We start from the raw sequence: 1,120,157 nt of genomic DNA on the forward strand, positions 1-1,120,157 counted from the left end.
CAATGCAATATATATTTTAGTATTTCGGTCACTTTAAACCATCACAATAATATTTTGGTAGTACTTACTGGGAAAACTAATCCCAGTAGTTACCAACCCCCGGTTTGGTAGTTAACAATGTGGGGCAAATCCCCGTAGTTAGGACAGGTAAAAACTCGGTGGTAACTAGTGAGAATAGCCACAAAAATATAAAAACTTGTCAATGGGGAAAAAATGAAATACGTTTTACAACAGTATCTTTATTTTTAAGCGCCTTTATTTTTAAAATTTCTTTCTTTCTTTCTGGGTCATAATCTTAAGGCTTAAAGTGCAAAGCTGCAAATTGTCGAACGCTCTGAAACCTTTCCTTTTATCGGTACAATCGACAGCCAATGCTGCCTCCTTCTTTCATCTTTTGGAACACTGAAATGTTTAATATTATTCATGTTAATTGTAAAGACACAAACAATAAATTTGGTATTATATACCTACTGTGATATGTATTATGAACATAGAAACTGTACCAAGTTGATAGATTTAGCTCCATTCAATAAGAGTAAATACCATGCATGAAAAAAGATTGGTCAACCTAGTCGTAAAACCACACATAGCATTTTTTTTCTTTACAGGTTATTTTTATCGTTCTAAACCTATTCGTGGGAATTTTGATATAATTTGAGACAATGAAAACAATATAATGATAAGAACTAACCAAGATTACAAGCAAAATAGAAGAAAATTTATTGCCAGTGAGGTTTATGAACATTTTGGTAAAATAAGTACTTACTTGTGAAATTTTACGACGGATTTAGGTTTCCATTTACTTCCACAATGCTTCACTATGCAATACATAGCGCATAACTCATGAAAGTAAATTGACGAAAAACGTTTAAAATTTCACACAAAAAATCTCTGAATTGGTGAATGAATTTTGACAATTCTGACATATCGGGCATATTTCTTTATTATTAGTGTTCCCATAGTACGCAGGAGGTAAATACTTACCGGAGAAATAAGGTTTTAGATTGAGTTCTTTTTTGTATCATACAAAGAAAACTAAGTCAATTTGATTGAAGAATGTTTTATACGTTTTCTTTAATAACTAATCTAGCAATACATCACAGTATCGGAAAGAGATAGAACATAGGAGTAAAGGTGAATGAACCTGGCTTCAACTCATAGTTCGGCATGCAATATCCAGTATGTATTAAGATTCTTGGGAAGGACGCGCAAAGGACGTCTCTTGGCGCGCCCCGTGATAATCTGTTTTTACATATAATGCAATAATCTGCTTATAAAATATGCAATATACTTATATCTGGTTTGATCTGGTGGTTGCCTGATCAGACTGTTTTAATCTATACTACTTCGCCCGAACAAAGGTATTTTATGTATATTTTGATGACATTGGGGCGGTTTAATGAATTTGTCACCTCCTCAATGTACTATCAGCTGCAAAAGTGCATGGAGAAATTATGAATGAATTCATTGATAAATTCGCCATGCACTTTTGCAGCTGATAGTACACACTGACCGCTTCTTGTGAAACATGGTGTATTGTGCCCGTGGTCCTCTGGTCGCCACCAATGGGCGTAAAATAGTAACGCAGATAAAACCTGCAAAAGTTGTTTTATTGTTGATAAAAATTAAACCTATCCCAGAATGCAAATGTTATTTATATATATGTCAGAAATATGTTTACCTACCTTTATTTCGAGGGTCACCCGTTGTCTGTTGTAAACGCATTTTTCCTAAGGCGGTAATTTTTCATAAAGTTGGCCTCGCTGGTGTATTCTTGTAGGTCTCCGAGCATATCCCTTATATTTGCTTTGCTCCCGTTTTGCGTCTGTTTCGTTCGTTTTCGTCAGTTTTTCGTCCCGTTTTTCGGCTGTAGCAAGCATTTCCCAAGCAAAATAATGTCTGGCTGCCATACCTTGGAATGTGCTTTGCTCCCGTTTTTCGTCTTCACGGGTGACTGTAGCGAGGATATCCCAAGCTAAATAATGCCTAGTATAGTGAAACAACAAAATATAACTCACTGCTAAAATATGTATAATTTGACACAATTTATAGTGAAACTACAAAATAACTCACTACTAGAGTACAAATAATTTGATACGCTTTTACCTAAAAATAAAAGAAATGTCACAGCTTAAATCTTAAATCTGTCCTCCACTTGGGGTTTGAAGAGTAGCTAATAAAAGAAAAAATAAACATGGCTCGAAATTTAATTTTAGAATTAATGATCCTGGATGAATATGTACATGGGTGATCGATAGGTAAACTTATGACCCGAAAATTTATAGAGCCTGTCAGAAATATGTTTACCTTTATTTTGAGGGTCACCCGTTGCGATGCTTTTAAGCCCGTTTCTTTCAGTATCTGGCACAACTTTGTGAACGCATTTTTCCTAAGGCGGTAATTTTTCACAAAGTTGACCTCGCTGGTGTTTTCTTGCAGGTCTCCGAGCATATCCCTTGAAAGTGTCAAATTGATACTAGTCAGGCGCGCATGGCTAGCAGGCGCCTCTATCGGTCAAATTCGGCAATACAAGCATCATTTGTTAACATTTTGTTTGACTGGTAATGTTGGCTAAACTTAATTTAATCATAAAGTATTTTGCATTTTGAAATGCATATTAAAAATGCAAAATACATCTCAAAAAGTATTTCAAATAAAATACAAAATGTTTTTTACTAAAAGGCATTTAAATGCAAAATACAAAATAGGTATTTTGCATTTTGTATTTGTATTTTAAATATAATTATTTCAAATAGGTAAATCGCATCTCTGCTAATAATATAAACGCTAACCGCCAAAATGGTGTGCCTGTCCTGTAGGTCTCTGTTCGTTTCCATGGGCATAAAATATTAATGCTCATAAACCTGCAAAAGTTGTTTTATTGTTAATTAAAATGAACCTATCGCAGAATGCAAATTGTATGTAGGTACAATGTCTAAATATGCTTACCTTTATTTCGAGGGTCACTCGTTGCGATACCTTTAATCCTGTTTCTTTCAGTATCTGGCACAACTTTGTGAACGCACTTATGCTAAGGCGGTAATCTTTCACAAAGTTGGCCTCGCTGATGTATTCTTGTGGGTCACCGAGCATATTCCGTATATTTGCTTGGAATATGCTTTACCCTCCTTTCTCGTTTTGACGCCCATCTGTTGCAAGCATATTCCAAGCAAAATAATTCCTGGCTACCATACTGCATTAGGTACGTCACTTTGTAAATATTTATTGGTTAGCCAACTCAACAGGGGATTTCGATCACGGATATTAGCACGAATAAGTATAAGGCGGCAATGTTTTACAAAGTTGGCCTCGCTGGTGTATACAGTATTGTTGCGGGTTATCAAGCATAGCCCTTATAGTTCCTTGGAATATGATTTGCGAAAAACGGGTTTTTCGTCTTCATGGGCGGCTGTAGTAAGCATATCGCAAGCAAAATAATTCCTAGTTCACTCTTTTCTGATGTTGACTTTTTCTTCTTCTTTTGGAAATTATTTCCATAATTGTTTCACCGATGTCTAAAGTATGCTCATAGAGTAGGGTAGTCCTAGTGTTAATTTGAGAAAAGTGATAGCTTGTCCTAATAAAAGCTATAATATAATGCAGTAATTTGACTTAAGTACAGATGAATGCTTTTCAAATTACTTTTTCATTAGCTGCATTTATTACTTTCATATTTCACAGCATATAAAAATATAAATACTATGTTGTACACAATATAATAAGAAAAAAAAGGTTCCCATTGTTTTGGCATAATTTTACAATCAAGAATTCTTTTTGGCATATTCCACCTTTCGCATAATCTGTTATGGCATAGTATAGTTACGCATAATCTGACTAGGCATATTTTTGTTTGTTCGAATATATTTCATGCATAATAGTTATTCGCCGAATGGTTTTTATGCATAAAATATTTCTGCATAACATGGTTTTGGTCGAAATTTACCACGTAGAATTTTTATCATAAGTAATACTACTATATAATTGTTGCAGTTATAATCTAACCTAACCGAAATTCTAAATGTTGCAGTAAAGTTATAATTCTAACCTAACCTAACTGAAATGGTAAAATGTTGTATTTGTTGAGGTCGCAGTTCTTACCTAACCAAACCGACTCTCCTGACAGCATTTAGTATGGGTGGATATTCTGATATTAAGAAATATGCCAAATAAATACAATTATGCGAATCAATTTTATATTCATAAAAACAATGGGCGGAAACAGAATTATGCGAACTTATTTTCGGAAAAAGTAATATTCGTATTATTTTAGATTATGACAAGTAAGTTTTCTGCCAAATTAACATTCGTCGAAAATCGATTATGCGAAGTCTGTTATGCGAAAATCGTTTCGGACAGCTAAAGTTATGCCAAATAGAGGGAACCCGAAAAAAAATCTGTCATTTTTCATCAAACGTTTGTCATCATATTATAGTTTGTCAAAAGATTATATAACAAATAAAATTTATACGTAATCAACTTAAGTCTATAATCATCATCATCATCATCATTGGCCACGACATCTTAGCAGATGATTGTTGCAGTGATTTTATTGTGTGGTGCCGTACATCGTCTTTAAGTCTATAATAGATTCAGAATATTTGACTTGTACGCCTCAGGGAGTACATTAGACAACCTGTAGTGAATTCCGATTCCGTAAAATTTTCCTCCTTTATTCTCCACTATATTTTGGGTCTCAATTTGCCCTCTCGAATACATTTCACGCGCCAAAGTTTCTTAGAGGCGCCTTCGCACATAAATAGAGCCTTATCAACCTCATATTTAAGGAATAAAGTTGTATTTTCTTTGGCAGGTTTCTGAAATTTTTCGAGTATGTTATATGCCTTGAAGTGAGAAATTTCATTTGAGACGATTTTGCGATTTCTTTTACAGGCTCCCCTGGGTGTTGGCCGTTGATTTATCTCCAAGAATATTTTCTTTTTTTGCGTGTAGGTATTCGAAAAATTTGTTTTCTGTTACGCGGTTTATGAGATGTTCGTTGAAAGTGTAATGTTCACTGGGAAGTGTGCATGCGTGTTTTATTACAAGATTTGACATGCCATTTTATTCCGAAATTTTGATTGACAATACATGCTTTCAAGTACGTAGATGCACATCTTTATCTGAGTTTTAAAAGGAAGGATGTAATCCTTTTTGTTTCATAATAAGCATGATACTTGAGGCGAGAAAAACACAATCGTTTAACGGTAATCAGTTACCATTGTTCATGAGCTTTCGTAACATTAAAGGGGTTGTTAATGCGTTGCCGCAATCATACATTCAAATAATGAACTGATCAATTGACAATAAAATTATTTCCGTTCGAAGGACCAAGAAGGTGATTTATGAATATGTTTATTAAATTCAACTCATATTTTCACTGGTTAATTATTTATAGTGCTTTAAATATCAATAAAATGCAAAAAGTTACATTAGAATTTCACGTCATGTTTTAACCCTTAAATGCATGACCTTGACAAAGATTTATTCAAATTTGAATTTTGACATGCTGTCAATAGAGTCAAAAATACATGATGAAGTTATGCACTTAAGGGTTAAATCAAGATAATAGAATAAATTAAGAAGATTTTAATACATACCTATACAGACGTGATCACAAGATCACAACATAATTTGATTCTATGTGAAAACGTGTTGCGGTTTATTTCATTACGTTCTCTTTTCTGCTGCTGTATTACCTGCACATTTTTCTTTGTTACCAACCCAGGATTATCAAAGCGAAACACTAAATATAATAACCACAAAATTAAAATTTTGAAAAAACCCCCGACCGCGACCTAGTGGACCGATTTTCATGAAACATGGCTAAGAACACCCCCGACTAACACAGCTTTGAAATGAAAAAAAACTAAATCGAAATCGGTTCATCCGTTCGGGAGCTACGATGCCACAGACAGACACACACACAGACAGACAAACAGACAGACAGACAGACAGACACGTCAAACTTATAACAGCCCGTCGTTTTTGTGTCGGGGATTAAAAAGGAAGAAGATATGACAAATAAGTTAATTACTAGCCAGAATAAAGGAAGCAAGGCACTATTTTCTCATTCTTAGGGCCGGTTGCACCAAACCGTCTGTCACCGTTAAAACATTCGTTAAATTTTATTGTATGGGAAGTTCCATAGACCTTTGTTGCGTGACGGTGATGTGTCTGTCAAATGTGGTTGATGCAACTGGCCCTTATAGTCGTAAACCCTATAAAGCGGTCCCTAAAATTTTCATACCTCTCTGTATCTCATCCCGCACCCGGATAATCACCCATAAATGTCGGGCAACTTATTAAACCAGCTCTTTAACAGGTCCCTTAACCACTATTATGGCAATAGCTAATAAACCAATAACTTTCTGCGGTCTTACAACGGCTTTATACAACACAACAGCATTATACTTTTATACAAAGTTATTGAACACTCCATGAAATATAAAAACATTCTTATTTTTAAATATGTAGCGGTCACTTTTGAACTAGTAGAACTATATCAACGGTAGAGGTATTTTTGTCGAACAGAGGACGCATTGGCCTCTCGGGGGTAGTATTGCCTCATAGTGAGACCACAGGTTTCATAGTTGTTGTTTTATATTGAAAAATATGATGCATCGGGTGTAGTGGCGTACTTTATGGTGTTATTTAATGCATGTGAGATGGCACCGACGTTGTTGCGCAACCTACTATAAGTAATTTTCAAAGTAAGTAACAGTGATGTAACCTTGACTTTTTTTCAAATTGAGCAATTGGTGACCTGACAAGTAAAGAACTGAATTATTTTACTAGAAGTTAAGTTTGTAAGAAACTCACGGACAAGCATTTAAATCCCAACCATTTTCAAAAGATGAATGTTTGACTTGCAAATGTTTGACACAAAATAACTTGGTGTCAACGAAATGTGAGCAAGCATTACACCTTGCTGGACCTTCAGACTGGATTCTGTTTTGAATATCGTTTGCACTTAGTAAGCAGTATTGCACCTAGTAACAAGTCGCTTGTGTTTCTGAGTAAAGGTCACCGAGTCACGACGAAAACACGTATTTGTTAGAATGTCCGCTCTTAGTAGTGTGCGTTGATTATTTTTTCTTGAATATCTTTTGCTAGCTATATGAGGAGACATTGGGACGTCATCGTCAACAGACGTTGCTTATATTACGTCACATTTGTATTAGTTATGCTACTAATGATATGACATATGATATCGAATGCCCATGTCTCCGTTAAGTTCCAGTTGCAGCCGTCCGTGCGTACCAAGGGTTGTCAATCTGACAAGCTTGCTCGTATTTTACTTTAAATTCTCTTTCGGGACAGTCATCGTATGACCAAAGTTTTTTATTTGCATTCAGGTGGGTCATCATGGGGCGTGGCATTCCTCTTGGACATTCCACTCGTTATCTGCAGCTATTGATAACGCGAGAAAGGTTGCTTTTAGGGTACTGGCAAAGAGTATCAATCATAGAGACGTACAGCCATCCACAAAAGACCTCCCCACGTAACTAAAGTTGTATTATGAGGTAGAGCACACCTATATTTGTTTGATTTAAACATTTTCTACAAATTGTGAAATGTTGTACCTAAGGTAGCCACCACACCACTACTAGAAAATTTACCTAAGTACCTGTTTCTTTAGCTGTCTTGATTGCTGCCGCCATCGTTACTAAAATTTGTATCGCAAGCGAAACATTCATCTTCTTAAAATGGTTGGGATTTAAATGCTTATCCGTGAGTTTTCTTACTAACATAACTTTTGGTGTCAACGAAATGTGAGCAAGCATTACACCTTGCTTGAACTTTCACACTGGGTTCTGTTTTAAATATTGTTTGCGCTGAGCAGTTATTGCACCTAGCAACAAGTCGCTTGTGTTTCTGAGTAAATTAACTGAAATGAAATATTTATATTTTATTTCAGACAGTTGTCCATATTTACACAAAATATTAGTGGACAAAAACAATGAAAATAAAAATTAAAAAAGATATTGTGATGTCTACAGATGTTGCATGTATTTGTAGATGCCACTAATGACGAGATGACATATGGCATCGAATGCCCTCGTCTCCTTTAAGTTCCAGTTGCAGCCGTCCATGCGTACCAAGAACCGTCAATCTGGCAAGCTTGCTCGTCTTTTACTTATTCTTTTGTCGCGTTACGTCCTCTTACAAAGGTTTTTCGTCAAATATAATTTCGCCGTTGCAAACTGTATTGATCAGTACCATGTTTAGCATAAATCATTGCAGTTACAGACAGACTGCCAATAGACAGAGGAATAAGGATCAGGGCGATTCTCAGGGATGACGTTCGGTGCCTGATTTCGGTGCTGATTTTTATTTACTACTTTATTGATATGTTAGTCAATTTACTAAAATCTAGCCTAAATATAAAAAATATTGGTGGTGGAGGCCTCCATTAGAACCTTATAGTTTGTAAGAAATCTGACATTTTAAAATCACCGAAATTATGTATGGGCACTGTAATCAATTTGCACCACCGAATTCAATTTTTTTACACATTATTCCACATTTCAACTTAATATATATCTTATTATTCAATTTATTGATATTTTTCATTTTAATTCGATGACGGGTCATGTAAAAAGGCTCATTATCGCGCAACTTTACTAAATTTAACATGGTAATATGCTAGTCATTATCAAGTAGAGAATTTTGTACCCATAGTACTTATGGCTTAATTTGCTTAGAAACATAGTTCTATGTTTTTCAAAGTGTATCCTACTATCACAGAATATATAATAGTACAAGTACAGAAGGCCCACTGCTTTGATGTTCACGAAATGCCGCCTTTATAAATACCTACAAAATTCTAACAAAGAAACGAGCCGCACGTGCGCAGCGTCGGACGATAGGGTTGCCTATAGATTAAAACGAATTAATACTCAGATAAAATGTTATACTATATCATAATTAAATCTTAGGTATAAGTATATACAGTATTTATATACCTATTTTTGTTGAATCCCTAACATCACAAGACTTATTAAACTCTTCCGTGGGACTTAATCATTAGTAGATGTGTAAAATTGTCCTATTTATTCATGATGTCATTTAACTAAGCATCATTAGCCATTGCACATGCGGACATCGCATATAAACCTTAATAAAAACTCGCTACGTAAAGTAACAATAGAAAGTGCGAACGTGCGTTCCGTGAGAACGCGCGCCAACCCTGACTAGGCCGCGAACTCGCGGCCGCCAGCATGTACTTGTAGCGCGGCGATAGAATCGCGGAGTGAGCCGCCCCTGCTACTATTTAAGTATGAAATGTTACAAAATAATGGACATTTAATCAGTTTACAACGAGGCAATAGAAGTCGGTGGTCACTTTTTTTGATATCGGTGGTCAATAAATCCACCGAAACCACGGAAATCAACTCCACTGATATCAAATTTTATAGCTTTTTTGAAGATAACTGCAATAGTCTCCATGATACAGAGGAGATGTCATAATGACGTAATAACATACTTTCAAGGATTTATTAGTACCTTACATAACGACAAATGCACCTAAACTGTGGGAGTAAATTGATCCACCGAATGTTAAAAAACACGGGACCAAACCCAGCGAACGACTGAGAAACCTTCAAAAAGTCCCCTTTATAAAAAGGTACTTGATCTCCTCTACATTGAATGGTTAAAATATAGCTAAAACTTACTATATTTGTGCCACTGTGTCCCTGATCTACGAATTTGTAAGAGTACTGTCATGTTTAAAAAATTACACCGAAATCAATCACTAGCCCGGAACACATGGTAAATTTGTCTTTACTCAATGAGTTTAGCTAACATATTATTTTTATACAGAAAATATGATAGGTTAACTAATACCTTATACCTACGTGAATATCTATAACAACTGCGGTCAACAACTCCATCTTGAGTTATGATTTTTTGTTTTACAAATTCTGGGTGCGGGACACGCCCACCGACGGTAATTTTTGGCATTTAATATTTTATTACTCATAATATACAAATAATAAATAAATAATGTTATAGTGCACCAAATAGGACAGAGGCTAAAGATTATGCCTGAATTAATTCAGATTTTTAGAACAGTCCGTTCTGACGTTTTTTGCCCCGGACACGTAAAAACGCGCCTCCTGAGAAATGCCCATCACAAGAGCATATCTAACAAAGTTACAATCACCAACCAGTCCAAGAAAGAGAGGAATCACTGCTACAAAGAAATAAGGAATAAAGATTAAAAGAATACAATAGCTAATCGAAAACGTGATAGTACAAACCACCAGTCCATGGTTGAGGTAAGGGTTGTTTGCTACATTACCCCAAAAAGCTCGAGAAAAAATCTTTAACGTCCTTACGGAGAAGTTTTTTTTTTGTACAGAGGCAGTTAAAATCAGGGGGAGGATGGAGAAGTAAAGAGAATAAGCAAAGAACAGTCAAGCAGGTAAAGTAAGTAAAATCAGAAAGGAAGGAGATCAAACTCATTAGAGACGATGAGTGATGTGATCAGGGTGCGTGAAAGGATTACTATCAGCGGCTTCTTGTCGCTTTCCTTGGACCGCTTTATGATTTTCTCGTCTATGCGGTCTAAATGCTGTAGTATCTAATCTATCGATTTTCATTGGCAACTCTCCCATAAAGTCTCTGTGCTATATGTCCCCAAACTCTGGCTCTACAGTACCGGAGACGGCGGTAACAGCAACTCTTCCAGTTACAGGTACCATCAAAACTATTTTTTATACTTAGACTATTTCTTGAAAACACTTCCCCATTTCTAGCCGTCTGGAATGTCTGTTCGGTCACCAAGGACAATTTAAAGAGGCTATTTTATTCCCTTTGGGCAGTGAATGCACTAAACAACATAAAAAAAACTAGTTAATATGGTATCATTTCAAAAGTACCTACTTTTACTCATAACACATGAGTCACCCTAATTACTATGTATTTGTTTCTGTGAAATAATGGGTTTAGCTTAAAACTCCAAAATATAATAAAAACGATGTTTTAATCTTTCTTACTAAATTAATAAGTACCTCTATATTTTAATTATTGGCAGTGACATTTCATATAAAAAACCGGTCAAGTGCGAGTCGGACTCGCTCACCGAGGGTTCCGTACAAACTTTCAATAGTTGAATCATCAAAATGTTATTCATAGAACTCTACAGATTTGACTAAATCCCTCAAGACTCAATTTCCCACATAACAAGTAATATTTTAATATACAATTTTATTCATGAAATAAAACTATGGAAACGGATTAAATCGCGTATAATGAATTTAAAATACATCCCGACGTTTCGAACTCTTTACAGCGTTCGTGGTCAACGGGTGACTGAGGAAAAATTAAAATGTGCAAAAGCTACCCACAAACAAGAAATATTAACGAACCATGACCACAAATAATATAGATTTCTAAGGCAGGTTCACACACTATTAATAAAGCTAGATGTCGGGATGTATTTTAAATTCATTATACGCGATTTAATCTGTTTCCATAGTTTTATTTCATGAGTAACTATCGCGGTAACCGAAGACAATATTATACAATTTTATTGTTAGACAACGTCCAAATAAAATCAAGACTATTCGATTTCAATAGTTTACGACTTACGACATGTCGCAAGGACGCTCCTGAACCGACCTCATTATATCAGGAAAAACGCGATGTAGGAAATGAGCGTTCAACGTACAGCGACATCTATCGGCAAATTGAGTAAACTAATGCGCGCGAGCTAGTATGGAAGATGATTTTTATGGAATAATAGTTTATTGCGTGAACCGATTTTATTTTGTTAAAAAATACAGGTACAATAAACACCCGCAAGGGTGTTGAAATTGAAAATGTAAATCTGAAAGGTTTTTTATAAATAAATAAAAATGTTTTCAAGATACGTGTACGATTTTATTTTTCCTGTAATATTCATTATAATAGCCATGTTTGGTGAAAATTTCATAAATTTATGCTGGTAAACTTGGGAGATAAGGGGGGGGGAAGGGTGTGTAATGATTGGTATAACTTTTTTTGGTATAGTAACATTTGATATAACAACATTTGGTATATATCTTGAGGGTATAATCACTCATTTGACATAATTAACATTTGGTATAACCCCAAAATATCTACTTTTATTTTGTATAATCATTATTTCGTATAACACTTATTTGTAATAACCGTGGTATTATTGATATACGACTAGTATAATATAATTAGGAAACAGTATAAAACATTTCATGAATTAATTTTATTCTTTTTTGAAGGGATCACAGTTCTAACCTAACCTAACCTACTTTTCTGATAGCAGTACGTATGTTTAAGGGTCACAGTTCTAACCTAACCTAACCTGTTTGTCTGGTAGCAGCGCGTTGTGTGTAAGGGTCACAGTTCTAACCTAATACACTTTTCTGGTAAATGATGGATCTAATTTATTGTGCAATTCTAACTGGGCTTTAGAAATAATTTGTGTTATACAATTTATTTATTATAGGAAATAAGCATTATATTCAAAGTATGTTATAATAAATGTTATTCGAAAAAATGATCATTATATTAAATAAGAATTATACAATTTGTCAGTATATTATTTGTTGTTATACGATTCAATAATTATATCAAATGATCGTTATAACGACTAAAAATATATCAAAAAAAGTTATACCGATCGATACGCACCCGGGGGGGGGGGGGGGGAACGGTATTTTTTTTACATTTTCCTTCAAAAAACATTTTTTTTCCACAACCAAAAAATTATAAAAAATAGTTTTGATATGTAAAATTTGAGCTCTTTCTAACGATACCCCACTTGACCTAGTTACTTGAAATTTTCAGTTTGCCCCCCTTTCATTTTGGCCATTTTCAATCATTTATATTAATTAATTAAAAAAAAAATACTTTCACCTTGTAGAGGTTCACAATGTTTATAACTATTCCAAATTTCATATCGATAGCATAAGTAGTTCTCGAGATATTTAACAATGTGACAGACGGACAGACAGACGGACAGAGTCGCACCATAAGGGTTCCTGTTGTACCTTTTTGGTACGAAACCCTAAAAAACTATAATTAAAGCCTGAGAGATGCGTAGCGTAGCCTCTGTAGCGTATTTATGTACAGGTGTAATTTTATAATAGATTTAAACACTTATTGAAAAGTCAATATCAACAAATAGGTTTAATATGTCATGTGTAGGTACATATATTCAATATGTATATATTTGAATAACAATAAATCTATCAATTCTATCATAAATTCTGACATCATTTGCGTAATTTCTAGACATTTCTTCATCTCAACTATGTTCAAAGGGGCACCGAAAATGCGACCTCTGATTTTCAGTTCATTTAGGTTTTGAAATATTATGCCCGAGAGAGATTCTTCTTACATTTTGTTTAGTCATTTCTAAATTACTCACTCTTTGGGCTCGAAGAAAGCGGGTAACTCAACTTTTGGAATTATGGATATGATTTGCATTTTCTCTGGGGACGCCCATGATTTAAATTTAGGCGCACAGTGGTCATGAAATTTAGACCCTATTAGAGACGATGCATACATATTTACTTCTCATTGCAAAACACTACATATATATTGCGTTCAAACTTTTCCACTGCTAGGCATACACATCTGAAAAAAGGGGCGATGGACTGTATGGAAAGTAATATACGAGTAAGTTTACCTTTACAAATAATTTTGTAATATTATTTTTCATAAATATTAAGAAGTTAAAAAAGCATTTTCAATGACAAATTAAAACATAAAATGTGCTAAACTGAGAGGCTAAGTAAAAGTGTACAACGATTCGGCAAAGAGTTTACGGTTTACAACATCCTGCCCCTAGTGCAGCTATGCACAAGCTAAACTGATCTGAGTCCTAAGTATTAAGTCTAATATTTTTTTTGAAAGAACAACGTAGCGTAGCTAGCTCGCAGCCGACATCCAAATTCCAACGTTCGCGCTGTTCATCTTTTCCGGGAAACATAATAATTAAAGATCGTTATCAGCGTGCTTTATTGGTGTTAGAGTATGGTTGGCAAAAAACAAATACACAAGTATTTAAAACTTTATATACTTAACAAATTATGAAATATATACATATTTATAATTACTTATCCAAATTACATTGAATAAATAACTAAAATTTTTTCAACAGATTTGGCTGTCAGTCGTTCACGTCGATTAGAAAAAATCCATTTTAAATAACTAAATGACCTTTCTACGTTGACAGAAGTTACAGGAAGGTAATTACTTGCGCGCAATTTTTATTGACGCCCTCCGGCATATCCACCTCGTTTCCTTATATCAGTTGCTGCACGACTTTTACAGTACTATAACCAGGGTTTTTCTTCAAGACATATTTTAGTTTAAAATAAACTTCTTTTCCCGTGGGTTGTAATCTCAATTTTGACGTATATTGTTTTAAACATATATAGTTGGTCGGAAAAGGCTTTGTACCGTAGAGGTGTAATCCTAAGAAGGTAAGTAGGTATTTATTTGTAAGCGTCAGGACCCCTGGACCACTACAGATATTTGATGTTTAGTACATACAAAAATTTAGTACCTATTTGGTACCTGAGTACATATATTTGGTACCTCCACTGATATCGAAAAATCAAGCGAATAAAGTGGCCAGACATTCTGACGTCAGGATGTCTGGACCATTTTTGGTTTACATAGTTCTAGACAACACTACTAATTGATATCTTAGTCAATATTTACTACCTATTTGGTACCTGTCAATATATTTTTTTCAAATTTTTTTGGCGTACCAGAAAAAAGTTATGATGGAATTTAAAGTTGTGAGCCCAGCCGTGGCGTTGAAGTATGTAGCGCCTGTCAAAAGAATAGAGGCAAATCCGCCTGCCCTCCTGCGCGTCAACATAAATAGGAATTTATTTTTAGGCACTCGCACATCATCTCTACTGACTAGTGGCATTAATATAGTTGAAATATAAAAGTAATTAGTGTAATTACACTAGTTTTCCATTTTCCTCCTGAGAGAACCTCCTACAGTCTCAATAACGTATAATGTCATGTCATGTCCCGAAGAGACATCTCCTGGCGGAGAAATTTTTAAATCAGTTTACCCCTGACAGCCGATCATTTTTGCGACTGTTCAGCAGCTGTAGAGATGTATGGCATATTTGGCGGCATTGTGGTTGTAGGTCAGTACAAACATCAAATCAATCATCTACTATCAGTATAGTAGATGATTGATTTGATGTTTGTAATTATTCTTAATTCATAATTGACACTAATCGATGCAAAAAACAAATGTTACCGAAAGCAGTGGTTTATTTATATGATAAACCCCTATAACGGAGCTCGTGGACCATAGACTGGTCCACGTCATCAAAATACATCCTATATACCAATATTACCAATGACGCTGTTAATTATAACAGTTTATGCTATTTCCCCCCTAGAATTTGCCCAACTGTTGCCACGTGATTAGGTCTCTCAGGAGGAAAATGGAAAACTAGTGTAATTACACTAATTACTTTTATATTTCGACTATATTAATGCCACTAGTCAGTAGTAGAGATGATGTGCGAGTGCCTAAAACTAAATTCCTATTTAAGTTGACGCGCGTAGGAGGGCAGGCGGATTTGCCTCTATACTTTTGACAGGCGCTACATACTTCAACGGCACGGCCGGGCTCACAACTTTAAATTCCGTCATAACTTTTTTCTGGTACGCCAAAAAAATTTGAAAAAAATATATTGACAGGTACCAAATAGGTAGTAAATATTGACTAAGATAGTGTGAATAGTAGTGTTGTCTAGAACTATGTAAACCAAAAATGGTCCAGACATCCTGACGTCAGAATGTCTGGCCACTTTATTCGCTCCATTTAAAAAATATATTGACAGGTACCAAATAGGTAGTAAATATTGACTAAGATAGTGTGAATAGTAGTGTTGTCTAGAACTATGTAAACCAAAAATGGTCCAGACATCCTGACGTCAGAATGTCTGGCCACTTTATTCGCTCCATTTTTCGATATCAGTGGAGGTACCAAATATATGTACTCAGGTACCAAATAGTATCAAATAGGTACTAAATTTTAGTATGTACTAAACATCAAATATCTAGAGTGGTCCAGGGGTTCTGACGCTCACATTTATTTTGTATTTAAGAACAAAGTAAATATTTAAATGTATTTGTTTTTTTTTTGCCAACCGTACCATTTGTCACGAAAAGTGCACCTTGATAACGATCTTTAATAATAATCCAGATCTACATACTTACTTTGCTCAAGTCATATTTTTTGTGTTTTTGTCCAGATTTTCTCCCGATATCATGCACAGTGCAAGATTTTTCAAGCCTTAAGGGACTTACATAGTAACACACAGTTTGATTACGTCGGGGCAGTCGGGGAATTTCGCGGATTCGCAAACAGAACGGTTGACGACAAGATTTATGACGTCATTTAACACAGATAATTACAATTTTTATCTGTGTCGGACCGTTTTAATTATTTTGATATTCTCATTTTCAAAGACGCTAGAGCCCATCAAAAATTTCCAAAAACGGTGTCATTGATTTTGGCGTAAAAAAAGGTGTGGTGTTCATTAGTTAAAAATTGGTGACAATTGGCCAAAAAAACTAAACGGTTCGACACAGATTATTTCATTGTTATTCAAATTCTCAAATTTCGTTACGATTCATTAAGTTTTGAAGGAGGAAACAGTCGAGAGCGGAACCTCGATTTTAAAGATTTTTTCGTAATATCTTTTAACTTCGTTGTTCTTAATAGACATTTTTTTCCGATAAATGTAGTTAATAACATTAGTATATTAAACTAGGATTCTCAAGTTGAAAGGAGTCCCCCTTTCTATTTTAGCATTATGACGTTTTAGCGTCATATATAGAGGTAGAAGTAGGTATGTAAAGAAAAAGAAGATATATATTTACAAGTTTATTTACACAGCAAAATAAATTGCGGAAATAGAAGGGAAAGAAACTGAGCTGATAGGTAGGAAATTCCGCGAAACAAGCCTTAGGCTTCACTTCCCTGAGCAGAGCAGATGTAGTTGAGAGTAGACCGGGGACGACGCGTCGAACGTAGGTAGGTTGTCCCGGCTTTTCTGAAGAAGGTGCAGTGCGAAGAGGAAGAAGAGTTGCAGGAAGAGCTTGAATGTAGAGCAGCGTTCCGGACTCGAGCGGCGAGTAGAGGGTGAGTGCCTCGAGTCCGGAGAGGAAGGGTAGTAGCCTCGAAGCCGGATTGGAAGGGTAGTAGCCTCGAACCCGGAGGAACAGCCTTTTTTTTTTTTTTTTTTTTTTCACGGAGTGGGAATGCTGTTGCGCACGCTCTGTGGGACTCGCCGTTGCTTTCCCTTCTGCTGACGAGAAGGGGAGAAACGGCCCTACCCACTAAACCCACTCCGGCGTTTCACCCTCTTTTCCGTTGTGAGAGCGCACTGGGTTCGGAACGTTTCACTTCACCACTGCGCTCTCCGGTAGCCCTGACCAGGGCACCCGCATCGTAAAGGAGGATCAGAAACGCTTGATCCCCCTTCCCGGCATCACATATGGGGCATGGCCCCTCTAGGGCTCGAGGCGAGCGTACGCTCTCCGCCTTCGACCCTGCCGCTTTCGTCGTAGCGGAGGAGCGTCAACAGCTGCCTCTCGCTCTCTCTCTGCTTCCTCCTTCCGCGACATGACTGCTTCGCAGAAGGAGGCCACCGCCTTCCATTTTCTCTCGCTACCCAGCATAGTCTCTACTACGCCGCGTAGCGAGAGGTCCGCCGCTCCCGTCTCTGCCCTAAGGGTAGCTCTTTCCACGGCCCAACGAGTGCACTCTTCCAGAGTGTGTTGGGCCGTGTCGTCCGCCACACCGCACTCGTGGCACTGAGGCCGCGGTTCTCTCTGTATTTTATGCAGATAGTGTCCGAAACACCCGTGTCCGGACACTATCTGCGTGACCCGATAAGTCAGGGCGCCCTTCCTCCGATCAACCCACCTGTCCATTACTGGTAGAATAGCCTCTATAGTTCGGGTTCCATAGTGGCTATCCTCCAAGGTAACCCTCCACCTCTGACGCAGGCGCTCCGCGGCTGCTCTTGACGTTCTTTCGGCCTCCTCCGCGTCCAGGAGCTCGTCACGCCCTCTGGCTTCTGCCCTCAGTCGGTATCTCTCCGCTAGTACCTCTGCCTCCAACTCCCAGGGTGGAGTGCCGGCGAGGAGGCATACCGCTGCGTAAGAGGTAGTACGGTAGGCCCTCACCATCCGCTGAGCTACGAACTTCTGGAGCCGCCGGAGCAATGCCTTTGCGCGTCTTGTCAGGTGTCCAGACCACGGAGGAACAGCCCTAAGAATAATTACGCGTTAGGATAGTCACAAAGGGTTTGTGACTACCACACCCGGCCCACCAAAATCGGGAAGTAACCCATCAGTATCACGGATGTAGTAGCCAAACAGGAAGGTGTGGTAGAGCTGAGATATAAAAGAAAGGAAGACACAGGTCATAAAGAACTTATAACTAGATTATATACAAATTACAACACTTACCCGAACCGGGGAAACGTAGCACACAATAAACTATGTATGTAAATAGATTTATGAAAATATTGGTAGAAATTTAGATTTTTAATTTAATCGTATGGCAATAAATATTCAAATACAGAGAATTCATAAATCTAACTCCAGAGAATTAATCCAATTTATAGCTTCGTCTTTAAGTTCTATCAGGTCTTCCGGGGGAAAGAAATTTAGATTAAAAAAGTAAACAGATGTTGATTTAAAGCCCACCGGCGATGTTCTGGCGTTTTCCGAAAAAGTCTCGAAGAGCGAATAAAAATTTTGAATTTAGAAGTTTATTAAATCCGCCAGCACCAAACGCAAAGTACGAAAAAAGGTTAGAGAGGAAAAAGAACCGTTACAGTATTTTCGCTCCTGTAGCGTCTTAAGGAAATAAAGTTTCTTTACACTTGCCAGTAATTATGTAATGTACAAGTAGGTAAGTAAATCAGGATATATGTATTTGGAAAACATTACTATCTACAGATTGGACAATCAATAATTCGATCACTAATTTATGAAATACCAAAGTGCATTTATAATAATTGATAATACTATCAGATAAAATACCATTGACGTAATGTACATTCATATTTGATGGAGATTTGTATGCTTTCTTCGTGTAATTTATAAAAATATAATGTATATAAAAATGAGGACTTAAAAAAGTTATAATAATTTATTAATTTAAACTACAAATAAATGTAAAATGTACAGAAGGCATTCCTAGTTAGTAGAGGAGATATAGCGTTTGGGGTCATAATAATTCCCACAGAACCGAAGTTTGGTTTTTTTAGTTCTTTGTGTGTGTCTTTATGACATACTAAAAATATGGTAAAATGCGTTTTTTCGACCGCCAAAAGTTGCATGAAAAATTACTGTGAAAAAAAATCCTAACATTTAAAAATCGTCTCTGGTATTGATACTTATGGGGAATTTAGGCGGCAAAAAAATTTTAGCGTTGGTGTTTAGCAAAAACATAACAATTTTCCACTAATTAGAAAAAATAAAAACTGATAAAAATCATAAATTTGATGAAGGGATGTGATTGAAACACAAATTTCAGCAATGTAATCTTTTTTATAGGTAAATACGGGTGCAATCCGCCTGGTGATAAGCAGTCACGGTAGGTATTTTTATCAGTTATTATTTTATCAAAATAGTGTAAAATTGTTATATTTTTGCTAAACATCAACGCTACAAAATTTTTTGCCGCCTAATTCCCCATAAGTTGATACCAGAGACGATTTTTAAATTTTAGGATTTTTTTTTCACAGTAATTTTTCATACAAGTTTTGGTGGTCGAAAAAACACGCAAAAGAACTAAAAAACCAAACTTCGGGCTTGTGGAATTATTATGACCCCTCCCATACTAATGCCCGTACAACTCCTCTACTAAGTGAACTGTAGAGCCAAACAGATATAGGTACATACAATTGGCGCAGAGAGAAAATAAAAGGTGATGAACCAATAAGAAGAAGAAGAATTTATGAATTTTAATTTTTTTCTAAGGGGACATAAAGTATTTTTATGTACAGAATTGTATTTTAATGTAGTCATAATAAAACTATTTAACTTAGTTAAGATCAAAACTTATATTAGTCCAAATTCAAGAGCAGAATCCAAAATACCAATAATTTTTTCTTTCAACCTGCCTAAAGTCGCAACATCCATCGTTGAGGAGTTCATCAGCGCCTTTGCATCTTCCACCACGTTATCACCAGTCATTTCTTTTATATCTACTACATCTTTAGATTCCCTTACTAACATCGATGAGAGCACCAGTCCTAGGCTAACCATCATTTTGCCGTATCTTCTCAGGTCTGCGTCGAGTTGGTCTTTGGGAAATATCCTGTTGGCTTTAAGACCATGTAGGTTTAGTGAGTCATCGAGCATTTCATGGTAATAGTCGATCCACTCTTCATAGTGCTGCTTTCGGTTGGCGTGATCAGTGCAGTTAAATAGAAGGTACAGAAGGTCGGAAGCAGGATTGCTTTCTCTTGATAGCTGGTAATCAATCATCACGCTGTCGATTGGCTTGCCGTCCTGGAAGGAAAGTTTTGTTGAGTTGTATACAGACTTATTCTTTTCTTCTATTCTTAGCACTTAGTATCTCCTATCCAATTTTATGGGAAATAAAAATAACTAAATAATTTCAAGAAATGTTTACTTTGAAATACAATGATAGTCACTTTTACGGAATAAATATTATCATTTCGCACCTGCAGTGCGTGCGTTTATAGCATACGTCTTTCGTGTGAAAATTTAAAATAGTACGTCTATTTTTTGTACATTCAAAAAATTGGAACTCTAGGCCACTCTACAACCATGTCAAAATGACAAGCAGTAAGAGATTTCTTACAATCTTATTTAAGTATAACGTCACTATGACATAGTTCTACAGTAGCCTAGGGTTAAATTGGTTGCTGTACCTACTCCTTTAACATCAAAATGATCAATAATCATTAAAAAAATCTTACCTCAAGCCGGAATAAGATATTGTTAATCCAACAGTCACCCTGCTGAATTATAGAATATTTTGAACCTTTCTCGTAATTTTGAATTTTCTTGGCAAAATGAGCAAGCTGTGAAAGCGCCCCTTTTAAAACGTTTTTGTACTTATCACTAACATTTTGTATCATATTGATAAGATCGTTCTCAAGCGCTTCAAAATACTGCTCTGTTTCAGGTGCCGATGCCATAATGGCCCACATATTCAATAGTCTGTTTGAGTAATTTTCATATAATTCTGGTTCAGAATTTCTAAACGCATAAGAAAGTGAATGGTATTTGGCCAAATCCTTAATAGCTAAACGGATACCATCTTTGCTTAAGGGTTCCATTCTGTCCAACATCTCAAAACCTGCTTCTTTTAAATCTTCAAGCAAGATAAATTCGTACGGTGCCTCATCCACGACCCCGTAGCAAGTTGGAAACCTTACTTTTTCATCTTCAGTGGCGACGGCTGTATTCTGTATTTCATCAAGCTTAGGCAAAACTTGACTATACATTGTAATTTCGTTGTTGAACATAATTACTGTATTCATGAGTAGTCTTATTTGTTCGGCTACGGGTGCAACCTTTCCGATCATCTTAAATGAAGTTCCATCTTCCGCTTCGTATATGAATCTCTTGACATGTGCAACGTAATTATCACCTTTTTGACCCACAGGTTCAACAATAACTTTTCCATTTGTAAATCCACGTTTCTGGAGAACACTTTCAACTAGCTTTATTTGAGGATCAGCAAGGATATCAAAATCGCCTTCAAATGTAAATTGTGCCATATTTATCGACTATTTGAGCTAGTTTAAAATAAAAATTACTTCACAACGCTTTTTTATGCTTTTATGCTTGGTGATGATACTATAATCAATGATAAAGTATTCAGATTAAATAATTTAATTTATTGATAACTATATTGTTGGTATTATCTCTCTGACTAATATATATTTGTAACCAAGTGTGTATGTTCTTAAGGCATATGAAACTAAACATTTATATATTATAATTGACTACACAGATTTATTTGTCAAAGACATAAATACCTACGCTAGGTGACGACTACAAAAGTACACCTCAGCTACTTGTCCTAGCATGTTTCGCTTGTTCTCCTATGGCACTGTTTCGCGTTGCCATTGCCACGGATAGCTACAGAGGTTGGCATTCGTAGGTATCGTGAAGTAGGTGTAATGGCTTTCGTTGCCTCGGCAAATGGTACAGGAGCTTGTCGCTCGAATATTATCTGACGATTATGGCCCACTGGCCTCACTAGGTTGTGCTTCTGTCTAGTAGTGGTCAGTATAGTTGGATAGAAGATACTGAAGATCGAAGGCTGGGTTGATTTCTCTTGATGCCTGTACGCCTAGCCGAATGGCCCAAACGCTCATGAAACAAAACGCTCGTAGATATCTATCTCTATTGCTCTTCAAATTTAAGTTGTGTCATATTTATCCACTATTTGAGCTCGTTTAAAACAAAAATTACTTCACAACGCTTTTTATGCTTAATGGTAATGATAATATGTCAATGATTGTTGTGGTTATCCCTCTTTGAAGTAGACCTTCTATTGTACTATTAACTGTCATTGATTGGCAGACGGTCAGAGTTAAACCAAGGGAGCGGTTTCGCACTACGTCCGACGTAATGCTAAACCAGCCTTATGGTTCCTCTTGTACCTTTTTGGCACGTTATTCAAAATTTGGCCATGGTCCTTATCAAAAGAGCGAGATCAAGCGAGATTTTAAAAAATCGTATAATTTGTAATAAAGATTGGTCGTAGAGATGACATTATAGAAGAAAAATTGGAAACAAGTAATAGTTTAGTATCTATTTTATGACTAAAAGGCAGGTTTAATTAATGTGCACTGTCATCATCATCACTCTCATCGGTGTAGTATACTGAAACAAACAAAATATACATTAAAATGCTCATACATAACATAATTATAAAATAAATTCTGGGTGACCTTATATTATAGAGCCAAAACAGACTAAGCTTGGCATGTAACTATCATTACCGACTTTTTTATACTTATCGTTACCGATTCCATTTCTATCCAGTAAAGGCTTGTGCGGTGCGGTAGAATAGGGACGAATAAAAAAAACCCACACAAGAAAATTTTAATTTTGTACATCTAATTTCTATTCTCATATAGGGAGCGTATCGAGGTTCCTAAGTCAACATACGGTAATGTTCTAAAAAGCCACAAAACAATGAAAACAATGAAATCAATGCTTGCACGAGGATTCGAATCCAAGACTATCTATCGATTTCACAGGCAGGGCCAGGAATAGGCTGAGAACACTGAGAACGATCGATTTTTTTAGTAATAATAAAATTAAAAAATGAGTATGTATGACACCAACCCAAAGGATGCATAAATTGTGATCATAAAATACTTGTATTTCATGTAATGTGTACTTATTAAATAATAAACTATAATGTTGGTAAAAAGTGATAAACATAACATAATAAAAGCCATTTTAATTAATGAATCTACGGTTGTACTCACGTTATTATATCGCTATGGCTGCGACAACTTTCGGGCCAATTTTGGAGGCCCCTCTTCAGGCATATAGTAGTTCACGCGGCGGCTAAACTCCGTGGACTGAAGGCGGCGAGCGGCGCGTTCAGTGTGAACTGTATGCCTTAGGAAGGACCTCCAAAATTGGCCCGAAAGATGTCGCAGCAATAGCTAATGAGTACAAACGTAGATTCATTAATTATTTGAATATGTCTCACGAAAGTTTAACGTGTATAAAAGCCACTGTTTAGGTATAACAGTTATCAATAATATTAAGGTAACGTGGGCAAAGATTGAAGGATTTCTTGAGGGGTACGATGAAATATGTTCCGTATAGTGAAGCCCTGCTGGGAGGCTTTATCTACACCAGCAAGAAAACCCCTTCAATCTTACCTTAACTAAATCTTGCGACACAGTAATTATTGGATACCTACTCCTCCATCACTATGCTCTGATAATTAAACACGATGAAATAAAAAAAGACCGTTCAAACTTTGCATAGTGATTTTTTTAGGTCATAATGAACAAGATTTACTATGGGACTAAAGAGGAAATCGCAAAAAAAAAAATTGGCTGTTTTATACATTTTGACTATCATGATGCCGCTCATTTCTATGGAACAGACAATATTTTTCGCGATTTCAGTATCGGTCCCATATAAAAGTTGTTCATTATGACCTCAAAAGTCACTATGCAAAATTTTAACGGTCCTTTTTAGGGTTCCGTAGTCAACTAGGAATCCTTATAGTTTCGCCATGTCTGTCTGTCCGTCCGTCCGTCCGTCCACAGATAATCTCAGTAACCGTTAGCACTAGAAAGCTGAAATTTGGTTATAATATGTATATCAATCACGCCGACAAAGTGCAAAAATAAAAAATGGAAAAATGCTGATATTATTTTTCATTCTAACCCCAACGTGTGATATATTGTTGGATAGGTATTTAAAAATGAATAAGGGTTTACTAAGATCGTTTTTTGATAATATTAATATTTTCGGAAATAATCGCTTCTAAAGGAAAAAAAAGTGCGTCCCCCCCTCTAACTTTTGAACCATATGTTTAAAAAATATGAAAAAAATATGAAATTTATAAAGACTTTCTAGGAAAATTGTTTTGAACTTGATAGGTTCAGTAGTAGTTTTTGTGAAAAATACAGAAAACTACGGAACCCTACACTGAGCGTGGCCCGACACGCTCTTGGCCGGTTTTATTTCACTCTGTATATCTTATCATTATCAAAGACTTTCACTGTATTTACATGGTTAGTGATATTTGTCTAGCATCATGCTAAACATAATATTGATGTAATAATAGCAATAATTACCTGGTTTTTTAGTTCGTCTAAGTTTGCGTCGTGTTTTAGGGTCTGCAAACAAATTAATGAAATAAAGATTTGCATTTGACTTCCATAAAAAATCCAGGGTACAGATTTTTACTCCTACAAATGTTTTTAGCGACGTCAGAGGTGATTTATTCCTTGTATTTCTCTTATCTAATCAGCTTTTCGACCTGTACAATCTTACACCTAGTCAGATGACGCAACGGAGCCACACTGTTACGTCGTCGCCATCGTCGTCGTCGTCAAATCTAATGTTTAATTTCTTATTTTGTTGTAATGTGTTTCTTTTTAGGGTTCCGTACCTCAAAAAGGAAAAACGGAACCCTAGAATCACTCGTGTGTTTGTCTGTCCGTTGTCACAGCCAATTTTCTCCGAAACTACCGAACCGATTAACTTGAAATTTGGCACACATACGTAAACCTGTGACCCACCCAAAGACGGACATGTAATTTAAATTAAGAAAATTCAATTATAGGGGCCACTTTTGGGGGGTAAAAGTGAAAATTAAAAATCAAAGTTTCTAGAACTATATTGTGTTACCTACATATCAAATGAAAGAGCTTTTTATAAATATTTCAATAATAATATCTTTTTTTAATAATTTTTAGTAAAGTAATTTTCAAGTAGGTAATTTAAGAAAATAGGCAAAAAATGACCAATCCCCCCCCCCTTATTTTCGAAACTACTAAGCGTAACATTTTCAAAAAAAATACACATGAAAGTTTTCAATCTACAGATTACAGGAAAACCTATAAGAAATCTACAGTAAAGCGTAAGTCGGCCTTAAAAGAAAAAAATATCAAATTACGAATTTCACTCACTGCCGCTGCAAGGAGTTACCAAATCTCTTGAAATTGTGTGAGAGCGTTTGAATATTACATACTAGCTATTGCCCGCGGCTTTGCTCGCGTTAGAAAGAGACAAAAAGTATCCTATGTCACTCTCCATCCCTTCAACTGTCTCCACCTAAAAAATCAAGTCGATTCATCGCTCCGTTTTGCCGTGAAAGACGAACAAACAAACAGACACACACACTTTCTCATTTATAATATTAGTATGGATAAACTCATTTCTGTTTCCTTTTGTTCAAAATATAGATTATTCTCAAAAATTAAATTTCCTACAATATTAAAAAGGAGGCGCTTAAGACCTTCTTGTAAGTATTTTTATACTGCATGTATTTTTCTCAGTTTCACAATGCCTTCGTTTTTACTGTTATGTTGTACAACCTATTTGAATATTAAATAAATTAGTATTTTATACAATCGTGATATAATACAAAGCTTTTCAGTCGAGTAACTTTTTTAGGCCACGAAGCTTACTAAGTGGCCTAATAGTACGGTACGAGAGTTAAAAGGTTAATTATATCACTATTGTATACTTTACTTTATTCTAGTCATCATCTTCATCATCAATGGATGAAAAATATCATTCAAGTTAAAATTACTGTTAATGGCGTCGTTCTCCGTTGTATCAACATCGAATTACTTGGCAATCAATTGTTTACAATAACCGCCTGTGATTGGTCGATAACGCGATAGATAAAAAAAAATGTGTTTCAGATGCAGAAAATTTTGCCAGGTATCGCAAATTAGTATAGAACTTGTATGAAAGTCTATTTTTGTATTTTTTTCAGTTAACTAAAGTGAAGTGTAATGAAACATTATAGTTGGCTAAGTGTTAAAGACTATCCAACACTGAAAAGTCAACACGTATATTTTAGTCTGTGGTGTCCTAATTGACAGATTAAAGTCGAGGAGTAGAAAAAAATATTAATTACATAATTAATTACCAGTGGCTCTCTGAGCTGTAGACTTAATTTCGCTATTTTGAAATATTATAAACATAGAACTCTAACACGTCTTTTATACGAAACTGGGTGTTAGAGTTTTTTGGGTTCCGTAGTCAACTAGGAACCCTTATAGTTTCGCCATGTCTGTCTGTCTGTCTGTCTGTCCGTCCGTCCGTCCGTCCGTCCGTCCGTCCGTCCGTCCGTCCGTCCGTCCGTCCGCGGATAATCTCAGTAACCGTAAGCAGTAGAAAGCTGAAATTTGGTACCAATATGTATATCAATCACGCCAACAAAGTGCAAAAATAAAAAATGGAAAAAAATGTTTTATTAGGGTACCCCCCCTACATGTAAAGTGGGGGCTGATATATTTTTTCATTCGAACCCCAACGTGTGATATATTGTTGGATAGGTATTAAAAAATGAATAAGGGTTTACTAAAATCGTTTTTTAATATTAATATTTTCTGAAACAATCGCTCCTAAAGGAAAAAAAAGTGCGTCCCCCCCCCCTCTAACTTTTGAACCATATGTCTAAAAAATATGAAAAAAATCACAAAAGTAGAACTTTATAAAGACTTTCTAGGAAAATTGTTTTGAACTTGATAGGTTTAGTAGTTTTTGAGAAAAATACGGAAAACTACGGAACCCTACACTGAGCGTGGCCCGACGCGCTCTTGGCCGGTTTTTTACGTTTGAGCGACCTTATGGTACCTTTTATAACTTAAAATTCTTACCAAATTAAACATGTTAAGGTTACAATTCAACAACTCATAAAATATCCCTACACTATACTCTGTTGTCTGATATGCTCTGTTGGTTAGCAACTCATAAAATTTCTTGAAACAACCCTTTTTGGCGATTTTATTGGTTGAAGTTTCAAAGTTACGTCGATCATTCATCATCATTCGAAGAAAAACACAGAACTGTACTAGACAGGCTCGGCCTTCATACATTATACTACTCAAAAGAAAATAAGGGCCACCAAGTATTTTGAACGCTACATGAAAAGCGTAACGTGAAAATGGGATGTCTGGTGCCTCGTGCCTCGTTTGCAAAATTGAAATGTCATACAGGTTAGGTTGTTGACTACATTTCTGACGTGAAAAAAATTGTGCTCTCGAAAAAAAAATGTATGGGTTTTTGAACGGTAATTTTCGTAAGTGCTTAAGGGGTTACCCTTTTAAGTAAGAAAAATTAAATAAAAGGTTGCGTCGACCGGCAGGTCGCCGTCCGGCGGGACGGCCCGGACGATCCAGGTATCGCTGGAAGGACTGTGGTGGTGGATCTGCGTTAGCTTCAGTGACTGGCAAGAGGCTGCGCACGATCAGAACAGGTGGCAATCTCTCATCTTGGAGGCCAAGATTCACTTTGGATAACTGAGCCAAAGTTGTGAGTTAAGTAAGTTCTTTAGCAAAAAAAAAAACCATTTTTGACACAAGCTTTTATCACCGACTGTACCTTTCTTTCAATAATCATCTACTGCTCTCCGAGACGTTTCTAAAAACCCCTTGCTCGATGGGGATACGACGACGTTTCATAAGAGAGTTACTATGACCACCTTTCTGCTACATCATCAGATCAACTCCATGATACTATAATATATTATGGTGGAAAGGTGGTCTATAGCATTGTCACGTGATTTAGTAGTGTCAATCGGAAACAGGGAAGTGGGTCAAATTAGGTTCTACGTTTTGACCCAAACATACTTACAAGGCAAGTTGAATAAAAGCTTGGAATAAAAGGTCTGTATTACCACGAGGTCTGCAGTCCATCCTCGTGCAGGATGACGTGCCGTCGGCTGCGCACACGCAGTGGTTACAGTCGATCTGGAACACTGTGAACGGCTTGCATCTCTCCGCGTTTGCTGCAAAAATAAAAATTAGAGAAATGGATAATGTATTTTTATGACACATATAATCCACAATACAAAATTGAAATTTTCAAAAAAGTGATATTCATTAAATAAATAAACATGGCTAAGAACACTCACGACGAACAAAAAAAAACGGAATCTAAGTCGGTTCCTCCGTTCGAAAGCTACAATGGCATTAACAGACACACACACAGACAGACACGACAACCTTTTTCCACAACCCCGTCGTTTTTGCGCCGGGAGTTAAAAACCTGTTCGGGATTCGAACCCTGACACAGGCCTGTGACGTACCTGCGATTATTAGACAGACCCTTTTACGACGAAGCTACGCGCCGCCGATGCTCGGCCGACGAAATTAGCGACCATATTTTGCGTTTACTAATGCGAAAGAAAAACACACGAAAACTCGAAAATTTGCGTTTTCCGTCACCTAAAGCTAAGCTAGATCGATTTTTCACCCCCGAAAACCCCCACATAACAAATTTCAGCGAAATCGTTAGACAGGTTTCCGAGATCGTCGGTATATATATATATAATTTTTCGTTTAAAGGTATAAGATATAATATGTTAGTTTAGTAGGTACTTACATCGTCTCCAGAATAGGAGCATATCCTCCTCAGCCAAGTTTATTTTAGTAGTCTTTGTGTTCACGTTTTGGAAGCAGAGCTGAAAATTAAATTACTTAGGTACAAGTTAGTACTTAGTGCTTTTGCTCAAAGATGTAGATACAGTGAATTATTCCACTTACGTCACCTGCCAATTAGGTCAGAAAAATATTTGTTCCATCGAGGTCATCTCTGACCTAATTGGATTGCAATGTGGACAAACAAAAATCTGACCTTCCTGGAAACCAGTGTTGACAGCATGCTAACCTAACTGGATTTAAGCTTTGTTTACCTAATATTGTTCAACACGCTCTTAGTATCTTTCCTACCGTAATAGTATTTTATACAATCGTGATATAATACAAAGCTTTTCAGTCGAGTACCATGTTTAGGCCACGAAGCTTGCTGAGTGGCCTAATAGTACGATACGAGAGTGAAAAGCTTAATTATATCACTATCGACAGCGGTACTGGAAAGGTTGGAGAAATCCTTCAACCTTTCCAGTTCGGCTGTTGAGTTCGTACAATTGCATACGGGTGCAACGATCGACCCGGCGCTGCCGAACTCAACGGTCCTTTTAGACCTGAAAGCAATAAAAGGATTGTTAGGTGCCAATGAGGGGCGCCTGGTAACATACAAAAAGTATTTAATGGCATGACACGGGACGTTTAGCGGAGTGAAAAAGCCGGCGGCATTCCCTAGTGCCTCGTATGTACAAACATACGAAACAACAAGCCACCTCATCCCGTGCCACGATGAACAACAATCACTTTTTGCCTATGTTCTGGCGGGGGGATACCCCGATAGCCCCCAGTTGGCGCAAAAAGCGCGGACGTGGCTTAGACAGTTGCGGCAATATGTGGAGGCACAAAAATGTGCCGGGGATTTGCGAATAGAAATAGTCCAAAAATACAATGGCAGCGATATCCCCGGCACTCAATTGTTTGACTTAAATTCGGAGGCGGAGGGTTCCATCGGGGCTATGGTGACGATGCTGATTCGACACCATTGCCTCGTAGAAATGGGATATTTCAAAGACTGGGTACAGCGCACGGGGGCGAGACTAGTGGCTCAACTGGAAGCGGCGGTCTATACGCAAAGGGGGTTGTTAACCAGGGAGATATGTAATGACGTTTATTGTTTGGAAAACCTCATCTCTTGTTGGATAGAGGACAACCCCCAGCGGTATGACGCGGCATTTGTGCGGCCGCTACTGACGGGGGCCGAAGAGGAGGACCCCACCAAATTAATATGACTGTTCACCATTCCAAAATACTTTGAGCTGGGGGCGCAAGTATTTCAGAATATCCGTCTGCCTCCCAATGTTTATACGGAGTACTTGCGGTTTTCTTATTTTCAGACTCAGTATAATGACAAGTTTACGGGCAGCAGGACAGAACTCTTGTTCAGAGTGATCGGGGCCGCCCGCAATTACCTTGTGCAGGATCGCATGGTGGGGTATCCATCATGCGATCCTGCGCATGAGTTCAAATGGAACCCCTATAAAGACAGGTTAGTGAAAAAACAGGTGGCGGTTTCGGAGATAGTTGACGCAATTGTCAGACCACAGCGTCAACTACTCAGAATGGCGGTGGCGAGTTTGCCCCCAGTTCCGGAGGAGGATATAATTGAATATGTCCAAAGCGCCGTCGAGGTCTTCCTGGCGTATTTTTTGGGGGGGCACCAGAAAGGCGACTTTGTATGTAAAGGTGGTTAAAGACCATTTGTAACATTTTTCAGCAAATAGGCCTTTCTTTTGTTTTTCCCCGTTTTCTTCCGTTTCTTTCCGGTTTGTCCGGGTTTTTTTCAAAGGTGGGCGTTTTTAACCCATTTTATGAACCAATTACAGAGGCCATGCAGACTAGCTTTAAAATAGAGATCTAAATCCCTTTTATCTAAGTATGTAATTCTTACTTCGTTACAATCCGGGTATTTAGTATACTTTGAAATACCCCAATTTCTTCAGAATTTTCATAAACTATCGTATACATTTCTAAATAATTATTTATTTAATTTCAGTTTTTTAAGTGCAATAATTTTAGAATTAAATCATCATTTAAGTGATTCAAATGAAACTGCTTACTGCTCATACTCTTCTATTGCTCTCTTTCGGCAAGTGTCCAAACATTTCAAAATTGCTATTTTTTCAATATTCGGCTTACAAGTTGTGTCATGCGGGGCCTGCTTTAGAACATCATCCCGTTCTTGGTTTAAGGTAACCGACGTGTTACAGATATCGCGACGGCTACACCGCCAATTAGTTGTTAAAGATCGAGGATTTTCTTTAGCAAAATGATATTTGTAACCAGCATAAAGCAACACGTCTTTGTTTTTCCTACTTTTCACAAAAGATATTTCATGGACACACATTTTGAATATTCTTACACATATGAATGACAAATAACGTTGATAGTTTAATAAGAACTGTCAATTTTGAAGTGGCCAGTAACTCTAGACAGCCAACTGCCATGAAGGAAATTATCAATATCTAAAGAGGTTTTTCAACATATCTAACAAGTCACAAATCAAGTACGATAATAATTTGAAACATAGATAGTTTTCAGTACATAGATATGGTGTTTTTATAATACATTTCTTGCCAGATTGGAACTTTAATGTGCCATGTGTACTGAAAAACGTCGTACAATACACGTGCGAAGAGGGAATTCGAAACGAGTGGCGATAGCTTAAAACACAACTGAATGGAGTGTTTTAAATTGACACAAGTTTTTTCTTCTCTTTTCCGTACTTGTAATGTACTATTATGTAGGTGCAAAAGGAACGGATGTTTTGCCTCAGCAATAAAATGTACTGACCCTAAATTACCACCAAATTTCGCAGTGGAATACATGTATGTGTGTATCATTGTCACTGTTTGGCAGAAAATAATAAGTTTTATTTATACGCTGATGCCTTAATGTACAGTTAGCCACTAAATGTCGTCGACCACTTTCCACTCTATAAGTCAAGTAATAGAGTCAAAAATGGTAAACCACTTTCATGACTGAGGTACACGTATATTCTCAAATGTAAATAAATAAAATATAAATAAATATTGGGGGACACCTTACACAGATCAACCCAGCCCCAAACTAAGCAAAACTTGTACTATCGGTGCTAGGCGACGATATACATACAATACATACGTATATACATAGAAAACATCCATGACTCAGGAACAAATATCCGTGTTCATCACACAAATAAATGCCCTTACCGGGATTCGAACCCGGGACCATCGGCAATGTGATTCTCTAACAGAACTGTAATCAGACGTAGCTGGAATAAGAAATATCTGTCCTAACTGGAAACTGACGTAAGTGGAATAAAAATTTCTGTCCTAATTGGACCTGACGAAAATGGCATTAAAATATTCCACTTACAATTCATTTATTTCAAGGACCAACTGAGATCATTGTTGTTAGTACGCAATTACATAATAATTAAATATATGGTTAGTATTCTACAAAACTAAATTTTCTATCAATGTCATTACAAAATTAGAATAAATAAATTAATTGAAAACCATGGAAGCGAAATTAAATCAAATATAACTAAAATAAATGTCAGTAACTTACGTCACTTACGTCAGCGGTTTTGATTTTCTGACCTATGTGGAATTTCTAAAATTTTGATGTATGAAAAAATAAAATCTGACCTAATTGGCAGGTGACGTTAGTGGAATAATAAAATTCAATGTAGTGACCTAGAAACAGTGCCTTAGGACATCATTCGTTTTTGTATGTTTTAAATGTTTTGTCTAACACAGTTACGAATATCATATCCCCATTTTTTTATTATTCGATTGCATTATGTAGTGCATCGGGGATGTTCGCGGAGGCCAGGGTAGATTGTTTCTACACTACAATGAGGAAACGCTGTACATCCCTGGTGTGCAGAGTGCGGGCTAGTTCCAGCAGCATCTTAAGGGCGTTGGCGGAGAGATTTGACTGCCAGTATCTGAACCATTGTCACATGATTCACATGCTGGTAGCAAAGACCACCGGACTGTTGTAAATTTAATTAAGATAATTATTAAGTATGATAATTATAATTTAGCTCTTAGTGTATTTTAATTTAATTAATTTAATGTATTCTAATTTTAATTTTAATAATATAATTATGATCCTATGTTGGTCGCAAAATAAATAAATGAAATGAAATGAAATTATTTTAGTATCATGTATTATATAGATTGTAGAATATGGAATAAATATCTCTTATCTAAATTTACGTATCCCAGGATTAGGTGCTTCACGAGCTAGTTATCGGTACAACATTTGATTTGTATTAAAATATACCTCGATATTATATTAAACATAATAAAATTATGTTTAGATTAAGTTCTCCAAAACATATTCGCGAAAAACCATTTTAGTGGTGTAGATCACGATCAATTATTTTGGAATTGTTGCCACAGTAAAAGTTGCTTGTTGTTTTTTTGTCATACTGACGTATAAATTTAATATTAGCCCCGTAAAGCGCCGTAAATTATTTAAGGTACTTCTGAAATAAGTTCTTGATAAACTTAGTTTTTCACAGGCAAATTAATATGTTTCGTTATCGTTACATTAGCTATGCCATTAATTGTTTAATTTATAGCTGTAATATTCATACATCGGGGTTTCCGGAGCGGGAACGTTTGACATTAGCCAATAGATATTTACATAATAACAGATCGTACTCTAACAGATTTGTACCGAATGAATAATAAATAATAATAAAGATTAGTCATACATATAGATAAATATTTTATAATGGCCATTCATTATCAACCTCTTCAGTTAAGTCTATTCATTTATAAGAAAATGCTTCATAGTTTATTCTGAAAATCGTGTCAACTATTAAATTTACAGCAGGTAATTAATTAAAGTTATTTCTATTGTTACCTTTTAAGTTATAAGACTTTTACGGAAATTAAAATAAAACTTTGTCACAGATTGTAGGTATACAACTCGCAGAGAGGTAGTTATTCATTAGGCATAATATGATATTTTCTTAGACTAACATATCTGTTTATCTCTACTCTTTCTCAAATCATTCCCGCTCCGAAAACCCCGATGTATGGTAATATTTAATCTAAATAATATTTATTTTTTCAATTGAATAAATATACGAACAATTTTTTCTCATAATAAGAAGGAATGATGAGATTATTAAGTAAATTTTATTTACGAGCACCCAAAATACTCTTAATCATCTACCCTTTGGAATAGTTCTTGAATTACGTTGAAAGTAAAATAACCTTACCAGTAAAATACACAGTACAACGCACTGAAAACGCATGCTGAAACTGAATTTTATTGCCCAGATAAAGCAATTCGTCACCTTGCGAATGGTTAATTGCGTTATGTAAACTGAAAAAGCATACTGGGTGCTACTAATATTGATTCCTTCTATAATAACAATGAACAGTCAAATAGTTCTTACACCCGCCAGGGTCACGCCCTGCGTGCGTCCCATGACACGGGCAAGGACAACATTCGCTTGGTGGATCCCTTATACCTCTGCCACACTATGCCCTTCGCGCTGCCGCGATGTCGCGCGATTATCGCACTAGGTTGTTGCCGGCCCTTTGACTCGCACCAAAAAACCGACATACCTCTGCTACACACTTGACGAGCGGCGTGGGAAGTAGGCAGAGGCATAGTGTGGCCGCGCTACTCGTCATGCTCCTCGTCATGCCCACCGCTCCCTATTTTGTCGGTTTTTGGCGCGAGTCAAAGGGCCGGCAATAACTTATTGCGATTAATCGCGCGAGTAGGGCAATGTGTGGCCGGAGAGGGCAACATCGCGGCAGCGCGAGGAGCATAGTGTGGCAGAGATAACATAATTTTTAAGAAAAAAAAAAACCGTCGCCTTTCGGGTTCTGGTGAAAGCTACTTGCGAATGTTGGATTATGTAGAAATGTGTAAGTATTTTTTAAAACTGCTTTTAATGCTTTAATTATTAGATGGAAACACAAATGAATATACGTATAACGTTAAGGTTTGAGGAGTTTCCTCAATTCCTCATGAATCCGATTATATTATAAGAAATCGAAGCTTGACAAACTTTGACTTCAAAACATATGCTTAACAAACATAACTAAATAAATGTCACTGTTCTGAACTTAAATGCATGCTTTTCTTACAAAAATACCAAAGTCACTATGAGTGTGCCGTTCAGGTTTGAGGAGTTTGGTTCTGGCCATCATCAGCAGTTCCACTGCACCAAATGTCACTGTTCTGGACGAAAGTGCATGCTGTTCTTATAAAAATACCAAAGTCACTATAAGTATGCCGTTCAGATTTGAGGAGTTCGGTTCTGACCATCATCAGAAATTCCACTGCACCAAATGTCACTGTTCTGGATGAAAGTGCATGCTGTTCTTATAAAAATGGCAAAGTCACTATAAGCGTGCCGTTCAGATTTGAGGAGTTTGGTTCTGGCCATCATCAGCAGTTCCACTGCACCAAATGTCACTGTTCTGAACGAAAGTGCATGATGTTCTTATAAAAATACCAAAGTCACTATAAGCGTGCCGTTCAGATTTGAGGAGTTCGGTTCTGACCATCATCAGAAATTCCACTGCACCAAATGTCACTGTTCTGGACGAAAGTGCATGCTGTTCTTATAAAAATGGCAAAGTCACTATAAGCGTGCCGTTCAGATTTGAGGAGTTTGGTTCTGGCCATCATCAGCAGTTCCACTGCACCAAATGTCACTGTTCTGGACGAAAGTGCATGCTGTTCTTATAAAAATACCAAAGTCACTATAAGCGTGCCGTTCAGATTTGAGGAGTTCGGTTCTGACCATCATCAGAAATTCCACTGCACCAAATGTCACTGTTCTGTACGAAAGTGCATGCTGTTCGTATAAAAATACTCAAGTCACTATAAGCGTGCCGTTCAGATTTGAAGAGTTCCGTTCTGGCCATCATCAGCAGTTCCACTGCACCAAATGTCACTGTTCCGTACCTAAATGCATGCTGTTCCTTTATTAACACAAAAATCACCATATGTATGCCTTTCAGATTTGAGGAGTTCCCTCGATTTCTCCAGGATCCCATCATCAGAACTGGGTTCTGAGAAAAATGGGACCAATCTGTATGTATATACATTCAATCAAAAAAATATTTTCAAAATCGGTCCAGGAACGACGGAGATATCGAGGAACAAACATAAAAAATAAAAAAAAAAAAACATACAGACGACTTGATAACCGTCCTTCTTGAGATATGAGGCGACGGTTAAAAAATAGGGAGCGGTGGGCATGACGAGGAGCATGACGAGCGGCATGACGAGTAGCGCGGCCACACTACGCCTCTGCTTACTTCCCTCGCTACTTCCCACGCCGCTCGTCGAGTGTGTGGCCGAGGTATTACATTTCATTAAAGTGACAAGAGTTTGCGTGTTGGTTCCGGCTGCAAGCCTTCCAAAGGACCGGAACAATGCGATAATGAATATTTTTTTAAGTTTTTTTTTAAATCATTAATACAGCCACTCTTATCAATAGCTAATTATCCACGACAAAAAAAAACACATTTCCGTTACCTTGTACGAAAATGTAAGTTAATTTGACATGACGAAAAATATCATGTGCGCCTTTGAACTCTAAGAAAATAAGGATTATTTTGTTATGTGCGTAATGAATAGTGATGAAAATAGTGAATTCATGTTGTTTCATTCGAAATATTGTAGGTATCTTTCCTATAAATTACATGTAACTTTCGAAAAAACAAAACTGACGTCTGTCTGACAATACAATCATACACGGGTTCGAACCCCGGCTCGCACCAATGAGTTTTTCGGAACTTATGTGCGAAATGTCATTTGATATTCGCCAGTCGCTTTTCGGTGAAGGAAAACATCGTGAGGAAACCGGACTAATTTATTTATTTAAACTTTATTGTACAAATGGCTTGTACAAACTTAATGCCAAAAGGTATTCTCTACCAGTCAACCATAGAGCCAAACAGAGATTCAATATAAATGGTGCAGAGAGAAAACAAAAAGGTGATGACTGTACTAAGAAGAAAAGCAAACTATGTATGTATAGATATTATTCGAATCCCAATAAGGCCTAGCCTTCGGGTTGGAAGGTCAGATGGCAATCGCTTTCATAAAAACTAGTACCTACGCCAAATCTTGGGATGGGCAATCGCCAATTAATAAATAAGTAAGTAGGTACTTTTATACTTTATGAAAAAAAAATCAGATACGAGTTTTTTTTCAAAGTAGTGACTATAATTTGTTTACATGCGATTTTTTTGAGCTAACGAATGCTTACTATAATAACGATTTATCGACGTTGGGAGTTAATGCATCATACGAGGTGTATTTTATTAGTTTAATGCGTAAATAACGAAAAAATGGAAAAAATTAGATACGAGATTTTTTTAAAGTAATGACGAAATGCCGGATTAACACAAGGAGGATGATGAGTACCTATACCTAATGAAGCTACCCGCTCGGGCATAGGTCGTTAATTGTTTAAAAATACATAAAATAGGTAAAAAAAAGTCAGGCTACAACTATATATAAAACTAATGTAGGTACTACTACTTCACCGTTAACCCTGTTTCTATGAGAGCATGGAGCTAAAACCCAATTATTACACACAGCAGCAGCCGAGAACTTCGATAATGGCCCTAACTAATTGGGATCTATATAGAGACGTTTTTTATCATTCATTTGATTCATTGCTTTTTATTTTTTGATATTTTACAATTGCTTTTCGGCGAAGGAAAAAAATCGTAAGAATCGTAGAAAAACACATCTATAATAACAATGAGATCATTTTTTCTGTTGGAAGGTCAGATGGCAATCGCTCTCGTACAAAATAGTGCCAATGCAAAGTCATAAGTTATCCATGGACCTAATATTATATGGACGTAACGCTCAATACTAAAAAACTGTGATTCTATCATCCACATTGACACCGCTCTGTCTTCTCCTATCAGTTGGATCGAGGCGCCTGTGGCGAAAACATTAAAGAAAAATAAGAAAATATGCCTACATGCGCTGTCAAACTAAACAAAAATGACACCAATCGAAAGAAAAAAAATACGATGTAACTTTTCACGGCTAACTTAATCAATTATCATTAAAAAGTACGTAAAATCACGATTTAATTAATGGTCATAAATCAGCAAACTGGAAAATACTAGTGTGGCCAGTAAGTTAAATGGGGTAATTTGGTGAAAGTAGGGTAATTGATGTCCTTTTTATTATTCATTATATAATATACAACGTGTTTCCGGTATCACTCAAAACCTCAGACACCCCAACTGATTTTTATTTTTCTCAACTCATCTAGAGTATTCATCTTTTAATCTGATGGTTACTTTTTTTTTAAATTGAATTTTTAATTTTCTGTACAGCTCTACTTGACTTTTAGCTCTACACTCAATAAAATAATTGCTAACTACCATCATCAACCATTAAACTATTTATTTGTGTACGTTACTGCAACGACATAAGGTTTACCAATAGACAGCTAAGATGTCACTGTAAAACACTTTAAAGCTTTGTCACAGTAAACTTCAAATTGGACAGGTAATCTTACTGCGATTACAGCGGTATGCTTTAAGCAAATTTAAACCCAGTATTCAAAATGACAAGGTTGTAATTAGGTACGAGTTCAATTTGTTATGACTTATGATAAACATTAAGATTAAACTGACAAACAACGTCAAACTCGTAGCGGAAAAAATAATCGTCTAAGTAACCAGCCAGTATTAATACCCCCAAATACTGAAAAAGGTAAACAACCTCTCGCAATGCGATATACACAATGTTGTATTACGAATACAATAGAATAGGCACATAAAAAATTACTAATAATACTAATTTAAATAAAAATATTACCCCCATCAAGATATAAGCTCAATCGATTCTACTCTCGATTCTGAACAAACGGTTTTCAGGTTTTTAGTGTTAAGTGAAACACGGTGTATAGATTATTAAGATGAATGGTGAAATTATTAATTGTGATTTAATATTTTCAAAAAAATAGGCGTGTTTGACAATTTCCCGAGTAATAAATGCTTAAATTCGGTTTTTCGAACATGAACTCGGTTGGAGTAATTATTTTATATGTTATTATTGTATATCTACTGACATATTGTAATAAAAAATACACTACATATCTTTTTCTTATGTTAAATTGCATTTTTTATTTTTTATGATTGGTAGTTTGTGTTTGTGATTGCACTTGGTGCACTTTTTTTAGACACGTTTCATTTTGATTTTATATGGTGTTTGCACATGGCCCATTTTTATTCTGTAGGGTAAATTTGTGTGATATGGTAACACTAAATTGACACCATCCGCCATTGTTATGTCACAACTGGTCTTCAGTGAAACTCTGTCTATTATAGTACCTCTATGGAGTTATCTATGTAAGATTATGAGTTAACACTTTCGATAAACATCTAAAAAAATATAATTTGACAACATTTCGATCGTACCGCATACCTATCTCTGAACGAAACAGCCTGAAAAGAATCTGTAGTCTCCAGCTTTTTGATGTCCTAATATGTGTTTGTGATTCAATGTGATATAAACGTTCTAAGCTTTTTAAATGTAGTTCAATCTGCTCGTAGCAGAAAAATATAAAACGTGGCAGGATAAAATAAAAGTCTACTAAGTTTCTATCGATCTGTAAGAATAATCTCGTACTTATCTATGTTTATAACACTCAATTTTAAAACGTTTAGTAGGTACTACACTGAAAGAAATGAATCTGTTCTCTCGTCGGTGAAATGAATCTATGTGACTTTGGCTACAGGCCGGCAGGTATTTTTAGTTGAGGTCCATAAGACCTTTTCGTTAAGAGCCAAAGTCAATATTGCTAAAAGAGTAGCATTTTTAGGGTTCCGTACCAAAAAGGTACAACAGGAACCCTTATGGTGCGACTCTGTCCGTCTGTCACATTGTTAAATATCTCGAGAACTACTTATGCTATCGATATGAAATTTGGAATAGTTAAAAACATTATAAACCTCTACAAGTTGAAAATATTTTTTTTAAATTAATTAATATAAATGATAGAAAATGGCCAAAATGAAAGGGGGGCAAACTGAAAATTTCAAGTAACTAGGTCAAGTGGGGTATCGTTAGAAAGAGCTCAAATTGTACATATCAAAACTATTTTTTATAATTTTTTGGTTGTGAAAAAAAAATGTTTTTTGAAGGAAAATGTAAAAAAAAATACCGTCCCCCCCCCTTATCTCCGAAGTTTACCAACATAAATGTATGAAATTTTCACCAAACATGGGTATTATAATGAATATTACAGGAAAAATAAAATCGTACACGTATCTTGAAAACTTTTTTATTTATTTATAAAAAAACCTTTCAGATTTACATTTTCAATTTCAACACCCTTGCGGGTGTTTGTTGTACCTGTATTTTTTAACAAAATAACAATGAAATTACCTGCTTTCAAATAGGCAAAATGGTTAAAATCGGTTCACGCAATAAACAATTATTCCATAAAAATCATCTTCCATACTAGCTCGCGCGCATTAGTTTACTCAATTTGCCGATAGATGTCGCTGTACGTTGAACGCTCATTTCCTACATCGCGTTTTTCCTGATATAATGAGGTCGGTTCAGGAGCGTCGTTGCGACATGTAAGTAAGATAAGTCATAAACTATTGAAGCCGAATAGTCTTGATTTTATTTGGACGTTGTCTACCAACAAAATTGTATATTAAAATATTGCTTATGTGGGAAATTGAGTCTTGAGGGATTTAGTAAAATCTGTAGAGTTCTATGAATAACATTTTGATGATTCAACTATTGAAAGTTTGTACGGAACCCTCGGTGAGCGTGTCCGACTCGCACTTGACCGGTTTTTTTTTTATATAATATCATCTCCATCTTTATGTAATATCATCTCTAGGTAATATCACAAGCATCTTCAGACCCGAGCGTCAGTATTGGCGCGCTGTAATTTTTCGAGAAATTCTAACTAATTACGCCCGACTACTCTCCCGCTATTATTCTTAGTTTAACTACTGCAACTTCTGAACTTGTGCGGAATCTTCGCTGCATTAGGTGCTGTTGGGTAGTTTTAGTTAGTTTAGCTTCTGCTTTTGAGTTTCGTGTTGCGGGAAAAATTTGTTGATGAAATGTTATGACAGTTTACGTTTCCGCGGTGATTTTTCTTTGAAAATGTACTCTAGGTCAAAAGACTACATTGTTATATCCATTATATTTAGGTGTATCTTTTTATGTAGTTGGATCTCTGATAAGACGACAGAAGCTGCCAAAATAGCAAAATATTTTGTGTCCGGAGGTCACATCTTGCCAAATTTAGCACATAAGTTGGCAACTTGGTAAGAATAAAATGTACAGGGCCTACACTTACATGTATTATTAGTATTACTGAGTATGAATATGATGCAAGAGAAGATACAACTATCTCCTACTAAGGAAATTATTCTAGAAAAGAATTAATAAAAAAAATAAAGATATTAGAAACTGTATCACATTTCAAAACTTACTACAGTATATCCTTACATTTTCCCAATCAAACTAAAGTTTATTTTAAAACTCATAACACAAACTCCAGACTTATTTGAAATGTATAGACTTAGAGGTTTTCCCATTCAACTTGAAGCGCACTGACTGGAAGAGTGAATGGAAACCGCATGAAACTTTCATGTAGTGTTCCATTCCTTTCATTCGTTCAAACACTCTGCGTTACATTCGGGAACGATTGATTTTCAATGAAGTTTACTAGAAGCTATACTATTCAGACTAGAATATGAAACTTGGGTAGTGATTCAAAATTGAGTAGGTATCATAGTTTCTTTCTTTTTCTACTTGTATGTACCTACTAACAAGAAAAAAAAATGCACAATAGACTATTTAGGAAAATTGGTATATTAACTAAGCCTCTGACATGCCTAAAAGAAAGGAAATTGTTAGTGTATTTTTTCTCTAGACAATGGCCAGAGTTATAGTGAAGGTGGTGTCCTACGATTCTGTTGACCGGGGGATAGCGTAGGGCTCCGGTTTAACTCGATTTCGTGTTTTATTTGTCCGGATGTTCTTCTCTACAGGTCGCAATCTTAACCGACTCTAGATTCTATATTTTTTTTTCTGTCGATCCACTTTCTGTATATTTTGTAAAATGCGGGAATACCTAACCATAAAAGACTTAAGCGTCAAAAGATTATATGGCGCTTAAGACCATCGAAACTTGCTTGTGATAATGTTTTGAAGAACTAAGCGTTTTTCACTTTCGCGCTTTAAGTATGTTACTGCCGCTAGTTTAAATTCTATCACAGTCCTCTACATTACGGTCACATAGGCCATTATAACGCTCAAGGCTTTAACCCCACAATATGGCGTGAAAACCGAGTTTTACGACGAATATTTTTTATTACCCCGATAATACACTGAATATCAAAGGAGCCTATTGTTGGATTCGAACCTACTGCTCAAAGATTCAGCGATAAAAATTTACTATTGGGTTTTATGATTGTACGAAAGATTACGTCTATGAAAAGATTTACATAAAGTTTGGCGAAAATGACTTTATTTTATCTACGGCCATAAAATTGTAAAAAAACTACCTACCTAGTAATGTTGAAGGGGTCAAGAAGCATTTCGCCGTAAAAGATTAGATCAAATGATGTAGAAAAAAAGAAATACATAAAAGTTTCATCAGATATTCTGGGCCAGTACCTAATCCTGTCAGTAGAAAAACACTTTGATTTCCTACCAAATTTTGCGATTCTGCATTTGTAGATTTAGGTATATGCATATGCAAAGACAGAAGTAGTAAAAACAGACTTCGTTTACTTTACGATAACGCGCCAACTTTATGAGATATTGTTGAAAATTGTATAAGTTAAAAGCAATAAAAGGTTTATTCTCAACTTGGGTTTTGAGTTGATCGCCTTGCCATTTTTTTGCATTACTTTTGAAGTCGCACCAGACCTTACTCTACAAAATAACAATCGTGAATCAATGAAATACCTACATTCAAAGAAACGTTTACCACATTCACCTCAAATTCAACTTCAGGAATTTCTTCCATCCTCGTTGCGGGTCGGGTGCCCATAATCGGCAGGACCCTGTCCTCCAGGACCGTCATTTTTGATGCTGGACCATCTCCAGTGTTTTGGGCGGGCTTATGTGTCCTCGTCATTTTTATTTGCATTATTTTTTAAGTCGCACCAGACCTTACACCACAAAACAACAACCGTGAATCAATGAAATACCTACATTCAAACAAATGTTTACCACATTCACCTCAAATTCAACGTCAGGAATTTCTTCCATCCCCGTTGCGGGTCGGGTGCTCATAATCGAAAGGACCCTGTCCTTCAGGTCCGACATTTTCGATGCTGGACTGTCTCCAGTTTTTTGTGCGGGCTTATATATCCTCGCCATTTTTTTGCATTACTTTTGAAGTCACACCAGACCTTACACCACAAAACAACAACCGTGAATCAATGAAATACCTACATTCAAAGAAATATTTACCACATTCACCTCAAATTCACTTCAGGAATTTCTTCCGTCCCAGTTGCGGGTCGGGTGCTCATAATGGAAAGGACCCTGTCCTTCAGGTCCGACATTTTCGATGCTGGACCGTCTTCAGTTTTTTGGTCGTGCTTATGTATCCTCGCCATTTTTTTTGGATTATTTTATAAGTCGCACCAGACCTTACACCACAAAACAACAACCGTGAATCAATGAAATACCTACATTCAAAGAAATGTTTACCACATTCACCTCAAATTCAACTTCAGGAATTTCTTCCATCTTCGTTGCGGGTCGGGTGCCCATAATCGAAAGGACCCTGTCCTCCAGGACTGACATTTTTGATGCTGGACCATCTCCAGTGTTTTGGGCGGGCTTATGTATCCTCGCCATTTTTTTTGCATTATTCTTTTAAGTCGCACCGCTGATAACTTCAGGAATTTCTTCCATCCCTGTTGCGGCTCGGGTGCCCATAAAGCTAGGAACACACTACGCGGACGTCCGTCGTGAATCGACCGCGGACGGGAATCTGGACAATGGAAATACACATAACCGTGCAAACTATCGGTCGACGGACGCGGACGTGGCCTTGAGCGCACGGATGTCCGATCGAAATCTGGCTCTCTGGATGTTTTGTTCCGTGCACACTGATAGGTCGCGGTCGCGGTCGTTTTACGACGGACGTCCGCGTAGTGTGTTCCTAGCTTGATCGAAAGGACCCTGTCCTCCAGGTTCAACATTTTCGATGCTGGACCGTCTCCAGTTTTTTGGGCGGGCTTATGTATCCTCGCCATTTTAATTGCATTACTTTTGAAGTCGCACCAGACCTTACACAACAAAACAACAACCGTGAATCAATGAAATACCTACATTCAAAGAAATATTTACCACATTCACCTCAAATTCAACTTCAGTAATTTCTTCCGTCCCAGTTGCGGGTCGGGTGCCCATAATCGAAAGGACCCTGTACCCTGGACCCTGGACCGACATTTTTGATGCTGGACCGTCTCCAGTTTTTTGGGCGGGCTTATGTATCCTCGCCATTTTTTTTACATTATTTGTTAAGTCGCAGCAGACCTTACACCACAAAACAACAACCGTGAATCAATGAAATACCTACATTCAAAGAAACGTTTACCACATTCACCTCAAATTCAACTTCAGGAGTTTCTTCCACCCCCGTTGCGGGTCGGGTGCCTATAATCGAAAGGACCCTGTCCTCCAGGACCGACATTTTTGATGCTGGACCATCTCCAGTTTTGGGCGGGCTTATGTATCCTCGCCATTTTTTTTGCATTATTTTTTTAAGTCGCACCAGACCTTACACCACAAAACAACAACCGTGAATCAATGAAATACCTACATTCAAACAAATGTTTACCACATTCACCTCAAATTCAACGTCAGGAATTTCTTCCATCCCCGTTGCGGGTCGGGTGCTCATAATCGAAAGGACCCTGTCCTTCAGGTCCGACATTTTCGATACTGGACCGTCTTCAGTTTTTTGGTCGTGCTTATGTATCCTCGCCATTTTTTTTTTGATTATTTTTTAGTCGCACCAGACCTTACACCACAAAACAACAACCGTGAATCAATGAAATACCTACATTCAAAGAAACGTTTACCACATTCACCTCAAATTCAAGTTCAGGAATTTCTTCCGTCCCCGTTGCGGGTCGGGTGCCCATAATCGAAAGGACCCTGTCCTCCAGGACCGACATTTTTGATGCTGGACCATCTCCAGTGTTTTGGGCGGGTTTATGTATCCTCGCCATTTTTTTTGCATTATTTGTTAAGTCGCAGCAGACCTTACACCACAAAACAACAACCGTGAATCAATGAAATACCTACATTCAAAGAAACGTTTACCACATTCACCTCAAATTCAAGTTCAGGAATTTCTTCCGTCCCCGTTGCGGGTCGGGTGCCCATAATCGAAAGGACCCTGTCCTCCAGGACCGACATTTTTGATGCTCTACCATCTCCAGTGTTTTGGGCGGGTTTATGTATCCTCGCCATTTTTTTTGCATTATTTGTTAAGTCGCAGCAGACCTTACACCACAAAACAACAACCGTGAATCAATGAAATACCTACATTCAAATAAACACATTCACCTCAAATTCAACTTCAGGAATTTCTTCCATCCCCGTTGCGGGTCGGGTGCCCATAATCGAAAGGACCCTGTCCTCCGGGACCGAAATTTTCGATGCTGGACCGTCTCCAGTTTTTTGAGCGGGCTTATGTATCCTCGCCATTTTATTGCATTATTTTTTAAGTCGCACCAGACCTTACACCACAAAACAACAACCGTGAATCAATAAAAACGTACAAATAAATTATGACAAAAAAAAAAGATGAATATACCTACATGTAAAGATAAAACAACAATTACAATTAAACTTAATTACTAACAATTAAACATAAAATTCTAATAAGTAAATAAATACAAATAAAACTAGGAATAACCTAAACTACTTACTAACTAAATCCACTCCGAGTCCCTCCCAATGCAAAGGAGCCACACGCTCGCCGCGTTGCCACGTTGAACAGCGATGAACGACCTTTGCAACAGGAAAGACCCGGAGCGAGTCACCAACAGTCAGTGCCGTCAGTGGTCTCTACGGCAAGAGGGACGAAGATGTAGTTGGACACGAGCGCGTACTTTTCCCACTTTCGAGCCGCCGCCGCCTCATCCACCGTCCCCGCCGAATGTATGGTGCGGTTAACATGGGAAGCCAATCGGCTGAGACCAGGTAGTATGAAAAATGGAAAATAGTTTTCTTCTACGCTAGCATCTGTCACACTTACGTAAAGTAATGAGATTTCACTATGGACTGTCAAATAGTCTATTGACAATACAGTTACGAATAGAAAAAGCGCCTTAGCTGTGAAGTTAGGAACGTATTGGAAACTCGGAGTAACCACGTTAGTAACTTATGGTACCGATGAAAATTTTAGTACATGTGCGTATCTGCTTAGAGCGCTGTTCAGTTTTTCTATACATTTTCCGTAACATTCTCTTTTTAACTTCAAAAACTCATCGTACTTAACTCTGCTAAATTTTATATCGTTGGTCGGATGAGTGGAGGGTATGCGTGAGTTCTGCGTCGGTGGAAGCAAAGTGGCAAGCTCTTGTGATGCCATGACTCATTTTGGAGTTGTTGTTTTTTGATATTTATGTAACTTTTTTATATCCTGTAAATTTTACCATTCCCTTTCTGATATTTCTCGAATAAAGTTTTTGCAATTGTCACTTTGTAATAGTTATTTTACCACTGCACTTGCAAATCGTATCTCATTCCGGCATGCAATTGTAAACAGCGTCCAATCACGATGCGACCGCATTCGTCCGTGGCCAGAAATAGACGGCGGCCTAGCATAGAGATTATTACAGTGTGTAAGCCTTATACAGGCGATAAATTAAACCAGGCATATAATTCATTAGTTTTAACATTAGTTAAGAGGTATTTTTGAGTCACTTAATTTTCACCACATAATTAATTTAAGTTTCTCAGCTACAATGTACTGTAAACATGGTTGCGATGACAGTCAATAGCAACTGTCACGAGGTTTTTGCGCTACAAATGCTACAATGCGGGCCGAATTTTTTTTATCTATAAAATGTTTATTTCAATTGAAAATGTGGTCCATCGATCCACTATGTTACCGACTCGCGGCAACACGATACATACGTATTTTATTATATGAATTCATATAACGTACTTTTCGAAATAAACCACTCTTCGTTCATTTGGCATGTTTATTTACCTATTGATTTTTTTCCTCATGACAGTTATCAAAGCAAAAACAATTTAAAATCAAACAGCACATACGAGTATATATCTATATTTTTTTTTGTAATGGGATGCAGGTATAGAGTTTAGAAGTAAGTAACCATTTTAGAACCCAAGAGTTTGGCTATTGTTTTCATACCAGATACATATTACATATCAGGTACCTGTCACAAAATGTTATTTGTGATCGAACGCAACGTATGCAACTTTTTGAACCATCTAAATGGTGTTTAGCTCCATGCTAGTCATTCCGCCGATTAGATATCGACCAGACAACTTCTATTACTATCCGAGCTGAAAGTCCGAGTTAAATTTAACCACTTTCCCTTTGAAATAGCGAGTTATTTATACCGAAGTTTCATTCAGCTATTTTGGAACAAGGTTAGTGTTCTAGCCTAGAAAAGCCGTGTTACGATTGACCGATAAGAGGTTGGTTTGAATGACTTTCCTAAAGTAAAATCTTTGCAATTTATTCAGAATCAACATTTTGTTTTAAATTGTTTTATTTTAGCTAACTATTAATGAATTTGTGGAAGCGTTACATTCCGACTTCATGCAATTTCTTCGCGGAATCCCGACCTAAGTTCTGCCAATTTCGATTCTAAAATTTCCGAAAATGACTATGAAATTCACCTATTTAGACAGCTGTTCTTTATCCTCTGTGAGATGGGACTCCTCTGGCGGTTGGTTTTCGTGAATTCGTAAACTAAAGTGGTCCAATTATCGTTTAGATTTTATTACCACATTTTCCATAGGCTTCCATGTTTTTAGTATTCGGTGACATCACTTTACTATAAAAAATAGAAATAAACCTAAAATAAATAAAATGTTTTTGGGAGGGAAATAAATTGACGTTGATAGTTAATACGTGACACTTCAGGGTGCGCAGCCGAATGGCATTTCTCCGACGCCAAACGAAAACGAAACGCCGCGCCAGTTTGACTGGCTCTGTCGCGCCAATACGCACGAGCGATAGAGATAGATATCTACTATCGTTTCGTTTCGTGAGCGTTTCGTGAGCGTTTGTGCCATTCGGCTACGCACCCAGGCAAGACATTAGTAGGTTAATAGGGGCCTTATTCGAACAGTTGTCTAACTGTCAAGTCGCATCATTTCAAAATCAACTGTGGACAATGGTCGCATGTGAGATCGGATCGCATGTTGGTTTTGATCCAACCAAAAAACTCTTTGTTGTGTTAGTATTTTATACTGGCAAATTAATTCTAGAACACAAAATATTGTACCTGTGGTAACACCACATTAGAGATACTTTTGCATTTGGTCGTAAATACAATATGCCCAATAAAACAACTGAACGAGCTTCGTTAAACTTTATTTGATTTTTTAAATGTTTGTCTCACATAACACATTTGTACATAGTGGTATAGTAGAAATAGTAACAATAGTTGTGGAGTATACAGATACTCCACAACTATTGTTACTATTGCTATTTACAACAGGGAAAGACAATTATATAACTCCGTATAGACAGATAGATTGCAGTGGGTCACAAATATAGGCTAGAAAAAAAAATAGTTTGATCGTGCCAGGGAGTTTCTATCTAGCACGATCACAACCCATGTCGAAACTCCAAAACCATGCGGAGTACGTTTTTTTTTTTAATGTAAGCTATGTAGTCCAAAAAAGCACCTACAATATTTTTTTCATGAATATGTACACTGTACTGTAAGCACCACTATCAGAAAAGGTATCCGGGGGTGGCACATGATCAGCCCACGACGGTCCTGGTCGGTTCCATGTCGCTAACAGGTCCGGGTCCTCCATTTCAGTAGTAGTGCTAGGTGCTCCGCATCCCTGTGTTGCCATGGAGATTTAGTCATCATCATCTTAGTCAATGAATATTAATTAAAATGTTTTTTCATCACACTCTATTGCTATTTTGCACGCAGGCGGAGCGGAATTTATAGAAAATAAAATCGGCCAAGTGCGAGTCTCATGTTTTAGAGGAGAACTCCGTTCCATTCAGCTCATCATCAGCAGTTCCACTGCACCAAATGTCACTGTTCTGAACGTAAATGCATGCTGTTCTCATTGAAACACGAAAATCACTATATCTATGCCTTTAAGATTTCAGGAGTTCCCTCGACTATGGGCTAACCTGTCTTATTTTTTATTTATTGATAATTGTCGCGATGTTATTGTAAATTCCATAACCGTCACAATGAAATACATAAAAATTCGTTATTTTGTTATAAAATCGTTATTTTTGTTTGAAAAGGAGTAACGATTTCTTCAGAAATGATTAACTCGTCCCTACATTACACGAAAATTATATACGATTTACCCTGGTCGCAATTTATGAAATTTATTGCATAAATTTCAAAAATAGATGATGCATATATGAATCGCTGTGCATTTAAGGGTTAAGTCGTTTTTCCTCTATTGGCATATAGCTAAGTACACAGATATTTTCAATTTTATTAAACTTACTTGTTTCTGTTATTACCTGGCTTTCAGATTCCCCGCTCATTGTAGCTGCTTCCGTAAACGTCGGCGATTCTTGACATTTGGGTTCCGGTTAATTATTATTCCTTATTTCACTTATTTGTTATTATTGAATAAGTAACTAAATAATATAAATTTTTGCGTGAGAATATTAACGATAACGAGTTACTTATGTTGTTAGCGAATCGCGAGTTTCCAGAGTTTCCACCGACTGCGGCGTCGGTGGCGTTTAAATAAATTGAGTAGGCTTATAACAACCTGCTTAATGAAATATGAACGCAAGTTTAAAAGCTATGTAGAATCATCTGTTAATTTAATACCGTTAAATAAAGTTACCTGCGTTTCATGATAAAATATCAAGAACTTAATGTCATGGTGTTCCATGACAGCTCCTCGAAACAATAAATAGTCCTTGTTCCAGGATGTCCAGACAATTGGTCCTGGCTGACATTTATTTATTAATATTTATTTATTACACAAGAACGGTTATAAATACCAATTACACTTGCTATTTTGACTATCCTAAAAAATACATTTAACAATTACTACATACTCATATATTCAATTATTCAGTCATTCACAATTTCACAGTCATGTCATTCACCTTACTCTCGCAGTAGTCGAGGCACCTGGACGCTAGCTGGGGCCAGTTATCAGTGAAGATGTCCACTTGTGGATTTGTGCGTAGGAGTCCGTTCATTAAGTGAACCATATCGCACAGCGGTGAGTGGCGACGCGCGGTCGTCGAGCGTGGTCCTGTTCCATCCCAAAGTTGCAGATATGCTCGCCGTCTAGATTTGTTAGGAGGTACGACTAGGCAGTTGATAACATTGTGCAGTTCTGTACTGTTAATTTTATTATGAAACACTTTACACGCCATAATCAAGCGCTCACAGTCTCTCTCTACACACCTCCAAGGAGTTAAAACCTAGGACGCCAAGTAAAAACTTAGTTGGGTACATAAATGGGTAATATCCATATAACTTCTTGTAAAGGAAGCGTAGGAATGCTGTTTGAACCTTTTCCAGCATAAGTTTATACTTGGCCTCACTAGGACTCCAAACACATGCGCTGGCCTCCAGTTTGCATCGAACTAGAGCCGTATAGACGAGTTTGATGACGCCAGTATTGTTGAAGTCCTTAATGTTTCTTGCTACGAAACCTAGCCTTCGATACGACTCCTTCGCCAGGCTATTGATATGGTCGTGGAATGTCAGCTCACCGTCAAAATTCACTCCAAGATCCTTGACAGAATTTACACGGTTTATCACCTGATCACCAAGCTTATATTGAAACTTAACGGGGTATTGGCGACGTGTGAATGTCATTATTTGGCACTTGCTGTAGTTGAAGTGAAGTTTGTTGGCGACACTCCATCGATGTATTCGATCTAGATCATCCTGAAGCCTTAAGCAATCAGACTCTTGCTCGATGCCCATCACCAACTTGAGGTCGTCAGCGTATAGCAAGCATTTGGCGTTTTGGAGGCCACTTACGAGATCGTTCACCATTATCAAGAATAGCAAAGCACTCATTAAGTATTATTTCATATTATTTGTACAACCGCACTGCACAGAGCAAATTAATGTCGTCGTGCGAACATGGTCATAGACGTTCTCAATATTTGACACTTATTTTTAAAAATGTTTTGGAATATCGTCACTTTTATTCGAAAACTTTTTTAGTATAGTATAGAGAAAAAAGTTTTCTACCGAACCGAACTTATCCAACGACTAAATACTAAATATATAACAATACCCATGACGAATTTGTGTCAAAATGACAGTCAGCAATGTCAGATTCCAAATTGATCATTAATTTTAAATTAAATCAGCAACCCGAAACCTAATTTACGATGGGGTGTCGTGACGACACACAATTTAGGAAAAAATGGGTTTTGTAATGAATTGAATGATAATTATACTAATGGTAAAGGTGTGAACTTAAAATATAGCTGTTTGGCTTACCCTAATTATAAACTGAAATAGACCTACCATAATTACTTAATTTGCTAACTGCAGGACAAGCGCTTGACGAGCAGCGCGACCCAGCTGCAGCTCTTGGTTTAGCCGACGCCTGTCAGGAACTATTGCCAAATAGAGGTAAATATCAACAGTCTCCTGACGGGCGTCAAACTCGGCCGCTAATCTCTGCTTCTGCAGTTCTTCGAGTCGGTTCAGCGGAGGCAGTTCACAATTCGATTTGTTAGCTATATTGTGAAGCACACAACACGTGTTAACGATCTTAATTGCCTGTGCTGGATTGTAGTGCATTTTCCCCATTGACGACAAACACCGCCACCTCATTTTTAGAAACCCGAAGCACCATGGTATAACCAGCTTCTGGAGATCCTACAGGTGCATCCAAAATGGGCGTCATTAGTGTTTGCCTCTGTGGGTAAGCTGAATCACCTGAATAATTAAAAAAAAAAAATTGACAACTATTAACGGTGCGCACCCACGGGCGACAAAGTTGCTCGGCGACTTACGTATTTGTATGAAAAGTTGCGTCGCTTCGTGAGCGCACTTTCATACTTACTAGCCCATGGCCGCGACAAAAAAGTCGCTTCGAAAAGTCGCCCGTGGGCGCACCCTCTAATAATAACACATTTTAAGCCTCCTTACTTATTAAGAATATAGATATGGCTGTGATATATATTTGCATTTGGCGTTTTGGAGGCCACTTACGAGATCGTTCACCATTATCAAGAATAGCAAAGGACCCAGACTTGATCCTTGACTCACGCCGGATTGAGTAAGGTAGGGAGAGGAGATTAATGGGATGATACAATAATGACGAAATTGATAAATATAAAACCTACCATTTCGGGTAGAGAAGTTGCAAAGTGACGTTCATTACAAAATCAGCTAAGGAGACTCGCGAATATTTCTGAGTAATTCGAATGAAACTACTCGTATTATAAATATTGAAACAATTACTTACGATCCACTCATTAAGTATTATTTCATATTATTTGTACAATGTTACTAAACCGCACTGCACAGAGCAAATTAATGTCGTCGTGCGAACATGGTCATAGACGTTCTCAATATTTGACACTTATTTTTAAAAATGTTTTGGAATATCGTCACTTTTATTCGAAAACTTTTTTAGTATAGTATAGAGAAAAAAGTTTTCTACCGAACCGAACTTATCCAACGACTAAATACTAAATATATAACAATACCCATGACGAATTTGTGTCAAAATGACAGTCAGCAATGTCAGATTCCAAATTGATCATTAATTTTAAATTAAATCAGCAACCCGAAACCTAATTTACGATGGGGTGTCGTGACGACACACAATTTAGGAAAGAATGGGTTTTGTAATGAATTGAATGATAATTTTATTATACTAATGGTAAAGGTGTGAACTTAAAATATAGCTGTTTGGCTTACCCTAATTATAAACTGAAATAGACCTACCATAATTACTTAATTTGCTAACTGCAGGACAAGCGCTTGACGAGCAGCGCGACCCAGCTGCAGCTCTTGGTTTAGCCGACGCCTGTCAGGAGCTATTGCCAAATAGAGGTAAATATCAACAGTCTCCTGACGGGCGTCAAACTCGGCCGCTAATCTCTGCTTCTGCAGTTCTTCGAGTCGGTTCAGCGGAGGCAGTTCACAATTCGATTTGTTAGCTATATTGTGAAGCACACAACACGTGTTAACGATCTTAATTGCCTGTGCTGGCTTGTAGTGCATTTTCCCCATTGACGACAAACACCGCCACCTCATTTTTAGAAACCCGAAACACCATGGTATAACCAGCTTCTGGAGATCCTACAGGTGCATCCAAAATGGGCGTCATTAGTGTTTGCCTCTGTGGGTAAGCTGAATCACCTGAATAATTAAAAAAAAAAAATTGACAACTATTAACGGTGCGCACCCACGGGCGACAAAGTTGCTCGGCGACTTACGTATTTGTATGAAAAGTTGCGTCGCTTCGTGAGCGCACTTTCATACTTAGGTACTAGCCCATGGCCGCGACAAAAAAGTCGCTTCGAAAAGTCGCCCGTGGGCGCACCCTCTAATAATAACACATTTTAAGCCTCCTTACTTATTAAGAATATAGATATGGCTGTGATATATATTAAAATGTTTTGTCTAATAATAATAACAGTTCTTACTTAGAGTGATATTTAAATTGACTAAACAATAAATCACACATGCACAGAAGATTATATTTCTTATTGACATTTGCTAATTAATGTCACGTTAGCTTTTTTTTAAATATAGAATTATCATATCTACGTATTCATGATGGATCTACACCGACGCAAATGCATGTCATTCTTGTTTATTTTAATAACGCCAACGCCATCTTGCGACGCGTAGTGGAACCAAGTTGTGCCAAAAAAAACTTGCAATTTACTCTTTGGCACCACAGAATCCCCGTCTAATAAAATTGTCATTCACCAAACATAGCGGCCATGCCCATCGACAAAAAAGTCTATATACTGAGAACGCGTGCCTTGGTTCTTATTGTCAGGACATGAGAGGTTAACTTCGTGTAAAATTGCGTCCTTGTGAATGAACTGATGATTCGAATTGCAATCTCATTCTGTCACTTGACTTTGACACAAGTAAAATCAAAGTAGAATCAACACTAGAGGTGGGACACGTTAGCAAAATGCATACCAAAAGTATGTACCAAAGGTATTACCAGTATTACAAGTTTGACCCAAAAAAGGGAATTTATTAGTTTTCCGTGATTAGGATTTCTACAAATAGTATATGATCGGACGTATCGCGAAGTTTTGAGTCAAAGCGATCAATCAACTAACATATTTTTTATGCAATATATTTTTTTATATTTTTTGGTGTAGCTGGCACGACGACAACCGTCTATTAGCAAAAAAATATTTTACTTCAAGTAAAAGTGAAAATGGAGATACGATGTGATAAAAATGTTATGTGTTATTTATTTCAAAAATAGAAGTCCGTTCTTTTTAAATATTCAAAAGTTAAAAATACTCCATCAAAAATACCTGGTCCAAAATCGAATCCGGTACATTGCCTCAGCCCTAGTACCAATCCAGATGACAGTTGTACGTATTCGGGAACCCGTGATCCAGTCCACTATCAACGGAGAGTTAACGTGAAATCGGTCGTGTCGAATTGAGCCCTAGGTTTACCTCCCAATGTGCCGTCATCAAAAGCATAGCATGAACTGCTTTTACGCTGCCACCTTGCTTCATCTTGCTGCCAAATCCTAATTGTGTGGGTTTAAATCTGGACTCTAGAGCTGGGCGAATGTGTCTTCGGCATAGTTTTGAAGTTAGTCACATAAGCGTCGAGTCTATGGCGAATGGCGCACGCTACCGTCTTTTTTGGCAAGGGCGCATAGATTGGCTCAATATAGTTTGTCAAACACTTTCTTTTACCTTACCCCTAAGCATTTGATTTCCGAACCGAATAAGACTGATGAGGAGGCAGCTCCTTAATGTGTTGAGGAGTGATTCCGTCTAAGCAACACCGAGCCGTTCTTAAACGTCATAAGGTCATAACCGCTGCGTAAAAGGCATCTTCTGAAGCGACAAAACCGGGTAACACGGTGTCTCGGATGTTACAATTTCATTGTCAAGGGTTTGTTTTGGGGCTGATAGGGTGTCACGTGAACTTAGGTCCATCAAGTCACTTGAAAAGAATATTCGGGCAGAATTGCGGAGGTTCCCATTATTTTATTTGGATGCGTTATTTTTATATTATTCGTATTTTTTATATTCTTTTTATTATGTAGATTCTATTCGGTAGAAATATGTTAAGAGGCGTTCTCGTGAACTGCTGCTGTTTTCTGCCACCACTTTCGCAATACAGTTCATGCTATAGGAGCACATTTTCTCCTTGAAGTCCTTGAGTGTCTTCACTGTGGTTTGGTTTTAGTTTATTTCATTGGGATCGCTTTAGTTATTTTACATACGTGCGTGCGTAATATTTAATACGTGATCAGTTTTTCTTTCTTACTGACTTTGATGCTAATGATGCTATAGTACTTGATGATATGAAAAGGTATCCGTTTTTTTATATCATAAAAACTGCAAACTGCACCCACAAAACAATTGATTATAGAATCTGAACAAACATGTCACGAGATTCTGTTAAGAGTATACGGTAGCGAAAATGCTAAAATGGAAAGGAGCACCCCTTTCAACTTGGGAATTTTAGTTATATATACAAGTGTTATTAACTAGATTTATCGAAAAAAAATTGTCCATTAAGAACAACTCAGTCAAAAGATATTTCAAAAAAATCTTTAAAATCGAGGTTCCGCTCTCGACTCTTTCCTCCTTCAAAACTTAATCAATCGGAACGAAATTTAAGAATCTGAATAACAAGGACCGTTTTGCTTTTTTGGTTAATTGTTACCAATCTTGAGTATCACACCTTTTTTTGCGCCACAATGAAAAAAGGCCGTTTTTGGAAATTTTTGATTGGCTCTAGAGTCTTTAAAAAGCAGAATATCAAAAAAATCAAAACGGTCCGACACAGATAAAAATAATAACAATCTGTGTTGAAAAAATCATTGCTCTATCTTCAAAAACCAGGGAGGAAATAGTCGAGAGCGTTTGTATGAAGAATTGAACCCCTCCGTATCGTCTGTAATTACGGCAACTTGTAGAAGAGAAGAGAACATCCGGACGACTAACAAAAGTCCAACTAAAACCTTATAAAACCTTAGTTATAGTACAGTCGACTACAAAGAGATGTATCCACTTTTTCACCTTATTGCATTGTAATAAGGTGAAAAAATGGATACATATCAGCTCTTTGTAGTCGACTGTACATAATTATTGTGTACGACTATGAAAGTAGATACTAAGTAGATAGGTATTTTAGATAATTCCTTGTAATTACCTGCAGGTATTATTCGTACCTGTTCCGACCTTGTCCCGAGTGAGCTGCGTCTCGTGTCGACAACTCGACACAATGCATTACCATATTCTTTATTCCATGTAATGTTGCCAATGGTCGTCACAGATCACATAAGACAGTACTTACCTACCTTTAAAAATGTCCAAGGTTATTTTGAAGTTTATACGAATTATTAAAACGAAATCAATCGTTTTTAGCATACGTAACTATTTTTTAGACCACCCAGCATCGAAGGTCTAGCTTTGTCCAAATTTTAAGTGGACGTACGTACTGTACCTTCTGATAGTAGAAATACTAAGTCAAAACCCCGTGTAACTACAATTTTAGGGTTCCTAACCCTTATAGTTTCGCCATGTCTGTCTGTCCGTCCGTCCTTCCGTCCGCGGATAATCTCAGAGAATGCTGAAATTTGGTACCAATATGTATGTCAATCACGCCGACAAATTGGTAAAATAAAAAACCGGCCAAGAGGGAGTCGGACTCGCCCACCGAGGGTTCCGTACAAACTTTCAATGGTAAAAATAATCATTACTCATACTCATATTCATTTATTTGTAACGCCATTTTACACGTCAAGATTTGATTTAAAAAAATAATATTCATACAACAATAATACTTAGAGAACAATTAGACAGAAGATTGAAATTACAAAAAGTTAGGCAATATTCACATAAAAAATGCACAAAAATATTTTTCTAATTAGGTAATAAAAAAATTGTCATAAGTGTAGAACGGGTGCTCGACCAGCCAAATTTTTAAGCGATACTTAAGTAGTTAGTTCGACACACTAGGCGCTTCAACCACATATTGCGGCAATTTATTTTTCCCCTCACTAGCTCGGAAACACGTGTTTTGTCCTTCAATACCAGCGGGTAAAAACGCATTTTATCCACTAGTGGATAAAGTAATTAGACCTTGAATATAGTCATTTTTTATGCTTTAAAATTAATAAAAGTGAGTGAATCTAGTGATGACGATGATTTACCACCTGTGGAACTACTGGAAGCAGTGATAAACGCGCTTTTTGCGTTGTACCTACTTTCCTCGCTATAGTGAGGGGAAAAGTTTTGTGTTACACTCGGGTGCAAATGTATTTTACTTCTCGTGTGTTAAAAAACTCGCAAGTTCAGGAGTCTATTCTCGAACCACTCGCTTCGCTCGTGGTTCAACTATAGAATTTTTTCACTTGCTCGTTTTTCAATTCCACACTCGTCGTTAAAATACAACTTTGCACCCTTGTATAACAAATAACTAATAGACGGCAGGGTCCATCACATGTGTTAATTTGTTGGATTACGCCAATTTACGGTCGATACCTACTATAACTTTCCGGCATTTCGAGTGTTGTACTTGGAACACATGTTGTTCGTTTTGTCACAGAATATATACCTAATAGTACAAGTACAGAAGGCTCACTCCTTTGATGTTCACAAAATGCCGCCATTCTAAATTCTTACCTACATTAACAAACGGACCGCACGCGAGCAGCCAACATTGAATTTTATTGCGCCGCGCGAAGGTCGTCGCCAATGAATGGGCCGCGAACTCGCGGCCGCTGACATGTACACTGACATAACTCTAATACTAAATTGAATATACTCTAAGGCCGTTTTCACATTATCCGATCCGATATCGGATGTCGAACCGACATTCTACATCCGATAAACGCTTCCGATAATGTCGGATGTAGGTTAGGTGCGATAAAACGCATTGTTCCAAATCAATGAAGTAAAGATAAGATAAAGATAAGATAAAAGATAAAAGACATTTATTCATGACGCTCACAAACACGTACGTATATGTACACACAAGAATAGGACAAAAAACAGAGAACAGAACATTAAGTAAGTGCGCATCACGAAATGGACCCAACTCAGCATAATGCTAGCTGGAAGCCAGCGCTGGTCTTCCGTAGGGCCCATTCGGTGATGCCACGACAGATAACAAACACACAACAATAAAAAGAAAAATAAAATGACGAAAGAGACAGAAAAAACAAAACTATTTACATAAAAAAAGCAAGAATACACATAAATCACAAAACGGAAAAAAAAGGAAAACATAACAGAACACAAATAAAACATAATCAATTACATTGCATTGAACGCGACCACATCAGCTGTCAGCCCTGCCTGCCGCATCTAGCGCCACCCAGCCCGGTGGCAACAAGTATGATTTTGTATCAAGAAATATTTAATAATTATAAGCACTATATTCCAAATATTATATTGTAAAATTAAAATAACGAACATAAAAAATATTCAGAGTGTCAGGCAAAATAAATAATTTTACATTCAACTATATAAATATATATATATTCAATATTATATATTGTAAATAATATTGCTATACTTGTCAATAGTTGTCATGCTTTCTAAATTTATTTTTCTCACTGCACCCACATTCGCGAATTTATGTTTGGCCCTATGGTTGACTGGTAGAGAATGCCTTAAGGCATTAAGTCCGCCATTTGTACTTTTTTCCAATTGTGCAATAAAGTTTAAATAAATAAATATATCTACTAAAAGATGAAAAAACTAGTATCCGCAATTCGGACCGATGCATTACAACCTTTTTTTTTCAATGGAAATTGTCAACTAATTTGAATTTCGATAAATTAACAGCTGTTTAATAGACGCCATTTTTGTCACGCACACTACTACATACGTATACCTACATTATATACGCACACAAACAAATATTATCGGCCGACAACTGGCGGGGGGTCCGGCATGCCAAAAATAGTCGGAAGCGTCCTGCCGATATCGGCAGTTCGATGGTGCCTCGGACAAAACTGTTGTAGGAGAGTGCCATCGGCATTAAATCCGCAATTTTTGCGTTTTATATCGTTTTTTAGTAATAATGATCTATTAAATACATAAATGAAGACCTGGAAGCGCATAAATCTTACATTTTACGTCCTTCCTACATCCGATATCGGATCGGATAATGTGAAAACGGCCTAAGGTAGAGCAGAGTCTAACTGGGGAAGTATACCTCCGCTTTATAAAAGACCGCAGTCAAGTAGCACTAGACCTTACTCATTGTTGTGTTCCTGCCAGTGAGTAAGGCAGCCAGAGCTCAACGAGGGTGCGGTATGCTGACAACGGAAGTAATTAGGACAATAGATTGTCCTTTGAGTCGTCGGCACCCAGGCCCCTTCTAAGTACAGATTTGTACCAGTTTCTAATGAGTCGAGTCGGCAACGCACATGTGCCACTCCTTGAGTGGCAGGCGTCCATAGGTTACAGTGACCGCTTTCCATCAGGCGGACCGTATGCCTGTTTGCCACCTACGTGGTACAAAAAAACTCTCGACGAATTCACCTTAAACATTAAAAACTAAATCAAAATCGATTGATTCGTTCGGGAGCTTCATAGCCACAGACATACAGACATGTCAAGCGTCAAACCTATTATTATTATAACACTCCGTCGTTTTTGCGTTGGTGGTTAAAAACAAGAAACCTCCTTCAAAACTATAATAAAACACAACTTTCTAAGAAAATTGGTCAAGTGCGAGTCGGATTTCGACATTTCCATACAAAAAGGTCATGAGCGCCTGACGACATGTAATGGCAACGTACACTAAATTTCGTATTATAAAGATTTTGCGTATATTTTGGAAACTATAAGAGATAGAGCAAATAGACTTCAGATTTTGGTTGTCGGTGGCTGGTTGGTTTGGTTGTCGGTGGGTGGTTGTCATGTCGGCACATGTTTTCGTATATATACACCTTTTTTGGACCTATGTGGGCAATATTATGGTCAGTGAAGTTCTAAACGGTCTTAAGCGCCTCCTTTTTAGTAGGAACTTAAGTCATTTTGGAAAATGATTTTTTTTTAACAATTTCTAAAGCAAAACGAAACAGAAATTGATTTCTTTATACCTGTCCAACGCGCTTACACAATTTTAAGTCGTTTAGTAACTACTTGCAGCGGCAGTGAGTGAAATTCGTAATCTGAGTTTTTTTCTCTTAAGTCCGATTTACGCTTGACTGTAGATTTCTAATAGGTTTTCCTGTAATCTACAGGTAGAGGGCTATCTCGTGTATTTTTTTGAAAATTTTACGCTAAGTAGTTTCGGAGATAAGGGGGGGAATTGTCATTTTTTGCTTATTTTCTTAAATTACTTCTAAATTACCAAAATAAAAAATATAAAAAAAATATATTTCAGATGCTGATAAAATGCTCTTTCATTTGATATGTAACACAATATAGTTTTAATAACTTTGATTTTTAATTTTCAATTTTACCCCCCAAAAGTGACCCCTGTGATTAAATTTCATTTAATTAAATTACATGTCCGTCTTTGGGCCACAGGTTTACATACGTGTGCCAAATTTCAAGTAAATCGGTCCAGTAGTTTCGGAGAAATCGGTTGTGACAGAGGGACAGACAGACAGACAGACACGCGAGTGATCCTATAAGGGCTCCGTTTTTCCTCTTTGAGGTACGGAACCCTAAAAGTGGAAAAAAATGTTTTGTTAGGGTACCCCCCCCCCCTTACATGTAAAGTGGGGACTGGTTTTTTTTCATTCCAACCCCAACGTGTGATATATTGTTGGATAGGTATTTAAAAATGAATTACGGTTTACTAGAATCGTTTTTTGATAATATTAATATTTTCGGAAATAATCGTTCCTAAAGGAAAAAAGTGTGTCACCCCCCTCTAACTTTTGAACCATATGTTTAAAAAATATGAAAAAAAAAACACAAAAGTAGAACTTTGTAAATACTTTCTAGGAAAATTATTTTGAACTTGATAGGTTCAGTAGTTTTTGAGAAAATTACAGAAAACTATGGAACCCTACACTGAGCGTGGCCCGACACGCGCTCTTGGCCGGTTTTTTAATTCGTTTCCTTTTTCTTTAGAGTTAAATAGAGTTCATATTACTTAAAAGGAAGAAAAATGATTTCATCAAAATGAAAGATGTGTACAATAATACGCCATGCATGAAATCTCAATAGACTCGTATGCCTGCGGCAGTACATTGAAAGTCGAGCGGATCCCGGCATTGAATATTCGAACGATGTACCTATCAGAAATTAGGAAATGAGACTGACGGATCAGGAGGAGCGAGGGGTTCATCGGACGTAATTAACACTCAACTGAACACTGATTATTTTATTCAGGTAAATTATAACAACTCAATTTCAAAACTTGCCCGTGAGGTGACGGGTTAAGAATTTCACCACTCCCTTTCTTCCCGTGGTTGTCGTAGAAGGCGACGAAGGCGGGATATGGGTTAAATTGTGGCGTAGGCGAGAGGCTGGCAACCTGCAATGTCACAGTTTCGTTTTCTTTCAACCCCTTATTTGCCAAGAGTGGCACTGAAACTTGAGTAGTTTCATGTGCTCTGCCTACCCCTTCATAGGATACAGGCGTGATTGTATGTATGTATGTATGTATGTAATTTCAAAACTTCCGGTGAGTCATGAGTACTTGAGTTATTTGATCATCCTAATTGCGACATAATGCGACAAAGACTGTACCGTAACAGGTTGAATTTTTAGAGGACAGTTTTGTAAGAGAGCACCCAATCATAATATGGATATACTAAAAAAGATAGCTAATATTACTTCTTAGGTTAACTGGAAGAAACTGGAGATGACTGAATAATATTAATAAAAAAAAATTGATCGTTGTTTGATATTTATGTAATTAATTGTTTTTATTTTCTAATCTAGTATTTTAAGAATAATAATGATGACATATGTATATATAGCTGTAATATTTTTGACAACGTATGCTTAATACTAATAAAGATGAATATGAATATATGAATATGATCTCTATTAGGGATAAGTTTACCTTTGTACTTCCTTCCTTTATATTTGATGTCTTGTGTATTTTATGTAGGTAGGGCAATAAAGAGTTTACTTACTTACATAAGTGACATTTAATATATATGTGCAAAACGCGAGAATTTAAAGTGTTACATAATATGGAAACTTTCTAAAGGCGCACGTTATCATTTTCGCAAGTGCGATGATTATTGTTAACCAAGGGATGAAAGGCACTCATTTCCATTGAGATACAATACAAATACTCTTTATTGCACACTTCAATATGTATGTCAATCACGCCGACAAATTGGTAAAATAAAAAGTGGAAAAAAATGTTTTGTTAGGGTACCCCCCCCCCCCCCCCCCCCCCCCCCCCTTACATGTAAAGTGGGGACTGTTTTTTTTTCATTCCAACCCCAACGTGTGATATATTGTTGGATAGGTATTTAAAAATGAATTACGGTTTACTAGAATCATTTTTTGATAATATTAATATTTTCGGAAATAATCGTTCCTAAAGGAAAAAAGTGTGTCACCCCCCTGTAACTTTTGAACCATATGTTTAAAAAATATGAAAAAAAAAAACACAAAAGTAGAACTTTGTAAATACTTTCTAGGAAAATTATTTTGAACTTGATAGGTTCAGTAGTTTTTGAGAAAAATACGGAAAACTATGGAACCCTACACTGAGCGTGGCCCGACACGCGCTCTTGGCCGGTTTTTTAATTCGTTTCCTTTTTCTTTAGAGTTAAATAGAGTTCATATTACTTAAAAGGAAGAAAAATGATTTCATCAAAATGAAAGATGTGTACAATAATACGCCATGCATGAAATCTCAATAGACTCGTATGCCTGCGGCAGTACATTGAAAGTCGAGCGGATCCCGGCATTGAATATTCGAACGATGTACCTATCAGAAATTAGGAAATGAGACTGACGGATCAGGAGGAGCGAGGGGTTCATCGGACGTAATTAACACTCAACTGAACACTGATTATTTTATTCAGGTAAATTATAACAACTCAATTTCAAAACTTGCCCGTGAGGTGACGGGTTAAGAATTTCACCACTCCCTTTCTTCCCGTGGTTGTCGTAGAAGGCGACGAAGGCGGGATATGGGTTAAATTGTGGCGTAGGCGAGAGGCTGGCAACCTGCAATGTCACAGTTTCGTTTCCTTTCAACCCCTTATTTGCCAAGAGTGGCACTGAAACTTGAGTAGTTTCATGTGCTCTGCCTACCCCTTCATGGGATACAGGCGTGATTGTATGTATGTATGTATGTATGTAATTTCAAAACTTCCGGTGAGTCATGAGTACTTGAGTTATTTGATCATCCTAATTGCGACATAATGCGACAAAGACTGTACCGTAACAGGCAAAGAGAATATAATCACTACGTTTTAAGAGACGGAACTCCATACATTTCTGAAAAAAAGTACAATGTATGAGCATATCATCCTAATGCTACCAACATAAGGGTTTGCGTCGAGTGTTACCATTACGTAACGTCATTGACGCATGACAGGTGTCAAAGATAGTGATGTGAAAATTCGATAATAGTGATGTCCATATTTCAAATGCTTTTAATCGATATCGATGAAATTATTGCACGGGCGCGTGGCCTAGTAAGCTCAGGATTTCAGGTTTTAGGAGTACGATAACTAAGTGAGAGCTAAGAAATTGTCTAAAACGAGTACATGTACGTGTCATTATATAGTACTTAAGTCCTAATCAACATTTCATATTAACAATGATTGTACTATGAGCTCTCGCTTATTTATCTACAATTAAGAAATAATAGAACAATTGTGAAATTTAATGGTCTAAATAGATTTATTTTTTATTGGTCGACAGTCGACAAACATGTTTTTTCCTCATACTTCTTTCTAGTTATGGAGGGTAAAAAATAACTTCTGTAACACCAACAAAGCATGCAGCCTCGCTACACTTCTTAATTCTAAATTATTAATAAAATAATTCACGCGCGGGTTACGCAGCTTTTCTTCTTTAAAAGAATGATAATATGAGCAATAGCATGATTGTATCTTCGTCTGACAAGATCTGCAGTACCAGTCAATAATATATCACATTTGTAAATCACATTTGCAATAAATGAATTATTGATTTTTTGTGTAAGGATGTACAAAGGAAAGTGACGCTCGTTTTTAGATATTTGAATAGTACCTACTGTTGCAGAAATTCATGATGAATATTAAATATAGTGAATCACAATAATACTTTGTTTTAAATCGACACGAGTTACGAATTTCCTTTTTGCACGTGTATCGTACGACGTTTTTCAGTACAGATGGGCCTCCGAAGTTTCTACCTGGCATATAATGAACCACTTCTCGCACTAGTGCGTAAAAAAAACACCATCTGTACTGAAAAAGTTTTTTACTACCTATATGAAAAATCATTACGTAATGCTAATTATTTGAATCGCTAGCACAAAGGACTTCTTAACGGAGAACACCCATATGCCTTGGGTGATCGTTTTAATATATTGGGTTGGTAAGAAAGTAATGAGCGATCGATTGAATTCCACATACAATTTTTGAGAGAGTTCTAGAATCTTCTATGGTCGAAAGTATATAAAGGGCGAGTCGCACAGTTTCTCGTCAGTCATTCACTAGCTGTCGCCGAGCTAATATAAGGAAGAAAATGGACGAATTTAAAGTGCATGTAAGGCATTGCTTACTATATGAATTTCAGTCTGGCCATTCAGCCGCCGAAGCAGTGCGTAATATATGTCAGCGTGTTGCTCCTGAAGTTGTGTCTGAGGCCACGGCGAAACGATGGTTCCAGCGGTTTCGTAGTGGCGACTTTTCATTATCAGATCAACCTAAGTCTGGTCGACCGGTGAAGATTGATGTAGCCAAATTAAAAACCTTAATTGAAGGAGATCCGAGGCTAACGAGTCGTACTCTTGCTACCGAGATAGGCTGCTCTCATGTCACCATAGAAACACATTTACACGAGTTGGGAAAACTACAAATACAGTGTTTGGATACCGCACGAACTTGATAGAGATCAACTAAACCGCCATGCCGATATCTGCATACAACTTCTGTCTTTTCGCCGCACATTCAACTGGTTGGACCATCTTATCACTGGAGATGAAAAATGGGTCTTATATATAAATCACACACGCAAACGTCAGTGGCTAGCTCCAAACGAAAAAGGAATAGAGGCACCAAAAACAGAGCCTCACCCGAAAAAGTTATGCTGTCCGTTTGGTGGGATATTCATGGTATTATTCACTGGGAACTCCTACCAAGTGGAATGACTGTTACCGCATCAGTATACTGTAATCAGCTTGAAAATTTAAACCAAAAAATCTGTCAGAATCGTCCACAGCATGCTAAAGTTTTTTTCTTACACGACAATGCTGGCCCACACATTGCAAAAGTGACTCGGCTAAAGCTATTGGAGCTAGGTTGGAAAGTGATACCTCATCCACCGTACTCTCCAGACTTGGCACCTACGGATTTCGCATTGTTCAGATCGCTAAGCAATGCCTTGAATGAAAAAAAGTTCGATGATCAAGCCCATCTACGACAGTACATAGCTGAGTTTTTTGAATCTAAACCTAAGAACTTCTTCGCCGATGCTATTCATTCTTTACCAGAACGATGGAGACAAAGTAGTAGATAACGAAGGCCGTTATATTTTTGATAAATGATTAAAATAATAAATTAAATAAAAATTACAATATTGGTTATGATTCGCTCATTACTTTCTTACCAACCCAATAGATAAACATGCTATCTTGTACTTTTTCGTCCAGCAACGACCCTTGGGTTTTCTTTTTTGGTTTTTCAACGCCAATTGCACAACGACGATTCGAGGCGGTCTAGGAGGATCGCGTTACGCTTCAGTGACCTAACGGTTGATTTGACTTTGTTAAGTTGTCTTATCAATTTTTCTTTAGACTTATCCCAATCTGCAAAAAAGAAAAACATCACATTTGTAAAATAGAACGAGGTTATCATAAGACATAGCTAAACTACTCCATTATATTCTTTGATTCGCATCCTTACAAGTTACAAGCACACTTGTACGTGTAGGGTAGGAAATCTCACCCATTAATGTTTCCTTGGTGGTCGACGCAGCATCCAACTTAGGCACATGAGCCTGTTTTTTCTTCATCAGTATGGGTGACGGAGCTGAAACAGATAGTTGCAATATATACCTGTACTTGTATTTTCTTAATTTTTGTGGTGATTGTCACCCAGTTACTTGGGGTCGGCGCAGTAAATTTTGTTCTTCCATTCCTCTCTTTCAGCCGTCATTTCCATACTAATACCCTTCACTCTCATATCATACTCCACACATTCCATCCATCTGTACCCTTACCCATCCACCCCCACCCCAGTCCCAGTACCCTTGTATCCATCCACCTTCAACTTCATATTTACCATCCGTCATGAAATACAACTAAGTACCAAAATAAATTAAATCGGGTATGTATAACGACCTTTACGGCATTAGGATCTTAACACATTCAGTGACAGGCGGCCCAATAGTTGGGTTTTTTGTATGCAAATTATACTACTTATTATAAGAAAAATCCATCAAAACAATGAAAAAACTAGTACATTTGTGCAACAAGGGAGGTAAGGAGGATTTACAAGAATGTATAACTCGCGACAGCCGCAGACTAACTATGACTTTCAAAAATCGGAATTACAATTTCTAAAGTTTAATTTTATGACTAGTGATAATATGACTAAGAAAAATTATGACGGAAAACGTTATGGATAGTAAAAATCGGACTTCAAAAAACATGGGAACCAATAGAGACCCGTTTATTAAACATGTTTTAAGGACTGCTCACCGTGCTCTTAAGAAATACGCAAATACTTACAAAGTACATTTTGCCTTGTCGCAAGAGGGGTTTTGCTTCCTGAAGGTGGTACTAGTGCCACATCCTCTTCATGGTTTGGCGCTGAAGCTGAAATATGTTGTGCAGAGAATCAGAGATCCGGTCAGGTACAGTCAACCAATTGGAACCTAGGCCAATCTACAACCATGTCAAAATGACAAGCAGTAAGAGTGTTCTTACAATTTGATTTATAACGTCACTATGACATAGTTCTAGAGTGGCCGAGGGTTCCAATTGGTTGATATTGAACAGAAAAACCACGCAGTCCTTTATCAGTCGTGTATTACTACAATCCAGACATGTAAAGGTTGTCACAAAAATCAGAAACTTAGTATATAGCTTAAAATATATGAGATTGAACATACGAAAGCTGTTACCTAAGCGGTCTGTAAAGAGGATGTGACCGAATGACAGTTGAGTGACAAGCGACAGGTTGCCAGAGTCAAAACTAGTAATTGGCTACGTGCACGACAATTACGCTCACTACCATGTGAACTTGAAGTGGAAAATGTCAAAAAATTACATGTAAACAAACATTATATTTTAACGATTTTTCGTTAATTTTAAATAAATCGAATAACAAGAGCTACTATTTCAAGTGTAATTTAGGTAGATAGATTATAAAGACATGGATATAATACCAAAAATCAGTTTCCAAAGCATTACTCACGGTATAAACTTCCAAGTCTTCCAACCCCAGACTACAGAAAGAGTCAATAAATTGGCAGGGCATATAAGGAATCTTGAAGAACATAGGAGTAATGGTACAAGTTCTTCGAACTCATCATCAGGCCTTGTACATCTTTACAGATGATTTAAGCAGCGTCTCAGATCTAGGAACAGCGGCGCTTGTGGCTATATAACCCGATTCGTGATCGGCATAACCTACCACATCTGTCACAAATAAAACTAGAATTAGTCTCTATCTCTACACGAGCGCGATCCTCGTTATGCCTTATTGCCCGTTTTCGGGCTAAGTTTTGAAACCAGGACCTGTCATGGGTTTCACGACCTCTTAAAAGGCTGGCCCTCCACTCGACGCGGTTCTTCGAACTAGTGACATGGTATTCGCTAAACCTCCGTCCCGTTAATGCCATATAAAACAAATCTAAACGTAAGTACCTAGTCATATCCGCGGCCGCAGAAATATCCGACACGGGCCCATTCCCAGGCTAGGCCTGAATCTTTAAGCATAATCTTTTACGGTAGGAAAAATACTAACAGTGTATTGAACAATATTAGGTAAACAAAGCTTAAATATATAAATTTATTATAATGTTTTGTTTTGACATGTCATTTACGTTTTCTTTTCACCGTAATAGCTATCCATTTAGTTCTTTGATCCAATTTCCAGTGTGCTCTAAGAAACGCATAGAACGTGCAACGACTATTTACGCCATTATTTTTACAATTAACAACGAAACAACATTGATGCCCCATATCAAACATTACACATTGTATTATATTTTATGAGTTTTGATAGATGACAACCACACTAGTGTCGATTTTGACCACCGCAAGCACTGGTGATCGCTTTGCTTACCCCCTCCATGCACTTCGCACGAAGCCAATAAACACTCCCATGTATGGGATGTCATGATATAAGTGTGCCATTGACTATCCAACATACACCATAACAAACGTTCTATACATATGGTTTCGTCTTTTCAGATCATATTTATCATATAAGTATACGGTAGGTAGCTTGCTTAACAATCATACATAGAAATGTATATCCCATCAAAAACAAAACTTGTAAAAAAACCTTTGTAATCAATATATAGGATTACTAAGTTATATTTGCAGTGAATAAATCAGTGTAGGTATCTGTCTATGTAATAATATTATGTACCTAAGATGCCTCGTGTGGTGACGGGTTAAGAATCTGACCACCCACTTTCCTCCCATGGGTATCGTAGAAGTCGACTATGGGATATGGGTTCCATTTGTTTTCTACAAAAAAAATGAGATCCCATCAAAAACAAAACTTGTAAAAAAAGCAAGTCTCGCCATTAATTTCTTCTGGCGTAAAAATTTGTGAGATCCCTGTAATACCAAGTCGGTTATGTTTATGTTATTCAGTCCCTACTTAAAGGACCTCTGCCATAAGTTATTAATGTTATTATGTAGGTTTTTTTTTTTTTTATACCGAATTTCAAAGTTTATTAATAACCATTAAAACATACTTATAAAAACACTTAAATTAAAATCTTACGAATAAAATAAAACTAAATTATAACTAAATCACTACTTAAAAATAAGCTTATAATAAATAATACTAAAGAAATAAATAGAAAATAAAAATAAAAATAAAAGAACCCAATTATAAAAAGAAAAAACCATCTAAACCATATTATGTAGGTTATAGCTAACCTAACAAAATGTTATAGTGACCATATCAATTTAAAAATATTTAATGTTTTAAAGAAAATGGACGGACTTGGCCATCGCATGAAAATACAATGTCTCACAAGTTATATTTATGTTACTTATACCAGTTATACCTATTAATATGAGATTGTTTCATGCGATTGCCAAGTCAGTCCATTTTCTTTAAAATATTAAATATTTTTAATATTGATATAGTCAGTGCTACAAGATTTTGTTAGGTTAGCTATTGGCTTCGTGCGAAGTGCATGGAGGGGGTAAGCAAAGCGATCGCAGTGCTTGCGGTGGTCAAAATCGACACTGATTGTGGTTTGTCATCTATCAAAACTCATAAAATATAGTACAATGTGCAATGTTTGAAATGGGTCACCAATGTTGTTTTGTTGTTAATTGTAAAAATAATGGGATAAATAGTCGTTGCACGTTCTATGCGTTTCTTAGAGCACACTGGAAATTGGATCAAAGAACTAAGATAGCTACCGTGAAAAGAAAACGTAAGTTATATCACAGAATATATAATAGTACAAGTACAGAAGGCCCACTGCTTTGATGTTCACGAAATGCCGCCTTTTTAAATGCCTACAAAATTCTAACAAAGAAACGAGCCGCACGTGCGCAGCGTCGGATGATAGGGTTGCCTATGGATTAAAACGAATTAATTCTCAGATAAAATGTTATACTATTTATTCAAGTCTTGACTACTTTCTAGGTATATATACAGTATTTATATATTTTTGTTTAAGCCTTCAGCATCACAAGCCTTATTGAACATTTACATGGGACTTAATCAATAAGATATGTGTAAGATTGTCCTATTTTATTCATGATGTCTATTTAACTAAGCATTATTAGCCATTCCACACGTGGACATCGCATATGAACCTTAAAAATAAACTCGCGACGTAAAGTAACAATAGAAAGTGCGAACGTGCGTTCCGTGAGAACGCGCGCCACCCCTGATTAGGCCGCGAACTCGCGGCCGCCAGCATGTACTTGTAGCGCGGCGATAGAATCCCAGAGTGAGCCGCCCCTGGTTATATGTCAAAACAAAACATTATAATAAATTATATTTAAGCTTTGTTTACTAATATTGATCAATGCGTATTTATACGCTTTAACTTATAACTTTCAGTTTTGAGAAATGGGCCCTTGGAAAGAGATTACTAATATTAAAACTAGATATATCAATTTATCCAGGTTTGAATCATCAAATATGAGATTAGATTAAACAAACATCTTGGAGAAACTTTGCTTTTTGACATTCTGAATTCGTTTATTTAAAACATCATTTTGTATGATTTTGGTTAAGCCGAGTCAAGAAAAGTTTGATTTGAAATCCGTCGGTAATTTACCGTACTCAAATAATTAATTAAAATACGGTTGTACTCACGTTATTATATCGCTATTGCTGCGACATGTTTCGGGCCAATTCGGAGGCCCCTCTTCAGGCATATAGAATATAATTACCACTATAATATATATATAGAATATAATTACTTATTATATAATTATTTGAATATGTGTCACGAAAGTTTAACGTGTATAATTTACCGTACTCTTTGAAGACTCCAAGATATTGTAGTGGGGCATCGTATTATTATTTATTATTTATTTATTGGAAAACCAACAGCACATGAAACATGTTAACAGAAACAGACAGATAGAAATCTTATAGAAATTAACTTCACTAGGTATTAGGTATTACAAGTACAGTACCGGTCAAAAATTTAAGTTCACTCCTTGTTTTCAGTACAATTGACTGCTTTAGAGAGATAGTTTTTTGTAGTTCAGACGTCAACATTTGTTTCGTAAACAATTTATATTTTTTTAACATCTGTTTCCCTCAAATCTTATAGGCTAAATAATTATTTGGCCTATATTATCTGGCTAAAACTGTGTTTCGTGTAAAGATGTGTCTCAATTAGTGGCAAAGGCAAGGCCATAAATATAACTAGCATTTTGCCGTCATGTTTATTAGATTTTAGTGAAAGAAAGGTACGTGAATTGTGTCTAACTAGTAAAACAAATCTCCACAAAACAATAAATATAAGTTGAAAACATAATTCGACTACCAAACCGAAGATAATTATCGTACAAAAGTACTCATTTGTACCGAAATCAAAGGGTGAACTCAAACTTTTGACCGGTACTGTAGGTATACAAATATGCTTACTGCTGATCTATTTGACAGACTACTTTGCTGATCTATTTGACAGAACTGACAGAGAGTCGCTTATGGTGATGATGAAGAGGATTATATCTTTACCGTTCCAGTACTATCACTGCTTTCTAAAGCTACTGCAAGGAGCACTGTCTTTGCCAGTCTAAACTGAGAATTGACATGTCTACTACTACTTTTGATAATGATGATGATGGCACCATCTCTGGTCGTCTATTTGACTAAACAGTAAAATTTTGGGGCTACTAGTTTTGATGAAGGCGATGATATTTGAGGAGTGTCTTTTCAAAAGGGCTTATTTCCATTTTTTCTTTTTTTTAAACTATGAATGCAGTTTTTTTAGTATAGAAAATTACGTGTTGTTTTGAGATTAAAGCTCGAAAAGTCTCGCCCTGATCTTTAAAAAAAAGAGTAACATCAAAGTTTAGAACACATTTTGAAAAATGTGTAATGATTATTTATGTGGATAAACCAATGTATGTAGTACAACAACATTGATATCAACTAACTTAATACAAAATCCAAAAATTAAATAAAACTATTTTAAAATAATAACGTTTACGCTACGAGGCCACAACAAAAGGGCTTAATTCCCAAAAGTTCGCATCAAAAGTGCTTAATTCTCAAAAACATATGATAATTAAATATTTATTTAGGTACACATGTTACGTTTGATGTAATCATAGCATTAACGTCAACTTACAATATTACAATTTTGCAAATTAAATATTAATTTCAAAATCAATTCCGTGGAATTATGTTTTTCTCGATTTCCCAAAAAAAGTTCAAAGTGGAAATAAGCCCTTTTGAAAAGACACTCCTCATTTATAACGTTCTACTGTCTGATGACTTGACTTATTTGAATATACTATGGGCAGACAAGGATTATGCTACTGATGATGATGATATTCTTACCGTTCCTGTACTATAACTGCTTTCCGAAGACTCGAAGCTGCTGCAGGGAGCACTGTCTTTGCTAGCCTGCTTGACGGAACTCCGAGGCGATAGGGGGTTGAGGCCACGAAACTTTATAGCCTGCAAACAAAACAATACAATATTGTCTTTTGTTACCGCGATAGTTACTCATGAAGTAACATAATGGTCATGGTTCATTAATTAACCACCGACGCAAAAACGACGGGGTGTTATAAGTTTGACGTGTCTGTCTGTCTTTTTGTCTGTCTGTGAATGTCTGTGTGTATGTCTGTCTGTGGCATCGTAACTCCCGAACGGATGAACCGATTTAGATTTTTTTTTGTCTGAAAGCTGAGTTAGTCGGGAATGTTCTTATCCATGTTTCATGAAAATCGGTCTACTATGTGGCGGTAGGGGTTTTTTTCAAAATTTTAATTTTGTGGTTAGGTTATACCTATTTCTTGTATGTGGGTAGCTTTTGCACATTGTAATTTTTTCCTCAGTCACCCGTTGACCACGAATGCTGTAAATTCATTATACGCGAAATATATAATTATAATTGTTTTTTTTTTTCTTTTTTTTTTTCTTTTTCTGCGTTGACGAAAATAGAAAAGACAAATCCCAATAAAGATTTTTTTATCTGTGTGGAAATTTCTGATGGCGATTTTGAAGAGTTCAGTAAAGTTGTTGGAACTTGAGTTGAAAATTTTACTTTTATAAGAAGAACTTTCCTTCATCTATTCTTTTTATACTTTTGACAACCATTCTGTCCTAGTCGGTAGTGACCCTGCCTGCTACGCCGTGGTTCCGGGTTCGAATTCCGGTAACGGCATTTATTTGTGTGATGAGCACAGATATATTAGGTAATTGTATTTTCCCTACCGTAAAAGATTATGCTTAAAGGTTCAGGCCTGGCCTGGGAATAGGCCCGTGTGTGTGTATTACTTAACACAGCAAAAGGGAAATTCTTTTTGTAAAAAAGACTAGAACCGTGTAAACCTTTATTTATTAAGCATAAACTACTATCCCTCCCCTGCCTCTATATTTACGAGATATGTCTCTTTGTGAAACTTAACTTTGAACTATTTACGTTTATAGCAGACAAAGAAACAACACGGTCCCATAGGCGCCATAGGTTAGCACTGCCAACTACCAGTAAGTTAGCAATTAGGAACAAAAGCGCGTATTGCATGTGCATTAATATATTTAATAAAATACCAGCTGAAATAAAAACATTGCCTATTAACAAGTACAAAAAGACATTGTATCAAATATTAATTGATAACTGCTTCTACAGTATAAATGACTATTTTTTGCATAATTTTTAAATGTTAACTGATATCAGAAGATCTTATCTATATAACTTAGTATATTCTTAATTAGCTCTTGTTGCGTGTATTCTTTCTTCATTCAATACCTAATGTTAATTTCAATTATACTAGTGACATTTCATTAAATCTTTACACCTATTCGTTGCCAAATATACATTTTGTAAATCTAATTAGACGTAATAAAATAGTTGCAATTAATTTTAAATGACTGAGTGATCATAATATCACTGACATCCTGTTTTCACACGTCTACCTAGACTGAATATATTAAGGGACACATTATTGTAATCCAAGATCTTTTGTAACCATATGTTCATTGTGAATAAACGATTTCATTCATTCATTTTCATTCATTCATTCATTTCATTCATTCATTCATTCAAAACAAATGGAACCCATATCCCACAGTCGACTTCTATGATACCCATGGGAGGAAAGTCAAATTTCTTCCAGGTTATAAGTACTATTTAGTTAACCAAAATGAAAAAAAGATTGTATGATAGAGTTAAATACTTTTAGAGAAAAATCATATTTCATGAATTTGGTTTTTTTTTCTGCCAGCTGAACCACTGGGAATTTTTCAACAAAACTTTGCACAATCATACTACTAAGTGTAAGTAACTATAGAAAAAAAACAGCTTCTAAACATCAAAGGGCATTTTTTCTTCCCTTATCCTGCTACGTCCTTTGAAGCATCCAAGTGTACTAGATTTTGTACAGACGACTACAAAGTGATATATCCACTTTTTCACCTTATTGCATTGTAATAAGGTGAAAAAATGGATACATCTCTTTGTAGTCGACTATACAAGTGGATTTAAATGTTTTTGCGTAACTATTGTCCCGAATTCGTAAGTTCACATTTTTGACACATTTGTTTTGAAGTATGTTGCGATGTGGCTAAGACGTATCGTTTGCCAAATCTAACGATTAATTTCGAATTGGTGAATCGATTAGGCCCTATGTACAAGGAGGCGCTTTTTTTTTTTTTGTTAGGTTTGGCTTTTGCTGCCAGGGCACTTTGCCAATGTCAGGAGGCGCTTAAACAAATATACGATTTCTGTCAACTTACTGAAATGTCATTTGAATCGAAATGACAGACTCTGCCACAGCACTAGTTTAAAAATAGAAATGAATGATAAATGACATAATAAGTAAATCCTGCATGATAAACTAATATCGTAAAATACTCACTAACGAAGATCCGCAAAAATGTAACATGTGTTAGATTATGTTTAAAGTAAGCGAAATATTGTTTTTAAGTACTTGATTTTTTTAAATATTATTACAGGATTTTATTTAAAAATTCATTAGGTTGCGCGAGTTTACGTATTGTGGACGCTGTCATGTGTCAAAAAGAGGTTCTTACAGCTCTGGGACAATAAGTCCAATCCAAGTGTCTTATAATCATTGATGATCGTATGTCAGTCAGCCAGTGAGGAACAAAATTAAGAACCTTTGGCTAGCTATTATTCCTAAACTACTGGCTCAAATTAGATGAAATTTGGAATATACCGTGTTTTTCAATGACTGCTTGGGTGCTGAAAATTCAGGCTTCTAGTTTTATCCATCACGGAATAACAAGGGGTTGAAAATGGTCTGAATTGCTTCCAGAAGAGGCCGTGCCTCTTTTTGCTCGACTTGGCGGGGGCACTACCGTGCCCCCAGATAGTTTAACATTTCGTCATCAATATCATGATCAGTAGTTCCACTTCATCAAATGTCATCTATTTTAATATTTAAAGTCACACACAGGTCGAACGCGATTAATTAACTATTTAAGTATATTGGCCAAACAAAGCGCAGCGTTCAAGAGAGGGTGAAGGAACACATAGCGGCAGTTAAAAATCGCCATATACACAAATCTGCAATCGCCGAGCACTTGCTTACTGCGGAAACGAATCACTGGATTGAGCTACACAAACCCAAAGTTCTTTCCACCGAGCGACACTATTATCCCCGGATTGTGAGGGAGGCGATCGAAATTAAAAAATATCCTAAAAACTTTAACAGGGAAGACGGGTATAGATTATCGCCAACATGGGGACCAGTGATTCAAATGTTCAAACCAAAAGATCTATCTTCGGACCAGTGCGCGGATGTTGTGAGTGCTGTGTGTCGTGCGGTGGGAAATAAACAATAACTAAAAGCGGGTAGATTATATTTATTTGTCTACCCCGAACATTTATATAAATTAATATCGGGTAGTTTTGTGTTGTTTACATCTCCGGTGACACTTTGCTGGGACGTCAGTCTTCCGCGACCACGGCCAGTGCAACCTGGCCGAAACGTTGGGAAAAAAGGTAAAAATAATGTTAATTAATCGCGTTCGACCTGTGTGTGACTTTAAATATGTGTACAAAGCGCGAGAACTTAAAGTGTTATATCTATTTTAATGTACTTACATATACATCCTACATTTTGTGATGCATGATCAAGTATTAATATTACCTTTGACGAGTGCCGGCGTTGTGCTACATGCAGCTAGCACGGGTGCAGCAGGGACCGCTTCCATGGGAATTGGTGATGAAGCTGAAAAACATGAAATCCAATACTGTACATTTGAAATAACAAAAAACCTTTCAGATTTTAATTTTCAATTTAACCACCCTTGCCAATGTTTATAATACTTCAAATAGATTTTACGTTCACTTTTTTTTTAAATAAAATAAAAACTGTTGAATTCGGTTGACATTATAAAAAAATTATCCCTGAATAATGTACAGATGTAGTTCAAAAGCTTTTCCTTTCTTTTTTTACGGAAACGTTCGTATTGGTCATGGTAGTTCAGACAATGTCAGTACATGTTGTACTGAGATTGGCTGAAATAGCATAAAGGTGTTTACCCATTACACCGTATCTTACCATGACCGGACTGTGAACGTGTCAGGCACGGAATGTAACCCGACACGGTCTGCCATGCCCACTACAACGTGTCCACATCGTTTCTTATCGGTGCATAGCGGGTTTAGTGACCGTAGCGTCCGCGTATCATCCCCGTAGCAATAACCTGCGACGTCAAGAGCAAGACTTCTTCTGCTTTTAATGTACGAAATCCATTCGCAGATTACTTTCAAACGTCATACGGCCAATATAAAAATTTTCAACCGAGGTTTATCTTACCTCAATGTTTATATTACCTTGACTGCCTTAGGCAGCGTTCCCACTTATGCGTCGCGTGTCTCGGGGCGCGCAAAGGGCGTCCGCGCCACGCCACCTGAGTGTAATTCAAAAAGCGTCTCCTCAGTACATTTTGTATAGGAAGGACGTAAGGCGCGCCGCCAAGCGGCGCGGCGCGCGCCCCGCCGCCGCCACGCCACCTGGGGCGCGTCTTACGTCTTTCCTATACAAAATGTACTGAGGAGGCGTTTTTTGAATTACACTGAAGCGGCGTGGCGCGGACGCCCGTTGCGCGCCCCGAGACACGCGACGCTCTGGTGTGGCCGGTCACCTATGATTATCTTGACTGCGTAGATATATTTGAAAATTTGTTAGTCAATCTCAATCAATCTTTTATCATCCATTATAATAAATTATGACCAGATGTCGGCGGGGGTGAGCTTTTTTCCTACTAACGCAACGTGTTTATGACGGGCTTAGGACGGTCATCATACGCGGTTACAACCCGTTTCGCCTCCTGCACACATCGTTCCAGCACCGTTGCGTGCGATGCACGGAGCGTTTCGACACCGGTAAAATATCCTCGCCGACAATTTTTGACGGTCCGTGCATGCTACGAGTATGGTCGGTGACGGAACGGGCTAGTGGGTATTGTCTCATACTGTTGAATACAAAGAATATTTTTTTGCCTGACACGCTTCTACTACGGTCATGGTATGATACGATGTAGTGGGTAAACACCTTAACACGTTCGTACGTTTCCGTAAAAATACGAAGGAAATTCTTTTCGCGTCACATCTGTACTACACAGGTTGCGCAATTTTTTTAAGCGTAAAGAGATGTCGCTAAACAGACAGACAGTGCTCCCACGCGGAACACTTTTTTAACCGCCTTCCAAATTTCAAGGGAAGGGGTTCTCAATTCATCTGTATGTTTTTTTAAACGTAAAAGTCAAACTTAATGTCCACTATTACCACTAAGGGAACTACTACTGCATGAGGCAAACTACTCAGACCAAAAGTCACTACCCCAAAGCCAAAAATCCTTCACTTGTGGCAAAACGACAAGGCAAGCACCAAAACAGAAACACAAAAGAAACAGACAAAAAAAGAAAAAACCGCGGCCCCCGCGTACCACCAAAAAACTAATGTATGACATGTACTATTTTAGTAGTAACATGAGACTATTTAAAATTTGTACCCTCGGTGTGCGAGTCCGACTCGCACTTTGCCGGTTTTTTTTTTATAATTAACTCAACTTACTCATTGTAATTTGGGTTGTTGCCTCTGGGTTCTGCAGTTTGGATGATGAGGCAATTGCAGGAGTTTTAGTACTGTCATCCATGGTTGTGGGAGCTGAAACAGAAATATAACAAATTAAAGCAAATGTCAAAGGAATCTACATTATTGGTCAATATTACCTATTAAATTTCACACCATGTATAATATACAAATACTTATATACATAGAAAACATCCATTACTCAAGAACAAATATCTGTGCTCATCACAAAAATAAATGCTTTTACCGGGATTCAAACCCGAGACCGCGGCTTAGCAGGCAGGATCACTATGCGCTAGGCCAAACCGGTCGTCAAAGGATCTTGACAGACAAGCTTTTGGTCTTCAATCTTTTTAAGGTTTTTCTTGCGATACCCTTTTCAGGGTCCATATACAGGGTGCCCGGTAATGAATGGACAACCTTTTAACCACCAAGAGGGCACCTTATACTGGTACAGAAAATCGACTTTAAGGTTTAGTAAAAGTCGCCTGGTTTTCGAGATTTTCACACTTATTTAAATTTTAGGTATTAAAATTGTAACGTTAATATCGATTTTCTGGACCAGTATAAGGTGCCCTCTTGGTGGTTAGAAGGTTGTCCATTAATTACCAGGCACCCAGTATGTATTGTAAAATTTATATGGTATGCAAATAAAGAACTATTGAACTATTAAGATTTTATTTAAATAAATCAGCCTTGAATAATCCAATATAAAAAGAGTTTTTAAAGATATTTATTTTAATTATTTTACATACCTTTGCTTGCGACATGTTGAGGGAAGTCTTTTAATTGATGCTCAGTCAATGGTTGTGCAGAAAGCTCCAGCTTAGGGTAGGCCCTTTTCTTCAAGCGATTGCCTTTTTTGTTGAAATCTTTTGCTTTGAAGTGATCACCACACACAAAACGTACTTGGCGAAGTTTTTCTATTGGTATGTGCAGTAGGTCTTCTTTACCAACAATTTTAACCCAGGTTCTACATCTGCAAACAGTCAAATCCAAATTAGTATACCTAGTCAAGCCATAAGTTTATAATGAAATTAATGAAACTGAGCTGGTGCTTTGGTTTGCTATTTTTCATGTGGATATACAAAATAAAATAAACTTAATCTTTTGAGACCCATATGTGTAACACTCAATTTTTTTTTATACTACGTCGGTGGCAAACAAGTATACGGTCCACCTGATGTAAAGCGGTCACAGTAACCTATGGACGCCTGTAACTAAAAACAGTGTCACATGCGCGTTGCCACCCCATTAGAAACTTGTACACTCCCTTTTGCTGTGTTAAGTACATAGCAAAAAGGAGTGTACAAGTTCCAAGGAGGGTTCGGGTTGCCGACGACTCAAAGTACAATAGACAGAACAAGTTAGTTTCGTAAGTCCTCCCGTCATCAGCACACCGCACCCTCGTTGAGCTCTGGCAGCCTTACTCACCGGCAGGAACACAACACTATGAGTAGGGTTTAGTGCTATTTGGCTGCGGTCTTCTGTAAGGCGGAGGTACTACCCCAGTTGGGCTCTGCTCTAGATTCGAGCGAGACGATGTCCGCTGTGCTGTGCCCTACCACACAAAGCGGAATATCAATTCAATTCAATTTTGAATTATGCCAAAATTAATTATGGAGCAAGCCCCACCATCTCCCCGGGAAGGTTAATCTATGACCTACTATATCACTTCTTTTTTTAATATTATTACTCCGCTCATATTCATGTCTGCTCTCTTCATGCTTCAATATTAGTGTGGTCATTAGGCTTGTGTCGTTCACGAACTATGAACTGTTAGGAATAAAATCCCATCAATGACCGAAATGAACTGAATCTTTCCGTGGTCTGAGAATCGGTCTTTGCTCATTTAGTTCAGTATAGGATCGGCGAGCGCGAGCGGTTTGGATCGAGAACGAATGTGTGACTGCGCCGACCGAGAGCGAGAGCTACTTAGCAGAGCAACAAAAAAAGTCAAGTTTTCATATTAAACTTCGGTTACTTACAACCTTTCGGCCCGGAATGTAACTATCTGTGGACTATTCGTATAATTTTGACACTATCGGTCCCATTCGTTCTGATCTTTCCGACCGCAGTGATCGCTGGTCTGGCTGAACTAAATGAGCAAAAGACCTAAAAGAGCGAACTAGTTCATGGGAGCGATTGAACGAGATCGGAGCGCTCCGATCAACGAACGAAACGGCACAAGCCTAGTGGTCATTATTGTAAGTTTCAGAACCAGAGAAGTTCTTATTAAATATATTTTTTTCATTAAGGTATTTAAAAATTATGCCATCATAAAATTGACTTACACAGAAAATGAACATTTGTGTTACTTTTCTATAATGGGTAAGCAGAATAGAAAACGTAAAACTATTTTACTTATGAATACGCTGTTTAGACTAATTGAAAACCACTACTAAATTACATACCTTTGTTCATCAATTGGGAAATTGCCAAAAAATCCAGGCCTATGTCGTTCTCTGACCCCACAAATTTCACAGACTCTGCTTTTTCCATCCATAATGAGTCTCTATCTCAATAATATTGCTCAAAAACACAGCAGACGGAGGAGCACGCTGCTTCAACTCGACGTCTTTTATTAATGAGAATACGTAAAGATAACAATATCACACAAATGAAACACTACGGAGGAACTTAATTGCTCAACTCGACGCACTGCTCAGATGAAGAACACCGAATAAAACGAAGCATGGAAAACAAAAACACCACGGTCCACGGAATTACATTTTCGTTTCACGGTTAGTTTTGACTTTTGAAAATACAGAAAATTGACACAATTGACAATCCCGCCTTTGTGTTGCCATTGCATTATTTATTTTGTTATTAGGTTGGCTATGCTGGGAATCTTTTGCCATACATTATTTTTTTATATAGGAGTTTCCTAAGACTGGTAACAGGTTGAATTTTTAGAGGACAGTTTTGTAAGAGAGCACCCAATCATAATATGGATCTACTAAAAAAGATAGCTAATATTACTTCTTAGGTTAACTGGAAGAAACTGGAGATGACTGAATAATATTAATAAAAAAAAATTGATCGTTGTTTGATATTTATGTAATTAATTGTTTTTATTTTCTAATCTAGTATTTTAAGAGTAATAATGATGACATATGTATATATAGCTGTAATATTTTTGACAACGTATGCTTAATACTGATAAAGATGAATATGAATATATGAATATGATCTCTATTAGGGATAAGTTTACCTTTGTACTTCCTTTATATTTGATGTCTTGTGTATTTTATGTAGGTAGGGCAATAAAGAGTTTACTTACTTACATAAGTGACATTTAATATATAGTTATGTGCAAAACGCGAGAATTTAAAGTGTTACATAATATGGAAACTTTCTAAAGGCGCACGTTATCATTTTCGCAAGTGCGATGATTATTGTTAACCAAGGGATGAAAGGCACTCATTTCCATTGAGATACAATACAAATACTCTTTATTGCACACTTCAATAAAAGATAACAATAGAGTAGAAAAAAGAAACACTTACAGAGGTAAACAACAGGCGGTCGAAAACGCAGTTACAGCAAAATGGTGGATTTATTTTGAATACGTAGAAAGTAAAATAAACGCTTATGAAGAAAAAAATACGACGAAAAATATAAACTTCAAATAGTATTGTCTGAGACACCTTTTCATTACAAAATTAGGTAAAATTATCATTAAGTAGGTATCTATGAAATCATAATTAGTTATTTAAAGTATTTTATTTTACATAATAAAGTTCTTAGTAGGTAAATAAAATGTCTTGTTTCTATTGCAGAAACGAACCGTTTTCTGAACATTTATTAGAACAACAATGGCCTATTTTCAGACAACGATAAGTAAAAAAAAACAAACTATGGACTATTTATGGTTATTTATTTATTAATCAAAAAGCAATACAGCATTACAATACCAAGGCACTGTGAAATACAAAATACCTACAATGTTTCACTAACCCTCTTTGCACAATAATGCCTCCTATAATAGGACTAGTTTAGTAAATAATTATACTTGTGATGTACGAGTACAAGTCGCTGGGACAAAGTTCGACAACGCTTAAACAATTTCTTGAATAGATTAAAACTTGGGAATGGCTATTTGAAGCACTTTACATGGCAATGAGGAACTATTGTATTAAGTAACACCGTTTTCATATTTATGAGCACATAATGGACTCTTGGGGCGCAAGTATTGGAAATATGCAGGAAAAAAGTTGTACCTACATTCTACACTGTATAATAATGGACGTAGTTACGCAGAAACGTTCTAATCCATCTGAAATTGTCATTGAAATGAAAGACTTTTGTTTTTCATACAAGGTCTAAAACTTAATGACAATTTCATGTGGATTGGAACGTTTTTGCGTAACTACGTCCAATTTGTTTTCGTAAAGAATAATGAACGTTTTAAAACTAAAAATCGACAAGTAATTACCTTCAAAACCTAAGGTAAAATATTGTTCGATTGTTGCCGAAAAACATGAGGATGGCATGACATCAAATAATGCAGACATAAGTTCTGAAAATCTCGATAATACGAGCCGGGGATAAAATTAAATCAATTTTTATCGTAACCCTAACAATATTTTTTCACCACACCAACTGGTAATAGCTCTCTTTGTTATTCGAAAACAGATAGCAAAGTAGCATTTTATCCACAAGAGTGCAAAGTAGTTTCATACAAATTTGAACTTGATGCCTTTAAGCTGGCTGATAGATTTTACCAATGAATGATGATTTTGAATCATAATTATTGAATTAATTGGTTTCTTTTTTAATAATACGTCGGTGGCAAACAAGCATAGGTACGGTCCGTCTGATGGAAAGCGGTCGCCGTAACCTATGAACGCCTGCAACACAAGGAGTGTCACATGCGCGTTGCAAACCCATTAGGAGCAGATTTGATTTAATTTAATGTTTTATAGTCAGTAATTTTGTTCGTGTTGGTGTGGTGAAACATTGTGTTTCACTCGGTGGCAAAGTTTGGTCGTGCCTCGAAACCCTCGCGATGCTCAAGTATCCGCTTGAACTACCCGCTACGCTCGCGGTTCAATATTGGAATCTTTCGCTTGCTCGGGTATCAATATTGGCACGTGTGGTTAAACAACAACTAACTATTGATCCTACCTAAACAAATAACTATTAATCCTACCTAAACCTGCCCATTTTAGTGCAATGTACAGCGTTTAGGGTTTCTGTTTACGGCGCACATGATCCGCTTTACGTTACTGTTCAATAAATCCGTACAATTTCAACCATCCCATTCTGTTTCCGAAGACTTGGCAATTCAGGATACGCTCTGTTAATTCTTGATTTCTAGCTTGCTAACTTACCGTTCACAAGTGTCGCGCATTTCTCAAAAATACATATATGATATAAAAATGAAGTAATAAGATTATAAAAAAAGATCTTATAATCACAATCAATGTTGGCTCCCAAGTGAATATGTATGACATTTGCCTGTTAAAAGTAACAACAATGTAGTTAAGCGCCTGCCAAAAAGGGCTAGGCAAAGTTAACGCATCGCAAATACTTCACTGTTTTTACACCTAGGCGTATATTTATTAACAAAACTCGCTGTTAAAAGTGTAGTTATAAAGCGAGAATTAAGAGTCACTTCATGTGTAATAAGTACTTATATTATTTTTGAAAATGTGTATTTATTCTGCCGATAAATGTAAACAGTAACTATACGCTACTACGCTGAAATAGATGCGAAATTTCGGCGGGTGTGTTTAGCCATGGAATCTGTATGTGGCAGTGTAACCTGTGTTTAGCCATGTTTGAAATTTCATACATTCTTTTTCCTTAAATCCGCATGGTTTTTTTTCCATTTCATTGCATTTCCATTCAACGGATAAGCGTTATTTGTACAAAATGTTGCCAATATTCTTATTTTTATTTTCGTATTTGCACACAACGCTAGGTTTATGTTACGTTAGAATCTTATTAGAGTTATTAGTGAGTTATTGTCCTAGAGGGTTAAAAAAATTAAAGGCTTGTAAATACTTGTATGCACTTATTTATTCTGAGCTGAGAGATTTACAGCCCGGTTTCAAATCTAAAACACGACTAAGTCGTGTCGCTTAACTTCAAAACTGGGTAAATCTATTCTGCTATAAGGTTGATTATCTTTCGGATCATATTAAAATGTCTATATATTCAACCTTAAAGCAGAATGGATTTACCCAGGTTTGAAGTTAAGCGACGTAATCATAATTACATACGATATGGATCTGATACGACGCGTGAAAAACAGCGTTTTTCTTCGAAGATGAGTCATTTCATCACAATTTTATGTACGCATTGTTATGACGTTTAGAATTTCACCACATGGGGATCAATTGAGCAACCTGTTACTGCAATTTTTTATGGGATAGGAGGCAAACGAGCAGACAGGTTGCCTGATGGTAAGTAAATTTGGTGAGTAGAAGTATTGGAGATGCGTTGCCGGCGTTAAGATTGGTGTAGGTCCGCTCTTGTCTTGAAGGTTTTAAGGTCGTATCGGTCCGGAAATACCGGTAACGCACAGTTGAGGACTGCCAGCCATCTCGTTAACTTTGGGTGTTGCCGAAAGGAACGGAATTTTGGAACTTGAGTACTAGTAGTTTCATGTGCTCTGCCTACTCATTTTGGAAATACAGGCGTTATTTATGCATGTATCCCAATATGGCGGTTATACCTATCTCTACCGATAGACACACGTCGGGCTGTCGTTGAATAAATTCGCAGGTTTCAGCCATAGCAGCCCTCCCATTTCCGGTGCCGCTGTAATGCTATTGTGCTTAAGTTCCTACTTCCTGTTTCCGGAACCATCTGACATGTGTGCTGTCAGTCGGCTGTTTAAATATTTACCTCGTAAATGGAATAAACAATTGGAACTGTCCATTCTTAAGGTAACTCGTAAAGCAAATTTAGTAATTATTTTTTTGTATACTTATTATTGTACCTACATTAAACTTTTTAAATATTTGTGCACTAATTATTTGTTTTATTGGGGGACAAAGGTTTTAATAACAGGGTATGTGTCGGATACTAAATTTTCTAAAATTAATCTTTGTGCGTCGCAAATTGTTTGAAAAGATCATTCTTATGTTGCTCCCAGACTGGGCGTGTATAAAATGTTATGTAACATGGTGTGATAAGGACAGCGTGCCATTTCGCCATCGCGCTGTCCCTGTCACATCGTGTTATATGTATAACATTTATAACACCTAGTGTGAGAGCACCATACCATTAAGTGTTTTGAGGGTCAAGTCACGAACTAGATAGTTTTGTAAAAAAAGTTTTAGTTACCAATGTCAAAGAAAATACTAACCTCCTTTTTCATAAACGTAGTTACTCTAAAGTTATCAAGCCGATAAAGTTCGTTTGTCCCTTTCCGACGTATTGGTGTGATAGAAAGGGATCAACGAACTTTTTTGGCTTGATAACTTCAGACTACGTTTATGAATAAGGGGGTAAGTATTGTAGGTATTATTACAAATTAAATCCAAACTTTATAATTAAAAAAAACCAGCCAAGTGCGAGTCGGACTCGCCCACCGAAGGTTCTGTATCCGTACAACATTCAATAGTTAAAAAAAAATTCAGTCGAATAGAGTACCTCCTCCTTTTTTTGAAGTCGGTCAAAAACTATCTCATGTTTCTCATATAGCTCTAATATATGTACAGTCAGCCAAGAAAGTGGTTTACCACTTTTCGACTCTATTTAAAACACTTAAAGACGAAAAGTGGTAAACCCCTTTTTTGGCTGACTGTACTAATAAGCATTATTGTGGCGCTATACCCATCTCTTGGTGAATTCGCTAACTAATTTGAGCGACTTGTATAGTATGTTGGTTTTCAGGGATAATTCTTTATAATGTTAACAGATTTCGACAGTTTTAACTTTATTTGAAAAATAATATTTTACGTAAAATCTCGTATTAATTTGAAGTACGACATAGGTCGGTACGACATACAAGGGTTGTTAAATTGAAAGTTGAAATCTAAAAAGTTTTTATTTTTATTTTTTTGTCGAAATTCTTTTTTTTCCACAACAAAAAAATTGTAAAAACTAGTTTTGTTATGTTCAATTTCAGATCTTTCTAACGATACCCCACTTAACCTAGTAGCTTGACATTTACAGTTTGCCCCCTTTTCATTTTGGCCATTTTCTATAATTGATATTGATAAATAAATAAAAATAATACTTTCAATTTGTAGAGGTTAACAATGTTCATAACTATTCCAAATTTCAAATCGATAGCATAAGTAGCTCTCGAGATATTTAGGAATGTGACAGACGGAGCGACAGACAGACGGACAGAGCGGCACCATAAGGGTTCCTTTTGTACCTTTTTGGTACGGAACCCTAAAAAGGCATTTAGAAAATGCTAATAATTTAAACCTTACTTTAGTTTTCACTAAAAACAGTAGGTATTGTTTAACAAAATAATTCAAAATACTGATCCACGAGATCCATTACGTGCCACGTCATAAATATGTCAATGTTTACGAGACCTATTTATATTGTGTTGATCAAAGGTTGAAGCTGGAGATTATCCGTGATTATAAGTTCGTTGTATAATGAGAGCATTATGCAGGGGATTTACGGCACGAGACGGAGTTTCGCAACTGAAGCACATCAGAAGTTTGAGCCGTGTTTATAATCGATGACGTGGAGCAAGAGCCAAGAAGTATTACCTTCACGTTTTATTAGTTATTATATTTTGGCCGGTAATTTATGGGTGACACATTTTTGTTGATATAACCTCGTAAGGACGTTTTGTCACACTATTGCGTTTAAAGGCCTAAACAATGTAAGTATAATTATGTTTTCTTGTTTAAACTCAAGATTTAGCAATATCAATAGTAAATTATTTAGTTTTACAAAAAAATTGTCACTATAATGCGAACTTGCATGGTGACGTCTTACAAAAGTTACTTCGTTCGGTTAGTATCGACTAGAGCAGTGGTTTATCGATAATACAATGAGTTTGATTGTACTAATGCTTACCTCTCATACGAATTATTAAATAAATATTGCATAACTACATATCTAGTCTAGAAGTATCTTAGTCAGATTTATATTCCTGTGTGCTGCTGACTGCCCATAAAATGACAGTGATGATAGATGCCCCTACAGATATCCATTCCATTTACCTGACCAGAATCGTATCCAAGCCACTATCATCCCAAAGGTCACGGAGGCTCTATCTAACGACTTCACCTTGACCGTACCACAGACTACTTACATAGAGAGAGAGAGAGTTTAAAATGTTACTGGTAAAATACCACGATTTGAGCTGCTCGATTGAGTAACAAATTATGCGCTATTATTACATAGTTTGCCCAGCTTCAACCCTAAAATTGATTTATTATAAACTAGCTAAGCATGGGGATTAAATCATAAAAATTATGATAGTAATTTATGAGTAAATTATAGATATAATGTCATTGGAGACTTTTTTGTAGACCTATGTAAGGGATACAAGCGCCATATTTATCGACTTGATTAACAAATATCGTTAAATTTCAATCGATTCAAAAGAAATTCTGAACAAATTCTAACCCTGAAACTTCCTCAAAAATCATTCTATTCAGAAAGATAAGAAAACCCGTTTTTATTGACTTTGTTTTATAAGGTGTATAGTGATGGTGATAGTGATATTTCACGAGGGCTGGCTATACCTTGACACAACTGGATCATGCGGTTGCTTTCCCATACTAAATTACTACGGGAGATGATATGAGGTGACTTTGAGTTCGCTTGGATGCTCCGTCTATTATTTGAGGTGGTCTGTGCCGCACCGAATAGAAGATTCGCACGAAATGTGAAATTGCTTCCCGAAACCACAAAGGAAATCATATTTTACTGTCCCCAATGTCTGACCAAAAGTTTTTAGATAAAAGTATTATTAATAGCAAAATGGAGGTAAGTTTTGGTCGTATTACTTTGGGATTTACGTTTGGTGTGTTGTTTTTGTAACCAAAAAATGAGAATTAACTTATATAAGTAATAAGTAGATTAAGAGAATGAAATCGTGCTCATTTCCAACAATTGTAAGACAAACAAATAAAAATATAGTGTGTTGCGATATCTGAAACGAAAAAAAACGATATTTAACGTTTATTCGTCCACATGTACCTTTATAAATGTTCACTATTTTAATTCACGCTTGCACCAGCCACTTTTATTTTAAACAAGTGGCTTCAGTCCATTGTTGGGACTATTTCGGCAGTGTCAAGGTGATATGAGCTAATATTAATTAGTGGTTTTGGTACGGTAAGTACGACAGTGTACGGAGAGTTAGCACTTGTAAATTGATAGCTAGATTATACAAGAGCACGAGGACTACCGGCCGTTGACGACAAAAAAGAGGTTAAACGCGTTTCGAGATTAATTCTTCATCAGTTTCTCACTACAACCTTAGTTTACTGCATAATAAGCTACCGATATTACACTTTAAACAACATTAATGAGCAAAAGAAAAATAAATTATTCACGTCACGAGACCGCTAAGATGGCGTTCGAACCGGAGTTCCCAATATTTATTTATTTATTATTTATTATCTGTCAAATTCCTTAAAAAATTGTTCCTTAAAAAATGTGTCTGTTCATTCCTTATAATGGTGGGTTTACCCTCCATTTTCGTTGGTGCAAGTGGCCCTTTTAGTTAACGTACGATTTCTTTACTGACATGCATTTTTACTAGGTATGACATGTTGACAGCCACGCTTCTATAGTGGCGGCGGCTAGAGTAGGAAAAGGAATAAAAAGTATAAATACTTATTACATATTCATGAATGTGATAAAATTATATTTTAATAAATTATGTTTTGTGTGCGTCAGAGTTTGCATTACCACCAGTTTAACAGTGTAATATTCTACATAATGTAAGCACTCTGTACGTAGGGTACGTTTTATGTATCACGCTAGCGCATGCGATGTTAGGTACATTGCCTGTTGAGGTTACAATATTGCACAGCCATCAAATATACCAATCTAATACCTCTAGAACTCGTATGCGAGTTCTCCTACCGTCTAAATGGGCCCTTAGTGACAGCAACGTGTATTTTATAGAAAGTTAGAAACGTAATCTTTGAAATTAATGAGTATGTCCGATCTAGATCTACTTGTTTTTTTTTACACGACTGCCCAAAGAAAAAGAGTGTATTGTGTTTAGCTTTCATGTTTGTATGTATTTCAGGTTAGCTTTATTAACTAAGTATGTCAGTTTGAGACTGTTGATGACTTGTTATCTATTTCACTGAGGTACTTATTTCGTAGCGTTGTCGCTACGACGCTGACGTAGCACGTACAAGCAATAAATAGTAGTACCTTCCTATTTCTTCTTTTGTTTTGTCTCTAGCTTCTATACAGTGCGTAAACGTAATAAGGGCGATAAATGAAACCAGGCATATAATTCAATATTGTTATCATTAATTAAGAGGTGTTTTTGAGTTACTCTTAATTTTCAGCCCATAATTAATTTTTGAAAAATTTCCCAGCAGCAATGTACTGTAAACGTGGTTGCGATGACAATCAATGACAACTGTCAACGAGCGTTTAACCCGAGTGTGTTTGCATTACGTTGCGGGCCGAATTAATTTGTATGGATAAAAAAAATATTTCAATTTTAAGTAAAAGTTATCTAATTCAATTTTTTATGTCCTATACTTACCACCGTTAAGAGGGTCGCCCGTATTAGGTTTACACCCTGTATAGCCCGTAATAACTACGACACGAAATAAAATAGGTTTAAAATTAAATGCCGTCAAAAATATGAAATATGGGCTAAATAAATAAATAAAAATAAATAACTATATCGGGGGACGCCTTACACAGATCAACCCAGCCCCAAACTAAAAAAAATCTTGTACTATGGGTGTTATAGACTTATTAAATTAATACATATTTACGTTAGAAACATCCATGACAGGAACAATTAATATCTAATATGTTCATCACACAAATAAATGCCCTTACCGGGATTCGAACCCAGGACCGCGGCTCACAAGCAGGGTCACTGCCGACTACGCAAGACCGGTCGTCAAATCCATTCAAATTGACTCTGTTAATACGGTTTTCTATAAACAGCGCTGATATTGTGCGTATTTTTTTATTCTAGACGCTTTCACTTTCTCCATACAAATGAATGTAAGTTTCCGTAACATTTTCTATATTGAGTAGTGTTCAATAATGCATTCTAGAGACTCAAATCCAGTACCACATAATATACAGTACATTTGATTAAAATGCGTCAGTAATTGAATACATACGACCGGTCCCGGACCGATAATGACGACCGGTCTGACTCAGTCGGTAGTGACCCTGCCTGCTAAGCCGCGGTCCTGGGTTCGAATCCCGGTAAGGGCATTTATTTGTGCGATGAGCACAGATATTTGTTCCTGAGTCATGGATGTTTTCTATGTATATAAGTATGTATTTATCTATTTAAGTATGTATATCGTCGCTTAGCACCCATAGTACAAGCTTTGCTTAGTTTGGGGCTAAGTTGATCGGTGTAAGGTGTCCCCAATATTTATTTATTTATTTATTTATTTACATAAGAATGTTAAAGAAATAAAAATTTAAACTTAGGTAACATTTGCTTTCGTCGAAGCATTTCGCTCAACAATATCGCGAGCAAAGCTTACCAGGTGCCTGCATTTTAGAATTTCTTCCAGACGACTGGCTTTAGAGCTTTTCGATAAATTCTTAGATAACTTGGATTTTTATATCGAGAGGCTGCTGTCACAGATTATTTTATACATTAAGTAGATATAGAACAGATAGAGATATAAAATAGATATAATCAACTCAGCAAGTGGGGGAAGAAACCATTACTTGCCTGTCAATTGTGTTTTCCACAAACAATGTATCAAAATTAACGTCATTAGTTGCAAAAATGAACTATTTTTGATTTTAAACTCAAATAATAAACTGAAATAAATATCATACACGAAAGAAAAAACGACTTAGCTCACTGGTGGCCGTGCCGGGACCATCACGAGGATTTTCTTCACGCGGTAGATTTTATAATAGTTTTAAGAAAGGGGTTCCCCTAGGGCGTAACGTTTGTTCCCTAGCGAAAAAAGTAGGTACGATTCGTTTCTTGGCAGTGAAACTGTTGCCTAACGTTCCCTAACTAAACATTACCTGTTACGTTCCGCCCGAAGGTGCAAAGTCACTTAAACTGCATGCAACTCTGTGCATTATAAACGTGCTTTGGTCTCATGTGAATTTTGACGAAATACTCGTACGCATTGAGCTGAAAAACGCAGCAATATTAAAGAATAATTTTAAGAAGCTCTAAAAATTGAAAAAAATAATAAAAAGGCGCCCTTGACACTTCCAAAACGAGGGACAGTTGCGGTTTATCCAAAAGAGTGCAAAGTAATTTCATACAAATGCCCAAAGCTGACTGGTTGCAATTTAATGCAGAAATATCCTTTATTGCACACCTTAATACAGGACAGGAAACAACATAGCAAGTATAAATAGAAAAGAAGAGGCCAACATCTACCTAGAACTCACCTAAGTTTCTACAAACAATTCCTACCGTCTCAATCCATCGCGCAACGTACGTCGCTCCCATTTTTCACCAAACCAGTGACTCTGTTGCTTGCTCAAGCAGAGATTGGAACACATTCTTATGCAACACACATTCACCATCCCTACATCCTACTTCATTCCACTACACCAATACACTTTCAACCTTCCCACCAACTTTTAAAGTGTAAAGTTACATAGTGAAATAAAACTGATAAGTGGTTGCGTAAGCAAGATGATGTTTCTGCGATGTAAGCAGATATTTTATAGGTCGCACCGTGTGAAGTGACATGAAAACAATGCACGTTGGGGATTGAATACAATATGCGGCGCAATATTGGAATAATGCTGTTTTGTGCAGTTTGTTTTGTTTTAATCATGATAAATTACATTAAAATTAATGTATCTAGCGTATTAAAATTTGTATACCAGATGAAAATTTAAGTGAGACATTGATCGGATTAGTTGCCTGGTCCCGGGTGTTGTTACGCAGAAATAGAATGATGAATGTTTTTTTTTTTAATACTACGTCGGTGGCAAACAAGCATTCGGTCCGCCTGATGGAAAGTGGACCACTAAATACACATAAACATATTTGTACTTAAAAGTTTTTAATAGATAACTGTGATGTAAGTATTTTTTACATTTAAGTAAATATCATCTATTTATTGATTATGACTTATGACCGTCATCATCAAGTAAAGGTTCCATAATTATCAAACGTAGCTAAAGATTTATTTAAAAAAGAAAACTTAAAATTCACATGAAAACCAATGAGTTGTATGATCGAGTCTCACTCGAAGAATTTTTTTAGGCAATTTTAAATACGTTTTCAGCTACTAAGTAGTACGAGTATAAAGGAGTAGAAAGGGAATATACTATATGCTTATTCAAAGACGTAACAAGTAGTTTAACATTAAAAATGACTGTATTGAAAAGTAATAATAGTTTTATTTTGCTAGCATCTAGGAAACGCTGGAGGCCTAACGGTAAGAGCGTGCGACTTTCAAATTTCAATCTAGAGGTCGCGGGTTCGAACCTCGGCTTGTAGTTTTTCGGGACTTATGTGCGAAATGGCATCTGATATTTACCAGTTGCTTTTCGGTGAAGGAAAACATCTTGAAACCGTGCTAATCCCAATAAGGACCTGATGGATACCCTTCGGGTTGGAAGGTTAGACGACAGTCGCTTTCGGATGATGGTGAATAATGTATTTTCCTATTTAAGAAGTTCAACGAATTTTCTTATTAAGTTAATTGAGAGACTGTTGATCCCACAGACAAACTCGTTCCAGAGTTTTGTGGGACTATATGTTAGATTTTTGTCAGTATTTTAATAGGGAGCCTGTTATGTCCCACTGGTGGGCAAAGGCCTCCTCCCTCTTTTTCCAATCTTCCCGATCTCGGCCAGTTTCGGGCCAATTATTAAGGAAGCAATCCAAGTCATCCCGCCATCGCCGGCGGGGTCTTTGCTGTTACGCACGATGTGTGGGACTCGCCGTTCCTTCCCCTCCCCTAGCGAGAGGGGGGAAACTTGGCCCTACCCACTAAACCCACTCCGGCGTTTCATCCTCTCTGCCGGTCGTGAGGGCGCGCCGCGCTGGGATCGATGTATGTTAATCATTCACCATGGCGCCCTCCGATCGCTGGCGGGGTCTGCCAGATCCTCGCTTTAGGCCGGGTTGCCACTCTGTGGCAATCTTAGCCCACAGCTAATAATAATAAATAAATAAAATCTAGTTCAGGCCAGGTCATTATGGGACACACCACGTACCAACCGAGACCATAACTCCTCGCACCATTTCTGTTGCAGATCGATTATGGCGGTTGGCGGTTAAAGTGTTAATTGGAATCAGAAAACCGGTCATAACCCCATGTCAGTGCGTGTCGCCGTTAAACTTTGAGAGCGGTAACAGATGCATAGCTCGGACGTTGTTGACGACGTGCTTGCATGTTTGATGCCTTCTGCCCGATTTGATCAAATTTTAAACCCTGGACGAGTTTCACGAGTACCTATGTTAGCACTTTATTGTACACTAGCGATGCTTTCGGGCTTCGCACGGGTGTTATAACAACATTATTAAACCTTCCTCTCGAATCACTCTAATTAAAAAAGACGCATCAAAATCCGTTGGGTAGATTTAAGATCCAAGCCTACATACATATCGACAGGCAGCGATAAGCGACTTTGTTTTGTAATTATTATGTAGAATTCTTAGGGCCACTTGCATCACTTGCTTAACTCAGGATTAGTGGGCCGTCAACTGTCAAATTCCATATAAAATGGTGGGTTATTCCAAGGGTTAACTTGAAAAAACTTGAAAAAGCAACTTGAAAAAAAAAATGGACAAAAATGTCTAAGAAGTAAAAATGCTCTAAAGTGTAGAAACGTATACTTTCCGCACACTTTTTGTAACCGCAATAACTGTCTTTTAGAGCATGAGAAATTACATGCTTGCGCAGGTTCGAGTCCTGCCAGGGGTATGAACTATGAATATAATAAAATTATCCTATAGACTTCCGGTTCGAACGCCATCTTAGCGGTATCGTGTCGTGAATAATTTATCTTTCTTTGCTCATTAATGTTGTTTAAAGTGTAATATCGATAGCTTATTATTCAGTAAACTAATGTTATAGTGAGAAGCTGATGAAGAATTAATCTCGAAACGCATTTAGCCACTTTTTTGTCGTCAACGGCCGATAGTCCACGTGCCCTTGTAAAATCTAGCTATCAATTTACAAGCGCCAACTACCGTACACTGTCGTACTTACCGTACCAAAATCAATAACAATTAGCTTATATCACCTTGACACTGGCAAAATAGTCCCACCAATGGACTGAGGACATTTAATAATAAAAAAAATATATCCTATAATTTAAACGTTATTTATTGTATCACTCGCAGACGTCTCTGCTTCAGATTAAATAGTTTATTGTTTCAAATGAAAATAACCATCAAATGCGCAGAAGAATGAGCCAACAAAGCTAGCACCGGAAGTAGCGGGATCAGCCCCCGGAAGCGGCGGCCATTGCCACGCAGATCCATTTCCGGTTTCGGACTCCCGGCCGAATTTACCACCCCGTCGGATTGTTTGAGGCTTCTATTTGATTTAGGGGTAGGTTTAGGATGAATTGATTATTCTGTTTCTTTTTTAGCTTAAGGTGAACCTGTATAGTATGGTTTTCATCAGAGATTTTGCAGCTTTTTCCACATTGGTTTTAATCAAATTGCATTCCATTTAAGGCGTCCGCTTGCTAAAGCGTTATTCAAGAAGCGCTACTCCTACTCACACTATTATAGTTGATTACGATAAAAGTGCAAAAAAGAGGAAATTCGAAACAGGTGGCGATAATTTAAAACCCGACTTATCGATTGCCATACTCGCAAAGGGACTGTCCCTTTACCGTCCCTTAACCAATTAAAATCCTAGGCCACTGAAGAACCTTCTCACAGTAAACGTCGAAGTGACTTCTTTGACAAATATAGCACGGTGTCAATGAGACAGGATTCTACATTCAAATTGGTTGACCGTCCCTTTGCGAGTACGGAATACGGCAATGGATTCAATCAGTCAGGATTTAATTTATCGCCACCCGTTTCGAATTTCCTCTTCTCTGCAATGCTGTGCCGAATGGAGACAAGAGTGCCCGAAGCTACAAATTTCTTCCCACTGTCAAAACTATTATTATATTACGGTTAACTTTTGGAGTTTGCTGAACACCGCCTGGCCAAATAAAGCCCTTACACGGCAATAAAACAACAAACTACGATAAGTAGCGAAGTTATCGCATTTTTCACCCTGACCGCGGAAAGCAGCCAAAAACACGCTTATTAATATAATACTGGCCTTGTTTTCATGGAAATGACCGTAATTTTATGGCATTTAGTAGGTTTATTACTTAAACGAAGTGTCAAAAGCATATTGGGGTCAATAGTTATTTGTTTTACAAGGGGGCATCGTCGTTTTTTAACCGACCCGAGCAAGCGAAAGATCCCAGTATTGAACCGTGAGCGTAGCGAGTCGTTCAAAAAGTGGAATCTAATATATCATCTCTAATATAACATCTAATTGAATCAATTCTACCAATGTACCTATTCAATATCTATGATTCAAAATCGTCGTTTATAAGTAAATTCTACCAGCCAACTAAAGTTGATGTCTTTAAAGTTAAAGTTGTATGAAATTACTTTGCTTTGGAAAAAAAAATCTTTACCAGTTGGTATGGTGAAAAATTATTTTTTCTGGTCTAGTTTCTGACCACTCTGTCGCTTGTTATCGTTGCAAATAATAATGCCGAGATTGTTGCTTGTATTTTTATCCGAAACTTGTAGAAAATAAATACACCGTATTATTATATAACTTTTAAGATGTAACCTACTACCTATTTCAATTCAAGTGAGAATAATAGTATTTAGATAGTGACTTATATCTATTTCAATTTCTGTTTTATTTTCCGCACCAATTGTAAGTTTCTGTTTGGTCCAATGGTTGACTGGTAGAGAATGCCTTAAGGCATTAAGTTCGCCATTTGTACTTTATGTTGTGCAATAAAGGTTAAATAATTCGGTTGACAGCTGTCAAACCGCTAACATGTATAATAATCGCTACGAAGAATATATTTAAAAAACTTACATAAAAGTGCATATCTACATCCCAGTAAACAAATTTTGTGAAGAACATAACCTCATTGTCGTGCACCAACATTTGTCACAGCAAAAACCGTGAGTTATATGATCTAAGACGAAAACTATTCCACGTAAAACAAAGGATTTTCACACACATATACACGACCCAAAAATAACGATCGTCTTATTTTGAAAATTTTGAAAATATTGAAAATCTACCGCAACAACAGCAAGAAATAATTAATCAAATAGACTCCGGCTTTGACATATCTGACATTGACATAACGAGTGCGTTCAGAAAGTTAGATACCATCAAATAAAATAACGTTCAGAAATCGGCACGGGGTACGTTCAAAAACACACAAAATGAATTGCTTGGGCTGTAACCTGGTTATAGACAGAGGAGAGTTACTCACTTGCAGTGACTGTAAGGATCCCTATCACTTTCGTTGCCTGAACATGACGTCAGCGCACTTCAGAGAACACCAGCATAAATTACGAGCACATTGGAAATGCTGTAGGTGTGAAAACATCACTCACCGGCGCCGAAATGATGACGATATCCCAGCATCTCCAGCTTACCTGCAAAGGCATGCGTCACAATTGCAGACTACTGATATTACAGATATGTCGATAGTCGACGAACATGACGTCACAGACACCTCAGCGAATACTGCAACAGAGTCTTCGTTAAGTATACAATTAATACAATATCAGCAAGACAGACCTAGACACTCGAACATTCCCAGCAATGTAACAACCACCGATACGATTACTTATGACAAATTTACCCAACTGATAAAAACTGAATTTGAAGTTATAAAAGCAAGCTTGACCCAGTCCATTACGGAAAACATCACAAAGGCTGTTATCAAAGAGTTTAACACCAAGATCACGGACATGAAAATGGAAATGACACAAAAGACTACAGTACTACAAGAGGAACAGACAAGCTTTAAAGAAAAGATAAAAAGCATTAATGAGACTATCGAAAAGCTCCAATCCCAAAATGACAAACTATTACAGGAGTTAGATTCAGTGAATAAAAAAATTGAAAACCAGACACATAATACGACCCTTAGCCCTGCACGAGACCACTACACTGGCAAGAACTCAATAGTATTGTACGGATTAAACGAATTTAGAGGAGAGAACGAATACGTTCTAATAGAACAAATCAGTAACATATTTTACGAAATTCTTGGAGTAGATATTAATGGATTCATTGACGGTGTAAGAAGAATAGGTAAACTTGGAAATAGAAGACCAATTGAAATTGAAATGATAAATAAGAGAATGACAAACTACATCCTTAGAAACAGCCATAACTTCAGAGATACAGGACTAGCAGTTTCAAAATTCATGGATCGAGAGGAACTCAAACATAGACAACTAATTAAAAACACATTTAGAGATGCCCGATCAAAAGGTCTTAACCCCATTGTAAGGAACAATAAAGTATATGTAAATGGAAGCCAATACATACTCCCAACAACTTCACAGCAACCACTAATTAAGGAACCGAACGAAAGCCTGAGTGACACAAACACAAATTCAAATAACTTATTTCGCAGCCAATAGCCTTCTATCACTAGACACTAGGAATGGTAATGTAAGTGACGGCGCTGAAAATTATAGCCTAGTTTTAAGTACAATTAGAACTTTACATCAAAACATAGCAGGTCTCTGTAATAAATTAGACATAATTGAACTAGCTTTAACTGAATTATCAAACAAGGGCAAAGAGGTTGATATCATATGTTTCAGCGAGACATTTGTTAAGAAAGGGTGCGAGAATAATATTAAATTGAACAATTATCAATTGGCTGCATCATATAGTAGGGATCATAGTAGAGGCGGCACTTGTATCCTAGTACACAAGATGTTCGAATTCAAATCTGTACCGATTCCAACAGAAATAACAATGAAGCTCAATTTCGAATGCTGTGGGGTTGAAGTAACCGGCCTAAACATCGTAGTGTTTTGTATATACAGAATACCATATAGAGATAAATCACGTATACAATTATTTATGAGTAGTATGGAAAAATTGCTACACTTTGCTGCAGAAAAATATAAACGAAAAAAAATTATCATTTGCGGTGATTGGAATTTGGACATTTTGAAAGATGATACAAATACTAAGGAATTATTAAGTATATTACACAGCTACGATTTTAAAATTCATATTAAGACTCCGACAAGACAGAATTCGTGCATAGACCAAATAGCAAGTAATATAAAAAATGTCAATTCAGAACTAGCATACTTAGGATTATCAGACCATGAAACCGCGCAAATTTTAGAAGTAAAAGCTCCTAAACAAAGGGCCATAACCACATGGTTCGAGTACAAAAAAGACTACAGTAAAGATAATCTCCAAAAGTTCGCGAATCACATCTCCACGTTATCTTTTAATGATGTTTACGAATCCCAGGTGGCCTCAGAGGCGTTTAAAAATTTTTACGATATCTTTACTCTACTATACAAATTATGTTTTCCAACTATCAAAGTAAAAATAAACAATCGACCTAGGAAAATTAAATGGCTAACGCCGGGTTTAAAAAAGTCTAGTAAAACCAAACGGACCTTATATTTCAAATACAGAAGAGCCGGTAGAAATAACAAAATAAGTAAATTTGAGTTTGATAAATATAACCGTATGTTTAAATCGTGTATACGTAGAGCACAACAGATTTGCAATAGTAAGTTCATACAAAGTAACACAAATAAATGTCGCGCAACTTGGAAAACCATATCTACATCTATATCAAATGACTTTCACAAGCACGAAATTAACCACATTGAATATGAAAATAGTTCTCACAGTGATCCTAATGAAATATGTAACTTTTTCAATAAATATCTCATAAATCAGACAAATATTACACAACCAAAGCCGTCAAAAGTAAAACTAGACAGCTCATTATTCAACACTAAAACGATTTTCCTTAAGCCTACAAATGAGCAAGAAATTTATAGAACGATTATGTCCTTAAAGAACACCAGAACAACAGGTCATGACGAGATCACAACAATGGTTCTTAAATTATGTGCTCCCGAAATCTGTCGACCTCTCTCGCATATAATTAATTTATCTTTCACGGATGGAGTCTTCCCAAATGAATTAAAACTATCGATTGTGAAGCCCCTGTTTAAGAAAGGGGACAAGTCAGACCCAGCCAATTATAGACCCATTACCATGATACCCGTTCTGTCTAAAGTGTTTGAAAAGTGTATATTAAGCAGACTAAATGACTTTCTAGAGAAATACAACATTTTAACATCAAAACAATTCGGGTTTCGGAAAGGAAAATCGACTACATTGGCCGGCATTAACTTGGTAAAAACTATTACACAATGTCTAAATAGCAAACACCCAATTATGGCTATCTTTCTGGATCTCAGCAAAGCCTTTGATTTTGTCGACCATTCAATACTCACAAAAAAACTAGAAACGTACGGAATAAGAGGCAAAGCACTTGAATGGATAGAAAGTTATTTAAGGGGAAGAACGCAATACACGGTAATTGAAAAAATGGTTAGGAAGAATACAAATACACTCATAAAGGAAAAATTCAAGTCCGATGTAATGACCAACAAAACTGGTGTACCTCAGGGAAGCATTCTCGGACCACTGCTATTCTTAATTGCAATTAATGATTTTCCAAAGGCCATAAAACAAGAATGCATTATTTTCGCTGACGACACTACTCTTATTATAAAAAGCGACAGCGGAAATTACACAAGTCTTGAGTCAATAGCCAATAATACATTAAAAGACGCGATTCAATGGTTTGAAATAAATAATTTAAAAATCAATATAACAAAAACCCAAGCTATGAATTTCTGTTCCTACAACTCAAACCCATCACCTTTACAAATTAAATATGATAATTTAATAATTGAGATGGTCGATACGGTTAAGTTTCTGGGTTTTAATATCGACACTCATTTAAATTGGAAAGCCCATGTAGATCAGATTTGCAAAAAGCTGGACAGATTTATCTTCGCGCTCAAAAAACTTAGGCAAACGGTGTCCACCGATGCGGCCCTGATAGCATATCATGGTTACGTCTCCTCAGTTTTAAACTACGGATTATTGTTATGGGGGAATTCTGTGGACTCTGAACGAGCATTCATTATTCAGAAGCGATGTATTAGGGCATTAGATAACGCGTGGTTTTTAGAAAGTTGTAGACCTTTATTTAAGAAATTCAATATTCTTCCACTACCGTGCCTCTATATCAGAGATGCATGTCTCCACGTTAGGAATAACCCCAGCCATTTTGTTAATCGTAGCGATTTTAGCACAAGACATACAAGGGCACAATACCAAAACCTTTTACATCAACCTTCCTGCCAATCAGCCATTTACAAAAAAAACTGCTACAACATGTGTATAGTCATTTATAACAGCCTGCCCGATCACTTAAAATTAGAAGATAATAATTTATTTAAAACTAGATTATCGAAATGGTTACTAGACAATTGTTTTTATAGCGTTAAGGAATATTTGACTCGTGAAGCTTAATTGTAATTGTTAATAATTCAGATTTACTACTTTTAATTTATTATTTATTGCAAACCTTTGACATTTAAAATCATTTTAGTTTATTTAGAAATTTAGAACTTGCAGGACACCTAATTAATTTGTAATTTGTTTATTCAATGTGCATGAGATAAATTATTTAATATTAAAATGTTAAAAATTTGCACGCCTGCATGCAGGTTGAATATGCATGGAAAACTTAGCCATAAGACCTACCTTGTTACCATATTCAAGCAAATAAAGATATTTCATTTCATTTCATTTCATTTCATTTCATTTCATTTCATATTTCATTTCATTTCATTTCATTTCATTTCATTTCATAAATAAATAATGTAAATTATTACCTCATACAAATAAAACTACATTTTTTGGGACTAAAACTGGTAACTGACCTAATGAAGAAAAAATTAATCGATATGGTTGGTTTTTACTATTCACCAAATTGATCAATCTCTTTGGACAAATTGGTCCGTTATCGTTATTTTATTTTATTGTATTTTGGCCCCCGAGTGCGATATCACTAAGCTTCGTACGTTTAATTTCCTGCAGGTCCGAACTGTATTCAATTTTATATGTATGCAGAGCGACCGTGAGTAAATACAGTGCAACAATGAAGGCTTTGCTATGACGTGTGAGTGAAACGAGATGGTTGAAACAGATACAGACGTGCTATACCAAGAAAGAGCACTTATTTATATACATACATACATACAACATACAATCACGCCTGTATCCCATAAAGGGGTAGGCAGAGCACATGAAACTACTAAAGCTTCAGGGCCACTCTTGGCAAATAAGGGGTTAAAAAAAACGAAACTGTGGCATTGCAGTGACAGGTTGCCAGCCTCTCGCCTACGCCACAATTTAACCCATATACTTATTTATATACGAGTACCTATTGTATTGGACTTGGCAGATCAAAATAAAATTTGTCTATCATCTTGATGATGACCTTAGGATGAAATTACTATATAGGACTCATGGCTTTAAAACAACACTACCTTCAGAAATGAGATCAGGGTACGTAGCCGAATGGCACAAACGCTCACGAAACGAAACGCTCGTAGATATCTATCTCTATCGCTTTTGCGTATTAGCACGAAAGAACCAGACTACCTTTCGCGGCATTTCGTTTTCGTTTCGTGTCGCAGAAATGCCATTTGGCTACGGTACCAGATTAGAATGACACGTTGCCATCTTTAGTAGGAGCTTCTCCCGGACCTCTCTCCTTGAAGAACTTTATTATAACTTGTTTGGGTTGTTCGCATCGGGTATGGTTTGGCCAGTATGTTATTTCCACGCCTGTATGCCATGAAGAAATTATACAATGTTGTTAGTTTGAACTTTGCTCTATCAAATATACATTCTTTGGAAAGTTTAATAGGATAAGAAAGTGCCAAGTTTTGAATACCAAACAAAATTTCAAAGAGCAAATTCTTCATCTTTGTAAGCTGTAGGTGTGCCAGGCCTGCGGTTCCGGCTGTCCCTGCAATTTGTCAGGCGCAAACCTCGGCCGCGGTCGCGCTTTGCGCGTGTCAGGAAATTACGGCGTTATTCTGTTATAGTCGCTGCTTTCATTTAAGCTGTGGATGTATGATATTCTGGGAGAAATCTGAAATGAAAAAAGGCGTTAGTAAGATTGTAGAAGCCCAGAGAACACGGCCCACTTAACCCATTATAGCCTAGCGGTGCCATAAACCCAATTTTATACAGACAAGTAAAAATATAATAAAGTTTCAAATGAACTAAAATCCTTTCAAGAATAATATACCTACTTGATTCTTTTCCAAATCCAAGACCTAAAAAAAATTAGGTCAAAATGGGTGGCAGGACTTAATCGCGTAAAACTAAGATTTGTATTTACCTCCGACGTTTCGAGCACTGCATCGTCTCCGGGATCTAAGACACTCAAACAGTCTATTTAACAAGCAGATGATAGAAATTTTCAAAAACGCACTTTCAAAGATAATTCAACGCACCTTAAGTGTATAAAAAATCGCTTTTTTATCCCTTTATCTCTAGCATGAGGGGGCTAATAAAAACCGGCCAAGTGCGAGTCGGGCTCGCGCACAAAGGGTTCCGTAGCAGCAAATATAATAAACCAATAACTTAACCAAAATTACAGTTAAATCAACCTATCTCAAAAACTATAAGAGATACTTTGATCAAACCAAAAATCGTTGAAAGAGTTAATTAGCATGCATCACCTCTATTTTTTTTAGAATTTTATACCCCGTAGTTATAAAAATAGAGGGGGGGGACATACTTTTTACGACTTTGAGAGCTGATATCTCAAAAACCGTTCACTTTAAGAAAAATGTTTTTTAGAAAACTTTATATCATTTTAAAAGACCTTTCCATTGATACCCCACACGGGTATGTACATCGAAAAAAAAATTTTCATCCCTCAGTTACATGTATGGGGGGCCCCACCCCCAATTCTTTTTTTTACTATTTAGTGTCATAATTTTGTAGCGGTTCATACAACACATATTCCCATCAAATTTCATCACTGTAGTACTTATAGTTTCCGAGTAAATCGGCTGTGACAGACGGACAGACGGACAGACGGACAGACGGACAGACGGACATGACGAAACTATAAGGGTTCCGTTTTTGCCATTTTGGCTACGGAACCCTAATAAAATGCCGCTTGAATGTTTGATGAGTGAAGCCTCGGTAGGTACCTAAGTATAATAATGTCAGCCAAGAGTGACGTAATTCCTGCGAGGAGGCGTGTGTTAGGGCAGAGGCACATTAGGGGTAACAATAATATAGACAAAAGCTAACGAACGTGAAATACACCGTGTTTTTTTTGTTGTCCGTTAAATTCGACACGTTGTTATGTTCATTATCAGGAACCACCCTGTATATTAGTTAAATTCGCAAAAAAAAATTTTCATCGTTTTCATAGGTACATCATAAATGAATTAATCAGTGTGAGAGACCCTTACACATAACATTCAAGTTAGTGTCAAGTGATTGACAGCACATGTCAAAACAAATAACATTAGGGAGTGGCATGTCACACACGTGTTCAGTAATTATTTTTATTTTTTTAATAACTCTGATACCGTAAGAGTTAAGACGCCAGTTTTTTAGAGAAATTAATTGTATTTGATCTAAAGAAAATCCTTCCCTTAAAGTTAACGGAATTCAATAAAAATTACTGCGTAATTTCAAGTATAATGTGACCATCTTACAAGTCGCCAATACAATTTTAACTCTAGTGTTGTTACTTAAGTGATATATTAAACATAAGTAGGAAACATAAGTGAGACCGTGATTACCTCTTTGATTTTTGTCGAGCTCTCGATATTTCTACGCAGTTACATGCGTCTCTTCTTCCTCCTACCCTTATCCCACTCATGTGGGGTCGGTACAACACGTCTTCCTCTTACATTCTCCTCTATCTTTCGTCCTCTCAAAACTCACATCTTTCTTTCTCACATCCTCTTTCACACAATCCACCCATCGCTATTTGGGTTTACCCGTCCCTCTCCATTCATCAACCTCATCATCCATCATCTCCAACATTCTTTTGCCTATATGACATTCATCCCTCCTCATTACATGACCGTACCACGCCAACCTGCCACTCCTCATCTTTTCCGTTATAGGCGCAACTTTCAAACTTCTCCTAAAATACTCATTTCTGCAGTTACATGCGTCATGATCACGGAAAACCGTTTCCCGTTGTTCGTTGTTCTATCTATTAATCCGAATTCAAATTCCGCTATTACTCCGAAGCATGTAAAAATCAGCAAATAGCTTTCCGTCAAAGTCCATGATGCCTTAGAAGTCGCAAGGGACCGAAAGGTCTGGAAATCTGTCGTCCGGAGTAAAGTGATCCACGTAGGTCAGGACCCTCAGCACTGAGGAGAGCGAAGCAAGGAGGACTTGTGAAACCAAACTTGGTTTTGGAAATGCGATCACAGGTTGCGCAGTGAAGCTGATCGGCTGGGTTGTAGGTAGCTACGAGGGCTTCGATTGCTTCTTACGGAGATGGCGCTTAGCATCTCATTATCATCATCATTTCAGCCATTAATCACCCACTGTTGAGCATAGGCCTCCCTTCGTGTACGCCACTTATCCGGTCCTGGGCTAATCGCATCCAGAAGTGCCCCGCAGTTTTTCGAATGTCGTCCATCCAACGAGCCAACGGATGCCAGGCGCTTATTACATCCGATAGCGGCCACCATTCGGTCAACATTTGGGTCCACCTGCCATCACTCTGCCTGGCAACATGCCCCGCCCAATTCCATTTGAGTTTGGAAATGACGTCACCTACGTCCCGCACCTTTGCATCTAGATCTTATAAAGGTTGCCTGGCGCTCTTACTGTTCGCCTAGTGTATCCCAATCTTACCTAAGCTTTCGGGAGCCGTGGGAAACCCGCTGAGTCAGCGCCTGTCGCCTCTACGGCTAAATTGGACGCGAAAATTAGTTGCTGAAACGCTCACTTTTTCAGACACATCTATCTTGTTAACGGAAATGAGGGAATATCCTTGTTTGCGTAGAAAAACTTAAGCTGGTAAGCAAGTCATAATTATTGACATCGATCTTATGCCTTGGTAATGACACTAAAGACGAGGTACTTTTTTAACCCCCGACCGTAAAAACGACGGGGTATTATAAGTTTGACGTGTCTGTCTGTCTGTTTGTGTGCTGTGGCACCGTAGCTCCCGAAAGGATGAACCGATTTAGATTTAGTTTATTTTTGTTTGAAAGCTGAATAAATCGGGAGTGTTCTTAGCCATGTTTCATGAAAATCAGTACACCATGTCGCGGTCGGAGGTTTTTCAAAATTTTAATTTTGTGGTTAGGTTAATATTTTTAGAATAGTCATTTCCGAAAGTATTCAAATCTGTTTCAAATGGTGTTAACCATATTTAAATCAATGAAAATTAACAAAATTATAGTTATTTAATGTATTAAATTCATAATTTAGTTTATTTAATACAGCATAATATTACAAAATAAAAACTAAACTAAAATAAAAACCTGTTGAATAAAAGATGCAAGCTTAAAAAATGTTGACTGACAGATAGACGAGGAGTACAGATGTACTAGGGAAACTATAATGTTCCTATTAGACCTAGTTATATAACCCTTAAACCGATCTGATTAGAATAATAGGAAAGTAAAATAATCCTTCAACATTTGTGTTAGAAAATGGTCAAAATATATCAATAGCTTTATTCTACCTTTTCTAGTTAGAATTAGGGTTACTAATAAGTTTATTAACCCCTCGTATGCGGCCTGTCAATTTTGGTCATTGAAATAGTGACCTTGAAATTTAAAGCAATAGATTAAAATTCCCACGCACGGATCCGTGTCTAAGTATACGAGAGGTAAATAAACTTTCTGGGTCATGAAAATGAATAATAACCTTAAATTGATCTAAAATTGCTACTTTAAATCCAAGACCGAGTCAGCGATGCCTATGACTCAGCGATTTCATTCACGTCTCGACTCTCGACTATACTATAGAATCATCCCAAGAGCTGACTAACAAAATTACCCAGGGTATCTAGCCAACGTCGCAATCGCTTATGCTTCGTAACCGTTTCGTAGCTAGCTTCTATCGCTCTTCTGTGGTGGAATAAATACAATTTCTAAACTTAGAATGTTATAATATAATAATGTGTGTAGCCAGTGTAGCTATAGCAAATCTAGGAATAAACTAGATATAATTTAGTAAATAATTAATGTATAATAAATAGCCAATATTGCCATGCCCTACCGGGGTGCCATGCGACCTCCTTCATACTGTAACATCTGTAATGTAATACCATGGTTTGCAATAAATGATATTGATTGATTGATTGATTGATTGGAACGGCAGAGCCAGACTGCGTTTCGATCGCGACGTAGCGTCAACTAGGCTTGTGTAGTACATGTACTAATAGTACAAAAGACACGATTCCCTGCACTGTACTAGACCGAACTACTCACAAATGATTCTGCTCTCTAGTACATTTAGTACACTCACACACGCGCAACAGAATGGGAGCGAACGGAGTGAAAAGTCGAGGAGTGACATTGACAGCAAAGCGATCCGTGTGATCCGATTGCAACCGAACTAGAACCGGACCGAGAGCGCGCGAAAACGGCCGATCAGCTCTCAGCTAGTACGAGCAAGCGTTAACTGTACGCCATACGCACAATTTGTCTCTCGCTCTCTCGGTGTACTACTGTACTAAATGTCCTAAAAGAACGAACTAGTACACTTCGGAGATCGTACTAGTTGGGAGCGATCTTTTCAGTGAACGAGCAGGCACAAGGTCAACGAATGTCACTTTGGCTATGCTGGCTGTAGGCTTTCGGAAAAACCGTGCGTGCATGCCCCATTTGATTTGTTTAGGAATAGCTCCTGACTCAGCACACCTTGAATAAATTATTTTGGAGATAAGAAGAGTGATGAACTTGACTTTGATAGGTAAACTACGAATGATATTGATTTTTACATTTTTCTTAAACACACAAACACAAGACTTTATCGCGTGTAATAACGGCGAAAGTGGTCGGGCAATGATGATTTGTAACAGTATTTTCTAAAATAGTATATTGTGCAACAAGGGAGGTAAGGGGGATTTGGTCGACGAGTGTTTTAACTCGCGACAGCCGCAGGCTGGAGAGAGTTATAGACACGAGTTTACAAAATCCTTACCTCCTGAGTTACACACAATATTTTTCATCACATTTGAGAGGAAAACACGGAGAAAAAAAATCATATAAGGCAAAACCGTCAATGAATGGCGATATTGTACTGCCCGTTGCTATGGCAACGCGGTCAAGCACAAATCGAAATGGCTGTCACAATTTCCTGCCAGATTGCAAATTATAACGATTTATCTACGTGAAATGTACAAAATAAATGTTAAACACACTGAAATAATTGTAAAACATAAATAAAATGCATTTTTCACACCATATAATATTTTTTTATAGCTTAATAGTCAAATTTTTGTTGTGCAACAAAAATCCTTGGCTGATTGAAACATCCTTTGCCTGAAGTATTTTACGGATTGTATTATTTTTTAAAACTAAATCCATTATTCCCTTGGGAATAAAATAGTATATTATTCTGAAGTACACGTAGACGCAATGAGACCTTTAGACATCAAATGTGATGGAAAAAAAATTAAATCAGACTTGACAATTAAGGAAAGTTAGCGGAATAATGGCCGCCAGGGCGAAATGTGCAAACATGCAGACATTTATAACACGTCGATACGAACTCTACGCTATCGCATGTGTTTATGTTTAATCCTTAAAAAAATTAGGAAGGTCTGGCAGCTCTTGCCTCTTGGTCCATTTTATGCTGGAGGTTGCCGAAAAGGCCACACATTATTGATAATTTTTAAATAATATATTATAACTTGCTTATTTACCGTTGAAAAATATAAAGAATAATAAATATAAAAGTAATAACTCTGGTTTACATACATCAATTCATTCGGATAAGTGTCATATCACCTATTTGTTTTATAATAAAAAGAAAATTACATTAGGAAGAGACTCATAAATATTTAAATCTCACGTCTCTCTTAATCAAATCTAATATTTAAATAACTTTTCGACAAGTATGCTCCATATAGTAAAGTTGAAAATGAGACCTTAAATATTGTACAAAAGAGTTCTGATTGTAAGTAAAAGTTTCAGTTTCATGAGAGATTTGGAAAGTAACTCGGGTTATTCATTATTACTCGAGTGCCGAATACCTTGAGATGATTTTCGACAAAAAAAATCTTGTATTAGATTTATATTGAAATTGTGATCTACGAGACCAAAAAGGTGTATTAATTTCAGCAACAGAGGCGACGGTGATGATGGTTACGTGCGTGGGCCGAACACTTGTTTGCTATCTGAATTCACCAGAATCATAGAACTTAGGGAACAAATCATATATAGGTAAAAATGGATGAATGAGATTATAATATTGATTTGAGAGTCACACTGCTAATATAATTTTAGAACAAAACGGGACTTAATCGCGTAAACACTTACATTTATATTTGGCCCGACGTTTCGAACATCACATTATGTTCGTGGTCACGGGTAGACTCCCTCGGGGATATAAATGTAAGTGTTTACGCGATTAAGTCCAGTTTTGTTCTAAAATTATGAGTGCAAATCGTGTTAGTCTAAATCACACTGCTAAGTACTTTAAACTGCAATAGCGGTTATATACTAACGAAAAGATAACTATTACAAGCCCTTCAGTGCTCAAGGCCGGATTCGAACCAGTATATCCCGGCTTACACCCTAACCCCTAAGCCACTCCGCCACACGGCAGAACCGCTCCAAATATCTCGACACCATTTTGCTAAGAATCAAAATTAGATATGGATTAGATCAAGACAAGTCAAATATAGCCTCTGGATCTGGATATTAATTAAACCACAGAGAACCTCCTATAGAGCAGCAGTCTTGTATATTTTGTTCGCGATACGAGTCACCAGTGTTTGGGGTGCGAGGAGCGGGCGGGGAATGTTATGTGTTAAGCGCGCTGTGATTGGCCGTTTCAAGGACGGCGGGCAGTCGCGCCAGATGAAAAGGGACAGAAGTATGACTGTCCCTCTACTGACGCGTAAGTGGCCAATGTAAGTTGACCTATGCCGGCTCTGAATAAATTATAAATATGACTTATTTGTGGAATGTAATGCCGTCTGTTTTTAAATATGAGCTTCTTGTTACCTTTCCACACCATTTCACACTACAGGTGGACATCTTTAAGGCATCAAAATACCCTTTTCCAATTTTTTTGTGCGAAAAACATGCGCTGCTTTCGGGTCTGTTACTTGGTCGATACTGATCGGTCACGGCGAGCGCCCGCGCTTATATCAGTGCAAATACTAGGAAGGCTGGCGACCGCGAGTCGTCTTGTAATGGATGTCTATAGGGGTTGGTCTGTGAATTAAACATAGGATGAAACAATAGCTTCTTTAGCCGAAACTTTTAGAATTAAAAGCGTAATTTAAATTAGGGAAAACGAATTATTGTTGCGAACAAGAAAACAGTTTTAACGCCAGTCAAGGATTGGGTATTTTGGTAGCATAGCAATTGAAACCTGAAATATTTTATTAGGGTCTCTTCTCGCATCTATGGATTTTCTCAGCTACCAACTACCAACGTCTCATGAGCATACATCGGGGTTTTGGGAGCGGGAATGAATTCGTGTATTTGTAACTCTGTTTATAGTCATTTGAATTACTGAAATATATATTTAACTGTGTAACTGGCTCCAAATGTACCTAGAAATGTTAAAGTAATGTTTATCTTTTATCGTTTTCACCATTTTTGGGCTAGTGTAAATCATTCCCGCTCCCAAAACCCCGATGTATGCTCATGAGACACATTCAATTATTTAACCCTTACATCGGTAGCGGCAAAATAATTGCCATCATACTTAAAACAAAAACGCATCTTTGCAATAAAAATTACAGTTAAAAATCGAATGAATAGAACAAACGTCAAAATGGTTAAAGGGTTAAATGAAGGTAACGTTGTTTTATCGCGACTGTTGCGACATGTTTCGAGTCATTTAGAACACCTATCAATCATCTCTTCAGGTGCCGTAGCCGAATGGCATTTCTGCGACGCGAAACGAAAACGAAACGCCGCGAAAGGTAATCTGGCTCTGTCCCGCCAATACGCAAGAGCGATAGAGATAGATATCTACGAGCGTTTCGTTTTGTGAGCGTTTCGTGAGCGTTTGTGCCATTCGGCTACGTACTCAGGCATGAGTGCTCGCGGCGGCTAGATCGCGTTTGACCCGTAAGTGACGAACGTAATCAGTCTGATTTATGTTGTAAATATGTGCCCTATCACTGTAAAAGAAATGTGCCGTATCATAAAAAAATTGAATGCCCTAGAAAATCGTATGGAGTTTAATAGATTCTTGCAAAGATTGTGAAAAAATCGTCTTACTCAAACGTGACGTGACGTAATGGAGCGCTTTCGAGCCCAGTGAGTATCTAAGTATTTGTGAGGGTCTTCAACAAGTTTTTGTGCTCAAATGTTAACAGAAACCTATATAAATAAGATACCACATTCCCATCCCTATAAGAAACTCATTCAAACATCATTAGAGCCCGAGAATAATGGAGTAACACTGTTACAGGATTTACATTATGATTGGGCATGTCAAGTACTTACCTAAATGTTCATTTGCGAAGGTTAATCATGTGAAGGTTGACAGGCCGTGTAAATGTTAAGTGTGCTAAGGTTACGAGAGTTCATAAAGAGACAGTAGGTGAATATCTATACTAATATTATAAATGGGAAAGTGTATGTGTCTGTTTGTTTGTCCATCTCAATCGGAGCGATGAATTGACGTGATTTTTTAAGTGGAGATAGTTGAAGGGATGGAGAGTGACATAGGCTACTTTTTGTCTCTTTCTAACGCGAGCGAAGCCGCGGGCAAAAGCTAGTAATAGTATAATTTTATTTATACAAGGAGTTCCAACAGCTGTAAATACATGAAACTTTTATAGTTATTTGTTATACAAGGGGGCAAAGTTGTATTTTAACGCCGAGTGTGGAATTGAAAAACGAGCAAGTGAAAGGATTCTATAGTTGAACCACGAGCGAAGCGAGTGGTTCGAGAATAGAATCCTGAACTTGCGAGTTTTTTAACACACGAGAAGTAAAATACATCTGCACCCGAGTGTAACACAAAACTTTTCCCCTCACTATAGCGAGGAAACTACGACGCAAAAAATGCGTTTATCACTGCTTCCAGTAGTTCCACAGGTGGTAAATCATCTTTGTTACCCGATTCACCTACTTTTATCAATTTTAAAGCAGTTAATCTGATTTTATTCAAGGTCAAATTACTTTACCCACTAGTGGATAAAATGCGTTTTTACCCGCTGGTATTAAAGGACAAAACGCGTGTTTCCGAGCTAGTGAGGGGAAAAATACATTATCCATTAAATTTTTTGAATAGCAAAACAGATGACAGAGCCAGTTATAAAAATTCACAAAAAATACGAGTGAATTAATTTTACTATAATCTGTAGCAATTTGGGTACTCAGATAAACTGCTCAGCACAAAATGCTAGGCGCTTGAATATTACAGTAAAAACCGAAAAGGAAATGCAATGACTGTTTAGAATTATCGAATTACTTGAAAACTTTAATATAAGAAGCAAATATGTAGATGTATGATTGACTAAGTTCACCTTACTTTTCTTCTACGATAGAGAGAGAGAGAGAGAGGGAGCGTGAACCTTTGATTACTTGTATACGCTGCGCCCTGTAGCCGAATGGCATTTCTACAACGCGAAACGAAAACGAAAGCCGCGAAATGTAGTCTGGCTCTGTCGCTCCAATACGCAAGAGCGATAGAGATAGATATCTACGAGAGTTTCGTTTCGTGAGCGTTTCGTGAGCGTTTGTGCATTCGGATACGCACGCAGAAATAGTAGAAAATCTAGGTTAAATCGCGAACAGCGAACAGCGATAGGTAATCCATAAATTACTAAAGAACATATTTCACCTAGATTTATAGACACGCTTCTACGAACCTAAAATTAGGTTTCGCTAAATTTAGTTTCACATTCATGAGTAAAGGTTACACAGGTTCCCTAAATAGCCTAAATTGGGTACCTTTATGCCCTAGAACATCCTTCGACATGTGCAAGATGAATGGACCGTTACCCTCATTTTCGTCAGATTGAACGAGTTTAGGGCATTATCGCGTAATATTCTACACAGTTATGTATAATCATAAAAAAACTTTTTTTTTATACTATGTCGTTGGCAAACAAGCATACGGTCCGCCTGATAGAAAGCGGTCACCGTAACCTACGGAGGCCTGCAACTCAAGTCACTGCATTCAGTTACATGCGCGTTGCCAACCCATTAGAAACTTTATACACTCCATTATTGCTGTGCACACAAGCTCTAAGGAGGGTTCGGGATGCCGACGACTCAAAGGACAATAGACGGAACAAATTAGTTCCGTAGATCCTTCCGTCACCAGCACACCGCACCCTCGTTGAGCTCTGGCAGCCTTACTCACCGGCAGGAACACAATACTATGACGGCAGTGGCGGGGTGGGGGAGGAGTCCGAGGTTCCGTACCAGGACGCAGGAACTTAATGGGCCCAAGAAGAGACCCCGAGTCCGAGACGGACGCCACAGCGTCGGCGGCTGGCGACTCTCCGCGCACCAGGACACCTCCTGACACCAGCTTCACCAAGCTGAAGAGAGAGAGAGCTACTGACCAGAGGCCCAACTATTACCGGTGTCCAGAGGGGGAGGATGGAGGGGTCCGATAGGGATCAGCAGTGCGTGTTCTGTGGGTATTCCACAAAGTCGAGGAATATCCACAGACACCTAAATCGAATGCATAAGGGGGACCTGGGGGCCTATGAGAGCAGGAATATATTCAATTACTATGCAATTCTCAGGACCCGGCTCCCCACAGATTCTGTCCACCCAGGTCCATCCCCCCCCAAAGGATATTGGAGAGGGTGGTCAACCTAAATTTCGTATGGTTGGATCGGGAGGGCCTCAACGGCAGACCCGCGTAGCCTGAATCTATAACCTATAATTGATAGAATTTAAAGTGAATGAAAAATGTAGGCCTTATTTTAGAATTATTAGTTGATTGTCAAAAATCGATGTAAAATAAATGGATGTAAAATTTAAAATAATAATAGAGTATGATTAAGATATATGAGTAGTTAATTAAGATAAATGGAAGAAAGAAATGAAAATTAAAACAAAAAGACTTTTGAAAGAAAAAGTTTTGACTAATAAAAATCAAAAAGAAATAAAAGATGGAGGGAGGAGGAAAAAAAAAACACTATGACGGCTTACGGGCTTGCTTAGCCTAGCGGCGGGGGGCTTGAATTAGTTTGTTTTATCCCTTTTTCAACAATAAATAGCTACTTAAGTCAGTATGGTACATAAAGAAAAATGTTTTTTTACTAACTCCGGTTTGAAAGCGTATAATTATTTTACTCATAAATTACGCTGTTAAAATTTATATCCGACTTTTCAACGACGGTCAGGGGAATTCTGTCTTTAATAAATATAATTAATCGGATTATTGTGCATTTCGATTGTGTCATGGTCATTGAATGAGATTTCATATCGTTGTACGACGTACGTGTGAATTAGCTTAATGTTCTCGTAGTCTTGGGATATAGGTACTATTTTAGTCGCGCCATCCAGTTAAAACAAAAAAAAAACATTACTTTACATTAGTTAAAGAATAATGTAAACAATGACAAGGGGAATCCTGTTCCACCGTGATACAGTTTTTACTAGTACGGGGATCAGATGCCGCTTACTCAAAGTTTCATTCCAGTTACCATAAAGTTATAATTATAACTTATGTAACCGTTATAAATCACGATATTTATAAGTTTACTATTAACTGTAAGCATATATGTACTACACAATGCTAAATAAAGTTATTTTATTTTTTATTTTATTTTTAAATAATTACGTAATATAAAGTTACTTCAAAAAATGTACTAATTTAATTTTCGAATGTCAGTAAAGGCCACCACACACCGCAGATTGCGGTCGTCCCGTCGTGTGAGCAGGCTTTACGTGCCAGTGCCACGTTCAGAAATTTATGTGTATCCGGCCTTACAGAGGATTAGATATTGAATCTGTGGCGCCGCGCTTCAATAGTTAATCTAGGTATTTCATGGATTACTTACCTATATCTTTAATACCTATGCTAAAATAGCGTTCATATTCATAATACATAGATATGAAGGCTTCCAATAATAGTTACCAGCTAGTTAGCGAGCATATTCGTAATATGAAAATTCTACGTACATGCAATTTTATCCGGGTTTACCTTACTATAACTAAACAACAATATCGTTTTGACGTCACTGTTCGTTAAAATTGGCCTGATATCTGAATAGAAAATCTCATGTTTTAAAAATAGATGTGATCAGATTAAAGCCGGCTATTCACACACCTGCCGCAGCAGCAATCTAGGGTGTTAGGGTTGGGATGACCCTTAATTGCCACCTTAATAGCTATGTGTGTAGGCAACCAGGAGCAATTTCCTATATTGGGCCTGCGGCAGGCCGGAAAGAGTGCAAACACTTCCTTGGTCCCTAAATTGTACCAACCGCGCTGCCGGATTGCTGCGTGTGTAGCACGATTGGGCCAATTCCATAATCAGTTCATTGGCAACAACCGGGCGAAATGGAGGTCACAATGGAGAAGGAGCAAGAAATTTGGACACGAATAATTGATAGAATAGAATAGAATAGAATAGAATATTTTTTATTCGAAAGCACACAGATAATAAACAATTTTACACTGACATAGAATAGTAATAAAGCCATAAAAAGTAAGTCTATAAATACCAGCCTTACATGTGGGATAAAAAAAAATCATTTTTTTCCGCAATATGCGAAATCAAACTTTCTAATTAATGTTTGAAATATAACACGGAAGCGATACGAGTATCAACATTGAGAATTGGTAACACCACAAAAAGTGCCAAGGTTATGCTAATTCTGTGGTGTTTTGACAGTACAGGAGCCATTCTCATAGACGTGCGTTCAGTGGGACTATCACTTGCACACTGAACGGCAGACATGTGTGTAGAGAACAGCCGAAATTGGTCCAACCGCAGGGCGACCGGAATTGCTCGTGCGGCAGGTGTGTGAGTAGCCGCCTTTAAGCAACTCAAATCGCAATGATAATGGCTATGTTTACATAGTTATCGTTAAAATATCGTTAACTTGTTTACTGGTCTATCCGTATGAAAAGCTATGATCAAAACAAGTTTAGTCCATTACTCGCCATTACTTAATTTATTGCGTTACTGAACGGTTTTTTTTTTGTGATTTTTGAAAAAATTGGCTACTCCAGATGTCTACACTTTGTAAAGACCGCGCCGCGACTTTATTCGTTTTATCCTACACAACAATTTTATTCTCTATCTGCTTCTGTAAAGAATATCGAGCTAATATCACTAGTATAGTAAAGTGTAAAGACCCAGTACCACCTTACGTCAAACCTTTTCCTTACGATATTGATTATGAAATTTATACAGGAAGCAAAGGCTACAATCTTGTAAACATGAACCTTACAGTGGATAAAGATGTACCAGGATTCGATAAAGAAGCTGGCATTCGGATCGGTAAACAGACGCCTGAAGGAATGAAGTGGTTGATAGTGGCCAATCATATAAACTGCACAGCTAAGCAAAATATTGTCAAGAAAGTATTGTTCAATTCTCTTCGAGCATTTGTCAACACAAAAGGTTGCAAACTCAAGAAAGGAAAGTATGTTTTAAACATAGATGTTGATGCTATGGACTCAGCGTTTCCTTCTGTGGGTCGCGTTTTTGGCGTGTATATCTCTGAGGTAACAATATTTTCCAAAACTAACACATTTATTTGTTTGACAATTCATACACGTATCTTTCCTACCGATGAAGAAAAGCGTAAAATGTAAATGTTAAGTCTTAATTACGGACTCAGTATAAATTATAATTTGTACTCTGTCTGTATAAATTGTAATTGTAACTTAATTTTAACAGGAATAAAGCCAAACCATATAATAATTAATAGAATAACCCCGTCTAAATGGAAGCAGCAGTTTGCATCCAGATTGGATAATTAGTCATAGTACAAATTAAGTAACATAATATTTGTAACAACACGATGCAAGATTTTCTCCTTTTATCATCCATTGCAGATATTTCAAACTACTTTGCAGCAACAAGAAATTAATTAAACGTTTCTAATAATCGTTGTATGCCTCCCTATATGTAGGTACATCCTGAACATCCTCCTCTCTCTATGATGTATATCAAATAAGCAAATCAAATTTTTGTGATAAAAGTTAAAATGTCCACCAATTTTCCACCAATGATTTTTGTTATTTTTATGTTTAATGACCGGTGCAAATAACTAGAATATTTATTGAAAAAATATGTGAAGTAACCGGAATCTAGAAAAAATATTGCAGTTTAGTACCGATTCTCAGTCTGAAGAGTATACAGTAAAATGAAATCATTACTTGTAATAATAATATTATCAATGTTGATTCCCTATATTTGTTGCAAATCATATAGAACCGAAATCATCAGTATTAGTGAATGCAAGAATCCTCAACCACCATACATCAATCCATTACCTTACAATTTGGAAATTGAAATCTACAAAGGAACTAAGAACCAATCCCTCATCAGAGGAAATCTGGCAGTGCCTAAGGATATACCGTCATCAGATATCGAAGGATCTATTTTAATCGGAAAAGGAAAGTATCCATATGTGAAATGGATTTTGGAAATTAAAGATTTGAACTGCAGAAGTTCAGTTATCAAAGTATTTTTCCGAACATTTGGTATTCCGTATGCTGGATGTGTTTTAAGAAAAGGGAATTATCATATGAATGATGTGGACATAGACGCAATGGATTCTGCGTTCCCTGGATTTGCTAGAGACTATGGACTGTTTGTGTCAAGGTTCGCGACGAATAGTAAAACCAATTCGTTTGGTTGTTGGGTGTCCCAGTTTAGCACGTTGCCTTTAAAGAAAGATAAAGGGAAGATGGGAACAAAGGAAGGGATCTCGGATTAATCTTGTCTCAACATTTTGCAACTATGTCGAAGACTCGTTGATATATTTGGTAGTCTCAGGGCTTATGAAGATATAACATTGTCATCGATATTGATATTCGCCTCCATTAGCATTGAAAGAATATAGAAATAGAAATAGAAATGTTTTATTTGCAGAAAAAGGGTACAACAAGGGTCTTAGGTTAATAAAAATACAACAGTTTCACCTTATTCTGCTGTTCATAAACAACATTCAAATTTGTAGGTACATTATTAATGATGCATTAACACAAAATCTTAAATTACGTACGTAAGACTACATTTAACACTAAAATAAATATTATAACAGACAATAGTAAAACATTAATAAAAAATTTTCAAAAAGTAACAATTTTTAATGTTAATGTCATTCTTTGTAAGCCATGTAATCAGAAATGCTATAAAAGCAGAGGTCAAGAAGCCAGCTTCTTAATACATTATTAAACCTATTATTAGTTTCATGTGCTCTGCCTACCCCTTCATGGGATACAGGCGTGATTGTATGTACGAGTATGTATGTAAACCTATTACCCTCTAGTGACTTTATGTAAGCAGGCAAATTATTGTATATTAAGGGATGGGAGCATTGCACGTTTTCGTCAGCTTCAACAGATGATTAATTAAAAAAAAAGATCGCAAAAGATCACACAGGGCGAGGGGAATATTCCCATTTTTATCTCTATTAAATAAATTATCATCGCTCTAGAAGTTTTTCCCTCTCTGTTTAGTACTTCTGAAATTGATCTCAATTTGGCATATTTTCTATTTGATCTATAAACCGAACATTTTATGTTCGGTTTTTAGATTAACCTGCAGTAGCTAAATGAAATATAGTGAATTAAATGGGAGAAACACCATAATATGTAGGTGAGATACTTGATGAAAAATACATAATTCCTACCTACCATTGCACAAGGCTAATTTTCATCGCTAGCACAAATGACTACTACTAGGCCACCTAAAGTAGACAGAAGTCACTTACACAGATATGAAAAAAAGTTCTACGAAGAAAAACGTGAATGTGATATATCCCTTAAATGCATAGTGATGTAGAAATATATACATCATGTATTTTTGACTCTATTGACAGCATGTCAAAATTCAAATTTGAATAAATTGCATGCATTAAAGGGATATTTATTGCCCTGTACTGTATTGCAATGTAAACAAAAAAATTATATTGGTATGTTTCATTTCAGTCAAATATTGGATATTGCTTTCGATCTCATGGCGGTTGCGTATTTTTTTATAATGTTTACTCGCTGAACCGAACCTTAGCTTTGAAATTGCCTCAAAAGCTTCAAAAGCTAATACACACGCGAATTTAACAGCAATTTGGGCCCAATTATCCAGCTCACCGCAGTTCCGATCTGCTCTAACAGCTTTTACTAGCTGGATAAGCTTATGCTACAAGTTTTAGCTTCATAGCAATCCGTACAAATTGGGACTGTGAGTAAATATTATTGGCAATGTTTGAACAGGTAAATCTCGCGGTCGCGTGATAAAGCTTATCACGTCAGGCTGTCCTTTTCGCACTATTAAGTAAGTGGGATATGGGAACGCACCAATGCGATAAGGTTTATCGATCAAGGTGTCGGACACTCTCTATTCGATTCGGCGATATCGACGATTCCGGCTTCCTTTGCTACCTAGCGATTATTAGCGTGTCCCATTGCGTGTGGTACATATTAAACATTTTTCTAATTTTTGAAAGCATTTCTGTACTTGTAGGTAGGTACTATTATTTATTATATGACTTATAAACAGTGATCAGGGATATGGTTGCCACACGGGGCTGAATGACCTCAATCATTATGCTAGTATGGATATGCCGCGGGATTCCGGGCTTTATATGGTTAGGTAAAGGACAGTTTTTTTTATCACAATTTACCTTTATAATATTGGTTGTCCATGTATTGCTATTATGGGTCAACGTTTTAAATGCGACATGAAATCATTAATGTTATTAATGCTGACTTTTTTTAATCAGTTTAATATAGGCCTCACTTACAATAAAATGTGTGATTTAATATAAAAATCACTTTATTATCATCCAAAAACACTAAAAGGCAACATATTACGTACCAACTTCATCATGAAGCCTACAGTTTACACAAGCAACGGTAGTTGCTTACCATCAGGCGAATTGTCTGATCATTTGTCTACTATGACTTAAAAAAAATATCACGGGCCAGACGGCGTATCCATATATTATCACTGATTCTACTTGACATCCCAAAGTATGGCATCCAAATCCCCGATCACTGCTTATAATAATTAGCGTGGTACGACAACAGAACATGAAGGAACACTGTTGGGGGAAACAATGCATCAAAATTGACGACCGGTCAGGCTCAGTCGGTAGTGACCCTGCCTGCTAAGCCGCGGTCCCGGGTTCGAATCCCGGTAAGTATATTTGTGTGATGAGACTGATGAGCACAGATATTTGTTCCTGAGTCATGGATGTTTCCTATTTATCTAAGTATGTATTTATCTATATAAGTAGGTATATCGTCGTCTAGCATCCATAATATAAGCTTTGCTTAGTTTGGGGCTAGGTTGACCTGTGTAAGGTATCCCCCAATATTTATAATTATCTTACACACTGGAATATTTTTTCCAAATATTATCAGCAGATGTAGCACACTAGTAGGATAAACCTTATCGCATCGGTGCGTCGCTATCGCACTTACGAATTGTACGAAAAGCCTTTATCGCGCGAGCGTGCTTACCCGCCAGGCATACATAAAAATACACGACATCTGAAACATTTTCCTGATACTGAGATAAATTTCGTTTCTTAAAAAAAGCTTTGTAAGAAATTCTACCTTATTAGGAACACGCAAAGGTCCAGTTAGCTTTGCACGCAGTGTGCATTATAACGCACACTGGGCCTCCCGAGGTTGAATAGAACTGGGCAACGACGTAGCAACACTAGCAACTAACCGCTATACATTGGACCACTGCCCACTGATTACCGGATACTGAGCTATCTCGTGAAATCGATAAACAATCAGGTTCTACGCTTCGCTCGTGGCTTTTGGTGGGATAAATCAGTTATCCTACTATATTTAGTCACTAAACTAGAATATATGAACCAACTAGACTATAGCGTTGGTCAAATTGTTGTGAACATTTATTATAGGAACAACCCGTATAGAAAATTCTCGTATAGAAAAAAGAGATGAGATGAGACTATCAAGATGGTACCGAAACATTTATTGTAGGATTTTAAGTTATAAACTTGAAACCACGAGACACTTAAGCATTTAATCTTACGTATGGTTTTTACCTAAGATTACTTTTATAAGTACTGAAAAATATATTGGTATCAATATTTGTGAGTGTGCACGGAAAACGTCCCACTTTGTCGATTGCTACAAAGCCGTTTTATCAGTTTATTCATATAAAGATACAAGTAAATCTAGCCTTAATGGTAACCGACAAAGTGGGTCGTTTTACTAAAGCACTCACATTTTTCGAAATCTCCTGAAAAAATAAAAGCGTGTTAATAGAACTGGCTTATCTGTTTGAAAAATGTTTGCTATGATACAAATATCAGGCGTTTATTTTTCAACTGGTACGAAATGTGTTGGTGTCAGTAACTGCCAATGCATTTTAACTTCCTGATATACCACGAACAAAATGTTATGTTGTCAAAAACAGGTGCCATATTGTTTTGTTGGTTACAGATAGAACTAAATCTATTCGTTCACTCGTGTACTTACTGGCTTTACTGTTTGATTTGGTTGTAGGTCCTTGTTTTTGTAGGGTATGAAACAAACAGTAAACAAACATTCATCCACAAATATGGTCACAACATGTTTTCTTAATTTTAGGCTTACAGTTTCCAATATTAATTTAAAGTTATTAATTACACAATGTGGCTTGAGAATAACAATGTGATATACAATTTAAATGATTATCTTAATGATAACTTAACTGACACAAATAGGCTAGTTTCCTACTAGTCAAATCAGCTTCTTTTCATATAAAGAGGTCATAACCTGTCAAAACGATTTGCTAGTATGGAATTAGTATGAAATACTGAGGAGTGACGTCACGGTCAATTCATTTACTTTAAATCTTTCTTTTTGACTTATTAAATAGAAATTATGTTTAAAAATAACTACTGTCCATATTTTTTTTCCAATTATGTGGTGCTTTATTTCGTGCACTGCATAAAATATTTTAATTTAAGTATAGGAAACTAGCCTATTGTGAATGTTCAAATTTCAAATGTATCTTTAGTGTAGTAAAGAGTTAAGTCCTAATTACTCGTAATAGGCTACTTGACCCCTTTTCAAAGTATGTCTTATATTATTAATTACTGTCTAATTAAACGAAAAAAAATAGTACCATATTTTATTAGGACTTAAAAACCTGCAAAAAAATTATTTAAAGTTTACTTTTACGTGATCAGGCAAAAACAACATCAGCCATATTAATCTATAGAATATCTATGACATGACGTCAGTATATTTAGAAAAAATATTTGACACTGTCACAGCTGAGCAAAGACTATGAATTTTAATACAATAGAGGTTGCTTCTATGGAGATTAGATTAGTACCTCTAATTTCCATAGTTGATTTGAATTATGTGACGTCACTCCAATGGCCAACACCGTTTTCAGGGTCCATAATTTAAAAAAAACATACACACATCTTTAATTAAAAATACGAAGTCATCACGCACTTTTAATCCCCGCAAGCTATAAATATTGATTTCTTAAATGAAATACTACAGAAAACAATAACTTGATGTGCTAAATTCGATACGAGTCTAGTAGCCTATTGGGTTTTTGATTACATTTTTAATGAGCCTAAGGTTATGTTAAAAATATCTACATTTCTTACTACATTATTTTCATTATATAATGTACATGCACGCTTAATAAACATATTTTTCGAATAGTTTGTTGTACTACGAGGGATGGAAAATAGATGTCTATGTTTAACATGACATCGGCGTTCTCTACACCGTGTTTCCGGTATCACTCAAAACCTCAGACACCCCAACTGATTTTTATTTTTTTAAACGTATCTAGAATGTTCATTTTTTAATCTGATGATTATTATTTGTTTAAATTGAATTTTTAATTTTCTGTGCAGCTCTACTCGGCTTTTAACTCTACACTCAATAAAATAATTGCTAGCTACCATCATAAGCCTTCAAACTGTTTAATTATGTACGTTACTGCAACGACACAAGGTTTACCAATAGACAGCTATGGCAATGTAAAGCACTTTAACCTGTCTCACAGTAAACTTCAAATTGGAGAGGTGACTCAGTAAGCAAATTTAAACCTAAAATTCAAAATGACAAGGTTGTAATTAGGTACGAGTTTAGTTTGTTATGACTTATGATAAACTTTAAATTTAAACTGACGCACAACGTCTATTTCGTAGCAGAAAAAAAAATCGTCCAAGTAACCAGCCAGTATTAATACCCTTAAATACTGAAAAAGGTATATAACCTCTAACAATATGATATGCTTAATGTTGTATTACGAATTTGTAGAATGGGCACGTAAACAATAGCTAATAATACAAATTAAAACAAAAAATATTACCCCCATCAAGATATACCTCTATACAACGATGTCTTATTACGAAAGTTGGCTGGGTTTGGGTTCACGCCTAAACTGTTGAAATTTATGGCGGATTATTTACGCGGCCGTAGTCAGTATGTTGCACTATCCGGATACCATTCGCAACCATATTACACCCGATCAGGTGTTAGTCAGGGCAGCACGCTGGGGCCGACTCTTTTTCTACTCATGATTAACGACTTACCGAACGTTGTCAGTGCATCTAGGTGCTTGTTATTCGCCGATGATCTCAAACTCTTCCTGCAAATTAATGAACGGGGCGACTGTACCAGGCTGCAGGAGGATATTGAGGCTGTTGCGTATTGGGCTGATGTGAACAAGCTTCAATTTAACACATCTAAGTGTAAAGTCATTACCTTCACTAGAGCTCGGTCACCAGTGTATGCTACATATCATCTTAGAGACGTCTCTCTCGGCAGAGTCAGTGAAATATCCGACTTGGGACTCAAATTGGACGTGGAGATGAACTTCCGTGAGCATGTAACACAGATATGTAAAGCCGCTACTAAAACGCTTGGATTCATTATGCGGGTATCTGCACAGTTTAAAAACATCAAGGTGGCAATACTGCTGTACAATGCTTACGTCCGCAGTAAGTTAGAGTTTGGTGCGGTAACGTGGGATCCCAGCGAGGAGAAATACAAGGTAATGGTAGAAAGAGTCCAAAGGCGTTTCGCCCGATACCTGTACAAAAGGCAGTATGGATATTACCCTCTCTTGTATCCCTCACTCTTTGTCTCGGGGATGGTGGGGCTGCAGACGCTGGAGCTCAGGCGGAAAGTACTGTTGGTGATGCACTATTATGGTGTATTACACAACACTGTAAATAATCCTAGTGTACTCGCTCGGCTCGGCCTGAATGTTCCGATGTGGCGCCCCTGTCCGCCGGGCCTGAGCGCGCTGCCCGCGCGGCGGCCGGCGCGTCTGTTCGCGGGGGTCCCCGCGCGCACCCGCCGCGCCGCTAACTCGCCCACGGCTCGCGCACTTGCTCTCCTCAATGCCATGTCCATCGATGCCCCATATGTTGACATATTCGCGGATAGTGCTGGTGGTTTTGGCAGAAAGCTCTTGCTGTTCCTTAGCCATTATTTGACCAAACACACTACCACCTAATATTTGAATTCTGAATATAATGAGTATTTAATGTATAATAATAAAAATGATTTAGTTTATTTAATGACTGTTGTATTGGATTTGTTAATGATAATGATTTTTTGTGATAATTGTATGTAAGCTTAATTGTATATTTTTTACTGCTTAATTGTATTAATTGTATTATATCCGTTAGGAATAACTAGTTTGTAAGCGCTTTGGTGTAAACTGTAAGCTTGTAAATATTTGAATAAATAAATGAAAATACCTCAATCGATTCTATTCTCGATTCTGAACAAACAGTTTTCAGGTTTTTAGTGTTAAGTGAAACACGGTGTATAGTAGGTACCAGGGATTCTAATATAAATTTCTTTTAATAAGCTTACAATAAAAAACACAATAACAATAAAAATAACAATTACTTATTATTTCTCAGAAGAAAACGCTATTTTGATGGCGATGATGCCGTTATAGGATATAATCTTACTATCCTCGTTGATAGATGTCAAAAAATAACTAGTAACTCATTACAAAAAAGTATTTTTCTCAAACATGCAATGAAATATTGTCTTTACGTTCCTTAAAATGGGCTGGGAAGTATCGCTTTTTGGGCGCAACAACTCGAGAGGACTGTAAAGGAATTTCATATTATTTTTCAGGCCTAGGCCTGCAAAGTAACTTTTTTTTATAAAATATTGTCCTTTAGAGCATTTTTTATTTTATTTCATTGTATGTTTGAGAAAAGCACTATACATGCCTCGGCGTGAAAACGGATTCCCGGCCTCGTATTCCTATCCGATATATACCCACTTGGCCGGAAATTCTCATTTTCCCGGCCTCTGATGTAATGTACTGTTATTCGAATTTTTTAATTATTTCAAGTGCCAGTTTTACGAATAACATTTACTTTTTATGTGAAAATATATAAAAAAAGAAAAAAAAATGTTTTGCGAAATTTGCTTGACATCATATTATAAAATTTTATCTTTATTTAGCCCTCAGAAATGTGTAGTTAAAATCTTTCGGTTCCCTCATCTTACACCGTGTATATCATGAAAATATTTTTTCTGTACAGATGGTGTTTTTTTACGCACTAGTGCGAGAAGTGGTTCATTATATGTCAGGTCGAAACTTCGGAGGGCCAACTGTACTGAAAAACGTCGTACGATACACGTGCGAATAGGACTCGTGTCGATTTAAAACACTCCTTTCGGTCGTGTTTTAATTTATCGCCACTCGTTTCGAACTTCCTTTTTTACGCACTTGTATCGTAATGTACTAAAACATTTATATTGATTAGAAGCGACCATTGAATTATAATTTTAGTCCAACAATGAAATGGCATCCCGCATTAATATTCATTAGAACAGCCAGACGTGCATATGTACTCGTATGTCACTGGAATCATCTGATTTTAATAATTGAGTGATTTGGCCAGCAGCCTGATTCTGATTTCAATTTGAATTCTGGATGGCAACGGCCTTTCAGAAGTAAAAAGTGAGAGCGTCGAACAGCTGAGCGGTTGTTGCCGTCCGGCGGACTGATAGTCAATGGGCGCCTTTAGTTTCACGTAACCTCACACCCCATACCATCATACCCCATCGGCACACAAAGTTCCTCAAGGTTTAGCCAACGATGGGTCTTCTGTAAAAAAAAAGTGTAATTTTTCTTAATTCAATAAATAAAAATAAAAAAAAACATTTAGATCTACTTTCTCTACTGACTGGTGACATCCTACGGGCGGGTAATGGTAAGTACAGTCATAGTGACGTTATAAATCAGATTGTTAGAAATCTCTTACTGCTTGTCATTTTGACATGGTTGTTAGGGTTCCAATTGGTTGACTGTACGTACCTTATGGTGGTTGGTGCTTACGATGTTATCAATGCTCAGTGGTAGGACACCTCTTCTTCGACAACGTTTGACTCTCATTGTTACGTGGCAATTATCAGGGTTTGTACAACTTTACTTGCGATTTTGACAACCCTGAATAGTCAAAAGGAATGCATTAGAACAGGATAACAGGTTAGCTTTGTAGGAAGTGTCCTTTCTGTTCGTCAGTACTATTATTTATTCTGTGTCATTATTAATAACGCTCCAATACTAATGAAGAGCGCTGGTGGCCAAGCGGAAAGTGCGTGCGACTTTTAATCCGCAGGTCGCGGGTTCGAACCCCGGCTCGTACTGGCCAATGAGTTTTTCGAAACTTAAGTATATGTAAAATGTCATTTGATATTTGCCAGTCGCTTTTTGGTGAAGGAAAACATCGTGAGGAAACCGGACTAATTCTAATAAGGCCTAGTTACCCTTAGGGTTAGAAGGTCAGATAGATAGCAGTCGCTTTCGTAACACTATTAGTGTTTACAGCAAATATTGGGATTGATTGTTATGGCGGATCCCAGGCTCTCATGAGCCGTGGCAAACGCCGGGATAACGCAAGGGGGATGATGATGAACTAAACTAATGCGGTAATATGCGACATACCGCTACCGTTGCCACAGAATATATAATAGTACAAGTACAGAAGGCTCACTCCTTTGATGTTTACAAAACGCCGCCATTCTAAATTCTTACCTACATTAACAAACGGACCGCACGCGTGCAGACGACATTGAATTCTATTGCGCCGCGCGAAGGTCGTCGCCAGTGAATGGGCCGCGAACTCGCGGCCGCCGGCATGTACTTGTAGCGCGGTGAAAGGATCGCGGAGTGAGCCGCCCGTGCCGTTGCTACAGTACTTTTTACCGTGAACGACCCATTTAGACTAAGAAAAGGTATAAATCCATCACAAATTCAAGAAGTCAAGATATCAAACGTCAACTGTGAAGGTTTACGGTGAACGGAACATCAAGGACGAAGGCAGTTACTCATAACTGCAATCACGACAGACTTATTTCGAATTACGAGCTAAATCTAGCTTCGGGTCGGGTCTTAGGCAATTTAGGTAACTCGTGATACGCTTGAGTCATACTATTGTACAGTTTAAGTAATTCGTTAAGTTTCTTACAAAGACAATAAGGTTCCCAATATTCTCAGCGGCTACTGAGTCTACTGACATGTAAGCGAGATTTATGGCAGACAAGCATGGTCGCGTGATAAACGATATAACGTCAGGCCGTCCTTTTCGCACTATTCTTAAGTGCGATAGGGACGCAACGATGCGATAAACTTTATCGAACTAGTGTGCTACATCCGACGGAAAGAAAGTACGTTTGTGGATAAATAATCCTCATTTGCTTGACACCAAGAATAAACGGTCCTCTCACTCGTTTTTGTCCAGAACTTGCAGGTTGTGGAATGAGCTACCTTCGTTTCCCTTGCGCCTGACATGGGGTTCTTTAAGAAGCAGGTATTTAAGCCTGGCGCCTACTTAGACGGAATCGAGCCGCGTCGAATCAAGTCCTCGTACTTTCGAATGGGATCGACGCGTCGTTAATGGACGCAGTACTTTTCATATGAAATGAAGAAGGGGAATTAATGAGACTCGACTCGGTGAGCCTAGTGGACAGGCTTTAGGGTTCTCAAAGGTCGGTAGTAAACTGTCCTTCTCTTTCTCTGGCCCTATTTGTTGTGTCAGAGTATATTTGTAAATAAGTATTAATATACATAACACTCAATACGGAAACAATAACAGTGAGCAAACAAAGAGAGCGGATACAATGACTTCCAAAAATATTCCATTATTGTACGAAATAGGAAAAATTGTAATTTCCCTTTAGTAACAAGTTTGGCGGCGTGGAATATTCTCAGGAGAGACTATATTCAGTGTTATGTAGGTATATTGAGCAATAAATGTAAGCTACACACTATCAGACACACAAACAAAGTTTTAGTTGACAAAGTTTTATTTTATCCATACGAGTGCAAAGTAATACATACATACGTACATACATACATACAATCACGCCTGTGTCCCATGAAGGGCTAGGCAGAGCACATGACACTACTCAGGTTTCAGTGCCACTCTTGGCAAATAAGAGGTTGAAAGAAAACGAAACTGTGACATTGCAGTGACAGGTTGCCAGCCTCTCGCCTACGCCACAATTTAACCCATATCCCACAGTCGCCTTCTACGACACCCACGGGAAGAAAGGGGGTGGTGAAATTCTTAACCCGTCACCACACGGGCAAAAGTAATTTCATAGAATTTTAACTTTATGACCAAAGCTGGCTGGTAGAACTGCCGGTGTAGCCAAATGGCAATCGTCGACGCCAGTCACCGAGAGAAATGCAGACTGGCTCTGTCGCGCCAACAGATATTATCGTGAGCGTTTGTGCATTTGGCTACGTATCCTGCGGTCAACAGCAACCTAGCTGCCTCCCTGCAAATAAATATTTAGGTACAGTCAAGTGCAAAAATACGTATCGATTTTATCCGCTCAAAAATATGTACCGAGACCTTATTCCGCCGACATAAAGTGCTATGGGACATATTTTTGATAAGTTGTACGCACCCATATTTTTACACTTGACTGTACCTATAAAAGTTACGAGACAAGCACGATGCAAACTCTGACATTAGTTTTGGAAAATGTTGAAACTTTTCACATTAGTCTTAATAACATACATATTTAATTTAGTTTAATTTTGAGTTAACATTTTTAAATGCACCACGTCCATACCTACGATATGGATTTTATAGTTAGCCTTCTACGAGTAAATATCCGTTTCATTGTTTTATTTGTTTACCTATCGCGCTAACTGAGGAATATTATTAATAATAAATTGCAATTTAAAACCTTTCATCTTCAGTAATTGGCCAATTCATTTAATTCGATTAAATTGAGAAGACATTCCTTATTCCTTGTTGTATTCGTAAATTATCCGTTAATTGCTTCCGTAGAACCAAACCCCCGAAATTAATTGTCAAACCAATTATTTGTGTGTTTCTTTTATCTGCTGGAAAACCATCGTTGTAATCCTGCCACACCACCTGCAAATGTTGTTCATAGTCATAAAAACAACGGGTGGTTAAAAATCCGGTTCCTTCTAGCCTCCTCTACTTATTTTACTATTTGATATTTATTCCCCTATGAATTACGAATAACATTTTTTTTTTGATGATTGGTCCTGGATATAAGTTCCAATAATTGTGATAGTCCATTAGTTTTCATCACACTCGCACACTAAATGTGCTATTGTACGCAGGCGGAGCGTGAGCTATAGAAAAATCGTTCTCAAAAAAATTTCTAAGAAAAATTTCTTAGAAAAAGAAATTTCTAGTACCGTATTGAACACTTATTTTACCTTTTTGCATATTTTTTATAATGCAAGTGTGATGAAAAACATTGTGTGTAACTCGGGAAATATGAATATTACTAACTCGAGTCTTTATAGTCTCTAGTCGTAGTTATATTCAACTTCCACCCCTTGTTGCACAATGTACTATTATATTTTTCCATGTAGACCTGTTGCCTAACTTTACTTTCGTCTTAAGTTCCGCGTTGCTTAAGAATATACCAGTCCTTAATAATTAAATCGCGTTTTTGAACGCTTTATCACAAGTAAGTACGTATAAAGCTAAACAATTATCTAGAACAAATGGATTCGCTACGTCCAATTCACGCAAACGAACCGAAACAATACTAATACTAAAATATTTGCTCAACAACTTAAACAGGCGTTCGGACATGGTGTTTGCACCGCTTATCACTAGCTAATATGGTGCCTCGGTGACTCATTTGATAGCCCACACTCCTGATAAGCAGGAAAAGGAAAAAGGACGCCCAACCCCCAGAAAATACGTAGGAATAAGCGAGAACGCACCAATTTTCCAGTTGCGTTTCCCTTCGCCGAGCCGGCAAACGCTTCCAGCCGGCTTTTGTTTTTTTCACTCAGTAGTGGTCGCGCCATCGAGGCAGACTGTGTACTCTGCTCTGCGAAAAACGCAAAATACGCTAAAACAGATGCATAATATGTACATTTCAACAGTGTTTAACCTTTAAATACGATCTAAGGACCTTCGGGAAGCGTCGTTCTTCGAATTTTCCGTTCCGTTTTAGGTTTGTTTTCAGTTTTAGTTTTGTTTTATTTAGCCGCGAAAACGCCGGCTCGGCTGTCAAATTCTGTGTACGCAATAACGTTGAGTGTACGTGTTGTGACGATCTGGACCTGCTACAGGCCAGTTTGTATTAATCCTGTGTGTTTTGGTTTCGTTATTTGCCGGGAGGTGTGGTTGAGCACGTGTCTTATCGATTGCCGGCGTCACAGGTGAGTTTACAATTCAAACTGCGAACGCTCTGTTTCGAGCCAGTGTCCAAGTTTTTTTTTAATGACATAGTTGTGTTATCTATCCTGCCGATACCGGGAGACAGAACATAAATATGGTAGACTTCCGTAGATCGATAAACAGCTGTGAGGCATGACGTAATGTTTCTCGCAACGAGTGTGGCTCGCTCCGGTTACAACACCGCCTTGTCAACGCAAAACGACCTATGTTAGTACAATTTTCCTACGCAGTTAAGACTTTTTCCTTGGCTGTGAAAATGTAACGTACATGGTTTTGCTTGGTACCTAAAGGTGAATGTTGATGTTTGGTACGGCTTCTTAAGCTAGTATTACAGGGTAATTATTATTAATGCTGGGCTTACGTGTGTTATAAACGGTTGCGGAAAGTAGTTAACTAGATTTAAAGGGAGATTACGATAGAAATATGTCGTTCAGTAGTTAAGACACCGATATTCATCCATTTGCGAAAGTAATCGTTTGTTTACATTTGTTTAAAGGAATGTTCTGACGTAGATACTTAGGTAGAGACGGAATTTGTAGTCACATTTCGACTCTAACTATACAAAAAAAATTAAGAGAGAATGATTACCTTTTGGTCACCACTAATATGAAAGGTTAGAAGTTCACGAGAAATATTAAGTTAATACCTATTTCGATTCAAACTTTAAGAAACGTCAAATATTATCCCTAGAGAGTCTAAAGGTGCTTCCTCAAAAATTTGATATAACATACATCGCGATATTCGCGATGGTATTGACATTACGCTGTCCTTGCCACACAATGGTATAAAAAATTTATAACAGCCAATGTGGGACAACTATAAGATATGGATCGGATACGTCAGGGTCCAAAGCCATGGTTTGAAGAAAAGTATTTTTTGCCACAGAAGTCTAATCAATATCGTTATGTAATATTTGACACGCGATGCGACGACAAACTATAAAACAGCCTAATTTTCGTTATTGTCTATTCTCAAGTGTCAGTTCCTTAATAACAATTCCTCCGTTTTCGTCTCTAAAGCGAAAAAAAACTTCAAACTTTAGGCGAACACGAATTGGCACTCAATCTATTAAATTAGTCACTTAATTAGTCTGATACTGCTTCATTCTTGCTTCGCTCTCCTCAATGCTAAGGGTCGTGACGTGACCCTACGTGGACCATGACTCCGGATGACAGATTACCAGGCCTTTCGATCCCTTATGAATTCTAAGGCATCATAAACTTTGACAGGAAGCAAGTCAGGCAAGTCTGATAATTATAATTATAGTATAATCCCTGTGGTTCTAACCTGTGGTCTTCAGTCCTGGACAAAAAAAGAGTTTCTTATTTATGGAATTTGTCTGCACACTTTGCATTCGTAATGTAAATCTTATAAATTTTTTACACTAAATCACGAAAAAGTTGGAACAGTGACCCATCTCTATCACAAGGAATTTTTCAGAATAATCCGGTATTTTCTATACCGATAGAACCTAGTGCAATAAGGTCCTTTCAATTTAAAATAAAAAAAAGTTCGTATAACTAAATATGTTGATAACTTTTTGTTTTTTGTGTCCCACTTCCCATTCCTTCTTCCATTGAACCCTGTCATTTGTTCATTCCTACCAATCCGGATAAAAAAACGTCAAAATCGCCACATGAACGTCTGCCTGAACCCCGGCCTGTACCGTCTACGGTGTTCCATGCATTTTAACCAGAACAATTTTATTTGGGTCCATATTGGCTCATATAAAATAATTTGTTATAAAATTATTGTTTATACCGATTTGTGCTCCGAATGATCATTTCTCATAATTTTACTTATCATAATTTTGTTTCATTATTATCAATAGTACTACTATCACTGTTCATAATAATCATTTAGTCGAAAAATTTTAATCATAAATTCTATACAAATATTTAATAACATTCATAATTTTGTGTTTAAGAAAATCATTCATCATAAAATTATTTAAAAAGTTTTGGGGAAGTTCTATGAAAAACATGTGCCATTTATAGAAGCGCGCTTGAAGCTTTTACAGTGACATATACAATTTACATTAAAAATTCGTTTCCGGTTCGCTCACGGTCAACCTAACACGCTCCTCCTCGCTACGCTCGTCGTCGCACCTAACTGGACTGTCACATGTGATGTCTGTCCTGTTAACAATAATATAACGATAAATTATATTACTCGCAATCGTTATGATCAATAAGTATATAAACATAAACATTAGTATAAAACGTATTTATGATGAATGACATTATGAACATAAGTCATTCGAAGTTACGATAGTTATTAACATAAAATTGTTATAAATAATGATCGTTATAATGTAAAATTGTATGAGAAACATTTTCGGACTACCAATAATATATATAACAATTTTATATGAACTTTGGCGCACCCATTTTATTTACAACCAAAGTCATAAATTGATAAAATCACATTAAAACACATTAAAGTGTATCTCCATTCTCTGAAAACAAGTATATAATTAATATAATTAGCTATAAAACAAAGCAAATCACGCTCCGCTTCATTCAGAGCGAGGTCGGGACAGACGGATATTTATTATAACTTTGCATGAGTACCTATATATAGCGAATAGAGTATTCGCGTAACAATTTTATAATTATAGTTACTAGAAATGTAAACTAATAAAGTTATACTGACACGGCTTTGACCCCAATGTGTTCTGACCCCAAATACAGCAAAAATGGAACTACTACTGGCTTGGTGACCACAGCAGTGGCATACCTTGGACATGGCGATCAAATATATAGATGTATGAAGGAGGCGCGTTCCTACGCAAACGCAAAGTCTAAGCTCGTATAGGTGAACGTGTTCCACTGTCGTGACTGATCGTGTTATTGACATGCGGCAACTGTGTGAGCGTCAGGTAATCGAGAGCGGGTGGGTGGCACTTTCAGCGGGGAGCGGGTGACCATACTGTACGATAGTACTCTTTATTATATTGTAGCAGTGGTGCCGTTGCTCGCAAGGTGGGTCGGCACGAGGGTATTGAGACACGTGGGATCCAAAACTATAGCTCTAGTTTTAGCCGTCTCAGCCTGCAAAGCACCAGAGTCATACCGTCGGGCCCCTTGCCATCGTTTCTTGCCAAACCTGGTTTTGAGGCATTCCACGAGAAGGTCTCTTACGAAATACGATTCTTTTAATATTTCTGAAAACGCTAAAAAAGCTATTTTGTGTTTGTCAATCTTTACACAGTCTTGGTTAACAGATTGACAGTATTTTCTCGCGCTTTAAGGATTTGATTGAAGTAGTTGGCATACAAGGCAAAAGCAGTTTGTAAGGAACATTCTCGAGGAATGTGTCTTTTCCGTAACTTCATTTTGATCTCCTCGATAAATAATCCCATGTCCACTGAGGCGTCGGCAATCGGAAAGAGGCAACACACAGATAAACACACTTTCGCATGTATAAAATTATTGAGGATTTGCATCTCATTTGAAACGTGATTATGAAAAGAGTTATAATGTCTATAAGTTATTGTTATGTCTATAAGTTATAAGGACATAGTTTGTGACGGGGACATTTACCAACGACATCGTTAAAAACGCATTTGCAATTTTATTTTTACTCATGCACTTAAGTATTGGGCTGTAAAATTGTGTATTGTGAAGAATGAAGTAAAAGATACATTAAGGTACAGCGGGTCAAATCTCGACTGGGGGGCAATTGTAACTAATCCATTTTTTCCATTATTACACTATGATGTCGAGTTCTGCATGTATCCACTGAACACGCCTACCATATAACCGGTGGACACTCTATTTAATAATGCAAACATTGTAAAACATGGAAAAAATGGACTAGTTACATTTGCCCCCCAGTCGAGATTTGCCCCGCTATACCTTATAGTATTTTTTCATAAAAAAATAATTGGACGTTATTTGACTAATGGTCATTGCATAATGATGTAGGTATACCTACATTAATAATATTTAAAATTTAGTATTTTTTAATTAGGTATTTACCAAGGTACCTACATGTAAAAAAAACAAGGAATGAACTATCGCGGTCGGCTGCGCAATTTCCGGACCCATATGACCACAGAACTATTTATGACCTTCAAGAAACGAGCGTTCTCCCATCCTAAAGCCAGTAACTAAGTCCGTTTTCACATTATCCGATCCGACATCGGATGTTGGAAGAATTTCAATGGAAAAAATTCAACATGGCGCCTGTAATGTATGGGATATCGGTCCTACATCCGATATCGGATCGGATAATGTGCATGAAAACTCACTAATTCTCCATAAACCCGATCGCCCACAATAGCGACAAAATTAAAAAAAAATAGTGAGTGGGGTGGTGGGGTCACTCCACGCGGAAGAACTGAAACTTTTCGTAATGTGGAAATGAAAATAGGAACGGGTATTTCAAAATTCGAGTTGGCAACACCGAGCGTTAAACGTTAAATGCTGTCAGTGAGCGTTAAACGTTAAACGCTGTCAGTTAGAAGTCGCATTAGAAGTTTCACTTCAATAATAAATTTTCAGTGAAATCCTTTATTTCAATACTAGCTTTTGCCCGCGGCTTCGCTCGCGTTAGAAAGAGACAAAAAGTAGCCTATGGCACTCTCCGTCCCTTCAACTATCTCCTCTTAAAAAATCACGTCCGTCAATTCGTCGCTCCATTTTGCCGTGAAAGACGGACAAACAAACAGACACACACACTTTCCCCTTTATAATATTAGTATGGATTTCAAGCTGAGATTTTTAAAGTTCCAATAGGCCTTCTGGTGTTAGCGTTATGAACATCTGGCGCTGAACACCTGTATGGTTTAAACTTTCAGCTGATATTTACAGGTCTGCTCACGGCAATATTCATCAGAGTTCGGTAAAGGGCTTAAGGCTTATGTCTGTAATGTTTTACGCTTTTACGAGTGCTACGTATCACGTAGCACATATCACGTAATATTGTTTTCAGTACAGAGTACAGATGGTGTTTTTTTACGCACTAGTGCGAGAAGTGGTTCATTATATGTCAGGTCGAAACTTCGGAGGGTCATCTGTACTGAAAAACGTCGTACGATACACGCGCGCCAGACCGGTCGTCCAAAGCTAAAATGCTAGGACTAAGATGCGTGTATACTATCTTGTCCTTATTACTATTTTAGCCTCGTGTTCTAATACATCTTCCTTTATTTTCCAGGTAAATAACAACTAAGCAGTGGAACAAAGGGGTCCAGAATTAAGTATTACGTACCTAGTGTACCCTAAGGTAATACGCTGTAAATGTAGCTGTTGGTAAGACTTACGCTAGGGTTGTCGATGTACAGTCAACCAATGAGGAGGCACACTCAAACGTTAAGGTTTTCACACAGATGGCGCCACCCTATTAGTCCATACGTGAGAGCGAGAAGACGATATGTTTTCTCTCTCTCACACATATGAATGACAGTGACATGCCTTAGACACTTGCACAGGCGCCGCCTGGCGGGATAAAATGTCAGTGTGCCTCCTCATTGGGATACTAGGCCACTGTAGAACTATGTCATAGTGACGTTATAAATCAGATTGTAAGAAATCTCTTACAGCTTGTCATTTTGGCATGGTTGTAGAGTGGCCTAGGGTTCCAATTGGTTGACTCCAGCGAGGTTACGTAAGGAGTACATCGGCGTTCCTGGGCACGTAAATCAGAAGGTAGGTCAGATTTCCTGGATTGGAAATCAGATTTCCTTTGGGAGCGTAGGTTCGTATCCTACCGACCGCGCCATGGGAGCATGGGACCTAAGTCAAACACTCGAGACAAAGACCGATTTATTCAAATCCAGGCATACCCACATTTACCAATTCCTTATAACCACAGCCAAGAGTTCAAACGCTTACTATATTATTGTTATCGTAGCTAGCTCTCTCTATTTCTCTTCTGTGTTGGCGTGACAGAGCTAGATCGCGTTGCGCAAAAGCTTTGCGCATTACGGAATAAACTCGCCGTGTTATCAGAAATGTATATTAATAAACATACATAAAATCACGCCTGTATCCCATAAAGGGGTAGGCAGAACACATGAAACTAATAAAAAGCTTCAGTGCCACTCTTGGCAAATAAGGGGTTGAAAGAAAAACGAAACTGTGACATTGCAGTGACAGGTTGCCAGCCTCTCGCCTACGCCACAATTTAACCCATATCCCATAGTCGCCTTCTACGACACCCACGGGAAGAAAGGGGGTGGTGAAATTCTTAACCCGTCACCACACAGGCAATAGGGTATATTAATAAAATTAGGAAATATGTACAAAACACGCGAAATCTTAATTACTTAGGTGCGTAGAATATGTAAAATCACATAAAACAAACATGCACCTAATACATATTTACATTTGATTACAGTATAATTAACGGCTAGCCAGTTAAATAAGAAATGGAGCTGAAGTTGAATAAGATGGTGTCAACCAACACCTATTCTATTGTTCTTTTCGACGGAACCGAGAAGCGGTAACTTCGTATAGCGCAGCGGTCTGAAATTTGACGCTTTCCGGCCTGGGAATAGATAAAATACATTTTCATTGCATATTTGTCAAAATTAGTTTAATATTACGTATTCGTCTTAGTTTTAACTTTCTTGCTTGTTAATACAGAATAATGCTAGCGTTAAATTAGTTAGTAAATAAACAATACATACATACATACAATCACGCCTGTTTCCCAGAGGGGTAGGCAGAGATCACGGATTTCCATTTACTACGATCCTGACAAAGCACTTTCGCTTCACACACGTTCATAACATTTCTCATACACGCTCGTCGGTTTCGTGTACTTCTGACTTGGCCTTTTTGCAATATTTCCGCAATATCTCCCCAATAATAAATTACAAATGAAAAAAAAAATCACCCGTGTGGCAACCCTAAACTCTCGTTTCTCACTCCCTCAGGCGCAGCAAAAAGTTCCACATAAACAGCCGGCCGGCTTAAGGAGGTGACTTCTGTTACTGAAATAAATTACAACCGGTTATATTCACATCTTTTACGCAAATATGTTATACTTTTGCAAAGCTCTGTGATTCATGTTACGCGGGGACGGTATTAATATAACATTGTGCAATGGTAATATAGCTGAATATGAAACTAGGAAATAAAGAAAATTGTTTATGTAATATTTTTGGATTTATTCTTTGACCCTCTTATTCATAAACGTACACTAAAGTTCGTTTGTCCCTTTCTATCACACCAATACACTGGAAAGGGACAAACGAACTTTATCGGCTTGATAACTTTAGTGTACGTTTATGAATTTAAGGGGGGTAAGTGTTCAACTCAACCTACTTACTATTTATATAAAATATAGATTCAGAAACGAGGAAAGTGGGTCGTGAAATTCTTAATGAACCCCTAAAGGATACAGTCTAAAAGTGATAAATAACCTGACGGTAAAAGTGTGGTACTTTAAGAGGATACGGTAGCGAAAATGCTAAAATGGAAAGGAGCTCCCCTTTCAACTTAGGAATTTTAGTTAAATATACACTTACTTTAGTTAAATATACTGTTATTAACTAGATTTATCGAAAAAAATTGTCCATTAATAACAACTCAGTCAAAAGATATTTCAAAAAAATCTTTAAAATCGAGGTTCCGCTCTCGACTCTTTCCTCCTTCAAAACTGAATCAATCGGAACGAAATTTGAGAATCTGAATAACAATGAAACAATCTATGTCGTACCGTTTAGCTTTTCTGGTTAATTGTTACCAATCTTGAGTAATCACACCTTTTTTTGCGCCACAATGAAAAAGGCCGTTTTTGGAATTTTTTGATTGGCTCTAGAATCTTTAAAAAGCAGAATATCAAAAAAAATCAAAACGGTCCGACACAGATAAAAATAATAAAAATATGTGTTGAAAAAATCATTGCTCTATCTTCAAAAACCAGGGAGGGATTAGTCGAGAGCGTTTGTAGGGAGAATTGACCCCTACCGTATCGTCTTAAATCCGTAGGTTGCGGGTTCAAACCCGGGCTCGTGCCAATGAATTTTCGGGATTACGAAATGTAATTTGATATTATATAGATTTGCCGGTCGCTTTTTTATAGTGAATGAAAACATCGCGAGGACCAATCCCAATAAGGCCTCTTTTACCCACTGGGTTGGAAAGTCAGATGGCGGTCGCTTCCGTGAAAACTAGTCTACGCCAAATTCTGGGTTTTCTACAGAAGCGGATGATCTTGACCGCTAGGAAGTATAAGGAATCACAAAATTAAAGGCTAATCAAAGATATAAACAAAATGCAGTAACATAGGACTAGCATAGACATCTAGGCCACCAACAATGGTTGGGCAACAGTAAGAGGTTCGCGGGGACGGAAGGCGACAAGGCTATGTTGCGATATGCAACTAACTGCTCGTATGGTGAGGAACAGGATAAAGTATACTAGACATTACATTAAGCTATTGCAAACAAGCATACCCGCCGCCTGTGGCCTGTTTTCACCACAGTGACTATTGTCGTCCGACAGTGACACTTCCCCGTTAAGAGGATACGGTAGCGAAAATGCTAAAATGGAAAGGAACCCCCATTTCAACTTAGGAATGTTAGTTAAATATACAAGTGTTATTAACTAGATTTATCGAAAAAAAAGTGTCCATTAAGAACAACTCAGTCAAAAGATATTTCAAAAAAATCTTTAGTATCGAGGTTCCGCTCTCGAATATTTCCTCCTTCAAAACTTAATCAATCGGAACGAAATTTGAGAATCTGAATAACAATGAAATAATCTATGTCAGACCGTTTAGCTTTTTTGGTTAATTGTTACCAATCTTGAGTATCACACCTTTTCTTGCGCCACAATGAAAAAGGCCGTTTTTGGAAATTTTCGATTGGCTCTAGAGTCTTTAAAAAGCAGAATATCAAAAAAATCAAAACGGTCCGACACAGATAAAAATAATACCAATCTGTGTTGAAAAAAATCATTGCTCTATCTTCAAAAACCAGGGAGGAAATAGTCGAGAGCGTTTGTATGGAGAATTGACCCCTACCGTATCATCTTAATTGCTTCCTCAACAAAGAAATAATGTAACTTATCATCCCAGTGTGCGTAGCCGAATGCACAAACGCTCACGATAATATCTCTTTCGTAGCAGATATCACTCTTGCGTATTGGCGCGACAGAGCCAGACTACACGTCTGCTGCGTTTCGGTGGCGTTTCGCGTCGCAGAAATGCCATTCGGCTAAAGGGCTAGAAATATCAGAATTGTCAATATGATGACTTTATTCCCAAAATGTGAAGGTACTAGTACTATTTATAAAATAATTTTAAAGTAAACGAATTATCTAATGAAATTGCAGTGACCGATTGCTACCCCATCGCCCATAACATATCTTACCTTACAGTCGACTTCTACAACACCATCGGGAGGAAAGGGGTGGTGAAATTCTTAAACCTTCAACACACGGGAGGAATGGAAGATGGGAGAAAAGAAAACGTATAAAAACGGCTTCTTTTTAGTTGGAACTATCTCTGTTATCATTATTATCTCGCAAAGACAAAATTTCGGAGAATTGCATTAGATAGAAGTCGCTTGTCGAGATTGAGGATTACACAGAGACATTCAATCTTCGAAAATGAGATTATTATCGGTCTCCCTTGTACGATATCGTACAGATTTCGTTTCTAAAATAACTATTCTATACATACAACAAAAAATAATGTAGGGTGGACACATTTTTTCTACTCAATACTTCGTCTTTATGTTGCATGTAGGCTTCATAAAGTTTATTTTTATGCTCTAGTGTGTACATAATGTAAAACCTTGACCAAAGCCCGTACGGACGTAAGTGGGTACATTAATCGAATAGATACAAGAATAACCTGAGTTTCTTTTGTTCAACGGATTATAAGTTTTCTAAGACATAGGCATACATACAATTTGTTTATGTTCCTTTCTTCTTCTTGAGGGAAAATTTACTTACCTACTTTGTAAAGAGTAATAACGTTTTATATGTAAAAAACGAATACCCGCTATAAGAGTCTAAGTTTTTGATACTTAAGTACAAAATTAAATGTAAATAATTTTTAAACTTAGTCTTATGAACTTCGATTGTATGGTGGCTAGGTTTGTGTGACTCTTAGGTGAATGACCACAATGTATACATCGTGCTTATATCCTATTATCCTGTCTTACTCGCTCGTATGTGTTAGTCCTTATGCGGGAGTGAAAAGGATGCTAGGCTATTTTTGCCCGGTCAGGTCGTGACTTTAGCTTCTAAGGGGTCTGGGGTATAGTCAACTGCAAACTATGTTTACGGTTGACAAAACATTCAGATATGCGAAATCATATTTCGCATCATATTCGGCTTAAACAATCTTGGCATTTCGTTCTACATAATTAGTAGCGAATCGTCGTAATTCCTCATTTTATTTTGTTTGTCATAAATGACCTACGCAATTCGTCCACTCTAAGTGCGCAATATGTTTAAGCTAAAGAATTCGAAATAAAGACCACACATAATATAACACGGTATATCTACTGTAACATGTGACTATATAATATCTTTGCTTCCGAATACTTTGTAGTGAAATATATCGGCATATTCGCCTGCGCCTACCTATTTATACTAGATAAATAATCGTTCACATATTTATTGACACAAACCAGCTGTATTCTGTTACATCTAGCTTTGCAATTTCATGTTTACACAGCTGGCAATTTGTCTATCTCCGCATCTTATTTATGTATACTTCTTACGTATAAGTATGTTTGCGCGTCAAGATTTGGCTATATATTTTCATGAATGCCTTTACAATTTTCTAAAAATTGACCATTTATATCAACAATTGACAACGTAAAATTTTTTTCACCTCACTAGCTCGGAAAGGACTTTTTTATTCTTTAAAAACAGATAGCAAAATCGCATTTTATCCACAAGAGTGCAAAGAATATTTGAAATCCGAACGTGTCATTAGTTACTTTTTAGGGTTCCGTAGTCAACTAGGAATCCTTATAGTTTCGCCATGTCTGTCTGTCCGTCCGTCCGTCCGTCCGTCCGCGGATAATCTCAGTAACCGTTAGCACTAGAAAGCTGAAATTTGGTACCAATATGTATATCAATCACGCCAACAAAGTGCAAAAATAAAAATGGAAAAAATGTTTTATTAGGGTACCCCCCCTACATGTAAAGTGGGGGCTGATATTTTTTTCATTCCAACTCCAACATATGATATATTGTTGGATAGGTATTTAAAAATGAATAAGGGTTTACTAAGATCGTTTTTTGATAATATTAATATTTTCGGAAATAATCTCTCCTAAAGAAAAAAAAAGTGCGTCCCCCCCCCTCTAACTTTTGAACCATATGTTTAAAAAATATGAAAAAAATCACAAAAGTAGAACTTTATAAAGACTTTCTAGGAAAATTGTTTTGAACTTGATAGGTTCAGTAGTTTTTGAGAAAAATACGGGAAACTACGGAACCCTGCACCGAGCGTGGCCCGACACGCTCTTGTATGTTATTAAGTTGTGTCGTTCCAATGACGTCGCACCATTTAAAATTAAAAACCGATATTTTTGTATGAAATCGTCGTCGTATTGAAAAATTAAAAACACATTTGGGTTTAGAATATTTAACCGCATCAAAATATAGACAAGTCAAAAAAAAAATGTTGTCAATCAATTGATATGTTACGTAGTATCACCTGAGAATATATAACAGTACAAGTACAGAAGGCCCTCTGCTTTGATGTTCACGAAATGCCGCCTTTTTTAAATGCCTACACAATTCTAACAAAGAAACGAGCCGCACGTGCGCAGCGTCGGGTGATAGGGTTGCCTATGGATTAAAACGAATTAACTCTCAGATAAAATGTTATACTATATATTCAAGCTTTGGGTACTTTCTAGGTATATATACAGTATTTATATATTTTTCTTTAAGCCTTCAGCATCACAAGCCTTATTGAACTTTTCCGTGGGACTTAATCAATAAGATCTGTGTAAGATTGTCCTATTTTATTCATGATTTCTATTTAACTATGCATTATTAGCTATTCCATACGTGGACATCGCATATGAACCTCAAAAAAACTCGCGACGTAAAGTAACAATAGAAAGTGCGAACGTGCGTTCCGTGAGAACGCGCGACACCCCTGATTAGGCCGCGAACTCGCGGCCGCCATGTACTTGTAGCGCGGCGATACAATCGCGGAGTGAGCCGCCCCTGGTAGTATCAGATGATTTCAAGAGTCTGCGTGAGGGACACCGTCTTTAGTGACTATTACAAATTACAGCCCGGCAAGAAAGAGTAACAGTTAAAAAGTGGAAATATCGTAGTCTCGTCCCTTTCTAATCAGTGGGCGTGAGAAAACGAGATGACACTACGATGTTGTCACTTTCTAATTTCTACTATTTTTTGGCCAGACCTTAAGTAAGTAAGTATACACTTTATTGTACCTACAAGAAAAGAATATAACACATAATATTTAAAATAAAAATTGTCAGTCCAAAGGCAAACCTATCCCTTTAACCTTTGAGCATTTGAGGGAGAGTTTGAGACGGTAGACATCCACATAATACAAAATACAAAACTGCCCAAAAACTACAAAATATAAACAATTTATTTAAATTAGTCTGTCCGTCACCGGCATAAATATGTGATGATTTCTATAGGTACCTTGTCACATTAACGTCTTGTTTGAAATGTCATACGAAATAGTCAAACTATTAAAAGCGACAAGGTGCAGAAATCATCACTTATTTAAACAATAAACTTGTGTCCATCACCTCAACTCGAAGCTAAAATAATAGACTGTTAAGCGGTGTCTTTGAAAGTGATAAGGAATACTCATGTCATGTTGACATAAGGATTACTATGTTGATTTTCTTATCATACAAAGAATAGTTCATAATCATAGTACTTACATAATAACGTATAGGTATAAAGGCCGTTATAATCAGTCGAAATTATTTGCGGATAAGATCTCAAACATCGAATCCTTATCTGAACATAGGTCAAGAGTTAATTAAAGTGCTTACTAAATGTGTATATTGATCACTTTCATTGAATATTTACTATAGCTATAAACTATACTATACTTATAAAGCTATAAACAATAATTGTGGTAATCGCAAGTCTCGCAACCAAAACATTGTATGCGCCGTAAAAACCTTGGCTTCGCTTACGAGATTCACTTTCTGCGTCTGTGGTTTGTAGTCAAAACAATTTATGACACAAAATACTGGTTCAGTGTGCCAGCATACACTGTAATACTTAGTTCAATAATCTGAATGGTCGATTTTTGTTTATTGTAATAAATTTGTGATATTGCTGCGACCATAATGTATCAGTTTTATGGTCTCGTATCAAAAAGGACCTGTGAGCCGCCCGATGTTAAGGTTCAAAGATTCCTGTAAACGGGATATGCAATCTTTTAGTATAAACCTAGACAGTTGGGAGACACGCACTAGCATGAAACCTAAATGGCACCGTGACTTATCCGACGGGGTGACGGAGCACGACAAAGCCTGGCTCGACAACCTCAAGCAGAAAAGGCTCCGTTCCAGAGCTCCTCCTCCTCTTGACTCGCGTTTCACCTGTGACATGCATATGCGGCAAAAGGTGTCGGGCTGCCATCGGACTATTAAGCCACCAAAGACGATGTACCGGCACCACACAATAAAATCACTGCAACAATCATCTGCTAAGATGTCGATGTCGTGGCCAATGATGATGATCAAAAAGGTACCATAAAAAGGAAATCCATAGGCATGGTGTGAGTCCGTCTCATTTATGTAGGTACCTATCGGATTGCAGCATCGGAGTTGTAGCAGTTGCCGTGGCCGTATTCGGCCGTGGAGTTATTATTTTTAAATAGTCATTATATTTATTTTTCCATAGGAGTTACGATTTTGAAGATTATTTAAGGATTACACAACTCTGTGACCACTGCAACAATTACTGAATTACTGTGATCCAGCGAAATGTTGGCAGAATTGCCATGAATTACGTAAATTTTGAAGCAAGGATTTGTTTATTCAACCAAGACGAAGAAGTTCGGGACCATTGTTATCCAAGTTGATTTTTATTTGTAAAGATAAGTAAAACGTATTTTAGTCTCATTTCACACTACCGGCCTACATCGCTGCGATGAAGCGACGACGATGGTACGACGTGGATCTCCGTATCTTCGTTCGAAGCTGCGAAAAGATATCGCTTCTACGTACAAAATTCGTACGAAAGAGAGCTCAATGCGGAACACTCTGTGGCACGCACTGCATATCCGATAGTGTCAATTATCATGCCATTATGCCACAGAGCGCCGAAGCCAAAGTCATAGACCATGCGGGTTTTGCTTACAAATTCGCTTTAGTAATCCCTTAAAATCTCTGCTGGACTGAGACACTAGCGCACTGACTTCCCTTCGTCACCGGGCATGAGATGATCTTACCAGGGTACGTAGCCAAATGCACAAACGCTCACGATAATATCTGTTTCGTAGCTATATCTCTATCGTTCTATAGCGTATTGGCGCGACAGAGCCAAACTGCATTTTTGTCGGCGTATGGCGTCGACGACTGCCATTCGGCTACCCCGGCTATAATGTGGTCACGGCTGCCGATCTAAGCATTGAACTTGCCAGTCATTTCTTACAATAACTATTATGACGCTGCTTAATACGTCATATAATTGACGTGAAAGACCAATGATGCTGATGAAAATCTCTACAGCAATGAATAAAACTCACAATTTCACAGATTCAATGAATAACAAAGTTGATGAAGCCCAAAAGGCCACTGTTTACGCGAAGATTAATGCCTCCCTAATGAATACGCATTTCACATTTCAGTGTTGCCAACTTCGTCAGACGTAAGTGGTAAATTAATTATTTCGTGGAATACCAGGTGCCCTTGACGCGTCTGTCCTGTTTTTACGTTGTTTCATTTGCAATTAACAAATTAATTGAGTGTATTGTTTAGAGCCTTAGCGAATTAATGTGAGTGTATGAAGAAAGTACAGTCACCGTCATAAATAAGCGATGATTTCTTTCGATTTTAATAGTTTGATAATTTCGTATGACATTTCAAACAAGACATTAATGTGACAAGGTATAGAACCAGCGATTGTTAATATACCTAGATGTCTAAAGAGCTCTCAAAAATGACCCCACGAATATTGTGCCACGGTAGGCGGGGCCTCAAAATTGTGCCACGGAGCTTGTACGGCATATTTAGAATATATGTTTACAAAAAGAATATGCCGTACTGTTTTGTAATATCATGTGCTAGTCGTTCCAACAAATACGGAGAAAAATATGGGATTAAGTTTCATGTGTAATTTGGCGAGGATCATAATTATTTCGATTTATTTTGTACGAGCTACTTTTGTATGGGGATGATGTTATGCAATATTTTTAATAGCCATTGATATTTAAAAACTTTCATTTTTGTATAATTTTATTAATATCGCGCGACCATGTTTGCCTGCCTGCTGTGCGGCCGACATAGGCCAGTAAACTTGTTTAAACACACGTACGTGTCAGTGGCATAGGAGTTCGATTATTTTGATCACAGACCTTGTGTCACCGGCATAGTGGTTTAAATGGCCAATCTGAACACATTCGTGGACACGTATGGTATAGCATACGCGTAGTCATTTGTTTCCTTTGGTCTATGACAGATGACGTCACTAAGCGTCCCTAAACGTGTTAATTTAGAAAGTTGTAGAATAGAAATAGACGTGACCTGTGGTCCGGTGTCAGTACGGCGTATTATGATCTTGGAACCACTTTTCGGCTGGCATTTTGTTTGAAAGTAGTGTTCTATGTTATTATCTTTCGGTGGCGACATCTAAGTAATTACATATTTAAGGGCCGGTTTTTCAGTCGCCAGATAAATATATCTACCAGATAAAGTTATCACTATCCTTTTCATCACACGTATAAATTACAGTGACAGCTGACATTTATCTGACAGATATTATTTATCTGGCGATTGAAAAACCTGACCAGCCCTGAAAAGGTAAAATTTATAAAATGAAAGCCTACGTTTAACACCTGTTAACAATAGATGGCAACTGACAACAACCTGAACATGACTGTACATTGATATACAGATATAAATTGAATTTATATAGCCATAAAAATATTTATTATAGCGGAATACGTGTACGACATAATTATTATTTTCATATGTAGGTAGGTTTTTACTTCATAACAACAAATTAATTATGTAGTTATTTTTTAATATGCATAAAATTAAAATTATTTCTGCTTGGTTCTTTAATGTATGACATAAACCCATCCCTTTTCGTGTCAAATTTTAGTCAAATATGAACCGCGAATTCTTAGCTGCCAGTACGTACAGCAAGAAGGTTTTTAGCCGAATAAAATCACTGATTGGTAGTTAGTGACATTATATGCATTTCAGCTACACTTATCTGTGTGCATTAGTATAAAAGAGATGACTATTGTTTTGTTTACCAGTTTTGATTACAGGGCCTGTAAACGTATTGTCTTGTGTAAATGTAGGCGTAATTGTGTATGTGTGCTAAACGGTGCCAAGAATTTGAACGCTAATGTTCTTAAAAGCGGCTTCCATGTTTATCTTACTTCGTTAAGGAGACTGACGCGTGCTTTTTTAAATTACGTAGGTAATAATTATAATTATAATGAAAGCGGTAAAAGCATCTGCGTAAGATTCCTGCGTAATATTTTGTACAGTTAGAGAATGAGAAAATAATTTCCAAGTTTCACGATAAGTAGGCATAGGACTTTCAGGATCCGTTGGATTTTACCATTAGACAACAATGGAACACCGTATAACTTGCATATAAAAAGCAGCGGATATTATATTCAAGGGCTAAAAATCTAGCCATCAGATTATCGATCTATACTTTTGACCGACCGGTCTGGCCGCGCGCATAGTGACCCTACGTGCTAAGCTGCGGTCCCGGGTTCGAATTCGAATCCCGGTAAGGGCATTTATTTGTGTGATGAACACAGATATTTGTTCCTGAGTCATGGATGTTTTCTATGTACATTGTATAAATCTTTGTCTGAGTACCCACGACACAAGCCTTCTTGAGCTTCAATCTGTGTAAGAATGTCCTGTAATATTCATTTATTTATTTATACTTTTCAAACTAACTATTCCAAGAATTTGGTTCATTGTTGCAATTCATACTAATATTATAAATGTGAAAGTGTGTGTGTCTGTTTGTTTGTCCGTCTTTCTCAGCAAAACGGAGCAGCGAATTGACGTAAAAAATCACGTAATATAAACGGATAACAAACCCTCCAAAACAACTCTTAACGAATAAAGGAAACAATTCTCAAATTTTAATTGAAATAGAACTGTAATCAAAACGCAGTTAGCAAACTCGTCAACTCGAGTTTGAACCCACTTCGAAGCGTGAATGGCCAATAACAATATCTTGAGATGATTGATAGACTGCCCTGAGGGCCCCATTTGGTAGTTGCGTAATACAATAGGGATGGGAGAGGCGATATCGATACTTGATTGACGCATTAAATATGTACATTCCACATGGAATGGAGAAATTTAAAAGAGAAATCAATGTAGTGTCGAATCTTTCAAATCGATAAATGTTAGAAAACGGGAAGAATTTTTGTTCGACTTTGAGGTTGACAAAATATACCTACCTACTTACACATTGTGAGATCGTGCTGAAAATTAATATTGTATTTCGTTTACAACAACATGCGTATAACTCTTTAACGCAAACCTTTAAAAATATACTTCTCTCGTAGATAGACACTATTATAACATTTCATAGCACATTTGGAATTTACTACCTATTTTTAAGTAGGAGTACCTACATAACAACTATAACGCTGTAGACAAAGGTACAGGTATAACACTTCGATGTATGATTATCATGTTTCATAAAAATACCTATTGTAAGAATTTTCTTATCCAAGATTGATTTAAGTTTGCGCCTAAAATATGAATCTGAATCATCATCCTCTTTGCGTTATCCCGGCATTTGCTACGGCTCATGGGAGCCTGGGGTCCGCTTTGACAGCTGATCCCAAGACTTGACGTAGGCACTAGTTTTTACGAAAGCGACTGCCATTCGACCTTCCAACCCGAAGGGTAAACTAGACCTTATTGGAATTAGTCCGGTTTCCTCACGATGTTTTCCTTCACCGAAAAGCGACTGGATAATATCAAATGACATTTTGCACATAAATTCCGAAAAACTCATTGGTCTGCGACTTCCGGAACGAAAGTCGCTCCACATATATTAAGTGGTCGCACGTACCGCTAGGCTACCAGCGCTTAAAATATGAATCTGAATATTCTGAATAAATTGGGACTGGAGAACAGAAGGTATTAAAAAAACAAGGGTTTTTATCGATATCGATACTTCTCAAAGCATCCCTTAATATCTGGTCTCAAGCCAACTTACAATTCAACGAGTAGGCTTTCATTTATGTAACGCTCTCTTATCTCGGCTCACCTTTTAAGAGCGTTACTGGAAGCCGAATTGGAAGGAGGGTAAATGAAAAGTGCTCTTTATGTAGCTATCAGATAGAATGAATATGGCTAAGATGTACCGTTTGCTGTGTTTATGGTTATTTACTATAAGATTGTATTTTATTGAAGGTCGTGTGAAGATCACCTATATAGAAAACAGAGTAATATTTTATCTTTTTTATGTATGTAAGTAAAAGTATTATAATATGCTCTTCGCTTAATCATGACGACCTTTAGAAGTTTAAAAATAAATATTACGACCGGTTTCTGACATAGTGCATCATTTTTTGTCTGGTAATGAATATTACCAGATATAAAGCATTCTCTCCAAAAGTAGGAAAACCAGGTAATATATAACTGCCAAGCGTAGTATTTACACTACACCCTACACAGTATCTCTATACTAAGGTAGTGGTAAATTGTCCTTAGTAGGAACTACCTCGGACCCTAATAATATGCCGGCGTAATAAAGACGAATAGGACGAGATAAACCCGAGAAGTAAATCGGCATGATTCCAGCGACAAATGCAGGCTCTGGTACTCCAGGCAACGGAGTTAAACATCTTAGGAAAACTTTGTAAAGATGAAACATTTTTTATTATTTGTATAGTTTGTCCTCTGTGATGACGGGTTAAGAAATTCACTTCGTCGGTCGACTTCTATAAGGTGAGATGAGGAGCAGAGGAAAAGGGGTGCCGTGAAATTCTGAACCTGTCATCACATGTAGAACGGTCTATAGGTAGGTAAATATGTCTTTAAAAAAATTATATTACTTACCTACAATTTATTGCCGTTTAACCGATAGGATAGCAGTTGTCACTGCAATATCACAATTTAATTTTACCACAGTTTATTAATAAGTTACTAACGTCACAGATCCTTCACTTGCCCGCAAAACGACAAATACCTACGCTTTATTTAACCAATAATAATGACAACTAGGGAACAAATCAAATTATTTTATTGAATATTTTTTGATTTGTTCTTTTTTTCAAGTAGTTACACTACTATATATAAATTATAAAGCACTAATTGCTCGCCCTTAGAGTTGGTCAAAAGGTGCCTAACCTTATCAGAGATAACATACACTAGAGAAATTTCGTCGGGTACCACGGCGGGCACTGGTCTAGTGGTGAAGACGTTAGCCACGTAAGCTGAAGACCCGGGTTCGATTCCCGGCTCGGCCACCAGTGGGCCTTGTCGTTTTTTCTTTCGTGTATGACATCCAATTCAATTTATAATAATAATGAGTTACCGGTAGGCCTGGTTTTACTTGGTTGACTGGCGTAAACTTAAGGGCGCAAAACATTTATTTTAGGTCTTTGAGTAATTATGTTAACTAGAGAGGGCACCTCAACTTGATTTTGTGTAACAACACTTAGAGCTGATCAGCACACACGCGCTTAGTCTGTGCCGAACGGCTGTGGTAGATTGACGTATCGCAATGAAAAATATTTCGTCTAAATAATGCCGTCATGTGTAGTGAGGTACTGCACAGACTGCTCAGGAAAATCTAACAAAAGCTAAGGAGTGACTTTTCATACGTAGGTTTACTGCATTTTTGTTTAAACACGCTTACTTTTAAAAAAATGTATCAATATAAACTCATGCCGAAGCGCCATGTTGCGGCGGCCATGTTTCGTTGAAACCAAAGAGTAAAAAATGCAACAAAAGCAGACGTGACAATATCGCAAGTTAGTTCAAGTTTCCTATCATACATTAAATTATATATATTTATCGACGCAAAAAAGGTTATTTAATTATTATTGTCAGAATTGCACAGTTTTCCGACATGTCGGTCTATAAAATAAAATAAAATAAATAAATAAATAAATATTATAGGACATTCTTACACAGATTGACTGAGGCCCACGGTAAGCTCAAGAAGGCTTGTGTTGTGGGTACTCAGACAACGATATATATAATATATAAATACTTATATACATAGAAAACATCCATGACTCAGGAACAAATATCTGTGCTCATCACACAAATAAATGCCCTTACCGGGATTCGAACCCGGGACCGCGGCGCAGCAGGCAGGGTCACTACCGACTGCGTCAGACCGGTCGTCAATCAGTCTATAACAGATTCTCAATAAGTACGCGTGTCGAATTTCATGTGAGTATGTAAATGTAAGTGCAGTACCTAACCTGCCTGAATGAATTTGGGTAGGTAGACGGTCAAGCAAATTATGAGAGTATAAAAACGCGCGAAATTCAAATTTTCTATGGGATGATAAACCCGCGCCCATACATACATGGATGTAGATAAAGTTATATGTGGATAATTAGGCATTAAAACACTCATGTTATCTTATTAACACAACAAAAACAACACTCATCTTTTAATGCCTACCATTATGCAAATGTCACATAAATAACTAATATCCAGTTGCGGCTACGTGTACACATGTACGCTCAGTCCGTATACAGCTTTAAAAAATGTGGGCATTTGAAAAAATTGGAACTCACAGAGTTGTTAAAAAAAGTTAAATCGCTGTCGGTTTTGCAACGATAATTAAGCATGGAATTTCAATAAAAACATCGTGAATTATACTAAGCTATAATCTAAATTCAGAACGTGAAAAAAGTTTAGTTTTAAATACAGATTTCAAGCTTGATTATCATTACAAAACTAACAGCGATTTATGTTTTTTGTTAACAACTCACGCTAATTGAAAGTCATAAATTAAAAAATGCCCATGTAAACCCATGTCACTTCTATACTACGACTTCTAATCTATGCACTCTATGCAGGGCTCATCATCGCGACCGAAAGGTCGTAAGCGCCGAGTAAAATCGTAGCGCTTGCGACGTTACGGAAGCAGGCCATTGGTTCACACCCCGCCCCCTCGCCCCGCCTTCAGCTTACAGGCTGTGACACGTTCGTTGTTTGCTATAGCTCCTCTATACGAAGTAATAATTACTCAATGTTTTAGGTAGACCGTCAAGACGCGTGTATATCACTCTTATCGCACAGGTACGCAGCTAAATGATTTAGACACGCAAATGTATCAAATCACAAATGACATTTCAGATACATTTGGAGAATTTTTTTCAGGTTTTATTTTGCCTTACAAGCTAATAACCGTCGTTGTTTTTTTTATTTATTATTAGAATACAGCGGTAACCTTATGATTACAATATTGCCCCGCAAAACTCTGGAAAGAGTTTGACTGCAGGAACAGCAGCTGTTATAAGGTAACGTAAAACTTGAAAACTGTGTACCTACATTTTTAACAAAATATGTTAAATGCTTAGTTAGTTACTACGATTGCTTTGTTCGATAAGTACCTATCCTATGATTAGGATACGACATAAAAAAATATATAGGTACATGTCACCGACGACGACGACGATTTGACGACCGGTCTGGCCAAGCGCACAGTGACCCTGCCTACTAAGCCACGGTCTCGGGTTCGAATCCCGGTAAGGGCATTTATTTGTGTGGAGAGCAGAGATATTTGTACATGGGTCAAGCATGTTTTCTATGTATATTTTAAGTACATATTTGTATATATCGTTGTCTGAGTACCCACAAGACAAGCCTTCTTGAGCTTACCATGGGACTCAGTCTATCTGTGTAAGAATGTCCTATAATATTTATTTATTTATTATTTCATACATTAATACAGTATTTAGTTCATCACTTTCATAATTTCTAAATAAATAGTATTTACACCGTTCCGTGATGGTAAAAATTATGTAAAAGTGATGTTAAAAGCTTTAATAAAAAATCAAATATTGCCAAAGCGGACTAGCTGGGCCGGGATAACGCAAAGAGGATTATGATGATAAAAATTCCAAATTCCAATATTATTTTCGAGCATATCGCGTGTAAGTACCTGAACCATAAAACCAGCTCAAAATTTACCAAACAGCTGTTGATTATAACGAGTTCCGCAAAATTCACAATTCGCTCCGGAAAGGTCTCAATTTTCTAATTCCGGGTTCGTAAAAACAGGAGTGGATCACAGGAGTCCAAATCAAATTTGATGGCTACGTACCCCAATTGGGAGGGTTATTGTTTTCATTAATTAAATGTACCCTTTGATCGTGGGCGGGATTCTGTCTCAAAGGATGCTGACGTGCCTATTAAGTTAGCTAGAAATTGATACAAAGAAAATATAAGTAGAAGTTTAGTTACGTATGCCTTTAACAATTCTACTATAGTATATTATATAACGGTAACGTTATGAAGGCTATAAAAGTTGAGTACCGCGGTTAGGCCACGAAGGCTTGCCGAGTGGCCTAAGTAAGGTACGAGACTTTTATAGCCTTCATAATGTTACGATTGTATACTATACTTTTTCTACGACAGCCACATAAATACCTATTCAAGAATAATAAAATGGGTTAGTTACTTACTTCATATAATGAATGGGAATATTTGTGTGGATCGTCGTAGCATTGAGTATTCTGTCCACAAAATGTTGATGGTGAGATATTGTTGCACAATTCTTCAAAATATGCCAACAATGCGATTTCAGAGAAAGTTGAAACATTTTTTTGCAATTTCCATGTCATAAAACAATCATAACATTTTTGCTACGCTGTATCCGACTTTTCAGGTAACAAATTGTCAGTCACTTTGAGCGCCATAGCCTTGATTTCTTGGGGAGTATATTGTTCACCAGAATCACTCATAATTACTTAAGTTTTTGCACAACGTCGACTTAAAATAAAGTATAAAACACTAAAATAGTTCAAATATTTTTTTAAAAAGTTTACAAATGCGGGAACCAATAATGCACAGCCAGAGAATGCTCAACCCAAGAATTTACGACCCAGGAATTGGCGTCCATGATGTACGAGAGTTCTTAGACCGTGAATTGATGGGTTGGGCATTCTCGGGCTGTACACGTTTGGTCCGGGCGATAATTCGAAGCCACTTTTTTTACAGGGCGGCAGTATTGTACGACCCCGTAATTCGCGTCCAAAAAAGTGGACGCCGATTTTGGGCTGTACATTTCTGGGTCGTACATTAAGCGAACTCTTCATGCCATAGACAAGAGAAATAGAAAATAAGCCGGTTTTCAATTACGAAAAATGTGGTTGCGTTCAAGAATATTTAAATGTCAAATGTAAAATTATTTGATAAACTTATGATTTTTACCTTTGTTTTGCAATATCTAATATGTAAAACGCATTTCAGTTTATTTTTTCATCTTGATTTAAATTATGAACCTAAATATTATATTATTTATTAAGAGTTATTTATTATTGCAAATGAAAACATACCTGATAAATGGAAGTTGTACTTTTAAAAATAAACTTACAGAACTCCTATATTCATATGAATACTGCTCAGCAGTTATCATATGAACCTATAGACAAATAGACTTTTCTATCGTTACTCAAATGAACTTAATTTGGATACCGCTGACAATAATCTAATTGACAGATTTAAGTGCTGGAGTAGAAAAAAGTTTTTACAAGTCTATTTGCTGTTCTATTTCTATCTATTAAAAGTTTTAACGAATCTAATACGGTATGTATGCTTACCTAATGCTTATACTTAGAAATCTTAGAATACCTACACAATGCTCAAATTTCTAGTTATTTCAAAGTCATCTAAATATAACTACCTATTTAATTTTATAAGTACTAACTAGTCTAACTACATACAAGTTTTCTCTTAGAATAGTGTATTTTTGTGTTATTTCAGTAAGTTGTCTTTATATGACTATATATAATAAGTACTGCATTTCTGTATGTACTTACTACATAGAACATTCTTATATCTTTAATTGGATTTACATTTTGATGACACATTTTTTTTTTAATACTTTATTGTGCACTACAAAAAAAGATGCAATTTACAAAGCCAAGACTAAAATAGCAGATTACAACAAGCGGTCTTATCGCTAGAGAGCGATCTCTTACAGACAACCTTCGGATAGCGAAACGGTGGTAAGAAATAATTTATTGGGCAGTGCAAAAATAAACTACATAAGTGATGTCCTCCCAGACGTATCCGTCGACGGCGACATCCTGGCAAGCTTTTTTTTTTTTATTATTTACTATTATTTCTGAAAAAGAGAGGGATTTGTTTAAACTAAATCTTTGCGTGCATGAGCACGAGCGTGACTTGCAAATCCGAATTTGGTCTTGAAAGTCCGACAGCACGGAGCACAGTAGAGCTGACCAGAAGAGTTATAAGTATAGTTGTAGGAGGGCTTGGGACGAGATTTTCGGAGCTGACGTTTGGCGTCAAGGTCTTCAAGTCGGGCTTGTTCAAAGTTACTAAGTCCCGTATTGACAGCAGTTCGCCAGTCCGATCTCCGAGTAGCAAGCTCCTCCCACGACTCGCATGATATGCTACAGGCCGACAAGTGGCGTTTTAGGACATCTCTGTAACGTAGGTACTGCCCGCCAGCCTTGCGTTTGCCTGCGGCTAGCTCAGAGTAAAACACTGCCTTAGGCAGTCTCGATGGCGCCATACGTACAAGATGCCCACACCAACGCAATTGGCCTTTCATGAGCAGACACTCCATGCCCGGGATGCCCGTTCGACGAAGAACATAAGTATTAAGATTGTAACATAAAAAAATATAAAGTACAGATCACAAAATATAAACTACATAGACTACACATATAATTGAAGCATCAAACAGCAACAACTATTGTTATCAATGTTATCATTCAGCCGTGGTGCTGCTTGCATCATATCGCGAATGATAACAATCATTATCATCTGCCTTGCGTTATCCCGGTTTTATGCCACGGATTTTGTATGCCTGGAGTTCGCTTGGCTACTACTAATCTCATAAGTCATAAAACAACATTTTACCACTTTAATTTCAACACCTACAGTACCGGTCAAAAATTTAAGTTCACTCCTTGTTTTCAGTAGGTACAATTGACTGCTTTAGAGAGATAGTTTTTTGTAGTTCAGACGTCAAAATTTGTTTCGTAAACAATTTATATTTTTTTAACATCTGTTTCCCTCAAATCTTATAGGCTAAATAATTATTTGGCCTATATTATCTGGCTAAAACTGTGTTTCGTGTAAAGATGTGTCTCAATTAGTGGCAAAGGCAAGGCCATAAATATAACTAGCATTTTGCCGTCATGTTTATTAGATTTTAGTGAAAGAAAGGTACGTGAATTGTGTCTAACTAGTAAAACAAATCTCCACAAAACAATAAATATAAGTTGAAAACATATTTCGACTACCAAACCGAAGATAATTATCGTACAAAAGTACTCATTTGTACCGAAATCAAAGGGTGAACTCAAACTTTTGACCGGTACTGTAACTTCCGAAAGGAATCTGTGTCAAATAATCGAAGGCGTTCAACCAATTTGACTGTAACCTTCTGAAATGACTTTCTCTACCCTTTACCCGTTTAAGATTCAAAATTCATTTCATTCCCCCGATCATTTCGTGGAAACAAATGACTCGCGGCGGCTTGAAAAATGGCGTGGCCTGGCTTAGTCAGCTCCGCTTGTTCAGGAGCAAATTGTGTACTGTTGTATGTACCCAGTGGGTACCTACCCTCTATAACAAATGGTCCTGCGTGTCTCTTGTCGTTCTGTTTGTATAGCGGGGTACGTTGCTTGGTGTGATTTGTGGATTGGGGCAATCTTTAGCCACTGCACATTGTTGTTTACGATTTTTTTTGGATACACTCAGAGGAAATAAATGAAAACCTGAATTATATTTTTCGTACAGCTTTGAAACGCTGACAGGTCATATACAATAAGTACATACAATTTTGCGAGACTACGTTTTGGGTGACTTCTGTCGCCATACCAGAGATGTCTGAAAAGTTCTAAAGAACGCATTAAAATAAGGATCGTCTCGTCTCGTCTGAAGCTAGAGATTATAATGATATGCCGGAATTTTATGTTATCAATATCACAAAAAATGTCTTTCAGAAAGTTTCTTAGAAACATTACCTATACCTACATCATGAACGCAAATAAAATTAATACCTACTTTTTGACACTTGTAATACCTACAATGTAAAATCTCTCTTTGGGCATGACTTTGACTGTCTAAGAAAGAATAATGACTAAGGATAAGAAAAAGCATTATACAATACTAGCTTTTGCCCGCGGCTTCGCACGCATTAGAAAGAGACAAAAAGGAGTCTTATGTCACTCTCCATCCCTTCAACTATCTCCACTTAAAAAATCACGTCAATTGGTCGCTCCGTTTTGCCGTGAAAGACGGACAAACAAACAGACATACACACTTTCCCATTTATAATATTAGTATGGATGAAAATTCTAAAAGGCTTAAAATTTATCCCTGACGCAGCTGAAACGTGAAAGACAAATGAAAACCCTTTCGATTTTATGAATTTGAAAGTGGAACAAAAAACAATTTACGTTTAGTAAAACTCGGATCATGAATAATCCACCAAGGCCCTGATTTGCATGCCAAAGATATTAAGCTCCACGAAACTGATAGAAATGTGTCAGGAAGGTTCTGTCAACAGGATTATTTAATTGAATTTGAAGTAAAAACTTACGCGCTTTTAATATTTCAATGACGTTCGATTGGTTTTACATTTTACAAAAACATACATGTAAGTTAAACACAATAATTTCACGATACCTATCTTTGTACGTCTTGCCAAATTATGCTACAAAATCCCAAACAAATTATCTTTTTGATAAAAAAAATTGTTTGACATTTCCCAAAGAGAAAAAAAAAATCTTTTTATATGTATATCTTAATAACAGTAGATTCCTTCAGCGCCTTCATGTAGGCATGGGGTAGATGGGCAATTTCAGAAATTGGGACCCACAATAGGCTAGTTTCCTACTAGTCAAATCAGCTTCTTTTTATGAACTGTCAAAACGATTTGTTAGTATGGAATTACTATGAAATACTGAGGAGTGACGTCACGGTCAATTCATGTACTTTATATCTTTCTCTTTGACTTATTAAATAGAAATTATGTTTAAAAATAACTACTGTATATTTTTCTTCTAATTATGTGGTGCTTTATTTCGTACACTGCATAAAATATTTTATTTTAAGTATAGGAAACTAGCCTATTAGCGTTAAGAAAAAGTTAACTCGTTGTCAGTTTTGTAGCGACAATAAGCATAATTATAATCTGTCTAAGTATCAACTTTTTTTCAGTTCTCAATGTAGATTAAATATAATGTAATTAACACAAAACAATATTTTATTGACATTTCATGAATGCTTAGTTGTCGTTACAAAATTGACAGGGGGTTAACTTTTTATTAACAACTGACGCTAATTTTGCTTTCTAATTGCGGAAATATATGATATAATTGAAAAATAAGAGCCATCGTACTCAATAAAAACAACGTTTACTTAAAATATTTTACAAATCTAATTTTATCACTGTTCTTCACCAAGACATTTTATTCATCAGCACTTCTTCTTCTGCATCATTTATAATTTTAAATATTTCTCTTTTCACACGTATTTGGACATCTTTTGGAAAAGTCTTTACTGTCTCTCCTAGATTAGTGAAGAATGTCACCACTGTGTCATTTCTGGGCATGTTTTCATGCACTGTGTCGTAGTTCCCTTCGACTACTAATGGATCTACCTGAATTTGTTCTGTAACATATGTTTCTGATTTCTTAGAATATACGGCACTTTTTGAATCTATTTCTTCATATTCTACATCTTTCGGGTCCTCTAAAAATGTCATTAGGTGACCGTGTTTGATGGGCTTAAATTTTTTGACGCCTTTATCTTTCTGCTGTTGACGTAGTTTTATAGCTTTTTTGTAGTTTTCACGAAGTTTTTTCCATTTTTCTTTGCATTCTTGAGCTGAAAATAAGAATTATTTTATTGGATATTCTCAATTGTCTAGGAATTAGGTATTTATATTCTATGATTTTTACTTAACATTGACCAATTTGCCAGCTGCAGAAATGATAGTTGTCGAACTTTAGTTCTAAGCAGGTAGCTAACCCAAGCCACATCTAACTTTAGGAGCGCGGAAAGAAAATACCAGTAGGCCTAGCACATGATGGCCGCGAGAGTATGTCGCCGCGAGATAGACTACCCGTCCTTATGTCATTAATACAGTTAGAAGAAGACGTGTCATCTATCTCGCGGCGACATACTCTCGCGGCCATCATGTGCTAGGCCTACTGGATAAAATGAGACGTAGTTACGCAAAAAATCCATCTGAAATTGTCATTGAAATGAAAGACTATTGTTTTTCATACAAGGTCAAAAACTTAATGACGATTTCATGTGGATTGGAACGATTTTGCGTAACTATATACGTCTGAATAATTGGCAACGTACGTTGCATCCTCAGCCTGCTAGCGATGACCGCCCAAGACAAATCCCTCCTCTTCTGATCTTGGTACTGTCTGTGCGCCGGGTCGTACAGCTCCCCGTGCTCTCGTACCAAGGTTATAAGCGTCTCCTCCTCCATGTTCTAGAACAGATGTGTAAGCTTAAAATCGAGCATGAGAAGCAAAGAAATTAGAAAAATTCAAAAATACGCGGCAATAAATGGACTAAATGCCCAGAGCCGTCCGACTTTCCTAATTTTCTCAAGGATGATACAATAGGCTAGTTTCCTACTAGTCAAATCAGCTTTTTAAGAACTGTCAAAACGATTTGCTAATATGGAATTACTATGAAATACTGAAGAGTGACGTCACGGTCAATTCATTTACATTATATATTTCTCTTTGACTGATTAAATAGAAATTATGTTTAAGACGCCACAGGAGTGAAATTGCTAAAATGGAAAGGAGCCCCCAATTTAATTTGGGAAATTTAGTTAAATATACTAGTGTTATTTACTAGATTTATCGAAAAAAAAAATTGTCCATTAAGAACAAATCCGTTAAATGATATTGCGAAAAAATCTTTAAAATCGAGGTTCCGCCGCTCTCGACTGTTTACTCCTTGAAAACTTAATCAATCGTAACAAAACTTGAGAATCTGAACAAAAATAAAATAATCTGTGTCGGACCGTTTACTTTTTTTGGCTAATTGTTACCAATCTTGAGTATGTGATACTCCTGAGTGTGTGAATACCTTTTTTTGCGCCATAATGAAAAAGGCCGTTTTTGGAAATTTTTGATTGGCTCTAGCGTCAAAAATAAAAATATCAAAAAAATCAAAACGGTCCGACACAGATAAAAATAATAATAATCTGTGTTGAAAAAATCATTGCCATATATCTTCAAAAACCAGGGGGCTGATTTTTGAGTCTCACTGTCACTAAAATACCGGTTGAAAACGGTGAATTGCCTACTATTTTCAGTGACAATTTTCTGAATTCGAACGCCGTGAGACTCAAAAATCGGCCCCCAGGAAGGAAATAGTCGAGAGCGTTTGTATGGAGAATTGACCCCTCCTGTATCGTCTTAAACTACTGTCCATATATTTCTTCTAAGTATGTGGTGCTTTATTTGGTGCACTGCATAAGATATTTTATTGTAAGTACAGGAAACTAGCCTATTGGGATACTGTAGAGGGATATTATTGTTATTTTGTCTGCATTCGAGCATTTTCTGATAAAATGTTTAAAAAAACTTTCCTTCAATTCTCAAAGCTTATTTTTATATGATTTACTTATTTTTATATACATTAGAATAGTACATTACGATACAAGTGCGAAAAAAAGGAAGTTCGAAACGAGTGGTGATAAATTAAAACAGTCCAAGCATTGCTAAGAAATGTTACCAAACTAATTCACGTATCTTAATATCCTATTACCTTTTCTTAATAAGAAAGTTTCAAAAACAGATAAGTAGTAGTTGTTCGTTGGAAAAACAGTATTATGCTATATCTGGACCTGAAAAAACACAATCGAAGGGAATGTTTTAAATCGGCATGTTTTTTTCAGTACAGATGGCATTCCGAAGTTACGACCTGTCATATAATAAACTACTTCTCGCACTAGTGCGTAAAAAAACACCACCTTTACAGTCAACAACACAGCTGTAAATACAGCCAATGTGCCAAAACTATGTAGGGTGAATTAGGGTAATTCCGAAAGTCGCCTAATTTCGAAAGTCGCATAAAAATCACCACTATTTCCATCATATCAAGATTCCCCTTTCGAAATTACCCGAGCATTTCTGTCATTCGTAATTACCCTAATGCACCTTATACCTTAATGTACAGGCAATAAAGCTCTGTACCTACCCGGCAACAAGTCGTTCGCGGTAGGCCCACTGTTATCACAATGCAAAATTAATAATCACGCGTAGCGTTGTCTCGCTTGCACACAAAAGCGAACGCACGGTGAAGGCCGCCATATTCATTATTAAATCACACGGAACGCGCAGCATCGAAACGATTCGTCACAGTCTTAAAATTATACGTAAGTCTAGCAATAACATGGTTTTATACGAAATAACTATCATAATAGGGTCATAACATTGTAAAGACAAAATTTACGATTGTAAAAAGCATATTTTTACAAATCAAAGTAAATACTTACATGAAAACAGTGTGTCCTCCATGAAATTCGAACGAATACTAAAGACTCGACAGAAGAGAGACGCGGCACTTCGGCCAAAACGAATCGATATTTTAGCTCAAGTACGCGGAAACCGACCTTATTTTAAAGTAGTAAGGGCGACCTCGACTGCAATAAACATTTTGTTTTGTTTACTATGGCTGGCAGGGATAGAAAGTCATTGGAGAATGGACTTTAAATGTAGAAGCTAAAAGTGTATTTTAGTGTGTGAATTAAATATGGATGTGGGGTCGGGCGATAAGGCTGGCGTCACTAGGTTCGCCGAGTCGAATCTCATTAATTCGCCTTCTGCATTTATTATGAAACTGCGTCCATTAGCGACGCGTCGAATGGAATTCACGGCATAGTAGATAGTAGGTATGTACGGAGGACTCGATTCGACACGGCTCGATTATGGGTAAGTGGATGCCCTGCAGCAATTTTAATACAATGTCAAAGTCAGTAGCCAAGTTTTATTTTACATTAAATAAAAAAAAACTACTTATAAGGACCTTTACAGACGCGCCGATTGCAACTCGTATTTGATTTTTAGTGCGTTTTGATTCTTTTGATAATTGTGCGAAAACTGCATGCTAGTCGAATTTAACGGAACACGGTGTACCTAAGTATACTGTATTTCATACCATGTTTGCAGTGAAAAGGGCTTGCCGGCTTCGTGTTCCTATCGTTACTCTAGGTATAACAGTAGGTAAGTCCGTTTCCACATTATCCGATCCGATATCGGATGTCGGGAGGATTGCAATGGAAATAATTCAAGGTAGTGCCTGTAATGTATGGGATATCGGTCCGACATCCGATATCTGATCTGATAATGTGAAAACGGACTAAGGGCCAGTTGCATCAACCACATTTGACAGACAGTTCATCGTCACGCAGCAGACGTCTATGGAATTTCCCATACAGTAAAATTTTACGAACGCTTTAACGATTACAGATGGTTTGATGCAACCGGCCCTAACACTCAGCCGGCAACCGTGTACAGTCAACAACACAGCTGTGAAAAGTGCCAGAAATATATATACACATCTTAACGTGCAGGCAATAAAGTTCTGTATAGATATTTTTGGCACTTTGACTGTATTTACAGCTGTGTTGTTGACTCTACCTACGACTGCAGTACAGTCAAGGTATTAAATGTGACGTTATATGGTTAAAGTGACCATATTGGCGCTTATGTACCGCGGCGTCGTACTTGTCGCACTTGCAAAATCGCATTTTGTATGGATTTCTTATTAAGGGAAGCCCTTCAAAATTTAAGCTTTTTAATTATTAAAAAATCTAATATTACACTTTTAATTATTAAAAAATCTAATATTACACTTTACATTATTAATAATTGCGTTTTTTTATATGTTATGAGATATTTGCGGGTCAAGTTATGGTTCCAATATTGTAAGTTCGCCCCAAAATATGAACGACGGTCAACTTATGGGAAAAGGCCTAGTTTTTCAAATGTTATTATAAAATCGAGTAAAATAGATAGATGTACTTTTTTACGTCAAATTGATTGTTTCGTAGTCGTTGATTTTTTGATAAAAAGATGAACGGACCTTTTTTATCTAATATAGATTTTTTTAAGTTTATATTTGTATGTAAACGGGATTCATCAACTTAAGAACCTGTACCCAAAACGTGAACTAGGAAAATTTATTGGTTCATCTTTTAGGTTGGATTCCAATAAATGAATTTTGTATCAAATTAGTTCGTTAAATTCATTGATGTTCTGTCCTAAACATGAACCAATTAAATTGATTCGTTCAAGTTTTAGGTAGAGCGTTAAAAAATAAACGCTTTAATTTTCATAATATTTTTTTTATTTTTTATTTAATGATTGCTGGTTTAAATATTTAAAAACCATTTTATATTAATACCTAATACCTATGTATCTACAATAGGGGTTTAAGTTCAACTATTTCCTACAAATACTACTTTTGTCCCCGCCTGTTCATTTATTGGAGTTTCATCGTTCATATATTGGGCACATGCTGATTCATCTATCGGGGTTAAATCGTTTAGAGATAGGGCACTGTTCAACTACTGTGAATTTTGACCCCTTTTAAGATATAATTATTTTTTAACTGAATCATAATACGAGGCTCGAAAGTAGCTTATTCTAAATTCAATCACATGAAAAAATTAAAATTCTGGAAAGTGAGTTGCATCATACCTATAGAAAAAAAAACCAAAGTTAGGAAATTCGCTGTTCACCTTTTGGTGATTTTACCCTATCGCAGTGTGCGATGACGATAGCGCGGTCCGCTCCGACCCGTCGCGTCGCGCCCCGCTCCAATGCGATCCGTTAGTGTGCGCCCGGCCGCGGTCACGACTACAGGGGATTATTACTCAGGTAAATAACACGTTTTTTTGTAAAAACATGCTTTGATTTTGAATAAATGAATGTTTAGTTAATTTTTAACGTTTTTGATATGTTATTTTTATAATATTTATGTAAAAATCTTTTGTTTGAGTGTTATTATTGTAAGTCTTCAATAGATGCGCGTGGCTGATAATGATAATACGTCACGTGGTGAGAGGGGGTATCGCGAGCACCAGTACCTTTAGTAGGTACGCAAACCTATAGATAGACGGAACCAAATCAACAATCCTGTCAACCAAATCTTGGCACTAAAAAATGGCGCGAAATTCAAATTTTCTATGGGAATTAAACCTTTGCCCTTAAATTTTCAGTTTTGTGAAGACAATGGGGCCGGTGAGCCCTACATTTTTCAAATTTTCCGCCGTTTTTAGTGACAAGATTTGGTTGACCGTTTATAATTCTATATATTTCTCTTTTACGCCGCTGAAGACGTAATTTGAGTGCTATCAATTATAGGTAACTCTGTTGTGGGGTGATAGAAAGATCTTTCCTATAGGTAAAAGGTCAAGCAAATCTAGTCACTAAAAGAAGGCGGGAAATTCAAATTGTCTATGGGACGATGATGTTTTGCCCGTACATTTATGTAACTTGCAGCCATTTTTTAGGACAATATTTAGCTTAACCGTTTATACGCAATTTGTTGATTTCATTTCATTTCATTTCATTTCATTTATTTCTCACATATAAGCTAACAGTGTTTCACCAAAACGATATCAATGTCAGCGAAAATTCAATCTTATAGGTACAATTAAGCACAAAGTTAAATTTTGTGAGGCTCGCGCGGGCTGCGGAAACCGGGTGTGTAAGATTGAATTTTCTGTGACATTGCTTGGAGTTAGATGCACTGCAATGTAATGTTTTGTTTATTATTTTTATTATGGTATCTGAGATATAATTAAAGCTTTTTGCAAACTTATAATAAAATTACAATACACTAAACTATTTCAGTTCAGACTAAGTGATGCAAAAAATAAACTTCTCGTAGAAAAAAAATAATTGCATTTATTTGTACCTACTTACAAGTCAGTCGTGATAGTATAAGATTTATCTTCCATACCTACCATCTAATTAAGAGCGTTTTCATATTATCCGATCCGATATTAAATGTCTTAGACATCCTTGCTACATCCGTTATCGGATCGGATAATGTGCATTCGAACCCAGTACGTTACTCCTTATTTATTTTTAGTATGGATGAAGAAATGCTTATAGCCCTCGTGAAGGAGTACGGTGAGCTTTACGACTCAGAACACAAGCAGTATGAGGACCAGCATAAGAGGGAGGCATCTTGGCAGGAGATTGCTACTAGAATGAATCAACCGGGTAAGAAAACTTTATTACTTACTTACTCCGTTGGCTCAATGCCCCAAAATGAGACTTGGCCTCCGATACAAGGCAGCGGCACTTTTCTCGGTCCTGCGCTACCTCTCGTCAATTCTTGACTTGGAGTAAAAATAAATCTTCATAATCATAATATCATTTATTGCAACATGGTAAAAAGTTGATACAAAACATTATAAAGCATCTCATGGACTTCAGTAGGGTGTTGCAAACAAGTTCCCAGACTTACGCTAAGGATAATCAAATTTACTTAAATGCTATATTTGAAACATAGGTGTAATAATAATCTTGTAAAAAATTATCCTTACTTAAAACTATATTCAAAAAATTCTGTAATTCTGTTCCTTCGATTCAAGTGATAAGCACCTGATCTAGACTTTTTTCGAGAAGATTTTGTAGAAATATGTAATAAGTGCCCGTGTGCTGCCGGGTTAAGAATTTCACCACCCCTTTTCTTTCCGTGGGTGTCGTAGTAGTCGACTGTGTTATATGGGTTAAATTATGGCGTAACTGAAAGGCTGCCAACCTGTCACAATTTCGTTTTCTTTCAACGCCTTTTTGCCAAAAGTGGCACTGCAACTTGAGTAGTTCATATGCTCTGTCTCCACCTTTATGGGATACAGGCGTGATTATATGTATGTATATATGTAATAAATAAATATTATAGGACATTCTCACAATTCTCACACATATTGAATGAGCCCCACCCCACAGTAAGCTCAAGAAGGCGTGTTGTGGTTACTCGGACAAAGATATAAATAATATACAAATAATTTTATTTTTAGCTCAAGATTGCAGAGATAGATGGAAACGACTACGGGACAACTACAGGAAAGCCAGACTACTACGCCAAAGAAAAAAAGCACAAGGTTACAAAAAATTAAAACCTATAAAATACGAGCATTTATTTTCATTCATAGACGGTGTAATAGACAGTAGAGAAAAACCAGATCTAACAGAACCAGGAGATGAAGATTCCGAAAGCTCTTCATCGAACAATATACAAGAAACATATTTAGAAGTAGAAAATACAGTACCAGAGTTTGAAAGAAATAATGGAGAAAGAACTACAGGAAATGACATATTAGTCAAATTCTTTTCAAATTTAGGAGAAACTGTTAGTACTTTTCCGCCACAAGTGCAAATAAGAGTGAAAAGAGATATTTTTAAGATTATAAACGACGCTGAAGAAGAAGTGCTTTCGAAGAGGTACAAAGTTAGAGAAGTGAGAAGAGAAAGCAACGCGGGCATTGTAAATGTGAAGTTTGAAGCCTCGGATTCAAATTTTATTTAATTGTATAAACTTGCATAACGATCCTTTGATGTAGTTTTATTATTAAATAATAGGTAAATATAGACGATCGAGTAAATCTTGTCCCTTATAAAAGGTCGGAGAATTTTAAAAATATTGAGGCGAAGGCTTATCTTCCATAAAAAAAATCGCGCCTGTGCACATCTAGTCACTAAGACAAGATTTGCTTAGCCGTCTATACTTATCATCATAATCATCCTACTTGCGTACCCGGCATTTTTGCCACGGCTCATGAAAGCCTGGGGTCCGCTTTGACAATAACAATAATAAAATTTGTCTATCTTTATCATATCAAACAATAGTTTCACACACAATGAGTGAAATATTTGGTGCTGTCACGGAAGTCGATAAAGAAATCACGCATATTTCATGGTACATCATATTTTATTATTCTCAAATGTATATTTCAAATTCAGAGATTATTATTAACACACGATTCCTCCCTGTCACTTATACATTTTAAAAACTTGATTCCTGATCTTAAATGCCTAGAAATAAATTCTTGACTAGAAGAAAACTGGCATAAAATGTTTATAAAACAGAACCGTTCCGAAGCTACTAAAGGAACACGATTTTCATTTCAATACAGTAGAAAATTAGAAATAAAAGAGAGGGGGGCGCTAAGCCTTCGGTAATTGTGTCATATACTTGGAAATTTCGACCCTTGCTTTCGTGATCCGATGGCCGAGTGGTTTTACAGACATCCGTCCGGTTAACGGAGTACGCTGGTTCGATTCCAGCTCGGAACACTTGGAGGCCTTGGTCACTTTTTCTTTGTATATGACATTTATTTAATGTTAATAAAAGAGAGCCTTGTAAACAGTATTTAATATCGAAAACTAAATGAAAAATTCCTGTCGGCGGAATTCTAATTATTCGGATAAAATTGGACGAACGCCTTAGATATTAATAATTATTCTCAAGATGGATTGTTCGGCCATTAAGAATTGTATTAATGAGAAAGATATCGTTTATTCTTAGAATAATTTTAATTGGTAAGGTCATATTATAATTGTTAAATAGGTAAGGTGAGGTACTTACTTTACATAAAGGAATCGAGATAATAATCGCCCACAATTTTATTATTGAGGAACATAAAATAAATACGCAATAATAATTTGTTTTACAAGGGGGCAAAGTTGTAGTTTAACCGCGAGTAAGCGAAAAATTCCAATAATTCGAGGGTTTAAGGCACGAAGGTTAAACAAACTTTGCCAACGAGTGAAGCACAAATATTTTCACCACACCAACACGAACAAAATACTGACTATAAAACATGAAACTAAATCAAATCCATTAATTTAGTTAATATCTAAATATATAAAAGAAGAAGCTGACTGACTGACATATCAACGCACAGCCGAAACCGCTGGTCCTAGAGATTTCAAATTTGGCACGTAGGTTCCTTATGTAGTGTAGAGGAGCACTAAGAAAGGATTTTCCAAAATTCATCTCCTAAGGGGGTCAAATGGGGGTTCAAAGTTTGTATGGGGAAACAAGATTAGTTTGACTATTTTATTCGAAACTTCACAGGAAGATTCCTTAAGACATATGACTGAATACGTGTTTCAGGTTTTTTGAAAATTTAACCCCTAAAAGGGTGAAAAGGGGGTGATAAAGTCAAAAAATCAATATGGGTATCGTTTTTATGGTTTATCGGGTCGCTGATCACGATAAATACAACGTTTTTAAAATCTAACGAGGCGGAAGTGAAATACCTTCTCCCCTGTTGTGGTGCAATGGGGTTTAAATATCAAAAAAATATATAAAAGAAGATATTGACTGACTGACTGACATATCAACACACAGCCGAAACCGCTGGTCCTAGAGATTTCAAATTTGGCACGTAGGTTCCTTATATAGTGTAGAGGAGCACTAAGAAAGGATTTTCCAAAATTCACCTCCTAAGGAGGTCAAATGGGGGTTCAAAGTTTGTATGGGGAAACAAGATTAGTTTGACTATTTTATTCGAAACTTCACAGGAAGATTCCTTAAGACATATGACTGAATACGTGTTTCAGGTTTTTTGAAAATTTAACCACTAAAAGGGTGAAAAGGGGGTGATAAAGTCAAAAAATCAATATGGGTATCGTTATTATGGTTTATCGGGTCGCTGATCACGATAAATACAACGTTTTTTAAAATCTAACGAGGCGGAAGTGAAATACCTTCTCCCCTGTTGTGGTGCAATGGGGTTTAAATATATAAAAGAAGATATTGACTGACTGATTGACATATCAACACACAGCCGAAACCGCTGGTCCTAGAGATTTCAAATTTGGCACATAGGTTCCTTATATGGCGTAGAGGAGCACTAAGAAAGGATTTTTCAAAATTCTCCTCTTAAAAGGGTGAAATGGGGGTTCAAAGTTTGTATGGGGAAACAAGATTAGTTTGACTATTTTATTCGAAACTTCACAGGAGGATTCCTAAAGACATATGACTAAATACATTTTTCAGGTTTTTTGAAAATTTGACCCCTAAAGGGGTGCAAAGGGGGTAAAGTCAAAAACACAATATGGGTATCGTTTTTATGGTTTATCGGGTCGCTGATCACGATAAATACAACGATTTTTAAATCTAATGAGGTGGAAAAGAAATTTTCTCCCCTGTTATTGTGCAATGGGGTATGGGGTTAAAATATCCAAAATAGCCATAAGTATAGCTTTAGTTTTTATCTTTACTTCTGGTTCAAGAGATTTCAAATTGACACGGAAGTTCCTTAGAGGAGCACTAAGAAAGGATTTTTCAAAGTTCACCTCCTAGCATGATAATTTGACAGGGGCAAGGACAGGGACAGGGCCAGGGACAGGGACAGGGACAGGGACAGGGACAGAGACAGGGACAGGGTCAGGGACAGGGACAGGGACAGGAACGGGATAGGGATAGGGATAGGGATAGGGATAGGGATAGGGATAGGGATAGGGATTGGGATTGAGATTGGGATTGGGATAGGGATAGGGATAGGGATATGGATATGGATAGGGATAGGCATAGGCATAGGCATTGGGATTGGGATTGGGATAGGGATAGGGATAGGGATAGGGATAGGGTTAGGGATAGGGATAGGGATAGGGATAGGGATAGGGATAGGGATTGGAATTGGGATTGGGATTGGGATAGGGATAGGGATATGGATAGGGATAGGGTTAGGGATAGGCATTGGGATTGGGATTGGGATAAGGATAGGGATAGGGATAGGGATAGGGATAGGGATTGGGATTGGGATTGGGATAGGGATAGGGATAGGGATAGGGATATGGATAGGGATAGGGATATGGATAGGGATAGGGATAGGGATAGGGATAGGGATAGGGATATGGATAAGGATAGGGATAGGGATAGGGATAGGGATAGGGATTGGGATTGGGATAAGGATAGGGGTAGGGGTAGGGGTAGGGGTAGGGGTAGGGGTAGGGGTGGGGATAGGGATCAGGATCGGGATCGGGATAGGGATAGGGATAGAAATAGGGATAAAAATAGGGGACGGGGACGGGGATAGGGATAGGGGAGGGACGGGGACAGGGACGGAACGGGGACGGGGACAAAGATAGAGATAGGGACGGGGATAAGAATAGGGATTGGGGTCGGAATAATCGGTCGGCAATCGATATTTAGGCAGTGTAAAATGCAGGTGGCCCAGTGGGAAGGTATTAGTAAGTAGGCATCGGCGAGTATCCTGCATCCGTAAACTATTACATTCAATGTGCTGTAAGAAGATCGTTGTTTGCTTGCCTTTTATATGTTTACGTTTGCAATAAGTATAAGCAAAATGGAAAAAATTGTAAGCGATAATGCAAGGAAGTACTTTTTACCCTACCGACCATAGCGTCGAGATACTGGCTATGTGGGTTGTATGAAGTTTCCCCAGTATAAATATTTATATAGGTAAAATACATACATATTCGCACCTACGCTGTGGTCGCTGTGTAACAATTCTACAATCATTGCAAGAATTTCTTTTAAAACAATATTAATATGTGTAAGGTACAGTCAGCCAAAACCGGACCGTACAGCAAATAGATCAGTTATAATGGCCCTCCAGTCGAGAACTGCCCCGCTTTACCTTAATCGAAATAATCGCGGACAGATGTACCTACAAAGAAACCTACGGATCCAAATGAAAATCTTATTTTTTGTAAACGTTTCAATAAGAATACTTTTATTACGCGGGCGAAGCCGCGGGTAAAAGCTAGTTAATGAATATGATTCAAAATCATCATTTATAGATAAATTCTGGCAACCAGCTTCAGACACCAAGTTAAAATTTGTATGAAATTACTTTGCACTCTTGTGGATAAAATAATATTTTGAACAAAGAGAGCCTTTACTAGTTGGTGTGGTGAAAATGAAATTTATAAGAACCCAACAACTGTCGAGTATTGTATTTTTGTATATTATTAAGGCACAGAATAAAAAGTATAATTTATTACGGCAACAACATTAATAATAAATTCTCATAAACGCTGCAGATCCTACATCAGAGCCATTCAGAGCCTGTGCCAAATCCAAAACCAAAATGGCGCGAGCAACAATAGAAACACTTGCCATACAGCCTTTGACCGGAAGCAGAGTAGGAACGATAACAGTAGGTTAACTATTTTTTGCGTGATTCGAAGTTTACTTCAGCTAATGTTGTACAGATACTTTAAATATTCGCTCTATACAGGTACGATATGTGATTATGTGATGTGTCGAAGATAGTTTTTCAAACAAGAAGGTCACAGAGCCCTATGGTCAAGCAAAGAACTTTCTATGGGACCATGAAACTTCACTCCTATATTTTTCAAATTTTCCGCCTCTTATTAGTGACAAGATTTGCTTGACCATATATATATTTGACACTGATATATGTACCTATTCTATTTTGTCGAGCCATTTCCGTCACCGAATAAGTAGCAAATTTTAATTCGCCCATAGAAAATTTTACGCCTCTTTCTGGTGACGAACTTGTTTTACCGGTCAAGTATATAGGCAATGTATACCTATGTCAAGTACCGCAATTATTACATTGTTGTTTTTATTTCTCCTTGTACCAAGTTTTAGTTTTTCTTTTTAGTCCTTTGGATGATCGCGCGCCACTCTGGCCTACTTCTGAAGCTTTTGATTACGTAGATTCTTATATATACTTATACTTACTTCTGCAAACGGTTGTTATTTTATTTCTAGATAGACCACTCGTATACTTCCTATTCTGCCGGAATCATTCCCTTGGCCTCGGCCCAAGCGATCTGTCACCGAAACAAATTAATAACTCTGCAACGAAATAATGTCAATGAAGCGTTTGGCTGGATGCTCTGAATGTTTAAGTTATTATGGCTTGGGATTTATTTGTGTTGTTTTAAAGTATATTGTTGCTTTTTTCGTTTTGAAAAATATTTGATTTAATAGATTGATTTAATAGATGAAGTGCTTTGCGGCCAAGTTTCTGCATAAACTGCGTGCCTTCCTAAACTTTGACATTAGCGGAATCATCGACAACATCATTGTAGACATAACACTTAAAAATATAGGGGGAATTTTTATCGTCCCATAAAGAATTTCGCGCCTTTTTTAGTGCCTTTTGCTTGATAATACAGAGTGGGGCCTGTAACAAAGGCGAAGAATTGAACTGTAGGCTATTCTCCTTATACTGATCAACATTTGTTCAGTGACTTTTAAAAATTATGATGTCTTTAAATTTTTAATTTTTCATACAAAATAAATATTAGCTTCAATGTACGCCATTATTGTTGTCATTGACGTTGTCTGTCACACTTTAAACTTAACAGAATTCGCAATACATTACCTCTTAGAAAAAACTTTCAAGGGTGATAAAAATTAAAATACAAGTTATTTTTAAAAGTCGCCGAACAAATGTTGATCAGTATAAGAAGAATAGCCTAGAGTTCAATTTTTCGCCTTTGTTACAGGCCCCACTCTGTATATTTTGTGTATTTTTTTACCACGTACCTACCTTATATAATTATAGTATAAGTTTTGCTTTGCTACTATACTGTGTATTATGCAAGTCTGTTAAACGTCTGAGGAAGTTAAGTACCAATAATAATCATAGGTAATTTTTCGAGAAAGAAAAGTGACTTGTTATACCAAACTGTTATAAAGTGAAAACCTATCAGTAAAGTAGCCGATATTTCAAGCACCATTACTCACTTTTTATTGTATTTGGAGTTCAAATAACTCATTTTGTCTTTTAATTTTCAGCTGACGTCCCTTAGATTTATCAAGATAACTAATGTCTATGAAAATTTAGCAATATTTCAATTCATTTAATAAAAACGAAACTTTGTCATAATCCAGCTAAAGGCGAGTAAGATACATAATTTCACGGACAGAAGGGAATCGTCAAACGTAAATTATCTACTGAACATTTACAATATTTTTTAATTTTTTTGGAATAAGTAACTTGATAGCGAAAACGTCACTGAGAATGTATCGTTGAATGCTGCAACTTTGCCCACCCTGTCAAAATTGCTTCTTGAAACCGGGATTGGAACCCAGGACCATCGGCTTAGCGTTATCAGGCTGGGTCACTTTCCACTAGACCAGGCAGGCAATTATGGTCGCGCGATAAATGATAAAACATCTTGCCTGATATTTTATCGTCTATCGCGCGACCATGCTACCCGTGCAGGCTGACCTCATAGATCAAGGGACAGCCGGCCTAGCCGAAATGATATAATTGTTGTCGCTAGACGCCTATCGAAACGCAATCTCGCGACTAAGCGATTACGTAAGAGCGATAGAGACAGCTAGCTACGATAACGATGTTATAATATCACAAGTTTGTGCTTTTTGCAACCATTTTTAACAGAAACATCAACAAGACACGTCATGCAGAAGAGATTATGGAAACTCCCATAGGGTGCATTGGGATAATTTCGAAAGTCGTCAAATTTGAAATAAAAGTCACCATTATTTGCATTATAACAAGATTCCCCTTTCAAAATTACCCGAGTATTTATGTAATTTGAAATTATCCCAATGCACCTTACAAAAAATTGGAAATATTTGTTGTGACCATAAGCGCCACAACTCCTTCGGGACCAATAAATAGATATTGCTAGTATTAATCCAAATTATGTTAGAGATTAGGTCAATCTTACAATATAATCAATATTATTGGTAACACTGATAATTCTCTCGCTAAGCAATACCAATAGCAACCCTGACAACAAGACACCTGGCTTTGTCAGAAATTATTAAGCGTCTAGCGAAAATCCGTTTCTCTACACAATCTCGTAACTTATTCCATTCTATCCTTTACAAAAGCAACCAAAATTTCTGAAGAAAAGCGTTCATTTTCGAAGGCGAAGTTATACTCGTAAAGCTACATTACTTGGGAAGGAGAGCTGTCTTTAGGGATTGCAATTGCTGGATCCAGCATCCAGCAATCCAGCTGGATCCAGCGCATTTTTCGGTATGCTGGATCCAGCAGCCAGCGCTGGATCCAGCGCTGCGGATCCGCAAATAAAAAAATCTGCAATAAAATACGTAATTAACTTCAATAAACTTATTTTACGTCATGTTTAAAACGGTTCCGCGTTCCCGCGCGTAGCCCGTGGCCGCTTAGCACAAAATAATTCTATTTCGCTACAATTGTGTGTTTTTTTCAAAAACTTAAGTAGTTTAAAACTGTTACTGAAGATCTCAAAATATATTTATAGTATTTAATTATTTACTGTTACCGCAAAATTTCTTTTAATTTTCAACTTATGTTTAGATCAGAATATTGATTGATGTTTGTCTACGTATAATATACCTACTTAGAGGTTTATTTTTTCATAAATATTAACTAAGTACTAGTAAGTAAATTAGTAATTTTCAATGTGAACTAGTGAATGCCCAAATGTTGTGCCAAAAAAGCAGGCCATGTCTGGTTGATAGCATTATTTATGTACCTACTTATTGTAGTAGGTACCTTCGCATCATCGTTGTTACACTTTTAATGACTTTTTTATTTATGTAGATTGCTTTATGGATTAAAAATGGTTACAAAAACTAATGCCAACTTTTTACAAATTAATTTTAATTTTTCTTCCCTGTTAGAAGGGAGCAAAGTAGCAGTTTTCTGTTCACGGACTATGTTGGCAGTATAATCATATATGACAGAGTCCAGTTAGGGGCGACAACGAGCGAAACGAGGAGGGGCGTGTTAGGTTGACCGTGAGGAAATGAAATGTAATAACAATAAATTAAAAAAAAATCTTGTAAAAAGAGTAAGTACTATTTAAAAAATATATATACGTAAGTAAAATACGTAATTGCATCCCTGTCAATAAATTTAGAAGTTCATAGGAGACTCAGTATTGCATATTTTTCGAAATACGCCATAGATATTGTCGGTGTTCAATAAAACATTTGGTATATACAATAAACAACTAGTTGTATATTACGTCAAGTAAAACATTAGATAACATGAAAGTTTGTTTTTTTTTTTTAAAAAGGCCTTTTGAAAAACACTAAAAACGGCCAAGTTGGTAGGTACATAAATGCAAGGTTGGCAAATTAAAAAAAAAAACAATATGATAATTTGGGAAATGAACATTCGGCGGAATTTCCGCGAAACGTGCGTTGGGAAGTGATATTCGGTCATACAATTTTCGGAGATAAATAAGAGAACCGTTTTAAGTTTTTTTTTATAAATTATGCTGACAAAATTGCGCGTTTTCATCCTTCCTTTCACTATTTCAAATAATTTTAGTAATAACAGCCCTATAGTAGAGCAAAATGTAATTTTTTTTTGGCATTTTTTCTACCTGCTGGATCCGCGCTGGATCCAGCTGGATTGGCGCCGATCCAGCAAAAATCCAGCTGGATTGAAAATACTGCTGGATTGCAATCCCTAGCTGTCTTTAAATCGACCTTCAAAGATCCTAGCCGAAGTGACAATCATTTTCGCTACGTAGCGATCGAAAAGCAATCTGGCTCTGTAAAACTACAGAACAGCGATAGGGTCAACTATTTTTAGAAGTTATTTAGTTAATAATGTATGTATAAACTCTTTATTGTACAAAATACAAATTATATGTATAGCCTACTAGACTCATATCGAATTTGGCGCAAGAAATAATTGTTTTCTGTAGTATTTGACATAAGAAACCAATGTTTATAGATTTTGGGTATTAAAAGTTTATGATGACTACGTATTTTCGATTTAAAATGTGTGTAATATTTTTTAAACTTTGGCCTCCGAAAACGCTGTCAGCCATGTAGTGACGTCACAGAACCTAACTTTATGTCGAGTCAATCACTGACATAATGAACTTTATGCCTCATACTTTTAAATGTCAGAAAATTTAGTGTTCAATTCGATTAACGTCATGCACAGACAATCTATAGACTAACGTGGCTAAAGCTGTTTTTGCCTGATTAAGTGTGAAAGTATACTTTAAAAATGTTTTTTGCGGTTTTCAAGTCGTAACAAAATATGGTAATTTTTTTTCGGTTAATTGGACAGTAATTAAATTAATATAAGATAGAGTTTTAAAAAAGGTCAAGTAGCCTATTGCCATACCCTACCGGGGTGCCTTGCTATCTCTTTTGTACTGTACAAAACACCCGTAAATGTACCATGGTTTGCTTGCAATAAACGATTGATTGATTGATTGAACTAGCAACGAAGCGCTTATGAAGCGTAGGTGATTGTGACGTTGACTTACCCTGCCGGCTTAGCCGAAAATGATAATCGTTGACGATAGACGCCGATCGGAACGCAGTTTGGCTCTGTCGGGTCACTACAGCAGAGCGAGAGGGACAGATACGAAGCGTAAGCGTTTGTGAAGTAGCTAGGTGCCCTGCCCTTGAAACTTGTCTCAGCGTCGCGTTAATTCCCATGGATTCTACACGATGGTAATAAAAGCTGAAATTCAGCGTCTCATTCCGTGGTATACCCTCGTAAGAAGTCGGTACGGGTGACTAAAATGGCTTTACCGCGCTGAAAACAAGTCTTCTGCGGTGCTTTAGCCTGTCATATGGCGTCAGCGGATCGTTTAAGAGATTGTTCTACAGGATTAAATTCTATAAGTTTTATTTTTATTGTACAATTTATAAAATACAACTGTAGGATTAGTAGTGGCGTCTTTTGTCACAAGTATTTATAATACAGAGCAGATTGCAAGCTCTCTCTCAGACATATTATACTGAATACAAAAAAAGAGCTTATTTATTAGGTCATCATTATACTACACAAGTGTTTAATTTGTTCAACACTCCTTAGATTAAAAACGCCCTATTTTTTTTACAAGACCAACAAATTAAAATACTGTGAAACTGAAAATATTTCAATGACCTGCTTTTATATAAGTAACTTGCTTGCATTTATGAGTCTTCTCAACGGGCACAATCCTTGCTACAAAGTTGCAAATTATGAGAACAATTCGAACTTTATAAAAGTGTATTCAACATTAATTTGCCGCTAAGTAAAAAAAACATGTCTCACCCAATCACGACTAAACCATGACTACCAATCATGACATGACATGAATTATGACTTTCAATCTTTAGGTCGCGGGTTCAAATCCTGGCTCGTATTGATTTGAACCCGCGACTCATAAATGCACGCAAGTTACTTAAATAAAAGCAGGTCATTGAAATATTTTCAGTTTGTTAGGCGCTTTCACAGTATTTTAATTTGTTGGTTTTGTAAAAAAATAGGGCGTTTTTAATCTAAGGAGGGTTTTTCGGAATGTATGTACAATATCACGTGATATTTACCTTCACCTTCTTTTCGGTGAAGGAAAAAATCATGAGGAAACCTGCGTAGGTACCTGCATCAATTCACGCATAGGCTAGCATCGGGACAGATAGAAGAAACACGTTCATCTATTTGTATAGCGTGTCAGATTTTGTACTGAAGTTGTTACTTACCTGTGATTTTAAATATGTCTCAGGCCCTTGGGGGTTCATAATTTTTTCACCACACCAACTGGTAAAGGCTTTCTTTGCTATTCGAAAACAGATAGCAAAATTGCATTTTATCCACAAGGGGGCAAAGTAACTTCATACAAATTTTAACTCGAAGTCTTAATCTGGCTGCTAGATTTTACCTATAAATGATGATTTTGAATCATAAATATTGAATAAATTTATGGATTTCATTTATTTTGATGTTTTATAGCCAGTATTTTGTTCGTGTTGGTGTGCTGAAAAATTTTGTGTTTCACTCGGTGGCAAAGTTTGTTTAACCTTCGTGCCTTGATACCCTCGCAACGCTCAAGATTCCACTTTTTGAACCACTCGCTACGCTCGCGGTTCAATATTGGAATCTTTCGCTTGCTCGGGTATCAATATTGGCACGTGCGGTTAAACAACTACTTTGCCCCCTTGTAAAACAAATAACTATTGTGTTGTTGCAATTAAGTATCACGTAACAAGGCATTTTTTATGTTTTTGTTGACTGCCTGTGTGGTGACGGGTTAAGAATTTCACCACCCCATTTCTTCCCGTGGGTGTCATAGAAGGCGACTGTGGGATATGGGTTAAATTGTGGCGTAGGCGAGAGGCTGGCAACCTGTCACTGCAATGTCACAGTTTAGTTTTCTTTCAACCCCTTATTTGCCAAGAGTGACACTTAAGCTTTAGTAGTTTCATGTGCTCTGCCTACCCCTTTATGGGATACAGGCGTGATTGTATGTATGTATGTTGACTTCAAAAATTGACGCCGGAAAACTGCAAGCTGCGAATAAAGACAACTCAGTGGATTTTACTAAGTTCATTTGACACGCTAAGTACAAACTGTGGTGGGGATTATAACCCAGGTTCTCTCGTGCATGAGAGGCCTGTGCCCAGCAGTGGGACGTATATAAGCTGGAATTTATAAGTGTAATTTAACAATGAACTGTGTAAGTACAAGCGCCGGATCCTTTTTTGCTTGCGTCGGTGTGAAAACCTCTGTCATTTATATTATATGCTAAAAGAACCTTCATGGAGACGTCGGTAGAAAACGGGCAAAACGTGCGCTGGGCTATTATTATCTTCGCTTACAGGCATCTTAAGTACACCAGTGTAATGTTACACTTAAGTTCAATCTCAGCTTAGACACAAATTCCAATTAAACTACTGATTTTATGACAAATGTAATGTATACATCCGTGCAGGGAGTCAAGCCGCCGCAAACACTCATGCCTGATGATAGGTCTCCTAAACGACTCGAAACAGGTCGCAATATAATACTAACGAGAGTACATCTTTTTATTTAAATATTTGAAAGTTTTTTAACGTCTACACTACAATCGACATAGGTAGAACCTCTTGACTTTTAAAGTTATACAACCATACCTGAAGGCTTCTGGGAAATTGTTTTGAGCAAAAGAGCCATCTATTAGTGAACTGTCCTTAAGTTTCCGTAATAATTGTATTTTTTGCTTAAAAATGGTGGTAGGAATTAATATGTAAATAAGTCCTATATTTCCAGAGCTTTCAGTAGTAGGTATCTTATAATGCCAAACTACCTACTTTCGTAAAGAAAAAAAAAACATCGGCCAACTTGAACGCCGGTAACTTGCGACCCGTGGTAAAGTCAGAACAATGCTAGAAAGACCATGTAGGCAACAGGAATACGCGGGCAGTTCCTATATTTCCGGAGCTTAGGGTTGCCTCGGTAATTTGTGGTTCTCAAATGGGGTTCTACGTGACAGATTGGAGGTGACTCAGTATAGGTAGTCTTGTGTAGTGTCATTTTGTAGTGAAGGCTGTAAATTTATGAACTACCTGTAAATTACCTACCTATTTATATTTTATTTTTAAGTGATATTGAAGGCTAGACATGTTCAACTCGAACTGATTATCAACTAAAGGTGATACTAATAAATATAGCAATTAAGAGGATTTCTAGATGAGAGAAGAAAATATGTCTTTTCTAGTACCTAGTACAAGAACAGAAATCATTCTCTATTGTTCTATAGACTAATCTAATCCCAGAGCCTAGGCTAGCTACACAATTAGACCACGTGATCCCCCTCCCCCTGTGGCCGGGGCTGGGCACACACATTGTCCACGTGACCCCCTCCTTAGTAAGCTGGATCCGCCAAGGGAAGGGACTCCACGGCCCTCGTGTACTTGGCCTAATGAAACAGATACTTACATGTAAGTGTAAAGGGACCCACAAATTACCAGTTCACAACTCAGTCAATGACAATAGGTGAAGCAGTGGCAAATAACAAAAAAAATTTGGAAACCCTGAAAATACATGTTATTTTTTATTTTTATTTATTTTATTTTTTTATTTTTTTATTAGGGTTCTCCAACAGTGGCAACAATAACTTAATATAAAGAAACAAAAATTTTACAGCTTAATTGTGATTGCGCCACCAATTACAGGTGAACACAGCATGCATTAAAAAATCTACTCTATAAACATTTTAATATGAGTTACATTGTTCATAATGGCCGAAGCAGACCTATTTACCTGAACGAACCGCAACTGCACTAACAATTAATAAGTTACTCAGTCGCACAGAACACCCCACTAGAAGCCAAATGCAAGCGATATTGTTCGAGACGCAAATCACCAATCCTTGCGGGGTGAGGCGGGCGCGCACGGTGCTGCCATTGGTCGTTTCAAATAATGGCGCGCCTTTATGATTAGCAGTAGGGATGGGAATGGGACATGTCTATTATAGACAATGGTACCGGTACCAGTACTGTGGTGAATTTGTTTTGCAACAAATTATAATATTATAATTAAATTATAATAAGGCCTAGTTACCCTTCGGGTTGGAAGGTCAGATGGCAGTCGCTTTCATAAAACTAGTGCCTACGCCAAATCTTGGTAGTAGTTTCCAAAGCGGACCCCAGGCTCCCATGAGCCGTGGCGAATGCCGATGCCGGGATAACGCAAGGAGGATGATAATTGTGATAGCATCTCAATAAAAATCATTCTAGTAACTAATAACTAAACTGTGCATTTTTACTTACGTTTACTAAGTTAAATAACCAACTAAATATTCTAAACTAATCAATGAACTAAATACCACTACAGACTCTACAGATTCTAGATAATTATTCACTATTACAAATCTGCTTTCTTTTATATTTCATAAAATGGTAGCACATGGTACGAACGGCAGTACGAAGTTCCCGCAACAGACATAAACTAACATGGCCCCATGCCTAGTCGTTTACGTGAAAGGATAGCATATCACATTGTTAACTCGGTAAAGAGGGATGGACGCGCCTCGGCGCCGCTCAGCACCACCATATTGACCAGTATAAATGAACTCCGCGGACAATAAACAATATTCAACAAAATAATTAATTTGACTTAACTGTGGAATGTTGTTCCATCTTTTTTACATGTAGAAGTGTTAGAAGACTTGCCACACCACTTTATGCTGTAAGAGACCATTGTTTGCAACCAAAATTGATTATTTAAGATTTTTTCCCGAGCGGACACGGACACTGTTAGCGGGTCGTATACTTGGGCGCTACTGATCGGTGTCGCACGCGTTCAAACTTTTATAAACCTGATTTGTCGTATGCTTGGTGACCGCGAGTCGCCCTGTAAGGGCCATCTTGTTGTATTGATCTGTGCTCAGTCGACTAATTTGTGAACACGGGACATGGGATTGCCTTTCGGAGAGTGGAACGTGCGTTCACAACTGCTTCAATACCGATACAAAATAAAATTACAACACAGAATAATATTGTCTAAAATTTACAAAAAAAAAAACTGAATATCCCCCCCCATCCTGGATGGTTCACATTTTGAGATGGTAACTATTGTTTCCCTATAAATTGTAATAAAATACTTAAGCAATACGCATACAACCCGTTTGCGTTATGCAAAAAATTTGTTCGCAATTAATTAGTTAACCAGTCGACTAATATGTGAACACTAGATATTTCCAGGGAGTAGGAAAAACGTTATACCATTATAAAATTCAAATAAAAAGATAACAGCCAATAGAGTATTGCTTACCTCTCCAGTTAGAACTGATTTTGTAAAACTCAAGATCCGCCATTTTGTATTGGCAGCCATTTTGTGTGGCATTTCGCCTTTGTACTAGTGATAAGCTCTTTTTCTTGTATGTTGTATTATTTTTTGGTACAATAAAGTGTTTTACTACTACTACTACTACTACTAACTTCCTCAAAAATTAATCTATTCAAAGGCAAAGACCGCATGAATACGTTCAGCAGTTTTTGAGTTTATCGCAAACACACACACACACACACATACCTACAGACAGACGCGGCGGGCGACTTTGTTTTATAAGGTGTAGTTGTCCACCGACTGTGCCATGTCAGGAGATAAAGAAACGACCATTACCGAGCATAAACTGATTTATTCATTCATAGCCTACCCTCATTGCTATGATTATCAAGATACCTACAGTAGTGATGATATGATAGTGATAAGTTGTAGTGATAGCAAGGACGATATAATACCAGGACTGACAAAGCCCATACAAAAAAGCCCCCTGAAATGTATGGGCCTTTTAGGCTTAAAAGTAGATGGCGCTGTTTCGCAGGCTGGAAGTGGCCAAAATCATTTTTTCCCCAAATATATTTGCGTGTTTTTATTTTTTATATGAACAAATAATTTTATTCTTTACTTTAATATCATGATACCACGTCAATACACATTTTGAAAAAAAAAATCTAGGCATCATCAGTGTAGTTATGATAGTATTTAATAGGTGGCGCTAAAAAATTGAGGTACGATTCTTAGTTTGAAGATTGTAAATCCTGTATAAATCATCCTTGGTGATAGAATGCTTACCTAAACGTTTAAGGTAATTACATCACGTTTTCAAATGAAATGTACACTAAAGGAACACGCCTACATTACAATAAAAAAAACGTTTTCTCGTCTGGAAACGCCTGGAGTCAGAATTGTATTTATTTAAATGGCTGTAAAAAACAATTAACAAAGTTAAAAGGCACCGAAACTTCAAATGGAGTTTTCCTACAAGAATGTCTTCGGAGTAACTTGTTTCTTTTAATAATCCCCTGAACAACCTTGAGTTTGCCAACAATGGACACTCCAACCACTTCGGAAATCTTTCAAGAGTTCCCTTTATTTCTCAGGTTTATTGGGAGATGTAAGAAAACGTTTAATAACATGTTTTTGAGGTTACACGTGTATTTTTCCCTTTTTGAGTGAAATTTGAGGATTTCCTGTTGGGCAAGGTTGTTTTTTATGATTACCTAAATATATAGGGAGGTAGATTTAAGATTACATACGTATGTACATGGTAAAGCGAGTCACAGAAATTTGCATAATGACAACGACAAATCTGACCGGAGTGTATCGAAAGAAGAAGACATAAGTGAAGAAGTGATTGGCACAGATATTTGTTCCTGAGTCATGGATGTTTTCTATGTATATAAGTACGTTTTTATCTGTTTAAGTATTTATATCATCGCTTAACACCCATAGTACAAGCTTTGCTTAGTTTGGGGCTAAGTTGACCTGTGTAAGGTGTCCCCAATATTTATTTATTTATTTATCCCCTATTACGTGTTAACCCACTTAAAAGTCACCCAGATTTTTTTTCTACTTTTTATGTGACTAAAGCTGCGCCACGGAACAAAGAAGCTAAATTAACACAATTCGCATAAAGAACAATAGCTAGGGACGTCCACTCGGCTGAAGCGATGGAAACAAAAATGGCGAAAAGTTGGCCGATAGGTATCGGAAATTTGAAGCGGTGTTTTGTCGCAAAACGCTCTGAATAAACGGTGTCCGTTGCAAGTCCCAGGTTTTAATTTTTGAAACTCGGTAGTTCTTTTGAAGGCAGTGAGCAGTAACACTAGTTTAGTACTAAAGTATAGCATCAACACAGAGTATATTTCATATTCATTTATTCCATTGTAAATCATGTTCATTTGTTTGTGTTGTTTGACAATGAAACGTTTTATTACGCAAAAATAAAGATCTTAAAAATGAGAACAAAAGTGAAGCATTTCGGGTAAAGCGTAAAAAAATATACGGCGTTTTATTATTTTATTTCCAAGATTAATTTGCTAAATTGACGTGTTCAAAAATAGTCAACCTGTAAGACATTCCAAAAAAACAACGTTAAAAAACAGTGTTTAAATAAAGCTTCAAGATAAGACTGTACCATACCTTTATCGGTCCACGAACGAACAAATGCTCGCTCAGAACTGTTCAGGTGCCGTAGCCGAATGGCATTTCTGCGATGCAAAACGAAAACGAAACGCCGCGAAAGGTAGTCTGGCTCTGTCGCGCCAATACGCAAGAGCGATAGAGATAGATATCTACGAGCGTTTCGTTTCGTGAGCGTTTGTGCCATTCGGCTACGTACCCTGAACACTAAATGAAAACGCAGCTTTAGCAGCAACGAATCTTTTGTCCATGGATGACGGTAACCATTAACAATACGTCTACTCGTTTGCCTCCTATATCATAAAGAAAGAACCAATTCCAAATTGATGAGGGATTGCACAGAATACAATCCGTTTTCCGCAAAACATCACTGATTTCTTCACTTCAAAATCCCCTCTCGATTCTTCACAGCGGTTTTGTTTTATTTACGTCCAGTTCGGCCGTGTAATACGTTCTCAGCTTCAGCGTTTCGTTTTTGCAACAGACCCTAACAAAACCTCTACTATGAGTGTATTACGTTTTATAATTCGTTACTCGAAAGTTTATATATATAATAAATGGGCTTACTCTTGGCCACAGACTAGCCAAAGGCAAAGAAGTGTAGGCCACAGGCGATGGAGTGAGCTCGCCCAGAAGATGCCTGATGTTCACTCTTGATTTGAAGGTTGCCGACTTTACGAGAAATTACATTCATTAAATGGAAAAGTGAACAGCTTCCTCATTTATACTTACTAGAATAGTGGTGGGCAAACTTTTTTCATTGCGGGCCAAAATATATGAAGGAATTTTGAGGCGGGCATATCCCGTGGGCCAAACTTTGACCACCACTGTACTAGAACCAAAACTTAGATCAATTCTTCGTGGCATTTGATCATGATGATGATGTCCTCCCAGACGACCGTATCCGTCGACGGCGACATCCTGGCAAGCTTTATTTTTTATTATTTACTATTATTTCTGAAAAAGAGAGGGATTTGTTTAAACTAAATCTTTGCGTGCAAGGTGCACGAGCGTGACTTGCAAATCCGAATTTGGTCTTGAAAGTCCGACAGCACGGAGCACAGTAGAGCTGACCAGAAGAGTTATAAGTATAGTTGTAGGAGGGCTTGGGACGAGATTTTCGGAGCTGACGTTTGGCGTCAAGGTCTTCAAGTCGGGAGTCGTGGCATTTACGATGTAGTGCATAATAGTTTTCCATCGTATTCTCTCGGGAACGTTCGTATATGCCGTGCTACTTCGTTCAACGTTCTTCTAGTGAAACAGCATGAATGTTCATTAGTTTCCGTGAAAATACGAAAGAAAACATTTCGCACTACATCTGGCTGGTTTAGTTTGGCTAGTAGGCTAGCTTGTGTTCTCGCGAATCCATACATCAAGTGCAACATCTAAACTCGCAGGCGAAAGTGCGCACAACTTGCGCTCTACCGCCTGTTACATACTAAAACTAAAAGAGTCATAGTCATAGCAGATGCACAGATTATTAATAAGTTACTAACGTACCAGATCCTTCAGACCTCAGACTCCAGAGCCCGCAAAACGACAAATACCGTTTTATTTAACTAATATTGGGTTGGCACAAAAGTAATGAGACACTTGGTTTACGTTTTATATTTTTTATTTCCTTTATTTATTTTGCTTCTTAGGTTAAGCTTTTTATAATATGAATATAAAAGTAAAATACAAAAACACATACAAAACAATATAAAAAACATATAAACACATTATAAAAAACCTAACCGAGGGTGCCGCCAGCAGCGGGGCAGGGCCCAAGCTGCCGGTGGTTAGGGCTGCAGAGAGAGGAACCGTCGGACTATCCGCGCCGTGTCCAAGATCACCGCCTTCTGCATCTGGCCCTTGATCCAGCCACCTAGCGAGAGTCTCTTAAGATGTTGATCGAGACTCTTCGCTATGAGACCGTTCGCTGAAACGACTATCGGAACAATGATCGTTGAATCAACATCCCACATGGCGGTTATCTCGTGAGCCAAGTCTAGGTACTTACTGGACTTGTCCTTCTCGGCTTTCACGAGATTCTCATCATGGGGGATGGTGATGTCAACGAGCACGGCCCAATATTTTTTATTATTATTACAATACAAAAAGCTTAGTCGATGATGTAATCACCATTAGCATCTATGACTTCTTGCCAACGATCCGGCAAAGTTTGGATGCCTTTCGCCCAGAACTCTGATGGCTGTGCGTCGAAAAAGTTGTTTAACTCCACTTGTACATCATGGAAATCATTGAATTGTTTACCCTGCAAATGTCGTTTCAGGGCTCTAAACAAATGAAAGTCTGATGGTGCGAGGTCTGGAGAATAAGGTGGGTGGGGTATCGTTTCCCAGCCCAAGTTCTGCAGCTGTTGGCGAACGGTAGATGCGACATGAGGTCGAGCGTTATCATGTATTAAAATTACAGTGGCTCGTCTCCGTCGTTTTTTCTTGATAGCAGAAGATAGTTCGGTGAGCTGTGTTGAATATTTGTTAGCGTTTACAGTTTCATTGTGTAATAGTTCATGAAACAGCATGCCTTGCGAGTCCCAGAAACAACAAAGCAAAACTTTTAAGCGGTTCTTTTGACTCAGCTTCGATTGAGTTGGTGGCGTTTCTTCTCGCAGCCAAAAAGCACGACGTGTATCGTTCTCATAATAAATCCATGATTCATCTCCCGTAACCAGATCAGTCAAAAACTCTTTACGTCGGGGTCGCAGCAAAAGTGATTGACAAATGGCGACACGGACTGCACGACTGGCGTCGGTAAGGTAAGGATGTGCGGTACCCATCGAGCCAAAACTTTTCGATACCCAAGCTCATGCAGATGGTATTCCACAGCGTGGTGACTGCAGTTAAGTGCTTCCGCTAATTCACGAGTAGTAGCATCAGGATTCGACTGTAGTTCGCGGCGTAAATCGTCATCATTGAATGCAGGTGGTCGCCCTGAGCGTGACTGACTTTCAAGGCTTCTGTCTCCTGATTTCAAACGGTCAAACCATCTGGACACCGTGGCATGGCTTGTACTTCCAGCGCCCAATGCAGTGTTGATATTGTCAGCCGCAGCCCGCGCACTGTGGCCTAACAAGTACTCGTATAAGTAAAGTGTTCGAACTTGTCGCTCGTCCATTTTATTTCAATCTAACTAAACCAATCACGAGGGCGGCTTTATATACCCTCACATTAGAAGTACCTAGAATGTTCTACAACATACTAGAATATTATCGAAAACAATTAACTTAAGAAAGGAAATGTATAGAGTTTTGTAGAGTGTGTCATTACTTTTGTGCCAACCCAATACTAATGATTTACCACGTAAAATAGAAGAATAGTAGATACGTGCCACGCGACTACACAGGCGGGCGCGTGGCGCCCCTCTGCCACTTGTTCATTCGAATGAACGGCTAGCGTGTAAATAGGTACTTAACTCGCGACCGCGAGCGAGTGATGTAGGCCTGGTAGAGGCAATGAGCTTCATTGTTTCGTTTTTGCAATGGAGGGTCCGTTTTTGAAACTGGTGCGGCGCTCAGCACTTCTGAATTACCTCCGTGATATTTAGCGAAGAGTCGTTTCTAGGCACATTGAAACGTTTTGTTTCCGATTTATGTTTTATGACGAAGACGATTTTGTTATGGTTAAATTAAGCCCACACGGAGATGGTGGGATGACCTTCTGTTTCAGGACAACTGACGAAGAATTATTGGAACGCTCGTAGGCGTATTGATACCTATAACTTCAGTCAGCTTCAATAAATAATGACCCTTCTTCATATACAGAAAAAAAAAATTAAATTAAAATTTAAACTGTTTATTTCTATAAATAATTACAAATAACATAACAAACTTGTATGTAAAGGTTAATACTATAATCAGTTTGAATATAAGGACCGCAAGATAGCTTATATAAGCAAACACAATCATATCATTTTGGACGTTCAGATACTCTAATCGATAATCAAAAACAGTAAAACAAGTGAAAACGTAAAAATGGCAGAATGACCTAAATCGTCTGCAAAATTCCCTCTAATTTACTATAAAAGACGATACGAAACTCGTTACCAACAGCTTTAACAAAATGAAACAAAAGACAATAGCACAACCTAGTGTTCAACTCAAAGTCTGTGTTCACGAAGCTGACTGGAAATTTCTACGAGCGGACCAGGTTTGGTCTCTTATTTTTGTTCATATAGTATACTACTGACTGCGCCAATTAACTTTTTAGACAATTAGCCATTATCCTTTTTGTTGCGAATATACTTCAATATACATACATACATACAATCACGTCTGTTTCCCATAAAGGGGTAGGCAGAGCACATGAAACTGCTAAAGTTACAGTGCTATCCTTGGCAAATAAGGGGTTGACAGAAAGGGAAACTGTGACATTGCAGTGACAGGTTGCCAGCCTCTCGCCTACGCCACAATTTAACCCATATCCCACAGTCGCCTTCTACGACACCCACGGGAAGAAAGGGGGTGGTGAAATTCTTAACCCGTCACCACACGGGCAACTTCAATATATTTACATGTAGAATAAATTTTAAAGTAGAAAAAATTAGGTATTTACTCTCTCAGTTGATACTTGAACATGGTCATAGCCGTCATAGGGTTACTAGCCCAGTGTTAGTGCAGTGCATTTGATGTACCAAGACCAGACACATAAGCACATCTCGGACACTGGCGATATATGAAAGAGGCGCGTTCCTAGCACACATTCTAAGCTTGTGTAGGTGAACGCGTACCATGCTTGTATGAGTGAGATATGACAGGTTGACTGTTCGCGTTTTTGACAGACGGTAACTGTGAAGTAACCGAGAGGGGGTGGGCGGCGCTTTCAGCGGGGAGCGGGAGTGGCCATACTGTACGATAGTACTCTTTATTATACTGTGACATAAGCTAAGGATAGAGATTTTTTTTTTATAATCCTATAAGAAGGCGCTCTTGCGCCATCTTTCAAAACGATGTTATCCATACTAATATTTTAAATGGGAAAGTGTGTGTGTCTGTTTGTTTGTCCGTCTTTGGTACCGGCCACATCAGAGCGTCGCATGTCTCGGGGCGCGCAACGGACGTCCGCGCCACGCCACCTGAGTGTAATTCAAAGAACGTCTCCTCAGTACATTTTGTATAGGAAGGACGTAAGACGCGCCCCAGGTGGCGTGGCGGCGGCGTGGCGCGCGACGCTCTGATGTGGCCGGTCACTTTCACGGCAAAACGGAGCGACGAATTGACGTGATTTTTTAAGTGGAGATAATTGAAGGGATGGAGAGTGACATAGGCTACTTTTTGTCTCTTTCTAACGCGAGCGAAGCCGAAAAGCTAGTATTGTATAAACTGCTGTCTAAGTTCAATATTGTGCAAATCAATTATAAAGAGTGTGTGATTTCTTTCAAATGTTATAATCGTTTTATCTTTTTGAATATCTGTAAGGATAAAAACCTTATTTTGTTAGTTTATGAAATCATTTGCTTGAAAGCAATTTACTTCCATCTTAATCAAATCTTTGAAATCTGGTTGGTGCTGTAAGCTAGTCTGTGTGCGTAGCCGAATGCACAAAAACGCTCACGATAATATCTCTTTTGTTATAGCTATCTATCTCTATCGCTCTTGCGTATTGCCGTGACAGAGTCAGATTACATTTCTGCGGCGTTTCGCATCGCAGAATGCCATTCGGCTACGGGGACTGTAACATTTCAACAATAGAGGTACATCTACGTCCGGCTGTCGGTGCATACATGGTCGGATAGTCCGAATTGCAGTTCAGTGTTCCGTGCCGTGTCTGAGACACCACTGCACCATTAGCGCTTCCGATTCAGTTATAACTCTGCAGTGTTTAATATGTCGCCAAAATTACAAATTACAACATGAATAGTGACTTGAAATCAATATCCTCACAGCTTACTCAAATCTTTGAATCCTTGTTCGTATAAGTAAGTCTGTAACAATTCAACAACACATCTATGTATAGTCGAGTTCATAAATATGTGTAATTTTTTAAATCTTATTGCAACGAATTAAGATGAAAAATTGTACACATATTTATGAACTCGAGTGTACGTCCAAGTGTCCGTACCTATATATGCTCGGATGGTCTGTATTGCAGTGCAGTGTCCTGTACCGAGCCGTGTCCGAGACGTGTACCTGGTACATTCTGCGCTGTTTCAATTCCTACATGCATTTTACAAGTAGGATAACACCATTCCATGTGTGACTCTGCGTTCAAAATAGCGCCAGAATTAAGGAGTGTACAAGTTTCTAATGGGTTGGCAAGGCGCATTGACACCCGTTGAGTTGCAGGCGTCCATAGGTTACGGTGACCGCTTTCCGTCAGGCGGACCGTATGCTTATTTGCCACCGACGTAGTATTAACAAAATACATTAAGAAATCAATTAGGTCTTTCAAGAATTCTTCTAAGACGAAAATACATAATAATGATATGAAATAGTACCTATAAATTGTTGCTATTGTTGCCATATCGACGGTGAAGTACCATGAACTCCCAACTACTTAGGTTTTCGTACTTAGTTAGGAGTTCATGGCACTTCGCCGACGATATGTTATAATTTTATGTCATAAATGACGAAAGTGGCGCTCTTATATAATTTATCCTAATGTCACCATGTAAGGTTTGTAACTTTTCAATGTCTATGTCCGACTGTCAGTACTTATATGGTCGGATGGTATGGTCTAAATTGCAGTGCAGTGTACCGTGCCGTGTCCGAAACTTCTGCATTTAGCGCTGATCTTACTTCTACACTAAATTTTCTAAGGTATAATACATGTATACTCGTAGCAAGTACGTAGTTTCCTAGTATTATGTATTTTTAAATATCTCAATATTTTAATATTTGTTTAAGAGTGTATAGTTGTATACATAAATAATTATTTTTTAATATTCCTTGTATAAAATGAAAAGTAAAGTGTCTAACTCTGTCTAAAAGTACTATTTTAGTCTCGGAACTCCAAGGTCTTATTTTAGCATCAGAAATAGTTGCATTTAATTAAGCCATTGTTTGATAATATACTATTTTGAATATTATAAAAGATTTCTAAGGCTACTCCTCTAGTGTCATGCTCTAAGTTTGTAACAATTCAACAATACATTACGTCCGACTGCCCATACCTACATGGTCGGATAGTCTGAATTGCATGTAAGATAAAGATAAAGATAAAGAGATAAAGAGATATTTATTTGCGAAAATGTAGTGTTTACCATAGGTGGACAGAATTAATAATGTGCGTACATTTTGCTTGAAGAAGCATGCAAAATATTCTTATAAGCTAGGTACTAAATCTAAACATTATATACAAAAGTATGTTGTACAAGCCTAGTCTACACATATTAGACATTATTAATTCAATTATTCATATTAAAATTCTGATTATTGTTAATTCATATATGAAATTCATATTATTATTAAAATCCTATTATTATTATTCATTCATTCATTTACAGATGCCAAATATTCGTCTATTCTATAAAAACATTTTTCTAAACAAAATTTATACAATTTACATTTAAATTCGGGCATGTCAGAGTTCCTTATATCTAGGGGTAGATGATTAAATATTTTAATTGTCATGCATAGTATGTTATTTGAAAAAAAAGCTGTCTTAGAGTGATAGGGATAACATAAATCAGAGCCGTGTCTAGATTGATAAATTGTGGTTGATGCCTTATTTTTGAATGAATTTATGTTCAATTTGACAAAGAGACTAATCTCATAAATATATAATGCTGGCAATGTCAACACTTTTAACTCGTGGAAGAGAGGTCGACAGGGTTCTAGTTGATGCACACCACATATAGCTCGTATACATTTCTTTTGTAGCAGAAATACCTTTTGCATATTGCTACAGTTACCCCAAAGTACTATGCCATAACGCAAATTGGACATTACGTGCCCATTGAAGGCTAATAATGCAGTTTTTTGTGACGATATTTGAGAGATCCTTCGCAGGGCAAATATAAACCTGTTCAACTTGTCAATGAGCATTTCGGTGTGTTCTTTCCAGTTTGTGTGGCAATCTAAAATAATGCCCAGGAAACGAATTGATGACACACCCTCTATTGTATGACCGTCGTAATTTATATTGATATTCTTTGGTTTTCCTTGCGGTGCATAAAATTCCATAAATTTTGTCTTAAGGAGGTTAACCTTTAAATTATTATTAATTAACCATACATTTACATCCTCAAAAACTCTGTTAATGACTGTTTCATAATTTTGAGTGTCCTTTCCCTGTATCACTATAGAACAGTCGTCGGCAAAGAGCGTCATTTTATGGTTGGTAAGAGAGGGCATGTCTGGCAAGTCGTTAATGTAAACGAGAAAAAGCAATGGTCCAAGAACACTGCCTTGAGGGACACCAGTTGTAACATTAATATAATCCGACCTATATTTAATTAGCGTTTTTGTGGTATCGTCATATTTGGGTATTTCCGTACATTGCAGACGTTGGTTTAAGTATGTCCTTATCCATTCATAACAGTTCCCTCGTATACCATAATGATATAATTTTGTTAGCAAAATGTCATGGCTCACCCTGTCAAAAGCCTTTGACATGTCCATAAAAATGCCTGTGACAGGTGTTCTGTTATTCCTACAATTTAAAATATTTGTCATGAAGTCCAATACAGCTAATGTAGTAGATTTATCTTTGCGGAAACCAAATTGATCTTTGGATAAGATATTATATTTTTCCATAAAGTCTGATATCCTCTTATGGATAATCTTTTCAAAGATTTTTGATATCACTGGTATTAGCGCTATGGGTCTATAATTTAATGGATCGGTTATATCTCCTTTTTTCAGTAAAGGTTTGATAATTGTAAGTTTAAGCTTATCAGGAAAGATGCCTTCAGCCATAGACAAGTTTATCAGGTGACTTAAAACAAAAGCGAACACTGAGGAGTTCTCTTTTATGATTGACGTGGGTAGCTCGTCATAGCCAGCTGCTTTGGAGTTTTTTAACGTCAATATTACTCTTGCGATCTCAGCCGGGCATGTCGGGTGTAAGTATATAGTTGAGTCCAGGTTGTGCAATTTATATTGATATTTAGTTTTGTTACCATTTATTGAATCTGATACCGTAGTGAATTGATGGTTTAGTTTATTTGCCATTTCTTGTGCGTTAGTAATTTTTTGGTCCTCGAAAGTCATACTATCAGTGAAATAACTCGGTTGACGCTTGCCTATGTGACTATTTATAATTGACCAAGAAGCTTTCCCTATATTATCTGACTTGTATATGTAGTTATGGTTCTGTAACCTATGAGACTTTTTAATACATTTTTTTAGCAAAGCTGAGTATTTTTTATAATGTTCTTTATGAATTTGTTCTGATGAATGTATGCATTTAAAATATAGCTTTCGCTTTGTTCTTATAGCTTTTTTTAATCCGGCAGTAATCCACTTTGGCTTACAGTTAGCATTAACTCTAACTTTTTTTAAAGGAAAACACAGATTAAAAAATAGACTAATTGTGTCATGAAATTCATTGAAAGCAAAGTTAGTATTATTACTGCAAGAGATTATATCCGAAAATGACAAACTTTGTACAGCATTCTGAAACTTTTTACGATGATCTGAGCTGAAATCCCTTTTCCATTCATACCAGAATTTCACATAATTTAGACATTTTACTGGGACTGATATTGTCTGTGCTTTGTGGTCTGAGAGGCACAAGTTGAGTACATTACATTTAACTGTAGTTTTAAAATTAGTAGCAATGTTGTCGATGCATGTGCTAGAAGTACCTGTGACGCGTGTTGGTTCATTAATTTGTAATTTGAAATTATAATTTTGCAATACTCTCTCAAATTCTGTATTTATAGAATTCGTTTTTAAATTATCTATATTGTAGTCACCGCACCGTGCCGTGCCGTGTCCAAGACGTGAATTCAACGCTGATTCCCTTCTAAACTTCATTTTCTAACAAAGATGTAACGTGTGTCCTTTCAGTATTTATTATTATAAACAAGTATGATAAATGCTAAATTCAATGTCGGAAGGTATTTAGTATATTCCTCGTCATAGTGAACTTCTGGATTTTTGCATTCCGAATTCAAATATCCAATGCTCTCGATGTCGATTCTCAGAAATCTAGAAAGAGGCGAAATTATAATGATTTTAAAAACTGAAATAAAAAGTGTCAGCAGCGCCGAAACCAACTCAGTACCAAATAACTGATAGACTATTGCCCCAGAGAACTGATACCCAGTGAGCCCCAATAGGCGACGGAACTACGAACTTCCGTGCTGCGCGCGTGCTGGCAGCCTAGCCGGTACGGATGCCGCTGCCAGCGCGCATCTTTTGTTTTGTTTTGTACAGATTTTTTCGCTGTCTCGAACTGTCAATGAGCGACAAGTGTTTTGTTTACATATACTTTTGTAAAATATTTGTGTAAATAGCTAGCTTTATGTATATATTTTTCTTTTGTTGCGTGTGTGTTGTGTACATAATTGTAATATACAGCTGAAGTTTTTACGCGTTTCATTCACCATCAGCGGCCCGACAGCTTACAGCCCCTCCGAATAAACAATATCTTGAGGAGTACCTAACTGTATTATACTAGATTTATATCAACCGGGATATAATCCGTGATTATTAATCACCGATTACCTTATAGATTTTGGTCGACCTCCTGATATTTCGACGCAGTTACATGCATTATTATCTCGGTCAATATAAGTGTAATGAAATTATTCAAAACCCTAGTACTAGTACGTATACTCAAATAATAAAACATTATTTGTTTTTCATCAAGCGTGGGTTTTAAATATCAGTGATTTAGAATACAGTTGTATTGTGCTTAAATTAGCCTATTTTGAAATCGTTTGTAAATCCTTCCTAACAATTTGTGACTGGTAAAATCTGTAGCGAAAACTTGTTTAAATGCCAACATTTCAATTAAGCTAACAATCCGTGAACGATTTGAGTGATAACTATATTCTAATTTGTGCCGACCTACTGTTTAAATGTCTAAATGTTACGTTAAATATCTTCTCTTTGCAAAACATCAAAATGATTGGAAACATCAAAGAGGATCGAGTATTATAGAGAGTCACTGTCGAAGTAAAATGTGTAATCACAGTGCATAGACTGCCATCTCTTGACACAGGCTTAAAACTTGTGAACCTCAGTTTTGACTTTTTGGCCAATATTCTTAGCTTGATATATGTTAAAATGTCAAATATTAATATTAGCGCCATCTAGCCGAGCGTCCCCCAAAGGTGTAACGCCATCTAGGCCACCGTACCTTTTTCTGTATGGTACTGAGGTACGTTTTTTCCTTAGAATTTATCTGTCTAGATGGAGTTATATATGTCTTTGGTAACATTTACTAAGTCATAATGAAAAACAAAAGGGTAAATTAATTAAAACAATATTGCTTGACTTATGCGTCTGATTGTCATAACTGGCAAACGAAGAGCTGGCGGCTTCTTAGGACAATATAGCGATGCATATGTAACATGAAGGGCAGCCAGAATGGATGAAACTTCTCAAGTTAAAGTCCACTCCTGGCAATCAATGTGTTGAAAGAAAAACAAATTGTGATTGCAGTGATAGATAAAGACTACTGAAATTATAAATTGATGTCATTAAAATTGAAATTTCAATAGTTTATTTCTTTTTGTCTAAATTGAACTAGGTTTACATGAAATTAAGTTGACAGCAATTTTGACAGTCTTGCTGCTGGTGCAAAAGTAATTTCAGACGCTAAACTTCGATGCCATTATGACTTTTACCCTTGCACAAATAGGACTATCAAAATCTTTTCCAATTTATATTGGTCAAACTCTAAACACTCTTGTACAGACAAAAAACCTGTTTTATTTTATAATACTATTAAAACTTTACAAGTTTTCTAATGAGGCATCTTTTGTTACAGGTAACTGCAATACCATTTTCTTCAAGGCTGGTTAAGCAATCGCTTGGAGAGATAATGGGCTAAGTTTTAAGGTAAAATTCTCGAGTATTTCATTCAAGACGAAAGGAGAGAAATCGCCTTTTCATAGAAACGTAGTCCTCATTTTCCTTCAGATATTGACACATTTGAAAAATATTTATTATGTACGGGTTAATTTCGTCGCCTGATGGTAAGCGATCACTGCCGCCCATGAAAACCTGAAATACCAGAAGAATTAGGGGTGCGTTGGCTTCTAAGATGGGTATTAAACGCTCTTTTCTTGAAGGTTTGAAGGTCGCTACGGTTCAGAAATACCGGAGGCGCCAGTTCATTCCACATTTGCCATTATGTCAATATGGCCCAGCGGTAAAAACGATCGAATTTTTCGCAACTTACGTACCATTTCATATTTATCAGCCGCTTTTTAGCGAAGGAAAACATCATGAAGATACCGGACTCAACCTAATAGTTTACCCTCCGGGTTGGAAGGTCTGATGGCAGTCGCTTTCGTAAAACTAGTATCTATGCCAAAAATCCCCGACAATTACCTGCCAAAGCGGACTCCAGGCTCCCTTGAGTCCTGACAAAATGCCGGGATAACGCAAGGAAGAAGAGATTTTCTATGACCGAGGAGGAAAATGGGCAATATATTTGTGTGGAGAATCGGTAGTCCCCTTTCCTCTAGTCTGTGGAATTAATTACTCCGTCTAACTCGGATCGCTTTGAATTCTCTGACAATAATGAGGTTGTGAAACAGCCTTTGTATATATTAAACTTGGTAATAGATTGGTTTCATGGTATCTTTAATGTTCCCATAACTAGGTAATACTAGATATTTATCCTATTGAATAAAAATTGTAATAAAGTAGGTTTGTAATTGGAGATTTTAAACGTAATAAACAATTAATCAATACGGTATATAAACAAATAAAATAGATAAGTCAAAATTAACGTAAAGTTTATATTTGCCGTCTAATTGTATGGCGGTGGAGACCTGTTGATCAAACCATGGCCCAGAATGGGGGTCATTGTACGTTTTCCTGTGTCAGCCTGTGCCTTCAATTCCTTTTATATTTTTATGATATACCTAGGCAGCAAACGATCAGACGAACCGCCTTTTTTATACTACGTCGGTGACAAACAAGCATACGGTAAGCATACGGTAAGCATAAGTCAAAATTAACGTAAAGTTTATATTTGCCGTCTAATTGTATGGCGGTGGAGACCTGTTGATCAAACCATGGCCCAGAATGGGGGTCATTGTACGTTTTCCTGTGTCAGCCTGTGCCTTCAATTCCTTTTATATTTTTATGATATACCTAGGCAGCAAACGATCAGACGAACCGCCTTTTTTATACTACGTCGGTGACAAACAAGCATACGGTCCGCCTGATGGAAAGCGGTCACCGTCGTCACAGAGAGCCAATATGTCTCCGCAAGCGCGGATCCAGCTTCGTGTCCAGGCCCCAGGGGGGGTCACGTGGTCTATTTGCATGGCCAACCCAGGCTCCAGGGGGAGGGGGTTATGACCCCCATGACCTTCCCCCTGGATCCGCGCATGTCTCTCCGAAGGTTCTAATCCGACTGTGACATTGGGATTGGAAACAATATGAATCGCCCAACGTTGTATTGTACATACGTTTTTTTAAAGATAAGCGGTTCGGTACTCGGTGATTCCAACATATTATTTAATCGTAGTAAATAATCATCTTATTTTATTGTACAAGTAGTACGGAGTTAGTCTTTAAAAATATCTACATTGATAGTACGATTTCAACTTTGAAAACAGCTAAAATATTTCAAACTCATTTTACTTATCCCCGGGGCAGTATTTATGCAAAACTAATTAAGATTAAGGCGAGATATTTTTGCTTCATCAAGAAGATTCTTGAGCTGAATTCCATAGCTTTTAAGAGGCTACAGGAGCGAACATGCTAAAATGGAAATGAGCCCCCCTTTCAATTTGGGAATTAGTTAAATATACTAGGAATTAGTTAAAATTGTCCATTCTAAACAACTCATTTAAAAGATGTTGCAAAAAAATGTTTAAAATCGAGGTGCCGCTCTCGACTGTTTCCTCCTTCATAACTTAATCAATCGTAACGAAATTTGAGAAAATGAATAACAATGAAATAATCTGTGTCGGGCCGTTTAGTTTTTTTGGCTAATTGTTACCAATTTTGAATACCACACCTTTTTTTACGCCATAATCAATATGGCTGTTTTTGGAAATTTTGGATGGGCTCTATTAGCGTCTTTAAAAATAAGAATATCAAAAAAATCAAAACGGTCCGACACAGATAAAAATAATAATAATCTGTGTTGAAAAAATCCTTGCTCTATCTTCAAAAACCAGGGAGGAAATAGTCGAGAGCGTTTGTATGGAAAATTGTCCCCTCCTGTATCGTCTTAATCTGCGGTATATAAAGTGTATAAATGGTTCTAAGTACATATGCTCTTTTTGCTTAGGTATAAAAGTAGGTACTAATTCAACTAATCAGTGGAACCTCAATAATTCAAACCAAACGCGTTACGCAGTAGAAGAGTGTGTTCAGATTTTTCCTGCATAACAAAATTATTTTTATTGAGGTGGCAGTGTATTTTCAAAATCTAATAGAGTTGTGCCTGCTCGTTCACTGAAAAGATCGCTCCCAACTAGTATGATCTCCGAAGTGTACTAGTTCGTTCTTTTAAGACATTTTGTACAATAGTACACCGAGAGAGCGAGAGACAAATTGTGCATATGGCGTACAGTAACGCTCGCGCGCTCTCGGTCCGAGTAGGCTTGTGCCGTTTCGTTCGTTGATCGGAGCGCTCCGATCTCGTTCAATCGCTCCCACGAACTAGTTCGCTCTTTTAGGTCTTTGCTCATTTAGTTCAGTTAGACCAGCGACCACTACGGTAGGAAAGATCAGAACGAACGGGACCGACTAGTGTCAAAATGATACGAATATTCCACAGACAATAACAATTCCGGGCCGAAAGGTTGTAAGTAACCGAAGCTGAATATGAAAACTTGACGTTTTTGTGTCGCTTTGCTAAATACCTCGCTCCCGGTCGGCGCAGTCACACACTCTTTCTTGATCCAAACCGCTCGCGCTCGCCGATCCTATACTGAACTAAATGAGCAAAGACCGATTCACAGAGCACGGAAAGATTCAGTTCATTTCGGTCATTGATGGGATTTTATTCCTAACAGTTCATAGTTCGTGAACGACACAAGCCTAGGTCCGAGTCAGTCGGTTCTAGTTCGGTTGCGGTCGGATCACACGGATCGCTTTGCTGTCATTGTCACTTCTCGGCTCTTCGCTCCTATCGCTCCCATCCTGCTGCGCGTGTGTGTGTGTACTAAATGTACTAGAGAGCAGAATCATTTGGGAGTAGTTCGGTCTAGTACAGTGCAAGGAATCGTGTCCTTTGTACTATTAGTACATGTACTACACAAGCCTAAAATCTAACTCCCCAGTACAACAGGATTGCTAGCTCTATCCGTCTATCCTCAACCTACAACAAGAATAAACAGACTGGATTAAAATAAAAACCGTTTTAGTATCCCATAGCGCGCAAAATCCCTGCGTAATCGTCTAGCAAACAAGTAAAACCGGCCAAGTGCGAGTCGGACTCGCGCACGACGGATTCCGTAACTTCTGTACCACCACTGTCTAACGCCGTGGCTTGCGTGGGCGACGGTCGCGCGATGGTCGCGCGACAGCGATGCGACGCATTCGAAATCAAACCTTATCGATATGGAAGTATGAGACGCGACGGCGACGGTCGCGCGACCGTCGCCCACGCAAGGCACGGCGTAAAGACTGCAAATAAGTACCTATTGTATCGGAGCCCAACTTAAATGTTTATTTTAGGTAAGATTTTTTTACACAAACTCACGCATGTATTACCATAAGGGGCAGGCAGAGCACATTAAACTGTTCAAGTTTTAGTGCCACTTCTAGCAATTAAGGCGTTGAAATTAAACTAAATTGTGATATTGCATGATTGCAATTAGGTATAGGTTCCCAGCCTCTTTCAGCACAATTGAACCCATATCCCACAGTCGACATTCTCAACCCGTCTCGACACGGGCAACTATCACGGTTCATGAGATATAACCTGGTGACAAACGGATGGACGGTCAGCGGAGTATTACGCCGTGGCTTGCGTGGGCGACGGTCGCGCGATGGTCGCGCGACGGCGATGCGACGCATACGAAATCAAACCTTATCGATATGGAAGTATGAGACGCGACGGCGACGGTCGCGCGACCGTCGCCCACGCAAGACACGGCGTTAGCCGTGTGGTGCCGGCATCAGAAAAAAATAGCACCACTTCGTCTCATCCCGTGGTCTCGGACACTGGTGATCAAATAAGTATGTATATGAAAGAGGCCCGTTCTTAGCACACATTCTAAGCTCGTGAAGGTGAACGCGTACCATGCTTGTATGAGTGAGATATGACTGGTCGACTGTTCGCGTTTTTGACAGGCGGTAACTGTGAGGTAACCGAGAGGGGGTGGGTGGCATTTTCAGCGGGGAGCGGGAGTGGCCAATAGCCATAATGTACGATAGTACTCTTAATTATACTGTGCCGTGGGTGCCGTATAAGGCGACTAAGGGAAAAGGCAGATATGCACATGAGCAAGGCTCGCCAGTAGGTATCCTTAGCGAGGACCATACTAAACCTGTGAACGCCGCCACCATAAAAAGAATAGGACCCACAACTACGGGAACAAATCAAATTAGTTTTAACAAACATTATGATGTGTGTTTTATAAGTTTAGTGTGTGTGTCATATATAAATTAAAAATAGAAATAAGATGTCATATATTAAAGAAAACATGACGGACACCACCAGTGGCGAAGGCCGGATTCGAACCGGCGACTTTAGCAATCCGGGCTAACGCCATGAACCCCTAGGCCACCCCGTCACAGCGGAAGCTGTCGAAATTTCTCTTCTAAGTATATGCCATCTTTGTAAGACTAGGCGTCTTTGATATTATGACATACATATATATGTATTATTCTTTAATATATGACATCTTATTTCGATTTTTAGAATAGGATCCCGTTTTTCTCATTGTTTGCGGAACCCTAAAAAGTCCCGGCAATATTTCCTCGTGTTTACGTTCTTCGTTATTCCCTAGTTCTCGACCGTCCGCCTATTTTCTCCGTGATTGTCTCATTTCAATGCCCGCTATGCAAAATAGCCGTAACTGCCACTGAAGACGGGTTTGAATCTGGTATTCTTTGCGACAAAATAAAGTGGAAATTATTTTAAATCATGCAGAACATAAAGCAACAAAGACTTAAAAACGTAGACAGTAGTTTTTTACAATTTCCACTAAATAAATTGAAAGAACTATAGAGCGTGGTGTTATTCTTTCTGATTCATAATAGGTTTCCAAGTCAGTGGCTAATCATTTAGACGTTTGAAAAAAATACATGAGCTAAATTAAATATTCTAGTGATTAAATTATGCAATACAATCGCTTTGTAATTATTTTCAAGAAATCTTAGTTACGCATAAAAACACTTATGTTTTACGTAGAAGTAATCAGTAAAAAAGGATCAGAATAAAATTCGCCACGCAAATATTAAATTTATATTACACGATATTTTTAGGATTAGGTATTTATAAACAAATAGATATAAACATATTTTGTATTCTAGAACACGCTGTAACATTTTGATTTGTAAGTAACCATCAAAAAACAAAAAAAAAGTCGTAATATTGCATGAAACGTGCCGTAGGGTGAGTGCGCCTGTAATGGTCTCAGGACGGCGGGAACAATAATGCTTAGTCCCGTTAAGTGCTGGTCGGGGTTGCTGCACTAATTTATTGGAATCTGCGGTCTATGTTATAGGAGAAAGTATTTTTATACTATTTTAGTGCAACGAAACCAACTTTAGTCCCTAGTGACGAATAACTGTATATATACTGTGATTCAACAACAAACAATTCTTCACTTTTATTGTTTAGTTTCTTATCTTTTGTCTGACTTTGCAATTATATAGGTTGTAACCAATAAATTAGTCACGGATATTTTAATATATATTAATTAACATCAAAACAGTAACTTTCACTAGAAATTAAAACAATATATGGCGTTCTTATGAAAATGTTGACCACACACTGCTGCTTAAGCGTAAGAAGTATAAGAACGCTTTAATTTATTAATTCCATTTTTTTTCGACACGATATTTCTAATTATCTTATATACTAAGTCAGCTTTTTTGCAATTTACTCTACATAGCAGAAAGCAAGTGAATGATGAGATGACGGGCGATAGAGATGTATGGAAGAGAATGACATGCTGCGTGCGATTGCTAATAAGTTGTCGACCCCAAATAAGTTGAACAAGGGCAAGCGAATGATGATGATTCTTCACAGCTCACAGCAGATCTAGTAAGAGAAAGAAACGGCGGCGCATCTTAAAGCCTTTCAAAACCATCGACCGTACACATAGATAATTTTTAAGAAAAAAAAACCGTCGCCTTTCGGGTTCTGGTGAAAGCTACTTGCGAATGTTGGATTATGTAGAAATGTGTAAGCATTTTTTAAAACTGCTTTTAATGCTTTAATTATTAGATGGAAACACAAATGAATATACGTATAACGTTAAGGTTTGAGGAGTTTCCTCAATTCCTCATGAATCCGATTATATTATAAGAAATCGAAGCTTGACAAACTTTGACTTCAAAACATATGCTTAACAAACATAACTAAATAAATGTCACTGTTCTGAACTTAAATGCATGCTTTTCTTACAAAAATACCAAAGTCACTATGAGTGTGCCGTTCAGGTTTGAGGAGTTTGGTTCTGGCCATCATCAGCAGTTCCACTGCATCAAATGTCACTGTTCTGGACAAAAATGCATGCTGTTCTTATAAAAATACCAAAGTCACTATAAGTATGCCGTTCAGATTTGAGGAGTTCGGTTCTGACCATCATCAGAAATTCCACTGCACCAAATGTCACTGTTCTGGATGAAAGTGCATGCTGTTCTTATAAAAATGGCAAAGTCACTATAAGCGTGCCGTTCAGATTTGAGGAGTTTGGTTCTGGCCATCATCAGCAGTTCCACTGCACCAAATGTCACTGTTCTGAACGAAAGTGCATGATGTTCTTATAAAAATACCAAAGTCACTATAAGCGTGCCGTTCAGATTTGAGGAGTTCGGTTCTGACCATCATCAGAAATTCCACTGCACCAAATGTCACTGTTCTGGACGAAAGTGCATGCTGTTCTTATAAAAATGGCAAAGTCACTATAAGCGTGCCGTTCAGATTTGAGGAGTTTGGTTCTGGCCATCATCAGCAGTTCCACTGCACCAAATGTCACTGTTCTGGACGAAAGTGCATGCTGTTCTTATAAAAATACCAAAGTCACTATAAGCGTGCCGTTCAGATTTGAGGAGTTCGGTTCTGACCATCATCAGAAATTCCACTGCACCAAATGTCACTGTTCTGTACGAAAGTGCATGCTGTTCGTATAAAAATACCCAAGTCACTATAAGCGTGCCGTTCAGATTTGAAGAGTTCCGTTCTGGCCATCATCAGCAGTTCCACTGCACCAAATGTCACTGTTCCGTACCTAAATGCATGCTGTTCCTTTATTAACACAAAAATCACCATATGTATGCCTTTCAGATTTGAGGAGTTCCCTCGATTTCTCCAGGATCCCATCATCAGAACTGGGTTCTGAGAAAAATGGGACCAATCTGTATGTATATACATTCAATCAAAAAAAACATTTTCAAAATCGGTCCAGGAACGACGGAGATATCGAGGAACAAACATAAAAAATAAAAAAATAAAAAAACATACAGACGACTTGATAACCGTCCTTCTTGAGATATGAGGCGACGGTTAAAAAAAGAAATGGCCTGAGCCCAGTAGTGGGTAACAATTATCAGAGAAATAAAAAATAAATTGCAGAAACACAGGTGATTTATCATGGAGAAACGTCCGCGAGCGATATTACATATTTTTCCTGTAATTTAAAAATAACGAGGTATCGCTAGGAGGACAGTGTGGCGGCGAATCTACGTCAGCTTCAAGTCAGTGACTGGCAAGAGGCTTCGCAAGTTCGCAGGATCGAGACAGGTGGCGATCTCTTATTTTGGAGGCGGATTCACTTTGGATTGTTGAGCCAAAATAGTTAGTTAGATAGTTGGTTATAAATGTTGGTTGGTAATAAATAAATGATATAAATAAATTATCTCTTAAAGTTTATAGCTTGTACCAACCCCCAGAATACCTCCGTCTCTCCTTCTGTTCCTTAAGTGGACCTGGGCATTTATTGCCAATAAACCGACCTATGTGGAGGGCAATACATGTACTATTTGGGCTATATAACTACACAGACCAATGTTATATAAAAGAGATAAACAGTTTTCTTGGAAGATGGATTGTTAATATAAGTAAAGAATATCTTGATATATTTTCTAAGTGCTATCCGGGAAGGAAAATATTGTGAAAGTTTATTTTTTCCTTCAATGAAACCGTGCTATTATCGAACTACGTAAATATTTATTTACGCGCTGTTACATTTTCTGTTCGCGACTTTTTCTGCGTGGTGTGATGCTGATGATTATTAAACTATCTTTAATCTATTTTTGTTTAAAGGCCTAAAGTTTTAAAAGGAATATGTATAAAAATTCATCAATAATAGTTAAGTACCTATGTTTAAGTACAAAGTGAAAAAACTCCAGTCTTGGTGGTGGATATTAATGGCTGGACTGGAATATTATCCAAAGGCTAACTTAACTCGTGTCTTACCAAAAATTATAAGCTTATTATCTTGCAGACGTTTCTGCTTCTTAAAAAATAGATTAACGAACAAGAACTATGTATGTAACACATATACATATTTACTTCCTTTCCCATTCATTATTCTTATATTAATAGGGTCACAACTGGATGAGACTAGCCCAGGACCGCGAGAAATGGCGTACTAGAAGAGAGGCCTATGCTCAGCAGTGGGCGATAAAGGGCTGATGATGATGATGATGATATTAATAGGTATGGGGATATCTTTAAGAGATAAAATCGTAGAAGAATAGTTATTGAGGAGATTGAAACACAAGCAAACGAAAGAAACACTTATGTGCACTTAGCATATGGATCGCTGCAATTTACGGCAAACTAGTTAAACTAACTAGTTCAGTTACCAACTTTATAATTTACGGTGGCAGACAATGCCCACCTATTGTTAGTACTGTTACGCCATGGTTGGAAAAAAGGACGTAACGAGTATCAAGACCAATGGCGCTTATGTCGTTGGTGTCATAGTTGAGCTATGCTTGTACGCAGTGTTTTGGCATGCCACGTAATGGGACTAGCTATACTATGATGTGTAGTGAGACCTATATTTTTTAAAGTAACGTTATTATGTAAACAAAATATCGATGTTATGATTTAAAAATTGTGCTTTTTAATAAACTCCATTCATTATCTTGTATAGTAGACAGTGCTTCTTGGTAATAAATAAAACTCGGGGCTTTGCCATTGATAAGAATACATTGACCTACATTAAAAAAAAAATACCATGTGTCCTCACTCCTCAATGTCCTGGGGGGTTACCATGAATTGCTAAAGCCAATTCACTTTAGGTTGAGAGAAAGGGACGAAGCTACAGCAGTTCCATAGCTCCGTCCCTCTCTCAACCTAAACTGAACGGCTTTAGCACTTCATGGTAGCCCCCCTGATCATAAAATGTACTACAAAACTGACTTTTTCCATGCATTATTTAAATGTTGGTACTTATTGTTTATCAACGATTGTTATTTTGGCTACCCCTGCTATGTGTATATGCGACTATGCGCAAAATTATGGACAGTTCTATTGTCAACACAATTTATGTAACACTTTTAAGTTCTCGCGCTTTGTACACATATTTAAAGTCACATACAGGTCTAACGCGATTAATTAACATTATTTTATCTTTTTTCCCAACGTTTCGGCCAGGTTGCACTGGCCGTAGTCGCGGAAGACTGACGTCCTAGCAAAGTGTCACCGGAGATGTAAACACCACAAAACTACCCGATATTAATTTATATAAATGTTCGGGGTAGACAAATAAATATAATCTACCCGCTTTTAGTTAATGTTTATTTCCCACCGCACGACACACAGCACTCGCAACATCCGCGCACTGGTCCGAAGATAGATCTTATGGTTTGAACATTTGAATCACTGGTCCCCATGTTGGCGATAATCTATACCCGTCTAAAAGTCGTGTTAAAGTCTTATTTCGATCGCCTCCCTCACAATCCGGGGATAATAGTGTCGCTCGGTGGAAAGAACTTTGGGCTTGTGTAGCTCAGTTTGTGTAGGTAAAATAATGTTAATTAATCTCGTTCGACCTGTATGTGACTTTAAATAAACATAATTTATGGTATCTAACACTACATCATCTGCTGCTGACTGACTGCAGGGTTAGCACATGATTGTCGCGAGAGTATGTCGCCGCGAGATAGACTACCCGTCCTTATGCCATTAATACAGTTAGAAGAAGACGTGTCATCTATCTCGCGGCGACATACTCTCGCGGCCATCATGTGCTAGGCCTACAGATGATCTTTTAATCTTTGAGCCTATTTACACAGTACGACACGATCTCGGCACAACCGATCCACCCAAGGTAACCAATCGGGCAAGTTATCGCTTGCGTGACATCAAAATACTTTTTCATCACACCCGCACTTTAAATGTGCTATTGCACGCAGGCGGAGCGTGAGTTATAGAAAAATCGTTCTCCCAAGGGAATAATGAAATTTCTTGTACCGTACTTAACTTTTTTACATCTATTTACATATTTTTTACACTGCGAGTGTGATGAAATAGTACATTACGATACAAGTGCGTAAAAAAGGAAGTTCGAAACGAGTGGCGATAAATTAAAACACGACCGAAGGGAGTGTTTTAAATCGACACGAGTTACGAATTTCCTTTTTGCACGTGTATCGTACGACGTTTTTCAGTACAGATGGCCCTCCGAAGTTTCGACCTGACATATAATGAACCACTTCTCGCACTAGTGCGTAAAAAAACACCATCTGTACTGAAAAACATTGTGTGTAACTCGGGGAGTATGAATATTACAAACTCGAGTCTTTAAATCGCTCCGGCAAGCCGTCGCGATTTAACTTACTCTCGTTAGTAATATTCAACTTCCTCCCCTTGTTGCACAATGTACTATTGTCAGTTCGACACTGACTATTGCATTTCGTTCGCTGCAAAGCGTGTGTAAGCATAAGCGATTGGGATGATGACTACGCTGTTCACTGTAAAACTATGCCATAGTGTCGTTACAAATAAAATTGTAAGAAATCTCTTACTGCTTGTCATTTTGACATGGTTGTAGGGTGGCCTAGGGTTCCAATTGGTTGACTGTTACCTACAGTTCTTTTGTTTTGAAAGGCAGAAACATAGTAAACGCCACAGATGTCATATATACCATAGATCAAGCAAACGTATCTACTTAGCGTGTCAAATGAACTCAGTGAAATCCACTGAGTTGTCCGTCTTTAATCGCAGCTTGCAGCTTTCGGGCGTCAATTTTTGTAAGTTGAAGTCAATCAAAACATAAAAAATGCCTCGTTACGTGATATTCAATTGCAACAACACAAAAATTATGAACAATCAAGAGCCTGAGACATATTTAAAATTACAGGCAAGAAACAACTTCAGTACAAAATTTGACACGCTCGGCCCCTATACAAATAGATGAACTTGTTTCTTCTATATAAATAAAGTTCTGTGGTAAACGCAAATATCTTATCGCGACATAAGATTTTCAGTATTTTGACAAGTCACAGGAGTCCGCAGGGTAAAGACGTCACTCCGGTAACACGCGACAGAGGGAGCCTCAGGCGAAGCATTTGTACTTGTCACTTAAAGTGTATTGCTGTCAGATTTAAACAATGTCATTTTGAAGTTGAGAACTACCTTCTTTAGTTGTGTTGTTCTTTGTCGTGTGGTTTTTATACACTCGTACTTACTTGTAACTTTTTTTTATTAATAATACAGTCATATTTTAAAACGTATTTTTATAGAATATTAGTACAGTACGATTAACACAAGTTAAAGATTCGGGTTTAATATCTATCTTGCTCGCACTTATGCGATCCCGATAAGAGCTGAAGCCGAAAGGTAAAAGCCGAATCGGTAACTGGTTTTAATAGCACTCACTGTACCTACCAAAAAGTATTTAAGCACGAAAATTGGTTTGGTATTGGTTATCATGGATATCACCTGTGTTTCCAAAAATTTCCGCTTGGAGCGCTATTCAAAATCTCATACAAAATTAAGCCCACCGAAACTTTTATGTTACATCACGTTTTTCGAAATTCCTAATAAAAGGTACTGAACAATGAACATGCTTACGTGGGGCCTAACTAATCAAGGTGACATTCGTTAGCCAATAGAAAGATGAGGGGTCAAGCGAGTCAGATTACGTGTCACGTATCTAAACCAAATAAAACTTTGCCACGAATCATGAAAACCGCGTATTTTGTGGGAGCTGGTTTGTATTTTTTTCTGCGATAGCGTTTTATTTCTTTACGAACAATAAATATATAGACAAATAAATGGAATATAAATATATGAAAAAAATGAAAATGAAAATGAAATATTTATTTTTCAAGTAGGCATATTACAATGCGCATATGAACGTCAAATAAAGCTACGCCGGCCGGTATAGGTATTGATTACAAATTACGACACAACCCCCCGTCCCCGTGCCCGCGACGGGTTAAGAATTTCACCACCCCTTTTCTTCCTGTGGGTGTCGTAGAAGTCGACTGTGGGATATGGGTTAAATTGTGGCGTAGGCGAGAGGCTGGCAACCTGTCACTTCAATGTCACAATTTCGATTTCTTTTAACACCTTTTTGCCAAGAGTGGCACTGAAACTTGAGTAGTTCATGTGCTCTGCCTACTCCTTTATGGGATACAGGCGTGATGTATGTATGTATGTATGTATGTACGACACAAGTGTAAAAGAGAGGAAAAAATTGCCTCTTTGTACGTGTAACGTACGAAGTATTAGAGTAGATACCTACATAATTATGGCCCTTTGAAGTTACGATATAACAAGTACCTATTAATGTGCTATTTTGCGAACTATTGAGGAAAAAAGTAGTATATGACCTATAAAATAAATGAATATATAATAAATGGAATCCTCCGATAGTACTCTTTATTATACTGTGGCGTAGTAAAGTGAATTTGACAATCACCTTTTTAACAATTAGGTAGAGGTAGCTTATTCGTTGCGTCTGTAGGTATTTTAAACGGCCCTGACCCACCCGTACATTTAAATATCGTTAAGATAACAAAAGACATTACGTGTAAGTACAGTCAGGATTAAAAGTGTGACGATATCTAAGGTATTTAATTCGAGTTTAAATTTTTATTGTTTCTGGTGGAATGTGTGTGATCACGGTATTTAAGCCTTTATAAGACGCAGGGAATAAATTTCCCACCTAATTTTGAACTCTATTTCACAAAGGAAGGGTTCAATTTTGCAATAATTCCTGATAAGCTTATGCCTTATAAAGGGATATCTCCTGTACCACATTTTAAAGCGGAATAAATATTTGAGTTTGATTGAATGCTAGAACAGCGAATGCTAGAAATCGAAGGTAAAATTCATCTTATTTATTAAATCATCTATACTGTTTTAATAATGGCAGTTCGCAATTTTCTCACGCATATAAAACACACCTGTAGGCCTAGCACATGATGGCCGCGGGAGTATGTCGCCGCGAGATAGACTACCCGTCCTTATGTCATTAATACAGTTAGAAGAAGACGTGGCATCTATCTCGCGGCGACATACTCCCGCGGCCATCATGTGCTAGGCCTACAGATAGCATAAGTATGATATTATACCTTTTTTGGTAGAATATTCGTGAGAGAGAAATGCGTTGATAGAAATATAAATGAAAGACATTTATTCATGACTAACACATAATATGTACGGACATGTAAATACAGACATCAAACATAAAACAGCAAAGAATAAAATGTCATAACAGTGTTTTTATCACGAAATTGTGACCTGTGACTCAGTAATACACTTACCAAACCAAATTATTCTATTTATCAATTTAACCCGTTTCCCGTGTGGTGACGGGTTAAGAATTTCACCACCCCCTTTCTTCCTGTGGGTGTCGTAGAAGTCGACTGTGGGATATGGGTTAAATTGTGGCGTAGGCGAGAGGCTGGCAACCTGTCACTGGAATGTCACAATTTGGATTTTTTTCAATCCCTTTTTGCCAAGAGTGGCACTGAAACGTAGTAGTTCATGTGCTCTGCCTACCCCTTTATGGGATACAGGCATGATTATATGTATGTATGTATGTATCAATAAAAAAAAATCTTTCAAAATTATAACTTTTGTCCCCGACTGTACCCAAACATTAGTCATTAGTCGTGGCGATAACGACTCGTCTTGAAAGCTTTATTGGTTAGTAAACGGTCTCAGTTAACACTTATTTACGGATTGGGTTAGGAAAACTCAAATCTTGGGTGTAGAGTATAATTATAGTATACATACACGGTGAAATAAAAATGACCGTCCAAACTTTATTTATTTATTTATTTAACCTTTATTGCACAACATTTTCATTTATTTCATTTATTTTATTCATAACAATGTACATTGTGTTGAATATTGCATACTAATATGAATAATACTTATAAACTACCAATATCTAAGCCATGATTCAAAATTGACGATAGTTAATTAATTAGGTACTAAAATATGTCAAAAACATGTATGTCTATGTCAGTCATAAAATTAAATTATATAATGATATGGGTATTACAAATTCGTGTAATATATAGAATGTCATCAATTTTGAATTATGTTGTAGGTGAATTAAGCAGTACAATAAGTTACGATCTAATAATAATAATTGTTACAAATTACATAATTTCATTACTTACATGGAATATTATTACGAGTATTTATTAATATTAATACATTAAATCACTCAGAAGTCTAAACTAATATCTATACATTAAGCACTATTAGTATTATATATAAATTCGTCTATGGAATAATACGACTTTTCCAACAGATATTTCTTGAGCCGTGCATTGAACATTTTGCATATAAAGTACAAAGGGCGAACTTAATGCCTTAAGGCATTCTCTACCAGTCAACCATTGGACCAAACAGAAACTTACAATTGGTGCAGAAAATAAAACAGAAATTTAAATAGATATGTCACTATTTAAATACTACATAACACACATACATAAACTAACTAAAAATATATACATATGTACATATACATATATAGTACCCATTTAACCATTAAGGTATTGTCTAACAACGTTGGTGTACCAGTGTTTATAAACTTTGCATAGTGACTTAATTTTGAGGTCATAATGAACAATATTTATTGTGAGACCAATGCTGAAAACTCAAAAAAATTGTCTGTTTCATACATTTCGGTTTAAAGATCTTTATTTCTCAAAATAATAACAATAGTTCACTTATTTGAGAAAAAAAAATAACAAATATTTACAAATAGTTTCGTGAGCAAAACACTTTTTAAACTTAATGATCGTTTCGTGCCGCGCTAGTAAGTTGCTATAACAAAAACATAAAGATTTAATATAATTATGACATAATAAAAGTGGTGTGTAGGTAGAACAAAACACATGCAAAACAAGTTCAATAGAAGTGTGGTTGCTAGGAGCGTCAAGCGGTGCAAGCGCAGCTCGCAGGTAAGTACATGCGCTCTGTAGTAGATAAGAGTATTACGCAGATGTAATGAGGTTGGAAGTGACATGCATTCAACTACGCTCAGGTTGCGGGATGTTTTTAATGTTGTTTCGTGTATCACTTAAAGTTGTATTATGTATAAAATATCTAATTATTTTACATTGTAGGTATTGTTTGCAACGTATATCAACGTATTTTTAATTTAATTTTTTATACTTTTTTTTTTTAATTATTTCATGCACAAGTAAAATTATTTTTATTTTTATTGCTTACATTACATTTCGACTGTCATAATGCCGTTCATTTCTATGGAACGGCCAAATTTGCTGAAAATTGACGACGCAATGCTGAAAATTGTTCCCGTAATAAAAGTTATTCAGTATGACTTCAAAAGGTACTATGCAAAGTTTTAACGGTCCTTTTTCTTTCACCCTGGAATTTGTACAGTCAGCATCAATAGTAATAAAACATCGCACCAAAAGTATCTAGTAATATGGTCAAGTATCTTGGCCATATTGTAAATGAATATCTGCGTGATGACGCAGACATAGATAGGGAGCGTAGGGCGCTGGCGATAAGGGCGAATATGATAGCACATAGGTTCAGAGGATGCACAGCGCAGGTGAAAATAACGCTTTTTAGAGCCTATTGTACTTCTCTGTATACTTGCAGCCTATGGGCTAACTATTCGCAAGGCTCGATCAGTGATTTACGGGTCCAGTATAACAACGCCTTCAGAGTGCTGTTGCGGCTGCCACGCTTCTGTAGCGCGTCGGGTATGTTTGCGGACGCTCAAGTAGACGGTTTCTATGCCACATTAAGAAAGCGTGCCGCAGCAACGCGTAGCACCGTGTTTGGCAGCAGCAACGGTATCCTGGGTGCGATAGCGGGCCGGCTTGATAGTGATAGTCGCTATATGCAACACTGGTCGAACCTGCACCTCTCCCTAGCCAATTTTGAAAAATAGTATATAGTAATTAGGCACTAAGGAAATTAACATAGTGGTAGTATTAGGTGTAAGTACTAACCTTGTATGGATTTTGTGGTCCGAAATAAATGTTTTTTTTTTTTTTTTTTTTAATAATAGTTTTGTTTTATTTACCTTTAAAAAGTGATACTTTTGATTAATGTTATTTCTACTCATTATCACTATACGATTTTTTCTTATTTTGTTGTCATTTTCCATACATTTTATATGGGGTAACAAAAGAGGAAAGGAACAAAAATGTATGGAAATTTTGGGACACTTTTTGTCTCCTATTGAGATAGAAAGTGCTCGTATAGTGCTCGTGATTCTGAGAACAATTGACCTAAAATGACAAAATAAAAATAAATACACGCTCGGTCAGAATGTGATTTTTCTTTTTTATTTTTTTTTACATAATTATAAAAGATAAACATCTCTTTTTTGACTATAAAACTGCCGTGAGACTCATACATATTTAAGTATGCGTCGCGCTCTCGACATGTAAAGGCGGGGTCGCTACTCTTGAGAAAGGTTCTCGAAATTGAACCGAAACATGTCGAACGCTATATTGACTTAATACGTGAGTAACCCGCTTAAAATATTTTTAAATATCTCTTTTTTGGTTAGCGGTGAATGGTAAACAATTTTATAGGGAGGTTAAGCGAACAGCTTTTATCAAAATGTTGCTTTTTTGTTATTTTGTATTTCATTTGGAAACTATAGTATTTGTTTACGTATATATATTACGTATTATGTGACTGCATTTATTTGAATTTTAGTAAAGATTAGTAGTCTTTATTTAAAAAAAATGCAAGTCAAATTCAACAAAGACGCAACATTTTGATATCAAATGATTCCATTTTAGTAGGTATGTCTCTGTATTTCATGATTTTCAGCTACCTCTGACTTGTCAAACGAATACAAGCTGTCGTGTCCTTGTAGGCGGTACGAGGACGATGGAAGGACGACCGATCGATGTCCATATTGGTATATGTATTGTTTAAAGGGTTGTGTAAATCTTGTAGAAACTTAGTTATTTCTCTGAGCTAGGGTATTATTACATGAAAGGCTAATAAAAGATTTAACGATAACGAATATTGCTTTTGCTAGAAACAATTGCGTACAAAATAATAAATTAAAAGCACAAACCCGAGCCAGTTTTATTAATCATTATTACAATTTGGTAACCTATACTCCAGCCCCAACAGCATCCTACAAATGATAGCGGACAGGGTTGACTACCACTGCGAGGGATTGCATTCCCCAATGAGTGTTGTGTTGTTTTAAATTTAAGATTGTGTGCACTAACCCCTTAGTTTGTAAGTCCTACTAATAACATATGTGTCTATGGTAATACGAAATAAAAATATACATTAATTCATTCATTTTTATACTGAGCCATAGTCGTCACAATGGGTTATAATACATTACGATATAAGTGCGAAAAATAAGGAAGTTTTTTTATTATTATAAATAGGCTTACTCTTGGCCACAGACTAATCAAAGGCAAAGACGTGGCCTACGATGGACTGAGCTCGCCCAGAAGATGCCTATTCACTCTTGAAGGAAGGAAGTTCGTTATGAATTTCTTTTTCGCACGTGCATCGTGCCTACGACGTTTTTCAATACCTAATACAGATGACTCTCTGAAGTTTCGAACTGACAAATAATAAACCACTTTGCGCACTAGTGTGGTTAGAAAACACCGTGTGCAGTAGGTATGATTTTGTATGAGAGTGAACACAAGGCAGTGAAAGTGTTAAGAATAGGCCATAAAAGCTCGAATACAGCTCATACATGTCATGATCTACATTTCATGTGTTATCTGCATAATTTGCAATCTGGTAGGCTAGCACGGTCGAGATAAACAATACGTCAGGCCGTCCTTTTCGCACTATTTTCAAGTGCGATAGAGACGTACCAATGCGATAGTTTATCCAACTAGTGCGCTACGCCTGGTGCACATGCGTAGTAGGCGTAGTAGCGTTATCGCCGGAAGACCGCATTAATTATGGAATCTATTCAGTGAGTGGTTTGAGTCATAATCACGTCGTCACAGGATATTGGCTACATTGTTGCAAATTGACTTTTGACTTATAACGCGTCATATGTAATAAGAGGCAAGGGAGGCTCACTCCGCGATTCTATCGCCGCGCTACAAGTCCATCCTGGCCGCCGCGAGTTCGCGGCCTATACTCAGGGGTTCGCGCTTTCTATTGTTACTTTACGTCGCGAGGTTTTTTTAAGCGATGTCCGCGTGTGGAATGGCTAATAATACTTAGTTAAATAGACATATTGAATAAAATAAATACCATAAGACATATTATTCTTACACAGATCTACTACTGATTAAGTCCCACGGAAAAGTTCAATAAAGCTTGTGATGTTGGAACTTGAACAAAAATACCTAGAAAGTACCCAAGACTTGAATATAATAGTATAACATTTTATGTGAGTATTAATTCGTTTGAATCCATTGGTAACCCTATCACCGGATGCCGCGCACGTGCGGCTCGTTTCTTTGTAAGAATTGTGTAGGTATTTAAAAAGACGGCATTTCGTGAACATCAAAGCAGTGGGCCTTCTGTACTTGTGCTATTATATATTCCGTGTTAGAGGTCCATTCAACCAACTTTAAATCTGAAAACGTTTCTGTAAGTGTCAGGCCTAACGGCTCAGCCACGACATTGGTCTAAGCGCGACAGCGGTGAGCGGCAGCCATACATTGGAGCGAGACACAGCGATGGGACTTTTCATTCGCACGTATGGCTGCCGCTCACCGCTGTCGCGCTTAGACCAATGTCGTGGCTGGGCCGTAAGTGGACGCTTTGAGCGGAGCGTTCGGCGGGCGTGCCGCCGAGCAGGCAAAAGCCTGTGTCCACCCTATGCACCGTCCACTCAGGAAACTTGTATTGAGCTGCAATTGTTTTACATGCACGCCGCACGCTCCATACCCAATATGAGCGTGCACCCAATATACTAAGGCTTGAAAATTCACCTCTTTAACTAATATGTCCTGCTTGTGCCAATTTCCAATCTTCAGTGGGGTTTGGCAGGGTTAGGACTGATGGCAGGTCTGGTGGACTAATATCGTGTGAAGGAGAATCTCAGCGGTTCTCAAAAAGTTTGTACAAGAATTAAGGAAAAAGTTAAACATGTTTTTATTATTCCCATTTTGTTACCAAGATTTTTTTGATGAATTGAGATTTTAGTACGTTTTTTTGATCATTAAAGTTCTCAAGTATCTATATTTTCTTAATTATAACAATTATCTAACGAAAGTCGACTTATATTAATAAATGTTAGTAACAAAATAGGATCAATTAAAATTTACTGACGTGGCTATGTACCTACAAACTTTTTGAGAACTGCTCATCTAGGAACTTTTAAACTTTTTGCTCGTTCGTATAGATGCATTTTTTAATATCACACGGTAGCAAACAAGTATAGAGTCTGTCTAATGGTAAGCAGTCGCTGTAGTCTATCGACGCTTGCAACTCCAGAGACTACATGTACGTTGCCGGCCCTTTAGGAATTAGTACATTCCCTTTTGTGCGATGAGACGCTAGCTGTTAAACGTAGCATATAATACACAATACATGATAATGATCTCGAGTAATACATGGCTATAACATATACCTTACCTATATACCAAGGGCGGTTTGATTGTATATATATTAAGACGTGTTCGTGGCTGTTTGCGCTACAGCAATGTGATGTATGTCTGCCCGCAGGCAACGGATGTACGTAGCTCACACGTTGTCCGATCGTGTATATGCGCCTTTATGATTGTATATGTTGCAGTGGTACTTCGGGATATCGAAATATTAAGACGATACGGTACACTGAAAGAAATAATTAACTGAACTAATTAAGTTGTTTCAGAAATAATTGAACTCAAGTTATAGCGAAACAAATTTTAGTTAAATTTACATAACTAATTTTGTGGTGTAATACAATACTAGTCATGTTATTTTGTATTTGATGTGCAGTAATTTAATATTAGGCTGTTATTAACTTAATCAACTTAAACGAAGTAGTAGAGCTGCTGCAACAGAACTGTCTTTTTATAATTAACTTAAATGTATCCTTAATTATTATCAGTACGTTAGACTACGTTTTACCAAACTATGTATTGTTGTTCCAACAAAACTGTATATGTTTGCAGACTGTTAAAGTGTTTGATTGATTTTAACCAAATCTAATAGCATACTAATAATTTTACCTTACATAACTACCAGGTAACAATTTCATTCAAATATTAGACAAACAATTATGTTGTCTTTAATTTACTACTCTATTTATTAACAAAAAATAGTTTTGTAACAAATAAGTGATTTTACTTCTTTGTTGCTTACTTAAGCAAATGTACGAATTAAGGAAAACTATAGTTATAAAGTACGTAATGTTTAGTAAAACACTACAAAACTTTTGTTATCTGTAGCTCGAACGATTGTTTATAACATGAAACAGAATGACGCGACGCGCACAGCCGCACAGTAAACGGACCGGACCGAAGCAAACCTGTTCGTTCCCGTTTGTGTTTCCTCGAGACGAGAGTCTCAGCATTTCAGCACGCATCACAGTTTGTTCAGTCCGGTTGTTATTAATAAAATTCATGGTATTTGTGAAGAAAACCTTGGAGGCAAGGGCGGGTGCACAATATGAGTGAACTTGAGGAGGCGGCGGCGGCGGAGTCAGCCAGAATCTCCGAGTGTGAGATGCCTCGTGTACTAGTACCACTACGATGGAGGAGTACCTAGCGTCGTGGCTCTCCCTATGTAAATATTTAGATGTTTAAAGGTAAGTCACAACATTTAATAACAATAATGAATTGCATGATATGGGAGCTGTAGTTGTAGCGTAAGTAGATATCTACCAAACGTGCTTAATGCCCATAAGTAGGATTGAATACGCAATTAATTAGGTGGAAGTTTTCTTAATTCCTAAGTTTAATACGTAGGTTTACAGGGGGCAATTTACAGGTAGGTAAACACAGCAGGTAGGTTTGTAGGTCAGGAATTAATTCTACTACTAATTTCCAGTAACATAGTAAACGAGTGGTCAATACCATTACCTATATTCCTTTCACTGCGGCGTTTTCAGTTCACCTTGGTTATGGGGTTACAATTTTATTGTTATTCGTTGGAATAGTTGGAAAGTTCTATTGTATGTTCTATTATCCTTTATCAGTGAACGTTGGTATTCTGACATTTGTGTACGTTTTAATTTCAGAACACAGAAAACATATTGATATTTTGCAGTTATTATCAGAAGAGGAAATATAAGAAATTATTACAAGGCGAAACTGATTACCCAAACAGCCATGCTACAAAACATAATTAGTATAATTACGGACGCATTTTCCAAAAAAGTAAGTACCTATAGAGTCTGTTCGGAAAGAGAAGAGTAGTGAAATGTATGGGGTTGGGGTCCAATACATTCCACGACTCTTCTCTTTCCGAACAGACTAACATCACCACATCCTTTGATTTCATATGTATCTTTTAATATTAACGATTGTTTTGTTTTTGTATTTAGAACCCTTTTTTACACGATAAAAGTTCAAAATGGTTTTGTAATATGTACAAAAATAAAACATTATTAAAAAGTATACGAGGACTGAGGAAGGTACATATTAAATTGAATGTTTCAGAACATTGTGAAGAAGTCCTGGACCTGGCAGCATTTATGGCGACCCCTTTTTTGGTGACTACTTCGAACGTAGGCAAGAGTAAGAATTAAACCAGGTCTACTCTAAACTTCTCTGGTGGCCGTCTAAGCTGATTGTGCCGGAAGGATTTTTTTATGCATGTGAAATGTGCTGCGCAAATAGAAGAGACCATCGCACGCAGAGCGGAAAGACGGTGCGAAATGGAATTAACGTTGCCGCCGTCTAAATTGTAAGATATTCTATCAAAGCTCTAATAAACCTAACTGTAAATAATGTTCGTTACGAAATGCAGTTGATGCGTGATTTAAAATAAAATTTGTTCTTAATGCACTGGGTAGCTCTTGGGCTAAAGTAAAAGCGAAATATAAGCATAAGTTAGTATTTCCATTGTTTCTATTTTTTGATGATTACGAAATCAGAAAGTAAATAATGTTATAGTGTCATAATTTTATTATAATATTTCGGAAATACAGGAATTATTTGAATAAAACTGTACTTAGCATTTAAATGAAGAGTTTTACTATGCTACCTACCTAAAATTTGAATATTCGTATCAAGACGCTTTACGTTAATTATTTATGAAAATAATGGAATTTAATTATTGTTGTTTTTAATGTAAGTAACACCAATTCAAGTAAAACCCCGTCTTAATATGAATATTTATCAGAATTCAGTCAAATAATAAATATTATAAATATACTGTAATTCCTCTATATTTTGTTAGTTAAACGTCGGATCAAATAGCTACCAGTCCATCCGGCAATTAACTTAGTACAAAAAGGGACGATATCAATGAATCCGTCCTTAAATTAATCAACGAGAGTATAGTAAAATCACATTGTATTGAAATGAATTGTAACAATACCTTCTAGTAGCATTACCTGATCACTTATTACGAATATTATCTAAGATTCAGTTTAGGACCTAAACGGAATTGCTACAGGACGGAGCTAAAAACTTAAACTGAATCGTAATAAGTGATCGGGTAAGGCTACTAAAAGGTGTTGTTACAATTCATTTCAATACAATGTGATTTTACTATACTCTCGTTGATTAATTTAAGGACGGATTCATTGATATCGTCCCTTTTTGTACTAAGTTAAATTGCCGGATGGACTGGTAGCTATTTGATCCGACGTTTAACTAAATATAGTGGAATTACCATTTTAATTATAGATTACTAAATTGGTCGAGCTACTTGTAGCTAAACAGTTTTGTTATTAGTTACCAGACTAAACTTTCTGATTAACAACCTAAGTACTGTAACACGTCAACAAATTAAATTAGTTACCAGTTGATGAACAGTTTGACTACTAATAAATAAATCAATTCAGAAAATAATTGAACAGTTTAATTACTAAGTAAATGTAGGATTATTTAATTATTACAAAACATTTTTGTGTTTGCAACCAACTAGATGTTATAGATTCGTAAGCAATTTGGTTGTGAAATAGTTAAATTATTTGTTCCATAGTAACAAAATGGCGCTTGTACTTTTGTTGCAAATCACAAAATGTTATAATTATTACTAGACTATTACCATTGTTATAAGTAGAACATACAATTTAAAATAGTAACATAAATAGTTAAGTTGTTCATAACTCAACAGAAATAACAAAACACGGTTTGGTAATGGGTAACACGTAGTTCGCAAGTCACAATTTTTAGGTAAGCAGTAACCTAAAATTTGGTTACAGTTATGCAAACATTTCTTTCAGAGGGGTCAATTCTCCATACAAACGCTCTCGACTATTTCCTCCCTGGTTTTTGGAGATAGAGCAATGATTTTTTCAACACAGATTGTTATTATTTTTATCTGTGTCGGACCGTTTTGATTTTTTTGATATTCTGCTTTTTAATGATTCTAGAGCCAATCAAAAATTTCCCAAAAACCGCCTTTTTCATTGTGGCGCAAAAAAAGGTGTGATACTCAAGATTGGTAACAATTAACCAAAGAAGCTAAACGGTCCGACATAGACTATTTCATTGTTATTCAGATTCTCAAATTTCGTTCCTATGGATTAAGTTTTGAAGGAGGAAAGAGTCGAGAGCGGAACCTCGATTTTAAAGATTTTTTTGAAATATCTTTTGACTGAGTTGTTCTTAATAGACAATTTTTTTTCGATAAATCTAGTTAATACTACTTGTATATTTAACTAAAATTTCCAAGTTGAAAGGGGGGCTCCTTTCCATTTTAGCATTTTCGCTACCGTATCCTCTTAAGTAGTTTGAATATTTTATTGTTTTTTATTTTTATTGTTTGGCTCCCAAAACAAGTTACAGACATTATTAATAGAAAAATAAATTACAATTTTACTTAAAGTACTGAGCTGGCCTATAACTCTAAACATGTGTGCACAGATAGTATTTAATTTAAGTATACAATAATGAAAAAAGTATACAATAATACACATTAAATTTATAAATATATCCAGATACAGTATGGTATGGTTATATTAGTATCAATAATTACATTGTTTAAACACATTTGTGAGACCGACACAGATCGGTATCGGAGTGACATTTTAACAACATTTTAGAAGACTAGTTTTTTTGACAGTGTGTGAACCAGCCTTAAAATCTATATTATTTATGGTTTATTAATGTTTCTTGTATGTGGGTAGTTTTTGCACATTGTAATTTTTCCTCAGTCACCTGTTGAGCACGAACGCTGTAAAGTGTTGGAAACGTCGGGATGAATTCTAAATTCATTATACGCAATATAATCCGTTTCCATAGTTTTATTTCATGAATATTTTAGAAGCTTATTTCAATTACGGTAGTTTCACGCAGATAAAAAAAAACCGGCCTAGAGCGTGTCGGGCCACGCTCAGTGTAGGGTTCCGTAGTTTTCCGCATTTTTCTCAAAAACTACTGAACCTATCAAGTTCAAAATAATTTTCCTAGAAAGTTTTTATAAAGTTCTACTATTGTGATTTTTTTCATATTTTTTGAACATAGGGTTCAAAAGTTAGAGGGGGGGGGACGCACTTTTTTTTCCTTTAGAAGCGATTATTTCCGAAACTAATAATATTATCAAAAAACGATCTTCGTAAACCCTTTTTCATTTTTAAATACCTATCCAACAATATATCACACGTTGGGGTTGGAATGAAAAAAAATATCAGCCCCCACTTTACATGTAGGGGGGGTACCCTAATAAAACATTTTTTTCCATTTTTTATTTTTGCACTTTGTTGGCGTGATTGATATACATACTGGTACCAAATTTCAGCTTTCTAGTGCTTACGGTTACTGAGATTATCCGCGGACGGACGGACGGACGGACGGACGGACGGACGGACGGACGGACGGACGGACGGACGGACGGACGGACGGACGGACAGACAGACATGGCGAAACTATAAGGGTTCCTAGTTGACTACGGAACCCTAAAAAAGGAAAGAGCTATACTGCATGTATTAGTAGACAGCCAAAAGTATCAAGAGCCATATTTAATAGTTAATGTACATAATACACACAATAACTAGATATTTTCGTCGTCGTCGAGAATTTATGGTAACACCGCTATCGCTAACGATTCCCGTCACTGTTGAGTTGATTCCGACACAGCGATAACTACAGGGCGTGCAACATGGCATAGGTATATGACTGTGCCGTAACTAATTTGACTTATTGACGAAATACGAATACGACTTAAAGAGCCGGGTTAAAGGACTAGGGAAAAATAGAAATGACATATTGGGTTGGCACAAAAGTAATGACACACTCTACAAAACTCAATACATTTCCTTTCTTAAGTTAATTGTTTTCGATAATATTCTAGTATGTTGTAGAACATTCTAGGTACTTCTAATGTGAGGGTATATAAAGCCGCCCTCGTGAGTGGTTTAGTTAGATTGAAATAAAATGGACGAGCGACAAGTTCGAACACTTTACTTCTCTAGCTGTAAACAAGCCATTTCTGGCTTAGCAGTTAAGTAACACGAAACTCTGCGGCCTCTGCGCATAACTTAAGATTTAGTACTTTAATAAAAAAAAAAAACTTATACGAGTACTTGTTAGGCCACAGTGCGCGGGCTGCGGCTGACAATATCAACACTGCATTGGGCAGTGGAAGTGCAAGCCATGCCACGGTGTCCAGATGGTTTGACCGTTTTAAATCAAGAGACAGGAGCCTTGAAAGTCAGTCACGCTCAGGGCGACCACCTGCATTCAATGATGACGATTTACGCCGCGAACTACAGTCGAATCCTGATGCTACTACTCGTGAATTAGCGGAAGCACTTAACTACAGTCACCACGCTGTGGAATACCATCTGCATGAGCTTGGGTATCGAAAAGTTTTGGCTCGATGGGTACCGCACATCCTTACCGACACCAGTCGTGCAGTCCGTGTCGCCATCTGTCAATCACTTTTGCTGCGACCCCGACGTAAAGAGTTTTTGACTGATCTGGTTACGGGAGATGAATCAGGGATTTATTATGAGAACGATACACGTCATGCTTTTTGGCTGCCTCGAGAAGAAACGCCACCAACTCAACCGAAGCTGAGTCAAAAGAACCGCTTAAAAGTTTTGCTTTGTTGTTTCTGGGACTCGCAAGGCATGCTGTTTCATGAACTATTACACAATGAAACTGTAAACGCTAACAAATATTCAACACAGCTCACCGAACTATCTTCTGCTATCAAGAAAAAACGACGAAGACGAGCCACTGTAATTTTACTACATGATAACGCTCGACCTCATGTCGCATCTACCGTTCGCCAACAGCTGCAGAATTTGGGCTGGGAGACGATACCCCACCCACCTTATTCTCCAGACCTCGCACCATCAGACTTTCATTTGTTTAGAGCCCTGAAACGACATTTGCGGGGTAAACAATTCAATAATTTCCATGATGTACAGGTGGAGTTGAACAACTTTTTCGAGGCACAGCCATCAGAGTTCTGGGCGAAAGGCATCCAAACTTAGCCGGATCGTTGGCAAGAAGTCATAAATGCTAATGGTGATTACATCATCGACTAAGCTTTTTGTATTGTAATAATAATAAAAAATATAAAACGTAAACCAAGTGTCTCATTACTTTTGTGCCAACCCAATACATTGGGACAGATAAGAGTTGATCGAGAACCAGTGGTAGCACCGCTATCGCTAACGATTCCCGTCACTGTTGAGTTGATTCCGACACAGCGATACCTACAGGGCATGCAACATGGCATAGGTACATGACTGTGCTGTAACTATTGACTTTTTCTACTCCAGCACTTAAATCTGTCAATTAGATTATTGTCAGCGGTATCACAGAAAATATAATAGTACAAGTACAGAAGGCCCACTGCTTTGATGTTCACGAAATGCCGCTTTTTTAAATGCCTACAAAATTTAAACAAAGAAACCAGCCGCACGTGCGCAGCGTCGGTTGCCTATGGATTAAAACAAATTAATATTCAGATAAAATGTTATATAATTATATTCAAGTCTTGGCTACTTTCAAGGTATAATACAGTATTTATTATTATTAAATCATTTATTTCAGGCAACTTTAGTCCATAGATACACATATTCACAAAAGAAAAGAAAGAAAGAAAAGAAAATTACAATGAAAACTTAGGTACTTATATCAAATTAAATTAAATTAAATCAAGGATATACATTTAAAACAATTTCACTGTGCACTGATATATCAAATAATTCGATAACTCAATAATTCTAATAATCAAAAATAAAAATGTATAACAACCAATAATAATAATAAATTAATAATATTCAATAATTTATAAAACATTAAAATTTGCAAGCATGCGCAGTCAAATTCTATTCAAATGTCCGAAGCTTAAGAACTAAAATACAGAACATAAATTAAGGAAGTGGGGGAACATGGAGACTATCCCAGTGCCTTGCTATAGGACAATCCAGCCTATTAGCCACCAGACTCAGAATGCTGTTGGGGCTCACACGAACGCGACTCATAAGGGAAGCAGTCCGTTTGCGGATAATGGCCTGGAAGCCTATTCGTGTATCCGCAAACATACCTGAAGCGCTGCAGAACTTCGAAAGACCCAACAACATCCTGAGTACATTATTGTACTGAACGCGCAAGGCGTTGATTGCCCTCTGAGTATAGTTGACCCACAGGCTGCACGTGTAAATTGATTGGCAATATGCCTTGAACAGAGTTATTTTAACTTCTCTTGAACAACGTGCAAACCTGCGAGCCACCATGTTACCCCGGACAGCCAACGCCCTGCGCTCCCTCTCGATGTCTGGATCGTCTGAGAGGCTCTCATCGACCCAGTGACCCAAGTACTTGAACTTATTGGTCCTATTCAGAGGTATCCCGTACAGCGAGATTTCCGGTACCCTATCCACCTTATGCTCACGCGGCTGGAAAACAAGAACCTCACTTTTAGCCACATTGTACCATTTATATAATATTTCTGTTTAAGTCCCAACACACAAGCCTTATTGAACTTTTCTGTGGGGCTTAATCAATAGTAGATCTCTGTACTCGTAAGATTGTGCTATTTTATTCATAATGTCTATTTAACTAAGCATTATTAGCCATTCCACACGCGGACATCGCATTACAAGCCTTAAAAAAACTCGCGACGTAAAGTAACAATCGAAAGTGCGTTCTGTGAGCACGCGCGTCACCCCTGGTTAGGCCGCGAACTCGCGGCCGCCAGCATGTACTTGTAGCGCGGCGATAGAATCGCGGAGTGAGCCGCCCCTGGCGGTATCCAAATTAACTTCATTTGAGTAACGATAAAAAAGTTTATTTGTCTATAGGTTCATATGATAACTGCTGAGCAGTAATCATCTCTTTTTTTTTTATGGGATAGGAGGCAAACGAGGAGACAGGTCGCCTGATGGTAAGCGATCACCGCCGCCCATGGACACCCGAAACACCAGAGGTGTTGGAGGTGCGTTTCCGGCCTTTAAGATGGGTGTACGATCTTTTCTTGAAGATTTGAAGGTCGTATCGGTCCGGAAATACCGCAGGCGACAATTCATTCCACAGTTTAGCTGTGCGGGGCAGGAAGTTTCTGGAGAAACGCACAGTTGAGGACTGCCAGCCATCTAGATGATGACGATGGAAATGTTGTCGCGTAGGGCGATGGCGGAAAGAAGCGGTAGGGATTAATCCGAACAATTCCTCGGAGCACTCCCCGTTATACATGCGATAGAAAATGCAGAGCGAGGCCACATCTCTACGCAGCGCCAAGGGGTCAAGCCGATCGGAGATATGCTGGCAGTTGACAATTCGAGTCGCTCGTCGTTGGATGCGGTCCAGTGGGAGAAGCTGGTACTGAGGTGCCCTCGCCCATAGATGAGAACAGTACTCCATGTGTGGGCGAACCTGCGCCTTATAGAGCTGAAGGCGGTGGGCTGGAGTGAAATACTGTCTCGATCTATTGAGCACACCCAGCTTTTTTGAGGCCAGTTTGGCCTTACCTTCTAAATGACCGCGAAACTGGACTGCACTCGAAATGTCAACGCCTAGAATTCCTATACTGGCTGTGGCAGTGAGGGGAGTGCTCTCAAAAAAGGGTGATGCGACAAACTCTAACTTTTTTGCGGTAAACGCGCAAACCTGTGTCTTGGTAGGGTTAAATCGGACTGTTAAGTCGACCCCATTCAGAGACTTCTTTCAAGGAAGTCTCAATTTCAGACACAAGTTTGTTTCGGCTCTCGATGACGTTTTCCCGGGAGATATTGGTGCGGCCGGTGTAAGTAGCATCAACCGTACTATCATCCGCATAACAATGAATGCCACTGGTTTGCAGCATGTCATTGATATGCAAGAGGAATAGCGTAGGTGATAGCACACAGCCTTGGGGAACACCAGCATTCACAGGCATGGAGTCAGAGCATTTACCGTCAACTGAGACCTTTATGCTTCTGTCTGCCAGGAAGCTACCCACCCAAACACATAATCTCTCGGGAAGCCCGTAGGATGGTAACTTCGAAAGAAGTGCTTCATGCCAAACGCGATCAAAGGCTTTCGCGATGTCCAAACTAACGGCCAATGCCTCACCCTTCATCTCGATTGCCTGTGCCCAACGATGTGTCAGGTTAACTAGAAGATCACCAGCCGAGCGGCCTCTACGGAAACCATATTGTTGGTCACTAAGCAGCTGGTGATCTCACTCGAAACAGTCGAGAGCGGAACCTCGATTTTAAAGATTTTTTCGCAATATCTTTTAACTGAGTTGTTCTGAATGGACAATTTTTTTTTCGATAAATCTAGTTAATAATACTATTAGTATATTTAACTAAAATTCCCAAATTAAAAGGGATTAATTCCATTTTAGCATTTTCGTTCCTGTAGCGTCTTAAAGGTTCTGCAATTAACATTAAAAAGTGGCCCGTTTTGGTGACATTCGCAATCTAGGGCCATCAGAGGGTCAGGGGTCTGTTATCAGTGACCCTTTCTTATCATCAGTGGGAGACCTTCATACGTTTACGCATGAAAAATATCCCTGTTAATGACTTCAGTTAGGTAGCTACATTGTCAGAAAGATATCGGAATTTTGGAAGCAAAATGTGTGTAAAAAAGTTTAGAGATGTGTCCGGGGTCACTCGATGTTCCACGAAGTATTTCCTGTAATATGGGCAAGAAATTAAAGAACAGGCTAACATTTGTTCAGTGACCTATTTAATAACTAAATAACTTCCATGTTATTCCAAAATTATGTCTATTGCTACTTATGTCTATTGCTACATACACATGATTAGTTTAAGGCAAAGAGAATCGAGTATTTTAGAGAGATACTGTCAAAGTAAAATGTGTAATCACAGTGCATAGACTGCCATCTCTCGACACAAGCTTAACACTTTTGAACCTTAGTTTTGACAATTTGGCCCATATGGTTACCTTGATATGTGTTACAATATCAAATATTAATATTAGAGCCATCTAGCCGAGCGTTCCCCAAAGGTGTATCTAGGCCACCGTACCTTTTTCTCTAGGGCTTTGAGGTACTTTTTTTTTCGTAGACTTTATCCGTCTATACGGAGTTACATGTGTCTTTGGTTTAAGGAGCCTACCTACAATTTTTTTTTTTCTTTTGGCCAGGGCCATACATCAAAAACATTTTGCCTTGCCTTTCTTTAGAGTTGTCTAGTACTCGTATCGTAGCTTTGGAAACAAGAATGGATGAGGCAAGCTGACGGTACCCCAGCTGTGAACATCGTTCCGACATCCATGAACAAGGGAACCAATCTCTCCAGGAAACTATGGTGTCAATTAAACCGCCTAAGAACCGGGCACGGACGATGCAACTTTTTCCGGCATAAGTGGGGATGGAGAGACTCCGCGCTGTGCGACTGCGGCGCCGAGGACCAGACCATGGAGCACATCATACAGCGGTGCCCACTTCGCGCATACTCGGGTAGCCCGCATGATCTGCTGGACTTGACGCCCAACGCTATGCAGTGGTTGCAAGACTTGGATGTTGCCTTATAATCTTTTATTTTGCCTATTTGTACATATCGCCATACGATTATATAATAATAATAAATAGTACTCGTATCTACAATCCTTCAGTGCCAAAGTGCCCCAGCCGCCAGTGTTACTCAAACATTACTGCATAGCGAACACGTCGTATGCAAAACATTGGTAACAATTTATAAGCAACGTCATTTAGACAATGAACTAGATGCTTACAAACGGCAGCTGTTATATCAGCTGGGCCTATGAGTAATGCTGATAGATTTATATCTACTATTAAGCTGTGTACACACCGGCGTGTAACATTTTCCAGATTTATTTTATTCACACACACACATACACATTTAATTTTATTTGTTAACTGTGATCTTACACTTGATTCTCTTTCATTTTATATTATTAAGAAATACGAAAAAAACATATGCAGAAATATAGGTAAAAATGATATCGATTTACCAAAAAATCAAAATTGTTCACGACAGATAATTTATTCATCATTTGGATTTTAATACATACATACAATCACGCCTGTATCCCATAAAGGAGTAGGCAAAGCACATGAAACTACTGAAGCTTCAGTGCCACTCTTGGCAAATAAGGGGTTGAAAGAAAACGAAACTGTGACATTGCAGTGACAGGTTGCCAGCCTCTCGCCTACGCCACAATTTAACCCATATCCCATAGTCGCCTTCTACAACACCCACGGGAAGAAAGGGGGTGGTGAAATTCTTTACCCGTCACCACACAGGCTAATATAGGCTAATATAGATTTGGATTTTAATTGTTTGCCATTATTGGTAAAGTTTTGGAGTTAGGTAGGTAACAAGTCGAAAAAAATATTCTGCCACAGTACCTATTTTTCCCCTGACGCCTTTCTGGCATATTTTTTATTATTAAATAATAGTCAGTGCGATGGGCATGTTTATTACATTCCCAAATTTAATTAAAATGCTCCTATCGGGTGGACATTTTAGTTCCCGTTGCGTCTTAAAGACGGTTTGACAGGTTATTTGTATCAAGACAAAAGCAAATCTCGTCCTAACTATTATGTAAAGCCTGTCCAGAAGTATATGAGTAGGTATTGTCAGGAGCGCGCTGTTATTCTGATGTATGGAGTGACAGTTCAGTTTAGTATGAAAAAAATAGTTCTTATGGAATTCCGCGACATGGCGCGTAGTCATATATTTCTGGTCAATACCTACCTACACAATATTATTAACTTTTGACAACATTTTGACACATTAACAGTTTAAGACGATACAGGAGCGAAAATGCAAAAGTGTAAAGGAGCTTTCCTTTCAATTTGGGAATTTTAGTGTTATTAACTAGATTTATCGAAAAAAAAATTGTCCATTAAGAACAACTTAGTTAAAAAATATTGCGAAAAAATCTTTAAAATCGAGGTTTCCCTCTCGACTGTTTCCGCCTTCAAAACTTAATCAATCGGAACGAAATTTGAGAATCTGAATAACAATAAAATAATCTGTGTCGGACCGTTTAGTATGGTTTAGTTTTTTTGGCTAATTGTTACCAATCTTGACTATCAGACCTTTTTTTGCGCCATAATGAAAAAGGCCGTTTTTGGAAATTTAAAAATCTAGCGTCTTTAAAAATAAAGATATCAAAAAAATATTAACGGTCCGACACAGATAAAAATAATAACAATATGTGTTGAAAAAATCATTGCTCTATCTTTAAAAACCGGGGAGGAAATAGTCTAGAGCGTTTGTATGAAGAATTGGCCCCATCTGTATCGTCTTAAATAACCTAATGGCTTACAAAACTACAAGTATAACAATACCTACCGTTTTTATCTCAAGACAGCATTGCAGACTAATGATATCTTAATGGGTTAATTGAATTTTCAGACATTCTACGAAACGGATGTTGATCACATGTCGCCTCGTGCCAATTTAACAGTGACTCAATGACATTAATGTTTTTGACGGCTTATTAGGAAATTACTGTTCTTCTAATGATTTGAGGATTTTTTTTTTTCGTCGAGCTGAAACGTCTGCAGAGACTATTATAATGAATTAGCTTAGAATAAGTTAAATAGTGGTAATATTTCGGTCTTTATTGAGACTTGAACTCGAGCTCCCAAGACATCTTCTTAAATATATAAAAGAAGAAACTGACTGACTGACTGACATATCAACGCATAGCCGAAACCGCTGGTCCTAGATTAGAAGATAGAATTCATCTCTCTTAGTTTAAATTGTAATTGTATTTTAATGTGTATTCTCTGACATTCATAAAACTGCCTGTTTTTTTTGTGTATGCCATACGATTAAATAAATCTCTTAGGGGGGGGGGGGGTCCAAAATTTATATGGGAAAATCATATTAGATTAGTACGCGAGGGAACCGCGGGAAAAAGCTGGTCTTTTCATATATTAAGGATATTTTTTTCCAATGGTTTTCATTTTTACCTTACACAAGAAGGGGCAGCTTTAAGCTTATTTGTCACTTCGGCTAAATTAATGTGACTTTTGATTAAAAATGTATTGCATTTCGAAGACGCATTTAAGAAAAGAAGCCTTTATCCCAAACCAAGTACCTACTTACCTACATTTATGATATTTTATAAATCGTTTAATAACCGAACACAAACAAATCGCATGTATTTTTCTTGTGTAGAAAAAACTTTAATTTCTCGCCAACATGCTTACAAGAAAACACAGAAATAATTAACGCTTATTAGGGTAATGTTAACATAATTCTTATGAGATTAATTAGTTTGTCTCTCATAAATAACCTCTAGTTATAATTTCTCTACCGCAAAACTAGAAAGGCGTATGTCTCATATTATCAATAGAGATGTAAGACCTATTAGTTGTGAGGAAATTTCTTGTTTGTGTTAGCGTCGTTTATCATCCGTATATTTGTTTAATAGCTTTTTTCTTTCCAGGTATTGTGGAGAATTGCCGATGTCTTAGTTAGAGGGGAAAGGTAGGTTTGTATAGATTATTTAAAACTGTTGCCAACTTTGTTCAATATAAATAAATATGATTTACTTCATAAGAAAATATTTGGATCCTAAAAATTGTATTCTAATATTATATAACATTGTACATTAAAGAAAATGTTTTAACGTTCTGTTGCTAATAATAATTATAAAATACGTATACATTCAACATTAGTATACGAGCATTGATATAATCTACACTTTTAAATTTTCGTGACCTACTATTCTTAAACTAAAAGGAAATGAAATTTATAGTTTTATATCCAACTTAAGTCAAGCGATACCTAGATAAAATATTAATTATGATGGAAAAGACTCAACCGCCATCGTGACAGCTTAAAAACCATGTTTACACCCAATCTATTCCAATTATCTAATTAAAAGTCCCTTTGCGTGTTATTTCTAACAAAATATAATTTCTGAGGTAAACGTAAACCCCTTTAAGGTCCGCTTTCCAAACAAAAACAAATGTGTTGTTTAAAGTCAAAAGTTATAAGCATTTATTGCATACATATTAGAACTTTGAACTTTGATTATATTAGAACTTTGAAGAGTGCAAAATAAACACAAGTGCAGTGATATACACGCATCAGCTCGAAGAGCTGCTAGTGTATCAAATAAATAATAATAATAATAATAATAATAATAAATAATAATAATATTATTAAGTCTTAATGAGGTACATAAAATGGACCATGCAAGGGCGCAGCAATCTTAACCTAGGTACTTAACTACTACTAGGTACAATTTTGAGATCAAATTATTTATCACAATTACAATTAAATAGACAAATTATGGTAGGAATAATACTATTATAGACCATTGATGGATAGGTACGTCATCAAAGTCACTATTATCAGGGGCGGCTCACTCCGCGATTCTGTCGCCGCGATACAAGTACATGCCAGCGGCCGCGATTTCGTGGCCCATTTAGTGGTTGGCGGCGCAATAAAACTCAATGTCTGCTGCTCGCATGCGGTCAGTTTGTTAATGTGGGTAAGAATTTAGAATGGCGGCATTTTGTGATCAAAGGAGTGAGCCTTCTGTACTTGTAGTATTATAATATATTCTGTGCTATTATACAGACAGACAATGATATTTTTGGTCATTGTATGAGCATCGTATCAAAGAGTTTGGTTTGTGAAGAAATCACGCAGAACCACGCTATTCTGAAATTGATATAACGTATACTAAACAATTTTCAACAAGTATCACGGCGGGTAGTGGTTGAGACGTTAGCCGTGCAAGCTAAAGACCCGGGTTCGGTACCCGGCTCGACCATCACAAGTGCACTTGGTCGCTTTTTGTTTCGTGTATATATTTCAGTTTATAGGTAATTTCCCGTCCGCTAGAATAGAACATTAATGTTTTTTTTTGGGTTTGATTAATAAAAAGAACTTCCTAATTTGTTGATACAATGAGGTAAACATTTTCTAGCATATCGGAGAAAACAATATTATAGGTCAAACCTTTTAGACAGGTAAATGAATCACACAATGGAAACACACATTTCGGATCCATAATGGGGTATTACAGTAATAATTCCGTAACACGCGAACGGCAACAGGTGAGGTTACCTCATTTTGTTGTCACGGAAATGGCCTGTAATTGTTTTTATAGTTTGAATCGGTCGCTAACTGCCTCTGACACATTTACGAACAATGTGGGCCTACCGCGAACCACCTGGTGTGAGTGAAAGGTCTGAGTGCACGCTCATATTGGGCGTGTAGAGGGGCGGAGCGTGCGGCGCACAGATGTCATATATACCATAGATCAAGCAAACGTATCTACTTAGCGTGTCAAATGAACTCAGTGAAATTCACTGAGTTGTCCGTCTTTACTCGCAGCTTGCAGCTTTCGGGCGTCAATTTTTGTAAGTTGAAGTCAACCAAAACATAAAAAATGCCTCGTTACGTGATATTCAATTGCAACAACACAAAAATTATGAACAATCAAGAGCCTGAGACATATTTAAAATTACAGGCAAGAATCAACTTCAGTACAAAATTTGACACGCTCGGCCCCTATACAAATATATGAATTTGTTTCTTCTATCTAAATTAAGTTCTGTGGTGCGGCGTGCATGTCAAACAATTGAAGCTCGTACAAGTGTCCTGACCTGAGTCGACGCTGCATAGAGTTGACGCACGGTCGCCGGTCGTCCACCCCGAAGTATCCCCGCCAAACGGTCGGTTCCGAGCGCCCACTCATAATACTCAGACCTTACACTAAGCGTGCGTCCACTCTATGCAGCGTCGACTCAGCACACTGTCTGAGTTTCAATTGTTTGACATACACGCCGCACGCCCTGCCCCGCTGTATGCCCAATATGAGCGTGCACTGGTCTTGCACTTACACCAGGTGGTTCGCGGTAGGCCCACATTGTTCGTACTCAGGCCTTACATTGGTTAATTCATACCTAATCATAGAAAGAAAGAAAGAAAGAAATAATATTTATTTGGCATAAAATATAATTTATAACATCATACTTGATCATACTTCGAAGCAATTGAATCATAAGGTACCAAATAGGATGCCGCTCAGCGTAGACCGTGTCGAGCCGAGACACGGCACTGATTTTCAGGGCCCCCATAATTAATACTAAAATTAAAACAAAAACAGAATAGAAAGGAATATACAGAACTAAAATAGAAAGAGAAGCAAAATAGGAAATAACAGGAACAGATAAGAACACGTATAGCTACGGAGACATAGCGTGGCAATACGTCGAACGTGATTCGCAGTAGCCCTCAGTTTATATACTTTTAGGGCAATGAAAATGGAAAACTTTAGAAGGCAATTTCCATGTTACGGGACTGGTGTTAGTTGCTGTTCAGTGTATTTCAGAATAACCTATCGCTTATGCACACGCGAGGTTGGCTTGGTTTTATTTTAAGTGACTATTACATTAATTTTTAAATTTTAAAGTAACTTAAAAAATTATAGCTCTTCAACTACTAGGTTAAAACTTCTGTGAGCAGACATTGAATTTTATTGTGTCGATCTGTTAGAGTAATTAGTAAATTATTTGAGTGCTCCAGGGCTCCAGGATTAATCATAGGGCTTTGTGAAAAAATGGGCTTTGAGAAATTCGGTCTAGATTCTATTGGTAGAGAAGCAAATAAGTTGGTTACAAGGGCCATTCTTTTTCAAAGTTGTCCACCCCACTTATTTTGTAACATGGGTATTTTTTTACGCGATTCATACTCAGAATCGCGAGGTCTTTCGATCCTGATAGGAGAAAAAAAATGTCCCAAGTTTTCCATACATTTCTCAAACCTTTCATTCCGTTACCGCCATACAAAATGTATGAAAAAATGGTAACGGAATAGGAAAAAAACCTTGGGACACTTTTTTTCTCCCATTAAATAGGATTAAAAGAGCTCGCGATTCTGAGTGGAAACCACATAACAATTTCCAAATCCAAAAAAACTTTGAAAAAAATGGCCCAAGATTTTCACCGTCGATAAAGATTTTTTTTAAACTAACAAGTCATAAAATGGACAAAACTGCCCCTAACAGTCTCATGATAACAGCTCACATTTCATAATTTATACTTCATCAAAAGTTGAAAGAGCGAAGGCCGAAGTCCTTAAAATTCGGGACTTAGCCCGCTCTCCCCTCCAATACGTGAGGTGACTTTGTGACGCGCCTGTGAGGTCGGGTCATTTAAACATGTCAATGGTTTTTTTTTAGTGTTTTTGTCTCTAGGCACTGGTCCCATCAAAAACGTGTAAGCGATGAGCTATCGCAGATAGAATCGAACAAAAGAAAGGAGCGAGCGATTTATAATAGTTCATCGCTCGGCGACAAACTATAACTCGCTCGCGCGCTATCAGCGCGTCTCTTTTATTTACACGGGAGCGACTATCTTTTGTTCGTTTCTATAGCCGACAGCTCATCTCTTACTCGCTTTTGGTGTAACCATGCCTAACGCCGTGTCTTGCGTGGGCGACGGTCGCGCGACCGTCGCGCGACCGTCGCCGTCGCGTCTCATACTTCCATATCGATAAGGTTTGATTTCGTATGCGTCGCCCACGCAAGCCACGGCTACGTAGGTAGCGAAAGATTTTATTTTTGCAGTTTGTCTCCGACTGACTGCAATTACAGTGAATGAATTTGAATAATGTACTAGGTATTTAACCATCTTTGTTACAAATACTGGTAGCTTAACGTTGCGCTGTGAGCACGACTTCTTGGTCAGAAGTTAAAACACTGCCGGAAGAATGAGATTTTTAGAATTTATGACCGACATTTTATTTGGTTGCCAGTCGCTTTTCCGTGAAGAAAAACGTCGTGAGAGAACTGGACATCGTAAAAAGAACTAGTTTCATCCGTGTGTTGGAAAACTTTAAGAACTAAAGCCAAACATACCTCATCTTATCCTATGTTACCAGACCTCAAACATTTTCTGTTGGACAGGCGGGATAACGCTAGGAAGATGACTTTGCACATCAAAACGGTAAAAAATAGTACATACATTACTAGACAAATGCGGAAAGGCGGAAATTTTAAACGATTGGCGATAAATTAAAATACGACCGAAGGGATTTCGAGTTTTCTAGTCGCACGTGTATCGTACGACGTTTTTTGATAAATAATTATGGCCATTTGAAGTTTCTATTCTTACCCGATCAGATGTGTACTTTGCGAACTAGAAGACAAAAAATGAATGAATAATAAAATACTTAATATAAATACCTGGTTTATTAAGTTTTCATTTTCTATTCATTGCACATTTTCAAATAACTGAACAATGCTTATGCCTGCTTTTGACTGAAAAGCTAAACAAAGTTCTCATTTTCCCAACAAACGTTTTTCCAGAAGATTGGTTTTTGCTGACCTGTGTGTGTATTCAAGCGAGTCTAGGATCTAATATAAAAACTAGTCCAGCGTGTTTCGGCCCGCATAATAATTAAGGGCTCCATTGCTTCAAAACTTGGTACTATTAGCTACAAAAATGTATGACGAATTTATCAATGAAAAAACATTCATGATTTCTCCATTGACTTTTGCAGCTGATAGTACCTTCGGAGCACTCCTTTGAATAAAAAAAAATTGTCCTCCAGGCTCCAGCTGGAAACCAAATTTCTGCGCTTAACGAAATTACCATTTTCCGGCTCCATCGAATAGAAAAAAATAGTTTACACGCCTTGGAGAGTAAATAAGAAAGCGTCATTTTGCTCATATTTTTCTACGAATGACTAGTTAGGGCATCCTTATGCTTAAGTAACAATGTGCTATCCTATGCTATTCTTGACAACAGAACAAAATATTCACAAAGCGATGAAGAGGTGAGCAAAGTACAATTTATTATTTACTTTAGCTAACGGGGTTAGCCAACTAACTTGGAATTAACCGTCGTCTATAGGTACAAGAGTTTATCAAATCGAATTTTTACTCAATTACTCATGGCCAGCACAGACTAGCCGAAGCGAAGACGTGGCCTACGATGGAGCTCGCCCAGAAGGTGCCTGTTCACCCTTGATTTGAAAGTTACTGTGTTATATGAGCTCGAAAATATAGACGCCGGCGGAATTCATGGCGACCGGTCTGGCTCAGTCGGTAGTGACCCTGCATGCTGAGCCACGGTCCTGGGTTCGAAACCCGGAAAGGGCAGTTATTTGTGTGATGAGCACATATTTGTTCCTGAGTCATGAATGTTTTCTATGTATATAAGTATGTATTTATCTATTCAAGTATGTATATCATAATAAATAATAATAAAATCATTTATTGTATATCGTCACTTAGCACCCATAGTACAAGCACAGTATAATAAAGAGTACTAAGATCGTACAGTATGGCCACTCCTGCTCCCCGCTGAAAGTGCCGCCCACCCCCTCTGAATTACCTGACAGTTACCGCCTGTCAAAAACGTGAACAGTCGACCTGTCATATTTCACTCATACAAGCATGGTACGCGTTCACCTACACGAGCTTAGAATGTGTGCTAGGAACACGCCTCTTTCATATATTTGATCGCCAGCGTCCGAGATGTGGTACAAGCTTTAATACTTAGTTTGGGGCTAAGTTGATCTGTGTAAAGTGTCCCCAATATTTATTTATTTATTCCACTCCTTAGTTGTGCACATAAGACTTTTCTGATTCATTTACATTTATAGAAGACATCGAATTGGTTTTATACAATATCATAAATGAAATATTTTAAAGCGTATAAAAAATACTTGGAAAATAATGTTATTACAATATTCCACAGAGATATAACCTACTTACAGATAATATACAGCCCTAATAAAAATTCCTCAAATTATTAAACACGTTCACATAACCTATTAATAACAGTGTGCGTCGCTGCAGTGGACTCTAATAAATCTGTGTCCGTGAACCCAGCGGGTCCGCTTCCTGAATCACTAAGCCGGAATTTAGTGTACTCTATATTACTCGAGATATCGCTATTGTCGTTGTAAAAGACGTTTTGCGGGAAATATGGCATGGAAACTGTCGTGTTTTATTACGGTATTTTACTGTAATAATGAACTGTATTAACATGAATTGTACATTGGGGGTAAAAAAGTGCCGAACGTGAAGTCAGTTCGATGCTTAGCTAAAGTTAGTCTTTACTATAAGTGTTAACTTTGTACATTATATTAGGTATTTATTTATACAGTTTTAAACATTTACGATCACTAAATTCATGCATAACATACAATCACGCCTGTATCTCATAAAGGAGTAATAGCTCCTTTTTCTTTGTGTCTGTTAAAAATAGAAGCCTAAAATTACCACAAGCAAATTAAACTACACATTTTTCGATTGATTTGTTTTATTTCATCAAAAACTTATTCCATCTGTAGTGAACTAGTCATGGAACCTTCTTATTTCTTTGCCATTGAAATCACCACTTCTCCCTACAAAAAATATGTCATGACTATACCCAGCAGCATCATCATCGATGCGTGTTTGTCAGGATAATAAAATAGCTCCTTTTTCTTTGTGTCTGTTAAAAATAGAAGCCTAAAATTGCAACAAGCAAATGAAACTACACATTTTTCTATTGATTTGTTTTATTCCATCAAAGAAGTAAATTATTCCATCTATAAAAATGACTAATCTTGGAACCTTCTTTTTTTTTTCCCCATTGAAATCACCACTTCTCCCTACAAAAAATATTCCATGACTATACCCAGTAGCATCATCATCGATGCTTTCCCCGCCACGCCAGCGCTCGCCATGGTGCCAAACCGCTTCATCTGATGGATCAGGTCTACCACCGAGTCCATGGTCTCCAGGCCCGTGGGCAGGATCTGTTCTGGAGGCAGGAGGAAGCCATACTGCAACTGGTCGCGAAGCTCATAGCAGTAAACTATGGGGACGTGGAGATGCTCCTTGACCCATTCGTCAGTGCCTCCAGTTGCTTCGTCTGTAACGATTTAAATAGGTTATTGAAGTGAAACTTCTTAATGCGACTTCCAACTGACAGCGTCAAACGTTTAAGAGGATACGGTAGCGAAAATGCTTAAATGGAAAGAAGCCCCCCTTTCAACTTGGGAATTTTAGTTAAATATACAAGTGTTATTAACTAGATTTATCGAAAAAAAATTGTTCATTAAGAACAACTCAGTCAAAAGATATTTCAAAAAAATCTTTAAAATCGAGGTTCCGCTCTTGACTCTTTCCTCCTTCAAAACTTAATCAATCGGAACGAAATTTGAGAATCTGAATAACAATGAAATAATCTATGTCGGACCGTTTAGATTTTTTGGTTAATTGTTACCAATCTTGAGTATCACACCTTTTTTTGCGCCATAATGAAAAAGGCCGTTTTGGAATTTTTGAATTGGCTCTAGAATCTTTAAAAAGCAGAATATCAAAAAAAATTAAACGGTCCGACACAGATAAAAATAATAACAATCTGTGTTGAAAAAATCATTGCTCTATCTTCAAAAACTAGGGAGGAAATAGTCGAGAGCGTTTGTATGGAAAATTGACCCCTACCGTATCGTCTTAACGCTCAGTATTTCCTATTCGAATTTTGAAAACTACACATTATGAAGTTCTTCACAAACTTTTTCCGCGCGAAGAGACTCACGCACTATTTTTTTTTGTATTATATATTTTAGTCATTTTTAATAGTCAATCGGTCCACGCTAGATATACGGGCGACCGGTTGCTCATTGAACATATTCGTTCACATCAATGGATTATTTGTGCCATTGATGGTGCTAAAACTGCAACAATCTGGCTACTGTACTATTTTCTGACCGATACGATGTGAAAGCTCCTTTCTCCTTTATTACCTATCTACCTACTATAGTTTTTCGTCATGCGCCCGAATATTGTCCTCCACAGGTTACATTGCATAATATTTATTTTGGTAATTTGTTTGTCGGTTCAAAACAATAATCATTTTTAGTTGAAACTTTCAAAGTTCTGTTATAAGTAACTTTATCTATAATTATTCCAAGTTGTAAAAGATCTATGTACTTACATAAAACTTCTACGATGTTGCCTGTGACGTATTCTGTCCCATATCTAACAGATAAAGCACCCATTGCTCGACGACCAATGTTCATCTGAAAAATTAGTTGAAGGTAACTTATTTTCCTGTCTTTAATATATTTATTTACATGAACATATTGAAATGAACATATTTACATAATTTTATAAGAAACTAAGACTAAACTATACGCTACCTAATATCTAAAATAGGCAACTATAAGCTAGTTAATATCTAAAATAGGCATTGTAGCAAGGATGCTGGAAATATTTGCTCGCTGTATCGCCATGCTTGGTTGGTGCTTATTTTGGTTGATATAATATAAATACGAGCCAGTTAATTGACTCGTGGACAAAAAATATAGTCCGAGGGTATTAAGGATCTAAAGAACCTTATGGCACCCAGCCGGCCTAGCCGAATTGCGCTACTACATACGAGCGATACGATACACTTACGAAGCTATAGCATCACCAGGGTGGCTAGCCGAATGGCACAATCGCTCACGAAACGCTCACGAAACGAAGCGCTAGTAGATATCTATCTCTATCGCGCTTGCGTATTGGCGCGACAGAGCCAGCGGCGTATCGCTTTCGTTTGGCGTCGGAGAAATGCCATTCGGCTACGGGGCCAGGTATAGCGTCCACGGTTATCCTTTCGGCTAGGTTGGCAGTAGTCGTCCAGTTTGCACGTTGAATTGTCCTTAGAGTGAGCTTACCGCTTCATTATAATTCGCCAAAGGTTCAGACGTGTTCCCGAAAGGCAGCAGCAGCATCTGCCCATAAGAATGGAACGTGAGGAACATCTGCATCTGGTCTCCAATGGCCCTCATGTATCTAGACAGGGACCTGGTTTCGATCTCCGAGAACGGGCCGGTGCCGGCGTAGATGTCGGAACTTGGGTTGGTACTCGCACCATGTACTGAAGAAAGAAATAAATATCTTAGACTTATATTGACCGGGATATAGACCGTGATTACCTTTTTGATTTTTGTCTAATGTATGGAATCTAGTGATTTGTTTGTGTAAAAAACCGGTGAAGTCAGAATTGAACAAACGTAGTGACACTGTGAGTGTAGTGTGTTTGGACAGACCATCGAGTGTGAATGCGACCAGTGGTAACGCTGAAAGTGAACGCAGCCGACGCGTGCGAAGGAGGGTAGATCGCGCGCTGTCTATGCAACTTTAACATCCACCCGCCTTCGTCAGTTTTCCGTGATCATGATGCATGCAACTGCGTCGAAATATCGGGAGCTCGACAAAAATCAAAAAGGTAATCACGGTCTATATCCCGGTCAATATAAGTCTAATGAAAATAACCGTGAATCATTCAAAACTCTTATAAATATCTTAATATTAAAGCAGAATAGATGAAGCTTTTTAGTGAAGGTATCTACCTGGCAGAACCATTGTATGATTGTTCTACTACATGCTATCTTAGAGCACATGAGCCTAAACAGGATAACAGAAGAGGACTTAAAAAATCAGACCCTGGCATTGGCCACGAAAAAGCTAAGCAGAAGAAGATGTGACCTTGGAAAAAACTACATATTATAATTATATATATTTGAATAACTCTAAGGGTATCGAGTTGCACCACGTCCGTAGGAAATACCCACCCTGTACAAATTACTGCAAGCAGTGGGTTCGTGTTTGTACGTCAGGTACTTAATCTAAAAATAAATATAATGTAATGCGTACCCAACCAGTTACTGTTCCAGTTCCGATTTAAGTCGACTCCGATGCCGTTGCTGAAAACACGCCTGTTCTTACGCCAAAACCTTTGCTGTAAAAGGAAACAAAAGCAATCGTTATGTATTTATTATCTTTTTACTATTTTTGGGACTGATTCACAGAATAAATGCAATCAGTTTTTAAAATGGGATTAATATTATTCCATGATATTTTTTGACGAGACTTTATTGCGCCACTGCTGGGCCTCCACTTGCTTTTTCCATTTGATCCTATCATTGAACATGTTTCCACTATTTTCTTAGTATTCACTGGACGTCGTCCCACAATCTACACCCACACACATTAAAATAAGTAAAAATACTTACACTTTCGAAGGAAAATTTGTATCCATCAGGATTAACAACAGGGAAAATGTGCCAGTCAAAATCTCTAGCCGCTGCCATATTTTCAGGAACCGGGCTAGTCAACAGCTCATGAATTATAAAACAAACTGTTGGTGGCGAAATCCATTCCCTGGCATGAATACCACCTTCTATAAAGATATTTTTCTTGCCCGGTCCATGGGATATTTTGATTCCTACTATTTCTCGGCCCTCGTAGGTTTGGCCTCCGATGACTTTTGTGGCAACGTCGGGGTATTGTGCTACAACGTCGTCAAGCCAGGCGTATATATCTTCTAGACTGTAATAAGCGTTCCACGTCATGCTTCCGATCTCGTTTCTTGTGTAGCGCTTAATAGTTTGCTTGTCGATGAACCTGAAATAGTAAATAATATTTAAATTGGGGCCGTACTTAAAATGACATGATCGTGTGATGAAGACTGTCCCGATTTCAAACTAAACTGGTGTCAAACTCATGTTGTCAACTGTTGCAATTGTCAAATACTCAAGTGTTAATGTAGCTTAACTAAATCACTTTATCTACTAAAAAAACCGCACGCATACATATGAACATTGGACATACAGACAAGGAAGCGACTTTGTTTAATATTATGTAGTGATTAGGTACTTACTCTTGCACATTATTCATGCTGATTTCAGCAATCATATTATGTTCAGTCAACAATTTCTGCAGATCATCCTTGTCTTCTGGACCAGCCATAACTTGCACTAACTTCGACGGATGTTCAGGTGGCGTCCAGAAGTCAAACCGGAAATCAGTGTCTTGAAGGTCTTTCAGTACTTTCATTTGCTCTTCATTCTCCATATGAATTCTAAAAACGGTGTAGTTGTCATATCGAAATTTCTCACTTAACACACCATTTGAAAGGTAAGCAAGGAGTAATGCATATATTAGTGACTTCATTTTTATTTTCTAAAATTTTATAGAAGCCAGTAAGCGTCGCCTTACTGGCTTAAAGTGTACGAACTCAGTGTTATCGTCTTATCATACTGATTTTTTTTATTTGTTATCTTAAGATTTTACATCCGTAATCAGTTTTTTTTATCAAAATCGATCACATTGCGGAAAGGTATTAATTAATGATAGGTATTGATAAGTAAAAAATGCATTCATTTTATAGTTGTATATTTTGTATTTCATTCCGACGAAACGATAAAATATAATTATCATCTCTACAAATATTTTCAGTACAGATAGTGTTTTTTTACGCACTAGTGCGAGAAGTGGTACATTATAAGTCAGGTCGAAACTTCGGATGGCCATGTGTACTGAAAAACTTCGTACGATACACGTGCAAAAAGGAAATTTGTCACTCGTGTCGATTTAAAACACTCCCTTCGATAGTGTTTTAATTTATCGCCACTCGTTTCGAACTTCCTTTTTTACGCACTTGTATCGTAATGTACTATCAATCAATCAATCAATCAAAAATATTTATTTGAATAAATAAGGGTACATAATAGATGGGCAATACATTTTCATTTCAAGCCTTATTTTACCACAGTTTGGCGTTCAAATATTTAATTCTTATAACTAACTTAGCTTTTATACATTATATGTACAAGCATGCGCTCTTAGGTGTAATTTAAATGGCACAAATTAATTAAATGTCTAGCACTAATAACTAAAAATTATCAAAATAAATTAAATATAATATAAATGATTTTGCAATTATATTCAAATTAATTAATTTAATAAATACACTATAAATACTATAATCAATGGCCAATTCCCTACTTATAAATCACACTTTTCTAAAAACTCATTAACAGAATAATAGGTACATTCCATTAAATGTCTATACAATTTTCTTTTAAATAAATTAAATGGGAGTTCCTTAAAATGATCAGTGAGACAATTAAATATTTGTATTGCCATTCCATAAACATTCTTCTTAGGAAGAGATATATTTGTCAGCGGCATAAAAAGTTTGTTCCTATAATCACTTCGCTTTGATGTCATAGTAATTGTTCTAAAGCAAGACAGGTTTTTCCGAACAAAAATACAGATTTCGTATATGTACATAGCAGGTAATGTCAATACGTTTTTCTTTTTGAACAATGGTCTACAAGGCTCGCGAAAGTCGGCACCACATGCTGCCCTTACGCATTTTTTTTGGACCTTAAAAATAATGTCTGAATCCACAGAATTCCCCCACAAAATGATACAATATCTTAATTGCGATGCAACATAGCCGTGATAGGCTGTCATCGCTGTGGATTCCGAAACTACATTGTGAAGACGATGCAAAACATATACAAAACGGTCTAATTTAAGCCGTAGAACGTCGACGTGAGCCTTCCAATTACAAAAACAATCAATGGTCAAACCTAAAAATACTGTTGACTTTACTTCCTCTATATGAGACTCCTGATAGTTAATGTCCATCGCTATATGATTACTTTTGTATGTCTGAAATTGGATAATTTTAGTTTTACTTAGATTGATATTCAAATTATTACTATCAAGCCAATTTACAACATCCCTAATTGCGCTATTAATATTTTCTTCAAATGACTCGACATTATCACATTTTACGAGTATTGTGACATCGTCTGCAAAAAGTAAACACCTATGTTTAATGACCTTTGGAAGGTCATTGATATATAACAGAAACATCAATGGGCCTAATATACTACCCTGTGGTACACCGTAAAAATTTGTTTGGTAGCTCGATCTGTTGGTGACTCTAACTCTACCATCAAAATTTATAGTTTCCACACACTGTTTTCTGTCTTTAAGGTAACTACCTAGCCACTCTAAAGCTGGGCCTCTTATGCCATATCTATAGAGCTTGCTCTTTAATAATTCATGTTCCACAAAATCAAAAGCCTTGCTCATATCTAGTAATATAGCTACTATAGGAGTTTTACAGTCCAGACTTTCAGTTACGGTTTTTATTAAGTGAAAACATGCTAAGGCCGTTGAACTATTTTTCCTAAAACCGAACTGATATTCACTCAAAATTTTGTGTTTATTTATAAAACTTGATAGTCTATCATACATAATTTTCTTTAGTATCTTGGATATGACCGGTATTAGCGTGACAGGACGGTAATTATTTAAATCCATTTTAGGCCCCTTTTTGTAAAGTGGTTTAACTAATGATAATTTTAGACGTTCAGGAAAGACACCCTGCAAAAAAGACAAATTTATTATGTGACTAAGAGGCATTGATAATGAAATAGCTGATAATTTTAGGACTTTGGTTGATATTCCATCGTACCCAGTGGCTCTCGTGTTGTTTAGAGCCTTTATTGCTGTGACTACATCTACTGGACTAACTGAATATAAGAATATACTATTGTACTCTTTAGGTACAAATAATTTTTATATTGTCTAGGTACAAATAACTTTTGTACAGTTAGCTGCAGAGAAAAGTACTTTTCTCTGCAGCTGACTGTAGGTACCTACCAAACTGTTTCGAAAATGAACAAAATGATTGTCATTGGAAATAAATACATTCATTTTCCGCTGAAGGAAATCATCGTAAAGACACTGGATATATATGTCGCAGGAAAATGGCCAAAACAGAGATTTCATCAAGTCACTAAGGGATATGATCAAATCACGCAGGATGTCAAAATGGCGAATCCATTTTATCATTTCTCTAGAAATTTTCAGTCATTTGACTAAATCCCTTACTCTGTTTAGTGAAATCACAAAATCGATCAACGTCTACGCCACGTTTTGTCATTTTACTAGATTTGTTTAGGGATTTGATAAAATCCTTGAACCACGTCAGTAAGTTGACGAAACGAGCTTATAAATTCAACTAGTTTTATCATTTCGCTAAACAAGTTCAGTGAAAAGACATAACGTTTTAATACATATGAAAATAATTTAAAATGAAACATTTTTAGCTTTGTTTCTTCACTTATTCTATTTTGTTTCTTATTTATAGAAAACCAAAAACTCTTAAACCTTTTCACTAATCTAGTTAAGGATTCAATCAAATCAAGTGACAAAGCCAAGAGTCTCATAAATCTAATTGGATATATTAGATTCTTGGCTTTGTCATTTCACGAAACCAGTTCAGACATTTGATCAAATCACCAGTTGAGACTTTACCATTTCCCTAAATTTGTTTAGGGAAATGTTAAAACTAGTTGACTTTTTGAGTTCGTTTCGTCAACTCACTGTCGTGGTTCAGGGATTTTATCAAATCCCTAAACAAATCTAGTGAAATGACAAAACGTGGCGTGTCTATTGGCCGATTTTGTGATCTCACTAAACAGAGTCAGGGATTTAGTCAAATGACTGAAATTTTCTAGAGAAATGATGAAATGGATTTGCCATTTTGACATCTTGCGTGATTTGATCAAATCCCTTAGAGATTTGATCAAATCTCTGTTTTGGCAGGGAAATCCCTGCGACATATATAGGCTCTAGTTTTGCCTGTTGGATTATAAGGGCATAATTGGCGTAAAAACTAGTGTCCACGTCAAATCATTTAATTTAGTTTCGAAAACGGATGCCAGGCTCTCATGAGCTCTGGCAAAATAAAATGCCGGCATAACGTTTTAAAAAGAAGACAAGATCTACTTCTACATGAATCTCGACTATTTCCATTTTCGACATCGATCTTACAGTACCAAGTTAAACAGAGTTACCTCAAGCCCGGCTAACACAAATAGGGAAATTCAATTGACAGTTAGCTATCCGATACTCTAGAACTAATAACGGGCTCCGTTTCAAAAGCATTCGCTATCCTATCCAACTAGACGATTTGCTAAACGCTGTGTAATCGTCTGTGAATGGACCAGTAGAATTGGATCCTTAGGTTTTTTTTCTAAATAAAGATATGGTAGGATAGGTAGGAAGGGTCCTGCCCCGCACAGTTAAATGAATTGTCGCCTGCGGTATTTCGATACGATCTTCAAAGCTTCAAGAAATGAGCGTACACCCATCTTGAAGGCCGGCAACGCACCTCAAACACTTCTGGTGTTTCGGGTGTCCATGGGCGACAGTGATCGCTTACCGTCAAGTGTCCTGTCTGCTCGTTTGCCTCCTATCCCATAAAAAAAGGTAACTGTAGGTTAAAATTGTGCCTAGAATATTTCTTATATTAAGTAATTAATTTTTATTTCAATAAAAATCATGTCCATGGGATGACCTCGATGCATTTTGCAGCAACTGCAGGCCGAGGAAAGGAGGGGGGGGAAGGGGGAGTTTTTGCCCAGCAGTGGGACACAAAATAGGCTATTAAAAACTCATGTCTAGTAATGATGCCAGATTTAAGGTTTTTAGGTATTAAGGCCAGTGAAATTAGATTTTTTCGAATTTTACTTGTAATTCCCAGCAAGCTGCAAGTATGTTTTTTCAGTTTGCTCCATCCTAGGAGTTCTGGAAAAATTACTCTGTTTAAGTTGTTGGCTTGTAGCTTGAAAACAGACCGCTCGACGGTAAATTGAGCTCATATCATGATGAAAATTAATCTCTCAGGGCCTAAAAAGCACCTTAATGTAAAATCATCCTATTCAAGGGTGGTAAATGATTCTTTACTAGTAACCAATCCTTCAACCATTGTTTAATTGTGATGGCTTCCTTTTTGAGTAGTTTGGCAATCCTAGGGAGGCTCCCCAAAAAGTGCTGTACATACAGTTTTTCGCTAGCCCGTTAACAGGTCCAACTATTACTGGTTGGTAATAAGTGGTAATAACAATAGTTGTGAATAGTACTCTTGGAGCGAGCTTAACATATCCAAACCAAACCCAATAGTCGCAAGACACGGGTATTCTCTCGAGGGTTCTCCAAGAACTAGATCGAACCGGATTGCACTAGCTACGTTCCTATTACTAGGCTGAATGTAGTAAGATTGGGTCTAAAGATTTTAGTTCCGCATCTTTTTACATTTTTACGGCTTTTTCGATAGGTCATGGGAATCTCAGGTCTACTTTGGTAACTAAAGAATTTTGTTTAAGCACTAGTGTTTACTAAAATGACGAACATTTGGCCATCATGGGGCCTTTTTTTGGGTCTAGCTCGATTTTCCGGCCATATTTTCTTTCATCAAAATGCCGTTGTATTGTAAAGAAAGTTTCATACTTTCTTACTGTTCCATGTTAAACAATCGGTTAAATACGGTTGGTGCAATTAATTGGTCCTAAGCATGTCTAGCTGAGATATACAAAAAATGTACGCTATCAGATTAGTATTTATCGCCTAATTATATATTTATCTTTCATTACGTTTATAATATTACCGATATACGTTAAAATTCTTCTTTATGTATCATACATATCGGACCTGTCACTGCTCTCACATAAATCTGAACACGCCTTTATTGTCAAGACTTTAAGAGTGCGTATTACAATATTTTTTAGAGCTTAGGCAGGCTTGCTTATATATCTGGTGGCGACATGGCACACGCATCCTTGTAAAACTTTCAAATATAATCAATTCTTCGAATTCAATGAGACCTATATTGCCCGGGATATAGACCGTGACTACCTTTTTGGTTTTTATTGAGGTCCCTATATTTTGACGAAGTTGCATGCATCATGATCACAAGAAACTGAAGACGGCAGGGTGGACGTCAACAGCGTAGACAGCGCGCGATCTACCCTCATTCGCGCGCGTCGGCTGCGTTCACTCTCAGCGTTACCACTGGACGCGTTCACACTCGCTAGTCTGTCCAAACACACAACACTCACAGATTGTACTGGTTTTTTACACAAATTTATCACTGGATTTCATACATTTGATAATTTAAAGCCATCTTCACGATTGAAATTATTTATACTTAATATTGCACCTACTACAAATTTTGTAAGATATTTCAAGCAAAGTTATTTGTAATATGTAATATTTTCGTACCACATTCTGCCAAAAAACTTCGCAATATTTCACAATTCCTACAAAATTTCCACACGCGAACGTTGAATCCAACATATACGTAGTTTTTTACGTATAAACGTAATAGTTACAAACGCTTGCCGACCGCTTAAAGTTGGTCACTCATTCAAACCAGTATAATAGATCTAAGAGGGCCTACCACAAACGAAGTTCGTGAGTTCTCTATCGCTCTTATTACACCCATGAATGAAGTTTAAAAAATCCCGCAATTTCCAAATATGTTCACAGAATGTTCTCGGTAGGCCATAGCCCGTTTTCCATTGTGAGGGAGTAATGAGCGCGGGGGAGATAAGCAGCGCAGAATTTGTTTTTATGAAATAAGTCCGCGTTTTCAGCAAAATGGAGTTAAGTTGTTTGATACCCACTGCAAAAGAGGTATGACAAAGAACGAAATATAATGCGAAGTGCCTAAGACCTTTTTGGCTTTGCGGGGCCCGATCAGATCGAGTGGAAACTGGGTTTTACCACTAGTAAACAGATATCTCCCGGATCTGAATAGACTGGTTCATCTAAAACTTACTCAACATGCGTGCTCGTGAATCAAATAAGAATCCTCGTACAGATATAAGCAGAATACGCGTGGAATCCAAAGGATTTCATCTATCGCCAACGACCCTTGAGAGTCCAAGATGAAATTGGATTGTCAGCTGCTCCGGATCCGGGTTAGTGCGGAATTCAGTTTAAGTTTCACAGAAACGTTAGCATGGTTATGACGTCTGAAGGACTAGAAATGAGTTTTGAGCGTATGCAGACACTGATAGCGTAGGAAAGCGTGCGGATCTCAAAGCGAGTCCAGTGAGTGTCTCGGTGTGATGATAATGAAATGTCATATATCCTAGATGGTAAATTATCTAGGTACCTATCTTGTTAATGTCCTGTCCTGACGTATGTTGTTTTATTAGGGTCCAAGCAGTGCTTGAATTCAATATTTTTTTTTACTGCAAAGAAGAGAAATACATATTATTTCAAGGTCCCGTTTGAATTTAAGGTATTTTTTGTTTGGTTAGATTTTTTATTGTGTGTAATACACAAAATGTGTGTAATAGTTATTTGTTATACAAGGGGGCAAAGTTGTATTTTAACGCCGAGTGTGGAATTGAAAACGAGCAAGTGAAAGGATTCTATAGTTGAACCACGAGCGAAGCGAGAGGTTCGAGAATAGAATCCTGAACTTGCGAGTTTTTTAACACACGAGAAGTAAAATACATTTGCACCCAAGTGCAACACAAAACTTTTCCCCTCACTATAGCGAGGAAACTACAACGCAAAAAATGCGTTTATCACTGCTTCCAGTAGTTCCACAGCTGGTAAATCATCGTTATTACTAGATTCACCTACTTTTATCAATTTTAAAGCAGTTAATTTCACTTTATTCAAGGTCAAATTACTTTACCCACTAGTGGATAAAATGCGTTTTTAGTTAAAACTAGTAAACCCGCTAATAGTTTAAGGACAAAACACGTGTTTCCGAGCTAGTGAGGGGAAAAGGTTATTTTTATTTCTCCCCTAACAATATAGACTAGTGATACTACATAATGTGCTACGCTACGAGTTAGTATATTGAAACCTTGAAAGAGTTCAAATAGTCCATGGGCCAGCTGGTCTAATTTTGCCAAACGGTATAATTTGGGGGTACTAAGTTTCCTTTTTACAGCAGTTAGGTAGGCCTATAAGGATGTTAAAAAACCATGATTGCCATCTCAAAATGGTAGCTAAACAAAATGGCCGCCAATCCAAGATGGCGGATATTGAGTTTTAAAAAATCGACCATAACTCCAGAAGTATTGGTCCGATTTCATTTTTATTTTTTTTAAACGAAAGCTCTTTTTCTGTACTTAAATACTTGTCATATTCATTGTTTCGCTAAATTCAACCATTAGTTAGTAATTAACGAAAAATATAAAAAAAATATCTTTTTTTCTAAAACTTTCTGTCAAAAATCATGTTTCTACAAAATACCTTGCATATTCTAATAAATATTTAAATGCAGAAAAATAGTGCCATTAATCACCTTTAATTTGATGTATAAAAGATACATATTTAATTTACAAAAACACATAGAGGCTAAATTTAAAGCTGCCTTCGTTGAAATTCACCGTTGTGCATACAGTACTAAAAGCTTCAGGTTGGAGTGCATACAGTACTAAAAGATGTGTGCAGTTGGGGTGCATACAGTACTAAAAGATGTTGTATAGTACAAATATGCTGTTTTTAGTTTATTTTAGCAATTGTACAATTAGAATAATAGTTTATGTTAATAGAACATGATAGTATCCATGAGTTTGTAGATATTCGATAGTACTAGGATAAAATTTGTTTAGATACCATATGTGCAACACACCTCAATGATGAAAATTAAGTATTTAAGTGTACTAGGTATATGACTAACATGTGTCGAGACTGTAGAACCATTAACCTTTTGACCGCCACGGACGGCCACGGTGGTCACCGGAAATTCTTGCCAAGGACGCCAACGATACGGACGCCAAATGAAATAAAATTGGGACTCCGTAATGCCTAATTACGCTCATACTCGTATATTCGCGAATTCGCAATGCAATTCTGTTGCGATTGTGCCTGGGAGACGGAATACTCCATCATCATCTTGCGTATAAGGGTTAGATCGTATTCCGTATTGAAAATCGTTCCGCATTCAAGGACTCTCAGATTTGAAAAAAAAAACCTACGCACGAGCGGGTTAGTGAAGAGCACCCCCAGAATTCGGGCAAACTTTAGAAATGTTCTTTAGTACAGAATTAATAGATATTTCTTACCTATATTTTACCGATTACTAAACAACGAAGCCGTTAAATACCGGATGGACAAACTTTGAGACAAATATCACCGCTTAAAGTAGAGCCAAATATTATTAACATGTATTGTTCGTCATTACCGAACGAAAAACGTTAGAAGACGTTAATAACAAACGTTTTAATTACCTACTCACGTGAGTTGAATTTTCATAAAAGGTGTACCAAAATGTGAATGTTTCTATGCAACCTGCTATTGAATCAGAAGAAAAGTTAGCACCCGTATCGACGAATCTTAATTAGTAGAGAGTAACTCCGGGGTTATGCAATCTGGCTAACTTTTTAAACAGGTAGGCATTTATAAAAGCCTCAATAGGGATGATAGATGTATAAATGTATGCCTCAATTATCTTCGATATGCGGATAACATCGTCATCTTCAAAGAAGCACATGTTCCCCGTCAGATGCTGGAGGAACTGTATGCCGTCGGTGAGTGTTGGGTTAAAGTAGTTAAACATATAGAGGTATGTACAAATTGAAAGTTACGGCAAGGACAGACTTATCCAAAGCTCCATATTTCAACCTTTATAACAAGTAACAGAAGATACGTTATCCGGAACAACAAATAAAGGTTGGGTTAAGGAATGCCATAAACGACTAACGGAGGTAAGTCATAATAACAAAATCATCCTTCAATGGACCAAAGGACACAGTGGATGTCGAGGTGATGATGCGGCCTACGAGCTGGCCAGGCAGCTGGGGTCGACTGCCGATTCTCCCGATGTCCTTCAGCAAGGTATGCTCAATATGAAACTACACACAGCACACTGGCAAAACCAGATCAAATGCTGCAGTCAAACAAGCCAAGCCTAGCATCAATGGAAAACTCACAAAGACGCTCCTTCAACTAGGGAAAGTCCGCCTGAGAATGGTAACCAATGTCAGAACAGATCGTAGACTACTTAACAAACATATTTTCATAACAGATGCTATGAACATTCTCCTGTGACGAGGGTGCCTCTCACCTGGTGATGGAGTGAGCAAAGTGGCTCCATACAGGAAGAAACATCTCGGATCCCCGAGAGACCTCTCCAAAGTTCTCCTACTCAACATTAAAGGTCTAATAGGATTTCTCGAGGAGATAAGCTGGCAGGATTAGCTAAATCCCCCACATCACGCAAAATAGGCACAATACGTCGAGTTGTGGCGAACCATAACACAATACAGAGACTTGGGTCGGCCTCGCTGCCGGCGGAGATCACACGGAGGACTTGGATGCCTTTTGTACGCTAAAGGACGTATTAAGGGCAAGGATACCAGTCACTGGAGACCAACATGTTTGATCAGTGTGTAACTGGGTACTTCCCACCGTGACATAAGCTTGCGAGACGTGGACACTAACAATGTACTAAATGAAGAGGCTAAAAGTTGCATAGAGGTATAGAGCACAACACGTTCGGTATGTCTTTCTACGATGGAAGCGAAACGAGATGATGCTGATGCGGCGACGGGTCAGAATTATAGAGATCGTATTGCTACTCTAAAATGGGCTTGGGCCGGGCCAGGGCACGTAAGTCGTGATTGAAGGTGGAATGCCTGCTATAAAAGTTCGAAAAATTAGGAGAAAATTAATCTGTTACCTGTGATTGTCTTGAAGGCTTGATATTGGTGATATTGGCTCTACAATCTACATTAACGGTAATAAGTAATATATTTCTGTGCGTAAATTAAGGTTTATTCGGTAGGTACCTATATCACGTTGTTTAGTAGTCGGATACTCCATAGATTTGCCTTATTAATGCATTATAGTGAATTTCTCAAGACTATTTTTCTTTTGGGGTGTGTTCTTCACCTTTTGTATGCAAGGATTATTTTAACTAAATATAAGTTTTCTCGAACACGGATCAGGGTTAGGCTTAACCTTTTAAACGCCAAATAGTGAAAAAGAATACGTCGTGCCCCGGATACCAGACAGACGTGGATCGCGATTATTTGAGCAAAATTAGGTGTTAAGAAGGCCCGCATGGGTCCCCAATGTAATTGGCAAAACTGATGGCCATGGTTGGCGTCCTTAGGAAGCATTTCCAGCGACGGTCATATCCGCCCATGGTGGTCAAAAGGTTAATGTGATGAGATAGGACCTCAACTATGTCTAGTTTATTTATTTTGTATTATCTCGGTTGGTTGGCGCTGTATCACTAAAGAAATTTTATACAAATAATCAAATATCTAAAACTGTACTTTACCTATGACATATTTTATTATATTCTTAAAGCTAATGGATTTCGGATACTAACATGTTCAGTTCTTTTCTTAATTGTAAGTACAATTGCAGAAATATACTAAAAACAGCATATTAGTAATCTACAACTTCGACCTGAAGCTTTTAGTACTGTATGCACAACGGTGAATTTCAACGAAGACAGAATTAAAATTAAGCCTCTAATGTGTTTTTGTAAATTAAGTCTGTATCTTTTATACATCAAATTAAAGGTAATTAATAGCACTATTTTTCTGCATTTAAATATTTATTAGAATATGCAAGGTATTTTGTAGAAACATGATTTTTGACAAAAAGTCTTAGAAAAAAAGATATTTTTTTTATATTTTTCGTTAATTACTAACTAATGGTTGAATTTATCGAAACAATGAATATAACAAATATTTGAGTACACAAAAAGAGCTTTCGTTTAAAAAAAATAAAAATGAAATCGGACCAATACTTCTGGAGTTGTGGTCGATTTTTTAAAACTCAATATCCGCCATCTTGGATTGGCGGCCATTTTGTTTAGCTACCATTTTGAGATGGCAATCATGGTTTTTTAACATCCTTATAGGCCTACCTAACTGCTGTAAAAAGGAAACTTAGTACCCCCAAATTATACCGACTTCTTCACTGGCCCATGGACTAAAAGGCATTAAGGTCGCCGGATCTCCAAAATCGTTAACGTCGCCATCTTGTTTTTATTTAAAAACCATTATCAGAGCATACGGGTTTACGACGTCAGACATAAATACGGACGTAAAGAATTTTATGGACAAGTGATATTGGTCCGTCATTCGTTTATATGAAATTCTGGGCATGTGATCATTACTGCCGGTGACTTTATTGTGTTGTAAAGGGTTTTTATGATTGGTGAATCTTTAAACACTAGCTTATAATAGTACGTAACGTTGTCATACCTTTATTTATGCATATGTATATTAAGTGTCCTAACCTACCAGCCTACAGGCGATTTATAAAGGCTCAAAACAAACTTTCCGCGTTTTACTAAAAATTGACATTTCACCTTTAATGACAGTGTCCGCCTGTCGACGTACTGTCACTGAAAATACAGGGTGTCCGAACCTAACTCAACCTGACCGTTATAACGCCTAAATAAACAAAAGATAAGATAAGGCATGATGAAACGAATGCAAAAAATGCACGCGGTAACGAGTACGCGCTCTGTTAATAAAGTTATTATTTTCAATAATTGAGTTAAACATGTCAACATTTGTACATTTCTGGAAAGGGTATGACATACAGAATTCGTTCCTGAAATTTTTACGCGAAGTGTCATACATTTTTTTCGACTAATCCGCCTTTGTTTAAGAAAAATGGTAAAAAATACTCTATTTTGTGAATTTGACCTTTTATTTCTTAAGCATAACTTTTTTTTACATGATTTTAATGTTAAAAATAATCCTTTATTCATGGGCTCCAAAATAAAATAAACTGATGACTATCCTAATCCACTTACTTTTTTTACAATTTGCATCCATAGGCCGTGAGGTAGATTTTTTTCTAAAAGAACTAAAAACTCGCATAACTTAAAAACTACTGATTTTCGACCCTCAGTTGACTGGGCCAAAAACATTGCAAATAACCTAAAGAATACCGCCTTTGAAGGAATAGATCGAATTACCAGTCACCCTGTACATATACGGATATGTCTTTTCTGCGGCAGTGGTTCAGCTGTCGACGTAGTGTCAGCGAATGGGTGGTTAATTATACCTATTCCTTACAAGCACCCACTTTTGCACTCATCACAGTTGGTGGTATGGTGATAAGCACAAAATCGCCCTGTCAATGACATTGGATTCACTCAGTCAAGTCAGTCATGTCTTTCAGCACTTCATCCATCCATCCTGCTTAGTCAACTTGGAGGAACTTAGAAGTCAAGATAGAACAAGCGTGTCCAATCGTCGAGACTGATGGCCTCTTTCAGGTGTAAGAAGCGCGTGGCATCCGCTGGTACGGTGGGTTGACGATGTTCAGAAAATTGCGAGGCACTTCTAGATGAGGATAGGCCTGTAGGCCTAGCACATGATGGCCGCGGGAGTATGTCGCCGCGAGATAGACTACCCGTCTAAGGACGGGTAGTCTATCTCGCGGTGTCAGTCAATAAGTGTCATTAATACAGTTAGAAGAAGACGTGGCATTTATCTCGCGGCGACATACTCCCGCGGCCATCATGTGCTAGGCCTACTGAATTGGGATAAGTGGCGTACACAGAGAGTACCCTATGCTCAGTGGGCGATTATAGGCCAAAATGATGATGATGTCAAAAGGAAAAAGGTACCTTTTTCCTTTTGGTTTGCTTTTTGACTTGGCTATACTCCGCAATGTAACGCCGTGTCTTGCGTGGGCGACGGTCGCGCGACCGTCGCCGTCTCGTCTCATACTTCCATATCGATAAGGTTTGATTTCGTATGCGTCGCATCGCCGTCGCGCGACCATCGCGCGACCGTCGCCCACGCAAGCCACGGCGTAAGACATAAAATAGGTCAAATAACATAACCGTCCAAGTCTAAAATTTCCTTTAGGTAATTGGAACTGTTTAGGCTTCGCATTGTGAGTCGAGAAGTTCGCGAACAATTTTAATTAAACAACCTATTTTCCTTACTTGCGTAACGCTTGTACGCTTGTATTTGCTCGGTATTAGATAAAGCATTTAAGACGCGATCACTTCTTTAAAATCGCGACATATTTTTTATGACCTGTAAGCAATAAAATTGAAATAGAGTACTGTGTGAAATTTACTTCGCGGTCTTTTACAATTTAAACCGAAATTTAAATTTAATAAAATAAATACTTTTTGTCATTGTTTCAGCGTATTATGCTTGGTATTTAAGCTCCCAAGGACACGTAACATGTGATTTGGTTACTCTGCCTATTCGCCGAGTAGTCTTTTGCATTATGCAATATTTTTTTAGATTTACACTTTATCCATGGGAGCCTGAGGTCCGCTTTGACAACTAATCCCAAGATTTACACTTCAGTGACAGATTGTTTCTTGTGAATTCCAACAAAGTGATACAGGTAAAGGAAGTAACCTGTCTGTATGATAAGGATTCCGACCAAACTTTTAGCCTTATTATTACGATTCTTTTATGCTCTATACAGCATTAACCAAGATATGAATCTTAAAACTGTAAGCACTACATACTCGAAAACTTAAATACCTACATAATAAGAGGGACAGAACTTTACAAGCATTTTACTTACAATAAATTAGTTATAAGCATACATGCAACTTTTTATCATTAATAACAGTAAAATGAGCCTTAATTGATCATCTACCCAGAAAACACATATATTATTGACTGGTAGAGAATGCCTTAAGGCGTTAAGTCCGCCATTTGTACTTTTTATTGATAATTTGTGCAATAAGGTTTAAATAAATAAATAAATAAATCATTTAAATCCTTTTTTCTACCCATGTTGCATCGAAATGGCTGGAAAAGTTACGATGTCCGGTTATTTTCGAGTGACCTGTACCTATTATAAGCAGTGATCGGACTCTTGGCGTCATTTCTAACAATATAAGGTTCATTATTCTGAAAACGTTATACAAATGACGCCCAATTGTCCGATCTCTCATTATAATGTATCTGGTAATTTCACAAAATTTATGAATAACTTTTTACTTAGCAGGCTAACTATGATCGTTTATTTCAACAAGTATGCGAACATGTTTTCCACCGACGTAGTATTGAAAAAATGGAATGAAATCTTTTTTTACAACTAACGCCACTTTGAAATTCACACAAATGAACTATCTATCTATCTATCTATCTATTAAGCCCCTTTTTTCTGAATTAGAGAATGTCCCTTAGTTCAGTGTGCCGCTTGGCAAAGGCCTCCTCTAGCTCTTTCCATTGACGTCTATCCTGGGCCACTCTTCTCCACTTCGAGCCCAATGTAAGCTTCAGTTCGTCCTCCCATCTCATTCGGGGTTTTTTCTGGCCCCTAGTACCTAGTACTAGGGGCCAGAAAAACAAATGAACTAATGTGGTTATAATAAAATAATAATAAATAAATATTATAGGACATTCTTACACAGATTGACTGAGGCCCACGGTAAGCTCAAGAAGGCTTCATCAGAAGATTCCAGGTTCGAATCCTGGCAGGATCGCCATGAAATGTAGGTACTACCGGAGGTAAGTAATAAGACAAGACTGTGGTAAACTCTGTATATCTGACTGAAGATACATCGTGTTTATATAGTAGGATATTATCTAATTATCTATTTATGTGGGAGTTATCATGGTATCTATTCCATGATACTATGTTCTCATATTTCAAAGGTTAATTGGTACTTAATACTTTATTATCTTATTGTTAATCTAATGTTCTCTAAAGGTTATCTGTTTAAGATGTGTGAGTGTATGACGCTGCTATGACTGTGACCTCACTACAGTGTTCCAGGTACTCAGACATTGATATATATAATATATAAATACTTATATACATAGAAAACATCCATGACTGAGGAACAAATATCTGTGGTCATCACACAAATAAATGCACTTACCGGGATTCGAACCCGGGACCGCGGCGTAGCAGGCAGGGTCACTACCGACTGCGCCAGACCGGTCGGTTATCATTATCAATAAAATTGTTAATAACATTCACATTTTCAACTTTAACGTGAAGTGAATCAGAATGTTTATTCATGCGATTACTATTGCATTGATCGAAACACCGATAATATGATCAAAATTTTGAATGCAGTAAACATTAGTGAGTGGTACTTTTCCGAGCATAAAAACTGCCTTCGGCAAAATCGTGAACAAAATGCAAGTAAACCGAATCGCCCTGACACAAATAACTGACTCAAAACGTCTGAAATGCTGGCATTATCTAGGAACTGTTGTGCAAGAACTAAAGTATAAGTAAGCACTATAACTATAAACTATAAGCGCTTGCCCACGTGGTTAGCTTTTGTAATAGGTTGAGGTCGGTATGATAGCGCAGCGGTTTTATTAGCGGATTTTTTTGCGCCATTTTTACATCTCTATAATTTTATTCTTATAATACATCTGAGATAATCTCTATTCAGTCCTATGATTGATTGGTAAAGAATGCCTTTTAACATTAAGTCTGCCATTTATAGGTAGGTATCGAGTTGGGCTTTAATCGAATAATATTTTATCTAAATAATTATTCGAATAAACAACAATTCGTTGATTTATTATTCGCGAATGATTTATTATTCGCGAATGATTTATTTACGAATAAATCATTCGGTTGCACTTTGAAATAATAATTTTATCGAATAAATACAACGAATAATTATTTTTACACAAATGTTTATTTCATCGTTTCTATCATTTGCAAAGTATTGTTTTAATTTGTTTAAACTAAATGGATATGTTTTGTTAAATTTTATGGTAATAATAAAATATAATATTTGCAGCTATATTTACTTCTTTTCAAGAGCAAATTTTGTTACCTCTCGTGTTTGTATTTTCATCGTATATTTCATGGAAACTTGCGATTACTGTTATTTTATTATTCGCGAATAATTTATTCGTGGAATATTTTAATCGCGATCAACTAATAAATTATCCGCTAATCATTTATTTGTTTAATTTCGAAAAAGGATAATCATGCAATAAATTAGTCGTCATTCGCGAATGATTCGGTTATTCTCAATCGTTATTCGTCATTCGAATAAATTTTGCCCTTCTCTGGCTATTTTGTGTTATTGCATTTGTGTTGGTCCCATACATTGAAAAATAGACAACTCTTTTGATCGACCGCTTTTGCATTATTAGAGCTCCCTGTTTGAGAGATTAAACCGGATCGTTGTATCAATTAATCTTCTTTTAAAAATGTAGGTATACGAGTATATCGCTTATTCAGTCGTCAGCAGATTCAGCACCCTTATGTTACGTCTCGAGGCTCTTTAATACAAATCTTTTTAAATCAATGTAGATATATATATAGATATTATCACGTGTAGCGCGGATGTGCGTCTTATCTCTTAAACAGGATCTGAACGAAATTACTTTACGCCCCCCTTTCAGAGTGTTTTTGCATTTTTGACCTGGTTCTGCCATGTTTTTAATGTCTTAATCAACCTTCAACGAGGAGTCCTTTTATCATTTGAAATCGCGATCTCAATAATTTGAATCTTAATAGCTTTTCATTATATAAATACTTATGTCCTATGTTTCAATTGTAGGTAAAGACCGTCGTGTCAGAAATGTCAGAATTTTAAATATGTAAAATGGCCCTTATTGTACTTATCAATAAAATTAATTTCCTGTCAGTGCAAGTTTTCAAACTACGTCTCTTTGCCTAGGATACCTAAACTACAATAGGTATTTTTAGTTTAATTCTAATAAATGTTCCGCTAAAAACTAGAAGGGAAAACTATAGGCAATAAATTATATTTTAGGCGAACAAACTGTGTTTTACAACTTTACAGTAGGATATATCGTCGACAGTGTAGTAACTACCTCGCCGAAGACCAACTTACCTCAAGATCCGATTGTTCAGTACACGAGCGTTGAGCTAAGAAACTCTGAATCAAACAGACAGGATCCAATTCCAACAATACATCTTTTGTTAGCTCTAATAGGATTTGAGCTACTGTGTACGTCTCGATTGAAAATGTCCATCTGGTTTGTACCGGTATTTACCGGTATCGTACCGGTTTTTCTCGGTATTTTGTAACGTCAATTGGATTGGAGCAACAGAGTTAGCTGGCTTTCGAATAATGGATATAGGGTTAGTATCTTGTAGAAATGATATTGCAAAACTAGAGGTTTCTTTGTTATTTCACTGCAGTGGTGGGACTTGATGGTGCGTTTTCTTAAATTGACGGATATGGATGGTAAACTTTTTAAATTAAATTAAAACTGTTGTTATCACTAACAGTTTGCAGAATGCGGTGGTGGCCGAGTGGATATGACCTGATTTTCAATCCGAAGTTGGCGTGTTCAAACTCTAGCTCGTACCAATGAGTTTTTTAGGAACTTATATAGGAAATATAATTTTATATTTGCCACTAGGTTTTCGATTAAGGAAACTGTTGTGAGAAAACCTGTGATATATACAGGTTGCGAAGTAATTCAAAGGTGTATGTGAAGTCCTCAATCTACATTGGGCTAGCGTGGGGACTTATAGCCCGAGCCCTCTCATTAGTGAGAGAAAGAGGCCTGCCGGCTTAGCCGAAATGACAATCTTGACGCTGGACGTCGTGTAAATACGGAAGAGTGATATAGACTGTGTCACGTCCCACTGCTCGCCACAGTATAATAAAGAGTACTATCATACAGTATGGCCACTCCCGCTCCCCGCTGAAAGCGCCGCCCACCCGATCTCGGTTACCTCACAGTTACCGCCTGTCAAAAACGCGAACAGTTGACCTGTCATATCTCACACATACAAGCATGGTACGCGTTCACCTATTACACAGCTTAGAATGTGTGTTAGGAACGCGCCTCTTATATATATTTGTGGCCCAGCAGTGGGACGTGTATATTAATATAGGCTCAAATTGCCTGCAGTGATCAGGCAGGCAAGTATGGTCGCGTGATAAATGATAAAACATCTGGCCGTCCCTATCGCACTATTTATAAGCGCGATAGGGACGGCCAGTGTTTTATCATTTATCGCGCGACCATACTTGCCTGCCTGGTGACAACAGGGCTACAGCTATTAGGTACATACTAGGTTCAAACATAGATGTTCAATAAAAAACATGTCCGTTCGTATTAGACTTATTTGCTGTCTGATATGTAATAGGCATTTATTTACGTCTAAATGGAGGACGAATAGCAAAGACGCGTGAGTAAAATATAATTCGTAACAGAAAGGTGTTTTGTGAACAAGTATTTATATTACATTTCTAATGTAGGTATTTTATTAGTCTAGACTGTTCAATAATACCGCTCACAGTCTCTCTGCTTAGCCTTGAGGTTGACTGGTAGAGAATGCCTTAAAGCATTAAGTCCGCCTTTTGTACTGCAAGATTTTCTTTTGTGCAATAAAGATTAAATAAATAAATAATACCTACTATTTTTGTTTATACGACAAATCGTCACTACTTTTAAAAAAACTTGTATCTTCGTCTGTCAATGAAATAGTTATTTGTTATACAAGGGGGCAAAGTTGTATTTTAACGCCGAGTGTGGAATTGAAAAACGAGCAAGTGAAAGGATTCTATAGTTGAACCACGAGCGAAGCGAGTGGTTCGAAAATAGAATCCTGAACTTGCGAGTTTTTTAACACACGAGAAGTAAAATACATTTGCACCCGAGTGTAACACAAAACTTTTCCCCTCATTATAGCGAGGAAACTACAACGCAAAAAATGCGTTTATCACTGCTTCCAGTAGTTCCACAGGTGGTAAATCATCTTTATTACTAGATTCACCTACTTTTATCAATTTTAAAGCAGTTAATTTGACTTTATTCAAGGTCAAATTACTTTACCCACTAGTGGATAAAATGCGTTTTTACCCGCTGGTATTGAAGGACAAAACACGTGTTTCCGAGCTAGTGAGGGGAAAAGAAAATTGTAGTAAGTATGTATGGAATGCATATAGCCTTACTGCGTTTTAACTTTGAGGAGCAGCGTGAGATACGAGATTTTTTCAAAGTAGTGACGAAATATATGTATTGAAGTGTTGAAGTCTAGCCAAAAGTCTCGCTTAGTACGAGTAGCTTTTTTTTTAAATACTACGTCGGTGGCAAACAAGCACACGGTCCGCCTTATGGAAAGCGGTCACCGTAACCTTTGGACGCCTGCAACTCAAGGAGTGTCACATGCGCGTTGCCAACCCATTAGAAACTTGTACACTCCCTTTTGCTGTGTTAAGTACCTACACAGCAAAAAGGAATGTACAAGTTCTAAGGAGGGTTCGGGTTGCCGACGACTCAAAAGACAATAGACGGAACAAATTAGTTCCATAGGATCCGTCACCAACACACCGCACCCTCGTTGAGCTCTGGCAGCCTTACTCACCGACAGGAACACAACACTAGGGTCTAGTGCTATTTGGCTGCGGTCTTTTGTAAGGCGGAGGTACTTCCCCAGTTGGGCTCTGCTCTAGATTCGAGCGAGATGATATCCGCTGTGCTGTGCCCTACCACACAAAGCGGAATAACATTCGGTATGCCCTATCTCCTACCCCCTTGCCACAAGGGTTGATAGTATATGTACCTACTTTAAATAACACGTGTCAATGTGCCCCAACAGCAAACCAGAAATTGAGACCTTTTGAATCGGACACATACAACTTTTTGCGAATAAATCGATTGAAACTTTGGTTATACCTATATAGTTTAAAAGTATATAAGCTAACAATATGGGCCAAATTGTCAAAACAGGTTCAAAAGTTTCAAGCCTGTGTCGAGAGATGGCAGTCTATGCACTGTGATTACACATTTTACTTTGACAGTAACTCTCTAAAGTACTCGATCCTCTTTGCTTATATACTTACACAGCAAAAGGGAGTGTATAAGTTTCTAATGGGGTGGCAACGCGCATGTGACACTCTTTGAGTTACAGGCATCCATAGGTTACGGTGACCGCTTTCCATCAGGCGAACCGTATGCTTGTTTGCCACCGACGTAGTATAACAAAACTTATACAATATATATAAATTTGTGATAAGATATAATAACTTTGGATTAGGTACAAAAGTCTAGTAGTCTCGAAAGTTTGTCGATGTTTGTTTTTTACCGTTTTAGAGTTAGCTTTTTTAAAAAACAGAGACTTCTGGTAGTGGTAGGTATGTACAACAGTGTTTAAAATTAAGAAAGAAAATAGTACATTTCGTTATAAGTGCGAGAAGAATGACATTCTCGCACGTGTGACGAACGACGTTTTTTAATACAGTTGCGAAAAAACACTACTACTTACTTACAACGAAATAAAACAATCCGAACTATCAATTTTCCCATGGACAATGACGGATTATTTGACAATTCAAAGGCGTATTTTTGAAGCTTAAACTTGCGTGCATATTTTCGAGTTTGCTATTCATCTAACATAATTTATTTCATTGGGTGCCATAAAAACATAAACATTTACGATTTGGGACGATTGTTTAATGTACAACTACATTTTAATTTAATCGATCCATTTATGCCCCGACGTATTGCAAATAACGTAAAATAATTATGACAAATCGCGTAACATATTGAGGTTTTTTGAACGTGCATTAAGTTAAAACATGGTAGACGCCTCTACTTTGACAGTAGAAGACGCGTTTCGTTCCAATCATGTTCTGTTTACACGACTCATTATGACCGATTTTTCAAAGTATAAACCATTTTATAAATTATGTTTAGTATGACTAAAAGTAAACAATTACATATGAAATATTAACGTTTTAAAACTTTTAAATATTAATCACTTAATAGTATGTTTATAGTTTTATTCTGTCTTAGTAAACTAAGACTTATATGAAAACAGCTCGGTAAGTAGTCGTAAAATGGAACGTATATACTTTTTACGCACTAGTACGTAAAATACAACTTCTCGCACGCTAAACAGCCAAAAAACGGGAACTTTTTGAGCAACTGTATTAAAAAAACATTTTTAGTGTTTTGAATGGTGTCAGAATAATCTTTTTACTGAGCTTTTATATTTTAGACACGAGTTTTTTTATATTTTTGTGTAGTTTTCAATTAAAAGGCCCTACATAAATGGTTGTCCATTAGGTACCTACTGAAAATAATTAGGTACCTACCCTTTTTGTTGACAACACCTCAGTAAATCTTTTTTTTATTATTATAAAATGGGTTTTATTATTATAAATGCAATGTCACAATTTCGTTTTCTGCCAACCCCTTATTTGCCAAGAGTGGCACTGAAACTTGAGTAGTTTCATGTGCTCTGCCTACCTTTTCATGGGATACAGGCGTGACTGTATGTATTAAATGGGCTTACTCTTGACCACAGACTAGCCAAAGACGTGGCCTACGATAGAGTGAGCTCGGCCAGAAGATGCCTAAGTATTCACTCTTGATTTGAAGGTTGCCGGGTTATATGAGCTCTGAAATATGTATGTCTTATGTGATCTCTCATTCACAGATAATATAATTTTAACTGAGAATCCTAAGATTCATAAGTTTACGAGTGCAGAAGTTGTGAATAAATTCGTTTTAATCCAGAAATGTCCAATTGCACCAAATTGCGTATTTAGCCGAACCCAAATTCGACTAACGAGGTCTCCTTTAAATAAATAGCCAAATTATGATTACATTGCATTTATATTTGACCCGATTTTAGCAAAATCCTAGCTTTTCCGTCGACTTCATCTTAGCACCGTGAATCGGGGTGGCTTTAAAATGCAGGGGTGACTTCGACTTAATTCGAGATTTTATATTTTAGATTAACATCGCGAAAAAAAAATCGAGATGTCGGCAATTAGGATTTCAGGATTGGTCGCAAAATAAAAGTTGTTCATTATGACCTGAAAAGTCACTATGCAAAGTTTGAATGGCCCCTTTTATTTCACCCTAACTATAAAGTTGCCTAACTATAAAGTTAGGTAGGTACCTAAATAAGGTACTTAAACTAGCTACTTACATGATAAAAGCTTAGGTACCTACATTTTTAAGATTCGTGAGTATCAATCAGGAAATGTCTATAAGTATTAAACATGTAGGTACTATTATAAATTGAAAAAAAAAAAAGAACAAATCAAAAAAATATTCAATAAAATAATTTCATTTGTTCCCTAATCATGTAGGTACTGTTTATATTTTGATGATTAGATAAATACTATGCAAAGTACGTATAAAATGGACGCCAAGGCGTCAAAATGTGAACAATCTGTGCAGCCGAATGCCCAAACGCTTCACGATTTTGACGACCGGTCTGGCTCAGTCGGTAGTGACCCTGCCGCAGTCCCAGGTTCGAATCCCGGTAAGGGCATTTATTTGTGTGGTGAGCACAGATATTTGTTCCGATGTTTTCTATGTATATAAGTATGTATTTATCTATTTAAGTATGTATATCGTCGCTTAGCACCCATAGTACAAGCTTTGCTTAGTTTGGGGCTAAGTTGATGTGTGTAAGGTGTCCCCCAATATATTTTTTTTTATTTGCTCACGATTCGTGAGTGTTTCATGAAGCGTTTGTGCATTTGGCTACGCACACAGTAATGCTAACATTGGTTTGCTTTTTCCACAAGCGGAACTGTAGTACAAACCAGATAAGTACTAAAAGCATTTACATATAAGCACTAATAGGTTTCTCGTTCAATTGACTCAGGGACAATTTATCACTTCCAAGCTTAAATGTAAAAAAGTAACATTAAATGGATGCCAAGTCGTCAAAATATGACCAGTAAAGCGTTATATATAATTCTATTTTTATCACACCAACTGTTAAAGGCTCTCATTGCTATTCGAAGACAGATAACAACATTTCATTTTATTCACAAGAGTGCAAAGTAATTTCATACAAATTTTAATTGGAATATCAGTTTTGGCAACTTTGCCCCCTTGTAAAACAAATAACTATTATTTGCGCTTCCCATTCCCACAAGCGGAAATGCAGTACAAACCAGATAAGTACTAAAAGCATCTAGATATAAGCACTATAGGCATCTCGTTCAATTGACTCAGTGGCAACGATCTGGCTGGTCACGCTTGAGGTCAAGAATCGCAGAGACTAGCGAGCGAATAGTACAGATGCGACCATCCGTAGAGAGAAACGTTTGTAGGTAACAGGAGGCGCCCTCTGAGAGAATCATTATTGACTATGTATGTCTTTCCCATCACGGAAACCATAGGGTATTCCGGACCTTTGAAATGTGGTGAAACGGAAATGTAAGGGGTACACCGGAGCGGATGCTGGCCTTGCCAATGAGAAGTAGTTTTGCGTATATTGATTGAGTTTTATAATTACTTCGGGATACACATTGCACCTTATGATCTTATGATAGGAACATATTCAGCCGAAGTAAACTGCAGTGCCACTTGAATTTACAAATGAAATGATTTTGTATCATATGACACAAAAAAATAAAATTATTTGACACTAAAGGCGTCCATCGAACAACTTTATCGTAACTAAAACTTGGCTTGAGGCCAAACTTGTGTATATATTAACAAAAAAAAAAGGGGTTCAGTAACAAAAATTGATTACATTATCTGTATTGGTGCCTGTTTTTAAGTATATTCGATATTGAAATCTATAATCGTTACAAATACTTGAACCTACTGATAGCCAAAATATTTATCTCTTGAAAATGTAACTAATTAAAACCTTCCCAATTCTAATTAACACAAGTCAAATTATATTCTATTGATTATTTTCTTTCATACCTATGTGTAATTTATTTCGGTTTTAATTTATATATATAGTGGTGTGACTACTTTAAGATAGCACAAGTTGAAATATTTTCAATAGAATATAATTTGACTTGTGTTAATTAGAATTGATTTAGCAGCGCCATCTCTCGAGCTGTGTTGAAACCAACCTGAGTTTGGTTCACATGGGGGGCAAGAACCATACCGTTCTACTGTAGGGATGGTCAGAGGGCGCTACGAGTCCTTGTATAGATTACTCATATGAGAGATAATTTCGACCTCAGCAGCTGTGACCAGCGGGCGTATCATGCTGCCAATTTTATCACTTATCCACGTGGATAAGACATCTGTCACTCTCACACTGACATACTTGCTAAAGCGTGACCGATGCTTTATCCACGTGGATAAGTGATAAAATTGGCAGCATGATACTGTTTCTGGGTGGCCGAGCGGAAATAGGCATCTGCCGCGATTACAGGGTACGCTGGTTCAATTCCAGCCTCAGGCACTGGAGGCCATGGTCACTTTTTCTTTCATATGTGTAATTTATTTCGGTTTGAATTAAAACCTTGTTAGCTACACGAAGAATCAGTTGTACCTTCTGCGTTATTGAGCTATTGTTATTCTATGGGTGCTCACGCCCTGCGTCCGATGCCCTTGTTGAGGTAGGCTTTGCTTTGTCTGCTTTTTACAGTACAGTGCGCTGCTATAGTGCAACATTGTGCAATGTTTATTTACCCGTTTTTGTTTGATACCGTAAACGCGTATTTGGTACAGAAGTTTATGGCTGACCTATGTTTAAGCAGTTTAGTAAAATGCCAATCACCTATATTACGTATCGGGCCACGTTCATGTAATACTCGCCGCAAATAATGTCACCGTCACTTTCATACTAATGGAAACCCAGTGAGATAGGAACAGTATAAGGTAACATCCACAGATGTCATGTATACCATAGACCAATTAAACGTATCTACTTAGCGTGTCAAATGAAGTCAGTAAAATCCACTGAGCTGTCCGACTTTATTCACAGCTTGCAGCTTTCGGGCGTTAATTTTTGCAAGTTGAAGTCAACAAGGACATAAAAAATGCCTCGTCACAGTCAAGGGCCCGAGACGTTTTTAAAATCACAGGTAAGTAACAACTTTAGTACAAAATCTGACACGCTCGGCCCCTTTACAAATAGATGAACTTGTTTCTTCTATGTAAATCTAGTTCTATATTTATTTTGCCACGGAATTCACCCACCCCACCCCTAGTAAATTAACAACAAATATACTTGTAGGATGCTTATTTCTTCATAAATAATTTACATACAAGTTAAACAAATTCTTACCTACTTATACACATACTGTGCGCAAGAATTTTCTTTACGTATATTTACTCGCGTATTCGCAACAGTGTATTGACATTTCACGATGTTTTGTGTTGAAAGAAAACACGTTTCTGAAATACTCAAGATAAGAAAGAGGCTAAACGTTTACCGGCCCGATTCGTACTTTAATATACGTTTAAGTTTAATGTACATAAAATCTTTCCTTTATTATACTTACGTCAAAAAACCAGATAAGGTAACAGCGCCTACATACCCCATTAATATGGTTATTTGCCATGGAAGTAGTTGAGAAAGTTCGATACAACACAAGTGGCAAGTGTCGAACAAGTGGCGATAAATTAAAACACGACCAAAGTGAGTGTTTTAAATCGACAAGAGTTACAAATTTACTTACGTGTGTAGTACGACGTTTTTCAGTACATATGGCCCTTTGAAGTTTCGACCTGACAAAAAATATACTGGGTACTTTGCAAACTACTTAGTTCGGAAATAACACCATATGTACTGAAATAAGTTTTTTGCAAAAATCTCATTTTTGGCACAAGCTTTTATCGCCTGTACCTTTCTTTCAACAGTCATCTACTGCTCTCCGAGACGTTTCTAAAAACCCCTTACTCGATGGGATACGATGTTTCATGACAGAGTTCCTATGACCACCTTTCTGTTCCGTCATCAGATTAGCTCCATGATACCATAATATTGCATTGTCACGTGATTTACATATGTGTGCAAAATTTCAGCTCAATCGGAAACCGGGAAGTGGGTCAAATTTAGCTTCTACGTTTTGACGCACACTAACATACTAACAAGGCAAGTTGAATAAAAGCTTGTAAAAAGTAAAAATACTCACTTTCCTCACAAATCTTATGTTTCTGTATAAGAATCCATAAATAAAAGTAAGATGAAGGGTTGTAGGTCAGCTGGTAGTCGCAGTTATTAGCAAGCGTCGCGGAGAGCTGCATCCCCTTACAGATAATGAGAGGCTCTTCTCGGCTCCACATTGCGAGATATTATTTAAGTTAGTTATTTAGCTAGAATATTTGAATCGGATATATCACAAAACTTGCGGTAATGTAAGAAAAAGTGCGCTTGTAATACTGAGAGCAAGTGTGTCGAAAAATAAATATTCAAATACGTTTGTGCTACAGCTGTAGATATCTTAAATTAAACTAAAAACCCAAGAAGCAGGATAAAATACCCATTTTTCTTACAAATCTTCTTTTTCTCATGCTTAGCCTTATTTTTGTCTCAGAAAGTATTTTAAAACTATAGAAAATCTAGAACCCTATAAGAATCCACAAACAAAAGTGAGATGAAGGGTTGTAGGTCAGCTGGTAGTCGCAGTTATTAGCAAGCGTCGCGGAGAGCTGCAGCCCCTTACAGATAATGAGGGGCTCCTCTCGGCTCCGCATTGCGAGATATTATTATACACTGTTGAGTTATTTTTACAAGGATAGACTGAAATGAAACTATGAAAACGGATTATATCGCGTATAAGAGTAATAGTTTGACGACCGGTCTGGCCTAGCGGGTAGTGACCCTGCCTGCTAAGCCGCGGTCCCGGGTTCGAGGTTTAAGGGCGTTTATTTGTGTGATGAGCACAGATATTTGTTCCTGAGTCATGGATGTTTTCTTGTATTTGTATATTATATATATTATTATACATATATATCGTTGCCTGAGTACCCACAACACAAGCCTTCTTGAGCTTACCGTGGGACATTAGTCAATCTGTGTAAGAATGTCCTATAATATAATGAAAAAATTTAGTTACATCAGCAAAACAAACAAGGACTCATAATACATACAACTTAAACTAACGATTTAATATATGTACCACTTAAAACTAAACAAATTAATATATAGTTATAATACATCCCGACGCCGACATACATTATACGTGATATAATCCGTTTTCATAGTTTTATTAACTATCACGTTAATCGAAGACAATATTAACGATAAATTTATTTAATGAACAATGTAAAAATGTGTTGATTTAGGTATACTTAAAGAAAATAAGGTTTCATATTTAAATCCTTGTAAGGGCTACTTGCACCAACGAAAATGGAGGGTTAACCCGAGGGTTAACTCACCATTTTATATGGAATTTGGCAGATGACAGCCCACTAACCCTGAGTTAAGTGGTTGGTGCAAGTGGGCCTGAGAAGTGCATTTGCTAAATATAATAACACATTTGAAATCTAAAACAGGCATTTATTAATATAAAAAAAATACTTAGACGATATCTTAGATTTAAAAGGAAAACTTAGAGAAGGCATGAGTTAGCTTTCTGTCGCATTTTTAGTCTGTTCGGAAACAGAAGAGTCGTGAAATCTATGGGGTCCAATACATACTGAGGGGGGACTGAAATCTTCTCGAGGCTGACGCGTAGGGTTAGAGCCGGCGTAGCTTTATTTGACGTTCATATGCGCATTATAATATGCCTACTTGAAAAATAAATATTTCATTTTCATTTTTCATTTTCATTCCACGACTCTTATCTTTCCTAACAGACTCTATCGTGTGGCAATATGTTCTTAAAAACAAATGAAAATATTTGGATAAATTCCGTTTCCTTCTAGCATTAAATAAAAGGAATACGCCTGACAAAAACATGAGAACAAAGTGGCAACGAAAAAACATGTCTTCTTTAAAGCAACCCTCGGCACGCTCTAATAAGCACCCACAATTCAAAATAAAAACTAGCATTACGAGAAAGCGCGATTTTTAACACAAAGCGCCTTTGTGACAAGAAAGTATTGTTTCTCTTACACAACGGGCCCTTATCGCCAGTGTAATGATATGCAAACTTAGCTTATTCGTATTGCTTCGCTACACTGAGAGAAAATACAACCAGTTTTCATGTTCGTTCAACAAGTTTTTTGGTTAAAATATCGCCTACGTGCTCTTTGGTTCAAACAACAAGCTATTTGTCATTTGAATCGGCAATATAATTGAATCAACAAGTCGATTTTATAAAAACAACCTGACACATATTGTTTTAAACATACGTTTGGCTGATTCAAACGGATAAACCGCAACAAGTCGAACTTGTTAAATTCACAATGCAAATTTCTCTCAGTGTAGCGTTCGCCTCAAATGAAAAGCGTCAAATTTAACCACACCTCGGACAATAGCGATCAAATCTATTATGACAGTTTTAAATGAGGTTTATGTCCCGTTCAATATAAGTCTTATGAGATATGACAGGTCGACTGGTCGCGTTCTTGACAGGCGGTAACTGTGGGTAACCAAGAGCGGGAAGCAGGGAGTGGCTATACTGTACGATAGTACTCTTTATTATCATCATCATCATCAGCCCCTCATCGCCCACTGCTGAGCATAGGCCTCCTCTAGTACGCCACTTTTCCCGGTCCTGGGCTAGTCTCATCCAGTTGTGACCCGCTATTTTCCGGATGTCTCTTTATTATACTGTGACTTAAGTAAACCGTACACCTTTACCCCCAATAAGTTACGCCCTATCTAACTGTCACTTATGTGTCTAACTTGAAAATAGAAGTCAGGGAAAATCTGACAAGACCGCCAGTTCTGACGCGACCCTCATAACCGCTCGTCCGCTCTGTGGAGGCTCGTCTCGTCAGTTAGCGGGCGCCATAAACCTTTAACAACCATCATAAATTCTTACCAAAATAAAGTGATTATAGTAGTTTTTGATGTGATGTTCAAAAGTTTTCGAAATTGAAACATTTTTACAATTAAAAAATGAACATTAAACATTTTGAAATTTGAACCTTTGAACAATTTTAATATAATATAAGTATAGGATATTCGTGTCTGTGTGCGTAGTCGAATGCACAAACGCTGACGATAATATCTCTTTCGTAACTATCTATCTCTATCGCTCTTGCGTATTGGCGCTACAGAGACAGACTACATTTCTGCGGCGTTTCGATGGCGTTTCGTTTCGCAGATATGCCATTCGGTTACGGGGCCTGGTCTCACTCTGTGTCCATGTCATCTAAGATACAGATACTTATCCTGTACAGGTGTTCCAAATACCTTTGACTCGTCGAGTCAGCCGAATCAAAGCGACCATCATATACGATTTTCATTTTGACGTGATTAACAATTTAACCATTGACCATCTACTAGTACCCGATGGAAGGGAATGTCAATCGCATTTTGCATTGAAACGCTGTACATGTCAAAATGACAAGCAGTAAGAGATTTCTTAAAAGCTGATATATAACGTTACTGTGACATAGTTCTACAGTGGCCTAGAGTTCCAATTAGTTGACTGTACCTAGACAAAATCACATAGCGATGGGCTTGATGACGGCTAGCGATTGATTTTATAGTGTAATAAAATTAATGATGTAAAAAGCACAGAATATCATGGCAAGTTGTCTCTATAACTAGGAACTTATTTATTTATACACTTTATTGTACAATATAAAAAATAGGTTGCAAATGATGGACTTAGCGGTATTTTTGCTGCTGTCCTGTTGCGAGAGTACCTACGTGTATGTGTCACTCATATATATCCATATCCTTGAAAGAAAAAAAGGTTTCAATTTTCATCGGTTTTCATTTGTGGCGTTGTGCCTTTGACTGATGAGAATTTTTCCTACTCTGTACAGCTCGTTTGCTGGTGTCATTTATACAGGGTGGGGCCTGTAACAAAAGCAAAAAATGAAACCGTAGGCTATACTCCTTAAACGGACCAACATTTGTTCAGCGACTTTTAAAAATTAAGACGTCTTGATTTTTTTAATTTTTCATACAAAATAAATATTAGCTTCAATGTACGCCATTATTGTTGTCATTGACGTTATCTGTCACGCTTTAGACTTAACCTCCTGGATCCTGAAGGTATTAAATCTGGAAAAACTGTATTTTTTTTGAAAAATCGATTTAATAAGTAACCAGTAACGTAGGAAAAATAGTAAAAAAAATCATAGTGTTTTCCCCTCGATTTTTCTTTATGGGCTCAGGCGAGTACATGGGGACTTTGTCCTCACTCGAGACACCAAACAAATAAAACAAAATACTACAGAAATCAACTTTAATTACATAAAATTATTATTATTATTCCAAATATTTATTTTGCTTCTTAGGTTAAGCTTTTTATAATATGAATATAAAAGTAAAATACAAAAACACATACAAAACAATATAAAAAACATATAAACACATTATAAAAAACCTAACCTAGGGTGCCGCCAGCAGCGGGGCAGGGCCCAAGCTGCCGGTGGTTAGGGCTGCAGAGAGAGGAACCGTCGGACTATCCGCGCCGTGTCCAAGATCACCGCCTTCTGCATCTGGCCCTTGATCCAGCCACCTAGCGAGAGTCTCTTAAGATGTTGATCGAGACTCTTCGCTATGAGACCGTTCGCTGAAACGACTATCGGAACAATGATCGTTGAATCAACATCCCACATGGCGGTTATCTCGTGAGCCAAGTCTAGGTACTTACTGGACTTGTCCTTCTCGGCTTTCACGAGATTCTCATCATGGGGGATGGTGATGTCAACGAGCACGGCCCGGCGTTGCGGTCGATCTATTATCACAATGTCAGGCTTATTGGCTACAATAGTCCTGTCAGTGATAATAGATCGATTAGTTATTATTATTATGAACCTATTGTGTCCCACTGCTGGGCAAAGGCCTCCCCCTTCTTTCTCCATTCTTCTCGATCTTGAGCTAAAACTGGCCAGTCTGTCAAAAAGGAGTCCAAGTTATCCCGCCATCGCCGGCGAGGTCTGCCGGATCCTCTGTTCGACTCATGGGGCTCCCATTCCGTGGCTATCTTGGCCCACAAGTCATTCGGCATACGGCAGACATGTCCAGCCCAGTCCCACTTTAACTTGGCCGCTTTTCGAGCTACATCAATTATCCGAGTTTTTGAGCGCAGCGTGGTGTTTCGGATTCGATCCCTTAGTTTCACACCTAATATGCTGCGCTCCATAGCTCTCTGGCAAATCCCGAGTTTGGACTTCTGAGCTTCCGTCAAAGACCAAGTCTGTGCACCGTAAGTGAGGACTGGAAGTATGCACATGTCCATGAGCCTACGTTTAAGTGACAGAGGTAGGTCTCTCTTCATGAGGTGTTTCATTGACCAATAGCTCTTCCAGGCGTTCTCGGTCCGTCTGTGAACCTCTTTTTCTTGTCGCGCCTGGAAAGAGACTATTTGGCCCAAATAAAGGTATTCATGGACATATGCAATGCGTTCTCCGTACATAAAAAAATATAAAAAATACTTATTATTTGAAAACTATATTATTTCAGTCTGAAATAAACCGAAATTCTATGAATCTTGCATAATAAACACAAAAAAATACTAAGAGTTTTGAATGATTCACGGTTATTTTCATTATTTATATTGACCGGGATATAGACCGTGATTACCTTTTTGATTTTTGTCGAGCTCCCGATATTTCGAGGCAGTTGCATGCATCATGATCACGGAAAACTGTCGTCGAAATATCGGGAGCTCGACAAAAATCAAAAAGGTAATCACGGTCTATATCCCGGTCAATATAAGTCTAACAAAAAAATACTTCTGTAGGTACTTAATAGTACAGGCAAAAAATAAAATTTTGGTTTGATATTAAACTCTTCTGGAATAAATTGTGTAGGTACCTACTATTAGTATATTAGTACATGTGTAAAAAAGGTACGTAAGTTGCATATTAAGCAAATTACTTGAATGAAAACTAAACTAGAAATTACAGTAACAATTTTCCTTACTAAATAAATAACATTTTATGGCTGACATTTCTTAGGACATTTTTATATTATCTTAACATAATATAGTTTAGTTTTAATTCAGTATCTAACTTTAATCTTCAGTTTTAGATTTCATAGACATTTTTATCCTACCTTATAGATTAAGCTTTAATTAAGTAACCTAAATTCTCAGTTTTACATTGATTAGGACTTTGGTCTTACATTAAAATTTAGTTTTTAGTACATGTGTTTTTCGGTATCAGTGACTAGTGAAGATAATTATTTTGTATCTTAATTTTATTAACAATACAAAATAATAAGACTCACAATATTGACTGTTGTTTGGTATGGAATTCAGTATACATAACAGTTTCTCTGAATAGTTAGACACGGATACCCAAAGAAGTAGTACCAAATGCTCTAGCTATAATTTAGAGCATGTGGTTTTACTCTTTTTCCAGTTTGAAGGCATCCTTGTTTGCTTTTCAGTCATCATAGGCATATGACGAGCCATTTTGCTGATGAAGTCTAAATGAAGAAGATGCATGTGCAATCTCCATCTTCGTCTCTTTATCTTTTGGAGCCAGTTCACCCTCAGAAACATCTTCTTCATCACAGCTGACGGTGTTTAGCTCTAATACAATTTTATTCTATCTGATAACTTCTGATATATATCTTCTTCTTTCCTCTATTCGACAGTTTTTTAAGCCTGAAAATCGGAATTAAAATGTAATCAACTTTTATGTGAAATAAAAAATCTTACATTATTGAGACCGGTTGTACTCGTCCGAGAACATAACTTACTTGTTTAAATCCGCTAGTACTCACACGAGTACATAAACTTCAGAGCTATATAAAACCAAAGTTTTTTAACTATATGGATGAAATTTACTTACTGGCATATGAAATACATTATATATTTATTAATTAAAACCAAATAAAAATATATAATTAGACTTTCAATGAGATAAATTCGGATTTACTTACCGCGGGACACCGTGTAGCCGATAGTGACAGATGTCAAAGCCGCACTGATCGCTGATTGGCCATCTGAGGCCAGGTGTCTGTTTTATTTGGTTGACAATTTGGTTCGGTAACGTTCTATGCCTACAAACTTGTTATGCTGCTTTGACATTTCACAGGAGATTTTTTTTGATCTTATGTCCTCAAGTGAGGACCGGGGGATCCAGGAGGTTAACAGAATTCGCAATACATTAACTCTTAGGAAAAACTTTCAAGGGTGATAAAAATCAAAATACACGTTATTTTTAAAAGTTGCTGAACAAACGTTGGTCAGTATAAGGAGTATAGTCTACAGTTTAATTTTTTGCTTTTGTTACAGGGCCCACCCGGTATAATACTGTAGTAGGATTATTTGTTTGTTTTGACAGTTTAAAAAAAACTGTCTGGTTATCTTTTGACACTTCATTTTCAGGTTTAAGATGAAATTATCAATCAAAGACAAGAATCCCTATTTTTGTTTGCGCAAAATAATACATGTAACTTAATCTTAAAATATAATTTCATTTATTTATCTTTTTTCTTAGGCTATGCTATTTATAATACGACATATAAAAGTAAAATAGCGGGGCAGGGCCCAGGCTGCCGGTGGTTAGGGCCGCAGAGAGAGGAACCGTCGAACTATCCGCGCCGTGTCCAAGATCACCGGCTCACCGCCTTCTGCATCTGATCCTTGATCCAGCCACCTATCGAGAGACTCTCGAGATGTGTTATTTTTACATTGACTAAAATATTCCTTTTGTGTTGTTTCAGGTAAGTGTCTGACTGTGAAGCATTATTTATAGAAATAAATTATAAGGTAAGTTTATTTATTCGAGTAGGTATACAACTTTATTTTTACTGGATATGTAATTACTTAAAATTTTTTTCTTGCATTCTAATATTTACTGTTATCATTATTGCAAGGTAATTATTAAATTAAAACGGGACTTAATCGCGTGAAACCTACGTTTATATTTAACCCGACGTTAAGTCCGTGGTCGTAAGATCGTGTTAGTTTAAATCAATATAAGGTAGGTATTTATAATTCTAAAATAGTACACAACTTTGTTCCCTATCATGAACAAGGCGCATTTTACAAAAAGTTATTTTTCCCCTCACCAGCTCGGAAACTACCAGCAGGTAAAAACGCGTTTTATCCACTAGTGGATAAGGTAATTTGACCTTGAATATAGCCAATATTCTCTGCTTTAAAATTGATAAAAGTGGATGAATCTAGTGATGAAGATGATTTACCACCTGTCTGTGGAAGTGGAACTACTGGAAGCCAGTGATAAACGCCTTGTTTGCGTTGTACTTTTGTGTTACATACGGGTGAAAATGTATTTTTGTACTTCTCGTGTGTTGAAAAACTTAGTTCAGGATTCTAATTCTCAAACCACTCGCTTTGCTCTTGGTTTAACTATAGAATTCTTTCACTTGCTAGTTTTTCAATTTCACACTCCGCGTTAAAATACAACTTTGCACCCTTGTCTACATAACAAATAACTATTATTTATTTAAACTTTATTGCACGACATAAAATTGTACAAATGGTGGTCTTAATGCCTTAAGGGCTTAAGGAATTTTCTAAAAGTAAGCGCATTTTCTAAAAATATTGACTTTAGAGCCTTCCTTTTTCCACTTCCATTTAAATAAAATCGGTTGAAATATTTCACGTTAAATCTCAAGGAAGCAGTCGGTGAATTTCTTTATCACTCCTTCACTCCCCCTGACGTCCAAAGCCGGCATTACTGATTCTAGAAAGCTTACTTCCAAACTGACTTCATTAATCATACGGGTTGTTTTCTGGATGAACGACACAAATGCGGTGTAGAAACGATATGATACAGGGCAATATATGAAGTCAGGCATATAAATAATTCAATATTGTTATCATTAATTCAGAGGTGTTTTTGAGTTACTCTTAATTTTCACCCCATAATGAATTTTCGAAAAATTTTCCAGCAGCAATGTACTGTAAACGTGGTTGCGATGACAATCAATGACAACTGTCAACGAGCGTTTAACGTGCATCAGCATCAGCATCAATAAAATATTAACAGGGTTATTAATTTCTCATACACTAGCCAGGTAATATCATTATTTTCTCGCTCGCATAATCCCTCCGCAGAGATTACGCTCTATTGTTCACCCACGCGCTTGCAAAACCTGCGCAGACGCCGTGTCTTGCGCAATGCCACAGTCTACTATGACGCAGTAGATCAATTGTGCTTTTCCACAACAGGGTCCTTATGCTTCATGCGCAATAAGTACCTAAGTATAAAAAGTGACCATATTGCAGATAACGCATTACTACCTTCTAGGTATGGAACACCACTATTCTGATATTTCTGATAGACCATGGTGTGAGGAATCTAAAAAAAAATCTTGTCGTCAAGGTTTGGACCACCCTGTATATTTCTGCCTGACTTATTAAATAAAAATTGGATTTAAAAATAACTGTCCATATTTTTCTTATAATTATTTGATGCTTTATTTCGTGCATGGTAGAAAATATTGTATTTTTACTACAGTCAACTTCCCTATTTTATATACTTTTGGGTCTGTGGGCTGTAGGTAAACCTCACTTGCAAAACGTCAAAGTGAAAAACAGTTCAGTTCAGATGTAACTCCATAGGCGCTATTGGCGCGTAATTCAGAGAGTTGAGAGTAGATCCAAACATATAAAACCATATTGCAAGAGTAAAACCGTAGACCTCGCACAAACGTTTGGTCAATCCGGAGAAAAATTCATCGCTTCTGGCAGAACCTGGGTACGTAGCCGAATGCCACAAACGCTCACGAAACGCTCGTAGATATCTACCTCTATCGCTCTTGCGTATTGGTGCGACAGAGCCAGACTACCTTTCGCGGCATTTCGTTTTCGTTTCGCGTCGTAGAAATGCCATTTGGGTACGGCACCTGAAACTGCTTAATTACTCTTATACAACGGCGGGAAACAAATATATATTTTTTTCTTTATATGTACACATGTACTGCGAAAAGATTTGCCTTCGTATTGTTACGGAAACGTACTAACGTGTCATGCTATTTCAGTCAATCTTAGTACAAGACGAGTGTACTGACATTGACTGAACTAGCATGACAAATACGATCGTTTTCTGAAAAATACGAAGGAACCCTTTTTGCACTACATCTGTATTAATTAACTAATTATGTATTGTATATTATTATAATTCAAAACCACATTAAAATTTATATCAAATTCGATCTCGTATTATCTTCAAATTGTTCAGTGTAATATCCATGTACCGTTTGCCTCGCCAACTACTGAGAAGTATGTATGTTATGTATATATATAGGGTAAACTCGCCTCATTCGGTGACGCGCCTAATTCGGTGATACAAGCTTTGAAGCACTATTCCGAAAGACGATTTTTGGTTGTTTCACCGAATTAGGTGTGTCACCGTATGAGGCGAGTTTACCCTAGACACAAATTTTCATGAATTACTGTTTTTATATTACTATGACATGGCACCAGGCCCCTGTTTCAAAAAGGTTACAATTGTCAGTAACATATGTCGAGCGACAATTGTCGATGACAGGTGACAAATTACAATTTTATAAAATATTTTCTATAGAATTGCTTACAAACATGACAGGCATTTTGCTACAATTGTATGTATTACAATTATGTTGTGAAACAATTATTATTATTTCTAGGCGACATATTTGTAGAATAGTCGGTGAATCTCGACAGGAGGATTAAGATGTGTCGAATTGTGTGACAATTGTAGTAATTTGTGGTTGACATACGCGTTGTTCAAAATGGCTGCCCATGCGAGTGGTATAGTGACACTATTAGTGATAGTGACAGTAATTCCTACCTATATACTTAGGTTTTCGTACTTAGTTAGGAGTTCCTGTTACTTCGCCGTCGATATAAGTTTCAATACTTTCAATAATGCTACGTAAATATGAAATTAAATTTGTAGCAAACAACGGATATCTCAATTTATTTTTATTACAAGGGCATAAAGCCTACCGATGATTAGTTAAGAGTGTTGCTGTTAGTAAACGCTATTGGCCCCTTCGTAACATTATTAGTACTTAGGTATATTTTTGAGATTTCTCTGCGTTAATACATATTATTATACTAAATTGTGTTTTTAAACTTATGTATCATAAAAAATACTACATACCTATGTACCTAAATAGCTATCATTAATATCATTTTATACAAATACCCTCAAATTAATTTGAGCTTTTTTAAATGAACGAGTTACCTTCGTATTTAGGTACACCGAATTCCAAATTCAAATATTTTTAGTTTAGTTAAGCATTTTAACTATTAGTTTAGAATATTTTTAGTTTAGTTAAGCATTTTAACTATTAGTTTAGAATAGTTTTAGTTTGTTTAATTTGTTATTTGTATATTTTTATTGTAGTAATGGTCAATGTTTTTACTTTTTCTTCTTTTATTCACGTTTATTAGAAATAAATTTTATATATCTTAATAATTCAAACTTATTAAATACTTAGTACCTATAGTGCCAAGTTAGGTATATATCTTAGATATTTCTATTTCTTTGCCATACACCCGTTTCAATCAAACGTTGAGCAATTCCTTTATATTTAAGTATTAACTTTCATTGCGGATATTAATTTGTTATCAAATTTATCAAATAACACGAATTTGCGGTCGGAAATCAATTTTAAGATAGTCATCTTTCTTATTATATCCATACTGCAATATTGTTTTTGAAACAAAATACTAACACATAACCAATGCCTACTTGATACACATAAATAATGTTACCGAAGAAAATTATATAATGGTGGGAGAGGATTTAGGTAATGAATAAACATAGAAATATCCATTAAATAAATTTACTTATTGCCATTTGAGTCAACTACTATTCATAATTTGATACATTTATCCCTATGGTTAGTCGTGACAATTGTATTCTACAATTGTCGCACCTGTCAGCGTGGTGAAACCAAGAATTCTACATATGTAATATTTTGTGACAATTGTCGCACCTGTCACCTATATGAAATTGGGGCCAGGACAATTGCGAATGAGTGACGACTCCATTGCAATTCTATTCTGTGTTTAATAAACCTTATTTTCCGCTTGTAAAAGTGTTCATGGATTTTATATACCTAGTAAATAAGACTTATTTCCGATTGATTACTACATATTTGAACGAACTTGATGATTATATTGATTATGTTATATAGACTGGTGACAATAGCTTGTTTTTCGACGGAAAAAAGTTAAGTCTTTATTTTGAGATAAATAAGATCGAAATTCCAATATTATTGAAGAGTTTCTTAGCAAAATAGTATTTTAAGGCTTGAAAATTAGTAGTGCGATTGTCAAGAGTGACTGATTATGATAAATGATACACGATTTCGATTGATTTTCTTGAATGAATGTTTAACATTTAATTTATGCTACGAGGTTGGGTTGGCAGGTTAGATCCAAGTCGCTGTCGTAAAAACTAGTGTCTACGCCAAGTCTTGGGATTAGTTTTCAAAGCGGGCCCCAAGCTCAAATGAGCTGTGACAGTTGCCTGGATAATTCAAGGAGGATGATTATCGGAATCTGTATAACTTTGACACTCTAAATATACACCGTGTTTTTATGGAATTTCATTAACTTCGGCATTTAGGTCCATTATAGGAAACAAAATAGCATAGTTAGCTTTTTTTAATTCGTAACTTTTTTCTGAAAAACACCATATACCTGCGATAAATGTTACATCAATTTCTGTTAAGAAACGAGCTTTGTGTGTTCGATATGCGATTGACATGTAATAGTTTGGACACTTACTTAGTGTGAGTTAATTATATAGTCCGTTTCTCAATCAGCAATTAAAGAAACGTCTATCGCAGGTATATAGTTATTTTAGAAAAAAACACGAATTTAAGAAAACTAACTATGCCATTCTGTTTCCTATAAGTAATGGAGCTAACTATATGCCGAAGTTAACGGCATTCAATAAAAACACGGTGTATGTACATAATATCTATCACCCACGCGACGTCACCATTGTCCGTTTTATTGGTACAAAACAGTTGTATTTCCAGTAACGTATCATAAAAATGCGCGCGTTAGGTTTATTTCCATATCATTCCTCTGATAAGCTTGTAATCAGTTGCCTTATCATTATTTTTATTGATTTTCCCTTTACCATGCAGAATTAAATGTACGAGTAACATGTATTTTGAACGAGAGTTCCTTGTTACAGGTATATAACCTGTATATTTTCAACTAATCAGTTATTTAACGCAGCATTACAGTTTATACTAAGGAACTGTGAAACTACATAATTTTTAAGAAAAAAAAAAACCGTCGCCTTTCGGGTTCTGGTGAAAGCTACTTGCGAATGTTGGATTATGTAGAAATGTGTAAGTATTTTTTAAAACTGCTTTTAATGCTTTAATTATTAGATGGAAACACAAATGAATATACGTATAACGTTAAGGTTTGAGGAGTTTCCTCAATTCCTCATGAATCCGATTATATTATAAGAAATCGAAGCTTGACAAACTTTGACTTCAAAACATATGCTTAACAAACATAACTAAATAAATGTCACTGTTCTGAACTTAAATGCATGCTTTTCTTACAAAAATACCAAAGTCACTATGAGTGTGCCGTTCAGGTTTGAGGAGTTTGGTTCTGGCCATCATCAGCAGTTCCACTGCACCAAATGTCACTGTTCTGGACGAAAGTGCATGCTGTTCTTATAAAAATACCAAAGTCACTATAAGTATGCCGTTCAGATTTGAGGAGTTCGGTTCTGACCATCATCAGAAATTCCACTGCACCAAATGTCACTGTTCTGGATGAAAGTGCATGCTGTTCTTATAAAAATGGCAAAGTCACTATAAGCGTGCCGTTCAGATTTGAGGAGTTTGGTTCTGGCCATCATCAGCAGTTCCACTGCACCAAATGTCACTGTTCTGAACGAAAGTGCATGATGTTCTTATAAAAATACCAAAGTCACTATAAGCGTGCCGTTCAGATTTGAGGAGTTCGGTTCTGACCATCATCAGAAATTCCACTGCACCAAATGTCACTGTTCTGGACGAAAGTGCATGCTGTTCTTATAAAAATGGCAAAGTCACTATAAGCGTGCCGTTCAGATTTGAGGAGTTTGGTTCTGGCCATCATCAGAAATTCCACTGCACCAAATGTCACTGTTATGTACGAAAGTGCATGCTGTTCGTATAAAAATACCCAAGTCACTATAAGCGTGCCGTTCAGATTTGAAGAGTTCCGTTCTGGCCATCATCAGCAGTTCCACTGCACCAAATGTCACTGTTCCGTACCTAAATGCATGCTGTTCCTTTATTAACACAAAAATCACCATATGTATGCCTTTCAGATTTGAGGAGTTCCCTCGATTTCTCCAGGATCCCATCATCAGAACTGGGTTCTGAGAAAAATGGGACCAATCTGTATGTATATACATTCAATCAAAAAAAAATTTTTCAAAATCGGTCCAGGAACGACGGAGATATCGAGGAACAAACATAAAAAATAAAAAAATAAAAAAACATACAGACGACTTGATAACCGTCCTTCTTGAGATATGAGGCGACGGTTAAAAATACTTACAAAACAAGACACAAACGATAAATAATACAGAAAATAATACAAATTAAACATTAGATTTGGGCGACGACGTAACAGCGTGGCTCCGTTGCCTCGTCTGACTCGGTGTAAGATTCGGCAGGTTGCCCCGGAACCAAGCGCAACTCTGTATTAAGAGGATACGGTAGCGAAAATGCTAAAATGGAAAGGTGCCCCCCTTTCAACTTGGGAATTTTAGTTAAATATACAAGTGTTATTAACTAGATTTATCGAAAAAAAATTGTCCATTAAGAACAACTCAGTCAAAAGATATTTCAAAAAAATCTTTAAAATCGAGGTTCCGCTCTCGACTCTTTCCTCCTTCAAAACTTAATCAATCGGAACGAAGTTTTAGAATCTGAATAAAAACGAAATAATCTATGTCGGACCGTTTAGCTTTTTTGGTTATATGTTACCAATCTTGAGTATCACACCTTTTTTTGCGCCACAATGAAAAAGGCCGTTTTTGGAATTTTTTGATTGGCTCTAGAATCTTTAAAAAGCAGAATATCAAAAAAATCAAAACAGTCCGACACAGATAAAAATAATAAAAATCTGTGTTAAAAAAATCATTGCTCTATCTTCAAAAACCAGGGAGGAAATAGTCGAGAGCGTTTGTATGGAGAATTGACCCCTACCGTATCGTCTTAATAGCGTGTTATTGAAGATACTGAACATTCGCTTATAGATATAAGAAGCGGGTACGTAGCCGAATGGCACAAACGCTCAAGAAACGCTCGTAGTGGCCTAGGGTTCCAATTGGTTGACTGTACATTGTCAATGATGGTACGTTTGGCTGAAAATCCTGAGAATCAAAATGATACAGTTATGTCTTATTTTGAATGAATGCTGTCTTGCCAACTGTACCTCGTGTCTACAATTTTAGAATGGTGTACCTACTACTCATTTTCAATTGTGTTTTTTCTCCTACGTACGGAAATAGCTGGCAGGACTATAGTCTGATACAATGCCTCGAACGCACTGTCTAGCTGATGACTGATAATTTTTGTATTATTTAAGAACAGGTCGCCGACCGCGATAGTATCTTGGTCACGACTGTCGCTATTGTTTGACTGTTTGGTCAAGTTCAGACAAGTTCAAGGTTGACTCGTCGGTTTGTTGTTCGAAAATTGGCACGAGGCATATTCAGAACTTACTTAATGGTCTCATTGGAAGATAAACGCGGGGTATATTACCCGCAACATGCTGAGATGAAGCCATTTCGTGGCACTATATTTTTATCCGAGCTGTCTTTTACGTAAGTAGGTAAGTATGTTAATATTTTAATAAATAGGCATCTTTCCTCCTAGTCAAATCAGCTTATTTTTAAGAACTTTCAAAACGATTTTGAACGACTTGCTAATATGGAATTAATATGAAATCAAATTGAGTAATGTCACGGTCAACTGATTTACTTTATATATTTCTATCTGATTTATAAAATATAAATTGGAGTTAAAAATTAATTCTGACCCTGTTTTTCTTATAATTATCTGCTGCTTTGTTTCGTGCATGGTATAAAATATTTTATTTTAAGTACAGTCAAGCTGCCTATTTGTTTATTTCATACCTTTAAAAATATTGCTCAAACTGTCAAAAAGTTATCAGAATCTCATGTAAATCCGAACTTCTAAATGTACTGGAGTAAAAGAAATGTTATGAAACTGAAAGGCACGAAAGATGCCATGATAGTAGGTATTTGCCGAGAGAAACGGGCGTGATGCATTCATTTTGATTTTGAAAAAGTGTGCCAAATTGTATACCTACTTAGTAAACGTAGTAAACCTACCTGCTTTACTTCATATCAGCTTTAAAAAGGCCAGAGCAAAAATCCCCAGCTAGCTTCAAATCCTACCCAATCGATCGACACCTTTCAACCATGTTCAGTCCCCATTGTACTCAACCTTTTGACGGAATTCAAATCGCTATCTGCGCGGAGCAGGCGGCCTTTTCAGTTTTTGATGGAATTTCTGTCTACCCATCAATTAATAGCTGAGATGTGGAAGAATCTGTTGAGATGTTTTGTGTCTTGAATGGTTCACAGTTAGTTTCATTAGAGTTATAATATAATACAGTTATAATTACAAAGTTACAGTTATAGTTAGTTTAATATAGTTATTGACAGGGAAATAACGTTATTATCTTTTTGATTTTTGTCGAACTGCCGATATTTTGACGCAGTTACATGCATCACGCGACCATGATCATGGATGATGACTATATTTAGTACTTAATTACGCTCTATATGGGGTATCAACAAAAGTAAAATGTTTTTTGTAGAAATTGGTTTAGTTTAGACAAACGAACCAAAATAGCCTGCCATAAAACACGTAAAAACGCCTATTTTGAATATTGGCCGGTGCCAAGGGTTATACTTGTTATTCACATACAGTTCTTCTCTTGAAAAGTTTGTCTGACATACTTTAAAAGCCTAACTAGAGATTTCAAAAATATCTAATGAGTAGATATTGTGTTGCAACCGATTTAATGGTAGACGCAAAACGGACATAAACCTAGATTTTAATATTTTTTAGCATTTCAAAACTATTAATCGAAAGTTACAATTTTTTTAACAGCGGGAAACTAAGAAAAATATTCCTGAATTTTTTTTTTCGTAGGCATATTCTAAAGCTATTCGATGATATTTATTTAAAAGCGGAGACAAAGTAAACAAATTATTCCTGAAAATATTTTATTTGTAGGTGTATTCCAGTAAAACCTCAAAATAAGCATACAACCGTTAATCGCTGAAAATTCGGCACTAGATTAATTGAGGTCTATTGGACATTCGAAAACTAACGAGTGATAGAAGCCACTAGCTTTATGGTGTACTGAGGCGGCAAAATCGCTTTGATCAGCCGCATCTGAGTTTTCAGGGCATTCGTGAAAGCATGTTGACCACTGGTTATTTGGACCAATATAAAGTAGTACCTACATGGGCCATTTTTTTTTTTCATAGTTGTCCCCCACTTTTTTTTGGATTTGGAATTTTTTATGTGGTTTCCACTCAGAATCACGAGCTCTTTCAATCCTAATAGGAGAAAAAAGTGTCCCAAGGGTTTTCCCCATTATGTTACCATTTTTTCATACCTTTTGTATGGTGGTAACGGAATGGAATGTTTGAAAAATGTATAGAAGTCTTGGGACAATTTTATTCTCCTATCAAGATCGAAAAGCCTCGCGATTCTGAGTTTGAATCGCGTAAAAAATACGCATGTTACAAAATAGGGGTGGACAACTTGAAAAAAAAATGGCCCACCTAGTAGTATGCAACTTGTTAACTTCAGCTTACAGGCTGTGACACGTTCGTTGTTTGCTATAGCTCCTCTATACGAAGTAATAATTACTCAATGTTTGCCAGATCCTTTATTGAGGGTAGGTCGGTGCCAAGCAGCGGGATATAATAAACCTTATAGGCTGTGTGGACCATACTCTTGTATATAACTACCCCGTTTTCAATAGTTAATAAGCTATACTTATAGAAGCACGGAGCTCAAGACCGAATAGACCGATCGAGATGGCCGTGCACTGTGGACGCCTTCTGCCGTGTTTATATAGGGGACATAGGACATTATGAATGTAAGTCATACTAGTAAATGACTGCTTTTTCTTCTTTGTTTATTAGTATTAGTTTGTTGTTGCCAGCTTTAGCTAGTTTGTCCAATATGGGAAAAACAATATTCCTCAAAATGTAAATTAATATTTTTTAAAAGTCCTGAGTCGAGTGAATATTCATCCTTATTATATCAGACTCGTATTTCAAGACTCGTATTTTCAAATCAGTGTTAAAATTGGATTTGTGGGCTGATTGGCAAATAAAGCAATATTGACTATTATGAAGTCAGGTAAAATATGCTTTCTAAATAGTCGTTTAAATTTATTGAACAATGAGTACATTTTTTGATATTAATTTATTCAAGAAACAATATAACATTGTATTTGAAATGACTTATAGCTAAATTACTTAACACTAACATGGAATCAATTTACAATAATTATACATTTTGAGACAATACTACATCTAAAACAGCTTATTAAGTATTTAAAAAGTTACAAAATGTAAGTAGGTATGTTTATTGACCACAACTATCACTTCGTTACTGAAAATTCGCCTACCAATATCCTTTTAATAATTCATATTCATAACTGTCCAATCTCTCACTAAACTAGACTGAACAAACACTTCAACACAAACAAAATGAAGTTTCAAATTCCATTCCAATGAATCTGAACGTTGGAACTAAAACATTGAGATATTCAATTCATCATCCTTTACCTTCGCCACAGATCGTAACAAGATCCCGTATAACTTTTTAAAACTAATTTATGACGTTTCAAGGAAGGCGTTGTCCCCGTAATCTCGAAGAAGACTTGCTAAAGTTGACATCATATTCTGCCTATGAGAGTTCTTCGAACTACCAGCACTTGGTCCTACTTATTCACTTGAAGATCATTATAATTTATGTTTCAATTTCTCTAAATAGCAGTATTGCATTGTAATTGATTTTGAAGGTAAAAACAAAAATACTTCGTCTGGACTAGATTTTAGCATAATCAGGACTAGATTTTCCAAAAGGCAAACATATTTTGTAACAGCTGGTCCCACTGCTGGGCAAAGGCCTCCCTAAATTTCCAATCCTTCCGATTAAATGCAGCATCCGTCCAGACGAGTAGGTACCTAGTTACGACGAAGTATTAAACCTAATAAAACACGATAAAAACATACAACGGAATTAAGAACCTCTTTTTGTGAAGTTCAAAAAACGCCCAAGATTATGTGGTCATAGGTCGTAATCTCAGAGCACAATAACTATTCTTCCTCCCTACATCTATTCTGTGGTGTCGTAATCATCAGATATCTTAACTTTCCAGAAATTTTGATGTAGCATTGTCGTTAACTAGAAAAGACATGTACGAATTCCTTTATTTCTCCCATGCTGCACCGAATTTGCTAGAAAAGTCACGATGTCTGCTGATCTCGGTGTCATTCTGGACTCAGAACAAAATTTCTCGGTGTCATTCTGGACTCTTCGCTTAAGTGGGACAAACATAGATGTCACATGTGGCAAGCTCTCAGGAGCGTGTTTTGCACTGGGAAGGCTCCCTCACGTGCTACCTCAGAAGCAACTACGCTCTAGCTACTTCTCCCTATTCCACTCGACAATGTGCTACGGCCTTGAACTGTGGGGAACTGCTGCGGAATGGCATCGAGTGTTTGTCTTACAAAAACGGGCGGTAAGAATAATATCTATGGCTCCCCCCGGAACACCAGCAAAAACAACTCTTTATAAATAATAATATTTTAACACATCATCACAATACATTTTTAACATCGCCAAACACGTACACAAACACAGACACATTTCAAACAAGCTAACACGAACCCGTCTAGGAAGCAAATAACGCCTGCTCCTAGTGCTCCTCCCCAGTTGTCGACGGACTAAGTCCTCCAAGACTATGCAGGTACAAGGTCCCAAAATTTTTAACAAACTGCCCAAAGAGACCCAACCTGTATAGAATCTTTAAATCAATTCACACGTACTTTAAAAAAATGGCTTCTTACCCACGCTTTTTATGATATGAACGAATTTTACATTATTTAAATTACCAAATTGACTTTCAGAAACATTGCATTAATTTCATTTTAATATTAATATTCCTTTATTTTAATATTAACACACTGTTTTATTCTTTGGTACGTATGTATATGTAAATTATAGGCTGGGTCGATTTTATATGGAAAATTTTTTTTTGTAATAAATCGTATCTGGGGGGGGTCTAAAAAATTGCTATTATGTTTAACCTCTTAGATTTAGTATAAATAATGTTAATCCGTTATATGATTTAGCCCTCTACAGATGTTCAAAGATTTGACTTTTTTAAATATTTTGTGTAATTTTCGTGTATGTTTATATTGATTTTTTATATTACTAAATAATTAAAAAACGCACGTATAATATAAAACATAGTGTAATTAGTATTAGAAAAAGCAATTCGTCACAATGTAGAAGTATAATCTCGAAAATGTAAGTGTTGAAAAACTTGTACTTTAACGACGTTAGCAGTTGTATTGTGCCTTATTATCAGACCTCCGTGAAGTTGACCGCCCCATATCGAGTGCCCGCAAATTACATATCTATATCGTTAGTTCATCGTTAGTTCACGTTAGTTCAGTATGTGAAATCGTTAGGATCCGATAACAACATCACTTTTTTTAAAAAACAAAATGGAGGGGGCCAACTTCACGCTACCGCCCCAAAACTGATTTTACGGTTTTTGTCAATTGGAATCGAAAGATAATCGTTAATAGACGTTAGTTCAGTATATAAAATCGTTAGGATCCGATTAGAAGTATTTTTTTTTTTTAAATGAAGTGGGGCGGCCAACTTCACGCTACCGCCCCAAACTCGATTTTACGATTTCTGTCAATTGAATTCGAAAGATAATCGTTAGTAGACGTTAGTTCAGTATATAAAATCGTTAGGATCCGATTAGAAGTATTTTTTTTTTAAATGAAGTGGGGCGGCCAACTTCACGCTGCCGCCCCAAACTCGATTTTACGATTTCTGTCAATTGAATTCGAAAGATAATCGTTAGTAGACGTTAGTTCAGTATATAAAATCGTTAGGATCCGATTAGAAGTATTTTTTTTTTATGAAGTGGGGCGGCCAACTTCAGGCTACACCGCCCCAAACTCGATTTTACTATTTCTGTCAATTAGAATCGAAAGATGATCGTTAGTAGACGTTAGTTCAGTATATAAAATCGTTAGGATCCGATTAGAAGTTTTTTTTTTTATGAAGTGGGGCGGCCAACTTCAGGCTACACCGCCCCAAACTCGATTTTACTATTTCTGTCAATTAGAATCGAAAGATGATCGTTAGTTGACGTTAGTTCAGTATATAAAATCGTTAGGATCCTAAGTGCAACACCACTACGCATTATTCATTTTAATATTATTCATTTTAAACCCAAAACATAGGTTGCAGCAGTAAACTGTTTTTATGGCTTCTATCGTGCAAAATCGATATGGATTCGTTAGTTCATCGTTAGTTCACGACGTTTAGTATGTGAAATCATTACGATACAATAAAAACATAAATTTTTCACTCATAGAAGATTCGCCATAAAAAAATAAAACTTAAAAATTTTAAAAACTCAACTTATGGTCCTATGTCGAAGGCCGAAAAATTACTTAGGATCGGATCCTTACGATGCCACTTTGTGAATACGTTCAAAAGACGTTGCTCAATCAAGATACACAGGTCACTTGCGGGCACTCGTAGAAGATTCGCCATAAAAGCATAAAACTTGAAAATTTTGAAAACTCAAGTTATGGTCCTATGTCGAAGGCCGAAAAAATACTTGGGATCGGATCCTTACGATGCCACTTTGTGAGTACGTTCAAAAGACATTGCTCAATCATAATACATAGGTCATTGGCGGGCACTTGTAGAAGATTCACCATAAAAAAATAAAACTTAAAAAATTTAAGAACTCAACTTATGGTCCTATGTCGAAGGCCGAAAAAATACTTGGGATCGGATCCTTACGATGCCACTTTGTGAATACCTTCAGAAGACGTTGCTCAATCATAATACACATGTCGTTTGCGGGCACTCGCTGAAGATTCGCCATAAAAAATAAAACTTAAGAAATTGAAAAACTCAACTTATGGTCCTGTGTCGAAGGCCGAAAAAAATACTTGGGATCGGATCCTTACGATCTCACTTTGTGAATACCTTCAGAAGACGTTGCTGAATCAAGATACATAGGTCATTTGCGGGCACTCGCAGAAGATTCACCATAAAATAATAAAACTTGAAATTTTTAAAACTCAACTTATGGTCCTATGTCGAAGGCCGAAAAAAATACTTGGGATCGGATCCTTACGCTGCCACTTTGTGATTACCTTCAGAAGATATTGCTTAATCATAATACCTAGGTTATTTGCGGGCACTCGTAGTAGATTCGCCATAAAAATATACAACTTGAAAATTTTAAAAACTCAACTTATGGTCCTATGTCGAAGGCCGAAAAAAATACTTGGAATCGGATCCTTACGATACCACTTTGTGAATACCTTCAGAAGACGTTGCTGAATCAAGATAATAGGTCATTTGCGGGCACTCGCAGAAGATTCACCATAAAATAGTAAAACATGAAATTTTTAAAAACTCAACTTATGGTCCTATGTCGAAGGCCGAAAAAAATACTTGGGATCGGATCCTTACGATGCCACTTTGTGAATACCTTCAGAAGACGTTGTTCAATCAAGATACTCAGGTCATTTGCGGGCACTCGTAGTAGATTCGCCATAAAAAATACAACTTGAAAATTTTAAAAACTCAACTTATGGTCCTATGTCGAAGGCCGAAAAAAATACTTGGGATCGGATCCTTACGATGCCACTTTGTGAATACCTTCAGAAGACGTTGCTCAATCATAATACACATGTCGTTTGCGGGCACTCGCTGAAGATTCGCCATAAAAAAATAAAACTTAAAAAATTGAAAAACTCAACTTATGGTCCTATGTCGAAGGCCGAAAAAAATACTTGGGATCGGATCCTTACGATGCCACTTTGTGAATACCTTCAGAAGACGTTGCTCAATCAAGATACACAGGTCATTTGCGGGCACTCGTAGTAGATTCGCCATAAAAAAATACAACTTGAAAATTTTAAAAACTCAACTTATGGTCCTATGTCGAAGGCCGAAAAAATACTAGGGATCGGATCCTTACGATCCCACTTTGTGAATACCTTCAAAAGACGTTGCTGAATCGAGATACATAGGTCATTTGCGGGCACTCGCAGAAGATTCACCATAAAATAATAAAACTTGAAATTTTTAAAAACTTAACTTATGGTCCTATGTCGAAGGCCGAAAAAAAATACTTGGGATCGGATCCTTACGATGCCACTTTGTGAATACCTTCAAAAGACGTTGCTGAATCGAGATACATAGGTCATTTACGGGCACTCGTAGTAGATTCGCCATAAAAAAATACAACTTGAAAATTTTAAAAACTCAAATTATGGTCCTATGTCGAAGGCCGAAAAAAATACTTGGGATCGGATCCTTACGATCCCACTTTGTGAATACCTTCAAAAGACGTTGCTCAATCAAGATACTCAGGTCATTTGCGGGCACTCGCAGAAGATTCACCATAAAATAATAAAACTTGAAATTTTTAAAAACTCAACTTATGGTCCTATGTCGAAGGCCGAAAAAAATACTTGGGATCGGATCCTTACGATGCCACTTTGTGAATACCTTCAGAAGACGTTGCTCAATCAAGATACTCAGGTCATTTGCGGGCACTCGTAGTAGATTCGCCATAAAAAAATACAACTTGAAAATTTTAAAAACTCAAATTATGGTCCTTTGTCGAAGGCCGAAAAAAATACTTGGGATCGGATCCTTACGATCCCACTTTGTGAATACCTTCAGAAGACGTTGCTCAATCAAGATACTCAGGTCATTTGCGGGCACTCGCAGAAGATTCACCACAAAATAATAAAACTTGAAATTTTTAAAAACTCAACTTATGGTCCTATGTCGAAGGCCGAAAAAAATACTTGGGATCGGATCCTTACGATGCCACTTTGTGAATACCTTCAGAAGACGTTGCTGAATCAAGATACTCAGGTCATTTGCGGGCACTCGTAGTAGATTCGCCATAAAAAAATACAACTTGAAAATTTTAAAAACTCAACTTATGGTCCTATGTCGAAGGCCGAAAAAATACTTAGGATCGGATCCTTACGATCCCACTTTGTGAATACCTTCAAAAGACGTTGCTGAATCGAGATACATAGGTCATTTGCGGGCACTCGCAGAAGATTCACCATAAAATAATAAAACTTGAAATTTTAAAAACTCAACTTATGGTCCTTTGTCGAAGGCCGAAAAAAATACTTGGGATCGGATCCTTACGATCCCACTTTGTGAATACCTTCAGAAGACGTTGCTCAATCAAGATACTCAGGTCATTTGCGGGCACTCGCAGAAGATTCACCATAAAATAATAAAACTTGAAATTTTTAAAAACTCAACTTATGGTCCTATGTCGAAGGCCGAAAAAAATACTTGGGATCGGATCCTTACGATGCCACTTTGTGAATACCTTCAGAAGACGTTGCTCAATCAAGATACTCAGGTCATTTGCGGGCACTCGTAGTAGATTCGCCATAAAAAAATACAACTTAAAAATTTTAAAAACTGAACTTATGGTCCTATGTCGAAGGCCGAAAAAATACTTGGGATCGGATCCTTACGATCCCACTTTGTGAATACCTTCAAAAGACGTTGCTCAATCAAGATACTCAGGTCATTTGCGGGCACTCGTAGTAGATTCGCCATAAAAAAATAAAATTAAAAAAATTGAAAAACTCAACTTATGGTCCTATGTCGAAGGCCGAAAAAAATACTTGGGATCGGATCCTTACGATGCCACTTTGTGAATACCTTCAGAAGACGTTGCTCAATCAAGATACTCAGGTCATTTGCGGGCACTCGTAGTAGATTCGCCATAAAAAAATACAACTTGAAAATTTTAAAAACTCAACTTATGGTCCTATGTCGAAAGCCGAAAAAAATACTTGGGATCGGATCCTTACGATCTCACTTTGTGAATACCTTCAGAAGACGTTGCTGAATCAAGATACATAGGTCATTTGCGGGCACTCGCAGAAGATTCACCATAAAATAATAAAACTTGAAATTTTTAAAAACTCAACTTATGGTCCTATGTCGAAGGCCGAAAAAAATACTTGGGATCGGATCCTTACGCTGCCACTTTGTGATTACCTTCAGAAGATATTGATTAATCATAATACCTAGTTTATTTGCGGGCACTCGTAGTAGATTCGCCATAAAAATATACAACTTGAAAATTTTAAAAACTCAACTTATGGTCCTATGTCGAAGGCCGAAAAAAATACTTGGGATCGGATCCTTACGATACCACTTTGTGAATACCTTCAGAAGACGTTGCTGAATCAAGATACATAGGTCATTTGCGGGCACTCGCAGAAGATTCACCATAAAATAATAAAACATGAAATTTTTAAAACTCAACTTATGGTCCTATGTCGAAGGCCGAAAAAAATACTTGGGATCGGATCCTTACGATGCCACTTTGTGAATACCTTCAGAAGACGTTGATCAATCAAGATACTCAGGTCATTTGCGGGCACTCGTAGTAGATTCGCCATAAAAAAATACAACTTGAAAATTTTAAAAACTCAACTTATGGTCCTATGTCGAAGGCCGAAAAAAATACTTGGAATCGGATCCTTACGATGCCACTTTGTGAATACCTTCAGAAGACGTTGCTCAATCATAATACACATGTCGTTTGCGGGCACTCGCTGAAGATTCGCCATAAAAAAATAAAACTTAAAAAATTTAAAAACTCAACTTATGGTCCTATGTCGAAGGCCGAAAAAAAATACTTGGGATCGGATCCTTACGATGCCACTTTGTGAATACCTTCAGAAGACGTTGCTCAATCAAGATACTCAGGTCATTTGCGGGCACTCGTAGTAGATTCGCCATAAAAAATACAACTTGAAAATTTTAAAAACTCAAATTATGGTCCTATGTCGAAGGCCGAAAAAAATACTTGGGATCGGATCCTTACGATGCCACTTTGTGAATACCTTCAGAAGACGTTGCTCAATCAAGATACTCAGGTCATTTGCGGGCACTCGTAGTAGCTTCGCCATAAAAAAATACAACTTGAAAATTTTAAAAACTCAACTTATGGTCCTATGTCGAAGGCCGAAAAAATACTTGGGATCGGATCCTTACGATCCCACTTTGTGAATACCTTCAAAAGACGTTGTTGAATCTAGATACATAGGTCATTTGCGGGCACTCGCAGAAGATTCACCATAAAATAATAAAACTTGAAATTTTAAAAACTCAACTTATGGTCCTATGTCGAAGGCCGAAAAAATACTTGGGATCGGATCCTTACGATCCACTTTGTGAATACCTTCAGAAGACGTTGCTGAATCAAGATACATAGGTCATTTGCGGGCACTCGCAGAAGATTCACCATAAAATAATAAAACATGAAATTTTTAAAAACTCAACTTATGGTCCTATGTCGAAGGCCGAAAAAATACTTGGGATCGGATCCTTACGATGCCACTTTGTGAATACCTTCAGAAGACGTTGTTCAATCAAGATACTCAGGTCATTTGCGGGCACTCGTAGTAGATTCGCCATAAAAAAATACAACTTGAAAATTTTAAAAACTCAACTTATGGTCCTATGTCGAAGGCCGAAAAAAATACTTGGGATCGGATCCTTACGATGCCACTTTGTGAATACCTTCAGAAGACGTTGCTCAATCATAATACACATGTCATTTGCGGGCACTCGCTGAAGATTCGCCATAAAAAAATAAAACTTGAAAATTTTGAAAAACTCAACTTATGGTCCTATGTCGAAGGCCGAAAAAAATACTTGGGATCGGATCCTTACGATGCCACTTTGTGAATACCTTCAGAAGACGTTGCTCAATCAAGATACACAGGTCATTTGCGGGCACTCGTAGTAGATTCGCCATAAAAAAATACAACTTGAAAATTTTAAAAACTCAAATTATGGTCCTATGTCGAAGGCCGAAAAAAATACTTGGGATCGGATCCTTACGATCCCACTTTGTGAATACCTTCAGAAGACGTTGCTCAATCAAGATACTCAGGTCATTTGCGGGCACTCGCAGAAGATTCACCATAAAATAATAAAACTTGAAATTTTTAAAAACTCAACTTATGGTCCTATGTCGAAGGCCGAAAAAATACTTGGGATCGGATCCTTACGATGCCACTTTGTGAATACCTTCAGAAGACGTTGCTCAATCAAGATACTCAGGTCATTTGCGGGCACTCGTAGTAGATTCGCCATAAAAAAATACAACTTGAAAATTTTAAAAACTCAACTTATGGTCCTATGTCGAAGGCCGAAAAAAATACTTGGGATCGGATCCTTACGATGCCACTTTGTGAATACCTTCAGAAGACGTTGCTCAATCATAATACACATGTCGTTTGCGGGCACTCGCTGAAGATTCGCCATAAAAAAATAAAACTTAAAAAATTGAAAAACTCAACTTATGGTCCTATGTCGAAGGCCGAAAAAAATACTTGGGATCGGATCCTTACGATGCCACTTTGTGAATACCTTCAGAAGACGTTGCGGGCACTCGTAGTAGATTCGCCATAAAAAAATACAACTTGAAAATTTTAAAAACTCAACTTATGGTCCTATGTCGAAGGCCGAAAAAAATACTTGGGATCGGATCCTTACGATCCCACTTTGTGAATACCTTCAAAAGACGTTGCTAAATCGAGATACATAGGTCATTTGCGGGCACTCGCAGAAGATTCACCATAAAATAATAAAACTTGAATTTTTAAAAACTCAACTTATGGTCCTATGTCGAAGGCCGAAAAAAATACTTGGGATCGGATCCTTACGATCCCACTTTGTGAATACCTTCAGAAGACGTTGCTCAATCAAGATACTCAGGTCATTTGCGGGCACTCGCAGAAGATTCACCATAAAATAATAAAACATGAAATTTTTAAAAACTCAACTTATGGTCCTATGTCGAAGGCCGAAAAAAATACTTGGGATCGGATCCTTACGATGCCACTTTGTGAATACCTTCAGAAGACGTTGCTCAATCAAGATACTCAGGTCATTTGCGGGCACTCGTAGTAGATTCGCCATAAAAAATACAACTTGAAAATTTTAAAAACTCAACTTATGGTCCTATGTCGAAGGCCGAAAAAAATACTTGGGATCGGATCCTTACGATGCCACTTTGTGAATACCTTCAGAAGACGTTGCTCAATCAAGATACACAGGTCATTTGCGGGCACTCGTAGAAGATTCGCCATAAAAAAATAAAACTTAAAAAATTGAAAAACTCAACTTATGGTCCTATGTCGAAGGCCGAAAAAAATACTTGGGATCGGATCCTTACGATGCCACTTTGTGAATACCTTCAGAAGACGTTGCTCAATCAAGATACACAGGTCATTTGCGGGCACTCGTAGTAGATTCGCCATAAAAAAATACAACTTGAAAATTTTAAAAACTCAACTTATGGTCCTATGTCGAAGGCCGAAAAAAATACTTGGGATCGGATCCTTACGATCCCACTTTGTGAATACCTTCAGAAGACGTTGCTGAATCAAGATACACAGGTCATTTGCGGGCACTCGCAGAAGATTCACCATAAAATAATAAAACTTGAAATTTTTAAAAACTCAACTTATGGTCCTATGTCGAAGGCCGAAAAAAAATACTTGGGATCGGATCCTTACGATGCCACTTTGTGAATACCTTCAGAAGACGTTGCTCAATCAAGATACTCAGGTCATTTGCGGGCACTCGTAGTAGATTCGCCATAAAAAAATACAACTTGAAAATTTTAAAAACTCAACTTATGGTCCTATGTCGAAGGCCGAAAAAAATACTTGGGATCGGATCCTTACGATGCCACTTTGTGAATACCTTCAGAAGACGTTGCTCAATCAAGATACACAGGTCATTTGCGGGCACTCGTAGAAGATTCGCCATAAAAAAATAAAACTTAAAAAATTGAAAAACTCAACTTATGGTCCTATGTCGAAGGCCAAAAAATACTTGGGATCGGATCCTTACGATGCCACTTTGTGAATACCTTCAGAAGACGTTGCTCAATCAAGATACTCAGGTCATTTGCGGGCACTCGTAGTAGATTCGCCATAAAAAAATACAACTTGAAAATTTTAAAAACTCAACTTATGGTCCTATGTCGAAGGCCGAAAAAAATACTTGGGATCGGATCCTTACGATCCCACTTTGTGAATACCTTCAGAAGACGTTGCTGAATCAAGATACATAGGTCATTTGCGGGCACTCGCAGAAGATTCACCATAAAATAATAAAACTTGAAATTTTAAAAACTCAACTTATGGTCCTATGTCGAAGGCCGAAAAAAATACTTGGGATCGGATCCTTACGATGCCACTTTGTGATTACCTTCAGAAGACGTTGCTAAATCATAATACCTAGGTCATTTGCGGGCACTCGTAGTAGATTCGCCATAAAAAAATACAACTTGAAAATTTTAAAAACTCAACTTATGGTCCTATGTCGAAGGCCGAAAAAAATACTTGGGATCGGATCCTTACGATCCCACTTTGTGAATACCTTCAGAAGACGTTGCTGAATCAAGATACATAGGTCATTTGCGGGCACTCGCAGAAGATTCACCATAAAATAATAAAACTTGAAATTTTAAAAACTCAACTTATGGTCCTATGTCGAAGGCCGAAAAAAATACTTGGGATCGGATCCTTACGATGCCACTTTGTGAATACCTTCAGAAGACGTTGCTCAATCAAGATACTCAGGTCATTTGCGGGCACTCGTAGTAGATTCGCCATAAAAAAATACAACTTGAAAATTTTAAAAACTCAACTTATGGTCCTATGTCGAAGGCCGAAAAAAATACTTGGGATCGGATCCTTACGATGCCACTTTGTGAATACCTTCAGAAGACGTTGCTCAATCAAGATACTCAGGTCATTTGCGGGCACTCGTAGAAGATTCGCCATAAAAAAATAAAACTTAAAAAATTTTAAAAACTCAACTTATGGTCCTATGTCGAAGGCCGAAAAAAATACTTGGGATCGGATCCTTACGATGCCACTTTGTGAATACCTTCAGAAGACGTTGCTCAATCAAGATACTCAGGTCATTTGCGGGCACTCGTAGTAGATTCGCCATAAAAAAATACAACTTGAAAATTTTAAAAACTCAACTTATGGTCCTATGTCGAAGGCCGAAAAAAATACTTGGGATCGGATCCTTACGATGCCACTTTGTGAATACCTTCAGAAGACGTTGCTCAATCAAGATACTCAGGTCATTTGCGGGCACTCGTAGTAGATTCGCCATAAAAAAATACAACTTGAAAATTTTAAAAACTCAACTTATGGTCCTATGTCGAAGGCCGAAAAAAATACTTGGGATCGGATCCTTACGATCCCACTTTGTGAATACCTTCAGAAGACGTTGCTGAATCAAGATACATAGGTCATTTGCGGGCACTCGCAGAAGATTCACCATAAAATAATAAAACTTGAAATTTTAAAAACTCAACTTATGGTCCTATGTCGAAGGCCGAAAAAAATACTTGGGATCGGATCCTTACGATCCACTTTGTGAATACCTTCAGAAGACGTTGCTGAATCAAGATACATAGGTCATTTGCGGGCACTCGCAGAAGATTCACCATAAAATAATAAAACTTGAAATTTTTAAAAACTCAACTTATGGTCCTATGTCGAAGGCCGAAAAAAATACTTGGGATCGGATCCTTACGATGCCACTTTGTGAATACCTTCAGAAGACGTTGCTCAATCAAGATACTCAGGTCATTTGCGGGCACTCGTAGTAGATTCGCCATAAAAAAATACAACTTGAAAATTTTAAAAACTCAACTTATGGTCCTATGTCGAAGGCCGAAAAAAATACTTGGGATCGGATCCTTACGATGCCACTTTGTGAATACCTTCAGAAGACGTTGCTCAATCATAATACACATGTCGTTTGCGGGCACTCGCTGAAGATTCGCCATAAAAAAATAAAACTTAAAAAATTGAAAAACTCAACTTATGGTCCTATGTCGAAGGCCGAAAAAAATACTTGGGATCGGATCCTTACGATGCCACTTTGTGAATACCTTCAGAAGACGTTGCTCAATCAAGATACACAGGTCATTTGCGGGCACTCGTAGTAGATTCGCCATAAAAAAATACAACTTGAAAATTTTAAAAACTCAACTTATGGTCCTATGTCGAAGGCCGAAAAAAATACTTGGGATCGGATCCTTACGATCCCACTTTGTGAATACCTTCAGAAGACGTTGCTCAATCAAGATACTCAGGTCATTTGCGGGCACTCGCAGAAGATTCACCATAAAATAATAAAACTTGAAATTTTTAAAAACTCAACTTATGGTCCTATGTCGAAGGCCGAAAAAATTACTTGGGATCGGATCCTTACGATGCCACTTTGTGAATACCTTCAGAAGACGTTGCTCAATCAAGATACTCAGGTCATTTGCGGGCACTCGTAGTAGATTCGCCATAAAAAAATACAACTTGAAAATTTTAAAAACTCAACTTATGGTCCTATGTCGAAGGCCGAAAAAAATACTTGGGATCGGATCCTTACGATGCCACTTTGTGAATACCTTTAGAAGACGTTGCTCAATCATAATACACATGTCGTTTGCGGGCACTCGCTGAAGATTCGCCATAAAAAAATAAAACTTAAAAAATTGAAAAACTCAACTTATGGTCCTATGTCGAAGGCCGAAAAAAATACTTGGGATCGGATCCTTACGATGCCACTTTGTGAATACCTTCAGAAGACGTTGCTGAATCAAGATACTCAGGTCATTTGCGGGCACTCGTAGTAGATTCGCCATAAAAAAATACAACTTGAAAATTTTAAAAACTCAACTTATGGTCCTATGTCGAAGGCCGAAAAAAATACTTAGGATCGGATCCTTACGATCCCACTTTGTGAATACCTTCAAAAGACGTTGCTAAATCGAGATACATAGGTCATTTGCGGGCACTCGCAGAAGATTCACCATAAAATAATAAAACTTGAATTTTTAAAAACTCAACTTATGGTCCTATGTCGAAGGCCGAAAAAAATACTTGGGATCGGATCCTTACGATCCCACTTTGTGAATACCTTCAGAAGACGTTGCTCAATCAAGATACTCAGGTCATTTGCGGGCACTCGCAGAAGATTCACCATAAAATAATAAAACATGAAATTTTTAAAAACTCAACTTATGGTCCTATGTCGAAGGCCGAAAAAAATACTTGGGATCGGATCCTTACGATGCCACTTTGTGAATACCTTCAGAAGACGTTGTTCAATCAAGATACTCAGGTCATTTGCGGGCACTCGTAGTAGATTCGCCATAAAAAATACAACTTGAAAATTTTAAAAACTCAACTTATGGTCCTATGTCGAAGGCCGAAAAAAATACTTGGGATCGGATCCTTACGATGCCACTTTGTGAATACCTTCAGAAGACGTTGCTCAATCATAATACACATGTCGTTTGCGGGCACTCGCTGAAGATTCGCCATAAAAAAATAAAACTTAAAAAATTGAAAAACTCAACTTATGGTCCTATGTCGAAGGCCGAAAAAAATACTTGGGATCGGATCCTTACGATGCCACTTTGTGAATACCTTCAGAAGACGTTGCTCAATCAAGATACACAGGTCATTTGCGGGCACTCGTAGTAGATTCGCCATAAAAAAATACAACTTGAAAATTTTAAAAACTCAACTTATGGTCCTATGTCGAAGGCCGAAAAAAATACTAGGGATCGGATCCTTACGATCCCACTTTGTGAATACCTTCAGAAGACGTTGCTGAATCAAGATACACAGATCATTTGCGGGCACTCGCAGAAGATTCACCATAAAATAATAAAACTTGAAATTTTTAAAAACTTAACTTATGGTCCTATGTCGAAGGCCGAAAAAAAATACTTGGGATCGGATCCTTACGATGCCACTTTGTGAATACCTTCAAAAGACGTTGCTGAATCGAGATACATAGGTCATTTGCGGGCACTCGTAGTAGATTCGCCATAAAAAAATACAACTTGAAAATTTTAAAAACTCAACTTATGGTCCTATGTCGAAGGCCGAAAAAAATACTTGGGATCGGATCCTTACGATGCCACTTTGTGAATACCTTCAGAAGACGTTGCTCAATCATAATACACATGTCGTTTGCGGGCACTCGCTGAAGATTCGCCATAAAAAAATAAAACTTAAAAAATTGAAAAACTCAACTTATGGTCCTATGTCGAAGGCCGAAAAAAATACTTGGGATCGGATCCTTACGATGCCACTTTGTGAATACCTTCAGAAGACGTTGCTCAATCAAGATACTCAGGTCATTTGCGGGCACTCGTAGTAGATTCGCCATAAAAAAATACAACTTGAAAATTTTAAAAACTCAAATTATGGTCCTTTGTCGAAGGCCGAAAAAAATACTTGGGATCGGATCCTTACGATCCCACTTTGTGAATACCTTCAGAAGACGTTGCTCAATCAAGATACTCAGGTCATTTGCGGGCACTCGCAGAAGATTCACCACAAAATAATAAAACTTGAAATTTTTAAAAACTCAACTTATGGTCCTATGTCGAAGGCCGAAAAAAATACTTGGGATCGGATCCTTACGATGCCACTTTGTGAATACCTTCAGAAGACGTTGCTGAATCAAGATACTCAGGTCATTTGCGGGCACTCGTAGTAGATTCGCCATAAAAAAATACAACTTGAAAATTTTAAAAACTCAACTTATGGTCCTATGTCGAAGGCCGAAAAAAATACTTAGGATCGGATCCTTACGATCCCACTTTGTGAATACCTTCAAAAGACGTTGCTGAATCGAGATACATAGGTCATTTGCGGGCACTCGCAGAAGATTCACCATAAAATAATAAAACTTGAAATTTTAAAAACTCAACTTATGGTCCTTTGTCGAAGGCCGAAAAAAATACTTGGGATCGGATCCTTACGATCCCACTTTGTGAATACCTTCAGAAGACGTTGCTCAATCAAGATACTCAGGTCATTTGCGGGCACTCGCAGAAGATTCACCATAAAATAATAAAACTTGAAATTTTTAAAAACTCAACTTATGGTCCTATGTCGAAGGCCGAAAAAATACTTGGGATCGGATCCTTACGATGCCACTTTGTGAATACCTTCAGAAGACGTTGCTCAATCAAGATACTCAGGTCATTTGCGGGCACTCGTAGTAGATTCGCCATAAAAAAATACAACTTGAAAATTTTAAAAACTGAACTTATGGTCCTATGTCGAAGGCCGAAAAAAATACTTGGGATCGGATCCTTACGATCCCACTTTGTGAATACCTTCAAAAGACGTCGCTCAATCAAGATACTCAGGTCATTTGCGGGCACTCGTAGTAGATTCGCCATAAAAAAATAAAATTAAAAAAATTGAAAAACTCAACTTATGGTCCTATGTCGAAGGCCGAAAAAAATACTTGGGATCGGATCCTTACGATGCCACTTTGTGAATACCTGCAGAAGACGTTGCTCAATCAAGATACTCAGGTCATTTGCGGGCACTCGTAGTAGATTCGCCATAAAAAAATACAACTTGAAAATTTTAAAAACTCAACTTATGGTCCTATGTCGAAAGCCGAAAAAAATACTTGGGATCGGATCCTTACGATCTCACTTTGTGAATACCTTCAGAAGACGTTGCTGAATCAAGATACATAGGTCATTTGCGGGCACTCGCAGAAGATTCACCATAAAATAATAAAACTTGAAATTTTTAAAAACTCAACTTATGGTCCTATGTCGAAGGCCGAAAAAAATACTTGGGATCGGATCCTTACGCTGCCACTTTGTGATTACCTTCAGAAGATATTGATTAATCATAATACCTAGTTTATTTGCGGGCACTCGTAGTAGATTCGCCATAAAAATATACAACTTGAAAATTTTAAAAACTCAACTTATGGTCCTATGTCGAAGGCCGAAAAAAATACTTGGGATCGGATCCTTACGATACCACTTTGTGAATACCTTCAGAAGACGTTGCTGAATCAAGATACATAGGTCATTTGCGGGCACTCGCAGAAGATTCACCATAAAATAATAAAACATGAAATTTTTAAAACTCAACTTATGGTCCTATGTCGAAGGCCGAAAAAAATACTTGGGATCGGATCCTTACGATGCCACTTTGTGAATACCTTCAGAAGACGTTGTTCAATCAAGATACTCAGGTTATTTGCGGGCACTCGTAGTAGATTCGCCATAAAAAAATACAACTTGAAAATTTTAAAAACTCAACTTATGGTCCTATGTCGAAGGCCGAAAAAAATACTTGGAATCGGATCCTTACGATGCCACTTTGTGAATACCTTCAGAAGACGTTGCTCAATCATAATACACATGTCGTTTGCGGGCACTCGCTGAAGATTCGCCATAAAAAAATAAAACTTAAAAAATTTAAAAACTCAACTTATGGTCCTATGTCGAAGGCCGAAACAAAATACTTGGGATCGGATCCTTACGATGCCACTTTGTGAATACCTTCAGAAGACGTTGCTCAATCAAGATACTCAGGTCATTTGCGGGCACTCGTAGTAGATTCGCCATAAAAAAATACAACTTGAAAATTTTAAAAACTCAAATTATGGTCCTTTGTCGAAGGCCGAAAAAAATACTTGGGATCGGATCCTTACGATGCCACTTTGTGAATACCTTCAGAAGACGTTGCTCAGTCAAGATACTCAGGTCATTTGCGGGCACTCGTAGTAGCTTCGCCATAAAAAAATACAACTTGAAAATTTTAAAAACTCAACTTATGGTCCTATGTCGAAGGCCGAAAAAAATACTTGGGATCGGATCCTTACGATCCCACTTTGTGAATACCTTCAAAAGACGTAGTTGAATCGAGATACATAGGTCATTTGCGGGCACTCGCAGAAGATTCACCATAAAATAATAAAACTTGAAATTTTAAAAACTCAACGTATGGTCCTATGTCGAAGGCCGAAAAAAATACTTGGGATCGGATCCTTACGATCCAACTTTGTGAATACCTTCAGAAAACGTTGCTGAATCAAGATACATAGGTCAATTGCGGGCACTCGCAGAAGATTCACCATAAAATAATAAAACATGAAATTTTTAAAAACTCAACTTATGGTCCTATGTCGAAGGCCGAAAAAAATACTTGGGATCGGATCCTTACGATGCCACTTTGTGAATACCTTCAGAAGACGTTGTTCAATCAAGATACTCAGGTCATTTGCGGGCACTCGTAGTAGATTCGCCATAAAAAAATACAACTTGAAAATTTTAAAAACTCAACTTATGGTCCTATGTCGAAGGCCGAAAAAAATACTTGGGATCGGATCCTTACGATGCCACTTTGTGAATACCTTCAGAAGACGTTGCTCAATCATAATACACATGTCGTCTGCGGGCACTCGCTGAAGATTCGCCATAAAAAAATAAAACTTAAAAAATTGAAAAACTCAACTTATGGTCCTATGTCGAAGGCCGAAAAAAATACTTGGGATCGGATCCTTACGATGCCACTTTGTGAATACCTTCAGAAGACGTTGCTCAATCAAGATACACAGGTCATTTGCGGGCACTCGTAGTAGATTCGCCATAAAAAAATACAACTTGAAAATTTTAAAAACTCAAATTATGGTCCTATGTCGAAGGCCGAAAAAAATACTTGGGATCGGATCCTTACGATCCCACTTTGTGAATACCTTCAGAAGACGTTGCTCAATCAAGATACTCAGGTCATTTGCGGGCACTCGCAGAAGATTCACCATAAAATAATAAAACTTGAAATTTTTAAAAACTCAACTTATGGTCCTATGTCGAAGGCCGAAAAATTACTTGGGATCGGATCCTTACGATGCCACTTTGTGAATACCTTCAGAAGACGTTGCTCAATCAAGATACTCAGGTCATTTGCGGGCACTCGTAGTAGATTCGCCATAAAAAAATACAACTTGAAAATTTTAAAAACTCAACTTATGGTCCTATGTCGAAGGCCGAAAAAAATACTTGGGATCGGATCCTTACGATGCCACTTTGTGAATACCTTTAGAAGACGTTGCTCAATCATAATACACATGTCGTTTGCGGGCACTCGCTGAAGATTCGCCATAAAAAAATAAAACTTAAAAAATTGAAAAACTCAACTTATGGTCCTATGTCGAAGGCCGAAACAAAATACTTGGGATCGGATCCTTACGATGCCACTTTGTGAGTACCTTCAGAAGACGTTGCTGAATCAAGATACTCAGGTCATTTGCGGGCACTCGTAGTAGATTCGCCATAAAAAAATACAACTTGAAAATTTTAAAAACTCAACTTATGGTCCTATGTCGAAGGCCGAAAAAATACTTAGGATCGGATCCTTACGATCCCACTTTGTGAATACCTTCAAAAGACGTTGCTAAATCGAGATACATAGGTCATTTGCGGGCACTCGCAGAAGATTCACCATAAAATAATAAAACTTGAATTTTTAAAAACTCAACTTATGGTCCTATGTCGAAGGCCGAAAAAAATACTTGGGATCGGATCCTTACGATCCCACTTTGTGAATACCTTCAGAAGACGTTGCTCAATCAAGATACTCAGGTCATTTGCGGGCACTCGCAGAAGATTCACCATAAAATAATAAAACATGAAATTTTTAAAAACTCAACTTATGGTCCTATGTCGAAGGCCGAAAAAAATACTTGGGATCGGATCCTTACGATGCCACTTTGTGAATACCTTCAGAAGACGTTGTTCAATCAAGATACTCAGGTCATTTGCGGGCACTCGTAGTAGATTCGCCATAAAAAATACAACTTGAAAATTTTAAAAACTCAACTTATGGTCCTATGTCGAAGGCCGAAAAAAATACTTGGGATCGGATCCTTACGATGCCACTTTGTGAATACCTTCAGAAGACGTTGCTCAATCATAATACACATGTCGTTTGCGGGCACTCGCTGAAGATTCGCCATAAAAAAATAAAACTTAAAAAATTGAAAAACTCAACTTATGGTCCTATGTCGAAGGCCGAAAAAAATACTTGGGATCGGATCCTTACGATGCCACTTTGTGAATACCTTCAGAAGACGTTGCTCAATCAAGATACACAGGTCATTTGCGGGCACTCGTAGTAGATTCGCCATAAAAAAATACAACTTGAAAATTTTAAAAACTCAACTTATGGTCCTATGTCGAAGGCCGAAAAAAATACTAGGGATCGGATCCTTACGATCCCACTTTGTGAATACCTTCAGAAGACGTTGCTGAATCAAGATACACAGATCATTTGCGGGCACTCGCAGAAGATTCACCATAAAATAATAAAACTTGAAATTTTTAAAAACTTAACTTATGGTCCTATGTCGAAGGCCGAAAAAAATACTTGGGATCGGATCCTTACGATGCCACTTTGTGAATACCTTCAAAAGACGTTGCTGAATCGAGATACATAGGTCATTTGCGGGCACTCGTAGTAGATTCGCCATAAAAAAATACAACTTGAAAATTTTAAAAACTCAACTTATGGTCCTATGTCGAAGGCCGAAAAAAATACTTGGGATCGGATCCTTACGATGCCACTTTGTGAATACCTTCAGAAGACGTTGCTCAATCATAATACACATGTCGTTTGCGGGCACTCGCTGAAGATTCGCCATAAAAAAATAAAACTTAAAAAATTGAAAAACTCAACTTATGGTCCTATGTCGAAGGCCGAAAAAAATACTTGGGATCGGATCCTTACGATGCCACTTTGTGAATACCTTCAGAAGACGTTGCTCAATCAAGATACTCAGGTCATTTGCGGGCACTCGTAGTAGATTCGCCATAAAAAAATACAACTTGAAAATTTTAAAAACTCAAATTATGGTCCTTTGTCGAAGGCCGAAAAAATACTTGGGATCGGATCCTTACGATCCCACTTTGTGAATACCTTCAGAAGACGTTGCTCAATCAAGATACTCAGGTCATTTGCGGGCACTCGCAGAAGATTCACCACAAAATAATAAAACTTGAAATTTTTAAAAACTCAACTTATGGTCCTATGTCGAAGGCCGAAAAAATACTTGGGATCGGATCCTTACGATGCCACTTTGTGAATACCTTCAGAAGACGTTGCTGAATCAAGATACTCAGGTCATTTGCGGGCACTCGTAGTAGATTCGCCATAAAAAAATACAACTTGAAAATTTTAAAAACTCAACTTATGGTCCTATGTCGAAGGCCGAAAAAATACTTAGGATCGGATCCTTACGATCCCACTTTGTGAATACCTTCAAAAGACGTTGCTGAATCGAGATACATAGGTCATTTGCGGGCACTCGCAGAAGATTCACCATAAAATAATAAAACTTGAAATTTTAAAAACTCAACTTATGGTCCTTTGTCGAAGGCCGAAAAAAATACTTGGGATCGGATCCTTACGATCCCACTTTGTGAATACCTTCAGAAGACGTTGCTCAATCAAGATACTCAGGTCATTTGCGGGCACTCGCAGAAGATTCACCATAAAATAATAAAACTTGAAATTTTTAAAAACTCAACTTATGGTCCTATGTCGAAGGCCGAAAAAATACTTGGGATCGGATCCTTACGATGCCACTTTGTGAATACCTTCAGAAGACGTTGCTCAATCAAGATACTCAGGTCATTTGCGGGCACTCGTAGTAGATTCGCCATAAAAAAATACAACTTGAAAATTTTAAAAACTGAACTTATGGTCCTATGTCGAAGGCCGAAAAAATACTTGGGATCGGATCCTTACGATCCCACTTTGTGAATACCTTCAAAAGACGTCGCTCAATCAAGATACTCAGGTCATTTGCGGGCACTCGTAGTAGATTCGCCATAAAAAAATAAAATTAAAAAAATTGAAAAACTCAACTTATGGTCCTATGTCGAAGGCCGAAAAAATACTTGGGATCGGATCCTTACGATGCCACTTTGTGAATACCTGCAGAAGACGTTGCTCAATCAAGATACTCAGGTCATTTGCGGGCACTCGTAGTAGATTCGCCATAAAAAAATACAACTTGAAAATTTTAAAAACTCAACTTATGGTCCTATGTCGAAAGCCGAAAAAAATACTTGGGATCGGATCCTTACGATCTCACTTTGTGAATACCTTCAGAAGACGTTGCTGAATCAAGATACATAGGTCATTTGCGGGCACTCGCAGAAGATTCACCATAAAATAATAAAACTTGAAATTTTTAAAAACTCAACTTATGGTCCTATGTCGAAGGCCGAAAAAAATACTTGGGATCGGATCCTTACGCTGCCACTTTGTGATTACCTTCAGAAGATATTGATTAATCATAATACCTAGTTTATTTGCGGGCACTCGTAGTAGATTCGCCATAAAAATATACAACTTGAAAATTTTAAAAACTCAACTTATGGTCCTATGTCGAAGGCCGAAAAAATACTTGGGATCGGATCCTTACGATACCACTTTGTGAATACCTTCAGAAGACGTTGCTGAATCAAGATACATAGGTCATTTGCGGGCACTCGCAGAAGATTCACCATAAAATAATAAAACATGAAATTTTTAAAACTCAACTTATGGTCCTATGTCGAAGGCCGAAAAAAATACTTGGGATCGGATCCTTACGATGCCACTTTGTGAATACCTTCAGAAGACGTTGTTCAATCAAGATACTCAGGTTATTTGCGGGCACTCGTAGTAGATTCGCCATAAAAAAATACAACTTGAAAATTTTAAAAACTCAACTTATGGTCCTATGTCGAAGGCCGAAAAAAATACTTGGAATCGGATCCTTACGATGCCACTTTGTGAATACCTTCAGAAGACGTTGCTCAATCATAATACACATGTCGTTTGCGGGCACTCGCTGAAGATTCGCCATAAAAAAATAAAACTTAAAAAATTTAAAAACTCAACTTATGGTCCTATGTCGAAGGCCGAAACAAAATACTTGGGATCGGATCCTTACGATGCCACTTTGTGAATACCTTCAGAAGACGTTGCTCAATCAAGATACTCAGGTCATTTGCGGGCACTCGTAGTAGATTCGCCATAAAAAAATACAACTTGAAAATTTTAAAAACTCAAATTATGGTCCTTTGTCGAAGGCCGAAAAAAATACTTGGGATCGGATCCTTACGATGCCACTTTGTGAATACCTTCAGAAGACGTTGCTCAGTCAAGATACTCAGGTCATTTGCGGGCACTCGTAGTAGCTTCGCCATAAAAAAATACAACTTGAAAATTTTAAAACTCAACTTATGGTCCTATGTCGAAGGCCGAAAAAATACTTGGGATCGGATCCTTACGATCCCACTTTGTGAATACCTTCAAAAGACGTAGTTGAATCGAGATACATAGGTCATTTGCGGGCACTCGCAGAAGATTCACCATAAAATAATAAAACTTGAAATTTTAAAAACTCAACTTATGGTCCTATGTCGAAGGCCGAAAAAAAATACTTGGGATCGGATCCTTACGATCCAACTTTGTGAATACCTTCAGAAGACGTTGCTGAATCAAGATACATAGGTCATTTGCGGGCACTCGCAGAAGATTCACCATAAAATAATAAAACATGAAATTTTTAAAAACTCAACTTATGGTCCTATGTCGAAGGCCGAAAAAAATACTTGGGATCGGATCCTTACGATGCCACTTTGTGAATACCTTCAGAAGACGTTGTTCAATCAAGATACTCAGGTCATTTGCGGGCACTCGTAGTAGATTCGCCATAAAAAAATACAACTTGAAAATTTTAAAAACTCAACTTATGGTCCTATGTCGAAGGCCGAAAAAAATACTTGGGATCGGATCCTTACGATGCCACTTTGTGAATACCTTCAAAAGACGTTGCTCAATCATAGATACACAGGTCATTTGCGGGCACTCGCAGAAGATTCGCCATAAAAAAATAAAACTTAAAAAATTGAAAAACTCAACTTATGGTCCTATGTCGAAGGCCGAAAAAAATACTTGGGATCGGATCCTTACGATGCCACTTTGTGAATACCTTCAGAAGACGTTGCTCAATCAAGATACATAGGTCATTTGCGGGCACTCGTAGAAGATTCACCATAAAAAATACAACTTGAAAATTTTAAAAACTCAACTTATGGTCCTATGTCGAAGGCCGAAAAAAATACTTGGGATCGGATCCTTACGATGCCACTTTGTGAATACCTTCAGAAGACGTTGTTCAATCAAGATACTCAGGTCATTTGCGGGCACTCGTAGTAGATTCGCCATAAAAAAATACAACTTGAAAATTTTAAAAACTCAACTTATGGTCCTATGTCGAAGGCCGAAAAAAATACTTGGGATCGGATCCTTACGATGCCACTTTGTGAATACCTTCAGAAGACGTTGCTCAATCATAATACACATGTCGTCTGCGGGCACTCGCTGAAGATTCGCCATAAAAAAATAAAACTTAAAAAATTGAAAAACTCAACTTATGGTCCTATGTCGAAGGCCGAAAAAAATACTTGGGATCGGATCCTTACGATGCCACTTTGTGAATACCTTCAGAAGACGTTGCTCAATCAAGATACACAGGTCATTTGCGGGCACTCGTAGTAGATTCGCCATAAAAAAATACAACTTGAAAATTTTAAAAACTCAAATTATGGTCCTATGTCGAAGGCCGAAAAAAATACTTGGGATCGGATCCTTACGATCCCACTTTGTGAATACCTTCAGAAGACGTTGCTCAATCAAGATACTCAGGTCATTTGCGGGCACTCGCAGAAGATTCACCATAAAATAATAAAACTTGAAATTTTTAAAAACTCAACTTATGGTCCTATGTCGAAGGCCGAAAAATTACTTGGGATCGGATCCTTACGATGCCACTTTGTGAATACCTTCAGAAGACGTTGCTCAATCAAGATACTCAGGTCATTTGCGGGCACTCGTAGTAGATTCGCCATAAAAAAATACAACTTGAAAATTTTAAAAACTCAACTTATGGTCCTATGTCGAAGGCCGAAAAAAATACTTGGGATCGGATCCTTACGATGCCACTTTGTGAATACCTTTCAGAAGACGTTGCTCAATCATAATACACATGTCGTTTGCGGGCACTCGCTGAAGATTCGCCATAAAAAAATAAAACTTAAAAATTGAAAAACTCAACTTATGGTCCTATGTCGAAGGCCGAAACAAAATACTTGGGATCGGATCCTTACGATGCCACTTTGTGAATACCTTCAGAAGACGTTGCTGAATCAAGATACTCAGGTCATTTGCGGGCACTCGTAGTAGATTCGCCATAAAAAAATACAACTTGAAAATTTTAAAAACTCAACTTATGGTCCTATGTCGAAGGCCGAAAAAAATACTTAGGATCGGATCCTTACGATCCCACTTTGTGAATACCTTCAAAAGACGTTGCTAAATCGAGATACATAGGTCATTTGCGGGCACTCGCAGAAGATTCACCATAAAATAATAAAACTTGAATTTTTAAAAACTCAACTTATGGTCCTATGTCGAAGGCCGAAAAAAATACTTGGGATCGGATCCTTACGATCCCACTTTGTGAATACCTTCAGAAGACGTTGCTCAATCAAGATACTCAGGTCATTTGCGGGCACTCGCAGAAGATTCACCATAAAATAATAAAACATGAAATTTTTAAAAACTCAACTTATGGTCCTATGTCGAAGGCCGAAAAAAATACTTGGGATCGGATCCTTACGATGCCACTTTGTGAATACCTTCAGAAGACGTTGTTCAATCAAGATACTCAGGTCATTTGCGGGCACTCGTAGTAGATTCGCCATAAAAAATACAACTTGAAAATTTTAAAAACTCAACTTATGGTCCTATGTCGAAGGCCGAAAAAAATACTTGGGATCGGATCCTTACGATGCCACTTTGTGAATACCTTCAGAAGACGTTGCTCAATCATAATACACATGTCGTTTGCGGGCACTCGCTGAAGATTCGCCATAAAAAAATAAAACTTAAAAAATTGAAAAACTCAACTTATGGTCCTATGTCGAAGGCCGAAAAAAATACTTGGGATCGGATCCTTACGATGCCACTTTGTGAATACCTTCAGAAGACGTTGCTCAATCAAGATACACAGGTCATTTGCGGGCACTCGTAGTAGATTCGCCATAAAAAAATACAACTTGAAAATTTTAAAAACTCAACTTATGGTCCTATGTCGAAGGCCGAAAAAATACTAGGGATCGGATCCTTACGATCCCACTTTGTGAATACCTTCAGAAGACGTTGCTGAATCAAGATACACAGATCATTTGCGGGCACTCGCAGAAGATTCACCATAAAATAATAAAACTTGAAATTTTTAAAAACTTAACTTATGGTCCTATGTCGAAGGCCGAAAAAAATACTTGGGATCGGATCCTTACGATGCCACTTTGTGAATACCTTCAAAAGACGTTGCTGAATCGAGATACATAGGTCATTTGCGGGCACTCGTAGTAGATTCGCCATAAAAAAATACAACTTGAAAATTTTAAAAACTCAACTTATGGTCCTATGTCGAAGGCCGAAAAAAATACTTGGGATCGGATCCTTACGATGCCACTTTGTGAATACCTTCAGAAGACGTTGCTCAATCATAATACACATGTCGTTTGCGGGCACTCGCTGAAGATTCGCCATAAAAAAATAAAACTTAAAAAATTGAAAAACTCAACTTATGGTCCTATGTCGAAGGCCGAAAAAAATACTTGGGATCGGATCCTTACGATGCCACTTTGTGAATACCTTCAGAAGACGTTGCTCAATCAAGATACTCAGGTCATTTGCGGGCACTCGTAGTAGATTCGCCATAAAAAAATACAACTTGAAAATTTTAAAAACTCAAATTATGGTCCTTTGTCGAAGGCCGAAAAAAATACTTGGGATCGGATCCTTACGATCCCACTTTGTGAATACCTTCAGAAGACGTTGCTCAATCAAGATACTCAGGTCATTTGCGGGCACTCGCAGAAGATTCACCACAAAATAATAAAACTTGAAATTTTTAAAAACTCAACTTATGGTCCTATGTCGAAGGCCGAAAAAAATACTTGGGATCGGATCCTTACGATGCCACTTTGTGAATACCTTCAGAAGACGTTGCTGAATCAAGATACTCAGGTCATTTGCGGGCACTCGTAGTAGATTCGCCATAAAAAAATACAACTTGAAAATTTTAAAAACTCAACTTATGGTCCTATGTCGAAGGCCGAAAAAAATACTTAGGATCGGATCCTTACGATCCCACTTTGTGAATACCTTCAAAAGACGTTGCTGAATCGAGATACATAGGTCATTTGCGGGCACTCGCAGAAGATTCACCATAAAATAATAAAACTTGAAATTTTAAAAACTCAACTTATGGTCCTTTGTCGAAGGCCGAAAAAAATACTTGGGATCGGATCCTTACGATCCCACTTTGTGAATACCTTCAGAAGACGTTGCTCAATCAAGATACTCAGGTCATTTGCGGGCACTCGCAGAAGATTCACCATAAAATAATAAAACTTGAAATTTTTAAAAACTCAACTTATGGTCCTATGTCGAAGGCCGAAAAAAATACTTGGGATCGGATCCTTACGATGCCACTTTGTGAATACCTTCAGAAGACGTTGCTCAATCAAGATACTCAGGTCATTTGCGGGCACTCGTAGTAGATTCGCCATAAAAAAATACAACTTGAAAATTTTAAAAACTGAACTTATGGTCCTATGTCGAAGGCCGAAAAAAATACTTGGGATCGGATCCTTACGATCCCACTTTGTGAATACCTTCAAAAGACGTCGCTCAATCAAGATACTCAGGTCATTTGCGGGCACTCGTAGTAGATTCGCCATAAAAAAATAAAATTAAAAAAAATTGAAAAACTCAACTTATGGTCCTATGTCGAAGGCCGAAAAAAATACTTGGGATCGGATCCTTACGATGCCACTTTGTGAATACCTGCAGAAGACGTTGCTCAATCAAGATACTCAGGTCATTTGCGGGCACTCGTAGTAGATTCGCCATAAAAAAATACAACTTGAAAATTTTAAAAACTCAACTTATGGTCCTATGTCGAAAGCCGAAAAAAATACTTGGGATCGGATCCTTACGATCTCACTTTGTGAATACCTTCAGAAGACGTTGCTGAATCAAGATACATAGGTCATTTGCGGGCACTCGCAGAAGATTCACCATAAAATAATAAAACTTGAAATTTTTAAAAACTCAACTTATGGTCCTATGTCGAAGGCCGAAAAAAATACTTGGGATCGGATCCTTACGCTGCCACTTTGTGATTACCTTCAGAAGATATTGATTAATCATAATACCTAGTTTATTTGCGGGCACTCGTAGTAGATTCGCCATAAAAATATACAACTTGAAAATTTTAAAAACTCAACTTATGGTCCTATGTCGAAGGCCGAAAAAAATACTTGGGATCGGATCCTTACGATACCACTTTGTGAATACCTTCAGAAGACGTTGCTGAATCAAGACACATAGGTCATTTGCGGGCACTCGCAGAAGATTCACCATAAAATAATAAAACATGAAATTTTTAAAACTCAACTTATGGTCCTATGTCGAAGGCCGAAAAAAATACTTGGGATCGGATCCTTACGATGCCACTTTGTGAATACCTTCAGAAGACGTTGTTCAATCAAGATACTCAGGTTATTTGCGGGCACTCGTAGTAGATTCGCCATAAAAAAATACAACTTGAAAATTTTAAAAACTCAACTTATGGTCCTATGTCGAAGGCCGAAAAAAATACTTGGAATCGGATCCTTACGATGCCACTTTGTGAATACCTTCAGAAGACGTTGCTCAATCATAATACACATGTCGTTTGCGGGCACTCGCTGAAGATTCGCCATAAAAAAATAAAACTTAAAAAATTTAAAAACTCAACTTATGGTCCTATGTCGAAGGCCGAAACAAAATACTTGGGATCGGATCCTTACGATGCCACTTTGTGAATACCTTCAGAAGACGTTGCTCAATCAAGATACTCAGGTCATTTGCGGGCACTCGTAGTAGATTCGCCAAAAAAATACAACTTGAAAATTTTAAAAACTCAAATTATGGTCCTTTGTCGAAGGCCGAAAAAAATACTTGGGATCGGATCCTTACGATGCCACTTTGTGAATACCTTCAGAAGACGTTGCTCAGTCAAGATACTCAGGTCATTTGCGGGCACTCGTAGTAGCTTCGCCATAAAAAAATACAACTTGAAAATTTTAAAAACTCAACTTATGGTCCTATGTCGAAGGCCGAAAAAAATACTTGGGATCGGATCCTTACGATCCCACTTTGTGAATACCTTCAAAAGACGTAGTTGAATCGAGATACATAGGTCATTTGCGGGCACTCGCAGAAGATTCACCATAAAATAATAAAACTTGAAATTTTAAAAACTCAACTTATGGTCCTATGTCGAAGGCCGAAAAAAATACTTGGGATCGGATCCTTACGATCCAACTTTGTGAATACCTTCAGAAAACGTTGCTGAATCAAGATACATAGGTCAATTGCGGGCACTCGCAGAAGATTCACCATAAAATAATAAAACATGAAATTTTTAAAAACTCAACTTATGGTCCTATGTCGAAGGCCGAAAAAATACTTGGGATCGGATCCTTACGATGCCACTTTGTGAATACCTTCAGAAGACGTTGTTCAATCAAGATACTCAGGTCATTTGCGGGCACTCGTAGTAGATTCGCCATAAAAAATACAACTTGAAAATTTTAAAAACTCAACTTATGGTCCTATGTCGAAGGCCGAAAAAAATACTTGGGATCGGATCCTTACGATGCCACTTTGTGAATACCTTCAGAAGACGTTGCTCAATCATAATACACATGTCGTCTGCGGGCACTCGCTGAAGATTCGCCATAAAAAAATAAAACTTAAAAAATTGAAAAACTCAACTTATGGTCCTATGTCGAAGGCCGAAAAAAATACTTGGGATCGAATCCTTACGATGCCACTTTGTGAATACCTTCAGAAGACGTTGCTCAATCAAGATACACAGGTCATTTGCGGGCACTCGTAGTAGATTCGCCATAAAAAAATACAACTTGAAAATTTTAAAAACTCAAATTATGGTCCTATGTCGAAGGCCGAAAAAATACTTGGGATCGGATCCTTACGATCCCACTTTGTGAATACCTTCAGAAGACGTTGCTCAATCAAGATACTCAGGTCATTTGCGGGCACTCGCAGAAGATTCACCATAAAATAATAAAACTTGAAATTTTTAAAAACTCAACTTATGGTCCTATGTCGAAGGCCGAAAAATTACTTGGGATCGGATCCTTACGATGCCACTTTGTGAATACCTTCAGAAGACGTTGCTCAATCAAGATACTCAGGTCATTTGCGGGCACTCGTAGTAGATTCGCCATAAAAAAATACAACTTGAAAATTTTAAAAACTCAACTTATGGTCCTATGTCGAAGGCCGAAAAAATACTTGGGATCGGATCCTTACGATGCCACTTTGTGAATACCTTTAGAAGACGTTGCTCAATCATAATACACATGTCGTTTGCGGGCACTCGCTGAAGATTCGCCATAAAAAAATAAAACTTAAAAAATTGAAAAACTCAACTTATGGTCCTATGTCGAAGGCCGAAACAAAATACTTGGGATCGGATCCTTACGATGCCACTTTGTGAGTACCTTCAGAAGACGTTGCTGAATCAAGATACTCAGGTCATTTGCGGGCACTCGTAGTAGATTCGCCATAAAAAAATACAACTTGAAAATTTTAAAAACTCAACTTATGGTCCTATGTCGAAGGCCGAAAAAAATACTTAGGATCGGATCCTTACGATCCCACTTTGTGAATACCTTCAAAAGACGTTGCTGAATCGAGATACATAGGTCATTTGCGGGCACTCGCAGAAGATTCACCATAAAATAATAAAACTTGAATTTTTAAAAACTCAACTTATGGTCCTATGTCGAAGGCCGAAAAAAATACTTGGGATCGGATCCTTACGATCCCACTTTGTGAATACCTTCAGAAGACGTTGCTCAATCAAGATACTCAGGTCATTTGCGGGCACTCGCAGAAGATTCACCATAAAATAATAAAACATGAAATTTTTAAAAACTCAACTTATGGTCCTATGTCGAAGGCCGAAAAAAATACTTGGGATCGGATCCTTACGATGCCACTTTGTGAATACCTTCAGAAGACGTTGTTCAATCAAGATACTTAGGTCATTTGCGGGCACTCGTAGTAGATTCGCCATAAAAAAATACAACTTGAAAATTTTAAAAACTCAACTTATGGTCCTATGTCGAAGGCCGAAAAAAATACTTGGGATCGGATCCTTACGATGCCACTTTGTGAATACCTTCAGAAGACGTTGCTCAATCATAATACACATGTCGTTTGTGGGCACTCGCTGAAGATTCGCCATAAAAAAATAAAACTTAAAAAATTGAAAAACTCAACTTATGGTCCTATGTCGAAGGCCGAAACAAAATACTTGGGATCGGATCCTTACGATGCCACTTTGTGAATACCTTCAGAAGACGTTGCTGAATCAAGATACTCAGGTCATTTGCGGGCACTCGTAGTAGATTCGCCATAAAAAAATACAACTTGAAAATTTTAAAAACTCAACTTATGGTCCTATGTCGAAGGCCGAAAAAAATACTTAGGATCGGATCCTTACGATCCCACTTTGTGAATACCTTCAAAAGACGTTGCTGAATCGAGATACATAGGTCATTTGCGGGCACTCGCAGAAGATTCACCATAAAATAATAAAACTTGAATTTTTAAAAACTCAACTTATGGTCCTATGTCGAAGGCCGAAAAAAATGCTTGGGATCGGATCCCTACGATCCCACTTTGTGAATACCTTCAGAAGACGTTGCTCAATCAAGATACTCAGGTCATTTGCGGGCACTCGCAGAAGATTCACCATAAAATAATAAAACATGAAATTTTTAAAAACTCAACTTATGGTCCTATGTCGAAGGCCGAAAAAAATACTTGGGATCGGATCCTTACGATGCCACTTTGTGAATACCTTCAGAAGACGTTGCTCAATCAAGATACTTAGGTCATTTGCGGGCACTCGTAGTAGATTCGCCATAAAAAAATACAACTTGAAAATTTTAAAAACTCAACTTATGGTCCTATGTCGAAGGCCGAAAAAAATACCTAGGACATTTTGGGAAACCTAGTGGATCTTGCTCAGCATCATGGACTCTATCAGCCTACCAATTTTTATCAAAATCGGAGACGTGATCCAAATGTACAAACTAAACGGGAATTGCTCGTATTATGATTGAACAACGTCTTTTGAACGTATTCACAAAGTGGCATCGTAAGGATCCGATCTCAAGTATTTTTTCGGCCTTCGACATAGGACCATAAGTTGAGTTCTTCAATTTTTTAAGTTTTATTTTTTTATGGCGAATCTTCTACGAGTGCCCGCAAATGACCTGTGTATCTTGATTTAGCAACGTCTGTTCAAGGTATTTACAAAGTGGCATCGTATGGATCCGATCCCAAGTATTTTTTTCGGCCTTCGATATAGGACCATAAGTTGAGTTTTTTAAATTTTCAAGTTGTGTGCTTTTATGGTGAATGTTCTACGAGTGCCCGCAAATGACCTATGTATCTTGATTCAGCAACGTCTTCTGAAGGTATTCACAAAGTGGGATCGTAAGGATCCGATCTTAAGTATTTTTTTCGGCCTTCGACATAGGACCATAATTTGAGTTTTTAAAATTTTCAAGTTGTATTTTTTTATGGCGAATCTACTACGAGTGCCCGCAAATGACCTGAGTATATTGATTGAGCAACGTCTTCTGAAGGTATTCGCAAAGTGGCATCGTAAGGATCCGATCCCAAGTATTTTTTTCGGCCTTCGACATAGGACCATAAGTTGAGTTTTTAAAAATTTCAAGTTTTATTATTTTATGGTGAATCTTCTGCGAGTGCCCGCAAATGACCTATGTATCTTGATTCAGCAACGTCTTCTGAAGGTATTCACAAAGTGGGATCGTAAGGATCCGATCCCAAGTATTTTTTTCGGCCTTCGACATAGGACCATAAGTTGAGTTTTTAAAATTTAAAGTTTTATTATTTTATGGTGAATCTTCTGCGAGTGCCCGCAAATGACCTGAGTATCTTGATTGAACAACGTCTTCTGAAGGTATTCACAAAGTGGCATCGTAAGGATCCGATCCCAAGTATTTTTTTCGGCTTTCGACATAGGACCATAAGTTGAGTTTTTAAAAATTTCATGTTTTATTATTTTATGGTGAATCTTCTGCGAGTGCCCGCAAATGACCTGAGTATCTTGATTCAGCAACGTCTTCTGAAGGTATTCACAAAGTGGCATCGTAAGGATCCGATCCCAAGTATTTTTTTCGGCTTTCGACATAGGACCATAAGTTGAGTTTTTAAAAATTTCATGTTTTATTATTTTATGGTGAATCTTCTGCGAGTGCCCGCAAATGACCTATGTATCTTGATTCAGCAACGTCTTCTGAAGGTATTCACAAAGTGGTATCGTAAGGATCCGATCCCAAGTATTTTTTTCGGCCTTCGACATAGGACCATAAGTTGAGTTTTTAAAATTTTCAAGTTGTATATTTTTATGGCGAATCTACTACGAGTGCCCGCAAATAAACTAGGTATTATGATTAAGCAATATCTTCTGAAGGTAATCACAAAGTGGCAGCGTAAGGATCCGATCCCAAGTATTTTTTTCGGCCTTCGACATAGGACCATAAGTTGAGTTTTTAAAAATTTCAAGTTTTATTATTTTATGGTGAATCTTCTGCGAGTGCCCGCAAATGACCTATGTATCTTGATTCAGCAACGTCTTCTGAAGGTATTCACAAAGTGAGATCGTAAGGATCCGATCCCAAGTATTTTTTTCGGCCTTCGACATAGGACCATAAGTTGAGTTTTTAAAATTTTCAAGTTGTATTTTTTTATGGCGAATCTACTACGAGTGCCCGCAAATGACCTGAGTATCTTGATTGAGCAACGTCTTCTGAAGGTATTCACAAAGTGGCATCGTAAGGATCCGATCCCAAGTATTTTTTTCGGCCTTAGACATAGGACCATAAGTTGAGTTTTTCAATTTTTTAAATTTTATTTTTTAATGGCGAATCTACTACGAGTGCCCGCAAATGACCTGAGTATCTTGATTGAGCAACGTCTTCTGAAGGTATTCACAAAGTGGCATCGTAAGGATCCGATCCCAAGTATTTTGTTTCGGCCTTCGACATAGGACCATAAGTTGAGTTTTTAAATTTTTTAAGTTTTATTTTTTTATGGCGAATCTTCAGCGAGTGCCCGCAAACGACATATGTATTATGATTGAGCAACGTCTTCTGAAGGTATTCACAAAGTGGCATCGTAAGGATCCGATTCCAAGTATTTTTTTCGGCCTTCGACATAGGACCATAAGTTGAGTTTTTAAAATTTTCAAGTTGTATTTTTTTATGGCGAATCTACTACGAGTGCCCGCAAATAACCTGAGTATCTTGATTGAACAACGTCTTCTGAAGGTATTCACAAAGTGGCATCGTAAGGATCCGATCCCAAGTATTTTTTTCGGCCTTCGACATAGGACCATAAGTTGAGTTTTTAAAATTTTCAAGTTGTATATTTTTATGGCGAATCTACTACGAGTGCCCGCAAATAAACTAGGTATTATGATTAAGCAATATCTTCTGAAGGTAATCACAAAGTGGCAGCGTAAGGATCCGATCCCAAGTATTTTTTTCGGCCTTCGACATAGGACCATAAGTTGAGTTTTTAAAAATTTCAAGTTTTATTATTTTATGGTGAATCTTCTGCGAGTGCCCGCAAATGACCTATGTATCTTGATTCAACAACGTCTTCTGAAGGTATTCACAAAGTGAGATCGTAAGGATCCGATCCCAAGTATTTTTTCGGCCTTCGACATAGGACCATAAGTTGAGTTTTTAAAATTTTCAAGTTGTATTTTTTTATGGCGAATCTACTACGAGTGCCCGCAAATGACCTGAGTATCTTGATTCAGCAACGTCTTCTGAAGGTATTCACAAAGTGGCATCGTAAGGATCCGATCCCAAGTATTTTTTCGGCCTTCGACATAGGACCATAAGTTGAGTTTTTAAAATTTTCAAGTTGTATTTTTTTATGGCGAATCTACTACGAGTGCCCGCAAAAGACCTGAGTATCTTGATTGAACAACGTCTTCTGAAGGTATTCACAAAGTGGCATCGTAAGGATCCGATCCCAAGTATTTTTTTCGGCCTTCGACATAGGACCATAAGTTGAGTTTTTAAAAATTTCAAGTTGTATTTTTTTATGGCGAATCTACTACGAGTGCCCGCAAATGACCTGAGTATCTTGATTCAGCAACGTCTTCTGAAGGCATTCACAAAGTGAGATCGTAAGGATCCGATCCCAAGTATTTTTTTCGGCCTTCGACATAGGACCATAAGTTGAGTTTTTCAATTTTTTAAGTTTTATTTTTTTATGGCGAATCTTCAGCGAGTGCCCGCAAACGACATGTGTATTATGATTGAGCAACGTCTTCTGAAGGTATTCACAAAGTGGCATCGTAAGGATCCGATCCCAAGTATTTTTTTCGGCCTTCGACATAGGACCATAAGTTGAGTTTTTTAAATTTTCAAGTTGTATTTTTTTATGGCGAATCTACTACGAGTGCCCGCAAATGACCTGAGAATCTTGATTGAACAACGTCTTCTGAAGGTATTCACAAAGTGGCATCGTAAGGATCCGATCCCAAGTATTTTTTTCGGCCTTCGACATAGGACCATAAGTTGAGTTTTTAAAAATTTCATGTTTTATTATTTTATGGTGAATCTTCTGCGAGTGCCCGCAAATGACCTATGTATCTTGATTCAGCAACGTCTTCTGAAGGTATTCACAAAGTGGTATCGTAAGGATCCGATCCCAAGTATTTTTTTCGGCCTTCGACATAGGACCATAAGTTGAATTTTTAAAATTTTCAAGTTGTATATTTTTATGGCGAATCTACTACGAGTGCCCGCAAATAACCTAGGTATTATGATTAAGCAATATCTTCTGAAGGTAATCACAAAGTGGCAGCGTAAGGATCCGATCCCAAGTATTTTTTTCGGCCTTCGACATAGGACCATAAGTTGAGGTTTTAAAAATTTCAAGTTTTATTATTTTATGGTGAATCTTCTGCGAGTGCCCGCAAATGACCTATGTATCTTGATTCAGCAACGTCTTCTGAAGGTATTCACAAAGTGGTATCGTAAGGATCCGATCCCAAGTATTTTTTTCGGCCTTCGACATAGGACCATAAGTTGAGTTTTTAAAATTTTCAAGTTGTATATTTTTATGGCGAATCTACTACGAGTGCCCGCAAATAACCTAGGTATTATGATTAAGCAATATCTTCTGAAGGTAATCACAAAGTGGCAGCGTAAGGATCCGATCCCAAGTATTTTTTTCGGCCTTCGACATAGGACCATAAGTTGAGTTTTAAAAATTTCAAGTTTTATTATTTTATGGTGAATCTTCTGCGAGTGCCCGCAAATGACCTATGTATCTTGATTCAGCAACGTCTTCTGAAGGTATTCACAAAGTGAGATCGTAAGGATCCGATCCCAAGTATTTTTTTCGGCCTTCGACATAGGACCATAAGTTGAGTTTTTAAAATTTTCAAGTTGTATTTTTTTATGGCGAATCTACTACGAGTGCCCGCAAATGACCTGAGTATCTTGATTGAGCAACGTCTTCTGAAGGTATTCACAAAGTGGCATCGTAAGGATCCGATCCCAAGTATTTTTTTCGGCCTTCGACATAGGACCATAAGTTGAGTTTTTCAATTTTTTAAATTTTATTTTTTTATGGCGAATCTACTACGAGTGCCCGCAAATGACCTGAGTATCTTGATTGAGCAACGTCTTTTGAAGGTATTCACAAAGTGGGATCGTAAGGATCCGATCCCAAGTATTTTTTTCGGCCTTCGACATAGGACCATAAGTTCAGTTTTTAAAATTTTCAAGTTGTATTTTTTTATGGCGAATCTACTACGAGTGCCCGCAAATGACCTGAGTATCTTGATTGAGCAACGTCTTCTGAAGGTATTCACAAAGTGGCATCGTAAGGATCCGATCCCAAGTATTTTTTTCGGCCTTCGACTTAGGACCATAAGTTGAGTTTTTAAAAATTTCAAGTTTTATTATTTTATGGTGAATCTTCTGCGAGTGCCCGCAAATGACCTGAGTATCTTGATTGAGCAACGTCTTCTGAAGGTATTCACAAAGTGGGATCGTAAGGATCCGATCCCAAGTATTTTTTTCGGCCTTCGACAAAGGACCATAAGTTGAGTTTTTAAAATTTCAAGTTTTATTATTTTATGGTGAATCTTCTGCGAGTGCCCGCAAATGACCTATGTATCTTGATTCAGCAACGTCTTCTGAAGGTATTCACAAAGTGGTATCGTAAGGATCCGATCCCAAGTATTTTTTTCGGCCTTCGACATAGGACCATAAGTTGAGTTTTTAAAATTTTCAAGTTGTATATTTTTATGGCGAATCTACTACGAGTGCCCGCAAATAACCTAGGTATTATGATTAAGCAATATCTTCTGAAGGTAATCACAAAGTGGCAGCGTAAGGATCCGATCCCAAGTATTTTTTTCGGCCTTCGACATAGGACCATAAGTTGAGGTTTTAAAAATTTCAAGTTTTATTATTTTATGGTGAATCTTCTGCGAGTGCCCGCAAATGACCTATGTATCTTGATTCAGCAACGTCTTCTGAAGGTATTCACAAAGTGGTATCGTAAGGATCCGATCCCAAGTATTTTTTTCGGCCTTCGACATAGGACCATAAGTTGAGTTTTTAAAATTTTCAAGTTGTATATTTTTATGGCGAAACTACTACGAGTGCCCGCAAATGACCTGTGTATCTTGATTGAGCAACGTCTTCTGAAGGTATTCACAAAGTGGCATCGTAAGGATCCGATCCCAAGTATTTTTTTCGGCCTTCGACATAGGACCATAAGTTGAGTTTTTAAAATTTTCAAGTTTTATTTTTTTATGGCGAATCTACTACGAGTGCCCGCAAATAACCTAGGTATTATGATTAAGCAATATCTTCTGAAGGTATTCACAAAGTGGCATCGTAAGGATCCGATCCCAAGTATTTTTTTCGGCCTTCGACATAGGACCATAAGTTGAGTTTTTAAAAATTTCAAGTTTTATTATTTTATGGTGAATCTTCTGCGAGTGCCCGCAAATGACCTATGTATCTTGATTCAGCAACGTCTTCTGAAGGTATTCACAAAGTGGTATCGTAAGGATCCGATCCCAAGTATTTTTTTCGGCCTTCGACATAGGACCATAAGTTGAGTTTTTAAAATTTTCAAGTTGTATATTTTTATGGCGAATCTACTACGAGTGCCCGCAAATAACCTAGGTATTATGATTAAGCAATATCTTCTGAAGGTAATCACAAAGTGGCAGCGTAAGGATCCGATCCCAAGTATTTTTTTCGGCCTTCGACATAGGACCATAAGTTGAGGTTTTAAAAATTTCAAGTTTTATTATTTTATGGTGAATCTTCTGCGAGTGCCCGCAAATGACCTATGTATCTTGATTCAGCAACGTCTTCTGAAGGTATTCACAAAGTGAGATCGTAAGGATCCGATCCCAAGTATTTTTTTCGGCCTTCGACATAGGACCATAAGTTGAGTTTTTAAAATTTTCAAGTTGTATTTTTTATGGCGAATCTACTACGAGTGCCCGCAAATGACCTGAGTATCTTGATTGAGCAACGTCTTCTGAAGGTATTCACAAAGTGGCATCGTAAGGATCCGATCCCAAGTATTTTTTTCGGCCTTCGACATAGGACCATAAGTTGAGTTTTTCAATTTTTTAAATTTTATTTTTTTATGGCGAATCTACTACGAGTGCCCGCAAATGACCTGAGTATCTTGATTGAGCAACGTCTTTTGAAGGTATTCACAAAGTGGGATCGTAAGGATCCGATCCCAAGTATTTTTTTCGGCCTTCGACATAGGACCATAAGTTCAGTTTTTAAAATTTTCAAGTTGTATTTTTTTATGGCGAATCTACTACGAGTGCCCGCAAATGACCTGAGTATCTTGATTGAGCAACGTCTTCTGAAGGTATTCACAAAGTGGCATCGTAAGGATCCGATCCCAAGTATTTTTTCGGCCTTCGACTTAGGACCATAAGTTGAGTTTTTAAAAATTTCAAGTTTTATTATTTTATGGTGAATCTTCTGCGAGTGCCCGCAAATGACCTGAGTATCTTGATTGAGCAACGTCTTCTGAAGGTATTCACAAAGTGGGATCGTAAGGATCCGATCCCAAGTATTTTTTTCGGCCTTCGACATAGGACCATAAGTTGAGTTTTTAAAATTTCAAGTTTTATTATTTTATGGTGAATCTCTACGAGTGCCCGCAAATGACCTATGTATCTTGATTCAGCAACGTCTTTTGAAGGTATTCACAAAGTGGGATCGTAAGGATCCGATCCCAAGTATTTTTTCGGCCTTCGACATAGGACCATAAGTTGAGTTTTTAAAATTTTCAAGTTGTATTTTTTTATGGCGAATCTACTACGAGTGCCCGCAAATGACCTGAGTATCTTGATTCAGCAACGTCTTCTGAAGGTATTCACAAAGTGGCATCGTAAGGATCCGATCCCAAGTATTTTTTTCGGCCTTCGACATAGGACCATAAGTTGAGTTTTTAAAAATTTCAAATTTTATTATTTTATGGTGAATCTTCTGCGAGTGCCCGCAAATAACCTATGTATCTTGATTCAGCAACGTCTTCTGAAGGTATTCACAAAGTGGATCGTAAGGATCCGATCCCAAGTATTTTTTTCGGCCTTCGACATAGGACCATAAGTTGAGTTTTTAAAATTTTCAAGTTGTATTTTTTTATGGCGAATCTACTACGAGTGCCCGCAAATGACCTGAGTATCTTGATTGAGCAACGTCTTCTGAAGGTATTCACAAAGTGGCATCGTAAGGATCCGATCCCAAGTATTTTTTTCGGCCTTCGACATAGGACCATAAGTTGAGTTTTTAAAAATTTCAAGTTTTATTATTTTATGGTGAATCTTCTGCGAGTGCCCGCAAATGACCTATGTATCTTGATTCAGCAACGTCTTCTGAAGGTATTCACAAAGTGGGATCGTAAGGATCCGATCCCAAGTATTTTTTTCGGCCTTCGACATAGGACCATAAGTTGAGTTTTTAAAATTTCAAGTTTTATTATTTTATGGTGAATCTTCTTCGAGTGCCCGCAAATGACCTATGTATCTTGATTCAGCAACGTCTTCTGAAGGTATTCACAAAGTGGATCGTAAGGATCCGATCCCAAGTATTTTTTCGGCCTTCGACATAGGACCATAAGTTGAGTTTTTAAAATTTTCAAGTTGTATATTTTTATGGCGAATCTACTACGAGTGCCCGCAAATGACCTGAGTATCTTGATTGAGCAACGTCTTCTGAAGGTATTCACAAAGTGGCATCGTAAGGATCCGATCCCAAGTATTTTTTTCGGCCTTCGACATAGGACCATAAGTTGAGTTTTTAAAAATTTCAAGTTTTATTTTTTTATGGTGAATCTTCTGCGAGTGCCCGCAAATGACCTGAGTATCTTGATTGAGCAACGTCTTCTGAAGGTATTCACAAAGTGGGATCGTAAGGATCCGATCCCAAGTATTTTTTTCGGCCTTCGACATAGGACCATAAGTTGAGTTTTTAAAATTTTCAAGTTGTATTTTTTTATGGCGAATCTACTACGAGTGCCCGCAAATGACCTGAGTATCTTGATTGAAGCAACGTCTTCTGAAGGTATTCACAAAGTGGCATCGTAAGGATCCGATCCCAAGTATTTTTTTCGGCCTTCGACATAGGACCATAAGTTGAGTTTTTAAAAATTTCAAGTTTTATTATTTTATGGTGAATCTTCTGCGAGTGCCCGCAAATGACCTGAGTATCTTGATTGAGCAACGTCTTCTGAAGGTATTCACAAAGTGGGATCGTAAGGATCCGATCCCAAGTATTTTTTTCGGCCTTCGACATAGGACCATAAGTTGAGTTTTTAAAATTTTCAAGTTGTATTTTTTATGGCGAATCTACTACGAGTGCCCGCAAATGACCTGTGTATCTTGATTGAGCAACGTCTTCTGAAGGTATTCACAAAGTGGCATCGTAAGGATCCGATCCCAAGTATTTTTTTCGGCCTTCGACATAGGACCATAAGTTGAGTTTTTAAATTTTTAAAGTTTTATTTTTTTATGGCGAATCTACTCAGCGAGTGCCCGCAAATGACCTATGTATCTTGATTAAGCAACGTCTTCTGAAGGTATTCACAAAGTGGCATCGTAAGGATCCGATCCCAAGTATTTTTTTCGGCCTTCGACATAGGACCATAAGTTGAGTTTTTAAAATTTTCAAGTTGTATTTTTTATGGCGAATCTACTACGAGTGCCCGCAAATGACCTGAGTATCTTGATTGAAGCAACGTCTTCTGAAGGTATTCACAAAGTGGCATCGTAAGGATCCGATCCCAAGTATTTTTTTCGGCCTTCGACATAGGACCATAAGTTGAGTTTTTAAAAATTTCATGTTTTATTATTTTATGGTGAATCTTCTGCGAGTGCCCGCAAATGACCTATGTATCTTGATTCAGCAACGTCTTCTGAAGGTATTCACAAAGTGGTATCGTAAGGATCCGATCCCAAGTATTTTTTTCGGCCTTCGACATAGGACCATAAGTTGAGTTTTTAAAATTTTCAAGTTGTATATTTTTATGGCGAATCTACTACGAGTGCCCGCAAATGACCTGAGTATCTTGATTGAGCAACGTCTTCTGAAGGTATTCACAAAGTGGCATCGTAAGGATCCGATCCCAAGTATTTTTTTCGGCCTTCGACATAGGACCATAAGTTGAGTTTTTAAAAATTTCAAGTTTTATTATTTTATGGCGAATCTTCTACGAGTGCCCGCAAATGACCTGAGTATCTTGATTGAGCAACGTCTTCTGAAGGTATTCACAAAGTGGGATCGTAAGGATCCGATCCCAAGTATTTTTTTCTGCCTTCGACATAGGACCATAAGTTGAGTTTTAAAAATTTCAAGTTTTATTATTTTATGGTGAATCTTCTGCGAGTGCCCGCAAATGACCTATGTATCTTGATTCAGCAACGTCTTCTGAAGGTATTCACAAAGTGGGATCGTAAGGATCCGATCCCAAGTATTTTTTTCGGCCTTCGACATAGGACCATAAGTTGAGTTTTTAAAATTTTCAAGTTGTATTTTTTTATGGCGAATCTACTACGAGTGCCCGCAAATGACCTGAGTATCTTGATTGAGCAACGTCTTCTGAAGGTATTCGCAAAGTGGCATCGTAAGGATCCGATCCCAAGTATTTTTTTCTGCCTTCGACATAGGACCATAAGTTGAGTTTTAAAAATTTCAAGTTTTATTATTTTATGGTGAATCTTCTGCGAGTGCCCGCAAATGACCTATGTATCTTGATTCAGCAACGTCTTCTGAAGGTATTCACAAAGTGGATCGTAAGGATCCGATCCCAAGTATTTTTTTCGGCCTTCGACATAGGACCATAAGTTGAGTTTTTAAAATTTTCAAGTTGTATTTTTTATGGCGAATCTACTACGAGTGCCCGCAAATGACCTGAGTATCTTGATTGAGCAACGTCTTCTGAAGGTATTCACAAAGTGGCATCGTAAGGATCCGATCCCAAGTATTTTTTCGGCCTTCGACATAGGACCATAAGTTGAGTTCTTAAATTTTTTAAGTTTTATTTTTTTATGGCGAATCTACTACGAGTGCCCGCAAATGACCTGAGTATCTTGATTGAGCAACGTCTTTTGAAGGTATTCACAAAGTGGATCGTAAGGATCCGATCCCAAGTATTTTTTCGGCCTTCGACATAGGACCATAAGTTGAGTTTTTAAAATTTTCAAGTTGTATTTTTTATGGCGAATCTACTACGAGTGCCCGCAAATGACCTGAGTATCTTGATTGAGCAACGTCTTCTGAAGGTATTCACAAAGTGGCATCGTAAGGATCCGATCCCAAGTATTTTTTTCGGCCTTCGACATAGGACCATAAGTTGAGTTTTTAAAAATTTCAAGTTTTATTATTTTATGGTGAATCTTCTGCGAGTGCCCGCAAATGACCTGAGTATCTTGATTCAGCAACGTCTTCTGAAGGTATTCACAAAGTGGGATCGTAAGGATCCGATCCCAAGTATTTTTTTCGGCCTTCGACATAGGACCATAAGTTGAGTTTTTAAAATTTAAAGTTTTATTATTTTATGGTGAATCTTCTACGAGTGCCCGCAAATGACCTATGTATCTATGATTCAGCAACGTCTTCTGAAGGTATTCACAAAGTGGGATCGTAAGGATCCGATCCCAAGTATTTTTTTCGGCCTTCGACATAGGACCATAAGTTGAGTTTTTAAAATTTTCAAGTTTTATTATTTTATGGCGAATCTACTACGAGTGCCCGCAAATGACCTGAGTATCTTGATTCAGCAACGTCTTCTGAAGGTATTCACAAAGTGGCATCGTAAGGATCCGATCCCAAGTATTTTTTTCGGCCTTCGACATAGGACCATAAGTTGAGTTTTTAAAAATTTCAAATTTTATTATTTTATGGTGAATCTTCTGCGAGTGCCCGCAAATAACCTATGTATCTTGATTCAGCAACGTCTTCTGAAGGTATTCACAAAGTGAGATCGTAAGGATCCGATCCCAAGTATTTTTTTCGGCCTTCGACATAGGACCATAAGTTGAGTTTTTTAAATTTTCAAGTTGTATTTTTTTATGGCGAATCTACTACGAGTGCCCGCAAATGACCTGAGTATCTTGATTGAGCAACGTCTTTTGAAGGTATTCGCAAAGTGGCATCGTAAGGATCCGATCCCAAGTATTTTTTTCGGCCTTCGACATAGGACCATAAGTTTAGTTTTTAAAAATTTCAAGTTTTATTATTTTATGGTGAATCTTCTGCGAGTGCCCGCAAATGACCTATGTATCTTGATTCAGCAACGTCTTCTGAAGGTATTCACAAAGTGGGATCGTAAGGATCCGATCCCAAGTATTTTTTTCGGCCTTCGACATAGGACCATAAGTTGAGTTTTTAAAATTTCAAGTTTTATTATTTTATGGCGAATCTACTACGAGTGCCCGCAAATGACCTGAGTATCTTGATTGAGCAACGTCTTCTGAAGGTATTCACAAAGTGGCATCGTAAGGATCCGATCCCAAGTATTTTTAACGGCCTTCGACATAGGACCATAAGTTGAGTTTTAAAAATTTCAAGTTTAATTATTTTATGGTGAATCTTCTGCGAGTGCCCGCAAATGACCTGAGTATCTTGATTGAGCAACGTCTTCTGAAGGTATTCACAAAGTGGGATCGTAAGGATCCGATCCCAAGTATTTTTTTCGGCCTTCGACATAGGACCATAAGTTGAGTTTTTAAAAATTTCAAGTTTTATTATTTTATGGTGAATCTTCTGCGAGTGCCCGCAAATGACCTGAGTATCTTGATTGAGCAACGTCTTCTGAAGGTATTCACAAAGTGGGATCGTAAGGATCCGATCCCAAGTATTTTTTCGGCCTTCGACATAGGACCATAATTTGAGTTTTTAAAATTTTCAAGTTGTATTTTTTTATGGCGAATCTACTACGAGTGCCCGCAAATGACCTGAGTATCTTGATTGAACAACGTCTTCTGAAGGTATTCACAAAGTGGCATCGTAAGGATCCGATCCCAAGTATTTTGTTTCGGCCTTCGACATAGGACCATAAGTTAAGTTTTTAAAAATTTCAAGTTTTATTATTTTATGGTGAATCTTCTGCGAGTGCCCGCAAATGACCTATGTATCTTGATTCAGCAACGTCTTCTGAAGGTATTCACAAAGTGGGATCGTAAGGATCCGATCCCTAGTATTTTTTTCGGCCTTCGACATAGGACCATAAGTTGAGTTTTTAAAATTTTCAAGTTGTATTTTTTTATGGCGAATCTACTACGAGTGCCCGCAAATGACCTGTGTATCTTGATTGAGCAACGTCTTCTGAAGGTATTCACAAAGTGGCATCGTAAGGATCCGATCCCAAGTATTTTTTTCGGCCTTCGACATAGGACCATAAGTTGAGTTTTTCAATTTTTTAAGTTTTATTTTTTTATGGCGAATCTTCAGCGAGTGCCCGCAAACGACATGTGTATTATGATTAAGCAACGTCTTCTGAAGGTATTCACAAAGTGGCATCGTAAGGATCCGATCCCAAGTATTTTTTTCGGCCTTCGACATAGGACCATAAGTTGAGTTTTTAAAATTTTCAAGTTGTATTTTTTTATGGCGAATCTACTACGAGTGCCCGCAAATGACCTGAGTATCTTGATTGAACAACGTCTTCTGAAGGTATTCACAAAGTGGCATCGTAAGGATCCGATCCCAAGTATTTTTTTCGGCCTTCGACATAGGACCATAAGTTGAGTTTTTAAAAATTTCATGTTTTATTATTTTATGGTGAATCTTCTGCGAGTGCCCGCAAATGACCTATGTATCTTGATTCAGCAACGTCTTCTGAAGGTATTCACAAAGTGGTATCGTAAGGATCCGATCCCAAGTATTTTTTTCGGCCTTCGACATAGGACCATAAGTTGAGTTTTTAAAATTTTCAAGTTGTATATTTTTATGGCGAATCTACTACGAGTGCCCGCAAATGACCTGAGTATCTTGATTGAGCAACGTCTTCTGAAGGTATTCACAAAGTGGCATCGTAAGGATCCGATCCCAAGTATTTTTAACGGCCTTCGACATAGGACCATAAGTTGAGTTTTTAAAAATTTCAAGTTTAATTATTTTATGGTGAATCTTCTGCGAGTGCCCGCAAATGACCTGAGTATCTTGATTGAGCAACGTCTTCTGAAGGTATTCACAAAGTGGGATCGTAAGGATCCGATCCCAAGTATTTTTTTCGGCCTTCGACATAGGACCATAAGTTGAGTTTTTAAAAATTTCAAGTTTTATTATTTTATGGTGAATCTTCTGCGAGTGCCCGCAAATGACCTGAGTATCTTGATTGAGCAACGTCTTCTGAAGGTATTCACAAAGTGGGATCGTAAGGATCCGATCCCAAGTATTTTTTTCGGCCTTCGACATAGGACCATAATTTGAGTTTTTAAAATTTTCAAGTTGTATTTTTTTATGGCGAATCTACTACGAGTGCCCGCAAATGACCTGAGTATCTTGATTGAACAACGTCTTCTGAAGGTATTCACAAAGTGGCATCGTAAGGATCCGATCCCAAGTATTTTGTTTCGGCCTTCGACATAGGACCATAAGTTAAGTTTTTAAAAATTTCAAGTTTTATTATTTTATGGTGAATCTTCTGCGAGTGCCCGCAAATGACCTATGTATCTTGATTCAGCAACGTCTTCTGAAGGTATTCACAAAGTGGGATCGTAAGGATCCGATCCCTAGTATTTTTTTCGGCCTTCGACATAGGACCATAAGTTGAGTTTTTAAAATTTTCAAGTTGTATTTTTTTATGGCGAATCTACTACGAGTGCCCGCAAATGACCTGTGTATCTTGATTGAGCAACGTCTTCTGAAGGTATTCACAAAGTGGCATCGTAAGGATCCGATCCCAAGTATTTTTTCGGCCTTCGACATAGGACCATAAGTTGAGTTTTTCAATTTTTTAAGTTTTATTTTTTTATGGCGAATCTTCAGCGAGTGCCCGCAAACGACATGTGTATTATGATTAAGCAACGTCTTCTGAAGGTATTCACAAAGTGGCATCGTAAGGATCCGATCCCAAGTATTTTTTTCGGCCTTCGACATAGGACCATAAGTTGAGTTTTTAAAATTTTCAAGTTGTATTTTTTTATGGCGAATCTACTACGAGTGCCCGCAAATGACCTGAGTATCTTGATTGAACAACGTCTTCTGAAGGTATTCACAAAGTGGCATCGTAAGGATCCGATCCCAAGTATTTTTTTCGGCCTTCGACATAGGACCATAAGTTGAGTTTTTAAAAATTTCATGTTTTATTATTTTATGGTGAATCTTCTGCGAGTGCCCGCAAATGACCTATGTATCTTGATTCAGCAACGTCTTCTGAAGGTATTCACAAAGTGGTATCGTAAGGATCCGATCCCAAGTATTTTTTTCGGCCTTCGACATAGGACCATAAGTTGAGTTTTTAAAATTTTCAAGTTGTATATTTTTATGGCGAATCTACTACGAGTGCCCGCAAATAACCTAGGTATTATGATTAAGCAATATCTTCTGAAGGTAATCACAAAGTGGCAGCGTAAGGATCCGATCCCAAGTATTTTTTTCGGCCTTCGACATAGGACCATAAGTTGAGTTTTAAAAATTTCAAGTTTTATTATTTTATGGTGAATCTTCTGCGAGAGCCCGCAAATGACCTATGTATCTTGATTCAGCAACGTCTTCTGAAGGTATTCACAAAGTGAGATCGTAAGGATCCGATCCCAAGTATTTTTTTCGGCCTTCGACATAGGACCATAAGTTGAGTTTTTCAATTTTTCAAGTTTTATTTTTTATGGCGAATCTTCAGCGAGTGCCCGCAAACGACATGTGTATTATGATTGAGCAACGTCTTCTGAAGGTATTCACAAAGTGGCATCGTAAGGATCCGATCCCAAGTATTTTTTTCGGCCTTCGACATAGGACCATAAGTTGAGTTTTTAAAATTTTCAAGTTGTATTTTTTTATGGCGAATCTACTACGAGTGCCCGCAAATGACCTGAGTATCTTGATTGAACAACGTCTTCTGAAGGTATTCACAAAGTGGCATCGTAAGGATCCGATCCCAAGTATTTTTTTCGGCCTTCGACATAGGACCATAAGTTGAGTTTTTAAAAATTTCATGTTTTATTATTTTATGGTGAATCTTCTGCGAGTGCCCGCAAATGACCTATGTATCTTGATTCAGCAACGTCTTCTGAAGGTATTCACAAAGTGGTATCGTAAGGATCCGATCCCAAGTATTTTTTTCGGCCTTCGACATAGGACCATAAGTTGAGTTTTTAAAATTTTCAAGTTGTATATTTTTATGGCGAATCTACTACGAGTGCCCGCAAATAACCTAGGTATTATGATTAAGCAATATCTTCTGAAGGTAATCACAAAGTGGCAGCGTAAGGATCCGATCCCAAGTATTTTTTTCGGCCTTCGACATAGGACCATAAGTTGAGTTTTAAAAATTTCAAGTTTTATTATTTTATGGTGAATCTTCTGCGAGAGCCCGCAAATGACCTATGTATCTTGATTCAGCAACGTCTTCTGAAGGTATTCACAAAGTGAGATCGTAAGGATCCGATCCCAAGTATTTTTTTCGGCCTTCGACATAGGACCATAAGTTGAGTTCTTAAATTTTTTAAGTTTTATTTTTTTATGGTGAATCTTCTACGAGTGCCCGCCAATGACCTATGTATGATTGAGCAATGTCTTTTGAACGTACTCACAAAGTGCATCGTAAGGATCCGATCCCAAGTATTTTTTTCGGCCTTCGACATAGGACCATAACTTGAGTTTTCAAAATTTTCAAGTTTTATGCTTTTATGGCGAATCTTCTACGAGTGCTCGCAAGTGACCTGTGTATCTTGATTGAGCAACGTCTTTTGAACGTATTCACAAAGTGGCATCGTAAGGATCCGATCCTAAGTAATTTTTCGGCCTTCGGCATAGGACCATAAGTTGAGTTTTTAAAATTTTTAAGTTTTATTTTTTTATGGCGAATCTTCTATGAGTGAAAAATTTATGTTTTTATTGTATCGTAATGATTTCACATACTAAACGTCGTGAACTAACGATGAACTAACGAATCCATATCGATTTTGCACGATAGAAGCCATAAAAACAGTTTACTGCTGCAACCTATGTTTTGGGTTTAAAATGAATAATATTAAAATGAATAATGCGTAGTGGTGTTGCACTTAGGATCCTAACGATTTTATATACTGAACTAACGTCAACTAACGATCATCTTTCGATTCTAATTGACAGAAATAATAAAATCGAGTTTGGGGCGGTGTAGCCTGAAGTTGGCCGCCCCACTTCATAAAAAAAAAATACTTCTAATCGGATCCTAACGATTTTATATACTGAACTAACGTCTACTAACGATCATCTTTCGATTCTAATTGACAGAAATAGTAAAATCGAGTTTGGGGCGGTGTAGCCTGAAGTTGGCCGCCCCACTTCATAAAAAAAAAAAATACTTCTAATCGGATCCTAACGATTTTATATACTGAACTAACGTCTACTAACGATTATCTTTCGAATTCAATTGACAGAAATCGTAAAATCGAGTTTGGGGCGGTAGCGTGAAGTTGGCCGCCCCACTTCATTAAAAAAAAAAAAATACTTCTTATCGGATCCTAACGATTTTATATACTGAACTAACGTCTACTAACGATTATCTTTCGAATTCAATTGACAGAAATCGTAAAATCGAGTTTGGGGCGGTAGCGTGAAGTTGGCCGCCCCACTTCATTTAAAAAAAAAAAATACTTCTAATCGGATCCTAACGATTTTATATACTGAACTAACGTCTATTAACGATTATCTTTCGATTCCAATTGACAAAAACCGTAAAATCAGTTTTGGGGCGGTAGCGTGAAGTTGGCCCCCTCCATTTTGTTTTTTAAAAAAAGTGATGTTGTTATCGGATCCTAACGATTTCACATACTGAACTAACGTGAACTAACGATGAACTAACGATATAGATATGTAATTTGCGGGCACTCGATATGGGGCGGTCAACTTCACGGAGGTCGAAAAAAGCATTCCTTTGTATCACAGGATCAATTATAGATCTGACTTTGTTATCGAAGGATCTAGTTAAACGTATTAAATTAAATACATGGTGGGCACCAAAAATACAGGAGGATTTTTGCTTTATTTCGAACCAGACCGGAGCGTACACTTTAACAATATACTCTGTTAGAGTTTTCAATTTATTCGACGGTTTCTGACATCCAATATAGTATCGTAATATTCGATTTGCTGTGGTAAGCCAACGAGAATGAGCCATCTTTCCAGGTTGTCTATTTGCGAGTTCTGCACTACAAGTGCCTGTTGACACAGCACAACACATTTCGTACAAATACTTTTGGTCCGTACTTAAAGATTTTATTACACTTTGGTCTATATTACGAATACCGCTAGTAATCGCTGCGTACTTTTTTACACGCAATTTATCACAGGTTTCGAGAGCTTTTCCTATGGGCCCCGAGTATTCTCTAGGTCCACTTGTGCCTCCATCCAGTTGACAAAATAAGTGTCGTAAAGGCAACTCATTCGCATGGAGTTGGCATATAAGTCACTGTAATGGTTTTTGCAACTTCAACTCAGTTAATCTAATAACTCCTGATTTATAACCAGTGTTAGTGGCAGTCCCATCACAACCTATACATTTTAAATCATTTAAGTCGATTTTGTGGCTTTGACAGTATTCAACGATTGAATTGCAAATTTCTTTACCAGTTCCTGTTCGTGGTGTCGTGTGTCCTAAATATACGGAGCCAGATTCACTTATAAGCGATATATGCTCTTCCACAGTAAGTCTACGATAAGAACGACCGTCTGAATTTTCTATAAGCAAGGTTTTGTCCTTTCTGCCGTCAAAATAAATCGCTTCCAATTGATTATAAGATACATTCTCCTGCAAGTTAAGTTTTTCGTTATGTCGAGCCCGTTGTAGCTTGCTTTTATCCACTACTAAGTTTTTGTCATCGTGAGATATAAGTCCTACGTCTTGTAGCACTTTTTCCACTCGATTAAATAGTTTTTTACATAAAAACCACCAAATAAAACTAAGTAATTATGAGAACTCTTACTTGAAGTTTTTATGAACAAATTGGCGGCAAACGCGTAAATTGAGTTGACAGTTTTGACGCAAGTACGCTTACCATTGTCTATGATGTAAAAAAAAGTATCTGTAATGTACGTTCTGATACTCGCAATTAATGAATAAACTTAAAAAATCTTACGAAACGCTTTATAACACATTTTAAAAATAAAATTAAAAACGTCGGAAAATTCTTTTTTTTTTGAATATTCAAGCTATGGTAGAGAGCTAAAAGTTATATCAGATTTTTTTTTAATTATTTTTCTTATGCTAAATAGACCAAAACGCAACTTTTTAAACATACCCAGCATCAAAAAAATTTTTTTTTCAAAATCGACCCAGCCTAATGTAAAACTAACCCCCTTGATTCCTTGATTTAATTTAATAGTGTATTGACATATTTTGATATTTTAAACTATAACTATTACCAATTACTACTAATATATTAATTTTGATACAGCATGTAATAATCATGTAAATAAATTTTGACGTGTAATATGTAACAGTATTACAAATAAATGAGTATGAGATCAAACAAGTGAAGTTTCTGCGAACCCACTATCAGTCTATGTGCCCATTTAACCGATTTGCATTTATGGATTCGTACGATATTCCGGTTACTCTTGTAATTCCATTTTTCTCGTTAGTCGTAAATGGGATTGTTTGGTGTAGATTGGTATTTCGTGGAATCGTTGGGATTTTTCGTTAGTCTGTAAAAAATAAATCGATTAGTATTGAAACAGGCAATAAAGCTGGTAACCTTTCTCGCAATTTATCGGCTCTCAAATCGTAATCCATTTTAAGTTAGTAACATAAAAATGTACTGTATTTGCGAGGCCAGACTCTAGTTTTGTCTATGGATCATGTCTTATTATCATGATACCGGCAAGTATTAAACTAGCAATTTGAATTGAAGAGCGTAGAAGCCCTATTTTATTTTCAAATAAATTAAATGTTACTGAGTATAATATGCACCGTGTTCATTCACAGCAGTACAGAAAGGTACTTAATATTATTGTATTTATTTTCTTACTCAAATACACTTTTCTTACTTGTACTCACACAAAATATTTACAAAACTTTTATTAACGTATCACAATGGAAGAGATCTGCGGGCCGATTTTTGAGTCTCACGCGTTCGAATTCAGAAAATTGTCACTCAAAATAATAAGCAAGTCACCGTTTTCAACCGATATTTTAGTGACAAAATCCCGTATGCGAGATTCAAAAATCGCCCTCCTGATAATAAATTGCAATTCAATCCCTAGAAAAATGGGATGAATACTAATACCGACTGCTACGTGAAAATCTAAAAGCAGTTAAGGCTGCGGATAGAAAAGCTTACTCAAGATGCGCGATATATTTATACGTTTGTCTTTCCCTATTAACAGCTAATCTAGACACTGAAAAATGGCCCCGTTACTCTAAAACGCCGGAACCCTTCACGTTAAATAGAAAGACATTTCTCAATCCACCCCATTGTGAAAAAATATGTTACACACTATAATGTTAAACGATATCTCGTTAGGGCACATCCCAAAATAGTTGGTAGATAAATGGAGAGATTTCACGGAGTGTTAACTCGGATAATTTTCCCGTTTTTCCCTCGCCTTTTTGTGGTGTCTATTCCACAGTGTGATTATAATCTCCTTTTTTGAGCTTAGACGTGTTATATTGAATGTAGAGGTAATATGTTTCCAAGACTTAAAATAACCAACTTGTTTTGTTGTTAAATGGTTTTCGTGAAAACTCCAAAATATGCTCTTGCTAGTTTTTTTAGGGTTCCGTAGCCAAAATGGCAAAAACGGAACCCTTATAGTTTCGTCATGTCCGTCTGTCCGTCTGTCCGTCTGTCCGTCTGTCCGTCTGTCACAGCCGATTTACTCGGAAACTATAAGTACTACAGTGATGAAATTTGATGGGAATATGTGTTGTATGAACCGCTACAAAATTATGACACTAAATAGTAAAAAAAAAGAATTGGGGTGGGGCCCCCATACATGTAACTGAGGGATGAAAATTTTTTTTTCGATGTACATACCCGTGTGGGGTATCAATGGAAAGGTCTTTTAAAATGATATAAAGTTTTCTAAAAAACATTTTTCTTAAAGTGAACGGTTTTTGAGATATCAGCTCTCAAAGTCGTAAAAAGTATGTCCCCCCCCCTCTATTTTTATAACTACGGGGTATAAAATTCTAAAAAAAATAGAGGTGATGCATGCTAATTAACTCTTTCAACGATTTTTGGTTTGATCAAAGTATCTCTTATAGTTTTTGAGATAGGTTGATTTAACTGTAATTTTTGAGAAAAATACGGAAAACTACGGAACCCTACACTGAGCGTGGTCCGACACGCTCTTGGCCGGTTTTAATTAAATGGCTTCAGTCCATTATTAAAATAGGACTACTTCGCCAGTGTCAGGTGATATGAGCTAATATTAATTATTGATTTTGGTACGGTAAGTACGACAGTGTACGGTGAATTAGCACTTGTAAATTGATAGCTAGATTTACAATAACACGTGGACTACCGGCCGTTGACGACAAAAAAGAGGCTAAACGCGTTTCGAGATTAATTCTTCATCAGCTTCTCACTACAACATTACTTTATTGCATAATAAGCTATCGATATAATTATTACACTTTAAACAACATTAATGAGCAAAAGAAAAAGAAATTGTTCACGACACGAGACCGCTGAGATGGCGCTCGAACCGGATGTCCTCATGCTAGTATTATTTAGATAGGGTCACTTGCACCATGGAATTTGACAGTTGATATATACCCTTGAGTTAAACGGGTGGTGCAAGAGGCCCTGACTTGCCCATTTTAGGGTCGGCCTACTGACTCGAACATTTTACATGGTATTTTGAACGGCGTGCCAAGTAGGACATATCTCAATAAATTTCAGGTTTTTAAATCAAATTTCCATGGCCTTTGATTTTTCATCTATTTGCCTGCTTTCAAGGTTACGTTAGTTAGATATGCATTGTTAAAAAAACATTAAATCTATGTTAAAAAAAACATTAAAATGTTTTTCCAAATGTAACTACATTCTCCGTTAAGCATAACGTTTTCTGGTTGTCTGGAAATAGTAAAATACGGTTGCAATTTACGAGTTCTAGTTCTTTAGTAGATGCTGTATTCCCTAGCTGGTCGAGCTTTGGGGATTTAAACAACTGGCAGGATTTTTTAAACCAGCCGCTACTGCGACCACATAATTAATTGCTATTCGTATATAAATATACGTAGCCAAATGCACAAACGCTTACCTGTAATGTCATGTCCATCAAGCGGCAATGATTGCCTGGTCAAGGCAACAATCGATTGCGCCATTATTAAAAAATGCTTTCTGTCTTGCTATCACTCTTCTATGCGACTGTTGTTGCGTTTTCTGGACACCGGGGCGTAACAAACGCGTAATATGTTGGCTATTTGGGAATTTTGTCAAAACTTCGATGTACAATCGAAAGAGTCTACCAATAGCTGCGCGGTACGGCTGTTTTGACAGTAGGCCTAATGTGACAGATAAGTCTCTAATTCACGACACGGCACGGCATCAATCATAGGTGGACAAGAAAGGTCTCATCGCTTTGTCTCGGTCCAACCTATGGTTGTTGCTACCGCTGATGGTGGTCGTGCAATGTCTGCCGTTTTGCCGACTGAATTACAAGAAAAATCTGACTGCGTATACCTTTTTATACTGGTTTATTTGAGCATTCATTTAGTCTGCGCTAAGAGACAATAGGAACATCGTTTCTGGTGTGGAACTGTTTACAGAAGAGAGAAATTGTATTGGAAGATAAATGTGTTTCGAATTAAAGATATATTGCCGCAAAATCGGAGAATTGCCGGCGAAGAGCGCTTGCCAAATATATTTGAGTGTGTGGTTTTTGGTGGTATAGTTATAATCGGTTTACTGAAAGTCAATTGATGACATAAATATTAAATCCCATATCATATTTTGTACTTGCCAGTGGGATAGTATCTTAGGGTACAGTAGTGGATAATAGTAATAGAATCTCAGAGACAGAGGAATTTTAAATTTTGACTGTTCGATTTCGTGTATTTCATTCAATAATATCGACGCATTTAGACATTTAAATTTATCAAGAGAAGAGTGATGACATTAGAATAGAAGAGTGATGACATTAGAATAGAATAGAATAGAATAGAAGAAATTTATTCAGAAAACGCTTAAATTTAGGAATTACATAGACAGTACTAATTTATTGTTAAGCGTTAACCGTTAACATTACGGATGGTGATGACGTTTTACACAACACGCCTCCATTTTTTGTCTGTTAGATGTATTTCTGGCACATTCTCAAACCTTATGCACTGCTTTGACCTGATCTTCTTGGTCTGTAGTCTTGGTAGTAAGGTAGTAATCTTAGAAAATTGAATAATAGCCTGTTAGGTTTTCCAGTTGATTTGATTAAGTAATTAAAGAAATCAAATTTATTTCCTAATTCAAATAAAGGATTGCGATTGCTTTTAAGGGTTCAGGGAATTGTAATTTAGGTTTAAAAACGATCTAATTGTTTCCAGAATGGCCAGAACACTAAATAATGAGTCTAGAATCCAATCTAAAGCGTTATTCTTCTCTGACTTAAATTCCGCTGATTTCCCTTTGTTCAATGTTCGAAAATTAAGAGCCTCGTTGAGAAAGTCTGCGTAATTAAAACACCAAATAAGGATTCTGATCAGTTTATTGAGTCATAGAACTTCAGGCATAAATAAATTAAATAAATACTTATTGGGGGGACACCTTACACAGATCAACTCAGCCTCAAACTAAGCTACAGTATAAATAAATAAATAAATAAATAAATATTATAGGACATTCTTACACAGATTGACTGAGTCCCACGGTAAGCTCAAGAAGGCTTGTGTTGTGGGTTGTGGGTACTCAGACAACGATATATATAATATATAAATACTTATATACATAGAAAACATCCATGACTCAGGAACAAATATCTGTGCTCATCACACAAATAAATGCCCTTACCGGGATTCGAACCCGGGACCGCGGCGCAGCAGGCAGGGTCACTACCGACTGCGTCAGACCGGTCGTCGGTCGTGTTGTGCTTGTTTTTCTTGAAATTTTGAAGACCGTATATGAAACACCACAGGCGTCAACAGTTTAGTTGTGCAAGGCAACAAGTTTCTCGAACCAGGCACAATAGTTAATAGTAAAATAAATGTCTAAGGCACTGGTTCCACCAAAAGCTAGTAAACTAAGGGTCCGTCACATCTAGCGTCTCGCGAGCGAAAAAGACGCCGCGTCGACGATTTGCCCATACAGTTGGCCCGACGCTACGCTCGCGAGACGCTAGATGTGGGGGGACCCTGAGAGCTATCGTCTATAAAAACGAACAAAAGAGAAAGCTCCCGTGTTAATAAAAGAGAGAGAGAGAGAGAGAGAGAGAGAGAGAGTGAGCGATTTGTAGTTCATAGCTCGGCTACGAACTATATAACTCGCCAGCGCGTCTGTTTTATTTACACGGGAGTGATTATCTTTTATTCGTTTTTATAGCCGATAGCTCATAGCTTACTAGCTCGCGGTGGGACCAGTGCCTTAGATCAGATGTAATTGTTGAGCTGTAGGCCTAGCACATGATTACCGCGAGAGTATGTCGCCGCGAGATAGATGACATGTCTTCTTCTAAATGTATTAATAGGGTATATAAGTTTAAGTAATACTGTTTTTTTTTGCATATTGTGTAGTTTTAAGTTTATTACGAATAAATATTTTGATTGATTGATTGATTATATCTCGCGGCGACATAGCTCGAGGCCAAAAAACATGTGATTTGAAGCTTTCTTATTTATTGGTCAAGGTGTGTACTGCAAGAGAAACGGCCTATTGGTAAAGGGCATCCATTATATTTAAAACACTCTTTATCTCAATATCTTTTTATTTCAAGGGAGTTAAATCACAAACAACTACTCCCAATCGTTGCTTCTATTCGAATGCCCCGTCAAGTGTTCGTTGACGTTTATCTATTATTGTAAATTCAAATCGGGGACTGCCAGTCAGCGAACATCAAAATGCTGTAAAAGGTTTCATTCCGTATATGAAACCTCTTACAGAACACTCTTTTTCTGTTTGACGGTGCCGCGAAGCGGTAACTTCGTTGAGCGCAGTGGCCTGAAATTTCACGCTTTCCGGCCAGAGAACAGAAAAATTAAATTAAAGACCGTGCCCATACATGCAAGTAGGTGCTGCAATATTATTATTACACTTTTAGTAGAACAGTGTCATTGCATTCGTGAGATTTATGTGTCCTTGTATACTGCACAATATAAGTTTGACTGTGAAAATATTGCTTTAGGTAATAAAGAACCGAATAATGTACACTATGTTTGGTGTAAGCAGAACACTCTAAAATAACAAATGAATGTGTTAATTTTGTTTAGAAAAATACATAGAAATTTTGTTTTATAACGGCGTTGTTGACTAGGTCCATGTGGTCCCAGAGCGCACAAGTTTTTTTGCAGAATTCGCGAAGAATCTGGTTGACGTAACCTGTGACCGAAATTGGCAACTTCCTCGGCGCGAGAAAACGTCGCCAGCATGCCAACAATGCCTCTGATAGCTTATAGGTCGATCCAGAACCACGGCAGTAAGTAATTTTTCACTTTTTAATATAAGCCTATTGAAGATAAAGTTTACGAACATTAAAGAAAACCACTTGCACTCCATGCATCAAGTGATTTGCGCTAAATATGATAGTATCGTCCCTTTCGTTTTCGATACTACGCTATCTGCTTTCCCTTTCGCCGAGACCGGTTATGCGCAGTGTCATGTTATGAGATGGTTAAGCGATTATGAAATGTATGATTACGATGCATTATACTTTACAGGTTTATTGGAACATTTTTTTTTTGGTAAATTAAAAAATTACAAATATTAAGAACTAGGAAATCACAAGAAGCATACAAAAATACTGACAGGCAGGAAGTTAAAGCACTACAATTGAAATAATAGATTGTTTCTGTTGTATTACTGGCTAATCAATATTTCAAATTTATATTTCTTTTTACACAATATGTATTCCAACTGATGTTCTATGTCACTTCAATCAATAAAGTCAATAAACAATATACGTTATCAGCACGAATGCTTATATTTAATTGAGTTTACACGTTTAAAACTGCAAATTCTTCATTTAAAAGTGAATAGGCGAGTTTTAGCTATGTGCGCGTGTGTAATTTATGAAAATCCGTGAAAAATAATAGTTCACAAATTTTCAATTCGAACATTTGTTGTTGTTGTGACGTTCGAAACAGCTGTGATTATGTCAAGCAGTAATTCTCTCGGTGCGATTAAACCACTAGTCAACAGAGATGGTTATTCGTCGTGGAAATTCAAAATCCGTATGTATCTCATACACGAGGAACTTTGGGAGACCATTGCTGGATACCCACCAGGTAACGATACCTCAGCTGAAAAGAAGCTGCGAAATGACCAAAAAGCATTGTCGAAAATATGCCTAACTGTAGACGGCATGGCCATCACGCACGTAAGGTCATGCAAAACAGCAAAGGAGGCATGGGACGCGCTGGCATCCGCTTACGAAGACAAAGGCTTAGGACGACGTATAAGTCTTGAACGGAAGCTATACAGGTACTGCCTTGATGATTTTGACTCCAATATAGAGATGTACATAAATGCTGTAATGACAACTGTACAAGATTTAGCCGATATAGGCAAAACTATAGAAGATGCTTCAATTGCTGCAATTCTTCTAGGAGGTTTAAGTCCTCAGTATGCACCTTTAGTAATGGCTTTGGAAAACTCCAATATAGACATTACCGTAGACCTGATTAAGACGAAGTTATTGAATGAACTGAACAAGCCTAACTTAGATAAGCCTGATTCTGCTCTTCAAACCAGAATGAACCAGACCAAACGTTCTCAATCAAGACAAAAGAAGCCCGTAGTATGCTATAATTGCATGGAACCAGGACATAAGCGGCCAGATTGTCCAAATAAGAAGGATAAGAAGAGAAAAACCGTTAATCACAGGAATTCTCTATGCGCGCTGAATGTCAATGACAGTTTTGAAGATGGCAAGTTCTATATAGACTCGGGAGCTTCGGCGCATATGTCGTCAAGAGTTGATTGGATGGAAAACGTGAGAGGTTCTTCAACTGGGACTGTGACAATAGCAAATGGAGAAAATTTACCCAGCGAAGGCGTTGGTGATATTTCTATTACCAGCTGCGGTCACAATACTGATGTAAAGAAGATTACGGATGTAGTTCACGTGCCGAACTTGAAATCTAATCTTATTTCAGTAAAGAAGGCTGTTGATAAAGGTTTTAGTGTAGTTTTTGATAAAACTGGTTGTAATTTTTATGATTCTGATGCTTTTTCTTGTAAAGGTGATGTAATTTTACATGGTTCTGTTTGTGGTGGACTGTATTCTTTAGATTGTACAGTCAACCCACCTCGTCAATTATCCGCATTTGAAACACACTCCGATGTCTCTAGCTTTAAGCTTTGGCATAGACGTTTAGGTCACCTATGCCGCATCGGAATGGATCAACTAAAGAAAGGTCACGCTGTCGGCGTCGACTACACGGCGGTAGACAAAGAACCCTGCATCCCTTGCATTGAAGGTAAGCAAAGTCGCAAACCCTTTAAAAGCGTATCGCATAAGAGATCAACTTCAGCTTTAGAGCTTATTCATTCAGACGTCTGTGGTCCTCTGCCTGAAACCTCATTTCAAGGCAACAAGTATATTTTATTTTTTATAGACGATTTTTCTCGTATGACTTTTGCGTACTTTATTTCTTCAAAAGCTGAAGTAAAGAAAATGTTTTGTATTTTCCAGTCTGCTGTGGAGCGGCAAACGGGAAACAAAATCAAGACGCTGAAAAGTGACAACGGGACGGAGTATGTTAATAATGAATTTTCAAGCTATTTACAAGGCCAAGGAATTCATCATCAAACAACAGCTCCGTATAGCCCCCAAATGAACTCAATCTCTGAAAGGACGAATCGTTCTATTATGGAGAAAGTCAGATCTATGCTCTCTGAAAGCTCTCTTTCTCCGGCCTATTGGCAAGATGCTGCAGAGGCAGCTGTGTATCTCAAGAACAGATCGCCTCACCGTGCTCTAGATGGCAAGACGGCGTACGAGATGTGGTATGGTAAGAAACCAAATTTGTCTCATCTACGAGTATTTGGATGTCGAGCTTTTATTCATGTCCCCGCATGTTATCGGAAGAAACTGGATATGAAAGCATCCGAACACATTTTCGTAGGATATTCAGATGATCCACGATGCTATTATTTTAGGGACTTTAGATATCCCAGAAGGATAGTGAAAAGCAGAGACGTGATTTTCTTCGAAAATCAATTTAGAGATTTGAAAGGTAAGTCTGGTAGTGATTCACCTGAACCAGCACTTATACCTCTTCTCTTAAGTTCAGAAGCGAACTCATCAAATAGTTCATCAGTCACCTCTGATAAACATGTTCAACCCGATATTACGCATGTATCAGACCCCGTGTACAACACTAGTACCGGAGCTGAGCAGGTTGATCCTGTTGCAGCACCTTCATCAGCTGAAGAACAATCTGATACGGAAATTGCAGAAGGTACGCGTTATAATTTGAGACCAAGAATACCTAAACCTGAAGCCAACTGCGTATGTATGCAATCTTTATCCCATAATCAAATGGATGAGCCTACATCTTATATACAGGCTATGAATGCAGAAGATAGTTATATGTGGCATCAAGCTATGCAAGATGAATATAAATCTTTGCATGAGAAGAATACTTGGGTTCTCGTTGACAGGCCAGATAAGAAGGTCATACCTTGCAAGTGGGTATATAAGCTGAAGAAAAATGCGGAGGGTGACGTAATTAAGTATAAAGCTAGGCTCGTAGCCAAAGGCTATAATCAAACATATGGCGTTGATTATTCTGAGACGTTCTCTCCAGTCGTTCGGAATTCTTCTCTGCGAATGCTGTTCGCGCTAGCTGCAGAACAAGGTATGAAGATGCATCATTTAGATGTGGATACAGCGTTTTTAAACGGCGATTTGGAGGAGGAGGTGTACATGAGTCAGCCGGAAGGATTTGCTAAACCTGGGCAAGAAAGTAAAGTGTGCTTGCTAAAGCGTTCGCTTTACGGCCTTAAACAAGCGTCGAGGGCTTGGTTTAAGAAATTAAGCGAAATTTTACTTCGTATAGGTTTTAATCAAACTCCTTCTGAATCCTGCATTTACACTAAAAAGTTTGGTACCGAGGTTATAATACTCGCATTCCATGTCGATGACATTGTCATTTTCTATAAAGAAAATATAACTTTAGACAACGTCATAACTGACTTAAAGGAATATTTTAGCTTGAAAGTGCTAGGCCCGTTAAGTTACTATTTAGGTTTAAATGTAAATAGTAAACCTAATGAGATTAAAATATCTCAAGGAACTTACATCAAGGATTTGCTGCGAAAGTTCAATATGTCGGATTGCAAGTCTGTGCCTACGCCATTAGAAATAAAAAAATTGCTGCCCTGTGAAGATGGTAATGTAAACAAATCTTCTATTTATCCATATCAGCAATTAATTGGCTCGTTAATGTTTTTGGCAGTAAATACCAGACCAGATATCGCTTACGCGACGTCGTATTTGAGCCAATTCAATACGAAATATGATAAAAGTCATTGGACTGCCGCAAAACGAGTGTTACAGTATCTGAAAGGTACTATCGATTTGGGTATTACTTACAGGAAAGGAGGTGGAAATCTACACGGCTATGCAGATGCAGATTGGGCCAACTGTCCTGTAGATCGTCGTTCATATACTGGATTTTACTTCTCAATGTCCGGCGGAGCTATTTCGTGGCAGAGTAAGAAGCAATCCAGTACTGCCCTTTCATCAAGTGAAGCTGAATTCTTATGTTTGACGAGTGCGGCGAAGGATGCTGTGTTTTTGAGACGGTTGATGTTTGAAGTCACAGGTGAGTTGACTACTATACCGATTTATAATGACTCACAGTCTGCCCAAACGTTGGCTCTGAATCCAGTCCATCACAATAGAACCAAGCATATTGATACGCGTTTTTATTTTATACGCGATTTATTGAATGACAAAACCATTAATGTCATTTATACTCCTACTTCGGAGATGTGGGCTGATGTTCTCACTAAGCCTTTAGCGCGTATAAAGCATCAGGGTTGTGTAAAAGGGATAGGTTTAACTTTGTAATTTTTATTTTGATTACGGCGGAGTATGTTGTATTACTGGCTAATCAATATTTCAAATTTATATTTCTTTTTACACAATATGTATTCCAACTGATGTTCTATGTCACTTCAATCAATAAAGTCAATAAACAATAGTTTCACAACGGAGCAAAATTATATAGGTACGGCGAGGGCGTTACCTACATTAAATTCGGAGCGTATTAAGGGATTCAAGTGTTAAGTGGATATTATTTTGCTGTGTGACGCATACTGCCTTTTACATCACCTATGAGGTGATTACCTACTGTGTTCTAAAATATCATCATCTGGCATTAAGCATCCGCCCTGAAAACGGAGGGTGCTGGTTCGAATCCCACTCTGCGGGCATAGCACAATAGTGTGATAAACTTTATCACATCGGTGCGTCCCTATCGCACTTAGTGAGAAAAGGGCGGTCTGACGTTACATCATGTGTGATAACGCGACCATGCTTGCCTGCATGGACATTTGGGTCTCCAAGTATCTTAATAGTTAATTAAGGTATCTGAATCGTTAGTTCTTTGTACATTCCAATTATTTATATTGTACTCTTTAGCTATTCAACCTGTAATGACGAACCAGGTGCCGTAGCCGAATGGAATTTCTGTGATGCGAAACGAAAACGAAACGCCGCGAAAGGCAGTCTGACTCTATCGCGCTAATATGCAAGAGCGGTAGAGATAGATATCTACGAGCGTTTCGTTTCGTGAGCGTCTGTGCCATTCGGATACGTACCCTGTATAGAGAAGAAGATTGTAAATCTAAAGAGGTACCTTCTCAAAAGAAAAAGCTTATAGGTATGCATAGAACTTGCAGATCCCAACATGCCATTAAACAACTAAAAGAAAATAGATACCGATTTTCCAGCATAAATAATGTTCCTCAGCCAACATTCTTCCCGACCAATTGTTGCGTTTAAAAGCTATTAGGTACATGACCATTTACCAGGACTCGTTTGTGGAATGTGGTCCATCCCGTCTAGAACTAGTTACATTACCTAGTAGATCTTGACTCGTAGGCGAAGAGCTAGCCCTGGAAAAGTAGCACAATTTATAGTTAACATAGTTTTTGCTACAATCTTTTGTAGATGACTATTAGAAGTAAACTACGAGTACATAATAACTATCGGGAATCGAACTCGGGTCTCCAGCTGTTGCGGCTGACGTGTTGAGCGCTACACTCCCCGTTCCCGGCTTCGCCGTCAGTGGGATTGATCGCTTTTTCTTTGGCATATGGTATCTTTTTCAATGTATAATTTATATATAGTAAATAATTTGATTTGTTCCCTAGTTTTATGAGATTAGATAGAGAAGCAGTTCTGTAAACTCAAAAGCTACATAAAGACAAATCGATGGACACCTCCAATAAACAAAGGATACCTATACATTTTTACGTCCTTCTAAGGAGTTCTATACTGCACGATTCCTACGTTGATCTTTAATGATGGATAGCCTCTTATTAAATCAGAATAGTGTAACGTGCACTAAGAAACTTTTGATACAATTGTAAATATATCCTTTTTCGGTCCTAGCTCTTATACTATATCCTATGAGATAGCAACAAGCCCTTAAGGAATTTTTCCTTTTTTTCGCTTCTTGACTTCTTGTGACATGACTCTGACAACTTCAAGTATAATTTAAGATCCAATAGCAAATTGTGACAATTTGTTCCTAGGGCTGAGGATCTTCTGACAAGTTTCAAAACAAATAGATAACCTAAGAGATATAAGTATACTGTGTAATATTACGGCAGACCGCCTAATTTTTACATAAGCATGTGAATGTGTATTATTACCAAGAAAGTGGGACCTTATTTTAATTTTGCATTAAGACTATGGATGTACCGACTAGTCGGGAAAGCCGACTATCCGGCAAAAAAGGCCGATTAGTCGGCACTACAAAAAAACACGCTACAAAATACTATCTACATATAATATACATACCTATGTATAACATATTGCATAAGAGTTTTAAATTATTCATGGTGTAATCACGGTTTATATCCCACAGTAAATATATTGGGTATTGTATTGTGTGGTTCACTTTGTTTAATATATAAATATGCCACAAGTACAAGTAAGTAAGTAAGGACAAGTTTTTTTGTTCTTCGTCCTTTACGACCAGCACTAAAAATATTTTATCCGCAACTGTAATCGATATCATTGGGTTCAATTGTCGTAAAGGACATATAATGCAGGTTTCCAAGAAAAACATAAACCCACTTTTTTGTTTTTTTGACCTATATTTGTGACGTGTATAAGAAAAATATGTAGATTACGAGTATCTTTAACCTAGTGTAACAACCGTAGTGATAAACTAAACGATTTAGAAGATAGATGGTTGTAAAGGACACGTCAAAAGCTGTTAACGTCCTTTACACCCATGATTTAATAGGGTCGTAAATGACGGTCTTAGATGATTTTTATACAAAACCGGGGCGTAATTGTAACCGAAATGGTACAAATGTTGTGCTAAGTTTACAAATAAAAACTGGAAAAATGTGTCAAAACGTACTTAATATGGCATAGAATAGACATTAGTTTAATGCAGTGTATTATTTATCTAAGCTATCTTAGAAACAAAAAAGAACAAGACTATTTTATATCCAGTTTTGTAATAAAGAAACAATATTTGCTTAAAAACGATCTACTAATACTTTGGCAACAAGCTCAAAGTTATTTTTTTAGTATTTGCCGCTGTTGAATAGTCAGTAGGTTATGCATTCAGCCTTTAATTCTAGCAGGGAAACGCTTTCGTAGTATTATTATACTGCGACGAGATGTAGGTAATTAAAAAAAACACTATGGTAATCAGGGTACGTACCCACAACGTATGCACAAACGCTCACGATAATATCTAAGTATTTCGTAGCTATATATCTTTATCGCTCTTGCGTATTGCACCAGACTGTATTTTTGTCGGCGTCTGGCGTCGACGATTGCCATTCAGCTACGCCGCCAGTAAACTTTAACAGTAGACTATACTAACATTTAGTGCGACAATAACAGGTGCGTTTCGCTAGCGAATGAGCGTTAGCGTTTGGTGACTTGGTTATGTACCCACAGGTAGTTAAAGCATTGACTATAATATTTCTAGGATTGAATTCATAATTAAGATTATTCTTATTTAACAGGTTAAACACTAAATAACAATCTTCTGTTTTAAAATTATCAAAAATATGAATCAACATAGTAGGTAGTCTTGACTACAGTTACTATTATTTATTAGTTGGTCACAGTTTGTATACGCGTCCTAACTTGCGTTTATAAATTGGTACTTAACTCTTAGTTATTCTTAGAACTTCTTTCTACTTCAGACTTAAAATTACTGTCGTATTAATATAGTCTACTGTTCACAGTTGCTGATTAAAGTTTACGTGATTACCTTAGTGTTTTTTATATTTAGGTACTTAAACTACGAAAGCGTTTCCCTGCTAGAATTAAATACTGAATGCGTAAGTTATTGAGAGTTGAGACAGCGGCGAGTACTAAAATAATAACTTTCCAAAATACTAGATAGTTTCTTTATTGCAAAACTGGGTATAAAATAGTCTTGTTCTTTGTCTTTAGTAAATATTTAGATAAATATACACTGTAACACTATTGTGACTATTCTATGGCATATTAACTACGTTTTGATACATTTTTCAAGTTTTTTAATTGTAAACTAAGCTAAAAACAGTTGCCATTTGTACCATTCCGGTTACATTTACGCCCCGAATTTGTATAAAAATCATCTAAGACCGTCATTTACGACTCTATCAACGCTAATTGTTCAAAAAAATCGTGGGTGTAAAGGACGTTCATAGCATTTTGACATGTCCTTTACAACCATCTAACTTCTAAACCGTTTAGTTTATCACTACAGGTGCTACACTAGGTTAAGGATACTAAAAATCTACATATTTTTCTATATACGTCACAAATATAGGTCAAAAAAAAAAAAGATATCAACATTTTTCTAAAAAAAAAGTTGTTTTTTGCTTCTCCTGAAAACCTGCATTTTGTCCTTTACGCCAATTGAACCCAAAGGTATCGATATACGTTCTTAGAAATATCTCAAACTACATATATTTGTGATTTTACAATCACAGCTACGCGGCAATTTAAGTATGGAAGTGATCGCTAGTTTCGGGTAAACAAGCAAGAAAGCATCGAATTTTCAGGTGTTGAATTTTATGATAAATATGCAAAAAAACGGAGGCAAAATTTGTGTCTTTAAAAAAAGCCACATCTTTTACAGCCTGGCCAATTAGAGTAGAAATTAATAGGGGCGCCACCGCCGTCTATGTAAACAGTTTTGCATTTGGCAACTATTGAGTATTTTTTTGCTTTTTGAGAGCAGTAAGTGTTGCTATGATAAAATTCCATTCCTACTCTATTTTTCCAGGCTGCACCTATTTTTAAACTTACTGAGACTTATTTAGATGTTTAATAAGTGTGGATGAGCCCTTAGCGAATGACATAGTGAGAATTTAGTGTGCAACCCAACAAATGACAAATGTGCGGAAAGTGAGGGTAGTTTCGCACTGCCCCTGCCGCTCGCAGCAAGCTGCGGCCCGCACTATGCGTCAGGATACCATCGGCATCGTGCGTGCTCAATGAAAATGCTCCTCGTTGGAGCGAAACATGTCGAGCGATCTTCGACAATTTTGCGTGAGTTACCCGATTTTTCATGTTTAATATGTCACGGTAGTTTTATTATTAAATTTACTGAGACTTACATCCTTTTAGTTCTAAATGTCACTGGGCTGGTTACTATCGGTTAGGTAAGGTCAGGCATTCAAGTTTCCGAACGTAAGGCACCTTGTTATTACCGCAGGGTATTATTGAGCTAGTTTTTAGTTTCAGCTGTAGAAGGCTGGATATAGTGTTACAAATTGTTAGGTTTACACTGAGGTCACTGAGGCATTTGAGCTAGAAATACTTAGGTTCTAATAACGGAGGTTTAATGATCTCACTTACGAGATGTTTTTTGGCTTCAGTACATAAATAATTTACAAGATTAAATTGCAATATTTAGATATACCGCTTTTGGAATTTTCTTAATGAACTTTAAGTAACTATATTTGTACACATACATTCATACATATAATCACGCCTGTATCCCATAAAGGGGTAGGCAGAGCACATGAACTACTAAGTCAAACTGTATATACAGTTTTGCAGGAACTTGCTTAGATTTAAGACCTGTACTGTGAATTAATAATAAATAAATAAAAAAAAAAGTTTCAGTGCAACTCTTGGCAAAAAGGGGTTGAAAGAAAACGAAATTTTGACATTGCAGTGACAGGTTGCCAGCCTCTCGCCTACTTTTTTTTTTTTTTTTTTTTTTTTTTTATTATAAATGGGCTTACTCTTGACCACAGACTAGCCAAAGGCAAAGACGTGGCCTACGCCACAATTTAACCCATATCCCACAGTGGACTTCTACGACACCCACGGGAAGAAAGGGGGTGGTGAAATTCTTACCCGTCACCACACTGGGTACTATACTATAAGTATAACTATATTAGTAGATTTAAATAATTATAACGACATAATTTTTAACTAGTTTACTTATTTACACGGCACGGGTACCTACAGTTTTTTTATGATTGTAGGTAGGTATTGCATTTTATACCTACTTATGTTCAGCAAAAATATTTAGTAAAGTATCAAATTCCATACCTCAGGCACAAAGATCTGTGATATGCACATAAACACTAATTAATAACTCCCTGGTTTCGACCCATGACTTTCTGTGCGGTCACTCCTGAATAGGCTAGTAGGCCGTAAAACCAATAAGTTACTTGTTTATCGAAACTTAAATAAGTTACAGCGGGGCAAATCTCGACTGGGGGTGGGGGCACTTGTAACAGATCCATTTTTTCCATTAATACACTGTGATGTTGAGTTCTACATACATATATCCACTAAACATACTTACCATATATAACGGGTGGACACTCTATTTAATAATGCAAACATTGTGCATAAAACATGCAAAAAATGAACCATACCATACATAAAACTTCAAACACTACGTAATTGAACCGATCGAACCTTCTAGAAACACTACATCATATTGCGTTGCTGGCGAGCGTTAGCCAAAATTACAATCCTAAAACACGGTTCATATGTGATTTATAGCTCGTATATGCCCTTATTTTTTGAATTTAGATTTAGTAATGTGATGCTTTAACGAAAACAGCTGGTTTGTTTTTATGTAGGTAAAATAAAAGGCCTACGTCGTAAGCGTATCGTAGAATTCGTAGCTAGCTCTCTCTATCTTTGTTTTTCATCATGCAGAAACGTCTGCGAGCGATATTACATATTTTTAAATTAAAAGAAAAATGGAAAAATTCACACCGGCAGGACTCAAACCTGCGGGTACTAGCCACAGGACACTGCTCACTCTGGCACAGCATGTCCCCGGCAAGGCCAGAGGTCGCAGGTTCGAGTCCTGCCGGAGGTGTGAATTTTTCCTTTAATTTAAAAATATGTAGCTCTCTCTATCGTTCTTCCGCTCTTTATTTATTTATTTATTTAAACTTTATTGCACAGTAAAAAAAATGTACAAAAGGCGAACTTAATACCAAAAGGCATTCTCTACCAGCTAACCTTTGGGCCAAACAGAGATCAATAAGAGCTAATAGGTGCAAGACATATAACAAGACGAGAAATTGAATATCTACTTAATAAACCTAAATGGTTACATACATATCACATCATACAAACGTTTACAAAAATAAAACTACATAATACGAGTATACTTACTTACAAATTTACATAAATATACTTACATATACTATACATATATACATATTATATACCTGCCCTATAACTACTCTTTAAATAAATTAAATTCTCTTTCTACTCTCTAAATAAATTAAACATTTCTTCCCTCTTTATAACCACTAGTTCACCCATCCTTTAAACAAATATCCCTTCAAACAATTTCCTGGTAAATTCTATATTTCATGCATTTCGAAAATCGAGTTACCCTTGCACTTAGGCTCTCAACGGTACCCTAAAACGCGCACATTTCTACAAAATTCACTTTTCGCTCGGGCGGCTGACGACTGCTAGAACCATGGATCTTGCCGCGCGCCAGAAAGTAAACAGCGTGTTAGACTGATAAGTATGCCACGCGCTCCACGAATGAATGGGTCTGACGTGGTTTAATGTTATTTTATAAATGGTGTAAGTTTTAAGAAGAAGCATTAATATTGTCTTCGGTTACCGCGATAGTTACTCATGAAATAAAATTATGGAAACGGATTAAATCGCGTATAATGAATTTACGGGGTCAACCCTCCAGTGAATGAACCCTTCCCGTGTGTGTGTAGACCCCCCAGTGAATGAACAAAATTTTTTTTGGCTAAAATAAGAAATACAATTATTTCTACCATTTGACGTATTTTTTCTCTTATTGGCAACTTTGTTTTCTATGCAATTATAATGCATGCAATAAATATTTTCGTCTAGTTTCAATATAGCCGACGATTGAAGTTCACGTGTTTCTGTTTTTGAAGTTTTGTATGGAGAAATTAAATCCCCGGTAAGAACAGTACATGTTTGGAGCAACATTTAAAGTGTTCATTTGATATTTATGAGTAAAAACTTTTGTTATTTGGTTGAAATAAGTGTCAAACCTTTTAAAAATGTACACTTCAGTCCTTTATTCTGCGATTAATTCATTATTTTTTAGTGTTCCATTACTGACTTATCAAATGTTCTAAAACCAGTAAATGAACAGAGTGTTTATTTACTGGTATTGACTCAATTTAATTTTTTGTCTAAATTTAAATGTTAACGTGATAGTATTAAGCTTGTTTTTTGAAATACTGCTCATACAACTATTCTGATCCTTTCGGCCAGTATTGGAACACAAGTGTTCATACATAGGCATGAAAGATCTAGTGAATGAACTATGGAAATTATGCTTTGTTCATTTACTAGATTTCGACTAATTCTATGTATGAACAGCATAACGACAAATATATTTTCATACATTGTGTAAGTTCCAATTCGATAAAATCCTTTTTTTTTTCTTTATATTATTCATTAACAAGTTTTTGAGTTATTGGGACAATTCATGCTATTTGTATATTCTATTTTGGGTCAATATGGACGGAAAAAAAGATATGAACGCTTTTGCTATACTCAAAAAGACCTAGAAACTGCTTTAAATACTATTATGAACGGTTCAATGACACTAAAAAATAGCTAGTATACAGTTTAATATTCCGAAATCGACACTTCATAATATGCTGAAAAGCAACAAAAAGAAGAAGAACAAACAACAAGACAGAAAAAGAAGTGATAATGCAGAACTACGGAAGAGAAAATTAGAAAATAAAAAAGAAACCCAGTTTAAAAAAGACAAGGTGGCATCTGGTCAGCCCAAACCAAAGAAACTTTGCAATAACCTAACCACAAAATTAAAATTTTGAAAAAACCCCCGACCGCGACCTAGTGGACCGATTTTCATGAAACATGGCTAAGAACACTCCCGACTAACACAGCTTTCAAATAAAAAAAACTAAATCGAAATCGGTTCATCCGTTCAGGAGCTACGATGCCACAGACAGACACACACACAGACAGACAAACAGACAGACAGACAGACAGACAGACAGACAGACAGACAGACAGACAGACAGACGGACAGACATACAGACACGTCAAACTTATAACACCCCGTCGTTTTTGCGTCGGGGGTTAAAAAAGAAACTCAAGCAACGGTCATGATTGATGAAGACATAATATAAGGTGCTAACAAATTTGTCACGGATATTTTAAGGGACGTTAATGAACATCAAAACAATGAACTTTCACTAGAAATTACTGAAAAAAATGTTTTTTTTTTGTTTTCATACCTTTAACAAAAAAAAATATTTTAATTTATTTTCTAAGTAACCATCCTCTGTAATGTAATTGCCTGTCAGGATGTTTAACAGTGTCTCTCATGTCACGTTAACAGTGTCTAGAGAGGTCTCATTTAATAATTTTATTAACGGGGTGTTTTAACATAGCATATTTGTTTCCTAGTTTTCTCTAAAAAAACATAACAAAACCTATGATGTTTCATACATAAATATACTCCAGGAGCGGAGTACTATCAGCCGTAAAAATATCCGTGACTAATTTGTTAGCACCTTATATAGAGATAATATTACAATATTGTATATTTTACTTACATTTTTGATCTCTTTAGCTTGTACTTAATCATAATGGTTAACGTAAGCATAATAAAATAATATGTTTCTATTTGTAAACTATGTTCATTCACTGGGTTTTACTGTGTTCATTCATTCGATTTTTTGTTCATTTACTAGGTTTTTGGTTATATTTTGATAAATGCTCGTATATCTCAAAAACTATTAAAATAATAAAAAAATCACTGAAACTATACTCTTGTTTATTAAATGAAGATTGAATACACTACATTAAATTATCATAAATATTAATAAATTTTGAAAAATGATTTTTCAAAAGTGAAAAATTTCTTAAGTGTTCATTCACTGGTGGTCTTACCCTAAATACCCTATACTTCTACAGTTTCGCTACTTTCGCTATATTTGCTTACCTTTCTGTTTGTCCTGAGCTGGCTTCTTCATGATTACTTACATTTTCTTTAAATTTAGCACGAATATTATAAATCAATGATTTTGTACGATAAGTGGAAAGAGAAGATATAAAATGCCTGCCTACCTATTATTCACAGACTTACATTTACCATTAATGAAAATAATGGTACATATTATATTTATCTGAATCTGTATATGGTTGCCTACTTATATGCCTATGTGTAGTGAGTAAGAGATGACAAGTATATTTGAAGATGTGTGACTATTATGATGGTCACAGTATGACGTCCAACCTAAATTTACGCTTTATCTAGACTTCTTTTTATAGCATAGTTCACTTTTCGCCCTAGTCGAAGCATAGCCATAGCATAATCTAAGTCTAAGTTAGCTTAAAAAGCTCATATATTACGTGGATGACAGCTGGCACAGCTGTTGCAAGTTTAAAGTTGTGCAGGCTCTTAGAACCCCCCTAAAAGCCCCTACAAGCTTGAGATAGTTTTGGTGCATCAATCAGATTTAGAAAGTTTGGGTCATGAATTTAGTCCTCCGTGTTTATGCATTTTTAGTACCTACCTGCTTAGATCGTCCGCAAGATGGTAGGGATGTATTATGCGGGTAAATGGATTAACAAAAATGCCAATGTGGTGCGAAATGTTTTTCCTTCGTATTTTCACGGAAACTCACGAACGTGTGTCATGTTACTTCAGACAGTCTCTGTACAAGAAGTAGGTATGTAGGTCTGAACTTAGAATGAGACCAATCACGATAGGACATAAAGAATGGGCCGAAATAAGAAAAAGACAATCAACTTACAGAATCACGACAAAGACAATCACGTGCATGTGAGCTGCAAAAATTGCATGGAGAAATTATGAATGAATTCATAATAAATTCGCCATGCACTTATGCAGCTCACTGTACTTACATATAAATTAACGAATACTCATAGAATGGGTGACGACTGACGACAGCAGAATGGGACGAATTTAAGAATTTAACAAACAACAAATAAGACGATATCGATATTTTTCGAAGGAATTTACAGCAAGTAAGCAACGACAGCAACGGTGCAGCAGTAATGTCGCGACAGTAATGCAGCTTCTGTTCCCATTCAAATGTCACCTTAAAGTTACATTCTTATTTAAATAACTAATAAAAGAAATCAACCAAAAAACATTACGCATTTTTAGAACCAATTACCCTGACACGTAAATCAAAAAAATACATAAACAATCCACATTCCGACAGCGGTCAACGCGAATTCACCAAATATGGAGCCGTGACACCCAATGACGTCCGTCAGAGTGGACACGAAGTGATTTATGTGCGATATCTATGACTCTTTTAGCTCATGTCGGGCGACATCGCGACAGCCCGTCATTCACATGTAGATGAGCGCAAAATTTCCATGTCCCTTAAAAGGGACTAAGTAGATTGAGTTAATACCGCGCTTAATGCTTTCGCGGTGTGGAAATTCAGACATGGGACAGGCAGTCGAACGGTTAAAGAGCTTTTAGCTATCGGATATTTAATGCGATGTCATTAAACGTGTTTGGTGATTTATGTTTACGAATGAATTCGTAGGAGTTTATGTATTTATTTATTTTTTTATTATTTAATATTGTGGTTCTGTTATTTGAGTTTGAGTATTATATTTATATTTGTCAAACATAAAAGTACCTACTTCCGAATTCCGTAAATTTCAAATACTTTCCGGATTTTTTTATATAGGTATACAAGAAATAATGGAGAAAATTGTAAATTATATATCTCGTTCAGGGTTCAAATTTATAACAACTACAAAGCTATTCATATGTACCTAATATTGAACACTACAAGGTATCGTTTGCTTGCTCGTTCATTTACTAGATCAACTACTGGATTCCAACCTGCAATGACGAGTTTAATTTAAGCTTAATTATTTTTAGTTACATGTATTATTATAAAATAGACACAAAAATGTATAATGGCGGACTAAGCCAAAAGGCATTATCTTAAGTCAGCCATAAGGCCAAACAGACATTCAATACAAATGGTGCAGAGAGAAAACAAAAAGGTGATGAACTAAGACGAAAAGCAAATTATGTATACACCCTGTTTTTATTGAATTCCGTTAACTTTATGGGAAGGTTCTTTAGATCAAATAAAACTAATTTCTCTAAGAAACTAGCGTCTTAACTCTAATGGTTATCGAGTTATTAAAAAAATTAAGACAATTACTGAACACGTGTGTGACTTTCTCCAATTCCTAATGTTATTTGTTTTGACATGTGCCGTCAATTACTTGAATGTTATTCTTAAGGGTCTCTCACACTAATAAATTCATTTATTATGTAAGAAAATTATGTTTTTTTTTCTTGCGAATTTAACTAAAAGTGATATACAGAGTGGTTCCTGATAACATAGCTACGTGTCGAATTTAACGGAAAACAAAAAAAACACGGTGTAGGCTACATATTTATACTATGCTACCAGTTTAATGTACAGCAACATTGTGGCTTCTCCAACTTCCAAGACCTTTAAAGGTACTATATCCTAAGTTGTAATGAAGTGTAATTTGAGCTAGTTTTTGCAACATCAAGTACTGAACTACTACTGCCAGTCACCAATTGTCTGCCATCCTTGGACCGCTCACTGTTTCGACACCGCTTCTAGGCTATTGGGATCAGATGGAGTAAATTAATGCATTCACTTTTATGGCTCAATCTTATTCACTCTACTTCGTATTATGTATGTTATATTTTACACGTTAATTTAATATTTCGCTGTAGGAAAAAATTTCGAACACTTAACAGCGCTCGAAGTCAACGGGTGATGTCAGAATGGGATATTATAACTTCATTACAAGTCATACAATTCGTTTCCGTAGTTTTATTTTATAACTAGCGTAATAAAATTGTCATCACTATTGGTGATACGAATACTAAGGTACCAAAAAAAGGTAAAGTAAGGCAGGTAAAGTAAATACTCCTATACTATGGACAATTGGACCAACGCAGGCTCACTCGCATGGATGCCATTATGATTATGTAAAATCACCTCGCACTTGGGTTCAGTTAGTGCAGATCGGCGATCATAATATGTATGTACAGATGTAGTGAGAAAATACGAAACGAAAGCAAATAACGGAAAACAACTGATATAATCAGAAACGCTGAATAATGAGTCGAAAATGACGAATGAAAAAGAACTCGCGGAAAAGCACGGGACGGGAAGATTCTAGACGATACCAAAATATCTGGACGTTTAAATTTTGGACAAAAAAAATTCTTGTGGTTGCTGCTAAATTCATTTTTTATTGTTTACTATTTGTTTATTTTCCTAAATAGTATGCATGTGCGTACGTGTACTAATAATTACATGATTATGCACGGCCAAATACTTAGTATCACTTACTAATACTGCCTAACTTTATCCTAAACTGCTTGTTTCGATCGAAATACCGAGGAGGCATCCCCTAGAATATTGCGGGTAAATTTTCAACTCCAGTGAATATTACGTACACAACAGCCTGTAATATAATAATATTAACATTACCCGAAACTTTAGATCACAGTGGCGAACTTCTACGGTAACTTGTAAAGGCAGGGTGAGCTGCTTATGGCATTTTCCAGTATAGTCCGCGACATATTATGTAGGTATATAAGTGAGACATGGAAGGTTAAATATGTGTTGTGTTGTGTTACTAAAGTTGAGAAGCCGATAACAATCGTTTGTCCCTTTTTATCATACCGATACGTCGGAAAGGGACAGACGATTGCTATTGGTTTCTTAACTTTAGTAAATGTTTGTGATTAAGGAGGTTAGTCATACGCCCTCCCTTTTAAATACCATTAGGTACCTACTAAAGATGTTCTCGAAAATTTTCAGCAATGCGACGGAAATATAGATGGACATTGTCGCACCATATGCTCAGACATCTCAGAATATATGTATAACAGTACAAGTGTACAAAAGGCTCACTGCTTGATACCTTTGGCAAAAGAATCGCGGAGTGAGCCGCTCCGCCATAAATGTTAATCTGGTACCATTTTGGTAAGAAATCCTAAAAACTATGATACTCGAACGATGAAACGATGAACAAAGAGTATCTTTCAAAGTATCAAGGTTACACTGTAAATCTCGATTGGGGGACAATTGTAACTAATCCATTTTTTCCATTATTACACTATGATGTCGAGTTCTACATGTATCCACTGAACACGCCTACCATATAATATAACCGGTGGACACTCTGTTTATATTAATATAATGCAAACATTGTAAAAAATGGAAAAAAAAAATGACGAGTTATATTTGCCCCCCAGTCAAGATTTGCCCCGCTGTACCTTACTTAAAATTCATCAAAACAATGTCCTTCATTACCCTGAAAACCTATTTATAGCCCAAAAAAACCCAACAAAACTTATCTCTCTAAAAAATGAACTCCACATCGTTAATATTTTCCCGAGTTAGTAAAAGACATCGCATTAGCGGGTCACATTTATCAACGTGACAGATCATCCCCAGAGGCTCTTAGCCGTGACAAATGCCGCGGTCAGGTAAAAACCGTTTAGGAGTTTCACTTAAACGGTGTCAGGAAGTGGGTGGATGACGAGGTTGCAACTTGCAAGGTGTGCTAAATGAAAATTGAAAACAAAACCTTTTAAATTTAGTAGATAGATAAACTGACGTCTGTATTTCTAAATGGGGTAAGTAGATTGATTTCTAAATAAAATTAATGTTCTTGAATACATATATATCAGTGAAACCTGGTTAAGTGGGACCTGGATAAGTGAGAAACCTCTTTAGCTGGGACCCAAGGTGCGGTCCCGACACTTTCGCACCGATTTACCTCTGTTAGTGAGACAAAACATACCTCTATAACTGAGATTAGCCTTTTCGATTTTTTTGTCACATTTCCCTCTATTAGTGAGACAGAGTGTGTATTTTACCTCTATTACTGAGACTATATTTGAAATGTATATTCACTTAATTATTTGTTAAGAATTTTATAGAAATTTACCTCTGTATCTGAGATACAGTAAATCTATGACCTCTGTAACTTGGACTTTAATCATCTCATCAATTTAAAAATCTACTTATTTCCATATTTTTAATAATTCTTATCCCATCTGTAAATTACGCGATTGATTCTTTGTGTTTCGGTGAGTTAAGGGTTTTTTTTTGGTTATTGTAAGTAATTAAAACTAAAATTTCGATTTGTAACATAAAAATTATAAAAAAAATATAACTTTCATAATATAAAATTTCTATGACACAATGACAATAAAAGTCTTATATTTTATTTAAAGACAAGGCTTATTTACCTTTTCTTTTAGTATGCAACTAATAATAACTATATGAGAAACACCTTATCACCTCTATAACTGACACATCCCCCTATTCTGGCCTCTATTAGTGATACCCTCTGTAAGTGAGACAAACATTGTATTATACCTATCTAACTGAGACCCTGAATAAGTGGAATACCTCTTTAAGTGAGATAAATTTTGTCGTCCCTTGAAGTCTCACTTATCCAGGTTTCACTGTATATATATATATTTATATTTTAGATAAGAATATAATATGTTTAAGTTAGGGCACTCAAGGTCTATTAACACATCATGTATTTTCACATCATTGTTTGTATGACTGTTTGTTGCCTAAATAAATTAAAAAAAAAAATACTCTTCTTGGTCTCATCGGAAGATCAGCGCTGGAAGTCACCAGCAACACGCTGAGATGAGGCCATTTCGTGGCACTTCATTCCTTTCTGTCTTGTTGTTATTATGTGTTAAGAGCTACACGAGCTTATTCCATCGTCCCCATTCTACCATCGGACTCTTAGACGCACGGCTGGTCTCCATCCTTACTTGGTGGATATTCCACGAATCCGCACGAAGCGCTTTGCTTCTTCTTTTCTTATGCGCACTGCCAAGGAGTGGAATTCCTTGCCGGCGGCTATATTTCCAAGCTCATATAACCCGGCAACCTTCAAATCAAGAGTGAACAGGCATCTTCTGGGCGAGCTCACTCCATCGTAGGCCACGTCTTTGCCTTTGGCTAGTCTGTGGTCAAGAGTAAGCCCATTTATAATAAAAAAAAAATGTGTATTTTGTTTTGTCTGTGTTCACGAATAAATGTTTATTCTATTCTATTCTATTCTATTCTTATTACACACTCTATAGGATCCACGAGTATTTATCAGACAGTTCGAACGTGGACCGTAAGCTGCTTCGTTTTCACTTAGTGTTCTAATAGCACTAGACCCTACTCATAGTGTTGTGTTCCTGCCGCTGAGTAAGGCTGCCAGAGCTCAACGAGGGTGCGGTGTGCTGGTGACACAAGGACCTACGGAAGTAATTTGTTCCGTCTATTGTCCTTTGAGTCGCCGGCAACCCAAACCCTCCTTAGAACTTGTAAACTCTTTTTTGTTGTGTACTTAACACAGCAAAAAGGAGTGTACAAGTTTCTAACGGGTTGGCAACGCGCACGTGACACTCCTTGAGTTGCAGGCGTCCATAGGTAACGGTGACCGCTTTCCATCAGGCGGACCGTATGCTTGTTTGCGACCGGCGTAGTATTAAAAAAAACTTATTCAAATCGTTTTAAATTAGCCGTAAGAAAAGAAAAGTGCCACTTTGCTCCCTCGTAACAGAAAATAAAAGTCCCCTTTGGTGGATGTGAAAATATGTTTGTTGGCAAGTGAACGTTCAAATCGACCTAAGACCGACAACAACATGTTTATCCATCTTCAACAACGTAACGAAACATAATACACGTGTAATTTTGTATTATAAATAATTGTCTCGTTACGCACTTCATCTGATTTCCTCTTGTTTCAGGAACGGAGGCAACAGCGATAAGGTAACAACCAAAGATTGTATACAACCCCGTAGATGACTGATGTCCAGCAGGGCTAGACAGTACGGTCTAAGGTATCATTTGTCACCATGTCTATCACGTTCTAACAAGTATGTAAGTGCGAAAGTGACGCATGATATGACAAGTGACAATAAGAAAGCTGTGATACGGACACAGTTTATCGAAAATTCATATATTTTTTTCAAAAAGATGAAGAAAAAGAGTGGTACATGTCACAATACTGAATGAAGTGCGAGTAGCTACTCTACTATTCTCTACGCAGGTCTATCTATATGCTACGTACATTGTATAGGCAAGGTACTTGCACTTTATATATTCTGTGGTACAGGTGACATAAGTAAGTAAATATAATAGAAATATTTTTGAAAATTTTTATATTTTTTCTATACAGAATCATGAGCTCTTTCGATTCTAATAGGAGACAAAAAATGTCCCGAAATTTTCATATTTTCTTTGCTTTCCTCCGAGTTATGATCAAACAAGTTCGATGAAAAATAATTGTAACTCATTGGAAATAAAAATGTAAGACATTTTTTTTCTCCTGTGGAATCGGAAGAGCGGAGAGAGAAGAGAGAGAGAGAGAGAATGATTCTGAGCAGAAAAAGTGGAAAAATACCCACATTTGAAAAAAAAGTAAAACAAACAAAATAAAAATCCACCCTATAAAGTATAACTAGGTAACAACAGGCGGCCTTAGGGATTTCTTCCAGACAACCTTTGGGTAGTATCAAAAGCGAAACTAAAGAAAAGGTTATTTAGATTCTTAAAACCTTTCGTCTATATTTTACACCAAATCTATGGTGAAAACATGCTTTCAATAAGTAAACAAAGCGACAGAATTCCTTTGATATTGTAGAATTCCTTTGTTCGCTCCGCCGCTAATTAGAACTAAAATCAATGTTTTTGCCTATTTTATATTTTTGTTACGAGAAGCGTTGTTTTAACTGTTTTAAGTATTAAATAATAAAGGCAATTAAAACGACGCTTCTCAAATATCAATATTATCCATACTAATATTAAAAATGGGAATATGTGTGTGTCTGTTTGTTTGTCCGTCTTTCACGGCAAAACGGAGCGACGAATTGACGTGATTTTTTAAGTGGAGATAGTTAAAAGGATGGAGAGTGACATATGCTACTTTTTGTCTCTTTCTAACCCCCCACTTCTCTAAAATGGGGGGGTGGAAGTTTGTATGGAGCATTCAGCAATTTTCGAATTTAACGCGAGCGAAGCCGCGGGGCGAAAGCTAGTATAAAATATATTTTAGGCATCAAATAGTTTTAGCATATCTGGCCCCGTAGCCGAATGACATTTCTCCGACGCCAAACGAAAACGAAACGTAGTCCGGCTCTGTCGCGCCAATACGCAAGAGCGATAGGGATAGATATCTACTAGCGTTTCGTTTCGTGAGCGTTTGTGCCATTCGGCTACGCACCCTGTAGATACAAGTTGATTGAAAACACAGATAGTGCTCCCACACAAAGCAATAGTAAAAGTGTCTAAAAAGCGAAGCGGTGGGCCGGAGGCCCAGCGCTGAGCTCCGAAACCCAGCGAAGGCCGAAGGCCGAGCTCCGCGTAGGGCCGAAGGCCCGGAGCGTCTCCGAGGCGCTCCCAAGTACGCGAGGCCGCAGGCCGAGCTGCGGACAGATAGTGCTCCCACACAGAGCAATAATAAAAGTGTCTAAAAAGCGAAGCGGTGGGCCGGAGGCCCAGTGCTGAGCTTCGAAACCCAGCGAAGGCCGAAGGCCGAGCTCCGCGTAGGGCCGAAGGCCCGGAGCGTCCCCGAGGCGCTCCCAAGTACGCGAGGCCGCAGGCCGAGCTGCGGACAGATAAACAGTGTTCCCGGGCATAACAATAATAAGTGTCTAAAAAGCGAAGCGGCGGGCCGGAGGCCCAATGCTGAGCTTCGAAACCTAGCGAAGGCCGAAGGCCGAGCTCCGCGTAGGGCCGAAGGCCCGGAGCGTCCCCAAGGTAGTCCAAAGCACGCGAGGCCGCAGGCCGAGCTGCGGACAGATAGTGCTCCCACACAGAGCAATAGTAAAAGTGTCTAAAAAGCGAAGCGGCGGGCCGGAGGCCCAACGCTGAGCTTAGAAACCCAGCGAAGGCCGAAGGCCGAGCTCCGCGTAGGGCAGAAGGCCCGGAGCGTCCCCAAGGCGCTCCCAAGTACGCGAGGCCGCAGGCCGAGCTACGGACAGATAGTGTTCCCAGGCATAACAATAATAAGTGTCTAAAAAGCGAAGCGGCGGGCCGGAGGCCCAACGCTGAGCTTCGAAACCTAGCGAAGGCCGAAGGCCGAGCTCCGCGTAGGGCCGAAGGCCCGGAGCGTCCCCAAGGCAGTCCAAAGCACGCGAGGCCGCAGGCCGAGCTGCGGACAGAAAGTGCTCCCACACAGAGCAATAGTAAAAGTGTCTAAAAAGCGAAGCGGCGGGCCGGAGGCCCAACGCTGAGCTTAGAAACCCAGCGAAGGCCGAAGGCCGAACTCCGCGTAGGGCCGAAGGCCCGGAGCGTCCCGAGGCGCTCCCAAATACGCGAGGCCGCAGGCCGAGCTGCGGACAGATAGTGCTCCCACACAGACAAATAATAAAAGTGTCTAAAAAGCGAAGCGGTGGGCCGGAGGCCCAGTGCTGAGCTTCGAAACCCAGCGAAGGCCGAAGGCCGAGCTCCGCGTAGGGCCGAAGGCCCGGAGCGTCCCCGAGGCGCTCCCAAGTACGGGAGGCCGCAGGCCGAGCTGCAGACAGATAGTGCTCCCACACAGAGCAATAATAAAAGTGTCTAAACGCGAAGCGGCGGGCTGGAGGCCCAACGCTGAGCTTCGAAACCCAGCGAAGGCCGAAGGCCGAGCTCCGGGTAGGGCTGAAGGCCCGGAGTGTCCCCGAGGAGCTCCCAAGCAGGCGAGGCTGCAAGCCGAGCTGCGGATAGATAGTGCTCCCACACAGAGCAATAATAAAAATAAAAAAATAGCTGAGCTGTGGAGAGAGAAAGCTCCCACACAGAGAAATAATAAAAGTGTAAGGTAAGTAAAATACAAAAGACAAGACCGTGGGGCCTTCGGGACCTGCGCACCACCAAAATTAACACGTTCGCTGCGGCAAGCCAAAACCTTAACCCAAAATCTAGTGCGTTACGAGGCCCAATCCACCCCGTAATAGTTTACATCGTAGTGCGTTACGGGTATAAAAGTGCCCCGTACGCCTAAGTCTGTTAAAAGTGCTGTAAGTTCCTGAAATATTGGATTTTCCAATATTTTTTTCGAGTAACTGTAAGAGTATGAAATTTCCTACGTCTCATTATCCCCGCACGTGGATACGATAAAAACTCATATTATTAAATTAAAACGGGACTTAATCGCGTAAAACTTACGTTTTATATTTAACCCGACGTTTCGGACATGACATTACGTCCGTAGTCACGGGTAGACTGGCTGGGAGTTGTATCAACATCTTCTAGCTGTACGAGTTTTTCGAACTACCCGCACTTGATTGTCATCAGTCACTTTTACGCTAGGGTTGCCACTCTGCCTACATACAACACTCACGACATCCGATGGTATGGGACGGGAAGTTTTCTCACGTTTACACTTGCTAATCACTGGATTCCACGAAGATGAAATCCCTTGCCCTTCATTTTGATTGAAATTACGATGTTTCCTGATTTCAATCGCTTCACGTACTTTCCTGCTATAGTAAAGACGTTCAGTTGAAAGGACTTTGGGATTATGCAGTTCAATCCAGTGGTTCGGTCCTGACTCTAGCAAATGCTCGGCAACCGCAGACTTATTTATTTGTCGTTTTTTGACCGCCGCGATATGTTCTTTGACCCTTTCCGCTATGGTGCGTTTGGTTTCTCCAATATAAGAACTACCACAGCTACAGTCAATCTTATAAACGCCTGGCGTCTGATATGGAATAACATCCTTTGCTGACCCTAGTTGCCCCGCCACCCTCGACAACGGCATGTACACAGTCTGTATCGAATACTTCTTTAGTATGGTACCAACCTTGTCTGTCACTCCCTTGACATAGGGCATAAATGCCGGTCGTCTTGCAACATTCGGATGCTTCTTCGCCGGCTTTCGTCTCGGTTGCCGACAATCCACCCTGTACCCATTCTTCCTAAGAACCTCCTGAATGTGTGACATCTCACTCTCTAAAAATTCAGGGTCACAAAGGTCATGTGCTCTGTTCTTTAGGGAATTAACGACGGACAGTAGGTGACGAGGGTGGTGGTGAGACTGAGCATTGAGGTATCTATCTGTGTGAGTAGGCTTCCTGTAGACAGTGTGCGCCAAGGATCCATCCATCCGACCTATCACTTTTATGTCCAGAAAAGGCAAACTTCGATCTGATTCCAATTCATACGTAAATTTCACCTTCTGATGAAAGGAATTGAGATACTGGAGTAATTGCTCAACTTCTTGCTTGCCACCCTTCATGATACAAAAGACATCATCGACATACCGCTTCCATAACTTCACTGCCCATGGTTGCAGGTCTATGTTTGCCTCAAAATGCTCCATCCAGATATTTGCTAAAATCGGCGCCACCGGGCTGCCCATAGCAACTCCGTCAATCTTCGTGGAATCCAGTGATTAGCACTTGCTAATCACTGGATTCCACGAAGGTTTACACTTGTAAACGTGAGAAAACTTCCCGTCCCATACCATCGGATGTCGTGAGTGTTGTATGTAGGCAGAGTGGCAACCCTAGCGTAAAAGTGACTGATGACAATCAAGTGCGGGTAGTTCGAAAAACTCGTACAGCTAGAAGATGTTGATACAACTCCCAGCCAGTCTACCCGTGACCACGGACGTAACGTCATGTCCGAAACGTCGGGTTAAATATAAAACGTAAGTTTTACGCGATTAAGTCCCGTTTTAATTTAATAATATGAGTGAAGATCGTGTTAGTTTAAATCAATATACGATAAAAACTCACAAAATTATATAGAAAAGAAAATACGGGGTTATTTTATCCCCGTATCGCACTAAAATTGAAAAAATACGGGGCTTCGTACACCCCGTAACGCATGTAATATATTAAGGTCGATAAATTAGTAGTGATGGGAAATAAAATAATCGATGTATATGCTGTATTAATAAAAAAATTACACATCAAAAATATGATACTTCGCACTCTTGTATTTTTGTGAAAGTAGTTAATATAATTAAGTAACAAAATGAAATAAAATAAGATAAACCACCACCGTTTTTACATATTAAAAACATATGTATATTTAATTACCTGCCTGCAATTAGATGTCAATTTGTGGTGATTTTGAGGTTTATTGTGTGGGATAACCTTTGTTTTTGGAATATAGTAGCTCTAACGTGTGGTTCGAGCGCTTCATTTTTAATTTGCCGATAACAAGTATTTCAGTAGGCACTGCACTAGCGATACTGTGCCCACAACCCCGTACGGGCCAGAAAATTCTTTTAAGGGGTTCACGGAGACCCGTATCGCACTAGAAGGTAATTTTTGTCCCCTGGTCGGTACGGGGTTTCTGAGACCCCGAATATAATTAATATATCAATAAATAATACTTTTGAACAGAAATCCAAATGTATATTTGTTATTTTCGTAGTTGTAAAAATGACCAAAATACAGCTTCCGCACCAGCGGAGTGAACACGATTTTTCTCACCCGCACTGAGTGATGACAGCGTACGGGGTTCAAAAACCCCCGTAACGCAGTTAACGTGTTAAGCAAAACTTTAACTATGGGTGCTAGGCGACGATATGACATAGGTACTTATTATACATAGAAAACTTCCATGACTCAGAAACAAATATCTGGGTACGTCACACAATTGAATGCCCTTACCGGGATTCGTACCCAGGACTGCGGCTTAGCAGAACGTCAAAATACAAAATACAAAATCATTTATTCAGCAAATAGGCCACGGGGGCACTTTTACATGTCAACATTACAGAGTATTCATTAAAGTTAAACAAATGAAATTAATAGAAATATTAACTAAAAATATTAATCATAAGCAAAGTAGCTATACACTGATATAGAATTAGAGATGTATAAAGTCTCTAAATGTCATATTATTACTAACTATAATCAATACATAAAGAAAGTGCAAACAGATACAAAGATAAAAGAAATCTATCGAAATCGTCTAAGTGTAAGTAAGTATGTAGCTATTTGAATGAATGAATGAACATTACAAAGTCCAAATTCTCAAGCAACCGCCGTCGGTTCCATTTACTGTCGCCGCACCGCTACAGATTCTGATGCATTATTTGAGAATATTACAACTACAATGAATCATTATTGCTTGATCTTCATAATAAAAATAATTTGATTCATTTTAATGTTTTAAATTTTGCATGCGATGGCTTTAAACGAATCGAAAGAGACACGATTGCTTCGGTATGTTGTATGCGGCTGCCGGCGCCATACATTCTAAATACATATTTGAGGAGATGAATATGTTTTACTATAGAAAATGTATATTTACTAGTCTTAGTGTTTTAAGCACTTTTTTACGGTTATATGCTTAAATTTTTGCATACGATGGCCTTAAACGAATCGGAAGAGACAAAATTGCTTCGGTATGTTATATGCGACGGCGGCGCCTTACATTCTAATGCATATTGGAGGAGATGAATATGTTTTAGTATAGAAAATGTATATTTATTGTAATCTTTATTAGTTAGTCTTAGTGTTTTCAGTAATTTTTGATGGTTTTATGCTTTAATTTTATCATATGATTGCCTCAAACGAATCGAAAGAGTCACGATTGCCAACAAGTTTCAGTACATTGCCATCCGTTGCCGCCGCCATAGTTTCTAATGCATTATTTCATAAGATGAATAAGTTTAACTATGGATAATGTATATTTATTTTAATCCTTATTAGTTAATCTTAGTGTTTTAATTTTTGACAGTTTTATGCTTTAATTTTTGCATACGATGTCCTCAAATATGAACAAGCACCAAATTTTTGTAAAAAATGCCACATTATTGAATTTTTCCAGCTGGTCATAAATAAATATATAAATAAATAGCAAATTATGTATATCCAAGTAATGGCTACTTTCCTCTATACAGTCATATTAAAATTGTCTGTGTAGGTATTATAGTTACAGAGATATAAGCCGCCGCGCCATAACACTTTTCGTTACACCTGGTTTTCGGTCCGGTCACTCTACTACGGGTTTTTAAAGACGTTCACCTAACGTTTCACGTCAAAAAAGCATTAACAAAGTCATGCGTGCAGTACATCCAACATCCAATATATTGCCAAATCACCAAAAATATTTTAACCTTTGTTACCCTATCATATTTAAATAAAATAATAAATAAAAAAATAAAAATAAAATATCTTTATTTTAGACCAAAGTCCATACAGTGAGCAAATACATTTTTAAAAACTTATTCTAATTAAATTTATTAATAGTTAGTTAACATTTATGTAATGGACAAAAAGCTGAGTGCCTTGGTAACAGCCACATACACACTCAGTTATATGTGTAGGTGGCCACCACCGAGTGCATTCTAGTCCAGTGTATGAGGAGCTGACTATCCCAGCGATCAGCTGAGACGGCCAGAAGGCTGTTCCGGCTGCCATGCAGGCGGCACAAAGATGCCGCGCACCGCGCGCGCAGTATGGCCTGGAAACCATCTACGCGCGCATGCGCGAACATTCCCGATGCACTACACCAGGCTGATGCAACTAGGAACAAAACAAATTTTTGTATGAAATTTGTAATCGATAACATTGCCAATATGTTGCCAATAATTAAAAAAAAGAAAACGTGCCTGCTATTTATCTGTCAAGTTCAAATTCGAGGCATCTGTCAGTTTGATTCATTTACTTGTGATGGAGTCCTCCGTGTTTTGGTGAAATATTTTGTTAAAATTCTTTTTATTTGGTCTGAACTGAACTAAAAAGTGAACTGTGATCAAAGTGCCACCGTGTCACAATGCAGCGACTGCAAAAACGTTATAAAAATTACGAAATATGTGGCAAACGAAATAATCGCAAAAATGACCAAAAACGGAATTTATGGTGCAATTTCCATTAGCTGAAGACCTGTGAGTATTAATTTAGATACCTTTGATCTTATTTTTGTGCAGCAGGCTATAAATCTGTCGAATATTAGATATTTCATATCAAGTTATATTGTTAGCTAGGGATGTACTAGAACTATCGATAACTATAATCTTATTAGTAAATCTATGTACATAATTAAAGAAAATAATTATGTGTTATTTCATGACAACTTGCAAACGATGGACTTTAATTCGTATTGAAGCTTTTCAATGGAAATTTACCTATAATATAATTAATATCCATTGTTAATAAAGTTAGATAATTAATGAAGGGTTGTTAATAATTGGATGCCAACAAATATTAATTATATGGAAATTAGCTATCAGCTGATCATCTAATGAGCAAGTTTGCTCGGTTGTTTAATGCTGTATGATTTCAGATGCAGGCAGTGGGTTAAATTTCTGGGGAATGAAGTCCTACCTTCCCACGTATTCTATAGTGCCGTCTTCCGGATGTTTGTAGTATTATCGTAAGACTCGTTGACCGTCGAAACGTCGGGATGTATTTCGAGTTAATTAAACGCAATACAATTTGTTAGCATTTTTTTTATTTCAACTAATAAATTCGCGTCCACATTTAAGCCTATCCATGCATTAGTCTACTGAATCAAATATTATATTATACATAAATTAAATACAACTTAAATGTTGATTCGACCTTACCCTGACTTCGAGTAAAGTACATTTTGCGTGGAGCCTACGTTTCAACCCTCTCAATTTTATCGATATAGATAACAAACGCAAGCATGTAGCGTCCAACCCTATTTGACAGATCTTTGACACATGACACTGTCATGATGACAGTTCTTTGTCGTAAATTGTGGTAATGATTTTGTTAACAAACTAATACTAACTGACTTCACTCGCTAGTATGGGAGTCCCGACTCTTAAAACGTAGTGATTATATTCTCTTTGGCACTACACCAGCGCAATGATAATGATTTGTCCGGTATATTTTGGCGCCTTGTTTATCTCAGTATACATATTTGATTCCTACTGACTATAATTATCTACTCTCGTATTTTTTTTTCAGTCTAAAAACAATTATAACAGGTACATTAAATAAACACTGAGCGAGAGTAAATACGTAGATATAAATAAATTCCCGACAAAACTTTATACATATTGTCTTGCGCACGAGAAACTTCGCCTAAACAAATAAATTTACAACTTCTGCGCAAACCTAACAAAAGTACATGTCTGAAATAATTCAATAGGAGTTTGTGTTTAACTAAAATTAATTAAAGCAGAATTTGCGGATTGAGCTAAATGTATTATTAAAGGATTATTGTTTAAATAACATAAAATTTAAATCAGTTAGACTTACAAACATAACGGAGTTATTTCAATTCAAGATCAGCTCGGTATATTCTAGTGAATTTATTCAGTTTTGTTGAAAAGCTCGTCCAGTAATATATTATATTACGCAAGTAGTAGGTAATGTATAAACTTACTGTGTATTTTGTTATGTAAAGTTCTTTTCTGTAGAAGTTTAACCTTACCTACTAATACGGGGAAATTAGCTAAAATTACGGCATAATTAATGGAAGATTTTTTTAAATTGGTACATGTACGTTATAGACCGAAGTTATTTTTCATCAACCCTCCCCACCCCTCCCCCCTCTGCGTCACCCCTCTACCCTCCCGTAAAGAGCCGAAAATGCGGTTTTTCTCAATTTTTGACAAAACCGTTGAAGATACAGAAAAAAGATAATCCTTAATAAATTTAAGGATTACCTTGTTCCTACACGCTTAAAAATTAAAGAAAATTGCAGAAAGAAGCAACTTTCGTGACGGATCGCGCGAAAACTATAAGTGCTAGCACTAAAGTGTTAATAAGAGATTTGTAGTAAATTTATTAAAGATTATTTCGTTCCTACACGCTTTTTCTGTATCTTCATCAGTTTTGTCAGAAATCGATTAAAACCGCATTTTCGTCTCTTTAAGATGGGGTAGAGTGGTGACGCAGAGGGAGAAAGGGGTGGGGAGGGTTGATGACAAATAACTTCGGCCTATAACGTACATATCCCAATTTAAAAAAATCTTTCATTAATTATGCCAATATTTTCATACATCACTTTCTAGGAGCAACGTATACGTTACAGCTTTGGTTACATTAAAGTATATCTCAGCAATTCCCGTCAACTTTGTACAATGCCACGTCAGCAAATTTTAATTGATCCTATTTTGTTACCAACATTTAGTAATATAATTCGACTTTCGTAAGATATATACAGGATAATTGTTATAATTAAGAAAATATAGATACTAGAGAACCTTAATGACGAAATAAAACTTAATAAAATCTCAATTCATCAACAAAATCTTGGTAACAAAATAGGAATTAATAAAAACAAATTTAACTTTTCCCTTAATTTTTGTACAAACTTTTCGAGAACTGCTGATCTTCTGTACTGAATAAAACCCGATATCAGACGGTAAAAAATAATTACGAGGTCCTATAACGTATATTACAATTGTTTTTTAAGCTATAGGAGGTCAACAAGCAGAGCAACAGATCAGATCCTGATGGTAAGTGGCCCCTAACGCCCATGGACACCCGAAACACCATAAGGGTTGGAGGTGCGTTGCCGGCCTGTAGGTGTCTTTTCTTGAAGGTTTATAGGCATTATTTTCGTTTAGTAAAAATATCTATAATAAAAACACACATGGTCATCACACATTCTGTATACATATAACATGTAAAATGGTGCAATAAAGAATATTTACTTACTTACATTTTTAACCCCGACGCAAAAACGACGGGGTGTTTGACGTGTATGTCTGTCTGTCTGTCTGTCCGTCTGTCCGTCTGTCCGTCTGTCCGTCTGTCCGTCTGTCCGTCTGTCCGTCTGTCCGTCTGTCCGTCTGTCCGTCTGTCCGTCTGTCCGTCTGTCCGTCTGTCCGTCTGTCCGTCTGTCCGTCCGTCTGTCCGTCTGTCTGTCTGTCCGTCTGTCTGTCCGTCTGTCTGTCTGTCTGTCTGTCTGTCTATCTGTCTGTCTGTCTGTTTGTCTGTCTGTCTGTTTGTCTGTCTGTCTGTCTGTCTGTTTGTGTGTCTGTCTGTCTGTTTGTGTGTCTGTCTGTGGCATCGTAGCTCCCCAACGGATGAACCGATTTAGATTTAGTTTTTTTGTCCGAAAGCTGAGTTAGTCGGGAGTGATCTTAGCCATGTTTCATGAAAATCGGTCCACTATGTCGCGGTCGGGGGTTTTTTCAAAGTTTTAATTTTGTGGTTATATACACAGAAAAGCAAGGACGGTACGGAAAACATCTCGAATTCGGAATAAGATTTCGCTTGTACTCCTATTTAGACACAATTTAAATTACGTAAACAAATTATCAGGGCGAGCTACCGTCCGCGTCTGCTCAACAGGTGTTCTTAATTTGAAATCCAAATAAACGTTGAACGTTCTACGCTAAATGGAGGCCATTATTAACGAAATGTTGGGGCATGGTCAGACGGGGTTTCGAGGATGCGAATCGTCGCAGAACGAAATACGAGGTATTTGCTTTATTCAAATACTCTCAGAACAGTTTTAGTTAGTGCAAAATGTTATGCAGAAGAATAATTAAATAAGGTATATTTACCTGGTAGTACAGTAGTATAACACTTTATTTATTGTATGATAAAAACATAGTGTGGTATAGACTGTGTGTTAGTGTGTAATAGGGCAAAAGACTGTGCAGTTTTTTTTAACTTAAAATCAGCCAAAAAATATTTAACAAATTAGATATGTAAATTTATTCCTACGTGTACGATTTCCTTAAACTGAACTTCAGTAGACTTCTAAAGTTTCTCGAAAACATTCAAAGCAATACATTAATTATTCTTAATTACTCGTGAAGCGACGAAATAAAGTAGCAAAATGTGAGCAATCGGAACAAAAAGTTTCAATACGGGAGATATAGGCTTTAACGAGAGTTGTTTGTAGGCTTCACGGAGTTTTGTGTTTATTGGTAGCTATTGAACTCAAAATTTAGGCCGGATAGTTAGTTTTGCCTGGTATTTTCCGCTAATCGAGAAAATTTTGTGGGCCGGGTAGGTATTATTATGCCGGTCATTTCCCGCCAATCGATAAACGTGTAAAAGAAGTTGCCGCTACTCACCACTGCCGAAGTGACAATCATTGACACTCGACAATCATTGACACACAGTCTGGCTCTGTCTCGCCACTAAAGAAGAGCGACAGAGAGAGGTAGCTAGGATACCTACGCTTAAAACGAAATGTTGTATTCGGTTGCTAAACACCTCCTTATTAGAGGCAAACAACTGACACGGCGAACGGGTTGTCATCCCATTCGGTACACAGGCGAATTTAAATATCTTTATGAATGAATGAATGAATGAATGAACGAACGAAAATTAATCAATGAATGAATAAACAACGAATGAATTAATAAATGAACGAATGACTGATTGAATGAATGAATGGATGGATGAATTTATTTGTCAATAGTGGGTTTACAAAAATGGTCTTAAAGTTATATAAAATTATGTAACTTCTACAGATCTCCACATTACGCCTACAGACTGGCGTACAAATATCTTTTGCTAACCTAAGATGATATTTTATGATATAATATTCATTTAGCTAACCTTCCAACAGAAGAAGGCCGACCATGATGGTTTTTATCAAAAGTTACTCGTTGCTGGTAGAAGCTACTTAGCACTAAGTAGGTATTAATTGAATTTCACGAACTACAAGGCTTAGGCATATCTTTCAATTTAATCGCGAATAATCGTTTTAAACTCCTAGTGCAAGTTTCGGTGATAAATTGCCGTCGGCACAGCGAAGTTTGAAACTAAACTATCGTATAAATTGAACGGTATCGACACAGTCTGGCATGTGCTCGGTAAATTATGGCATTTCGTGTCACCAATGCAGGGTTTTATGCACGAGTGAGACAACTATATACACGGTGTTACATGAGGAAACCGAATAATTTTAACGAGTATTCCTCATCATATTAGAAGAGTAAAATGTCATGTAAACTTTCTGGATTTCGCCTACTTTCAAAGTTATAAGCATTAAAAAAAAACAATTTTTTATTATTTCTGAGAACAAAACGCTATTTTGAAGGTGATGATGCCGTTATCGGGCATAATTTAACTATCCTCCTAGATGTCAAAAAATAAGTAGTAACTCATTGCAAAAATGTATTTTTTTTTATTTAAGTTTTGATTTTAAGTGACAGTTTTACGAATAACATTTACTTTTTATGTGAAAATACATCCAAAAAAACTAAAAAAAATTACACAATTTTGGCGAAATTTGCTTGTCGTCGTATATTATCTTTATTTTAACCTCAGAATTGCGTAGTTAAAATCTTTCGGCTCCATCATGTTACACCGTGTATAGGTGAAATATATGCAATATACTAAGAAAAAATGCCCGTCTAGTTGTCCACGGCTGGATTCGAACCTGCATCCTCTATAGCGGCAGGTGCCTGAGCCATTCAGCCACATGGGTCAAGGCGACCCAGGTTGAATTCTTCAAAGTACAAGCATATCTGTTACTGAAAGCTTGTGGCGCCCCCTATGACTGTGACCTTATAGCATAACAGAATAAACGAATTTCGTGCTTATGAAATGAAACTATGGAAACGGATTATATCGCGTATAATGAATAGTAAATGTAATTTTTTGAATATTGTACAACTTTATTAACACTATTAACAGTGTGTGAACCAGCCTTAAAATCTATATTATTTATGGTTCATAATATTTTGTATGTGGGTAGTTTTTGCACATTGTAATTTTTCCTCAGTCACCCGTTGACCACGAACGCTCGAAAATTGTGTTTCAAGCATTTCCCTCTATAATATCCCTATTGCTTGGCCTAAGGTATTTTAATCAAAATACACAAATGAATCCTTTGTTTTTCAAGTAAATGAAGCCCTTGCCCAAGCCATTTCAAGTTATTACGTTAACCTTTTTACCTCCCAAACTTCTGCCTGTTTACTTTTCGACTTAAAGGCGAAATTATTATTATGCAACCATTACGAGTTTGGTTAATTTTCTTGACTCTCTTCCTTTTATCCTGTATTACATTTTAGTACTTTTGAATAAGATAATGGTTAAATACAGTGAATAATCAGTTGTAAATAATGAAAATAAATAATTTCATTAAATGCAATTTATGTTTTGACTCGCATTTTTAGTAAAGTAATTAACAAAAACTAATTACACAAAATAGTCCAACTACCTAATACAGTTGACGTCATAATATATACACTCACAAGATGCCAAAACTCCCTAGATAGATAGTGTAGTATTAGGTACTGTAAGAGAGACGGCCTATTGGTGAAGGGCATCCATACATTTAAACCACACTTTGATTGAATATCTTTTTATATTTTTAGGAGCTAAATAACAAGCGTTCACTCTCAATCGCTGCTTCTATCTGAATGCCCCCGTCAAGTGTTCGTTCTCCTTGACGTTTTATCTATTATTCGTAATTTAAATCGGGGACTGCCGGTCAGCGAACATCAAAATGCTGTAAAAGGTTTCACTCCGTATGTGAAACCTCTTACAGTACCTATCTAGTCATATCAATCGTCTCATGCAATATGAAATCATTGTGTCAATTTCCATAGACGGCGTCCAGTTGCATCAACCACACAACACACACGTCAACATCATGCAGCAATCTATGGAATTTCCCATACAATAAAATTTAACGAACGCTTTAACGGTGACAGACGGTTTGATGCAACCGGCCCTAAGTGTAACATTGTGATAGCAACTGTTACATTACTGCTGTCAATAACATAAGTGGTGAGCTACATATCCTAAATGCAGCAGTAAAGAAGCAGTCAAGCAGTGATGACACTTTTGAAAGTCACCGTTACGGACCGGCCATAAGGCAAGAATCTAAACACGCAAGCGATACGTCGCGCGGTACGACCTGTAGGCCTAGCACATGATTGCCGCGGGAGTATGTCGCCGCGAGATAGATCACACGTCTTCTTCTAACTGTATTAATGACATAAGGACGGGTAGTCTATCTCGCGGCGACATACTCTCGCGGCAATCATGTGCTAACCCTGCTGATGTTTACATTTTAATGGAGCTGTTTTGGACACGATGGCCGCATGATGGCCGCGAGAGTATGTCGCCACGAGATAGATGACAAGTCTTCTTCTGTATTAATGACATAAGGACGGGTAGTTTATCTCGCGGTGACATACTCTCGCGGCAATATGTGCTAACCCTGCAGTGGTCGCTCGTCACTCCTCTCACCGCGCCGCTTGCTACTCCACTCGCCCGCTGCTTACTATTCCGCGACCAAAGGCCTAAGACATCTAAATTCATTCGAAAAACTCCACCAAGTAAATAAATAACGAATTATTTATTCAATTAATTAAAAGTTAATACAATAAATCCTTAATTACTAACAATTACACATAATTCCACCAACTAAATAAATTAAAAATTACAAATAATACTAGGAATAACCTAACCTACTTACTAACTAAATCCACTCCGAGTCCCTCCCGACGCAAAGGAGCCCAACACGCTCGCCGCGTTGCCGCGTTGTAAATAAATAATGGAAATTCGTTATTGTTTTTCCTTTACAAAAGAGGCCGCATTTCCGAGCTTCCACAGTGCTTATTATCTGTATTACGTAGAGATAGGCCTGTAAGTATTTTTGCAAATGTTGATATCGATATTTATTAATTTATATTTTGTTTAAATTTTTAGAGATCCCCCAACTTCTTTTTGTCCTTGGGATCTTTCTAGCACTTCACAGTATCAAATTTATACCTACCTTCTTATTTCACAAATCCGTGTAGGTAATTCCATTATATGTCAACCGGTCTGGCATAGTGGTTTCTGCCTACTAAGGTTAAAGTTAAGGTTAAGGTTGAAGGTTATGGGTTCGAGTCCCGGTTATGACATTTAATTGTATGACCAGCACAGATATTTGTTCCTGAGTCATGGGTATTTTCTATGTATGTCTTGTCTATGGGTGTTTTCTATCTATATCATAGTCTCTGTACCAATAGCAGAAGCCTTCACGTGATTACCGTGGGGCTCAGTCAATCTGTGTAAAACTGACTTACAATATTTGTTTTATTTTATTAATTAAAAAGTAGTGAATAAATAATTTACATAAAATTATAGACATCAGGTGTAAAGTCCAATGAGGAGGCACACTGACATTTTATCTCGCCAGGTGGCGCCTGTGCAAGTGTCTATTAGGCATGTCACTGTCATTCATATGTGAGAAAGAGAAAATACATATCATATTCTCTCTTTTAGGGTGGCGCCATCTGTCATAACCTTTGAGTGTGCCTCCTCATTGAATTTTGTCTTTATCGATATACGATGGATGCTTACCCCATCCCTACGCCCGAATATTAGGCATTATATTCATCTATTTACTTCTACACCTGTTTGCGCCCTTCTGATCTCTCGGAGTGTTTTCATTAAACTTTGTTAATTTTCTTTCTCCCCCTTGTCCGAGACTGGCCAATGCTGACTTAGCAATTTGATAGGGTTTTCGTCTTGTTATGCCTGGACTTAGTTGACAATGAGGAGGCACACTCAAAGGTTATGACAGATGGCGCCACCTTATTAGTCGATTGGACAGATAAAAATTTTCATACGTTAGAGCGAGAAGATGATTTTTTTTGTCTTTCTCACATATTATTATGAATGACAGTGACATGTCCAGACACTTGCACAGACGCCGCCTGGCGGGCTAAACTGTCAGTGTGCTTCCGCATAAGTCCGTTTTCACATTATCCGATCGGAAGGATTTCAATGGAAAAAATCCCAGGTGGCGCCGGTAATGTATGGGATATCGGTCCGACATCCGATATCGGATCGGATAATGTGAAGTCGCACTTAGAATTGTACTTGTAGCTCGGCGAAAGAATTGCGGAGTGAGTCGCCCCTGCTTAAACTCGAAAATGATCTAAGTATTCATGTAAGTTTAGGGTTTAAGTACGTTTAGATGATTTTGTCAATGTCCCTCTTTCATATACCTATCATTTATAAAATAAGAATCAGCCTCCGTAATGCAACTTGATTATTATTATTTCCCAATGAGGTGTAAAAGCCTTCGGGTTCCATTAAGGGAGTAATCTCGAGGGATTTGCGGTTTCTTCTGACAGTTATGATTATGGGCCAAAATGTTTTGAATAGACACACAGTCCCCATACAGAGTGTAACAAAAATGGTGGTGATCCGTTTAAGGGCGTACTCAGTATCGTATTCTTATCAGGAAAAAGTAGAAGAAAATTTTTTTTGCTAAAAAAAATTTCACTTTTGCATGAGCCGGGCCGCGCGAATCGGTCGAATCTCCATACAAAGATAAAAAAAAATTTTTATCCTACTTTTTCCTGATGAGAATACGATACTGAATACGCCCTTAAACGGATCACCACCATTTTTGTTACACCCTGTATATAGTTATCAGGGTGCGTAGCCGAGTGGCACAAACCCTCACGAAACGAAACGCTCGTAGATATCTATCTCTGTCGCTCGTGCGTATTGGCGCGACAGAGCCAGACTATCTTTCGCGGCGTTTCGTTTTCGTTTCGCGTCGCAAAATTGTCATTCGGCTACGGCATCTGAGCAGTACACAGATATCTGAACACGCCTTTATTGTTAAAGCGTGTTTAGATGTTTTTGCGCGCCTCGGCCGCTCAGATATATCTGATGGTGATTATGTATAAGGTATGTAGTATGTCATTTAATTTAAATGAATTAATTACACATAAATTAAGAGGCTAATGTCCGTCTAGTGGCGCCCTCGTTGGCAAAAATGTTGTTTTCTAGTTAATCATTAACTAATTGTGAATATTGTAATTATTAAATCCCCTATTTTTTTACAATCTTGGTATTTCTATTGTTACATTCTTACTCTGATACACGAGATTTTTTGATCCTAACAAGAGTATAAAAAAGTTGCGAAATTCCAAAAAAATTGTTCCTTACATTCTGTTTCCGCCATACAAAGTCTATGAAAAATGGTAATGGAATGGAAAAAAACGCACATTTATTCATATTAGGATTGAAAGAGCTTCAGATTCCGGTCAGAAATAATATTTGTAACATAAAAAAACCGGCCAAGAGCGTGTCGGGCCACGCTCAGTGTAGGGTTCCGTAGTTTTTCGTATTTTTCTCAAAAACTACTGAACCTATCAAGTTCAAAACAATTTTCCTAAAAAGTCTTTATAAAGTTCTACTTTTGTGATTTTTTTCATATTTTTTAAACATATGGTTCAAAAGTTAGAGGGGGGGGGACGCACTTTTTTTTCCTTTAGGAGCGATTATTTCCGAAAATATTAATATTATCAAAAAACGATCTTAGTAAACCTTTATTTATTTTTAAATACCTATCCAACAATATATCACACGTTGGGGTTGGAATGAAAAAAAATATCAGCCCCCACTTTACATGTAGGGGGGGTACCCTAATAAAACATTTTTTTCCATTTTTTATTTTTGCACTTTGTTGGCGTGATTGATATACATATTAGTACCAAATTTCAGCTTTCTAGTGCTTACGGTTACTGAGATTATCCGCGGACGGACGGACGGACGGACGGACGGACGGACGGACGGACGGACAGACAGACATGGCGAAACTATAAGGGTTCCGAGTTGACTACGGAACCCTAAAAATGTAGGGTAGTTTAAAATAAAATGACCCACAATTCCTACAAACTTATTAATAAGTAGTGTCCGCGCTCTTGTGTGAAAACGTGTATGCAAATGACAACAAAGACTGTAATAGTACAGGGAATGGGTTTCTAAATGCAATTGTGCTGATAGAGGTTGGGATATAGTGGCGGCGGTGAGCGGAAACGGAAACCAAGCGGGTCAAAAACGCTCATTGGAATTATAGGGCTATTGTATCATTGGATGGATGTATTAATGGTTTTTGTTCACATCAGAATAACATTGCGTGCTTGATCAGCACGGGAAGCATGGTCGCGCGATAGACGATAAAATAGCAGGCCGTCCCTGTCGCACTATTTGTAAGTGCGATAGGGACGGCCTGATATTTTATCGTCTATCGCGCGACCATGATTCCCGTGCTGGTTAACAGAAAGTTACAATTTATGGTGTAACTTTTGACGGTTGTATTCTGAATGCCTATCATATGGTTGTGCCTCCAAATTTTTTGTAATTTTTCTCTGTTAGTGTAAATTTTCATTAATTTCATTAAGAATAAACACACTGATGATGCCGCTGTTCATATAAGTGACCTTACATATTAAATTATTGAAAAACAATTAAAACTAATTCATTTTTGATATTCGTTATTTCTAATCAATGTATGCTTACATATAAGATGCCTATGTAATATATATGCCAACATAATGTTTACATTCTGAACACTTCTACAATATTATTAACCCCTCAAGCGCCTTGTACTAAATTTGTCGCAAAGAATTTAAGCTGTAACTAAGAAACTGAAGATTATTAATTCAGTAGAAAATATTTGACAGTCGCGTTAGAGGGGTCGTGTCTTATTTTACCTGACCTTACGTTTTTAACCCCCGGCGCAAAAACGACGGGGTTTTATAAGTTTGACGTGTCTGTCTGTCTGTTTGTCTGTCTGTCTGTCTGTCTGTGTGTGTGTCTGTCTGTGGCATCGTAGCTCTCGAACGGATGAACCGATTTAGATTTATTAGACTTATATTGACCGGGATATAGACCGTGATTACCTTTTTTACATCCACCCGCCTTCGTCAGTTTTCCGTGATCATGATGCATGCAACTGCGTCGAAATATCGGGAGCTCGACAAAAATCAAAAAGGTAATCACGGTCTATATCCCGGTCAATATAAGTCTAATGAAAATAACCGTGAATCATTCAAAACTTCGATTTAGATTTAGTTTTTTTTTGTCTGAAAGCTGAGTTAGTCGGGAGTGTTCTTAGCCATGTTTCATGAAAATCGATCTACTTACTATGTCGCGGTCGGGGGTTTTTTGAAAATTTTATTTTGTAGTTATTTCGAAACCGCTGTCGCTTGTGCTCTGCCCACGCCCTACACTTAAAGCTAATACCAGCGTTAAGCTTCCGCTTTTATTAAGTTTTAAAGGAGTTTAGTTCACGACGTTATTGTGTTTGTAGTTTACACTACGCCGGTTTATATGTAATTTGTATTTAAGTACATGTTACGGAGTCTCTGGGGAATATTATACTTACTCATTAAATAAAGATTTAAAAAAAAATTAAATATGTAGCTAATAGAGTTGAATCAAGACTATTTCAGTTTCAAAATTTGCAAAGAAGTTTTTGTGTGTGTCCTTTTTAGGGTTCCGTAGTCAAATAGGAACCCTTATAGTTTCGCCATGTCTGTCTGTCCGTCCGTCCGTCCGTCCGTCCTTCCGTCCGTCCGTCCGTCCGTCCGTCCGTCCGTCCGTCTGTCCGCGGATAAATCTCAGTAACCGTTAGCACTAGAAAGCTGAAATTTGGTACCAATATGTATATCAATCACGCCAACAAAGTGCAAAAATAAAAAATGGAAAAAAATGTTTTATTCGGGTAAAGTGGGGGCTGATTTTTTTTTTCATTCCAACCCCAACGTGTGATATATTGTTAGATAGGTATTAAAAAATGAATAAGGGTTTACTAAGATCGTTTTTTGATATTATTAATATTTTCGGAAATAATCGCTCCTAAAGGAAAAAAAAGTGCGTCCCCCCCCTCTAACTTTTGAACCATATGTTTAAAAAATATGACAAAAATCACAAAAGTACAACTTTATAAACACTTTCTAGGAAAATTGTTTTGAACTTGATAGGTTCAGTAGTTTTTGAGAAAAATACGAAAAACTACGGAACCATACACTGAGCGTGGCCCGACACGCTCTTGGCCGGTTTTTTTATAACTTTATTTACCTACCTATCCACAAATGTCTCTTAACTTAAATTTTACACATTATTTTTAGCCGTTTGAAGTATGAAAAAGCGGGATACGAAAACTGACAACAAATTAAACATGTAAAATCGGGTAACTCACGTAAAATTGTCGAACATGTTTTGCTCCGTAACGAGGAGCATTTTCATTGGGCACGCGCGATGCCGATGGTATCCCGACGACGACGCAGACTGCGGGCCGCAGCTCGATGCGACCGTTGACTAGGCGCGGGGGTCGGTAGTGGCAGGGGCGGTGCGAAACTACCCTCACTTTCGGCACAATTGTCATTTCTTGGGCTGCACACTACACTCACTACGTCATTACGTAATATTACGTGAGTTATCCGATTTTACATGTTTAATATGTCAGTATCTCACGGTATTATTTAAAGTGATAACAGACTTTAAAAACCATACCTAATAAATGTTCTTGGTTGACCTATATACCTTTGCGGTTTCTTACTCATTAGGTATATTTAGGTATTGCTCTCAAGTTTTGGAAGTAGGTACCTCTTCAATTTGGCGTCTTTTATAGTTCTGTAGTAAAAATAGGAACTGGACGGGAATAGACGCTGCCGTGCTAGGCAGAAAAACTGCAAATAAAGAGGAGTTCCGGACTGTGCAGTGGTAGCCGACATCCGAAGAGGATATGGCACCTGAAGAAGAAGAAGTAAAAATATAAAAAAGGCTTCACGTATTTCAACCGGACATAGCCCAAAATAGCCTGATAAATATCCTCGTAAACTTGTTATTCAGAATCGTCATGCCGTTTCGTTTTTCTCCTATAATTCAATTCCGCTCCGCGACTTGAATATGGTATAATTTACGCAACTGTTTCTGTCTCATTCCGTTTCGTGTCACGTCCGTGACAAATTCTATCGGATGGGGGATACCGCCGAATTTTGACCCGGCAGTGGACAGGCGGGGAGAAGAAGGGAGGTGACACGAAAAACATTTCAAGGTCGACTAGGTCAAAAGTAACGGAGGTGGAAATATAAATCTCTCAGTCCGGGAAATTTTGTTAAACTTTATCATTATCATATACCATTGAAGAAGCAAGGTTATGGATTATGTGACTTAATTATCTCTTTCTTTACAATATACTACACGACGCACATTATAACTCTACAGTGTTTGAGCCACTCGAAAATTTTAGGCAGTGAAAAAGCGAATTGGATTTCCAAACGACGAATAATCTAAATAATTTATATGTATAAAAGAAGAAACTGGCTGACTGACTGACATATCAACGCACAGCCGAACTGAACTAAGAAAGGTTTTTTTCATAATTCCCAAGTTTGTATGGGAAAACGAAATTAGATTAGTACGCGAGCGATTAGCTGCGGGAAAAAGCTAGTCCAATAATATTTTCAATTTTGACTTTGGGTTGTTCTTCACTTTCTTCAAAACCTAAGTTATAGGTACACAAATGTACAAGTACGAGTATCTTCAGATACTTAAAAAGAGACATCTACCCTGCTACTGTAAACAGTTTATATGCTAAAGAATATTTTTTTTTTATGTACAGTACCGACCTTTATTTTCATACAATTATGATTGCATAGAACCTAATGAAAAGTGAAGACCAATCACGTACAGTGAGACAGGAAAATTTGTGAGTTTTTGAATATGGAACACTTTTTCTGTAACAGTTCAAATTTATGCATATAATTATAACTGCATTACGTACCAATACCTAACAAGATTAGTGTGAAAAGTGAAGACCGATAATCAGTCCACGTGCCCGTTCGTGCGTGCACGCGACTTACGTAATATATTGACTGGTGATGCGGTTTTCATAGCAATAGGCGAGTCAAGGCTTATTATCAATATGATTTCTCATGAGACTCCGCTGTTATAAACAAAGGTGAATACCTAGGCGTTTAGCCTATATATAATGATATTACCATCTAAAGTGAAAACCAAAAATAGGGTTTGTAATGCAAGAAATATTTAATTTCAAAAACATTTAATGGGATTTGTGCCATTTTTCTTTAAGTTGTACATTTTTTTTAATGTTGAGTTTTCGTATAGTTTTTATTTAAATCAAGACCTCTTTCTCCACACTTCGATTCCGTTACCTTCTTTCATAGATATATTTAATGTCACTTCGACACGGGTCAAATGCGATTAAATATTATTTAGGCATTTTTTTTGTATCAGGACTAAACTTGACGACTAGACGTTGCAAAAGTCCATGGAAAAAGTATGGAAACGGAATGGAAATAAAAAATTGTCACCTAGTCATAATTCTGAATAGATTTATTTTCCTAACTTAAAACTAAAGTGCTGTTACATACTTAAAATGTATTTGCATAAATTTTAAAAAAGTTTACAGACTTACAGGTTTATTTATTGCAGAACTTCTAGAAAAATGCATTCTTTTTTACTTTTAATTGCCAGAAGATTTTTTGTATTTTTTTTAACAAGACGACCTTCACCTCCGCCCAGTATCTCCCTGGCCGGTGCCACCAATAAAGTTGTGCTGTGATAAATAATGCAGTGGCTGTCTACGGCGCGCGGCGTATTGTCCAGATATTGGATTAACTCTCAAATAATCCGCGACCACACTTCATGGACTTCGGCTTTTTTTAAGACCACGTCGGTGGCAAACAGGTATACGGCCCGCCTGATCGAAAGCGGTCACCGTAACCTATTCGTAACTGTTTCTTAAAGGTGTCTTGTTTTATTTTGACTCGAAAAAGGATAGAGTGGATAATTAGCATTAAGAATGCCTTAAGGCATTAAGCTCGCCATTTTTCAAAAGTTTAAATAAATAAATATTGCAAAAGAGGTGGTGGATTCTGAAAGATTTTATCTTTTTTTTTACAGTACATAAGGTGGATGTACCACTGCTCGACAGGTTAAGGGAAAATATTTATGTGTTTCGTGATATTACGATAATTTACCCATCTATACAAAACATATCCATCTTTTTTGGGAGATGTGACCTTTAACTTTGTTAAATGCAATTAGTTTCATACAGTGATAATATAAAAAAATCTCAAAATTAAATAAAACATAAGTCAATACGCTTGTCCGAATAACTGACAGGTGCTTTTGCTGGCAGTCCTAATAGATGACATCTAAGTATGATTCAGGAAAAACAGTAAAAACCGGCCAAGTGCGAGTCGGACTCGCGCACCGAGGGTTCCGTACAAACCTGCAAGGTTTACAAAGTTCGTTCATTACGACAATCGAGTCATAACTATGGTATTTTTATTGCAAAATGAAATTCATAACATTACAATGGGGAAAGATGGAGGAGCATAAATTTAAGAAAATATGCAGCTTAAATTGCTGTTTCTTTTGATTGCGTTGACATAGAAGTTTGATTTTGTTACAGCTTAAAGGTATTATAGACCTGAGTATTTGGTATGAATTTCAATTTAATACCTCTACGCGTTTATGAGGAAATGGGTAGTAAGGTTAAAATTATTAAAAAAAAATATATTATGTGATGTAACTAAAAATTTATGGTTTTCGTAATTTTTCCTTTATCTATGCTATAAGACGTTGCTTCGTACCAAATTTCAAGATTCTGAGTTCACGGGAAGCACCCTGTAGGTTTTGATTCCCTTGCAAGTGTCGAAAATTTGCGGCATAAACGGCTGTATCTTTTGATTGCGTTGGCTTAGAAGTTTGATTTTTTCACAGCTTCAAGGGACAGTAGACCTGAGTAATTGATATAAATTTTAGCTTCATACCTCCACGCGTTCCTGAGAAAAAGGGTCTTGACAGACGGACGGACGGACGGACAGACGGACAACAAAGTGATCCTATAAGGGTTCCGTTTTTTCCTTTTGAGGCACGGAACCCTAAAAACAAGTGTTTTGGGTTAAAATTTACTACAAAATTAAATAATTTAATAAAAAAAAACGTATTCTGTTGATAACATTTACTTTTTACGTGTTACATTTATGTAATAAAATATGTAATTTACATTTATGTAATTTCTTTGCTGCCGAGGCAAAGGACGAACCCCTTAACACATCTTCTATGGCCTTTTCTAAGTCTTCTTGAGAATATCTCTTCCACTGACCTTTATCAGGCGGCATTTCTGAAAATATACCCAAAGTTTTGTGAAAAATGACATGTCAAGCACTACCCAAAGAAATTATACAGATTTCACTATATTTAACGAGAAAACATATCAATAAAACCGTAAAAGATATACAAAAAACTGTCTATGTGCATGTAATTTGTTTTTTTCAGTAAAGTTAATGTGACTTACAGAAAAATATGCTGATAATATGAAACTGTAAACGATTCGTTTTGGCTACTTTAATCGTGATATCCTGAAAAAACGGCTCGACAAACATTGGGACTTGGAAAATAACGTAACAGTCCCAATAAATGCCAGCCGTGTCGAGTTTTAGACTTGCGACGGTTTTCAGTCCTAATAAATGACACGCTTGTTTATCACAGTAACAATGAACGAAATCGACATTTAATTACTTAAATATCTTCCCGCACATTCTAGCACCAACACAATTATAGAATATGTTCACAACTTACCGTGAAAGTATTTCAAATAAGTCAGCAAATACGAGCATAGCTTTACCAAATCGCTAACAAAATTGAGAGATTGATTGCTCATGACAATGTCATCACATATATTATTCATTAATTGAAAAAAGTTTCTATATTTTATAATATGGCGTATGAAATGTGAAGGCTACAAACATTTCTCATCTAATAAATCTAATTGCGATGAATGTAACGGTAATCTTATCTTATTAATCGCTATTTAAACCATGGGTGACGAGTACTAGTACCGCGTCGAGCACTGGTACATCCACCTTACTATAATTGGGTGAATTTCAACATACTCGAAATTTGCCTAATTTTGATGGATTTTTTTAGTTTTGTAACTTTTGTTGAAATTATGTACTGATGTTACATAACTAATTATTAGCAATGCTATGTATCAATGACCTTTCATTATAATAAGTAGTTTTAGAGAAATTACGATTTCAATGACATGGTCGCCACCAAAATTGGTCTACCCACAAAAATAAAAAATAAAATCAAAAATAAAGCCATTCATTTTTGTATTATTTTCTACTTGAAATAATAAACTTTTAACATGTAATAAATACTTTTCAAATAGAAACAAAAACGTTACTGCCCTCAATTTGTTCACCACCAAAATTTATGCAATTTTGGTGGAAAAAGTATTACGACCCACCAAAATTAGATATTTTTGTGTGGGGCGGACCAATCCAGCAAGGTATGACACTTGTGTCATGTCTAAATGCAGGAAAGAACCTGAATGGTCATGTTACGACACGTTTGTTCGTCTTGCTGCGTCTCGTTTAACCATAAAAATGATTTCAATACTTACCACCAAAATTGGTTCTTTCCCCGGACAACTTTTGGTGCTCAGTTATAAGTGTCAAATTGTATAATAATATTGACTTATGTCATCTTAAAATATACTTAATGTAATAAAGAATGAAGTTATGGCAAGTTATCTTTATAGCTGCGGATTTACTGGATTTACCATAGCAATAATCCGCTAAAAACAGGCTCTGGACGCTACACCAAAATTAGAATTTCGATGGAAAATTATTTTTAAATAAATATACATAACACTTGTAACAATTTGCAATGTTGCCGAAGGTAGTATTTTAGGGTTGGTTTTCATAAAAAAAATTAAAACCCGGAAACAATTAGCCCACACAATGAATTTCAGCTCCGCCACAAAAAAATCACGCTGAGAAATTCACCCAATTATGATTATGTTTTCAGTACCTACTGATTTATAGTTCAAAGAGCGAGTCTGACTCGCACTTGGCTGGTTTTTTTTAAATATCCTATGTCAATTATCAATGTCATTATTCGTCTCGCGCCTCGTTCGCATTCCGAAGAACGACCGAAACGCACGCGTCATAATACATCATTTTGAAATCGGAAAATGAGTAAAAATCGACTGTTTTCTGTTCTACTTGTCATGGCGATGACTCCTTAATCAGTCTGCAACTTTGAGTAATTATGTTAACTAGAGAGGTCACCTCAACTTGATTTTGTGTAACAACACTTAGAGCCGATCGGCACAAACGCGCTTAGTCTGTGCCGAACGGCTGTGGTAGATTGACGTATCGCAATGAAAAATATTTCGTCTAAATAATGCCGTCATGTGTAGTGAGGTACTGTACAAACTGCTCAGGAAAATCTAACAAAAGCCAAGGATTGACTTTTCATACGTAGGTTTACTGCATTTTTGTTTAAACACGCTTAATTTCTAAAAAATGTATCAATATAAACTCATGCCGAAGCGCCATGTTGCGGCGGCCATGTTTCGTTGAAACCAAAGAGTAAAAAATGCAACAAAAGCAGACGTGACAATATCGCAAGTTAGTTCAAGTTTCCTATCATACATTAAATTATATATATTTATCGACGCAAAAAAGGTTATTTAATTATTATTGTCAGAATTGCAAAGTTTTCCGACATCTATAACAGATTCTCAATACGCGTGTCGAATTTCATGTGAGTATGTAACCTGCCTGAATGAATTTGGGTAGGTAGACGGTCAAGCAAATTATGAGTATAAAAACGCGCGTAATTAAAATTTTCTATGGTACGATAAACCCGCGCCCATACATAGATGACTGTAGATAAAGTTATGTAAGCGACTATACATAATTAGGCATTAAAACACTCATGTTATCTTATTAACACAACAAAAACAACACGTGTTTTAATACCTACCATTATGCAAATGTCACATAAATAACTAATATACAGTTGCGGCTACCGTGTACACATGTACGCTCAGTCCGTATGCAGCTTTATACGTGGGCATTTAAAAAAATTGGTACTCACAGAGTTGTTAAAAAAAAGTTAAATCGCTGTCAGTTTTGCAACGATAATTAAGCATGGGATTTCAATAAAAACATCGTTTTTGTTTTAATTATGTAGTACAAGAATGCCCATGTAAACCCATGTCACTTCTATACTACGACTTCTAGTCTATGCACTCTATGCAGGGCTCATCATCGCGACCGAAAGGTCGTAAGCGCTGAGTAAAATCGTAGCGCTTGCGACGTTACGGAAGCAGGCCATTGGATGACACTCCGCCCCCTCGCCCCGCCTTCAGCTTACAGGCTGTGACACGTTCGTTGTTTGCTAGAGCTCCTCTATACGAAGTAATAATTACTCAATGGTCTGCAAGAATTCAAGCAACTAACCGATTGTTACTAATCTGCAATCTCAGCTATCTCATTCACAAATTTACCAGCGCAAATTGACCCACGACTCCATAGAAAAAGCTCTTAGTCAAAGTTCAAAGGTATATTGGTTACACTCTCATGTAACTCAGAGAGTTGGTAAGAGTGTAATCGTGTGTAATCGGTCCGGTGCATTATATCATCGTGGTGTGCAATCGATTTTGAAATTAAAAAAGTACAATGCATTCGTTAAACGACACAGCGTAAAGTCGATAGCACCGTGGTGATGGGTTGTCGATATCGATAGAAAAGTGAAAAGTTGCATGTTCGCAAGCATAAAAACGTGATAAAATTTTACGCTATTTGACATTAGTCAAATATCTTTTCTAAGGTTTGTTTATTTGTGTGATATACTGTATACTATTTTAATCAGAAAAAGTCTATTCTTCCATTCAATTTAATTAATTATAGCTACTTTAAAATTATTACCCATCTAATACTAATAAAGGAAGTTTAATAGTTAGGTTAGCCTAATAGTTAACATAAGACACATTAAAAACAAAGTACCAATAAAAAAGATAATAACTACAGTATTGCTTGTAAACATAATAACATAATTTAAACATGACGTTACAGGTAGAACTAACACGATAAGAACTTTTATTTACATACACTGAAGAACAAACAAGAAGGGTTACATTATGAACAATTTTCTTATAAAGTGTCCGGATTTCAATGCTCTTGAGTAGCGTATTTGTTTGCATAGGTAGTTAGATAAGTGTCATCAAACCCCTTCGGAATAAAAGGTCAAGAGCAGATAAGAAACACAATGTTATGATGATAAAACTTCATTACTATACAATATCTTAACATTTCTCGAGATAATTCTTGACCAATTTAACTAATAGTATATTGTGCAACTTGGGGCGCAAGTTAAATATTACAAACGAGAGTAAGTTAAGTCACGACAGCTTTTAAAGACTCGAAGATTTTGCAATATTTTTACGCCCTGAGTTTCAAACAATGTTTTTCATGATTCTTGCAATATCAAAATATGTAAAAGGATAAAAATAAATCATTATTCCCTAGGGAGAACGATATGTCAATTACTCCCGCTCTGTCTATGTGCAATTGACTGTCGGAATGTGATGAAACACTATGATAATTAACCTTTTGAACGTTGGATTCTTTATAGGATATAATGCAATATCGCAAATTGTATGGGAATGCATGAAGGTTGTACGTGCCTATTGAATGTATATGACGGCCAAGGGGTTAATTACCCAATTATTTACTACAACCGTAATAATTGTACTATGTTTATTAAAGGACTAAATTAATGCCAAGCCTACGGCTATTCAACTTTTAGATACCTGAAACAGATTGCACATTATCAATGCTATTAAGACATATTAATGTTTGCAATGAATCTATTCTGAACTTTGACATTGTGATTCAGAGATGTCATATTATATCATAGATCAAGCAAATGTATCTACTTAGCGTGTCCTTAGCGTGTCAAATGAACTCAGTAAAGTCCACTGAGTTGTCCGTCTTTCATCGCAGCTTGCAGATTTCGGGAGTAAATTTTTGTAAGTTGAAGTCAACAAAAACATTAAAAATGCCTTCATTACGTGATATTTAATTGCAGCAACACAAAAATTATGAATACTCAAATGCCTGAGACATATTTAAATTAAAATCACAGGCAAGTAACAACTTCAGTTCAAATTCTGACACGCTCGGCCACCATACAAATAGATGAACTTGTTTCTTCTATCTAAATCTAGTTCTGTGTGATTATTTTACTATAAATTAAATAAATATTAATATACATATATGACTACAGTTGCGGAAATATTGATGATTCATAAATTACCGATATAAAATAACCTACATTACTTTTTTATTAAATGAGTAAAAGCTAAATTGAAAAAGGTAATCATGCCTAACACTATATCGTAATGGTTTTAGGGTATTTCAGAAGCAGTTTCTGTTTTGACTCTGGTTAAACTGTGACCACATAGGTCTCGTTGCACAATGCACTATAAATCACCTGGCAATGCAGTAAGCATCGATAACAGATCGATCCCACCACTAACTGAGTAATCGCTCGTTTATCGTTTATTCAAATCGCCTCCGCGCGCAAACTACACGCAAACCGGCCAGTGCTAACGTTCTATTCGAAATTTAAAATCGTTCGAAATTCAGACTCATTCGAATTTGTGTGAGTGAGTGTGATGAAGTGAATGTTGTGTCATGGATTTTACCATTGGAACATAAAACAAGGTACAATTTTGCTCTCTTTTTTATTATGCATGACGGTATAATACTCAAATAAGTTTAGCGCCTTATTGTGAGGAATTTTCTCGGAAGCCATGATAATAAAGGAGATGCCACCGTTTTACGAAAATATTATCCCGAAAAAATCGCGAAAGAGAAAGCCGGAATTTACATTTATAAAAAGCCTAAAGGAAGTTAGATTGGGAAGTGTCAAAGCGAGTTCGTATCTTCCACGGACGTATTCAAATATTTCAAATTTGCGTCGTGTTACTTCAGACCCAAGTCAGATAAATTAAAAACTTTATTATGTTCTGATTTTAAGACCTTGATACATCTTGCAGTCATTAGTTCTTGATTGATTCTCATGCAATGACAACTACAAGTATGATGCGTAAGGTAGTGGCTGTCTAGACGTATTCTAATGTTTATTTGAGGATTCAATTGATAATTCGATTTTGGTGAGTGTGCCAGTATAGCAGAATGACAATCGTTGACGCTAGACGCCGATCGAAACGTAGTCTGGCTCTGTCGCGCCAATAAGAAAGAGTTATCTATAGCTACGAAAACGATAATATTGTAAGCGTTTGTGCTTGTGGCTACGTACCCTAGTTCGCTATCTATTTTTATTCTTATCTGAAAAATGATAGAAATAAATCTTGTTTTTGAGTAAAAATAACGTGATAATACTTATTTTTTTACTGTACTTACTACCATTTTATTGTTTTAAACTATTGTATTGAATAAATGTGACAGATTGTATCAATTTTTGTATGTAATTTTATCAAATTTATGTCTTAATTTTTATACTGTGAATTGTATTTAATTTAATAATGTGAATTTCATTAATATATTTTTGACATGAATATTCCTGCCTCCTGCCTATTTGGTTTATTTAAGTTTAATATTGTATTTATACTGTGTATCCTTTAATACTTCTTGGATTTGTCCTTATTCGCAATAAAGATTTGAGTATTGAGTATCTAAAAAGGGTTGTAACTTTAAATAAAATGAACTTCCTAAAATGAACCCGTCCTAATTATTGTTAATTTCGTCAATACGCCCATGCGTGGGTAATTCGTTGCTCTCTCTTGCATGGCCAAACACGTAACCGGACTTGTTAGAGCGTGACAAAATGATAATAGTGCGTTATCAATGCCCGATACGTGTATAATCATTATTCTATTCTTTTAATTTTTGCGAGGTGTGTTGTAAAGTTCTTAAGTATAAATTATTACCAGAGATCGGACGGATTTGCGACATTCATAGTGACTTACGTCATTTTAATGACTGTTAGTATGAGATGACGCACAAAAATCCGATCTCTGATTATTACATAGATACCTAATCTCAACACTCCCTGTGCGGCTATTAAATATTTGTTATTATTTTAGTCGTTTTATAGTACTCTCTTTAAACTATTGAAATAATAATTTAAAAAAAACATTTGTGATTGCATGCAAAGAGATGTATTGTCAAATTGTGCCAAGTTTGCCAACCTTAGAGCTAAGAATGCTGAGCCGAGCAGTGCCGAGTTTGCCCGAAGCGAACAATTCTGACCACTTCTACTACACAAGAAATAGGCTACTAAACTTGCCTCGACCTAGTCAAATCAGCTTCTTTTTAAGAACTGTCAAAACGAATTTCAACGTCTTGCTAATATGGAATTAATATGAAATCGAATTGAGTGACGTCACGTTCAACTCAGTTCTTTAATATATTTCTACCTGACTTATTAAATATAAATTGGATTTCAAAATAACTTCTATCCATGTTTCTATTATATGTATACACACACTCATACAATCACGCCTGTATCCCATAAAGGGGTAGGCAGAGCATATGAACTACTAAAGTTTCAGTGCCACTCTTGGCAAAAAGGGGTATAGGGGCAGGGGGGTAGGGGGGGTTGTATCTGATGCTTTATTTCGTGCATGGTATTTTTTTTTTCAAGTACAGTCAAGTTCCCTATTAGAAGTGTAACCAAAAGCCACAGACAAAGGTTTACGCTCAAATCGTTATCAGCTCTGTCACGCCAATATGGAAGTCCGATAGGAGATAGCTATGATAACGATATGAGCGTCAGCGATTGTCACGTTGGCTAGTTACCCTGCTAGCGTATGTTAGTAAACAAATCATTATCGTTATATATTATTGATTGCGACGTATGATTCACTGTTTGTTATTGTTATAATTGTCAATAATAGGTACGCCGTATATTCATTATCCATACTAATATTATAAATGGGAAAGTGTGTGTGTCTGTTTGTTTGTCCGTCTTTCACGGGAAAACGGAGCGACTGATTCACTAATTGACGTGATTTTTTAAGTGGAGATAGTTGGAGGAATGGAGAGTGACATAGGCTACTTTTTGTTTCGAGCGAAGCCGCGGGCAAAAGCTAGTAAATAGATATTTCTGTCATTAAATTATTTTAAATCAAGAGGGGGCGTAAAAAATACCAATGCTCCGGTTTTTCTTTCGACCTCAATTTACTCATCATCATCATTTCAGCTGTTAATCGCTCACTACGGAGCATAGGCCTCCCTTCGTGTACGCCACTTATCCCGGTCCTGGGTTAATCTTATCCAGTGTGCCTCATTTACTATAATATAGAAAACATCCGTGTCTCAGCAACAAAATATCTGTGCTCATCACGTCACACAAACAAATGTCCTTACCGGGATTCGAACCCAGACCCTTCAGCTTACCAGCTGACGTAGCCGAATCGCAATCGTCAACGCCAGTCGCCGACAAAAATGCAGTCTTGCTCTGTCGCGCTAAGAGCGATAAGAACGACCGGTCTAGCTCAGTCGGTAGTGACCCTGCCTGCTAAGCCGCGGTCCTGGGTTCGAATCCCGGTAAGGGAATTTATTTGTGTGATGAGCACAGATATTTGTTCCTGAGTCATGGATGTTTTTTATGTATATAAGTATGTATTTATCTATTTTAAGTATGTCTATCGTCGCTTAGCACCCATAGTACAAGCTTTGCTTAGTTTGGAGCTAAGTTGATCTGTGTAAGGTGTCCCCAATATTTTTTTTTTAAACTACGAAACAGCGTCGCGCAAGTATCGTGAACGTTTGTGCAAGTGCATTCGGCTACGCACCCAGGCAGGGTCACCGTCTCACCGTGCATCCAGCCAGACCTTCGTCAAATATATTATAGTATGCTTCATGAGAATTATGAGTGTGAGAGATGACATAAAACCTTCCTGCTTAAAACCGTCTATATTTTTAGGGTTCCGTAGTCAACTAGGAACCCTTATAGTTTCGCCATGTCTGTCTGTCCGTCCGTCCGTCCGTCCGTCCGTCCGCGGATAATCTCAGTAACCGTTTGCACTAGAAAGCTGAAATTTGGTACCAATATGTATATCAATCACGCCAACAAAGTGCAAAAATAAAAAATTGAAAAAAATGTTTTATTAGGGTATCCCCCCTACATGTAAAGTTGGGGCTGATATTTTTTTTCATTCCAACCCCAAGGTGTGATATATTGTTGGATAGGTATTTAAAAATTAATAAGGGTTTACTAAGATCGTTTTTTGATAATATTAATATTTTCGGAAATAATCGCTCCTAAAGGAAGAAAAAGTGCGTCCCCCCCCCTCTAACTTTTGAAACATATGTTTAAAAAATATGAAAAAAATCTCAAAAGTAGAACTTTATAAAGACTTTCTAGGAAAATTGTTTTGCACTTGATAGGTTTAGTAGTTTTTGAGAAAAATACGGAAAACTACGGAACCCTACACTGAGCGTGGCCCGACACGCTCTTGGCCGGTTTTTATTCTATGTCGGTAACATCACCATATTCAATTGTTTCGAACGCGGAATTTGAACCAGCATTATTATGCCCAAGTAATCTGCATACTGAAATACTCACACACCAAAAAGGTCCTATGTAACGCGTGTCCAATAATAAAAAGCTCTTTTTACAACTATGGTGAACCGAAAACTGCATATGCAGATTTGGCACTCGGCATAGAAAATTGCGATGCCGTGATTGGCTCAAATTATAGTGCCCATTGGATGGAATCGGATATTTGGTATTTAAATTTTTCGTATCACGTCAGTTAGGGTGGGAGCAGACTACAGCGTCAAATTAAAGTGTTTTTGTAACAATTTTCAATTGAGAGCTTTAAACGTTCAATATTGTTGTAGTTTGTAACCTCTTTTGTGCTGACAAATATCGTTTTTAGGGTTCCGTAGTCAACTAGGAACCCTTATAGTTTCGCCATGTCTGTCTGTCCGTCCGTCCGTCCGTCCGTCCGTCCGTCCGTCCGTCCGTCCGTCCGCGGATAATCTCAGTAACCGTCAGCACTAGAAAGCTGAAATTTGGTACCAATATGTATATCAATCACGCCAACAAAGTGCAAAAATAAAAAATGGAAAAATATGTTTCGTTAGGGTACCCCCCCTACATGTAAAGTGGGGGCTGATATTTTTTTTCGTCTCAACCCCAACGTGTGATATATTGTTGGATAGGTATTTAAAAATTAATAAGGGTTTACTAAATACGTTTTTTGATAATTTTAATATTTTAGGAAATAATCGCTCCTAAAGGAAAAAAAGTGCGTCCCCCCCCCCTCTAACTTTTGAACCATATGTTTAAAAAATATGAAAAAAATCACAAAAGTAGAACTTTTTAAGGACTTTCTAGGAAAATTGTTTTGAACTTGGTAGGTTCAGTAGTTTTTGAGAAAAATACGGAAAACTACGGAACCCTACACTGAGCGTGGTCCGACACGCTCTTGGCCGGTTTTTTTAAGTTCTAGTTCTATTGTTCTATTTTTTTATATATTTTTGTGTAGCCGTCACTTCAAATAAAAAACTCATAGCAACAATAACTCTTTTTACTATTTTTTACAAATAACTTCCGTTATATTAGTTCTACAACAAATTATATTTACATTTTATTTACAAGTTATGCCAATTTCAGACTAAATTATTATTATCAATTTAATTTTGATAAATATTCAATCAGTTGCAGTGAGACAATCATATATTGTCTTTATTTTTCCATATCAGGAGCTGAAATACACGTATTCATCATGTAAAGGAATAAAATAAAGAGTCTTAAAAATGAAGTCAACCAATTTGGAGCCTAGGCCATTGTAGAACCTTTTTACAGTAAACGTAAAAGTAAACTCTTTGCTAAATAAAACACGGTGTCATTTAGAAAGGGTTCTAGAGTAACCTAGGATTCTAATTGGTTGACCATATGTGGGAATTACTTAAGTTTTGTATACAATAGGCTAGTTTCCTATACTTAAAATAAAATATTTTATGCAGTGCACGAAATAAAGCACCACATAATTAGAAGAAAAATATGGACAGTAGTTATGTTAAAGTATAATTTCTATTTAATAAGTCAAAGAGAAAGATATAAAGTAAATGAATTGACCGTGACGTCACTCCTCTTAGTAATTCCATATTAGCAAATTGTTTTGACAGTTCATAAAAAGAAACTGATTTGACTAGTAGGAAACTAGCTCATAATGTAGTAGTCTAGTAAACACCAGGATATAAAGTGAATTTTACGTGCTATTTTATTATTTCTAAAAGGAAAAAAAAATACTACGGAAACAAAATATGCGAAAATGTGTACCAAGCCTTAAATTACCCCGGAAATAAGAATTAAAGTGACTCGCCTTTAAATTAAGGAAGCGTAAAATATAGCCCGAGGGCCTCGGTAATAATTTTATTGTTGTAGCATTTTCAAGAGCTGTTAAAATGAAATCTTGGCAAGGAGATGGAATAGTAATCTGCCGTCATTTAAAGTATTTAACGTTTAAAGTTCAACATTGAGAATTGCGGTCGGCTGAGTTATGAGAATATTGAAGTATGGTATTGAATATTGAACTTAGGGCCTATTTAGACGGTACGAGAACTCGCATACGAGTTTTATTACATTGCGTGTTTGATGGCTGTGCAAAATTGTATGTACCCTCAACAGCCCGCAATGTAACTAAAATCGCATGCGAGTTCGCACGCTGTCTAAGGCCGGCAACAGACGAGTCTTAATTTTCATAATCTTAAAAAAAAATTGTATGCAAACTGACACTGACAGATCTGTCAGTGTCAGTTTGAACTGTCAATTTGCATACAATTTTTTTTTAAGATTATGAATTTTTAAGACTGTCTGTTGCCGGCCTAAATCAGGCCTTATATAGCCTGAGATCGGAACATTGTAAAACCATCGTTAGACCATCGATTTTATAAACAATGTTTTTTTTGGTTTTCTTATGCCTTAACAGTTAACATAAAACAGCAAAAAAAAAACGCTACGACCTTATTTAATTATCTTCTGGAACTATTCTGTGATCGCATTTCTATTAGGCCGAGCACACTACTTTCATCTCAAATTCCTTTCAAGGGCTGTTTTCACTAATTAAATGTACCGGAGTAAAAAGGCACGTATAATTGGCAGCACTTCAGAACTCTGCCTTTGATCTCTGATGCGTGAGACGTGCGTGAGACATTTTTATTTTATTGCAAAGTATTAAAATGGAATTAATTTATTAAAAAGGCTAGCTTTATAACAGCTGACGCATGGGTCTTTCTACTATTTTAACTTTATGTTATACATTTTATGTCAAAAAAAAAATTGTCAACAAGTATTTTGATTATTTTGTTAAGTAATCAGACTACACGTTATGCACTGAAAAAAAAAGGTATAAGCGAGTTTTGTACAGAAAAGCCAATGAATAATACCAGATTCATCACTGGAGTGGCAAATCACTTTTCCCCTCACTAGCTCGGAAACACGTGTTTTGTCCTTTAATACCAGCGGGTAAAAACGCATTTTATCCACTAGTGGATAAAGTAATTTGACCTTGAATAGAGGCAAATTTTCTGCTTTAAAATTGATAAAAGTGGGTTAATCTAGTGATGAAGATGTTTTACCACCTGTGGAACTACTGGAAGCAGTGATAAACGCATTTTTTGCGTTGTACTTTCCTCGCTATAGCGAGGGGAAAAGTTTTGTGTTACACACGAGTGCAAATGTATTTTACTTCTCGTGTGTTGAAAAACTCGCAAGCTCAGGATTCTATTCTCGAACCACTCGCTTCGCTCGTGGTTCAACTATAGAATCCTTCCGCTTGCTCGTTTTTCAATTACACACTCGGCGTTAAAATACAACTTTGCACTCTTGTATAACAAATAACTATTTCTTTATTGTAAAGTAAGTAAGATATCTTATATCTGTGACTAATGTTATGTATTCCATAATGAGTATATATATTTATTACTAGCTCTTTCCCGCGGCTTCGCCCGCGTACTAATATCTAATCTTGTTTCCCCATACAAACTTTGGACCCCCATTTCACCCCCTTAGGAGGTGAATTTTGAAGAATCTTTTCTTAGTGCTCCTCTACACCTCATATAAGGAACCTACCAGCAGGCTAGCGGCACACCTCGGACACTGGCGATCAAATATATGAAAGAGGCGCGTTCCTAGCACACAGTCTAAGCTCGAGTAGGTGAACGCATACTATGCTTGTATGAGTGAGATATGACAGGTCGACTGTTCGCATTTTTGACAGGCGGTAACTGTGAGGTAACCGAGAGGGGGTGGGCGGCACTTTCAGCGGGGAGCGGGAGTGGCCATACTGTACGATAGTAGGTACTCTTTATTATACTGTGCTAGCGGTTTCGGCTGTGCGTTGATGTCAGTCAGTCAGTCAGTTTCTTCTTTCATATATTTAGATAAACGATGCACGTGAGCTTGATCCTTTTATTACAAAGTATTATACAGACTGTATACAGTCACGGATTATAATTGTTAATCCACTTCTAGCTCATTTTATACTGGAACTTCATAGCTTAACTATGCTTAACTATGAGATGTCGGGTATAAAATGAGCTAGCAGTGGATCAACAATTAAAGTCCGTGGCCATACTTACTAGAGCAATAACAAATGGAAACATATTATTTCGGCATTCAAGGACAGGCTGTCAAAAAAGGCCGTTTTTGGAAATTTTTCGTTGGAGAGCGTCTTTAAAAATAAAAATATCAAAAAAAATCAAGCCAGACACAGATAAAAATAATAATAATCTGAGTTGAAAAAATCATTGCTCTATCTTCAAAAACCAGGAAGGAAATAGTCGAGAGCGTTTGTATTGAGAATTGACCCCTCCTGTATCGTCTTAAATTAACAACACAATATTCTGCAGCTAATAGAAGTTAGCATGACTAATACGTCGCGGCGAAACCCGGCGAGTTCCCAACTCGACTTCCTTCCGGCAGCCAATATGGCCGCCCAAGATGGCGGACACACGGCGGAGATGGCTGCAAGTTAAGCAGCGTATTAATAAGTAACACTATTTATTTGTAATGGGTATTTTATTGTGACTAATGAGAATTGATATGATTGAAGAGCTCCTCGTTTCTGTAAAAAAATCTCATGTTTTACTAGCTAAGCTAACTAGGGAGAGTTTAGGATTCCATATTTTTAAGAAGGTAAATAAATCATAAATAAACCATAAATCATAAATATTTTATTTGTAAACATAGGTACATAATATATAGATCTTACATGGAGTTGTGTCAGTGTCGCTATGCTTTGCCTGTAGGCATACAAATATTTTTTTGTGGCGATTGAGCATGCAGCAAATATTAAACAAATAAGACCTAAGACTAAACCTAATCTAAATGATATTCTACAATTCAGAACCGGAGAGAAATTCTTTAATGGAATAGTAGGCTTTTCTTGCCAAAAATTTAAATAGACTTTTTTTTAAATCTACTATGTCACCTAATTCTAGTATGTTGTTTGGTAATTTATTGTAAATCTTAGGTGCCATACCGAAAATACTTTTCGCAAAAAGAGCCGTTTTTATTGAACTTGTGTAAACTTGATTACATCGCCGAGCACTATTGGAAATAACAGAGAATTGGCTAATATTATTTTTGACATAGAAATCAATCTTAGGAAAGAGTATGCTTAAATCCAAATAGAGTAAAAAATGGTTCTAAAATATACCCTGAGCTACAAAAGACTATAGAAATTGGTTCTTAGCGTGATATTTACCATCCTAGCGAGTTCCTACCTTGATTTCCTTCCGGCAGCTAATATGGATGCTCAAGATGGCGGAACTAACCGCGTATTATTCGTAAATCAATATTAGGGGAGATGGTGCTGAAAGCCATGCAAAGTGGTATCAAATATTGATAAACATACCTTGTGCTACGATAATGTGGTAATTAAATAATTTGCTATCACTTACTAAAAAAAATATATGACAATGAAATCTAAACAGACATGTTAGTGCGTTCTATTGCTACAAGTTACGAGTACCTATGTAAGTAGACAACGAGACAGTACCTACATAAAAAGTGATGTTCTAGGAATAGCCTAACATACTCGTATACGTAGCAATAAAATGAAAGTGAATGGTCTAGTCGTAACGAAACCGCAGGAATACATGCGAAATGACAGGAAACTTACGAAATTTCGACTGTCAGAACGTGACGGCCATTTTGAATTCAGTGTAGCGTTAGTGTTTGAAATGTTAGGTGAAAAGACTATGTATTTGGCGTTGACTGTAATGACTAGTAATAATTTATGATGCATGATATGCCTAGAAATTACATAGTCTGCCTAAAGTTACTAAGTATGCAATGTACACTCGGAATTAGTTTTAAGTTCGGAATGTTTAGATACAAGGAATGTGGGCATTTTCAGAATTTGGGACCCCCTAATTAGCGTAAGTTTTTAACAAAAATTAACTCGCAGTCAGTTTTGCCACGATAAATAAGCATAAAATTTCAAAAAAATACTGTTTAAGTATGTGTTAATTACATAAATTTTAAGCGATAATCTACATTCAGAATGTGATAAAAGTAAATTTTTAGACAGATTTTATGCTTAATTGTCGTCACAAAACGGACAGTGAGTTAATTTTTGTTAACAACTTACGTTAATTGGGGGGGTCCCAAATTCTGAAAATGCCCATGTACGGCCCAAGACAAACAATAGTACGATACAAGTGCGGAAAAGAAGAAATTTGTTAGCTAAGTTTCTTCGATCAAATCTGTAGGCAAAGTTTGTTCATGTTCGGGACAAAATGTAGAAGATATAAAATGTCTTACAAAAAGTTCTATCTCAAGACTAATTCTGTCCTAATTAACTAAGCAAAAAGCTATCTAAGTAAGATAGATTGAGCTTTAGTAAGATAAATAGATTTTTAGAGTAGCTTATCTGTTGTTATTTAAGTTTTATTACCTACTAAATTCATTCAGCAAGATCATCTTCCTTGCGTTATCCCGGCATATGCCAAGGCTCATGGGAGCCTGGGGTCCGCTTTGACAACGAACCCCAAGATTTGAAGAAGGTTTTAAGGTTTTACGAAAGCGACTGCTATCTAACCTTCGAACCCGAAGGGTAACTACTAACTATTAGGCCTTATTGGAATTTAGTCCGGTTTCCTCACGATCTTTTCTTTCACCGAAAGGCAACTGGCAAATATCAAATGACATTTCACACATAAGTTCCGAAAAACTCATTGGTACGAGCCGGGGTTCGAACCCGCGACCTCCGGATTGAAAGTCGCACGCTCTTACCGCTAGGACACCAGCGCTTTTAACTTTAAAATTCACAGCGTTTTTAATTGCAATATCCTTTCGTGTGTCTCCGTCATTAGGCAACTAATGAAACTATCACTTTTGACAACTTAATTACGGATCGTCTGCAAGGACCTTTAGGGTAATAAGGGTGTCACCACATTTTGTCAGCGCGAGTCGGCTGCGGGAAACCAGCAAACTTTGTATATGTATAGCATAATAGCGAAACAGATAGGGACGACATCAGGTCTTTGGGTTTTTCTAGACATACGTTTCCGTACTCCTCCTCATTTTCCTCTCTATATACACGGTGTTTTTTTGTTTTCCGTTAAATTCTACACGCAGTTAGGTTCATCATCAGGAACCATCCTGTATATCGCCTTTTGTTAGTATAGAAAAAAAATGTTTTTCTTTCCATACATAATAAATGGATTAATTAGTGTGAGAGGACCTTAATCATACCATTAAAGCCATTGTCAAGTGTTTGACGGCACATGTCAAAACAAACAACATTAGGATGTGGTAAGGGATGCCACACACGTATTCAGTAATTTTTTTTTTAATAATTTGATAACCGTAAGAGTTAAGAGGCTAGTTTCTTAGAGAAATTGATTGTATTTGAACTAAATAATCTTCCCTTAAAGTTAACGGAATTCCATAAAAACAGGGTGTATATATCAACATAATAGAAAATAATCTGAATGCAAACTGCAGTAACATAAATATATGTACATGTGTAACCAATGAATCCCTTCGTAAACAAACAAACGCCAAAGGTCACACCCATCAAAGGCACACATACCCGTTTTAATCAATTAAGTGGAAAAATCCCTAACACATGACGTCCGCACTCTAAAACCTAAAGCGATTGGGGTAAGTACCCAATCCTGGGAATGTTGAGGGTGGTACAAGTGAAACGAGGAAGCGAGTTAAAGGCAAATGTCTTTAACTCGCTAAAATGTATATTATACATTTCTATACCACATGAAAGGCGCTCTTGACTCTTCCAAAACTGATGAGATAGTTTTTATACACAAGAGTGCAAAGTAATTTCAAACAATTTTTATGTTCATATCCGAAGCTGACTTACACCTTTAAAATGATGTTTTGGAACCTTTCGCTTGCTCGGAATTCTCGGGTATCAATTAACATAAACAACAACTGAAATCTTTATTAACGCGATAATTTTGTTGTGCTTAAGCTGTTATTCACACATAAGTACTAGGGTAAACTCGCCTCATTCGGTGACACGCCTAATTCGGGGATACAAGCTTTGAAGCACTATTCCGAAAGACGATTTTTGGTTGTTTCACCGAATTAGGCGTGTCACCGAATGAGGCGAGTTTACCCTACACGTGTGAGTATGGAAGGAGATATACAGGGTCTAATGTTTTAGGCGAGTTTGTACTACTATTTTTACTAGGAAGCTGAATAGGTCTTGTTTGCCTGTATTATCATTTATTTGTTTGTTTGAAAAGGATTACATATCTTGATGACCTGTCGCATAACTGTAATACTTTGATGAGTTTTGTGTTGCTGAGATAAATCAAAATCCATGCCGTCAGAATTAACAATGCCTTGTCCTAAAAAAACATACCCGCTGCCTCTTATTAATTGGGACACCCTTGAGAGGAAAGACTGGAACACTCAGACCTACAAGATTGGTTTTCGAGTACCATTATCCCGCTTTCACGAATTCTGAGTTTTATTAGGCAAAGGTTTATTTTTACTTTTATCTTGCGGCCTTTCTATTCCGTAATTACTATTAAATTGTTTTCTTTGAAAATGATTTTTTATATGAATAATTAGAAAAGTAATCTACAGTAATATTATAAGGATAACGAAACTGAAATATTTTTATAAACTGACAAAAATTGACAGCAACATCTTCTAGCTACGCCAGTTTTTCGAGGTTGGGGCAAGTTTTTTTTATTTAACTTGAATGTTACTAGAAATGTCACTTTATCAACCTATCCTATCGACATTAGGCGTGTGTAGTACATGTAGGTACCAATAGTACAAAAAACACGATTCCCTGTACTGTACTAGACTGAACTACTCCCAAATCCCAAATGATCCTGCTCACTACACTTAGTACACTCACACACGCGCAACAGAATGGGAGCGAAAGGAGCAAAGAGCCGAGTAATGACAGCAAAGCGATCCGTGTGATCCGACCGCAACCGAAATATAACCGACTAACTCGGACCGAGAGCGCGCGAAAACGGCCGATCAGCTCTCGGTGTGTAGTACATGTAGGTACCAATAGTACAAAAAACACGATTCCCTGTACTGTACTAGACTGAACTACTCCCAAATCCCAAATGATCCTGCTCACTACACTTAGTACACTCACACACGCGCAACAGAATGGGAGCGAAAGGAGCAAAGAGCCGAGTAATGACAGCAAAGCGATCCGTGTGATCCGACCGCAACCGAAATATAACCGACTAACTCGGACCGAGAGCGCGCGAAAACGGCCGATCAGCTCTCGGCTAGTACGATCGAGCGTCTGTACGCCATATGCACAATTTGTCTCTCGCTCTCTCTCTCGGTTTACTACTGTACTAAATGTCCTAAAAGAACGAACTAGTACACCTCGGAGATCGTACTCTGGAGCGATCTTTTCAGTGAACGAGCAGGCACAACTCTAATCGACATACCGAACTTCAAGGAAAAAATATAACTCACCTTTAAGATATAGCTGTCTAATCGGTGCAGCAAGTCTTTTTCTTCCATGTCTCTGTATCGCTCGTCATTCTCATCATTCACTTGTATTGGGGCATTTTCGCGAGAACAATCACCAAAAAGCAATTGAAGTATTCTAAGGTAGGTAAATTTTATGTTTTTCCTACTCAGAATCACGAGCCCTTTTGATCTAGCACAAAAAACAAGAGAAAAAAAAATGGTTCCAAATTTTCTATTATTTTGCATACTTTCCACTTTGTAACCGCTGTACAAAGTGTTTGGAAAAATGGTAGCTAAGTGGACAAATTAAATTTAGGACGCTTTTTTCCGTCTAGTAGGATGAAGAGGGCTCGTAATTCTGAGTAGGAAAAATATTAAATTAACCTATTATAAAAAAAAACCGGCCAAGTGCGAGTCGGACTCGCCCACCGAGGGTTCCGTACCTACAAAACTATTAGGTACTTTTACGTTACTCACTTAAGTCTAAAGACTGGGCTAGGCTAGAAGTATAGGTTCTCTAATGAGCATAATTGTGTTTAGCGCCACCTCTCGACGAATTCGCGAACTAATTAGCACAGCTTGCGTGAGGTCTTTTATAATGTTAACCAAATTCAACATTTTTTATTTTATTTTAAAGTAGGTGTTTTATGTAAAATTTTGTAGCTATAAATTTTAACACCTTTATTCATAAACGTACACTAAAGTTATCCAGCCGATAAAGTTCGTTTATCCCTTTCTATCACACCAATACGTCGGAAAGGGACAACCGAACTTTATCGGCTTGATAACTTAGTGTACGTTTATGAATAACGGGGTGAGTATGTAGCCGGCTAGCAGCGGAGAAATTAAACGAATGTTCTTGCAGTAAACAATATAATATAAAAAAAACCAATATATACAATAAAGTGGGTACTATCTGTCAGTACGCGAGTAGGTAGTAAAAGATCGTCACTGGCCTCAACGTTCCTTCTGCTGGTCTTCGTCGAGCCGTATAACGTGGTCTGTGCGCGGGTGCCACTGCGCGAGTTGTACAGAAACCAGGCTGAAGATGTTCCAGCGCTGAGTAGTATAGGCAGCAACGTTTAGCAAAGATCTTCTTAAATTTTAAAGCAGAAGAAAGGGCTGCATAAGAGGCAGCCCAACACAAACACACTGTTTTTACAATAGAAATATTTCACAAGTTTTAAATGCAATTAAATAATTAGCACTTGAAATGTATATGAGCCTTCCCCGGCAGAGCAAATTTTGTGCAAAAAAAAACAAAAGACGCGTGATATGGCCGTACTTTTTCTTCTTAGCGGCCAGTGCGCGCGGCGACTGCAACATGCAGGTTTGCCATGTTACAAGTATTACCGTACTGTAAAAATGTAATGTATAGTTGTATACGGATTAATGAATTTAATATAGATAGGTAATTATTGATATGTGGCAAAACGAAGGAAATTGTTTACACCTTCGCAATAAGTATCTAATGATATTTTTTTAATTTACCATGTTACTTCACGTACCTACTTAGGTACTTATTTTAAAAACTCTGAAAATGTCTATTGAGTTTCTGTCGCAGACCACCATGTGGCTTCTGCATATTCTGCGCTTTGATAGAGTTGCCATAGTAGGTATGTATACCTATATTGTATAATAGGCAATAAGAGGCAAAAAACATATTGTGCTAAAATATTTAAAATACCTACAGTCATTTCCAAAACGTGTGAATTCATGTCAATACTTTCTTTTATCAGTATTACACGGAGTAGGTAAACGTTTCGTGGCAGCGGCAGCGCACACTGCAGAGAGCGCACGTGGACACCGGCGCGGCGCCACAGAATATAATTATAATAGCACAAGTAAAGAAGGCCCACTGCTTTGATGTTTCCGAAATGCCGCCTTTTTAAATACCTACAATATTCTTACAAAGAAACGAGCCGCACGTGCGCGGCGTCCGGTGATAGGGTTACCAATGGATCCAAACGAATTAATACTCACATTAAATGTTATATTATTATATTCAAGTCTTGAGTACTTTCTAGGTATATACGCTGTATTTATATATTTTTGTTCAAGGTTCCAACATCACAAGCCTTATTGAACTTTTCCGTGGGACTTAATCAGTAGTAGATCTGTATAAGAATATCTTTTGGTATTTATTTTATTCAATATGTCTATTTAATTTAGTATTATTAGCCATTCCACCCGCGGACATCGCTTAAAAAACCTCGCGACGTAAAGTAACAATAGAAAGTGCGAACGTGCATTCCGTGAGAATATGCGCCACCCCTGAGTAAGCCGCGAACTCGCGGCCACAGCTCGCGGCCGCCAGGATATACTTGTAGCGCGGCGATAGGATAGCGGAGTGAGCCGCCCTGGCGGCGCCAGCGGACGCGTCTGTGTGCGTGAGCTAGGTATGCATACAACTACAACTGCTGTAGGCACCGCCCCCTCAGCGCGTCCTCTGCGGCGCGGCGATAATCACCTAGCCCTAAGGCCCTGGTTTCTCTGGCCCGTCACACGCGCCCGGCGGCGTTTGGAATGTTTGGATGTGAGCCGCATGTGCCGCTGTACCACACGCTGTCGGTCGCGGGTGCGTGGGTTTTCTGACCCTTGGTCACCCGTCGTCGGCGACGGAACTCAGAAGCTCTGGTAGACTGATTTTTGAACTGTTGTGTTGTGCTCTGATCAAAATGAATGCAAAAATACTTACATTGTAATTCTTAGAGGAAGAAGATTATACGCGACTTAATCCGTTTCCATATAAATATTGATATTACCCAAAAAAAGAGACAGTCAAACGATATTTTTGTATGAAACCGGCAAAAAGAAAGTGAAATTTTTAACTTGGTACTCAAACACTTTCATTGTAGTAAAGAAAAATTTACATCATATATTCGATTAAGTATATCGAAAACAGATCACAGAAGTACAATTCATCCATTGAATTACTATGTACTAACATACTAGAAATTACACCCCAAACAAAGTCTGTGCTCCGGCCGGCAGCGCGCGGCGCATGCGTGGGGAGGTACCGTGTCATAGAGTAAGACTTGACCAATGACCACCTAGACGCGACACTCTTAGTGTAGACCTTTTTTTATACTTTTTGTAAAATACTAACCCCCTTATTCATAAACGCACACTAAAGTTATCAAGCCGATAAAGTTCGTTTGTCCCTTTTCGGCGTATTGGTGTGATAGAAAGGGACAAACGAACTTTATCGGCTTGATAACTTTAGTGAACGTTTATGAATAAGGGGTAAGTAGTTTAATTTTAGCACTATCATACATTGTGCTATGTTTAAGTTCTACTAAGTGAAACAAAAATACATTATTGATTTTTTTCATATACCTACTTTAATTGCCCTTGAAGAAAATCATAGGTTATTATTGTATGAAAATATCGATTACAACTCGTGTTAGAACTGTGTAGTATTCATAAGTATAACGTGAAATAAATTTAACATTTCTCTTTTATATATTACAAACAGAATATAATCACAATTACTATACTTCATTACCTACATGTCAAGTCTGTGCGATTATGATGCGATTAATCTATGATTTCGTTCAACAAAATGGCAGCGATAGCTTCGCGTTTGAGGAGCGCGTCCCTTCATTGAAATAATTACTTAAATAAAGATCGATTAACATAGCGTGTATACTAACCGATGAAATGTGACACGTCAGTTTTATTCGATTTTCTCGTATGGCTTAAACAGCATCTTGTTGCGCAGGAAGGCATTTTTACATTTTATTTGTGTGCAGGCAGAAACATAAGTCCAATGGACTTATGTTTGTAGCGCAAACGTTTTGCTCGCAGTGTCCTCTCTAGTATTACCTCAATGAGTTCATCATTATCTTTAGTGAAGTCAGTCATTTTCCATATCAAGACGCCACCCGCCGTCCGTTGCTATTGTACAAAACGAATACAGACCGTCGCGTGCGGCGTGTGACCTTCGCCCGTCGAACCACCCGCCACCGGCAACGTTTCAAAGAAACCACCCTCAAACATTTCCGAAAAACTTTTTAACAAAAAATAAAACCGCCTTCAAAAATAAGCGCGTTACAAAACACGGAGAAACTAAAAAGCCAAAAATAATAAACCTTTCAATTCAGATTTCTTATCGTATTGCAATAAGCTAAACATCCAAATTATAAACAAATCAATTATTTTTGTAGTCGGTACCAGACCTATTCGTCGCCTTGCTATTGCCTGTTTGCCCCACCCAACCATACACAGGCTGGTACCGACTCCAAAAATAATTGATTTGTTTATAATTTGGATGTTTAGCTTATTGCAATACGATAAGAAATCTGAATTGAAAGGTTTATTATTTTTGGCTTTTTAGTTTCTCCGTGTTTTGTAACGCGCTTATTTTTGAAGGCGGTTTTATTTTTTGTTAAAAAGTTTATTTATTTGTTGATTTTTAGTGGTTCCTAGTGATATTATATGTATCAGTCCGAATACATGTACAGTAGTGAAAGAATTATCCTTTAACTCCTAACCATTGAGGAGTTGACCTTCCATCATCAGCTCAGCCACATAAAATTATTACCATCAGACGTAAATACTGGTGTACCTTTGAAAAATAGACTAAAAACATTACATGTGCCTATAACATTTGAAGAGTTCCCTCGATTTCTCCAGGATCCCATCATCAGACCCTGACTTGGTGCCAATGGGACCATCTCGGGGTTATACCGGTTCGATCAAAAAAAAAAATTTTGAAAATCGGTCCACGATTCTCGGAGATATCGAGTAACATACATACAAAAAAAAAATAATAAAAAAAAAAAATTCAGTCGAATTGAGAACCTCCTCCTTTTTTGAAGTCGGTTAAAAACATTCGAACGTCGTCAGTCGCGGACCCGCGTAAAAAACCACAACACGTTCTATGAACATTGGTCAAGTGCGAGTCGGTTTTCGACTTTTCCATACAAAGAACTCATGAGCGCCTGAACGACTGTGATGGCAAAGTTAACTTTTCGCACTTACAAGACTTTACGTATATATCTCGGAAACGATAAGAGATAGAGCAAAATGGACTTCAGATTTGGGCTGTCGTTGCCACAAATTCTATGTTTTCGTCAACAGAGACCTTTTTTGGACCGATTTGAACAAAATTTTGCTCAGTCCACTTACAAACGGTCTTAAGCGCCTCCTTTTTAGTAGGAACTTAAGTCATTTTGGCAAATGAAAAAAAAAATTGAACAATTTCTAAAAAGAAAAAGACAGAAATGAATTTCTTTCTACTTGTCCATCACGCTTACAAAATTTTAAGACGTTTAGTAACTGCTTGCAGCGTCAGTGAGTAAAAATCTTAATTTGAGTTTTTTTCTCGTAAGTCCGACTTACGCTTGACTGTAGATTTCTAATAGGTTTTCCTGTAATCTACAGGTAGAGGGCTATCTCGTGTATTTTTTTGAAAATTTTACGCTAAGTAGTTTCGGAGATAAGGGGGGGGGGAATGGTCATTTTTTGTCTATTTTCTTAAATTACTCCTAAAGTACAAAAATTAAAAATTAAAAAAAAATATATTTCAAATGCTCATAAAATGCTCTTTCATTTGATATATAACACAATATAGTTTTAATAACTTTGATTTTTAATTTTCAAGTTTACCCCCCAAAAGTGACCCCTATGATTAAATTTCATTTAATTAAATTACATGTCCGTCTTTGGGCCACAGGTTTACATATGTGTACCAAATTTCAAGTAAATCGGTCCAGTAGTTTCGGAGAAATCGGCTGTAACAGAGGGACAGACAGACACACGAGTGATCCTATAAGGGTTCCGTTTTTTCTCTTTGAGGTACGGAACCCTAAAAAAAAACTTTTTTCGCGAAAATGCCCCTTTGCCCCCATTGGCCATATCATCTCACACATTGTGTCCACTTTTATTGGTTTATGGGGTTTATCTTTCCCGCTTCTATCCTCCACAGTCATCCCTTACCAGTTACCACCGCTTCAACATTACAAAAGTGTTACATTTTACTCAAAAACTCAGTGAACTTATGACCTTATATAGTTACTCGTAATTGAAATATCTCACAATTTCGTCAGCAACGTGACACCAATCACGAATTAATTTGAATTCTTAACGAGAGGGATTGTAGTCCTTTAAAATGTCAAATAAATCTATTTGAATTCAGAAATTAAATCGGACACTGATTTCAAGTTAATTTAAAACAGGGTTTATCTTTACAGTAAGGATTATTTATACATACATACAATCACGCCTGTATCCCATAAAGGGGTAGGCAGAACACATGAAACTACTAAATCTTCAGTGCCACTCTTGGCAAATAAGGGGTTGAAAGAAAACTGTGTCATTGCAGTGATAGGTTGCCAGCCTCTCGCCTACGCCACAATTTAACCCATATCCCATAGTCGCCTTCTACGACACCCACGGGAAGAAATAGGGTGGTGAAATTCTTAACCCATCACCACACAGGCCAGCAGGGATTATTTATATAAGATTTACAATCAAGAATTGTTCGTCATTTTTTAGCGCCACCTATTAAACACTATCATAATACGCTGATTGACGTGATATCATGATATAAAAAAAGAAGAAGCATGTCATTTGTTCTTATAAAAAAATAATAACGCGCAAAAATATTTGGGGAAAATATGATTTTGGTCACTTCCAGGCTGCGAAACAGCGCCATCTAGTTTTAAGCCTAAAAGGTCCCTAACTTTCAGGGGTACGCTTTTTTGTAAGGGCTTTGTTTGTCCCGGTATTATATGGTCCTTGTTTACAGTTCTTTACTTCTTATTTCATTGTTTATATAGTGAATTAAAGGGATACAGTCAAAGTTTTACTATCGGACCGATTTAAAAATCGCAAATGAAATTATTACCTGTATTATACATTTTGTCAGACTTTGACAACATGAGACGTTCAACTTTCGCGACTAAGTAAGGAACAGCGGGGCAAATCTCGACTGGGGGACAATTGTAACTGATCCATTTTTTCCATTATTACACTATGATGTTGAGTTCTACATGTATTCTACTGAACACGCCTACCATATATAACTGGTGGACACTCTATTTAATAATGCAAATATTGTAAAACATGGTAAAAATGGACCATATATTATCAATGCTTAGTTACCTACTGAGACGAACTCTCGTCGGCCGAGGGGAATAAAAAAGTACTGAGAAACGAAAATATCAAACGTTTAACGTCGAAATTGAGTTCGTTGAATTGAAAGGAGCTACGTTTTCTATTAGCGCCAAGTGGATTTCCGAATTAGAAAATCAATCCGAAATTTAGAATTCTCAACTTATTCTTTCATGCCTTTAGTAAGACACTTACACTTCTTCATACAAATGTTGCAAACAAGCATACGGTCCGCCTGATGGAAAGCAGTCACCGTAACCTGTGGACGCCTGAAACTCAAGGAGTGTCACATGCGCGTTGCCTACCGATTAGTAACTTGTACACTCCATTTTGCTGTGTTAAGTACACAGCAAAAAGGAGTGTACAAGTTCAATCAATCAATCAATATTTATTGCACCATGGTAAATATACAAAAGATGTTACAATTAGGATGTACATGCAGTCTCTCATGGACCCTAATAAGAGTATAGCAAACATTTCCTTAAGCTAAGTTTAATCAATTATTAAATTATGTTAGTATAAAATACACTTAACAATAGTTTTTGGAAATGAGATAGGCACTGTGTTATTAAATAAAACTGTCATTCAGAAAATCTGTGACTGAATAATACGATTTTTCTGCGAGGAGCGATTTCAATTTATTAGCATATATAGGATCCCTTTCCTCTGCCTTTATGTAACTTGGTATGTGATAATACAATTTAACGGCTGCATATTGAGGGCTTTTTCGGTATATTTCAAGTGTTGGCGCCGGAAGATCAAGTTTGTATTTTTGTCTTTTATTTGGTAGCTTTTTGAATTTTTGTCTTTTATTTGGTAGCTTTTTGAATATTGAAGTTCCAAGGAGGGTTTGGGTTGCCGACGACTCAAAGGACAATAGACAGAACAAATTAGTTCCGTACGTAGGTCCTTCCGTCACCAGCACACCGCACCCTCGTTGAGCTCTGGCAGCCTTACTCACCGGCAGGACACAACACTATGAGTATGATGATAGACATGTCCAGTGGATACATGTAGAACTCAACATCATAATGTAATAATGGAATGAATGGATCAGTTACAATTGCCCCCCAGTCGAGATTTGCCCCACTGTACCTTATATTTAAATTAAATAAGTTGAGGTTTTAAAAGTTCGAATCGGCCTGTGGGGCTCATGTTCGAATGAAATTAGATCGTCGTTATTTATGTAGTAAAGCACCATGTAGGATTTTAATAAGCAATTTGTAGGTGAGACGTTTCCGGTGAAGTTTGCTTTTAAAAGGTCTTGTAAATTTCGGGAAACTTCGCTACTGACATGTTTAGTATCTTATGCGAACTTTTTGAATACGAGGAAATATTCGCCAACATTTTCATATAAGGTTACTTTATTGTAGATGGCGGGAAGTAAGCGGTTGCAGGTATTAAATAAATATTTTTCAGTACAGATGGTGTTTTTTTACGCACTAGTGCGAGAAGTGGTTCATTATATGCCAGGTCGAAACTTCGGATGGCCATCTGTACTGAAAAACGTCGTACGATACTCGTGCGAAAAGGAAATTCGTAACTCGTGTCGATTTAAAACACTCCCTTCGGTCCTGTTTTAATTTATCGCCACTCGTTTCGAACTTCCTTTTCTTCGCACGTGTATCGTAAAGTACTATTTCAGTACATAATTATGGTGAACTTTTTACGTACTAGTGCGAGAAGTGGTTCGTTATAGGTATCGCAGGTCGAAACTTCAGAGGGTAATCTGTGCCATCTGTACTGAAAAACGTCGTACGATACACGTGCGAAAAGGAAATTCGTAACTGTAGTCGTATTTATCGTCACACGTTTCGAACTTTCTCTTTTCCGCACTTGTATCGTAATGTACAAAGTGTTTACACTTTTCAATCATAACTATATTGTACAAAGGCGAACTTATCCCTAATGGCTTGGAAGTTCAAATTATTTACTTAGAAGCTCAATTTATTATTTGCCCGCGGCTTCGCTCCCGTTAGAAAGAGACAAAAAGTACCTACCTATCCTATATCACTCTCCATCCCTTCAACTATCTCCACTTAAAAAAATCACGTCAATTAGTCGCTCCCTTTTCCGTGAAAGACGGACAAACAAACAGACACACACATTTTCCCATTTATAATAAGTAATTAGTATAGATTGTTAGAATAGAATAGAATAGAATAGAATAAACATTTATTCGTGAACATAGACAAGACAAAGAACACATAATAACAACAAGACAGAAAGTAATGAAGTGCCACGAAATGTTGGTCAAGTTTATCCAGAGCCTAGATATGTAATAATTAAAAAAATATACTGATTTGTCCTTTTCTACCAATAATTCTTCTTTTTACCACTACATAAAGTAGCTTTTCTTTTCTACCACTACGCATGTAACGGTTAATCAACGAAATCCACTGTTTCTCACTACGTAGCCCCATATTTATGAACATTAGCAATTATCAAACGAAGTGTTAACCCGTTAGTGCTCCGCTAAGTCCATTCACTCTGAGGCGCCATTGTATGTTACGCAATTCTAAAAACTAGAGTTCATTCACGGGTATACTGTATGTATATTTACTATACAGGATGTTTATTTATTTTTCTAGCCTATATTTGTTTCCCACAGCTGGGCAAAGGGCTTCCCTTTCTTCCGCCACTTATCAAGTTATCACGATTTGCCGCCTACTCCGTCCAGTTGCTACAAAATGCATCGAGGTCATTCCACCATCTCACGTTTGGCTTGTTCTTTGGTTTGGTTTGAGTGTTTATTTAAAAACATATGGGGTGAAAATATGCTGTTTATTAAACTGATACTAAACTACCCAATATTGATTTTTATATTGGGTAGTTTACAAATACAATTACAATTATGACAAATTAAATTGATCTCCTTTTTTGACCGACCACGTCTTAAATATTGGAAAAAAGTTAAAAATAAATAGTTTAAATAAATATATATATGCCTGTTATTAAATTTATTAGTCAGAAGAAATAAATGATACATAATATTTACATTAACACGTTGCACATAATGTTATACATGTTTAGTAATGTGCCGTAAAGCTATTTAATGTATATTTTTTGTTAGTCTTTTGATATTAAAAAGGGACACATGCGTAATTTATAAAAAAAATTAACTGAAGCAACTCTTAGTGTAAGTTTTATATGTATTGTTTTGTATATTTTATATGGACACATTTAGTGTCTGAAATAGAGTTATTTAATTAGAAATGACACGCTAATAGCGTATTTATCTTCATTATTTATGAGTTTTATAACTCAATATTCCGTAAACCCAATATAATCAACAAACACCAAACTTCCTTACGTCACTGAAATCACTATCCAGAGGAAAACAACTGAAATCAAATGGTGAAGGAAAATCGGTATTATTTCCAAGGAGTAAGGTGCAGTGGTTCGTCAGTCTGCGTCGATGCAGTTTGCATATTAATAGTTTAATCTTGGGTGTGGAACGTGACCGCTCGTTCGAATCTATTGTGATGAGGTAGGTAGTCCGAATAGCGTTGGGTGATTCGACCCATCTAGCAAAGTTACTGCTAATTTGGACCATGTTTTCTTCAGTGTCCCCCCACATCTAGCGTCTCGCGAGCGTAGCGTCGGGCCAACTGTACGGCAAAGCTTATAGCCTCTTTTTCCATACAGTTTGCCAGGCTAGATGTGGGGGCCCTTATACCAAGCAGCAACGAAATATTGTGTCCAAAAGGTAGGTATCCAGAAGCAGGGAGTTCTAGTTTCAGCCAAGACCGATTGTTTAACTTTAAAATTGATAACCAAGTCTTGGAAATCGCAGCCAAATAGAGAATATTCTGCCATCAGATTGCAGCACTATCAAACCATAGAAAAACGTTTAACCGCTCGTTCAAATCTATTGTGTGGTGAGGTAGGTAGTCTGAATAGTGTTGGGTGATTCGACCAATCTAGCAAACTTGATATTGACTTGAATTGAGCACGAAATTATTAAAGGAAACTTCCACAAACGTAAAAAAAATCGCAGCCAAAATAACACTAGATCTCACTTATTAAAATATTTGAAAAGCCCCTCAAATGTGCAAGCATTACAGGAAGGCATTTATTGATTCTTAGTTTTTAGTAAGGACCGACGTTGGGATACCTATCTAGAGTTCGCATCTTCGCGAGGGGGTGATTTGATGACTTATGTATGTACATATTATTACCTATGTCTCTGGCTTAAAACCACGTGGAAGGATGTTGACTATGATCGGACAAAAGCCATTATCCCTTCCCCGGGCCTAATATTGTATATCTATTGTCAAAGCGGACCCCAGGCTCCCCAGTTTTAGCGGATCAATATTAAAGAGAAAACAGCCGGCGTATCATGCTTCTAATTTTATCACTTACCCACGTGGATAAGACTTCTGTCACGCTTTGGCAAGTATGTCAGTGTGAGAGTGACAGATGTCTTATCCACATGGATGAGTGATAAAATTGGAAGCATGGTACGCCGGCAGATGAACAAAGTTACACACAGACAGACACTACCTTGAATAGTGACATGTTTTCTCATGACATTCCAAAGTTTAGTCCTGTTCAATCATGATATCACTATCAGTCAAGGCTTTAAACATCATAACTGAATCACGAGCAGTTTTTATTATTTTCCTAATTATTAATAGGTTAGAAAAAAGGAATCAAACACAGAATCAGCACCGGGCAGTCTAGCCGTTAGCAAGTTCGATTTCTGCAATTATACTATGCCGCAGAATCGGACGTTGGTTACATTGCACTAAGAACTCAAGCATAATAAGGCAAAGGGATGTTTTTGCCGGGTGCAGGGCAAACTGGGTCATTGCGTTTACTTTTCGTGATTAGTAAATGCTGCGTTATCTATCACTTCCGATGCCGTCTGCTGCCTGCCGAACTTAAAAAGTTTTTTTGCCAACTTCCAACAAAAAGTACGATGTGGTACCACTGAATTCCCCTGATGGCCTCCTGTTTTCGTAATCAGAACTTCTCAATGTTATTGTAAATGTAACTTAATCGCGTACACCTAACTCAGTTTTTAAGTTAAAACTTTGTTATGAGAGATTAGGTCCCGATCACAATACTAAGTTTAAGTAAAAATCATGAAAGTTCAAATATTTCGATGGTACGATAATATTCAGTATACATATACAGGTGCCGTTGCCGAATGGCACAAACGCTCACGAAACGAAACGCTCGTAAATATCTATCTCTATCTCTCTTGCGTATTGGCGCGACAGAGCCAGACTACCTTTCGCGGCGTTTCGTTTTCGTTTCGCGTCGCAGAAATGCCATTCGGCTACGGCACCAGTTGCAAGAGCGATAGAGATAGATATCTACGAGCGTTTCGTTTCGTGAGCGTTTGTGTCATTCGGCTACGTAGCCAGAAATACTTAGTTCGAGCGATAACTCAAAAAGAGGAACTGCTCTTCAACTTAAGAGCGCGTATTTTGATGTTGAACTTGCATCCTCTCTATCCACTCTATATTTATATTACTCGGGGACTAATATCTCAATATCAAGTACCTATATTGATGTATTTCACACTCCATTATCCAGAAGCGTCATTAAGTTTACATAGTTTCCAATACATTGCATGCCCTAATCACCGATCATTTAACCAAATGTGACTGTCCAAACTTAAAGGGTCCTTCCTTACTTCAAGAACAGTGAGTTGATAAAGTCGCCATGCACTTTTGCAGCTCACTGTACATTACGATACAAGTGCGGAAAAGAGGAAGTTCGAAACGAGTGGTGTTAAACATATTGAACATAGGGTCGCCATGTATTGGTCGAAGCTGACGTCCCGGTGTTGATAAATTTCGTTTTGAAAACACGTTTGTCTTACAATGCAAAACTGCGGTTAACAGGTACCTATACCACAGTAGCGAGTTTAATTGCAGATATGAAACTTCATCTGCTAACTCGGAGGTCGGATACCGCTTTGCAGAAACAGTTGCAGACGGCTAGGCAGGCGGGAAAGAGTATAGAGCAGTTCGATAGAGATTTAGAGGATATTTTTGTCAAGCTGACAATTTCACAAGCCAATGGTGATTCGAGTGCTTACAGTGTTCTAAAACCCCTTAATGAAAGGCAGGCTATTCACAGGTTTACCAGTGGTTTGCGAAATGACCGGTTAAGTACGGTAATATCGGCTCGCAATTACACGTCTCTTAAAGACGCAATACAGGGTGCTAAGGATGAAGAGATTGCGATGACACCAACACCCTCAGAGCAGGTGTTCGCGGTGCGCGGTAGGGGTGCAAGAGCCCAAATAGCTTCGGGTCGTGGAAATGTATATTTCAACAGTAGGGTAGGTGCAGCGAGACACCCGCAGTACGAGTACAGGAAAACCGAAGGACGCGCTTCCTACTTGCCCAGAGGCAGAGGCGGTGGCGCTTTCAGGGGTGGTTTACGCGGCCATGGATATCGTAAGAGCTACGGGCATAATGGTAACGGTTTCGGACCCCGTAAGCCCCATAATAAGCAAAAATTCCATAAACACATAAAAGAACCGATGTCTATTACTACCACAGCCACATCGGCATGTGAAAAAGTGTATCTAGATCTAGTTGGCCCTTTAACTAAAGATAACAACGGGTATAGTTACATATTGACGATACAGTGCGAGCTCACTAAGTACGTATGGGCTTACCCATTACCCAATAAAGAGACCGAAACGGTCGCGCGAGCATTCGTTGAAGGTTTTATTTTACATTACGGCATCCCGCGCGAGATAGCAACAGACCGAGGTTCTGAATTTATTTCTTCAACTATGCGAAATACGTGTAAATTGTTAAAAATAAATCAGATACAATCCACGGCATATCACCATGAGAGTCTCGGTTCTTTGGAGAACTCTCATAAGGCCCTGGGAGCTTTCCTCAGAATCCAGACGGATAACCAGGCTCACGAATGGAGCAACTGGCTTCAATTCTGGTGCTTCAGTTATAACACGACTATGCATTCTGAAACTAAGTATACTCCCTTCGAATTAGTATTCGGAAAACTTTGTAATTTACCAACTAATATAACTAATAATAATATAGATCCTGTGTATAACTTCGATGATTATCCGATAGCTTTAAGGTATAGATTGCAAAAGGCTCAGGAAGACGCCAGAAATAATTTAATTATGTCAAAGCAGTTAAGAAAAGAAAGATATGATAAAACATGTAACCCAATTAAGTATAAAATAGGCGATTTATTATTAGTGAAAAAAGAAGGACGTGAAAAAATGGACCCAGTGTATTTAGGTCCATACTCTGTTATTGAAGACATGGATGTCAATGTAAAAGTTTCTATAGGAAATAAACAAAATGTAATCCATAAAAATAGAACTATTCCTTATTTTATGTAACGAGTTATGCTAGTAATAAGTTAGTCATAATCATTGACTCATCGGTGCACCAGGTGTGCGTCACATTTCATTATATTATTGTTATCGTAACCTAAGAGAGTAATCACCTCACCATAATTATGAGCGTGTCGTATTATACAATAACACATAACTATTTTATTGAACATGCTATTTTATTGAACTTGTGCGAAAAGTGCTACCTACTTTATGTACCTACTTATGTCAAAACTTCAAACGACCATATGTACTAAAAGTCATCGTACAATACAAGTGCGAAGAGCCACTTTCTAACTCGTGTCAATTTAAAAATTGTCGCCACTTGTTTCGAATTTCCTCTTTTCCGCACCTCAGTATTACCTAATGTACTCATTAGCAATTTCACCAGAAATTCTGATTAAATTCCTTTAGGATATCTGGGATTTGGGCACAGTTATGAATAAGTTACTAACGTAACAGATCCTTCACTTGCCCGCAAAACTACAAATGCCTACTACGTAAAACTCAGAAGAACAGTAGGTACGCCCCTCAACCACTTGTTCATTCGAATGAACGGCTAGCGTGTATACTTCGTTTCTTTTAAGATTAGAATTATCTGTCAAACGGGTAAACAAAGAAGCAGTGGTCGTAGACCTTCCTTCTTCGATTTCGGCCGATACCACTGATTTCTTGGAACTTATGTACATAGTATTATAAGTTATGTACATAGTATTATAAGTTATAAGTTCCAAGAAATCAGTGGTATCGGCCGAAATCGAAGAAGGAAGGTCTACGACCACTGCTTCTTTGTTTACCCGTTTGACAGATAATTCTAATCTTAAAAGAAACGAAGTATAGGTACGCGTGACCGCGAGCGAGTCACGTAGGCCTGCTTTGGGTTCATTGTGATGTGATGCATTGATGTGACCGGTGATCTAGCAAGCTCAGTTTCTTTCAATCCGTTATTAATTTGCTAAAAGTGGCACTAAAACTTGAGCAGTTTCATGTGCTGCCTACCCCTTTCAGGAATACAGGCGTGATTTATGTATGTAAGGGTCCTTTAGACATGGAGCGTCGCTAATAGTGTTTAATCTTGATAATAATGTATGCGCTAGTTCCTTTGTGCTGTAATTTGTAAAAAGGACAATTGTAACTAGAAAAGATGACAGAGTTAAGACCTTTTGAATAACTAAACTGCAGTGTTTAGACACGTTTGATTAATTGCTTTAGGATTTGGTCTATTGAGACACTGGCTAATTGGTAATCCATTTTCAGACAAAAGCAATATATGGTAATGTCTGTTTGTACATGTTGACGTCATCATTTACAAGGAATTAATGATCATAGGCAGACCGGAGCCGGAAAACCTCGAGAAACGCATTATGGTTGGCATGGTGAATGGAAGACGGGAAAGTTGTCATCCACCAACCCGCTGAGTGGACAGCGTTAAGAAAGCCTGCCAGTCATTAACACAGGCGCCTATTATTAGGACTGCAGGGTACGTAGCCGAATGGCACAAACGCTCACGAAACGTAACGCTCTTAGATAGCTATCTCAAATCGCTCTTGCGTATTGGCGCGACAGATCCAGACTGCCTTTCGCGGCGTTTCGTTTTCGTTTCGCGTCGCAGAATTGCCATTCGGCTACGGCCAGAAGACCGTGCGGAATAACGCCCTCATGTGGTCGCGACCCTCAGCCATGAGGAGCCGAGGAAGAAGAAGAATTATCATAGCAAAACACATGGCCGTGGTCGTACTAGCTACAACTCGTCACTTCATCGGATTGGATAAAAAATATGTTCTTTTTTTATAGGAAGTTCTTACACGGGAAGGAATTCTTTTTTTGCGTATAAGGCAACATTACAGAAGGCCAACATTTTTCGTCTCAATTTTCTGCAAAAGAATTGTCGTTTTTCAAATATTTACTTATCTTCACTACCATAGCGCTTGGAATTCCGAGCAGCTTACAAACTACTCGAAACACTTACCCACATTAATCCAGCCAAGTTTCCATCACTGAACATAACATCAAAGCCTAGATCTGCGCAGATATATTATTCATTGTGTCTCAAAGCCACCGGCATATAAAATTCTCTGTGACTGTTTCCTTGAAGCCGATTCTGTCATTTATTTAGTTATTTTATGACGAGCTTTTGTCCGCTCTCGTTAAATATAGAAATTGCGGAATGCTCCATACAAACTTCCACCCTCCATTTTAGGAAAGTGGGGGGGGGGGGGTTAGAAAGAGACAAAAAGCAGCCTATGTCACCATCCCTTCAACTATCTCGACTTAAAAAATCGTCGTCAATTTGTCGCTCCGTTTTGCCGTGAAAGTCGAACAAACAAATAGACACACATGCTTTCCCGTTTATATATAGGCTACTAGACTCTTATCGAATTTGGCACAGGAGATGATTGTTTCCTGTAGTATTTGACATAGGAAACCAATTTTTATAGATTTTGGGTATTAAAAGTGTATGGTGGCTACGTATTTTCGATTAAAAATGTGTGTAATAGTTTTTTAACTTTGGCCACCGAAAACGCTGTCAGACGTGTAGTGACGTCATAGAACCTAACTTAACTTAATGTCGAGTCAATCACTGACATGATGAACTTTATGCCTCATAACTTAAATGTCAGAAAATTTTGAGTTCAATTCGATTTACGTCATGCGCAGACAATCTATAGATTAACATGGCTAATAATGATGTTTTTGCCTAATTAAGTTAAAGTAAATTTTATAAATGTTTTTTGTGGTTTTCAAGTCGTAATAAAATATGGTAGTATTTTTTTTCGGTTAATTGGACAGTAATAAATAATAATAAATAGACTTTAAAAAAGGGTCAAGTAGCCTATATTAGTATGGATATATTATAAACACTCTTAACTAAGTCTCTAACCCAGTCTAACCTCTGATGTTGAAGGACCTGTTGCCAAAAGTATTTACAATCGTTCACGTTCCGCAGCGTAATGTATGTAGTTATGTTTGATCTTGTTATACGTAGTCTAGTTTTACTTATGCCTTGCCTGCCTTGAAAATCAGTGCTGTGTCTCTTAGACACGGTCTATGCTGAGCGGCATCCTATTTGGTATAACGGTTCACTCGTTTTGTATTGTGTTACCTATATTTTTCTTATACCAAATAAATATTTATTCTTTCTTCTTTCTTTCTTTCTTTCTAGTTACGTCGCTATCGTTTTTCCGTATTGGAGCCACAGACATTTGAGTATCGTTCGCCAAGGAGCGGGAGCGATTGTACTTTTAGGGTACGGGTCCAGACATTAATAGGCATACTCGTATCACCAGGCGGTCAACGGGCAGACGGAATCGTGTAAAAGTATGAACAATAAAATCCAAAACAAAATCAAAACCGTAATTTTTGGGACATCAGAAGTGGCTTCCTTGTAAGTTTCGGATCTCAATATAATATAAACTTGTACGAATATTTAGTGTAAACCTCATAGTGTTTGACTAACAGCTGACTAAAGTCTTGACAGCTGTATCCTTACTATGAGATTAGCACAGACACATTCGCTAACGTCGGCGAAACATACATTATCTACCCTAGATTACATCTCGCTTGCAGTAATATGATAGAACGAACATATCATAGAGAGTAAGTTGCGGAACACACTAACAAATGATAACTGCCATACTATTTGACAGCTGTCAACAGTCAGATATATCGTAATAGCATATCGGCTGCACAGTCGCATGATTGCACACAGCTAATAGTTCGATCACGAACGCATCGTCTTAGATATCCTCAGAAACGTCGCTCAGACTTACAATTGCCTCGCGGAAACAATCTAACATGTCCTGAATTAGAAACACTGCAGTATACTTAGCCAACCTCACAATCGCTTTCGCTTTATAGCTAGCTCTCTGTCGCTCTTGTAGTGCCGCGACAGAGCAAGACTGCATTTTGCGTCAAAGTTTGTCGACTAGGCCAGCAGCTATCCATTGATGTACCACATAGTTGCGAGCGAACGTAGGCGATGCCCCTCGCATGAGCAAGTACTGCCCTTGTCTGGTCGTTGTCATCGGCCAGTCATTCGCATCGCCAGGAATGCAATGTCATGACACCAGTCTGAATCTTTCACGTCATCAAAATCAAACTCAACCTTGATTATTACTCTTGAAGCTGTTTATAGATTGAACCCGCACCCAACACTTACGACGTTTAATTTCGAAGGGTTCGGGCATCGCAAACGAAGGTGAACGGTATTCTGAAAGCCAATAAGTTGAGATTCGAAGAATGAGAACGACTAACAAAGGGCATTATCCAGGCTCCGATGGCTCCTGTGCTTGCATTTCGATGACGGTGCTCGAGTTTCAACTTTACGCACTTGCCCTTGTGTTGAAATCTCCATTGACATGAATGAAAGTTGTAACTTTTATTGGGTTGAGTAGTCTTGAATGGCGATGCTAGTTTGTTGCCAGAAGGACATCTCGTGAATGAAGTAACGAGTGATTCTGGATTGTGAAGCTGCAGTTGTAAGGTCGGTTTTGTGTTGATGACGGCCTCTTTACGTATTATATACTTTCTACCTTTATACTTTTTCTACCTTTTTTATGATATTTTTACATGTCATAGATCTGTTCTGTCACCTAATGTCTAACGAAATAAAACCATACTAGTGTTTGCAAGACTTCTTTTATTAATATCTCAAAAATACTTAATAGGAGTTCAACAGCTCACAAAACCATCATTGGTCCATCGCAGCCGTCCTAGTGTTATGTTTTGAACCGCGCACGTAAGTTTTTGAGCTACAAATGATTCGAACACCTATTAAGACACGAAGTCTTGCTCGCGCAGAGCGCGATGCAAAAACGGAGGTTAACAGAGTGTCTAAGTCTTCGCCCTCGCACTCCATGACTATTCGACCTGCGGACACGACGTTCGTCGCCGGTAGCAGCCATATGGAACCCTCGCCGCACAGAGATGTGCCGCACCCGCTACCAGCGCACAGTATGGTATCAAAGTCGTCGTCTGCCCTAAGGAAAAGGTTAGAATACGAGCGCGCTATTGAACTGGCAAAGATAGACAAGCATTTGTTAGACCTGAAGTATGAGGCTGAACTAGCCGACCTAAAGTCAGAAAAATACAGTTCACACCAGAGTGTTATAACGTCACGTCACAGCTCCCACATAAGTAACGCTAGCAAGAGCACACGTCAAAATGTCGAAGACTGGATAGAGCGAAGCTCGCAAGAACTTGATCCGTTGCAGCGCGCCCCCGAGGATGTTGATAACCCGCGCGACTGCGACCAGCCGGCAGCTCCCGACGCCGACTCAAACGGTACGATCAAATTGCTTGCAACTGCAGTTAAAAATTTGACACTCGCTTCCACTAAAGATAAGTCACACGACAACATTTTGAGCCGTATGTGTATGCCGCGAGATTTACCCAAGTTTTCCGGCGATCCGCTCTAATGGTTACAATTTAAACAAGCGTTTGAGGAGTCTACTGAAGTATGTAAATTTACCCCGAAGGAAAACTTATGGCGATTACGTAAGTGTTTACATGGACAAGCTAAAGAAACCGTGTCAGCCCTGCTTGTGTCCGCCGCCTCGCCTGATCGCATCATGGCGACACTTGAACTTCGTCACGGCGACCCCGAATGTATAATAAGCAGACTTATTCACGACATTAAGAAGCTTCAGCCCATGTCCCAAGAGTACCAGAAAGACATTGTCAATTTTTCTGTCAAAGTTCAAAACTTTGTCGAGTCTGTGAAGGCAGTGGGGCGCGAGGAGTATGTACAAGGTCTCAGTATTGTACCACTGCTAATTTCAAAGATACCACCAGTCCTTGTCTCTAAGTGGTCTGACTACAGCTTCCCATTGATTAAGGAGGGAGGAAAGTCACGATTGTCTATTATGTCCGATTTTCTGAACACCGAAGCTGTCAAGATCGCTACGACTGCTAACGTCAATCTACAAAATTATCGCCCTGAGCAAAATAAACAAAAGCAACACGATACTATTACGAAAGTTGCACCAAAAGCGCAAGCAATACTGTTGCAAACTGACCAACGTGACAACACAGAGAAGAACGATAAGTGCTCATTTTGCCGCACTCAATATCATAAGTTGCCTGATTGCAAGAAGTTTAAACGCGCCTTACGTAAAGACAGATGGCGCCACGTTAAGAAGTATGGACTTTGCTACAAATGCATATCGCAACGTCACGATCGTGAGACTTGTTCTGCCCCTATGTGCGACAAGGATAATTGCGGAGATGCACACCACAGTCTACTGCACTACGAATATATCGGCAAAGACGGCGATACTTCAACTTCTCGCCCCGTCGATGTAAATGTCAGCGCCTTGCCGCAGCCCGAGTCAAACATAGTCACAGAGCCTACAACATCGAGTTCTACGTCATCGCCTGTAACTGAAGCTGCGACATGCTCTATAGATACTGAAAAGCATGTACTATTGAAAGTAGTTCCTGTCAACATTCACGGGCCGAACGGCGTGTTTAGTACGACTGCATTTTTGGACGACGGGTCTACAGTTTCATTACTCAGCGTGGAGCTGGCGGCGCGCGCCGGCCTCTCCGGCCACAACGAGACCATGCGCGTGTGCGGCGCCTGGAAGGACGACGAACTCGTACGCGAAGCAACTGTTGTCAATTTACGTATTTCTTGTATTAATGGTAGTACGCATAATTTAAATGTACGTAGCGTTGATCAATTAGGTATACCTGTACAAAATGTCAAATTAGTAGATTGCGACCAGTATGAACATTTGAAAAAATTGAAAAATCAGCTTCCTTACGCTAAGATTTCTAAGCCTGAGTTGTTAATAGGTCAGGACAATTATAATTTACTTGTGCCTTTAGAATTATGTTTAGGGCAGGATGATGAGCCGTCAGCAACACGTACCCCTTAGGTTGGTGTATACACGGGCCGGTACACGTGCCACGCGCGCCGCGGGCTGCACGCCCCGCGCACTCAGCGCACGCTACGCTCCACTTGTGCGTGGTGTCTGAGGAAGACGCCGTCGCGCACGCCCTGCGTGAGCTACACGACGAGGTACGCCGCTCGTTTGCGATCGACTCTTTGGGTGTTGCAGGTAAGCCTAGAGAGAATGTTGACGATGTGAAAGCGCAGGAAATGTTAGACAAGTCTGCAGTGCTCATCAATGGCAGGTGGTCAGTGGGTCTACCATGGAAGGATCCGCACGTCAGCTTGCCCGATAGTTACCCTAGCGCCATTAAGCGGTTACAGGGTGTAGAAAAAAAGATGCGAGCTGACAAAGCTTATGGACTCAGGTACGAGGAACGTGTCAACCATTTGTTTGAAAACGATTTCGCTCGCGAAATGGCCGACACGTCACTCACGCCCAATACGTGGTATTTACCACATTTTGGAGTCGACAATCCTAACAAGAAAAAGCTGCGTTTGGTTTATGACGCAGCAGCTAAAAGTCAAGGAAAGTCCCTCAATGATTTTCTTCTAACGGGACCGGACTTACTCGCTTCCTTGTTCGGCATTATGGTTCGTTTTCGAGAGGATAGGGTAGCAGTAACCGGTGACATAAAAGATATGTTTTTGAGAATAAAAATCAATCCTGTAGATCAAAACGCCCTCAGATTCCTGTGGAGAGGTAGGAACCCCACAGGTCCAGTGAAGACATACGCGATGACGTCGCTGATTTTCGGCGCGAACTGCTCTCCATTCATTGCGCAGTACATAAAGAACAAGAACGCTAGCAGGTTCGAGTCTACGCTTCCAGCTGCCGTCGCTGCTATACACCACCAGCACTACATGGATGACTATATCGATAGTCTGCCGGACGAAGCTTCCGCCATCGAGATGGTAAAGAATATTCGAGATATTCACAGCGCCGGAGGTTTCGAAATCCGCAACTGGACGTGTAATAGCGCAGCCGTGCTCGACACTATACCTAAGGATATTTTAGGTGATACAGCTGTGAAGTTAGGACAGGACGAACATGACGATGGTGAGCGGACTCTTGGTCTAATATGGTACCCTGCTAAGGATGAACTAGGGTTCGATGTGTCATTCAAGCGCATTCCTGATAGTCGTCATCAAAGGCGAACAAAGACCTACCAAGAGGGTTATGCTACGTGTCATTATGTCAATCTTTGACATTTTCGGGTTTTTGTCACCTTTCACTACACAGGGTAAAGTTATGCTGCAGGACACCTGGCGTCTCCATATCGACTGGGACGATGTTATTCCAGACGAATTATATAAAAAATGGTGCAGTTGGTTGGAATTACTGAAACTTATTGGAGAAATTCGTCTGCCAAGATGGTACCAGTCGTGCGCTGTCAAGTGCAAGATGGGAGAAGAATTGACAGCAACTCTACCAGGCTCTTCTGTTCATGCCGCGACTCAGCAAAGCTACAACGACTTAGAGCTACATCTATTTAGTGATGCCTCACTTAAGGCTATGTCAGCTGTCGCATACTGGCGTTGGAAGAGTAACAACCAAATATTTGTCTCGTTTGTTGCCAGCAAAAGCCGCGTTTCGTCGGTGAAACCTCAAACTGTGCCACGATTGGAACTCCAAGCTGCGTTGTTAGCAGCTCGACTTGCTGACTCGCTAGCGAAAGCACATCGTTTGAACATCACTCGGCGGCACTTCTGGTGTGATTCAAGTACCGTGCTACACTGGATAGGCAACAACACTCGTCGATACAAAACATTTGAAGCTAACAGACTTGGCGAGATCGACGAACTGTCAAAACCCTCTGAGTGGAGATATGTACCCACAGGACTGAACGTGGCAGACATTGCCACAAGAGAAACGTTCAATTATCAGTCTTTTCTCAACGAGTGGTTCAAGGGACCTGAGTTTTTGTACAGCGATGAGACTTTCTGGCCAGCGAATGTCCTGGAACCTGAAAATGAAGTCACTGCTCAAGCTTGTATGACCGTAGTACAAAACTCACGTACATGTTTCCCGGTTCCTGACCCTGAGCGCTTCCCCTCGTTTCTGCGATTTCTGAGAACTACTGCTTGTGTTCTAAAGTTTATTCACAAATGCAGAGGAATTGCCCTTGATGACTACGCCCTGATGCAGAAGGCAAAACAACTAATCTTGCGGCAGGCTCAAGAGGATTCCTTCGCTAGTGAAATACAAGCAGTCAAGGCGGAAAATGAGTTGTCACGCGATAGTCGACTGAGAAATCTATCTCCCTACTTGGACGAGAACAATGTCTTACGCGTAAGCGGCCGCATAGATGCTGTTTGCGACGTATCCCTGGAAGCTAAAAGACCCATTATTCTTGACGGGCGACATCCTACTACTCGGCTCTTGGTCAAGCACTACCATGTGAAGGCTGCACACGGACACCAAGAAGCGGTAGTGAATGATCTAAAACAAGAATATTGGATAATCCAGCTTCGACCTACCGTGAAAAATGTTGCGTCTCGTTGTATGCTCTGCAGGTTAAGAAAGGCTACCCCTCAGGTGCCTCGGATGGGTGACTTACCTCAAGCGCGCATGGCGCATCATCAACGTGCTTTCACCTTTTGCGGGATCGACCTGTTTGGGCCTATGGAAGTCACCGTAGGCAGACGTCGAGAAAAACGCTACGGCGTTTTATTTACCTGTCTAACTGTTCGTGCGGTCCACATAGAAGTTGTCCACACACTTACTACGGACTCACTGATTATGGCACTTCAACGTATGGCGTCTCGACGTGGATGGCCGTCGCACATTTATTCCGATAACGGCACGAACCTACGCGGAGCAGACGTCGAACTGCGAAGATCCATCCAAGAGCTTGACAAAGAGTATCTAAGGGCCGCTGCTCTTAACAATCAAATTCGTTGGACCTTTATCCCCCCGCCAGTCCCCATTGGGGTGGGGCGTGGGAACGCTTGATTCGTACCGTAAAGCGATCTCTTCGTGTCATTTTAAAAGAACGAGCGCCTCGAGACGAGACTCTGAACACCCTGCTAGCGGAAGTGGAAGGGATAGTCAACGGTCGACCATTGACACACGTGTCGGTAGAACCGGGATCATCTGAATCGCTAACGCCCAACCATTTCCTTATTGGTTCTTCATCCAGATTGCCAGTTCATGGCGTATTTGATGATTCGGACTTAGCTTTAAGAAAGCAATGGCGAATAGCGCAGCGATTGGCCGACATGTACTGGAAACGCTGGATGAAGGAGTTCCTCCCACTTTTAATACCGAGAAAGAAGTGGCAACAGGAGCAGAAGTCACTGAGTGTCGGTGACCTTGTGCTCGTCGTTGACCCTGATTCCCCTCGAAACGTTTGGCCACGGGGCCTCATAAAGAGTGTCCTGCCTGGAAAAGATGGTCGCATCAGAGTAGTCGATGTCAGCACCGCTACTGGTGTACTGCGCCGGTCGGTGGCGCGCGTGGCTCCTGTACCATTAGTTGATTAGTGCTAGTCTGCGCACTAGGGTGGGGAGTGTTGATGACGGCCTCTTTACGTATTATATACTTTCTACCTTTATACTTTTTCTACCTTTTTTATGATATTTTTACATGTCATAGATCTGTTCTGTCACCTAATGTCTAACGAAATAAAACCATACTAGTGTTTGCAAGACTTCTTTTATTAATATCTAAAAATACTTAATAGGAGTTCAACAGCTCACAAAACCATCACTCAGTAAGTTTTTGGCGAGTGGGCGAGTGTGTATAGCAGGCGTGATACTTCATCTTGTGATCGAGGAGACCTACAACATTAAAAAATATATATTTGTTAAAAAAAAACTGTTTAGTTTAATTACTCTTTCCGCCAAACTGTAGAACAGTTTGTAGGCAGGAATAAGCTCCCTTTCATTATATAACTGTCTATATAAATCATCCATGGCCATATATGTAAAATAGCTGAAACCAATCTATACAATTTCATTTGAATTCAATTTTAAAACTATATCAAACTCTATCAAGATTTAATCGCCATGACACGTAATAGGACCGGCGCGTGCGATGTTCTTTTATTTTTAAATTTTATCCTCCTTCGGGCCGTGAACTTGCTCTCGATGCCATAAATATTCTCAGACATACTTGTGACACAAAGGCGTTTCTCTAACAAGTGTTGTGTTTTGTATGAATCAAACGAATTAAAATTTGTTAGTACCTAATTTGACCCTAAACTAAAATACTCTGAGAATAATGAATGAATGAATGAATGATGAATCATAATAATCCGAGACCCGGAAGTAATTGTTTAGTTTTTGAATTTAGAACCCTTTGTAACGCAATAAAAGTTCAAAATAGATTTTGAATTATGCACAAAAACATCGATAAATGTACGCACTTCTTGTTGCTTGGCTAACTTGTAAAACACACGCCTTACCGCACCGCTAAGCCACCAGAGTTTACGCTACCTTCTTACGGCAGAAAAAATATGTGCATTACAAGTATTATAACTAATACAGGTTGCACTAGTTATACAATACAATACTCTTTATTGCACACCTCACATAGTTTACAAGTAATGCACAAGAAACAAAAAACAATTAAACAGAAGTAACAACAGGCGGTCTTAGCGCTTAAGAGCGATCTCTTCCAGACAAGACAACCTTTGGGTATTGGAGTTAATATAATCACAAAATACGGTAGGTGGCTCTAAAAAATATGAAAAGTAGCATTTAAATATAACGAAACAACACAAAACACTCATGCAAATACACATACTTAAATAAGTATAACCATAAACATACACACATAAATACATAAAAACTCATAAAATCTAAGGAAGGGAAAGATTCTTTATTAAGGTTTGATTTGGTTTGTGTTATTCTTCTTTTCTCATCTACACCCCAATGAAAAGGCAGCCTTATAACAGGGTGACGCAGCCTTCTGACCCATGTAATTTTTAATGAACCTCTATGCGGAATTGCGACATTATTTTACGCGAATACTCGCACAGAATTAACAAAGCAAATTTTGGCCAGAATAACCTACATTTGCTTGGTAAATATTTATTGTTGGAAAATAATGGGAATAATTCTGACTACAACAGTTATGTTTTAGTTAGAAACTATAAAACATTTTTTTTTAATCTAGCCTCTAATGGTGTCCCACTGCTGGGCAAAGGCCTCTACCCTTAACCTCCATGAGTCCCGGTTTAGTGCCTCTTCCGGCTAGTTGGTGAGGAAGGTGTCTAGGTCATCCCTCCATCTTCTTCTGGGCCAAAACATTGGGTATAAAACATTGGGTGATTAAATTAATAATGATACTGAATAGTTGGATTTCTACGTGACCCAGAAATTTGATGAGTCAATGAAAAACTTCGTTTTGGATTATTTAGCGATAATGATTACGAAACTTTTATAGTTACTGCCCCTATTTTATAGGGATTTATCTAGCAAAACAAAGCCAAGCTTATACTTATCATGGGCGCTAGTATTTTTTATCTTACATAAGTACTATAAAAGACAAACAACCTTACCTTGTACCAAACCCTACCAGACTGTTACTTCAATATTATAAGTTACGATATTACATTTCTTCGACAAGTATATTTTAATGTATTTGTAAGCATTTTTGGCAATAATTTTACCATTTACTTTTACTAACCCATACTAATCATTATAAATGGGAAAGTGTGTGTTTGTCCGTCTTTCACGGCAAAACGGAGCGACGAATTGACGTGATTTTTTAAGTGGAGATACTTAGTTGAAGAGATGGAGAGTGACATAAGCTACTTTTTGTCTCTTTAAAACCACTAGTGACACATTAAAACCTCTAAGGTACAGTGGGGCATATCTCGACTAAGGGGCAATTGTAACACATCCATTTTTTCCATTATTACACTATGATGTTGAGTTCTACATGTATCCACTGAACACGCCTACCATATACTTACATAACCGGTGGACACTCTATTTAATAATGCAAACATTGTGAAACATGGAAAAAATTGGCCCCCAGTCGAGAATTGGCCCGCTGTACAGTCAACAAATTGGAACCCAAGGCCACTGACTCTACAATCATGTCAAAATGACAAGCAGTAAGAGATTTAAAAAATATTTTAAGCGGGTTACTCACGTATTAAGTCGATATAGCGAACACAACATGTCGAACGCTATATCGACTTAATACGTGAGTAACCCGCTTAAAATATTTTTTTTTTTAAATATGTATGAGTCTCACGGGAGTTTTACAGTAAGAGATTTCTTACAATCTGATTTATAACGACACTATGACAAAGTTCTACAGTGGCCTAGGGTTCCAATTGGTTGACTGTACCTTACGTTATTTTTACTCAAAATCAGAATTCGAAAAAAGATAAAACCTACCAAATAAATAAATTTGACTTTGTAATATGACAAGAAAATACTAAGCACTTATCATTTATTTTTCACATAACTGATTTTCCAAATACCGAATAGGTAGATGATAAAAATAATACACAGTCTAGACTGTCTACTTTTTGACACTGATAGTTGACATTGACTTAGGGAACCCGCATATGTTGAAGGTTAGAACTGACACACGGCCTATACTATACAGTAGGTTAGGTACTAGCTTTTGCCCGCGGCTTCGCTCGCGTTAGAAAGAGACAAAAAGTAACCTATGTCACTCTCCATCCCTTCAACTATCTCCACTTAAAAAATCACGTCAATTCGTCACTCCGTTTTGCCGTGAAAGACGGACAAACAAACAGACACACACACTTTCCCATTCATAATATTAGTATGGATGTTACCAGCAAGTGGGTTTTTTAAGGCAGAGTAATCTAACATCGGTAGTTTTTTTTTTATACTACGTCGGTGGCAAACAAGTATACGGTCCGCCTGATGTAAAGCGGTCACCGTAACCTATGGACGCCTGCAACTCAAACAGTGTCACATGCGCGTTGCCACCCCATTAGAAACTTGTACACTCCCTTTTGCTGTATTAAGTACACAGCAAAAAGGAGTGTACAAGTTCCAAGGAGGGTTCGGGTTGCCGACGACTCAAAGGACAATAGACGGAACAAGTTAGTTCCGTAAGTCCTCCCGTCATCAGCACACCGCACCCTTGTTGAGCTCTGGCAGCCTTACTCACCGGCAGGAACACAACACTATGAGTAGGGTCTAGTGCTAATTGGCTGCGGTCTTCTGTAAGGCGGAGGTACTTCCCCAGTTGGGCTCTGCTCTAGATTCGAGCGAGACGATATCCGCTGTGCTGTGCCCTACCACACAAAGCGGAATATCATTCGCTATGCCCTACCTCCTACTAAGTTATTTAACTTTATCACGCCTGCGCCTTTAATAAATAATTAAATAAAAATAGACTTTACAAACTAACAGCTATTCAAGTTCCAGCAATGTAAAAGAAAGAAAGAAAGAAAAACTATTTATTTGGTATAAAACATATAACATGATACAAAGACGCAGGTGAATCATTAGGTACTGTTATACCAAATAGGATGCCGCTCAGCGTAGACCGTATCTAAGAGACACAGCACTGATTTTCAGGGAACCCATAAACACAGTAAATTACCAGTTAAGTATATAGTAAGCATATTTTTTAGAGTTCCGTAGTCAACTAGGAACCCTTATAGTTTCGCCATGTCTGTCTGTCCGTCCGTCCGTCCGTCCGTCCGTCCGTCCGTCCGTCCGTCCGTCCGTCCGTCCGTCCGTCCGTCCGTCCGTCCGTCCGTCCGTCCGTCCGTCCGTCCGTCCGTCCGTCCGTCCGTCCGCGGATAATCTCAGTAACCGTTAGCACTAGAAAGCTGAAATTTGGTACCAATATGTATATCAATCACGCTAACAAAGTGCAAAAATAAAAAATGGAAAAAAATGTTTTATTAGGGTACCCCCCCTACATGTAAAGTGGGGGCTGATATTTTTTTTTTCATTCCAACCCCAACGTGTGATATATTGTTGGATAGGTATTTAAAAATTACTAAGATCGTTTTTTGATAATATTAATAGTTTCGGAAATAATCACTCCTAAAGGAAAAAAAAAGTGCGTCTCCCCCCTCGAACTTTTGAACCATATGTTTAAAAAATATGAAAAAGATCATAAAAGTAGAACTTTATAAAGACTTTCTAGGAAAATTGTTTTGAACTTGATAGGTTCAGTAGTTTTTGAGAAAAATATGGAAAACTACGGAACCCTACACTGAGCGTGGCCCGACACGCTCTTGGTCGGTTTTTTTTTGTTTTTTTTTTCTTACTGCACCCATACCTTGACGCATTTCTGTTTCGATTCATGGTTGACTGGTAGATAAAGCTTAAAGGCATTAAGCCCGTCCATTGTACTTTTTATGTGGGATATAATTAGAAACAATAATAATCGATAATTCGAGATTAAAATCTACGTGATGTGAAGGTGCGGGACGTGGGTGACGTCATTTCCAAACTCAAATGGAATTGGGCGGGGCATGTTGCCAGGCAGAGTGATGGCAGGTGGACCAAAATGTTGACCGAATGGTGGCCGCTATCGGCTGTAAGAAGCGCCTGGCATCCGTTGGCTCGTTGGGTGGACGACATTCGAAAAACTGCGGGGCAATTCTGGATGAGATTAGCCCAGGACCGGGATAAGTGGCGTACACGAAGGGAGGCCTATGATCAGCAGTGGGCGATTAATGGCTGAAATGATGATGATGATGATGTCTCGCACTAGGTAATTTTATTTATTTATGTATGTGTATTTTATTTGTATATATATATTATACTACCGTATGTAGGTTTTTTCATTGTATTTGAGTATGTTAACTTTATAATAGTATCGACTTGTATTTAATCATTACAATCTCATACTGGCTTTATTATCTTGTGCACCAAACTATCTCTGTTTTGCCCAATGGTTGACTGATAGAGACTGCTTTAAGGCGTTAAGTCCGCCATTTGTACTTTCTATTGTTAATTTGTGCAATAAAGTTTAAATAAATAATTAGTCACAGATACAGGAAGTTCCTACCTGGCAAGAAAATTTGCCCGACGGATTTCTATGTCTGACAATGACAAGCTATAAAACATTTACATCTTCTAACTAGATTTTTCTTTATAATTTCAGGTAATACAAGCACCGCCAGTTTCGTAAGTAAACTCCATCGATCGTGGTCGGAATTCAACTTGCAGTCGAAAAGTTCAAACAAAGAACAGTTCTTTTATTTCTGACTTAATAACGTCTACTGCGCTCGTAGTTTCAGCATAAAGGAACTTTTAAGTAGCTTGGTTTAGTATAAAAGGTTGAAAATGTCAGGAATAAGGACTGAAGTTGGTGGTAGAAATAAAGGATAGGTACATTTATTTCGTGTACTTATTGGAAACGGTGCTAATAAAATCAAAGTGAGCAGACTTTAGTCAGTGCTGATATTGATAATTGGTATGAAAAAATCTTTTCAGTACAGATGGTGTTTTTTTTACGCACTAGTGCGAGAAGTGGTTCATTATATGCCAGGTCGAAACTTCGGAGGGTCATCTGTACTGAAAAACGTCGTACGATACGCGTGCAAAAAGGAAATTCGTAACTCGTGTCGATTTAAAACACTCCCTTCGGTCGTGTTTTAATTTATCGCCACTCGTTTCGAACTTCCTTTTTTACGCACTTGTATCGTAATGTACTATTTCATCACTCAAGTCTTCAGTTAAACAAAACGCACGCACTGCCTCGGCCGCGGCACGTTGTCTACGTAGCACGTTTGCCGCGCGATGAAATTGCCTCGCGACGCGGATCGCTCTGTGTGGACCCAGCTGCTGGTTAGAAAAAAATAGCTTTTACATTGGGCATTCTGTCCACCGAGTCATCTATTTCCCTTTGTTCCTCGTAGATAACCAAGTTTGATAACTGGTTTTGTATGAGGAAAAATAATTCTTCTTAGCTAACTGGGTTATGAAATAATATTTTTTTTTCTTCGTAGAAAACCATTATTTTTTGTAGTTTTCTACGAAGAATATTTTTTCTTCTTTGCTTACCCGGTTATGAAATGGGATTTTTTTCCTCGTAGAAAACCATCATTTTTTGCAGTTTTCATATTCGGGTAAGCAAAGAAAAAAAATCTTCGTAGAAAACTGCGTACTATAATAGTTTTCTTTGAGGAAAAAAAATCAGGAAGAAGAAAAGATAGAGAACTGCATACAATACTGAATTTCTATGAGGAAAAAAAATCCCATTTCATAACCGAGTAAGCAAAGAAGAAAAAATATTCTCCGTAGAAAACTGCAAAAAATAATGGTTTTCTACGAAGAAAAAAACCCTATTTCATAACCTAGTTAGCTAAGAAGAATTATTTTTCCTTATACAAAACCAGTTATCAAACTTGGTTATCTACGAGGAACAATGGTCTATTTCTTTTATAAAAAATAAGAAATTATATCTTAAGCAAAAACTTGACGCAGAAAATATTCTCAGGACAAAAGAAAACCCTTAGCTGATAATTTCCCATTTTGCGGGCAACCTTATATTTTCCATCCCGATCCGTCAAGAATTGTAATAACTGTTATCTCTCGGGGGCAGGCCTCTTATCACTTAATAACGACAGATACATTTACGTTCGCAAAAAGAAATAATTTACGTGACAAATCCGAAACGTTTGGTTTAAGTCATGAGCGGAAGCAGGTTTTACAATATTTTTCTACAGTGGTGGGAAACCAGCCAAATGCCTCTAGCGGTCCGATCACGTCATTGTTCGGTGATGGCAGCAAAGGTAAATTGTGTAGCGATAGGTTAGAGCGAGACAAATCGTTCCGACCTTTCGTTCTCACCTATGGAATGTGACATTTACGAAAAAAAACATAATTTTTTTTCTGAAAGTTGACATATTTATGTCGCATTGTCTTATACCGTCGAAACGTTGTCCAGTGCCTTGGAAAATGACCATATCGTTTTTATTGTCCCTATCCCTACGTCTCAAAACACGTCTTCTTAATTTCTTATTTATATTTGATTATATTCATCATTAACGGATCGCGGAAACCTACTGGTATTTAATTTAACAAAAAACCGGCCAAGAGCGTGTTGGGCCACGCTCAGTGTAGGGTTCCGTAGTTTTCCGTATTTTTCTCAAAAACTACTAAACCTATCAAGTTCAAAACAATTTTCCTAGAAAGTCTTTATAAAGTTCTACTTTTGTGATTTTTTTCATATTTTTTAAACATATGGTTCAAAAGTTAGAAGGACTGTTTTTTCCTTTAGGAGCGATTATTTCCGAAAATATAAATATTATCGAAAAACGATCTTTGCAAACCCTTATTCATTTTTAAATACCTATCCAACAATATATCACACGTTAGGGTTGGAATGAAAAAAAAATTCAGCCTCCACTTTACATGTAGGGGGAGTACCCTAATAAAACATTATTTTCCATTTTTTATTTTTGCACTTTGTCGGCGTGATTCATATACATATTGGTACCAAATATCAGCTTTCTAGTGCTAACGGTTACTGAGATTATCCGCGGACGGACGGACGGACGGACGGACGGACAGACAGACATGGCGAAACTATAAGGGTTCCTAGTTGACTACGGAACCCTAAAAATTAGTAAAGTTAGTAAATGTTGCAGAAATTATTTTGCCTGCGGTGCCCTCTGCGTTTAACGCTACTCTATAAGCTACTTACATCAAACGCTTGCCGCTCTCTAGCCGGTCCGTAGGAACATTATCATAGAAATGATTGTTATTTTACGTTGATTTTATACTTATTTTTCGTCTACTCTCATGATCTGTGTGATGGAAACAAGTTTAATTAACTCTAGTGCTGAAAACGAAAACCATTTCCTACCCAGATCAAGTTGTCTATCTCTAATTACTTATTGCCTAAGTTTAGGCTTCAATTAATACTTTAATGATAATGTTCATACAGATGTAAATGAGGATACGTGATTAAATGTGAATAGTGATTTTTATTTACTTTCAACTATTGTGCCTGAGCTGTAAGTTCACATTTTTGACACATTTGTTTTGAAGTATGATGCAATGTGGCTAAGACGTATCGTTTGCCAAATCTAGCGATTATTTAAGAATTGGTTGAATCGATTAGGCCCTATGTAAGAGGAGACGCTTAAACAAAGATACGATTTCTATCAACTTACTGAAATGTCATTTGAATCGAAATGACATTAGTTTAAAAATAAAAATGAATGATAAATGACATAATAAGTAAATCCTGCTTAATAAATTAATATCGTAAAATACTCACTAACGAAGATCCGCAAAAATGTAACATGATTGTGTTAGATTATGTTTAAAGTAAGCGAAATATTGTTTTTAAGTACTTGATTTGTTTAAATATTATTACAGGAATTTATTTAAAATTTCATTAGGTCGCGCCAGTTTACGTTTTGTGGACGCTGTCATGTGTCAAAAATGTGAACTTACAGCTCCGGGACAATATTTTTTAGATACTTGACACCTGTATAGCTTTTGATTCGAAGCTTCTCCCTCTTAAGTGTATACAACTTTTTTTACATACATTATCTACTTATAGGTATTCCAAAACCTATATTTTGAACTTTTATAGATGCATTGACTGTTCCAAATTTAAAAACAAAAATGCTGTTGAGACTCAAGAAATATACGACCTGGGGCCCGTTTCTCGAAAGGTACAAGCCTTGTATATGCTTGTATTACAAGTGCGCGAACTGTCAAATCGTATGGGTTGTCATGGAAACACACTTGTAATACAAGGCTTGTACCTTTCGAGAAACGGGCCCCGCCCTATACGGCCTAGCCAGAAAAGGGTTTTAATGAGGAAGCACATTCAAAGGTTATGACAGATGGCGCCACCCTATTACTACGTACGTGAGAGCGAGAATATGATATGTTTTTTCTCTCTCACACATATGAATGACAGTGACATGTCTAGACACTTGCACAGGCGCCGCCTGGCGGGATAAAATGTCAGTGTGCCTCCTCATTAAACTTACGCGAAATTTATTTTCTGTTGTTTCCGGAAAATGTCAAAAACAGTTATTTGCGCCACACCCTACAAAAAAATGGAGATTTACGAGACACAGCCTTTTAGGTGAGATGTGATCGAGTGGCGTGACTTGCGAGTAGCGTTGTGCGAACTACACTTGTGGGGTGCCTGTGATAGCGGGTTCTGTAAGACCAAGAGATCGTTGACAATTGGGTAGGTAAAGTTTTTCGAAGATAGGCAAATAATATTTTTTTCTAATATTATAATACGATATAACGACCACGGAAAGGTGACTCCTTATTTATTATCTTTTTTTTAAGTGACCGAAATGACGTTTGTGAAAAATAGCAGATATGAGGTGACAATGCCTTTGCGCGTGCCGAATGTATGAAAAAGAAAAAAAAGCACGCGCAAAGGCATTGTCACCTCATTGTTATTAAATTTCACAAACGTCATTTCGGTAACTTAAAAAATAGTACATTACATCAGAGGCCGGGAAAATGAGGATTTCCGGCCAAGTGGGTATATACGGCCGAGCGAGCGTGCGAGCGAGGCCGGATAGGGATACGAGGCCGGGAATCCGTTTTCACGCCGAGGCATGTATAGTGCTTTTCTCAAACATACAATGAAATAAAAAAAAAATGCTCTAAAGGACAATATTTTATAAAAAAAAGTTACTTTGCGTTTTACTAAACACACTCATATAAGGTGCTACTAGGAGTAGAAATAACTATAATAAATGTCATATTACAAACAAAAACGACCTTACCAACACTACCAACCCAGCTTTGGACACAAGGTCTTGGTCATTTATTTCTTGTATAAGACATTTATTTTAGTTTATAGTTTAATAGTAGTGTGACTACTAAAAATACAAATGAAAACATTTTTTTATACGCTTATGAACCCGCTAACACTAGCCCGCCTTCAATCTACGCTATAGTGTTGTCCAAGTCATTACGACAACGACTTAGGATATTATATACATTTGTTTGACGCCTTGGAGGAAAGAATTGTTATTTTTTCTAAGTTATTGAATTCTTTCAGTACCGAAAACCCACCGTATTCTTGAAGTGTTATGGTGTAGTTTTGAATGGGTAACGTACCACATAACAAGATTGTAGTTTCGTTGACATAAGCTCATAATCATGGAATGATATGAGTGTTGTATATTGTGCCATTATTTTGTCCATTTTGAGCGCTTATGCCAGGTTATAACACTTATAACATCACGTTTTGGTTCATAAAAATTGCAATTTTTAGTGCATAAAATACCTCTCTGGATGATTGAAAACTTGATAAAAAGGTAGATATTAGATAATGTTAACGACTGGTGTTGATGATGGCCTCTTTATGTAGGAATCCTTTATACTTTTTCTACCTTTTTTATGGTATTTTTACATGTCATAGATCTGTTCTGTCACCTAATGTCTAACGAAATAAAACCATACTAGTTTTTGCAAGACTTATTTTATTATTTAAATACTTATAGGAGTTCAACAGCTCACAAAACCATCAGACTGGGTTGACCTAGTGGACTGTGCTTCGACCACTTCAAAGCCGATGGTTCTGGATCCTTATCCCGGTATCCCGCTGAATTAATGTATGACAGTATACATTAACTTCTACTCCTAACTCAACTAAATATATGAAGAGACAAAGAAATTTATTAAAAAGTGCAATTAAACGCCACATATCTTTATGACTTTATAAAAAAAAAAACATTTTTTACGAGTGACGGTTAAATATGACTGATAGCAATCTATCCAATGTCCATAAATGTATTAATAATTTACCTATTTATAAATAGTCACGATATTATAATTTCGGATACTACCCGGCTTTTTTTAAGTGGAAAATCTTCTATAGACCTTGGCAATAGACTTAGAAAAAGGTAAACTGAAAAAACTTAGGTATTGAAATCACTAATATCACAGTCAAATCACGATGGTCTTAAACGTCATATACGCTAAAGGCACTTTCTTCCTTATTTTATGGATATATTCCGCATTTTGAAAGAATTTACTAAAGGTTGCTTGACAAACAGATCGATTATAAAATCTGGTCACAAAATTTTACAAGAATTGGTTGAGGATTGCGACCTGTAGAGGAGAACATCCAGACACACACAATGGAATGAGAATTAGTTACTCTTAGGGCCGGTTGCATCAAACCGTCTGTCACCGTTAAAGCTTTCGTAAAATGTTATTGTATGGGAAGTTCCATAGACGTCTGCGGCGTGACGATGATGTGTCTGTCAAATGTGGTTGATGTAACTGGCCCTTACTCGTACGCTGCGCTTCGTTCAATTTTTATGAACTGTAATTACTGTAAAATAATGAGTGACTTTAAAAATGTGTACCAAACGTAAGAATTTAAAATCTTTTATTTCACGCTATACTTTTATCCCCTGCCTTTGCTACCTCTATCCCTCGGGCAACATCCTCAATTCCAAAAATATCACACATTGTATTATTCAAATATTGCAAAGTATTTTCTTTGACTTAAGAAACAACGTAACCTAAATGCTTGCAAGTAAATAATGTTCTTTTTATCTTGAATGTTTATAGAACGAAATAAGGTCAGATACTAACAGTGTGTTTCTTATGAAGTTGCAGTAAAAAGGACCTTGTGGTGGCTGCCAAGTTTCTAGTTTACTAGGACATTACAAGGACAGAACAAATGTTTAATAATTTACATTGCAACAGTCCTTGAAGATGATTAACACGACAACGAGTTTGATACAACCTATATTTAAGTGTATTTAGCTGAAATTACAGGCAAGGATTAATTTTGTTATACTGTGGCCGTGTCATGGTCCTGCTTTTGTCACTTCTCATAGCATGCGTCACTTTCGCACTTACATACTTATTAGAGCGTGACAGACATGGTGACAAATGAAAGTAAACCGCCTATCTTAGCCCTGCTGGTTTGGAATCTTTGTTAACTAAATTTAGATTTTTCATCAATGCGAAAGATAAATTTTCTGGCTTCTTGGTGTACTTCTCTTTAGAAAAGTTTTCAACACGTGCGCGTTTCGGTAAGACTAATTTATGTATGAGATATTTAAAAAGCGTGCCAAGCGGGACGTTTTCGAAATTTAGCCCAACTTTTTAATTTTCAAAAAAGGTAAACAATAAGTATACGAGTACCTAGTTTTGAACTATTAGTGGCGAACTGTTTGACTTTAATTACCTAGTCTAGGTACTGGTTATACGGTAGCATCATCCAGTATTATATTCTAATATTTATTCCAAAGATATCCATCCACGATCAGTTTAAACTACAACTGTTAGTATATACGTTCCGATAATCGGGTCACAGTGTGTACATACCTCCGTAATTGTTATTACCTATTGTTCTTGTTAACCGTCCCTTGAAGCAAAATAAAGCAATTATGGGTAACCTGCCTAAGTACCTACTGATGCAGTGGTATTCGATGTCCTATTGAAGCATGTTTTTAATCTCTTGGGCTAAAAAATGTATGTGTTGTGCTTTTGTTGTTACTTATTCAACTTTTTATTGATTAGCTATGCTCTCCCTATGCTTTTATGTTCAGAAAATATTTTGATATCGATAACTAAACATTTATGTGAATAGTTAATGAAAATGCCTTCGGCGAACCGTCATTGGTTAATCTAAAAATGCTATAACTTTAAGAGATATAAGTGAATATAATACGTTCTTCTAAGTTAATACTTTTGCTATTTGTAGCGCCTTTACAAACAATGCCCAGGGAGTAAATAAGACCAGGAAAATAAATATGTAACCTTCCAAATACGAGTATCATAATAATGTAGATGTTTTGTATAATAGTAAATATGTACATGAATCTTAAGGCTGCGAGATTTATTTGTAATGTGTCTAAAGAAACGCTTTACACACAGTAAGGCACTGATCCCACCGCGAGCTAGTAAACTATGAGCTATCGGCTACAAAAAGGAACAAAAGATAATCAAAATAAAGGAGACACCGCGATTACTCGCCCAGCGGTGAGCTATCAATATATAGCCGTGTCTCTTTTATTTGCACGGGAGTGCTTATCTTTTGTTCATTTTTATAGCCGATAGTTCATAGCTTACTAGCTCGCTGTGGGACCAGTGCCTGACAGGGCAGTCACACCGTTTCAGGGGGTTGATGAACTTGATGATGCTTCCAGTGTTTTGCACTTTGAAACAGGAGTCGTTATAGAAAAATCGATGCCCTAAGAGAGTTACGAAATTTCTAGTACAGTACTTAACCTTTATATCATTTTTTTTTTTACATTGCGTGATGAAAAACATTGTATAACTCGGGACGATAAAATATTGTAAGCGAGAGTACCTACTTACATAATATATATATGATCACTACGGCTTCCCGGAGCGTTTTAAAGACTCGAGTCGCCCCACGATGCATATAATCATGCCTGTATCCCATAAAGGGGTAGACAGAGCACATGAACTACTAAGTTTCAGTGCCACTCTTGGCAAAAAGGGGTTGAAAGAAATCCAAATTGTGACATTGCAGTGACAGGTTGCCAGCCTCTCGCCTACGCCACATTTTAACCCATATTCCACAGTCGACTTCTACGACACCCACGGGAAGAAAGGGGGTGGTGAAATTCTTAACCCGTCACCACACGGGTACTACTACACACGGGATACTATTATACTTCTTAAAACATTGAATGTATGTACTAAACTACATAATACATATTTATGTCAGTGACAATGTTATGTATGGCAATGTTATGTATTCTGTTTATATGCGTCAAGGAAATGGGTTAGTATGTACTCCGATTTAGAACATCATATAGCTCAGGAATGTAGTACAAGGACGTTTGATTATGTGTCGTAACATTGTTCAAAGCATAAAGCATAATATGGATAGATTTTTCAATTTATTTGACTTATAAACTTTATAACCCCTTTATTCATAAACGTTCACTAAAGTTATCAAGCCGATTAAGTTCGTTTGTCCCTTTCCGACGTATAAGTGTGATAGAAAGGGACAAACGAACTTTATCAGCTTGATAACTTTAGTGTTCGTTTATGAATAAGGGGGGTCTTAGACGTAAGTGATAGTATTCGATGAATGTAACCCATTTACAGATTTGGAGAGGACATTAAACAACATGTCACTGCAATGTCACAATTTCATTTTCTTTCAACCACTAAGAGTGGCTATGAAACTTCATAGCCGTGCGGGCGTATATGTAGGTATCATAGAGGAATAAGTAAGGGAAGAGTTGTAACTCCATACATCAGTAAATGCGAGTTATTTGTAGTGACATCTATCGTCATTCACTCGTCAATCACGCGCCAACTAGCGTAAATTATCAGTACTACTACTTGTCAATAGATGTCACGACGAACAAAAAGTCTATTGCTCAACAATTTTTAGCTAATATTACAATAGTATTAATCAGTACTTTGCTTTCAATTACTTCACCTTATAATATAAGGTATAAACTGTTTTAATATTACATTTTTGGCAGACGCAACACTGTCGGCACCTAGTGTCGAGTAGCAGTACTGATAATTTAAGCTAGTTGGCGCGTGATTGACGAGTGAATGACGATAGATGTCACTACAAATAACTCGCATTTACTGATGTATGGAGTTACAACTCTTCCCTTACTTATTCCTCTATGGTAGGTATACATGTATTAAATAAGCACTATGACAGTATAGATACGCTGTTTAAAACTAACGATTTAATATAAACTTAATTATCTAAAATTAGCCTAATGAAACTCGTTGCGCCATGCCAGGCCCCGTAGCCGAATGGCAATTCTGCGACGCGAAACGCCACCGAAACACCGCAGAAAGGTACTCTCTGTCGCGCCAATACGCGAAGAGCGATAGAGATAGATAGCTACGAAAGAGATATTATAGTGAGCGTTTCGTGAGCGTTTTTGCATTCGGCTACGCACACAGGTCCATAAGTGTTTATTTAAGTGTATTTACTGTAATAAAGTGCTTGTTTAATGTTCAATTATTGTAAACTACGGACGGTTTAAAATTATACAATGTACATGGATCGGTATGGAACGGTGACAGCGAACGGTATTTGCCTAGTACAGGCGTTATTGACTATGAACTGTAAAATACCTATAAACTATACTAGAAAAAATCATGCAATAAACGTCATTGCTGAAATAATGAATGTCTTATTTCCCTTAACATGGCGCAGTCGGTAGGTTTCCAATACACTAATTTATTCATTCTTATCATCCACATGCATAAACAAACGCACGCCTGTATCCCCAAAAAGGGGTAGGCAGAGCACATCAAATTTTCCATGTTTCAGTGCCACTGCAACTTAGAGGTTAAAAGAAAACGAAATTGGATATTGCAATCTCAGTTTGCTAGCCTAACGCCCGCCCGGTCATACGCCATAGTAGGTTTATCCTCTAGCGACCCACCATACAAAAAAATGCCAATCAAATTTGAATCAATAATAAAACAGGGTTGAATTTAATTTTTTTGAAAATCGAACTAATCAAAACAAAAGCAACTCAATTCTATTTAACGTAGATTCAAATTCCATCGTAGGCATTTTGTCCTAGTATTAGGAAATTGAACCCTAGGAGGTTATACGTCACCTGCGAAGGAACGGGAGTGGTGAAATGCTTAACCCGTCACCACACAGGTCCAAACGTAACCTTCAATAAAATGACATTACGATCCAAGGCACGCGACTTCGTGAATGACACGGTCTATATTTTCTTAACTTTAGGACGATATATACCGCGACTGACAAAGCCCATACAAAAAAGCATACCCCTGTGTGTGTAACCGAATGCACAAGTGCTCACGATAATATATCTTTCGTAGCTATCTATATCTATCGCTCTTGCGTATTGGGGGGACCGAGCCCGACTACATTTCTGCGGCGTTTTGTTTTCGTTTCTCGTCGCAGAAATGCCATTCGGCTACGGGGCCTGAAATGTATTGGCTTTTATATTAAACTAGATGGCGCTGTTTCGCAGCCTGGAAGTGCCAAAAATTATATTTTTCCCAAATATTTCTGCGTTTTTTAATTTTTATAAGAACAATCAAATGACATATTTCTTTATTTAATGATATATCATGATATCACGTCAACCACATTTTGGAAAAAAAAAGAACTTTGTAGGCATCATAAGTGTAGTTATGATAGTATTTAATAGGTGGCGCTAAACATTAAGGTACGATTCTTAGTATGAAGATTGTCAATCCTATATAAATTGTCATTGCTAATATATTTAATATTTCACACTTCCCGAAGTTCACCCAAGCCTCGTTGACACAGGTTTAGCACTGGCATAGATAAACTGACGCCAGCTTACTTGCAGTTTTGCGTCCACGTTGTTTAGTTTACGATAGCTAGAAAGCAAGATTAATAGGGTGCTCCCTCGTTAACTGGACCCTAAAAATGGTTAGTTACTGCACTAAACTTTTGGAATACTGGGCTTTATTAGCTGGCTGACTTGTAGTAATAAAATGAGAATGAGAGATGAAAGCCAAATTGTTAAGGACCGGTATAAGCCGTAAGTACAGGCTGATTTTATATCGGGTACTTTTCTTAGTGACTTTTGAGGTCATAATGAACAACTATTATATGACCAATGATGACATCGCGAAAAAAACTGGCCGTTCCATAGATATGAGCGGCGTCATGTCAGTTTAAATGTGTGAAACAGTCAAATTTGTTATTCGCAATTTCAGCATATTTCAGAAAAATTAGAAATTGTTCTTTAGCTCAGCGAATTAGCAAACTGAAGTGGCAGTGGGCTGGTCGCGTTAGTCGCAGGACAGACGGTCGGTGGAGCCGAAAAGTTCTTGAGTGGAGCCCGCGACTCGGCAAACCTGGTGCAGGACGCCCTGTGACAAGATGGAGTGACGACATTCGCAAGTTGGCTGGTGCGGGCTGGATGAGATTAGCTGAAGATTGGGAGCAGTGGCGTGCATTAGGAGAGGCCTATGTCCAGCAGTGGACGAGGATAGGCTGATAATGATAATGATGTATATTCTTAAAAGAGTAGGCGCTACTTGAGCAGTTTCATGAGCTCTGCCACTACACGCATCATGCACTTGTGGGCTAACAAATGTAAGAAGTGCCTGGCATCCGTTGGCTCGTTGGGTCGACGACATCCGAAAAATTGCGGGTCACAACTGGATGAGACTAGCACAGGACCGGGAGAAGTGGCGTACTAGAAGAGAGGCCTATGCTCAATTGCTCAGCAGATGATGTGCTCTGCCTACCTCTTGGAATACAGGCGTGAATTATTTATTATTTCAACTAAATAACATAGAGATCATCCAATATTTCAACCACTCGAAATTATCTTAAGCAAGTTAAATCCTTATTCTGCTCGGTAAATATTTTCCTCGTCCAATTTATGTTAGACTTTGAGCGCGCGTAAAATGTGACATGAGTTTTATTATGTACATTCGCTAGGGTTGGCAAGAGGGATTTTTTATACAGAAATAAGTTATCGACTGCCTGAATTCATTAGAAAAGAGTGACCAAAATTTATCGGATCAGGAATTAGGGATGGGTAAATTAGGGGAAGTTTGAAAGTTGCGCCTAAAACAGAAAAGATGAGGCGTAGAAAAGATGGCAGGTTGGCGTGGTACGGTCATGTAATAAGGAGGGATGAATGTCATATAGGCAAAATAAATTTAACTATAAAACTCCCGTGAGACTTATACATAGCGCGACGCATTGTGTATGCGTCGCGCTCTGGACATCTAAAGGCGGGGTCGCTACTCTTGAGAAAGGTCCTCGAAATTGGACCCAAACATGTCGAACGCTATATCGACTTAATACGTGAGTAATCCGCTTAAAATATTTTTAAATAGGCAAAAGAATGTTGGAGATGAAGGTTGATGGATGGAAAGGGGGGAGTAAATCCAAACAACGATGGATGGATTGTGTTAGAGAGGATATGAAAAAAAAAGATGTGAGTGTTGAGATGACGAAAGATAGAGGAGAATGGAAGAGGAAGACGCGTTGTACCGACCCCACATAACGTGGGATAAGGGTAGGCGGAAAAAGAAGAATAAGTTATCGACTGCCAAAATTATGCACAACCCGTGTTATTGATTTCTGTTAACTTTAGGGGAAGGGTTTTTTTTAGATCAATTTACATTTAATTTCTCTAACAAACTAGTGTCTTACATCTTACTGTTATCGAGTTATTCAAAAAATGTTTTGTTAGTTAAAATTTATTGTAATGTGTGTGTTCCTATATGTACATTTCTGAGATTGTGCAATAACGTGAATTTGTATTGTCTTGTATACCACACAACCTTTTTTCCATGTGCCGTCAAATACTATTAGACACAAACTGTTATGTTATTCTTAACTGTAGAAACATGGGTTCAATTAAGGCGATAGGCTAGTAACATGTTGCCGGAACTTAATAATTTGTTTTCCTTTGAACCCCTTAATTGCTAGTAGCTTACTATTACTTTCATGTGCTCTGCCTAGTCTGTTTGGAAAAAAAACAGGCGTAAAATATATCCTTATACAGAGTGGGGCCTGTAACAAAGGCGAAGAATTGAACTGTAGGCTATTCTCCTTATACTGATCAACATTTGTTCAGTGACTTTTAAAAATTATGAAGTTTTTAAATTTTTAATTTTTCATACAAAATAAATATTAGCTTCAATGTACGCCATTATTGTTGTCATTGACGTTGTCTGTCACGCTTTAGACTTAACAGAATTCGCAATACATTACCTCTTAGAAAAAACTTTCAAGGGTGATAAAAATCAAAATACAAGTTATTTTTAAAAGTCGCCGAACAAATGTTGATCAGTATAAAGAGAATAGCCTAGAGTTCAATTCTTCGCCTTTGTTACAGGCCCCACTCTGTATATGTAAGATATACACTTAGGAACCAGCGCGCCCATCCCTAGCACCCCCTGAATCAAACGACGAAGCAACGAGCACCCGAAAATTCCTCAAAAGCAAATTGACAGGAGAAAATAAATAAAACAAGTGGAAAAGGGTCAAAGGCAGTTTTATGCAAATATACAATTGTGCAGATCTTTGATGTGTAAGCTCTTTACACAAAGGTGAGACACAACGGATACAGGATACATTCTCTAAATTGTATTTGTATAGGACAAATGTTTTTCGTATTGGTTTTACATTCATGGGGATCTCAAAACTCAGACCTGATTTTATGGGTTCTTTTACTCGTCGTAATAGTCAACTTATTTATTTCAAAAAAAATTGTCATACTCTATTAGTGGCACTACCCACGCTAGGATACGCAGATAGGCACCCAGTACGAAGCGCGGATTCAAAAGGAGGGGTGAGGGGATTTCCGAAGGCTCGTGCTGTCCTCTAACCATTCCTGAGGTAGAACAGTAAACTTGGCATCCAGCCTTCGTCACTTTTTCTTTGTATATGACAATTATTTCATGTTTATGAAGTGTAAGGTAATGGCGCCTATTAACGTGGTACTTAAGGAAGATTTCAAAAGATTCCAAAAAATTAAGGGTATCAAAGCTCATTAGCGACCACAAATATTTTTTTTATGGAAGAGTATTTTTTGAACTCTTAGTTTTAAATAGTTTTTGGATCATTTTAGTTTATTATATGTCATAAAATAATTATTGAATCCAACATACCTAAATTTTCTGTTACCGTGGTAATGAACAGGCTGCGATTCTATTAACGCGAATTGAGATTTCATTACCGAGGGTATGAATGACAGTGTTTTTCTGCCATCGGTAAATATAAACCCATCTCAAAAATCGGAGCTTAATACCGACGGTTGAATATACAAATTATGACAAATACATATACCTATACTATCTTCCTTTATGAATACCCACAGAAGACTCAATTTTACCTAAGAAATCTGTACTTACGGTACACTGTCATATTTTGATACAAGACTAATATGTCGCTCGGTAATAGATACTTCTATAGGAACCTATTACTGACCCAAACAAATATTGCATGGATCGGTAATAGATTCTTATATATTCTATTACCGAGGGTTATCTGATCATACCATCGGTAATATGCATAAATTGGAGTATTATAAAATCTAATTCCGACTAATAAAAACAATGTCGTACGAGATGTATTTTCATTACAAATCAAAATAAAATATTGCAACCTTATATTAAAACTAAGTTTACATAACTGGTAAGTAAACATCAGACTTTATCTCAATGTTTAAAAAAATTGACAAATTAACGGTTTTCATAGAAACTACGAAATCAGTAATGCAGTTTTTGCTAAAAATTAAGCTTTTCTTGAATACTTTCCATACCGCGTAAATAGTTCTTTGATAGCGTGAATAGATCAAGATTGAAACAACTGTAAGACATTATAAACCTGATCACATATACTTAAAATAAAGCATAAAGAACTAATATCACTACTTTAACTATTACTGTGGTATACCACAGTAATAGAATCTACTCACGAAATGGCGCCTTTCACCGCTGTCTTTTAATTTCCACTTTAAACACATTTCCAGGCTAAACAATACGTAAAAAGTACTCAGAAGTCATGTAGAAAACTATAAACAATAATTTAAAATGCATAACTTTCGCTTAGCGTCACGCGTCAGTATGACACAACCTCTTCTTGCGGTCCCGTGGCAAAAACTGTCAAATAGCGAGCGTCTTCTTTCATTCACACACTCTAGCGCCTATATGTGCGTTAGTCAACTAAACAGGCTTCCTTTGTGTGAGTAATTTTTTTTAGGAAATTGATCGGTTTGCCTATAAAATGCGTATTTGCAAATACGGCGGTAATGGACGTCGATTTCGATACCCGCGTTGATAGCCGCCGTTACCTTAATTACTATTAATACAAATTGAAATATTTTCTATGAAAATAATTTTATTTGTTTTTGTTTGTTGTTGTTGTTGTGGGTGCGCCAAAGTTCATATAAAATTGGTATATAGATTATTGGTAGTCCGAAAATGTTTCTATACAATTTTACATTATAATGATCATTATTTATAACAATTTTATGTTGTTGTTGTTTAATTTGACCTTACTACCGAAATAATGAATTAATGTTGCATTCCAACGAGTTCTATTTTAGGCCAAAGAGTCGATCAGACGCATCGACAGAAATATACCAGTCTATATTAATCTTACAGTATTCTGATTTAGCAATCGAAGGACAATATATATGTACAAATTGTAAATGTAGGCGCGTAATATTAGCAAGTTGTGTTTGCCTGTAATTGGGTGAATACTATGTCATGTTTTTTGTGCTATTATTTAAGTTAAGTAATATGTTATGGTATTACACCTGTTGGCAAACCTTAATAAATAAATAGTAATATTTAAAAGTACATCCGTATTATTTACGAATTACGAAACGACGTCGCACGTTGTTACATTATTTTAGTAGTCATGTTGATTGTGATTATTTATGCATCGTAATGATGTTACAGTAGAATTTTATTAAAGATTATACATAATAAAAGTGTAAAGTTATAATATTATTATTAGTACGTTGAAGCTATACCTGTATTTATAAGTACAGCCAGCAACGACGATATGAATACAGCCAAGTGAGTGCAAAAAAATGTGTGCATGTTTAATAAATAATAATGATGAATACTTATTATAAGGACATTTTTTACACGGATTGACTGAGCCCCGCGGTAAGCTCAAAAAGGCTTGTGTTGTGGGTATATATCGTTGTCTGAGTCAGACAACGACGATATATATAATATACACATACATATATAGGGGGAGGTTGCGATCATTGGACCAGCGCTTTGATTGGACCACTTACATATTTCTAAATATAAGGTCAATACGGTTAATTGTGTCATAAGGGGAAGTGTGTCTGGCCTTCAAATTTGGCCTATTTAAAATCAGTTTATTGAGAGTGCAATACGTTTACCACTAATTGTGAGTAGCAAGTAGAAAAAGTATAAACTAGCAAAACCACCTATGACAATGAGTAAAAAGGCCGAATGTGAAGGCCAGACATATTTCTCCCTATGACACACTTATCCGTATTGACCTTACCTATCGTCCGACAACCGGTAAGGGATCCTACATGAATAAAATTATCATATACTGCATCCGATGTCGGATATTGGAAAACGTCTAGGACAAAATTAGCTTCTCGTGAATATCGTTGACATTATGTCCGCTTTTTATCCTTTATTAGTAGTAAGTTTACATTTTACATCCAACCTACATCTGATATCGGATTGCATGATATGAAAACGCTCTAAGTTTCAAAATTGTAACGAATGACCCACACGTTGTCACCATTTGCTTAACAATAACGAATTGCCCTGTTCGACTAATTCCCTTGTTTTTACGATTTTAATGGATATTAACTGTTATTTCTGTTTGTTTACAGGTACGGTGGGGTGAAATGGAGTATTATATTATTTACTGTGTTTTACGGACATGGTATGATTTTTTTTTATTAAAAAAGTTGCTAAGACGTAAGTGGGTACCGAGGCGAAGACGTGGCCTACGATGGAGCTCGCCCAGAAAAGACTGTTCACACTTGATTTTAAGGTTGCTGGGTTATGAGCTCGGAAGTATAGACGCAGCAAGAAATTTCACTCCTTGGCAGTGAGTATTAAGAAAAGATGAAGCAATGCTATCACAGTATATTTATTATTTTACGAAATGCTATTGGGGAATTTCATTATCTTTCATAGTCAAACAATCTATTGATTGTTTTTTGTTTCGGAACCCATCCGGGAGAAATCCAATTCACAATGAGACATAATGTTAGAATTGTAAGTATTCTTTAGTAGGTAGTGTGTACTTTTTGATGGATGCTCCTATCCAGCTTATCCCATATCAACAGATCAGTTTAATTTTCTCTGTCGTCTTCTAGCCTGAATTAAAAATTCGTAAAGGAAAAGGATTTTTAATTATTTTTATCTACATATAATTTAACTTGAATATAATCTAAAGTTGAAAGCAAACGAGAGATAATTGACACATCACATCTAAACAACCTACTTATTCGAAAATCATTAGGCATCACAACATTACTTCTACCACCCACGAAAAACTCCAGAAACCATAAAGACATGAATATAGAGTCTACATTTATTTGAACTTCAGTTTCCTAAAAGCAAATGAAGTTTGGTGATGAAACGAGGCCTCTTGATCCTTGAACAGTGAATGATCAAAGATTTTAGAGGATGTTGCAAATGATGGAAAATCAAAAGTTTTACTTTAGGAGCTTGTCAGGTTAAATTGCATACAAACATATTGTTAAATGTAATATTATATATCCAAATGTCTCACTAGATGTCGCTAATAAGCTCCCATATAAAAGCTGCCTCACGCTATTAAGATTTTTCCGCGATACAAGTAGCTAGTTTGATTATGGAATAGGTAAATGAGTTTTAAGTTGTCAACAAAGTGCTTATTTACTAAAGGTAGGAAATGCAGTGCAGTATAGTGCCTGTGTGGCAGTAGTTCTGCGTTCTAAAAGATACTTGAGTAAGATAAATGTGCAGTTCCCGTTAAGTTTGTACATTTGGATCACGTCTCCGATTTGGATAAAAATTGGTAGGCTGATAGAGTCCATGATGCTGAGCAAGATACACTAGGTTTCCCAAAATGTCCTATGTAGTTTGTATAAAACCTTCCTTTTTTGTTACCAGATTTCTATACATTTTCGGTAACAAAAAAGGAAAGTTTCATACAATCAACCTAGGACATTTTGGGAAACCTAGTGGATCTTGCTCAGCATCATGGACTCTATCAGTCAATATCAATTTGAATTGTAAAGGATGCGCCTAAGCCAACGACCATCTATGAAATCGCAAGATTGTACGGTAGGATACCTTCTGAAGTCCTAAAAGTCTGAAATTAGACAAATAAGTTAGTTACTAACAGTACACAAAAAATATCTAACTAAGTATTTCCACAATTGCCAATGCCCAGTGTCCTGAAAGCACAACGAAATCAAAAATAAAAAAATTGTAAAAAAGAAATAAAAATCTGTTTGTAAATTGTAAGGACACCCGGGGCCCTGTATTACCTCAATTTCACTCTGTATTTACTAAATCACCCCTTTTTAGGGTTCCGTACCAAAAAGGTACAACAGGAACCCTTATGGTGCGACTCTGTCCGTCTGTCTGTCCGTCTGTCACATTACGGAAGGAGTATCAAAACTTACGGACAATATCTGTGTGCGTAGCCGAATGCACAAACGCTCACGAAACGCTCACGATACTTAATATCTCTTTCGTAGCTATCTGTCTCTATCACTCTTGCGCATTGGCGCGACAGAGTCAGACTACCTTTCACGGCGTTTCGGTTTCGTTTCGCGTCGCAGAAATGCCATTCGGCTACGGGGCCTGGTGTAAATACGCTATTCTAATCATAAATGAATTAAAACAGAAGTTGTCAGTCATAATAACGTCGTTTGTGCCAGTCAAAATTAATAATTGTTCTAACTTTGCAGACGACTGTCTGTGTGGTCCTTGAATTTAGAAGCGAGATAGGATTTTGAAATGAATCGTCTTTAATTGCTCGCCGTTATTACGTTTGAATTAGGATGGAACGACGGTAACTATCAAAGTAGGTATGTTGTATAACTTTGGCGTATTCTGTATTTAAAATCTTAGGTTAGTTTATTTAAAAACATACAAAAGTCAAACACTATAAGAAACCTAAACCAGCCAGCCAGCAGTTGCTGGTGGCCAGGGCTGCAGAGAGAGCAGCCTACTATCCGCCTAGGAGACTACTATCCGCGCCGTGTCCAAGATCATCACCTTCTGCATCTGTCCCTTTATACAACCCACATAGCAGAGAGTCGTTCAAGTTGTTAGTCGAGACTACTTTCTATCAAAATAAAGCAACTATCGGGAAAATGATCGTCGAATCAACCTCCCATATAGCGGTTATTATTATTTATTAACTTGACTATGTATGTATTTATCTAACTATGTTTGTGTACGGTTCAAATATTGCAAGTAAATTGTCACCTTCTTTCTTCCCGTATTCTTTTGGAACTTAAATATATAATGAAACAAACATATTATATATATTTTTTTACAATTTTACATTAATCGTTACATTATACCATGCATTGTTCTAGCTACCTATAATTAATGTATGAATAATCTAGCAATTAAACAATCCAAAAAACAATAAAACTTCAAACCCGAATCAATCTATAATTGCACGTAGGTCAACAGCACGAAAAATTAAGAGAAACAATCGCATTTGGCAAAAAAAGCCGTTTGAAAACGTTTCTTTCGCAAAAAAACAACCGTTACAAATCGAACGCGTGTTGAGTCTTATTCCCAACGCTTTTGAAACGCAAGCGAGCTCTCGTTTGGACACAATTAGCCTGTCCAGATTCTTAGCACCTCTTAAAACACTGAACCAAACAGCATTATCTGACAAAGACACAAAGTCTTCGGTGGCTCGGCTAAAAAGATTGGAATATGGTGAATGGAAACTTTGAGAGAAATTTGACTACGTCGTCTTCGGCCTAGATATCGATGGGTGGTAGTTATAGACGGAATCAGTATTGAGAAATCGAGTCGACATCATTTCAGGCTGCTACTACGAGTACATACGGTGACGAGTTGAAAAATTCACCACCCCCCTTTCACCCGTGGCTATCGTAGATTCAGTTGTAGCACACCTCGGACACTGGCGATCAAATATATGAAAGAGGTGCGTTCCTAGCACAGTCTAAGCTTGTATAAGTGAAATATGACAGGCGGTAACTCTGAGGTAGCCGAGGGGGTGGGCGGCACATTCAGCGGGGAGCAGGAGTGGCCATACTGGTTGTAGTGTGGACGATCGGCTAGCAACCTTCAACTGCAATGTCTGCAATATGACATTGCAATATGATATTTGCTTAAAACCCCTTAATTGCCAAAATTGGTAAAGATACTACTATAAATAAAAATGATTGGTGATGGATCTCAAGGTCACATATTATAAGCAACCAGTAAGCAGGTAGAATCGCTAAGTAAATACACGTGTTGTTGCGCAACAGCTAATCGCTAATACTCTGTAACGGATTGCGCAATGGAGAAAATAGGCGTGCTGACATTGGCATTACTAGTGAAAGTATAGCCTAGAAACTTCTTGCAGACGGTGCTGTAGCTTATCCCAGTTGTAATACAGCTTGCACGGGAAGCATGGTCACGCGATAGACGATAAAATAGCAGGCCGTCCCTATCGCACTTACTAATAGTGCGATAGGGACGGCCTGCTATTTTATCGTCTATCGCGCGACCATGCTTCCCGTGTTGGATAAGAAGACCGTTGCAAATGTCACTGGACATCGCGGTCAATCAAATACTTTTTTTAACCCCCGACGCAAAAACGACGGGGTGTTATAAGTTTGTCGTGTCTGTCTGAGTCTGTGTGTGTGGGCACATCTCGGACACTGGCGATCAAATATATGAAAGAGGCGCGTTCCTGGCACACATTCTAAGCTCGTGTAGGTGAACGCGTACCATGCTTGCATGAGTGCGATATGACAGGTCGACTGTTCGCGTTTTTTGACAGGCGGTAACTGTGAGGTAACCGAGAGGGGGTGGGCGGCACTTTCAGCGGGAAGCGGGAGTGGCTATACTGTATGATAGTACTCTTTATTATACTGTGGTGTGGGTCTGTCTGAACGGATGAACCGATTTAGATTTTGTTTTTTTTTTGTTTGAAAGCTGAATTGGTCGGAAATGTTTTAGCCATGTTTTTAATGAAAATGTCCACACTGTCGGGATTTTATTCGAAATTTAAACTTTGTATCGTGGTTATTTAAATTGAATCGTAATAGCTATGTCATGTTCGGTGAACCATTGGATTAAATATTATATTTCAATGTTTGATTCGGTTTTTATTAATACCCGCCATATTTTATTTGGGGTACCGTAAAACCAAGCTCCTTTTGCTCCCCCATGGGTAACTTTGCACCACCTTTAAATATGGTTTGATTGCCTCAAAAATCAAAATGTATGGTTGATTACATGAATTATTCAAGTCCACCCTTATACCTACTCATATCGTATTTAAGTACAAAATATGACGGAACAATCGAATCACATAGCGATAAATGTACCCAGACATAGTTTTCTGTATTTTTATTTGGTCTGACGTATAGTGAGCTACTGCGAGATTAAATTCGGATGCCGTTATTCGATTGAGCAGGGAGTAAAACTGATTTCTAAACTTTAAACTATTTTTTTTTATAAGTTCAGTTCAGGAGCAATGCTACTCAAACACCGGGTAATAATGCTCCTAACTTATTTTTTGATATACTTAGGGCTGATATTAATATTATACCACAATTCAATGAAATTCGGGGAGGTGTTTTGTATATACATTTATAAATAAATATATACTTCTGCATATTACATTTTCTCAAAAATCAATGAGTAAAAAGTTTGGAGCAAATTTTGGTGCAAAGTCCCGTTTTACGGTACTTGTTAATTTGGTTTTCCGAGGCATTGTGATAGGTATGTGCAGTATGATGGCAATTTAACGATTCTTTGTAATTTTATTTAGTGGACAATTTCGATCATTTTACTCTCCCTAGGGCATTCCACTACATGTAAGAATTGACTCGACAATTATATTTTTGACGAATCATTATCGTCATACCAATCAAATACGGGACTAGAAGGTACATTACCATAAGGACAGAATTTTCTTGTATCTTTCTTTAGGTACTACATATTTAATATCTGATACGGCGGCTTCATGCTTAAGCGAAAATGTGGTACCTTTTGCCTTATGACGGCACGTAATATATACGTAATAGGTACGCTGGAAGTCATCAGCATCACGCTGAGATGAGGATCTTTCGTAGCACTTTATTCCTTCTTTGTATTAGTTATATTTGCAATACCTGTTAAATATGTATCGTTTACAAATATAAAAATAATCCATTCTTTGTAAACAACATCAACATGTTGAAAAAAAACAATGAACACTTGTTTTTGATGTGCGATATTCCAACTTCTATTTGTTTAGTATAATACTTTTTGTCTACTCCATGCCACGTTTGACAAACAAAAACCTGCATACGGCACGGCCTAAAATGTTTTTCACGCGAAAAAATGTAGGGCTTTACCGGTAAACAATCAAAAACATATGTGCCAAAAATTCTTTCACATTTTGACTGGCGTTAAACATTGTAATTTGTGTATTTTTAGTTATTTATCTATTCATTTCGTTCATGTACCTTACTTGCGATTTGACAATTCGTCACTACTTTTAAAAAAACTTGTATCTTCGTCTGTCAATGAAAAGAAAATTGTAGTAAGTATGTATGGAATGCATATAGACTTACTGCGTTTTAACCTTGAGGAGCAGCGTGAGATACGAGATTTTTTAAAAGTAGTGACGAATTGCTATTTTATGATAAGGAAAATTACTTACTTACTTGACCCAAAAAGAGTCTTGGCCTGCAACACAAGAGCACGCCATTTTACGCGGTCCAAAGCGACATCACGCCAGCCCTCGCCGACGCTCCACTCTATCCGCCCATGCAGCGATATTTAGGATGGCCAGCAGGACGGCGGCCTCTTGACTACCCGATCTTCACTCAATCTTATGAGATGGCCAAACCAGCGGATACGATGTGCCTTTTTCTCACCTATATCAATCATATTCAGGAAGATTCTGGGACCCGTCAAAAGAGACGATGGCAGTTGGAGCAAAAACTGAACTGTTTACTCCTGTAATAAAAACCACCGTGTACATCGATCAAATATAAATATTAATTCGTGCAGTTTTTATCATCCAACTTTTATCCAGACATCTTCATTAACTGTTTTTGTTCGTAAGTATTAAAATCCTGGTTTCCACAGTCACAAGTTTACGATGCCATCCCGTTTCCCGTAAAGTGACTTCCGCCGCGATTGCATGCCACTATGTTGCAACTCTGAAGCCCTGTTCACATCTATTCTAGGGTCATTCCAGTCCAGTGATCGTCTTCTGCACTGGAATTATCATCCTCGTTGCGTTACCCCGGCATTCGCCACAGCTAATTCATAACATCATTTTTAAAGGCACATATATATTTTTCGATTTTAAAGTTGATTTACTCACCAAACTGCTCTTGCAGTTTGTTGGCGAGACAGCGCTCATTATTGACAACTAATCCCAAAGTTTGAAGTAAGCACTATAACTTTACGAAAGCGACTGCCTTCTGATTTTACAACCCGGAGGGTAACTAGGCTTTGTTGGGCTTAGTCCGGTTTCCTGCACTGGAATGCTAATGCAAGATGTTTATCCCCAAATAACACAGACACTCTACTATAAATTGTTTGTTCTAGAAAAAGTTCCTGGACATCATGAACTTAGTAATGCAAATATCGTTATTTTCTTTAAAAAAATATGTGTAATTTTTGCTTGTAAGTAGGTAACTAGTTGGATGCACTGTTCACTTTTTCATACAGTGAATATCATGACGTTTACTTTATCGAGTAACGTATTGAAAAACTTCTATATTGTTACTAGATTAAACATAAATACAGATGTTTTGTTGGTAAATTCTCAATCATACATTTTGCATATTTTTGTTGGGTAATTCAGTATAATTTTACGGGTAATTCAGACCATATAAATAATTTAAATTAATTTACAGTTTGATCTAGTTCAATGCCCGTATCGGTCACTGCACAGGAATGCTACTGGAATAGGATGTGAACGCAGCATGATACTTAACTTTATAGATCCCAACTTTTTAGGGTTCCGTAGTCAACTAGGAACCCTTATAGTTTCGCCATGTCTGTCTGTCCGTCCGTCCGTCCGTCCGTCCGTCCGTCCGTCCGTCCGTCCGCGGATAATCTCAGTAACCGTTAGCACTAGAAAGCTGAAATTTGGTACCAATATGTATATCAATCACGCAAACAAAGTGCAAAATTAAAAAATGGAAAAAAATGTTTTATTAGGGTACCCCCCCTACATGTAAGTGGGGGCTGATATATTTTTTCATTCCAACCCCAACGTGTGATATATTGTTGGATAGGTATTTAAAAATGAATAAGGGTTTACTAAGATTGTTTTTTGATAATATTTATATTTTCGGAAATAATCGCTCCTAAAGGAAAAAAAAGTGCGTCCCCCCCTCTAACTTTTGAACCATATATTTAAAAAATATGAAAAAAATCACAAAAGTAGAACTTTATAAAGACTTTCTAGGAAAATTGTTTTGAACTTGATAGGTTCAGTAGTTTTTGAGAAAAATACGGAAAACTACGGAACCCTACACTGAGCGTGGCCCGACACGCTCTTGGCCGGTTTTTAACTGTAGAATCTTAGTTTTACTATGCGTTGGACCACTGATCACTTTGTTTTCGAGTTGAAAGGATGTGTTTTGATTCAGACGTTGGAGAAGTAATGCCTTGTGAGCAAAAATAAAGGTAAACTGAAAAAAATGTCACATACAAAGAAAAAAGATGAGATGATGATGAGATGGCGTGGCGGGGGGCGCCCTAAGCCCTCGGTAATTGTGTCATACACTAAAAAATTTCGACCCTTGCCACCGTGACCAGTTGGCCGAGTGGTTTCAGGCATCCGTGGCTACAACAAGGCTACGCTGGTTCGAATCCAGCATTGGACACTTGGAGGCCTTGGTCATTTTTTCTTTGTACAGTCGCCATCAGATATATAGGAGCGCCCGAGGTGCTCACAAATATCTGAACACGCCTGTATTGCCATGGCGTTAGAGGCGTGTTCAGATATTTTTGAGTACCTTGGGCGCTCCGATATATCTGATGGCGACTGTACGTATATGACATTTATTTCAGTTTATAGTTAAAATAATAGTGTTCCTACTAAAAACATGAATTAAAATATTTTCTATGAAAATAATTTAATTTGTTCTTTGGGTATTTTCATTGACTTACTTTAAGGCTACGGCATCCGAAAATTGCGGGTCACAGCTGATCAACGAGACTAGCTCAGGGGGCCGATTTTTGAGTCTCATGCACTGTCACTAAAATACCGGTTGAAAACGGCGAATTTCCTATTATTTTCAGTGACAATTTTCTGAATTCGAACGCCGTGAGACTCAAAAATCGGCCCCCAGGACGGGATAGGTGGCGTACAGAGAGGCCTGTGCTCTGCAGTGGGTGATATGATGACGCTGAAAGACGAATGGAGCTCACATTGCACAATGAATCTAATATTATGTTTAAGTAGGTGCATTTGACAAACTGAAAATACGTGACAATAACTTTAAAGGAATAATATTCTGTAATTCTATATTTTTACTTGACTTTGAACTTGACCTTCCTTTGCCGGAACTTCACCAGAGAAAATAATTAGGCACTAGATTTTTGACAACCCTAAGTAACCGAAAGAAATAGTGACACAGTTTGACCCTGAACTATACTGTCAAAATTACATTTAGTCTGAAGTCCCTTATCTGTACGCTAAGAAGATACCTACTGTGTGATAAAACAATTCTCCCTTAATATATTCTTGGCTTTTACAAAACCAGACATTCTCGTACACCCACAATTACCCTAATTACATTTCCCTTCACTCGCCAATATTGATATTTGCCTCGTTAAGAGCACGAATTATCCTTCCACTCATAAATCTACGGTTTGATTGCTTGTCGTTGCGTCAGCCCTAAATTGACTTTACAATTTTGCGACACAGACATGTATAAGACAGTAAGGCCACTATAAACAAGGCTCGACATTTAGAAAAAAAGTTTTTTCGCAAAAAAGAAAAACATTTATGGCACGAACTTTTATCGCCGACTTTATTTCAACAGTAAACTACTGCTCCCCGAGACATCTCCAAAAATCCCTTAATGAGGATACGATATTTCATTACAGAGTTCCTATGGCCACCTTTCTGCTCCATCATCAAATCAGCTCCATGATACCATAATATTGCATTGTCAGGTGATTTACTTATGTGTACAAAATTTCAGCTCAATCGGAAACCGGGAAGTGGGTCAAATTTAACTTGCAAAATTTGATTAGGTACCTACAGACAGACAGCAGGACAGGTGAAAGTAAATAAAAGCTTGTAAAAATACCCTGTTCCGTGCAACATGCACTCCTATTGAGTATCAACGTTTGAAATGAAAAATGAAATGAATATGTCATAACGGCTCTAGACACGATTAATAAATTCTTACTCATATTTAGGGTCCTAAAACTATCATAACAGTCGCGCTTCAGTGAAGGAAAACATCTTGAAACTGGACTATTCCCGATAAGGCCTAGTTACCCTTTTGGATTATAAGGTGGGATGGCAGGCGCCTCAGTGTTCCGTTTAGAACAAGCTATGTGGACAAGTCATTATCAAATTGTCACTAATGAGTCATAATAAGATCTGACAGACATCATGTTCAAACCTCCAAATCCTAGGTCAGCTTTTCTCTCTGACACGAAGTAGTACATTACGATACAAGTGCGGAAAAAATTAAGTTCGAAACGAGTGACGATTAATTGAAATACGACTAAAGCTAGTACCGTACGACGTTTTTCAGTACAGATGGTGCTTTTTTACGCACTAGTGCGAGATGTGGTTCATTTCTCGTCAGGGCACAACTTTGGAGGCCATCTGTAATGAAAAACGACGTACAATACACGTGCGAATAGGAAATTCGTAACTCGAGTCAAACTTCCTCGTTTCTGCACTTGTAATTTTATCGTAATGTACTATTTTGATTAACAATCGGATTTAGTGTAAAATAAAATGACATTTTAACACCAGACTCGATATTTCAACTTTCGCTATACACAGAATATTTAAGGTTTAATATTTTTGCTAAAAACAGGAGTTTCTCTTGTCCTTGACTTTTTTATCTGTGTCTTGTAACTAGGGTGGGTTGGGGGAGGTTGTAAAGCCTTATTTACAGCGGTGTAGGCTTCGCTGCTCAAAATTTTACGAGGCTACGACTGGCTTCCGGATTTAGAACTCTGGATGCGGTATTTTATAGGGAAAATAACCTTGAGAATTTACCTGACACGTGTACCATAAAATAAATATGAATTGTTTTTTGTGATTTTAGTACTTATGGTTGTTTTTATTAACTTCAAAGGAATAAATCTACGTGTAGACACTTTAGGATTTTTATTGAACAACTTTTTTGGAATAAGTAGGTCAAAAACTGTTCAAACTGTAACGCCGTGGCTTGCGTGAGCGACGGTTGTGCGATGGTCGCGCGACGGCGATGCGACGCATACGAAATCAAACTTTGTCGATATGGAAGTAGACGATGCGATGAGACGCGACGGCGACGGTCGCGCGACCGTCGCCCACGCATGACACGGCGTAACTGTGATGAGTTCAGGTGCGTTTTTGCCACACGCCAGGAAAAAACTGCCTAGATAAAATTCCTAGATTTTTTTGTTGTTACCGATGCGTTATGAAACGGACATAAGTGTGATAAATAAAATATAGGTTTTTCTCACTGAAAATGAAGTTTCATTAAATATGGTGTATTAATAGGTAATTATACAATAGTATATCCGAAATTCATAAAGATAGTCAACGAGTTCCTAAGTTTTTAACATCAGCATGTTGTTTCAAAGTTACACGTCGCCTCTTTCATATTTGATCGCCTTATCCGAGGTGTGCCTCGAGGTTGAGTGGTAAAGAATGCCTTAAAGGAAGTCAGAGTTTTTTGTACTGTAAGATTTTTCTATAGTGCAATAAATGAATGAGTAAAAATGTTGAGAACTTAAACTTTGTTTCTTTGCCTTATCTAGTAAATCTATATCTTTGCCCGTACTTTTATTTATTTTACTTCCACTGTGGTGTTTGCTGGAATACTCGGTGTTTGTTCCGTAATGTGTCGCTCCACTCGCTTCGTATTTGCGGGATAAGCCCATATAATTTATTTAATTTTAAGCGGTATATTGGATTAAAATAATGTATCGGAATAGGAGAAAACAAAACGTGTTACTGTTAGTTTGTTAGTCCTAAAAATAATTTGATACCTAATAAATTTAATTTATAGAAATATTATTTTAACTAGACGCTTCTTTCCCTGAAATTTCGTTGATTCTTAAAAAAAGCTGAAATATCTTCTAATTAAAACCACTGGTGACCGTAAGGCTGGCTCTCCTCGCTCAGCGCATTGTCATCGCCATCCAGCGAGGAAACGCAGCGTCTTATGGGCACATTAGGCACTGGCAGCGACTTGGGAGACATCTGTAGGCACAGGGTAGTCCCCCTAGGTTAAGTTAGGTTTAGTTTAGTTTTAATTTGTTTCTATTATCTTGATATTTAATGTTGTAAATAAATATTTTAGGAAAAATATGATATGATGAGATGCAGTTCATATTAATACATATGTATATTATTTGTACGGGCGCGGCAGGCCCAGAAGACGAGGGACGATCAAGACACGTTTCTCACGAACTGGCCGGAAGAGGCACTAAATAAAGTCCCCTGCTTCCACTTTAAGCTAATTAAATTGCCTAAGATAATAATCATCAAAGTTATGAGCAGAAATACTCCTCAAGTACTAACTATAAAGCTTGAATTCTGGCAATAAATAACGAACCCTCCTAGGCAACTACACTTGGTCCTGATAGTAAAGATATCTAGTTTCAGCTTTAGGGGTTATTAGACTTGACCAAATAACTATCGTCAATATCATGTTATAGGATCGAACTTCAGGATAGTCTAAGATACAAATATTTGAAATCACAAGTTATTCAAAAACAGTAGTCAAATTCACCGAATAATTGATTGAATAAGAACCTTTTTAACCGTCGCCTCATATCTCTAAAGAAGGACGGTTATCAAGTCGTCTGTGTTTTTTTTTTTAATGTTTGTTCCTCGATATCTCCGTCGTTACTGGACCGATTTTGAATTTTTTTTTTTTGATTGAATGTATATGCATATGTCGCAGGGATTTAGTCAAAGACGTTATATTATAATTACACTAGTGAAATTTTAATTACACTGATTATTGTCAATAACGAAAGATTCGCATAATTTCACGGGCTTATTTCAGTGATAGTGTAATGTCACTGGACCGCATAAGTGATATTATAATAAACCTAGGTTCACGGCTTTCTCAAACCAGTGCTATTGTCAATTTATCACCGTCTTACAATTTCACTGTATCGGTCTAGTGAAATCATAATGTCACTGAAACTAGCCCGTTAAATTGTGAGAAATGCAAACGATTGACAATAATCAGTGTAATTATAATTTCACTAGTGAAATTATAATATAACGTCTTTGACTAAATCCCTGCGACACATACAGATTGGTCCCATTTTTCTCAGAACCCAGTTCTGATGATGGGATCCTGGAGAAATCGAGGGAACTCCTCAAATCTGAAAGGCATACATATTATGGTGATTTTTGTATTTTTAAAGGAACAGCATGAATTTACGTATGTAACAGTGACATTTGGTGCAGTGGAAGTGCTGATGACGGTCAGAACGGAACTCCTCAAATCTGAACGGCACGCTTATAGTGACTTTGGTATTTTTATAAGAACAGCATGCCCTTACGTCCAGAACAGTGACATTTGGTGCAGTGGAACTCCTGATGATGGTCAGAACGGAACTCCTCAAATCTGAACGGCACGCTTATAGTGACTTTGGTATTTTTATAAGAACAGCATGCACTTACGTCCAGAACAGCGACATTTGGTGCAGTGGAAGTGCTGATGATGGTCAGAACCGAACTCCTCAAATCTGAACGGCACGTTTATAGTGACTTTGGTATTTTTATAAGAACAGCATGCACTTACGTCCAGAATAGTGACATTTGGTGCAGTGGAACTATTGGTGATGGTCAGAACCGAAATACGTAATCCAACATTCGTAAGTAGCTTTCACCAGAACCCCAAAGGCGGCGGTTTTTTTTCTTAAAAATTATTCCCTATATTTTCTTTTGAAAACCATTATCAAATGTCGTCCTTAGGTTACGGTGACATGCTTATCGGGCGGGCTGTGTACTTGTCATGTTTGCCACGGTGCATGGTGTGGTATTAATAAAAGAAACTTAGATAAGGTACGTTACGCATGCTTAGGTAGTATTTAGTACTAGGAGGTAGGACATAGCGAATGATATTCCGCTTTGTGTGGTAGGGCACAGCACAGCGGATATCATCTCGCTCGAATCTAGAGCAGAGCCCAACTGGGGAAGTACCTCCGCCTTACAGAAGACCGCAGCCAAATAGCACTAGACCCTAGTCATAGAGTGTTGTGTTACTGCCGGTGAGTAAGGCTGCCAGAGCTCAACGAGGGTGCGGTATGCTGGTGACCGAAAGACCTACGGAACTAAATTGTTCCGTCTATTGTCCTTTGATTCGTCGGCAACCCGAATCCTCTTTGGAACTTGTACACTCATTTTTGCTGTGTACTTATAACACAGCATAAGGGAGTGTACAAGTTTATAATGGGTTGGCAACGCGCATACTGTGACATTCCTTGAGTTGCAGGCGTCCATAGGTTACAGTGAGTATCATAGGACCGTATGCTTGTTTTCCACTGACGTAGTATAAAAAAGTACTAGTTTCGTTGGTAGACTTTAGAACCATAACCTTTAAACTTTATAAATTTGGCTACTATATCCGCAATTCACCAACTGCCTAACTTTGGATTCGAAACAATTAAATTAGTCAGGCATTTTATTCGATTATTAACTTCGCAAATCGTGACACGACACGACCTAAATGGATATTCATATTACTTAAACACAAGGGAATCAAATTTGCTTATCACATTCAACAATAAAGGTTCTTTTTTTAAGAGTTATTTTTTTTAAATAGACTACGTCGCCCCCCCCCCCCCCCATTAGCAAAAGTTGTTAACAAAAATTAACTCACTGTCAGTTTTGTGACGACAATTAAGCATAAAATCTGTCAAAAAATTTACTTCTTTCACATTCTGAATGTAGATTATCGCTTGAAGTTTATGTAATTAACACAAAAACAATATTTTTTTTTAATTCCATGCTTAATTATCGTCACAAAACTGACAGTGAGTTAATTTTTGTTAACAACTTACGCTAATTGAGGGATCCCAAATATTCTGAAAATGCCTAAGTAGGTACTACTGGCGAATACCCATCACAAAATAAGCACTCTCAGGTAGCATAAGAACTATTTATCGCAAATCGAGACTTCTCGAACCAAATACACCGCACCCTCGTTGAGTTCTAGCAACTTTATTCACCGTCAACACAACACTTTATGTAGGATATAGTGCTATTTGAGATTTGGAATGATTTGGTTTGATTCGCTGTGTTGCGCCCTATCCCACAAAACGAGATAACGTTTACAATGCCCTTGTCCATACCTATACCTATTTCTTGGCCGTTGTGTGAGGACATGCGCTGGTCCATGAAATAACCGGGTCTGGCCTATGGTACTTAAATATCAAGCCGGCCGAAACGTTTACAGATATCTGATCACACTTAGAAAAAACTGATTGAAAAAAGAGACAGGAATTATTGAGAGATGCGTTTCCTTCCAAAATATTTACGATCGTAATAAATTAATACATGATAATAATTATATATACAGATTAGTTTTAATAACACAATTTAAAGTCTGTCATTTATTTCGTCGATCATTTAGACTTAATTCTGTAACATCAAATAAAGTTGTCCATTATTAGTCGTGTTGGGTTTATCTATGGATTGGATTCTTGATAATAAGTTTATTTATTTATACTCGTACTTACTTAATTAGGTACTAAAACACCGCAGCCATAATTTTCAAACTAAAAACATTAAGATAAAACATTAAGCTACATTCATGTCTGTACCCAGGCTCGCAAACTTTAATCTAAATGACAAATACAAGCGAATTAACTTTTAGCTGAGACAAGTGCAACATTTCGTGAATTGTATTTCGTTGAGTGTTTCCGAGATGCTTATTTGTACACTTGAGGTATGTACTTGAATGACGTAGGAGCGGTACGGTTACCAGTAGTTTAACACGTATAGCACCTAAGCGAGTACCATCCTCCCTCAAGAATCACTCTATTCATAGATGAAACCCGCATGAAAATCCGTTCAGTAGTTTTTGAGTTAATCGCGAACACACACAGACAGACACGGCGGGCGACTTTGTCTTATAAGGTGTAGAGAAGATAAATATGTATTGTATTGTATTTGTGTATTTCCTTCGCTTGTTAAAAATTAAGTTCAAGCTCTACAATCTATAATAGTTGCAAGCATCTGCTAGCCATTTTCAAAATTGCCTTTGAAGTTATCCCAGTGCAAGGTGCACTTCAGATAAACTCAAGTAAGAATAAAAATTCAAAGCTACATTTAAATTTGCTGCTACTTACCTCATAACTGAAAAAGTAATAAGCATCATACTTACAGAACTACCCGAGATATAAAATCATAGACTAAGAGCTAACTCCGGAAAAGGTGATCTTAGTTCCGTGTAAAACTGTTTTTCCTTCTCCTTAATTGGGCCATTTTTTCAAAGTTGTCCATCATACCACTTTTTTTTTGGATTTGGAAATTTGTATGGTGTTTCCACAAAAAGTGTCCCAAGGTTTTTTTCCCATTACGTTACTATTTTTTCATACATTTTGTATGGCGGTAACGGAACGGAAGGTTCAAAAAATTTATGAGATATTTTTTTTCTCCTATCAGGATCGAAAGACCTCGCGATTCTGAGTATTAATCGCGTAAATACCCATGTTACAAAAAAAGTGGGGTGGACAACTTTAAAAAAAAAACCGGCCAAGAGCGTGTCGGGCCACGCTCAGTGTAGGGTTCCGTAGTTTTCCGTATTTTTCTCAAAAAAATTTCCTAGAAATTCTGTATAAAGTTCTACTTTTGTGATTTTTTTCATATTTTTTAAACATATGGTTCAAAAGTTAGAGCGGGGGGGATGCACTTTTTTTTCCATTAGGAGCGATTATTTCCGAAAATATTAATATTATTAAAAAACGATCTTAGTAAACCCTTATTCATTTTTAAATACCTATCCAACAATATATTACACGTTGGGGTTGGAATAAAAAAAAATCAGCCCCCACTTTACATGTAGGGGGGTACCCTAATTAAACATTTTTTTCCATTTTTTATTTTTGCACTTTGTTGGCATGATTGATATACATATTGGTACCAAATTTCAGCTGTCTAGTGCTAACGGTTACTGAGATTATCCGCGGACGGACGGACGGACGGACGGACGGACGGACAGACAGACATGGCGAAACTATAAGGGTTCCTAGTTGACCACGGAACCCTAAAAATGGCCCTTTTACCTAATTATGATTAGGTATCAAATAACTATTATGCCTTAAACAGATCGCCGTTATGTTTTTCTTACATTCTGCAAGCCAAGTTGCCTCCTTCAAATGACACGTATTTGCTGACTGACACCGATGAACGTAGATGCCTGGATTCCTTTACAACTAACATGTACGCTTTTTTTTAGTAATAAGAATAATAGCAAACTTATGTTAAATTTTGTTATACTCACATTACAACGCAGGTTTAAGGAGTGCCCCAAAATATTACATACTAGCTATAAAGAAAAGTAAATACCGCTAAACCACTCAACTATAGCCAAAACGGATAGAAAGAGTTCGCCTTGTTACTAACAACCAATTATTAAAATGTTTTGTATTTTGTCCTTGTACAATAAAGTGTTTTATTACTACGATTCTTAAAAAAGTGATAACCAAGTAACATATCGTTTTCTGGGGCTAGCTCTTTGCGTATAAGAGTACCTACATGAGCGTGTGTAGTGAGCAATCTCATTCCCGGCGTAATGTCCGTTTGAGCACATAGGTGTAGCAAAATAAACAATATGAAGGCAGCGCAGCTAAGTTGTTCGACAGTAGTACCGTTTCGAACAGCGCGTTTACAAAGTACACTAGCTAAATTTAATCGTAGTCATACTTCTAGGTATTTATGTATATAAAATAAAATTGAGTAAATGATAAGAAAAGAAAAATCTCTAATGGGTCGGTAACGCGCACATGACATCCCGTAAGTTGCAGGCGTTCATAGGTTACGGTGACCGCTTTCCATAAGGCAGACCGTATGCCTGTTTGCCACCGACGTCACCGAAGTATTATAAAAAAGTGACCATTGCCTACAGTGCTCGAGGCTGGAATCGAAATAGTGTACTTTTCAAAGATGCCTGTAAACTGCTCGACCTACCGGATCACACGGGCACAAGTATAATTTTTTCGACATATTATATTATGCAATATTCTTAAGGACGTTGCGCGCTCTTTACGCCGTGGCTTGCGTGGGCGACGGTCGCGCGATGATCGCGCGACGGCGATGCGACGCATACGAAATCAAACCTTATCGATATGGAAGTATGAGACGCGACGGCGACGGTCGCGCGACCGTCGCCCACGCAAGACACGGCATTAGGGTACAACAAATTATAAGATCTCACAGCGGTATTAATCGATGTTAAAAGTGACGTTTTTCGCTAAAGAAAACTCCCTCTATAGATCGGTATCGTTTTGCTGTCACCATCATTGCAGTACCATTATTCGAATAAGGCCTTTAGGAGTGACTTTGTACTGTTAGTAAATAGCTTGGACTCTCAGCAACGAGTACTCAGATATATTAGTCTCTTTGCCCGTCGTACGCCGTTATTGATGCTCTATAACGAGTTCGTTGTTAATATGCTTGTATTTCCATGAACGTAAAAATAAAAATAATCTACAGCAAGGCTCGACAAGGCTTTAGATTAACTCTAAAGTTACGAAGAATGGTACTGGTATTGATTACTGATTCCAGGTAAAGATTATGGCCAGTTATGAGAAACTTGGGATGAACTCGGCAGAATTATGGCTCCTTTTGGCTCAACATTTTTACAGCGCAGGAGTCACACAATTTTGATGATTTTATAACGAAACTACCGCGAGACACTGACATATTAATAGTTATTTGTTATACAAGGGGGCAAAGTTGTATTTTAACGCCGAGTGTGGAATAGAAAAACGAGCAGGTGAAAGGATTCTATAGTTGAACCACGAGCGAAGCGAGTGGTTCGAGAATAGAATCCTGAACTTGCGAGTTTTTTAACACACGAGGAGTAAAATACATTTATTTGCACCCGAGTGTAACACAAAACTTTTCCCCTCACTATAGCGAGGAAACTACAACGCAAAAAATGCGTTTATCACTGCTTCCAGTAGTTCCACAGGTGGTAAATCATCTTTATTACTAGATTCACTTACTTTTATCAATTTTAAAGCAGTTAATTTGACTTTATTCAAGGTCAAATTACTTTACCCACTAGTGGATAAAATGCGTTTTTACCCGCTGGTATTCAAGGACAAAACACGTGTTTCCGAGCTAGTGAGGGGAAACATATAAACCGCGTCACTCACGTGTATTTACAAAATCGCTCGACATGTTTCGCTCCGTAACGAGGAGCATTTTCAATACTCGCAAGCGAAACATGTCTAGCTATTTTCAACCACATATCTACACGAGTAGGGCATGCAGAACCGGACCGGTTCGGTTCCAAGAATTTCATTTCCCGATTCTAAGTGGGACTGGAAGCGGGAGTCCCGGTTCTATCCCGGTTCTTAGTATTTTTAGGGTTCCATACCAAAAAGATTCAAAAACAACCCTTTTGAGAGATTAAGCACATTGGATTGGAAATAATTAACATATTTTTGCCGTATACCTTACTAGGGTTTGTTTACATTATACATATAAGGAAGTACGTATCAGATTCAGATGCTTTTGGTGCGTTGTTACATTAGCTACTATTGGTGGTGACTACAACCACGCCATCTAGCGACTGTTCAGAACTGTGCCAGGTGGCGCTGTAAATATGTCCAATAAAATTTTATTACAAAGTGCCAAATACTAAAAACGCTGTTCCGTATTAAACGCTGACGGGACTGAAAACTTTTGATATACGCCAACTATTACGCGGGACAATAATGCTAATGGCCCCGTATATTTCACGTTAACACGCTCCGTATTTACGTTATTGGCGTTTAATGTACGTTTACGGTTCGAGTCTAAAGCTGGCGTGCCATCGTTTATGTCTAGACTGAATTATAGTATTATGTGTTAGTGGTAAATGGTTTCGAAACTATTGAGGTGTGAGGATACAGGGTGTAAATTCAATCAGCAATGTACGACGTAAATTTACCAGCCCGGTAGTTATGGTTCCAATATTATCAGTTATCTACGTGGATAAAGCATCCGTCACGTTCTGGCTAGTATGCCAGTGCGAGAGTGACAGATGTCTTATCCACGTGGATAAGTGATACAATTGAAAGCATTATTGCGGCTGGAGCATAAGCATAATAGACGCATGTAGATAAGCGGCCGTTTGTCGTTCACGCTCAGAAGTGATCCAAATGCAACTAGAAGAAGGATAAATTGATACCCGTACAAGACGATATTGTCAAAGCGACAGCCATCTTAACCTTTATTCCTCAAACTAACACAAAAAAACTTTTTTTGAAAATTGCTTTTTAGCGTCTTTTAGTGTATTCTACTAGATGTTTTGCGAATATTGCTATGATTTAAACATGACAAGTAACGTCACATACAATGATGGTAGCGCATAATTAAAATAGCTAATATTGAATCTGAATAAAAAGGTCAGGTTTAAGTACCTATCTACAGTTTAATTTATTGCTTCTGTTGCGGGAAACACCTGGTATATTCACATATAAATTATTGCTGGTGACTAAAAATAATATATGGTAATTATTGCCGCGTGTCATCGGCCCTACTTACTACGAACACTTACCTGCCGATCTTAGGAATGAGCCATATGACGAAGCATTTAAGCGCAAATTGAGAAACCTTTTGTTAGATAACCCTCTGTACTCTGTAAATGAGTACATGGAATTGAATTTGTGATAGCATGCATTTGATTACACTGACTTCGGATTTTATTTCATTTCTTAATTTTATTGTTTTGTGTATTTCTATTTGTAAATGACGATCCTTATTGGGAGAAAATATTCATTTTATTATTTTCAATTTATAATGTAATTTTCGACGATCATGATGAGAAGATAAACATAACTTTGGCATGTAACAAATTTATCATGAAATAAAGAAATCTAAATCTAATCTAAAATTACACTCTGTATATTGTCGGCATTTATTTAACCTGTAGTTTCAACTGAAACGGCACTAACTTTTATTATTTGTACTGACGTTTTGAACGTGATGTCACGATCGTCGCTGCAGGCAGCCTAAAGTTAGTGGACGCGATTAAGTTATGTGTTTTAAGTTGAAATACAGTGAAATTATGAGTTTAATTCGTGCGAGCGTGAAATAAACAATTTATAGTATACGTATTTGGTAGATTAAATAAAACCTGGTCTAGGAAGACTTTGGAATTTAAGACACGTGACGCGTCACAGCGATTCAGTAGGTAGGTACTAAGTACATTACACACACATTTTACACATACATTCATACATTTTTATACATTCTACATTTTTAACTAATTCTGCAAGACTAGCATATGATTTGCACGGCAGTATCTTGCCACGTCTTTTCCTAATTGTATTAATGACATAAGAGCGGGCAGTCTATCTTGTGCTGACCCTGCAGTATCAATGGCGTCGAAACGTGGTCGAGACAATCGATAGGCGCGTTTGGATACATATCTACTCATTTACCCAAATTATCGACTATTACCCGTAATAAACTAACCGCCCATAAGTTGCAATAGAGTGACCGCAACTTTACTTTTCAAGATCACGTAGCGTAACTAGACTATTTATTTACTCCGAAAACGCTTTCCATTAAGTCAATATAGGCACTAGTTAATTCGATACTAAATATTAACGAAGAACCCAATGTCTATCAGATCAGGGCCCCTCGTTGGGGGTTTTACGAGTGCCATAAAAGTCTCTAATATACTTAGTTCAAGTGGCGCGGACACGTGATCGCCATACGTTTCGAGGTGTGTTCCCGGTTGGCGACCTTCCGATTCGTAGGACCAAGGATTATTTATATAGGATTTATTTACATACTTCATACTAAGAATCGTACCTCGATTTTTTAGCGCCACCTATTAAATACTATCATAACTACACTGATGATGCCTACAATTTTTTTATTTTAAATGTGCATTAAAATAAATAAATATGCCATTTGTTCTTATAAAAAATAAAAACGCGCAAAAATATTTCGGGGAAATATGATTTTGGCCACTTCCAGGCTGCGAAATAGCGCCATCTAGTTTTAAGCCTAAAAGGCATACATTTCAGGGGTGCGCTTTTTTTATGGGCTAATGTCAGTCCAGCATGAAATCGTTCTTAGTAGGAGTAAACATATCGATAAGATTGAAACATAGTAGATGCGTAGAATCGAACTACTTTTTTGCATTGGCTATGTTTAAAATAAATATGACAGGGCTATGATGGACGGTTTGGGTATCATTTGTCACCATGACTGTCACGTTCTAACGAGTACGTTAGTGCTAAAGTGACGCATGATATGACAAGTGACGAAAACACGACCATGATATGGCCACTATTGTCCCGGATTTTTAAGTTCACATTTATGACACATTTGTTTTGAAGTATGTTGCGATGTGGCTAAGACGTATCGTTTGCCAAATCTAACGATTAATTTCGAATTGGTTGAATCGATTAGGCCCTATGTACAAGGAGGCGTTTAAATAAATATACGATTTCTATCAACTTACTGAAATGTCATTTGAATCGAAATGACAGACTCTGCCACAGCACTAGTTTAAAAATAAAAATGAATGATAAATTACATAATAAGTAAATCCTGCGTGATAAATTAATATCGTAAAATACTCACTAACGAAGATCCACAAAAATGTAACACGTGTTAGATTATGTTTATAGTAAGCAAAATATTGTTTTTAAGTATTTGATTTTTTTAAATATTATTACAGGATTTTATTTAAAATTTCATTAGGTTGCGCGAGTTCACGTTTTGTGGCCACTGTCATGTGTCAAAAAGAGGTTCTTACAGCCCTGGGACAATAAATCATAAAATATATATAAAGGCATTTTACTCACTATGCTGCTACAAAATCAAAACAATATTAAGTACATAATTATTCCTACTCGTTTTTCATTTTACGCAAATACCTACTTAAGTAAAAAGTAACACCAATTGGAAATATGTGAAAACATATTTTAAGAAAATACTTTTCAATTAAAAGCAATTAGATGTTTATAAACTTTGAAAGGAGCAGAATCAATAAGAGTTTTTATTCACTGCTTTGAACGTCTGCTTTTAGCTCGCAATTAGCCGCAATTCGCGATGTCACAGACTTATTTTGCTGAGTAATTAGATAATAATTTTGAGAAAATACTCAATACAATTTATTAACACCGTTTTATTTCATATACCTAGCATGCAAACAGTTTTACAATAGCCGATAGGTATCTACCCATACCCAAAATAAAAATAAAAAATATCATTCTGCCACTCCATGGTGATCTTGGCCCAATGCTCATTCGGAATGAGCCAGAGCCTTCCAGCCCAGGCCCCGTAGCCGAATGGCATTTCTCCGACGCGAAACGAAAACGAAATGTAGTCTGGCTCTGTCGCGCCAATACGCAAGAGCGATAGAGATAGATATCTACTAGCGTTTCGTTTCGTGAGCGTTTGTGCCGTTCGGCTACGCACCCAGCCCAGTGCCACTTTAACTTTCTCTTAACCCTTTACCGCAACATGGCTTAAAAAAAATTGTAATTTGAACTCTAATAGTAACAGTAAAGGGTTAAGCCAGTGGTAGGCAAAGTACAGCTCGCGAGCCATGTCACCCACTGGTCCTTCAAAATCCATTTTTGGTGGAAATCAGCGTGCGTAGCCGAATCCACAAACGCTCACGAAATGAAACGCTCGTAGATATCTATCTCTATCGCTCTTGCGTACTGGCGCGACGGAGCCAGACTACCTTTCGCGGCGTTTCGTTTTCGTTTCGCGTCGCAGAAATACTATTCGGCTACGGGGCCTTGCCCGCCACTAAAACTCCTTCATACTTTGCCCACCACTGGCTTAAGTCATGGTTATTAACACCATAATAAGGTCCGACCGAGATTCTCGGCCGCTAATAAATTGTATGAAGTCTCGGCCGAAAATTTCGGCCGGCCGAGACTATCGGCCGAGACTTCATACAATTTATTCGCGGCCGAGAATCTCGGTCGGACCTTACACCATAATAATGTGACCAACTAAAAGAGCCTCTCTGGAATCAACCCGAACGGACCGGACCCAGAATCGAAGAGGTTTATTAGAAGTCCGTCCCCATATTAATGCTGTTTCCGTAAAGTAACAGCGTAGTAAAAGAACTAACTAGGGTGTTAGAGGAATCTTTAGGCGTAGCTTGCGGGGTCAAGTAACTTCGTTACAGCACCTTTTTATTTGGTTTGCTATGTGGCGGGACTTTAGGAAGGGTTTCGAGGACCTACAGAGAAAACTTGCGTGTAAATTATAAATCATTTCAGGGAAGCTGATTACTGAAAACGTTGTCCGTAAATGAATACAGCTCTGAATTAACCGTCAACAGTTTTTTTTATCTGACATTTTGATTAGTGGATTTATATCGTAACAAAAGGGTGAAATGTAATTTAACTAATTTAGTCTGGCGAATTTTTATCAATAAGAGGGTGGGTAGGTACTATTTTACCAAATCATTATAAAAAATTGACAATCGGGCGACATTAAATCTTGACTGGCTTGCGACTACTCGAGGAATTCACTCGATTAGGGCGGAATTACGAAAGTGTTCATTTCATTATGGGTTCAAGCGAAGGCACGGACACCTAAATACGCGAATTTTATATATCTTTAGCTGAGGTAACTCCGAAATCAGAAAAAAAATTACGTTAAAATGTGAGGCGTTAAAAATAAAAGAATAATGCATGATCGATGAGACTAGATATCGTTACACCTTTGTTTGATTCTCAGCTACATGGCGCTTATATAATTTTAACACACATAAAGTTAAAGTATGGGCTAAATCATCAAATGTATTGTTCAAAAGTTTTAATCCTGTGTCAAAAGATGGCAGTCTACACTCTTTACCTACAGCAATAATAAAATCCTGGCCTTGCCTAGGTCACGCTTAACCTTGCCCAAAATTGTTTCAACAAATAAATAAATAAGGTCCCAGATTCGCCTATTCAGGCCGAATTGGCCAATTTGGCCGCTTTTGTCCAACGTAACCGAACCCAGGACATTTCCGATTTTGAAAGGGAATTGTGAACCATTGACAAATGTAATAAAACTCTGAGGGAGTCCGGATATCGCGAATTTTGTGAGGTTTTATTCTATGTTATAGCTAAGCTTTTGCAGTATGTTTAAAAATATTTCTTATATTAGCTCTGTGGGAGACGTTCTACTATATATGAAATCTATACTAATATTATAAATGGGAAAAAGTGTGTGTCTGTTTGTTTGTCCGTCTTTCACGACAAAAAGTGTTTTTTTTTTTAAAGTAGAGATAGTTGATGGGATGGAGAGTGACATAGGCTACTTTTTGTCTCTTTTAACCCGCCACTTCTCTATAATGGGGGGGGGTGGAAGTTTGTATTGAGCATTCCGCAATTTTCGAATTTAATGCGAGCGAAGCTGCGGCCAAAAGCTAGTAGATTAATAAAATAGATAGTAAAAACTCCCATCTCCTGTGGCTACAGTAGTAATGTTAAAAGATCCACATGTGTTTTGTTTTAAGTGTTTTACAACACCAGGGTGGCTAGCCGAATGGCACAATCGCTCACGAAACGCTCACGAAACGAAGCGCTAGTAGATATCTATCTCTATCGCGCTTGCGTATTGGCGCGACAGAGCCAGCGGCGTATCGCTTTCGTTTGGCGTCGGAGAAATGCCATTCGGCTACGGGGCCTGTGCTTTTAGTTCTAACTCGTTGAAATTCAGAACATTTTGTCGCTTTATTCATAAATAACTTACAGAATAAATAAAAAAATCAACTGACCTAGTTTAATGCATAAGATTCCCCTTTAGGCACATAAAAAGTTATGAACCATAATACCAAGTAACGAATTTTGTACTGCCTTCGTGATTAAAGAACACTTTTTTTATGAATGTTAAACATGAATTTAATAACAATACACTTTTCATAATCCAATATTCGTCAATTTCTCATATTTCGCTCGAAAGGCTCAAAATTAAATAATGGTATAAGTAAATATCCTCTTTGTGCGAACTCCAGTGTTCACAAATGTACACTTATTCGTCAAATCTCATATAAGTACCAACGTAATAAACCTTCTTCTAACATCCGCAAAATCCGCGCTCCCAACGGCCGACATCCATAACTTGTAGTGGTGCACCACGGGAATATTACCAAAGACGGGAATATAGTACGTTCCGGTAATATTTCCGGAGACAGGAATACACCCGAGAGTCATGTTGCTACAGTTACCTTAAGAGAATAAAACAAAACTAGGTACTTCATCTTTAAAATTGTTTTTGTAGAAACCAACATAGAATCCTGAAAATATCTATGATATGATAAATATGATCAATAGGTAGTATCTTTTGAACTGATGAAACTTTTCAGTACCTATACTTAAACTAAATTTAAACGTATGCTTGTGTCCACTGTGTGGTATTATAAAAACTTACCTACTTTAAAGTTTCTCAGTAAATTTTTGGGACATTATTTTTCAAATTACTATAAATCTAAACACTTGAATCCTTGATGAAATATATTGTAGTACCTGATTTCTAATACATTACCTTAACAAAATAACGACCGCAGTCTTCTGGGAACATTCCCATCTCAAAAACGGAGCGGAGATCTATGTGACTCTGCATCACTAACATCGACAAAACACATAATGTCTGATTGAATTACGGAGTTGTGATATAATCAGTTTACGCGGTAATATTTTTATTGTTCTTGTCGTTTCTGAACGTAATTTCCTTGGTCCGTGTAGCTTGGGAAAATCTGATAAGAGGCAGTTATAATAAATTGGACACATTGGACAATTGGTCTATCTACAGCCTGGCATAAGGATTTTGAACGATTTGCTAATATGGCATTAATATGAAAACAACTCGAGTGACGTCTCGGTCAGTTACTTTTATGTGTATATTTCTATCCGACTTCTTAAATACATAGAAATTTTAAAAACAACTAACTGCTTATAGTTATTGTAACTACTAAACAAAATAAAATAAAAATAACTGTCTGCTTCATTTCGTAAATTGTATAAAATCACACGCAAAAGTACTTGCCCTATTTTATAGGCCAGGATACCTCAGAATAAACATTCTTTTAATGTAAATAATGTATAAAGCCACTTAAAAATATTCACGAAACTCTTGTATTTGACATAAAAGAAGATTTTCGTCTTTCACGACAAATCCTGCCAAGTTTTATAGCAATAATTTATCGTTTTAATCTCAGCCGGTTTTTATGTTATTATTTTTATAGAACATTTTCCTGAGTAAGAGAGTGTTATTTAGGGACTCATTAATAATTAATACCGTGAAAAATCTTTAATACTACAGTCAAGTTTTTATATGATCCATCAAAAGTTATAGGCCAGAAACTTTGACGAAGATGAATTCGTTTAGGTGTTCATTTTTCTTAAACTATTTTGTTCGGAAAAATAGGGGATTTTTCGATATGATTGATATGATTATAAATGCGTTAATAATACTAAATATCTATAGGCACTTGGCTAGTTTGCCATGACACTCACCTTTAGATAATAACTTTGTAAGACCCATATTTTTAAGGACAGGACAAATGGTGGCGATGAATTATAGTACAACCAAAGGGAGTGTTTTAAATCGACACAAGTTACGAATTCCTTTTTATTCGGTGTCTAAACCTAAGGCCATGTGTCTTTTGTTTTGATATTGGCACATGAGGTACTACTTCTCGCCCAAGTGCGATAAAACGTCACAAGTACTCGCAAGTCACAAGATACACGAAAATTTACATTCTTAATTCGTTTCTTCTTATAAATTTAAATAGATATCATACACGAAAGAAAAAACGACAGGGCCCACTGGTGGCCGAGCCGGGAATCGAACCCGGGTCTTCAGCTTACGCGGCTAACGTCCTCACCACTAGACCACCCGCCCGCCCTAGTGTATGTTATCTATTTAAATTTATAATTCATATATGTATAGTAGGTGTGACTACTTGAAAAAAGAACAAATCGAAAAATATTCAATAAAATAATTTGATATGTTCCCTAGTTGTCTTCCGTTTCTTCTTATTAGTGCGTGTTGGCACGATTTTCTTGGAAAAGTATAATTATCATAAACTAAAAGTATGTTTTTGCCGACAGTAAACTTGTCTACGTCACCTGACACTTGATATAAAATCTCAGCAACATCTTAATAGCCACGGAGGCATTAAGTGGCCCACCGATGGATTTAAAGCGCGCCGTAAAACAGGGAAATACAGGCAATTTAGAACCCTTCGTAATAGATGCATTAGCCGGAGCGTAAAATGTTAACATAAAATATGAGGTAAAAGCAGGAGCGATGCTTCTGTTTAGTTACTGGCGTCACGAGGTGACTTATATTTGGGACTTTGGGGCCGATTTTTGAATCTAGGCCATTCGATTTCGTGAAATTCGTTCAATAATATCTCCACTAGGTACTAGCGATTTCAATTCTACTAACAGAATTGAAAATGAGTGGTCGTTGCCACTGGTTTAAAATTACTAGCCGTCCTTTTTCAAAAATAGCATTACGTCGTTTTCCACAGACCTTCGAACGGCGAATTCGTGCTTTCGAAATTCAAAAATCGATCCCTTTATCAGGTGGGGAAATGGTATACCTTCATATATTTGCTTGAATATCAATGCATGTATTAACGAGTCACGACATTTACGACTAATACGTTCAGATTATAATATTTCTGATCAGTGACGTCTAAACATTAACATGTCCTTACTGTGTTTTTTTTGTGGCAAAATTTAGATTTCAACCGATTTCAACCGGTTGTACTTTCCTCGCTATAGTGAGGGGAAAAGTTTTGTGTTACACACTGCTGCAAATGTATTTTACTTCTCGTGTGTTAAAAAACTCGCAAGTTCAGGATTCTATTCTCGTCTCGAACCACTCGCTTCGCTCGTGGTTCAACTATAGAATCCTTTCACTTGCTCGTTTTTCAATTCCACACTCGGCGTTAAAATACAACTTTGCACCCTTGTATAACCTATTTTACCTTCTTCATCGATAACAGTATAAATAAGATTAACATTACTTTGTCGAAATTGAAAGAAAAACCAAATCAAATTCCAAAATTATATTATCTTATTCATTTAATCTTCCTAAAATGTTACCTTTATAATAGCTTTTGAGAGGAATAAAACGTGCCCAGCCAAAACGAATCTCACCGTAGCATCGCGGATAACATTATTGATATTGATTGATATTGAAAGGGTGCCGAGTTAGACCCGGGTGGTATCTTGAGGAAAGTCGTAAGATATAAGAGATAAGCTAGTACGGCACTGACCTAACCTGATTATTATATACGATATAATTATAAACGTCAAATATTAAATAACAGATACCTAAGATATGGTCCTGGCCCCGTAGCCGAATGGCATTTCTCCGACGCCAAACGAAAGCGATACGCCGCTGGCTCTGTCGCGCCAATACGCAAGAGCGATAGAGATAGATATCTACTAGCGCTTCGTTTCGTGAGCGTTTCGTGAGCGATTGTGCCATTCGGCTAGCCACCCAGATATCGTAGCGGTAAGAGCGTGCGACTTTCAATCCGAAGGTCGCGGGTTCGAATCCCGCCGCCGGTACGACCAATGAGTTTTTCGGGACAAATGTGCGAAACGTCATTTGAAATTTACCATTGGTTTTTGGTAAAGGAAAACATCGCGACGAAACCGAGTTAATCCCAATAAGGACTAGTTACCCTTCGGGTTGGAAGGTCAGATGGCATTCGCCTTCGTAAAAACTAGTGTCTACGTCAAATAGGATTAGTTGTCAAAGCCTGGGGTCCAGGCTCCCATGAGCGAATGCCGGGATAACGCAAGGAGGATGATGATGAGAGAGATGGCAGTCTATGCACTGTAACCACAGTATAATAAAGAGTACTATCGTACAGTATGGCCACCCCCGCTCCCCGCTGAAAGTGCCGCCCACCCCCTCTCTCTCATACAAACACAGTACGTATTCACCTACACGTGTTTAGACTGTGTGCTAGGAACGCGCCTCTTTCATGTATTTGATCGCCAGTGTCCGAGGTGTGTGCTGTAACTACACTTTACTTTGACAATCATTCTCAATTTATACTTGATTCTCTGTGGTATATTTGAGCATTTCTTTTTTTTTGCCAATAAAAAAATTTTGATTGTTTTAGGGAATTTTAGGTCAATTGTACTCAGAATCACGGGTACTTTCAATCTCACTGGGAGAAAAAAAGTGTCCCAGAATTTCCATACATTTTTGTTACTTTCCTCTTTTGTTACCCCATACAATATGTACGGAAAATGGTAACAAAATAAGAAAAATCGTATGGGACAATTTTTTTAACTACTAGGATTGAAAAAGCTGTACCTCTACCAGTATGCTGTCCCGCACATTTCGCTGGCTCCGCAGAAAACCAGCGCCGTTGACACGCCTGTCGTGTCAGCTGCATTGCTGAGTGGAGACCATTTCGGCCTCTCATTTCTACTTCTACTGTTTTGTTTTAAGTCTTTGTATTTCTATTTCTGATGTTTGTAGTGATGTATTGGCTGAATAAATGAATTCTATTCTATTCTATTCTAAAAAGCTAGTAATTCTGAGTAGAAATAGCATTTTTTTTTTTTTCAAAAATATTACACTTCATAAAAGTGGCAAAAAAAAAGAGCTCTATGTGATAGCGAAGTAGTATCTGATCTAATAAATAGTGTTCTACCGCCGAGGAAATAACCGGATCTATCAGCTTGTACCTTACGCCGCACCTGCAAAAGCACAGCTTTATTAAACGCGATAGGGCACGTCATAGCCAATCGCGTCGCGCCTTGCTCGCCGGATATAACGGAGATAACATAAGATTTTGCACTCTTTGAGACGGGTTACGTCAGATGTGTTACACTTTTTTAACGTTTTGATGAACGATGCGCGGAAAATATATGTCCTAGAAATGTTTTGTATCAGTGAAATAGCCAATATTTTCGTTCCCATTGGTATCACGATAAAAGTAGCTCAGTTTAGCTAGTAGATTCAAACCTTGCACTTAATACCCCCTTACAGTCAACGTCATAGCCTAGAATAATGTTGTTAGGTATAGGTACAGCGGGGCAAATCTCGACTGGGGGGCAATTGTAACTGATCCATTTTTTCCATTATTACACTATGATGTCGAGTTCTAGTTCTACGAGTACATACTGTATCCACTGAACACGCCTACCATATAATATATAACCGCTGGATACTCTATTTAATAATGCAAACATTGTAAAACATGGAAAAAATGGACCAGTTACATTTGCCCCCCAGTCGATATTTTCCCCGCTGTACCTTACGTTGTACACTTCTTTGAGACGTGAGACATGGGCTACGTCACACAGGTGTTACTCACTGGCTTAGTGACCCAAAAAGGATCTTGGCCTCCGACACAAGAAATCGCCACTACCCTATCCTGAGCCACTTCACGCCAGTTGGACACACCGAGAGCGGACGGGTCTTTTAGGGCTGTTACACTTTTTAATATTTTGAACATGAACGATGCGCGGTAGATGACTAAAAATAATAATGGCTTAAGGATTTGGACCTCAAGTTCAATAAAGAAGTTGGGTTTCAAATGAAAATGTCCTTATTAGACACAAAGCATAAGGACTCTTGTAAAAGGTTCTTATACGCATATCTAAACTTGAGAACATGATGCGTGAAGATTGTTGTGTCGTCGACACGGTTCCTTAACTCGGTAGTGCGTAAAACTTTCAAGTGCATAATCAAGACAAAGTGCGGATAGTTAGTATTTTAGCTAGTCTTCTCCGAGATCACAGTGACAGCGTCTTCGAAATGTCACTTAGGTACATATATAATTTCAACTTTTTTTATTATTCTCGGTATTTATTTTGGGTCTCTATTGGTTCCCATAATTTTTTTAGTCCGATTTTTACAATCCATAACGTTGTTAGTCATAATTTTTAATAGTCATATTATCATTAGTCATAAAGTTGAATGTCAGAAATTGGAGGTCAGATTTTTGCAAGTCATCATTATTGTTAGTCATAAACATTGTTTGGCATAATAATCAAATTGCATTTTGTATTATGGACATAATATTGAAAGCAATAAACATGTTTGTCATAATTGTCGTAAAGTATATTTTCGCAAGTAATAATGATTACTGTCCACATTAACTTTAATCATAACATTCAATGGGATCTATATTATTTTTCATTAAGTTTGAAGTCATAATGTTTGTTCGTGTTCACTATCGTTAGTCATAATTTAGTTTTTCACAGAAGATATTTTTTTCGTCTTTTACATGTTATGTGTTTAATTTTTTCATGTCGCTTTTAAAGAATATTAGGCCCCGCCAGCGATTCGAAGGAGCCCCGATATGCGGGGCTCCTATTTCTGCTCTGAATGACAGAAGGTAACTAACGAACCTACCCGAGAAATGAAAATTTTCTCGTTGGGCTCACTGATTTTCCCGCCATTTCGTCTTTTACATGTTATGTGTTTAATTTTTTCATGTTGCTTTTAAGAATAATAGGCCCGGCCAGCGATTCGACGGAGCCCCGCTATGCGGGGCTCCTATTTCTGCTCTGAATGACACAAGGTAACTAACGAACCTACCCGAGAAATGAAAATTTTCTCGTTGCGCTCACTGATTTTCCCGCCATTTCGTCTTTTACATGTTATGTGTTTTATTTTTTCATGTTGCTTTTAAAAGTATTAGGCCCGCCAGCGATTCGACGGAGCCTCGCTATGCGGGGCTCCTATTTTTGCTCTGAATGACACAAGGTAACTAGCGAACCTAGCTGAGAAATGAGGATTAAAATACTCAATGAGCTCACTGATTTTCCCGCCATTTCTTCCTTTGCATGCTGATTTTTGTAGTATTCGGCTTCGTCAACAAGTAGAAGGGGGGCAGGGGTCCTATTTCCGTTCTAATGGACGCGAGGTAAATGCGGACTACCAATAAAGTCATAAGGTATAATGTATCGATTGTCCACATTTTCGTTAGTCATAATTTGGTTTTTCTCAAAAACGCGTAACTTTTCAGGATTGCCATAAAACAAACCTAACCTAACCTATCTATAGGTGACCCTAATGAAACCGTTTCAGAATTATGACTAATGATAATCTGGCTAACAAAGGGATCCGTTTTAAATGTTATATTCATCAACTTTCTTGATTCTAAGATTCTATAATATGGGTTGTTAACGTTAGAACTATTAAACGTTATTCGTAACAAAGATTATGACTTATGAGGTTTATGCCTTAAAACTGTATGCAGAACAATCAGTAGGGCTTCAAAAAATATGCCTAGTAATATTTCTGGATAATTATTGTTATGCCTTTCAATTTTATACTCATCCACTTTATGACTTTTAAGGTTATGGCATCCAATATTATGGGTTGTTAATGTTAGTACCATTAAGCATTATTCGTAACAAAAATTATGACTAGTGATGTTTATGACCACAAAATATATGAATAACAACTTATGACTAACGAAATTCTGACCAAAAAGTTTATGGGAAAGAAAGGGGTCCCATTTATTTACAATATGTATATGAAAATAAAATATAAAGACACTTACAAAACTGTACCAAACATATAAACACATTATACAGTGCGTAAACGTAATAAGGGCGATAAATGAAACCAGGCATATAATTCAATATTGTTAACATTAATTAAGAGGTGTCTTTGTGTTACTCTTAAGTTTCAGCCCATAATTAATTTTTGAAAAATTTCCCAGCAGCAATGTACTGCAAACGTGGTTGCGATGACAATCAATGACAACTGTCAACGAGCGTTTAACGCGAGTGTGTTTGCAGTACGTTGCGGGCCGAATTAATTTGTATGGATAACAAAAATATTTCAATTTTAAGTAAAAGTTATCTAATTCCATTTTTTATATCCTATACTCACCACCGTTAAGAGGTTCGCCCGTATTAGGTTTACACCCTGTATAAAAATCTAACATAGGGTGCCGCCAGCCCAGCAGCGGGGCAGGGCCCAAGCTGCCGGTGGTTAGGACTTAGGACTGCAGACCAAGAGAACCGTCGTACTATCCGCGCAGTATCCAAGATCACCGCCTTCTGCATCTGACCCTTGATCCAGCCACCTAGCGAGAGTCTCTTAAGATGTTGGTTGAGACTCTTCGCTATGAGACCGGTCGCTGAAACCACTATCGGAACAATTTTATTCCTCTTTATTTCTTTCAAATCTTAGGCTATTTATAATACGAATATAAAAGTAAAATACAAAACCACTTACAAAACAATAAAAAAATATAAACATATTATAAAAAACCGGCCAAGAGCGTGTCGGGCCACGCTCAGTGTAGGGTTCCGTAGTTTTCCATATTTTTCTCAAAAACTACTGAACCTATCAAGTTCAAAACAATTTTCCTAGAAAGTTTTTATAAAGATCTACTATTGTGATTTTTTCATATTTTTTGAACATAGGGTTCAAAAGTTAGAGGGGGGGGGGACGCACTTTTTTTCCTTTAGAAGCGATTATGTCCGAAAATATTAATATTATCAAAAAACGATCTTAGTAAACCCTTCTTCATTTTTTAATACCTATCCAACAATATATCACACGTTGGGGTTGGAATGAAACAAAATATCAGCTCCCACTTTACATGTAGGGGGGGTACCCTAATAAAACATTTTTTTCCATTTTTTATTTCTGTACTTTGTTGGCGTGATTGATATACATATTGGTACCAAATTTCAGCTTTCTAGTGCTTACGGTTACTGAGATTATCCGCGGACGGACGGACGGACGGACGGACGGACGGACAGACAGACATGGCGAAACTATAAGGGTTCCTAGTTGACTACGGAACCCTAAAAATGGGCTTACTCTTGGCCACAGACTAGCCAAACGCAAAGATGTGGCCTACGATGGAGTGAGCTCGCCCAGAAGATGCCTGTTCACTCTTGATTTGAAGGTTGCTGGGTTAAATGAGCTCGGAAATATAGCCACCGGCAAGGAATTCCACTCGGCATACTGCATAAGAAAAAAAAAAAGCAAAGCGAATGTCTTAAAATTGTAACAGGGTATATCAGTGTTTAACATAAATATTTCCATCCAATATCAAGATAGGGCTTAGTAGTAATAATCGTGTAGGTTAGCAATCAGGAGTTCCTAGTACATTATGATAATTTTAGGCAAATCGCCCGACTATTCCGTATTGCTAAATTAGAATATGGTTAGATATGCAAATTAAATTGTAGTATTGCTCTTAGCTGTGATCCGCTTTGGAAATTATATTGAATACAACGTTGATTTAATATAGATTTGTTTATATGTTTAGCCCTATAGTTAACTGGCAGAAAATTGAGAAAAAACCTTCAGGCAGGAAGTCTGAACGTGTTACAACCTGCATTTGAAATTGACTTAAGTATTATTACTTATGAGTACGCGGCGAAAAACTACAGCTTATTTTTTTTTTTTTATACTACGTCGGTGGCAAACAAGCATACGGCCCGCCTGATGTAAAGCGGTCACCGTAACCTATGGACACCTGCAACTCAAACAGTGTCACATGCGCGTTGCCACCCCATTAGAAACTTGTACACTCCCTATTGCTGTGTTAAGTACGCAGCAAAAAGGAGTGTACAAGTTCTAAGGAGGGTTCGGGTTGCCGACGACTCAAAGGACAATAGACGGAACAAGTTAGTTCCGTAAGTCCTCCCGTCATCAGCTCACCGCACCCTCGTTGAGCTCTGGCAGCCTTACTCACCGACAGGAACACAACACTATGAGTAGGGTCTAGTGCTATTTGGCTGCGGTCTTCTGTAAGGCGGAGGTACTACCCCAGTTGGGCTCTGCTCTAGATTCGAGCGAGACGATATGCGCTGTGCTGTGCCCTACCACACAAAGCGGAATATCATTCGCTATGCCCTACCTCCTTCTCAGATTTATGTTACATTACACTCGCATTGGTTACGGACAATGCGACTTTGCACCAATCTACTGGTCTATTAATTTACAACAGCTAGGCCCAACTTGACGAAGTTATATATTAAGTCAATGACATTTTGTTCAGGTAAGGTACTACGTACACTAAACATAACATCAATATTCGATATTTATGTGCGATTGTGTATTGAAAGTGTCGTAGTACACTGTTCTATGTAACACCACAAGGTGCTACGACGTAGCTCTTAGGCTGTCGTAGCAATGCTCGGAAAGACGGCTTTGATATCTATATTGACTACGATTCTAGCTAAATCGATTCTACATACACATATCTTAGGCAATTGATGGCAGTTATATGGTAGACGTTTTCGTTCATCGGTGGGTTATCTCAAATTGACTTCTAGTGAATAAACTTAATAGTGCGCCATTTTTTATCTAACAATGAATGTGTTAAAGAGATCTACTGTAGCTATATACTTTTTATTTCATGTATTCTCTTCCCAACTCATTTCGCTTCCATGTATTTTCCAAACAAGGTGTTCTACGAAAACAGAAGTCTATTTCAAATTCAATTAAGTATCAAAATTCGCAGTAAAAATAAGCGATAAAGCAAATTTGGCCCTCAACGGCGGGTAATAAAGGCGAAATTACCGGCGCTTGTTAAAATTAATGAACACGTGTGCTGACGAAGCGTCGCGTAGAGACTACGCAGCAGGTCCACTTTGCTTTTAATTTTTACTATTATAAATTATTATTTTATTGAAATGGTATAGAATATATTATGGCCACAAGCTTACAGGAAATTTTCAGTTACTTGGTAACTTCGACCCATGCCACCGTGACATCTACATAGAAAGAAAATAACCATGAAATGTAATTTATCTTTTAATTCTTACCTCTTTAATTCTTGGGAGTCTTCTATATCCGCACAGACAATTACAATATTAATGATTGTAAATTGAGCTATGGAGCCCATTACAATAGTTTCTTAAAAGGACCCGTTAACTACGAACGCTGTAAATTGTTCGAAACGTCGGGATGAATTGTAAATTCATTATATGCAATTTAATCCGTTTCCATAGTTTTATTTCGAATAAGGAGTATGGTTAATCGAATCTTATGATATGCTAACATTAAGATCTTTTGGAAGCATGTCGCAGATTAAAGATAGTCCAAAGTCGACCATACTTAGATAAGTAGCTCGATTCATAGTTTTCTATGAGACTCAAGGATGAATTAAGTTAGAAAAGAACAGGACAAGCCGACGTATTAGTTTCTAAAAAAAAAGAAAGCATCATGGTGCTGGGTTATTATAGATCCATACTAATATTAAAAATGGGAAACTGTGCGTGTCTGTCTGTTTTTCCATCTTTCACGGCAAAACGGAGCGACAAATTGACGTGAATTTTTAAGTGGAGATAGTTGAAGGGATGGAGAGTCACATAGGCTAGCTACTTTTAGTCTTTTTCTAACCCGAGCGAAGCCGCGGTTAAAAGCTAGTATTATATACACCGTGTTTCCGGTAACACTCAAAACCTCAGACACCCCAACTGATTTTTATTTTTTTAAACTCATCTAGAGTATTCATCTTTTAATCTGATGGTTACTTTTTTTTAATTGAATTTTTAATTTTCTGTACAGCTCTACTTGACTTTTAGCTCTACACTCAATAAAATAATTGCTAACTTCCACCATTAACCATAAAACTATTTATTTGTGTACGTTACTGCAACGACATAAGGCTTACCAATAGACAGCTAAGATGTCATTGTAAAACACTTTAAAGCTTTGTCACAATAAACTTCAAGTTGGACAGGTAATCGCAGTAAGCAAATTTAAACCCAATATTCAAAATGACAAGGTTGTAATTAGGTACGAGTTCAATTTGTTATGACTTATGATAAACATTAAGTTTAAACTGACAAACAACGTCAAACTCGTAGCGGAAAAAATAATCGTTCAAGTAACCAGCCAGTTTTAATACCCCTAAATACTGAAAAAGGTAAACAACCTCTAGCAATTCGATATACACAATGTTGTCTTACGAGTACAATAGAATAGGCACTTAAAAAATAACTAATAATACAAATTTAAATAAAAATATTACCCCCATCAAGATATAGTTCAATCGATTCTACTCTCGATTCTGAACAAACTGTTTTCAGGTTTTTAGTGTTAAGTGAAACACGGTGTATATAACCACCATGATGTTGGCACCATCAAAAAAATTACATATCGGCCAATTTCATTCCGCTGTAGCCTGAATCACCCTTTATTTGATTTATATCGACGACCGATCTGGCTCAGTCGGTAGTGACCCTACTTGCTAAGCCGCGGTCCTGGGTTCGAAACCCGGTAAGGACAGTTATTTGTGTGATGAGCACAGATATTTGTTCCTGAGTCATGGATTTTTTTCTATGTATATAAATATGTATTTATCTATTTTTAAGTATGTATATCGTACCCATAGTACAATTTTTGCTTAGTTTGGGGCTAAGTTGATCTGTGTAAGGTGTTCCCAATATATTTTTTTTATTAATATTCGTGCAGTGGGACCCACGGAACACCGTAGAGGGTGCAGGCCGGGGTTCAGGCAGACCAAAAAAGAGATGGCGGGATGACTTGAACGCATTCTATCCAAGCTGGCAGAATTACGCACATGACAGGGTTGAGTGGAAGAAGCGAGGGGAGGCCTTTGCCCAGCAGTGGCAAAAAAAATCGTGCCTTCTGTATGACCAAGTGTACAATGAACAAGGATAATGAGAGCAGGGTGGCTAGCCGAATGGCACAATCGCTCACGAAACGCTCACGAAACGAAGCGCTAGTAGATATCTATCTCTATCGCGCTTGCGTATTGGCGCGACAGAGCCAGCGGCGTATCGCTTTCGTTTGGCGTCGGAGAAATGCCATTCGGCTACGGGGCCAGGTCCGTGTGACCCGCTCGTGAGGGATAACCTTTGGCAATGTGCTGAAATTATGCAGATTGCGTCCTCTATATCGCTCTGTGTAGCTTCGCATGAATTTGTTGTTAAATAGAATATTTACTTTGATAAGCGGTTTTGTTGACTGTTAATTGGGTTGCGCTTAGGGAGTTACCATGCGAATTGAAGTTTTAGACGCGTAGACAAGTACCTACCGATTCTAACATATGAAATTATCATGTTACAACGTAATTCATTTGTTTCTATTTAAGGTACAGCGGGGCAAATCTCGACTGGGGGACAATTGTAACTAATACATTTTTTCCATTATTACACTATGATGTTGCGTTCTACATGTATATACTGAACACGCCTACCATATACTTATAACTGGTGGACACTATTTAATAATGCAAACATTGTAAAACATGAAAAAATGGACCAGTTACATTTGCCCCACAGTCGAGATTTGCCCCGCTGTACCTTATATAAAACATGGAAATTATGGCTCGCTTTTATTTAGTCACATTAAACTAACCTCATACTTGTTTTATAACTGGTTTGTTACATGTTACATGCAATAAATTATTATATTCTCATCATCCTCCTTGCGTTATCTCAGCATTCGCCAAGGCTCTTGGGAGTCTGAGGTTCGCTTTGACAACTAATCCCAAGATTTTTCGCAGGTACTAGTTTCTACGAAACCGACGGCCATGCCATCTCCCTGCAAGCCGAAGGGTAAACTAGGCCTTATTTGGATTAGTCCGGTTTTTTTTATTCACCGAAAAGCGACTGGTAGGTAAGTAATAAGTATCAAATGACCTTTCGCACAAACTTCCGAATCACTCACAGGGTTCCAACCCGCGACCTCCGGATTGAAAGTCGTACACTCTTACCACTAGGCCACCAGCGCTTCAATAAATTACTTTATTCTTATTATCTTCTAATTTGTCAAACTGTTAATATTATGCTAACTTAAATTAGATAAACTTGAAAACCATTGTGTGTTTCATCAAGTACCTCAAATGAAACTCAATTTAAATGCAAATTGATATGATTTTGATCAATAACCGGCTTATTATAATTAGTTGGCTGATTGAATTGAATTTGTCGTGGGTTATTACTGAAATTAAGTACAATTTACAGGTTAGTTATTATTTGTAATGATTATTGTTCATGCACCGACGAGGTAGGTACCTACTCTTACTAACTACTAACATGCTTTATAAATTAAATATCTAGGCGACCGACCTTGGCTCGGTTTTATTTTATTGTATCACGTCTTTAGATTAAAAAAACTTTTATAGATACAAAAAAAAAAAATATTTCTGGCCGGAATTCGAAACCCGGGCCTGCGAACATTAGACCGATATAATGCGCCGATATATTACATTATACGATGCGCGGTCGGCGAAATTAACGACCATATTTTACGTTTACTAACGCGAAAGATAAACGCATGAAAACTCAAAAATTCGCCTTTTCCGGGATCTAAGGCTGAACTAGATCGATTTTTCACCACCGAAAACCCCACATAACAAACAGCGAAATCGTTAGAGCGGTTTCCGAGATCGTCGGTGTCTGTATATACGAGTATATTAATAAATAAATATACAAGAATTGCTCGTTTAAAGGTATAATAAGATAAATATAATACTTTCAATTTGTAGAGGTTAACAATGTTCATAACGATTCCAATTTTCAAATCAATACTATAGTATGTAGTTCTCGAGACATTTAGAAATGTGACAGACAGACAGACAGCCGGACAGAGTCGTCGGGTTCACGCGGGAGTATAGTACCTGAAGAGGGGTCTCCGAAATTGGCCCGAAACAAGTCTCAGCAGTAGCGATATTTAACGTGAGTATAACCGTAGTTTCATTCAATAAACTCGGCTATAATTTGACTCTTATAGAAATTGGCATTCTTTCTTTCCGTTATAGCGTGATTCACACATCAATGTGATCCATATTCTTACTTAATATTGTAAACGGGACTTAATATATGTACCTAACTAAGTGTAATAATTTGGATATATGTACCTAACCTATTAACGTATAAAATGTAAATATGAATAAAACATTGAATTGAATTGAAATGAATATTAAGTATCTGACAAAATCGTGAAAAATTCATTCATTTTCTTGACTTCTCTATGTCCATTTCACCCGCATGCGTGCACGTGCCTAGCGGGTATACTAAACTTTCCCAAGATTATCTTGCTAATGAGAATTCCCTACTATATACCTACAAGCCCCTTCAGTAACAGGGCGAAACTAATTTGAATCTAAATTTAATAACGGAGCCATCTTCTATCCCCTAGATCAGGTTCAATTAATATGACCCAGCGGCTCGAACTGACCCCGGATAGATTAGGGAGAGGGTAGTTTAGCCAAGTTATACTGTTTACATGTCTAATTGGTTATCATTTGATTAACAAGGCATTTTTGAAGCGAAACTCCTTTTTTTAAATTAAAAGGCTTCAGTCCCAATAATGATTACGCCAGTGTCAAGGTGATATGAGCTAATATTAATTAGTGATTTTGGTACGGTAAGTACGACAGTGTACGGTGAGTTAGCACTTGTAAATTGATAGCTATATTTTACAAGAGCGCGTGGACTACCGGCCGTAGACGACAAAAAAGAGGCTAAACGCGTTTCGAGATTAATTCTTCATCAGCTTCTCACTACAACATTAGTTTACTGCCTAATAAGCTATCGATATTACACTTTAAACAACATTAATGAGCAAAAGAAAAAGAAATTGTTCACGACATGAGACTGCTAAGATGGCGCTCGAACCGGAAGTCAAAAACTCCTACTTAATGCGTCTTCCAACTGACAACGTTAAACGTTTAACGCTCATTGACAGCGACGTTCAGTGTTGCCAACTCGAATTTTGAAATACCCCTTCCTATTGTCATTTCCACAATACGAAGTTTCACTTCTCTCGACTCCACGCAATAAATAAATAAATTTATTTATATTATAGGACGTTCTTACACAGACTGACCGAGTCCCAGTAAGCCCAAGAAGGCTTGTGGGTACTCAGACAACGATATATGTAATATACAAATACTTTTATACATAGAAAACTTCCATGACTCAGGAACAAATATCTGTGCTCATCACACAAATAAATATTTTATTATATTCAATTTTTTTTTGCTTAGATATCTATTGTTGGGCTTGTTATATTCAATTCTTACAAAACTGGACTCATTTGAGTCAAAATCGTCAGCACTCCATTTTCTAAAGTATCTATTTTCACGTCAATGTGTGTGTGTGAAAATATTCATCATCTGTTTATATCAAGTAACGGTGGCTTATTTCACGATAGTGACAATTGTCGCCCGACAGTGACACTTCGCTATTCATTAACTGTTCAAGAAGGAAATCGTCACTACTTTTAAAAAATCTCGTATCTCACACTGTTCCTCAAAGTTAAAACGCAGTAAGTCTATATGCATTCCATACATACTTACTACAATTTTCTTTTCATTGACAGACGAAGATACAAGTTTTTTTAAAAGTAGTGACGAAATATTGACGCTGAGTAACAATGTTACTTATCAACCCAGAAAAAGGCACAGAATTCTGTTCTAGTCAGATTTTTTTTAAATTTAATGCTGATATTTAAAATATTCGAATTGCTTTGTTTCGCCTATCAACAATCACCGAAGCATCCTAACAATATTCAAATACTGTTACCTTTTTTTGTTCCCCCGCCAATCAAAAACCTTTATGCCTTTACAAAAGGTTCAAATTTCCATGTTGGTACAGTCAGCATCAAAAGTAACTGACATTTTGTAACCGCTAAACAAAAAGAGATTTATGCCTGCCCTACACAGAAAAAACTTTGACATTTCTGACCACAAACTAAATACACACACACACATATACACGCATTTATCTACATTGAGAAAAGTTATTCAGTATGTCAGACACTTTTGGTGAGTTTATTTTTCCGCTACTGCTGCTGACTGTACCAGTGAGTATTTTAGGGGCCAATCAAGCGGGCGCGGTCGTGATTAAAATCAGCCGCGTTCTGCGGATTGGACCATTGGTACGTCACTAATGGCCTTAATTGAGTTGTTCAGTGTTTGCACTGTGACCTTTGTTGTACAAATTTGTACACGTGCTAAAGGGACGACCTTGACAAGTATCTAAAGCGGGACAAGATACTTGACTTTCTTGTTTACGAAAATCGTCTGAGCTGCCATCAAGAGGGTCTCTTTTTACGCCTCCTGTCTGTGAAAGTGTTAAGCCGATTAAAACAACTCTTTTGTCATACCACAACATTTTCACAGATGGCGTTAGTAAGTTCTACATCGCGCTTAGTCGATTGTCAATTATTAGCCTTACTGCCCCTCTAGCTCAACTTACCTTGTCGCGCGCGAGTCTATATACTTGAAGTCACGCTTCATGTATGGACTCGCGCGCGCCAAGGCAAGTTGTGCTAAGGGGGCTGGTTACGAAGATTTGTTGGTCAAAAACTTTGAGATGACAACAACACACAAGATGGAATACTTGAAGGTGGAAACAAGCCGCTTTGCATTGTGATCGTAGATACTAAAGGAAATGATTCTGTCCAGGGATACAGAAAACTGATTCCTTAGACTCAACACGACTGGTGTTTGCTAATATGGAATTTATATGAAATATAATCGAATTACGTCACGGTCAACTCATTTACTTAGGTCTCTCTATCCGACCTATTAAATAGAAATCGTTTAAAAATAACTACGTCTATGGTTGTCGTATAATAGGCTCCTATACTTAAAATAAAATATTTTATGCAGTGCACGAAATAAAGCACCACATAATTATATGAATAATATGGACAGTAGTTATGTTTACTTAAACATAATTTATATTTAATAAGTCAAAGAGAAAGATATAAAGTAAATGAATTGACCGTCACGTCACTCCTCAGTATTTATAGTAATTTCATATTAGCAAATCGTTTTGACAGTTCATAAAAAGAAGCTGATTTGACTAGTAGGAAACTCCGATGCTTTGTTTCGTGCATGGAAAGTCCTATTATGGGATTAAATTAGTTCAAACTGCCGCCGCTAGCATAAATGATAGACATGCCCATAACTTTACGTGTATTTGTGACAATCAGCGCCACTCCTTAACGCAAATTATTGGTTTTCATTCGACTGCATGTGTAAAATAAAAACTCTAATTGTTTCAGGTACGATCGGAGCTTCACAACGACCGTCGGACGTGAATTGGACACCGCATTGACGTTTGTCGGCCACCAGGCTTATTGGTTTCGTAATTTACTGCGTCACACGTCACATGGATTCGAAATTACTCTGGTTTTTTTTTTAATGAGAGAGGTATTCGGTTAGCTGTAATTTAGGTTTTTAAATCCGGGCTTACTTGTACAAGTACAAATTTTATTCAAGTTTTGAAGTACAAATATTATAGAAATTAAGTTCCAGGTTTAAAATTGATAAATTGGCTCGTGGTGAAACTGGTCAAATATTGACGGTGAAATTTTCATATGTTAAGGGACAAACGCGGCGGGCGACTGCTTATAAGGGAAAAATATTAAAATACATTTTATTTAAAATTAGACACTAAAAACGCCATTAATTTTATTATTTAAGTAGTAGCAGTAGTAGTAAATAAACACTTTATTGCACAGAACAAATTACAAGTACAGTGAATAATTATAATGGTTATGTCCAAAGGCGAGCTTATCCCTTTAAGGAATCTCTTCCAGCTAACCGAAGAATAACTGAACTTAAGTATTATTTTACTTTGGGTAGGTACTAAAATATATTACGGGGGCCTATTGCATAACAATTTACAACTTGTATTACAAGTGGAACTCTCTTTCTTATAAAATGAATTGGAGGGGGACTACCGCTTGTAATATGAGTTGTAAATTGTTATGCAATAGGCCCCAGGTTATGTTACAATGATAATTTAATACATACCTAGCTACCATAGAGTAGAAATTAACAAGTGGCCACATTGTAGTGTCATCCCTTTCAAATCAAGATATATGAGATAAGTTTTTTTTGCAAATATTTCATTTTTGGCACAAGCTTTTATCGCCGACTGTACCTTTCTTTCAACAGTCATCTACTGCTCTCCGAGACGTTTCCAAAAACCCCTTACTCGATGGGGATACGACAGTCCATAACAGAGTTCATATGACCACATTTCTGTTCCATCATCATTGCATTGCATTGTCAGGTAATTTACATATGTGTGCAAAATTTCAGCTCAATCCGAATCCGGGAAGTGGGTCAAATTTAGCTTCTACGTTTTGACCCAAACATACTGACAAGGCAAGTTATATTCTGTCAAACAAGTTTGCCAGTAAATAAGAACAAAGAAAACTATAGGTATCCTTTTCTCTAGCACCCTAAAGAAAAGGATGCATATAGTTTTCTTTGTTCTTATTTACTGACAGACTTGTTTGACAGAGTATAAATAAAAGCTTGTAAAAACGGGACGACACTACGATATTGCCACTTTTTAATTCCTACTCTTTTTAGTCAGACTGTAATACCTACTCGTAGTTACATAAACCCATTGGGTGTAGATGTATTCCCAATAGCGGCAGCGGCATGCAGAGTATACATTTACGACGTTTTCACTTACGCCCCGTAATCCCAGCATTAATATCATCTTTCAACCTAATCCTCGCGTATCTTACACCAACACAGTCATTGACTTGGAACAGATTAATTAGTTCGCATAAGCCATACCTGCGTACGAACGCATTTGATTACTTGATCCTTACCAAACTGATTTGAGGGCCTACCGCCAACACCGATGTAAGCAAGAACTGCTTGATTGAAGTCAAAGAGTAAGATGCACGCCAAACGCGTACAGAGGTATTCGCGGTAAGCCCTTTGAGTTCAAACGACCCATGCAAATTGGAACTTTATTCTATTACTTTTACTCCTGCTTTCTGTATGTTGCAATTGCCGATGTTTTTTATTCATTTGATGGTGATATACTTCCTTGATCCTTGGCTTTGTGATGAGTAGCTCGTAAAACGGGGCAAACATAGCTTATGTTATTTGGCATAAACTTTTATGTGACACTTTTTTGTTTGATAAGGACTCAAGTTGTAATGAAAGAATAAACTTATGTTTTATTGTTGAGATAAAGCTATCATCATTTTGCTCGTTATTCTGGCTTTTTGTCAGGGTTTAAGGGAAACAATAAATAAAGAAATATTTTGCGATAGCAAACACAGATCGTTATAGCCCAAATTAAGCGTAGCCTGTACTACGGGGTACTACAAACTTAAATAATATGTTGATAATGACGACCGGTCTGGCGCAGTCGGTAGTGACCCTGCCTGCTGCGCCGCCGTCCCGGGTTCGAATCCCGGTAAGGGCATTTATTTGTGTGATGAGCACAGATATTTGTTCCTGAGTCATGGATGTTTTCTATGTATATAAGTGTTTATATATTATATATATCGTTGTCTGAGTACCCACAACACAAGCCTTCTTGAGCTTACCGTGGGCCTCAGTCAATCTGTGTAAGAATGTCTTATAATATTTATTTATTTGTAAATACATACATATTACATACCTACATTAAACATAGAAAACAACCGAAACGAAACAAAAATAATTACCGGGGTCGAAACCCTTGCCCTTCGGCTTCGCAGGTAGACCAGACGCACCCAAAAATATCTAAACACATCATTACAAATGATCACCATACAAGAATAGGCTACTTGCCTCAAGTCAAATCAGCTTCTTTTTAAGAACTGTCAAAACGAATTTGAACGACTTGCTAACATGGAATTAATATGAAATCGAATTGAGTGACATCACGGTCAATTCAGTTACTTTATATATTTCTACCTGACCTATTAAATAGAAATTGGATTTAAAAATAATTTCTGTCCATGTTTTTTCTTATCATTATCTGATGCTTTATTTCGTGCATGGTATAAAATATTTTATTTTAAGAACAGTCAAGTTCCCTATAGTACCTACTCTATAGGTACCTAGTTTTTAGATATTTTTTGTTCGCGTAAGAGTGTATAATATACATGCAATAAACGTGACTGTAAACACAGACTACCTACTCGTATTACCTAAGTAACTGTCAGTACTTTCGTGTTTACGTAAAAAACCGTCGCGATTCGAATGACATACAACTTTGACTTCGTTAGTAGTTTCCGCCATTAAAAGTTCCGACGAAATTCGTTATTTGAGTCTTGTTCTTTATTGTCTTTTCTTTGTCTTGTCCATTTGACTTGTCTGTCGATCCGATTAAATAGTTTTAGTTTGGTTTACTCAGTTTTAATTAGTTTTACTTGTATTATTTTGAATGTTTTTGTTCTGTAACTTCTTGATGTCTGTCTATCTTCGGCAAGTTGATGTACCTACAAGATTTAAGAAAGGTGACTATGGATTTACTATTTGTTTTTATAGTCGATAAAAAGAAACGTTGATCATACTTAATATTAGGTAACATATACTATATATATCCTCCACATCGATTTCGATGACGGCGACCTGGCCCCGTAGCCGAATGGCATTTCTCCGACGCCAAACGAAAGCGATACGCCGCTGGCTCTGTCGCGCCAATACGCAAGCGCGATAGAGATAGATATCTACTAGCGCTTCGTTTCGTGAGCGTTTCGTGAGCGATTGTGCCATTCGGCTAGCCACCCTGAGCAATCAAAGTTGTTTTCTCATATCAGCTCTTATATGGCTGGCCAGGCCAAATTTACTTTTAAAGACTCGGTCACAATAAAATTATGGCAGTATAATTATACTGCCAACATATACTACTATCTAGTTGTCATTGTTTAATCCACAATCATAAATGGGATAGTGTGTGTGTCTGTTTGTTTGTCCATTTTTCACGGCAAAACGGAGCAACCAATTGACGTGATTTTTTGAGGAGATAGTTGAAGGGATAGAGAGTGACATAAGTATGTTACTTTTATCTCTTTTTAACCCAACACTTCCCTAAAATGGGGGGTGGAAGTATGTATGGAGTATTTTCGAATTTAACGCTTGCGAAGCCGCGGGCAAAAGCTAGTATAATATATACCAGATACCTATTTACTGGCCGTAAAAATATAGGAGATTTTTTTTTTATTTTATGAAAACGCCTATTTTCGAATCGCCCTATCAGTTAAACCCCAATGTATCACAACAGCAATGGATACAGTTCAAAATAAATCGTGTTGTTAAATTTATGCAAATTGCAAAGGAATTAACGTCACTGCGGGCGTTATTTAGTTGGTTTTAAACTATTCTATTATAATTTGCACGGGAAGCATGGTCGCGCGATAGACGATAAAATATCAGGCCGTCCCTATCGCACTTACAAATAGTGCGATAGGGACGGCCTGCTATTTTATCGTCTATCGCACGACCATGCTTCCCGTGTTGGACGATATTAATAATTGCTGGATTTGGTTTCAATTTCTGTTGCTAAATTTTGTTGATTAAGCTGGTATGAAACCATGGATAATGAATACGGATAATGGATTATGATTTCTTGTGTACTGACAGAGTATCACTACACTAACTATAATACACTCTACGTGAATACACTTTATACTTAGAAATAGTTATTTGTTTTACAAGGGGGCAAACTTGTTGTTTAACCGCACGTGTCAATATTGATACCCGAGCAAGCGAAAGATTCCAAAATTGAACAGCGAGCGTAGCGAGTGGTTCATAAAGTGGAATCTTGAGTGAGGGTTTAGGTTTAAAGACATTTATTCCCATTTAAGATATACATCACTTCCATGAGAACATTGTTATTACACAAATACATCATGCATTTAACTAGGTTATTGTCACCGCAAAAAATCGATATTGTAATTGTTAAGTAGGTAGGTAGACAAACACATACCTGCATTAAAGACAAAAAAAAACTTATGATGAACAATAATTTGAAATAACATGCAAAAATAATACTAATACAAGTAATAATTAGCTATTTTTTTTACATTTAGAATTTATTCTAGAAGTTTCTAGACTAGTATTTATTAGACTAGGGTTTCAAGGCACGAAGGTCAAACAAACTTTCCCACCGAGTGAAACACAAATTTTTTCGCCACACCAACACGAACAAAATACTGACTATAAAACATCAAATTAAATCAAATCCATCAATTTATTCAATATCTATATTTATTCAAAATCATCATTTATAGGTAAAATCTACCAGTTAGATTAAGACATCAAGTTAAAATTTGTATTAAATTACTTTGCACTCTTATTGATAAAATGCAATTTTGCTATCTCTTTTCGAATAGCAAAGAGAGCCTTTACCAGTTGGTGTAGTGAAAATTTATTTTTCTTACTATTAGTAATTGAAACTGGACTACTCCCAATGATGCCTTAGTCTACTTCTAACTTTTAAGTTCAAAGTGGTATAAAGAATATTTAATTTATGTGTAGAATGTAGATAAATAAGGGAAGATGAGGTTTTTATTTAATTTTGATTAGAAGCACGGCCAAACATAAGTTTAAGGAAAGTAAGGTCTATATATGCTACAGAAAGTGTCTAGACTAGATTTACCCATTATTTAAATCTCTATATTGATCACACATGATCTCATGTCAGTTTTTATACTTAGTCAGAAATAAAATTGTTGGTACGTAGGTATTTGAAAACCTACACATTAATATAATTTCATGTCCTTATTTATTTTTCTTATTTCTTTCTTCCTTTACGCATTAAAAAACCTGTTCATTGGCACCAACTGAAAGGCAATATTTTCTTTATTTTCCAAACGTTTCCTGTTGCTCCCAACCCAATTCCGGTCTCAAAGAGTTACGAAATTGAGTGCAAACGATATTTCTTTTAAAAAGTATTCCCGTCGGCTTTGTGACGTCGGGCGTAATTTGACGTCGGCGTCGACGTATCTGCACCGATGCCGCGACGTTAGGTTTCTTACTCAATAACTGTCTTTAGTTAGCTATTTAAGGCCCACTTGCACCAACCACTTAACTCAGGGTTAGCGGGCTGTCATCTGTCAAATTACATATTAAATGGTGGGTTAACCGTCGGGTTAATCCTCCTTTTTCGTTGGTGCAAGTGGCCCTAAGTCTATCTGAAAGCATATTAGACGAGGAACTGTTATACGGATCACGGTAAAAGTGAAAATTAAAAATCAAAGTTTATTCAACTATATTGTGATACATATGAATTGAAAGAGCTTTTTATAAGTATTTCAAAAATATTTTTTTTAATAATTTTTAGTCAAGTAATTTAAGAAAATAGGCAATGAATGACCCACCCCCCTTTTTTTTCCGAAACTACTAATCGTAAAATTTTCAAAAAAATACACGAGATAGCTCTTTACCTGTAGATTACAGGAAAACCTATTAAAAATCTACAGTCAAGCGTAAGTCGGACTTAAGAGAACTACTCAAATTACGAATTTCACTCAGTGCCGCTGCAAGGAGTTACCTAATCGCCTAATCTAATATTGTCTTCGGTTTGGTACCGCGATAGTTACTCATGAAATAAAACTATGGAAACGGATTATATCGCGTATAGTGAATTTACAATTCATTCCGACGTTTAGAACACTTTACTCGTACAGCATTACAATGTGCAAAAGCTACCCACATTAATTATATTACACGATATGATCCGTTTCCATAGTTTTATTTCATGAGTTACCAAATCTCTTGAAATTTTGTGAGCGCGTTTGAATATTACATATAAATTCATAAATTGTTCAAAATGTCTATTATGCGCAAAAATGACTTAAGTGCCTTCAAAAAAGGGGGCGCTTAAGCCCTTCTTGTGGTCTACCTTCTTCCTTAACTTTACCACAGACTTTACTGTAAAAAGCTGTTGATGTCCCAAATTAATATGATACTTCTGAACAAGAGTTTACTAAGGTAGTAAACTAAGAAGTCTAAGAAGTTTACTACCTTTTTAGCTCTTTTCTTATTTTTTTTTTAACTATTATTCATAACACTCAGTAATCTTATTTAGTGCTAGATATCCAGTTTCCACTCTGGCGGCAGGACATTCCATTTATACCTACTCCGTCTAGTGAACATCGCTCTTTATGTGCTCACATACGTTTCGATCTCCTGGGAAAATAATATTCTTTACGTCTTTGCTGGTGAGTAGCCGAGAGGATAGCCTGCTTACGGGAAATAGGTCTAAATATACTTTTGTAGTGCGTTTAGGTGCATTGGAAGGCTTTTATATCAGGGTTTCTATATCATGTTATTTGAAAGTCTCGGAACTGGTATTTTATTCATACAAAATACCGTTATTTCGTTCTTTCCGTTCTTCGATCTGTTATTTTAGTTACCTTCCGAACCCTGCGTGTCATTTCTGGTTTAATCGGATTGTAAATACCAAGAATTATTTATATATGATTTACATATTTCATACTAAGGATAGTAAGAATCGTACACTGAGAGAAAATACAACCAGTTTTCATGTTCGTTCAACAAGTTTTTTGGTTAAAATAGCGCCTTTGGTTCAAACAACAAGCTACTTGTCATTTGAATCGGCAATATATTTGAATCAACAAGTCGATTTTATAAAAACAACCTGACACATATTGTTTTAAACATACGTTTGGCTGATTCAAACGGATAAACCGCAACAAGTCGAACTTGTTAAATTCACAATGCAAATTTCTCTCAGTGTACCTCGATTTTTAGCGCCACCTATTAAATATTTTCAAAATGTGTATTGACGTGATATCGTGATTTTAAAATAAAGAAATATGTCACTTGTTCTTATAAAAATACGCAAAAATATTTGGGGAAAATATTTTTTTGGCCAATTTATGGCTGCGAAACAGCGCCATCTAGTTTTAAGCTTAAAAGGCCCATAACCCAATAATATATAAGGCCCAGGGTACGCTTTTTTATATGGGCTTTGTCAGTCAAGTATTAAATCGATCTTGGTAAGTACGTAAATATATTGTTTGTATAAATACAAAATATATTATAATTTAAAAATAATTTTAAATATTTAGTATTACAAATTTTTGCCAAGAGTGGCACTGAAACTTGAGTAGTTCATGTGCTCGCCTACCCCTTTATGGGATACAGGCGTGATTGTATGTATGTATGTATTACAAATTAAGAAAAATAACTTTGTTTCCATACTTTTGACCTGCACGGGAAGCATGGTCGCGCGATAGACGATAAAATATCAGGCTGTCCCTATCGCACTTACGAATAGTGCTGGGGTGTACTAACGGATTCTTTGTACTTAAAGCCTTTGTATAAACTTTCAAACCGTTTAGATATTCAAGACCTATACAAGCATGACGTATTTAACTTTTTTGTATTAGAAGTTTTTAATATTCTGCAATAGAAGGTACTACAAAAGGCTTTTTCTTCATTTATCACTCAAAGTATCTTGAACAATCCGTGAGACTCTTATCAGCTTTAAAATAAATTCTTTAAGTAAACTTAGAAATGCTGCATCAGATAGATTTAGAATAATTCAGCTTATAACATAGAAATATTCGCATTATGAATTATTACAAGCACCGACTAAAGAGCATCCCCCCGCCAGTTAGCTATGGAAAGTCCAACCAAATGGGCCATACAGAATAAAACGCAAAACGCGACTAGTTGAGACAGAGACAGACAGACAGTAATAAGATTTAAAATTTATACTTATGTATTACTGGACAAAATACAGCTAACATTAAACGTCGGTTGGAGTCAAGAGGCTTTATCAAAATAAAATGTACCTACATAACTTTGCTCTGGAGAAATCAGTATACCGCCTTTCGTAGAGGTCGCAAGCCAGTTCGATATATATAAGGTCCTAATCCTAGTTGCAGATATTTTAACACATGATACTTTACATAAAAATAATTAACTTTAAATATAAATTAAGAAATCTTTTCATGTAACTTTTTTGATTTCATTTTCCTAACAAAAAAATTAATTATAATTTCGTCTAAAAAAAATCATCATGTGCATTATCACATGTCACAATAACACTGTCTGTCATGTCAACAATTGTTTGTTGTAAATGTCGTAAAGGTTCGGCGGGAAAACTGCACATGTCATTGAAGTGGCCAGTTACAGTTAAGTGGTACGTAAAAGAGGTACTAGAATCTGTTCAATGAGTTTTCATTTAATAATCACATAAACAGGGTGTTTTTACGTAGCAAATTTGTTGTTCCGTTTTCTCCAAAAAAACATCGTAAAAGCTATAATGTTTCACGGTTTAATATACTCCAGAGACCGAGTACTATCAGCTGTAAAAATATCTGCATCTAATAAATTAGGACCTTATATATTATATATTACTAGCTTTTGCCCGCGGCTTCGCTCACGTTAAATTAAAAAAAATTCGGAATGCGCCACACAAATTTCCTCCCCCCTTTTAGGAAAGCGGGGGGTTAGAAAGAGACAAAAAGTAGCCTATGTCACTCTCCACCCCTTCAACTATCTCCACTTAAAAAATCACATCAATTCGTCGGTCGTTTTGCCGTGAAAGACGGACAAACAAACAGACACACACACTTTCCCATCTATAATATTAGTACCTATTGATATATTCTAGGAATATCCTTCGTTACACTTCTTACTTATAGAAATAAAGGGTTTCAAGAAAATAACGTTTCACAGAAAGTAACTTACCTACTGATTTTTATATGCGATTGAAGATTTTATATTTAAAAAGCACATTTTGTAATCCTCAGCCACGCGTGTTAGCCAGCTCGCCCATATTAGCCAACTTAATAGAATACGAAAATGAGTAAGTAGGTCTTGTTTATTGAAATGTACATTTAATCTTCAAATGTTAAAAAAAATGCGTAGTAATATTACTTTTTACACGTTTTATACACTGTATTGTCTTATTTTACTTTGATGTTTGTTTTTGTCATTCATATGGGTTTTTGCCTGAATTAAAATTGATTTATTTATTTTATTTTTATTTTATTTATTACCAAAATTGCGTAATATTAAAGTCCGACCTTCTGACTCCTCTGTAGGCCTAGCACATGATGGCCGCGGGAGTATGTCGCCGCGAGATAGATGACACGTCTTTGTCTAATTGTATTAATGACATAAGGACAGGTAGTCTATCTCGCGGCGACATACTCCCGCGGCCATCATGTGCTAGGCCTGCGGTGTCAGCGGTAGGCTAACAAAGAAGCAACCATTTTGCTCTAAATATTTATTATTATTGAGTGGGTTTTCTAGCGGTAAGAACGTTAATCGAAGATCTAGGTTCGATTCACATCTCGGCCACCGGTAGACTTTATAGTGTACAGTACAGTGTACGATACTATTTCAGTTAGAAACTATTGTTATTTTTAAGACGATACGGGAGGGGTCAATTCTCCATACCAATGCTCTCGACTATTTCCTCCCTGGTTATTGACGATAGAGCAAAGATTTTTTCAACACAGATTATTATAATTTCTATCTGTGTCGGACCGTTTTGATTTTTTTGATAATATTCTTATTTTTAAAGACGCTAGAGCCCATCGAAAATTTCCGAAAAAGGCTTTATTGATTATGGCGCAAAAAAGGTGTAGTATTCAAAATTGGTAACAATTAGCCAAAAAAACTAAACGGTCTGAAACAGATTATTTCATTGTTATTCAGTTTCTGAATTTTCATTACGATTGATAAAGTTTTGAAGGAGGAAACAGTCGAGAGCGGAACCTCGATTTTAAAGATTTTTTCACAATATCTTTTAACTGAGTAACACTACTATATTCAACATAAATTCCCAAATTGAAAGGGAGGCTCCTTTCAATTTTAGCATTTTCGCTCCTGTAGCCTCTTAAGATGAACATGTTTACCACAGTACATGTGCTTATAAAAAAAAATGTATTAGGTTCAAACAAGAATACATGTACAAAAATTACACTTCCATATAATGCTGTGCTGTGTGCGCTGTGCTTATATATATTTACTAAAATACGTGTGCCTCAGGGATGTGACCTCGATTTTCTCCCAACAGCTCTCAACTTTTCGGGCTTGTTAGTCGTCTATCTGTCCTAAACGTCCCGAGTTGCGCAACATTCTAGATTACGTCGCTCCACAATTAACTGACGGCTTATACAACCTGATGTGATAAGCTGGGACACACTGGTGGCTACAATGGCTAGCAAATCCATACTGAATATTATAAATGGCAAAGTGTGTGTGTCTGTTTATTTGTCCGTCTTTCACGGCAAAACGGAGCGACGAATTGGCGTGATTTTTTAAGGGGAGATAGTTGACGGGATGGAGAGTGACATAGGCTACTTTTTGTCTCTTTCTAACGCGAGCGAAGCCGCGGGCAAAAGTAATTTTCATAAAGGATGACTCGCGCTGTCAATATAAATACTACTATAGGCACTTCCAACTCTTCTGATATTTTAGGTATCCTTGGACGTTATTTTCATCATTTTCTTCTAAATACTTTGATTTTCTCATTTTATGAAACGGTCTGAAAATCCGTATTATATTCCTTTTCTTCCGCTCGTACTCGGAATATTTTGACTTCTTGGAGTACAGTATCTTTAAACAATGAGAGTCCGTGAGAAAATTGTTAGAAATGGGTGAAAATATATTAATCATAACTCCTGCTGATGACTTATTTCGCTTAACAAGTTTATAATTAAAGTGTTTCATTAAGGATCCTTTTTGCTTCAGGTATGGTAAATAAAGCCAATTTCAGAATTTCTCTCGGTCACCTCAGTTACCGCCTGTCAAGAACGCGACCAGTCGACCTGTCTTATCTCACTCATACAAGCATGGTACGCGTTCGCCCACACGAGTTTAGACTGTGTGCGTAGGAACGCGCCTCTTTCATGTATTTGATCGCCACTGCCCGTGTGTATATTGTTACTTACATAAATTCCACTGATCGTCTGTTACGACCGCTGCTGATAACGGAATTGACCCTTTACCTCCACAATATCACTTGCGTAACTTCGTCTATTTAGTTGGTCGCTGAAGGGTTGAATCACTTCAGACTCTGCTTGCTGTAGTGTATGTAGGTAATACCTACATAGTTGGATTTAGATATTAAGGCAAATGCAACTTTCTCGCGTTATCCCAGCATTTTGCCATGGCTCATGAGAGCCTGGAGTTCGCTTTGATAATCAATCTCAGGATCTCACGATTCGGTGTAATCTGGTTAAGACTAATCCGGTTTCTTGGCGATGTTTTAAGCCAAATATGCTACTAGGAGGAGTGGGAGGATGAAATAATACAAAAGATTTTCTATACCTTTATTGTCGGGTTTCAAAGAACGTTTGTGAATTATGATGAAATTCGATATTTGTAAATGACATTCTATAAAAGAATCTGAAACTGTCCATCCATCCATTATTTCTAATGCAATCGTTTGCTTTCCAACTTATTGATGGTTTTAATTGGCTAATATTTTCCGATTTCGTTTGTAGTGAAAGTTGTTTATTGAATACCTACCTATTCAAAATAATAATATGAATATTTCTAGGACTAAAGAAGTTTTTTTATACTGTATGCCTGTTTAAATATAAGTTTATTTAAACAGGCATACGGCCCGCCTGATGAAAAGCGTTCACCGCAACCTATGGACGCCTGCAACTCAAGGGGTGCCACATGCGCGTTGCCGACCCATTATAAACTTGTACACTCGTTTTTTGAAGAACCTCATACTGTATTTCAGTTGAATCTATACGGGTATTTACGTTTTAAAAGAACATTTTAGCCATCAGCGAGGAAGCACCATCTCCAAGAAGCACAAACGCCAACTACTATAGGGGCACGACACACCGAAGTTCTGCCGTAACTTCAACTCGTTTACATTCTGTTACTAAGGCTGATTCACACTGGCGAAGTGATAAGCACGGCCACAGACTACACAGCTACCGCATTATGGAACGTTTACAAAAATCTGTGGCCCATTTCTCAAAACGGAAAATTACAAGTTACAAGCGAAAGTCGCTTTCCAACTTGTAACTTGTAGCTTCGAGAAATGGGCCCCTGGTCATTAGATGTCATGTCATGTTAAATTTTACTGGTAAATCACCACGATTTGAACTAGAAGAAACTATTTCAGCCAAATTAAAGAAAATGTTCAGGTCGTATCGTATCGTATAAGAAGGTGAAGGAATTGTCAGAGGACCGGACGAGTTGGAGATTGCTCCATCGACAAGAGCACAGCTCTTAAGTTAGAAAAAGAAGAGACCACGATTTGACAGCCTAGGTTCAACTCTAAAACTCGTTTTTTATAAGCATTCATTTCATTTCATTTCATTTCATTTCATTTCATTTATTTTGCAATGTGTGTTACAAAGGTCTTAATAAGTATACATGTGAATAGTTTCAACACACCCTGTGAGGGTATTGCAATATATCTAAAGCTAAGATCTAAAACTAGATTTAAAGTTAATATTTCTACACAACGAATGTCATTTCAGTTAAAGTTAATTTTAAGTTAGTAAAGAATACAATTCAATTTAGCCTTAATAAATAATTGATAAATAATTTAATTACATTTAGTTCGTTCATAATTACATTCAATGTTTATAATATAATATATAATTATTTAGAGAGGTGACGGTATTATGTTATAAGTATTGATTTAAATATCCTGGATGTCATCATATTGTAGATATTCCGTGACGGTGTAAAAGGCTTTTTCGACAAGGAAATGTTTTAACAGTCGTATAAATTTATTGTAGTTAGGCTCAGATTTTATGCAGTTCGGTAATTTGTTATAGATCCTTATCGAAGAAGGATATGGTCCATTTTTATGTATCGCTAGTTTAGACGACACTTGCTTGCTTGTTTGGACTCAAAACGACGTGGTACATCTCCGATTTTAATGAACTTATCTGGGTGATTTTTAACAAATTTACACGACTCTAAGATATAGATGCAAGGCAAGGTCAGGATGCCAAGGTTTTGAAAATATACTTTGCAGCTTTCTGGGTGTTTCGTGTTTGAGAGTATACGGATGGACTTTTTCTGTAAGATGAATAAATCTGGTGCGTCAGTACTGTTGCCCCATAGGATCACGCCATAGCTAAGCCATGCATGAGCAAACGCATAATACGCCGATAAGGCAGTCTGTAGGTCGGTGGTCCTTTTTAGTTGTCCTAGAGCATAATTGAATTGGCTATTCCAAAATTACACGAGTGCTGGCAGGCATGATGGACGCTTGATAAACGATAAAACATCGGGCCGTCCTTTTCGCACTATTTGTAAGTGCGATAGGGGACGCACCAAGGCGGTAACGTTTATCGAACTAGTGTGCTATACCCGCTGGTTGTAAAATGTAGACACAACGGATCAAACGATTGCGTTCCTATACTAAATTAATCCGGGAGAACATAAAGGTGTAAGGTGTTTTCAGCTGACTTGCTTAGTCTTTAGTCTGCTGTAGTTAGAGATATTTACATACATACATACAATCACGCCTGTGTCCCATGAAGGGGTAGGCAGAGCACATGAAACTACTCAGGTTTCAGTGCCACTCTTGGCAAATAAGGGGTTGAAAGAAAACGAAAATTGTGACATTGTAGTGACAGGTTGCCAGCCTCTCGCCTACGCCACAATTTAACCCATATCCCACAGTCGCCTTCTACGACACCCACGGGAAGAAACGGGGTGGTGAAATTCTTAACCCGCCACCACACGGGCAATAGAGATATTTATATATAAATATAAACAGAATTTACCCTGCCAAATCTTGGGATTAGTTGTCAAAGCGGACCCCAGGCTCCCATGAGCCGTGGCAAATGCCGGGAGAACGCAAGGAGGATGATGATGATGATGATAAACAGAATTTACCCTCAAACGACTCCTTATGCCGGTTTAGGGTAATTTAAAACCACCCAAATAAGAAGGTTGCCGAGTGACAGAACCACACAGACGATTTTGTATTTCGTAGATTAGCCGACAAATGTTGTGTCTACCCGTAAATGTACATATTAATTATTTGTTAAGGTTCTTTTAAATATTTACCTAAAAGTACAGAGTATAGTCGGTAGTTGAGTCTGTGGAACGGGCAAATGTGCAAGTAACGTGCACTTGCACTTCGCACAATGTAGGAGCAAGTTAGAACAAGTCAGGAACTGGCAATTTGTGTTTCCACTGAAGTGGTGTCATGGATGGCTCGTGTTCCCATTAGCTTTATAGTTGGGGAAGTTTCTGAGATTTACACAAAATTTGTACTACATTGTTAAGGGCTGGTTTTTCAATCGCCAGATAAATAATATCTGTCATAAATGTTAGCTGTCGTTGTCATTTATACGTCTGATGAAAAGGATAGTGATAACTTTATCTGGTAGATATATTTATCTGGCGACTGAAAAACCGGCCCTAAGTAATATTGGGGTTGTACCGAATATCCATACTAATATTATAAATGGGAAAGTGTGTGTGTCTGTTTGTTTGTCCGTCTTTCACGGCAAAACGGAGAAACGTATTGACGTATTTTTTTAAGTGGAGATGGTTGAAGGGATGGAGAGTAACATAGGCTACTTTTTGTCTCTTTCTAACGCGAGCGAAGCCGCGGGCAAAGGCTAGTATTTTAATAATCTTTCTACGTATTCCCGATAAAGGATCTTGACAGACAAATTGACGGACAGCAAAGTGGTCTTAATAAGGATTCCGTGTTTGCTTTTTGAGGTATAAACAATAATTTTATATTTAATACTAATGTGATTTAATATTATAAAGAAATGTTCTACAATATATTTTAAATAGCGTTAGTTCTAGATCGCTGCGACATATTCCGATCTGTGAGTAAAAATTACGTTACAAAAAAAGAGAACTTTTTGCCACTGGCACATCCGATCCATAACTTATTTATGTCTAATATTTTATTTTACATATGTACATATGAGTACACAAAAAAAAATTAAATATGACCGTAATCTGTAAGGAAATCTATCTGAATTATTTATATAAAAGACATTATAAACCTTCATTGGCTGAAAACAATGTGCTACGTTTCATTATCCGATTAAAATAAACGAACAGTAGTTACTGATACCCATTTAAATGCTGAAAACATTTTACATATTACTGAAAATTTTAATCGCTTTTCCTTCAGGGAATAATTTAGTCTGAAAATTGATATTCTGCATAATATTAATTTATAATTAATTATGTGTTGCCTCTGCTTTATTTATGCAATTCCGTTGACAGATGTTGTTTATATAATGGACATTTTAATTTAGTTATGCTAGTGTTTTCGAGATTTTAAGATGTTTTGTGAATGAATGAATGAAATCGTTTATTCACAATGAACATATGGTTACAAAAGATCTTGGATTACAATAGTATGCTGCCCTGATAAGCCGAAAAGCGCTATCTCAAACGAAAATCCATAGCTAACTTATACTTAAGTATCTATAACTGACAGTTCCACTTTCAAAATCATTTGGTTTTGAGATAGCGCCACTTGGCTTAGCAGGGCAGTATGCCCCTTAATATATTCAGTCTAGGTGGACGTGTGAAAACAGGATGTCAGTGATATTATGATCACTCAGTCATTTAAAATTAATTGCAGCTGCTTTATTATGTCTAATTAGATTTACAAAATGTATTTCTTAAATGTATAAGCCTTCTTGAGCTTACCGTGGGCCTCAGTCAATCTGTGTAAGAATGACCTAAAAAAAAATTATATATTTGACAACGAATAGGTATAAAGATTTAATGAAATGTCACTAGCATAATTGAAATTAACATTAGGTACCTATTTAATGAAGAAAGAATACATACCTACATTGTGCTATACGAGAACTAGCTTCATCTTACATTCTACACAGGTACAGTGAACATTGAATTGTAGGCCTCCGTAGAACTTTTTCACATTGAATATCAAAGCGACTTCTATGACACATAAAACACAGTGTCCATAAGACATGGTTCTAGAGTGGTCTATGATTCAAATTGGTTGATCGTGTGTTTATATTGCAGTAGCAGAGACATCGGCTTTATTAGGCACGTTGTTTCGTTTATTATTAGTTTTACCTCAGCTACAAATACTACACTTACCCGAACAGAAATATCTGAACATAATTTTAAGCTCTTAATATTATAGTACATGTATGTATAGATGTTATTAAACGAGACTATATTTTTGGCAAAATCTTATATCTTTTTATATATTTTTTAAGGTTTTATAATAAAGCCGTAGAACCGACAACCGTTGGGGTAAACGAGTTCTTGAGTGGAGACCGCGTCTCGGCAAGCGTAGTGTAGGACGCCCTCAGGCAAGGTGGAGCGACGATTTGCGTGGGATGGTTGGCAGCAGCTGGAGGCGAGCAGCCGAAGATCGGAAACGGTGGCGTGAAATTGGGGAATTGGATGATGATGATGATGATAATAAAACCGCAATACCTACACGGTGAAATTAAATAGACCGTTCAAACTTTTGAGGTCATAACTTATATTATGGGACCAATGCTGAAATCGTAAAAAAAAATCACTTTATTACTGGGGTATTTTTGTAGGTAAGTTTTAGTTTGTTAGTTAGTTTTATTTATAGGTTTAATTTTAGTTTTCATGTTAATGTTTTTAGTTCTTACTTTAAAAAAAATGTCCTTTTTATTAGGGATGTACATTGATTTGGCCGACTAGGCCGACTACCGACTAGTCGGCGCTTGGGTGGCCGATTAGTCGGCTAGTCGGCCAGAACATACATTTTGGTCCTTCGTTTGCGCTTTAAATTTTTTTACAGGTTCAATTTTTCAAAGGTCTATGAGAATATTTACACATTTTCCATTTTTAACAACCTGTTTGGCTTAGTGGGTAGGGTAGTGATCCTGCCTATGAAACCCGGTAGTCCTAGGTAGGATATTTATTTCTGTGATGATCACAGATATTTGTTCTTTTGACTAACAAAGGTATAACGAATCGGTACATAATACAATTATATTAGCTGTTAATTTATTTTTGTACTGTTATTCTATGACTAATTGGCCTGTTTTGCCGACTAGTCGCCGACTAATCGCCGACAACAAATGTGGCCGGATAGTCGGCCTTCCCGACGGGTCGGTATCAAAACGACTGGATTCTCAAAACGACCAGGACCACATAAAGACTTGATCGCAAAACGACCACATCTGCAAAAAGCCTTTATCTCGTAATGACTTCCTAGTAAAACGACCACAAATCATAAAGTCTAAATAATCAGAACGGCTTACTATCAAAATTACTTGTTCGCAAAAAGACCACCTCGCAGAAGGCATAGATCTTAAAATGCCCTAATAGCAAAATGACTAGATCTTAAAACAACTTCTTAGTGAAACGACTACAATTTACGGTATCAAAACGACTAGTTATCAGAATAGCAGCAATATCCATTCATAGAGTACTATTAAATAAATATCTTGCTTCGTGAGCAGGGTACACTAACTCTAGCTGTGAGAAATATATATAACTAAGTAAACAATGAATGAGAAAGGTGTTTTTTTTTTTTTTTAGGTAATAGGTATTTATTTCACGTTAAAAGTACATATTAAACTAATGCAAATAAAATTACACTATGAACTAATAAATTAAACTATAACTAAACTAAATCTACCTATAAAATAAAACCCTATAAATAAAAAATTGAACCTAAGTCAGAGCCGGCCGGCCGGTAGGGTGCCCAGAAGGCTGGCGGCATTGCCGCGCTGAACAGCAATGCCGATGCGCTGGGCAAGATATGCTCCAGCCTTCCGGTCACCCGACGCGTCTATTAGGCGTTTGGCCAGCTCTGTGAAAATTCCGTGCGCTCCCTGACCCCACGGCCCAAGCGTCTCTACCCCAAACGGCTCAAACATGCAGCCGGTGTCGATGGCGATATTTGCGCCGCTTGAGTTGCTCGGCCGCCTCGGCAGCAGCGCCAGCCCTTGCTGAGATCCCTGGAAGATGGGACGGCGCGAGAGTGTCCACGCACGTGGCATCCCAGACGAGGGGCCGACCCAGCTTCCAGGGAACCAGTGTCAATTTGTTAATTGCTGATTTTTCTAAACTTAGACAATAAAACACATAGTTATATATTTCAGATACGAACAAAACTTTATTATAACTTTATTACTTAAAAACAAATAACGACTTAAATTGCATATAGGTAACAGGGAAATATGCATACTAACTTAAATAAAATTGTGGTTCTTCCTGAACGAAAAATATTATTACTTATATTATAGTAGGTGTGTACTGCACATTTTCAAATGCAACTTGATCTCAGAAATATTTTGCAGAAATTGAAAACAAGTTATGTCTCCTTTCTTAAGTGAGTTCAACTCGTTTTTGTATTTCCGGTCAAAAATTATATCTTTTTTTTTGCGGTTTGTCGTATTTAGTATAAATTTCCGTAACCTGAGGGATTGGTACTCTGCCTCCTTTTTTAGAGTTTCCATGAACAGGATGAGCGTGGGTTTATGTTGAAACCTTACATTGACGCGTCTGTGCCATGACTCTAAGGCATTTGTTGTTCTGTGCCGTTCATTGCAGCAAGATACCAAGGCTGGCACTTTCATCCAGTACTTTTCCATATATTTTTTGAAGTTTTTAAATTCTGTAGAATTTTGAGCATTTGTTACAATTTCTTGCCAGCCGTTCGGAATCAAAGGAGCCGGTAGGAGAGGCAGATTTGCTGACATTCTCACAATATCTTTTTGCTCTGAAGTAACTGTCATACCACAGTCTTCAGCATTCTTCCAGATGTTTCTATTAAAGTGATAATAGCACCCTGTAATCCTTGATTGCTCAAAACATGTTCTGAACGCATTTACTTGTCCTAGCTCGTAATCGCATTTGTAAGTTCTTATTTTTATACCAAGCACATCACGTATCATGATAAATAATGCTTCATATGTACTTGCTAATTTGTTTGGCAACAATGCAAACAAAACTGGAACAATGTTTGTTAGGGTTTCCGAGCTCCCTGCATCGACGTGTACAGTGAATAACTGGAAGAATGGTTGAGGTACACGTTTAAAAGTTCCGTCGCCGAAGAAGTGTTTGTTCTGACCTGCACAATACTTTATAAGCTTTAGGTTTTTTTTACAGCAAAACAAAAAGATCTTGGTTTCGTCGTCGAGTTCATACTCCGCGGCTAAAAAGTCATTGGCTATATTACGAGGTATTACGACGCTGCCAGACTTTGTAAATTCAGTAGTATTGACGCCCAGGAAATTCCGTCTTGCTCTATGCAAAGTGTCTTTAACCGATCGAAAACACGGAAATGAGACTTGTTCAGAAACGTCACTCTCAGTCATTAGTGAAAGACATGCTCTTTCATAGTTTTGTTTCACGGATTTCATATTTTCACAAACATTGTCCTTCGCCTTGTCAATAATTACATCCCTCATAATTTTGTCAAGATCTGCTTCGCATACATGTTTACTTTCTCGGATTACGGCATCGTTTTCTTGTTTCACTGTTATGGATGCACTGCACTCCTCCCGTTTATTACATCTCCAATATGAGGTTCCGTTTTTGTTGTTGGATACATGGTTGTACTTGTACTCGCCGTATATGCAGGCTTTTTTATTTTTGTTGCTTTTTATATATATAATTTTTTTTCTTTCCATATTTTGCTTTTAACAAAATAAAACCCCCGACGCAAAAACGAAGGGGTGTTATAAGTTTGACGTGTCTGTCTGTCTGTCTGTCCGTCTGTCTGTCTGTCTGTCTGTCTGTCTGTCTGTTTGTCTGTCTGTGTGTGTGTCTGTCTGTGGCATCGTAGCTCCCGAACGGATGAACCGATTTAGATTTAGTTTTTTTTGTCTGAAAGCTGGGTTAGTCGGGAGTGTTCTTAGCTATGTTTCATGAAAATCGGTCCACTATGTTGCGGTCGGGGGTTTTTTCAAAATTTTAATGACTAATAACACATAATTTGAAGCAATAAATTAAAAAAACCCAATATCATTTTAAAACTTGTTTCATATTGATTTAACTACATTATAGTAACATAAAAATATGTGATCGCTTCTTATGTCAGACTGTCGTCAGAGAAAAACATGCCATCCAATTTTTGAAAACCATATTTCATAAATATGATTATAAATTGGAGTTGTTTTTATGAAACCTCTATGATTAGGCATATTTTAAAACCAAATTATAGTTTTCAAAAAAGTCTGTGCGACAAGCTGTTCCCGTCTAAACTTTGAGTATTTTTCAATTTCGCTCAAAAACGCGTAGTTTTGACGCTGTGTAGCGAGGGCGCTCGCTAAATCTAGTTGAAGTGACCATTTAGGGTTAAACCCCCTTTGATTGTTGTATACCAAAATAAAGACTATATATTAAGCAATTAATTCATATAGAATAAAAACTACTTAAATCGGAATAAAAAAAATAAAAACCATAGACGGGGCAGGCCGGGGTGCAGGCAGACCAAAAAGGACGGCGGTACGACCATGGACGCATTCTACCCAAAATGGTGGGAAAATGCCAACAACAGGGTCGAGTGGAGAAAGCGAGGGGAGGCCTTTGCCCAGCAGTGGGACACAAAAGAGGCTAACTAAAAAAAAAATCGGAATAAAAAAATAGGGGCATAACTGGAAACGGCCAGCGTGTAATAATTGGCATGTTTTTACAAATGTTATTTCATGCATTTTTAGAAGGTTATAAGAATTTATACAAAACCTCAGCAACAATTTACTTTAAATTGTATTGTAAATTTATCACTAAGGAAACAAATAAGCTTTTTTAGATACATGAACAATGATTACATATTGCCAAATATTTTTTTCTGTATGGTATGATGCCGATGGAATGATTTCATGCTATTTTACTAACAAGACTAATTGCTACCATGCCATTCGGAGATTAAGTTTATTTGCGATCTAGTTATTTTGCTATTAAGGAATTTTAAGATCTATGCCTTCTGCGAGGTGGTCTTTTTGCGAACAAGTAATTTTGATAGTAAGCCGTTCTGATATTCAGACTTTATGCTTTGTGGTCGTTTTACTAGAAAGTCATTACGAGATAAAGGCTTTTTGCAGATGTGGTCGTTTTGCGATCGATCGATGTATAGTCTATGTATAGTCGGCGACTAGTCGGTACATCCCTACTTTTTATACATTTCGACTGTCATGATACCGCTCATTTTCTATGGAACAGGCAATTTTTTTTCGCGATCAGCGTTAGTCCCATAGTAAAAGTTGTTCATTATAACCTCAAAGTCACTATGCAAAATTCGACCGGTCCTTTTTATTTCACCCTGTATACACCCTGTTTTTATTGAATTCCGTGAACTTTAAGGGATAGTTCTTTAGACTAAATACAATTAATTTCTCTAAGAAATCAGCGTCTTTACTCTTACAGTTATCGAGTTATTAAAAAAATAAAAATAATTACTCAACACGTGTGTGACAGCCACATCCCAGTGTTATTTATACATGTGCCGTCATTCACTTGACACTAACTTGAATATTATTCTTAAGGGTCTCTCACACTAATTAATTCATTTAATATGTATGAAAACAATGAAATTTTTTTTTTGCAAATTTAACTAAAAGTGATATACAGTGTGGTTCCTGATAACGAACCTAACGACATGTCGAATTTAACGGAAAACAAAAAAACACGGTGTATAAATGTAGCACGAAAATGAAACTATCCGTACATTCGCGGGCTTGGCAGCGATTAATCTGTAAGCGGAGATTCGGTTCAGTAGATATTAATCCTATATTGAATAATTAGGGCTGCCAGTTACAGTGGACTGATCTTCAATTGAATGTTATATTTAATTTTATAAATCTGTTTATTTTACTAATTTTATAGATACTATACTATCTCTTTAACTTTATAAAATTGAACACATTTTAGACGGTTCTATCTTTCCGCGCCGCCGAACAGGGGGCCGATTTTTGAGTCTCACTGTCACTAAAATACCGGTTGAAAACGGTGAATTGCCTATTATTTTCAGTGACAATTTTCTAAATTCAAACGCCGTGAGACTCAAAAATCGGCCCCCAGGTCGCGTAAAGTCGTGGCTAGACGGTTAATCAGGCAGGCAAGCATGGTCGCGCGATAAACTATCAATAGTTATAAAGCCGTCCTTTTCGCACTATTTGTAAGTGCGATATGGACGCAGCGATTTGATAAATTTTATCGAACTAGTGTGCTACGTCCGCAGGATTTGACACAAACATATTGTAAGTAAAGGACGACCGGCCTGGGGTAGTTAGTAGTGACCCTGTTAAGCCGCGGTCCGGGGTTCGAATCCCGGTAAGGGCATTTATTTGTGTAATGAACACAAATATTTGTTCCTGAGTCATGGATGTTTTCTATATAACTACATATATATTTATCTATGTATAAATATGTACCTACTTATATCGTCGCCTAGCACCCATAAGTACAAGCTTTACTTAGTTTGGGGCTAGGTTGATATGTGTAAGGTGTCCCCCAATATTTAATACTAGCTTTTACCCGCGGCTTCGCTCGCGTTAGAAAGAGAAAAAAAGTAGCCCATGTCACTTTCCGACCCTTCAACTATCTCTACTTAAAAAATCACTTCAATTCGTCGCTCCGTTTTGCCGTGAAAGACGGACAAACAAACAGACACGCACACTTTCACATTTATAATACTAAGTATGGATTTTAAAAGAAAATTTTGGAGTATTTTATCGGCAAATGACTATGGAAAAGTGAAAAATCCGTGATAAAATATCACCAATAGAAGATTTATTTTCATGACACTAAATGGACCATTCCTAAATTGCAAGTAATTGAAATTAATAAATAATTTGAATTAGTAGTAGTCGCCTCCGATGGTATGGCCACATACGCCGCAGACCGGTAGACTACGTCGGAAACAAATGCCTCAACCTCACCGTCCAAGGCCCTAGGTCACGCGTCCGCGGTAGGCCTAAGAAGCGCTGGCTGGACGTCGTAACAGCGGACATGGAAGAGAACAATCTCTCACCTCAGGATGCCGAAGACCGGGCAAAGTGGAGAAGGCTGAGCAGGAAAGCGGAACCTGGCGCTAGGCCGGAAAAACGCTAGCTTGAAGAAGAAGAGTAGTAGGAAGACTGGAAGAATATATCTACAAATAAAAAGGTCTTATTTCGTTCCGTACATTTTCACGAAAGAAGCATCTATATAAAGACAATTTATTAGTTTCACTTGAAATCGGTTTTTGTTTACCATACTTAAGGTTGACTGGTAGAGAATGCCACATGGCATTAAGTTCGCCTTTTGTACGTTAAGTTTGTCTTTTGTGCAATAAAGTTTAAATAAATAAATATAATACTTCAAAAGCTTTCAATTATTGCGGCACATCTGACTTTTTTATTGCTTTGACCGCTGAATTACTGCCATTTTTACATTTTCTTTTAACTTACTTATATTATGTTTATTTACTTATATGAGCGCTGGTAAGAGCGTGCGACTTTCGATCCAGAGGTCGCGGGTTCGAACTTCGAACCCGGCTCTTACCAGTGAGTTTTTTTCGAACTATGTGCGAAATGCCATTTGACATTTGCCAGTCGCTTTTCGGTGAAGGAAAACATCGTGAGGAAACTGGACTAATTCCAATAAGGCCTAGTTACCCTTCGAGTTGGAAGGTCAGATGGCAGTCACTTTCAAACTAGTGCCTACGCCAAATCTTGGTAGTTGTCAAAGCGGACCCCAGGCTCCCATGAGCCGTGGCAAATGCCGGGATAACGCAAAGAGGGATGGTGATTTTTATTTTCTCATACATAATTACATAATTATAATTAATTAATCAGTTAGTATTCTGACGACCCTGCGTCGGATTTGGCATTCGGTGGCCACTCATAAGCCGTACAGGGAAATGCTATTATCTGACACGATACCCCTTAACGCTAGACCGATACAATTTAATCCCTTATAGTTTGTCTGTATGCCTACTGATTACTAACACTGGCTTATAACTGTAACATTTATATTACAATCTAGCTTTTTCCCGCGGCTTCGCTCGCGTTAGAAAGAGTCAAAAAGTAGCCTATGTCACTCTCCATCCCTACAACTATCTCCACTTAAAAGATCACGTCAATTCGTCGCTCCGTTTTGCCGTGAAAGACGGACAAACAGACACACACACTTTCGCATTTATAATATTACTAGCTTCTTTCCGCGGCTTCGCTCGCGTTGAATTCGAAAATTGCGGAATTCCCCATACAAACATCCACTCCCCATTTTAGAGAAGTGGGGAGTTAAAAAGAGACAAAAAGTAGCCTATGTCACTTTCTATCCTTTCAACTATCTCCACTTAAAAAATCACTTCAATTCGTCGCTCCGTTTTGCCGTGAAAACGGACAAACAGACACACACACTTTCCCATTTATAATATTAGTATGGATATGGATTAATATTAGTATTGGATTTAAGAATCAGTTTGGTAGTCACATTTTTATCACCTGAGATCAAGATGACAAAGCAAAGTAATAATAAATCAACAAACGGTCAGGCAGGCAAGTATGGTCGCGCGATAAATGATAAAACATCTGACCGACCTTATCGCACTTACTAATAGTGCGATAGGAACGGCCTGATGTTTTATCATTTATCGCGCGACTATAATGTCTTTAGTTCTTTATTCCATAGTCCCTACCCTGACATTTAAACTGATCAATAGTATTTTATACAATCGTGATATAATACAAAGCTTTTCAGTCGAGTACCATGTTTAGGCCACGAAGCTTGCTGAGTGGCCTAATAGTACGGTGCGAAAGTGAAAAGCTTAATTATATCACTATTGTATACAATACTTTTTCTACGAGTCATCATCTTCATCATCAATGGACGGAAATATCATCATTCATGCAAGTTAAAATTAATGTTAATAGAGTCGTTCACCGTTGTATCAACATCGAATTACCTAGCAACCGTTTGTTTGTAATAACCGTCTCTGATTGGTCGATAACGCGACAGATAAAAAAAAATGTGTTTCAGATGCAGGAAAATTTGCCAGGTATCGCAAGTTAGTATAGAAATTGTATGAAGTTCTATTTTTGAAATTATTACAGTTAACTAAAGTCAACTATAATGAGCTTATTATAATTGAGTCGGAACTGCCATAGAGTATCCAACACTGAAAAGTTAGCACTTATAGTTTAGTTTGTGGTGTCCTAATTGACAGATTACAGTCAACAAGTAGAAAAAAATATTATGACTATCGTCAGGAGGGCGCTGCTATTCTAATGTGTGGGGTGACAGTCCAGTTTAGTATGAAGAAATAGTTCTTATATAATTCCGCAACATGGCGCGTAGTGATATATAAATCTGCTGAGACTTTGTGGGTAGATTTTGTTTGCATTTATTGAAATATCTAAACATACAGACTATATTTTTCGCGTTTGTTACTACTACTGGCCTTAGCGTCTATTTCAGACGATTTATGGTGCAATGTCCGAGAGACATCGTTTTTAGGGTATCGTAGTCAACTAGGAACCCTTATAGCTTCGCCATGTCTGTCTGTCCGTCCGCCCGTCCGCGGATAATCTCAGTAACCGTTAGCACTTATTAGGGTACCCCCCCCCCCCTAGATGTAAAGTTGGGGCTGATATTTTTTTTCATTCGAACCCCAACATGTGATATATTGTTGGATAGGTATTTAAAAATGAATAAGGGTTTACTAAGATCGTTTTTTGATAATATTAATATTTTCGGAAATAATCGCTCCTAAAGGAAAAAAAAGTGCGTCCCCCCCCTCTAACTTTTGAACCATATGTTTAAAAAATATGAAAAAAATCACAAAAGTAGAACTTTATAAAGACTTTCTAGGAAAATTGTTTTGAACTTGATAGGTTCAGTAGTTTTTGAGAAAAATACGGAAAACTACGGAACCCTACACTGAGCGTGGCCCGACACGCTCTTGGCCGGTTTTTTGATGACTAAAGAGACCTATGCGAGAGCGACATATTTTGCCACACAGCTGACAAGGGAAGCTTACAACCGATTGCGACGTTCCGCTATGGTGTCTTCTTTCCCTTTTGTCAGCAAGTGCCGCAAACCAGGTCTCATCGACGAACTTGCGACCATCTCCAACAAACTTTTGCCACTCCGTTCGCTTCTCCGCAAGCTTCTCCCAGTTTTGGTAGTCGATTTTAAAGGCTGCCATGTCCCTCTTGGCGTTTGTTATTACCATGATAAATCGCTGCAGTTAGCACTAGCAAAATTTTCCCAAACGTACTTACAAGCGTGCTCTCAAACTTAGGTGTACGTTCTAATTAGTCCGCTACTTACGTACCTACAAGTAGCGTGCTTCCGCAGTGACTTCAGCTAACTTCTCTAAGAGACGACCGTTAGGGTGCCCCTTATTTTACGAAATGGTTTAAATAAATATATTTTTCCCCTCATGCACTAGCTCGGGAACACGTGTTTTGTCCTTTAATACCAGCGGGTAAAAACACATTTTATCCACTAGTGAGTAAAGTAATTTGACCTTGAATAAAGTCAAATTAACTGCTTTAAAATTGATAAAAGCAGGTGAATCTAGTAATAAAGATGATTTACCACCTGTGGAAGTACTGGAAGCAGTGATAAACGCATTTTTTGTGTTGTAGTTTCCTCGCTATAGTGAGGGGAAAAGTTTTGTGTTACACTCAGGTGCAAATGTATTTTACTTCTCGTGTGTTAAAAAACTCGCAAGTTCAGGATTCTATTCTTGAACCACTCGCTTCGTTCGTGGTTCAACTATAGAATCCTTTCACTTGCTCGTTTTTCAATTCCACACTCGGCGTTAAAATACAACTTTGCCCCCTTGTATAACAAATAACTATTAACAAGGGGGTAGTAAGTCCCTGTGTAGGTAAGTCCCTTTCTATCACACCAATCGAAAAGGGACAAACGAACTTTATCGGCTTGATAACTTTAGTGTACGTTTATGAATAAGGGGGTTAGAATTTAATAACGCAAAATCATTAAAGAAAAAGCGATCAAGCCCACTGTTGGCGAAGCCGGGAAAGGAACCCGGCCGGGTCTCCAGCTAACGGGGCTGACGTGATAAACCGCCACACCACCTCGACCGCCGAGGTACCCGTCGAAATTTCTCTAGTGTATGTTACCTCTGAAGGTTTGTGCTTGCACCTCCTATATGAATCCTTTTGTAGGATTACGATATAGCGAGAGAGATGGTGCTGCCACCTATCGATGTAGGGAACAAATCAAATTATTTTATTAAATATTTTTTGATTTGTTTTTTTAGTAGTAGGTAACACTACTATATATAAATTATAAACTGAAATAGATACCATACACTAAAGAAAGGTGGCGAAGCCGGGAATCGAACCCGGGAATCGAACCCGGGTCTTCGGCTATGACCAGAGTCTAGTGGGCTTGATTGCTTTTTCTTTAGTGTTATGGTATCTATTTTAGTTTATAACGCAAACCTTAACGTAAAATTTTAAAGTATGCAAAATAAGGGTCACCCTAACGTCCATATTCCTCCAGTGACACATATCTTTACAGCTAGTAGGCTAGTGCATCAAACTTGGGAGACGGGAGTGCCTCTTAATTAGTGGACCAAGTTAGGCCAAGTTCCGTACAAAAGGTACTAACTGCATATGAGAATAGTGGCGCTTATGACCTTTTGAATAAGTTCAAAAGTTGGGTCAGAGAAATTGATAGTCGATAGTTTCGGGTCAGATGGGCTTGTTGTGGCTTGTATGTTATTAGCGGGCACGTATAGGGAATTCATTCGGTTATATATGTTACATGGATACTGCATACGTTAACTGAGAATTACTAAATCGGTACCCAAATTAGTTTTTAACAAACGTTTTTCTTATTTAAGCTTTTGCCTGCGGCTTCGCTCACGTTAGAAAAAGACAAAAAGTAGCCTATGTCCGCTGTGACAACTAATCCCAAGATTTGGTGTAGGAACTAGTTTTACGAACGACTGCCATCTGACCTTTCAACCCAAAGGGTAAACTAGGCCTTATTGGAATTAGTCCGGTTTCCTCACGATGTTTTCCTTCACCGAAAAGCGGCTGGAAAATATCAAATGACATTTCGCACATAAGTTCCGAAAAACTCAATGGTACGAGCTGGGGTTCGAATCCGCTACCTCCGGAATCTCCGGATTGAGTCGCACGCTCTTACCGCTAGGCCACCATCGCTTTTACACATACAGTGTAAAATATTAATGAATGAGGATGGAGACGATTCGTCATGGGTCCCATTGTGAAGTAGGTCACAGCTTTTATTATTCGCCACGCAAATATGACGCAGTGCTCTTGAAACTTAAATGTGTAGCTTAACATTGTTACATTACAACTAAGCTTAAGCTACGCGAAGTGTCCATAGTGTGTGTTTCTTAGGATTGTGTAGTAAGTACATGGACTATAGTACAAAAAACGCAAATTCGTCCATTGTACTACCGAACTTGTCCCTAATTTTCCCAAATGCACTAACCCTTTCGAGTATTTGTTAAAACCTACGTAATTATAGAGGTATAATTTGTGGTTGCGCACGCAAAAGCACATCATGTTGTTGCGTCCCTAATAAATGCTAAATAGCAGTGGTAGCCGAACGTTGCTAGAATTTCCGAATAGCTCTGCTATCACACCATACACTCTGTTTGTTTTAATGTAGGTACTAGTGTACTAAAAGGACTGTAGGACCGAACTAGTTCATTTGTGAGATTGTACTACTTGGGAGCAAAATTTTCAAAGAACAAGCACACACAACTCTAGTGTTTAAAGTTTATGAATAAATTAAATGCGAAGTTTGGGAACAACTGTGCTAATTACGTAAAGTTTGAGGTGCACTGAACTTATTTACTCGCATGGCCCAGCTTAAAGCTGTGTTTGTTTAGTACGGTCGAGTTCACAAACATCTAACAAGCCAACATGCCAAAAATATATTTACACATCTCTAAGACAGGAACAATGAGACCATGTATACATATTTGGAACGTTGGTTTGTACAGATGTTTGTGAACTGGACCGTACACAGAAGCTGGGATTTTTCCGCAAGCTTTTGTTTTATTTGGAACATGTTATTACGAGGAAAGCAACTTAGTGGATTAAAAGTTGCAAAGTTTACAAACGAAAAAGTTGTTTTTGAACGTCTGTTTGAACATTTTATTTGGTAGAGTTGACCGTTGGTTCATACCGTTATTTTTTTTTGTTGTCCGACATCTAGTTTTGGCTTCTCTGGTTTTACAGATTGATTTTTATGTTAAAAAACTTGTAAGTAGCTATTATTCCTTTTACTCAGCGCAATAAACTAAATAAAAAAAAACTAGTTTTTAGTTTAAACGTTTCAGTTTTATTGATCATATTTTGAAAATTGCTGCTACACACTACGTATTCTTATTTGATCTAGCTCAATCTTTAGATGTAGCTTTTTTCTCAAGTAGTTATATATTTTTCGGGGTTTCTTTCAATAGATTAATCGCCAGATGCTTACACATCTCTTTTTAAATCAACTTATTATCATTAGGCTTCATAAGAATCTATTCTATTCAAACTATTGTGAGATTGTTTATTAAATAACCACTTTTCTACTAGTTTACATATATATGTATAACACTAAGTTCTTGCGTTTTGTACACATTTTTTAAAGACGTATATCTATGCAAATATTATTTATATAGGATTTACACACTTCATACTAAGAATCGTACCTCGATTTTTTAGCGCCACCTATTAAATACTATCATAACTACACTGATGATGCCTACAAATTTATTTTTTTCAAAATGTGTATTAACGTGATATCATGATTTTAAAATACAGAAATGCATGTCATTTGCTCTTATAAGAAATAAAAACAAGCAAAAAAATTTGGGTAAAATATTATTTTGTCCACTTCCAGGCTGCGAGAAACGCTATCTAGTCCCTTTCATTTCAGGGGTATTGTTTTCAGAGATGTATAAGATACCCTATACAAAGTATCTGAAATACAAGATGCAAGATACTTTGAAAAAATGTATTTCAGATACCAGATACAAATAATTTTCTTAAAAAGTATCTGATACTTATTTTTCTAATACTTTTTAAAGATAAAATACTTTAGTAAGAAAATAACATTTTATTGAACTTAAGTTTATTTATTTGAGAAAACAATTTTCGTATAGATCCCGTTGACAACAAGGATCAGGCAAATGTGACAAGACAAAATATGATGGTATTCAAATTGAGAGTTTTAATCTCTATGTTTTAGTTGAGGTTTGAGTAAAACTAATTCCTCAAACATATTGTCGTTCCTCTTCCTTCGATGAGACCTCATGATCATGCCCCCATAGGAGAAGAGTCGCTCCACAGGGGCAGAGCTGGGCAAACAGGTGTTATATTTTAGGAATATTTTTTTTGATTGTTGGATAAGCATTTAAGCTCTTGAAGTTTATATCTTTATTGTTGAGGTACTGGAGTGTCTCTAAATCTCTGGTGCTGCTTGTGTTTTCGCCACTAACGATAGAGGAATTTAATTTTATAGTACATGGGATGGGTCTGGGTCGTGTATTGTAAAACTCTAAACAAATATCGGTCAGACAAATACTGTCGGCGAAGATCAAGGGGAGGGTCCAAACACTCCACCTGCATAGCATTAATTGGACTTGATCTCATAGTGGACCCGGAGTGCCTTAGCTTGGACGCAATCTAGATAACCTATACCCTGCACCCATCTTAGCCGATGCGATGACATTTGTAGAAAGATAGTGTCGCCATCTGTAATTTGGATCCCGACAATATCGACTACGCGCTGCGTTCAGTTGCGTTCGCGATGGGAAAGAAAAAATGCAAGTTTATTTTAGCAAAAGTATCTTAAGGAACAAAGTATCTTCAAAATACTAAGATACTGAAAATGAATCTAAATGTAAATTACAAAATTAAAAAAATTAAAAGTATTTCAAATACAAGATGTAAATACGTATTTTGTATCTTGTATCTGTATTTCAGATACCTACTTTTATCTGAGATAGTTCACATCTCTGTTGCTTTTTGTATGGGTTTCATCACTCCAGTATTAAATCGTTCTTGGTATATGAATTTCAAGTCGAGTCGAGTCGCATTTTACGTCTAAAGTTCATTATGCCAGCGTTCATCGTTTTAAAATCCCTCAACGTTTCTTGTTATAACCGTCCAATCCATGTAATGCCCATATATTTCATTTCCAAAAACCTTTATAAATATTTGAGGTACACTAGAGCTGCATGCGAGATGCCTTTGCCTCTGAAATATTGAAGAGGTACGGCTTTGTACAAGCGGTAGCGTACAGCAATATTTCATCTTTCCTTTTAAGCAAAAATACTTTATAAACTGAAATAGATATACCTTAAAGAAAAAAGAGCGTGCGACTTTCAATCCGGAGGTCGCGGGTTCGAACCCCGGCTCGTACCAATGAGTTTTTCGGAACCTATGTGCGAAATGTCATTTGATATTTGCCAGTCGCTTTTCGGTGAAGGAAAACATCGTCAGGAAACCGGACTAATTCTAATAAGGCCTAGTTACCCTTTAGGTTGGAAGGTCAGATGGCAGTCGCTTTCGTAAAAACTAGTGCCTACACCAAATCTTGGGATTAGTTGTCACAGCGGACCCCAGGCTCCCATGAGCCGCGGGCCGTGGCGAAGCCGGGAATCGAACCCAGGTCTCCAGCTAACGCGGCTGACGTGATACACCGCTACACCACCTCGACCGCCGAGGTACTCGTCGAAATTTATCTAGTGTATGATATCTCTGTAGGCGCCTTTGACCTGTGCGTCCGTCGCCGTCGCGTCTCATACTTCCATATCGATAAGGACGATAAGGTTTGATTTCGTATGCGTCGCATCGCCGTCGTGCGACCATCGCGCGACCGTCGCCCACGCAAGCCACGGCGTAAGGGTGAGTAATTACTTTTGTTTTTATATTCATATTCTAGGTACTAGCCACTCACGTTGAACTTCGTTTCACCAACGAGCTTTTTTACAGTAATGGTCACTGTAGAACCTTGCCACAGTAAACGTCAATGTGATTTCTATGACAAATAAGACACGTTGTAAATAGGACAGAGTTCTAATGTGGTGTGGGTTTTTTCAATATTTTTTGTTTTACTGCTTGGTTTTTTTTTAGATTAAACCTAACTTAATAGTTATCAAGATGTACCTATTGGGTTCGTCTTAGTTTTGTTATACATAATACATTTTATGATGCAAATAGTTTTAAAGTAAATGTATATCGTCACTACTTTGAAAAAATCTCGTATCTCACGCTGCTTCTCAAACTTAAAACGCAGTAAGTCTATATGCATTCCATACATACCTACTTACTACAATTTTTTTTTCATTGACAGACGAAGATACAAGTTTTTTAAAAGTAGTGACGATATGTAGAAACTGAATTAGTGGCAGGTCCAAAATGGATAGAGACAGATCAAGATAGAGAGGAGTGGAATTCCTTGGTAGGCTTTTACCCGAAAGGGGCCCACATATTTATTTTAAGTTAATTTGATTTTTATCTTTTTCTCTTGTCGCCAATTGTTTTTCATTCATGTTTTAAGTATGTGTGGAACAAATAAAGCTTTATTTATTTATGTATTATATGTAGAAACCTCGCTGGAACTCGAACGTCTCGAACCCCGCCTTACCCCGTACCATTGGCTAAGAAGCGCTGCGCCGGTCTTTTCAACTTATTAAATTAAGGGATACTGTTGTTCGCGCAATTTCGTCAAAATGGCGGCCGCCGTCCGTGATGAAATTGCTACTAGAAACAACGATTATACCGCCGAGATTGCGTTTACCTCTTGACGGTTTTCTTGAGATATTGTCAAATTTTGCTGTCGGAGTATGCTTATGGTAGAAAACATGAGTCGTGTGGATAGCTGATGTTAAATAAGATAAATAGTTAATATTATTCGACCTAATCCCAAACCGCCCTAATCTTAAGGTCCGAACCTTCAGGCTTCGCAGATGAGAATAGAACATAAGTAGAAGGGTGACATTCGAATGATAACTTTCTTCGTAAGTTGTAACGTTCGCTCTTTGAAGTACCTACATGCAGCGACGACTATCAGTAGTATGAGTTACTTATGAGTTAAAATCCTGTTCAACTTCTATTTTTTTGTTATGGAATGACTTTAGCCGTTTCATTATGAATCCAGGGATAAGAGTTTATGCACAACATTCCTATATTTTCTGAGTAATTATAATTTTTGTAACATAAGTGAAATTCGCGATGACCGCGAGGGGCCCGCCACTCTAGGGTAAACTATTTCTGCCATTTTATCGGTAAACTATTTCTATCATTTTATCGGTATCCACTCAACAGCTTTAATAGTACACTGTGCAACAAGGGGAGGAAGTTGAATGTTACTAACGAGAGTAAGTTAAATCGATCGAGCGATCTAAAGACTCGAGTTAGTAATATTCATACTTCCCGAGTTACACACAATTGCATTATTAAAAATATGCAAAAAGGTTCAAAAGAGTTCAATACAGTTACTAGAAATTTCTTAACTCCCTTGGGAGAACGATTTTCTATAACTCATGCTCCGCCTGCGTGCTATTAGCACATTTAGTGTGCAAGTGTGATGAAAAATTTATTTCAAGTCCGGCTCCTGACAAGCAATTGTGGTCGCGCGATAAATGATAAAACATCGGGCCGTCCCTATTGCACTATTTGTAAGTGCGATAGGGACGGCCCGATGTTTTATCGTTTATCGCGCGACCACGATTGCCTGGATGGTTACCTGCCACTTTACGTGCGGCCGGCTCCTAGCTTTCGCCACCTGAAGGGATAATTTATGAAGAAAATTATCAGTCTGTCAAAAGTGAGCAGTTATTAGTTGAAAAAAGCGTTTCTTTATGATAAACTAGCTTTTGCCCGCGGCTTCGCTCGCGTTATAAAGAGACAAAAAGTAGCCTATGTCACTCTCCATCCCTTCAACTATCTCCACTTAAAAAATCACGTCAATTCGTAGTTCCGTTTTGCCGTGAGACAGACAAACAAACAGACACACACACTTTCCCATTTATAATATTATATGGATATCAGGCAGGCAATTATGGTCGCGCGATAAGTGATAAAATAGCAGGCCGTCCCTATCGCACTATTTGTAAGTGCTACCATGCTGCCCGTGCAGGTGTGTAAATAAAAGAAATTCAGTGAAAATGTGAAAAGATAAGAAAATTCTCACCATCAAAGGTTGAACCTACGTTATAGGAAAGAGGCTCTTGTGAGGAAAGGCCCATTTTGGTGCCCGAGACGAGTGGGTTTATTCAAATGTCGACCCTTGAACCTGATCGTGTTTGTTCGCTTCTGTAAATAGCACCTCTGACACTCCATGCTGGAGATCCTTTTTGTAGATTGTGAATAGGTAATATTACCACAGAAATTATAATAGTACAAGTACAGAAGGCTCACTCCTTTAATGTTCACAAAATGCCGCCATTCTAAATTCTTACCTACATTAACAAACGAACGCACGCGAGCAGCTGATGTTGAATTTTATTGCGCCGCGCGAAGGCCGTTACCACTGAATGGGCCGCGAACTCGCGGCCGCCGACATGTACTTGTAGCGCGGCCTGATATTACGGAAATATTCTGTTATCACATTGCAGCACTGCCACGTCTATCACACATACTAACTACATCGTAGATTCGCACACAAGTTCCAAAAAAGTCATCGCTACGAGCCCGGGTTCGAACCCGCGACCTCCAAATTAAAAGTCGCACTCTCTTACAGCTGCGCCACCAGCGCTTCTATTTATACAATAGATAACCTAACCACAAAATTTATATTTTGTAAAAACCCCTGACATAGTGGACAAGAACACTCCCGACTAATTCATCTTTTAAATGAAAAAAAAAAAAAAAACAAATCTAAATCGGTTCATCCATTCGGGAGCTATGATGCCACAGACAGACACATACACAGACAAACAGACATACAGACAGACGAACAGAATAAATTATTTTATTTTACCTTGATTTGAAGTACCGATTCACACGTTTCACAGTGGATCGAAATGAATAAAAAATGGACATTCGCATTTTTTTCCAAAAATCCTATTTTAAAAAATGCTCTTCGGTTGAAAATGATATGAGAAATAAAAAATGTTATATAAAATTTTTCAAAATGAGGCTTATTTTAAGCAGAAAAAAATAAAATGTGTTTTTTTTGTATGAAACTGAAAAATAGGTATCTTATTGTAAGAAAACCGTAACCGATCCCGCTTTCAAACCTTTACGATGTCATTGTCCTACTTTAGAACAGTAGAAAATAGTAAAAACCTTATCTGAGTAGGTGCCCGTTTTTTTTTGTAGTCCAATCAAATGTCAGTAAATACAACATTTTTCTTAGTGCTTTATTTTTTTATTTATATTAAAAAACGGTGTATTCATGACAATTTAGTATAAAAACAAAATATATATGACATTTTATTAAGGATAAATACAATTTTTTACAAGAAAATTGCATTGAAAGAGAAACAATTATTGCGGTGTTTTTATTGATAATAAACAAATAGCTAAAATATACTTGAAATCAACAATAACAATTTTTTGGTGTCATCTGATCCAAGATTGTCTTTTTTGAGGCCACCGCTAAGTAAAGCGACTAAAAAGACCCTCTCTTCTAAAGCTTTGGAATTATTAATAATAGAAAACATAAGCACTGATGATACTGAAAATATAGAAATGTTTGAAAGTGTAGAAGAAGGTGGTGAATAAAATAGATCTATACAACGTATTTTTTTTTATAACTTATATTGTTATTGTTGATTTCAAGTAAATTTTAACTTTTTGTTACTATCATAGTTACTAAAAACATCGCAATAAATGTTTCGATTTCAATGTAATTTTTAACCATTTCCTTGTAAAAACTTGTATTTATCTGTATCAAAATGTCATATATATTTTATTTTTATACTAAATTGTCATGAATATACCGTTTTTTTTATGAAAATAAAAAAATAAAGCACTAAGAAAAATGTTGTATTTACTGACTTTTGATTGGACTACAAAAAATAACGGGCACCTACTCAGATAAGGTTTTTACTATTTTCTACTGTTCTAAAGTAGGACAATGACACTGTAAAGGTTTGAAAGCGGGATCGGTTACGGTTTTCTTACAATAAGATACCTATTTTTCAGTTTTATACAAAAAAAACACATTTTATTTTTTTCTGCTTAAAATAAGCCTCATTTTGAAAAATTTTATATAACATTTTTTATTTCTCATATCATTTTCAACCGAAGAGCATTTTTTAAAATAGGATTTTTGGAAAAAAATGCGAATGTCCATTTTTTATTCATTTCGATCCACTGTGCGTTTGCTTTCTATTCACAGCAACACATGCTTAGAAAATCTCCATAACAAAAGTACCTAAAACACTTGAAACCGAACTTTCAGCTCCCATCCCACATTATCTCTCATTAGCCATTCGGTGCCCGTATAAAATTATTTTCCAAACTCGTAGTTAACGCGAATAGGCGCCGTGGCTCGAATACGAATCACTGAGGTTTTGCATTAACAACATACACATATAATAATATATTATGGATGCTATCTGTAGTAAATAAACATATTAACAGTGAGCGGAGTGCGTCTGTAGGCTTTTCCTCGTGACGTAAGTTACAGGCTCAAGCGGGATGAAACGCAATTACTTTCTATTTTAACCCCGTCAAAAATGAGGAGCTTATTATGTTTCAAATTATTGAATAATAACACTAAAAAACTAAATACGATTGGAGGAAATGTCGCTAGTATCCTTGGTACAATGCCTCAAGGACCTATACATTAGCTAAATATCTTTTAAGTTTAGTCTTAGTTTCTGATACATATAATTATGTAAATATGTTCATGTAAATAAAGATTTTAAAATTAAAAAAAAAAAATTTAAATTCGTTTATTTCAGACCAAATGATCCATAATTTTGTTAGTAAAATATACTAGACTTACGGACTATGTTAGTATGTACTTATATCTATATACATATAACAAATAATACAAAATAACTATATTTACATACTTAAAATTAGTGAGAGGAGACAACACCGAGCCAGGCTATTTGTCTGCGCCTATCACCACCTCTACCCAGTATTTTGTGAGGCGGCAATCTAGGCGTTCAGACAACACCCTCAGGAGGCTGTTGCTACTGCCACGCACGCGCTTTAGCAGGGACGCTATTCTTTTACGCCTAATGGCATAAAAGTCATCTATGCGTAACTCTGCAAACATGCCCGAGGCACTACAATACTTTGGCAGTTTCATCAGCATCCTCAGGATGTTGTTGTACTGAACTCTCAGAGTATTGTAGGCCCTCTGCGTAAATGTTGCCCACAGACTGCACGTGTAGAAGGTTTGACAATATGCCCTGAAGAGTGTTAACTTTACTTGTGTGTTACAACGTGCAAATCTGCGGGCAACCACATTGCCCCTCACTGCCAAAGCCCTCCTCTCCCGTTCCATATCCGCATCATCCTTCAGATCTCTGGTAAGCACATGCCCCAGATATCTGAAGCTCTCCACCACTTTGAGGGGCACTCCATCCAGCACAATCCTAGGCACACTCACTTCTGAATTATACTTAGGAGCCTTGAAAATAAGTACTTCACTTTTAGCTGAGTTGTACCTAAGACCATGCTGCCCAGCGTACTCCTCACATATGGCTATCAGCTTTTTTAACGCACCCACTGAGGGGCCCAGCAACGCCATGTCGTCCGCGTAACTTATATTGTTAAAACGTGTTCCCAACACATAGCATCCGACACGCTCGCCGCTGAGTCTCCCAATGAGCTCGTTGACATACAGGTTAAATAGGGTGGGAGATGTCAGCCCCCCCTGTCTCACGCCACACTGCAATTTATACTCCTCCGAGTACTCCCCATCCCATCTCACCTGATTGACCTGGCTGTTATACCAATACTTTAACAGATCTATACATTCCCTGGGTATTCCAGATTTGGCTAGCTTGTCCCACAGTATGCGGTAAACAACAAGGTCGAAAGCCTTTGACAGGTCCAGGAAACACGCGTACACAGGCGTGTTCCTATCTCTGTAATACCTGACAGCTTGCTTAAGGCACAATATTGCGGTTTCAGTTGACAGTCCAGGCCTAAAACCGAACTGCGCATCGTGCAACTTTACATGGCTCTGAAGTTGTGCATTGAGCAAGCTGTCAAGAACTTTAGCCATTATGGTAGCAAGTGAGATGGGTCGGTAATTTGTGAGACTAGAAAGATCGCCTGTTCTGTTTTTCGCGAGCGGTACCACAACGGTGTGTGTGAGCTGGTTAGGAAGATACGCGTGTCTTAAACATAGCGTATAAAACATTGCTAACACGCGCGGTACGTGTTCACCACCATACCTAAGGTGCTCAATACTGAGACCATCATGTCCTGGAGATTTGCCCCTCTGCATGCTTTTTATGATGGCTTTGACATCTTTAGCCATGAAGGTCACAGGTTTTAATTTTAATACGATTTTTAATTTTAAGTTCACATTTCAGTCTTGCAATTGTATAATTATTTATTTATTTTAACTTTATTGCACAATTTCAAAAAAAGTACAAATGGCGGACTTAATGCCTTAAGGCATTCTCTACCAGTCATCCATAGGGCAAACCAGAAATTCGCGAATATGAATATGATTATTTTATATCGAGAACTTTCTCTAGGTAGAAAAAAACTGAAAAAATAATAATATGCTTGAATAATAAAAGATTCCCTATCACTCCTTGTAACACAGAAGAAAAGAGCCACTTTGATCCTTCTTAACGGAGAAGATAGTTATATAAAAAGTACTGGACTTGATCGCCCGCTGCCGCTTGCACCTTGCGCCTCACACTCGAAGCCACCCAGCGCGTTCTCTGAATGTTTAATTTTATGGAATACTGATCGATCCCACTTACACAGGACTCCCCTTGCCAGATGTTTGGGATCTCGGCTCTCCCCTTTTTCCTTTTCTGTCTGCAGTTATTGACATATTTTATTTGGGTTGTAGCTCTTGATTAGGGGTGAAGGTTCACGGGGGAGGTATAAATGTGGTGTTTAGAATGGCGGTATTGACAACATGCCATTGACAACAACTAGTAGCGATCTGTTCCATTGCTCTGAGAATGACTTCATTAAAAGCTTCTTTGTGCGACGCGAAACGCCGCAGAAATGTAGTCTGGCTCTGTTGCGCAAATACGCAAGAGCGATAGAGATAGAAAGCTACGAAAGAGATATTATCGTGAGAGTTTCGTGAGCGTTTGTGTATTCGTCTACGCATACTGACCTAGTAAGTTTTAACGAAATATTAGTCTACTTAAGTACCTACTCGTAGTAGAGAAATTTGCGTATATTAGCGTATCGATTATGCAAACCCATCGCGGCTTAGTGAGGTTTGCCTGCGCTAGTTTTGGAGCTTTTAACCTAAACAAACACGCCTGGGACCTATCGGACTAAAACAATCTTTATTTGTAAGCTTTATGTATTGTTCTTATGTAAAATGTGTCAAAAACTAGAACATTAGGTACTTTGCTAATCCATGAATAATATAGTAATGTAGAGGTACATATAATATTATAGGCAACTTCAATATAGGTACCTGTTTTATTTAATAACACAGTGCCTATTATCTCATATCCAAAACCTATTGTTAAGTGTATTTTATACTAACATAATTTAATAATTAATTAAACTTAGCTTAAGGAAATGTTTGCTATACCCTTATGTAGGGTCCATGAGAGACTGCATGTATTACCTAATTGTAACATCTTTTGTATATTTACCATGGTGCAATAAATATTGATTGATTGATTGATTGACATATACAAGAGTTTAATAGTTCTATCTTCTGCTATCCTAGGGTTATGTGGAGGAAGAGATTGCTTACAGCGATAAGACCGCCTGTACCGTGTTTAATGTAATTCTGTTATTCTGAAATCTTCAACAAAACTTCCTGCCTCGCACAGGCAAACTGTGGATGACCTTCCAAACAAGGGCGGACTCTCCAACCCTACTGGTATTTTGGGTGTCCATGAGCAGCGGTGATCACGTACCTTCACGGGAGCTGTCTGTGCGTCTGCCTCTTATCTCATGAAAAAACACCAGTTTTTCAACATAATAAAAAAAATATATAATAATAGTTTCTTTGCCAAAAAAGCGTTAGGTACATTTCGAGTTGCTTTTGACCACCACATAAGGGTAGACCCTATCTCGTGTAGTCAGACCAAAGTGTCCAAACATTTCCATTTATTCTACGCTGAAATGGAAATGATTTTACGTTTCACATCAATATGCTCTTTTTTAAAACAGTCCATTCATTTCCGGTGCTGATTGCGATCGTTCGATTAATCGCCCTTGTTGTGAGTCGATAATTATGTTTTAATTCGATTCCTTTGTCTGCAGGTATGTCAACTGGAATCGAGTGAACTTACTTAATCGACGTGTAAGTAAATTATGTTAACGGGCTCTCTTTTGTTACTGAAACAGTAAGTAATTATGGATATATGGTGTACAAAAGCTGCTCAGTTTGTTACTTAACTACTATGTATTCTGTGACATAACTGCTGAGGGACGTGACGAATGTGGACACTCTTCACCAGTTGTCTCCACGCCACTCGATCCTGGGCCCGGTGCATGCTAGCCTGCAATGTGGTCTTTGCCACAGACGTTATTCTGTCTGCCCAACGTGTGCCCATGCTTCCACTTCTTCGCTTCTTTGACATGCGTCCCGTGATTGTGAGCTTCTCGAGACTATCTGGTGCAGTCTGGTACATAACGTAATTTGTCGATATAAGACCTATTTTTGACCAACTTATGTACACCCATATTTTTACACGAGACTATAAGGTTTTAATAATATACCGCTTGGAAAAAACAGTATAAATGGAATAATTATTTTAAACATACTTTTCTCATACATCGGTAGTGACCCTGCCTGCTAAGCCGCGGTCCTGGGTTCGAATCCCGGTAAGGGCATTTATTTGTGTGATGAGCACAGATATTTGTTCCTGAGTCATGGATGTTTTCTATGTATATAAGTATGTATTTATCTATTTAAGTACGTATCTCGTCGCTAAGGGCCCATAGTACAAGCTTTGCTTAATTAGGGGCTAAGTTGATCTGTGTAAGGTGTCCCCAATATTTATTTTATTTATTTATTACCGTTTTGGACAAATAGTCTTGTGGTAATGCTGATGATAGGCCACGCTGATACTTTCTATGTTACATTTATATGGCATTATATAAAATCTCTCTTTAACATACATCTATTTTGCCAGTAAACGTTAAAATGTGTTGCTTGTTAAACAAGGATTACATGTCCCTCGATTCACAAAACAATTGTAGACGTCGTCTGGTACCTATTTTGAATGTAAATCGCGCATTCTCAACTTACAATCTGCAATACCACAGGGATCTTCTTACCACTTTCCACCCGAAACCGTTTGTTGTCACAGATGAAGTGAGAAAAGATACCGCAGTAGTACTTTACGATAAAAGTGCGGAAAAGAGAAAGTCCGCAACGCGTGGCGATAAATACTAATTTCCCCTTCGCACGTGTATCGTACAACATTTTCAGTACAGATGGCCCTCTGCAATTTTGACCTGAGAGTAAATGAACTATTTTGCGCACCAGTGTAAATTACTTTATAACTCCTGCCGGCGTATCATGCTGCCAATTTTATCACTTATCCACGTGGATAAGACATCTGTCACTCTCACACTAACATACTTGCTAAAGCGTGACGGATGCTTTATCCACGTCGATAAGTGATAAAATTGGCAGCATGATACGCCGGCTGGGATGGGTTATAAAGTTTTTTTCTCAAACATGGTATGAAATATTGATGTTATGTGCCTTAAAATTATTGGCAGCGAAGTATGACGTTGCAGGTGCGGCTAGGACGATTGATAGATAATGGAATTTCATACAAACCTTGCAGGCCAAGGCCGGCAAAGTCCTCTTTTTTTTTTTTAATTTCCAAACACAGATAATTGTGACATAACATCCAGGTATTTAGCCAATTAAAAAAAACTATAAGGGGCTTTATAGACGTGCCGACTGCAACTGGTACGGGCCCTAGACAATATTTGATTTTGGGTGCGTTTTCATACAAAAAAAAATTTTTCGTTTTTTTTTTTATTTTTTTTTTACTTTTTGTTTTTTTATAAGCGTATGCGGGGTACCAAAGGGGAACGAAAATTCGATTATTTTTGCGCTACGACGCACCGTTTAGGAGATACAGCCATCCAAAGTTACTATTTTCAGTAGACTTTATTTATTTCATACCATGTTTGAGAAAAGCACTATACATACCTCGGCGGGAAATGGGGTTGCCCGCCTCAGACCTATCCGGCCTCGCTTCGCTCGGCCGTCTATATGTCTTCGGCCGGCAACCCCCTTTGTCCCGGCCTCTGTAGTAATGTACTATTTTTTTATTATAACGTTTTGTAACTTTTATATATTTTTAGTAGGTAGGTACTTACGTACTTTAAGTAATAACTTATGGTAGGTACCCAGAGAGTTTCAATGCAAAAAGTCTCCATACCTATTTGGTAGAAAAATAAAAATAGTATTTTATGCAACTGGTGGTTAAAAGAGGTCAAAAAAGGTGAGTGGCGTGGGTAACAATTTGAGGCGAAGCCGAAAATTGTTAATAAAGACGCCACGAGCATTTTTTGACTCAGTTAAACACCGTTGCATACAATACTTTTTCTACGACCAAGCACTTATTTTGAAAGAAAATTATAAATCAACAAATACCTACTTTCATTCATCTTAGTTATCTAGTGGACCGCCTACCATTTTGAATATGCAGTTTGAGTGCAAACATGAAAATAAAACTGTCTATGGTATGGTTCTTTGAAGCCTGGCCACTAAGACGAATCGAGCCGAGTTGAATCGAGTTCTCATACATTTGAATGCGATTCGACGCGTCGCCAATGAACGCAGCAGAAAACGAAGGAGTCTCGACTCTGCGAATTGGTTTGTTAAGTTGGTAGCAATGTATTTACTGAACTGTAACAGCTATATCGTGCTACTTCTACTAAATGTTTTCAGGGTATAGACTAGATAGACTTGTCCTGACATCTTTTATGTAGGGTTTTTAAGTTCTATGCACGACCTTGTAACTCACGAATAACAGTACGGGAGAAGAAAAACTATTTTTCGAATGACACATAATTTTCGGAATGTTTTTAGTGCGGACTTTGCAAAAAAATGCATTGCAAGTGCTTATAAAAGGGGTACGTGCCTATTTCCGCAAACTTCTCATGTCAGTTCTGCGGTAGACTCTGTCTCGCATCGGTCTACATAATTAACCCTTCGTCTGTGTCTGTCAAAAAATTGTCATAAAACAATTAACTTTGATATATTATTTTAAAGTGCTTATGTTAGGATCCTTATCAAACACAGACGAAGGGTTAAGTCACCAAATGAATGTTACACCATAAGCCGTCTGCAATGGACGTTAAGGTCAATAATGATGTTAAAAAGGGCCATTAATTCATATTTTGGTGATTTTTAAAGCGCGCGTGCGATTTATAACAAAAAGATAATGTTTATTTCGGACCAATTAAAAATCCATAGAACTTGTTAGTATAGACTTAATATCTAGGTTGTTAGTTACTTAATATCCTAAGAGTAGTTTAACTATGTTTTAAAATTAAATTAACTAAACTAAACTGACGACCGGTCTGGCTCAGTCGGTAGTGACCCTGCCTGCTAAGCCGCGGTCCTGGGTTCGAATCCCGGTAAGGGCATTTATTTGTGTGATGAGCACAGATATTTGTTCCTGAGTCATGGATGTTTTCTAATATGTATATAAGTATGTATTTATCTATTTAAGTATGTATATCGTCGCTTAGCACCCATAGTACAAGCCATGCTTAGTTTGGGGCTAAGTTGATCTATGTAAGGTGTCCCCAATATTAAAAAAAAAAAAAACTAAACATGTATCCCCCAATCACCACATCGACCCAGTATTTAGTAAGCGGGCAGTCGAGTCGCTCTGCCAACGTTCTCAGCATGCTGTTACGGCTACCTCGCATTCGTCTCAGCAGTGACGCAACTCTCTTGCGCCTAACGGCAAAGAAATCATCCGCCCTTGCCTCTGCAAACATACCTGAGGCACTGCAGTGTTTCGGCAGCTTCAACAGCATTCTGAGGACGTTTTTGTGTAAACCTCACTCCCCATTTCCTCCTCGTTTTAATACCAACACTTTACAGTAGGTAAGTATACCTTCTCAGCAATCACCTCATCTGTTTTGTCCACATCTGTGGTCTACATCGTTTAAAAGCATGAATGGGAGCCTTAACTCGTGCAAATCGGCTCTTTTATGATATCATCGGGCAAAGCTCGCGTAAGCTCGGGAATTATCAAGTTACGTAAGGAAAGCTACTGATTGGCGTTTCTTCCTGCTTGCTTACGTAATTGGTGGTAGGTACAGGATGTCGAATGTTGTTTTTAGAAAGATTAATTAGCTTTCTTGTTTTGTTATTTAATCAAATATTTTTGAAAATTGTTTGATGTAGGTAATAATAAATTAATTTAGTCAATCACAACGTAGTATGTAGGTAAGGATGTGTCACATACAGTTTTCGTAAGTACAATAATTTGTTCTTTTATTCATTGGTGTGAGGTGTAGGTACTGGATCTGGATAGGTCTTTAAATTATCATTTTTCATCCCAATACAATTCAGACCAAGCTAAGTTTGCAACGATTTTGTTAGCTCCGCCTGAGCAAGTATGAACATTACAAAGTCATCGACGTTTAAAATTTTATTTTATTTTATTTTAATTTATTTACAACAACGGTACAACTACCATTACATTTACCTAATACGATAGTGTAGCAATCTTACCTAATTATATTTTACAATTATCCTATTTAACAAAGTAGCTATAGTGAAGTCATTCTCAGAGCAATCGAACAGATTTATCCGGATAGCAACTCGATTGAGCGTACGCAGGGCTCTCGTCCACCGACCGTAAAAACGTGACCAACTTAAGTTGATATATCTAGTGAAATTCACTAGTGAAATTATAATATAACGTCTTTGACTAAATCCCTGCGACATCTATACCTACTCTTATCTTAGCCTGTGGAGTATATGCCAGCAAACACCCATTGACGAGGAAATCGCGACACGAAAATGGAGATGGATTGGACACACTCTTCGGAGAGGGGGAAGAAATAATGCGAGCATTGCTTTCGACTGGAAACCGCAGAATGCAAGCCGTGGCCCCGGGCGCCCTGTTCACTCATGGAAGCGGTCCATCGAAAATGAGCTACGAGCGGCTGGTCTGAGCTGGAGCGAGGCCACGAGGGTCGCTGAAGATAGAAAGGCGTGGCGCGAGCTTGTGAAGGCCCTTTGCACCTCTGGGGTGCCTTAGGACTACAACAACAACAACAACAACAACAACAACAACAACAACAACAACAACTCTTATCTCAGTGCATTTTTTTCCCATACATCATCCTCTTTCCCGTACCCTACTTACGTAGTAAGCACCAATTTATACCGCCATAATAAATATTTAATACAATACATACTTCACATTGTTTCCTCTGTCCCCAGCGACACTTGTCGAGTCCTGGAAATAAAAAACACTTTACAGAGAACGACATCCATTTACTTAAAGCAGGAATAAACATGCATTAGCCTGCTTCTGGCGAGAGCTCTCGAAAAGGGGGGTATTTTGAGCGAGTGATATTGTGGCCAGTGCGATAGAGAAGGTGGCGAGCGAGCGACATTGTGGCGAGTGAAACATGTTGAGTCAGGGGGGCGATTTTTAAATCTCGGCCATTCGATTTTGTGAAATTCGTTCAATAATATCTTCACTAGCGATTTAAATTCTACTAACAGAATCGAAAACGAGTGGTCATTACCACTAATTTTAAAATTACTATTGTAGATGTCCTTTGTCAAAAATAGCATTCCGTCGTTTTCCACACATTCGAACGGCGAATTCGTGCGTTCGAAATTCAAAAATCGATCCCCAGGTCAGAGTTCGTATTCGTTAAGTTGCAGCTAGTCTCCGTCAGCATAGTTAATAATTTTTGAATCTTAATTTTACCTATTAGTAGAAAAATGTCGAATGGATATATCCTAGTTGGAAGGTTAGTGAGACCTTTACTTTTTTAATATTGCAATTTTGAGGCTGTATATATTAGGTATGCTTAGAATTTATTAATTACTGTCCATGATTGTTATCAAAAAAAGTAGTGCATTAAACTTTAGGAATCAGGTTTAGATACGAGACAAAATAAAAATCTTTGCTAACTACACTGAAGGTAAATAGATTAAATAGGGGTAAGTGTGTTTCAAAGTATCTTAGCTGCTTAGGGGAGGCTAAACATTTTTTCAAAGATACAACTCAATCCTACAAGTATACTTGTAAATTACTAGATTAAGGTGCAATCGGTTTGGCATAATCATGTTACTGATTTAAGTCCCTAGTAATATTGAAGTAGACAAAAAGGCTTAGATAAATGAAAAATATTCAAATATAAAATTTAACCGGAATAACCCCCGTATGACCAGCTCTTTAAGCTGAGCGCGGAGACAGTTAAGTGACTTGTCACTTACCGGCGTTTGAGAATGTCGTGCACTTTGACATTACTAACAGTTTGCTTATAATATGCTTGTAACCTTGGTATAAACCTTGGTAACGTCGGTGGCAAACAAGCATACGGTCCGCATAATGGAAAGCGGTCACCGTAACCTATGGACGCCTGCAACTCAAGTAGTGTCACATGCGCGTTGCCAACCCATTACAAACTTGTAATAAATTGTCGATAATGTCATATTCATAAAAGTTGGGTTGTAAATTGTCAAGTGGACAAAAATGTTCTCAGTATACCAAAGACATATGTAACTCCGTATAGACGGATAAAGTCTAAGAAAAAAACGTACCTCAAAGCCCTAGAGAAAAAAGTACGGTGGCCTAGATGGCGTTACACCTTTGGGGAACGCTCGGCTAGATGGCGCTAATATTAATATTTGACATTTTAACTCATATCAAGCTAACAACATGGCCCATAGGCCAAATTGTCAAAACTGAGGTTCAAAAGTTCTAAGCTTGAGTCTAGAGATGGCAGTCTATGCACTATGATTATACATTTTACTTTGACAGTAACTCTCTATAATACTCGATCCTCTTTGTCAGTACATAGCCAACGTTACAATCGCTTGCGCTTTGTAATCGCAATAAAATTGGCTGTCCCTATCGCTCTTCTTGGCGCGACAGACGCAGACTGTGTTTCGATGGCCACGTTACGTCAATGATTGTAAGTTGGCTAGGCCACCTGGACGACCATATGGTGGGCAGTGGGTTGAAAAGTGAAAGCTTATGTAACCTTATCTAGGTTTATACGTGTGTAGGCGAGTATTATTTAATCTACGGGAGGTTATCATTTATCATAGGATAAAGGCAGTCTGTTTACTGTTTTGTGCAATCATTTACGTTAACTATAAATCAGTAGAAACATTTGTCTGATTTTTAAAGCGTAGGTATCAAAATTGCAACTTCTCAACGTTATTTTTAACTCGCCGAGTGATTAAATAATACACATTACAAAACAGTCTCTCGTCGCGTCTGTCTGCATGTCTGTATACTAAGTGTTATTTTGTTCGCAATAAATTCAAAAACTAAAAGCATTTTCATACGATGTTCACATGTGAATAGAATAATCCTTAAGGAAGGTTTTAATATAAGTAGGTATATTTGGTTAACGTTTTATGTAAATTATGTAGTTGAATTATGATATTTAAAAATATAAAAATATTTTAAGCGGGTTACTCACGTATTAAGTCGATATAGCGTCGCGCTCTCGACATGTAAAGGCGGGGTGTCGCTACTCTTGAGAAAGGTTCTCGAAATTGAACCGAAACATGTCGAACGCTATATCGACTTAATACGTGAGTAACCCGCTTAAAATATTTTTAAATATGTATGAGTCTCACGGGAGTTTTATAGTTAAAATTGAATTATGATCTTCGCTAATCAAGCCGGGAAGACAACAAAAAAAATGATAGGACTTTCTTACACAGATTGTAAGAATTCCAAGCAATCTACATAATTACCATTGCTGAGTTTGTTCCATACGCGCCAACCAACTATGGAGCAAACGCGGCAATGGTATGTGAATTGCTACGGGACACACCGATGCGATAAAGATTATCCAACTAGTGTATTGTGCTAACTTGCTAAGCCCGCAGCTGATTCAAGTTTGTCAAATTGACTAATTACCTAAATAATAGTTCTGGTCGCCAACCAACAACATTTTTTGCTAAAAACGTCACACTCTGGTAAAAAGCCTTATGGTAACGACGTAGGAAGTGCCCAAGGTCAGTACAGTGACCCCGTCAAGCGCGAGCGGTCAACGACTCGGCGCGACATGGAAATTCACTCGGTTTTTGTCAAGTTTTTTGGCTTTTGTTCTAGGTAATTTAGGTTTTTTGTGAAGTTTCTAGTTTTTGGACGTTTTAAAATGTAACATAATTACGAAAAACATAGATACTACTTTCGTACCAAGGGATACCAGGCCACGTAGCCGAATGGAATTTTTGCGACGCTAAACGCCGCAGAAATGCAATCTATCTCTATCGCTCTTGCGTATCAGAGCCAGACAGCATTTCTGCGGCGTCGTAGAAATGCCATATCGGCTACGGGGTCTGGACCTCTAGGCAAACGTACTATCATTGACGCTGAGTAGCGAGTTAGCGACCGATTCTTATTATTGTTGCGCAAGTGTGGGCATTTCCGCGTCACGTCGACCAAGCAGTGATCTATTGTGACGGCCCTATCCTAACATCCTAACTTATTCCTGTTGAATCCAAGAAGCTCAAGATTGTTTGGACTGTAAGCGGAAAGTGGCGAACAATACGCATTATACGCAACTGGCTTGTACCACCAAGACGGAAGAGCGACAGAGAAAGCGTCAAGTGACCAGTGCCTAAACATGGTATATTTTTTACTACTTTATAACTTGATATATTGATTTAAACTAACACGACCTTCACTCATATTATTAAATTAAATTAAAACGGGACTTAATCGCTTAAAAACTTACGTTTATATTTAACCCCGTTTATGGCGTTTACCCCGTGTTACGTTTAGTTTTTACGCGATTAAGTCCCGTTTTAATTTAATTTTTATAACTTGAGTATAACATAGTGATTAGGTCATAGGTCATAGCTGTTATAAGCAATGAATAGATAAGTTTTTATATATCCCGCCTACATTGAACCTAGTTTTTACATTGTGACAAGCAATTTTAAACTATGCGTGTTTTCCGGCCATTTAGTCAGTGACAATAACGAAACTCACGTATACGAAACAGCACATACAACCTGTATGTATGTGGTTCTTAACACTTTTAGTATGTGCAAAGGCATATAAAACAGGCCAACGAACTGAATGTTCTATCGTAGGTATTATATTAGCACGGTGACCTGTACTGAAATAAATTGTCGGAGTATCGTAGGAACATTATTCAAAGGGTCCACAAAAATATCTACCTTGCCGGAAACGTGACGGGAACAAAAACTAAAATAGGTATTATAACTCCTGTATTTAGTTTCTGGGTCGGTTGCACCAAAGCTTCATCATCACGCCATATGTCTTACACCACACTTTTCTGTAATCCTGGTCCCCATCAAAGTAAATCTGATTCAAATCATTCAAAGTATTAATTAACCATATATACGTCTTCATAACATCTATATTTTTTAAGGTTTTAAAGGACATAAGTACAGAGTTAGATATTTTCTATAGGCCTAGCAAAGAATACAAACATCAGCGCTCCGTATCGAAAAATTCGCAACTGTCTGAGAGCAACTGCGTGTGTCTCATCTCATCAATACGGGAGAGCAACCGAGACATATAAAACTACAATAATTATGCTACGCTGCATAAACGATTGTACGCCAGAAGGCCTGAACAGGAAACACATTTTCTTTCTACGACGACGAAAATAAAGTTTATAAAATAAAGGCAAAACTTAAATAAAATAATGACGGTTACATAGTCCATAGCTGAGTCAAATAGTTATATTAATCAGCCCACCGTCTTTGGTTCGTGCAACCGACCCCTAGCTTCAGCTAAAAATTAATATTAAGCACGTGATAATCGTAAAACAGCATTTCCATAAAACGTTTTCCACGCTCAAATTACCAAACGCAACGGCGCTAACACGATATCGTTACGATAACGTTCCGATATCGTTCCGACAACTGCTTTCCGATATTAAACCGCGATTAAAGACGGCAAATAAATATTTATGATCCGTTGATGTGATCGAGATTGCTAGGAATGGTTTGACAGGTAAAATATGCTCCTAATCTGTATTTGAGGCACGTGTTTTGCTTTGTGGAATTTGCTTGATCTGATCTAGACCAAATCCAATGTTTAGTTATGTTACCAGCGATAAATTTTTCAGATTTGGATTTTTCAATAAAATTTACGACCTGTATTTATAAGAAAAAATACCCCCAGAGTTTTATCTCTTATAGTTATCATTTCTAGCAACGAAATCGGTTTGAACTGATTATCTAATGCTCATGTCTTTAATTGTTTTTTAATTTTATAAATTGTCGTTTCAAATGAGATCTGAAGAGATAGTATGTGAGCGGATTTTTGGCGGTGAGTTCATATGCCATATTAACAAATTGTCAATTTTAACGCTGAACCATCATCATCCTACTATAGCAGCCCTTTATCGCCCACGTCTGAGCATTCGCCTCTCTTCTAGTACACCACTTTTCCCGGTACTGAACCTAGACTTATCGAGTTGGGGGCCCGCAATTTTTCGGATGTCGTCCACCCAACGAGCCAACGGATACCAAGAGCTTCTCATTTCTAAAACATATCCTATAAGTCAATATACAAACTGTTGCAATAATTAGTACCTAACTATTTAAGTCAATGGATATTACAGAAAAACGTCTCTTTTCGTTGTTGTTTTGAAGTAGTTTATTCCGGTATTGTTTCGTAAATATCATCTTTTATCGCAGACGACGCAATCATGAGACGTCGCTGTCGCACTGTTATTGCAATCACTCAAACTGAGCGCCGCTCACATTTCCGGCTCTTACCTTTTACTTGAGGATAAATGAGTGTTTTAGAGTACGTTACAATACTGTAAATGTCACGGAAAATCACAAATGCTTACTACTGAAATGTAATGTATCCTTAATAGTTATTTGTTATACAAGGGGGCAAAGTTGTATTTTAACGCCGAGTGTGGAATTGAAAAACGAGCAAGTGAAAGAATTCTATAGTTGAACCACGAGCGAAGCAAGTGGTTCGAGAATTGAATCCTGAACTTGCGAGTTTTTTAACACACTTGAAGTAAAATACATTTGCACCCGAGTGTAACACAAAACTTTTCCCCTCACTATAGCGAGGAAACTACAACGCAAAAAATGCGTTTATCACTGCTTCCAGTAGTTCCACAGGTGGTAAATCATCTTTATTACTAGATTCACCTACTTTTATCAATTTTAAAGCAGTTAATTTGACTTTATTCAAGGTCAAATTACTTTACCCACTAGTGGATAAAATGCGTTTTTACCCGCTGGTATTAAAGGACAAAACACGTGTTTCCGAGCTAGCGAGGGGAAAATGTAAAAAAAAAACATGTATTACTCGTATATTTAAAAAAAATCATTTTAGAAGCTCGGTTATTAACGGTCAGATACGAACTTTAAGTACAGACTCATGTATTGTATAACTCGATTTATGATTACGGGGGTGGCTTAGCGAATGGCTAAAACTCCCAGGTTAAATAAATGAAAAAGAAAATAGATTCATGATCTGATTGTGGAAAATAATTCTATATTATTTATGTTTCATTCAGTTTTTCCTTGTATGTGGGTAGTTTTTGCACATTGTAATTTTCCTCAGTCACCCGTTGACCACGAACGCTGTTAAGAGTTCGGAACGTTGGGATGTATCTATTATAAATTAATTATACGCGATATAATCCGTAAAAAAAACCGGCCAAGAGCGTGTCGGGCCACGCTCAGTGTAGGGTTCCGTAGTTTTCCGTATTTTTCTCAAAAACTACTAAACCTATCAAGTTCAAAACAATTTTCCTAGAAAGTCTTTATAAAGTTCTACTTTTGTGATTTTTTCATATTTTTTAAACATATGGTTCAAAAGTTATAGGGGGGGACGCACTTTTTTTTCCTTTAGGAGCGATTATTTCCGAAAATATTAAATATAATCAAAAAACGATCTTAGTAAACCCTTATTCATTTTTAAATATCTATTCAACAATATATCACACGTTGGGGTTGGAATGAAAAAAAAAATATCAGCCCCCACTTTACGTGTAGGGGGGGGGGGGTACCCTAATAAAACATTTTTTTCCATTTTTTATTTTTGCACTTTGTTGGCGTGATTGATATACATATTACGAGTAGTACCAAATTTCAGCTTTCTAGTGCTAACGGTTACTGAGATTATCCGCGGACGGACGGACGGACGGACGGACAGACAGACATGACGAAACTATAAGGGTTCCTAGTTGACTACGGAACCCTAAAAATACCTACCTCGAATATTAGATCTAGTTAGATACATTATGTATTTTCCTTTTTTTTGTTAGAAAATGTCATTTAAAACAAAAACGGACTAAAAGTCATATTATTTAGAGTGTAAAAGCATCCATTTAGAAAATAAAACGACTCCCGACTATTATTCACGATTTAGATGACAAAAAAGCTTTTCGCACTCGTATAAAATTATGACTCGCGGCTGTAGTTTCAATTTTTCACCATCACACAAATATTTTACTACTAAGCTACGAAATATAAATATTCCGTTTTATTAGGGCTGTGATTTATCGCACCTCAGTCTGCGCTGGGCCACAAATCAAGGAGTGCTAAAACCTGCGAGTGTCAACCCTGAGATAAGGCCCCGAGGTACGTCCAGAGACTTATTTTTCTCGCGTTTATAAGACGCGGAGTGAGATAAGAGCGTCAGCGGAGACATTCTAAAGGTGACATTTGAGTATCTACTTCAACATTTGTGCCACGAAAATAACTTCAAGGCGTATAATACTTATTATAGTAGCCATCATATATATTAGAAGCGACCAAAGTGTTCAAATAGCTGAACAGGGCGTTATAGTTAGTCTATATGGGGTTATTATGAAGTCCGCTTTGGCAACTAATTCCAAGATTTGGCGTAGACACTTGTAGCAACTACACAGATAGAAAAGATATTTTAATTTAAGACGGAAAACTCTCTCAAACACTGTTATTTAAAAGGAATAATATAATTCTTCATCTAATAACATGGTCTTAACCTAAAGGGATATTCCTTTTTCAAAGAAGAATCAAAGAATCAAAATTGTTCAGTCGTAACTTTATATACATTTGGTACAAATAGGACAGATTTGAATCAAAGAAGTATTTATTTGCAACAAAATATTACACCGTTTTAGTATGAATATGCTAGTTCTTAAAAAACGTCTTTGGTTCAAGTAACCTTTATCAAAGCAAAAATAAAAACCTGTTAAGAGAAGATTCACCACAATTTAACTACAAGAATTCTGCGTTTTTAATAGGAAATCATAATTTCTTAATTTAACTTTTACGTTCTACAGTCAAGACATAAAAGTTTAAATAAAAAAATACACGGTTTTAAGTCAAGATTTAGATCAATCTTGGCTTGATTTTAATAGTTCTTGATTTGATGCTTTGCAACTCCATTCAAAGTTCCAGAATAACTTAAAACAAAAATAAACACAGATTTATGTCAAGATTTATTAAGTTCTTAGCTTTGTGTCACAAATTCTTGATTTAATGTCTACAAGCTCCATTTGAGAATCAACAAGTTCAAATCAAAAAATATCAAGGTTTACTTCAAGATTTAGAACAATCTTGGCTTGATTATAATAATTCTTGGTTTGATGCTTATAGACTTCATTCATAATTCGAGCAGGTTTTAAATAAAAAATCAACACGGACTTAGGTCAAGATTTATTACATTCTTGGCTTCATATCACAAATTCTTGATTTAATGCCTACAAGTTCCATTTGAGAATCAACACGTTTAGATCGAAAAATAATAAAGTTTTGCTTCAAGATTTAGTTCGCGCGCCGAGCGGCGACACCGGTTTAGTTACCAAAAAACCCGCTAGATGGCGCTGACCCCAGCCCATAGAATTCGTACATCGCGGTGTTAAGATTTTTCCCGATTTGGTTAGGCTCGCCGGTTGGAACTTGATATGTATCGAATCATAGGAATACAAATTCCGACATAATAGCCCCCTGCTTCCCTCTGGGAACTACGCGCTATTATTGAGGACTATCCTAAACGTGCTTCCGCTCCAGTTCTCTCTCTCTCTCTCTAACTGGCTGGGGAACTCGAAATTATATATTTTAAATGAAATAAGATAAATTACATCCAAGAAGTAAGTATATTTGGTTTAAGATACTTACTGTTTCACCCCAAGAAACATTAAATCTAACTTCAAACATGTAAATCTTCATCTAATACCGTCAGAACTTTTAAAATGAAAAATGTATATATTTGGTGTAAGTAACTAATTGTTTCACCCCAAGAAACATTAACTTTTACTTTAATTATGCATAACTCTTAACCGAAAACCGTCATAACTCTTAATACAACAATTTTATTACTTAGAACCAAGAAATATTATACTTGTTTTTAAGAACTTGCTGATTTGCTTCTGAGTAATAATTATCACTGAACAAAACGTTTACGCTCTTGGAATAAATGATTAAGTTTTAAAAAAAAGATTATTTTGCTAATCATGTTAAGATATAAAATGGTTAGTGCAAGTAATAAACATCGAGACATTTTATGTTTTATATCAAGTAATTAAAATCTTCCTGATATGGGAAACTGGATATCTCTTGGTTCAAATAGGTTTCTTTGGTTGAAGAGATATTTTCTATCTGTGTACCATCAGACCTTCCAACGCAAAGAGTGAACTAGGCCCTTTTGGGATTAGTCCGGTTTACTGGCAGGCAAGCATGGTCGCGCGATAAATGATAAAACATTAGGCCGTCCCTCCTGCCTACCATGCTTCCAATGTTATCACTTATCCACGTGGATAAGACATCTGTCACTCTCACACTGACATACTTGCTAAAGCGTGACAGACGTCTTATCCACGTGAATAAGTGATAAAATTAGAAGCATGATACGCCGGCCTATCGAGTTTACAAATAGTGCCATAGGGACGGCCTAATGTTTTATCATTTATCGCGCAACCATTCTTGCCTGCGTAGCGATGTTTTCCTTCACCAAAAAGCGACTGGCAAATATTAAATGAGATTTCGTACATATGTTTCGAAAAACTCATTGATACAAGCCGGGCTTTGAACTCGCGACTCGGATTTAAAGATTCAAAGATTTTTATTTGTTCAACTTAGGTAAGTTATAAGATGTTCAATAATTGTTTTCAGTATTGTTTTCCCTTTACGGGATACAGGCGTGATTGTATGTATCTATGTTTTCAGTATCACTATGTCATGCCTATTGGCATACAAATATATTAAATAAATAAATAAAATAATAAATATCAAAACAATAACAGTCAAACAGGGTTATCTCATGCAATCAATTCAATCTAATAATTTAATATGTCTAAGTAATGTTCTAAAAAAATATAATAATTATAATAAATAGGTAATTACAATAATCTCAATTCATTTTAATTTACAAATCAGTCAAAAATTCTCTTATAGAGTTATAGGCTTTCTCTATAAGGAATACTTTAAGTTTTTTTTTAAACATTACGGTAACTTGTTGTATATTTTGTGCGCCATTCCTAGAATGCTTTTTTGCAAAAGTGCAGTCTTACTTAGTACTTTTTGCGAAGGCTTTTAGCACAAGGCATATACATATAATAATAGAATATGAAAAAAATATCAATCACGTGGGTAGATAAAGATATAGGGCTGTCCAAAAGCCATCAGCTCATGTATTAGCCCCTCTTTCCGTAGCTTATAATAGTTTTTCCCCTCTCCATTGTTCGGAGGAGGCGTGGACGGGGCAAATAAATAACACATGTTACGTTTCACGCAAGAGATATTATATTTGTTTACATATAGCGTAAGCACAGACTACACAAAGGCTACTTTATAAAGCGTTTACAAAAATAATTAAATAAATTAATACTGTGGGGACACCTTACAACCTAGTCCCAAACCGAGCAAATCTGGTACTATGGGTACTAGATGACGATATACTACATATTTATATAGCTAAATACGTACATCCTACATATGAAACAAAAAGCGCGTGGTCATCAGACATATTACTTATATATGTACGGTTTTACTGATAAAATACCACGATTTGAACAGCGTAATTGAATAGTCATTGAACAGAACTTTTTTTTTATGGGATAGGAGGCAAACGAGCAGACAGGTCGCCTGATGGTAAGCGATCACCGCCGCCCATGGACACCCGAAACACCAGAGGTGTTGGAGGTGCGTTGCCGGCCTTTAAGATGGGTGTACGCTCTTTTCTTGAAGCCCTACCCTACTGCCCTATTTTTTATAAATATTAACAAAATGACACGAGCACTGGTTGTACACGTTAATACAACTGGATCATATGGTTGTATTCCTATACTAAATTACTACGTGAGAACATGTGTGGTGACTTTGAGTTTGCTTGAATGCTGTCTAGTTGAGGTAGTCTGTGTAAGTAAATGGCTGTGGATTTATAGCTCTATGACAGTGGTAATTACGGAGATACCCTGATAAAATGGTAAATGGTGATGACCCTACCAATTTGAATACTTTATGAGTTTGTTTATCTTAGTGGCTTAAAAGAGATGACCGGCAAAATTTTAGTCTATTTAACTAGCGTTCATTCATTACGTCTTGTTAAATTATTTTACTCATTTTAAAACTATTTATCTGCGTCAAGCTTATTACATAATACCTCCAATATTTCAAATTGGTAGCGTCATTAATAATATTATCATTAATAATTTATATATTTATTGTTAGTTCTCTCATATCAAGTTACGTACAGCGAATAAAATGTATTGAGGTTTTCCTGATGAGACTTCGGTCTATTATTATCATATAAAATGTGTATTAAAACTATCATGTGCTAACTCTGCTTGATTTTATTGAATAGTCTTTCTATCAGGCAAATTATATATTTATAATAAATAAATATCCAGTCATGTTTTTTTTATAAAAGTCGTATTTTTGTTTGTAAGTATTTCATATAAATTTAGTACCTACTTACACTCCTACGATTTTGCAGAAAAAAGAATAAGTAGCAAAAGTGAAATAACAGAATACATATTGACTTACTTTTCTCATTTTAACATCAACATTAAATACCACCACATTTTTCTAAATATCATTTCATTAAAAAAAATAGGTAGGAACTTAAACAATTTGAACAAGAATCAAAATTAAAATTTTGAAAAAACCCCCGACCGCGACATAGTGGACCGATTTTCATGAAACAAGCTAAGAACCCTCCCGACTAACTCAGCTTTCAAACAAAAAAAACTAAATCGAAATCGGTTCATCCGTTCGGTAGCTACGATGCCACAGACAGACAGACACGTCAAACTTATAACACCCCTTCGTTTTTGCGTCGGGGCTTAAAAACCGAACAGTTCAAAAAGGTAGCCAAGCCATATATTCAGTTCCACACTTAGTTACTACATATTTTGGTCGGTTGTGAGTTGTTGCGTGCTCCGAATACATTAACACGAGGAAAATAGTACAGATAACTCCTAAAGCCTCATGCGTAAGTAAAATATACCGATTTTTATCAAGTTTCATGACAATTTATGGACTAAATATCTGAATTTAGTAGGTGAGCACTTGAGAATGGTATTTGTTTTTTTCTGTTAACGTGTCGCTTCTAAGAAAAAAGTCTTATTTCGGCGCTGCTGTCTACAATAAGTATAATGGAGCTGTAAAGCTTGTCCTTCTAGGAAGCGACAAAAATGGAACCTTTCAGTAGACTTCCACACAAATATACATATATTTACCCAACTACTCGGTTTAGAAAATGTGTAAAACCTGAGCCAAAAAACGTTTAGACTGTATAAAAAGTTATCAAATGACGGACATTAGATTCATTTCACCCTCGCTTGATTTTTTAAAATTTAATATAAGTAAAAATGTAATGATACAAGGTCGCGGTAAATGTTAGGTAACTGCAGTGGACCCACTGAAAGAGTTTCCTTGCAGATATAAGAGATAACACACTACACTCTCCTTTGGTATACAAAAGTGTTATACCACTTCAAACTACCACTACTTAAAAATCTATCTAAATAAAATATTTCCCGTTTCACAATATTTACAGAACAATAAAAGGGTTACTAGGAAACACATCTCCGTCCTCGAACTTCATAATTAGGTGGGCAACAATAAAAACTAATGAAGGGACCCGCAATAAAAGACACCCGGACCCCGTTCGGTAGATTTCACTTTATTTCTTTCCTTAGAGCTTGCAACAGTAGCTTACCATGGGTTAAGAATATGTCACTCGATAGGGAAATGTACTGTTAGGGAGTGCTATTCACATTGGGTGATAGAGTAACATATGCAAATACATACATAGAAGCTTTCCATAAGGGGCAGGCAGAGCACATGCAACCGCATGATGTTTGAGTACAAACTTAAGCAATTAAGAAGTTGCAAGAATACGAAATCGTGCACAATATTTTTGCATAACCTGTCATGTAACGACATGCAACAATTTTATTGTTTGTTATAAAATATTTCTACTATTCTTAGGCTACGACGTACGCACTAAGCGGTCCGGCCCGCAACCGCACGCGGCTAGGGAGGCCGCACAGAACAAATAGACTCCGGTTTTCATCCATTCCCGTTGTGCGTACCTAGCCTAGCTTATTATCGTTTGACGGTTATCGATGTAAAAGTGTCATCCTCTCTGTCTCTCTTATACAAATAATATCTGGGCGACCGAGCTTCGTTCGGTTCCATTTTAATATATCACGTCTTTAGATAAAAAAAAAACTCTTATAAATACAAAAAAAAAAAACTTAATTTCTGGCCGGGATTCGAAAACCTACGATCTATCTGCGTACATTAGACCGACCTCGTACGACTGAGCTAAGCGGAATCGATGCGCGCGCGGCGAAATTAACGAGCATATTTTAAGTTTACAAACGCGAAAGAAAAACTCATGAAAACTCGAAAATTCGCGTTTTCCGGGAACTAAGGCTACGCTAGATCGATTTTTCACCCCCGAAAACCCCCACATAACAAATTTCAGCGAAATCGTTAGAGCGGTTTCCGAGATCGTCGGTATATATAAGTAAATAAATAAATAAATATACAAGAATTGCTCGTTTAAAAGTATAAGATATATAAATATATGATAGGTACATGTCACTGTTGTTTTTTTTTGTGGAGTTAGATATATTAAACATGTACATACTTATTTTATTCAATAACATATAATTCGAATCATCAAAACAACTATTTGCGCCGTAACTCATAATTAATTCACACTATACTTACGTTTCTCACAACATATGGTAAAGTAGGAAACACACAGCCGTATAAACCATAGTTCGTGACATTAATGTGTAATACATGACCTAAACGTGGGTAATGTATGTTAATGCATGTACATAATCGTCTAGCTTTACATATAGGCTTTAGACTGTTGTAAAAGGATGCGTCATGCGTTGAACTCATCTACATAGTTATCTTGCAAGGTTGTCTGCGTCCGATCACTTAGACGATTTATTCGAAAACACCACTGACTAATATTTGGATCGTTCACATACATAAACTCACGTCTGTATTCCCAGAAGAGGAAGGCAGAGCACTGGAAACTGCACTTTTAGTGCCATTTAATTCTGGCGTTAGGTGGACAGGAAACAAAATTTGATATTGCCGTACAAGGACGAACGGTCTGGCCTAGCGCGTAGTGACCCTGCCTGCTACGCCGCGGTCCCGGGTTCGAATCCCGGTAAGGGCATTTATTTGTGTGATGAGCACAGATATTTGTTCCTGAGTCATGGATGTTTTAATATTTGTATATTATTTATTTATTTATTTATTTAGTAAAAACATGTTTGCATGACATTACAGTAAAACCAATGCGTCACGAAACTTAGATAACAAAAAACACAGAAAATAATGGAAACAAAATTAAAAATAAAATTAAACAATTGATTTGGGCGATGACGTCACAGCGTATTATATATATATCGTTGTCTAGTACCTGCAACACAAGCCATCATGAGCTTACCGTGGGACTCAGTCAATCTGTGTAAGAATGTCCTATAATATTTATAATATCCTATAATATTTTACAAGGCCTTGAGGCTGGCGCCTCATCTAAACCCATCTCCCACAGTCGACTTCGTGGCAAGATTCTCAACCCGATTTTCAATTCATTTCAGATGAGAACATTTTTTCAGCGTCAGGAACCTGTTGTAATGGAAAGCCACATATGTCAAACGTTAAAAAATAAAGCTGCGTCGCCCTTAGGATAACCCCTAGACCCCTCGGTAGCAATCGTCTGTTTCTTTACTACGTGTTTGCTGTCTTCAGGATACCTAGCCAACTTCAATCGCTTACGTTTCGTAGCCAGCTCTCCCTATACCTCCTACACCTATAGTCGCTCAGAGCCAGACAGCGTTCCGATTGCCACGTAGACTGTGGCGATCCCCTTTTCTCACACATATTGATTTGAAAGAGATGACACTATAATGTTACCACTTTTTATTATTACAAGTAGGGATGTACCGACTATTGATTTGGCCGACTAGGCCGACTACCGACTAGTCGGCGGTTGGGTGGCCGATTAGTCGGCCGACTAGTCGGCTAGTCGGCCAGAACATAATTTTCGACTAAAATCACGAGAATTTTATGTCATTCAATTGTAAATTTCATTATTTTTACAGGTTCAAAGTTCTATGAGAAAATTTTCCTTTTTTCATCATTTTTTTTTGTCATGGATGTTTTCTATGTATATAAGTATTTGTATATTATATTTATCGTTGTCTGATTACCTGCAACACAAGCCTTCTTGAGCTTACCGTGGGACTCAGTCAATCTGTGTAAGAATGTCCGATAATATTTATTTATTTTTACAATCAGTTTGGCGTAGTGGGTATTGATCCTGATTACGAAACCGACAGTCATAGGTTCAAATTTCAATGAGGGCAATTTATTTCTGTAATGATCACAGATATTTCTTGTTTAGACTACAAAAGCATAACCAATAGGCACATAATACAACTATTTCGGCTGTTAACTTATTTTTGTCCTGATTTTCTATCATTTATAAGGGGCCGACTAATCGGCCTTTTTTGCCGACTAGTCGCCGACTAATCGCCGACTACAAATGTGGCCGGATAGTCGGCTTTCCCGACTAGTCGGCGACTAGTCGGTACATCCCTAATTACAAGCTTTTATTTAACTTGCCTTGTTAGTATGTTAGTTTGGGTCAAAACCACAGAATATATAATAGTACAAGTACAGAAGGCTCACTCCTTTGATGGTCACAAAATGCCGCCATTCTAAATTCTTACCTACATTAACAAAAGGACCACACGCTAGCAGACGACATTGAATTCTATTGCGCCGTGCGAAGGTCGTCACCACTGAACGGGCCGCGAACTCGCGGCCGCCGGCATGTACTTGTAGCGCGGCGATAGAATCGCGAAGTGAGCCGCCCCTGTCAAAACGTAGAAGCTAAATTTTACCCACTTCCCGGTTTCCGATTGAGCTGAAATTTGGCACACATATGTAAATCACGTGACAATGCAATATTATGGTATCATTGAGCTGATCTGATGATGGAGCAGAAAGGTAGTCATAGGAACTCTGTTGTGAAACGTCGTATCCCCATCGAGTAAGGGGTTTCTAGAAACGTCTCGGAGAGCAGTAGAGGATTGTTGAAAGAAAGGTACAGTCGGCGAAAAAAGCTTGTGCAAAAAATGAAATTTTTGCAAAAAACCTTATTAATTTGTACTCTTTTTGGTCAGACTGTTGAGTCGACGGTTGTCACTTCGGCTAGACCGACTAAAACAAGTCGCAAAGCTTAGGTACTTGAGAAAATAAAAGAAATTGCCTCAGCCTATATCAACAATAATCCGAGTTTCAGTCTCGATTTAGATTTATCAGTACCTATAGCCGAAGTGACGATCAATCTTTTAGACGTTTTAAAATGGAACATGGCAAGAATATATAGGTACCTAAATTTGTTTTTTATCATGCAGAAACGTCTGCGAGCGATATTACATATTTTTAACAACAACATAACAACAACATACAATCACGCCTGTATCCCATAAAGGGGTAGGCAGAGCACATGAAACTACTAAAGCTTCAGGGCCACTCTTGGCAAATAAGGGGTTAAAAGAAAACGAAAACTGTGGCATTGCAGTGACAGGTTGCCAGCCTCTCGCCTACACCACAATTTAACCCATATCCCATAGTCGCCTTCTACGACACCCACGGTAAGAAAGGGGGTGGTGAAATTCTTAACCCGTCACCACACAGGCAATAAACACCAATAAAGACATATTTTTAAATTAAAGGAAAAATGGGAAAATCCACACCTCCGGCAGGACTCGAACCTGCGACCTTTGGCCTTGCCGGGGCCATGCATGGCCTAGGTAGTTACAATAAGTTACAATCGTTACAATAAGATAAACTAACAAGTTTTTCACAGAAATCGCGGAGTGTCTGGTTGAGGTAACTGGTGAGAGCTGACGACTACCTCGCACAATGTATCAGCATTGCGATAGCGCGGAAATGTCGCCAGTATCCTTGGTACAATGCCTCAAGGGCCTATTTTAGACATTAGCTAGTTTTTAAGTTTAGTTTCATATATTATTATGTAAATTTATTTATTTATTAAAAATACACACAAAAGTTAACAGTATTTCACCAAAGCACTTATGTGGTAATATAATTATGTACATGTTAAATTGACATAAATAAAAGCAAACACACTTAAGTATACATATGTAAATATGTTCATGTAAATATAGTATTTTATGCAACGGCGTGGGTAACAATTTGAAGCGAAGCCGAAAATTGTTAATAAAGTCGCCATGCACTTACTTTTTAATAGTTTTCTAGAATAACTTTCGTGAAATTCGCACTATTTCCTGTATTTTGACGCGTCGGCCTTCCCTCTGTTCCAACACTCACCCTACGCGCCGCCGCCAGCCCCCGGCGCCCTGCGCACCCACGCTATATCCCTTAAACGCTTCCTAACAATGCTTTAAGTTCGTTTGACAGTTCTTAAAAAGAAGCTGATTTGACTAGGAGGCAAGTCTTATTGTACCTACTTATGCATGTCTGTCACAACAGTGCGTTAACACATTCACCAACGAGTTGCGATCGTAACGCTACCTAGTAGCCGATAACATGGATTTCAACAACGTATGTAGCGAAAAAGCGTCGTAGAGTCAGAACGACTACGTGTCGTGATGAGCACTGAACGGGTTAAATAGTATTATAGGCATACCTCCGACAAACATGCCCCCAGTTTAGACAGCCGTCTGTGGCAGGTAAAAATTTCTAGCCCTTGTATTAAAGCAACCAAAATGTAGCATTTCGTCACTATTTTGAAAAAATCTCGTATCTCACGCTGCTCCTCAAAGTTAAAACGCAGTAAAGTCTATATGCATTCCATACATACTTACTACTAAGGCCTAGTTACCCGTCGGGTTGGAACCGTTGGGTCGGGTCAGATGGCAGTCGCTTTCGTAAAAACTAGTGCCTACGCCAAATCTTGGGATTAGTTATCAAAGCGGACCCCAGGCTCCCATGAGCCGTGGCAAATGCTGGGATATCGCAAGGAGGATGATGACATACTTACTACAATTTTCTTTTCGTTGACAGACGAAGATGCAAGTTTTTTAAAAAGTAGTGACGATTTTTTTCTCTACTACTACCTACTATACATGTCAAAAGGAAGGCAGAAGACCAGCACAGAAGTTGCTCCGACAAGAGTCCAACTCGTAAATGATGATGATTATCTCTCGACTAGGGCTACACAATTACAAATTTCATAAACACTGGCCTCTTAAACTACAATTTTCACCCGTAGTGGAGATCGGGGATAGTTGAGCCAAAAATCAAACTTGAGCCAACCAGTAATACGATATGAGGTACGAGAGGCTCACCGGTGACAGCGGGGGGAGGTGACGGACTTTCGTACCTCACTGGTTGGCTCAAGTTTGATTTTTGGCTCATTTTTTTAATAGTTAGTCAACCTACCCCTATAGTCAACTAGCCCCGGTCTCTCCTATCTGTACAGAATGTATGTATAAGTATACCTACTAGAATTTGATCATCAAATTAAAGGGCAAGACCTACGTACTAAAACACACATTTGATTAATCGTCACCTGAAACTTACTTAATTAACGGCTCGAACTCGCGAACAAAACAAATGGCAGGTTAAAGTTACTAGCGAACGCTAGATCGGGAACCTCTATCACGAGTTTCGAACGTTTTAAAATACGTTATTAGTTTACTTAAAGTTCCCGATAGATGTCGCTGTACGATGAACGCTCCTTTCCTACATCGCGTTTTTAAGATTTCAAGAAATGTCTCAGAATATATATACAGCAAACATACATACATTCACGCGTGCTTCCCAGAGGGGTAGGCAGAGATCACGGATTTCCATTTGCTACGATCCTAACAAACCACTTTCGCTTCACACACTTTCATAACGTTTCTCATTTTTTTTATGTAATAGGCAGCAAACGAGCAGCCGAGCCGCCTGATGGGAAGCAGTCATCGCTGCCCATGGACATAAGCAACATCAGGGGAGTCACTTATGCGTTGCCGACCTTTGAGAATCCTAAGTAGCTGCTTCTTAAGAACCCCATGCCATAGCGCAAGGGGAACACCTCAGAAGGTAGCTCATTCCACAACTTGCATGTTCTGGGCAAAAACGAGAAATATTTCCCCGATTTCTTTTTATACTTCTTTTTTAAATATTTTCCCGATTTAGTCACAGAAAATGTATGTAATTTTGGTTTTAGTGAGTAATGTGAGTGGAAAGGAAAACATCGAGAGGAATCAATCCCAACAGTGCATTAGTTTTCCCTCTGCGATGGAAGGTCAGATGGCTGTCACTTTCGTAAAACTAACTCCTTTTATAAATTGAAATAGATATCATACACGAAAGAAAAAAAAAACGGCCGAGCAGTTTTTTCTTTAGTGTATGATATCTATTTCAATTTATAATTCGTATATTTATAAAAAGTATTCAATAAAATAATTTGATTTGTTCCCTAGCTGTAACTCCTTTTAGTTCTAATGAGGATCGCTGAGCTCTAAAGGCAGAAAGATAATAAAATATTTTATGACGTTCACCTATCGAGTAAGGTATTAGAAACTAATGGTAGCCGAACTAGCGATCGAGTTCATTAGGTGAACGCGAGTCGTTAGAGTAACATTCTGCGTAACTACAATTTGTAACGAGCTAGAGCTAGTCGTTACCGATGTCGTCAGCCTTAAATGCTTGGCTTCTTGGAGGTGTTGGTCCCGTTCGTAACGTTTCGTTATGCTATTTTGCTATTTTTATTTATAAATGGGCTTACTCTTGGCCGCAGACTAGCCAAAGGCAAAGATGTGGCCTACGATGGAGTGAGCTCACCCAGAAGATGCCTGTTCACCCTAGGTTTGAAGGTTGCCGGGTTATATGAGCTCGGAAATATAACCGCCGGCAAGGAATTCAACTCCTTGGCAGTGCATACACACTTGAGCGTGTGACATAGCATATGGCAAAATAGCAAAGTGACTAGCTAGCTGCGTAGCAGCAGGGTAAGCACATGATGGGCAATGACAGTTTCTCGCCCATGACTACCCATGTACCTATCCCAATCTTATTAATACAGTTAGAAAAGGTTGTCTAGTCTATCTCTCGGGTGAGATACTGTCGCACACGTCATGTGCTTGCCCTGATGTCACAGTCACAGTAACAAGCGCAACTGTCATTGAAGAAGTTAGAAGTTGTAATAAGCTTGTTTTGTGAGGATATGATCAACAACAATTCTTCTTCCCAGACCTTGTCTTATTTACTTGAGGTCGGCCTTCCCTGTTCTCCTCTTCCATTCTTTTTCTTTATACTACATTTTTTTTTTTTATACTACATCGGTGGCAAACAAGCATACGGTCAGCCTGATGGAAAGCTGTCACCGTCACCTATGGACGCGTGCAACTCAAGGAGTGTCACGTATGCGTTGCCAACCCATTAGAAACTTGTACACTACTTTTTGGTGTGTTAAGTATATATACACAGAAAAAACCGGCCAAGAGCGTGTCGGGCCACGCTCAGTGTAGGGTTCCGTAGTTTTCCGTATTTTTCTCAAAAACTACTGAACCTATCAAGTTCAAAACAATTTTCCTAGAAAGTCTTTATAAAGTTCTACTTTTGTGATTTTTTTCATATTTGTTAAATATATGGTTCAAAAGTTAGAGGGGGGGGGACGCTCTTTTTTTTCCTTTAGGAGCGATTATTTCCGAAAATATTAATATTATCAAAAAACGATCTTAGTAAACCCTTATTCATTTTTAAATACCTATCCAACAATATATCACACGTTGGGGTTGGAATGAAAAAAAAATATCAGCCCCCACTTTACATGTAGGGGGGGTACCCTAATAAAACATTTTTTCCCATTTTTTATTTTTGCACTTTGTTGGCGTGATTGATATACATATTGGTACCAAATTTCAGCTTTCTAGTGCTAACGGTTACTGAGATTATCCGCGGACGGACGGACGGACGGACGGACGGACGGACGGACGGACGGACGGACGGACAGACAGACATGGCGAAACTATAAGGGTTCCTAGTTGACTACGGAACCCTAAAAAAGAGTGTACAAGTTCCAAGGAAAACCCTGCATGGTTTAGTGCCAGGTTTTTCGTCATTTATCCCTTGCTCTCTCATGTTTTTCTTCACCGTCGTCAACCAAGTTGTAGTGTCTCGCTTCCTCGCCTCCGCGTGGGCATCGCTAAAGCTACAGTTGTTCAATGCTGATATTATTGTTAGGTATAATATTTGTACTTACTTATTAAATGCCTACATCCATACTATAACTTATACTTAATATTATAAAAGGGAAAGTATGTGTGTCTGTTTGTTTGTCTTTCGCGGCAAAACAGAGCGACGGATTAACGTGATTTTTTATGTGGAGATATGAAGGGATGGAGAGTGACATAGGCTACTTTTTGTCTCTATCTATCGCGAGCGAAGCCGCGGGAAAATACTAGTTTGTAATAAATTATAACTTATTATTGAGAATCCTATTTAACGAATCGGCATGTGTGGCATACGGGAACCGGCCCACACTTTGAACTGCCGAAGCTTATCTGCCATGTACACTAATATTAGTTAGACAAGAGGCTGTTGGAAACTATCCACAACTTTCCACGATAATGCGGCGCGCTAATTGAATCTGGAACTTTCCTTCATTATGTACTATACCTATGTAAAACCGTAGTTTGCACACATTTTCTAACTACCGATGTAAAACTGTGTAAAGTGACAGCGGTTTCGTTTATTAACCATGTGGTTTAGTGGTAAATTGCTGCGTTTTTACCGTGAAAAATAAAAATATAGGTTAGGTGCAATTACGACAGGTGACAATTTCAACTACTCGATGTTTTACATTATTTGCAATATTAAATAGACTGTTCACGATTATATTATATATTATGGCACGGATTTTTAGTAGATAATAGATATATACATAATGGAGCTCAAGTAAATAGTGTAAAACATGTAAAAAAATCGATCAGTTCAAAATTGTCCTCCAGTCGTAACTGACCCGCTGTACCTTACAAAATAAGAAAATATTGTAGGTACGAATCATAGAAACTGCGTTTAAAACACAAATAATGTAAAGATTTTTCATAACCCTTTTGCTTTATAAGAGCATTTTCAGAATTTGGGTCCCCCTCGCTGTCAGTTATGTGACAACAGTTAAGCATAAAATCTGTCTAAAATTTACTTTTTTCACATTCCGGATGTAGAATATCGCCTAAAGTTTATGTAATTAGCACAAAAACAATATTTTTACTGAAATTTCATTCTTAATTATCGTCATAAAACTGACAGTGAGTTAATTTTTGTTAACAACTTACGCTAATTGGGGGGTCCCAAATTCTGAAAATGCCCATAATATTACCACTTTTTCAAAAATAACATGCTCAGTCTAAACAATAGACACCGTTCCGCAGTAAAAGTTTAATATTGCACACTGCACAGTAAACGTGCTGAAATGGGCTTCATTGCATGTTCGACGTGTATGTGAGTATCCACTGCAGTGGAATGCTGAAGGCAAGGTCACGTAGTACCGCAGCGCAGTGGCGTAAAGTACAGCAGGTGCGCTGATGAAGGAGCTTTCAGGAAACGGGACTATATTTATTGATACTTAAAGCTAATGCTGACATTTGAAGATAAAGATTAGATAAAAAATGTTTATTGCACAAAAGAAAATGATATGAAATGCGTTTTAAAATTTGTAATTTTCTTGCTTTGTGATAATTTTATGATGACATCAATTGTAATTTAATTTATTAATTTTATTTAGCTTGGCATATGTATTTTCTTTGTAAATGACGATCCTTATCGGAGACACAATTATTTCTATTTAGAATTGATTATGTAATTTGACGATCATGATGAGAAGATAAACATAATTTTGACATGTAGCAAATTTATAGTGTAATTTTTATGATGAAATAAAGAAATCTGAGTTTAAATCTAACATTTTTGGGATTAGGAGTGAGTAGTGAGTAGTACATAACTTAAAAATTAAAATCGAAATGAGATGTCATTTACCTAATTTTATTAGAAATTTAATCATATTACAGGTAATTCAGGAGTAGGTATACACGCAAGGAGACTAGACTCGGGGGACACACGTTGCTTATTTAATTATCATAATTTTATTTAATTGAAATGTAAAATGTAAGGGTCACTACGCGCTAGGCCAGACCGGTTGTCAAAATGTGAAAATCTGTTCTACCTCTTCTGTTTCTACCCACATTTTAACTCTATTCAAATACCTGCACGTATTCCATCAAATGAAAATAATAAGTACTAATACAGGAGCTCCCTCGGTCTGCCTGTTCTATCCTCGTCCTGCCCATCATATATGTACAACTTGAGACATTAAAATTTAAACCAAATTATTGAATACATAGGGTAGACATTCCTTTGTACCGCAATTTAGGTAAAACATTAAAAAAATAGATATATTTTGCCCATCCGAGCTTTTAATTCATAATTTCCAAAAAATGGAATATGTCCTTTATAAATCACATTGGGCAGGACGAGGCTATTCTTTTAATTTTATTCAAATACATGCGCTTTGCCGTATGCGGTGAAGTGATAATACTAGGAGCTAAAAGGAGGTGGTCGCCTACTGTCCGCTAGTGTTTTCTTTGCGCACAACCCTCTCGGGTATTTGTGTGGTATAAAATTTAAGTTTTCAATGTTACCGGTTCGTGACATCAAAATTTCAGGTATAAAACGGTGCATTCCTATCTTTAGAGTGCTTTTTATTTCCTTCTTTTACTTGCATAGGAGTTTTCGTACCTATTGAAAGGTGAATCTATAATGCAAGAATTACGGAATTATTTACCTATATTGTTATTTAAGTACGGTGTAGACAAACAAGTAAATATGTACCTATTTTTGGGATTGTTAGACTAAGACTACATTAGTTTTGTGTAAGGTTCTCCACAAATTTTTAATGCTCGTTTTCATTTATTGTTCAGTATGTTAATTTATAACTATACAGGTAGTTTTAATTAGAGGCAAATAATTAGAGATGCACCGAATATTCGGTTACTATCCAGTGTCCGACCTATTCGGCCCTTATTTTATTTTTAATATTCGACCGGATGCCTAACTGATGTGCTATTTTTGATTGAATGATTTTAGGGTAAACAAATTAAATGTAATAAAACAGATACGGTTGTAGTCATAACCCTTTATTATTGTAAAAAAATACATTTAAACATATATATTGCCATGGGTTAAATTGTGGCGTAGGCGAGAGGCTGGCAACCTGTCACTGCAATGTCACAGTTTCGTTTTCTTTCAACCCCTTATTTGCCAAGAGTGGCACTGAAGCTGTAGTAGTTTCATGTGTTCTGCCTACCCCTTTATGGGATACAGGCGTGATTGTATGTATGTATGTATATTGCCATGAACGAACTAATTGAAAATGAAAAAAAATGAAAATGAAATATTTATTTTTCAAGTAGGCATATTACAATGCGCATATGAACGTCAAATAAAGCTACGCCGGCTCTAACCCTACGCCTCAGCCTCGAGAAGATTTCAGTCCCCCCTCAGTTAATATAATTATAACACAACTAGTTTAAGCTTAAAACCGACTCCGCGCGAAATTCACTGCGAAATAAGTCAAAATCTGCACGACGCACCCACTCCCTGCTTAAATTGTAGGTAAAATTCTGTAAGTAAAATATTGTAGGTAAAATGTCCGAATATTCGGCCGATGATTAGGCCGAATATTCGGTATTCGGTATCCGGTATCCGGTCAAGCAACTATCCGTTTTATCTACAAATAATACAGATATTTCAACCCGCGGCTTATACAATAACAATCAAGTTAGGATCGTCTACTAAGTACTGGCGCCTAAGATGGCACGGTTCTTAAGCTTTCACACTTTTAAAATGTTATTGACCTAATTTTAAGTGTGATTGAGCATAAATATGTGTCCAGTGTTGTCATAAACAAAACTGGATAATGTATGTTATGTTAAAACGGAGAAAAATATAAATAACAATGGGCCATATTAAGCGCCGGCACCATAATCACATCAAAATGTTACAAAATATATGTTTTTTTTTTAAATTGACCTTCGGTGTTATATTTGTGGACTTACTAACAAGCTATTAAGCTATAAGACTTCGGAACTAACCACTGACACTAAACATATGACCCAAAACGCAACCCTTCCGCTATCCCTGCTTACAAAAGGTCATACTGCTATAAGCCTATAATAGGCGCTTAAGACCTTATCAATGTGGGCTGGTTTCTAAATACGATCACATAAAAACCAATGGCCTCAAACGTTAGTACGCAGTTTGGGGTCGACAGCGTGGTATTATAACAGCCTAACTATTTAGACATAGTATTTAGGATAAAATAGCAGGCCGTCCCTATCGCACTATTTGTAAGTGCGATAGGGACGGCCTGATATTTTATCGTCTATCGCGCGACCATGCTTCCCGTGCTGGACGACCGGTCTGGCTCAGTCGGTAGTGACCCTGCCTGCTAAGCCGCGGTCCTGGTTCGAATCCCGGTAAGGGCATTTATTTGTGTGATGAGCACAGATATTTGTTCCTGAGTCATGGATGTTTTCTATATATAAAAGTATGTATTTATCTATTTAAGTATGTATATCGTCGCTCAGCACCCATAGTAGCTTTGGTTCGTTTGGAGCTAGGTTGATCTGTGTAAGGTGCCCCCCAATATAAAAAAATAGGTATGTAAAATTGTAGGTATGCACAATATCTAAAAGATTAAACATGGTGTCCCACGGCAATGCCACATGGAGGTACCTTAAATATAATAATAGGATATTTTGCTGAAAGAAGACTTTATTTTTAAAACTAAGTAAAATCGCATCCTATCTATAATATGATTGATATTGTAATTTCCATAAACGTGGCTTTCCCTAAAACTTTCCATGGCCGTAGAACACCCTGTATATTTATCTAAGGGATTAGCAGGATCTGTTGCAATACCGAGGAGATTCCGAATTTAGTTTTATTAACATTTTTCATTTTTATTTTCCATTTCCAATTGATTTAGCTGAATGCACCGGCAATTTTCCATGGACATAGTATAGATTTTCATTAGATACAGAAGTACTCGAGGAAGACGATTTACTTTTTTAAGTAACTTTCAGAATTGAACGATAAAAATAGAAAATGTGGAGACTTAATATAATCATAAATATCTCAATATGGATGTATCTATGTGATACATTTATTTGCCTACATTGCAAAATTACCTAATCAGCGAAAGTAATTGAGCGTATCATTGCTTCCTAAATAAGATTTGTGAAATGTATTTAGAATACCTTCGCTTTATTTTTTATGTTATGTTACGCAGTTTTTTTTTTTAATATTTCTTTGGCTTTGATTACTTAGATTTTTTTAAATATACTGATCGGCAATTGACCCTAGTCAAGTAGTCATAACTAATGGAAAGTGAAGACAGAGTCTATAGTCGAAGATGGAGAGCACCGATTTAGTAATGTTTGTAGGACAAGTATGTACCATATACCTAAAGAATCTATTACTTTAGGTATATGTTTTAAAAAGACGGGCCGAATACGGACTTTGCGGATTACGAATATTCAGCCGAACATTCGGTTCAGCTGTTACCGAACCGAACATTCGGCCGAATATTCGGTTACGCCATATTTTTAAACCGAATGTTAAGTGATTGATAATGTTTACATAATATGTTACTATAACTATGTTCTTATGATTTAGTGGATAACTAAAACTTAGTTAAAACAAGTCTGAACTCTTCTCAACTTTTAAACTACGGTTTTTAACTTTTTTACAAAACAATTCCATAAACATAGTATACAGTCCATTACATCTACTATATATCGCCGTATACAGGCTAATAACTATTGTGTAATATGACTTGTCAGACGCACTTGCGAGCCAATAAAAAACACGTCTTACGCGTGCCGTCACCCACCGCTCGGCCTTGCCCGAGACACAGTTTCGGGCGACCTTGTCCGCCTGTACTTTCACTTTATCGGACCTCGCCAGAAATAACTGTTACGAAGACAAGATAAGGAGATTACACCTACACCGCACTATACAGCCTGAACCGTTACAGTCTCCTTTGATGACCCAGTGTTCGCTTACACGTCAGGACCTTGTGATAGCGATGAGACTCCGTTCTGGACACATTCCTTCGAATAAATTTAAATTCATGATGGGTAAGGTTGAAAACCCGAACTGTAATGATTGTGGGGTCATCGAGGACGTATACCACATATTGATGGAGTGTGTACGGGGGGAGTCTCATCGCCGTGGAACCTTTTACACTGGATTCTGCAATGTTGTGCTCGCCAAACCTGAGTCAGAGCAAGCTAAACTACTGTACAAGATTTATAAGGAATGTATGTATATTAACTAATTTATTGCTACTGTATAATGTTCGCGAACGTATGGAGCGCCATAATCGCTCAGCGACTAAGCTCCTTAAATTATGATTAAAAAAAAAAAAAGATAAGGAGATTTCGGCCTTTACGACGGGTGTGGTTGCGGGGAAACGATACTTTTTTATGGAGATTCAGTACTTACAACGCGTACCTACGTACAATACAGCTTGCCAAAAAAGAGCAAATAATTTAGTAGTAGTAGTAGGTAGTAGTAAAACACTTTATTGAAAAAGAGCTTATTACAAGTACAAAGGCGAACTTATCCCTTTAAGGGATATCTTCCAGTTAACCTTTGAGGGAGAATTGGAGATGGTAGGCATACAGTACAAACGGCGCAGGAAACGGATTTAAGTACTTATTTATTTCAAAAACGTTACATAGCATGACAGTAAAAACCAACTGTGTAACTAAAAATACATAAAAGCATAAAAATACAAAAGTAAGAAAAAATAAACACATCAAAAACAGACGAAAAAAAAGACAGTTTTCTACTTCGGCGACGACGTAACGACGTAACAGCGTGGCTCCGTGCAGCGGATTATAGCAACACTTAACTGGTATCATAGACAATGTCAGAATAGTGGCCACATACAAAACTATTTATATGACGGTGGCGATGGCGCCCCTATTGTTTTCTACTCTTTTTAGCCAGGCTGTGGCTGTAGGGACGTATTTAAGTCCCAGTTCTTAAGTTTTTGAACTCATGTCAGACTAGAGTTCTTTTGATTCAGCATTCTTGAGTATTAAGTAAATACGGGAGTGAACAAGTATCTTCTGGGCGAGCTCACTCCATCGTAGGCCACGTCTTTGCCTTTGGCTAGTCTGTGGCCAAGAGTAAGCCCATTTATAATAAAAAAATACGGGACATAAATACACTTGTCTTTAATGTTAAGGTACAGCGGGGCAAATCTCGACAGGGGGCAGATGTAACTGGTCCATTTTTTCCATGTTTTACAATGTTGGCGTTATTATATAGAGTGTCCGCCGGTTATATATGGTAGGCGTGTTCAGTGGATATATGTAGAACACATCATAGTGTAAGAATAAAAAAAATGGACCAGTTACAATTTGTCCCGCTGTACTTTATCTTGTTTTATATAATTCTAATATACATGTATGTATTTTAACTTGTTACTTTGACAAATTAAGACACTTGAATATAACAAATCGAGCTATTTATGTTCTAGGATTCGAACCCAGGACCGACCGACCCGAACCCAGGACAGGAGGTTGTTAATTTATGAAGTTTTACTTTTATGATTGCCAGATACTATAATTTATTTTAATTATGAATTCCCACATAATTTTATGTGGGAATTCATAATTGTACCAAATAGGTACAACAAGATGATTGGTCGGATTGTAAAACAATATTTTAAATATAGCTAATCAATGTTTTTTCCCTCTTCTTCATTAATTCACAAAAGAAGTCGTCTTTCAAATCCCCTTCCGATTTCTGGACCTTTACTTAAACGTGAAACTTTGAACAGTCCAAATTTGTCCCCTTCCCAATAGCCCCGAAGTCGAATTAAAATCTCCGCCGACTAGTAATGACCTTGGCCGCGACTCTGATCGAGCCCTCGATTTCGCTTTCATTTTATGAATGAGATAACCTACAAGTTTTATAAGAGGAATATTTAATACGAATAAGTAGTTTCGATTACGTCTTTTCTAGTTTCAAGATTTAATTTATCACTTAATGTAACATAATATGGACTCAGCGAAATTGGGACAATCTACGTAAGACGTTATAAGAAGTAGATACTTAATGTAGGTATAAAATACCTAATTTATAAAGTGTATAGCGCGATGCCTGTGAGATAATAGTATATATGCGAAAAAAGGAAATTCGAAAAGAGTGGCGATAAATTTAAAACACGGACGAAAAGAGTTTTAAATCGACGAGAACTTTCGAATCACCTATTGGTGCATATTTCGTTCGTTTCACAATACATGGTCATTAAAATGTTTGTCATAGTTGCGTAATATGCTAGTTATAGTACTAGTTAGTGCTTTAAATTATAGCCTTAATACGTAATGAAAACAATAGGACTGTTAGTTATGGTCAAATTTTATACCGTATTCGTACACTGAGAGAAATTTGCATTGTGAATTTAACAAGTTCGACTTGTTGCGGTTTATCCGTTTGAATCAGCCAAACGTATGTTTAAAACAATATGTGTCAGGTTGTTTTTATAAAATCGACTTGTTGATTCAAATATATTGCCGATTCAAATGACAAGTAGCTTGATGTTTGAACCAAAGAGCACGTAGGCGCTATTTTAACCAAAAAACTTGTTGACCGAACATGAAAACTGGTTGTATTTTCTCTCAGTGTACCCAGGACCTACTGCTTCATAAGCTTACCTACTCCACAAGGTTAGGACTAGGAGGTTAATTATTATGCTAAGTAGACGGTTCATTATGGAAAAAGCTTATAATCGTCAGTCTCGTATGTAGGTAGGTATGTAAAATTTTCCGCCTTACTTCTGCATAATTAACCCTAGGTACTTCACCTAACATGACGTTATCTCATTCCCCTAATCTTTCGCCATTAAAACTCAAATTAACTCGACATAATAAACCTGATTAGTCGAGATTGAGAGAGGTGACAATAATTTACTACGGTCATTATTCTAAAATGCCGCGGAGGCAAATGTTCGTGAAATTCGCCACGGCTTGTACACTTAATTGTGGGGGGAGGTAATGTGTTTGGTCGTATTATTTTGAAACAAAGATAATTTATCCTCCTGAATGACTTTCCTTGAAATAATTTAAAGGAATTACTTAGCTTATTAATTAAGTAATTATCCCTTTGTTTGACATAATGTTCTAACGTCATAATGTAATGATTGCCAGCTTATTATCCATACTAATATTATAAATGGGAAAGTGTGCGTGTCTGTTTGTTTGTCCGTCCTTCACGGCGAAACGGAGCGACGAATTGTCGTGGTTTTTTAAGTGGAGATAGTTGAAGGGATGGAGAGTGACGTAGGCTACTTTTTGTCTCTTTCTAACGCGAGCAAAGCCGCGGGCAAAAGCTATCTATACTAATATTATAAATGTGAAAGTGTGTGTGTCTGTTTGTTTGTCCGTCTTTCACGGCAAAACGGAGCGACGAATTGTCGTGATTTTTTAAGTGGATAATTTTTGTCTCTTTCTAACGCGAGCGAAGCTGCGGGCAAAAGCTAGTGAGTCATAATTCTGAAACGGTTGACTTTTAAAATGTATCTTTATATCTATATCTTACTAGGTTTTTCCCGCAGCTTTGCCCGCGTACTAATCTAATCTTGTTTTCCCATACAAATTTTGGACCCCTATTTCACCCCCTTAGGAAGTGATTTTTTGAAAAATTCTTTATTAATGCTCCTCTACACCTTATAAGGAACCTACGTGCCAAATTTGGAATTTCTTGGACCAGCGGTTTCAATTGTGCGTTGATATGTCAGTCAGTCAGTCAGTTTCTTCTTTTATATATTTAGATTTTAATTTTTCCAACACTATAATAATGCAGGTGACTATATTAAATAATATAAAAGATATATTGATTATACTGTCTATGATCAATAGACGCAATTTTACATAATTACAGGCAAGAACAGGAAGCCTATATCTAGTTATAATATTTATGCACTATCTATATAAATGCCGTTGAATATCCTTATTTAGCATTATGCGTAAGTATACATATTTAATAGCAGCCCGATTCGAGATTTAATATTTGTTAAATATTAGCTCAAGAAACAACATTGGTTTGAATGTGTCGTGTCAAAAATGTTCTTCGTTTCTTTACACAAAATGTCACCTTTGACAGGCATATTGGCTATCCACACCGTATCTGGAGATAATATTTAACGTACCTTTAGATTTGAATCGGGCCGTAGGTCCATTGCTGTATGCATTATTATAAATATGTTATGAGCAAGCATTGACCTTCCATATCCATTCCCATGTATTTAATACCTACTTTATTGTAAACAACAAGTATAATCTAGTACCTTTTGATAAGCAATTCTTTTATAGGTAAATGCATATACCGGAGATCTAGGAAATCGCTCTAACGATTTCACTGTTTGTTATGGGGTTTCCTTTTACCATGCACGCCCTGGCAGGCAAGCATGGTCGCGCGATAAATGATAAAACACCAGGCCGTCCCTATCGCACTATTGTAACCGCGATAGGGACGGCCTGATGTTTTATCATTTATCGCGCGACCATACTTGCCTGCCTGATCAGGGCTACCGGAGAGCGCAGTGGTGAAGTGAAACGTTCCGAACCCAGTGCGCTCTCACAACGGAAAAGAGGGTGAAACGCCGGCACAGTATAATAAAGAGTACTATCGTACAGTATGGCCACTCCCGCTTCCCGCTGAAAGTGCCGCCTACCCCCTCTCGGTTACCGCCTGGCTAAAACGCGAACAGTCGACCTGTCATATTTCACTCATACAAGCATAGTACGCGTTCACCTACACGAGCTAAGACTGTGTGCTAGGAATGCACTTGTACACTCCTTTTTGCTGTGCATTCCTAGCACTAGCAGTACTTAACACAGCAAAAGGGAATGTATAAGTTTCTAATGGGGTGGCAACGCGCATGTGACACTGTTTGTGTTGCAGGCGTCCATAGGTTATTGTGACCGCTTTACATCAGGCGGGCCGTATGCTTGTTTGCCACCGACGTAGTATTAAAAAAAAATGCGCCTCTTTCAATATATTTGATCGCCAGTGTCCGAGGTGTGACGCCGGAGTGGGGTTAATGGGTAGGGCCGTTTCTCCCCTTCTCGCCAGGAGAAGGGAAAGCAACGGCGAGTCCCACACAGCGAGCGCAACTGCATTCCCACTCCGTAAAAAAAAGGGGGTTGAAAAATCGACCTAGCTTAGTTCTTAGGTCCCGGAAAAAACGAATTTTAGAGTAATCGAACTCCGAGCGAAGCTTTGTCGCCCAAGTAATTATTCCATAAACTTCGCTGTACTTACACAGAAAGATATTGAAGGTTTAGCACATCTACTTACATTACATTTAATCAGTTATAGTTAGTTTTTTAATAGGAGAAAATAATTACATATTCCAAGTCAGACAAACTATAAGTTTACAATTAACTAACAAGCTTGACTCTTAAAATTAAATAGGCTCTGAGGCATTTGTAACAAGATTCCTGGCGGTATTTCCTCACTGTGCCTGCCTATCTCAATGCTGCCGCCTGCCACATGCGCGAATGTCGCCAGCTTTACAGTCACAAGAACCATAATTTTTGTAGAATATAATATAGTTGATATTTATCTTTCTTCATATCAAAGAATAACAAAATGTAACCAAATTGAGATATTTCTCACTTTATCCCTGTGGGCAGAAATTGACAACCCTACCGCTAAACAAACGGCGGTCATAAAGAATGCCGATACAAATGTAGCAATTACAGGGCTGTGCCAATTTTCGCGTTCGTTAACTACACAAATGAAGACACAGTTACTTGTAATTGTAATTAAAATGCTTGAATTACCGTCGTTTGGGCGCCTTTTACACCGTCACGAATCATCCTCCTTGCGTTATCTCGTCATTTGCCACGGCTCATGGGAGCCTGGGGTCCGCTTTGACAACTAATCCCAAGATTTGGCGTAATTTTACGAAAGCGACTGCCATCTACTCATCCATCTTCCAACCCGAAGGGTAACAGAACTAGAGCTTATTGGAATTAGTCCGATTTCTTCACGAAAAGCGACTTGCAAATATCAAATGACATTTCGCACATAAGTTCAGAAAAACTCATCGATACGAGCCGGGTTCGACGCACCCTCCGGATCGAAAGTCGCACGCTCTTACCGCTAGGCCACCAGCGCTTTTTTACACCGTCATAAATATCCAATTAAATTAGTTTGCAGGAGAGACATAATCAGCATGGTAGCAAAATCAATTCCCAATTAAGCGTTAATAGGTAAGTCTTCCTCCTACCCTTATCCCACGTTATGTGAGGTCGGTACAACACGTCTTCCTCTTCCATTCTCCTCTATCTTTCGTCATCTCAACACTCACATCTTTCTTTCTCATATCCTCTTTCACACAATCCATCCAGCGTTATTTGGGTTTACCCCTCCCTCTCCATCCATCAACCTTCATCTCCAACATTATTTTGCCTACATTCATATTCATATTCATATTGGTTTATTGCAGTCTTGTACATGCATTACGTCTAGGACTTATGACTATGTTACATGGACCCGGGTAGGGTAAAGCAATTTAGTACATACTTATAACTTATAACTAACACTATCTACTCGCACAAATAAATTTTGCCTGCACAACATATTATTCTAACAGTTAAATATTCAGTCATAGTAAAATTTATGTCAAATTACATGACCATATCACGCCAACGTGCCACTCCTCATCTTTTTCACGTTAAAAACGTTAATAGGTAAGTATTACACTTGAATTTCTCACTACGTTCAAGATTATATTAAGAATCCCTAGTTACGCTCAAGATTCACTTATAGAAAATTTAATACCATGTATGTGTGGAGACGCTTGGGCCGTGGGGTCAGGGCGCACACGGCATTTTCACAGAGCTGGCCAAACGCCTAATAGACGCGTCGGCTGACGGGAGGGCTGGGGCATATCTTGCCCAGCGCATCGGCATTGCCGTCCAGCGCGGCAATGCCGCCAGCATTGTGGGCACCCTCCGGCCGGCTCCGACCTAGGGTCAATTTTTTATTTGTAGGACTTTATTTTATAGGTAGGTTATACTTATAGTATCATAGTTTAGGTTATTTTGTGTTATATTAATGTATTAATTAAGGTTTTTTATTTATTGCAAATAGTTTAAGTATTGTTTTGTAATGTTTTTTTGTTGGACACGACTATTTTATTCTCCATCTAGCTTTGCGGACGCGGCGCACTTTTTGGATGCTGCCTAATGCATCACATTATTAAGACGATACGGTAGGGGTCAATTCTCCATACAAACGCTCTCGACTATTTCCTCCCTGGTTTTTGCGCTTTGTACACATATTTAAAGTCACATACAGGTCGAACGCGATTAATTAACATTATTTTTACCTTTTTTCCCAACGTTTCGGCCAGGTTGCACTGGCCGTGGTCGCGGAAGACTGACGTCCCAGCAAAATGTCACCGGAGATGTAAACAACACAAAACTACCCGATATTAATTTATATAAATGTTCGGGGTAGACAAATAAATATAATCTACCCGCTTTTAGTTAATGTTTATTTCCCACCATGTTTATTTTAAAGGTAAAAATAATGTTAATTAATCGCGTTCGACCTGTATGTGACTTTAAATATATGTTTAATGATTTCTTATCAAGTGCTAAAATATAAAGTTTCATGGTTTTATCATTTAAAATTAAGAAATCCCATACAAACTTTCAACCTCTTTTTCAACCCCTTCATCCCTTTTTTTCGAAATAAAAAGTAGCCTATGTTCTGTCTCAGGGTCTAAAGATTGTCTGTTCCAAATTTCATCAAAATCGGTTGCGTGGTTTAAGCGGGAAAGCGTAACAGACAGACAGACAGAGTTACTTTCGCATTTATAATATTATATAGTAATATATAGTAAATATAGTAAATATAGTAATATATAGTAATATATAGTAATATAGTATATATAGTATATATAGTATATAGTATATATATATAGTATATAGTATATAGTATGGAGTATGGATGGATATGGATAGTATGGATGTATAAATACTTATATACATAGAAAACATCCATGACTCAGGAACAAATATCTGTGCTCATCACACAAATAAATGCCCTTACCGGGATTCGAACCCGGGACCTCGGTTAAAATGAAAGCGGAGATATATGTATATTGAGTGGGTATTGAACCGATGACTACTAGATTGCCCAGTGCCCTTCCATCTAAACTACCAAGACGCCACGGAACACTTCAAATGTCTCCTCCATATGGGCCTAATATTGTTTTATTACACACACACACACACACACAGTTACACACAGTCACAGTGATGATGGAGGATGCCTCGTAGAGAGGCGAAGCACGTGTCGAGTTTTGTATTTTTGGTGTTGGGTTGTTGTATTTATTTGCGTATTTATTTTTATTTTTGCGGTGGGAGGCTGGGAAAATTAATTGCATGTAAAAAATACGCAAGTAAGTACAACAGGTTAGCACTGATTGACTTGCACGTTATCAATTCGCGGATTAGCAAAGGAACGTTCTAGTTTATGATTAAATTACGGAGTAAACACTCATCAACCAACAATATTTTCTGTCCGCCAGCCTAGCCAAGGTCTAATTGCTTAGATGATGAAACGCTTTGTGTCTTTCATGACTCGATATTATTCGTCCATAATACTAGTAACAGTTGCATTTCGCCTCGGAGCGTAAACAATTAGCCGTCCTACAAGCACGAATAAGATAGATAGATAGAATACTCTTTATTGGCACACCTTAGCAAAAGATACAGTGGAAACAAAACAAATGAATAAGACTTGTCTTTCAGACCAGCGCACGCAACTTTAATATCAATGAGCAACGGTGACCGGTTCGAGGTATTAGAATAATATCAGCCTGTATGACTTACTTATACCTACCTATATCATAAAACACTCTACAATGTTAGGAGGGCTTTCATGTGAAAAATAGTGAAATCGCAACCGAGCGCTTAATCATACCGTGTGTGGTATCAAATTAAAGAGCTTTCCGAGTAGTTTACAAATATATAACATATTATAGGACTTTTTCTACTTGGTCTAACAAAATATGAGAAAATGTCCAGAAGTTGCAATAATTGTGACAGGGAAGGCTCGTTTTCAAAACATTGCCAAAAATATATAATAGAAATTTATAATCACTAAATTCACTAAGGCATAAGAGCAATTTAAGTAAACGTTGCAGATTAATTTTTTACGAAAATAACTCCGATGTGATGTAGATTTTCAAAGAAATTGTCACTTAATTTTAGGTAATTTCTAAAAAAAATTGAATTCATCTTAGCCTTGTTTACTCTTTTTAAAAACCTTATAATAAAAATGTAGTCTGAGAAGTTTGTAGTACATGATACACGTATTATAAATTTACCAGTTTCAGTATTCCAAATTGTCCAAATTTTACAAATAAGATCGACTAATCAAGCGCTATACGCGGGTTTTCCTAAACGTGCATCAGAGAAAAATTCGTAATTAATTTAGTGAGTAAGTTTTCTAAAATCCAGTCTTATAAGTATCAAGATAATAAGATGCTCTAATTGAAAACTTGAATTAAATATATCTATTAGATAACGGAAAGTGTAGTATTTCACCGACTAAACCTATCAATTTTACATTATTTTGACGTTTTTCTCGAAAGCAGCCTTAGGCCACGTCTAGCTAAACTGTGTTCATGTAAAAGTCATAAACCTTCTTTGCGTCGTAATAGGTGCCCAAGTTTACTTTCATAGTTGCTCGTTTTATTTCCGAAATCTGTATCAACTTCATTTTACGACTAAGGGTATAAGACGCTGACAACACCCAATGACCTTGACGCTAGCGTACACTATCTATTCGTATGGGAGTAAGTGAGAGCGCGATGTCACTAAAAGAGCCGGCTAGGTACGAAAAGTACGGAAAAATATTAACATAAAATAGAAAGATGCATTATTTGTGCAATATGTTTCGTTAGTGTTTTAGATATGTATATTTCTGTTATTGTGATTTTAATTAAAGACAACTAAGTGAATAATTGAACGACATAGAACCGTTTAATGACGAACTCGAGACCGATCTTTGCAATTTTTTTCTATCGAGCCGATTTCATTAAATCGTGTATCGAGTACGTCTATGTTCGTTGAAATATAATGAATAATAACATATAATTTACTTGCCTTACTAAAACTAATAGTTTGTCTTTAAAAACTGAGCAAGTAACATCAATTTTGCGCACAACATTATTCATTATTCAGCCCCTTAACAACATTATTTTTAACATTTTGTGACATGTCTAGTTTTTGTGTGTTGATATTACAAGAAATATCATATATGTCCTTGTATCTTATGCATTTATACATACATACACAACTACACACAATGTCTACTAAATGAATTGATCAATATTATTATTTACCCGTATCTAAAACGTGTGTTTACACTCCTTTATAGATACAGAGTTCTAAAGTTCTACAGTCAGCAGCAGAAGTGCCTTAGCGGGCAAGGTGTTCACAATGATCCTAACACGCTCTTATTGTCTTAAAAATAAGATCGTGTCAAGTTCATTTTGAACACCTTGCCCGCTAAGGCACTTCTGCTGCTGACTGTACCATAATTGGGTTAGAGATACTTCAGTCTGTCTGTCTGTAGCATCGTAGCTTTTGAACGGATGAACCGATTTAGATTTCGTGTTTTATGTTGAAAGCTGTATTAGTCGGGAGTGTTCTTAGCCATGTTTGATAAAAACCGGTCCACTATGTCAGGATTTTTTTTTCAAATTTTAAATTTTGGATCGTGGTTATTAGAACATTATTTAGTAGGTCGAACTTTCCTCCTAAATTGTAGGATATTATATAGTTTACGGCTGAAGTTTACTGGGGGCCGATTTTTGAGTCTCACGGCGTTCGAATTCAGAAAATTGTCACTGAAAATAATAGGCAATTCACCGTTTTCAACCGGTATTTTAGTGACAGTGAGACTCAAAAATCGGCCCCCTGTTTACAAACTTATTTATGAGAATACCTTATTTGTTGTAACAATAAGACTTTGTGATAAATACATTGAAACTATTTTAGGTCTTGTTGCGAAGAATATAGGTAAAAGAGACTATTTTTTGTAACGTTTTTTTTTTCTTATACCTATTTCGATTTTTCTACTGATTTTCAGTATTTCATTGACGGATTGAACATTTTATTTCCGACAGCAATGTGGTAACGACAGCAGCTATTTATCAGGTATTAAGCTCACGTTCGGATCTCAACTGTGTAGGAAATATTGTTAGTACTGTACTTACCCGTAAATTTCCTAGATAAAATGACTGACATAAACATCATAACAAGGTTACAAATTTTATTAAACTTTAGGGAAAAATAAATTGTTACTGAGGTTGCAACAATAAAACCATAACAGTAATGAACAGTAGTGGATTTTTTTAAATTGGTAAAAATTGAATTTCTAGCTTCTAGTATCTTGCGTTTGTACACATGGGATGTTTAGCACTTACCTTTGGATATATTCAACCTTTAAGGAATACAGATTCATTTATTTAATTTTTTTCACATTGTGTATTTTTATTTCCACTGAGTTACAATTTATCATAACACTAAGCCATTGATAACATTTATTTCATTCAAATACTACAAAACACATTACACAGGCAATCTTAAATTTAAAAAAAAAAAACAAAGTTAAAGTTAATTTATTTAAATTAAAAAAGTACCATGAGAGACTTGAACATAATTTTGAGTTTGATTAACATACTTTTCTTAAAAAGGTCGGTAAAGCAGAAAAAGAGACGCTTTTCCTGTTTGTAAATAAATACAAAAGTTCTTGCCCTAAGGGTGAACAGGCATTTTCTGGGCGAGCTCACTCCATCGTAGGCCACGTCTTTGCCTTTGGCTAGTCTGTGGTCAAGAGTAAGCCCATTCATAATAAAAAAGAAAAAAAAGATTGTTTTTTTTTGACGATGATTTGATGTAGTGACGATCTTCATCACGTATTCGAATAGGCCTGTTATGTTAGTTATTATTAGAGAGCGGATTTCAGGTAGCGATTTAAATATTAATATGGATACAACTCGCATAATTTATTATTTTTCCTACATGAAAAAAAAAATGTATCGTAACATAAAAGTAAAACCCTTTTTTGGATGCTTTTGTGAATATTGGGCAAAAATTATGATGTTTTAATGTTTTAATGTTTATTTGGGCACAAACGGTACATGTTTCTTATAGCTAAAGTAAATACATAATTTATGAACCAATACAGTTGCCACCACTTAATATATCATTAAAGACTAACTAATGCGGAATAACTAAATTTAAAATTAACAACAATAGTCAAATTAGGACAATGGCTTCATTAATGAGAAAAAAAGAAAACTAAATATTTCTACACACTACTTAATTACAAAATAAAAGTTATAAAGGGGTTACAGGCTTATAGCACAAATTATAAAGCTGCAATCTTAAAATTAAAATCTTATTTTATTTGTTCATTTAAAACCAAAAGCACATGATGTTTAAATTTAGTCAAGGAGTCGTTAAATATATCTATGTTTGAGAAAATATCATTATTAAATTTACATGTTCTTATCAAAAAGGAGTTCGATCTATATTTATTTTTGCTGAAGGGAATATGAAATAATTTATCTTTACGTCGTGTGTTCAGGCGGGGAGTTTTAAAGCTAAGTCTACTTAACAAATAAGGGGAGTCGATAAAACTTCTCAAAATTTTATACAAAAATATTAGATGATAATAAATAAAAAAATGTTTGTTATTTTTTTAAATAGTTTATTTATTTCAGTTCTTCTTCTTTAATATTTCTTGTGCGCATTGCACAGTAAAAACTTCCATTATAAACCACATGACATGTATTTAAAAAATTGCTCTAGTCATATCCATATTAATATTTAAATCGCTACTTGGAATCCGCTCTCTAGTTATTATGTAGTTCAAACCTTATAACAAGCTGTCCACAGTTGCTGTCGCAATTCAACCATAACCTTTACTACCTACCTCAAAGCGAGTTTCGAAAAGAAAATGCACGTGTTAACGAAAACAAAGGCGCCAGCCGCGATGATTGATTATGATGGAGGGCGCAAGCGGTGCACAGTTTATTTTAGACGAATTTATCACTATATTTTTACTTTTTCCGGAAAAATTTTCGCGCTTTTCAACGGTATGATGACAATGGCTAGTGCATTGTTGTTTTTGGGATGTTGATTGAGGTGGTTGGTGGTTTTGTGTTTAAAATTTAAATTATTCCTCTGTTCTGTAAAATTTAGTGGTTTAATTTATTTTAACTTGTGCATAGTTCGTTATGTGGAACAGCTAGCGTAAGATCGACTTACCAAGAAATATGCAAAAGTATTATTCATAGTATAGTATTAGTATTAAATGAAATGAAATATTTATTTTTCAAGTAGGCATATTACAATGCGCATATGAACGTCAAATAAAGCTACGCCGGCTCTATCCCTACGCCTCAGCCTCGAGAAGATTTCAGTCCCCCCTCAGTTAGTAGTTATTTCAGTTTATATGCAAAAGTGTCATGTAATTAATATTGTCTTCGGTTACCGTGATGGAACAAGCACGACTAATACTATGGGGCATTTGTGTTGTATGGTGTTGGACATTTGCAGTTTGTTTTTGTCAATTTTGTGTAGATTAATTGATCAATTGTTTTTTAACATAGTAATAGTTAATTTTTTGAATATTGTATAACTATATAGCTTTATTAATAGTGTGTGAACCTGCCTTAAAAATCTATATTATTTATGGTCATGGTTCGTTAATATTTCTTGAATGTTCGTAGCTTTTGCACATTGTAATTTTTCCTCAGTTACCCGTTGACCACGAATGCTGTAAAGTGTTCGAAACGTCGGGATGAATTGTAAATTCATTATACGCGATTTACTCCGTTTCCATAGTTATAGCAAAGACATATATAACTCCGTATAGGATAAAGTCTAAAAAAAAAAACGTACCTCAGTACCATACAGAAAAAGGTACGGTGGCCTAGATGGCATTACACCTTTGGGGTACGCTCAGCTAGATGGCGCTAATATTAATATTTGACATTTAAAAACATATCAAGCTAATAATATGGGCCAAATTGTCAAAACTGAGGTTCAAAAGTTTTAAGCCTATGTCAAGAGATGGCAGTCTATGCACTGTGATTACACATTTTACTTCGACAGTAATTCTCTATAATACTCGATCCTCTTTGGTTTTAGTGTCATGTATTATTTTATTACCTTGTGCGTTATCTTCCGATTTGTGGATAAATAGTTTCATTTAATGTTCGTTTCATTACTATCATTAATTACGTTTATCATACGAAAACACGGTTATATTTCAGCACAATAAGCGAAAATTTTGCAATGTTAATTTCTCACACTGTTTAATTTAGCATTTTAAAATGGGCACATTAATATACCACAAAAATTCTAATTAAACATGCATATATACTCAAGAATACAGAAAATGGGTCACGTTAAATAGAAATTTCCGTGTAAATTAGCAAAAACTCGCGCTTTCCATCCTAATTCAACATCACGTTTCCTCGTACGGGGTCGCTTTAATATTTTAATCGACTTGTTGACCGAACGGGGTGTATGTGGGCGAATTTTCCGGTGGACTTGAGTATTTTCCTTCCTTGTTTTTGCGGCTATATAAATTAGCTGTACATTGCTTGGGTCATTGTTAATTTCTAGGCGTCTGCGCAAAAATCTGACCTGAAAAACCGGTCTTGCGTAGTTGGTAGTGACCCTGCCTGCTAAGCCGCGGTCCCGGGTTCGAATCCCAGTAAGGGCATTTATTTGTGTGACGAGCACAGATATTTGTTCCTGAGTCGTGGATGTTTTCTATGTATATACGTATGTATTTATCTATATAAGTATGTATATCGTCGCCTAGCACCCATAGTTCAAGCTTTGCTTAGTTTGGGGCTAGGTTGATTTGTGTAAGGTGTCCCCCAATATATAAAAAAAAATAGAAGTTTCAGCCTGCGTAGCTGAATGGCAATCGTCGACAGAAATGCAGTCTGGCTCTGTCGCGTCAATACGCAAGAGCGATAGAGATAGATAGCTACGAAAGATATGTTATTGTGAGCGTTTGTGCATTCAGCTACGCACTGTTCAAAATAACTCTGCAGCACTGCATCAAGAATGAAACCAGGCAGGCAATTACGGTCGCGCGATAAATGATAAAACATCAGGCCGTCCTTATCGCATTATTTGTAAGTGCGATAGGGACGGCCCGATGTTTTATCATTTCGCGCGGCCATGATTGCCCTGCTGTTCGCCTTTTTCTGAATTTTTCAGAGTAAGACCCAATTGACTACGATTTTGTTTGCACATGAGCAAAGATTATTGTGTTTAGATTATGGCGTGGGTTAAAACTTGCACAGCAGAGGCTGGTTATGTCTTACGGCCCAGCCACGACATTGGTCTAAGCGCGACAGCGGTGAGCGGCAGCCATACGTGCGAATGAAAAGTCCCATCGCTGTGTCTCACTCCAATGTATGGCCGCCGCTCACCGCTGCCGCGCTTAGCCCAATGTCGTGGCTGAGCCGTTAGTGTAAGTCCTGAGTGCATACTCATTTTGGCCGCATAGGAGGTGGACCGGATCCCATTCTTTGTCATAATGATCACAAGTCATAATGTAATGATTTCCAGATCATCGTTAGTCATAATTCTAAAACGGTTAACTCTTCAGGGTTTTCATTAAGGTCATCTATAGATTGGTTAGGTTAGGTTTGTTTTTTGGCAATCCGGATGCCGTAGCCGAATGGCATTTCTGCGACGCGAAACGAAAATGAAACGCGAAAGGTAGTCTGGCTCTGTCGCGCTAATACGCAAGAGCGATAGAGAGAGATATCTACGAGCGTTTCGTTTCGTGAGCGTTTCTGCCATTCGGCTACGTACCCTGAAAAGTTACGCGTTTCTGAGAAAAATAAAATTATGACTAACGAAAACATGGACAAACGATATATTATGACTTAAAGAGTTTATCTTTCAATTTTTATTAATAACCATTAAATTAAAACATATAAAAACACTTAAATTAAAATCTTACAAATAAAATAAAACTAAATTATAACTAAATCACTACTTAAAAATAAGCTTATAATAAATAATACTAAAGAAATAATTATTTATTATTTTATTTTATACTACGTCGGTGGCAAACAAGCATACGGCCCGCCTGATGTAAAGCGGTCACCGTAACCTATGGACGCCTGCAACTCAAACAGTGTCACAAGCGCGTTGCCACCCTATTATAAAATAATAATAAAAATAAAAGAACCCAATTATAAAAAGAAAAAACCATCTTACAAATCTGCCTGCGGCATGATGCCCATTATGCTGGCGGCATTTCCTCGCTGTATCGCCAGTGCGATACGTTGCGAGAAATACGCGCCAGCTCTAGGGTCTCCAGTAGAGTCGATAAGAGTTTATTGGAACCAATAGTTGGTGGACGCACGCTGGCCCGCCCCGCTGCACGCCCCGCCTGTGGCTAGTCTGTGGCCAAGAGTAATCCTATACACCGTGTTTCACTTAACACTAAAAACCTGAAAACAGTTTGTTCAGAATCGAGAGTAGAATCGATTGAGCTATATCTTGATGGGGGTAATATTTTTATTTAAATTAGTATTATTAGTTATTTTTACGTGCCCATTCTACAAATTTGTAATACAACATTGTGCATATCATATTGTTAGAGGTTGTATACCTTTTTCAGTATTTAAGGGTATTAATACTGGCTGGTTACTTGGACGATTATTTTTTCCGCTACGAGATAGACGTTGTGCGTCAGTTTAATTTTAAAGTTTATCATAAGTCATAACAAATTGAACTCGTACCTAATTACAACCTTGTCATTTTGAATTTTAGGTTTAAATTTGCTTACTGAGTCACCTGTCCAATTTGAAGTTTACTGTGACACAGGTTAAAGTGCTTTACATTGACATAGCTGTCTATTGGTAAACCTTATGTCGTTGCAGTAACGTACACAATTAAACAGTTTGAAGGTTTATGATGGTAGCTAGCAATGATTATATTGAGTGTAGAGTTAAAAGCCGAGTAGAGCTGCACAGAAAATTTAAAACTCAATTTAAAAAAATAATAATCATCAGATTAAAAAACGAACATTCTAGATACGTTTAAAAAAATAAAAATCAGTTGGGGTGTCTGAGCTTTTGAGTGATACCGGAAACACCGTGTATATAATTAAAAAAAAAAAAAAAACGCTCCGCTCTGAACGTCCACTCGGGCCTTACAATAAACGTTCCCTACCTTTTCCTGCAGCCCCGCTTGTTTGCCTCCCTTTCTAAGTAATGGATGCACGGACGGAACGCTTCTTCATTGATTCCTTAAGTGCATTTGGGTATTGTCTCGTTTCTGGCTCGTTTACTACCTGGCAAGTGATTGCTTGATGTAAAACGTTTAACTATTAAATAGGACAGGTACTAAATTTAACTTCTGATTAGCAGAAACGTCTGCAATCGATGCCGTTAGGCTTAGAATAAATTTTAAAGTGGAAAATGTCTGCCCTGGGTGAGACTTGAAGACCAGACTATCCAGACTATCCAGAGGCCGTGAGTTCAAGTCTCACCCAGGGCAGACATTTTCCACTTTTAAATTTATTCTAAGCCTAAGGACAGGTACTATTAATATAATGAGGACTAGTAATATATTACGATCATACTGTATGGACTATTAATAAAATACTGACGGAATATTAGATTATGTCGGTGTGGGATTTCTTTTGCTAAAGGTTGCCTATGAAATATGTTGAAGCTGCTGCTGGATATGGGTTTTAGCAATATGTCCTAAGATTTAAAAAAATACAATGAAAAGACAAATGGAGTAACTAAGTATGGGATTTTAACTTTGAGTAGCAGTGCAAGATACCTACGAGATTTTTTTTTAATTACAGAGTATCGCCATAACAAAACCGCCTTCGCCATAACAAAACCTTGATAAAAATGTGTCAACATAAAGCACGCCATCATCTCCCCTGAACATTTACACTAAATGAAAAAAGAAAACACGACCACAATAGCTGAATATCACTTAAAAATTTAAAATGCCTTGTGTTAAAAAAGATAACAGAATATATCCTCAAAGTCTTATAAAAATGCATAAAGCTTAAACAAAATTGCATTTTGAAAGTTGCTGAACTGCGAGTATTTCAACCCTGTGCGTCGAGCAGTTAACCGTGTTAACTTTCCTCATAAAGTAACTTTTTAAATACACAGTGACGCTTGTGAAATTGTTGTTTATACCGCTAGGGTTGCCACTTTTAGAAAATGTTGATGCTGCTGCGTATTTTTTTTTTCGTTTTTAGTGGACTTGAAAACGTATATGGATGTCTAAAGTAATTTTAAAGGTATTAATTATATTTAAATAATAAACTGCATTTATGGTTTTATTGTATTGTAATCTATTCATACATACATATTATATTGATAGCTGTCACCCCTACCAGAAGCGACGATAATATATAGTAGACATTTTTGAAATTGTTTTTTTTTTGTATTAACTAGAAACTTTTTATTTGTTCTTTTGAAGTACTCTTCAAATTTTTGTCAGTTTAGGAATGGCAATTATGCCTAAATAGGTATATCCAAATTCTTATTAAGGTACCTAAATCGCGCTTTCGTTAACAATAGCAAGTCAGCAGTATTACAAGTTTATAAAATATACATTTTAAGCCTTGTTTTATAATAAAATGTAAGCTCATTAAACCAAAAATATTTTTAAAATCTTGTTCAACCTATTATTAATACAAAAGCTGTCTATAATAAATTATAGAACACGAAAATATCTTTAATCTTGTTTTATATTAAAATAATAATAGACAAGCTTAAGTCTCTGATATTTAAAACGTCTCCTAAATTTTAAGGTGAAGTACTTATTTTATCAAATATCTTGAATCAACATTATTTTTACATTTAACAATATCTTTCTACAAAGTATAGAAGTCGTAACAAATAAAATATTTTACGACAATGCTTTTTTGATGACCGGCCAAAGGGTATCATGCTTCTACAATAAAACGTTTCATCTATATTCTGCAACTTAGTTGAGTCCGCGAATTTAAACTGTTGTGAGTCATAATACTTATTTGACGGTTTCACTCGAATTTTTAGGCTAGTTTTAGTGTCACGCGCAAGGCTCGGAACCGGTTTATTTTTTACCGGTAAAACCGGTTTATTTCGATTTTACTCCGAACTTTTTAAAGATCGCGAACGTTATAAGAACTTTATTATAACCGAAATAAACCTATTTACGCGGCGCCGGTGTGTCTCGCCGCTCGTCGAATAAACCGGTTTATTTCGGTTATAATAAAGTTCTCATTACTACAATGCCTACTCTAATTAACACAAGTCAAATTATATTCTATTGAAAATATTTCAACTTGTGATATCTTAAAGTAGTCACACCAGTGACATATATAAATTAAAACCGAAATAAATTATGAAAATACACATATGAAAGAAAAAGTGACCAAGTGACCTTTTTCTTTCATATGTGTAATTTATTTCGGTTTTAATTACAATACCTACGTTCACACAACAACTTTTTGTTTGGTTAGAACAGTAATTACCTATCATGCTACGGAATAAACCGGTTTGTTTTGTTCTAAACCGGTTAATCGAACGAAACCTTTATGAAAGGGTTCCCCTAAAACCGGTTTAAAAATAGCGGTCATTCGAGCGAAAACGAAATTTAAAGGTTTTGCCGCAAGTATATGATAACGGTTTGAAAATTTAACCGGTATCCGAGCCCTGGTCACGCGGACCGATCCAATGGGACCGTGCGCGACGACACGCCACGTGACAGGTGACCATTATGGACAATATTGTCGCCGCTGTTAAGCGAGAAGTAAGTAAAAATTGTGAAAAAAATAATGAAATCTTGTGTTATTTTACTATATTAGACAATTTTGGACGATGGTGGTTACAACATTATCGCCTTATTCATTAAAATTGTTGTTTTCAGTGAGAAATTAACAAACTGGTGACTAAAACGGGGTTTCGTGCCATCGCTCACGAAATCATTTTCCAACCTAAGACGATGAATAAATACATGAAATTGGTGCTAGCTGGGCATTTTCTATAGATTGAAGACTTTTTTACGTACACCATTTGTACCTATGTGCAATAAAGTATAAAATAAATCATTGGTTTTTGAAATTGTTGATCAGTTCACTGCTATGCTATGTCATTTTATAGGCTAACTATTATTATTATTATTATTATTATTAAGAGCCCGTATTGTCCCACTGTTGGGCAAAGGCCTCCCTCAAATTCCTCCACGCATCCCTATCCCCTGAAGTCTCCCACCAGTCCTCATCAAAAGCGTCAAGCTCGTCGCGCCATCTCTGGCGAGGTCTACCGCGACGCCTTACAATTACGCCTTACAAGGCTAACTATAGGTATTATAAATATCATTTACAAGGTTTATTGTAAAATAAAAAAAACTAGCTATAATAACTTTTAATTACAAAAACTTGTTTCATTTACTTGAAAATATTGGAGGTTTAGCAGATATCACATCAAATATGTAATCATCAATGCGATGAAATAAGTTCTCAGGAATTTTATTTAAAATGTGATAAGCCTTCAGCGGATGGACTACTTCTGCTTTTATTGTTCTCGTGCTCCTTCGATATTTACGCATTTTAGTCAATCCGTTTCGATTTGTACACATGAGCACACTTACGGAAACAAATAAAATTATTTTGGAACATAACTGGGATTGGCTTCCACATCGGCTTTTCTACCTCCAATAAAATTTGCACTATAAATTCACCGTAAATTCAATTCAATACTTGTATCAAAAGATTACGTACTTTTAAGTAAAACTTCAGAGGTTGGACGACACTTTATCTCAAAAACGATATGAAAATGTTTACAGCAATATGGATTTGACAGCGTAAGTCAGCGACTAAGATGTCAATTTTGGCCGTAGTGAGCGCTGTGATCATTTTAGCTACCCTCTCCACCCGCTTTGCACCCTGCCATATTTAGAGTAAAGTAACTTCATACAAATTGATCATATGGATCCGCGAAACACTAAAACCAGCCTTAAGCTGAGTTTACACCTGCAAGTTATTGCTGCAAGTTTTGTAACAGAGGTACCAGGTTTTGTAAGAGAGTACCTACTTATATTATGCAAGAAAGAGATGCAGATACTTGCCACTCACTCTTACTCATAGTTGCATCTCAGAACTTGCAGCAATGACTTGCTGATGTAAACTCAGCTTTAGTCACTTGCGCAACAAGTACCGAAGAGTGCAAATAGGTATTATGCCGTGTCTAACTTTTTATGGGCGCTAAAGCCTCCGCCACACGGGCGCGTTTCGAGAGCGTTGCGTCAGCTTAGCGGCACGCGAGCTGAACGCGCGCTGTTTCTGCGCGTTGGCAGAGCGCTCCGCCGGCGTCGCGCCGGCGCATCGCGAGCAGTCCGCCCTCGGAACGCTTGTGCAGTCACACATAACACAGCGCGCGTTGCGATCGGACGGATTTGCGGCATCATGAATTCGAACGTAGAAAGATAAATGCGAAAGTAACTCTGTCTGTCTGTCTGTCTGTCTGTCTGTTACACTTTCCCGCTTAAACCACGCAACCGATTTTGATGAAATTTGGAACAGACAATCTTTAGACCCTGAGACAGAACATAGGCTAATTTTTATTTCGAAAAAAAGGGATGAAGGGGTTGAAAAAGAGAGGGATAGCGATAGGGATAGCGATAGGGATAGCGATAGCGATAGCGATAGCGATTGCGATAGCGATAGCGATAGCGATTGCGATTGCTATAGCGATAGCGATAGCGATTGCGATAGCGATAGCGATAGCGATTGCGATTGCGATTGCGATTGCGATAGCGATTGCGATAGCGATAGCGATTGCGATAGCGATTGCGATTGCGATAGCGATTGCGATTGCGATAGCGATTGCGATTGCAATAGCGATTGCGATAGCGATAGCGATTGCGATAGCGATAGCGATAGCGATAGCGATAGCGATAGTGACTACGATAGCGATTGCGATAGCGATTGCGATAGCGATTGCGATAGCGATTGCGATAGCGATTGCGATAGCGATAGCGATTGCGATAGCGATAGCGATTGCGATAGCGATTGCGATAGCGATAGCGATAGCGATCCGTATCCCTATCGCAAGCGCTATCGCTATCGCTATCGCAATCGCAATCGCAATCGCAAACGCTATCGCTATCGCTATCGCTATCGCAATCGCTATCGCAATCGCAATCGCTATCGCTATCGCAATCGCTATCGCTATCGCAATGGCTATCGCTATCGCAATCGCTATCGCAATCGTAGTCGCTATCGCAATCGCTATCGCAATCGCTTTCGCTATCGCTATCGCTATCGCAATCGCAATCACAATCGCTATCGCTATCGCAATCGCTATCGCTATCGCAATCGCTATCGCTATCGCAATCGCTATCACAATGGCTATCGCTATCGCTATCGCAATCGCAATCGCTATCACTATCGCTATCCCTATCGCTATCCCTATCGCTATCGCTATCGCAATCGCTATCCCTATCGCTCAGATCATGAGCAGATTGCGCGCGCATCGCGCGCTTCCCGCCAGCGTCCGGCGGGCGACACGCCGGCCGCCTGCGGGCGTCACGCCGGCGTGTCGCTCCGCTGACGCGACGCCGACGCTCTCGAAACGCGCCCGTGTGGCGGAGGCTTAAATCCCAAATGAGATATGATCACATTTCATATTTCTAAATTAATATCGTGCTTAACGTGATTATAGAACAAAGTTTGCAAATTATTCAAGCATTAATTAAATTTAAAAAAAAAGGAAGAATAAACCTCAATACCTTAATCATCAATTGATACGTCTTATTACGTAAACAAACGTTTGTTTAGTGGTATGTCTATGGAAGTTGTCATTTCAATCATTCGATTAATAGACAATTCTAGAAATCGTAATGTCACACTATGCTTTCGTCACTGCCATTGTTGATAAATTAACAATAAATCGGATAAGAAATTATTATGGAGCTGAGGTTTTTTGGACGATTTCAATACTTTTTGAGTTCCTTTAAGTATAGAACTACTTGCGGAGAAATTATTATTGCGAAAACTAAATGAAAAGTGTGATGATTTCTTCTAAAAGTGATTGTTTATACGACAGAAGAATTACATAAGAATACGCGCTGGTCGCGGGTTCGAACCCCGGCTCGTACCAATGATTTTTTCGAAACTTATGTGCGAAATGTCATTTGATATTTGCCAGTCGCTTTTCGGTTTAGGAAAACATCGTGAGGAAACCGAACTAATTCCAATAAGTCCTAGTTACCCTTCGGGTAGGAAGGTAAGATGGCAGTCGCTTTCGTAAAAACTAGTGCCTACGCCAAATCTTGGGATTAGCTTGGGAGCGCATGCTTCGCGCTGAAGCGCCTCGCAAGTACCGCGACCGGGGATGTCGTCAGGAGTTGTTATTTTGCCACAGTGCATGCGTACATCGCATATGGAACCGAGCTTTGGGCTACGGCAGCGGACTGGCATAGGGTATTTGTACTTCAGAAACGTGCCATTCGAGCAATAGCAGGTGTGTCTGACGACGTCTCTGCGCGCGAGTATTTTAGACAATTTAGCATTCTAACATTACCGTCTTTATTAATTGAACGAGTTGCAATATTTACCTATATCAATAGCGCACAGTTTGCAACAAAACCAACAAATACTAAGTACAGTCTACGTAGCAACAAAAACGCGGGCCAGCTGGTCTCCGCCCCCCACAGGCTCGCGAAATCCAAACGGCCCGTGCGCGTCCTCGGCCCCCTAGTGTACAGTAAGCTACCAGTTACCGTCAGAGATGCACCTTCCTCACAGGTATTTAAAGGCAGGCTTAAGCGATGGCTACTGCATGAACAGTTCTATGACATTAATGAGTTGATAATAAAATATTAAATAATTATATTCAATCCCGATATAACCACACATAACTATATCAATAATAGAAAATAATCTGTACTTATGTATAATTATAAGTATAATGTTTTAATATGTACCCACTGACCTATAACTGATGTTATGAATAAATATTTTCTTTTCTTTTCTTTTCTTTTCTTTTCTTAGTTGTCAAAGCGGACCCCAGGCCCCATGAGCCGTGGCAAATGCCGGGATAACGCAAGGAGGATGATGGTGACACTCACTTTTTTCCCTACAGGTGAAGTTTCTTGTAAGTGGTTGTGTATCTTAGTTGTAGTGCGAACTTACTGAAACTTTTAGCGCACCAGTGAAATATATTATACTAAATATTTTGCCCCAGTTCTCAGAGATGTAAGAGTATTTGCAAACTAAAGTAACTTATACAGTAAACGTTGGAATCTAGATTTTCCGACAGCTTTCCTAGAGAAGGAGTCATTCAGAACTGATTACAGTTGTGCAAGTTTACTTGCAAGAACATTTTAAGTAACCCAATATTATATTAACCAAAAAACACTCAAAACCTAAAGAGGTTTGATGAAACGCATTTTTTTAGTTACTTTGTACGTTCGGATCGGTCTCTTCTCCTCCTTCTTCCTCCTACCCTTATCCCACGTTATGTGGGGTCGGTACAACATGTCTTCCTCTTCCATTCTCCCCTATCTCTCGTCATCTCAACACTCACATCTTTCTTTCTCATGTCCTCTTTCACACAATCCATCCATCGTTGTTTGGGTTTACCCCTCCCTCTCCATCCATCAACATTCATCTCCAACATTCTTTTGCCTATATGACACTCATCCCTCCTCATTACATGACCGTACCACGCCAACCTGCCACTCCTCATCTTTTCCGTTATAGGCGCAACTTTCAAACTTCCCCTAATATACTCATTCCTGATCCGATCCATTCTGGTCACTCCACACATCCATCTCAACATTCTCATTTCCGCTACGTGCACTCTCCTTTCATCCTCCACGTTCGGATCGGTTTCATCATTATTAATTTCCTCGTATTACTTCCAATCAGTAACATACCTATTATTATTATTTCTTAGCTTCTCTTCCGCGTAGTTTACATCCTCTGCAGCCCGCCATAACAACTGATTTACACAGGCAGGAGATCTCGCATGCGGTTTCGTTACGTTCGACTTTGGATGTAACCTTAATAGTTCCCAAATTCCAAATTTAATATTCCCAATCTAGGGTGAACAGGCATCTTCTGGGCGAGCTCACTTCATCGTAGGCCACGTCTTTGCCTTTGGATTTGCCCCATTTAAGACGAAATGTAAAAGTTTAGTCCAACTAAACTATTGTACTTATAAGCTGACTTGTAAGCATTGTTATGAATAAATATTTCATTTTATTTCATTTTTATTAATTTAGCTAGTGGCCGCAAAATCGGATGCGATTCCACGCATTGTGTAAACGCGGCCATAGGCTATGTAGAAGATAAAACAACGTAATCTAGAATACATATAACTCATCCTCAAAATTACGGTGTAATTCCCCAAGAGAGGTCGTCCTTCGTCCACAAACTTTTAAATGTTAACTTTGCAGGATTCGACTTTCATCCACATTTTCTTTCAAAAGTTCGGGAGGTATGTCGGTCTGAGCGACAAACAAAAAGAACAGAGTTTATTGTTTTATTCTTGTCTGGGAGTGAAATAGTTTCTATCTTGTAGGTTTTTTGTAAGGGATTATTGAAGGTAACTGTTTTGTGTTTTGTTTTGTCAGGTTCGAAACAAGTGAAGTTTATTATTCCTGTTTAAGCGTTGTGAATATACGGGAGCATTATATTTTGTTCGTTTCTTTGCCGATAGCTCATAGCTTCCTAGTTTTTAGTGGGTCCAGTGCCTTATACAGATGAGTGCACCCGTTTATTTTATGCATAGAAAAACAGAGTCACTGCTGAGTAAAGAGGACTTGTTTGACTTATTAGTATGAACTTGAATAACTTGACCTACTTATAAAAGACACCGTGTTTAAAAACTCCTCTTTGAGTCTTAAGACAAGTCGTTTAAACGTCAACTGCTATAAAATATACTTATCTTGTTGGATAGAAACATGGACATATAGAAACGTATACTATCCAATGTAATGAATAACCTAACCACAAAATTAAAATTTTGGAAAAAAACTCCGACCGCGTCAACACTCCCGACTAACTCAGCTTTCAGACAGAAAAAAACTAAATCTAAATCAGTTCATCCGCTCGGGAGCTACGATACCTCAGACAGACACACACACAGACAGACAAACAGACAGACACGTCAAACTTATAACACCCCGTCGTTTTTGCGTAGAACAAAGAACTTCGTACTTTGCCTTCACAATATATCGCCTTAATATGGGAGAACTTAAGAGCCTTTTTTTCTTGATATTTATATGTTGAACACATTATGTAATCATACAGCGGTGCCCACTTCGCGCATACTCGGTTAGCCCGGATGATGTGCACTGGTTGCAAAACTTGGATGTTGCCGTTTATTTCTTTTATTTTGCCTACCCACGTAGACATCTCCATACGTTTAAGTTATGTTATATATATAATAATATTACATAAAGTATTTATTTGAAGCAAAATACACAGGAAACCGCAACCAAGTAAAACCTGCTATACCTAGTTACACGTCATCAGTAAGGTTTAACTTCGTAGTTCGCCTTCATAATCCGGCGCCAAACTAGGGAGCATTATGTAGATTGTACTCCCAACTTAGGGAATATTCGTTTAATTCTCAGAGAGTTTATGCAGATTACCTATGGACTTATATAGATAAATACATATTTCTTGGGATTAATAGTCGAAGCGGACACCAGGCACCGCCAGTGTCCGAGTGTGCTTACACGAAAGAAAAACGACCAAGCCCACTGATGGTGGCCGAGTTCCCCAGCTCGGTACATTTTTCTTTCGTGTATGATATCTATTTCAGTTTTTAACTTATATGTAGATATATAGAAGTATGACTACGTAAAAAAAAACAACAACAAATCAAAAAATATTGTAATAAATTAATTTTGTTCCCTAGTTGTATGTATATAGAGGTATTTTTGTTAAACTATATCAATATAATTATCGATGTAGGGAACAAATCAAATTATTTTATTAAATATTTTTGATTTGTTTTTCAAGTAGTAACACTACTATATATAAATTATAAGCTGAAATAGATACCATACACTAAAGAGAAAGCGATCAAGTCCACTGGTGGCGAAGCCGGGAATCGAACCCGGGTCTCCAACTAACGCGGCTTATGTGAAAAACCGCTACACCACCTCGACCGCGCGGTCACCACCAGTGGGTTTGATCGATTTTTTTTTTTTATAGCCTATATTGTTTCCCACTGCTGGGCAAAGGCCTCCCCTGTTTTCTGTTTTCCGCCACTCTCTTCTTCTTTTTCTCTTTTTCTTTATTATACGGTATCTATTTCACTTTATATCCCAATATATATATATAGTTTGACAACTAGTTTGTAAGATATTGTAAACGTAAAGGAATATAGACTGAGAATATACTAATTTCAAAACTAAGTATAAACACAGCTACGCCATTGAATATTAATATCAACGTAATGAACCCACTAGTGAGCTAAATTGGGAACACTCGCTAACCTCAAGTTCCCTGCAAATATTTGATGCATACTAATTATGGGGGTGGATTATGAAACTTGAAACTGTATGATTCTGAATCTCTGTCTCTGAGTCTACGCTGATCTTTGATGTCAACAGCAAATACAAAATGGCGTTCTAGGCGAAAATTATTTTTTATGTTTCATGTGTAAGACAGTAGACACAATGATATATTTTATATTTAAATTCCATCTACTTATAGAGTTTTTAAGCATATTTAAAATAAATATTTTCTTTTCTTTGCCTGTGTGGTGACGGGTTAAGAATTTCACCACCCCCTTTCTTCCCGTGGGTGTCGTAGAAGGCGACTATGGGATATGGGTTAAATTGTGGCGTAGGCGAGAGGCTGGCAACCTGTCACTGCAATGTCACAGTTTCGTTTTCTTTCAATCCCTTATTTGCCAAGAGTGGCACTGAAGCTTTAGTAGTTTCATGTGTTCTGCCTACCCCTTTATGGGATACAGGCGTGATTGTATGTATGTGTTGTATGTGTACATATATTATTAAATCTCAGTAGGTAGGTACTGAATGTAACTGTAAACTAGATAATTAGTAAATAGCGTCTTTCATAGCAAGACAAAAGTTGATGGTTACCTACATTGAAGTGTCTTGTTACTTCTTGAAAGAACTACTTTTACAATTTTGTCTTGATTTTGTGATAATATACTCTTCAGATAGAATGTATGTGTAATCCTGGAAGCGCTGTAGCCTAGCGGTAAGAGCGTGCGACTTTCGATCCGGAGGTCGCGAGTTCGAACCTGGCTCGTATCAATGAGTTTTTCTGAACTTATGTGCGAAATGTGATTTGATATTTGCCAGTCGCTTTACAGTGAAGGAAAACATCGATCGTCAGGAAACCGGACTAATTCCAAAAAGGCCTAGTTACCCTTCGGGTTGGAAGGTCAGATGGCAGTCGCTTTCGTTAAAATAGTGCCTTCGCCAAATCTTGGGATTAGTTGTCAAAGCGGACCCCAGGCTCCCATGAGCCGTGGCAAATGCCGGGATAACGCAAGGAGGATCATGATGGAATAAAAAAAACCGTTTTCTTGGCACAAAATACAAGAAAGGAACAGACATGGAAATGAACAATAAGCAACACATTTTATCCGACGTTTGCATCCAGATTACGAAGCCACTGCCAGCATTAGTGATATTACACTCATATGGAACACGATCTTACGACCCCGGGATACCTATTCTGATGTCACAGTTTGTATAAGACGATTATAGATTGTTTGGCTCCAGTTTTATAAAAAAACCGTTTTCAACTTTTTAAGTTTAAATAAATAAATAAATAAATATTGGGGACACCTTACACAGATCAACTTAGTCCCAAACTAAGCAAAGCTTGTAATATGGGTGCTAAGCGACGATATACATACTTAAATAGATAAATACATACGTATATACATAGAAAACATCCATGACTCAGGAACAAATATCTGTACTCATCACACAAATAAGTGCCCTTACCGGGATTCGAACCCAGGACCGCGGCTTAGCGCGCCTTAAAAGGTGCGCCTCACTAATGCGTCGCCTGCGCGGCAGCCCCAACAGCATCTTGAACGTATTTATAGAGCGTGAAAATGGCCCCATGCTCAACCGATGGCAAATGCTGCACGCTGTCGCCATGTCTAGGTTTTAAGTGTGAATTGTTTTAGTTTTTTAAGTCTTAGCATTAGGTAAATGTCTTACTAACACTAATATTGTAATGTTCTACTAACCATCTATGGACCCTGAGTCTGAAATAAATGATTTTTATTTTTTTTATTTTTTTTAGCAGGCAGGGTCACTACCAACTGATCCAGACCGGTCGTATCTTTTCCGGTCCGGTTTATCTTGTATTTATTGTTTGTAATGTATTTTTTAATGTACCCATTTCCTGTTTGTAAAATTTAAGTTTCATGACGCATTGGATTTGTCTGTTATGTCATTGAAACATATTTTCGAATAAATTTAAATTATATACATATCGCACGCAATTATGGTCGCGCGATAAATGATAAAACATCTGGCCGTTCCTATCGCACTTACTAATAGTGCGATAGGGACGGCCTGATATTTTATCGTCTATCGCGCGGCCGTGCTACCCGTGCAGACCCTTTAGCACAACTTGCCAGGTTGTGCTAGAGAAGCTGATAACTAAAGTACGACTTTAGAAATGAGGAGGTAACTTTTTTTTGTCATTAAATTAGCCACATTGCATGACAATCCCTTATTAGGAAACAATCATGTATATACGTATAATTTATATACGTAACCTTATACATAGTTGCAATAAAGAATCCATATTATTAATATTATAAATGGGAAAATGTGTGTGTCTGTTTGTTTGTCCGTCTTTCACGGCAAAACGGAGCGACGAATTGACGTGATTTTTTAAGTGGAGATAGTTGAAAGGATGGAGAGTGACATAGGCTACTTTTTGTCTTTTTTTTTTTTCATTTATAACAAAACGTGATGAAATCCTTACAATTGTTGTGCTGCAGAACAGGCTTCCGCATAATAAAACCTACGTGATTAGAAATGGAAATACGTTTTTATTTCACGTACGGGTGTAATGACGAAACCCCTGTTAATAAGGAGATTTAATTATTTTATTATGCGTTTGGGTCGGATTATTAAAATGCTGTGGGTGTTTTGTGATGTTTATTATTAATACTTTCTGTAGCTTTTTATGGAGATGATAATATTATATTACTTACTAGACTAAATACATATTTATAAGAAGAATTAAGAAGCCCTTCAAAGTCTCAATTCATTATTTAAATGTACTTTGGTATGTAGTAATTATTTTTAGTTAATTTGTAGTTTGTTTGTCTGTAATCACAGTCCATACTTGCATAGACTGCCATTTTTCGACACAAGCTTAAAACTTTTAAACTTCAAGTTTTACAATTTGGCCCGTATTCTTAGTTTGATTTGTGTTAAAATGTCGAACATTAATATTAGCGCCATCTAGCCGATCGTCCCCCAAAGGTATAACGCCATCTAGCCCACCGACCCCACCGTACCTTTTCCTATATTATAGCTCTGAGGTACGTTTTTTTCTTAGACTCTAGCTGTCTCTACGGAGTTACATATGTCTTTGATATTTTACGATTAGAACGAACGACTACAAATGAATCTGTAAGAGTAAAATTAAAAAATACTAAAAAAACTATCTCAGCAACAAATTAAATAGCACACGAAAACAGTACAAAATAAAAAAACGGGGTAAACTAATCAAAAACCGAATGAAACTCAATATCGTGCAGATCCCAGTTAGTAGCCAGCTCTGTGCAACTTTCCACAAAATATTTCGTGTATACTTCGATGGCAAAAAAGCGTAAAGCCCGCCTGAGAGAAATAAAAATTTGAATAGGATAATGATTAATTCGTAAGCTCATAGACATCAAACAATTTTTAAGACCGACATAAAATGATAAAATATGTACCTACCACAAAATGGCCTCACCTGACGATTGCGAGCGCTGATCTTCCGATGAGACCATTCAGTTTGAAATGGTACATTATTTAAGATACAAGTGCGTAAAAAAGGAAGTCCGACACGAGTGGCGATAAATACGACCGAAGATAGTGATTTAAATCGACACGAGTTACAAAATTTTTCGCACGTGTATCATACGACGTTTTTCAGTTCAGATGGTCCTCCGAAGTGTCGACCTGACAAGAAATCTACCACTTCTCGCACTAGTGCGTAAAAAACACAATCTTTACTGAAATATCCATTAAGGTTTGTGTAGTACAAAAGACACGATTCCTTCCACTGTACTAGACCAAACTACTATAATTCTGCTCCAGAACCAAATAATTCTGCTCTTTAGTACATGTACACTCTCAGAGCAGGCACATATCTAACACACTAGCGTCCCAAAATTCTGGATAACCCAGAAATCGTCACTACTTTGAAAAAATCTCGTATCTCACACTGCTCCTCAAAGTTAAAACGTAGTAAGTCTATATGCATTGCATACATACTTATTACATTTTTCTTTTTATTTACAGAAGAAGATACAAGTTTTTTTCGAAGTAGTGACGAAATGCATTTCATAAGTACTATATCCTAAGCAATATTCCACTCTCCGTGTCCAAACGTATATATTTCACAGAACAATATAAAATTTAATATGCCCGTACGTAATGCAAAAGTATATTGTTTGCAAACTGTCGAGGGACTAGGAATTTAATACAAACCCGAGAGATCCGTCTAATCTAATATGCAGACTTCGAATAAGATTCGTCGGTGAGTTATTGAAATTTTCATTTTTAACGTTCCTACTGTTGAGCTTTTCTCTCAAATGGTAGTTTATTGCATGCGGAGAGGTTATGAAAATAGCTTTTGGGAATAAACATGTCGCCCGTGTGGTGACGGGTTAAGAATTTCACCACCCCCTTTCTTCCCGTGGGTGTCGTAGAAGGCGACTGTGGGATATGGGTTAAATTGTGGCGTAGGCGAGAGGCTGGCAACCTGTCACTGCAATGTCACAGTTTCGTTTTCTTTTAATCCCTTATTTGCCAAGAGTGGCACTGAAACCTGAGTAGTTTCATGTGCTCTGCCTACCCCTTCATGGGACACAGGCGTGATTATATGTATGTATGTATGTAAACATGAAACATGTATAACATTGGTCCAGAAAATAAAGGACTTTTTTTAAGTAAATATTTTTGTTCAATATTATGCAATTTTTTCCACCAGTTGGTTTAAATTATAATAATATTTTGTAGATAGGTAAAGAGTGAAATGAAATGAAATGAAATGAAATATTTATTTTCCAAGTAGGCATATTAAAATGCGCATATGCACGTCAAAGAAAGCTACACCGGCTCTAACCCTATGCCTCAGCCTCGAGAAGATTTCAGTCCCCCCTCAGTTGGAGAGGGGTATCCACTAAATATGGGACCGGCAAGAAACTGGACGGGCCACTTCTTTTCAAAACATTACATCTTATAATTAACATGCATTAAAAACAAAATACAATTTAACGTGCAAAGGTATTCATCAAAATATATTATTTCTCTGCCCACCCCTTTTGGAAATACATGTGTTTATGTATGAATTGTATCGTATATATTTCTTAAATATCTATCGTTACTCCAAATGACTCCAAGACCTTATTTCCTTTCTATCCTTCCATACTAAGTAACCACCCGGAAAGCAATAGATCCAGAGATTTCCTAGAAAATTGGCTTCACCTTCGACAACATACGGGAGGTAATATATCAATGGCTGCAACCTATAGAATAGCGTAGATCTGTTAAGACGCTACAGGAGCGAAAATGCTAAAAAGAAAAGGTCCTCCCCTTTCAATTTAGGAATTTTAGTTAAATATGCTAGTGTTATTAACTAGATTTATCGAAAAAAAATTGTCCATTCAGAACAACTATCTTAAAAGATATTGCGAAAAAATATCAGGGTTCCGCTCTCGACTGTTTCCTCCTTCAAAACTTAATCAATCTTATCGAAATTTGAGAATCTGAATAACAATGAAATAATCTGTGTCGGGCCGTTTAGTTTTTTGGCTAATAGTTACCAATCTTGAGTATCACACCTTTTTTTGCGCCATAATGAAAAAAGCCGTTTTTAGAAATTTTTGTTGGGCTCTAGCGTCTTTAAAAAAAAGAATATAAAAAAAATCAATACGGTCCAACAGAGATAAAAATAATAATAAACTGTGCTGAAAGAATCATTGCACTATCTTCTTCTTCTAAAACCTGGGAGGAAATAGTCGAGAGCGATTGTATGGAGAATTGACCCCTCCTGTAACGTCTTAAGTCGACTCCTAAGATACCTGACTCAATCAATCAGACTACGCGTTTCAAAGTTTACGACTGAAAGTCAAATAGGATCACCGATGAACTTATCGTATCACAATATTTATTCACAATAAAAAATAATATATTAATTAGAAGTTTTTGCCTCTTGTTTGTCCCTTCATGTCTTGTCCCTATATTACAAATTCTGACCTTTCAAAAAATATTTCAGCATGAAAAAAATTATCGCGTTTTTTTACTTACGCTTTTTTAGTAGTAGTAGTAACTCTTTATTGTACAAAAACACATTAAAAAAAATAGCATATATTGAGATGTGAAGTACAGAACTTATCCCTTTGAGGGATCTCTTCCAGTTAACCTTTTTACTCGTATAGTTAGGTGATTTATGGTACACATTATTATGTATCTATACTTTCATTTGTATGCTTTTACCGTTATAATTTTCTTAGTCAGGTCGGAGGTCTTTTCAAGATTATTTACGTAAACATTGTCATATTGCGTAATATAAGTTTTACATGCCGTGTCATGCTTGTTTGTCTATAAACGTAAGTCTGCGACTAGGGTTACAGCCATATATGTACGCGGGACGTCCCGTTAGCCCGTGACATGCATCACGCAAAGGGTCTGTGCATTTTGAGCGAAACTTATTATTTCAAACAATAAAAATCGGCTGTTTCACAACTTCCCGTTTATATTTATGGTCTAATCTAGCTACATATATTGCAAGTATAAAACTTGAGTTGCGAGTTAGAGTAATTTCAGAACGCATGATTTTATTCCGCGACATAGCAGTGGCTGTGTGACTTAGGGCCGCTTGCATCAAACCGTCAATCACCGTTAAAGCGTTCGTTAAATTTTATTGTATGGGAAGTTCCATAGGTGTCTGCTGCATAACGGCGATGTGTCTGTCAAATGCTTTTGATGCAACTGGCCATTAACCTCATATAGTTTTATATTCGGCCTTAAACTCAAACTCGCATAATAATTTCGTATGCAGATTCATATATTATACTACTTATATGTGAGTGTGTTTAGTAAAACGCCCCACTTTGTCGGTTACCACTAAGGCGAGATTTACTTGTATCTTCATATGAATACAAAGCTGACAAAGTGGCTTTATAGCAATCGACAAAGTGGGACGTTTTCCCGTGCACACTCTCATATGAGCTTTTGTCATACGATGTTTACTTAACTATACGACTTTGAGTCACATAACCCTCGATGAGTACCAAACAGCTGAGCGTTCCCTTATTCGCTCCAGTCCCGCAAAATCACAAAAGTCCCGCGAATCTGTGCACACATGTTGGGCAGCCCTAGCTGCGACCTTCAAGGCTTTCATAGGGCAGATAAGACGCGTGAGGACTACGGGAAATGGCGACGTTAACACGCTTTCTACGACGTGACGCATGTTTGAGGTTATATTTTTGAAGTTATATAATATACTAGCTTTTGCGCGCGGCTTCGCTCGCGTTAGAAAGAGACAAAAAGTAGCCTATGTCACTCTCTATCGCTTCAAGTATCTCCACTTAAAAAATCACGTCAATGCTTCGCTCCGTTTGCCCTGAAAGACGGACAAACAAACAGACACACACACTTTCCCATTTATGATGATGATGATGATGATAATATTAGTATGGATGATACAGATGTAGTACAAGACGTACTGACACTGAACTAACAAGACAAAATACGAATGTTTCCGGAAAAATATGAAGGAAATTCTTTTCACACTACTGTACCTATTCTCTTATAGTATAAACGATTACCATTTTGGCTAGCCCAAGCCCAGCTGATTTCTGTGAAATGGTAGGTACTACACTGAGAGAAAATAGAACCAGTTTTCATGTTCGTTCAACAAGTTTTTTGGTTAAAATAGCGCCTACGTGCTCTTTGGTTCAAACAACAAGCTACTTGTCATTTGAATCGGCAATATATTTGAATCAACAAGTCGATTTTATAAAAACAACCTGACACATATTTATTATTGTTTTAAACATACGTTTGGCTGATTCAAACGGATAAACCGCAACAAGTCGAACTTGTTAAACTCACAATGCAAATTTCTCTCAGTGTATAATAAGCTACCTGCCTTATAGTTGACCGTGACGTTGTCGAGACGTCACGGTCAACGGATTTACTTTATTTTTTTTTCTCCGTCTATATTAAATAGAAATAATCGTCTTATATTAAATAAAAATAACTTCTGTCCATTTTTTTCATGTTATCTGATGCTTTTTTTCGTGCATGGAATAAAATATTTTATTTTAGCTACAGGCATTTTAGTTTTAGCTCCATCATAAGTCGAGCAGTGAACCATTACATTCCATTCATTTTACCATGGCTCGTGGGAGCCTTGGGTCCGCTTTGACAACCAATTCCAAGATTAGGTATAGATTTGGATTTTACGAAAGTCTGACTTTCCAAACTGAAGGAAGGGTAACTAGGCCTTATTAGGATCAGGTGCCGTAGCCGAATGGCATTTCTGCGACGCAAAACGAAAACGAAACGCCGCGAAAGGTAGTCTGGCTCTGTCATGCCAATACGCAAGAGCGATAGAGATAGATATCTACGAGCGTTTCGTTTCGTGAGCGTTTGTGCCATTCGGCTACGTAAGTACCCGGTTTCACGATGGTTTCGAAAAGCGACTGGAAAATATCAAATGACATTTTTCACATCAGTTTAAAAAAAGATACGAGTCGGGGTTTGTACCCGCGATATCCAGATTGAAAGTCGCGCAATCTTACCGCTAGGCCACCAGCGTTTATTTGACCCCAACATGGGCCATTTTTTTTTCCACCCTACTTTTTTTGTAACATGAGTATTTTTACGCGATTCATACTCAGAATCGCGAGCTCTTTCGATCCTCATAGGAGAAAGAAGATGTCCCAAGATTCCAATACATTTTTAAAACTTTCCATTCCGTTACCGCCATACAAAATTTATGAAAAAAAGGAAACGGAATGGGAAAAAACCTTGGGTCAGTTTTCTCCTATTAGGATTGAAATAGCTCGCGATTCTGAGTGGAAACCATATAAAAATTTCCAAATCCAAAAAAAATGTGGGATGGACAACTTTGAAAAAAAAAAAGCCCACATACAAAACACTACAAGCTTATAAAAAGACCTTTGACACAAAATAACACGCTCTGAGTCCTATTATTCGCATAGTTGACACACCGCTTCCGTCATTTGATACTTTCCCTCTGTCATTTTCCGGCCTGTAATCAAACGGGCACATTCATTCTTTTGCTACTTTTTAGGAATATTCTGTAACAGTGAAATTCTGTGGAAATGGTGAAAAAAAGTGTTTTCGTCACACCAACAGGCAACGAATGAAATGATTTAGATTTAGTTTTTTTTTGTTAAAATCCGAATTAGTCAGGAGTATTCTTAGCCTTGTTTGATGATAATCGTCCACTATGTCGAGGTTTTCATTTTTCAAAGTTTTTCATTTTGTTATGTAACTTTTTAATTCAGGTTTTCCCTTATAAGTATGGTCGGATTTTATAAACTACGAATTTTTTAATATATAAAGTGGCTCAAGAGCCAAGTTAAGCTATATTTATGACATCGAGGTAAAACTTAGTAAATAATAGTTTCATACACTGACATTTCATTTAGATACTCGTACAAAATAGTGTTCTTGTTCTTCATCGTATAATTTGCACATAATGTACTGAGCACCCACACTACATTATATATACTCGTATACTCACAAATCATGTCTCATATTTATTTCTGAAAATAGTATAACACTTTCAATGAATCACCACAAAAATACGTTATGATTCATAAGCATAACTCCCTAGCGAAACTGAACTGAGTCACGCGCTACGAAAGCCTACGGCGCCTACGAGAAGCCTACGCACTACGCCGTAGACGCGTAGGTGTTATGTGTAGCGATCTACTCGTAGTAACGGGCCGATTCCAAGAGAATTGGGTAGGCGAAGTTTTTTGAAGATAAATAAAAAGCAAATAATACACCGTGTTTTTTTTTTGTTTTCCGTTAAATTCGACACGTAACTAGGTTCATTATCAGGAGCCACCAATAGTTTTTATTTCGTATTATTTATTATCTTTTTTTTAAGTGACCGAAATGACGTTTGTGCTCTAAGGCAGTAAAGTAGCGCCACATATACTGTAAAATAATTGCAAACCCAGTATTCTTAGTTCCTCGCGTGATAGCCTCACAAGAGCGTCGTCAGTAATGTCAGTGTGGACAACATCTGGCACGCCGCCAAAATTTCCTATATTATGTCGAGTGTGAATCGCCCTTAACGCGGATCAACAGAGGAATTCTTTTCAATCTGCGAGTTGAAATATTATTTTTCAGTACAGATGGTGTTTTTTTACGCACTAGTGACGCTGACTGAATTTGTATAGTACTTAATTTTAATATATTTATATTATAGGTAGTTTACTATCAAAAAAATGTTTGAAATTCGTTTTTCATTCGATGTCACAAATTCGATTTCTTTCCACCCCTTTTTGCCAAGAGTGGCACTGAAACTTAGTAGTTCATGTACTCTGCCTACCCCTTTATGGGATACAGGCTTGATTATATGTATGTACGTATGTATGTATGTATTGTGTTTCGACGCATGTAAGTTAAACAAGTGTTGCCACCGAGTTAAACAAGATTTTTACCACTAAAACACGTTGAAGATATTTACCGAAAATATCAAACTAATTAAAATTCTAACATTTATGATTCAAACTTATACAGAGTGGGGCCTGTAACAAAGGCGAAAAATTGAACTCTAGGCTATTCTCCTTATATTGATCAACATTTGTTCGGCGACTTTTAAAAATAACTTGTATTTTAATTTTTATCACCCTTGAAAGTATTTTCTAAGAGGTAATGTATTGCGAATTCTGTTAAGTCTAAATTGTGACAGACAACGTCAATGACAACAATAATGGCGTACATTGAAGCTAATATTTATTTTGTATGAAAAATTAAAAATTTAAAGACTTCATAATTTTTAAGTCACTGAACAAATGTTGATCAGTATAAGGAGAATAGCCTACAGTTCAATTCTTCGCCTTTGTTACAGGCCCCACTCTGTATTTAAAACATCAATTCTACCAGCAAGCTTAGTAGATTAAGTAAAAATTTGTATGAAATCACTTTGCACTCTTGTGGATAAAATCATAGAGGCATAAGTAAGGGAAGAGTTGTAACTCCGTACATCAGTAAATGCGGGTTATTTGTAGTGACATCTAGCGACAATCACGCGTCAATCACGCGTCAAAAAGCTTGAATTATCAGTACCACTACTTGATACTAGGTGTCAACAGTGTCTCATCTGCCAATAATTAATTATAAGAACAGTTTCACCACCCCCTTTCTTCCCGTGGGTGTCGTAGAAGGAGACTGTGGGATGTGGGTTAAATTGTGGCGTAAGTAGGCGAGAGGCTGTCAACCTGTCACTGCAATGTCACAGTTTCAATTTATTTCAACCCCTTATTTGCTAAGAGTGGCACTGAAGCTTTAGTAGTTTCATGTGCTCTGCCTACCCCTTTATGGGATACAGGCGTGATTGTATGTATTGTATGTGTAAGAACAGTTAACAACTTATATTACAAGCAGAAGGAATACAGAATACATTTCTCGTCATTGCGATATTTCCTGCACCTATTAAGCTCTTATAGATCTCTGTTTGACCCAAAGGTTAGCTGATAGAGAATGCCTTCTGGCATTAAGTTTGCCTTTTGTACATTTTTTTTACTGTGCAATAAAGTTTAACTAAATAAAATACTAAATTATACTATTGTAATATTAGCTAGAAATTGGTGAGCATACTCTTCGTTCGTCGCGACATATCGTCACTACTTTGAAAAAATCTCGTATCTCACGCTGCTCCTCAGTGTTTATATTCCATACATACTTACTACAATTTTCATTTCATTGACAGACGAAGATACAAGTTTTTTTTAAAGTAGTGACGATATATTGATAAGTAGCAGTACTGATAATTTACGATATTTGAGGCGTGATTGTCGCTAGAGATCACTACGAAAAACCCGCATTTACTGATGTTTAGAGTTACAACTTCCCTTACTTATTCCTGTATGATAAAATACAACTTTTCCATCCGGTTTTGAAGTATCAAGAGAGCACCTACCAGTAGGTGCGGTGAAAAAACAATTGTGAAGCTCACATAAGCTATCGAGCACTTTAGCGTCATAAGAGCGGTGTCAGTGCAGATATGGTGTCTGGCGGAACGCCAGCGATCCGCACCTGTAATGTCTGAACCGCCTTTTATATTTTGGCTTTTACGTGTGGATCTGTATGTAAATATATAATAAAATACCTGAAAAAATTAAAATGCTTGCAACAGATCATACCTTTAGTTTGTTCGTGAGTTTAAAACCTACTGCACAAGCATGGCCTGCTACTCGGTGAATGAGTACCTGGTGAATTGAAGTGTCCAAATCCCCATTTTATTGTATCTGTATCAATAGTAATGTCATTAATTTATATGTTTTAATTTTGTGTCATATAATTTCAACAATATTATTTGTTATTAATTAATTTTTGAACATGTAACGTGAATATAATGAATTGTTATTTTTTGTAATTTATGATTGTAAACTGACAGTGTATGATTAATACCAATAAAAATCTATCTATCTATCTATCTATGAACTACTTAGTTTAAAAACCTGGCATGCTAGCCGAATGGCATTTCTGCGACGCCAGACGCCGACAGAAATGCAGTCTAGCTCTGTCGCGCCAATACGCAAGAGCGATAGAGATAGATAGCTACGAAAGAGATATTATCGTGAGCGTTTGTGCACACACGAATCCTTCATGAACCATCAACTCACGTAAGATTAGGTTGTGTCATTTCGTTCTCTAATAATATACCTATAGTGATACTTCTTCTTCACCGGTCACCTGTCTTAGAAAATTAAGTGCTGGAAGCATGGAAGATGGATTAATCGTCTGTTTCATCTAATCTGCAGTACCAAACTGCGTAGATATGATGCAAATCGCTAACGCATCGTAGCTAACGAAAAGCTAATATGCAAAGAAACTAAATATTACCAAAGACATATGTAACTCCGTATAGACGGATAAAGTCAAAGAAAAAAACGTACCTCAAAGCCCTAGAGAAAAAAGTGGCCTAGATGGCGTTACACCTTTGGGGAACGCTCGGCTAGATGGCGCTAATATTAATATTTGACATTTTAACACATATCAAGCTAACAATATGGGCCAAATTGTCAAAACTGAGGTTCAAAAATTTTAAGCTGGTGTCGAGAGATGGCAGTCTATGCACTGTGATCACACAGTTTACTTTGACAGTAACTCTATATAATACTCGATCCTCTTTGATATTACCTACGAGATGCTAAATACATATCGTAAAAAATTGGCATCTTGTCTACGTGCTCAGACCGGTCGCGCATTGCAAACCTGTCGCGCATTGCAAAGCCGAATGCACTGACGCTTCATGATTTGCTCACGATTCGTGAGCCTGGTGAGAGACTTGTCTTTTAAGGTCATACCGGTGAACTAAGACGACAAATTCAAGTACCAATACATTTTGAGCCACGGATCCCTAAAATCGATTAGACAGTAAGTGCTCCGTGCCACCGTCGCTTGACTTCCGCAAACTGACAAATAAAACCTGCATTTAACTTTACTGCCGCAGACATCTTGAAGGCCTTGCCGCTATAAAATGCATCTAGCCGTAAAGATGGCTGAAACGAAGACTGAAATGAAACTGCACTTGAGGCCATATGATTTAACATTTAATATCGGTTTATGACCTGGAATTATTTGTGTCCACCGTCATTATTATACGGCTGGGTTATTATGTTTTAGACTGTTATGACGCGGTAAAGCTACTTATGTATTATCATAAAACGATCTAGGTCAAAAGCTCCCAACTACGGTCTTAAACTCTCGGATACTTTCATTCTTGCCTTCCTTTTTTTTCTTTCTAATGTGGTCTAATTTATGCATCTAGCCGTAAAGATGGCTGAAACGAAGACTGAAATGAAACTGCACTTGAGGCCATATGATTTAACATTTAATATCGGTTTATGACCTGGAATTATTTGTGTCCACCGTCATTATTATACGGGTGGGTTATTATATGTTTTAGACTGTTATGAAGCGGTAAAGCTACTTAAGGACTGTATCGTTAAGTATAAGGACAAAACAAACCTCGTCTAAATGTTGACATGTGCATAATTTTGTATTATTATGTTCCGAGAGTATGATCTGAAGGTATTGGTAAGCACTATTTAATATAAGAAGGTCTGATATTTTTTTTATTTTAGGGACTTTATGGTACTTTCATTAAGGTCTAGCAAATAAATTTCGGACAACCCCTATCTGGCTTAATTTGAGAATATTTCAATGACTCTTTGTACGATTTCAACAAACAAAGGTTAATATGCTGCTAAAATATATTCTTTAAGAGTCCTCTTCGTGGTTTTTCAATTGGGTACTTGCAGAATGAATGCGGTGAATTTATATAATTTAAAAAAACGCATTTTTGAGCAACGTTCCGGATTGCCGTAAATTTTTGATGAGAGCAGGATAAGAGAAACAGATAAAAAAATTAGCCATAGGCCAAAGTCTAATTGATATTCGTGGTGTTTGAACAGTGCCTAAACCAGATCGATATAAACAGTGTATGATAGTCAAATTCGACATCAAAGTCGGAGTTAGAGTAAGCACCATGCCACATTCTCTAAATGACCGCCATACACAGATCCTGAACTTTATATTTTTAAAATAACAGTGGCTAGACTATGTCCAGATATTCTGCTTTGTGGATCATGTGTCGTTGAGGTTCGCACCGTACAATTTTTTTTCACAATCGTATCGTCTTTTACGCACTTTGTGAATTTTCTAGTAGCATTTGTCCGGAATCGTAATTGGTACTCGGGAGGATTAAGTCAATACTGTCTAAACCATATGCTTTACGTCGAGTTTCTAGGACAAAATGTGTACCTTATTATGTGCCTTATTAAGCCCATGTCTTGTTAAAAGAAAAAAAAATAATAGCAAATAAATACGGCTACTCAAAGTTGTCTTCATACTTAACGATACAGTCTTTATGTATTATCATAAAACGATCTAGCTCAAAAGCTCCCAACTACGGTCTTAAACTCTCGGATACTTTCATTCTTGCCTTCCTCTTTTTTCTTTCTAATGTGGTCTAATTTATTAATAACAAAGATAATAGAAAGATAATGACACTATTAGACTACTAAAAACTGTGTGAACCTAACCTTCATCATATTTTTTTTTATATTGACGTGCAACTTTACGTATACGCTTTTATTTATTGTTTAACTTTAAGTACATAATACAATGGAAACTAATGCCTTCCTTGGAATTTCACTGACGTAAGGTAAAAAGTACCAGTGCTTCACAACCTTCAAATCAAGGGTGAACAGGCACTTTCTGGGCGAGCTCACTCCATCGTAGGCCACGTCTTTGCCTTTGGCTGGTCTGTGGTCAAGAGTAAGCCCATTTATAATAATTTAAAAAAAGTCCGCTCACGCTTCTGTCACAATAAATGTATTCATAATGGTTGAAGGAAAGTGGCATCTTCTGGGACACATACTCGTTGTATAAAACGTAGCTTCCCGCTGTCAGTCTGTTTGTCCATAAGTATGTATGCTTAGATAATTAAAAATGTAATGATGTGGTTTTAGATACTCGTAGATAGAGTGATTCAAGAGGAAGGTTTATCTGTATGATATCTACCCGTGCGAAGCCGGGGCGGGTCGCTAGTAAAACAATATTTTTAACCATATCTAAGTACCGTCGCGTCGTTTGATTTTTCGATTGTTCAAAAATAAGGCAACTTAAAGTTAATTAATTATGATCTTGTATACTTATACATCGGTACAAATATGGTAATTTATTAATAGTTTTCCCGATTTTTTTTCGATCAATTGATCGTACTGTTTTAAAATATTTTACTATTATATTATAAATAAATAAATATTATAGGACATTCTTACACAGATTGACTGAGGCCCACGGTAAGCTCAAGAAGGCTTGTGTTGTGGGTACTTAGACAACGATATATATAATATATAAATACTTATATACATAGAAAACATCCATGACTCAGGAACAAATCTGTGCTCATCACACAAATAAATGCCCTTACCGGGATTCGAACCCGGGACCGCGGCGCAGCAGGCAGGGTCACTACCGACTGCGCCAGACCGGTCGTTATAATTATTCTATTCTGTAACGCGAACATTTACCAAAACGTATAAACTCAGTGCAAACAAGCTTAGTTTAACCGGCCGCTACTAGATGGCGCCACCGGTACTGGTTTTCCGAGTGAACTTAGCAAATATTTAAGTGTTCCCGTAGACTTAAAATTCTAAAACCTAGTGCAACATATGTTAACGGGTGCCTAGAATTTTATAGTAATCAAGTCAATACGTAATTCTTAGATAAAATTCGTCAAATTGTTAGTTTGGCAGTCCGTCAACAGGTGGCGCCACGGGTATCAATATTGTGATATTGAACTTCGATGTTTAAATATTTAAATCATGGGACACGGTTCCCGTAACTTGTATATTTTACTGAAGTAACTAGTAAATGTAAAGATTGTAAATAAGTAGTCAAACATGTAAAAAACAAACAACAATGTTAGTACTAAGATCAACTTATCTGTTACACACAAAACTCAATAGATGTCGCTGTGCTGTGGCGCATCCCAAAGCTAGTTGACGCTATTAAGATTTTTCCTGGGATAACGACCTCATGTACTGATCAATGTTTTATTTGAGAAATAGCTAGGAGTCATTCGCGCACACATAGTGTACCATACGGGACCTTTGTAACGCCGGTTGACTACGTTTACCACGCTCCCCTTTGCGCTGGTCGGTTGTCCTCAAGGACGCTGTACGGCCTTTGGCACTTCGTTAGATTAGGTTTTAGTTTAGTGTTGGCTGAATAAACGCCTAAGACTACTACACGTCGTTTCTGTCTTTGCCTACGCGCACGCCCCACCCCTCTACGAGTTTTCATCCCCTTACAATTCTATATACCTTGTACCACGTCTCAAGACATCGCTTTAATCCCGCTCACTTACAAAACTCATCTCCGCCGACCCCGTTTTTCTAAACCACTTACTTACCGTTGTTGTTTTTAATTTTCACTATTACATCAGCCCCATAATGAGATAGGGTACAGTCAGTAGCAAAAGTGGTGGCTCAAATAACGCTGCAGACTAGAAGTAAAAAATACCATTATAGACAGATATTTTCTACTCTAAGAACAAATTAAATTATTTTCATAGAAAATATTTTAACTCGTATTTTTTAAGTAGTAATACTACTATTATGTTATAAACATTAAATAAATGTCATATATTATACAAAGAAAAAGTGACCAAGGCCTCCAGTGTTCCGAGCTGGAATCGAACCAGCGTACTCCGCTTACCGGGCGAATGCCTGAACCTGCGAGTGAATGCTGGTTCGATTCCAGCTCGGAACACTGGAGGCCTTGGTCACTTTTTCTTTGTATATGACTTTTATTTAATGTTGACAGATATTTTGTTAAAAAATAGTTATTTGTTTTATAAGGGCGCGAAGTTGACTCCGAGTCAACCACAATTTTTATTTCACCATACCAACACGGGGAAAATACTGTGTGTAAAACATGAAACTAAGTAAACCATAGATTTATTTAAGTGACGTTAGGTTGCAAGCGTCATAGGTTACGGTGACCGCTTTCCATCAGGTTATACCTGTTTGCCCGTGTGGTGACGGGTTCAAAATTTCACCACCCCCTTTCTTCCCGTGGGTGTCGTAGAAGTCGACTGTGGGATATGGGTTAAATTGTGGCGTAGGCGAGAGGCTGGCAACCTGCCACTGCAATGTCACAATTGGATTTCTTTCAACCCCTTTTTGCCAAGAGTGGCAGTGAAACTTAGTAGTTCATGTGCTCTGCCTACCCCTTTATGGGATACAGGCGTGATTATATGTATGTATGTATGTATGTATGTATACCTGTTTGCCATCGACGTGGTATAAACAATTTGATGCTGATTGTACATTCAACTGCAGAACTTAAATGAAAACTGTCAACCCTATTATTAAAGAAATAAGGACTGAACTTTTTAATATTGTAATATCTTGGTAGCGAGAAGATTTCTTATCCTTTTCTTTTCCATTTCTTATCCATTTCAGTTAAGTCGAGAAAATTGCTGTAAGTGTACGAGATGAAATTATGTTTTGTTTAAAGTATATGAACATTAAAAATAGTTATTTGTTTCACAAGGGGGCAACGTTGTTGTTTAACCGCACGTGCCAATATTTATACCCGAGCAAGCAAAAGATTCCAATATTGAAACGCGAGCGTAGTGAGCGAATAAATAGTCCATGGGTCAGCTGGTCCAATTTTGCCAAACGGTATAATTTGGGGGTACTAAGTTTCCTTTTTACAGCAGTTAGGTAGGCTTATAAAGATGTTAAAAAACCATGATTGCCATCTCAAAATGGTAGCTAAACAAAATGGCCGCCAATCCAAGATGGCGGATATTGAGTTTTAAAAAATCGACCATAACTCCAAAAGTATTGGTCCGATTTCATTTTTCTATTTTTTAAACGAAAGCTCTTTTTGTGTACTTAAATACTTGTCATATTCTATGTTTCGCTAAATTCAACCATTAGTTAGTAATTAACGAAAAATGTAAAAAAAATATTTTTTTCTAAGACTTTCTGTCAAAAATCATGTTTCTACAAAATACCTTGCATATTCTAATAAATATTTAAATGCAGAAAAATAGTGCCATTAATCACCTTTGATTTGATATATAAAAGATACAGATTTAATTTACAAAAACACATAGAGGCTTAAATTTAAAGCTGCCTTTGTAGAAATTCACCGTTGTGCATACAGTACTAAAAGCTTCAGGTTGGAGTGCATAGAGTACTAAAAGATGTGTGCAATTAGGCTGCATACAGTACTAAAAGATGTTGTAGAGTACAAATATGCTATTTTTAGTTTATTTTAGCAATTGTACAATTATAATAATAGTATTGAACATGATAGTATCCATGAATTTGTGGGTATTCGATAGTACCTACTAGGATAAAATTTGTTTAGATACCATATGTGCAACACACCTCAATGATGAAAATTAAGTATTTAAGTGTACTAGGTATATGACGAACATGTGTCGAGACTGTCAAGATAGAACCATTAAACTTTTGACCGCCACGGACGGTCACGGTGGTCACCGTAAATTCTTGCCAAGGACGCCAACGATACGGACGCCAAATGCAATGAAATTGGGACTCCGTAATGCCTAATTTCGCTCATATATTCGCGAATTCGCAATGCAATTCTGTTTCGATTGTGCTTGGGAGACGGAATACTCCGTCATCATCTCGCGTTTAAGGGTTAAGATCGTATTCCGGATTGAAAATCGTTCCGCATTCAAGGACTCTCAGATTTGAAAAAAAAAACCTACGCACGAGCGGGTTAGTGAAGAGCACCCCCAGAATTCGGGAAAACTTTAGAAATGTTCTTTAGTACAGCATTAATAGATATTCCTTACCTATATTTTACCGATTGCTAAACAACGAAGCCGTGAAATACCGGTTGGACAAACTTTGAGACATTTATCACCGCTTAAAGTAGAGCCAAATATTATTAACATGTATTGTTGGTCATTACCGAACGAAAAATGTTAGACGTTAATAACAGACGTTTTAATTACCGTGAGTTGAATTTTCATAACAGGTGTACCAAAATGCGAATGTTTCTATGCAACCTGCTATTGAATCAGAAGAAAAGTTTGCACCCGTATCGACGAATCTCAATTATTAGAGAGGAACTCCGGGGTTATGCAATTTGGCCAAGTTTTTAAACAGGAAAGCGTTTATAAAAGCCTCAATAGGGATGATAGATTATAAATGTATGCCTCAATTATCTTCGATATGCGGATAACATCGTCATCTTCAAAGAAGCACATGTTCCCCGTCAGATGCTGGAGGAACTGTATGCCGTCGGTGAGTGTTGGGTTAAAGTAGTTAAACATATGTACAAATTGAAAGTTACGGCAAGGACAGGCTTATCCAAAGCTCCATATATCAGCCTTTATAACAAGTAACAGAGGACAAGTTATCCGGAACAACCAATAAAGCTTGGGTTAAGGAATCCCATAAACGACTAACAGAGGTAAGTCATAATAACAAAATCATCCTTCAATGGACCAAAGGACACAGTGGATCTCGAGGTGATGATGTGGTCTACGAGCTGGCCAGGCAGCTGGGGTCGACTGCCGATTCTCCTGATGCCCCTCAACAAGGTATGCTCAATAGGAAACTACACACAGCACACTGGCAAAACCAGATCAAATGCTGCTTTCAAACAAGCCAAGCCTAGCATCAATGGAAAACTCACAAAGACGCTGCTTCAACTAGGGAAAGTCCGCATGAGAATGGTAACCATCAATGTCAGAACAGGTCGTAGACTATTTAACAAACATATTTTCATAACAGATGCTATGAACATTCCCCTGTGACGAGGGTGCCTCTCACCTGGTGATGGAGTGAGTGGCTCCATACAGGAAAAAACATCTCGGATCCCCGAGAGACCTCTCCAAAGTTCTCCTACTCAACATTAAAGGTCTAATAGGATTTCTCGAGGAGATAAGCGGGCAGGACTAGCTAAATCCCCCACATCACGCAAAATAGGCACAAAACGTCGAGTTGTGGCGAACCATACACAATACAGAGACTTGAGTCGGCCTCGCTGCCGGCGGAGATCACAGGGAGGACTTGGATGCCTTTTCTAGGCTAAAGGACGTATTAAGGGCCAGAATACCAGTCACTGAAGACCAACATGTTTGATCAGTGTGTAACTGGGTACTTCTCACCGTGACATAAGCTTGCGAGACGTGGACACTAACAATGTACTAAATGAAGAGGCTAAAAGTTGCATATAGAGCACAACACGTTCGGTATGTCTTTCTACGATGGAAGCGAAACGAGATGATGCTGATGCGGCGACGGGTCAGAGTTATAGAGATCGGTTTGCTACTCTAAAATGGGCTTCGGCCGGGCCAGGGCACGCAAGTCGTGATTGGAGGTGGAATATGCGTGTATTGTTTTGGAAGCATAGCCCAGAAACCAGAAACAAGACCTGCCATAAAAGTTCGAAAAATTAGGAGAAAATTAATCTGTTACCTGTGATTGTCTTGAAGGCTTGATATTAGTGATATTGGCTCTACAATCTACATTAGCGGTAATAAGTGCGTAGGTGAATTAAGGTTTATTCGGTAGGTACCTATATCACGTTGTTTATTAGTAGTCGGATACTTATTCATAGATATGCCTTATTAATGCATTATATATATTTTATATTTTTCTTTTGGGGTGTGTTCTTCACCTTTTGTATGCAAGGATTATTTTAACTAAATATAAGTTTTCTCGAACACGGATCAGAGATCGCTTAACCTTTTAAACGCCAAATAGTGAAAAAGAATATGTCGTGCCCCGGACACCAGACAGACGTGAATCGCGATTATTTGAGCAAAATTAGGCGTTAAGAAGGCCCGCATGGGTCCCAAATGTAATTGGCAAAACTGATGGCCATGGTTAGCGTCCTTAGGAAGCATTTCCAACGACGGCAATATCCCACCATGGTGGTCAAAAGAATAATGTGATGAGATAGGAACTCAACAATGTCTAGTTTATTTATTTTGTATTATCTCGGTTGGTTGGCGCTGCATAACTAAAGAAATTTTATACATATAATCAAATATCTAAAACTGTACTTTACGTCCTATGAGTCCTATGACGTATTTTATTATATTCTGAAAGCTAATGGATTTCGGATACTATCATGTTCAGTTCTTTTCTTAATAAAATTGTAAGTACAATTGCAGAAATATCATATAACTATATATAATCATGTCTTTATTAGTGTTCTTTACATATCCCGCACCTTTTTTGGTCTTCTCTGTTTGGCCTAAAGGTTGACTGGTAGAGAATGCAATGTAGCATGAAGTCCGCCTTTTGTAACTGTATATTTTTACTGTGCAATAAAGTTTCAATAAATAAATAAATATACTAAAAACAGCATATTAGTAATCTAGAACTTCGACCTGAAGCTTTTAGTACTGTATGCACAACGGTGAATTTCAACGAAGACAGAATTAAAACTAAGCCTCTATGTGTTTTTGTAAATTAAATCTGTATCTTTTATACATCAAATTAAAGGTGATTAATGGCACTATTTTTCTGCATTTAAATATTTATTAAAATATGCAAGATATTTTGTAGAAACATGATTTTTGACAAAAAGTCTTAGAAAAAAAGATATTTTTTTTACATTTTTCGTTAATTACTAACTAATGGTTGAATTTATCGAAACAATGAATATGACAAGTATTTGAGTACATAAAAAGAGCTTTCGTTTGAAAAAAAGAAAATTGAAATCGGACCAATACTTCTGGCGTTATGGTCGATTTTTTAAAACTCAATATCCGCCATCTTGGATTGGCGGCCATTTTGTTTAGCTACCATTTTGAGATGGCAATCATGGTTTTTTAACATCCTTTTAAGCCTACCTAACTGCTGTAAAAAGGAAACTTAGTACCCCTAAATTATACCGACTTCTTCACTGGCCCATGGACTAAAATGACTAGTTTAACTTCATCAAATAAAGCCTAATATTTATAAATTAAAGGAAAAATGGAATTCACACCTCCGGCAGCACTCGAACCTGCGACCTCTGGCCTTGCCGGGACTATCGCGCTCCCAACTGCGCCACAGAGGTCTGCTGGATGTGTGCGAATTTATCCATGCCTCCCCTCAATTCTGAACCGCCTTAGGGTGGCGTATTTTTCCTTTAATTTAAAAATATGTAATATTGCTCGCAGACGTTTACTGCATTATAAAAAACAAATAAAGCCAATAATGTTTATAGGTATTCTACAGGATATATTTTGGATTGTGGGATGGGATTAGGTACATAATCAGCGCGCCGATCTTTGAAATACAAACGCTCTATTCCGCGTTTTTTGTTCGATAATATGTCCAAGACTAGGCATTTAAATTCTACGACTAGAATGAAAACGATTAGTAAATACAAATAGAATCTTACATTTTGTAAGTCATTCTGAAAATAAAAAATTCCACGACTTTCAGAGGATGAGATTCGGGGCATTCGAGATTCACATCAGTACTTACCATCAGCTGAGATTGTAGATTGCAGTCAAATGCTTTAATTTCTTGTAATTTTTTCGGAATGAACTCTTACACTAGGATTAGTGTCACAGCTGACTCGATACAATGGCGCCATCTCTTGACGAAGGTCGGGTGCTTAGCGAATAAAGTGAAAGTGTTTCTGGGTTTTAATCGCCTGTTAATTAAATAACTTTAGAACAGCAAAAATAGTGGCGTAGTTATTACCTAATGATTTTTTTCTCGCACTAGTTGTTTAAATTCACGTGCTAAATTGATACCCGAGGAAGTAAAAGATTCCAATATTGAGCCGCGAGCGTAGCTAGTGGTTCTCTCTCTCTCTCTCTGTCTCTCTCTCTCTCACACACACACACACACACACACACACACACACACAGTGTGTAGTGGTGAAAATAAATGTATCAATGTATTCTGATTCTGACACATTACAAACGCATTGAAGAGAGGAGATAAAATAGAAATCGGCTTATCGCAAACTGCCGCCTGCGGTTATAATTTACATTTTATTAAAATACGATTTCACATTTATTTCCGTACTTATTAAAAATAATTGCGGTAAAAATGCGGCTTCCTATTTTTTCAATACTAAATAAAAAATGCGGAAATAAAATGGCAATGCTTAGCATTTTCACTCTGAAAATTTTATTCGAATATTTCTGTATACGAGGACTTATCCTTAAGTATTCGTATTTTACAGTGCTTGAGTTTAATATATTTTAAATTAAAAATATAAAACCGAATACAATAATTTTTCAAGTGCACTGAAATTCTCACTGTTAGTGTAATTTACATTAAAATTCATTCGTTAAAGAGACTTATAATGTAAGTACATTATAAGTCTCTTTAACGAATGAATTTTAATGTAAATTCACGGTTATAAGAAAATGAAGAAAATGTTCAATGGATCCTATTAGTTCATATTGTGGTAACACTAATTATGTATTTTATACACTTGTATAAAATACATAATTAGTGTTACATATATACACTTGTATAAAATACATAATTAGTGTTACCACAATATGAACTAATAGGATCCATTGAACATTTTTGATGTTGATGATTCTTGCTTAGAGTGTAACGGGACGTCTTAAGAGCGTCCACCTATCTTAAATGCTGGCAACGCACCTCCTACCCTGATGGTTCGGGTGTCCGTGGGCGGCAGTGATCGCTTACCAACAAGCGACCTGATGTCTGCTCCTTTGCATCCTATGACTCCTATCGCATAAATAAACGAGATAATGCAAGACTTCAATCAACCTACCTAACCATTCTAACCTGTCATCATCCTCCATGCGTTATCCCGGTATTTGCCACGGCTCATGGGAGCCTGGGGTCTGCTTTGACAACTAATCTCAAGATTTGGCGTAGGCACTACTTTTTACGAAAGCGACTGCCATCTGACCTTTCAACCCAAAGGGTAAACTAGACCTTATTGGAATTAGTCCGGTTTCCTCACGATGTTTTCCTTCACTGAAAAGCGACTGGCAAATATCAAATGACATTTCGCACATAAGTTCCGAAAAACTCATTAGTGCGCGCCGGGGTTCGAACCCGCGACCTCCGGAACGAAAGTCGCACGCACTTGCCACTAGGCCACCAGCGCTTCAACCATTCTAACCTGTATCGATAGCAAAAATAGTTGCGACGTTAAACGCACTAAGTATTCCCAAGTATTCACAAGTATACGAAGTATTCCCAAGTATTCACAAGTATACGAAGTATTCGCAAGTTCACATGTACGTCATTAGTCAACAGTGCGCTTAATTGGAATACTTGCAAACGACTTGTGGAGCATTAGCTTGGGTAATTAATTATTCGGAGACACTCCACTGTGTTAAATACAAAGCCAATATTTAAATATAGAACTTTGGTCGTAAGAAAATCTTTATTTAGGGGCTCCACACGGTTTTCATCGATTTTTGACAAGTTTTGAGTTGAAACTCCTAAATTTGCATTACAAATAGATTTATAAGACCAACGGCCATCGGTTCTTTTATCTCTATTCGTAAGAGCCATGTTTAAAAAAAAACTTAAGTATATTTTTATGATTATTTTAAACATGGTCTAAAAAAACACTTTTATCGAAATTTCATTTTAGTGAAAGGTGCTACATACATGAAATCGACATGTTTGGATTTACCTTTGACTTTTCTAAAAATACAAGAAAGATTTTAATTTTAAAGCAATTAAAACAAAAGTTATTACCGAATAAACAGTTTTTACCGCAAAATTGTTGAACTTTGATGCCAAGTATCACAGAAACAATGAGCTCTGAACGAATTATGAGATACTATTTTTTTTAAAGACGATGCTGTTAGAACGATTGACTTTAGAGACTATCATAATATCAATGGAAGGTCATTCGCGCAAGGAACGCCCTTAACGGCCCGGCCACGACATTGGTCTAAGCGCGTCAGCGGTGAGCGGCGGCCATACGTGCGAATGAAAAGTCCCATCGCTGTGTCTCGCTGGAGCGAGCTGGAATCTATGGCCGCCGCTCACCGCTGTAGCGCTTAGACCAATGTTGTGGCCGAGCCGTAAGACTTTTACGTACGAGTACATACTGAATTGGCTCGGCTTAGAGTATCTTGGCCTCCGAGACTAGACTTCGCCATCGCCAAACGCTCCGATGGGCGTCATCCATATATTACGTCACAGTGTAAGGGGGGGGGTCATACTAAATGTGACAATCCCTGTTAAAGGGATACAAAAAAGCGTGACATAGGAGGGGGGAGGGGTCCAAAAACCTGAAATTTGGTGTGACGTAATATGTGGATGATCCCGGCACTTAGTCGCTTGAAGGTCACACAGGTCTTTCTGGACTTCATTTATCCATTGGTATGTGCGTGAGCCTTCCGATCGGACGTTTCACAGTTGATTGTTAAAGTAAGGACGATATACGAGTATATACTGGGACTGACAAAGCCTATACAAAAAAGTAAAATTTATGGGCCTTTTAGGGATAAACTAGGTGCTGTTTCGCAGCCTGGAAGTGGCAAAAATCATATTTTCCTCGAATATTTTGCGTTATTATAGAACAAATGATAAATTTCATACATACAGTCACACATCCATATAATCACGCCTGCATCCAATAAAGGGGTAGGCAGAGCACATGAACTACTAAGTTTCAGTGAATTTCTTTCAACCCCTTTTTGCTAAGAGTAGCACTGATTGATATATTTCTTTATTTTAATATCCTGATATCACGTCACTATTGACATTTAAAAAAAAAAGAAATTAGTAGGCATCATCAGACTGATGCCACTTCCAGACTGCGAAACAGCACCTTCTAGTTTATTATCCCTAAAAGGCCCATACATTTTACTTTTTTGTGTGGGTTTTGTCAGTTCCGGTATAGTGTTGTTATGATAGTATTTAATAGGTAAAAAAATGAAGTACGATTTTAGTATGAAGACTGTCAATCCTACGTAAATCATCCTTGGTTACAGATAAGCTCTTAATTTTAACTTATTGGCATATATTCAAATAAAGTTTCACGTAAAAACGCGCTAAAAGTTTTCTATTTCTACTAAAATGTCCAGCAATCTAGCTTCATGTTTTATAAAATTCACCAGTAATACACCATTTTTATCATAACTGTCCAGGTTAATTTCACAAAAAATCTCATGCATCGCAAACTCGACAAAGCAAAACTTTTCTTATAACCGTGATTTTATAAAAATCTGTCTAAAAACTAACTGAAACTGCTGCAATCTAGAGCAGGAGTTGCCAACGGAATATCGTCCATCCTATATTTAGGGCAAAGTGAGTGGAATTTTACTAAAATTTTTCACTTAAGTTTAAAATTAAGCGACGAAGCGACCTAATGAGATACCTAGCGAATGAGGTCGCCGGTCCACAGTAAAATAAGGAAAACAGTATATATACGTCGTTTCAAAAACAATATTTACTCACAGTAATTTCCTTAGAACATTATCCATGACAGGGACGGTATAAGTATAAATAATATGGTAATGTTATATTTTTGACCCAAATACGGTTAACTATGTAACTTAATTAACAACTTTTCCACACAATAATCGTCACTAAACTAAAACTGCCCAAGTTTCAGTGTCTTTCTTAGCAAATAAAGGGTTTAAATAAAACAAAACCATTATTTTGTACATATCTTTTCATCAGCTATCGGTTTCATTTTACCAGCTATCGGTGTTCCCTGAAAAATACGACCTCGGTCTCTTTAAAACAAGAGTGAATGGGTGAGCTCCCGTCTTAGACTCTGTCTTCATTAGACTTATATTGACCGGGATATAGACCGTGATTACCTTTTTGATTTGACCCGGTCAATATGTCTAATTAAAATAACCGTGAATCATTCAAAACTCTGTCTTCACTGTCCAACAGGTGTGATTAGGGTCAATCGCCGATCGATAGATAATATCAGACTAAAGTTTATTATTTCTCGAACTCGTCATTCCATAATCATTTTGTAGCCTACCTAATCATAATAACCTAACCACAAAATTAAGCAGAGCTAAGAACACTCCCGACTAATTCAGCTTTCAAACAAAAAAAAAACTAAATCAAAATCGGTTCATCAGTTCGAGAGCTACGATGCCACAGACAGACAGACAGACACGTCCAACTTATAACACCCTGTCGTTTTTGCGTCGGGGGTTAAAAATGTGAGTTTCTACTCAGAAATCATACAATCACAGTAGTTTTCGTACTGCTATTAATATCTGACTAGAGTACCATCGTCCTCTGCCCTGACCTTAGTGAATAAAACGGTATCCCAGTTACTCTGGGACTCATTATATGGACAACGCTTCGAGGTTATATCTTTACGAGCTTAATCGAACTTAGGACAAGGTTTACTTAAAAAGTAAGAAAAATTCTTTGTTGTACTCCCCTAGGAGATAAGTCTGAATTTCAACAATGATGCTGTAAAATGTGACTTTTTTCCCCACTGGGCTATTCTCCTCCGTTTTTGTATATTAAGGGCCAGTTGGATCAACTAATTTTAACGTTAAGCAGCAGAGGACTATAGAACTACCCACGTAATAAAATTGGGCGAACGCTCTGATGGTGACAGAAGGTATGGACCAAGAGCCCAGTGCCGCCAGACCTTCCTAATTTTATAAGTTAGTAGATAATGTAGTAGTAAACACATTATTCTACCAGAAAATAATACAACACACAATAAAAAGAGCTTATCATTAAGTACCAAAGCGAACTTATATAGTTTGTGGTGTATAGTTCGTATCGACATAAAATTTTGTATACACCCTGTTTTTATTGAATTCCGTTAACTTTAAGGGAAGGTTCTTTAGATAAAATACAATAAATTTCTCTAAGAAACTAGCGTCTTCACTCTTACGGTTATCGAGTTATTAAAAAAATAAAGATAATTACTGAACACGTTTGTGACGGCCTTTACCACTAAAAGTGATATACAGGGAGGTTCCTGATAATGAACCTAGGCTACTTGTCGAATTTAACGGAAAACAAATAAAACACGGCGCATATTATGTAGAAATTTTTCGGCCAAAAGGTTAAAATAATATTACATTTTTCTGCTTAATGCATTTTTTTAATGAAACTGATCAAAATATACAAATCATAACAATACTGTTTTTCACATAACTAACACTTAAAAATTGATAAAATTGAATTGTAAAATTCGTGAACCTATAAAACTTAAAAGTGAACGGAGATTTTTAACTGAAAATTGTAATAATGAATTCATGCAACCCGTTGTGGAAGTTTGCAGAAAAGCTGAGCTGGGTCGTTGTTCGTGAAGGTTTCCGAGTGCACAGATACAGACCAGTTAAGATTAATTTGAGGGTATTTTAGGTTTTGTTTTTTTAATTTATGGGCAGTTTATTATATTCCTCTGATTAAATTTTATGGTTACATAGCTTTCTATTCCAAGACATATATGGATGTCCTTTAATCTTAACAAGAAATATATGAATTTTGGTTTTAATTTTTTTATCATGCAAAAACGTCTGCGAGCGGTATTGCATGCGATGGCCCCGGCAAGGCCAAAGGTCGCAGGTTTGAGTCCTGGGGGGCGATTTTTGAGTCTCACTGTCACTAAAATACCGGTTGAAAACGGTGAATTGCCTATTATTTTCAGTGACAATTTTCTGAATTCGAACGCCCTGAGACTCAAAAATCGGCCCTCTGCCGGAGGTGTGAATTTTTCCACTTTTCCTTCAATTTAAAAATAAGAAATATATGACTGTGCGCCATGTTGCGGAATTTCATCAGAACTATTTTTTTCATACTATACTGAACTGTCACCTCATACATCAAACAGCGCCCTCCTGACAATAGTCATATATTTCCAGGCTTCAAGTGAAATTCTTTATCCAAAGAGTGTCATTTACCCGCAGCTTACACAGAAAAATATGGACAGTTTTTTAAATGTTGATTCTCAGTAAAGCTCTAGTTACACTGGCAGCGTACAGTGAAGTATTTTAAATGTACAGCTCTGCCGGCAGTAAGAGCGGATTAGCATAGTGCTGTTGCGACCGGCCGATAAACTGGGCTGTTGGTCGCAGGCGATTCTTCGCAGAGTCGGATAATGGAGATTAAGAGATCATTGCACAAAAATACTATAATATGTACGAATTTTTAATTTGTATGCTGTCAAATTTGGCCACACGTGTGCTTTTTATTTATTTTTATGAGCATATAAAGTATTGCACTGCTGTGCAAACTAAAGACCCTTCACACAGGGCAGACCGTATACTTATTATAAAATTTGTAATATCATATTCTGTGATCATCCGTGTGGTGACGGGTTAAGAATTTCACCACCCCTTTCTTCCCGTGGGTGTCGTAGAAGTCGACTGTGAGATATGGGTTAAATTGTGGCGTAGGTGAGAGGCTGGCAGCGTGTCACTGCAATGTCACAATTTGGATTTCTTTCAACCCCCTTTTTGCCAAGAGTGGCACTGAAACTTAGTAGTTCATGTGCTTTGCCTACCCCTTTATGGGATACAGGCGTGATTATATGTATGTATGTATGAATATTCTGTGATTGATTAGACAAAAAATACCGATCTGCAGTTGCCTTGTCCAGCCATTTCTGTTTTTTTGCATATTGTGTAGTTTTAAGTTTATTACGAATAAATATTTTTGATTGATTGATTGATTGATTGATTTCCTAAAGATACCTTCTTACTTGCTGCAACTATCATACCTGTCGATGAAAAAAATATTCTGATCTGTGTGGCCAATGACTATGATAATGCTAATAGTAAATGAAGTTACATTTATTATAATTAGTGCTGTTGAAATACATAAAACTGTCACTAAAATGAATATAATACATGCTTATTTTTCATAAAATCTGTTTTTTGCAAAGCTGATATTATTTATAACCTTTTGACTAACTAGGTCTCGTATTTACGTAACAATAAAACATGTTTAGTTATTTTTTATATTGGTATGTAAGTAAGTACGTACTCTGTACCTACATAAGTAAATTCCAGAAAAGTTTGAAAGACATTTTTAAAGTTTTCCATACGATCTAAAATACACTTTTAAAATTCTTCGGGTTCGTCTCAAACAACGTATAGATTTCGAATACGACCAAGAATTCTTTTACATTCTCAGCGAATACGACTACATTTTCAAAACTATCTTTGCTTCGCTGAAACATATTGTGTCATGCCGAAGCCGTCGGCGAAATCGTAAAGATCAAAAGCCGTGTCATTTGGCTTACATTTGTGCAACATCTGCCTAAAGTATAGCTTTCGTGTTTCCGAAATAACAGGTTTTATAGCCAGGGTTTTGCTGCTGTAGTATATTAGTAGTAGAATATCTAAATACAGCAGGCGGACAAGCACGGTCTCGGGATAAAGCCTATCACGGCTGGCCGTTCTTTGCGCACTATTTGTAAGTGCGATAGGGATTTACCGACGCCATAAGGTTTATCACCACAGAACTTAATTTAGATAGAAGAAACAAATTCATATATTTGTATAGGGGCCGAGCGTGTCAAATTTTGTAGGTACTGAAGTTGATTCTTGCCTGTAATTTTAAATATGTCTCAGGCTCTTGATTGTTCATAATTTTTGTGTTGTTGCAATTGAATATCACGTAACGAGGCATTTTTTATGTTTTGGTTGACTTCAACTTACAAAAATTGACGCCCGAAAGCTGCAAGCTGCGAGTAAAGACGGACAACTCAGTGGATTTCACTGAGTTCATTTGACACGCTAAGTAGATACGTTTGCTTGATCTATGGTATATATGACATCTGTGTTTATCACACTAGTGTGCTACGTCCGCTGGTTACTTAAAAAATACTATCTCCTGGGTTAAAACCAAAGAGGATCGAGTATTATAGAGAGTTACTGCCAAAGTAAAATGTGTAATAATTCACGCTATTTGACGCGTGATTATCGCTAGATGTCACTTAACTATGCTCATACAAATAACCCGCATTTACTGATGTATGAAGATACAACTCTTCCCTTACTTATTCCTCTATGGTTGGAAGGTCGAGTCTTTGGGTCAAATATTGGATAGGGCATTATTTGCCCCGCTCTACCTTGAGTCCATATCCACTCCCACATCTATTAGTATTAATTGATTTTAGTTATAATATATTGCTAGTTTTGTTTGTAACCCTTGCATGCCTAGATTATCTGTAAATGTAAGTTGGTTAATAGTTATTTGTTATACAAAGGGGCAAAGTTGTATTTTAACACACTAGAAGTTAAAATACTTTTGCACCCGAGTGTAACACAAAACTTTTCCCCTCACTACAGCGAGGAAACTACAACGCAAAAAATGCGTTTATCACTGCTTCCAGTAGTTCCACAGGGTGGTAAATCATCTTAATTACTAGATTCACCTACTTTTGTCAATTTTAGACCAGTTAATTTGACTTTATTCATGGTCAAATTACTTTACCCACTAGTGGATAAAATGCGTTTTTACCCGCTGGTATTAAAGGACAAAACACGTGTTTCCGAGCTAGTGAGGGGAAAATAAATAAATACATGACATTTGTGCAATGCACGTCATCGCTATTAACTATGCATTTATTTTGCAACGTAAGCAAATAACCCTTCGACATGAAATGAAAAGTTTTTCGCATTTGAACTGCAACATAAAACATACCTTACGACACATTTCTCTTTATATCTCAAATGCAATAACGCAGTCAAGTGAATATGTTGCATTTTTACGATACACTCACCTGTCATTAACATCTACACAACTGTGAGCCTTAAACTTACTCAATCAGAAGTGTTCACATGTTTTAGACTCGAATCGGATTTCGGAGTGCACCATCAAAGGATTTGGATTCTCGCGCGTTAACGGGCACATATAAGTTTTAGGAATTTTAAATCGGCCATTTACGTTTGAAAGCTGGAGTTTCTGACAAAGTCATTCTGTGAAAAGGTTGCGAATACCTGTAACTTTTCGTTTAATGTCTTTGTTAGTAGTGAAATCGTAAACTGCTGTTGGATTTTATCACATACGTTTTTATTCTAACGGCTCAGCCACGACATTGGTCTAAGCGCGACAGCGGTGAGCGGCGGCCATATATTGAAGCGAGATACAAAGATGGGACTTTTCATTCGCACGTATGGCTGCCGCTCACCGCTGTCGCGCTTAGACCAATGTCGTGGCTGGGCCGTAAAGCTGGTTCACAAAGCGTTGAAATGGTATATTTAGTTGTCATAGTTTCATAGACATAAGGTACAGCGGGGCAAATCTCGACTGGAGGGGCAATTGTAACTAACCTGAACACGCCTACCTTATATAACCGGTTGACACTCTATTTAATAATGCAATTTTAAAACATGGAAAAAATGGACCAGTTACATTTGCCCCCCAGACGAGATTTGCCCCGCTGTACCTTATAGCTTTTTGCTGCTGAGTTCTCTTGGACAGGACTATTGACACGTTTCAAATTTTAAGATTATGTTAAGTTACGTCAAATGTTAGCTGTAAACAGGCCCCGTAGCCGAATGGCATTTCTCCGACGCCAAACGAAAGCGATACGCCGCTGGCTCTGTCGCGATAGAGATAGATATCTACTAGCGCTTCGTTTCGTGAGCGTTTCGTGAGCGATTGTGCCATTCGGCTAGCCACCCAGATATATATGTTAGCTGGAGACAGAGAGAGGGAATCGTATTTCCCGTCCTTATCTTAAAGTACGAAACGCGCCGTACATTTTGAAATTTCGTCACTGGGGCCCGATTTTCGAATTTCGAACGCACGATTTTGCCGTTCGAATGTCTGTGGAATACGACGGAATGCTACTTTAGAAAAAGGACATCTAGTAATTTTAAAACCAGTGGTACTCGTTTTCGATTCTGTTAGTAGAATTTAAATCGCTAGAATTGGAGATATATTGAACGTTTTTCTCGAAATCGAATGTTTGAGATTCAAACATCGGCTCCCTGAAACTAGAAAAGTATTACTTATCAGACGATTTATTAGAAACACTATCCTACAAAAAACAACTGGTTAAAGTTAGTTCATACTGATTACTAACAAAAAAGGCTCCAAGCCAAAACAAAACAAATTAAAAAAGTGTTAGCAAACTAAACAAAGGAGCGAAATCGCTTTATTCTAAATGTAAGTAAAGTTTGGAGCTATGCAACCGCGCGAGCTTAACGGACCAAGGAGATTATGGGATGAGATTTAGTTCCACTAAAAGAGGAGAGTTTGAAAATTAGATATTTGAGCTGCAGTACATTCAGTATTTTCAGCAAGCACATTTTTGTCATGCTACAAGGTTACTTCAAAAAATGATGAAGCTATTTAAAACTATTTTAAGCGGGTTACTCACGTATTAAGTTGATATAACGCTCGACATGCTTCGCTCCATTTCCGAGGAGCTTTTTCAAGAGTAGCGACTCCGCCCGCCTCTACACGTCACAACATGTCGAGCGTTATAACGACTTAATGCGTGAGTAAACCGCTTAAAATATTTTTAAATACGTCTGAGTCTCACGGGAGTTTTATAGTTAAAAATGATGAAGCTTTTCATTAAATCGACATTTTATTTGCTTTTCGCTTGATTGAAAAAAGGGATAAACATATGCGTGCCGTTATAAAATATACGAGTACAACTTAACCTAACTTGTACCGTGGTGGTTAATTTTATGCTTAAAACTCCGCTGATACTGACTCCATACTCTACAAAAGCACGCAACGCAACCACAAAGGGCATCCGCCACTGCAACGCTAGAGAGAACTTGTTTTCCCAGCAACTAATCCTGCTGCGAAAACAGGTTAGGTCTATTCTAGATTGCTATTTTTTTTTTTTTTTACTCTGAAAAGGCCAAGGAAATTGCATGGAGTGTTCTAAGGAATAATTTCCCTTTATGCCTTTGTCTCAGGCTAGGTTAAATGATAGTTAGCCTAGAATTCTAGCTTTGAGATTGTCTCTGAATTATTGAAAATGCATACGCTTTTGGGTTCGTATGCGCAGTAGTTGTAGCAAATTGTGAAATAATGAACTAGACTTTGTACCTATTAGGAAAGTTTAAAATGAACGTAACTCAATTCCCTACCCAAGTGCGCAAACAAATATAACACAGCAAAAATATACTGCATAATAATATGTACAGAATAGGATACCCAGACCGAAGCAAATTGGATCACACGAGGAATCGAATTAAACAAAAAATCGGTTTATATTTAAAACATTTCCTATGACGCAAGTCATCGCAGGATTTTTAAAGTGAGGCGTATAATCGGATCAGATAAAAAAAACTATTTCATGACTGTCGTCGCAAGCTACAAGTAGTGCAACTTTAGTGTGATCAGGCAGGCAAGCATGGTCGCGCGATAAATGATAAAACATCAGGCCGTCCCTATCAAACTTACAAATAGTGCGATAGGGACGGCCTGATGTTTTATCATTTATCGCGCGACCATTGTTGCCTGCTCAAATGGATGCAATATTTCAAATATCAATAACTTCTTTTTCAGTACAGATGGTGTTTTTTTTACGCACTAGTGCGAGAAGGGGTTCATTATATGATAGGTCGAAACCAAGGTAGGTCATCTGTACTGAAAAACGTCGTACGATACGCGTGCGATAAGGAAATTTGTAACTCGTGTTGATTTAAAACAATCCCTTCGGTCGTTAATTTATCGCCACTCGTTTCGGGCTTCCTTTTTTACGCACTTGTATCGTAATGTATTATTATTGTAATACGATTCGCTACATTATTGAAGTTTTTGGCATCCGCTAGCTGACGCGGAGCGGTTGACCGGAGCGGATTTGAGCATTTGCGTAACACTAACTGACTTGGACACGCAACTGAGCCTCTACCATGAGCTTTTGATGGTTTAAAATACGCTACTCGATAGTGTAAAGGTTACAAAAATTGTCATTCATTGTACTTACTTATGGAAAAAGTGAACAGCTCAACAAACTTCACTATCTATGTAATATCTAGTAATGTATTCTAAAACTTCAAAAATTCATAAGTGTAGTATCTAATTTCACGAACTTTTAACGGCACCCGCATGCGTTCGCTCACTCCAAACAGCGCCTTCTATTGGACGCTGTAAAATTTAAATCCACCCACATCACTAACCGTCACCAACATACTTTAAACATCTCCACTAATCCAATTACTGCGACCTTCAAACAGTTTGACACGGTTTCGTCGTTTATAAACCCCTGAGACTGACAAGAATTCCCATTGTTTATAACAACAACCACCTTAAAGAAGACCCCAGTACGCTCCACAGATGTCTAAAGTACCGGATCAATTTATATTGGTCTACGGCAAGTATGCGAGGCAAGTCAAGGTCATGTAGTTTTAAATGAAAATGGAATTAGTTATGAGGGTGGACAAGCGAGCTAGTTTTATTATTAAAGTAATTAGAGTTAAGTACTCTGGTACGGGGACAGTTCATGATTGTTGTAAAGCTAATGAAATAAGTTTTATGATGTCAGACAGCCATTTTAAGGTGGCATTCGGATGGAGACTACAGAAAATATAACTGTTGCAACGTGACTGCTGGGTTAAGGCAGTGTCGCTGAAAAGCTGCGTTTTAGTGTTCTGAACAGTTTCTAGTGTTCTGAACAGTTCTGAGCGAGCATTCGTTCGTCCGTGCAGCGATAAAGGTATGGAAGACAAGACTTTTCTTCTGCGCACGAATGAACAAATTTTCGCTTAGAAATGCTTAGAACACTATTTAACTTAATCTTTAACGCAGCTTTAGCCTGCTCGATAGAATGTGCGACAGATATTTATTTTATAGACAAACATTTTAATTGCTGCATAATAAAATGCACACCTCCTGGGATTGCGCAAAAACGATTTCACTCATTTTTGATGCAATAATAAAAAAAACTAAGCTTGCTAGTAATCATCAAGTCCTCGAATAGGTATAATTCCATTGGTCTAGTAACACATATTTTACTGCAAATAAACAAAATTGAAAATGAATTGCGATTGGCAGAATTATGAGTAATAAAATGTTGTTACCTATTGAAGCCTCTTGATCGGGCCTTTTCTCCATTACGATGGGGTCCAAATTGAATTGTATTCTATATTATTGTGCCTTATTTATCTTCGTAAACAAATAAAGTAAGAATCTTTTATTGTTTCAGGTAATTGAACATGAACAAACGCACCGAGAAATGTATTTTTATAACAAAGGGGAAACGGCGAGTCGATTAGGTATATTTTTTCTTTACTAAAAGTATATTATTATTATTTTCCTTATTTGAATATACAATTTCTAAACATAAAAGAATTGCACAACTTATATCGTAAGAAAATAATATGTGAGTGTGTTTAGTAAAACGTTCCACTTTGTCGGTTTACTTGGCGAGATTTACTTTCATCTTGTATATGAATAAACTGACAAAGCGGCTTTATAGCAATTGAAAAAGTGGGACGTTTTCCCGTGCACACTCACATATGTTGTACTTAGTAGATAATTAGGATCTTTATGTGAATTAAGAAAATATAAATTTGTGTCTGTATTCGGTAACAAACCTCGGCATTTAATATACTTGTCGGATCGTGGGCGTATCATACCAGAACCGTTGTCAGGACCCGTTGTAGTTGTTTATGAGAGTTTTCAATGAAATACCATGTCCATTTCACAGAATTTACTTCACAAAACCGATTACACATTTAATCACATCAAATAATACATTCCGCCTATTATTTCGAGCAAACCGCCGGATTAGACCGATGAACCTCCAAGCTCCAACAACGCCAGTCATTCAGCACTCCTCAACCATTTCCCCTGCAGATCGATTGACAGCCTCCAATCATCTGTTCATCATCTGTTTTTCGATTCTGTTCTTTTAGACAGTAGCGTCCTCTCTGACGTTTTGGCAGAACTTAGTCGAATACCAGCCAGGTTGTACAAAGTTGTAAAACCCTTGCTTGTTTGCTCTATTTGTCAAATATAGCATCATAAAACTTATCTTAAACCACATTTTGGTCATTCTCCGACATACTAATATGTAATGTAAACAATGCTTATCTTATCTTATCTTAATACTTAAATACATCAAAAATATCGATGACTCAGGATTAAATATGTGCTCGTCACACAAATAAATGCCCTTACCGGGATTCGAACCCAGGACCGCGGCTTGGTAGGCAGTCATTACCGTCTAGCCCAGACCGGTCGTCAACGTTTACTTGACTTTTTAAAGTTTAGTATCAACTTCATTTATTTTATTTGCTTTATAAAGACAGTCACTTCTTTTTTTAATTCTATAAAAAGTGTCACGGCGTTGATTACGCATATCGTAGCAAATCGGTCTGTAGGACAGTGAAGCGTCGGTCGAGTGGACTGGCGCAAGTCGCTCGTAACATTGAACTTGGCGAGTAACGAGTACTAGCTAGTTTGGCGAGCGATAGTTTACTGTGGACACGCCCAGATTTCATTTTAAATCTTTATTTAATAAAAGGGGTATTATGATACTTGATAATGTCACCTTTATTACTATGAAATACGTTTATTACCATGACACAAAGGTAGTACAGCAATGGGAAAGAATAAAAACAAAAAATAAAAAGTTACAACAAATTCACTTAAGCTAAGTATATTTTTCGTGCTTGGTAAAAGGATTCAAGTATCAATATGTGCTAGGTTAATAACCCAGCGTTACAGCGTTATATATGTACCATTAATATAAATTGTTTGAAACAAACTAAGGTATAAAAGGGACTAATGTTTCCATTGTTACTTAAGAGTCTACGAGTAGGTTAATGGTACAAAAAAATATTCGTTTTTAAGACAGTAAAGTTGTTTTCCTTCTTTTTATATTCGCTGATACAGACTGTTCTATATTTCCCTAATCAAACAAGTATTTTTGGGTGATCTTGTGTTGAAAAACGTGCATTAAAAAAATTTAGCAAATATAAATTATAGGACATTCTTACACAGATTGACTGAGTCCCACGGTAAGCTCAAGAAGGCTTGTGTTGTGGGTACTCAGACAACGATATATATAATATACAAATACTTATATACATAGAAAACATCCATGACTTCCTGAGTCAACACAAATATCATACAAATATCTGTGCTCATCACACAAATAAATGCCCTTACCGAGATTCGAACCCGGGACCGCGGCTTAGCAGGCAGGGTCACTACCCGCTAGGCCATACCGGTCGTCAAATATGTATGAAATAAAGAATATAAAGGGTGTATCCACATTTCCTAGCGTCGTGGCAGCCGGAGCGTCGCTCCCTCGGACGCACTCGCACGGAACGCACCTTCCTGCCCTTCCCCAATCCTAATTGAGAACACTTACAATTTTGAATTTATTCAAATAAAGAACGCCGACGCGAATGTTAAGTAAGGCGTTCTTTTGTTTTAGAGATACAACTAACGCGTCCACTGCAAGCGGCGCATTTTTTTACAAGCTTTTATTTAACTTGCCTTGTTAGTATGTTAGTTTGGGTCAAAACGCAGAAGCTAAATTTGACCCACTTCCCGGTTTCTGTTAGAGCTGAAATTTTGCACACATATGTAAATCACAGGGGGAAATTTAATCACAGGGGTCACTTTTGGGGGGTAAAATTGAAAATTAAAAATCAAAGTTATTAAAACTATATTGTGTTACATATCAAATGAAAGAGCATTTTATCAGCATCTGAAATATATTTTTTTTATATTTTTTGTTTTGGTAATTTAAAAGTAATTTAAGAAAATAAGCAAAAAATGACCATTCCCCCCCCCTTATCTCCGAAACTACTTAGCGTAAAATTTTCAAAAAAATACACGAGATAGCCCTCTCCATGTAGATTACAGGAAAACCTATTAGAAATCTACAGTCAAGCGTAAGTCGGACTTAAGAGAAAAAAACTCAGATTACGAATTTCACTCACTGCCGCTGCAAGTAGTTACTAAACGTCTTAAAATTGTGTAATCGAGTTGGACAGGTATAAAGAAATTCATTTCTGTCTTTTTCTTTTTAGAACTTGTTCAATTTTTTTTTCATTTGTACAAAATGACTTAAGTTCCTACTAAAAAGGAGGCGCTTAAGACCGTTTATAAATTGACTGAGCAAAATTTTATTCAAATCGGTCCAAAAAAGGTGTCTGTTGACGAAAACATAGAATTTGTGCCACCGAAAGCCCAAATCTGAAGTCCATTTTGCTCTATCTCTTATCGTTTCCGAGATATATACGTAAAGTCTTGAAAGTTCGAAACGTTAACTTTGCCATCATAGTCGTTCAGGCGCTCATGAGTTCTTTGTATGGAAAAGTCGAAAACCGACTCGCACTTGACCAATGTTCATAGAACGTTGTGGTTTTTTTTTTTATTAGCAAAAATGACTTAAGCGCCTTCAGAAGTGTAGGTGCTTAAGACCGTTTGTAAGTTAAAGTTAGCTGTGATGGCTCAACGAAGAAAGAAGATTTCAGTATCCTACTTATCAGGGCGAGCGGTAGCGAAGCTCTCCTATAGTCGACAAAGTTCCGAACCTTGTGGTACATTTTTTGAAAAAACTATCACGCCTATGAAGTTGTGCTTAAACGTAGTAATTTATATTCATATCTAGATTTCATATCTGTAAAAAAATAATATTTTATTGTCATTTAAAAAAAAATCAAATCTCAGTTTTGTGTTCAATATTGTACTACTAACGCCATCTGTTAGGATTCTAAGGAGTAAGAAAACATCGTTTACTATTTTGTATAACTAACGCCATCTGTTAGAAAACTAAAGAGGTAACGTTGTATTTTTGACGTCTGTCAACTATGACGATCAATCGAAACTTGGCACTGGAAATGGCGCGTAATTCAATTTTTCTATGGGAATCAAAACTTAGCCCCTACATTTTTAATATTATGTTATGGCTCGTCAAAGTTTAGGAAGCCAGCCAGATGCCAAGGGAAGAAAGGGAGGGAGAGAGAGGTTATCAACACGGTGTTTTCAGTCAAAAGAAAAAGTAAATTTTATTTATTTATTTATTGTTGAGAAACCCAATGTACATAGGATATGTTTAGGAAACTCAACGATAGAGTTGTTCGCTGTCGTTCGCTAGATGTCACTGTTACCCCCGCAAACTGGGCAATGACTTGTTTTCGTAAAATGTATAAGTATTTTTTGATGTCCACATTTTTCGTTAGATGTCGCTGTACCACCTGCAAACTAGCGAACGGCATTCTATGGTTCAATAACATATATTTAAATTGTATTAATTTCATCTTTTTTAGGGTTCTGTAGTCAACTAGGAACCCTTATAGTTTCGCCATGTCTGTCTGTCTGTCCGTCCGTCCGTCCGTCCGTCCGTCCGTCCGTCCGTCCGTCCGTCCGTCCGTCCGTCCGTCCGTCCGTCCGTCCGCGGATAATCTCAGTAACCGTTAGCACTAGAATGCTGAAATTTGGTACCAATATGTATATCAATCACGCCAACAAAGTGCAAAAATAAAAAATGAAAAAAATGTTTTATTAGGGTACCCCCCCTACATGTAAAGTGGGGGCTGATGTTTTTTTTTTCATTCCAACCCCAACATGTGATATATTGTTGGATAGGTATTTAAAAATGAACAAGGGTTTACTAAGATCGTTTTTTGATAATATTAATATTTTCGGAAATAATCGCTCCTAAAGGTAAAAAAAGTGCGTCCCCCCCCTCTAACTTTTGAACCATATGTTTAAAAAATATGAAAAAAATCACAAAAGTAGAACTTTATAAAGACTTTCTAGGAAAATTGTTTTGAACTTGATAGGTTCAGTAGTTTTTGAGAAATATACGAAAAACTACGGAACCCTACACTGAGCGTGGCCCGACACGCTCTTGGCCGGTTTTTTACTTTGACGTCTCTGACAGTCGCCATTTGAAAAGAATGAAATGAACGAATGATTTTGGGAAAGTAGTCGCCAAACGGTAACAATGTGTGCACGCGTAGTGCACACTTCTGTCACTTCTGTGACCATTTGTGCCTGTTACCAATCGTCCCCATTTGGGTCGCCGCGACTAAACGTCGACCGTACTGCGACTAAGCATTGAGACCCGAAGACCTGTGTGTACACAAAATAGGAGGATTTGCGTAGGAACGGCGACCGATTATGGTTATATGGGTAATTACGCGCCATGTTGCGGAATTTCATTAGAACTATTTTTCTTCATACTAAACCGAACTGTCCCATCAGAATAACAGCGCCCTCTTGACAGTACTCATATATTTCTAGTCAGGGGACCGATTTTTGAGTCTCACGCGTTCGAATTCAGAAAATTGTCACTGAAAATAATAGGCAATTCACCGTTTTCAACCGGTATTTTAGTGACAGTGAGACTCAAAAATCGGCCCCCAGGCTTTAAGCTGGTGTAAGGTAAGGTAAGCTTCATTTCCCCCAGTATGGTGTTAACACCCAAACGTGGAAACACGTTAACACTAGAGTTTAAAGAACAGTCTGAACACTAGAGGCTCTGGTATCAAGTAGCTGTACTGATAATACCACAAATTGACGCTAGATGTAGACTACGAAAGCTCACGTTTTGATAAGAACCTGTATGGTGTTAACACTCTATCCTACTCATTTCTCTATGGTTGAAACGTACATGGCCGACTGCATTTCCATCGATACAAGTCCTCTCGTCCGGAACGCACTTCCCGCCGGTCCCAGATGTCGTCCATTTTGTTTTACCCAACTCGCCGCTTCAAATTTTTACTTTTTAATTTTTCGAACACCGGATTTCGTACGTCCGTTTTTGCATTTCCGGGTGTTTGGATTAAAAAACGGCGCAGTTGTTGAATGGAATTTGTTTTTTTTTTTATTCAAACATGTTGAATACTGGAATGTCATCGAGCTTGATCTTTATCGTTCAGATTGGATGGAATTATTTATTTACACCTGAATTCTGGGGCGCCATTTTAATACTTTATTCGTAAATGCCTTTTTGATGTGACGCCATTTGGTATTGGCCGGCTACTCTGATGTAAGTACAATCAGTTTATCAATTATACAACTTTCAACTGTGTTTGAACCTATGTTTGAACTTGTCAATTATACTGACAAATATCACATTCTTAAAAACATATTACAAAATAAGAAACATCTGACTGTAATTTTGTTAGTTTTTCTTAGATGGGAGCATAGTCAACTTTATTATCTAAAGTATCGTGACCTAGAAAAGTTGATACGAAACAAATCTGAGAAATTTTCAGATTTCTTTTGTATCAATTTTTGTAACTCCACAGGTCTTGATTTCGGATAGTGTTTGACCAGAAAACGCGAAGGATCGACCTCAGGGACTTGTTGACGAATACTTGGAGCTTTTTCGTTAGGCCTCTCCACGTTTCGCAGCCAAACAGTAGCACAGATTTCACTATGGATTCGAAGAGGGAAAGTTTGATTCGACGCGTGAGCACATTTGACTCCCAGACGGCCCTTAACTTGTACTTGGACTTTTGTAAAAAAAATGCAGTGTACGTCTAAATCATCTCCTATTTCTGAAAGGTCCATCGTCATTTACCACCCTGTATATTTACTTTCCCAATATTTGTCTAAGTTTTCGGTTAAGAGATAACGGCACAAAGGCCTAATGAAAGTTCGCGAACAATCTAATCTTAATTAAATTTAGAACGTTTCAAAGCTATAGATTGTAAGTAGGAGATAGAATTGAAATTATAAATTAAGAAATGGATGTATTTGGACATAAGATATCAATATTTAATTTGTCGACACTTATTAACTTTTAATCTGAGGTTCGCTTATGATACTTTAAAATCGTGACATGCGCGAACTTCTATACAGGGTGTAAACCTAATACGGGCGAACCTCTTAACGGCGGTGAGTATAGGACATAAAAAATGGAATTAGATAACTTTTACTTAAAATTGAAATATTTTTTTTATCCATACAAATTAATTCTTCCCGCAACGCAAACACACTCGCGTTAAACGCTCGTTGACAGTTGTCATTGATTGTCATCGCAACCACGTTTACAGTACATTGCTGCTGGGAAATTTTTAAAAAATTCATCATGGGGTGAAAATTAAAAGTAACTCAAAAACACCTCTTAATTAATGATAATAATATTGAATTATATGCCTGGTTTCATTTATCGCCCTTATTACGTTTACGCGCTGTATAACAAGTACAATAACAAAAGAATGGGATTTTTAAAAATAAACTACAAATTTTATTTAGAAAGTAGGCAAACCTGTAGGTAATTTAAGTCTCGTTTTGTTATTACAAGAACATAAATACCTTTTATATTTTTATTTCAGTGAGAAAGTTTCATTCCAGTGGGAATACAGTGAAAACAAATGAAACACAAACTCAATTAAAACTTTAACTGTCCAGCAATTTAATAGACTTCACTAAATAAATCAATTTGTAACTGCAATGCACTTAAGCTTGATTCTATTTTCACATTTTGATATCGTTCTAAATAATCTTAGCATTGGCTTGTCACTCTTGTCAGCCATCGATAGTATTTGATTTTGGCTGTATACTGAATTCTGTGGTATACTGCCTCCACATTGATACCTCCTTTGTCGCTGCAACTACTTATTATCTCTAAAGATATTGTGGTCAAAGAACTCAAAGATGATGACGATAGTTTAATTTTGATACGGCCTCGTGTAACTATGTTGGCTTTTCCAACAAAGCTCTTCTCTCTTTTGTTTTCTCAGTATATTCGCGTCTACTGCAGATCGTGTGCCTCTTTCATGGATTTCTATTGAGTTCTATATGCGGCGGTTCTGTGCCAGGTCGACCTTGCCGTCTTTTTGATGTCATCCCAGTCCAACCATCTGGCTCGTGGTTTCCCGCTCGGCTTTCCAGTCGAGTTCTCATATCAATATTAACTGGCCCCAACTGTCATCTCTGCGGCAGGCATGACCAGCCCATTTCCACTTTAGTTGCAACAAATGCCAAAGTTGAATTAACTAAAGATGAAAGAAAAAACATTTCGCATCGGCAAACGCTTACCGACGCGTCGCCATTTTTTCACTCTCATTGATTAAGATCAAAGCTTTCTTCTTTAGACTATATATTTTAGTTTTCACCTCGCTGGATATCGGGGTAGGGGGTCCTAATTTCGAAATATCGCTTGAAAACATTGGTACGCATGAGATGTTTAAGGACACGATCTATTGTCGTATCAAAGCATGACAACGAATTCATCATATTTTAAAAGAACATCATCGGTGCCGCGATATTGTTTCCATATGATTTCCTCGTAAGCGGATCCGCGTTTCCCGCATACAAGTTATTAATATCGTGTAGCTGTGCCCGAAATTACATCCTACTTTGTCGCTTACACCATAGGGAAGCATTTTACTTGTATCTTTATGTGAAAAGCCTGTCAAAGCGTCTGTATAGCAACAAAGAGGGTCGTTTTGCCGGCCGCTGACACATTTATAGCCATTGCTATCAAAGACCTACGTCTGGTCATGTTTATGTTTATGTTCAAATGCATGTCAAGTATGTAAACATGGTTCAAGTGGACCACACGCGTGATGAGGTGAATAGACCCCTTGTCTGAAAATTAATCTGTTGTTGACGTACCCAGTTGAACGTCAGCATGTTTTTACAGGTAGGTTAAGTATCTATGTATGGTGAGAGACAAAGTCAAACATTTAAATAGATTTAATGAAATTAAATGATAATTGTAAATTCAATTGGCAACATATTGCCTCTTGCGTCTGATTACTTATAGAGGAGAAGTAGAAGCAATTGCTTTGTTTCAAATTTCGGAATCTTAGTTACTCAATAAAAGTTAAAAAAAATTGTAATATGTACAAAAAATTGTGCACGAGGTCTTGGGAGGATAGATCAAAAAACCTAATTTTTATGACGCAAAGTAATTCTACGAAGTAGAAAGGTTACTCTAAATTTGGCGATGGTGACTAATTCCTCGTTTTTGTGAAGTGCAGAATTCAAATGACTCATATTACTAGATAACTATCTACATAAAATTTATTCAAGATCAAGCAAGTCTATTTCATAGATTGTAAAAACTTCTAGACGATAGGTATGTGACGTAAACAAGGCACCACTTTCCACAATGACTATTTAGCCAGTTGCTCACCAATCGTTTATATAATTTTCATAAAGTTGTAAAGAAAAAGCGGTACATACCATACTACGATGATATTACTGATTGAAGATCGAGTAGCTTATTGTCCCTTTTAGTACGTGGTATGTTTCATGAGATGGTAAAGGATGACTATACGGTTATTTATACCCTACGTAATACCCTCGGTCAATTTTTTTCTGTGTAGGTATTTTTATAAAAATAAACTGGGGACGTGTCACACATTAATCTATGAGTAATTCTGTTTCAGTAAAATGGAGCAATTATGGTTTGACGTCAAAGGGCAGAAACTTTTTAATTCATATATTACCTATAAGTATTTATACTTTTAATGTCACTTTATTAAGAACGTAACTACTGTCAAACGTGGCAACTTTATCAACCGTGGATTTGACCGCGTTTTGATAGGTGTTAAATTATCTGACATACAGACAGACAGAGATGAGACAGAGCGACAGAGCGAACATTGTACACGCGAAAATCGTAGTTGTTTCAATTTTGTGCAGTAACATCGCACTTTAAAGATTTTGCTTGATTATACATTGGTGGCAAACAAGCATACGGCCCGCCTAATGGTAACCAGTCTTCTTAGCCTATGGAGATATTTCCGACTGTTACACGCGCTTTGGCGACCCTAAGACTTCGCGATCTCGTTGAGCACTGGCAACCATACACACCGAGTCACCGACTATGATTCCTGACCTAGCTAGTGGCTGTTAGTGTCCTCCGAAGAACACTGATATCAAGAATATATCACTTTTCGCAGCTCAATCCCCCATGTCGATAAATGGGCGGCCACGTTTTTTTTATTGGTCTGGCTATGTATCGCCAGTGAAAGAACATAAAAACGTCCAATCAGGGACGGTACATGCAAAAAACCTTTTGAAGCACTAACGTTACAATCAAGGAAAAAACCCTTGTACTATACAGGGTGATTCATGAGTCGTGAGCAGGAGTGAACAGGGTACTGGGGAGGGTCACGCTGAGCAACTTTCATAATGGGGCAACACTGAATTGTGATTATTTTTCTTAACTATGACTTAATTGATAAGTACTTAATTGATAGCTAATTATCAATTACGTTCTAATTATGACTTAATTGATGATTAACTATCAATGAAGTCATAGTTAAGAAAAAAATATCACAATTTAGTGTTGCCCCATTATGAAAGTTGCTCAGTGTGACCCTCCCCAGTACCCTGTTCACTCCTGCTCACGACTCATGAATCACCCTGTATATTAATTGAATTGAAACACTTTCATAAGAGCCGCTATCGTTTTTTTTTTGTCTATTTGGTAGCTCGAGCAATTAAAAAGTAAAAATACCCTCGAATATCAAGAATATGATTTGGGTACGGTACTCGGATATATGTCGTACTTTTTGGATTATAACTATTACGAGTATTACTTTAATACCCAAAACCTTTCATAACATTGCATTTAAATTTCCTAGTAGGTAGTTTCAGAGCATAGGTACTCAATGTTCGTTCGCGACCCTTAGTCCGTTTTCACATTATCCGATCCGATATCGGAAGTCGGAAGGATTTCAATGGAAAAAATCCAAGAAGGCGCCTGTAATGCATGGGATATCGGTCCGACATCCGATATTGTATCGGATAATGTGAAAACGTAATTAAAATAAAATGGTAGCATACTATACATTTCATTTATCTTTTAACTGTTAAACAGTATGTTTCTAAAATACAGTAGCGATAAGTATAAGATAAAATCATGATATCAATTTGCATTTTAAATTTCTTACTCTTTTGTAGAAAAAAAATACTAGATTAGTGACTGCTAGCGCCATCTATGCTCCCAATGTATGAAACCTAATGAGTACCGTTTTTTGTCAAATAAGCCGGTCTGTTGCGAATATTCACGGTGTTTTATTAAATATCGATCGATGTCCCATCCCTAGCAGTATCGTTTTGTAACTAAAAGCCTTTAACGGCCCTCATTCACTTAGTGTCTGGACTACAAAGCCCCTATTTGTCTCACACAAAAAGTAGCGATGAATCGGTCAGCTGTGCTTGCTTTTACTGTTAAATAATAGTCTTTCTACATACCCACATGTTTTTTTTACGCGTAGGCAGAGAATATGATAGTACATTGTGCAACAAGGGGAGAAAGGTGAATATTACTAACGAGAGTAAGTTACATCGCGACAGCTTGCCGGAGCGATTTATAGACTCGAGTTAGTAATATTCATACTCCCCGAGTTACACACAATGTTTTTCATCACACTCGCAATGTAAAAAAATATGTAAATAGATGTAAAAATGTTAAGTACGGTACAAGAAATTTCATTCCCTTGGGAGAACGATTTTTCTACAACTCACGCTTCGCTTGCGTGCAATAGCACATTTAAAGTGCGGGTGTGATGAAAGACTGGTTCGCTCACACTCATAGCAGGGGTTGAATGAAAACGAAATTGTGACATTGCAGTGACAGGTAATCCTATCGCCTTCACCACAATTAACCCCATATCCCACAGTAGACTTCTATGACACCCACGAGAGGAAAACGGGAGGTGAAATTCTTAACCCATCACACGAGAGTTTCTAAAGCCCATAATTTTTTGACATTTTTAAATTAACGGAAAAATGGAAAAATTCACACCTCCGGCCAGTCTCGAACCTGCGACCTCTGGCTTTGCCAGAGCCATCACGCTCCCGACTGTGCCACGGAGGCCTGCTGGATACGTGCGAATTTAGCCATGCCTTCCCTCAATTCTTAGGTGGGCGTATGTAATATTGCTTGCAGACGTTTCTGCATGATACACAACTATTTTTTTGTACTCTTAGGGTATCTTGCTTGGACGTGCATATAAGAGCCTGCAAGCCTAGACTTGATATTCACAGCACCTCTCACTTGCAACTCATCTAGATGAGTTTTTAAATACTGGAATTCTAAGTACATATAAATAGCAAGCAATGAGCATTTTCCCCGTCAAATGAAACACAGGACTACTTTATTTCTATCTTCGGCTAACAAAGGAAGTTCCAGCAGGAGCGAGTTATCGCTCGCATTTGAAATGTAAATCACTATGCATATGCAGGCTCCATTCATTTACGCTGGGACGAGTCGTAGCGATTAGTTAGAACATGATAAAATATGTACTTTTATTTCAAACCACGATAAAAAATCCTGAGTTCTGTTAACAAATAAAAATAACGATTTGTGTAGCAAGAATAGCAAGTTATTACTTAGGTATTACCATTCCACTCTCAAGACAAACCATGACTTTTTAATAAGTTACTCAATAGTATTAATATGGAGTATGGATAGAGTGACCAGCACCACCAAAACAATATTCTGAAAACTTAGTCGAAACGTAAACGACATCTTGATTTTCGTAATTTTTGTTTTGTTCCATCTGTGATTGTTGTGAAATTGTTCAAAGACAATCTCAGACAAAGGACAAAAACGCATATAACCTCGCGAACTAATCACCCTAATGTACATAAACGCAGTCGGAACGCTATGCAAACGCAGTATAGACAGACAGACGGCTAGACGACGAGACAGGGGGTCTGCGGTCACTAATGAAATCACTGGGGGACCAGACTGCGGAGCCAAGAGCACAGTCATAGACGCTTCACCATCGCTGACACTTTCGCTCTTCAGCATTGGGGTGACAGAGACAGTTGCATATCGTTCGATTGTACCCTTGGCTACAGACCCAGACTGCTCTACAATGTGTACCGGTTCGATACTATCTTTTAACAGCGTTAATGAGTTTATGTTCATGTGACTTTTTAAATGGAATTTAAATGTCGAAATTTGCTTATGTACTAGTTGCAAATACATATGTAACTCCGAACAGACAGATAAAGTCTAAGAAAAAAACGTACCTCGGAACCATAGAGAAAAAGGTATGGTGGGCTAGATGGCGATACACCTTTGGGGGACCCTCGGCTAGATGGCGCTAATAATGATATTTAACATTTTAACACATATCAAGCTAAGAATATGGGCCAAATTGTCAAAACTGAGGTTCAAAAGTTTAAAGCCTGTGTCGAGAGATGGCAGTCTATGCACTGTGACTACACATTTTTCTTTGGCAGTAACTCTCTAGAAACTCGATCCTCTTTGACTAGTTGGTACTGGGATGAGAAATTTTAATCAGCGAGTCGATCAAAGCTTCAATACGTTCTTGAATGTCTTAATTTTTGTCGTGATCCTCTATCCTATCGTGCTTTTTTGGGGGTTTTAAAGGCGCTCAATAGCGCATCACGGAAAATTTATGCAAGTTTTGATTTTAAGTACCAATGTAATGTACCAATGTACCCTTTGAAGTTCACTATGGGTTCAATGAATAATATATTCCCTGACATTTACGCCAAACTTCATTAAATCGCGTATATTGTCAGAGTTTGACTGTCAATTCTGGCAAATGCTTTCATCCAATGGGTCCTATAATACCACCTTAAACTCTCCTCACTAAATAAGCGACCGACCGATGACGACCGGTCTGGCGTATTTGGTAGTGACCCTGCCTGCTAAGCCACGGTCCCGGGTTCGAAGCCCGGGAAGGGCATTTATTTGTGTGAAGAACACAGGTATTTGTTCCTGAGTCATGGGTGTTTTCTATGTATTTAAGTATGTATTTCTCTATATAAGTATGTACTCGTATATCGTCGCCTAGCACCTATAGTACAAGCTTTGCTTAGTTTGTGGCTAGGTTGATTTGTGTTAGGTGCTACCCATTTTTTTTTAATTCAATGAGGAGCCTAGCGGTAAGTACGTGCGACTTTCGTTCCGGAGGTCGCGGGTCGAACCCCGGCTCGCACCAATGAGTTTTTCGGAATTTATGTACGAAATGTCATTTGATATTTGCCAGTCGCTTTTCGGTGAAGGAAACATCGTGAGGAAACCGGACTAATTCCAATAAGGTCTAGTTTACCCTTCGGGTTGGAAGGTCAGATGGCAGTCGCTTTCGTAAAAACTAGTGCCTACGCCAAATCTTGGGATTAGTTGTCAAAGCGGACCCCAGGCTCCCATGAGCCGTGGAAAATGCCGGGATAACGCAAGGAGGATGATGATATGAGGTGAGGGTCAATCGGTCCTCGCTAGGAGTACGGGCGGCCGATTGCCATTAGATAGGTATAGGTACGAACTTACGAAGTGTGCGTTTTGTTTAGGTTTGGTTTTGTTGTCTGAGGGGCTACCATGAAGTGCTAAAGCCGTTCAGATTAGGTTAAGAGAGAGGGATGGAGCTATGGAACTGCTATAGCTTCGTCCCTTTCTCTCAACCTAAACTGAACGGCTTTAGCACTTCATGGTAACCCCCCTGTTAGCTTAGTTTGGTATTACAATAATAATGTACATGGTGTACTACTGTACTGTAGCTATTTGTTGAATGATTTTAAATTATGTAGGTATTATATGTATTTGGTGAACTTTAAAAATGATTCAAGAGTTTCTTCTTTTCGAGTAAGTCCGTGTAAATTAAATGGCTTTGTGTTGTGATTTTTGTATATGGTGTCGTGGACAGTTCTTGCGTAAAGGAACCTTGGGCGAGTTTTAATAAGGTGTTCCATGGTTTGCTGTGTGATATCGTCACATGGACAAGCGTCATTGTCTATTTTTTAAATCGTTTTAGGTAGAATTTTTTAATTTATTTAAAACCTCAAATGGGGTCAGAATATGGACACAAAATAGTTCTTATCAAAAAAAGACGCCGCGGGCATAGGCTAGTATGCAAATCAAATCTCAAATGCACCTATAGATATTGGGGCCAAAATATGAAGACAAAATAGTTCTTATAACACTAAGTTCTCGCGCTTTGTACACATATTTAAAATCACATACATTAACTAAACCGGGTAGATTATATTTATTTGTCTCCCCCTAACATTTATATAAATTAATATCGGGTAGTTTTGTTGTGTTTACATCTCCGGTGACACTTTGCTGGGACGTCAGTCTTCCGCGATCACGGCCAGTGCAACCTGGCCGAAACGTTGGGGAAAAAAAGGTTAAATAATGTTAATTAATCGCGTTCGACCTGTATGTGACTTTAAATATAAAATAGTTCTTATCAGTCAAACGAAGCCCCGGGCAGAAGCTAGTTACTCGTATTGTGGTCAGTGCATGGCACGAACATCTAATGTGGTTGCTTGGTAAGTTCTGTGCTTGTATGTGGTTTTTGCGGTTTATCTTACAAACATCAAACAGAACTGCAAGATGTAACAGTGTTAACTGTTTTGCTTCGCCTTGGTGCAATTTTGGGCCGTCTTTCCCTTTTCAACTAAGTACATTCAACTAAGGAACAAATCATCTATTAATTACGTTCCCTAGCATTTTAGAGATATCATACACAATTTTTTTTTCGATGGGTTCGATTCCCGGCTCGACCACCAGTGGAGTTGGTCGCTTCAGAGCCAAGATTTTTAGAAATTATGACGTTTTCTTGGTGGTGCTAACAAAATCTCTGTCAAGTTAGATTGGTACGACTATGAGGTCATTTCAATAAATGAGACTTAAATACAAAAGTATAATATCCCTGAGTCGTTATTTTTTATTGCAATTGTACACAAGTGGCCATTTTGTTTTATATTTAATTATCGCACTAATGCGGTACAGTAACACCATCTGTACTGAAGGCAACTATTTTTAACCTTATATCCCAGACATACAAATATATAACCGGGAAATATCGAAGGCAATCTACCTGCGTACAGTACAGAAAGGTGAGCGCCGTAAATCCAGCGTCTCGGTGATATATATGTCTGGAGAATTCTGCGGAGTCTAAAGTCGTACTTTACTACGACCTACGAGGGGCTTCCGACGTTTCGTGCTTGTTGTACTGACTGCAAGTCACTAGATGGAGCTTTTAAAGCGTACAGAGTAAGTTTCTGTAGGGAATCTTATACCAAAGAGGTCCGAGGAGCAGGTATATAGAGAATTACTGTCAAAGTAAAATCTGTAGTCATAGTGCACAGATGGCATTTCGCGACACAGGACTAAAACTTTTGAACCTCATTTTTGCCACTTTGATCCATATTCTGAACTAGATACGTGTAAAAAATTTCATATATTAATATTAGCGTCATCAGGTGTAGTAGCGTTATAGTTGACCATACATTGTTCTTGATGCTGCAGTAAAAAGTGCATCTTACGAGTTCCTATAGTTTATTTACATTATAATGCAGAATCTACGGGATGAAATCTTAGTAAAAGCAATATATATGTCTAAGGCGTATGTGCCAGCAGTTTTGCTAGCGCAGTTGAAACGTAGGTAAGGTGTTTGGGCTTTAATGCTTGTATTCGACATTATATTATAAATTTAATGGGCCTAGTTAAAATGGTGATCGATGGTTAAGAAAGCGACAAACGTAAATAATACACATACATTCAAAAGTCGCGCGTTTAATATTTATATTCGTTTTACATACAATTGTCATTGAAAAAAATTGTTTAGTAAGTATATGGGAACAAAGACGCCTTGTGGTATATTTTGCCAGTTTAGTCGTCACTATAGTATTTAGTGCTGACTGTACAGAGTACTAATATATAGACACTAGACAGCCTGACACCCGATTATTCGACAGAATCAAAGCAGGTATAATAAAGAGTACCTACTATCATACTCGTAACACGACGACCAAACGATGGAACGTAGACATTGAAAAACTAAAATACCCCTTTCTTATATAAATAGCCTGTAAGATAAAACTGTCTTAAGACTAAAAGGTACGATAAAACCAAAAAACTGTAAAATTTCAATGAGAAAAGTCGTATTTTCCCGATTTTCTCGGGTAATTGAAAGCGAGTAACGTCAGCGGATAAATGGTTTTCTTGAACTTGCCTCAGACCGAAAAGCAAATTCTGTCTTAAGAATTTAATATTGCACAGTCACCGGCAATTACATCACACAAAAAGGAGACTATTGAATATCCCCCTTATTCATACAAAAGTTACTGAACTGATTAGTTAAAAAGTAATTTGTCTCTTTCTCCCAAATACATAAATCAACATGACAGAAAGACAAACGATTATTAGCTAATTCTGGTTTAAAAGGCGTTTATGAATAACGCCAGAATATGTATGTACCCTCTTATGTGTCTAGAAACAGACCTGTGTCAGATATTTTTGCAGTCTACTTTTTGTGACTGTATAGAGTGGTAGATTTTATAAGTATTATGTTAAGTGGAGTTGGGCGTTAGGGCGTATAGGGTTGGAGGTGCGTTACCAGCCTTTAAGATGCGTGTAGGATCTTTTCTTCAATGTTTGAAGGTCATGTCAAAAAGATCAAAACCGTAGCAAATTTGTAGCTTAAAATCAGCCTCCAGACAGTCGGTGGTTCGGAATATTTCGCAGTCTTTTGTCCTAAAGGGCAAGATCGGGGTTTTACGGCAGGTTTATACTGTTGTGCCGTTCAACTTTACCCTAAACCTAAACCTAGCTTGCGGATGCGGATATCCAGCACAAACGGGTCTATCACTAAAAACTTTAAACTTTGTAAACTGTGTGTGCGTAGCCGAATGCACAAACGCTCACTATAATATCTCTTTCGTAGCTATCTATCTCTATCCCTCTATGGCCTCTTGCGCATTGGCGCGACAAAGCCAGACTACATTTCTGCGTTTCACGTCGCAAAAATACCATTCAGCTACGGGGCCAGGTCCTGTTCTTCGCCCCCTATCAATATCAACGATAGGTACCTACATATCCTTTATGTTTCTTTGCATTTATCTTTTTTTAACCGGTAAATTGACCGTTAGATTAAACATTAACTTTTACAAGACACCTGAACTCCGCTTTCTACTCCGTCACGATAGCGGAGTTATTGTAGACATTTTGTTGTGTAAAGAAAATATACATACATACATACAATCACGCCTGTATCCCATAAAGGGGTAGGCAGAACACATGAAACTACTAAAGCTTCAGTGCCACTCTTGGCAAATAAGGGGTTGAAAGAAAACGAAACTGTGACATTGCATTGACAGGTTGCCAGCCTCTCGCCTACGCCACAATTTAACCCATATCCCATAGTCGCCTTCTACGACACCCACGGGAAGAAAGGGGGTGGTGAAATTCTTAACGCCACACAGGCAAAGAAAAGAAAATATTTATTTTAAATATGCTTAAAAACTCTATAGATGGAATTTAAATATAAAATATATCATTGTGTCTACTGTCTTACACATCAAACATAAAAAATAATTATCGCCTAGAACGCCATTTTGTATTTGCTGTTGACATCAAAGATCAGCGTAGACTCAATTACGCCGCAACCCTTGATCAAAGTAAAGTAAAGTAAAGTAAAGTAAAATTTATTCATTGTTAACTGTGTACATAAGATGGTATGATATACAGGAAATTCAGTATCAACAGTTGCCCATTTCGAGCGTACAATATTCTTATATCTCAATTAATATTGATTATTGAATATTTTTTTCAATATTCAATATTCAAAGGGTTTGATGTGACGTCCTGTAGTTAACTCGACATGTAGGGATGGCTTTACCTCTGTAGTTCTAACAGGTGGGACAGGTAGTACTATCAGAGTGTAACTATAGACGGTCAACCAAATCTTGGCACTAAAAAAAGGCGGCAAAATTTAAAAATGTGGGGCTAAGCGGAAAGTTGACTTCAAGAAACGCGTGCCATCCTAAACCTTGACGTTGGCGAAATCTGCGGGGAGCAAAAATGTAAAAATAAATAAATTATAAATAAATAAATATTGGGGACACCTTACACAGATCAACTTAGCCCCAAACTTGGCAAATGTTATTTTTCAAGAAAAAACCGTTTTTTTTTTGCAACCCTAGCCAATGGCCTAACCCCAAATAGATTTAGAATATAGTGGCGAAGGTTTCATTTCGCGTCTCTTTTTAGGGTTCCGTAGCCAAAATGGCAAAAACGGAACCCTTATAGTTTCGTCATGTCCGTCTGTCCGTCTGTCCGTCTGTCCGTCTGTCCGTCTGTCACAGCCGATTTACTCGGAAACTATAAGTACTACAGTGATGAAATTTGATGGGAATATGTGTTGTATGAACCGCTACAAAATTATGACACTAAATAGTAAAAAAAAAAAGAATTGGGGGTGGGGCCCCCCATACATGTAACTGAGGGATGAAAATTTTTTTTTCGATGTACATACCCGTGTGGGGTATCAATGGAAAGGTCTTTTAAAATGATATAAAGTTTTCTAAAAAACATTTTTCTTAAAGTGAACGGTTTTTGAGATATCAGCTCTCAAAGTCGTAAAAAGTATGTCCCCCCCCCTCTATTTTTATAACTACGGGGTATAAAATTCTAAAAAAAATAGAGGTGATGCATGCTAATTAACTCTTTCAACGATTTTTGGTTTGATCAAAGTATCTCTTATAGTTTTTGAGATAGGTTGATTTAACTGTAATTTTGGCAGGTGTATAAATTGACATAATAAGTTTATTATATTTGCTGCTACGGAACCCTTTGTGCGCGAGCCCGACTCGCACTTGGCCGGTTTTAATGCCAAGTTTTGGTTGGCAGTCTTTATTCTCACATTTTCATAAAATCAGATTTTGCGCTTCTTCCGACTAATAATTACCTAAAGGTTTTAAAATCATACCCCCCAACTCTGTCTCGGTCTGTCCCATTCTGTCTCGTTACTGTTGAGCTATCAAACTCATTGCCAACGTAGGCTCACCATTATTCATGTTAAAATTTAAATTTCGATTTTATTTTTATTTATTTCAAAAAAAACTTATGACTAATGTATTACATTTTTTCTTTTCGCCAAACTGGAACAGTTTGTTGGCGAATAGGTTTGTTGGTTGGTGTGTTTGTTGCGAGCAAATATTCGACATACCTATCCAATTTTGTTCCACAGTGCGTTCATGTGTTCTAGCTTAGATTTGTGCAATGACCTTCGAGCATGTAATAAGTTCGATATATGCGTGAGTTTTGTCTGAGGTTGAAGGTCGAACGATTCATTTATACATTTATGCAAGAAGTTAATTTAGAAGTCTAAGCCGTGGTTGAAAAGCTGAATATATGAATACTGGTTGAATTAAATTTGCTGAGACAAATCTTACCTTACGTTTGGCCAAGCCGTAGGTACTATAGACATGAATAATATTTCTGTTTTTATTTGTTTCAGGTAAAATACACAATCGTACAGAGTGTGAGAACACTTCGTGATTAATTAGTAGAATCATTAGTTAAACGAAAAAACCCATGATGTCGGCAAATACATCAGCCCCGTGACATAATAATTTTGACTTGGCTGGCTTTTGAAATTTAATTACATACTTGCAAAAAATGGTATTTATCCAAAAAGTTTAGTATGCATGTAGGCTGCAAGGGCTCTTCAATATTATGTACATTGTATAGTGACAGTACATTGAACGTTGAAGACTACTCTAATTTTATAGATCTTCTAGGCGAGCTCACTCCATCGTACGCATCTTTGCCATTGGCTAGGGTTCCAAAAAAATATAACTTGAAAAAAAATATATAACATAAAAAAAACAGTTAAAAAACAGTTTTTTTCTGGAATATGTTTTTTTCTTAAGTACGAAATCTCAAAATTTGCTAAGCAGTTAATTCTAAGGGTAAAAGTTAATACTTTTATACGGTTTTTGGACTTTATGCTAGTAAACGAATTTAATAACTTTAATTTCTGGTTTTATAAAACTAACATTTTTACGAAATCTGTAGTTAGTAGTTTTAGCGCTATTTACTGTTGGCAACACCACCGCCTCTCCACGCTCCACGCCGCATCAGGGATTCCCCAATAGACGTTTGTATATTGAATGTTTATCGAATTATGTACGTTATTGTTATTAAAACGTTACAAATCACGAAGAACCATTATTGTCGTATTAGGTATTTGTTCATCTGAAAAAAAAAACATATTTAGAAAAAAAACAATGACGCTCGTTTTTTCACGCTTTTTTTTAATCTGAAAAAAAAAACTCTATTGTAACCCTAGGCTAGTCTGTGGTAAAGAGTAAGCCCATTTATAATTAAAAAACCGGCCAAGAGCGTGTCGGGCCACGCACAGTGTAGGGTTCCGTAGTTTTCCGTATTTTTTTAAAAAAGTACTGAACCTATCAAGTTCAAAACAATTTTCCTAGAAAGTCTTTATAAAGTTCTACTTTTGTGATTTTTTTCATATTTTTTAAACCTATGGTTCAAAAGTTAGAGGGGGGGGGGGACGCACTTTATTTTCTTTTAGGAGCGATTATTTCCGAGAATATTAATATTATCAAAAAACGATCTCAGTAAACCCTTATTCATTTTTAAATACCTATCCAACAATATATCACACGTTGGGGTTGGAATGAAAAAAAATATCAGCCCCCACTTTACATGTAGGGGGGGTACCCTAATAAAACATTTTTTTCCATTTTTTATTTTTGCACTTTGTTGGCGTGATTGATATACATATTGGTACCAAATTTCAGCTTTCTAGTGCTAACGGTTACTGAGATTATCTGCGGACGGACGGACGGACGGACGGACGGACGGACAGACAGACATGGCGAAACTATAAGGGTTCCTAGTTGACTACGGAACCCTAAAAAAAGATGTAGCTGAACGCCACTGTACCTACTGCAAGTGAAAATACGTACATCTCACGCGAATCAGATGAAAAAGGCGCAAGTGATATATGAAACATATTCCTTTTTAACCTGAGCTGGTACCTCTTTTTACAAAAGCCACGAAATTCTTACACTGGCAAAGACATCTGACAGACACTATAACAACAGTGCCTTGCTGTTACGTACAATATGACCCGCCCAATTAGTGGGGTCATTCGGATAAGACGAACTCTCGTTAGCTAAGTAATACTGAGCGAAATAGCGCGCTAAATGACCGGTTGGTCGAACAAGTCTTCGACGTCTTCGTTTTTAACCCCCGACGCAAAAACGACGGGGTGTTATAAGTTTGACGTGTCTGTCTGTCTGTCTGTCTGTTTGTCTGTGTGTGTGTCTGTCTGTGGCACCGTAGCTCCCGAACGGGTGAACCGATTTCGATTTAGTTTTTTTTGTTTGAAAGCTGAGTTAGTCGGGAGTGTTCTTAGCCATGTTTCATGAAAATCGGTCCACTATGTCGCGGTCGGGGGTTTTTTCAAAATTTTAATTTTGTGGTTATAAGGACAGTGTAAAACGAGACTCGTCTTTACGAATTGCTTCCACCGACTAGGGAAGGAGGGGCGAAGATCGCGACCACTGAAGGAGAACCCTGAGTTGCCTACCCAATCCCTATGAACTAGCCGTAGTTGCCCAGACGAAGCGTGGTTTGAACCTTCACAGTATGATGCGGCCGACCATCTTTTGTCACCGGCACGGCATTCATCCAACACCATCACATCCAAACCCATCTTAATATTCTTTGAATTTTAGTTATAATCGCGAATGAAATCAATTTCTGAAACGAACAGATACAAGTATACAACAGTGTCAAAAATGGTGTAAATGGTGTTGCATTTTCAATTTTTAAATCGACAAACGACATTAACTACATATTTTATAATACTTCCCAACAAGCATAAAGATGTGACCATTATATAGAACGCATTCAATTATTTAATGCATCCCAGTACAATAAGTATTGTATTGTTCTATGTATTGTATATGTACGTCAAATTAAAACTACTGACAATAAAGATGTTACGTAGTTTCCAAGTTTATTCCCCTCAGTTCATATGTAGTTAACAATTATCATGAACAAAGTTAAGACGAAGGTCCGTAGATTAGCGGGAATCGTAATTAGTGATGTCCCGAATAATAGTTTTGGCCGAATAACGAATACCGAATATTCGACGCTCTCTCGGCCGAATACATTTTGTTTGAGTCACATTTTATGAAAACTGTTCACATAGCGTTTGATAAGGTTTAATCAACCTTTTAAGGCTTTTAACTTTAACATGTGTTTAAGTATACCAACATGTTCTGTGTTAAGGTGGTTCTCCTGATGTGAATTTCATACAATTTTATATACAGAATATCCCGTCATGTATAGATTGTATGAAGTTCAAATCTTGACGTGTAGTTAGTTACATATGCATATGTTTCGCATAATTCGACAAAAGTACCAGTTACTCTTTAACAATATTAAATATCTCATTTAAAAAATTAGGAAAATTGTAGATGATAGCATGTTTGTGTGCGTGACCTGACCTTACACTGTCCGTGTAAAACAACATGGCAAAGTCAAGTTTAATCATAGTGAACACAGATGTCATTACCAAATTAACACAGTACCAAATTTGCTCGATAGGTGGCAACGGATAAGATTATCTCATTACAAAATATGTTTTACTAGTTTAGATTACAAAAAGAGTCCAGTAAAATTGGAACCATTCATTCATACAAGTTTCCAGGAATCTTTTTGAATCACTAACCAGTTTAAGACCTGGATTATGTAATAAATTTACAAGATTTAAAATTCAAATTAAAGATTTATATATTTTTAACGCATCATCATTGATTTATTTACTGAATTAAAAGATTAAAACATTTGTAGGAGCATTATCATTACCCCATTACATAATCATTTTGTCCAGGAACGTGCGGAAGGTACTTCATTTGCCCTATGGTTATGGTTGGTGGCAGTTGTAGTTGTCTATACAACTTGTGCATTTTTCTGCATTCATTTTTACCTACTACAGCTTGATTTTGTTTCCGTTCATGTCAAAACAGTTTAAAAATATTGTAAATTGATTGTAAATAATATCGGGCGTTCTGAAGTGTTTTTTGTTCGATTTATCTAACGGAGAAACGGAGGGTGGTTTAAAACTCTTTCTATAATTGTATATAGGTAAGTAGTAAATGTCAAGTTATTGTTTAAATGTCACTGAACTGCAAAAGCTAGATACCGTTCATAACATGCAATCTTTTTTAGCAGTAGAATTCCCTGGTCAATTAGTTTTCCCCGAATACCGCTATTGGCAGAACCAACAAAACAGCGTACAAAAAACATATGTGGTCAGGTGGAAAAAGAAAACGGCCTAACACCTTAAAATTTAGCTTCCTTTAAACATTTTTGTATAAAAATATTATATATTATATATATTACCTCTAATGGTGCATATTTTTTTATGTCACTGGCCACACCATTGGTTACAATTATTCCGGCTAATTAAAAATGGCGGTAAAGTACCTACCAACTATTGAAATGTCGTTCAACGAGAGATTAATCTTTTGTCGCTAAACAAATTATTGATTTTGAATCCCGTCGACTTAAGGATCTGGACATCAGACGGAAGGAGCTAAGTAAATCCACCCGCGGCTATTGATGATGATGTGCTTTGCTGTCCGTCATGTGCATGGGTATATGTAAACAAACTTGGTTATGAGAGTCACATGCAAGCGCACCAACAAAATGGAAATTGAAATAGTCGCTGTGGTCGAAATCGGCCGGAAGAGAGTATATAAATGAGTATATAACTGATAAAAATCTCATCTCTGTCGGCCACAGCTTTTTTTACATTAATTCTGGCTAAATAAAACTGGCGGTGTAAAGTATTCGCTGATAAAAAGCACCAACAATTGAAATGTCATTTGAGGAAAAACTAATCAGCGCCGTCGAGCAATGCCCTGTCCTTTATGACAAGACGAATCACAAATATACGGATCCTAAATATAAATCGGTCATATGGCAAAAGATCGCCACAAATTTGGAATCCATCGGCACGTCCTAGTACTTTTAAATTACTGACGTTAAAACTACTCCACATGCAGTCACAGTGGATTTTCGGGACACACCAATAAATAATTCCCTAAGACACTACAATTTCCGAAATGAGCTACATGTATGAGATTCAAAAAACCAGCTGACCACCAAATCGGAGATGAGTCGTACCCAGGGAAAAAAGTGCTAATGAAGTATTTATTTACCATAGATTATTGAGGCGACCTAATCTGCCTAACTGATAAAAATCTCATCTCTGTCGGCCACAGCTTTTTTTACATTAATTCCGGCTAAATAAAACTGGCGGTGTAAAGTATTCGCTGATAAAAAGCACCAACAATTGTAATGTCATTTGAGGAAAAACTCATCAGCGCCGTCGAGCAATGCCCTGTCCTTTATGACAAGACGAATCACAAATACATGGATCCAAAGTATAAATCGGTCATATGGCAAAAGATCGCCACAGATTTGGAATCCAGTGTGTTTTGCGGATTTATTACAGAATTTAACAAATGTTGAATTCACGTCAAGACGCCACGACTCCATGGCAGATTTTGGAAATTGCAAGTATTTTAAGTGAATTGCCGTGGGCTATGCAAGTACATGCTAGGGAAGAAATCTTTAAAATCGTTCAAAAGTATGAATTTAAACATTTTTGTTGGGTTGTCTCAGGACGAAAATGCTGCTGGTTCGCCAACACCAGAATTTGTAATCGATTCTCTTGAGGCTCGAGTGGACGCCAACTCGTCAAGCGGGTGCTCGGTATTCAGTACAGATGGCCCCCTCCAGGTTCGACCTGACAAGAAATGAACCACTTCGAACTAGTGCGGGGTTGTCGTATTCCATTTTCGCCAGGTTCGTGATTCGTCGTATTCCTGTTTCGTTAGAATGATCTATATTGGGATTGGAATTCATTGAGAAACGATGTTGAATGGTAACTCAAAGTGAAGACCCTATAAGGGACCATTGAAAAAATATTTCAATAAAATGAAAACTAAAAGCGGTCAAGCCCACAAAAAAGTTACTGCCTACAGGTACGCCAGCTATTTAGGATTCCTAGAGGCTCACCTACAGGACCGTGACACTGCCAGCAGTATTACTAGCAGGGTCACGGCCCTAGAGGAGGACCAGGAGAGGGCGGCGGAAAGACGAAATGAAGAGCCCGGATACTGACAAATGTACTCAAGTGGAAGAAGGCCCGTACCTGCGCGAGCTATGAAACTATACCGATACCGAAGGAATCAAAAAGGTAAGGTGGGGGAAGATTAAAGAATTTTTCTTGAGGGGTAAGATGGAAAGCCTCCCGTCCCGTGGTGCTTCAATTATACGGAACCCGTACCAGCGCGAGCTATGAAAGTAAGACTCAACTTCAAGACCCTTTCTAGGACCAATATAGTTAAAAAATATTTGAACAAAATGAAAACTAAAAGCGGGCAAGCCCACAAAAAGTTACTGTCTACAGGTAAGTACGCCAGCAATTTAGGATTCCTTAAGGCTCACCTACAGGACCGTGACACTGCCAGCAGGATTACTGGCAGGGTCACGTTCCCGTTCCTCCCCTTCTCACCAGGAGAAGGGAAAGCGACGATGAGTCCGACACAGCGTACGCAACTGCATTATCAGTCCGTAAAAAAGGGTCACGGCCCTAGAGGAGGACCAGAAGAGGGCGGCGAAAAGACGAAACGAAGAGCCCGGATACTGACAAATGTACTCCAGTGGAAGAAGGCCCGTACCTGCGCGAGCTATGAAACTACCGAAGGAATCAAATAAAATAAAACGTTTTCACCCAAATCGGGGAACAAATACTTTTATAAATCATCCCGCAATTTAACCAGTATGTTCTGCGGATTTATTACAGTATTCACAAAATGTTGAATCAACGTCAAGACCCCACGACTCCATGACATATTTTGGAAATGGTATTGCAAGTACTTTACGTGAATTGCCCAGGGCTGTGCAAGTATACAGGATGATTCATGAGTCGTGAGCAGGAGTGAACAAGGTACTGGGGAGGGTCACACTGAGCAACTTTCATAATGGGGCAACAATAAATTGTGATATTTTTTTTTTCTTAACTATGACTTAATTGATAGTTAATCATCAATTAAGTCATAATTAGAACGTAATTGATAATTAGCTATCAATTAAGTACTTATCAATTAAGTCATAGTTAAGAAAAATAATCACAATTCAGTGTTGCCCCATTATGAAAGTTGCTCAGCGTGACGCTCCCCAGTACCCTGTTCACTCCTGCTCACGACTCCTATAAAGTAAGAAATTTTTAAAATCGTTCAAGTATTGAATTTAAACATTTTTGGCACTTGGACGGGTTGTCTTCAGTCGACCCTCAGGAGGAAAACGCTGCTCAGGGAAATGTAGTCTGGCTCTGTCGCGCCAATACGCAAGAGCGTTACGTAGTAAACTAAAACGATTTCGCCCAAATCAGGAAAAATATACTTCAGTAAATCATTCCGCAATTGAACCAGTGTGTTCTGCGAATTTTATTACAGTATTTACAAAATGTTGACTCAACGTCAAGATCCTATAAAGGTCCAATATAACCAAATATTTAAATACAATGAAAACTAAAAGCGGTCAAGCCCACAAAAAATTTACTGTCTACAGGTACGCCAGCTACTTAGGATTCCTTAAGGCTCACCTACAGGACCGTGACACTGCCAGCAGGATTATATTAGGATTATCGGCAGGGTTTACGTGGATTACCCTGGGTTATGCAAGTGCATGCTAAGGAAGAAATCTTTTAAATCATTTAAAAGTATGAATTTAAACATTTTTTACACTTGAAGGGGTTGCCTTCAGTCGTGGCTCAGGAGGAAAACGGTGCAGGGGGCGTAAAAATAAGAAACTCAGACTCAATTTAATGCCTCAATTTAAAAAGGATTGACGAATACATGAACATTTTGACATGAATTGTATTAAATAATAATGAGAATATGCAATGTGTAAATAATTTGTAATTTTTTTAATGTCTAATGTAATGAGTATTAATTATTAATTTATTATTTTGCAGCAGTTACTTAAATCCTTATAATTTTAGGTCTGTTAAATAACTTTTAAGCATACGCTATTAGAATAGCTTAATTAAGTAGCTTATAAGTAAAATTTGCATGCTTATTCATGTAGAATGTACGCACTTTTTGTATACTTACACTTAAGAACTCACTGTAATACTATATTTTTGCAAATAAATATTGATTGATTGATTAACCGAATGGCAATTCTGCGACGCGAAACGCCACCGAAACGCAGCAGAAATGTAGTCTGGCTCTGTCGCGCTAATATTCAAGAGCGATAGAGATAAATAGCTGCGAAAGAGATATTATCGTGAGCGTTTCCTGAGCGTGAACTTCAAGAAACAGTATCGAGGCTGCAGGAGCAAATGAATAAACAAGTCAGGAATTAATCATCACATACGTCCAATAGCCATCCGCTTCATCCGCCGCGCGACTCGTGATGAGTTCCTGAAGGCTGCGAAATCTAGGCGCAACATAACAGCAGAAGACGTAGCAATCAGGAGAGGGCGGGGCGGTGGAAAGACGAAATTAAGAGCCCGGATGCTCATAATGTACTCCAGTGTAAGAGCAGGACGAAGATACCGAAGGAATCAAATAAACTGAAACTATTTCGCCCAAATCGGGGAACAAATACTTTTGTAAATCATACCGCAATTGAAGCAGCGCGTTCTGCGGATTTATTACAGTATTTACAAACTATTGAATCAACGTCAAGTTCTTATAAAGGACCGATATAAAAAATATTTTAATAAAATGAAAACTATAAGAGGTTTATTCCACAAAAAGATGATGTCTACAGATACGCCGGCTATTTAGGATTCCCACACGCTCACCTACAGGACCGTGACACTGCCAGCAGTATTACTGGCAGGGTCACGGCCCTAGAGGAGGAGCAGGAGAGGGCGGTGGAAAGGAAAGACGAAATGAAGAGCTCGGATGCTCACAACGGACTCTAGTGGAAGAGCCCGTACCTGCGCGAGCTACGAAACTACCGATACCGAAGGAATCAAATAAACTAAAACGACTTCTCGACCCTATGGAATAAATACTTTTGTAAATCATCCCGCAATTCAATCAGTGTGTTCTGCGGTTTTATTACAGAATTTACAAAATGTTGACTCAACGTCTAGACCCCACAACTCCATGGCAGATTTTGGAAATTATATTGCAAGTGTACGTGAATTGCCCAGGGCTATGCAAATACATGCTAAAGAAGAAATATTTAAAGTCGTTCAAAAGTATGAATTTAAATATTCTTGTCGAACGGGATGTCTCAGGAGGAAAACGCTGCTGGTTCGCCAACACCAGAATTCGTAATCTATTCTCTTGAGACTCGATTGGACGCCAACTCATCAAGCGGGTACTCGGTTTTCGGAATCAAATAAACTAAAACGATTTCGCCCAAATCGGAGAATAAATACTTTTGTAAATCATCCCGCAATTCAATCAGTGTGTTCTGCGGTTTTTTTTTACAGAATTTACAAAATGTTGACTCAACGTCAAGACGCCACAACTCCATGGCAGATTTTGGAAATTAGAGGCATATTGCAAGTGTACGTGAATTGCCCAGGGCTACGCAAGTACATGCTAAAAAAGAAATCTTTAAAATCGTTCAAAAGTATGAATTTAAACATTCTTGTCGAATAGGATGTCTCAGGAGGAAAACGCTGCTGGTTCGCCAACACCACAATAAATAATTCGTAATCGATTCTCTTGGAGCTCGATTGGACGCCAACTCGTCAAGCGGTTACTCGGCTTTCGGAATCAAATAAACTAAAACGATTTCGCCTCAATCGGGAAACAAATACTTTTGTAGAGGTAAGTAGAGGGGACACTTTCATCCCTCAATCAAACCAATGTGTTCAGCGGATTTATTACAGTAAGTATTTACAAAATGTTAACTCAAGAGTCTCAAGACCCTATAAGCCCTATAAGGGACCAATATAAAAAATGCTGTAGGTGAACATAAGGCGAGACTTTTGGCTGTTGCATTGCAAGGCCTGAAGCTGGTGCATGGCTTCTCCGCACATAGGTACTCTTCTCGACAACGATTCAATGCGGGTGGCTGTCGCTCTTCGCCTGGGCTGCGATGTTTGCGAACCTCGTAAATGCATCTGCGGCTGTACGGTGGAGAGTAATGGCCATCATGCGTTGAGTTGTTGTCGGTGTATGGAGAGGACTCAATGATATTATTAGGAGAGCTCTTGTGTCGGTAAATGTGCCGTGCATGTTAGATTAGAACCTCCAGGCCTCAGCCGGTTCGATGGAAAAAGGCCAGACGGGCTGACACTCGTACCGTGGGAGAAGGGTAAGTACCTACTCTGGGACGCTACGTGTGTCAGCACGTTTGCCGCCTCGCACATCGGCCGGACAGTCCGGACTGCTGGAGCAGCGGCCGAACTAGCAGGATCACGGAAGCGCGACAAATATTCGGCGCTGCTGTCGCGCTATCTATTTGTCCCGTTGGCAGTGGAGACGTCGGGGTGTTGGTGTGCAGAGGGGAAAGCCTTTTTGGTCGAATTGGGGCGGCGGCTCAGCGAGAGAGGCCATGATCCTCGTTCCGGGTCTTTTCTGATGCAAAGGCTGTTTATCGCAATTCAGCGTGGAAACGCATCGAGTGTGATGGGCACCTTTGCATCTGAGAGGGCCCGGAACGAGTTTTGTGAATAGAATTTAGTTTTATAGTAATGTTAATTTTAATAGATTAGTATTATATTAATTAGTATTTTTCAGTAAGTTTTACATGTACCGAGGTCTATTGAAAAATATAATTCTGTTAGTCTAGTGAAAAAGGGTATAACTCAAATTGACTCGGTGAAAAAGGTCACAAGTCCGAGGTGGGACTTGTGCCCTTTTTCACCGAGTCAATTTGAATTATACCCTTATTCACTAGACCCACAGAATGTTGTTTTATCGTAATATTATATAAAAAATATTTAAATAAAATGAAAACTAAAAGCGGTCAAGCCCACAAAACAAAGATGCTTTCTACAGGTACGACAGCTATTTAGGATTCTTAAAGGCTCACCTAAAGGACCGTGACACTGTCAGCAGTATTACAGCGCATGAACCATGAATTGGAAGCTCTAAGTTGGAAGTTTTAATTTTAGACATTTTTCTACGAAATAAATTTATCTTTTTCTTTCCTCGACTTGTTTTTATAATCAGATGCTATATATGCCATCGTAATCACATAGTTAAAAAAAATAAAAATAAATATATTTATTACAGACCAAAGTCCATACAGTGGCATAATTGAGTATGATTACATCATTGAGTGTTCGTTACAGAAGAAGAAATTTAAAACCACTTTGAGCACTGTGCGGGGTTGTCGTATTCCATTTACGTCAGATTCCTGATTCGTCGTATTCCTGTTTCGTTAGAATTATCTATATTGGGATTGGAATGATATATAAAATGGGGTCTATATTTATTCAAACTTTCACGATTTTTACACATATTTAAAATTGCAAACGGGACTTAATCGCGTATTTACTATGTTTTAAACACTATGTTTTAAACACTAACCTCCAACGTTTCAAGGACGGCATTGTCCCCGTGGTCTCGGAGCAGACTGGCTGAAGTTGACATCAACATCTTCTAGCTGTACGAGTTTTTCGAACTACCCGCACCTGGTCCTGACTACCCTTGTTCACCTGGCGAAGTCTGCCGTTGCTGAACACTTGCTACAGTCAGGGCCTAACCATTGGATTGAGCTTCACAACCCTAAAATTCTCTCTACAGATCGTGGGTATTATAGTAGAAAAATACGTGAAGCCATTGAAATTAAGAAGTATAAAAAATTCAATCGAGACGAAGGTTTTAATATCTCATCCACATGGAACCCGGTCATTAGTAAATGCAAGAAGAAACAAATATCGCGGGTTGAAAATCCGAATATCGTGAGTATTGTGTGTCGACAAGGTGACATCCCTAGTGCACAAACTGTTCAAGTGGGTAGTCAGGACCAGGTGCGGGTAGTTCGAAAAACTCGTACAGCTAGAAGATGTTGATGTCAACTTCAGCCAGTCTGCTCCGAGACCACGGGGACAATGCCGTCCTTGAAACGTTGGAGGTTAGTGTTTAAAACATAGTGTTTAAAACATAGTAAATACGCGATTAAGTCCCGTTTGCAATTTTAAATATGGGGTCTATATTTGTTGTAGGTAGAACCGATCGTCCACTTTCCTTTTAATAAGCGAATATGCGTCGACTCATGATTGCTTACAATTATTATTCGTAGACAAATAAAGCCTAAATAATTACCTTAAGCAGAGACCCATACAGCTGATATCGGTTTCTTAAATGATCTCCTTTGTTTTACCAAACGGTGTTTTATTTTGTCGTGATTTTTTTATTCTATGTCGGTGGCAAACAAGTATACGATCCGCCTGATGGAAAGCGGTCACTGTAACCTATGAACGCCTGCAATTCAAGGAGTGTCACATGTTGGCAACCCATTAAAAACTTGTACACTCCCTTTTGCTGTGTTAAAACGCACAGCAAAAAGGAGTTTACAAGTTCTAAGGAGAGCTCGGGTTGCCGAACGGCTCAAAGGACAATAGCCGGAACAGATTAGTTCCGTAGGTCCTTCCGTTACCAGCACACCGCACCCTCATTGAGCTCTGGCAGCCTTACTCACCAGCAGGAACATAACACTATGAGTAGGGCTATTTGGGTGCGGTATTCTGTAAGTCGGAGGTACTTCCCCAGTCGGGCTCTGCTCTAAATTCGAGGGAGACGATCTTGTCGACACTTGAGTCATGTGAAAATAATCATAAAATTTATCGTTGTAGGTTCAAAGCTCTTTAACTGTCACGTAGGTATTCTCCTTTTGCCGAACGAGTGCTCCAAAGTGGATGGACTGCCCATGATTGTCTTCGAAAAACTCTAGCCTCTTCATCTGCCATCACTGCTGCGGGAGCGAGAATTCTTACAATATTTATGCGATCCATTTTTTGTCTCTCTTATATTTTCAATATAATGTTTTATTTGTAGGATTTTATTTTATATCTAGTTTTAGTAAAATGTATTAGTTCAAAATCGGTTAGCGCGATAGTTATCTTCAATGTGATTGACATTTGTCATAAACAGTCGGTTGCTAGGGCGACCCGACAGCCCGCTACCGGATCGCCTCGCCCCGCTTTTTTTTTTTGAGGATTTTATGGCCTGGTTACGAGACCTTTAAGCCAAGTCTTTAATTTTATAATAAGTCACTGATAAGCACTACTGCACTACTGTTAAGATTAAGTTATTAAAGATTTATTGAATTTATTGAATGAACTTATGGCGCGAACGTGGACTCAATATTGCGTGTACTTGTACTACTATGAGGAGATTGAGGAGGCACACTGACATTTTATCCCGCCAGGCGGCGCCTGTGCAAGTGTGCAAGTGCCTAGGCATGTCACTGTTTATATGTGTGAGAGAGAAAAAATATCATCTTCTCGCTCTCACGTATGAAATTTTTTACCTGTGTATTGGAATAATAAGGTAGCGCCATCTGTCATAACCCTTTGAGTATGCCTCCTCATTGTGACCGATAAATATTTATGAATAACAAGTTTTTGACCAGCACATACGCAAGATTAAATTTTGTTGCTCGAAACTAGTGACTGAGACTCAATAGAATCGTCGTCCACATCATAATAAAAATAAAATTACTTAATCAAAATCACCAAATGCAAATGATTTAGAATAAAACAATCTTCATATTTCATAATTATCTTTCTAAGATATTGTACTTTTCAGGGTTCCGTAGTCAACCAGGAACCCTTATAGTTTCGCCATGTCTGTCTGTCCGTCCGTCCGTCCGTCCGTCCGCGGATAAACTCAGTAACCGTAAGTACTAGAAAGCTGAAATTTGGTACCAATATGTATATCAATCACGCTAACAAAGTGCAAAAATAAAAAATGGAAAAAAATGTTTTATTAGGGTACCCTCCCTACATGTAAAGTGGGGGCTGATATTTTTTTTCATTCCAATCACAACGTGTGATATATTGTTGGATATGTATTAAAAAATGAATAAGGTTTACTAAGATCGTTTTTTGATAATATTAATATTTTCGGAAATAATCGCTCCTAAAGGAAAAAAAAGTGCGTCCCCCCCCCTCTAACTTTTGAACCATATGTTTTTAAAAATATGAAAAAAATCACAAAAGTAGAACTTTATAAAGACTTTCTAGGAAAATTGTTTTGAACTTGATAGGTTCAGTAGTTTTTGAGAAAAATACGGAAAACTACGGAACCCTACACTGAGCGTGGCCCGACACGCTCTTGGCCGGTTTTTTATATTTTAGTTAGTGTAGTACCATAACAACTATTTATTCATATTAGGAAATAATCTGTACCTAATATTTGGAAAAAGAGCCCGAATACCGAATAGTTGCCGAACAAGATGCCCATCTCTAATTGTAATAGATTAAAGGCCAAGGCCAGCAAATAAGATTAATTAGAGGATTTGTGCTAAGCGCGTTTTAGCTAATTAATTACTTTATTACACTTCGTAATTATTTAGAGCCTGTCCGAGTGATTTGTTGAGATCACTTGCAGGTTTCACAGTTTCGACGGAAAATAAAAAAGGAAATAATGAAACGGAGAAGCTTGGAAACAAGGGGAAAACACAGTTGCAGCTACATCTGTAAATGTTTCGGATAAATGTCTTTAATTCCGTCACTCCGTGAAAGATATTTGACATACATATACAGCAGCGGCAACAGTGACAGATATATTTTTTTACCACACCAACTGGTAAAGGCTCTTTTGATTCTTCGAAAACGGATAGCAAAATTGCGTTTTATCCACAAGAGAGCAAAGTAATTTCATACTATAACCGGGGATGGTCAAAGGGGTCCCGCGATTTACGCAAAAACAACTATGAACAGGGAAAGGACACTTACATATAGTTGTAAGGTCGCGACCTTACATCTTTATTCAAAGGCAAACGGATTCGGACTGAATAATATGGCGCACGCGAGTGTGTGAATGATTAGAATGATTGGCTGATTCACTCCGCGGTTATAGTATGAAATTACTTTGCTCTCTTGTGGATAAAACGCAATTTTGCTATCCGTTTTCGAAGAATCAAAAGAGCCTTTACCAGTTGGTGTGGTAAAAAAAATATCTGTCACTGTTGCCGCTGCTGTATATGTATGTCAAATATCTTTCACGGAGTGACGGAATGAAAGGTGAATGAATACTAACTGGTGAACTTGATGAATGGTGAGTGTATGAATGTATATGAGGCGTTCACAGACGTGTGTATGAGGGTATGTCTACACGTCTGGGTAGGGAGTTAAGGCTGTGCTACAATACATATTTTATCTCGATGACTTAAGCTGGTTGGTAGCATTTACCTATGAATAATAATTTTGAATCATAAATAATGTGACGTTTTACAGTTATTATTCTATTCTTGTTGATGTTAATTATAAAAACTGTCGCTAAGCTCAAGATTTGAACCACTCGCTGAATGGTTTAAGGACTGGTACAAACCGACTGCAACTCCACACCTAACGGGGACTCATGCGCGGATCCTGGAGCCTAGGTTGGCCATATAAATAGACCACGTGACCCCCCCCCCCCCCCACCGGGCCTGGGCCTTTACCACGTGACCCTCCCCTGGGCACGAAGCTGGATCCGCGCGGGACTGCAAAGTTTTCCATACAAATAGGGTAGCAATTCGTCTGTATCAACCCTTTCTTTCCAAAACTAAAAACAAAACAAACGATCTGACACGCAGTAAATACGTAGGTTGTCAAGTCTGTACCCCCAAGAGGTAGGTAAGGTTACCTGCCACAGCTCCACTTAAAAAGGCTGAAGTACTCTTAAAAAGTCACATGAATAAAAAAAAATGTTAAACTATAGTGAGTCATCATAATTCGTAGGATTTCAACTATGAACTATATACAAGTGCCAATAGATTTGAATATCACACCCGCCTTAAAAGGCTTCGTAAGCGGTAAGGGGTTAAACTTGTAATGTTGCGCTGTTTTGACTTTGTAAACAGAGTGACAAGGGACATTAGGCAAACAATGGGTTAAGATTAGAAGTGTTAAGGCGGAATAGGATGAAATATAATTCCATTTGAAAATTCTACATGTATACTTCATTTTTAATTTTATATTATTTTTCTACAGGTAAGTCAATTAAATGGTGTTTATCAAAAATGTGAACCCAGATAAGTTTTTCAAAAAGATTTTAATTTAAGCGTATTGACACTATAATACTTAATTGGAGTAGTATCATAAATTATTTGCCTATGTGACTCAACCCCCCTTTCCCCTTGGACTTACCATATCTACTTGCTTGCAAAAAATAAATAATAATACAAGAAAAAAGCAACACAGACAAACGTAAACAGCTGTCTTATCGCTAAAAAGCGATCTCTGACAGCTTGCAGGTAGGTACCTATCGTTACAATCAGTTTAACTTATTATTATGTAACTGTCTTGCTTGGTTATTAATTATTATACCTCTAGAATAGCGAATATAAGGATAGCCTTAAAGACAATAGTGTTTAGAATAGACGCCGAAACCATAGTGTACAGAATACAATCGTATGTACAGTATGGCCACTTCTGCTCCCCGCTGAAAGCTACCGCCTGTCAAAAACGCGACCAGTCGACCTGTCATATCTCACTCATACACTGAGAGAAATTTGCATTGTGAATTTAACAAGTTCGACTTGTTGCGGTTTATCCGTTTGAATCAGCCAAACGTATGTTTAAAACAATATGTGTCAGGTCGTTTTTATAAAATCGACTTGTTGATTCAAATATATTGCCGATTCAAATGACAAGTACCTTGTTGTTTGAACCAAAGAGCACGTAGGCGCTATTTTAACCAAAAAACTTGTTGAACGAACATGAAAACTGGTTGTATTTTCTCTCAGTGTACAAGCATGGTGCGCGTTCCCCTACACGAGCTTAGACTGTGTGTGTAGGAACGAGCCTCTTTCATATATTTGATCGCCATTGTCCGAGGTGTGCCGATATACCGATGTCACCGATACACTAACAGGTGCCTTATCACATCGTCTCAGTGGGTTTCACCTTAAGTAAAGTTTAATCTCCAACGTTATCTCTTATCACAATCCCTTCCTTCCTAGTTGGATTACATAGTGGGGTTATCTTAAACCTGGGTCAGTGCTGTGATATCATCAAAGGGTCCCCCCACATCTAGCGCGTCTCGCGAGCGTAGCGTCGGGCCAGCTGTATGGAAAAAGTCGCCGCGTCGACAGTTGGCCCGACGCTACGCTCGCGAGACGCTAGATGTGGGAGGACCCTAACGGTGTAGCATATTGGCTACTCGCTTACAACTCAGGGTGGCGAGCCGAATGGCACAAACGCTCACGAAACGCTCACGAAACGAAGCGCTAGTAGATATCTATCTCTATCGCGCTTGCGTATTGGCGCGACAGAGCCAGCGGCGTATCGCTTTCGTTTGGCGTCGGAGAAATGCCATTCGGCTACGGGGCCTGGGTTACTTACAGATGTAGTGCGAAAAGCTTTTCTTTCCTATTTTTAACCGCCTTCCAAATCTCAAGGGTAGGGGTTCTCACACAGAGAACCTCCTATAGAGTGGCAGTCTTGTATATTTGGTTCGCGATACGAGTCACCAGTGTTTGGGGTGCGAGGAGCGGGCGGGGAATGTGTTAAGCGCGCTGTGATTGGCCGTTTCAAGGACGGCGGGCAGTCGCGCCAGATGAAAAGGGACAGAAGTATGACTGTCCCTCTACTGACGCGTAAGTGGCCAATGTAAGTTGACCTATGCCGGCTCTGAATAAATTATAAATATGACTTATTTGTGGAATGTAATGCCGTCTGTTTTTAAATTTGAGCTTCTTGTTACCTTTCCACACCATTTCACACTACAGGTGGACATCTTTAAGGCATCAAAATACCCTTTTCCATTTTTTTTGTGCGAAAAACACGCGCTGCTTTCGGGTCTGTTACTTGGTCGATACTGATCGGGCACGGCGAGCGCCCGCGCTTATATCAGTGCAAATACTAGGAAGGCTGGCCACCGCGAGTCGTCTTGTAATAGATGTCTATAGGGGTTGGTCTGTGGGTTCTCAATTCGTCTGTATGTTTTTTTTTTAATGTTTGGACCTCGATATCTCTGTCGTTACTGGACCGATTTTGAATTTTTTTTTTTGATTGAATGTATATGCATACAGATTGGTCCCATTTTTCTCAGAACCCAGTTCTGATGATGGGATCCTGGAGAAATCGAGGGAACTCCTCAAATCTGAAAGGCATACATATGGTGATTTTTGTGTTTTTAAAGGAACAGCATGAACTTACGTACGGAACAGTGACATTTGGTGCAGTGGAAGTGCTGATGATGGTCAGAACGGAACTCCTCAAATCTGAAAGGCACGCTTATAGTGACTTTGGTATTTTTATAAGAACAGCATGCCCTTACGTCCAGAACAGTGAAATTTGGTGCAGTGGAACTCCTGATGATGGTCAGAACGGAACTCCTCAAATCTGAACGGCACGCTTATAGTGACTTTGGTATTTTTATAAGAACAGCAAGCACTTACGTCCAGAACAGTGACATTTGGTGCAGCGGAAGTGCTGATGATGGTCAGAACCGAACTCCTCAAATCTGAACGGCACGCTTATAGAGTGACTTTGGTATTTTTATAAGAACAGCATGCACTTACGTCCAGAATAGTGACATTTGGTGCAGTGGAACTGTTAGTGATGGTCAGAACCGAAATACGTAATCCAACATTCGCAAGTGTAGCTTTCACCAGAACCCCAAAGGCGGCGGTTTTTTTTTCTTAAAAATTATTACGGAAATGTTCGTATTTGCCATGCTATTTCAGTCAGTCTCAGTACAAGACTTCTCTTTATTCTATTCTTTATTATTTTCCTAAATTTGTTAAATCTACAACTTATTGCTACGGAGGAGCGGAGCCTCCTGATACAGGTATATTATACTTAAAAGGACTAAAATGTAAACATTTATTATCGAAATAAATATTTTTGTTTTTTCAAGACGCACTGCACTGACATTATCTGAACTAGCACGTCAAATATGTACGAAAGTTTCCGTAAAAATGCGAAGGAAAATCTTTTTGCACTACATCTGTAAGGACCTTGGTATCACCATATTTCAGCCAATTTAATAAACTTTAGCAAATATTTCTGAGCATAAATATGTATAAGACTTTCAAAAATTACTCTATCAATACTGTGGGTAGGTGGTTATAATATCTAATATGCATGTGGGTAAGAACATGAATAAAGAGTCAGTCTTGATCTGAGCACGTAGTTTCATTGACGCGTCCCGATACCTTTACATGGCGCAGCCGAGATAAAAGAACCGTTAAAGTATTTTTTTTTAGTATATTCGCGACCGTTCGCGATGGAGTCTATCTTGCCGCCGCCGTCGCCGTTTATTTTCGATAATAATTTGGAAAATGTGACTTCTGGCAATTTGTCTGTGGAATGGACTAAGTGGAAAAAAGCTTTTAGTATTTACTTCGACGCGTGTGAGTTATCGAAGAAAGAGGAAAAGGTGCAAATTAGTATTTTGCTCCATGTCATCGGGGAGCGAGCTCGGGAAGTGTACCAACAGTTCGAATCGGAATGCACGACGTTAAAGAGTTTGATTGAGCGGTTTGATAAGTTTTTTTTGCCTAAGAAAAATTTAACTATAGAACGGCACAGATTTTTTACTCGTTGTCAGCATGATGGTGAGTCGATCGAGCAATACGCTTTTGAGCTCAGGAAGCTGGCTGCCACCTGTGAATTCGACAAGCTAATGCAGGATTTAATAAAGGATAGACTGATTTGTGGTATAAAAGAGGACGCATTACGGGAGCGGCTGTTACGTGAGCCAGATCTTACGCTAAGTAAATCTTTGGATATTTGTAACTTGGCCCAGATGTCCAAGGTGCAAGCGGGGGCTATAAAGCAAGAGGCTGTGGAACATAAGGCATATATGGTGGAAAATAATCCGAGGCATAGCGATGAGTACAATTGGACAAGTGAAGGTAGTCGAAACAATCAAGTTTGGGGGGTAAGTCACCGAGGAGCGCCGGCGCATCGAGGAGCGGCGCGCGGCCGGGGCCGGGGCGGCCGTTATCAGGCCCCCGCCCGCCTCCCCGCGCCCGCGCGCCCCAGTCCTGCCCGGCGGGATCACCTGTTTAATCGGCAAGTGCGGGGTGTAAATAGTGCTAATGCTAATGTTTCGTGTGCGCGATGTGGTTTGCCTCATGGCAGTTCAAAATGTCCTGCTATTGGCAGAAGGTGTCTGAAGTGTAGTAATTATGACCATTTTTCGCGGATGTGCAATGTTTACGAGGTGCGAGCTGAGGAAAACAATGATCAGGTAGGAAACTGCTGTACTAGTTCGAGTGTTTGGTGGATTGATTTGTTGTTCGAAAAGGGAAATATTAAATTTAAATTGGACACTGGAGCCGATGTAAATATAATACCGCTTAGCTGTTTGAGTCAAATTAGTTTGAATAAGAACGATTTAAGCGCGACGGGTGATACATTGAGTGGGTACTCAGATCATCCCCTCAATGTAGTAGGCAAATGTAGTTTGAAAACGAAATACAGGCAACGGATGTATATTCTAGACTTTATTGTGGTCGACACGGCCTCAGATCCTATATTAGGTAGGGATTCGTGTGTTGAACTAAATGTTGTCAAGCGAGTTTTACACGTCGAAATGAATACCGGTAGTAATTTAGAGCGACATGTGTATAGGGAGTATTCGGATGTGTTTGAAGGAGTTGGGTGCATGCCGGGGGTGTATAAGATCGAGCTGAACAGAAATGTTACGCCAGTGGTACACGCTCCACGAAAGTTGCCGGTAGCCTTGAAAGATAGTGTTAAAAAAAAGTTAGATGAAATGGTTAGTGATGGGATTATTGCCAAGGTAGAGGGGCCCACGGATTGGGTCAACAGCATGACCGTTGTAAGGAAGGCTAACGGTGACATAAGGCTATGCTTGGATCCGAGGGACTTAAATCAGGCTATTAGGCGTGAGCACTTTAAATTACCGACCTTGGATGAAATGTCTGTCAATCTCGGAGGTTCTAAATTTTTTAGCACCCTGGATGCCAAGCAAGGATTCTGGCAGCTTCGTCTTCACGAAGATAGTACTGATTTAGTTACTTTTAATACAAGTTTTGGGAGGTATAAGTTTTTGCGTTTGCCCTTTGGAATTTCTTCAGCGTCTGAAGTATTCCACAAAAAAATGTACGAACAATTTGATGATTTGGAAGGTGTTTGTTTATTCATTGATGACCTTCTAATTTACGGTGGTACAAAAGAGGAGCACGATGCTAGGTTGTTACGCGTTTTGGACCGATGTCGTGAGATTAATTTAAAACTAAATAAAGACAAGTGTAGGTTTGGTCTGTCCGAAATAAAATATTTAGGACATAAGATTACTCAAAATGGCATTTATTCGGACGACTCGTATACGTCCGCAATAAGAAATATGCCTCGTCCAAAAAACACTAAGGATCTAGAACGATTTCTAGGTATGATAAATTATGTAGGTAGCTTTGTACCGAATCTCTCCGACAAAAATCATGCACTCAGGCAATTACTTAAAAAGGACATAGAATGGCATTGGTTGGAGTCGCATGAGAAAGCTTTTAACGATTTGAAACAGTGTTTGACAAGTGTACCTGTATTACAGTATTACAGTTTAAAAAAACCCGTGGTTATTTCTGTTGACGCTTGTAAGAATGGACTAGGGGCTTGTTTACTACAGGACAATTTGCCTGTATGCTATGCATCGAGGTCCTTAACAAAAGCTGAACAAGCATATGCGCAGATAGAAAAAGAACTCCTTGCATGCGTATACGCCTGCGAAAAGTTCTATAGTTATATCTATGGTCGAGGTGATGTCACAGTGGAAACTGACCATAAGCCACTGATAAGTATTATATGTAAGCCGATAGTCTCTGCTCCTGCGAGGTTACAAAGGATGCTCCTGCGTTTGCAACCATACAACTTCAAACTTGTATACAAACCAGGTAAGTATATGTATATGGCCGATACTCTCTCTCGTGCGGTGGATCCGGCGAGCGCTCCGAATGAAATTCCGCGCGATCAGCTGGACGCGCGCGCACAGGTGTGTGCCGTTCTGCTTAGCAACCCGCTTGTTGACTCGCACTTTGTACATATACAAAAGTTGACTCAGGATGACAGTGAACTCCAAATGGTAATAAGGTATATTAAAGAAGGCTGGCCGGAGTGTAAGCAGGATGTCGATGACCAAGTGAAACCCTACTGGGGTTATCGTGATGAATTGACGGTCGCGCATGGTATGGCATGGAAGGGCGATCGAATTATTATTCCAGCTTCTATGCGTAAGGAAATGTTAAGGCGGGTGCACATTGGGCACTTAGGATTAGAGAAATGCAAGTTAAAGGTGCGTGAATCTGTATTTTGGCCAAATATAAATAGCCAGCTAGAGGACTTAATTAAAAACTGTCAAGCATGTCTAACCTTTAAAAACCAGAATGGGAAAGAATCATTGATACCACATGAGATACCGGACAGGGCTTGGTCGAAAATTGGGGTAGATGTATTTCACTATAAGGAGAAAAAATATTTATTAGTAGTAGATTATTTTAGCAAGTTCTTGGAAGTGATAGAACTAAATTGTTTACTTTCTAGCCATATTATTGAGCAGTTAAAGATTGTTTTTAGTCATCAGGGCATACCTAACATTGTAATATCAGACAATGGCCCTGAATTTTCTTCCAGCCAATTCAAACAGTTCTCTCAGCAGTGGTGTTTTGAACATATAACGTCGTCTCCTTGCTATTCGCAATGAAACGGGCAGGTTGAACGGAATGTGCAGACCGTAAAAAATATATTAAAGAAAACTAGTGTTGAAAAAACTGATTTCAGGCAAGCACTGTTAGAATATTTAACCACTCCCATCACTAATCAGTTAGCATCTCCATCAGAGTTATTGAACAATAGAAAGTTTCGTGGTATCGTCCCGTATGCTCCAAAACTTCTTCATCCTAAAATCCAAGTGAATGTTACGGCAGAGTTAGAAAAGAGACAGATTAAACAAAAGCTACAGTATGACAAGACGGCACATGATTTAAAACAATTATTGCCAGGCCAAAAGGTTAAAGTTAGAGTAGATAAGAAGTGGGTTAGTGGCACAATTTTACAAATTAAAGGTATCAGATCATATTTAATTCAATTGATGCAGGGTGGTACTTTAGTGAGAAACAGGCGTCATCTTATAGTAGACTCGGAATTTAGGCCGGAGTTACCTGTGTGTCCCCGGCCTTATGACGATATCACCGTAACAAGTGATAACGATAACGCGAGGGCGCATGCGCCCGCCCGGCAGCCTCAGTCGCACGCGCAGCGTGCTGTCATCAACACGGCTCCAGTGTCCGATAATGCTCCAAACAGTAACAATAATTATGTCACTCGTTCTGGCAGGGTGGTGATTCCTCCTGATTGGTTTTAATTAGCAGCCGGGTTGAATATGCGCGGTTTCGAAGATGGATTTGTATAAGTACATTATTAAAAAAAAAAAAAAAAAATACCTAAACAACTAGCAGTAAGGTTCAATTTCCATTGGAGATTAATTTTGTTTTTAAAAGGTTATGTAGGTAAAGAACACCTGTGCTAAGTACGAGTAGGTACATAACATAATGGGTTAAGTAGTTAATACAAAATATAATAAGTAGGTATGTACCTACTTAATAGTCGCTAAGTCGTTAAAGTTAAAGTGTAATAATTCAATAATAGATTAGTAACCAATTGTGTAATATACTGTATAAAAATGGTTCATTACCTCATGAACTGAAGATACTTTAAAGCTCTTATATTGCATGATATTTTATTCGCCTTTGTCTGTTTTAAAGATTAACAGAATAGGTATATAAAAAAAAAATGTTCAGTAAAAATATATATATGTACTTATGGAGCTACAGTAAATTTTTTTTTTATGTATACAATAAGAAAAATGTTTTGCTACTATATGAGTTTTTTATAGTATTTGCCGATATTGTGTAATCATTTAGAAATTATTTACCTAATCTCGAGGCTACGAATTATATATATTTAAAAAAAAAAAGTATATTAATGTTGAGCCGATTTGTATTTTTATTCTAGGCTATTAATAAACCAGGTATCACGATGTCTTTAATACCTACAACCTGTTTTTATTGAATTCCGTTAACTTTAAAGGAAGGTTCTTAAGATCACATACAATTAATTTCTCTAAGAAGCTAGCGTCTCAACTCGTTATCGAGTAATTAAAAAATAAATAAAGATAATTAATTGCTGAACACGTGTGTGACAACCTTTAGCAATTCCTAATGTTATTTGTTTTGACATTTGCCGTCAATCACTTGACACTAACTTTTGAATGTTATTCTTAAGGGTCTCTCACACTAATAAATTTATTAATTATGTATGAAAATGATGAAAACTTTTTTTTTTGCGAAGTTAACTAAAAGTGATATACAGATGGTTCCTGATAATGAACTTAGCTACGTGTCGAATTTAACGGAAAACAAAAAAAAAACACGGTGTATATTATTTTATTTTCTCTTTAATACCTTCACTGATTTTGCATTGTACAACTGAGTGAATTTATGATTACCTACTTTTTTTTTTTTTTTTTTTTTTTTTTATGAAAAAGGAAAGTAAGTAGGTTTATATGTAATTTATGTTATTCCATATGTTTAAATGAATTAAATTAATAAATGTGTAACTTGAGATCTAATATAGGAATTGAAACATCTAAATGTAGAAAAGGGGGTTGTGGGTAGGTGGTTATAATATCTAATATGCATGTGGGTAAGAACATGAATAAAGAGTCAGTCTTGATCTGAGCACGTAGTTTCATTGACGCGTCCCGATACCTTTACAAATACCTACGTGAACATTATTTCAAGCAGTTTTTTGTTTATCGCGAACAAACAAAGGGCCATACAGACAGACGCGGCGGTGAATTCAGTTACATTGTGTTTCAGCACATCAATCAAATACTGCATTGGACTGAAACTCGTGTGCGAGTACCTTGTAAACGGGCTCTTATATTATATTCAGATAGGCAATATAATTACTTCTTAGGTATAATATAGGTAAATTGGAAGAGATCCCTCTTAGGGATAAGTTCGCCTTTGTACTACTGTTTTCTTCTTTCTTTTATATCTAAAGTTTGTTTCATTTTGTTTTGGTGGTAGGTACAATAAAGTGTTTACTTACAATACAGGACGCAAAAGGCCAAAGTCAAAATATTACCTATTTATTGTCGTAAAATGGACTGTCATCGTTTCCTCGACTCCATTTATTAAACCCTCTAATTCGCAGTTTCCCGAAAACAGCAAAGATTAATTTTCACTCCGTAATAAACTGGAAACTTTACATCGCCCATTAATCTAGTTTCCCGGGGAAAAGTGTCAAAAATTTTCCACATTGTTGAACCCTATCTGTAATGATTTTCCCTAAATAGCATCGGAATAAAGTGAGGATAAGATAGGGTTGCTAGATGAACGGCTCTAAATTATCATATGAAATTAGAGAGTTTTTTTTTATACTACGTCGGTGGCACACAACCTCATCAAACCAGTGCGGCTTTACTGCGGGAGTAGGCACTACGGATGCGATAAACACCTCACGGATACTAATGGACAAATACAAAGCTCTTAGAAGGGACCTGCAATTGGTCTTCATAGATCTTGAAAATGCTTTTGACCGAATACCGCGTCAACTCATATGGCAAGCACTCAGGGCCCAACACGTTCCGGAGCAGTACATAAGTATCGTACAAGACATGTACAACAATGTTATCACCAGAGTTGTTTCGCCTGCTGGCATGAGTGACACCTTCGAAGTGAAAGTCGGCGTTCACCAAGGATCTACTCTGAGCCCCCTTCTCTTCAATATCGTCATGGAATACATCACCAAAGACCTACAGAAACCGGCCCCTTGTTACTGCTATACGCGGATGATGTAGTCCTAGTAGAGGAATCACTGCCGGAACTTCAAAATAACCTCGAAGCTTGGCGGGCGGCATTGGAGGGCAAGGGATTTAGAGTAAATCGGCAAAAGACTAAATAACACCACCACTACTTAAAATATATGGAAACCCTTTGAACAAGGTTAAAGAATTCAAGTACCTAGGATCCGTTGTTAACACTAAAGCCGATACTGTAAGCGATATTGAAAACAGAATAAAAACGGGATGGCTTAAGTGGAGGTCGCTTACTGGAGTGTTCTGTGATGCGAAAATGCCAATTAAAACTAAGGGAACCGTCTGCAAAACAGCTGTGAGACCGGCATTACTCTATGGATATTGGATCCGAATGTTGGGGAATGAATAAGTCAGACGAACAGAAAATTCACGCCTTGGAAATGAAGATGCTGCGCTGGTCTGGAGGTGTTACTCGATCAGACAGAGTTCTGAATGAGTATATCCGAGGAACTTTTAAAGTCGCAGATATACATCATAAAATGCAGGAAGGCCGATTACGCTGGTATGGTCATGTAATGCACCGAGACGAGAACCACCTAACGAAACGAGTGATGGATATAGAAGAGGGCACGAGAGGCAGAGGTCGCCCGCCAACCGACTGGACTAGAACCATCTCCAAGGATATGACGAAGCTGGGCCTCACGCCAGCAATGACTAAAGATCGCGCAAAATGGCGATCATGTATCAGGAGGGCCGACCCCAAATAGGGAATGTGCCAGGAGAATGATGATGACGTCGGTGGCAAACAAGTATTCGGTCCGCTTGATGGAAAGCGGTCACCGTAACCTACGCCTGCAACTCAAGGAGTGTCACATGCGCGTTGCCAACCCATTAGAAACTTGTACACTCTCTATGAGTTACGAGCTATCGACGCGGAATCGGCTATAGTCGACCAGAAATCGCTTGTTAGTTAGTATGAAGACGTATTCGCGTCGTCGTCGCTAAACACATCCATAATCATGTTCATCCTAACGAGCGATTTTTGGTCGACAAGAGCCGATTCCATGTCGATATGTTTGGGGAGACCCTTACCCTCCATATCAGTACTACAGAGCTACTGATTTAAACTTTCATGATGACACATAATTATTTTTAAAATCGGGACTTAATCGCGTATGATACATATTAAACTGACCTCTAACGTCCAACAGGGACGGCGTTGTCCCCGTGACCATTGAAATCTAAAAACATCGCAATTTCAATCGGGACGAAGGTTTTAGGATCTCATTCATCCACATGGAATCTTGTCATTAATAAGTGTAAGCGGAAAATAATATCGACAGTCGTTAAATCGAATATCGTCAGTGTTGTGTGTCGACAGAGTAACATCCCTAGTGCGCAAACAATTCAAGTTGATAATCAAAATCAAGTGCGGGTAGTTCGAAAAACTCGCGCGGCCGTCAGAAGGTGTTATTGTCATTTCAAGCCAGTCAATTCAAGCCAATCTTCTCCGAGACCACGGGGACAACGCCGTCCCTGAAACGTTGGAGGTCAGTCCAATGCCGATGTTAAAAATAATTACTACTAAAGCCAGTTGAGTTTCATTCGTGAACGATAAGCCACTAAAGTTTACGCATTAAAAAATCCAAATTTATCATATATGTTCCATAATTCTCATAATCCTGGCAACATTGGGATAAGAATTTCTGGCCAAGGGCGAAGTGCTTTACAAAGGAAGAAGGGACTGTTAATTATTTTGTGAAAATTTATGGTGATAATTAGAACACGAGAATGATCTTGATGGGTCATTTTGTACACTCCGGTTGAATGAAAAGGAGTTGTTTTCTATAGTTATTTCATTATAAGCTCTGTTATTGCTTACATTTGATTGTGTCTAATCCTTTAAGTAATACATTATGAATTTCCAACTCGGAAATTTTTAGTTTGATGTTTTTCACTGATCAAAAACAGGATTGTAATACCCCGAATTAAAAATATTACTATGTATGTACCCTATCTATTGTATTAACCATAAAATCCGACTATAAGAGAAACTTTCAAGACAGGAAAAAAGAATTTGATTCATAAGAGTACTTCTATCATACATAACATTTTCAGTGAAATGTAAGGTTTTTCTTATTTGTTCGATTACATTTGACGAAGGTATCAATAGATTTTCGCTTCGATAGATTATAATATATCGAAGCGAAACCGTCAAATTGTGAACTGTCGTGCGAAGGAACGCACTTCGAGCGCTGATTGGTTTAAACGTCCTATACCGCGCGCCGCCATATTCAATTCATTGCTACCCTTAAACGAAAATTCTGTGTTGTTTTGGTGACTACTAGACTACAGGTCTAACAGATACATAGTCACATCTATGTATCTGTTAGACTTTTACAGACAACTAACCAATCAGTGTAGTGAATTAGTGAAAATAAGTGGTCGACGATCGAAGTTTTAAAAGTGCATGGCTGTATCCTGTATGATCCTTATAAGTGATAAAAACTTTCATTGCAATGTCGAATCTTCAGCACAACTCTGAAACACCGGTTATTGTAGATCCCATTGAATTTTCTTACAGTTAAATAGTACATTACATCAGAGGCCGGGAAAATGAGGATTTCCGGCCGAGCGAGCGTGCGAGCAAGGCCGGATAGGGATACGAGGCCGGGAATCCGTTTTCACGCCGAGGCATGTATAGTGCTTTTCTCAAACATACAATGAAATAAAAAAAAATGCTCTAAAGGACAATAGGTATTTTATAAAAAAAAAGTTACTTTGTAGGCCTAGGCCTAAAAAATAATATGAAATCCCTTTACAGTCCTCTCGAGTTGTTGCGCCCAAAAAGCGATACTTCCCAGCCCATTTTAAGGAACGTAAAGACAATATTTCATTGCATGTTTGAGAAAAAACTATTACAGTGCCCACAATGACAACAGTAAGAAGTTTGAATGGACAAACTTAAGAATAAAAAATGTAATAACAGTATTGGATGAATATGTTTGTATAAAAGCTCAAGGCCGGCGGCCATCAAACAAACACTATTATCACGCCAAGAAGTACGATGTCATGAATATAGGAGATGAAAGAATGTTGATCATGAGCATCTCATCAGAGCAATACTATAATAAATTAATGGGAGCTCATATTTCCACTGGGCACGGACGTAGAGACAAGTTAATGCATGCTCTAAAAAACAAATATGTGGTGCCCATATTTGCCATCACCATATTCCTAAATCTGTGCAAAACTTGTTATTCAAAAAAAATCCCAAAAAGAGCATTGTTGTTGACTTGTTGAGCCTTTGATATCAGATGATTTCAACAGACGCGGCCAAATGGATCTGGTGGATTTTCAATCCTCTCCTGATAAAGAGTATAAGTGGCTACTGCAATATCAAGACCATTTGACCAAGTTTTGCTTTCTCCGGCCTCTAAAGTAAGCAGGCCACAGAAGCCACGACTGAAATACTCAATTTTTTTTTAGAAGTTGGCTGTCCTCACATCCTCCAAAGCGACAATGGACGGGAGTTCAAGGCATCAGATAAAGAAATAGTTAGTTTGTGGCCTGCCTGCAACATAGTCAACGGAAGACCCAGATACCCGCAAAGCCAAGGCAGCATAAAACGTTCAAATCAAGACATAAAGAACATGATTCGTACATGGATGACTGATAACAATTCCACCAATTGGTCCATCGGATGCTAATTTGTCCAATTTCAAAAAAAATCCTCTTACCACTCTACAATTGCCCGAACTCCATGCAAAGCATTGTTTGGTGAGGATCCAAAGCTTAGTCTGTCAACCTATTTATCTAAAAATATACTATCAAAATTAGAAACAGAAGAAGGCATTGAGAATATTATTGAAGGATTGAACAATAATAGAGAACTGAATTCAGAAGAGAATGTACATACAATAAATATTTCAAAAATAAACACTCATGTAGAAGAACAACAAAATACCACTGAATTGGAAGAAATAATAGAAGAAATTAATGTTGATAACAAACCTGATCTACTTTCTGTTTCATATGAAAATATGCATTTAGTTGCAGATGTTGTTATTCATGAATTGGACAAAAAGCAAGAAAACATATATTTGAATAGCAGTAATACCATAAATTCCGAATTTAATATTTTATCACACGACATAATCACCCTAGAAACGGCCATTGCACCTAGTGAATTACCGAATTCAGGAGATAATATTTGTTTGGTATGCAGCATATGTAATAAAGAAACAACTGGAGCTCATTCATGTATGAAATGCAAAAACATCATAAATGCCATATGTGGAGTTGGACCTGAGGAAAACGAAGGGTATGGTTCGAAATTGCTTTGCAATCTCTGCATGAATGAAAATAGTATTTTAGAGGAAAGAACACAATCACACGCCAATTTAGAAAGAGCTGCACAAAAAACTACATCATAAAGAGGTTTAAAAGTATAGAAATTGGCTCAACTGTGCTAGTTGAAGTCCCAAAAGTTGACAGAGGACCCTAAAAACCTGATAGGAAAAGTTTTAGATAAGAAACATAATTTATATCAAGTGGGAACTGCCTTCGGAATAATAAAGGACTGGGTACCCCAGAATGCGGTTCTTTTATCTCCAACTGCTCGACTGCTCAGCTAGATACCAGAGGTTAGTATACTTACTATTAACTGTGCCATTTTAGTAAAAGGTCCCACGTTATCGCTTACCATAAAGACAGGATACAAGAAAATAGGAGGTAATTTGAAAAAACATAGAAGCACCGTTCCGTCATTCCCGGTGGGCTATTTCAGGGGGGCTCGGGCGTCCCCGCAGTCTCCAAGTGAGCTCCTTACTGTCCGGATTAACTCAAGTGATCCAATTGGTAAACGCAACACCTCGACAGCCATTTTTTCTCCCAACCCACACTCCAAAAAAAAAAATAATAATAATAATGAAAGTTTCCAAAAAGAATAGGTTTAAACACCGGCGGCACTTCCTCCCTTTGAAAGTGCACCTCACTAACATCAGGGGGTTGCACTCAAATATCGACCCGGTCCACCACCATCTTGAAACCGAGAAGCCGCACCTTTTCTTTTTGACGGAGACGCAAATAAAAACCCCAGCTGACGCGACGTACCTCAACTACCCAGGCTACTCACTTGAACATAAGTTTAGAGTACATGCTGGGGTCTGTGTGTATGTCCGCGACGACATTTGCTGCAAGCGTCTCCGTTGCTTTGAGGTTTCCGGGTTTTCCACTTTGTGGATTATGGTTGACACAGGCTCAGAGAAAGCTCTGTATGCCTGTGTTTACCGATCGCACAGCGGAAACCAGGAGACAACCAGGCTCTTTGATCACCTTACTGAGATGGCAGATAAAGCCCAACAACGGTACCCTACAGCTCAACTCGTATTTCTCGGGGACTTTAACGCCCACCACGAGGAGTGGCTGTTCCCGTACGAGAAAACTTGCCACGCTGGAAGAGAAGCGCGTAAATTTGCTGTGTCGCTAAACCTTACCCAACTAATAAATGTTGCGACGCGGGTACCGGATGTTCCTGGTCATACACCCAATTGCCTTGACCTTCTGCTGACAACTGATCCGGACAGGCACTCGGTTTCGGTCTCCGCTCCGCTGGGATCTTCCGACCACTGTCTGGTGAAATCCGTGTCGATCCACTCTCCTCCTGATCTTTGCCCTAGGGGCACGAGGAGGGTATGGCGATACGAGTCAGCAGACTGGGATGAGATGCGGCATTTCTATGCGTCTTTCCCCTGGCAGCAGGTCTGTTTTTCCTCGGGTGACCCCTCGTGTTCTGCTGAGGCTGTTGCGGATGTGATTCGGCAGGGAATGGAATATTTTATTCCATTCTCCGACCTATCGCTCGATCAGAAGGCCCAGGCATGGTACAGTTCGGATTGTGCTCGGGCGGTGGCCCTTAAGCAGTCTGCATACCAAGCTTGGGTGCTAGCCCGCGACTCAAAAGCTGGAGCACAGAGGGTGTGCGCGAGGAAGAAAGCTTTAACTCTGCTGCCAAGTCCTGCAAACGGGTGCTTCGAAAGGCTAGATTCGACCACGTCAGTCGTATAGGGGCCAAGCTCGCCTCCTACCCTCCCGGTAGTAAGCGGTTCTGGTCCCTGTCGAAAGCGGTCGAATCCAACTTCTGCCGTCCCACACTGCCACCTCTGCAGAAACCGGATGGTACGCTGGCCCACTCCGCGGCGGAGAAAGCAAACTTGTTTGCTTCTCTGTTTGCGAGCAATTCACGTCTAGATGCAGGCTCAAAACTCCCACCTACGCTACCTCAGTGCAGCTCCTCTATGCAAGGAATTGCTATCCGGCAAAATGAGGTACGCCGAGCTCTGCAGACTCTTGACGTGAATAAGGCTAATGGTCCAGACGGTATACCTGCACGTGTTCTAAAACAGTGTGCGCCTGAGTTGTCTCCTGTACTGACACGCCTGTACCGCCTCTCTCTCCAAACAAGAGTGGTGCCGAAATCCTGGAAGCTTGCAAATGTGCAGCCAGTACCCAAGAAGGGTAGTCGTGCTGATCCCTGCAATTACCGACCAATCGCCATTACCTCCGTGCTGTGTAAAGTCATGGAAAGGGTACTTAACGGCAAGTTGCTGACTTACCTCGAGACAAACGATCTGCTCAGTGACCGTCAATATGGCTTTCGCCGGGGTCGGTCTACTGGAGATCTCCTAGCGTATGTCACGCACCGCTGTGGCGAAGCCATCGAGAGGAACGGTGAAGCGCTTGCTGTTTCACTGGACATCTCGAAGGCCTTTGACAGGGTTTGGCACGCAAGTCTCCTTAGCAAGCTTCCTGCATACGGCATCCCTGCTGACCTTTGTAGTTGGCTATCTGACTTCCTGAGTGAACGGTCGATCAGAGTGGTCATTGATGGCTGCTCTTCGGACCTCATGGCCATTGACGCCGGTGTTCCTCAGGGGTCTGTTCTCTCCGCAACCCTTTTCCTGCTTCACATTAACGACATGCTGCAACCCAGCATTGTCGGCTATGCAGACGACAGTACGGTTGTTGAGAGATATTTAGCTAGTGCAGGGGACAGCAGGGACGACATACATTCACAGAGAGAGGCCATGGTTGAGCGAGCGAACTTGACCCTTAGTCGCGTTTCCCAGTGGGGGGACGACAATCTGGTCAAGTTCAATGCCACCAAAACGCAGGCGTGTCTGTTTTCGGCAAAACGGAGTCCGTTCGATCTGACTCCTACTTTCCGGGGTGCATCTGTACCTATTACCGGCAGCCTAGAACTCCTCGGTGTGGAGTTGAGTTCTGTCCTCAACTTTGGCACCTTCATTGAGTCTAAAGCACAAACTGCGGCCAGAAAGCTGGGCATCCTAAATAAGGTGAAGCGATACTTCACACCTGGACAGCTTCTAAAACTCTATAAAGCTCAAGTCCGATCCTGTATGGAGTATTGCAGCCACCTGTGGGACGGCTCAGCCAAATACCAACTCGCTGCTTTGGACTCAGTGGAGCGCAGAGCCAGGAGGATGATTGGCGACAAGAAGCTCACGGCCAAGCTACAGTCTTTGGCCCATCGGCGGAAAGTCGCTAGTCTGTCGGTATTTTACAGGTTGCACTTCGGGGAGTGTGCTCAAGAGCTACACGAACTTATTCCACCGTCCCCATTCTACCATCGGACTCTTAGACGCACGGCCGGTCTCCATCCTTACTTGGTGGATATTCCACGAATCCGCACGAAGCGCTATGCTTCTTCTTTTCTTATGCGCACTGCCAAGGAGTGGAATTCCTTGCCGGCGGCTATATTTCCGAGCTCATATAACCCGGAAACCTTCAAATCAAGAGTGAACAGGCATCTTCTGGGCGAGCTCACTCCATCGTAGGCCACGTCTTTGCCTTTGGCTAGTCTGTGGTCAAGAGTAAGCCCATTTATAATAATAAAAAAAAAAAAAAATTCCGTTAAATTGTGAACTGTACGTTACAGTTCACAATGTTTCGTCAGTTCATAATCTCACTAGTGAGATTATATACTAACGGTTTTTACAATTTTACGCTGACATATACATATTGACAGATAGGTATATATATTATATCTGGTTTTATTAATGTTGCGTTAGAATACTTAGAATTCAAAACCGAAACCGAAATTGAAATATTGCCACAAAATGTCATTATACTACAAATGTTCTCTAACCGCAAGCTAAAATGAACTTTAATTAAATTTCAAATTGGTTCATTATCGATCGCATCAAAGCCGGTGGTCCAAAGCACGTTTTGGTAATGTTATTCATAGTTTTCATAAATGAATGCTTCCAAGTCCCAGAACACTATGTTTTGTTTTTGAATTAGGAACCCTTTGTTGATCAATTAAAGTTGAAAATAAAATTTTGAATATGTACAAAAAATTGTACACGAGACATTAGGAGGTTAGTTTTTTTTTAAATAAAACACGACTCAGATGATATCCGTCACAACGCTTCGTCGTTATGGTTCACCTATTATAACAATGAGATGGATGTGTGCGTTGCGCTAGGGTTGCCACCATCGGTTTTTATTTTATTTGTAGGCGTCCACTACTTCACTTTTCCTTAGTACTTACAATATTACTCGCAAATTTAAGAAACGATTGATCAAGTCAAGTACCAACAGATCCATGTTTTTTTTTGTTGTGTGTAATAGTTCCATTATAAATGTTTTTAGTGTTAGCTGTTTAGGAAATAAGCGAATGTTTAATTGTGTGTTTGAAACATTGTCTCCTGTTCGTTTATTTCTGTTTGCTTTCCAAATAAATAAAATAAAAATATTATAATTTATGGGTTGTTTTTTAAAATGCTACTAAATGCAATCGCAAATATCGCAATTACCTATGCTACTTTTTATTTCTTTATATGCGGGATAAAATAAGTACCTAATGTCGAATATTGTCTATTATATATACATACATAAACTCATGCCTGTATTCCCAAAAGGAATAGGCAAAACACATGAAACTGCTTAAGTTCTAGTTTCACTTTTAGAAATTACTTTCAGTTAATAAATTTTATTATAATACAACATATAAATATGTGCATATTTTTTATGTGTGCTGCTGTCGCAAATTTTCTGATAACATATGCCATTTTAAATTACTTTCAGTTAATAAATTTTATTATAATACAACATATAAATATGTGCATATTTTTTATGTGTGCTGCTGTCGCAAATTTTCTGATAACATATGCCATTTTAACTATAAAACTCCCGTGAGACTCAAACATATTTAAAAATATTTTAAGCGGGTTTCTCACGGGTTAAGTCGATATAACGTTCGACATGTTATATGCCATGTTTTTTTTTACTTTATACAAGTATAAAAATTAAAACGTGACATTATTGTACTGTGGTCGCTCGTGAAAAGTCGCTTCAAAAACACACCTGTGTAAAACCTTTTAAAGGCTGAGTTGGAAGGATTTTCTATACGTTTTAAGTGACAACGGCTACAAAGGATAAAATCAAAAATTTACGAGACACAGTGTTACGAAATGTGATACGGAAATAGATGGGACTGAAATCCCCGCCAAGTTTCTTTTTGTCATGTAAAAGGTTTGGATGCGCGTATAGATATAATATATTGTGTGATTCGAAGTTAAAAGTAATGTACGAGTAAGATACGTCAGTTATTTGCATTAGGTACGACGTGGATCAGTTTTCTATGACACGATACTTGTGACAAGCTTCTTCTTAGCTACAATGCCCACAAACCATAATGTTGTACGTCTCGGAGAGGTCTAGACCGATATATGTATAGTAAGATCCGTTTTATTGTTGCATGCCATTATGGATATCATCATTCATATCAGCCCTTTATCGCCCACTGCTGAGCATAGGCCTCTCCTCTAGTACGCCACTTCTCCCGGTCCTGGGCTAATCTCATCCAGTTGTGACCCGCAGTTTTTCGGATGTCGTCGAACCAACGAGCCAACGGATGCCAGGCACTTCTTACAATTGTTAGCGGCCACCATTTCGTAAACATTTTGGTCCACCTGCCATCACTCTGCCTATTTAGCAACATGTCCCGCCCAACTTCATTTTAGTTTGGTAATAACGTAACCTACGTCTTGCACCTTAGTGCGACGACAGATTTCGGTATTCCTTACTCGATCTTGCATCTTGATACCGAGCATGGCGCGCTCCATGGCTCTCTGTGCTAATCGTATCATATGCACAGCCTTCTTAGTGAGCGTCCATGTCTCGGCACCGTAGGTCATGGTGGGCAGGACACATTGATTAAAGAGGCGAGTTCAAGCACTGTGGAATGTCAGTGGGTTTGAGGATGTCCGCAAGTTTATTGAATGCCGCCCAACCGAGCTGGATTCTCCTGGAGATCTCCTTGTCTTGTGTCTTTTGTCAAAAAATATAACATGTCCAAGATACACGTATTGTTTGACCATCTCTAGCGCTTCGTTCCCCACCATAATAGTTGAGATCGATTCACCAGAGATGTTCGTCATAACTTTGGTCTTGAACATGTTCATCTTAAGACCTATTTTCATAGAAGCATGGTATAGGTTTTCAATCATGTCTTGACAATAATTAATTATTTGACAATAATTGCACCGAGCGTCCAGTCAAGCCTCAGAATGATACAAAAATAGCGTTTATCATAGCGTATCGCCAATATCGCCATATCCATAATTCAAGACATGATTGAAAACCTATACCATGCTTCTATGAAAATAGGCCTTAAGATGAACATGTTCAAGACCAAAGTTATGACGAACATCTCTGGTGAATCGATCTCAACTATTATGGTGGGGAACGAAGCGCTAGAGATGGTCAAACAATACGTGTATCTTGGACATGTTATATTTTTGCATGTCAATGCACGCCGCACGCCCGCTTATATTTATTTGGCGTCAAGGGTGACGCCAAATAAATATAAGCGTGCACTCAGGCCTTACCAAAGGCCCACCTCAGAGAGCGTTCAAATATATGAAGCGCGTTCCTACGCATACGCACACAGTCTAAGCTCGCGTAGGCAAACGCGTACCATGCTTGTATGAGTGAGATATGACAGGTTGACTGGTCGCGTGAGGTAACCGAGAGCGGGTAGTGGCCATACTCTACGATACCTAGTACTCTTTAATATCCTGTGCTAACGGTCTCGTAATAAATAAATCATCCCATCCTGGAAAATCGTGTCTATAACAGTCCAGTTTTCCTTATACGGATAAATACTCCCCTCCGTTTCGGGTCGCCGACATTTAATCGCTCAATCAATAATTCCTAATTTAAAATTGAAATCAGAACGTGCGTCGCGCGCTCACAGTTGCGGCGTTCTTAGATAAAATATACATTGTCGCTTACCATAAGGACGAAATTTTCTAGTACATATATGTTTATGAATTACCTAGCTGTTTGAGTGTCCTTATGTTTAAGGCCATACAAATAGACCACGTGACCCCCCCCTCTGGGGCCTGGGCCTTTACCACGTGACCCCCCCCCCCCCCGGGCTCGAAGCTGGATCCGCGCTTGATATCGGCACAGTTTATCAGTATCACAAAGAAGCGGTTATTGCATAATAAGTTACGGTAGCGTCACAATCAGTGAGCACATACTTTCACCTTGACCCGAAACCGTAGTTTAGTCACTTTCGTGTTTTAATTAAACGTTACAACTAGGCCGGTCTAATAGCCGCCGGCGACAAAAAATCGTTATTGAACGTTTAGAACATTTAAACGCTGATGGCTGTTGTGAAAATGTTTTAATATCTTATGTATCGATTATTCCGTCGATTTGAATATCAAATTCGATATATTTATACGTACAGTCACCTGAAATTATCAAATCGCGATCAATTATTATTTATTATTATTCAGATATTTTCGCTCGCGAAATTGTGTAGATTCATTCAGCATCTACATCTACTGACTCTTCGAAGCATGCAAAAATAAGTGACAAATGTCACACTCATGGCTTAATATATACAATCGTGGCAGCAGGTTCTGTGCCATTCGTTGCCTGACATATTATTGCAGGTGACTGTACTGTTTTAATCAACAATTTAGCTAATTTTTACACCATGGAAAATAATGACTTTATATTTTAATTGAACCAATTTTTAATAACGAAATATTTATTTTTTGATTTTTATAACATGCTTAACGTTGTGACAGCCCTGCAGGTAAAGGGCTCAATTTTTTTAAATGTAAATGTGCCTCACTCACACAGGGTCTCCGACCGTGATATTCAGGTATTAAGACACAGGGTGTCCGAAATCGGGAAGACATTAGGAGCGGGACCGAGAGCCATTTCAAGACGAATTACTTTTAATTTCTCCTAGATAGGATTTTTGACACGTTTTTTAACTTGTTAAATCTTCAATTCGACCGTTTTCCCTTGTTTCGAATGTTTAGATGAAGCTGAAATTGTGCATAATTCTATCGGATACGTAAGAAGATCGTAAATATCGTAATATTACGTACGTGTATCGGATGACAATATTGGCAATGAATACCTATCTGATGATGGAGACATGAGGTGACCTTTGGAACTGTTACAAAAGGAAATCTTATTATTTTTAGGGTATTTCTGAATTGTATTAGCGTGTACCGGTCTATTCGTTATTGGTGGAAATAAACAATCAGCTACAAAAACTTATACCTAAAAATAACATTTTTTATTAAACTTCAACGAAAATAAATTAAAAATAACATTTCCAATTCAAAGGAAAGAGTCACAATGGTGGGTTTGTACTTTTTGGTACGGAACCCTAAAAATGCAGAAAAGGCGATTTCACAAAGGACGATCCTTGAATATGAAAGAAAAAGTAATTTTTCCTCAAAAACCCATGGCTATCTACGGAAATGCGGTTCCTCACATCGGACGCCATGAGAAGTTCGGGTATTAGTCACTGTCAGTTGTGACTCGTGAGGGAATGAGAGGTCATTATTCGAGCTATCTCACCCGCTACCATGAGCTTCATAACATTTTAGAATACCTACATCACGGAAAGGAAATAGTACATTCAGCTGCGATAATGGAGATAAGTATTATGAAATTCGCCATGCACATTGCACTTTTGCAGCTCACTGTACATTACTATATTTACTATACAAGTGTGGAAAATAGGAAATTTGTCAGTTGTGACACTTGTGACTCGTGAGGTCATTATTCGAGCTATTTTACCTGCTACCATGAGATTTATATCATTGTAGAATAGGTATAGTATGAATTTTCTGAGATGAACTTTTCGCTTTAGCCGTAATCTGTTAAACAAAGGCCTTTGTGTCTATTGTTGACGGCGGCTAGCTCCCATTTAAACGGCACGTGCTATAGTCTCAGTGTAGTTAAAAAGCAACTATCATGATAGTAATAAGGTTCAAATCCATAAAAAGCCCTTTCGGATATAACACGTTTTGTCATCTTCAAAAAAGTTACCTGCATACAATACAATACAATACAATACAAATCCACTTTATTGCACAACCAAACATTGCTGCATACTGCAAACTGTTTAATAAAATTTGAACCTTATTGCTATCATGATAGTTGCTTTTTAACTACACTGACTTTTTAACTAGACTTTAGCACGTGCTGTGGAAACGGGAGCTAGCCGCAGTGAATAATAGAAACAAAGGCCTTTGTTTAACAGATTACGGCAAAAGCGAAACGTACTCATCTCAGAAAATTCATACTATACTACAGCCTGGTAAAAAGAAGTAGAAAGTAATCTAAGGGCACTAAGTGCTCCGACACATGGTGAGTGGAATCCTTTTTGGAACAATCTGTAATAATTGTATAAATTATGATTTTTTTTTTATTATGAATAGGTAGACGTTTGACCACGATCCCACCTGATGGTAAGTGATGTTGTTTCAAATAAATAATTTTCATTTATTTTCATTTCATTTCATTTCATCTCATTTCATTCATTTCATTTTCCGTGACGTCGAGTACTCGTGGTAAGTATAGGCTCTATGGCGTCATCACACTCGTCAAGACACAAATGATTAGCTGAGGCTAGGAAATATTATAATTAGAGATGGGCCGAATATTCGGTAAATATTCGGTATTCGGCATATTCGGCAAGTTTTTCAATGTTCGTATTCGGCCGAATAGTTCGGTTATATTGCCGAATATTTACCGAATAAACAAAGTAAATAAATAGTGTAAGTTGTTTCGTAATTCATGGGAAAATGACATCCTATTTCAGGATTCTAAGGACCAAAGGGGGTTATAAATGCGGTAAATATAAGTACCTACAATAATTATGTAAAAAAGTAAAAATAACATAGCTTAAGAAACAAAAATCTAAATTTTCTTATGCACTAAATTATAGGAACATTAAGAGCCTTAGTTAGTACCCAATGTACCCATTAACCAATTTTTTAACTCTAAGCCAGGATTTAAAATATGGTGGAACCGAATATTCGGCCGAATGTTCGGTTCGGTAACAGCTGAACCGAATGTTCGGCCGAATATTCGTATTCGGCAAAGTCCGTATTCGGCCCATGTCTAATTATAATATAATATATACTTATTCTGCCATATTTTGTTGGTATATTTATGAAGTCAAGAGTGATGCGACTAACAGCTTAAATATACATAATGTACCTACATCCATGAGTTTCGTAAACAAATGTAAATCAACAGTCTCAATGAGAAATTGAATGTGATACATTCAGGATTCATAAAAGCATCGCTGACTTATTAATGCGCATTTTGACTGAACAAACGTCCAAAATATACTGTCGCCAGGAGATACATTGCCTTACAACTTCTGCACTGCGAAATTGTACACAAACAAAAAATGCGGCACGAACGAACACAGGACTCTTTGTGGCCTTGTTGCACAGAAATAACGCGTCCTTTTCTGTCCCCATTTATTTTTATTTAGAAATAGTCTGCCTTCCCGCTCCGGACGCCATTTTAATTACGACTCAAGAAATTAACGAGACTGTCAAAGTTATTCTTAAACTTGTGCACTGGGGTCGACTTTAATAATTCAAATCTTAACAGATGACTTGTTTTGTGTGACGCGCATCTTTTTATATCAGTGCCCGTGGCAATGACCGGCCGCGAGTTCATGGTCGTCTAAATCGCGCGTTTTAAACGATCCGACCGCGTATGCTGAGCATCGAACGTACTTAACCGCCGAGCTGAATGGAAACTGAATTTACACTGCGTATCGGCATTCAATATCTAGAGAAGCGGCAGTCATATCTGACGAATGCACTGGCTTTATCCACCCTATAGTTAGTCGAAAATAAATACACGGTTGCCGGGGCGCGGGTGTCTGCGTGTGTATGTGTGCGGCGGTCGGTGGTTGTCGGTTGGGCAGGGGCTGGCACCCCTACACGGGCACGTACGCACACAGCGGCGGCGGGGCGAGAGGGCGCTAGCCGCCGCTCGCCGCCTCAGTCTCGCCCCGACCAGCGTACGGGCCGTTCGCCCGCTCGACGCGTTCGAAAAATAAAACTAGTTTGTTCCCAAGCGACGTTACCCCAGTGTGTTATAGACAAAAAACTGTTAGTGTACGTGTTGTTTTTTATGGTGAACGGTTGGTATCCCTTTTGAAGTGTTTTTAACGTGCACATGTTCTTTGTTTACGTCTCTAGATATATTAATACACACATGTTTTTTCTAAGGGTTTTTAACGGGTAGTCCGCGTATGAATCATGGCGTTAGTCGTAATAAGTCGCATCTATTTCCAGGATAATGCTATTGGGATTGATTCGAAGCCGTTGACTTGTGAAACAAAGAGGTAGTTTGTCGAGAGGTGAACGCTCTTTGAAGCCTTTTGTCAGGTAACATATTCGGTGTCGTACCATGCCGTACAGCTGGGTACATACCTATCTAATTAGTCTGAGTAGCCGATCAGTACGAGTATGGCTAAATTATCTGTGCATCTGCGAGAATCGTGAGTTTGTAGGTCAGTGACCCCGTTAGGCTAGGTTACTTTTTATAATGCTTGCGTAATGCGTTATTAGTTAACAAATTACACGTCGAATCGCGTCTGTTGACTTTTGTTTGACATTTTGACAGCCTTTCTTGGTATAATAATTGTTTTATTACCTTCACATTCGACCTTAACGGCCGAAAATGACTGTTACACTTCGGCATTCAAATCTATGAGGCCGTTTTTGCTATCTACGTTTACTTACCTACAGAAAGGCGCGTAATTATTGTATAGGTAAACATTTCAAGCAATAACTAAAGTTTTTTTCATTCTCTTCAGTCTTTGTGACGTACCTAAATGTTTTATTATCCTACAGCGCACATAAGAGGAAAAATATACAGAATTTACTCCTATTTGCACTGATTAACAAATTATTCCTTTCCTTGTAAATATTGTGTCAATGGACCGAACACGAACAACAGGTTTATGTATGTTGACACTGTCAGATGTCATGACATAACATGTCAAACTTGCCATAACAAGGGATTAGAGATTTGAACGCCCTTAGTTCACAAAGGTAGGTGCAGTACATACATAGGTAGGTATTATGTATTTGTATTATCCGCTTTCGTATACATATGATCGTGTAGGCATAACAGATGGTAGATTAATACTATTGTTAGTAGGCAACCACGTGACTTTATATACCTACCTACCTTTATGTGTGGAGGTATGTAATAAGTACATGCGTTTGTACGACTGCAGTCAAATGTAAGAGGTAGGTTACAAAAGATATAAAGGTCAATTGTCATTTATAAGACGGAAATAGTTATTTGTTATAATTGTTATACAAGGGGGCAAAGTTGTATTTTAACGCCGAGTGTGGAATTGAAAAACGAGCAAGTGGTTCGAGAATAGAATCGTGAACTTGCGAGTTTTTTTTACACACGAGAAGTAAAATACATTTGCACCCGAGTGTAACACAAAACTTTTCCCCTCACTATAGCGAGGAAACTAAAACGCAAAAAATGCGTTTATCACTGCTTCCAGTAGTTCCACAGGTGGTAAACCATCTTTATTACCCGATTCACCTACTTTTATCAATTTTAAAGCAGTTAATTTGATTTTATTCAAGGTCAAATTACTTTACCCACTAGTGGATAAAATGCGTTTTTACCCGCTGGTAGTAAAGGGCAAAACACGTGTTTCCGAGCTAGTGAGGGGAAAATAAAGTAATTCTATGTCTGACGTAGAAGAAATGTCATTGTCATTATTTTGTATTTAGTAGATAAGAGTCTTGACTCTTGACAGTCCTGACCTGCTCAATCTTGATAGTTTAGTAAGAATGGGTAGATTCTGACTCGAAAATAGGTAGTCAGGAATCTTACCTACCTATTTTTCACACGTATCTGTTCCAAGTCAGTAAGGGTGCTCTCAGACTGGGCTGTTATTGTTAAAAATCATAAATCATGGTTATATAACAAGGTCTAACAGGGACGGCGTGAAAGCACGCTGTCCCTGTTACACCTTGTTAATATAACATTTAATAAAAGTAGTTTATGGGGATCCCACACTGGCTGTTATAATATAACAGCCAGTGTGGGATCCCCATAAACTACTTTAAAATTAAAACATGGTTTTTGGTCTCTATAGTCAAATCCAAATACGATCCATTTGTAAAAAATGTTGCCACCCTCGGTGCGCGAGTCCGACTCGCACTTGGCCGGTCTTTTATTTTTAAAAATAAAAAGTGTACGTTGTTATCTCGCCACTTGTTGATATTCGTGGGAACCTTGGCTTGACACCATACAATGTCACCCGATTACTGACCTTACATTTAATTAAATTGATATTGTGAACGTTTTTATGACGTTTCGTTTGAGTACTTATTTGTTGTTGTTATTGCTACGTACGCCTTATACGTACACTACGTATAAGGCGTTGTCCTCAGAAGTAACTCGGTTGTAGTCAGAAGTACCTCGGTTCTCCGTCATGTATTATGTACATACTTGGATTCTTATTTTAAAATGAATACTTTTTTTAAGTTGGAAGATATCTGCCGACCTAGCCGCCGATCGAAAAGCAGTCTGGCTCTGTCGCACCCAGACGGAAGAGAGGAGATAGCTAGCTACGACATAACGATATTATTCGTAAGCGTTTGTGCGTTTCGCTACGCACCTACCCTGTATTCCCTGTAATAATCATACAATGAGTCGCATGAACCTAGGGTACCGTCCTCATATTACGTCAAACAACATTCACCTATTTGAACCTTAAAAATGTCCACTTTGCGCACATTTTCGTATGTATCTCTTTAATACACACTAAATATATTTGTTGCGTCAATAAAGGGTAAAAGATGTATAAGGCCCTAGGCTACAACATACATCAGTCAAAAGGCTGGGTAAATTATTAATATATCTCGTTGGTTTATTATTACGAATAAAGAAGGAATATAAAACACATTGGGTTACCAGGAAAAGTTCAAAGAACCCCGTGGAATGGAAAGATAAATAATATATGATTTGAAAAACATAATTTTACCAGCGCTCTGCGCTATTATCGAATTTCTAACTTAAATTCGTGGAATTTATTACGATAACATAATGTTTGAACTTCGAGTACCTACCTAAGTACCTACTGTATAGTCAACATCGCATATGTGTCAGTCAAAGTGCCAAATTTACGATACATTTGGCGCTGTCTGTCACGATATATTGATTGCTGACTGTGCTCAAGTTTCAAGAATGAATTTTACAGCCACATGTGTTTGATTTTGAATTATTTGGAACTGCTAGGAAATACCAATGGTGCATTTTGCATATCAAATTCGTTGTAGGAATCTTTGGGGTATTTTTTTTTTAATAAAATGAGTACTTTTCCCAATAATACTCCACTCTAAAATGAAAAAAAGCAATGAATGAAACTTTAATAATACCTATACACAATGTTTCCATAAAACCGAAGTATCCCAAACTTGTTAAAAACACCTAACGAACAAAGGCCGAAAGTAACTTGTAAACAAAGGTTAGGCTACGTTTTCATTGGTAACCTCTCACCACCCAACTCTCTGTCTATAAATATAACGCCCTACCCCTCCGCGAGTATTAAAAGGTGACTTTTAGACACATAAAAGTGCGTCTACCACGATAATCTAAATTTCGTTGTATTTTTTTTTATAATACAAGGCGTCTTAGTGCGTGTTCACATTATCCGATCCTAGGATTTCCAAGGCAAAAATCGAAGATGGCGGCTTAAATATATGGGATGTCGGTCCTACATCGGATATCGGATCGGATAATGTCAAAACGCACTTAGGCTCTCCTCAAACCTATCGACGCTGAATTTAAATAAATAATAAATATTATAGGACATTCTTACGCAGATTGACTGAGCCTCACGGTAAACTCAAGAAGGCTTGTATTGTCGGTACTCAGACACCGATATAACGAACCCAGGACCGCGGCTCAGCAGGCAGGGTCACTACCGACTGAGCCAAACTGGTCGTCAAAAAATTTGCTTTCGAAAACCAATAATCGCTCTTTTCGAGATACGGGTGTTCATGGGTAGCAGTGATCGCTTACCATCAGGCGACCTGCCAGCTCGTTTGCCTCCTATATAAGTAGCTTAAAAAAGTTGATTTTCAAGAATAGCTGGTCGTAATATTACGAAGAAACTAAGAATTCCGAGCTAATCACACAGTCAAGATCTAGTTGCTGTTGTAATTGTAACCTAAGGCAGCGTTCCCACTTATGCGTCGCGTGTCTCGGGGCGCGCAAAGGGCGTCCGCGCCACGCCACCTGAGTGTAATTCAAAAAGCGTCTCCTCAGTACATTTTGTATAGGAAGGACGTAAGGCGCGCCGCCAAGCGGCGCGGCGCGCGCCCCGCCGCCGCCACGCCACCTGGGGCGCGTCTTACGTCTTTCCTAGGCAGCGTTCCCACTTATGCGTCGCGTGTCTCGGGGCGCGCAAGGGGCGTCCGCGCCACGCCGCTTAAGTGTAATTCAAAAAACGTCTCCTCAGTACATTTTGTATAGGAAAGACGTAAGACGCGCCCCAGGTGGCGTGGCGGCGGCGGGGCGCGCGCCGCGCCGCTTGGCGGCGCGCCTTACGTCCTTCCTATACAAAATGTACTGAGGAGACGCTTTTTGAATTACACTCAGGTGGCGTGGCGCGGACGCCCTTTGCGCGCCCCGAGACACGCGACGCATAAGTGGGAACGCTGCCCTATACAAAATGTACTGAGGAGACGTTTTTTGAATTACACTTAAGCGGCGTGGCGCGGACGCCCCTTGCGCGCCCCGAGACACGCGACGCATAAGTGGGAACGCTGCCTTAGGGACAGTTGCATCAACCACATTTGACAGACTCATCATCGTCACGCAGCACAGATCTATGAAACTTCCCATAATACAATTTAACGAATGCTTTAACAGTGACAGACGGTTTGGCGCAACTGGCCCTTAATCTGACAAACACGAACTAATTAATATTAAATTAATCTAACATGTAATGCAAATCCCTTTTCCCCTCACTAGCTCGGAAACACGTGTTTTGTCCTTTAATACCAGCGGGTAAAAACGCATTTTATCAACTAGTGGGTAAAGTAATTTGACCTTGAATAAAGTCAAATTAACTGCTTTAAAATTGATAAAAGTAGGTGAATCTAGTAATAAAGATGATTTACCACCTGTGGAACTACTGGAAGCAGTGAAAAACGCAATTTTTGCGTTGTAGTTTCCTCGCTATAGTGAGGGGAAAAGTTTTGTGTTACACTCGGGTGCAAATGTATTTTACTTCTCGTGTGTTATAAAACTCGCAAGTTCAGGATTCTATTCTCGAACCACTCGCTTCGCTCGTGGTTCAACTATAGAATCCTTTCACTTGCTCGTTTTTCAATTCCACACTCAGCGTTAAAATACAACTTTGCCCCCTTGTATAACAAATAACTATTGTCAGAGTGATTGATAGAGAAATTCTTGGATTAAGTAGTTTACCCGGAAACCTGAAACTACGATACATAAACAGGAATTATGACAATAGGTAGGTACTAGTTTTTGTCCAGGATACCATCTGCGTGAAATGATACTAGTTATGATGATTAATAACTACCCTTATATCCTTTCCCATCTGAAGTATCTCGACAGATATGAATGTTTCCAAGAACATCAAAGTATGAAATACTAGCTTTTGCCCGCGGCTTCGCTCGCGCTAGAAAGAGACAAAAAGTAGCCTATGTCACTTTCCATCCCTTCAACTATCTCCACTTAAAAAATCACGTCAATTCGTCGCTCCGTTTTGCCGGCAAAGACGGACAAACAGACAGACACACACACTTTCTCATTTATAATATTAGTAGGGATAAATGGGAACAGAGTGCCAAAAGTATGTACCTTAAAGTATAAGCATGAAATGGCGTATACATATTTTTAGCTCTATGTCCGCAATGACTGTACAAACAGACAAAAAAATTAAAGTTTTTATGGTTCATATTTTTTTAGGGCCCTCAATAATGAAATTAAATTATAACTGAATAGTAATTATGGGACAAAAAATAAGTTATATACTTAATAACATTGTATGCCTAGCCGGTCTTACATATAATATAACACGATTCCCATAGGTCCTTTATTAATATTTAATAAAAGAATGATTGTATTTCATTAGTATTACTATGTCCCGAAAACCTAAGAAAATAGTCCGAAATATTGTAGCGAAAATCCTAATTAATACCAAGTATACCAGTAAAGAAAATGAAAGTAGTTTACCTCATTAGTGATAACCACATACAGACACCGCATTATGAAGCGTTTTTAAAGAACGCGTGGTGTCAAAACATATTATAAACAATTTTGCTGGTAAAATACCACGATTGAGTAGTATCTTTCACAATTACAATGTACTGTGTTGATGGTGTGTGGTGAAGTCATCAAAGTCATGTGACGAGAAAGATATTACGAATGAATGTGGAAGGAAGTAACGGGAGAGGAAAACCAAAGAAGTGGTGGATGGACTGTGTGAGACGTGATATGAAACGAAAGCAAGTTGATGATCAGATGACGGGTTGGGCGATGGAGATGTATGGAAGAGGAAGAGATGCTGCGCCGACCCCAAGTGACTGAAAGGGAAGGGCAAGAGAATGATAAAAAGTCGTGGTGATGGCTATCTACTTAACACAATAGGATCAAGCAGTAAACTTTGACACAATAGGATCAAGCAGTTGCGTTTCCATACTACAGAAATATGGGAGAGTATATGTGACTTGGAAATATTGAACTGCCATTCCACATTCGGCGCTTGCTTGAATGATCCGTCTAGTCTCGTAGTTGTAGTGGTCTGTGGTGATAACACTAAGAACTAAGATGATTCGTATCCCAAACGTGACGCGCAATATTTTAGTATATTCGGGACCCTTCGCTTATATATTCTCTTCGTGCTTTCTTATTATTTGTAACAAAGGGACTCCTTATCTGTTAATGAAACTTGCCAACAGCGTATTTATTATGAGCAGTCTTTTGACTTTTATTTTTATAATTGAACCACGCGAGCATAATTGCTATGAATAATTTGTTTTGGCAGCAAATTCGAGTCCAATTTACGATTACATTCACTTCCATAGCCTCTACCGCCGTACAAGTGCCCCAACAGTCCCAACACCGCCAGCATCACGCTTCCGCCTACTGTGATCTTTCAGCTCTCCTGACACAGCTCTTGGCAGTAGCTCAGGCGATCACTGCCTTCCACGTGCAGCCTAGAGTTCAATAGGCATGCTGTACTTCGGGCTTTTACAGAAATACGAGTATAATACTCGTATAGTGGATTATTGATACAACAAAATACCTACAGTAAAATTCAATTTTTTTCACGTGTTAACGGATTATCGATTAACTTTGTTTTACGTTAAATTTGTTGAAATGTATAGCTTTAACGATTAACAAAGATAACTTTTTCAGTAACGGATTAGCGATTATAGAAGTTGAATATTTGATTAACGGTGCCCAGCTATGGGAACGCGTGCAAAAAATGTTTGAATTCGTCAAATAGCTTCATTGTGCCGCGTCTTTTCAAATCACGATACTCATTAGTTACTTATACTGTGACTCCTAGCAGAGTCATCTATCTTGGTAACAATGTATTGTGGTTCAACACCTGTATACCTGGAGTCCTGTTTATATAATTGATTATTGGCAAGCATTGTGTCTTGTAATATCCTAGATACGATGACAGTGCGGTATTTCTTTTGAGAATTGGTTAGGTAAACGAGATTTTCGATTTCTTTAGATGATGATTGGGGCGAAATAATATGACTATTTTATAATAATTGTTGTAATATGTACGCCTGTACGGTGCAATGCCGTGGTGCAAGTATTGTTCCAATTTTCAAAGGCAATTGAGGAGTAAATAAAGACAGGGTAATTTCAAAATGGGTTTGAGTTTGTAAATGCCTAAGTAATACCTGTTAAACCTGAAGCTTGCTTTCAAAGTCGTTGGCGTGGCTGTCAACTTATTTCGTGTAACTCTGTCATCTTATTGCTTTGTTCTGGTATAATTTAGTTGTGATTTTTCTTTCAACAATGTCAGTCAAATTTAAGATCATTCTGAACTAATTTGTAGAGAGACGATTACTTTTCTCCAGTGCTACGTTTGCTCTACGTTTGCCAATAACAGAATTTTCCCAAACAGTTTACATTGCGATAGCTGAATAAATTCGAAAACCCGAAACAAACCGTCATCAACACAGTTGGCCGTAACAACGGAAAACGGTCAACTTAATGGAACGAACATTCCCATGACATGTCAAACATAAACTGACAGTCATGTCATTTATGGGGGTGCCGTTAAACCACATCCCGGCGACAATTAAGGGCAATCATCCAATTTGTGAGGGTCCGTCGTCATGGTTACGGTTACAAATGTCAGGGTCCTTGGAAGGGCTTTTTAAGTAAATGAGTAGGACAGACACATAGGTGATTCAAAGGCGCAAATGTTTTCAAAGGAAACAATAATAAGCGAACTTCGCTCCAATTTAAAATAGTTCAAAATATTTCTAACGAAATGTACTACGGGTACTTTATGATTATGAGGTTAGACTACAAATAGTACAGAAGTTATACGGAGACTCACTGAAACAACAGGATAGGATCGTAAGTTTCCGTTAAAAGCCGAAGGAAAAAGATTACCTGTGGGACAGCAACGGAAAATGATTTAAGGTCACTTTAAGAAATCGATCAATCGTAATGAACTAATGATTTGTCAGTAAATATTCAGTTCAGACAAAGACTTCGTCAACTTATAGTACTTAAACGTCTTAAACAGGCCTTTTAAATTGCATCCTTGTAATTATGCAGACAACGTTATTGACAGCAAAAAGTGGAAGGTAATATTCCGATACATTTCTCATTGAAAAGTGCGGTCTTTTAGTTTTTTGCATTCTTTGTTTATGCAAATAGCGCGTTGTTGACAGCAAAAAAAAAAAAAAAAGAGTGTTTATTTACTTAGATTTGTAATCATTTATGTTGTAAATATAAACTGAGCAACTTTTACTATAAAGCTAACTCCGAAATCTCAGAAAAATAGTACATTACGATACAAGTGCGTAAAAAAGGAACTTTGAAACGAGTGGCGATAAATAAAAACACTACCGAAGGGTGTTTTAAATCGACACGAGTTACGAATTTCCTTTTCGCACGTGTATCGTGCGACGTTTTTCAGTACAGATGGCCCAACGAAGATTCGACCTGTCATATAATGAACCACTTCTCGCACTAGTGAGTAAAAAAAGCACCGTCCGTACTGAAAAATACTTCTACATGTCAAGGTCAAGAGTCAAGACAGCGAAATTGTTAAAAGCAGACAAATTTTTACGCGGTTTCGAGGGTGTTGTGATAGTAAAACTTTTCCAGTGTTTTCCATTAACTTCGTAAATTACTACAGATGACAAAATAAATAATAAATCAAATTTTACGCTTTTTAGTGAATTTACACGTTATAAAATTCAAAGAAACTCGTACGCACTACGCGTGACCCGAACAGAGTTGAAGCGTGACGAGCGAGTTTGAATAGATTGAAAATTTATGGCGACTGGCTCCCACCGATGCGATCCGGATATAGTATTTATCTTTGGAATAAATAAAGATGGTTTATCTATAGGTACTGTATATTTACATTACGGACGATTCACAAACAAAAAAGGTTTTTGATATATCAAGGCGCGTTGCGAACTCTTGTGAAATAAATGTACCTACCTATATGTTGTATGAGACGTATATAGCTTTTGCCCGCGGCTTCGCTCGCGTTAGAAAGAGACAAAAAACCGGCCAAGAGCGTGTCGGGCCACGCTCAGTGTAGGGTTCCGTAGTTTTCCGTATTTTTCTCAAAAACTACTGAACCTATCAAGTTCAAAACAATTTTCCTAGAAAGTCTTTATAAAGTTCTTCTCTTGTGATTTTTTTCATATTTTTTAACCATATGGTTCAAAAGTTAGAGGGGGGGGGACGCACTTTTTTTTCCTTTAGAAGTGATTATTTCCGAAAATATCAATATTATCAAAAAACGATCTTAGTAAACCCTTATTCATTTTTAAATACCTATCCAACAATATATCACACGTTGGGGTTGGAATGAAAAAAAATATCAGCCCCCACTTTACATATAGGGGGGGTACCCTAATAAAACATTTTTTTCCATTTTTTATTTTTGCACTTTGTCGGCGTGATTGATATACATATTGGTACCAAATTTCAGCTTTCTAGTGCTAACGGTTACTGAGATTATCCGCGGACGGACGGACGGACGGACGGACGGACGGACGGACGGACGGACAGACAGACATGGCGAAACTATAAGGGTTCCTAGTTGACTACGGAACCCTAAAAAGTAGCCTATGTCAATCTCCATCCCTTCAACTATCTCCACTTAAGAAATCACGTCAATTCGTCGCTCCGTTTTGCCGCGAAAGACGGACAAACAAACACTTTCCCGTTTATGACAGCAGTATCCCGACATTGGAGGTTGGAGGACATTGAGGTCGATGTTCCGACAATTTCGATATTATAGGTAATAAACCCCTTATTTACAAAATACAGCCATGACATAGAACTTGCTACTCATGTGTATTTATGAAAATTCGAAAGTAAATATGTAATGTAATATCAAAATGACATCAGTATCGAGCATTTCGCTTTTACTGTTAAACTGACGCGAGTGAGGCGCATAAACTAATTAACGCAATGTACAATGTTAGAGTATTTATTATGTACGATCGAATTAACATATTCGGTCCGCAACAAAAAAAATCTAAAAAAACTTACACGTGTAATAAATGAAAGGATATCGAGACAACCTTCACTATTTATATGGCCTTATGTACACTATCTTCACACCTCATTTCATTGCCAATTAATACACCTTCGCACCATTACCACAGCATATCACTAATTGCACCTGTCATGTACATTTCTTCATTAAAGTAAGATGCACTAGTAATTACGTCTCGCAATGGGAACTGAGTCCCCTTCATTTGTTACATAACCTATTCAATTACGAGAGACCCCTAGACCCACCTTTGTTGCCCCTAAAATGTCATGCTAAGTTCACGCAACTCTAACTATTTGTCCATCCACTTTAATGCACACTTTTATCACATATATTTGTTATGTATCTTAAGACCATGGTTACACTGGCTAGAAGACAACGCTCGACTGTCATGCTCGTCAATGCTACGTCATGCTGACTCTCCCGGTCGAAAAGGTCTTAACCGCTGCGAATTTGTTGTGACTTACATCGTTTTAGAAATGGGTACTACAGGTGTTTTCTTGCAGAGGTCACGGTATGATGGGTAGACGAATTCTCAGCGTTATCATATAGTCATTGGCCGTAAGATTCTCCCTTTTTTCATTGTTAAGAGACCGGAACGGGCACGCAAGTTGGTTCTCATGCCGCGTTTGGTTTGACTCATAGACTGGCCTCTGGGTAGTCACTGGCGGCAAATCAAGGTCGGATTTAGTTGTACAATAAACACTTGGAGTAGAATAGATAGCTAACATGCTGGCGAATTCAATCGGTAGCAATTTACTATGTGAAATACGATTTAATTAGGTAGTAATTTTGTGATTTGTGATAAAGACGGATATAAAAATGGAAAGTACCACGTGGTCACCGTCGAAACCCTGACGTGTCACCTCACTACTCGTCTGATGTGTGACGTCAAGGAAGTAATTCTTTATTAAGATTGTATTTCATATTACAACTTTAGTTAAGTGTAATGTACATTTATGTAGTATTTCAGTGGTTGTGTAACTATAATTTTATTTTAATACCTACACATCTGTTTTTAAGATGACGAAACGCAACGCTGAATTGTCAAATTGTGTTTAATGACGCATTTCGTCCAATTATTTTATGACGTGCGCGTATATTGGAACGTTTTAGTACCTATAACGGTCTCTGCCATAACAGCAGAATAAATAGTAACAGAAAGGACACTTCCTAATATAAAACAGAAGATTGACAATTCAGGGACTAATCGTGTTTTACTTTTCTAAGTATGGCACTAGACCTTTTGGCTCTTTAGGGTTGTCAAAAGTCAAGCAATCTTATCTTTGATGCAAGATGGAAACGTGTAGGTACTACTTGTAATAATTGTAGGTATGAACCAAGCTCGCCCGAAAAGTAGTCACCACTGATATGATCACAGTTACAGAAGCTAGATTGTATTGCTGTAATAATTAGCTGTTTCACTTTTATATGTCGAAAACTGTATGCATACATTTAACTTACTGAACTTTGAGTATGTTCCTCTTATAATTGCCTAACGCCAATGCACTTCGTTAATTTAATAACTTGCAAAATATACTGTGCAATAAAAATAATTTACACAGTTATGACAACGATGTGCAGTACTGCAACTGAATTCTTGTAAATATTACTAAAGTTACAAGATAGATATGATCTCTGGTTGCACAATGCCAGTAGCGTGTAAAGTAAACGGATCTTAGAAATGAGAAACATTTCTTAACTATGCGAACTACCTTCACTGGTTAACCTTGTGCGTAAGGCAGTTTCCTTGTGTTCCGCCGTACCTGAGTTATTGAAACGTGCGTAAACCGTAATAAACTGCAAAATTTGTGTTTTTTCATCTTTCGTTAAAACGGTGCTTTTAAAACTGGAAGAGATCCCTATCAGGGATAAGTTCGCCTTTGTAGGTACTTCCCCCTTCTTTCTTTTATATATTTGATGTCTTGTATATTTTATGTTGATGGTGCAATAAAGAATTTACTTCTTACTTACTACGTAAGTGTTACAGGACAGTGCAAAAAAAAAAATGGTCCCAAAAATCATAAATATTCCATAAGAACCAGCATCACGCGTATATTATTAGACTGAATCGTAAAACAAGGACTCTATATAAGTACGAGTAAGCAGCTCTTACCTACCTCAATTTTATTTGCTTAGAATTCGCTATCTTAATCCATGTACTTCGAAAGAAAATCTAAAGAACCGATAACTCATTTTACCCACCCTTAAGACTCCTACATGTATATATGTAATACAAACGTATATCATTCTACTTAATCATGCGGAAGTCAGTACAGTCATGTTACCTTAGTAAGTAGTGTTGCCAATAGTTACCATATAAGGTAGAACATATACAAACATGCACATATAACTATTATGTTATAGCGGAGAATCGAGCGACTATTCATACAATTTATTTAGTCCAATTTTGTCCGGCCGGCTAACTCAATTTATACTCAACTTAAGGAAAAACTGCCAATACAGATACCATACATTTTTTATATATTACTCGATATCTAGCGAGAGAGCTGGTGGCCTAGCGGTAAGAGCGTGCGATTGCGACTTAGGTCGCGGGTTCGAACCCCGGCTCGTACCAATGATTTTTTCGAAACTTATGTGCGAAATGTCATTTGATATTTGCCTTTGTGGTGACGGAAGACATCGTGAAGAAACCAGACTAATTCCAATAAGACCTAGTTACCCTTCGGGTTGGAAGGTCAGATGGCAGTCGCTTTCGTAAAACTAGTTCATTTGCATTCAAATGCATTCATTTTTATAATAAGTTACCTGACACTGCTTTGAGATTACCCCTCCCAGCTCTTAAGAACTACTTAAAAAAATCATTGATGTTAAAGGCTTATTACAGAGTCGAGGACTATTTGACAGACAAACATGCATGGCCCGAACCAGAAACTACAAAAAACGAATAGCAATTAAAATAATTGTATTATGTATAGAGGACACAGTTCAGATAAGAAAGCACATCAAATATTTTATATTTTATGTTGTGTAGGTAAATTACATATTTAATGATATTGAGATTCATATTATCTTTTTCTTCTATGACAATTTGATATGTTTTCTCTGAAGAAGAACGACGTATTATTAAGCAATAATATAATTTATTGAAATTGATTTCCATAGAGTACCTAGTCTGTTCATATTCTTTGATGAATACTTTTGCATGTTAAATTGTATGTTGTTATTTAATGCATGTTAATTATAAGATGTAATGTTTTGAAAAGAAGTTGCCCGCCGAGTTTCTTGCCGGTCCCATAGTGGATACCCCCCTCCCAACTGAGGGGGGACTGAAATCTTCTCGAGGCTGAGGCGTAGGGTTAGAGCCGGCGTAGCTTTATTTGACGTTCATATGCGCATTGTAATATGCCTACTTGAAAAATAAATATTTCATTTTCATTTTCATTTTCATTTCATTTTCATTTTCATTTCATTTCATTTTCATTTCATTTTCATTTTCATAGTGGCTACGCCAAAATCTTAGGATTAGTTGTCAAAACAGACCCAAGGCTCCCATGAGCCGTGGCAAATGCCGGGATAACGCAAGGAGGATGATGATGATCTAGCGAGAACGTCACGACGTCAAACCATTATTTACTAAAACGAAAAACTCGTGAACTTTTCGTGAATTTGCGTGGATATGTACTCTGCGGCTTGCACCTTATATGTTTATAACTATCTTTATATTTTTAACCCCCGACGCAAAAACCACGGGGTGTTATAAGTTTGACGTGTCTGTCTGTCTGTCTGTCTGTCTGTCTATCTATCTGTCTGTCTGTCTGTCTGTCTGTCTGTCTGTCTGTCTGTCTGTCTATCTGTCTGTCTGTCTGTCTGTGTGTCTGTCTGTCTGTGTGTGTTTCTGTCTGTGGCATCGTAGCTCCCGAACGGATGAACCGATTTAGATTTAGTTTTTTTTGTCTGAAAGCTGAATTAGTCGGGAGTGTTCTTAGCCATGTTTCATGAAAATAGGTCTACTACACAGAAAAAAATGGTTTTTTGAAACAAGAACCAGATGTGTTTCACCTAATATTTCTTGAACTCAAATATATATATCTTGAAATAAGATAATCTCACTAACGTTTCAAAAAATTAAAATTCTTCATATTCAAGATCGAAAATCTTGGATGAAAGCAAATATTATTTGAGTCAAAATTTATATCTCAAATCGAAACTAATTTATTTCTCACCTTAAGAATGATTAAGCAGATTTGATTTAAGAATTAATTCTTGTGCCGATGTAGAGTCAAACTTGGCTCAAGATTACATTCAATTCTCAAATGAACAATTTAAAAGTATTTAGGCAAGTAATATGTTACTTGATAGGAGATATTATTTAGTTCACCCAAGAATTATTGAAATATTCAGCCAAGAATTTAGACATTCTTAAAGCAAATAATATATTTCTTGGTAAAAGATATTACTAATTTCATTCAAGATCTAGTTAAATTTATAATCAAGAATTAGAACAATCTAAAAGCAAGTAATATAATTCTCGGTAGAAGATATTACTAGTTTCATTCAAGATTCAGCTAAATTAACAATCAAGAATTGAAACAATCTAAAAGCAAGTAATATATTTCTTGGTAAAAGATATTACTTGTTTCATTCAAGATCCAGTTAAATTTACAATCAAGAATTAAAACAATCTTAAAGCAAATAATATATTTCTCGATAAAAGATATTACTAGTTTCATTCAAGATTCGGTTAAATTAACAATCAAGAATTAAGACAATCTAAAAGCAAGTAATATATTTCTCGGGAGAAGATATTACTAGTTTCATTCAAGATTCAGTTAAATTAACAACCAAGAATTAAGATAATCTAAAAGCAAGTAATATATTTCTCGGTAAAAGATATTACTAGTTTCATTCAAGATTCAATTAAATTAACAAACAAGAATTTAGACATTCTAAAAGCAAGTAATATGTTTCTCGGTAGAAGATATTACTAGTTTCATTCAAGATTCAGTTAAATTGACAATCAAGAATTAAGACAATCTAAAAGCAAGTAATATATTTCTCGGTAGAAGATATTACTAGTTTCATTCAAGATTCAGTTAAATTAACAACCAATAATTTAGACATTCTAATAGCAAGTAATATATTTCTCGGTAGAAGATATTACTAGTTTTATTCAAGATTCACTTAAATTAACAATCAAAAATTAAGACAATCTAAAAGCAAGTAATATATATTTATCGGTAAAAGATATTACTAGTTTCATTCAAGATTCAGTTACATTAACAATCAAGAATTAGAAATCCTAAAAGTAAGTACCAAATATATTTCTCGGTAGAAGATATTACTAGTTTCACTCAAGATTCAGTTAAATTAACAATGAAGAATGTATTATAATATAATATGACTAAGGACTATACATTTGTATGATAAGAAGCAAATAATTCCAAATATTGACGAAACATTACAATATTCGTTTGTCACGGGTTTTAGTAATGTTTGCTGGAAAAAGAATTAGTACTGGAAAGAATCGAAGTATCGGGAATTCCCGGTACCACGCAGGTACCGGAATTTTTAGTCCTGGTACTGAAGAGGGTACCGGTACCGCAATCTATATACCTAAATATTGGCTTATAAGCATTGTACAAACTATAGCTAGGATTAAATACTGCATCTGATTGCATGTAATTGTATTGTATAGGTACCTAATACCTATCTTACGGATAATTCGTTTTTGTCTCAAGACAGTCGAAATTTTTGAATCTTGAATCAAGACCTTCGAAAACAAAAGCATTATTGCTCCAAGATATTATTTCTTGCTAGTTCTTGCAACAAAATTTACAAATCTTGTCTCAAGAAATTGCATTTTTTGCTATGAGCAGTGTTGCTGTATTCATTTTTTACCCGATAATCTTGGAAAATGGTTTAGCGAACAATCTCCACACAATACCACGCTTTTGATATGTTTTTGAAATAATTGTAAAAGGCATGAAAAATAAACCATTTTATAAAACAACAAAGGCATAGAGCTACTTAGCGTGTTGTTACTTAGTTTTGCATAGGTACTTATAAATTTCGAAAATTTCTTTAGCGTTTTTCAAAATAATGCGTATTTGGGCCAGAGTAAAATATAGTAGTATTTGCGGCAAAATATAATAAAATCTGTTTTTGTTTTGTATGAAACCAAAAAGTAGGTATCTTATTTCAAGGAAACCTTGGGCGATCCCGCCTTCTAACCGTTTGGGCTCTTATTTATTATTATTTGATAGGAGACAAACGAGATGTAAATGAAGAAAAAATGTTTATTTATTAGTTTAGTTTAGACAGTCAAGCAAAACGTGAGAGTAAAAAACCGGCCAAGAGCGTATATATCGGGCCCCGCTCAGTGTAGGGTCCGTAGTTTTCCGTATTTTTCTCCTAAACTACTGAACCTATCAAGTCCAAAACAATTTTCCTAGTAAGTCTTTATAATGTTCTACTTTTGTGATTTTTTTTTCAGATTTTTTAAACATATGGTTCAAAAGTTAGAGTTAGATTTCCGAAAATATTAATATTATCAAAAAATAATTTTAGTAAACCCTTATTCATTTTTAAATACCTATCCAACAATATAACGTTGAGGTTGGAATGAAAAAAAAATCAGTCCCCACTTTACACTTTTTATTTTTTCACTTTGTCGGAGTGACTGATATAGGTACATATATTGGTACCAAATTTCAGCTTTCTAGTGCTAACGGACGGACGGACGGACGGACGGACGGACAGACAGACATGGCGAAACTATAAGGGTTCCTAGTTGACTACGGAACCCTAAAAATGGTGGCAAATTTGAAAAATGTATGGGCGCGGGTTTAACGTCCCATGGAAAAATTGAATTCCGCGCGTTTTTTTACTCTCACGATTTGCTACAATTTATTGTATTTTTCGCATAATTTAAAACATGAGTATGAAAAATAACCATACAACGAACAATTGACATTTAGATATAAAAAAGTTAAACCTTAACGCATTGAATTTTAAGTATAGGTATGTACCTCTACCAAGAAAGACACGTTTCAACTTTCAAATCATACAAGTGCAATCACACACACACGACCGGTCTGGCTCAGTCGGTACTGACCTTGCCTGCTAAGCCACGGTCCTGGGTTCGAATCCCGGTAAAGGCATTTATTTGTGTGATGAGCACAGATATTTGTTCCTGAGTCATGGATGTTTTTCTATGTATATAAGTATGTATTTATCTATTTTAGGATGTATATCGTCGCTTAGCATCCATAGTACAAGCTTTGCTTAGTTTGGGGCTAAGTTGATCTGTGTAAGGTGTCCCCAATATTTATTTATTACATACTGATTATCTATCATGAAGTTATGTTTACTCATAAAAAGTAATATTTCTAAATTAAACATATTTTTGGAGTTTGCTTACAGGTTAAAAATGTCGTTTTTTTATAGAAATGTCAATCATTTGTCGTACCTGCACTTTATTACTATTGATGTATATGTACAGTACATTTAAAAATTTGCAAAAACACAAAGATCTTTGCCTTCCTTAAAAAAAAAAACGCCACCTCCAGAAGTAAGGCCGGCAACAGACGAGTCTTAATTTTCATAATCTTAAAAAAAAATTGTATGCAAACTGACACTGACAGATCTGTCAGTGTTAGTTTGAACTGTCAATTTGCATACAATTTTTTTTAAGATTATGAATTTTTAAGACTGTTGCCGGGGTAACTCTTGCATGATTTTATACTTTTGACAAGTAGGAAAATAAAGCACAAAAGGTTAGAAGGCGGGATCGCCCAAGGTTTTCTTGAAATAAGGTACCTATTTTTTGGTTTCATACAAAACAAAAACAGATTTTATTATATCCTGCCTCAAATACGCATTATTTTGAAAAACACTACATGACAACTTTTATTTCTTACATAATTTGCCGTCGAATAGCATTTTTAAAAATAGTTTATCCAAAAAAAGCATCGCATGTTGATCCACTGTGCGACGTATCGCGCCGTGCAATAACATTAAGACGTAAAGAGACTTCGTGCCTCTACTCTTTCCCATATTACAGCTTGGCAAAAAAGAGTAGAAATGGAACTAATTTTTTACACCACTTACTGTTTTCATACAAAAGATAGTTGGAATATGCAAGACGTTTTACATAGACAGTGGCGCCCCTATTATTTTCTACTTTTTTTGCCCGACTGTAATATAGACGGTCAAGCAAATATTATGAGAGCAAAATTCAAATTTTCTATGGGACGATATTAATGTATGGGCACATTATTCAAATTTGCCGCCATTTTTTACTCTCATGATTTGCTTGACCGTCTGTAGTTACATTATCTAGGTTATTAACATGACAAGTAAGTGCCTTACTTGTTATGGCTGATGTATTTATTGGGTAAAATAAAAATCTGGTACTGGCAACATTTTCAAGTTGTCATCCAACAAACCAAATGCTAACGGCCGAATGTGATGCTCGTGTGTTCTTTTTCTTTTCGCTCCTTTTTTGCGTCGTTGTCATTGCAGTGAAAGTGTTTCATTTGAAAATTAACTTAGTGATCGCGATCGCAAGTATACCTACTAAAATAATGGAAGAGGATACAGAAAACATATTGGTATCCTGGGATGTGCCGTCAGAAGTCGTCGAGAACTTCAAAAGTAAGTTGTGAATTTTCTAGTATATCGCTGGCAGATCAGAAGGTAGTGGTCAGGGAGCGGTAAAATAGTTTTCAGTACAGATTGTGTTTTTTTTACGCACTAGTGCGAGAAGTGGTTCATTATATGCTAGGTCGAAACTTTGGAGGCTCATCTGTACAAGATATTTGTTAAATGTTAGGTTAAACAAAATTACCTACATCCATTGAGGTAAAATGTACGTTAGTAAATAGTAATTCAATGCATTTGCTTGATATATTTGTATGTTACTAAACTATTAAAAACTTATTATCTCATCAAAACGAGACAATGGGCATTTTGACACATCAATGTAAATAAAAAAAGTTATATTAATACTCGATCAAGTCCCATTTTGGTCAAATAATGTGTGAAAATCGTGAATGTTTAAATCAAAATAACATGACTGTGCTTGATGCAACTGCCATACATCTCCGGGGTCGATCAAGATGTTCATTTGTCTTCTGAAGTGTAACAAATTTAATGTGTAGTTGATCATTTAAAAGTTGTCAAGAGGCTCAACTTTCCATAAAACTAAAGGTTAAGGACAGATTGTTAGTAGGTACATAATTAGTATCATCATCAGTAGTCTATAAACCGCTCACATATCACATATTGTTGGTAACTAGATGGGTAGCAGCCTGTTCTATAGTTCTATTTTATGTCAAGTATTTTGAATTTCAAATAGATTTTGTCACCATGTCGCAGTGGAAGACTTTGATTCAGTCTCTCTTCGACCACAACACTTAAGATATTTATTCTTTTTTGATGCGTGTTTCGTTCATTTCCCATTTAAATATACATAGGAGAGGTCCTCGATAGCTATCAAATATGCAATTATTTAAGTTAATTTTTTTTACAGAAAATGATATAAGCAAGGAACAGTTCAAATATTTGGTTTCAAATGATACTTACTTGAAAGAGCTTTGCCCACACATTGGGCACCGAATAAAACTAAAAAGTAAACTACAAGATTACTTAGACTCAGTTACTGATACTGAAACTGCATCTTCCTTCAATGCAGATTTAATGGTTATTAAAGCAAACTATCCAGAAGTGATGCAAATTGATCAAGACGAGTCAGTTATTCTAACAGACATTACATTGGATTTGGATTCCTACTTAAATATACCTAGTAGGCTTTCACTGCCAGAATTTGATTTGAAGACTATCCTCCAATCTACTCCACAAGGAAATAGTGTTCTAAATTATTATCAAAAATACAAACAATTGAACTCGCAAAAAAGAAACATCATTGTTGATGTTTTGGTGAAATATCACTACACATTTATTGTTAACAAGTAATTATTGAACCACTTATAATTATGTTTGCCCGTTGTAGAACTGATGTAGTGTTAGTTTTTTATGTAGGCAGATAGATATTTTTGACAAGGGGTTTATTACATGTGGTCATAGGCATAGGTTATCTAATGTTTGCCTGAATTACATTTGCCATAAGTTAAGTTCTTAGCCAGAGCAGCTAAATACTTATTTTGTTATTTATTTTATTTTGTTACTTCTAGGACACCACAAGTAATTTATCCTATACCTTAGTAGTAGGTTAAGTAGCTATAGTAGTATAGTTACCTGTAGAAATTATATATACAGTAATCATCATGTAGTAGTATCCAATGTAGATTAGTGTAATATAAGCTTATATATATATGCCGCTCAAGTACTTAGCTCATGGATTGTAGGAGACCAGACAGCAGTAGTTTCTGGCTTGGTACAGTCACCTGCGATAATATCTTACACAACGAAGGCCTCAAAAATATCTGATACGCTCTTACAATGTCTCATAAGGCAATTTGATGTATTATATCACAAATAAGGTACTAGTGGCAGATATTTTTGCAGCCTTCGTTGCGTAAGATATTACATATTATAGGTTACAGGTGACTGTACTTGCATGTCAATCCAGATGGATTGACGCCTAGTGCAAGTTAAATATTCTTTCACGGGTAGCAAAATTATGCATTTACGTCAAGGGTGGTTGTGATGGTTTTCTGTCTGGTTTCTATAATTAGTATTAATACCTACTTAAATATGAATGAAGATTATCCAAAATATTTTTTTTCTCAGCAACATCAAACCAGAAGAGTTCAATTTGCTAGCTGCAAAAATTGTTTCTCTTTTCCCAACTGAAAGTATATATATCTACTATATGAAAGCTGTGCCAACATGCAAATCTGCTTCAAGAAAATATGTGCCCGCTAAAGGCAAATTAGTGGACAAGGTTCGAAATCTCCTGTACATATCAGGAGCAAAGCGCAGGAGCATTAAATCCACTTGCTCTAATAAGGATTCGGATACAGATGTAGAGTCTGCGGAAAATAATCAAGGTAAAATCTATACTTATTCCGTACTAATAGGTAATATAAATGCGAAATTAACTCTTGTCTGTCTGTTGTCTTTCTTCCTTTAGATTTTCACAAAGTATGGTTTCGATACAATTTTAGGGTTCCGTAGTCAACTATCCGTCCGCGGATAATCTCAGTGACCGTTAGCACTAGAAAGCTGAAATTTGGTACCAATATGTATGTATATCAATCACGCCGACAAAGTGGAAATAGTTATTTGTTTTACAAGGGGCAAAGTTGTTTAACCGCACGTGCCAATATTGATATCCGAGCAAGCGAAAGATTCCAATATTGAACCGCGAGCGTAGCGAGTGGTTCAAAAAGTGGAATCTTGAGCGTTGCGAGGGTTTCAAGGCACGAAGGTTAAACAAACTTTGCCACCGAGTGAAACACAAAATTTTTCACCACACCAACACGAACAAAATACTGACTATAAAACATCAAACTAAATCAAATCCATCAATCTATTCAATATTTATGATTCAAAATCATCATTTGGTAAATTCTACCAGCCAGCTTAAGACATAAAGTTATAATTTGTTTGAAATTACTTTGCACTCTTGTGAATAAAATGCAATTTTGCTATCTGTTTTCGAATAGCAAAGTAAGCCTTTACCATTTGGTGTGGTGAAAAAAATGTTTTATTAGGGTACCCCCCTGCATGTAAAGTGGGGACTGGTTTTTTTTTCATTCGAACCCCAACGTGTGATATATTGTAGGATAGGTATTTAAAAATGAATAAGGGTTTAGGTACTCCAATAGTTTTTTGATAATATTAATATTTTCGGAAATAATCGCTCCTAAAGGAAAAAAAAACTGTGTCCCCTCCCCCTCTAATTTTTGAACATTATGTTTAAAAAAATATGAAAAAGATCACAAAAGTAGAACTTTATAAAGACTTTCTAGGAAAATTGTTTTGAACTTGATAGGTTCAGTAGTTTTTGAGAAAAATACAGAACTACGGAACCCTACACTGAGCGTGGCCCGATAAGCTTTCGGCCGGTTTTTTATTTGTTTTATTTCAGAGACTGCCTCAAATGACGACGCTATTTGGCTGAAACATAACAATGAGCCATGGGACCAAGTTTGTGAAAGGTGGAATAACACCTTTGAATTAAGACACAAACAAAAATTTGAAACTGTACATGATTTTCTCGAAACCTGGGCCATTTTAAAAGACGGCAAAGCAGATACTCTGGTAAGACATTCCTAATAAAATAACTAGCCACCTTATATTAATAATAAATTATATACATATTATATAAATAGAATTGATTTTAGTATAAGATTTCTATTACTGGCCATGTTATACTAAAATGAATTCTGTAACCTACGAGTATGACTTACTACACTAAATACATAAAAAATAATATCAAGATAAATGCCATATTTCCTTTAGAACACTTCAAATCATCAATCAAAGTGTCTTATAATTCCCACATTTCCCATACTGATCAGGTGGGAAATCATTTGGAATGATAACTGTGTATTCATATGTAACTCTGTTTCAGATGAAATATACATTACTTAATATACAGGGTGCATTTTGACAGCGGGTCAGTGAGGGCAACTATCAGATCCCGTGGTGCTATTGCTATCTAAGGAGACTATCCCTCGATTTCAAATTGATGGAAATAGTGTTCACAGATTTTGGAAAAAACATACAGGGTGCGAGAAAAAGGTCATTTTTGAGAAACTTTCAAAAGCTTGTCATCATCATTCTCTTGCCCTTATCCCAGTCACTTGGGGTCGGCGCAGCATGTCTTTCTCTTCCATACATCTCTGTCACTCGTCATCTCATCATTAACTTGTTTTAGTTCCATATCATGTCTCACACAGTCCATCCACCTCTTCTTCGGTTTTCAAAAGCTTGTATGGGACCAAAAAATATTTCCGTCTAGAAAAGTCACAAATCGCGAAAAACTCTTCCCATACAATTTGTATAAATAATAAATATTATAAAAAAAAATTACACGGTGATTTTTTGATGCCAATCGATTCCATTCTTAATAGTATTAATAGTTTCTAACGGGTCAACTTACGGTAATGTACCAAAAAGCCATAAACCAATACATTTTACTATGGTGAATAAGTAGAAAAAGTTTTCTTTAATTTGTGGCTCTTAAGTACATTATCGCAAGTTGAGCCCTAAGAAACTATCGATACTGAATAGGAATAGAATCGATTGGCATCAAAAAATCTGCATGTAATTTTTTTTATATTCATAAAAATGGTATGGGAAAAGTTCTTCGCGATTTGTGACTTTTCTAGCCGGATTTTTTTAGTCCCTTACAAGCTTTTGATCCTGGATAAGAATTAGATCGATTGGCGTCAGAAAAAATGTTTGTCAAAAATGCCCCTCTTCTCGCACCCTATATGGTTTTTTTTCCAAAATCTGTAAATGCCAATTTGCATCAATTCGAAATCGAGGGAAATTCTCCTTAGACCATTTTCGCAAAGGACCACGGGATCTCATGGCTTACTGACCCGCTATCAAAATATACCCTGTATAATTAATAATCCAAAACAAAAACTGAATTAAGTAATATTCATACATACATACATACAATCACGCCTGTTTTCCAGAGGGGTAGGCAGAGATCACGGATTTCCATTTACTACGATCCTGACAAAGCACTTTCGCTTCACACACATTCAATTACGTTTCTCATACACGCGCGCTCGTCGGTTTCGAGTACTTTTGACCTTTATAATATTCCTAGAACCTAAACTACTTACTTATACATAAATTTAACTTAAAAAGTAAAACGTATACAAATACCCCGCTTCCTTCCTTGCCCAAAGGTGCCCACGATGCTTGCGGCAGTTCCGCGTGGGATAGTGATATAATAATTAATACTGTCACTGTTTTGTTATTGTTACAGATACTTTTGGATTTTGAGAAACAGTTTAAAGAGAAGTCGCTTAACTTCTTTAAAAACTGGGAACTATTTTTCTCGAAACTTTTGAAGCTTAGAGAAAGTGTCGTGACAAATGATAATGCAAAAGCATTAATTGAAGGATTAGGGAATATCATTGACGATGGTAAGTACCTACTTGTTTACCTATAGAATGTGTTGTAAGACTTGTAAGTACCCAAATCTTGACTGTTTTCCACTCGTATAATGCGAGTATAGTTTATAAGTTTTTATAGTGTCCATATCGGTATATCATCGTCATAGTTTAGTAGATGCATTCATACTTGATCATTTTATAAAATATGTGTAATTTTCATATATATTTCTTTTATTTCAGACAAAAAAATTCCGGTGCAGATTTACCTGCTAGGTTTTTTAATACCACCCAAAGGCCGAAAATCTAGGAAAGTCAAGTTCTCAACCACTGAATCAATCCAGGGCTTATTAGTTCAGATAGATGTAAGTATTGTATGCATCCAATCAAAATTTAAGTTTTATTCTCTTTATTTTATTATTAATATACATTTATATTATTACCTATAAAAGTTGTGTAATTGTTCAGTTAATGTTTTACTATTTTACTCTTCGAGTCAAGCGAGTTCAATATATTTCATTTAGTTTTATTGCAAAATAATGTTTCTAGCATTATTTATTTTTTAGCATACGTATATAAAATATATCCACAATCACAATTGATAAGTTTTCAAAATATGTAATTATGCTAAATTGAATTATTTTTGGTAAATATGTTCCATTTAATTTTTCCCACTCATTTTTTATGATAATCATTATTACGTATGTAAACTGTAAGGCATGCAAAGTTGCCAAAGAGCCACCATAATGAAGTTACATGTTACTTATCATTTTTTAGAATTCGTTACTTCTTACTTCTTGAATGAAATACTTTTGAATGAAAATTACAATTAAGGGAAAAATCAAAAAACTTTGTGTACATTAAAATTCCATTTTCTATCTGACTAAGTCTCTGTCTCTTAAAAGGAATCTTCTACTTTTGTAGTGGAGCCTCTGCTGAGCAGTGGGATATTCCTGGGAACTATGGCATTACTTTTAAATTATGTTTTTAATGCAGGACGCCGGAGATATCGACAGCGTAATCGCAGCCCAGAAAGCTAAGGCTGCAGCCCGGAAGGATACCGTTCAACCCTTCGTGCTCATACAAGGACCGCTACAAAACTTCGCCCAGATATACATCGTTATTGATGATATCAAATACCACGTGCATTCAGCTGCAAAGGCGTTCGACTTATTGTTTAAGATTTATCACGTTTTCCACGCCAAGTATCCCCAAGTGTGTGAGCACCTCCACATAATTATTCAAAAAAAGTGTATCAAATCCATACAGCGTATGATACAGTACCACCGTATATAGTTGACGTTTTAAACTTAGATGTGTAAAATTTGGTCTTCGTTTTTTATAAAAGTTCTTGAAATGTAAAAATATACTAAGGTATAGAAATTTCTTTGGTCTTATGTACCCACTTAAAAAGTATTTCATTGTGTAAGGTATTTGCACCATCTACAATTGACGTGATTTGTTCTAAGTTTGTCTTGTAGAGAATACTCTGTGGCGTCAACTACGCCTATCATTCGAAAAAAGTTAAATAAATTCATAAAATGCTTTGTTCCGAGTGCAAACTCGATCTTGGTACTTTTAAAAAATACATTTTACATTTGGAACTTATTCATAAAATAAAAACTAATTATCAATGTCCTATTGAAAATTGCCAGAGAACGTATTGTACAAAGTATTCTTTAAAAGATCATTTGACATTTTTTCATAAATTGTTTGATAATCGCCGACTTGATAGTAAGCCAATAGAAAAAACATCGCATCCGAATTCTCCAATGTGTACTAATATATCGATCAATAAAACTATAACACATGATCCTATAGAGTTAAACAGTTCTACTAAACTTAAATCTAATAGTGAGAACTGTAGCCAAGACAGTGAAAATGTAACAATGCAATTTAAAAAAGATCTTCACTTATCTGTTATACTTCTTATATCGAAATTATACAGTAATTTAAACATGCCAAGAAATCAAATACAAAACATAATCGATATTTTTAAAAGTTTCCTTACTGATTCAGTTTCTTACATAGAAAGTCAAATTCCAGTGCTTGGAAATATTAATAGTAATAACATTAGTAACGACATATTGCCAATGAAGAACTTAAGTTTGTGCTTGGACATATTTAAAAACTGTTTTCAAGCAATTGACACCGAACATAGACTAATAAATTTGTTTAATGCGAGTGGTAAGTTAGTTAAACCAATTAAGAAAAAAATCGGTGTCTCGAAGGCACCAAAACGAGTAGATTCTAAAGTGATTATGACTTTAAAGGATGAATACGTTCATTTGGTGCCTTTGAGAAATAGTTTAAAGCTGTTTTTAGAATTACCACAAGTCCTGCAGACCATACTAGACTATCAAAGATATCTTAGTAGCACAGAAAATGTATTGCTAAACGTTGTTAATGGGGTATTATGGAAACTAAAAGCTGAACATGAACATTGCTCAGATATTTCTATTCCTATATATATTTACTATGATGATTTCGAAAATGGTAATCCGTTAGGCAGTCATGCCGGTAAACATAAAATTGGCGCTGTTTATTGTAGCATTGCGACTATTCCACCGCAGTTTGCTAGTCGCCTGGAAAATATTTTCTTGGCTCTACTTTTTTATTCCAACCAGAGAGTAAATTTTGGCAATAAAGCGGTTTTTCAACCATTACTTGATGAATTGAATTTTTTGGAAAATTGTGGTATAGACATACTCTCTAATAATGAAAAACTAAAAGTAAAATTCTATTTGATTGCTTTATCAGGAGATAATTTAGGGCTTAATTCAATTATGGGTTACATGGAAAGTTTTTCCGCCAGTAATTACTGTAGAATTTGTACTATGAATAAACAAGAATGCCAAACTGCCATTTCAGAAAGTGAAGAAAAAATACGGTCACGAGCTAATTATAACCATTGTTTAGCCAATAACATTGGCGTAAAAGAACTCTGTGTATGGAACAGTCTAGACAGCTTCCATGCTTGTGAAAATACCAGTGTAGACGTCATGCATGATTTATGTGAAGGTGTTCATAGATATAGTATGGCATCAATAATACAATCATTTATAAACAAAAAGGTTTTTACCTTGGACCAATTAAATTCCAGAACGAAATACTTCACATATACTAGATCCGAGCATAATCATCCCCCACCTGTAACTAAGCAGCATTTATGTAATGGTATCATCATGTTTTCAGCGTCGGAGATGTTATGCTTTGTAAGAAATTTCCGTTACTTTGTCGGTGACTTCGTTGACGAAAGAGACGAAGTGTGGAACTACTATTTGCTTTTATTAGAGTTAACAGAAACACTAACCGAACAAACTATCTCCACAGAACACTTAGTTAATTTGAAACATTTGATAAAAGAACATCATAAAATGTATATAGAGCTATTCAAAAGTTCATTGAAACCAAAATACCATTTCTTGGTACATTACCCGGGTGTGATAAATAAATTAGGACCGCCTATATTTTACTCGGCTTTCAAATTTGAAGCTAAACACAAAGAACTAAAAAGAGTATCACGTTCTATAGCGAGTAGGACAGACTTATGCTATTCGATTTCAATACGGTGCCAATTAAAGGACTGCAGCAGGTTTTTAACTAATGGTGGCTTTGAGAACAAAACAAAGTGTGGAAAGTTAAAGCAGTGCGTAAATATTCCGTGTCATTTAAATGGAGATAATTATTTCACGACTGTTACTTTCGAAAATAACGGATATATTTATGATCATATGTCCGTTGTTTTGTACGAATGTAAAGATGACAATCCAATATTCCTCTTAATTAATGATATATTAATCAGGGATAAAGATTTTAAGTCCGTCATCCTTGCGTGTTCTGTGTTGCAAATAATTAATTACAGTACCCATTTAAAGGCATATCAAGTTAACAAAACGAATGAATACAAATACATATCGTTGATTGAATGTTTTGATCAAATGCCAATACCTCTTCGCTCAGTAGGTGGTAATTTATATGTCTCATTTTATAAATAATAATTATACTAAAGTTTAAGTTAACATTAAAAATGTAGGTATTAATTGTGTTGAGTAGGACATTTTTAATTATTTGAATTATTTAAATTTTCTGTACGTAGTTAGCTAGTTAGGTGCAGAACTGAACTGATGTTCATTATTTTTACGTGTAAGTGAGTATCTTCAATTAAGACAAATAGAGTAAGATATTGTTTTCTTTAAATCATTTACTATTAGCAAATATTGTAGAGGTACTCTAACAATTACGTAATTCCAAGTCAGAATATCCCTTTTTATCTACTAGGTTATATTTAGTGCTGATTCAATTATTTTGTAGCGTCCTCTTTGGCCGATAGTCCACTATTATATGTTTACCATAGAAATATGATCATAGGCAACATGCCATCCTTTTTCTTCACGTTGGAGAAAAAGGGAGGCATGATCATATTTCTATGCTAAACATATGATAGTGGACTATCGGCCTAAGTTGTATAATTGATTTTATTAAAAACACTATAATATCATCATTATTTTTATTACATATCAATTGGTGTTCAAAATATTGCAATTCGTGAAAATAAAGTACCTAAATATAATTCAAGATTGTAAGCTTTTAAAATAAAATAATGAACCATGACATGTAGCTCAAACATATTATGTATAATTTATATGGTGATATAACACTGATAAGTCAAAATGTATTCCGTTCTAAATTCAATCTTAATACTGTATAGTGACACTGATAAGTTCTGAATTTGTAATTACTTTCTTTAACTGGTGCATAAAATAAATGAGAAACTTACATTTCACTTTTATTCCATTATTTCCGAATAGGTAATAAATTTAATGTGTTTTGAAACTAATTTGGCTTGTATAAATTAGACTGGAATACAGATTACTGTCGAAACACATTCATACTTGAAACACACAAGTCTTTTTGTAAAAAGTTAAAGCTTGAATTGATTAGCACTTGTTTTGGTTAAGATAATTCTTCTTGTATAAACATGTTTATTCTAATTGTAAAATAGAACGCATTCTAATAACATACTTACATTAAGCTTTTCTTTTAAGTTTGTATTTCTGGTTCTTCTTGTAAAAGGACACGCACTCCATTAAAATTTAAAGCTCTCCTTTTAAAGTGTAAATTTGTGTATTTATCCTAGTTATAAAATTACCATTTTATTATTGTTTTATTTAGATAGGTAATTTAATCAAGTCATAACTGCCGCAAAGTCTATAATAGTGATGAAATGACCATATTATAAAGGTAAACAATACTAAAGATGTTAAATAGGTAAAAAAATACATCATAATATTTTCATTTACGACATTAAAATGATAAGAATAAAACAAAAATAAAATGGTAAATTTTGTAAACGCGCCAAATACACAAACGTCGGTATAAAAAGTGTCGTGGCTCATGTTGTGCCGTTCTCTAGAATGTTCTCCGTTTTGTATAAGAAACGTTCTCGCTCAAAGAAACGGAGAACATTCTCGAGAACGGCACACCTTATAGTCGTGGTGAAGAAGAGATTTACCTAATTTGAATGGAATATGTTCCATTTTTACGACAAGAATGACACTTTTTATAAAAAGAATTAAACACTCTTAAAAGAAGAGCTTTACTTCATTTGATTGGAATACGTTCCATTTTACAACAAGAATGACACTTTTTATAAGAAGAATTAAACACTCTTAAAAGAAGAGCTTTACTTCATTTGATTGGAATACGTTCCATTTTACGACAAGAATGACACTTTTTGCAAGAAGAATTAAACACTCTTAAAAGAAGAGCTTTACTTCATTTGATTGGAATACGTTCCATGTTACGACAAGAATGACATTTTTTATAAGAAGAATTAAAGACTCTTAAAAGAAGAGCTTTACTTCATTTGATTGGAATACGTTCCATTTTACAACAAGAAAGGAACTTTTTTGCAAGAACAATTAATGCTCTTGAGTAAATTATCTTGGTTACTTAGAACAAGATATTTTCGTTCTTGGGTCGAACAATTTGGCTTTTAAAAAAAGAGCCTTACATTATTTGACCGGAATATGGGCCATTTGACAACAAGAACTAAACGCTCTTGAGTAAATTAACCAGCTATTTAGATCAAGATATTTTCATTCTTGGGTCAAACCATTTAGATTAAAAAATAAGAACTTAACATATTTGGGCAGAATATGGGCCGTTTAACAACAAGAACAAAACGCTCTTGAGTAAATTATATCAGCTATTTAGAACAAGATTTTTTCGTTCTTGGGTCAAAAAATTTAGCTTTTAAAAAAAGAGCTTTACATCATTTGAAGAGAATATGTGCTTTTTTACAATAAGAACTAACACTCTTGAGCCAATTTTTAATATTATTATTGTGAAGTAACACATATTCTCTTCAAATGATGTAAGGCTCTTTTTTAAAAGCTAAATTGTTTGACCCAAGAACGAAAATATCTTGTTTTAAATATGTTCATTCTTGGGTCAAACAATTTAGCTTTTGAAAAAAGAGCCTTACATCATTTGAAGAGAATATGTGCTATTTTACAATAAGAACTAACGCTTTTGAGCCAATTTTTAATACTATTATAAACAAAATACATTCAATCTTCAATTAAGAATAGGAATAATTATGTCAAAATGCTTTCTCTCTTGAAACAACAGTTATTAGCTTTTAGTGGAAGAGATATTGAAAATGTTGATACAAAAAAGTAGTTCTTGGTCTAAGAACTATAATGCGAAACATTTTATATCTTAATCTAAGTAATTCTCCATTTTCCTTATATCGAAATCCCAAAAGATCTTGACTCAAATAATATTACTTGCTTCAAGTAATTTTTTTTTTCTGTGTATGTCGCGGTCGGGGGTTTTTTCAAAATTGTAATTTTGTGGTTAGGTTAGTTTTCATGTTAGGTTATTGTATGTATTTTTCTGTATTGTAAAATAGTGTAGCAAAAGATTTAAATATTACATAATCTGGTTATTTCGTCCGTCCATATGGTTCCGCCATTGAGAAGGCTGAGCATGGCATGTCGCGCAACGATTGTGTACAAATTCCAAGAAGCTGAGTATGTGCGATGCCGGCTCGTGTGTCCGAATGAATGACATTGCCTAGATTGCTAGTTATAACGTGTCAAACGGTTATCTTTCTGCACTCTGCTCTGTAGATACCTTTACCGTAACATAGATTTGAACACTATCTTTTTCATATACAGTCACACGTTGGTTGGGTGCCACAAATTGCAAGGCGTCGCGGTAGACCTACCCAGAGATGGCGGGACGAGCTTGACGGCTTTGAAAGACTTCAGGGGATATACGTTACGTGGAGGAATTTGAGGGAGACCTTTGCCCAGCTGTGGGACAATATGGGCCCTTAATATACACCGTGGGCCTGAATAACCCGAAAGATTTCAAATCGTCTGTCGATGAGTGTGTCTTGTCCATCGTTACTCATCCTATAATATTCGTATTTAAAAAAGTATAGCAATTCCAATTAAAAAAATAATACCTACTTCAGGCAACATCTTGAAATTGGCAAGAGTATGTAATGAAGCATTGAACCCACGCATTTGGGAAACTCTGTTCGCTAGCATTGCGTAACAATTTCAATGGTCGATATTACACGGATTACTCTGTTACACAAAAAGGAGATTTGCTTTTCGTGAATAAATTATGTCAATACGTAATGAGAAAATTATTAAACATTAAATAAATGACATATACAAAGAAAAAGTGACCAAAGCCTCCAGTGCTCCATTTGATTGGTGCGTGCATTTGATTTCTATAGTATAAGGAATTATCACTATGTTTAAATCCTTTACACCGGAGGCAATACACCCAGGTTTCAGACGAGCTAAAACATATACGGTCGAGTGTGGGTTGTTTATTTAGTCAATATCCTCTTCTGCTTATTTTCTTATGAGCACTCCCAAGAATTCATTCCTTGCCGGCGTCTGTATTCCCCAGCTTATACAAGGTGCTCGCGAGGAACCCATATAACTTTAACGGCATATTCTTGGTCACATTTTAAGACTAAAATGTCATATAAACTTTTCTAGATTTCGTCTAGTTTCAGAGTTATTGCCAATTTAAAAAAAAACATTTCCGTATTGTTACTCAGTAGAAAAGGTTTCTTAACGGCGCTGATGCGCAATTGTGGAGCATAGTCTCACAGTAGTCATTGATAGATGTCAAAATGTGACAAGAAAAACTTCCAAATAATTTGGTTTTTAGAAAAATAAATGAAGGAACTCATTTTAATTGCCAACTTTATGGATAAAAATTTTTTTTTTCGTGAAAATACGTCCAAAAAATTTTTTTTTTGAGATTTTTTTAAAATTCATATAACATTTTTTCTTTCTTTTTGCCTCAGAAACGCGTGGTTCAAGTTATGCGGGTTCCTCGCGAGCACCTTGTATAATCCGGCATCCAAACCGAGAGCGAACAGACACCTTCTGGGCGAGCTCAGTCCATCGTAGGCCACGTCTTTCGACTAGGCTACTCTGTGACCATGAGTAAGCCATTACTGTAAAAATATCTTCGTTGATCGTGCACATTTATAGGATGAATCACATTGTATTGTAACTAGGACCACAGAATATATAATAGTACAACTAGGACCCAGTAATACCCATAATAATACTAGCAAATGTTTTACACGACAGTGACAAATGCTACGCCAAACGCTCGACGCTTTTGCTAACGCAACTACAAGTGGTCTGAGATACGGTATAAGGAATATTTACCCTCATCCGTTGTTAGTGATTAAGAATAATTAATTTATAATATTTACATTGAAACGTTCATGGGTAGGTTACGTGGTACAAATGCGTACAAAAAGTTTAATTATTTGGTTCTTTAATCTTGTATTAAATATCAAATAATAGCTTAAGTATCTAATATTAATTTTGTTATATTTTACTCCCCATATCTGGTTGGCTTATTAAAATCTTAGTCTTATCTAATGGTTATGGTTACCTAGCAAAATAAAAATAAAAATCTTTTTAAAACCCGTCTTCAAATGTCCGCAATTTACTCAGCTCAGACAACTTATGTGAAACGTGTCAATGTAAATATAATCTTTCATGTATTCCTTCATATCACTACAAATAACATATGAGAGTACATATTCCTTATACCGTTTCTCTTACTAAAGTCGATTAGGTTGTATTTTGTAACCGCGACGCTAAATTGATTCCAGTCTGTTGCGATTGTAAGCGGACGAAGGCCTTTCAACGAGTTAGCTTAGTCAGTATTAAGTAGCTTAGTACACAAAGGGACTTAAGCCCTTTCTAGACGTTTAGTATTACCCAACACGCCATAGTAACGACGGAAATGCGAACATACGCTATGCGTAGTTTAAATACTAAACAGTTTCTAGTTCTAAGCGACATAGGCGTCAGTAGACATATTCTGAGGTCAATGGCATTTGTTAACAAATATCGTCGTGGAAATTGCCTTTGATATTTGCTTGTTTTTGTCGGTTGGATCCATATGGTTAATAGCCGTGTGGTTGGTTCCGAAACTTGATTTGACTTGAATTTCTCACTTAATAAGGAGGTCCTAACTTGTGTTGTATTAACATCTCATTATGTGGTTGCACGCGTGGTGACGGGTTAAGAATTTCACTACCGCTTTTCTTCCCGTGGGTGTCGTAGAAGGCGACTGTGGGATATGGGTTAAATTGTGGCGTAGGCGAGAGGCTGGCAACCTGTCACTGCAATGTCAGTTTCGTTTTCTGAAAACCCCTTATTTGCCAAAAGTGGCACTGGAACTAGAGTAGTTTCATGTGCTCTGCCTACCCCTTCATGGGATACAGGCGTTATGGTGTGTATGTATGTCGATTGAATGTTTTTTTTTAGCATTATGCCTAATAGGTATTAGGTACGTATGTGTAATACTGTTGTGGCGTAACTATATGCTTTTGTCCAGTCGTTTTTCAGCAAAAAGTTCCTCTTGTTTCCAGTTGCCATAAGGATGCTATGGCAAGTTATAGTATAAATATACAAGCAAATTTCGTCCTTGTTAGAGGCAAAGTGGGACATTTGACTAGACACAAATACTTGGCTAAAAAAATCTTTTACACATTTTTTTTCTTTTTATATATACATCAGAATAGTGCCGTCGAAAGTGTGAACAGAATAGCTTATTCAATATGACTGCAGTGATAAATAGGTAATTTATTGACGCCAGAGGAAGTTGTAAAACCCTGGCCGGTGCTGTTATCAACATATTGAATGTATAATTAGACATAAGGCTACTGGAAAATATAAATCTGTTTAGCAGAACATAGTTCACGCTAGTTTTTAGTTATACACGTTAAACTTCCGTGAGACATATTCAAATAATTAATTGAAATACGGTTGTACTCACGTTATTATATCGCTATTGCTGCGACATATACATATATTACTCCTATACGCCTGAAGAGGGGCCTCCGAATTGGCCCGAAACATGTCGCAGCAATAGCGATATAATAACGTGAGTACAACCGTATTTCAATTAGTTTTTAGTTAACAATTTTTTTTATTAGTCTTTCTTAGCCCACTGCTGGGCAAAGGTCTCCTTTGCTTTTAGGGTTCCGTACCTCAAAACGAAAAGAAGGAACCCTTATAGGATCACTCGTCTGTCTGTCCGTCCGTCTGTCGATTTTTCCCACTGTCCTGACTTTGGCAAAGCAAATTAAGCAAAGGTCTACCCTCGTTTTTAAGGTTCCCTACCTCATCAAACTAAAAGAGGGACCCGTATATAATTACTCGTGAGTCTGTCTGTCCGTCCGTCTGACGCAGCCGATGTTTTCCACTACCTATACCCTGTCTTTGGTAAGTCGTTTGGTCTTTGGTTAATTTACTATAAATCATAATTATTAATCTTGTCAAATGTTCATTATAGCAATAGCAATTCATTAAAATTACCCGATAATTACATTCCTCAGTTAATATCATTTAACACGCATCCATCATACAGTCAATTTATATTTATAAGGGCAGAGCAATGCGGGCGAACCCTTTTAACGATTATTTTAGTACTACATAAAATATATTGAGAGGCATAACTTTATATTCTAACGTTTTGTAAGCACGCCTGCTATATAAACGGCTCGATTACATTATACTATCTCACATATGTCTCTAGTATCGCTAGATGGTATCATAACGCTGGTGGCCTAGCGGTAAGAGCGTGCGACTTTCGATCCGAAGGTCGCGGGTTCGAATCTCGGCTCGTACCGTACCGATGAGTTTTTCGCAACTTATGTACGAAATGCCGTTTGATATTTACCAGTTGCTTTTCGGTGAAGGAAAACATCGTGAGAAAACCGGACTAATTCCAGGCCTAGTTACCCTTCGGGTTTGAACTGTTGGAAGGTCAGATGGCAGTCGCTTTCGTGAAACTAGTGCCTACGCTAATCTTGGGATTAGTTGTTAAAGCGGATCCAGGCCCCCATAAACCGTGGCAATTGCCGGGATAACGCAAGGACGATGATGATGTCTCTAGTATGAATGGCTCAATACTACCTTATACTATACAAAGCGATATAACAGATGAACATCAGCCGGCCAAGCCGAAGTGACAATCGTTGACGGACGCTACGTCGCGAAACGCAGTCTGGCTCTGTCGCGCGACTACAGAAGAGCGAAAGGGAGAGATAGCTACGAAGCGTAAGCGATGGTGATGATGGCTAGCACCTTAGCCACACCTTGATTTCATCTTCCACGCGCAATTTAGCGTAGGTTGTAAGACATGAGCGCTGAAGCGGAACGAGTAGATTTTGGTACAGAAATTTATGTGTAAACTCGGTCTAAGTAAAATCGGTCGCTAATACAAGGCAGTGTGATAGTGATTTCTGATTGATTCAGATAAAGGAGATAAAGGCCATTTGACTGTTTTGCTTAAAATTGCAATTGTAAGATAAAGTATTTTCGTGATAATTATTTTATTTTAAGGATAAGTCTTCTACGATGGATTAAGACACTATTTTGCATCGTAACTTCTAATTAAGTATTTTCGCGATTATCGTAATAAACGTTTGTTAATTTAGCTATCTTGGTATCTACTATCTAGAGTATCTAGTCAACGTCAGAAACGCATACGGCCCGGCCACGACATTGGTCTAATGGCCGCTGTACACATATGGCCAACAGTTCCACCAGCCCTTTGTGAAACCCCTTGGCCAAGATAAGAGCCGCTGTTTACACATTGGCGAACCAATCACTTGGCATTGGCTCTTCATGAAAGATGGACGTGGAATGGAAAAGTCTAGGAAATTCTAGGTCATAGACGTTTTCAGAAAAATTTGATTAAAAAATAATAACCCCGTAGTAAAATTAAATTATTTGCAATATTAACAATTTTTTGAATATTCTGATAAGAACATTTATCTTTTTTAGGAAATACATTAAACATTTGCAAGTTTATTTTATATCCTAAAATCTACACTATTATTGGCATAGATAAACTTATTATTTTCGTAAATATTTCACTACTGTCCTCTCTGACGGCTGACGAGTTGACGACCAACTGAATGAAGCGCCAACGTGTAAACGCAGTTGGCCATTGGCGCCAAGATCCTTTGATGTGTGGACAAAAAACCGACACCAATCGGTTGGCCGGCAAGCGCAAGCGCCAACTGCCAACTTACGACCAAGTAGCCCTCTACACGCTTGGCCAAGGGGGTTGGTGAAACCGTTGGCCATATGTGTACAGGGGCCATTAGACCAATGTCGTGGCTGAGCCGTTACGCTTCGTTAGGGTTTAGAGATGCGCAAAACGCTTCACTGAGATGAAAAGATTGATTCATATCTTTCGCTCGCGGTGATATATATCACTCATTTCGCTCATTTCGCTCAGTGAAGCTGTCAGACTATTTGTAGCAAGATGGCGAATCGTGAGATACGATACCGCCATATTGCCAAACCCAATACTTCCGAATCGCTCCGAAGCTGTCATTCGAAACATTTGCATCGTTTCGCTCTTTTGGTTCAGCCCGCTCATTCGAATCATGAGTGGGAAAGAGCGCGCAACTCGCAAGTAACTCTGAGATAGGTGAGTTACTGAGCGAAATGAGCGAGTTGAATCGCTACTGAGTTGAAGAGTGAACGAGTTCAGTCAAAAGATATAGTTCTTTTAAATCACTCACTCGCGAACGACACTTCTATTAGGGTTTCGTAGTTCTCCTTATCGCTCTTTTGTAGTAGCGTGACAGAGCCAGACTGAGTCAGAGCGTTGACGATATGTGTGTATACACGACTTTTTATTGCTCATACGTTAAGATTGGAGATACATATTTTTGGCACTTTGTCCGCATATATATTTTCCCTTCACTAGCTCGGAAACAAGTGTTTTGTCCTTTAATACCAGCGGGTAAAAACGCATTTCATCCACTAGTGGGTAAAGTAATTTGACCTTGAATAAAGTCAAAATAACTGTTTTAAAATTGATAGAAGTAGGTGAATCTAGTAATAAAGATGATTTACCACCTGTGGAACTACTGGAAGCAGTGATAAACGCATTTTTTTCGTTGTAGTTTCCTCGCTATAGTGAGGAGAAAAGTTTTGTGTTACACTCGGGTGCAAATGTATTTTATTTACTTCTCGTGTGTTAAGAGGCCTTATTCCTAAAGACGAGCGTTTTTTGCAAAATAGAACCTTTTTCATTCAAAATTATAAAGAAACTATAAATGATTATTAAAAAAATGATAATGTTCCTAAAAGTACATATCTTAAGCTAGAAAGTCAATTGGTACTACTTTAAAATATGTCTTTTTATACTTCCGAAAAATCAGTTTTTTCGGAAGACGTTTTCAAATTTCGTAGTGGAATAGCTCGTTTAGAATCGTGATTGTGCTGTTAAAAATGTTATTTGGGGTAATAAATGATCACAATCCTATTTGTTATATCCTGTACGAGTTAGCTAATACTTTGACATTTTAAGATTTACTTGAAATGGTGGATAAATAACCTTCCGTATCCTCCCCATTTTTTCGATAAAAAGAGGTTTACATTATGTATTTTTCCTGCGATTCCTGCATTTTTTGTAACTCTTAAATAATATTATCCTAAACTAGAACTTCTTATTGACCTATAAAAAAAAAATCATACATATAAGACATACCTTTCTGTCGATAGATATGTTTTTAAAACACCTAAAATTCGAATAAAAGACACTGTGCTAACGTGAGCCCGCTCAGTCTGCGCCGAGCGCTCGAAGACAACGGACCTGCGTTTGATCGTCCGGCGCACCTAGCTTTCGTAAGCAGCGCGATAGTTCCGAGAAATGCCGTAAACTGCGACTAAACAAATCTTGATCCTTTTTACACCTTATGCAATTTTAGCATTCGACATGCTTTTCATATGATTTTGGATTTTAAGTTATACGTGAAGTTTGTTGAGAGTTTGAATTATTATTATATTTTGGGACCAGGATGAGGTTCTGGTTCTCATGATGATGGAGTCAGGCAGGAGATGTTCAACAGAACTGCTATTCTACTTATCATAACTCCACCATGTTTGGGCTCATTAGATTTGGGCTGATGAGCACCATCGATCTAGATGAGGTCCAAGGTCTCATGATGGAGTCAGGAGGTGGTCAACAGAACTGCTATTCTCCTCATCATAACCCCATCATATTTGGGCTCATTAGATTTGGGCTGACGAGCACCATCGAACTAGATGAGGTCCAAGGTCTCATGATGGAGTCAGGAGGTGGTCAACAGAACTGCTATTCTCCTCATCATAACCCCATCATGTTTGGGCTCATTAGATTTGGGCTGACGAGCACCATCGAACTAGATGAGGTCCAAGGTCTCATGACGGGGTCAGGAGGTGGCCAACAGAACTGCTATTCTCCTCATCATAACCCCATCATGTTTGGGCTCATTAGATTTGGGCCGACGAGCACCATCGATCTAGACGAAGTCCAAGGTCTCATGATGGAGTCAGGAGGTGGTCAACAGAACTGCTATTCTCCTCATCATAACCCCATCATGTTTGGGCTCATTAGATTTGGGCCGACGAGCACCATCGAACTAGATGAGGTCCAAGGTCTCATGATGGAGTCAGGAGGTGGTCAACAGAACTGCTATTCTCCTCATCATAACCCCATCATGTTTGGGCTCATTAGATTTGGGCTGACGAGCACCATCGATCTAGACGAAGTCCAAGGTCTCATGATGGAGTCAGGAGGTGGTCAACAGAACTGCTATTCTCCTCATTATAACCCCATCATGTTTGGGCTCATTAGATTTGGGCCGACGAGCACCATCGAACTAGATGAGGTCCAAGGTCTCATGATGGAGTCAGGAGGTGGTCAACAGAACTGCTATTCTATTCATAAGACTGCTTGCACTTACATTGACATTATACTTTACATAATGCTATCAAACCTAATGAAGCGTTGTTTTATTACCTAAATCTCAAAACCCTCTAAATAAAATATGTATAGTAAGGAAGGAGCAAAAATTTAACCGCAGGCTTTCCAAACCGACGATGTTTGATCAGCTACTTTTAGAACGAACATGTACATAATTTGATTTTCACCCTTTCAAATGTTTCTAAGACGCAATGTTTTGCACAGGTCACGTCATGCACAGTTAAACTGTGGAATGAATTGTTGCCAGCGGTATTTCCGGACCGATGCGACCTTCAAACCTTCAAGAAAAGAACGTACATCCATCTTAAAGGCCGGCAACGCACCAACACTTCTGGTGCTTCGGGTGTCCATAGCCGGCAGTGATCGCTTACCATCAGGCAACTTGTCTGCTCGTTTGCCTCCTATCCCATAAAAAAAACGTTTCATAATTTTTAAGAAAAAAAAAACCGCCGCCTTTTGGGTTCTGATGAAAGCTACTTGCAAATGTTGGATTATGTACAAATACATACATACAATCACGCCTGTATCCCATAAAGGGGTAGGCAGAGCATATGTAGAAATGTGTAGGTATTTTTTAAAACTGCTTTTAATGCTTTAATTATTAAATTTTTTAAATCGGTCCAGTAACGACGGAGATATCGAGGAACAAACAAAAAAAAAACAGACGAATTGAGAACCGTCCTTCCTTGAGAGATTTGAGGCGATGGTTAAAAAGTGACACAACATCATGAGCAGTTCCACTGCACCAAATGTCACTATTCTGGACGTAAGTGCATGCTGTTCTTATAAAAATATGAAAGTCTATAACTGTGCCGTTTAGATTTAGGGAGTTCCGGTCTGACCATCATCAACAGTTCCACTGCACCAAATGTCATTGTTCCGTACGTAAATGCATGCTATTCATATAAAAACACAAAAATCGCTATATGTATGCCTTTCAGACTTGAGGAGTTCCCTGGATTTCTCCAGGATCCCATCATCAGAACTGGGTTCTGATAAAAATGGGACCAATCAGTATGCATATACATTCAATAAAAAAACAGAAATCACTATTAAACTATTCTCTAATTTCAAGTTCCTAACTAAAATTTTCCTAATAAAAAAAACAAATTGATCCCGATACAAACTTTCACCCCCTTTTTCCCTCTACTAGGGGTGTAAATTTTCATAATCGATTCTTATCTCTTCGAAATTTTGTTAATGCAATCTATACAAATTTCGACTTTCTAGCTTTCGTAGTTTCGGCTCAGCGGTGTTGGTTGTTGAATCAATCAATTAGGAAACCTGTATTTATATATGTATATGTAGACTACTATACTTTTACTACATTCATACACCTTATTTACTACTACCATACCATGAACAGGAAATTCCCCGTATAAAATTGAAAATTATGTTATTATACCAATTTAATTCAAAACTATCAAGATTATTTGTGTCGGCGTTGAAACGCGCGTTGAGTTGCAGGTGCTCGCGTACCGAGCGCCAACGCCATCTATCGATGGCCGTTTCGTGAAATTGATGAGCGCTCTAAGGAATAAGGAGTCTTAAAAAACTCGCAAGTTCTGGATTCTATTCTCGTTCAACTATAGAATCCTTTGATTTCTATTTCTATAACTTTGCCCCCTTGAATAACATATAACTATTAACATCTTGACTGTATTGTATAGTCACTCAGTCAGCAACCAAGCTGTGTCTACAGCCAAATGCCAAAAATATGTATAAACACCTTAATATATAACAAGCAATTCTGTATACATATTTTTGGCACTTTGACTGTATTCATAGCTTTGTTGCTTGACTGTACTCTTGGTACCCACTACCCAGAGATCGCACTCATTCGTCTGAGCTCAGTCGTTGCGGTGTTGACGACCGCGCCCGAAGGCCGGCCAATCGGTCAGACACACAAATGTCACGGCCGTACGCGACAGGAAAAAACTGCGTCACAAATGAAAAAAACGTGACTCACTTACCACATGAATTAGCGAAGTATAGTTTATAAGGTCGATTCACTTTGTAATAAATATAAAATATCTCGCGGAGATCGACAAAAGTGTATAAAAACTACCTCACATAATAAAAAAAAAACAAATTCCTGAACTCGTGAAAAAAAAGTGGTAATATTGAAGTTACACACCGTGTTTTTTTTTTCCGGTAAATTGGACATGTCGTTAGGTTAATTAATTATCAAGAGCCACGCGGTATATCACTTTTAATTTCGGATTTATTTTTGTCTTTTTCATACATAATAAGAATTAATTAGTAAGTGTGAGAGACGCTTAAGCATTCAAGTTAGTGTGAAATATCTGTCGGTGACGGCACATGCCATAATAAATAATACTAGGAAGTTATAAAGGACACTATACTTATTAGCCATTAAAATGTACTTTTTGAATAACTCGATAACAGCAAGAAAGAGTTGAGACACTAGTTTCATGGAGAAAAAAATACTTGTAATTCCTAACCGACGGTTAGGCGATGTTGTAAATATTTTGTTGAACTGGCCCTACATGTTGTGCATTCATTTTAATTTCAATGTCTCTTTTGCTACCGCTTACCATACTTTTATGCGCTTACCCTAATTTTTAAGACAAGATTGTGTTCGGTCACCGCATGCTACCCTCTCTTACCTAGTTTTAAGTAGGTTTAAGTAAATAATGTTTTTCTCAGTAAGTGATTTTGTAAAATCTTATGAAGAATAAAATATCTTAAACCATAATTCACTTAAAGCTTTTCTGCTTTGCACCTAAAGCTTTTATGCTTTTTAATGGTCGACAGGTAGAGAATGCCTTACGGCATTAAGTTCGCCTTTTGTACGATGTTTTTATTTGTGCAATACAGATTCAATAAATAAAGGACCTTCCCTTAAAGAACGGAAATCAATGAAAACTTGTTATATTAAGTAAAATCTACAAAGCTATTTGGAACCCTATATATAAGGTTTTGTACACAAATCGTGACTCACAGCCACAATAAAATAATCGAACCATATCTATATTTTCGCATAAGTTTAATTGGGTGCTCTAGGCCTCGGCGCCCTTGCCACACCTCGGACACTGGCGATCAAATATATGAAAGAGGCGCGTTCCTAGCACACAGTCTAAGCTCGTGTAGGTGAATGAGTACTATGCTTGTATGAGTGACATATGACAGGTCGACTGTTCGCGTTTTTGACAGGCGGTAACTGTGAGGTAACCGAGAGGGGGTAGGCGGCACTTTCAGCGGGGAGCGGAAGTGGCCATACTGTACGATAGTACTCTTTATTATACTGTGGCCTTGCGAAGAGAATGGCAATGACATTGGCTCCGATTCAAGTAGGGAAACGGAAGCGTTCTTGTGTTATTAATGTGTCATTCTGTTTGTGTCGCAAAGAAATGAGGTTATAAGCCGTTTAGTGCCGTTGAGATTTTATCTGGATATATTTTTTCAGTACAGATGGTGATTTTTGTTCATTTCTCGTCAGGTTGAGACTTAAAAAGGGCCATCTGTACTGAAAAACGTCGTACGATACAGGTGCGAAAAGGAAAGTTGTATCTCGTGTCGATTTTCCGCCACTCGTTTCGAACTTCCTACCGCTGAAATAAAATAGGTGAATGTCGCAACAGTAAATTTTAAATAAATAGAGGCCTTTTTTTAAATCTAGCTTTCAAGAATTCAATTTGACAAAGCAAACGCGTCTTTTACATAAGAATATCGTTTAGTAATCTTGTTTCCGGGCAAGTGGGCCAAAATAGCGACCGAATGGGCAATTGGGGACCACAGATTATCCGAGGCCAAGGTCGGAGCAAGCAAAAAAAAAACAGCCAAGTGCGAGTCGGACTCGCGTTCCAAGGATTCCGCACAATAAAATATACTTTCTTCGTTCAGTCAGCACCGCTGACCATTTGGTCTTAAGCACCTTACATTCCTAATCCGCTTTATAGTTACGGTAGTTGGTTAATCAACACATGTTGTAACTACTTATTTTTTAAATACTTACCTAAAAGTACAGAGTATGTATAGTGTTGGGAAACAGAAGAGGCAAAGACCCAGCAGTTGGCCACATTTTTTTATACCACACGGTGGCAAACTCTATAGCACGCTTACAACTCCAGACGTGTTACTTGCGCGTTGTCGACCCTATAGAAAACTGTACACTCCTTAAGGACTCCATACTGTAGAGTGTAGACCCTCGGGAAAACCTCTAACTACCTGCTGTGAAAAAACTGACGGACTATAAAAAATATTTCGTCAGCGGGCGTAGTACATACACTAGTGGGATAAACTTTATCACATTCCCTATCGCACTTACAAATAGTGCGAAAAGGACGGCGCCAGCATTGTGCTATTCCAACTCGTAAACTAAAATAATAACTCCGGATCGACGCTTTACGACTGTCAAAATTGTATTTCTAATAATAAAACGTCTCAATTTAGGAAGCTAATGTTTTATAACGGGCATAAAGAGGTATAAAGTTTATAAAGCATTTTTTTTTATGTTGCTCTCGCGTTGGTTCATTAGTTTTGGGTTCGTGACCCTGGCGTTACGGATACTGACTTTTTTAATACTAAATCGGTGGTAAAACATATAGGCCTGATGATAAGCAGTATCCGTAGCCTATGGACGCCGGCAACTACAAAGTTAGTACGGTTTGCCAAACCCTAACATTTCGCACCCGCGTTAAGCTCTGTCTCACAGATGTCATATATACCATAGATCAAGCAAACGTATCTACTTAGCGTGTCAAATGAACTCAGTGAAATCCACTGAGTTGTCCATCTTTAATCGCAGCTTGCAGCTTTCGGGCGTCAATTTTTGTAAGTTGAAGTCAATCAAAACATAAAAAATGCCTCGTTACGTGATATTCAATTGCAACAACACAAAAATTATGAACAATCAAGAGACTGAGACATATTTAAAATTACAGGCAAGAAACAACTTCAGTACAAAATTTGACACGCTCGGCCCCTATACAAATAGATGAACTTGTTTCTTCTATATAAATAAAGTTCTGTGCTCTGTCTTTTGTAAATGGATTTATTGATATCTATCTATCTGCCTGGACCTTATCCCATTTACTTGGGGTTGGCCTTCCCTGTCCTTTTTTTCCACTCAGCACGGTTCAGTGCCATGTTCGGGTCTAAGTTTAAAGATCTCAGGTCTCTTTTAAGGTCTCTTTAAAGATCTAGGTAAAGGGACCTTTTTGTCGATGACGCTTACGCCCCTCGGCGACGTATTTGTACACGAACATCGCTCATAACGCCGTAAACGCCATCGACAATAGGGTCCCTTTACCCAGATAATGTCACATAATTATATTTTAATTTAGAAATGGTAAATTGAATTGTGTATTAATTATTTCTTTCTGTTACAGGTAAGTTCCATAATACTTTGAAAGAATAGAAATGAAATGAAGAAAGAAGATGAGGTAATTTCTGATATTTTACGAAAACAAACATGAGTAAAATACCGCCACAGAATATATAATAGTACAAGTACAGAAGGCTCACTCCTTTGATGTTCACAAAACGCCGCCATTTCAAATTTTTACCTACATTAACAAACGGACCGCACGCGTGCAGACGACATTGAATTCTATTGCGCCGCGCGAAGGTCGTCGCCACTGAATGGGCCGCGAACTCGCGGCCGCGGGCATGTACTTGTAGCGCGGCGAAAGGATCGCCGAGTGAGCCGCTCCTGATACCGCTCTGAAAATTATGAAGGCGAATAAACAATTTTAAGTGTCTCGGCGAAAATGAGGAACAAAGACTGCCAATGTATAAAAATTCCGGATCTCATCATATTTCAGACATTCTGACAATATTAAAAATACACGTAATTCTTTTACATACTTACAAATACCGTATTATGTAAGTATAAGCGAGTTTTCATAACAGAGATGGGATATTTCCTATCTTAAGCTGACAAAGAAGAAAACTCCTCTGGTACTTAAGGTGTCCAATGTGTCCATGATCGAAATCAGGCAATTCTACTTCAAACTTAATCATAATAAATATATGTAGGTACCTATACAGTAGCGGAAAATAATCTATCATATTTTTTCGGACACATTTGCATACTTATTTCATTATTAAAAAAAAACGGCTATTGCGATGTCGATGAAATTTACAGTATAAAGGGTAGGTGCATATGAAAAATACTATTTGGACAACTCGGCTGCCCTACGCAGAAATCAAGTATCTCAAAATTTTCCAAAAAATGGTTTTTTACATCATTCGATTCATTTTTTCAAAATACATATTTTAGTATTTTTTTTAAATTTTTATAATGTATATTTTTCAAAATACAGAACTTTAAAAAATTCAAGTATCTTTTTTTAACGGGGTATTCTACGCTAAAGTCAAGTATCTACCCTATTTCTATCTTGAAATCGAGTATCTTGCGAAAGATACTTGCAATTCATATTAGATGGCTAAGTTACTTGACTTCAGAGTTGAAATATTGATATTTATTGCGAAGTTACTTGACTTCAGCGTAGAAATATTGATATTTATTGATAAGTTACTTGACTTCAGCGTAGAACTATTGATATTCATTGCGAAGTTACTTGACTTCGGCGTCTATCATTTTGTTATGATGTCAAAATCTTGTAATTACTAATACATGTATTAATTTGGGTTTCGGGTAGAAATTGTCTTAGTATTAAAAAACAACCAGATGTTAACAGTAAAAGCACAAGGAACTTGTCTTATTTAATATGTAACTTCTTTTATACAAAATACGAAAATACATATAACGAACATACGTTTACATAATTATTGCATGTTGGTTAGTTGATAAATAGGTTACTAGCCTCGTAGTCAAATCAGCTTCTTTTTAAGAACTGTCAAAACGAATTTGAAAGACTTGCTAATATGGAATTTATATTACATTGAATTGAGTGACGTCACGGTCACCTCAGTAACTTTATACATATATTTCTACCTGGCTTATTAAATAGAAATTGGATTTAAAAATAACTGATGTCCATATTTATCTCATAATTCTGATGCTTTATTTTGTGCATGGTATAAAATATTTTATTTTAACTACAGTCAAGTTCCCTGTTATTATAATTAAGGAAGACTATAACTTTCATTATTTTTTTCTGTCTTCGAGTATTTAGGCACCTACCTACTGTACTTGATTAATATTGTGCGTTCCACGGGAAATCGCTTTCGAGGTTTTTTTTATTATTTAAATAGTCTCCTACAACGTAAGTACTTGATTAAGTTTCAGGAGTATTTTTGAACTTCGTGACAGATAAACCTCTTAAACCTATAATCTTAAGACAACTTCTTTTCCGTATATTACTCCAATATTGCATTTATATTAAAACCTAATTTACACAAGCATGACATACACTACATTAAAGGCATCTATCTAAAATGTATACATTGTATACATATACCTATCTACTAGCGGCCCGCCCCGGCTGCGCACGGGGCTATCATAAAAATGGTTATAGTAATTTATCCTTAAAAGATAGACATATGCTATTACTGACTTTTTTGTATGTCTATGAAAGATACACAATTTCACGATACATTGTTTTGATACAGCTCAAACAGTTTGGGCAGCGTTTTCGATTAAAGCTTTCAGCCAGCAGAATTTTGTCCGACTTGATTAGCAAAAATTGACACATTTCAACCAATTCAAACAAGATCTCAACAAATTATATACCAAAACCTTTCCGCAGAATCATTTTATTTATTGGTGAAAACCGCATGAAAATCTGTTTTGTAGTTTTTGTTTTAGATACAGTTAAAAATAACAAGCCTACCAAAGCTAAATGAAAACAGTTCAAGATACTTTCTTTCTTGTAGAAAAGCTTTAAAATTTTCTTATCGCATTCTACGCAGAAAGCTGTTTTTGTATTTTAAAATGATTGTGCTAATCATTTTGAAGAAAAAATTATAGTACACTATTAATGATATCTAGTATAATAAAGTTCGTCTGTTTAAAAGGCTATCAATTTATTAATAAGCATATAATCAGGAAAAATAAAACAAAATCGTTTTTTCGCTCTACTGTAAAATTTGGCAAAAAGCAGATACTTGATTACTGCATAGGGCAGCCGAACTTAAGGTTCATTTTTAAATCAATTCGTATGCACGAGTTATGCAGGGTAACCCTGTGGTGTGGGCCTCAACTAGTAAAATAATGATGTGATCTAATTTTCATACCAATGACTTCTACGATTGATAAATACATCCATATCTTATATTGATAGTAAGATTCGCTGTTTTGTGTTTTTACACTTTTTATTATAATAGGAAGTTCAATATTAGTACATAATCCTGATGCGGATCTCGTGGTAGTCGTAGTCGCCCACGGACCACGTGAAATTGGTCCTAAGACTCTTAAGTATTCAAATACATATTTATAATGATGATCCAATAGTTGTTTAAATGATATAAAAGGCTAATTTTAAGAATTCGACTTTGTGTTTTCGATATATAACCGCATGATAGATTTTTTGCCGCTACTGTATTTATCTTTACCTGTATATACATTGAGTTAAATTGTTATCTTTTCGCTTCGCTTACATAATGAACGTACGGGAGTCTAGACGTCGTATGTGTCATGTTCGACAATTATTTGTTATCTGAACACGATAACCTGATGAACTTAACACGTACTACAATAAATAAAGATAAGATTAATTTTAGGAATGGCAATGACCGCAATGAATACGCATTTGGCGCTGATTAAATGTGTTTTCGAGATATTTCACATGACGCAGATAATGTATCAAAAAAGTAAATAAATATAGGTAATGTAGACACTGTTTGTTGACTTGTTGAATTGAACTTTTGTCGTAATAATAAGGTTAAATGTACTCCCATTTATTTACTTTTATTAATAAAGTGCATCGCATGTATGTATAATGTGTAATTCAAGGTCCAACAGGTAATCTCTAACGAAAAGAAAAATTTTTATACACCCAGTATAGGCATACTTATCTCAATCTACTTATAAATTAGTCTTTTCAATCACCAATCTTATAGTATATTCGCCGTTATTTCTCTAAATATTGTACCTAACGCTATTTTATTTTACTATTATATTCAACGTCTACAGTTTGCCTTTCGATTCAATGAAAAGGTTGACTCGATCAAAGAATACACACAATAATACTGAGTTTCAAGAAATTATAGTCAGCTTAAAAGACAAAAGAATCAATCGAAAGCAGTTGGTCGAGAACTATGCCATATAACTCCTTTTACGCACAAGGCGGTCCGACTGGTCTCACCGACAGAAAATAAACAAGACGAGTTCATAGCTATTTGTGGCCCTTCATCTCAGTATACATACGTCTTTATAATATTTGATACAATGTTGTTAGGGATTGAAAACCGGACTAATATACGATCCGGCCGGATTTTTGCTTGTCTCCACCGGATTCGGTATTCTATAAAGATGTTAGTTTTCAGTTTGTTGAGTGACTTATGTCAACAACATGTGTCATAAAGGATATTTTGAACTTTTAAACAATAACATGAAACATAGGAGTAAAAAATATAAAATTACTATGTCTATCTCACTGTGAAAACATGAATATTATCACAGTAAAAAATAAAATCGTTTTTTTTTTTCAATCGTCCGCGTCCTTTGTTCTAATCAACTCATACCATCCATTCGCCTTTACGTCATCTAAAACGCATAACGTGCTGTGTTTATGTGTATTCTTTTGTTTACCCAGGTCCGCCAATCATTATCATTATTATCTGGGTATTCGGAGTGTATATACTCGTATTGTAATCCCTAAATTTTGCATTTGACTCATTGGATTCTTTTATTTAGGGTCCCCCCACATCTAGCGTCTCGCGAGCGTCGCGTCGAGCCAACTGTATGGAAAAAGACGTCGCGTCGACGCGGCGTCGGGCTTTGCCCATACAGTTGGCCCGACGCGACGCTCGCGAGACGCTAGATGTGGGGGGACCCTTACCTCGGTCTGCTAATCATAACCAAATCCGGCAGCTCTTAATTGCCAGATCTACCGGACCTGGTTATCCGTAGCGTATTACAAAATTTGCAAGCTTGCAAGTTGCATTTGTCTCATTGGAGAACGCGATGAGATCTTTTGTGCTCCCCTAGTTGCACCTAGGTATCTCATAGCATCATCGCTTACCATGAGGTGTGATCGTGGTCAAACGTCTACCTATTCATACTGAAACAAAAACCTACTGGCTTATTGCGTATTCTGTCCATGGCAGATTACGATGCTCCAATGTAGCGCTTTGAGGTCCTTTGAGTATGAAGCACGGATACCTATAGATACAGTGCTATGTACTGATTTTTTGTTTAAGGGGCGATATAGACGGATTGCAATCCGACTGCAATTTGTAGGTCGGTTCATTCACAAAGACGCCCGCTTTGGTTCTTATTGTCATACCGTTCGGATGACCAATGCAACCCCAACCTCCAACTCTTCAGGAGTTTTGGATGTCCATGGGCGGCAGTGATCACTTACCATCAGGCGACCTGTCTGTAACTATCGCATAAAAATACATTTAGTATAAAAAGCAACTGCATAATATAAAAAAAATAAGCTTCTATATTCTCATTTATAAGGGCCCAAACGCTAGATAGAACCAGATGTGCCTCTAGCTAAGATGCTAATCGTTTCTTAACAAAAGAATAACTATACATATATTGTTCCTATCGCACTAATTTGGAATAGTGATAGCGAGATACTACCATATCGTTCACTACGGCGCTAGCTTACACTAGCAAAATAAAAGAGGAACCGTATTCCGTTAGTGAGTAGGACGCAATCCAAAAATAGTTTTACCGGTAATCCACATTCTAACACCATCACTCAACCTGAAACACTTCCACCTCGCGATGACATATGAATCAACCACTGAATCATTTAAGACAATTTTCCGACTAACATCAACTTTCTCGGTAATTTCCAAGATAAGAAGACCTTCCTAGAAAACAAAATGGCCGACGGGAAGAGATTATAATGTGCTGTCACGTTTTTATTTTGAGCGGGAGCTGTTTTTGTCTGTTTGCGGCAACGTTTTTAATACGCTAGCGGCTGTGTGCACGTTAATTTGTTTTAATAAGATTGGTAGGCCTTGACGAGGACTATTTTTTCGTTCAGAAGTTCGTTAACGATCAACTCGTACGCTGTAAGTTTTACATCTGATCCTGTAGCCAAGCGTACAATTGTTGATGCTTGTCGTAATCTCTCTATCGATTTTTCGGGTTGGTATCGCGCTTACGTGGCGTGGCGACAGAGAAGGAAGGTGATCTTGGCTAAAGTCCCTATTATAGACCGTCTATTCGAAGTAATATTTACAAAAGTGTATCCCAACAGGGTCAATCCTTCAATTACACAGGAATATGTATCTTGTAAAATGATCTGACATCATTACTCTTGTTTTACAGGCATCGAATATCGCTTGTCTGTCATATGAGTTAGATTTAGATTTAGATGTTTCTCAGTCATTGAATACCTGTCGGATAGACTTGCGAATTTTGCGACCATCCCATGGTGACGTACTTGTTTTCACGCCTGTGTCCATTATATAACTCCACTAATACCTGTTCAGGCCTCAGATTCGCTCAGCCAGGTAAACAACATTGAAAGGTCGTTACACTGCCCGTGTCACGCAGTTTTTTCACTACCTGCGTGATTATGGTAACGTACTTAGTCTGAATATGGATGTGTATTCTTTCTTGACGTTATTCTTGGTTTTGGAATCGGTTATTAAGAACTGCATGACAATGAGAACGGATTAGAGGAGTTTTAAACTTTCCTTATATCTGTACGGAATTTTATTTCCGATTTGTTTTAACTTGATATTTTGAATATTCTGCCCAGTCTCTAGAACTGTGTCGTATGCATAACAATAGTCTTGCTGTTAAGGGCACCACATTTCAGTCCCGCAAAATCGAGTTTTTCGAAGCCTAGAAAGTAGGAACACTACTATAAGTAGACCAGCGGGCGTAGCACACTAGTTGGATAAACTTTATCGCATCGGTGCGTCCTTATCGCACGTATAAATAGAGCGAAAAGGACGGCCTGCCCTGACGTTTTATCGCTTAACACGCAACCATGCTTGCCTGCCAGGAGTTAAACTTTATTCTGTCTTTAACTAACATCTATTTACAACACGTGTCTGCAAAAGTAATACGATACTATGAACTGCGCCACGGATAATTGTCGATTAACACCCACGACGCGCTAATCAACTAATCGCCATCTCGAAGATATTGACAACTTGACTCATGTGAGGTCAATGCCGTCGGGTCAGCCCTCGGTCCCGAACTTTGATTAAACATGTAACTGAATTTGCCAAGTTTTTCCGATGCTCATTATTCTTATCTGCAATAGGGTTACGTTTTGAGGCAAAATAGACAAGTGTTTATGCTGAGTTAAGTTAGTTTCTTGGAAATTTTTATTTGCCGTTACTCACAGAATGTATTCTGTGAGCGTCGGAAAATGGTCTGAGTAGGTACAAAATGTTTTAAAAAAATCTTATATTGAAATACGTTACGCCTCTAACCCTACTACGGAATAATTTCGCTGAAAGAATTTCGTTGGTGGAATTCGTACTTTGTATCTCAAGTTTCTATGTTTATGCAGTCTGTGTTTAAACATATTCCAAAATAGTTGCAATAATATCCATGTTGGATACTTGTAACCTCCAAAACTTTCATAACCCTCATAATTTTCCAATAGACAAATTTGTCTTTTGTTAAACTAAAAACTAGCACCGTTCTTCCTTTTTATAATACCATCAAAAACGCATTCACATCATATTTCATCTTCACAGCACACCGAATAAGAGGAATGTTATAGTTCCCTAGAACAACGGGTGATACGTGATAAAATTATAAATTCCTGCCTCAATTTATCTCTGGATCAAAACCACGACGTCGGGACCAAGAAATTTAGGGTACCGCAAAGAAAAAGTGAGAATTCCAAATCTCTTTATAATAGCACTTTCAGATTCTCTGCATTTTCCCAAACAAGTACCTACCCAATGTGTATTTAGGTACTTATATACTAAGCGTAAATTCTTATAGTTCTAGTTTAAATAATACAAAGGTATAGTCAATCTTACTTCTGGATATGCGCTACAAGTATTGGATCATACAGTACTCTCGCGATTTGAGTTGAGTGTAAAAATACTGGCTCCTTATACTTTTTTATAAAGAAAAAAAAAAGGTTCAGTCTGGCACGTCTTAGGTACAGGTTATTCCAAACAGGGTTGCTATTCTTATAATCAAAGAATCGTGTCAAAATGAAAGTGAAACACTATTTTTTTTTAAAGTAGTCCAAAGAACCCCAACGAACCAGATATATTATGAACACTTGACGCTTCTTTTCGATTCACGCTTGTTTATTTTTTGTACCTTTCGATGCCTTAATTTCCCCTAAAGGGGGCTCGCTACCTGCCGTTTTTGTGGCCTTACCTGTTATAGTGAGTCATTGTCGTCAGGTATCTCGGAACGGAGATGACTGGTTCGAATCAACCCCAGCGATGTTTTGGTACATAATTCATTCGTCTTAAATTACAAGGCCGTTTTGGTTGGGTTGTATAGACAACACGATTTGGTTACGAATCATAGGGCAGGTATTAACTTAAATATTATATTACTTCGTAAAGTCGGATACGAAGAAAATATATATTCATTTACATGAACATATTTAAGTACATAATTAGAAACAAAGACTATACTTCAAAGCTAGCTAAATATCTAAAATAGGCCCTTGAAGGTCGAAGAAAATATTGTTAGTACAAATGACGTTGCAGATTTCTTTGATGAACAAGTGCGCTTGGATATAGTTATGCACAGTGGCCTATTTCACAATAATGACAATTGTCGTTCTACAGTGACTCTTCGCCGTTTATTGGCTGTTCAACAAGGAAATATTGACGCTAAGTAACATTGTTAGTACTTATCAACCCAGAGATGAGCATTTCTTTTTTTTGCCATTTTTTTATTTTGATTTTTTTAGGGAATTTTAGGTCAATTGTACTCAGAATCACGAGTACTTTTAATCTCACTGGGAGACAAAAAGTGTCCCAGAATTTCCATACATTTTTGTTACTTTCCTCTTTTGTTACCCCACACAACATGTACGGAAAATGGTAACAAAATAAGAAAAAATCGTATGGGACATTTTTTTTAATACTAGGATTGAAAAAGCTAGTGATTCTGAGTAGAAAAAGCATATTTTTTTTTCAAAAATATCACATTTCATAAAAGTGGCAAAAAAAAAGAAATGCTCAGATAGGCACAGAATTCTCACTGTCAAGTGTCAATGTCACTGTGGTCAAATAGCACACAGCTCTTTCTTTACTATTGAATTTTTCGAATTCAAGTTTAAGAACATTTACGATACATTTTGAGGCGCATGCTACTTCTATTTCATATGTCAAAGAACACATGTGTCATAACTTATACCTACTATTTAAATATAAGACAATGATTAACACTATGTATGTAGATGTGTACTCAGTTCAGTGGCATTCTAGAACTGTTAATCCACTGAACAATATAATATCCCCATTAACATTTCAGACACTTGAGTTCGTCGTGTAGTTGTAGACTGTTTACGAAATGTGATTTCAATTAGTGCAATAAAGTTCAACGACTTTGTCACGTTGTCTCCGTGACTCATATTGTATGGGAATATGTGTGCGTAAATCTTTGACAACAGCTTAGAAAAAATATGCCTTTTATTATAATAATCAAACATCGGTTTTTCGCAAATAAAGTGCTTCGTATGTACACATATTATTAATATACCTACATAGTTATACTCATGTAGGGTCATAGAAAATGGGATAGGATGGGTCAGATCACATTTAAAGGATGCCATAATCTAAAAAATATAAATAAGTACAAACAGGCGAGGTCATTTACTAAACACAAGCTAACAAAAAAACATAAACATATCTAATAAGCGTTGTTAAAAATGTTTACCCGAATTAGATTAGGTACCTATTACCAGTCATTATTATTATATATTAATAGGCCTAGTTACCCCTTTTGGGTTGGAAGGTCAGGTGGCAGTTAGCTTTCGTAAAAATTAGTGCCTACGCGGAATCTTGCGATTAGTTGTGATAGTAGACCCCAGGCCCAGATGAGCTAGGCAAATGTCGTGATAACGCAAGGAGGATGAATAATCCTCATGACATGACTTTTTATCTATAGATTAGAACCAGGGACGGCTCACTCCACGATTCTATCGCCGCGCTACAAGTACACGACGGCATGAGTTCGCGGCCCATTCAATAGAATTCAATGTCGGCTGCTCGCGTGTGGCCCGTTTGTTAATGCTGTGAGTCTAGTGAAAAAGGGTATAACTCAAATTGACTCGGTGAAAAAGGGCACAAGTCCCACCTCTGACTAGTGACCTTTTTCACCGAGTCAATTTGAGTTATACCCTTTTTCACTAGACCCACAGATATGTAGATAAGAATTTAGAATGGCGGCATTTTGGGAACATCAAAGGAGTGACCCTTCTGTACTTGTACTATTATATACCTATTCTGTGATTAGAACTTTATAATCTCAAGGAAACAAGGTAAGTAACTACTTACCTTGTTTCCTTGAGATTATAAAGTTCTAGTTACTAACTAACTAGTTAAAGTTATGTGTTTAATTTTTTTATGTCATTTTCTTACATTGGTGAGCAATAAAGAATATTTGTATGTATGTAGGTTCTAAATATCGATTACTTAATTAAGTACTACTCAAGATTTGTGGCTCTGTTCATTTTGTTGTTCAGCAGATGTTCTATAATAAGATTCATGTTTATGGTTACGTAGGTATTAACCATATTAGGTATGAAGGTGTATTCAGTACTTTGACCTCAGCCGAGTAACTTATACCACGAAAAATAACCTCAAAAATTGTTCCAAGTCACTGACCCGGAAAGTGTTGGAATAAAATGCCTAAAGTCTGAACGAAAAGACGACCTAAGTCAAAAAAAGATAATGTATTCAACGTTCGGGTTGCCAGTGCCAGTATTTCATGTTTTATGTTTAGGTGGCCTAAAAAATATTTACATGCCAATTTGAATATAAGTAGGTACATTACAATGGCATACAAAATTGTGTTTTGATCAAGTTACGTATATTTACAACAATTCAAATACAGGCTTTCACCCATTTACTATATTTTAGGCTTCTAGGTATGTCGTAACGAGTATCGTAGTACTATCTCTATCGCTCCTCCGTATTGACGCGAAAGAACCAGACTGCGATTCGATCGGCGTAGCGTTAACAATTGTCATTTCGGCTAGAGGTTTTTGGCTGAACCTCAAAACGAAAAAACTAAACCCATGGTGGTCATTTTTTGCCTATTTTCTTAAATAACTTGAAAATTACCTTACTAAAAATTATAAAAAAAATATTTTTGAAATACTTATAAAAACCTCTCATTTGATATGTAACACAATATAGTTCTAGAGACTTTGATTTTTAATTTTCACTTTTATACCCCAAAAGTGGCCCCTATAATTAAATTTTCTTAATTTAAATTACATGTCCGTCTTTGGGTCACAGGTTTACATATGCGTGCCAAATTTCAAGTTAATCGGTTCAGTAGTTTCGGAGAAAATTGGCTGTGACGACGCGACGGACAGACAGACGCACGAGTGATCCTATAAGGGTTCCGTTTTTCCTTTTTGAGGTACGGAACTCTAAAAATTAACTCACTGTCAGTTTTGTGACATTCATTAAGCATGAAATTCCTATAAAAATATTGTTTTTGTGTTAATTACATAAACTTTAAGCGATAATCTACATTCTGAATGTGAAAAGAGCAAATTTTACGACAGATTGCGAGTAAATTTTTGTTAACAACACACTAATTGGGGGTCCCAAATTATGAAAATGCCCAAATTATGAAGCCATAAATCAACACTTTAGTTCCTCCCCGGTCGATCTTGACTCTTCAGCGTGCAATATTTAATATATATATATATATATTAAATATTTATTGATTATTTATATATTTATTAATATATACTGCGTGTTAGAATAAGGAATGAAAAATGCATTGTCCAGGTCTCTTTAAAGCAAGAGTAAATAGGTATCTCATAGGTAAGCGTGATTCACCGTAGACCGCATCATCACCAGGGGCGGCTCACTCCGCGATCCTTTCACCGCGCTACAAGTAGATGCCGGCGGCCGCGAGTTCGCGGCCCATTCACTGGCGACGACCTTCGCGCGGCGCAATAGAATTCAATGTCGTCTGCACGCGTGCGGTCCGTTTGTTAATGTAGGTAAGAATTTAGAATGGCGGCGTTGTGTGAACATCAAAGGAGTGAGCCTTCTGTACTTGTACTATTATATAATATCTGGGCAACCGAGCTTCGCTCGGTTCTGTTTCGTATCCTTGACATGTGTCGCCATCTAGTTCAAAAATGAATAGTACCTACATCGAGCGGAAGAATTCTCAGCCTTAACAACACAACTACTCCACACGAGATGGCGCGCATTTCGCCACAAAAACTCAAATAGTGTATTTTCTATTCGTTTTAGCCTTGACCTGTGTCGCCATCTAGTTTTTGCAATAAATAGTACTTACATCGACCGAAAGAATTCTGTCTTAACAGTACAACTACTGCACACGAGATGGCGCGCGAAGAAAAACGCATGAAAACTCGAAAATTCGCGTTTTCCGGGACCTAAGGATAAGTTAGACCGATTTTTCACCCCCAAAAAACCCCCACATAACAAATTTCTGCGAAATCGTTAGAGCGGTTTCCGAGATCGTCAGTGTAAATAAATATATATATATAAATAAATAAATAAATATACAAGAATTGCTCGTTTAAAAGTATAAGATTCTGTGTCATCACTTACCATCAGGTGTGATCGTGGTCAAACGTCTACCTATTCATACTAAAAAAAAAATTTTTTTTGTAGTTTTTGTATTATGTGGATGTCTACCGTCTCAAACTCTCCCTCAAATGCTCAAAGGTTAACTGGAAGAGATCCCTTAAAGGGATAAGTTCGCCTTTGTACTGAAACTTTTTATTTTAAATATTATGTGCTGTATTCTTTTTCTGTACAATAAAGTGTTTACTTACTTACTTACTTAAATGCCCCTATAATAATTGTGTAGACTTAGGTAATAAAAAGTTGTTTTTGTGTGAAAGCCGAAGCTTCTCAACCATATCTTTACGCCACTTGTAAGCTCCCACAAGTAAATAGAGATCTTATTTATCGAACTACCCTCAACAGGGGTGCTGTTTTATTTATTATCTGCCCGGGCACCTGCTATGCGTATAAATTGCTCCTCGGGCCCTCGTTAATATATCTGATACTGGACCTTTGTTTTGATGATTTTTTTAATACCTCGGTGGCAAATAAGCATATGCCCAGCCTATTAAGGCATTCTCTACCAGTCAACCATTGGACCAAACAGAAACTTACAATTGGTGCGGAAAATAAGACACAATTTCAAATAGATATAAGTCACTATCTAAATTCTATATGCATCATCAATATACATACATAAATAAGTACAATCATACACATACATAAACTAACTAAAATATAATATACATTGCCGACCCTTTAAAAAAACTTATACACTTTGTTTTAAGATCGTCATGGTCCCTGATGTAGAATGGACCCTCAGCATCAGCAAAACTTTCAGGGAGTTCATTCCATAGCCGGAGAGTTCGCGTGAGGAAATTCCTCGTATCCTTAGAGCGATATCAGGAAATGTAGGAAGATTTTTTTTTTATGGGATAGGATAGGATAGGAGGCAAACGAGCAGACAGGTCACCTGATGGTAAGCGAACACTGCCGCCCATGGACACCCGAAACACCAGAGGTGAGGCAAAAATCAAAGATGGCGCCTTTAATACTCATATATGTATAGGATATCGAATATAATAAGTAGGTAGGTGTACTATATTAAGACTCGAGACTATTTTACTGAGTGTTTGAAACGTTTGAACATTTTTTGTGTAATGATTAAGGTTTTGAATGATAAGTAACGTTTTGTTTTTATGTTCTTGTTTTGTTGAATGTTTGCTAAATTTGCACATTTTTCTTTCAGGTAAGTTTCGCAGTTCGCACTATTTAGAAGCCGAAATTGGGAGATTGAGGTAAATGTTAGTACGTGCAGGTTTTGATAGGTTACATTAACAAACCTCATCCATAGATCCTAAGGCGTCATCCATATATTGCGTCACAGTGTAAGTGGGGGGGGGGGGGGGGGGGGGGGTCATACTAAATGTGACAATCCCTGTTAAAGGGATACAAAAAAGCGTGACATAGGAGGGGGGAGGGGTCCAAAAACCTGAAATTTGGTGTGACGTAATATGTGTGGACGTAATATATGATCCCTAAATGGTCGCGCACCGTGCGGTTTCAGAGGAATTTCCTCCCACGAACGCTCCGGCTGTGGAATGAGCTCCCTGTCGAGGTATTCCCGATGAACTACATGGGGTTTTTCAAAAAAGGAGTGTACAAGTTTCTAATGGGTCGGCAACGCGCACGTGACGCCCCTTGAGTTGCGGGCGTCCATAGGTTACGGTGACCGCTTTCCACCAGGCGGGCCGTATACCTGTTTGCCACCGACGTGGTATAAAAAAAAAGATATTAAACATGTTATTTTCTGGTAATTTTGCCTATGAGAAAACAATCGGAAGTAGTATATATCAGTGCGCACGGAAAAGAAGCGATGGTGGCCGAGGGGATGTGACGCTCGACTTCCAATTCGGAGATCGCGCGTTCAAATCTTGGCTCGTTGTCTGTAATTTAAGATTTACTACTCAAAGCTAGCGGTGAAGGAAAACATCGTGAGGAAACTTGCATAACATTAGAGGTAACATCTGAGGAGAAATATACGAGTAGTTGAAGTCCCCAGTCAGCATTGGGCATGCGGACTGTATCCCGAGCCCTCTTGTGCATGAGAGGAAGCCTGCGCCCAACAGTGGGACGTATATATTATTATTTTAATATAAATTTACGGGGATCGAGTTCAGAATTATGCTATAATTAGGATTTTTTCCGAAAATAAAAATACATTTCCTGGTTACATTATTAAGCTACTTTTCGAGATGCTTCACGTTTCCACTGCTAATTAATGCCCTTGTTATTTATCAATAAAGCAATTCTCTTATGTGCTCAAAATAACTCTAAATTATGATTGGATTCATTGAACAATATTAGCAGTAATTTTACTTGAATAAATGCTTGATTCTCCTTTGTATTAATGTTGTTATAACGAGTAACAGAAATACAGCACAACAACTGTTGATGTCAATGTATGTATCCACGAATCTAGTGTCGACACAAATCCAAGGATTTCACGGCACGCGACACTCTCGAATGAATATAGGTACCTAATGTGAGATTTTATTAGTAAGAAAAATTAAAACAAATACGAGGAAAGGAAACAAAGTTCACTTGTTGTAAAATAGCGTACATATTAGTGAAAGTAATAGGCGGCTGGTATGTAGTAAAGTAATACATTTTTTAAAGACTGGAAGTTCGTTACGCTTTATTAGGTCCATCTCCAAGGCACGAGAACAAGTGGGACTCCCTAGGCTGATGAGAATCGTGGGTTACCCACTAAACCCCTGTGTCGCCGTCTCCTATAAAGCTAGGGCCCGGAAACCCCGAAGTAGTTTCTGTTTGACGTGTGTCTGTGGCATCGTGGCTCCCGAACGGATGAACCGATTTAGATTTAGTTTTTTTTTTGTCTGAAGGCTGAGTTAGTCGGGAGTGTTCTTAGCCATGTTTGATGAAAGTCGGTCCACTATGTAGGTTTTTTTTCTAAATTTAAATTTGTTGATTAGGTTATATTGAGTGCCTATGTCACAAACTTTAGAAAAAAAAATCATAAATCATAAAAACTCTTACGCAATCTCGCCATAGTACGAGTAATAGGATACTATACCTAGCATATTTGAGATACGGATAATGCTCACTCAATACTTTGAGCTATTTGATAGGATTGCATTTCGGATAGTCAAAGGGATCGAACTTCGTACATGAACTCAACGAGCTGCCGTGTGTGGATTGTAAAGCAAAAGGCTCATAAAACAGGATAGTATAACACAGGGAAAATAAAAGGATATCCGTAACATAAAAACATTATGATTATAAATGCAGTCTAACAATCTATCGATACAATAAAAATAGCGTACTTTGCGTCATGCAAGTGAGATCGTTTGCTTTTTCTTTTTTTTTATTTAGTTCCAAATTTTTAATGTTGCTCAAATGTTCGGTATATTCAGCGGTCTAATTATGAGTTCTGATTGAAAAAACATGTACTTACAGTTCAGGCAACTGGATAAATGCTATGTTACTCAGCGAAGGTCCCAAAATCTGACATGGTCTTATTTGTAAAACCATGAGAATGCTCTTATACATCCAGTCATCCACATTCCACATATGTTTTCTACTTGCGAAGAATAATATTTTATTGCAGGTGAATGTATTTAAGTACATACGTGTTTTAAGACATATTTTCACACGCTTTTCGGTGAGATTAAAAAAATGCGATTTCGGGCTGACAAATACCTACACTTTGGAATAGAGTTTTAAAGTTCGTTCGAATACGCATCAACCAACCGTTATTCATAGTTTTGAACTGCGTTAACTGCAACGGTCGTAAACTTGGTTCAATTTATTTTAACTGACTGAAATAGCCGTCGTTTCCGGAGGGTTAAGGGCAAGGGATACACATGGCCTGCTCTAAATATGAACGCGTCTTAGGGCTAGGCACACTGTCATGCCGTTGCGAAGTTCGGAGCGACGGTTTTGCGTGCGATGTCGATGGTACAATATCCGTATCTTCGTCCGTAATTGCAATGCGAAACGAAACGCGTTTTATGCACTAAAAATCCGATCAGTGCTATGGAGCTCCGTGTGGGCTGAGACGTGTTCGGTATGGTTTCTCTACTCGAAAGGTCGTCGTGCGATTGATATTTTCGTGCTTCGTACGAAGAGATGAAGCCAATTCGTGCGATTTTTGTATAAAAACCGAGATTCTACATTAAATTTTTATCGCAGCATCCAATATCGTTCCGATGAGAATAGAACTGAGATAAAAGATTTGCAAGCAACATAGGTTGCCGAAATGAAAAAGAGTTTAGTAGCTTTGACGGTAAGCAAGATTATGGCAATTTACACTTTTTTAGTTGTCTTTCGGTTATATACGTAAATATTTAGTAATTGTTTTAACACGTTCACCGTCCCTTACGGTTTGTAATAAGACTTAATATGACTAATTTGGTAAGCTTCACTAGACAGTGAAAGTGTTAATATTTACCGCCAAAATGTAATATTTAACTTCAGTTTATTCACAAACCACGCAAATAATTCTGATTTTTTTCCTATGTCATAACACAAAATAAAGCTTTTTCGTGATTTCTGTGTTACTCCTAACTAAGCTTTTCTATGAATTTAGTTTAAATGAATATTTGAAAGTAGACACATTGTTTAGGTACTTGTATGAAAAAACGTATTCCTAGTTTACAGCTTTTAGGTATAAATAAATATACAATTCTCGATAGGTACCTACACTTGTGTTAATGGCACTTGAGCCCATCACACGATTCGTGTTGATTGACCGATAGCAATAAAGCTTTGATGAACAGGATGCTGCTGGTAAGCTGGATATATTACGATTTCACTGCTTTTATGTTTTATTTAGGGAATATTCAAATTGTAATTATATTTATTTCTTCACAAATTATACTGAGGTCGGAATGTAACTGGATCTTTTATACAAGTATATGGGTAAATAAGCACTAACACACGCGGCTAAAAGAACCTGCGCCAAAATTTAATCGCGAAAATAAAATTGCCTATGTCATTCTGGTTACAGCGGCATCCTATAACGTTGTAGCTTGCTTGGACGAAGATCGCTGCGTCGCATCGCATCGCCTATCATCCATAGTTCATCGATGTCACCCACCTAAGACACTTCCATAAAGATCAAAGGTTTGATTTCGTCGCTTACGCCGTGGCTTGCGTGGGCGACGGTCGCGCGATGGTCGCGCAACGGCGATGCGACGCATACGAAATCAAACCTTATCGATATGGAAGTAGACGATGCGATGAGACGCGACGGCGACGGTCGTGCGACCGTCGCCCACGCAAGACACGGCGTTAGCATCGCCGTCGCGCGCCTGTTGTCCATGTAAGCCACGGCGTGAGCTGGAGTTTATAAAACAAGTTTTTTTTTACTACATCGGTGGCAAAGAAGCATGCGGTCCGCCTGACGGAAAGCGGTCCCCGTCACTTATGGACGCCTGCAACTCAAAGAGCGTCACGTACGCGTTGCCAACCCATTATAAACTTGTACACTCCTTTTTGCTGTGTTAAGTAGTAAGTACACAACAAAAAAAATTACAAAACTTGTTCAAAATGACGTATAAAGTCGCAACGCTAAGTATTGCTGTTGGTTAAAATTTACCCAGTATAAAGCTGAACCTCTTGACCTCCACATAATAGACAGAAAATAATTGCATCCCAACATTCCCAACGGTATATAGACCGAGATCCAAAAGCAATCAAGGCATGCATGAGTATTCCCTCGAACGTAATTTGCAAGTCCAGTGAGATCACACGGGGACGCCCCTTGTGACCTGTCTCACACATGAGATCTCGGATCTCTCTAGTGTGGGGCGGAGACCGAAACCGATACCGGGTTTTGGACAGAAAAGGCATATATTAACCCGATTAGTATCACTACATAGTATAAAACAAAGTCGCTTTTTCTGTCCCTATGTCCCTATGTATGCTTAAATCTTTAAAACTACGCAACGGATTTTGATGCGGTTTTTTTAATTAGATAGAGTGATAGTAGAGGAAGGTTTACATGTAGGTATAGTACCCGTGCGAAGCCGGGGCGGGTCGCTAGTTAGACTAATAAAATAAGACGTATATTCCTTGATTAGCTTTCTAGAAAAGAAATGTCCTTGTGACATGACTCACATGAGTCTATAATGGACTAGCTAGTTAAAAGCGATATGTAGCTAATTTCATGGTCAGGTTACTGTAAAAGAAGAAAACGGTCAATTAAGGTTAATAAATATAGGTTTCATAACAATAATCAGCTGAATTTTAAGTAGTGTAGTAGATAGATTGTTTTGACCGTGAAAAAAAGTCGAGACTGCTTAAGAGGCACTCATTTTAAGTTTTATACTTTAACCTAACCTATCCTTTAACAAATATTATACACAGACGAGAATATCCACTATCCCCCTTATTCATAAACGTTCACTATAGTTATCAAGCCGATAAAGTTCGTTTGTCCTTTTCTATCACACCAATACGTCGGAAAGGGACAAAGGAACTTTATCGGCTTGATAACTTAAGTGAACTTTTTTTTTTAATACCACGTCGGTGGCAAACAGGTATACGGCCCGCCTGATGGAAAGCGGTCACCGCAACCTATGGACGCCCGCAACTCAAGTGGTATCACGTGCGCGTTGCCGACCCATTAGAAACTTGTACCACTCCTTTTTTGAAGGACCCCATACTGTAGTTCATCGGGAATACCTCGACAGGGATTTATGAATAAGGGGGTATATTTTTGTCGAGAATTGCGGAAAATTTGCAACTTCCTCCGAAACCCAAACTAGGCAGCAGCGCCAACCCTGTATACTGCTCTAAATTCAAGGAAGAACATTTAAATAACAATCGGTCCGTCAAGCGCTCGTGACGGGGGTGCTGTCGCGCGCAGAGGGTTAAACCCATTGTTAGGGTTTATCTATTTATAGGGTTTGGGTTACAATATGACGTAAATTGCGCGAAATCTTGGGCGGTTACGTTCTTCTGTGAGGTTTGGAGGTTCATTATCGCAGTTACTGATAAAAGTTACTTTGCGTCTGGCTTTGTCTGTGCAAATAAATCAAACGCATATCTATGAACACTCGGTTTGATAACTTAGACTTATTTGTTTAGAAGTTTGTGGTTTTAAAATAAAGATTGAATAACTAAATTAAACTTGGGATTTTATTACAATTTTGGGATAATAGAATTTGATAATCATAAAACTCATTTCAGAATGAGATTGATATTAAATTTAATTTATGACTTTAGATTTGCTTGTCAAATTTATTTTATGTAAACCCAAAGCATTCTTATTTTTAACCCTTTTCATCTGTGTTTGATAAGGATACTAACATATGGCGTTGGACTTAAAAATCACGTCAAAGTTAATTATTCTATGAAAATTTTTTGGCAGAAACAGACGATAAGGTGAAATTTTTAACCGACTTCAAAAAAAGGAGGAGGTTCTCAATTCGACTGAATGTTTTTTTTTTTAGTAATATTTATACGTAGTTGTTTATACATAGAGGATAATAAAAGAAAGGGCAAAGAGACTGAAGTAGGTAGGCATATTAGTGTCATATCTTGTACGTAGGCAGTACCAGCATATTTTTTGTATATCTTCAAAATAAGACCGCTCACATAACTGTCAACACGATGTAGGCGTAATGAACCGGTCATACAATGCGCGTATCGTCTTTGTACTCACAAAGACTGTTTAACATAACCTTTATTACTTTAGCATACTCGTATCTTACCCAGTCAGGTGTGAAAAAGCAGCTATGTCGTATATCCAATATGGTTCGGTTTCCTATAGCAGTCACTCAGGATATAGGTTATCCTTGGCCGCAAATTTTAAATGCGAAAACAATGTGATTCATTTAGCTCTTGCGTATTTGATGCGCGAAAATGAACCTTCATGATAAGAGATTTTGATTGACGATTAAAAGTGTAGTCACAGACCACCCTACTAGACGGAGCATTCAAGCCAACTCAAAGTCACTAGACATGTTCTTCCGTAGTAATTTAGTATGGGAAAGCATCCGCCTGATCAAGTTAAATATATTATGTCGACGTTTATAACCAGCACTTGTTGCAAGCTTGGAATATTTATAAAAAAAATGTTATACTATGTAGTATGTAAGCTTAAGATGCTACTGAATTGCACTGTTCAATTTTTATTATGTATAAATCACAGAGAACCTCCTATAGAGTAGAAATCTTGTATATTTTGTGCGCGATACGAGTCGCCAGTGTTTGGGGTGCGAGGAGCGGGCGGGGAATGTGTTAAGCGCGCTGTGATTGGCCGTTTCAAGGACGGCGGGCAGTCGCGCCAGATGAAAAGGGACAGAAGTATGACTGTCCCTCTACTGACGCGTAAGTGGCCAATGTAAGTTGACCTATGCCGGCTCTGAATAAATTATAAATATGACTTATTTGTGGAATGTAATGCCGTCTGTTTTTAAATTTGAGCTTCTTGTTACCTTTCCACACCATTTCACACTACAGGTGGACATCTTTAAGGCATCAAAATACCCTTTTCCAATTTTTTTGTGCGAAAAACACGCGCTGCTTTCGGGTCTGTTACTTGGTCGATACTGATCGGGCACGGCGAGCGCCCGCGCTTATATCAGTGCAAATACTAGGAAGGCTGGCCACTGCGAGTCGTCTTGTAATAGATGTCTATAGGGGTTGGTCTGTGGTATAAATGGGCTTACTCTTGACCACAGACTAGCCAAAGGCAAAGACGTGGCCTACCATGAAGTGAGCTCGCCCAGAAGATGCCTGTTCACTCTTGATTTGAAGGTTGCCGAGAAATCGTCATATTTTACCAGTAAAATTGAACACCTCTGGATTGTCTGGTGACCACGCGCTCTTTGTAAATGCTTCATAATGCGTTGTCTGTGTAAGTGATTCATTTAGTTAGCGACACAGACCAACCCCTATAGACATCTATTACAAGACGACTCGCAGTGGCCAGCCTTCCTAGTATTTGCACTGATATAAGCGCGGGCGCTCGCCGTGCCCGATCAGTATCGACCAAGTAACACACCCGAAAGCAGCGCGTGTTTTTCGCACAAAAAAATTGGAAAAGGGTATTTTGATGCCTTAAAGATGTCCACCTGTAGTGTGAAATGGTGTGGAAAGGTAACAAGAAGCTCAAATTTAAAAACAGACGGCATTACATTCCACAAATAAGTCATATTTATAATTTATTCAGAGCCGGCATAGGTCAACTTACATTGGCCACTTACGCGTCAGTAGAGGGACAGTCATACTTCTGTCCCTTTTCATCTGGCGCGACTGCCCGCCGTCCTTGAAACGGCCAATCACAGCGCGCTTAACACATTCCCCGCCCGCTCCTCGCACCCCAAACACTGGCGACTCGTATCGCGCACAAAATATACAAGATTTCTACTCTATAGGAGGTTCTCTGTGGTTAGCGATTAGCGATATTGAACCTTCATTTCTTTATGATAAGAGATTTCGATTCACAATTTAAGGGTTCACGTGCACGTGTCAAAATAATGAGTGGAACAATGGTCCTCCATTTGTTTTTAATATGGAATAGTGATGTGCAGATATCGAGTGTCTTTGTTTGATGGTGTGCTTTGTTTCTGAATGTGTTATGACATGAATCACTTGGAAGCAGTTATGAGTGGAATAATTGTTTGAAAATATATGTTATTATTTTACCCCCTTATTCATAAACGTTTACTGTTCTCACTTCTCTATCACACCAATGCGTCGGGAAGCGACAAACGATTTTTATCTGAAATGTTAACTATAAAACTCCCGTGAGACTCAGACATATTAAAAAAAAAACCCTCTCTACTCTTACTCTTGAAAAAGCTCCTCGGAAATGGAGCGAAAAATGTCGAGCGTTATATCGATTTAATACGTAAATAACCCGATAGATAGATATTTATCTGCTTGATATTTTTAATGAACATTTATGGGGAGATGTATACATTATAACTTATTTTTAATAAAATATGTTTGAAAGGTGATATTTTTTTAATTATGCATAGTTTAAGGCTTTAAGCGAATAGCGAGCGATAGAAAGAAATAATGTTCCCAACTCGACCTTCGTCGAAAATCACTCTATTGATAGGTGAAAACCGTATGAAAATCCGTTTAGTAGTTTTGAGTTTATAGCGAACATACAGACAAACGCGGCGCGGCGGTCCGTTGATTTGGGGTCATAAAGCTTGTATTAGTATGGTTATATCTCTCCTGTGGACATGACTACAGCTAAATAACGCTAAAGCTAATTTTTATTAGCCTACATTCTCTTACAGGTGGGAGCCAGTTTTAGGGTTCCGTGTTTCAAGACTTGAGACTAGTTGAGACTCAAATAAAAACGGGATACATCAGTACCAGAGTGTGTTATTGTCCACAGAGGTGACTTTATTAATAAATCTATTAAACAAGAAAGATTATTTGTAATCTCTCAATCAATCTGTTAAATTGATAATCCCTAAGCTACAAGGCGACTAAAACCGCACAAGTCAACCCGTTCAAATTCCAAGGAAAAACGAGGAATCAAACCCGTTCATGGAATATTTAAATTACGTGCGCCTTAAACAATGGAGAATGACAGCCCGCCCGGCTCTTTGTGATGCTAAAATTAGGGCCCGGCTCAAAGATTTGAAAAATAAGGACAATGCAAATCATATCATTTCGACTGAACATTCGTATCACGACTGCTGACTGCTCCGGTCATCCCGAATCCGGAATCCCGATATTTTTTTTATATATTTGTTCCTGAGTTATGCTTGTTTTTATGTATATTTTGTATATCATATATCATATGTATCGTTGTCTACTATACGAGCCTTCTTGAGCTTAGCTTGAGTATTATATATTTTATAGTCACTAATCACTATGTGTAAGAATGACTATAAAATTCTCATTTAACGCGCCGGGGTGGAGCACCTAAACGCGGTTGGTTGAGTTTGTATCACCCATGCAATGGTCGCATATGCTGCACGCTTGGCTCGCATACGTACTGTTCATGTTACTGATACTTCTTTTGGTGTCCGTATGCCACGTCCTTACAAAGTAATATATGAGTCAGTGGCACAGGCCCGTTGCTTCGATAAACGCGCGTTTCCTTTCCATTCCCGATACGAATCCGGATTTTGACATATCGAAAATAAAATTAATTAATTATAAAATTTGTGAAATTTACTAGAATTTGTTTATGATGCGAAAACGTGTGCGAGCGATCGGCACTACAAACTTTTAAAATAAAGGAAAAATCACACCTCCCCTAGAATTCGAACCTACGACCTTACAGTAATACGCTAATTACGCTATCCATATTATTATTACTAATATAAATGGGAAAGTGTGTTTGTCTGTTTGTTTGCCCGTCTTTCACGGCAAAACGCAGCGACGAATTGACGTGATTTTTTAGGTGGAGATAGTTGAAGGGATGGAGAGTGACATAGTTAGGCTACTTTTGGTCTCTTTCTGACGCGACCGAAGCCGCGGGCAAAGCTAATGATTTATATTTGACGACCGGTCTGGCGCAGTCGGTAGTGACCCTGCCTGCTGCGCCACGGTCCCAGGTTCGAATCCCAGTAAGGGCATTTATTTGTGTGATGAGCACAGATATTTGTTCTTGAGTCATGGATGTTTTCTATGTATGTGATATTATATATATCGCTGTCTGAGTACCCACAACACAAGCCTTCTTGAGCTTACCGTGGGCTTCAGTCAATATGTGTAAGAATGTCCTATAATGTCCTATATATATTTATTAGGTAGGTACAATAAATAATTCAAAAGTGCGTAGCATTGTGTATTTGTCTTAAGGTTACTAAATTACAAATTCACTAATAAATATGATTCTGCCCTACCCTTGTTTAGTTAGTCTTAAGACAATAGTTTGAGTGACGGGTTTGTTTCGGAACTATTTTGTCGGTAGCCTGTTTATATTAAATTTATTGTCATTCTACATATATTGAGCAGAAGGCCGTCGTGCTAATTTTAAGATTAATTTTATGTTAAGTGACTTCTACAGTGTACATACATACATACATACTATCACGCCTGTATCCCATAAAGGGGTAGGCACTAGGCAGAGCACATGAAACTACTAAAGCTTCAGGGCCACTCTTGGCAAATAAGGGGTTAAAAGAAAACGAAACTGTGGCATTGCAGTGACAGGTTGCCAGCCTCTCGCCTACACCACAATTTAACCCATATCCCATAGTCGCCTTCTACGACACCCACGGGAAGAAAGGGGGTGGTGAAATTCTTAACCCGTCACCACACAGGCTACAGTGTAGTTTGGTATTTATTTGATAAACTTCACACATATCACATAAACTGATTAACACGCACTGTTATGATCAAGCTATAACTGTGTCTGTGAGTTTTGAATGATTCACGGTTATTTTCATTAGACTTATTTCTTGACCGAGATATAGACCGTGATTACCTTTTTGATTTTTGTCGAGCTCCCGATATTTCGACGCAGATGCATGCATCATACACGGAAAACTGAAGAAGGCGCGTTGGATGTCAATGTTGTGTAGACAGCGCGCAAAAATCAAAAAGGTAATCACGGTCTACATCTCGGTCAATATAAGTGTATACCTATCAGTGGCGGCTGGTGAAAATTTCTGCTAGGCAACACTGAGCAAAAAGAAACTTACCTTAACATTAGGTACTTTACTAGTAATAAATTGTAGACAAGCCGGTGGGAATCGGCTTGTATGGACCAGCCGCTGCTGATACCTATGTCTGTTTGTAAAAAAAATTATAGTTGGCATATTATTTAATCAGTAGGCCTAGCACATGATGGCCGCGAGAGCATGTCGCCGCGAGATAGATCACACGTCTTCTTCTAACTATATTAATGACATAAGGACGGGTGACTCTATCTCGCGGCGACATAGTCTCGAGGCAATCTTGTGCTAACCGTGCTGATGCAACTGTGTGAGACATGACATGATATGGAACTAAAACAAGTTAATGATGAGATGACGAGTGATAGAGAAGAGGAAGACAGGCTGCGCCGACCCCAAGTGACTGGGATCAGGGCAAGAGAATGATGATAATTTAATCTGCAACTAACTAATGTAATTTACAAGAAACCGTTTAAACGTAAGAACCGACGGGGTGTTAAGTTTGATGTGTCTGTCTGTGTGTGTGTCTGTCTGTGGCATCGTAGCTCCCGAACGGATGGACCGATTTAGTTTTTTTTTTTGTTTGGAGTGTTCTTAGCCATGTTTCATAAAAATCGATCCACTAAGTCGGGGTCGGGGGTTTTTTCCAAATTTTATTTTTTTAATAAGATAGTCCCATTTGTACTTAAGTTTTACAATTTAAACCAAATTAATAAAAAAAAACTAGTCAGTCCACTTTTGCTGTCATTGCGACAATGTCATTGTACCACCAGAACGCGGAAAAGTGCAGTCAGGAAAATGTAGCTTTGCCATCCGGAACAGAGATGGGCGTGGATCAATCAGCCTTCATAATCTCGGGCGTCACAGACGCAATCAAGAAAATAATGTTATAATGCAACCATATAATAGTGTAGTAGATTCGCTTTTACACACTACAAGACTGCAAATATTTGGACGAATGTAGCTTTGTAGGTATAGGTCATTCTGGGCATCTTTATCCTATGGGACCAATCCCGAAAATGAGTGGAGATTATTGACCGAGCCCTCTCACGCGTGATAGGAGGTGGTCATGTGTCCAGCAACCAGCAATGGGACGTAGGTATTTATATAGGCTCAATATAAAATGGTCTAAGGTCAGACATCCACAATATTTGAAGCAACCAATGACTAAATATGGCCTTTTGATCCAGCACCACAACAGTAATGATAGTCCGGCAAACTAGTGCTACACTGAGAGGAAAAACAATCAGTTTTCATGTTCGTTCAACAAGTTTTTTGGTTAAAATAGCGCCTACGTGTTCTTTGGTTCAAGCAACAAGTTAGATTTTGTACATTTAGTACATTCTACCAAGTTACTTGTCATTCGAATCAACAATATATTTGAATCAACCAGTCGATTTTATAAAAGCAACATGACACATATTGTTTTAAACATATGTTTGGCTGATTCAATCAAATATCTTTTAACAAGTTTGAACTTGTTGTTCGAACAAATTCGACTTGTACCATCAATATTGTGATTTATCCGTTTACTAAAATACTTTTGAATCAAACGGATAAAACTTGTTAAATTCACAATGCAAATTTCTCTCAGTGTAGATTAAATGTTAAAAACCTAATAGAAACATTGTTTATTGTAACAATCATGAGTTCACTGAATGCTAGATTTGACTGGAATCAATGTGTACGATTCGATCCAGTTTATTTAGTGCTGCATTCGAATGTTACTGGAAATACTGGAATAGATTTAAAAACGCAGCATGATTTTCGACAATAATAATACATTTTTATTCGTAGCCCAGTATTTAGTCCATAACTTTCATCAAAATAGCCCAGTTCATTTTAGATTCCATTAACTCTCAAATAGTCCTTACACCCTGGCGGGTGCTGCCTCTGCGTGTGTCCCATGATACGGGCAAGGGCAACATCCGCTCGGTGTACCCCTTACATTTCATTAAAGTGTCAAAAGGGCCTCTACGCGTTGGCTTCGGTCCGGAACACCATTGTTCCGTGATGGCAAAGACATTGATATTATCACTCTCGAAATCTGAACGCAAAAGTTGGAACAGAGTCGCTTTTCTCCGAAATCGTGAACTATTGTTTTATTTATCAGTGTAAATATTCCATGAGTATAAAAAGTTAGTTCACGGTCCCCAAACAGTGTAGTCACGAGGTAAATCTGATAAAGTTCAAGCGCCTCGGATGATGTCATTACAATGATGGTGTTTTGTAACTAGTTGAATACGGATACGGCCAACCTATACTATACCTATTTACGTACCTATTGTACTGGCTTTGCGAATTCGCTACAAAATATTCATAATCAGCGAAAATGTATTTATGTAATTATTCTCGAACCTGGGGGCCGATTTTTGAGTCTCACTGTCACTAAAATACCGGTTGAAAACGGTGAATTTTCAGTGACAATTTTCTGAATTCGAACGCCGTGAGACTCAAAAATCGGCCCCCTGTCCACAACATAAAAAATCGTGGCATATAAGTATTTATAGTATTTAGTTTATCCTTGCATGTTTAAATTTCAAAGGAAACTCAACATCATAATCATCAATATTCAGGGTACGTAGCCGAATGGCACACACGCTCACAAAACGCTCACGGAACGAAACGCTCGTAGATATCTATTTCTATCGCTCTTGCGTATTGGCGTTACAGAGCCAGACTACCTTTCGCGGCGTTTCGTTTTCGTTTCGCGTCGCAGAAATGCCATTTCGCTACGGCAGCAGTTTTATCTTGACAAAACCATACTGCTGCGAAGAATGTACTAAGACTATCACTTTTTATGTTCAGTTTTATTTAATGCTGTGCTTTGTTATCATTTAGTTATTATATAATATATTTCAATGTAAAGTGAAAAATGTGATATGATAATTGTCGATGTTTTGTTTACAGGTACCTATTGAAACTCTACTGAAGAACTTCATATGTTTATTAAGGTAATATTTGTTTTACTATTTTCATTTTTAATTCTCAAGTATCTTGGTATCTGACGACCGGTCTGGCGCAGTCACCGGTAAGGGCATTTATTTGTGTGATGAGCACAGATATTTGTTCCTGAGTCATGGATGTTTTCTATGTATATAAGTATTTAAATATTATATGTATATATCGTTGTCTGAGTACCCACAACACAAGCCTTCTTGAGCTTACCGTGGGCCTCAGTCGATCTGTGTAAGAATGTCTTATAATATTTATTTATTTATTTATCTGAAAGTACATATTGAACAAATGTTCTGTAGTCTCTAGGCAAAAGTCTAGGGAATCCAGAAGGTCTAGCCCAAGTGACAATCGTTGACGTTAAGTGGCGATTAGGGCACGCAAACCGGTTATAACCGTAACCGAAATAACCCGTTATAACCGGTTATTCGGCAAATTTTCATAACCGATTATTAGGATACTCAAATAACCGATTACGGTTATTATCGGTTATTATTGTATGTCTGAAATTCGATGAATTTGACCTTTTAATGACTAGAAATTACTGTATTTTTGCCTGTGACTATCGTTTTTGTCATTATTGTTAGTAACGAAAATATAACAAATTTCTTCCCTTACTTGTGAACGGTTTTGATTGAATGTTATATTGTTATATCACGTCGAAGGCCTTAGTATCACTTTCACTAATTTGCGGGTTTTGTTAAAAAAACACACTTTAACTTAAGTTCTTTAATTCTTTCCCTTTATTATGGTATTTTTTCTATTATTTTATTGAAAATCTACCACTTTTTGTTGAAAATAACCGGAACCAATTATAACCGGTTATTTTTAGAGTATAACCGAAACCATAACCGGTTATGATTTTCTTTTATGAAATAGGCAGCAAACGAGCAGACGAGCCGCCTGATGGGAAGCAGTCATCGCCGCCCATGGACATAAGCAACATCAGGGGAGCCACTTATGCGTCGGTTATTATGTGTTGGTTATTGGTTAATTTGGTCGGTTATTGCATTCCCTAGTCGCGATCGAAACGCAGCCTTGCTCTGTCGCGCCACTACAGAAGAGCGAGACGACACGCTTACGAAGCATAACAGATTGTAACGTTGTCTAGTACCCTGAAGCTAACAAGTTGTATATAACCGTATGTAAATTATGTTACTAGATAAACTCCCACGCGATCATTGTCTCGGAAACTTGCACAATGCAACTCACGTGACTTACCTTAACTGAGGTATCAATCGTGTGAACTGCTGTTACGTCAAATACTGCATAAGAACGGTTACACGGTGTATGAGCGGGGCAGTTGCAAAACTTTTATGGTGGCCGTTGTTTTGAAAACTTTTAATTGTAGGGCTGTTTTTACTGGATTTTAATAGAATTTCGGGCCAAAATATGGTAAGGGCAAATTTTATAGTTTTTAGGCACATAACAGGCGTGATCCGAATTTAATAGTAGGTTATTAATGAAATCTGGAAATAATGGAGATGGTGATTTGTCAGTGTTAATATCCACGTAGCCAAAAATCGATTATAGGTATACATCTCTTGCGTTGAATGATGTCCCCTATAATCAAAAGGCGAGTACATTTTGCATTAAAACAAGTTTTAATTTTGATCAAGCCTTAGTAGGTCCTGTATTAATGTAGGTACATACATACATACATACAATCACGCCTGCATTCCATAAAGGGGTAGGCATGCACATGAAACTACTAGAATTTGTACCACTCTTGGCAAATAAGAGGTTGCCAACCTCTCGCCTGCGCCACAATTTAACCCACATCCCACAGTCGACTTCTACGACACCCACGGGGGTGGTGAAATTCTTTACCCGTCAAAGACATTTGAGCTCAAACTGAACATACTTGGACAAATGTCTCTTCAAACTGATGTACCTACTACACATACATGTATATTAAGGAAACAGAGGTTCACGCACTCTTCAAGTACGTTTTTTGTCCGCCAACGTGTCAACGACATTCGGCGGAAATAAGGCTTGTTGGCATGCCGTAATTTGGTCGGTTTTCTAGTTTGTGCAAAAACAATTGAACGACCTTCAGGGGTACTTGTCTGCTCATTTTCATGGTAAAAAAGGTTTACTATTCATGATTCCGTATGTTTCTAAGGCCCGCTTGCACAAACCACTTATCTCAGGGTTAGTGGGCTGTCATCTGTCAAATTCCATATAAAATGGTAGGTTAACCCTCCATTTTCATTGGTGCAAGTGGCACTAAGACAGTTGTGTTTAGTACAGTTGTCATCAGGTATATGAGAGCTCCCGAGGTGATTAAAACATCGGAATACGCACTCTAAGAGCGTTTACACATTATCCGATCCGACATCGGATGTAGGAACGATCACGAAAGGATGTTAAAGGCAAAAATCAAAGATGGCTCCTTTCAATCTCATAGAAATGATCCACGTCAGTCGGAATGAATGGAACAGCCAATAATTTTTTCGCTTTTTCACAATTTGTGCCATAAGAAAAGTTGTTCAGTATGATTTAATTTATTAACCCTTAAATTCATGGTGATCATATATTTGATGGCCCGTGGCTCGATATGTAGCTATCCACAATCACATTTATTGCTTAATTATTATTCATTATTTATTACTATTTAATAAACAATTAAATAAATTTAATAATATAATGATTTACTATTTATTATTAAAGGATTAAGATGAAATGGCGGAAAAGTGTAAAAAAACAGAATGATGGCGATTTTTAGTATGTGATTTTTTCGAAGTTAGTAATTAGTTTATGTTTAAACATTTTATCATAGGGGTTTCACAAATAGTGTACCTTTTGAATAGTAGTAATTTTTTTTTTAAATAAAACTTACCAATAACGATATATTTATATAAATAAGATTTGGCCTATTTAATTTCTAACACGGATTTAGTATAAAAATCGATCTTAAATATTTTTTTTATTACTTTTCCCAGAGTCAGAAAACCATTGTCTATCACATAAATTCATATATCTCGTTAAAAGAAAAATTCATGCATTTAAGGGTTAAGAACCTTAAGGCTTAAGAACCTTAAGGCTAACTAGAAGTACGAATTTCGTGAATACATTTGTTGCCTGAACTTTAGCCCACATATCCCACAGTAATAAAGTACATCACTAATTAATACGTCTACGATTTCACTGTAATAAAATTAACTTGCAATCCGAGCCGTTGATAGTATGATATTGAATTACAAATCACATGAAGGCCAATTCGAACTCACGTTTTGATATCTAAATGATGTCAAGTTGTTATCATAAGCATGTGTGTACTTGACTGTCAAATAATGAATTACGTCATGGCAGCCGAAATGTATCATGTCGAGCCTTTTTTCGCGGTTTCAGGTATGGTCCAATAGTAAAAGCTGCTCAGTATGCCCAGTAAATAATAGTCTTGACACTTACAAATAAAAGCTAAATGTTCCGCGAATGATAACAAAATTATCAATGTTTTTCATCAAATGTAGGTATGCTCGAATTTGTCTAAAGTCATAGCTTACTTCAGCTCACGCACTGAACAATAAAACGCCAATTAAAGTTATATTATATGGTTGGTGCTGACAACACCTATTACTAATACGAATGCTTTAATGGGCTATAATATAAGGGTCATTAATTCGTCGTTAACTTACGATTACGATATAATCACTGTAAAGTTTATTTACTTAAATGATTCTTTACACACATGGTTTAAAACAATGCATAAATAAATAGACTGTTAAAACAGCTATATCAATAGATAAATGTAACAAAAATTTAAACTAGGAAAAAGCAAGGAACCATACTTTCCAATTTTGCTAATTGCTAATTTGAACTTTGAAGCACTCAGTTATTTATGCGATCAGTAGGTATTGAACGCAAGCGCCCTAACCTAACCATCTTTGGCAATATAATATGTAGATATGTATTCATTAACATGACAACTAATTATAATTATGTACCTTTAGACTCACCCAGATCCCACAGTCAAACTGTGTAAACAGTTTTGGGGGACATTGTATTTACATTTAAGTTTTTATGTGAGATGTTTTATTAAATAAATAATAATAAAAAAAAGCGACGTAAAGAAAAATCACGCAAATCTGCAGTAAGCGCGTTGTCACATTTCAAACATTCCGTGATCGCTTGCGTATATCTCATAAAATAACCGCGCGCTTTTAGTATGTTATGTTGGCACTTCCATGACGATGACATAGGACCCTAATTTAGAATCTAAACATTTGTCTACATGTTTAATGTTTATCTTATTTTACACAGGAAGCGGGTTATCAGTGCGTTTAATAATTAAAGTGGCCCTTTGTACACACAACTATGGCTGTAATAAACGTATGTGGTTTCAATGTATTGTGCCAACCATCATATATTATGATTATACCGCATCATCACTTACCATCAGGTGTGATCGTGGTCAAACGTCTACCTATCCATACTAAAAAAAAAAAAACTTTATTAAATACTAGCTTTTCCCACGGCTTCGTACTAATCTAATCTTGTTTTTTCATACAAGTTTTGGACCTCCATTTCATCCCCTTAGGAGGTGAATTTTGAAAAATCCTTTCTTAGTGCTCCTTTACACTCTATACGGAACTTACGTGCCAAATTTGGAATCTCTAGGACCAACGGTTTCGGCTGTGCGTTGATATGTCAGTCAGTCAGTCAGTCAATTTCTTCTTTTATATATTTAGATAATTTTTCCAAACGAGAAATCGAGATTTGCTTAGAACTTAATTTCGAATTTTAATGACATGTGTTAAAATTTATATGTTAGCAACCCTCACGATTGTATCAGCTTAAATATTTATTTTATTAAAATAAATTCGTTTTATTAGAAGTATATCACAATTAATATTATTTACTAAAACGGAACATAATTGCGTATGATTGATTTTTAGAACTACCTCCGATGTTTCGAGGATGACGTTAGCTGAGAGCAATTTCTTGGGGTAGTTATTACCTAAAACTATCGTAAACGTAAAAATAAATGTAATACTTCAAATGAAAAATATGTAGGTATTACTTTATTCCATCAAATAAGTAATAAGGTTTTTTTTACCTAAAACGTACCTACATTATAAATTGTGAATACGGGCCTAATTTCAGCATTATAAAGGTTTTCAGGAGAATTCTGCTTGAATACATTACCCACTCGGGCATATTCGTTTCAATTTCATAATATAATGGAACATTCGTCGCAAATCGACTGAAAACCTAATTGTTTACTACCTAATTGTAATGTTACGTACTTTTAGAAATAGAGGTTGAATGGGGGTGTATTTCATAATTTAGTCTTCAAGCCACCATATTTTTCACCACCCTGATCGTACGTTAAACAACTTTGCTCTCTTATGAATAAAAAAACTATTTATGCATAATTTTCTACATGGAGAATTTACTAGGTAAAAAACAAATAATAATAGGTATTGTAGTCCTAAAGCTTAAAAATACTAGTAGGGATTTTATGTTTTAAGGTACCTCTACGAAACGGCTAAAATTTGATTAGTCGTAGTCAATTCCTGAATGCTATATTACCGAATAGGATAATACCAGACCAGTGGATAACGACCGCTTACTGAGCCACATCATTTTGTTTTATTTACCGTCCCGTTCACTCTCATCAGTGAACACGCATTAGTTCAAAAAATCTTGATTGCCTCAACGCCCCACTAGACGTCAAGCGACCTAATAAATAATAAGTCACGCTTCAAAATAAACGAAAAAATGTCCCCTGATTAATGCCCAAGGTTTGACAGGTAAAAAAACTGACGCGACGCATCAACCCGACCCGAATCAAGCTCTATTCAACTTGACAATAGAATCTCTATACAGCCAGGCCAGGCTAGCCGAAGCGACAATATTTGACGCTACGAAACGCAGTCTGACTCTTTCACACCACTATAGAAGAGCGATAGGGAGAACTAGCTACGAAGCGATTGTGACTTTGGCTAATTTAGTACTGTTGATCTGAAAGCCACTCTATTACTTATCGCTCGAAGTTCATTCTCCATTGTGCCCGTTTAAAGCTGTATTACAAGTGCGTTAAAGGGTATATTTGCGTGCTGGGGGAAGAAAGGAATTCAATATGGCGGCCATGGAAAGGATGCGTCAGGATATAAAAATCACGGTTGGATGAGTGCGGGTGGGCCGTAGTCTCGTGTCGAAATTTCGTTTTCATATAGGCTTAGGTCGATGGAAATCTGGAAATATCGCACCTTTCACAGGTGAGGCTGAAAATAAATCCGTTAAGTTGAACGTGAGGATTTATCTCGGAGAAAATAATCATTTTATGCTTTACTAGATTTTTCCTGGGAATTGCGGAATGCTTCATACAAACTGTCACCCCCCATTTTAGTTTAGTGGGAGATTAGAAAGAGACAAAAGGTAACCTATGTCACTCCATCCCTTCGACTATCTCCACTTAAAAAAAATCACGTCAATTCGTCGCTCTTGCCGTGAAAGACGGACGAACAAACCGTAATACCTTGTCAAAGACTACTTTGGACTTAAGTTCGACGAAACCTTAGTACGTACTTAGTTTAACTTTAAGGATATTTCTGCAATACATATATAAGATTCTAAGCATTTGTATGTCAATTAAACTTGGTCGTGTTTAAAAAAAATAAAGTTTGTTTTTTATATTAATCTAAGATAGTAACTTAAATGGTTAGTATACTATGTATATACAAATACAAACATTATTAAATACGTTCATATATTTCATAAACATTTGATCGCGGCAAGTTATGTAAATTGCCATTTCAAAAAGGTTTATTTCACTTTTAATAGTTCGAAATAAATTTAAATTTTCTTTGAGGCTGTGAGATAGATTTTCAACAAAGATAAATATTTTAGCATAGCGTAGAAATTGCATACCTATTGTTGAACTTAATATGGGCCTTGTTGCCTGAATTAAATATGTAATAAATAAAAGTTGTGTTTCGCAATTATACTCTTTAACCTTCTGGTTAAAAAGTAATTATACAAAAATGGAACTCGCTCCATTAAAAAGGTCTATGGCCGAAGGTCCTTGATCTCACATTAAATGTAAGTATACCTACGTGAATTCATTTGTATACTTAAATAAGTATAAAACGTGAACTCATATGCGTCACTATGTGATAATGTGTGAGTACCCACAACACAAGCCCTTGAGCGTACCGTGGGGCTCAGTCAATCTGTGTAAATGTGCTATGATTAATTTAATTTAATGATACAACTTTAAGAGGAAACGGTAGCGAAAATGCTAAAATGGAAAGGAGCCCCCCTTTCAGTTGGGAATTTTAGTTAACTAGATTTATCGAAAAAAAATTGTCCATTAAGAACAACTCAGTCAAAAGATATTTCAAAAAAATCTTTAAAATCGAGGTTCCGCTCTCGACTCTTTCCTCCTTCAAAACTTAATCAATCGGAACGAAATTTGAGATTCTGAATAACAATGAAATAATCTATGTCGGACCGTTTAGCTTACCAATCTTGAGTACCACACCTTTTTTGCGCCACAATGAAAAAGGCCGTTTTTGGAAATTTTTGATTGGCTCTGGAGTCTTTAAAAAGCAGAATATCAAAAAAATCAAAACGGTCCGACACAGATAAAAATAATAACAATCTGTGTTGAAAAAATCATTGCTTAAAAACCAGGGAGGAAATAGTCGAGAGCGTTTGTATGGAGAATTGACCCCTACCGTATCGTCTTAAGATGTTGCGGAACAGTCTCTTGTAGTTTCTTAAACTGGGTAGGTAAAAGCCCTAAGACCACATTCATATCTTATACTTTTAAACGAGCAATTCTTGTATATATATTTATTTATTTCTTTATATATACCGACGATCTCGGAAACCGCTCTAACGATTTCGCTGAAATTTGTTATGTGGGGGTTTTCGGGGGTGAAAAATCGATCTAGCGTAGCCTTAGATCCCGGAAAACGCGAATTTTCGAGTTTTCATGAGTTTTTCTTTCACGTTTGTACACGTAAAATATGGTCGTTAATTTCGCCGCGCGCATCGATTCCGCTTAGCTCAGTCGTACGAGGTCGGTCTAATGTACGCAGATAGATCGTAGGTGCCAGGGTTTCGAATCCCGGCCAGAAATTAAGTTTTTGTTTTTTGTCTTTTTTTTGTTTTTGTATTTATAAGTTTTTTTTTTAATCTAAAGACGTGATATATTAAAAAATAGAACCGAGCGAAGCTCGGTCGCCCAGATATTATGAATAATGTAGGTATGTCTCTTTATCTACGGAGTATCTCGGGGCACAAGTACGCTACTTCGCGGGTAAGATACCTAATTACCTGCTGTCTTTGTCTAAGGAGGTAGCTTAGTATAATAACGTTATCACTTTTAACAAGGCCACTTTACTCAGAGAGCGACACCAGAAACATAAGTGCAAAATATAATTTTAGAAACACAAAGCCCCACTCCTCGCCGTGTAGTCGCATATTTGAGACTGTCCATGTCTAAAAGGTCCATATGTTTAATACGGTCGTACATTCGTTAATATATCGCGATTGCCGACATGCTTCAAGTCATATGGAGACCCATCATCAGGCATGAGTGCTCGCAGTGCCAATACTCCGTGCAGTTGTACTTCCATATGACTCGAAACATGTCGCCAATCGCGGTATATAACGTGAGTAGGTACCTACATCCTTATACAGAATGAAATAAAAATAACCAGCCATACTGTAACGAGCTGATTATGCATCACTAAGTGACCGACCACACCAGAGCGTCGCGTGTCTCGGGGCGCGCAACGGACGTCCGCGCCACGCCACCAGTAGGCCTAGCACATGATGGCCGCGGGAGTATGTCGCCGCGAGATAGACTACCCGTCCTTATGTCATTAATACAGTTAGAAGAAGACGTGGCATCTATCTCGCGGCGACATACTCCCGCGGCCATCATGTGCTAGGCCTACTGAGTGTAATTTAAAAAACGTCTCCTCAGTACATTTTGTATAGGAAGGACGTAAGGCGCGCCGCCAAGCGGCGCGGCGCGCGCCACGCCGCCGCCACGCCACCTGGGGCGCGTCTTACGTCCTTCCTATACAAAATGTACTGAGGAGACGTTTTTTGAATTACACTCAGGTGGCGTGGCGCGGACGTCCGTTGCGCGCCCCGAGACACGCGACGCTCTGGTGTGGCCGGTCCCTAATATGCAAGGTACGGCTGGTCCTTTTTTTACGCTGTATATATTTGAATGTCTCCCGAAAGCTTAACGTATAGAAATTTTCCATATTACACTTGGAGCAGACGGACCCTTTTATATGGAAAGTCACATTTATCTAATATACCCATCTTACGTACACTTTAATAACATAATAAGCTTAATACCTTTTCCGCGTATAATCAAATTTACATGTAGATGTTTAGATGTTTTCGGAAACAGACGGGCATTTCCGCTGCCAGAGGAGCCTATTGTAAAATAATCGTATCCTGCCATTGAATCTCGTTGATGTATGCAAATGTCTGATTTCGATGTTTTTTTCGTTGATTTCATTGAAAGATCGCCATTGGCTTGCATGACAATAGAGCTTCCTGAGTGTAACAAATTTACGAACATTTTTTAAATTATCGAGCTTTATAAATTTTTTCACGTTACCACAACACCGCTAATTCAAGACGACCTTTCAGCAAATTGGTTACAAAAAGTTCTTTGTTGTATATATGTATCTACAAATATGTCGTGGCCTCGGGGTGGAAATCTTATATTGGATCTTTAAGGAAAAGTAAAGATCTTTTCGAGTCGAGAGTGAATACGGCTTTTTCTACGTGCGAACGAAGTCAAAACCTTGCGTTCACATTTTTAATACATTTACAATTATACATCAATGCTGTTTGTACATCCATTCTACGCTAATCCAATTTGAACATACATTTTGATGTCACACAATTCGCACGTTCTTGTTCGTACGGCGCGAGCGATTCGACCGACGTATGATAACAAAATCATATAATTTATACACTATGTAACATAATTGCCGAAGATAAATCCTACGGCTTATACATTACCTTCTATAGTACCTTTAATTTTCATGGTGTTTGTTTTAAAAAAAGGAAGTGGTATTCGTAACCGCTATTCGATACCGGTTATGCTCTTAAATGGATCACCAGCATTAATGTTACACCCTGTATATCAAATTTAAAGTCAAATTGGCCTCTAGAAGGTCTACTGTCCAACGAAACCAAAGGTCACGAAAATCACGTAATCTTGCCCTTTTTCACCTTGACACATAATTTCTTTTTCGGCTCACTAGGGGTCAAGTTTGAGCGTTTTTTTGAATCGCTGGCTAATTACGGGGCCATATCTAAAATGTCAATAAGTACAACATTGACAACATATGCCAATGTCACAAGGTTAATACGGGTAAGTGTGAATGACCTTTACTTTAGAATTATATACTGTGCTACTTGATCCATTTGTTATTTGTGTTCTTTTCATATATGTACTGCTAATTTGTGGACCAATAGATCGAGCATGTTTCGTAGTAAAAAATATATGAAATGTCCCACAAGTTTAAACCTTACAATGAATGATTCTAAAGTCTTTAGAAGCTTTGCTTTTCACGATTTATTAATACCGTATACAGAACGCGCAAAATATTATGATTTGAATTTCATTATTCAACAGATATTTTTACATCCCTTGACTGAAAGATTTCCTTAGGGTTAAATAAAAGTTTTTTATTCCCTTTTTAGAATTTTCGGTTTAATTACTTTGAGGCAGCCCTTTCAAGGCGTGTGATAAATATTTATAAACAAATTTGTTTTTAAGCCTTTTTGCGGATTTTTTGCTGATATTCTTTTACTATTTGAAGTTCAAAGTGGGTATTTTTTACTCTGCAGTAATTATGTAGATTCGCTTTTCTCCTACCACACTTAAAACAAGGCAGGATCTCTAAAAATAATTAAAACATAATTCATTATTTAACTAAAATTAGGCGGACATCATTAAAAAGAAAGAATAGGCCATTAGAACAGTCTCGCAACACTTAACAACTAAACACACGATTAAAATGAAAAATGAAGGCCCAAGTCCCCGGGTGGGCCTTTTGTCGAATCACCATAAAACAATTAGGTATTCTTGTACTGTAATTTGGGCTCACACCGACAGACGAATTTGTAATTCAAAAACCCAAAGTTGGGGCTGACGTTTTGAATTTTAACTTCATTTACATACACAAATGAGTCATCTGCGGGCTCGTTACGACTGACGGTACAGTCAGGAACAAAAGAAATACGCCAGAATACGAGCCAAATGTATCTACCCTTCTTTTAGACTATTACTGTAAAATTCGGCTATATGAGAGGCACGCGGCGTGGTAGTGATGATGATGATGATGTATGCGTGCAAGTAATTCCGTGCGCGATGTATACATGCTTTGCGAAGACATGTTTTTTTTTAGTTTGAATAGGTAGACGTTTGACCACGATCACACCTGTTGGTAAGTGATGATGCAGTCTACGGCGGAGCACGCTTACCTATGAGATACCTATTTACTCTTGCTTTAAAGAGACCTGGATTATACTCATGCGGAAACAGAGACTCAGGCAGGGCATTTTTCTTAAAGTTTCTTAACAGGCCTACCCAATCGTAACTTGTACAGAAAGGACCTGCCCAATTGCAACTTGCATAGTGAAGTGTTACTGCATCCCATCCCAATTAAATACAACGATGTAGACGTGCAGTTATCATACATGATTTGCAGCCCCATTTGTCGACTCAAACTTTTCCTTAAAATACATATATCTTCTTTCCGCCATCGCCCTATACGCGACAACATTTCCATCTCCATCATTTAGATGGCTGACAGTCCTCAACTGTGCGTTTCTCCAGAAACTTCCAGAAACTTCCTGCCTCGCACAGCTAATCTGTGGAATGAATTGTCGCCAGCGGTATTTCCGGACCAATACGACCTTCAAACCTTCAAGAAAAGAGCGTACACCCATCTTAAAGGCCGGCAACGCACCTCCAACACTTTTGGTGTTTCGGGTGTCCATGGGCGGCAGTGATCGGTTACCATCAGGCGACCTGTCTGCTCGTTTGCCTTCTGTCCTATAAAAAATCGGGTATTATTGCACTGCAGGTGTTTGGTGAGTTGTTTAACCCACTAATATTGATGCTGACTGTACTACACTCGTTTTGTTGTACAGAACATTAGTACAGACGTATTTAATTTGGTCGCTGGAATTAAAATGTAGCGGAATTAATAGTGACCGCTCTCTCCGCTCATTGCACTAACGAAAAATTGCAATAAGTGGATTAATTCTGTTAGGATGTGTATCAATTTATCACACACTAAAGACAAGACTAAAGCATAAACATCAAAGACAAGACTAAAGCATAAACATCAAGTCATAGAAATGCGGTTGACATGTTATAGGTAAGTAGGTATACCTATCTCGGGGTATATCACGACATAATGCAAAATCTCTGTACTCAAATTGTCTTTTATCAGAAACATCAAGCCCAGAAACCTTTTGTAAGCCTCTTCCTTCTTTCAACGTAACTGCACTTAAAAATACCTCATTTCCTCCATATAAATCTCGGTGCGACACCTAGGGTTAATTCCCAGGGTTATAAATCCGTTGACGTCAGGTAGCAGCTTTATTAAGGAGTTACATTTCTCACTCATACAGCTTCAGCCCTCACAGCTTAGAAAGTAGTAAGCGACGGAATTTTACTCAACGTTCATGCCTTTACAAGGGTTACATGGCAAAGAAAGGCTGTTCGCTTTTCGAGGATTTGAATAGCTAAATATGAATTTATGACCTGTGTTATGATGTGTTTTAAATATTGATATTGCAAGAAATGATTTATGGTATATTGGAGCCTTATTCTACATATCTTATGTTTTATCTAAGGACTTGAAAATACGATAATTTACGACGCGACGAACTAAATTGTGTGACGAAGTAAACGCGAAATGATATAATAACATGAGAAAAGAGCAGAGTTTCATTGCGTAACCAGCCAGAAAATTGTTTCTAGAGTTAAATAAAAATAAATCATTGTTAACTCTACATAAAGAACATTAAGTAAGTAATTTAAATATTATGAGGTCATCAAGTCTTTTGTTTCGCTAGGAGTCGCCATTATAATATTATAGCGAAATATAAAATGAACGAAGGCTGATGACTATGTCTTGTTAGCTTACATAAAATAATTTACAACTCATTTTATAGCTTACAAATATCTGTCCTGTATATTTTCAAGGCGTTAGTCTGTTTTCACATTATCCGATCCGATATCGGATGTCGGAAGGATTTCAATGGAAAAAAGTTGGCGCCTGTAATGATGGGATATCGGTCCTACATCCGATATCAAACTACACTTGGATCGGTGTCTAACTTCAACGATTGTCAATCAATCAATCAATCAAAATATTCTTTATTCAAATAGGCTTACAATAAGCACTTTTAAATTGTCAACAGTGTACAATATTCATCTTATTCTAAATATCAGAGCAATTTATTGGTGCAATAAACAATATTGTTTTAAAACTACATACTGTCGTTTCGGCTAGGCCGGCTGTTCAGATATTTTGTTTAGCTCGGGCGCTCCGATACTTGGTACTTGGTTCACATAATGACGTCACAGCACTCACAACAGCTACACCCAAGGCGCGGGATCAGGTACTTGCGCTGGTCACTGACCAAGGAACCTTTAGGTGACTGTTACACCATCATAATAAGACCCCCCTCTCACCCCTCGCTTGTACAGCTTCAGGTCAAATTACAGGATCTGAGAGACCTTTTTGAAATGGCTAAGGATTCTTAACGGCCAGTATTATCAGAACTCCATAGAAGGAATTTAAAAGTCGAGTAAGCGTTCTAAGAGATCTGGTTAAAAGTTTGTTACTTTTTTTAACCATATGTTTTGTGGTCTTTTTGTTAGTTGGTATGTCTGGTAGGTGAACGTCTCCTGGCATTTTATCTTGGTTTTGTATTATTTATGGGTTAATAAGGTTAAATATTTGAACGTTTGACTCATCAAGTTGTTTACAATAAGTTGTAAACGTTGTAACTGTTTAATTGATTTAGATGACGTGTGTTATGATTTATTTCTAAGTACATTAATATAATAATATAATGTATACGCAGTATAAAACGGAATGAAGCTATTCATTTAATAGTAGTAATTTAAATTGCGTTTGTAATGCATAATTATATGAAGTAGTAACATTTTCATTTTTAAATAAATAAATAAATATTGGGGGACACCTTACACAGGTCTATACCTAGCCCTAAACTGAGCAAACCTTGTACTATAGGTGCTAGGCGACGATATACATACTTATATAGATAAATACATACTTATATACATAGAAAACATCCATGACTCAGGAACATCTGTCTTCATCACACAAATAAATGCCCTTACCGGGATTCGAACCCGTCAATTATATTCAATAGAATATAACTGACGAGTGTAAAGCACTCATGTCAGTAAACCAATACAAAATGGTTATTTATATATTTTCATGTTTTTTCTTTGTATACACACAAAAATATGCCCGATATTTTTCAATAAAATAAACGATAGTCAACAGACCAACTAGAACGTTTACTTAATCATGTTTGTGATAAAACTACATAGATTTAAATATAAGGTACAGCGGGACAAATCTCGACTGGGGGGTAATTGTAACTAATCCATTTTTTCCATTATTACACTATGATGTTGCGTTCTACATGTATCCACTGAACACGCCTACCACATATAACCGGTGGACACCCTATTTAATAATGCAAATATTGTAAAACATGGAAAAAATGGACCAGTTACATTTGCCCCCCAGTCGAGATTTGGCCCGTTGTACCTTAACCTAAATTGATTTTGACGATATACTTATTATTGATTAAAAATATAATCTTAATTATTTTTTCCACAATAAATTTTTCCAAAATAGTGAAAAACCTTTGAAGTGTCTTAAAAATTCTGCTTAAAGATACCTATTAGTTTGCAGTTGAATTTTCGATACTTCGAGAAAAAGCTTAAATTACCTTCATTAGATCATTCATCTGGATTTTTTTCTGATAAAACATTAAAGTGCTCTTCCAATAGTGGAATTAAGTTACACAAACAAACTTATACATACAATAGTTGCTAGAGGCAAGTGTGACTTAACATATAATTTACGTATAACGGGTCAAAACGTGTCTACGATTATTTAGCAGCCCTCAACCTTGCCAGACGGAATTCCTAATGAAAACGAAACGATTTTTATATCATACCAGGGTCGAAAAAAACACCACTTCAACTTTACCATCACCTTATCTCTAGTAAAAAGAAGATAAGGTATAAACTCTCTCGCGCCCTTGTAAAATTTATTCTTGCCGTCGGACGGGATAGGAAAAGTGGTCAAAAGCGGTCGAACTGGTTCCGAGATGTTGTTTTGTCTTATTTTTGTGGGCAGGAGGCACTGACCACCACAATAAAGGTCCGTGGGCTGTTTTAAGGTCTGCGCGGGCGTTGGTTTCACGCCAGATGATATTCGAGTTTAAATATCGTCACTAGTTTGGAAAAAAAACTTGTCTCTTCTTCTGTCAATGAAGAAAAAATGTAGTAAAACTACATGTGTGTACGGAATGAGTTTTGAATAATTCACGGTTATTTTTATTAGAGTTATATTGACCGAAATATGCGACGAAATATCGGGAGCTCGACAAAACTCAAAAAGGTAATCACCGTCTATATCCCGGTCAATACGTCTATTGTCTATGTATGGAATACACATAGAGTTACTGCGTTTTAACTTTGAGGCATGTTGCTAGGCAGAGTGATGGCAGATGGACTAAAATGTTAACAGAATGGTGGCCGTTCCCAGAAGTAAGAAGCGCTTGGCATCCGTTAGCTCTTTGGGTGGACGACATCCGGAAAATTGCGAGTCACAACTGGATGAGACTAGCTCAGGACCGGGACAAGTAGCGTACTAAAAGAGAGGCCTATGCTCAGCAGGGGGCGATAAAGGGCTGATATGATGATGAACTGATGATATGTCGGTGTATGTGTTAATAATTAAAGGAGATATAAGTTTATACTAGTAACTCTTCGTAACTAAAGAGCCTCGTAACTTCGTAAAGTTAGTTATGAATTTATAATTGGGTAACATTTTGTTTTGTGTGTATAAGAGTTTTGAACTTACCTATTACTTGAATGCGTGGGGTATACTAGGTATGTGTCTACAGGAAACAGTGCTAACATTATTAACATATTTTATTATGCACTGTTAACTCCATATCAATGATTACTTTTATTAGTTCTTATATGCGGTTTCCACCTTTCAATGAAGTGATTACTAGGCAGGTTTAACAGGTTCAGGTGTATATTTATTTAGGTTTTTCGTGTTAACTGCGAAACCAAAGAGTGACGCTAGTCACTCATACTTAGATTTAAAAAATCACTTTAGAGTGTCAAACATAGGCACACTAAAACTATATTTAAATAGTACAAAATCTACGAAGCCACACCCAAGTATATCAGTATGGTGTGTCGTAACAGCTTGGCCTAGACCAGTTTATTAGCTAACAATGGCCTAAGGGAAGTTTTACGCAATCGGGCGATCGCTACGCAGTACTAGAAAGTTGGAGCAACTTATCTAGTACGAATTATGGACGGAAGATGGCGGTAGTAAAAGCTAAAACTAATTATTTATGGTAATTGTTATGAAATTTAATATAGATTATTAATTTTATCGGTAGTTATCACTAGATGGATTTGCTCGTTGTATGTTTTCTAACAAACTATTGTTTGTTTCCATAATTCGTTTTATTTTAGAGCTTCAGCACTGCGAATATGTAACTCTCGTGTACAGCGTAAAATTCGATATGACTAATTACCCCTAACTTTGCACTATCTACAAAAAACAAATCAACGAGTAAAGTAAATAATGTTTATGTACATGTGTATTGGTAACCCTAAGAAAAAGCATTCGTTACAACTCTCTACAAAACACAGAATTAGATTTAGATAGAAGAAACGAGTTCATTTATTTGTATGGCGGCCGAGCGTGTCAGATTTTGTACTGAAGTTGTTACTTGCCTGTGATTTTAAATATGTCTCAGGCCCTTGAGTGTTGATAAGTTTTATGTTGTTGCAATTAAATATCATGTAACGAGGCATTTTTAATGTTTTTGTTGACTTCAACTTACAAAAATTGACGCCCGAAAGCTGCAAGCTGCGATTAAAGACGCTAAGTAGATACGTTTGCTTGATCTATGGTTTATATGACATCTGTGCTACAAAATAATAACATTCATCTTTCGTTCTTCAATATTCTGTTATAAATCCAGCCATAGACTTCAAAAGATTCAAAAATCGAACACAAAAACCAATGTAAACACACATGCAGTAAACCAAGTTCATCTTTTTATAGCACAGCCCTATGCCGAAAAAAAAAAGAAAACGGTACCAAACGCACACAGATGCTCTATGGCCGAGTAGGGAGGTGCCACGTCGGTATCGATTAGTCTGCTACTAATTTATGTCAGTGTTACTTTGTAGTCTGTTTATTAGGCTCGATAATATTGTGTGACAGTATTTTATACGACTTACAAAAGCGCTTTAGATTTTTGAGTTAAGTGTCAGTGGGTACAATAAGTTAATAATTTACTACACTACATAATTTACTACAGGCCATTCTACCCCATGCATGTGATTGCTTATAAGTTCATGTCATGACTCTTTATTGAAATATTTTTTTGGATTTTATACATTTCTATGATATGCTGACAAATTATCAGATGAATCCTATTATGCGCAGCGATCACTATCCCCCATTATACAATGTACTGTACATCAACAATAGGTAATACGGTTGTATAAAAATAAAACCTACAAAAAGTATTTCTGCGCCATAATATGTAAGTATATGATAAATAGGTATATCTATAGCCTGGGTGGGTTGATTTTTCGTGGCATTTTTGCGATTTGCGCAACAGACAAAATCGTTATGAAATCGAATACTGCGTATCATGACTTCAACTTTGACATCAACAGTAGCACGACTATGAAAGCTTTTTATCATTTGGAGACCTGTTGTTTACCTTTACTTGAGCTGTTTTCTTTATTTCACTTTTACGTTTGAATTTGACCGTTGTCATTAATGTCTCGGATCTAATTTTATCAGTATCATGGCCATCGTCCACTGACCATAGGCCTCTTTTTAAGTAAGCCACTTATTCCCGGTCTTGAACCAATCTAATCCTAAGTTACCCGCAATCTTCCTTATTTGGGGTTGCGATTAGACTGAACACCAACCTTTCTAGCCAACGGATGCCGACTCCTCTCGTCTGAGAACGGCCACCACTCCATTATCACTTGTACCTACTAAAATATATTACAATACAATACAATACTCCTTATAGCACACCTCACATAGTTTACAAGTAATGCATATTTAGTTTGCCACTACGATAAAAATCGGTATCCGTCCTCCGCAAATTCAACCAAACATCGACAACATCCCGCAGCACTATTATTTATCCATCTATTTATACCCGTCCAAGTGTTCGGTTCATTAGTTGTGAACATATTGCGGTGTTTACGCGGTATTTCTGGAGCTGCCCGCCACGTGGGACTGCGTGTGGGGCTGCATAAACATGCACCGATACCGGTTTATCGGCAGAATCGGTTTCGAATCGGTGAATACCGGTTAAACCGATTTATCTCCCTTACAAACTTTGGGAACACAGATTTTATTGCGCTACGTAAACTACGTATCTAGGCATGGGGACGGGCCTAGGTCGGTTATGCGAGACTTCATAAGCTGATGAGACGAGCGGGCGTAGCACACTAGTTGGATCAACTTTATCGCATCGGTGCCTCCCTATTGCACTTACAAATAGTGCGAAAAAGATGACCTGACGTTATATCGTTTATCACGCGACCGTGCTTGCCTGCCAGAACTTTTTTTGAGGGAAAATGCGTTACGCATTCTATTTAGGCACGGAAACAGGCCTGGGATGGTTATTTGGATATGTAGGACCTAGGCTGATGAGACCACTTCACCCACCAAACCCCTCTGTCACTGCGTCCGGGGTCGGGGCGTCAGGGCCAGGTCCCAGGAACGCTGGACACAGTTTTGACCTACTTCGACTTCCTTAATTACGAGTAATATACTGTACGAATACATAAAGTATTTCTCTTAAACTGGTTATTAACTGGTTTTTTGAACAAACTCGAGCTAAATCTGACTTTTACGTAGATGGCAGCAGCGGCTGATTCATACAAGCCGATTCCCACATGCTTGCCTAAAATTGATTACTAGTAAAGTACCTAATGTAAAGGTAGGTTTCTTTTTACTCAGTGTTGCCTAGCAGAAATTTTCACCAGCCGCCACTGGTAGATGGTCAAGATACTCGTAGTATTAGACAAAGGCATTCAAATACGGACGCTTAGCGTAATTTAATACCTTAAGCGTATAAAGTGGAACAATGGTTGCTCCGACCTTATTTCATATTACTTACGTAGCCAAAACTTCAACTACCCCATAGCCAAACTTTACCAAGTAATCAACCAAAGTAACTTTTGAATAACTTTCTGTGTTAAGGTTAAGGTCTACTTTACAAGTCTCATTATACGGAAAGTATAAACATAACTTTATAATATAGGAATTTTATTCAGCCCGAGTTGAAAGCTGCATTCAGCGGTAATAATTCGATTCGATTTATTGAAATCAAATCAGCAGCATCGCTCTTGTATATTTTTTCATCGAATACGTCGAAAGCAGAAACGAGTATGTGGCGCTCTATGCCTATAGGGTCCTTGATGTCCTTATGTGTAATAAAATAGGTGGTTTTTATCAACATTTCTGTTAGAATAGGCTAATAGTTAAAATATTTTATGCAGTTCACGAAATAAAGCACCACAAAATTAGAAGAAATATATGGACAGTAGTTATACTAGTTATGTATAAACATAATTACTATTTAATAAGTCAAAGAGTAAGACATAAAGTAAATGAATTGACCGTGACGTCCCTCCTCAGTATTTCATAGTAATTCCATATTAGCAAATCGTTTTGACAGTTCTTAAAAAGAAGCTGATTTGACTAGTCGGAAACTAGCCTATTGCGGAAACAAAGAACCTTTTGCAGCTTCAAGCATAAATACTAGAGAGCGGACAAGCAGTGTCGCAGTTGTTAGCTCATTGAGCATACAGCGCCGTTGTGTGCGTGTACACATGACTCGCTAGTCGTTCGCATGTAAAGTGAGCTGCAAAAATGCATGGCGAATTTCTCCATGCAATTTCACAGCTCACTGTACAATAGGCTACTAGACGAATTTGGCACAATAAATGATTGTCTTCTGTAGTATTTGACATAAAAAACCAATATTTATACATTTTTGGTATAAAAAGTGTATGATGATCACTACGTATTTTCGGTTAAGAATGTATGTAATATTTTTTTTTACTTTGGCTACCGAAAACGCTGTCAGCGATATAGTGACGTCATCGAACTTACTTCATGTCTAAACATGATACTCATGTCTAAATAGCCCGGCATGTCCAATCTCCTACCTTCCTATATCTGTGATGAGAACCCTTTAGGATGGAAGCCCACAGTCCATATATAGGTAGTTAGGTACCCACATTATCACGAGTGAAATCGTCGAATTTATCAAGCACAGAGTTATCGATTAGCTGTGCGATAATAGGATTGTCGTGTTATCATTGTTATCAGAATCTGGGAGCTATAACGGAGGTCGTTGACCTTCTGATATACTTATCAATGGATACATAGTATGTAGTTTGCCGAAAATATTAAATTTAAATTGTCCTAATGCGAGTACTTTCGGCTTAAACTTTTCAAAAAACGTTATTTTAATGTGTACAGATAATTCAGTTAAGTCAAATCCTAATTACAAGATTAAAATAGATTTTAGAGTAGAGAGATTTATGTGCAAAACAGTTTTATTTAAATAAGGAAAGAAGTAAAAGTGGAGAAAATACTGTTTTGGGTTTTCAATTTGTTTATACTTAAAGTTTCTGTATGTTAAAAAAGCAATTAGATATTAAATACTAAACCACTCTATAAAGGTACATACAGATAATAATAAAAATAAAATAAAATAAAATAAAAAAGCCTTTTATTTCTTGCAAAAAAATACATCTAGTGTTACAGTTTTTCTTTAATGGTTCGGTTCTGTTGCAAGAACCCCAGTTTGGGTATAGGCCTCCTCCAAACGGTTCCATCTCTCTCAGTCTTGGGCCACTTGCATCCACGAAGGGCCAGCGATTTTGATGATGCCGTCTACCCACTTTGTGTGAGGTCGTGCCCTGCGACGTTTTCCTATAGGACCCCTCCAGGAAGATACTTTTCTAGTCCATCTGTTATCTTGTAGGCGTGCCACGTGTCCCGCCCACTTCCATTTCAGCTTTCGCGGAAAGGGTATTACATCCATCGCTTTTGTGATTTCCCGTATTTTTGTATGACGTAATGACAAATAATGACAAGCAATTAGATATTAAATACTAAACAACTCTATAAAGGTACATACAGATAATATCTACGCCTAAATTTGCATATACATAGAAACAAGAGAATCAACCGCACCCCAATAGAAGCCGAGCGCGGCCGGCCTAATGAAAAACTAACAACAGCGAAAGCAATCGAACTGAACTAAAAACGAGTTTCTATTAAAAAGCGGTCAAAAGTGAGCCATGAAAAACTGGGAATATTAAGGAAACTGTACTCCACTTATATACCAACGCGATGGTCCGTCCGACCAAATCAGCAAATCGCTTTCCTTCAAGGTCCATGATGCCTTAGGAGTCGCAAGGGACCGAAAGGCTTGGAAATCTGTTGTCCGGAGTCAAGTGATCCACGTCACGACCCTCAGCACTGAGGAGAGCGAAGCAAGGAGAAGGAGAACTCAACTTATAAAGTGAAACATCACCAATATCACCATCATATGTATCAGCCGTTTATCGCGCTATAACGAGCATATATTTCACACACACACACACACTTTCTCTATCACGATCAAACATAGTTTCTGTATTTATAAGTGCTTATTTATAAATTTTTAGACTTAGTTATTAATTTTCGGAGTGCCCTGAAAACCAGTGCCGCGTCTATTAGACACGGTATTCGCTGAGTGGCATCCTATTTGGTGTACTAGTTATTATTACTTGTTGATTTCATTCTGTATCTCTATGCCAAATAAATATTTTCTATTCTATTCTATATGCCTCTCTTAGAACGCTACTTGTCCCAGTCCTGAGCTAGTAGTCTCGTCCAGTTGTGATCCGCCATTTTTCAAATGTCGTCTCCCAACGAGCCAACGGAACTGTATTAGATGTAAATCGCGTTGTCCCTGTCCCTCTCGACTGTTTAGGATTTTCAAAAATCGAGTAATTATCTTGTCTGTGGTAATGCACGCGCAAAGTGACATCAATATTTTGTACCAATACTAATAATGACGCTATGCTACTTCTACGTCCAAACGAGACAGTGTCCGACCACTGATTGTCACCGGTGGCATGGTGTTAGCCACGGGTTCGAATCCGATTTATATCTGTATCACTACATCTTTGCTTTTATATTTTAATTTCTTACTAAAATATCACATTGGGTTCACCTGTAATGATATTTGTTTGTGTGAAAATAAATAAATAATAATAATAAATCGTATATATATCAATTTTCATTACTATATTTAGCGATCGAGCAAAACGAAACATGTGATGTTTATGTAATTAAGGAAAACATATATTGTGTAATTTTAATTAAAGATTATGATAGATATTTAAGATTACAAATATTTATTACTTTATCATCATTATATTTTATAGGATAGGACGTTTAATCCCTGCTAATACCAATAGTTACTTATGTAATCCAGCTTTCGTTTAGTTCTTTAATTTCGGCATGCGATCCATGACAGACCCTACTCCTAGTGTTCCTGCTGGTTGTGGTTGCCAGTGGCCTATTTCACAATAGTGACAATTTTCCCCCGACCGTGACACTTTACCGTTAATTGCCTGTTCAACAGGGAAATATTGACCCAGAAATAGGCACAGAATTGTCACGCCGTGTCTTGCGTGGGCGACGGTCGCGCGACCGTCGCTCGACCGTCGCCGTCGCATCTCATACTTCCATATCGATAAGGTTTGATTTCGTATGCGTCGCATCGCCGTCGCGCGACAATCGCGCGACCGTCGTCCACGCAAGCCACGGCGTCAGTGTCAAGCCTTGGATCTGCAGGCGTCCTACTGCTACGTTCCATCAGGTGCTTCTTATATAAATAAATAATAAATATTATAGGACATTCTTACACAGATTGACTGAGGCCCACAGTAAGCTCAAGGCTTGTGTTGATACTTATATACATAGAAAACGTCCATGACTCAGGAACAAATATCTGTGCTTATCACACAAATAAATGCCCTTACCGGGATTCAAACCCGGGACCGCGGCTCAGCAGGTAGGGTCACTACCGACTGCGCCAGACCGGACGTAAAAATGCTTGTTTGCCACTAATTTCTAGTATAAAAAAATACTACATTTTAACGCCGTGTCTTGCGTGGGCGACGGTCGCGCGACCGTCGCCGTCGCGTCTCATACTTCCATATCGATAAGGTTTGATTTGCGCGACACGCAAGCCACGGCGTAAGTTATAATGGGGCTACTTATTTTTTTTTTTGTTATTAGACTAAGAACCCATTTCTTTTATAAACGCAATCGTTAACATTTATATTATCCAGGCCCCGTTTGTACGTAACTCTTCATATCCATATGTAACATGCATGTACATTTGTTTCCAGGTAAGTTCCAGTGAGTGAAGCAGCGGTTTATTCCCGGCTTGTTTACCTTACCGTACATACGTGAGTATATGACGCGCGTATGTAATGTTTGCTTGTGGTTGAAGATTCGAACGCTTTTGAATGTAACTCGTAACGCTTTTAACTCTAGTGGCCTACAGTGAAACTTCGCTATTACTGAATTGGTGAGCTCCATCTTAGACTGTCTTCACTTCCCATCAGGTATGAATAAAAAAAAATGTTATGATTATGACAGATGGCGCCACCTTATTAGTCCATTGCACAGATAAAAAAATTCATACGTGAAAGCGAGAAGACGATATTTTTTTCTCTCTCTCACATATTAATGACAGTGTCATGTCTAGGCACATGCACAGGCGCCGCCTGGCGGAATAAAATGTCAGTGTGCCTCCTCATTGTTAGTGTCAATGTCACTGTGGTGAAATAGGCCACTGAAACGCCGTTGTCAAAAAATTGCTACTAAATGAATAACCTCCAATTAGTTAATTACAGTTTTAATGTCTAGAATATATCTGGAATAACGCGTTTGAGGGGTTAATATTATTTTATTAATTTTAGAACTAGTATCTAAGTAAGTTTAAAATGTTAATTTAAAAAAAAACCGGTCAGGTACTCGCGGAGCGAATGTTCCGCATAATCTTGAAAGTTTCATTCATTCAATCAATGATCATGTTACATGACAAACTTGATATGACTAGACTAGAAAAAGTAATAGTCGTAAATGTGCATCCTTGTGTGTAGCACCATCTATCGGCGAATCAAACTAATTTACGTGATCTATATATTATGTCAGTTAACTATCGACTCAGAAATTGAACACAAACTTTCAAGCTTGCTTTCAATTCAAGTATACATTTTATAATTCGAAAATCATAATTTCCCCAACGTCTGGAAAATTCTATTTCCCAAGCCCATTATACCGAAGCCCAGGATCACGTCCATATTCCCGGCATTATAATTAACCCGGGACAAATATTTGGGCCGCCAAGATTGCAGGCACCTAAGTCAAATTTTGATGAAAAAATTCCACTGTGTTTACCTCGGCGCTCGGATGAATTCGTTACGTTTTTAATGTTGTCGTTTTGGCTTGTATATTTTCCGGGGTCGCAGGTTTTTGCAAATTTTGTAACTTTATTGCTGTGTGATAACGATTGGCTGTCGTATTCCAACAATTGTGAGGTGTGTGATATTTATAAAAAACCGGCCAAGAGCGTGTCGGGCCACGCTCAGTGTAGGGTTCCGTAGTTTTCCGTATTTTTCTCAAAAACTACTAAACCTATCAATTTCAAAACAATTTTCCTAGAAAGTCTTTATAAAGTTCTACTTTTGTGATTTTTTTCATATTTTTTAAACATATAGTTCAAAAGTTAGAGGGGGGGGACGCACTTTTTTTTTCTTTAGGAGCGATTATTTCCGAAAATATAAATATTATCAAAAAACGATCTTAGTAAACCCTTATTCATTTTTAAATACCTATCTAACAATATATCACACGTTGGGGTTGGAATGAAAAAAAAATATCAGCCCCCACTTTACATGTAGGGGGGGTACCCTAATAAAACATTTTTTTTCCATTTTATATTTTTGCACTTTGTTGGCGTGATTGACATACATATTGGTACCAAATTTCAGATTTCTATTGCTAACGGTTACTGAGATTATCCGCGGACGGACGGACGGACGGACGGACGGACGGACGGACGGACGGACGGACGGACGGACGGACGGACGGACGGACGGACGGACGGACGGACGGACGGATGGACGGATGGACGGACGGACGGACGGACGGACAGACAGACATGGCGAAACTATAAGGGTTCCTAGTTGACTACGGAACCCTAAAAAAAGGGTGCCATATTATCATCTCTCACATACACGTGCCTACACGTGCCGAATCAATTGGAACATTTGGAACCCTAGGCCTCTTGCTCCGTAGGCGGGGTTACTACTATAATAGTATAATGTATAATTAATCTGAATTAAAGCCTCAGAAAATAAAATTCCACCCCGCTTAAAATTTAACTTCGCAAATATCGCATTGCTCCGTCACACAACTTGCAGATTAGAACAAGACATGATTTAAGACATTTTCATCCAGACTCGGGATTATTCTCAAGACTAGGTATAAAAAGGCTTCAGTTTTATTGCCATTAATAATTCATCCCAAATTCGACGACCCTAGACGACTCTTATGACGAATTTAATACACGTGTATGTTAAGCAGGTAAGGAAAGGTTGAAAAGGATAAAACTAACGTATTATTAGCCATCCTGGAAAGATCTCTAACACTGGATTTTATATAATAGGAATTTCCTAGTATTGCTCGATATCGCAATCGAAGCAACAGGTGCTCAATTCCGCAAAGCTCATCAATAAATCATTAATTAATCGACATTGTAAATTCTGTAGCAATTTCATTGCAACATTGTTGCGTTATAGGATCTTCCGGCCCTTGCCAAGGTCAGCATTACTACAGCTTCTTGTGTCTCTAACTATCACTCCTTCCATATTAGTGACAGTTCTGTTTCGATTGCCAGTGCCACAGAGCGTGACCGATTGGCCTTTTGTCTACTGTGATCAATTCAATGCCTTATATCAAGATTCACTGGTCTCTTTCCGATCACAACGAGTCGACGCAGCATGTTTTTTCATCCGTACCTTTTAGCTGACTGTTATTTGTCATCGTATCGCTTTTCATGTCATCTCCCACAGTTCTCACGCCTTTTTCTTGGTCCTCCTTTGCTCTTACATCCTTGACATCACATGATTAATTCCCCTCTGCATCATCTCAAGGCCGTACGCTCGTCTTGTACTTGTATGTTAGCAATAGTAATAGTAAATGTTAGTAATAATAATAAAATTATACCTATAGCATTATTTAATATGAACTATGATTACTATTACTATGAACCGCGAGTAAGCAGCTCTCTAGAAATAGTTTTTAGAAATTCCTGAAAATGAAATGTGCACCAATATTGTTACAAAATGTGTGATGAATTTTCATGATGCAACACTTTTCTCAGTATTTTATATATTAAATAAATAAATAAATTCTATTAGCTTCTGCAACATGTGCGTATATTATGAGTGTTGAATGATTCACGGTTATTTTAATATCGACCGGGATATAGACCGTGATTACCTTTTTGATATTTGTCGAGCTCCTGATTGATATCGATAGGTTTTCCGTGATGTGATGAAGCTCGACAAAAATCAAAAAGGTAATAAATACGGTCTACATCTCGGTTAATATAAGTCTATTACATATCCTTAGGGTCCCCCCACATCTAGCGTCTCGCGAGCGTCGCGTCGGGCCAACTGCATGGGCAAAGCCTGACGCCGCGTCGACGTCGCGTCGACGCGACGTCTTTTTCCATACAGTTGGCCCGACGCGACGCTCGCGAGACGCTAGATGTGGGGGGACCCTTAGGGCAACATTTACACGATGCAAGAACTCGCATGCCAGTTTTGTTACATTGCGGTATTTCATTGGTGTGCTGAATTGTGTGTAAATTCTATAGTCCGCAATGTAACTAAAATCGCATGCGTGTTCGCGCGCCGTCTTAATGGGGTCTTAGATCAGTTGAGGTATTAAGTTACAAATAAAAAACCGGCCAAGAGCGTGTCGGGCCACGCTCAGTGTAGGGTTCCGTAGTTATTCGTATTTTTCTCAAAAACTACTGAACCTATCAAGTTCAAAACAATTTTCCTATTAAGTCTTTATAAAGTTCTACCTTTGTGATTTTTTTCATATTTTTTAAACATATGGTTCAAAAGTTAGAGGGGAGGGGGGACGCACTTTTTTTTCCTTTAGGAGCGATTATTTCCGAAAATATTAATATTATCAAAAAACGATCTTAGGAAACCCTTAATCATTTTTAAATACCTATCCAACAACATATCACACGTTGGGGTTGGAATGAAAAAAAATATCAGCCCCCACTTTACATGTAGGGGGGTACCCTAATAAAACATTTTTTTCCATTTTTTATTTTTGCACTTTGTCGGCGTGATTGATATACATATTGGTACCAAATTTCATCTTTCTAGTGCTAACGGTTACTGAGATTATCCGCGGACGGACGGACGGACGGACGGACGGACGGACGGACGGACGGACGGACAGACAGACATGGCGAAACTATAAGGGTTCCTAGTTGACTACGGAACCCTAAAAATGGGGAAAGCAGGTAAATTCTATTTTCGAACGTCTAACATCTGTCGCACAAATGTTCTGCGCAGAGGCATATTTTTTTCTAATCTGGGTTTAAACAGGATCTTATGTTTAGAGACATAGTTTAAAACGTTTTTGTGTCGTTAAAACTGACTACTGGCCCAGATATTAAAAACTAGCTTTTGCCCGCTTATATACTAGCTACGCTCGCGTTAAATTGCGTAATTCTCCATACAAACTTCCACCAACCATTTCAGGTAAGTGGGGGTTTAGAAAGAGACAAAAAGTAGCCTATATCGCTCTTCTTCCCCTCAACTATCTCCACTTAAAAAGTCGCGTCAATTCGTCGCTCCGTTTTGCTGTGAAAGACGGACAAACAAACAGACACACACACACTTTCCCTTTTATAATATTAGTATGGATAGCTGTTAGTAACTTAGTTTGGTTTGACTATGAATACCTATAAATTAGTTATACTTAATTATTAACTATTAAACAAAGTAACAATTGCTTTATTATAGCGATGCAGTCATATATTATTGAAATCCCAGCTGTTCACAAAACATTTTATACTCAGCCTCTTTGTGGTCTCACACCTACAACTATTACGATTCATAACATTAGTTAGATTTACAATAATTTATATTAGGTAATACAATTTGCTTTCCATGTACTAATAACATATAGGTACATCAGTTATAAAATTCGCAAATTTAAAGGTGTTCTAAAAAGCAAAATATAAGTCATTTCCAATTGTTGCCGAAAATATGTTTTTGTTTTAGCTATACAATATAAGGTGCTAACAAATTAGTCACGGATATTTTTACGGCTGATAGTACTCCGCTCCTGGAGTATATTTATGTATGAAACATCATAGGTTTTGTTATGTTTTTTTAGAGAAAACTAGGAAACAAATATGCTATGTTAAAACACCCCGTTAATAAAATTATTAAATGAGACACTAAATTAAAATATTTTTTTTTGTTAAGGTTATGAAAACAAAAAAAATCATGATTTTTTTCAGTAATTTCTAGTGAAAGTTCATTGTTTTGATGTTAATTAACGTCCCTTAAATTATCCGTGACTAATTTGTTAGCACCTTAAAGTTTAATTTTTGTTTGTATTACAGAACAGAACACACCCCCTTGATGTACATAGTGTCATAATTTTTAAGAAAAAAAAAATGTTTTGACTTCTAGACAAATATTTCTTTCAGTATGTAGCTTTAGCAACAGTGGCTCCCAGCGTATTATGCTTCTAATTTTATCACTTATATATATATATCGATAAAGTATCCGTCACGCTTTGGCAAGTATGTCAGTGTGAGGGTGACATACTAAGGTGAAATAGCCCATAATGGACAGTGATGCCATTATGGACAAAAAAACACAAATCCTTAAAAATAAGTATCTAAAATTAGTTTCTAAAAACTGACGGCTATGTACCATAAACTAGAGTTGTAGAGCTGTTTCATTTTGAAGTTTCAATTAATTCGGTTATTTCTGAAGGATTTGGCGGCAAGATAAAATTCATCAGTTTACTGAAAAAAATATCAAGACGAATTCATAGTAATGTTGCTAAGAGAGTAGAGTTCATGTATAAAATAATAAAAAAATAATACTCGGTGTAAACTTGAATGCGTTTTACTTGCTGCATTAAGCATGAGATAAGGTATAAAACATACTAGTTTGTTGCTCCAAAGATATAAAGAAATGGCGTTATTTTGCGAGTGTATGATGGACAAGGAACAATTTACAAAACCAAAATTTACAAGAAACAATCCTATGTTAAAATAACTCAAACTAATTGTATTTATGGTATATAAAATTGACTCATTGAGTATCAGTTGGCTTTAAAAGTAAAATTTTAAACTTATTTCACTGTCCATAATGGGGGATCCATTACTGGAGAACTGCCGTCCATAATTGGAGAAAAAACACCTAGTTTTAATTTGTTAAGTATGAAGAAACTATTAGGAGTATCCATTCTGCAATATGCTTGAAATGTAAAAGAAGGATAGGACATTCAAGATTTAACACGCTTAGCGGTAGAATTTTTACATTTATGAGTGAAATATCAAAAACAGGCGAAAATTTTCCTTAAACTGTCCATGATTGGGTCCGTTACCTTATGTCTTATCCACGTAGACAAATAATAAAATAGGAAGCATGATACGCCGGCTGCCCTATTTAAAATAGAGTCTAGATGAATGTTAGTCTTCACAAATATCTGTCATGCATTGGTTACATGTTTCATAAGCTTATCGGCAAGTAAACATCCGTACCTAAACAAACATCCAAAATCGTCGAATCTGTAGCTTAACATCCAGATCCACGACCTTATGCTCTTAGAAATATACTTCAGTATTGATTACGTTATGTACAGCAGGAAAACTGAATGTAGGTTAAACTGACGGGCTCGGATATATATACGCAGAATTTAATGGTTTATAATTGTTTTCCTCCACGGGTTTATAGAAAGAAAATCGGAGGACAATAAGAATAACAAGGTTAACTGGATGAGATCCCATTAAGGGATAAGTTCCCCTTCAGTGTATGTGAATCTGTAACTGTGTCTTTTTTGTTTCTTTAATGTAAAACTAGCTTTTACCCGCATCTTCGCTCGCGTTAGAAAGAGACAAAAAGAAGCCTATGTCACTCTCCATCCCTTCAACTATCTCCACTTAAAAAATCACGTCAATTAGTCGCTCCGTTTTGCCGGGAAAGACGGACAAACAAACAGACACACGCACTTTCCCATTTATAATATTACTATGGATAAAGCTTATATATGTCGCAGTAAGATAGATAAAGCCGTTATATAGTTATAACCCTAGGGATATAATTATATGTCGTAACATAGTTAAACGAAAGCGATTTATTGCTATCTTACTAGGAATATAACTATAATACGTTACTATAAGTTGTTAGTGAGTTTTAAATACGTATAACAAGGTGACTTTTGACAATATTTGTGGTTTTCCAGGCACTCGGTGTTCTATAACATGCATAACAAGCAGTGTTCCGGAGCATTATGCTTCATTTAAAATAGGTACTTACTTATCTTACAATTTGTACGGTTTTGATACTTACTTATAAATTTATTATATATTATTTAAATTATCTATTTATTATTATAAATCCGTTTATTGCAGACAACATATGGTCCAATTAAAATAACAGTACAATTAAAATAAATAAATCACAGTTCAAAATAAAAATACATAATTTACCAGTAATTTCAAAAATAAAATTGTATTTGCGACAATACTGACATTTTTTTCTGTTTATATTATAGCATTTTAAAAGATAAAATCATAAAAACTCACAGATTAAATTAGAATTACATATAGTCCTAGGCTATTTAAAATTCAAATAAATATATTATAATTATAAGTCAATGTATAAAAATGTCAGAAATGTCAGCAATAAATAAAATAAAATTAAAATTATAAAATTACATTTGATTTCAATTATAAAATTAAATTTAAATTTAATTACAAAAATTAAAGCTAAATTAAATATATTAATAATGAATTGTCTAATAATAAAAACTTGATATTTATAAAAAATATTTTGTTTTCTTCGAGCCACGACTTCAGTGTATTTTTTAGGCTTTGAGCTGTTCTGTCTAACTTATGTTTAACCCCCGACGCAAAAACGAAGGGGTGTTATAAGTTTGAAGTGTCTGTCTGTTTGTCTGTCTGTCTGTCTGTATGTGTGTCTGTCTGTGGCATCGTAGCTCCCGAACGGATGAACCGATTTAGATTTAGTTTTTTTTGTCTGAAAGCTGAGTTAGTCGGGACTTCGGGAGTGTTCTTAGCCATGTTTTAAGAAAATCGGTCTACTATGTCGCAGTCGGGAGTTTTTTCAAAATTTTAATTTTGTGGTTAGGTTATATTCTAATTAAAATGCTGACTTTCGTTTTGCGGGCTACAGATTAAATTGTATCCTAAATTGAATAATCTTAATTAAAATACCCATCTAAGTTCGGGATCGCATGTTCTGTAAATTTAATACAAAATGTAATTTTCGTGTAGCTTTGTCTTTATTTCTATGACAAGGCTTGGTTTCTTGTGGATAAATCATAATTTTGACTTGTCATTAAAGGCGGACACGCTATTTCGAGAATTTTGTATTAATTTTACCCTACAATAAATGTTGGAACTCTGTTTCAAAGTGATATGGTTAGGTACATTTTTCATAGGCGCATTCTAGATTTATGAAGGTTTTAGGGGAATATTGTGTGTGTTAAATAAAGCACAAAATTGAAAATAAATAACGTTCTGCCAGACACTTTACTGTGTTGTTTTTGACATAAGGTCGAAGGGACAAAATAACATTTCATTCCATCTGATCGACGCCATACATGACCAGTGAGCACTCTATTTAATAATGCAGTAACCTAACCACACAATAAAAATAAAAAAAACCCCCGACCGCGACATAGTGGACCGATTTTGATCAAACATTGCTAAGAACACTCCCGACTAATTCAGCTTTCAAACAAAACAAAAAAATCTAAAATTGGTTCATCTGTTCGGGAGCTACGATGCCACACACACACACAAACAGACAGACACGTCAAACTTATAACAACCCATCGTTTTTTCGGTTGTTAAAAAATGTAAAAGATTCTGTACCATACAATATTAGCTGGGTCATTGCACAGAACTATTTACAATGTTCACTGTTTTGCGTATGATTTTTCTTATCACTAGGACAGACGGTACTATACCGCTACATTTTATGTTCTGCAATGTTATCTACAAAGGAAATTACTGTTACAGAATTACTCAACATAACAATGAACCGCCTTTTTAAAAAGATAATTACTATTTGGAACGTAAACTTATTTAGTCATTAAGGGAGATATCTGAAAAAGTTTTTCCGCAAGTGACTTTATTATAAATAATATACAATTGCTGTAAATACATATAAAACATACTTAAATTAGGAACAAATGTCTGTGTTAATTACACAAATAAATTAATTTACCGGGATATGAACCCAGGACTAATCGGTCACAATCCACAAGGCCAGACTGGTTTATCAAAGAGTTTCATTATAATTAAATATAGAGCGTGCGGATAGAAAATGATCGTGAAATGTCCCTTACATTTTTCCTTCCATCCTTTAATAATATATCACAAATATATCAAAGTTTTTTTTCCCCTCACTAGCTCGGAAACACGTGTTTTGTCCTTTAATACCAGCGGGTAAAAACGCATTTTATCCACTAGTGGGTAAAGTAATTTGACCTTGAATAAAGTCAAATTAACTGTTTTAAAATTGATAAAAGTAGGTGAATCTACTAATTGAGATGATTTACCACCTGTGGAACTACTGGAAGCGGTGATAAACGCATTTTTTGCGTTGTAGTTTCCTCGCTATAGTGAGGGGAAAAGTTTTGTGTTACACTCGGGTGCAAATGTATTTTACTTCTCGTGTGTTAAAAAACTCGCAAGTTCAGGATTCTATTCTCGAACCACTCGCTTCGCTCGTGGTTCAACTATAGAATCCTTTCACTTGCTCGTTTTTCAATTCCACACTCGGCGTTAAAATACAACTTTGCCCCCTTGTATAACAAATAACTATTTTTCCTGTAGCCTATTTTAGAGTCACACCTCGGACACTGGCGATTAAATATATGAAAGAGGCGCGTTCCTAGCACACAGTCTAAGCTCGTGTAGGTGAACGCGTACTATGCTTGTATGAGTGACATATGACAGGTCGACTGTTCGCGTTTTTGACAGATGGTAACTGTGAGGTAACCGAGAGGGGGTGGGCGGCACTTTCAGCGGGGAGCAGGAGTGGCCATACTGTATGATAATACTCTTTATTATACTGTGACCCTGTCGTCGCCATCTCCTTTTTGGTCTCTCCCATCTTCAAAAAGCAAAACATTGTAAATGTAGAAACTTCATAGAAAAACCACGTTCGATATTTAAAAATTTGAATATACCTACATCGAGTGAGAACAGAAGGCTGCAACGACCACTTTAACATAGACACTTCATTATGCATTACACTGAATATTTTATCCAGGGACCGGACAACCCCTTCCGCGCTACAAGCCTTTCATTGGGAATCCCTAACGTAAGGACGACCCAATCGAGAGGCTCTCCCTTTCGAACTGCAAGCCCATTCATTTGACTAGCCCTTACAAAAAACTTAGCAAAACAATAAAGCTAGCCCTGTGCATTGGCTTACCGCTATCCGATACGGCTTGCAATCCTTTAATAAGGGTTACCCTTATTTTAAGCGCTATTTATAAGGCTTTCCCTTTTGTTAAAGCGTAGTCGAGCCTTGCGTGAAAGAGACAGGATTATGAATCTAAGCTATTGTAAGAACAGGAAGGAAAATGCGCTGTTGCCACTCCGCACTTAGCGCCCCATTTTTAATTTTGCAACGAAACATGTTTTCGTTGGATAAAAGTAGAACACGACTAGAAATTATTTTTAATGAACTGAGAGACAAGGGACTGATGGCTGGTAAATGATCATCGTCGCCCATAGATCAGTATGTATGTTCGTACGTATGAATGTATGTAGGTATGTATGAATGTATGTAGGTATGTATGTATGAATATAATTATGTAAATATGTATGTATGCATGTAAATATACAGTGTTGGCCGACAATCAATACAATTAACCATTAACATTACACATTGAAAACGTTAATTGCCAACATAAAAACAAGCAGTTTTCGTCATCCAACTCGCCTTGATGAGTTAATTGGGTGAGCAGAGCAGTTCCTAAGATAGAGCTGATGCTGAACCCTGGCTTTTCCCAGGGGAACGCGGGTTTGGTTTAACATAGGCAAGCGCGGTTTTCGTCATCGGACTTGTTTTGATGAGTACTTGAGTGAGCACTGTGAGCAGTAACCAAGGTAGAGCTGATGCTGAACCCTGGCTATTCCTAAGGGGAACTCGGGTTTCGTGCAACATAGGCAAACGCTGTTTTCGTCATCGGACTTGTATTGATGAGTACTTGAGTGAGCAGTAACCAAGGTAGAGCTGATGCTGAACCCTGGCTTTTCCCAGGGGAACGCGGGTTTGGAGTAACATAGGCAAGCGCTGTTTTCGTCATCGGACTTGTTTTGATGAGTACTTGAGTGAGCAGTAACCAAGGTAGAGCTGATGCTGAACCCTGGCTATTCCTAAGGGAACTCGGGTTTCGTGCAACATAGGCAAACGCTGTTTTCGTCATCGGACTTGTATTTATGAGTACTTGAGTGAGCAGTAACCAAGGTAGAGCTGATGCTGAACCCTGGCTTTTCCCAGGGGAACGCGGGTTTGGAGTAACATAGGCAAGCGCTGTTTTCGTCATCGGACTTGTCTTGATGAGTACTTGTGTGAGCAGTAACCAAGGTAGAGCTGATGCTGAACCCTGGCTATTCCTAAGGGAACTCGGGTTTCGTGCAACATAGGCAAACGCTGTTTTCTTCATCAGACTTGTATTGATGAGTACTTGAGTGAGCAGTAACCAAGGTAGAGCTGATGCTGAACCCTGGCTTTTCCCAGGGGAACGCGGGTTTGGAGTAACATAGGCAAGCGCTGTTTTCGTCATCGGACTTGTCTTGATGAGTACTTGTGTGAGCAGTAACCAAGGTAGAGCTGATGCTGAACCCTGGCTATTCCTAAGGGAACTCGGGTTTCGTGCAACATAGGCAAACGCTGTTTTCTTCATCGGACTTGTATTGATGAGTACTTGAGTGAGCAGTAACCAAGGTAGAGCTGATGCTGAACCCTGGCTTTTCCCAGGGGAACGCGGGTTTGGAGTAACATAGGCAAGCGCTGTTTTCTTCCTCGGACTTGTCTTGGTGAGTACTTGTGTGAGCAGTAACCAAGGTAGAGCTGATGCTGAACCCTGGCTATTCCTAGGGGAACGCGGGTTTGGAGTAACATAGGCAAGCGCTGTTTTCGTCATCGGACTTGTCTTGATGAGTACTTGAGTGAGCAGTAACCAAGGTAGAGCTGATGCTGAACCCTGGCTATTCCTAGGGGAACTCTGGTTTCGTGCAACATACGCAAACGCTGTTTTCGTCATCGGACTTGTCTTGATGAGTACTTGAGTGAGCAGTAACCAAGGTAGAGCTGATGCTGAACCCTGGCTATTCCTAAGGGAACTCGGGTTTCGTGCAACATAGGCAAACGCTGTTTTCGTCATCGGACTTGTCTTGATGAGTACTTGAGTGAGCAGTAACCAAGGTAGAGCTGATGCTGAACCCTGGCTTTTCCCAGGGGAACGCGGGTTTGGTGTAACATAGGCAAGCGCTGTTTTCGTCATCGGACTTGTTTTGATGAGTACTTGAGTGAGCAGTAACCAGGGTAGAGCTGATGCTGAACCCTGGCTATTCCTAGGGGAACTCGGGTTTCGTGCAACATAGGGAAACGCTGTTTTCGTCATCGGATTTGTCTTGATGAGTACTTGAGTGAGCAGTAACCAAGGTAGAGCTGATATTGAACTCTGGCTGTACCTAGGGGAACTTAGGTTTGGTGCAACATAGACCAACCCGGTTTTCGTTATAGGCCCTGCCTTTATGAGGACTTGGGTGCGCAGTACCCAAGCCAGCGCTGTAGCTGAGACCTGGTGGTACCTAGGGGAACTCTAGTTTCTAGTTAGTTTCTAGTTAGGGGTACTCTGTTTTATTTTCTCCTACTTCCCCTCCCTATCTTTCAGAACGATTTAAATACTTGGCTGACGGTAGCGGGCACCGGCTCCGTTCCAGTGTGAATCTCACTTTGAGTATCCCGCCCCACCAACATAGGTCCTATAATAAATCGTTTACAATCTACGCAGTTAAATTGTGGAACTCCTTGCCTTTATCTCTTCGACAGTGTCAGTCGGTCGCGTCGCTGAAGGCTAATCTAAAAAAGCTTTGGCTCTCTGATGAAGACTAAGGTATTGGATGTTTGCGGTTTTGTAGTTGTAGCTTTTATTATGTAAATATATATTTAATTTATATATTATATATTTATGTCATTTGCTATTTGTATAGTTGTATATTATGTATTTATTCGTATATATTGCATGTTAGTGTAAGTTATAATTTATTATTACCTAGAATCCGTTTCCTGCGCCGTTTGTACTGTATGCCTACCATCTCCAATTCTCCCTCAATTGCTCAAAGGTTAACTGGAAGAGATCCCTTAAAGGGATAAGTTCGCCTTTGTACTTATAATAAGCTCTTTTTCCTGTGTGTTGTATTATTTTCTGGTACAATAAAGTGTTTTACTACTACTACTACTACTAACTCAGGTTCGGTGCAATATAAATAAACGCTGTTTTCCGTTCATAGTATGTTTTGTGTAAAATATCTTAGACTCGTCTTTATGACTGGTACTTGGTTGAGTTGAGTAGTACCATAGAATCTGTCAAACTATTTCTGTTGATTGTTGTGAATTCTATGAAGATCGTTTGAAACAGAAATACTTTTCTGGTGGCAATCAAGCATACAGCCCGTCTGATAGTAAATAGTTACCGCAGTCTATGGACGCTTGGAACTCCAGTATTCTCTTTATTCCCTGTGTGACTATTAGTGAAATCGACTGTACTTAATTTTGATATTCAAATGGATATACATACGTATTGTTTTAGACATAAAGTATTTTATATATGGCAAATTAATACATTTGTTATAACTACTTGATGTTAATATTCACTTCTGGTAGGATTTTTGACAGTTAATATAATGTTTTATGCCTAACTTGACATTGCATGAAATATTTCTATATTATAATGCACCGAAACTAGAGTTGCCCTAGATACCGCCAGGGCTCAGCTACAGCGCTGTCTTGGCTATTGCGTACCCAAAGTCCTCGTCAAGACAAGTCCGATGACGCAAACAGCGTTTGCCTATGTTACACCAAACCCGAGTTCCCCTAGGTACAGCCAGGTTTCAGCATCAGCTCTATCTTGGGTACAGCTCACCCAAATACTCATTAAGACAAGTCCAATGACGAAAACAGCGTTTGCCTGTGTTACACTAAACCCGAGTTCCCCTAGGTGCAAACAGAGTTCAGCATCAGCTACACTTCGGGTACTGCTCACTCGAGTGCTCATCAAGACAAGTCCGATGACGAAAACAGCGTTTGCCTGTGTTACACTAAACCCGAGTTCCCCTAGGTGCAGCCAGAGTTCAGCAACAGCTGGACTTTGGGTACTGCTTGCTCGAGTACTCATCAAGACAAGTCCGATGACGAAAACAGCGTTTGCCTGGGTTACACTAAACCCAAGTTCCCCTAGGTGCAGCCAGGGTTCAGCATCAGCTAAATTTCGGGTACTGCTCAGTCGAGTACTCATCAAGACAAGTCCGATGATGAAAACAGCGTTTGCCTGTGTTACACTAAACCCGAGTTCCCCTAGGTGCAGCCAGGGTTCAGCATCAGCTGGACTTTGGGTATTGCTCACTCGAGTACTCATCAAGACAAGTCCGATAACGAAAACAGCGTTTGCCTGTGTTACACTAAACCCGAGTTCCCCTAGGTGCAGCCAGGGTTCAGCATCAGCTGGACTTTCGAGTACTGCTCATTCGAGTACTCATCAAGACAAGTCCGATGACGAAAACAGCGTTTGCCTGTGCTACACTAAACCCGAGTTCCCATAGGTGCAGCCAGAGTTCTGCATCAGCTGGACTTTGGGTACTGCTCACTCGAGTATTCATCAAGACAAGTCCGATGACGAAAACAGCGTTTACCTGTGTTACACTAATCCCGAGTTCCCCTAGGTACAGCCAGGGTTCAGCATCAGCTGGACTTCGGGTACTGCTTGCTCGAGTACTCAACAAGACAAGTCCGATGACGAAAACAGCGTTTGCCTGGGTTACACTAAACCCAAGTTCCCCTAGGTGCAGCCAGGGTTCAGCATCAGCTGGACTTCGGGTACTGCTCACTCGAGTACTCATCAAGACAAGTCCGATGACGAAAACAGCGTTTGCCTGTGTTACACTAATCCCGAGTTCCCCTAGGTACAGCCAGAGTTCAGCATCAGCTGGACTTCGGGTACTGCTCACTCGAGTATTCATCAAGACAAGTCCGATGACGAAAACAGCGTTTGCCTGTGTTACACTAAACCCGAGTTCCCCTAGATGCAGCCAGGGTTCAGCATCAGCTGGACTTCGGGTACTGCTCACTCGAGTACTCATTAAGACAAGTCCGATGACGAAAACAGCGTTTGCCTGTGTTACACTAAACCCGAGTTCCCCTAGGTACAGCCAGGGTTCAACATCAGCTGGACTTCGGGTACTGCTCACTCGAGTACTCATCAAGACAAGTCCGATGACGAAAACAGCGTTTGCCTGTATTACACTAAACCCGAGTTCCCCTAGGTGCAGCCAGGGTTCAGCATCAGCTAGACTTCGGGTACTCATCAAGACAAGTCCGATAAAAAAACCGGCCAAGAGCGTGTCGGGCCACGCTCAGTGTAGGGTTCCGAAGTTTTCCATATTTTTCTCAAAAACTACTGAACCTATCAAGTTCAAAACAATTTTCCTAGAAAGTCTTTACAAAGTTCTACTTTTGTGATTTTTTTCATATTTTTTAAACTTATGGTTCAAAAGTTAGAGGGGGGGGACGCACTTTTTTTCCTTTAGGAGCGATTATTTCCGAAAATATTAATATTATCAAAAAGCAATCTTAGTAAACCCTTTATTCATTCTTAAATACCTATCCAACAATAATTATATCACACGTTGGGGTTGGAATGAAAAAAAATTATCAGCCCCCACTTTACATGTAGGGGGGTACCCTAATAAAACATTTTTTTCCATTTTTTATTTTTGCACTCTGTTGGCGTGATTGATATACATATTGGGGACCAAATTTCAGCTTTCTAGTGCTAACGGTTACTGAGATTATTCGCGGACGGACGGACGGATTTGGTATTGAAAATTGAACCTTATTTTATCTACAGCCGTTTCCATCAAACAGAAACGCGCAAATATCACACACAGTGCCGCCGTAGGTAACGATCGTATGTTATTTCGTTCGGAGTAATGTGTGCTTTATGAGCGAGGCACAGGATTTAAACTCGCACGATATGCTATAAGGGAGAGCAAATAAAACCCAATATAAGGCTTACCCTTATGGCGTTAGGCTGAGCCGATGATAAGGGTTTTGAAAGGGTATTGGGCTATTTTAGGTAAGCGCTTTCGTTAGGGCTTTAAAAGCAAAATGAAAGGGTATCGCGCCAAAAGGGTAGGGTAAGTTAAGCCTAACGAAATACCCATACAAAACCCCGTATAAGGGATAGCGGGCCGGTCCCTGATTTTATCACCTGGTTAATATTTAGAGCTAGAGGGTTGCGGGGTCTAGCTTTATTGGTCTTTTGATTCGTTACGACCTGGCAACACTATATATCAAATGGAACCTTACTGAAATGTGGTAGAATCTAATTTACTAAAAACCTAACAGTTGTTTGACGTGCGGTTTTGTAGGAAATGCCAGAAATGCTTCTGAACATAGCTAGCGTTTAAGGAATACAAAATTAGAGTTGAAATGATGTCATGAAACATTGCTGGCATTAGTGCGCATTGTTTGGTTCCTAGGTCAATAAATACACTATTGGCTCTCTGAGACGAGAAAAACTTACTTCGTTGAGTCTTTATCACGAAGAACAGTGGTTTTATAACGCCATTGGCCTCAACTTCTATTGAGCCTTGCCAATTGCCGCTTTTTGAACTTGAAACGAGTAAAACTACTTAGGTATAACAGTTATAACTAGCTCACAATTCTCACAAACCACGAGAATTTGTCAAACTTTCGACATGTAGAGACATCTACATTACATTCCAATTAGGTATGTACTATGTAAATAATTTTTACCTGAGCTAAACGGAAACCTTTGCTATCGCTCAGTCAATAAAAACAAAGAGACACACACTTTCCCATTTATAATATTAAATATACTGCCAAGGAGTGGAATTCCTTGCCGGCAGCTATATTTCCGAGCTCATATAACCCGGCAACCTTCTAATCAAGAGTGAACAGGCATCTTCTGGGCGAGCTCACTCCATCGTAGGCCACGTCTTTGCCTTTGGCTAGTCTGTGGTCAAGAGTAAGCCCATTTACTCGTATAATAAAAAAAAAATGGAAGTAAGGGATATAAATAACGCTCATGAAAGGTGAAGATTATAAACTTTACAAGTAGGTAGGTTTAGTTCGATAACTTCGATAAAAACTTGTGGGATTTCACAAGCAATTTATTTTAACATTTAATTTCTGAATTGAATATTTATGTAACAGAAAAAGAAGCGCCATTACGTGAAATCTTTAATGAGATCACTTCACGGTTATAGAAATAAACACGAAACTAAAAATAGAAACTCAAAGATGAATAATAAATGAAAAGCGTCGGTTATTCCAACAGTTAACTAATGACGTGCTTAATATAATTTCCAATAACTTGGATTTAATGTGAAACATTTCTCGTGGCCCGTTGAGGCAGCTTCATTTCATGGAACAGAATGTCAATTACACAAATATATCGTTCCATTAGGAGCGGAACCCATATTTACATAATCCATTGAATTTTAACATCCTAAACCCTGAACTTGCCAAGGCCAATTCCATCATTCCTACTAGACGTGACTCTTATACTCTTAACAGTAAGGCTCCAAGTAGTTTAAATTGGTCCACGCCGGCAGCAAATGTTATCTTTGTACATAAGCGAGGATACAAGTGGTTATGAAGCCCTAACGAGTAGGTAGTGCACATGTGCGACGATAGGGGCGCCCTCTATCTCAAACAATACCTTCATTATTACATAACATTAAATAGGACATGCGACCGTATCTCTCCGGTAATAAGTCTGAAACTTGTTCAATTTAATCCTGGAACAAAGGCGGAGTTTAACAAAGAAAATCAACAGATGTCTCTGCGATAAAGTTGAGGCGAACGAAGCGTATTCATTATGAAAATAAAGGGACAAGTTGGTGAGTTTGTTTGACGTGATAATTTCGACGGGACATGGAGGATTAACAAACAGATTAAAAACAAATGGAATAGATGTGATAATTTAACCGTCCCTACATTTCCATAATATATATGTGACACTTTTAATTATAACTCAGAAGATGTTCTATTCAAAATACAAGCTGAATTCTAGACAATCGCCAATACTCGCACCAACGAAAATGGAGGGCTAACCCACCACTTTTTATGGAATTTGTCAGTTGACAGCCCACTAACCCTGAGTAAAGTAGTTGGTGCAAGTGGGCCTTAGTTGTTTTTTAAGATCAGCAAGTGGGCTTTAAAGATCAGCACCAACACGGTCAAATCAAGAATTTAAGGATTTGACCAATCCCGAAAAAAAAAATACAGTTTAGTATACATTTTGGCTGTCCGATTCTGACATTTACATAGTATTTTTTGCGATTTCGGGATGGATCTCATAGAAAAATTTGTTCAATATGACTGACGTGTTTATTTCTCAAATGATTGCAAGTGACGCAATAACACGCAATAACAATAAGTACTGTGCTATATACCTCTAGATGGAAATTTGTGAAGTGGGTATAACTGGAGTGAAACAGGAAAGTTGCTCAGGAATATTAATATGTACATTTTGTCTCAAACTGAAAGTGACGTCACGATACTACACGGCTGATTTGATTTCCCGGAACCCGCAACTAAAAGTAACAGCCGAAATGAAACCTTTTTCCGGATCAATGGAGTATCACTAAAACACTCCTATGGGAAACAATTTTATGCGTAGATTAATATTCGTATTTTGATATGAATTGCTATGCGAACTTTTGTTTAATATACGTAAATAAGGATGATTTCGACGGTATGAGATCTCGCATGAGAGTTTTCAATACAATGCGGCTTTTGATCTGTTAGCTGAATAGAATGTAACCTTAATAGTCTGTAATTTATCATATATATCTCATGCCAATTTAGGTACATACGAACTTTTACATGTAAAAGGACTAAATCATTTAGGACTCTTGAGCTACCCTGTCCAATGTCCATTATTATTTTGTAAGGCAAGAATTCACCTTTCAAGAATTCATACATCAATACTGTTAGGCATGTGGGTAGTCTTAGAAAGACGGCGGGCTGCGCACCCACCGGAATCAGTCGAAGTACCAGTACAATTTAAGGATCGCCATTCTATGTTTTCGAACTCACAATACTCCTCAGCCATATGGAGAATTATATTTGTCGTAAATTTGACTTTACAAAAAACGCAAATTGTCTGATCTTCTCCATATTATATAAGTAGGTATAGCTTATACAAATGGGCTAAAAGCTCTACTCATCAAAGGAGAACTTTCCCCTTTAATGCCTAACAAGCCAATTATATTTATAGCCGACTGCCTCCGAATATCTGACATGTTCTAAGTGACTTCCTAAGTTAAATGACGAGTCTTTTGCTATGTCTCCTCATGCGAGAGCGATGGCAAAATTGGAATTGTTGAGATCGTTTGCATGTCTCTTTACTCAACGAGTATCGTCCTTGAGGGTTGAGAGCTTTTCCGGAACAACATGTGTGATTTCTACAAATATTTTTGATGAAAAGCATTAAAAGATAGATGGTTGGCAAATATTTTATCTACAACGATAGGCGTAATAAAGACGTTTATAGATTAGTGAGGTTGTGTTTTTCTGTACGACTAATATTTATAGTATTTTAGTACATATTTGTAAGGCAGTTTATTTCGTTTTTGTATCCCCAAATTAATTGAATTTAGAGTTCAGCTTTATTTTCATGTTTGTTCCGATGTAAATTTACTGTGAGTTCAATAAAGACAATTATTATTGCATTGTACTTACATACGCACGAAGTTATTTATGATTAACATCGACATCTATTTCATAAGTACATACATCAATAACTTAAGAACCAATCCAGAATGAAGCACTCCCACCAACAAATACATTTTCTTTGTAAAGCACTCCACGTCAAAATCTTTCACATCCACGTTTCCAGAACGTAAGGACACCTATAGCAACATCCTGCCATAAAAAGTAATTACAGCCCTTTTCCTCCGTTATCTTGAGTGCTTTCTTCAGAAAGGTTTTCCATTTCTCCTTTTCAATTGTTAACGTGAGGTTAGACATTGATTCACAGTATTGGGGCTGCGGAAATTGCCTCTTTATTGGTATTCGTCTTTGTAAAATAATGGCGAAATTTTCGGAAAATGAGGTTGGCTTGAATTCTCACAAAGATTTCTGAAGATATGAAGTGTTTTTTTTTTGGGTTCATTGTAGTAATAGTGCTGGTAAAACACTTAATACAAAATAAAGCAGGAAAAATAACACACATAAATTGTACAATTTAAGACAAACTTATCCCTTTTAAGCATTTCTTCCGGTTAACCATACTTAGAGCAATTAAGGGAGAATTGGAGACTGTAAGATTTACTCTCAACAACTGCTTCAGTTGTATGTCAGCCAGTAATTACAAGGTTATCTCGAACTTTGACATTAATTTAGTCCCGACTACATATCTACTTAAATATAATTATAAACTATTGAGACGTGCGTACCAAATTTAGATGTACGAGGAGCAAGTCAAGCAAGTTATGACGCACGAATTTGACAAATCTCATTATTAATAGCGTGACAATGCGAAAGAAGGCACACACACATACAGGAAATGACGCGATCAATATTCGCTTTGCTCACGAATGAACCTTTAGAATGTCGACGTTTTTGGTTTTAAACAGGAGCTGGTTTTTAAGTTAGCAATAAAACAAAAATATAAAGCCAATTTACTTGTTAGCATTCGAGAATGCAGGTACTTAACATTAAAAAACCCTTGTCTCGTCAACTTGACTAAGAAGCTATAAACCAAGGAGCACTTAGCTGATCCCTAGTTCCAATCGCCAGTCGTCGGGACCGTCAGCGGACCAACGTTTGCGACAGTAATCCCCTCAGAAACCGGCCAACACTTTGCAGAACTCTGGCCAATCAGAAGCATAGACCACCTCGACCACTAGACGAAGCATTCGAACCATCCCAAAGTCACCACTCATGTCTTCCCGTAGTAATTTAGTATGGGAACGCAATCGCTTGATCCTATACCTATAGTGTCAACGTTTACAACCAGCAGTCGATATTTAATGAAATACTAGCTTTTGCCAGCGTAAAATTCGAAAATTGCGGAATGCTTCATACAAAAATTCCACCCTCCCCCCATTTTAGGGAAATGGAGAGTCAGAAGATAAAAAAGTAGCCTATAATACTCTACAGCTACACCACCTTCAGCTATCTCCACTTAAAAAATCACGTCAATTAGTCGCTCCGTTTTGCCGTGAAAGGCAGACAAATAAACAGGCACACACACTCTACCATTTATAGTATTAGTATGGATTTATAATTTTTATAAAAAAAATATTTTTGTTATACTATAGAAGTACTGGTGAAGATGCTATGCTACTCAATTGCGTTGCTCACTCAGATCGTGGTATTTTACTAGAAAACATTCCTATAATGGTCTATTTATGCGCTCTTTGTCAACGCTTCACAACGCGGTGCCTATGTAGTCAGTGATCAGAAGTAAACTCTTGTCTTGGGACTAACAATATAACACTAATGAAACAAGAACTTGGCCAAATTGAAGCGCAAATATTTGGGGACGGCTGGCCGTGATTATGTTTTCTACCTGTCCCGTTTTAGTGGCATGGTTTAGAGAGGGATAGTGGGCCCTCAGTTTACAAACAAATTAATGGTTGGATGTTTCATTATAAACTTCCTTGTGGTTATAGATACGCTGTGAAAGTTGAACAAAGCATAGATTTTCTAATCAATCTTACAGTTATAAATGTAACTAAATTTATAACAGACCAGCTGCTTCAAAATTATTACCATCTTTTACTGTAATTCGACCACAATATTTGTAAATAACAAGTCCTTTTACCCTTTTCTCGAGTTCACCAGAAATTGGAATCGTGTATTCGGCTCATCATCGTCATCATTTAAGAGCCTTGCTTTTGTAGGTGGAGTCATTACCAACTGTCTTTCCGGAGCCAGTCTCTTGATTTGTTCGAATGATTATGGTCTCCCCAAACATACCGACGCAGATTCGGTTTTCGCCGACCAAAATCACCAAGAATCGCTTGTTAGTATGACAAATTGACAATGCGTACGGGCTGTACGGCTAGCGAACGATTTCCCCGCCTACATATGTCTGGGAAAACCCTTATTCGGCTCAAATAACTTAAAATATATCTTTCGTCCTAGAAGACAAAAACACTACCTAATCTACTTTTCACGCACAAACTCCGCACAATTCGCCCGTTTCGTTCCAAATTAATTACCTAACATTATGTTCAGCGTGTTATTTAATTAACAATTTATTCGATTCCACCCGAGCTCGGTAATTAAGGCTATATCGTTTTGCATTTAATTCGTTCAGCCTTCATTGTTTTGAACATGTTTTTCAATTGTACGAGTTCCGGAAAAATAATTGGGCTGGCGTGATTCAGACCATTCACGAAGATACATTTTCATGTTTTGGAGATCGGTAATGCTATTAAATTTGAGTTTAAAAACACTTACAGAAAGGCATACTGATTTACGTATTGAAACTTTAAGGCATACTCTTATCTTGCTATTTCAGTCAGTTAAATATGTACTGAGGTTGTCTTAAGTATGTAGAACGAAAAACGGTTACCAAAAAAAAATACCTTCCCACCTTCCTTCTCTGTCTACCCCAACGTCTTAAATTCTACCGCCCAGCATGCGTTACAGCACTTACAGCGCAAAACCTGACTGATTTTGACCTCGAACACAGTTGGAAATACGAGTGAAGTAAAATTACCTACTGCTGGAACCATACTGCCAACCATAGATCCTATGGCGAAACTAGTACACTACACTATAAACCAAACCTAAACAAAACGCACACTTCGTACCTATCTAATGGCAATCGGCCGCCCGTACTCCTAGCGAGGACCGATTGACCCTTTTGCCAGTTGATAGTTCTCTGGTATACCCTTATTTATTTCTCAGTTGACTAAGTAGTATCTGGAACAATCTGTAGTCCCAGTGCTCTTGGTGGAAGTCTAAAGATCCATATCCCTCAAGACATAACACTTGTCAAGTCGAGCTGTTTGCTGTGATAATTCGTTAGTGTTGACGGTCCGAGTTAGTGAAGTTGGCCCGCCTGCTCGTTTGCTTTACTAACTTTGTTAGCGTTGGGAGCAAAAAGTTAGCTTTGACTTCATATTTTGAGGTCCTCAAAGTTACTGCGTGTGCAAAGCTCTTGTGTTATTGAAGATAAAGTTTCCATTTTATTATAACACAACGCAACACAGTTTTCTGAAAAGACGTAACAAGGCGAACGGATCTAGGATTGAGATATAAATATGCCGCTTGATATAAGAAAAGTAATATCGAATGCTACCTACGCTTTGAAAATGTAATACTTACGCCGTGTCTTGCGTGGGCTACGGTCGGACGGGCGCGACCGTCGCGCGACCGTCGCCGTCGCGTCTCATACTTCCATATCGATAAGGTTTGATTTCGTATGCGTCGCATCGCCGTCGCGCGACCATCGCGCGACCGTCGCCCACGCAAGCCACGGCGTTAGTAAGCGTAACATGGTCTCAAAAGTTTTTTATATGTACTAAACTGATAAGTTCTAAATACTAAGTCTATTTCTAAATAAATAAATATTTTTTATAGAGCCGTGTACTGATATTTATGAGCACCTTGCCCACTCTAATGTACCTGATGGAGACTATCCAGTCTTTTGTTTGAAAAATCGTTTAAATCCCATATCACTCTTATCATTTCGTTCCATAATCCAACCCCATTCATTAATTAAGTATGAGCCGACATCGTTATCCATTAATTTAAAAATAACCCGAGTAAGCCATCCCATTCACCTGCATTACGTAATCGAGATCAACGGCTGAACGTCATATCCGATTTTAACTTCATTCATAAATTTGACTACAATCACAGACTATATAATAGTACAAGTACAGAAGGCTCACTCCTTTGATGTTCACATCCCTCTGCCCACTGCAAATGCCGCTATCCATTCTAAATACTTACCTACAAACGAACGGCACGCGGACAACAGACACTGAGTTCTAACGCACCGCGCTAAGGTAGTCACCACTGAATGAGCCATGCATTCGCGGCCGCCGAATGTACTTGCAGCTCGACGAAAGAATCGCGGAGTGAGCCGCCCAGCCTGTTACAATTTCTCAAACGAATACATACATGTTTTTCTACGTATAAGATTTGTTGACCTAGTTGCCCGGTAGATGTCACTATTGATAGACTTAAACATTAGACCAGCGCGTAACCCCGCAGGTTATTCTTTCAAACAAAATAATCGATCTTTGGCGCATCAGCATCAAAATCCTCACCAGGTTATCCGGCATCCATCAAAGACTTATCCCATCAACAAATGGCCCATTTTTGCACAATTTCCATCACAATCATCTTTGTAAATTATGATGTAACAGTTCACCCAGGTTACCCGCGCGACGCGTAACCGGTATAACGTAAGTAGGAAGAATAAAGGTTACATTAACTTGATTCGAGTCAAAGATAAGTTGGTACCAGTACAAAGGCTTTGCGGAAGCGAAGCGTGCGTGTAACGGATCACTGGCTGCCTTTGATCTAACAAGTGTCAAACACTTGCGATTGCATATTGATTGTAATGGAATCATGTTTGAGTGGGTAAGTACCATTTCACTTAGGGCAGTTTTAGAATTTCTGATCAGACTGTGTAGATAAGAGAAAGAGCTTTTTTGTAGATGTGCATAATTGTGTAAGAAATTTTATTATTGCTTTTTTGATTATTTTTTATGGGATTCAAACTGATATACCTCGTAACTTAAAGCTAAGCAAACCAGTGGATGGCGTATTCCACTGGTTTGCTTAGCTAAAGTTCTTTAGACGTCGTACGAACGGACTAACTCAGGCCATAGATTACGTTATGCTAAGCCACTAGGTATGTCACTGATAATCACGTCGCTTTGTTTAATGATTTATTTCTCTAATAAAATTTAAAATTATATTTTCGATTGCATCAATGCCGTTCGTCAATAGGTAAATATTAGAATCTTAGAAAGTTAAAATCCATACTAATATTATAAATGGGAAAGTGTGTGTCTGTTTGTTTGTCCGTCTTTGACGGCAAAACGGAACGACGAATTGACGTGATTTTTTAAGTGGAGATAGTTGAAGGGATGGAAAGTGACATAGGCTACATTTTGTCTCTTTGTAACGCGAGCGAAGCCGCGGGCAAAAGCTAGTAAGTATCTTATAAAACTTTTCACGATGACGCGCGTTGTATAGGAAAGGATCTGTATTTTTGACATTTTCTTGCGTGTTATTGGTTATCTTTATTGTATTACCTTTGCATTCCGCTTAGCTAGCAACTCCAAAATACTGCATAAGCTATATCAATTTTAACAGAATTTCCTTCGCAACTCTCCTTTGATGTGAAATTGATACGGCTACCTGGATTTCCAAGTTAATATGGAAGTTTGGATCCCCTTAATTTAGTTGAACACAATTTTGCCGCTTTTCTATGCTTTTGTGTATAAACATAATGATATTAGAAGCTCTTTGAAGTTAACTTTGGACTGATTGAGAGTTATTTGTTTAGTACTTATAATGTTCAATGGATAAGTTGCTTGATGGTTCGTTAGAAAGTTGATGCGCCACTGTTCAGTTTCTGTTTAAATTGTTAGTAAAGCAAAGTGGGTACCATTACAATGGTGTGCTATATTTAAGTCAGTCATAAATAAAATATATATCATCAATCAATTGCGAAAAAATGTTTCTCTCCCATACAAAATATCCAAAGTGCTGTCTGAATAATGTGCCTAAATAAATAAACAGTTAATTTTAAGAAAATTTACTTACAAATTTTATAACAATGAGGAGGTACACTCAAATGTTATGACAGATGGCGCCACCATAATAGTCCATTGCACAGATAAAGAATTTCAAACGTGAGAGCGAGAAGATAGTATTTTTTCTCTCACACACACATATGACAGTGACATGCCTAGGCACTTGCACAGGCGCCGCTTGGCGGGATAAAATGTCAGTGTGCCTCCTCATTGGTGGGAGTTGAATATACAGCGTGTGTATTCAATACGGGCGAATATTTGAATAACGATTAGCATTGGACCTAAGGAGCCTAACTACATGGTTTTTTTATTGAATAGATGAGATATTTTTTTTCATACATAATAATTCAGCACGCAATGTATTACGTCCACATCAATTAGCGTACCTACCTAAACGTAATTACGACATGACGTTTATGTCATGTCAAGTTAATATGGACGGCGTACATTGCTGCTTGGTCAGATTTAAAAAAATAATTACTCTTAATTAATAACACATTTTAATAAAATGATTATCCTATATGATTCGTATGATTAGATACTATAACTGGATACATTATTCGCCCGTATGGAATCCACACACTGTATACCTATATGGATGCATATGTGACTCAATAATTACAAAGCCCGGACGACGGGAGCAAAAATGCACTTTTCAATACTGCTTAATTAAATATCGACTATTTTATCGACATCCATACGAACAATTTTTGAATCAGAAATTTATTGATTTTTAGTATAGTTATTATCTTACATGTCATATTGTTACATAATGTTACATCAGGTACCTAGGTAAGCTTATTATTTATTATTTCAGTAAACTAATTACATACTATAATAATCATCAATAGTACGGGTCACGGGAATGATTTTAATAATAAAATAAGAGTGACAGTTCTAAAAAGATACTTTTCTCATAACTTACAAAACCTCTTTCTTATCCTATTTGTTTATCGCAATTATAAACAACCGCTATCTGACATTGAAAAAAAAAATACAAACAGCTCTTTTTAAAATTGTTTACAACTACCAATTTTTTTATTTATTTCGTAACGGTGGTCGAGTACATCGTGCTTTTTATCGACTTATAAAATGTGTTTCCTCGCACTATTGAGATGTCAACACATAATTTCTCCCGTCATCCGGGCTTTGAATTAAACATCCTATATTTGCAGACTTTTTACTTGCCATTTACGACTGTAATTTTTATAGTTTTACCTTTATTTCAGTATTTACGACACTTTTCAACAAAGCCCATATACCCACACCATTAATTGCTCCCAACTCCCATATAAAAGCGGGCCTTAATGAACTTATGCGAGGTAACAGCACAATTTTGAGGGTTACATGTAGCGTCCCATGTCCATAGGGCCATGCTTCATGTACAGTCAACCAATCGTAAACTAGAACTTTCCTTTGCTAATCCGCGAATAGATAACGTGCAAGTCAATCAGTGCTAACCTGTTATAATTACTTGCGTATTTTTTACATGCAATTAATTTTCCCACCCTCCCACCGCAAAAATAAAAATAAATACGCAAATAAATATAACAACCCACCACCAAAAATACAGTTCTTAAACTGTCAGTTGCGGGACTTCGGACCGTCAACATCAGCTCCTGAGGATGCCTCGTAGAGAGGCGAAACACGTGTCGAGTGTTGTATTTTTGGTGGTGGGTTGTTATATTTATTTCCGTATTTATTTTTATTTTTGCGGTGGGAGGGTGGGAAAATTGATTGCATGTAAAAAATACGCAAGTAATTATAACAGGTTAGCACTGATTGACTTGCACGTTATCTATTCGCGGATTAGCAAAGGAAAGTTCTAGTTTACGATTAACATGGATTTCCGCAAAGTAACGCCTGATTCCATCGATTACAGTCAACCAATTTGAATATTCCACTGTAGAACCTTTTCATAGTAAACGCTAAAGTGATTTCTATGGCAAATAAAGGGCAGTGTCAATATGACAGGGTTTTAACTATAAAACTATTTGCTAAGTACCTACTAACTTGAATCAGATTGATTGACCGAACAAAAAGGACCATTTCGTCAGAATTTCTTTTGTAGCCATCGACTTTGGGAAACGAAAAGAAAATGTCAGTGTGTTTAGTAAAACGTCCCACTTTGTCGTTTACCTTTAAGGCGAGACTTACTTAATAAACTAATAAAGCGGCTTTATAGCAATCGTCAAAGTGGGACGTTTTCCCGTGCACACTCACAAATTATTTTCACGTTTCACGATATGACTAAGATTTGCACGATCAAATATTAGTATCAGCTATTGACATATCTACTCAATTTCATTTAAAAGACCAATAAGGGTCGCCCCACATCTAGCGTCTCGCGAGCGTCGCGTCGGGCCAACTGTATGGGCAAAGCCTGACGCCGCGTCGACGTCGCGTCGACGCGGCGTCTTTTTCCATACAGTTGGCCCGACGCGACGCTCGCGAGACGCTAGATGTGGGGGGACCCTAATTCTAGAAGGTCTTAGATATGAATAATAAAGATTAATTCAAAATGAACCTGCCGTGAACAACAATAAACATTCAAATTCAACAATAGGCCGTAAACTCACCAAACATATTAATTCCAAACTTATTCACAAATTAAATCGTCCAATACATTTGGTGCTAATGTATTTGTAGGCATTCCGTTAATGGAATCGTTCGAATTTCAAAATAGATATGTCGTCTCTGTTCTACATTACATTACGTTCGTTGGTAAGAAAGGGAGGGATGATGTTAGGGAATGATGGCGTGGGTGATAATGAAGTTCAAACGATGCCGATAGAGCGACCTTCCTCGGTATTCCCATCGCACCTAATCGTTGCGTCACTGCTGGTACAAATTAGATCAGTTAGGCAGTATCGTGTTGCCTATACATTTATTTAATAGATAAGTAATCTAACATAACTAGAGGCCACTATATTGCTAACCATTCGGCCGAATATCGAATATTTTCCCTGCCTAAGTACATCACCACCTTTTGAGTAGCAAAAAATTAATCCTATCAAAAGGAGCGATTTAAACACTCGAGTTTGCAATATTCTTACGCCCCGAGTTACACACAGTGCTTTTCATCACACTTGCAATATAATAGAAAACTCCTAGGGAGAAAGATTTTTCTATATCTGCCGCACATGTCATGTGAGTCTTATGAAAAAACAATGACTCAGGCTCTACTGTAATATACTGTTTTTAACCCCCAAAAACGACGGGGTGTTATAAGTTTGACGTGTCTGTCTGTCTGTCTGTGTGTGTCTGTCCGTGGCATCGTAGCTCCCGAACGGAAAAACCGATTTAGATTTAGTTTTTTTTTGTCTGAAAGCTGAATTAGTCCCTCGTCTCCCGACTAACTGGGAGTGTTCTTAGCCATGTTTCATGAAAATCGGTCTACTATGTCGCGGTCGGGGGTTTTATCAAAAAATAGTTATTTGTTATACAAGGGGGCAAAGTTGTATTTTAACGCCGAGTGTGGAATTGAAAAACGAGCAAGTGAAAGGATTCTATAGTTGAACCACGAGCGAAGCGAGTGGTTCGAGAATAGAATCCTGAACTTGCGAGTTTTCACACGAGAAGTAAAATACATTTGCACCCGAGTGTAACACAAAACTTTTCCCCTCACTATAGCGAGGAAACTACAACGCAAATAATGCGTTTATAACTGCTTCCACAGGTGGTAAATCATCTTTATTACTAGATTCACCTACTTATATCAATTTTAAAGCAGTTAATTTGACTTTATTCAAGGTCAAATTACTTTACCCACTAGTGGATAAAATGCGTTTTTACCCGCTGGTATTAAAGGACAAAACACGTGTTTCCGAGCTAGTGAGGGGAAAAATATTTTGTGGTTAGGTTATTCTAACACTAGTACGCAATGCGAATATCAGTAAGTCTTTTGTGGAGGTTATTTCCGAACGTCTGGTGAATTTGAATAATTTAACGCCATTAATGCTAAATGATTCGTAGATTGGGTTTTAACAAATTGTTATTACGACTTTAATGCTTTTGTCGATAGGCCGCGATTTATTTAGGTAAATGATAAAAACTTTATTTTAGTAAAGGTAAGAATTGAAAAACTAGGACTTTTTACAAATTCCAAATTGTTTATTAGTTTAACATATTATGTTCACTTAGACCATGAAACTAGTGTTTCAAGGATTTCCTGAAGGATTATCTCGAGAAGAGAATGGTAATATATATACTATTCCAGTTATTTTTAGAGTTATTTTCGAGTACTGCGTCTCCTAATTATGCTATCTTGTACATATATTTTTCAATAGCATTAGTACGTACGGTAACAGCTACCATATAAATACTGATTGAGAGTTTTCATTTTGAACTCTTTCATGTATCCATGTCCACATTTCCCGTGCATTTTGTTTTATATTCCAGCGAAATTATTCAAATTATCTTTTGGACTGTCAGTCATCATACATTTTAAGAAAACAGGACAATAATGTAAACAGACGTAAACCATGCTTACATAACCTAACCTAACAATAACCTGAATACCCCGACTTTTTCTCCTAATGCTGTATCGAGACAAGAATCCAATAAAGATTCAACAAACTTATTTTTACCATTGTACAAATTAAGAACTATCATTTCTACATACAGATCTCTCGTCTAGCTCAGATAGTGTCACCACTTTCGACGGTAAACGTAACTTTGTTACTTTTAAAGACAGCGATCCTTAACTGCTATTCCGAAACGCTGACGAGTCTACAGCTCAAAATTTAGTTTTTATTGAAGATGGCGCGCGATATAACCTTTGAAGACAATTTGAACCAAGTCGCACGTCTTCCGACACGAATCTACATACGTGTCGTGCGCTTTTTGGTCGCGTAGTAGGGACTTCGAGGTCGTATTTTACTTTTTAGAATGAATGAATATGTTCAGCAAGCTATTAGAATACTTGGCCTTCTCCGATCACGTCGGTCGGTTGCTACCTGAGTTTTTTTCGGCCCAAGGCCGAGACGGTTGGTAATAGTCCCAACGGACGTGTCCTGTGTTCTGTTATTGAATAGCATATAGCATAACGCTTATTTTTCTGTTTTTGTCGGTAGTAGCCGTTTTATGCAGATTTTTAGGGCTGCGTAAATGTACTTAACTACCTACTCTAGCAGGGTAATTTATATACCTGATAAAAACATTTCTGTAGTGTGTACATTGTGTACATATGTACAAAAAATTTACCGTACTTCAGTGTACCTAGGTCGTAGATAGGTAATAAGTCGTAATAACGTATTCGTATATGGCACTTATTCAGTTCCTGACCCTTTAGCACAACTTGGCTTGTCGCGCGCGAGTTCATACATCAAGCGCGACTTCAAGTAGGTATGGAAACGCGCGCGACAAGGCAAGTTGTGCTAGAGGGTCTGAATATATGTATAGCTGTTTTCACAGCGATATAAAAACGAAGTAGTCTAATGGATATTTCTTTTGTTACAGATTTCGCTCAGTAGCGCCGTCGGACGCGGCGCGAACGCCAACCATGCATTAGATATCGCACAAACGATATCGAAACGTGAGTGTTCAAACTTGTATAATATAAACGAGATTAAATAATGTACCTATTGTACAACAGATACATAAAATTTAAGGGCCGAAGGAACAACCCCCAAAGGGATTTCTAGATTTCGGCAACCTACTGCCTGGTAAAAAAAAGTTGAAATGAAATGAATAGGGGCGCCATCGTCTATGTAGTTAAACTATTTTGCATGTGGCAGCTATTGAGTCACTTGTATGTGAACAGTATATGTTGTAATTATGAAAAAAAAATATTCCGTTTATTTGTACGCTTGGCTATAGGCACAGAACTATATTTAGATAGAAGAAACAAGTTCATCTATTTGTATAGGGGCCGAGCGTGTCAAATTTTGTACTGAAGTTGTTTCTTGCCTGTAATTTTAAATATGTCTCAGGCTCTTGATTGTTCATAATTTTTGTGTTGTTGCAATTGAATATCACGTAACGAGGCATTTTTTATGTTTTCATTGACTTCAACTTACAAAAATTGACGCCCGAAAGCTGCAAGCTGCGATTAAAGACGGACAACTCAGTGGATTTCACTGAGTTCATTTGACACGCTAAGTAGATACGTTTGCTTGATCTATGGTATATATGACATCTGTGGCTATAGGGCTAGCTAACCTAGACCTTAAGTTTTATAATTTACCTACTTATTTAAGTAAGTAAAACGCTTAATACATATTTGTTTCTTAGTGTAACAGAGACAGTTGCGTATTTTACGTCAGAACATAAACGACTGGCACGTCCACGTTTTCTACGCAGCTACGACAGAACATCGACCCGTGAAGGTTTTACGCAGAATTTTTCGTTTTACAAAATCGCGGCCAATAGGTACATATAGACCGTCAACCAAATCTTGTCACTAGAAAAAGGCGGCAAATTTGAAAAATCGCGGGCTAGCAACACTAGTTTTGAAAATCGGTGGAAGTTCGCGTGTCATTTGTATCTTATCTATGGAAATCTCCGTCCTACCAAAAAGAGAAATAACTAGCACATATCCGTCCCTTTTTAATACATTATCTAATTCGTAAGGAAGGAGCGAGCCCCTTGAAAAAAAAATATCTGTGGCTGTTCGACGTACATTGCTGGTTTTTGTACGTTTCATAGGGATATCATACTTTAGTTTGATGTACATTGCTACTGCCAAAATTTGGTTGACAGGCTATAGCTATATTATATATGTATGCATCTGGCGATACACCACTTACTAGAAATACTTAAACGCTGTAGTACTTTTTATCCCCCGACGCAAAAACGACGGGGTGTTATAAGTTTGACATGTCTGTCTGTTTGTCTGTCTGTCTGTGTGTGAGTCTGTCTGTGGCATCGTAGCTCCCGAACGGATGAACCGATTTAGATTTTTTTTTGTCTGAAAGCTGAGTTAGTCGGGATTGTTCTTAGCCATGTTTCATGAAAATCAGTCCACTATGTCGCGGTCGGAGGTTTTACAAAAAAAATATTTTTAGGTAAACAAATAATTTCTAAATAATTTTCGGGTAGTTACAGCAGCATCTGTTGGTTAACCGACCAAATACGAAAGGGGTAACCCGTTGACCACGAACGCTGTAGTGTTCGGAACGTCGAGAAGTATTGTCAAATTCAATATACGCGATAAAAATCCGTTTCCATAGTTTTTAACCCCCGACGCAAAAACGACGAGGTGTTATAGGTTTTACGTGTCTGTCTGTCTGTCTGTCTATGTGTGTCTGTCTGGCGCATCGTAGCTCCCGAACGGGTAAACCGATTTAGATTTCGTTTTTTTTTGTCTGAAAGCTGAGTTAGTCGGGAGTGTTCTTAGCCATGTTTCATGAAAACCGGTCCACTATGTCGCGGTCGAGGTTTTTTTCAGAATTTTAATTTTGTGGTTAGGTTATATTTTGTACAGACTATAAATCTGAATTTCCCGAGCAAAGGAACCCTAAAAGAAAATGTCGGTGAATATCGGATTCGGCAACAAAAGCGAAAATCATTGTTTGAACATCAAATTAATCCATTGTATTAAGTTTTACATGGATTGTCCATTTCTCCAGCTATTGTAATTCTTATTTTTTTTTTTTTTTTTTTTTTTTTATTTTATCTTTATTGGGAAACAAACAGCTTACAATTTTACATAATATAGGTTACATGACTAACACATGAGCCAAAACAGTTTCCACTAATGGAATAAAGCAGAATTGCTCAAAGGGTACTTAATTTTAATCATTACTATTACTAAGTATATTAACAATTAGTGTGGGGAAAAGAATGAAGAAACAAAAACATGAGCATCGAAGTAAAGCAAAGCAACAACATAGATTTGATGTACTCGTATTATATCTACAGATCAAACACTCAAAAATTGATAATTTAAAGAAATTAGATACTAGTATTGGATTTTACCATAGAAACAAATTTACCAAGTTTTGTACTAAATAAATCAAAAGTTGAGTATTTGTTGTTATAAGTTGAACATGCTCTAACAAGATAGGAGTTCTTTACATACCTAGTACGACAGAATGGTATTGCGAATAGAGCATTGGTTCTAGTTCGGGTGCTGGTGCACCTGTACGAAATGTTATTGATAAGATATTGCGATTCAGTCAAATTATTTAATAATTTAAATAAAAATATCACATCTTTGTGTTCTCTACGCAGCTTGAGACTTACTATACTATCACTAACAAATGATTCGAACTTGTAGTGCATCCATTTAATGAATTTATTTTGAATTCTCTCAATATGATCAATATGTACCGAATATTGAGGATTCCAAATAACGGAAGCGAACTCCAAATGTGATCTAACGAAAGCGTTATACAATAAAATAAGTGTATCTGGATCCCTGAAGTCTTTGCTCTGACGAAAAATAAAACCCAACATTTTGTATGCTTTCGACGTGATTTTATCAATGTGAGACGTGAGCTGGATCTCATTATCAATCTGAACACCTAGATCTCTAACTTCACTTACTTTATTCAGATTTGTGTTTTTGAGCTGGTAATCATAAGTGAGAGGGGAACGTTTACGAGAGAATGAGATCGTGCAGCACTTCTCGATATTAAGGTCAAGACAATTTGTAGTGCAGTAATGATCCAACCTATTTAAGTCATCTTGGAGATACACACAATCGTCTAGAGACTTCACTAAAGTAAAAATTTTCATGTCGTCGGCGAAAAGTAATACCTTGGAGTGGTGAAAGCAATCCACAACGTCATTTATAAAGATGTTGAAAAGCAAAGGCCCTAAATGCGAGCCCTGGGGGACACCTGACAGAACGGGGATGAAAGATGATGTATGCCCTTTGACAGACACTGCCTGAGACCGATCTCGGAGGTACGACGTTAACCACCTCAACAAATCACCATGTATACCAAACGTCTTCAACTTGTGAATTAGGATATTGTGTGAGATTTTATCGAAGGCCTTAGAGTAATCCGTGTAAATAGCGTCAACCTGAAACCCTTTGTCTATTGCCTTTAATGAGAAATCTAAAAATTCTACAAGATTGGTTTCCACCGAACGTTTATTTATAAAGCCGTGTTGATTAGGAGTAAGTATGGGTCTCACCGCATTGAACAATTGGTCATAAATTATTTTCTCAAATAATTTTGGGATTGAGGACAGTTTCGATATACCGCGATAATTTTGAATATTATGCTTATTACCGCTTTTATGGATAGGTACTACAAGAGAGCGCTTCCAAATTGTTGGCATAATTCCCGATTTCATAGACAGCGAAAAAATCACCGAAATGGGAAAAGCTAATGTTTTACTACACCTTTTAAGGAATACAGGGTGGATACCGTCAGGTCCACCGCCTTTTGATTCAGCTAATGTTTTAAGGTATCGTTCTACTAAATCTGTCTGAAATGTTATATTACTGATCACATTTAAACTAGTATTAGAATCATATTCAAGGGAAGACGGGGAAACATTTGGTAACGAATTGTGTTCAAACACCGATTGAAAAAATGAGTTGAAAAGATTGGCTATAGCACAACCATCATTAGCTACATTGTCATTGAGGAAGACAGAATCGGGAATATTGTTGTTACATTTTTTAGATTTGATAAATGACCAAAAGGCTTTAGAGTTTTTTTTTATATTGTTCTCACTCCTTTCAATAAATAAAGTGTAACATGCTGCCTCTAACGATTTGACTGTAGAACGAAGCTCAGAAAAGCTATTATAATCGGACAGTCTGCCATATATTTTCCATTTTTTATGAACCTTATGTTTTTTTTTAATTAATTTTATTAAATGACGCGAGTACCACACTGGATATTTATTATTATTTTTAAATAATTTGGAAGGAACGAATTCTTTAATTATAGCATTAATTTTTGAATAAAAATAATCAACTGCCTCATTAACACAAGGCGTGTTTAAAAGTGGGTCCCAGTTAATTTGGATTAGTTTAGAATTAATCAGGTCATAATCCGCAGCGAAATAACGGTAAACCGTACGCGGCGCTTCCTTTAACGGCCGTTCCCTCCAGTTGACATCAACGGTAACACAAAATACGGGGTGGTGAGTGTCTATAGGAACGAGCGGGTAAGTAGGGTATAGATCGCAATGGCAGTTAGACAGAGCTAAGTCGAGCTGCCGTCCGTTTTTGTTTGGTAGGTGATTAAATTGTGACCAATTCGTTAAGTGCATAAAGTGAGATAGTTGAGTTATAAGGTTGTTGTGATTGGGGTTGGAGATTTTATACGTTTTAGCGTCACATTCACACGGGGCCCATATGGCTTCACCTAAATTAAAGTCACCCAATATTAAAAATAAATCGTCTGGACAATCATTGTATAGCTGTGAAATAAAATCAAAAAATAAAGACTGTGATTCTAATTGATGCTTACTTTGTGGGAAATAACATGTAAACAATTTAAGTTTGATTGTTAATGGACCTTGGGGAAAACATATATCTACACCGGTGACGTCAGCATCAAGTAGCTGAGGGAGCGAGCGCATACCGCGCGGGTCTACCCTCAGATCGCGGCGCACGGCCACCAACGTGCCGCCGCCTCGGCTTACCCCCATACTCGCACAATCTCTGTCCGTTCGGTACACATTGTATCGCGGGTCGAATAACTCGGCGTCGAAAATACTTGGAATTAACCATGTTTCTGAAATACATATAATGTCGTAATTAGAATGAATGACACTACGAAGGAAATCGCTACACTTAGTACGGAGCCCTCGGGCGTTTTGATAGTAAACACTAATTGACATAAAAAAAAGTTTGTTTAGTGATAACGGTCATGTGCTGCAAATTAAAAGTGTACAAATTAAATATAAATGGACTGTGTCGCAACAACTTGAACTGGCTTAAACGTAAAGTGTTACCTATAACTATACATAACCACAACATAATGTAGTAATAACTTAAAACATGGCTAATAGATAAGTGACAAGTGCATCGCAAAAAAGTGTTTACAATAGTGTGATTCTGATCAGCTGGTAAATATGTTATACGGAGGAACATGTAAGTATTGAATGTATCGATACATATACAAGTTAAATATACACAAACATTTAGAAGTACTGAGTAAGTGTCCTTGCTTATGTAATCTTGTTTAACGCGTCCTCAGAGGTTATATATATGATAGGAGAGGAATCAGACTTGCGTACTTGCACGGTACAATTTCTTACCCAACAATATTTATATTGTTTTTGCGTTCTTCGTATTTGAGCTTGTTTGAGTAGGTATTTATTAAAGCTGGAGAGGTGGTCGTTGACAAATATACGATTTTCGTTATTTGCAAATCCTAAGAGCGTGCGCAGACAGAGAGCGGTCTGCGTTCTGTCAGAGTTCCGCGTTCTGGTGACCGTTGACCGCTCAAGAGTTCCAACGCACACAGGCGGCGTTCAAATCCTCGCGTTCTAGTTTCGTTTGTGTCTTTGTACATGCAACATGTCACTGAATAGTTCGTTTTCCTATGAAAAATTATTGCTCAAAAATTCCACCTGTTAAATTCGCCTTACAGATGAACAGCGATTCGATATTTCTATTCGCATGTCGATGAATAGTTTCATTAATTGAGAAAAAATAAAGGCTGGCTGTAATTTTAGGGCATTGTAATTATTTATTAAGGATAAAATAAACATAACAGCATTTCGTCGTGTACTATCCGTAGATTCGACCTCAGAAATCCTTCCTTTTCCTAACCAATTCATTTTTTTTTCTGTGTTTGCAACCTCAGACATCCCCGCGTTCCGGCGTTCTCTGTCTCCGCGGGAAAAGAACGCTAGAACGCGGCGTTCCACTTTGACCGCCGCGGGCAGACTGCCCGCTGTGTGCGTTGTTGCTACAGATTCGGTACATTCTAAAGAACGCAGAACTCTGAACGCGGAACGCAGAACTCCAGACCGCTCTCTGTCTGCGCACGCTCTTAATCAGAGGCCTTTAGGTTTTTTAATTTACGCACACTTGATAAGAAATCATCTTTTTTGTACCGGGCAAGAAATTTTACAATAATCGGTTTCGGTTTATTGCTGTCGGTGTCGTTCTTGACAGCCACGCGAGTGACAAAGTCGATGTCGGTGCTAACATTCAGTGGATAACCGGAGCGTTCCGCTAAGGATTTCAGTACGGCCTGCAGATTTTCGCCTCTGGTCTCAGGAATCCCATTAATTTGAACATTCGATCTACGTACCCACTGATCGTTGCTCCTTTGGTCAGACATGAGCTGGGTTACATTTTGTTTGACCTCGGCCAGTTCGGCCCTGCTTGACTCCAGGGCGACTACGCGGGACTCAATGGAGTCGATCCTAAGCGCCATCTCTTCGACCCTCGTGTTGAGGCTATTTCTCATTTCCGCAATATCCGTTTTGACTTGCTGCATGTCCGACTGTATGACATTAATCGCCGAGAACTGAACTTGAAGTTCTGAAATTTTGGTTAATATATTATTTAATACATCGCTTTCATAAGTGACTGTCTTGCCGCCGCCAGTATTTTCGCATTGCCCGTAACTATTTGGAGGTGTACTTAACATGCTGCTGGCTTCATTCTCAGCCGTAAAAACAGTCCGGTCTCCGTCCATGAGCTTCGACTCATTTAACAATCCATCGCAAGACATAGCAGAGTCATCTAGATGTAGAAAACGTGCCGCCGGTCCCACTGGGGTAAAATCGTTTCTCCTGCGACGGGTGTTCACCGAAGTGCAGAACGAGCACAGCCATGACTTTACCAAAACATTATAATTTTCCTTAAACTGGGCCGGTGTCATTTCAAGGCAATGGAAATGGTACGGTCCCTCACAGCCAGTACACTTAAGTACCGAAGCGAAGTCCACAGGCTCATTGCACATTTTGCACAACATTTCGGCTGAACGGATGTGACTCTTATGTCGTTGATAATAGGGTTAAAATTATAATGAAGGCCCCCGTACTCGCGTTGTAATATGTCGTAGATTCGCGCACTTGTCACTAGCGCACCGTGGCTCCGCGGCAGTGCACTCAGCTGCTACGCAGCGAACCCGGGTTCGATCCCAGCGACCAACAACGCGTACACAAGAGAGAAGTCCGACACAAACCAATATGGCCGATGGGTCTAACGGCAACCAACACTGGCGAAACAAGGAGGTACCGAGTTCCCCAGCACACAGAAGAAAACTATTTAAAATATTAAATTTAAAGCAAAAATAACTTCAGAGAACTAAATACACACGCGTCCGCTCTGAGCAAAGGTTTGTAGCGAAAAAACACTTATAATGAAGTTTTCGTGTTAGCTAGATCTTTTTGCGAATTGGATATTGCTTCACGATTGAATTACGGTTTTTATGGTAATGTAGGTACATTGTACATAATTATAAAAGGTATGAATTTACTTGTCAAATGTTTGTCTTTGTGCCATACTTCGGACTTTCGTTACACTGTTTCGGCGTTATTGTAACTTATTGGTTAGTCCCCTTAGATTTTTGGTTATACATACCTCTAAATATAAGATCGGGTATGTGTGTCATTTCAGAAATATGTTCAGGTTGTTCGTATTAAGATACTGACAAATTTCGATCTTATGATAAGCGATAAAGTGAGATATCAAAGTTCTTTATTTGCAATCATGTGGTAAGTATGTATATGTATACACCGTGTTTCACTTAACACTAAAAACCTGAAAACCGTTTGTTCAGAATCGAGAGTAGAATCGATTGAGCTATATCTTGATGGGGGTAATATTTTTATTTAAATTAGTATGATTAGTTATTTTTTACGTGCCTGTTCTATTGTATTCGTAATACAACATTGTGTATATCGCATTGTTAGAGGTTGTTTACCTTTTTCAGTATTTAGGGGTATTAATACTGGCTGGTTACTTGGGCGATTATTTTTTCCGCTACGAGTTTGACGTTGTTTGTCAGTTTAATCTTAATGTTTATCATAAGTCATAACAAATTGAACTCGTATCTAATTACAACCTTGTCATTCTGAATATTGGGTTTAAATTTGCTTACTGCGATTACCTGTCCAATTTGAAGTTTACTGTGACAAAGCTTTAAAGTGTTTTACAATGACATCTTAGCTGTCTATGGGTAAACCTTATGTCGTTGCAGTAACGTACACAAATAAATAGTCTTATGGTTTATGATGGTAGTTAGCAATTATTTTATTGAGTGTAGAGCTAAAAGTCAAGTAGAGCTGTACAGATATCTAAAAATTCAATTAAAAAAAAGTAACCATCAGATTAAAAGTTGAATACTCTAGATGAGTTTAAAAAAATAAAAATCTGTTGGGGTGTCTGAGTTTTTGAGTGATACCGGAAACACGTTGTATAGGTATGATAGTGTTGTTGAAATGTTGCGTTGTGTTAGTGTTGTTATCCACTCCCATGCTTCCAGTAGCCAAGCTACGAGCTTGCACACCTCTGAATTGCTTGCAGTAGCTCTGGCTACATAGCGAAGTATTGAAATGTTTGACTAATTCTATGTCGAAGCAATTTAGACCTCCTTTTCTGAAAATCCAAATCATGTGAGTTATAAACGTTTCAAACATGAGCCCTGAACAAACATAGGTATGTAATTAAAGTTTAAACCAAAACTATTATCTAATTAAACCAAAACTAGTATCAAACCAGCTTCTCGATAAGCTTTGTAACATACAAACTGATTTGTGTATTAAGCCTCCTGTAGTGGGCACTATGAATCTCAAACTAGGTTTAGATTTCCACTAATCACCTGAATACAAAGGAACATATTGATCCAACAAGTTCGCACAAACACCTATGTATGTGACATTCTGAGGTAAAAGGGACTAGAATGTCTTCTTCTACTATAGAGCGTACACCCATCTTAAAGGCCGGCAACGCACCTCCAACACCTCTGGTGTTTCGGGTGTCCATGGGCGGCGGTGATCGCTTACCATCAGGCGACCTGTCTGCTCGTTTGCCTCCTATCCCATAAAAAAAAAAAATAGTTCTTAGCCATCCGTGTATTCTTTTGGTTGATTAAAATCCATATTTTAAACAATTCACTCAATATTTTAACAAATTATAGTATGTATATCCAAAATCCTGGAGAAGCACTCTATTTATAACTAAAAACCGCATGAAAATTCTTTCAGTAGTTTTTGTGTGTATCGCGAACATACAAACAGACGCGGCGGGGATTTTGTGTCCTAATTCTTACGATGTACCTTTTCATTGAGAACCACACATGCTGAATGTCGTTAGTGTTAGTACGTACTTGTCGGAATTATCGCCTATTCACCTACATGTCGTTGACCTTAAACTATCTACACAACAAACGACTAAATACGAATAATATACCTTATTATCTTCGCAGTTAGGATGAATGCTGAAACTGTGTTGATAGACCTATATGACCTATTATTCACTACGTTCCAGGTATAGTAAAGTCTGATCTCTGATTATGAACAGTCGCTATAAATCTTGGAGGCCGAGTTAAACTAGGTTTGAAAATACATACATACATACATATAATCACGCCTGTATCCCATAAAGGGGTAGGCAGAGCACATGAAACTACTAAAGCTTCAGTGCCACTCTTGGCAAATAAGGGGTTGAAAAAAAAACGAAACTGTGACATTAAAAAAATAGTCGTTTGAAAATACTCGAGACCAAATGCTTTTATGAATGAGCCGTTTGTGTAGGATGTTACTACGATAATACCTGTATATAGTTCATGATTGACGCACTTGAAATGGGATCTCAGTATCTCAGTAATCTCACTTAATCATTTAAACAAGGATTGATTCAAAGTACTTGAAGTATCACTTATTGGGTTTGTTTATCGTCAACACTCTTATGTATCTGAAAGTTGAAATCACATCGTATATGCCTAGTCATAATGCTTCTAAATACTGTGGCTGTATGTGTAGGGTTCAAATAATTGTACTTTTATGTTTGTTTTTGTTTTTAAATTAATGTGTTATCTGTCGTGGCATCACCAAATGGGCCCTACGGAAGATCAGCGCTGGCTACATGGCTAGCTAGCATCATGCTGTGTTGGGTCCATTTCGTGATGAACACTTTTATGTCAGTTTGTTCTTTGCCATTTTATGTTTGATGTCTGTACATGTCCGTACATGTTATGTGATCGTCATGAATAAATGTCTTTCATCTTTATCTTTTATCTTTATCTAAATAGAAGTATGGAGTTGGGTGGGACTGTTGCCAAGCAGAGTGAACCATAATGTTGACAGAATGGTAGTTGCATTCGGACGTAAGAAGCGCCTTGCATCTGTTAGCTAGTTTAGTAAACGGCTTTCGGAAAACTACGGGGCACCTCTGGATGAGACTAGCCCTGGACCTGGATGAGTGACGTACACGATGGGAAGCCTATGCTTCATCAGTGGGCATTTAATCGCTGAAATGATGACGATGAGGAAATAGAAGTACTCGTGTATTCTTCATACCTGTCCACGTCATTTAAGGGCTTGATTCTGATTCTAACACTGACTTCGAGGTCAGACGTCGCGTAGATCATTAAAAAAAAACCTTACTGGCTTATTCAACTGTCTAGACAGTTCGTTTCACAACCGATTTAAATGAAAATTCCTCTTAACAAGTTTAGGAACCTAACATACTTAAATCCACTCGAAGCCCGCGGCAAGATCATACCATAACCACGCTCAAAAACTCGAAAACTCCTATAGACATAACTCGGGCACCGTGTGGTAAATTACATTATTCATCGCGGCTCTGAATTCATTATAATCCGTATGAAACTTCAACAGTTAGGGAGTAAATGTGTTATGTAGTTTACAACTCTGGGGATTAATTTTTAATAAACCTTTGCTGTGTCTACACTTCTATTTTCTTGTTAATTTTGGCTGGTTATTAAGTTTTTGGGGGTTTTCGTTCGTTTAATTTTTTTTTTGCGTTGTTTGTTTAGTTTGGATTTAATAATTAATTTTGGCGGATTTCAACCAAGTATTATATGGGGTTGAACAAACAAATGCCTACGTTTGTGAAAAGTTATCGACAAGGCTACAGTCTCCACTGAGAAAATGATGATTGTACATATAACTTAATCTCCGTAGCCTCCGTAGGCCTTAACATTTATGATGGATATATGAGTCTTTAGTGGTTGAAAGACTGCAAAAGTACATATGTACTTACAAACAAATATAAAGGGAATAATGTGGTCAGTTCAACAACTTACGCTCGTTTCTTTTACTATGTAATACGTTTCGTAACTTTCGTAGCTCGTAGCAAGAATTTCCCACTCCGCGCCGCCGTAGAAAACTCCTCGTAGCGTTTTGCTCCGATAGGTAGCTGCATAAAAATACTGATATCAGTTGTTAATTTTGTAATTAAAGGTCAATGCGGGTAAGTGTGTCTGGTCTTCACATTTGGCCCGTTCAAACCAATTATTAGTGTTGAGGGTTCATAAGTTTATAGTTATAATATAAGTATATAGTTAATCGTGAGTAACAAAAGTATGAACTCGCAAAATACCTGTGGCAATGAGTAAAAGGGTCAAATTTGATGGCCACACACTTACCCGTATTGTTCTTACCTAAATCCACGGACGGCACAGAGTCCTTAATCATCCTTAAAATTGAGATTTTCATATAAATATACATGCACATCAAAATAATTATTTTAAAGTGACTACCAAGATTTTTGTATTTATGAATCGAAGCCAAAATAATAATTGTGTTATTAATACCCATAGTTTTCAATAAACCAAAAAGTTAATTCCAAACCGAAACCACTGAACTACCAAGCAGTATTGGAAATTAATTTCGTATTTAATGATTTAATACTTCAGGACTTGAATAATTTTAGAGCATAACCGAGCCAGACGTAACCGCACGCGCTCGGATGTAATATTAATTAGACCATTCATTCTGATAAGGTATTATTGCTTAATTTACTATTATAATTAAATATCCACATTTTACGATTTGACTTTCATTTTTGTTCAATATTGTGTATTTTAACTCTTTTTTTACCATAATATATACATCCATACCTGTGTTCCAAAAGGTGGTAGGCAGAGCATAAAACTACCTCATACTGACTTAAACAAAGAGAAACGTATCTTCAGCAGTGGGCGACAGGAGACTACAATGATGATGATGATGAAATAAATAAGTCAATTATTTGCTATTTGGAGTAAAAAACGTGTTTAATGGAAGAAACAAGCAAAATGTTTAGGTAGATAATTTGTTGAACTGTCGTATGTATGGCGTTCCTTCAAAAATACGTTGGTACATACCTACTTGTTTGTTCAATAATATCATTATGAGTTGTAAACACATTTCAAAAGGAGTAAATCACTCCAAGTTAGTATAAATTATTTCTATACACTTTAAAACATTGTTAAAAGGGCCGAATCAAAGCAAACATTCGCGTAATTATGTACAACATTTTCAAACTAAGTTAACCATGTTTCTCTGAATTATGTTAGGTAAACAAGTCGCAAAATTAATCTGATAATTACTGTAGCTTATAACTTAACATCATGGTCGAATATATTTCTCGAATATTCAAACCTAAAGCCTGATAATTACACTAACAAGTATTTTCGTCAACATTATCATCATATTTTATCGAATAATTTTCAATTATATTTTTAACCGAAAATATAGCGGTAAATAGTTAAACACCCTTCAAATCATATTTCGTACGTATATCTTATACTTCGTTTGTTTTTTATTAAAAAACGGATGTAAAAATAAGTACATAGTTATTGTTACTTATGAATCCAAAAGAAACTAAATGGTCATATTATGACTTCTTATTAGCTGTAACTTTTCCATAAATGTGTTAATGGGTGATTCTAAGTTAAGAGGTAATACGTTGTATGGAGAGACGGCGCGAACTTTTTTGTTGTTTTTTACCTATTTGTTTATTTGTATTAGTTAAAACTGCCAATTTGAAGTGTTTACAAAGAGGACCAGTCAATTTATTTGTTTTATCGTGTTTTATCAGCGACCAGGGGAAATACTCAGTCCAGGGGAGATACTGTTGCACAGGGGTTGCACTTTGTGACCAGGGAAGAGACAGTTGTATGAAAAATTTAGTTTTATTTTTTAAGAATTAACTCTATTTATTGTTTTTATTATAATTATTGATTATTTATACTCAGACTTTACATTTCATAACATTCTTACAGCAAGAAAAGTGATAATTCCTTAATGAGTTGTCTTATTTTTCACTTCTCCATATTATCCATTAAAACAAAAATAATTTTAATGTACAATCAATAGGCAACAAGTAAACAAAAACCTATCCTTTTAATATCAGTATTAAACCTTTTTATTAAACAGCTTCACGAAAATTTCATATGAAGTTGAATGTGAATGTGTCCTCTTTTTTTCTTAATAGTTGCGTTTTTCTGGAAAGAAAACCTTCTATCGTAAAGCTAAAATAAAAATAGGTACAACGCTAAACAAAGGTTAAGAGAAAACGGAAATAAAAATAATCAAAACTAGTACAAAAGTATCTCCCCTGGCTTTTTTGATACGCCAGGGGAGATACATTTTCGATGAAAATCAAAAATAGCTGTAAAAGTGTTTCTCGTACGCAATTCATAAATAAACGTAACAATATATTCAACATTTACAGTGGATATTGTTATATATATTAGTATTTAAACAAATGATTGTGAAATAAAAGTGACCAGAGGAAAGACTGCATTCACTCAACATTTCTGTACCCAGCGAGTGCCGTGGCCGAAATAATCAACAAAACGGATGCATAGTTGCCTTAAGCGCCTCTTGACGGTAACTTCACATAACACCCTGTGTATTAGAGGACAGAACCTCCACAGATTAACAAATTAAACCGACTTTTGAACGAAAACTAAAAAGCCAGGGGACGAGACACGAAACACGTAGGACAAAGTTTGGAGTTCATAATTGTTGTTAAATACAGTAATATAAGAAATTCCACTCATAAAATACTGTTCCTTAGTTATTTATGTTTGTAAAATTAAGGCTATTAAAATAATAAGTGAATTTTAACAAAGTCATAATTACTTGTTGACAAATAAATTCGGTTGGGGGACAGGCCAGGGGAGAGACATTTTTCCTACATTAGAGCTGATTGTGACTAATTTACATGAATTTCTGTAATAATTTTGAGTGCCCAGGTAGAAAACATTTAGTTTTATAAAATAAATATGTTATTATGAAGTATTATCTTGAAAAAATATATTTTTTTGTCAGTGCCGTCCAAAGTACCTCTTAACTTAGCTCGCTTCGCTCGGCCGTCTATATGTCTTCGGCCGGCAACCCCCTTTGTCCCGGCCTCTGTAGTAATGTACTATTGTTACTATATTCACTCACTATTTAGAGATGACACTATTCTATCTGTCAATTGCCATATGCCGCTTGAATCAAGTGCCAGTACCTGGAAACACTTCAAGTTCATTCATAACTACTCGAACACCAAGCCTATTCAAAACTACTACGAGGATTAGAACTTCACTCTCAAGTGATACTTCAGACACTGCCCTTCTGTCATTTAGGACGTCATCTGTTTTTGCTATCCACGTCTGGCACTTTTAAAATAACCGCACAATATTTTTCATTCAATTAAAGTTTACTGTAAAATACATACGACTCAAATAGCAACCACATAACAGGTAGCTATGGGTTTACACTTCATATTTCGAATTTCCGAAAAATATTCCTGTTCATTCAAATTACAATTTCATTGTGGAACTGAGAAGGCTTATAATGCAACAATGTTAGTTGTTAGCTCAATGATTCCAACTTTCATCGAGGCTGAACTGTTCCATTCATCTTTTTTGTACAAAAGTTCGAGTGCGTGCTTAGAAAATGACAAAAACCAGAAATTACAGTCATTAAGGACTTTTTAAAGAACCTCTAGTAAGTTTCGAATGTTGAGGATAGTTGAGTACGTGTGTGTATTAGTTCTGATATACTTTACACGTGTAAATTATCTATCTTTATATGTAGTTATCTATTTTTTCCACATAGCAGTTGTTCTTTGTAAATTGAAGTACTTTACTTTAACGAACATTCATTTGTCTGATTTATCTTCTTATTTCGATTTCTGTCTTTCGTCTCAACAATTCGCGATCACTTATATGTATGTATTTGCCTATTATGCCTCTTTCATGGATTCCCATGCTGTTCTACATTTTTTTATGTTGCCCACATGGCTATAGACTATTTGAAATTTCATTAGTCATCGACTCCCGGGTGAAATCTCTTTGTATAGGTCTTCCGTCATTTCGACTTCCCAGTCTAGCTCCAAAATGCACTCTGGCCTCATTCGATCGTCATCCCTTTGACCGGCACATTGCTATAGTCCAGTGTATTTACATATACATATGAACGAAATTATATAAGAAACTAAGACTTAAACTTCTTATATAATTATGTAAATAAAGAATTCCAAATTAGAACGAAATACATCAAAGCCATATTAAGCCCTTTTGACGCAAAGGCGAAGGCACGTCATCATTTATGTAGTTATGTACTATAATTAACAGTAACACATGGTTATAATTTCGAATACATATGATTAATGAGTGAACCATACTCAAAGCAATACTTACCCCTACGTAATTACACCGTTTCAAAGATATATTGCGTATTAAGAACGCAAATGCACCCCTGCAAATATATAATATATGTACACACGGTTCAATTAACGCCCAAGATGAGATGGGCGGTGATTAAGTACTAGTCAAAATACGTAGTACTTACGATGTATGGTATGTTAAGTTGAATAGTGCATGACTTCTTTGCAACATAACATATATGAATGATGCTTTAAAATAAAACTGTAAAGTGGATAAGCTTTTACGGTCCAAAATGGATAATCCTTCAGACTTTTTCTATTGAATATTTCGTCTTGTACAAATTACCGAGTTTGAAATGGTTACTAGGGCTCAAATACCTTATTTCATTTATTTTTCGAGTAGTAAGTAGTAGGTACATTAGAACAAGGTATAAAAATAAAATAACACTCTTTGGCATGTACTCTTCATTTATTTTTAACTAGATTACTCCATTTAGTGCGCGTAAAATGGGGAATAGTTAGTGTCCTTTCTAAAAGCTTTTAACTGTAGATGTGAATTCATGAACAATCCCTAAATCTTACCATTTATTTACGTAAAATATTTGTATATTTTTTTATGAATATGGAAATTTAAAAAAAAAATCAAGACATGAATTTAATACTACTAGCAGAAGCTTGACTAGATTGCTGGAAGCATGCGAATGTCTTGCGTAAAGTAGCAGATTTTTCGGTACTGCTACGTGACACTAGATGTCGTGATGCATCTGCTTATACCTAATATTATTTGTGAATCGTCGAGAAACGCACTTTTTGTATGTCGCTACACATGTAGTAACAGTACAGATTAATCTGCTGCTCGACGCCTAGATGTCGACGAAATAACCCTTATCAAGGGGATTGGCGGTCTAGTGTTATTAGTCTGTACTCCAACCAACTAGCTGTGGCATATAATATGCACGAAAACAAACCACACTCCCAGGGCAATACACGGGTTAATATTGAACTACAATATCCAGCGAAGTTCAGTCTAAGATTACGCCAGTATCGCTCGATAGTACGCATAGCTCTCGCCTCCACATCACTTATTAATATACATAACAAAGATTCGCAGTACACCCCCATTTACATAATCTCTCTGGGAATTTCGCTTTATGTCATAATTTATACCTTAACCTATATAGGTTAAGGAGCAGGTTAAGGAAACGACCTTGCTTATGAAGTAATAAGGTCTATATTCGGATTATGTTATGAAGCGAGTGTATTCAAAGCTTATAAAGCGCTGTTAAAGTTAGCCAGTGTAAGAGTAACTTTATAATCTGTACCTCTGGTGTTTTAATTCGAAAATGTGACGTAACTAAAACGCTTCGGTAAGCCTCATTTTGTATGGGAATTTGAACAGCGCACCAAGCGGAAGGTTTTGGAAACAAGATTTTGTTTACATTTATTGAAATACCTAAAGATGCAGACTATAGTGCGATGATGACAGTGCGTATCGTTCGCTATAGAGCCTTAAGGATTGTCATATTGGCTAGGTACGGGGTTTTGTGGGTGACGCACATCTGTTAAGCTGTTTACACAAGGTCCTTAAACTCGCAAAATTGAGCATTAACATAGCATTAAAACCAAGGACCATATAATACTGAGACAGACAAAGCCCATACAAAATAGCGTACCCCTGAATTTAATGGGCCTTTTAGGCTTAAAACTAGATGGCGCTGTTTTGCAGCCTGAATGTGGCCTAAATCATACTTTCCCTAAATATTTTTGCGTGTTTTTATTTTTCACAAGAACAGACAGCGGCTTACAAAGACGTCAACCTAACTCTGAGCATAACATAGCATTAAAACTGTATATTTAAACACGTGTAGCATCGCCTGATTTCAAGTGGCATCTTGAGAACACGTCATACCAGTCAGTCTGATCCGGCACATCACAATCTTACAAACGGTTTACTAGAGGTCAGTTAGACTTGCAAGTTTGGCATTAACATAGAATTAAAACTGTATGTTCATGTAGCATCAACCTGATTTCAAGTAGGTAGTTCCGCAGGAAGACAACTCATACCTTTACATACTAGCCAGGTCTGATCCGACACAGTGCACAGCACAAGCGGCTTACATAGAGGTCAGCCTAAACTCGCAAGTTTGAGCATTACCATAGCATTAAAACTGTATGTTTAAACACGTGTAACATCAGCCTGATTTCCCGTGGGCTCGTGCAATCTTAATCCGCATTCACTTCCGGGCTGATTAAACTTTTAGTGGACGTTACGAAAAATATAACATGGCGGAAAAGTCGGGAAACGGCCGAGCGGTCTCGCATTTAGGTAGTCTAAAGATCCAACACTTCCTACTGGTAGTAAAGAAACACAATCACATTAAACCAAAGCCTTGAGATTTTGACATTTTAGAACACGTTACGCAAAAGAGTAAACGTCACAAAAAATGTATGAACCTGGTAATGTTCATACATTTATTTTGGTTGGGGTACCTACTGTTTCGCTTTCTCCATACATTGAATGTCGCTGTGACTGTGTGTGTTTACGCTATTGTACGTATTCTAAAACTTCAAAAAGGTATGGTAGAGACAAACGAACTTTATCGGCTTGATAACTTAGTACGTTTATGAATAAGGGGATAAGTCTTGTATTTCTAAAGTGGAAACCTTTTTTGTTTCTAGGTGTATAAAAATACAAGAAAGGTATTATAAGTGCAATATTTCCACACCCCTTTTACTTAACCGAAGGATTCCCTCGTGCCCGTGTCGAAACTCCACGAGTAACATAATGCGATTACACTGAGCTTTTACCGTTCATTATAATTACACCCTTTCAGTCTATTACCAACTTTTCAACTCACTGAAACATCTTTTAATAAGGGTTTAAATGTAAGTATGCGAAATGCAAAGTTTCTTTTTTTTTACCATTCCTTGTCAACGGTGAAAAACAAATACAAACATTTATTTTGCAAGTAGGCTACAACTGCCACAATGTCTCTTTTAAACGTGCTTACTTACATTAGATACATAACATGAAAAAAATCTTAAGATATGTACATATGTATAAATATGTACATCAGCCAATACTAGGATAAACATTACATTTATATTAATTTATGTTATCAAAAAATATATCGTATCGTAACATATCGTCGGTGCGAATTGAACAATCGCTATGTATTTTTAAGCTACTTTTCAGGAGACGAAAAAAACTGTTTATAGGACATACAGTCCGCGACTGTACTTTCAAGGAAAATTACATAAAAAATGTCTGAAAAATCTCGAGAAAAACAGCCTCTTGAAATCATCAGGCGCCATCTTGCGTACAGTTGATCCAATTATCGCCGCGGGCTGAATGACAAAGTGGGGATTACCGCTTTTGTTGACAGCCCTAATAGTATTGTGGTGCGTTTGTCTTGCCAGTGGGCTGGCGTAAGTCAGCGGTGAGTTACTTCACTGAAAAGTTATTTTTTTTTTGTAATCATTTGGTGTTACAGTAATTAAAGTAGCCCTTCGATAACTTACTACTTAGTGATCGTATCGTGCGTGTTTAATGTTCATTGACAGTTTGTAATGATTTGTAGTTATAGGTTTTTATTTTATATATGTTTTACACCAGTATTAAATCAGCAAAACAAAATTTCTGAAATATATTTCGATTTGTGTTTGAATATGTTTTGGCAGTAATTCCCAGAAGAGGCAGATCAATTGATAAAGGTTTTATCGTGTGCACGGTATAGTGGTTAGGGCATTAGCCGCGTAAGTTGAAGACCCTGGATCGATTCCGGCCTTAGTCACGATGGCACCAGTGAACTTATTTTCTTTTTCTGCAGTGTATGGTTATCTGCAAGTCTGAATCTGGAGATTAATATTGTCTAAAAATATAATTTTATTATTTTTGCGAACAATATAAAATGTATCTTACGCTCTTGTATCTGCTCATGTATCTTAAGCTCTAGTAACGTCTCAAATACAAGCAACATCTTGGTGCCATATTAAAATGATAATTAAGTTACATATCGTTATGCCCAACACGTCTTTGCACTTCAATGCAGTCATAATCACTTACTGCTGTGCCATTGAAAGGCTAATTTCATGCGGCGTAGTCGAATGGCAATCGTCGACGCCAGACGCCGAAATGCAGTCTGGCTCTGTCGCGCCAAAACGCAAGAGCGATAGAGACATATAGCTACAAAACAGATATTATTGTGAGCGTTTGTGCATTTGGCTACGTACCCAGCTGCAGTGTTAGTTTCGCGTATTGCCTCGTTTGGCTTTAATGAATTAGGGATTTGTATGCTAATTTTACGTTATGCGAGTCGCTGTCGCATACATTATTGTGTGTCGTCACATGTAAATCTGAAATTAAGTAGATGTAATGTATTACAATTTCACATTAGAATATTGAAATAGGTTTTCATGTAAACGTGATCCAATTATAAATGTTTTGTATTTGGAAATAGTAATCGGTTTATTTTTACTATACAATAATATAATACAATTTTTGGTCCCATATACCGAACGAAAATTTTCTCTGTCCAGTTCCGTGGAACAAGTAGTATACTCACTTCGGCTGGAAAGTAGGTAATAAAAGCCGCGCAATCACAAGTTTACGATCACCGCCTCGACTTTTATATGTGATCTGGGGCATTTCTAGTTCGTTAGTATTTTTTGACCTTAGGTAGGTTTTAAGGACACGTAGGTGATATGCTCGAACTAAGGATTTTTGAAGAAGGATGGCTACTAGTAATTGATCATTTTTACTAAGCAAAAACATCTGCGAGCGATTGTACATTTTTTTTATTAAAGGAAAAAAAAACACCTCCGGACGGAGTCGTAACTGCGATTGAAGAGGTGTTCCAGAAGGTTGCAGGATCGACCCCTGTCGGAGGTGTCCATTTTTAATTTTTCCTTCAATTGGAAAAACATGTTACCGCTATTTTGATTTGATTCTAGTTACTCGATTACTTGTCGATGTAAACGCACCATCAAATTATTTTACTGTATTGAACATTCAACAACATTAACGCTTGAAAAGAACTTTGTTATTTGAAGCAAGCGGCAAAATAACGAATAGGCTAGCTTTTATACTTCATAATTAGATATTTCTTAGGAAGATAAAGTTTAAATAGCGAAGATGGAGAAGTTTCAAGTGTTTTCCAAAAGCCGTTTCCATTAACATGGGTAGTAGCTGAGCACCAGTATTTAATTATTTAATTAAATCTTGTCTAACGAACATTTTCAATCTAACAGATGATAGCATTCATCATACAGATTTTACAGGATTTATTTTAGTTAACAGCAACAATTAATTGGGTGAATATAATTATGTACAGTCGACTTCATAAATATGTGTGCATTTCTTCACCTTAACTCTATGCAATAAGGTGAAAAAATGTACACATGTTTATAAACTCGACTGTACTAGTATACGTGCAAGTTTTACAGAGGAACCAACCTCAAAAAGAGGAAAAAATGTTTCGAACAATCTGGCTGGCTTGACATTTTCTATGCAAGACTTTTTTTTCACGATTTCGGGGTTGATCCCATAGTAAAAGTTCCACAGTGGCCTGTATATTCATCCCGTAAATAATTGCAGGTAACAAAAAACACCCTGTACAAAATCGTTGAACTTACAGAATAACTAAATCTGCTATTTTAAAATTGTAATATTACGAATCCATGTAAAACGTTCAACAATGCCATTTATTTGACAATCACATGCATATCCTACAACTGACGGAGCGGTTAAATCTGTTTTATCTGTGTAACCCATTCGTTAATGAACAAACGGATTGTCCCTACAATCGGGCTGAAAACCATTGTTCAGTTTTGGAATCCTACTAAAATTCCCTCCAAAGATATTTCGAGGGTTTTTTGAAGACTGAGGGTCTCTGTTTCTCTAAGATCTACAGAGCGACATGAAATAGAAATTATGATAAAGTAGGAATTAAATGAGGGCGCCTCTTTCTTTGTAATTGTCAGATTTTTGACGTAAAACAAATTTTTATCAAAAAAAAATTTAAAAAAAGTAAATAAATCATTTATTCAGAAAAAATAACCTGGCTACATTTATTAAGGTGCCCGCCAAACTGTAAAAACAGTTTGTTGGTGGAGACATAGGTTGGTATATGTACGTACTATGTTGCATTGTATTGCCGATCTGACTGACGTTGATACTTTGTGTCAAGATCATAGTCAATAGACACAGACAATTAGAGTGCTAGTTTTGCGATTTCTGGGTTGGTTTCGTAAAACTTGCTCAATAAAACCTTAACTATTTTTAGACCATCAAATGTATATGAGATATGAGGACTACAAAAACAACCTGTGAATCCATTTATCTCTTTGGTCGATTTTAAATCATTTGATTTTTACTCATTTAATTTAAGAGCTTTCAACAACACAAATATTTCTCTTAGAATAATCTAGTTATGATCTAGATCTCTTATTAAGTTTATTTTCTTTGTAATTTATTTACTTATCTAACTTTTCTTTATATTTCTAATAACTATGTCTTTGTTGCAGGTAAGTTTGCAGTTTGCAGAAAGGGTTTTAAATGTAAATATATTTAATTTAACTGTTCGTCGTAAAATAGATAACTTATAAATAGTTTTACTAAGAACGCACTTATTTCATTAATGGAATTCAAGCGAATGCCAAGAGATAGTAGTTGATCTTAAAACATTTAAATTTGAAGATAAAAGAGCTTAGATATTGCAATTTTTTTTTAATAGGAGGCAAACGAGCAGACGGGTCACCTGATGGTAAGCGATCACTGCCGCCCATGGACACCCGAAACACCAGAAGTGTTGGAGGTGCGTTGCCGGCCTTTGATGGGTGTACGGTACGCTCTTTTCTTGAAGGTCGTATCGGTCCGGAAATACCGCAGACGACAATTCATTCCACAGTTTAGCTGCACATTTTATGCTTGACCTGACGTTTCGAACATGAATTTGTTTCTAATCCCGAATATTATAATGTCGCATCTGACCAAACATTACCTAATACTTATGTGTACGCATTGGGCCATTAAGACCGATCTAAGAATTATAACTTATGAGTGAAAATAATGGAAGGTTACATCAACATAATCTTTGTGAGACGAGTTTATGATTGATTATTTTATGTAGAGTAAATTCCCTAAATATGGACTACCATAAGGATTTAATGAAATAAAACGCAGAACTTTGAAGTTAGACAAGTGTAATTAAAGTCAATCAGTCGAGAAACTATCTAGTGATTATATCTTATGCTGAAATTGCATCCAAAAAGCAAATCCTCTAAGAATATTTTTGTTTTTATAAAATGTGTCAAAATTAAGTGCTACAAAAGAAGAGCTTAATATGGACTACTGGGTATTTAATTCAGACTGGGGGTACAAAATATGGACCACGATACTTTTAGTGTGATATAAGCACAACTTTGCAAAAATATATGAGGAACTTGTTAATGTAAATAGTCTTAAATGACAAATAAATATGTTTTTTTAACCCCTCATAATATGGACCACTAGACCATATTTGAAACCTCACCATTGGTCCATAATAAGAACCAGTGGCATTTGAACGTTAAACATTTTTCAAAAATTATAGGTATGACGTGCAGTTACACATTAAATCAAGAACATTTACTAACAAATCAACGTTTCTAAAATATTGAGATTCAAGAATAAGCGACCGTAAATAAAGCAGTAATAATCTTACAAAATTCACCCAAAAATTACATCAAATGTGCTTATAATTTCAAAATGGCGATCACTGACACGAGCGGACATGTAGCTTCGCTGCAATCGACTGGCGGAGCGGGGCGACGCCAGAGCATCGAATGCTACTAACTTCACTACGATAACAGCGACATCTAGCGAATAATTGCCATAGTCCATATTATGTGACTAGTCCATATTTAGGGAATTTACTCTATGGCATTAAATTTCAGCTCTCGTGAATTTATGGGAAGTACTAGTTACTAGTTAATTCTGATCATGAGTGAGTGAGTGTCATAAATGCGAAACTTTGCTTTCGCTTAACTTCGGAATTAAATGACCTGCTGGCTTGAAATTTTGAATTTTAAGTATGTGATTATAGCTTACTGGATGAGGAAAAGTTCTGCGTTCTGGTCTTATCCAGAGGTTCTCAAATAGGGGCCTGAAAATGCGGCGAAATGGTTCCAGTAAAGGATCGTACGGCAGTGTTTAGTTTGCTTCGCACTCGACTTGGCGGGGGCACTGCCGTGCCCCCTGATATCTGCACTATTAGTTCCTTCCTTAGCATATCCACTATAATACTGAACCAAACGATTACTCAATTAAAAACCAAATGTTGAAAATGGAATCCCGTGCTCGAATTTCAAAACTACCAGATCAACAACGTTCAATTTCAAAAATCGAACAGCATCACAACAGAGCCAACATTCACAAAGCAACACTGCGTTGCCAACCGACCAGTATAGGCTAGTTTCCTATACTTACAATAAAATATTTTATGCAGTGCACGAAATAAAGCAGCACATAATTACAAGAAAATATGGACAGTAGTTATTTTTAAACATCATTTATATTTAATAAGTAATAAGTCAAAGAGAAAAATATAAAGTAAATGAATTCACCGTGACGTCACTCCTCAGTAATTCATAGTAATTCCATATTAGCAAATCGTTTTGACCGTTCTTAAAAAGAAGCTGATTTGACTAGTAGGAAACTAGCCTATTGTATTTATTTTGGGATACCCCCATTTGCCAGAATTTCATTTGCCATAATTTTAATTGCCATCCTATTCAACAATCATAATATTGTTTCTCATAACATCTTATGCCATAATCATTGTTTACTATATTAATCTAGTGCCAGAAACTTTGTTTCCCATAAAGTCAGTTTCCATAATGTCATTTGTCAGAATCATCGAAATCCGTAATTACCACATTCCATACCATCATTTGTCATACAAATTAGCATCCAGAAAAGTCAATTTCCATAATGTGCTTTGGCAGAATCGAAAACTACTATAATAGGTACTAGAAGGACTAGAGAATGAAACTGCTATCAGAAAGTAGGTTAGGTTAGGTTAGAACTGTGACCCCCTGGAAAATGAAACTGCTATCAGAAAGTAGGTTAGGTTAGGTTAGAACTGTGAACCTCTGGAAAAGGAAACTGCTTGAAAAGTAGTTTAGGTTAGGTTAGAACTGTGACCCCCGGAAAATGAAAATACTATCAGACAGTAGGTTAGGTTAGGTTAGAACTGCGACCCCTGGAAAATGAAACTGCTATCAGAAAGTAGGTTAGGTTAGGTTAGAACTGTGACCCCCTGGAGAATGAAACTGCTGGAAAAGTAGGTTAGGTTAGGTTAGAACTGTGACCCCTGGAAAATGAAACTGCTATCAGAAAGTAGGTTAGGTTAAGTAATAATATGGGCAACAATTAATATGGCAATAATTGCTTATGGCGTTTGAATATTCTATGAAACCATATTATTGCACTTAATAATATGGCTAACAAATAGTATGGCATTGTATGATTATGGAAGGTAATATTCGGATAAACAACGAGTATGTCATATGATTTTTATGGTAAACAAATCATTCGGGCAAATGAAATTCAGGCAAGTTAGATTCGGGCAAATGAATATTATGTTAAATGACTGTCGGGCAAACAATAGACAACCATTTATTTTGATAATACCATGGACGATATTATGTATACCGGGACTGATAATCTCATACAAAAAAGTGTACCTCCCACAATTCATGGATAAAACTAAGTGGCGCTGTTTCACAACCTAGAAATCACAGAAATTCTACTCTTTAATATTTTTACGTTTACTTCATTTATTTTAAGAACAAACGACATATTTCTTCATTTTGATATCGTGATACCACTTCAATATTAAAAAGGGAATTGTAGGCCTCATCAATGTAGTTATGATAGTATTTAATAGATGTCACTAACGAACAGAGGTACGATGCGTATTAGTATGAAAATAAATTGTCAATCCTTTATAAATTATCATTGACAGTACAGTTATTCTGGTCCTTCGGGTCTTATTGTACTAGATACAAACTCGCCGTCGAGTATTTCGTGCTTTGTGAAGGTGGTGCGGACAGCGCCCCCGGTTCAACTGTTCCAAATGCTTACCGAACGGATAGCTGTTAACACGTAACATTATATCCGGAAAATCATATACATATCTCTATCCTTATCACTCATATGGATATTGTAAGAGCGAGTTGACGATCTTGAAATTTAGGAACTCATCTGTGATATTGTATTTTGTGCGCGATTGTAGCGTCATCTGACAGTAACGCACCCTATTGATAATTAAAAAATAACAAACCGGTGTTGAATTAAGCTTATTAAATATAACATTCATCATCCTCATCCTCCTTGCGTTATCCCGGCATTTGCCACGGCTCATGGGAGCCTGGGGTCCGCTTTGACAACTAATCCCAAGATTTGGCGTAGGCACTAGTTTTACGAAAGCGACTGCCATCTGACCTTCCAACCCGAAGGGTAACTAGGCCTTATTGGAATTAGTCCGGTTAACATTCATGATATTCATATTGCTTTTTTTTGTTTTTCTGCGTATGACATAATTTTGTGACAGTGACATCTATTGACTGATACAGAAGTAAAGGTTCAGTTATATTACGTTAGATGGCGCTATTATTTCTTTCCCATTTGCACCTAATCTCATCACTAGATGGCGTTGTTCGTACTTTTCATACCTAAAACGCCTTTTATAAGTTTCGTTAACCTACGTGGATATGTCAGTTGGACAAACTTGTAAAATTAAGTATTGGCAGCACGCCGATGATGTAATTCTGATACAAATTGTAGTCGAGTTTCAGTCTGACTGACTGACTTTATCGTCCCTAGGTTAAGGATGATGTTTATTAAATTACTACATTAGGCTAATTATATTGGCCATCTCATTTTCCAAAAGGCCTACTTACACTGGCCGTAAAATCGCCCGGTACGCGAGAACGCGCCGGGGCGGGGCGGAAGTGACGAATCCCGCCGTTGCCACGGCAACCGCCGTGTTTACCGCGCCGTATCGACCCGCCGGTGCAACGTGCCAGGATAACGTGCAGCGATGTCCCGTTCTCCATTTCAAATTTTGAAAATCGAACACGGCTCAGAACGGTTACTGGCTGACTACAGTGCTACGTAAAAAAGTAGAAATTAAAAGGGCGCCACTTTGTATGTAAATATCACGCTATTGAATTGATGTAACATAGTTAATAAACATATACTCTGTCAAACAAGTCTGTCAGTAAATAAGAACAAAGAAAACTATAGGTATCCTTTTCTATAGCACCCTAAAGAAAAGGATGCATATAGTTTTCTTTGTTCTTATTTACTGACAGACTTGTTTGACAAAGTATAGCAACAATATTGTATGGAATTTTGATAAAAATAAAGTCTAACAACGCACGTCCTTCGAAAAAAAAATAACTCGTAGCGTTTGACGTCAAAAATGTGACATTTACGATTATTACTCCAACAAATAATAGTTCGTCAACTGTCAACGTTTCAAGCGTAAATAAAAAAATAATTCACAGTACTTAATTTAGTCCGATTTAACCATTGAGTTAAAAAAAATCCTTAAAATTCTGTTCAGAAAACATTTCAATGATGAATAAGCAAAAACGGTTTTTTACTTATTTATTTTCCCCGTCACATCAGTATCCTTTCAAGTGTCGTCAACGGGATGTGAAGCTGAAGCGTTTTCGTTCAATAGAACCTGTTTATTTATTTTTGAGCCTTTATGCTGAGAGTTACTGAAGCGTAATTTTTGGGGATTTTAAATTCACCTCTTATTTTGAACATTGTAAATATTGTAATATCAATCCATAAATGCTATATAGGCACAGAATATATAATAGTACAAGTACAGAAGGCTCACTCCTTTGATGTGCACAAAATGCCGCCATTCTAAATTCTTACCTACAACAAACGGCTCGCACGAGAGCAGCCGACATTGAATTCTACTGCGCCGCGCGAAGGTCGTCACCACTGAATGGGCCGCGAACTCGCGGCCGCCGGCATGTACTTGTAGCGCGACGATAGAATCGCGGAGTGAGCTGCCCCTGATATAGGAGAGGTGGTTTATTGCAACGAGCTAAGGTAAAGAAATGTACACATATTTATGAACTCGACTGTAGACTGTACCTACGACCTAAGGCTAAGGCCCGCGAGCCAAGTCCGGCCTGCGAAGGGTTGTATCTGGCCCGCCACCGGTTCTTCAAAATAGTTTGTGATATGATATGGCCAGCACTGTACTAAAATGCATTTTTGGTGTAAATCTGACGCGCCTCTAAAATTCCTTCATATTTTGGCCCCAATGCAAAGTTTGCCCACAGATAATCTACAATCAATGTATATAACACCGTCTATGTAAAAGGCAAATTATTTATTTAATGTAGTTTTTACGAATGGACTGCCATCTAACCTTCAAACCCAGAGGGTAAGGCCTCTTGATTTAGAGAGAGCCTCTTGAGATTAGTCCGGATTCCTCACTCTGTTTCCTTTCACCGAAAATGGAATGGTACCTAAATATCAGATGACATTTCGTTTATTCCAAAAAACGTAATGTTAGAAGCGAGTTTGAGACGAATTCTAAACTTTAATGCGGTTTTTAACTATGAATAGAATGATTCTTGGGGAAGGTTTTTAGGTATATGTGAGGTTTTATTTTAAATTGATTGAAATATGTCGATAATGGGTTATCAAGTCGGCGAAGATTTCGCTGCTCAAGGGCTTCAATCGAATACGCTGCCCATACCGATTGAGATATAACAATACAATATGGTGGAATTGTACCACTTACCAATAGGTCATCAAAAAAGTCCGCATATGCTTATGCTTATATTTTACGGATAACTTATATATGCATACTGTCGCCATTTCTAAGATAATCCCGAGACGGGCCGCTAGTAGTACCTAATTACGTACCCCCTTATTCATAAACGTTCACTAAAGTTATCAAGCTGATAAAGTTCGTTTGTCCCTTTCTATTACACCAATACGTCGGAAAGGGACAAACGAACTTTATCGGCTTGATAACTTTAGTGAACGTTTATGAATAAGGGGGTAAAAGAGCAAGCGTTGAACCACTCTTGTAAAATGATCCTTTATACGGTGACATCGCAACTCAAGAGGGCCCCTACCGCCTTCGATTATTTTTCGCGTGGCAACACCGATTTGTTTTTTAAACGCGATTGCGTGTGGACCATTGCTTTTAATTTAAGTAATTGTTTCGTCAATCCTAGGAGATTTATTCTCTCTTTTGTTCGCTTTCCTTCCTTGTATTCACCGAGCTCGTGGTGACGATAAATTTGGCTGTGTTCTTTTGTGTGCCTATTTATTATTGGACGCGGTTTTTATTTAAAACACTCGGGGAAAAGGGGAGTTTTTAGGGTTCAGGGCAATTGAAATACTTGTAAAATAACGATGTGAATTTATTTTTGAATGTATTTGTATTTTTTATGCTATGCCAATAAGTATGATTTTCTTTTAATATTGTTTTTCTTTAGGGTTTCGGTAATAGACATCACTTATTTTATATTTTTGTATAGGTATATAAGTCTGTTTATGGGTTTAGAGGCCCATTTTTAGGGTTCCGTAGTCAACTAGGAACCCTTATAGTTTCGCCATGTCTGTCTGTCCGTCCGTCCATCCGTCCGTCCGTCCGTCCGTCCGTCCGTCCGCGGATAATCTCAGTAACCGTTAGCACTATAAAGCTGAAATTTGGTACCAATATGTATATTAATCACGCCAACAAAGTGCAAAAATAAAAAATGGAAAAAAATGTTTTATTAGGGTACCCCCAACATGTAAAGTGGGGGCTGATATTTTTTTTCATTCCAACCCCAACGTGTGACATATTGTTGGATAGGTATTAAAAAATGAATAAGGGTTTACTAAGATCGTTTTTTGATAATATTAATAGTTTCGGAAATAATCGCTCCTAAAGGAAAAAAAAGTGCGTCCCCCCCCCCCTCTAACTTTTGAACCATATATTTAAAAATTATGAAAAAAATCACAAAAGTAGAACTCTATAAATACTTTCTAGGAAAATTGTTTTGAACTTGATAGGTTTAGTAGTTTTTGAGAAAAATAAGGAAAACTACGGAACCCTACACTGAGCGTGGCCCGACACGCTCTTGGCCGGTTTTTACAGAATTAATAAGCAGTAGGCACCTATGAAAATAAGCCATTTCGACATGGACAGCGTTTAGATTTTTATTATAAAATTCGTTTCATATGCTTAAAACCAATGACAATATAATACGGGACAGAGATTAAAACTAGATGGCGCTGTTTCGCGGCCTGGAAGTGGGCAAAATCATATTTTTCCCCAAATCATTTTTCGAGTTTTTATTTTTTATTAAAACAGATGACATGCGTCTTTATTTTAATATCATGATGTCATGTCAATACCTGAACAAATAAATTTTGTAGGCATCATCAGTGCAATGCCATTTGCTCTTTTAAAACCGGGTCTGCGGCAGGACTCGATGGCCTCAGCCCACAACATCTAAAGGATTTGACATGCCCGTCCTTAGGGGATGTCGGCGAACAATTAACCAATAACATCACGAAATTAATAAACAAAATGTTCACAGGAAATATTAACTCGGAAATTGTACCCATTTTATATGGAGCAAATTTAATAGCTTTAACTAAAAAGGATGGAGGGGTGAGGCCAATTGCTGTTGGTGCAACACTTCGCCGTTTAGCATCCAAAATTGCCGTTAGACATATCTTTCCAAAATTGCAAAAGTCTTTCGAACCGACTCAATTAGGCTTTGGAATCAAAGGAGGTTGCGAAGCCGCCGTGCACGCCCTCCGCACATTCCTTAGCGACGACCAATGCGAAGTTTTGCTCAAAATTGATGTCAAAAACGCATTCAATTCTTTGGACAGAGATACCTTGTTGGCAGAAGCAAAATCTAACATTCCCGAAATTTATAACTATCTTCTCCACTGTTACGCAGATCCAACGAAATTAATGTACCGAAAAAACGAATTATCGTCAGAAGTAGGCTGCCAACAAGGAGATCCCCTGGGGCCAGCAATTTTTAGTTTGGCAATAAATCCTATCATCCAAAATTTGAAATCTAAATTTAATGTTTGGTACTTGGATGACGGGACCCTAGGAGGCGACGCCGACACTGTACTAGCCGATCTTACAGTGATCATCCAAAGATTTAACTCCATTGGCCTACAACTAAATTTTGATAAGTGTGAATTATTCATTCAAAATTCCTGTATTAACAAAGATGACGTTGTTCAAAAATTCAACTCTCTCGCGCCTAATATAAAGTTACTCGACAAGAGTAACCTTTGCCTCCTAGGATCCCCCATCTTCGAAGAAAATTTTCCTAGTTATGTTCAAAATTGCGTTTCCAAATTCGAAGAACACTCTCATCGTTTGCTCCAAATTAGCCCTCACTACGCTTTGACTGTTATAAGGTTTTGCCTATTCGTCCCGAAATTAACTTATGTGCTTCGCTGCTGCACCCTTTGGAAAAATCAAAATCTTCTTTCACAAATAGATATTATAATTAAAATTAACCTAGAATCCGTCCTAAATATAAAACTCAGCGAGCAGTCTTGGACCCAGGGATCCCTTCCCATCCGGCACGGTGGGTTAGGGATCCGCAAAATTTCCAGTGTGGCATTACCAGCTTTTTTGTCGTCAGCTCATAGCTCGTCCAGTCTCATAGGAAAAATCCTACGAACAAACTGTGAGGCTGCGGGCTTGGCTGACGCCAAAAATGCTTGGTCAATTGCTTGCCCCGGTCAAAATTTTCCCGAATATCCAAATTCTCAAAGGAGCTGGGACGACATTATATGTAAATTGACCGTTAGTTCCCTCCTAGCCCAATCCGACACTGAGGGACGAGCCAGACTCCTAGCAGCTGGAACCAGCGAAGCAGGGTTCTGGCTCCATGCACACCCTTCACCAAATTTGGGCACATTTTTAACCCCGATACTCTTCGTATTTCAGTTTCTCTTCGTCTTGGGGTCCCGGTCTGCGCCCCCATCGCTGCCCCTGTGGCCATGAGGTTGACCGACTTGGGCACCACGGGCTTTCCTGCCAACGAAGCGCTGGCCGCTTCTCGAGGCATGCTGCCCTCAACGACGTGATCCGCCGGTCTCTTGCGTCAGTCAATGTGCCGGCCCTTTTAGAGCCGACCGGCATATCTAGGACGGACGGTAAGAGACCGGATGGGATGTCGTTGGTTCCGTGGAATATGGGACGGGTGCTGGTTTGGGACGCAACTTGCGTTGACACACTGGCCCCGTCTCATCTCCACCGAACCTCTGTGAGGGCAGCGGCAGCAGCAGAGGCGGCCGAGAAAATAAAGGTAGGAAAATACAGCGGTCTCGGCGCCGAATATATTTTTATTCCATTCGGCGTCGAGACCCTTGGTCCGTGGGGCCCTGGCGCTCTGAGTCTCTTCAAGGACTTATCGAAGAGACTAAGAGACGCCACCGGCGACCGAAGAGCTGGCAGCTTCCTCGCTCAGCGTATTAGCTTGACAATCCAGCGAGGAATTGCTGCCAGCGTCTCCGGTACTATGCCACAGGGGCCGTTTTTAAATTTACTTTAGTTTAATTTTAGATTTATTTAGTTTAATTTAATTTTAATTTTAATTTTATTTTAAGTTTAATTTTAGATTTAATAGTTTAGTTTTATTGTAAGATAATTTTATGTTTTACAAACACATCATCAGTGTAGTTATGATACTATATTTAATAGGTGGCGCTAAAAAGTCGAGGTACGATTCTTAGTAGTAGTACACAATATTTAAGTGCAAAATAGAGTTCTTTATTTTTATGCATTTTATTTTACCACTCACGACAGATTACAATCTACCCATCAGACCCATCTACATACATCTACATGGCCAAGCCGGACATACTACATAATTACATAGGCCTTATTCAAGGGTTAGGTTACTAGGCGGTTTTTGCCATAGTTATCGCACCTGCCTAACCGCAACGACACCTGGCGTCAAATCTAATCGTAACGCATTTAACGGTTTTATTTGTATACGTCAGCTGCTTAAGATATCGGACTGACTCTAAAGTGTAGGCTGGTAACAGTTTTATTTGTATAAGTCAGCTTCGGAGATCAGACTGGTGCGAAAGAGATGAGAGGGACGTGCTAGCATGGTAGGATTGGTTCTCTCTTCTCCGCTGGATGATAATCCCATATCTATGTATATTATCTAAGTATGTCTTGTGATTGTGGTCGGGGCTGCTGCAGATGCTGATCAGGAGCGGATGATCTGCATCCATCGGTTTCTGCCCAGCTGGTTTTTGACAACCGTGTAGACAGCAAGCCTGTTTGCCAACATCACCTACTATGTTTTTTTATAAAAACCGAATTCAATATTTTAAAACAAACGAAATCCGCAATTATTTCCCGTTCCGGTTCGTATTTAAAATGCGATCGTCTCGTGTTTACTTTTCCGAAGAATAAATTACGTTTGACATGCCATGGACCGATTGTTGTTTGCTTATTCGATTCATTTTATTATGCTCTATTGAAACAGTATTTAGTTTTACTAACGAATCGAGTTTGTTTTGTTTTGCAAATTTGCTGACAGTCAAATTATTTAGGTTAATAGTTGTTGATAAGATAGATGTAATAGGTAGTATATTGCCACATGTTCTATGAAAATACTGTCAACAGGTGGCTCCTAAGTTAGGCTATTGGAAATACTTACACAAACAACAACAACATGTGTAATGATGACGCCGCAGGTCTGCATTTGTTGTTTTTGTTTAACCGATACAACATTCAATTTTTAGTTGCATGCAAAGCATGTGACTCCTTATCCTCTGAATATGTGTACTAATATTTGTAACACCTTAAAATTTCATGACTTCTACAATCCGTAGTATTATAGAAACGCCATTATCCCTTGATTAAGACGCTACGGGAGCGAAAATGCTAAAATGGAAAGGAGTCCCCCTTTCAATTTGGGAATTTCAGTTAAATATACAAGTGTTATTAACTAGATTTATCGAAAAAAAATTGTCCATTAAGAACAACTCAGTTAAAAGATATTGCGAAAAAATCTTTAAAATCGAGGTTCCGCTCTCGACTGTTTCCTCCTTCAAAACTTATTTAAACTTTTTAGCTAATTGTTACCGATCTTGAGTATCACACCTTTTTGAGCCATATTGAAAAAGGCCGTTTTTAGAAATTTTTGATTGGCTCTAGCGTCTTTTAAAATAAAAATAGCAAAAAAATCAAAACGTTCCGACACAGATAAAAATAATAATAATCTGTAAAAAAATCATTGCTCTATCTTCAAAAACCAGGGAGGAAATAGTCGAGAGCGTATGTATGGAGAATTGACCTGTATCGTATCGTCTTAACGATGCTCTGTATTAGCACAAGTAGGTACAATAGAATAAGAATTTCTAACACAACTGACAAATTGGCAGCCTTTGCCTTACCGACCAAACTAACCATATTGTCCTCCAAGAAAATTAGAAACATTGTAGACCAAACTCATTTAAACCGTAACCACGTTCCGAAAATGTGTTTCCGACTCTGGGACCATACAGTTAAATAAGATTAAATTCAACTATCGACATGGAGAAAACACTTCCGAGCTAAGTTTTATAGGAAGAGCTTATGTGGCTCGGTCTATCGAAGAACATAGGTCTGTGGCCGTTTAAAAGTTACAAAGAAGGTCTTAAGCGGCTAGCTTGTTCTAGAAACATGTGCCGTTTTAGGAGGAAGTTTCGCGTCGAAACCACTTTACAAGGTCCGTAGGAACTCGTCCGGAAAATTCGTTTTCAGCGTCCGGGTATTCTTGAATTTCAATGCAGAACGTAGGGGAACTATTATGTCGGTGGGTTTCAATGGGTGTTCGGTGCAGGAATTTCCTCGGGGCGTTTAGAGATTTAAATAAATCGCGTATGTGCACTATTTCGTTTAAGAACCGAGCGTTGTTGGGATATTCTCCGCGCATATTGTTCTGCAACATTGGCGTCTCGAAATTTGGTAATATTGCGGAGGAAATAAGAATCTACCTGTATCTCTTCTCCGAGTAGATTCTGTCCGGTAATCCGGACTGGATGATTCAGCTAGCGGGTTTTAACTTTTTAAGTAACAACTATCTCAATCGGATCGTTGTATTCTATGTGTAGCGTTTCTATTCAGTGCTTCTATAAATATGATTTCAATGCCTTTGCAAAGTGTTATACTCTTGTTAGTTTCGCAGAAAAAGCTACTGTGAGAAAATATAAAGAAGAAAACAACGAGTGTTCAATATACCATTTCCATATAGGCTGTAGACTGTGATCTTGCACCTGTATGTCACGAAAGGGATAAACTATCTTTTTGGACTGTATTAAATTAGTTAAGAAAGAGTACTGTTGTTGACTGATGGCCTGTTCTCCTGTCTCAAGGAAAGCGTCCAGATTTTCGCCAAACTTGCTCCAATTACAAAAAACCATTGCCAATAAATCAGTTGCGTATAGATAACCTCGCCAGCTGATACCGCCGGATCCGGTTACCGATCGTATCGGTGTCGCGGTGCAACCTGATCCCGAACGGAAGGACTCTTTGGTTAGGTTACCTGTGTAATGGTGCTCCCTCACTGGCTGTTATAAATGTTATATAACACGGTGTGACAGGGACGGCGTAATTTCAATGCCATCGCGCTGTCCCTGTCACACCGTGTTAATTTATAACGACCAGTGTGGGAGCAACAAAACGTTGGAAGTGACGATAGTGTCAGAACGAGATGAGGCTATTTGTGGTGGTTGGGGCTTGTTACGATTGCACTGCCGGGCTAGAAACGTCAGAGTGCTAGTTACATCTAATGTAAGTCACACAAAGATGTAGCTAACTTTCGACCTAACCCTGTATAAGGCAAGCCAGTAAGGAATTTTGAAAAATTGAGCCCGACTCGACTGAAATAGAGATCAATATGAAAGTAGGGAAATGTGTAGTAGGTACCTATCTACGCGACCAAAAATATCAGCAAGACTATTATGAGCATAAAAGTGTGTTCACATTTTTTGTTTAACTAAACCCGACAGTGTTTTTTTTTTGCTTCCAGTTCTCTAAAGTCGAATCTTTATGCCTATATTCTTGAAGTCAGGAACCTCGTGAAGTCGTTACTATCGAATACTTACAAGTCTCACCATTGATTAAACTCGACTCGATTCTAAAATCTTTCAGCTACTGATCAAAATCTACATGAACGATTGAACGTGTTAATTAATCCCTTCTATGTGTACACATATGAGTACATATGAATACACAATTACAATTCCTTATGTCGTCCTCGGATGTAATTTGAGGGGTTAAATCTACACGTGGTTCAATCAGTGGAAAATTAAACCTTAGATACATAATGTATACCTAGAGATATATGAGATAAGTCTGGATACTGTGGATTAACTTGTTTTATTACTAGGTCACAGAATAAAATAATGTACAGAAAATAAACTTCCTACAAAATCAAAGTTCAAAAGCGGTGCAAGCTCAAATCGTGTTGTTCCTTTCTAATGCATAGCATTATTTCTCTAGACTGTTTCTTGTCAAAAGTCAAGTAATTATCTTATCAGTGATCGCACTGGTTGAATTCACTGACGTGTAGTTGTGCCAACCCTACGCTACTGTTTACTTGCTACGTAGCAATGCCAGTCAAACAGCGCCGAGTTCGCTCGAAAGGAATAGTTTTTGACCTGCCACTTGAGTCATAAAGTTACCTTATGATTCACTTCGGTAACTAAGTCACATTGTTATTGCAAAAGTGACATTAAAAAAAACGAGAAGTGGCTTTTGTGACCATCTGGAAACGCAATTTATAACAAACCGCAGTTCAATTAATTCTGGTAATAATCATGTAAGTAATAGCTATACCTACATACGAGTACATATACATTTCGATTTTCATAATCGATATTTATCGAGATTTATAGTGAGTCGTGACGTAAAGTATGAAATTAAGTAGGTAGGCATTTCTTGAATGTATCATACATAATTTCTGTAATAACTACACAATATTTTCGATGTCATAAATTAGTAAGAAACGCAAAACAGCGTTACTTATTCACTCGTGCGTAGCCGTCCACACTTAATAAGCAACGACATTGTAATCTAGATTCTAAACATACCGTCCCAACTCTTAAAATACATTGTCAAAAACAATAATAACCCAAACCAAATATTGATTGACGCATATTTTAAGGATCCGAAGGTGTAAATCATTACTGTAACGATCTTTTGTTCATACAAACTGAAGACCATACAAATGCTACGTGAGTCATACATACACACAATGGTCGTAAAGCGATGACTCGATTCATCTAGTGGGGGTCATTCACACGATCGTTGACCTGGTGTTTTCCTGATGGGATCTGGAAGTTACTTTTAGACTATTTTAATGGGAATGTCTTTCAAGGCTTTTTAGATTTGGCTTGCCTCCTGCATATATATGTACAGTCGCCACTAGATATATATCGCTTTGATATTTATAAGAACTAAGAAGCACCTTTGGCCAATCCGATATTCGTAATATATTCATATTCATATACAATTATTATAATTTAATGGTTTGTACAATCAAGTTTAAATAAATTGATAAATTATAATTAATCCCTACTACCAGCATACTAACTGAAATTGGTCATAAATTCACGTGAAACGGTTTTTTATTTATTCTTTTTTGTTCATTCGTTTTTATATCAAGTAAACTAAGACCAGACACAAATATTGAAACTTGGTATTCTTAGTAATTCCTTTGAACAAAAAAAAAAACAAATCGTTCATACATAAACATTGCTGATTAATAATATTTTGATGAATTGAATTTTTTTCTGTTCTGAAGTCGGTCAAAGGGTCAGCATATTAAGCCAATTAAACATAATCGATATTACATTTTTAATGTAATCATTTTACGTTTTATTAAATTCTGATTGCTGACGCAAATAAAAACAACAGTGTCGTGTACTCCATTACACTTAGTCCAATCAATGCGGCCATTTTATACATTATATTACATATACATGTATATTTATTTAAACTTTATTGCACAAATGAACAAAAATGTACAAATGGCGGACTTATTGCTGAATGGCATTATCTGCCACTGATAGGTATTTATATTCCATCGACATAGCAAAATTGGAGTCAAACAAAAAAAAATATTGAACGCTATCTCTGGCTTCCAATTTGATCAAACATCATGTCGATATAGAAATAAAACACTGTTTTCAAAAGCTTTTTACCATCAAGCTTTTGAAAAAACTTAAATTTAAATAACTTAAAAAAAATTGCCGCCATGACCGGACTCGCACTCGAAACGCTGACATTGTGCCTTGTGCCCAACCTTGGCCTACTGAGTCTGTTTGTGACCATACAACTCGTAATTATTGTCATAGTATAAAAATTACAACTGAATAGAAATAAAAATCTAGAACAGTTGTTTCCAAAAACCGACCGACACATAACGTGCGATAAGTGTAGGAAGAAGAGTTGTTTCCAAAAAGTTTAATTCTAAAATTTAAAATAACCCAAAAATCGTCCTCATTGAGCGGGCTCAAAAGTTGACTGTTTGTTTCGGCCTTGGCCGACTGACTCTGTTCCGTGGCCAGATGCAACTCAATGGAGTTTTCGTAGCCGGTAATTGTTCTTGTTTCGGCGGTTCGGTAATTCCATGTTTACCTTTCGTTACTGCAAGAATTATGTGTTTTGCAAAACCTGTTTAAATATCATCGCGATTTTGTTCTTTCAAGTCAACCCCTTAAAAAAGTGTTAAACTTGAGCAGTTTCATGTGCTCTGCCTACCCATTTCTGGAACAATCGATATATTTGACGACCGGTCTGGCTCAGTCGGTAGTGACCCTGCCTGCTAAGCCGCGGGTTCGAATCCCGGTAAGGGCATTTATTTGTGTGATGGGCACAGTTCCTGAGTCATGGATGTTTTCTATGTAGGTGTCCCCAATATTTATTTATTAGACTAAATATTGAATAATTTTACTGTTCCTTTGTCGTTTTTTATACAAACACTTGTGTAACATTTTTATGTTTCGTTTACGTACTTCGTAACACATTACATTGATTATTTTGGAAGTACAGCTAGTTTTTTACCTAATTACCTAGACAAACGTCTTTTTTATGTTTTTTTTTTCATTGTAATATTAACAGATTGCTTGCCTACATCATAATTGAACCCATATCCTCGAGAGGAAAGGGGGTGTCTTAACACTCTTATGGTGCTCTTACACAGGCAACAAAATTGCCAGCAATTTACATACCATTGCCGCATAGTTAGATGGTGCGTATTGAACAAACGCGGCAATGGTATGTAGATTGCTGGCAATTGTGATGTATGCCCGTTGTAAGAGCACCTTTAGGCCTGATTTAGACGGCGTGCGAACTCGCATGCGATTATAGTTACATTGCGGGCTGTTGAGGGTACATACGATTTTGCACAGCCATCAAATACCGCAATGTAATAAAACTCGTATGCGAGTTCTCGTACCGTCTAAATGGGCCCTTAAGCTTTTAACCCGTCACCAAACGAGGGTCATTGCAATTTATGCAGCTACAAAACTGCATACAATCTTCAAATGGATTATTGAAATCTGTACCTTTTTGTGAGTTTGTGAGACTCAACGGGAATGTTCTGCTGACCCATACGATACAATGTACATGTACAGGTACAGTAGGTATTTATAGCCGCATCCTGCCGATGCGTGCCATATGCGACATATATGCGAGTGCGATTATGCGCGGACTTTACGTCAAGTGATGCCGATGCGTTTGTTAGCCCCAATCATAGATTTAGAATTATTAAACTAGATTGTTTATTAAGGTCAAAAAGTGTGTCCACATGAGAGGTAATTGTTTGGGCTGGTGTCCCTCTCGCACTTACTGACAATGTCAACATTATTCAGTGACGTCATCACTGTCATAAATTGGGGATACCAGTTAGTTTTCAAAGTTACTACTAAATCTACTAACACCCAATTGAAAGTATTTTTTAATTATACAAATCTTTGATTTACTGGCATCAAAATAATCACATTATAATTATTTTCAAATTTTTTGAAATATATCGAAACCCTAGTTTGAATATAACATTAAAATAAAATAAGAAGTTATAAAGTCAGGTAATATACAGATAAAAATACTACTAATATGGGAACCTCATTACCACTGGCAACACGTGCGAGAGGGACACCAGCCCAAACAATGCCCTCTCATGTGGACCGTTTTCGCTAGTCTGATACGATCGACTTTCTGTTTCAGTAATAAGGTTTAATTTCGTATGGCAAAAAATGTGATTGAGCTGTCCCCTGTAAAGGTCTTTGGCCCCAATGAAGTACATCAAAATTGTTAAATATGATGGTACACTACTTAACCCTTTAACCATTTTGACGTTTGTTCTAGTCATTCGATTTTGAACTGTAATTCTTATTGTAGAGATGCGTTTTTGTTTGAAGTATGATGGCAAGTATTTTTAACCCCCGACGCAAAAACGACGGGGTGTTATAAGTTTGACGTGTCTGTTTGTCTGTCTGTGTGTCTGTCTGTGGCATCGTAGCTCCCGAACGGATGACCCGATTTCGATTTAGTTTTTTGTTTGAAAGCCGAGTCGGTGGGGGGGGGGGGGGGGGGGGGGGGCTGATATGCACATTAGGTACCCAAAAATTTTAAGCCATATTAAATTATCAAATATGTACTTATTTGTACGTTGTGGGTCATTTGATTATTTAATGGTTACCGACTTTTATCTAACCTCTTACTTTTTAAAGCAAATTCACGAGGTCATGCTCATGCATTTTCTTTTTTATTAGTGGATATTTTTATATGACACTTTCCGCCGTATCACCTTACGGCCTTGCACCTCGCAATATAATTAAACAGTATAATAACTCGTATTTTTTTTTCTTCAAACTAATTTACTAAGTGTGATGGCAAACAATGCAGATAAAACTTCTGCGGGTATAACGGTTATTGTATTAAGCCTTTGCAGGTATTAAAAAACTAGTTTAATCCACGGAACAAAATTTATTTAGGGTTATGGAAACATTTGGTCAACATATCAAAATTGTAATACAGTTAGTGTAAATATTATATGCAAAAATAACTTCAAGAAACAATTAAACCTGTGTTCCAAATACAAACTCTCCTTGAAAATACATTTGCATTGCTAAACCCAATACCGATCGTAAGTTATCTTCGATATCAAACACGCAGGGCACTCAACCCTTTGTTTACTTTACTATGTTATTGCCACGTGCCGTGTTTATTTGCACTTCAACGTTATACGGCGTAAACTGTATGTATTACATATATAGGTCATTAGGTATAGGTACTTACATATACAAAACGCGCTAGTGGCCTAGCGGTAAGAGCGTGCGACTTACGATCTGGAGGTCGTGGAATGAGATTTTCGGAACTTATATGCGAAATGTCATTTGATATTTGCCAGTCGCTTTTCGGTGAAGGAAAACATCGTAAGGAAAGCGGACTAATTCCAATACGGCCTAGTTAGTTACCCTTCGGGTTGGAAGGTCAGATGGCAGTCGCTTTCGTAAAACTAGTGCCTATGCCAAAGCTTGGGATTAGTTGTCAAAGCGGACCCCAGGCCGGGCCGTGGCAAATGCCGGGATACCGGAAGGAGAATGATGAGGTACTTACACATATACATACACATATTATAGTATGGGACCACCAGAAGACCCGACGCAATTTCGTGGTTGATTGAATGAATATTGACATTTTATTTAAATTTTAATTGTAATTTAGGTTGTATTCTCTGACATTCATATACTTGCCTGTTTTTGTGTATGACATACGATTAAATAAATTATAGTATGGGCAGTATGGGCATTGAAAACAAAAACAAAAGGCTTTTAAAATTCGACAATCCAATGTGACACTTATTATCTTATCATTCAGCGAAACGTATGCAGACTACACTAACTTTACAAAACAACTGCCACCAGACTATAACAGGTTTTATTAGGTAAATATTAGTTTACCTAATCACACACACACACACACAAGCTCCATCCTTATTGATAGGTAAATTTTTCCTACCGCCAACCTATACATACCTATAATATAGGTAACCAACCTATACATACCTATATTTATAGAAACTTAAAATACTGCAAAAAATTCCACCGTGCCTACGCCATATGCGAGGCATCTGCAATGTGCAAGCACGTTAAAAATCCGAAAGCGTGGACCCCCGCGATACGGACCAGCACATCACACATGTCGTTTTGCGGATCGAGGTGGCCGTGACGTCATCGACCGCCAGGTTTTGTTGGCAACTCATGATCTTGTTTTCAGGGATTTTCTTGACTCATTTGAAGTGTTCGTAGTTAATAGTAAAAAAACAAATGGATGTCGACTTTGCTTGAGTAATCACAAAACATATCGTCACTACTTTTAAAAAAACTTGTATCTTCGTCTGTCAATGAAAAGAAAATTGTAGTAAGTATGTATGAAATGCATATAGACTTACTGCGTTTTAACTTTGAGGAACAGCGTGAGATACGAGATTTTTTAAAAGTAGTGACGATATATGGCGCCGTATCCAGTAGGTACGAGTTAAAAATCCGAAAGCAGTAGTATAATAAATTATACACTACGACATGGGCCATCATTTCACACATGTCGTTTTGCGGACGACCTGAGGAGGCCGTGAGTCGTGACGTCATCGACTGCTGCCAGACGGCCCACCGCGAACCACATTCGACGTTTGCCTCTGTCGATTTCGCAATTGTAAATTCGTACGTGTGACATTGAAGCAAAATGTCCACGTGGTTCTCGGTAGAGGACCTCAGGTTTGCTTGGCAACTCGGGAGTATTTGTTTCATTGTTTTTTGTATTAAGTAGTAGAGTATAGTTCTCATAATTTCAGTTTTAAAGACACACATGGATTAATTTCTTCTAAAGGCTCCAAATTTATTTGAACCACCAGTCTATGGGCATCAGGCGTCTGGCTACCTGAAACCCTTTGATAACAGGTACACGACCAAATCCGTTTTTTTGCTCACTTAAAAGGTTTTTTTTTGTGTTTAAGAAGACGCCTTTAAACCTACCATGTTAAGATAACATTAACGTATTACATATTTGAATGCATAATCGGTTCGTGCGTATTTTTTGCTCAAGCGAGTGAGTTTTTGAGAATTCAAGTAAAGTTCTAAATGCAGAATTAAGTTACGTAGTCGTTAGCGGCGTTGTAAACAAAACACTGACATGACAGTATACACTCGTGGTATGGCTATATGTATGATAGCCAAGACGATAATTTTGAGTATCAATCGCGACACAACGTTTTTGACCAATGTGTTGACTGGTCAACAAATCGAACAAAATGCTTTTACATTTTGTGACTTGGGACTAATATTTATTGTTCATATTTTTCTAATTATTTTGTTTTTTGTTACAGGTAAGTTCCATATTCCTGAGTATTACACAACTTACCACGGTATGCTGTACAAAATACTATAGTCATAGGCAGGATTAGTTTATGATACATTTTCGCCAAAAGGGTATGCAACGATCCATTTGTTGCAATCTTGCCTATCTTTGCCCTCGCTTTTATTATTTTCACCACCATTTTTACTGTGTGGGACTATAAATTAAACATCGAAATTTAAAAAAAGGGGCGTATTTCGGGTAAAAACAAAAACACAGCGTTGACGCGACAGATTTAGGTAGGTAGGTTAAGCGGCGCTGACAAACCGAGGGTAGCCGGCGTATAAACGCTTCCGAGATTTTAAAACTCGACCGAGAATCGTAAAATTTTCGTTTTAAGTACGAGTGGGACGTAGGACTACAGGATCTAGAAAAACTATACGTCGTATACAAAGTGGGGCCTGTAACAAAGGCGAAGAATTGAACTCTAGGCTATTCTCCTTATACTGATCAACATTTGTTCGGCGACTTTTAAAAATAACTTGTATTTTGATTTTTATCACCCTTGAAAGTTTTTTCTAAGAGGTAATGTATTGCGAATTCTGTTAAGTCTAAAGTGTGACAGACAACGTCAATGACAACAATAATGGCGTTCATTGAAGCTAATACCTATTTATTTTGTATGAAAAATTAAAAATTTAAAGACTTCATAATTTTTAAAAGTCACTGAACAAATGTTGATCAGTATAAGGAGAATAGCCTACAGTTCTTCGCCTTTGTTACAGGCCCCACTCTGTAGTTACTGATGGTATGGTGTTTAAGTTTACCAATGACCCTTTAGTTTAGTTTCACCTACGTTTGTCCATTACTAGAGGTCAGGGTCACGGAGTATCCTTTTATTGTCTTTGGTTGACTCACTGCGCTTTGGCGGCGTTGCCCAATCCAGTTTCGTTTAGACGGTGATTAAAGGTGTTTCCTAGAAACAAAACCGGTTTCAGCTCGTTTAGACTGGTGTTTTCAAATTGTAGGCTGTTTGGTGCTGCATTGACATTTTTTAAATTGATACCAAGGATTACTTATATAGGATTTACATACCTCGATTTTTTAACGCCACCTATTAAATACTATCATAACTACACTGATGATGCCTACAATTTTTTTTAATGTGTATTGACGTGATATCATGATTTTAAAATAAAGAAATATGTCATTTTGGTTTTATAAAAAATAAAAACACGCAAAAATACTTGGGGAAAATATGATTTTGGCCACTTTCAGGCTGCGAAACAGCGCCATCTAGTTTTAAACCTAAAAGGCCCAATTTATGGGTACGCTTTTTTGTATGGGCTTTGTCAGTCCAGTATGAAATCGTTCTTGATTGATACTAAAGGGCCAGATATAGCGTCTCGCGAGCGTAACGTCGAGCCAAGTGTATGGAAAAAGACGCCTCGCCGACGCGGCGTCAGGCTTTGCCATGGGTACAGTTGGCCCGACGCTACGCTCGCGATACGCTAGAATTGGGGGTTGGGGGTGCCCTTAGAGGAACTACAGCGACGACATTATTGGTAATGCTATTAGATAATCCTACAGTGAAAAGAAAAGTTCATTTGGAATTGTATATATTTTACAATTTTAATACTTACAGTTGAATTTGTCTTTTTTCAATCCAGTTCTCATTCCACAAAAAAAAAACCTAAAATGAATGGTTAAAATTTTAGTAGTAATTTGTATGCCTTAGTTTTTAGGTCTTAATAGGTCAAGCACAAGAAAAATGGGTCTAGAACTGGCAAAAATCTTACGAAACATTTAGCGGCTAAACCAAACGTGTTTCAATAATTTCACTGACACAAGAAATACGTGGCGACTTCGTCCGTCGTCCCAAATTACAGAACTAGCAAAAACAATCCATTGTCCCTTGTCTCAAACTTGTATCGACAATTACTGCTCACCAACTTTTCCATCCAAGTCTTATTTCCCGCGCGTATCATACCTACCCCTGTTATATGGCATACACGACACTGTTGGGATGATTCAATTTTCTCCCGGGGCAAACATTGAAATTACATAAAAGTCGTGGTGGTGACCGCCAAATCTACCAAAGCAAAGCCAAATTCAGTAGAAAAGATTACAACGGAACTATTGAGTCACTTTAGTATGAAAACAGTAGGTGTTGCTATGATAGAAGCGCCTGGCATCCGTTGGCTCGTTGGGTGGACGACATTCGAAAAACTGCGGGGCACTTCTGGATGGGATTAGCCCAGGACCGGGATAAGTGGCGTACACGAAGGGAGGCCTATGCTCAACAGTGAGCGATTAATGGCTGAAATGATGATGATGATGATGTTGCTATGATAAAAAAAATGTTCCATTTCTACTCTTTTATGTCAGGCTGTACACTGATTTAAACTTTCACGATTCTCACTCATTATTTTTCAAATTAATGTGACTTAATCATGTTTATAACGTTAAACCTTGGAGGCTAGTTTCTAACGTAGGTAAGCTGAGGTTCGGAGACAAAAATATTCAAGACGGTCTAGTTATCGATTAGAGACCATTTAAGGGTTTGCTATAGTTTCATACGTCATATTTTATATCAAATAGATTAAACAGGAACTTACATTTTACATTACTATGACACATTGTCATTCTAACTGGTTTGGGCTATAAACGCAAAAAAATATTTATTATTTGGCATGATTGCCAAACACAAAATAGTTATTTGTTATACAAGGGGGCAAAGTTGTATTTTAACGCCGAGTGTAGAATTGAAAAACGAGCAAGTGAAAGGATTCTATAGTTGAACCACGAGCGAAGCGAGTTTTAACACACGAGAAGTAAAATACATTTGCACCCGAGTGTAACACAAAACTTTTCCCCTCACTATAGCGAGGAAACTACAACGCAAGAAATGCGTTTGGTGGTAAATCATCTTTATTACTAGATTCACCTACTTTTATCAATTTTAAAGCAGTTAATTTGACTTTATTCAAGGTCAAATTACTTTACCCACTAGTGGATAAAATGCGTTTTTACCCGCTGGTATTAAAGGACAAAACACGTGTTTCCGAGCTAGTGAGGGGAAAAATATTTGATTGTATTCTAGTTTAAAATATAGGAATGTGAAGTCTACAGAACTCGATTTACTTATACATACATTTAATAATCCCGATCCTGCTACTTTAATGTAAAAGAAATTATATCTTTATACACTGAATAAGTTTGAGTATATGCCATCATTATTACCGATAAATACTAACAAAATATCTTCGATTTCATATTCTTTGAATAGCAAAACCAGTAGGTACTGTAAACAATTAAAATAAAATATTAATAGCTTATTTTAGTCCTGTATAATCCATCAGTTGCTATACATGAAATCAATTAACAACACAACAATACGTTAATCACACCTACACACCCACGGCACGCACGTGTGTGTGTGCCCCTGCATGTGTGTGGCGGCAGCTGCAAAACTTGAATCCCGCCGCCCGCGGTTCCCAAACTTTTATTATTAACAGGAGTACGATGAATTGTGACTCGTGTTTTGTGTTGCTTTGAATTTACTGCAACTGTTGCCGTTTTATTAATGTAAGCGTGCTTGTTTTTAGATGATAAATGTTGCCAATTTAGTATATCGGACAGAGATGTCGAAATTATCAAAAACGATGTCTTGTGAACAAAGAAGAATAAAGAAATCTGTGGCTTTTATACTTTCATAACTACTTACACAATTTATATTTTCACACATTTTTTTTAAGAAATTGGTAATCTCTTCTTGTTCGTCCTTTGTATTTCTCTGCTATGTGATCGTTTCTTTATATAAATGTAAATATGTATACACTGTGAATTACCACCTTCAGCTTTGGAAGAAAACACATGTTGTCATATGTTTAACGCGTGATATAAATACATATAATAAACAGGTAGTCGTTCACGTCAGCTTTAGAACACGTCGTCTTATCTATCAGATTACGGCCTTGAACATAACACGTTGCAAAAACGAAACCCTACAAACGCGGAATGACAATAGCAAAACTATGTATTCTGCGGCCGGAGCCAATAACACGTTGGCAAAGATTTACAAATTCACCCGGTGACTCCAACTGTCAATGTTGTCTAGGTTTGAGGGTTGCCACAGAAAAAAACTCGACTAGATTAGTAGTAAAAAATGCTTAAATATTATATGTACGTAATTACGTATCAAAAAATATAACATAATGTATCTTTATTACTAATCTCTGTCAAACAAGTCTGTCAGTAAATAAGAACCAAGAACTATAGGTATCCTTTTCTCTAGCACCCTAAAGAAAAGGATGCATATAGTTTTCTTTGTTCTTATTTACTGACAGACTTGTTTGACAGAGTATAGTTTACGCAAGCTATATTAATGTCCAGCCTCTAGCAACCCTATATAAGTGACAGTGTCCCTTACGTGATGCGTCACTTACCCACGACCACACAATAAGGGCTAAGTAAATAAAAACCTGACTAAAGGCGTAATGAGATATTCATTCATAACCCCATGTTAACGTAGGCAAGATATATTCCGAAAATATTCCATCATGCTTTCCGAGAAGTAGTGTCATTTACCTGTTTTAGACAGTAACACAAAACAATTAAAAATTTAGACAACACAGCGTGGAGAAACAAAATAATTAGTGGCAGGCTTTTTTGGTGATAAAGCCGCTCTAAATACGAATAACACACTGATTACATCATAATCTAAATCGCTGCCTTATACCATAACAGGCCGCAACATTGAATATAAACGGCACAACGACATTCGTTTAAAGTGAATAAAACAAAAAAAAGACACGTCCATAAAGTTTAATCTGTAGAATAACTCTTCGGTACAATGAACGCGGGCCGATTACCTTGAAAACTTGTATGCGAGATCTTTACTAAAACAAAAAAATAAGTACGTTATTATAACCGATACGAAAATAGCACTGGACTACAATGCCTTCGCCCGGCAAGTCAACGTGCGTGGAACAAAACAAAAAATAAATTTCCCTTAAAATTAGTCGTAGTATAAAAAAGCAATTAACATTTACACAAACAGATGTTTGAGAACCGTCAGTTTTTGGTAATATAACTAGTAGGGTACGTTTTGTTGTAGTCATCTCGTCCGTAACGTATGGGTGCCTTGCCTGCATTCTTTTTTCCAAAACTTGACCCCCTGTTTCAGTTATGATCCGACCGTTGCCGCGGACGGTTGTGCGCTCGGATTTCTAGTCAACGCCAAATTGTATTTGTAAGTTAGTGTCGTGTAGCTGTAGTTTAGTTTTATTTGTGTAGTTTGAATTGTTTTTGATACTGGAAGGAGAATTATTTGCTTTTAATGAACGGATTTGGATTGCTTTGGTGAGTTTGTTTTTCTTTGTTAACTACGCCGCGTGTGCCGGTTATGAAAATACATCAATAAAATAAATACAGGGTTGTAATTCTCGATATTCTTTTTTTGTGTTTTTGTATAAATGGTGTTCAAATTATATTTGGAGTGGTTATTTATAGACTTTAATTAACGTGGAAACTTTTTGAATATCATAATTAAAATTTAGATTTTTTTCAAATTGAACTCTGCGGGACTTCGAAACAAGTTATACAAAGTTCGTTAGATTAATTAAATGTCCTAAATCTTACAGAACAAAACGGCCTTAAATTTTGGAATATTTTTAGTGTAAGGAATATAAGATTGCCTTCAAAATTTTATTAGGCGCTCCGCTACGCAAATTAAAATATCTCAGAAAATAAACTTAGATTTTATGTATTTACCGCAAGAATTCTAATTTCATTTTGTTCGCTTTTTTCTTGGTTTTCTTTATGAGGAACAAGGTGTATCTATATTTATTTACTGAACGTAATTGAAAAATGTTCAACGGTTTCTTGGTTTACCTACTTTATTCAATGAATAAACGATAAAAGTTATTCATATACTGCACATTTATATATTCTTTTATAAAAACTTGATCAGATATTTAATCTTAAATTTATTAATACAGTTACAAAAGTATATTTACGTATTGAAACTAAGACTAACCTTAAAGGTTAGATAATCTGAAATATTTTTATCGACTAAGACGAAGATATTCTAAAGCTCGTGTAAAAGTTTAAGGTATCAAATTCTTTTTAAAACAAGTTAACGAGAAATGTATTAGTCCGTCTGTCCGCATCTTTGAAACTGAACCTTCCAAAGTGATTGGCCGAGAGCTCTCAACCAATTACTTCGCCGGTGTCTGTCTTTGTTCCGCCGCTCGTCCCTTTCAGAAAAAATACGACTTGAGTATGACTAAACATTCTCGGCTGTGCGTTTTACCCTCCCCAGTCCTCGTGTACAAATTTTGTAAACATTCCAATATTTATTTTGAACTTTTATTGAGTCAAAAGATTCGAAATTCAAAAACAAAACAAATTTTTCCAGGACTCAGGGGGCTAAGGTGTGCGTTCGTTTTTATTCTGAACTTTTCGGCAGACAGGTTTGGTTTTACAATCATGTTTTCGAACGAAATTACAGCAACAACAAAAACGAGAGTTTCACCAATACCGTAAAATTTTAAATGTAGGGAATTTAAAAACAAAATGTCTCATGTTTTTTTGTTTGCGTATGTCTCCCCCGCCAAAAGTAGGAGCACTATGAGCCTTTTTAAGGTAGGTATTGTCAAAAAATTGATCACCCAGAAACCATAAAAATAAAATTCAAAATAAGTGGCAAAATAACTAATGTTAAACCGAAGTAAGCGTAAGAAACTCAGAACGACCAAAAATAAGTGAATGTAGGCCAAATTGTGAGTTGTGATACTAAATGACCCCATAATACTCTTTCTAGATTCCATCTCAAAGCGTGCATCGAAATTAGTTCATCACTTACGGGTTACCTAACAACGTATAACTTGTCTTTAAATCTCACTTTCAAATTTAGTTCTTAGTTATACAAAGACAAGGTTTAATTTTTGCTGTGGGAGTGTTTAAAAAGTCTCGGTTCAAATGTTAAATAAATGTTATGAAACCTACGCACTAGGATATTCCAATCGTACGCTTACCGCAGGTATGAGTCGATCTTTATGAGGATTACAATTCTCCGTTGAGAATAACTTAATCTCCTTTTACCTGTCTCTGTCTGGATATTTTATAGAAAGCGTTTGTAGTCCTTTTTATACCTTTACCATGTATCATTTCCATGTCTCGTCGTTTGGTTCCTTTTTGGTTGTAAGTTGTTGGAAAATGAAAACTACGTAAACACAGCGATTCTGTGCTGTTGCTCATTTTTTCTAAAAGTTATCTTTTACATATTATGGGTATCTACCGAGAATAATAGTAGTTAGTAGTATTCACTTTATATTTAAATAAAATTTACAAAAGCGAACTTACCTCAGTAAGAAAGCTCTTCCATCTAAACCAGGTAAATGAGTGATAATCCGGACATTATGTTAAAATGGTCAAAGTTGGACTATAGATTAGCGATGGGAACAGCCTGATGTGGCGCCTCATTAGAGTGAGTAAAAGGTGCCTCGGTATAATCAGAACAATGCACGGCTTACAAAAAAACGTACTGGACCTTGTAGATTTCAGTCAAGGACAATTCTAAGACATTATTCACTGTCACTCTATTAGAAAAAGTGATGATTCGAATTATATTTGTTAGAAATTGTACAGTCAACCAATTGGAACCCTAGGCCACTGGAGAACTATGTCATAGTGACGTTACAAAACAGATTGTAAGCAAATTCATACTGCTTGTTATGATTTAGTTATTAGAATATTATAGATTATTTTTAATTTTATAAATGAAATTGTCATTTGTTTATAATAAATAAATAAACGAAGAAACGTATCGTAACTCAAGCAAGCAAGAGGGGAGCCGCCCCTCTAGCGCAACTTGCCTTGTCGCGCTTGAGTCCATACTTGAAGTCGCGCTTGATGCATGGACTCGCGCGCGACAAGCCAAGTTGTGCTAAAGGGTCTGGTTTACTTACTACAAACTAGAAAGGGAAAAGTGCGTATAAAAATTACTAACTAAGGGTCCCCCCACATCTAGCGTCTCGCGAGCGTCGCGTCGGCCCAACTGTATGGGCAAAGCCTGACGCCGCGTCGACGTCGCGTCGACGCGGCGTCTTTTTCCATAACAGTTGGCCCGACGCGACGCTCGCGAGACGCTAGATGTGGGGGGACCCTAACTTAAATGAACCAGAAAATAACTTTTAAAACCATATTTTCCATGCAAATCAAACTTAAGAGCAATAAAAATTTACTATAATTAAAAAAAATATACAAATAGACCTGTTTTTAACCCCCCAAAAACGACGGAGTGTTATACGTTTGACGTGTTTGTCTGTCTGTCTGTGTGTGTGTCGACAAACCGATTTAGATTCAGTTTTTTTTGTTTGAAAGCTGAGTTAGTCGGGAGTGTTCTTAGCCATGTTTCATGAAAATCGGTCCACTATGTCGCGGTCGGGGGTTTTTTCAGAACTTTAATTTTGTGGTTACGTGGTTAGGTTATATTCTTCTCAAGTTTATTCCGTGACTCGTAGTTTCCGGCATACATCGGTTTAAATATTTTCGATACACGCGCCATTTTTCCTTTTATAATTTAATTCGTTTAAAAGATGTCCGGAAGGAGCCTATTACTTAAAAGGGATAAGCAGCTTGGGCCCTGCCCTGGGGCGATACTGGCAACCTGTATGGCCAATTAGGTATACATCGTGTTCTTTTTGGCTTGCGTGAGCTTGAAGATTGCAGCATAACATTGAAACGAAATATGTGTAGTTCTCATTAGATTGAAACGGGGTAGGTAGGTACACAACGAGGTGAAAATTTCATAGAAAAAAATAATAATTTCAATAGCATTGTAGTATTACAAAACAATGTATATTGAGCCTTGCGCCTGTAATTAAATTTGTTTTTAATAATTTAATTAATTGTGCCATGGTCATCAGACACCAAGCCATTTGTGAAGGAGATTTCCAATAAACTTGTCTGGGTGTCTGATGACCTTCAAGCGGGTCATTTTTTGCTCAACGGCTGAGCCTAGCTGTGATGTGGGGAACCGCCGCAAGCATCCTTAGGACGTTGCCCCGGGCAACCCTAGGATATATCCATAAACTAATATTATAAATGGGAAAGAGTGTGTGTCTGTTTGTTTGTCCGTCTTTCACGGCAAAACGGAGCGACGAATTGATGTGATTTTTAGGTGGAGATAGTTGAAGGGATGGAGAGTGACATAGGCTACTTTTTGTCTCTTTCTAACGCGAGCGAAGCCGCGGGCAAAAGCTAGTTGAAGAATATTTATGATTTATATAATATATATAAAAATAAAAATAAAAAGCCTGCTGTAAATATTATATATCTATAACTAATTATTACTTTAAGGTGGTTAGTAGGTAGAATAATTCATTTCAGTTTTGTTTTATTTATATTTTGCTTAATTACTGGTATTAGAATGGTTAGTTTGATTATATACCTAATTATATTTCCTTAACACTTGTATGTAACAGGAACCCCTCTCAGGTGAAGGCCTTATAATTTATAATTATCATAAATTCAAATTTAATAAAGTAATTATTTTACAGCAAAAGCTTTGAAGTAAAATATAAAAAAAACCTGGTACAATCATACTAAGTTTGATAGCTACATCAATAACTATGTACCTACCACCTGTACCTACCTGACATAATTGTCATATTTAGTCGTTCTAGTAGACAAATAAATATGTAGATACAAAGATTATGGTAATAAACAACATAAATTAGTACCTAACCTACACGCGCTGTTTTGTATTCAACTAACGAGTGAAAAAGTTTTCCTCGAAATGCCTCTTTAGACAATTCTAACAATTCATTCCTCAGATTAAAAACATCAGGCAATCAATATTCTTTCAAAACAACAAGTAATAATTATTCTTCGTCTTAATCTACGCCTACATGTTTTAGCAGCAAATGCATCGCGTAATATCAACGCCTTACATCGTTGAACTCTAGACAATAGTATCGTTTCCAAATCTTTTTGACCCGATTTTCTCATTACAGACTACTTCAGAAATATGACTACATTTTGTGCCTTAATCACTTTTGATAAGTCTACGAATGCCTAGATATATTTGGAGGTTAGGTATGTTAATTGTAAAGGTAATCTAATCTCTTTCTAGCGATGCATTATGGTATGAGTGCGAATGAGATGCGAGATAATCTCAAAATACATAGCGTGGTTTTCATGTGGGTATAATAAGATTATAACTTCGAGAATACGCGAGGAAGGGTCTGCGGCTGCGTATAAACAATGTATGTGTAAATTTGACAAAGAATGTCTTGAGTTTATGTCAAGATTAATACTTATGAGTAATATTGACACATGATTTTTGGTACCATCTATATTGTTGCCCAATATGGCGTAAGTATACTCGATTAGGATCTAAAACCAGATTTAACAGAAGTTTACGATTGTACTTTATGTCATTTGTTCAGTTTACTATTATTTTTATGCACGTTGTGTGTTATTTCTGACGTGTAAATATTTATTAAGTGGCGTTGAATTATAGTAGCATCAAAAATGCCATTTATTGATAGCATCACCTATAAAGTAACACCAGCCATTCACTTTATGTTTATTAGCAGCACTTAAAATAAACCACACATCTTCCTTTATTATATAGGTTATCCAAATAGCCCCACGCGATTATATTATAAACACAAACCTTCACATTTTGTACACATGTCGGTATATGAATTAATTACTTCACTGTTCCAATTTTATACCTATAGGTACACGAGTATTCAATGTCCATCCATGCATATTTAACATGGTCGGTTTAGGTGACCTTTGGTGTGACTTACACCTTCCTCTTGCAAGCTTTACCCGCAATTGAACATATTTTGTTTATTTAAGGTCTTTCAACTACAGCAGCTAACGTGTTAAAATATAAATACATATAATGCAAAGTGCTGGGGGCTCGTGGTCTACAAAATATTTAGATTTTAGGAGAATATATTGCCATGAAAATGTCACAGAACGTGAGTGACTGCTTGCCGAATTATTTTGTATGCATTTTTTTATTTTATTTGAAAGTTAAGTAAAAGTTATCTAATTACATTTTTTATGTCCTATACTCACCATCGCTAAGAGAATCGCCCGTATTAGCTTTTTTACAAATTGGGGAGAATGAGTTACACATGTACCCAATGTACAAAATTTTAGTCTAGTACTTTGTAAGAAGCTGGCATACATAAACAGATGACCGAGTGATCTTAGACTACCGTTTTTTAGGGTTCCGTAGTCAACTAGGAACCCTTATAGTTTTTTTAATGTACGGAACCCTAACGAAAGTCTTTTATAAAAAAACCCTATGTAACCCTAAGTGTGTAAATAACTGTCTTCTCTCACAGTGACGTCATATGTAACCTTAGCTTACCGATGGGAATCTAATATTAAGCAGTTTGTTCGCGTGAACTTCGTACCTAATTGTTGTTGTTGTTTTATTTTCTTTGCTTCGTTTCTTGCTAGTTTTTGACGTCTACCATAATTTAATGGTATTTTTATAATTAAAAAAAAATACAGTGTAGGTATCTAGTAACCTGCAATAATATTGCGCAACGTTTACCTACTATGGGATCAACTGCAGTGGAACTACATGACAATTCGCCAACAAACTGGTTCCAGTTTGGCGAAAAGAAAAAATGTAATACATACATTAGTCATAAGTTTTTTTGAAATATGTAAATAAAAATAAAATAAATAAATAATGACCTAACCTAAACATTTTTAATCAATAATCTTACCTGTTCTTAGGTTACAGTGTGGCAAAAAAGTAGAAATTTTTAAGTGGTTTGCAATAACGTCTCTTCAAAATCAATATACGACACTTTTTAGTTTCTACTCTTTTTAGGATGTAATTAGACTAATTAGGCCTAGATCAAAAGGGCATAATTATTTATTAATAACTCTTTTAATTGTTTCAGGTAAGTTCAGCTTAAATCCTGCGTCACATGACGACAGCCCTCAAGATCCGATACATGGGTATAATTGGGTATATGTATATTTAAATGTTTATCAGTCTGGGTTACCGAAGGTTTCCAATTAACCCATACATGAAATCCTTTAAGACGCTACCGGAACGAAAATGCTAAAATGGAAAGGAGTCCCCCTTTCAATTTGGGAATTTCAGTTAAATATACTAGTCATTTTTTATATTAAAGGAAAAAATGGAAAAATTTACGCTTCCGGCGGGACTTGAACCCGCATCATTTGCAATCCGTGCAAGGCTCTTAACCAATTGAGCTACGGAAGCCGCGCCGGACATCGCAAATCCTTCCATGCCTTTCCTTATGTACACACGTCTTGGGGTGACGTCTAGCGCCATCTACCGACAGACTATTACATCTTGTACGGCACTGGAGTCTCAAGTTATATTGAGAATTCACCAGTAACAATGTGCTAACCCATACTAAATTTATTTTTAACAAGCAGAAACGTCTGCTAACGATTCTAAACATTTTTTATATTAAAGGAAAAAATGGAAAAATTTACGCTTCCGATTTTTTCCTTTAATATAAAAAATGTTTAGAATCGTTAGCAGACGTTTCTGCTTGTTAAAAATAAATTTAAATATACTAGTGTTATTAACTAGATTATCGAAAAAAAAATCTCCATTAAGAACAACTCAGTTATAAGATATTGCGAAAAAATCTTTAAAATCGAGGTTCCGCTCTCGACTGTTTCCTCCTTCAAAACTTATTTAAACGGAACGAAATTTGAGAATCTGAATAACAATGAAATAATATGTGTCGGACCGTTTAGATTTTTTGGCTAATTGTTACCGATCTTGAGTGTCACACCGTTTTTTGAGCCATATTGAAAAGGGCTGTTTTTAGAAATTTTTGATTGGCTCTAGCGTCTTTTAAAATAAAAATAGCAAAAAAAATCAAAACGGTCCGACACAGATAAAAATAGTAATAATCTGTGTTGAAAAAATCAATGCTCTATCTTCAAAAACCAGGGAGGAAATAGTCGAGAGTGTTTGTATGGAGAATTGTTTGTATCGTATCGTCTTAAAGCTAGCCATCAACTATTCGTACCTAGTCTGGATCCAGATTACGGGGCCGCCTCTCGATTGTAAACTCAAATAGTTATTAGTACAGCTTGGTGATGACTTAGCGGGCTTAGTGCTAAGAGGCGCGGGGCGGGGGGCGGGCCACAAGAACTAGCTAAAGCCGGGAGTCTATCGCGAGCGCAGCATACTTATAGGATTTCGTGAACATTCCCCATTGGTGACACAGGTATTGAACTGCATACTAGGAATTCGCACTTAACATACACACATTGTACATACATACATATAATCACGGCTGTATCCCAAAAAGGAGTAGGCAGAGCATATGAACCACTAAGTTTCAGTGCCACTCTTAGCAAAAGGGGGTTGAAAGAAATCCAAATTGTGACATCGCAGTGACAGGTTGGCAGCCTCTCGCCTACACCGCAATTTAACCCATATCCCACAGCCCACAGTCGACTTATACGACACCCACGGGAAGAAAGAGGGTGGTGAAATTCTTAACCCCCCCACACGGGGGACTTAACATTAAAGGAAATTAATGAGTCCGTTTCGCACGAGCTGGAAATCCAGATTCAAAAACTATGCCTGCTGTAACGTAGTGGACCGCTCGGGCGGGGGTGCCCGAGAAGGTTTTTTAGACAATATATATTTTTGTAGGCATGTCCGGGTTACTTTAGTAATTTACTCTAAATACTAAATTACTGGAATAAGGCTTTAGCGTTCAAAAAGGTTTCGCCCACGCTTACGCCCAGTGAAAAAAAAACACCAGCATACTGGTGGCTCTAAGGGTGCCTTTCCACTAGAGATGCGCTACGTTGTTTGATATCCACCAATCATATTCATTATTCTATATATGTAGCATAGCGCTGGTGGGAACGGGTTCAACTAAGATGATTGGTGGAAAGGCACCCTAATGCCACGCTACCCGCTGCTACCCGCTCCGCTCATCACCATGCTCGATAAAAACAGAGACCGTCGAATTTGCTATTCAGATTTCAGTTAGCTCCGCACCCGATTTGATTAATGGGTTTAACTTGCACATGTACTAACTTTCGACCGTACCTCGTTGTCTTGGAATGTGTACTGTAACTGGAGAGTAACAAGGGTGGTTATGCGATGTACGCTTTGAACGTGCGCATTTGACTATGTTCACATATTATAAGTAACAAGGAGTTGAGGATACATTTTAGTAAAAATATAGACTCTTAGCATGAATAAGTATGTAATGTAGTTTGTATGGAAAGAGTTCAGTGGTGTAACAAGCGGTTTCCTCATAAATTGCAGTAGGACTGAAGTCCGTTTGGACCTTTTCTGTGTGTTTATACTATATTGACCCATACAATGGTTGGCCAAGCTTGTCTTGCCATTTATACTTGACACGTTGACGTTGATGTAGTCAAATTCGACCTAATTTTACTAACATAAGTACGTCGGTATTACTGTTATGTTTACAATTTAGTAACTCAAATAGAAACGTTTAAATGTTTTTTTGATTACAAATCTTATCGAAAACGTGGCTTAAACATAATTTACTATATAAAAATCTAAAAGTTCCGTTCCATAAAACACAATGACCATCAAAGAAGTCTTATTCGTCCCGCGCCTTACATTTCTTTAAAGAGCTAAGTGCCTGTAAATATAGATAAACGCCAGGTTCAAATGGAGCGGTGGTATTTTACATACCTCAATGTTTTTTTTTTCTATTACACAAATACTGGCAAGGCTTTAAACCCCGCTTAATATGTAGTACATTTACATGGGATAAAATATCGAAGTGCCTGACACAGATACCAAGTACGAAATGTCAGAAAGCAAAATTGCTATGAAAAAACTGACAGGAGCTATTCAATAAATATTAAATAACTCAAGGCAAGTTATTCACTTGCCAGTCCACCTATGACGTACATATATTTTTTTACACACGAGATGTCATGAAAACAAGTGATATACTCTTACCGTCAAAGCGACGTTGATGACATACCCTAATGAAGGTGCCGACACCCAGTACCGTCACATCTACAACCAAATCGTCAATTAAATTGCCACTCGCTTTTTGCTGAGACCTGTAATTAATATGATTAATATCCCCCATGAGTAATGATCCCGATTCATGTTACGGCGCGCAGTCGCGTCCGATTGGTTTATGCATGAGCTAGTTATGGTAAAAACGTCGTATGTATGTAGGTTACGATATGCGATTTGTGACCTTTTGACGACGAACGTTCGCTGAGTTCTACAGCTTACCAGTAAGAGAATTAGGAAGCAAACTAACATTTGACACCAAATAGTGCCCTATAAACCGCTTACGTTTACCGTCAAAGGCGTCAAATCACATCCATTCGTATTTTCACGAAGACTGTCATGCTATTTCAGTCTGTCTCGGTACAAAAAGTAATAATGTTGATCGAACTAGCACGACAAATACGAACGTTTCCGTGAAAAAACAAAAAAAAAACAATTCGCACTACATCTGTACTTCGTACTTGCAGTGGTGACATCTATGTCATCTGTCCTAACCTTTCAGTGTGCCACCTCATTTAACTAACTTGCTTTGGCTAAATCAAAATAAAATTGTGAATGATAACTCGCGCCGGCCTGTTGTAGGGCAGTAAAAGACACCAAGGAGCTCCATCGAAAATATTGACAAAACGTTTTGAATCGTCTTGTTTATGCTAGTAACTTACCACTTACCTGACGTTTATAGGGCTACTTATAATAAGAACCAAGGGACTGGTAAAAACAGCGCCGTGTGCTCTTTTTGAAACATTCTAACGCACGTCGCGCAAACTTCACCTGGCTGCAAAGGTAATGTTTTATTTTGACGAAACAGTTCCAGTTAATACACAATTAAAAAGCCTTTTGAAATCCCAAGTAGGAGCATAATATATAGATTGTAGAACAGTTGTACTGCGTGGCATGATAAACTTTAGATGATGACGTAACGTAAGTAGCTGTTTAAATTCCTCATACATTTAGATAAGCCGTAATGGTCACTTCAATCTTTGTCACTGTTCCTATTACAAAGTCGACCAAGTAATAACTTTAGTGCAGCGTTCAAATTGATAATCAAGACCAGTGGTGGGCAAAGTGCTACCCGTGGGCCAGTCCGGTCCTCCCACCGGTCCTTTACAATAGTGTGTGATCAGCATTGTAATATTTTTTTGTATGTAAATCTGGCCCTCTTAAGTTTCTTCAAATATTGGCTTACATAAAAAAAGTTTGCCAACCACTGATCAAGACCAAGAATGGTTATTTCGGAAACCGCGTGCGCGGCCACAGTATAATAAAGAGTACTATCGTACAGTATGGCCACTCCCGCTCCCCGCTGAAAGTGCCGCCCACCCCCTCTCGGTTACCTCACAGTTACCGCCTGTCAAAAACGCGAACAGTCGACCTGTCATATGTCACTCATACAAGCACAGTACGCGTTCACTTACACGAGCTTAGACTGTGTGCTAGGAATGCGCTTCTTTCATATATTGGATCGCCAGTGTCCGAGATGTGGCGCGGCTGCACGTTGATGTTAACTTTAGCTAAACTTTACAGGGTACGTAGCCAAATGCCGAAACTCTTCTGATATTGTCTTTATCGTAGCTATCTGTATCGCTCTTCCGTATTGGCGCCACAGAACTGGCAGACAGAGCAGACTGCGTTTCGATCGGCGACTAGCATCAACGATTACCAAACAACAAATGTCCCAGATAAGTTTAAAAACGTATTTTTAATTTATAAGGTTCCGTTTTACTTAATAATATACCCTTCATTGCCCACTTGGCGCGTCCTTTGCGCCGCAATATTCCATATTAACGTTATTACGTATCGACGTCACAACCAGATTACGCGTAACTACGTTACGTTGACGTCGCATGACGTAACTCAGTTACCGACGTACTGATTCACGGGAAAATGGGTTAGCTTACATGCCAAGTGGTCTTTCAGCACGAGTGGGTTGTTTGTTTTCGGGAGTTTGGATGTAAACAAGGAGGTACTACAAAGGTTGTAAATAACAAGTTTCAGTTAAAAATAAAAAAAATAATTGCTGAAGAGCAGGTGTTTATGCAGATAAAATTTAAACCAAATATGTTGCCTTAAAAATAAGTGTATATATTATCTAATTCGATGGTTCCTTAAGGAAAATGTCTACGACCTTAGGACTTGGTCTGCGTGGAAATTCACTCTTTTAGGGGATGAAATATCTTCGGCACTAAAGTATACCTACTCTATTGCATTAGTTTCTTGTCGTTTTAAATCAATCTGTTTCTAGGAAGCAAAAGTTGTTATTTGAGAAAATGCAATAAATAGTTTATTATTTTGGTTTCCTCTAACAATATTGTATCTTCTAAAAGAACTAAAAAAAAATCAAGACTTCGGAGACGTGATCTGCGTACCATAAAATTTCACAACTAACGTAACTATAACCAACAGAATAGTAAACAGTGCGTTTCGCATGACTTTTTCTCACGAATAAAACAAATTAAGATTAAACAACAATGGCCGTGCGACAAAACTGAATAGACGTATCCATATCTTGAGTTAACCGTTAAGAACATTGTTAAGGAACCCTAATCTCACGAGCATCCGAGGGGAATGCACCGCGCGCGGGACGCAGCCGCATCTAATTTGCATGTCACTCTTCGCCGTTCGCTGTCAACGCGCGCTCACATACTTGCACCCTTACTTAATCTCAAAATGGTGTAATTAAGTAATAAGTTAATTATATCAACCTGCATGTATTGAAGAAATCTAAGTAAAAATTATTCAAAGTTTATCTGCCTACGTTATTTATACATCGTCAAATCACCACCAGTATCCTGCATTCAAAACCAAAAAGCAATTGACGCCATAGTCTACATGGTCCTTCATCGAGCCGAATATACAAGAATCAAGCCCTAAGTGAGATATCCAGGACGTTTGAACCAGCTGAGCCGAAGAGTCAACACAACACATTTACCTACCTAAAGTGCAATCATCAAACAAGAAATTAGCAATTATACAAAGGATTGGTCGAAATCAAAGTGAAATTTAAAGTTTAAGGCCGAAACGAGTGGTTAAGAGTGAGTTCTTTCCAAATTGTTACCATTAAGGCGTTAAATAGGTATGTAAACCATTTATTTCTACCAATTACAATTATTTAGTGCAAATAAAAGTAAAACTTAGCGTTAGGTAGGTACGTATACGTATGCAAAACATTTAATACATTACTGCATACTATTACATACATTTTCATTAAAAATCAAACTTAAAATCGTAATTCATTAATATATCGTGCAAATAATTCATAACTTTAAAATCATTAGTTGTTTATCGCATAGTTGCATAGGTAGTTATCTCCAGGAGCACTGTTACTAGCCGGCCGGCGGCCGCAGCTGAGCGAGTTTCGACTTAATGCGCGTTGCATTTTTGCGTAAACAAGTGACGTAACCATGAACTCATTAGGAATTTAATGCGAAATGAAATGAAATTGGATTTGTTTACATGTTTAAGACTTATACAAAGTATTTTAATGAATCAAATTATATACATTTTATTATCATATTGAAATCAATTCATTTATACAATTCAATTCATATATACAATTTATATACAAGTTAATTGCAATTCATATACAATTTTAAGATCATTTATTTAAGGTTTTATACAAGTAACGGAATTTATCCTATATTCCCATAGCCCTACACAATGTCGGACTTAAAAGATTTAATACGTAAGCGTGGTGCAGTTAAGGGGAGGCTAACCAATTTCATCAATTATGTTGAAAAATTAGATTCGTTGTCGTCATTACAAGTGATTGAATTACAAGCGCGTTTAAGTAGAATGGACGCACTTTATGCACAATTTGAGGAAATTCAATCTGAGATTGATATTTTAGTTGATGAAAATGATTTGGCCGTTCACACCGCCGCCCGCACAGAGTTTGAAGATTTATTTTACGCGAATATTGCCCTTGCGCAGGAGATCTTAAACGCCAATAAACCTGTCAAAAATGATGATAACGATAATTCTTCCAGTGCCTCGTACGTTTCAGGTGAGGAGCATGCACGCTCGAGTACCAAGGTGGGACACACAAGCACTCGTGGAATTAAATTACCGACGATCCAGATCCCAAAGTTCAGCGGTCAGTACGAGGAGTGGTTAGAGTTTCACGATTTGTTCGTGTCCTTGATACATGAACACACGGCGATCTCGGATATACAGAAGTTTCATTACTTAAGGGCATCCCTGGAGGGAGCCGCTGCGCAGGTAATCAAATCCATAGAGTTTTCAGCTCGTAATTATAGAATCGCGTGGGATTTGTTGTGCGACAGGTTTGACAATAAGCGTATACTAATTCAAAATCATATCCAAGCGCTGTTCTCTTTAGAACAAAACAAAAAAGAGTCATATCAATCAATTCGTAAAATAATAGACACTTTTACTAAAAACTTAAGAGCCTTAGAGACTCTAGGAGAGCCCACCACTTCATGGGACACTCTCATCATTTATATTATGAGTACAAAATTAGATTCGAGGACATTGAGGGAATGGGAAGAGCATAAATCCGATTTAAAAGGTATTAAGTTACACGATTTCATGACATTCTTAAAAAACAGAGCCGATTTACTTGAAACGTTACACATGAGTAATAACAACACAAACACAAGTGTCAGCGCCAGAGCTGACCGACACAAATCTGCCGAGTACGTCAAGAGTCTCGCAGCAGTCACTGGTTCACCAGAACCAAAATATACAACATATAGATACAGCTGCCCCTTGTGCAAGCAAAATCATCGCATTTATAGGTGTGAGCAGTTTCTAGGACAACCTGTCAACGAGAGAGCAGAATCGGTTAAGAGGTTCAAGTTATGTGAAAACTGCCTCCGCCCCGGTCATCAGGCTCGCGTTTGCAGATTGGGCCCATGCATGAAATGCTCACAAAAACACAATTCAGTACTTCATACAGATACAGAGTCAGGATCATCTGAGCCATCAGTTGTGGGTGCGACAGCACACTCCTTCAAGCCAACAGGGCGAGGCGTACTCTCAACTGCCGTGATCCATATGTACGACAAGGACAACCACCGCCATGAAGTAAGAGCCTTTATTGATAATGGTAGCGAGTCTTGCTTCATGACGGATTCCTTGTTACGTAAATTGCAAATTAAACATACAGATTTACAATCATCCATTACTGGGTTGAATGAACAACTCTTGTCACACATCACTAAAAGGTGCAATGCAACAATCGAATCGAGAACTAGCCAATTTAAAGCCGAACTAACATTCTACGTTGTTCCAAAAATTGTGACTCTAAAATCACCTGTACCTAAACTAAATATACCTAAACATGTGATACTGGCAGACCCAGAATACGACAACCCGTCGGACATAGATATTCTATTGGGCTCTGAAATATTCTGGGAGCTGCTTGAACAGGATCAAATTGGTTTGGGTACCGGTTATCCAATATTACAAAATACAAAGCTCGGTTACATAGTTGGCGGGCCTACCAGAGGGCTCAATCACAAAAATACACATTCAGTTGAACCTATACATTGTAATCTGATCGCGAACAATACAGTACAAGAACAGTTAGCTAAATTCTGGTGTCTTGAGGAGGTGTCGGACAGCTCAAAGCAAGTGTATTCTGTAGAAGAGCGTTTATGTGAACAGAATTTCGTGGAGAACTTTACTCGAATGCCAGATGGGCGATTCTCCGTCGCGGTCCCTCTCAAGAAACCAGAGTCTTGCTTAGGTGACTCATTCAATCGTGCTAAACAGTGCTTCCTATCGCTTGAGCGTAGGCTAGACAAACAACCACTGTTAAAACAAATGTACACAGACTTTATGTCTGAATATATAGAATTAGGACACATGTCTGAGGCGAAATCAGATGACACAAAAACAAACACACATCCATATTATTTGCCACACCATGGTATTTTACGCGAAAGCTCTACTACGAAGCTTCGTGCTGTCTTCAATGGCAGTGCTGCCACAACATCGGGAGTTTCATACAATGACCTCCAAATGGTCGGACCCACGATACAGAGCGATTTATTATCGATTCTTTTGCGATTCAGACACTATCCATACGTCTTGACCGGGGACATCGAAAAGATGTACCGGCAAGTTTTAGTTCATGACAATCAAAGACATTTACAACAAATTATATGGCGTGATGATCCCACTAAAGAATTAAAAATATACAGATTGAATACAGTCACGTATGGGACAGCATCAGCGCCATTTCTTGCCATCAGGTGCTTGAAACAACTTGCATTAGAATGTTCAGATCCACAATTAGCCCAAATTATTAGTGACGACTTTTATGTCGACGATTTGGTCACAGGTGCTCACACAAAGGAGCAATTGATAAAAATAAAAGAAGGCGTTTGCAAAGTTCTGTCCACAGGTTGTTTCAATCTCCGCAAAATCAGATCCAATATAGAACTCTCTCAGTCAGATTCATGTCAGGCATTGAACCTCGGCGACCAAGGGTCATCAAATTCATCAAACACCCTGGGCCTGGGTTGTTCACCACGTGATGACACATTATATTATTCAATAAAGCAAACCGTTAAGCAAAATCCAACCAAACGGTCAATTCTGTCCGCCATAGGACAGATATATGATCCGCTTGGCCTATTAAGCGTATGCGTCATTCAAGCTAAAATCATGTTACAGAAACTTTGGTTATTAAAATGTAATTGGGACGATCCTTTACCTTCAAATATTGTAAATTTATGGCACAAGTTTCAATCTGATTTACATCATGTACTTGATTTAAAAATTCCGCGCTGTGTCATCAATGGCGATCCAAATAGTGTGATTGAAATTCACACTTTTTGTGATTCGTCTCAGGACGCATACGGCTCATGCTTGTACGTTAGGTCGGAATGTAACGGACAAGTGGAGATTAACTTGCTATGTGCAAAAAGTAAGGTCACGCCTTTAAAACCTACAACAATTCCGCGTTTAGAATTGTGCGGTGCCCTTGTTGCTGCACGTCTGACTGAGAAAGTACTCAAATCTATTCGTCTGCCAGTGAAAAGATGCATTCTCTGGACTGACTCATCTATCGTTTTAGGTTGGCTCCAAACTCAGCCTAATAAATTAAAACAATTCGTTAAAAATCGTGTTGCTGAAGTTCAAGAGCTCACTGCTAATCACGAATGGCGCCATGTGCCAACAGCTCTAAATCCAGCAGACATGTTATCTCGCGGAGTGAACATGTCAGAATTACCCAATTTGTCCATGTGGTGGAATGGACCAGATTTTCTAAAAGAAGATGAATCTAATTGGCCTACAAGTAACTTCGTAAAAAACAATTTCGAAATCCCAGAAATGGTAACAGCTACAGCAGTCTCTTTAGATTTAAATAACGAATTAATTGATTACAAAAGATTTTCTAAATTACTAAAACTGAAAAGAGCACTTGCATATGCATTGCGTTTCATTTATAATTGTAAAAATAAAATTAATAAAAGGTCTGGACCACTCACCACAATTGAACTACAAAATTCATTCACTTTACTCTTAAAATGGTCTCAAAGGCAATCATTTCAAGAATACGATCAGTTAGTCAAAAAACAACCATTATCTAATAAAAACAAACTTCTATCTTTATCACCATTCATTGATGAAGCAGAGTTAATCAGAGTAGGCGGCAGATTAAACAATTCACAATTTCAATTCAACAAAAAACACCCAGTATTGCTTTCAGCTAAACACACATTGACACGTCTTATTTTCGTTGAAGAACATATTCGTTTATTGCATGCTGGACCCCAATTGTTGTTATCATCAATTAAAGATGAGTTTTGGCCCATTGGCGGTCGCAATTTAGCCAGATCTGTCGCACACAAATGCCTGAGGTGTTTCAAGCTACGGGCTCAAACAGTCAGCCCTATAATGGGTCATTTGCCTGAGCAGCGCCTCAATCCAGGTTATGTTTTCCAAACCACGGGTGTAGATTACGCGGGACCACTTCTCGCTGCTGACCGTAGAGGACGCGGATGCAAACTTATAAAGGTCTATGTCGTAGTGTTTGTGTGTTTCACCACTAAGTGTCTGCACCTCGAGTTGGTCACAAGTTTGACAAAGGAGGCATACATTGCTGCCTTACACAGGTTTATTGCGCGTCGCGGAAAACCTGCCACCATTTTTTCAGACAATGGCACTCAGTTCGTCGGGGCCAAAAATGAACTTAACGCATTTCTAAAACAAAACTCATCCTCCATTTCTGAGTTTATGGCGAATGAATTCGTTGATTTTAAATTCATTCCAGCCTACGCACCACATTTTGGAGGGCTATGGGAGGCTGGAGTTAAGTCTTTTAAATACCATTTAACTAGAGTTGTAGGCGATTCCCACCTCACGTTTGAGGAACTTTACACGGTTCTAGTCAAAATTGAAGCTACGCTTAACTCACGACCTCTATCACCAATGTCTTCAGATCCTTCTGATCTTCATCCATTAACGCCAGGTCACTTTTTGGTCGGACGTCCTCTTACCGCTCTGCCAGTTCCTCCACTAGAGAACATAAATCCGACCAGACTACAGCGATGGGATCGCATTGAGCAAATCCACCAGCACTTCTGGACGAGATGGCATAAGGAATATGTCTCTGAGTTGCAGCAAAAAACAAAATGGAGGTCATGCAAAGGACACCTCGACACAGGAACGATGGTCATTATTAAAGAAGACGCTGTTCCACCTTTAAAATGGAGTCTTGGACGTATCGTGCGTGTTCATCCAGGAATCGACGGAGTATCCAGAGTCGCCGATATCCAAACAAGTCGAGGCATCATTAGAAGAGCCTTCAATCGTATCTGCCCTCTTCCACTAGATGACGATCCTGTTGAAAGCAGGACTTTCAACGCCGGGGGGCATGTTAAGGAACCCTAATCTCACGAGCATCCGAGGGGAATGCACCGCGCGCGGGACGCAGCCGCATCTAATTTGCATGTCACTCTTCGCCGTTCGCTGTCAACGCGCGCTCACATACTTGCACCCTTACTTAATCTCAAAATGGTGTAATTAAGTAATAAGTTAATTATATCAACCTGCATGTATTGAAGAAATCTAAGTAAAAATTATTCAAAGTTTATCTGCCTACGTTATTTATACATCGTCAAATCACCACCAGTATCCTGCATTCAAAACCAAAAAGCAATTGACGCCATAGTCTACAAACATTAAACTATTCACTAGCCGAACCCCAAAATATCTTAAACTTACCCTCTTCTATGAACCGCTACCCGCATATTCTCACGATCAGGTGCCTTTTTCTATTTGAAAATGGAACAATAGAGGGGGTTGGACCTGTCCTTTTGAATTCAAATCTTAAGATGGCGGACTTTAACGGACTTTTTTGGAACGTTTTAGAATTGTTTTGGGAATGTTGTGTGATTCACACCTATTTTATAATGATTGTATTTCAAACAGTAGGTTACCATTATGCTTGATGTTTTCAAGTAAAGTTTGTTACTTTTCCTATGGTATTTTTACGTAGCTAATTCCCTTAGTTCTTAAATACAGTTTTATGTGCCTATTTCTTAACAATACTTATGACTTTTGTTTGTCACTGTCTGTATTCGTACTTCGTTGTAGCTACATCAAAACCTATCAATTCGTTGATTCGAATAGACCTCCGGTTCATTTGTGTTTTGATTGATTTCATTTGAAGAAGTAAATCAATAGTCAAACGTATTACAATGTCCGATAAAATTACCTTAATGAAACTTTCATTCATCACCAAATCGCTCACAAATGCAACAATTGCCCACTAGTTGAATACTCAAATGGAATGACAAATGTACAATATACATTAGATATTAACAGACAGACATCGATGACACACTGTTCGTGTAAACCCTGTTCCATTGTGTTAACGTCTACATACAATATTCATATTGTTTCATACGGAAGCGTCGGTCACAGAATTATTTATAGTTGCTGCTAAGGACGTCGATGTGTGTCACTTATGACATGTGTGTACAATGTGTAGGCTAAGCTTTGATCAGAGTTTTCATGTGACATGTCTCTCCATCCGTATATAATCGGCGCCATCGGCGGCTGTACATAATCGCTCGATCTAAAATTACATAAAAAATGGTCCAGTAGTGTCATTTTTCGATTCACCAGCACCGATAGTATGTCTCTATCGCACTTAGGAATAGTGCGATCCGGACGGCCTGAATTTTTATCATTTATCGCGCGACCATGCTTGCCTGCCTAGTCAAATAAATCATCTCAAATACTCACTCAAAGCAACAATGTATGTTAGGCCGTTTTCACATTATCCGATCCGATATCGGATGTCGGAAGGATTTCAATAGAAAAAATCCAAGATGGCGCCTGTAATGTATGGGATATCGGTCCGACATCCGATATCGGATCGGATAATGTGAAAACGCACTTAGACATTATAACCTAACCACAAAATTAAAATTTTGAGAAAACCCCCGACCGCGACGTTATGGACCGATTTTCATGAAACATGGCTAAGAACACTCCCGATTAACTCAGCTTTCAGACAAAAAAAAACTAAATCTAAATCGGTTCATCCGTTCGGGAGCTACGATGCCACAGACAGACACACACACACAGACAGACAGACAGACAGACAGACAGGCACGTCAAACTTATAACACCCCGTCGTTTTTGCGTCGGGGGTTAAAAATTCATCTTCACTCGGTCTCATCTATTGTGTTTACTAAACTTACCGGTTTGCGTGTTAGCATGCCCCTAACAGTCTATTTACAGCCCCGTTAAATATTAGGGTCCTTTCCGCCGGGGAAGGTTACTCCGCTGATTACATTTACATACTTTCACTGTCATGGTTAGGGTTTGCAATCCGGATATTCGAATATCCGAATTATTCGAATATCCGCCAATATTTTTATCCGAAAATATTCGAATAATCCAAGTGAAATTATCCGGATAAACGGATAATTTCTATAAACATTATTTTTTATTTATAACTAATATATTTAATAGATAGACGTCACTGAAACCAATTTCGATCAATTCTTAATACGGACAATGTTATTGCTAACAAGTTAACACCTATTTATCTTCAACTTCCCTTCCCTTGGTCCCTTGTTTTTTTGAAATTGAAATTTAGCGCCTCACTCCGAATTTAGCTGTTATCAGTTCCATGGCAATTTAGTACGCCAGAATTCCCTCCACTTCACTAAGAAATATAAGGTATTTTCCTTTTAAGTCCTTAGTTACATTCATACACAAAAAACGGTCTAATTAATACTTATACTTTGAAATCTTAGTCGATCTACTGATCAGCTTGGAAACTAAAACCCATCAAATCGCTGCCGAGCAATTTGAGGCGTTTTGGATTTGAATATTTAAATAAGTTCGCCTTTGTACCTCCTCCTTCTTCATTTTTTTAAATTTTATGTCTTGTATATTTTATGTTGGTGGTACAATAAAGAATTTGTTACGTACTTACTTATTTATCACCTCTCCCCTTCCATTGGTACTTTGGTACCAGCCACTGTGCAACTAAGGTCTAAAATGATCCACACCTGGATAGGAAGTGTCTTCGACTAATTGGTCTTCTCTTTTTTTGGTTATTCTGTTTTGAACTAAGACCCTAACCGACTATTCTAAGACCCTAACCAGGACGCTTTTGTTTAGAGCCTATTACGAAAAGAGTTTTCAACTTTTTATATTAAGTATCCGATCCGGTCCAAGATGGCATCTGGTACGGGCGTAGGCATTTGTGCAAATGACTAGTGACTACTGTGGTAGTACGGGCATGGGCAATTATGCCACTGTCTTTTAAGCCGAGACATATGCAATAATTACCTTTGTACATAAGAATATAGTTAGACAAACCCAAGAAAGAATATCTATATACTCAGCGACAGTAAGGCGGCACTCAAAGCCTTCACATCACCCAGAGGTGACTCTTGACTGGTATTAAACGGCATCCAAGCTCTTAACAAGCTTGGAAGGCAAAACAAGGTGCGACTGGTATGGATACCGGGGCACGAAGGCTTCATTGGCAATGAAAATGCTGATGAACTTGCCAAGGCCAGGTCTGAAGACAACGTCACAAGGAACCATTAAAACGGCTATGAAGGACCATACAAAGGCTAATCACCAAAAAGAGTGGGATGCCCTGGTAGGTCTGAAGCATTCAAAGCTCTTTATGCGGAGGGTAGAATCTGGATGGAGCAAAAAGCTAGGAAAGCTAGGCAAAAGACAACTCCAAATTATAACGGGGGTGTTCACAGGCCATTACGGGATCAAAGGAATGTTGGCCAAGATGGGACACGCTGACTACACAGATTGTCGCATGTGCGGCGAAGAGGAAGAGACCGTCAGACATCTAATGTGTGAATGTCACGCCCTCGCCAGAAAAAGAATGAAGAACTTTGGAGCAGGCTACCTAGTACCAAAGGACATCAGAGAGCTACCCATGAGCCTCATCATCCGATACGTGGAGATGGTCGAGAAGCTCCTGAATAGCTGAAGGATATTAAGATCTAAGGGGGTAATTGCACAAAAGATCCCGATGGGTCGAAGTGTATCCGGAAGGGCCCCGCAGATTTAAGATGAGTATCCGATCCGATCGAGCGAAGGACCGACTCCTATACATTCTCGAAATCATTCAAGGCGCCATCTTTGATTTTTGCCTTTGACATCCTTCCTATATCCGATATCGGAACGGATAATATGACAACGCTGTATCGCCTATAACCATCATCATATCCAATGATGTTGTCTAACGTTCCACTCTACACAAGCCATCCTCTCTACCATCCATTTTCAAGGTAAAGGTGTTGTAAGAAAAACTTCTCGTATCTAACACCTAACTAATCACTACTACTAACTGTCTTATATCGACAGCTCACCATCTGATTGCAAGATTCTAATCATAGAACTAAAGATAGAGAGCAAGGTGTGTTTTAATTTCTACAGTTTGATGATTTATGCAAAAAATAAATAAAAATGTAGGTAAATTTCGCATTATGGCGCTCATCTATCTCAGCCGTTATCAATTCCACGCTTATACGCACCTGTAACATTAATTTTGTTCCATTTAATAAATTATCCGAAATTATCCGAATTATTCGAATATTCGAATAATAAAAATTGTATTATCCGAATTATTCGAATATTAAAAATCCGCCGGATAATGCAAACTCTAGTCATGGTATCTCATTGAAGGACGTTCAGACATGTTCCAATTATCCGAATACGTATTTAGAATGTACCTGTAATGGAATCAAGATCGTACGTGACTTGCCGCGCGTTTGAGGTCGACGTGACGTTGACGTCAGAAGATAGTGAAGCCTCTCGTTTATATTAAGAGCTTGAAACCAATTCAAATGAAGTTTTATATCTAAACTAGCTTTTGCCCGTGGCTTCGCTCGTGTTAGAAAGAGAAAAAAAGTAGCCTTTGTCACTCTCCGTCCCTTCAAGTATCTCCACTTAAAAAATCACGACAATTCGTCGCTCCGTTTTGCCGTAAAAGACGGACAAACAGACACACACACTTTCCCATTTATAGTATAGTATAGTATAGTATGGATGATATCTGTTTGTTGTCATACGTATGCATTTCACTCGTACTTGTTCTTTCTTTTATTGCTGCGGGTGAAACATGGTACGGGCGATTGTCAAGAAAATATGAAAACAATGTACCTAAGTTCGAAATGGTCTTAATGTCCAGACATTTGATAGATTGAGATGATCCATTTTACGTCTTACTTTATCAGATTAGGTTGTTGTACGTTTTGACAGTACAGTGAAAGCACAAAATCTATATACATATTTGGAACGTTAGTAATATATTTAGATCGTTTCGAGCTGATCTCATTTGAAATGCCAATACCTGTATTTTATTATGCCTTTTTCTAACAAAAGCTCTTGTATTCTTGTCAGCCGGTAGAATCATTAGCGTTTCTACGAAGCTTATATTGACGAAACTGCTATGACGAACATCTGGTAATTGTCCTTGACTAGATTACCAGGAAAAAAAATCAGTCATTACTTATATGGAACTTACAGACGACGCAGACGACGATGCGATCGGTTCGCAAGACGGCCCACTTTCTTCGTCAGGCGCGTTGCTGCCTTGCCTCGCCTGCTGGTTAGAAGGCAGCATGTTCTGCGGCGGAACCTCGTCTCCATTTCCACCATCGTCCAGTCTCACGTTAAGCAATCTATTTACTACATCATTCTTAAAAACAGGAGCCATTATAAACTTCACCCTTCACACATATCAGTCGAAAACGCCGGGAGCGCGGGGCGAATTCGCAATTGAAACCTGAATTGACGTACTGACAGTCTATTACGTGAATACTGGAATAAATTGGTGTCAATTTGTAATTGTAATGACCAAGAGTTTTGTTTATTTATGTACGAAATGTCTCCACAAAATTCGTTTCAAAAACTACCATGAAAACATGAAAAAACTGGTGTGCTTGCACACGGAGCATATTTTGCGTAGACAGATTTGATAAAATAATAGTTTACCTTTTAACTGCGTTAGACCAAAGAATAAAACCTTTTAACTTTACCCTCCATATATCTAAAATGTTATTCTGTCAATAAAAATGTCAATCTGTCCAAGTTCTCTGTAGAAGAGACGAAAGACCGGTGTTTTTATATTATAATTGAATTACTGTCGTCCTTGAACTAGACCACAAGTGGCAACCTGAATTTCGACGAATCCGAATCAGGTACCCAATTCTTGCAACATAGGTAGTAGGTACCTATCCCACAGCTCGATGATTGTGATCCTTCTCCGCTTTGATGGATTGGAACCAATGCTCTCAAAACGTGTCTATCATCTTCGTCTCAGTAAAAAGGCAGCTTAGCAAGGAATTTAATCAGTCATTAATTATAATCACTATGTATTAGTAGTCATTCTATCTATGACCGTGTTTTAAAAGCATTTAATCTAAGTACATACATATTTGGGGACAAACTGACACATATTATGTGGTCTAGGTGAAGATACACAATTATCTATATCAACCCTTTGTATGAACCCAGTTCCTAGGCTAGGATACGGTCGTCAAAATTGATTGCGTGGCGTTACCTAGAACCGTTCGAATTTTGATTTTGCCGATAGTTACTGCCAGCACATCTGACTGTCCACGTCCAGCATAGTCGTGTTCTCGAGCGCCAGTCCACACTTGAAGCGCGACTACACATCTTGCACGGGACTTTGAAACACACATTCACGCTTTCTCGCGTGATTTGCTTAACAAATGTATTGCCTATTGTAGCCTTATAAAGTATTATGCATAATCAGTGACCCATCGAGCACCCAATAGTGTGAGACGTTTATGCGCCCGTAAACAAGCCGCGATACCATCGAATGTCGTGATAAGGCGCTGTAAAATTAGGGTGGAGGAACAAAGGGGTAAGGGTCTATTGGCTAGGGCGGGAGCTGTACGTTAATTCTTTTCAATACGTTATTTGTTCAATATAGAACTTGAACTGTGCGACAATAGTTTAACCTTAAAAAACCCAATGTGCATTACTAATACATATTACTACATATGTATATAGTAAGTCCAGTCCATACAACTAGTTTGTTATAATTGATTTAAATGAAGTAGCATTTATTTCATGTTTCTGAAATAAGTTCATTCTAAATTGGGGCATATTAGTTTACAACGAGTTTTTCAGATTAAGAACAGGAAACTTGTATGGTTGTTGGAAGTTTATTGAGCTAGCCAGTAAATAACTGTTCACGTACCATCAAAATATCTAAGCCTTCGAAAAATGTCACAATATATTATATTTATGTCATCTTTGTGTATGTTGCTATGTAAAAGTCTATAATAAATAATATAATTTAGACTTATAACAACGCAAAAGGATTGACGAAATAAAGTTGAAAAAACAATCACGTCTCCCAGCCTATGAAAAGTAATTGTAACGTAACTAATCTAAATGTAGATGATGCAGAATTTGGGTGAATTGTGGACCTAATTCCAAGGGTAACAGTCTTTTTTTCTTCTTGTTGATTTTAATTTAGGCAACCCTGGCAACATTATTTTGGCCTTTAAAAAAAATGGCGGATATTTTTTATTGCCAGATTAAGAAAAAACTGTAATACTTACTCGAATGAATTGTTTTATTTTTGTGATTGACGCGCAATTGTCACGATTGGGGGTAGTTTGTTTACTTTACCTGAATGAAACTAGGCCACACACGCACATATGTGTGGGGCTTTCCGTTACAGAAGGGTACTTGTAATTCAAGGCTTCTGAAGGTCCTCACCCTCAGGAATCAGGAGCAATGGAACTTTCCCATCTACATTCCAACAGAAATTCTCATAAATAGTACATTACATCAAAGGCCGGGAAAATGAGGATTTCCGGCCAAGTGGGTATATAGATATACCGGATAAGGATACGAGGCCGGGAATCCGTTTTCACGCCGAGGCTTGTATAGTGCTTTTCTCAAACATACTATGAAATAAATAAAAAATGCTCTAAAGGACAATATTTTATAAAAAAAAGTTACTTTGCAGGCCTAGGCCTGAAAAATAATATAAAATCCCTTTACAGTCCTCTCGAGATGTTGCGCCTAAAAAGCGATACTTCCCAGCCCATTTTAAGGAACGTAAAGACAATATTTCATTGCATGTTTGAGAAAAAGTCTTTATTGCACACAAGACATGCACCTGAATGACAAGGACCCTTCTGTATTAGAAAGCCACATAATATAATATAAATAAAGGAATAAAAGCTAATACACAGAAACACTCTCATTGAGAGTCAACCCCTCGTATACGGCCTGTCAATTTTGATCATTGATGAACTGACCTTGACATTTAAAGGTCCAAATTCAAACGCTCGGATCCATGTCTAAGTATACGAGAGCCTAAGCGATATATCAGATACAATCATGCCTGTATCCCATAAAGGGGTAGGCAGAGCACATGTGAGTACTCAAGCTTCCACTCATGGTCATGGGAATGAAGTGGTTGAAAGAAAACGGAATTGCCAGCCTCTCGAAATATAAATAAAGTACGTAATTGATTTCCCAAATCTCTGTATGTTTCGTCCAATGATAACGCACATTCCTAAGCATTTTCTCCAATAACAGCCTTTATGAAAATCGGATTGATATTACCTCGGTGTTTGCGGCGGGCCTAAATTGCTCCGTGTGTGGCGGAACTTAGGCCATTATTCTGTATTCGTTTTTAATTCCCGCCCTTACCCCGGGATTAATGGACTTTTATCAACCCCTTATTGGAATTTATAGCACATTATGTAACTTTTCTTTTTAAAAGCATTTAAACTCCAATGTTGATGGTTTTAAATCCTTTTTCTACTCCCGTGTTGTTATTCGTCACTTACCGTGTCGTGCATAGATCGTTAAAACCCTACATAAAAGATGCCCGCCCCCGGCCGGCGCCCCGCGTACCCACGCATACGATATAGCTCTTACAGCATTGTTAGGTAGCCGTTAAGGGATATAGCGGGCCGCGGGGCGCCGGCCGGGGGCGGGCGGCGGCGCGGGGGAGTGCGAGCGACAGGGTGAGTGCAGAAACATTGCAGAGGACAAGTCAAAATACTTGTAGGAAACAGTGCGAATTTCACGAAAGTTATTCTAGAAAACTATTCAAAAGTATGTGCATGGTCGTAGAAAAAGTATTGTATGCAACGGTGTTTAACTGAGTCAAAAAATACTCGTGGCGTCTTAATAACAATTTTCGGCTTCGCCTCAAATTGTTACCCACGCCACTCACCTTTTTTGACCTCTTTTAACCACCAGTTGCATAAAATACTATTAGGTAAGCGTTACCTTACCGTAAGTTTTTGTTTTACCATGGGTTTTCCTAAACGTAACGACGCGGAATCGGCTCTGGGGATTGATTTTTGAATTTCGAACGCTCGAATTCGCCGTTCGAAAGTCTGTGGAAAACGACCTAATGCTATTTTTGAAAAACGGCTAGTAATTTTATAACCTAACCACAAAATTAATACATACATACATACTCACGCCTGTATCCCATAAAGGGGTAGGCAGAACACATGAAACTACTAAAGCTGCAGTGCCACTCTTGGCAAATAAGGGGTTGAAAGAAAACGAAACTGTGACACTAAGAACACTCCCGACTAACTCAGCTTTCAGACAAAAAAAAACTAAATCAAAATCGGTTCATCCGTTGGAGAGCTACGATGCCACAGACAGACACACACACAGACAGACAGACAGACAAACAGACAGACATACACACAGACAGACACGTCAAACTTAAAACACCCCTTCGTTTTTGCGTCGGGAGTTAAAAACTACTGGTAATGACCACTCGTTTTCGATTAAGTCGCTATTATTGAACGAATTTCACGAAATCGAATGGCCGAAATCGCCGAATTCAAAAATCGACTCCCTGGCCACATAATGTATAGAATCGCTCGTTGGTATGAACATGCGTACGGCTGCGTTCAGCGATGAGGACGCGTAAGCGTTTTCATACTAACGAGCGATTTTTGGTCGGAGAAAGCGGATTCCGCGTCGATATGTTTGGGGAGACCCTTACACTGTCATATTCGTTAGAGTTTTCGTTACTATCAGTACTTCTTGCTTACGCTAATAGTACACTACTGACACGTTGATGAGAGCGAGATGCGTAGAAAACACACGCAGGTGCCAGCGAATATATCTGGCCCGGTAGCCGAATGGCTTTTCTCCGACGCGAAACGAAAACGAAACGCCGCGAAAGGTAGTCTAGCTCTGTCCCGCCAATATGCAAGAGCGATAGAGATAGATATCTACTAGCATTTCGTTTCGTGAGCGTTTGTGCCATTCGGCTACGCACCCAGGGTACTTTGCGAACGCGTCACAATTGCTTACGATTATATTCTAAAAACGCTCGATTACCTGTTGATTACCTGATCTGTTCTAATTAATTGCGACCGGATGCCGCTGTCAATCAGGACACCTATTCGAGTTTAATATCTTTGTTCGCGCGAATAAATTTCTCTTAACTGCGTTGTATTTACTTATTTAGACGACCTCTCAGTGTCAGATTCGTGGTAAGGTTATAGTTATGAAGATCGATATAACTTAATTACCGTTATGAAAACGCAAATCCATGGAGTTAAAGGGAGTTGTTCTCAATTAAATTTGGTTGGCTTCGAAACGTGACGTAATTTCCTTTACCGGGATTGGAGTAGTAAATATGTTTGCATATTTACTAAATCCTTGGTTTATCACTAAATATAGGTAGGTATACAATATTCGAGGTCTTAATCATCCTATGTGAGTGTGTGATTGATATAAAGCCAGTCAGTTTATTCATATAAAGTTACAAGTAAATCTCGCCTTAATGGTAACCGACAAAGTGCGACGTACCTCTAGAGAGACTAGCCTAAATGACAATCGTTTCGTATGGCGTTTATCGAAGTACGATGTTAGCTTTAGTGCTTTTGTTGGTCAAGTAATCACCATGCATATAGATTCTCTGGTTTAGTCTTCCCACATCGACGCGGAAAGCCAATAGAAAAACGCTTTCTGTCTACGCAGTAGACAAACTTCTCCTATTATTACATTTCCTTGTAGATTAAATTCATTGTTTCAATGTTCAAGTAACCCATTCTCGTTGCTAAAAGTAAGCATACGTCAACATATTTACCGCAAATTCCCTCGTAAAATAACCCTTAATCACAGAGCGTAAACTAATGAATTTTAACAAGATTTTGGACAAGCCTGGCTCCTTTTACTTGGCGAGGTGTGGACGCACTGTTAGCGGTGGAAATTTACGCCGTGGCTTGGGTGGGCGACGGTCGCGCGATGGTCGCGCGACGGCGATGCGACGCATACGAAATCAAACCTTATCGATATGGAAGTATGAGACGCGTCGTCCACGCAAGACACGGCGTTACTCTTTTTAATTCCAGGACATGATATAGTGCCGTAGTTAATTTACAACATAGTCAATTTACATAGAGATATTGCATGATATGAGCTGTCTGCTGAGGTTTTCCACACGCTCTTCATCTGACATACGCTCATCATCATATCAGCCCTTTATCGTCCACTGCTAAGCATAGGCCTCTCTTCCATTACGCCATTTGTCCCGAGCTAATAGTCTCATTCAGAAGTGACCAGTACCGATTAGCCCAGTGATTTCTCAGAATTGCCTGAACATAATCCGATGTGTAATACAATTTAAATCTAACATCGAAACGTATTCAATGAAATCCCAAGGACCACTCCCATTTCCACTCTTTCATTGTATAAAAGTACTAACACATGAACTCGGAATCAATTTTGACGTGTTGTCTCCCAGTCTCACTTGCGTAAAAATTTACAAGAGCGACAGGGAGGCAACTTCGAACGTGGCAGTTCGCGGCCGTTCTAGTGTTTCTTTTTTGACACCACACTGGTTTTAGCGTGAAATCTCTAAAAAGCTCGCCGCTGAAATAGAACGAAATTTATACCATTCCCGTGACGGCTCTCCACACCTAACGCTGTACTGTTTTAGTTCCAATCACGGAATTTTGTCGTTCGTGCAAAATCGAAAAAAAAAATTCATCAAGTTTCGTAGTTGAATCCAGAACTCAATAAAAATCTCATTTATTAACTTATAGGTACACATTGTCTATATTTATTCAAAATAATGATTAAGGATAAAAATTACAAGATTACATGAGTAATATGAGTATCATAAGTTTGTGATTAAAATTAGTGATTTCATTTTCAAATCTTTTGGTCAAATTTAACAATAGATATATTTAAATTAGATATGTCAGCATGTCTTATTTACAGTTAAATTTTGACATACACATTGCCTAATTATATTAAAGTTTGAATCAGTTAGTTTCAAACTAAATTCCGCCCAGCTCTAGTTTGCATGTTCGAGTATGTTCGTACTAAGTGAGAATACGTTTGCGAATAGTGATTATGCTGATTAAAGCACGACTCGTGTCAATTACGCCAGACGGCAATCCTCGCCCGTATTCCCCCGGCACAATACGCTATTATCCCGTTTTTCCCCGTTTGTCACTTTACACGCTTTCCTCTCGACGGAGATCTGACAAGTTTTGGCTCAAATTGAATGTAAGAGGTTATCTTGCTGATAAAATGAATTCGCGCTATGCTATTTTTGTATGTCCGATTAACTTCTATCGCCACAAGTAAACTGACGGAGCCAGTGTGCGTAGCCGAATGCACAAATGCTCACGATAATATCTCTTTCGTAGCTATCTATCTCTATCGCTCTTGCGTATTGGCGCGACAGAGAGAGACTACCTTTCTGCGACGTTTCTATTTCGTTTCGCGTCGCAGAAATGCCATTCGGCTACGGGGCCAGGGTGCGTAGCCGAATGGCACAAACGCTCACGAAACGAAACGCTAGTAGATATCTATCCCTATCGCTCTTGCGTATTGGCGCGACAGAGCCGGACTACGTTTCGTTTTCGTTTGGCGTCGGAGAAATGCCATTCGGCTACGGGGCCTGGTCTGGCTAAGTTGGCAGTAATGTTAATAGCACAGACTGACAGTGTTAAACGCTATTACTCCATAGAAGGTAGGAAGAAAATCATTGGTCCTATGGTGTACCTATATTATTGAAATGCTTTTAGAATTTGATTATTTTTTGTCGATAACAATAGTATTTTTATCATTTTCCCACTCGGTCTAGGGATGTTCATTTCCTTTGAATAAATCAAAATTCCGCCTGTGTCATCCAGTTACATTCCAGCGACACCCTCTGAATAACGAATATTGACATATACACAACTTCAAACACAGAAATGTCTACGTACAAAGCCTGACTAGGAGATCGATTTTTGAATTTCGAACGCACTAACGGCCCAGCCACGACATTGGTCTAAGCGCGACAGCGGTGAGCGGCAGCCATACGTGCGAATGAAAAGTCCCATCGCTGTGTCTCGCTCCAATGTATGGCCGCCGCTCACCGCTGTCGCGCTTAGACCAATGTCGTGGCTGAGCCGTAATTCGCCGTTCGAATGTGTGTGGAAAACGACGGAATGCTATTTTTGAAAAAGGACATCTTATCTAGTAGTTTTAAAACTAGTGGTAATGAACACTCGTTTTCGATTCTGTTAGTAGAATTTAAATCGCTAGTAGTGGAGATATTATTGAACGAATTTCACGAAATCGAATGGCCGAGATTCAAATCTATGTGTAAGAGCGTGTATCGACATTTTGTTTTTCTCGAGTCGACGTCGCGCATGTACATAGCAACACCTTTTGTTAAAACAACTATGTACTAAAATACAACAAAAAGAGTAAGTACTACTGTACTGTACTAGATTGACTGAACTGATGCCCGCTCGCACTGGCCCGAAACCTCTTAAGCGTTTGTCGTCACGTCTCAGATTCTAGATAAGACGCAAGTATTTAAATCATTCCCGCCACTTCCGACTGACGCCAGCGTTGCTTGAACCGCCCCTGCGTTCAACCAAATATATGTCTGTGTAGTAAATGCGTTATGCATTAACGCCGTTTTATATCGCTTTTTACATTACGCACGAATGAAGCTGGTTTTTCGTATTACATATTTTTATTTAAACAAAAGAGCGCAACTCTTATTTTAAAAAAATCATACGTTTACTGTTTTGGTGGTGGGTTCTATTTCACACATTATTCTATTTATTCATGTCCTTTATCAATTTTGAAGGAATGTAGATACAGAATTCGATCTCTTTTTATGCCACTAAAGTTTTAAGGTTTAAAGGTAAAAGAGACATTTTTATTAGGTTACCTACGAGACTGTGACAAAGCTCAACTGAGTTTTATAAAATATTCTTTTAAAATTTAATAGAAATAGAAATAGAAATTAACACGTCAAACACAACCTGAATTATAAAAAACGCATGTCTAATACTTCTTTCTACGCGGTTCGCATAAATAATGAGAAATGCAAAATCGGACACAATTATCGAGACGTTAACGTGACTCATTTCCTTATTTACACTCGTAACGTTGACCCGAGCTACCACCGCCATCTATAATCAAATTTCGACACTAATAGTATCTCACCAGATCGACAGATGTCGCTATCAAACTGTTTAACTTTTAGCTGCTTTTTCAGTCTTCTGAACAGTTCTGAGCAAGCATTCGTTCATTGGTGCGCAGATGAAAACACTTGACTTAGTTGACATCCATCCATACCTTTATCGGTGCACGAATTTAACGAACGAATGCTCGCTCAGAACAGTGTGCGTAGCCGAATGCACGAACGCTCACGATAGTATCTCTTTCGTAGCTATCTATCTCTATCGCTCTTGCGTATTGGCTAGACTGCATTTCTGTCGGCGTCTGGCGTCGACGATTGCCATTCAGCTACGCCGGCTGTTCAAAACACTAAGTGAAAACGCAGCTCAATAGTATCTCACCAATCAACAGATGTCGCTACGAAAGTGTTTAACCTTAATCGCTTCTTGCGACCCGTTTACGTAACGTGCTCCTATTTTTAACGAAGACCAAGCTTCAGTGGTCCTCAGGCCTACAGAGTTCATTAATTACTTTTTTAACTTGAAAGGAAAGGGCTGGTTTTGCGGCCGGGTGAAGAATGCTTTGAGTTTGTTTCCTTCCACGTTTTTTATGGAGTGGTTAAGTTTATCTTTTGTTTATTTGTAACATTTATAGGATTACCATTAACGGCTTGTTTGGTAACATCTGGAACTAAATACAGATATAAAAATTTACTGCCTCGAAAGCCGGAAGTGCTTCTGAATCTGTTTTAAGACGCTTTGAAGTTATCCGTGAAACTAGTTAACATTCAGAATTTATCTGATCAAATGAAAGTACCTAAGCAATTAGAGTAAAGCAAACTACTTTGAAATTTAGGGGAATTTCCACAATTCAAAGATAACTTATAGCAATCCAAGTTTTTCAATGAATCAGCTTAAATTCCCGATATTCTAGACAACTTGGTGCAATATATTATCAAGTTAGGCCGTTTTCAGCGCCATTGGCTGGCACGCCTCATTCAATCGAGTAGGCATCGATTTTAATTTGTTCGTACGAATAGAGGCGCTGAAAGAATTCGCTTGGTAACTAATGTACTTCTATAGATGTTATCTTTTAAATGTGACTCATAATAAATAAATGGTAAAGAAGTTCTGATTCGTGCATAAAGGATAAGCATAAAGATGCAGCATCTGCAATATGGACGAATTTCTATGAGTTTTAGATGCTTCAAATGCAAAAGCCGCATAGAAACATCATTCAATGAAAAGTTACAAATGCATACTTTCTTCTTGAGAGCAGTACCGATTTCTCCGTGAATGTTTCATTTAAGTATTTCTATTATCTATCTAGACACAAATAATAGGCAAATAGTGAGAAGAAAAGTAGGAAATTCGCACTTTGATAATTTTGCCTTTTCATTCATGCATTCATAATTTAATAGCGCCATCACGCATCTTGTCGGTGCAGTAGTCCTCGGTCAAGTCTTTAGCAGTAGGACACCACGTTTATTATTTTTATTTTTCCTTATCATTTTCCCTTGTCTTTTCTCTATGGTCCTCAGTAGGTTTCACTTTTCTCCAAAAAAATCTCGAAATACATTAATAGGACCAAAAATATCGCCGTTATCATTCTAGTGTCACATTTTGGAAATCCTACCTTGATCAGTAATGTACAATTGTACATTCAAATCACGGATATAGGTAAATCTGCCAGCAATGCCGGTTACCTAACAGTTTGGCATAGACGACCGGTTTGGCCTATTCGGTAGTGACCCTGCCTGCTACGCCGCGGTCCCGGGTTCGAATCCCGGTAAGGGCATTTATTTGTGTGATGAGCACAGATATTTGTTCCTGAGTCATGGTTGTTTTCTATGTATACAAGTATTTGCATACTATATACCTCTATATCGTTGTCTGAGTACCCACAACACAAGCCTTCTTGAGCTTACCGTGGGACTCAGTCAATTTGTGTAAGAATATCCCATAATATTTATTTATTTATAACAGCGCGTATTCTAATACCCATTCAAGCCGGGAAGCTCGACATTTCTTTCATTTATTTTCTTTACCTCGCTCGCATGCACGCCGCGCTAATGCGATGCGTCCAGTCCATTTATTTTGTAGACCTCGAGCTTGTTTTTACGCCTCGTGTGCTCAAACTGGTGTTTTATAATACTGAGGTATGATAAAAAGTTTTATCATCATTCGCTTGCCGTTTTCCCTATTTATTTACCGAGCTGGAGTCGGCGCAGCGTGGCTTTTTCTTCCATATGTCTAGGATGTCATCCCATCATTGACATTTTTAACCCCCGACGCAAAAACGACGGGGTGTTATAAGTTTGACGTGTCTGTCTGTCTGTCTGTGTGTGTGTCTGTCTATGGCATCGTAGCTCCCGAACGGATGAACCGATTTCGATTTAGTTTTTTTTTGTTTGAAAGCTGAGTTAGTCGGGAGTGTTCTTAGCTATGTTTCATAAAAATCTGTCAACTAAGTATGTCGCGGACGGGGGTTTTTTCAAAATTTTAATTTTGTGGTTGTAACACATGTCAAGCTAAGCTAATTATCATCTCTTACACAGTCCATCTATCTTTTCTACGGTTTTCCTTTCCCGCTTCTTCATACACCATAACATAATCTAAAGCAAAAAAAATTGTTAAATTCTTAGCTGAGTTTTAGTTCAGAGTTCAAGTAAAAAAATAATTCAATTGTTTTGTATAACTATATCGTGTTGATAATGTTTTCATGTTTTTATTATTTTTGCATGTCGTTCACCGACTGAATACTGTCACCTAATGTACCTCAACATCATGTACGATATGTTAATTTTAAGTATTCTAGCAAATAAACTATTCTGATTCTGATTCTGATTCTATTATAAAATCAATCCTGAAGTTAAATTAATACTGAATACTCCATTTGTAATGTACTTGATCGTAATAAACATATTAAACAACCATTAGTAAAAACACACCAATAATTAGTAGTTATAATTTTGTATAACACAGTGGTGCAAACCTATTCGTAATTAGATGATACGAGATAATATCGTATACAATAATATTAATCTATCAGTAGAAATGAATACAAATATAATAAACCAACGGGACATAAACAAACAACATGTACATAATTATAATGTATATAAATACACATCCCCAGCTGGAGGGCATAAAATAACAATTCCCTTTTTTGATGGAACGAAAATGTCAATTCCGATGTACCAACAGAAACGCTATACGTATACATACAAGGTGCGTAAAACAAATACCCTATTTGGTTACCAAGTAGGGTTGTCAGGTAAAAACATTTGACTATTTATTGTATTAGATTTTGCCCACGGCTTCGCTCGCGTTAGAAAGAGACAAAAAGTAGCCTATGTCACTCTCCATGCCTTCAACTATCTCCACTTAAAAAATCACGACAATTCGCCTCTCCGTTTTGCCGTGAAAGGCGGACAAACAAACAAACACACACACTTTCCCATTTATAATATATAAGTATGTGGTCTAGTGTAGTGAGCACAGATATATGAAGGAAGGAGATCGGACATGCCCGACGATTTGTATTGAAATCGCCTGTCGCGTTCTTGAACCCACACAAAGCACACACTTGTCTATGGACGGTCCCATTGCTATCCTGCTCCTATTTATTTGCGTGATGAGCACAAATATTTGTTCCTAAGTAACCTACAGTCTTGTTAACCTACTTGCCGTGTAGCTTGCTCAGTCTGTGTTAGGATCTCTTCTAGTAATTTTATCCTTTTAAGTATACTTTAAAGATAAAATAAATAATTAAAAATAAAAAACTGAAAAAGCTTTAACCAAGACAAAAGAAGCTGGAAGAAATCCCTTAAAGGGATAAGTTCGCCTTTGTACTGTCTATCCTGTGTCATATTTGTGTTTTGTGTTTTGTACAATAAAGAGTTTATACATACATACATACATACAAAAGAAATATAAATTATTGATTTGTTGAATGGCACTTTTATGTGCCTTTTAAGTCTCAAGGACTTTTTCTTTTATTTAAATAATCCACAAAATGCGAAATCAATTATTCACCATTGAGTGCCTTTAGTACTTTTTGTCCAGATCCCTTTTTATAGGCTATTCAGAGAGGCAGGTGGCAAGAAAAGAAGCTCACCTACGCAGTTTATTTTTATTATTAGCAATAATAGGAATTCTTGAAGTATCTGTACTCACTAGCCGAAGTAACAATCGTTGACGTGGCGAAACGCAGTCTGGCTCTGTCGCGTCACTTCAGCAGAAGGATAGAAAGAGATACGAAATGATTAAATACGAAGCGTAAACGAAAGTGACGTTGGCTAGCTACCCCGTTTAAGCATAGTAATGTTGCATATTTTCGAATTCCTTATTAGAACTAGGTATGTTTTATGCGAAATAAAATATGTATTCAGTGGTAAAACAATAAAAGCCTAAAAAATCTATTGCAAGTCCAACAAAAATTTCCGCCAGAAGAGACTAGCATTCACGCTCCGTGGCAAACGAAACGCTACTAATTTGTCTCACTGATACGCAAAATCGGTAGATCATAGATTGTAGATGCCATGCCCCTAATAGATGACGGGTATGTAACGTAATGACATAAATATATAAATAACTATTCCCTCGGTCCATATTTTTTTCTTGTGCTATAAATATTACCTACGATTCGCTATGACGATTGTCACTTGCCAGTGGCAAGCGTGAATATTCCAGAATTTCTAGAGTGTATTTTATTTAGTGGCAACCCTGTTAGTTCTATACATTATCGATGTAGCAACAAGTGGCCTAATTGTTTGCACAAAAAGCATGTTTGTTCCACGCCCTACTACCATGAATCACGAGTATGTGCACTGTGTTTGATAGGATAGTGGTGATCAGCGTTGTTGCTGTTAGATTAGTACAGGGGGGTTACCATGATGTGCTAAAGCCGCTCAGTTTAGGTTGAGAGAGAGGGACGGAGCTATGTAACTGCTATAGCTGTGTCCCTTTCTCTCAACCTAAACTGAACGTCTTTAGTACATCATGGTAACCCCCCAGGACTGAGAAATCCACTCGTATGATCCATTCAAGGCTTGGAAATTTAAAAGATGGTCGTTTCGGCTGTATGTTGAAAGAGTTTTCGTGGATAGTTTTTGTTACAAACTATAAAAAATCAATAGACAGAGAAATTGGAAATTTATCTAAAGAAAATAAAGATTTTCATTTTGTGGTTAGGTTAGTTAACCACAAAATTAAAATTTGGATAAAACCCCCGACCGCGACATAGTTGACCGATTTTCATGAAACATGTCTAAGAACACTCCCGACTAACTCAGTATTGAGACAAAAAAAAAACTAAATCGGTTCATCTGTTCGGGAGCTACGATGCCACAGACAGACACACACACAGACAGACACGTCAAACTTATAACACTGCGTCGGGGCTCAAAAACTAAAATATATATTTTCGAAATTATATTACCATTTTTTGTACCTCCGGTGGCCCGCCTGGTTATAAACAGTCGCAGTCACCGTATTTTGTTTGAAGAACCCCATTACTGTACCCACGGAAAACCTATATCTCTCTCTCCTTCGCTCTTACGGGATTTTTACTTTAGATTTTTAACACATGAAATTAAGGATAGGAGGATTTCAGCCTCATTTCGTATTCGAACCGTATTACAGCTACTGAAAAATAGATTTTTCAAAACTCCCTGTCCGACTTCCCTTCCTCCCTATAAATAATATATGACAAATTCACCTTTGTTTTCCCTGCATACTGTGGCTTTCCCCTCAGAAGAGTCGTTGTTTCAAGTGCAAGGTTCTTTCCATCTGGACTTCCAATAGGAATTCCGGAAAGGACCCTTTTTTAATGGACAGCCTCATATATTTACGCGTGTATTCTTTTACGGGGGCAGGTGCGAGGCAAAATAGAATCCAGGATTGCGACAAACGGACTCATAGCTTACAAATTTACCTACAGTAGCGGAAAAAAATCTATCATACTGGTTTTATATCGAAAACAGTAAGTCGAAAATTCTTAAAATTAGACTTTAATGTCAAGTATTTAATCCATTAAATTTTCAAAATATTGTGTCGGCATTTTTCGGTGTCTCTGCAAAAATCCAAACTCTAACGTAAGGTATCTAATTTAGATAAAACTAGGAGATAATTTACTAGAACAATGACCTTAATAGTCTATAAACTGTAAAATAAACAAGTCAAGATCACTGAACACTTTGTCTACTCTAATTAAACGTTTCTTAAAAACTCCGGCACCCGAACCACACTAGAATATTAACTAAGTTTAGAATTCTGAACACAGAAGAAGCCACAGGTGCTTTGAATCAGGTTGTTTCTTGTACAGGTTGTCCCAAGACATTGAGATGTGAAGGGGAAATACCTGAAATAGTTTGGTGAGACTTTGTTAGTTTTAAAAGTTAGTAATACTGCATTCAAAGATATTCTAAATAACCTAACCACAAAATTAAAATTTTGAAAAAACCCCCGACTGCGACCTAGTGGACCGATTTTCATGAAACATGGCTAAGAACACTCCCGACTATAAACAGCTTTCAAATAAAAAAAACTAAATCGAAATCGGTTCATCCGTTCAGGAGCTACGATGCCACAGACTGACACACACACAGACAGACAAACAGACACGTCAAACTTATAACACCCCGTCGTTTTTGCGTCGGGGGTTAAAAATGATCTGCTCCGTCTGGGAACTTAAATGCGAAAAAAACATCACCCCTATTTTTATGCCGATCGAAATATACGATTTTTTCTTAAGTGACATAATATTTTTAAAAAATCCCACCCACTTACGGGATGATTTCAGAAATAAAAACTGTCCTTACAATGTCAGCTAAATTTAGCGGTTTAAGCGTGAAAACTGAATAGTAAGACACAAACAGACAGGCAGGCACTTTAGCATTCATACCTAATATTAGTTTAGTATAATAGAATAGTCAGCACAAGTGCGCAGTCGGAAGGGGTATTCGAGACTTGTATGCTTAAAGTGTTTAATCAAACCGCTTGAAAACTGTACACTTTACTGAAATTACGTATACCGCCATTACAAATTCATAAATTTATAATAGAATTTATAACGCAATGCGTTGGATTCAATAATAATATAGTCGTTTTAGAAGCAAACATTTTCATTTTACTTTTCTTAAATGCTTAATAAAAATCGTCTAATAAAGCACTCAAAGGATAACCTTCAAATAAAAGAATGAAACGTTTATTAAAATGTTAAAGTAGAGTAAGGGAAATACGCGAATGGTATATATACTAATATTATAAATGGGAAAGTGTGTGTCTGTTTGTTTGTCCGTATTTCACGGCAACACGGAGCGACGAATTGACGTGAATTTTTAAGCGGAGATAGTTTAAGGGAAGGAGAGTGACATAGGCTATTTTTGTCTCTTTCTACCCCCTCACTTCTCTAAAATGGGGGGTGAAAGTTTGTATGGAGGATTCCGCGATTTTCGAATTTAACGCGAGCGAAGCCGCGGGCAAAAACTAGTTCATAAATGCTTATTATTGGCTATTATTTCTTATGTCAATTTACTAGCCGTCTCTTGTGTTTTCAAAATATGTATTAAAATTGCTATTTTCTGTTCATCAAAACAGTTATTTATATTTCAAGTGCTGACTGAAATTGTCATTTCTCAATTTTATATAAGCTAAATATAAAACAGCTTTTAGACGGAGGTGTATAATGGATAGTAGGTATTATAAAAGGAACGAATTATTTTTACTTCGTTTGAATGTTTTAGACTAAGTCGGTGGCAAACAAACATACGACCCCGGCAACTCCAGAGGTCGTATAATTAGATTAAGTTTGCCAATATGAAAGTCACACATTGTTCGCCCTCAGAGTTGGTCAAATGCTATTAGCCTTCAGGGATAACATGAACCAAATACATTTTTGACGGGTACCACGGCAGCCGGGGTGGTGTAGACTTGTATAGGTGAGCCTGTTCGTTGCAGAATGTAGTTTGTATACGTATAAGACTAGCAACATTAATTTATCCATGGTTTCCATGGTTACAAACATGTAATTTCTTCTTGGACAGTTATATCATTCGGTCAACACGTACTTTTGGTATTTAATTTATTAAAATACTTTCTTGGACCCTTAGGCCAATATTTCGTTCTTCAATACTGTAAGGACCAGTCGCATCAACCACATTTGACAGACACATCATCGTCACGCAGCAGACGTCTATGGAACTTCCCGTACAATAAAATTTAACGAACGCTTTAACGGTGACAGACGGTTTGATGCAACCGGCCCTTAGCCGTGTAATATTATCTTAGGTATGTACAGTCAACCAATTGGAACCCTAGACCACTCTACAACCATGTCAAAATGACAAGCAGTAAGAGATTTCTTACAATCAGATTTCTAACGTTACTATTACATAGTTCTACAATGGCCTAGGGTTCCAATTGGTTGACTGTACAACAACAAAGAACTACACTTGAACTGTTAATGTTACTTATTCCACTTATAAAGCTCAAAAGGCACACTTCCGAAATCCGTCTAAAGCCCCATTTTCATTTATACACAACAAAGTGATTGCAAACCGCCCGATAGGGTAATTTCCCTACTTTTTATTTCACCTTTCTCTTAGAGAAGCAGCGACGTTGGCGCATTGCCAAAGCCGAATAGGCTAATACGAATTCGCGACGCTTTACCCTACGTCTCCCAATATGTTTTGCGATTTTATTCCTTGTTCCTTTGAACTGAAGCAACGAAATGTATTGCCAAGTTGGCGGTATGATGAAGAGAACTCATATCGCAGTTAATTGTGCTTTTAGCGTAATAAATTGGTATTCGGATCTTTTTGAACATTTTCATTTTCTTAGATTGTACCTGCCTTTAATGTTGCTTAGTTGTACAGATTGTACAGGTATCTGTATTAACAAAGAGATAGTTGTTTTGGTATTAAGCACAACTTTGAGATTTAATTAGGTAATATTAAATTTGTTTTATCAAATACATGTTCTATATATTCTTAAAGTGACGTTTTGATTTTCTATGTTGCTCTACTCGCACAGTCGAGAAATTGGAAGAGAGTTAGCTGCAATTGCTAAAAACGCCGTGGGTTCGAATCTGGCCTACACCAAAGAAGGCGTTTGCATTTTTCATATCATTGACGGTGACCGCTTTCCATCAGGCGGGCCGTATACCTGTTTGCCACCGACATGGTATAAAAAAATACAGTAAATCTTATATGTGAGTGTGTTTAGTATGGTCGGTTACCATTAAGGCGAAATTTACTTGTACCTTTATATGAATAAACTGACAAAGCCGCTTTATAGCAATCGACGAAGTGGGACGTTTTCCTGTGCACACTCACATTTAGACTATTGTATTTATGAATGTATAATGTATATCTATAGATAACTATTTAATATTTTCAGCGGCCATTAATCCTATTCTTTCTATAATTTCCCGCTCTACCCTCTAGACCTTCGCGTACCTTGAATACGTAATAGAAATTCCAGGCAAAGCAATTAATTTTCAGTCATTAATTATCAATCTGAGCGTTCCCGACAATTTATTATTTTTCCTTTGAAATATTAATAATTTCCTTTCTTTTTCCAGGTAAGTTCGAGTTATTTGGATCGTACAGAAGCACATGCACAAAGGAACGTAGAATAATGCTAATTTGCGGTATAATAACATGCGGGATGTATTACGTAGGAAATTTCGCCCCGGGTTCATCCAATTAAGCAGAATGCTGAGTTCGACAGAATTTTAGGGTTCTGCGCACGTTTGAGACTTCACAAAAAACGTTTTTAAAATTCTATCTACAAAACACGATTATAGGATAGCCGAGTGCAGGTTATTAGTACACTTCTGATGTTTTCCGTCGACATCGGTCATTGCTAAGCAAACGAGTTGACTCTCGAGAAGAGAGGTCGATCAGCACAGCAACATAACTTTATACATGTCGATACCTAGTTTCGGTAGTGAAAAAACACCTGGCGATAATTTAGTATCTGTACAGTGTATGTATGTAATGTAACTTTTTCGCAATGCCTGTAGGTACTTATCGTAAACGCTCAAATTACTCAACTGAAAAAATATTCTCTTGAACAAAACATGCCGTTTAAACAAATATTGGGGACACCTGATACAGATCAACTTAGCCCCAAAATAAGCGAAGCGATGGGTGCTAAGCGACGATATACATACTTAAATAGATAAATACATATATACATAGAAAACATCCATGACTCAGGAACAAATATCTGTGCTCATCACACAAATAAATGCCCTTACCGGGATTCGAACCCAGGACCGCGGCTTAGCAGGCAGGGTTACTACCGACTGAGCCGTACCGGTCGTTTTAAGTAATTACTATATTTATCAACATGTCTTACACATCATTGACTAATTGAAATGACGTCTCATACATAGAAATAAGGAACCCTCCCTTCTTTTGTCTCGATAATTCTTTTTCCATAACAACGTCGATTGTTCCACAAATTCGATTATAGAAAATAATTTGGTGAATTTTTCTTGGGAGTTGGTAGACTAATTGAAAAATAATTAATTAAATTGTATCCATTCATAAGACGATAAGCTGCTTGTGTACATTGTTTTCTGGATATTGACTTCTCCCTCTTTTTCCGAATCGGATCAGTAGAACGAAAAAAGCTTTATGTTCACGTACTAAAAGTTAAGTTAGCTCTTATTCCATGTAAAACGCTTTACAGTTTGCTACGGCTGATACAGCGTCGATAAAATGTGGGGAGAGTTTGTGCGTTTTCACATTATCCGATCCGATATCGGATGTCGGGCCGATATCCCATTATTTGAAATTTGAAATTTTGAATTTAATTTAATTTAGTTTGATTTAATTTAATTCGTATTTAATTTTGTTTTAATTGTAGTTTTGATTTTAAATTAATTATTGAATTTTATAGCTTTAATTTTAAAGAAAAGTGTACCTAACGTAATGTAACAATATGGACTGTTCTGTCTGAAATAAACGAATACAATACAATACAGTTACTGGCGCCATCTTGGATTTTTTCCATTCGATCCGATATCGGATCGGATAATGTGAAAACGGACTTACGCGGCCATGTATATGGCTACCGGTAGCTAATGAGATCCAGCTCCTCGTATCGTCGCCTAACACGGACAATTGTTCCTACAATGCTTTGTATGCCTAATTTTGAAATAAGTATACTTATATACGTGTGAGCTTTAGCAAATATACCTAGGCGTTTAGTAATTGTAATTTATGCATGTCAGCATTTTAAAATCAACGCAGAATAGCCAACTATGTGTGGCCAATAAAGCAATGACCCTCTAGACTTTTTACGTATTTCCATATTTAAATTCAGAGAACATTCACGGATTCGTCGCATCACGAAGGTCCGAAATTCAATAACAGGGAGGTTGAGCGGAAGGGTAGCGTCCCTTAGAAATTGTCATTTGGCGCAAATCCCTTTAGGGGATAAGTTGAAAAATCCATGTATCCTCTACTATTTAATTCACCATATAATTCTCATTCAATCTAATATTACATTTATCGGGTCTTGGGTATATCGGATTCTAACACTTTTCACGAAAAGCGGTCGACATCTTATTCAGTATACAACATACTTAACTATATTCTAGTAGTAGTAGTAAAACACTTTATTGTACCAGAAAATAATACAACACACAAGAAAAAGAGCTTATCACTAGTACAAAAGCGAACTAGACAAAATTTAAGTATACTAGACAAAATTTGACGTTCAATGTGTAAAGAGTCCATGTTGGTCAACTAATGTTAGGACCAACCAATAGAAAAAATAGTTTAATTTTACAAAAGTTATCCAGGAATTTAGATACTTAATGTTGCTTACATTGTTTCATCCGCTTTTAACGTAAGAGTATTTCCTGTAGTTTCTGAACTATACAATTTACTCGCAAGGATATAGGTACTTACACTCATTTGTACCATTTTCCTCGTGTCCGAAATTCTATATAAATCAAATCACGAAACAAAAACTTGTTTTATAAATACATTGGGTTATACGTATTGGACCCTCCGTCCAACAAAAGTATTAATACCGTTTCAATGGCCCGAAAGATTCGTCATCCTTTCTTTTCTTTTACTTAAATGTTTTCCCGTACCAAAGGGATGTTTATTGTATTTATAACTGAGTAAATTTCATCAATTTGGGCCGAGGATAGCTGAAAGCTTCCAGGGAATCAACTCTTTCATTCAAAGTATTTAAGAATATGATAAAAAAATCTTTTGTTTAGAACTTACGTATGATAAGTGAAAACTGAAAACTGACATGTTCGACCTGCGTAACTTATATCGCAATCAGATTAGATGCCAATAGGCTGGATCGAGATATAGTTAGCGAATTTGTGTCAAAACTGTCAAACTAGTGGCAAGGGTAGAGATGAAGATATTTTAAGGGTAAGTGTGAAATAAAACGCTGCAAGGTCTGCAAGTGTTACGTTTTATTTTATCAATAACACAAAACTAAACCGGCGTAATATCTAATAAAAGGTTTGAAACTGTATTTTTTCCATTAAAATGCTACTTTTTTCAGTTTTCGCCTTTTAAAGCGGGTCAGCGCTCCATTTTTCGCGTACTTTATTCGCCGACCTAAATATAACAAAGGAAATTACATCTGGGATTACATTTCCCTGCACCTATTTTTATCAGATTTGGAAGGTGGCCATTGCAATAAAGTTTGGTAATGCTCGCCTTTGCGAATGAAAAAGTAAAACCTAGACTTTTTATTCTTATTTTGTTACAGTATCATTAAGGCCAAATCCATTGGACTTTTCTGATTGTATTTATAGTTTATACCAACATAAATGGAAATAAGGAATGATATAATTATGTTATTGTCATAAAATCCAATCGAACGAATGAACGATACCAATTACAGGTATTTTTCTGTCGTTCACAAAATTAATGATAAATACGAGTATTCCAGGTATTCCTTTCATATATATAGGTTAGAGTCACTATTTCATTGGTGTATCTGTTACACAACGTACATATTTCCATTCATTCTATTCCTACCGGCTTTCGTATCGTATACATACAGCAATCAAACTGTATTATTTATTTGCCAAACGTTCATAACCAATCATACATAAAAAAGCCTATTATTACCGTCCCACCTCCCGCTTTCATAAACCATATAAAACGGGACCCGGTCACATAACAATCGCGATTAAACGCATAAAAAAAATCTACTAATTTACGAGCTACGCCATTACTCGAAAATACGAAGTAATAAAAGTACATTGTGTTTGGGGGTCATCAAAAGTATCCCCTAAGAGACATGCGCTTTGGGATTGAATAGAATGGGGATGAAATACCCCTGAGCCACGTCAACTCTGCACGTGATGTGGTTCGGTTAGGGGTGAACTAGGTAACTATTTAATTCTGGGAGCGTTTGCCTCGTTATATTTTGGAGGGATCTAGTCTAGCTTTATGTACCTAATATTCGCTTCAACTTCCACGAATTTAGAAGCCTGATTCGGAGTTTAATACTTCTAAATTTGCGGTCGGCGTCTAAAGTGATGTTCTTTAAGCAAAACCGTCACATTTGACATTGACATACTTATTAGATGCATTATTTAAACGTTATATCAAAATTCGAATGTAGTAGAAAAGAAAGAAAACTTGTATTTAGTATTTATAACCCTTAGCTTACCCAAATATTTACCACCATAGTTTAGACTTTATTTGGCAATTTTACAGAATTCAAATTTGACTAATTTCTGAAATTCTTCTGCCATATTAAGGGATAATTTTGCAGATAAACAATATATTATCCTTAACTTCAATATAAGTAAATGTGGCTATGGCTTTTGGTATGATTTTACTAAAGCGAATTGAACAAATAAGCCGTATAAAATATCAAATGTCCTACTTACTCGTAAATAATGTTTAAAATTACTATCTCACTCCTATTCATCAATACACTATGTACTACATACTATGTGAGTTGGAAAAATAATTAAAACTCCATCCCTCGTATTATCCCGAAGCGTGCGCGCAAATCCAATAGGATTAAACCTCTAAACAGAAACATCGTAAGCGCCTTGTAATTCCCATATCATTAGGACGTTTCATATTAAAGTGTGCCCCTTGCACCGTGCTCGACCAATCGCCCTTTTGTTCCGTAATCCTATTACGGTCCTGCTCTTTTAGAAGCGAGTAAGCATAGTGAATATAGTTTTACTTCTACATGTAGAGGTAGGTATAACTATCATTGACATGTTTTGAACGGTGGTGAAAACTAATATACAGTATTGACCGGTGAAAAAACGAGTCGAGTAAAATATCGTAGTGCATCGATGATTATTACTACATATAATATACAATTAAAATAAAATTGTCGGTTTCTTAAAAAAGTTCATCGTGAAATCTTTCATGTATGATGTCTAAACTTAGATACTTAGAAATTTTAAACCATTAAATTGAAAACATCAGAAGAAAAAAACTATCTTTTACTGCCACCTCTTCACTCGATCATCGAAGTGTACCTAATAAATTAAATGTAAAGTTGGTAGCCGTATTGTACGTATCTACTGTAAATGTACCCTGCTGCTTCATATGAAATCAATCGCGTCGAAACAGTTAAGACAAGCAAAAATTCCCTGTTACTTTTTACCCCGTGTGGTGACAGGTTAAGAATTTCACCACCCCCTTTCTTCCCGTGGGTGTCGTAGAAGTCGACTGTGGGATATGGGTTAAATTGTGGCGTAGGCGAGAGGCTGGCAACCTGTCACTGCAATGTCACAATTTGGATTTCTTTCAACCCCTTTTTGCCAAGAGCGGCATTGAAACTTAGTAGTTTATGTGCTCTGCCTACCCTTTTATGGGATACAGGCGTGATTATATGTTATATGTATGTACTTTTTACTAAATTGTCACAGGAGTTAAGTGTAAACAAATTTAATAAGATACTTACAATGCCTGTACACGTTTATTATATCTGAAGCATACACAATCTCTTAATTTAAATAAATACCCTACCAAAACTCCCGCCGCTTTACCATATTTTTAAGCGTACCTTCTTTACGTAAAATAAAGTAATTATAAAATGTAAAAATGTACAGGTTTACGCAAGGGATTTGTGTTAAATATTGCCATCGTTAAAACAACTTAATTTAAAAAATAAAAGCCGCTTTTATAGTATTTTACGTAACACTGTATACGCTTGACGAATTTTGTCGTTAAATTAATGCAAATAAACGATGTACTTTTTAATTAATTCTCGAACAACATACTGTTCCTTTAACCTTTTCATCAAATATGTTTTTATTTTATTACGTTTAACGAAACAAAGCCATCTGTGAACAACAATTTTCATCTCAAATTTATAGTCTCGATTGTGTCGAAATTGGTATTTGTAGTCGAAGTTCAACTCACCGAAATTGTTATTTCTTTTTCAGTAATCTTCCATTTGAGACCCAGACTTATCTCAAAATGCTATATTTTCTGAAACCCGAACGCGCCTTGTTTGGTGAAATGAAAACTTTACAAATGTTTTGAGGATAGATATACATTATATTACACACAAGGCCCACATATTACTTTTCGCCGAACGATAGCCTGCCAGTTAATCACGAAAGTTAACAGCGACTAACTCACAGTATAACTAACTCTATGTACAAAAAGAGCACGTTTATTATGGCTATCCGTATTTTCAATCATCTTCCTCTCAATATCAAAGCGCTAGACGGAATTATGTTTAAATGTAAGCTCAAGAGTTGGCTGATTGAGCAAGTGTTTTATGACACAAAAGAATTTTTTGCTAGTTAATAAGACACCTATGTAATGTTAGATAATAAGCTTAGTTATAAAATGGGTAGGTTACCTACCATAATTGTACGCCCTAGCAGGCAACTGTTGATACTTCTTGTATAAAAAAACACCTATGCATGTACACAGTTATACAATAAAATTCTATTCTATTCTATTCTATTCTATTCTATAATAAAGAGTACTATCGTACAGTATGGCCACTCCCTCTCCCCGCTGAAAGTGCCACCCACCCCCTCTCGGTTACCTCACAGTTACCGCCTGTCAAAAACGCGACCCGTCGACCTGTCATATTTCAGTCATACAAGCATAGCACGCGTTCACCTACACGATTTTAAGAATGTGTGCTATTAGGATCGCGCCTCTTTCATATTTGATCGCCAGTGTCCGAGGTGTGACTAACTGGAGGACTAGCACATGTTGGTGCGAAAATATCTCAACATCACACGTCTTTTTCTAATTGTATTAATGACATAAGTACGGGTAGTCTGTAGCTGCGACATAATCTCGCACCAATTACGTGCTAGCCCTGCTGACGAGTTTACTGTCGGCGAACTGGTAATTTTTGGCCCACACAGTAGCATTATGAGCACTATTTTATGCAAAATCGCATTTTCCTTTTTATAGCTCTTCACTAACTTGCTTTGTAATTACGTCGGAAGACCGCTTTTTATAGACACTTTTTTATGAAGCCTTTGTTTAAAAAATTAAGTCATTAAAAATAATGTAGGTACTTATTTATCCTAGGTTTTTTATTAGTTACTTTGATATGGAAACAATAGGGTTAATTATTAAGTGATATTAAAACGCATATAGAAATGATTTAAATACGTCTATAACTCTACATATGACACCAAAAGTTTCCTAATTTAGGCATGATATTACATTTTTAACATTCTGACTAGAAGAAACGTATGCTTTTGATTCACCCAGGCAGTAATTTTCCAATGTTAAATGTATTCTAAGCCTTATGGAATTAAATTGAAAATATACTGTGTTTTCCCGTACGTAATAAACTTGAAGAGTATTCCTCCATCTTCAAGCATACTACATAATGGTAGTCAATTACATGTGGTATGTGGGTGAACCGCCGAAAAGGGCTACAAAAAATAACCCAACATATACGAATACCTATTACATTTCGCCAAAGAATCTCGTATCCCATAAAACGTATGTAAAAATACCCGAAACTTATTCGGCCGGTCGCCACTCCAAACACAAAGAGAATAAAATTACTTATTATATTTATTTTATAACGGTTGCATAATACTAGTTTAGAGGTCACTTAGTAATGAATTATTGGCCTTGTTACATTTGCGTAATTGAAGTTCGTTAAGTAGCTTTGTACGGCTTCCAAAACAATCGACGTAACATGGCAATCGAAATTAATATTCGAATTTGCAAATGGGAAACATTATTAGTGAACATGCAGAGTATTGCTGCAGTGAAACACGGCCATTTTGTTTTTGTCTGTGTTCAATTATGTTTCAGAAATATACAGAGCCAATTATTTGTATTATTTTGTTGCATTGTATATAGCGCTTCATATAACAAAAGCAATTGCACAATTGAATCGATTTAGGTAAACGTGTCAATCACTAAATTCATGTAGGTGATGTGAATGTGGCATTCAATGGAGAAGGTTCCTTGTCTTCCATTAACTTCATATGAACATGAAACAACGACCCTTCTGTGATGAAAACCCGCGTTGATCGGGGAATTTTTTTGAAATACTCGATAAAAACGAACTCGAACTCATTTTTAATTTAGTGCAAACCGTGATTGTTCAAGAGTTCCAGCTCCTTGAAGATCAATATACACATGCATACATACATACATACAATCACGCCTGTATCCCATGAAGGGGTAGGCAGAGCACATGAAACTACTCAAGTTTCAGTGCCACTCTTGGCAAATAAGTGGTTGACAGAAAACGAAATTGTGACATTGCAGTGACAGGTTGCCAGCCTCTCGCCTACGCCACAATTTAACCCATATCCCTCAGTCGCCTTCTACGACACCCACGCCTCAAGATCAATATCATTTTACGAAAAAAAAACTGTTATTTATATTTTTTAAACCTTTTACTTGTCTTGACTACCTAATACCGAAGTTCGGAGCCAATGGACACTTTACTATAAAGAGGGATACGAACCTTCAATAACTCAATGATTCCATGTCGGGCCGTGTCCGCTACCAAATTGATCCAGAGCCCGGGACAAATCAATAAGCCTGACCTTGCGAGGGCCTTATTCGAAAACTTGTATCTAAGTCAACAAAATTCAGTACAAATGCGAGTAAGTTTCCAACAAGTGACTTCGTCAAAGACAATACTAGTGTAGCATACTGTGTCACATGTGTGGTAAGCTTGACTTTGACATTGAGGATAGAATACAATATGTGGGATAATAAAATCGTGTGGAGTGGTTCTTGACTTTGATTTAGTGTTTATTGCAGATTTTTAAATACCTAAAGTATGCTTGCGTTTAGTGTAAACAGACCTCAAAGTCCAGGCAGGCAAGCATGGTCGCGTGATAAACTATATAACGTCAGGCCGTCCTTTTCGCAATATTATTAGTAAGCGCGATAGGGAAGCACCAATGCAATAAAGTTTAACGAACTAGTGTTCTACACCCGCAGGTCAGCCTCACTTATCCGCATCACGTTGTCACGTCACGAAGACCTTTTAACATTTGTTTTTATTGAAGGATAATTCGTATTAGTTTTATGTTAATTTGCTTATTTTTTACCTAAAAGCTTTTGGCAAATCATGAAAACAATGAAATGAGTAACTAAATCGAAAGCTCCCTGAAGTTATGTAAAGCTCAGTCACATTACCATAGCGTGAGAGAATTCATTAACATCACACACATCTATATTAACTATGTATATTCCAATCACATGTCATTATAACTTCCATTAGTAACCCTCTCTCGATCACCGGCAATATTAACGCCTACTACAACTCGCACTATCCACATTGACGCGCAGATGTACCCAATAATACATGAAATTATAAGCAAAGGCACGCGACTTCGTGAATGACACGGGTTCTACATTAGAAATGTACGAACTACCTTTGATTTCTAACTTAATGGCTTCCTATATCAAAATATTTGTCAACTATTCCGGCCGCTAGAGCGGCGTAGCTTTATTTGACGTTCATATGCGCATTGTATCATTTTCATTTTCATTTTTAACCCCCGACGCAAAAACGAAGGGGTGTTATAAGTTTGACGTGTCTGTCTGTCTGTCTGTCCGTCTGTCTGTCTGTCTGTTTGTCTGTCTGTGTGTGTGTCTGTCTGTGGCATCGTAGCTCCCGAACGGATGAACCGATTTAGATTTAGTTTTTTTTGTCTGAAAGCTGAGTTAGTCGGGAGTGTTCTTAGCCATGTTTCATGAAAATCGGTCCACTATGTCGCGGTCGGGGGTTTTTTCAAAATTTTAATTTTGTGGTTAGCTTATATTATTATGTCCCAAGCGATAACTTACACAAAATCTTATAACAAACAGGTTACTGTTCAAAAAATACGTTAATTGCAAAGACAATACAGGTCAAAAAATCAGTAACAAGCCATAACTTGATACTTTATTGAATGTGTTCGCTGTATAACACTAAGTTCTCGCTCTTCGCCGTGTTCTTGTTTGACCGAAACTTCAATTTGAAATGTGATGGGTTGTGTTTTTTATTTTTTTTTATTTACAGACAGGCGTGTAAAAGGTTCTATTGGTTTATTTAAAGAGTTTTCTGTGAAAGGCGATATTTTTAGTTTTCACTGAGTAATTGGTTTATTTTTATTTTACAGTGTATTTGCACCACGTAATCATTTTGAACTACATAATTTACATAAGTATTAAACTGATATTAATAGAGATAGTATTAAAATACTTATACAAAACAAATATTATATCTAGGACCTACATATTAGGTAAAATAAAATCTAACGATTTTACACCAAAAATATGAAATATTCTACTATATTGCACATAAAAGAGGGTTTTATTATCCGTATATAACGTATTTCATTATATTTTATGATTTTTATGAAAGTAAAAGTATATTAATGTTCTAAGAACAAATTAAATTATTTTCTATGAAAATATTTTAACTTGTAGTTGTTTATTTATTGTTTATATTAATGTTGTAACGAGTCCAAAAACTTAAGCATATTGGCACATTAGAACCTAAATCTGGAAGTACATATATGTACATATGTATAATGTACATGTCCCTTATCTACCCTTATTTCGGACTGAAGTGACCGCATACCACTGTAAGTCATTGCGCGTAAAGCCACATGTGAGGGTGCGTCGCAAAAAGTACCAGCAATAGGATCTACTTAATGTGGCCACCCATGCCTAAAAGGTCCTTCTGCTTCTAGTGGACTTTTTGGTCTTAAAGTCAGAAACTCGTCATTATTGCAGATCAAGTATAATGACCCGTGTGGTGACGGGTTAAGAATTTCACCACCCCCTTTCTTCCCGTGGGTGTCGTAGAAGGCGACTGTGGGATATGGGTTAAATTGTGGCGTAGTCGAGAGGCTGGCAACCTGTCACTGCAATGTCACAGTTTCGTTTTCTTTCAACCCCTTATTTGCCAGGAGTGGCACAGAAGCCTGAGTAGTTTCATGTGCTCTGCCTACCCTTTCATGGGACACAGGCGTGATTGTATGTATGTATGTAAGTATAATGATCATTTATTATGCATGAATTGCCACGTACATTATCCACCAGTCGAAGTAAATACAAAAGAAAAACGCTCGTCTGAAAGGACACTAACGATAACTAATGACAATACTCAATTCCACAACGAACCTCACAACTTACAAAAGTTGTCTTTGTACTTTTCAACATCATAAATCCCTGGAATCACGTAATAATATTCAATTACTTATTTACTAACAAACATGTACAATAAAACACTAGAAATACGTTTCAATCTAGAGAATTCCGTTTGACACACGACGTACAGGGTTGCGCACTTAGTTGTTTTATTATATCTGGACAAGTGTGCTTGTATCTCAAATGTAGCATCATATTTCAACTTTTGTTTGAAGGGACGGATCGACCTTTTCTTTTGTTGTGCTTTCTTGTAACTTGACCTTCGCGTTTTCTAGATATGAAGTATCATTCTTAGGTCATATCGTTACGCGTTACGTCATTATTCACTGCTATACGCCGTTTTTTCTTTATTCTTATTATGTAATTCTGTAACAGTTTTCTACGTTTGTTAACCTAAATATGAGTTCATTATAAAACACAAGCTCCACAACAAACCAAGCTCTGTCTTTGTTATTACGAGACCAAAGACATTCCACCCCATTAGATTTAACTGGTTAAGTCACCGTGTCGCCTCGGGCAACCGGCGGCGACATGGCAACTGCATTTAAAACAAAAATTACAATCCAGTAATAATAAACCCGGTAATAATAATGTATAATTTCGTGAAAGCAACGCGTGCCGTATTATATACAGTACTTTAAAGCTTAAGGGGAGAAACGACAGCTGCGTGTGAAACAACACATCTGCCAGCCCTAGTGCACACTCTCGCACTCGCAACACACACGCGCGTACCTTCTGCTGTATTGACACGCACCGTCACGCACACGACTACACGAGTACTCGTGCGTATAGCACACAGCTCCGTCATTCGCTTAGGGCGCAGCCCCATTGTATAAAACAGTGACTGGCTCCAGGGTTGCCCGATAACAGTTATTTTTACTTGTTGCATGTTTGATGGATGACGGACGATGATTGATTGAATACGTCTTTTTGATTGTGTACAGTCGTAATAGATTTCGTGAATGCGTAAATCTATTCGTGTTTGTTAATGGTTGTGTCAAAAAATACGCCCGCTTTTAGGTGAGAACATAATTTCAAGCCACAAATTGATATCTATCGAAGATACAACAATTTGAACACAATAAATGGCTTCAGAAATAATACTCAACGATCCTGAGGAATCGTATATAGAATAGAAAAGCTCTTTATTATATAATGTTGGCATACACATACAGTTGAGCCGAGTGTTCCAGCTTGCTATTTGTGATGTTTACAATAAAACAACAAAATTTAGCTAACACTTCTATTTAATAAAGCATAGCAAAATATCCATAAAGTTTCCCGAAACATAATTCCTACAAGCATTTGTCTGTCAAAGCTTAACAGAACCCTTTTAACAAAGGTCCGTGCTTTAAAAGGTACAAAGTCACAATTACTCGACACGGGCGCACAACTCCCCTTTACTGCTATTCATTTAACCGAACGGTGGCAACCCTCGTTGCAATTTAATCACGTAATGTGTCATTCTGCTGGGTTTTTGGTTAACTACCTGCAACGTTTCACGTATACATGTCTTTACCTCGTATTCTCACTCGAACGCTTGAAACTTCGACTCTGTTTTCATAAAATAAAGTCTCTTTTTATACTGAGAGGTAGTCTAAGATACGAGGAATGAAAAGCTACGCGCGTAGCTTTAAAGTATAACCCGAATTTATTACAGCCATTACATAGTGCGCGAAAGTATATACATCACTTTTTATCCCGTGTAATGCGAGGTAATATGTGCGAAAGGGAAATTTATCGCGATTTTAGTGATCTTATGTATTTAAAAATGCAATACATGTCTTATGAACCTACTAAAAATATATAGCTAAAATCACCTGAAAACTACACGTGCAAGATTCTACCGAATGCTAACACTTAAATATCGAAGCGAAACTGAACGGAAGACGCAGAGTCAAGATAGTCGTATATATTTTTTTTTTTAATTTCTATATCTATGCTTGCCTTTTTCACACTTACTTGTTAGAACTTGGCAGGCTGGCTATTGATAAGAACTACAACTACAACTTGGTGTCAGTGCGAACTCGAGTTGGCATGCAACAGTCAACACAAACTACAAAATAAATCAGTAAATATCTGCAACAGCCATTACATTACAGTCATCCGTCAAAGGTCCCACCCCAATGTAACAAAACTCCTGTCACCGTGTCCCCCGCCCTGCGTGTGCCCAGTACACACTTGTTTGTAACTCGCGGGGTTAGCATTACATATTGATTGATATCAAAAGTGCTTTCGGACAACTTTTCAGTTAGGTTTTTTGTTACCAAGCTGTTCCCTATGCGTTTATTTATAGTTCTTTTTAAGCCGAAACAAAGTACTGTTTTTGAAATTTAAAAAATAATATTCGTAACCGCTATTCGATACCGGTTATGCTCTTAAATGGATCACCAGCATTAATGTTACATCCTGTATATATGCATCATGCCTTTTTGACTCTATTGACAGCATGTCAAAATTCAAATTTGAATAAATCTTTGTCAAGGTCATGCATTTAAGGGTTAAATACAAGCCATAGAAATCTATACTAGTGGAGATTGAACGACACAAGCACTGGAGCGATAGATTTTCAAAAGGCAAGCCTTACATATGTTAAATCTTAAGTCTAGACGAGTGCTTTAGCTGTTTGAATACACACCTAACGGAATTTCACCCCACAAAAATATGATTTCAGCAACACGAGCTTATGATGGTCTTGTTCTACACCAAATACATTCTCTTGTGCATTATTCCTAGCCGTTTACAAGGAAAAATTTACGACCTTAAATTTTTATCATATAAATGGGCATTATTAAGGCAGATGTGGCCCAGAATCCCGACAGAACGTCGCGAAGTGGCTCAAGATTGACTCCACCGTTCAGGAACTTGCCAAGAGCAAGTCAAACAAGAACTTATTCTGAATATTCTACTAAAAGTGCTTCAAGAGTTCGTTCCGAAACTATCACGTTCGTACTTGGTGAAAAATTGTGGAGGATTCAGAACGTACGCCGCGTATACCTTATTATTATAAATGACCTTATTTATCATGTTTATATTTTAGCGTTGTGCCTGTAATAACAGGCATCTCAGTGCAATTTTTAACTTGTCACAGCGTCTGTCTGTGGTAAGGCAATTTGATTCTTAATATTGTTCCACCGGAAAGTTTATGACTTATAATTTCCACGTATAAAAAAATCATACCTAGTTATATTTTGGCTGTCGGGAAACTTTTTTGAAACTTCTCGCAAATTGTGTCTACGACGCAGTTAAGTGTGTTAAAGTAGAATATAGTACCAACATTTTTCTTACCATTAACAATCAAAGTAGGTATAATTCGAAGTTGTAGTTCGGCATAGTAAAAAAACTAGAGAAGATTCTCTCAAATATGCTCTTCAAGAATACATTACAGCCCATTTACGCAGAACGGTTTTAAATCCTGCATCGTATTCCACAAGTTAAGTATAAGCCCTATTTTTCCACAAACCACCTAAAATTACACTGCCGTTAACCCCACCTGGACTAAATCTACTTTTAACTGCGTTTACATTGAAGTTTTAGTGCAGTTTTATCTGAATCGCGCTGTCGTTTCCGAAACTTCGTCTTCTGTCTCGCTTTCTGCATAAGTGTGAGGGAGAAGAACGATCGGGATTAGCGGATTAGGTGTTTTGCCCTCACGTTTTCTCTACGTGATGTATTTGCAACTAATTGACGTTTATATTGGGAAGGAAGGTGTTGGATTTGGTAACATTTTATTGCAAAGCTGTGTTCATTACTGACGTTATTTTCTATGTTACTTCATGTGGAGTAGGAATGGTATGATCCACTTACTATTTTATGTAGAAGCTCGACTAACTTCATAAATTGAAATGATAGTACAGCATGATGCAAGCTTTTGGAGTGTTTTTCAAAGGCCTTATTTCTCTATGAAATCCCTTCAAAAATAACCCATTTTGAAAAGACACTCCTCGATTAGGTAAATGATTTTGTACTAGCAATATAAATAAATAAATAAATATTGTGGACACCTTACACAGATCAACTTAGCCCCAAACTAAGCAAACCAAAATAATACTGTGGTCTGTGGTCAAGAGTAAGCCCATTTATAATAATAAAAATAAAAAAAATACTCTACTCTAATTTACTATACTAGTTTCTTTAATACTACGTGGTAAACAAGCATACTGGCTGCCTAATAATAAGCAGTCTCTGTTGCCCATGGACGCCTATGTTACTTTTGCATTGGTGACCCTAACACTCCGCACCTACGCTGAGTTCTGGCAGCCTGACTCAGAATTCAGATTCTCACCGGTAGAAATGAGGAGATTTTTTTACATTTATAACTTTTAAAAATCAGTTTCAAGATGTTTGTTTCTAACTTAACTCATTTCAACAGCAAAACCCCAATTAAAATTGTAACAATTCTTATTACAGTCTCAGACAACTCTGCAACTTGGAGTATGAAATCTTAATTTATTTTATAATTGCTATTTTCAGTTGTGGAACTAGTTCCTTTAGATTAGTTTTTACTTTCAAAGGATTTAAAAGAAAATAAACTTGGAATGTTTTGAAAATTAATGAGGTTCTTTAATCAAATAAATGATGTGTATTTTTGTGGGAATCCATGTATTTCTTACAAATATGACCTGCTTCATTGATGTTTTAAACTTCATTGAACTTCTTTTGATAATGACCCTTTAAGTATGTGGTAAATGGTAATATCACAAATAAACGCTATAGATTCATATCAAGGTAAGTTGACAACGTTTTTAGAGCCTTTTAGCCCCGCAGGTGCAACTGTTTTTTTACACATCAAAACTCTGAAATTATGACATTAATTATGTAATGTTGATTTAATGTAAATATTGTGATTTTTATTGTAGGTATATATTATTTGTATTATGTTGGATGTGACAATATTATGAGCCAAGAAGCTTGAAATAAATGAATTTTATTTTATTATTTTTATTAAGGACCACTTGCACCAACGAAAATGGTGGGTTAACCTCGGGTGGGGTGCAAGTGACCCTTGTTTAAATCTTGATCAGGGTATTAAAATTTCTGCCAACTTACCTTGGTACTCGTATAATTCTACGTACTTTTATTCGAACCGTGGGCCGCTAGAGGTAAAAGCCATTTTCCATAACGACGAGAAGTTGACAAATACGTGAAAATGTATACACATTACATGTTTAAATCACCATCATCCCGCTAAGTCGGCTCGGCTCGTTTACACCGCGAATGTCAAAAAAAGCATAATCATACCTCTACCGGAGCTTTGTAGAGATTACCCTGAACGTGTGCGGTGTTACATCCACTCGTTATGAGGTGCTAAATATGATTTGGCACTCTTAAGGCCGTTTTCAACCGATATCCCATACATTACAGGCGCCATCTTGGATATTTTCTATTGAAATCCTTCCGACATCCGATATCGGATCGGATGATGTGAAAACGGGCTAAATAGGTAGTAAGGCCGGTTTTAGTGTCATCCGAAACGACCGAGCGGAGCGATCCGCACGACCAATTTATTTGTACGAAGTTATCAGCATAAGGTAAAAGTTCAGTAAGGACTTTCATTTGAAATTCGAACAAAAATCCTCATTGCACATTTATAAAGCTGAAGCTTGGAACCCCATATAAATAAATACTTATGACAGTTATAATTACTGGCTATATCTGCTCATTAGATGTCACAAGTACTACGTAAGACGTTTTCAGCTCGTTTGCATCACTAATATCAAAAAAAAGCGCCTTAAAGGAGCACTTTCCTTAATACACCTGCAATTTGAGGCAGAGTAAGTGCATGATAGTGCAACAAAACTTTAGTGTGTCAAATTTAACTACTGAGTATATATTAACATACTTTACCAATTATCAAAATATCGTACCAAATAGCACATTACGTGTACAAATTGTACAATGTTTACCCAGCAGATGTAAACCTTTAATTCCGAGCAAAAACGGAAGATCCGGGGATCTCGCACTTGTTTGACTTGTCGACACTCTGACAAATTAAAACGAATATCATTATGCTGGAAAATCCGACACGAATTGATTCGTTCATTTTCTCAATTGAATATTTTAGAAGCTGCTTTCCGTGAACACATTCACTGCCGTTTTCGTAACGCTACGCGCGTAGCTGATCGAAGAGCTTACCCGCTTTGTATAAGAAAGCTACTACTAACAAAGACACACATACATGCACATACATAATCACGCCTATATTCCCATAAAGGGGTAGGCAGAGCACGTGAACCACGGGATTGCAGTGATAGGTTGCTCTCGCCTACGCCACAATTTAACCCCCAAAAGTAGACTTCATGAACGATGAATCCGCCTATCTGATTTAGATTGTGAGCGAGCTCATATACGATGTTAGATACATTGTGGAACTTTGGTCAAGTAACGCAATGTAATGAAACTCGTATGCGAGTTCTCCCGTGCAAATGACTCCTTAGTCCCGCACTCAACGTGTTAAACAATTTTCTCGACATTTTCCTTTAAAGAAATAATGGCGTCGCAAATGAAATAATAGCGAAGTTAATAAGCTGATGAATTATTAGTATGAATAATGCCACCAATTCACGGAACGTGCATAGTTGTGCAATTTTAATATTTAACATTCGAGTTTACAAAGAAAATTGCATGTCAAATGACCCGAATGCATATTATGCATCATTGTACAATTAACCCCATGTGCATTGAAATGAAATTACTTGAAAAAGAACCCTATTTCGTTGCACTTAGTGTACTTTACGAAACTTACTCCTCGATTCAAACTTTGAGCATTCGGTGAATATATTCATGCGGAAAATTTAGAATTCAGAGACTTATAACTTCTTTATATGGAAAGTTTAAAATAGACTATGAGCGAAACAAAATTTACAGCAGCTACCAAGAGATTGACACTGATGCGAGTCACATTTGCATAGGACTTTGACAAATGCGTTGAGTTTTGCCGCTCTGTGTTAATCCTAGGAAACTCATGGCTCGTTAATATATCAAATGGTGTAATAGTAGATTACATAAAATTAAGAAATGTAATTCGACCGTGCGATCTGAGACTGTTTTTATTTACTGGTTAAATTGTGTATACTATTTTTCTGTTCAACGGAGCTAGGAAGCGGTAACTTCGTTTAGCGCAGTGGCCTGAAGGACAAAAAATCATTTTAGTAATGTTTCCACAGAGGAATATGGGGACCACGTTTGTATGAGACAGTTTTCCCCTATCGTCTTAGTACAGTCTTTCTTCCCGTGGGTGCCATAGAAGTCGACTGTAGGATATGGGTTAAATTGTGGCGTAGGCGAGAGGCTTGCAACCTGTCACTGCAATGTCACCATTTGGATTTCTTTCAACCCCTTTTTGCCAAGAGTGGCACTGAAACTTAGTAGATCATGTGCTCTGCCTATCCCTTTATGGGATACAGGCGTGATTATATGTATGTATATGTATGTCTTAGTACATTTTTAGTTATGATACACCGGAGCTATATCCCATAAATAGGTTATCAATAACTAACGTAATGGCGGTTTTGCGTGCACCGTGGGCAAGCCACCGCAATGCAGTAGCGTCCCTAGGGATCTGCTGCTCGAACCCCGATTGCTTCTGCCTTATTTAAATAGGACGAGCCGACGCGACGTGTCCGATAGTTTACTAACCCTAAATACGATGGGACACGGGAAAGAAGAATGTGGATTGTAATTTTGTAATTTGCGAATTTTACATTTGGTAGCCTTGTAGAGTCTGTGAGGAAACAGAAGACTCGAAATTCTTTATTGTTTTTCTTTATTATTTATTTCATTGTAGTCATGTGCATGTTACAGTAGGTGTTACTCGATATTCTTAAGGCTATAAAACTTAATTTAACTTATATGTATGTGATATAATAATTTTTATGACTTTTCTTTTTTCGCACAGACGTTTGTATGAATTTAGTGTGAAAATGTTTCGTGTATAATCCGTTGAACAAAATGTGTTTCTTATACTTAGCGGCTGCGGTATTTGAATTGAAGCAATTTGAATAGTAAATTTACATTTATCTTGATTTTCAAATGTTTGATTAGTTCTATTCAATAGTTTAGTAACTACCAAATGTAATTAGCAAATTAAAACAACAACAAAACGCCACAAACGCTTTACTAAGTGACCTTTAACTATGAGGGTGCCTGGCTTTGACCGCGGACCGAGTATAACTTCATCACAGTACAGTACATGAATTGTTATTGTATTCAGAAGGGATCCTTTAATATTTGACTAATAGCTAGCAATTTGTCAAAGCAAACATGCCCCAGAGGTCGTCCATTATATATTAAACCTTCTTAATTTCACAAACGGCGCCATGATACCGCAAATTTTAGCGAGATTCTGTCAAAACTTAGCTCTTAAAATCCGTGACTTAATTTTACTTTGTGCAATTCAAATCGAATTTTAGCAGGAAGGAACAAAGTTCAAACAAGCGGGAACTTTGTACTTTAAATACTGCTAATACAATAGCTTTCGAAATAATCAATTGCACTTGATCAGAATTGTAATCGGAATATTTATTTCCCTTTGAATTATGATTATTCTTATCATTTACTTTACACATCTCGCATAGATTTTAGGTTAAAGGAAATATTAAATTGTATTCACGAAACATGCAAAATTTACCGCACGAATTGGAATAATTACATAAAATCACAGCTTAGATTATTACTCGCGATTGTATTTATTTAGCATTTTTCGTCGGTGCTAGCCTTGCCAGTTAATCGCAATTTTAACGAGCTTTGTTTCCGAACGAACTCCTCTTGTTAAAATTTTGAAATGCGAACCGCGAAATACAGCTTATAAACTTGGCCAGTTCAAATTTCGAAACGACGCTCGCATTCGAATCGCGTGCAAACGTATTATACTTTTTTATTGTAAAAAGAGATCTAAAACTACTATTCCGCCAACTTTTACAATAGGTTTAATGTAACAAGTTGCAAAACACGCGATTTGTGCATAAGTAATTTTAACAAAATTGCAATTAAGTTTTGAAAGTAGGACATTTGACCTAAATCTCCGTCGCTGAATGTTTTTGCCGCAGTACTACTTGAAGCGGCAAATGCCTACGGAGTTCATTCCCTATCGAAAGCGGCCTCATTAAGTGACGAATGAAAAATTAAAATCGCCGATAAGGACGGCGTTATTCATTGGAAAGAGAGGGCGAAGGCGTCTCTCTAACAGCCAATATCCGCTCTATCAGCTGACGGAAACAGCTGGCAACTCGAGTGAGCGTCATTCATTCTTTTTTTCAAGTGACTAACGATTTTTCTACTGTAACGAATTCGTCGCCATTTATTTTATGTCAAAATTGGCATCAGGTCGGGTGTTTGTCGCAGTTATGGGCGTTTAGCGGTGATTTATATAAACGTCCGTTAGCGTCGAGGCTGGATCGATTTTAATGTTCTGCGATGGGTTTAACTATCCATGTCTGAGCTAAAGGTTAACGAACCAGTACTTGACAGAGTATTAGACTTGCGTAAACCGTTTGATACAGTTTTTGATATCGTATTTACTATTTGCGTACAACTGTACCATTTTGCTCTGCAGCTAGAGCAAAATGAGCCGAATAATATTACATGCAAAGGTGCTAAGCGCATTGCAGAGTTAGTCAAATAAAATCACTTGGTAGGTAAGGTAAGACTACCATTTCTCGACACCTTATGTCCAATAGACCCTTTTTCACATTTATTCACAATATCTTAGATTGAAAATGGCATCTACTAGGTCAATGTCGGTGTCGAGCACTGGTACTTTTACCATACGGTATTAAACTGTTTCTCAAATAACCATATGTTACCATGCCAAGGCTCTTACACCTTATTGCAGTTATATGGCTCGTATTATTAATTACCTGTAACACGGAATCGTAAAGCTCCGATGTTAATGGCAAACGTAATTATCATTTAATGATGCATCATGGAAACTGCTTGCATTTAATGATCATATCAATATGAGTCAATAGTGTTATGAGTTACCTACTTGGCATTGCAAATAAATAAAGTCTACGATAAAAATAATATATTGAAAACCTCAATACAGCAAGAATACACAGCCACTTAAGAAGAGGAACAACAGGCGATCTTATCACAAAAAATCGATTTCTTCCACACAACCTTTATGTAAATAAATATTAAGGTAGGCTTTAAATCGACCTGTAGTAAAACGACTCTTTTTTTCTTCAATTTAGTCATACTTTATTGAATTTAAGTGCTCTGTTTCAAAATGTACCTCCGTTTCTAAAATTACACTGGAACGTCTAACCTCTTGTTCAGACGCCCCAAGAAGTATAATAACCACGTCAGCCGTGTAAGCTGGCAGGTTCAATTCCCGGCTCGACCACACTTGTATGGACACTAGGACACATATTCAACATTATAAACAATCAAACAGTGCGCGACGCCCCCGGCTCCTAGCCCCGAGGCGCTGACTCGCTAACGCCGCGTCTTGCGTGGGCGACGGTCGCGGTCGCGCGACTGTCGCAGTCGCGTCTCATCGCATCGTCTACTTTCCATATCGACAAGGCTTGATTTCGTATGCTTCGCATCGCCGTCGCGCGACCGTCACCCACGCAAGCCACGACGTTGGTCACGGCGGTCACTCAGTTTCATGGGGCCAACCTTGTACAACTCACTACCCTCAGATATAACTAATTAGAAAAGTGACCACATATTTAAAAATAAACTTACACTGCTACTTACAGAAAAGGCATACTATAGCATCGATGAATGTATATTATCTAAATGTTAAATTAAAATTAATGTGATAAATACCCGTTAACTGTTAATTACAGACATACATACATACAATCACGCCTGGATCCCATAAAGGGGTAGGCAGAACACATGAAACCACTAAAGCCTCAGTGCCACTCCTGGCAAATAAGGGGTTGAAACGTTGAAAGAAAACGAAACTGTGACATTGCAGTGACAGGTTGCCAGCCTCTCGCCTACGCCACAATTTAACCCATATCCCATAGTCGCCTTCTACGACACCCACGGGAAGAAAGGGGGTGGTGAAATTCTTAACCCGTCACCACACAGGCTAATACTGTTAATTATAACTTTAATATTCAATTTTTTTAAATGTTAATTACCCGACTACGGCAACGCAAAAGGAGGGTTATGATTTTGACCGGTATGTATGTGACTATGTATGTATGTATGTATGTATGTATGTTCATCTGTTCCCTCATAACTTCTAAAGTACTCGTTAGAATTTGACAAGCGATATGTCATTCGAATCGTCTTAATCGTCCGCTGGTTATAGGCTATATAACGTCACCGCAAACGAAACATGGCGCCCTCTAGAGGTCATAAAGTAACGAAGCAAAAAAATAAAATGAAGTTAAGATGACATGTTGTATATCATTTGAAAGGGCTTAATTAGCACATTTCAAATATGTACATATTATAAGCTTTTATTTCCAGCATTACCTGATTACACCGGATAATTCAGTAATTTCTCGGAAAAATTTACTACTTGCAAATCCGCAAGCGCAATGACATAGTTCCATGCATTATCCGACTTCGGTTACACACGAAGGCTTTTGCCAAAGGAACTAATTTGGCTGCTTTATATAATTACTAGCTTTTACCCGCGGCTTCGCCCGCGTAATAAAAGTATTCTTATTGAAACGTTTACAAAAAATAAGATTTTCATTTGGATCCGTAGGTTTCTTTGTAAGTAGGTACATCTGTCCGCGATTATTTCGATTAAGGTAAAGCGGGGCAATTCTTGACTGCCATTGTAACTGATCTATTTGCTGTACGGTCAGCCAAGAAAGTGGTTTACCACTTTTCGACTCTATTGATCGAAAAGTGGTAAACCACTTTTTTGGCCGACTGTACCTTACACATATTACTATTGTTTTAAAAGAAATTCTTGCAATGATTGTAGAATTGTTACACAGCGACCACAGCGTAGGTAGTAGGTACGAATAATTATGTATGTATTTTACCCAGTATATGAATATTTATACTGGGGAAACTTCATACAACCCACATAGACAGTATCTCGACGCTATGGTCGGTAGGGTAAAAAGTACTATCTTGCATTATCGCTTACAATTTTTTCCATTTTGCTTATACTTATTGCAAACGTAAACATATAAAAGGCAAGCAAACAACGATCTTCTTACAGCACATTGAATGTAATAGTTATTACAGTCTACAGATGCAGGATACTCGCCGATGCCTACTTACTAATCCCTTCCCACTGAGCCACCTGCATTTTACACTGCCTAGATATCGATTGCCGATCGATTATTCCGACCCCAATCCCTATTCTTATCCCTGTCCCTATCTCTATCCTTGTCCCCGTCCCCGTCCCCGTCCCATCCCCGTCCCCGTCCCCGTCCCCGTCCCCGTCCCCTATCCCTATCCCTATCCCTATCCCTATCCCTATCCCTATCCCTATCCCTATCCCTATCCCTATCCCTATCCCTATCCCTATCCCTATCCCTATCCCTATCCCTATCCCTATCCCTATCCCTATCCCTTCCCTATCCCTAACCCTATCCCGTCCCGTCCCGTCCCGTCCCGTCCCGTCCCGTCCCGTCCCGTCCCGTCCCTGTCCCTGTCCCTGTCCCTGTCCCTGTCCCTGTCCCTGTCCTTGCCCCTGTCAAATTATCATGCTAATAGGAGGTGAACTTTGAAAAATCCTTTCTTAGTTCTCCTGGAACTTCCGTGTCAATTTGAAATCTCTTGAACCAGAAGTAAAGATAAAAACTAAACCTATACTTATGGCTATTTTGGATATTTTAACCCCATTGCACAACAACAGGGAGAAAATTTCTTTTCCACCTCATTAGATTTTAAAATCGTTGTATTTATCGTGATCAGCGACCCGATAAACCATAAAAACGATACCCATATTGTGTTTTTGACTTTACCCCTTTGCACCCCTTTAGGGGTAAAATTTTCAAAAAAACCTGAAACATGTATTTAGTCATATGTCTTTAGAAATCCTCCTGTGAAGTTTCGAATAAAATAGTCAAACTAATCTTGTTTCCCCATACAAACTTTGAACCCCCATTTCACCCTTTTAAGAGGAGAATTTTGAAACATCCTTTCTTAGTGCTCCTCTACACTATATAAGGAACATATGTGCCAAATTTAAAATCTCTAAGACCAGCGGTTTTGGCTGTGCGTTGATATGTCAGTCAGTCAGTCAGTTTCTTCTCTTATATATTTTTTTTTTTGATATTTTAACCCCATTGCACCACAACAGGGAAGAAGGTATTTCATTTCCGCCTCGTTAGATTTTAAAAACGTTGTATTTATCGTGATCAGCGACCCAATAAACCGTAAAAACGATACCCATATTAGTTTTTTGACTTTATCACCCCCTTTTCACCCTTTTAGAGGTTAAATTTTCAAAAAACCTGAAACACGTCTTTAGTCATATGTTTTTAGGATCCCTCCTGTGAAGTTTCGAATAAAACAGTGAAACTAACATTGTTACCCCATACAAACTTTGAACCCCCATTTGACCCCCTTAGGAGGCGAATTTTGAAAAATCCATTCTTAGTGCTCCTCTACACTATATGAGGAACCTACGTGCCAAATTTGACATCTCTTGGACCAGCGGTTTCGGCTGTGCATTGATATGTCAGTCAGTCAGTCAATATCTTCTTTTATATATTTTTTTGATATTTAAACCCCATTGCACCACAACAGGGGAGAAGGTATTTCACTTCCGCCTCGTTAGATTTTAAAAACGTTGTATTTATCGTGATCAGCGACCCGATAAACCATAATTGATTTTTTTACTTTATCACCCCCTTTTTACCCTTTTAGGGGTTAAATTTTCAAAAAACCTGAAACACGTATTCAGTCATATGTCTTAAGGAATCTTCCTGTGAAGTTTCGTATAAAATAGTCAAACTAATCTTGTTTCCCCATACAAACTTTGAACCCCCATTTGACCCCCTTAGGAGGTGAATTTTGGAAAATCCTTTCTTAGTGCTCCTCTACACTATATAAGGAACCTACGTGCCAAATTTGAAATCTCTAGGACCAGCGGTTTCGGCTGTGCGTTGATATGTCAGTCAGTCAGCTTCTTCTTTTATATATTTAGATTTTATTAAAGACTTGCAATATTTTTTCGACCTAAAGTTCAATTTCATACAGCAAATTGTCATAATAACAACTAGAAGTAGTTTGACACTGTTTTGACATTCTGACGTGTATCATAGATTGTAGGACACCCTAGATGTAGTAGATGTTACGTCATCATGGCATAATGAGTTTCCACTACTACAATATACTGGGTGAAACAAAATTGGTAATACAAAATAATATTTTCTGGATCTATTCATGATTACGATCAACTTTTACTATGGGTCTTATATCGAATTCGGCAAAAAAAATGTGTAAATTCTGGTATCGAGTTCATTAATATGTATGCAAATTTGCAAGGAATTAGTATGGAGAAATGGGTACATCATAATAATGAATCATATCAAAAGTTGGGTTCATAATTTGTATGAAGATGTAGATTTTGAAGTGATGTTTTCGAAGATGGTCCCATAGTAAAAGTTGGCTGTAGTCATGAGTAGATCCAGAAAATATTATTTTGTATTACCAATTTTGTTTCACCCGGTATTATTGAAAGCCAGTTAATCATCTAAAATTAATATAATTTTCATAAAGAGAGAGAGAAATGCGGTATCACGATACTGATTGTCAGCTATACCTGTCTCTTTCAGTATATAGTATGCTTCATGAGAGTGTGTATATACATACCGTAGACGCGGTCTTAAACCTACTTAAAGACCCACGCGGTCCTAAGCGGCGTCTAAACTTAAAGTGTCGAGCAAAGCCCGACGCACGCCGTCCTAAGCCAGGCACCGAAGGCACCCTTTAACTTAAAGTGTCGGGCAAAGCCCGACGCACGCCGTCCTAAGCCAGCCACCGAAGGCACCCTTTAACTTAAAGTGTCGAGCAAAGCCCGACGCACGCCGTCCTAAGCCAGGCACCGAAGGCACCCTTTAACTTAAAGTGTCGGGCAAAGCCCGACGCACGCCGTCCTAAGCCAGGCACCGAAGGCACCCTTTAACTTAAAGTGTCGGGCAAAGCCCGACGCACGCCGTCCTAAGCTGGGCGCCGAAGGCGCTCTAACTTAAAGTGTTAGGCGAAGCCCGACGCACGTGGTCTAAGCCGGGCGCCCTCTAAATTAAAGTGTCGGGCGAAGTCCGACGCACGCCGTCCTAAGCCGGGCGCCGAAGGCGCCCTCTAACTTAAAGTGTCGGGCGAAGGCCGACGCACGCGGTCCTAAGCCGGGCGCCGAAGGCGCCCTCTAACTTTAAGTGTCGGGCAAAGCCCGACGCACGCCGTCCTAAGCCGGGCGCCGAAGGCGCCCTCAAACTTAAAGTGTCGGGCGAAGGCCGACGCACGTGGTCCTAAGCCGGGCGCCGAAGGCGCCCTCTAACTTTAAGTGTCGGGCGAGTCCGACGCACGCGGTTCTAAGCCGGGCGCCGAGGGCGCCCTCTAACTTTAAGTGTCGGGCGAAGCCCGACGCACGCGGTTCTAAACCGGGCGCCGAAGGCGCCCTCTAACTTAAAGTGTCGGGCGAAGCCCGACGCACGCGGTTCTAAGCCGGGCGCCGAAGGCGCCCTCTAACTTAAAGTGTCGGGCGAAGGCCGACGCACGTGGTCCTAAGCCGGGCGCCGAAGGCGCCCTCTAACTTTAAGTGTCGGGCGAGTCCGACGCACGCGGTTCTAAGCCGGGCGCCGAGGGCGCCCTCTAACTTTAAGTGTCGGGCGAAGCCCGACGCACGCGGTTCTAAACCGGGCGCCGAAGGCGCCCTCTAACTTAAAGTGTCGGGCGAAGCCCGACGCACGCGGTTCTAAGCCGGGCGCCGAAGGCGCCCTCTAACTTAAAGCGTCGGGCTTGTGGCATACGACCACGGCCATCTTCTGAATCTCTGCAAGTATTTCTAAAATTTACAAACTTATTATAACATTGAGTTTATGTATTGAAAAGAATACACAGCTGTGAATTTCATGCATGATAATTTCATAAAACAATTCTATCTTGTTTCATACTTTTAAGAGCACATTTTATAGTAGTCGGGTTTTAGTTTTTGAACTTATTTTTTATTTATATTTTAAACATTGTGTATAAATATGACCTGTAAAACATTTTTTTTTGCCAATAAATATCTGTATTCTGTATTCTGACCACCGATTGACTTGGTCGCCTTTTCTTGTATGATACATATTTCAGCTGATACTGGTGGTACAAGAATAAGTGTTGTAAGTTTATTTCATTATCAAAACGAAAAACAAAATGGCGTATTTTGCTGCGCTATCATATAATGGATAGCGTATACGAGCCCCTCACATATAAACCAATTAAGAATTATTGCGGGCCAATAAATAATAATTGTCGTCGCGATTAATGTCCCGTTATTATTTCACTGAAAATTTGGCTGTTACAGCGAATAACTGGCAGTTAATGAATATTTATCGCAGTCGTTATTTAATATGTTACATGTTATTGATTATCAACACAGATATAAGAAGCAAGGAGATCGCACATACCAGGCGATTTGTATTGAATACGCTTCTCGCAGAAAGCACACACACTTTTACATGGACGCTCCTATTGTGCAATACACGCGCACACATAACTAGATTTAGGCCTGATTTAGACGGCGTGAGAACTCGCATGCGATTTTAGTAATATTGCGGGCTGTTGAGGTTAGATTAATTTTGCACAGCCATCAAATACCGCAATGTAATGAAACTCGTATGCGAGTTCTCGTACCGTCTAAATGGGGCCTTAGATAGAAGAAACAAGTTCATCTATTTGTATAGGGGCCGAACGTGTCAGATTTTGTACTGAAGTTGTTACTTGCCTGTGATTTTAACATATTTCTCAGGCCCTTGAGTGTTCATAACTTTTGTTTTGTTGCAATTAAATATCACGTAACGAGGCATTTTTAATGTTTTCGTTGACTTCAACATACAAAAAATTACGCCCGAATGCTGCAAGCTGCGATTAAAGACGTACAACTCAGTGCATTTTACTCAGTTCATTTGACTTGCTAATTAGATACGCACACAAGGACAAATGAATGCTCAATGAGCTCACAACTGCGACACATCCGCCGGCGGCGTGTCCGTTCTCTATTCTAGTATATGATCTGAGATTAAGCTTTGTGGCTACCATGCGTTATTAATAAGTTACTCGACATCGTAAACCTCATAGAAAATTATGTAAGGAGAAAGTGAATAGCGCCTCCTAACGGTTACTTAGTAGAACCAAAAATTACATACATTTTCCGTCATGAGTAGCGTATTCTAAAACGGCAACAAACTCTTATCATTTAATTATAATTTAGCGATGATGGTAACGAGTCTTTTATGAAGGCCGTCAGATTCTAAGGCGCGAGCATTTTTCATGAAGAAATGTACACGACAAAATCGCAACCAACATATCACTATTGATGACGATATCAATTCTAATGTTAACAGGACTTTTTTTCATTATTTTACTACAAAAATAAATAATCGGCTTTGTGGCCTGCGATCCATTTAGGAATTTCAATTATACTTTAGGCTCTTGATTCAAGACAAGTTGTTTAGTTACTAATAGACGTTTTTAAATGTTAATTGAAAATTCCAAAGAAAACTTTAGCACCAGCCAGGGAATTCGGATAACTTTAATTAAGAAACTCGATCCTTGTATCAGAAAATCAAATTTTGTTTCATATTCCCGACGTGGACTTCAAAAATTCCCTTAATTAGACTATTTAGCTTAATTAAGCACGAATTTGTTCCGAAGCCCAGCGGAATTTTAATTTGAGCCAAAACAAACTGCCCGAAGCGGCATTTTTTCCCGCTTTGCGAACTTTAAATTCACGTCATTCAGTAACTTAATAGGAACTTTTCTGCGGAAATACTTCAGTTATTGTTTCACTTTCTTTGATCCCGGTTTAGCCTTTCAATATTCAAAGTGAGGTGCACTTTAATTTAAACTTCGACATTATAACTTTGCCTACTGAGTTTGTTTCGTTTTTTTCGTGGATGAAATAAATTATGTAAAGTATGGCAAACCAACTTTGTCAGTACGAAAAGACGATAATAATGATATATAAATAGGAAGAAATCATTTTCTACTGACAACTTTAGTTTAGTATACTACATATATGCAAGCTTTGACTCTGGTCAACATCAACTCGTAGTTCATTCAGTTAAAGAAAAAAATCCCTCAAATCACGTTTATGTTCCAAATTCAAAATTACGAAGGTTACATTTTAAATTTGGAACGTGTCAGTTTGAAATGTGAATGCAGCTGACCGCGCCAAACTGAAAGGGCGAAAGTTCGTTCGAAATTCAACCACAGAGAAGCCTTTCGGACGACTCTGGCAGTGTATAAACTGTGTAAGCCGTTCGTTCGGATTACTTTTGTTCGACGAACACAGATATTCGGAACAGTTCGGTAACAGCCGTTGTCTCAATTTTAACGATTCACTTGTTTTCGTGTAAGACCAAGGTAATATTAATTGAATATTCAAATACAGAATTTCTGTTCTTGTTTATAAATTCACGACCGTTGGGGAAAGAAGGATAAACACAGACAACGTTGATGAACATTTTTACCCGACTACGGCAACGCAAAAGGAGGGTTATGATTTTGACCGCTATGTATGTGGGTATGTATGTATGTATGTATGTATGTATGTATGTATGTATGTATGTATGTATGTATGTATGTATGTATGTATGTATGTATGTATGTATGTATGTATGTATGTATGTATGTATGTATGTATGTATGTATGTATGTATGTATGTATGTATGTATGTATTTAAATATGCCATTTCAAATTTTGATTATGAACTGCCTCTGTGTAACATAGGCTGATTTATTTTATATTTCAATTCTTTATGAACTATTTTAATTCACTTACATGTCTTGAAATAAATAATAAATATATTTTACACGCAAAAGACGAGCCGCCTGATGGTAAGCAGTCATCGCCGCCCATGGACATAAGCAACATACTACTAAATTACTTTTTGAACCATAGCCAAGCTGTTTTTACACATGAATTATTATCCCACTCACTCTTCTAAGCTATGAGTGAGGGGCAAGACACTTGACACGACCTCACATGCTACGAAATGTTGAGTTAGGTCGGGATTCCAGTTAAAAATAAAATACCGCGAACTTGGTTGGTTTTTTACGTAGTTTCATATTTCTAAAGATTCTTTTACAATGTCGATATTAGTTTTTAAGCTCGACTAGACAATGGGTATCAGAAACAATAGAGGCTCATTATTGAAGAAAATTTACCTATAAGCATTTAAGTAGCTTTAGAAAATGTTAGCATGCCTGTTAGGCTTCCGTTTGAGCTCCATATTGGCGGTGGTCTTAATAGTTTTTAGTTAATTTAATGTCGCTAAAAATTAAATATATGAGCGTTTGCAGAAAATAAAGAAAGATGACTTTCCAGAAGATTCGTCCTTATTCGGCGGAATCTCGCAGTCGAAACACGTTGATGGTTCTACAAACAAGATCATGTTAGATATATTTGACATATTTGTCTCGTGTAACGTTTTGTAAGCGAAATCTTCTAATACTCCTCACTAACTTAAGACTCTCGTTATATTATCCCAAGGCAGAAGCCATTTTATTTGAAAACTGAACAAAATTTTCTTGTTTTTCCTTTTCTGAGTATTAATTAGATTCATTTCTTTACAGGTAAGTATCCCGTCCCGACAATCTCGACATGCCTCCCTGGACGCCGATGAAGGTAAAACGTCGTTTAAAAAACCCGTCAACGAATCGGATCAGGCCGTGGGGGCTGATGTCGTTATTCAAATAACTTTAAAAGCCGTAAATAGTATATTACGATACAAATGCGCAAATTAGGAACTTCCAAACAATTGGCGATAAATTAAAACACGACCGTAAGGAGTGTTTTAAATCAACACAAAGGACGTGTACCTAATGTACTTTTTCAGTACAATATGACCCTTTGAAGTTTCTAAATAGGTACGTAAAGTATCAGTTCTCGCACTAGTGCTATAAAGTAGCAACATGTGTACTTACTCATACCGTTTGAGTGAGACGTGTATATTTTCTACTTTTAAAGTCATATGTTTTAAATCGGCTTGAGTTACGAATTTCCTTTTCGCACGTGTATCGTACGACGTTTTTCAGTACAGATGGCCCTCCGAAGTTTCGACCTGACATATAATGAACCACTTCTCGCACTAGTGCGTAAAAAAACACCATCTGTACTTAAACGTAATTTAAAAAGTAGCCGTGGATGGTTCAACATTTTTATGAGACCACTTTATTAAGTCGTAAATGACTATAACCATTATAATTAAATAGATTGGTTTATCTATAATCACCCTTAGTGTTTACGCCTACAACATTAAGCTACTTATTTACGATTATTGACACCTTACCAGACGTCTTAAATTGTTAACCATCTTACTACGGCGCCAAAATAAAAATAAAACCTTCTCTTCATGTACATAAAAACAAAACAGTACACATTTAACTGAATTACTAACTTGGTAATTGTAAATGTGAAAGGAAAAGGTCATATATCCAAGACAACATAGAAAGAAAATCAAACTTTACTTGTATAGATGGTAGGTTGTAGATACAACAGCTGAGTTTAGTGATAGGGAGGTATTAGGTTTCGAAGGTTGCATTAGGGTGCCCAGTGTGGGGATCAAATTGCTGCCCATTAGGGCGGAGACAACTGCTCGTGTAAAACTGTTGTTTTAAGCTCGATATTTTAGTCAATCGCTCTCCCGCGGCGAAGAATATTGACAAGTAGGTATATAAATAATAGCAAAAGCAGTGGAAAATGACTTGATTTTTTAAACAAAAAGTTACCTATCTACATAGCTACTTTTCTATTTTATTGGTTACCCTAACTACTAATTATTAATCGAAACCGGAAAATTAAAAATTAATTAAAATGGAAACCGGACCTAGGAATTGCCATAATTTTCTAAATGAAGATAGTTGAAGAGATGGAGAGTGACATGGGCTTTTTGTCTCTTTATAACCCCCCCCCCCCCCCCCACTTCCCTACAATGGGGGGGGGGTGGAAGTTTGTGTGGATCATTCTGCAATTTCAGATTTTAACGCGAGCGAAGCCGTGGGCAAAAGCTAGTATTTTGTATGAATAGCTTAGTCCTGTTTCTTATAAATATAAAAACGCCCATTACACACACTTGTTCATTAACTTGCTCCAACAACCATTCCCGCTGTGAGCTATTTTGAGACACACTTGCTTCTGCCCTTGACATAAAAATAAAGTCCGGTTACTCTGGTTCCCCTGTTTATACAAAAACAACATCATGTCAATACTGATGAAGGTTCTCGAATAATACGTAGTTACACCTGTATTCGTTTACACAAAATTTTATCGACTATTAAAATAAAATTACAAATATAAATAATATAGTAACACAAAATAGAAACATACGAGTATAATTTATAGACACATAATTAAGACTTACTTTTCACCTGGCCTTTCACGATGTAGGTACGCTTGTCACATTGACTAAGCATGACTCCAGAATGTTCTGATGAGACGGCTGGTAAATGGTATGATATTATATGTGTTACTTAGTGGTGAAACTTCTACTTTCCTTGTAGGTATTTTTTTTATATTCCCGATAATCTTGAGGTACAGCTAGGGAGCCAATCTTGATTGGCAAGTAATTTCAATTAATCGAAATATTTTCCATGATTTACTTTATTAACTAATTTAATTATCTACTAGTAAATGTCTGTGATTAATTACTTGTTTGAAACATGATGTCTAAAGAGTAATTCACAAATTAATTAGTTCCAATGATCAGTAAATTGAATTAAGTAGGTGGATCAATTCGTCTCGAATTTCGGCTAATTTTAGTGTAACATTTACTTCTTACTAATATTATTGCTTAATATATGTTACCTACATACATTTAATATGTACCTACTTACACTGAATATATTTTTTTTATTTTATGTGATTCTTGATGTGAAATAACACTGAATTGATGATTACTTCAAAGCTTTGCCGAACGTATTTGATTAAAGAAGCAAACTTAGCAATTTTATTTCACTTATAGGTAATTGGAAACAGAATTGAAATATAAAAATGCTTGACTTTTCTTTTATACACTTTAATGAAGGTTACTATGACATTGCCTTATTATTTTTGAACATTTTTCAATCTATTCTAATATTGAAAAATGTCTATCTATGTAACTCTTCACGCCTAAACTGCTGAACCGATTAAGTTGAAATTTAGTACAGAGATATTTCGTTTGAGTTTCGGAGGCATAGGATAGTTTTTATTCCACAAATCACCCTTTAAGGCGATGAAAAGAGGGCTGGAAACTGACTTAAAAAAGCATTGAATTCATTGAATCTGTCGAAAACAGAAACTTTAGGTAGATAACGAGCGATATTATAATAATTACAAACAAAGTAACAAAACAAACCAAATTATACAAGTAATTGGTAATTAACGCGACAACAAATATTTGTTCCAACACGCTAATTTGTACAAACGTTGCATATATTCTGTTGGTTTATGGTAATTCTGTATAATTACGAATGTGACAACGTTGCCGTGTTAGGTACATCGTCTTAGAGTTTCTACTATTACAATAACGTCTTTGATTCTTACTTAGTAAACTCATAAGAAGTAAATTTAATCGTAACTTATAGTGAAGCAAGGTTGGCAAAAAAAGAGTAAATAGGTAGAAATGGAACTAATTTTTCATCATGGCAACTCTTACTGTTCTCATAAAAAAAATACTCAATAGTTGCCAAATGCCGAACGGTTTACATTGACGGAGGCGCCCCTATTATTTTCCACTTTTTCCCATGATAAAAGTCGAATACAATAAAATACACGTAGATAATAGATACAGTTTTATATACACTCTTTCTTTGTGAACATCTCTACTCTCTAGAGAGGTCTGCATTGGCCACGGTAATCGCTTGCAATGAAGCGGTCTGTGTGCCTCCTAAGTCTTAAGAAAACTTGGATTAGTACCAATTATTTATTAATGTTAGTTTGATGAAATTATTTCCATCTTGATTAATTCGCAAACGAAAGCATAGGGAACTTTAACTAAACAGCCTATTAATTATTTAGTAGGAAGTTAATTATATTGTAATATCAGATAGTTCTAAACCCAAAACAAAACCGCATAACCAATTAAAAAGCGTCTCTAAACCCCAAACACGCAAATAAGCCTACTCGCCCCAGAACCATTAAAGACCAATTTACAACTATCAAATTCGATTCCCAAATGTCGCGCGTACCGCTTACCTCCGAAATTCAAATTTGGAATTCCTCAGAATTTTAATGGAGGCAATTTATGACGTCATCTCTACGTAATCGCCTTACGCTGTAATTGTCTTTAGCCATAATTAATATTACTTGAGCGTTATTGTTAATGAAAGAGCGTTTTGGGATGTCATCGTCAAAATGCTGAGCGTCACGCTTCCTTGGCGTATGCTTTGATGGTGTTTCGTTGGTTTGCCGAGTCAACTCCAGCCGGTTAATAATTCAAATAAGGTCACCTCAGGTATATGCGTCTTAAATAGGTATATCTTCTACTTTAATAGAACGATTGCAACCCATTTTATTCGGAGTATGGCGACCGAACTTAAAAGCTATTCTATGTTGCGTTTCGAAGATATTTACACGAATTGAGGTTGCCTCAGACGACCAGACCCCTGTTGAAAGCATGAAGCTATAGGTAATTTTATGCGTGTCAAACCTACATGTATATTTTATGCATTTTGTCAGATGAGGCTATTTTTTTCGAGGCTCGAGTTAGATTCCCATAATCGATTTTTCGCCAAGATTCGCTTACATTATGAATACATTTACTTGACAGCAATGAGTCAGCTTAAGGTTTACCTTTAAAAATTACACCTGCGCTAGCCATACTTTAAACATGAACATGTAGCGCGGGCCATTATAAACACCATTAAAAAGCGATTTGCAATGTTATGTCGCTTGTGGTTTCTTTATATTTGCTTCTATTTCTTGAAATGCCTTTTAGTTTATTTTATTTAGTTACATAGACCTAGTAACATAAGTGTCTAACTTAATTTGGAATAGCGATTCAGTATCTCACATAGATAGAGCATTGTGTTTGTAGGTATCGAAGTCTTTCGACATGGTATTCCATATTTTTGACAATTTTGCAACAAAATCTACTTAGGTTCTTCGAGCTTAGAACCATTTCTGATGCCAAACGTTTCGAAATGTATATAGAAATCGTAGTTAGTACATTATTGAGAGTGGAGACTACTCCGAGAGAAATGATCCCAAGAAATTCCGCTCGTAAGAATCAGTTCCTTTTTCATTATTAAAAAAACTCCTATTTACCTACACATTAGCATAAAATAAATATGTTTCAGTCAACCTTTAACAAAAAGTGCCTTTAATCTTTAATATTGAATGACAAGATGAAACTTGTTCAATAAAGTGGAATCATGCAAATCTGCCATCCCTTATTAATATTATGTATGAAGCGAGACGGCAACTGTTTGCAAGTTGGAAAAATTGCAAATTCTTGGAAATCTATTGGAGCAAAGTTTCACCAAGGGTTTTTGCGGTACTTTGGCATTTTTGTGAAATACTTAAACTAGGAAAGTAGGTTAATATTGTTTTAAAGATTCTCATGCATAACAATATATCACTCGTGGAGTCAAAAATACATTTTAGAACAGATGGGGCTTTTTGCCATTTGCGAAACTTCAGTGAGAGGAGAGAAAAGAGGACCATCTGTACTGAAAAACGTGAAACTATACACGTGCGAAAAATAATCGGACTTGTTTTTTTCGCACGTGTAATGCCAAATTAGTAGGTACTAATTTGGCATAAATAAGCACTCGTACATATTATACATGTAGAGACAGTGTGACTTATGTACGTGTGTACGTACTACTTATATTCATATACAAAAAATAAGAGAATAGGAATATAAGGAATTTAGAGTTTGAATTAAACATTGAATTTAATATAAAATCTAAATTAGAAATAGGTAGTGCAAAATTAATTACCGTAGATATACCGCGTTTATCCGCTAAAATATCACGGCGAGCCAACGTTAAAATTCAAACGCGTCAGTGTAACTAAATACAAATACGTTATAAGGATTTTCCACAACATGCGCTCAAAGTAGGCCAAGATAAAAATACATTTATTAGAAATAACGGGTCCTTAATATAAAAATGTTTATACCATGCACGAAATAAAGCATCAGATAATTATAAGAAAAACATGGACAGCGGTTCAATCAAAGTAATTACATATTTACGACGCTTTTCGATGAAGGAAAACATCTGCGAAGAAATTCAAAGATGTACATAGATGTGAAGTTCCCAATCCGTATTATTCTAGCGTGGGGACTACCCCCTAGTGAAGGCCTATGCCCAGCAGTGGGACGAATATAGGTCACATTATTTATGTATGACGTTTACATAACTGCTTAAAAAATCAGATTGCTCGAAAAATTGCGTGGAACTGTACGTGCTCCTTGTTTACTTATAAAGTCCCGCCATACGCATTAAGTTGATTCGTGACGTCGTAAACGCAATGTTGCCACTCGAAAAAACGCCATCCGGTACATGGTCTCATGAATTTTAAGTTCACAACTCTCCCGGCATATTAGACATGGCAACCCGATACATTATATATTTCGTTTTATGAATATGAAACGATTTTCTTAGATGCCTGGGGGTTTATATGTATGTCTGCTAAAAGTTTTGTCGGTTTACCATCTGCCTACGCACCTACCTTGTACCTACGTAATTACAATCATTAAATTTCACAAGAAGTACTTAATTGACAAACTCTAAATAAAATAGATTAATTACTTCTCACCCAGATCGACTGTCTCACTGTAACCTCAAAAAGGCTTTTATTGTCTACATAAATATATAGAAAACACTCATGGCATTCATGACTCCGAAACAAAACTAATATGCTGATCACACAAATGCTCATACCAGGATTCGAATCCAGAATCATCGGCTTCATAACCACTATCTTAGACCGGTCAGCAGTTAGCGTTTTATCGATATAGACAAAAATTGTATTTGTTTTGTAAAACGAGGTAGCATACTGACAAATAAAGCACTTTAATAATAGCACAATTTAAAGGTAAAACAACGTTCTACCGTTAATTGGGATATCCAGCGCACCCTAAAAAGGTTAATATTGGCATCTGTCCGCGCCATCTGCGTCAGATGAGCTGCCGGGCTCATTATTGCCGATTCCCTGTCATTTATCCAATCAATAAAGCTAAGCCCGACTTATTTTGATTATATATAAGGATAAAAACGCCTAAGTTTTAAGTGCTCATTGAGTCTGAAGTCACAACATGTCATCAACATCATCGTCCTTGCCTAATCCTATCGAGGCATTTTGCCACGTCTCATAGTAGGTTGACGTCGCAACCAGCGCATGAACATACATATTAATTTAGTATTGATTTTAAACTTTATCACTACTCATTACTATCTTTTCTGTCTCTTATAAGACTTCGATTTTCCGATATGCCGCTCTCTAGACATCTTTATTCCTTTTCAATGAAAGCTTTCAGTTGATCTTATTCAAATCGGCATTCTATAGACGCTCACAGACTTGAATTTTTCAATTTGCCCAAGCCCAGATCATCCCTTGCGCAAAGTTTATTTACGGAAAAATACAAAGTTAAGGTAATTCCCGAACAATACTTTAGCCAGATTATTTATTGTGCACTCCAGTCTGACGCGCCTCCGCCACAACTCACAGACGGTGCTAAAATGCTCCGGGTTCGCCCTTACGTTTCAAATGTCATTAATGTCCTTATTCCTTCCAAGCTTTTACCGTCTCTAATTTCTGGACCTTTGAGTCTGTTTCCATCAATTGTAGCTTGTGATTTACGTCGGATCTGGAAGCATTTTCGGTTGCCGTAATCTGCCTCGGCCCAATCTCAATTAATGAGGTCCCAACAGGAGTCGAGACGGTCTTATTGCCCGCACTGGGACTGGACGTGTTTGCAAACCGATCCTGGTTATAAACTATTCTGTGCATCTATAATTCTGCTTTGATTATGTTTTAATGGCTGTTTGTACCAGGAATCGTGCATTGTTGAGGCTTATAGAATTGTACTGGAAATAGATAATGGGCACATAGTTTTCAGTAAATGTTACAATTTTGCTTTTTCGACATAACTTTTCCAATCGCGTCATAATTTAGTAAAAGCGAAATAACTCAAAAATAGTTTTGTAACATTTATTCTGTTTCTTTGGAGACATATGTACGGTAATATGATGTGAAAAGCAATGTTGTAAATTTTTACGCAGATATTATTTCTTGCTAACCTCTCCTATATATATATTGTTTATTGTTATTAATATACAGTGACAAACTTATATCTAACATATAGTCCCACAAAACTCTGGAACAGAACGAGTTTGTCTGTGGGATCAACAGTCTCTCAATTACATAAACATAATTAAATTAACTTAAAGAAAAATCATTAAACTTCTTAAATAATAGATAATATAAATTATAGCATAGTTTTAAATTTGTTTGAGTGCTTTTCACTTCGGATGGCTGCAGGTAAGCTATTGAGCAGATATGGAATACGCTTTTTTAGCGATCTGTCACCAAAATAATTATGAATTCATTTATATTACCTAATATGTGACTGTAATCTTACATCTGTTCTATATATTGTGTTTACACATTCGTTAAAAACTAAAACCAAATGAGTACATATTACACTTGAAAACCAAAATAGTCGCGTAGTCTACAGAACTCGGTTTTGAAGCATCACCAAGTCAAATGTCCACATTCAGATGTTAATCTACCCGTCACAGTACACATTCCACCATATATCAGCACTAAGGGGTACTCTCTGGAGACTACCGGCACAATGCTGTACCATTTTCAAATATATTCTAACCAAATACTGTGCTGTGTATTAATTAATATGAAATATTTTACTCGGAATCCTTGGTAACCGAAATAATCCAAGAGTTTTTGTCGGTGAAAACAGTAACCGTATCCTATAGACGCCTGTAACAACAGAGAGCGCGTTGTCGACCATTTAAAAACCTGTAGATATTATTTTTTAAAACCCTGTATTTTTTTCCATTAGCCTGATTCAAAAGTCAGTCATGTATCTGTCAGGCAATTTCTGACGGATTAATCGTTCGATCCGTAATACCCAATTGTTACTCTTTATTGATTCTCCGAGCTCCAAGATTAATCAAAAACTACGTACGGGGCCTTTTGTCTCGTGAAATTCGGATTGCAGCCGGAACCTATTTTGCCTGGGCTTTGTTCGCAACAATGTCTGCCGTATATCGTGATCGTGTACTGCGGGCCTAGCAGAATGACAATTGTTGACGCTAGATGCCGATCGAAACGCAGTCTGATTCTGTCGCGCCAATACGGAAGAGCGATAGAAATAGATAGCTACGAAAACGATATTATCGTGAGCGTTTGTGCATTTGGCTACGTACCCTGTACAAGTACATGTATGTACAATTGTACATGTACATGTGGGACGGAACTGCAACGCAGCGATGGTCGTCTAATTGCTCCGTACGGGGAAATGGCTCAAAGTTCGATTGTGCTCAATGCTGAAGGCTGAGCTACGGTTGCGAGCTTGTTCCCAAATAGGTCCTCGAATAGAATTGCATGCGTTGTCGCTGTCGGCAATATGTGGATTTCAAAGAGATGAGGGTCATTAACCATTGAGAAATTTCAACAGGAATCTGCTATTGTCGTTATTGTAGATGAATCTACAATTCAGACTTATTTTATCAGAAATTCTGTAGAAATTTCGGAAGTTTTTTTTTTTTGTAATAATATATAGGGTAAACGAGCCGAAGGATATATATTTATACTGCTGTGGATAGAAAGGATCTTATTGCACTTGCAGCATAAGAAACCTTCAGTAATGAAAACTACATATCATCATCCTCCTTGCGTTATCCCGACATTTTGCCGCGGCTTATGAGAGCCTGCAAACAACCTTTGTTAAACCAAGATCTCTGTGTAAGTTAATAACAGTCCACCTTCCCCGAACGAAATACCCCTGTAACTATATCCCTGACACAATAATCCCGCGCCGGGCCTGAAACGCCCTGCTTACAAATAAACCACTTTAATGCATGCTGCATCGCTTTGATACCTCAAAGGGAATGTAGACAACGATATAGTTACCAAATAGCGCTTGAAAATTTTATCATTACTCGACGCCAACGTGGTCATTTCGTATGCAGCGGCATAGGCAATGCAATCGAGCCGTCACTGTCACTGGGGACTAAGCCCGCTGTAATGTATTGCGGATGCTGCCCGTAAATTCCCATATTACCCCAGAGCTGCACTATCGGAAATTAGAACCTGTTAGCTACGGACCTAATTAAGTATTCCCGCTTATCTCGTACCTTTTTGTCGAGAGCGATTTTGACTACCATCCATAAAACAAGGCCATTCACCTCGCAAATATCTCCCCTTAGGTACACTTCTAAACACGGGGGAGTCAAAATAAATTTCCACCCTCACCCTAATTCGAAGCGATCCCCTTTCGTTCGCCCTACGCGTCACCATGGCGACGGGCCCTTTGTAGGGAGTGCACCGCCGATGTAAACATTCCAGAGGCGTTCCTGAAATGCACTTTTCGCTACCGTTATTGATGTTGCTCCCAGGCCTTCCGGCATGCCGCCTGCTCGCAAATGGCTCCAAAATATTAAGTTAAGCTTCTCTATTTATCACGTTTATGGCTGTATCTACGGGTAAGGTCAGATGCATTTACGTTATAGCGCTTTAAATTGATATTAGAATTTTTGAGCACCAATATACTTTAACGATTTTATACGGTCGTAGATATTAAATTGGTTCAGTACTTATCAGAAGAGAGTAATATGTAGTTTTGTAGGTATATACATCGTTTATATTTATTGCAGGCTGATGTTTTATCCTTGAAACAAAATTGAGTCATGATGCAATTTAAAATAAAATATAACAAAGCGTTTATCAGACGTTGGTAAATTATTAAGCAGGGTTCGGTGTCATTCGCCACAACGATAAGTATGGCGTGTCTGACTACCATAAGCCTTTTTATAGTAAATAAACATAGTATTCAGCATATTAAACGCAATATTAATATGAAGCCACGTCACATCAATTACTAAGAGATTTCAATAAATATTTAAATTAATATTCTCCTCGGTTACCGCGATAATTACTATAATGTCTAACTGTGTCTGTTAATTTGTTCCAGGGATGCCGGTTTCCTGAAGATGGCCTCACGCACCCCGTCCCTTGAGTCGCTGCCCGGTGCCAACTCGATAGGTTCGCTGGAGCGTGGCTCCTTATCGCCCCTGACCCTCAGCGGCTCCTCGCCCCCCGCGAGCGACTCCGCTGTATGTGACCTTCGCGAGTTCGACGGTCTAGACACCACCTGCGCCATTTGCCGGGAGACGTTCGTCGACCCGAAAGTACTCAACTGCTTCCACACATTCTGCCGCGGCTGCTTGGAGCGCGAGCAGACACACCCGGACAAAGTAACCTGCGTGACTTGCCGCGTGGACAGCCAGCTCCCGCCGGCTGGCGTACTCGGCCTGCTCACGAACCTCGTGATCGCCGCTGCTGTCGAGCAGGACGCCGACCTACTCCCGTCCGCTCGCCAGACCAACTCGCCCTCGGCCCGCTGTACCGGCTGCAAATCTAAGGAATCAGACGCCGTAGCGCGTTGCGTAGACTGCGCCAATTTCCTGTGCCCGAACTGCGTTATGGCGCACCAATTCATGCACTGCTTCGAAGGCCACCGAGTGCTGGCTTTCACAGACCTTAAGGATGACAAGGGCATGCTCGGATCGACTCTCACAACCAGCGGGGATAAAACCGCATTTTGCCCGCGACACAAGAATGATATCCTCAAATACTTTTGCCGCACGTGCTCAGTTCCGGTGTGTAAGGAGTGCACCATCATCGAGCACCCAGCCGCGTTACACGATTATGAGCACTTGTCCGACGCTGGCCCTAAACAACTAGAGCTCATGCAAGCCGCGGTAAACGAAGCCAAGACCCGCGCCACGGAGATCAGGCACGTAGTCAAGACTGTCGAACACGCTGCTGGCAAACTACAGGTCCAGTACCATAAAGCTCAAAACGAAATTAATGATACGTTTCAATTCTACCGTTCTATGCTAGAAGAACGCAAACAAGAGCTACTCAAAGAACTCGAAAGCGTATTCTCAACGAAACAGATCGCGTTGACGGTTGTAGGCCAGAAAGCTCAAGAGACTGTTGATAAAATTTATCAGACTTGCGACTTTGTAGAACGGCTAACCAAGTGCGCCAATTTAGCTGAAATTCTAATGTTCAGGAAGTTATTAGATAATAAACTGCAGACCTTGATGCAAACGAATCCTGAACAAAGCATGCAAACAGCATCTGAACTCGAATTTGTGTCGAATTATCAGGCAATACAAGTTGGAGTACGAAACACTTTTGGATATGTCCGCTCGAACCCCGAAAACGTAGGTCCCACCAAGCAACCACCTATTGCCCGTCCTACAAACGGGTCGCTTTTGAATGGGGGCTCATCGTCTAGCAGCAGTAGCGTCAACGGAAGTTCCGGTAGCTTAAACGGTGGTATCCACCTACCGACCGGACTGAACGGCGTCTTAGACCGTCCCTACAGCAATGGCCTGCTTGGACCCACCAGCCAGTCCACGTCTCCTTTCGAATCCAACATCATCTCCAAGAGATTTAACAATGGCGCGAGTCTCGGGCCATTCTCTACCGCTATTGGAGATATTAACTTGAATGGAATTAATCCCTATGAAAAATGGTCTAATGGTGGATGCGACTCGCTCTTTCCTCCCACCAATAATGACCCTTACTCACTAACCACTGCCGCACACAATGATCCTATACTAGATCTGACGAACAAGTTAATTTCTACTGCCATTTTCCCACCGAAATCTCAAATTAAACGGCAAAAGATGATTTATCACTGCAAATTCGGAGAGTTCGGAGTTATGGAGGGCCAGTTCACGGAGCCCAGTGGTGTCGCTGTCAACGCTCAAAATGACATCATCGTCGCCGACACCAACAACCATCGTATCCAGATATTCGACAAGGAAGGCCGCTTTAAATTCCAATTCGGAGAATGTGGCAAACGCGACGGTCAACTGCTATACCCTAATAGAGTTGCAGTGGTGCGCACGTCCGGCGACATTATTGTTACTGAGAGGTCTCCCACACACCAAATACAGATCTACAACCAATATGGCCAATTCGTGCGCAAATTTGGCGCCAACATTCTGCAGCACCCTCGCGGCGTGACCGTCGACAACAAGGGCCGTATTGTGGTCGTAGAATGCAAAGTCATGCGCGTCATCATCTTTGACCAAGTGGGTAACGTGCTCCAGAAATTCGGCTGCTCCAAGCATTTAGAATTCCCCAACGGAGTAGTAGTCAATGACAAGCAGGAGATATTCATCAGCGACAACCGCGCGCATTGTGTCAAGGTGTTTAACTACGAGGGCATCTATCTGCGTCAAATAGGAGGCGAAGGTGTGACTAACTACCCGATCGGTGTAGGAATTAATGCCGCCGGCGAGATCCTGATCGCGGACAACCACAACAACTTTAACTTGACGATCTTCACTCAGGACGGGCAGCTGGTGTCCGCTCTCGAGAGCAAGGTGAAGCACGCGCAGTGCTTCGACGTGGCCCTGATGGACGATGGTTCCGTGGTCCTCGCCAGCAAGGACTACCGGCTCTATATCTATCGCTACGTGCAAGTGCCGCCTATAGGCATGTGAGCCCCCCGCTCTGATCACATCAGATCGAATTGACCGATGAACTATACGCCAAAAAACCATTTGTTGAATCGCAAATAACTTGCAAGTGAACGGATCGGCCAGATGTGTCAATTTTTGAATAGTTGCATGTGACAATTTTGATGTGAATTAATGGACTTGATAGTTTTTGTAAGTGCAAGTGTTACGATTGCGGCTGTCTCGATGTGATCAATTCAACTAACGGTGGAATTCTTGAAATAGTTTTTGGCATAAAATCTCTGTATGCATTATTTCGGAACTGTAATGAGATTAGTCATAGTATTGACATTGTTATTCGAGTACCTATTTAAGGATGGAGATTATTCCGTTGAATCGATCCAAGCATAACGAACGGTGTTCTCGACCCTATCATTTTTTGATCTATTGAATAATATTTTTTCATATCCCACATCGTTAAATTAGGGATGAATATTAAGGGCATTTGTATTATTTAGCCCATTTGTTGGACCAATATTTTAACTATTATTACTTAACAAATTGTTAGGCGTTAAGCGTGTGATTTTATCGTAATAAGAGAGCATCGAGCGGTATTGTTGTTAGTTGTAAGGTATTCTTCGGCACAATGGCACTTCCTGTTTTTGATTAGCACTTATTCTGTGTCGATGGAAATATGATTATGAAACTAAGTAAGAAGTTGTTACATTATTATTAGGTAAGTGTTAAATTGATTGAGCTAATGTGGACAATCATTAGTTACTACCCTCTTGATGTAGTTACAAAATTAGGGAAAGTGATGGTAGGGGTTTTATCAATGACAAAGTTGACTGCGGCGTTCCTTGGACACTACTCGAGCAATGCTACAGGTCCTTCCCTGCGGCGTTCTATGCAGAGCGCAAAGTTTTGATACCACGAAACTGTGACTGATCGAAAATGTTTTATAGACCTCAGCTCAGTTCAGAATTAGATACGCCACTCCTCTTCCAACATTAACCTTGAGTATTATAAAGCATTTTAGATTATGATGTTAATAAGTTATGAATGAAATGGCTGTAGTTTCTTTATATTTGTTGGAAGACTTCTGTCCCGACCGATGTCAGTACCGCCTAGTCACTGAGAGCCCACGGACCTGAAATTCATGTTTTCGTTGTTTTAAAGATAAGTAACATTTGGTTGATAATAATATTGTTCGTTTTTATACAAATCTAGTAATTGAATATGTTTTTAGCAATTGGACACGGTAGTAACTAGTAGAGCACTTTAGGAAATGGTCGTCTCGCTAGACTTTTTTTAATAATTATAATTTTTGAGATTTTGATACGTGTAACTAGCGTTTCTCTACTTACTGGAGTATTATAGCTCACTCGGTATACAAATAACTATGCAATTTGTTATTCTGGTAAGATATTTTTTTTATGTGGAAACAACTTTATTTTTGTAGCAGTAGTATTATACGGTGCATGTGTAACGTTTACTTTTTGTATTTTATGAATATTATGCTATAATTTTTTACTTCATTACCGTGTGTGAGTGTGTTAGCAGAATTATTTTAGTTTGATTTCAATAGTTTTGGTTTTCTTAGTGAATAATTGTTTTTAGTTATTTTTAATCGCTGAATCTATGACAAGTGAAGAGATCTGATTCGATCCGTCTATTACGGTCGGTGGATCTATTTCTTAATTTTTGATCTGCATTAGTATATTGCTTAGGTTATGATGAGTTCGGTGATATTCCAATGGTCTAAACTAAAGTGAGTCTGTAGATTGAAGGCGCGTCGCGAGGGCGGGGGCCGCGGCCTCGCTTACCTGCAACACATGTGCCATACAACTTTGTTGTGATTTAATAAATAATATTTAGTATCGTTTGTAAATATGTACCATACAACTTTGATTACGGAATCTAATTATAAGCCTCCGATGAACTCGATCGTACATCTTACTCGTTAGTGCAATTGTGTCTCGATTATTTTATGAACTAATTACCTACTCGCTAAACATTTCGCGCATTATTTCATTTATCGCTTGCACTCTTGCACTATCGTTAGCATTCTGAAACAGCAGATTTTCTTTATGCTTGTTATTTTTCAAAAATTGCGACCCACGGAGTTCTTGCCAATCACGACGCGTCTTCGATTCAATAGTAAAATTTCGTTTTTAAATTTGGATACTCACTAGATTAGGTGAAGTAGAATTTATTTTCAGATCTCTAGAGTCGAAATTTCAGTGATGAGTCACCAATGATTTAATGTAGGCTGCCCTGTTCCTAGTAAATTATTACCATTCCTAAGATCGGACGTTAATATTGTATTTCACTTAATCTACTGAATCGAGTCTATTGATTTTAGGTGCCGTAGCCTGCTTCATCTCACTTCATTTTGATGAATCGTTACAACATACTTCATTTCATTCCAACGTGTCATCTAATAAAATCTATAGTTGCTTTACAATCTTGACCGATTAATTTAGTTAATAAAATGCACAATTCGTCTAAATGAATTGAGGTTACGCTAAACAAGGAATACAATCAGTTAGACTTTGCAAAAGATTCATTCGTAAAAATTACGCCATCATTGTATACAAACAGAAAATATCCGATCCATCTACATTATGAAATCCTGTCGTAATGTTTACGAATGACTTCAGTAACTACATACGCTTCTACTTAATTTGAGATCGTTACAACGTATTATATTTATATTAAGTATAGCATAGTATCAAAATTTTATCGTAAGATTTGCAAATTATGACAACTACACCTACACCTTCAATGTAAAGCAGTGTAATCCTTTCGAACGTTTTTTTAATTATGACGGTATGAGTTAGTTATTTTATTTTTAACCCAATACGGTATTTTAAGTTACATCCCTATTGATTTATTATTACAAATTTCGTTCACATTTAACTTTTTTGTGTTTTTGCATAATATAAGTTAAAAAAAATGATTTTCTCTACGAAAACATTTTTCATTCTTAAAATTGCATTTCTAAAGCTTGAGGACTGATTAAAATTTGAAATATGTTTTGTCTTTAAATATATTTTGTCGATGTTTGTTGTTATAATTATTATATTTTTTTAATTATTTGTATAAACAATTGTTCTTTAAATTAATGTACATCGTTTTGTTTTGAATTATTTTTGTTGTATAATTGCTTTTTTAATAATACCAATTCATTGCAGTTTTAATGTGTGTTTTATTTTGATTTTGCCCGAGTAGTGCTTCAGTAGTGTTCCTGTCTTCGGTGGCAGCTACTTTGTCTGAGGATAAATTAGTTGCGACTGATTAGAAAAATGCGTGTTTGTGCTAATCAATCCACTCACCTGCTATTTCAGAGAAATTAGCAATAGAAATACTTTACCGTAGATTTTTCCTCCGTTGCCTTATAGAATACCACATTCCTATAATAATCAATGTCTAAGATAATCCACCATGTTTTCACTTCAATCATATTTGAATTACTACACCATGAAACAGTAAGTATCTACTGTGCCTCTTCCACAAAATAGTCGCCACTTACGTCAATAGTTTTACGTCGACGATTTTTTAGCACAAACTTTTTGGTTTATTTTACAAAACTCTTTCTCACTTAAGATAATATTTATGCGGTCCAAGACCTTAACACTTTCGAAACCGGGCTCTACGCGGCGCTACGACATTTTCGCTACATACGGGGAAACCCATGTAATCGGCTACGCTTCTACGAGCGGTGTGCCCGACAGTCGGGTTCTTGGTAGCGAAAGTGTTAAAGACATAAAACTTGGAGTTTTGTGAAATCCAACCGGATGGTGTGGTGGGTCCGTGTGCGTGTGTTTGATCGTGTGTGTGCATTTGATAAGTATTACTTTCAAACAGTTGGTGTTGGGGAACAAGCGTTGGCATGTGATTCGTAAGTATTGCTTTAGTATTAAGTACGTTACACGATTATTTAGAACATTTACAAGCGGCCAGAGTTGCAAATGGAAATAAATACAAATTATTGCGTCTTACGATTATTTTTAATAAAAAATAATCCAGTGTTTCGTATTGCCTGACAAAGTATTTTTCACCTCACTAGCTTGGAAAAGACTTTTTTATTATTTAAAAACAGATAGCAAAATCGCATTTTATCCACAAGAGAGCAAAGAATATTTGAAATCCGAACGTGTCATTAGTTACTTTTTTAAATATAATTTCTTGTAAAGGCATGTCCCAGACAGAACAGTTTTCTCCCTGTGCTTAAATTGTCTTAACAAATCATGTGATGCGAACGTAAAAATAATTTCATATCGAATTGTATCCGACTAAAAACATTAAATTCAAACAATTTTGTAACATTATTTTACCATAAAACACTTGAAATCGTACAAGAAATTGTATTTTTGACACTTCCATTGTACTTATTCAGAACGTAACGTTTAACTTAAGTAACATTGCAATCTCAAAACGCGTGAAACGGAACCCACCCAAATAGAAGTTTCTTCTTGATTCTTAATTTGAAACTTTTGTGGTGTCGGTCGGTGCACCGTGGAAATTGTAATAAACGCAAATTGACTTATTTCTGTGCAATTATGTTCCAGTTGTTTTTATTGCGTGTTTCCTCGCTTTAGTGAGGTGAAAAGTTATGTGTTACACACGGTATGCAAAGTTATTTTACCTCGTGTGTATTGCAACACTCTCTACGCTCAGGATTCTATTTTTGAACTACTCGCTTCGCTCAGGATTCTATTTTCGAACCACTCGCTTCGCTCGTGGTTCAACCATAGAATCCATTCGCTAGTTCGTGTTGCAATTCCACACTCGGTTAAAATACAACTTTGCTCCCTTGTATAACAAATAACTATTGATACTAAAAAATGAAACCTGATTTCAATTTAAAAATTAAATAGCATTAATTTGTATTTATTTCAAGTTGCGTATAAGTCATGATGGCCCAAAGGCATTCCAGCTAGATACATTTTGAGCACAAACTTAAGTAGGTATTTTAATTATAGTCAAACAAGGTCTGCGAGAAGCATCTATTTTGGATTTGACGTAGAGTTAGTACTGTCTTTATTGGATAGTGAGACTCTATTAAAATTATAGTCACGTGACATTTTATTTCTCCTCTTCTTTCTCTATTCACATAAGAAAATATAAGAGAAAGGCAGTAGGACGACACGCGTGCACGTTTTAGTAACTTATTTCAGCACTAGAGCATAGTTTCTTGTAGTAATTTTTATTTTTTACTAGTTTATGTTATCATCTATAAAGTAATATTTAAATTGGCGAACTAAATATCACGATTAGGCAAATGTGACTAAAGATAAACTACTCAGTATTTATGCTGATAAGAGTTGAATATTTCAAACTAAAAACTTACTATTCCTACGTATATATTTTATGAGGAATCCAACAATTTAGTACAGCTACACTTTTTTGTAGGATACGCATAGTCAACCTCAGATTGGTTGACTATGCGTATCCTAGGCCACTGTAGAACCCTTTCACAGTAAAAGTCAAACTGACTTCTATAGCAAATAAAGCATGGTGTCAATACGACAGGGTTCTAGAGTGACCTAGGATACTAATTGGTATTACTGGTAACTATATGTACCTATTTATTTTGTCACAGTAGTGAAACTTGCAAGTATTTAGTCTGCCAAATATTTTGACCAAGCTTCTCAGTGAATTGGGCGGTACAATTGTTCACAAAAACTCAAGTAAAAATACATATTCTTATGATTATAGGCTATAATCTTCGTGATAAGAACTATTTGTACGTAACATAAGTAAACTTTGTAACCCGAATAAGCTTTACTTTTCCACTTACTAGACTTATCTGATTTGGATTCTTGGATGCCCTTCAGCACCTGCTTATGAATGAAAAGCGCTAACCAAAACCACTATTTCCAAGTCAATTACTATAGGGAACATTTTACTACTAACTTTAGCATCTATTAGATAAACGTAAGCACTAACTAGGCTTACTCAATTGTTTATAATTTTATACTCAGCAGTTTTCTTAAGGTTAAAATTTAAGATACAATAAAAACATTATTTGGTCCAGTTTCTTTTTCATCGAACTTTATGGTAAACGTTTCTTGAATTAATAGTCAGTGTACAAATATCACATTCATTACATTTGTAAAATCGCACTGATATTACAAACTAAATTAACTCTACTGCTTAACTTTCAAATTCCCTTAATACAATTTAACCGCTTTGATTATAGTCATGAATCTAAAATGCATTAAAATTTTCCAAAAGTCTTCATGCTCTTTGATGAAATTTTAAGCTTATAGCTACTTCGTCCCATCATCGCCCAGAAAATTTCTTTCCAATATCAACATCACGATTGCCAGGAAGTGTATAGAAAATAATGTAAATATGTTAGATTATGTCATTGTTAGGATTAGTGGTAGCGTAAGGGAGCCGGGCACAGAACAAGAGTGAAGGTAAACAGCGGAACGGAGGACGCAAATAATCAAAGTGTGTATTTTTTTATGAATTACGAGCCAACGATAGGTCGCTAATATAAGATGTTATTTAGGATTGTTGTTAGGGACATACTTTAGCGAGACATTGATTGTTGTTGGGCGACAGAGCGGCCCCAGGTTCGATAAGGGTCTACCGTAACCATATCCCTAGGCGTATACTCTTAACATTGTTTGGAATCGATACTTTTGTGGCAGTTAATAAATACACCTGTTAATGTATTCATCAAGGTAGAATATTGTAGCAATGTTAGCTTGTCAGATTGTATGTGGTTGACGGTTTGGTCATTATTATATTACGTAGAGCGTCGTTGAATTTGATAGAACTTAACGGTACGTTGATATGTATTATGCAAAGTTTGTAAATATCATTGTCGCTTCTACTGTTGCGTACTCTCGTATGCGCAAGCTCAGGAATTGCATTCATTTTCTTATTAAATTGTCATTGTATTTGAATAATTGTAATATTTAAACACCGCTTTTATGGAATATTGTGATTTATAATGCGGCGGTGTTGTATCATTGTTGAATTCCATTTCGCTAATTGAATATTTTAGTGAATTGCACAGAACGTTGGTATTTCACTTGATTTTTGGAGTATTTTTTCTTGAAAGAATGTATTCAATGATTTTACTGAAATCGATGACTGACGTTGTTTTAAAGTGAGTGAAATGAAATTCATTAAAAGGTGCGGGACGGGGACGCGGCCGCGGACGGCAGGTAGTGTCCGCGGCGCTCCTCGGCCGAACACTCATGTCAAAAATGTGATTGTTGTAAGTTAAGGAGAAATTTACAAAGCACACACGAGCACAAACCATCCATCCTCAGAGAAAACTACGCTGTTTTAACTCGCGTTTGAATTTTATGATACATTTTATTGTAAAAAATATTTTACTATCGCTTAAGTTAGTTGAAACGTTTGCATATAATAGTATTTATTTTCTCAAGAGGAAAGAAATTTTTTTAGTGGCAAAGTTTTGAGAGTTCGTGAATAATATGATATGGATTCTACCATGATATTGATAGTATATTTAAATATAGGCGTACATTTTATGGTTCTATGCGTTTCGTTGCTCGTTCTTCTGCCAGAGAGGTCGATGATGACGGACATGAGTCGGTGTCATTCTCCAGAATGAAAGACGGTCAATGAAAATGGTCACCATCGATTTCAATGTTTTTATGACGTGTTAGATATATTTACTACTATTGTAAGGTGTGTGATTTTAGTTAAGAAATAATAATTTTTGTACTGGAAAGATTCCAAATGAAACTGCATAGAAAATTATGGTGTAGCTAATGACATATCAAGTAATGTTTTATTATTAATCGAATGGAGCGAGGATGGGCACGTGAACGGTTAGTGAAGTATTTACGAGAAATTGAAGTTTTTGTTTGATATTATTATGGACAATACGACTCAGTTTGGGATTACGCATGTTAAAATAATAAAAGGTTTAATAGGAAATAGTCCCCGCCTTGGGGACGCACATATCTTCCACTTAGTGGTATCATTTGAAAATTAAAAGAAACTAATATCACAAGATACCGTTTTCGTTAAGGGATGGTGAAGCGTAGGTGGCTAACGAGGCGAGCAAGGATTTTGGAATCTTTTCTTAACGGAGCTAGTCGCCAAAGATAAAATGCTTTTAGATAATTAATGTAATTGTGTATGCACGTAAGTTTTAACCTAAATTAGTTATATGATGCTTAAATTGTCCACACACAAATCGATTTTACACATTTAATTAATGCCATCCTGCCAGTTGTAAGGAGACACAATGCTTATGATGACTAAAGTAAATTATATCCTACTTAGTGTATGGAGTAGTGTGTATTTTTAGATATCGCATTGTCTATGTTAGTTTAGTGATTAAGGCACATCTTGAGCTTCGAACCGTGTGAGTCTGGCACCAATATTTTTATGGACCTAGTGATAACAGTAACTTCAAGCCATGCTTTCCCGGTAATGTACGAGTAGTCCGGAATATCCTTAAGAAGCAAGCGCTCGGTTTTAACTTTTCCACGAGAAAAGTGCTTTTGCACTACTTAATTTTAAATGTAACACGCGATTTCGCTTCATACTCGAATCAGACTTGCTAATCAGAGCAACGTATGGTTACATCGCATGCACTGCACTGAACACTGTAAATAAGGCCAGTCATTAGTATATAATGACATCTAATAAATGTTAAATTCAGTCTTAACTTTAATCTACTGAAACACCATTTTGCGCCGTGGCCTTAAATATGAAGGAATGTGTTATCCTTTTATTAAAAAAAAAACATTTGAATTTTGTACAGATAAAAAATTTCACATTTCAATATGAAGATCAAACTGTTTATTGTAAGTGGTATATCTTAACTTGTATGGTAACCCTCGTCTAGGCTAGATGTTGGTAGAGTAGGATCGCTATATCTACGTCCTATGTCTTAACTTAATGATAATTGTTGATTTCAATATTTCGATTCGTGCATATCCCCATTTAACACGTTTGATAACTTGTTACCTACTCATTAGTTACTTTGAGACTGTTCAAGATGTACTCTATCGAGTTTTCTCTAAGGGAAAGGGCTGTTTCAGCAGATATTTTTGATACTTTGAGGATAATCGAAGGGAAACAATCGCGAATTGTAGATAAAGGATTGTTGGGGGTACTTCGGTCGGCCGGGAAGAGGGGGGAGCCCGGGGGGGGAGGGCAGTCTGCGCCGGCGACTGTTACTTCACATCTATACTTTGTAAGCGTGAAATGTTACTGTAACGAAAAAAAAAACAATGTTGTTCTAATAAGATATGCGATGGTTTTCGCTGATAACTTGTTGTTTTTCATAGGTATTCATAAAATTTCCTTTATTTTTTGTACTCTTTAGTAATAAGATTAATATTAAAATGAAAACTATTCAATGTTGATTACTCTAAAACCAATAATGTATGTGTTAAGTATGGTGTAAACTAGTTTCCCCGAGAGCCTTACTAGTGGAGAAGAAGCCTTTTCCTTAGACAGTTAAAATTTCCCTTTCCCATTTTATTGTAGTGATGTACGGTGGTGTGGCCGAGGCGGCGAGCAAGCAGGCCATGTAGCATAATCAGACAAACAGATCGTCTACACTAATATTACCTACTTTTTATACTTAATCTCCCTCAAATAGCTCTTGACACACTTCCACTATTTATATAAACGTACCACACAACCTCACCTCAAATTCCGAAGTTATAGTTCTGGCCTAGCAATGGTTTAAGGTAACTTTAAGGGTTCATCATTTCTTAGTTAGATGGTATGACTCAATTTTAAGACTGATCACAGAAAAAGAAAAGTGAAAAAAAAAAAGAAAAATCCTGGATAATTGTTTTTATCGGTTAGGTAAGCTTCAGTTTGCTTCGATGCTGGGGTAGTCTACAAGCCGAAGGGGTAGATATTTAAATTATTGATTAGCCAAATTGTGTGAGGTCTGCCGGTGGACTACCTGAGCTATGTTACATTATCTATATTCTCTGTCGACTTCTCTGTCTCCTATTAAGACGATGGAACTAAACGATAAAAGATGGGGAAAATCTGCGGTCAGGATAATGATAACATTGATGACTGTACACAGACAACTGATGATCATAGCGTTGCGGAGTCCGAGAATTCAAAACCCATCTCAACACTTTCCAAGTGACAGCCGAAGTGTGTTCTTAGATTCCGTGTATGATCACAGTTGCCTATGCTGCAGCAAAGTCAACCGTTTGATTGACATTGAACAAAAATACTATTTGTTGCCAAAGTGTTGTTAGGGATACATGTAGTTATAAAAAACGGTTGTCACATGCATAATTAAGATGTTCTTGGGTGGTTTGAAATTAAGGAGAGAAGTTGAAAAATATTTCCAATGATATATTTTTTCATAATGAACTTGAATGCTAATCGGTACATTAAGGTTTATAACTGTGTAGGAATTTAACTTAACGTGTGGTATTCATCATTGCCACGGATCACTCTTGCTTCTTTGGTTTTCCTCTCGGCATCCCGTCAGTTCTCAGTGAGTGGAGACACAGGCAGTCTGATCGTGGCAAATGATTTAGTTGTTAGTGTTCATGTTTTAGATCGTATGGACAGTCCTTGAACCGAACTACACTCCGCCTATTGCACCCATATCCCACCTCACGGTTCCTTCCGCACTTCTGTTATACGCACCCACGTTATTCCTTCTGAGTGATTTTTTATTTGTTAAATTAGGTTTTCTGACTTCTGCTGTTTGTCTACCTTCTTCGGAAAGGCGCAACAGATATTCAAACTGTTATATCGTTCCTGAAACTTCTGAAATAGGCACCACTAAGATCAGGTATATTATGTGGTCTTTTCTCAAAATTAACTGAACAAATTTAGAGCGAAGAATAAATAGACAGTACACATGAATTGTCTTCCTTCATTGTTGAATATTGTGAAGACTGTTTCCAAATGGCTCGATAGACATGCAGAAGTCACAATTCTTGTAAATTCTGTAGGAAGTAATATTTATTTGTATTTTTGCTTACACGAAGCTAGTCAACTTCAGATTAGGTTAGCTACTAAGTTAGTTTCAAGAGTTACGTTGGATAAGTTTCGTGGTTCTATAATTTCTTTTCACGGAGTCTCCGAAATGTTTCTTTCTCTAGTCACTGTCGGCGCTGTCCTCAGTATTTATTTTACCTCGTTGTTTGGTTTCCATCCATCAGAATGCTCGTTTCCGAATTTGTAAATTGTCTACGGAAAATATGTAGGATCTGTGTTAGTAGATGGCCGTCGAATGTAGCTGAGTGTTTTGTTTATAACCAACGGAGAAAGAGTCTTCGGTATATGTTCAACGACTTTATGATGCGTTTTTTTATCATACTCCTTTGTTTTTCGTGTGAACCAGCGAGTTTGTGTTTTTGATAATTTTATTACGTTCATATTTAAGTCGACTGTATGTATCTAATTTGTTTCTAATATTATAACCGAAAAAGTTGTCAAAGTCTTATGTTTTCCAATTAATATTTATAATCTGAACATTCCAATTTTTAAGGGTTTTAAAAATAATAAGACTTTGTTATTGGTTGATTTGTCTTCGAATGCGAACTGTGTGGGTTGAACAACTTTCTACTAAGTATAATGGTTCATAGATCATTATTATGTATCCATGGATCATTCAGGCGCATTGGGCCGCGATCACATTCGCGTCAAATGAGTAGTGTCATCTTCTTCTAACTAATCTGAAATAACAGAGACAAAACGTTTTATACACTCGTATGGCGCGGATGACTCGCGCCTTCAAATACTCATACATACATACATACTTGTTATTCAGGTCATAATTAAGTTAGCTCTTAAGAATTGATAAATAATATCTGATGATAAATTTACTCGTATGTTGTATTAAAATGATGAACACGAAATAAAGAAACTGGTTTGAAATGTGCGTTTTATTTTTACTTATCCTGAATTTCATCTATCCTCCTAAGTGCGTTTTCACATTATCCGATCCGATATCGGATGCAGGACCGAAATTTATGCCACCATCTTTGATTTTTGCCTTTGAAATCCTTCCGACATCCGATATCGGATCGGATAATGTAAAAACGCACTAAGGCAGCCATACAAATGAAGTATTGTGATGTATTTATCATGCTAGGAAATAATTGGTACGTACGAGTAACTGTAGTCCTGTGAGCAAATAGTCTCACAATCAAGCGTCATTCAAGAAATGCCTTTGAAGCTGATTTGAATAGTACAAATACATTGCCATTGGACGCAGTTATGTGTCGATGTCTAGTCAAAGGTTCCATTCATAGATAATTATATGCTGTGACGGGCAAGCATGATCGCGCGATAAATGATAAAACATCAGGCCGTCCTTATCGCACTATTTATAAGCGCGATAGGGACGGCCAGATGTTTTATCATTTATCGCGCGACCATACTCGCCTTTCAGAGGTTCTATCTATTGCTTACCACATGGATTAAAATTGCTTGTATTGTAAGGACATATGGATAATTGTGTCATAAGGAGAAGTGTGTCTGGCCTTCACAATTTGTTTATCGAGAGTTTATACGTTTACCACTAATCGTGAGTAGCAAGTAGCAAAAGTGTGAACTCGCAAAAACACCTAAATAAATGAGTAAAAAGGCTAAATGTCACACTTACCCGCATTGATCTTTAAACAAATAATCTGTCAAAACGTCCTTATGGAAAACGACAAAGTGGTATTTTATGGCTAGGTAATGACATTAGTCTAGAGAAATGATAATCTCTGAAAAGTCAGGTCAGGTAAAAGTAACATAGTAGTATTTTTAGGGTTCTATTATACCAAAAAACCGGCCAAGAGCGTGTCGGGCCACGCTCAGTGTAGGGTTCCGTAGTTTTTCGTATTTTTCTCAAAAACTACTGAACCTATCAAGTTCAAAACAATTTTCCTAGAAAGTCTTTATAAAGTTCTACTTTTGTGATTTTTTTCATATTTTTTAAACATATGGTTCAAAAGTTAGAGGGGGGGGACGCACTTTTTTTTCCTTTAGGAGCGATTGTTTCCGAAAATATTAATATTATCAAAAAACGATCTTAGTAAACCCTTATTCATTTTTTAATACCTATCCAACAATATATCACACGTTGGGGTTGGAATGAAAAATATATCAGCCCCACTTTACATGTAGGGGGTACCCTAATAAAACATTTTTTTCCATTTTTTATTTTTGCACTTTGTTGGCGTGATTGATATACATATTGGTACCAAATTTCAGCTTTCTAGTGCTAACGGTTACTGAGATTATCCGCGGACGGACGGACGGACGGACGGACAGACAGACATGGCGAAACTATAAGGGTTCCTAGTTGACTACGGAACCCTAAAAAGGTACAAAAGAAGCCCGTATGGTGCGATTCTGTCTGTCACATTTTTAAATATCTCGAGAACTGCTCTACACTCAGAGTAAGAACAACAGTATAACCACTGCGTACGTAACTGAATGCACAAACGCTCACGAAACGAAACGCTCGTAGATATCTATCGCTCTTGCGTATTGGCGCGTCAGAGCCAGGGTACATAGCCGAATGGCGCAAACGCTCACGAAATGAAACGCTCATAGATATCTATCTCTATCGCTCTTGCATATTGGCGCGACAGAGCCAGACTACCTTTCGCAGCATTTCGTTTCCGTTTCGCGTCGCAGAAATGCCATTCGGCTACGGCACCACACTACCTTTCGCGGCATTTCGTTTTCTACGGGCTACGGGGCTAGAACATAGAAAGGAAAACATCCCTTAAAGAAAATTTATCATACAGTTAGTAAGAATGTGGAAGGTGAAGATGTTTTAGAACGCCTTTTTACATGACAGTACCTAAAACCACGTCTAGGAATACTACGAGCGGTAAACGGAGAGACGAAGGAGTATCTTACGTAAGTACGTCAGTAAGTACCAACTTAGACTTTTACGGTTTAGAAAAATAAAGAAGCATGTCATTTGTTCTTATAAAAAATAAAAACACGCAAAGATATTTGGGAAAAATATGATTTTGGCCACTTCCAGGCTGCGAAACAGCGCCATCTAGTTTTAAGCCTAAAAGGGCCATACATTTCAGGGGTACGCTTTTGTTGTATGGGCTTTGTCTGTTCCGGTATTATAGTGTCCTTGACGTCAACTATTTAAGTTTCTACTCCTGAGTTATGAGAAATTTAAATAATTTAAAAAAAGGAGTTATTTGTTTCTAATAACCATCTAGTTCATAGCCAAGTTGCAAGTTTATTATCAAGCATCCAGCTACTTCGCTTATCACGTGCGGGTGACGTCACACTGATAACAGCCTGCCATCGACAGTTATGACAATGTTCCGAGCAAAAAACAGGCGTTTTCCGCACGGGAGGAAACGCTTTTATTACAGCCGTCCTAGCTGAAGCCGCAATCGTTGACGCTACGAGGCGACCGAAACGCAATCTGTCTCTGTCACGCGCCACTTATAGAGTCGGCTAATAAAAATAAAAAAAATTATAGGACATTCTTACACAGATTGACTGAGGCCCACGGTAAGCTCAAGAAGGCTTGTGTTGTGGGTACTCAGACAACGATATATATAATATGTAAATACTTATATATTTAGATAGAAAACATCCATGACTCAGGAACAAATATCTGTGCTCATCACACAAATAAATGCCCTTACTGGGATTCGAACCCGGGACCGCGGCGCAGCAGGCAGGGTCACTACCGACTGCGCCAGACCGGTCGTCACCGGTGAAAGTTGAACCCGCAAAAAAGTGGCAATTTCTAGTAAAATTAGCTGAAAATAAATAACAAAAAACAAAAAGTAAAGCCATGTAATCAATGTGTTGCAAGCTCTAATTGATTGATTACATGGAGTCTTATGGTTTTATTCATTACTAGCTTTTGCCCGCGGCTTCGCTCGCGTTAAAAAGCAACAAAAATTAGTCTATGTCACTCTCCATCCCTTCAACTATCTCCACCTAAAAAATCACGTCAATTCGTCGCTCCGTTTTGCTGTGAAAGACGGACAAACAAACAGACACACACACTTTCCCATTTATAATATTAAGTATGGATTATTTACAGATTACACTGTTAATTTTTACCGAAATTCGTCAAAGTGACAGTCACATTGACAGATTACAAGGAATATTTCGCCGTTTAAAAAACTACTGGGTTCAATTTTCATCAGTTGAGCATTCCATTTTTTTATTTTTTTAGGGAATTTTACCTAAATTGAACTCAGAATCACGAGTACTTTCAATCTCACTAGGGACAAAAAGAGTCCCAGAATTTCCATACATTTTTGTTACTTTCCTCTTTTGTTACCCCACACAAAATGTACGGAAAATGATAAAAAAATAAGAAAAAAACGTATGGGACAATTTTTTTCACTACTAGGATTGAAAAAGCTAGTGATTCTGAGTAGATATAGCATTTTTTTTTTTTCAATAATATCACATTTCATAAAAGTGGTGAAAAAAACGAGAAATGATCAGTTACTCTAGAAGAGCGATTCCCTATCGATAGGGAGAGCTTGCGACGACACGCGTATGAAGCGTAAAAGATTGTGACCTTGCTTAAGTACCCTGAAACTGTTACTGAAGGAAATGGTCGCGTGATTTTCTTTAACCAAACTATTGGGTTTCATTCGGTGTTTTGCTGTTTTGTTTTCATTTCCCATTTCCTTGTTTTTCTGTTTCCTTTGTTATCGTTTCGAGAAAATGTTGCGCTCCATAGAAATAACGATTCAATTGTTTTTAAGAGGCGCGTAAAAGTAAAGTATATATTTTTTGCGAACCATGGTTGTACCATCAATTGGTGTTACAATGTGTATCAAAAGTTTCACAAGGACCCCGGTGGGGTGTAGCAAAGTCCTTATAACTAGGGTTTAAAATATAGAACTTAATTCAAGTTATAAGAGTAGACAAATACGGACTTGTCTTGGCATTGAGGTCCATTTACACATCATTATGATTTATTTTAGCTATTTTATTAGCTATTAAATACAAGTGTAAACATACAATCTGTAATACAAACACAATTGTAATTGTAAACTTATTTTAGATTAGATTTATTTATTTCATAATATGAAATTACACTATAAATTGTTCTACCTTAATCTATACGAATTTACATTATTTATGATCGTCGAGTATGATTATTATATAGAAATGTCAAACATTACAATTTGATACTAATTTCAACAATAATAATGATAAACTTTTATATTCATATCATAAAAAAAACCTTACGAAAAATGAATAACGGAAAAAATGAATATATTCTATGCATGTTATCGGAACTTGATTCGATTTTCTGTTTAAATTATAGAATTTTTTTTATATAGCAGCGTATCAAATTACTTTGAATGCAATAACTTATTTGCTAATGAGCAAAAAGGTTTCCGAAAGAATATGTCGATCAATATGGCTATTTATGACTTAGTTCAAACCGTCTTAAAGAATTTGGATAAAAAGCGCCCAGTCGCAGCGTTGTATATGGACATGTCGAAAGCGTTCGATTATGTTGACCATCAAATACTTTTGGACAAACTTCATCGCTACGGAATACGCGGCAATGTACATTCTTTAATAAAATCTTATTTAAGCGGTAGGAAACAATTTACTCAAATCAATCAACTATGTCCAAAGTCGAAGATGGAAGTAACATATGTATCGAATATAAGAGAAGTTCGTTATAGGGTGCCGCAGGGAAGCGTTCTAGGGCCCCTGTTGTTTCTGATTTATATAAATGATATGCCAAATGCTACAGACCATTCAATGGTTCTTTTTGCTGATGACAGCACCATTATATTTTCTGATAGTGTTTTGAACTCTTATGAGACTACAGACCATTCAATGGTTCTTTTTGCTGATGACAGCACCATTATATTTTCTGATAGTGTTTTGAACTCTTGACATCAATGGAACTTTGTGTAAAATTATAGATTGGCTAACAAGTAATAACTTGAGAATTAATTTGGACAAAACGAAACTTATGACATTTAAACAAAAGACTAATTATTTACCTAATTTAACTGTAGCTTATAAGGGACAAAATGTTGATGAGACGGACGTGACTAAATTTCTAGGATTGTATGTAGATGATAAGTTGACATGGAAAGACCAAATTGACTCTATATGTAAGAAATTAAACCAATATTCCTATGCACTGTATAATTTAAGAAAAAGAGTGAATATGCCAGCAGTGCTCACTGCTTACCATGCCTTTGTGACATCGACCCTAAGGTACGGAATAATATTTTGGGGTAACTCTACAGACCGAGAATTAGCTTTTCTGGCTCAAAAAAAGTGTGTTAGATCCCTGTGTGGCATTAGTTTTGAAGAATCGTGCAAGCCTTACTTTCAAAATCTTAAGATCCTAACACTTCCTAGTCTGTATATTTATGAAATGTGTATTTTTGTCAAATGTAACTCTCATTTATTCTTAAGCTTTAAAAGCATACGACTACAAGGAAAAATATTGCATTCAGCTGTACCCAAGACAATGCTATTCCAAAAAAATGCAGTCGGAATGGCCCCAAGAATATTCAACAAAATACCACAACATATTCAATTATTACCACTTAACAAGTTTAAAAATGCCTTAAAATTGTTGTTAGCTCAAAAGAGTTACTACTCTATAAAAGAATTCTTAGATGATAAAGACTTCTGAATATTTAGAATATAATTATGTAGGTAATTATTAATTTATAGTTTGACATGCATGCTCTCAAATTTGTATGCCGTAAGGCGCCACATAGTGAAACTGAACTGAAATGTAATGTAACAACTTATGTACACCTATGTTGGACAAATAAATGATTCTGTATTCTGTATTCTGTTGACTTTAAAACGAAGCTACCGTGTAAGTCGAATAAGGCCAGATTTACAAACAGGCTAAGGGTCGGTTGCACCAAACCGTCTGACACCGTTAAATCGTTCGTTAAATTTGTATTGTATGGGAAGTTCCATAGACATCTGCTGCGTAACGATGATGTGTCTGTCAAATGTGGTTGGTGCAACTGGCTCTAAAACTTCGTTATTTTTTATTTTTTTTTTATTTATTTTTTTTCGGAACACCAACAGCTATAAATAACATTATGCTAATTTAAATAATAACACAAAGCCAATTACAGGTATTCACAGATAGAATTTGAATGGACAATATATAAAATATACGCGCAAATTCGCACATAGCTATTGTGAAGTATGACATTAAAGAAAGGAAAAAAAAAAAAACTATGGCACAAATCTCGAAATATGCTACTCAAGGCTTAACTAAAACTAACAAAACTACTACTACTTACAACAATTTTCCACAAAGAACCCGTTCACCCGTTATATTTCATACATATAAAATATTCTATATTCTACCTACCCTCCATAGTTTTGACCAAAATTTCACTCAGTTCGTGATACGAATGGGACCCGTCACGCGTCAACATGTTAGCAGCCGACCTGTTTACACACGGTGTGCACGTGGGACGAATTGCAATGACATGTTTTGCTGCGACTTCGTATAACGATAACCAGTGTATAGATAAGTACATGTCGTTTCATGAAAGCTGACACGAATGGAATCATCGAGTGACACCTATATCGCTATATCATCATCCTCCTTGCGTTATCCCGGCATTTGCCACGGCTCATGAGATCTCCGCTTTGACAACTAATCCCAAGATTTGGCGCAGGCACTAGTTTTACGAAAGCGACTGCCAACTGACCTTCCAACCCGAAGGGTAACTAGGTCTTATTCGGATTAGTTCGGTTTCACTAAAACGTATGATTTGATGAGTTTCTAGCCGTCAGCGCACCCAAACATCGTCAGTAAGGTAAAACTTCAAAATGTGTTCAAACCTCCAACACTTCTGGTGTTTCGGGTGTCCATGGGCGGCAGTGATCGCTTACCATCAGGCGACCTGTCTGCTCGTTTGCCTCCTATCCCATAAAAAAGTACCAGTGCTCAACACGCTAATGCCCAATAGATGACATTTGAGATTGAAAGTGGCATCTACTGGTACACTGTCGAGCACTGGTACTTTTACCTAAGTCATCCTTGCGTTATCCCGGCATTTGCCGCTGCTCGTCGAAGTCTGGGGTCTGCTTTGACAATTAATCCTAAGATTTGGCGTAGGCACTAGTTACGAAAGCGACTGCCATCTGACCTTCCAACCCTAAGGGTGGCCTTGCTGGGATTAGTCCGGTTTCCTCACGATGATTTCCTTCACTTTTACGATTGTAATAAAAATACTGTAAAATCGTTGATCTCTAAACGTGAAATGAATTCCTTTTCAAGCTCGCGAGCTGTCCTGAAATACAGCGCGTTCAGATGAATGTGCCTGAAACAACATAATTTCATATTTGCGTCACTCCGCTGGTACAGTCGAGAACACAGGCATTAAGCCGCGTTCACATCTGTTCCAGTAGCTCGAAAGTCCATTAATCGATTCCAGTACTTAATAACAATAAGTCACAATCACTATCGCGTCGACAGCAAAACGTCTTCTTGACGCTCTGTGGCGAACGACAAGTATGAATTTTCTGAGATGAACGTTTCGCTTTTGCCGTAATCTGTTAAACAAAGGCCTTTGTTTCTATTGTTCACGGCGGCTAGCTCCCGTTTCCACAGCACGTGCTAAAGTCTCAGTGTAGTTAACTATCATGATAGCAATAAGGTTCAAATTTATTAAACAGTTTGCAGTATGCAGGTTACTTTTTTTGAAGATGACAAAACGTGTTATCTCCGAAAGGGCTTTTTATGGATTTGAACCTTATTACTATCATGATAGTTGCTTTTTAACTACACTGAGACTATAGCACATGCCGTTTAAACGGGAGCTAGCCACCGTAAACAATAGACACAAAGGCCTTTGTTTAACAGATTACGGCTAAAGCGAAAAGTTCATCTCAGAAAATTCATACTATAACCGGCTCTCGCACTTACGGGAGAGTGATAGTAAGAGATAATTACAAAACGCTACAGAGCCTGCTCGCGCCCTCCCTCTCACACAGTCACTTGGGCTAGGCCGCCATGTGTCTCTCTATAAATTTTCGTCACGGAGCGTGAGCGATCGGCCTACTGTCTATGGGCTCTGGATTCCAGTTACTTTCATCCTCCATTGAATGTATGGAGACAGTTACCAGAAAACAGCATTATTATTAAACGATTAATCCAGCACTTGAAGTTGAAAGTAAGACCATATCATTCCAGTCACTGGACTTGCTCTCTGGAATAATTATATTCCACATTAGTACTAAAGTACTAACCATTCCAGCACTGTATTCGATCACTGGACTGGAATGCCGCTGGAATACATGTAAACCAGGCATAATGCATAATTTCACACATTTCTGGACATTGCGCCTATAGGCGTCCAATTTTGGCGCAAAAGCCTACATTATATTAACGTGTGATGTGTCGATTTTATGAAAGGTTCAGTAAATATTATCAAGTATCAATTTAGACTAAAAAGTATGAACGAGAGAAATTTGATCTTCGTTTAATTTTAAACCTTAGGTATGTATGAAAGTTCCACTTTTGGCCTAAAATCTAAATAGTAAATCTTATACTTTAGTAGTTAGTATCACCAAAGACATATATAACTCCGTATAGACAGATAAAGTCTAAGAAAAAAACGTACCTCAGTACCATACAGAAAAAGGTACGGTGGCCTAGATGGCATCACACCTTTGGGGTACGCTCAACTAGATGGCGCTAATATTAATATTTGACATTTTAACACATATCAAGCTAAGAATATGGCCGAAATTGTCAAAACTGAGGTTCAAAAGTTTTAAGCCTGTGCCAAGAGATAGCAGTCTATTTTACTTTGACAGTAACTCTCTATAATACTCGATCCTCTTTGGTATCACAAACGTATCATATTCTAATATTCCAGTTATATCAGTACAGATGTGCAAAATGTTTTTCCATCGTATTTCCACGGAAACGCAAGAACTATTTCAGAAGTCTCTATTCAAGAACTACTGATGTTGACTGGAGTAGCATGACAAATACGAACGTTTCCGGGGAAATACGAAGGACAACTACCTATTATGCACTACATCTGTAATAATAAAATTGGAAGTAAAAATGTATCAAAGACATAAAATATCAAGTTAACACAGATAATACGTACATTGCGAATATTTCCGAAGGTTAGAAAGCACGTTGAATAGTACTCGTACATAGTTTTTTTAGAATTCTTAATTTGTCCTTGTATTGGTAAACACTTTTGTGTTCAGAAATTATTATTATAAATAAATAAATATTATAGGACATTCTTCCACAGATTGACTGAGCCCCACGGTAAGCTCAAGATGATTGTGATGTGGGTACTCAGACAACGATATATATAATATAAAAATACATAGAAAACATCCATGACTCAGGAACAAATACCTGTGTATGTATGTGTAAGATTTATTGTACATAAAGGAAACAAAAGAGACACAGTTACAGAGTCAGTAATATACAATGTAGGCGGACTTATCCCTTAATGGGATCTCTTCCAGTCAACCTTTGAAGAAATGAGTAGAAGCGAATTAAGTAAGTAAGTAAGTAAGTAAGTAAGTTAACGATGAGTAACCAATTTAAAATGTACAAACACTGAATCAAATGCAAATTTTACCTGTGCTTCGAACTCGGGACGGTATTTGAAAAGATAAAAGTAGTAATTAATTAAAGTTTAAATTTTGCACTATTTTTACAGCTTTAATGTAAAAATATTTATTGTAACTTAGTTCTACTTACATTAAAGCTAACAGAATATTTTAAATACCCGGAAAACATCAACAGAAAGTGGTACAGTTACCTCCTACTATTAATATTTAACAACGCTTTCGTGCCCCACGGTACATTTCGTAAGTGAAAAATATACGTAATTCAAAGTGCTGTGCATTTTCTGTTTTTCAATTCATATGCAAGTGAGGTAAGTGTCGGAATTTAAAATGTTTCCTTTTCGAATCGTACTCGTATTTCATATTCATGTGACGCTGATACGAAACAGAGGCGAGTTGCGTGGTGTGTTTAATTTAATAATAAATATTATTTAGACTAAAAAGTTGTAGAAATTTTAATCACATTAAAACTAAACTAATCTAAGGCAGGCCGTCGTCACTCGCCCGCGGTCGCGCGTTAAGTACCTACCCGCTAGCAGTTGCCTCAAGGTAAGTGGCCGAGAGGTTTTAAACGCCAGTTGCATAAAATACTATTATGCAAGTGGCGTTTAAGTGAGTTATAAAAAACGAGTGGCATGAGTAACAATTTGAGGCGAAGCCGAAAATTGTTAATAAAGACGCCACGAGTATTTTTTGATTCAGTTAAACACCGTTGCATACAATACTTTTTCTACGACCATGCACTTACTTTTTAATAGTTTCCTAGAATAATTTTCGTGAAATTCGCGAAAATAACTTTCGTGAACGGGAGTAGAAAAAATATTTTTTTCTACTCCCGTAGTGTTATTCGTCATTTATAGTGTCGTATATAGATCTTTAAAACCCTACATAAACGATGCCAGCCGGTGCCCGGCGCCCCGCGTACCCCCAGAAATGAAAACCGTTTATTTGCAACCCTAGGTTAGTAATATACGTGGCATTAGCATGGCATTATTGTGGTGACAGAGAAAAACCCATGTCATAGAAAAAGACGTGTGATCTTTGTCGAGACGAGATACTGTCGCGCCAATCATGTGCTAGCCCTGTTGTTTGGATTTAATTACGTATTGTATGTTTTTACAATATGTAGCCATAGATTAAATACCTATAACAAGATCATACCATCCCATACATCAGAATGCGACCGCCTACGAACGCGCTTACACTCTACCACACATAGATGGCGCCACAAAAAAATGCCTTGTTGCCACCGATTATTTGTAGATTGGTATTGTCAATTCCGAGCCGTAAATCTATGTCAAAAGTGACACTTAACGCCATCTACAAGTATAATCGAAAGCTACAAGACATTTTTTGTGGCGCCATCTATGTGTGGTGGAGTGTAAGCGCGGTCTTAGGCGGTCGCATTTTAATGTATGGGATGGTATGATCTTGTTATAATTAATCTACGATGTAGCTTAAACTAACGAAATGTGTATTCGAGAACTAAGTTATCTAACGACATTATTCCCCGACATTAACAATTTAGAGCACTGCAATGTCTCTATGAATACCTAAAATCCAAATCCTTTTCTTACTCTCAGGGAACCAACTAAAAGCAAATCTCTTTTGAAATATGCGCGGCAAAGCAGCTTGAAAGACCCTAATGAAAAATGTCGGAAGCCTTGGAATCAAATCAGCGTAGCGGGTCTACGGCGTAGCTCGTAGCTCGTAGCCGCATCGTAGCTGTACTCCAAAATTCATGACCTGTCGTTTGAAGTGTAAACTCTGGCCGTAGTATACGTTGAAACAGTAAAGGTTGAGAATAAGTGTTGGAATAGATATACACCGTGTTTTTATTGAATTCCGTTAACTTCGGTAGTTAGGTCCATTATAGGAAATAGAATGTCATAGTTAGTTTTTTTTATTCGTATTTTTTTCTTATTTTCTTATACGCACCATACACCTGCGATAGATATTACATCAATTGCTGTTGAGAAACGGGCTTTGTGTATTCGATATGAAGTTGACATATCATATAGTTTTGACACTTAGTAGAGTTAATTGTAAATCCCGTTTCTCAACAGCAATTGATGTAACATCTAATGCAGGTGTATGGTTTTTTTCTTAGAAAAAAATTATGAAAACGAACTATGCCATTCTGTTTTCTATAATGGGCCTAACTATATGCCGAAGTTAACGAATTCAATGAAAACGGTGTATAGATTATTTATGAACTGTTCCTACATCTAAAATGAATTTGACATTATTGTTCTTAAAACCTACTTGTTGCAAAATGTACGAAAGTCATCACCGCCATCAAAAAATCATTTGCGAAATGTCATTTGATATTTCCTAATCGCTTTCTAACTAAAAACTAATTCCAATTCCAATAAGGCCTAGTACCCTTCGGCACACCTCGGACACTGGCGATCAAACATATGAAAGAGTCGCGTTCCTAGCACACATTCTAAGCTCGTGTAGGTGAACGCGTACCATGCTTGTATGAGTGAAATACGACAGGTCGACTGTTCGCGTTTTTGACAGGTGGTAACTGTGTGGTAACCGAGAGGGGGTGGGTGGCACTTTCAGCGGGGAGCGGGAGTGGCCATACTGTACGGTAGTACTCTTTATTATACTGTGCCTTCGGGTTGGAAGCTCAAATGGCAGTCGCTTTCATAAAAACTGTAAGTGCCTACGCCAAATTTTGGGATTAGTTGTCAAAGCGGACCCCAGGCTCATGCGCCGAGGCAAATGAAAACAGAGCCCAAATATTTACACTATTAAGTTGAGTTCCACATGCATCCACTGACCCTCAATTTGATAATGCAAACATGTAAAAAAACATGAAAAAAAAAGGATCAGTTGTATTTGCCAGTCCGAATTATCCCGCTGTATCTTACTTTACTGCAGCGTCGTGTACTGCTGCATTATACAACCTTAAAGGGAATATGTTTGCCCGTTCCTGAATGCAGGATATTTTCATTTGAATACAAATTTCAAGTTTGCAGCGGTAATGAAGTGCGCTTCACTGTATAATGGGCTCGATTTAGCGTTTTTAAAACATGTACTAACGTTTAATATTTACGTACGGTCGGCGTCAAAAATAGCGGATTTAACAACGCTTCCGAAGTAGGTAACTAACAATTATGTAGCCACTGAACAAAAATGTGTATGTATGTACAGTCAACCAATTGGAACCCTAGGCCACTCTACAACCATGTCAAAATGACAAGCAGTAAGATATTTCTTACAATCTGATTTATAACGTCAATATGAGTTCCAATTGTGTCGCTTAACTTCAAAAGTGGATAAATCCATTCTGCTATGAGGTTGATTATCTTTTAGATCATATTATATTTTTTATATAAGCAACCTTATAGCAGAATGGATTTACCCACTTTTGAAGTTAAGCGACACAATTGGTTGACTGTACACAGAAAGATAATGAAACTGACATTTCTGACCGCGAACTGTACAGATTTACCTGCTTTTAGATACTTTTGGTGCGTTGTTTTATCCGCTACTATTGGTGCTGACTGTACTAGGTGCATACATACAATTATAGTAAAGAAACTTATCGTAAGTAAACTTAAGAGAATGCTTAGGTAACTACTTAGACCAAAATGGAGCGAATATGTATTAATTTTCTCAGAAATTATGCAATGAAAAAATATTCCTTATAGATGTAGTGCTAAAAGCTTTTTCTTCGTGTTTTTCGACGACCGTTCTGGCTCAATCGGTAGGTAGTGACCCTGCCTGCTGAACCGCGGTCCTGGGTTCGAATCCCGGTAAGGACATTTATTTGTGTGATGAGCACAGATGTTTTCTATGTATATAAGTATGTATATCGTCGCTTAGCACCCATAGTACAAGCTATGCTTAGTTTGGGGCTAAGTTGATCTGTGTAAGGTGTCCCCAATATTTATTTATTTTACGGAAACATTCGTATTTGTACACATTCGTACGTTTTCGTAAAAATACGAAGGAAAATATTTTCGCACTAAATCTGTAGGTACTTATGCATGTTTCTAACACAGCTAAAAATTTTGTTTTAACTTAATCAAGTAGGTTATGTACCTAAAATAGGTAAAGTCATACGGTAAGGTACCTTTGCGTCGGAAGCGACGCTGGGCGGGCTATTTGACTAAGAAATTAAAACTAGATGACTGTTTAGTTTTCAACTTTTATTATTTGTAATCTGTCTAGATTATAATTTATAATTGAAATACATGTAATTTCAATAATAAATTATAATTTTACTAATAAGTCACTTATAAAGTGCTAGCTTTTTCCCGGGGCTTCGCTCGCGTTAGAAAGTGACAGAAAGTAGCCTATGTCACTCTCCATCCCTTCAACCATCTCCACTTACAAAATCACGTTAATTCGTCGCTCCGTTTTGCAGTGAAAGACGGACAAACAAACAGACACACACACTTTCACATTTATAATATTAGTATGGAAGTATGGATTAGGTTTTGCCCACGGCATCGCTCGCGTTAAATTAGAAAATTGCGGAATTGTCCTTACAAACGTCCACCCCCATTTTAGAGAAATGGGAGGGTAAAAAGGGACAAATAATTACGTCATTCTCCATACCTTCAACTATCTCACCTTAAAAAAATCACTTCAATTCGTCGCTCCGTTTTGCCGTGAAAGGCGGACAAACAAACAGGCACACACACTTTCCCAGTTATAATATGGATTCTTATCCCCAACCTGAACTAAAATCCTAGACTCAAAGGGCTTTGATTCATCGCGCGGGAATCTCAGGCCATCACCATCACAGGAGATCGTATTTTCCAGCCGACGTGACGCCGAGACTGATTCGGATTTGAAAACTAGTAACAGTTTTGATCTCATTTTGATATTTGAATAGGTGTCGACAAGGATGATATATAGGATTTACAATCTTCATACTAAGAATCGTACGTCCATTTATTTTGCGCCTTTTATTAAATACTGTCATAACTACACTGATGATGCCTACAAATTTATTTATTTTTTTCAAAATGTGTATTGACGTGATATCAGGATATTAAAATAAAGAAATAAGGTAACGGTGGCTATCAACGCGGGTATCGAAATCGAGGTTCATTACCGCCGCATTTGCAAAATACGCATACGCAAAAGTTACTCACTTTTGTGAGCATGTGTGTGCGTTGGTATAAGTGCTAGCATTAGTTTAATTAATATCACTTTGTATCTATCTGTGAGATCCTTTAGGCTTTCTGAATCATATCTTGTTGTACACTGTTAGTTTAATAGCTGTTGGTTCTCCATAACATAAATAAATAAATAAAAGTGCAAATCACGTGAGTAATGTATGTATGTATGTATGTAAACACTTTATTGTACATAAGACAAGTTAGGACATAGAAATACAGTATAGTTATGGTGTACAAAGGCGAACTTATCCCTATAAGGGATCTCTTCCAGTCAACCTTTGAGCGAATTGAGAGGAAAAAAGTAATAAAAACATGATAGACAAACGAACACTGTACAGAAAGAAAAAATAGTTCAATTCAATTATTACCCCAGTAATTATACAGTTACGTGAATATTTTCAGTTTATAACAAGTTATTAATTCGGAGTTGTGTTTTCCGTGGAGCGTGTTATCTCGTCGGAATATTTCACAAGTAGCCGGGTGCAGTTTCGTAGATTGGCCCCGATATTTATGGTAGCTTGGTAGCGCTTCAGCTGCCGTTCGACGAAGGTGAAATATAGCAAAAATATTTTCAGTACAGATGGTGTTTTTTTTACGCACTAGTGCGAGAAGTGGTTCATTATATGTCAGGTCGAAACTTCGGAGGTCCATCTGTACTGAAAAACGTCGTACGATACACGTGCGGAAAGGAAATTCGTAACTCGTGTCGATTTAAAACACTCCCTTCGGTCGTGTTTTAATACTTTTAATTTATCGCCACTCGTTTCGAACTTTCTTTTTTACGCACTTGTATCGTAATCATAGCTGGGCATTAACTCGTTAATCCGTTAATCGTTAATTAACGAAGTTAACATTTCGATTAACGGATTAACTTTTAAGTTAACTTGAAAAAATGTTAACGGACTCGTTAACTTCCGTTAAATTTCTCCGAGTCCGTTAATCGTTAATCTAGTAGGGCACAGGCGCCATCTGCGCTGCGAAAAACACGTTCTGAACGCTACTATAAAAGCCCGAAGTACGGCAAATCCTATGATTTGCCGGTAAATCCTAGGTTTTACCGATGTCGATTGCTAAAAGTCCGAAATATTACCTAAAAAAGTATTCTTCACGTGGATTTTCTTTTACTAACTTTGATTCGGTGAATCTTAAGCTTTACCATGGCGACTGTTGTAGTGATAGCAAATTCAATGGCAGCAAATTCGAGCCCTATTTACGACCACATTCGCTTCCCTAGCCTCTACCGCCCAAAGTGCCACAACAGTCCCGTCACCGCCAGCATCTCTCCTGACACAGCTCTTGGCAGTAGCTCAGGCGATCACTGCCTTCCACGTGCAGCCTAGAGTTCAATAGGCTAGCTGTACTTCGGCCTTTTACAGAAATATAATACGTTATAGTGGATACTGATGCAACTAAGTATTTAAAGAAAAGTTCATTTTTTTTCACGTGTTAACGGATTAACGATTAACTTTAACTTACGTTAAATTTGTCGAAATGTATCGCTTTAACGATTAACGAAGTTAACTTTTTTAGTAACGGATTAGCGATTAACGAAGTTAACTATTTGATTAACGGTGCCCAGCTATGATCGTAATGTACTATTATAGTACAGATGGTGCTTTTTTTCCGCACTAGTGCGAGAAGTGGTTCATTTCTTGTCAGGCCCCGTAGCCGAATGGCATTTCTCCGACGCCAAACGAAAGCGATACGCCGCTGGCTCTGTCGCGCCAATACGCAAGCGCGATAGAGATAGATATCTACTAGCGCTTCGTTTCGTGAGCGTTTCGTGAGCGATTGTGCCATTCGGCTAGCCACCCAGGGTACGTAACCGAATGACACAAACGCTCACGAAACGAAACGTTTGTAGATATCTATCTCTCGTATGTATTGGCGCAACGGAGCCAGACTACCTTTCGCGGCGTTTCGTTTTCGTTTCGCGTCGCAGAAATGCCATTCGGCTATGGCACCTGGTGGAAACTTCGGAGAGCCATCTGTACCTACCTACTGAAAAACTTCGTACGATACGTTACACATGCGAAGAGGACATTCGTAACTCGTGTGGATTTCAAACACGTTCAGCTTTGTAAATGTACAATCATGTTAATTAATAAACATTCGAAAGCATATACAAGGTGCTCGCGAGGAACCCGCATAACTTGAACCACGCGTTTCTGAGGCCAAAAGAAAGAAAAAATGTTATATGAATTTTAAAATTTTTGGCAAAAAAAAATTTTTTTTGTTTTTTTTTTTTCAACTTTTTTGGACGTATTTTCACATAAAAAGCAATTTTTATGCATAAAGTTGCCAATTAAAATGAGTTCCTTAATAAATTTTTCTAAAAACCAAATTTTTTGGAAGTTTTTCTTGTCACATTTTGACATCTATCAATGACTACTGTGAGACTATGCTCCACAATTGCACATCAGCGCCGTTAAGAAGACCTTTTCTACTGAGTAACAATACCGAAATGTTTTTTTTTTTTAATTGGCAATAACTCTGAAACTAGACGAAATCTAGAAAAGTTTATATGACATTTTAGTCTTAAAATGTGACCAAGAATATGCCGTTAAAGTTATATGGGTTCCTCGCGAGCACCTTGTAGATACATTGGTACGTATGTAGTAAGTAAGTGTGTAACAGCTTACTCAACATAAATTGTTTTAGTATGGATACCGTAGCACCTTAAAACCTAATGAAATAACTTGCCCTCTTAACAAAGTTGGCCGGTTCCCGTTTCGCTGATCTTGAGTAAAAATACCTAATTAATATTGCTAATGAAGCTCCTGTACAAGCCCCTGCTAACTTTCCTCGGGCTAGATCGATAGACAAGACTTTCGAGTTACGAACTATGCTGTAATAAATTCTGTATTTTCCAGCTACCGCTAAGGATGCGTTCAGTTCAAAGTAGATAGGGCTGTGGTAAAAATGGATGGCAGTGGAGAGTACTCTCTAAGGCCGAAGCCCATAGAGATTGATGACCGAAGTTGTATGTATATACGATTAATTGACTTGCGGAGTCCGTTAGCGCGTTGTAGGATAGATACAAATTTCAGTGTTTGCCTACGCTAGCATAGTCATCTACATATTATTTAAATAGCTGTACGATGCCCATGACTCAGTATTATGATTGTGTTCATCACACAAATGCGAACTGTACCTAACGTTATTATTTTTTTTTTAATACTACGTCGGTGGCAAACAAGCATACGGTCCGCCTGATGGAAAGTGGTCACCGTAACCTATGAACGCATGCAACGCAAACAGTGTCACATGCGCGTTGCCACCCCATTAGAAACTTGTACATTCCCTTTTGCTGTGTTGAGTACACAGCAAAAAGGAGTGTACAAGTTCCAAGGAGGGTTCGGGTTGCCGACGACTCTAAAGGACAATATACGGAACAAGTTAGTTCCGTAAGTCCTCCCGTCATCAGCACACCGCACCCTCGTTGAGCTCTGGCAGCCTTACTCACCGGCAGGAACACAACACTATGAGTAGGGTCTAGTGCTATTTGGCTGCGGTCTTCTGTAAGGCGGAGGTACTTCCCCAGTTGGGCTCTGCTCTAGATTCGAGCGAGACGATATCCGCTGTGCTGTGCCCTACCACACAAAGCGGAATATCATTCGCTATGCCCTACCTCCTAAAAATTATATGCCCTACCTCCTAAAAGTTATTTGGATTAAAACCCAGCACTATCATCCCAGGTTTACTAACTAGTGCTTGGCCAGCCCGGTCGTCGCAAACTTTCAGTTTTGAACGATTCACGGCGCATTAGACTTATATTGACCATGATTACCTTTTTTCTTTCTTGTCGAACTCTCCTGTGACGTTTACGCATGTAACCGCGTCGAAATATCGGGAGCACAACGAAAAAAAGTAGTCACGATCTTTATCCCGGTCACTGTAAGTCTAATGACACTTTTAATCCACAAAAACTGGAAAATTAAAATATCTTACTCCTTCCAAAGCCTAACATTCAAAACATTCGTAATTTTTAATATATAGCCTTATAAATATTCATTCATACTCCCGGACTCGACGTCGCAATTAGAAAGATGGACTTCCGAGTATTATGCAAATTTCTCGCTCAAATAACATTATGGGGACCGTCTGTTATTTTTAAATGTAAGACAAATCCTTGACAAGTTGAATTGCGTTTTCGTCGCAGTAAATCTTTGATATTCAATTAAATTTTGTTTTTGGGCGGTTTTTGCCTGCGGCAGCGGGGACTTTCCTTGTAACGATCAGAGAACTTGGGTTTATCCTGATACGAGGGATTGAAAACCCGGGTTAATTTCTGACGCATATTTATCTATGTGAAGAGTCATTCTCATACCAAGTTAAACGGACAGCGATATTGCTGTGCTCTAAAATTAAGCAAAATTCGACGTTTAACCCTTAAATGCATGAATTTTTCTTTTAACGAGATATTAATATATGTGACAGACAATGGTTTACTGACTCTGGGAAAAATAATAAAAAAAATATTTAAGATCGATTTTTATACTAAATCAGTGTTAGAAGTTAAATAGGCCAAATCTTATTTATACAAATATATCGTAATTGGTAAGTTTTAATTAAAAAAAATTACTACTATTAAAAAGGTACACTATTTGTGAAACGTTTATGATAAAATATTTAAACATAAACTAATTACTAACTCCGAAAAAATCATCAGCCTAAATCACATACTAAAAATCACCATCGTCCTGTTTTTTCGCAGTTTTCCGCCATTTCATCTTAATCCTTAAATAATAAATAGTAAATCATTATATTATTTAATTTATTTAATTTTATATTAAATAATAATATATAATGAATAATAATTAAGCAATAAATGTGATTTTGGATAGCTACATATCGAGCCACGGGCCATCAAATATATGATGCATATATGCATCACCATGCATTTAAGGGTTAAAATAATACACTGGCGGGGTTATGAAAATCGCTGAAAGTAGTTTGGTACGACTTGGTATAAGGTAGATTTGATTTTCTGTCAGTTAACACGCGATTTTTTAAGAAATCATAGAAAGTATGCATCGATTACGAAGATGCTCTATGTGCGTAGCCTAATGCACAAACGCTCACGAAACGCTCACGATAATATCTCTTTCGTAGCTATCTATCTCTATCGCTCTTGCGTATTGGCGCGACAGAGCCAGACTACCTTTCTGCGGCGTTTCGATTTCGTTTCGCGTCGCAGAAATGCCATTCGGCTACGCGGCCTGATTCGTTATTGCACACGTTTAAAGGTCTGACAGATCAAGAGGTTTATAAAGAAAATTAGTAATCTGTTCTCTAATCCATATCTATCTTTTATCATTTGGACTTGACGCTAAATAAAGTTGAAGTAATTTACAGATTTGAATAAATCCCAACCCAGATCTATGTTCAGCGCTGAACAATCGAATTCAGCCACCCGTACTATTCACAGAGACAATTATACAAATGTCAACAATTATACTATATTAAAAAAAATGAAATAGGTACATATACAAATTTCAAAAAACTCAAATCAGAATCTAAGAATTCATTCAAGCTAATCCAAAATGCCTTCCAAAAATGTAAAACGCCAAAAACTCGATAAAAAAGAAACAATTTAAGCGCCCTAGGGGCACGGCAGCGGCGACCAAGTCGCCAAGTCGCAACTAATTTGCAGCCGAGATTTCAATTAGCCGCGCGGGGAAATTGAGTGCATGCTCATCTTATACAATGCTATTTATATCCCGCGCGAGACGAGATGTGACGGTCTGTTCCGAGTTTTAAAATGCAAACTTGACTGGTTCAAACTGTACCAAAATACACAACCTTCGGATTTATGTGATGGCATAACTTCCAAGAGGAGCATTCCATGGGCTGTCTCGTACAAACGCATTATATTTCGATTTTTTATGCCTAAGAAAAATATCCTCTTGCATAAGCCAATTTCCATAAAATTCGCGTTTCTACGGGAGAAAGGTTGACTATTTCATGGAATGGAAGAGATTTGATTATCTGTTCCCTCTTTTAGTTTATTATTCTATCTCTTGACATGAAATTTGAATTCCAACTGTTCATATTACACGACTATTTCACACACATCTCATAAAAAAGTCTCGTGACAGTTTCAATCAGAGATGATCATTCTCTCATTCATTCCTGTTTATGAAACGTGTTGTGCAGACATTACAGTCCTATGTATAGCAGCGCTCATACATTTTATTGAGCACTATGATCACCCCCGCCGAGCTGTCAGCGACACGCGTCCGTCTGTCTGTCCGCCGAAAATCGATACTGCCGCCCCATGGAACTTTCCAATGCCGTAGTACCTATCAAAACGCGTAGCGCGGGAGCTGATTATGAAAAAGTGTATTTATTTTGAAAGAAACAAAATTAAAGACTTAGTCTGTGTATTTTGCTTTGATTTTTATGACAGGCAACGAATACTCATCGAGATAATTCTAATAAACCTAAGCGACACGATCACGATGGCCTTAGCCGACATAAATATGTGCCATTAGCGCTTAAAGTTCAATTCAAACCCTTTATGGCAATTCCCAAATTTTGCAAAATTTCCATAACTTGGATCTACACAATTATTATCGTAATCGACATATATTGAATCATAGAATTTGGATATCAACATTTCATGTCATGAGAATCGGTTTATAAATGCGAAATGTAGAGGAAAACCTCCAGAATTCCAGACCTATAATACTAAAAGCAAATCGAGTTAAATTAAACGTAGACCTACGCCATAGCTCTGTCAATAAAAGGCTCCTAATGTTTATTTAATATTAAAAATCTGAATGAGTCGAAATATTTTTTGTACGTGCATGCAAAATGTACATTATAATATAGAGTTTAAATATCAAATCTCGATCAGACTTCTTGAGTTCTAATTGGCTGGAACTCAGTCAGCTAGCATGAAGTTATACATATTATGGATACTCTGATTATTACACTGAGTCCCCAAGTAAGTAAATATAAAGTCCTCTTCATACTAGATTTTGACCTAAATTAAACCACCTACCGAATTCACAATTTGTTCCTTAAATCATTTCCTCATTATTTAGTAGTTCAAGTTTTACGAAGTTGACTTCTTTCGTGACATCGCAAATGTCAGCTGCCGCTTTGTTGGTATCGTGTATCTGTGATTTTTATTGACAAGTGTCTTTTCAAATATGAACTCCATACAATATAATAAGCCGTTTTAGGAAGACGCTCCTCAACAAAAATGATACAACTTTAGGCGTGACCAGCTCCCGGTTTAGAATCGTCATTTAATTGATAGCACCGGACAACTTTGCTTGTCGCCCCCGCGGGCAACGCCGGTTAATTGCCTGGCCAAAGTTACGCTTGTTGCCAATTCTGGTTTTTAACTTTTGACATGTGACGTAACAAACTAGCTATATTAAGAATAATTATATTGATTTTTCAGCTGCAAAAATGTGGCATTAGCCGAAAAATAGGCAACAAATTAACAAAAAAATAATAGATGAAACCATTTGAACATTCGTGCCACAATGTGGCACATTTGTATATTATCGATTATCTACATTTCAAATCGATGACGTGCAGTCTAATATAACAATTTCCAAAGTGAAAAGCACTACGTGTCACATGGTGGCAAAATAATTTCCACTTTGGGCGTTAACACTTGAATCCCTCACTACGCTCAAGATTCAATTTTAGAATATTTTGCTTCGCTTACGATTCAATAAACACCCTCGCCGTAAGTATGACACTTTCCTCCTTTGTGTCACAATCTATTTACTATTGATTCTCTGAAATAAACGAAACATCCACATTGATAAAATAAATAGATAGATATTGTAGGACATTCTTACACATATTGACTGAGTCCCAGATGGTCCCAGGGTAAGCTCAAGATGTTTGTGTTGTGGGTACTCAGATAACGATACATATAATATAAAGATAGAAAACATCCATGACTCAGGAACAATATCTGTGTTCATCACGCAAATAATTAAACTCTTTATTTAAATGAACATATTTACATAATTATATAAGAAACTAAGACTAAACTTAAAAGCTAGCTAATGTCTAAAATAGGCCCTTGAGGCATTGTACCAAGGATACTGGCGACATTTCCTCGCTGTATCGCAATGCTGATACGTTGTGCGAGGAAGTCGCCAGCTCTTCGGTCACCAGTTACCTCAACCAGACGCTTCGCGATTTCTGTGAACAACTTGTTCGCGCTGGGGCCCCATGGACCTAGAGTTTCTACACCAAAGGGTACAAAAAGGTATTCTTTGCCAAGACTTTTGTATTTATTACGTTTCAAAATTTCACGCAAATCAATACCCTTACCGGTATTCGAACCCAGGACCACGGCTTTGCAGGCAGGGTCATTACCGACTGCGCCAGACCGGTCGTCATTGGGGATCAATTTATTTTCATTAAATGATACAAACACCTATAACTCCCGGCATGTGGTCGCTCCATAATCTTCCTTAAGCCGAACAAATAGAAAAAAATGAAAATTCATCTACGGCTTTGTCGGGATTTGAACCCGGGCCCATATCAGCCGCAGGCAGGGAGAGCGGGACGGGTGTCCATTAATAATGGGATCTCGGTTGGGGGAATAATATTGATCTGGCACTGTCATGGCGCTTGTGGTTAACTGTTATGTAGTAATATTATACCTCTACAGAGTAAGATTTAGGGCCGGTTGCATCAAGCGTTTGTTAGATTTTATTGTATGGGAAGTTCCATAGTCGTCTGCTGCGTGACGATGATGTGTCTGTCAAATGTGGTTGATGCAACTGGCCCTTAGAATTTAGATGATTACTGCAACAGTAACGCGTTTGCATACATATTTAAAGTTATATACTTATCACGTTCGACCTGTCTGTGACTTTAAATATGTGCATTAGTAAGAATGGTCCCCAATAGAACGGGGCACCAAAGGCATACCTCGGACACTGGCGATCAAATATATTATGAAAGAGGCGCGTTCCCAGCACACAGTCTAAGCTTATGTAGGTAAACGCGTACTATGCTTGTATGAGTGAAATATGACAGGTCGACTGTTCGCGTTTTTGACATGCGGTAACTGTGAGGTAACCAAGAGGGGGTGGGCGGCACTTCAGCGGGGAGCGGGAGTGGCCATACTGTACGATAGCCAAAGGTTTACCGGCTGGAAAATAAAAGGCCTGCCTATAGGCTTCTACGGTGACTGATTCACCGTAGACACGGAAAACTTAAAGAATATCGTCACTACTTTTAAAAAATCTCGTATCTCACGCTGCTTCTCAAAGTTAAAACGCAGTAAGTCTATATGCATTCCATACACACTTACTACAATTTTCTTTTCATTGACAGACGAAGATACAAGTTTTTTTAAAAGTAGTGACGATATGTATATACCTAGGTACAAACAACTAACCAGTTACACAATCATTTACAAATATGTGCAAACTAAACATTTGTCGCTTATTGACAGGTTTATCTACGAACAAATAACTATGAACATATACACAAAAGACGCTAGCTTATTCGGCCAAGCTGCCAGCATGCGCGTAGCACAAGGGCTGGTAGTTCCGTCGCCTACAGAGCCCATACCTCTCTTTAGAACGTAGTTTAAGAACCCCGGCTATTATATCTCCTACAACAGGCAATCATTGGTGCACATCTCAATACTCATCAATGGCGCTAGGTAATATGCATACCGATAGCAGTTTACATTATCGAATCAGCGCCGATCGGCATTCGCGAACACAAGTGAATATTCATACCACTCGACGCCGTAATTGGATTGACTATCGGACGATGGTAACGCACAGGACATAATGCATACCAAAAACCCTTTTCCACTTTAAAACAAACCTATAAGTCTTAGCTCAACGATTTAAAGTCCAAGTTCAAACAAAATGGAGTTGCACAAATGAAAACAATGGTCCGGAACTGTTCAATGAATCGGTAGACGTCTCAGCAAAGTTTAATTTGCTGTGGCATATTCAATTTTCAACAGTTACAACTCTTATTGCTGGAGGATAAGAATCGGTTTTGATTATAATTGAGGGTTGGTGACCGCAAAGGGGCTACGTTCAGTGTTTAGTGAGGATTCGCTGCATTATGACTGGATAATGCGAATCGATTAGATCTGTAAATGCTTAGTATAATATGTAGTAATTATTACTATTCAGGCACTGTTTGCCGTTTGAGAGATAAAACTGGATAATTATAGTAACAATTACATTACATATTTCACAATTTGTGCAAATTACAAAGCTGCCAACTCTGTCGCGCCAATAGCTAGCTACGATAACAATATTATCATAAGCGTTTCATTTGGCTACGTACAGTCAACCAATCTAAATCCTAGGTTACTGTAGAACCCTTTCACAGTAAAAGTTAAACAGACTTCTATAGCAAATAAACCACGGTGTCAATACGACAGGGTTCTAGAGTGGCCTAGGATTTTAATTGGTTGACTGTACCTTGAGAGATGTCGTTACACGGAACCCTATTCCAACTTACACGAGCTACACATCCAATGTCTGTCTGTAAATATGTACATACCTAACATAACGTGCGCCAATCGGCAAAAAAAAGTATAAGGTACGAGGAGGCAACTTCAACTGGCGGGTAATTTCAACTAATCAAAGCATTTGCCGTGTTTTACACTATTACTAACCTCAGTGTGCCATATGAGTATACTGGTCACATATGGCACTAGTCGAATTGCGCCTCCGTACCTTAATAATATTTGTAAGAATTTTTATCCCGCTTACGGCATTTCTTTGTTTTCCCAAGCTAACTAAACATTGTGTTTACATTACCTTTGTTTTCGGAACATAGAGGTAACGCAAAGGCAGAAAAAGTTAGATACACAATCTTTAATGCTCCCTTGAGATGTCTGCCGTGGAGGGTAGTCACGTTGCCAGAATAATACAAGCAGCAATTTGTGCGGAAAAAATAACATACAATTCTTGATCTTGAACCTTTTGCGAAATGTTTTTCATTCCGTTTTTTCGTTGCCAAGGTACGCGCTGTACTTTTACCACGAGCTTGCCATTGCCTAATGCAGACATATTTGTTGTCTCGCTCAAGCGAGTGGGATATATATAAAACGGCAGTATGGGGCCGATGTGTCTAAGCAGAGTATCTGCACTATGCCGGCACTGCCGGCAGACAACAGTACTACTACTTACTTACTACTACTTATACTTGGGTTGTCTTGGGCTGAACCACCTAACGAGTCACAAAAAATCAAAATTTTCCTTGAAATTAAAATGATATACGATACGATATACGTGATATCAATATCATGTGTAAATACATACATACCTTAGATAGATACGTTAATAATATGGAAAATCAATGATATTTTCTTTCAACTGAAATTTTAATGTTCATACAATAGATATATTTGTATATATTTTCCCATGCACTTTAACTGTGTTTGTCTAACATTTCGTATTTTCCTCTCTCAGTTATTCTAAGGTTAGCTGGACGAGATTCCTTAAAGGGATAAGCTCGCCTTTGTACATAACCATTATAATGATTCCTGTAATATAATTAATTCTTCATATAATTAATTTGTTCTTTGCAATAAAGTGTTTACTACTACTACTACTAAATCCATACTAATATTATAAATGGGAAAGTGTGTGTGTCCGTTTATTTGTCCGTCTTTCACGGCAAAACGGAGCGACGAATTGACGTGATTTTTTTAAGTAAAGATATTTGAAGATATGGAGAGTGACATAGGCTATTTTTGTCTCTTTCTAACGCGAGCGAAGCCGCGGGTAAAATAAAAGCTAGTGTGAAATAATTTAATTAAGTATGTACTAGGAATGTACGAGTAGGTATCTAGACAATATTTTTCATGCTTGGCTTTTTATTATATAAACCAATATTGTCTGCCAAATGCGGTTCTCAGCTGTAGGAGAAACATGCTGCTTCACAGTAAATATCTGTTTAAAAATCCAAAGGATTTTTATTCGAATTTATCTAAATACTATCTTACCGAGTATTAAAATATTTATTAGCTTGCATACTTTTTTACGTTTAAATAACCTCAAGAGAAAACCACGCAACTATATGTCTCTGTCATTCTCTGCGACTAGCAGTCTCATACAAACCAACCCCCTGATTTTCAAGGGTATCGATTTTTCGCCCCCTAAACATTTACACCGCCAACATTTCGTCGCGATTTATATTTAATAATAACACCCCACAACTACGGGACTCAAAAATCAATACCAATGTCTGGGAGGGTGAGTCCTCGGGCCCTCCGAATATCTACATTTGAATGGTTGTACATGAGTAGTACATGGTAGGCACATGGATTGACCATTGAATAAGCTATATACTTGCGCTGTGTCCCTTTAAATATAGTTTGTTAGTCTGGCGATAGTCAGGACAGTTATTTGTGAGAGAGACATATATATTTTCTATGTGCTTGTCGTATTAAATATGATTGTTATACTTGATGATTGTGTGTATTTAGATGGTCATACTGACCAAGGTTTGCTATGTAAATAAAAATATGTAGTGATAAAAATCCTTGGTCCTACAAAATTCAAATAAAAAAAAACATTAAATAGGCCACAGAGGCACTTTTACACGTCACATAGGTACATAACATAATTAATATTTATATTTGAATGTAAATTACAATTGATACAATACTAATTTTACCACGTCTCGGTGCACATAATTTTTCCCCTCACTAGCTCGGAAACACGTGTTTTGTCCTTTAATACCAGCGGGTAAAAACGCATTTTATCCACTAGTGGGTAAAGTAATTTGACCTTGAATAAAGTCAAATTAACTGCTTTAAAATTGATAAAAGTAGGTGAATAAATAATAAAGATGATTTACCACCTGTGGAACTACTGGAAGCAGTGATAAACGCATTTTTTGCATTGTAGTTTCCTCGCTATAGTGAGGGGAAAAGTTTTGTGTTACACTCGGGTGCAAATGTATTTTACTTCTCGTGTGTTAAAAAACTCGCAAGTTCAGGATTCTATTCTCGAACCACTCGCTTCGCTCGTGGTTCAAGTATAGAGTCCTTTCACTTGCTCGTTTTTCAATTCCACACTCGGCGTTAAAATACAACTTTGCCCCCTTGTATAACAAATAACTATTTTATGGGATATGAAATTGTTACCCAACGCCAACAAATTATACGAAAGCGTACGAGCGTGTCATGCTATTTCAGTCAGTCTCAGTAGGCACAAGACATACTGACGCTGTCTGAACTAGCATGACAAATACGAACGTTTCCGGAAAAATACGAAAGAAAACCTCGATACCCTTGAACAAAAAGTACCTACAGTCTGTACTATACGGAGAAAATTGGAACTTCGTACCATCGTAGCTGTGCGTGAATTTAAATAATTTAAAATAATCGAATTTCGACTAAATGTTTTCAATCTACAAAAATGCTCAATAATGCAAATAATCAATAAACGAATACAGAAAAACACTACTGCGTATTTTTTTCATCAATCATCCGATAACTGATCAGCCAATACGAAATCGCTGTTAGGAATGTGGCTAAAATCTCCATTTTCAAAAGCCCGGAGTCCTTATAAGTCGAATCGCAACGCAATCTGCGCTAAGTGCAAATTAGTGCCGATCCCATTGCAATCCAAATACGATTTTGAGGAGTCGCGGGTCGGGTATTATGTACACTCGTTAATGCCAGAATAATATCATCATCATCCTCCTTGCGTTATCCCGGCATTTGCCACGGCTCATGGGAGCCTGGGGTCCGCTTTGACAATTAATCCCAAGATTTGGCGTAGGCACTAGTTTTTACGAAAGCGACTGCCATCTGACCTTCCAACCCGAAGGGTAACTAGGTCTTATTGGAATTAGTCCGGTTTCCTCACGATGTTTTCATTCACTGAAAATCAACTGGCAAATATCAAATGACATTTCGCACATATGTTCCGAAAAACTCATTGGTACGAGCCGGGTTCGAACCCGCGACCTCCAGATCGAAAGTCGCACTCTCTTACCGCTAGGCCACCAGCGCTTCAATGCCAGAATAATATAAAAGTAAAAAAAAAACGAATCTGCCTTTTCAAATCAATCTTACTTGTCGTACAAGAGTTTTTAATAAGGGATCCGGTTAACTGTAAATTTTACAGTCTCTACATTGCGTCTTCAGTGAACACTGAACACTGAACAAGCAAGCAGCGGACCTACGCAGACCCACGCGAGTGCGAGAAAAATCTAATATCATAATACGGTAAGAAAAATATCGAGCAGGTCTTTCAATAGGTACGCTGTGAGTATTTTTTTTCTATAAGTACTTCCTTTCTTAGCATTAGAAGAAGGTAACCGATATTGATATGTCTATTTCGTAAAATCTATGTTAGAAAACATTTAAAAAATAAGTCACAATATGTAACAATTTTAGTTTAAGTAACTTAAAATATTTACTTTTTATAATCGACGACCGGTCTGGCGCAGTTGGTAGTGACCATGTCTGTTACGCCGCGTTCCCGGGTTCGAATCCCGGTAAGGGCATTTATTTGTGTGGTGAGCACAGATATTGGTAGCCGAGTCATGGATGTTTTCTATGTATATAAGTATTTGTATATTACGTATATCGTTGTCTGAGTACCCACAACACAAGCCTTCTTGAGCTTACTACTGTGTAAGAATGTCCTACAATATTTATTTATTTATAATAATATTTATTATTGTAATAATTTCTGAATAAGTGTTTACCAATATAAGGACAAATTAAAAATTCAAAAAGAACTATGTACTATTTAACGTGCCTTCTAACCTTCGGAAATATTCGCAATGTACAGAATGCGAGACCAGATTAAATTCAATATCGGCAAATCAGCGCCAGTTTTATTGGTATTCAAGTTGTACACACAGCGGGTAGCTTCGAAGTGTTGGCTTTATTTATCTTCGAACAGGTTAATTCAACTTTGCTGATCAAAGTCTGTTTGTGTCACGGAGTTTCTGGGAAGAAAATTGTTTTAACTGTGCTAATAATCATCGGTGTATATTAATAAGATTGTAACATAAATTGGTAACATCTGGGCGACCGAGCTTCGCTCGGTTCTATTTTAATATATCACGTCTTTAGATAAAAAAAACTCTTATAAATACAAAAACAAAAAAAAGACAAAAAACAAAAACTTAATTTCTGGCCGGGATTCGAACCCTGACACCTACGATCTATCTGCGTACATTAGACCGACCTCGTACGACTGAGCTAAGCGGAATCGATGCGCGCGCAGCGAAATTAAGGACCATATTTTACGTTTACAAACGCGAAAGAAAAACTCATGAAAACTCGAAAATTCACGTTTTCCGGGATGTAAGGCTACGCTAGATCGATTTTTCACCCCCGAAAACCCCCACATAACAAATTTCAGCGAAATCGTTAGAGCGGTTTCCGAGATCGTCAGTATATATAAATAAATAAATAAATATACAAGAATTGCTCGTTTAATAGTATAAGATAGGATACCAATAATAGCTGATCGGGGCGTGGGCAATGAAACATATGAAATATGAACGCGCACGCCTTTCAAGTAGCTATAGGTGTGTAAATAACCCGGTATTCCGTAATGGGTAAAGGAATAATACCTAAGTGTTCCTCCTCCTTGCGTTATCCCGGCATCTACCACGACTCATGCGAGCCTGGGGTTCGCTTTGACAACTAATCCCAAGATTTGGCGTAGACACTAGTTTTACAAAAGCGACTGCCATCTGACCTTCCAACCCGAAGGGTAACTAGGCCTTATTGGGATTAGCCCGGTTGTTTTAAAGAATAATAAGTGTTATGAAAAGTAAATGAAAGATGGTGTCCTAAAAACAATCGGAAAGAAAGGCAGAAAATGTTTGACCATATGATAAAACATGACCATTTTTCTTCATTCTTGGCGGGGCAGGTAAGACATGATAGAGGTAAAAAGCCCTAACGCAGTTACATGGATCAAGTGAAAGAAAAGAAGTGCCCGTGTCGTATCGAAAAGTCAAAGGTCAGGAAAAGTTGGAAAAAATACTCAACCAACAAGAGTATAGCTCTTGAGTACATGATGATGAAATACTAATAAACTAAACTTATCACAAATTCATACGATAGTACGCTTTATTATACTGTGACAAAGTACTAACTTAGCAGCCATGACACTTTGTCAAGTCAAAGAGACTGTGAACCTTATAAATTTTAGGAGTAAATATATCAGAGTTAGTAAAGAGTAGACTCAGTAAGAAAGCCAAGAGAAAGCAATTTGTATGCAAATTTTAAATGTAATAGGTGTCTTATATCGAGTTCGGGGACTTCATATAAATGTGGAGACAAATACAGTGGGGCCAACTTGACTAGAATAATTATTTGCCAGTAGAATGGGGAGCAAAAAACGTGACTTTCATTGAAATGTAGCATTCAAAAGATATTAGCAATAACGGAAAATATGGTTACGGTGTATTTCCACACTTTCGTTTGTAGTTTAGTTTTTTTTTTTTAATTATTATGAGAGATAGGAGTAAGTATATCAAAATTCCAAGGAATGAACTTTACGGGCAGAGATATTATGTTTAATAAACATTAAAATATTTTCTGTGAAGTCATCTCTTTTAGAAAGGAAACTTGGGGTTTTTACCAGAAGCTGTCTTGTAAAATCATCTTACGAGAGAAAGTTCAGGAGAAGCCCATAAAATTTGTGCTGTGTTATAGGTATTTGTGTGTATTTATGGTATAACTCAAGTTTTTTAGGTATTTTTAAAAGTACCTTATTATTTTTATATCCTTACAAATAAATTACATTCCATTTATTCATTCATTCATTCATTCATTCATTCCATTTATACGGCGCGCAAACTCGCATGTGATTTTAGTTACATTGCGGACAGTTCCGGTTACACATTAAATCAGCAAACCAATCAAATACCGCAATGTAAAGAAACTCGCAAGCGAGTTCTATCATCGTGTATTTAGAATGAAATTAGACCTGATTTAATGTACGACCTTCAAACCTTCAAGAAAAGAGCGTACACCCATCTTAAAGGCCGGCAACGTACTTACAACACTTCTGGTGTTTTGGGTATCCATGGGAGGCTTACCTGCGACCTGTCTGCGCGTCATTCATTCCATCCCAAGTCGTCGTTCATCGAACGATTCACCAGGATTTTAGAAATGAAATATTTTATAATGTAGTACTTCTGCCCACACGTTCACTGTGCCCCTCAAGAGTTGCGATCTGATTTATTGGGTCTTATCGCGACAAATTTATTCGCCGGCGGCGCGATATCGCGAACTTATCGATAAGCGACAAGCGCGCAAGTTGTGTTGTTCAATTAAGATCTTGCATGTTTCACGATAGCGAGTCTTGTCGATAAGTTGTTTCGTTGCTTGGAAGTGTTACATGTATGGTAATTGACCGAACGGAGTAAGTAAGTTTACCATGAGCTTTTGATCTGTTAACCCCCGACGCAAAAACGACGGGGTGTTATAAGTTTTATGTGTCTGTCTGTATGTGCGGGTCTGTGGCATCGTGGGTCCCGAACGGATAAACCGATTTAGATTTAGTTTTTTTAAGCTGAATTAGTTAGGAATGTTCTTAACCATGTTTGATGGAAATCGGGCCACTATGTCGTGGTTTTTTTCTAAATTTAAATTTTGTACTTATGTCATAGAAGATTATTACTACAGTCTGTGGCTTTAGGTGTTTAAATCATAAGTCATAAGTCATTTATTCATAAAGGTTATTTACACGTTATAAAAGAGACAAAAAACAAAACACATTAACTTAAACATTAAATGCGTCGTAGCAGCAAAATAAATAATGAGATCTATACATTATTTTTGTGTATATTTAGGAACTCATCATCATAATCGTAGGAGTCTCAACAAGCCAACGTTTGAGGCGAGATTTAAAGCTGTCCAAGCTCGGGGCGCCGGTGACGCTGTCGGGCAGGCTGTTGTAGACGGTGGGCCCCATGATATGAGTGAGCTTGGCCGACTTAGCCATTCTGCGGTCCACGCCGACTAGCTTGTAAGTATATGTATATAAGCAAAATTTACCCTCAAAAGGTTTAAGCTACTAAAGTGAATGAAAACATTTATTACACGACCAAATAAGAAGGTAAGAGACAGGTAGTTCGGTGATAGATCCACTTGGTTCTCTATTTGGTAGGTTAACCGGCAAATGTAACCACCTGAAAATGTGTAAATAATTTGTTTGCGTTCTTTTAAATACCTGAGACAGAGTATAGGGGCATTTTCAAAATTTGGGACCCAAAATTAGCGTAAGATGGTAACAAAAAACTCGCTGTCAGTTTTGTGACGATAATTATTAATTAAGCATGAGATTTCAATACAAAATATTATTTTTCTGTTAATTACCTAAACTTTAAGCGATAATCTATTATATTGAGAACGTGAAAAAAGTTAATTTTTAGACATATTTTATGCTTAATTTGTCGTCACAATACTGACAGCGAGTTAATTTTTGTTAACAACTTACGCTAATGTTGGGTTCCTAATTCTGAAAATGCCCATTTGATGAAAATGCCAAATGAAAATTTGTAATTGAAAAGAAGGTTCTTTTCAATTTAACGGAATCCAAACTCCGTCGTCGCACTAAGGTGCAAGACGTAAGTTTCGTTATTACTAAACTAAAATGGAGTTGGGCGGGACATGTTGCTAAATAGGCAGAGTGATGACAGGTGGACCAAAATGTTAACGGAATGGTGGCCGCTAACAAATGTAAGAAGTGCCTGGCATCCGTTGGCCCGTTGGGTCGACGACATCCGAAAAACTGCGGGTCACAACTGGATGAGATTAGCCCAGGACCGGGAGAAGTGGCGTACTGGAAGAGAGGAATATGCTCAGCAGTGGGCGATAAAAGGCTGATATGATGATGATGATGAATTTAACGGAAAACAATAAAATAAGGTTGTATCGGTTATTTTTGAAACGTTGTAATCCTGCTTTAATGTGCAAAATCTCACCTACGTCTAAGATGTGAATTATAACTGCTTGGCGGTAACAATTATCATCGCGAGATCCCCTAATGAGGCAGCCGCGGCCAGCAATTATTTATTTCCTTTGTGGCTTCGCGGCCGGACGTATTTTTAACTAGATTAAAGCGAACTTTTGCTGTTGACACACTTCCGGAGTGCACAAGATGGGTATTGCGGCGTTACTTCTAGCTTTTCAGTGCTTACGTCATATTTTTAGGGGTCCTTGCCGGCACCCGTATTAGCACCGTGTGTGACAGAGTGGCGCTGATTGTCACAAGTACACGTCATTACATGTCCAACACTAATGCTAGCCGCGTTGGAACTAATTTGAAAATATACAATTTAATATGTCTCTTCTTCTTATTTAAGAGCTATGTAGCTCTTGTCGGTGCAGTATGCGCCATATTTCTCTTTAGTTCTTGATACGACATGACACCGGCCTTCTCCTTGAGCTGGTCAACAAAACTCTTCCTGGGTCTTCCTTGCCCTCCTCTTCCTTTCACCTTTCCTTCTAGGATATTTTTAAAGAAGGTATCATATCATGTCGTATCAGGTGACCAATCATTTTGCCTCTTCTGTTTTCTATTTCTTTCATTAGTCTTCTTTTTTTTCCTACAATTTCCAGCACCTCTTCATTAATTCAATTTAATAGTAGTTTAATTTAATATGTAACAGCCGACAAAATGATGGCAGCACCAGTCGTGTACGTAGCTAATAGGATCTCTGTCATGTTCGTTCGTACGTCCGTCTGTCTGTCCGTCACGACCCTTGGATCTTTCAAACTCTTGGTGGTATTGAGTTTCTTTACTAATAAATAATTATTATAAAGACTTCTTCGCCGTCGAACGAGGTTTTTTTAGCTTATCAATCAAGTGGGAAAAAAAGGACTGGGCATTTCATTTAGGACACACCTGACCGTTTTTCATTAAATCGAACTGTACGAAAATTAGGGCATTTGGCACATTTACCATTACATAAGCAGTTATATTTAAACGGTTTGTTTCCTCCAACTATTATTTAGCCGTAATTATAATAACTCATAAATACTTAATAGTTGAAGTCACGAAGACTTACAAACGCGAGTCCGCTTCTTAGAAGGTTTTTGTCAGGGACATAGAAACAGTAGGCCCGCATACTTATGTAATAAGTAGGCAATCGTAACTGTCAAGAGCCTCCATTATATTGGTTAATGTGTCACACACATGTACGAGATTTTCAGATATCGTCACTACTTTTAAAAAATCTCGTATCTCACGCTGTTCCTCAAAGTTAAAACGCAGTAAGTCTATATGCATTCCATACATACTTACTACAATTTTCTTTTCATTCACAGACGAAGATACAAGTTTTTTTTAAAGTAGTGACGATATACGAAAGAGGCGCGTTCCTACGCACACAGTCTAAGCTTGTTTAGGTGAACGCGTACCATGCTTGTACGAGTGAGATATGACACGTCGACTGGTCGCGTTTTTGACAGGTGGTAACGGTGAGGTAACCGAGAGCAGGTGGGCGGCACTTTTAGCGAGGAGCGGAAGTGACCACACTGTCCGATAGTATACTCTTTATTATACTGCGTTCGAGATAAACCAAAAAGCCAGGCCGTCCTATTCGCGCAATTTGTAATTACAGTCAACCAATTAGAATCCTAGGCCACTGCAGAACCCTTTCACAGTAAAAGTCAAACTGACTTCTATAGCAAATAATGCACGGTGTCTATACGACAGGGTTCTAGAGTGGCCTAGGATTCCAATTGGTTGACTGTACCTACTGTTGTCAACAGCCTGTAGCGAGGCTACACCAATTGGAGCCTACGGCGTGTCGTAGCAGCTCGTACCGCATCGTAGCGCGTAGCGGCACGCTATTGCGCTAAAACTTTTGCCAATTCCATACATAATTACATACTTTTAGTGATAAATTATTGTAACTGCCGTATTCAAACAATGGATTTAAGATTATTCCCCTCACTATCTCGGAAATACGTGTTTTATCTTTTAATACCAGCGGGTAGAAACGCATTTTATCCACTAGTGGGTAAAGTAAGACCTTGAATATAGTTAAATTAACTGCTTTAAAATTGATAAAAGTAGGTGAATCTATTAGTAATGAAGATGATTTACTACCTGTGGAACTACTGGAAGCAGTGATAAACGCATTTTTTGCGTTGTAGTTTCCTCGCTATAATGAGGGGAAAAGTTTTGTGTTACACACGGGTGCAAATGTATTTTAATTCTCGTGTATTGAAAAACTTGCTAAATTCATGATTCTATTCTCGAACCACTCGCTTCAACTTGGTTCAACTATAGAATCCTTTCACTTGCTCGTTTTTCAATTCCACACTCGGCGTTAAAATACAACTTTGCCCCCTTGTATAAGTAAGATGTCACTGCGATATGATACCGATTTGTCGACGAAAATGACGTTTCTCTCAAACGTAATCTTTGGCATTGTCGTATCCGATCCATGTCCTGTGTAGATCTCAACATCATCATATTCTTAAGAGCCGGGCTCTTTTCTGTGGAGTAGTCGCCATTCCGTTCTTCTTCGTGTAGATCTAAATAATACACATATACAGCGTGGAGGTCTTATCATCCTCCTTGCGTTATCCCGGCATTTGCCACGGCTCATGGGAGCCTGGGGTCCGCTTTGACAACTAATACCAAGATTTGGCGTAGACACCAGTATTTATGAAAGCGATACGACCTTCAAATCTTCATGAAAAGAGCGTACACCCATCTTAAAGGCCGGCAACGCACCTCCAACACCTCTGGTGTTTCGGGTGTCCATGGGCGGCGGTGATCGCTTACCATCAGGCGACCTGTCTGCTCGTTTGCCTCCTATCCCATAAAAAAAAAAAAAGCGACTGCCATCTGACCTTCCAACCCGAAGGGTAACTAGGCCTTATTGGAATTAGTCCGGTTTCCTCACGATGTTTTCCTTCACCGAAAAGCAACTGGTAAATATCAAATGACATTTCATACATAAATTCAGATAAACTCATTGGTAAGAGCCGGGTTCGAACCCGCGACCTCCGGATCGAAAGTCGCACGCTCTTACCGCTAGGCCACAGCGTGGTCTTATACGGGTGATAAATTAAACCAGAGATAGAATGAATTAGTCAGTAATAAAAGGTGTTTAATAGTTACTCTAAACCACCCCATAATTTATTTTCTCAACAGCAATGTACTGTAAATATGATTACAATGACAGTTAATGACCACTGTCAACAAGCGTTTAACGCGAATGTATACGCATTACATTGCGGGCAGAATTATTTTGTATCGATACGAGTATAATTTTAATTTTATGTAAGAGCAAGGACCATATAATACGGGACAGACAAAGCCCATACAAAAAAGCGTACCCCTGAAATGTATGGGCCTTTTAGGCTTAAAACTAGATGGCGCTGTCTTGCAGCCTAGAAGCTGCCAAAATCATATTTTCCCGAAATATTTTTGCGTGTTTTTACTTTTTATAGGAACAAATGACATGTTTCTTTATTTTAATATCATGATATCACGTTAATTCACATTTTGAAAAAAAAAAATGTAGACATCATCAGTGTAGTTATGATAGTAATTAATAGGTGGCGCTAAAAAACCTAGGTACGATTTTTAGTATGAAGTATGTAAATCCATACTAATATTATAAATGGGAAAGTGTGTGTGTCTGTTTGTTTGTCCGTCTTTCACGGCAAAGCGGAGCGACGAATTGACGTGATTTTTCAAGTGGAAATACTTGAAGGGATGAAGAGTGACATAGGCTACTTTTGTCTCTTTCTAACGCGAGCAAAGTCGCGGGCAAAAGCTACACTGAGAGAAATTTGCATTGTGAATTTAACAAGTTCGACTTGTTGCGGTGTATCCGTTTGAATCAGCCAAACGTATGTTTATTAAAACAATATGTGTCAGGTTGTTTTTATAAAATCGACTTGTTGATTCAAATATATTGCCGATTCAAATGACAAGTAGCTTGTTGTTTGAACCAAAGAGCACGTAGGCGCTATTTTAACAAAAAAACTTGTTGAACAAACATGAAAACTGGTTGTATTTTCTCTCAGTGTAATCCTATATAAATAAAATAATCCTTGCTAATACCAATAGCTACATAACCTATTAGCTATACATAAAGTATTGTATTGTAATATATTGAAATGTTATCAGCAATACCTGTCTGATTAAGACTAAACTGATTACCGCCTAATCTGCTCTGAATACAAATCGAACAGCAGATTATAGCTGATTATGACAAATGTAGCTTGCAATTTGCAAGCTAAACAACCAGTTTGCTGTGTTAGCTGTTCTAAGCGACGCGTTTTCAGCGTTCATGACGTGTGACGATGACGACTGTTTTGAGATATGTTGTGTGTTGACTTCATATGTTGATAATTTAATTTTCCCCTCACTAGCTCGGAAACACTTGTTTTGTCCTTTAATACCAGCGGGTAAAAACGCATTTTATCCACTAGTGGGTAAAGTAATTTGACCTTGAATAAAGTCAAATTAACTGCTTTAAAATTGATAAAAGTAGGTGAATCTAGTAATAAAGATGATTTACCACCTGTGGAACTACTGGAAGCAGTGATAAACGCATTTTTTGCGTTGTATTATAGTTTCCTCGCTATAGTGAGAGGAAAAGTTTTGTGTTACACACGGGTGCAAATGTATTTTACTTCTCGTGTGTTAAAAAACTCGCAAGTTCAGGATTCTATTCTCGAACCACTCGCTTCGCTCGTGGTTCAACTATAGAATCCTTTCGCTTGCTCGTTTTTCAATTCCACACTCGGCGTTAAAATACAACTTTTCCCCCTTGTGGCCCTTGTATAACAAATAACTATTACTAATCTTGTAATCTGAAATATATAGGTATATCGCGGGTTTGGTTTACTGGCGAAACCCGATAAATCGAGATAATTTTTCGTTGAAATAAGAATGTTGTCAAAATTGCACATAATTCGAATTTCAAACACCAGTTTGCTCAACTTATCGGGTTTCACCAGTAAACCCTCGATATGGGATTTTTATTAGCGTCAGTTGTTAAGAAAAAATCAACTCGCTGTCAGTTTTGTGACGACAAAAAAGCATAAAATCTGCCTAAAAATCAACCTTTTTCACGTTATGTATGTAGATTATCAGTATAGTTTATTTAACTAACACAAAAATAATATTTTTACTGAAATTTCATGCATAATTATTGTCACAAAACTGACATCGAGTTAACTTTTTCTTAACAACCGAGTTCAACTGACGCTAATTTATACCCTAATTTCTGAAAAGGCCCAAATATTATACTCAAACGAAAAAGTGATCAAATCCACCTAGGTAAGTGAATACAGCCAAGTGTGCCACACGGGGATAAGTACATACATACATACATACAATCATGCCTGTATCCCATAAAGGGGTAAGCAGAACACATGAAACTACTAAAGCTTCAGTGCCACTCTTGGCAAATAAGGGGTTGAAAGAAAACGAAACTTTCTGTGACATTGCAGTGACAGGTTGCCAGCCTCTCGCCTACGCCACAATTTAACCCATAAGGCTTCGGGGATAGGTGTCTGGCCTTTTTACAAGCTTTTATTCTACTTGCTTTGTTAGTATGTTAGTGTGCGTCAAAACGTAGAAGCTAAATTTGACCCACTTCCCGGTTTCCGATTGAGGTGAAATTTTGCACACATATGTAAATCACGTGACAATGCAATATTATGGTATCATCTTTGATGATGGAACAGAACGGTGGTCATAGGAACTCTGTTATGAAACGTCGTATCCCCATCGAGTAAGGGATTTTTAGAAACGTCTCGGAGAGCAGTAGATGACTGTTGAAAGAAAGGTACAGTCGGCGATAAAAGCTTGTGGCAAAAATTATTTTTTTTTCAAAAAAAAATATTTATTCTTACTACTTGCTACTCACAATTAGTGGTAAACGAACTCTAAATAAACACTGTTAATTGTTTAAACTGGTAGGCAATTATGGTCGCGCGATAAATGATAAAACATCTGGCCGTCCCTATTGCACTTACTAATAGTGCGATAGGGTCGGCCTGATATTTTATCGTCTATCGCGCGACCATGCTACCCGTGCTGGTCAAATGTGAAAGTCAAGCACACTTTTCCGTGTGACATACTTATCCGTATTGACCTTAAGTGCGTCTTCACATTATCCGATCCGATATCGGATGTAGAACCGATATCCCATACATTCAAGCCGCCATCTTTATTTTTGCCTTTGCTGATTTCGCTGCCAGACAAAAAAATGGCGCACTACTCCAGAATCGGATCGTGACCATAGTTGAGCGTTTCTTTTTTTTGCCATTTTTATTTTGATATTTTTAGGGAATTTTAGTTCAGTCACGCACAGACACAGTCAGTTCAGTCGCAGAGTCACGAGCAATTTCTGTTTCAATTGGAGACAAAAACTGTCCCAGAATGTCTATATATTTTTTAACCCCCGACGCAAAAACGACGGGGTGTTACAAGTTTGACGTGTCTGTCTGTCTGTCTGTCTCTGTGTGTGTGTGTGTGTGTGTGTGTGTGTGTGTGTGCGTGTGTCTGTAGCATCGTAGCTACCGAACGGATGAACCGATTTAGATTTAGTTTTTATTGTCTGAAATCTGAGTTAGTCGGGAATGTTCTTAGCCATGTTTCATGAAAATCGGTCTACTATGTCGCGGTCGGGGTTTTTTTCAAAATTTTAATTTTGTGGTTATGTTATTTTCCTGCTTTGTTACCCCATGCAAAATGTTTGGAAAATGGCAACAAAATAAAAAAAAATCGTAGGTACGAGAGAAATTTTTTACCTATTAGGATTGAAAAAGCTCCTGGTTCTAAATATAAAATTGACATAAAATTTGTCATAAATATCACATTCCATAAAAATGGCAAAAAAAAGATCTCCTTTTTTTTCTCCTCCACTCATCAATTGCTATGTACGAGTATTTGTAATAACAGCTTTCTTTAATGATTGAAATTGCAGCATATAGATCAGAAACGATCTCATTTCGTCAGAGCAAACATGGTGCTGAAAACACGGAAGCCCTCCCGTTTGAAGTATGTAAACATCGAACATGTTTCATCAAACTTTCTATTTACCTTTCTAACAATTTATGATTGTGCTATAAACACATAACTACACATACGCCTATAGTCGGTAGTGACCCTGCCTGCTAAGCCGCGGTCCTGGGTTCGAATCTCGGTAAGGGCATTTATTTGTGTGATGAGCACATATATTTGTTCCTTAGCCATGGATGTATTCTATTTATATAAGTATGTATTTATCTATTTAAGTATGTATATCGTCGCTTAGCACCCATAGTACAAGCTTTGCTTAGTTTGGGGCTAAGTTGAGCTGTGTAAGGTGTCCCCAATATATTTATTTATTTATTATTATTTATTTATTTAGAAAACTGAGATGTGGACGATTATTTTATTTATCCAATACAGATTACTTCATTGTTATTCAGATTCTCAAATTTCGTTTTGAAGGAGGAAACAATGCCACACACAGACAGACAGACAAATAGACAGACAGACAGTCGTTTTTGTCGTCGTCGGGGGTTAAAAATACATGATAGATTTAGTGCAAAGTATCAATTTCTTGCTTCTAATATAAGTGTTCAAAGATTGTCCTATTACGTTGTATTATTTTTCTCATTTCGATCTTTTAGATGCAAGGGATCGACCGCCCCGAAACCATCTTTTCATACAAACGTAGTCCTCATAATTGAATACTCAATGTTGTATTATTACACGATGTTATGAATTTACCATATCAATGCATCTTTTTATTGTTTTAAAAAATAGGAACCAAAAATTATTTGAAATTTAATTTAACACTTTAAGATCTCGCGTTTTATAAATCCAGAACAGAAATATTAATTGTGGTGGAATCAGTCTTTAAATATACGTTGATTTTTTTTCAGTTTCGTAGCTAAGCCAGGTTTCTGTTCGACGGAACCGACAAGCGGTCACTTCGTTTAACCATGGGCGGCTCACTCCGAGTTTTTTCCGTACATTTCGACGGCCGCGAGTTCGCGGCCCATAAAGTTTGACAACCTTCGCGCTGCGCAATAGAACTCAATGTCGCATGCAGTCCGTTGACAGGTTGTTGAGAGTGAGCATTCTGTACTTGTACTTATATTCTGTGGTTTAACCAAAGAGGTTCGAGTATTTAGAGAGTTACTGTCGAAGTAAAATGTGTAATCACAGTGCATAGACTGCCATCTCTTGACACAGGCTTAAAACTTTTGAACCTCAGTTTGGACAATTTGGCCCATATTCTTACCTAGATATGTGTTAAAATGGCAAATATTAATATTTGCGCCATCTAGCTGAGCGTGCCCCAAAGGTGTAATGCCATCTAGGCCACCGTACCTTTTTCTGTATGGTACAGAGGTACGTTTTTTTCTTAGACTTTATCTGTCTATAGAGAGTTATATATGTCTTTGGTTTAACGTAGCGACCTAAAATTTTGACGCTTTCCGGCCGAAGGACAGAAAAAATAATTCATAATGTCAATATCTAGAGGAAAATGGGACCTACTGTGTATGGAGCATCAATAATGCCCTATCCTCATAACAAAATGGATCGCCACACCAATCACGATGGGCAAACTAAATCACCGCAAAAACTACCCCCCATCTGAACAAACGTTTCTTATACCATCATTATTATCCTTTTCCAATATAGTTACCGATACAATATAGCGATTTGTACGTCTGTCTATGACGCCGTAAATAGACACAGATTATATACGACGTATTTTTTATGTATTAGGTACAATCCATACTAATATTATAAATGGGAAAGTGTGTGTCTGTTTGTTTGTCCATCTTTCACGGCGAAACAGAGCGACGAATTGAAGTGATTTTTTAAGTGGAGATAGTTGAAGGGATGGAGAGTGACATAGGCTACTTTTTGTCTCTTTCTAACGCGAGCGAAGCCGCGGGCAAAAGCTAGTTGAGTATATATTAATTAGTTTGAAAATATAAATAAGACGGCAACTTTAGAAAACACATTTTTTTGTTTTATAAAAAGTATACGACCTATTCTTCTTTACGCAAAATTAAGTAATTCAGCAATACGTTGTACCTACTTGCATAATAATAATAAAAAATTGCCTCTGCGTGTGTCCCATGACACGGGCAAGGGCAACATCCGCTCGGTGTACCCCTTACATTTCATTAAAGTGTCGAAAGGGCCTTGTTAACGCGCCATCGGCGGTCAAACCAGTCCCGGAGAAGTGAGGCCTGCGGGGGCATGACGTCACCGGCGCGGGGAGCACCAACCGCACATACGACACACACGACTCTCGGCTAGCGCCTCATACGTACCTACTTTTGTACCTAAATAATTGTATTAAATAAGTAATTAAAATAAGTATCTTGAAGCAGGAGTTTTCTTGGAGAGTAAACCCCTCAGCTGAGCTGTACATGATTACCAGCTCCGACAATTGGCGACCGTACGACAGGACTGTACCAAAGTCCACATTCCAATCTAACGGGACATCGACGGGCAAGCGGAATATTCCATACCTACGGATTGCACCTGCATTAGTGATCGTCATCGTAATTAAACAGGAAAGTAGCCCATCCTACATTTTCCTTAACACCTGTGATCCATTATCCCCTTAATTTGTGTGAATATAGTGCTTAGCCCTCAGCTCCGTCTAGATCTTGAAGTGCTCATAATTTGTGATAAAATAATAAATAATCAGTGCTATAACTATTAAAATCGCTGCTTATTCGTTACTGTGCATTAAATTAAGAGAAGCCTACTTGCATTCATGAACTACGTAATTTGCTAGCTTAAAGGTGTACCTACTCAGTGCGATAAGCGAGCGTCCATTTTGTGCTGTATCATTATCTTTGCATAGCAACTGCATTTCTTTCGCATAATTCTTAAAAATCTAATATTTCTTCCTCACTTTATAGTTTGCTATCGCCTGTATTCTATTTAGGTAATAAAATAATTACGCATTACAGCTTTTTAAACTTCTCAGTACGTTAAAAGTAGAATAATAAGTACGTTAGGAATTTCGATTAAAATTTTAGATTATTCCCCAAATTAGCAACAAATTAGTGTTTCTTTAAATTCATATGGTGCTAACCGTGCATTCCAGTGATAACTAATCGAGATATCTGCGCGCATTCCTGTGCCAAGCTGGGCGTTTCCCGTGCACGGTGTACCTACTTCGCTGCCATTCAACGTGCCATTGGACCTACTGCCGAGACATTTCATTGGGTTTGAGTGCACAAGTTATTTTACCTAATTTTTTATTCGCCCTTGATTGAATTAGTGTGTTTTGATTAAATAGGTAGCTTAAAATGTCAGAGGAAGCTATAAAAGAATTAGTACGTCAAAGAGGTACCTATAAGGGTCGTGTGACGAAATATAAGGATTACCTTTCCGTTATACAACAAATTGACCGTTCAAACATAACTTTAGTACAAATTAAAGAGTTAAGTCTTCGTTTGGCTAGATTACAAACATTATTTTCAGAATTTGATTCCGTTCAAACACAAATTGAAATGAAAAGTAGTAAGTTAGAAGAACAGATGGAAGAAAGGGACAACATGGAAACGCAGTTCATTTCTCTCATCTCAGCCACCCAAGAAATAATTGATTCCCATCCGAGTAATAGTGACCATGGTTCCGAGGTTGCCCGAACAGCCCAATCGAGTCTCGAAACGGGCTCTGTCAGTAAAATACGTTTACCAACCATTTCTCTCCCGTCTTTTGATGGAAACTACTTAAAATGGTTGGAATTTCGCGACACCTTCGAAGCCATGATCCATGTGAACGAATCCATCCCTGACATAAATAAATATCATTATTTACGCTCCTCTTTAGAGGGCAGTGCCAGTGTCGTAATAAAATCGCTTGAGTTTACGGCTAAGAATTATAAAATGGCATGGGAATTACTGTGCGAGCGATATGATAATAAAAATCTGCTTATAAATAATCACATGAAGGCATTATTTAACATAGATCAGCAGACTCGTGAGTCACATCGGTCAATTCGGTATCTTATTGATCACGTTACTAAAAACCTAAGCGCCCTTAAATCTTTAGGCCGCCCGACTGAGTCATGGGATGACGTAATCATATACTTGATCGCTAGTAAATTGGACCCCACTACGTCTAGAAAGTGGGAAGAATATAAGGCCGATTTAACAGATATGCCTACATTACCTGAGTTCTTGAAGTTTTTACGCAGTCGGGCCGATGTACTTGAGACAATGGTAGCTTGCAGGAGCGATAAACCAGCCGAAAATAAATACCTACAGCCTAAAACTACTAAGGCGTTTGTCGCTGCTGCAAGTACATCTCAAAAACAAGAAACGCACTCTAATAAGAGTACTAAGTCGCCGCCGACATGCCCAGTATGTCACGGCGCGCATAGGATCTCGGAGTGTGTCAAGTTCAAGGCCATGAACGTTGAAAGTAGGTCAAGCGAGGTCTTGAAGTTAAATCTTTGCTTGAACTGCTTGAGGCGTGGTCATAACGTCGAGCAATGCCGTCTAGTAGGTTCGTGTCAAGTCTGTAAGGAAAGACATAACACATTATTACATAAATATAGTCAATCATTATCCTTACAGGCAGATAACAAAACAGCTGGGCCGACGCCCGTCATTAGCGCGGCCAGCGCGTGCGCCGCGAATGAGACAGCTGACCGGGAGGTATTGTTATGCACAGCTTTAGTTAAAATAACAAACATTCAAAATAATAAATCTCAAATTGTTAGGGCAATGTTAGACCCTGGTTCACAGAGATGTTTTTTAACTGAACGCATGAGAAATAAATTGGGATTTTCTAATAGTAGAAAGCCGGCTTGTATAAACGTCTTAAATAATTTATCGTTTAATGTCTCTGACCGGTGCAAGCTCACTTTAAGTTCGTTAACGAGCCCTTATAAAATTGATATTCGTTGTTTTGTGGTGGATGATCTCGTAGACTGTTTACCTAATAATTATGTAGATACCTCAGACTTGAACATACCTGAGGATATGCAGCTAGCGGATCCTGGTTTCTATCGTCCATCTCAAATTGATCTTCTACTTAGTGCTGAATTTTTCTTCAATATCACGACGTCGGAGAAAATCGAGCTCGGACCAAATAAACCTGTTCTTCAATCTTCAAAATTAGGTTGGTTGGTCGCGGGACCCCTCGGTGACCTTGACTCTGACGACGACGATGACGAGATTGTACAATGTTGCTTCACGAAACAAATCTCACAAGATCTCACTCGGTTTTGGGAACTTGAAGAAATCTCATTACCTAACGCCGCGAAAATCGATGAGGAAAATATTTGCGAAAAACACTTTGTAGATAACACGCGACGTTTAGACGACGGTCGATTTTTAGTTAAAATGCCGTTACGTGAAAATCCTGAAAACGCGCTTGGCGATAGTTTTAATATGGCAAAAAAACGGTTCTTGAATTTAGAAACTCGATTGGATAAAAATCCAGTTCTTAAAAAACAGTACTGCGACTTTATTAAGGAGTACGAAGAACTAGGTCACTTGAATAAAATTGATAAACCCGACTTTGGTTACTACGCGCCGCATCACGCAATTATTCGTGACAGTGAAACTACGAAATTGAGGGTAGTTTTTGACTGCAGTGCTAAATCTACCTCCAAAAAATCATTAAATGATTTGCAATATATCGGACCCGTTATACAGGATGAATTATTTGATATCCTCATTAGGTTCCGGCAGCATGAATTCGTTTTGTCCGGAGACATACAATAAATGTACCGGCAGATTCTCTTGGATGAATCGCAGCGCCATCTACAATTAATTCTTTGGAGAGACGATAAAACGGGGCCGCTTGATGTACTTCTGCTCAATACGGTGACTTACGGGACCAGCTCAGCGCCTTTCTTAAGTGCTAGGTGCCTTGTACAGTTGGCAAATGAATGTCCCGACAAAACAGTTTCCGAGATAATGAAGCATGATTTTTATTACGATGATTTCCTGAGCGGCGCTGAAAGTGAAAGCAAATTAAGGCACATATACGAGCTCGTTAAAAAAACGCTCGCCTCAGCTTGCTTTCCCATTCACAAGTTTAGAACTAACTGCCCACAAATATTCGAAGATGACTGTACGTCAACACGGGGGTAGAGCAGGGAGAATTTTCAGAATCTGTCAAATTACCCCATTACACACACAAACACCCTTCACTCACACTACCTCAATTTACTGTGAAAGGTCAGTGACCCTTAATTTTTTTCAAGAGTGTTATTTTGAGTTTGTAGTCAACTACTGACCTCCTTTGAGAAATTAAACTGTAAAAAAGGTAGCATACAAGAAGACAGAGAAAAAATACGCATCATCTAGCTTTCCTTCGCTGTTCATGTCTCATGTGACTTAAATTTACCTAAATATGTAGATAACGTTCCTTACTCAGTTGATTGTTTATCTAGGTGTATTTCAAATTACTTTGCACTTCATTTTGCGTTACTTTTCTATACTTAGATTAAAAATCGTCAGCCTGCCTATCCCCGCAAACATTATTCAAAGTCGTGTGTGAAGGCCGATACCTCCAGGCAGACAATTATGGTCGCGTGATAAATGATAAAACATTCAGCCCTATCGCACTATTTGTAAGTGCAATAGGGACGGTCCGATGTTTTATCATTTATCGCGCGACTATGATTGCCCTGCAGGTCTTCGGAGGCCTGTGCTGTGCATTACGTATATGCGGGTTGTATTAAAGACTATCAGATATTTTCTTTATTCTTTTTGGTCGTTAGGTTTTTTTATCATTTAGTTTGATACAAAATAAAGTATGTGTATAAAATAAAAACCTAATGAATAGAGTACAGCTAGCAGCAGTCAAGTCAGAGACACAAAGAAAGATAGGGAATATCGACGCATATCTTATCTTATCCCAATACCGCCATCGCCATCTGCATCAGACTCTTTATCTTACCCAATTTCCGAGTCTCTTCTCTAAATTTCAGTTTCTTGAGTTGAAAATGTTGAAACTCATACTTGGTAATAAATAAAACACAAAAAAACATATAAAAATCATAATATAATTTTAAATTATAGCTTAGGCTATTTTATTTTATTTTATTTTATTTAAACTTGGGAAACAAACAAGCAAACTATTACATCAACAAAAAAGATAATTTAGGTAATACATAGCCAAAACAGTTTCCACTTATAACTAATAACATTTGTGATTGCTCAGACAAGACTTAAGTTATTAGGTTACTAACAGATATATTTCTTAACTATATTATTAAACAATATACAATATTTTCAAACTATACTGTATATATATTTACTATATTACTACACTATTACACTATATTAATATAAAACAGAAACGAATGCTCAGTTATTTATTAAAGTTATACTTAGATATTTTTTAGCATTTTTTTTTTTTTTTTTTTAATTGCAGAAACAAACTGTTGGACGGACATATGGTTTATATCATAGTCAATGTATTTATCGTTATAATTTTTACAAGCCCTTATTAGGAACCTATTTCTTGCATACGCTGTACGACATGACGGAGTAGCAAACAAACTTACAGAACGAGTACGCCGACTCGGACACCTATATGAGATTTTTGAGAGGAGATTAGGAGAATCGATCAAACCATTCAAAATTTTGTATAGAAGTATCTGGTCATTGACTTCACGACGCTTACTTAGAGGTTCAATATGTGTACTATCAAAATCCCAAAATTTATATTTCAACCTTCTAATAAATTTGTTTTGAATCTTTTCAATTGTATCAATATGTACGTTAAAGTGTGGACACCAAATTGTACTAGCGTATTCTAAATTTGATCGGACATAAGCATTATAAAGTAGTTCTAATGTTTTGGGGTTTTTAAAATCTTTACTTTGTCGGAATACAAATCCCAACATTTTATATGCCTTAGCTGATATTTTATTTATGTGAGAAATAAACTGCAGTTCGCGATCTAAAGTTACACCTAAATCCTTAACTTCAGTTACGACTTTAAGAGGCTTGTTATCAAGAAAGTAGTTGAAAACTATAGGATTACTCTTTCGAGAGAATGAGATGGCACAACATTTTTCAACATTTAAAAAGAGCTTATTAGCTGAACAGTAAGAACTTAATCTATTAAGATCGTTTTGTAAATTAAGGCAGTCATTTTCAGATTTAACAATAGAGAAAATTTTGGTATCATCGGCATACAACAGTAGTCGAGAATGTTGAAAGCATTTGGCTACGTCGTTTATGTAGATGTTAAAAAGTAAAGGACCGAGGTGAGACCCCTGTGGAACACCGGATGAAATGGGAACGAAACTAGAAATGTAACCTTTGACAGCTACAGCCTGGGTTCTATTACGTAGGTACGATGTAAACCATCTTAGAAGGTTTCCATGAATGCCAAAAGTAGCTAGTTTTTTTATAAGTATGGAATGTGAAATTTTGTCAAATGCCTTAGAATAATCTGTGTATATGGCGTCTACCTGAAATCCCTTGTCCATAGATTCCAACACAAAATCAATTAGTTCGGAAAGATTAGACTCGGTAGAACGCTTTTTGACAAATCCATGTTGTTGGTGTATTAACATAGGGCTAATTATGCCACAGAGATTATCGAAAATTATTTTCTCAAAAAGTTTCGGAAGTACAGATAATTTTGAAATGGCACGGTAATTTTGAATATCATGTTTGTCACCGCTCTTAAGAATAGGGGTTACCACTGAGCGCTTCCAAATGCTTGGTAAAGACCCACATGACAAAGAAAGATTAAATAGCATGGTTATTGGTAACGCTAATGTTTCTCGACAGCTTTTTAAAAATACCGGGTGTATCCCATCCGGACCACAGCCTTTAGATACTATCAGGTTATTTAAATATGTTTTAACTATCTCACAAGTTATATTCACAGTACTGATAACGTTATTAGGAAAGTCGTTACCAATGCAGGACTCGGGAAAACATATGGTAGGATCTTGATTTATATCTTGATTTACTTCAAATACTGATTGAAAAAAAATGTTAAATAAATCTGCAATCTCTTGCCCATTAGACGCGGTATTATTTTTTAGGTATAATGTATCTGGAACACCATTAATAGATGTTTTAGATTTCATAAAAGTCCAAAAATATTTGGAGTTAAATCGAATATTATTTTCAATTCTAGAAATATAAAGACTGTAACATGTGGCCTCCATCTCTTTAACTTTTGCTCGCAAATTTGAAAAACTTATATAATCAGCTATTCTCTCGTAAATTTTCCATTTCTTATGTATCTTAAGTTTTTTCTTTATAAGTTTGATTAAAGGTCGAGAGTACCACACCGGGAATTTATTATCACTAGAGCTGACCGTTTTAGTGGGCACTAAATCATCTATAACTCTATTCACTATCTCGTAAAACATATCTACTGCATTATCAACATCATCGAGTGATAGAACGTGTTCCCAATCAACTTTATTCAATTCTTCATTTATGAGGTCATAGTCAGCCGCGAAAAAACGACGAACTAGACGAGAACTAGGTTTTAAAAAGTGATCAGTCAACCCTATATGAGTCTTCACACAAAAGACTGGGTGATGACCATCTATCGGAACCAACGCTTCGACTGGTGATAAGGTGCAGTCGATATTAGATAAAACCAAATCCAACTGCCTACCGTTCTTATTAGGTATGTCATTAAATTGATACCAATCGACAAAAGACATAAAAGCAGATAGTTGTATTGTTAAGTTATCAAAATGGGGATTTGATATCTTTAATTTCGTTTGACCGGTGTTGACAGAAACCCAGGATGCTCCAGTGATATTAAAATCCCCCAATACCAGAAATTTATCATTTGGAAAATCTGTGAAAATATTGGATAAAAATTCAAAAAATGAAGATTGTGAGTCAACTTGATACCTACTTTGCGGAAAGTAACAACAAAATATCCTTAATTTCATAAAATCAGGGCCCTTAGAAACAGGTATGTCGACCCAAGTAATATCAGCGTCAGGTAGGCTTACCATCGGTTGGACATCACAAGCCTTAGCCTTGAGTCTACGGTGTACAGCGATAAGCGTGCCACCTCCTCGTGTCATGCCTACTTTCTCATAATCGCGGTCTGTCCGGTACACTGTATAGCGCGAATCAAAAAGCTCCGTGTCAAAAATACCTGGTAAAAGCCAAGTTTCAGTGAGACAAATTAAATCGTAATCAAATCTTATTACATTGCGAAGAAAATCATTGGTTTTGGATCTTAAACCACGTACATTTTGATAATATATACTTAAACTCGTATTAATCACAGGGAAAAACAAAATTAGTAAATATTATGGACGATTCTGTTGTTTTGAAAGTATAGTTAATGGAAATAATAATGTTGTCAAAGCGTATTGGTATTAATAGTATGCAAGAAATGGTGTACCTACCCATATATAATATTATATGGCGAGAGTATTTTATGACGTAAAAAAATATATGGTATACAAATAATTGAATAATTAATGTTTTTTTGTTTCTGCAATTTTTTTTAAACACTGAACTGGTCTTAATATTATAAACGTGTAAATTCAGATTTAACTTTCCTAAATAAGTAGAATAAACACTTATGTGATCTTGTTTAAAGATTCCTCCGAGGAAATATATAAAATAGGTGACTTCTCATCCCTACGCACCATAATGGTACAGTTTCGGACCCAACAATATTGGTAATTTTTTTGACGCGCTTTTTCTTTTGCAACTCTGAGTAAGTGTTTATTGTAAGCAGACAAGTGGTCATTAACATAAATACGATTAGTACAGTTGGGAATTCCAAGGTCAGAAGCTTTTAAATTTTTGTGTTTCCGTAGGCATGCCATAAAATCGTCCTTTTTATATCTAGCCTGCATTTTCACAATTATTGGTTTAGGTATGGTACTGTCCCTGTCGTTTCTTACGGCGACACGTGTCACAAAGTCGATGTCCGTATTTGTGTTCAGCTGGAATCCACTAATTTCGGCCAGTGATCGGACAACAGTAAACAGATTTTCCCCTTTCATCTCCGGGACACCGTTAATCTGTATATTGGATCTCCTTACCCACTGCTCATTTCTTCTGGAATCATTGATGACATCACTGATGTTTTTTTTAATATCCTCTAGCTCAGATTTGCTTTCCTCAAGTATGCTTACCCGGGACTCGATATTATTGATCCTCTCACCCAGGTCCCCAAGCTTGGTGTCTATACTCGACCTCATCTCAGCTATGTCGCACTTGACTTGCGATAAGTCGGATTGTATTTGCTGAATTGCTGAAAGCTGTGTTTGTAGTGACGTCACCTTAGATAAGATATCATGTAACACAGCTTCGGGGCAGGAGGATTGCAGTGGATTATCACTTGCCCTGGTCTGGTACAAGTTTGGAGGGGTGGTCATCACATTACTGTTGGCCGCATGCCCCCCGCATGGGGCCCTGTCCGACAGTCGCGAATCCTCCGTATCTCCATCACATGACATAATAGAATCATTAAAATCTGCCGATGTTTGTGAACTTTGAACCGGGGTGTTATCATTTCTTCGACGCCTAGTGTTGACTGATGTACAAAACGAACATAACCATGTCTGCCTAATGTTTACTACTTGCTCCGATGTCATTTTTAAACAAGTGTAATGATAAGCACCGGCGCACCCCGTGCAGATCAGTAGCTTGTTTTCATCAATACCAAGGTTGCAGTAGAAACACGACGACATTCTCGATTCGGCTGTATTACGTTAGCAGTACGGTTCAAATTAGATTGCACTCTTCAAGTACGTCCTCGCAATAGTACCGCTTTTTCGAGCCGCCTCGCCCAGTCGCCCGTAGCTCCGCGGTACGGACAGCGGCTGCAACGCAGAGACCGCGAGTTCAAATCCGCGCGGAACAAAAATGCAAAAAGTATACACGAATCGTCCGCTCTTCAACTCCTCGCAACACTTCGCACTTTAGAGTAGGAAGTCCGACACTTTCCAATATGGCCGACAAGCGAAGTTCGTCCACTCCCAAGGAAGACAAGGAGGCACCGATAAATAGAAATCCCACGTAAAATTGCAAAATTAAGTCACACTAATTTAAAAACACAAATTCAATTAGTAACCAGACACACGTCCACTCTGAGCAACGGCGCAACGCAGAAAAAATTTCAATATTTATCACACGAAGAGATCAAATTATCTGCCTCAACTCAACAAGTACCGTGACATAATCAGACAATAATCAACTATGTGTCATTATGGTCAATGTTACCCCATGCAAGTGATCAAAGGCACCCCACAGAGTAAATCATTAGTAATAAATGCCTAGTTTGACTTTATGATACAAAACTCAATACTTACAATGGTAGGTATAGCTAAGCAGAAACACATTTCTGGCAAGCTACTTAATATTCACTGTGAACCTTTTACTTGAATACCACTAGTGTATGCAAAAACCGGTTAACTTAAAAAACCGGTTAATAACCGAGACTTTTCCTTCAAAACCGGTTAACCGGTTATTAACCGGTTTTGAGGATTTTTAGTAAATGGCCGTACTACGCAATAATTACCATTATCTTTAAGAATTCTGATGTTGATGATATCGTAGCAGGTATTACTTGCACGATGAAAATCATTTTTATCCAGTTTTTGGAAATTTGGTAAATGCGGAAATTGCTAAAAAAGGCTTGTGCGGTTTGAATGTAATTCGACAGTTGCGTTTTCTAGGCATGTCGCGAAGGTCTACAGCTCCCAGAGCCCCTAGTAATACAAGCAATTGATGTAAGAAAACCAAGATCTCCATTTTACCTTTCTTTTAAAAAATATAGTTTGAAATATACGGTAGACTCCGGTTACAACGACGCTCAAAGGACCGCTGATATTACGTCGTACTAACCGGATGTCGTACAAAACGAATTTCATTTCTTTTAATTGAAAGTAATATCTACATCTCTATTACTAAAACATTACAATCAATAGGTTTATTTACAGCGTATTATTATCATCATAGTATTAATACCTTATTTTATTGTGACTTGTTTAGATAGAAAAGTCCTTTTTAGTATGCGTGCTTGCTCATCATTTGTAAGTAAAGCTAGTTTACACGCAATCGAAAAATACAAATTGGGTTCTATTTAGCTTATAAGATTAGACCCGAGGCGAACAAATTGTTAAAATTTTAAATGCAATACTCCAAAAAGTTACGTGGCCACAATGTAATGTTGCTGCTTGTTGTAGGCAAGACTGGGGGCCGTGCTCGGGTGGAAGTAGCCTTGTTTCCTCAATTTACTAGTAAAACTAAAAACGTTGTCGCTCGTCGTTGCAACCGGACTTGACGGACGGATTCTGTGTAAAATGTGTCGTAAAAAGCGGCTGGTCGTTAAAATCGGACTCGTAATAAACGGATGTACTTTCATACTATCACATACGAAAACCAAATAAATAGGTACCTGTGCTTATGTCGTTGTAAGAGGTTGGACTTTAGGTCTATGCGGAGTCGTAATATACTAACTGGACTCTACTGTATTGTATAAAATGTGTAATTGAGTAGACTCGGGACAAATTTTTAAAATAAACGCATTACAGATAATAATGTTGTCAATGAAAAGTAATGAATAAATCTTTATTATTACAAAACATTAAATAATTACGTATTTTTGAACCTTTTAATGTCTAATTTTCCAAATTTTGAGAAATAAATACAGTTTCGGTTTTTAACCGGTTAGAGACTATAAAAACCGGTTTTTAACAGAGGCCAAAAAGTCTCGGTTAACCGGTTTTTCGGTTAACCGGTTAACCGGTTTGCACACCCTAAATACCACTACGTTAGTTTAGAAGTTATTTAAACATGAAAAATAGCAACAAACTATGCTTATATTTTAACACGTTACCGCACTGCCCACGACCATACTTACTTGTTCACTGCGTCAGAGCACCATTTATAAAGGTTGGTTTAAGGTTATCATATGTGTAGATTTCGATAAATTTATTTTATTAATACATAACCGACTACTCATAACATATTAGTTAGTCAGGTTTTGTTCGTAGTCCAAAAGGGTCAACCCTAGCACTTTTCCCTATTCACCCCAACGTTAGGGTGAGCGAAAATTACTAAATAAAACGACATATTTTCAAAGACAAACCGAAGTTCACACCGCTGGAAGATTTTTTGTGTAAAAAATTAGCATGGAACATATAAAAAAAGTGCTATCGACGTTCAAAAGTCGGTTTTGGTACTATTCAGCACAAATTACTGTAGTTCATACCCGTTCCGACCCCATGAACCCAAAATATTCAGAAAACGATGTACTAAGTAGCCCAAAGTGCAGCGCCGTCTCTAGGTGAATTGGGTTACTAATTTATGCAAACTACTTAAGTCGCAATAGATGTCATTTCATTTAGTATTTTAGAGGTAACTAGTAAAGATAATTTAGTTTTACAATTGTGCGAAAAAAGATTCTCATTTGGCGAGATTTTTTAACCGACTTCCAAAATTCAAAAGGTTACAAATGTATAGTTTTTTTTTAATATCACTTCTGGTCCAATTTCAAACCCCACAAATATTAACGCCAAACTGATAATGACATTAAGTTTTTTTGAAATAAATTTGTGACATATGTGGGTAGTTTAGTAATTATAGGCACCGACTGATTGTGGGTAGGTTTATATTTTCGCTCTCTGCTAATAAATCTTGTATGGAACGGACGTGTTTTCTTTGGTGCCTCTTCATCAGCGCTGATCTTCGGCTGGGAGCATACCTTACAAAATTAAATGCCAAAAAAAAAGTTTATCAGTAAAAATTACTTATTTGAAAATAAAGTCATAACCGTTTTCATGCTTATACATTGAAATAGATATCACGCACGAAAGTAAGAACGACAAGGCCCCCTGGTGGCTGAGCCGGGAATCGAACCCGCCATGTCTCTCGCTATACCGTAATCCTCTAAGTGCCACTTGCACCAACGAAGATGGAGGATTAACCTGAGGGTTAACCCACTATTTTACATGGAATTTGACAGTTGACAGCCCACTAACCCTGAGTTAAGTGGTTGGTGCAAATGGGCCTTATAAGATTCATATACGAGGTGGTCAAAATGTGCCTATCAGAGATAACATACACTAGAGAAATTTCGTTGGGTACCACACGGCGGGCGGGTGGCCTAGTGGTAATGACGTTAGCTGCGTAAGCTGAAGACCCGGGTTCGATTCCCGGCTCGGCCATCAATAGGCCTTGTCGTTTTTTCTTTCGTGTATGATATCTATTTCAATTTATGTATGTATGTATGTGAACACTTTATTGTACATAAGACAAGTTAGGACATATAAATACAGTATAGTTATGGTGTACAAAGGCGAACTTATCCCTATAAGGTGTCTCTTTCAACCTTTGAGCGAATTGAGAATTTATTATTTATATAAACTTGAAAAAGAACAAATCAAAAATTATTCAATAAAATAATTTTATTTCTTCCCTAGTTGTATAGTTTCATACTTATGATTTTTATTTTAAAGTAATCCATTTATATTATAGCAATCATGGGTGAAACGTGGAGGTTGACAGAAGTGTAATTAACATTTCTAAATGTTGATTTCTTGTATCTAGTCTAACTACGAAGCAATACATTGACGTATAAATTGCGTCCATATACAGAGAGGTCATTCATAAAAACATCACTTTAAGTTATATATCTTTTATACAATTTGACAACCATTGACCACGCATCCCAATTCACCCCTCTTCCGACCCTAATCACCCCTTAGTAAACCTATTCACCCCCTTTGCGACCCGATTCCCCCCATTCCTGATCCTATTCACCCCTCAGGCCGCGGATATTTATCCATCAAATTGAAATTGAAAATTGAAATTGAAATCGTCTGTCAATGAAAAGAAAATTGTAGTAAGTATGTATGGAACATAAACTTTAGAAGTGTAGGTATACACTACATTCAAAAGGATAACGAACAAATTCTGAGCAAAATTTCACACAAAAATAAAGTTAAAATGAATAAATAATACAATAAATTTAAATGCCAACTTTGACAGACATTTTCATGCTCCTAAATATATTATTTTCCCTGGAACTACGGAACCCTACACTGACCGTGACCCGACGCGCTCTTGGCCGGTTTTTCTTCTCAATGAAATGCAGAGATAATAAAAAATTACACCTCCCAATTTATAATTTTTTTTTTGCAAAAATTTCATTTTTGGCACAAGCTTTACCTTAGCCGACTGTACCTTTCTTTCAACAATCATCTATTGCTCTCCGAGATGTTTCTAAAAACCCCTTACTCAATGGGGATACGACGTTTCATAACAGAGTTCCTCTGACCACCTTTCTGCTCCATCATCAGATCACCTCCATGATACCATAATATTGCATTGTCACGTGATTTACATATGTGTGCAAAATTTCAGCTCAATCGGAAACCGTAAAGTGGGTCAAATTTAGCTTCTACGTTTTGACCCAAACTAACAAGGCAAGTTGAATAAAAGCTTGTAAAAAGGCTTCTGATATCAGATTTGTAATAAGTTTAGTTGTCATAGTTTAAGAACAGATGAGACAGACATATGCAACGACAATATCACGTGTTTCGTGAGATGTCAAATCACGTCATACAATTTACCGCTCTAAGGCAACTAAGGTAGGGTTTGTTATTGCACTTTAATTACATATTAATGATTTCTAGCCCGTAAGATATATATTTGCTTTAACAATGGATAGATAATTATGCGAGTGAGAGTGTAATTTAGATTTTTATAAGGAAACAAATATTTTTAAGCGACCCGATCAGATATTTATACGGATAAGGACCCTCCCACATCTACCGTCTCGCGATCGTAGCGTCGGGCCAACTGTATGGCTAAGCCGCGCCGACGCGACGCGGCGTCTTTTTCCATACAGTTGGCCCGACGCTACGCTCGCGAGACGCTAGAAAGAGAGACTATGTTTTTGCCGGTCACGAAGCATCACAATTTTTTGCCGGGAATATGTCGTCATATACTTATGGCCCCTATAGATAATCGGATATGTTGTCACGGCCGTTCATAGTCATATACGTATGCTGGTGACTGTTCCATGAACATCTGGTCTAGTTGAATGGAGAAGTGCCATTCAAAACGAGCGTTACTTTCTAAACAACGATGAACTTACGGTTACTTACGTGTTCGTGGTATGTACATGCATTGAAACATTTTTTTATATAAAAATTTGAACCAGAAGCACACCATACGGAATATTGTATTTAATAAATAGGTACTTATATACCCGCCCGCATTTCCCTTTCTTCTATTCTAAGTAAGAATCGATTAATAAGTATCTAAATATGTAAAAATAAATTAAATTATAATTGTTTACATACAACCTGGTTGACAGAATTTGACGTAGGTGCTGTCATATATATTTTTTAAATGACGTACTGTTAATACCAGCGTGATGAAAATTTATTCCAATGAGTAAAAGAAAACATGAAACTCTTTTCAATTTAACCGAACTAGAATGAAATCATTTATACTCATTCGGTTGTGTTCGTTATTTTCTTTAATAATGTGATATATTTTTATTTATTTTTGATGCACAAGCCATGCACTTTTACACTTTAAATGAGATTGGATCTCCACCTGACATTATCGACTTACCCTATTTATTTTGAGCACAGTTTTACACTGGTATGGTTTTTCGTGTACGTACACTATTTTCTGTCAAAATATTTGTCAAATTTAATTGTCAACGCGGAGCGACCGGCGACACGTCTGCCTCCGATGAGCCGCTCACGGCATCTAATCGAAAGGAGAATTCTGACAGCAATGGCGAATGTATGGAAATTTTACGATAGTTTAAATTTAAGGTAAAATTTCTTTGTTGCCTTTGAGAGGAAAAATATAAAAAACCCCAAAACTTGTAGTCCATTTATCTGGCTTTCAGAATCACATAATGTTATAACTAGGGTATTGAATTTTTTTAACAAAGTTTACTAAACGGCGACATACGTTTTTCTCATTTTAGGTCAACTTTGTGTGGGTTTAGTTATTACCCCGTTAATAATTGGAGATTGTGAATAGTCAAAAGTTGTAGACACACTCTTTAAGATAATAACTACATTTATTTTATTTCATTTAATTTAGAAATGTGAGCAGCATTTGTTAAACGCCGAATGCATTTTTCGAGGATTTCGTACGACCCCCTCTTAAATAAACAGAACAGGCCAGCGTATTAGGTTTAATTTGGTTTCCTGATCATGATAACCTACAATTTTCAGTGAAATTGGACAAAAATACTTCTGCCATTACAAAGCGGGTAATTTTGTCCAATACTTGCAAAATATTTGACCCACTGGGTTTGCTCAGTGCACGCACAATCAAATTGAAAATACTGCTTCAGAATTTATGGACGCTTAACACGTTCACTGCGTTACGGGGGTTTTTGAACCCCGTACGCTGTCATCACTCAGTGCGGGTGAGAAAAATCGTGTTCTCTCCGCTGGTGCGGAAGCTGTATTTTGGTCATTTTTACAACTACGAAAATGACAAATATACATTTGGATTTCTGTTCAAAAGTTTTATTTATTGATATATTAACTATATACGGGGTCTCAGGAACCCCGTACCGACCAGGGGACAAAAATTACCTTCTAGTGCGATACGGGTCTCCATGAACCCCGTAAAAGAATTTGCTGGCCCGTACGGGGTTGTGGGCACAGTATCGTTAGTGCAGTGCTTACTGAAATACTTGTTATCGGCAAATTAAAAATTAAGCGCTCGAACCACACGTTAGAACTACTATATTCCAAAAACAAAGGTTATCCCACACAATAAACGTCAAAATCACCACAAATTGACATCTAATTGCAGGCAGGTAATTAAATATATGTTTTTAATATGTAAAAACGGTGATGGTTTATCTTATTTTATTTTTCTTTGTTACTTAATTATATTAACTACTTTCACAAAAATACAAGAGTGCGAAGTATCATATTTTTGATGTGAAATCTTTTTATTAATACAGCATATACATCGATTTTTTTATATCCCACCACTACTAATTTATCGACCTTAATACATTACATGCGTTACGGGGTGTACTAAGCCCCGTATTTTTTCAATTTTAGTGCGATACGGGGATAAAATAACCCCGTATTTTCTTTTCTATATAATTTTCTGAGTTTTTATCGTATCCACGTACGGGGATAATGAGACGTAGGAAATTTAATATTCTTACAGTTAGTCGAAAAAAATATTGGAAAATCCAACATTTCAGGAACTTACAGCACTTTTAACAGACTTAGGCGTACGGGGCACTTTTATACCCGTAACGCACTACGATGTAAACTATTACGGGGCGGATTGGGCCTCGTAACGCACTAGATTTTGGGTTAAGGTTTTGGTTTGCCGCAGCGAACGTGTTAAATTATCTTGGGACGATGCAGTACCAAGTGATGTCAAGAAAATATGGTTAAAATTTTTGTCGAATGTGCATGTTCTGGCAGGCTTAAAGGTTCCTCGACACGTTTTGTGTTCCAGCCCAACTTCAATTGAGATGCACTGTTTTGTGGACGCTTCACAAGCCGCTTATGCTGCGTGTATCTACTTGCGGTCCACAGATGGCGCTGGCAATGTAGCTATTAATCTTTTATGTGCCAAAACGCGCGTGGCCCCATTACGTACTTTATTGACGATCCCGAAGCTTGAGTTGTCGGGGGCGTTATTAGGCGCGCGATTAGCTGCAAAGGTCACCAGTGCGTTGCGCTGTTCTGTGGAGCGCAAGGTTTTCTGGACTGACAGTTCGGTGGCGTTGGGCTGGATACGAAACAAACCTAAACTATTTAAAGCTTTTGTATCAAATCGTGTTAATGACATACATGAATTGACTACGAGAGATTCCTGGCGACATGTGCCGACTGCCTTGAACCCTGCAGACTTGGCCTCGCGAGGAGTCGAACCTGGTCAGTTACCGGAACTTAGTTTATGGTGGCATGGCCCATCCTTCCTATTGCAGGATGAGAATAACTGGCCGCAAAATATAGGGTCTATAGATACCAACTTACCTGAAAGGAAGAGCGATTGCCCAATATTTGCCTTGATTAATATTGAGCAATCACCCTTGATAACATTTGAAAATTATTCTAAGGCTAATAAATTAAAAAGGATTGTAGCATATATTTTTCGCTTTATTCACAACTGTAAAAACCCTAACATGAAAACAAAAGGAACCTTAAATTTAGATGAAATTGATAATGCCTTAACCTACTTAGTAAAACTATCACAAAAACAATCTTATGCTATAGAATTAACTGCACTTTTACAGGGAAAAAAGCTTAAAACTAAATCCTACTTATTGCAATTAGCTGTCTTTGTTGATGGCGATAACGTGATTAGAGTAGGTGGTCGCCTACAAAATGCCGATTGCAATTATGAACAAAAGCACCCCATCCTATTGGATGGCAAACATCACTTTACACGGCTCTTGATGGAAGGCGAACACCTACGTCTACTGCATGCTGGCCCTCAGTTGCTTCTTAGCTCCATACGCGCAGAGTTCTGGCCAGTGGGCGGGCGGACTTTAGCTCGCAGCGTCGTTCATAAATGCATCACATGCGTACGACTGCGAGGTGAAGCTATGAAGCCATTGATGGGCAACCTACCTGCGGATAGGGTCACTTCGTTTTACCCCTTCCAGGTGTGCGGTCTTGATTTTGCGGGACCCTTCATGATTTCCAGTAAAAAGGGAAAAGGTAATCGCATAACAAAATGCTATTTAAACATTTTTGTCTGCTTTGCGACCAAGGCCGTACACCTGGAAGCAGTCAGCGATCTTAGCACTAACGCCTTCATCTTAAGCTTACGTCGGTTTGTGGCTCGAAGGTCTAGACCGCATACAATTTATTGCGACAATGGCACTAACTTTGTAGGGGCGAATAACGAATTAGGTAGAATGCTAAGGTCCGCTCAAAATTCAGTTTATGAGTTTGGCAATGAAGAAAACATTAAATTCATTTTCTCCCCCCCCTACTCACCTACTTTCGGTGGGATTTGGGAAGCAGCTGTCAAATCAGCCAAATTCCACTTAAAGCGAATTATGGGTAATGCTAGTCTGACGTTTGAGGAGTTGAGCACGTTATTTTCCCAAATTGAGTCTATCCTGAATAGTAGACCCCTTACTCCTTTCTCGTCAGACCCTACTGATCTTTCCCCTCTGACTCCAGGGCACTTTCTGGTGGGACGGCCCATGACTTCACTGCCGTCACCCCCGTTTGTCTTAAAAACCCTGATAGGTACCAGCGTATCGAGCAGCTGCGCCAGCATTTCTGGCAAAGATGGCGGAACGAGTACTTGGCCGAGCTGCAGCAACGTACCAAATGGCGCCAGAGGCAGAAGGAGCTCAAGGTTGGAGACCTGGTGGTGTTCAAGGAGGAGAACACCACACCACTTAAATGGAGGCTTGGGAGAGTCCTGACACTCTATCCAGGCGCTGACGGAGTCTGCAGGGTCGCAGACTTCACCACACAGAAGGGCGTCGTTAGAAGAGCACTCAACCGAGTGTGCCCTCTACCCTGCATGAAGGATCTTGAAAGCAGCAGCTTTCAAGGGGGGCAGGTTGTTAACGCGCCATCGGCGGTCAAACCAGTCCCGGAGAAGTGAGGCCTGCGGGGGCATGACGTCACCGGCGCGGGGAGCACCAACCGCACATACGACACACACGACTCTCGGCTAGCGCCTCATACGTACCTACTTTTGTACCTAAATAATTGTATTAAATAAGTAATTAAAATAAGTATCTTGAAGCAGGAGTTTTCTTGGAGAGTAAACCCCTCAGCTGAGCTGTACATGATTACCAGCTCCGACAGGCCTCTACGTGTTGGCTTCGGCCCCGCGCACGCCTCCCAAAGGTCCGGAATACCATTATTCCGTGATGGGAAAGACATACAAATAAAAAATATTTTGTGTTTAAAAGTAAATTGAAACTTGCTTTCAGAATACCGCTAAAATCTACGATTAAATGTATAATGCTTAAAAGAAATAATAAATACTTCCACACTACAAATCGTTACTATTTTGCATACAATGTAGTGACTAGATATACATATAAAGGCACTACGAATAAATCCTCGCATTCCTTTTTTAAAACGCAATTTTTCAAAACGATACAAATCATACTTGTAAGAGTTTTCCAGCCTGCCTGTGCCTAGCCGAAATGGCAACCGTTGACGCTAGATGCCGCCGATCGAAAGGCAGTAAGTAGGCTTGTGCCGTTTCGTTCGTTGATCGGAGCGCTCCGATCTCGTTCAATCGCTCCCACGAACTAGTTCGCTCTTTTAGGTCTTTGCTCATTTAGTTCAGTCAGACCAGCGACCACTAACGGTCGGAAAGATCGGAACAAATGGGACCGACTAGTGTCAAAATGATACGAATATTCCACAGACAATAACAATTCCGGGCCGAAAGGTTGTAAGTAACCGAAGCTTAATATGAAAACTTGACGTTTTTGTGTCGCTTTGCTAAATACCTCGCTCCCGGTCGGCGCCATCACACACTCTTTCTTGATCCAAACCGCTCGCGCTCGCCAATCCTATACTGAACTAAATGAGCAAAGACCGATTCACGGAGCACGGAGAGATTCAGTTCATTTCGGTCATTGATGGGATTTTATTCCTAACAGTTCATAGTTCGTGAACGATACAAGCCTAAAAGGCAGTCTGACTCTGTCGCGTCAAATACGGAAGAGCGATAAAGATAATGTCTTATCGTAAGCGATTGTGTATTACAAAATCGTTGTAGTCTAAGACCTTTCAAATTCAGTTACGAGTAGTATATCTCTACACTATACTATAATCTACGGGACGACAGATTGGAGGCATCGGCCGACTTTTACTGTCAATAAAACTGAAGTGGTTTCGCCGATAAACATGTACAGTGTATGGGCATTTTTACAACCTTAGGAAAAAGGTGAAGTTACTGCCGACCCAAAGATTAATCTAGATTGACTATCTAGACCTGAGTTCAGGTAAAACTGTCTCTTTACGAGCCCAAGCCTAACCTTTACACCTTGTTTTATAGGTTTATGCCTACAAGTCTATGCGTCAAAGGTGACAGTAATTTGAGCCAAAATAGTATATTATAATACAATTGCGGAAAAGAGGAAGTTCGAAACGAGTGGCGATAAATTAAAACACGACCGAAGGGAATGTTTTAAATTAACACGAGTTACGAATTTCCTCTTCGCACGTTTATCGTAAGTACGACGTTTTTTAGTACCTACTAAAAACGTCGTACGATAAACGTGCGAAGAGTACCTACACGTGGCCCTTTGATGTTTCGATTTCGACATAGGCACATAATGAACCACTTCTCGCACTAGTGCGATAAAATAGTACCATGTGTACTGGAAACGCATTGCCTCAACTTCATGTTTACATCTGCTTGACCACAACCACTCAACATCACAGCGTGGTTGAAACCTCGAAGAAAAACGAAAAATTATTATATCTTATCGTCCGGGCTGACTACAACGTGTTTCCGGTATCACTCAAAACCTCAGACACCCCAACTGATTTTTATTTTTTTAAACGTATCTATAGTGTTCATTTTTTAATCTGAAGACTATTCTTTTTTTAAATTGAATTTTTCATTTACTGTAGAGTTCTACTCGACTTTTAACTCTACACTCAATAAAATAATTGCTAGCTACCATCATAAACCTTAAAACTATTTATTTGTGTACGTTACTGCAACGACGTAAGGTTTACCAATAGACAGCTATGTCACTAAGAGTTTTGAATGATTCACGGTTATTTTCATTAGACTTATATTGACCGGGATATAGACCGTGATTACCTTTTTGATTTTTGTCGAGCTCCCGAAAATTTCAATCGTGAGGATGGCTTCAAACTATCTAATGTATGGAATCCAGTGATTTGTTTGTGTAAAAAACCGGTGAAGTCAGAATTGAACAAACGTAGTGACACTGTGAGTGTAGTGTGTTTGGACAGACCATCGAGTGTGAACGCGACCAGTGGTAACGCTGAAAGTGAACGCAGCCGACGCGCGCGAAGGAGGGTAGATCGCGCGCTGTCTATACAACTTTAACATCCACCCGCCTTCGTCAGTTTTCCGTGATCATGATGCATGCAACTGCGTCGAAATATCGGGAGCTCGACAAAAATCAAAAAGGTAATCACGGTCTATATCCCGGTCAATATAAGCTATGTCACTGTAAAGCACTTTAAAGCTTTGTCACAGTAAACTTCAAATTGGACTGGTAATCGCAGTAAGCAAATTTAAACCCATCATTGAAAATGACAGGGTTGTAATTAGGTATGAGTTCAATTTGTTATGACTTATGATAAACATTAAAATTAAACTGACAAACAACGTCAAAATCGTAGCGGAAAAAAATAATCGTCCACGTAACAAGCCATTATTAATACCCCTAAATACTGAAAAAGGTATACAACCTCTCTCTCGATTCTGAACAAACGGTTTTCAGGTTTTTAGTGTTAAGTGAAACACGGTGTATATGTGTATATTCTATAACATATAAAAATCTTGTAGTCTTGTCATATTCCAAGCACATTCTAGCTGATCTATTTTACAACCCTTTCGAATCAAATACAAAAAACTTCTCTTAATGACTTCCACCAAGTTCCTATTTCAAGTGAATAAATAGTTTTCTCTCGAATCGAATAGGAGCTCCTTTGACAGAGACTCGCAGCAATAAAATAACATTGCTGCAGACTACGAGCGAGTTTTGACTTGTAAACAGCTTTCTTGATTACCTAGACTCGTAGTTATCTCTGAGCTCTGAGTAAAGTATATCTAAGATACTTATAAAGAGTGACTGAGTAAAGTATAGGCATCATGTTTGCGACTTCTCTTGCTTAAATTGGTAAGAAGACTTGTGCTTACGACTTATATTGCGTAGAATCCATACTAATATTATAAATGGGAAAGTGTGTATATCTGTCTGTTTGTCCGTCTTTCACGGCAAAACGGAGCGACGAATTGACGTAACTGTTTAAGTGGAGATAGTTGAAGGGATAGAGAGTGACGTAGGCTACTTTTTGTCTGTTTCGAACTCCCTCAAAACAATAAAATGGATGGTGGAAGTTAGTATGGAACATTCCGTAATTTTCGAATATAACGCAAGCGAAGCCGCGGGGAAAAGAACATAAAATATCATACTAAGATTTCAGAAGTTGAAATCATTTTGAAATGATTTCTGAATTTGGGTAGGTCCATTTCACTCGCCGTTGATTTTTCCTCGCAGGCACTCTACAACGCCAAAAAAAACTGGTGACCAAGCTGTAAGAGCGTGCGACTTTCAATCCGGAGGTCACGGGTTCGAACCCCGGCTCGTACCAATATTTTTTCGGAGCTTATGTACAAAATGTCATTTGATATTTGCAAGTCGCTTTTCGGTGAAGGAAAACATCGTGAGGAAACCGGACTAATCCCAATAAGGCCTAGTTACCCTTCGGGTTGGAAAGTCAGATGACAGTCGCTTTCGTAAAACTAGTGCCTACGCCAGATCTTGGGGTTAGTTGTCAAAGTGGACCCCAGGCTCCCATGAGTGGCAAATGCCGAGATAACGCATGGAGGATGATGATGATGCTACAACACCCTCCCCCCTGATGATGCTCTAACCCCCACCAAAACTCGACAGTAAGAGCGCCAATAATGGAATAAAACCGACGGCGAGCCGTTTAAATTGATTCTGTCCCACAACTCCCACAAAGGGACAATTATTGACATTGTAATTGCATTTACTGGAACATTTTTCACCGGTTCCGTTTTAAGTGCTCAGCGCCACCTATCCAACGACACAATATCGTTATCGTAGCTAGCTGTCTCTATCGCTCCGTATTGAGACGATAGAGAGACAGAAAACTAGCTCGGGACATGGACTAAATACTTGACTAGGGTACCTTTAGACAAGAGGACAACCGTGGACGCTCCGTGGCAAATATTAGTGCGTATTCACATTATCCGATCCGATATCGAATGTAGGATTTCAAAGGCAAAAATCAAAGATGACGGCTTAAATATATTGGATATCGGTCCTACATCCGATATCGGTCCTACATCCGATATCGGATCGGATAATGTGAAAACGCACTTACGCTACAGGCTCCGTTGCATCAGGTTCTAAAATGTGAGTGTGCACGGAAAAACGTCCCACTTTGTCGATTGCTATAAAGCCGCTTTGTCAGTTTATTCATATAAAGATACAAATAAATCTCGCGTTAATAGTAACGGGCAAAGTGGGACCTTTTACTAAACACACTCACAAATGTTCAGTTTAGAAGATAACTTCAAAAGTCGTGTATACCGTCAAATGAGGTGAATAGAGATGGACGGCGTGAAAATAATTGCTAATTTCTTTGCAAACAATTACAGAAATTGTTGTGAACTTATGATGATACACTTTGTGTAGTAAATATTTAGTAAATATCAGGTAAATCACATTTTAAGTTTTGATTAAACCGATTCACATACATTTTTGTGATTTATATCTTCCTTAATTTTAATGGGTAACGTAATTATAAACTTTGTTGAGATATGTTTATAAGTTGATCGCATTTTTAAATCAGTCTTCTTTGAAAATACAAAAAACACAAACATGCCTATATTTCAATCAAATTATTGATTTAATTCTCCGCCAACAAGAAGAAGACGACAAGATAAGAAAATTAAAAGATATATAATTACTTAAGTAGGTAACTTTGTTCTTCAAAAACACGGTATTTTCCTTGTTTACGTAGGATATTTAATGGCAGCGCTGGTAGCCTAGCGGCAAGTACGTGCGACTTTCGTCCCGGAGGTTGCGGGTTCGAACCCCGGCCCGCACCAATGAGTTTTTCGGGATTTATTTCGGGATATTTGCCAGTCGCTTTTCGGTGTGAAGGAAAACATCGTGAGGAAACCGGACTAATTCCAATAAGGTCTAGTTTACCCTTTGGATTGGAAGGTCAGATGGCAGTCGCTTTCGTAAAAAGTAGTGCCTACGCCAAATCTTGGGATTAATTGTCAAAGCGGACCCCAGGCTCCCATGAGCCGTGGCAAATGCCGGGATAACGCAAGGAGGATGACGACGCTGGATATTTAATCAAAATGTTGTATTACGGTAAGAACGAAAAATAACCTTCAAATTGTAACCGTGTTAACAGGCAGAGTCACTATTCAGTAGGCCAGACCGGTCGTCAAAACATATGCCAAAATAAATTATAACATAACCACCGTAAAGAAGTGTGAGCCGTGTGAGTGTTACGGATCGTGGTGTTTAGTAGTTTATGTTGTATGTTTATGTATCGTTTACCCCCCCCCCCCACTCCGCTCTTCCCCCCCCCTCCATATTTCATTTTATCTCATTTTCATCCCCTCGCTACTCCTGCTATATTTTTTGTCTCGTTTTAATAGTATAAATATATTTTTCTATTGACTTTTTGTTATGGTTTTAGTGTGAATTGTATCTCTAAATGTTATCTTACTGTACTGTACCCTCACTTATTGTGTTACACTATCGACCGACCCCGGGCTCACGGAAGACCAGCGCTGTGGCACCATCTGTGCCAGAGCATATGCTGAGTGGTGTCCTTTTGCGGCCACTATATCAAACATTATGTATTTACATGTTGTGTTTCATAGTCAACGTAGCAATTCAAATGATTCAGCGTCATCCGGCTTTAGAAGAGAATAATCAATCAATCAATCAATCATTCAAACATTTATTTTAGAATGTTTATATTCCATAGCATGGTTAGTAACAAAATAATACCTAAGTCCAAGACAAAACCAACTTTCAAGTTGAAAGACCAACATGAAGGAATGAAGTAAGTATCCCACAGTCCAAAAAACTCGAGTTCTTCAACAAGACATGTCTAGTACTTCTATATCTGCATGTGCCCGTTGCCAAAACCCACCTCGCTATAGGTAGCTAGGAGTCTATGGGGTTGGGCCGGCGCGACGCATCGATCGACACCTGTGGCGGCTAGACGAGGCGGACAGACGCACATGAACTTGGTACTAATAGTTCAGGTTCAGCTCAATAGATCTGGTGTACTTTACATGACTTTACTGATGCATGAGAGGCGACATTTTGTGCAGGTTTTCAGAATGCATGATGAACAGCTGGACCGGGAATCCTGTGTCGCAGGTTCGAGTCCTGCCGGTGTGATTTTTTTCAGTTTTTCCTTTAATTTAAAAATATGATGATGATGGTTGTTTTTTTTATACTACGTCCGTGGCAAACAAGCATACGGTCCGCCTGATGTTAAGCGGTCACCGTCACCTATGGAACCCTGCAACTCAAGGAGTGTCACGTGCGCGTTGCCAACTCATTAGAAACTTGTAATTGTTGTTGTGTTGTGTGTTGTTTTGTGTTGTGAGTTCTAAGGAGGGTTTGGGTTGCCGACGACTCAAAGGACAATAGACGGAACAAATTAGTTCCGTAGGTCCTTCCGTCACCAGCACACCACACCCTCGTTGAACTCTGGCAGCCTTACTCACCGGCAGGAACATGAGTAGTGTCTAGTGTTATTTGGCTGTGGTCTTCTGCAAGGCGGAGGTACTTCCCCAGTTGGGCTCTGCTTTAGATTGAAGCGAGATGATATCCGCCGTGCCGTGCTCAACCACACAAAGCGGAATATAATTCGCTATGCCCTACCTCCACCTCCTCCTCCTTTCTTGCCGACCCCTCATTTTACGTGTCAAAAACGCGGATATCTTTTGAGACACAGTCATGGATTAGTTTACATGAGTAGATTGGGTAGCCAAACTTGCCATGTAATGCTGTCACTAGATTACAGATGCTGATTCAACATGAATAACATCATCTGTCAAATATCGTCATTGAGCTGATCTTTAGATTGACGATTTGTTTCCTTTTTAATATATTATGTGTACCATATTGCAATACCCTGTAGGGTATCATATCTGGACTGTCACATGTGATGTCTGTTCTGTTAACAATAATATAACGATAAATTATATTACTCGCAATCGTTATGATCAATAAGTATATAAACATAAACATTAGTATAAAACGTATTTATGATGAATGACATTATGAACATAAGTCATTCGAAGTTACGATAGTTATTAACATAAAATTGTTATAAATAATGATCGTTATAATGTAAAATTGTATGAGAAACATTTTCGGACTACCAATAATCTATATAACAATTTTATATGAAATAAAACTATGGAAACGGATTAAATCGCGTATAATGAATTTAAAATACATCCCGACGTTTCGAACTCTTTACAGCGTTCGTGGTCAACGGGTGACTGAGGAAAAATTAAATTTAATCCGTTTTTTCCGTCCGCGATTTAATCCGTTTCCATAGTTTTATTTCATGAGTAACTATCGCGGTAACCGAAGACAATATTAATTTTATATGAACTTTGGCGCACCCCATGTTGCTATGTAACTATTGTACCTAGTGTAAGATGTGTACACCAACATGAGAGCAATAAAAATTCTATTCTATTCTATTCGTCAATCTAAAGATCAGCTGATCGACTGGGGAGTTAAGAATCCTGAATGATAGTACATACATTTTTTTTTTCTTAGCCTATTGGAGTGTCCCACTGCTGGGCAAAGGCCTGGCTCTCCATACTTCCCGATTCTCCGTTACTTTTCGTTATATTATATTATACAGATAAATATATAGTAGTTATGAACGATCTAGGAGTATGTTGGGCGCAGTAGCCTGTAAGATTGACTCGCGCGTTGAGATCTTTTTGACGAATTGGTATAATAAAAGAAAGGTTTAAAGTTCGGTATTCGTCAACCGGTATGCACGAGTACGTAGATGTAGGTACTATTTTTGTTTAGTATTATAATTTATATACATGTACTTTATATACAGTCAACCAATCTGAATCCTAGGCCGCTGTAGAACCCCTTCACAGTAAAAGTCAAACTGACTTCTATAGAAAATAAAGCATGGTGTCAATACGACAGGGGTTCTAAAGTGGCCTAGGATAGGATTCCAATTGGTTGGCTGTACTTACATACGTGATTAATTTTGCCAACCTATCTCTGGAGTACCGGGGAAAGACAAAATATTGTACCTATGGTAGTTTTTATTCCACCCTTTAACATTCACTGCTGAGCTACGATCGTAGCCGATAACATGGATTTCCCTACAGGTATAGCTAAAATGGGTCGTAGAGGCAAAGAGACAGTGTGCCATGATTAGGATTGAATGGGTTAAGAAAAAGGAAGGTGGAATTCAGAAAATAAATAGGTATATTGCCGGTTAATAGATGTGAAAATATGCTTAATTTGAATTTTTGCTGTTAGATGCACCCATCTTACTTACTCTAACTTAGGGCATGCAGAACCAGAGCGGTTCCAAGAATTTCATTTCCAGTCCAGACCCACATAGAACCGGGAGTCCCTTTTTAGAGTTCCATACCAAAAAGTGAAAAAAGGAACCCTTATGGCGCGACTCTGTCCGTCTGTCTGTGTGTTCTGAGGGAATAAGAACATTGGATTGCAAATAATTAATAAATTCTTGCCCTAAACAATTCATTACGTGGTTTGTTTACGTTATTATAAGGAAGTACAACAGTACCACGGTTGCAAGCAATGTTGCAAATTGCACTATCCATACTAATATTATAAATGGGAAAGTGTGTGTGTCTGTTTGTTTGTCCGTCCTTCACGGCAAAACGGAGCGACAAATTGTCGTGATTTTTTAAGTGGAGATAGTTGAAGGGATGGAGAGTGACAGGCTACTTTTTGTCTCTTTCTATCGCGAGCGAAGCCGCGGACAAAAGCTAATATAAATATCATGTTTATACTGTCAGATTTAACTTTAGTAATTATTTACAAATACTAAAAATGCCATCGCACCCGATGCTGCACCCATGCCGATTTTATTTGCATCTGCATTTGTATGTACAAATGCAGATGCAAATAAAATCGGCTGTGACAGACGGATAGACAGACACACATGTATTGTCCTTTGAGTGATCCTATAAGGGTTCCGTTTTTAGGGTTCCGTACCTCAAAAAGGAAAAACGGAACCCTTATAGGATCACTCGTGTGTCTGTCTCTCCGTCTGTCACAGCCATTTTTCTCCGAAACTACCGAACCGATTAACTTGAAATTTGGCACACATAATGTAAACCTGTGACCCAAAGATGAAAGAGCTTTTTATAAGTATTTCAAAAATATTTTTAAGCTTAAGCCCTTCTTGTAATGTACGGAACCCTTGCAATGCGAGTACAACTCGCACTTAGCCGGTTTTTTCTTTTTGAGGTACGAAACCCTAAAAATGAATAAATCGGATATTTTGAAAAGAACCGGGAGCACCGGTTCCTAAACTTTAGTCCCGGTTCCTTCGCCACCATAAAATTACCGGGATTTCCTGGGAAATATCGGGAGCATGCCCTACTCTAACTGCTGGCATTTACCTCGAAATTAGAAAATATAGCGGGGAAATAGCACAGCAAATTAGGAATGAAACTGCGCGCATCAGCAGCGCCACCCGCAACCCGCAAGCCATATTCTTATATTTACTTTAAACAGAAAGCCGGCGGCGAAGCACGTTCATCCGCCTGTCTCCAACTACGAATAATTACAATAAAACTCCACAACATATTATAAGGTGCATAATGAGTTTCCAACCCGTCCTGTTAAGACTCGAGAACATCTACTGTAAAATCTGCAAACGCAATTAACTCTAAACTTCACTTAACACACCGCTTCCTAGTTAAAAACCTAGCATCAAAAACATGTCCTGAGACTCTTAAGGGTCCTAGATATGGGGTATATTCCTTTGGCTGGGTTTCTTTCAAAGTTTGCGCTAGCGGCCTTTGTTGTCTACCGACTAGACTGAGGGGAGGGGTGCATTTTGTTTTATTTGCAAATGGCGACGGCTGGTGTTGGTGTGTGTGTCTGTGTGTGTGTGTTTGTCGATCGATGCGTGCGTCGGTGCACTTATTGTTTGGTTTTTAGATCAAGCACTAAGTGTTTGCTGATGGGATCAGAGGGGGAGATACCTAGTTAGGGCCATTGTGTAGCGAAGTTTTAATGATTACCTAGTTTCACTGGGATGGACTGCCAGTAGTGCCAGGGCTAGCACATTGTTCATAAAAAAATAAATTCTTGCCTGTGTTTCGGGGAATGTTTGTTTTAATTGACAAAAATCGTTTAAAATTTAATTTTCTATTTGTGCGCGTCAAGCTTGTACGCGTAAACAAATTCTCTCAAAAAACCGGCCAAGAGCATGTCGGGCCACGCTCAGTGTAGGGTTCCGTACTTTTCCGTATTTTTCTAATACCTATCAAGTTCAAAACAATTTTCCTAGAAAGTCTTTATAAAGTTCTACTTTTGTGATTTTTTTCACATTTTTTTGAACATATGGTTCAAAAGTTAGAGGGGGGGGGGACGCACTTTTTTTCCTTTAGGAGCGATTATTTCCGAAAATATTAATATTATCAAAAAACGATCTTAGTAAACCCTTATTCATTTTTAAATACCTATCCAACAATATATCACACGTTGGGGTTGGAATGAAAAAAAATATCAACCCCCACTTTACATGTAGGGGTACATGGTAGGGGGCATGTACCCTAATAAAACATTTTTTTCCATTTTTTAATTTTGCACTTTGTTGGCGTGACTGATATACATATTGCTACCAAATTTCAGCTTTCTAGTGCTTACGGTTACTGAGATTATCCGCGGACGGACGGACGGACAGACAGACATGGCGAAACTATAAGGGTTCCTAGTTGACTACGGAACCCTAAAAAAGAACTGGTGACATCGGTTCAATCGGTTGACCTTTTAAAGGATTATCCCGGAGTATTTTAATTATATTCAGGTCCTGCAAGCTACACAGTTAGCTAATTCGCCAAGAGATGGCGCTATACGCAATCAATAATGTTTATTGGCAAATTCGGTACCTATATGATTAACGCGAGTTAATTTTAACTATCCGAAAGTTTCTTGATGGTCGAGTAAGACTCGCATTTACCTGTTTTATTTAACTAATTACCTAACCGTAATCAATGTAACCTGAGACGCATCCGATCCGCACACACCTAACAGCATGAACGGTTTAGAATAGCACAGATTCAAAAGTATTAGGATATATTATAAGTGGGAATCCCACGCACGAAAAGTGTTTAAGGCGATGAATGAAAGAAAGAATAGTACGTGGAATGAAAGTGCGAGAGGCATAAAAGTGAGAAATGGAATGAATGCGGTAGTAATTAAGTAAATTGTTAACATTATTGGCTCCGATCATGTCGGAGGAGTAGCATTATGAAAAAAAACAGCATGAACTGTGATACTGATAGCTGGTTTGTGCCAGCGACTCAATTCACTGACTGGACTACTTACAAACACAAAGATGCCAAGAACCTTAGAAAAAAATTACTAACTCGACCATCTGATGAAGCATGTGAGACTCCGTCACAGCATATTTGTTTAGTCAAGGTGAATAATATGAACAAACGAAATCCTAGGAATGTCAAAGCGGACCCCAGACTCCCATGTGCCGTGGCAAATGCCGAAATAACGCAAGGAGGATGACCCAGGCTCACGACGAATAAATGCCGTGCCGGGCTGGCGCTAAGAATAAGAAGTTAATCATAATAAAAATGCACTTTGGGATGATGAATCCTCGTGCATATTAACGTAGTTTTTTTTTAATAAATAAAAATCTACTCAAGTCGATGGTTAGTTTTCTTTATAGTCTGCACGGTCATTAAACGAAGTCCCTCCATTACCACACGGTTTAAACTAAACTTTTAAAACTTGGCATGAAATTGCGTTTTTACCGACTTTATTTATTTTTGTTCAGAGCATACTGACGACCGGTCTGGCTCAGTCGGTAGTGACCCTGCCTGCTAAGTCGCGGTCCTGGGTTCGAATCCCAGTAAGGGCATTTATTTGTGTGATGAACACAGATATTTGTTCCTGAGTCATGGATGTTTTCTATGTAAAGTATGTATTTATCTATTTAAGTATGTATGTCGTCGCTTAGCACCCATAGTACAAGCTTTGCTTAGTTTGGCGCTAAGTTGATCTGTGTAAGGTGTCCCCAATATTTATTTATTTATTTATACTACTGAATTAGACTCTGAGAATAAGGTTAAATTGGCTACTATTGAATCGGTGAGCTACATTTTAGACGCTGTCTTCACTTTCCACCATAATAAAAAATAAAAAAAAACTAACGGTATGACCCGGCGAAAACCAAAATAAATACTAACCATTACGACATCCGTCCCGTCCCAGTAGAATGCTGTGCCGATCGATCTAAGGAATGTATTAACTACAATACACTTACTTGGCTGGCACGATAACCCAAAATGAAGTTTGGTCTCCAACACAAGAGCCCGACACTTTGCTCAATCTTGAGCGGTATCGCGCCAGCGCTATCGCCGACGCCGCGCGCGCGCCGAGCTATCGTCTCCGTTAGTTTGGCCACCTCGGAATCCACTATTATAAGGTCCTAATTTATTAGTTGCAGATATTTTAACACATGATACTTTACATTAAAATAATTAACTTTAAATATAAATTAAGAAATCTTTTCATGTAACTTTTTTGATTTCATTTTCCTAACAAAAAAATTAATTATAATTTCGTCTAAAAAAAATCATCATGTGCATTATCACATGTCACAATAACACTGTCTGTCATGTCAACAATTGTTTGTTGTAATAGTACATTACATCAGAGGCCGGGAAAATGAGGATTTCCGGCCAAGTGGGTATATACGGCCGAGCGAGCGTGCGAGCGAGGCCGGATAGGGATACGAGGCCGGGAATCCGTTTTCACGCCGAGGCATGTATAGTGCTTTTCTCAAACATACAATGAAATAAAAAAAAATGCTCTAAAGGACAATATTTTATTTATTAAGTGACAAAATACAAATACACTCAAACGTCAAGTGTGACAAGTATCCAGGTCACACAAAAATTAAAAAAAAAGAGACATGACAGTACTGACAGCTTACTTAAAAAAGTTACTTTGCAGGCCTAGGCCTAAAAAATAATATGAAATCCCTTTACAGTCCCCTCGAGTTGTTGCGCCCAAAAAGCGATACTTCCCAGCCCATTTTAAGGAACGTAAAGACAATATTTCATTGCATGTTTGAGAAAATGTCGTAAAGGTTCGGCGGGAAAACTGCACATGTCATTGAAGTGGCCAGTTACAGTTAAGTGGTACGTAAAAGAGGTACTAGAATCTGTTCAATGAGTTTTCATTTAATAATCACATAAACAGGGTGTTTTTACGTAGCAAATTTGTTTTTCCGTTTTCTCCAAAAAAACATCGTAAAAGCTATAATGTTTCACGGTTTAATATACTCCAGAGACCGAGTACTATCAGCTGTAAAAATATCTGCATCTAATAAATTAGGACCTTATATAGGATCTTCATCGGACAGTCAAAAGGGCTTACTTGGTTCGACAAGATGGACGCCGTCCTTTGGTCGAGAAAATAAATAAACTGCCGCTTAATTGGTGTAAAAATATGCGTAAATTGATTTTTTGCGACTAGAATTTATCCAGGCAGGAATTTATTACCGTAATATACATACCTAATATATCTATGGACCGCAGTGACCTAAGTCCCTATAGTTATACCAAGATAAATCGGCAACGATTTTAGCCTCGCCGGTGCAAATTTTATTTTGAACGTCTAACTTCGATGTACTTAATAAGTTATGAAGTAGGTATAGGTACTTGCAGAGGCGGGGTTATTAAAATCGTTGCCAAAATATCTTGGCCAGACTATTTAAAAATTCGAACAAAAAAAAAGTATCCATTTAATTAACGCTTAAATTAAATCTCAATGAAACACCTTCAAGCTCCTAAATCCGTACCCACTTTACACTTCGCCGAACAAAAATCAACTTTTTCTTTATGAATTGTAAAACCTTCCATTATGAGCCGCCGTTGGCGGTGTATCTTTCCTTGAAGTTTGTAATTAAAAATCTAGAAAGTCAATTAAAGTTGGCCAAGACTTTGGTCGCTAGTGATGGGACGAGTGACCGTTTTATCTAAAGTCGAATAGGCATTTTAAAATAACTGTAGACCGCAAATAAATATTATAGTACATAGTGCAACGTGTGAAAACGTTAAATTGTGCAAACCGGAACAAGTTTTTTAAGATTTAAAGACTCGTATTTTTCATCACACTCGAAATGTAAAAAATATGTATAGGTGTATAAAAAAGTTAAGTATGGTACTAGAAATAGCAACAGCACAATTACTGTGGGAGTATGAAGAATGTTTTTTACATTATTTTTATATTGTACGTCATTGACATTGGGCGTGAGAATATTGCAAACTCGAGTCCTTAAATCACTCATACAAGCCGTCGCAATTCAACTTACTCTCGTTTGCAACTTCCCCCCGACGTGGCAAAATGTACTGTACCACCACAGACCACCTCCTAGGAGGTTCTCTGTGTGTACGTAGTGCGAAAAACTTTAATTTTCTTTGTATTTTTACGGAGACGTACAAACGTCTCATGCTATTTCAGTCAGTCTCAGTACAAGAGGTACTAACACTAACACTGTCGGAACTAGCGTGACATATACGAACGTTTCCGTAAAAAAACGAATCTTTTCGCACTACATCTGTAAGGCCCCCCACAGACGGGAGACAAAACTGTTTTGTCTCCGTCGTATTTGTATGAAAAGTTGCGTCGCCTCGTGTGCGCACCTTCATACTAGCCCATAGACCGAGCGACGGAGACAAAACAGTTTTGCCGCCCGTGTGCGCGGAGCCTAACCTAACTCACAAAAAGTTAACCTTCTCCGTCTCTCGACTCTTGCCCCTCACTACAGCTTTAGAATTGAAATCGCGTAAAATTATCCGATATTCCTTGAACGGTCTCCGCTAAGTGTGACCCGATTACTTTGTCTCTCAGTCACGGTGGGGTTAACAAAATTTACTGGAAATATAAACTTTTCATTCGGGAAGACCATTCTTCTGGTTCGTAATGTCCATAGATGTAGCGTGCCTTTCCACCAGAGATTCGCTACGCGGATGTGTTTGATATCCTTATCCACCAATCAGCTTAGTCAAACCCGTTCCCAACAGCGCTAACGGCCCAGCCGCGACATTGGTCTAAGCGCGACAGCGGTGAGCGGCAGCCATACGTGCGAATGAAAAGTCCTATCGCTGTGTCTCGCTCCAATGTATGGCCGCCGCTCACCGCTGTCGCGCTTAGACCAATGTCGTGGCTGAGCCGTAACAGCGGTTCGACTAAGCTGATTGGTGGATATAGTTATCAAACACATCCGCTTAGCGCATCTCTGGTGGAAAGGCACCCGTAGGATGTCAAAGAAAGACTGTCAAATATCAGAAGTGCGAAAATTTTCAAGTTAATTTTAATCATACACCGTGTTTTTATTAAATCCCGTTAACTTTAAGGGAAGCTTGTTTAGATCAAACACAATTAATTTCTCTAAGAAACTACCATCTTAACTCTTATCGGTTATCGAGTTATTAAAAAAATAAAAATATTACTTCATACGTGTGTGACAGCCTTTACCACTTTCTAATATTATTTGTTTTGACATGTTCCGTCAATCACTTGACACTAACTTGAATGTTATTCTTAAGGGTAACCCTGATTAATTAATTTATTTTTCGCCACGCCAACTGATAAAGGCTTACTTTGCTATTCGAAAACAGATAGCAAAATTTCATTTTATCGACAAGAGTAGAAAGTAATTTCATACAAATTTTAACTTGACATCTTGAGCTGGCTGATAGAATTTACCTAAAAATGATGATTTTGAATCATAAATATTGAATAAATTGATAGATTCAATTTAGTTCCATGTTTTATAGTCAGTATTTTGTTCGTGTTGGCGTGGAAAAATTTTGTGTTTCACTCGGCGGCAAAGTTTGTTTAACCTTCGTGCCTTGAAACCCTCGCAATGCTCAAGATTCCACTTTTTGAACCACTCGCTACGCTGGCGGTTCAATATTGGAATCTTTCGCTTGCTCGGGTATCAATATTGGCACGTGCGGTTAAACAACAACTTGGCCCCCTTGTAAAACAAAAACTAATGTATGAAAATGATGAAAAATTTTTGTTTGCGAATTTAACTAATACTGATAATGAACCTAACGATGTGTCGAATTAATGGAAAACAAAAAAAACACGGTATATAGGTAACAACGCTAGCGGCCGCTATTGAGGTTATATTGGTCATGTCTAGACCCCGGATTGTTGTCGCGATGACGTCACAATAGGGTGATTTGGGGAGTAAATGGAACAGTATTAATTAATACGAATTTATTTAGATAAGATAAGATAAGAAATATCATATATTATAGTGTTGATGAATACGAAATTGTTACTTTTTTTTTTTTGTATAAAAAAAAAATGAAAATGAAAATGAAATATTTATTTTTCAAGTAGGCATATTACAATGCGCATATGAACGTCAAATAAAGCTACGCCGGCTCTAACCCTACGCCCTATATTATTGCGAAACTTCCTATAAAAAATATCGACGTTGCTCTTTCGTTAACAGACTCTCCGTAACAGATCAATAGTTTTTCTAAATGACTTGCGGTTAGGCTACGTCTTCTAGTAAACAGTAGAAATTTAAGTTTTGCAGTTATATACCTACCAAAAAAATTATATTGATAAATTCACTGGGAATTTTTTTTATGAAAAAATTTAGGTATTTGGATGTACCGTAAATGAAATTATGTTTTTCTCTGGTGAAATTAATATACATTTTTATCTTATCTTATAATTTATGTATCATTTTGTTGTACCTGTCCATTTACTCATCATCTCTCGACGTCATCGCGACAACAATCCGGGGTCTATCATGTCAGGTAGTCTAACTTCTTTCGCACACTTCAGCTCTCTCATCTCTGTAAGTGACTAAGCGTAAGCGAAATAATAGTTCTGTGGTAATGTCATACTATCAAAGGCCAGATTCAACGCGTCATCCTGAATGACACGCTCTATGTCATTCAACGACATAAGGGCGTAATTTCAAAGCACAACAGATTCACTTAGACCCTTTTATAAAACACGAGTATTATATTGATATAATGAAAATCTACTATCAAACTACAAATGTTGACACAAGTAATTGCCCCATTTGCCGTAATTGCTGTTGATTATACTGAGAGGCAAATTATAAGCAAATAGTTGTCAATTAATGGACCAAACATTTTTGGTAAGGGGAAATTTGATACTTCAAAAACGAATGACAAAGTTGCATTTTATCCACGAGGGTGCAAAGTAATTTCACACAAATTTTATTTTCGACGCCCAAAGCTGGCTGGTAGTAATTATTAACGTTTAAATGTTGATTATGGATCATAAATGTCAAAAAAATTGGTGAATTTAATTTAGTTTCATGTTTTATACTTAGTTAATATTTTTCTCGTGTCGGTGTAGTAAAAAACTGTGTTTTAGTCGGTGGCAAAATTTGTTTAACCTACGTGCCCTGAAACCCTCGCAACGCTCAAGATCCCACACACATAACGCAACGCTCGCGGTTCAATCAAATTAAAAATCGGAGTAAGAACCTAATAAATCTATATATATGCTCGAATATTTCATCTAAGTACAGCATTATATCATCCTAACTCGGTTCAAGATATCTTTTATTAAGCATCATAAACTTTTGCATGTTTTTAGCACTAAAATATGTCCCACAACATCATAATACAACATAGTATGCTGTAATCACAGAGATACCGTTTAGTGCCACTTGAAAGTTATATAGTTTAGACATTTGACAAAGCTTGGTTGTGGGGCAAAATTGTACTTTAATTTTTAAGCTTTTAATGCTATTTTAGTAAATTGTATAAAAGGGGATTTGATATGACTGTAAAGTTTCGTTATTCGAGTCCATTTCTAGTTAAACGATGTTGTTATGACTTGATTCCAACTTTGACTTAAGGCCAAATATGAGCTCTGACATACCTTGGTACATTTGCTGTTTTTTATCTGCACTAGTTTGAAAAGTAGTACATTTCTCGTCAGGTCGAAACTTCAATGGGCCATAGGTATGTACTGAAAAACACCGTACGAAACGTCGTGAGAACAAGCGCGGATCCAGCTTCGTGCCCAGGGGGGGGTCACGTGGTAAAGGCCCAGGCCCCGGAGGGGGGGTCACGTGGTCTATTTGTATGGCCAACCTAGGCTCCAGGGGGGGGTCATGACCCCCATGACCCCCCCCTGGATCCGCGCATGCGTGAGAAACTCGTAACTCGTGTCGATTTAAAACACTCTCTTCGGTCGGGTTTTAATTTATAGCCACTCGTTTATAATTTCCTCTTTTTGAGTGTTAAAAGATTCGACTTTTTTTTTAATTTGACTTCCAGGAATTTTCACCAGACGACTTACATAATTATTATTAGAATGAAATGCCTTGAGGCATTAGAAAGAAACACAAAATTAACCATCAAACTACAAACAAAAATTAAACCGACATTCAAAAATCGGCACCCAAACCCTCTATACAAATAGAGGCTTAATACAAATTAAGCGACAAGAAATTACGTGCAAATTAAATTGCGGTAAGAACACTGAACACTCAAGTGTAAGCGCCTAATACTGACCGAAACTTATTAAGGAGAAGTACATTTAGATAGTTTGCTTACGTAATCTTTTTGGGAGCGCCCGAACCCACAAGGTTTTAGTAATTAACTAAGTAGATGGTAGAAATAGTTCATTAATGAAGTAAACATGTCAGGCATGTCCCACAGTTGTAGACGTAGATGGTTACTATATACCGGTCACCGGCAATAATATGCTACTTACTATTCGAGGGCGCAAAAATATCTATCACCACCATGCGCGGATCCAGGGAGGGGGGGAGGTAATTTTTTCTAAGGCAGGTTTGTATGTTTTTCCTACTTAGAATCACAAGCCCTCTCTATCTAGGACAAAAAAACAAGAGACAAAACAATGGTCCCAAAATGTTCTATTATTTTGCATACTTTCCAGTTTGTAACCGCTGTACGAAGTGTTTGAAAAATGATAAGGATGTGGAAAAATTAAATTTAAGACGCTTTTTTTACCTAGTAGGATCGAAAGGGCTCGTGATTCTGAGTAGGAAAAACATTAAATTTACCTATTTTGGAAAAAAGGGGTTTTGAATCTTTTTTCGCGAAAATGCCCAAGAATAACATAATAATATTGTCGGTGACTGTACCGAACACTTGTAGGATTCTAGCAGAGATAGAGAAATAGATAGATAAATAGATATTTTCATCACACTCGCACACTAAATGTGATTTTGCACACAGGCGGAGCGGGAGTTATAGAAAAATCTTTCTCCCAAGGGAGTTAAGAAACTTATGAAATTTCTAGTAAGACGCCATGTCACTTATTTTTTATAATGCCAGTGTGATGAAAAACATTGTGTAACTCGGGGAGTTTGAATATTGCAAACTCGAGTTTTTAAATTTAACTTACTCTCATTAGTAATGTTCAACTTCCTCCTCTTGTTGGACAATGTACTATTTGCACACTGCATGTATTTCAAAATAGTTAAGTACTTATTGTAAAGATCGTTATCAGCGTGCTGTATTGGTGGCAGAGTATGGTTGGCAAAAAAACAAATACACAAGTATTTAAAACATTATATACTTAACAAATTATGAAATATATACATATTTATAATTACTTATCTAAATTACATTGAATAAATAACTAAAATTTGTTCAACAGATTTGGCTTCGTGCACTACTTTTGACTTGAAGTAGGTACTTGAATAACAATTCTAGATAGTGTAGTAGTAGATAGCCTAGAGTGCATTTGATTATTTGGAATAAAATAATATACCTACACTTCGCGTAGTGTATTTTTATGACATAATTAATGTCATTTACGTACCTATATTGTTTTAAAAATATATAGTTGGTCGGAATAGGCTTTGTACCGTAGAGGTGTAATCCTAAGAAGGTAAGTATTTATTTTGTAGTTAAGAACAAAGTGAATATTTAAATGTAAGTATTTGTTTTTTTTGCCAACCATACCGTTTGCCACGAAAAGTGCACCTTGATAACGATCTCTACTTATTAGTTATTTTTGTTATTAAGTAACCTACGTATTAATACTACAGAATTAGTGGGTGGGAGTCACAGGTGACTAATATTTCGCTATAGTGGGGGTTACACAAACAAGCATGGCAAGATTGGCAAGTATCAATGGCAACGTGCGACCGTGCATGGAGTGGCGCTGATTGTCTCAAATACACGACATCTGATAATATGGGCATAATCAACATTAATGCTAGCGGCGGCCGCTGGAACTAATTGGATATATTCCAATCTAAGACGGAAAACCTACAAAATGTGGGCAGGACCAGTCGTGCATGTAGCGAATGTAGGTATGCCTTATAAATTCACCCCATAGGATAATATAAGTCTAGCATAACAAACTCATCACCTGTACATCAAAAAGGAAATAAGTACCCAAACAAGTTTTCAAACCCAATAAACTCAACAACAGGTAACGACTACCGGCAGTAATAAACTCACTATTACATTTCATTTCAAGAAAACCAATACTACTCCCGGAACGCCTAGTTTTATCACCGCGAGACTCCTTACGTTGCTCAGGATTCAATAATTTACACTCTAAGAACAGGGCCGCCTAACCTGCACACACAATAAGTCTAAACACAACTGAATAAGGCGTAGAATCTTACAAATTAGGAGAAATTTCCTAAGGTCATGAGCTTCATGATGTAACCACGTTAACATTTGCAGTTATATCAGTCTTTAGTAGCAATGGGTCAAGGTTCAGTATCTATTTATTTGTTGGTATGTTGTTGGAGGGCTTACACTACATCGTTAGTGTCGCGAGTCCCTCAGGGCTAAGGATGTTGGTGAGAATGGAATAGAGAACTTATTACTATGGCAGGTTTTATGCGGAAATGGATACTTACGTAGTTACGTACCTGCTTAACAAACTAGCATTTCTCGAGATATGAAATGGGTTAGATGCTTGGATATTTACCTTGCTCTCTCAGCTTCCTTAACGTGCATCTCGGTAAGTGTATACTCGTAGGTAAACTTCTGAGACTCTTTGTTTGATTGTGAGCCATTATTTTCTAGAGAAGTTGTTGATGTAATACTCCCTGAAATATTAAATGTGGGAATAGGCATCGGGAATGACTTGCATAACTTCTATTAACTTCTAGAACCACTAAAATATCTTATTTTAGGTATTCTTACGGTAGTGGTTGGCCACCACCCGCACCACAGGTCCTAAATAATAATTTATGTGTCCGTCATGTACCAAATTACGAATCTATGCTAAAAAACCGGCCAAGAGCGTGTCGGGCCACGCTCAGTGTAGGGTTCCGTAGTTTTCAGTATTTTTCTCAAAAACTACTGAACCTATCAAGTTCAAAACAATTTTCCTAGAAAGTCTTTATAAAGTTCTACTTTTGTGATTTTTTTCATATTTTTTAAACATATGGTTCAAAAGTTAGAGGGGGGGGGACGCACTTTTTTTTCCTTTAGGAGCGATTATTTCCGAAAATATTAATATTATCAAAAAACGATCTTAGTAAACCCTTATTCATTTTTAAATACCTATCCAACAATATATCACATGTTGGGGTTGGAATGAAAAAAAATATCAGCCCCCACTTCACATGTAGGGGGGGTACCCTAATAAAACATTTTTTTCCATTTTTTATTTTTGCACTTTGTTGGCGTGATTGATATAAATATTGGTACCAAATTTCAGCTTTCTAGTGCTAACGGTTACTGAGATTATCCGCGGACGGACGGACGGACGGACGGACGGACGGACGGACGGACGGACGGACGGACGGACGGACAGACAGACATGGCGAAACTATAAGGGTTCCTAGTTGACTACGGAACCCTAAAAATATTCAAGTAAGCGCCTGTCTGAAAGAGCATAGCAATAAATGTTTAGCATAGCAAAAAGGGTTTCCTTCGGAAACGTTCGTATTTGTCATGCTGGTTCAGTCAATGTCAGTACATCTTGTACTGAGACTGACTGAAATGGCATGACACGTTGGTACGTTTCCGTAACAATACGAAGGCAACTCTTTTCACACTACATCTGTACTTATAAAGAAAACGTAGGCATATTAAATACCATTTTCAGTACAGATGATGTTTTTTTTACGCACTAGTGCGAGAAGTGGTTCATTATATGGCAGGTCGAAACTTCGGAGGTCCATCTGTACTGAAAAACGTCGTTCGATACACGTGCGAAAAGGGAATTCGTAACTCGTGTCGATTTAAAACACTCCCTTCGGTCGTGTTTTAATTTATCGCCACTCGTTTCGAACTTCCTCTCTTTCACACTTGTATCGAAATGTACTATTCTACGTAACCTACACGGGAAGCATGGTCGCGCGATAGACGATAAAATATCAGGCCGTCCCTATCGCACTTACAAATAGTGCGACTAGATAAAGGTTAACGTACGATATTTCATCTTTAAATTACTTCTATACCTGCTAAGGTATGTACCGTATGTAGTTAGATGAGCAAGAATGAAATATTCTTAGGTGAGTACATTTAATAAAACAAAGCATAGTTACCAAACACCTTTAATGACAAAATAAGACAATACAGCACATCTCAAATCCTGGTGTCACTCACAACTCTACTAAAACAGCCTGCGATAGAGGATTCAACTCTCATATTCCCTCTAATGAGCTTCTTCGCCAGTTTATCAGGGCATTTAAGAAGAGGGCCCTTGGGTGCCCGAGGAAAAGCAGATGGTGGACGAATTTTGAAATTGATCCCCGAGGATGTTGGCGTAGTTTTAAATATCGCTCTACACGAGTTCATCATGTTACCACCCCATGATAAGTGGTTCATTTTAAATAGTTGCTAAGCTCAACTAAACGTTGATTTGTAGGCTTCAAACTGGTACTGAAAATCTGAAGATTGACACATGTTGACAGAGTAAAATTTATTATTCCTGAAGTTTTAGCAAAGAGGATGGGCTTTGAGTAGGTTAGGTAGAACGTAGTGATTCAATGCTCTTTGGGATGGGAGTTTAGTTATACTTCCGTGGGAGTGACGACGGGCTGATCATATTGGCGAAAAATTGTTCCCTTCTGAGCGGGCCTGTAGAGCTAACAGACTACGGTGCCGCACCAATATCAAGGGAAGATCACTCACATAGTTTTCTTAATGAGGAGGCACACTGACATTTTATCGCGCCAGGCAGCGCCTGTGCAAGTATCTAGGCATGTCACTGTCATTCATATGTGTGAGAGAGAAAAAACATATCATCTTCTCGCTCTCACATATGGACTAATAGGGTGGCGCCATCTGTCATAACCTTTGAGTGTGCCTCCTCATTAAACGCTTAGGTATACATAGAATAGAATAGAATAGAATAGAATTTTTATTGCTCTCATGTTGGTGTACAGATCTTACACTAGGTACAATAAATAGTTACATAGCAACATGATACCCTACAGGGTATTGCAATATGGTACACATAATATATTAAAAAAGAAACAAGCATCTTATAACTAAAGTACTTAATCCTAAATATAAAAATCCAGCCTATTTCCTGTATATAAGTAAAATAATATAGTGTATTTATTTATTTAATTCTTGGAATAGTACTCATTTGCGTTGAAAAACTCTTGTAAGGTGTAAAAACTGTGCTCGATTAAGTAGGTTTTTAGTTTGTTAACAAATTTTGCGTAAGTTTGCTCTTCAGTTATATATTGGGGGAGGCAATTATAAATCCTAATAGTCATTACATGAGGACTTTTATTACTAATTTGTAAGTTGCTCGAAGGTATGGCTAGTTTGTCTCTATATCTTAAATCTATGGAACATGTGTGACGGTCTTTGGCTTTTGTATACAAACTAGGGTTCTTGCGGACAAATTTACTGGCTTCTAGAATATATAAACTGGTCAAAGTTAAAATTTTAAGGTTTTGGAAGAGAGGTCTACATGTTTCTGTATTTTTACTATTTGTGAGGATTCTAATGCATTTTTTCTGTGCTATGAATAATTGCAATATGTCTGTGCTATTGCCCCACAAAATAATTCCGTACTGAAGGCAGGTTTGGGTAAATGCATAATATGCAGTAATGGCTGTTTTAAAGTCTGTACTTTTTTTTATATTTCTTAAGACATAGGTGAAACGAGAAAGTTTTGTGCTAATTTTGTCAATGTGAGATTTCCAGTTTAAATTTTCGTCGATGTTTATTCCAAGGAGACTGCAATTATTGATTTGTTGAATGGAATTATTTAAATATGTGTAGTTTATTTCTATTGGAGGTCTTTGATGGGGTCCGAACTGGATAAGGTTGGTTTTTTTGAGGTTTAATATTAAATTATGATCATCAAACCACTTAACAATAACATTTAGAATACTATTCATATTTTGGTTTACTTCCTCGTTATTTTGACTTGAGAATATTATGGAAATGTCATCAGCATATAAAAAGCATTTGATATTGATGGAGTTAATTATCTTTGGAAGGTCGTTGATGTATATTAAAAATAATATACAACCAAGGACACTGCCTTGAGGAATGGAACACATTATCTGTTTAGTTTCTGAATGTATTTTCCCAACGGTATTGCTAATTTTATCATAGTAATCTATTTCAACTAATTGGGTTCTATTCTTTAAATAGGACTTGAACCAGTTGTAAGCGTCGCCACGTATCCCGATTCCATAAAGTTTATTAAGTAAAATGTCGTGTTTTACTCGGTCATACGCCTTACTCATATCGAGCATTAAGCCAAAAGCAGGATGTTTACTGTCTATTATATTAATGACTGCCTGAATATATTTGTAGACGGTGATAATTGTTCCTCTCTGTTTTCTGAACCCAAATTGGCAATCATCAAGTATGTTGTACTTTTCACAAAAGTCTGATAATCGTTTGACCATAACCATTTCAAAGATTTTAGAAAAAGTTGATAACATTGCAATGGGACGGTATTGGTCTGGGTCTGTTGGTTTTTTTGTTTTAGGGATAGGTTTGATAACTGCAATTTTTAAGGCTTCGGGAAAGGTACCTGTTGTGAATGATTGGTTAATTAAAAATGTTAGCGGTAGTATAAGTTCATTTGAACAGGTTTTTACCAGTGAAGGGGGTATCTCATCAATTCCGTAGCTGTGTTTATTTTTTAGGTTCCTTATAGTCTTTTCTATTTCTATGTGGCTTGCTGGAGATAGATACATCGTATTTTGTGAGGGGCTAAGAACTGGCCGCCCACTTGGTGGATTATCATTTATATTCGTACCCACGGAAGAAAAGTAAGTATTAAAAGCAGGGCCGGATTAAGGGTAGAGCGAGTGGAGCGGCCGCTCTAGGCGCCACATGGAGAGGGGGCGCCAAAATCGAGAATGTGGAAAAATCCATACAAAAAAATTATACATTGCGTGGGCGCGCAGATATCACAAACCGGCGAGAGAAGTCGGGAATTAATCCAGCTATTGAAAATCTAGATTTGTAATTCAGATTAAGTGGAAAGTTGCACCACATTGCCAACATATACCAACATTCATAAGGGCATCGTAAAAGGAGGATTCTAGCCCTTGACGAACCACATTGTTGTGCGGCCCAACGACAAAGTTACGTCGCTATCCAAATGCAAAAATATGAGTATATCCGATAGTCCAAAGCGGAGTTCCTCATAAAGCCAAAGGCGCAAAACGTCTCAGTTAGGCGCAATTTTGTGAGTCACAGGAGATGATGAGCGAACTTCAAAGGACTAAGATCCCGAAGGGCACTTAGTGGCAAAATACCGAAATGGGTATCCCGATGGTGACGATCGAGTTCGCAGTTAATGTCTTAATACTCTTAGTATTATAAAAATAATAGTGATGGCAAAATATAAGGCCTAAAAGTCGGGAACATCGGCGCCCTTTGAGGTCAAAATACCCCGAAATAGGCCAAAGACCGCAGCTCTGCAGTTGATCAAAGTTTGGAAGCTCGCTGCTGCCCTGCTAGCGGGTTGTCTTAATAAATTGCGTCAATAGGAAAAAAAATCGCGCTCGCTTCGCTCGCACTTACTATTTATATCAGTTCTCTTTTAGTTACTTAGGAAAAATTCCGCGCTCGCATTTTTATCTCAAGTCTGCTTTCCTGACTTAGCCACTATAGGACTCCATTTTGTTTGTTATTTTATGTACATGATATCCACGTTCAGCCCCACGTAACTATACTAGGGTGCGACTGAGAAAGTTCAGTCCCTTTCGTACTCTGTATGATGAAATTCATAAATTCCGTAGGTATTGCGTAATCTTCAAATTACGGCATTACTATGAAAAAAATTTCTCGCTACGCTCGCGATTTTTTATCTACGTCGTAAAACTTCTTCCCAAGGGCGCCGAAACTCAAATTCGCTCTACCCTGATCGAGTGCACGGGCCGGCGCTGATTAAAAGTATCTGCTACTATACTCGGTTGATCGGTCATTGTGTCGTTTATTTTAAGAAATATATTTTTTTTTAAATTACTTTTTAAGTTAGGTTTTTTTGACTGCTCTCCTATAATTTTCCATAGTGTTTTGATTTTGTTGTGTGAGCTATTTATCCTATTAACGTTGTAGATTTTCTTTGCTATAGTGACACTTTTCTTTAATGTTTTTGTATACTTTTCTAAATATTGAGTTAATATAGGCTCATCTGATTGCATAACAAGGCTTTTTAATAACCGTTTGTTTAGACAGGACTTTTTGATTCCGGGTGTTAACCACGCCCGTTTTGGGTTTTCTCTAGATTGTTTTCGTTTTTTGGGTATGCAATAGTCGAGTAAAGTTTTTAATATGTAACTGAATTCTTCAAAATTTTTATTAATAGTATTTTGCGGAGATAATATAGAAAACCAATTTATAAATTGTAGTGAAGTTTTAAATAATAGTACATTTTTTTCTGAGAACAATCGTTTGTAGTATGTATAATTTTCATGTTTTATGTTTATACGTTTATTCGCGACAGGTACTGTGACATTAACTCCTTTATGGTCTGAAAAACCAAAATCTTGAACTTCTACGTTAAGTGTATCGGCATCAAAATTAGTGAAAACAACGTCTAGGCATTTAGCGGTGTTTTTGGTGACTCTTGTAGCTTCTTTTACATGCTGGTTAAAATTAAAAGATAATAATAGATTTGTTAAATTCTTAGATAGGATCGTTTTTGTGAGTACGTCTACATTTAAATCCCCCCCTATTATGACATTTTTATTTTTATATTTTGTGTGTACTAACTGCAATAGTTGTTCAAGCTTTTCAAAGAACAAATCAGGGTTTCTGTTACTATTTGGCCAGTAAATAACAATAATAATTAAATTTGTGTTACATAGTTCAATGGCACAGGTTTCAAATATGTATTCTATGGAAATGCTGTTTATATCTATTAGATCTTCATATTCGATATCGGCTCGTAGGAAGATACATACTCCTCCGGCTTCGTAATTAGACCGGCAAAAGTGACTTGCCAAATTATATCCTTCCAAGTACAATAGGTCTATTTTTGAGCTAGTTATCCACGTCTCAGTTATACATAGGACATGTGAATTAGGTTTTTCATCTACATAGGCTTCAACTAAATGTAACTTATTACTAATACTGCACATATTTTGGTAAAGTATATCTAAATTGCTAGATTTAGGGACGAAAATTATTTATATCTGATGGTTGAGTCGCGCTCGTAGTCGTACTCGGGCTCGGGACACTGCTCTGCATGTTGTCTTGTGTCGACGGCGGCGGCGGCGTCTCGGGCCTTGATGTTGCGACTGACCCTGATTGTAGCTGAGTTTGGTGTAACTGCGGTTGTGTCGTCGCCTGTTGTGTAACGTCCAGTCCATTAATAATGAGTCTATTGTTTCGTATTACAGCCTTTTTCCCGTTTTGTCTCGCTTCTATGAGCCTTTTTCTAAGTTGTTGCCTTAATTGTAAGCTTCCAGAATCTAGGAATTCTGAAATGTGTAATCCTGTACTCTTTAAATAACCGATATTGTCTAAAATTTGCTTCCTTGTCCTCTTGCTGAGTAACTCGATCACTAACGGCCTCTTTGAAGGTGCTCGTCCTATTCTGTATAGATCGTCTATACATCCAGTAAGGTCCATGCCATACAAATCGTAAAATAGACGAAGTACTCTGTTGAGCAGCTCTGATTCTGTTTCACGCCAGATTTCACTAAGGCCGTAGAGTACTATTTTCTTAGAGATTTCCGGGGTTTTTATAGGGGTGATCTTACCAACTTCTTGAACATAACTTGTTGTAGTGCTTTCATGACTTAACTGCTCTTTGGTAGCCTCAGCGTACGACATAGGTCGTTTAAAGCGGTCTTCTAATAAAGCAGTTTGTTTTTTCAAGGAGGACAGCTCAGTTTCGAGGTGTTGCAGAGTGGTCGTGTCCGCTTTTAAGTGAGTACTGTGTAGAGGTTGAGTATTATTTTGAAAGTTGCGTATTTCTGCATGTAACGTGAGATTATCATTTTCTAGAGAGTTAATTTTTCTTGTTAGGTCACTTATTTTCTCATTAATCTGTTTTTGTTCTGCGGAAAGCTCATTCGTCTTTTGAGTGACTTCTAATTTGAATGAAGTGATTGCCGCATATACTTCATTTTGAATAAATATTTCTAAATGTGCTCTAGTAGTCTGATGATGAGATGCTAGTTTTTGTTCTAAAACTTTACTGAGAGAATCCATAGTAATTGTCCCGTCAGCCAAATCGAGTTCCGAAGAGTGTGATATATTCAAAGTATCTCCAAGAACACTGGTGTCAGAGGATTCGTCACTTCTTGATTGGGAGGTGCTCATTGCCTTAGCCGTAGCCGGAGGCTTTGGTCTTAAGTTCATAGTTTTGTAGATCGTGTTTCTTGTACTTGTTTGAGGTGTTTCATTATTGCTACCGATCGGTGGTTTAGCTTGCTCGTTCTTTTTCACACAATCAGGGCATTTCCAGGTAGATCGGCGTTTCTGATCCGGCGCGTAAAATGATTTGTATCTCTCGAACGACATGTTGATACAATCTATGTCATAATTTGCATTACATGTACAACAGTGCAAATGTTGTTTTTGAAGCAAGTGAATACAAGAAAGTTCTTCTCTTTATCGCCCTCGCTTATGAATGACCTATATAGGTGCGGACGGGCGACGAGTATATTCTTTGGACACAGGACAAGTCTGTTTGGTCCAAGTTTGGTTTGTTTGTCCTAGAAATGTTGGATAGTCTGTAGACGCTCTAATGCTCAACCAAATAATGTCAGGCAAACCTTTGACATTAATAATGCCAACAGATTACCGCACTGCACCAAAATCAAAGTGAAGTCACCCAAAACCAAAGTGAGAAAAAGATATCCCTTTCTCGGTCTCTATTATGGGTCCTCAGTGTGATTTAAGAAGTAATCTGTTAGCCCTGTCTAAACATAATTGACCGTTTTCGACATCGATTTTCTGTTCGGACTTTGGTCCGGACCGGACCGGATACTATTGCGCCGCGCTTGGTTGTACATTACTCCCGAAAAAAAGTTTGACGTTTGTGCATACGACTTGATTGATTGCAACCGTTTTGACCGTTCATTCCCTCTTGCTGTATGAGTTAATGAGTTTATTCCTTGTTAATATTCTTGCTTGCTAACCGTTGAATTACTATTGTCACTATTAATTTTCTAGAAAATCATGATATCATAGTGATAATTACATAGTGAGGAAAGCGTGTGATCTGTCCAAAATGACGTCTTTTTCATTTGGGACTCCATCAAGTGCCCCGGCCTCATCCGGGCTCTCTTCAGGGTTCAGCTTCGGCGCTGCCAAGTACGTATTTAATAAACCATTGAGCACATACGTACCCAAACTCATATTGCAACAATATTCTTAGCATTGCTAAATCAAAAACAGGTATTTCATTGAATCTGACGTATTGTGTGAATGCCAAAATTCATTTGACAGGCAATCTTTGTGCAGTAATGTTTTGTGGATTCGAGATTTTGTAGTCTATCTTTGAATATTCAATTTATAACAAATTATATTCAGCATATCTTTCGTTGAAAGTAAATTAAACATAACCTCACTTTTGACAGACCCGCAACGCCGGGCTTCGGTCTGGCAACGTCGCAGCCTTCAGGCTTCGGTTTCGGCAGCACAGCGACTACGTCGGCACCCGCGTTCGGTGCAGCGCCCGCTTTTGGGGCCACATCAACTGGTTTTGGTGCTAACACAGGCACTCCCGCATTTGGGGCAGGTGCGACGTCGACGCCTGCGTTCGGGGCCAGCACTGGGTTTGGGGCGACGGCGACTCCCGCGTTTGGGGCAACTTCCACAGCACCAGCATTTGGCGCAGCAACAGCAACACCTGCCTTTGGGGCTACTTCGGCTGCACCTGCCTTTGGAGCCACATCAGCTGCCCCTGCCTTCGGGTCAAATACTACACCAGCTTTTGGAGCCACTGCAACCCCTGCTTTTGGCACCACAACTACTCCAGCTTTTGGTAAGTGTAATGAAATAGTCTATGTTCATAATACTTGTATTTTTGTGTGCTTAATGCAGCTGTTTATGTCTGTTGAGTGTTGTCAATATGTGATATATTGTGTATGGCATGTTACTTTCTATTTAACACTTTCACAACTGAGAACCTGCCTAGTAGGCACTCGTGAACTTTGCTCAGATGCAGGACAACCAGCTGGGTGGGTGGTTGTCATAGAAGCAACCAGTTATACATAATGTTGGGTTTCTGACATTTTTGTCTGGTAGTGAATGTGTTAAGGTTAATCCTGAGCGGTTTGGTTATTTCAGGAGCAACCTCCCAGCCTGCATTCGGGGCAACAACCACACCAGCCTTCGGCCAAACTAGTGCTCCATCGTTTGGCGGTGGATTGGGCACTGGCGGCCTCAACTTCGGAGCTGGGACTGGCACTGCTTCCACTGGTGAGAGATGTTTTATTGATACAGATTATAAAACAAAGTAACCAATGTAGTCAATAAACTATGGCAGCCATACTCAAAGTGTGCTCCGCGGATCCCTAGGGCTCCGCAAAGCCTCTCTGGGGGCTCAGTGTGAATTTTGGTTACCTTATATGGGTCATTCCAGCGAAACCGACACCACAGGCATAAAAATTAAATAACTTAATTTACATTTAAATCTACATCTAGAGAATAGAACATTATGCCTAATTTTATGAATCAATGAGTTTTTCCTTTTTATGAAATTTTTTTGCATTTTATATGTGTCCAAACGTACCCCTAGCACCAGTTGTCTAAGGTGGCATATATATACCCTAAGTTGGCAGCGCTATTTCGCGCTTTTAATAAACATTATGGAGAAAGTGATATGTGTAAAAGAAAATATATTTAAAGCTGTTTAAACCAGTGGCAAGTAACTTTAAATTAAGTTTCATGGTTAGGATTTATTGGGCGTCTACACAATGCGTAACTCACGTCCCGCCCGTCACAATAAAACAAAGTTTTTTCTTGTTTACCCTAAAAGTATCTAAACTCTTGATGTCTTACTTTGTGAAAGTAACAATTAGGTTGAGGTTGGTTATTTTAGCTAAAAAACGCGTTGCTCTTGTGAATAAAAGTATACTTTTAACGCTTTTCAAAGTAGGTCCCACCCGTCACAGTGACGGGTGAGCAAAATGGGTTATCTGATAAAACTTGAGTTAATGAGTATAAAATCCTTCTTTTAAGTTTAGTTAAACCTAACTGGGTTATATTAAAGCAAATTATATGTCTAATATTGCTTAATTCGGTTGTGGTATTACTTTTTAGAACACAATGAATGCAATGAGGCCTATGAGTCAGGAAGAAGTCTTTTTCATTAAAACTGGTAAAATTTTTGGCATTATTTCTGACCCACTGATAAAAGTATGTGGTAATAGACTGTTTGACAAGGTTTGACAATTTTCTGAACCTTTAAAAATTCAAGTTGAAAAAATATTTTTTTTGGTTTAATGCTCTAAGAAAACTACTGAAATTATTACTTGTAACATTAAATAATTAATAAAAGAGCTGATTTAAAGTAAATACAAACGAACTGTCTTTATATTTTTCATATATTTGTATACTCAAATGTTACTCGTCCCACCCGTCACAAAGCGCTGTCCCACCCGTCACAAGCATTGAGAAGCAAAATTATTTTTGTTTTACGAGTTATTTGCGTAAATTATTCTAATTCCTAATCTATATAATATCAGGAATTAAATAAAAAATGGTTGTTTAACAAAAGTTTCGTAGTTTCTTACCAATTGCGAATTGTGTAAGTCAAGTCGGAGAGGAGAGGCACTTTGAAGTCCCACCCGTCACACTTCTTATACCATCAATTTCTCATAATAATAATGACATTTTCATATTTTTTTTGATGGTACAGTACGCATTGATTATTCAAGTAATTGATAATGTCATATTTAATACGCTAATTGTTGCCGTTTGGCAGAAATAAAGCAAAATGTAGGCAAAAAAGAGTATAAATGTCCCACCCGTCACAATGGAATGACCCATATGCAACTTCAACTCTCTTCCATAAAACCAAAAATTCACCAATTGTTAAAAAATAAAAAACAGTTTCATGTCATAACCTCACATTACAATCGAATCATTAGATTTTACTACTTACCATAACCATCTTTTCATTTATTTAATTTAAGGGTTCCGTCAGATATTTTGCTTTCTAAAAGGGTTCCATGGGAAAATAAGATTGAGAACTGCTGAACTATGGGATTGTATTACTCATGATGAATTGAAAAGTGATCAATAGAAATACCCAGATACAGATTTGTGTCTAAATATACGAGTGGTTAAATGCCTTCTCTCACACTAAATGTGAAATTGCCCATAGGCAGAGCAGGAGTAATAGAAAAATCTTTTTAACCCCTGATATAAAAACGATGGTGTGTTATAAGTTTGATGTGTGATGTGTCTGTTTGTCTGTCTGTGTGTGTGTCTGTCTGTGGAACCGTAGCTCCCAAACAGATGAAACGATTTAGATTTCGTTTTTTTGTTTGAAAGCTGAGTTAGTTGGGAGTTTTCTTAGCCATCTTTCATGAAAATCGGTCCACTTTGTTTGGGGGGTTTTTTAAAAATTTTAATGGCAACTGCGATGGCATTATATTGCAACTAAGGTGGCGTGAAGCTGTGTGTAACCCGGGACATAAGTATATTGCAAACTCGAGCTTTTAAATCGCTTTGGTAAGCTCAGTCTGGGTAGCAATATTCAACTTCCCACAATGTAAAAAAGATCGGCCTGAGTGGAGAGCACTGCAACATACAGCGACTTATGGTGGTCTTGACCCCCAATCATGAGGTTTTGACGAAGAAGAAGAAGATAATATTATTATATTTTATGCACAGGACTAAGCTTCGGCACACCAGCTACCTCGGCCAGCACAGGGCTCGGAGGACTCGGGGGCTTTGGTTTTGGGGCTGCAGCTACCACCCAGAGTAGTTTCGGATTCGGAGCCTCAACAAGCACAAGCAACAGTTTATTTGGTAAGTAACTTTACCTATCTTTAACTGATCAGAAACATATTATGGCTCTTATTTGTTTTCTGATTTAAGTTTAATTAAAGCCACAAAATATAGGAGCCAAAATTTCAGTATAGGAGGCATTAGTAAAGTATCACACTATCATTAGCTGAGTCAACACAGAGCAAGGCACGTCGCTAGGTAAGCCCCCCCTCCCCCCGCATCTAGCGGTTCGCGAGCGTAGCGTCGGGCCAACTGTATGGCAAAGCCTAAATGTGCTCGCGCTTCAAACGTCCTGATTACGTAGTACGTTTGCCGCGCGAGGAATTGTCCCTCGACGGACCTCGCTCTACTTACGGCTCAGCCACGACATTGGTCTAAGCGCGACAGCGGTGAGCGGCGGCCATACATTGGAGTGAGACACAGCGATGGGACTTTTCATTCGCACGTATGGTTGCCGCTCACCGCTGTCGCGCTTAGAACAATGTCGTGGCTGAGACGTTACGTTGGCGGAAGCAGCGGCCGAGGCACGTCCACATTGGGCGTTTGACGCGAACAAATTGCCTTGCGTACTCAGCGTGGACCTGGCTAATTTCTCCACTTTTATCTCTACACTCTTAAAAATAAAAAAGCCTTTTATTCTAACTGCATTATTACAATTTTTTTTACATTAAATTTGATTTAATTATGCTGGTGCATTAGACCCTTTTTGGGTGAAGGCCTCCTCCATCGATACCCTGGACACTACACACTACTACACTCTTACCCTGGACTAATTCATTGTAAATAATGAATCAGAGTAATTATTCCTTTTCTGCTAGATTCCACGAACCCCAACAACTCCTACCAAGATCCCTTCCTCCCGATCACCCAAACCTTCCAAGATGTCCAAGGCCCGTGTTACAAGGCATCACCAAACTGTAGTTTCAGCCAAACGGCCACGCCTATATATCATGTCAAGTGTGCTTCAAGAGATCAGTATCGGACAATTACACCGTCATGTGGTGAGATTTAGTACAGTTCTGTTGTGTTTTGTGCCATTCTCTAGAATATTCTCTGTTTTCGGGAAAATATTAGAGAATGGCATTAAGTTTTTAAATATTAACATTACCAACAACCTCAAAAAAAATTTTACTTATTAGCTATATGGTGTATTTCATAATGTAAAAACCTTACTTTCTGTTTAGTATGGGAATACTCAAGCTTGTATGTATCCCGATGACCATGGTCCTAGGTTCGAATCCCAGTATTTGTGTGAGCACAGATATTTGTTCCAGAGTCATGGATGTTATGTTTGAAGAATGCCACAATTCTATGTAGTAAAGAAAATTGTCAAATATCATATACACATTGATGGGAACAAAATTAAGACCTTTCTAAAGAGTGGAGGATATGCATAGTTTTGTACCGTTTTGGTTATGTATATACTGTTTTCAGGTGCCAAATTAGGGGCGGCCACTGGACTGCAAACATCCACTACAGGTAAGGTCTTACTCAATAATGTCATTTATTATAGTCTTAAGGTGGTTTTCCACCGGCAGAGCGTGAATGGGCAGAGCGGAGAGGGAATTGAAATCGCCCGGACCCTTTTCCACTAAAAATTGCCATTAATAGCCATCGCGGGCCTGCGCGAGCCCGCGCGTGCCTGCGCGTGCCTGCCGTAGATTGTAGGTTTCATACGATACTCTATGTCGAAAGCAATACGGTACATTTTTACAGTAACAAATATCTCAATTCAAGTCTCGCACATCCTCTTCAATCCGCGCCTCGCGATGTCTCGTCGCGCTCTGCCGGTAGAATGCTCGTGTGTTTTCTGGTCGACCCCCTCCTTGGGGGAAGATCTTGGCCTTTCCATCTTGAGTTAGATTTTTGGCGGTTTGTGTTTGCCGCCCGCTACAACGGGCGCTTCCTCTGTTGCCATATAGGCGTGGCTTCATCGATGGGCCGCCGGCGAAGCCGGCGGGCCATCTGTGGCTGACTGGCGGGGCCTGTCAGCAGTGTTGCGGGGGGGCGGCGAGTGCTCCTTCTCGGCGTCCTCCCTGTAGTGCAGCCGGTGTCCGGTGCGTGAGCGTGAGTCGTTGGTGGGCGACGAGTCTCCAACCTCGTCGACCGGGCCCGCCTTCTCCTCGGAGCTGGCGGGGGCGGGTGCGGGTGTCCTGTGGGTGCTGCGTGGGTCGTGATGGGGCGACGAAGCTCTGGCTTAGAAGCCCCGGTTTGTCAGCTCCGCGGGCTGACAGGGGTCGACGACGGTGGCCTTCTGGTGGGCGTGCGTGGAGCGGCGCAGTGCTCTGCCGGCGTGAAGTCAGGCGCGGTGGGGTTTTTGATGCGGCGACTCGGGGTGGGTAGTTGAGAAAGCAGGTTCCTCTTCTACCCTCCCCTTTGTCTTTGCAAGGCTGCCGTGTACCACCGCTCTTTTTGGTACGCTTTTGGCGTGCTGCTGTATTTTTTGTACGGCAGCCTTGCATCCGGGGTTCGTGGGGTCGCGGCCGTTGGTCCGGGGCCCGCGCTGGGGCCTTGGTGACTGGCGCGACGATGTGATGGTCGGCGGGCGCGGCCCCCGGGTTGGGGGCCACGGGGCTGGCCGGAGCTGCGGTGGGGCCCTTGGAAGGGTCCTCGGTCGGCTGCGGCGTGGCGTGGCGTGTGGTCGGTGCGGCCGCGGGTCCGGGTTCCGCTGTCGCGGGCACGGCGGGCGCGCGGTCGGCTTCTGTGACGTCTGAGGTGGCCACAGCCTCCAGGTTGGGGGCCGTGGGGCTGGCCGGTGCGTCGGCGGGGCCCTTGGAGGGGCCTGCGGTCTGCTGCGGCGTGGGGTTTTCTGGCGGTCGCGGCCGTAGGCTGGGGTAGCTTACGGGTGCGACGCGCGGTGGTGGGCCGACGCTTTGGAGGACCTCCAAAAACGTGGGCTGGTTGGCTAGGGCGGGTGTGCGCGCGATGCGCGGGGGGGCCAACGCTCTGGAGGATCTCCTCGAGCGTCGGCGGCTGCTTCTTGGCTGGGGCAGGTGGGATATAGCCTATCTGTCTCAGCATACTGGCTAGTCTGGTGTCCGGGTTTTCCTCCACGTAGCGGAGGACTGCGAGGTCATCAGGCCGGAGCTCTACGTTCTCGCCGCGGAAATGCCCCTGTAACCGTCGGTATACTTCCCTACCGCTCGCCGCCTGGGTAGGTGACAAGGGCGGGGACCCGGCTTTACCCGAGCCGTCGGCCAGGATACGATCACGATCCTGGTGACTGCACGGGGGCGGCCGGAAAGGGACTTCCCGCGGGGTCGTAGAGACGTCCGGGGTCGGTGTGACGGTGGGCCGCGGCGCTGGGTGGCCGGCGGCGGGTTCGTGGTTTGATGTGGGTTCTGTGGGTACGCCGAGAAACTCGCGTTTCAGACTACCCACCCTAACCGGCGGGTCGGGGGGGGTCGTCGCGGTCGGCGTACTTGATGCGGGTAGATGGCCCATCGCGTTTTTCGAAGTACCCACCCTGCCCGAGGGGGCGGGGGGGCACCTCGGCGCGCGTCGGGTCATTTGAGCGCAGTCGGGCTTCGGATGTGGGCGGTGACACAGTCGCGACGCTTCATCGCCTCTCAGCGCCTAGCATCTAGACCTCTATCCGGTTGCCCAGATTAAGGTCCAGAGCCGGGGCGATCGGCGACGGCTTCAGCTGTCTGCAGGCTGTCCCCTCCGGCGCGAGCCGGGGTCAATCCGGCGAAGATTTTCAAAGAAAATCGCGCAGGATCGTCAGGAGCAGGAGAAGTGGTGCGTCCGAGCGACAGGAGTGTCGGTGGCTGTCCTTCCGGTAGAATACCACCTTCGAGTTAATTTATACTCTAAGTAGGAATAATAATAAGCAACAAATAATAATCAATTCACGTCCCGCACATCCACGTCAATCCACTCCTCTCCACGCTAAGCCACTTCTCGTCTCGCCCTGCCGGCGGAAAACTATCATCAGAGTTAATTTATACTTAAATCGGAAGCAATACAGTTCATTTTTACACTAACAAATATCTCAATTAAAGTCCCGCACATCCCAGTCAATCTTTACTATTTCCACCGAAGATGCGCTGGGCGAGAATTGAAAATTTGCCATACAAATTACAATTCCCTCTCCGCTCTGCCCATTCACGCTCTCCCGGTGGAAAACCACCTTTACAGACTGTCTAGTGTCTACTTTTAAACATGATGATGATGGTCCTGTTATCCCTCACTACCTACTATATAGGGCTCTTAGAAGAATCTTCCACTTTTCACGATCCTGGGCGACTACTTCCAAATCCTTCCAGCCTAGTCCACTTGCTCCACTGATAGCTTCCACGTGGTACAAGGCCGTCCCGTCCCGACCGTCTACTGCCGGGTGATTGCCTGCAGAGACCCTGCTTGGACACGTGGTTGTTTGCTCTGCATAGCGCGTGCCCTATCCATCGCCATTTCCTCACAACATAGTGACTTAGAAAAGTGGGTCAGAATGGTTTCTATGTCTGTAGGATTTTCGAAATGTTTTAGATGCCACTGGTCGGGTGAAGGCAGACTGAAAAGACGATTATCCTCACACGTGTTATACATTGAAACCTTTCTCTTTAATCACTCTACTTATTAAAAATACCGCTTCAAAGTCCGCTGCGTTGTTGCACTAGGCATACAAAGGATCACAGACACAACAGCGGAAAGAAACTTTGTTTCATACTATGCAGATATTTCATTCATTATGTAAAAAAAGAAGCAAAAAACACCACATTTTTCTTAATTGTGGGCCATAATATAAATAATGGTGTTTGAACATACACAGACAAAACTATATTTTATTTTACAGTGACGCCCAGTCTCGGTTTAGGCGGATTATCACAAAGCGGCATTGGGACTGCAAACACAACCACAGGCGATGGAAAAAGTAAGCTAATTCACTAGAATTCGTTATAAAGTACTAACTTGTGAAGTTTTAATAGTACATTGGTCACCGAGCGGAGGAATATTACTAACTCGAGTCTTTAAATCGCTCCGGCAAGCCGTCGCGATTTAACTTACTCTCGTTAGTGATATTCATACTCCCCGAGTTACTCACAATGTTTTTCATCACACTTGCATTAAAGAAAATACGCAAAAAGGTAAAAAGGAGTTCAATACAGTACTAGAAATTTCTTTACTCCCTACGGAAAACGATTTTTCTATAACTCACGCTCCGCCTGCGTGCTATAGCACATTTAGTGTGGGTGTGTGATGAAATAAGTAGATTACGATACAAGTGGTCACTAGAATGTGATGTGTTTGCAAGCAGATGGATGATTGTGTATCAAATGCGTCTGTGGTATTATGAGGTGATGGACGAAAGGTGATCGTATCATATATGTTTGTTTCTTTTGTTAATCACCTAAAAATACCTATAAACTAAATTGTACAGTGCTTTGGTTTTGACTGTAATGCTGTAAATTATGTTTACAATAAATAAATGAGTAAATTAAAGTACTGAAAAGAGGGAGTTCGGAACGAGTGGCGGTAAATTAAAACACGACCGAAAGAAAGTGTTTTCAATCGACACGAGTTACAAATGTGTCGCTTAACTTCAAACCTGGGTAAATCCATTCTGCTTTTAAGGTTGAATATATAAAAAATATAATATGATCTGAAAGATAATCAATCAACCTTGTAGCAGAATGGATTTACCCAGTTTTGAAGTTAAACGACACAAAATGTCTTCTTCGCACGTATTAGTTTTCGTGCAAATAGCGCTTTGAAGTTTCGACCACTTTGCGAACTAGTGTGGGATAAAACACCATGTGCACTGAAAATTAATTTGTTATATTTTCAGGTGAACCACCAAAACAGACCAAGCTGCCAAATGAAATCTTAACTGATGTGGAGTCATTCAAAGAGTTTGTGAAAAAGCAGAAGTCGCTTAGCTCTGATATCATGAGGGTGTCGATCAAGCCACTGCATAAGGTATGAAATTTTATTGCCTGTTTAGTCGCGTACCGCTAGTTATAATACCTAACACACGTAATGCGTAGGTCCAAATCGTCTCATCGCCACTATAAAGTCTAGGACACAGGAGGATGGAAATCTAGGTGCCAGACACAAACACTTGATGCGATTCATATGAGGTTTAATTCAAGACTGAAGAATTGTAACTACCCTTTACATAAGTAAGTATAATCTATGCGTACATCATCATCCTCCTTGCGTTATCCCGGCATTTGCCACGGCTCATGGGAGCCTGGGGTCCGCTTTGACACAACTAATCTCAATATTTGGCGTAGGCACTAGTTTTACAAAAGCGACTGCCATCTGACCTTCCAACGGCCTTATTGGGTTGGGATTAGCCCGGTTTCCTCACGATGTTTTCCTTCACCGAAAAGCGACTATCAAATCACATTTCGCACATAAGTTCCGAAAAACTCATTGGTACGAGCCGGGGTTCGAACCCTCGACCTCCGGATCGAAAGTCGCAGCTCCTGCCGCTAGGCCACCAACGCTTAATCTAGGCGTACCCACATACATATAAGTTGGTACACATATATCACAGTTTAGAGGACCTTTGCCTTCATTTAATATACATATGGCTATTTTAACTACTGAATTGTTTATAATTTTCGACTGGCCATACTTTGTGTTCTAGTTTCTAGTCGATTTTGCCGTCCATGTTTGAGTAAAGATAATAAAGATTATTTCAGTTGTTTTTGATGTGAAAATTCGATTCGAATGAAGCTTCATTCATCATTGTTTCCTCACAAATTTGGCAAAAAAGTAGTGCTTCTACAGTCTACACTAATAGCAACACATGGAGTCATCTTTTGTCAAAAATCGAAACTCATTAGACGGGTCCACACAGAGCGAGGCACGTCCCGATGCCGCGACCGAAGCATTGCTCGCATTTACTCGGCCGAGCAACCTGCAACCATTTCTTTAACAATAAATTATTGTGTTAGAAAAATGTTACAAACTAATACATGCAATTTTAAATTCTAAAATAAAAGCGGAACATGTCAATAATTAAGATTCAAAAAATAAAATAAAGTTATAAATAAATCAGCTTAATCTGTACAAGTAAATATTTCCTCAGTGCTGTAGAAGCACCCCCTCAATAGGAACATTTTTAAATGCTTACCAAATATTTTATGTTCCGTAATGACTTTCAGGTTTTCAGGTAGTTGGTTAAATATTCTGACCGCTTGATACCTCACACTATGCCTAACTATTTGAAGTTTAGGACAGAAGGAGTATTTAATGTTTTTTGTTCGTGTTTGAAAGCGCAACTCCTGTTCCTCTAAGGATTCAAATTTAGACATGTGTTTTACTAAGTCAGTCAATAAAACGAGCACGTATAATGCAGAAGCTGGTAAAATACCTAACCTTGAGAAGTATTCACGACAAGATGTCCATAGTGGTACACGCATTATTGTTCGAATTGCTCTTTTTTGCCACGTGTCACGTTTGCCGAGGAAATTGCCTTTCGACGTGCTTCTCTCTATGTGACCCGGATATTTACGAACTGCCCTGTAATAATATAGTAATGCTACGTATTTCAGGTGTCAAGTACGGCCGAGTCGACACTGCGTCAAGCGTTGTCGCTGAGCAGCGAGCTGGGCCGCGCGCGCGCCGCCTCCGCGCGCCTGCGCGCCTGCGCCGCCGCCGCGCTCGCGCACGCAGAGTCCACGGCGAGAGATGCGCTCGGTATATCACTGGCTATAGTCATAAATCCATACTAATATTATAAATGGGAATGTGTGTGTGTCTGTTTGTTTGTCCGTCTTTCATGGCAAAACGGAGCGACGAATTGACGTGATTTCTTAAGTGGAGATAGTTGAAGGGATGGAGACATAGGCTACTTTTTGTCTCTTTCTAACGCGAGCGAAGCGAAGAACTCTAAAAAAACGCGTACCCTATCTATTAAATTCCTTACCGGCGAACATTGTTCTTGAACGGAAAAAAACAGTGTTCAAGAATAAACTCAAAAAACATCTCTTGGATATCCTATAGGAATGGCGATGGCCATTACTTCCTACCGGATTGTCAAATAATTTTGATTAATATAGCGATATTTTTGTTTTGTTGTATTAGCGAGCTCTGACTCCACAGTCAAACTATATAAATAGTTTTGTGGAGCAATATATTTAAAATAATGTTTTTGTATCCACATGTATATTAATTGAATAAAATAAATAAAAAATAAAAAAAATATAACAAGATTATACCATCCCATACATTAAAATGCGACCACCTAAGACCCCGCTTACACTCCACCACACATAGATGGCCCAACAAAAAAAATGTCTTGTAGCTTTCGATTATACTTGTAGATGGCGTTAAGTATCACTTTTGATATAGATTTACGGCTCGGAATTGATACTTAATGCCAATCTACAAATAATCGGTGGCAACAAGGCATTTTTTTGTGGCGCCATCTATGTGTGGTGGAGTGTAAGCGCGTTAGTAGGCGGTCGCATTTTAATGTATGGGATGGTATGATCTTATTATATTTAATTTATGCTATAGTCTAGCATACAGCATACATGCTATAGTCTAGCTCCGTGTGCGATGTGCACAGACCTATCATTTCGCTTACGCTTAAAGACTGCTGAAGTGTGCGAAAGAGAAGCTGTCGCGTATATGAACATCCCATGAGTGCAAAACGGCAGACAACGAAAAAAAAGTGACCCTTCATGAGCTGTATATAGAGGATACAGTGGATGATTTTCGTTTCGATTAAACATTTAAAAAAGCTAATTATTTTCTTTATTTTATATATAAATTAATTTTTGAATTGAATACCAATGACAATTCAAATTGCTCCAGTTAGACCAAAACTGGAGGACTCTTTTTTTGTCATCCTACTTTTATGGCCACGTGTGACGTCACAAAAACCGGCCTAGTGCGAGTTGTACTCGCGGTGCAACAGTTCCGTATTTTTTGCGAATAATCGATTTTTTTAACAATTTCTAAAAAAAAACGAAACAGAAATGAATTTATATGTAATATTCAAACGCGCTCACATAATTTCAAGAGATTTGGTAACTCCTTGCAGCGTCAATGAGTGGAATTCGTAATTTGAGTTTTTTTCTTCTATGAAGTCCGAATTAAGCTTGACTAGGTTTTCCTGTAATCTATAGATCTTTCATTTGATATACATGTAACACAATACAGTTCCAAAAACTTTGATTTTTAATTTTCACTTTTACCCCCCATAATTGACCCCTATAATTAAAATTTGAATTACATTTTCGTCTTTGGGTCATAGGTTAACATTATATGTGCCAAATTTCATGTTAATCGGTTCAGTAGTTTTGGACAAAATTGGCTGTGACAGACGGACAGACAGACACGAGTGATCCTATAAGGGTTCCGTTTTTCTTTTTGAGGTACGGAACCGTAAGAACCATTTTGACATTATTTTCTGTTTGCAGGCACGGAGTTGGAGGGCATGGCCCCGCCGGCGTACATCAAAGAGCTGATCGCAGAGCTGGAGCAGCAGATAGTGACGTTCCGGCGGCAGATGGAGGTCGCCGATAAACAGATGCAGTCCTCGCCGAAATTGCTCACTGAACAAGGTTAGTACTCGCAAGGATAATTTATAATGGATTTACAATCTTAATACTAAGAATCGTACCGTAAGAAGCGCTGGTGGTCTAGCGGTAAGAGCGTCCGACTTTCGATCCGGAGGTCGCGCGTTCGAACCCCGGCTCATACCAATGAGTTTTTCGGAACTTATGTGCGAAATGTGATTTGATATTTGAAACAAATTGAAACTTAAGGCCTAGTTACCCTCCGGGTTGGAAGGTCAGATGGCAGTCGCTTTCGTAAAACTAGTGCCTACGCCAAATCTTGGGATTAGTTGTCAAAGCGGACCCCACGCTCCCATGAGCCGTGGCAAATGCCGGGATAACGCAAGGAGGATGACTAAGAATCGTACCTCGACTTTTAGCGGCACCTATTAAAATAAGGAGTGTCTTTTCAAAATGACTTATAAGTCAACAAGGTTTATTTCTCTAGGAAGACATAGATTAACATAACCTCTGTTGACTTATAGAAATAAGTCCTTTTGCAAAGACACTCTTCAAATATATCATAACTACACTGATGATGCCTATATTTTTTTTCTGAGTGTGTATTGACGTGATATCATGATTCATGAATCATGATATTAAAATAATATTATACACATTAGTGCTCGCCATAAGCCTCACGAGTGCGAGCGAGAGAGTCAGATAGAAATGGATTATTGCCCGGATGCTCAGTTAGTAATAGCAAAGAGGATTGAGTATTAAAGAGTTACTGCCTAAAGTAAAATGTGTAATCACAGTGCTTAGACTGCCATCTCCCGACATAGGCTTAAAACTTTTGAACCTCAGTTTTGACAATCTGGCCCATATTCTTAGCTTGATATGTTTTAAAATGTAAATTATTAATATTAGCGCCATCTAGCCGAGCGTACCCCAAAGGTGTATCGCCATCTAGCTCACCGTACCTCTTTCTGTATGGTTTTGGGGTACGTTTTTTTCTTAAACTTTATCTGTCTATACGAAGTTATATAGGTCTTTGGTAATAGTTCTAGTACATTTCTATAATAACAGCCTGGCCACGACATGGCGTGAGCGAGACAAAGCAATGGAACCTTTTGCATTTAATACCTAGTTTTGTTTATATTTGATACCTTGACTATACCTGTACCTACACTACCTACTCCTAAATTGAGTCTTAATTGCAGCTAAGCTAAAAAAAACTGCCAACGTTCCGAAACCAGTTTTGTGGTTCTGTAAAAAAACTGGCTAATGTCGATATCAACTTCTAGCTGCCCTAAACACTTGTCTGTCCACAAACAGGTCTACTTTGTAGTAGATGAGAGTTGAATATACACCGTGTTTTTATTGTTTTTCGTTAAATTCGACACGCAGTCAGGTTCATCATCAAAAACCACCCTGTATATCGCTTATCGTTTAATTCGATTTTTTTCTTTTCATACATAATAAATGGATTAATTAGTGTGAGAGGACTTTAATCATAACATTAATGATTAGTCAATGTCAAGTGTTTGACGGCACATGTTAAAACAAATAACATTAGGAAGTGGTAAGGGATGCCACACACGTGTTCAGTAATTAAATTTATTTTTAATTATTCGATAACCGTAAGAGTTTTTATTTTTAATTGTATTTGACCTAAAGAACCTTCCCTCAAAGAAAAGAGGATCGAGTATTATAGAGAATTACTGTCAAACTAAAATGTGTAATCACAGTGCATAGACTGCCATCTCTTGACACAGGCTTAAAACTTTTGAACCTCAGTTTTGACAATTTTGGCCCATATTCTTAGCTTGATTTGATATGTTTTAAAATGTCAAATATTAATATTAGCGCCATCTAGCTGAGCGTACCCCAAAGGTGTAATGCCATCTAAGCCGTACCTTTTTCTGTATGATACTGAGGTACGTTTTTTTCTTAGACTTTATCTGTCTATACGGAGTTATTCTAGTTTAGCTTAGTTCTTTGCCTCAAAGTTAACGGAATTCAATAAAAATAAATTTGTCCACAGAACTGAATCTCGGTATAAGGCGCATGCACGAGTCGCTAGTAGCGCTGGCGGGCAGATTGCAGGCCGTTCACACGCAAGTCGAGGCTCAGAAGGAGCAGTACCTCAACCTGAGGAAATACGTGCTCAAAGACTCCACCGACGTGTTCGGCTCCGTGTCGGGTGAGTGACGGAGACGGCACTAGTGCCTCGCTCTCTCTTTATAATATATGTACTTATCACAGACAAGGCTAACCTAGAGGTTATTTTGTCTGTGGCACTTATAAACCAGATATTCGCCCCGGGCCACGAAATGTACGTCATTTGATTTCTGTGTTTGCTTTAATATGTTATCTTTGTAGTGCAATAATATTTTTCTATATTCATAATATTTGTCGACTGTAATCTGTCAATTAGGGCACCACAGACTAAACTATAAGTGCTAACTTTTCAGTGTTGGATACTCTATGGCAGTTCCGACTCAATTATAATAAGCTCATTATAGTTGACTTTAGTTAACTATAATAATTTCAAAAATAGAACTTCATACAATTTCTATACTAATTTGCGATACCTGGCAAATTTTCCTGCATCTGAAACACTTTTTTATCTGTCGCGTTATCGGCCAATCAGGGACGGTTATTACAAACAATTGGTTGCTAGGTAATTCGATGTTGATACAACGGTGAACGACTCTATTAACATTAATTTTAACTTGCATGAATGATCAATGATGATATTTCCGTCCATTGATGATGAAGATGATGACTCGTAGAAAAAGTATTGTATACAATAGTGATATAATTAAGCTTTTCACTCTCGCACCGTACTATTAGGCCACTCAGCAAGCTTCGTGGCCTAAACATGGTCCTCGACTGAAAAGCTTTGTATTATATCACGATTATATAATAGTATTTTATGCAATAGGCGTTTAAAGGAGGTCAAAAAAGACGAGTGGCGTTGGGTAACAATTTGAGGCGAAGCCGAAAATTGTTATTGAGACGCCACGAGTATTTTTTGACTCAGTTAAACACCGTTGCATACAATACTTTTTCTACGACTATGCACTAGTTTTTAATAGTTTTCTTGAATAACTTTCGTGAAATTCACACTGTTTCCTCTATTTTGACTCAAAGGTTTGCACTGTCAGCTCGGCTGCCCAAAGCCTTCCCGCGCACGCCCGCAGTGTCGTTATAAGGCGTTGCCATGGTTACAGAGCCAAACAATGCGTTTTCAGTTTTTTCGATACTGCGCGCATGCGCGGAAAGCCGGCGGACGCTGGCTTTGGGGAATAGACCTTTATGTAGGGTTTTAAAGATGTGTGCACGACCCTGTAAATGACGAATAACAGTTCGGGAGTAGAAAAAATACTATTACTGTATTTACTTATAATGTAGCCAGCATTTGCCGTTTAGTAAATAACACGAGCGATAAGAAAAATAAATACATTTTATAACTTTAATAACACATTCTTACACAGATTGACTGAGTCCCGCGGTAAGCTCAAGAAAATTTCTGGATACTCTGACAACAATAAATGTGAAGGAACAAAGACCTGTGCTCATCACACAAATAAATGCTCTTACCGGGATTCGAACCCAGAACCAGCATCGGAATAAAACTTATAAACATGACATATACCGGCACCTCTCAGCCGAGGACTTAAACAGTCGGCCGGTTATACTTAACTCAAAGTCATACCACAGTATAATAAAGAGTACTATCGTACAGTATGGCCACTCCCGCTCCCCGCTAAAAGTGCCGCCCATCCGCGCTCGGTTACTTCACAGTTACCGCCATATCCAGTCCAGTCGACCTGTCATATCTCACTCATACAAGCATGGCACGCGATCACCTACACTAGCTTAGACAGTGTGCGCAGGAACCATTGAGAAATAGGTAAGGGAACTCCATACATCAGTAAATGCAAGTTATTTGTAGTGACATCTAGCGTCATTCACGCGTCAATCACGCGTCAAATAGCTTAAATTATCAGTACTACTACTCGACACTAGCTGCCAACAGTGTTGCGTCTGCCAAAAATGTAATATTAAAACAGCTTACAACTTGTATTACAAACAGAAGGAATTGAAAACAGAGTACTGATTAGTACTATTGTAATATTAGCTACAAATTGTTGAGCATTAGACTTTTTGTTCGTCGCGACATCTTAGGACAAGTAGCAGTACTGATAATTTACGCTAGTTGTCGCGTGAATGACGCTAGAAGTCACTACAAATAACTTGCATTTACTGATGTATGGAGTCCCTTACTTATTCCTCTATGGTAGGAACGCGCCTCTTTCATAATATGTATATGTGGTCGCCATTGTCAGAGATGCATGGTCATACAGCATCACTTAGAGCCGGTTGCATCAGACCGTCTGTCACCGTTAAAGCGATCGTTAAATTTTATCGTATGGGAAGTTCCATAGACGTCTGCTGCATGACGATGATGTGTGTCAAATGTGGTTGATGCAACTGGCCCTTCATATTTTTCTTTTATTTCAGCCAGTAACAGCCTAGACCAGATCCTGCGCGACGCTGAAGGCACGAGAAAGAAGACCAAGTCAGGATTGAACGACAGCCTAGGTCGCGCCGTGCTTTCGGACCCTAGAGCCGCTTTAGGTATTTATATCATAATAGGCTAGTTTCCTACTAGTCAAATCAGCTTCTTTTTATGAACTGTCAAAACGATTTGCTAATATGGAAATACTGAGGAGTGACGTGACGGTCAATTCATTTACTTTATTTCTTTACATACATACATACATACAATCACGCCTGTTTCCCAGAGGGGTAGGCAGAGATCACGGATTTCCATTTACTACGATCCTGACAAACCACTTTCGCTTCACACACTTTCATAACGTTTCTCATACACGCTCGTCGGTTTCGAGTACTTCTGACCTGGCCTTTTTGCAATATTTCCTGTTTAATTTATTCATGGATAGTTGTTTGCAAGATCTGAAAGAGGTTGTGGGTTGAGAATGGAAGGGTTACTGGTCAAATGTCTCCTATATGCCGATGACCTAGTATTACTTGCGTCGTCGGCCGAGGAGTTACAACTGATGGTAACAAGAGTGCATGCATCCTTCGAGAGGAAAGGAATGAGAAGGAATATCAGTAAGACGAAAGTAATGGTATTTGAAAGAGATGAGATTATGACAGATTGCGAAATTGAGATCGATAATGAAAGTTTGGAACAAGTGAAAGAGTTTGTGGATTTGGGAACGTTGTTTACAAGGGACGGTAAACATGGAAAAGATATTGAAAGGAGAGTGAATGCTGGGAATAGAGTGAATGGAGCACTAAACGCTTTTATGGGCAGCCAGAAAGTGTCGCAAAAAGCACGTCTGGCAGTGCATAGAGGAGTTTTGGTGCCTACACTTATGTATGGTAGTGAAAGTTGGGTGTAGGAGAAAAGACTTCAAAGTCAAGTGAATGCCGTGGAAATGAGAGCGTTAAGAAGCTGGCTGGTGTAAAGTTGAGTGATAGGATCAAAAATAGCCTGATAAGAGAGAAGTGTGGAGTGGATGTAGATGTGGTGACAAAGATTGAGATGGGTATGTTAAGGTGGTTTGGGCATGTAGAGAGGATGGATGAGAGGAGATTGACGAAGAAAGTATATGAAAAAGGAGTAGAAGGGTCAGTTGGTAGTGGAAGACCTAGGCGAACTTTTCTTGATCAAATCGGGGGGGGGGGGGGGGGGGGGGATATTTATTTATTTATCTTTGACTTATTAAATAGAAATTATGTTTAAAAATAACTACTGTCCATTATTTTCTCCTAATTATGTGGTGCTTTATTTCGTGCACTGCATAAAATATTTTATGTTAAGTATAGGAAACTAGCCTATTGTTGTTCTTATACTTAACTAGGGAACAAACATGTGTGACGAAGTGTACAGATTATGATATTCAGGGGGTTGTGGGGTGAACGGCAGATCTTTTCAGCCTGGCAAAATCAGGTTTCTTCGAATCTGGGACTCTTACTACAAGGATCAGAATCACATTGCGGTTTAACAGATTATGCATACAAAACAGTCTTCTATTGATCCAGACGCTTTAGCACAGCTTGCTCTCTCGTCCGCGAGTCCATACTAATAGCCAAAGAGGATGGAGTATTAAAGAGAGTTACTGTCAAAGTAAAATCTGTAATCACAGTGCATAGACTGCCATCTCTCGACACAAGCTTGAAACTTTGACATGTGTTAAAATGTCAAATATAAATATTAGCGCCATCTAACCGAGCGTTCCCCAAAGGTGTAACGCCATCTAGGCCACCGTACCTTTTTCTCTAGGGCTTTGAGGTACGTTTTTTTCTTAGACTTTATCCGTCTATACGGAGTTACATATGTCTTTGCTAATTGCCTTTTTTAGAATTCATATATAGGCTACTAGACTCATATCTAATTTGGCACAATAAATGATTGTCTTCTGTAATATTTGACATAAGAAACCAATATTTAATGATTTTGTGTGTTAAATTTGTACGATGACTACGTATTTTTAATTTAAAAATGTGAGTAATTTTTTTTTTATTTCGGCCACCGAATACGCTGTCGGCCGTGTAGTGACGTCATAGAATTCATGTCAGATTAATGACTCACATAATGACCTTTATGCCTCGTACTTAAAGTGTCAGAAAGTGTTGGTTTCGCACTGAATGACTTCATTCACAGAAAATCTATAGATGACATGGCTGATGTTGTTTTTGTCTTATTACGTAAAAGTATTCTTTAAAAATATTTTTTGCGGTTTATAAGTCATAATAAAATATAGTGATTTATTTTTCGGTTAATTGGACAGTAAGTAATAATGTAAGACAAATGTATATTGTAATGTTCACATGTGCAGGTGCCTCTGTGGCCTATTTGCTGAATTAATGGTTTGAGATTGAAGTCGCGCTTGATGTAGGTACTAAACCGCCTGGCCTATATGAACAATCAACACTGTTTATATCCTTGTTCCAGGTAGCATAGCTCAACTGGCCGGACCCACGCCGTTCAGTTACCTGGGCAACTCTTTTTCGCCATTCCCTGGTGACAATAGTGGTGAGTTCTATTGTAATTATACCTGAATTACCTGACTACCTGTGTAGCACCTACCATAAAGACGCACCTTTACTTCACTATAAACATTTTTGAATCGAATCGGTTTATGACAATTATAACGGTTTTTTCCATTTTTCACAAGGTTGCGTTCGGCGCTCGAGGTCACAAACTTGGACTGTTCATATAATATGTTTATAGTTTATATAATACTAGCTTTTGCCGGCGGCTTCGCTCTCGATAGAAAGAGACAAAAAGTAGCCTATGTCACTCTCCATCCCTTCAACTATCTCCACTTTAAAAATCACGGCAAATCGTCGCTCCGTTTTTCCGTGAAAGACGGACAAACAAACAGACACACACACTTGTGTCGCTTAACTTCAAAACTGGGTAAATCCATTCTGCTATAAGGTTGATTATCTTTCGGGTCAAATTATATTTTTTATATGTTCAACCTTAAGCCAGGTTTAGACGAGCAAGTTCTTGCTGCAATAAATTGAGCAATAACTTGCGTTTTTGTTTACACTACATGCAATTTTTGTAGCACAAGTTACATCTGCAAGCTGACAAGCAAGTTCTTGCTGGAAGATTTTGCAGGACTGTTTATATTAGCAATAACTTGTGGCAACTTTTGTTGCATCAAATCGTTGGTCTGTTTAGACTACCTGCAATTTTTCTGTCGCAAGTCTTTTTTAGAAGTTATTAGCAAGATCTTCCTGGCAAGTTCTTGCATACGTGTTTAAACGGGATAAGTATGTTGGCGATTATACCACAAGTATTTACAAATTAAAAATGCCCGCTCATAGTAAAATGCGTGCATCTGCGGCGATAATAATAGTAGTGGGGAAGAAAACACGGAAGAATCGGAAGGGGGTAAAAGATTGGATTTTAAGACGAGATGTTATAGGAATACAACGCAATTTATTAATCGAACTACGATAAGAAGAACCTTCACGGTATAAAAAAATTGTAAAAACTGGCCAAGAGCGTGTCGGGCCACGCTCAGTGTAGGGTTCCGTAGTTTTCCGTATTTTTCTCAGAAACTACTGAACCTATCAAGTTAAAAACAATTTTTGCTGCCTGCTTTTTGCTGCTAGATTAGCTGCAGCAAAGCTGTTTTTAGGGTTCCGTAGTCAACTACCCTTATAGTTTCGCCATGTCTGTCTGTCCGTCCGTCCGTCCGTCCGTCCGCGGATAATCTCAGTAACCGTTAGCACCAATATGTATATCAATCACGCCAACAAAGTGCAAAAATAAAAAATGGAAAAAAATGTTTTATTAGGGTACCCCCCCTACATGTAAAGTGGGGGCTGATATTTTTTTTCATACCAACCCCAACATGTGATATATTGTTGGATAGGTATTTAAAAATGAATAAGGGTTTACTCAGATAGTTTTTTGATAATATTAATATTTTCGGAAATAATCGCTCCTAAAGGAAAAAAAAGTGCGTCCCCCCCCTCTAACTTTTGAACCATATGTTTAAAAAATATGAAAAAAATCACAAAAGTAGAACTTCATAAAGACTTTCTAGGAAAATTGTTTTGAACTTGATAGGTTCAGTAGTTTTTGAGAAAAATACGGAAAACTACGGAACCCTACACTGAGCGTGGCCCGACACGCTCTTGGCCGGTTTTTTTTCCTAATTTTGTTTCGATAATCTTTACACTTTGTGTCCCATAATTCTCCATGTTGCTCATAGTGCGATATCAATTTGATGACTTTGTCACGGGTCTAAACTTTTCTATCCGACATGTCAGCAAGAAAACTTTATTCCGTCGACAAAATAAACACAGAAGTTATTGCAGGGATATCTAAAATGTGTTTACACGTTGTACTTGCGGCAAGTGTTGCAAGTTGTAAAACTTGCAAGAAGTCAACTTGCAGCGACTGTTTACACATGGACATTACATTGCAAAAGTATTGTTCTGCAAGTTTTATTGCTCGTCTAAACGTGCAAGTTATACAACCTACGATAATTGCAGAAGTTACTTGCCAAGTCTATTTTTTGATGTTTACACGCAGAGCTTGCAGCAAGCTAGCGAAAGTTGAAAAAATACAGAAGTTAGCTGTTTACACGACGCAAGTCACTCGTGGAAGTCAACTTCTGCAAATTTAATTGCTCGTCTAAACCTGGCTTTAAAGCAGAATGGATTTACCCAAGTTTGAAGTTAAGCGACACACTTTCCCATTTAATAATATTAGTATGGATACATATGTTGCTAGTTCGGCATTTTTTACGCTACACGGTAAAAAAAAACAGTAAGTTAAATTCTCAAGGTTGATTTTACACTGAGAGAAAAAACAACCAGTTTTCATGTTCATTCAACAAGTTTTTTGGTTAAAATAGCGCCTACGTGCTCTTTGGTTCAAACAACAAGTTGGATTTAGTTAAGTGTAACTAGTAGACTCAACAAGTTACTTGTCATTTTAATTTAACGTGAAATCTAATTTGTTGATTCTATAAGTTACTTATGTTGTTTTTACATGATACTGTATCATGTTGTTTCTACGTTAAGTGTAACTTGTAGATTCAACAAGCTACTTATCATGTTGTTTCTACGTTAAGTGTAACTAGTAGATTCAACAAGCTACTTATCATGTTGTTTTTACATGATACTGTATCATGTTGTTTCTACGATAAGTGTAACTTGTAGATTTAACAAGCTACTTACCATGTTGGTTAGTTTAGCTTGTTGAATCTATAATAAGCTTGTTGTTTTATCATGTTGTAGTTACAGTACGTGCTTGTTCTATCAACAGTCAACTTGTTGAATTCGCATTATTGCTTTGTTCTATTTACAGTCAACTTGTAATTTTATCATATTATTGTTACATTAATGCATGCTGCATTCGCATTATGATTGTTGTACAATCAAAATGCGAATGCAGCATGCATGTAATGTAACAATCTAAATATATAAAAGAAGAAGCTGACTGACTGACTGACATATCAACGCACAGCCGAAACCGCTGGTCCTAGAGATCTCAAATTTGGCACGTAGGTTCCTTATATAGTGTAGAGGAGCACTAAGAAAGGATTTTCCAAAATTCACCTCCTAAGGGGGTCAAATGGGGGTTCAAAGTTTGTATGGGGAAACAAGATTAGTTTGACTATTTTATTCGAAACTTCACAGGAAGATTCCTTAAGACATATGACTGAATACGTGTTTCAGGTTTTTTGAAAATTTAACCCCTAAAAGGGTGAAAATGGGGGTGATAAAGTCAAAAAATCAATATGGGTATCGTTTTTATGGTTTATCGGGTCGCTGATCACGATAAATACAACGTTTTTAAAATCTAACGAGGCGGAAGTGAAATACCTTCTCCCCTGTTGTGGTGCAATGGGGTTTAAATATCAAAAAAATATATAAAAGAAAATATTGACTGACTGACTGACATATCAACGCACAGCCGAAACCCCTGGTCCTAGAGATGTCAAATTTGGCACGTAGGTTCCTTATATAGTGTAGAGGAGCACTAAGACAGGATTTTTCAAAATTCGCCTCCTAAGGGGGTTAAATGGGGGTTCAAAGTTTGTATGGGGAAACAATGTTAGTTTCACTGGTTTATTCGAAACTTCACAAGAGGGATCCTAAAAACATATGACTAAAGACGTGTTTCAGGTTTTTTGAAAATTTAACCCCTAAAAGGGTGAAAAGGTGGTGGTAAAGTCAAAAAACTAATATGGGTATCATTTTTAGGGTTTATTGGGTCGCTGATCACGATAAATACAACGTTTTTAAAATCTAACGAGGCGGAAGTGAAATACCTTCTCCCCTGTTGTGGTGCAATGGGGTTTAAATATCAAAAAAATATATAAAAGAAGAAACTGACTGACTGACTGACTGACATATCAACGCACAGCCGAAACTGCTGGTCCTAGAGATTTCAAATTTGGCACATATGTTCCTCATATAGTGTAGAGGAGCATTAAGAAAGGATTTTTCAAAATTCCTCTCCTAAGGGGGTGAAATGGGGGTTCAAATTTTGTATGTGGAAACAAGATTAGTTTGATTATTTTATTCGAAACTTCACAGGAAGATTCCCAAAGACATAGACTAAATACATGTTTCAGGATTATTGAAAGTTTAATCCCTAAAAGGGTGAAAAGGGGGTGATAAAGTCAAAAAAACAATATGGGTATCGTTTTTATGATTAATCGGGTCGCTGATCACGATAAATACAACGCTTTTAAAATCTAACGAGGCGGAAGTGAAATACCTTCTCCCCTGTTGTAGTGCAATGGGGTTTAAATATCAAAAAATATATAAAAGAAGAAACTGACTGACTGACTAACTGACATATCAACACACAGCCGAAACCGCTGGTCCTAGAGATTTCAAATTTGGCACATAGGTTCCTTATATGGCGTAGAGGAGCACTAAGAAAGGATTTTTCAAAATTCTCCTCTTAAAAGGGTGAAATGGGGGTTCAAAGTTTGTATCAGGAAACAAGTTTAGTTTGACTATTTTATTCGAAACTTCACAGGAGGATTCCTAAAGACATGTTTCAGGTTTTTTGAAAATTTGACCCCTAAAGGGGTGCAAAGGGGTAAAGTCAAAAACACAATATGGGTATCGTTTTTATGGTTTATCGGGTCGCTGATCACGATAAATATTTAAAATCGAATGAGGTGGAAAAGAAATTTTCTCCCCTGTTGTTGTGCAATGGGGTTAAAATATCCAAAATAGCCATCATAGGTTTAGTTTTTATCTTTACTTCTGGTTCAAGAGATTTCAAATTGACACGGAAGTTCCTTAGAGGAGCACTAAGAAAGGATTTTTCAAAGTTCACCTCCTAGCATGATAATTTGACAGGGGCAAGGACAGGGACAGGGACAGGGACAGGGACAGGGACAGGAACGGGATAGGGTTAGGGTTAGGGATAGGGAAGGGATAGGGGTAGGGGTAGGGGTAGGTGTAGGGGGTAGGGGTAGGGGTAGGGATAGGGGTAGGGGTAGGGATAGGGATAGGGATAGGGATAGGGATAGGGATAGGGATAGGGATAGGGATAGGGATGCGGATGCGGATGCGGATAGGGATAGGGATAGGGGACGGGGATAGGGATAGGGGAGGGACAGGGGCAGGGACGGGACGGGACGGGGACGGGGACGGGGACAAGGATAGAGATAGGGACGGGGATAAGAATAGGGATTGGGGTCGGAATAATCGGTCGGCAATCGATATCTAGGCAGTGTAAAATGCAGGTGGCTCAGTGGGAAGGGATTAGTAAGTATGCATCGGCGAGTATCCTGCATCCGTAATAACTATTACATTCAATGTGCTGTAAGAAGATCGTTGTTTGTTTGCCTTTTATATGTTTACGTTTGCAATAAGTATAAGCAAAATGGAAAAAATTGTAAGCGATAATGCAAGGAAGTACTTTTTACCCTACCGACCATAGCGTCGAGATACTGGCTATGTGGGTTGTATGAAGTTTCCCCAGTATAAATATTTATATAGGTAAAATACATACATATTCGTACCTACTACCTACGCTGTGGTCGCTGTGTAACAATTCTACAATCATTGCAAGAATTTCTTTTAAAACAATAGTAATATGTGTAAGGTACAGTCAGCCAAAAAAGTGGTTTACCACTTTTTGATCAATAGAGTCGAAAAGTGGGAAACCACTTTCATGGCTGACCGTACAGCAAATAGATCAGTTACAATGGCCCCCCCAGTCGAGAATTGCCCCGCTTTACCTTAATCGAAATAATCGCGGACAGATGTACCTACAAAGAAACCTACGGATCCAAATGAAAATCTTATTTTTTGTAAACTTTTCAATAAGAATACTTTTATTACGCGGGCGAAGCCGCGGGTAAAAGCTAGTAATATGATAAAGTTACAAGTTGACTGTAAATAAGTACACACAAAAAAGAAAACACAGAAAAGATAGAACAAACACAAACTTATCTGACAATAAATACGCGGTGAATAAATATGAAAAATAAAACAAACATTTAAGGTTTCATCTATTAATCAACTTTACTGGACATGGACAAAATTAAATTAACCTAATTACTTATTTGCCGTATATTATGCGCACGTGCCGTATATTATAGAACGCACTTTACATAGAAGCACTTCAGCTTTTTCGGACTCCTTTTGTTCCGGGCATCTTGTGCGGTGATTGCTGCACTCCATACATGGCGCGCGACGGCGTATGTCTAGGTGCCGAACCAGCGCCGTGCCACCATACGGCTATGTCGATGAACGCCCCCAGCACTTCCGCGTCGTGTGACTTCCCGTTGAACCCCGCGGTGCACTTGGAGAAGTTGCCTCCGGTCGCCGCTTACGAGAGGAACATCTCGCTGTTTACAGTGCTGACGTCTACCACCAGACGTTGGAGGCAGCGGCTCCTCCATCTTGTCATTTTCGTCGAGTCCGCTTGTTTCTTCCGGATTCCTATCAGAGTAGATATTCCAGCGCGGCACTAACACTCGCGACGAAACCGTATGTGTTATCATTACAAACGTTTATTTCTATTCTTCTATTCTATTTATTATAATACTTATTTGGTATTAAAAAACAAATAAAATGAGGAACGTCGCGAAAGATGAATTCGTATACTAGCTTGTAGTACAGCGGCAAGCAGACTGTCATGGCGTCACCCCACCGAGCGCGAGCGATTCGTGTGTGCGCCATCTTGCGACGACGTCGAAAAGTCGAGAAGCGTCGTCACGTGACGGTATCATGTAGAATCAACTAGCTTATGCTTAGCTTATTCTGTCTACATGATTGTCTGTTTATTTTAACAACCTGTAGTAATATTGTTTTAACGTAGCATTCAACAAGTTAGGTAATGTAGTTTCAGCAAGACGTACTGTTTGTTTTAACAAGCTGTAATATTGTTTTCCCTCACTAGCTCAGAAACACGTGTTTTATCCTTTAATACCAGAGGGTAAAAGCGCATTTTATCCACTAGTGGGTAAAGTAATTTGACCTTGAATAAAGTCAAATTAACTGCTTTAAAATTGATAAAAGTAGGTGAATCTAGTAATAAAGATGATTTACCACCTGTGGAACTACTGGAAGCAGTGATAAATGCATTTTTTGCGTTGTAGTTTCCTCGCTATAGTGAGGGGAAAAGTTTTGTGTTACACTCGGGTGCAAATGTATTTTACTTCTCGTGTGCTAAAAAATTCGCAAGTTCAGGATTCTATTTCGAACCACTCGCTTCGCTCGTGGTTCAACTATAGAATCCTTTCACTTGCTCGTTTTTCAATTTCACACTCGGCGTTAAAATACAACTTTGCCCCTTGTATAACAAATAACTATTTAACAAGGTAGCATTTAACAAGCTAGGTAATGTAGTTTCAACAAGATGTACTGTTTGTTTTAACAAGCTGTAATATTGTTTTAACAAGCTAGCATAACAAGTTAGGTAATGTAGTTTCAACAAGATGTACTGTTTGTTTTAACAAGCTAGCATTCAATAAGTTAGGTAATGTAGTTTCAACAAGATGTACTGTTTGTTTTAACAAGCTGTAATATTGTTTTAACAAGCTAGCATTCAACAAGTTAGGTAATGTAGTTTCAACAAGATGTACTGTTTGTTTTAACAAGCTGTAATATTGTTTTAACAAGCTAGCATTCAACAAGTTAGGTAATGTAGTTTCAACAAGATGTACTGTTTGTTTTAACAAGCTGTCATATTGTTTTAACAAGGTAGCATTCAACAAGTAAGGCAATGTAATTTCAACAACAAATACTGTTGAAATAACCAAACAATATTGTTAATTTAACATGACACCAGGTTGTAATTTTTACAAGTTTATGTTTTATTTGAATTAACAAGTCGATTTTGTAAAAGTAACATGACACATATTGTTTTAAACGTATGTTTGGCTGATTCAACCAGATATCTTTTAACAAGTTTGACCTTGTTGTTCTTACAAATTCGACTTGTATCATCAATATTGTGATTTATTCCATTTACTAAATTACTTTTGTTTCAAACAGATAAACCCGCAACAAGTCGAACTTGTTAAATTCACAATGCGAATTTCTCTCAGTATAGTGTGTGATAAAAAATAATAGGGTTTAAAATTATCATTGTCTGCCCATTTCCGCCAACCGTAGCTTGAAAAAATAAGGCAGGCAAGAGAGACGAGAAGAGTAGAAATTTAAAAAGTGGCAGCATTGTAGTGTTATCCCATTTTCTCACACATATTGATTTGAAAGGGATGACACTACAATATCTACACTTTACAATGTCTATACTTCATAAGAGGGCATTCAACGAAAACGTCGTAATAATGTAAAATTGATAGTTTTAGTCGGCAAAATGCTACACTTTCCGTCATCTAAAAGACTCATTAAGTTCAGGATTCGATTAGGACATCTTCTTAACTTACATGTTGTGAGACTGGATTTTTAAAAACTAACTCACTTAATAAATTATGATTTTTTTTCTGGTGCATGTTTAGGAAAACCCGCGAAAAGTGCTGACTTAGTCCGTCTAATTTGTAAAATTTGGATAGTTTTGAATGCTTCAAGTGGTAAATTTGTATTATGTATATCCTGTACTACAATCATCTGAGACTACTTCTTTGTTATAAGGCTTTAGAATAGAGTAAATGAGGATATGATGAATCCAATTTGTTTCAGAAATCACCTCAGAATAAGTGTCAATTTCTTCGAAAACTTACGTGTTTTTGAAGTAGTTTTAATATAAAAATAATCTGCAACGCTTACTCAAACAGATTTTATGCAAAAGTTTTCTATTAATTGCAATTTAATATTTTTGATGATTTTTTAAAAATGCCTCCTTATTACCGGTTACGCGCGCTTGCGATGTCAGTACCGCGGCAGAGCTTGTAGAGGCAGGACGTATGTTAGTCCGATCGCGAAGTTATTTTGTCATTGTGTGCGGCACCCGCCGTGTCCAAAACCGCACTTGTGTGCGTGTTTGGCTGTACTGTTGCATGTATACTGCGGCCGAAAACTTTGATCCTTGGGTTGACGACTTTGGTAACTAACTAATTAACTTGACTAATATTTTTAGTAAGTATTATTTATTATTGAATATCATTTGAGGTTACTGACTCGTCTCAACAAAATCTTTGACAGTAGATGGTACTCAGGATCTGATGATGAAGTCAGATGGTAGTCATGAGTTCTCATCAACCAGGTCTTGAAACCATTTCGTGTTTGGGCTCGTTTGATTCGCCTCAACAAGATCTTTGACAAGAGGTGATGGTACCCAGGATCTGATGATGAAGCCGGAAGGTAGTCATGAGTTCGCATCAACCAGGTCTTGAAACCATTTCGTGTTTGGGCTCGTTTGATTTGCCTCAACAAGATCTTTGACAAGAGGTGATGGTACCCAGGATCTGATGATGAAGCCGGAAGGTAGTCATGAGTTCTCATCAACCAGGTCTTGAAACCATTTCGTGTTTGGGCTCGTTTGGTTCGTCTCAACAAGATCTTTGACAAGAGATGGTACCCAGGATCTGATGATGAAGCTGGAAGGTAGTCAAGAGAATTCATCAACCAGGTCTTGAAACCACTCCGTGTTTGGGCTCGTTTGGTTCATCTCAACAAGATCTTTGACAAGAGATGGTACCCAGGATCTGATGGTGAAGCCGGAAGGTAGTCAAGAGTATTCAACAACCAGGTCTTGAAACTCTTCTGTGTTTGGGCTCGTTTGATTCGTCTCAACAAGATCTTTGACAAGAGATGGTACCCAGGATCTGATGATGAAGCTGGAAGGTAGTCAAGAGTATTCCACGACCAGGTCTTGAAACCACTTCGTGTTTGGGTTCGTTTGATTCGTCTCAACAAGATCTTTGACAAGAGATGGTAATCACTCTTTTATACTCTGGCGCATCCACTGTCTCAGTGTGTCAACAGTCAACTAAAGCAGGTAGGCGTAGCGTAGAGTTGTATTTCCTTACAAAAAAACCAATACATAGATGTGGACCTTCCTGTGCTCCATGCAATTAAAACAACATAATATTTAAAAACCGGCCGAGAGCGTGTCGGGTCACGCTCAGTGCCTACACTGAGCGTGGCCCGACACGCTCTCGGCCGGTTTTTAAAGCCGCGTTGGTAAATAGCCGCTCGGCTCTTCCGTAGTTTTCCATATTTTTCAAAAACTATAGAACCTATCAAGTTCAAAACAGTTTTCCTAGAAAGTTTATAAAGTTCTACTTTTGTGATTTTTAAATATTTTTTTAATATATGGTTAAAAAGTTAGAGGGGGGGGGGGGACACTTTTTTTTTCTTTAGGAGCGATTATTCGCGAAAATATTAATATTATCAAAAAACGATTTCAGTAATTCATTTTTAAATACCTATCCAACAATAAATCATACGTTAGGGTTGAAATGAAAAAAAAATCACTCCTTACTTTACGTGTAGGGGGGTACCCTAATAAAACATTTTTTCCGCTTTTTATTTTTGCACTCTGTCGGCGTGACTGATATACATATTGGTACCAAATTTCAGCTCTCTAGTTCTAACGGTCACTGAGATTATCCGCGGACGGACGGACGGACGGAGGGACAGACAGACAGACATGGCGAAACTATAAGGGTTCCTAGTTGACTACGAAACCCTAAAAACACATTTTAAATATTAAACTTATATTGACCGGGATATAGACCGTGAATATAAGTCTAATGAAAATAACCGTGAATCATTCAAAACTCTTACATTTTAAATATAAAAAAAAAAACTACTTAAAATTAAAGAAAACCGATCTTAGTTCCATTATATACAGAGTGGGGCCTGTAACAAAGGCAATCAACATTTATTCAGTGACTTTTAAAAATTATGAAGTCTTTAAATTTTTAATTTTTCATACAAAATAAATATTAGCTTCAATGTACGCCATTATTGTTGTCATTGACGTTGTCTGTCACACTTTAGACTTAACAGAATTCGCAATACATTACCTCTTAGAAAAAACTTTCAAGGGTGATAAAAATCAAAATACAAGTTATTTTTAAAAGTCGCGGAACAAATGTTGATCAGTATAAGTGCGTTTTCACATTATCCGATCCGATATCGGATGTCGGACCGATATCCCATACATTACAGGCGCCATCTTGGATTTTTTCTATTGAAATGCTTCCGACATCCGATATCGGATCGGATAGTGTGAAAACGGCTTAAGGAGAATAGCCTAGAGTTCAATTCTTCGCCTTTGTTACAGGCCCCACTCTGTATATGTACCTAGAAAACATCATCATCTTCCTTGCGTTATCCCGGCATTTGCCACGGCTCATGGGAGCCTGCGGTCCACTTTGACAACTAATCCCAAGATTTGGCGTAGGCACTAGTTTTTACGAAAGCGACTGCCATCTGACCTTTCAACCCAAAGGGTAAACTAGACCTTATTGGAATAAGTCCGGTTTCCTCACGATGTTTTCCTTCACCGAAAAGAACCTAGAAAACATATCATATACAAAATAAAATAAAACTAAGAAAACGGATTATATTCATTATACGCGATATAATCTGATTCCATAAATTTATTTCATGAGTAACTATCGCGGTGACAGAAGACAATATTATATACACAATTTATTATATTATAAAAGTTTTTTAATTTATTTCTTCCAAGGCTACACACGTTTTAATAAAAAAAACTGTGATAAGTTTAATAATTAGGTGTGGTTTTTCGGCGGTTCCGGGGCAACCTGCCAAATCCCACACCGGGGCAAACGACGCAACGGAGCCACGCTGTGACGTCATCGCCCAAATCAATTGTTTAATATTATTTTTAATTTTGTTTTCTTTATTTTCTGTGTTTTTTGTTATCTAAGTTTCGTGACGCATTGGTTTTACTGTAAGGTCATGTAAACATGTTTTTACTAATAAATAAATAAATAAATAAATAAATAATTAAACTAAAAGGTCAAGTATTTATGCACGAAATCATGTATGCAAATATGTAATATATATGGTGGTGTTTTTACGCAAGTATCAATAATGGTTAGTCCGCAACGCCACTGACGGCGTGGCGGTACCGACCATGAATGCTATCCCTTTCGCTCTAGCCGCACGTAAGGTTGGTTCGAAGAGGATCGCACGCTATGTCTGTACCGCAGGCTACAATCGTTATGCTTCTGGTTATAGTGTGCGTCTGCACACAGGCGCACGCCAGCGCCGCCGGCGTCGAAATGCGAGCAAGCAGATTTTTTGAAAGCGCTCATAATGTTTACTCTTTTTGGTCAGACTGTACGTAAATTATGTCAATATTAAAAATCATATCTCATTATTTTTGTCTAAGATCACAAAAAAAACACAATGTACAGTCCCCGAGGAGACCCCTGCCATTGAAATTTGTATGCAGTGGGGTCTACTTTTCTCTGCAGCTGACTGTACATACAACAAAAAAAAATTTAACGAGGTTATTACAAGTCATAACACCTCGTGAAAGCGCAGTTATTTTTTCGCTGTTCTCACAGGTCCCACCGTCAATAAACGTCAAGTTTAATTTATACACGGTGTTTCCGGTATCACTCAAAACCTCAGACACCCCAACTGATTTTTATTTTTTTAAACTCATCTAGAGTATTCATCTTTTAATCTGATCGTTACTTTTTTTTAAATTGAATTTTTAATTTTCTGTACAGCTCTACTCGACTTTTAGCTCTACACTCAATAAAATAATTGCTAACTACCATAAGACTATTTATTTGTGTACGTTACTGCAACGACATAAGGTTTACCAATAGACAGCTAAGATGTCACTGTAAAACACTTTAAAGCTTTGTCACAGTAAACTTCAAATTGGACAGGTAATCGCAGTAAGAAAATAAACTCAATATTCAAAATGACAAGGTTGTAATTAGGTACGAGTTCAATTTGTTATGACTTATGACTTATGATAAACATTAAGATTAAACTGACAAACAACGTCAAACTAGTAGCGGAAAAAATAATCGTCCAAGTAACCGGCCAGTATTAATACCCCTAAATACAGAAAAAAGGTAAACAACCTCTAGCAATGCGATATACACAATGTTGTATTACGAGTACAATAGAATGGGCACGTAAAAAATAACTAATAATACTAATTTAAATAAAAATATTACCCCCATCAAGATATAGCTCAATCGATTCTACTCTCGATTCTGAACAAACTGTTTTCAGGTTTTTAGTGTTAAGTGAAACACGGTGTAGAGGTTTCGCTCGTAACATGAAAACAGGTACTAGGCTGACTTCACAATCACTTACACTTCGTAAGCGTTTTACGAAACGCTCTCTCTCTATCTCTATCGCTCTTCTGTAATGGCACTAATGGCGCGACAAAGTCAGACTTTCGATCACCAGGCCACGTACCGTCAACGACGTCTTCGGCTATGCCGGCGGGTCATAAAATAACTTAAGACGATACGGTAGGGGTCAATTCTCCATACAAACGCTCTCGACTATTTCCTCCTGGTTTTTGAAGATAGAGCAATGATTTTTTCAACACAGATTGTTATTATTTTTATCTGTGTCGGACCGTTTTGATTTTTTTGATATTCTGCTTTTTAAAAACTAGAGCCAATCAAAAATTTCCAAAAACGGCCTTTTTCATTGTGGCGCAAAAAAAGGTGTGATACTCAAAGATTGGTAACAATTAACCAAAAAAGCTAAACGGTCCGACATAGATTATTTCATTGTTATTCAGATTTTAAAATTTCGTTCCGATTGATTAAGTTTTGAAGGAGGAAACAGTCGAGAGCGGAACCTCGATTTTCAAGATTTTTTGAAATATCTTTTGACTGACTTGTTCTTAATGGACAATTTTTTTTCGATAAATCTAGTTAATAACACTTGTATATTTTATTAGATTTAGGGCAATTAATTAAAAGACACATGGCGATTTATAAGAGTTGAAATATATTATCGCAATATAGTAAGGCAAGGTGTGCTCCTATTAATAGCTACCAAGGGACTAAAGTACAAACGAAGTCCTTAAGATTAGGAACTATGGGCTGTTGTTTTTTATTCAATAGTTTACATTTATGAAAGAGAAAGTATAACAATATACTTGTTAGAGTAAGATAGATTTAGTTTTGTTAATTCCAACACGCCCCCTCAAAAATAAATCTATGATTAAAATCATTATACAAAACAATAACAGCATCACCCGCCTTTTTCTGGGAAACATTATGGCCAACATTTGTTCAAAGGTAAGGGAAACCCAGTAAAACCTTACCAGCCATGTCATCAACTTATTTCTAAAATACAATCCAACTTGTTTGACATTTCCTACCTATATGGTACCATATCTAAGAACATAGAACACATATGCATATGTGATTTAACACACCAGAATCGATTGATCAGATCGATTCAAGTAAATTATAACTATTATAAGTCAAAACATAGTCGTTTAAATACAACACATTTATAACCACATAAAACCACACATAAATATAAATTTCACAGACACTTATAACGTTTAAGTCTTAATATTAACGCTGACATTTTATACGCTTTAATTTATGTCAACAGGTATATGACATGTATTCATATTGTAATGTTTCATAGGTATAACATTCATACAAACTGTACATCATGAACAAATTAAAAATACACAGTTGTTCTACGGTTAGTTGGAAGAGATCCCTTAAAGGGAATAAGCTCGCCTCTGTACATAACCATTAAAATTATTTACTGTACTGTCTGTACTTCACATAATTTATTCTGTGCAATAAAGTGTTTACTCCTACTACTACATTACCACAGTTTCTTACAACTATACATAATGAAACATATTACTTTCACAATAAAACAACCATTCATAAATCATGACATAAAACTTATTAGTTAAATACGTATCAATTATAAATATCTGGGCGACCGAGCTTCGCTCGGTTCTATTTTAATATATCACGTCTTTAGATAAAAAAAACTCTTATAAATACAAAAACAAAAAAAAAGACAAAAAACAAAAACTTAATTTCTGGCCGGGATTCGAAACCCTGACACCTACGATCTATCTGCGTACATTAGACCGACCTCGTGCGACTGAGCTACGCGGAATCGATGCGCGCGCGGCGAAATTAAGGACCATATTTTACGTTTACAAATGCGAAAGAAAAACTCATGAAAACTCGAAAATTCGCGTTTTCCGGGATCTAAGGCTACGCTAGATCGATTTTTCACCCCCGAAAACCCCCACAAAACAAATTTCAGCGAAATCGTTAGAGCGGTTTCCGAGATCGTCGGTATATATAAATAAATAAATAAATAAATAAATAAATAAATAAATAAATATACAAGAATTGCTCGTTTAATAGTATAAGATACGTAGTTTCAGCTTTCACTATTGTCAATTAACTATAGTTATATAAACCACAAGCTGTATATTATTTTCATAATCATTCTGTAAGATTGTACTGGAATACATAAGGTTCACATTTCTATACATTACTCATGTACCATTTTCTCTGACAGGTTCATATCATATGTAGATATATTTTAGAACTAACCTGTCTGTGCTTGTACATGCACATTGTATTAACTACCACCAATTATATATGTATAATAGAATTAGAAACAATCTATTTGATCCTTTATCAATGAACTTAAAAGTTCAGCTTTATCAATGCCACTTTGCTGTTTGACAATTACCGAAAACCACTTCATAGAAGTTTGTCACCCCTATAGAGTGTCCACTGTTCGGCTCACTTATGATTTCCTTATCCGTGAGAATCAACTTGACACTCTTTAGCATAACGAAACGTATCGCCTTGTTTACATTAGCTTAAGTTGGCTAAGAACACCACTTTATTTCTACAAAGTCCTTTGTTCTTCAATTGGAACTCTTTGCATTATTTTACTTCACATTCCAAATGCAAAGATTTGTTTAGCTAAGTATAGTTATTTAAAATGCTACAACAATACGAGTATTGCTTTATTTTACTTATTATTGTGTGTTGCTATATTTTAAATACAATTCTTTTAATTTGACTCTTTATTTATGATTAATAGTTCTTAATGTATGTATATCATTTAAAATGAAATTTATTTAATATTATCACTGTCTGTACCTACTAGATAATGGTTAAAATAGAATTAGGTTTTTATATTTATTTATAACCAAGTGTTAGGTATTAGTTTTGCTGTGTTCTGAGAGGAGGTCATATTTAGCTAACCAAATAAAATATAATTGAAAGACTTATAAGACTCTTTCACTTGCAATTTTCGAGTATAAAATTTGTAGGTAAGTATTTAATCATTATAATACGGAACCCATTTTTTAATGAGTATTAGACAAAGTTGTAAATTTTAAAGATAAATAATATTATGCATTGTTGCATTCCCAGTTGGTCTAATAAAAAATAAGAGAGACGGCTACAAGAATTATATACCTTCTATGATGCAACATCGTGCTATTATTTTCTTACTATCTTTGTGTGAATGACTAGATATTAAAAGAAAAGTAGAGTTATGATTTTTATAAACAATGGTACCTATTTATGCAATTTAGGAAGGTATCTACTTATATTATGTGTTCTGGAAATCTTTTTGCTTTGAAAAAAAAAACTATATACCTACTAGTGTAACTGCACATGTATTTCACAAAGAAATATAATTTGTTTAATTTTGTTATATTTAACTACAAGTGCAACGAAAAATGGACTTTATATGTTTAGACTAATTTATATATTATTTTTGATCTAAACTATTTAGTTTTTATTTGTTTAATTTTTGTTTTAACTGTTGAGTTTCGATTGATCTATCTACTCTCAACCACCTAAAATTATAATTATAAATATTTAAATTTAAAATTTGTGCTTGGATATTTTATCTCAAAACTTGTATAAAAGCTGTCGGTAAAACAAACCATCCCGCGTCGTTTCCGACGCGACGCAAAGATACCCATCACACATTGGCCGCGTTTCCACGCTGAACCACGATGGACCATCACACAGTGGCCGCGTTTCCACGCTGAACCACGATGGACATGTCAATTATACAAACACACACACAATAGTTTTAATCATAACACAACAAATCCTGAAGACATTTTTCGAATTTCCATTTCCCTCAAACTCATGTGGCCCAAAAACAGACTTTTCGGAAAACTCCGAATGTCTAACGAAATTCCATTTCCCTCAAACTCATGTGGCCCAAAAAACAGACTTTTCGGAAAACCCCGAATGTCTAACGAATTTCCATTTCCCTCAAACTCATGTGGCCCAAAAACAGACTTTTCGGAAAACTCCCGAATGTCTAACGAATTTCCATTTCCCTCAAGACCAGATGGCCGATAGTCAGACTTTTCAGAAAAACTGAATGTCCATATGGAATTCATACAGACTCACATGGTCGATAAACAGACTTTTCAGAAACACTCTGAATGTCATTATGGAATTCATACAGACTCACATGGTTGATAATCAGACTCACATGGTCGATAAACAGACTTTTCAGAAACACTCTGAATGTCATTATGGAATTCATACAGACTCACATGGTTGATAATCAGACTCACATGGTCGATAAACAGACTTTTCAGAAACACTCTGAATGTCATTATGGAATTCAATCAATGACATACTGCGCTATCATTTTTTTTTTTTTTTTTTTTTACACCTTTTTCATATGGCTCAAGACATAACTAAATTATGTTTACAAACACAGAACCATATACCTCGAGGATTTTATATGACCACAAAGATGTATTACAATTATTATACCAGTGCTAATTTAATTCAAAAGAACGAGTTTTCAGTCATGAAGTAACACAACAATAAAATGTTATTTCGTTCTTACATCATTAATATCATAAAGGTACTTATATTTAAGCATAATGCCATTTAAGACAACATAAATATGCATACATACTTACATACAGTCACGCCCGTATCCCATAAAGGGGTAGGCAGAGCACATGAAACTGTAAATGTATAAATATGTGCCACTTTAAATACGTATGTCATCATTCTCAGATACTTTCTTTAGACAATCTGACAAATATAAAAAACTGAGCTCCTTTAATAATAAAATAAAAAAAATACTAATTTATGAGATTTCAAGTATCTATCGGGCGCACCAGTGGGCCAATTCAACAAAACATGTGTTTTGCCCTTACAAGTCAAATGAAGCGTCACTATTCACAACACGTCAAAAATGGGACTTCAACAATAATAAAGGAAATAAGATATTTGACGTGCGTATTTTAACTCCACTGTTGTACTTAATGCTTGTATATTTAAATTTTATAGCATTAGATGTTTCGTATTTGTGTAGTGACCCAAAAATAAAGTACAAATACTAATTAATACGTACTTCCTGTTCAAAAGTCACAATTCTATAATATTAATTGTATTGTTAATTAAAGTGACGACAAGTATTCCAAAACATACTCAGGGAATGTAAAAGAATAATAAATATAATTATACCATACGTACCACACCTTACACTTACTGGTGTGTAAGTCAATACCATGATTCCATCATTGGATATACGCTGACAAGTATGTCAGCATAGGAAGGTGCTGTAAATTCAGGTTTGCTGATTACTTTGACTGTCAGGAAACATATGGTAGACGTAGCCCACGTAGCACTCACGTCGATCAATTATATTACAGTTGTCTCTCGTCATTACCATTAGCGCATTAACGTTGAGCGCTGCGTTGCATAGTTAACTCTCTTTCTTGGTCACAAACATATTCCTTACTCCTTCTCAGATAATGGAACAACTTTCATGTCGTTGTAGTTACTGTATCCAATTGCTATTTTAACTCGTACTCTGATAATATGCCCCTTTTTTATGGGATAAGAAGCAAACTAGCGGACGGATCAGTAAGCAGTCACTAATGTTAAGTAATTATTGTCACAGACAGATATATCTGTAATATCACAAATGTTGTAAGTGCGTTGCTGGCAGCGAAAAGAGAAATACTCTGTTATTATTGAAGGTTCGAAGCTTTGGTCCTTAAACACGGCAAACGTCAGTTGAGTCAGCATGTATTTTGTTTTAATTTAACAATAGGTATAATATTGCATCCGTTTTTATCAGTTCGCACACGTTCGTTGAAAACTTGATGATGTACTGTTATTTCTCTTCAGATTTTAAACCCGCGGCAATATAATTTTCTTCTCCTAAGTCGGTATATGTTTTCAAATAGTACATCAAATACTGAACAATGGCTGCCTCAGTTTTATTGCTTTTCAAATCCACCATTATTTTAGGTTTACGACTCCTTTTCCATCAAACACCATTAAAAAACGTAGATAGTTTATTAACTATTGAACTTGTAAGTTCCGCATACTCTTCTTATCACCAATTCACCACTGAAGGGTTAATGTTCCATTTAATATTTACACAACATTGTCCACAAATGAATCTCACAACACTATTTACAAAAATCTAATTAAATGTGTCTGGGCCCATAACCTATTAGATTTAGGGCAATTAATTAAAAGACACATGGCGATTTATAAGAGTTGAAATATATTATCGCAATATAGTAAGGCAAGGTGTGCTCCTATTAATAGCTACCAAGGGACTAAAGTACAAACGAAGTCCTTAAGATTAGGAACTATGGGCTGTTGTTTTTTATTCAATAGTTTACATTTATGAAAGAGAAAGTATAACAATATACTTGTTAGAGTAAGATAGATTTAGTTTTGTTAATTCCAACATATTTAACTAAAATTCCCAAGTTGAAAGGGGGGCTCCTTTCCATTTTAGCATTTTCGCTACCGTATCCTCTTAAAAACAGGTCTGCCTGCCTAAACAAGGTCGTTAAATAAAAATTCCATAGCTATGAAATACTAATAATATTATTTACGACTTATGAGCCGTAGCGTGGCGAATGCCTGGGTAACGCAAAGAATTAAGTAGGTAATTTATTTGTATAAAATAGTGTACAGTAGGATGGTCAAAAGGTACAATTTCGTTCAACTATTTTGCCTATAAAAGGCGTGCAAATATTATTTAACTAATCTAAGAAACATAAATATTATAGTATCTAGTAATCCAGCTTTACAGTAGGAAAAATACAAATATTATCAAATTTAATAATTTACCCATACAATTCTTAAGAAGATGGTGATTTTTTTTTAAATAAAGACAATCACTTAAGGTATGCGCTCAAACAAGTTTTCTAGTGAAGGCAGTTTTGTAAGATTATGTTTTGAAATACCATTATCATTAACATTATCTATGGAAATATAGATTTCTTTCCTTCTAATTGAACTCCAATTTTGTATTTTGTACTGCATGTGTAACAAAGAACCAAAATAACGCGAAAGTTAATAGTCTTCCATAGAAAATGACAAAGTCAGACAGCCGTACATAAACTTACAAGGGGTAGGCAGATCACATGAAACCAATCGAGCATCAGCGCCACTCCTAGTAATTAATGGTGACAGGTTGCACCCACCACAGTCGAATCCATATCCCACTGTCAACTTCTACGACACCCACGGGAAGAAAGGGGGCGGTGAAATTCTTAACTCGTCACCACACGGAGCCAAAATAAACACGGACTATAAAATACCTAGCTAATTGTTTCTACCTTATACTCAATATGCAAAATTATGTACAGTCAAGTTCATAAATAAGTGTACATTTCTTCACCTTAATTCGTAGCAATAAGGTGAAAAAATGTACACATGTTTATGTACCCGACTGTACCTACAACCATGTTTATAAAATAGTTTGAAACATGAGACGCAGATAAAAATAAGTATCTGGTTCAAGTGTGAAAACAATGTAGAACCTGATCCGTTTTGTTCTTACCTATGTTCATCTTCCATCTCTATCTTATATTATTCGAGAAAAGAGGACGGGAGTTATCCGAAAGACGTCAGTCATCGTGCGTCTCGCCCGCGCCAATACAGCTACGGGCAAGCATAAGTGAAATGCACGATATGCAAAATGACATTCCTCAGATGTCCTTATGTTGTCAGCGAGTGAACTCATAACCTGATCCCGTAGCCGAATGGTATTTCTGCGACGCGAAACGCCGCAGAACTGTAGTCTGGCTCTGTCGCGCCAATACGCAAGAGCGACAGAGATAGATAGCCACGAAAGAGATATTGTTGTGAGCGTTTGTGACTTTGTGCATTCTGCCACACCGCACACCTATTGGTCGTCATACTCGTCATTCATTCGTCAGTCTGTTTAGTGCTCTCAGCGGGTACGCACGTACGTCGAGTCAATTCTTGCCAATTTATGTAAAGTGATTTTAAAAGTTTTCTAAAGTGAGCTTCGCAATGAAAGATTTCGCAGGTATGCGTTTAGTTAATATTCAATATACTGCTTTGCGAAATATGTTTAGTTTAATGAGAAACTCACTTAGTATGTAATTGGAAAGTTGGTACGTGCGTCACTTATCGCTTCATTTTATGAGGAACTTACTTTGTAGAAGCAGTATAATATTTAACTGTTGCTATGTTTAACCATTTGTTACTAACATGTAGGTATGACCTAAAATGTTAACTACCTATTGTCATTTTAACACACACAATACAAACCTTATTGAGCTTAGCGTGGGACTCAGTCAATCTGTGTAAAAATGTCCAATATTTATTTTCTAAGTTTTACATTTTTTTTTTTTAATTAAGGGACGCGTTTTCAGTGGACACATATTGTAAACCATGGAATATTTAAATTAGTTGAAATTAACTGTTAGTCGAATTGGACCCAATGTAGGTACTAACCTACTTTTAAGTGCGGTACTTACATGCAAATCGTCACTACTTTAAAAAAAATTGTATCTACTTCTGTCAATGAAAATAAAAATGTAATAAGTATGTATAGAATGCATATAGACTTATTGCGTTTTAACTTTGAGTTGCAGTGTGAGATACGAGATTTTTTCAAAGTAGTGACAAAATAACAAAATAAAATATTCGTTGTTACTAACGTTGAATGCTATCTGTACTATAGAATGCAACTAAGGCTATTGCGAGAGTTTAAAAGAAGTAAAATTAAACACATTTCACGAAAAAATTGTACATACCTGTAGGCCTAGATACATACATGATTGCAAGAGAGTCTGTCGCCGCGAGATAGATGACATGTCTTCTTCTAACTGTATCAATGACATAAGGACGGGTAGTCTATCTCGCGGCGATTTACTTTCGTGGCAATCATGTGCTAACCCTGCTGTAGGCCTTGCACATGATTGCCGCGAGAGTATGTCGCCGCGAGATAGATGACACGTCTTTGTCTAATTGTATTAATGGCATAAGGACGGGTAGTCTATCTCGCGGTGACATACTCTCGCTGCAATCATGTGCTAACCCTGCTGAACTAATGCGTAATTTAACTTTATATTGAATAACCTTTCCTTGCTAAAATATCCCGCTAATATGAATACTATCATTATTATAGTTTATGCTATAAATTAAATTGTAGGCTTCTTCAGATGGTTATAATTTGGTGTATCAAATATTTGGGCCTTACCAATCACACTTGCGATTTGCGAGCGAGTTGAAAGCAAAGCGAGCGCATACCTAACTATTTCGTGGCGATCACGCAACGATTTAGCCACATGTAAAGTTGAGGCGTTATAATGCGTTTTCACATTATCCGATCGGATGGCGCCATCTTGGATTTTTTCCATTGAAATCCTTCTGATATCCGATATCGGATCGGATAATGTAAAACGGCCTTATGCTGTACGTTATACAATTTTCATACGAGTACGCAACGTATACGTTGCGCGTTCCCGGCGAAATGGTGTCGCGCTCGCAGCGAATTGGTTATGTGCTCGGTGCTCGCGACGAACTCGCTGCTCGTTCGCTTCGCTTTCAACTCGCTCGCAAATCGCAAAGTGTGATAATGCCCTTAGGTGTATAAATTATATTCTATTTCAAATACCAAGGCTCGATAGCATTAGCATTAACGACTCACGGGTTGTTGTGTAACTATTGCACAAGGTAAATTTTCGTAAGATCGTCTATAAATCTCTTTATTTACATGAACATATAGGTATTTACATAATTATATAAGAAACTAAGACTTCGTATAAGATCGTCTTAGTATAGGTAATATCTGGGCAACCGAGCTTCGCTCGGTTCTGTTTCGTATCCTTGACATGTGTCGCCATCTAGTTCAAAAATGAATAGTACCTACATCGAGCGAAAGAATTCTCAGCCTTAACAACACAACTACTCCACACGAGATGGCGCGCATTTCGCCACAAAAACTCAAATAGTGTATTTTTCTATTCGTTTTAGCCTTGACCTGTGTCGCCATCTAGTGTTTGCAATAAATAGTACTTACATCAACCGAAAGAATTCTGTCTTAACAGTACAACTACTGCACACGAGATGGCGCGCGAAGAAAAACGCATGAAAACTCGAAAATTCGCGTTTTCCGGGACCTAAGGATAAGTTAGACCGATTTTTCACCCCAAAAACCCCCACATAACAAATTTCTGCGAAATCGTTAGAGCGGTTTCCGAGATCGTCAGTGTAAATAAATATATATATAAATAAATAAATAAATAAATATACAAGAATTGCTCGTTTAAAAGTATAAGATTTTTATCCTATTCTGGCCATGGCCCTTTGAATTTGATTTTTGGACTTTTCTTTATATAAATCTTTTTACATTTTTTTTATATTGCCTGTGTGGTGAAAAACATTGTGTGTAACTCGGAGCGTATAAGAATATTGCTAACCTCGAGTTACCAATATTCTTTCGCTCTGCAAATCATTTATTTGATGATTTAACTTACTCGAATTTAACGCGAAGCCGTAGGCAAGAGCTAGTAATTATATGTACTTTTTGACAAATACATATTACTACAATCGGTTAATATCAGTATTACTTGTTGCAGGCAGTTCTTGGCAGCCGGGCACCACCCCGACGGCCGCGCCAGCGATGGCCGCGCCCGCGTTCGCTCCCGCCGACACTGGCGCCTTCCAGCTGCAGAAACCGCCCGGCAAGCGCGGCAAGCAATGATATTGGCGGTAACCGGGGCTCAGCTAGCCCTGTGAAACTTCAAAAATTATGAACTTTACCTACTTCTGACGCGACTACGAACTTTCGCGCATTCGCGTTGCTGCGGGTTCGAATTTTACTTGCAGTAACTGCTCCGGTCAAATCGGCAAGCAATGATATTGGCGGTAGCCGGGGGCCCTGTGAAACTTCAATATAAAATAACTTAAAAATGATGTACTTCCGACGTGTGACAGCCCAATACAACAAAATTAGAAGGCGCGCCAGCTCCGGTTTCGGCTTCTCTGCTCCGGTCAACGCGGCAAGCAATGATATTTGCAGTAACCGGGGCTCATATAGACTTGTAAAAACTTCTATATAAACTAGCGTAGCTCCCAAATTAAGTACCTAGTGACGCGCAACTACAGCCCAATGTTTAGAATTCGCGCCGCCCCTGGCTTTTAGTTCCGTATCTGCGGCCAACAATGATATTGGCTGTAAACTTACACATTATGAAATTCTGTGAGACGTTATTTATTAATTTAGGCGAAGGGTAATGCGACACTAGCGCCACTTCGAACATGATCTTAAATAAGCTTAAATAAGTTTTTGAGGAGAAATACAAACCAAAAATTGTATAGCGATTTCAAAAATACTAAAGACGTTTTCTAACCAAACCAGCTTTGTGCTACTTTTTACCCCATAGTGTTATTTGTATTGATGTGTTGCTGGAATAAAATATTTATATTCTATTGTAGGCTACTTTGTGGCACTAGTGTCTCATTAACCTGAGCTTTAATGATATGCCTATAAGTGAATGATAATGATATTAGGGGCAGTTAAAAACAGGATAGCTATGCGATGAAATAATTGTAATGATACATTTTTTACGGTAGATATTTAATTATTGTGTTCATAATAAATCTACCAAATAAATAAACGTGGGTTATAACGATTCAAATATTCACAATTTTGTAATAATGTGTTGCCAGTGAAGTTTGTAAAAAAGAAATGTTTTTTATGTAAATGTTGACATTATTTTTTTTTAATTTGATGTTACTCATGTTTAGCCTTCACATGAAGCGGACAGTATCTTGCTCGCAAGATAAACTATCCCTCTCAAATTATGACAGTTAGAAAAAGACAGGTAGCCTATCTTGCGTATAGATACATGTCTTCACTCTTATCTTGCGAATATGATCTTAATGAAGATCTCGTTACAGTACTTATTTGTTATTATATGTACAGTTAACCAATTGGAATTCTATGCCACTGTAGAACTATGTCATAGTGACGTTATAAAACAGATTGTAAGAAATGTCTTACTGCTTCTCATTTTGACATGGTTGTAGTGGCCTAGGGTTCCAATTGGTTGACTGTACATAATTATATCGGTGCTAACTAGCGGTACGCTGAAGTGATGTGTATTATTAAAGTTTAGATACTAACATGTATATATAAACTCAGAGAAACTCTTGTATTAAGACATTGGATATTATGTTCGTATCGAATTTTTTAACTAACAATTTCTATTAATAAACGTCACTTATTCGTGCCCGAGTTAGATACCGCATATACTACTTATGCTAAAAATCTGTACATATTTGAAACTGTAATTTATGTGAATCGGAAATATACAAAATAATTGTTAATTTTATTTTACTGTAGTAGCAGTTTTAGTAATTCTAGTAAAAATACCTCTGAGTCGCCTTATACAGGGTTAATCCCCGTAGTCGCTGTTTATTAAGGGTCAATGGGTCATTGACATAACCACTGAAAGCATTTCTTTTTCGTCGGGGCTCTTTTCTTGATCCTTGAGCGGTACTCTTTAATAGTTTTGCATAATAAAACATTGTAGCAGGGATCGTCAATTTGATGGTTCCAAAATAATTCTAATATACTATCCTTGATTCCGAGCTTCGTGGTGATTCTGCATGTGACTCCGCTGGTATTCCTAAGCCGTCACGCTCGTGGCGTCGTGGCAGTCGACTGTTTTCATTGTGCTGGAAGCCAAAATAGTTTCATTTTTAGACCTTGATACGAAGTATGGTCATATTTATTTGATTTGTAGTTATTCCCTCGACAGTTATTGGGTTCTTTTGCATTATTTGGTTTTCTTTACATTTTTTATTTCACCAGCAATATGCTAGAATCGGGCTAGAACTAAGGACTTTACAACAGTTGATGAAAGATTATGCCCTAAAAATACCTAAAAACATCGAAATAATTTGTCGCAAGCACTTATACAACCAAGTTGTGATGAAACAATAAAATGTTTTTTTATTAGATTAGTAGATTACATAATATCGCCGAAAGCACTAATACAGTCAGACTTATGATGAAAGAGTGTTTGTTTTAATTTTGATTTTGTAGTGTTGTTTTAAAAGAAAATATTTTTCAACAAAAATAAAAAAAGTTTTTTTAGTAAATGAGACTCGATTACAAAATGGTCCGGCGTTGTATTCATATTCATGCATGATCGATGTTTTTTGTGTTACAAAGTTACAGTTATGGAGTTACTGTTGTAGTAAAACTAAAAAAAAAGTTTTAGTAAATGAAATTCGATTATAAAATGGTCCGGCGTTTTCTGTGTTGTATATAAAGTTACAGTTATGGAGTTAGTAATGTTGTAGTAATATACAGTTTATTAACTCCAAAAAAAAAGTTTTAGTAAATGAAATTCGATTTTAAAATGGTCCGGCGTTTTCTGTGTTGTATATAAAGCTACAGTTATGGAGTTAGTACTCCACATTACAATATACAGTTTATTAATTCTAGAATCCAACTAGTGAGGCCGTAGTACTGTTGTAGCAAAGCTCCAAAAAAAATACAAGAAAAAGTTTTAGTAAATGAGATTCGATTATAAAATGGTCCGGCGTTTTCTGTGTTGTATATAAAGCTACAGTTATGGAGTTGGAAATGTTGTACTAAAACTCCACAATACAATATACAGTTTATTAACTCTAGAATCCAACTAGTGAGGCCGTAGTACTGTTGTAGCAAAGCTCCAAAAATAAAGTTTTAGTAAATGAGGTTCAATTATAAACTGGACCGGCGTTGTCTGTGTTGTATATAAAGTTACAGTTATGGAGTTAGTAATGTTGTAGTAAAACTCCTCATTACAATATACAGTTTATTAATTCTAGAATCCAACTAGTGAGGCCGTAGTACTGTTGTAGCAAAGCTAAAAAAAATACAAAAAAAAGTTGTAGTAAATGACTTTCGATTACAAAATGGTCCGGCGTCGTGTTTCATGCATAATGGATGTTTTCTGTTTCGTATATAATGTTACAATTATGGTGTTAGTACTGTTACAACTTGTTTGCAAGCAAGGCCTCTGGATAGAGAGGCTAAAAATATTTTTAGTACCTAAACAAGAGTCGATTACCCGGCGTTTTCTGTGTTTTTTTTTTAATATTGGGGGACATCTTACACAGATCAAACCTAGCCCCAAACTAAGCAAAGCTTGTACTATAGGTGCTAGGCGACGATATACATATATGGATAAATACATACTTATATACATATAAAACATCCATGACTCAGGAACAAATATCTGTGCTCAACATTCATCATCATATCTGTGCTCATCATCGGATTCGAACCCAGGACCGCGGCTTAGCAGGCAGGGTCACTACCGACTGAGCCAGACCGGTCGTCAAACGTGTTGTATATAAAGTTACAGTTATGGAGTGAGTAATGTTGTAGTTAAACTCCACAATACAATATACAGTTTATTAATTCTAGAATCCAACTAGCGAGGCTGTAGTATCGTTGTAGCAAAGCTAAAAAAAATACAAAAAAAAAAGTTTTAGTAAATGAGATTCGATTATAAAATGGTCCGGCGTTTTCTGTGTTGTATATAAAGTTAGTAATGTTGTAGTAAAACTCCACACTACAATATACAGTTTATTAATTCTAGGATCCAACTAGTGAGGCCGTAGTACTGTTGTAGCAAAAGCTCCAAAGAAAATACAAAAAAAAGTTTTAGTAAATGAGATTCGATTATAAAATGGTCCGGCGTTTTCTGTGTTGTATATAAAGCTACAGTTATGGAGTTAGTACTGTTGTAGTAAAACTATACAATACAATATACAGTTTATTAACTCTAGAATCCAACTGGTGAGGCCGTAGTACTGTTGTAGCAAAGCTCAAAAAAAAAGTTTTAGTAAATGAAATTCGATTATAAAATGGTCCGGCGTTTTCTGTGTTGTATATAAAGCTACAGTTATGGAGTTAGTACTGTTGTAGTAAAACTCCATATTACAATATACAGTTTATTAATTCTAGAATCCAACTAGTGAGGCCGTAGTACTGTTGTAGCAAAGCTCCAAAAAAAATACAAGAAAAAGTTTTAGTAAATGAGATTCGATTATAAAATGGTCCGGCGTTTTCTGTGTTGTATATAAAGCTACAGTTATGGAGTTGGAAATGTACTAAAACTCCACAATACAATATACAGTTTATTAACTCTAGAATCCAACTAGTGAGGCCGTAGTACTGTTGTAGCAAAGCTCCAAAAAAAGTTTTAGTAAATGAAATTTAATTATAAAACGGTCCGGCGTTTTCTGTGTTGTATATAAAGTTACAGTTATGGAGTTAGTACTGTTGTAGTAAAACTCCACATTACAATATACAGTTTATCAATTCTAGAGTCCGACTAGTGAGGCCGTAGTACTGTTGTAGCAGAGCTCCAAAAAAAAAGTTTTAGTAAATGAGATTCGATTATAAAATGGTCCGGCGTTTTCTGTGTTGTGTATATAGTTACAGTAATGGAGTGCATTAAGGCATTGGCATTGAAAAGTAAAATATTCAAACAATACTATTCTTAGAATGTGGTTACATTTTTTCCGAGTACTTTAATTATAAGACAGTCCACATCCATATTTAATTCCTTGGCTGTACCTACTTACACAATGATCTAGGTAATAATTATAATACCTAGCCTAAGAATTAAAATAAATACAGAGTATAATAATGATAAAGCAATTACCAAAATTCATCCTCTTCATAATGATAATGGATGCTTAGGACATGATCATTCTCCTCTACTGGTCCATATATTTTTGGTGGTGGTGGTCCAAATATAACAAACACTGTTTCTTGAACCTCCCTGCATCGGCTACGGTGTTGCTGAACGCCGCTGCTCCGGTGTAGGAGGTGGTGCTGACTGCAGGAGCGAGCGGGTGTTGAGGTGTGTATTCTTGCCATTCGCCGTTAGGCAATGATGAAATCATTATAACTTCGCGACGATCGTTATACTTGGTAACCCTTATGCCATTTTTGGAGTACTTAGTACTTACCTAAGATGTTATTTTTTCTTGTTGTGCAAATTGTTTGGTTATTATTTGGGAGTGGAGGTCTTTCAGGTTGTCACAATTCAGTGTCCTTAAATCCTCTATCGGCCATAATTACTGCGTTTAGGGGAATCCACTTATCTCCGTGATGGCTTTATCAGATGTAGGGGAAAGTGGGGTAAAACCGGGACCTTAAGGAAAAAAATAATAAAAAAATTATTATTAGAAAAATAAACAATATTTAATAGCCTCTGCTTAATTTATTTAATTGACAACATATTTATTAGGTGAGAACACTGTTAGCATTATCACACGTAGAATTACACAATCAACTTCAAATCTCACTATTTTACGTTTTTGCCCCATGGGTAGTCCAAAGCCGGGTATACCCGGTTTTGGAACAGCTGCTATACCCGATATTACCCCGGCAACGATAGCAATGGACCTCGTCAAGATCTTCAAGTTTCATTTTCATTGATTGCTCACTCCAAGATTGTCGTGTTGCAGTTATTTTATAATTTTGCGGCATTCTCTTTAGATCTGTAACAATTATTTAAATTATATGAAATCAAAACACCTGACTCAGTTACTTGTACAAAACCGGGTACTACCCGGTATTACCCCGTACGGTTTTGACCCAAACGCACCTACAAGAAACTAAAAAATCCACTAATCTAAAAAAAGATGTTGCAATAACAATCAAAGTTATGTTTGTTCAAATGTACAATATACTTAATCGTATAAAAAATACAAATGGTACTTACCTCAACGTACGAAAGATTAGTCTGCTTATGAATTCCATGAAATTTTAGATCAAACACTGCTAAAAACTTTTTTCTCTAATTAGTTTTACACACCGGCACGCACGCCTTCTAACTTTTGTTGAAAAACTAACCAAGATGGCTGACAGCTGTCACCAAAGCACGCGTAAATTTGAATCGATCTAATTAGCCATACTACCACGTCCCGGTTTTACCCCATACCCGGTTTTGGACTAATCTCCCTACGTCCTCCATAACCATTTGATATAAGTGGTATATATCCAGCAGGTGTGCAACCAATCAAATATTTCATTGTGTTGCATGATTTGTAATCAGGATCCTTTAGGTTTTTCTATTTCAATCTCGAAACAGTCAATAACGCACTGTACATTTGAATATCTAATTTTAAATGCTAATGGTAAATTATCGGTTAGAAAATTGTATAATTCGATGGAATTATAAAAAGTTGTCCATGTACTTAAACTACAAAAACTAAGCCCAATTTTCCATCTAATAGATTTTTAACCTTTTGTTTGTGGGTTTTACCTTCTAGCACATCGTTGGCTTTTCCTCCATACACAATCATTTCTCATAACACATCCGGATTGGTCAGTGAGGAGATACAATTTTATGCCGAAGTCTGCCACTCCAAGGTCCGATATTAATCGTTTTAAGATATTCGCCCGCGCGGGAATACTACTACTCGCTGTAGAAGTTTTTTCACATACGTATTAATCTTATTTTGCAAAGCTTTACTCTGCGTGAAATAAAGAGATCGAAATACTCAATTTTGACTTAGGGCTTTAGTTATGTGCTCATCGTGTAGATTATTTTTAATTGTAAGCATTCTATCTGCTTATTATTTGATACATACACAATTATATCAATCTTAAAATATTGATCAAAAAGGTTTTTGTTGAATTTTGAGTGAGTTGAATTAAAGGATTTAAAGGTGTAGGTATTAGATAAATTAGAACAGAAGAGAGCGGAAAACTAAGTCTGAATATACCAGGCGATTTGTCTTACTTATTTATCAGTTTAAATAAATATTTATGCTCAAAATAATTAAAATTAATTCGCTTACAATATAATTATTAAATTATTTTATTTCTTAGCGTTGCAGTATTGAACAACAACAAAGTTGTCAGTCACTTATGCTAAAATTAAGTATACAAACAACTGATACTTTATATAAATATTGACCATTCTTACTGGTTACAAGGTTTCCACGTAAATGTTTATGCTATGTCATCATAAAACTTGAAATTTATATGACTCATTGTGCGTCACCAGAGCTGGTGGGTCGGATTTGTATAACAATGGGAACATGTGAATTACAATCGTTGCAAAAATATGTTAGAGTTCAGTCAGTCCGATCAACATGGGTTCCTTAAACATAACTTAAAGTGGGTTGATCTGTCTAGTCCTGCGTTGGATTTATTTTTTGTTTCTCCATTTTTTTTATTCATAATTTAGCTTTATTAAAGCTAGAAATATTTCCTAATTTGGACTTAAGTCTCCTCCATTGTTAGCCTCCACTCCTCCTTCGTCTAAAGGTGCCTTGCAAATCTCGTCGCTCTCCATAGGCAGGTGATACGCCTTGTTGTGGAAGATGCTCCAGCTCTCCTAATAATTGAATATTCTTCGATATGTCTACCTCTGTTACATTTTCTTTTTCCAAATTTTGTGTAATTTTTGACAAAAATTAATTAATGTATCCTCAGGCTTTGCGTTAGGAACGGTTCTCAATTGGCAAATCTTGACGTCCATATTCAATGATTCCAATAACTGAACGTTCATCGATATGTCTACCTCTGTTATATTTTTATTTTCCAAATTTTGATTCATGTATGACAAACATTCATTAATGTGTTCGTAGGCTCTCCGTTAAGAACAGATCTCAATCGGCAAATCGGCATTTCGACATTCAATGATTCCTATAACTGAACGTACTTCGATATGTCTACCCCTGTTATATTTTCTTTTTCCAAATTTTGATTCGTGTTTGACAAAAAATTAATTAATATGTCCGCAGGCTTACTGTTAGGAACAGATCTCAGTCGGTAAATCGTGGTTCGACTTCAATGATTCCTATAACTAAACTTACTTCGATATGTCTACCTCTGTTATAATTTCTTTTTCCAAATTTTGATTAATTTTTGACAAAAATTAATTAATGTATCCTCAGGCTTTGCGTTAGGAACAGTTCTCAATTGGCAAATCTTGACGTCCATATTCAATGATTCCAATAACTGAACGTTCATCGATACCATCTACCTCTGTTATATTTTCTTTTTCCAAATTTTGATTCATGTATGACAAACATTCATTAATGTGTTCGTAGGCTCTCCGTTAAAGGCAGATCTCAATCGGCAAATCGTGACTTCGACATTCCAGTGATTCCTATAACTAAACGTACTTCGATATGTCTACCCCTGTTATATTTTCTTTTTCCAAATTTTGATTCATGTATGACAAACATTAAATTAATGTGTTCGTAGGCTCTCCGTTAAGAACAGATTTCAGTCGGCAAATCGTGGTTCGATATTCAATAATTCCTATAACTGAACGTACTTCGATATATCTATCTCTGTTATATTTTCTTTTTTCAAATTTTGATTCATTTCTGACAAAAATTAATTAGTGTATCCTCAGACTTTCCGTTAGGAACAGTTCTCAATCGGCAAATCGTGACTTCGATATTCAATGATTCCTATAACTGAACGTACTTCGATATGTCTACCTCTGTTATATTTTCTTTTTCCAAATTTTTGATTAATTTCTGACAAAAATTAATTAGTGTATCCTCGAACTTTCCGTTAGGAACAGTTCTCAATTGGCAAATCTTGACATTATTCAATGATTCCAATAACTGAACATTCATCGATGTGTCTACCTCTGTTATATTTTCTTTTTCCAAATTTTGATTCATGTATGACAAACATTAATTAATGTGTTCGTAGGCTCTCCGTTAAGAACAGATCTCAATCGGCAAATCGTGACTTCGACATTCAATGATTCCTATAACTGAACGTACTTCGATATGTCTACCTCTGTTATATGTTCTTTTTCCAAATTTTGATTCATGTATGACAAACATTAATTAATGTGTTCGTAGGCTCTCCGTTAAGAACAGATCTCAATCGGCAAATCGTGATTCGATATTCAATAATTCCTATAACTGAACGTACTTCGATATGTCTACCTCTGTTATATTTT

The 1,120,157-nt window shown here is 37.5% G+C and overlaps 11 protein-coding genes and 1 non-coding gene across 30 annotated transcripts; 5 read left to right on the plus strand and 7 right to left on the minus strand.

Annotated features, from left to right (window-relative positions):
- Window positions 1-19,972: 19,972 nt before the first annotated feature.
- Window positions 19,973-21,821, minus strand: LOC125236168. Its single transcript, XM_048142880.1, has 2 exons — window positions 20,982-21,821; window positions 19,973-20,547 (listed from the first exon to the last, which is right to left on the minus strand). Exons 1-2 carry the CDS (start codon window positions 21,786-21,788, stop codon window positions 20,095-20,097), a joined length of 1,260 nt encoding a protein of 419 aa, XP_047998837.1. The 5' UTR covers window positions 21,789-21,821; the 3' UTR covers window positions 19,973-20,094.
- A 995-nt stretch (window positions 21,822-22,816) lies between these two features.
- On the minus strand, window positions 22,817-37,614 carry LOC125236178. Of its 2 annotated transcripts, XM_048142895.1 has the most exons (6): window positions 37,572-37,614; window positions 34,387-34,493; window positions 29,119-29,197; window positions 28,415-28,522; window positions 24,852-24,893; window positions 22,817-22,902 (listed from the first exon to the last, which is right to left on the minus strand). In XM_048142895.1, exons 1-6 carry the CDS (start codon window positions 37,594-37,596, stop codon window positions 22,859-22,861), a joined length of 405 nt encoding a protein of 134 aa, XP_047998852.1. In that variant the 5' UTR covers window positions 37,597-37,614; the 3' UTR covers window positions 22,817-22,858. The 2 variants fall into 2 exon arrangements, with proteins under 2 accessions (XP_047998852.1, XP_047998851.1); XM_048142894.1 differs by lacking the exon at window positions 37,572-37,614 and having other exon boundaries at window positions 28,412-28,522; window positions 34,387-34,469.
- Window positions 37,615-50,776: 13,162 nt separating this feature from the next.
- Window positions 50,777-51,397, minus strand: LOC125236121. Its single transcript, XM_048142819.1, has one exon. It carries the CDS (start codon window positions 51,395-51,397, stop codon window positions 50,777-50,779), a length of 621 nt encoding a protein of 206 aa, XP_047998776.1.
- A 14,811-nt stretch (window positions 51,398-66,208) lies between these two features.
- LOC125236176 lies at window positions 66,209-81,535 on the minus strand. 4 transcript variants are annotated; one of them, XR_007178174.1, is made up of 8 exons: window positions 81,069-81,535; window positions 79,410-79,633; window positions 78,637-78,729; window positions 76,706-76,786; window positions 72,924-73,043; window positions 67,424-67,510; window positions 66,639-66,722; window positions 66,209-66,499 (listed from the first exon to the last, which is right to left on the minus strand). XR_007178174.1 is itself a non-coding variant. In XM_048142892.1 (5 exons), the coding sequence occupies exons 1-5, from the start codon at window positions 81,158-81,160 to the stop codon at window positions 72,985-72,987; spliced, it is 549 nt and encodes a 182-aa protein (XP_047998849.1). In that variant the 5' UTR covers window positions 81,161-81,535; the 3' UTR covers window positions 72,769-72,984. The 4 variants fall into 4 exon arrangements, 1 of the variants encoding a protein (XP_047998849.1); XR_007178175.1 differs by lacking the exons at window positions 66,209-66,499; window positions 66,639-66,722; window positions 67,424-67,510 and adding an exon at window positions 68,142-68,335; XR_007178176.1 differs by lacking the exons at window positions 66,209-66,499; window positions 66,639-66,722; window positions 67,424-67,510 and adding an exon at window positions 68,957-69,394.
- A 49,004-nt stretch (window positions 81,536-130,539) lies between these two features.
- LOC125236157 (brain tumor protein) lies at window positions 130,540-965,385 on the plus strand. 13 transcript variants are annotated; one of them, XM_048142868.1, is made up of 5 exons: window positions 130,655-130,895; window positions 365,196-365,217; window positions 827,584-827,659; window positions 957,240-957,264; window positions 959,939-965,385. In XM_048142868.1, exon 5 carries the CDS (start codon window positions 959,958-959,960, stop codon window positions 962,490-962,492), a length of 2,535 nt encoding a protein of 844 aa, XP_047998825.1. In that variant the 5' UTR covers window positions 130,655-130,895; window positions 365,196-365,217; window positions 827,584-827,659; window positions 957,240-957,264; window positions 959,939-959,957; the 3' UTR covers window positions 962,493-965,385. The 13 variants fall into 13 exon arrangements, 10 of the variants coding, with proteins under 10 accessions (XP_047998825.1, XP_047998824.1, XP_047998821.1 ...); XM_048142858.1 differs by lacking the exons at window positions 130,655-130,895; window positions 365,196-365,217 and adding exons at window positions 698,806-698,957; window positions 772,276-772,319; XM_048142864.1 differs by lacking the exons at window positions 130,655-130,895; window positions 365,196-365,217; window positions 957,240-957,264 and adding an exon at window positions 395,540-395,647.
- On the minus strand, window positions 158,637-161,792 carry LOC125236174. The gene is made up of 3 exons (XM_048142889.1): window positions 161,772-161,792; window positions 159,611-159,746; window positions 158,637-159,124 (listed from the first exon to the last, which is right to left on the minus strand). The coding sequence occupies exons 2-3, from the start codon at window positions 159,741-159,743 to the stop codon at window positions 158,694-158,696; spliced, it is 564 nt and encodes a 187-aa protein (XP_047998846.1). The 5' UTR covers window positions 159,744-159,746; window positions 161,772-161,792; the 3' UTR covers window positions 158,637-158,693.
- Window positions 165,378-166,822, plus strand: LOC125236122. The gene is made up of 2 exons (XM_048142820.1): window positions 165,378-165,510; window positions 166,314-166,822. The coding sequence occupies exons 1-2, from the start codon at window positions 165,378-165,380 to the stop codon at window positions 166,820-166,822; spliced, it is 642 nt and encodes a 213-aa protein (XP_047998777.1).
- On the minus strand, window positions 237,597-242,117 carry LOC125236167 (zinc carboxypeptidase-like). Its single transcript, XM_048142878.1, has 6 exons — window positions 241,751-242,117; window positions 241,104-241,494; window positions 240,745-240,829; window positions 239,763-239,965; window positions 239,039-239,123; window positions 237,597-237,970 (listed from the first exon to the last, which is right to left on the minus strand). Exons 1-6 carry the CDS (start codon window positions 242,041-242,043, stop codon window positions 237,708-237,710), a joined length of 1,320 nt encoding a protein of 439 aa, XP_047998835.1. The 5' UTR covers window positions 242,044-242,117; the 3' UTR covers window positions 237,597-237,707.
- On the minus strand, window positions 484,047-484,118 carry Trnat-cgu. Its single transcript has one exon. It is a non-coding gene; the product is annotated as a tRNA-Thr (tRNA).
- On the plus strand, window positions 717,255-728,039 carry LOC125236159. Of its 3 annotated transcripts, none has more exons than XM_048142869.1 (6): window positions 717,255-718,229; window positions 720,327-720,586; window positions 721,630-721,802; window positions 723,490-723,649; window positions 723,860-723,981; window positions 724,613-728,039. In XM_048142869.1, the coding sequence occupies exon 6, from the start codon at window positions 725,158-725,160 to the stop codon at window positions 727,612-727,614; it is 2,457 nt and encodes an 818-aa protein (XP_047998826.1). In that variant the 5' UTR covers window positions 717,255-718,229; window positions 720,327-720,586; window positions 721,630-721,802; window positions 723,490-723,649; window positions 723,860-723,981; window positions 724,613-725,157; the 3' UTR covers window positions 727,615-728,039. The 3 variants fall into 3 exon arrangements, with proteins under 3 accessions (XP_047998826.1, XP_047998828.1, XP_047998827.1); XM_048142871.1 differs by having other exon boundaries at window positions 717,279-718,229; window positions 724,613-728,035; XM_048142870.1 differs by lacking the exon at window positions 717,255-718,229 and having other exon boundaries at window positions 720,250-720,586; window positions 724,613-728,035.
- Window positions 965,386-1,018,439: 53,054 nt separating the features above from the next.
- Window positions 1,018,440-1,036,310, plus strand: LOC125235873. Its single transcript, XM_048142495.1, has 2 exons — window positions 1,018,440-1,019,795; window positions 1,036,265-1,036,310. Exons 1-2 carry the CDS (start codon window positions 1,018,440-1,018,442, stop codon window positions 1,036,289-1,036,291), a joined length of 1,383 nt encoding a protein of 460 aa, XP_047998452.1. The 3' UTR covers window positions 1,036,292-1,036,310.
- Window positions 1,036,311-1,066,566: 30,256 nt separating this feature from the next.
- LOC125235834 (nuclear pore complex protein Nup58-like) lies at window positions 1,066,567-1,112,532 on the plus strand. The gene is made up of 13 exons (XM_048142440.1): window positions 1,066,567-1,066,832; window positions 1,067,099-1,067,505; window positions 1,067,811-1,067,942; window positions 1,070,364-1,070,501; window positions 1,071,915-1,071,959; window positions 1,075,276-1,075,353; window positions 1,076,269-1,076,399; window positions 1,077,986-1,078,130; window positions 1,079,861-1,080,004; window positions 1,081,986-1,082,144; window positions 1,084,472-1,084,588; window positions 1,086,936-1,087,016; window positions 1,110,780-1,112,532. Exons 1-13 carry the CDS (start codon window positions 1,066,750-1,066,752, stop codon window positions 1,110,902-1,110,904), a joined length of 1,785 nt encoding a protein of 594 aa, XP_047998397.1. The 5' UTR covers window positions 1,066,567-1,066,749; the 3' UTR covers window positions 1,110,905-1,112,532.
- The last annotated feature ends 7,625 nt before the right edge of the window (window positions 1,112,533-1,120,157 follow it).

The sequence above is a fragment of the Leguminivora glycinivorella genome, chromosome 18 (genome assembly GCF_023078275.1).
Source record: "Leguminivora glycinivorella isolate SPB_JAAS2020 chromosome 18, LegGlyc_1.1, whole genome shotgun sequence".
Classification (NCBI taxonomy): Eukaryota; Metazoa; Arthropoda; class Insecta; order Lepidoptera; family Tortricidae; genus Leguminivora; species Leguminivora glycinivorella.

Bases quoted from the DNA above. Each gene is read 5' to 3' on its own strand.
- LOC125236168 (XM_048142880.1), bottom strand. From the start codon at position 21,788: ATGGCACAATTTACATTTGAAGGCGATTTTGATATCCTTGCTGATCCT. The intron at 20,548-20,981 runs GTAAGATTTTTT...CTTTCCTTCCAG, and splicing joins ATATCTTATTCCGGCTTGAG to GACGGCAAGCCAATCGACAG.
- LOC125236178 (XM_048142895.1), bottom strand. From the start codon at position 37,596: ATGCCCGAGCGGGTAGCTTCATTAG. The intron at 29,198-34,386 runs GTAAGGTTATTT...TTTAATTTTCAG, and splicing joins TTGTACTGTGTATTTTACTG to CTCTGCTTCCAAAACGTGAA. The intron at 24,894-28,414 runs GTGGTAATACAG...ATTTGTTTGCAG, and splicing joins GAGGATGGACTGCAGACCTC to ACCCTAAAACACGACGCAAA.
- LOC125236121 (XM_048142819.1), bottom strand. From the start codon at position 51,397: ATGGTGAACGATCTCGTAAGTGGCCTCCAAAACGCCAAATGCTTGCTA.
- LOC125236176 (XM_048142892.1), bottom strand. From the start codon at position 81,160: ATGGATGGAAAAAGCAGAGTCTGTGAAATTTGTGGGGTCAGAGAACGA. The intron at 79,634-81,068 runs GTATGTAATTTA...GACTGTTTGCAG, and splicing joins TTCCCAATTGATGAACAAAG to ATGTAGAACCTGGGTTAAAA. The intron at 76,787-78,636 runs GTAAGTTGAGTT...CATGTTTTTCAG, and splicing joins AACAACCCAAATTACAATGA to CTTCATCACCAATTCCCATG.
- LOC125236174 (XM_048142889.1), bottom strand. From the start codon at position 159,743: ATGGAGGAGGAGACGCTTATAACCTTGGTACGAGAGCACGGGGAGCTG. The intron at 159,125-159,610 runs GTACGTTGCCAA...TCTTATTTTCAG, and splicing joins TAGCAGGCTGAGGATGCAAC to CTCAAGAATGCAAAGAAAAA.
- LOC125236122 (XM_048142820.1), top strand. From the start codon at position 165,378: ATGGATGAAGAAATGCTTATAGCCCTCGTGAAGGAGTACGGTGAGCTT. The intron at 165,511-166,313 runs GTAAGAAAACTT...TTTTATTTTTAG, and splicing joins TACTAGAATGAATCAACCGG to CTCAAGATTGCAGAGATAGA.
- LOC125236167 (XM_048142878.1), bottom strand. From the start codon at position 242,043: ATGAAGTCACTAATATATGCATTACTCCTTGCTTACCTTTCAAATGGT. The intron at 241,495-241,750 runs GTAAGTACCTAA...TTACTATTTCAG, and splicing joins AGCATGAATAATGTGCAAGA to GTTCATCGACAAGCAAACTA. The intron at 237,971-239,038 runs GTAAGTACATAG...AAATCGTTACAG, and splicing joins CAACATCGTAGAAGTTTTAT to ACGAAGCAACTGGAGGCACT.
- LOC125236159 (XM_048142869.1), top strand. From the start codon at position 725,158: ATGCTTTGTTCCGAGTGCAAACTCGATCTTGGTACTTTTAAAAAATAC.
- LOC125236157 (XM_048142858.1), top strand. The intron at 827,660-957,239 runs GTGAGTGTTCAA...AATTTGTTTGAG, and splicing joins CGCACAAACGATATCGAAAC to TGCTTTTCACTTCGGATGGC. The intron at 957,265-959,938 runs GTAAGCTATTGA...AATTTGTTCCAG, and splicing joins TTCACTTCGGATGGCTGCAG to GGATGCCGGTTTCCTGAAGA.
- LOC125235873 (XM_048142495.1), top strand. From the start codon at position 1,018,440: ATGTCAGAGGAAGCTATAAAAGAATTAGTACGTCAAAGAGGTACCTAT. The intron at 1,019,796-1,036,264 runs GTATTGTTATGC...CTCTGACTCCAG, and splicing joins ATGAGACAGCTGACCGGGAG to GGCACTTTCTGGTGGGACGG.
- LOC125235834 (XM_048142440.1), top strand. From the start codon at position 1,066,750: ATGACGTCTTTTTCATTTGGGACTCCATCAAGTGCCCCGGCCTCATCC. The intron at 1,076,400-1,077,985 runs GTATGAAATTTT...TACGTATTTCAG, and splicing joins CGATCAAGCCACTGCATAAG to GTGTCAAGTACGGCCGAGTC. The intron at 1,078,131-1,079,860 runs GTATATCACTGG...TTCTGTTTGCAG, and splicing joins CACGGCGAGAGATGCGCTCG to GCACGGAGTTGGAGGGCATG.